Source organism: Crotalus tigris, unplaced genomic scaffold (assembly GCF_016545835.1).
Source record: "Crotalus tigris isolate CLP2741 ecotype Arizona unplaced genomic scaffold, ASM1654583v1 scf7180000017633.3093840, whole genome shotgun sequence".
In the NCBI taxonomy this organism is placed as follows: Eukaryota; Metazoa; Chordata; class Lepidosauria; order Squamata; family Viperidae; genus Crotalus; species Crotalus tigris.
In genome coordinates this window covers 43,662-1,197,094 of record NW_024096527.1, presented here as the reverse complement: position 1 = coordinate 1,197,094, position 1,153,433 = coordinate 43,662, and the positions used below count along the sequence as shown (strand labels likewise).

General features: G+C 41.3%; 8 protein-coding genes and 1 long non-coding RNA gene across 19 annotated transcripts; 6 read left to right on the top strand and 3 right to left on the bottom strand.

Moving 5' to 3' along the window:
* Positions 1-10,691: 10,691 nt before the first annotated feature.
* LOC120304286 lies at positions 10,692-38,171 on the top strand. The gene is made up of 3 exons (XM_039334673.1): positions 10,692-10,825; positions 13,249-14,082; positions 37,322-38,171. The coding sequence occupies exons 2-3, from the start codon at positions 13,250-13,252 to the stop codon at positions 37,461-37,463; spliced, it is 975 nt and encodes a 324-aa protein (XP_039190607.1). The 5' UTR covers positions 10,692-10,825; position 13,249; the 3' UTR covers positions 37,464-38,171.
* A 20,871-nt stretch (positions 38,172-59,042) lies between these two features.
* Positions 59,043-64,770, bottom strand: GDF15 (growth differentiation factor 15). Its single transcript, XM_039334693.1, has 2 exons — positions 64,248-64,770; positions 59,043-60,772 (listed from the first exon to the last, which is right to left on the bottom strand). Exons 1-2 carry the CDS (start codon positions 64,618-64,620, stop codon positions 59,994-59,996), a joined length of 1,152 nt encoding a protein of 383 aa, XP_039190627.1. The 5' UTR covers positions 64,621-64,770; the 3' UTR covers positions 59,043-59,993.
* A 24,427-nt stretch (positions 64,771-89,197) lies between these two features.
* On the bottom strand, positions 89,198-126,181 carry PGPEP1 (pyroglutamyl-peptidase I). 4 transcript variants are annotated; one of them, XM_039334687.1, is made up of 5 exons: positions 126,037-126,181; positions 119,138-119,190; positions 98,937-99,053; positions 96,458-96,717; positions 89,198-95,514 (listed from the first exon to the last, which is right to left on the bottom strand). In XM_039334687.1, the coding sequence occupies exons 1-5, from the start codon at positions 126,068-126,070 to the stop codon at positions 95,322-95,324; spliced, it is 657 nt and encodes a 218-aa protein (XP_039190621.1). In that variant the 5' UTR covers positions 126,071-126,181; the 3' UTR covers positions 89,198-95,321. The 4 variants fall into 4 exon arrangements, with proteins under 4 accessions (XP_039190621.1, XP_039190622.1, XP_039190623.1 ...); XM_039334688.1 differs by having other exon boundaries at positions 96,458-96,690; positions 126,037-126,179; XM_039334689.1 differs by lacking the exons at positions 119,138-119,190; positions 126,037-126,181 and having other exon boundaries at positions 96,458-96,690; positions 98,851-98,971.
* A 4,153-nt stretch (positions 126,182-130,334) lies between these two features.
* LSM4 (LSM4 homolog, U6 small nuclear RNA and mRNA degradation associated) lies at positions 130,335-142,330 on the top strand. The gene is made up of 5 exons (XM_039334692.1): positions 130,335-130,446; positions 132,726-132,767; positions 135,734-135,832; positions 137,937-138,120; positions 141,124-142,330. Exons 1-5 carry the CDS (start codon positions 130,444-130,446, stop codon positions 141,213-141,215), a joined length of 420 nt encoding a protein of 139 aa, XP_039190626.1. The 5' UTR covers positions 130,335-130,443; the 3' UTR covers positions 141,216-142,330.
* An 8,054-nt stretch (positions 142,331-150,384) lies between these two features.
* On the bottom strand, positions 150,385-155,303 carry LOC120304295. 4 transcript variants are annotated; one of them, XR_005555690.1, is made up of 5 exons: positions 153,968-154,651; positions 151,877-152,085; positions 151,246-151,395; positions 150,705-150,790; positions 150,386-150,437 (listed from the first exon to the last, which is right to left on the bottom strand). It is a non-coding gene; the product is annotated as an uncharacterized LOC120304295 (long non-coding RNA). The 4 variants fall into 4 exon arrangements; XR_005555689.1 differs by lacking the exon at positions 153,968-154,651 and adding an exon at positions 152,906-153,758; XR_005555691.1 differs by lacking the exon at positions 153,968-154,651 and adding an exon at positions 154,736-155,303 and having other exon boundaries at positions 150,387-150,437.
* A 13,638-nt stretch (positions 155,304-168,941) lies between these two features.
* On the top strand, positions 168,942-170,517 carry JUND (JunD proto-oncogene, AP-1 transcription factor subunit). Its single transcript, XM_039334686.1, has one exon. It carries the CDS (start codon positions 169,359-169,361, stop codon positions 170,373-170,375), a length of 1,017 nt encoding a protein of 338 aa, XP_039190620.1. The 5' UTR covers positions 168,942-169,358; the 3' UTR covers positions 170,376-170,517.
* Positions 170,518-208,088: 37,571 nt separating this feature from the next.
* On the top strand, positions 208,089-257,504 carry LOC120304293 (cAMP-specific 3',5'-cyclic phosphodiesterase 4C-like). 3 transcript variants are annotated; one of them, XM_039334683.1, is made up of 4 exons: positions 208,089-208,177; positions 210,710-210,789; positions 237,768-237,985; positions 257,174-257,504. In XM_039334683.1, the coding sequence occupies exons 2-4, from the start codon at positions 210,748-210,750 to the stop codon at positions 257,256-257,258; spliced, it is 345 nt and encodes a 114-aa protein (XP_039190617.1). In that variant the 5' UTR covers positions 208,089-208,177; positions 210,710-210,747; the 3' UTR covers positions 257,259-257,504. The 3 variants fall into 3 exon arrangements, with proteins under 3 accessions (XP_039190617.1, XP_039190618.1, XP_039190619.1); XM_039334684.1 differs by having other exon boundaries at positions 208,089-208,210; XM_039334685.1 differs by lacking the exon at positions 257,174-257,504 and adding an exon at positions 239,709-240,142.
* A 308,421-nt stretch (positions 257,505-565,925) lies between these two features.
* LOC120304292 (neuroligin-4, X-linked) lies at positions 565,926-1,082,016 on the top strand. 3 transcript variants are annotated; one of them, XM_039334679.1, is made up of 7 exons: positions 565,926-566,374; positions 640,772-641,011; positions 714,815-715,640; positions 863,308-863,460; positions 1,053,789-1,053,974; positions 1,055,680-1,056,469; positions 1,078,332-1,082,016. In XM_039334679.1, exons 3-7 carry the CDS (start codon positions 715,169-715,171, stop codon positions 1,079,173-1,079,175), a joined length of 2,445 nt encoding a protein of 814 aa, XP_039190613.1. In that variant the 5' UTR covers positions 565,926-566,374; positions 640,772-641,011; positions 714,815-715,168; the 3' UTR covers positions 1,079,176-1,082,016. The 3 variants fall into 3 exon arrangements, with proteins under 3 accessions (XP_039190613.1, XP_039190614.1, XP_039190615.1); XM_039334680.1 differs by lacking the exon at positions 640,772-641,011; XM_039334681.1 differs by lacking the exon at positions 1,055,680-1,056,469 and having other exon boundaries at positions 1,078,332-1,078,596.
* Positions 577,149-577,403, top strand: LOC120304290 (short transmembrane mitochondrial protein 1-like). Its single transcript, XM_039334678.1, has one exon. It carries the CDS (start codon positions 577,149-577,151, stop codon positions 577,365-577,367), a length of 219 nt encoding a protein of 72 aa, XP_039190612.1. The 3' UTR covers positions 577,368-577,403.
* Positions 1,082,017-1,153,433: the final 71,417 nt, after the last annotated feature.

Here is a 1,153,433-nt window from a genome sequence, read left to right as displayed (position 1 = left end):
CTGCCAGAAAGACCAATACAATTTTGCATTATTTCAATAGCAATAATAATCTCAGTTTAGGGCGCATGACTTATCAAATTCTATTTCAAGTTCTGACCCTTCTTTTAGATACTGCACTTGTAGAATAATTCAGCAAATGGGCAAGCTTGAGATAAGCCAATGGAGTGGAGTGGAGTAGAATAGAATAGAATAGAATAGAATAGAATAGAATAGAATAGAATAGAATAGAATAGAATAGAATAGAATAGAATAGAATTGGAAGGGACCTTGGAGGTCTTCTAGTCCAGCCCCCTGCTCAAGCAGGAGAACCTATACCATTTCAGACAAGTGACTGTCCAGTCTCTTTTTAAAAATCTCCAGTGATGGAGCACTCACATTTCTGAAGGCAAGCTGTTCCATTGTTTAATTGTTCTCACTGTTAGGAAGTTTCTCCTTAATTCCAGGTTGTTTCTCTCTTTTGTCAGTTTCCAACCATTGTTTCTCGTCCTGCCCTCTGGTGCTTTGGAGAAGAGGAGAGTCAGGAGACTAAAAACTAAATCCTACGAGATAAAAGATTTAGGGAAGAGAGGGCTTAGCCTTGAAAAGAGTGAACCAAGAGGGACAGAATACAGGTAGTCCTCACCATACACTAAATAAATAAATAACAGGTAGTCCTCGCCATACGACTACAACTGAGCCCAAAATTTCTGTTGATAAGTGAGACAGTTATTAAGTGTGTTCTATCCCCTTTTACAATTTTTCTTTCTACAGTTATTAAGTGAATCATTGCCCTTGTTAAATTAGCAACATGGCTATTACTTGAATCTGGCTTCCCCATTGATTTTGCTTATCAGAAGGTCGCCAACAAGTGATCACATGACCCCGGGACACTGCAACTGTCATAAATTTGAGTCTGTTGCCCAGTGCCTGAATTTTGATCATGTGACCATCAGGATGCTGCAGTGGTTGTGTGAAAAACAGTCATAGATCCCCCTTTTTTCAATGCCCTTGTATCGTTGATCACTAAATGAACTGTTGCACGTTGTAGAGACTCCCTGTAGCAGTTTTCAAATGTTTTGAGAGGATGCTACAGAACAGGTCAAGCACAGGTATCTCTAAGTGGGGGTGGTGGTGGCCACAACGTGCATTTGAAGTCCTTTTTTTACCTGCATTGTGGGATGCATGTAAAAATGCTCAGGGCTTTGAACACCAGGCAGGACTGCTATCTTACCCTCTGGAACTCCCTTCCTCTGAATGTCTCTTGGGCATTCTCTACCATCCTAAAAACCATGATGTGGGATCAATGGACCATAAGCTCCAAGTAGGGAGAAGAAATTTAAGAGTGCTTAGATGGTGCAACCAATTCTCAAGTCTTCTCTCTTATTGAATGTCTTCAAGCAGAGCTGGATTTAGTCCTGGGGAGGACGTCTTAGTTTGGATTCTTTTGTGATCTGTTATGATTTGAATTCCTTTATGATTGCCAGCACTAGAAGTCTGGATTCTGCATGACTCGTCCTCTCTCTGTTCAGCTTCATTCAATGATACAATTGTTAAGGAGACAAACTCTCCTATTTTTCCTGCATGCCACACGTTTTCTACACTTCTTATTCCCCCTCCTTCTCCATCTTTATTTTAGCTGAGAAAGAAGTCGTAACTTTTCCTCCTTGGGGTGTTGCTCCATCTCCATTATTTTTTTGTTTTTTTGGGACTTTTCTGGCACTAAGATACACCCAGGTACAGAAAACTGCATGCATTTTCCCCAGGATGGCTATTTTATAGATCCACATATGCAGGAATATTATAATATTGGCAACGTTATCATCTGGAGGCTAGCCACATCTGAAACATTTTTTTTAATTACAGCCCTTTCATATTATTAATATAAAAACCATGGGTTAACACTCTTTGAGATGAAGGTGAAATTCACTATACCTCCTTAGCAATTAGGTTTCACCAGTGAATGTGTGAACCAAGCAAAAAAAAACAACAATCCTTGTCTTGCATGAAAATACGGACAGGTGGAGGGGGGAGAGGAGAGAGAGAGAGAGAGCCTGTAGCAATCCTTTCTCCAATTAGCGTATTTCTGCATTAAAAGCAGAGGCAGGGGGTGAATTCTTGCTCCTCTCTTTAAATTATAGAGAAATAAATCTAAAAAAAATCTCTTTCATGTGATTCTAAATATACCCTCACTTTCCTTTAAACTGGAATTAAAAGAAAATTGGCTGCATCTTTTCTTGCCTCTGTCTAATAAATACTTGAGTTATACAGGAAAGAGAAGCAGAATCATAAAAACAACCACCTTATCTCACATATTTTTCTCTCCTTTCTTTCTCATCCTTTCTCTCTCACACACTTAAGCAGTAGGAGCATTCCTACACTGCAGGCAACACTATCTAGCCATGGAAAATGAAGGTTACAGATCCTTTTAATCCGTATGTAACCATCTAAATACGATTCTCTTGTTCTGTGTTATATATTTCATTTATACATACGTTGATACCCTCTACTTTGCTCTAAAAATTTGCTGTCCATTTTACAGGGCTGTCTTCTCTCCTCTTGCTTCCTGGTCAGCACCAAAATAAATTCTCAAAACGTGATCAGGGATGTTACTTTATAGAGTGATCAGTGGTCAGGGATGTGGGCTTGAAAGAAGTTGCTGTTCAATAAAGGAAGGTCAAGATGTCACTCACACACTTGTCCAGAGTTAAACTCTCCTCCAAGGCATCTTTTATCTTTTTTAATGATTAAGGGGATATCCTGCTGAGTGGCTTTAGTGTTTTGCTGCTTGAGCCTTAATCAAGGCTTGAGTTCTGGGCACAAATTGTCTGTCTTGAAGCTTGATGGGAAAAAATGCTCTATGCAGAACTCTTGAAATATATTCTGAATGCATGTTTAAAAATGGCGATGGCAGTTCACAGAAATGTTGGCTCTTTATTTAGCTCTGTCTGTTAAATACACTTCCAAGTTCTGCAGCAGTCTGCATGTTGTGTTCACGGGACACTTTTACATGAACTGGACTTAACTGAATAACAAAATAACAAAGTTGGAAGGGATCTTGGAGTCCTACCCCGCTGCTCAAGCAGGAAACCCTATACCATTTAGACAAATGACTGTCCAATCTCCTCTTAAAAATCTCCAGTGATGGAGCACCCACAATTTCTGAAGGCAAGCCGTTCTACTGATTAATTGTCGAGAAATTTCTCCTTATTTCTAGGTTAGTTCTTGATTAATTTCCATCCGTTGCTTCTTGTCCTGCCTTCAGATGCTTTGGAGAATAGGTTGACTCCCTCTTCTTTGTGGCAGCCCCTCAGATATTGCAGCACTGCTATCATGTCACCCCTAGTCCTTCTTTTCATTAAACTGCACATACCATTTTAAACTGCAACCATTTTCCTATGTTTTAGCCTCCTGTCACCTAATCATTTTTGTTGCTCTTCTCTGAGCTCTTTCTAGAGTCCCAACATTTTTTTATATTGTGGCGATCAAAACTGGATGCAATATTCCAAGTGTGGTTTTACCAAGGCATTGTAAAGTGGTATTAATACTTCATGTGATCTTGATTCTGTCCCTCTGTTAATGCAGCCTGGGACTGTGTTAGCTCTTTTTTTTTTTTTTTTTTGCTAGCTCATATTTAAGTGATTGTCCACTAGGACTCCAAAATCTCTCTTGCAGTTACTACTGTTGATCTAGATAAGACCTATTATTTGATTTTTCTTCCCTATGTGTAAAGTTTTACTTTTCTATACATTGAATTTCATTTTGTTAGATAGGGCCCAGTGTTCAAGTCTATCAAGATCGTTCTGTATCTTGAGCTTGTCTTCCGGAGCGTTGGCTATTCCTGCCAGCTTGGTGTTGTCCGCAAATTTGATGAGTTCCCCATCTATCCCCTCGTCTACATCGTTTATGAAGATACTGACTTAGATATAATCCCACACTAAACAAAGCTGGTACTGTTAATACAGCTAGGCATGATTAAATGCTTTAATTCATAGTTTAATGAATCCAATTTTTTCGAGTTTGGTCAACCCAATGTACCATAATGCACTGCATCCCTGGGGACGGGATAGGTGAGATTGGGTAGCTGAGACACTAGGCTTTTGCTTTTAGTGGGTTTTTTTTTTTTTTTTGGCTTTTATTGCTGTGTGTGAACGTTAAGAGTCCTCTTTCTTAAGATGGGCAGCCGTATAAAGGTTTTTAAAATAAACAACAAACAACACGGGTCAGTTTAATTAACATGGTAGGCTAAAATGTGGAATTGATATTTGGGGCTCTGGGTCATTTGAACACAGCTCCTGGGAGAAAGCATCACAGTCACATGCTGTCTGGGGAATTCTGGGAATTGAAGTCCATATGTCTTACGTTGCCATAGTTGCGAACTACTGATATAGATCATAACTGATGGAATGTGGTCCCTCTACTTGGAAAAAACAACACTATCTTGCAAAGATCGCCCTTCTTGCCTCAATAGAATAAGGTTCTACTCCTCATGGTTCTGACTGAAGGACTAATTTAAATCATTGATTAATGTAGCTGAGTGTTTTGGGGAGAGGTTCATAACTGAATGTTTGGCCAAGACAGGGATTTTCCCCAAATATAGCTGGAAGAGGTGCAGCCAGAATAAAAATAAATTTAATTTACGGTACTTTTCTATCAGGTAAATTTAAGACCTCTATTTGAAACGTAAGATTAGAAAAGGGGAAAAAAAATCTAATTTGCCTACATTTCCATGTTCTAAGCAAATCTAAGATAATTATCCATTCTGAGGTTAAATAGTTTGTGCGAGGACTTCCTTTTCTTGAGGGGAAATACAGTACTGTATTAGCATTTTCTTAAAAAAAATATTTATTTATTTATTTATTTCTATCCTGCTTTTATTATTTTTATAAATAACTGAAGGCAGCGAACATACCTAATACTCTTTCCTCTTCCTATTTTCCCAACAACAATCATGTGAGGTGGGTGAACTGAGAGAGGATAAAGAGAGAGAGAGAGAGAGAGAGAGAGAGAGACTGTCTCTTGGGGATTGGCCCAGTAGGCTTTCTAGTCTAATGCCTTTACCATTAGACCCAACATTCAATTAAAAATATGTGAGATGGAATAGAATAGAATAGAATAGAATAGAATAGAAGTTATTGTTATTACTGTGTATTTAATACTTTTCTGTTTCTCATATTAAAAATAACAGTGGCAGATTCTTAAAGGTTTTTTTTATAATACTCAAGGGTGCAAGACATCCAGTTGCATACAACTTTTTCACTTTAATTGGCAGCTCACCAGAGAAAGCGCTTTCATCATGCAAAATTTAGTGTTTTGGACTTTGGCTACTGTCACTGCTGCTTCAAAGAGTAACCTATATAGCTAGGAAAGGATGTTAGTTTGCACAAGCCAAGGGACAATATGTGACAGGGCAGGGAAGTAGTGGCGGGGGTTTCTGCAGGGAGGGGTCCAAAAGTCAAGATGATGGCATTGTGATGTATGTAAAAAAAGGGCAGGGCTTTGATCACCTGGTTGTTGTGGGCACCGTCTTGACTTTTTAGAAAGCCCCCTTGCAGAGATCCCCATTAATCAAGAAAGGGTCTTAGAGGTGGGGGGGGGCGCTCATTATTAACATCTAGCCCCAATGCATATTTTGCCCCGGAACAAAGAGCAAACTCCTAGCAGGGGTTCTCAACCTTGGCAACTTTAAGACTTGTGGACTTCAACTCCCAGAATTCCTCAGCCAGAAAGACAAGTCTAAGGTTGAGAACCCCTGTAACCTGGGAAAGTACCGTAGGGAGCCTGCTCTTTGGATACTTGCCTGCAGGTGGCACCCTGGATCTATTAAAGTGGTGCTTCTTCAACCTTGGGAATCTTAAGACGTGTGGACTTCAACTCCCAGAATTCCCCCAGAATTCCCCAGTCACACATTACAAAATTCCCAGGGTTGATAAATACAGGACAGGTAATCCTCAACTTACAACAGTTCATTTAGAAACCGTTCAAAGTTGCAACGGCACCAAAACAAGTGACTTACGGCCATTTTCCCCACTTAACGACCATTGATCACATGATCAAAACTCAGATGCTTGGCAATTGGTTCATATTTATTATTATTTTTTTTTTTATTGAATTTTTTTCAAAAATTTTACAGATAAACATCCACCCCCCCCAACCACCCCACCCTCCCCCCCCCGACTTCCCAGAACTGAATATAGGATTATTTAACAAATTTTAAAAATAACGTTTACAATTTATAAGATAATTAATAATTGGTTCATATTTATGACGGCTGCAGTGTCCCAGGGTCATGTGATCCCCTTTTGTGACTTTCTGACAAGCAAAGTCAATGGGGAAGGCAGATTCATTTAACAACCTTATTATTAACTTAACAACTGCAGCGGTTCACTTAACAACTGTGTCAAAAAAAGTTGTAAAATGGGACAAAACTCACTTAACATATATCTCACTTAACAACAGAAATTTTGGGCTCAGTTGTGGTTGTAAGTCGTTGGACTACCTGTCCTGTATTAAAAGATGGGGAAAGGTTTTCACAGTCCCTACATTTGAACTTGCCCTCCATAATTTCTGATTGCTCCTAACCCCACAGGATTGCACTGATAGGTCCTTGTTCCTCTTCCTTTTGAACTCCATTGGCCTTTGTTTCTTACAATGACGTGTTCCTACCTTCCTTCCCAACAGCCTCTCAAGATCTGCTTTGCAAAATTTGCTAGCTAGAGAAAGCGTTTGGCAGAATTTCAATTTCACCATCCACCAGCTGGTGAGTAAGAATCTAAGTAAAGTTCTGCTGAGTTAGGTCATCCTTCTCCTGCTTCTTCTATCCACAATCAGCTGATGGGATGCTAGTGGGAAAGTCCACAAGAAAAAGACTATCAACAGCCATTGGTCATCTTTAGGAGCTTTTGGCATCTCCAGTCCAAAATAGCCAATGGTGGGATCCAGCCAGTTCGCACCACTTTGGCAGAACCGGTAGCTAATTTTTTGTTGCCCAGGCCCAGAATGGATTTCCGGAAGCGGCATCTATACAGACAACTGGTTGTTCACATATTTGAATCCCACCACTGAAAATAGCACAGTAGCATCCTCCAATCACTGGCTGGGATTACATAATACACTAAGCCATGTTTTTTAATCATAGTTCAATTAATAATAATTGTTTAAATTCAGGTATGACATAGTACCAAATACTCTTGTGTTGTTAGACCTTCAAGTTGGTCGAGAGAAGAAGCACAAACCATGAGAACTAATACAGGTACTCCTCAACGTACAATCACAATTGAGCCCAAAGTGTCTGTTGCTAAGCAAGACAGTTCTTAAGTGAGTTTTGCCCCATTTTATGACCTTTCTTCCCAGAGTTGTGAAGTAAATCATTGCAGCTGTTAAGTTAGTAACAGAGCTGTTAAACAGATCTGGCTTCCCCATTGACTTTGCTTGTCAAAAGGTTGCAAACATGACCCCAGGACACTGCAACCGTCACAAATATAAATCAGTTACCAAATGCCTGAATTTTGATCACTTTACCATGGGGATGTTGCAAGGGTGATAAGTATGAAAAATGGTCATAAGTCACTTTTTTCAGTACCGTTGTAACATTGAATGAATTGTTGTAAGTGGAGGACTACCTGTACTATCTTTATGATAAGATTAGAGTAACACAATCTTGAAAGTCTGAAAGTATTTCTCCCCTCTGTTACTTTTACTTTCCAGAAAACTAGGGAAATGTCTTCTGAGATGCTTCCTGTTTTTCCTTCTTGGGCTGAGATATCTTTGGTATGATGGACATCTAGGCCTCCTGGATATTTGTCTCACAAGGCCATTCCCACAGACCATTACATGTGTAGAAATTCTGGCTGAGTTCACCCAACACTCTAAGCCAGGGGTCCCCAACCCCTGGTCCGTGGACCAGTACTGGGCCACGGCATGCCAGCAACCAGTCTGCACAAACAAGCAAAATCCCATCCGTGAGATGCAGGCAGCACACAAAACCACGCCCCCTCCGGTCCGGGGAAAAACCTCTCTCCACGGAACCAGTCCCTGGTGCCCAAAAAGTTGGGGACCTCTGCTCTAAGCCATAAACAAGCAAATTGCATTTGGGATTAATGTTTGGTGTAACTGCAGCCATTCTTTAATTCCCTTGCTATATCTTGTGGGATTTTAATTTTCCATTCAGTTGTGTTCTATTTTTGGAGACTGCCTGGACAGGCTCCTGCAGTTTTCTTGGCAAAGTTTTTTCAGAAGTGGTTTGCCATTGTCTCCTTCCTAGGGCAGAGAGAAAGTGACTGGCCCAAGGTCACCTAGCTGGTTTCATGCCCAAGGCAGGACTAGAACTCCTAGTCTCCTGATTTCGAGCCTGATGTCTTAATCACTACACCAAATTGGCTTTCATATCATATCTTGTGGTGGAATTCCATAAATAATTAGAAGAATTTCTTCCGCCTGCTATATATCTCCCTCAAACTAGAATCCTGGATAAAAATAGAGCTTAGCAACTCAGCTATGCCAAACTTAAGGGGTAAACTGCTGTCTTGCAGAATAGCTCTACAGGGCCCAGAAAACATTACTAAACATGAATTCTTCCTCTCTTGCAATTTTGGAATTATGATGTGTCCCTCCCTTTTCAGTTCATGTCATAGTTTGCATCGATTTCCTGTTGATCAACTTCTCCTCCTCAGCACAAAATTTTAATTATCTGATGGGTGAGTGAAAGAGCAAACCCGAGCTTGGAAAATTTGGTCTACCAGGATTAAAAGCAAACATATTTGTTTTCAATCTTTCCAGCATTTACACTAGGGGTCTTCAAACTTGGCAACTTTAAGACATAATAATAATAATAATAATAATAATAATAATAATAATAATAATAATAATAATAATAATAATAATAATAATAAAGTTGGAAGGGACCTTGGAGGTCATCAAGTCCAACCCCCTGCTCAGGCAGGAAACCCTACACCATTTCAGACAAATGGCTGTCCAGTCTCTTTTTAAAAACTTCCAGCATTGGAGCATTCACGGCTTCTGAACTCAGTGGATGTGAAGTTTACCTGTTAGAATTCAAGCACAACTATGGCTGGTGCTTTTGTTCTTTCTCTATGACTTTCTGGAAAATGGGAAGTTGATTACCGAGAAAAAGCGCTCATCTGCAACTTAAAAGCTTAGCCAAGGAGCAGGTGCTGAACATCAAGGAGGAACTGTCTCCACATTGTTCAGATGCAGCTCTGAGGCATGTTAGGAAGTAAAGATGGAAGCAACACATGTCCAGCATTCAGAGTTCCCACTTTGGCTTCGCCAACAACCCGAAAAACAGGAAGCCACGCTTAAAAATAGGTGACAGGCGTAGTGAGAAATTGTGCATTGCAGCTGCAGAGAGATTCCTACTTCATGGAAATATTGTACCACTCTCTTAGTTACAGGTACAGGTAGTCCTCGACTTATGACCACAATTGAACCTAAAGTTTCTGTTGCTAAGCAAAACCTTGGCTATGTGAGTTTTGCCTCATTTTACAACCTTTCTTGTCACAGTTGTTAACTGAATCGCTGCCATTGCTAAGTTAGTAATATGGTTGTTAAGTGAATCTGGTTTTCCCATTGACTTTGCTTGTCAGAAGATCCCAAAAGGTGATCACATGACCTTGGGACACTGCAACCATCATAAATTTGAGTCAGTTCCCAAGCGTCTGAATCATGATCACGTGACCATGGAGATTCTACAACGGTCGTGTGAAAAATGGTCATGTCACTTTTTTCAGTGCCGTTGTAACTTTAAATGGTCACTAAGTGAACTGTTGTAAGTTAAGAACTAATTGTGGTCCACAGTTAGCAACCATAATTGAGACTGGAAACTCCATGGCCAAGTGACACAATTGTAAAACAAAATAGTCACATGATCACATGGATTTACGATGGTAATTCTGGCAGTTCCAGCTGCAGTCTTTAAGTGACTTGTCCACAGTTGTTATGCAACGTAATGACCATGACTTCTGATTTCCTGAAGGCTTCCCCATTGACTTTGCTTGTCAGAAGCTGGCAATGAAGGTCACAACTGGCAATCGTGTGACTGTGGGATGCTGCATCTATCATAAATGCAATTTACAGTAGCTGCCAAGTGCCTAAACGGCAATTGCATGTGAATGTGGGGATACTGAGATGCTCACAACTTTGAGAGCCAACTGTAAGTCTTTTTGTTCAGCACCATCTTAACTTCAGGTAGTCACTAAAAGAGTCGTAACTAAGTGAGGACTACCTGCATTAGGCCAATACATTTTTAAAGACAGGTTTTGTGCTCTTTTAGAAGAAAACTAACAGTAGCTACACACTGGTGAGAGAGAATTCCCAGGTGCAGCGAAGGGGGATTCACCCTGCACCATACAGTTCCCCTACATATGTCAGTGTTAGTTTCCCTGTGGATTGGGCCTGACATTGGGCTGCCCCAAACTTGAGTGCATCTTGGTCTCACTCCCAATGTGTCCTGGCTGCATCCTGGCTCCTCCCCCTCCCCTCTTTATCCCTCAAGGTTCCATCCTTGTTTTTTCCTGGCTTGTGTTCTGAAGCTGCCCACTTCCAAAGAACCAATTCATATTTTAGGGAATTTATTTGCAAAGATGTGATCAAACCCCAAAACCTAAGCTCAGCCCCTGGCAGAGACAATGGCAGATATCTGTCTGTGCTGATTTTTTAGGAGGTTGAGTAACTGGGCTTTTCCCCCCTCACTTCCTTTTCTTTCCTCCCACCCTCCTCGGATTTTTGAAAGAGGAAACTTTTACTGGTTCCCTTTTTATTCCCGTCACAAGCAATGCCAACAGTGCAAGACAGCAAAGCTGAGAAGATCCGTTGAAGACTTCAGTTCAAGGTATGGTGTGAGAAGTGGTTGGGCGTAAAAAAAGTCCCATATATCTTGTGGATTAGTGTCTTGAAAAGCCTAAGGGCAGCAGCTGGAATAAATGGCTAGGGCCAAAATGGGAGCACAGTTACTGTACAATAGAACAGAATGGGAAAGCAAAACAACAGAATTGGTGCGTTGAAGTTTTAAAAGTTACACTGGATTAACTCAAATTCAACTCCACTCTTAACCTTTCAAGATGGTCGCTCACCATCTCTCAGATCAACCTGCTGTAATTGATAGGATGGTTATGAAGTTAAAACTACCTCTATCAACTTGAGGTCTTAGGAGAAAAGTAGGATATAAAGTTGATTGAATATGTGTAAATACATCATCTCTCAACCACCCAGTCTGCATTGTGGATGATACTGCTTTACTCTATTTTCCCATAAAAGATTTTGGATTTTATTTCCACAATAATTTTATAAGGTAAGTTATGGTGAGAGAAGTAGCCAATAAGTTTGCATGGTTGAGGATGGATTTTAAACTGGGTCTCCCTAGTCTGAGTTCAGATATATTAAGTACTATTCCAGGCAGCTTGTTTAATTACCCCCTGCCCCTATATTATCCTTCAATAAACTTGTGAGGTAGGATGTGTTAGACTAGAGTAGTAACTGATCCTCAAGTCAACTCTGATATTTGTGGCTTAGTAGGAACTTGGACCTTTCTGGTCTTAGTCTACTAACCCCTTGATCAGTAACCCTTTCCATTCTCTTTCTGAAGGCAAGTTCTGTAAACAAAATATTCATTTGTAAGTTGTTCATTAGTAAAATGATACTAGATAACTCACAGTGAAGGACAGGCCAATCCATGTCTTTTGGACATGACTGTATAGGTGAATAGGCTTTGTTTGTAGTGAAATTGATAGTGAAACATGAATGCCCAGGAATGAAGAAAAGTGAGAAACACACTCCAGATTGCCCTGCCTTGACTCTCTTTGGTATAAGATGGAGAGGTGGCTTTCAAGATTCTGTTATTATGATTCTACATTAATAAAGTAGAGTTTTAGTAAGAGAGTCTGGTGGTGTAGTCCTGGCTTAGATGCAAAGCCAGCTGGCTGACTTTGGATCAATCCCTCTCTCTCTCAGCCACAGGAAGAAGGCAATAGCAAACTACTTCCAAAAATGTGACCAAGAAAATGGCAAGAACATGCCCAGATGCTTGCCAGGAATCAAGACTGCCTTGAGATTGCAAATTTCATTTCAGAGTTCTAATATTTGTTTCCTGACTTTAATAGCAAAATGGAGCTTCTGTATTCAATAGCAATTAACTTCCCATTTATGCCTTTTGTTTTTTTGCCTTCCTGAAGGCATCTGCTTGGTCTTCATTGGAATCTCAGGGCTGGGCTTAATGGATTAATCTAGATCTTCTTTTGAGCTTGTTAGCTATGTGGATCCACCTTATTCCCAGGTAATATACCTCTGAATGCCAATTGTGTGCCTGATCGTTTTTGGAAATGCACAAAAATGTGTTTAGTAGACCTCTGGTCTCATTCAGTTGGACAATCTTTACTAGCCACTGTGTGGTTCCCCATATTCCCCCTTTCTCAAATCATTAATTTTTAGCACTCCAAATCTTATAGATGTGATATAATAAATCTAAGTTTATATCTCTGCCAAGAAATGGCCACAAAGGGTAGGGATAAGCCTCTCCCTATCCTGCCCATGATAGCGCTACCCACTGCATTTTTTACCACATGAAAAAATAATAATAACACATGGAAAAGTAGCTTCAGCTACCATTGAAGCAAGCTGTAGGTGCTTAGAAAAGGCTCTTCCACACTGCAACCAATTGTGCCGTGTGAACATAGTTACAGGATTCCTTAAAGAGTTGATTTAATTGTTGTAAGAATCTTAACAAAAAAATAAAATAATAAAAATTGAGAAGGGCTCCTTGGCTGCCAAATCAAAACCATGATGCAGAATGATCTAGCCTTTTTGCCATGTTATTGTTGAGATTGGAAAGAAATTTAGGAAAAGGATTTAGATGCGAATTCATTTTTAAAATTTTTTTAAACCAAGGCATGAACTGACACTTGGATATCATTCAAAATGTGTATGGTATTTTTCAAAATCTTGTGGCACTCTTTTTTTTTTAAAAAAAAAGAGTGAAAATTCATATAGTATAATCTGAAAAAGCATTATTTTGTATGGTGGGGAGGGAAATCTGCAAAAATTAGGCAGAATTGCAAAACTAAAATACATTCATTTTGAGATGCTGAGCAAAACAACAATGGGATGCTGACATTTGTAAAGAATCTTGGGTTTAGCAGAAGTGCATAAATAAGAAAAAGAGGAGAAATTACAACAGCAGATTTGTAAAACACAGGAATTAGGATGGATTAGAATTAATTCACCCATTAATTCATCCCAATTTGCTTTTATGTACTGTAGGATGTGGGGACTGCTCGCTACTCTGCTGTTTTCCTGCCTCGGATGCCTTGTGGATGCTGCTTGTTCTAGGACCAACTTTAACCACTTCAATGACACGCCATGCCTGAATTTCAGTGGCGGGTTTCCTTTCACCAAAGTCAATCTCACTATTTGGAAACAAGTGAAAGAGTTGGATCTGTCCAATAACAACATCACAGGGTTATTAGAATTGGAGTCTGCAGCAAAACTGGAATCGTTGTTCCTTCACAATAATAAATTGAAGAGCCTTCCTTCCGACTTCTTTGACAAAACACCCAACCTGAAGATCCTGAGTCTGGAGAAGAACCAACTTAGCTCTTTAGCCATTGAAGACTTCCATCCTTGCCTGAAGGAGCTCCGGGTGGACTGCCGCTGCAATGTGGCAGGTAGCATTTTGCATTATTGCCACAACTGCTCAGACAGCGGCATCAAATGCCAGTGCTTCACTTCTGAAAGACTGGATAATGTAACTGATTATTACAAGAAGGAGTGCCATGACACTGGGTATGGCCTCTATATTGGCATCATCATACCAATCTTGATTCTGCTCCTGTTGGCCATCCTGGCTTTCTTTGTAATCTGGAGGAAGAAAAGGGCCCCAATCAACCAAGAAAAACGACCTTCCAACACATCTGAAGGCACGTCTGGACAATCAAGGTACATCAGCCGCTTGTCTCCGCCAGGGAGCACAAATCAGGACATGGAGTTCCACAAGGACTATGAGAACGTCTTCAGTGACCAATCCAAGGGCAAAGTGGGCAAAATGAAAAGTGGCCAAGCTAACCACCAGAGTCGGAAGCAGACCACCGCCAAAAGGTGAGCAACTGAGGAGGCATCATGTCTTGAGAAAGCACATTAAGTCAGCATCAAACTAAAAAACTCATCACTTTGCCTGGTGCTTGCAAAGGGATGCCCTTCAAATAGGATCAAGGTTATCATGGCCTATTTGAGGCCAGATTTTAAGAGTTTTAAAGAGTGAAGTGGATGCCTTAAGCAACTTCAACGTATTTACTTGTTCTCTATTCTGGCTTGGCCAGAGTGTACCTAGAATATTGTGTCCAGGTTTAGCCCTAAATTTTAGAAAGGATACTGACAAATAAGAGCACGACTAAAGGACAACTACTAAGCTGATAAGGGGATGGGAAGGAAAGTATATGAAAAATGGTTGGAAGAGTTGGATATGTTTATCCTGGAGAGAAAAAGTCTGTAGGGAGGCACAATAGCTGCCTTCAACCATCTGGAAGGCATTGAGGCGAAGATGGGGCTGAATAGTTTAGAGAAGGCTTATCCAACCACTTCGCTTGGCTGGGCCGCATTAAGTAAAGAGGAATTGTCTTGGACCGCATATAAAATATATAACAAAAATACATTATGTATAATATAGTATAATATAATATGTAATATAGTAACTATTTCTAAAAATCACATAAAAATGTTAACAGTTTACAGTGTTATGGGCCACGCTAATAGCTGTCCAGAGCTGAGGATTGGAAAACACCTGGTTTAGAGGTGTCAGCTGGTTATTCATGAAAAAAGGACTTAGGTTAAGACAGTGATGGCGAACCTTTTAGAGACCTAGTGCCCAAACTGCAACCCAAAATCCACTTATGCATCATCGGGTGCTGGGTGGGCGTGGCCCATTGGGTGGGTGTGGCCCATTGGGTGGGTGTGGCTGTGGTGGTAATGGCAGACTGGGTGGGACTAAAAAGTTCAATCAATCAATTCCAACTTTGCGAGATCTTTTTTTTCTCCGCAAGAAGTTGAAATTGATTGATTGAACTTTTTTTTTTTTTTTTTTTGCACTCGGCGGCAGAGGCCTAAAGCGAAAAGGTTTTATAAAACCCAGCTGAAGGCCTAGGACTGGGGCGATGGTGCGCGAGCCTGCAGAGAGGGCTCTGCATGCCACCTGTGGCACATGTGCCATAGGTTCGCCACCACGGGTTTAAGAGATGTTCAATAGGAGTACAGATAGTCCTCGACTTACAACACTTCACTTAGTGACCGTTTGAAGTTACAACGGCACTGAAAAAAGTGACTTATGACCATTTTTCACACTTATGACCATTGCAGCATCCCCATGATCATGTGACTTACATTCAGCTGCTTGGCAACTGGCTCATATTTATGATGGTTGCAGTGTCTTGGAGTCATGTGATCTTCTTTTGTGAACTGACAAAAAGGGGAAGCCAGATTCACTTAACAACAGTGTTACTAATTTAATAACTGCAGTGATTCACTTAACAACTGTGGCAAGAAAAGTCACACACATTTAATACATTTCTCACTTAGCAACATACATTTTGGGCTCAATTGTGGTTGTAAGTCAAGGACTACCTGTACCTGGGCATTTTTACCTTGATAGAGGCATTTAAACAATGGATTGGTGGCCACCTCAAGGTTCACCTGGCTTTTTGGGAGATCATAAAAACCTGGCTCTTCTTTCTGGCTTCTGGGCCAGGAAAGAAATTCAGTCGAGTCTCTGTTTTGTTCTGTCTTGTTGAGAAGATAACTATAATAGCCATACGGAATAGAATACAGCTGGAAGGGACCTTGGAGGTCTTATAGTCCAGCTTCCCCCCCCCCGCTCAAGCAGGAGAATAGATACCATCTCAGACAAGTGACTGTCCAGTCTCTTCTTAAAAACCTCCAGTGATGGAGCGCCCACGATTTCTGGAGGCAAGCTGTTCCACTGGTTAATTGTCCTCACTGTTAGGAACTTTCTCCTTAATTCCAGGTTGCTTCTCTCTTTGATCAGTTTCGAACCATTGTTTCTTGTTCTGCCCTCTGGTGTTTTGGGAATAACATGACCCCCCCTCTTCTTTGTGGCAGCCCCTCAATGCTGCTATCATGTCTCCCTATTTTTTCTTTTCTCTAGACTAGCCAAACCTAAGTCCCGCAGCAGTTCTTCATATGTTTTAGTCTCCAGGCCCTTAATCGTTTTAGTTACTCTTCTCTGAACTTTTTCCAAACTCTCATCATCTTCTAAAACTATTCTACTTTTTTACTATATATTTGCAAAACAAATAAATTGGTCCAGGATTCTGTAGTTGTAGATTCTTGCACTGTGGAGAGGATTGAATTAGATGGTCTCCAAGATCTCACCAATCCTTACTACTGTGATCCTAGAATTTTGCCCATAAAAGCTCTCCAAAATCCCCAATGCTTTTCCCACCCCAGAAGAATGAAGCTCCCAAATTCTTCATCCACCCAACTCTGCAACTGTTTGAGGGCCACAGAAGAGATACCTTTCAGTTGTTCTTTCTGAACCTATTAGGCTCTAAATTCTAAAACAATAGGTGTTCTTTAGAAGGGAGAAAATGTGTTAAATCTCACAGCATGTTTAGGAGCAAAATAAGTTTATTAAACCTTTAAAGCAGTGTTTTTTAACCTTAGCCAGGTTAAGATGTGCAGACTCCAACTCCCAGAATTCCCCAGCCAGCTTAAAGTTGTCAAAATTGAAAAACGCTGCATTAAATCAAACTGTCTCCCCCAAACAAATGCAACATAGAGACCCAAAATAGCCAAAGTAACCCTTTCCTAAGAGTCAAAAGCACACAACTTTGTTGGCACAACAGGTGCTCATTCCAGTTGTACAAAAAAAAGGAAGGGGGACCTCTGTAGCTGCCTCTTGGTCCAATCAGCTGCTCCCAGAATGTTAAAAAATAAATAAAATAAAAAGAAAAGAGTCTATTAAAAGCAGCATCAGTTCCCTGTCTGTCAGAGAACTGGAGCTGAACTTCTCTTTTGCTCCTTAGTTACAGTTTTCTGAGTGATCAAGAGTGACGCCCTTTTGGTCATATAATCTGCAGCTATCTACGATTCTGGGTCATATACAACTGGTGCTTGAACAGGGTGTTGTGACTTCAGCATAAACGAAGGCCCAGTTCTGGTTTGAAATCTGAAAACAGCATGAGGAATAAAAGAGTGGGGTGTGTGTGTGTTTTATTTTAAATTGCTGTCCATCAAGGCTTGGATCACAGCAATTGGAAATATCTTTTTTAACCTGAACTTCCCTCTTTCTGAATTCCTGTTTAAATAAGGGAAGTTTGAATTTTCATTTCAGAAATAGATTGTGCATATTATAGTTTGCTCCATTTTTTCCAGTTAATTTGCAATTCCTTTTTCCTGATATTCCCTATGGGTGCATAGATAAAACACTACAAAAAGGCAGTCCTAATTTGATGATACATATAACTGCATCATCATTTTTTGTGTGTGTTTTTCAGCTAATTGATGCAACAAATAATGGTAAAGTATCGCACTAAGGTATCTTTGTACAGACTTGATGTGAGATGGCAAGCTTGCCTTTTTGCGGTGTCCTATCATAGCACAAAAAACAAGATGAAGTGTAAATACAGATAGTCCTCATCTTATGACCATAGTTGGGCCCAAAATTTTCATTGCTAAGCAAGGCAGTTATTAAGTGAATGATGCAGTCATTAAGTGCATCTGACTTCCCCCATTGATTTTGCTTATCAGAAGCTGGATAGGAATGTTATAAATGGTGATAAATACATGCTGATTGCCAAGTGCCCAAATTTTGATCATGTGGACCATGGAGATCCTGCAACTGGTCATACGTCACTTTTTTCAGTGTCCTTGTAACTTCAGACAATGACTAAACCAGGGGTCTTCAAACGTGGCTGTTGAGTCCTTGGCGAAAAGCAGACGCGAGAAGCAGTTGTAGTTCTCAGGTTTCCTTTTATTCTGTGTTCAGCTTACAAGTGAAGGCTTCAGCAACGCCCAAAAGCTCCTAGCCTCTTATATAGGCAGTTCCCGGGTCAATGTGTTACTTTTCCCGCGCCAGCACCCGCGCATGCGCACAGGCGCTGGCGACAGCCTGTCTGGTCCCGGGCAGCTTGCACCTGCCCGGGACTGCCTGCAAACGCCCCGAGCCCGTTTGCAAGGCTCGGGACATAACACCCCTTTCCCCCGGGCTAAGACTACTACCAACATACAATTATTTCTTGATGCAGTGTTCTACTCCCCAGTGCTCCTATTGTTTACTGGCTTTTGTTTGGCCAGCAATGTTATGTAATCCTCTAAGTATTTAGGAGATTTCCTTGCTCTCTGTGACCTTCTCAGCTCTGGGTTTCTGACAGGTGTTCCCTGACTGAGGGGAGACGTGAGCCTGTTCTCCTTATCATGCCTTGGTGCCTTCCGAGGACTGTGCCCCGATGCCTGGCCTGCTTGCTCGCCCACCGGGCTCGTCAGGCCAGGGCTTCTGTCACTTTGTGACCTGGTTGACCTGCCTAGCTGTAGGCCCTCGGGCCCCTTGAAGTGATAGCCACTGCTGGGCGTCTCTATAGAACCTCCTAGGTCCGTCCAAGACCTGTCAGGAGGCTGTCCAATCCCTAAGCCCCGTTCTGTGTCCGGGCTCGTGTGGGTCTCTGTACCTTCCCCAAACTCAGTTACTCCCTGATGTGGGCTAGAGGTGTTGCGGTCGGGACTTGGTTCCTCGACCACCTCCCTGAAAGTTTGACCCCCTGTAGGACTTGGGGTAAGGTCAGGCCAACTCTGGGGATTATGTGCCAGCTCTCTTGCGGGGTATGATTTATTGGGATGCTCCCGGGTATCCTCCCTGACTGGAGTACTGTGCTGTGCAGGTGAATAGTGATTGTACCCCCGGGGTGACTCCCTGGCTGGAGTAGGCGTGAATGCCTGGTAGTTGGATAGGCTCTTAGAATTCCTGTTTGGGGCACTCGCGGAATCTTGGAATGGGCCATTTGTGGCTCCATGATTGGAGGTGGGCAGCAGCTCATGCCCCTCCCTTTGCTCTAAAGGGTCCCCCTCCCCCCTGGAAAAGACCCAGGAGTCTCATCGGAAAGGTCCCGCCTAGGGCGGAGTTGGTCGATGTGCCGACGCAGGACACGACCGTTGTCCAGGGCTACCTCGTAGGAGAGAGGACCTGTGACCCTGGAAATAGAAGCGGGGACCCATGTATGACCAGGCCCGTAATTGCGAGTCCAAACCGGGGCACCCACAAGTAGTTGTCTAGGTGCCCTAGGATGTGAGGTAGATGAAGGCAGTCTGTCCGGATGCAACCGGTCAAGCTTCGTAGTAAGTTTGCGCCCCCAGCGAAGTTCAGCTGGGCTTCTCCCTGTAGAAGTGGACGGTGTGGTGCAGTAAGAAAGGAGAAAGTCAGCCAACCTGTGATGCCAGTCCCCTTAGGTGAGTCTTTTCAAGGCGTCCTTTGTGATGCGGACCATGCGTTCAGCCATACCGTTGGTTGGACGGGTGGAAGGGTGCAGACGTGGCATGACGAATCATGTTAGCCTGCAAGAAAGCTTGGAATTCGGAGGAAGTAAATTGAGGGCCGTTGTCAGACACGATGACATCTGGGAGCCCGTGTGCAGCAAAAATCCCCCTCAGTACCTGAATAGTCTTTGCAGTGGTGGTGGATGAGACAGGTACAACCTCAAGCCATTTTGAATGACTGTCAACGAGGACCAAGAAGAACTGGCCCTGAAAGGGCCCAGCGTAGTCAATGTGCACCCTAGACCATGGGGACTGTGTATCCTCCCATCTATGCACAGGAGCTTGGGGCATCTCTGGGCGAGAGCGCTGGCACAGGTGGCATGCATGCACCTTAGCCTCAATGTCCTTATCTAAACCAGGCCACCACAAGTGGCTGCGCGCAAGGGCCTTCATGCGAACAATGCCAGGATGACCCTCGTGGAGGGACTCTAAGATCCTAGTCCTCATTGAGGTGGGAATGACAACTCTGTTTCCCCAAAGCAGACAACCCTGAGAAGTGGACAACTCGTTCCTTTTGGACCAGAAACTCTGAAACTCAGGACTAGGGCAGTGCTCAGGCCATCCAGACAAAACCCAAGAAAGGACACGTGAAAGTGTGTGATCTGTGCCTGTTTCAGCGGCGACATCCCTGGCATTCAGAGGGGACTCGGGCAAGGCTTGGATGGATAGAATGTTGACAGCTGGCGCAGGGTCAGCTTCTACTACTGGCAGGGGCAATCTACTGAGGCCATCAGCATGGCCCATTTCTTTCCCAGGCTTGTGGAGTAAGGAAAAATCATATGCAGACAGAAAAATAGACCACCTAAGCATTCTAGGGGAAATGATTTGGGGAGTTTGTTTACGTGTGGTAAACAGTCCCAGCAGAGGCTTATGGTCAGTGAAGACCGTGAAATGCCTGCCATACAAGAAATCATGGAATTTTTTAATTCCAGCAACAACAGCCAGAGCCTCCCTGTCTATCTGAGCGTAGTTGCGCTCAGCAGAAGACAGTGTTCTGGAGTAATATGCAACAGGAACCTGAGTTCCATCAGACCTGAGGTGGCTCAGGACAGCTCCTACCCCGTAAGGGGAAGCATCACAAGCGATGCACACAGGAAGGGACTCATTGAAGTGTGCAAGTACACTGTTAGAAGTGAGTAAGGCCTTGACCTCATTGAAACTAGCCTCATGTGTTTGTGACCATTGCCACACTGCTTGTTTGTCTAATAGCCTGTGAAGAGGCTCAGCTACACTAGCTTTATGTGGAAGAAAGGAATTGTAGAAATTCAGGAGGCCCAGAAAGGCCTGAAGTTCGGCCTTAGACTTTGGCCTAGGTGCTTCTAAAATGGCAGTTAGTTTGGATTCAGCAGGGTGAATCCCAGCAGCATCAATTTTGAATCCCAGAAATTCAGTAGAAGGCACCCCAATTTTGCATTTGTCTCTTTTGAGCTTGAGGCCTGTTTTCCTGAATCTTAACAGAACAGCCCTTAGCCTTTCAGCTAGAATGTGTGTGGAGTCTCCTGCAATTAAGACATCATCAAAGTAGGGGCAAACCCCCGGTATGCCCCGTAGTGTGTTTTCCATTACGCTTTGGAAAATCCCAGGAGCGACATTCACTCCAAACTGTAGCCTTTTTACCTTAAAGGCTCCCCTGTGGGTCACAATAGTCTGAGCTATAGCAGCATCATCATCAACAGGCAGCTGTTGATACGCTTGAGCTAGGTCAAGCTTTGCAAAAACGCGCCCCCCCCCTTGAGGGAGGCCAGAATATGACTGACCACAGGAACAGGATAGGCATGTTGCTGCAATGCCTTATTAAGAGTGCATTTGTAGTCAGCACAAATGCGAATGTCCCCATTTGCCTTTAGAGGCGTGACAATGGGGGTCTCCCAAGGGCTGGAATCAACAGGTTCTAGGATTCCCTGTTGGATCAGTTTGTCTAACTCAGTGTCAATTTTACTCTTTAAAGCAAAAGGGACCCTTCTTGCTTTAATTCTAATGGGTGTGACAGTGGGGTCTAGTTTTAAGGACACAGGAGGTCCCTTGAATGTGCCCAGCTGGGGGCTGAAGACATCTGCAAATTCTTTGCAGACTTCCTGTAGGTCGAGTGTTTGTAAGCTGTTGAGCCCCGTGACGTGTATCCCCAAGGCTTCAAACCAATCGAGTCCTATGAGACTCGTTCGTTCACCCCCTACTACTAATATGTCTAGTGGACCTTCAAAATTCTTATACTGTACGTTAAGGGTGGCCTCCCCCTTAACACACACTCTCGAATTTTGAAAGTCTGTTAACACAATGTCTGAAGGCCTTAATTTAGCCTGAGTTCCACTGCCGGAACAAATCTTCCTAAATGTATGTAAGGATATGATTGAAAGGGCAGACCCCGTGTCTAGTTCCATAGTTAATGGAACCCCTTGTAGCTTCACCTTGAGTGACAGCTTTTTCTTGATGGGCTTGTGTGTGCCTGTCCTGAAGATGCTTCTTCGCGAAGCGCAAAAACCTACCCTATTCTGGCTGGGGACCCTGGTACCTTTCAGGCGCAGTTCTTCCTGAGGTTGTACCTTTCGTCGGCCCAGACACACAGCTGCAATATGTCCTTGTTTCCCGCACGCCCGGCAGATAGCGGAGCGGAACTTGCAGTCGGTTCTCCTGTGGCGACCTCCACAGCCGATGCACTTGAGGGGAACTGCAGAGCTTCCTTTCTGATTCCCTTCCTTCGTGGGGTGGAGACGGTCGACTTCCTCGTCCGGATCCTCCTCGGAGTTCCCTTGGACGTCCTCTTGGTGCACGGATGCAACATCTGGACTGTTCCTGATCGGCCGCATGTTTTTGACGGCGCCGCCTGCTGCTTCTTCTGCGGTGACCTCTCTTAAGGCATCTTGGAAGGACAATTCTTCTTTGGCGAAAAGCCTCTGTTGTAGATCTCGATGCCTTAAGCCGCACACGAATCGGTCCCTCAGTCGTTCTTCGAGGTCCTTGAACTCGCAGTGCTTGGCGGCCTTCCTCAATGCGGCGATGTATTCTTTGGCCGACTCTCCGGATCGTTGATCCCTCTGCTCGAAGGTGTGGCGCCATGCGATGACGGACATCTTGGGCTGGAAGTGCTCCTTCAATAGCTTCTTTAGATCTGCGTAGCTGACAGACTCTAATGGGACAGGTGCTGCAAGGTTCTCTGCGATTTCGAAGGCGTCTTGACCGCAGACACAAAGCAGGGTGGCAGCCTTCAAGCTATCTTCCCTCACTTGGTTCACCTTGAGGTAATTTTCCACCCTGGCTACGTAGGACTCCCACCACTCTGGATGTGAGACGTCAAACTCCGAAAGCCTTCCAACCTTTGCCATTTCAGGAGACGGGTCTATCAGCCAGCCTACCCCCAAATGCGCACTGGATTGGCGGGTAGCTGCCGAGTCAACGCCGTTCCGTCGTTCCGCCGCTCAGGACTCACTTGGGTAAGCTTACACCTCTTTATTTCCAGGCGATGTAAGGCATCCCATCCTCGTCGCCAGTGTTGAGTCCTTGGCGAAAAGCAGACGCGAGAAGCAGTTGTAGTTCTCAGGTTTCCTTTTATTCTGTGTTCAGCTTACAAGTGAAGGCTTCAGCAACGCCAAAAGCTCCTAGCCTCTTATATAGGCAGTTCCCGGGTCAATGTGTTACTTTTCCCGCGCCAGCACCCGCGCATGCGCACAGGCGCTGGCGACAGCCTGTCTGGTCCCGGGCAGCTTGCACCTGCCCGGGACTGCCTGCAAACGCCCCGAGCCCGTTTGCAAGGCTCGGGACATAACAGTGGCCTTTTTATGACTTGTGGACTTCAACTCCCAGAATTCCTCCGCCAGCGTGTCTGAGACCCCTGGACTAAATGAATGTTTGTAAATTGAGGACTACCTGTAACCCAAAGAGCAGAAAATTAAATTTTCCAGTGCCCTGTTCAAATTAAAAAAAAATTAAAAACAGAGATGATTTTCTAGCATGAGAATGTCTTAATGATGCTTTCCAATACAGTACTAAATAATCCGGTACTGTAGCATTCAGTGACAATTCATCATCCAGAGTAGGTCTCCATTTAACGGTCTGTTGCTAACCTTATCAAGTTGGACAGCAAAAATTGTTTAAAGATTGAAATTTTTGCAATGGGCAGAACTGAGAACTTTGAATACAGTAAAGTAAAGGGTTATTTCTCGGGCTTCCTGAAATGGCTTTGAGACTGCAGGAAGTCTCTCTTTTTCAAAAAGCACAAGACTGCAATAAATTTGCTGGGTTTCTTAATTCTTGGCAATTCCCATTTCCCCCCTAATATGCAGCAAAATACCCATATTGTCCCCATTTCATGATCTGTAGGTTTTTGGTTTTTTTTAACTCCATCATTCAGTGGTCCTTCAATTCTGCATTTCAAAGCAAGGTCAATGGTCTTGAGGAAATTACCAAACTGCATAATGTAGTTCTGTATTTCTCAACCTCAGCAGAGGGAATTCTGGGAGTTGAAGTCCACATGTCTTAATATTGTTGAGGTTTAGAATGACTGATCAAGATTACCCAGTTCATATGGCCAAGAATAGGCAATTTGGGGCTTTTATGTTTTGGATGTGAATCCCCATCAGCTACTGCTAGTTTGTCCTGTAGCAGGGGATTGTGGGATTTGAAATTCAAAATATCTGAAGGATAGCAGATTTTCTCCTTTTGGCCAGCAACCCCATCTAACTGGCTTTCATGTAGTCTTCTATAATCCAGGGGTCTTCTTCCTCTTCCTGTTAAGGGACTGGTCAATTTCCCCAAATCTCCAAATATCCGTAAACATCATCTGAATGTTTAATTGAATTAAGAGACACATCAAGGCAAAAAAAAAAGGATATATAAGCATATCTTGTTTTTAGAACAGGACATGGCCTTCCTTCTCTGGGTCTGTTTTTCTCTTGTGGGGTCAATCAAATTAAAAACAGAAATGAAAATGAGGAGCCCAATAAAAGGTAATAAAAGAACAGATGGTAGAACAACTAACTCTGAGGGTGGAGGAACTGAAAGAGAAAGCCATCTGTAGCTTCTGCTAGAATAGGACAGGGATTGGGAACCCATGATCCTTAGGGGCTGGTTTCACACGACACATTAAATTCTCAAACTGAATTCTTTAAACCGATACTGCAACCCTGTAGCATGCTTTGCCCCACAAGTATGTCATATTATGGCTGAACATGATGGGTTGGCTCACACATCATTTCAGGATTACTCAGATCACTCAGTTTATAGAACCACCAACTACCAAACAACCCATTTTAGCCTAATGTCAGATGTTGTATGAACCCAGCCAACAACTCTCAATTTACCTCAGTCTTCTTAGGGCTGCTGGGAATTGTAGTTCAGCAACACCTGGCAGGCTATTTGTTCTCCTCTCTTACTAAAGAATATAGAAATGCTTTGACTTAACAGCAACAGTAACAAAAGAACGGTTTTCCTCTGTCTAGTCTGCAGGATAAACAAGGGAGTGAAATCCCAGAAGAAAAGAGAAAAATTGCTGATATGGTTTTGGGTGAGGACAAAGATGACAGGGAGGGGGCTGGAAAGGACCTGGCTATGCACCCCTTTTCTGCTTCTGTCATTTCAGTCACTTTGCATTTTTTCGATAAAACTTTAATTATCACAATATCAAAAGTTATGTATAATATTAGATAAACACACGATTCCTAAGAAGGTTGTAGGTACATAGATGGACAGCTGGATAGAGCTATGTGACCTGTGACTTTCTCTGATTACAAGCAATTTAGAGGGGAAGGCAATCTTTTTTTTTTTAAGGGCTGATTGGGGGGGGGAAACAATTGTGTTGTTTATTACTTGCACAAGTTTGTGACGGGCTGCTATAGTATCTCAAATTTGAAATCTCTGGTGATGCATAGATTGAAATGTAATTACTGAAGTAAATTGTATAGCTAATAAGTAATTCCAAAGATTCACATAAGAGTGCATTTATTTCTGGGCACACCCTAACTGCAGTGAAACCATTAGTTGTATACATGGCAGAGTTGCACAATTTCATGAATCATTTTAGAGACTTGTGGCAATGCAACGTTTGAGAATTCCTGGGATAGTCAAATTAAGATTGTGGTCCCGGCACACATTAAAAAGGACAGGACTTTGATTGCCCAGTTGTGGTCACCATGTAGAGTATTTGACACACACACACACACACACACACACACACACACACACACACACACATATCTTTGGACACATTTGGGTTGTAACGATCAGTGGAAACTCTAAACAGAGTGGCTGTGTGATGTCATTTATTTCTAAAACGACATGCGACAGGAAGGAGCCCTCTTGAAGTTGTGCTGCACATAAAAGTCATCAAACCCTTTTCCTAGAAGTCCACACATTCTTAGTATGTCGAAAGAAATTTTGTTTTCAACATTTCCTAAGATGGGGTTGGGTGGAGGTGGGAGAGGAGAGGAGAATTTCCTTTAAGATACTCAAGTTTGTAGTATCTTTTTTTAATTGGCCTGTGTGATTGACTTCTCTGTTGACTGCAACCTAATTTCTCCAGGGTTTCCATTAAATCTCAAAAAACAAGAAGAGAACGGATTCCCTCCTTTGAGGCTACTCTAAGTATAAACAACCAACGAGCTTTTTAGAGAGATGGAAATGTGTGTGAGAGGAAACTACAACGTCAACAGTAAAGCCTTCCACAACTTCCAACAGTCTAGTCAGCTCCAGAATATGTCAAGACAAACTCAAACTAAGTTGCCAGTTCCCTAGAAAAAGGTAGCCTTTTCTGCCAAGGAAGACCACTTGAAAAATTGCCCCACACAGTATTACAGGAAGTCCTCAACTTATGACCACAGATAAGACCGGAAATTCTGTCAGTAAGTTATGTGGTTGTTAAGTGAGTTACCACATGACCATGCCCAATTTTATGACCTTCTTTGTCACAGTTATTAAGTGAATCCTGCTTTCCCACTGGTTTTGCTTGTTGGAAGCTGTCTGGGAAGATTGTGAATTGTGTGACCCCAGGATGCTGCAACCATTGTAAATACATGGCGGTTGTTAAGTGCCCAAATCACAATAATGTGAGTACAGGAATGCTACAATCATTGTTAATGGAAGGGTTGGTCATAAGTAACAGATAGTCCTCAACTTATGACCACAATTGAGCCTGAAATTTCAATTGCTAAGCAAGACAGTTATTAAGTAAGTTTTGCCCCATTTTATGACTTTCCTTGCCACTGTTATTAAGTAAATCATCGCCATTTGATCATTAAGCGAATCGGGCTTCCCCCATTGATTTTGCTTGTAAGAAGCCAACTGGGAAGATTACAAATGGTGATCACATGACCCTGGGACAGGACAACAATCATAAACACATGCCAGTTGCCAAGTGTCTGAATTTTGATCACATGACCAAGGGGACCCTGAAATGGTCATAAGTCTGAAAAATGGTCCTAAGTCATTTTTTTCAACGCCACTGCAACTTTGAATGGTCACTAAACAAATAGTTGTAAGTCGAGAACTACTTGTACTTTGTAAGTTTGAATGAATGGCCGAATGGCTATATGAATGTTTGTAAGTTAATCAATCAATCAATCAATATAGAGCTGGAAGGGACCTTGGAGGTCTTCTAGTCCAACCTCCTGCTCAAGCAGGAGACCCATTTACCAGGTTAAGGACTACCTATAACAGAAAGAGATTTAGTCTTTCTCTTTGGTCATGAAAAAGCAGGTGAGAGTCCCACGTTCCCATTTTTCACCGGCTTACATCTCATTCCTCTTATTTATTATTTTATTTTATTTTTAAAATTTATAAGCCGCCCCACTCCCGAACGACTCTGGGCGGCTAACAATAAAAAACACATAAAACATAACAAACAACAATACAAAAACAATCATCCAGGGGTAAGGTTTTATAAACCCCAGGCCTGCCGGAAAAGCCAGGTCTTAAGTAGCTTACGGAAGACCAACAGGGTGGCAGCGGTCCTAATCTCCGGGGGGAGCTGATTCCAAAGCATGGGCGCCATCACAGAGAAGGCCCTCCTCCGCGGCCCCGCCAAATGGGACTGCTTGGTCGACGGGGCCCGAAGGAGGCCCAGCCTGTGGGATCTAACCGGACGTAGGGAACTATGAGGTAGTAGGCGGTCTCGCAAATAGCCTGGCCCTGAGCCATATAGGGCTTTAAAGGTAATGACCAACACCTTGAATTGGACCCGGAGACCAATAGGCAACCAGTGCAGCTCACGGAGGATAGGTGTAACGTGGGTGTATCGAGGAGCACCCACTATCACTCGCGCGGCTGCATTCTGGACCAACTGTAGTCTCCGAATACTTTTCAAGGGTAGCCCCATGTAGAGCGCGTTGCAGTAGTCCAAACGTGAGGTGACAAGGGCGTGAGTGACTGTAAGGAGAGCCTCCCGGTCCAGGTAGGGTCGCAACTGGTGCAACAGGTGAACTTGTGCAAAGGTCCTCCCAGCCACAGCCGTCAATTGATGTTCCAAATTCAGCTGTGGATCAAGGAGGACACCCAAGTTGCGAACCCGCTCTGAAGGGGGTATATTTTCCCCCGCAAGAGTCAACACTGGACAGTCGACATGATCCTTGGGAGGCAACATCCAAAGCCACTCGGTCTTGTCAGGATTGAGCCTGAGTCTGTTAACCCCCATCCAGACCCTCACGGCTTCGAGGCAACGGCCCATCACATCGGCCGCTTCACTGAGAGAGCTCGGGGAGGAGATATATAACTGGGTATCATCAGCATACTGATGAAACCTCACCCCGTGCTGTCTGATGATCTCACCCAGCGGCTTCATATAAATGTTAAATAGGAGGGGAGAGAGAACCGACCCCTGTGGCACGCTGCATTGAAGGGGCCTCGGGGTTGACCTCTGCCCTCCCACCAATACCGATTGCGGCCGGCCAGAGAGGTAGGAGGAGAACCACCGTAAAACGGTGCCTCCCACTCCCACCCCTTCGAGTTGTCGCAAAAGGATACCATGATCGATGGTATCGAAGGCCGCTGAGAGGTCAAGTAGCACCAAGACAGAGGAATAACCTCTGTCTCGGGCCCGCCAGAGATCATCCATCAGCACGACCAAAGCGGTTTCTGTGCTGAAGCTGGGCCTGAAGCCAGATTGAAAAGGGTCTAGATAATCTCTAGATTACAAAAATAAGGTGTGGTGACTTAGGGTCAGCCCTTCAAAGAAATTCAGACAGGAAACCAAAACCACGAGAACTAAAACTACCAGTAGACCTCCACTTACGACTACAATCAAGGCCAGCATTTCTGCTAAGTGAGACAGTTTTTAAAGTGAATTTTGCCTCATTTTACTATCTTTCCTGCCGTAGTTGTTAAGTGTATCACTGCAGTTGTTAATTTAGTGACACAGTTGTTAAGGGAATTTGGCTTTCCCATTTATTTTGCTTGTCAGAAGGTGGTAAAAGGGGATGTCATGACACACACACACACACCTCAACACTGCAGCCGTCATAAATATAAGTTAGTTGCCAAGCATCTGTAACCATGGGGATGCTGCAACGGTTGTGTGAAAACTTGTCATGTCACTTTTTCCAGTGCTGTTGTAACTTCGAACAGACACTAAATGAACTGTTGTAAGTCAAGGACTACCTGTACTTTTATTGTAAGGTTATAGTAACAGAATTGTGCAAGTTTGAAAGCACCTCTCCCCTCCTTGCCTTTACTCCCCGGAGAACGAGGGTCCCTTGTGAGATGCTTTCCATGCTCCCATTTCTCCTATGGGCTCAGATGTCTCTTGTCTGTAAGTAAGAGTTGCAAGGGACCTTAGAGGTCATCTAATCCAACCCCTTGCTGTTGCAGGAGACCTATACTATTTCTGATAAATGTCTACCAGTGTCTTCTTAAAAACCTCCAATGATGGGGCACCCACAACGTCTAAAGGCAATTTGTTCCACTGGTTAATTGGTCTCACTGTTAGGAATATTTTTTCCTTAGTTGCTTTTCTGCTTGGTTAGTTTTCTTCTGGTGCTTTGGAGAATAGGTGGACCCCTTCTTCCTTGTGGCAACACTTCAAGTATTGGAAGACTGCTATCATGTCACCCCTGGTCCTTCTTTTTTTGTTTTTTGTATGTTTTAGCTTCTAGGCCAGTGGTTCTCAACCTTTTTAATGCCGCGACCCCCAACTGGTCGTAAGTCGAGGACTACTGAACTGGTTGTAAGTCGAGGACTACTCAGCTGGTGCAGCACCGTTTGCAGAATGGGACTTTTGGCGGGCTCAGCAGGGCAGAGACAGCCTGGACAATTCCTATTGGCTTTTGAAAGCCAACAGAATTAGACTATTCAAGAGAGTCTATTCTATTGGCTTTCAAAAGCCAATAGAATAAAAGGGAGTAGCACAGCTAAGGAAAAGGGGGAAAAAATGGCGGACTGCATTGTTTGGCGACCTCTGTGAAATGGTCGTTCGACCCCAAATGGGATCCTGACCCACAGGTTGAGAAACCACTGTTCTAGGCCTGTAATTATTTTTGTTGCTCTTTTCTGAGCTCTTTCCAAAGTTTTAATTCACCAAAGTCTCAATTGACTTGGCTGCAGGTCTTTCTACTGTTAGAATTGCCCACTACAAACATTTGTTTTACAATTGCCCACTGCAGTTAGAATTGCTCACTGCAAACATTTGTTTTAGAATTGCCCATTGCAGTTAGAATTATCCACTGCAAACATTTGTTTTAGAATTGCCCACCCACCGCGGTTAGAATTGCTCAGGGCAAACATTTGTTTCAGAATTGCCCACTGCAGTTAGAATTGCCCACTGCAAACATTTGTTTTAGAAAGGTTTTTTTTTTTAAGAGTCATCGAACTGTGCCACCATCCACAGGTCATGTGTTTTTCAGCTTTTTCTCTTAACTAATTTCCGGTTGGGCAATTTCTCTCTCTGTCTCTTCCTCCCCGCCCCCTTGCTTTTTCTCTGCTTTGAGTAATAGCCAGGAAAAGGAATGGAGAAAACCCGCAACGCAACCCTATGCCTTGTTCCCAGCAACAACTCGCTGGGCAGAAATGTGCTTCTTCAGTTGTGCTTAAAATAGTCCGCAGAGGATTTTCAGACTGCCGTTCTGCTGACTGAATAATTAGGGCCAGCTTCTCCAATCATTATACTGGGTGGCCCATCATAAGTAATCCTCAACTTATGACCGAAATGGAGCCCAAAATTTCTGTCGCTAAACCAGACAGTTCTTAAGTGAGCTTTTATATACTTAATTATGAGTTCTAGTATCATAGTACCCTAAATCTCCGAGAATCTTGTACAGGTGGTCCTCAACCTGCGACCACATTTGAGCCCAAAATTTCTGTTGCTAAGCGAGGCCATTGTTAAATGAGTTTTGCCCCATTTTATGACCATACTTGCCACAGTTATTAAGTGAATCACTGCAATCGTTACATTAATAACAGAGTTGTTAAATGAATCTCGCTTCCCCGTCGACTTTGCTTATCAGAAGGTCGCAAAAGGTGATCATATGACCTCAGGACACTGCAACCGTGATAAATACGCCAGTAGCCAAGACTCTGAATTTTGATCATGTGGACTTTTAGGATGCTAAAATGGTTGTAAGTGTGAAAAACGGTCATAAATCACTTTTTTTCAGTGCTGTTGTAACTTTGAATGGCCACTAAGCAAATGGTTGCAAGTCAGGGACTACCTGTACAGTCCCAATCCCATCTGGAGGGTGAGACAGGCTGGAAAAGTAGAATGAGAAGAACTATCTTTAACCAGAAGAATGGCACTTTATTTCAAATGTACACCTACCCGTTCTGGTGGCCTCATTTCTTTCTGAACCAAAATGACTTCAGGTTAAGTCTCTTGGCTGAAATGGGTTTGCGAACATTCAGGTTTAGTGTAGAGCCTCCATCATTCCCAGCAATGGGTAGAATGGAAATCCAGGTGGTTTTTAGAGAAGGAAAACATTTGCCTTAATAAGGATGTGAAGCTGACTCTGAATGCAAGATGCTTCATTGAACAACAAGGAAAGAACCCGGACCATTTTCATGCCTTTCCAATGGAGCAGCATCAGGCTGGCCTCGGTTACACACAAAATACTAACTCATGACGGAGCTCAGTGTGATTTGGTAGAATTCTTATTAATTAGGGTGGGTCTGTCAGCAACCATTAGTCATGGAACTTTTATGCATAGGAACAGTCTTCTTCTGACAGTAAATTGGTGGAGTTAAGATATTGGACTAGACAGGGCTTTTTTATTTGAATAGAAGGGCTTATATTTTTATCCCTATCCTAAATGTCAAACACTTGAGTTAAAAAGTTTCTGAAAGAGAATTTATTCACATCATCTACCCTTCCAGTGAAAGCACTTGACGTTTTCAATTGAAATCATCCAAGATGCTTAGTATGGTTTAGCCCTTCCTGGCATGGATCCAGGTTATCTGAGGAATTGCCTGACCCCGATGGGCATAGCCCACCCTGCTCATTTCAGCAGAAACGGCCTACTTCAGATCCCATCTGCCAAGGAATTTCAGCTTGCGAGGTCCAGGAGAAAGTCCTTTTCTGCTGTGGCCCTCATCCTCTGGAATTGTATCCTATGGGAGATGATTCCCCCTCCCCATTCCTGTCCTTGCGGAAGAGCTTAAAAACTTCGCTCTGCTACTTGGCCTGGGGGACCTCAGCAGAGGACCGCTACATTAGGGGGGGCTGACCAGGTGGAGGAGAGCCCCAGGCTGCCCATTATCTTGGTTTTTAACTTTTTTACAGGTAGTCCTCGACTTACAGCAATTAAGTCCAAAATTTCTGTTGCTAAGCGAGATAATTGTTAAGGAAGTTTTGCCCCATTTTGGAGCCTTTCTTGCCACAGTTGTTAAGTAATAATAATAATAATAATGATAAAGTTGGAAGGGACCTTGGAGGTCATCTAGTCCAACCTCCTGTTCAGGCAGGAAACCCTATACCATTTCGGACAAATGGCTGTCCAGTTTCTTCTTAAAAACTTCCAGTGTTGGCACATTCACCACTTCTGGAGGCAGGTTGTTCCACTGGTTAATTGTTCTAACTGTCAGGAAGTTTCTCCTTAGTTCTAGGTTGCTTCTCTCTTTGGTTAGTTTCCACCCGTTGCTTCTTATCCTGCCTTCAGGCGCCTTGGAGAATAGCTTGACTCTCTCTTCTTTGTGGCAGCCCCTGAATCACTGCAGTTGTTAAGTTAGTAACATAGTTGTAAAGTGAATCTGGTCTCCCCCTTAGCTTTCCTTGACAGACCCTGGGACACTGCAACCGTCATAAATATGAGCCATAAGTGTGAAAAAAGGTCATAACTCCCTTTTTTTTCAGTTCACTTAGTGAATTGTTGAGGACTACCTATATTCAATTTTTTCTAATTTTAATTTTTTTAAAGATGTATTTATGTGTTTGTTAGGTAATTAAGGACTACCTATAACAGAAAGAGATTTAGTCTTTCTCTTTGGTCACGAAAAAGCAGGTGAGAGTCCCACATTCCCATTTTTCACCAATTTACATCTCATTCCTCTTCTCTAGATTGCAAAAACGAGGTGTGGTGACTTAGGGTCAGCCCTTCAAAGAAATTCAGACAAGAAACAAAAACCACGAGAACTAAAACTACCAGTAGTCCTCCACTTACGACTACAATCAAGGCCAGCCTTTCTGTTGCTAAGTGAGACAATTTTTAAGTGAATTTTGCCTCATTTTACTATCTTTCCTGCCGTAGTTGTTAAGTGTATCACTGCAGTTGTTAATTTAGTGACACAGTTGTTAAGGGAATCTGGCTTTCCCATTTATTTTGCTTGTCAGAAGATGGCAAAAGGGGATGTCATGACACACACACACACACACACACACACACACACACCTCGACACTGCAACCGTCATAAATATAAGTTAGTTGCCAAGCATCTGTAACCATGGGGATGCTGCAACAGTTGTGTGAAAACTTGTCATGTCACTTTTTCCAGTGCTGTTGTAACTTCAAACAGACACTAAATGAACTGTTGTAAGTCAAGGACTACCTGTACTTTTATTGTAAGGTTACAGTAACACAATCATGCAAATCTGAAAGCACCTCTCCCCTCCTTGCCTTTACTCCCCAGAGAATGAGGGTCCCTTGTGAGATGCTTTCCATGCCCCCATTTCTCCTATGGGCTGAGATGTTATTTATTTATGTGTTTGTTTGTTTGTTTGTTTAATTTCTATAGCTGCCCATCTCAAGAAAAGACACTGGGCAGCTCAAAATTCAAAAAATATATTACAATGAAAACCTTAAAAACATTTTAAAACAATAAAAGCAGTAAAAAGCATTAAAACAATGCAAACATTAAAACGTCCAATTCAAAGCAGGATGTCTGGCCTGTTAAGAATATAGCTAGGAGACATGGCCCTAGTTGCATGTAGCATCCCAGATTTCAGAGTATAGCCAGGTTTTTAAACTTTACTGAAAAGCTTAAACATTTTATTATATTTTAAGCAGTCCAGAATTGCTGTATCAGTGAGATGGCTGCCATAGAAAATTAATAAATAATAATAATAATAGTTGTAAAACCTGAAACACCTCTTCAAATACAGGCAGACACCGTATAAAAGAAATACACACACATGTATACACGTAAAAAATAATTAGCTTCGGGGTGAAGGTTCATTCTCTGAGCTTGTGGGTTGGTTTCTTAACTTTTTTTACCAGGCGTGGTAACATCTTCAGAGTTTGGGGGATATCAGTGTTCTGCTTTTTATAAGGGCTTCAGTTGTGGGTGTGTCAAGTTGATGGGTCTTGCGATGGATCAGATGTGAGTCATCAGTGAGAGGCTTGTGATGTGATGGGGAGGTTACATCAGGTCTGGGTCACTGGGAGGTGAACTGCTGGTGGGAGGGGGGCTTGCGTGAATTGGTTGAGGGTCGGTGGTGTCTCTGATTGGCTGTGCGGTGGATTTGGATCCTGAAGCGTTCCTAGGCTGCTTGTAGGTCAGTGCGTCTGTGGATGGAATTGCTTGTGGAGTGCCAGTCTTCCATGAACTCATGAGTATGGTGGCTGGTAGCATGGCTGATGATTTTAGTGTTGCTCCAATTGAACTGGTGTTGTTTGTGTTGGCGTAGGTAGAGATTAAGGATTTGGGTTTGTGGCGTTTGATTGTCAACTGGTTTTCGTGGATCCTGTTTTTTAACTGACGTGATGTTTATCCCAGGTTGAAGTGGTTTCAATCGTTACAGTTGATTTTGTAGAGGACATTGCTTCTTTCATTCTTCTGTGTCTTGTCTTTTGTTCTGGATAATTCCTGGCAGAGTGTGGCTGAGGGTTTGTGGGCTATCGTTATTCCTAAGGATTGGAGAATTCTGGCTGTCATGTCCAACAACCCTTTTGCTTATGATAGGGTTAGTTTTTGCGGGTGTCCAGCTATGTGGTATATTGTGGTTTGGGTGCTGTGTGTCGGAATATGAAGTTTTTTTGGATGGCACTTATGGAGAAAGATGTCAAGCAGCCGTTTGTCTTCTGCTTTTCTTAGTGTTGTGGTGCTGCGGTGTGTCCTGGCCCTTCTGAAGAGGGTCTGGACATAGCTTCTTTTGTGTACGGTAGGATGTTTGCTTGCAAACCTGAGAAACTGGTCCATCTGTGTAGGTTTGTGGTTGATACGGGTTTCCAGTTCTCCGTTGTCCAATTTCTTTATGTCGATGTCAAGGAATGGGAGTCTACTTTCTGTTTCCTCTTTGCATGAAAATTAGATCCCAGGGAATATGTTATTGGGTAGGTGGTGTGTTTCTCAAATTTGGGAATGTCTGATGATGACGAAGGTGAGTAGGTGACATCAACCTGGCTAAATAAACCATGCACCACCTACTCACTAAACACCATACCCACAAAGATGATGACACTATGGAATACTCCATATTCACAGAAATCATCATAAAACTCCTGGATCTGTGCCTCAACACATACTTCAAGTTCAACAGGAAACAGGTCTAATAGCAGAAGCAGTTATGCAATGACTTGAATCCAGAGCTCTAGCCACCATCCAACCAAAATTCTGGACATGCTACATTGATGACACCTTAGTCAGAGACAGCATTGACCTTCAACCAACCCACACAAGCCCCCTCCCCCCACCAGTTCACCTCCCAATGACCCAGACTTGATGTAGCCTCCCCATCACAAGACCCTCACTTGACACACCCACACCTGAAGCCCTTATAAACAGAACACTGACACTGACATTCCCTAAACTCCGCTGAAGATGTTACCTAGCCTGGTAATGAAATGTTCGGAAACCAACCCACAGACTGGGAGGATGAACCTTCACCCTCATCCTACACCCAAGTTACAGATATTCGCCACTGTTGCAAATTAGCTTTTCACGAACACCATAAGGCTTTCTGAACATATGCTGTTCTTCCCCATTATTTTTAAGTGAGGGTGAAGCATCATTTCACATTTTGGGAAGTGTGTGAAGCTTCTCCCCATGATGAATTGCAAATGGCAAGTTTCAAAATGGAATAAAAATAGATTTCTTGTCATTAGGAGAGGAAGGGGGATAATTTTGAAAATAATTAGTCCTGCAGGGGGCTTAAAGGTGAGATAAGTTGGAATATGTATCCTTCAAGCTTATGGGTAGAATCTATCAAAAAGACACACACCCCTTCCTCCTTATCTCTCCCTGTCTCCCTATCTGTCTGTCTGTCTCTCTCTTTCTCTCTCTCTCTTTATACACACATACACAGAGAGAGAGAGAGAGAGAGAGAGAGAGAGAGAGAGAGAGAGAGAGAGAGAGAGAGAGAGAGAGAGAGAGAGAGAGAGAGAGAGAGGGAAAAAAGTATTTGATTCCCTGCTTATTTTGTATGTTTGCCCACTGACAAAGAAATGATCAGTCTATAGTTTTAATGGTAGGTTTATTTTAACAGTGAGAGACAGAATAACAACAAAAAAAATCCAGCAAAATGCATTTCAAAAAAGTTATAAATTGTTAACATCCCTTCGCAAAACATACTTTTTTCCCTCATCACTGTAATGATTTTACAGAGAACTTCGTTTTCTTGGCCATTATTATTATTTTTTTACTTTACTCACTAATTTGAATGTAGAGAAGTTGATTTCCTTATATTATAAGTCATTTGGCCAATGATTTTCAACAGGCTGGGAATTCTGGGAATTGAAGTTCACACATTTTAAAGGTTCTACTCCAGTGGTGGCGAACATATGGCACGCGTGCCAGAGGTGGCACTCAGAGCTCTCTCTATGGGCACGCATGCCATTGCCCCACCAGAGTTCGCCAGAGTAGCGAGCACATGGCGTTTGGGAGCACATGGCGTTTGGAAGCGACAGGGCAGGAAGTGAGCGAGCAAGTGGCATTGGCCCCCCGGGGATGCCTCAGAGATGGCAAGGGACTGGGCCCCGCTGCCCTGGCCCCAGCCATACTCACCCAATCTGCCGTGACCACTGCAGCCATGCCCACCCAGTGGGCCATGTCCCCCTGCCCCCCCTGAGGGGACCACAATGCTGATGCAGCCCTGGCACTTTGTGATAAATAAGTGGGTTTTGGGTTACAGTTTGGGCACTTGGTCTCTAAAAGGTTCGCCATCACTGTTCTACACTATTCTAAAGACTCCTTACTTCATAATGTGATTTAATATTCCTTTGTATTATGTTTTTAGAATTGCAGTTTTTATGCTATATCTAGTTACAGGTGCATGATGAATAAATTTGCTATTATAACAGCTCCATTAAAATATCTCAGAATGGTTCCCAAAGGGAAAATAAACAATTTAAAACAATAATGCAAATTATATCAGATCAAAACTGATAGGAGGATCAAAATGATTCCATAGGGAGACATGATAATAATTTATTTTGTTTGGGGGATTTTGGGTCCTCAGGTCTCCATCGAAAGGTAAGAACAGAGATTCTTCTGAAGGCCATCAGCCCATCTACGCCAATACTCAGGAATTATATTACAACTATAGTGGGAAGCCTAACCTGGAAGCAGTAGATGATGTCTACATTATTCCAGACCAGTGATACCTTGGGTCCATCAACACTGCTATCATCAAGGATGACCTAAAACATCTCCTGGGCCTTCCCTGTTGCAATGCCCATTTTTCAGAACACCAGAACATTTGGCCCCAACTTTGCTGGCATTTTGTAAACCACTGAAGAGCTAGATGGGAACTATAGGTTGGGTGAGACCATCACTGTGGCTTTCTTTAGCATGATTATGATGATGTGGAGAAATGGATTGTCTTCAGGCACTATTATGTTATCTTCTCATTGTTGTTTACCTTGATATTCATTATGTTTTGTTGATTTGGATTACCTATGTTTGCTACCTATGAGGTAGGACATCTTCTCTGCTTTTGCCCCACACTTTGGGACATGTTAATCCCCAGAGGCAAGGTGAGCCCCAACGCTTTTGGTTTTCTGAATGAGCGTTAAGACCTGGCTCTGCCAATAAGCATGGGAGTATAAAAGGATTATGCTGCCCTGGGGATGGTGAATGGCTTAAGGACACTCCCTCTGCCTTGTTAAACTGATTGTTTTAAACTTTGATTTTCTCTTTTAACTGGTAAATTTTAACCTTATTCTTAATTCTGTTTTTAACCCTGTTTTTAACCATGTGTTTAGATTGCTTTATGATGTGGTAAACCGTTCAGAGTAACTTAAGGGAGATGGACGGTATAGAAATGTAATAAAATAAATGTAAATAAATAAACAGATATAATAAATCAATAAATGGTCATTTTCTGATGGTATTTTACTTTTAATGAGGAACCAGTTTGGTATAGTGTGCTGGTCTAAAAACCAGGAGGCTGGAGTTCTAGTTCTGCCTTAGGCATGAAAGCTGGCTGTGTGACTTTGGGCCAATCACCAGGAGACTGTGAATTCTAGTTTCACCTTAGACACAAAAATCAGCTGGGTGTGGTCTTGGACCAGTCACTCTCTCTCAGCCCAACCCACCTCACTGGGTTGTTGTTGTGAGGAAAATAGGAGGAGGAAGGAACATTAAGTGTGTTCACTCCCTTAAGTTATTTATAAAAGGCAGGATAAAAATCTAATAAACAACAAATATGGGTGTGGTGAAACACACTACTTACGGCTCATGCTTATGTTGACCTCCTTTCTCCTCCCCTGTATCAGAATGAAGGATTTACAAGATCAGCTAATCTACTGGCACCCCTTCCTAGAATTAATTTTATCATAATGAATGCTTAAACCATTCTTTGGCGATGCTTGATATAATTTTTTTAAAATCCAAGACCAGTCAAGGAGGGAGATTTCTTTCTTCATCTGCAGGGGGCAGTGTTGCTCTCCTTTTAGGGCAGAATCGGAAAGAAAGAATGGCTGCACTATAGACTTGATTATCTGTACGTGTATTATTTATGTAAAGATAAATACCTCTGTGGTTAATCGGGCTTACTCTCAGATAAGTGTATACTTACTGCTGCAGGGTTCAACATCTCTAAAGCATCTGAGGGCAGAATAAAAAGTAACAGATGGAACCTATCAAATAGAGATCCAATCTAGAATTAAGGAGAAATTTCCTGACAGTAAGTACAACTAATCAGTGGAACAACCTGCCTCCTGAAGTTATGGCTGCTCCAACGCTGGAGGTTTTTAAGAAGAGATTGGACAACCATTTGTCTGAAATAACAACAACAACAACAACAATAATAATTTAGAAGGGACCTTGGAGGTCATCTAGTCCAACCCCCTGCTCAGGCAGGAAACCCTATACCATTTCGGACAAATAGGTATCCAGTCTCTTCTTAAAAACTTCCAGTGTTGGAGCATTCACCGCTTCTGGAGGCAGGTTGTTCCACTGGTTAATTGTTCTAACTGTCAAGAAATTTCTCCTTAGTTCTAGGTTGCTTCTCTCTTTGGTTAGTTTTTATCCGTTGCTTCTTGTCCTCCCTTGAGATGCTTTGGAGGATAGCTTGACTCCCTCTTCTTTCTGGCAGCCCCTGAGATATTGGAATGGTACAGGGGTTGGATTAAAAGACCTCCAAGGTCCCTTCCAACTCTGTTTTCCTTTATTCTATTCTCATTCTTAAAAAACTGGCTTAACTTCACCAGCCCTAATACTTTATAGTAGCCAACTTGATTCATAAATCAGAAAGAACAAGGTTTTATTATGGAGAATGAGCTAGATCTACACTGGAACAAATAGCTGGCCTCATACATGAGGTATGAGGACTGCATGGCAAATGTTTTCACTTGCTTTACCTTTCACTGATGCTACGTCAACAGGAAAGCGTTACCCAAGGGTTTATCTCACTTGACTGTACTAGTGTCTGGTGGCTGAAATTCACAGTTTCCCAAGGATGTTATAGATGACACAGATACCTTCAAAATTAAAAGAATCCCAAAGGATCAATTTGCCAGCTGGTTAGCAAAGATGGCAAATCACTAACAAGTAAAGAAAAGGGAGAGCTATTAAGATCCTATTTTGGATCAGTCTTCTCCAACAAGAGTGTATGAATGTGGTCCACTTGGCCATTGTGAAGAGCGGAAGTGCAGCTTATGATTGATAAAAAGGGAATTGCAATACATTTAAGCTTTGAATGAGTTTAATCTCCAAGCCAAGTGAATTGTATCAGAGACTACTTAAAGGAGCTTGTTGATGGTCTCGCTAAATATCCTTGTATTATCTTTAAGAAATCTTGAAATTACCAGGTAACTGGAAAACAGAAAATGTCTTCAGAAAGGGAAGGGGGAAAAAAAAGCAGAGAAACACAAACCATCAGTTTAACATGAATACCTGGAAAGATTCTGCAGAAGATCATCAAATGAAGCATTTAATCCGGAGAATAGAAGACAGAAGAAATGGCGTTATTTGAGTTTGTGAGGGGATGTCACACAGAAGAATACCAAATCTTGTTGACTGCTCATTCAGTAAGCAAAACACAGAATAAGCGTCAAAAGTGCAAGAAGATGCATTTAGCTGAATGTTAGGAATGACTCATCTGCATCCCTTTCAGACAGGATTCAGGTCTGGATATAGGATGGAAATGACATTGGTCACACTTTCGGATGACCTCTGGGGCGAGCAGGATGGTGGTGGTGGAAGCTTTAGCTGGGGCAAAATGTGCCAGTGTCAAGAGCTGCACACATTACACTTCTGCCTCACAGGCTGCATTGGTTACCAGTTTGCTTCTGGGTCCAATTCAAGGTGCTGTTTTTGACCTTTAAAATCCTACATGGCAGGCAACAAAGTTATTTGAGGGACCACCTCAATTGTGGTCTATCTGTAATAGAGTTGGAGGCTACTCAAAAGAAACCATTTGCCAGTGCCTGCAGTTTTGAAAACTATTTATCGCTGGGATACACTTTCTTATCTAGGAACAAACCCTAAAATTGCAATTTTTAAGGAGGATGCTTAAGTTGGTAACACTTTTGTCAAAATGACACACAAGCTCCGCCCCTTCTATATATGTGTGCAATGTCTTGAGGTGTGTACTAAAAAGACAACCCTTGCATTGCATCAGTGTGATGCTGTTTTCCTTATTCCATCCCTCCCTGTGGGTGCAAACATATTCATCATATGTGTCGCATCATTAACATGAGAAAGATTATAGGTGGTTAACGGCAAAGGTTTCCCCTTTCTCCTCCGCTCTAGGGGCTGATGCTCATCGCCATTTCTTAGCCAAGGGAACCAGCAGTGACTAAAGACATTTCTGTGGTCATGTGGCCGGTATAATTATACACCAAACACACACACAATGCTGTTTCCTGCCCACCAAAGTGGTATCTATTTATCTACCTGCATTTGCATGCTTTCGAACTGCCAGATGGGCAGGAGGTGGGACAAGGAACAGGAGCTCACCCCATCTTGTGGCGCTTGGGTCTCTAACACTTGAGCTCTAACGCTTGAGCTATCACAACCCCCACTATAGGTGATTGGGCAAAGTTTAAAAGGCATTTGGATTAACATGCATGTCTTAACCCTTCCCTCCAAATGAAATGGGCTGAAATGCCTGGGGAACTGCAGACTTTTAGTTCAAGGCCTCCAGGCTTTACACTTTACGGCTGGGATGTACCTAGGGTAGAAGTGAGGGACAGAAGTTAGAACAATACCATCATCTGAGCTTTGAACTTGAATCTTTAGCAACTGTACTGTGACTGTAGTATATGATCATGCTGCTGTTTACCTAGAAAGCACTTCCTGATGATTCAAACCACTTCACCTACTTTCTCCCTACTTAGGAGCAACCAAGTTAAGGATTATTTTGCCTTTGGATCTTCACTGAAAGTTGACTTCTTTTAAAGATGCATGCTAGCCATCCTGGTTAATTGCTCTTACAAGAATTTATACGGCCATCCAACTCACTCATGGTCCTTCTGGGCAGCTCATAGAAACAAAACCCTAATACACAACCCAATAAACCTTGACTCCCTGGTGGCAACAATCAAACCAACCACATGATGGGCTCCATATCACCCTGGGGTCGCAAAAACCACGTCCTTTTGAAAGAATATCAAGGTGGGGGCCAATCTTATTGCTGCAAGGATGATGTTCCACAGGGAGGGAACCAACATGGAAGAGATGAAACCACCCATCTTCTTCTCCCCACCAGATGGACCTCCTTAAGAGAGGGGACCCATAACATGCCCTACCTCTCTGCTCTGGTGAGTTAGGTGGATATAACTGGGAAAAGGCAGTCCTTCAAATATTCTGTCCCCAGATCATGCAAGATAACCAACACTTTGAACTGACCTCAGGGATAAGTTGGCAACCAATGCAGCTCCTGTAAGAAAGATAACGCATGTACAAATGTACACTTGCAAAAATCATGTGGGCCACTGCATTTTTAGCCCACTGAAGTTTCTGGATACTTTTCAAGGCCAATTCTATGTAGAGTACATTGCAGTAATCAAGCAACAATCGGTCTTGTTTAATAGAACATTGTTGATCAAAGTCCAAATTTTGGGCTTCTGCCTGAAGCCCATCCTCAATAACAACCTGTCACCAAATATCTAGTTTTGTCATTCTTTCAAATAACACTTTGGCCAACAAGGAATTTTAGATTGTTAGCTTTTTAATGAAAAGCAGGCTAGGCATGACATGATAGCGGTGTTCCAATATCTAAGAGGCTGCTACAAAGAAGGGGGGAAGGTCAACCTATTCTCCAAAGCACCTTGAAGGCAGGACAAGAAGCAATGGGTAGAAACTAATCAAGGAGACAACCAACCTAGAACTAAGGAGAAATTTCCTGGTAGTGAGAAAAATTAATCAGTGGAACGACTTGCCGAGATAAATTGTAGGTGCTCCAACACTGGAGGTTTTTAAGAAGAGATTGGACAACCATTTGTTTTAAATGGTAGGGTTTCCTGCCTGAGGAGGGGGATTGGACTAGAAGACTCCAAGGTGCCCTTCCAAATCTGGACTTCTGTTATTTTGTAGTGATGAACAAAGATGGTGGGGGAAAGCATTCTGTGAGAAGCATCAGTCGCAAAAGGGTGCTGTTGCACTGCACGCTATTTGGATCTGGTCAACTGTTTCTTGTGATTTGAGGACAGGAGTATCTTGCCTCTCATGCAAGGAGCTAGCCCACTTCCTACCCTTGGCAGCCGTGATATTACTGTGTTTCTTGAGGTCACAAGCCACATCTGACTTTGTTTTCTTCCGATGTTTTTCACCATGGTGCTCCTGTTCCAGCTCAACCAGAAATTCTGGACTGAGTGGAAGAGATGGTTGCCTCCAGGGCTTTGAAGCATAAAAAAAGGAGTGTTTGATTTCCTAGTTTCAAAACACACAACCTAACCCACCAAAAAAAAATGCACTCCCCTGTACCTAAAGGACCAAAAATGTAGCAATTAAGCAAATTAAAAGTCCGGGAAGCTGTTCCTTTTTCTGCTTAAGCTATCTTAATTTATCTGTCTCTTTTTGATTCAGCTTTATTTTAGACTATGGTCCAAATCGCTCTGTAGGCTATTGCCAGTGGTGGGATTCAGCCGGTTCGCACCACTTCAGCAGAACTGGTAGCTCATTATTTGTTGCCCGGGCCCAGAATGGACTTCCGGAAGCAGCATCCACAACAGAGAACCGGTTGTTCACATATTTGAATCCCACCACTGGCTATTGCACAAGAAACCCCTTTGTTTCTGAACTATCCCTTTTTCTGAGTTCACTTCTTGCCTTACTCAAAGAAAAAAGAAGAAAAAAGAAAAATCTGTAGTGACCTCATTAAGGATGGAGCCATTGGGGGTCAAGGGGAATAAGGAGAAAGAAAAAAAAATCATATTGTTTGTTTGTGTGCCTGCTTCAATCAGGGCAATTAATTGTGAGGTTTGGAATTTTTTGGGCTAGATCCTGACACCAAAACACCAAGTGGCCAATTTGACAAGACACACCAGACTGTAAAATGACTAGCCTGTTGTGGTAGATCACGTGGCTTTGATCTTACCATTATATGCCTAATTTACCCTAAGTTACATTTACAGAACTGACATAATTTTAATTGAATTTTTAAATTTCAGATCTTTATTTATTGTTTTAATGTTTTATTCTATATTTTATTCACTTATTTAGTCTTTAAGATGCCCAACATCAGATCAATGAAATGGGCAGCATACAATTTTGAGATAGATAGATAGATAGATAGATAGATAGATAGATAGATAGATAGATAGATAGACAGACAGACAAACAGACATAGATGATTGATAGATAATAGAGAGATAGATAGATGACAGATAAATAGTAGATGATAGAGATAGTAGATAGACAGATAGACAGACAGACAGATAGATAGATAGATAGATAGATAGATAGATAGATAGATAGATAGATAGATAGATAGATAATAGATAGGTAGGTGGGTGGGTGGGTGAATGGATGGATAGATAGATAGATAGATAGATAGATAATAGGTAGGTAGGTAGGTAGGTAGGTGGGTGGGTGGATGGACGGATGGATGGATGGATAGATACTGTAGATAGATAGATAATCTAGTTGCTGAATTAACTCATTTTTCTGGATTCACATATCATATGGAATCATAAATTAACTAAACATGCTAAGTTGGCACAGCAAATCATCCATGTCCCCCATCAAAGGTTAATACTAACCACAGTTATATTGTACAGGGATGTCTAACCTTGGCAATTTTAAGATTTCAACTCCCAGAATTCCCCAGCCACTAATTCCCTGAATAAACCAATTCCTTGTGGTGAAATCTGAATAGCTGGAACTCATGTTTTCTCTCTCAAGAAAGCCTGTCCCATGTGATCTCATTTATATACAGCAGACATCTCCAAAACTTAGCAACTTTAAGATTTGTGGACTTCAACTCCTAAAGTTTTATGTAATTGTATGATCTGATTAAGATATTTGGCCACCTTAAAAAGGAATGAACATAAAATTTATCAGTATGACCTCCAAATTTAGAGATGATTAGGGAGATCAAAGTATGTTTTGGGGCAGCATAAAAAGGAAACCACATGAGGACATGAAAACAATTTCTACCTCCCTGGATCCACAAAGTCTCTGTAAATAAGGAGTCATATGGAATCTAGACATTAAGGCAGACTCATTAAAGCCCATCTATATTTGCTTAGGATTAGATTATATAGATACCCCACAGAACAAGGCTTGGGGCTATCTAACATATCTAATATGATATAGGATTTCCTGCCTGAGTAGGGGGTTGGACTTGATAACCTCCAAGGTCCCTTCCAACTTTATTATTATTATTATTATTATTATTATTATTATTATTATTATTACTACTACTACTACTACTACTACTACTACTACTACTACTACTATATGTGATAGAATTCAGGAGCATAATGATATCACTTTGGTGATCAATGTCCCTAACTCTTTCTTTTACTATTGATTAGACCTTCTCAAGGATTAATTGGCCTAAATACTCAGACCACAGAGTTCTTCTACATATGATGCCAATGAGATTTTTAGCTGTCTGACAGCAGAGACATCAGGCCTATAGGTCAAGCATAATTCTGAGTCCTGGGATTAGACTCCTGGTTCAGACGTAGACTTAATATGTAGCATGTTAGCTTCAAGCCTCCAGATTGTATTAAGAGTTTATTTTGGGGTACAGACAAAATCCTAAGGAAATTTGATTGAACGGTTTCATAAGCCGTTAAGTTTGTATATGGGCCCATATAATACTTGGGCAACTGTTTTAGCCAACTGTTTGATTGCTACTGGAATGTAATTTACTCCCTGTTGTCTATAAAACTTAGTTATTGTTACAGCACTCTTTTGGGGAGTACAAGTGCCATAATTTACTTGGGCTGTTAATTTCCTAGTGGCCTGAAATACTGCAGTCCAAGTATTTAAAATATTTGTCTTGCTTTAACTCATGGGAATCAATTGCCCATTTGAGGGCTTGTCTTTTTTTTGGAAAAAACTAAAACTTTATATTTATCATAGTTGATCACTTCCTCATTACAGTAGAATTTCAAGGCTCTTAGTGCCCATTTCATGCCTATAGAAGACAAGGAGAGAAGAACTGAGTCATCAGTGTAGAGTAGAATTGCGACATGTTTATCAGTTAATTTAGGAGCATGGATATCAATTCTTTGAAGAGTTTTAATCAGAGAGTTTATATATGTATATGCTAAAATATATCCTGGTTTCATCCTGTCTCCAAGGGGTAATAAGTAACCAGTTTAGCTAGTCTGTTTATAGCTACAAATATATCAGAATTCTACAAGCAGTGTATTTTCCTGTGACACTGCATGAATGTGAAAACAGGATAAAAAGAGTATTGGTGCTCTGGAAATTTAGTGTAGAAGAATTCTCCTGAGAAAGCCAAGGTCAGCCAAGAAAACAAACAGACTGAATAGATCAATGCAGAGTTCTCCCACAGGATATAAATAACCAGGGTCATTTTTAATAGGTTGGATATATATAACGTGAAGGCTGAAAAACCTATGCAGCTTGCAAATCAGAGGTCCCATATGGGCAGGCTGACCCATGCCCATCGCTGTCCATGCCGTTCAATTCTGGACCAGCTGAAGCTTCCAAGTAGTCTTCAAGGGCAGCCCCATGTAAAGCACATGGCAGTAGTCAAACTGTGAGATGACCAAGGTGTGAGTGATTGTTTGAAAGGCTCCCGGTCAAGGAAAGAATGCAACTGTACACTAGATCAGTGGTTCTCAACCTTTCTAATGCCGTGACCCCATAATACAGTTCCCCATGTTGTGGTGACCCCCAAGTGGGTGTGGCCACCAATAAGAGGGAGTAGGACAGCTAGGGAAAAGGAAAAAAAATGTTGGACAGCGTGGTTTGGCGACCCCCGTGAAATGGTCGTTTGACCCCAAATGGGGTCCCGACCCACAGGTTGAGAACCACTGCACTAGATGAAGCTGTGCAAAAGCCTTCCTGGTCACAGCTGACAGTTGTTCATGAAGCAGCTTCCATGAATCCAGGAACACCCTCGGATTGCCCACCCCTCTTATCACAGGGGAACTGAGTCTCCCTTCCAGAAGATATTTGGCCAACCCAGAAGGACCATCCACTACAGATTCCAGTTTCAAACACTGTCAGCTGTTCACCCTACCAATATAAAACCTACTGTAAATAAAAAAAGATTCTGGCGCAACTATAGATATTGCTTATGTCTGATGAATGTGTCTTGCTCCATTCCTTTCCAGCCCTAAATAAAACTGATCTGAGTGCACGACAGTTCCTAGAAATTCAGCCTGGCTTCAGAGAATCAGCCCTCGGGGAACCCTCCCCAGCTGAGCCTATAATTTGTAGCTCAAAGAATACTTTGCCCAGCCCATCAATAGCAGAAGTCAGGAGAGATGCTAAGTAAGATAAGTACAGAATAACAGAATTGGAAGGGACCTTGGCACTCTTCCAGTCCAGCCCCCTGCTCAAGCAGGAGACCCTATACCAGTGGTTCTCAACCTGTAGTCTGTGGACCTCTGGGGAACCACAACGTCTTCACAGGGGATCCATGAAGGCTTGAAGAAATGTTATGATTTAAAACTTGAGTGAAGCTTTGGGGGTCCTTGGCCATGGTCCGGGGCCAGAAAAAGTATTTAAAGGGGGATCTGTGGTGAAGCAAAGGTTGAGAACCACTGCCCTACACCATTCCAGACAAATGGCTGTTCCAATCTCTTTTAAAAAAGCTCAGGTGATGGAGCACCTACAACTTTTATCAGCGAGTTGATTAATTGATAAGATTATGCCTACAAAGCATCATACAGATTGATAGATAGGTCCTGTCAATTCCCAAACCTGCAGCAAAAAGAAAAATGTGACAGTGGGGGCATGTTGTGGTTGAAGAACAGTCATGTGTCCTTGGGAGGAGTCCAATATATCCAAGATAGTGGATATATAATTGCAGGATCAAATCCCTGGGCCACGGCTTCAATTACATCATTGTGGCTGTTATCTTGACTTTTTTGAGCCCTCCTGCAAATATCCCTGGGTCAGGAATAGGGTGAGAAACTTGGGGGGGGGGATGAACTGAGTTGAACTTGTCCTATGAATGACTTCCTGGAAGCCACCCTTCCCAAAGTCAATGCAAAGAGGAGAAAAACTCAGATTGATTTCACAATATTTCATTTTCATGTAATCAAAAAGTAACTAAAATTCAGTTCGGTGGATTAGCTGCTGCTCCTATGATTCCCCATGCTTTTCACAGTTTCCCCCTTTTTCCCCCAAATCACTTTTGTATTTTTGTCAAGAAAACAATACAGTATGCACATTTCTACAAAGTCACAAAGAAGGAAGCTTGACTTGAACCAAACATATCACTGGAATTTTTAGTCCTTCCCAAGTTCGTTTCTAAGCTGGGATCAAAACAATGGTCGGCTATATGATTTTTTAAATTTTTCAACAGCAATGACAACAAGCTATTGTCACAAAGAGCCCCTCCCTCCAGAACAGGTTATATACAGGTAGTCCTCGACTTACAATCGTAATTGAGCCCAACATTTCTTTTTGTTAAGTGAGACATTTGTTAAGTGAGTTTTGCCCCATTTTAAGTTAATTTAGGAGCATGGATATCAACTCTTTGAAGGGTTTTAATCAGAGAGTTTATACACACACACACACACACACACACACCATACACAAACACACACACACACACACACACACCGTACACAAACACACACACACACACTCATATAAATGCTAAAATATATCCTAGTTTCACCCACTCTCCAAGGGGTAATATATAACTAGTAGGCTGTTTACAGCTACAAATATCAGAATTGTACAAGCGGTGTATTTTCAGGTGAGGCTGCATGGATGTGAAAACAGGATAAAATTGAGTATTGGTTACATACATGTAGTCCTCGACTTACGACCATAATTGAGCCCAAAATTTCTGTTGCTAAGTGATATATTTGTTAAGTGAGTTTTGTCCCATTTTACGACCTTTCTTTTCACATTTGTTAAATGAATCACTGCAGTTGACAAGTTAGTAACATGACTGTTAAGCGAAACTGGCTTCCCCCACTGACCTTTGCTTGTCAGAAGATCACAACATGTGATCACATGACCCCCCCCCCCAGGAGACAGCAACCATCATAAATATGAGTCAGTTGCCAAGTGTCTAAATTTTGATCTCATGAGGATGGGGAGGCTGCAGTGGTTGTGAGTGTGAAAAACGGTCATAAGTCACTTTTTTTTTTTTACTGCTGTTGTAACTTTGAATAGTCATTAAACAAACTGTTGTAAGTCGTGGACTACCTGTACATTACTATCAGTTCCTCTTAGTCACTCATTTCCCATTTTATCCTTACATTCCATGTAATTTCCTTCCTTCTTTACAAAGGCCTCTAGCTTTATTGAGAATATATTTATCTAAAGGGAAGCTATCTTTGGAATGTATACCTTATCTCATTCCCTGGGTAAGATATTTTCAAGGCCTGTGAACAGTGGAGGGTAAGGAGGCCAATAAAAGCTTAAAATAAAACATGGTTTCAGAGTTTTAATAAGAATATAATTGCTGTATTTATGGTTCTAATTCTAAAAAATATTCTCACCATAATTCTTGAATATAGTAAAAAGTAGAATAGGTTTAGAAGATGTTGAGAGTTTGGTAAAAAAATTCAGAGAAGAGCAACTAAGATGATTAAGGGCCTGGAAACTGAAACATATGAAGAACAGCTGCAGGGCTTGGGTTTGGCTAGTCTAGAGAAAAGAAGAAATAGGGGAGACATGATAGCAGTATTCCAGTATTTGAGGGGCTGTCACCAAGAAGAGGGGGGTCACGTTATTCACCAGAGGGCAGGACAAGAAAAAATGGTTGGAAACTGATCAAAGAGAGAAACAACCTGGAATTAAGGAGAAACTTTCTGATAATGAGGACAATTAACCAGAGGAACAGCTTGCCTCCAGAAATGGTGGGCGCTCCATTACTGGAGATTTTTAAAAAGAGGCTAGACAGTCACTTGTCTGAGATGGTATAGGTTCTCCTGCTTCAGCAGGGGGCTGGACTAGAAGACCTCCAAGGTCCCTTCCAGCTTCTATTCTATTCTATTCTATTCTATTCTATTCTATTCTAGAATCATACATTTTAGTACAGCATTTATATCCCAAAGGTACTTTTCCAAGAGCACCTGGACTTTCTTGGTTTTTTTTCCTTGAAAACATTTCACTTCTCATCCAAGAAGCTTCTTCAGTTCTGACCTCCATAGACAAACAGCATTTATACTTCTATTAAGATCAAAACTTGGTAATCGCTTCAGCTGGGGCCAGACAGATGGCCCAGAAGCCATGTAGTGAGTATATTTGGGTACTTGTAGTGCTTGGTAAGGTGACCAACCATCCTCCTTTAGGGAGGACGGTCCTCCTTTTGTAAGTTCTGTCCTCCCTCAAAAAGTGTCCTCCTTCATGTCCTCCTTTTTAATGTTTGAAGACTAATCTGCAGGGCTTTTTTTCCCCTCATAGAATGCTCAGAACGGGGTTCCGGCACCTTTTTTTGATGGGTTTTTTTTTTCAACTTTTGCATAAGCTCTGCTACTCCCACTATTGGCTTTCGAAAACCAATAGGAATTGCTGCTGAGCGTGCCAAAACACCCGGCTGGCAAACTTTGCACATGCAAGTTGTCTCTATTATTGTTGCAATGAATAAAATGTTTCTTTTATTTATGATATTTTTTCTTCAATTTATTTGTGTCCTCCTTTTCATTGTAAAAAAGTTGGTCACCTTATGCTTGGTTACCCAACCTTTTGGCTTGCCTGAGCTGTCTGAGTGAAGAGGAATTCTCTTGGGCCACATATAAAATATATAATGCAGTGATACTGTTATGTCCTGGGCCTGCTGAATCATTCAGCAGGTGTAGGTGGCTGCAGAAAAGCCCAGGCAGACACATGAATGCCAGGACCAGACAGGCTGTCTCCTGCCTTGTGCGCATGCGCAAGGCGGGAGAAATGCCGTGCATTGATTGACTGTTACTGTCCCTGCAAGGGGGTATAAGAACAATCTGCGCCATTTTGTTTCGGTTCTGTTGGAGAAACTAAAGAGAAGACTGTTTTACTTCTTCGCCTCGTCTCAATGCCTTTGCGAACGAAACAGAACAGATACCTTGATATTCATTGTTAATTGGTTCCAGGAAGCAGATGAGTACCAAAACCAATGAGAATCAAACAAAATTTTCTCATAAAGAATAATGTAGTGAGTCGCAAGTGTAGTGACACTAACAAGTTCTTGTGCACTGAGTGCCAAACAAATGATGAGTAGTGGGACAAAATTTTTGCATCAAAATGCGTTAAGTACCAAATTCGATGAGTTTGAAAGCAGTTGAATACCAAAGTATCACTGAATAGTTAATGTATATAAATAACAAAAGTTCTTTTATTTTCCTTTATTATTTTGTGGGGCCACATTAATAGCCATCCAGGGCCACATGCGGCCCATAGGCCACAGGTTGGATACACCCGATGTAGTGGCCTTCAGGAGACACATAAGGTTGTGGACTTTTGGCATCTCTGCGGTATGTGCAGATAGCTACCAAAAGCATTGAAAGGCATCTACCTGTACATCAAATAGACTCCTGTTTGCACATTAACCAACCACAGGTGAAAGTCTATCTACCCCACACTGCAAAATTTGTGAACACTTCGTCACCATGATTGAAAAGCTTTGTGTGTGAGTACAAGTGTGCTCTTAGATCAGATGGGACTTGCTTTTCAAGGAGTATTAAATCCAGCAATACAAAAGACACCCCCTTTTAACATCTCTTTTTGTCCAGGTGCAAAGCACCAGATTGTCCTCTATCATCACTTGGAGATCAACTTGTAGAGGTAATGGAGAGGAACCCTGAAACCACAAACTACCAAATTGGGGGGGGCCGGGGGGAGGGGGCAGCATTTTAACACAACACAGAACAAAATTTGACAACAGCACGGCCATCCCATCATTTTGATTTTCTGCAAATGTTTCTGCAGGCGATCTTCACTCTGTGGTTTGAAGGTCTATATATGATTTGCAAATAAGTATGTTGGTATTTTGAGAGCTCTGAAGACCTGTGGGTTTGCTTTTGTCGTTGACAAAAGCATCTCTTGTTCTTTGTTTTTACCATTACATTATTTTATTGTTCCGCGTGTTTTGATGTATGAACCGCCCAGAATCACTGAGTGTTGGGCAATGTACATTTTTTTTTATAAATAATCAAATAAACTTGGAACACAAGAGAGTCCTGTAATTTTTCTCTTTCTGCATAGGCCAGTTCTGTGCAATATTTCTCATAGTCTTTCAAAACCCAGCAAAGACACATTTATTTCACAACAGATTGTGAGCTGTGTCCTTTTCACACAGCCTATATTGAGGTCCTGTTTCCTTCAGCTAACATTCCAAACCAGGGAGAAATGTTTTGACATTTTGCTTTTACCTTTGAAAAATAAACACTTTTTTTTGGCCCAGCCATGATGTCACTGCTGTGTAATTCCTTGGTTTGTCTTATCCTGTCATATGGTTTATTTAGACAGTGTTACTTTAATGGTTTTAAATGTTGTCCATAGTATTTTATGGATTTGTTTTTTCACAGTGTGAACAACTTTGGAAAACATAACAGAAAGTGGCATTTGTGTGTGAGAGTGTGTGAGAAGGAGAGAGAAAAGGAGGGAGGGAGAGGAAAAGATTTTATTCTTCTGGTCTGTCTATGGATGCCCAAAGCTATTTGCAAAATAGGAAAATAATCCAAGATGAAAACAGCAAACTTTATGGAAAGAGTAGCATCAAATCCAGAGTTTACTAAACATATAAGGGAAATTATTTAAATAGGCAAACTTTCTAGACTGGAGGCATAGCAGAGGACCTCTGAGGCCTGCAGAAAAGGCAAAAATTAAGCCTTGCCATCCCTGCATTATCAGAGCCAATAGCTAGTGAGGGAGAAAGCTCTTCTCTGGCTGAGGAGCTGCCAACTGGAATAGCCCACGCAAGACTCAATCCAACTCTGATTTGGTTTAAGGCAGTTTATTATGTTCTTCAATAAATTACAGTGAAATAATTTTTGAATACAGGCCCTGGGTGGGTTGGCAATTAATTAGCATATTTATTGGATTTCTATATTGCTCTCCAGCAAACGCTCAAGACTGGCCTGCAGAGAGTTCACTGCTAAGCCAAGAAAACAAGGAAAAGGAGACAGGGCTTAAGGTGTTGGAAAAGGAGACAGGGCTTAAGGTGTGGGAATAGGCCAAGTTCAAGTCCACCTGTTAATTCTTTTTTTAAAAGAACCAAGCAGAATGTTAACCAAGCAGTAGCATGTCCTGGTGAATCTGCTGTCTTCATCTAATCCAGTGTTTCCCAAACTTGACAATTTTAAGGCATGTGGACTTCAACTCCCAGAATTCCACAGCCAATGTTGCTGGCTGTGGAATTCTGGGAGTTGAAGTCTTCATGCCTTAAAATTGTCAAGTTTGGGAAACACTGATCTAATCTGATTAATTTAGTGACTGGAAGATGGGTGTCGGTGCTTTCAGACAATGGGCTCAAGGACAGCCTTTCCTAGCTAGTCTGAGAAACTGATGGCTTCTTAATTTCTCTTTTCAAAAGGAGAATTTGAAGGGGGTTTGTGCAATGCTTCTCATCAATGGCTCTGCAGTGAAAGCATCAGTTTTGGGGAAGATACAGAATGCAAACTTGCTTCTAGTTTGACTGGTCCTTCACCCCTCCCTCCCCATCAGCAAGATCCCTGGGCAGGGAGGGGTGAAGGACCAGTCAAACTAGCCCTTCCCTGCACATGTTCTTATTATCCACCTTGCCTCAGATAGGTATGATGGTCACCCAAGGATTTGGCTGCGCTCTGACACAGACTGGACAACTGAGGCCAAGGACCAAACTGGCCATGATCCACCTGGGCACATTTTGGGTAGCATAGGCTACGTCCAGCTGGGATCAACTGAATCATCCGGAGAAAGAACTGCTGTGACACTAAAGCAGGGGTGTCAAACTCAATTTCATTGAGGGCCGCATCAGCATTGCGGTTGCCCTTGGGGGGCCAGGTGGGTGTGGCCAGGGTGGGTGCGACCTACTGGGTGGTGTGGATGGAGTGGGTGTGGCCTACTGGGTGGGCGTGGCCAGCTCTACATCGTTCTCATCAAGGGTGCCTTTGGGGCTCTGGGCAGGAGTGGGACAGATCTGAGGGTCTCTGGCAGAAGGGGGTGGGACTGGGGCAAGCACCAAGGCATGGTCCATTTCTTCATTCCTCACAAAGGGTGACACCTCCCCAGCATGCACCCAGGGGGCGGGGCTGACGTGGCAGGGGCTGGTTCCTCGCTGTTTCTAGATGGCCTTGTGGAGCTAAGACTGAATGAGTTTCAGCATAGATGGCCACCACAAAATTGTACATTGGCTCCTGGCCGGCCTGGACCAGGTCCAAGGCAGCAGGGGCCGTTCCCTCACTGTTTCCAGGATGTCTTCATGGGCCACATGAAACCACTTTGCAGGCCGCATCTGGCCCCTGGGCCTTGTGTTTGACATGTCTGCACTAAAGTTAAATTTGGCTGCTCATTTCTGTGCTTAGTGGGTTATTTAAATTAAGCAAAAAAAAGGACAACCACTTGTCTGGAATGGTATAGGGCAGGGGTAGGCAACCTCGGCTCTTTTATGACTCATGGACTTCAACTCCCAGAATTCCTGAGTCCATGAGTCATAAAAGAGCCGAGGTTGCCTACCCCTGATATAGGGCCTCCTGCTTGAGCAGGGGGTTGGACTAGAAACCTCCAAGGTCCCTTCCCACTCTGTTATTCTATTATTCAGGTTCTAAACAGGTAAGAGATGGAGCAAAGTGACATCAGGAGGCAAGGTCAGATTCTTATGCTCAGAGATGAGTTCCTGCAAATTGTGTGTGTTTGTGTGTGGTAGAGCTGTGTCTCTTCCCACTCAGCTCCTTGAGTGCTGGGAATGGGGCACTGGTTTCTGTTTAGTCCTTGGTGGTTTTAGGGCTGGTATATCCAGAACCCTTTGGTAGGGTGTGCCCATTATTCTACTTGTGCCCATGAGATCAAGTAGAAGGCACCATGTCCTTAGAGGAGAGTCTGGATATAGGCAGTTCCTGCTTGCCATCTTGGAAGATGCTGATGACTTCCTCTTGAAAAAAATCCTGTTCTCCACTATTGGAACATGCAGATTTGGTTTGGATGATATCAATGGTAGAAGTTACCACTTTTGGAACACTGAAACATGCTCGGAACTTGTACCATTCATGGAAGCTGTTTCTGATATCCTGCCTTGGAGATTCCAGATAATTTCAGAATTTGCCCTTCAACAGGTCTTTTGCCCCCCCCAAAAGAAATACTTTGTCAGAGATCCTTAGTTCCCTGAATTATGTTAGATCTGAGCAATCAAGCCACACTTGGAACAAATCTCTTCCATCCACTTTTGGAACAGTTTTGAAGTGTTCCTTCTATTTTAGGAAAAGTCTTGTCTACTGAGTAGAGAATCTGTGGCTCTCCAAGGTTGCTAAAGTAGAAGTCCCAGCAAACATAGCCACCAAGTAAGAAGGCAAGGGATGCTGTTTTTCTGTTACTATGTTTAGTTTGATTTACATTGATATCATTTGTTTTATTTTTATATGTTTTCCAGAGTACTTTTGTCTGTATGGCAAGGGGTATCCATTCATCTTTTGAATGGATAGGGACATACTTAATATTTGGGGAGGACTAACAGAGATAACAGGTAGACTGATGAGGCAAAGTGTATGAGGCTGAACATTGAAAGTTGCAGACCCTTCTCCCACCTGGATTGTCTTGCTTCCCAATTGCTACCAATCCCCAACTTCCTGCCAATGTAATGGGTGACAAAACGTTTAATCCTGTTTTTATATGATGGTTAAACAGGAAGGAAAATGCGATTTTAACAAGAGTAGAACTGAGGATGACTCAAGCATTCTTCATTCAAGGTCTGGAGACAAGCTGAAGGCAACATCACAGGCATGCACCAAGTCATAGTTTTGCAATTGTTAGCTACAACTGAGAACAGTCCTAAATTACTGTGCATCAGGTTAGTCTTAAATTGTGCATTAGCTTATTGTAAACCTAACATTTGCTGTTCCAGGAGAAGCTGCCCTATCTTCCTCAGATAATAATTTAGTCCTGTGCAGATCATGTTCAGTGTTCCCTTTTATGAAAAGCATTCTATTTCCTGTTTTTGATTCCCTGACCCCTGGCAAAGTGTGTGAGACAGATGGTGGAAAAAGAGGTGGAGTAGAGTCCATGAATCCAGGAGAGACCTAGGTGGAACTTTGAAGATGTTCCTTGGTCTCTGAGTCAGCATGAAAGCCAGCCAAGAAGATGAGCTGGAAGGGACAGGTGATATAATCATCCTGACAACAGGAGATCAAAGAATGATGGTCTAAATAAGGTCCTAACCCATAAAGGTCATGGCTGCTCATGTACTGCACCTCTAATTCTTCCTGGAAATGCTTGATTAAGGAATAAAAGGTGCGAGAGAATAGACTAACATTGGAAGGACCCGAAATTAAATCTTCAGTCAGACATATTAGTCAGTGGTGGGATTCAAATATGTGAACTACTGGTTCTCTGTGTGGATGCAGCTTCCAGAAGTCCATTCTGGACCTGGGCAACAAAAAATTAGCTACCGGTTCTGCCGAAGTGGTGCAAACCGGCTGAATCTCACCAATGATGTTAGTCCATAGACAACTGTAGGCCAATCATTACATGACAAGGTAAACACTCATACAGGACTGTTCTAAGGTAGAATAGGGGATATAAGAGCTGGCTGAGGAATTCTGGGAATTCAAGTCCACAAGTCTTAAAGTTGCCAAGATTGAGGACCCCTGCTGTATAGTGCCTTTTTTTTTTTTTGAGGAACAAAATTAATCAGTTTCCTGACATAACCAGATATTCTTGTCCATGGACATAAGACTTCTTTTCCTGGTTCAGTCATACCAAGAGTCCTGAGATCACAGAGGTTAAATGATTGGGCAAGTGAAACCCCCAGACTCTGTTGAATCAAGATGCAAGAATCCCCATCAAATGAATTTGTCCATCAAACCCCTGCCTATTTGCCTCATTCCCAAAACACTGCACAAACCTTCCCATTCAGACTGTGTGGTTTGTTTAAATAAACAAATCAATAAAAAGTTCTTTTATGGCAGGGATGATTGTTTTATTGTGAGACGTCTGGCTAAATGCCATCAGAAATCATTGCTTTTGGGTCCAGAGTTTCAACACAGTGGCCCGCGCCAGGAATATCTATAGCCTTGCCTTGACTCCTAGGTTCAGTCACTTCTTGTGCAGATAGCATCAAGGCTGTGGAGATTTGACCTGATTATTCCAAGGACAGTAAGGAGGCTAAGCTCTGGAATCACCCCATCCAAGGATGTCTTATGACAATTAGTTTTGTTTGATTCCATCCTAGCTGAGTTTCATCCTCCAAAGCACCTGAAGGCAGGACAAGAAGCAACGGATGGAAACTAATCAAGGAGAGAAGCAATCTAGAACTAAGGAGAAATTTCCTGACAGTTAGAACAATTAACCAATGGAACAACTTGCCTCCAGAAGTGGTGAATGCTCCAACATTGGAAGTTTTTAAGAAGAGATTGGACAACCATTTTTCTGAAATAATTTATGGTGTCCTGCTAGAGCAGTGGGTTGGACTAGAAGATCTCTAAGATTCCGTCCAAAATTGTTATTCTGTTATCCATTCGTGCACATGCTTGTCATGGCTAGCTTTGGGCAGGTTCAACGGGTAAAAAAAATCTCTAGCTTGTTTGTGGTTCCACCTGGGGAAACAATCTGTATTTCTTAAAGGGGATGATGATGATGATGATGATGATGATAACAGTAATAACAATAACAATAACAACAACAACAACAATAATAATGTTGGAAGGAAACTTGGCGGTCTTCTAGTCCAACTCCCTGCTCAGGCAGGAAACCCTATACCATTTTAGACAAATGGCTGTCCAGTCTCTTCTTAAAAACTTCCAATAACTTCTGGAGGAAGGTTGTTCCACTGATTAATTGTTCTAACTGTCAGGAAATTTCTCCTTAGTTCTAGGTTGCTTCTCTCCTTGATTAGTTTCCATCCGTTGCTTCTTGTCCTGCCTTCAGGTGCTTTGGAGAATAGCTTGACTCCCTCTTCTTTGTGGCAGCCCCTGAGATATTGGAACTCTGCTATCATGTTCCCCCCTCGTCCTTCTCTTCATTAAACTAGACATACCCAATTCCAGCAACCGTTCCTTGTATGTTTTAGCCTCCAGTCCCCTAATCTTATTTGTTGCTCTTCTCTATACTCTTTCTAGAGTCTCGACATCTTTTTTACATCGCGGTGACCAAAACTGGATGCAGTATTCCAAGTGTGGCCTTACCAAGGCATTGTAAAGTGGTATTAATACTTCACGTGATCTTGATTGTATCCCTCTGTTAATGCAGCCTAGCACTCTGTTGGCTTTTTTGGCAGCTGCAGTACACCTTTGCTACATGAGCTGCACTGGGTGCCAGTTTGCTTCCAGATCCAATCAAGCTGTTGGCTATCACCTTTAAAGTCCTTCATGGCATGGGACCAGGATACCTGAAGAACCATCTTGTCCCAATTACACCAACCCATCCCAGGGAGAGCATGCTGCATTGGTCAAAGAATTTCAACTGACAGGATCTAGGAGAAGGGCTTTCTCAGCTGCTGCCCCCCCCCCCGTTTGGAACATCTTACCCCCCAAAGGTGAGGTGAGCCCCCACTGTTCTGATTTTCCAGAAGGTCCTAAGACCTGGCCTTGCCTTGAGAGTCTAACAGCATGATGCAGGCCTAGGGATGGCTGATGATTTGAGGACCTTCCCACTGCCTTGCTAACCTTTACCCTTCTGAATTTTTAACTTTGGTTTTTATTTTAAGTTTTAACTTGTCCTTAATTCCATTTTTAATCTATGCTTTGATTCATGTGTTTTTATTATGTTGTAAACTGCCCAGAGTCACTTCGGTGAGATGGGCAGCGTAGACATTTAATAATTAATAAATAAAACGGCTGTTGGTCCTCCAAGCTTTATATGGGTTTTTTGGTGACTGTCAGAGCAAGTTTAAATTGTATAAACCTATGTACGTTCAATGTTTCTCTTATTGGTGAAACCTTCAAAGGCATGGTTTTACTCAGCTGATCCCCTTTGGAAGAAAGAACAGAAGACCTCAGATCTGTTTCCTGATCTACTAATTTTATTGTCTGGTTAATTATCTTCCCGCTCCAAATAAATCTTCTCTTATAAATAATACAAACTAACAACAAAATCATATTGATATAAGTTAAAATAAATAAGACAACAGGATAAAAATATCTGAGCAATGAAACAAGCTGAGTTTCCTCATGGGCGCTTGGAGAGCAGAGTGACAATCAACTTCCTCTCTCTCCAAAGCACATCAAAAAAAGCCCTCAGATTTATTCATTATGAACGTTATTGCTTAATATTTTGGCTTGTAAAGTGCGTATTCCTTACAAATCCAGAAGGAGACCTGAAATTATCTGTATCCCCTCCTACAAAATACGTGACCTATTTGTGATAAAAAAAGAAACAGAAAGAAGCATTTTTTTTGTTATGGCATATGGTGGAGGAAATCTGTATTACAGAACAAAAAAGATGTGACTAGAAAAAAGAGCATAAACATAAATCCAGTGGGGAATTTTAAATCATAATTCTGAGCTTGGGCTCTGGACTTCTTCACAGCAGCTCCCTGTATTTGCACAGTCATTCTGACAAAAAAAAAATTCCTCCAGATCTTTTCTCCAGATTCAGAAGATGCAATTTCCATTTCTATCATTCACTGATAAATGATGACTGGAATATCGTCATGTGATCTCTGATTGGCCTTGCAGGGTGATCCCTGATAGACTGAGATGATTTGCTGGGAAGAAGATGACCCAGTTTTCATAAAAATGGTGCTAAAGGAGCAGCTGATTTGGCCTTTGAGTAATTGCTGTATAAGAACGAAAGACGTACACAGAGGGGAGGTGCATAAGACACTTAATTCTTCTGTCCCCTTTCACACCGAAAAGAGCTCAACTCGATATGAGTTCATTTAAAAAAAAAAGGTTCATTATTTTTTGCACTCCTTGATTTAAGCAAACTGGATGCCTCTTCTCCCAGAATCTTCCTCCCCAATTTCACGCACAGTGACACCGTGTAACAATCATGTCATCAAAGAGTTGGGTGGCCACTTTCCCGTCATTGCCGTAATGCATAAGCACCATTGGCTCATAAGCGGCAGGAACACAACATGGTGCTGGAGTCTCCCCAGAAAGGCTATGCAACCTGGCCTTGATCTGGGCATGCATGCTGGCTGGTTTGTAGTTGTGTGGGCAGGAACCCTCGCAAAACTTCATAGAGTAGCTTCGAGGGGCCACCACCCAGTCCGACCACCCAATGGCCTCGAAGGAGACCTTAAGGGACCTCAAGCAGCACTTCCCATCACCCTTTCTGCATTCTTCCTCATCAAGCTGCCTTGCCTTCCTCACTGCCTTTCGAGTTTCAGCCTCTATCGTCAGGGACAGCACCCCTGTCCCTTCTGTGATGCTAGCAGCCAGCCACACAGCCTTGTCTGACTTAAACTCCAGGCCCAGATTCAGCTTGGGCTCCGAGCTTCCTACCCATTGTTCTACAACACCCTTCAGACTGAGGCTTGGTGAAGTTCTTGAAATCTTTTGGGAAGTCAACAGCTTGTGGGTTACTTTCTCCCTTTTGGACAGTCGGTAGAGATTCACATGTACTGGCCATGTTATGTTGGACAGAGCGTTGCCCGGAGAATCTAGCCATTCTTTGAAGAGAGTCAATTCAGCCCGGAGAATGTTGAGGTTCTGACGAAGGGCTGCTGTCCTGGAGAATTCCAGATGCATGTGTGTGACAGCCTGAAGATTTCCAGATGTGGACTCATTCGTGTGCATAACTGTACAGAAAGGAAGACAGGTAATGCTGAGTTGCTAAGTTACTGTCGGTAACCATATAGCTGTGCTTTTCAACCTTGGCAACTTTAAGATGTATGGACGTCATCTCCTAGAATTCCCCAGCCAGTGGGAGTTGAAGTCCACATGTCTTCAAGTTGCCAAGGTTGAGAAACACCGCCTTATAGCAAAATTACCATCTCAGTCACCACTTCATATTGCTGTTTTCTGAAATGGAGATGCAACCACTTTGGGGCTTAGATCTTTAAATTATATTCTGGCTGCTGCACAGTCAAGGCAACTCTCAGTTTGATTTTATTAAAGTTAAGTGTAATGTACTTCATCAAAACAATTAAACTAATTAAATACACTATACTTATTTATTATGATACAGTCTGTTAGGTCTTTCATTATATCCTTGTGTAATTAATAATCATCCTTTTGGTGGGAAAATCAAAATACAGTTTGATAACAGACACTGCAGCCCAGGAGATACAGGATCAGCTCCCTACCCTATAATTAATCATTTTTCTTGCTGCAACCCTCCTTAAAGGACACTTGGGAATCAGGAGTGATGAGAGGTAGATTGGGAAAAACCATTTTTTTCAGAGATTTTCCCCAGGTTTTCTTCATATTATTTCTAGTAAAAATAATGTATTTGCATAGAAGTAATATATTTTTAACAAAGAAAACAGATCTAAAGGAGACAGAAACGGAAAACTGTAGTGGTTGCTGGTCTGGAAACCAGGAGACTGTGAGTTCTAATCCCACCTTAGGCATGAAAACCAATTTTGTGACTTCGGGTCCGTCACTCTTTCCCAGCCCAACCCACCTTGAAGGGTTGTTGTGAGGGGAAAAAAAGAGAAAGGAGTATTGTGTGTGTTCACTGTCTAGAGTTATTTATAAAAATAAGAAAGGTGGGATAAAAATGAATTTTAAAATGTAGATTTGTTTGCTTAATGGGTAAGTGGATGGAAAGTTTTATTAAGGATAAAATGACCAAGAATTCAAAAAAATAAAATACAATAAATCAACTATAGATTGACATGAAGAATAAGTTTTATTTTTTTAAATTTATATGCCACCCATCTCACTATGCAAAGTGGCTTCTTCACCAATCTTTTGAGTTGTTGGAGAATGCTAATGATGAGAAGGGATTGTCAAGCAAAATTCATGACTGGTCCTCAGAAGCTTTTGAAAAACACCCTTAGCAAAAGTTGGGACTGTGTTTAACAATCACAGGAGAAATGGAGCTTAAGAGCAAGTCCAAACTTCATATACTGTAATGCACTGAAGTAAACGACCAGGGATTGTATTGAATAGCTCCATAAAAATAGAAGCTCAGAGTGCAGTAGCTGTTCAGGAGTCACTGTTTGGTTCACACAGTACTTGAACTATGGAATTTGCTACTGCCAGATAGACTAAAACATAGAACATAGAATGATGGGGCCGGAAAGGACCTCAGAGATCTTCTAGTCCAACCCTCTGCTCGAGACTTTACACCACCCTGGTCAAATGGTTGTTCAGTCTATTTTTTAAAATCTTCAACTAAATTAAACTAAAAAAGAGAGACTAATTTGCGGAAAATGCAAATTATTAATAATTATGGATATGCATATCAGCAGTAGGATGACTCCCAATATAAGACTCTAGGAAGCATAAGAACATTATTATAGAATTATATTTCTGCTCTAAGCATCCCAAAGACAACTTGTTGGCTGCTGCAGGAACAAAATGCTAGACTAGAGAATCCTTTGCTCAGATCCAGGATAAATTCTTGATATAGATAAAGTTGGTTAGCTCACAAGTCACCTTAAACTTTGAAGACACTTTTTCAGATGTAGCCACTATCTGAGCTGAACTGTAATGGCAAATGTTTGATGGACATGTTCTGCCAGGAGATTTGTCCGGCAAAAACATTTTTATTGATTCAGATAATGAACATATTGTTAGGTTATTTTTATCTGGTTGCACTAAATCAATTCTTACAATTGCTGCATTTTTATTATTATTGATTTTGTTGGCTTTATGGTGATAGGCAGGATAGATGGATAGATGGTTAGATGGAGACAGGGAGAGTGGGAGAGAGGGAGAGAGAGCGAAACAGACAGATGGACTTTATGACCAGTTTGATACAAGAAATAACAAGATCCACACATACGGTACTATGTCTTTGTATTGTCTATATTTTGGGTTTGGTTTATTTGTAAAACTACCTGCATTGTTTCTGCTGGATAAAAATCTATTAATAAATAAACTCAAGGGAACAAGAACCATTGTTAGACAAACATATTGTATTGTGATATCAATATAACCTGAGCCAGAGCAACTCAGAATGCCCACCCTTGACGCTATATGTCCTCCCGAGGCGAGATCTGCACCCACAATTTTGGTCTTCCAAAAGGGCTTGAAGTCATGGCTCTGCTAACTGGCCTGGAGCTTCAGTAGGGGCATGTCATTTTGGAGGTGGGTAATGGATTAGATAAGACCCCACCTCTTCCTCATGTGCATTTTGTTCCCTTCCTCTTCATCTTGGTCGATTTTAATTTTTTAATTTATATTTAATGTTTCTATTGTTTTAATATTTTATATGGGCATTTTTTTACTGAGGGATACTGAGCCTTTGGCAAGACGGGCAGCATCTAACTTTGGTAAAAATAAAATAAAATAATAAATATTGGGAAAAGATTACAGAATCATAGGCTTGGAAGAAGCCATTTGAGGCAACTCCATGTTCAGTGTAGGAACCCATATTTAAGCCTTTCATACCTAAATAGATGACCATATAATCTTTGCTTCAACATATTCAGTAAAGAATGTCTACCACCTAATAGATTGTTGAAATTAATTTTTTTCTACATTCAGTTGAAATCTGCTTTCTTATTCCTTAAATCCATGCCCTACACCAGGAGTCTTCAAACGTGGCCCTTTTATGACTTGTGAACTTCAACTCCCAGAATTCCTCAGCCAGAGTAATAATAATAATAATAATAATAATAATAATAATAATAATAATAATGACTCGATAGGTAGACAAAATGCCAAATCCAGTCTGAACATCTGGCTGACTGTGCGATATAATAATAATAATAATAATAATAATAATAATAATAATAATAATAATAATAATAATAATAATAATAATAATAATAATGTTGGAAGGGACTTTGTAGATCCACTTCACCTGATTTGGCTTCTCTCCTCTTTTTTCGTTTCCTTTGCACAGCTTTAATTTTGACATTTTTTGAAAATCAGCATTAAGGCAACCTGTGGCATGTGCACACAAGATACATGCACACAGCCCTTACAAGTTCCCTCATGGCTGCTTTCTTAAGAACTAATCTACTGCTCAAGGAAATTTCTGCATTGCAGCAGAAGCTGAGGCAATTCACTGGATGCTAAAGAAAAGGGGAAAGGCATACGAGACATGCCCCCCCCTTCCAATTCATGGAAGACCCTCTAAAAAAGATGAACACTTACATTCAGGCCTCAAAACATGGACAGTGCTGGATGGTGGCAGCTTCGTTTGATTTGCTTGGAGCTGTGCAAGCAATTCCTGGTAGTGCAATTGTGTCCTCTGGATCTCCTCTCCATCCATGCGGCCCTGGATGGTTGGAGGCATCTCCAAGCCCAACCTTGCCAGGATGCTCTGCTTAACAGCCTCTATCTGGAGCTGGATGTCATGACCCCTGTGCGGCCACGGATCCACCCTGGAAATGAAAAGCAGAAGCAGTACTCCCAGGTTGGGGATGAGACTCTTGAAGTAGCATGAGAAGGCGGCTGGCATTGTGCCTATTGCGATGACCACATCTTGAGGCAATTTCCCTAATTCCATTGTCAGAGAAAGGTGCATTTGCTATCGCTACTGCCTGCGCTAACAATGAATGAACTTGAACTTGACCAGAACTCTCTTTATAAAGATGAACTTCGACTGACTCACATCGTCACTTTTACACTGGCGTCAAAGCAGTAAACATGACTGCTAAGAGGAATCCAGGCGGTTCCCTTAGAGAGTGGGGGGGGGGGAGGGAGGCAAAAATTCTCCTTCAGGGAAAATTTGACAGTGCAAACTCTGGGGAATTTATAGTATAGGTTTCCCACTTTACCTTCTCTTCTGTAGTCATGGAGACAAACACATACAACTGCTGTCAGGTGACTCTGTCTCTGTGTGTGTGTTCCCCCCCCCCCAAACAATTGAGCTGCATCACTGTCCAACCTTTCCAGGTGAATCTGGAAATGTCCACACATGTTCACATAAGCAAGACTCTTCATTTGGGGGGTTGTGCACCAGCAACACAGTGACCCATTTATTGTAGAACACTCTCCTTAGGGCGCCAGTGTGAAAAACCACAGTTGCTTCATTCTTGATGTCCAGCCAGGGCAGGTGAGGAAGTAAAATGAAAGTAGAGATGGAAATATGGATTTCCTAGAATGACCCCATTTTTGGTGAAGCTGTTGTAGAAATTTAGTTCTGTGCCAGTAGCAGGACAAGGATTAACCTTCTTGGCACATCAACAGGACTTAATCCAGTTAGCCTTATCATTTCAATAGGTACATATAGTCCTCAAATTACAATTATTCATTTAGTTGCAGGACCAATCGGTCATCGGGACTGGAGGTTTAGTCTTCCGAATTTTCAGACTCGTGCTGGACTCCATCCTCAGGGATCTTCTCTCTCACCAGAATATGTGATGTGTGAAGGTGTGACACATTCTGATGAGAGAGAAGATCCCTGAGGATGGGCTCTAGCAACAGTCTGAAAGCTCAGAAGACTAAACCTCCGGTCCCAGTGATCAACCCAGATTGGATCCTGCAAAATTATCCTGGGACACAAATATTTGCCTTCATTCATTCATTTAGTTCAAAGTTACAACAGCACTAAAAAAAAGGTGACCTACAACCAGTCCTCAGGTTTATGACATCACAGCATCTCCCACAGTCACATGATTAAACTTGATTGCTTGGCAACCAGCATGTATAGATGATAGCCGTAGCAGTCTGGAGTCATGTGGTTGTCATTGTAACCTTCCCAGCTGGCTTCTGACAAGCAAATTCAGAGGGAGAAGCCGGATTCCCTTAACTAGTGCATGATTCACTTAATGACTGCAGTGATTCACTCAACAACCATGGGAAAAGGAGACTTAAAATCGGGCGTGACTCACTTAAACAATTGCCTAGCTTGGCAATGGAAATTCTTGTGATTGTGGAGCCAACATGCATGGAGACTAAAAATATATTTGATGATCATTCTCCAGTGGCAACAAGCTCTACCAAACTTTTAGGCTAGACTTGCAGGGGTAGGCAACCTTGGCTCTTTTATGACTCGTGGACTTCAACTCCCAGAATTCCCACTGAATCTATTTGTTTTGGAAATACTAGAAATGATCCTTCATATACCTCTAAAACAGCAAGATAGGAAACGAAGTTTTGGAACAGTTTTTCAAAGTTGGCAACTTTTAAGATGTGTGGACTTCAACTCCCGGAATCCCTCACATTTTAAAATTGCCAAGTTTGTAAACACTGGTTTAGAATATACAGCGTATAACTGTGTCTGCCCCTTCTCAAAAAGCACATTACCAAAGTGGGAAAAGTCACAATAGGACATAAATCTCATCCCAATCCTAAAAAGGAATAATTCTTGTTTCTTCCAGAGGTGACTCATTCATTATTTGTTTCCAATGTTTTCAATTGTTTTAGATTCTTGTATCAAATATGGTGAGGAATTTTTTTTTGTCTACTATGGATTGGAGGCAGCCAGTGTTGAAGTAAGCCTTCCTTCAGAATCAAACCATAAACCATTAGTTGATGAAGAGAACATGTGGGAATCCAAAAGAAACGGTAATGGTGGCCAAGTTCTTGCTAATCAAAGGAATGATTCTACACAAAGTTGCTTTGATCCAATGTTTGGAAGGTATTTCATTCTTGTTTTATTGTTGTGCCTTACTCGTCAGTTGCTGAGGAATTGGGTGGTCAGACCCAATTTCAGAAAGAACATTTTGCAGCATGAAAGGATTCACCAACTGACCAATTGGAAGCGACACAATTGCAGGAGCCTCTGAAACCTCATAAAAACATTTAGATGAAAATCAGACCTGAATATTTTGAAAATCCACTTAACATTCTGACACATACAGAAGGGAAGAATGCTTCTTCTCTTCCATCTGCTAAATAGCTGGAATAATAGGACAACAGAGTTGGAAGGGACTTTGGAGGTCTTCTAGTCCAACCCTCTCAAGTAAGAAACCTTATACCATTTCAGACAAATGGTTGTCCAGTCTCTTCTTAAAAACTTCCAGTGTTGAGGCAACCACAATTTCTGGAGGCAAGTCATTCCACTGATTAATTGTTCTAACTGTTAGGAATTTTTTCCTTAGTTCTTGATTGGTTTTCTCCTTTATTAGTTTCCATCTGTTGCTTCTTGTCCTGCCTTCAGGTGCTTTGGATAATAGCTTGACTCCCTCTTCATTATGGCAACCCCTTAGATATTGGAAGACTGCTATCATGTCACCCCTAATCCTTCTTTTCATTAAACTAGACATACCCAATTCCAGCAACCGTTCCTTATATGTTTTAGCCTCCAGTCCCCTGATCATCTTTGTTGCTCTTCTCTGCACTCTTTCTAGAGTCTCAACATCTTTTTTACATCGTGGTGACCCAAACTGGATGCAGTATTCCAAGTGTGGTCATACCAAGGCATTATAAAAATGTATTAACACTTTACGTGATCTTGATCTTGATCCCTCTGTTAATGCAACCTAGGACTGTGTTGGCTTTTTTGACAATTGCAGTAAACTGCTGGCTCATATTTAAGTGAGTGTAGGAGAACAAGCAATTGGGGAAATTGGGAATTGTGCTTTTAAGTCTGTTGACCAACATTTGAAAACCAAACTTATCATCATTATAATCACTGTCACTATTGGAATCCTCATTAAACCAATATATCAGAACAATTGTTCTTAATATATGATGATAGTCTGTGGAAGTCCCATGGATGTTCTGTTTGTGGACCCCATTTAAAAAAAAGTATTATGAGGTCAACAGAGATGTTTTGTGTGATCCTCAAATCTTGTTAATATGTGGGCATTTTTGCCCCAAATATCTCAAGTTACCAGGTTGGGAACCCATCAAAACCACATGGGATTTAATGATTTTGTGAGATTTTGGTATTTAATTTTTATTTAATTTTTGCAGTTTCTCAAACCACATAACGGAAGTCCTATGTGTAACAAGTCCAACAATAAAAAACTAAAAAGTTCATAAATTTGTAATTCTCTGGCAACAAAAAAGATCAGGAAGAATGTTTTCTGATTAACATTTTTTGTTAAAAGGTATAAGCTGCATCTCATAAAAGCTAACCCTTTTAAAAAAAATACTTGGGAAAAGAAATGCTACCAGATGTTTTTGCCAGGGTCTACGCCAAAGGCATTCAATCTTCCTAGTAATAGAACAGAACAGAGCTGGAAGGTCTTCTAGTCTAGCTCCCTGCTCAAGCAGGAGAACCTACATCATTTCAGACAAGTGACCGTCTAGTCCAGAGGTAGGCAACCTTGGCTCTTTTATGACTCGTGGACTTCAACTCCCAGAATTCCTGAGCCAGCCATGCTGAGGGGAAAGAGAGAGGTTTCCAAGTTGAGCCATGCTGGCTCAGGAATTCTAAGAGTTGAACTCCACAAGTCATAAAAGAGCCAAGGTTGTCTACCCCTAGTCTAGTCTCTTCTTAAAAACCTCCAGTGATGGAGCACCCACGATTTCTGAAGGCAAACTGTTCCACTGGTTAATTGTCCTCACTGTCAGGAAGTTTCTCCTTAATTCCAGGTTGCTTCTCTCTTTGGTCAGTTTCCAATCATTGTTTCTTGTCCTGCCGTCTGGTGCTTTGAAGAATAATTTGACCCCCTCTTCTTTGTGGGAGCCCCTCAAATACTGGGAAACTGCTATCATGTCACCCCTTCATGTCATGTCTTCTGCCTCTTTGTCCTACATTGTGGCTGTTGCAGTCCTTACATTGTATGTGGTAGATGACTCCTGTATTTTTTCCTCCTGGGGCTGCTGGGTCTTTTGATCTACTTAGGAGGTGTCAAACTGCTGGCCCGCGGGCCGGACATGTCATCTGGAAGCCACGTCCACCCCATTGCTGGCAATGGCAAAATAGTCCGGATACATCTCACCACATCACGTGACGTCACGAGTTTGACATATCTGACTTAGGAGGTTTGGGAAGGCTTTAACTGATTTGTGTGTTCTGGTGATGTCACGTAATAGTAATAGTCTGCTGATGGTTTCTGAGGATTTTTTTTATGTATGGCAGTGTTATTCTTCTCATAGCTTATGTTGGTTATCCTGTAATGGGTTGAATGGTCTTATATGTTTTGATAAACCTATGTGAGTCATGATGGCTCTGCAGTTAAAGATGCTGAGCTTGTCAGCTGGAAAGCTAACAGCCCAGGTTCAAGACTCAAGTGCCTCAAGTTCCTCCTTCCGTTATATATTCAAGATGGACAGTATTTCATATTTATTTGCTACATATATGTAGGGATGTAGGCCTATACATATGTTGTTCATAGTATGTTTAAGTGTGTATCATGTATGTGTTTCACTTTGAGAGCAGGCAACTAAATTTCATTTTTGATGTGTGCCCACAGTAAAAAAAAATGACAATAAAGGTTATCTTATCTTATCTTATAAGATGGGGGCGAGCTCCCATTGCTTGCCCCAGCTCCTATCGCCCTAACACAGTGTTTCTCAACCTTGACAATTTTAAGGCATGTGGACTTCAATTCCCAGAATTCCACAGCCAGCAATGCTGGCTGTGGAATTCTGGGAGTTGAAGTCCACATGCCTTAAAATTGTCAAGGTTGAGAAACACTGCTTAACAGTTTGAAGCATGCAAGTGCAAGTAGATAATTAGATACCATTATTGATGGGAAGGTTCCATGAGCCTTGGCATATAGTCATGCTGGCCACTTGTCCATGGAAATCTCTTCAGACAACACTGGCTCCCTTGGCCAAGAAACGGAGATGAGCACCTCTCCCTAGAGTCAGACACAACTGAAAGGGGAAACCTTTGCCTTTTTACATAGGTATCCATTTTGTTGGAAGATGTTGTATAGAGAGTCTATTTTCTTCTTCTGATGTTTTGGATTGCTGCAGTCCACAGCTCTGCTTGTGGGAGGTTGGATTGTTACTTTGGCAGTGGGGCACTTGATTAGTGGTGTGCGTTATTAGAGTTGTGTTTCTATTTTGCCATTGTTTTCTTCACTGATGAGGATATTCAGGAAGAGTATTGTAGTGGATTGCTTATTTTTTTTCTTCCCTTGTGCGTTTTATTTATTTGGAGATGTTGATGGTTTCATATGTCTTCTCTAGTTGCTTCTTTTTTAATGTCGTCCACATACTGGATCCATAGGTTGATTGTATGTGGGTGAGCGCTATAATTTCTAGATGCTTCGTTTCAGTCTCTGAGTGGTGACCTCATGGATGTTGCTCTGATTTGTGGGTATATTCGTCCATCAAACTGAGTGCAGATAGTGAGGCAAAGGCTGATGAGGTTCATGAGTCTGGCTATTTTGATCTTAAGATATTTGGCGAGGTCAGGTGGGTTGTATGGTACTGGTGTTATGGGTCCTTTTGCTTGTTTTGGATCTATGGAAGCAAAGAGTGCTGTGACATGAAATCGTAATTTCTTCTTCTATTATTAAATCTTTCATTTTCTGGAGGCACTGGAGTGGGAAGTTCATAGAATATTTGACCTCCTCTATGAAATGTCCAAGCTCTTTTTTGGATATACAACCTTAGCTATGTTATATATTGGGGTCCCTGGTAAAGATACAATTGGAGAAAGAGGTATATTGGGCTTGTCTGTTTTTCTTTTAAATTGATCAATGCAAGCAGAAAGATCTGTCCTCAATTTGCTTTCTTACTTGTATTCTTTTAGGATTTTGTGCTTGATATTGATGGACAAGGGGAGTGGAGAGAGACAGGGGAGATGCATATATACACACACACACACACACACACACACAGAGAGAGAGAGAGAGAGAGAGAGAGAGAGAGAGAGAGAGAGAGAGAGGGACTTGTTACAAGGAAATGGTGGTAAGACACTACATCATTTTGGTTTCAAGAGGAGAGGAAATCCCCACAACCAGAATGTGAGAGTTTCCACCACTGTGCAACCACAATGCTGGAGGAAACAAAAGCGGCTGAGTTGATAGTTTGAACAAAAGCTGAGTTGATAGTTTGTTGTTCATGCAAGCTCTTGGGTATAATTTGGGGCTTAAAACTATCTTAGAACTGAAGTTCCCATTCCTTCCTTTCCCCTATCTATGTCAGGTTTTTACGCCATAAGATTCTGCAGCTGGCAATAGCAAAACTCTGTGCTTCTCTAAATTGTCATGTGAGGAAGGCCTTTTATAATCTACCAGACTTTGACTGGAAAAAGAAACTTGATTTTTATATTCTGACATTTCCTTGAAGCTCTTAAGCAATGGGATTTCACAATGGATGACTCAAATAATGAAGTTTGTGATGGATGTCATAGAAACTTTTGGGGGAGAAAACCTGGCTGTCCCCAAACCCATGAGAACTCCAAACCACAGAGAAATTTCTTAAGGTATTGATGATGTCAGGAGTGAAAGATCAGGTCAATACATGAAAATCCAACTAAACTGATCTATTGCTAATCATACCTACAGTATACAAGGAATCTTCTCAACTGATGGCTAGTATCTGCTTGGAGTTAGATAAGAGTCAATGGAATTCAAGGGAGGCTGGACCTCGTTTGTGCCTATGCAGGGATTCTAGGCTGATCCTTCTTTTAATTCCACTCCCAGGTTCAGCCACTCCTCCTACAGATACGGTCAGGTGAAGACTTTGTGTGTGGATTGCTATTCCGTTTTTGGATAGAAATCCAATCCATGGCTATTGAAAAAGAAGGAATTATGTTGCAACCAGCTTGTTGTATAAATTGAATTTCCATTTTTCTTTTAAACCACACATGATTTTTCTTTCCTGCCCAAGGGAGGGAAAGGGCATTGCATAAAAATGTTCAGCTCAACCCCTGCTGTTTTTATGGACACACCTCCACGTAGAGTAGTTTTGCTAGCAACTATATGGTCTTCCTGAATATCTTTGTGATTTTCTACTATCGTCTAGAGTACCGTATATGCCGCCGTATTAGGCGATCCGGCGTATAAGACGACCCCCGTCTTTATAGCCGGGCCGCATTCCTAGAACGTTGTCTTATACGCCGGAAACTACCAGTATTTCCGGCGTATAAGATGACTTGGCGTATAAGACGACCCCCGTCTTTGGCGCCGATTTCAGCGCTCGCGGAAGTCGTCTTATACACCGGCATTTACGGTAGTATTTTTCCACCTCAGCAACTTTAAGATATGTGGACTGACTCCCAGAATTCCTCAGCTGGCATGTTGGCTGGGGAACTCTGGGAGTTGAAGTCCTTGCATCATAAAGTTGCTGTGGTTGAGAAACACTGTTCTAGGGAGGAATGGATTGTGAAAATGTCAGAATTTGAAGAAATGGTGAAACTGACCTGCTTGGTCAGAGAACAAAAAACAAAAGCTTTTTTGAAAGGCTGGAAACCTTATATGAACTTTTCGCTGAAAGAAGAAAAAAATGATTTATGATTTATGAATTTGAAGACAGAAGGATGAGGACTAATGAAGGGGTGAAGAGACTTGAGAGAGACGGGACAATAAGAATATAATTATCTGTTGAAAAGAAGGTCAGAAGTCATGTATATGTTTCTTCCATTTTCTTTTCTTGCACTTTTGTGCAGGTTTTATTTTTTTATTGTACAAAATGTTCAATAAACATTATTTTAAAAAAGAGAAACACTGATCTAGATCATGCAGGGTTGTAAATTTTCCTAAGAGTTTTAATTTCTCTTTGAAATGCAATACTGAACAAGCACTGTATGATTTGATTTTTTAAAAAAAAATTAAACACAGATCCTGCAGTGGGGGCAATTTGGATATTTTGCAGCAGCTATTCTGTTGTTGGGTTGGACAAAATGGCTGGCTGAGGAATACTGGGAGCTGAAGTCCACACACCTTAAAGCTGCTGAGATTGAGTAATACTGATCTACAATAGAAAAGAATATTTATAGCTCAGGGTTGAACTGTGAACAGTGGGGTCCTTGGTGGTTTTCCTGCAGACATTTCATTACCATAGTAGTGATGATGTTATCTAGTTAGGTGATGAAACACTTGCAAGAAAACAGAAAACACCAAAAACCCCACTGGTCTACAACTCTGATAACTTTGCGGGCCATCCATTCAAACATTAAGCATCTTCAAGATTATTTGACCAGAATTGCCATCTAGACTAGTGTTGAAGGGAAAGTCTTCATCATGATTCAGGCCAAGCCGGGAATAAACAACATGGTGACTGCTTTAGGAAGAAGGTTGCAGTTTATTGAAGAGGAGAGCCAGACAGAAAGATGGCTCTGGAAGAAAAGAGAGCAAGCACATGTAGGGAGTGGGTTTTTATACCCTCTGGAGGCTTTTGTTTGGAGTTATTCCTGTGGCATGAACTTTGACCTGAGTCTGAGTGTGCCCTTTGTTATTTGTTATCCTATTATGTCCTATCTTAGAATTTGGGTGGGATATGTAGATTTTAGGTGTTTTTGTCTTCTTAATCTTCTAGCTTCAACCTCCCTGAATGGTTTACATCTGCATTTCTACAGAACTGGTTTCTGCTTGGGGGCATGCTTTTCTGCCTCTTTAATATTTCTTTCTCTGAGGGAGAGGCTGACTTCCAACACTAAGCTAGTGAATCAATTAAAATCCTTATAGCACTTTTTATAGGTGAGATGGTCACCAACCTATTCTGGTTCCTAAAGCCAAAGCAGGAGTTCTGCAACTAAAAGAATTGCCTGACAGTGAGATGGGTGCATATATGGTTAATAATAAATAAATAATCTCCAGTCATATTTTTTTAAAAAAATACACATTATGTTAAGTAATTCCAGGAAAGAAGGCTGGGGAAAGGGGAAGGGTAGAGAGATGTTAACACAAAAAACGATCTGTGTTTATTCATAGCATGTTGCAAAATAAATTTATCAACGGATGGTGCCTTCATAAAAAAACTCTAACAAATATGTTAAACATTAAACACATAATGCAATAAATAATTGCTAGTCTTGCCCAAACACCTCTCCCCTCCCTCCCCCCCAATGATCTGGATATATTTTCTGAAGTGGTGGTTTATGAGTGGCAGATTAAAATTCTTCCTGGTTCAATTTATACCCATCAGGCATTGAAGGAAGCTAATTACAACAATGAAACAAAAAGTCCCTGTTGTTACAACATGCTCTCCACAATGGGTAAACAGCTAGCACAGTGATGGCAAACCTTTTAGAGTCTGAGTGCCCAAACTGCAACCCAAAACCCACATGCATCATCGGGTGCCGGATGGTGTGGCCCATTGGGTGGGAATGGCCCATTGGGTGGACATGGCTGCGGTGATAATGGCAGACTGGGTGGGACTAAAAAGTTCAATCAATCAATTCCAACTTTGCAAGATCTTTTTTTTCCTGCAAGAAGTTGAAATTGACTGATTGATTGAACCTTTTTTTTTTTTTGCACATGGCAGCAGAGGCCTAAAGCGAAAAGGTTTTATAAAATCCAGCTGAAGGCCTAGGACTGGGCCGATGGCGCACGTGCCCACAGAGAGGGCTCTGAGTGCCGCCTCTGGCTCCCGTGCCATAGGTTCGCCACCACTGAGCTAGCAGATGCATTCCCATTATGTGCTGAGCTTGGTTATATTAACAAGGTTAATCTAGGTTTTTGGGAAGGAGAACATTCCCTGTGTGTTTAGATCAGCCTTTCCCAACCTGGGTAAATCCTGAAATTTTCCCATCAGCTCACCATTGCGGGGAATTCTAAGAGCTGAAGTCCAAACGACCAGGAGTTGCCAAGCTGGGAAATGGTGGGATATTTTATAGTATAGTCCATTGTGCAAACCCAGAAAATAGATTAATGCAGTAATCAAGTTGTGTCTTGTAAATGCAACTGACCAATTAAAATTTGATAAAGCAATTAACAAAATTAAAACTACTAAGTAATTCAGACAAAAGGCTCTTTTTTAAAAAAAAAAAGTAAAAAGAATGGCAGGTTGAGTGTTACTTCCATGGAAACAGATTCCAAGTTCTGGAAGCAGCAGAGAAAATCCTTTTGGGGGGGGGGGTGGAAATTGAAAGATGGAAGTTAAAGGCATATATGTAAGAAGCCTCCCCTGCTGACCTTAATGTCCGGACAGATTCCAATTGAGAGAAGTGAGCCTTGAGGTTGCGAGGTCCCAGGCCATTTAGGCTTTTAAGATCAAAAGGAGCATTGTCCCAAAGGTGCTTTTTCAAGAGGCAACTGGACTTTCTGGTTTTTCTTTGAAGACATGAAATGTTTTGTTTCCCCACTTCATAAATGCATGGCACAACATAGGAGAACAAACCCATCAGGACTAGATTCAGCAGTCCATCCCTCATTTAAAAGACAAAGGCCACTCTTCTGAAGTCCACATTTTGGACAGAGAGGACCTCTGGTTTGAAAGAGGGGTCAAACCATCTATGTCAAAATTGAACAGCCCTCTCTCAACAGAGGGGGAGAGATACGACATCATCTATCTCCAGTCTACAACCCTGTCCTTTCAGCAGTTTCAAGAAGGCTCCACACCCATTTGCATTATTCAGGTGATCCTGAAGACACAGATAAACCTCCAGGTGATCTTAACAACTCACTAAAAGAATGCAAAGGACCAGCTGTCTGCAAGGAGTATAAATCCTTCCATTCCTCCCCATCCAGTCAGAGCTGAAGAAACTTCTTGGATGAGAAGTGAAATGTCTTTGAAAAAAAACCAGAAAGTCCAGTTGCTTCTTGAAAAAGCACCTTTGAGACAGCCATGACCTGGATGACCGAGAAGCCCCATAGACAAAAGGAGCATTGTAAACTGTTCTGGTAAAATAATATAGAACATGGGACTAATATATTCCCAGTCTCATGCAGCAGTTAGCAGTCAGGTGCTATGTTCTCCATCAGAGCCTGCCTGATGGATGGAGAGGAACATCTCAGCAAAATATAAAGGCTTTGGGTTTGAATTTGAACCAAATTCCAGTGAGATTCCATCAAAAATTCTGAATGGAGTTACATTTCATTCAGGTTTTAGAGGATTTGGAAACCCTGATGAAATAAGATATTTGGAGTGCCTAATTCTATAATTTAATCCTGTTAAAGATGATCATTTTCTAAAAATAAAATTCAACAGAGATCCATGCAAAGTTCTTTTAGGAAAAATGAAATCAAACGAAGAAAAATGGGAAGACATGAAGAGTGAAAAGGGGTGTGTAATGCATTATGTACAGAAAATGAGTCATTTGGGTGATGAAGCTACAAAAAGGCAAAAGTAATGTTAAGCTGCAACAATAGGAAAATACTTTCCAACTGACAAATAATAGTTCCACTTGACTCTGCGTTGGTCAAGTCTTGCCTAAAACCCGAGTTTTGATAGATAGTTTGATGAGATGAGGTAAAGTCAGTGCAACCATGTGGCAAAACTCACTCTGGCTTTGCACAGGGAGATTGAAAAGAAGAGCAAGGGTACTGGAACAGCATGATTCTACAATGGCTCTAAGTCAGGGTCCAAAAGCAGATATTTGAGTTCTTCAGCAGCAGCAGATAACAGAATAACAGAACAGAATAACAGTTGGAAGGGACCTTTGAGGTCTTCTAGTCCAACCCTCTGTTCAAGCAGGAGACCCTATACCATTCCAGACAAATGGCTGTTCAATCTCTTCTTAAAAACCTTTAGTGTTGGGGCACCCAAACTTCTGGAGACAAGCTGTTCCACTGGTTGTTTTCACCGTCAGGTAGAACAATTAGAAAATTAGATAGTCAGGCTTTGTTTTAATAGACCAGGACAAAAACCTGACTCCAAACCAATGTGAGTTTTAAAAAATAGCTAAACTCCATTTGTCAAAATCTGCCTTCTCCTCCAAACCTATAGTTAAAAGAAAAATCTTCATCAGGGCCCAGTCCAAGCTGGGAATAAACAAAATGGAGACTGCTTTAGAAAAAAGGTTGTGGTTTATTGAAGAGGAGAGCAAGACAGAAAGATGGTTCTGGGAAAGCTGACCACATGTAGTAGGGAGTGGTGGGTTTTTATACCTTCTTGAGCTTTTGTTTGGAGTTGTTCCTGTGGCATGAACTTTGACCTGAGTCTGAGTGTGCCTTTCCGGTATTCTGATGGTGGTGGGTTAATCCTATTATGTCCCAAAGGTCATATCCTGCTTCCGTGGGGCTGGGGTTGATGACTGTTGGATTTTTTGGTGTGAGGGATTGTTGATTCTTTGTCTTTCTAATCCAAGCTTCCTGGCTCCAAGCTTTCTGGCAAGATTATCACAACTGCATTTCTGCAGACCTGGTTTCTGTTTGGGGCAGAGAGACTTGGGGAGGGGTTGGACTCTGCCTTTAAGATCCCTTGAGGAAATATATTCTGCCTTTTTAATATTTCCCAAAATATTTCTTTCTCTGGATTCTTCCCACACTATCTCATGCTAAAAAGAATGATGGAGGGTCATTTTCTTTTGGTAGGAAGGAAAACAAATACAGGTTGTCCTAGGTTAGCAATCAAACTTGCAATGGAACTGAGTGAATGGTAATTACAATTGGTCCTCGAAGTTCCAGACATGTAGTTAAACACTCAATTCCATTACAAGTTCGATTGTTAACCTAGGACTGGGCAACTGGCCTGGATTTTTTTATTGTTGCAGTGTCCCAGAATCATGTGATCGCTATTGGCAACTTTCTTTACTGGTTTCCCATAAGCAGAGTCAATGGGGAAGCCAGCAGAGAGCCGGAAGTCACAGAACTGCTGTGCTAAGAGGGGAGGTCATGTGACACCATGCTTTAAGGCTGCATCACTTAAGGATGGAAATTCTGGTCCCCAATTATCATCACTAAGATAAAAAAACAGGTGTTTTTTTCTTCAAAAGGCAACTGTAAAGAGTCCTCAGTTTGAATAGAGGGGACCACAGGTTTGAAAGGGGGGGGGGGGTAAAAAATCCATTTGTGTTAGAATTGAACATCCCTCCATCCATAGAGAGGGAGGAATAAGACACCAGCTAGTTTACAACACAGTTCTTGCAGCAGTTCCAAGAAGATTCCACAACCAGGTGCACCCTGATAAACCCCCAGGAGGCCTCAACAGCTCTCAGAGAGTGCTAATGACCAGATGACTGCAAAGAAATACAATCCTTCCATCCCTCCCCCACCCCAACCGTTCTAGGGTTGGACTCGAAGACCTTTGAGGTCCCTTCCAGCCCTATGGTTCTATGCACTAAGAAGATACAAGGTGCAAAGAATGAGATCACAGCTGGTTGTGTCTTCAGAAAAAGTTAATAAAAAACAGTTATAATGTCCAGTGAGTGTCTGCTGCTTAGCACCAAAGAAGCTTTTGAAATTCCATAGCAAGGAAATGGTTTCCTTCCAATAGAAAAATAAACTCCAGAAATGAAAAAGAAAGTGGATGCTTGGAATTCCAAAATCCAGGGCAATCAATTGCAAAAGGTCACAGATGTGGTGGGAACTCCAGAGTCCAACATATTTAACTTTTCTATGAAGCTGACCTCCCCCTCTTGCCCCTCTCCCACAATCAGCATCTGAAGCCTGTATCTGGAGGGTTTCATTTTGATTGGCAGGGGTGGAGGAAGTCCCTGGGAATGGACCTTCATACAAAGATAGAAGCATTGTGAAAAGGGAATCATTGGGCCATAGCCTGAGTGTTGAAAGGAACTGATTGATGATAAAGGACTTAGAGACTAAATCAAATGATGAACAGTTGTGGAGATTAGGTATGTCTAGGCTGTTGAAGAGAAGGATTAAGGAGGACATGATCACTGTCTTCTAGTGCTTGGGAGGCTGCCACAAAGAAGAGGGGAATTGACCTATTCTCCAAAGCACCAGAAGGCAGGACAAGAAGTAATGGGTGGAAGCATGTTAAAGAGAGGTCTTACCTGGAAGTAAGGAGAAATGTTCTGACAGTGAGAACAATTAATCAATGGACTAGCTTCCCTCCCAAAGCTGTGGGTGCTCCATCACTGGAGGTTTTTTGAAAAATAGACTGGAAAACCATTTGACTAGGATGGTGGAAGGCTCCTGCCTTGAGCATGGGGTTGGACTAGAAGACCTCTGAGGTCCCTTCCAACTCTATGATTCTGTGTTCTATGTTCTCCTTGATTGCTCTGTGGGAGGACCTATGGCAGTGGTGGCAAACTCAGAGCCCTCTCTATTGGCACGCACGCCACTGCCGCCAGCAGCAGGTCCATCAGGCTGCTACCGCTGCCCAGAGCAGGAGCCCCACCCAACACAAAGGAGGCGAAGCAGCCAACCAACATGCTCGAGTAGAGGTGGTAGAGCAGAGGTCACCAACCATTGTCGATTGGTGGACTGGAAGAAAAGGGAGGGGGAAGCATTTTACATGCGTGCATGCGTTCACGGGGCCGCGAGCACGCACATGCTGCAAATGGGGCAGGGCTAGTGCCTGTGTGATATCATTAGCCCTGCCCTGTTCTTATGTGGTGCAGCGCCTTGTATCTGCACTTTGCGGCGCGGCGGCAGCCATTTTTGCACCTTGTAGCACAGTGGCCCATTTTTGCGCCCCCGGTTTTTGCGTGCCAGAGACAGCACTCAGAGGCACCTCTCTGCTCCCTGAGGGCACCACAATGCTGATGCGGCCCTGGCATTTTGTGATAAATAAGTGGGTTTTGGGTTGCGGTTTGGGTACTCGGTCTCTAAAAGGTTCGCCATTACTGACCTATGGGGAGAATGGGCCAGATAAGATGAAATAAGTCTTAGAGCTTTACCCAGATCATTTGGAAATGTTCGGGTAGCTTCAAGGGTAACGTTATTTAGGAAAACAATGTCCAGTCCAGAATGCAAGCAAAAAAAGCTCCCTGATCATTTCTAATGGAAAACAGCTGCTCAGCCCCACTATAATGCTAAGGGTCCACCAGGACTACTTTAATTAAATTTAACTATTTTAATTAATGCAATTTAATTTAATTTTAATTATTTTAATTTAACTTAGTATTTGTAGCAGAGATGCAGAATCCTATCCCCTCCAAGGCCCCAGATATAGCTCTCCAAAGGTCCTCCACATATTCCTGCAGAATTGTAAGTTTTAATGTGATGTCAAATATGTCAAATAATCACCTTAATAGCATTTAATTACTTTCATTTCCCTTAAATTCAAATGAAATCCATTTTTGTTTGTAGGGACCTTCCACTAACTTTTTGAAGGTCAGTGTCCTACTACATCTTAAAAAGCTAGGGATCTCTTAGGGATTTAAAGGAGTGTGTCTCCCTGATTGGCATGAAAACATTGAGGGTGGTCAACTGGAAATTTAAAGGGGAGATGGGACCTCTCATGCTGGTTGGGGAATTTTGGGAGTTGAAGTCCAAAAGTCTTAAAGTTGTCAAGTTTGGAAACCTCTGGTCTAAGAGAGAAACCACACTGTTTTGCTAACGCCAACACCTAAACTGAAACTTTGGTCTTCTTCCTTGTTTAATCCAGAATCTCCAACTTTAATTTAAGGCAAAAGACAGACCTGAGTAACATACTTTTCTGAAAAATAGGTCACAGGGTCAGACCAATGAAGGATGACAAGTGTTAACCCCATCCTTAAAAAAGAGGAAAAGGAGGTTTGCAAAAATGTGAACCAGTTAGTCTGACATCAATAGCTGGAAAGAATCTAGAGTGTTTGATCCTGGGCCTGGTGTTCTTCAATTGTTTTATTCATGACTATGATTAAGCATGGAAGGAATGCTTACGGTATTTGCAGATGTCATAAAAATGAGTAGAGTAACTTCCTAGAAGACAAATTCAGAACTGTCTGGATGCAGTTAACAATTTTAATATGTTAACAATTTTAATTATGCATGGATTTTTAACAACCTTAACAAATGTAATATGTATGGATGTCAGGTCCCAGAATTCCCCACCCAGCATGGCTGGCTGGGGAATTCTGGGAGTTGAAGTCCATACATTTTAAAAGGTTGAGAAACACTAACTGTTAAAGGAACTAGTTGAAAATAACAATGGCTTTTCACAGAGACAAATGCAAAGTGCTTTGAATATGGAAATCATATTCATAGGTATCAAATGGAGCTTTCAAGGGCTGGCAATATGATTAATGAAAAAAGATGGACGAATACAGGCAGGTCACAATTAGCGTGAGTTTGAGGAACACAACATTCAATTTTGTGTGAATTGTGGTTGAGGTTTTAGATGCTGCTAATCTTCAGGCATAGAAAATGGAGAAAAGGAACATTTCTTTAGGGGAAAACAGTACAAATTTAAACAAAAAGGAAGTTATTATTAATTACAGCAAAAATCTAATGTAATTGAAGGACATGAACAGGATTGTAGCAACAATAAAAAAGACCAGATGTTGGAATGCCTGAATCTACAGTAGATTTTTGTTTTTTGTTTCTATTTTGCTTCCTGGAACTACTTTGTGAATCTGTTAAACTACAGACAGGCCTTGACTTACAACTGGACTTGAGGCCAGAATTACAGTTGTAAGTCATTGTGGTCATTAAGTGGATCAACATATGATGGCACCTGATTTTATGACCTTATTGAGGGGGTTGTTATGCAAATGCAATAGTTTTTAATTAAATCCATTTCATTCAATGAAATTTTTGCCAGAAACTGGAAGTAAACTCTAGAAACTGACAAAAAATGTTGAAAATCACAGGATCCCAGGGCCACTGCAAATGGCTGTAAAGATGAGCTGGTTGCCACATGCCTAAAATGTGATCACATGATCACAGGGTTATTGGAACTTCCAAACTGGATTGTAAGTACATCCAATTGTGGGATGATCCATCATAACTTTGAATGGTCGCTAAGCAACCGGTTGTTAAGCAAGGACTACCTGTATACATTTAAATCATAAGTATATTATTTTATCCTTTACTGTTATATTTCATTAACATATTTATAAAAAAATATGTTTAAAATCTTTCATTGCCTTTTCCCATCAAAGTGGAACCATTTACCATAGAAATATCACTTCAAATAGTGAGAATTCAAACAATGCAACTATTTCCTGGGATACATTAACTGCACTGATTGAGAGATATCTGTAGCTGATTACAAATTTAAGATAAGTCGTCCATAGGATGTAGCTGCAAAAAATAATAATAATAAAAAATCAGCAAATGCAATTATATAGGCTATGGTGGTTGAAGTATTGTTTCCAATTGCCTGAAGTGCTATCAGTTAAACCCCACCTTAACTCTTGTATTGTCTGAAGCGTCAAAGTCTAAAAAGAATGCAGACCAACTGGAATGTCTTCAGAGGACAGTAAATATGATTGCGGGACTAAAATGAAGTCTTGTGGGGAGAGACTGAAGGAACTGAGGATGTTTCACCGTGAGAAATAAGGACGGAAAAGGAATATAGTGGCACTCTTGATGTATTTTAGTCACCCAGACAAAAGATGACGATTGAATCTCTATTGTTCCAGCAGGTGCAGTCGAAAAGCAGAGACTAGCTGAATGTTAGAAAAATCTTCCTTAACAGTAACAGCAGTTTGAAAATATGATCAATTATTTGGAGGATAATTCTTCTCCTCTTCATCGAACATGTTCAAAGGGAGACTAAACAGTCATTTGCACGAGAAGCTTTATTTGAATTTTTGCACAAATAGGTAGTCCTCAATCAGAATTTCCACTGTAAGTTGTTGCAGTCATAAGTCAAGCTGGACCTGATTTTATAACAATTTTTACAGCAGTCATGAAGTGAATCATTGTGACTGTTAAACAAATCTAGCCTCCCCAGTGGGAGATTTTTATTTTTATTTTTGCCAGAAATTGTGAAAAAAAAGGTTGCAAACTGTGATCGTGTGACTGCAGGATGTTGGGGCTGCTCATAAATGTGAGCCAGTGGCCAAGTGCTAGAATTGCAATCCTGTGCAATCACATGACTAAGGAGAAATCATAAGTCATTTTTTCCAGTGGTGGGATTCAGCCGATTCGCACCACTTCAGCAGAACCGGTGGATAATTTTTTGTTGCCCAGGCCCAGAATTGACTTCCGGAAACGGCATCCACACAGAGAACTGGTTGTTCATATATTTTTCCAGGGCCCTCGTAACTTTGGACCATCGTTAAACAAATGGATATAAATAAAAGATTACCTCTAAACAGGAGGTTGAGCTTGATAATTTCAGTGGCCCCCCTTAAGCTCTGGTTCTATGAAATACTTAAGGGGAGGGAAGGAAAATACAGGTAGTTCTTAACCTATGACCTCAATTGCATGTAAGATTCCATCACTCAATAATGTGGTTATTAAGTGAATTGCGCTTGATTTTACAATCTTTTTTGCTCTGGTTGTGAAATTAATCATGTAGTCATTAGGCAAATCTGGCTTCCCCCATCTACTTTGCTTGTCAGAAACTGGCTGGGAAGGTTGCAAATGGTGACCAGGTGCCCCCAGCACACTGCAACCATTGTATATACATGCCTGTTGCCAAGTGCCTGAATTTTGATCACTGCACTGCAGGGAAGCTGCGATGATCTTAAGTGCAGGGACCAATTGTAAGTCACTGTTTTCAGCACCATTGTAACTTGGGACCATCCTTAAATGAATAGCATGGATACCTGTAGCTGCTGCTTTTTTCCCCCATGATGTTGGGCCCTATAATCTGAAAACCCCAACTGATGACTGGTTCATTCAGTCTGCCTTCACCCTAACCTCCAACATTTATGGCCATCAGGTCTGGAGCATACTTGAGACACGTGTTATCCTCTTCCCCCTTTCTGAACCCTTTTTCTTAGGTGAAGGATTCATGCTAACTCAAAAGTATGCAAGCGTCTCTTAGACAGTTGGAATTTGCTTCCTACTTCTGTCCACAAGGCAACAGAGCAACTGGCTTTTTTAAAAAAAAAAAAAAAAAAGGTGATTTTAAAATGTAATGTTGGAAGAAATGAAGCTTGGCTGTTAATGCAGGTTCTAATGGCTGTGTTAAAAAAATGTCTCTGGGCTTCTGGAAAACAGCATGATGAGAATTTGCATTTTAGTCGGTAGCCCATCTGGCATATTTATTTATTTGCTTTCTATAGCTGCCCATCTCAACAAATGTGTGTGTGAGTGTGTGTGTATCAAAGGGAGAGGGAGAGAGATCTATATCTATCTATCTATCTATCTATCTATCTATCTATCTATCTATCTATCTATATACATCTTTATCACTTGAGCTAAAAACTAAATGCAAGTCTTCTTCTTCTCCTCCTCCTGCTCCTCCTTCTTCTTTCTTCTTTTCTTCCCCATCTCTTTCTTTCTCCTCCTCCTCCTCTACCACTTTAGATGTCAAGAGAGATGCAGAGTCCTGTCTCTTGCTGTTCTGGTGGCCTCAACCATTGTTAACTGATATTGCGAGTTCTATAGATATGCCAAAATAAGAAAAAAAAATATTTCCAATATTTACTAGAGAATACAGTCTTCAAATGTCTATAAGGCAAAATTTTCTTCTTCAGATATGGCTCTTCTGGGATGATTTTCTGATTTCTAGCCTGTGATCCTATTTATCCTGATGGTTTCAAGTACTAACTTGATTTTTACCTCACACAGGTTTTGAGATGAGCCAAGATCCTGTAGGTTCTGCTTGTCACTGCAAATGCATCTCCCTTCTTCCCCAAAGTATTTAGATAGGCAGATGTATACATCTTTCTTTGATGTAACACAATTTTAAGGAAATATGGACTGGAGAATTTCTCTTTTCAACCCTAGAGACTCATTCTCATGAATCAGGTAGGAAAATATGAAATCAAATCCTCTCAAACTGAGAAGCTTGCATTCCATGTGCAATAGCGCCACCTGGTGAGTTTTAAGTGCAACATATGAACTTGCTGTAACTTGCAATATCAACAACTTGGCATAACTCAGAGATGCTGGACAGTGGACACCAGCCTCTGCTCTTCAGAGCAAAAGGCAAGGGATTTTGGGAAGTTTAGTTCAAAACAGAACAAGCACTAACTTTTCCCCTGGGTCCCTTTAAGGTAAAATGGTAAATGTGCAATCTCCAGCTTTTGTTGAACTGCACTAGCCACAGTCAGCATGGCTAAACATCACAGGAATTGGTGCCAGGAGCCCAGCAATAACTGAAGAATCAGACATTCCCCATCCCTGTTCTAATCAATACAATTATGGCTTCAGGTTCAGGATGGCCTTTCAATGGAAACATGTATGCAATGGTGGTAGAAGCCAACTGAAAGCCTGCAGCTTTATTCTCCTTTCCGATGTATTAACAGAATAATAGAGTTGGAAGGGATCTTGGAGGTCTTCTAGTCAACCCTCTTCTCAACCAGGAGACCTTATACCATTCCAAATAAATGGCTGTCCAGTACCTTCTTAAAAGCCTCCAGCGATGGAGCACTCACAACTTCTGGGGGCAAATCATTCCACTGATTAATTGTTCTAACTATCGGGAAATTTCTCCTTAGTTCTAGGTTGGGTCTCTCCTTGATTAGTTTCTATCTATTGTTTCTTGGTGCTTTGGGAAATAGGTTGATCCTTCTTTTTTGTGGCAGCTCCTCAAATAATGGAACACTGCTATAATGTCACCCCTGGCCCTACTTTTCACTAGATTAGACATACCCAATTCCTGCAACCATTCTTCACAGGTTTAAGCCTTCAGCCCCTCAATCATCCTTGTTGCTCTTTTCTGCACTCTTTTCAGAGCTGCATCATCTTTTTTGTATTGTGGTGACCAAAATTGGATGCAGTATTCCAAGTGTGGTCTTACCTATTTCACCTATTAAACTCTAGATTGGGGTTAATCAAACACCCTTCTACAAGTACATCATGTGCAATGCACAAGCATCATGCTAAGACTATTCCGAACCACAAAACGCAATATCCAACTGTAGCTTTGTTCTCATCCAAACAGCAAGAGGAATATACAGTACTTCCTCCCTCTTTCCCAAAAGGGGAAGAGAATACATACAGATAGTCCTTGATTCACAACCATTTGTTTAGTGACCATTTGAAGTTATGGCACTGAAAAAAGTGACTTATGACTGGTTGTCACACTTACAATTATTGTAGCATTCTCTTGGCAGTTGCACAGTTCCTGGGGTCATGTGATAACTATTTGTAACCTTTCCAACCAACTTCTGACAAGCAAAAGTCAATGGTGGAAACCAGATTTTCTTATCAACTGCAGGATTCACTTAACAGCTGCAGTGATTTGCTTAACACCTGCAGCAAAAAAGGTTGTAAAATGGGGCACAACTCACTTAACTGCCTCACTTAGCAACTGAAATGTAAGACTCAAGTGTGATTGGTTATACATTAAGGATCTGTACTTTTTAGAGCACTTGAACAATGAAACCATGTATGTTGATGCACCCTACACAATGAGGGATGGATATCGGTCAGCAATTGTTAGCTTTCCAGCCAAAGATTAAAAGTTGGCAGCCCTATGGAAGGAGAGTTTTCTCCCAGCAGCCAACCCCAAATCAGGAGGGTTTGGTACTAGGGAGCTGAAAATCATGACACAACTTTTCAAGCTCTACTTTTGTTTCAAAAAAAAAATATCAACAAAAACTATTGCATGATTTTCAGCATCCAGAAGAGAAATGCTGTGATGAGAGTAAATTTGTGTAAGACACATCTTCCTCTGTTGGGTTTTTCCTGTTCTCTGGGTTTTGTTGTCTTTTTACATAGATGTTGAACATCTGCCCAGGATGTTTTGCCTGACCGCAGGGAAAATGTCACTTTTCCGTGGTTACACCCAAAGCATGGGATACTGGCTGGCTGGTGATGAGATGGGGGCTGTTTTGTGAAGTCATGTCTTTGAGGGACAGACAGGCAGTGGAATAGTTGCATGATGTGGCAAGGAAGATGTTTGGATGAGTCCTTCACCCACTGGTGGGGAAAACCCAGATTTTAAGAATGGGCAGATGTGAAGGAATTTTTCCAAATGGACAAATAAAGTTTTTGGCAGAAGTAAAATTTTATTCTCTCAATAGTGCACCTTTAGGCAGAGATAGAAGCCTGCATAAAAGACGTAACATGATGCCTGAACTTGCTGTTTAGGCATTCAGAGCACATCTCTTGGGCCTTGTTGGCTGTCCCCTTTACCAAAGTCAGGACAGTTGAATGTCCCCTTTACCATTTTTCATTTGCTATCTTCTCATGGATGGTTCTCATGCACATCTGCAGAGGGCTGAACTAGATCTTTGTGGTCTCTTCCAACTCTCCAGTTAACCATAGTTCATCTCAAACACCCCAGACCTCAAATGCCTAACCTGGAAAACAGGCCCCCCTGCATAAGAAACAGCCCTCCCTCCTGCAGATAAGGAACAGGCAAAAGAAACCATGTCTTCAGCAGGACCAAACCAAGACCTGTGATTGCAAGTCAGCTCACTTCAGGGAATGGGTTGCAATTCTGAATTTCAGCACTTCTGACAGCCTTGCAGATTCATACCAGTTATGAGAGGTAATGGGGCAGGACTGCCTTCTTTTCTCATTTGTGAATGGTTGGCCTTAGAAAACTGCATTATCCATGCCTTCTTCCAGCACTGGAGGCAGGTTTAGAATAAACCCCCATCTCCATCCCACCTCTCCTAACACAGTTCTTCCATTGCTAGCAAACAGGAGAAATGGAGCATTTGGGCAATAGGCTCGAGCAACAAAGCCATTCTTTTCCAAGTTCAGCATTAGCTTCCAGGCCACAAGTGACCAGCTGTTTTATCTGCACCTAATGGGTAATGATGCTATGCTACTTTACATCCCAATCCACATTGGTAACACACGGCAACCATCACCATATCAAAAGCAGCACAGAAGTGCACCCATGCACCTGATTTTAATGTGGAGAACCACAATGGCAAGCTTTGACTGGTGCCTCCACGATTACACCAAACTGGCTCTCCAATAGTTTATCTGGGCTTAGTCCAAACTACAAGATGCTACTGCAGGAGCCCAGGCAGAGCAGCTAATCTTAGTAGTTTCCCTCCATCTGAAGTCAATGAAATTTTCTCCTACAAAACCTGGGGCAATTTAAAAGTGTGCCATTGATCACTTGTGCTGAAGAGCAACTCTCCATAGATTACTACCCTCTGGAGATCAATGGAGAAGCTTCAGTATCACACTCCACAGGGGTGCCCTATTGAGAAAAACAAAAAAGGGGACAAGCATCTTCCTTTCTACCTCATTTCAACCACTTGAACATATTTCACAGCACAACCATCAAATTCTAATGGAATAAGTTCATGTCCAGCTAGGTAACAACTAGAGCAATAACGATGATTAGAGTACCAGAGGCTAAAACTTATGAAGAACAGGATTTGGGTATGTCTAGTTTAATGAAAAGAAAGATGATAGCAGTGTTCCAATATCTCAGGGGCTGCCACAAAGAAGAGAGAGTCAACTTATTTTCCAAAGCGTTTGAAGGCAGGACAAGAAGCAACAGATGGAAACTAATCAAGGAGAGAAGCAACGTAGAACTAAGGAGAAATTTTCTGTCAGTGAGAATAATTAACCAGTGGAACAACCTGCTTCCAGAAGTTGTGGGTGTGACTGGACAGCCATTTGTCTGAAATGGTAGGGTTTCCTCCTTAGGCTTTGACTAGAAGACCTCCAAGGTCCCTTTCAACTCTATTCTGTTAGGTAGCAGCACTTGGCTGACCTTGACTGATCTCCAAAACTAAACGGAATCAGATGTGATCAGACAGGGCACACACATAGAGAGAAAATCCCATGGCTGTGGACTAGCCAAACTAGTTGGAAAAACATTCTGAAAGTAATGAACTGTTTCTGCACTTATGCCAATAAAACTACATGGATATTTCCATTAAGTCACCGCAATTCTAGGTTGACTAAGCGTTGGGCAGCAACAAATTGGATATATCTTTTTAAAAGGAATCTTTTTAATAGCCCTTTTCAGCCTGCACCCTGAAACATCATTTACTGGGGTATTAAATTTAGTAGCTAGAACAGTGAAATATATAGTAGGCCAGAGCACACAGTTGTAGTTGATTGGTTGCAGGGTGCTGGCTCAAGCATGAGGCAATCTATGCTGTGATTGGTTGCTTTAAATGTGGAGCGGGAGCTTTCCTTTTTTCCCTTTTTTCTTCTGTGTGCTGCATTTACCTCATGAAGTTCCTGACTATTTTGTCTGCTGTAAATGTAAATGTTAAATATATTTATTTATATAAAACTACAATTTTGCGTCAGCGCCTCTCACTTCATTTGGACAGTTGCTGCGCAATTGCTTGACAACATTCTTCAGTTAGGTGGCCTCTTCGATTTATGAAAGAGCAGAAGAAAACGTCTGAAACATTTAAGAACTGGCAAATGTACCTGGGGGAGCGGGAGAAAGAAGTGAAAAAGAAAAACAGAAAGAACGCTCAATTTTTAATTGATTAAATAAAATGAGTTTAATGCAACCATAAAAAATATGCAGGTGCTTAGTACTGAAGACAGTGGTTCTGTGGAAAAAAACAACCGTCCCCTAAAATTAACTGGTTTGCAAAAAAAAAAGGGAAATTATAGAATAAATTACATTTTCTAGTTAGCCATAGAAGGGGCAGGGGAAGGTGAAACAAAGGTCTGGAGCTTTAATGAAAACAGATTCCTGAGGAGATGAAAACAGAATGAAAACAAAGTCAGAGAACTCAAAGGAAAACAAAACCATTTCAGGTGATTCAGAGGTCAGGACTCCAGACCTTGACAAAATTCGGCAACTTTAGCAGATGGTCAGTCTCAAAGGAGCTGCAGAAATGAAGGGCAGGCACATGAGCCATGTGCCGTTTTTGAGAGGTAATCTGATGCATTGCCAGAGTAGAGGAACTCTGCTGAATCCTCTGGAACTGCAGTGTCTAGACAAAGGTATCCAGGGGTGTCTGCAGCATATGGTTAAAAACCCAAGATGATGGCTGCAACAGTCAGTCTGCAGCCTCTAGAGCAGGGGTGTCAAACTGCCGGCCCGTGGGCCGGTTTCATCATTGCTGGCAATGGTGAAAAAGCTCCGATATGTTGCGCAACGTCTGCTGTAGAGGAGGGGTGTCCAACCCTGGCAACTGTAAGACTTGTGGCTGGCTGGGGAATTCTGGGAGTTGAAATCCACAGGTCTTAAAAGTTGCCAAAGGTGGACATTCCTGCCCTAAAGAGAAAACACAAAGGGTACTTTTGAGTCTGTCCAAAAATTGGATACTCACTGGAGCCTCTGAATTCCTTGACGTGTCAATAGAACATCAATTAACTGGATGATCAGCTGGGCTAAACTGCTTTGTATCCATTTCTTTTAGCAATGGACTATTTTGTGAGATATATAAAGGTAGTCCTCGACTTTGTTTAGTGACCATTTGAAGTTACAATGGCGCTGAAAAAAAATAGACTTACAGCCAATTCTTGTGCTTATGACGGTTGCAGCATCCCCACGGTCATGTGATCAACATTCAGGTGTTAGGCAACCAGCATGTATTTACAATGGTTGCAGCATTCTGTGGTCATGTGTGACTGCCATTTGCGACCTCCCCAGCCACCTTCTGGCCAGCAAAGTCAATGGGGAAAGCTGGATTTGCTTTACAACCATGTGGTGCCTTAACAATGGAAATGATTTACTTAACAACCATGGCAAAAAAAGTCATAAAATCAGGCACGACTCATTTAACCATCTTGCGAGGCAATGGAAATTCTTGCCCCAATTGTGGTCATAAGTTGAGGACTAGCTGTAGCAGGTGAATAATTTTGTCGTTCTGACTAAATAGGTTTCTTTTAGGTAAGTATAGCCTAACTGATACTAAGGAATGAACAGTGTTCCATATTTGATAGTAGAAAATGATTTACAAATCCATTCTAAAAGTTAGGTATTTACTTTTGGGAAGAAACCATAACTAAAACTCCCGTTTAAGTGCTGGTTTAAAAAAATCTGGTTTCTTTTAACAAGGGCCAGTGTCCAAATAGAGCAGGGGTGGCCAACTATAGCAACTTTATGACCTGTGGACTTCAATTCCCAGAATTCCTGAGTCATGCTGACTCGGGTATTCTGGAAGTTGAAATCCACAGGTCATAAAGTTGTCATAGGTGCCCTCTCCTGAACTAGAGGACTCTGGGGGGCTTCTGGGTTTTCAAATTCTTTTGGGATAGTGGGGAAAAGATTAGGAATTATCAAATAAGTAATAATTACATTGCTGTTGTTGCTAGACTGAGTCTCGGTAGTCGGCAAGGCAAATTTTGGTTTAGCAGTGTGGAAGATTGCAACCGATGGGACAGTTATCAGAGGACACTGTGCCGATGATCAAATTGCTGTTCACCAGTCCTCGTCCACTCCCACCTCTTTATGCCAGCCCCACTGTGGAAGCTGGCCAGGCAACATTTTCATTAGAAAAACACTAGAGATACGGAGGTCCAATCAGAGCTGGTGAAGTAGGGCAACAGCCCCAATTTGTAGTATAAAGAGATCTCCTCCCTCCTGCACATCTGGGAGTGGGTGTGCAGATGTACCAGAAAGAAAAAGCATGCCGCAGCAGGCATAATCCAGGGTTCTGATCCCAACCTCAGTCATAGAGTTGGAAGCTGGAAAGCAGAGTTATCCACTTTTAAATTTCTCTCTACATGCTGAGACAACATGTGAAAATCAGAGAGATCCCCAAAACCACAGTCTTTGCATTCTGCGGGGCTTTGGCTGGGCTGATACCACAATAAGGCTTAAAATGTTTTATACAATAAGCACCCTATATTGTGCATTAAGAAAAGCAACTGTCCTCTGGGCCGTTGTTTCAGAGCCATGCCACACCTCCCACCAGAAAACTTCACTCCAAAGCCTGATTTCCCTTCCCCCTCCCCAAATTCTGGGCAAAAGTTCTCTTGAGAAGTTTTAGGTTACATGCACACCTCTTTCCTGTACCAAATTCAACATTCTCAACCGTTTTAAACAATTTAAAGATACTATTGAATAGTTTGTTCACACATTTACCCATCTCCCATTGAAAATAAGTTTCCAAGCAAAACTCCGAAATTGTTTGCACACAATACTAACATGTGCTAAACACAATGGATTTTGCTTTAAAAACAGCTGGTTAAGAAAATGTTTCAGATTGCTGTCGTAATAATTTACATCCCAGTTAACTGAAGTTGTCAATTAGAGGGATGCAAAATGAATAAGCAATAATTTTTAATCCATTTGTACTAAATACCAGTATCCTTGACTTACAACTATTCATTTAGTGACTGTTCAAAAATTACACTGAAAAGGGGGCTTTGATTGGTCCTTACATCGCAACATTCCCAGGGTTATTATGTCAGCTAATTTTGGGCACCTGGCAACAGGCATGTATTTACAACAGTTGCAGTGTCCTAGGGTCTTATAAACATCTAAGCAACATTCCTAGCCAGCTTCCGACAAGCAAAGAATGGGGGAAACTGGATTTGCTTAATGATGGCATGATTCACTTAACTGCCGTGATTTGCTAAACGATGGCCAAAATAGTCATAAAGGAGCATGACTCTCTTAACCACCACTTTGTTTAGCCATGGTCCCAAGTGGTCGTAAGTCAAGGATTACCTGTATTTATCTGATACATATTCTAAGTCAGAATTCATGTTTAGAGCATCATGTTCTCCAGAAAAGGTACGGATTCAGAAGTTTTTGAACACACCCAACCCATGGTGTGATTATTAGGGGTTTAAAAGTTTCATGGAAGGAAAAACACACAAGGATGGCAGAGGACTAGCGGAAGAACCCTTGTGTCAGTATGGACAGAGCACGATGCTTGACGCTCTTCCTTGAACTCATATTGTCAGAAATTGAGTTATTGTAGGGCACCTTTTCCCAACCTTGACAATTCTAAGAGATCTGAACTTCAACTCCCAGAATTCCCGAGCCAGAAAACATGGTGATGCAGTGGTTAGAAAGCAGTATTGCAGGTTGACTCTGCCCACAATTGGGAGTTCGATCCTGATTGGCTCAAGGTTAACTCAGCCTTCCATCCTTTTGAGGTCGATAAAATGAGGACCCAGATTGTTGGGGGCATATGCTGACACTGTAAACCGCTTAGAGAATGCACTATGGAGCAGTCTATAAGTGTTAAGTGCTATTGCTATTGCTATCTTAAAATTACCAAGGTTGGGAAATGCTGCTACAGGGTGACTGCAAACTGAAGTATTGTCAAATCCACAGGATCTTCTCACCGTTCCAAAAAGCTTTCTTTGAAATCAAGTCACTCCAACCTTGCAAAGGATTTTGCAGTGAAGCCTGAAAAATCCCATTCCCTTAGCAAAGACTTAGAAAATGTAATTTTTAAAAAAGGAAGAATGAGGGAGAGAAATTTCTAGTAAGGGTAACCCTCTCTGAAAAGAAGTCAGGTCCCCTAAAAGGAGGTTTTTAATTGTTAACAACCCACTTTTCCTTCCATTTAAATGTTAAGCCATTTCACATCGTAAAGAAAAAATATCCAGATCTTCTATTCTTATCATTTCAAAGAGAGATAGCCTTTATACAATGTGCATATCTGCACCCATCTAATAGATTATATAAATTTCACAGCTACACTTTATTAGAACTAAACACAGCAGCCTTCTGTTCCTCAAACTGCATCGTTGCTGTTTTTTTTTTCCTAAAGAAAAGGGGGCAAAAGGCCCCTTGCACAGTTTGCCATCTTACAAAATATTACAAGGAAGAAGGCTGCTTGCAAAACTAAAAACAAATGTAGACCCTATGTCATGACCCCACCTTTGCTAGAGAAGGAAGCAGGGAGGAAAAGCACAGAAGCCATCACATTTGGACAAAAAATATTAAATAAAATAAATTATTAAACGAAACAGAAGAAGTTGGCTGACTTACCACACACAAGGGTGCTTGGAATTTGAATGCAAGTAAGAGGCTGGTGTGCAAACAAATTTAAGAGCAATTTAAACTGCAACCCAGAAAGGGATACAGATGAGGTTGACATAAAGACTGTCTCAAAATACGGCCACGCATTCAAACCCCAGCAGCCCTTTGTCTTGCAACCAGATTACCACTGGGTCTAGCAAGCCGACAAGCGCAAGGCAGCTCTCACTGAGAGTTACTATAAAAGCAGGATCAATTAGTTTAAAGAGAAAGAGAGATTCAAACAAGAATGATTTTACAGCAAAGAAGAAGTGGTTTCATTTTAAACCAGACCGTTCGTAGCAGAAGTTGCTTATTTTTTGTGGCCAGTTCAGTTTTATCGGGCAATTCCATTGTCCAAGATTTTAGGGCGGCCAAGTCTCCATATTCTGCCAAACAAGTTGCTTCCTGCTGCTTCATCCCCGAAGTCTTCCCGTTTAGAGTGAAGTTGAACACTGCTCGTTTTAAAAGGAAAAAAAAAAAAACCCACAGTCTTTAATCTTCTGAATGAATATTATACCCTAATCCCATCTAGGTAAAAAGTGCAGCATCGTTTTCTACAGAGCTGGCAAGGACCACCGTCAGGTAAGCATTACGGAAGGGGAGAGAGAGCCCAGAGGAAATTCCTGGAGAACTGCTCTGCTGAAGAAATCACGGGAACTTCCGCCCAGACACAGGAGCTGAAGCAAAAGAGGCCTTCACCAGGCAGGAGATGGTGGCAGCAAGTCCTCACCCCCTTCTCCTAGCAAGCAGAAATGCCAAAATCCTAACCTGGACCCAGAGTCTCAACCCTCCCCAGCAGAGCAGAAAAGTTGAGGAAAGGGTATGTACCGTGTTATTTTCCTATGGTACAAAAGGATATTTGAGCAGCATCTCACTTTGAGGCACTGGGAAAGATAGCTATGGTAGGGCTATTTGGAGAGAGGGGAAGAGACCAGTTCCTAGGGCACATTAAGCCAGCAGGCCAGAAGAGAAGAGAAGCTCTACATTTCAGACCAATGGGTGGCTACAGAAACCAGAAAAGGCAAAATCCAAAGAGATCTGGTCTTTTTTTTTCTTTTTTCTTTTAAAGCCACCGACAGATTTGGCATGAGGTGTTGATTAAAGGAAATGTTCCCACCTCTCTTTCCATCACCAAGCATTCCTCATGAAGAGCAGAGCTCTACTATGTAAATTGGAGGAATCTGTTTCAAGCAGAGAAGAAAAAAAGCTTCCAAGCTTCCTGGCAAATGTGCAATACGTCTTCCTGTAAAGGGAACAGTACTTCCTACGAGGGGCCTACATTTTCAGCTGAAAGCATTGCTACAAGTGGACTGGAACCATCTAACTGTCCTTCTGAAAACACGAAGACCTTGCAAAATTGAACTGGAGCACATTAGACAACTGGAGCAATTGCCTAACTGGCAAATCAATCCACTTAACAGTCTTTGCGGGACCTGAACACCGATGGGGACACTGAGAAGCTAGCGAGAGCTAGTTTGGTTGGAACTGAGAGAGAAGCAAAGGAGGATCGCCCAAAATGTATCTCCTCAGAGTGCCAGGAATCCATTTCTGTTCTCAATCCTCTACACGGACGTTGCCAGCTGGGATTCTGTAAGAACAGGAGAAAAGTTTTGGGAAGTGCAACCATGAGGAAAGTAAAGAGGCGGGGACTTTGGCCCAAGTTCAATGTTCGTTGTGACAGTTGATGTTGCTCTCAGATTGTTCTAAGACATTAAGCATTTCCTCTATGATGGCCTGGAGTGCACGGCCCAGCTGTTCTGCACTGTATGGTTTTCCCAAGGGAGGCACGTGGACAAATGCAGATCGGCCGTGGCTCTGGTACAGGGAAGTGTAGTATGTGAAGTCACATAGATACCTACAAGAAGAACAATGAGATTCAGCCAGGGAGGTGGAGCAAATTTTATAAGCCCTTGCAGCATTTGAAAGCCTACAAAGGTACAGTCAAATGAATTATGGCATTTCATTCCTTCTACTCTTTTCAACAGAAGTGAATATCTGTGGCTCAGGAATTGAATTGTGGAGTTCTTGATACTCTCTATATTTTTGTCTGTTTGCTTGAAATTGTTTCATTACCCAGCTAGGTAATGTAATCAATCCAAGTGCATTCATGAATGCCATCTCCTCTATAAGGTGACTCCTTAATTTCACAACACACGGACAGACTCAACCACAGTTTCAACTGGCATCTTAGACCAAGCCAACTCCAAAAATGCTAGGGAATTCCTGGAAACTTGGCATTCAGACAAATCAGCCATCAATAGAAATATAGAGATAAACCACATTTACACATCATTCAAAAAAATAATCTAGGAAAGATACAAAAAGACTACAGGGAGTCCTTGACTTACAACCACAATTGAGCACAAAATTTATGTTGCTAAGCAAAGCAGCTGTTAAGTGAGTTGTGCCTCATTTTACAACCTTTTCACCACAGTTGTTAAGCGAATCGTGGCAGTTAAATGAATCGTGTGGTCATTAAGTAAATCTGGCTTCCCCTATTCACTTTGCTTCTCAGAAGGTCACAAAAGGTGATCACGTTACCTCGGGATACTGCATCCGTGATAAATACATGCCAGTTGTCAAGTGCCTGAATTCCAAACATGTGGCCATGGGGATGTTGCAACAGTAGTTAAGTGTAAAAACCGGCCATAAGTCACTTTTTTCAGTACCGCCGTAACTTCAAATGGTCACTAAACAAATGGTTGTTAACTCAAGGACTACCTGTACCTCAAACTATTTCTCTCCACCCCACTCTTATCCTTCCTCTCGTCCTTCTCCTCTCCACTTCCTCATCATACCTCCCGGCGTCCTCTGATATCGTGACGGTGACATCCAGTCCTAACGCAGAGACTCTCTTGCACACGGCGTCCATGTCAATGATCGAATCGATGCATTCTGGGCCCCCTTCAATACAGCATTCAGAACCGGGGCAGAAGTGACAGTTGTCCAAACCCCGGTAGCCCACGTTGTGGCCGCATTTTTCCAATGTCACCGTTGTGGCCATGCCAGACAGTCCCACGTGAACTACAAGCTGTTTTGAAAACAAGTCAAAAGCCTTCTGTTGGCAGAAGTGGAAAAGCAGGTTCATGAAACCAGCACAGCTGAGAGCCAAGCTAGCAACCTGAGGTCAACATGCCTTTAAATCTTTTCCAAATAATCCCTGGAGTGTACCTTCCTCCTCCCTTCTGGAAGAAGGAAATGTATATAACCATAGTGCATGTCCTTAAAGAGACAGGCCTTGGTTAAAAAAGAAACAAATTCAAACTCTCTCTACAGCCAAGAAAATACAGCCATTCTATATAAGTGTGCTCTGATCCTACTCATCTGCGATATTTCTGTTGGACTCTTTCTTTAAAAAAAGAAGGTGGATAACCATGGGACTAAGCCATTAAAAACAAATTACCCACCCTGGCCATTAAAAGACCCAGTTTATGATCACTGGAAAATGCAACTCTGATATACTTGTTCTTACCTTTTTTGGGCTGTATTTGAATCTAAGGTCCGTTCAAAATGCTGCTATTGCCCCTTAAAGCCCTAACTAACTTGGGGCCAGATAAGTTTCTCACATCCTTTCTTAATATAGAGATCCAGAGCCTAAAATTATGCTCAGATAACTTTTCTAGAAAAGATTAACTTGGTTGCCAGGTTGCTCCCTTTGAATGCTACATGCCATTTATGTGTATTTGATTTCTCTAGGATAGGGGAAGGCAACCTTGGCTCATTTATGACTCGTGGACTTCAACTCCCAGAATTCCTGAGCCAGCATGGCTCAGCTTGGAAACCTCTCCCTTTCCCCTCAGCATGGTTGGCTCAGGAATTCTGGGAGTTGAAGTCCACAAGTCATAAAAGAGCCAAGGTTGCCTACCCCTGCTGAAGTTCTAAATTTAAACACTTAAAACAATCTATTCTTCTGTTCAAATTTACTGCTCGTTTATTGTAGTTTTACAGTATATAGGTAATGCTCAACTTACGACCACAACTGAGCCCAAAATTTCTGTTGCTAAGTGAAACATTGATTAAGTGAATTTTGCCCCATTTTACGACCTTTCTTGCCGCAGTTGTGAAGTGAATCACTGCAGTTGTTAAATTAATAACACAGTTGTTAAATGAATCAGGCTTCCCCCATTGACTTTGCTTGTCACAATGATTCAAAAGGCAGTCACATGACTTGGGACACTGCAACCATCAGAAATGAGTCAACTGCCAAGCATGTGAATTTTGATCACGTGACCATGGGGATACCACAAAGTGAAAAATGGTCGTTACTTTTTTCAGTATCATTGTAACTTTGAACAGTCACTAAATGAATTCTGGTCAGTCAAGGACTACCTGTATTCAGGTTTAGGATGGTTCAGGGTCTTGCTCTCTGTTAAGAGTGAAGGTGAATATATGTGTCTCAGGACAATGTTGCAGGATCCAATCTGGCTCAGTTTCGCATTCTGTATTCCGGGCTTTTCGACTCGTGCTAGAACCCATCATCAGGGAACATCCCTCTAGCAGAGTCCGAGTTGTTCTGTGTGTGGTATTTGTATATGTTCTGTTAAGGTTTACAAATTTTTCTGGTTTTGGGGGGTGATATGCAAACACACTGCAAACAAGTGAATAAAATCGTATGCAGACTGCTGCTTGGATGCTGGAAATACTGCAAAAGAGACCTGCTGGATCAGATCACGTAACCATGTAGTTGAGCAGCTGGTAGACCTACAGGCTAGATCAGACTCCGAAATTAAAAAGTAAGGTGGAACAGAACTTGCTTCCTATCCTTCTTGGTTCCAGCTCTGAGACAGACTTGTGGTTTTATTTTAGATATAATGGCTAATAGCTCCCAACAAACCCACCTTCTATTGTTTTTGGCCTCATTCATCAAATCCTGTCTGTTTTCTAAAACATACACAGCACAGGTAGAACAGCAAAGCCAGGGAAGGGTAGTGGTGGTAGAGTCCACCTCTGTCCATTGAAATGCTTAATTCCTGCCCCCAAGCAGAAAAAAATGCTGCCCTCAGCCACCAAAGGATAGTTTCTTTCTGGTCTTCTCCAGACACAGAATGGGAGGGAGAAAGCAGAACGTGCCCACCCTGCAGGAATGAGTCACACGAACAGGAAACCTGGCTCCATCTTCTGCCAAGTGGGTGAGAGGCCATAGCCATCCCTCCAATCAGGGTTCTCCTTGTCCCCCATGATTGCCCCTCACCTCTAAATCAGGGTTTGCAAGCTGAGCCAGTTTCCTGACACCGGTCTGCCTCAACCTCACTGCCATCCTCACTTCCCTTCACTCACTTGCGGGCTGTGTTTCTTCCACAAGGCGGGAATGAGCCTTTGCACAGCCTGATACTCAACAGGAATCTCGTAGACATGTAGATCCACATCCTCTCCGAGGCCCATTTTCTCCAACTCCTGAAAAAGGGAAGAAAAGGTTTCAAAATAAGTGGCTGTCAAAAAGGCTCTCAGAGATGTGTTTTCTCTAGCCTTTTGAACAGCCCCCCCCACCTGAAATTAGGAGGAGGGGGCATGGAGGATGTGAAAACCTGAGTTTTCCCCCAAGCATTGGGCTAGAATGGGGTTGAATCAAGGGGTTTAAATGATGTATTTTTATGTTGTTGTTTTTATTGGTTGCTGTGAGCCACAGGTGGCTGTTCTGTGAGACAGGTGGCCATACAACTTCTTTAAATAAACAAGGGGCTTCCACTTAGGTCCAGCCATAGTTATTTGGGTACATGGGCTAAAGGGAACTCATCATATTCAGTGGCAGTCCACTTCTAATTATCAAATGTTGAGTCTAGAGGGCTTTTGTGTGCTAATTATGCCCTTGCTGGTCTCAGCAGGTGGCACTACCTAAATAGGGCTCAGCCCAATTAGGATTTGGCTAGAGATGCCCAGGAAAGATCAGAGCTATAATTAGAAAAGGGAAGTCAGAGAAGCAGGTCTCACAAAAAGGAAAACTATCTTTTTCTTTTAACAAGAGGGGCATTCTATGAAGTTCCCAGGATTTACACTCAACTCAGGGGAAGCTGTAATTTTTTTTCTATCCCACAAGCGCACACAGTAGCAAAACAAATTATAGCAGCACTAACTACAGCAAGAAGGGTTTGAAATAAACATTATCCTCCCTCCCTTCCTCTCATTAAAGCAGGTTTTCTCAAACTTGGCAAATTTAAGTTGTGTGGACTTCAACTCCCAGAATTCCCCAGCAGGTAATGATGGCTGAGGAATTCTGGGAGTTGTAATCCATACAGCTTAAAGTTGCCAATGTACAGGAAACACTGCATTAAAGAAATATTTATTTATTAATCATGCAGATTGTGACTAATTAAAAGGAAATCAAAAGAATTCTCAGACAAGCAAATAACAGTGTTTTGAAAAGAAAGGGCTATTTTGGGACAGTGGACATCTGGCTTTTGATTGGATAAGGTTTAAAACCAAGACACCTGGACGATACCTGACAGTGAAAGTTAGGTTACTGTCCAGCAAGAAACATCTCTATTGCCTTTGATGTTGTAACCCCCGCCATAGATTTTGAAACCCAGGTGCTCTAGGACAGACATGTCAAACACAAGGCCCGGGGGGCCGGATCCGGCCCGCGAAGTGGTTTCATGTGGCCCGCAAAGCTATCCTGGAAAAAGTGAGGGAACACCCCTGCTGCCTTGGCCCTGGCCCAGGCTGGCCAGGAACCAATGTACAATTTTGTGGTGGCCATCTATGCTGAAATGCATTGAGTCTTAGCTCCACAAGGCTGTCTGGCAACAGCGAGGAGCCAGCCCCTGCCCCGTCAGCCCCACCCCATGGGTACATGCTGGGGAGGTGTCACCCTTTGTGAGGAATGAAGAAATGGACCATGCCTTGGCGCTTGCCCTGGTCCCACCCCCTTCTGCCAGAGACCCTCAGATCTGTCCCACTCCTACCCAGGCCCCACAGGCACCTTTGACACAAACGATGAAGAGCTGACCACGCCCACCCAGTAAGCCACACCCACTCCATCCACGCCCACCCAGTAGGCCACACTCACCCAGCCCCCCAAGGGCAACCGCAATGCTGATGCGGCCCTCAATGAAATTGAGTTTGACACCCCTGCTCTAGGAGATGGCCATAAAGTTCCTTTGGAATGGTTTACTTGTGGAAATAGATTAGATTAAATTAGATTAGATTAGATTATAGATAAATAGACCAACAGACAGACAGACAGATCTCCTTCATGATTGCCTGAAAGAGACTAGCCACGCTGTAAGCCCAACAGAAAAGTACCAAAGAAGGTTCTTATATGAAAACACACAGAAGTGCAAAGGAGAAAACCCATATATGTATTAGAAACAGGTATGTACTTGAATAATAATTCCACTGGATAACTATATAAAGAACTGTAACTATTTACTGCTAAAATATTATATCCTTTTCATTGCTGCATTTTTTCACTGTTTTTAAAAAAGCACTTTCGTTGCGTGAGTGTGACCACGCCCTATTTTATGAGGGGTTTTTTTGCCAATCATTAACCAAATCCAACTTCCTCCACTAACTTTGCTTGTTGGGAGCTGGCATGGAAGGTTGCAAACGACGATCACGTAGGTTAGGGGTCCTGAATCTAGGGAATTCTGGGAGTTGAAGTCCACAAGTCTTAAAGTGGCCAGGTTTGAGGACCTCTGTCCTACGTGGTCCTGGGATGCTGCGACTGTCATAAATACACACTGGTTGCCAGGCTCCTGAATCGCAATCACATCACCGCAGCAAATACTGCAACAGTTGTAAATGCAAGCACCAGTCATAAGTCACTTTTTTCAGTGCTACTGTAACTTTGAACAGCCACTAAACAAATGGTTGTAAATCGAGGATTCCCTATAAGGGACACCCTGGTGCTTTCGGCCTGTAAGATGCAGGCTCCTCAAAATGATAAGCGAAATTCTGGGACACAGTTTATTTTCTGCTCGACCCAGTCAAGCATCAAAGACTTGGGGCCAATGGTCTGAGCCAGAAATAGGGGAGACATGATAGCAGTGTTCCAGTATCTGAGGGGCTGCCACAAGGCAGAGGGGGCCAGGTTGTTCATCAAAGCAACAGAGGGAAGGACGAGAAACAATGGTTGGAAACTGATCAAAGAGAGAAGCAACCTGGAACTAAGGAGAAACTTTCTGACAGTGAGGACAATCAACCAGTGAAATAGCTTACCGCCAGAAATCGTGGGCACTCCAACGCTGGAGATTTTTAAGAGAAGACTGGACATTCATCTGTCTGAGACGGTATAGGTCTTCCTACTTGAGCAGGGGACTGGACTAGAACAGGGGTGTCACACTCAATTTCATTGAGGGCCACATCAGCATTGCGGTTGCCCTCAGAGGGCTGGGTGGGTGTGGATGGAGTGGGTGTGGCCTGCTGGGTGGGCATGGCCAGCTCTACATCGTTCGCGTCAAGGGTGCCTATGGGGGCCTGGGCAGGACTGGGATACCTGAGGGTCTCTGGCAGAATGGGGTGGGACCAGGGCAAGTGCCAAGGCATGGTCCACTGGAGGAGCCTCACTGTTCCTCTCAGGCCATGCGGTGGGGGGGGGACTTATGGAGCTAAGACTGAATGCGTTTCAGCATAGATGGCCACCACAAAATTGTACATTGGCTCCCGGCTGGCCTGGACCAGGGCCAAGGCAGAGGGGGCCGTTCCCTCAGTGTTTCCAGGATGGCTTCGCAGGCCAAATGAAACCACTTTGCGGGCCGGATCCGGCCCCCAGGCCTTGTGTTTGACATGTCTGGACTAGAACAGGGCTTTTCAACCAGTGGTACGGGTACCACCTGTGGTACACTAGCACAGAAAAGTGGTAGCGGGGGAGGGGAATGAGCTGAACCAATGGCAGCACCGCACAAGCCTGAGCTGCCGGGCTGTCAGGGCTCAGTAGGAGTGCCAGGATCAGTGCCAGGCTCCAGCTGGAGCTCGGCGCTGATCCTGGTGCTTCTGCTGAGCCCAGAAGTGCCAATCAGCTGGAATGTTGCAGCATCCCTAGGGTCTTGTGATTTACATTCAGATTCTTTGCAATTGATTCATATTTATGATGGTCACAGTGTCACAGTGTCCCAGGGTCATGTGAAGTGACCAAAACCTGCTGCAACCACCCAGCAGACGGGGGGTAGGGGGGTGAGGAGAGAATAAAAACCAAGCACCCGCCACCCCACCCCCGCTGGCAATCCTCAACAAAAATGCTCACAACAATGAAAACCTTGGACAGGAGGAAGAGCGCCGCCGGGTGGGCAGGCAGTTGTCTTGCTCGGCTGTGGCTTGGAGGGCACTTTTTTCAGTGCCATTGTAACTTCAAACAGTCACTAAGTGAACTGTTGTAAGTCGAGGACTACCTGTACTTTATCACTTTTTTTCCTCTTTTTTGGTCATCAAGTTTTTGACACCTTGCTAGGCGACTGGTGGTACTCGGATATTGCCATATCCTAAAAGTGGTACAATGGGTGAAAAGGTTGAAAAGCCCTGGACTAGATGACCTCCAAGGTCCCTTCTATTCTATTCTATTCTATTCTATTCTGTTCTATTCTATTCTACACACACACACACACACACACACACACACACACACACACACACTTGTTACTTTATAAGAATGGGAAGCTCTCTCCAGCCTCAGTGCTGCAGCCCACAAATCAAACTGGATCGTACCGCTCAGCAAAACTGCTCATTTGCTTCTCCCCCCTCCCCCCGTCTTCCTAACGTGAATAGCAAAATGCAACGGTCACTGGACAAGCCCTTCAGATTACCCTGTCACCAGCCAGGAAAGCTAGGAAGCTAAAAGGAATAAATAGATAAGTCAAAAGTACAGCCTCCCCAACCACAAAAATACTGCCAATCGAAGAGGCACAAATTACAAACGTGTCTGAGGGTCTCATTGTCTCAGGACAATGATTCTCTCTTAAAATTGGAGGCCAGAGACGTAGGGCTGGGTGGCTAAGAAAAGAGTTTTTATAATTTGGAGAGGTAGTGGGAAAATTAAATGAGAAAGCAGTGGAAAGGGTTAACCTTCCCCTTCTCTTGCAAAAAGCCTAATCTAATGAGCTCTGAATCTTCTATTGATTTTGAAAAAGAAAAAATCACTAATTCTGGAGGCATCTGGTTGACAAGAGCTGAAACAGAATAAGTAGCCTGGGGGACCACTTTGGTATATTAGCTGCCATTAACCATGAAAGCTAGAGGGAGGCTATATTCAGACGCAGTCTATCTTAGAAGAGCAGAGCAAGGAACATCGCTGCTCATGGGCTTCAAAGTTGGTGAAAAGATTCACTTGCCTTCATTTTTAATTCTATGAACGAGGAATTCTTTAGTTCTTGTCACAATAAGAACTGCAAGTTCAAGAAAATCAAGAGCCTTGCAGCACCTTTTATGGCTGTTGTATTAAAAGACATCAGCTTTTGTCTTGGTTGCTATAGGTCAGGGGTAGGCAACCTTGGCTCTTTTGTGACTCGTGGATTTCAACTCCCAGAATTCCTGAACCAGCATTGCTGGCTCAGGAATTCTGGGAGTTGAAGTCCACGAGTCATAAAAGAGCCAAGGTTGCCTATCCCTGCTATAGGTAGTCTACTTATGACCGGTGAAAATGGGACTTACAACCCAATTTCAACATTCCAATGTCTGCTCCTCACGGTCATGTGACTATGTTTTGAGTGCTTAGCAACCAGCCCATATTGATGGCCAATTGCAGCTTGCAAACCAATTTCTGGCAAAAAAAACACCCTCCCCATAGAGAATAATGGGTTTGTGTAATGACTGCAACGTTTGCTTTATGATTGCCACATTCACTTAACAAACACCACATATGATTATATTCTGAGGCGCATAGAACACTGTTAACTTCCCACTGAAGTGGTACCTATTTATCTACTCACATTTGCATTCTTTTGAACTGCTAACCGGGCAGGAGCTGCGGCAAGTAACGGGAGCTCACCTGTCCTACAGCACTCAGGCCTCCAACCCGGACTGTCAGCTTTCCAGCTGACAAATTCGGTGTCTTTAACTGCTGAGCCATTACCCCTCCACCTATTTATGTTTAATAGAGCATAAATAACTTGAATAACCTATCCTGTTCCAAACCCAGGAAATATTAAAGAACATGCAAGTCATCTTCCTCCACAGGAAATGCCCTCTGAGACCACAACTCCCAGATTCCTCAGCGATGACAGGTTGGAGAACATGGATGTCTCTCCCACATGAGGTCTCTCCCACTGGCCTCCTAGTTCTCACTTCTACAGAGTCTTGGATTCTGTATGCACACAACTTTTTCAGTTCCAGCACTGTGGCTGCATCTGGTATTTTCACTTTTCCAGAAGTGGGTAATGGAGAAGAAATGTGAAAAAAAACAGTGAAGTTAAAAACTCATCAATATCTTTGCAGATGGCCAATTCCTGACAAAGCCTTGACTTTCTTTTTCTGGCAGCCGGAAATATCCAGGATAACTAGCGTGGCTGCATCATGAGCAGCCTAGCAGTATCTAATGCAAAACACTTGTCTGAACAACGCAATGGGAAGCAGCCTTCAACCCACTTTTTCCTGTCTCCAGCCTGCCAAAGCAATGCTCTGCCTGAACTTTGGACAAGATTTAAACTGCATCAAGAAAGACTGTGCAGGCAGAACAGAAAGCAGAGGAATCCCAACACATTTTGAGCTATTCTCACATCCACTGAACCAGTCCAAACCTGGCACCTAACTCTGAGCTCTAGATAGAGGTCCCTGGGAATGGAAGTAAATATACCACACGATTCATTGATATTTTTAAAACCAGAAACCATTTCCAGAAAGGGAAAACATGTAAATATAAAAATGGGATGACTGAGAATGAGAGAGAAACTATCGACCCAGAATTGCCAGACCTGATGAATTAAGGATTATTTAAAAAAAAATCATTCTGCAACATCTGGTCAATGATGCAAAGCAGCCTTCCTCTCACTCCTCTGGCAGTCTAGATTTGCTTGGACTACAACTCACAGAAGTCTATTTGTTATCTTTGTTCCAAACCAAAGGGTGAGCAACTGTGGCCCCTTCATGACCTGTGGACTTCGACTCCCAGAATTCTTGAGCCAGCGTGTTTCTGCTGCTGGCTCAGGAATTCTGGGAGTTGAAGTCCACAGGTCGTAAAGGGGTCATAGTTGCCCAACCTCTGTTCCAGAGTCTCAGACTTGCAGTCTCCAATGGACATATAGGCGGATGGAAAACTATGAGAAACATCGGTGCTGAATCAGCGCTGAAGGCTAGTTTGGGAAACTGAAAAATATTATGAATTCCAGCAAGACAATGGCAAAGCATTCCTGGACTGCTGCTGCTAAGAACATCAGGTGGATGTAAGGACAAAGTTGTTCAGACTTCAAACTCAACACAATGGAGATTTTTAAACTGAAACAGATCTGGAAGACACAGGTGGAGAAAGGCTGATTGAAAGGTGAAGTGGTTTGGGACCTCAAGGTCCAGCAAGGTATGATGACTCTCAGAGTGCTAGCAAACCAGATGACTGCAAGGAATATAAATCCTTCCATTCTCCACCATTCAGTCAGAACCGAAACAGCTTCTGGGATGAGAAGCAAAATGTCTTCAAGGAAAAACAGGAACGTTCAATTCTCTTTTGAAAAAGCACCTTTGGGACAACCATGACCTGGATGACTGAAAATCTCCATGTGGGGTCCTTGGTGCTCTCTGAACTTGCTTGTTTTCTTGCAGTTTGCTGTCAGTTTACATTCTGGTGGCTTCCCTGTCAGTGTGGTGGGGCTGATCTTAGAGATTCTTTGGTTGGGTTGTTTACTGCTGGCTTCTTTGGCAGTTTCTTGATTGGGGTATTATTTACTTGATTGTTTGTCTGATGTTAATCTTGGAGTTAACCTATGCTGATCTGGGTGCTGACTGTTAGTGAAGAGATGCTTGGGTCTTTTTGCTCCTTTTTGGGCTGGGTGATATATCTTTTGCACAGTCTATAGACCAGGGGTCTTCAAACTTGGCCCTTTTATGTGCCTGGCTGAGGAATTCTGGGAGTTGAAGTCCACAAGTCATAAAAGAGCCAAGTTTGAAGACCCTTGGTCTATAGACATTGTTAATGCCTATGTGTCTATTGATGTCTGATTTGTCAGAGTGCCAGGCTTCTAGAAAATTCCTTGGCATTTTTGGACTTGGTTTGGCCTAGAATGTCACATTTTCCCAACTGAAACTATGATTAAATCTGTCTATATGAGAATTTCCACAGATTTTCAATTAAGGAGATACATTTTCTTTTAAAACATTTAAACATTTTTCAGATAAAAGGAAGTTTACACGTTTATTCGAAGAAACATCATATTTATTTGAAGTTTTTTTGAGTCTAGTTTCTCCCTGTGAAGCACGGTTGCATTATTAAAAATAAAAATGCCTTAGTTTTCTACACCCAGAATTGTTAATATGGCCAAAATGAGACACAGATGCAAAATCCTAAGAACTTTTATTTTTGCCATCTATGATGTAAGAAAAAAAGTTGAAAAAGGAAAAGGTAATTGTTCTAAGCAAAAACAAGTAAATTATTAAAGAGCTTTATTCTCGTCTGTGCACTATTAGGAACTAGCGATGTATAGTACCTGGATACTCAGTTAACATTTAACACTGCAAACATTAAACTGTAGTAGTCTCAGATGTGGCTGACTGTCTTTCGTTTAAAATACATTTGCTGCTTTTTGGTTTTCTTCCAACGTTTTCCATTGGAAAAACTAAGCAAGTTCCCAGGAAGAAAAATCAAATTTCTTGACTTTTTGCTTTTTGGTTCATCCTTTTCTAATTTAAGACTTCCTCTGCTCTAAAGGGATTCCTCTGCAAAACCAGGGGTGGTATGCTTGGGTGACAGTAGATAAGGACAGCTGGGATCCATGCATGAAGCAGGAAGTCAGGAAGAAACTACAAATAAAAGGAAACAAAAACTGCTTTATTGAAAATCAGACCATTTTAGAATTTAATCTAACATCGCCTATTTTGATCATCCAAGAAGAGATCATTCTTCTCTATTTCCTGCTACCCAAATCTTCTCAATTGTGGCTCAAGGCAGGTTGTTGGAACCAAAATCAGGATTTTCTATATGCCAACTATTCTTTTGTTAGGATTCAAAAGTTTCCAAGACTTCCCTGATGGTTCTCCCTAAACTGGCCCAGGGCACTCAAACCCCATCTTTTGTGTAACTTTCCCAAAGATCATGCCTGAGCATCACATCTCAAGTTGGGTGGTTCCAATAAAGGAGAATGCTTGTAACTCAGGATTGAAAAGGGGGGGGGGTCAGCACTGATGTTACCTACCATATATGCCGGCGTATAAGGCGACTTCCGCAAACGTTAAAATCAGTGCCAAAGATGGGGGTCGTCTTATACGCCGAGTCATCTTATATACCGGAAATAATGGTAGTTTCCGGCGTATAAGGCGACATTCTAGGAATGCGACTCGGCGACAAAGACGGGGGTTGTCTTATATGCCGGGTCGCCTTGTACGCCGGCATATACGGTAAGTTGGGAAATGAAACATCTGCAAGAAAACAACCAAGCTCAGAGAGCACCAAGGACCCCTCAAGTTGGGTGATTGTCCTTCTAAAGCAGTGGTTCTCAACCTTCCTAATGCCGCGACCCTTTAATACATTCCTCATGTTGTGATGACCCCCAACCCTAAGGGCTCTCCAAGCGCGCACCGATGCTGCCCACTCACCTGCCGCGCCCAGGGCTCAGCGTGCCTCACCCTGTCGTCGCCTCACTTCTGAAGGTCGCCGGCCTGCCTGGCTTCAGCTGGCCGGGGAAGGGGGGCAGGAAGGCCGCTCCGCCGGCTCCGCCAGCCTGGTTGGAGAAGCGCCCAGGCGGGGAGAGGGAGGGAGGGAGGGAGGGAGAGAGGGAGAGAGAGTGCCAAGAGGGTGACAGCGCTGGCAAAGCTTAGTTCAGCCTCCTCTGCGGAAAGGGCTGCGAAGCAGCGTAGCCTCCCTTAGGAGATGCTCGACGGATCCGGCGCTGCAACGGTCCCCAGCTCGAGACCGTGCTGAGACAGATAGAGGAGCGGTGTCTCGGTTCCTAAGACCATCAGAAATATGTGTTTTCCGATGGTCTTAGGCGACCCCTGTGAAAGGGTCATTCGACCCCCAAAGGGGTCGCGACCCACAGGTTGAGAACCGCTGTTCTAAAGGTAAGCTCAACTATTTTTGTTTTAATATGGATTTTAAATTAAATTAGATGCTTCTGTACACAAGCAGGATTGTTCTCCATATAATAAACAGTTTTCCTTTGTTTTTTAGCTTAAATAGCAATTTTTGGATGCAGCTCAGGGCCACATTTAAAGCTTCACACAATACTCCAGAACTGGAAATTCTGTACCCGATCCAAAACATTAAGTACAGAAAAGTAAATTGGATATGAGGAATACAAAGAACCAGAGCATGAAATGCACAATACAAGATATTTGAGGTGGAGGACAAGTTCAGTGCACTGTTCAAACAATTCAAAAGCTTTGAAGTTTCTTCTGGACATCAGAAGCAGACTAGATGACCCTCTTTTATCTGACACAACTGGACTACTTTTAAGTTACCGCTGTCTTAATTCTTTCCTTGCTTTTCACTCTAGTCCTTATAATGTCTACTGTTCTTCTCTTTTCTTTTGACTGAGGAACACAAGATGTCTGGAGGGGAAGCTCGAATTTGCACAAAAGGAGTTTAAAATTGGTTTAAAAGAATATCAAAATTTGAACATTTGATTTCTTTTTTCTTTTTTTTTTTTAACCCTAGAAAAATAGGGTTACCAGCTACTGGAGAGAGGAGAGGCAGGGGGTGTCTCAGGCAAGCAAGTTCCAGAAGCAACAGTAATAAATCACATGGCTGGGCAAAGGCAATTCTGGGTCTTAACAGTGCATCATTATTGATCCGCGTCTGAAATGCTTGGATTCATTAGCAAAGGCAGGGGCTGGAAGGCAACGTTCAAACACACCGTGATAGAAGCAAGAGAGATGGAGGAATATGATCCTGGTGAAACACCAGGCAGAGCTGGTCCTTTTAAAGTAAATGTTCCAAGATTCTATTCTTGATGTCTCAGATTGCAGCACAGACATTTCATCTGAAAGTAGAAAGTACCAGACATAACACACTGGCAATCTGTATTGGGGGGAAGGGGGAGAAAAAAGAGAGAAGCCTTCCAGGCAGTCCTCATTGCTGATTTCCCTTTGAAGCTCATAGGGAGAGAGGAGAGAAACAAAACCTAAATGAACTGTTTCCCCAGTCCCCAAATCTTTGTGTGTGAGTTATCTACATTTCTTGCAAACTGGAACTGGATGCATCACTCCAGTTCCACTAACTGGACATTCTCAACTCCAGCTGAACATGTGTGTGTCTGTGTGTCTGTGTGTTAGTGTTACATTTTCAAGAGCTGCCACCAAAATTACCTACTGCCCTGGTAATCTCGCCTATTGCAAAAGGCAGATGTGAAATGCACTCAAACAGATCTAAGAGTCCAAGATCAGATACCTGCACAGAGGATGTTGACATGTAGCAAAGAAGCATGGGTATAAAGGAAAGTTAGTGTAAATTCCCATGCATCAGTTCCTATTGGTATGTTCCAAACCATGCAAAGTCAGCCCATGATTTATATGAATAACTCACACTTGTCTGCCCATGTTATAGCCGATAATTCTATTTCTGCTAATTACATACCATGTTGCCACAAAATAAATAGACATCTATAGGTTGTCTCTGACAGCTGGAAGTCAAGCTCTGGCATTTTCTGCTTTCTGTAATTCTACCAAGCTTCACTTATATGTGTGTGTTCAGTCTTATTTCTCAGCCATGAGGACTAGACTCTTCTCTTCCTTGTTAAATGTGATAACTGAAGTCTAAAACAACATTGAGAATCACTTTTTTTTAATACCTCAGTGAAGCCATAAGTGTAACTGGCAAGAGGAAAAGTGTTAAAAATATGATTAACGCAGAATAGCAAAACAAAAACAAAAAATCAATAGAATAGTTTTTTCAGAAAGATGAACTGTTTAGCCTATAATCAAGCAGATGCAATTTCTACAAGGGACAGATGCAACTTCTTAAAAAAGACATTTCCGGGGTACTTATAAGTTAATAAGATCATGTTGCTTTGGAGACAAAATAGCTCACACAGGTAACTGACCACATAGCAAATGAGTGACAGATAGAGAGGGGTATTTCTGACAGAGATATTTTTATTTGATTCCACCCAGCCAATGTCAGCAATCAACTGCAAATCAAGGTAATACATTAGCTCAATAATTATTTTATTTCAGATCTGTCATTTTCCTATGTTTCAAAACATTTATTGGGGTATGACAATGAAGCATAGCCTGAATAAGGAGCAGCTAATCTTGCTCCTCTGAAAGGGCTGCCCAGTTGGGGGGGGGTGTCTAAGAAGTCTGAAAGTATATTTTTTAAACTAAACACATTCCTTTGAAGTAGCTATACTTCTATCATCAAAGCTTCAAAAAGGATGTTTCTAACTTTCCGATTTGAAAGCAGCTATATGTTAAATATCAGCACACAAAAAAGTCTGAAGGCGTTTTAAAAAGAAAAGTTTATTTTTTACTCTGCGTGAAAAAAAATTTCAATTGATGTGCAACTATATAAATTATACATTCTCTCTCTCTCTCTCTCTCTCTCTCTCTCTCTCTCTCAGAGTATAGGAATTATACTCAGTTATAAAGGAGGGGGGGACAAATCAGTCAGACAAACTTATTATCTGCTGCCTTGTGTACCTGACAAACAGTAAAACTGAACGTGTGTGACCGATTCCCTGGCCCTCCACAATGGGCTGCTTTGTGAGTTTCTAATATCCTTATCTGGCCTGTCTAGACACTCTGACAGCAATTGTCCATGCGGATGTCGGGACGCGCTCTGACCTCACTTCTTGCTGGCCTTGGGGGGGGGGAGTGCGAATAAAAGGCGACAGGAGCCAATTAACTTCACAGTCTAGAGGGCACACCTGGGCCTCTAAGCAACCTGCTGGAGGCAAGCAGGAAATGGAAGTTACTACCCCCTTTTTAAAAAGCAACTTTGAAAGCAAGTTCTCCAGAACGGCAAATAGCACGTTTTAACTTCGGAGCCCCAGAGGAGAAAGAATACGGGCATTTCAAATTCAGAAAAATTGTCCCTTTTAGACGGTCGGTATTTCATTCAGCACCTGTATGTATGTGCAGATGTGCGGACAGGCACACAAACGGGTTTTTGTTTCTAGCAGCAGAGATCACGTTCGACTCGAGCGTCTCTATTTAAGCCAAATGAAAATAATTTTACTTAATATTTGTAGACGACCCGACAGCAGATTCGGAGGTTTTTTCCAACTCATTCCTCTTTGGCTTTGTTGAAGATTAAGCCATGGTTTTCCACCACCCCACCCCCCACCCTCCATGTCCCCTTGAGCATTTTCAAGTCGGACAGTCCGGGACATGTATTCAACGCCAAAGAAATCCTTCAATAAGAGAAAGGAATTGGGGAAAGGGTTTTCTTTCTTTTCTCCCCCCTTCTTCTTCCTTTAAAGCTTTAGGATGCAGGATAATGCCCAAGACGCAATAAACCAGGAGTCCGCTTAGCCTCCCTCAAACCAGGGAGGATTTACAAAGATTGTTTAATTGATTTTTTTGTCTATTAAAATGCAGATCACACTGTCTGGAACTCAGAAACTCAGACACAGGTCTTTGTGTCCACTCAGCTCCATGAAGTCTTGTCTGCCACAGGCACAATGCTTCAGTTGCATGCGTTCAAAGGCAGGCTGTTCCCTTTCTTTTGTCTGGGCCTCTTCAGGCTGGGGACAGAATTGTGTGCAGTTTGTTGCACACAAACATGCTCAGGGGAAACTGCAGGCTGGGAGGGGAGAGGGTTTTTTTTTAAAAAAAAAAAAGAAGAAAGAAAGAAAGAAAGAAAGGAAGGAAGGAAGGAAGGAAGGAAGGAAGGAAGGAAGGAAGGAAGAAAGAAAGAAAGAAAGAAAGAAAGAAAGAAAGAAAGAAAGAAAGAAAGAAAGAAAGAAAGAAAGAAAGAACAAGCCAAAGTTTCTCTTTAAATTGAGCAGAAACTCAAGGAAACCCAAAATACCTTCACAAGTTTTACTCAGAAGTATGTAACCTTGACTTCCAGGAAAATGTGCATTGAACTGCAGCCACCAATCAGTAAGGGGAGAGGATGGAAGGATGAAGGAAGCTCTCAATTAATTAGACAGTCATTTTAAAATATAAAAGTTGTCCAAAATCATTGAAGAAATACAAATGTGAAGAAGTATTCAGCATTCTTCCTACTCTCAAGCAGGCAGGAATGAAGACGACAGGGTAGAGGCCCAGCCAGCAATAGCAACACACTATGCACATACTGTGTTCCCCAATTCTGGGCAAAAACATAGGAAGTTCTCAGACAGGAAGAGATGCCTCTGGGAAGACCATGATTACTCAATTAACTTTGCATGTCACCTACTCTTTGTGCAACACTATTATCCACATTAGAATCTCAGCTGTCACTTTTTTTTTTTTTTAACTGAAAAGCTTCATGCACACTAGCTTGTCTTTCCATACATCAACTGCCTGGCTTGATTGTTCATTTTCTGCACCTTCCCTAACCCTACTGCTGTGTGTCCTTCAAGATATAGCACACAAGAATTGTGTGACCCCTGCCTTCAGTTCATGCAGCTGGATCTGGGATTCCTTTGGATCCCTCTGAAACCAGGAAGAATCCTCCAAACCCCAAGATTTATTTTACGATGTACTTCATAATCAAAATATTCAGGGCGATGCACCGTTGCAAAGGCACATAAAATAAAAATCATTTTAAAAGGAAGTATTTGATGACACATCCCACAGATTAGTCAACAGGGGGGGGGGGAAATTACTGAACTCTTCAACAAAAATGCCTGCTGGGGAAAAATGTCATCTTAAGTAATTAAGTAATAGCTTCAAAAATAACATTTATGTTACCAGCGTGCTTATGCAAGTTTGGGCAAATTTTAAATCTATTCAAATCACTTTAAAAACCCCCTACAATTAACTAAGGCAACAATCTTACATACACTTCATTAGACAGCAAGCCCCACTTAATCCTGAAAAATTACTTTCCAAGGAAATATATGTAGAACAGGGCTGTGTGACCGCACACATACCCAAAAAATCCCTCTGGATATGAAAAACAAAGATTTACTGACTTAATTTACACAATTAAAATCAACTTAGCGCACATTTGCACTGTACAATAACAGAAAAGGCATCTAATTTGGCTCCCCAAGTTGTGGGCCCAGTGACAGCTCACCAAGTACATTATTAAATAGACACTCTTCTCTACCACAAATGCATGCTGGTGGCCAGGATTATCTCAACTGAGGCTCACCTCCACCCTGGAGACGGTGGGTCCGTATCAAAGCGCAACTAGCTGCTTAAAAAAAAAAAAAAAAACCAAGGAGGAGACACACAAACATAGACAGCTGCAAGCCAGACATCTGGCTTGCCATTAGTTGGCAGCAATTGATTAAAGTTGGGGGGTTTAATTTAAAAGCATTTGAGGAGAGTATTCCCAGAGCTCCAAACTCAGAAGGGGGAGGGAACTGGCAACCAGGAGAAAAGATGCCGTATTTCTTAGGTCACCCAATGAGTTAGGCTGAAATGTTCTTTTCAGGGAGGATCACATTTAGCTTCGCAGTTGCACAATATAATGCCATATCAAGCTAAAAAAAAAAAGAAAAAGCTTATACCCTACTACACAAATTTCTAATTCTTATGGACAGCACCGAGCACAGAATGCTAATCCTGGGAGATCTCCGCTGCGTAGTATAAAGTCCTACTCTTACTGCTACGCCATTTGCAGAAACTGAATTGAATGATTAATGCCTCGTGAGAATCTTAGAAGCTAGAAGGATAGGAAAGCGAAACTGGCTCCACTGAAGACAAGTGAGATAGTTGAATGCCCATCTTTTGGTTGAGGGACACACACACACAGGGCTTTTTTTATCATAGAACGCCCAGAACGGAGTTCCGGCACCTTTTTTGGATGGAACCTTTAGGGTAGGCAAGGTGGGTTGTATAATGGGTGTGAGTTCTGGCGCATTTTTTTTTTTTTTACAAAAAAAGCACTGCACATACACACACACACACACACACACAGCGGTTGCTGGAATTGGGTATGTCTAGTTTAATGAAGAGAAGGACAGGATAGCAGTGTTCCAATATTACAGGGGCTGCCAGAAAGAAGAGGGAGTCAAGCTATTCTCCAAAGCGCCTGAGGGCAGGACAAGAAGCAACGGATGGAAACTAATCAAGGAGAGAAGCAACCTGGAACTAAGGAGAAACTTCCTGACAGTTAACCAGTGAAACAACCTGCCTCCAGAAGCGGTGAATGCTCCAACACTGGAAGTTTTTAAGAAGAGACTGGACAGCCATTTGTCTGAAATGGTATAGGGTTTCCTGCCTGAGCAGGGGTTGGACTAGATGACCTCCAAGATCCCTTCCAACTTTATTATTATTATTATTTAGACACATACATGTTATTTAATGGCAGGATCATGGAAAGTTGAGGGACTGCAATAATAATCATATATGTTGGCAGAGAATTTCAGGAAGAAATGCATGGCACAAAAGCCCCTCTTAAACACCAAGTATGGGAAAGAAGAGAACAGGATTTACACCTAGGATAAAAAAGAAAAAAGTAAAGCAAGATGATAATTTGGGGGGGGGAGGTGTAGGAGGTTCGAGAAAAATATCTTAAACTTTAAAATAGAGCTTGGAATAGAGGCCACTTGATATGGTTGTAAATTTGAAAGACACTCAGAATTCCCCAAGAAATAAATGTGTGTTGGGAAAAAGGGATAACAGAGGACACTTCCAGAAAGGAACTATGCAAAATTAAAATAACAGAACAATGGAAGGGACCTTGGAGGTCTTCTAGTCCAACCCCCGGAAACCCTATATCATTTCAGACTAATGGTTGTCCAATCTCTTATCATAAAAACCTCTAGTGTTGGAGCACCAACACTGCACGTGAAATCTAGTAATGGGATCCTAGCTAGAGAAAACCTGAGTTGGTTAACTTCAAGGTAAGGTCAGCATTGGGCTACAGTAAATATTCATGCATGGCTTAGACCAGGGGTAGGCAACCTCGGCTCTTTTATGACTCATGGACTTCAACTCCCAGAATTCCTGAGTCAGCTATGCTGGCTCAGGAATTCTGGGAGTTGAAGTCCATGAATAATAAAAGAGCCGAGGTTGCCTACCCCTGGCTTAAACTGACAGTGTTAACAGATATCTTCTAGATCAGGGGTCCTCAAACTTGACCACTTTAAGACTTGTGGACTTTAACTCCCAGAATGCCTGGCTGGGGAATTCTGGGAGTTGAAGTCCACAAGTCTTAAAGTGGCCATGTTTGAGGACCCGTTCTAGATTACATATGTATTTCCAGGAAGTTAGACATCTAAACAATTAAGAAAGCACATATCTATGATACTTTCAAAGTACAGATAGTCCTCAACTTACAATAGTTCATTATGTGACCATTAGAAGTTACAGCCGCACTGAGAAAAGTGACTTATGACCATTTTTCACACTTATGACCCTTGCAGCATCCTGATAACCCCATGATTTACATTCGGATGTTTGACAACTGACTCCTATTTATGACCGTTGTAGTGTCCCGGGGTCATGTGATCCCCTTTGGCAACCTTCTGACAAGCAAAGTCAATGGGGAAAGCAGATCCACATAACGAGCGCGTTACTAATTTAAGAACTGCAGTGATTCAACTTGACAAATGTGGTGGGAAAAGTCGTAACAGGGTACAAAGCTCACTTAATACATTTCTCACTTAACAACATAAATTTTGGGGTCAACTGGAGTCATAAGCTGAGAACTACCTGTACTTCACGGTTCCGATATTAGCATTCTAGTTTACTGGGCTGTTCTTTAACTGAAGAGCATGGATGTGGTCACTGAGCTCAGGCAGAATTTTGCATGATAGGTCATGGCAAAACTGTGTTCCTCCACCCATCCCAAATTGTTACGCTGCTGTTCAATCAAAGTCACACTCATGTACCCCGCCTTCCCGCAGAGCAACCCCTGGGGAAGCTGCTTGCTCAACAGATCCTTGTAACCCTGACAAAATAACATCATTCAGTTTCACATCAATGGCACTTTCAACCTTACAAAAGACCTCTTACCAGCTGTTAACGGCTGGCTGTGCCAGATGATCAAATGTAGCCAGCTGAGTAGCCAAAAGAAGAACTTTGAGCCTTACCCCCTCCACATCCCCACTACACACACGATCAGGAGCACAAGTCAACTTCACTACAATCAACAGGTGTGTGGCAGAGGTGGATGTTACACAGTTGTATAACAGAGACAAAGAAGACCTCGTAATTATGCCTGGAGTTGGGTCAGTTTCATCTTCACTGATTTGAAAGAACATTCATTCATCTTTGCCTACTCTTTAGCCTCTGCAAACATTCCGCCATCATTTTTTTCCAAGTAAAAACTAGGGATGGGGAGACAACATCACAAAAACTGTTTTAATGATGACAGCATGCTAAGGGAAGGGTTTACAAGAAGTGGAAGATGAAAGGGTAAACAGGGATTTTTTTTTTTAAAGGCAGACGCTTCTTGGAAGCCCAGAAGCAGAGAATGAAGACCACAGTTCTGCCTTGCTACACTCCCCAAAGCAGAATGTCTATGGAGATTCTCAGTCATCCAGGTCATGGTTGTCCCCAAAGTGCTTTTTCAAAAGGCAACTGGACTTTGTTTTTTTCTTGAAGATGTTTCAGTTCTTATCAAAGAAGAAGCTTCTTGGATGAGAGGTGAAACGTCTTCAAGGAAAAAAACAAGTCCAGTTGCCTTTTGAAAAAGCACTTTTGGGTCCCCAAAGCAGGTACTCTGCCCCTAATCTACCTGGATTCTTCAGGCACCTGAAAAGAGAAGAAGTCCAATACATTTGCTATCAGTCCAGAGTGCAGGACCCAGAATCATGAATTTAAGACACAGGGAGGCCGACTCCATTTGAATATTGGTAAAAAAAAAAATCCCTACAGTACAGGCAGTCTGACAATTAAATCAACTACCCAGAGATCTAATAGATATACTCTTCACTGGATATATTCAAGCAGGAGCCGAACAGCCATTTATTCGGAAGGCTTTTATATGGGTCCTTCCAACCCAATGTTTCTAAGGAAGTTCCATTAAGTTTAGACTAAACTAAGTTCATTGGTTTATACACACTGCACAGAAAAAAAATGGGTGGAGCTTCAATTACGCCACTGTGGTTGCTGTCTTGATTTATTTTTGACATCAGGTGGGCACCGCTGAATCAAGGATAGGTATTCCTGTAGCGAACAGTCATTCACAGATTAAAGTGTGGGTTGTTAAGTCAGTGGTCTCATCCTGTACTATCGGTTTTGAGTTCCACAGCTTAGTTCCCTCTGTGAAAAACATGGGAAGGAGAAAACCAAAGACCCTTCTTGATCATTCACTTTGTTGCCCTACAAATCTCACAGCCGACAGCAGCTGTCTGCTAGTAATTTTCATGCTTTGCTTACTCTGAAAATGATTTGGAAGAAGTATTTTGGAACTTACTGAAAGGGTGCGTCTCTTGCCGTTCATTAATGCAGCCACACTTTTTTCATGCTCACATGGAAACCTTAAAAAAGTTGGGCTGCTTTCACAAACAGCCCAAAAAAGATACACTCTTCCAAGGGCCAGAATACTTCCAAATTATTTTGCAAAAAGTGCACAATCCTAGTAATTTTCTTCATCATGGCCTGTATTCAGTCTCATCTCACATGGCAAAGTCATTCCCATTTTCCTAGACCTTCTGAAATAGGAATAGTAAACATTTAAAAGGAAAATGTACAAAAATTGGATATAAAACTTTTCCCAACTGAATGGATGTCAGTGATTATTTCTTTGCCCTTTATAATTATTTCAGGGGTTTTAAATAACACAGGACTAACCCTAACATAGCAGAGACATTCCCTCATACTCACATGGTGCTGTGCCTTTTCCAAAATGCTATCAACAAATATGATCTAAACAGGAAATGCTGATTTATCCCTTTGGAATCACTGGCTCATTAAAGTGTTTTAGCTGAGTTTTAGTTAATAATTTGGTTAGGATTATTTAACTGAAAGAATCTTAACTTCTGATAAGAATCTTCATCTATACAGATAATCATTACACAGAACAAAAAACATTCCTCTTTTCCCAAGAAATCATTACAGTATTGCTCTCTAGAGGAGTCAGTAAGTTCCTGACAAACTCCAAACTGTGAAGTCAAGATGACAGGCCAGGAGGAGGCAAGGACAAAGCACTACCATAACTCTGTCATTAAAACTGAATAGATCCAGTCACCACTAATCAAATTTGACTTTAAGGCTAGCTTTATGTTAAAAAAAAATAAGGTCAAGAAGGATCATTTCCTTGGAATCTAACTTAAAATCGTTTTTGGATATTTTTGGGGGGAGAAATGGTTATTAAAAAGTAATGCTATTGTGACTGAAGCATTTGAAAATATGTCTTTTACCTGAACTGCGATCCAGCTGGCATTGACAGAATACTCCCCAAATGGACCAAACCCTGAAATCATAGGAAAAAAAAAATATCTTTTTTTTATCATGGCATTTTTTTTAATTGAAAATTTTTGCAATTTTACAATAAAATCCCTCTCCCATACTTCCCCACCCTCCCAGAAACCCTCCCCCCATCTTCCCAGAGCTGAATACAGGGTTAACTAGAACTAAAAATACAAAACATTTAAACTTAAGTAAACCTCAAACAAAAATTACATTAAAAAAAAACAAATTTTTAAGTACTTTAAGTCCAATATATATATATAATAAAAAATACTTATTATCTTAAACTTTAAACATAAATTATTCAAAAGCTAAATAATATCTTTTGATATCATACTTATATTGTATAAAGTTTATCCATCTTTTCCACACCAAGAGATATTTCTCTTGCGATTGATCTTTCAAATAAGCTGAAATTTTTGCCATTTCAGATAAGTAAGAAACTTTAAAAAAACATTCCTCCAAAGTAGGCAAAAATTCCTTCTTCCAATATTGTCCTATAAACAACCTTGCTGCTGTAATTAAATTTAACATTAAAATAATTTCTTTATCATCACAATCAACAATAATACCTAACAAAAACAATTGTGGAGTGAATTTTATCCTTCTCTTAAAAATTTTTTTAATATTCCACCATATATTTATCCAAAAAGCTTTTATACTTTTACATGACCACCAAATATGATAATACATTGCATCCAAACAACCACATCTCCAACATTTAGGTTGCAAATTTGAATACATATGAGACATCTTTTGTGGATCAAGGTGCCATGTATAAAACATTTTATAAAAATTTTCCCGTAAATTTTGAGCTTGCGTAAATTTAACATTTCTTACCCAAATTGTCTCCCATGTTTCTAATAAAACCGGCTCATCAAAATTTTGACCCCATTTAACCATGCAATCTTTAACTAATTCTGTTTCTGAATCCAATTCCACTAATACACCATAAATTCTTTTTATATGAGATCGGCTTTGATCTTTAATTTGTTTCAAAAAATTTTCATCCTCTCTAATCAAACCCACTTTATAATCTATTTTCCACCCTCATGGCATTTGTTTTTAGGCAGCGGTGAGCAGTCAAACTCTCTTCCTACTTCCCAACTACCTGTTAAAAGAGGTTAAAAAGGTAAAGGCACCTAATGAACTTTCTGTAAGGATTTGAAGATCAGTTTCCTGCATCTTTGTCACCACCATGAAATTCTCACTGTTTGAGTTCACCTACTATACTAGTGCAAGGGATTTTTAATTTGCTTTTGGCTTATCTTATACAAACTTAGTAATAGTAATAGTAGTAAAGTTGAAAGGGACCTTGGAGGTCATCTAGTCCAACACTTACTATGATAGGTGAACTAAGTGGGACATGCCTAGGATTCCTTGAACCCGACTTTCTCTAAAAATACCCATTTTAAAAGTTTGAAGAAAATAGATCTTTTCTCCATTACTCTGATTGTTCAAAATGTGATTGATAGCAAGTTACTTAGAACCAGCTACAGAGATTTGCCAAGAATGTGATGGAATTCAGATTATACACCTGCACAGAGAGGCTTATTTATTATATTAGCCCAATTAACTTTACAGGCAGATGTCTTCTCCTGATTAATCAATTTAGCCAGAAGACCAAATTTACATGATCTATGCTCTCCTTAAACCTACTCACTCACACCCCAGCCTGATCCTGGGCACGCTTGCTGTACTTAGAAAATAATGGATACTTTCTTCAATGAAACTTAAGAAAAGACGCATAGGTCTAACTATCTTGGGAATTTCTACAAATAAGGAAATATATACTAAAGGCCTAAGCATCAAGGCCTGACATATATATACTAAAGGCCTAAGCATCAAGGCCTAACACTTTTAAGAGGGTTAGGACTTTACATAGCAAGGAAAACAAAGTGATTTCTCTCTAATTGAAAAAAATGGAGATCTACTACCCAGACAATATGTACAGATTTGGCCCAAACAAATCAATAAGTTTGAGGGGGTCCTTGATGTTCTCTATACTTGGCTGTTTTCTTGCAACTGTTTCATTACCCAAACTAGATAATATCATCAGTGCTCTTTTCAACCTTGAACTACAATATTCTCCTTCATTAAATCAATAGTTTGCTGTGATCTCAAACAGTTCCTTATGCAGCACATCGTGGTTGAGTCACCTGATATGGAATAAAAAATATTTTTGAATGTTTATTACATTTTCCCCCAAAGAACCAAACTAGTTTTTTCTTCTTCCACAATCTGAAGAGTCCATTACTTTTAAAAAAAACAAACATTGTGGTTCTTTAAAGTCAAATATACAGCACTGTTTTATATTGTACTTCTTTATATTGTACATGTTCAGGAGAAAGAGCAATATAAAATTAAAATGAATGTACTGTCCTCAGAATAACTTTTCACATCAGCATAAATGTACCTTGATATTGTGCTAGATCAGTTACCCATTCTGCACACTCTTATGTTTACTCAGAAGTAAATACACTAATCTCCATGGGATTTTACTCCAAAGCATTACACATGTATCATGGGTGAATTCTCCTGCTCACATTTGCTGCCTTCCCATCTTTCTTGCTTTGGTCTCCCCATTGTTCTTCCGCCTTGGACAGTGAGATGGGTGGCATATAAATTTAATAAATAAAATATAAATATAACAACATTAAACACACTCCCAGCCCAAGAGATTGGCAGCATTCACAAGAGGTCAGTCAATTTCCGCTTCAAAGCTTTTCAAACTATGTAAAACTGAGGCACAGAGTGACAAGGTGTCTATTGCACTAAGCCATAATTTGGTTTGTCATCATAGTTTATAAGACAGGGCTTATGTTTTAGATACTTCAATGAACAATGGTTAGTAAACATTGCATATAAACCCAGTTTATATCTCTAGGGTGCATTTCTATCTTCGCTATTTCTAATTTCCCAGAGAATTGGTTGCTCAGCAGTTTGTCAAAGAAAACAAAATCTTTCCTTAAATCTATTGGGTGTGAAGTCTTCCATATCTGGTTTTACACACTAAGCACTTTCTGGGAAAAGCAGATTTCCAAAAGAATATACAGTGTCTGAAACTCAAAGAAAGAATGGCATGCTTTGGCTTTTTTTAATGAATAACTTTGTTAACTAGCAAGCCATAACTAGTATTTGTAGATGTTCTACCCCAAGTAAAGGTTTAAAATGTTCGAGATGGGTGAGATGTCACATTTTTTTTCAATGAGGACAAAACTCAGCAGCACTTTTTCGTGCGGCTGCTGATAAAAACAGGATCGCCAACATGATCGCCAATGTCCGATAACGGATATGGCACAAGAAGAAGAAGAAGTCCTCAACTTACAATCATTCATTTAGTCCAGGGGTAGGCAACCTTGGCTCTTTTATGACATGTGGACTTCAACTCCCAGAATTCCTGAGCCAGCCATGCTGAGGGGAAAGGGAGAAGTTTCCAAGCTGAGCCATGCTGGCTCAGGAATTCTGGGAGTTGAAGTCCACAAGTCATAAAAGAGCCAAGGTTGCCTACCCCTCGTTTCGTCACTGTTCAAAGTTACACCGCACTGAAAAAAGTGACTTAAGATCAGTTTTCAAACTTACGACTGTTGCTACATCCCTATGGTCATGGGATCAAAATTCCAGCGCTTGGCAACTATTTATGACAGTCACCACTGATCCAGGGTCTCGTGATGGCTATTTGTCATCTTCCCAGATAGCTTCTGACAAGCAGAGTCAATGGGGGAAGCCAGATTTACTGAACAATAGCAGCAATCCACTTATCCACTGTGGCAAAAGGTTGTAAAATGGGACACAATTCACCAAACTGCCTTGCTTAGCAACAGAAATTTTGGTAGCAATTGTGGTTGTAAGTTAAGGATTACCTGTATTGTGCTTGAATGGCTGCCCCATTGCTCCTAGAGCAGCAGGTGGAAGGAAGAATCAAGGAAAAAATAGCCTACTGGAAAATAATGCACAGTATTCAAAAGTGCCTAAATATAAAAAAAAAAAAGCTTTTCCTAACATTACCACAAAAGACTCTTGATTGCCTACAGCAGCATTTTTATTCATCATAGCTGAACAGGTATAAGTATTCAAGCAAGACACAAAGCCTTATTTCCAAATAGTTGTTTGTATCATTACAAACTGTTATACATGAACACAAAACAATTAGGAAGTCCTTCATGTCCCATTGATGTATGGAAGCAATTGTTCTGGACTGTGTCATTTTAGAGCAAAGAGATACCAAAGTATTAAAAACAAGATTTCTAAGATTAGATTATAAGACAAAAGGCTTATTTAGAGTAGAAGGGCTGCACATACTATACTGCAATGTGGTTTGAATCATTTTGGCTGTGTTGTGTGAACTCAGCCGCTGTATTTTGTAAAGCACTATTTATGACTCAACATGTGGTGTAAATTAAACCTATTGTGGTTCATTGATTATACCATGGTTAAACTAATTCCATTTAGCGCAACATGTGAACTCAGTCAGACTTATTATTTGACCCAGTCACATCTGTCAACATATGCCAATGCCTCAAAGACATTCTCCAAAAGGCAGTATTTTGCCAGCATGCCCACTATACAGTATATAGTTCTCCATATTCTTTGTTGTCAGGAAGAAAAAAAGGTTTTCACCAAGGTTTCTGTGCCTGATTGTACTCACCAGAGATACTACGTACATCTGTTTAAAACCAAAGTTTTTAATTCTCTAAAAATCTATCCTCTTTTTGAAAATATAGTTGTAAAAGCTAAGTGTAATTCCAGGGACCTGAACATTCTACAGGTGCCGGCTACATAGCCAAGGCACCAAGAAATGAAGAGAAGCCCCCCCCCCTTGCTCCCCCTCACCCCCAGGCAGAAGGCTTCTTTGTGCTCCCTTCTTTCTTGCTTAACCAAGGCTGTTGCTATCAGATAAGAATTCAATAGAGTATTTTGGAATCCCTTTGGGCACCCTCTCACTAGAAGCAGCCAAGGCTAATTAGCAGGAAACCAGCTGCTCCCAGCTGCCAGATTTTTATGGGATTATCTTGATACTGAAAGGAGCTACACGGACACGCACATGTTATTCAGGGCACTTGGCATGAGTTGGTGCATCGGAGCATGCCAATAACATAGGTACCCATTTTAAGATTTTATCCTGACCAGGATCTGAAAAATGGATCTGAAAAAAGCTGCTTTGTATCCTATATTCCACATGTGTGTGGATACTTCACACCACAGAGCATGAACTGCAGCTTGCCAGAAAGCTCCCATTTCAGCCTCTGCAAGGGGACATCATCGCCTGGCACCCTTGCCAAGAGTTCACTGGACTCTTTCAGCTCCAATTAAGGCCGTAACAGTAAATCCCAAGGGCGCCTCCCTACTGCCACAACTCCAGCCACTGATGGGGCAGGGCAGGTGGAGCTGTGTCCGTCAGTCCCCCAGTCAAAAGACTGTTCTCATGCAGCCTCACCACTAACAGCAACCCCCTTTTGTGCCCCGCAAGTCTTTCAGAGATGGGCCTCTCCTTCCCGCAACTTCATGTTGCCCCTCCTCTCCAGCCCAACTTGCTGTTTCAAATAACCACTGCAGGGCTGAGGGAGCTTCAAGCAGTTACTCTTCCTTTGAAAGCATTTTTACTGTTACCAGGGAGTGGTTTGGGGGGCTACACTGATTTAGGAGCTCAGGACCCGGAGGGAATCACACAGGCGGGGGAAATGTGACTTCAAGACCTCTTGAATGACTTCAGATTTACCAGCTGCCATCAGACTGTCTTTTGGAAACAGAAGGAAGGTACCCAACAGCAGGGAGGGGTAGAAGGGGAGAAAAATAGCTCTCACACACAACCTCTATGCAGATCCCACAGACAAATGTCCACACAGAGATGTCCATACTTCAAATGTCCATACATTTCATGGCACTTTTCCCAGGAGGACAATCAGATGTTTTTCCCCCTTAAAATGGGGAAAATGAAAAAAAAAATATCTACCATATTACTAACAAGTAGCACCACCTTGAAATGGTGACAACAACACACTTTCTATATCAGAATAACCCCTAACCTTCTGCTAAACAAGTCACACCCGAGGTTGTGCAGTGAGACTCACTAAAAGATCCTCACACATCTATGTGTATCTTACACAGAGTAGATTCCTTCTACTACTCCTTCTCTCCCTTCACCAACCACTGCTAAGGAGCCTCCTTGCTCATCCACCCCCAAACATTCATTTCTAATAAACTCAAGTTTTTGTAGAAAGATGAAGCATTATGAATAAGTATAAACAAACATGACAAAAAGCTTCTCACTAGTTGGCAATAGCCTATGGGGGCATTATTACAAGAGGCGAGTTAGCAAGGCTAAGGAAAATTAAAAGAGAATAAAAGATTTACGGGAGAGACAAATACTGAGAGGAACACGGGGAGCAAGTCATGGGTTGAGTACATTCACAGATAAATCAAACAGGACCGTTTTTAAAGAGGATTGCATTACTCGATCCAGTTAATCCGGAATATCAATACTCTGGAGAACGCAACATTCAGGAAGGAATGGGAAAAGACATACTTCACGTGGAGTTTTTTAAAAAAAAAACCACAGGACGACCCACTCTGTTATATGCTTAAAAGAGAAAGTTTATTGAAGGAAGAGGAACAAATTACTCCATGGGGCTTATATTACATTATACATCTCCCCTAACCAGCAAAAAGAATGTCAGGCTTTAATGTTTGTGCTGGGACCAAAAGAAAAGAGGAACTATTTTGGGGGGGTTACTTAATGCGGGGGGAAGACGAAGCTCAACCCTCAAACCTTCCTCTTCCCTCCCCCTTTGGAATGGTCCCACTCCTCATAGCCCCCCCCCTTCCTGTTGTCCTCTCCCTCCGCCCTTACCAGTCACCACTACGGGCCGCCGGGTCTTCTCCATGGCTTTGCTTCCCTCGCTCTCTTCTGCCCGACCAACTTGAGGCGACTGACTGGAGGAGTGAGCAGCAATCCCGCCCCACTCAGGGCCTAGACCCCGCCCATTGGAGGAGATCGCGTGACCACACCCAAACCCCACCTACTCGCAGCAGAAAAGGCGGAGGCACGGCGCAGGGAAGAAAAACAATAGAGGAAGAACGCTTGCAAGGCTAGAGCGGCACAGCATATTTATCTTTGCTTTTTAATAGTGCAGTCACAAAGCTTGTTCTTTCCCAATCTCCTTCAGTACAGGACAGCAGAGGTTCTGCTCCATCAGCACATCGTCCATGCTAAACTGCACTGATTAATGGCCATGACTTCCATTCCAAAGTCCCCTGGGAGTTGTAGTTCTTTCCCATTAATCCTATTAACCTTTGGTCTAATACCATTTTTATTTCTATAATGGTATTGTTGCTGTTATCATTATATGCTGCATTTCTTACAAAGATGCTTTGACAAAATAATTATATGGGAATGCCTTATCCAGGATTATCAGATCCTCCCTAAGGCTTTGGATAAATATTTTTCTAAGCCCCACCAGGCTTTATAAAGTAGACCTTTTGCACACAAAGTATATGCTGAATTACTCAGCTAACCTAGGAGAAATCAAAGTTTGTCACAGTTGTCTGTACTTTATCTTAGCTACAGTACTTGAAATAAGCAGCTGAGTCAGCTAAACTATGTAATGAAACCCAGCCAATATCATAGCAAGAACAAAGGTTGCATTCCTGTTACTATTGGTGTATGGTCTGAAAAGGATTTTAAAGCAAACAATTACCAGATACCATTGACTTGCTTGACTATTTTTTCCAGGAAAAAACTGCCGGATGTTTAATCTTTATACAGTATGTAACCTTTACCTCTGGCAAAGATCTTCTCAGGTATTTGTGCTAAGTGTAAAATGTGTTTATTTCCAAACTTTCATTAGGAGCTCAAGACAGTAAGGTATATGTAATAATCCCTCTTATTTTTCTCCAGAACAACAAACCTGCCGAATAGATTATGCTGAGATAAACCAATGGGTCCCTTTCATCCAGAGCAAGTGAAAGTGCACTAGAATCCAGGTCTTCTTACATTGCAACATACAGAATATTTATCATACTGTATTCTTTGTTCTTTTCAAGAAACATTAACTTACTGTAGTAGAGATAATACAACCTTTTGCAAACATCCTCATATGTCTTAAATCAGGTTTGTAAAGATCGGCAATTTCTAAACAGAGCTACAGAACTTGCTTTCTTTATTAAAATAACTTTTTAATGTTTTCACCTACTCATTGTGAAGTAATTTACCACTAGACACTGGGATTCAGATCACACAAAACAGTAAGCCATGTGTATGATTGGCTTTTAGTTTTTTGAAGCTGATTGAGATGGAATATAATTGTACTCTAGTGTTACACAGAAAAAAGTGCTCTTAAATTTACATGAAAGCACCTTTCAATTGAATGGGTTGTGTCTGTGTTTTTGAGTCAGTTTTGACACCTGTTGACTGGACTAGCCTTGGTAACTAGCTTTGGCAATATGTTTGGACTTGGTTTGCTATTGCTTTTTTTTCCTGAGAGTGACTGGCCCCAAATCTACAAATGGCTTTCTGCTTAAAGTGAATCCTGTTGTTGTTAATTGCGAAGTCGTGTCCGACCCATCGTGACCCCATGGACAACATTCCTCCAGGTCTTCCTGTCCTCTACCATCTTCTGGAGTCCATTTAAGTTCACACCTGCTCTTCAGTGACTCATCCAGCCATCTCATTCTCTGTCGTCCCCTTCTTCTATTGCCCTCAATCTTTCCCAGCATTAGGCCCTTCTCCAGTGAGTCCTTCCTTCTCATTAGGTGGCCAAAGTATTTGAGTTTCAACTTCAGGATCTGGCCTTCTAAAGAGCAGTCGGGGTTGATCCCTTCTAGGACTGACCGGTTTGAACGCCTTGCAGTCCAAGGGACTCGCAGGAGTCTTCTCCAGCACCATAGTTCAAAGGCCTCAATTCTTTTGCGCTCAGCCTTTCTTATGGTCCAACTTTCACAGCCATACATTGAAACTGGGAAAACCATGGCCTGGACTATACGTACTTTTGTTGGCAGGGTGATGTCTCTGCTTTTTAGTATGCTGTCTAGATTTGCCATAGCTTTCCTCCCCAGGAGCAAGCGTCTTTTAATTTCTTGGCTGCAGTCCCCATCTGAGGTGATTTTGGAGCCCAGAAAAATAAAATCTGTCACTACTCCATTTCTTCCCCATCTATTTGCCAGGAATTGAGAGGGCCGGATGCCATGATTTTGGTTTTCTTAATGTTGAGTTTCAAGCCAACTTTTGCACTCTCCTTCTTCACCCGCATCAAGAGGCTCTTTAGTTCCTCTTCACTTTCTGCCATTAGAGTGTATCATCTGCATATCTTAGGTTGTTGATATTTCTCCCGGCAATCTTAATTCCAACTTTTGATTCATCTAGCCCTGCCTTTCTCATGATGTGCTCTGCATATAAGTTAAATAGGCAGGGCGACAGTATACAGCCTTGCCGGACTCCTTTTCCAATTTTGAACCAATCAGTGGTTCCGTGTCCAGTTCTCACTGTTGCTTCTTGACCCGCATATAGAAGCAACAATGAGAACTGGACACGGAACCACTGATTGGTTCAAAATTGGAAAAGGAGTCCGGCAAGGCTGTATACTGTCGCCCTGCCTATTTAACTTGCGAGTCCCTTGGACTGCAAGTCGTTCAAACTGACCGGTTTGAACGCCTTGCAGTCCAAGGGACTCGCAGGAGTGTTCTCCAGCACCATAGTTCAAAGGCCTCAATTCTTTGGCACTCAGCTGTAGTGAATCTACAGCAACTTTAAGATGTAGGGACTTCAACTCCCTGAATTCCTCAAATCAGCATGCTGACTGAGAAATTCTGGGAGTTGAAGTCCACACATCTTAAAGTTACCAAGGTTGAAAAAAACATTGTCTAGTGCAGGGGTCTTCAAACTTGGCCCTTTTATGACTTGTGGACTTCAACCCCCCCCCCGAATTCCTCAGCCAGGCACGCTAGCTGAGGAATTCTGGTAGTTGAAGTCCACAAGTCATAAAAGGGCCAAGTTTGAAGACCCCTGGTCTTGTGTGTGCCCTTGTGCTTGTGCTTGAACCATTTTAAACCAAAATGGCTCTTGGTTGAATGTTACTATATAGGGAAAAAATCACCTAATAGAGAATGTAGTTGAGAGGAGAATCAGTTACCAAGACAAAGAGTGTTTCACTGAAGTCTCTTCACTGATTTTGTTTCAAGCAGCAGCTGAACAGCCATCTGTCAAGGATTCTTTCCTTTGGATTCCTGCAATGAACTGAGGGTTAGCTTCAGTGACCCTTTTCATTTCTATGATTCTATGAATAAACTAAAGTTGACTGGCTTTTGCAACTGTCTAAATATATATAAATCTAATATATACTTTTTCATTACATTTTTTGGAGTCTGACATTCTTCTTTTCATGGCATTAGACTGAATAGATAACCCAACAGTCTTTAAACAGGGGATTTGATGCATACATGGAGAATATCATAAAGAGCATTAATGATGAGAATTATATACACATATTAAGAGATAAAGTTCAATTACCAAGGTTATAGTGAAGCGTTAAGACATCAATCAACATAAAATGCTAGATCTCTGATCCAAGGCAGCACAATGCATCGTTGTTGTTATAGCTTCCTTTTGGGATAAATTCAATTTTAGTTTTCAATATTGTATACATCATTTCTGCTAAATTTTATTATGCTAGAGTAGACTATTTATGTTGAATGACATCATAGCAAATCTGTAATTATTTTCCTTTGTCATAGAAATGAGGTTACAAACCTCAGAAGGATTGACCTGTACAATTCTTACAAAATAATGCTATAAATCCTATAATGTATAGAATTACATCAAAATATTTTATATGCACATTATTTATATATTACTACAGAAGCTACAGTTTTATTTAACATTAAATACACTTTCTTTTTTAATACAGGCAAAAGAAAACACAGAAACTCCACAAAAAAAGTTATCTTGCGTATTTAGGATAAGCTCTTGTGCGCAAGCGCATATCATTCCTCGGTCAGAGGGAAACAAGTTCGTAGTTATAGCCTCCGTTGCATTGTGGGTATTATCCTTCTCCCTCCCCCCCGCGAGGCTTACGCTACAGTAGTGATCAAATACTGTACGTCTCCTTTAGGACTGAATTTCAAGAACCTCGACGGAAGCTTCTCATTGGATGTCCGGCACTATATGCTGATTGGCTATAGAGCGAAGCCTTGGCTTAAGGCGGGCGGAAGTCCTGCAGGCGGAAGTGGAAGTTGACGTTACTGTGGCATCGCAGATAGAAGGATGGTGAGACTTGCGAATGGGGAGAGGGAGCTAACGGAGAAAATTTTATTTCTGTTTAAGAATAAGAGTTAAGAATAAGAATTAAACTCATTGTTAGTTAAGGATAATTAGGGCTACTTGTTTCAGCACATTTATTTTAAAATAATTTTGTATTGCCTTTAATGAGGCTTGCTCAGAGGCGTGAATTTAGGATTGTCCCTTTGTGGCTATGCTGTTTCACTCATGAGTAAATCTCAGTAGTAGCATGAGTTATGCAATTTGAGTCTTTTAGGATTTTGGAACTGAAGTGGGGTAAAGTATTAGGGGCTAGCTTGTTTTGTGAGAGAGTAGTTTCTACATAAACCAGGAAAATAAAATGTTATTAAACTATAGATATTTCTCTCCAGTTTAATTTGGTCTATAGCTGTTTGTTTTTATAGTGCTGCTTTTTATTGTTATAAAAACAATTCTCACCGGGAGAATGTATTTAGAGATATGTTTAAACCATCTCAAATAAGTGTTATTCCTTGTTAGGCTTTAGAGAGCCTGCTAACATTACTTTGATTATTTTAGGGTTTACTGTGAAATAATTGAACGATTTTCCTGGAAATATATCCTGCCTTAGCATAAGCAAGAAGATGTTGGTGGTTGTAAAGCTAGTCATCTGTTTATGATGTGGGATTAAATACAATTTTGGTCTGTCCATTGTTCTTAATTTGACTTCTTCCAATTTGGTTTTAGAAATTGAGACTATGTTGCCCTACTTTTCAAAATATAAAAACGATTACTGGATTAATACCATTATGACTAACGGCATTTCACAATGAAAGGCATGATCTGTTGGTTTATGGAAAACTCTTTAGTCTAGCTGCTTAAAGGAAAGTGGTGAAAGAATCTTTTCTTCACAAACGTTAGAGCTGAGGGCTTGGTTGAAACTTATTTCCATCGTAAAATACCTCAATTAAACTCTTGAGAGTTGGAGGAACAAAGAATACCCATAGATTGGTGGCCGTATTTACAAATTCAATCTAGATATAATAGGGATAGGCAAGAACATGGAATTAGTCAGACCCCACACCAACTTGATAAAATTCTAATAAGTAAGGAAGGAAAACTATTATCAAAAATTTATAAATACCTATTAGAGATAGAGTTAAAGGAAGAAATAGTGAAGGGGCCAATGATCGTGTGGGCACAAAATGTGGGGCGAAATATAAATTTAGAGGAATGAGAAAGATTATGGAACATAAATTGCAAATTGACGCTATCAACTGCATACAGAGAGAATCAATATAAAATGATTTACAGATGGCATTTAACACTGTATAAAAATATAGACCCGAAGTGTTGGAAATGTAAAATTAGAGAAGAAACATTTTATCACGTGTGGTGGCTGTGCCCCAAAGCAAAAAATTATTGGGAACGAATAAGAGATTGGATACAGGAGATAACGGAGATACAAATGGATTTTAAACCAGAATTATTTCTTTTGGGCATAATAAATTTAAAGATGGAAAAACAACTCCAACATATCATTATAAACATATTGACTACAGCTCGTATAGCATATGCTCAATGTTGGAAGAGTGAAAATATTCCCACAAATGATATGATTATGTACAAAATCTTGGAATGCGCAGAAATGAATAAACTTACATTAGAATTAAAAGACAAGGAAGCGACAGAATTTTATGAAATTTGGAATAAATGTTATAATTGGGTAGAACAGAGAAAGGAAAAGACATAATTATTGATGTACATAAAATGTAAATAAGATGTAAAGAATGCTTAAAATGTACTGTTCTGTTAAAAGAAAAGATTTATGTTTATGTATTTTAAGTTTGTTTGGGTGTATGGTGAAAAATAATAAAAAAATTTAAAAAAAATAAACTCTTAATTTATTTGTCAGTGGCTGCTGGCCATGAAAACCTTGATCTTCAGATCTAGTCCATTTGAAAACCATGTGCTGCTGATGAACACCACAATAAAACAAGGGAATTATCTTTCAACGGTCTCGGTTGATACTGTTGTTGGAGATGTTTTGGGACCCATAATGGGAATAGTCTACAATAGGAAGATGGTTTTTGATCCAGATGAATTTTTATGTTAGGAGCTTGAAATTGGGAGGGGATGAACCATGCCGGTTCTACTTGTGTTAAGAGCAGGAGGAGTACTTCACAGTGTGAGGCAGTCTCCTGACAAGAGTGACAGCAAATATTGTAAAAAACTACAAGATGAAATTGCTCTGGCAGCTTATTTATACTCTGGGTATGTTTCTCAAGCTGTTGAACTTTCTATTACAGCTTCCACTGTCCTTGCTGAAAACGGCACAGAACCACCCAATGGTAAGTTATTGGACTTGGTTATTAGGATAAAAGTGTAAGTCTTTTATTTGCAAAGAAAGCTTTTTGGAAGTTCCAAAATACAATTAGTCCTTGACTTATGACCACAACTGAGTCCAACATTTCTGTTGCTAAACGAGACATTTAAGTGAGTTTTGCCCCATTTTACAACCTCTCTTGCCACTTGTTAAATGAATCACTGCAGTGGTTAAGTTAGTAACACGGTTGTTAAGTGAACCTGGCTTCCCCATTGACTTTGCTTGTCAGAAGGTCACAAAAGGGGATTACATGACCCCGGGGCACTGTAACCGTCATAAATATGAGTCAGTTGCCAAGCGTCTGAATTTTAATCACATGATCATGGGGATGCTGCAATGGTCATAAGTGTGAAAAACAGTGATAAATCACTTTTTTTCAGTGCCATTGTAACTTTGAACAGTTGCTAAATGAACTTTTGTAAGTCAAAGACTACCTGTATTTGCTTTAATTCTGGATACTTTTTGTGGCTTCCATCTTTTGTATATCTTATCCTAGGATTAGAGACTAACCTGCAAATATTTAATGCTTAGCAAAGCTGTTGTTCCAGTTAGTGTCTAAATGGAAATTTGGTAACAGTGCTTTGATTTTTTTCAAAGGAACAAATTGTATTAATTATTGTACATTACACTTCCATATCTATTGGCCTGTAAAGGTTTTCAATAATATAAATATACAAAGCAATGCATTTATATAAAAATACTTTTTAAATGTAAGTACTCTGCATTGATTTTAAACAATGCTTTATATGTTGTATTACAAAATAATATGCTAGGTAATTTAAAATATAAAGATATGTAACATGTAGAAGATCCAATAATACAACTTTTTTAATCTTTTCAAAGATGAGAGCAAAGCTTCCAAAATGAATAAAAAGAACCAGAGAAGTGATGTGAAAATGTTAAATTGAAAATACCCTTAACGATATAATAAACATTGTAGCTGTTAATTTTCTGAATATCAAACTTGCTCACTTAGTGGCCCATAGGTAGAAAGTTTTCAAATAATAAAAAGTGCTTAATAGTGTGATAGCATGTAGTATGCTAAGTTAAGTGGTGTATATTTATTATAACTGATCGTAATTATAATAAAGTCTGTGATGCACAGATATTCAAGTGGAACATGATCTTACTCATCTAGTGCCTTTTTGAAGAGCCATATGTTTAATGATGTCAGAAAACAGAGTAAAGAGGAGATGGTGTGGATGTTTGGGAATAGTTTTCCCAAAAGAGGAAAGCTGTCACTGAGTAAGCTCAAGCCCAGAGTCCCTCAAGATAGCATTCCTTTACAGTTGAGTCCCCCCCCCCCCCCCCAGCAAGTCTCCTGTCTGATGGCTAAATTCAATTTGGAGGTATGGAAGTCTTTAAAGGTGACACCTAGCGCCTTGAATTGCAACTGAAAGTTATTTTGCAGCCAATACAATTCCTACCAGGCACAGCCAAATAAAACCCCTATATTGGTCCTCACTGCTACTTTTGTTTACAGATAGAGAGTTAAAAAAAAAATACATAATTGCCAATGAGATACAAAAGCATGCACAGAGTACACAAATCAGTGAAAGCATCTCTCAAGTTCATCAAACCCAACCAACCTTATCATAGTTGTTGTGCATTAATCTACTGTGGTGCTTAAAAGTTTGTGAGCCTTTTTGAATTTTCGATATGTAGCTTTGGATTATTTTCCTCAATAAATAAATGGACAGGTGTTGTGTTTTGGACTCATTTGTTTAATTGGGTTCTCCTTAGTTTTAGGAAATATGGAGAACACATTATGTTTTATGCAGAAATGTATGCAGAAATATTGGAAATTCAAAAGAGTTAACAAACTTTTAAATGAGTTAACAAACCACTAAATGAGATGCACAGTTCTATGTATACATGGATATTCACTGGGCTCGATGCTATTTTGTGCCAGCATTCCAAGTTCCAGATGTTCCCATCCACTCTGAAGTAATGACAAGAGCTAGGCTGAAAAATTTACTATTTAAAAATCCAAATGCAGTAGGTGAAACAGTCAAACCACTCAAAGTTACAGTACACATGGCCTATAAATGTTTCCTGAAGAAAGGTTCCCGAAGAAGCTTCTTGGATGAGGAACTGAAGAAGCTTCTTGGATGAGAAGAGAAATGTCTTCAAGGAAAAACAAAATCCAGTTGCCTTTTAAAAAAAAAATACACCCTTGATTCACGTGTCCTATTTTGTTTCAGGACTGGAACATTCAAAAAAAGTTCTGAAGTCACCCCTCTAATTAAATGCTCCTATAAAACTGAATTCACTGGGTGAAAAAAATGCATTTGTCAAGAGAAAAATTAATTAAAATCCTCCCCAAGTGGGTGGGGGTGGCAGACAAATAGAATCTGAAATAGTGTGCAAAAGTTTTTTGATAACAGTATTCTTTTAAACTTAGGAAAGATTTGTACATGTTAAATGATTGTGATGATGGTATTATCCAATCACTCGTGTATGACTCTTGGCGATTCTGTGGGCCAGGTCTCTCCCCATCTTCCAGTCTTGCAATACTTGAGTTTCTCTATGCTCTGGCTGGTGTCAGCTTTGGTAGTGTCCAGCCACCATGTTCTTTGGCACCCTGGTTTCCTTTTACTGCTAACTCTTCCAAGCCTAAATGCTTTCTTCAGTAAATTCCCCTGGATGACATGGCCAAAATAAGTAAGACGCAGTTTTGTGATTTTTGACTTCTAGTGATATGTCTGGTGTTATGTGCTCCAGCACTTACTTGTTAAATATTTCCATCTAATAACTGTGGTACCTAACTTGAAAGGCAATAGCTTATTGGATATGTTATATGTATGTGTGGAGGAAATAGCAATGGGCGAGGAAGAAAACAGGTTTTTGTTTTATGAGAATGAACTACTATTTCTTAACGAAATTGCACTACTATACTCTCTTGTTATATTGCCTGTTTGGTCTTTTCAGCTGGTGGAACTCAAAAATGGTGAAACTTACAATGGCCACTTGGTTAGCTGTGATAACTGGATGAACATCAATCTTCGAGAAGTTATTTGCACATCAAGGGTAAGGACAGCCGCTATGCTTTTCTGCTATGGACGAGGGCTGCCAGTTTTGATAAAGTAGGAGAAGAGTGTCAAACTCATTTTCATTGAGGGCTGCATCAGCATTGCGGTTGCCCTCGGGGGGGGGTGTGGTCAGGGGGGGGTGCAGCCTACTGGGTGGGTGTAGTTTGGGTGTGGCCTATTGGGTGGGCGTGGCCAACTCTACATCATTCGTGTCAAGGGTGCCTGTGGGGGCCTGGGCAGGAGTGGGACAGATCTGAGGGTCTCTGGCAGAAGGGGTGGAACCAGGGCAAGTGCCAAGGCATGGTCCACTGGAGGAGCCTCACTGTTCCTCTCAGGCCATGCGGGGGGAGGAGCTGGATGGTGGTGCAGGCTGCCTGGAGCCCTGGGCAGCAGAGGTTAAATGCCCAGCCTGGCCCTCAAGCACCCACGGCACCAAGCCCAGCCCCACTTCCCCAAGGGGGCGCCCAGCTGCACTTACCTCCTCCTCAAGGCTGCTGCTGCTATGCTTGCTCTCCTTAGCCAGGTTGCTCATGATGGGTACGAGGGCAAAGTCAGAGGGAGGCCCATTCCCTCTCCATGGGAGGAGACCCGGCTTTGTATCCAAAGCTTCCTTAGCAATAGGATGGGAGACCCCCCCAGGATAGGCCAGGAGGAGGGGGCAAGGGGATGGCGAAAGGGCAGCAGGGCAGGACTAAAGCAGGACTTCTCTCAGACCCTCCCTCCCCTTCTTTCTTTCCTTCTTTTTTTTCTTCCTTCCTAAGTACAGAGTGGTGGGGAAATATTTGAGATGAGGGAGGGAGAAAAACAGGCAAGAAACGCAGCCTGGGCCAGGGCCAAGGCAGTGGGGCCATTCCCTCACTATTTCCAGGATGGCTTCGTGGGCCACATGAAACCACTTCGCGGGCCGCATCTGGCCCCCGGGCCTTGTGTTTGACATGTCTAAAGTAGGAGGACAGAAATGAAATCAGAAGAATGATCATGTAGAAAACATTTATATAGGCTTTAGGAATTGCTTGTACTTTGATTGCAAAGTAGTGAAAGTTGTTGTTACAGTTAAGCAAATCACCATGGTCATTAAGTGAATCACATGGCTGTAAGCAAACCTGACTTTCCCCATCAATTTTGCTTGTTAGAAGCTGGCTGAGAAAATCACAAATGCAATCATGTGCCACCAGGACACTGGAAACGTCATAAATGCCAGTTGCCAAGGCCCAAATTTTGATCATGTGACCACAGAGACGGTGTGCAACAGTTGTGTGGCCCAGTTGTACATCAATTTTTTTCAGTGCCATGTTAACTTTGAATGATCATTAAACAAATAAGGCATAAGTTGAGTACTACTTCCTAAACTCAATCTTGGTGATCCCACGTCTGTTTCTAAATATTTTATATTTGTTAGTTGCCCACTAGGTGGTGCTATCAGCCTGACATCTCCCTCCAGATAGCATATTGGTTGGGCCTTGACAGCCTTTTAGGAAATAAAAACATTTTGCTTCTTAACAGAGAGAAATTTGAGAGGGAAAAACAATATTTGGTTCAGGAAGAGAAAACATAGTATTAATGGGTCACAAACAATGGGAAGGCAGTGAGAATTCTCCCTATTAAACTCTTAAAATAACTTTTATAGGTGCTTTAAGCCATTTTTTAATATAATTAAAAAGAACTTTTGACATACGTCTGACATGGTGAATATTATTTTTTGAAGATTTAAAAAATATTTGGTCTCTCTTTCCAAGATACTGATTTTTAATCAGACCGTTGTTTTGTAAAATGATAAGGAATAAATAAATAAATATAAGATAAAATAGATAAGATAAATTAACCTTTATTGTCATTTTTTTTTACTGTGAGCATACTGGCCCACAATAAAAATGAAATTCTGTTGCCTGCTCTCAAAAGAAAGTATATAAAATCATTGTCCATTTTGAATACGTAGCGGAAAGAGGAAGCTAGAGAGTTCACCAGGTTGATGCTATATGGAAACAAACCGATTGAATCTCAATGTCCTGCTTTTAATATAATTGAAAATTCAAAACCCAGGCTACTGAGAGTAACAACAGTCTGAGGCTTCATCCTTCTTCCTTGTGTATTTTCTTGGAAAGGATGGAGACAAATTCTGGAGGATGCCTGAATGTTACATCCGTGGCAGCACCATCAAATACCTGCGCATTCCTGATGAGATCATCGATATGGTGAAAGAAGAAGTGGTCTCCAAAGGCCGTGGCCGTGGTGGGATGCAGCAACAGAAGCAGCAGAAAGGACGTGGCATCGGTGGCACTGGGCGAGGTGAGTAAAATCTTGGGAGGAAGTTGGGAAACTTTTCCACGATCATTAAAATCACAACACTTGGAGCCATGGGGTTGAAAACTTCCTGAACGATCCCATTCAAACTCTGCACTAAGCCAGAATGTGTTGCTTTTAGATAGGATTTTGTTTGAAGCCGTATCATCGTTTATTTAGGAAATCTTGGCTAAATTAACCCTGACTAAGAAAAGGTATGAATCTCACCCATTCATCACTGCTTCATTAGGAGCTGAGCTCTATGGCAGGAATAGTGAAGCGCACTCTGCAGCTATTTGGCTCTGGCCAATGTAAAGATTGGGTTAGTATCCCCTTGCTTCAGTTCTTGTAGCAAAGTGTAGGATACAGCCTTCCAGTAAGCCTTGGTATCCTAGCTGATGTTAACATCTGGAATATACTACATTTCAGCTCTTTAGTACTGGGGCAGTTGTCAGTAGAAGTGGAGTGTTCTGTTAATACTCCTCAGAAGATCTCCATGAATACTAAGGTCATCTAACAGCCTTTGTTACATTGTGCATTCCATAAATGAGATGCTGTGTGAAGTTCCTTTTCATCTGTCCTACTGCCAGCAGTTTATCAAATTATCATAATTTAAAGAAGAGGAAAACCTGTCTATCTACTCCTTCCCCTGAATTATCTGTATCTATCTGTGTCTCAGCTTGGCTCCGTTTCTTCTGAATGAGGAGACTGGGAGGGCAAAACAAATGTTCCTCCAGTTGTTATAACTAGCTTTTTTCCCTCCTATATGCAGCAAGTTTCAAGGCAGAGTACTTTTCTGCCTTTTCGTTAGCTACTTATAATTGGCATAAGAACTGTTTAAAAGATAAATCGTTAGTATCCTTGCAGTTTACCTCAAAAAGTCTTCTCTGGAGGCATTTGGAAGACTACACGTTACTCTCCTGGGACATTAAAAGAACAGTAACTCTCAATGGCCCTGAGAATTTGATTTGATCTCCCAAGGTCTCATCAGTCAGTGGAATAGCTTACCTCCAGAAGTGGTGGGTGCTCCATCACTGGAAGTTTTTTAAGAAGGGACAGAGCAGCCATTTGTCCAGAATGGTATAGGTTGCTTGAGCAGGAAGTTGGACTAGAAGACCTCCAAGGTCCCTTCCAACCTTATTATTCTATGTTCTGCTTTCCAAAGTAGCAACTTTGCTGTGTTGTGCCTACAAAGTGTTATTGTAATTGTGCCTCCAGCTAGTCAATTCCTTCAGACCTAACCAGAGTTCAGAGAGATTCTTCAGTAACCTGGCTTATGGTCTTTTAAACATTCTGGGAATCCCACATTTGCAAGGCGAATAAGGATAGCATCCACAAACTTTTTTGCCTGGCGCTTACTGAAAGGTGAATTTCATCAAGTCTTCTATATCCAGACATCTTAGGGAGAGTTCTTAAGCACCACAAAATATAGGTGGTTTTCTGCTGTTTGCTGTTACCACACTCCCCAGCTTCTAGTCTATGCTGACATACTAACATCGCCTTTTAAAAATTACAGTGCCTACAAATTGTTATTGTTGTCACCCATTCCGGATATAACACAGGAATTTCAATGGCACAGATCTCTCAATTTGTTAAACTGGGTGACAAGACAAACCATTGTATCCATATGTGGCAACATAGGCTTGGATGCAAGGATTACAGAATTCTGCGTGGTGCATTTTGATTGGAGTATATTTTTACTATAACTTAACATTTCAGTTTCAAGGCCATCTGACTCCACAACTACTCTGCAGCTTATGGTGAAGTAGTATGTACAGATTTACCCATGACAGCTGATGGCCAAGGTTTAACTAAGGAGTAAGAAATGAATTTTCCTGGATTCTGGCATCCTGCTTCACATAGCAATCAACCAGATGTTCTCAGGGCAGGAAGGCATATTAACTGCCCTTCAGCAACTATTCAGGGGTAGATTGCCTCTGAACATACCAATTCTCCAGCTGACATTTAATAGCTATTGCTTCAGCTGTCCAATATTCATTTAAAGATTTCTGGGTTTGCCTTCTGCTGAAGATAACCACCTTCTTGTATGTTTGTTTGTCTGCCTCTCTGTCCCAGTTAAGGAAAATTGGGAGTGGGCAAATTTGTTTCCAAGAGGCCTGTATTTATATTTTTGGTTGAGATAGAAGACCATGGTAATTGACTGAAGATTTCAAACTGGACAGAATTCACACATGAAATAGAGTAGCATCTGTTATTGTTTACAGACAAATTAGACCTTTAGGTCTATTGACCCCTATTTTTCCATGACGGTTAAAAACCTGCTAAATGGCATTCTATTCTGAATACCAAAGGTGAGGGCAAGTACAAGGAGGCAATGGTTTATGGGTTTCTTTAGTCTGGATGCATGTTTTTAGCACCTATTGGCAATTAATTGCTGGATTGCTTGGTCCAGCAGGGTTAATCCTACATTGTGTACCGTGCTAAGTGCTGGCCTAGAAACCAGGAGACAGTGAGTTATAGTCCTGCCTTAGGTATCAAAGCAGCTGGGTGACTTTGGGCCAGTCACTCTCTTCCAACCCAATCCACCTTACAGGGTTGTTGTAGGGAAAATAGGAAAAGGAAGGAATATTTATACCTGCTGCCTTGAGTAACTTATAAAGTAATAAAGGCGGGATAAAAATTTAATAAATACAACTTAGGTGGCCTAATCAGCAACCAATTGTTAAACAAAGCACCTGAACATTGACGCAGTGTTGATCAGTACTGGTCATAAAAACCTAGCAGAGATTGCTCATCATGGTGTGTGATGTGGGTGGAATTGTCTCCAAGTCAGAGGTCCCCAGCCTTTTGGGCACCAGGGACTGGTTCCATGGAGAAAGATTTTTCCACGGACCGGAGAGTGCGTGGTTTTGTGTGCTGCCTGCATCCCACAGATGGGGCTTTGTTTGTTTGTGTGGACCGGTTGTGGGCATGCCATGGACTGGGGGTTGGGGACCCCTGCTCCATGTCCCTCCCTCCTGGAGATAATCCTCCCCTTTCTGTTTACAGGAGTATTTGGAGGCCGTGGGCGAGGAGGGGCGCCAGGAAGTGGCCGAGGACAGCAAGAAAAGAAGCCAGGGAGACAAGCAGCGAAGCAGTGAGAAGCTGAACTGTGGCCAGGAAGTGCTCAGCGCCCAAATGCTGCGTCATTGGGACAGATTGGTTTGCTGTCTCCTCTTAACAAAACAAAGTTGTAATTTTTTAAAAAATGTGAATAACTGGGATATTAGACATCTTAGGAGGGTTTACAGGTGTTCTACCGCTCAAGCACGTAGTTCATCTTCTGTTTGAGTGGGCACTGATGGAGAGTGCTCAACGGACTCCCCTCTCCTTGAAATTACTACGGTAAAATGAATAGCTTAGCCAAGTTCACGTTTTTTGAAATTGGAGCAATAATGTGCAGTTTCTGTGTGAGCAGTTTCATTCTAATTCATAAACCATGAAAAGCATTTAAGCAAGCAAAAAAAAAAAAACTTGATTGTGTTGTGCAGAAGATTTGCAATCCTGGGTTCTTGGTAGCCAAAGTTCCCAGAATTTAGCAGCTGGAGAGTGAATGTTGTTTTTTCCTCCTAGCTGAGGAGAAGAATTAAAACAATGAAACAGCTTACCTCGCAATCTTTTTATTGCCTAGCGAGATCATTTTTTTTAAGGATTGGACTACTTTGAAGAGGGAATTAGCTTTAGAACAACTTCACCTTTCAAAAGTTTACTTTTTCAACCAGTTTCAGAAATGATACTTCAGTGACTTACAGAGACTATTTTCAGTGCTGAATTTCTGTTTTAAACAACTGAAATGTGGCCTCCCTTGCCCAGTTGAAGTAGCTTTTCTGTAGCCCAAAATGAGAATGTCCGTAACCCATGGCGAGCCTCAAACTAAGGCAAGATTTAGAAAAAGCTTTACTTCAAATGACTGGGTCCAGAGGCCGGGCTCCATCTGTTCTGACTAACTTTTCTAGTGATCCACACAGGAAGTGAAATTTCACAAGCTCCACACGTACGCTTCAAAGTGTGCTGAATGGAATTAGATGCCTCAGCTATAGAGGGAAAAGACTAGATTTGACACCTGAAAATACCATTTTAAAAGCAGCACTTAACACTGCCCATTAGTCAGTACTGAAGAAGAAAAAAAAGCAGCTGCATTATTTTGGGTAAAAACATTTTTACACATTTTTGGCCTCTGCTGTCTGTTACAGGTGGAATAAAGTTTTATCTGTTAGTGTGTGTGTATGTTTTAGAAAAAGGAGGTGGGTATGTTGATGAGGGGCACTGTAGAACTCTTCTCCAGATATAATAATAATCACACTCAAGAACAGGCAAACTCCCGTTTTCTGGCATGTGTCGGATTTCTTCTCTTGCATGTAGCATCTTTTTTCTCTTGTACAGATCTTGTTTTGCTTTCTACCTTTGAAACTCAAGTGAATGTTGTCTTGTTTTTGAGGCCTTTGTTTTTCTTCATTAGGAAAATGGGACTGTACCTTTTCTTACAGATTGGAAGGGTGAGATTCATGTCATTTGGAAGCCTATTTCCTATGAAAGTTATTACAGGTAGTCCTCAACTTATCACCAATCACTTAGTGATCTTTTGAAGTTACGACACACACATACACACACACACACCTCAATTCCAAAGGTTTTTATGACCCAGATTTGAAGCTCCATGGCTGCTCTCCACCACCACCACATTCACTTGATTGCATTTTGGGCACTTGGGAACTAGCCTGCATTTACATCCGTTTGCAGCATCTTGGCGTTGATATGACCACGATAGGCAACATTTTTTTTTGCCAGAAATCAGCACGTGCCTCTGGTTTCTGGCAAAAAAACACCCATTGAGGACAATGGGTTTGCTTAATGACAAAAATGTTAAACATGGCTTGGTCACATGAGGGTCTTAATGACTGACATGACATGCAATAGCACTTAAGACTTATATACCACTTCAAAGTGCTTTACAGCCCTCTCTATGCGGTTTTACAGAGTCAGCATATTTCTCCCCCCCCCCCCAAACAATCTGGGTCCTCATTTTACCAACCTCGGAAGGATGGAAGGCTGAGTCAACCTTGAGCCGGTTAGGAACAAACTGCTGGCAGTGAGCAGAATTAGCCTGCAGTACTGCATTCTAACCACTGTGGCAGCACAGCTCATAATGAAATTCCATACCACTACAGTTATAAGTTGAGGACCTACCTATATATGATTGGGGGGAGAGGAGGGAAGGGCAAATAGTGATTCCATATGGTCTCTCCTGTAAGCAAACTGCACATGGTATGACCCTCAAGGAAAACCAGCTTCTCTGTTGCTCTTTCCATGACTCTTGTAAACAGACAGTCGGCCTTTGTTTTGGGGGCAGGTGCCCCCCCCCTCCCAAGAGCACTTTCTTCAGACTTGCTTCTGCAGGCCTGCATTGGCTCAACTGTGTGGTGACTCACTCACTCCTCCCCAGGTCTGCGACTAGAATAGCTGCACACGAGGAGGAGCTGTACAAATACTTTGAAGCCTGCGTTAAGCAACTAAAAATAATCATGTCTCAATCCTTCCCTCCCTCTTTTATTTTTATTAATGTTGTTCTTCCTCTCCTGATGCATTGTGGTTAGCCGCCACAGCCTAAAAGCCTTCGGGCTGTGCTCCAAGGAAACTGCAGTTTGCAAATAGATGTAGAAAGCTCACCCTGAATCCTGGAATCCAGCAGAAGGGAGAGTTCTGCCCTTAACTCTTGGCACCTGCTCAGCCCCAACAGCTCTGCCGGCCATGATGAGATGCCCACAAAAGGAGCAAGTGGATGCTGCTGTACACAAGGAGGCCACCCATTTAAATCAAGTGCCAGATGTTGTCCAGGCCATCTACACCTGGGAAGAAGCCTTGCTTGGCCATTTCAAGTATCTTGTTTTTTAATCATTGGTCAGGCCAGATGTATCAAGTTCCTAAAAAGTACTTTCCTTTGTTGAGACTCCAGCAACTGATAATTCAGATGCAAAGTAGATTTAGCTATTAAGACTTTTAAAAGGTTCCTAAGATAAAATGTTGAGTAGAGTTGGATTTTTTTTCTTAGCACTCCCTATGTTCCCAAATCTTGTGGATAGCAGTGAGTACAGGTAGCCTTTGACTTTGCAACAGTTCATTTAGTGACTGCTTGAAGTTACAACGGTATTGAAAAAAGTGACATGACTGTTTTTCACACTTATGGCCCTTGCAGCATCCCCATACCATGTGATCAAAATTCAGACGCTTAGCAACTGACTCACATTTATGACGGTTGTAGTGTCTCGGGATCATGTGATCCCCTTTTGCGACCTGACCAGCAAAATCAATGGGGAAGCCAGGTTCACTTAACAACCGTATCATTAACGTATCAGCTGCAGAGATTCACTGAACGACTGGCAAGAACGGTCGTAAAATGGAGTAAAACTTAACAAATGTTTCACTTAGCGACACATTTTGGACTTAATTGTGGTCACACGGTGAGGACTACCTGTATAAGCCCAAAATCTATTTCCTTCAGTGTACTAGTATTCCACGGAATAATCCCTTTTGTCTCCTGCACTCCTTGGGAGCCAGTACAACACAAATTAAGAATACCTGAAGGAACACAAGAAAAAGGATTTGTTCTGAAAAGTAAACCAGCTGTAAAATGGGCTCTCTGGCACTTTATCAGAGCCACATGGAAAATAATCAAATTATTAGAGCATAAATTGAGCTGTCCTTATTTGGTGAGTCAGTTTTTTAAGTTTTAACTGAAGCATCCAGGTGGGTTGAACAATACAACAGAGCAGAGTTCCCCAACCTTTCCAGCTTGGCAGCCCGGAAGGAAAGGGAGGAGCAGGGAAATGTATGCATGCGCGGTCTACATGCACGGTCACGCAAACGGGCATGTGCATGGCAGCGGCGCATATGCAGGCGAGCTGTGTGCTTCTTCAGCAACGCACTGGCATCTGCATGCATGCACAAACGGGGCTGCTAGCGCCCGCAAGTTGGGGGGACTTGCCAGCTATTCCTGCGGCCTGGTGGCCAATAGGTTGGGGACCCCTGCAGTAGGGGACAGCCTGTCTGGATTGGTGTGAAGCCAACATTCTTCCCAGCTTCTAACTAGAGATGGGGGGAAGAGAGCTCTAACAACTTGAGTAAAGAAAGACGGATTTACACCAGGAAAAGGTTGGAGATCTGGTCAAGAGTGCCTTTCTTGCTTGCCAATCCAAAAACTGGATTTAACTGTCCCAGAAGGATTTATTGACCACCCCCAGGCCAATCAGATAGCTGGGTGACCTTAGGAACCCCTCTACGTGCTGCATTTCTTGAGCAGTCTTCCCATGTAAGTCCATCCATGTTGTGCTCTTAACCTTGAATGTGTGCATCTTAAATCAAAGGGATGACTAAGAGCACACCCAGCTCTTTTATACCCGGTTCTAAGTATAGTGCCATAGTTGGCTAAATGTCAACTGAGTACAAGGCTCCAATAACTTTTAGGGCTGGTACTGAACTGGAGGGACGCTGAAGTTTGAAAGGCAATGGCGTATATGGCATGGCATCCTTTGGCTTTGAGACAAAACAAAACCAAAAAAAAAAAAAACCCTTAAGTTCATAGGTTTGCCTTTGGAGCTTGATTCACATCAGCATATTACTGGAACAATGAATGGGAAATACAGTACAGTAGAGCTTTAGTTAAACTGCTCTAGAAAATTTTGAAGGATGATGTGAAAATCATTTGAAAGAGAAACGTGGAAACATGATTTTCTGAACTGTTGTTTTTCTTCGCAACTCCCCGCACCAAAATTTTTTTTCTTTTTTTTTTGTTTTTTTTCTTTTTTTTTTCTTTATATTTTTTTTTCTTTTTTTTCTTTTTTTATTTTTTTTTATTGAAAGTTTTATAAATTTTACAAAAAGACAAAAACAATACAAAACAAAAGACAACATATACAAAAAAGAAACTAAACATTACATATATAAAAAAAAAAACCCCATCCCCCACCCCTCACAAAAACCCTCCCTTCCCCCCCCCTGAGCTTCCCAGAGCACAATATAGGCTTAATTAAAAATTAAGAAATAAAAATAAAAAATTAAATTAAAAAATTTATATTTATATATATATATATAAAAAATATCTATATATATATATAAAAATAAAACTTATAAAAAAGCTATGTGATATTTTTGTATACCCAATCTAAATTGTATAAATTTTATCCATTTGTCCCAAACAGCAAAGAACTTCTCTTGCGTTTGTTGCTTTAAGAAAGCCGAAATCTTTGCCATTTCCGCCAGATAAGCTACTTTAAGAAACCATTCCTGCAATGTAGGCAAAGATTCCTTCTTCCAATATTGTCCTACTAACAGCCTAGTGGCTGTAATTTAAAAGCAGCATTTTTAAATGGCCCTTTTAATTCCAAAGTGCAGTGGGTGTGGCCCAGATATATGCTGTCAGGTGCTGTTTAAAGGTCTTAGAGAGCCGAGGTGGCGCAGCAGTTAGAGTGCAGTACTGCAGGCCACTGCAGGCCACTTTAGCTGACTGTGTTCAGCAGGTCAGCGGTTCAAATCTCACCGGCTCAAGGTTGACTCAGCCTTCCATCCTTCCGAGGTAGGTAAAATGAGGACCCAGATTGTTGGGGACAATGTAAATATATATATACATTGCTTACTGGTGTACACCACTTAGAGAGTGCTTGCACTTAAAGCGGTATATAAGTCTCATAAATAAGTAAGTAAGTAAGTAAGCAGTGCAGATATTTAATCTATTACCTAAGTTTCTAGCTCCCATGCTTTCTGTCCCAGAGAATTTGTAAGAACTGATTACCTAATTCATTTGCTCTTGTTTTTAACCTTACTACGGTATTAATCAGTTTTGAACCAGACTTTAAAATGTTGCATATTTTATTTGTGTTATCACATTGCAGCAATCCAACATCCATAAATACAATAAGAAAAGCATATGGGATTTTGCTCTGATGGCCCAACAAGAAACTTTTTAAGAAGGACACAACATTGATTGTGAATTGGAAGTACTTGCTACCTTTTGGTAACTTTTTGAAAATACATTTTACAAATAAAAATATTCATCATGGGCTTAATTACCCAGATTTATTTTGCATGTATTAAAGTTCAAAATTACAAACCGCTGTACAGATAAGTCCTTGAGTTAGGACGGACAATTGGGATCAGAATTTCAATTGCTAAACAAGGAGGATGTTAAGTGAATTATGCCTGATTTTATGAATCAAATACTTTATTTGGCCAAGTGTGATTAGACGCACAAGGAATTTGTCTCTGGTGCAGAAGCTGCAAAGCAACAGAATAATAATAATAATACCAATAAGAGCAGAATGAACTTTTTTGCCATGCTTGTTAGGTGAATCACTGCAGTCATTAAGCAAGTCTGACTTCCCCAATGAACATTGCCTGTTAGAAGCTAGCTGGGAAGGTCACAAATGACCCTTGGGGGAAGCTGCGGTCAACATAAATACACGCTGGTTGCCACATTTTTATCATGTGATTGTGAGGATGTGGCAATGGTCATAAGTGCGAGGACTGGTTGTAAGTTCCCTTTTTGACTGCCATCTGACTGCCACTCACTAAGCGAATGGTTATAAATTGAGCACCCACCTGTATTGTATTGGGATAATATGCTAGAACTTTGTATCCGTGTATGTATAAAAAGCCCTCTACAAAATTCTGAATCCCCAAACCATCCCAGCTCATGGCAATATTTGATCCCAAGATGTCCCTAAGGCTTCAACAGAATCTGGTTGCCTTAGACACCACCACCACCACCACCAATGGCCAAGATTTTTGAAAGGGGGGGAGGGGGCTTGAGCTGGAAACGACTGTGTTTTAATTACCAGGTGCCTGTGCAATTTAAACTAGAATTCTGACTGAAGCGGGGCTGGCTTTCTCTCTCTCCCAGCAGGGCTGCTCTCATCTCTGGCAGCGATCCAGGAGAGAGGCCTGCAACAGATTAAAGGCCCTGGAAGCTGTTTCTTTCTTAACCACCTCCACTGGGAGGGAGAGAGGGAGGGGGTTGGTGCAACATGTGCAAAGTGAGGCCCCAGACTGGGAGAGAATCTGCCATTGAGAGGGGCTCCTGGAAAACGTGTGCAGGGATACAGTGCATCGGGCTGGAACATGCACATCCATTTGGAATCTGAATACCTTAATGGGGGTGGTATCCCACATTAAAAGGAGGCTCATGCTTCTGCAACAGCAATTGGGATCCTCCCAAAACCTCTAAGACAAGCTATGGGTGTGCACCACAAGTCACACAATTTTAATGGTGGCCTCTGGTTCAAGCTACCTTAGCATTGTCTTTCCACAAAGCTCGCCAACCTATGATTAACAATGCAGAAGGATCACAAACATGTAAACTCTGAAAGATAACAAATGCTTCTTGATCAAAGTTTTGATATATATTCATACTGCATATTCACGAAACTTTTGCAGAGTTCCAACAGCCTCGTTTTCCGTTTCTAACTCCCCCGTGTTCCTTCCCTTTAATCTTTTTTTTTCTTTACCAAACAAAAATAAATCTGATAAGGGATGAAAAGCACAAGAGATGTATAATAGTATGAGATCACTGTAGGAGGCTAACCAGTCCTATTCAAGAATAAAACGAACAGGAGACCACATGGGCAAAGGAAGGTATGGGAAAGCTGGTAATGTTGACAAGCAATATAGAAATTTTAGAGATTGCTTTAAACCAGTGGTTCTCAAACCTTTTTAATGCCGTGACCCCCAACCGGTCATAAGTCGAGGACTACTCAACCGGTCGTAAGTCGAGGACTACTCAATTGGTGCAGCACCGTTTGCAGAATGGGACTTTTGGTGGGCTCAGCAGGGCAGAGACAGCCTGGACAATTCCTATTGGTTTTTGAAAGCCAATAGAATTAGACTCTATTCAAGAGAGTCTATTCTATTGGCTTTCAAAAGCCAATAGAATAAAAGGGAGTAGCACAGCTAAGGAAAAGAGGGAAAAAAATGGCAGACTGCGTTGTTTGGCGACCCCCGTGAAATGGTCATTCGACCCCAAATGGGGTCCTGACCCACAGGTTGAGAACCACTGCTTTAAACTGTTCAAGTTTTCTGTAAGGTCCAGCTAAGTGTGTATAAATAGCCACACCATTAGTACAAGACTCACAAATGGGACATTTCTAGGTTGGGAAGGCAAGGAAGTGGTACAGTATCTTCTTTTTGCTAGCTAAACACGAGTACAGGTATATTTTGTGGAGGGCGTGGGGTAAGGGACTGTTTTGCATCACATGGAAAGTCTGAACCTGTCTGTCCAGCCACAAAACCTGTCTTAGCTCATTAATTATGGGCTAGCTGGTATTTTCCTCAGAACAAGGGTGGAGCCTGGGAAGGCTTCATTTAGGACTTAGGACTTCCTTGCCTTAAATGGGCCAGTCTTGACTGTGTCTGTAACTCCTTATTCTCTATATGTGGAAAAATACTCCAAATGGCATAGAACTGTGTTGGATCTATTTATCTTCCCCATTTCCTCACCTCCTCCGCCCCTTTGGAATGGAAACATGGGGAGAAAGATTTGTGTCTTTTTGGAGCAAAGAAGATCTGCAGGTTTTTAGAGATAATGTGTCCCAACCAAGAATTTGATAATCTGGCAACCTGTTGGAGATTATGGCCATCTTTTATTCAGGCTTCTCTCTGTAAATTATAATAATTATGACCCACCTCTTACAAGTATATTTTAATTTTTCCATGCACTCTTTCAAATAAAATCTGACATATCTACCCTGGGATCATATGTTGAAAGGGACTGCTGACTCAGTTGCTTCTCAACCTCAACAATTTAAAATGGATGGACTTCAACTCCCAGAATTCCCTGGCTAGCAGTTGAAATCCCATCTTAAGCTTTTCAGACTGAAAAACACTGATCGAATCCATCAACATGGACTAAATCTATCCCATACCGTGACTGCCCTTACATATCACCAAGACTTTATAAACTATGGTTTATGGTTTACTATATGAATTAGTTGTGGCTTATTCAACAAACTGCAGTAAGCAGGATGCATATAATGTGTACCTAAGATAAACAATAACAGAATAATAAGGGACCTTGGTAGTCTTCTAGTCCAACCCCTGCTCAGGCAGGAAACCCTATACCATTTCAGACAAATGGTTGTCCAATCTCTTAAAAACTTCCAGTGTTGGAGCATTCACAACTTCTGGAGGCACTTGTTCCATTGATTAATTGTTCTGTCAGGAAATTTCTTCTTAGTTATAAGTTGTTTCTCTCTTTGATTAGTTTCCATCCATTGCTTCTTGTCCTGCCTTCAGATGCTTTGGAGAATAGCTTGACTCCCTCTTCTTTGTGGCAACCCCTGAAATATTAGAACACATCATGTCACTCCTAGTCCTTCTCTTCATTAAACTAGAATACCCAATTCCAGCAACAGTCCTCTGATCACATTTGTTGCTCTTCTCTGCACTATTTCTAGAGTCTCAACATCTTTTTTAAAATGAAATTCTTATCTCTGATTGGTATGTGAAATGAATGGAATAAAATCTGAGCCCTACTTTGTCCATTCCAATTCTGGAGAGAAAATGTTTTGTCCAGATGTTGAGCTACAATTTTGAGAATCCCTTACCATTTCTCATCTTCATTAGGGCTGCTGAGATAACATCTGGCACACCACAGTATCCCCATGCCTGGATTGCTTACAGGATTCTTTTCCTAAGAATGTTTTCACAAGTAAGGGACAAATAAAAAAATACAATTATTGCCTAACACTTTTCTGTCAGTTTTCATGGTTGCTCAACACAGATCATATCCAGCACCAGCATATAAATAAATACCACCCAGTAGTATATTACTTTTTTATTTATTAGCATTTTAAACCTGTTGTTCCTCTAATGCAGGGGTAGTCAACCTTGGCTCTTTTATGACTCGTGGACTTCAACTCTCAGAATTCCTGAGCCAAGATTGACTACCCCTGCTCTAATGTAATGTTTCTAAACCTTGGCAACTTTTAAGGTTTGTGCACTTCAACTCTGCTGGCTGGAGAATCCTGGGAGTTGAAGTCCACATATCTTAAAGTTGCCAAGGTTGAGAAACAAAGGCAAGGTTGGAAATCCTGAGGACAACTATATGTGGCTGCATTACAAATTTCTATATCCTCCATGACTTACATTGATTGATGCTGCTGGGAATTGTAGTTCAGTCACAGGTCCAAAACTACATGATGGGAAGACTATGGAGATGATGGAACTTGTGGATCACAAAACTCCAAGGTTCTTCTCCGAACTTCAGGGATTTTATACTGTAGAAGGGCTCACCCGCTGCATTTTAAGGATTAGAATTAGTGCTCGACTTATGACTACAATTGGCACCAAAGTTTCCATTGATAAAGCAAAGTGGTTGTTAAGTAAGTCATGTTACATTTTTGACCCTTTTTTTGCCATGATTGTGAAGTGAATCACTGCAGTCATTAAGTGAGTCAGCTAAGTGAATCCACCTTTCTCCATTGACTTTGTCGGAAGCTGTCTGGGATCCTGTAACTGTCATAAATATATGCCAGCTGCCAAATATCTGAATTTTGATTATGGGGGCATACTGCGATGGTCATAATGTGAGGACTGATCATTTTTTTCAGCGCAGTGGTAACTTCAAACAGTTGCTGAACAAATGGCTGTAAGTCAAAGACTATGTGCACTTTATATGCTATATATTTTTACTGTTAGCTGCTCGGAGTGATGTATCGGAGAAGGGTGGCCATATATTGTACATCAAAATAGTTAATTAAAAATCAAACAAAATCACTTTATGGCTTTGCTCCATGCCCAAATCCAGCCAGTCATTTTGTATTCGGGGTCCTTGTTCCTCTTGTAGCAATTCCGAGATGAGAAGTCAGTAGTATTCCTGATAACAATACAGCTTCACCAGATGTCACTGCTCTCCTGGAGTCTAATTAAATAGCAATGATTTGGGAACTCGAGACATAAGAATTCCACCATTCCTTAGAATTTCTCCTAGAAATAAGCAGAGGAAATATTCTTTCAACAACTCCCCAATGCTAGTCTTGCTGAATTCACAACTGATGTGTTCTCCAGGGAGCTGTGAAACAAAGTGCTGTTAGCTGGTGCCTTGTTTCTCAGGCATCTGCCTGTTTTCCATCATCTCCCTTGGAAAGCAAGCAGGCGCCATAGATTTTCCATGCTTTAACTCTGGGTGTGTGCTGCCTCGGATTAAAGCCAGCTGCTGAAGCCGCCCACCCGCCAGTTAGCCTGCCTGCTGCGATATGATCTCACATCCACCTTTTTCCCACAGCAACACGCCTGCCGGCTAGCAGGGATTCAGAGCAGCAGCTCAGCAGCATCCATATGGCCTCTTCTGGAGAAAAAGCAACAGCACTGTGTGTCTGTGACTGTACATATAACATTTAGGCAGGTTAGATCTCCAGAAGACACACTGAGCTACATGGCTGGTGTAACATTCATTTGCATGTTGCATGAGGCAGCCCATGTGCTTAGCTTATGACTCAGTATGTCATGCAAAGTGATTTAATACTTTAAAGCACAGATAAGTTAAACTCTGGACATGTTTATCATAAACACCAGTCTGCATTATGCCAGACCTCTTTGTTTTTAGTTCACTAGTGCAAAGCTAAGCAGCTGGGCGAGTTCAGCAAAGAAAAAGTGCTTCAGCTGGCAGTACTAGGTCTCGTTTAGGACTTATGCTCATTTCTGTGTTTTTCCTTCCTCAAAATTATCAGAAATCCTGCCTGCAATTTTCAAGGTTTTTTTGTTTTGCAGGATTCTTTGTGTAGTTTGGGGTTTTCAGGTTACCTACCTCTGAACTGGGAACAGCAGCATGCCTTGAGGCCTCTCTATTCACATCTAGCTTTGGAACTGAACTATTATTAACCTGCTTCAGTTCTAGTTTTTAAGAAATTTAGCAATTCAATCTTTTTTTTGCACGGAGGTGCAAGAAGCAAAGCTCTCCCTCAGGGAACCACAGCACCTCTTTTGTAAGATTTGGAAAGTTATCTGCCTTTTCAAAGGAATCCTGTTTCACTTTGGTCTTTGAAATTCTTCAGTAGATACTTAACATTCTCCTGATGAGGAACACTGACACACTGCTAAAAGTACCTGAAGTATCTGAAAAAAAAATTTACACCATACTTGTCCCCAGATAGCCAGCCATCTCACATATATGATGGTGGCTTACAGGCACACAAAAACCAATACAAATTAATCAAAAATCATAAAAAACCCAAACCAATAAACAAACTGCGGGGCTGTATAATCAGTCTTTATTAATAAAATACAGGTAGTCCTTGACCCATGACAAAAAATTCTGTTGCTAAGTGAAACATTTGTGAAGTGAATTTTGCCCCATTTTACCTTTCTTGCCACAGTTAAATGAATCATTGCAGTTCTTAAACTAGCAACAGGGATGTTAAGTGAACCTAGCTTCCCCACTGACTTTGCTTTATCAGGCCACAAAAGGTAATCACATAAACATGAGTCTGTTGCCAAGTGCCTGAATTTTTGATCCGGTGACCATGGCGATGTTGCAATGGTTGCGGACAAATGGTGATAACTCACTTTTTCAGTGCCACTGTAACTTTGAACAGTCACTAAATGAACTGTTGTAAATCAAAGACTACCTGTAGTCATTTTGCAGACTCCACACCAGGGGTCCTCAAACTTGGCCACTTTAAGACTTGTGGATTTCAACTCCCAGAATTCCCCCAGCCAGTCATGCTAGCTGGGGAACTCTGGGAGTTGAAGTCCACAAGTCTTAAAATGGCCAAGTTTGAGGACCCCTGCTCCACATCATACAGCTGGATCCCCAGGCCAGATGGCAAAACTCCTTCCCGAAGGCCAATAAAGTTGGTGCCAATCTGACCTCAGGGAGATGATGCTCCAAAGGGCGGACGGCCCACAGCATGATGGCCGCTACAGAAACAAGGAGACCTTTTTCTTACGTCTGCGCTACTCCTAAATTATAAAACGGCTGCGTGGGTTGAGCCTGCAAAACACGGAAGACTGATACATGGTTGCGTCGTTTCTTGCCCAGAATTGTCGTGCAAACGCCTAAAGAACGCCGGCCGACTTGCAGGAAGCCTCCGCCACCACCCTTAAGTCAAACAGGAAAAATGCAGGCCCGCTTCCAAAGCCGAAAAGGGCAATTTCCGGAGAGGAGGCTGCAGCTGCGTTATTTTAAATTCGCTTGCAGCCAAAACAACAGCGGGTCTCGAGGGGGCCCTTTGAAAATGGTGAAAAATGCACTGCGGCAAGAACCTTTGCAGTCTGCCACTCACGTCCCGGACTGCAACCCAGCCCCGCAGGAGAGAATGAATAAATAAATGAATAAATTAACTATTGCCGATTCCCGGCTTATCGGGTTATGGGAATTGGAGGGGTGGGCAAAGAAAAGATAACGGAAACTTGCTACATCTTCCAAAGCGAGGTCCAGCCAGCCCCCTGCCTCCCTCGCTTACGCCCTCCTCTTTAAGCGCGCCAGCCAGCCTGCAAAACACATCTGTTGGGCGGCGCGCGCTCCACCGCCCCCACTTCAGTGCCGGGCTCTGACGTCACTAGTGACGCTCTCCCCCCCCCATCCGCCGCCACCCCCTCCCCCTCTCCGGCCTCTGACGCGCCAAGATGCGTTAACCTCTTCCTGGGCGGCCTTCCGTGCAGCAAGTAAATTGGAGCCGCGCAGCAACCGCGTCTCCTTCGCCGACGTCCTTCGTTCTCTTGGCTCCTTCGCAGCCGCTGCGTTTGCGTAAAGGCTTCCACTTTCTCCGACCCAACGTAGATCAGCGGCGATACAAAACACATCTTTGTGGCCGCCTTCCTTTTTCTTTCTTTCTTTTTTTTTTTAAGAGGTTCTCCGACGAAGCTAGAGAGCCGCCTTGCTGGAACGGTGCTCAGCTTTTAAAGTCTCGGACACCTGTTAAGGCAGGGGGAGGGGATAGGACGCAGTGCGAACTTCTTCCGTTCCCGCGCGAATTAATTAATTTAATTGCTCCAAGATCCAGGGATCGCACGGAAAAATTTAGCAGAGGGTTAAGTTTTGCCCGGAGTTGTAGCAGGCTTGATTCCTTGCATGTTGTCGTGTTTGGATGCTCCTGCGTGTTTCTGAACGTACCCACGAATAGTGTGAATAATACAAGAATAATCATAATTGAACAATGTACCACCGAGGCTGCTATTTCCGGACCCTCCTTGTGGACTCTTGGTTTACCCCCCCCTCCTCCCCGAAGTTACATTGCTGCCCTGCAATACGTGAGGTTAAATTCATACGATGTTTTCTCCTAGTTAAATCATGGTGCACAAAGTTATCCCAACGTTCAAGGGTTGATTTTGCTTTCATTGCTAAACACAAACTTGGCAACTTTAAGACATGTGGACTTAAATCTTAGAATTCCCCAGCTGTCCACGTGTCTTAAATGGTTTTTAAAAAAAATATTTTATCCCACCTTTATTTTTTATAGATAAGTCAAGGTGGTGAAAATAGCTAATACTCCTTCCTATTTTCCCCCAGTGTGGTGAATTGGGCTGTATGAGAATGAGCAGCCCTAAGTCACACAGTTAGTTTTCATGCCTAAGGCAGATTTAGAACTCACAGCCTTCTGGTTTCTAGCCTGGTGCCTTAACCACTAGGGGTAGGCAACCTTGGCTCTTTTATGATTCGTGGACTTCAATTCCCAGAATTCCTGAGCCAGCTATGCTGGCTCAGGAATTCTGGGAGTTGAAGTCCACGAGTCATAAAAGAGCCAAGGTTGCCTACCCCTGCTACTAAACCAAATCGGCTCTTTTGCTATTATGTTTGAGAAACACTGGATTAAAATGTGGTTAGCTAATTTGTAGCACACTTTCTATATACTATTTAAGCCACAAACTAGTTAATCTGTGCCATGCAAGTCAGCCCATAAGGTTCATTTATGATTCAGTGTGAGATTCAGGATGTCTTGTGAACACAGTGCATGACCTGCCAAAAAGCCATTTACACTGAACTCACTATGTGCAGTCTATTTATGGTAGTCTGTTGTACAAACCAGTGGGTTGAGTAAACCAGGATGAGGCTAGCTATTCTGCTGATTAATTGCTCTGTCAGAAAATTTCTCCTTACTTCTAGTTTCTAGTATCTCTCTTTGACAAGCTTCTACCCATTACTTTTTGTCCTACCCTCAGGTGCCCTAGGTGAGAATAAGACAATCCCCTCTTCTTTGTGATAGCCCTTCAAGTACTGGAAGACATGTCCCCCCCTAATCCTTCTCTTCCATAGACTAGACCAGGGGTAGGCAACCTTGGCTCTTTTATGACTTGTGGACTTCAACTCCCAGAATTCCTGAGCCAGCATAGTATAGCTGGCTCAGGAATTCTGGGAGTTGAAGTTCACAAGTCATAAAAGAGCCAAGGTTGCCTACCCCTGGACTAGACATACCTAGGTCCCTCAAAGCATTCAAATGCAATTTAGCCTCCAGACCCTTTATCAATTTTGTTGCTCTTCTTTGCACATATTCCAGTGTCTCAACATCTTTTTTGTTTCGTGCTAACCAGAATATGAGTAAACGTGCAGACAATTTCCCCCCCTGACCAATAAGTGTACTGTGCTTAATTTTCTCCTGCACCAGAGCAGGGGTTTCAGCTGGCAAAGAGTTAAACTGAATCAGGGGCAGGATCCTTTTGCAAAGAGGCCCCTGCTGGAGCCTGACCTCAATGGGGGAGGGAAGAGCTTTGCCCTCCACCCACAGGCCCTTTCCAAGCTAGCAATGTCCACTCCAGACAGTAAAAAAACCTGCTCCTGCCACAGCTGGCCTTGCTTTCTATTTAGTTCTTTTCATTGAACAAATCATTATTTCTAAGCTGCTAAAGTTATAATTTAGAAAGGTGGTTGTCTTTGGCTGGGTTTGGCAGCTTTCATAACTGCAGAACAGACAAAATGTCAAACACCAATGCCTACAGGGACTTGCCTTAACTTGGATTGGTACCTGTTAAAAAGCCGAAGATCTCGCACAATGAAAAGAAAGTGTGGAACTTGGTGTCAGTCAATTCACAGGTGGCTATAAGTGAATGGCAATAAAAGGCAACATGATTGGTCTTGCTTGCCCATTAGGAGGCCTGTGACTTGGTAAGCTAAGCTGATGGATGGGGGGATTATTCAGGAGCCAAGGAAGGGCAGTGAGAAGCGCTGTGGCTTCCACAAACAACTCCATGCCCTCCCTTCTTTCAGCAGCCAATTGAAGCAGCCCAGTAACCCAAGATTTTTTTTTAACACCATGGTGTATTAAATAATCCACAAGGGCTTTGCTTCTCTGAAAATACTAAGCCAATGTTTCTCAACCTGAGCAACTTTAAGAGATGTGGACTTCAAATTTGCCAGAACTGAAGTCCACATATCATAAAGTAGCCAAGGCTGACAAACACTGCAAGCCATAAATTGTGATTTACTAATTAGAATGTATTTATTCATATAAATATCCTTAATATCCCGAGAGGCACAATAAGTACAAACAGTTTTTTCCTGTAAGGAATAATGTAGTGAGTCACAAGGCAACCAACACTGACAAGTTCTAGCTTGTGCATTGAGTATCAAACAAACGATGAGTACCAGGATAAAATGCACTGAGTACCAAATTTGATGAGTTTCAAAGCAGTTGAGTACCAAGGTACCACTGTAATGTGCTAAGCCAACAGAAAACACGGAACAAACATCTACTTCTAACCATGATGTTACATGTAGATGCCCCCTTACACTTTCCCCACATCTTTAACACAAGGTCTGAAGCAAACTGATTGCTTTCTTTTAAAAAAAAAAAAGCCTGCATCTAGTATTAGCCAATAAGATTCCTGCAACAGTATGTTACCATGTGCTTGCACATGAAACCATTTCATTGCAATCTAACCATGAGTTTATCTTGTCCAGAACTGCTTGTTCTGACTGGCAGAGATTGCTCAGCCATTTAGAGAGGCAGAACTTCCCATCTTCCATACAAGATGCTTTTAACCAAGGTTTCAGCATGGGAACTTGTGCCTGCCAAGAAAGTGATGATACTACTACTACTACTACTACTACTACTACTACTACTACTAATAATAATAATAATAATAATAACAACAACAATAAAGTTGGAAGGTACCTTGGAGGTCATCTAGTCCAACCCCCTGCTCAGGCAGGAAACCCTATACCATTTCAGACAAATGGCTGTCCAGTCTCTTCTTAAAAACTTCCAGTGTTGGAGCATTCACTGCTTCTGGAGGCAGGCTAGGGCATTTGTGTTCCTGCCACCCAAATACATGTGCTTGTACACAGACCTCACTGCCACTGTTCCTATGTAAGGGAAGGAAGAGGTTACATTTTCCCCACTGAAAAGAACATATGGTCTGAGTTTGAGGGGGAATACAAAATCTTCTGGTTCTTCAGATGCCATCTAATTATTCAACATAATTTAATATCTAAACAGATCCTCCAGAAACTTTCTCAGTGAAATGATGAACAGGGCAGAATATAATATTCAGCGTGCTGTATTTTATTGGTTATCTCTCCAGATTTTGGTTGGTTTGACAAATATTCAAAAAGACATTTAAAACTCCCCAAACAGAAAAATATATTTTCTGAATGCACACCCTGATTTCTTCCAAGATAAGCAATCCTATCATTTTTTTTCTCCTCAGCAAGTCTGTCCATGGTGCTAGAGACTGCAGCTCTTTGTCTTCAGACAAACACTTCAGGATGCCTTCTAATCAGTTCCATCTGGGGCAGCTGGTTTAAGCCCCCCCCCCCTCCAATCTACCGTATCAAATGCTACCTCTCTGTGTGCTTCTGGCCTTTCTTTGTCTTAGCCACACATCTCTTGGAGCCAAGGGGAGCAGATGGCCCAGAAGAGTGGAGTTAGCATCAAATGGGCCTACAAAGATTGCTTCTATCCTGGTCTATCAGACAAGCAAATTAAGACAGTCTGAAGAACAGTCCTCCTAATTTGTGGGATTCCACACCAAAAAATGAAGTGGCCAGAAACCATTTGATTTAAAATAAAGGACTTTTAAAAAATATATATTTCTAGATCTGTGTTTAATTGGATGCCTATTTAAAAGCAGAAAATTCCAGCTTTCATTTAAAAATGAAGTTTCTATTCCTCAAGAATACAAAAACTAGCTCTACCAAGCACATCCAAATAATGCTTTGGAAGTATTATGATGAGCTGGGTAAGGCCAACGCCAATTCTGAAAAAAAAAAAAAAAAAATTAACCAGCAACTTGATCTGCTGGAATCAGCCCTGAGACTACCTGTTCTGAAGTTTCTCTTTACGGCCTTGGTTCCCCTTTAAACCACGCCACTAAGTTTCAGTAACACTGGGTCTTGCTATTTTATTAATTTATTAGGTTTTTATCCCACGTTATTACTGTATAAATAACTCAAGATCGTGGACATATTGTACATAATACTCTTTGAAGTGAGAAACATGTTAAACCTACAGTGTAAATTCAATTAATTTAAACAGCAAAAATATTTTTTTCAAATAAAACAGTGAAAATATGCTCATTTTGCATCATTGTCTCTCTCCAGCTTGCACCCAATTTAGTAAAGCTTCCATCTACTAAAAGGGTGCCCACCCCCATTGTATCAATATGCTGCTTTCCAACAACCATTTACTGATAATCTGGCAGTCCTACCTGCGTCAGATAATGCCAGATGAAAATTTAGCAAATTTCTTGGTTTAATATAAAGCAGGCTCTAGGAAACCTTTGGAGACTTACTTTTAATGGTTTAGATTTGGGACAATTTGACAGTGTTTGTGTTGCTAGAGAGAAGAAAAACTTTTACCATTTCTTCCTCTTGCCAAAGTGTCATTTCTTGGTCTTCAACAAAATTAGGACAAAGGAAGAAGATGGTAGGAGATATACCGGTAGGTAATCCTTGGCTTACGACCACAGTTGGGCCCAAAATTTCTGTTAAGTGAGACATTTGTTAAGTGAGTTTTGCCCCATTTTATCACCTTCCTTGTCACAGTTGCTAAGTGAATCACTGCGGTTGGCTAGTTAGTAACCTGGTTGTTAAGTGAATCTCGCTTCCCCATTGACTTTGCTTGTCAGAAGGTTGCAAAAGGTGATCACACAACCTTGGGACGCAGCAAAGGTCATAAGTATGAACCAATTGCCAAGCATCTGAATTTTGATCACATGATCATGGGAATGCTTCAAAGGTCATAATTGTGAAAAATAGTCATATGTCACTTTTTTCAGTGCCTCTTATAACTTTGTGAACGGTCACTAAATGAACTGTTGTAAGTCAAGGACTATCTGTACAGAATTAGGGTTATAAGTATGAATAGAATTGAGGGGCATCTGCTTCCCCTATACCAATTTACCTACATTTAAAACCCCGGAAGTACTATCTATATGCATGCCATGATAGTAATTATAGAGAAGGAATATGAGTAGTTCTTGTCACAATTCTTGAGAATTTGGTGTACCTGCTACTCATTTTAGCATCATGGTTCTCATTCTATCCAGGCCAATCCTTCTTGGAAAGACCAAAAGCAGAGCTCTCTATTAATCCAATATTCTATCAATTTATCTGAGCTGGAAGTTCTCAACATACCTTATAGCACTGAATTCCATTAATTAATGATGCACTGTAAGAGAAAGTATACCTTGTTTTTTGCTTTCAGTTTTTTGCCAATTTAATCTAGTGATCTAAACTCCATTGTTTTGGGAAAAAAAGCCATAAATGGTCTCTGTAAACCATGTTTTCTGAACCATGCAAAATGTTATAAACCACAGTCTTTTTCCCATGCTCAAGAAACACTCCACACCTCCCCAACAAAACTGGCAGGTTTTCTCCAGTGCAGGGAAGATGAGTTCCAATTTCTAGTTGATCCATGAATTTCCATGCGCTTCAGGGCATTTAACTCTTTGGAGAAATGCCATTTTAAATTCTGTATCTCTGCTGACAGCTGAGTCCGAGTGATTCACATCTTTCTTTGGGGACAGTTTTAAACTTTGTAGGCAATGTTTTCTACTACTCTTCACAAGACCTGGAGTTCTAGGAAGATAAGTAAGCAGCTGACATTAGACAACTCTATTAACCCCTCAGGCCCCATATATTTACTCAAAGCAGAACTGGGAGCCAATGCGTGGTACGCCAGACAAAGTGGGATGATTCCCATCATTTATCCATAGGCTAAAATCCAGCAGAAGCCAGTTCCTTCTCTACCCCAGAGAAGGAGCGAGATTCTTTCTCCATCATACAGAACTAATTGTACCAGCGCTGTTTTCCTTTCTGTGCTTTTGCCTAATGAATTCATAGCACAGAAGGGCTGACAGCTTTGGCTCAAATTGCAAAAAAATGGGATCTTGGCCAAATCCTCACATCTGCTATGGGTTAACCCTCGCCTCCTCCCCACCCACCCCACATCATTCAAGCCTTCCCAAGGGAACCCCTCCCTCTATACTGCCGGCCCTTCAGGGGTGGGGAAAAATGCCTCCTCCAGTTTCTGTGATTCGTTTTCCATTTTCCCTTCTTAGTTTACCATACATCTGACCCAACATTAAATTTTTATACATATCCTTAGTCTGAGGTATATAACCTGAAAATGTGGAATATTTTTCTGCACCAATAAGAATTTTTGGTATTTGCCTAGTTTCTTATTTCTGCCTTAATTGAAAATTCTTTTAATCCAACAAAATGCTTGCTATAAAGCGAAGTACCAGCCATAAGAGGTATCTTTGTATTTAAAGATGTATCTGAGCACCATGTGCATTCTAAGAAAATGGCAGGTGCTTTGTTAGAAACAGTCTTCTTTGCCAAGAAAAGAAATTAAAGGAAGCTGACATCTTGAAGAGCAATGATTAATGTAGGCCTAAAAAGAGAGCTAATTGGTCTAATAGTTGAAGTGCTGGCCTAGAAATCAGGAGACTGAGTTCTAGTCACATGAAAAGTGGCTGGGTGACTTTGGGCCAATCACTAGCAGATTGCGAGTTCTAATCCTGCCTTAGGCATGAAAACCAGTTGGGTGACTTTGGACCAGTCACACACTCTCCGCCCAAACCTCCTCAGTGTTATTGTTGTGGGAAGAATAGGAGGAATATTAAGTATGTTTGCTGGTTTGGGTTATTTATAAAATTCATAAAGGCAGGATAAAAATCCAATACGACTAGGTAGCCACTAGGCGTTTTCATCTGCCGTCTAGTAGATGTTCAGGTTACTGTAATCTAGTTTAGTACCTCTAGCATTCCATGGCCATAGTGAGAACCACTGTGTGAATGAGCAAACTGTCAGCCATTTTGTCACCATGTTTTTAAAATTCCCAATCTGGCCAGCCTTAAAGGATTGGGGATTTTGTCTTGGGATCTGCTGTATGAATGAACCCTACTGACCCTCAAGAACAGGGGTCTTCAAACGTGGCCTTTTTATGACTTGTGGACTTCAACTCCCAGAATTCCTCAACCAGGCATGCTGACTGAGGAATTCTGGGAGTTGAAGTCCACAAGTCATAAAAGGGCCATGTTTGAAGACCCCTGCTCAAGAGCTAAAAATATAGACATCTTTCTCCAGAGATTCATGGAGCATTCATGCTTTGGTACCCCCAAAATCACAGGGAGCACCAGATATGATTTCAAGAACCAATTTAAATTAAGACAATTCCAGTGAACTTTTGACTCTTGGTTTGGTTTTATAATAATAATAATAATAATAGTAAAGTTGGAAGGGACCTTGGAGGTCATCTAGTCCAACCCCCTGCTCGGGCAGGAAACCCTACACCATTTCGGACAAATGGCTGTCCAGTCTCTTCTTAAAAACTTCCAGTGTTGGAGCATTTACTGCTTCTGGAGGCAAGCTGTTCCACTGATTAATTGTTCTCACTGTCAGGAAGTTTCTCCTTAGTTCTAGGTTGCTTCTCTCCTTGATTAGTTTCCACCCGTTGCTTCTTGTCCTGCCTTCAGGTGCTTTGGAAAATAGCTTAATTCCCTCTTCTTTATGGCAGCCCCTGAGATATTGGAATACTGCTATCATGTCCCCCCTTGTCCTTCTCTTCGTTAAACTAGACATACCCAATTCTAGCAACCGTTCCTTATATGTTTTAGCCTCCAGTCCCCTAATCATCTTTGTTGCTCTTCTCTGTACTCTTTCTAGAGTCTCAACATCTTTTTTACATCGTGGTGACCAAAACTGGATGCAGTATTCCAAGTGTGGCCTTACCAAGGCATTGAAGAGTGGTATTAATACTTCGCGTGATCTTGATTCTATCCCTCTGTTAATGCAGCCTAGTACTGTGTTGGCCTTTTTGGCAGCTGCCGCACACTGCTGGCTCATATTTAACTGATTGTCTACTAGGACTCCGAGGTCCCTCTCACAGTTACTACTATTGAGCATGGTGCCACCTATGCTGTACTTGTGCATTTGGTTTTTCTTGCCTAAATGTAGAACCTTGCTTTTTTCACCATTGAATTTCATTTTGTTAGTTAGTGCCCAGTGTTCAAGTCTGTCCAGATCCTTCTGTACCTGAAGCCTGTCTTCTGGAGTGTTGGCTATTCCTGCCAGCTTGGTGTCATCTGCAAATTTGATGAGTTCCCCATCTATCCCTTCATCCAAATCGTTGATGAAGATGTTGAAGAGTACTGGGCCCAGAACAGAGCCCTGGGGCACCCCACTACACACTTCCCTCCATATAGATGCAGTTCCATTGAGGACCACTCGCTGAGTACGGCCGGTCAGCCAGCTACGGATCCATCTGGTGGTGGTTCTGTCTACCCCACATTTTTCTATCTTGTCAAGTAGTAGGTTGTGATCTACTTTATCAAATGCCTTACTGAAGTCCAAGTAAATTATGTCCACAGCATTCCTCTGATCCACTAATTTTGTCACTTGGTCAAAGAATGCAATAAGATTTGTCTGGCATGATCTATTTTTGACAAACCCATGTTGGCTTTTAGTAATGACTTTGTTTGCCTCTAGGTGTTCGTTGATTCGTTGTTTGATTATCTTTTCCAGGATCTTCCCAGGTATTGAGGTCAGGCTGATAGGTCTGTAATTTCCTGGATCCATTTTTTTTCCTTTTTTGAGGATGGGAACTACATCAGCTCTTTTCCAGTCCTCTGGTAGTTCCCCTGTGTTCCAGGATCTTTGAAAAATATAGTTCAGTGGCTCCGATATCACATCTGCCAGTTCCTTGAGAACTCTGGGGTGTAATCCATCTGGTCCTGGCGATTTGAACTCATCTAGGCTGGACAGGTGCTCACTAACCATTTTCTTGCCTATCTTAACTTGTGTTTCTGTTTTGTTTTTTATGGCACTATTTTTGATAGGTTGGTCTGTTTTTTCCCTTTGTGTAAAGACAGATGCAAAAAATGAGTTAAATAGTTCTGCTTTCTCCCTGTTGCTTGTCACCTTCTTGCCACTTCCACCCACTAATGGACCAATCATTTCCTTCACTTTTTTCTTGTTTTTTACATGTTGAAAGAAGCTTTTTTTGTTATTTTTGACTTTGGTGCAAGCCTTAGTTCATTTTGAGCCTTGGCTTTCTTCACTTCATCTTTGCAGGCTCGGGCTATTTGCTGATATTCTGACTTAGTTATGTTCCCCTCTTTCCACTTTCTGTACTTGTCCTTTTTATCTTTCAATTTGTCAGAGAGTTCTTTATGCAGCCATGCTGGTTTCTTTTGAGAGCTGTTATTTTTCCTCTTTGTTGGTATTGTGCTAGACTGTGCTTTTATTATCTCATTTTTCAAAATTTCCCAAGCTTCTTGAGTTGTTTTCCCCTTGAGGATTCTCATCCATGGAATCCTTCCCAAGCCCTCTCTAAGTTTATTGAAATTAGCTCTCTTGAAGTCCAAGACTCTAGTTTGACTGTGTTCTATTGGTTGTGCTTCTATAATGTTGAATTCTAATATTGCATGATCACTTCCTCCCAGGGTTCCTATGGCTTCAACACCGTCTATCATTTCATCTCTGTTAGTGAGAATTAGATCCAAAATGGCTAATCCCCTAGTTCCCTTCTCTACTTTTTGGGAAACAAAGTTGTCTGCTAGGTTTGCCAGGAACCTGTTTGATCTTCCACTTGGTGCGGAGTTTGTCTCCCAGTTGATGTCAGGGTAGTTAAAGTCCCCCATTACTATTGTGGTGTGCTTCCTACATACCTTAGTTAGCTGACTAGCAAAAAGTTCATCTATTTCCTCTGTTTGGTTGGGTGGTCTGTAGTATACACCTATGGCAATGTCATTTCCCCCCCCTTTTATATTGACCCAAATGCATTCAAGAGAGTTTTTATCATTGTTGTACTCTATTTCTGTGGAGATGTAGTTATTTCTTATATAGAGAGCAACTCCACCTCCTCTTTTATTTGGTCTGTTTCTTTTAAATAATTTAAATCCCTCTAGCTGTGTGTTCCATGTGTGAGTTTCATCCCACCATGTTTCCGTAATGGCAACAATATCGTATCTGCCCTCGTTAACCTGAATTTCTAGTTCACCCTGTTTGCTGTTCATACTCTGTGCATTGGTGTATAAACATTTGAGTCCTTTGTGGGTGGCCCTGTGTTTCCTTTCTACATAACCTGTGTGGTGCCTGAGTTCCCCTATTGTCTTACCACCTATTTGGTTAGTGCACTTTATGTGGCACTCGCTATTAGAGGCTTCATTTTGATTGGTAGCAAGGTTGGTATTCTTGTCCACACACACATCTATGCTACATGCACTGATAGCCCTATAGTTTTTAAATTGCCGGGGACAGGGTTGTTCCGTATCAATTAACTCCCTGTCCCCGCTGTTTAGTTTAAATTTCCCTCCAGAAAATCTGTGAATTTATAGCCGAGTAACTCAGTCCCTTTTTTTGATGGATGCAAACCATCTCTTTTGTACATCTTTTGATTGGACCAGCTACTGACATCGTGACTAATATATCCGAAGCCTTCCCCTTTACACCACTCCTTTAGCCACATATTGAATTGTGCTATGCGCTGGCCTTTTCCGTTTTGCTCCTTATACACTGGTAAAACCTCTGAGAAAGTAAGCCTACAGCCTATTCTGCTAAGTTCCTTCCCCAAGCTCTGGAAATCATTCTGCACAGAGAGTACATCTTTTTGGGACAGATCATTAGTGCCAAGATGTACAATAGCCTCCACATCACAGTCCTTGCTGCCATTCTTGATTATTTTAGAAATACGCTTCTTGTCCCTACTGGCAGTAGCACCTGGAAGACACCTGATCTCTTTCAAAGCCTCTGTGTCCTTTCCTAAATTTACATCCCTTATAATTGAATCACCTACCAGAAGGTAGCTTCTCTTTTTGGGAGCCTTTCTATTCTTGCATGACTGATGTGCAATACCTGATTCACACTTCTCCCTGTCAAAATCTAGTTCTTCATCTCGGACCACAATCCCCTGCTTATTTGAGTTATCTTCACAAATACCTTTACCAGTCTCCTTAATGTCCCTATTAAGGTCAGCAAGGGCACTGTAGCTGTTGTGCAGGGACACAGCGAAAGCTTTGTGTTTATGGTTCACAGCTCTCACCCTGCCAGATCCCACGGTTGTCCACACTGCCCTTTTCCTGCAGGATCTTTGTGGTAAAGGGGGCTGATAGCAGGGAGGCTTACTAGAGTAGAGGGGCTGAACTGGACACCTAATTTCTGCCCGAAGAGCACGGATTACAGACCCTAGGTAAATGATCTGTCCTTGTAGGCTAGTGATTTGTTTACAGATAGGACAGTTTCCAAGTTTGAAAAGGGTACTGCGAAAAACAGCTGCAAAGCAGGTGTTGCACTGAACTAAGCCGGACATCTTAGATACAGGGGATGTCAGACACACTTGCCCTGAATGTACTGCTACTGTTTGTGATTTTTAGTTATCTAATTATATAATTCGCGCGCCGTTAGGCGCGCGGGCCGCTACTTTCCTGGTGGATTCTCCCAAAACTTACAGTTTAAGCAGCAGCTGGTGGGATGTAGCACGTTTTGATGACTATCACTGGAGCCAAGTGTTAGGGATATCAAAAAATTGAAAATGGTGTTCACAATTTCCATGTTGACCATTTTTGACCCTTTTATTACTTATGTGGTTGTGCATTTTACTGAATATTGCAAATTGTGTTTGGTCTAGAGGTTAAGGCACCAGGCTAGAAAGTTCAAATGAGTTCAAAGTTCTGCCTTGGCCAAGAAAGCCGGCTGGGTGACTGGTTCAGTCTGTCTCTCTCTCTCAGCCCAACTCACCTTACAGCAGGGGTGTCAAACTGCGGGTCCAAGGGCCGGATGCGTCACCCCAAAACCATGCCCACCCCATTGCCAGTAATGGGAAAAAAGTCGCAATACGTCGCAACACTTCATGTGACATCGTGAGTTTGACACCTGTGCCTTACAGGGTTGTTGTGGGGAAAATAGGAGAAGGAAGGTGTGTTCGACGTTCACCACTTTGAGTTATTGTAAAATAAAGGCAGATATAAACAAACAAACAAAATATGTATGTCATCCAGAGTTCATTTGGATTAGGCTGGCTTATACATATCAATTATCTCACAAGATAGATTAGTGCTCCACAGCATGTCATAAATTGGGCAGTATTAGTACACAGACACCATTATTCCCACCACAACTTTCCATGATTAGTCCTTTTTGGTTCAACCATTTGTTTATTTTTATCCCACCTTTGTTATTTTTATAAATAATTCAAGGCTGTGAACATACCTAATACTTCTTCCTCTTATTTTCTCCCCAAAGACAACCTGGACTATTGTAATTCCTAGTCAGCAGGTTGAGAAGGGCAGTAGAAGGGGAAAGGTTGCAGTATGGCCTTAACCCACATGCATCCTTGGTGCCTTCCCTCTGTTGCTTCAGATATTCCTCCACCGCCCTTCCTTCTTATTTTGTTTTGCAAAATTATATTTGGCATTTCTCCAGTCAGTATGCTCCAAGCTACTCACAGTGAAAGAATTATTATGGCCCCTGACCAGAACTGCAAACACACATTAAAAATGAAAGCAAAGTACAAACAAGATAAAATATTACAATTCATGGGGGGGGGGTTCATTGGTGGCCGATCAAAGTCTGCCTAATTTTACAGGATGATGATCAAAATTAGGACTGGAACTTTTGTTGTTAAGTGAGGCAGTCATTAAGTTGCATCCAATTTTATCTTTTTGCTACGGTTATTAAGTGATTCCTGTTTCCCCCATTGACTCTGCTTGGCAGATTCTGGTTGGGAGGGTTGCAAATGGTAATTATGTGACAACCATTGTAAATGCATGCCAGTTGCCAAGCACCCCATGAACACAGGGATGCTGTGGTAGCCCTGTGAGGACTGGTCATAAATCCATATTTTCAGACATCTTAATTTTGAATATCACTAAACCAATGGTCCTAAGTCAAAGACTCCCTGTAACAAAATCCAATTATTCAAGGAAATTGAATCATTCTGATCTGATAATTGTACAAAAAAAAAAGGGCTAGGAGTTATAAGGCAAAAAAACACCCCATGTGCAAAATAGGGGAGAATCAGCACTCGTGATTTGAATAAATGTTAGCAGTTCAAACATCCCACGGGAGAGACTGTGCCTTCGGCGGTTACTCTTTTCTATTCTCTACGGTCATAGTTTCGGTTTGCAAGCCCCTCGGGGCAGGGAACCTTTTTTCTCTCCCTTCTCTTCCTCTGCTCGTGCAGCTGCAAGAAAGTTGATCTGCATCGAGCTTGCAAAATTAACTTTCCAACGGGGCCGAGGAGCAGAATCATTCCACAAGCTCCTCCTCCTCTTTCCCCACCTCGAACCAAGCGCCGCGTGCGTGGCCGGCCTCGTGGTGACATCAGCCCAAGAGGCCGCGCGCTGTTGTATGCAGTTTACGGAGCCGGTCGCCTCGGAGACGGGCCTGCCAGGAGAGACGGGGAAAAAAGAGAGAGAGAGAAGGAGAGAGAGAGAGAGAGAGAAAAAGAAAAGTGTGCGTGGGGGAAGGCGGCGGCTCGACGCAGTTCCACATAGGCCCCGCCCTCAATGCAAAAGAGCTATCCCAGACGTCATCTGCAGCCAATGGGAGGCGGGTACGGTGAGCTCATCGGGCCGGCGGAAGGTATAAAGTGACCTCCCCGAGGAAGGCGAGCGTCTTGAAGCCGTGCGGAAGAAAGGCGGTGAGGTTTGCCTCTCGGCGTCGTAGTCTAACAAAGCGCTGCCCGGGAAGAAGCCTGACGCTCCTCCTCCTCACGTCGGGCGCGCAACTGGGGGCCCTCCCCTGTCCCACATACCCGAGCGCTTCGCCGTGGTGACCATAGGTGGCTACCTCCCCTCCGCAGCCTGCGGGGGGGAAGAGGATGGAAATACCTTTCTACCATGACGATGTGTTGATTGCTCTGGCAGCATCGACGACAGCGCCTTCCTTTCGAAGCGGCACCGGCCTCCACCAGCCTCTTTTCGACGGCACCATGATGAAAAAAGACGGCTTAGTCTTGGCATTGAGCGATCAGGTGGTGTCTGGCCTGAAGGCGCCCTCGGGCCATGCCGCCAATGCCCCTTCCGCGCAGCAGCACCAGCCGCCGCCGCCGCCGCCAGGGGAAAACCAGACGCTTCTGACTTCCCCAGATCTGGGCCTTCTTAAGTTGGCCTCACCGGAGCTGGAGCGCCTGATCATCCAGTCGAACGGCTTGGTGACGACGACGCCGACCAGCGGCGGCACCCAGTTCCACTTTCCCAAAGGCGGCGGCGGAGGCGGCGCCCCCGACGAGCAGGAGTTTGCTGCGGGCTTTGTGAAAGCCTTGGAGGACCTGCACAACCAGAACCAGCTGGGGGGCGCGGGCCCGGTTGGCGGGGAGCTGCCGCCAGCAGCCAGCCTGGCCCAGCAGCAGCAGCAGCAACAGCAGCCCCCCCTGCCGCCGTCCGCCGAGCCTCCGGTGTACGCCAACCTAAGCACGTTCTCCAGCGCAGCCAGCTTTTCGTCCGAGGGAGCTTACCAGGCGCACCCTCGGCTGCAGCCGCCCCCCTCGCTCAAGGACGAGCCTCAGATCGTGCCGGAGGTGGCGAACTTCGGCGACAGCCCGCCGCTGTCGCCCATCGACATGGACACGCAGGAGCGCATCAAGGCCGAGCGCAAGCGGCTGCGCAACCGCATCGCCGCCTCCAAGTGTCGGCGGCGGAAGCTGGAGCGCATCTCCCGCCTGGAAGAAAAAGTCAAGAGCCTCAAGACCCAGAACACCGAACTGGCCTCGACGGCCAACCTCCTCCGGGAGCAGGTGGCGCAGCTCAAGCAGAAAGTGCTCAGCCACGTCAACAGCGGCTGCCAGCTCCTACCGCAGCAGCAGCAGCAGCCGCCCCACCAGGTCCCGGCCTACTGAAGGGCCCCTCGGCAGGGAAGGAGTTAGCTCGCTACTCGGGGACCCGAGGCCCTCCGCCGACGCGCCTCGATGACCCGCCAGAGGGGGCCCCATCTTCACCAAGCGCGCCCCTCCGCTTCCATCCCGAAGTGCAACCTGCGAACTGCCTTGGTGCCTTTTGGCGGGCTATCCCTTCCCCCCCCCCGCCACTCTCGCATTGGACAGGAACTTGATACGAGTCGAGGGAAAGGAAAAGGACACTCGGGAAGCCTCTTCATGGCCCTCCGATGCTGGGTGCAACAGCATGTGGACGCATTATAGTATTGCTACTGGGACTTCCTACTGGGAAGCTACTGGGACTACAAAGGGAGGAAAGAACCGGGGTCTGAGAGGGGGCGGGCATCTCTAGTCTTGTGCCTTTGAACTCTGGATACCCTTCCTTTATGGATTTTTTTTTTTTTAAGTGACAGGATCTCAGAGGTGGTGTGGTTGGAAAGCCTAGACTGGCTCCTCTCCAGCTAGCCACCAAACTCAGTCCTTGGGATTTGCCATAGACTTTGGACTGAACTTTGCCCAGACAGGCTTCGTTCTCTTTCCTCTTCCCATGGCAGTATTTCCTTGTCTCCCTACCATATTTATGTTAATATTGGCTCCTGCTCAATTCTTGTTTTGAAGAGAGGGATTCTTATGTTCCTTCTCTTTTTTTTCTCTCTCCCACCCTTGATATATCATCACATTCCACAGTGCAGTAAAATCCTGTGCAGGAGATGAAAAAAAAATGTCTTGCCTGTTTTTTGGGGGATGGGTGGGGTTCACTTTGGGCTCTTACTCCCTTGAGGCAGCTGATCCCCAAAATGTGCATCGTGAGTGCCCTCTGGTGCATCTCTGAGGAACAGGAAGGTGTATTTTGGGCAGTTTTTTTCCAGCTTGTATTGATGCTATAACAAGACGTTCTGGTGGACTAGGAATTTTGGGATTAATAGTCCCAATCTATCTGGAGGATACAGGGTTTGTTGGGGGGGGGGGCATTCATGGTTACTTTGTGTTGGTCACTCACAGGGTTTAGTCACTTATATTCTTATAGAGACATGTCCATTATTCCAAGTTACTTATTTCTAAGTTAGTTCGGAGTACCTTTTTTTAACTTATGTTAATGTTTTGGGAGGTGTGGGAGATTAGCTGCTGAAATGAGGTCAAAGGAAAGTGAGATTTCCCAGACACTTTTAGCAGGATATGGTATCTTACGTGGAAACAGCATCAGCTCTCATGATGATGAAGATGAGTGATAATTCCCAGAAATCCACCAGCAAAGCCAATTAGGGAAGCCAAGTGCTTTAATTCAGCAATGTTGGAGGGCCAAGTTCCCAGCTTGTATGTTTTCTGCTTGTGTCTTTCCAAAATGAAATTGGAGAGGTACTCTTTTGTTTAATTCGATTTTTTTTTACATCCTATTGAAAAATTAGTGGCTCTCCAGATGCTGCTGGATTTTAGCTCTTTGTCAGCTTTGACTAATATGTCAGAAGGTAACTTAGAATAAGGAGTTATATTCCAGGTTCTTAGCTCTAGTGCAGAGGTCCTCAACCTTTTGGGCATCAGGGACTAGTTCTGTGGAGAAAGATTTTTCCACGGATCGGAGGGTGCATGCTTTTGTGTGCTGCCTGCATCCCACAGATGGGACTGCTTGTTTGTGCGGACTGGTTGCTGGCATGCTGCGGCCTGGTACAGGTCCACAGACCAGGGGTGCGGGACCCCTGACCCCTGCTCTAGTGTATCCATTAGAAGAGAAGTGATTCCATCAGTTCTGCATTGGGAATAGTTGAAACAATTGCAGCTGCCTGTCTTCAGCATCCACTTGCCTGGGAGGTTAATCAGTAGTTATGAAAATCATTCAGTAAATCTGTTTGCCTATTTCTGAAAGATAGTTAAAATATCTGAAGGGAATCACACCTAAACCAATCTAGACAACATTTCTCTTTTCGTGTGGCGGTACATCAGATAGATTTAGGAAGACCACAAATAAAGAAGGTTCAAGGCAACCTTTTTCCAATCTTATTCCCATGCTCTTGGTGCTGAGAGGTAGACTACTGTGGTTGGAGAAGCAACCAATCTTATTCCTGATAGCTATCGATATTTTTGTCCTCTAGGCATTTATTTAGTCCCTTTTTAAAGTCATCTAAATTAGCAGCTGACACCATAGTTTTGGCAGCATACGGGTAGTCCTCGACTTATCACAATTGGGACAAGAATTTCTATTGCTAAGCAAGGCAGATAAGCGAGGTATGCCCAATTTTACAACTTTATTTTCATAGTTGAGTGTATCATTGCCCTTGTTAAACAAATCTGGCTTCTCCCATTGACTTTCGTAGTCCAAATGCAAATGATGGCCACATGACCCTGGGATGTGGTAACCATTGTAAATACGTGCCATTTGCCAAGCAACTGGATTTTGATCATGTGACTAGGGCTGTAAGCGAAGGCCAGTCATAAGTCACTTTTCAGTGCTGTTGTAACTTGAGGACTATCTATATTCTGCAACTCAATTGCCTCAATTTTAAATTTGCTTGCCAGTTTTGTTGAGTGGTCTCTAGTTGTAGTATGGAAGACAGAAAAACTTGCCCATTCTTTATCTATCAGTTATAATTTCATAAACTTGAATGATACTTCCTCATATCTTTTTCTAAGCTAAAGAACTCCCATCTGTTGCTGGCTGTCAAATTCCTGGCACTGGGAATTTCTGCATTTGACTTTTCAGATGCCTTTCCTGAGTCTTATTCCCAGTCCAAATGAGAAGCTGCAGTAAAAAAAATGGATGACAACAGTCTCTATGGAAGCTTCCCCAACAATTTGGCTCAGAATAGCAATTTTTAAGTTACTAGTTCCAGTCAACCTTGTCCTTTAAGAAATGTGCCAAAAAACACAGATGTATTTGGAAAATTACTTCAGTCCTGTTTCAATTCTATCTCTGAACCTTAGCAACTTGATTGTCTGGATTTCAAGTCCCAGGATTCCCCAGCCATGAAGGCTGGGAAATTCTGGGAGTTGGAGTCCAGATGCAGATATTTAAAATAGTGGGAAAACTCAGAATAAGAAATTGAGGTCTGTTTTATGCCAGAATGGTTGTTTATCAAGTTAGTCTTGTGTTGGTGTTTGACTTTAAAGACTAACTATAGTAGTCTGTGTTGCCACAACCCACTGACCTAAATCATCAATCACATTTAAGCTAGGTTGTTGTTTGACTTGACAAATTGTTGGTTCATTATGTAGCAAAAACCAAGAAAATGAGCTAATTTTATTTAAAAAAGGGAAGATAACTACATAAGTATTCTATGCAGTTTTAAACTTTTATACTGTTCTTTAGAATTGATAAGTTTGATAGGTAATCCTCAATTTAAAACCATTCATTTAGTGATCAGAGTTACAGTGGCACTGAAAAGGGTGACTCTCACACTTAAACTGTCACAGCATCCCCACAGTCATGTTATCAAAATTTGGGCCCTGGCAATATTTATGACAGATGCAGTGATCTGGGATCATGTGATTATTATACCAAACAGCTTCCAACAAGCAAAAATCAATGCAGGAAGACAGTTTCACTTAACAACCACATGAGTCACTTAACAATGGCAGGGGTTCGCTTAACTATGACAAAAAGGACGTAAAACCAGGCATGACTCACTTAACCAACTTGCTAAGCAATAGAAATTCTGGTCCCAATTGTCGCTATAAGTCAAGGACTACCTGTACCGATTCTTTCGTCAATATAGAAAGATGGACAGAGTCACACACTGAATGTTGAAATGACTTCAGCAGTCATGTAGGCCAACCTCTTAGTGCAGGGATCTACTAAAGCACCTCTATTAAATGATCACCCAAGTCCTGTTCAAAATCTTCATGAGTGGGCAATCATCATCACCTCTTATTTTCAAGAAATTCTTCCAGATGTTCAGCCTCAAGCTTCTTCCTTTTATGTTCAACCTAATGGGTCCTTATCCTGCCCTCAGTTTTGACAGAGGCCTGCCTTCCCTCTCTTGCACTCCACCACCTTCTAGATATTTATAGACCACTATATCTCCTGTTCAGCCTCTTTTGGAAAATTAATACGTCCAGCTCTTCTAACCATACCTCAAAGAGCTTGGTTTTCACACTAGTTATTCAACAGCTCTTCTCTTAACCCACTCGAGTTTTATATCTTTTTGACATTCGCTATATAGACATGTACATGACCTGCCCAGTGCTTTTAAAAAAAACCTAACTTTCAGTTTTGCAACCAGCGTGGAACATTTTATACATTCTCTGTCACACACATCCTGATGAGTTCAGGAAGATACTTCCTTAAAACCTTACCCGGTAATTTACTGTTTAAGCGCCTTTCTGTTGTTTAGTGTTTGATAATTATTTATTCAAACTTTGCCATGTTAGAACCCACCCCTTTAATATCTCCTCTGCCTGATTTTTGCACAGAATTGGACAACTAACAAGAGAACAGACAGGCAATGTGCTTCCAAAAACACAGCAAGTTAGCTCCTCTAAACGGAGGGAGATTGGTTAGAAGGAGCAAAGACTTCAGCTGTGTACACTCAATAATGTAAACTATATACAGCTGGCCACCAGCATTTTAAACTTAAATGCATTGTGCATACTTGGTGCCTTTTTTTTTGGCTTACAATTCAGGCTATTGTTTAATGTTAATTCCATCAACCATGACAAACATGTTGCATGAACACAGGGAGAGGTTTTTAAGAACTAGGGGTCCAGAATCTTGAACTCCGTGGATGTTGTGTCTTAAATTCTTAAGAAATTGCGTAACCTATCCTGGCAGGGAGCTGCAGTCCATCAACATTTGGAAGCTGGAGGAGCCAAAGCTGCCAGTGATAGAAGGGACTTGACTGAATTATTGCCTTAAGCTTGCCTGTGGTTTTGTACCAAAACAATCTCTTCAGTGCCAATTTTATTCCTTTTGTTGTTGACATTCAGTTGTCCTACAGCTGGCTGCCCGGACTATGAGTCTGGTTATCAGGTTGGATTCAGAGGCCAGCGGCCTTTTGTGATTCTAATTTAAAAGACAGATTCTTTCTTCTCTAAAACTGAAGGAGTAAAATACGATAAAAAGCAGATTACAGATCTGCTGGTAATTTGAATAGTCTGAGTCATTATAGTAAGGAGAAAAATTACCTTCAACCTCTTCCTGTTTTTGTTCCGTTGCTTAACTTTCTCTTTCAGAATTTAAAGTTGATGGCAGATTTTTTTTTCTTATGCACATGTAAGCTGATTTCTTGTCCCAGGCTGTTTTTCTGACCCCAATTTCTCTAAAGTGGCTTGCCCAAAAACAACCCCTCCCCTTAAATTTAGTAATAACAATATGCAAATTTCAAAGGCAAAAGAATTAAAAGACAAAATTGGGTACAATAACATCTTAAGAGCCACGAAAGGAATTTTGAGAGGTACTTGGTTTCAAATTGTTCGCATGAAAACTCAAGTGTAGTTAATTTGACTGAGCAACACCCCCCCAAGCTTTCATCAAAGTGATTTCCTCTATTACAATAATTGAGATATGTAAGAAATTGTGGCTACGAATTCTCAAGAACTTTTAATCAGAAAAGTTAGGAGGAAAAACATGACTGATGGAACAGAATGACTTGAACAAGTTTCATTTTTAGATAAGAAGGTTTGAGAGGCTTATAAACACCCCCAATCTTTTGGGGACATTCAGGGATTTATTTTAATTTTAAGTGACATACCAGAGACCCAGCACCAAAGGAATGGGTGGAGCTAAAAAAAAAAAACTTTGGTCACTTGTAAATTACTGTTTGATAACAATTCTAGAGGAACTTTCATTGTACTGAAGATTTTGGGAATAAACCCATGTGACCCTTGGTACAGTACAGCTAGTCCTCAAGTTACAATAATTGTTTAATGACAGTTCATAGTTACAATGGCATGAAAAAAAGACTTATGAACAGTTTGCACACTTACAACCACTGGAGGATCCCTATGGTCATGTGATCAAAATTCAGGTACTTTGCAACTGACATGTATCTATGACAGCTGCATCATCCTGCATTGTGATCATTTGTGATCTTCCCAGCTGGCTTCCGACAAGCAAAGCCAATGCGGGAAGTCAGATTCGCTTAACAACCGCATTGTATATAGTATGTTTTAAATGTGTGTTATATAGGTGTACACTTGAGAGCAAGCAACTAAATTTCATTTTAATGTGTGCCATTGTGCCCACAGGGAAAAAAATGACAATAAAGGTGATCTGATCTGTTCTGAATCTGAACTAACAACTGTGTCACAAAAGGTCATAAAATGGGGTACAACTCACATAACTGTCTTGCTTAGCAATGGAAATTTTGGATTCAATTGTCTATCAAGGACTACCTGTACACTCCCATATATTTACAGTTGGAAGCTTAAATACAGAAATATTTGCTTCTGGAAAAGATTCTCTGAAGTTTGTTGGAAAGAGGAAGAAAAGTGAATCGTGGTGTGTCCTCATATTTGCAGTTAAAACTCAAAACTTGTTTCCCTTCTTTGTAAGATCCCAGGCTGTGTTTGTATAACACAATGGATAAGCTACCCAGACACCTCTTAGTGAGTATAGGTGAACTTAGCTGACATGGCTGGCTCAGGCAAACTTTAAAAATTAAGTTTCTAAGAACTGGTAGGGATTAAGGACAGTTGAGCAGTGTTCATAGGAATAAAGCTGGAAGTATCTTAAGATTACTAGGGAAAAAAGTTCATTCAAAGCACATCAGGTGCATTAATTATTTATCCAAAGGTATGTACAGGTAGTCCTTGACTTACAACCATTTGTTTAGTGACAATTTGAAGTTACAACAGCACTGGAAAAAAGTGACTTTTGACCGTTTCTCACACTTAACAACCATTACAACTCAAGCTGGAAATCCTATAACATTTCAGACAAAGATTGTCCAATCTCTTCTTTAAAACCTTCAGTGTTGGAGCACCCACAACTTCTGGAAGTAAGTTGTTCCACTGATTAATTGTTCTCACTGTCAGGAAATGTCTCCTTAGTTCTAGGTTGCTTCTCTCCATTGTTTCTTGTCTTCCCTTCTGGTGCTTTGGAAAATAGATTGACCCCCTCTTCTTTGTGGCAGCCCCTCAAATATTGAAATACTGCTATCATGTCAACCCTAGTCCTTCTTTTCACTAGATTAGATATACCCAATTCCTACAACTATTCTTCATATGTTTTAATGTCCAGCCTCTTAATCATGTTTGTTGCTCTTCTCTGCACTCTATTACATTTATTATTATATTTCTATTTATATTATACATTTATATTTATCATTACAGTAGCATCACTGTAATGGTTGGTGAAGAATGCTATGTGATATGAAAACATCACTAGGATTCATTTTTCCTCATAAAAAATGCTTCTGTTAGATTTTCATTTGTTTCCCTTACTGGTGAGTTTAAGAATGTTAAAGCCATCAATTTTTCCTTGTATGGGAGTTGCCACCTGAGAGTTTTTTATTTCTACATTGCAAACTTTACTCCAAATATAGCTATTGCTCATTTCCTATTTCTCCATATGCGTATGGACTAAAAATCCCTAAAACCTTTATTCTGCCAGCAGCAAACTCCAAAGTTACAGTTTATTTTTGGACTCTAGTGATTTCCTATTACAGATTTAGTTCTGGAAATTGACTTTTCTAAAAATTAAATTTGAAGAATGACATGAAAGATGTTAGGAGGAAAAATGCAGTTTCCAATGTTTACAATGCTTAGCAAGCCTTTATCTAATTTTTTTTAAAAAAAAATATTTTCAAACAATTTTTTTCTAATTCGAGAAGGTATGAGTTTTATTTACATACAGATATAAGAAACCAAAGGCTAAGTTCATAAAAGAACAGAAAACATTTTTTTTTGCCTCTTACCCCTATCAAAATCAGCTTCTCTTCATTGGCTTTTGATGAATTGGACTTCAACACCCATAATCACCCCCCAGCATAATGACCTAAGATGTATTGCAGTATTTCTCAATCTCAGCAACTTTAAGATTTGTGGACTTCAATTCCCAGAATTCCCTAGCCAGCATCCTTTGGGGAGACACTGCTATCTTGATTTGAACTGGCATAATTGTCAACAGCATGATTTGGAGCAGCAGCAAACCTTTTAGCCTCCAACTTGAAATAAACTATATTATATTGTAATTTTCAAATCATCTGAGTTTTGGAGGCTTGCTTTTCAGCATTTTCCCCGTGATTCCCAATGGATAACTCATACTATAGAACAGTGGTGGCGAACCTATGGCACGGGTGCCAGAGGTGGCACTCAGAGTCCTCTCTGTGGGCATGCGCGCCGTCACCCCAGTCCTAGGCCTTCAGCTGGGTTTTATAAAACCTTTTCGCTTTAGGCCTCCACCACCATGTGCAAAAAAAAAAAAGATTCAATCAATCAGTCAATTTCAACTTCTCACGGGGGAAAAAAAAGATCTTGCAAAGTTGGAATTGATTGAACTTTTTAGTCCCACCCAGTCTACTGTTACCACCACAGCCACGCCCACCCAATGGGCCACAACCATCCAATGAGTCACACCCACCCGGCACCCGACGATGCACAAGTGGGTTTTGGGTTGCAGTTTGGGCACTCGAACTCTAAAAGGTTCGCCATCACTGCTATAGAATGTATAATCTGCTGCTCAGTGTAGGAATCTGGTAAACCATTTTCACAGATAGCAACCCATCTCTCTCTTGGAAACTTCTGTCAAAGGGGAATCTATCACTATTCTAGGTGGTTATACTATTCGACAATTCTGATTGTCAGAAATTTCCTCCTAATATTCAGCCTTTCTTTTAATCTCCATTCTTTGGCCCTACAATACTCTTTTTTTTTCTTGGTTTTGACAGTGAGCCCCTCTTGCACATGATAGTCCTTAGATATTTGTAGACCCCCATTATATCACCATTTTTGGAAGTTGAAGTCCAGACATCTTCAAGTTACCAAGGTAGAAAAACACTGATTGTTAGGCATTCTTACATTTTCTAGATCAGGGGTCCCCAACCCCTGGACCGCAGCCCATTACTGGGCCTTGCCCCATTCGGAACCGGACCATGCAAATAGTGGGTTAGCACACGCACAAAGCTCCAATTGTGTGAGCGGCAGCCACACGGGCCAGCCATTTGTGCAAATGGAACTGCGTATGCTGGGGCGACACCTGCCACTCACACAGAACCATCCCCTCTCTCTCGTGTCCCCCCCCCCCGGCCAGGCCAGCAAGGTGGAAAGATTGGGGACCGCTGCTGTAGACCATTAAAAAATATTGAATAGCACTAGGCTAGAGCCCTGGGGAACCCTGCAAATTCACTTGACCACAATACTGTCTAGTCCATCTTGTTTATCACAAGAACCTTGTCAAACGCTTTGCTGATTTCCAAATATCCTCTATCTATTAAGGTTAAAACAGAGATAAGGTTGATTTGATATGACTTCTTTTTTAAAAGAAGTTTTTTATTTATAATACAGTTAAAACAAAGATGGACATAACGTGACATTCCAGAATAAATATTCCTAACAATTTGTTCCTCTTAATACGTAAAATTAATACATAATTCTTGATCTCTATATAAACATATTCTTCTATACAGTACAGTTATAGATACAGTTATATATATTTCTGTCTTAACACTAACTTGAAACCCGAGCAGTTCTCCTTGATTCACACCAGTAATAAAATTTGTCCCAGATTTCAAAATAGTCTGATTCTGTCTTACCCTTCATTTCCATTGTGAGCCTATCCATTTCAGCACACGATAAAATTTTATATAAAATCTCTTCTTCTGTTGGGATTCCTTTATTCCTCCAGTTTTGAGCATACACCAATCTAGCAGCCGTGAGAATGTGTAACATCAAATAAAATACCCCTTTGTCATATTTCTGCGTGGTTATGCCTAGTAAAAAGAGTTCTGGTTTTAACTCTGCCACTAACATTAATATTTCTTCCAGCCATTTTTTAACCTTATTCCAAAAATCACGGGCTCGTGGGCACTCCCACCACATATGGTAGTATGTCCCTATTGCCAGTTTATATTTCCAGCATTTGGAAGAACGTTTGGACCCATTTTAACTAATCTTATGGGTGGGAGATGCCATCTGTAGAACATTTTGTAGAGATTTTCTTTGTAGGAGGTGGCCAGAGTGAGCTTCCTGTTTCTTACCCATAATTCTTGCCAGATGTGCAGATCAAAGTTGAGATCAAAATCCCTACTCCACGTTAACATGGTCTCTTTTACCTGTTCCTCATACATTGCGTGATCTAACAAATAATGATATAGTTTTTTAATCATTTTATCCTCCGTACCTAATAATATTTTATCCAACCCTATCAGTTCTAATTTTATGCCTAACTCTTTTTTTTATCTTTCCAATATCTCGCCTGTAATTGAAGGTATGCCCACCATTCTAATTCTATCCCTTTGGATATGACTTCTTCTTGTCAACCCAAACTAGCTCCCAATAATGATAACATTCTTTCCTAAGTACCCCATTCTGTTTTCTCCTCTTGCACAGATTAAAGTAAATGTTTTGTCATTTTTCTGTCCTCCTCATATATGAGTATTGCAATGATGTTTGCTCTTTTCCAGTTGTCTGGAACCTTACCAGTTTGTCCAAGAGTTTTCAAGAGTTACAATGTGAGATCAACTTATGCCAGGAATTTCAACATCCTGGAATGTAATTTGTCTGGCTGGGAGACTTGAACTCATTTAAGGTAGCAAGAAGAATTCTTACCATTTTTTAAAAAATAAATCCTGAGCTGCATTTCCTTCTTTTCCTCCTAACATAGTGAGTAGGGCTTATTCCTTCTGAGTGAAAATAGAGAAAAAAGGAGTTAAACAGCTCTGCCTTCTTTCTGTTTCCCATTCTTGTAGTCCTTTTTCACCTTCCCCTTGCAACAAACCAGCAGTCTCTTGACTTTTCATTTATTTTTGATATTTTCCCCTCAACTCCTTCACATTATATTTTGTTTTCCTTACCAGCCCTATTTCATGCTCAGCTTTAGCCTACAACCACAGGTTCAAGTTAGTTTAGAAACATAGACTCATAGAGCTGGAAGGTATCTTGGTGGTCTTCTACTCCAAACCTCTGCCTAAGGCAGGAGACTTTATACCATCCCATATAAACTGATGTCCAATCGTGTCTTGAAAACCTACAGCGATGGAGCATCCACAACTCTGGAAGGCAAACTGTTCCACTGACTAATTGTGCTTACTGTCAGGGAATTTCTTCTTCGTTCCAGGTTGCTTCTCTCTTTAATTAGCTTCCACCCATTGCTTGTTGACCTGCCTTCAGGTGCTTCGGAGAACAGATCAACCCCCTCTTGATTACCCCTCAAGTACTGGAAGACAACTATCATGACACCCATAATCGTTATCTTCCATAGGCCGCTAGACACACCTAGTTCCCTTAACCATTCATCATATGGTTAAGGCTCCACAGCTCTTATCATCTTTGTTGCTCTTCTCTGCACTCTTTTCTACAGTCTCAGCATCCCTTTTGTACCAAGGTATCCAGAACTGGACGCAGTCTTCCAAGTGTGGCCTAACTATTGAAGTAGAGAGTGGTTCCATCGCTTCTCGTGATCTTGATGCTATCCCTCTGTTGAACCATCCTATGACTGCACTGGCTTTTTTTGGCAACTGTAGCACATTGTGGGCTCATACTTAAGTGGTGGTCCACTAGGACGCTTACATCCTTCTTACAGTTACTACTGTTTAACCAGGTACCATCTATTGTGCATTAGGCATTTGCTTTTTCCTGCCTAAATGCAGGGCCTTCTTTTTCTCACCACTAAACTGCTTTTTGTTAGAGAGGGCCCAGTGTTCAAGTCCGTCAAGATCTTTTTGGATCTTGAGCCTGTCTTCCAAATTGTTAGCAGTTTCCCCCAGCTTTGGTATCATCTGCAAATTTGATGAGCTTCTCTTCGATCCTCTCATCTAGGTCAGGGGTGCCCAACCCCCAGTCCACAGACCTCTACCGATCTGTGGTCCACTGGAAACCGGGCTGTGCAAGTGGCGAGCAAGCACTCTAAGTTCCATTTGCACATGTGGGAGATTAGTTGCACCCATAAAACCATTCCCTCCACCCACCGCGCTGCTGCTGCTTGCCACTGCTAGTCCGTGGAGCTGGAAAAGTTGGGGACTGCTGATCCAGGTCATTTATAAAGAGTTGAAGAGCAGGGAGTCCAAGACAGAACCTTGAGGTGCCCTGTTGCATCTTTCCCTCAATGTGGATGTAGTTCCGTGACAGGTGATATTTCCCGTTCTCTAAGTCATCCTATCTGGGGTTGCAATAATAAGTTGGTTAACTGTTAAAATATTTATTTAATCAACTAAAAACATGATTCCTATTATCTGGATAATCTTCTATAAACAAGGCAAATTTATTATCAACATTCTGTGTGCATAGAGAACATACCCATTGTGCTGCTCCCTTTCAGGAAATCAGTGTTGAGATTACCCTCACTCTTCAACACTTGAGGATCTATTGGCCATACTGAGGCAGTAGGATATGAAGTTTACTTTATGTATATTTTTGGCCATCACTTTCCCTGTTCTTTGTTTAAGAAATTGCAAAACTGAGGTCATATCCTTCTACCTTTGTTCACATGCAGGCAGTTATAGTCGTCTTTCGGACTCTCTTCCTGTAAAATGAGATTAGCTAAATGCTAGGTGTAGTCTACCTTCATAAGGTACTTCCTGTCAATAAATCTACCTTCTGCTATTGTTATAAAATTTGTTTCAGTGTTCCTTACTCAAGTGAGATTCCTGCTGTTAGGAATGCTCACATGCACACTCAGAACACTCCACCTTCCAACTACGCAAAGCTCAGAAAACGAGTAAGAAATAATAAAAAAATTCCTAAAACAAAAAACAAAAAAAGAGAAAAGGAATCAGTTAAAGCTGATTTAAATGAATAATTATTCCTTCTGTTTTACCTTTCTATCATAACAGATTTGGTCCTTGAGACATTAATTGTAATGTCCGTGCAGGTAGCCCTTGACTTACAACCATTCGTTTAGCAACGGTCAAAATGACAGTGGCTCTGAAAAAAGTGACTTATAAATGGTCCTTGTACTTATAACTCTCATAGCATCCCCACAAGTACATGGTCAAAATTTGGGTGCTTGGCAACCAGCAGATATTTATAATGACTGCAGCATCCCAGGATCTTGTGATTGCTGTCTGCAACTTTCCCAGCCAGTTTCTGACAAGCAAAGTCAATGGGGCAAGCTAGAGTCGCTTAATGAAAATATGATTTCACCTAATAACTGATTTGCTTAATAATTGTGGCAAATGAGGTTGTATAAATGGGCATGACTTACTTAACAACCACCTTGCTTAGCAACGGAAATTCTGATTCCAACGGTGGTTGTCAACCAGGGGTCCCCAACCCCCGGTTGCCAGCAACATGACAGCAACCAGGGCACGCAAACAAGCAAAGCCCCATCCGTGGGATGCAAACAGCATGCAAAACCACGCCCCCTCCATCCGCAGAAAAACCTTTCTCCATGGAACCGGTCCCTGGTGGCCAAATGTTTGGGGGCCACTGTTGTAAACTGAGGACTACTTGTACAGCTCATAGGATCTATCTAGCAGGTCTCCGCAACATGACATAACCCGCATACAAAAGTACCCAGGCTTTACATCCCCATCCAACGCCTCTCTGAAGTCACCATAAGCATTCCATATATTTTTACCCAGATCTTCAACTTCATATTGCTGAAACAAAACCTTATTATCCTCATGCAAAACCCATACACAGAGTATGAAACCACAGTCTGGACAGAACCAGGAGTGTGACAAGGCGCTATACTTTCCTGTTATCTATATGCTGAATATATATTGAGAAAAGCTGGATTAGAAGGAATCAGAATCATAGAGATGAGTGTGAGTTTAAAACTGGGGGGGGGAACATTGATTATTGGTGCTTTGCTGGTTGGGGAATTCTGGGAATTGAAGTCCACACACCTTAATACTGCTGGCATTGAGGAACACTGTTCTATGGTATATAGTTGTCCCTTCTTCCTTGTGCATTCCTCTTCTGTGCTTGTGCCCTGTCAGCATGGCTATTTTTGGACATGACTTTAAACATTCAGAAACAATTTACTTGGACAACTTGACAGATGGCTAAGCCGGTCATTCTAAGTACCCTTCTACACTTGCCCATCTCTATCCCACCACAAATTGAAGACAGTGATTTATGGTTGTTCTTCCTGCTAGTAGGTGATGCTCAGTAAGAAGGGAAAGTGATACCAGGGAGCCCCCTTAATTTGTCCCTCATTTAAAAGACTAAGGGCAACCCCATTCCCTGCCCTTGTTACTGTGCAATGAGGCTGGAGTAACAGTAATACACTTATTTGCCAGCTCACAGACTGGAGAATATGACTTTAATGGGGCCATCTGGCTGTGCCTATGTTTCACCCATGCCACATACAGGCAGTCCTTGACTTACAATAGTTCATTTAGTGACCATTTTTAAGTTACAATGCCACTGAAAAAAGTGACTTGTGACCATTTTCACACTTACCATTATTGCAGCATCCCCATGATGACGTGATCAAAATTTGGACACTTGGCAACTGACTCATATGTATGACCATCGCAGTGTCCCAGGGTCATGTGATCGCCTTTTGTGACCTGACAAGCAAAGTCCAATGGGGAAACCAGATTCGCTTAACAACCGTGTTACTAACTTAACAACTGCCAGCGATTTACTGTGGCAAGAAAGGTTGTAAAATGGGGCAAAATTCACTTAACAATTGTTTTGCTTAGCAATTTTGGGCTTCATTGTGGTCATAAGCCAAGGACTACCTGTAGAGCACTCCCCGTTAATGGTAAGGATTATTAGCAGAAGAGAATATTTATAACTCAGGTTTGAACCGTGATATTCTTGGGCTGGTTTACTTTCATGCAGATGTTTCATTACTCCAACTAGGTAAAAACTTATTTGCTAAAGGGAGTGCAGTTTGCTCTCTGATTCTATAGTAGTTAGCCCTGTCAGTATCGGTGGAAGTCTTGTTTTCTTTGGCTAGATCCTTGATTAGGCCTTTGTTTACTATTTTAATTGTCTGAGTTGGTAGCTCCTTGATTGGGATATTGTTTACTGCTTGATTGTATGTCTGGTATTAATCCCAGTGTTAACCCCTGCTTATCTGCATGTTGATTGCTGGCAAGGATGTGTCCTGGTCTTTTTGTTTTTGTTTCCTGTTTAGCTTTTTCTTTGACTCTTTTGAATGCTGTGTAAATGTTACAATGGTGTGCAAATGTTTACATTTGCTATGACTGACATTCTGATGGCACATATAGATGAACAGCCTTTTACACTATTCAAAAGAGACAAGGAAAAAACTAACAAGGAACAAAAAGACCTGAACAGCTACAATATGTATAAACACCAGGGACTCCACTGTAAGGACTATATCAGACATTTTGGGCACATTTTGGCCAATGGGCCACAGGCACAAGCATAGACCAGTTTTAGCCCAGGCATGGTTCCCCAGTTCTATCTATGCAAGTTAGAATTTCCAATCCAGAAACCTTCTTGCAAGCCAATATACCATTGTCCATATGCATCAGTTTAGAGGTATGTACATTGTAGTGACACACACTCCAGGATCAAAATTCTCTGTGAAGTCGATTCTTTACAAGATTTTCTGTAGAGTAGATGTTCTCAGATGTTATTTGTTATGACCAAAGCCCATTATCAGAATCAAAGTTTGCTTCAAGCATTCAATTTTCCATTTTTTTCCCCTAATAGGCAATTGTTTGATGAATGAATTAGAACTACTGCAAGTGACAGAAGGGTTTTTACAAGGTGAGTTCAGTCCTTGCTTTTCCTCACCTGTCCTGGAGAGGGCAGTGGCGTGCCATGGATTTTGCTAACAAGATTTTGCTACGAAAATGAGGCTTGGACCTTTGCCTAGATGCCAGCCCCTTTGGGAGTTGGCAGAGATGATTGTATCCTGTTTGCAGTTGAGACAAGCTTTTTCCAACAGCTGCTTTTCCTCCAATCTCCTCAGGAGAAGTGGAGCCAGCTAACATGGCCCTCCAGGTGCTGTTTTTACTGGTGGCACTTATTCAAGGTAGGTAGCAAGGGAAGGAAGATGCTCCTGAGGTTTTGGATTCCTGGGGCAGCTGCATAGAGCAAAAATCAGCATGATTGATGGTTATCCAGTAGTGGCTGTTCAAAAAATATCCTGGAATATTGGGCTGCTAGTGTAGAGCAGCAGTCTCCAATCTTCCCAGCCTTGCAGACCCGCAGAGGGGGAGAGGGGATGGTACCGCGTGAGTTGTGGGTGAGCATGCGCCTGCAGAGTTCCATTTGTGTGAGTGGTGGGCACACACACACACCGCTCACACAAATGGAGCTGCATGTGTGCGCTTGTCCGCCACTTCTGCGGCCCGGTTCTGAAAAGGCTGTGGCCCAGTAGTGGACCGGGGGTTGGGGACCCCTGGTCTAGAGGATCTAAATTCTGCAGGAAAGCCAATTTAATCTGCCAAGGTGAGTTGAGTGGCCAGTTTTCCAACACATTGTGGTAATTGTGGCCTTTAGCAAAGCATTCAAAGAATGGCTAGGGTTTAATGCTGTGAAAACTTTCACCTTTCCAGAGATCTTTAAAACACTCCTAGGAAGATGACGGATTTCATAGCATTATCTGTGGCTGCTGTTTTAGTAATGAGTTTTAACTCGATAATAGCCTGATTTCTTCTGATCAATCACCCCACTGCCACAACACCCAAAAGAGGATGTAAGATTTTGTTTCCTGTTGCTCAGGGAGATGAGGAAGTAAGTAATTCTGTTTATTTGCAGGAGAGGCAGAGAGAGGAGCATGGAGGAACTAGAAAGTAATTCTTAAAGGCTTGGATAATAAATAGAAGTTTGACTTACCAATTCTATTTATTATGCACAATGATCAGTAATAAAAATTAGGATTGTACTGTATAGCCTTAAGGCATGAAACATTTTGTTTGATCTACTCCAAAGGCGTCTCCCTCAGCAATAAACTAATGGGACTCTTTTAGTTAATTATTTAACAAACACCAATAGATAAGTTTAAAGTAGATAAGTTCTAATGTGCTTTAGGCTATAATATTCTATCCGATATATATATTTGTAGACTTACAAGTGAGGCTACAATTTGGATAATGAGCACTCTATATTTGTTGGATGAGCACCCTATGAATGGTTCTCCAAGAGTATAGAAAATACCACACTGGAAAATATCACCATTGGCCCTTATGTAGCAATAGGTATCATTGAATCCTTCTTTAAAATTCAAACCAGAGTTTAAAGAATGAATAACAGAGTCGGAAGGGACCTTGGAGGTCTTCTAGTCCAACCCCCTGCTCAAGCAGGAGACCGTGTACCATTCCAGACAAATAATTGTCCAATCTCTTAAAAACTTCCACTGTTGGAGCACCCACAACTTCTGGAGGCAAGTTGTTCCACTGATTAATTGTTCTAACTGTCAGGAAATTGCTCCTTAGTTCTAGGTTGCTTCTCTCCTTGATTAGTTTCCATCCATTGCTTCTTGTACAGTAATTAAATTAATATAACTCAGGCAATAATTCCAAAAGCTCATGATATCAATAGAATAAACCTGCTTCAAATACAGGTAGTCCTCAACTTACAATGATTTGTTTAATGATCATTCGAAGTTACAATGACACTGAAAAAAGTGACTTATGACCGTTTTTCACACTTAAGACCATTGCAGCATCCCCATGGTCCCGAGATCCAAATTCAGATGCTTGGCAACTGGCATGTACTTATGACGGTTGCAATGTCCTGGGATCCTGGGATCCTGTGATCACCTTTTGTGACTTCTGACAAGCAAAGCCAGATTCTATCCCTCAGCCAACACAGTGCTAGGCTGCATTAACAGAGGGATTGAATCAAGATCACGCTGAAGTGTTAATACCACTTTATAATGCCTTGGTAAGGCCACACTTGGAATATTGCATCCAGTTTTGGTCACTACGATGTAAAAAAGATGTTGAGACTCTAGAAAGAGTACAGAGAAGAGCAACAAAGATGATTAGGGGACTGGACGCTAAAACATATAAGGAACGGTTGCTGGAATTGGGTATGTCTAGTTTAACAACAAGAAGGACGAGAGGGGACATGATAGCAGTGTTCCAATATCTCAGGGGCTGCCACAAAGAAGAGGGAGTCAAGCTATTCTCCAAGGCGCCTGAAGGCAGGACAAGAAGCAATGGATGGAAACTGATCAAGGAGAGAAGCAACCTAGAACTAAGGAGAAACTTCCTGACAGAACAATTAACAGTGGAACAACCTGCCTCCAGAAGCGGTGAATGCTCCAACACTGGAAGTTTTTAAGAAGAAACTGGACAGCCATTTGTCCGAAATGGTATAGGGTTTCCTGCCTGAGCAGGGGGTTGGACTAGATGACCTCCAAGGTCCCTTCCAACATCATCATCATCATCATCATCATCATCATTATTATTATTATTATTATTATTATTACCATGTTACTAATTTAACAAACTGCAGGGATTCACTTAACAACTGTGGCACGAAAGGTTGTAAAATGGGGGAAAACTCATTTAGCAACTGTCTTCTTCATCAACAGAAATTTTGGGCTCCGTTGTGGTTGTAAGTCAAGGACTATCTGTATGCTGATAATGTGGAAGGACTATCAAGCAGTTCCTGGGTTATAGCAGGGGAGTTTTGTACAAGTGTACAGCATGCTATTTAACAAACTGTTTCCAAATCGTATTATAACCATCTGCCTGGTTTTAGCAAAGCTTTCAACTTGGCAGAAAGCAAGCTGTGGGGAAGCTAATTAAACTGAAAACCAGTTGCCTCTTGAAAAAAGGCATTTTTGGGACAACCATGACTTAAATGACTGAGAATCTCCATAGACTCTAATTAAACTGTGCTTTCTTCATGCTCAGAAGTTGGAGCACTGCTATTTGATCTCCTGCATAAATGTATTATTTGTATAGTAAGGGCAGGTAAAGAAAGCAGCCCGATACTTTCTACCCCACTGCAATAAACATTTTTATCTTTCATTTTCCCTGCTAGTTGCATTGCACTGTATGTCTCACAGGGAGGACACTGGAGAAAAACTGTAGGCTCCAACCTTACAATGAATTCTGAGTGACTTTATGGGCACGTTTTTGCATCATAGGGTTGAAGGTCCCAGACTACTGCTGCACTTATTCACTTATGCTGACATTCAAAGCCCTATGTTGTGCCACTAATATGTTAATTAATGTTACTTCCAGGCTGGTATTCTCCAATCAAATCCCATTGCATCTAACTGTGCCTGATACTGGACTGTTTGCTAGCATTTGCTTCACCCTCTTTCCAATCCATGTATTCAACCAGAGCTCTTTGAAATATAGTTACTGTAGTTAGGAAAGCAAAAGGCCTTCTGGATGGATGGATTTCCTGCAGGACAGAAACCATGTAGATTAATGCTTTTCCACCTTGGCAACTTTAAGTTGTGTGGACTTCAACTCCCAGAAAGCCTCCCCACATTTTTTCCATGTGTCGTTAAGTTGCATAAATCTTTTAAAAAGATTTATTGTCAGAAAAGGTGCTACTTTTTAATTTTTTTGCTACCCTAGACCAGGGGTAGGCAACCTTGGCTCTTTTATGACTCGTGGACTTCAACTCCCAGAATTCCTGAGCCAGCTATACTATGCTGGCTCAGGAATTCTGGGAGTTGAAGTCCACGAGTCATAAAAGAGCCAAGGTTGCCTATCCCTGCCCTAGACTAACACAGCCCTCCTTTTGTGATATCCTGATGTACAAGACGCTACCCACTGAAAAGGAATGTTCACAGACCCACACAACCGGAAACACTCTTTCCAGCAGCAAAATAAGCCTGAAGTTTTAGCATCAAGCTATTGTTTATTCTTGAGAAACACTTTAGAACCAGCACAAGGACATTTTGTAGGGAAAGGAAATGTGATACTTTCAAAAAGCTCTGAAGGGCACAAAGATGTTGATTTATCTTGTTATATAAGAAGATTTGAATGGATTTGGAATCTAGCACTCAAGACTACCAGGAAACACAAAGGTCAAGGAAAGCTAAGGGAAAACTATTATTTGTCCTCAGTGTCTGCATGTAAGATGATAGACTGCCTCTCCATAGGAAGGTTCTATTGCTATGAATGCACGTGATCAGGTTGCTGTCTTTTTATGCAGGATGTCCTCAACTTACAACAGTTTATTTAGTGACCATTCAAAGTTGCAATGGCACTGAAAAAAGTGACTTATGACAGTTCTTCACGCTTATGACCGTTGCAGCATCCCCATGGTCACGTGATCAAAATTCAGACGCCTGGCAACTGACTCATATTTATGACGGTTGCAGTGTCCCGGGGTCATGTGATCACCTTTTGCGACCTTCTGACAAGCAAAGTCAATGGGGAAGCCAGATTCCCCTTAACAACCGTGTTACTAACTTAACTGCAGTGATTCATTTAACGTTTGTGGCAAGTAAGGTCATAAAGTGGGGCAAAACTAATTTAATCTCTAAGTGTTCTTCCTTAGCAGCAGAAACTTTGGGCTCAGTTGTGGTCGTAAGTTGAGGACCACTTATATTTCTAAGAGCCTTCCTAATATCTTTAAAAGAAGAGGTGAAAGCTAACTTCTTCCACTGAGCCAAAGAAACCTACACTGATGTTTGGATGGCCCTATTTGCTGTACTTGGGGACTGTTTTCTGTTATCATTTTTGTGATGTATTTGATGGGTGTGACAGGGTTTTATTGCTATAACTCGCACAGAATTGACAATTGAGGTGGCTTACAAGTGCTGTAAAATTGATAGCCTGAAGCAGGGTAAAAATCTCCCTGTCTATTCCCTGTTTTTGACAGCAGCAAGAGTAATATGTTTCAAAAAGTCCACTAGCAGGTCGGAAAGGCAGTAAATGATGTCTCCTTCAGTAGCTAATAATTGAAGATAGATTGCAGTTGCAGTTGGAGGCTCCATTAAGCCACAATGAGTAAGAATGGGTAATGAAACTGATTTTGGTACACTTTGTCTATCTGATTGTTCAGTTTTTCTGCAGACAGCCTTTCTGCCTCAAATAACGCAAGCACACCCAGTCTCCTGGAGGCATCAACAACAATTACATCAATCACAGCTGCTCTAACAGTCTCAGATACAACCCAGAGCAGAGCAGATGTCACCTCAAAAGCAGCCAGCTCATCTGTGCCCCAATCCACCAAAAGCACCACAAAAACAAACTACTCCACCAACAACTGGGTCACCATGGCATCTCCTACCGGATCCCAAAAGCCTCTCACTAGCCAAATGGCTGAGTCCATCAACGGCACCACTCAGGCAGGTAAGAGGGAATTTTGTAACTCTATTAATTAAATTGCTATGCCACTCATCTCATTCTGCAAAGTGGGCAGCTTACAATAAAAAACATAAATATTAAAATAACAGTAGGGACAAAATGAAAAAACTGAAGACAAAGATGATAGAGTGATAGCATCTTCCCTGAATGCCAGTAATCTTATCATCATATTAACTTGATCAGGAGTCAGTTGGATTAGATTCAGAGCTATCTGTTGGCGGGGGGGGGGGGGTGTCAAAGCAGTTAAGTTGTATTAAGGTAGAAGCCCTACCTTTTTATTTATTTATTATATAATAGTAATATAATTATATAATATAATAATCAGATAAAAACCACAAATATCAAAACAAGAGCTATAAAAATATAGATATCTATATTAAGAAATAAATAGTATGAAAAACAAAATATACAAACCCCTAGGCGAAGAAAGGAGAAAAATGGCTACCTCAACAATGGAGCCATCGGAGCAGATCTCCCATTTTCTGCAAGACCCAGGTCTGCTAGCATAACCAGGTTTTGAGGGCCTTCCAAAATGACAAAAGGGATAAAACTAATCAAATTTTGGAGGGCAGGATGTTCCACAAGACAGATGCCATGGCAGAGAAGGCACATCTCCTGGGACCTGCCAGATAGAGAACCCTAGCTGATGGTATCCACAGCATTCCTTCTCTGCCAAATGTATTGGGGCAGGCTGAAATAACTGGGAGAGGTGGTCCCTCATTTTACATGCATCAAAAATGTCAAAATGGAGGCCACAACCACATATTTTATTTATTTTTCTTCCACTTTTGTTATGTTTAGGTTATTTTTATCTCAAGGCAGCGAACATGCTTCTTTTCTTCTTCTATTTTCCCCACAAGAACCCTGTGAGGTGAGTTGGGTTGAGAGACAATGACTAGCCCAAAGTCACTCAACTGGCTTTCCTGTATAAGGCAGGAATAGAACTTACAGTCTCTTGATAATTGGTCCAAAGTCACCCAGCCACTTTTCCTGCCTAAGGAGGGACTTGAACTCATATTCCTCCGGTGATTGGCTCAAAGACACCCAGCTGGCTTTCATGACTAATGTGGGATAGTCTCCTGGTTTCTCAACTGTGCCTGGAAGCCCCACCCTGTAGCTGGTTATCTTTATAGAGAGATAATTAAAGCACTGGATGTGACCACAGCACATCTTAGTAAATAGCAGTAATCATGCTTGCATGAATACCACTGAAAATACAACTATGTGGCACATACTATGTGGCACATAAATGTGATTACTAACTTTTTTTCCAATTAGCATCCTTATATTGTCAAACTTTTATTTCATTCCAGTTCATTAGGGCTAACATATTTAAACTGCAAACATCTGGATGGTTACTAGATGGTTGCAGTAAAAGCGGGGAGGATCCTCTGTAATGCCAAGTAGCATTACAGTGGATCTGGATTTTTGCCACTTAGTAATGCTAGTACTGATTTCTTTTAAAGTATTACTTCTTTTAAGTATTATTTGCCATTTGATTGATCAATATATGGATCAGTATGTCTTGGTGAGGGGCAAATATATATATATTCTTCTCTTCAAACCAGCATCTTCAAAGTAGCTAAGTGTAAAAATGCATAAAATATAACTGTAGAAAATTCTGTCTCCCTGAATAAAACATTTAATATACCCACAGAACAATTAGTAGCATTTTACAATGGTTAAAGATTAACTCAGCCTTCCATCCTTCTAAGGTTTAAAATGAGCACCCAGATTGTTGGGGCCAATATGCTGATTCTGTAAATGGCTTAGCCTCTTACTGCTTTAAAAGTGTAAAGCACTATGAAGCAGCATATAAGTCTAAGTACTATTGCTATTGCTATGGTTGAAGAAATTCAACCTGTAGAGCTTTTTCTCCTGTAATGGAGATCGGGTGATCAATTCCGACCCACTGAAGTTTGGGCTGTTCTGTAGCTTCCATATACAAAGGGAAGGCAGGAATATGAACAAACTGATTGAAGTAACCATTAGGTGGCACTACAGTCTGACAATAGCCTTTGTTGCAAAAAGCATGTCCGGGTTTTTCCCCTCCAAGGGATAAAGAAGAGATGGAAGAGGCATTTTTTCAAAGTGCTAAATCAAAAAAAGTCCCAGACTCCAAGTTTACCAGGATGAGGTAGGACCACCATACCTGTCTCCAAACATGGGGAGAGCCAAATACAGAAAATTGCAGCTCCACTGCCTTCTGGTGTGATCCAGGTTTTTGCAATCCAGATGAGTTAGTTAAATCCAGGAATGTTTTCTGGAGTCACTTGAAAAACCAGTATAAATCACTGAATCCATGCCTCATCTTTTTGCTAAATGCATGCTGCTGGTAAGAGACTTGCATGGATAAATCCATAATGGGCACACAAGGAAGCTATGCATTGTGCAGATCTTATAACAAAGAACAAAAACTATTCTGTCATCTCTGTTTGATGCCATGTATAGAAGCTGTAGGCTACGCCTTATCTAAATATTGCATCTTTTACTATTGCTGCATATTTTGTCTACTTTTCTTCTCTTTCCAATGTTGATTGCAAATATATATATATAATTTGATCAAGCTTTGTCAGTTCTTAGCAACTTTAACAGAATAACAGAGTTGGAAGGGACCTTGGAGGTCTTCTAGTCCAAACCCCTGCTCAAGCAGGAGATCCTATACCAGTCCAGATAAGTGGCTGTCCAGTCTCTTCTTCTTTCTTCCTCTAAGATGTGTAAGATTTCAGTTTCCAGATATCCCCTAGGGAATTCCCTTAAGGGAATTTTGGGAGTTGAAGTCTATACATCTTAATGTTGCTGAGTCTGAGAAATCAAGGTCACGTGAAGAGTTAGTCCCACATTACAATGCCTTGATAAGGCTACACTTGGAATACTGCATCCAGTTTTGGTCACCATGATATAAAAAAATGTTGAGACTCTAGAAAGAGTGCAGAGAAGAGCTGCAAAGATGATTAGGGGACTGGAGGCTAAAGCATATAAGGAATGGTTGCTGGAATTGGGCATGTCTAGTTTAATGAAGAGAAGGACAAGGGGGGACATGATAGCAGTATTCCAATATCTCAGGGGCTGCCACAAAGAAGAGGGAGTCAAGCTATTCTCCAAAGCGCCTGAAGGCAGGACAAGAAGCAACGGGTGGAAACTAAGCAAGGAGAGAAGCAACCTAGAACTAAGGAGAAACCTCCTGACAGTTAGAACAATTAACCAGTGGAACAACCTGTCTCCAGAGGCAGTGAATGCTCCAACACTGGAAGTTTTTAAGAAGAGACTGGACAGCCATTTGTCCCAAACGGTGTAGGGTTTCCTGCCTGAGCAGGGGGTTGGACTAGATGTCCTCCAAGGTCCCTTCCAATTATTATTGTTGTTGTTATTGTTATTATTATTATTATTAACACTGGTCTAGAAGATGATGGTGATGATTTTGCTAAAGAAAAGTAGAATCAGATAACACAATCTGCACACATGCTCTGCACCTTTTCCGAGACTGGAACTGTGGCCGTATGTTCCTCCTGACTATTTGTGGTTCTCCCTTCAAGCCGGGGTTGGATTCTAAAAATCCACTAATCCTAGGGCTGCATCTTTTCTCACTCTCTCACAGGTCAGCTTAGCCCTGAATCAGCTTATTCAACAAAACCAGGCCTGGTGGTTGTGATCTGCCTCTTCGTCTTCGTCTTACTCATTGGTACAGTTGTGCTCTTGATAAAATGCTGCCGTCCGAAGGAACCAGCTTTTAAGAAGTTGGACGAGGTGCCGATGGTATGTAGTCCAGGGTGGGGTTTGAGACAAAGAGGTTGAAAAGGCTGTTTCCGGAAATCAAGGGTCATAATCTGTTCTTGGCTTCAAATGTTGACAAACTGCATAGCTGTGGCATTTGAGAAGGCTCCGTTTCAGCTTTGTCCTCTCTCTTCATTTTCCTTAACAGAGAAAAGTTGCAGAAGATTCTCCATTTGCCCGATACCCACCAAAATAAACCAAGCACTCCCTTTCCAACTCATCTTCTGGATACTCCATGGATACTCTAAGCAAGCATCGAGAATGTTTGTTTCCCCGAGAGATTTTGTGTGTGAAATAAACCTGTTCTAGTTGCATGAGTGCCAATTACTGCTTTGTGACATTTAGCTGCTCTGGTATATGTGTACGTGTGTGTGTGTGTGTGTGTGTGTGTGTGTGTGTGTGTGTGTGTGAGATGTGTTAGTTTAGATCAGTGTTTCTCAACCTCGACAATTTTAAGGCACGTGGACTTCAACTCCCAGAATTCCACAGCCAGCAATGCTGGCTGTGGAATTCTGGGAGTTGAAGTCCACGTGCCTTAAAATTGTCGAGGTTGAGAAACACTGGTTTAAATAAATATTGATTTTGCAGATGCCCTCTTAAACTTGAAGAACTTTTGCACAACTGCTAAGCTCCTGAGTAATGCTGTAATTCGCTGTTTCTCAACCTTGGCAACTTGAAGATATGCGGACTTCAACTCCCAGAATTCTTTGCTGGCTGGGGAATTCTGGGATTTGAAGTCCACACATCTTCAAGTTGCCACGGTTGAGAAACACTGCTCTGATCTGATGCTGCAGCTCATCTTTTGAACAACTTAGTTCCGCTATACCTGGGATGTTTATTTATTTATTATTTATGCCTTTACTGACAAATTTATATAGACACCCAAGTTACCCACAGATGACTCCAGGCAGCTTACAGCATTTAAAAAATTTAAAAGATCCACCATATAATACAGGTAGTCCTCAACTTACAACAGTTTGTTTAGTGACAGTTTGAAGTTACAACGGCACTGAAAAAAGTGACTTATGACCGTTTTTCACACTTATGACCATCGCAGCTTTCCCAGGGTCATATGATCAAAATTCAACTGACTCATATTTATGATGGTTGCAGTGCCCTGGGGTCAAGTGAATACCTTTTGTGATGAGCAAAGTCAACAAGGAAACCAGATTAGATAAGATAAAATAACAATCTTTATTGTCATTTTTTTTCCTGTGGGCACAACAGCACACATCAAAAATGAAATTTAGTTGCCCGCTCTCAACGTGAAACACATACCTGACACACACCTAAACATACTATATACAACATATGTATAGATCCACACCCCTACATATACATAGCAAATAAATATTAAATACTGTCCATCTTGAATATATAACGGAAGGAGGAAGCTTGAGAGTTCACAAGGTTAATGCTGTATGGAGTGAAACTATGGCTGAATCTGGATGTTCTGCTACGGATCCCACGAAGCCTCCTCCCAGAAAGTAACAAGGGAAACAGGCAGTGAAGAGGGTGTGTCGTGTCCCAGACAATCTTGTGGACCCTGCTCAAGCAACACTTCTGTGTTATGTCCTGGATGGAAGGGAGGGAACTGCCAATGATCTTTTCAGCCATCCTCACCACTCTATACACCATCTTCCTGTCTGAAGCAGTGATGCTTCCAAACCAGATTGTGATGCTGTATGACAGGATGCTCTCGATCGTCCCCTTGTAGAAAGTGATCAGGACAGGGGAAGGAAGATGTGCTTTTCTCATACGACGCAGAAAAAGCAGGTGCTGCTGTGTCCGCTTCACCAGTTTCTCACTGTTGAGCAACCAAGCCAGCCTGCGCGTTAGCTGCACACCCAGGAATTTGATGTTGGTAACCATCCACCCAAGTGAATCATTGATGCACAGAGGAGTGTGGCTGTGTCTGCCTTTTCTGAAATCAACAATGATCTCTTTGTTTTTTCTGGTATTTAAAACTAGGCTGTTTTCTTTACACCCGTTCACCAACCCCTCAACCTCCTTGCGGAAAGCTTCCACCTTGTCATCCTGAATAAGGCCCACTACTGTTGTATCATCTGCAAACTTCACAATATGGTTGGTGGCAAACCTAGCACAACAGTCATGGGTCAACAGGGTGAACAGCAGTGGACTTAGGACGCAGCCCTGAGGAGAACCTGTGCTCAAGAAAATGGTTCACTTAACAATCGGGCTACTAACTTAACAACTGTAGTGACTCACCTAACAACTGTGGCAAGAAAGGTAATAAAATGGGGCAAAGCTCATTTAACATCTGTCTCATTTAGCAACATAAATGTTGGGCTCAGTGGTGGCCTAAATTGAGGACCATATGTAAAACCATTTTAAAATGTGTTAGTGATCAAAATCAGAGAGCCAAACTAGGTCTATTTGTAAAATATGTCAGAGGCACAGTAATTCTATGAAGTCCTATATAAAAGAGGAAAGCCCAGAATATACAACAACAACAACAATAATAATAATAATAAAGTTGGAAGGGACCTTGGAGGTCATCAAGTCCAACCCCCTGCTCAGGCAGGTAACCCTATCCCATTTCGGACAAATGGTTGTCCAGTTTCTTCTTAAAAACTTCCAGTGTTGGAGCATTCACCACTTCTGGAGGCAGGTTGTTCCACTGGTTAATTGTTCTAACTGTCAGGAAGTTTCTCCTTAGTTCTAGGTTGCTTCTCTCTTTGGTTAGTTTCCATCCATTGCTTCTTGTCCTGCCTTCAGATGCTTTGGAGAATAGCTTGTCTCCCTCTTCTTTGTGGCAGCCCCTGAGATATTAGAACACTACTATCATGTCACCCCTACTCCTTCTCTTCATTAAACTAGACATACCCAATTCCAGCAGCCGTTCCTTATATGCTTTAGCCTCCAGTCCCCTAATCATCTTTGTTGCTCTTCTCTGTACTCTTTCAAGAGTCTCAACATCTTTTTTACATTGTGGTGACCAAAACTGGATGCAGTATTCCAAGTGTGGCCTTACCAAGGCATTGTAAAGTGGTATTAACGCTTCACGTGATCTTGATTCTATCCCTCTGTTAATGCAGCCCAGCACTGTGTTGGCTTTTTTAGCAGCTGCAGCACACTGCTGGCTCATATTTAAATGATTGTCCACTCACAGTTGCTACTGATCCCTCTCACAGTTGCTACTATTGAGCAAGGTACCACCTATACTATACTATACCAAGTTCTTTTCTCCAAAGGAAACATCATCATTTAAAAAAAATTAAAGGAAAATTACCTCTCTGAGCTAAGATATTTACCATTAATTTCTGCAGAGCCTGCATGGTGGAAGGCACACTTTCTATCCATTCACTTTTGTTCTGCACAAATGCTATGCTTTTACAGAGTTATTGATCCAAAGAATGATGACATATCCTTCATATCCTGAAAAAGCTCTAAATGAACATGAAATATCATTACACAAGGGAATATAGATTGCTGTCTCCCTCAACCATCTTGCTTGACACTTCCCAAATTAACTTTCCAGAAAGGCATCTGCCAGGCTAATGAATAACATGGGCAGGGAGTTAATTAGTCATACTAATTGCTGGGCCCTCAGCAGCTTGCCTTGGCATCGGTGTTGGCAAGTGGTGGGAGCTAAGAATAGCCACTTGTGGCGACATAGAAAGGCAAATGACAGGAAAACTCACTTTCTACTTTTTCCAAAAACAAAAATGCCTGCAGTAAATCTAGGCATTTCCATATGTAGAGAAAATTCTAGCTGGAGGAAAAAAAACGACTGCCAGAGAATTGGACTAATGTGGCCTTTTTCTAAAGTGACTTTTTCTGCCTTGTACAGAAGCTGTCAAGAAACCCAGAGGCAAAGTATAAGAGCAGGAGGCCTCCCATGTTGTAATAAGACAGTGTATTTCAATCTTGTCAACAGCGTGGCTAGCTGGGGAATTCTGGGAGTTGAAGTACACACACCTTCAAATTGACAAGGCTGAAAAACATTGTAATAAAAAGTAGACCATGTGGAAGCTTTATTTAGTCATTTGAGTAATATTGACAGCCAAATGCAGCTGTGTCAGGGAACGCCAGGACTAAGACTGGGACCGCAGAGGCATTCATGGGTGGGGAGTATTAAAAAGAAACCTCACATGGTGATTGGGACTGCATGATTGAAACTCCACCCTTTCTTCAACATGCATTGCGTGCTCATAAATAAAGGGTGATGGCTGCCATCTTGGACATTTATAAAATTTTCCTTTGGACACCTCTCAGGCATGGCAACAACTATTAGTTTCCTCCAGAAACTAGTACAGGTAGTCCTCACCTTCCAACCATTCATTTAGTGACCATTCAAAATTACAACGGCACTGAAAAAAGTGACTTATGACCATTTTTCACACTTATGACCATTGCAGCATCCCCATGGTCACATGATCAAAATTCAGATGCTTGGAAACTGGCTCATATTTATGATGGTTGCAGTGTCCCAGAGTCATGTGATCCCCTTTTGTGAGTTTCTGACAAAGGGGAAACAAGATTCACTTAACCATGTTACTCACTTAACAACTGTAGCTATTCACTTAACAACTGTGGCAAACTGGTAGCAAAATGGGGCAAAACTCACTTAACAAGTGTCTTGCTCAGCAATGGAAATTTTGGATATAGTGATCGTAAGCCAAGGATTATCTGTAATCAAAGATGAACTGTGTCTGCTCATAGCTCTAACTGTTGTGGCTATGCATATATTTTTATGAGATCTGAAAAAATGCTTTGAAGCATCTGGCATTGAATTTCCAACAACAGTCCGTCAGAATCTTTTAGTAAATTCCCAAGTATGCCAGAAAAGCCACAGTTCTTCACTGGTCCTTGTTTTCCAGCAACTGGCATTTTGAAATAACCATAGTCTTATACAGTACTACTTCCAAATATGCTTCCATTATTTCCCAGCTGCAGCTAATCAGTAGTTAATCAAACCACATCAGATGGTAATTAATCAAACTGCAGCTAATCAGTAATTAATCAAACTCTCTAAGATGTATTTGCCTCACCTGACCTCCTAATTTTCACAGTAACTGACAAGGTGCCTCAGGAGAAACAAAGAGGTGACAGGAACACAACATCTCAAGAAGTTTGTGCTCAAGGAATATGGTGTTAGCTTCTCTTTCATTGCCATTGATTGATCTGTTGGATGTTAATCCTTCCACAAATTTGTAAAACCATCTTGAGCCAATAACTCATCCTCCATCTTCTGAAGGACTCTGGTTCTAAAGGTGAAATGAGATTCTTTCTCTGTCCTAGTTGATTTTTTAGTATGTCATTCTCCTAAAACATGGGTCTTCAAACTTGGCTCTTTTATGATTTATGGACTTCAACTCCCAGAATTCCTCAGCCAGGCATGCTGACTGAGGAATTCTGGGAGTTGAAGTCCACAAGTCATAAAAGGGCCAAGTTTGAAGACCCCTGTCCTAAAAGGCTGAGCATAGTTTTGATTTTAAAAGGATTTCTTGTCTTTACATCCTGCTGTTTCTTTAAGAGATCAAGGTGTCTTGGATGGACATGTCCTCTCATTTTGTAAAATGTAGAATCTAGGGCTGGAAGGGATCTTGGAGGTCTTCTAGTCCAACCTCCTGCTTATCAAATGGTTGTTGAGTCTATTTTTGAGACACATATTTAAGGTGATTAACCTATTGGGATATCCATTGCTATCTAATCTTCAGGAAATAAATTACAGAAAGAAGATTCAGAAGATTTTATCCCTACAAATGCTGTTCCTCTGAGGTAGGCTGTGTTGTGATTTCTCACCAGCCAGTGGATCCGGCAGCTGAGTCTGAGGAATCAGATGAGAAGGAGAGGTCTGGAGTGACATTAGAGTCAGAGGAAGGCTCAGAGGAGCTCCAAGTCTTACAGTCGGACGAGGAGCCTGGCCCCTCTACTCGCGCTCAGACTGAGACACAGCTGTGCTGGGAGCCTGAGTTGGACAGTGATGAAGAACAGTTGGGACAAATCACAGATGCATGAGTGCAGAGGAAAGAGAAGCGAATAGGACAGAAGAATGCAATGGGGTGGCTCCAAAGGCAAAGGAGAAGGCATAGGAAACCACGCCTTGGCTGAATTATAAAAGGGAAGGTGTGAGAGGTGCTGGTTGCCAAAGGCAACCCTTCGTGTTAAGGATCGAGTTTCTGTGGACTGTGTTTGTTTGCCTTGGACATTGACTCAGGTCTGTGAGAATAAAAAGGGTTGTTTTTTTCTTGCAGTTCCTGCCTGTTTCTTTGAAGAGGGGTTTCTCCTTATAAGCATAACAAAGACTCACATAGGTTGGGACAGAACAGGCTGGGCTAAGAGGGTGACTGATTATAAATTGCTCATTGGACTCCATTGTCAAGAGGGAACTTCCACCAGGGATCTCTCCAGCTGAAGTCCAATGTCATTAGTGATATACTGATCTGTTTATGTTTTGTGTGGTCTGAGTATCATTTCTCAAACATGGATTATGATTTAGTGTTTTATACATATGGTTGTGGTTTATTTTTGACAGTAAGGAAGATGAACTTGATGAAGATCCATTACTAGGGTGACATGGGATGAAATATACTTTAGGTCACAACGTAATATTTAGGAGCAGCTCAAACCCCTCCCTAATTTACAGAAATAAGAGTAATAGGTAGAACAGCACAAGCAGGCTTGCAAGATTTTGTTGTTACAGCCATAAAGTTATTTTAGACTTACTCTGGAGTTGATATTTTGGTCTGGTCTCCCTATTGGGGCTTACATTTATTATATTAACCAAGGCCAGCAAACTATGGCTTAGTGTAATGTGTGAATGCAGTTCCAGGCAAGATCCTATATGGGTTATCCAGCGACTGGGGTGGGGGGTGAAGATGAAACCCAGATCTGAATAAATAGTCACAGACTCAAATAATCTGGTGTCTTTTTGAAAATAGGTAAATCTATACAGTTTCTCTCTGAGAAATGAAAATTGAAGATCTACCTTCAGAAGTTGGTGCTCAATATTCGTGGTATGGGATGGAAAGATTTGATCCTCCTACACCCTGCTTCAAATCACCATCCAATATTTCTCCCTTATTGTATGACCCTGTAGAAAAGTAGAAGAAGCACAGAACGTAGAATAATAGAGTTGGAAGGGACCTCAGAGATCTTCTAGTCCAACCCCCTGCTCGAGCAGGAGATGCTATATCATTTCAGACAAATGGTTGTCCAGTCTCTTTTTGAATGCCTTCAGTGATGGAGCACCCACAACTTCTGAAGGCAAGCTATTCCCCCAATTGATTAATTGCTCTCACCATTAGGAAATTTCTCTTTAGTTCTAGCTTGCTTCTCTCCTTGATTAGTTTCGGACCATTGTTTCTTATCTTGCTTTCTGGTGCTTTGGAAAATATTTTGACTCCCTTGTCTTTGTAGGATCCCCTCAAATATTGGAATAGTGCTATCATGTTTCCAACCTCTGGTTCAAATCTTCCATAGCAAAGGATCCTGGAGCATCCGAAGTAACAGCCAGCCACCAAAGTGGAACCTCTCTTCTTTCCAGGCTTAGTTTGTTTGCATTCCTGCTGTCCACCATGCAGCACTGAGTCTGTTCCAAGGTGTTTTCTCAATAAATGATTAATTTTGGGTGTTGGAAAATTAACTTTATACTTCTAGCACCCCATGACCTATAATTCCAGTTACAAATTTGCCGAATCTGTGGGGAGGAGAAGAGGGGTGGGATTTCTGATTTAATAAACCAAGAACCAATAAAGGTTTAGGAATAAAATAGTTTTGATCTGAAACATTCTTCCAGGCATAATGACTAGATGTTCATGGGTTGATTACAGGAGTGATGAAATAAGATCTTTTTAAATGACTATATTCAAAGACTATCTTTCCATCCTAACCATATTTAAATGCTACCTGCTTATGACCCAAGGTTCCACATTTTTGGCAGTGGTGATAACATCTGGAATGTTAAGGGCATATTCTGGGCACTTGTGTGAAAAGGATGCTAACCAGCCACAAATCAACTGTTTCCTAGCATGTTTTGTGTCACTTCTAGATTCTTCTTCCAGTTTAAGGATGCTCCTTTCTAACTCTGTTGACTCCTTTTTCTTGTTCTGAAAATATGAAATGCACAGCCCATCTTTTTTATTTCAAGAGAGCTTATGGGATTCTTGCAACATATTAGTATCATAGAAAAACCACAAAATTTACGGAATGAAGAAACAAAAGTTGACAAAATGAATCAGTTAGAAAGGTCTCTTTGGCCATCTTGAGTAACTAGTTTTATGACATTTATCAAAATGCTGCTTTATGCAACATAATTAGCAGGGATAATAAGGAGCTATCAACAGATTGTTCATTTGTGACTCCTTACATGGAAAAAAGTGGTATCCAATGAAAATGTTTTCAGAGTTGCTTTATTTGTATATACTGTATAAATTCATGGATAAGCCCATCTTTGATAAGCTGTCCCACAAACTGTTAACTAAATTACCATGAAAAATGTGCTACCTCTCATATAATAATAATAATAAAGTTGGAAGGGATCTTGGAGGTCATCTAGTCCAACCCCCTGCTCAGGCAGGAAAGCCTATACCATTTCAGACCTGTGGTTGAGTCTACCTGCATCTTTCATGGTGTTTTGGTTAAAAATAGGAAGGCCTCCTTATCTGCGGATGGGCTTTTCTGCAAATATATGCAGGATATACAGGTAGATTAAATATATATACTTGTGAATAAGCCTATATGCAGATAAGCAGAACTCGATTTTTGTGTGCATTTTGGTACCTACAAATCTCAGCTTATCTGCTAGTATATATATAGTAGCCTCTTCTACAACTTGTGCTATAGCCCTGGAAACAGGACAGGAAGAGTGTTTATGTTTTTCAGTTCTAGAATTGGAATAGACAGCCAAGAAAATAAAATGACAGATCATCAAAAAAAAATCAACTCAGTTTTCACTTGAGGTACAAATGACAAAAAGCTCAGTTCAAGAGCTGAGCGCCAGGCAATGGGGTGAGCTCCCATTACTTGCTCCAGCTCCTGCCAATCTAGCAGTTTGAAAGCATGCAAATGTAAGTAGATTAATAGCTACCACTTCAGAAGGTAACAACATTTCGTGTGCTTTTGGCGAATAGCCACAAAGGCCACAGGACCATGGAAATGTCTTGGACAATACTGGCTCCCTTGGCCAAGAAATGATGATGAGCACTGTGCCCTAGAGTTGGATGCTACTAAACAGGGAAATCTTTACCTTTAGCTACAAATGACCAGGCTCAAATTATCCTACTGTGGACACATTATATGAAGATCCAGTATTCTGAAAAAGTCCATAATTCTGGGAAATAAGAGAAGCATGACCAGTAGCAAGATGGACAGATTGTTACACAGTCAAACTAGAGTCTTGGACTTCAAGAGAGCTAATTTCAATAAACTTAGAGAGGGTTTGGGAAGGATTCCATGGATGTGCATAAAGAACTCTCTGATCAATTGAAAGATAAAAAGGAGAAGTACAGAAAGTGGAAAGAGGGACACATAACTAAGTCAGAATATCAGCAAATAGCCCGAGCCTGCAAAGATGAAGTGAGGAAAGCTAAGGCTCAAAATGAACTAAGGCTTGCGACCAAAGTCAAAAACAACAAAAAAAGCTTCTTTCAACATGTAAAAAACAAGAAAAAAGTGAAGTAAACAATTGGTCTATTAGTGGGTGAAAGTGGCAAGAAGGTGACAAGCAACAGGGAGAAAGCAGAACTATTTAACTCGTTTTTCGCATCTGTCTTTAAACAAAGGGAAAAAACAGACCAACCTATCAAAAATAGTGCCATAAAAAACAAAATAGAAATACAAGTTAAGATAGGCAAGAAAATGGTAAGTGAACACCTGTCCAGCCTAGATGAGTTCAAATCACCAGGACCAGATGGATTACACCCCAAGGTTCTCAAGGAACTGGCAGATGTGATCTCAGAACCACTGAACTATATTTTTCAAAGATCCTGGAGCACTGGGGAACTGCCAGAGGACTGGAAAAGAGCTAATAATAATAATAATAATAATAATAATAATAATAATAATAATAATAATAATAATAATAATAATAATAATAATGAATTGAAATAAAGAATAACTGAACATCTAGAACAGCACAAAAACAACAGAATAAGGCTGCCTGTATTGAAGCTTGTTCCAAAGAAACAGATAGCACAAGCATTATACTTGATATTGCAGTATTTGCATCTTTTAATGCTTGTGCTAGCTGTTTCTTTGGAACAAGCTTCAATGCAGGTAGCCTTATTCTTTTGTTTTTGTGCTGTTTTAGATGGTCAGTTATTCTTTGTTTCAATTCTTTTATTTCTTTAGTTAGAGGGTTTTGTTCTTCCTGAGGAAGAGGTGCCTGGTTTCCAAATGAGAACAGTTGTATATCTCTGCTGGATTCTTTCACTGCCAACTCCCCCTGGTTTGCCTTACTTCTGGTAAGGCTTTGATTTCTTTGCCCTGGGTAAACCTTTGCAGTTCGTCCAATTCTGTTTCTGTGAATACTTTATTTCGTATTATAAATCGGTGTTGATCTGCTAGTCTCTGTTCTGTTATTTCTGATTCTGGATGTTGTTCTTTCCAGAACTGGTGCATTCATTTTAGATATCCCCTTCTTGTTGGACTTGATCTGTAGTAACAGGTCATTATTTCTTTGTTTTCCATCACTGTGTATCTGCGATGGGTAAACACCTTTTTTTCCAGTAGTTCTGCAGCTGCTGGCCCTGGTTGCTCAGCCAACAGTCCTGAGTCCTGTAACCCATTTTTCACCAGATATCCAGGAACTCCAATATCTAGCGCGGATCTTGTTAACCCGGGTGACATCCGAGCCGGTATGGCATTCTGTAATTTACGTTTCACCATATTTTTTATGGGAGAGACACTCTTTGTCTGACTCCTCTGATGAGACCTGTCCAGTATGGTTGAACCTCTGGCATAGCTTTCATCTTCCTCAAAGTCCACAAGCCCCACAACCACGTAAAGGTAGTGCCTCACTGGGGGTATTATTATTATTATTGTTGTTGTTGTTGTTATTATTATTACAGTGATGATAGATGGATCATTGAAAGACTTGAAAGATCAGATTAGGTATGGATCATCATGGAGAATATCTATTTATGTTGTCACTAGGAGTCAACAATGACTTGGTGGTACATAATCAATTTACTTTCTTGAGGGGAAAATGTAGCAGATAAACCAGTAAGCTTTGGCCCTGGGGATGCCTATAGCCTCCAATACATCCAAACTGCCAATTTTCTAAGGCACAGGTTTTGAACAACAAGAACAATAAACTCCTAAGACTGGTGTGTCAAGAAGTAGCAATTCACCCAGCACTAAAGCTGATAAAAAAATTTACCCTTGCCACTTTGCCTCACTGCTACATTGTTTGCAGAACTTTTAAAATAAAGAAATTAGAACTAGACCTTTGGATAGGGCGGTGTTGGCTGGCTAGGGAATTCTGGGAGTTGAAGTTCACACATCTTAAAGTGCCAAGGTTCAGAAACATTGTGACAGAGCAGATAAGAACTCCAAACAGCAATCCACCAACTCTTTCCAGAAGTACGGAGATGATGCAGTCCTGAAGAAACCCCCATTTTCTTGGAGTTTTGTTGGTTGAGCAACTGTTGAAGAGAGACCAGACTTGCTGGGTAGGATTTCAGATGTGATCTATGGACTGATGCCTTTTTCTTGTTTTCTCCTAAGCCATTCCTGTGACATTCACACAAACAGCAAAGAGAGCAAAATCAAATGAAAAGAAAAGCATCCATTAAAGTTAACAGCTCTTAATTGAACCAGCAATGCTATCCCATCACCTGTGCTCTTGCAGGCTGGCAGTTTAACTAAAACTCTCCAAAGAGAAATAAGGGAAAGAGGAGAGGATTCCAGTAATATACATTTGCCTATTCCAGGTCTTTGGGAATGACTTGATAGGTTGAGAAAAATGCCAAATCCAGTCTAAACTTCTGGCTGACTGTGACCAACCATAGTACTTCAGTGTAAAACAGGGATCTTCAAACTTGGCCCTTTTATGACTAGTGGACTTCAACTCCCAGAATTCCTCAGCCAGCGTGCCTGGCTGAGGAATTCTGAGAGTTGAAGTCCACAAGTCATAAAAGGGCCAAGTTTGAAGATCTCTGGTCTAAAGCATCTGGCTGACTCCGAGCAACCATAATAATAATAGAAATAGAATGTGGCAAAGAAAGCAAAGATAGCACCAATAGTAATAGATGCTTTGGATGCAATACCAAAACACTTGAACACTACTGGCATTGACAAAATCACCATCTGTGAATTGAAAAAGGCAACTTTATTTGGAACAGCTTACATCCTGCAAAAATATCTGTAATATTATTAAACAACAACTTCTGCCTATCCCAGACCCTTGGGAAGGACCTGGTAGGTGAAGAAAAATGCCAAATCCAGCCTAAACGTCTGGCTGACTGTGAGACCCACCATAAGAATATTGCCAAAAAACAGGATGGGATTTTTCCTTTCACTTTTTCCTTCTCTGATTTGCTTGCACCTGGACAGGGAAGGGTTACACGCCTGTTTGAAAAGAGAGAGGGAGGGAAGGAGAAGTCAAATGAGTTTCCACAAGGTATTGCTTTCCTGCTGAGCTGCATCGTTTAGTAAGCAGCACCTCTGCACTCCAGGAGCGGAGAGGGTCCTTGTGCTTCTCTGTCCTGCCAAAGTGTAAGTCCATTTGGGAAACTGGAAAAGGAGAAGGTTGGTGATATGTACGCATCTTGGATTAAGAAGTTAGCAAAGCAATGTTGGCACTTGGATTCCCCCCTGTTTTTGTTTGGGTAGGATTGCCTTAGAGCAGTACTTTTTAAACTTGGGGTAAATTACCCCAAATTGGGTAAAAGTGATTTATGTGAACCCATTACCCAATCACAACAGGAACACTGAAATAAGGATATTTACTGTTAAGCAGTAAAAATGACTTTTTGATAAGCACTTTTGGGTAATGAAGGAAAAAGTTTGGGAAGCACTGGCTTGTAGGAAAGATAAACTGTAAATTGCTATTTTTGCTGGGATTCTCCAAAATGGAATGTCAAGCATTTAACCCAGTTCCTGATTCTAGCCCAGCACCTGTGTTCCATCTGAACACAACACATAGTTGGGTGCTGATTTTTCTTGGTACCCAGATAAACGGTCAACAGAACATCTTTGGAAGAATTGTGATACATGCCTGGCTGTTTGTAAAAAGCACTGGAGCAGAACCAGTGAAAAGAAAAGTTTGTAACTTTATGGGAAAAGTCAGCAGAGGCATGAAGGTATACTCATAAGAATATAAGGTAAACTGCAGGAACAAAGAAAAGTGCCCAGATAGGCCAGCATGCTGATTCCAAAGGGAACTGCCAGATTGTCTAACATTGAAGCCCATTTGCAGGATATATTGTGGGAAGCCATTCTGTTTTTGCTCCACCTGCTCGCACTTAGAGGTAGACTTTCTACAACCTGGAGGCTTTATTTATTTTGGATTATTGATAGAGCCCTCATTTGCATTCAGTGTGTTTAATAAGTAACTATTGCCACCTCTTGGAGACACACATTCCACACATTTTGCATTTGTGTGAAAAGACCCTGAAGATCCAGCCCATTGGTTTTCTAATGGACTTTTCCAGAGTATTATTGGAATTGGCCTTTTAAATATCCCTCACCCTCCAACTTTTTCTTTTTTCTCTCTCTTTTGGCCTTAGCAGAGAAAGCAACCATTTAATTCATTCATGAACTTTGGGTAACAAGCAATCTGGCCTGTGAAACTAAAGTATGCTTTCATCCTTCTCTCAGGCAGTTGTATAGCTCGTGGAGTTACCTGGTAGGAAACTGGGCCTTGATTTCCAGTGGGCCTCTGTGCCATAGCAAGTGGACTCCTTTAATATACCTTAAGTTGCATATTTAAAAAAAAAAAATCCTAGGAGAAAATAGCATTTTAATTATAAGTAATCTTCAAATTATAAACACACTTGGGCCCAAAATTTCTGTTCCTAAGCAAGGCAATTATTAAATGAGTCACATAGGATTTTATGGTCTTTTTGCGTGGTTGTTAAACACAACGATGCAGTTGTTAAGTGAATCATGCCGTCATTAAATGAATCTAGATTCCCCCATTGATTTTGATTTTGCTTCTTGGAAGCCAGCTGGGAAAGTTGTAAATGGTGATCACATGACTCTGGAACACTGCAATTGTCGTAAATAAAGGCTGGTTGCAAAATGCCCAAATTCTTGACCATGGGGATGCTGTGACAATCGTAAGGGTGAGGGCTGGTTAGAAGTCACTTTTTTCAGTGCTCTTGTAAGTTTGAATGGTTGTTAAATGAATGGTTGTAAACCGAGGTCTGCCTGTATTCCTTGCCAACAAAATGCAGGTGAGCACCAGCAGGCTTCAGCTGGCTTGCTCTGTCAGAACTGAGCCATTACTGACAGAAAACAAGCAGGCTGGTCTGGGTTTTGCTGGCAAGCAGTGAAAAGATGTGCGTTTGTGTCATCTGAGCATGTACTCTAGTGGTTAAGGCACCAGGCTAGAAAGGAAGAGACTGAGTTCTAATCCTGCCTTAGGCATGAAAGCCAGCTGGCAACCTTGGCCAGTCATTCTCTCTCAGCCCAACCCACTTCACAGGGCTGTTGTGGGGAAAATCAAAGGAGGGAGATGTGTTGGATTTGTCCTCTGCCTTGTTATATGTAAGAAATAATAAAGGCAGGATACAAATAAATAAACACAAAATTGACGATCTTGGAATGATCACAGGGAAATTGGGGAAATCTCACAATTACTTGGAGGGTGTGGGAGCCAACAACCCTGTTACATCAAGAAGCCCCAGACATCAAATCTTTCTTTGTAGAGGTGATCTTCTGATATGTGTTGGCTACTTGTTCTCTCTCCCTCTCCCTCTCTCTCCCTCTCTCCCTCTCCATCCATCCATCCCCACCTCTCTCTATCTCTATTAGCCATCCATCCATCCATCCATCCATCCATCCATCCCTTCTATCTGTCTGTTTATCTATATCTAACTTTTTAATCACCCATCTCCCTCATGGCTCTGGGCGGTGAATTATAATGAGGAAAAACTACCACTTTGAGGAGGAAAGTAGGATATAAATCTACCATAAAATTAAAACAACTAAAATAAAGATTGGTACAGTATTTGAGAAATCTTCAAACAGGCATGATTCATGATCTGTCTCTGTCTCCCTCCCCTTTTTTTAAAAAAAAAATAGGAAACAGAACAATAATTGTGCCTGGACGTTTTGACATCATGCGTCGCAGCCGAACAACCATGTCCTTTCTGAGCATGGAGGTAAGAAAGTTGGGGAGAGAAGAGAAATGGAGGCCATGATGGATAGCTGAGCTAGCTGGAGATTTGGGGGAAAAGCAGGACACATCCTTGCCAAACTGGATACCAGCAAACCTTAGGATACAGGGAGGTCCATGGAGGCACAATTTCAAAAATATAAGTTGGGGTCAAAGCTCCACCTCTTTTTTCAGATATTATGGGCACCATTTTGACTATTCTGATCCCTCCCCTGCAGACACCCTTATTGCGTTTGATATAAGGTTGTCTGGGTACTCAATTTGAGGAGATCAATAAATAAAAGATGATTACAATAAAGGTAAATGTTTCCCTGTCCAGCTGTGTCTGACTGGAGGGCACAGTGCTCATCTCCATTTCTCGGCTGAGGAAGCCAAGCGTTGTCTGAAGACAATTTCTATGGTCCTGTGGTCAGCCTGGCTATATGCCAAAGGCACACAGAATGCGGTTACCTTCCCACTGAAGTTGTACCTATTAATCTACTCACGTTTGATTATGATAGCAGCAGTTAAATACACAAAATAAATAAGATAATATGCTGGAAGGCAACTGACATTCCATGATCGGTCTTGTTTTATAAGCCAAATTATACATTTTTTCACAAGCAATTTACTGTACATATGAATCAGGATAGCCTGGCAATGCCAAACTTCCTTCCATCTTTCATGCAATCTCAGACGGATTCTTTATGCATTGCAAAACAACCCTTTTTTTCCTAATTAAGACATTGTGCAGCCATTGGGCATAAACCTCATTGCGTCTGCCTTGCTTATTTGAAGGCTGATGTGACCAGGCTTGGCATGGCATCCCTGATAAATCTGTGGTAAAAGGACACACATAACTTAGGAGAGAGGGCAAGGAAATTGCATGCCGTTGGCTATTCATCAGCCGATTAGCACTCTTAAAATATTCTACCTGAGTCAAAAAGGACAATACAGCAAGGACCCAAAAGAGCGAGGAGAGTTGTGTACTATATTGTTATTCCGCAAAGATACAATCGGCTTTCAGCAAATGTGGGCCATCAGAGATGTTCAGCAAAGCAAAAATTGTAGCCCATAAACAAGTGTGAAAAAGCTACCTATTTTATTGATGAAGTGCCTGCTTTGCATGTAAAAGATCCTCTGTTTCATATCTAACATCTTAAACCAGGGGTAGTCAACCTTGACTCTTTTATGACTCGTGGACTTCAACTCCCAGAATTCCTGAGCCAGCACAGCTGGCTCAGGAATTCTGGGAGTTGAAGTCCACGAGTCATAAAAGAGCCAAGGTTGACTACCCCTGTCTTAAACCTTCAGAGCTGTCTTTTGACTTCTCATATTTCTCCATCAACTGCCCAGCCAGGTGGTAGGTAGCATTTAACTGACTTAGACAGAGCCTGAAAAATGTAAGCAGAACTTGGATAGGAGACCATGAAGAAATCTTAAGGTTGCTGGCCAGACTAGGAAACTGAAGGGGAAAAAAAACTTCCCTGGAAGAAAGGAATGACAAACCACTTTCATACTTTTGCCAAGATAATTACAAGGATATATGCATGCAAGGAATCAAACTTGACATGAAGAAAACTATTATTCTGGGCAGGGGGTTGAAACTCTAAAGTCCCTTCCAATACTTCTACAGGTAGTTTTCGACTTGTATCCATTTGTTTAGTGATTGTCTGAATTACAATAGCACTGAAAAAAGTGACTTATAATCATTTTTTATACTTACGACCATCGCACATCGCTATGATCACACAATCAAAATTTGGATGCTTGGCATCTGGCATGTATTTATGACGGTTGCAGTGTCCCGGGATCATGTGCTCACCTTTTGCAACCTTCTGACAAGCAAAGTCAATGGGGAAGCCAGATTCACTTAACAGCTGTGTTATTAATCTAACAACTGCAGTGATTCACTTAACAACTGTGGCAAGAAAGGTCGTAAAATGGGGCCAAATTTACTTAACAACTGTCTTGCTTCGCAAGAAGACAGCATTGGGTTCAGTGGTGGTTGTAAGTCAAGGACTACCTGTATAACATATTGATCAATCAGATGAATGTTGGTCAGTTGGTTCGTGGTGTTTTCAGGATTTTGAGCTTGGTAGTAGTAAAAACAACAACTGCTGATTGGCCTCAAAAGGATTTTGCAGGCAGAATTGTTCTCCTAGCCAGGACCTGACATGTCTGATCCTTCTTTATTTTATTTTATTTATTTTATTTTTAAAATTTATAAGCCGCCCCACTCCCGAAGGACTCTGGGCGGCTAACAATAAAAAACACATAAAACATAACAAACAACAATACAAAAACAATCATCCAGGGGTAAGGTCTTCTTCTTCTTCTTCTTCTTCTTCTTCTTCTTCTTCTTCTTCTTCTTCTTCTTCTTCTTCTTCTTCTTCTTCTTCTTCTTCTTCTTCTTCTTCTTCTTCTTCTTCTTCTTCTTCTTCTTCTTCTTCTTCTTCTTCTCCTCCTCCTCCTCCTCCTCCTCCTCCTCCTCCTCCTCCTTCTTCTTGGATGATGGAGGCAAGCCTCAATCTGCACTGAAGATGTTTCAGCAGGTCAAGGGCAGCTGGGCTCCTTGTGTTTCAGGCCCAGTGTTTCTTGGTTACTGGTCACGCTTGTTCAGTTCTTCACCTGCCCAATTAAACTGGTCAGTGTTTTTTTCCCTTTGTGTTCCATCTAGCCTGCTGGGGTCATGGCTATCTTAGCATGCTTGTGCAGCTCACACATACCAGGGTTTTGTGGAATGGAGGACCTCAGGAACCACAGGATTGAAAGTTCAAATTTCATCAACAAGTGGCAAATGACAGGCTTTGCTGGTAGATGACTCTGGATTTTGCCGGAGATGGGAAAAGCCATTTAGTTCTTGGGAAATCTCTGCCAGTTCATGGGAAAAAAAATCACAGAACATAGAACAATAGTATTGGAAGGGACCTTGGAGGTCTTCTAGTCCAACCCCCTGCCCATAGTAGGAGATCCTATATCATTCCAGACAAATGGCTGTCCAGTCTATTCTTAAAAACCTCCAGAATTGTGCCTCCAGAATTAATCAAATCAAGGCAAATCAGGACTAGAGAAGATTGTAAGGAAACCTTGCACAGTGCTAACATGTTGTTGAGGGCACCTGTTTTGCATGCAAACCACTCCAAATTGGAACTCGGGTATCTTGCATTGAAATAGAAATTGCCTGTGCAGAAAATCAACTTTCCTTAACTTATCCATCATCCATTAGACTCAGTGGTGGGATTCAGCTGGTTCGCACCACTTCAGCAGAACCGGTAGCTAATTTTTTGTTGCCCAGGCCCAGAATGGACTTCTGGAAGTGGCATCCACACAGAAAACCGGTCGTTCACATATTTGAATCCCACCACTGATTAGACTCCTATACCTATAGCATTTTAAGGCAATTGGGACGGCATAACTGGGACTGCAAATTCTATCTTCTAAGGCAAGGGTTCCCAACCAGGTGTGCTTGCACCCCCTGGGGGTGCGAGACGATATTCCAGGGGGTGCAAAAACTTGGATTTTCAAAATAGTGTATATGCATAATTCGTTGCTGTTATTTCGAACTTTTGTAAGGAGTACAAGAATATATATCAGAAGCATTCTAGGGGTACGGGGTATAGAAAAGTTTGGGAGCCGCTGCCCTAAGCAATGTGGTCTTTTAATGATTAGCGCCCAATTTTACAATCTTTTTTGCTTCAGTCTCCAAATGAATCATCTCGACTGTTAGGCGAATCATGTGGTTATTAAGTCAATTCAGCTTTCCCCATTGATTTTGCTTGTTAGAAGCTCCTAAGAAGGCTGCAAACGGCAATCATGTGAGTCTGGGATGTGGCAACCATTATAAATACTGTACATACTAGTTGCCAAGCACCCAAAGTTTGGTCATGCGATTGTGGGGGACATTGCAAGGGTTATAAGTTCAAGAATTGGTCGTAAATCACTTTTTTCAATATCATTGTAACTTCAAATGGTCATTAAACGAGTGGTCATAAATTGAGGACTACCTGCAAGTCTAAAATGGAACACTAAACTAGGTAAAAAACAACAAATAAACTGAATATATTCCTTGTACAAGACAGGGTGAGATCTGTCTTGAGAGGAAAGACAAATTGCTCTCCTGAAAGTGGAAAGAGAGAGGGCTAAAAGCAATTTATGGGGGTGTTCCTGCCACTGTTTTAGAGTGACTTTTATTTGTATTTACATAAAGACAGTCCTTGACTTACAACCATTTGTTTAATAACTGCTTGAAGTTATAACACAGGGGTGTCAAACTGTCGGCCAGATGCATCATAGCGAAACTGCGCCCACCCCATTATCTGTAATGGCAAAAAAGTCACGATACATTGTAACACCTCACGTGACATTGCGAGTTTGACACCCCTGTTATAACAGTACTGAAAAAAAGTGACTTCTGACCCATTTACAAACTTACCACCACTGTAGTATCGCCATGGTCCTGTGATTAGAATTTAGGCACTTGGCACTTGGTATGTTACAATGTCCAGGGGTCTTATGATCATCATTTGTAACCTTCCCAGCTGGCTTCCTACAAGCAAGTCAACAATGGGGAAGCCAGATTCACTTAATGACCACATGATTCACTTAACTGCACTGATTCATTTAACTACTGCAGCAAAAAAGGTCATAAAATGGGGCAAAACTCACTTAGCAACTGCTTTGCTTAGCAACAGAAATTTTGGACTCAATTATGGTCTGTGTTGAGGACTACCTGTATTGTGGTAAACCAAGTTTTAATTGTGGGTTGAATAAATTATGGTTTGTTTCAATTCACACAGTGCTCAGGGGATTCCCATACTGTATAGCAGAGGTCCCCAACCTTTTGGGCACCAGGGACCGGTTCCGTGGAGAGAGATCTTTCCACAGATTGGAGTGGGCGTGGTTTTGTGTGCTGCCTGCATCCCGCAGATAGGGCTTTGCTTGTGAGGCCCGGTTGCTGGCATGCCACAGCCCGGTACTGGTCCACAGACCGGGATTGGGGACTCCTGCTGTATAGAATAGGGATTTGAGGATGAGAACTCTTCTTGAATGCCTGTGGTAATCATTTAATTCTAATCCAGATTATAGTCACTGTATTCACAAAGTGCATTTTCCACAAATAGTTGTCCCCCAAATTAAATCAATAGGTTGTTTACATTCTGGGGCCATAAATATGTCATATTACATTGACTCCGTTACAGTTCAATTTGGTGATGCTCATAGGTCACTTAGCAATATCCAAGATCAATAACTCCAACTTGATAATGCTAAACATCATAATATCTCTATTACGAATGCTAGTGGGTGACTTCCTTGCACTCACCAAACAAAGGGAGAACTGCAGCAGTCTCAAAGTTTATTCTGACACAACAAAACAAGACACCCTGCAAAAAATTCTTATGGAAAACGAAAGGACTCTTACCAATTCCAGAGGGTTTTAGCAGAGAGATTTATTGCGCAGGTTCAGAAGCAATAACAACAGCAATTCTGAACCCCAAGGGCAGATTCAGACTTCAGTTTTATACTTTCTTTTTCTCAGGAACAAAGGAATACACATTGTAATACATTAGGTTCCTTTCTCACGGGTATACAATGGAGAGTTTGCTTGGATACATTCTATCCAAGTGCAATGCACATTAGGTTCGTCACATACTACTAACACAGCACTATTCCAGTAATTATGCAGACACATCATTATTCTAGTGATTGTTCATCATTCCACATTAAAATGACAGCGAGGAATAGCACCCAAGCCTCCCTCAAGTCCAGCTTTGGGGCTTTGGGTTACAATCTAACCCAGGGGTCCTCAACTTTGGCAACTTTAAGACTTGTGGACTTTAACTCCCAGAATTCCTCAGCCGGCCAGGGCCAGCTGAGGAATTCTGAGAGTTGAAGTCCACAAGTCTTAAAGTTGTTAAGGTTGAGGACCCCTGATCTAACCCACACCAGCCCCAAGTCACAATTGTGGCTTGCCATAGAGCTTCATCAGTTGGGCAGGATAGAGAGGCTGGGCTGATTTGCCCGCTGCTTGCCCTTGCTGCTAGCTGGCTGGAACCAAACCAAGTTCTTCTTGGGAAAGGAACAGGCCTCAAGATATGGGCAAAAAAGTTGCCTCGCCATTACTGTGATTTGTGCCAAGCCAATGAGCCATCACTTCTCTGGAATGGCTGCCCTGAGGTGCCAATTAGAACCACAACAGGGTGAGTTCATGTTCTTTCTCTCTCACACACAAACACCCATACGCCTGCGCACACATTCATCTCATTAGCAGCCAATCAATCTTCCTCTCCACCCTCTGAGGCATGTTTAGCTTCTAGAAGCCAGGGATTGATGTGGAGCTAAGCATACATTTGTATTTTCCAGACTTTGGGTTGCAGAGGCAAGGAAGAGTGTTTGCACAACAAGGCACAGAGTGTCAGCATTGATTTATGTTGTTTTTATTATTTAAGGTACTGTGTTTACAGGCGGATTTTCAGAATCTGCTTCATCAATCAAAATGTACTAAGAAACACAGTAGAAAGTCAGTTACACTTTTTTTTAATCGAAGCAATTTACTCATTGTAGATTTTTAGAGTGCCATAGCTCTACCGTGAAGGAAATTTCTGGAGTTTGTTTGGAATCCTCTTGTCATTTTAGCGCAAAACAGAGGAATTGTAGCTGTCATATAAAGCAGGGCGTGTACTTTATTTTTAAGAAGGAAAATAGGAAATTTAAACATGGAACTAAATATTAAACTCCAGTGGCTACCTCAGTGAATATATGTGACCCTTATGTGGAGACTTTAGAAAGAGTATAGAGAAGAGCAGCAAAGATGATTAGGGGACTGGAGGCGAAAGCATATAAGAAACAGTTGCTGGAATTGGGTATGTCTAGTTTAACGAAGAGAAGGATGAGGGGTGACACGACAGCAGTGTTCCAATATCTCAGGGGCTGCCACAAAGAAGAGGGAATCAAGCTATTCTCCAAAGTACCTGAAGGCAGGACAAGAAGCAACGGATGGAAACTAACCAAGAAGAGAAGCAACCTAGAACTAAGGAGAAATTTCCTGACAGTCAGAACAATTAACCAGTGGAACAACTTGCCTCCAGAAGTTGTGGATGTTCCCAAAGTTTTTAAGAAGATATTGCACAACCATTTGTCTGAAATGGTATAGGACAGGTCTTCCTGCCTGAGCAGGGTGTTGGACTAGAACAGGGGTAGGGAACCTTGGCTCTTTTATGACTTGTGGACTTCAATACCCAGAATTCCCGAACCAGTCATGCTGTCTCAGGAATTCTGGGAGTTGAAATCCCCAAGTCATAAAAAAGCCAAGGTTCCCTACCCCTGGACTAAAACACCTCCAAGGTCCTTTCCCACTCCTTATTTTGTTCTATTCTGTAACCACTTTGTAGGCATCCTCATGTTTTGTTAGAAAGCACAGAAATATCAGAGGATCAGACTACACTTTGATTTCACGTTAACAAACTGAAGCATAATTTATTAAATGGGCTTGTCTAATAAAGTTTGATTTACTGAATAAGCCCATGTGGCTGGGTTTGCACATTTCACTAAGCCAGTTTCATGTAGTGGTTAAGGTGCTGGCCTAGAAACCAGAAGACAGTGAGTTCTAGTCCCACCTTAGGCCTGAAAGCTGGCTGGGTGACTTTTGGGCCAATCACTTTCTCTCTCAACCCAATCCGCTTCACAGAGTTGTTGTGGGGAAATTAGAAGGAGGACTATATTATATATGTTTGCTGTCTTGAATTACTTATAAAGTAATAAAGTAATAAATAGACCCCAACGCAGCCCTAAAGTGCCCAAAGTTCTACTCCCAGTATACTTCTTCATATGAAAGAGGTAGACTCCTCTTGTATAAGGAGGTCCAATTATATCACTTTTCCTGGCCAGCAGCTATTGATACATGCAACTGTTCCTCAGTTAATTTGATTAACATTCCCTTTAAAAGTCCGATAAAGGAAATATAGATAGTCCTCAGTTGGGACCTCCAACTTGATTGTTAAACAAAGTGATTGATAAATGGAACTGCAACTATGCTTATGATCTTACCTCAGTTTTCCTTTGCTTTATGGACCTGCAAAGGTCATAAATGCAGGAGCTGTCTGCAGAATTACAATGTGACATGTGCTAAACATTTGCTAAACAAGGCAGTCACTAAATGAGGACTAGCAGTAGTTAAAACCCATTGTAAAGATCCTTCCAGACCGTCTTCTTGCTCCCACAGTGGCCAGCAAAATGCCTCTGAAGATCCCCAGGTGACATACTTAGAATTGTAAGCTGGCCAGAGTCACTTAATTGAGTTGGGCAGCTATAGGAATGAATGAAAGAAAGAAAGAAAGAAAGAAAGAAAGAAAGAAAGAAAGAAAGGGCGTCCCCACTTTTGAGATCTTCTAGTAGTTGTCTTAGGATAGAAAGTCAACTTGGGTCTCATGCCTAATTTTAAAAACTAGCTCAATAAGCATATATTTCAGAAACGTGAGCAGTATTTTAAATTTGGGGGCGGAGCTACTCCGCTTGCCATGTTGCTTTCCAGCCTTGCCTTAATCCAAATTTCTCACATTTTCAGCATCCCCATCACGCCACCCGAATGCAGCCAGGCCTCACCTCCCTGCCATAGATTCTTTCCACCCCAGTGCCCCCTCCCCATGTCCCACCCTCATTAGCTCCGGACGTCAGCCCTTTTGCAGGCCAACCCATTAAGGCACAAGAGTGCACACCAAAGCAGAGGCATGATGCAGAGGGAAAGATTTACTGCCTGGCACGAGGGCAATTAGCTGCGTAAACATGGCCTAATGAGCGCCATTATTTTGCACAGCTCCCTGGTAACATAGACAGAAGCGTTGTCACCCCGAGCATCACCTTCCTAGCTGAGCCAGATCCAGAAGCTTCTGACTTCCCCGTTCCAGCCAGGAGATCAAGTGGGGGCTCGTTCAGAGATGGAGCACTCACTTTGCACATGGAGGACTTTTCCCTGCTTGCATCTGACCACAGTGCAAACTTGTCCTCATGTAATTGGCAGAAAGAATAACCTAGAGCAGTGTTTCTCAACCTTGACAATTTTAAGGCATGTGGACTTCAACTCCCAGAATTCCACAGCCAGCATTGCTGGCTGTGGAATTCTGGGAGTTGAAGTCCACATGCCTTAAAATTGCCAAGGTTGAGAAACACTGACCTAGCGGAACAGGAGGAAGAGCCACCACTAGGAGATGGGAGAAATTTGAGCTGTGAGGCTGAAATGTAATTTGAGAAAATGACTCAGGCTTGACCCTTCCTGGTTCTCTTGAAAATGAAGGGAGGGAGGAGGGAGGTACATTCAGATCTGCCAGATTCTGTTCCTTGACATACAACCATAATTGAGCTCACAATTTTGGTTATAAGTCATGACGATCATACAACGCAGGGGTTCTCAACCGTGGCAACTTTAAGACTTGTGGAGTTTAACTCCCAGAACTCCTCAGCCAGCCAGGGCCGGCTGAGGAATTCTGGGAGTTGAAGTCCACAAGTCTTAAAGTTGTCGAAGTTGAGGACCCCTGACCAACGGGTCACCACGGGACGGCCTCTGATTTTACACTGTAAGGTTTTCCACTTAGCCTCACAATTGCCCCAGCATTACTCAGGAATTTAAAAGAGCCAAAGAAACTCCTGAGCTGAGGTTTCAGCAAGCAAACAACTTTTATTTTGATCAAAACAGAGTTGGGTGACCCCATCTCTCTTTGTGGCTGGTAGAGAGATGAAGGCAACAGCCAGAAAAGATGTCTTCCACCTTTTATACCTTTTCAGAACAAAGAGATCAGGTCTTGGTACTAGGCATAAGATGGCACAAAAAAATAATTCCTAGATGATGACTCATACACAACAACCTAGGCTCCATCCGTAATTCCTTTCCCCCTCCCCTTACTGTGCTCTTTTCATATAAGCAATCACCTATACCTAAAGCATCTGATCAAGCAATTAACTACAAAATAATGATTACAAAATAACAAAACAATGATTACATGATAATACTATAAGTATCAATATAGAATGGTTACTATATACATAACAAATGCTAATGTCAAACTTAAACATACTAAAATCATAAGCATAATAAAATCCCTTCAACACCATGATTTATGGTCATTAAGTGAACACCACAGTCGCTAAGTGAACCCATTGTTCACAAAAACATTGTAAATTGTGGTCACGTGATCGCAGGGCATTGCAAAGATCCATAAATGTGGGACAGTTGCCAAGTACCCAAAATGTGGTCACGTGACTGCAGGGGGGCATCAGCCATTATTATTTTGAATCCAGATCATAAGTCCCATTTTGGGGCTCTGTCATAACTTCAAGTAACTTCAAATAGTTGCTAAGCAACTTGTTATAAGTCAAGGACTCCCTGTAACTTATAATAAGGGCCCTGATTCAAATGGGAGGGGCTGTGCTTTGCACATCGAGGCCTGGCATCTTAATAATAATAATAATAATAATAAGAATAAGAATAATAAGAATAATAATAATAATAATAATAATAATAATAATAATAATAATAAGAAGAAGAAGAAGAAGAAGAAGAAGAAGAAGAAGAAGAAGAAGAAGAAGAAGAAGAAGAAGAAGAAGAAGAAGAAGAAGAAGAAAATGTTTCTACCAATCCATCAATGGAGAAACTGCAAAGAATCAGTCAGTACCTGACAAGGAAGAAACAGTGCAGTTCTGGAAGCAGATATGGGATAACCCAAAGAAATACAACAAGGATGCGGCTTGGTTAAAAGAGGTGGATGCAAATAAAACAGAAGTTGAAATGAAAGAACTAGTAATAACAACAAAAATGGTACAAAAAAGAGCAAAGAAAATCAAAAATTGGTCAGCACCAGGTGAAGATGAACTGCATGGGTTTTGGTTGAAACATCTAACTGTTATACACCCACTCATTGCCAACAGTTCAACAATATACTACAAGGAGGAGAAATTGAAAAGTGGCTAACAACTGGGAAAACCTACCTAATAATGAAAAATCCAGCAAAAGGGGCAACACCAGGTAACTACAGGCCAATTACCTGCTTACCAACAACTTTCAAATTACTAACTGGTGTGGTAGCTGATGCAGTGCAACAGCATCTAGTTGAAAACAATCTCTTTCCACCTGAGCAGAAAGGAAACCGCCCCAATAGCAGAGGAACAAAAGATCAACTCCTAATAGACAAAATGATCTTGGAAAACTGCAAGAGAAGGAAGACCAACCTGAATGTGGCATGGATTGACTACAAAAAGGCATTTGACTCTCTGCCACATGATTGGATAATCAAGTGCCTAGAAATAACAGGAGTCAGTAGAAACATCAGAAAATTTGTGCAAAGATCGATGGCACAATGGAAGACACAGTTGCAGATCAATGGTGAGAGGCTGGGAGAGGTTAATATCAAGAGAGGAATATTTCAAGGAGATTCATTATCACCATTACTATTTGTTATTGCACTGTTTCCTCTGTCAACAATACTGAATAACTCAGGACATGGCTATCAAACATCAAAAACATCTGCCAGACTATCCCACCTCCTTTATATGGATGATCTGAAGCTGTATGGAAAAACATCATCTGAAATAGAATCGCTGCTCAACACTGTCCGTATATATAGCCAAGATATTGTAATGGAGTTTGGCTTGGACAAATGTGCCACACTTACTATCAAACAAGGAAAAATAGTGAAAACTGAAGGAATCAAGATGCCCCACGAAAATAACATTAAGAGTCTGGATGAGGAAGAGTACTACAAATACTTGGGTATCCTTCAAGCTGACAACATCAAGCACACTGAAGTCAAGAAAAAGATTAGAGGTGAATACATCAAGAGAGTGAAGAAGATCTTAAATCCAAACTCAATGGAGGAAATACCATAAAGGCAATCAACACCTGGGCAATCCTAGTCATTAGGTACACAGCTGGAATAGTGGACTGGACTCAAGCAGAACTAAAAGCAATGGATAGGCAGACCAGAAAAATAATGACAATGAATCATGCCCTTCATCCACGCAGTGACATTGATAGACTTTATCTACCAAGGCAAATAGGTGGGCGTGGAATGCTACAAGTACATCAGATGGTTGAAGAAGAAAAAATGGCTTTGGAAGAATATCTGAAGAACAATGATGAAGATGCACTGAAATTAGTATATCAGGAAGGCTTACTAACTACTGGAGAGACCAAACTGGCCTACAAGAAAGACCAAATGAAGAACAGAATAGAGGCATGGGAAGACAAAGCACTACATGGCCAATACATGGAAAAAATAGCTGGGAAAGCAGATAATAATAAAACCTGGCAATGGCTAAGAGCAGGAAAATTGAAGAAAGAGACCGAGGGACTAATTCTGGCTGCACAAGACCAAGCCTTAAGGACAAATGCATACAAAGTCAAAATTGAGAAGACAGCAACAGACAGTAAGTGCCGCCTATGCAAAGAAGCTGAAGAAACAGTGGACCACTTGGTAAGCTGTTGCAAGAAGATTGCACAAAATGATTACAAGCAGCGGCATGACAAAGTAGCAACAATGGTGCATTGGAAGATCTGCAAAAAATATCATTTGCCTGTAAGCAAAAACTGGTGGGATCATAAAATAGAGAAAGTCATAGAAAATGATAAAATTAAACTGCTCTGGGACTTCAGAATTCAAACAGACAAGCACCTGCAACATAACACCCCAGACTTAACAATTGTCGATAAGAAAGACAAAAAAGTCTGGATAGTGGATGTGGCAGTGCCTGGAGATAGCAGAATAGAAGAGAAAGAACTGGAGAAGATAACAAAATACAAAGACCTACAAATAGAAATAGAAAGACTGTGGCAAAAGTAAGCAAGGGTAGTACCAATAGTCATAGGCTCCTTGGGTGCAATCCCAAAACAACTGGAGCACCACTTGAACACCATTGGCATTGACAAATTCGCTATTAGTCAATTGCAAAAGGCAGCCTTATTAGGAACTGCTTCCATCCTGCGACGATATCTGTAATACCATCAAACATCCACATCTGCCTATCCCAGGTCCTGGGTAAGGACTCGATAGGTAGACAAAATGCCAAATCCAGTCTAAACATCTGGCTGACTGTGCGATGATCGATAATAATAATAATATCTGAAAAACAATGATGAAGATGCACTGAAATTAGTATATCAGGAAGGCTTACTGACTACTGGAGAAACCAAACTGGCCTACAAGAAAGACCAAATGAAGACAAAGGGAAGACAAAGCTCTACATGGCCAATACATTAAAAAAATAGCTGGGAAAGCAGATAATAACAAGACCTGGCAATGGCTAAGAGCAGGAAAATTGAAGAAAGAGACCAAGGGACTAATTCTGGCTGCACAAGACCAAGCCTTAAGGACAAATGCATATAAAGTCAAAATTGAGAAGGCAGCAACAGACAGTAAGTGCCGCCTATGCAAAGGAGCTGAAGAAACAGTGGACCACCTGGTAAGCTGTTGCAAGAAGATTGCACAGACTGACTACAAGCAGCGGCATGACAAAGTAGCAACAATGGTGCATTGGAAGATCTGCAAAAAATATCATTTGCCTGTAAGCAAAAACTGGTGGGATCATAAAATAGAGAAAGTCATAGAAAATGATAAAAATTAAACTGCTCTGGGACTTCAGAATTCAAACAGACAAGCACCTGCAACATAACACCCCAGACTTAACAATTGTCGATAAGAAAGACAAAAAAGTCTGGATAGTGGATGTGGCAGTGCCTGGAGATAGCAGAATAGAAGAGAAAGAACTGGAGAAGATAACAAAATACAAAGACCTACAAATAGAAATAGAAAGACTGTGGCAAAAGCAAGCAAAGGTAGTACCAATAGTGATAGGCTCCTTGGGTACAATCCCAAAACAACTGGAGCACCACTTGAACACCATTGGCATTGACAAATTCGCTATTAGTCAATTGCAAAAGGTGGCCTTACTAGGAACTGCTTCCATCCTGCGACGATACGTGTAATACCATCAAACATCCACATCTGCCTATCCCAGGTCCTGGGTAAGGACTCAATAGGTAGACAAAATGCCAAATCCAGTCTGAACATCTGGCTGACTGTGCGATGATCCATAATAATAAAGTTGGAAAGGACCTTGGAGGTCATCTAGTCCAACTCCCTGCTCAGGCAGGAAACCCTATATCATTTCAGACAAATGGCTGTCTAATCTCTTGAGGAGATAGAGGAGGAATAGGCAGTGACAAATGGTTTGGAGACATAAATACTACCTCAGAGGTCCACGGAGGGAGGGGGCAAGTCAGCTATATAAAAAAGGCAAAGGAGAAATTGTTGTAGCTGCCATTTTTATTTTTTTGGACCTCTTCTGCAGATGGCTCAGTAACTACCTCCAAAAAAGATGTCTCCAAATAGGAAATGTCAAATGCTAAGGCAGTGTTTTGGGGCAATTTTAAAATATTTGGATATCAGTTCCCAGAATTCCCCATCCACTAGCAACATTATTGTCACAGAGGTGCAAATTTTGCATCAATAGCCATCACTAACATGATCTACCAATATGGTCAGAAGTAGATCTCATGTTTTTGCATGCAAATGAGTCAGTCAGTCTCATAATACAGGTAGTCTTTGATTTACAAAAGTTCATTTAGTGATCGTTTAAAGTTACGATGCCACTTATAACTATTGCAGCATTCCCATGGTCGTGTGATCAAAATTCAGATCATTGACAACCGACTCACATTTATGACGGTTGCAGTATCCCGGGGTCATTGATCCCTTTTGTGATCTTCTGACAAGCAAAGTCAATGGGGAAGCCAGATTCACTTAACAACCAGTTTACTAACTTCACAACTGCAGTAATTCACTTAATAACCATCTCGTAAAATGGGACAAAATTCACTTAACAATTGTCTCACTTAGCAACATAAATTTTGGGCACAGTTGTGGTCGTAGGTTGAGGACTAACTGTATCTAGACCAGTGGTTCTTAACCTTTTTGAACAAATCGCCCCCTTGAGCCAATGAGGAAGTTGTCATCGCCCCCCTCCCCCAACATAACCTCTCAATCACAACATAGGAAATAATTCTTCAATTTATACAAACACTTTTTTTGTTTTCTTTAAAATTGTCATCAGGACATATCGATGCAAATAATTTATTTCCAGTCTTTTCCCCATATCTCAACTGTGTGAAAAATTTTGGTGCCACCCAGCACTTTATTCCCAAACTTCGTGATACATGTATTTCATTATCATCTTATTTATTCAAGACACTTAAATGTAATGACCACTGAAAACAAAATTCAATTGCAAGAAAGTGAAATGTCCAAAAAGAAAAACAGTAACATTTAATGACTGAATTACAAGTGAAATTTAAGACGCAAAAAGAAATATAAAAAGGGCATAAGAACAAACCGCAATGCAGGAACTAAGATGAAACGGACATAAGCCAATAACAAGGCTTCATTTTCACGAATCGTTGACTCGTCAATCTGCATCACAAATTCTGTATTTTTCAAGGTGTCAATAAGACTTTCTTCCACATCAGCAGCCATTTCATTGATTCTTTTGATTGCTCAAAGGAATCGATTGCGTAATAGTGCTTGCGCTAGGCCCCAACATGGTGGCAACAATCTGTTTCACTGCTGGTAAAATCAGCGTTTCTCCGATAGTGTGAGGTTTCCACATTTTGCTATCAACAAAGATACTTCATAGGAACAAATGAGCCCCTTGTCAGCGTTGAGTGACGATTTTCCAAATAACTTCCCAACAGTGCTGCGACCCTCAAACTTGGCCTTTAAGGATTGGAAAAACGATGCCAGTTTGTCGGCTTTATCTGAATGAATTCTTACCAAATGGTCTTTCAGTCGGGAAGGCTTCATCGCTTCATTTGAAAATGTTTTCTCACAAAGAAGACAAAACGGAAGCTGTACATTGGAAGGAGATGGAATGAATCCCAATTTTAGGTATTCCGTCAAATATTGGCGACACTTCCTCTTCTCGGCCATGTTGAGAGGTCTTCAAAATGAAAGGCACTACCTGCAAATTAAATTTTCAACTCCACTGGAACACTAGAAAAAAACACATGGATGTTGATAAACCTAGTTTCAACAGTTACGTTGACATTACAGCTGATGTCACAGGACAGCCACTCAGCATGCGATGTTTCGAAAGAAGTGCTCCCCCCTCCATCACTACCCATTCTGGCCAATGGCGCGCCACTGTATGGGTAGAGGCTGCTGCGCAACGCACATGAAGATAAGCGATGCGTATTCACATATGTATGGCATTCTGTACTGAAGCTAGCTGGAGGAACATTTGAAATCACAATTCAGTCCACTAATAGCAAGTGATCTGATATTTTTGTATGACAGCTATACAGTGATTCACTGTACGAAAAAGTCTCAAAAGTGTCCCCAAAACTTCTTGCTTCATCGCCCCCATATCGCCCCCTTTTCGTTCCTTTGCCCCCGCATCGCCCCTTTTCGTTCCATCGCCCCCCTGAAAAATGAAATCGCCCCCTGGGGGGCAATATCGCCCAGGTGAAGAACCACTGATCTAGACTGTGCTGTCTGGGGGGGAACCAGGAATCAATGTAGCAGTATTTCAATATCTCAGGGGCATAAGCTGTCCTGATTTTTTTTTTTTTTTTGCGGCCTTAAACTAGCAGAAATCTCCTGCTACACTACCTGAAATTTAGTTTGCCTTTTTTATTGATTTCATGAATTAATAAAGAAGCACATGTATTACTGTATTACTGCATACTTGCTATTTTCCGATATTATGATAACTGTATTTGGGCATCGTTGGATTGGATTGCAATACAGTTTCTGTATTTTTAGAATTGGAATGCATTTTTCTGAGAAAGGGTCTGTAGCTTTCAACAGACTCTCAAAGGAACTGATGCCACAAAAAGATTAAGGTCTCTGAGCTAAAATAGTCTATGAAACATTCTGTGGCCAAGCTGGAAACACCTAACTGTTGGTCTAATTTTAAAAGTTGATTAGCTCTGCTTATTAGCTTTTTGCACATCCATTTCATTTTATTCAGCCTCCTAGAATTTGATAGTTCAGTACATTTCGTACAGGATTTAATGACAGAGGCGTGATTTCTATTTGCACAAACCATATTAGACCTACAGGAGATTTCAATTTAGCAGAAGCCCTCAGTAAAGAATGTGCTAACAAGTATTGTTAAAATAAAACTAAATAAGTACCAGAAAATGTAATGAAAGAAGGTAAACATTCATAGATGTCTTGGGTCTGGAGCAGTGGTTCTCAACCTTTCTAATGCTGTGACCCCATAATACAGTTCCCCATGTTGTGGTGACCCCCAGGGGTGTGGCCAACTGGGTGTGGCCACCAATAAGAGGGAATAGGACAGCTAGGGAAAAGGGAAAAAAATGGCGGACAGCGTGGTTTGGCAACCCCCGTGAAATGGTCATTCGACCCCAAATGGGGTCCCGACCCACAGGTTGAGAACCACTGGTGTAGAGTATGAGCAGAGCCCTGCTACTGATGAATATTTAGAGACATATTTAAAGTAAAAAGTAGAATTATTAGAAAATGCACAAAGATAACAAAAGCCTTGCTTCTATCAAAACTACATGTTGAAGAAAGAGCATAAAAAAGAGAGAAAAAAACAGGGAATTCCCTTTCCTTCTTAAATACAGGGATTCATTTCATCAAGAGAATATCACATGAGAAAGAGACATGGGACAGTGTGTGAAGACTCAGCGATCAAAACAGATCATGGATTAATAGTCTGAAAATGGTATTCTGAAGTTGTACAAGAAGGGATGGAAGCAGCTGTCAATTGGTCAGCCATGTCATGTTGGGAAGAGTCTGATATGTATTCAAGATCTTCTAGAGAGTTTGTCAAAGACTTACAGAAAACCATGTTTCATGTCTTGGGCCCAGGCCTGTGATAAAAATATGAAAGTGATGGGATAGACTATAAAAAGGCTGGGAAGTATAAATTTGGCAAGAGCCTCACAAATCTTATCCAGAAGGTTTTAAATTAAGCTATCTAGAGCTAGGTCCTATCATTGGTGACAGAACGATAAGTCTACAAGAATCAAAGAACAGTTACTGACTGTTACTGACAGTAATAGGGAAAAAATGTCAGTTGTGTCATGTAGAATTGAAAGTATCTTGCAAGGCTGGAGTATAAAGCTTATAATTAATCAAAGAGGTAATTATAGGTAATCCTCAACTTGCAACCATTTATTTAGCAAACATTCAATATTACTGTAATGTCATTTTTGTTAGGTATTGTTACAGATTGTGATACAAAGGAGGTTGTATTGATGTTAAATTTGATCACAGCCGCGAGGCTGTTAGTTGGACAATATTGGAAGAAGGAATCTTTGCCTACATTGCAGGAATGGTTTTTTAAAGTAGCTTATCTGGCGGAAATGGCAAAGATTTCGGCTTTCTTAAAGCAACAAACGCAAGAGAAGTTTTTTGCTATATGGGACAAATGGATAAAATTTATACAATTTAGATTGGGTATACAAAAATATTATATATCCTTTTCATAAGTTTTATTTTTATATATATTATAGATATCTTTTTTATATATATAAATATAAAGTTTTTAATTTAATTTTTATTTTTATTTTTTTTTTTTTTTATTATTATTTCTTAAGCCTATATTCTGCTCTGGGAAGCTCAGGGGGGGGGAAGGGTGGGTTTTTGGGAGGGGCGTGGGGTGGGGGTTTTTTTTTATATGTATTGTTTAATTTTTTTTTTCTTTTGTATATGTTGTTTTTTGTTCTGTATTGTTCTTGTTTTTTTGTAAAATTTATAAAACTTTTAATAAAAAAAAAAAAAAAATCATTACTGTAATGTCCCAGCCTTGCAAACGCTCGGCGTTTGCAGCAGTCCCGGGCAGGGGCAAAGCTGCCCCCCCCCCGCCCCCCCCGCCCCCCCCCCCGGGACCAGACAGGCTGTCGCCAGCGCCGTGCGCATGCGCGGGTGCTTGCGCAGGAAAAGTAACCCATTTACCCGGGAGTTGCCTATATAAGAGGCTGCGAGGCGTTTGGGCGAGCTGAAGCCATCTTCCTGTAAGCTGAACGCTGAATAAATGAAACTGAGAACTCCAGCTGCTTCTCGTGTCTGTTTTCCCGCCACGGACTCAACACTGGCGACTAGGATGGGATGCCTTGCACTACCTGGAAAGGAAGAAGTGTAAGCTTACCCAAGGAGTCCTGAGCGGCGGAAGAGGAACGGCGTCGACTCGGCAGCTGCCCGCCAATCCGGTGCGCATTCGGGGGTAGGCTGGCTGATAGACCCGTCTCCTGAAGATCCGACGATGGCGAAAATCGGAAGGCTTTCGGAATTCGACGTCTCACATCCAGAGCGGTGGGAGTCCTACGTATCCAGAATGGAGAACTACTTCAAGGCAAACCAAGTGAGGGAAGATAGCTTGAAGGCTGCCACCCTGCTTTGCGTTTGCGGCCAAGACGCATTCGAAATCGCAGAAAACCTTGCAGCACCTGTTCCAGTAGAGTCTGTAAGCTACGCAGACCTGAAGAAGCTGCTGAAGGAGCACTTCCACCCCAAGGTGTCCGTTATCTCATTGCGCCACACCTTCGAACAAAGGGATCAACGGTCCGGTGAGTCAGCCAAGGAATACATCGCCGCGTTACGGAAGGCCGCCAAGCCCTGCGAGTTCAAGGACCTCGAGGAACGACTGAGGGACCGATTCGTGTGCGGGTTAAGGCATCGAGAGCTACAACAGAGACTTTTCGCCAAGGAAGAATTATCCTTCCAAGACGCCTTAAGGGAAGTCACCGCAGAAGAAGCAGCAAGCGGCGCCGTCAAGAACATGCGGCCGATCAGAAGCAGTGCAGAGGGTGCGTCCGTGCACCAGGAAGACGTCTGACGAAACTCCGAGGAGGATCCGGACGAGGAAGTCGCCGTCTACAACCCCGCGAAGGAAGAGAACCAGAAGGGAAGCTCTTCGTCTCCGCTCAAGTGCATCGGCTGTGGAGATCGCCACAGGAGAACCGACTGCAAGTTCCGCTCCGCTACCTGCCAGGCATGCGGCAAACAAGGGCACATTGCAGCTGTGTGTCTGGCCCGACGAAAGGCACAACCCCAAGAAGAACGCCTGAAGGGTACCAGACTCCCCAGCCAGAATAGGGTAGTTTTTTGCGCTTCGCGAAGAAGCATCTGTAGGACAGGCACACACAAGCCCATGAAGAAAAAGCTGTCACTCAACGTGAAGCAAAATTAACAAAAAGTGGGGGGGGTTTTTTTTTTTGTTTTGTTTTTTTTCCCCCCATTTTTTTGTATCCCCCCCCTATGGAACTAGACACAGGGTCTGCCCTGTCCCTCATTTCATTGCATACATTTAGGAAGATTTGTTCCAGAAGTGGGTCTAAGGCCAAGTTAAGGCCTTCTGATATTGTATTAACAGATTTTCAGAACTCAAGAGTGTGTGTTAAGGGGAAGGCCACCCTTAACGTGCAATACAAGAGTTTTGAAGGTCCACTAGACTTATTAGTAGTAGGGGGTGAACGAACGAGTCTCATAGGACTCGATTGGTTTGAGGCCCTGGGGATACACGTCACAGGACTCAACAGTTTACAAACACTCGACCTACAGGAAGTCTGCAAAGAATTTGCAGATGTTTTCATCCCCCAGCTGGGCACATTCAAAGGACCCCCTGTGTCCTTAAAGCTAGACCCCACTGTCACTCCCATTAGAATTAAAGCACGAAGGGTCCCTTTTGCTTTAAAGAGTAAAATTGACACTGAGTTAGACAAACTGATCCAACAGGGAATTCTAGAACCTGTTGATTCCAGTCCTTGGGAGACCCCCATTGTCACGCTCTAAGGCAAATGGGGACATTCGCGATTTGTGCTGATTACAATGCAACACTCAAATAAGGCATTGCAGCAACATGCCTATCCTGTTCCTGTGGTCAGTCACAATCCTGTGGCCCCTCTCTCAAGGGGGGGCGTATTTTTTGCAAATGCTTGACCTACTCAAGCATATCACAGCTTGCCTGTTGATGATGATGCTGCCATAGCTCAGACCATTGTGACCCACAGGGGAGCCTTTAAAGTAAAAAGGCTACAGTTTGGAGTGAATGTCGCTCCGGGGATTTTCCAAAGCGTTATGGAAAACACACTACGAGGTATACCAGGGGTCTGCCCCTACTTTGACGATGTCTTGATTGCAGGAGACTCCACACACATTCTAGCTGAAAGGCTTAGGGCTGTCCTGTTAAGATTCAGGAAATCAGGCCTCAAGCTCAGAAAAGACAAATGCCAGATTGGGGTGCCTTCTACTGAATTTCTGGGATTCAAAATTGATGCTGCTGGATTCATCCTGCTGAATCCAAACTAACTGCTATTTTAGATGCACCCAGGCCAAAGTCTAAGGCCGAACTTCAGGCCTTTCTAGGCCTCCTGAATTTCTACAATTCTTTTCTTCCACATAAAGCTAGTGTAGCTGAGCCTCTTCACAGGCTACTAGACAACCAGGCTGTGTGGCTGTGGTCACAAGCGCATGAGGCTTGCTTTAAAGAAGTCAAGGCCTTGCTCACTTCTAACAGTGTTCTTGCACATTTCAACGAGTCTCTCCCTGTGTGCATCGCTTGTGATGCGTCCCCCTACGGGGTTGGAGCTGTCCTGAGTCACCTCAGGTCTGATGGAACTCAGGTTCCTATTGCATACTACTCCAGAACACTGTCTTCTGCCGAGCGCAACTACGCTCAGATAGACAGGGAGGCTCTGGCTGTTGTTGCTGGAATTAAAAAATTCCACGATTTTCTATATGGCAGGCATTTCACGGTCTTCACTGACCATAAGCCTCTGCTGGGACTGTTTACCACACGTAAGCAGACTCCCCACATCATTTCCCCTAGAATGCTTAGGTGGTCTATTTTTTTGTCTGCATATGATTTTTCATTACTCCACAAGCCTGGGAAAGAAATGGCCATGCTGATGGCCTCAGTAGATTGCCTCTGCAGTAGTAGAAGCTGACCCCGTGCCAGCTGTCAACATTCTATCAATCCAAGCCTTGCCCGAGCTCCCTCTTAGCGCCAGGGATGTTACCGCTGAAACAAGGTACAGATCACACACTTTCACGTGTCCGCTCCTGGGTCCTGTCCGGGTGGCCTGAGCACTGCCCTAGTCCTGAGTTTCAGAGTTTCTGGTCCAAAAGGAACGAGCTGTCCCTTTCTCAGGTTGTCTGCTTTGGGGAAACAGAGTTGTCATTCCCACCTCAATGAGGACTAGGGTCTTAGAATCCCTCCACGAGGGTCATCCTGGCATTGTTCGTATGAAGGCTCTTGCACGCAGCCACTTGTGGTGGCCTGCTTTAGATAAAGATATTGAGGCTAAGGTACACGCATGCCACCTGTGCCAACGATCTCGCCCAGAGATGCCCCAAGCTCCTGTGCATAGATGGGAGGAAACACAGTCCCCATGGTCTAGGGTGCACATTGACTACGCTGGGCCCTTTCAGGGCCAGTTCTTCTTGGTCCTTGTTGACAGCCATTCAAAATGGCTTGAGGTTGTGCCTGTCTCATCCACCACCACTGCAAAGACTATTCAGGTACTGAGGGGGATTTTTGCTGCACACGGGCTGCCAGATGTCATTGTGTCCGACAATGGCCCTCAATTCACCTCCTCCGAATTCCAAGCTTTCTTACAGGCAAACCTGATTCGTCATGCCACGTCTGCGCCTTTTCACCCGTCCCCCAACGGTATGGCTGAACGCATGGTGCGCATCGCAAAGGACGCCTTGAAGAGACTCACCTACGGGGACTGGCATCACAGGTTGGCTGACTTTCTCCTTTCTTATCGCACCACACCGTCCACTTCTACAGGGAGAAGTCCAGCTGAACTTCGTTGGGGGCGCCAACTTACTACTAGACTTGACCGGTTGCATCCGGACAGACTGCCTTCATCTACCTCACATCCTAGGGCACCTAGACAACTACTTGTGGGTGCCCCGGTTTGGGCTCGCAATTACGGGCCTGGTCATACATGGGTCCCCGCTTCTGTGTCCAGGATCACAGGTCCTCTCTCCTACGAGGTTGCCCTGGACAACGGTCGTGTTCTGCGTCGGCACATCGACCAACTTCGCTCTAGGCGAGACTTTTCTGCTGAGACTCCTGGGTCTTTTCCAGGGGGGGAGGGGGACTCTTTGGAGCAAAGGGAAGGGCAAGAGCTACTGCCCATCTCCACTGAGGGAGCCACAAACGGCTCGTCCCAAGGTTCTGCAATTGCTCCGAAAAGAAAGTCATGGAGCTTACCCACACAACAGGCACTCACGCCTACTCCAGCCAGGGAGTCACCCCGGGGGCATACTCACTTTCCACACACATCACACAGCACTCCAGCAACGGAGGATACCCGGGGGCATCCCAACAAATCATTCCCCGCAAGAGAGCTGGCACACAATTCCCAAGGTTGGCCTGACCTTACCCCAAATCCTACAGGGGGTCAAACATACACAGAGTTAGTCGAGGAACCAAGTCCCGACTACAACAACCCTAGCACAAATCAGGGAACACCTGAGTTTTGGGAAAGTACAGAAACCCACACGAGCCCGAACACAGAATGGGGTTCAGGGAATGGACAGCCTCCTGACAGGTCTTGGACTGACCTAGGAGGTTCTACAGAGACGCCCAGCAGCGGCTATCACTTCAAGGGGCCTGAGGGTCTACAGCTAGGTAGGTCAACCAGGTCACAAAGTAACCCAGAGCTAAGAAGGTCACAGAGAGCAAAGAAATCTCCTAAGTATCTAGAAGATTACATAACATTGCTGGCAAGGCAAAAGCCAGTAATCAGTGGGAGCACTGGGGAGCAAAATGTCATATAAAATAAATGTTGTATGTTGGTAGTAGTTTTAGCCCGGGGGAAAGGGGTGTTATGTCCCGAGCCTTGCAAACGGCTCGGGCGTTTGCAGGCAGTCCCGGGCAGGTGCAAAGCTGCCCGGGACCAGACAGGCTGTCGCCAGCGCCGTGCGCATGCGCGGGTGCTGGCGCGGGAAAAGTAACCCATTTACCCGGGAGTTGCCTATATAAGAGGCTGCGAGGCGTTTGGGCGAGGCTGAAGCCATCTTCCTGTAAGCTGAACGCTGAATAAATGAAACTGAGAACTCCAGCTGCTTCTCGTGTCTGTTTTCCCGCCACGGACTCAACAATTACGATGGCACTGAAAAAAATAACTTAGATGGTCCTGACACTTACGATCATCATAGGGTCTCTGCGGTAACATAATCAAAATGTGGGTGCTTGACAACTGGCATGTATTTACAACAATTGCATCATCCCCAGGTCGCATGATTGACATTTGCAACCTTCCTGATGGTCTCATGACAAAAGCAAAACCAATAGGGGTAGCCAGATTTGCTGAACAACCACTTGCTTTTCTAAACCACCAAAGCACAAAGGTTGTAAAATTGGGCAGGATTCATTTAAGAACGTTCTCATTTGGAAATGTAAGTTCGGATCCTAATTGTGTTTGTAAGTAGAGAACTACTCTATAATTAGAGGCAAGACAAAGGAGATAAGATAAGACAACTGAGACAAACAGGGCCGTGGATATCCTCAAACTCCGTCAAGTGTTAGTGTCAGCTGACACTGGCCGATTAAGAACAAGCTGAGTGGGTTGTACTAGTGTGGGAAGTCAGCCCCCCAGAGAAGGAAATATTAAAAGGGCAGAAAAATATATTTCCTCAGAGGATCTTAAAGAGGCAGAAAGGCCCAGTTTTTCCTGATAGCCCCAGGTCTCCCTCCCCCAAGCAGAAGCCAGCTCTGTACAAATGTAGATGTAAACCATCAGGAAAGTTGGAGCTAGGAGATTAGGAAGACAAAGACCTAAAATCTGCATACCTCACCTGAGACAGGACATGGTAGGATTAACTCACAAAGGTCAAAGGGCACACCCAAACTCAGGTCAGCCTCAAAACAGGAACAGGAAATAACTCCAAACAAAAGGCTCCAGAGGGTATAAAAATCCACTTCCTACATGTGCTCAGCCCTTTTTTTCACTTCTCTTGCTGCCAGAACTATCTTCCTGTCTGGCTCTCCTCTCCAATAAACTACAACCTTCTTCCCAAAGCAGTTGGCATGTTTATTCTCAGCTTGGATGAACCACAATGAAGACTTTTCTTCCAACACTAGGTTGGAGGGCTATTAGGTTTGATTAGGAGATTTTTAAAAATCCCTCCAGAAGGCAATTAGAAACCATTTCCATACAGTTGTTAAGAACTTATCTGTGTGATCACTGAGAGTTAGGTTCAATTTGAGGGAATCTTGACCTTTTACAAGGGCAGATAAACTGGAAAGGTGCAATGTTGTATATTGCAGTGTTTCTCATCCTTGATAATGTTGTGTGGACTTCAACTCCCAGAATTCCTCAGCCAACTTGGGAATCTCTGGATGGCAATGTTGACTGGGAGATTCTGATCGCTGTTCTGTATCAAGCCATCCAGAAGATGCTGGCTTGGTGAAAATGGTTAAACATGGGAAACAAACAAAATGAACTTAAAATCCTAACATGGAATGAGAAGTATATCTAGCTCATTTCACTAAAATGAGAGGATGAAATTTGTGTTTGACTATAGCAGTGGTGGCGAACCTATGGCACAGGTGCCAGAGGCGGCACTCAGAGCCTTCTCTGTGGGCACATGCGTCGTCGCCCCAGCCCTAGGGCTTCAGCTGGGTTTTATAAAACCTTTTCCCTTTAGGCCTCCGCCATGTGCAAAAAAAAAAAAAAAAAGGTTCAGTCAATTTCAACTTCTCGCTGGAAAAAAAAGTTCTTGCAAAGTTGGAATTGATTGATTGAACTTTTTAGTCCCACCCAGTCTGCTGTTACCACTGCAGCCACGCCCACCCAATGGGCCATGCCCACCCGATGGGCCATACCCAGCCGATGGGCCACACCCACCTGGCACTCGATGATGCATAAGTGGGTTTTGGGTTGCAGTTTGGGCACTCGGTCTCTAAAAGGTTCGCCATCACTGGACTATAGCAATTGAGGAACTGTTCTGGACTATCAAGAACCACCACGTTAGTGAAAATCTTATCCAGCTGCTCTGATTCAAAGTCCTTAGATGATGTCCATAGCTTCGATATTTTCTCTTGTCCCAGAGGTCAGAACTGGAGCCAGTGCATAGAAGCTTTAAGGAAGCAGAGCACCGGTGAAATGTAAGGCATTTTCAATTGAGGGGGGCTGCTTGACCTTCAACATTTGTTTACATTTTGTTTGTTGGAGTATTTAAGTAGAAAACCTGTGGCCCTCCAGGAGTTGTTGAATTACAATTCCCAGCATTCTTCTTCTCACCTCCATCTGTATTCTACATTCTGCAGTGCAGACATTGAATCAGATGCAGGTTGTATATTTAAGCATTTATAATAAATATGCAACAAGAAAAATATATAATGTGTTATAAACATTATAAAGGACTTATGTCTGGCATGTTGTAATCATTTTAGATTAATGTCTTTCTCTTTGCTTTAGATCCCCATTTTCTAAAAAAAAAAAGATTTCACTGGTACACTAGCTTAGCAAAGCATGACGTAGGGAAACATACAGCAATTGATAAATTCAGGCCCTCTGCCAATGGTTTTCCTGCCTTGCAGTTAATGGATGCTGTCAATAGATGGCGCTAGTAAATGGCCAATTTGCTTCTTTCTAATAATGCTGGATACCATTTACAAATTAGTACTGAAAAAACTCAACCCAGAGTTTTCCCTTTTATCTTTCCCATCCAAAATATCTTCTGGAAAAAAAGTATTTTAGTTTGCTATGGATCTAGTAATGGCTCCAACCTACATAATTCTCTTGGAGCTGTCTCAGATTCACATATTTTAAAGTTGCTCAGGTTGAGAAACACTGCTCTAGTCTAGACTATGTGGCAATGTTCAGAAGTAATAACCCACCTCTGATTATGGCAGTCCTACATAATTTGCAGAGATGGGATATGTTGGTCATGGCAGGAACTGTTATGCTGCAGCAATCTCCAAACTGAGAGTTCTTCTGTCTCTTTTTTTCAGAAATCCCGAGAACAGCTGGACTTGGGGACTTGCATTGGGGCATTGTCTGGCGGTGCTATCAAACGCCGGTTTTCTGGGACTCCACTGCTCCCGCCACTTGCCTCCCGCCACGCAACTATCAGTGACCTCAGCCATGGGCCAGAATTGGAGCACTGCAGGGTAGTTTTCACCATTGAGGAATCTGCTCCTGCTGAGGTCAAAGACTCTAACCTAATAAGGTAGGGATGGACGTTTCAATCAGTGATGGTAAAGTCTACAGCAGAGGTATTCAAACTTGGCATCTTTAAGATTTGTGGACTTCAACTCCCAGAATTCCTCAGCCAGCTCTGGCTGGCTGAGGAATTCTGGGAGTTGAAGTCCACAAGTCTTAAAGTTGCCAAGTTTGAAGACCCCTGGTCTACAGATTCATTTAATGGATTTGCTTAACAACTACAGATAAGCTTTAATATGGTTCATCTGGTTTTGATATATTGTCTGATGTGAACCTAGTCATTCAGGTCTGCAAACCCTAGATTTTGCACAAACCTAGGCAATTGTGGTTTATTCTGTACATTTAACATGGCATGGCATAATGTGTGTAAACTACACTAAAAGCTACACTAAAATTCCACTCAGGGCTGTTAGAATATAAGATCTTAAGAGATGCCCATCTCCTCCAGCATTTGTCAGAAATTCCATTTCCCAAATCTAAGAGACATCCAGGAAAGATCATGAAAGCTGCAGAGCATCTTTGTGGTTTACCTCAATATTTGGGTATGAAACATGACCAACCATGTGTTCTATTTGGCTGCTTACTCATTTCCTTTCCTAAAATTATGTCAGCCAGTTTTATTGATTGATTATGTGCCATCAAGTTGGTGTCAGGTCTTAGTGATCACACTGATGGATTTTCTCCAGGAGGATCTATCCTCAGTCTGGTCCTTCAGGTCTTTCAACAGTGTCTTATCATCACTATAAATGAGTCCATAACACCTTGCAGCTGGCCAGCGTTCTTTTCTTCCATTTTTCTCAGAATTATAGACTTCTGGGTCTTTGCATAATATGTCTGAGATAGGACAGTTAGCTTTTCAATTCCACTGTGTTATAGTTGCACGGGGCTATAACTGTACACAGCTATTTAGCATATGTTAAAATAATTGTATATTTATACACATTTTTATTTATTCTTTTGTCACTTTCTATACTTCCCTGAGGGAAATGGTTTATTCCAAGCATTTTGGGTTTTTATTAAATAAACATTTGCAGGCATTTTGAAGGACAACTATTTTCTTTCTTTTCTTTTGTATTAAATCCTCTATTAGAACAGCACAGCCTGTAGTCATCATTGCGTCTAATGCCCGTGAATTCCATAAGTTAATAGCCCTGAATAAACACGTTTCAGATGCTAAGAGTTTCTCTTTTTCTTCATGAATTTGTTTAAATGACCCTTTAAAATTGCCTGAGCTAACAGGCACCATCACATTTTATGGTGATGGGTTCCATTATTTAATTTTTAATGGTACAAAGGACTTTTCATTTCCCAGCAGAATCTCCTAGCCTTTCATTTCATTGTGTAACCCTGAATTCATAAAATCATACAGTTGGAAGGGATCTTAGAGGTCTTTTAGTCCAACCTCCTCCTCTTTGCAAGGGAGGAAGCAAAATTTGTCACTGTCTGGTTTCCCAAAAGTGGGGATTTTTGTTACTCTCCAGCCATTAAACTGAGCAGTCATAACCCCTAACCATTGTTCAAGCTACTTAGCTTTGATAGGTGTTAGAATGCAATACTTGGCAGTCTGTCACGTCCAATGTGTCTCTGTAAAACCATATTATAGAGGTGTTTCCTAAACTCTTGACATTGTTGTTGTTCCTCCAAATTAAAACTGCAAACACTAAACTATTTCTGAGGCCTCCCAGAAGATTTTCTTTTGCTTTAGTTTTCCCATCTTGTTTTCCTTCCAGATGTGTTGGAGTGTTACATCCCACTATATCCCAGCATATCCAATGGCGTTGAACACTTCGAAGGCTGATTGATTTACTTAGTGACAATAGTTGAACAGAGTCTCCCAGTTCAGAGGCAATCTGTCCCCACAAGAAAGGGTAGGCGAGGAGACTATACACCACCAGGAGGAACTTTCTGATTATACTCACTATCATGTTCTTCTAGCAGGCTTCCTGTGAAAGGGAGCAGATGGGGTGGCTAATAGTAGAAGCAAGACGCTAAACTAGATGGGGCTTTTTTTCTTACCATGTTAGAAAGAGACACAAGTCATCCTCAGCTTCTTTTTGCAAAATAAAGATGATCTTCTCCTTCTCCACCACCTCCTCCTCCCTCTATTTATTTATTTGTAAAATGTATTGGCTGCCCATCTTACCTCAGAGTAACTCTAGGAGGCTTACAATCATAAAAAAATAAAAATGATATAAGCTAAAAGACACAGATTGGTTAAAACAAACACCAACACTGCGGCTCAATTAAAAGATGGAGAGGGCAGGACCAGGATGGCGGGGGGGGGGGGAGATCAGAATGGAGAAGAAACATTTAATTCTCTTCCTCTTCCTTCCTACATATCTACATTACTGGAATCTCCACAGCCAACCATATCTGTATTCAGTGCTAAGCCAGATTGGGGCTGGTTAATGGTGAAATGGGAGAAACTCCAGGGAGCCCCTATGCTGTAGGCTAGGCTGGGAAACTTAAAACATATCTAGGGAGAAGAGAGTAGTAAATAATTCCATAGTAACGCACCCTTGAAGTTATCATGAGATCCATTTTTATTTATTTTTATTTATTTAGAACATATAACATAAAATAAGGAAAGGAAACTTGGAGGTCTTCTGGACCAACCCCCTACTCAAGCAGGAGACGCCTATACCAGGGGTAGACAACCTTGGCTCTTTTATGACTCATGGACGTCCATGAGTCATAAAAGAGCCAAGGTTGCCTATCCCTGCCCTATACCATTTCAGGCCAATCTCTTCTTGAAAATCTCCAGTGATAGAGCACCCAGAACTTCAGGTGGCAAGCCATTCCACCAATTAATTAATTGTTCTCACTTTCAGGAAATTTCTCCTTAGTTCTGGGATGGATCTCTCTTTAATGATCTTCTACCCATTAATTTTCGTCCCATTCTCATTTGCTTTGGAGAAGCATTTATTTATTTCAAATTATCACGAAAGCCAGTTTGGTCTAGTGTTGAAGGCACCATTCTAGAAACCAGGAGGCTGTGAGTTCTAGTCCTGTCCTAGGCATGAAAGCTGACTGGGTGGCTTTGGGCCAATCCCTTTTTCTCAGCCCATCTCATGTCACAGGATTGTTACTGTGGGCAAAATCAGAGGAGGAAAAAGTATTAGGTACGTTTGCCCCTTGAATTACTGCAATGAAATAAGAAGTAAATGAATAAAATCATGAGTCAAACTGTACTTAAAGGGGACATTGTAAGATGTGTGGATGGTTAAAGCTAGACACACAAAGAACACTAAGCATCTAAAATGACTATTTTAAAGTTTAATACTGTAGTACTTACAGGGATCAGGGAGACCGCCAGAATGATGAAGTCATTGTTTCAGCTTACAGCCTAGATTTCACAATTAAGGAATCCTTCAAGATTATTGATTACACTTAATTCAGCATTTTGCTGTATTGTAGTGCCTGTTTTGGGTTCCTTTGTTTTCCCAGTTTTTTTTTTAAAAAAATCATCCCTCCAATAATTTTGCTTTCTTTATGTGCTCTGAAACAGGGAGAAATTATTTTTTTTTCTCTCTCTCTCTGGCTTTGAAAACTAATGCTTTCCTACGTCTGGTTTTCTATCCTGCAGTGCAGTTTTGATGTGTGATCTCTTTCAAGCACGGAGACAAATTATCCATTTTATTTTATTATTATTATTATTAAGGCTGTGGATGGTGTTTTTTTCAAACATCTGGCTTGGAAAGAAATAACACTGCAGGAGGCTTGCTGTAGAAGAGGATGACTTTCCCCTTCAAGGGTTCCTTGTTTTAAATATATGAATATTTGAGACAACTGGAATTAATGGAGGAAAAAGAAGTCAGTTTTAAAAAAAAACTATCAGCCAAACCAAAGGGAAAAAGGAACTTGATTAAGGGTACCATTTTCCCCCGTCTGAGGATTGTATTTTGTGAGCTGTGGGTGGAACCAAGCCAAAAAAATAAATCTGATCTAATTTCCATATACATTTAAAGTTGAAAATAGTTAATATGATTAATCTCCAGTCATGTCTGCTAAATTCTTTCTTCTCTCATATGAAGCTTATGACTTGGTGATAGTTTGGAATCTCAACATCTAAGCAGGACTGGATTACATTAGTGTTTGGTAGGAGATGCCCATAGAGATCCCAGGGTTGTAAACTAGATTGGGATGTTGAATTAAAACTGTCCTGGAGGAAAGCAGCAATAAACCTCTTCTGTATTGCCTTTAACAAAAAATAACAGAGAGGTGTCCATGTAATCACTAGCTGAATTCAACTTGAAAGGGTCTTTCTGAAGAGCTTTCTGAAGGCTCACGTTGCCTTGGGGCACCTCTTGAGTTTGTCCAAGATGGGAGACTTGTAGACCTCCAGAAGGTGCTGAATTCTAGCTACCAATAACTTTAGTCAGCATAAATGAATGGGGAATAATTCTGGCAGCCTCGGCCTCCAAGATGATCATAAAATTGTAGAGTTGGAAAGGTTGTTAGCAGTCATATAGTCCAATTCTCTACTGAGTGCAGCATCCATTCTGATAGATGACTATTCAGGCTCTCTTGGAGCATCTCCGGTGAAGGAGAACTCAGCACTTCTAAGTGGCAGTCTGTTCCTGTTCTACCTCCTTCCTTGAAAATGTTACCTTGATGGTTCTGCTCTCTGAGGCATTAGAGAATAGGGCCACTCCCTCTACAATGTGATAGCCCTGCAGATACTTGAAGATTACTATCATATTCTTAGTCTTCTCCTCTATAGGCTACAAATACCCCAATTTTTTACATTCCTCATAGGGCTTGGTTTCCAGACTCTCATCATCTTATTAACCATCCTAGTTTAACATCTTATTAGCCCTCCTTCTTACTTTACCTAGAACTAAGGAGAAATTTCCTGACAATTAGAACAAGTAATCAGTGGAACAACCTGCCTCCAGAAGTTGTGAATGTTCCAACACTGGAACTTTTAAAGAAAAGATTGGACAATCATTTGTCTGAAATGGTATAGGGTTTCCTGCCTGAGCAGGGGGATTGGACTAGATGACCTCCAAGGTCTTTTTCCAACTCTGTTATTCTGTTATTCCTCTAATATCACTCCAGTATTGAGGGTAGTATGAAGGCATCAGACTAGAAATAGAGATACCGTGATTTCTAATCTCACTTAGGCACAAGCTTTTTGGGTGATCTTAAGCCAGTCATTCTTTTTCAGTCCTAGAAAGGAGTAATGGCAAGCCACTTCTGAAATTTTGCAAGAAAACCTCAATGATTTGGCCAGGCAGTTGCCAGGAATCAATGCTGACTCAAAGGACAGTGTCCCCTGACAAAAAAAAGAACACCCTACCTCACTTTAACTGATCACTATTATTTTATACTGTGGTACCAAGACTGTCCCAAAGGTGCTGTTTCAAGAGGCAACTAGAGTTTCTTTGTTTTCTTCTCATCCAAGAAGCTTCTTCAGCTCTGACTAGATGGTGGGGAATGGAAGGATTTATATTCCTTGCAGACAACTTGTTGCTTGCATTCTTTTAGACAGTCGTTGAGGCCACTTGGAAACTTATCTGTGCACTCAAGGCCACTTGAGTGTTGCAAATGAGTGTGGAGCCTTCTTGGAAAGAAACTAGTCCTGCCTAGGTTCTCCAGAAACTGGGTAAATCAGCTCCTCCTTCAGTCACTAAAGACCAACTAGACTGGTCCTGCACTAGCCTTCTAGAGGCCAAGTAGACCTTTCCCGCCATCTCTTGACACAGGGCAGTCGGCTGCAGTTAAGCCAACAGAAAGTTGTAAGTTGCTCCTGCTCCCGCTGATTTTTTGCCCACCCCTAGTTATTCTGTTTCTCTGTTTAGGTAAGAAAATATAACAACAACAACAATAGTAATGATAATAATAATAATGTTGGAAGGGACCTTGGAGGTCATCTAGTCCAAGCCCCTGCTCAGGCAGGAAACCCTATACCATTTCAGAAAATGGCTGTCCAGTCTCTTCTTAAAAACTTTCAGTGTTGGAGCATTCACTGCCTCTGGAGGCAGGTTGTTCCACTGGTTAATTGTTCTAACTGTTAGGAAGTTTCTTCTCAGTTCTAGGTTGCTTCTCTCTTTGGTTAGTTTCCATCCATTCCTTCTTGTCCTGCCTTCAGGCGCTTTGGAGAATAGCTTGACTCCCTCTTCTTGGTGGCAGCCCCTGAGATATTGGAACACTGCTTATCATGTCCCCCCTCGTCCTTCTCTTCGTTAAACTAGACATACCCAATTCCAGCAGTCTTTCTCTGAAACAATGGCCCAATGGATCACAGGTGATCTAGTAAGAGATATAAACATAGATAAAAAAGCTGCACAGATATAGACATAAAAAATCTATCATGGATATAAAAGGTGCATACTGTAGAGTTTTCATATCCTGCTACTTTAATATTTTTTCCAGTCCTATCTGGGGTCCATGCCTATCAAGGCCCTTATGGGAGTTCCCAAGATTTTCACAGGTTCACCTTTACTGCTGTGAACAAGAGGTTACAGAATTGCCAAAAATGTCTTATCTGTCCCTTAGCTCTTGTTTATGAGTGAGCATCTTAAGGTGTGGGTATAGCTATTTCATCCAACCTTTTTTCCTAGAGTCTTGGTTTAATGCGATGGATGCTAATCGCTTATTTAATATTCCCAAAATCTTGATCTATTCTTGTTTGGCCATATTTAGGAAAGAGGCAAATTTTTATTCCCAGAATTCCATCACGTCAGGAATAACTCCGACTGCATACAATATTTTGGCATTGGCTAAGATAAGGCTATCAGAAGTGGGCTGCAAAAGCTGGGACTAGAATTATGGGGTTTTCTGTGGTTATTTATATACTACTGGTAACAGTTTATAGACTGTGGAATCCTTGGTTCTTTCTGAGCTTGGTTGTTTGCTTGTAGCTGTTTCATTACTCAACAGGTAACGTCACGAGTGCTGGTTGGGTAATGAAATATCTGCAAGCAAACAACCAAAGTCAGAGAGTGCCAACAACTTCACAGGTCAACTCTGAGCTACTGATACTCTCTTCTGTTTACAGACCATAAAATATCACCTTTCCGCTCACACAACAGTAAGGCAGAGAGGCTGTATGTCTTTTTGATGAAGCTGGGAAGATGTCAGGAAAATAGTCAAAGCCCTAGTATAGAAATGGCCCATTTCTTTTGATTGCCATATCATAGGACCAGATCATAGCTGTAAAAAGATTACCGTTGAATGGCAGCAAAAAGATACAGAAAACCCTAACCCAGATTTCTGGATCAGATTTGGTGTCCTTATTGTAGCCAGAAAAATGGTTTTCCTGCCGTTTTTTGTATCACTTGATTGTTTGCAACCAAATTACGGTATTTTCCCGTGTATAAGACGCTATTTTTTTCCTGCAAACACCCTCTTCAAAAATCAAGTGCGTCTTATACGCGGAAAAATAACGGTAACCTCCGCAGCCCAGGACATGCCTGTGTGGGTTGCCATGCCACCTGGTGCAAGTGTCAAGCCCCTGTGGGCTTGCCACTAACGGGAGGGGGGAGGGAACAAGATTGTCTGCCAAACAACTGATCGGCATGGAGAGCATCTTATACATGGGTGCGTCTTATGGGCGGAAAAATATGGTATGTATGATAGCCCTACATAAGATATACAGGTAGTCCTTGACTTACAACAATTCATTTAGTAACCGTTTAAAGCTACAGTGGCACTGAAAAAAGTGGCTTATGACCATTTTTCACACTTACGACCGTTGCTGCGTTTCCATGGTCACATGATCAAAATTTAGATCCTTGGAAACTGGTTATATTTATGAGGGTTGCTGTGATCACCTTTTGTGACCTTCTGATAAGCAAAGTCAATGGGGAAGCCACGTTCACTTAACAACCATGTTACTAACTTAACAATTGCAGGGATAAACTTAACTATGGCAAGAAAGGTCATAAAATGGAGCATAATTCACTTAAAAACTGCATCACTTAGCCACAGATATTTTGGGTTCAATTGTGGTCATATGTTGTGGACTACCTGTATGAACATTTATGCCTTCAAGCCTATTTTGACTCATGGTGACTACATAGGCTAGTCCCTGCAGTTTTCTTGGCCAGGTTTTTCAGAAGTGGTTTTCCAATGTCTCCTTCCTAGGGCTGAGAGAGAATGACTGGCCCAGGGCCCAGTGACTAGTTTTGTGCCTAAGACAGGACTAGAAATGCCATCTCCAGTTTCCAGCCTGATGCCTTGACTGAATTGGGTTTTGTGGTTCAGCATGTTGTCAATACAGCCCTGGGCTTAGCATGTAAACCAGAGGTTTTCAAACTTGGCAACTTTAAAACTTGTGGATTTCAACTCCCAGAATTCCTCAGCCAGCCAGGGCTGGCTGAGGAATTTTGGGAGTTGAAGTCCACAAGTTTTAAAGTTGCCAAGTTTGAAGACCCCTGATGTAAACAGATGTGTAGGTTTATTTGTTTTGATGGTACCGATTACATAGACAATGGAGTGTATTAACCAAGCTTTTGGAATTACTGTCTACTGTGATTTTTCCCAACAGGTAAGCCCAGCCAAAGAAATTTATGCTGGGTATACTATAAGCTTTAAATTATTCAGAAGATCTCATTTGGGGGGGGGGAAGCCCCCAGGGTGGAAACAGTCATGTTAAAAAAGCCGAATGTTGCATTCTTGGCAGAGGTAAACCTAAGAGAGTTATTCTTTGAAAAGCCAAGAGAAGCATGTTTCTGTGAGGACTGTTACAATGAAATATAAATGTTAATTATTGATTAGGGAGAAAAAAATACCTGAATGATACTATATGCATTGAGTGAAGAAATGGGCAGTGAAAATTTAATTTGCACAGTGTTGACATCCAGAAAGCTAGAAGCTTGGGACAGGGTTGCTATATAGCAGGAGTCTTCAGACTTGGCCCTTTTATGACTTGTGGACTTCAACTCCCAGCGTGCCTGGCTGAAGAATTCTAGGAGTTGAAGTCCACAAGTCATAAAAGGGCCAAGTTTGAAAGACCCCTGCTATATATAAAGGAAAGGAAGCAGAAATAAGGGATCTTGGAGGTAAATGAAGGGAGCAAGAAGGATTTTAAGCAAAGGAGATGATAAGTTGGACTGATTTCAGCTATGTTGTCTAAGCATCTTAGTGTGATAGGGCACCTTTGCTGGCCATAAATATCAGATGATAGGTTAACATTCTGACATCTGACACCCAAGTAACTAAGGGAGCCTAACGTTTCATTTTGTGTGTTGTTTTGTTTTATTGACTAATTCTGGAACACAGGAGATAATGAAGTTCTTACTTCTTTGATCTGGACAGTGCCCACAATTGATCTCCTTTCTGTCCCTTATCCTTAACTATTTTCCAAAAACAACTTTTGGTTTTATTTATGCAAGAACTTAAATAATAATTTAGAAGATATTTTAAGGGAGAAAGAACTAACTGTACAATAATATGTAAAGACACCTTTGACAGCAAATAAAAATTTGCCTTTTTTGTCACTGCACCTGTCCTCTGGAACAATCTCTCCCCCCCCCCCGCCCCGCTGAGATTGGCCAGGACTGCTAGCCTTTCAAGAGACCCTTAAAATGTGACTAATCTAACAGAGGAGAGAATTAGGAGATTAGGTGAGGCTTGGAGATATTGTTAATTATAGTGGGTGGATATGCTCAATTGCCACTTTTTTATTTTCTTCTTGTGCATTCATTTTGTAGTATTATACTGACTTTTTAACTCCATTCACCACCCAGAATTGCTGATGCTAGATCAACCATATCAATTCAATTAAATAAATAAAGATAAATGCATCCAATTAAACTTATTCTAAGTCTAACTAATACTTAAAGTCTGGATCTACTGTATACATTTATTTTATTGTAATGGTGATCTAATTTCAGCTCTGTCCTCCATTTTCTGGGCCTTTTCCAGATATATTACACCTCCTTATCTCTGTCAAATTCTCTGTTCCGCAGGTCTGCACAGGTAGTTCTCGACTTACAGTCACAATTCAGCCCAAAATGTCTGTTGCTAAGTGAGACATTTGTTAAGTGAACTTTGCCCTATGTTATGACCTTTCTTGACACAGTTGTTAAGTGAATCATTGCAGTTGGTAAGTTAGTAACCCGGTTCTTAAGTGAATCTGGCTTCCCCATTGACTTCGCTGATCAGAAGATCACCAGAGGGGATCCCATGACTCCAGGCACACGGCAACGGTCATAAATATGAGCTAGTTGCCAAATGTCTGAATTTTGATGACTTCACTGTGGGGATGTAGGTTTTCCGAACCAAAAAGCTTCAGGGACTGAAATATTAATTATTTTCCATGTCAACATATTATGCATTTGACCTTTTCAAGGGCGTCCTTGAAGGACTTGATTGCAGATGCTTCTCTACCTCTAATTTTTCAAACTGCTTTCTGATTTTGCTCAACAGTTATAAAAAATAATGTTCCAGAGAAGGGGAGGAAGTGGCTTCTTGAAAAATAACATTTAGCATTTGCGTTTATATTTTCTTTTATTTTCTTTTTTAAAAAATAAAAATAAAAATGGATAATAGACAAGCAATACAATTAAGTTTGACTAAGCCAGAGGCAGATGGGGATTCCAAAGGGACGAGAGAAGCAGCAAGAGTGACTTAATAGCAGTCCTTCCAAAAGGCTGCACTCCTGCCAAAATGTGACAGTCTCAGCCTTTTGTCTACTATGCATTTCTCACCCTGATATGATACAGCCAGGGAAGTTTGGGGCTGAGCAAGAACAGGTGCAAGTCCTTTTACTCCAGCTGAGCTTATCCAGAGATCCAGCTCATCTCCTCTGCCTTCTTCCCTTTGCCATAAATGGATATAAAGAACTGAGCCAAGGAAAGCTCAGATGTTTTGCATGCTCATAGCCATTTTGGTTCAATCTTCAGCTAAAGGGCTCGTAAATAACATTGACTGGGAAGTATCTCTCTCCCCCCCCCTCCGAAGAACTTCTGCCTGATCAAATGGGCAAAGAACTAGTAGCATGGTGTGGTCAGGGTTCCCAAAGAGATGGCCTCAACTCTCCAAAAGCAACTGAAAAATAACATTTGGTCAAGTTTCATAAGATTTTGGGATTCTCACAAGTTTTCAGTGATCTCATTTAGAATACTATCATTTTGTGAGACCTTACCAGAATCACATGTGATTTTAGTAACACTATTTTTTGTCTTTTTTTTTCAAAGAGAGTAATTAAGTTTCAATTGAAAATTTGGAGAATCATCTTACTTGATTAGTGGGCTTACTTCTATCCCTTAAAAAACAGACTCTTATATGTTCAAAGAGCCGAGGTGGTGCAGCAGTTAGAGTGCAGTACTGCAGGCCACTTTAGCTGACTATGTTCAGCAGGTCAGCGGTTCAAATCTCACCGGCTCAAGGTTGACTCAGCCTTCCATCCTTCCGGGGTAGGTAAAATGAGGACCCAGATTGTTGGGGCCAATGTAAATATATATATACATTGCTTACTGGTGTACACCGCTTAGAGAGTGCTTGCACTTAAAGCGGTATATAAGTCTCATAAATAAAATAAATAAAATAAATAAAAGTGATATGAGAGATTTTTGCCAGCTTCATCTTACAATCATCATTGATCACATAGTGATCATATGATAGTTAAATGTTTAGAATAGAATAGAGCTGGAGGTCTTCTAGTTTAGAATAGAATAGAGACTAGAGGTCTTCTAGTCCAGCCCCCTGTTCAAACAGGAGCACCTATACCATCTCAGACAAGTGATTGTCCAGTTTCTTCTTAAAAACCTCCAATGATGGAGCGCCCACGATTTCTGGGGGTAAGCTGTTCCACTGGTTGATTGTCTTCACTGTCAGGAAGTTTCTCCTTAATTCCAGGTTGCTTCTCTCTTTGATCAGTTTCCAACCATTGTTTCTCGTCCTTCCCTCTGGTGCTCTGGTGAACAACCTGACCCCCTTTTCTTTGTGGCAGCCCCTCAGATACTGGAACACTGCTATCAAGTCTCCCCTATTTCTTCTTTTCTTTAGACTAGCCAAGCCCAAGTCCCACAGTCTTCATACATTTTGGTTGCCAGGCCTTTGATCATCTTAGTTGCTCTTCTCTGAATTTTTTCCAGACTCTCAACATCTTTCTTGTAATATGGTGACCAAAATTGGCTACAATATTTGAGATATGGTCTTACTAGGGTGGGCGTGGCCAGTTATACATCATTCGTGTCAAAGGTGCCTGTGGGGGCCTGGGCAGGAGTGGGACAGATCTGAGAGCCTCTGGCAGAAGGGGGTGGGACCGGGGCAAGTGCCAAGGCATGGTCCACCGGGGCAAGTGCCAAGATGGCCACCACACAATTGTACATTGGCTCCCGGCTGGCCTGGCCAGGGCCAAGGCAGCGGGGGCCATTCCCGCACTGTTTCCAGGATGGCTTCGTGGGCCACATGAAATCATTTCTGTGGGCTGCATCCGGCCCCCAGGCCTTGTGTTTGACATGTCTGTACTAGGGCTTTATAAAGTGGTACTAGTATCTGTTGTATGATCATTCTCCAGATAAAGAATATGGTGACAGCAATCTCTTGTGCCATGACAGACATATAAAAAAGAAAATAGGTTTCTTTTGGCTATATAAGGGGTTTTTATCTTCCCCTCAGAATTCAGACTACCACACATTTTAAATCACTTCAAGATTGCCTGGTTCTCTTATAATGGAAGGAGATTCATGGTAGATCAATTCTGCACTACCACGACAATACAAGACAATGCTAAAATCCTGTGGGCTCTTGCCAAGATATCATAAGCTTTAGGTGATCTCATGTAAGATGTTGGCAATCTCATGTCAAACTTCACTGCAATGACATTTTGGCAGTGCTTGAGAAGAGCCTCAAATGGTTGCTGATTCCTAGAGTAAATAATACTGAATTTGATCAGTGATGTAAATTGTAGTGATGGCCCCAAAACCCCTTGGTAGAACAGATGCTTTGTATGCAATTAGTCCTAGATTCAATCCCAAACATCTTGTTGGGTCTTCTCCTGCTCCTTACAAGATTTCCATATTTTAAGACCACTTTCTCTAACCTAATGCCTTCCAAATGTGCTATTACTGAAACTCCCAAACAAATCTCAAGACCACTAAATTGGGGAAATCTAATTAATATCCCCAGCTAGGTTTTTTTCTGAGTACCACCAGTGAGATAAACATACACTTGCCCTGTTAAAATGAGTAAGAAAAACTGAAACAACCCCCTCCCCCCCAAAAAAGACAGGGTAATCAGAGGTCTTGAACCTTACAAAGACAGGTTGAGAAACTGGCAGTTAAGTTCTGAGAAAAAACAGCTGAGATATATGATACATCAGTACAATTTAAGTATCCAAAGAGAAGTCACTCACAAAAACTTTAAGACTTGTTCTTTTTCATCCCATATTGGGGGACATGGAATAATAATCTTCAGTTACAGGAATGCTCAAATGTTAGGAAAACATTAGGAGCAATTAAATAATGGTACCAACTCCCTACTGAGGTATATGCTTAACTGGCCATGTTTGAATAGAGTTGGGAAGCCATCTATAGGAGTTTATTTAATTTGGATTCCTGGGACTGGACTCTTTAACTGTATTCTTATTCTTAGGGTTACTATAGAAAATCTACAATGAAGATATAGTTACGACTCATACTTTGCTTGCTTTTTGCCATCAAAGCAAAAAGGTGTTTTTTTTTGCTGACAAATTTTGAATTGGAAGTGTTTTTATGAGTTGATTAATCATTTGTTGGCTAGATGAACATTGTTATATTTGTAATTTAAGGAATATCATCTAAATGTTCCTAAATCCACCCATGCTTAAACGGCAGTTATAGGGTATTTATTACAACAAATATAATAAATAAGTGCCCAGAAAAAAGCCTATAATGTTATTTTCAAATAATATTTTAATATTTAACTCAGAATCAAATATGCCAATCTCACCATGAATTAAATTCCACATATTGAAGTGATTTAAGAAATATTTAATATTTTTATGGAACTCAATGCCTGGAGGACATGCTAGTAGACACCAGCATTAATCATACTGGTTTAATATTCTCCAAGAAAAGAATTGTTCTAACCAAGAAATCGTGAACAGCAGGATTAAAGTTTAGGACGGATACGATAAAAATATCGTCATGGAAATCTCTTTACTCTGGAATCAAATGAATTGCATACTTTCATTTAATGGTCTACCTCCCTGAGTCATGTTGGGTAGGGCAGCTACATAAATTAAAGGAATGAATAAATGAATAATCTTCGAATTATATTTCAGAAGTCCTGGAAAACTGATATAGTACCAAAAAGAAGTACATTTTGTCCCTATCTTCAAAAGGAGAAAAAAAAAATCTCAGGAACTATAAAACAGTCAACTAGACATCAAAATGCAGGAATCTTCTAGAGCATAGCATAAAAGGATGGATATGTAAAAATTGTGAAAACAATGCAATAAGGATAAAAAAGTAATGTGGATTTGTCAAAAGAGAGGCTTGCTTTATCGAAGTAAGTAACTTCCTTAATAGATTGAGGGAATGCAGTAGATATTGTACATCTTTATTGAAGAATTTGACAAAGTAATCAGTGTCATTATGATTAACCCAGGAGTTCATTGTGGACTGGATACCATGGCAATTAACTGGATGCATAGCTAATTTGTAAATCATTTTCCAAAAATGCTTGTCAACTGAACAGAAGTATTGAGTGGGAAACCCCAAGATTCCAGCCATACATACTACATACATACATACATACATACATATCATGCTATTTTTTTAGGCTAAGTAACATTATGAAAAACACAAAAAGGGAATAGCAATTACAAAAAGAAAATATATGTATAACGTTGTAATTCTGTGTAATGATAACATTATTTTCCATACATTCCAATTGTTGCTTCCACTCTGTTGATATTCTGCTTCATGCATTACTTTTTGTTCTATAAATTTCTGATGCCTTTCTTTTTGAGGACCTCATCAGCTTTTCTAGTTTTCTTCCTGTTAAATTATTAACTTTGTCTTCACAAGGTTATTTTGCAATTCCCGCCTCTTTCATTCTCTTTATAGCACCAAATTTCCTCCAGATACTTCTTCCATCTGGTCGTCCCAAAGTGTTTTTCAAGAGGCAACTGGACTTGTTTTTCTTTGAAGATGTTTCACTTCTCATCCAAGGAGATTCTTCAGCTCTGACTGGATCGTGGGGAATGGAAGGATGAGAAGCAAAAGGTCTTCAAAGAAAAACAAGGAAGTCCAGTTGCCGCTTGAAAAAGCACATTTGGGACAACCATGACCTGGATGACTGAGAATTGCCATAGACATTCTTCCATCTGGTCATTCACATAACAAGACTGGCTGAAACCACTTCGTTTCTTTCACCAAAGATACATTCCAAGCAACAAATGTTATCCACTACCTCTCTTTCAGCATCTTAATATGTCTCCCCCCCCCCATTTCCCCATTTTTGTAAACATTTTACCAAGGTACACAACGCCTACTTGCTTTAACCTTTCATGATTTATGTATAACATGCGACTGTTCATTTTCTCTGTCAAACACAATTAGCTTAGAGTTTGATACATTAATTTTCAGACCTTACTTCTCATTGCATCATGCAATCAATCCATTTTTAATATTTGTGGTAAATTATTTGTATTCGCAGCCAACAACAACAAAATGCCTGCGTAGAAAAGTGCAAATACTTCACAACGCAGCCAAATGTTACCAGAAATATTTCTTATGCATTTATCCACAAATTTGTTAAATGGCTAAGTGGATATTACACATGGAAGGCTCCTGTAACAGAATGAAAAGGCAGCTGTTACAGAGTGCCACAGAAGTATGAGGAGTTATGCTACTGGAATGCATGTATCTTTTTTTCATACTTTTTCCCCTATAGTCACTCTAGTTTTATAGACTTTTGGACCATGTGCATATTTCCCCAATTTACTGGTATATTAGACTATGGGTGACATGACAGCAGTATTCCAATATTTGAAGGGCTCCCACAAAGAAGAGGGGATCAGCTTATTTTCCAAAGCACCAGAAGACAAGACAAGAAACAATGGATGGAAACTAATCAAGGAGAGAAGCAACTTGGAAATCAGGACAGTGAGAACAATCAATCAGTGGAACAGCTTGCCTTCAGAAATTGTGGGTGCTTCATCACTGGAGGTTTTTAAAAAGAGACTGGACAGCCACTTGTCTGGAATGGTATGGGGTCTCCTGCTTGAGCAGGGGGGGGTTGGACTAGAAGACCTCCAAGGTCCCTTCCAACTCTGTTATTCTATTATTGTTATATACACTATTAATTTTTTTTGTATCTGTATCCTTTAATTAGGAGAAATGGTATATCATCAATTTTTTCAACCAAGGTACCTATTGATGGCATAGAGGAATTTGGTAAGGAAATACCTATGAAATGATGACCCAATTGGTTATCTTATATCCAGTGGCGCAGCAGTTAGAACTTTAGCTGACTGTGTTCAGCAGGTCAGCGGTTCAAATCTCACCGGCTCAAGGTTGACTCAGCCTTCCATCCTTCCGGGGTAGGTAAAATGAGGACCCAGATTGTTGGGGGCAATGTAATATATATATATATATATATATATATATATATATATATATATATACATACATACATACATTGCTTACTGGTGTACACCGCTTAGAGAGTGCTTGCACTTAAAGCGATATATAAGTCTCATAAATAAATAAAATAAAATAAAATAAATAAACATATTTTAAAAAATGTTTTACACTGAGAATTTCTTTTGCCGCATATCCTCACTTATTCTCTCAAAATTTAATCCTGAGCATTCATTCCTTAACCATAAGTATGTATGAATAGGCTTACGTTTAAATTATACATTCCAAACAGACCTTATTGTAAGCAGATATTCATCAAGCAGTAATCATTGTCATATATTCTTGGATCTCCAGCTGATTTAATTTCTTAGTACTTTCACCTCTCATTTCCATTAATCCTTTTACCTAACAAGATAATTCTCCCCTAAATAGCATTCATTCAGAATGTTGCAGAATTTCCCTTATAATGTTGTTGTTAGTTGCAAAGTCGTGTCCGACCCATCGCGACCCCATAGACAAGGTTCCTCCAGGCCTTCCTGTCCTCTACCATCTTCTGGAGTCCATTTAAGTTCACACCTACTGCTTCAGTGACTCCATCCAGCCACCTCATTCTCTGTTGTCCCTTTCTTCTTTTGCCCTCAATCTTTCCCAGCATTAGGCTCTTCTCCAGTGAGTCCTTCCTTCTCATTAGGTGGCTAAAGTACTTGAGCTTCAACTTCAGGATCTGGCCTTTTAAAGAGCAGTCAGGGTTGATCTCCTCTAGGACTGACCCGTTTGATCGCCTTGCAGTCCCAAAAGGCAAATAACCATTTACTCCTTTTATATTCTAAATTGCATCACCAAGAGAGGCCTATAGGTATTAACTGCTACTGCCTAGTGTGCCTTGCTTATTCTTAACAGAATAACAGAGTTGGAAGGAACCTTGGAAGTCTTCTGGTCCAACCCCCTGCTCAAACTGGAGACCCTGTGCCATTTTGAACAAATTGCTATCCAATCTCTTTTTTAAAACCTCCAGTGATAGAGCACCCTCAGCTTTTGAAGGCAAGCCATAATTTTTGTTTTTTAGTAATATAGAATATGTCACATAGATTATGTTAGTAGCCTTGATTATATCCCTGACACATGCAGCATTCATTTGATAATGTTGAGGGCACTGCTGGTCAGTTTTGACTAGCATGCCACAGCACAATGTTTTATTCCCAGCATGCTTACCCTACTCCATGCAAGTTAAAATTTCTAATCTGAAGGTTGCCATCCTAGCCAACCTAGTATTGTCCACATTCCAAGGTGGATTTCTAATTAAAAAGATTCCTAAGTTCCCTTCTTCTAGAGTTGCATTGGTGAAAAGCTGAGTATCTGCTACCCCAAGGTGACTTGGTGAGATTTCAAGGATGTTTAGGCATGCATGAAAACATATCACAATGCTGTGTGCAGAAGAGAATATCCTAAATATCTACAAACACAGAGGTGCAAAGCAGTGCACCTTGATCAGTAAATTGTAATTTGCAAGGGATCCAAATTGAAAGATTTTGCTTTATATTCCTCAGCTTCCATGCACTCTTTATAAATTCAGAACATAAATTATCAACAGCCTTAAAATGACAAGGCAGATGGATGGGTTTCAGCTGGAAGGGCAGGGATAAATGGACACACATACACACACAAACACAACAATTTGTTCAGCTGCTTCCATGCGGGCTGCTGGCATATATTTGCTGTTCTTATGGTTTCATAACAAGCTTTTGATTAATTTGCCTGTATTTACATCCAGCTGCACATGGTGACGGAAACTTTTGCCTTTGAGAGGAGCTGAAGCAAATTTCTCTTGCTTCTCATCCTACTTAGTGAAAGTGGACAATTTTCCTTTGCCTTCAGTTCAATGCATGCTCATTTAAGATCTACCTGAAGAATAAAAGGACTGTTGTGACCAGTGTACAAAATTTGGAGGTGATTCCTTGAGTTTGTGTGTCAGTTTCCTAAGAGATAAAATTGTACTGTCCTTCAGTATTTTTTGTTCCATGCTCTAGTTAAAAGCCTGAGTTTTTCAGTTTCCAAGTTGTATGTATTTCTTTATTTTGCAACACTTGCTAGTGGGTGTAAACAAGCAACCTGGAATTTGTAGCCTCACAGGAAGTGTAATATCCACAGGATAATGGAGCAAGAAAAGTGTGGCCCAGCAGCATATTTTTCAATCCCCTGAGCTTCCTGGGAGGGGGCAGGAGGCCTAAAGTCAAACTAAGATTTCTCATTTGGCCTTTTGAGAGATTTGAAGTTTATTTTAAGAGACAAAGTAGGTAAAAGCTTAAGACATGCATAAAGTCTTTTAACACTTTAACAATAGGGCAGGGGTGTCAAACTCACAATGTCACGTGATGTGTCGTGATGTATCACGACTTTTTTTCCATTGCCAGCAATGGGGTAGGCACAGTTTCCTTTGTTCTCCAGCCGCATGGTTCCTAGCCACACGGTTTGGAGATCCTTGCCAACATGTGATGCTCAGGAAGAGAAGAGGGGAAAATCCAATATCAATTTACCTGTGGAATAAACCAATATTGCAAACATGTACTTCTGGATGCATCTCCACGTCACTGTAAGTCATTGTCTAGAATTCCCAGAATAAAGCTATATTTCTGTTTATTCTTCTGAGTTTTCTATCTGTTTGGATTGCACAGAAGGCAGTCTGTTCAGTCTGGAACAGAATGGTTTCCCTATGATGCATTCAGCCCGTGGGCCATCAGTTTGATACCCCTGCAATAGGGAGTGAAGCTGAACAATAAACAACAGTAAACAACAACCCAATCAAGGAACCATCAAGAGCACTCTCACCAACACAGGGCAAATCACTAATATATAAAATGAGAGCAAATTCCACTCTCTACTAGCACTGAATGATATTACCTAGTTTGGTAATGAAATGACTGCAAGAAAACAGCCAAGCTCAGGAAAAATGAGAATATACCATCAGATGAAGAAGTAATAAGAAAAATCCTGGACTGTGCAGAGATGGACAAATTAACAAAAGAGATAAAAGAAAAGGAAGACATAGAGTATTATATAATATGGAACAAGTTGTATATCTGGTTGGAGACTAGAAATAATAGAGGAGAATAAATATGGAAAGGTCAAAAGTGAAAATATGTATATAATAATGTATAATAATAATAATATGAATTATTCTTAGTAAGAAGTAGAACATGAAGGAAGACAAATGTAAATAAGAAATAATGGGGCTATAAGGACAAATATTCTAAAGAAGAATAAGGGGAAAATGTAAATAATAGATTACCGTTACGCAATTGCTGTAAAAAAAAAAGGAGGAGTATATATTGTGTGTATATGTGTGTTATGTTTTGCTTTGTTTTGTTTTGTCTTGTTGGTTAAAAATAAAAATTAAAAAAAAAGAAAATAGCCAAGCTCAGAGAGCATCAAGGACCTCGCAGTATAACCCTGAGCTACAAGAATTCTCTTCTATAGACTCTCCCATGAATTTGACTTTTTTGTGTGTGTGCCTCCGAGTCAGTCTTGATTCCTGGCAATTGCCTGGACAACTCCTTGTAGATATCTTGGCAAGATTTTGGAGCTTGTTTGCCCTTGCCTTCTTCCAAGGGCTGAGAAAGAGTGACTGGCTCAAAGTCACCCAGCTGGCTTTGAATTTAAGGCAGGGCTAGAACTCAGTTTCCAGGTTTCTAATGGGATGGCTTAACCATTAGAGGTGTCCCTCCACTTACAACCATAATTGGGACAAGAATTTTCATTGCCAAGTGAGTCATCGCATGACTGTATCTGATTTATGACCTTTTCCCCACCATGGTTGTTAAGTAAATCAGGGTTCCTCCATTGACTTCGCTTGTTGAAAATCAGCTGGGCAAGTAGCAAATGAAAATCATGTGACCCTGTTATACTGCAACCATTGTAAATACACGAAGGTTGCTAAGCACTCAGATTGTGAGTAGGGGACTTCAGGGAAGCTACACTGGTCAGAAGTGTGAGAACTGATTTTTTTTTTCAACTTCATTGTAACTTCAAATGATCACTAAACAAAAGGTTGTACGTTAAGGACTATCAGCACACCAAACTGGCTCTCCAGTGACTATGATTACCCTGCTAATATTGAAAACCTGTTTAGATCTGGTCCAATCATTAGAGAGAAAGAAAAAAAAAACCCAGCTTCAAGGGGCTAAAGTTGAAAGTTGGTAGTGGCAGCTTCCAGCCCCTCCTTTTGAATATCTTGGATCAAGAGATAGAATTCCTTGCATTGTGCACTCTCCCCTGGGCCACTTAAATGGCTCGGCCTAACCCCCATTAACTGGTGAAAATTACTATTACAGCTTGTGGATGAGATAGCTGCTTAGAAAATTACAGGCACCTGTGCTGCCTTCCTCTATTTGAGCCTCCCCCCCTCAGCCTGGCAGAGTTGCCAGTAAAGCTTCAACCTTGAGACAAGTGTGGGAGGAGATGGAGGAGAAGTGCATTTTGGAAGCTCTGAATCCATCAGCGAACAGAGAAAATAAAAGCCAATAAAAGGGGAAGTTCCTTCAAAGGGAGTGAATGGCCCAGGGAGGAAAACAAAGAATAGAGGAGCAAAGTACAGTGTGGAAAGCCACAAGAACTCTATTAATGCTGGCCATTAATAGAGAAGAAAAAGGGAAAAAAAGAACTTCTAGAGCAGTGGTTCTCAACCTTTCTAATGCCGCGACCCCATAATACAGTTCCCCATGTTGTGGTGACCCCCAACCACTTATACATCACCGGGTGCCAGGGGCGTGGCCAAAGAAAAGGGGAAAAAAATGGCAGACAGCCTTGTTTGGCGACCCCCGTGAAATGGTCATTTGACCCCAAATGGGGTCCCGACCCACAGGTTGAGAACCACTGTTCTAGAGAGTAAGGAATTAAGGCAGGAAGCAGAACAAGATTTGTAAGAAGAGGGCATTGCTAGTAATACTGTAGAGAGTGGTATAGTAAAGAGAAAATGTTATAGTAGAATAATTATGCTATAGATCAGACATGTCAAACACAAGGCTCAGGGGCTGGATGCGGCCCGTGAAGTGGTTTCATGTGGCCCGCAAAGCCATCCTGGAAACAGTGAGTGAACGGCCCCCGCTGCCTTGGCCCTGGCCCAGGCCGGCCGAGAGCCAATGTACAATTTTGTGGTGGCCATCTATGCTGAAAATGCATTCAGTCTTAGCTCCACAAGGCTGTCTGGAAACAGCAAGGAACCAGCCCCTGCATGCTGGGGAGGTGTTACCCTTTGTGAGGAATGAAGAAATGGACAATGCTTTGGCGCTTGCCCTGGTCCCACCCCCTTCTGCCAGAGACCCTCAGATCTGTCCCACTCCTACCCAGGCCTCCACAGGCACCTTTGACACGAACGATGAAGAGCTGGCCACGCCCACCCAGTAGGCCACACCCACTCCATCCACACCCACCCAGTAGGCCGCACCCACCCTGGCCACACCCACCTGGCCCCCTGAGGGCAACCACAATGCTGATGCAGCCCTCAATGAAATTGAGTTTGACATCCCTGCTATAGAATATAGTATGGAGGAAATATTGTAATAGTAATTGACTAGTAGAATAATATAATTATGGTAATAGCAATATAATGGAATATAGGATACAGCCAACAGTATTTGCATATAAATTTCTAAATTTCATATTTCATTTTTATATATTTTTTTAAAAAAACCCATCTCCCTAACCCTTTAAGGGAGATATAAAAAAAAAAAATCCTACCTATCCAGGGTCCAGTGTTTATGTGGCTCTTTTGAATGGGTGAATCTAATTGGGTACAGTTTAAAAAAGAGCTGACTACACGGTCCATTCAGTTCCATCTTTTTCTTCCAGTAACAAAATGTCTTGGCTGTTCCTTTAGCCCCACTATTTTCAATTACTTTTCCTAAGAAGTGGTGGTTTTTGTTTTGTTTTTTCTAGCTTGGCAACCTTCCATGCATTGAATGAAGCTGGCTAAAGTCTAGGAAATCTTTTGCCACTGTTTACTTTTCGGATGCCTTAGGAGGCTACTCTTCCTTTTTAATGGCAGAAGAATTTCTCCCCTCTGAAACGTAAGAATGGAAGGGCCTCTTTCGCTCGAGTCTGAGTTGAAATTGGTAGGGAGGAAGAGCGGGATTATGGAGGCTGGTTCAGCGGACCCCAGCCTTTTGCGTAGCTTCAGGGAATCCCACCCTCTTGTTGGAAAATGAACGGGGGCAAGGCTGAAAGGGTGCTTGGAGAGAGGCTTTTGGGGCGCTGCTTGGAGGCAGGGCTGGCGGCTGTATCGAGGCAGCTGTGGGACCTGTTGTGTCGCTCTGCTGCGGCGCCTTCTCCCGCCGGAGAGCGAAGAGCGCAGCTCTGCTCCAAGACCGACGCGCGCGGAGAAGGGAAGGCGCCCCTCCTCGTCGTTTCGAGGCTGGCCAGCCTGAGCACAGCAACTGTGTTGGAGAGGAGAGCGGCCAGAGCCTTCGCCTCGCCCCGCCTCCCCCGCCGGACTAATGAGCCGGAGGAGAGCTTAAATAAATCTCATCGCCAGCGCTATATAACTGCCACCGGCCGGGGAGAGCGGAGAAGGGCAGAGGGCCAGTTCGGAGGAGCCAAGGCTGGGCGGCGCCAGCGAAACTTTGCCCGACTGTGCCTTCCTCGCCGGTCCTTCTGCCTCTTCGCTTCGCCGGGCTCCACGTGGCCGTTTCAGCACCACGCGATGGAGGACAGCGCCGCGCGCCGCCCCTTGGAGCTGAGCCGCGAAGGAGCCGGCCTGGCCAAGCCGCCCAAGCACCTCTGGCGCCAGCCTCGCACCCACATCCGCATCAAGCAGCGTTTCCACTCCGACACTGAGAAGTACCTGCACTCGGGAACTTGCGATGCCGCGCTCCGGCCCGCCCTCCGAAACCCCAGGATGTCCTGGCCCTTCTCGCTGTACCGCCGGTGAGAGCAACCGGAGGGAAAGGGAAGGGAAGGGAAGGGAAGGGAAGGGAAGGCAGCAACGCGCCCGCGGGGGTGGAAGAGAAGTGGCTGTCCCGAGACGGGTGGGGTTGAGGGGGGGGGGGAAACGTAGCTGCTGCTTCGACGGAGGTATCTTGATTTGGAGCTGAGAGCGCAGGAGATGCTTTGAGTCCCTACTTCAGGGAGCTCCGTGCACTCCGAAGCTCCGCGGATTTGTAGTGAGAGGCGCGGGTGAATCTGGAGCGGGAAGCCTTTTGAAATCAATAAGATACCAGGTAGTTGAGGTTTGACCCGAAATAAAGCCTTGTCCCTAGGAGTAGAGTGCAGCCCAATTGTCTAAAGGTCAGTTTGTGACCTGGAAATTCCAAGGAATGGGAATCTTCTTGGGGGCTACAACATTAAGAAGAGTGTGTGAGGGAGAATTAATTCAAGGAAGGTGTGGGGGTGTCTTCTCGTGATGGAGACTTGAAGAGCAGCGCAGGATTGGACAGTCTGAAGCCAGACTCTTCTGAAGAGGGGGAAAAGATGGTCCTGTTGAGAGAGGAGATTTTCTAGGATGCAGAGTTAGGATAAGAAGAGTGTCTGGTTGAAAAGGTCAAAATAGCAGTTTCCAATACACTAATTCAATGGCACAGGTAAGGGAACCAAAATTTGTCTTACTAGGGCCACAGTTCCTTCTCATGGCTGCCTGTAGCAAAAGCTGCCAATCTTTGGCATGAACTTCCTGCCTTCCTTAAATTAACAATAACACATGCACTGAAAAACCCATGTCAGTGATAAATACGGGGCACAGTATGTTTGCTGCTATTTTAGAGATGGCTTCTTATTAGTTCTATGCCTCCCATCCATCAGGGTATCTGATCTGGGCCCACACTTAGCTTTCCAAGCCCAAGAATTTATCTGCTGTTCGGTTATGTTAATGAGGCTTGTTTGTGAAAAACCTGTGAAAATCCAGATGATCCACTAAAAAAAAAAAACAACTGTAAATAATACAGCACTTCTGATAGAAACAGAATATTTTTTTCATAGCCAGAAGCCAGCTCTCACAGAATGTGGAATTAAGAAGCAATTGTACCTTGAAAAGGAACAAAGAAAAGTTTAGTGCCCTTTCTTCCTGAATCATGTTTTTTGAAAATAGTGTTTTGAAGAATTCTGATTATAGCAGCTATCCTGTACAGCCTCTAGAGCTTTGTAATTCCCTCTGGATATGTGAGGCTACAACGCCTGAATTTTCAACCATGTAACATTGTTGTCCTAACATATGACAAATGCAAGTAGGGGAAAAAAAGGTTGCCTTAACTTTGCATCTGATTGTGCTGTGTCCTTAGGCTTAAACCCCAACCTGTTCTGGGACTCAGACCTTCTACAGGTGATTCTTTTTCTAAACAGACACATCTTTTTGCATCTTTCCTCACACAAACCCATGACATCACTCTCTGCATCAGCTGAGAGTCCAGAATCTAGTCTGAGACATTCAAAGGGTGTTTTTTGATGCTCATTGTCGCAAGCATCTTCAAATGCAATTTGTCAACGACTGACAGGGTCTGGATTCTCCAGCTCAAGTGTGAGAGAAGTAAAGAAAGAATAATAAGGCTCTTTTGTCACATTTTGTGGCAAGAATAAAGCTTCTGCCAATTGGAATTGTGAGCAGGGAAGAAAGTACAAAGAAGTAAGCAATGAATATGAATTTCAAAAACCACATCATTGGGGGGAATTGACATCCCCATCCCAAAAAAATCAGCCATTTCTTGCCTGGGATTGCAGATAATTTGTCAAACTCTGGGAGAAAAAAAAGAGATTAATTAAATACAATTTTTCAGTCCTAGGCTAGAGAATGAGAGCGAACAGAGAGGAAGTTGCATGCATGCAATGCTGCACAGGATATGGAGAAAATGGATGAGGGCGGAGGGAATCTTGCCAAATGAAATGGATGAGCAGGAAATTCAAGGCAAGGAGAAAAATGCTTTTTTGCATAATGTAGAATTAACTTATAGAAGTGATTATGGCAGTGGCTAATGATAGCAGTTAACTTAGCTTCAAAAAGGGAATGTGCTGGAGGAGGGGGGGTCTATGATTGGCTATTAGTCATGATGGTGGTATGGTTACTCCATATTCATAGGCAACCTATCTCTGAAGACCAGCTTCTGTGGATAAATAACAAGGAGACATGTCTATTAATGCATTAATTATATTTCTAAACCACCCAGCAATCACAATTTTCCTGGGCAACACATATGTCTATTAAAAACATACAATGTAAAACAATAAACAGCAACACCATACCGATAAAGATGAATATATAAATGTAGTGAGTGCCGTGCTAAAAAGAGCTAAGATCCTGTGCAGAACCTTCAAACTCCCAGGCTTCTGATTGAGGATCCCAAATTGAGGAAAACACAGATCACTCAGAAGTATTTAAAAATCCCTCTCTCGTCCTATGGATAGTGAGTGTGTCTTCGTCAATCTTGGATCCTCTACCAGAGGCCTGGGAGTTTGGGGGTTCTGTGCAGGATCACATCTCTTCCTAACACAACACACTTCTAGACAGAAAGCTGACATTGTTCCTGGGATCTGTTGGAGCCACCCTCCCAGCTTAGGAATCACAACCCCAAGTGGTCTCTGACCACCAGTGGGCTACTTTGGCCTTTGCTTTCCATGAGATTCCAATTCCCTTCTGAAGAGAATTCCTGCCTCAATTCCCTTCAGAGGTTCTGTGTATGTGTTTGTGGTGATATGCAATACCTCCCCCCCAAAACAAATGCAGTCCTAGGCTATATCCACAAAAGTATAACTGTTACAATCAAGTTATCATTTCTCTCTGTTCAGCAGAGACTACATGTATTGTAGACTATTGCATGCATATGGGCATCACTTTTTACAAAGGACATTGACAAACTGCAAAATGTCCAAAGCCACTAAGATGAAAGGGAATCTAGAAGAAAAAAAAAACATGCAGCATAGCAAACTATTAGAAACAGAGGATACGTTTAGCCTAGGGAAAAGATGACCACAGGGAGGCATCTGAAGAGCTGTCATGTAGAAGATGGGACAGTGTTGTTCCAGAAGACAGGACAAGAAAGAGTGCTGCATATTACACACACACACAAAACACACACACAAAATTTCTGAAGCGTTAAAATTACAAGGAAGTAGATTTTGGTTGAGCAGAAGGGAAATTTATTGTGAGGATAAAACAATTGCCTTGGGGGGGGGGTGGACTCTTCTGTGCTAGAGTTATTGAAATAAGGATGGGTGGCCATTTCTTGAGAATGCTGCAGTGGTGGCTTCCTGCATGAGGAATGGGTTTGGAATAGGCTAACTCCAAAGTTCCTTCAATCTTTACAGCCTATGTTTTAATGACTCTACATTCATTTAGTGCCAGGAAAATCCTAATCTAAATGGGAGGCAAAGGGGCTCAGATGATGTTTGTAGAGTCTAGGAAAGTAAATCTAGGAAGAGATACTCTTTCAGACCATCTAGTCATTGTTTTGGCTTTATGATAAAACCAACAGTTTGCATTGCTCTTATGGATTGTAAACCAGATTGCAAAGAGTTTGATATTTGATGTCATCTAGTCCAATCCCCTGCTCCAATACAGTGTCCAGTAGATGATCTCTGAGAGAGAGCCATCCACATTCTGTTTGAAGACCTCTAACAAAGCAGAACTCATAAATTCCTGTGGCTGCATATTCCATATACTGGGACCTTTTACAGTCAAAAAGTTCCTCTTGATGTTCATAAATCAGGATTCTTGTTTCAACCCATTAATTATGCTCTTGACCTCTAGATGAAAGAGAATAAGTCCATCATATTTCTGTATAGCAACCCTTCAGATTTGGAAGACTGCTATTAATGGCTCATTAGACTACCTTCCATTAAGTTAAACATAGCAAGAGTGTTTAACCAGGATAGATGCATGCTCCCATATCAAATCAAACCAATCTTTATTTGGTCATAAATAAAACACAAGTCACAATTAAGATAAAAGGAAAAATGTGGTTATTCTAAAATATCTAAAAGGGTTAGAGTTAATACTATGACGGTCTGTGCAGACTATAGAACAGTACTTGGCTGTGGTCAAGGAAAGAAGATCAGATGCTCCTGTATTTCATAAGCAACTAGGACAAAATCCTGGCATAGCAAGTAATGAAAAAGAATAATGATAAAGTTTTATCAGAATTTAGCCTCTCTGTTGCTGATCAATCTGCCCTGCCACTATTTTTATCTGTCTGTGTTCTTCCTCCTGTCCTCCTCCCCACTCTCTTTGCCATCTGTGTAGCATATATTTGCTTGCCAAACAACAACAACAACCCCTTATTCACGAGGTCTGTTAACCTTGGTTTGAATCTCCTCTTGATGAACTGTGGTGCTCTCTCATCAAAAGGGAGGACGAAGCCCAAGCTAAGAATTTCTATTCTGAGGGAGAGCCTTTCTTGTCTATCTTTAGGGCTCTGCTGATACCTTTCTTTGATAGTAAATTTCTGTTTTGATTTGATAATGAAACTGTCAGCTCTTACAAAGATTTCACCCCGCAGGCCTGGCCCCACAACGCAACTATTTACATCTTCAAGAAGTCAATCCAAGGTGCAAAAGGTGTTATGAGGAAGAGAAATGATCATTGTAGAAAACAGGAGGCTTCATTAATGTGCTCCCTCTTAGCCAATAGGGCTCTTCCTTTGTTCTTAGCTGCAGCTGAGATAGTATGAATGGAGCCCCTTTCCCAACAAACAGATTTTATTAAAAGCTTTTGTGAACTGCAGCTCTCATTGTCAGTTGCATAGATTAGCTGGAAATCCCACACCAGTCTAGTCACTCTGTGCATATGATGGTGTGACCTCCAGCTCATGGAAGCTTTTAAAAATTGGTAGTTGGAAAAAGTGCTATACCAGGCTTCTTATTTTTGGCCACCATAGACAGACATGGTTGCCTTCCTACAATGTCTTCCTATAGACACAATCTCTCTCTGAAGTCCAGTGTGTGGAAACCCTGCTACCTTCAAATTTTGCTTTTAAGCTTGTCAGAGACTGACTTCCAAAGGGGAATGAATATTAGACAGATGTTTGAACCAGTCTTCTTTCAAAGCTTTCTTAGGAGCAAAGAGGGAGGGAATGCTTATCCAAATTGCAGATGACATGACATGGGGTGTAATGTGAGAAGAAAGAAATAAGATTCAAAATTATTAGGAAAAGGTAGTGAAAATAAGAGAATACAATATAACAGAGACAAATGCTGAAGTTTGTTTTACCAACAGAACAAAAATCAAAGGAATGGAATGGAAAGGGATAGGATGGGATGGGATGGGATAGGATAGGATAGGATAGGATAGGATAGGATAGGATAGGATAGGATAGGATAGGATAGGATAGGATAGGATAGGATAAAATATGTAGAATGATAGATGTTTACAAACTGAGTATGAGCCAGCAATGCAAAAAAAGGCAAATGCAATTTTAGGCTGCCTATTTGGTTCAACTCAAGTGTCTAAATGCTACCTCCCACCTCTAGATTTTTATGATTCTCTTTTCTCCAGAAACCCAGTTGCTGCAAGTCTCGGTAACCTTAATTTCATCCTCTTTTTCACTTCCCACTCTCTTGCTTTCAGCCTCTTACCTCCCACTTACGTATCCTTGCATTTCAAAAGTGACTTTTTCTTTAACATTCTTCCTGAGTCCAGTCTGCAATGCCAATACCGTATTATCTATAGCTCAATATCCTGTTTCAATAGAAGCCAAGAATCCTTGTAATTATGGGGGGGGGGAAACCTGGGAGGTGTCTTCCCTGTTCCCAGGGTTTGCTGTTCGAAAGCAGTGTGCTTCTGAGCAGTGGGGATCTATTTAGCTGTCAACCAGAATTCTTTCTGCCTGCAAATTTCTCTAATTCTTTAAAACTATATTGAGTCATTTTCAGATGTTGAGATAGCAAATTCCACAAGTTAATAATGCACTCTGGGAAGAAATCCTTCCTTTTTATGTCCTGAGCTTATTACCAATATATTTCACATAGATCTGGGGGAAGAAGATTGAAAAAGGAAGTCAGAGATGTCTTTTTCAATTATTAATACTTTTATAACTTATTTTTATTAAAAATCTGGCCTGTCTGGTATTAGATTCAGCAGCATATAAAAGTAGGAATGGAGAAGTTTGTTCTATCAAAATTTTTAAATAAAATAAAATAAAATAAAATAAATAAATAAATAAATAAAATTTCTGTGAGGATGTGGCAAGCTATATGTTCCTGAAGGAGTGGAGATGGCATTATGGTGAGGTTGAAAATCTGATGCTGGAGGCTGGCTAGCAAAATCTCTCTGGAGAAAAGAGAGATCCTGAGATCGTCCATATGCACTCCAGCTCCTTGTGAGTAAATTTCAGGGACCAAGGTTTTTGTGGTTAGCTTGTGAGTCAAGTAGCTGGGAGTTCAGGGAATCCATCTAAGCTACAGTTGTAATGTAGCCTATGCAGGTTGTCCTTGACATATGACCATGATGGACCATTATAGTCATATGTTGTGATGGTCATAAGTCAATCACATGACCAATCCAATTTTATGACCTTTATTGTGGCAGTTGTTAAGTGAATATGGCAGTCATAAAACCAACACTGCAGTCCTTAAGCAAATCCATTGTTCGCCAAGGTGCAGGTTTGCTAAAAACCAGAAATAATTTTTGGGTTTTGGCAAAAATGTTAAACACAGTCATATGACTGCTGGACGCAGTAAATGGCAATAAATAAATGCAGCCGTGTTGCCAAGCACCCAAAGTGCAGTCACATGACTGTGATGGGGGCGACTGTTGGAACTTTGGAACCAGGTTGTAACTCCTTTTTTCCAGGTAGGTTGTAATTTTGAACTGTTGCTAAGCAACTGGTCATAAGTTGAGGGCTATCTGGACACAAAGTTCGGCTGAACATTTTTTAATCTCTTTTAGAAGTATTTTTTTATTGCTTTTCAATATTAAGAACCGTCAGAATGGCAAGTTTTATGGCGTTCACTGGATGAGTTTCCTTCAATTCTTACCGAAGGAAACTTTATGAGTTTAAGGACTTAGAAAACTCTTTTTTTTTTCATTTTTGTGGAACAAATAGCAAACAGGATAATTAGACTGTTATTTCTGGAAACAGCAAACAAAGGGTCCAGGTGGAATTGAAATAAGATGCTAAAATTAATTATAAGAATCCTTCCAGTGGGAAACTGCTGTTGCTTTGAATTTTAAACAAAAATGTGATAGGAAGGGACTTTAAATGTTGCCCATTAAAGGGAACCAGAAGGAACTAAAGATTACAATTAAAAGAGAATACTTAGGTGTGACTTGCTAACACCCTTGGAGCCAGATTGGTCTAGTGCAGGGGTAGGCAACCTTGGCTCTTTTATGACTCGTGGACTTCAACTCCCAGAATTCCTGAGCCAGCATAGCTGACTCAGGAATTATAATAATAATAATAAGCCAGAGATTCAACCATACTGGACAGGTCTCATCAGAGGAGTCAGACAAAGAGTGTCTCTCCCATAAAAAATATGGTGAGACGTAAATTTCAGAATGCCATACCAGCTCGGATGTCGCCCGGGTTAACAAGATCTGCGCTAGATATTGGAGTTCCTGGATATCTGGTGAAAAATGGGTTACAGGACTCAGGATTGTTGGCTGAGCAACCAGGGCCAGCAGCTGCAGAACTACTGGAAAAAAAGGTGTTTACCCGTCGCAGATACACAGTGATTGAAAACAAAGAAATAATGATCTGTTACTACAGATCAAGTCCAACAAGAAGAGGATATCTAAAATGAATGCACCAGTTCTGGAAAGAACAGCATCCAGAATCAGAAATAACAGAACAGAGAATAGCAGATCAACGCCGATTTATAATATGAAATAAAGTATTCACAGAAACAGAATTGGATGAACTGCAAAGGTTTACCCAGGGCAAAGAAATCAAAGCCTTGCCAGAAGTAATTCAGAATGTAGAGGCAAACCAGGGGGAGTTGGCAGTGAAGGAATTCAGCAGAGATATACAACTGTTCTCATTTGGAAACCAGGCACCTCTACCTCAGGAAGAATAAAACCCTCTAACTAAAGAAATAAAAGAACTGAAACAAAGAATAACTGAGCATCTAAAACAGCACAAAAACAACAGAATAAAGCTGCCTGCATTGAAGCTTGTTCCAAAGAAACAGCTAGCACAAGCATTAAAAGATGCAAATACTGCAATATCAAGTATAAACACCAATTCACTGCAAGAAACCAACTAATGTACAGCACAGCTGCAGTTATAACTGAATACCTGGGATGCAAAATCAACAACGAAGAAAAACAAACAAATTGTCAACACTGCTAATATTGAATATTCTTGCTTTGACAATATATGCAGAATTGTCTGGTATTTTTAGAGTTAAATCAGGTGACAGTGAAAGGAGAGGAGAATATAAGAAAAGCCCGAGAAAAAGAAACGGAAGTGAATCTTTGCCCTCCAAGTTAATTGGAAGATGTGAATCATGACCCCAAAATAGGGGAGGGGAAATGCCTGGAATGTTATGTGCAAAGGAAGGGAAATTCAGATCTTAGCATTTCCACCATGCCGTGCTGACATCTCTGTAACACTAATAAAGGCTTTTTAGGTTAAAAAAATGCCTGAAGGTTCTTTGAAGTGTTTCGTTAATCAGACATATGACACAAATAGTGCACCACAAAAATGGAAGGTTAGACTAGAAAATAAGATCAGCAAGTTAAGATCACATGCAAACAAGCTAGGACAGATGAAAGAAAAGAAGCTGAAGAATGAGAAGACCAAAGAATACCTAATCAAGAAATACCACTTAGAAACAAGGAAGATCAAGGAAGCACTGGAAATAATAAAGCAACAAATAACAGCTATAGCCAGGAAAATCAGTAGATATGAAGCTTGAATTGCAAACTATAGGCAGAACCTCCAATTTCAATCCAATCAGAAAAGTTTCTACCAATCCATCAATGGAGAAACTGCAAGGAATCAGTCAGTACCTGACAAGGAAGACACAGTGCAGTTCTGGAAGCAGATATGGGATAACCCAAAGAAATACAACAAGGATGCGGCTTGGTTAAAAGAGGTGGATGCAAATAAAACAGAAGTTGAAATGAAAGAACTAGTAATAACAACAAAAATGGTAGAAAAAAGAGCAAGGAAAATGAAAAATTGGTCAGCACCAGGTGAAGATGAACTGCATGGGTTTTGGATGAAACATCTAACTGTTATACACCCACTCATTGCCAAGCAGTTCAACAATATACTACAAGGAGGAGAAATTGAAAAGTGGCTAACAACTTGGAAAACATACCTAATAATGAAAAATCCAGCAAAAGGGGCAACACCAGGAAACTACAGGCCAATTACCTGCTTACCAACAACTTTCAAATTACTAACTGGTGTGGTAGCTGATGCAGTACAACAGCATCTAGTTGAAAACAATCTCTTTCCACCTGAGCAGAAAGGAAACCGCCCCAATAGAAGAGGAACAAAAGATCAACTGCTAATAGACAAAATGATCTTGGAAAACTGCAAGAAAAGGAAGACCAACCTGAATGTGGCATGGATTGACTACAAAAAGGCATTTGACTCTCTGCCACATGACTGGATAATCAAGTGCCTAGAAATAACAGGAGTCAGTAGAAATATCAGAAAATTTGTGCAAAGATCGATGGCACAATGGAAGACACAGTTGCAGATCAATGGTAAGAGACTGGGAGAGGTTAATATCAAGAGAGGAATATTTCAAGGAGATTCATTGTCACCATTACTATTTGTTATTGCACTGTTTCCTCTGTCAACAGTACTGAATAACTCAGGACATGGCTATCAAACATCAAAAACATCTACCAGACTATCCCATCTCCTTTACATGGATGATCTGAAGCTGTATGGAAAAACATCATCTGAAATAGAATCGCTGCTCAACACTGTCAGTATATATAGCCAAGATATTGTAATGGAGTTTGGCTTGGACAAATGTGCCACACTTACTATCAAACAAGGAAAAATAGTGAAAACTGAAGGAATCAAGATGCCCCACGAAAATAACATTAAGAGTCTGGATGAGGAAGATTATTACAAATACTTGAGTATCCTTCAAGTTGACAACATCAAGCACACTGAAGTCAAGAAAAAGATTAGAGGTGAATAAGATCTTAAAGTCCCAACTCAATGCAGGAAATACCATAAAGGCAATCAACACCTGGGCAATTCCAGTCATTAGATATACAACTGGAATAGTGGACTGGACTCAAGCAGAACTAAAAGCAATGGATAGGAAGACCAGAAAAATAATGACAATGAATCATGCCCTTCATCCACGCAGTGACATTGACAGACTTTATCTACCAAGGCAAATAGGTGGGCGTGGAATGCTACAGCACATCAGATGGTTGAAAAAGAAAAAATGGCTTTGGAAGAATATCTGAAGGACAGTGATGAAGATGCACTGAAATTAGTATATCAGGAAGGCTTACGGACTACTGGAGAGACCAAACTGGCCTACAAGAAAGACCAAATGAAGAACAGAATAGAGGAATAGGAAGACAAAGCACTACATGGCCAATACATTAAAAAAATAGCCGGGAAAGCAGATAATAACAAGACCTGGCAATGGCTAAGAGCAGGAAAATTGAAAAAAGAGACCGAGGGACTAATTCTGGCTGCACAAGACCAAGCCTTAAGGACAAATGCATATAAAGTCAAAATTGAGAAGACAGCAACAGACAGTAAGTGCCGCCTATGCAAAGAAGCTGAAGAAACAGTGGATCACCTGGTAAGCTGCTGCAAAAAGATCGCACAGAGTGACTACAAGCAGCGGCATGACAAAGTAGCAACAATGGTGCATTGGAAGATCTGCAAGAAATATCATTTGCCTGTAAGCAAAAACTGGTGGGATCATAAAATAGAGAAAGTCATAGAAAATGATAAAATTAAACTGCTCTGGGACTTCAGAATTCAAACAGACAAGCACCTGCAACATAACACCCCAGACTTAACAATTGTCGATAAGAAAGACAAAAAAGTCTGGATAGTGGACGTGGCAGTGCCTGGAGACAGCAGAATAGACGAGAAAGAACTGGAGAAGATAACAAAACACAAAAACCTACAAATAGAAATAGAAAGACTATGGTTAAAGCAAGCAAGGGTAGTACCAATAGTAATAGGCTCCTTGGGTGCAATCCCAAAACAACTGGAGCACCACTTGAACACCATTGGCATTGACAAATTTGCCATTAGTCAATTGCAAAAGGCAGCCTTACTAGGAACTGCTTCCATCTTGCAACGATATCTGTAATACCATCAAACATCCACATCTGCCTATCCCAGGTCCTTGGTAAGGACTTGATAGGTAGACAAAATGCCAAATCCATCTGAACATCTGGCTGACTGTGCAATGATCCATAATAATAATAAAATTGGAAGGGACCTTGGAGGTCGAGTCCAACCCCCTGCTCAGGCAGGAACCCTACACCATTTCGGACAAATGGCTGTCCAGTCTCTTCTTAAAAACTTCCAGTGTTGGAGCATTCACCGCTTCTGGAGTTGAAGTCCATGAGTCATAAAAGAGCCAAGGTTGCCTACCCTGGTCTAGTGGTTAAGGCATCAGGCTAGAAACTCCCACCTTAGCCATAAAAGCCAGCTGGGTGACTTTGGGCCAGTCCCTCTCTCTCAGCCCAACCCACCTCACAGGATTGTAGTTATGGGGAAAATTGGGGGAGGAAGATGTGTTGGATATGTTCACCACCTTGAGTCATTTGTAAAAATAATAAAGGCAGGAAATAAATAGCACAAAGAGAAGCAAAATAATTATTGAATTATTCAACAATAATTCATATTGAAAAATATTTGGACAATGTCATATTAAAAATATTTGTGACTAATGGATTCATAAGTTCATTTTAAGAATGTCTGCCATTATAAGTAGACCATGTGTAAATGATGATGTTACTGAGCACTGATGATGTTACCTAGTCTGGGTAATGAAACGTCTGCAAGAAAACCACCAAGCTCAGAGAGCACCAAGGATCCCTCAGGTTAAAAAAACCATCACCATCACATTGTCTCAAGTCTGTTGAGTTATTTTGCAACCTCAAGTAGGATCAAACCAATGAGACAAGTCCTGGTTGAATCGGCTGGCAAGCACACACACTGCCTAATTTTGAAATTCAGAGCAGATGGTCTTTGCAGCAGGCTATGAGTCTAAATCATCTATTTTTAATATCGGAATCTAATATGATTGACAGCAACAGGGCATGGGGCAGGTGGGGAATGTAGATATGCACACACATAAGCTGATAATAGTTGTTTCCTCTTAGAACAAACTTTGTCATAATTAACATATAAACATATGTGTGCCTCTCTGTGTTTAACTATTTTCCAAAGTTAACACACGAACACACATGTTTCTGTATCTGTGCATGTGTGCCTGCATGAACTATTTCCCATAGTTAACACACAAACACATGGGTGTGTGCCTGTGAGTGCATGTATATCTGTGTATGAGACAAATATGTAATTGTTTCAACATACAATATACAATAATAAGCCATGGTGACACAGTGGTTAGAAAGCACTATTGCAGGCCGACTCTGCCCACTGCCAGAAGTTTGATCCTGACCAGCTCAAGGTTGATTTAGCTCTCCATCCTTTTGAGGTCAGTAAAATGAGGACCCAGATTGCTGGGAGCAATATGCTGACTTTGTAAACTGCTTAGAGAGTGCTGCAAAGCACTATGAAGCAGTATATAAGTCTACGTTCTATTGCTATTGCTATAAAACAATTGCTTATTTATCTTCTATTTACCTTCTGGATCTTCTCTCCCAAGCTGAATTTCAGTTTATTAAGTTCTATGATAGATTTTTCTGTTATATTTTGGAATGCTCTAGATATATTGAAAGTGCTGTATAAACAATACCCAATAGTGGCTATGACTGATTGCTTCCCTATAAAGAACAAATTCTTGAAAAACTAGAAAGTAATCAGAAGTTCTCAACTGTTATCTTCTCCCAGCCATAGTAATTTTCTATGAACAAGGAAGTGAGATTGATTTTATTTTAAAGCTGACAGCATTTGGGAAAATGAGATTCTGCTTATCTGAGGAAATCATAATGTCCTAAAATTAGTTTAACTAACATTTTAATGTCAGATTATTTAATTCCCATTAATAGGCATACAGGGGTTGGTTTTTTTGTTAAAATGTTGCAGATGCACTCTTCTGTTCAAGTGGATTACTAAAAATGTGCCTTGTGGCATCAAATGAACTTCTCTATAAGTAACATCCAAATGTATATTCTATTAAGGAGAAATTGCTTGCAGAAATTAGTGTACTGCATTTTTTTAGGTGAAACATGGAACATCACATAGACTGGGCAGAGAAGGTTGGAGTGAGCTTGATCTAGAAAAGTAGACCTAGACATCAAAACTGTTGCTACAGGTGTGTTGCTCAACATTTCTGAATCTCCTGCCCACCCCAAAACCTTCAGTCAAGGGTGACCCATGAAGCTTCTAGTCAACATGTAATAAATTGTGCTATTCAATCCTGGGCCCAGTTTTTACATTTCCCCATGGATTCACTGACCTGGCTAGATACAGAATCTTATTTGCTCCGATTGTTGTTGGTAACATGCTGTAACCCAAGCCACAAATCAGTAGGAATGGCCGCTTGCTTGGATGAGCTTGGCTGTGGAGCAATTCTGAATAACCAAACTTGCCTACCTGAACAGGATGTCTCTCCTGCAAGAAAGACCGGCCAGTGTATTCCTTGTTGGACCCCATAGTGAATGGTGCCTGCTTAGATGAGAAAAGGCAAGGTGATGCTGGTAGCCTTCGATTTAAACCATTTATTTAGTGACCATTCAAATTTACAATGGTACTGAAAAAAGTGACATGACCAATTTTCATACTTACGGACCGTTGCAGCATCCCCATGGTCACATGATCAAAATTTGGATACTTGGCAACAGGCATGTACTTATGATGGTTGCTGTGTCCTGAGATCATGTGATCACCTTTTGCGACCTTCTGATAGGGTCAATGAGGAACCATTCTACTAACTTAACAACTGCAGTGATTCACTTAACAACTGGCAAGAAAAGTCGTAAAATGGGGCAATACTCATGTACCAACTGTCTTGCTTAGCAAGGGATATTTGGGGCTCACTTGTGGTCATATGTTGAGGCCTCCCTTTACTGTGGACCTTCCCTCTGTACATACTATCTGACGATAAGGAAGCTGTTTTGCAGACTTTATTGGATTTATGGAAAGCCATATCCTGCCAGAAGAAGTGAATTATATCTGCACAGCCATAAATCTAACCCAGTTCTGCTGAGTCTGTTTGGCAGCTTTTTGATCACTTCTAGATCAGTATTTCTTAACCTTGGCAACTGTGACTGAAGTTATCACAGATGTCATGGTTCCGACAGATGAAACTCTTCAAAGAACTTCGAGGCATTGTTTACCTTAAAGAATCTTTATTAGAGGAGCATAGCATCAGCAGTAACATAATCGAAGCCAAAAACTGAATTCCCCTCCCCTGAGTACATAGTATCAAAGCATAATTCCCTCCTCCAATTAACTGTCATAAATCACATTCTCCAATTAGTTTGAAATAGAGGCTTTCCCTCCAGTTCTCCAGCCCAGCCAATTCTTATCATCTCTTATTTCAATAACCTTGGTTCACACACTAGGTCCAGTATTGTTATGTCTAGCTAAACTCTCATGCACATTCCTCCCCCAGCATCATCTAAGTATAATCTAAGTCTAACTCTAACTCTAACTCTAAGAGTAAAACATAAGAAAATGGTTGCATCTCCAACTATTGTCAAAGCAAAAACATCCGATGTTAGCAGCGTTGACAACAGAGCTGGAAAAAGTGACTTACAACTATCCTAACATCTCTGCAGTCACATGATCACAATTTAGGTGCTTGGCAACTGAGATGTATTTTTGATGGCTGCAGCCTCCCGGCATCCTGTGATTGAAGTGAAGTCAATGGGAGAAGCTGGATTTGTTCAACAGCTACAACAAAAAAAGTTGTAAAATTGGGTGTGGTCACACACGCGTGCCTGGTTGAGGAATTCTGGGAGTTGAAGTCCACAAGTCCTAAAAGGGCCAAGTTTGAAGACCCCTGCTCTACTACTACAATCTCTGGCTCTAAGCCTAGTTAAAGATAGCCACCTCTTGTTATTTCGGTGTTTCTTAACCTTGGCCACTTGAAGATGTGGAGAATTCAACTACCAGAATTCCACAGCCAGCTATGTCCATTATAGTTGGGAGAGCTAAAATGAGACACTTGGAGTTCCACCTTTAGCTTACATTCTTTGTTATTGGCACCCCACACCTCTGCAATAACTTAGCTTGTGGCAAGCAAACCACAACTCATACTGATGCTGTGTGCTTCAATTAAAAAAATTCCTACTTAGATGGCGCTTACAAACCTGTAGCTTCCTGCACTACCATATCACCCAGAACCCTTCAGACTACATCTTATTTATTTATTTATTTGCATTTTGCCATTATTTTTATAAATAACTCAAGGTAGCGAATATATCCAACACACCTTCCTCTTCCTATTTTCCCCACAACAACACCCCTGTAACCCAAGTTGGGCTGAGAGAGGGAGTGGCCTAAAGTCATCAACAGCCCTTTATGCCTAAGGCGGGACTAGAACTCACCATCTCCTGGTTTCTAGCCTAGTGCCTTAATCACTAGACCAGGGGTAGGCAACCTTGGCTCTTTTATGACTCGTGGATTTCAACTCCCAGAATTCCTGAGCCAGCATGGCTCAGCTTGGAAACCTCTCCCTTTCCCCTCAGCATGGCTGGCTCAGGAATTCTGGAAGTTCAAATCCACAAGTCATAAAAGAGCCAAGGTTGCCTACCCCTTCACTAGACCAAACTGGCTCTAAATGAGAATTGTTTCTTTACTAGTATGACTCACTGCAATGGGTTTTTTTTAGTTGCTTTTAGCATGTTGTGTGGACCTAAACTTTTTAATCAGCTTTTGGCTCAGTGTACCGTGTGAATCTATAAAATGGATTGATACAGTTTTTTAAGCATGTGACATGAAGGCACTAAATGAAGGAGCTGAGTTACCTGGTTCTCCACAAAAATCTCAGCAGCTCCAGTGGAATATAGATATTTCTTAGAACTGTAATGCTTAGAATTTCTTGATATCTAAAATATTAATTAATAAATCTTGTCCCATAGAAATGTGTTTGTTTCTGGTTACTTCCTGCCTAGAGAATGAAGCTTTTTACATGTGCGCGTCCTTGAAAATCCACATTGCTTAGTAAAGGATGCATCACATTAACAAAGCAATTATCTTTGAGTTTTTTTTTTCAATTTTAATACATTGGCTATTAGTTTCAGCTCTTTCTGGACTAAGGTTTTGCTTTCATGAGGCTTCCAGTTATATAATTGCATTGTAATAGCAGGTTGCTGTTATTGTTTGCAGTTCTCAGGCTGCTTTGAGCCACACTGATTTTTATAAGCAAACATGTGGAAAATGATTACTTAATTTCCTAACTTGGTACTCTCCTGATCTGTTAGACCTGCAACACCCAGAATTTGCAGATGTCCTGGCCTTAGGCAATGGCAGTTTTAAAATTGTAATCCCAATGTGATATGGGCAGCATATAAATTTAATATATAAATAATTGCATCTGGAGGGCATTAGGTTTCAAAAAGGTTGGCTGGAAAAAAAATAACATCCTGAACTCAAATGTCAGTAGCTCTTTGGGATATCGGAGGCATGCAACATCTTCCAGCCTAGAGTAAGAATTGATCTGTGAATGGTATTTTGGAGCTTTTGCTTTAAAAAACAGTAAGTGGACCAAGATGAAAAACCAAATTTGATTTCCCTTCATTTGCATGTAATTAAAATTAAGCCGGTAGTATCATTACTCTCCAGTCAAATCTAAATGTTTTTCTACTATGCAACAGTAAACATGACAAATTGTCAACAATTTGATATAAATAAATAAGCCTCTGGAGGTCCTGGATATTTACCTAAGGTGTGTGTGTGTGTGTGTGTAGGAAAAGAGAGGGGAGGTGGAGAAGGGGAAGGGAAGAAGATTCAGCATAGGCACCCTGATTCTATCACCTCCTATTTCCGGAGATGCTGGCAATGAAACATGCAAAACATCATCTAACCACCATTGGTGGTTATAACACATCCCAGGATCATTTGAATTTCACCAGTAACTGCTGAGGCCAGAAACAAATCATTCTGGAATACTACCAGAGGAGTGTTTGCAATATTTGATTTTGGCAAAGGGCATGTCCTCATAAACCCTTGCCTTCCATGTTGGAACAGATGGCTTGAGAATGGAAAGCAATCTGTTTCATATTTGGCATTCTGGTTTGCCCATTCCAGATTTGAGAGATTAGCCTCACAACCACAGTCATCAAAATGCAAGAAGCTTCAGTCAGCCGGAATGGTAGCTACAAATCAGGGCCGTAATTCTGTCAGAAAAAGACATGAGCCTCTTGAAAACTTGAACTTTTGTTTTTCACTGAGGGAAGGCAACAGGAATTTGGTTATTCTGATTGTAAAGTGGTGAGCTTATTTCTCACTGCCCACTCGTCCCATCATCTTGGTGCTTGGCACTATATCTGAAAATGCAAAGGTGCTATTTCATTCCCTAGCTTTTTGTTGCTGGAGGCCGTAAAACTTGAATATTGCACTTGGAGCAATAGTGAAATCAATAGTCGTTTTTGCTCCCTGCACCTGATTTCTGAAATGGCTTCCCCTGTATCTTAGAGCTGTGACTCACTCACTAGTAACACCGCTGTGTTTTATTGTTAAAGAGAAATTCACCCCAGTGTGCCAATTCCTGCCTACGATGACTCAGCTCTAGTGGTGGGCCAAGGAAACCTGCCAGGGGTTGAGAATGAGAAGGACTTTGCATTGGTTTACAATATTTGTAACAGGTTTTTTTTAGTAGTTAAAATGTTAGCCTTGGAGTGGAAAACTCAGCAAGACAAGGAAAGCACCAGGATGACTTTTGGCCTCTCCTTCTCCTTCAGCCCTAGCAAGAAGAAGGCAAGGGTAAACCACTTTTAAAAATGCTTTCAAGGAAACTGCATGGAGTTGTTGTGATGGTGATGGTGATGATGGTGATGATGATGTTTGATTGCACAATCAGCTAGATGTTTAGGGTAGATTTGACATTTTTCTCCATCTATTCCTAAAAATCTGAGATGGACAGATGTTGTTGGTTAAATAATATTATATGTATCTTCACAGGATGTAAGCTGTTCCAAGAATAGCTGCCTTTTGCAATTGACTGATGGTGATTTTGTCAATGCCGGTGTTGTTCAAGTGGTACTCTAGATGTTTTGGGATTATATCCAAGGTGCCTATTGGTACTATGGGGTTCTTGGTGGTCTCTGAGCTTGGCGACTTTCCTGGAGATGTTGCATTACTAAACTAGGTAACTAGTTGTGATGTTACCTAGTTTGGTAATAAAATGCCTGCAAGAAAGCCACCAAGCTCAGAGAATGCCAAGGACCACACAGTTCAACCCGGAGTCAAAATTTTCTCTTTTATCATTAATATTGGTACTACCTTTGATTTCTTTTGCCAATGGCTACAGTCATTCTACTTCTTTATTTCTTTGTATTTTGTTATTTTCTCCATTTCTTTTTCTTCTATTTTGCTTTCTCCAGATATTGCAAAGTCCACTATTCACTTTTTAGTCTTTCTTACCAAGTTGTTAAGTCTGAGATGCTGTGTGGCAGATAATTGCCTCTTTGAATTCTAGAGCACTTTAACGTCTTAATTTTTTATTACTTTGTCTATTTTGTAATTCCATCAGTTCTTGCTGATAGGCAAGAGTGTTTCTTGCTACTTTGTCATGTCATGGTTTGTAATCAGTCTGTGCTATCTTTTTGCAGCAGCTAATTAGGTGCTTTCTTCAGCTTTTTTGCAGAGGACATTTACTGTCTGTTGCTGTCTTCATAATTCTTGTACAGCCAGAATTAGCCCCTCTGTCTTTTTCTTCAACTTTCCTGCTCTTAACCATTGCCAGGTATTGTTACCTGCTCTGACTGCTTTTTTTTTTTAATGTACTGGCCATGTAATACTTTGCTTTGCCATGTTTCTTTGTTGTTGTTGTTGTTTTTCATATGGTCTTTTCTTATAGACCAGATTGATCTCTGGAATTCAGTAAGCCTTCAAGGTATATGAGCTTCAGTGCATCTTCTTCACAGTCTTTCAGATATTCTTCCAATGTCCTTTTTTTCTTCTTCAGCTGGTCTGGTCCATGCCTACCCAGGGTCTATCAGCAGAGTCTGTCTAGATCAGGGCTTTTCAACCTTTTCACCCATTGTACCACTTTTAGGATATGGCAATATCTGAGTACCACCAGTCACCTAGCAAGGTGTCAAAAACTTGACCAAAAAAAAAAAGGAAAAAAGTGATAAAGTACAGGTAGACCTCGACTTACAACAGTTCACTTAGTGACTGTTTGAAGTTACAATGGCACTGAAAAAAGTGCCCCCCAAGGCACAGCTGAACAAGACACCTACTTGCCCGCCCGACAGTACTCTCAGTACTCCCCTCCCCCGCTACCACTTTTCTAGGATGGTCGCATACCACCTGCCAGGTGCCAATGTACTACAGGTGGTACCCATACCACTGGTTGAAAAGCCCTGGTCTAGATAAAGGATGTGATTCGCTATCATTATTTTTCCTCTCTTCCTATCCAGGATTTCTATTTCAGCATGAGTCCAATGCTGTGTAATTCAAGGGTCCCCAACCCACGGTCCGTGAACCAGTACTGGGCCATGGCATGCCAGCAACCAGTCCGCACAAACAAGCAAAGTCCCATCTGTGGGATGCAGGCAGCACACAAAACCACGCACCCTTCAGTCCATGGAAAAACCTCTCCATGGAACCGGTCCCTGGTGCCCAAAAGGTTTGGAACCTCTGGAGTAATTAATGACTGGAATTGCCCAGATTTTAATCACCTTGATGGTATTTCTGCCACTGAATTTGGATTTCAAGATCTTCTTCACTCTTCTAAAATGGTCACTACTAGCCTTCTTCTTGACTTCAGTGTGCTTGGTGTTGCCCACCTGAAAGAGGCTCAGGTATTTATCTGGATCTTCTTCATCCAGATGCTTGATGTTGTTTCCAGAGGGAATCTTGATTCCTTCTGTTTTCACTATTTTTCCCTTGTTGATGGTAAGGGTGGCACAGTATTGAGCAGCAATTTCATTTCAGATGGAGTTTTTCCATATTGCTTCAGAGCATCTGTGTAAAGGAGGTAGGGTAGCCTGGCAAATATTTTTTATTCTTCTCTTGATGTTAACCTCTCCACTTTATTGACCGGCAACTATATCTTCCACAGTGTCATTGATCTTTGCATAATGCTTCTAATGTTTCTATTGTCCCCTTTTATTTCTAGGACACTTGATTTTCTAGTCATGTGGTTGGATCAGTCCAAGCTATATTCCAGTGGGTCTTTCTTTTCTTACAATTTTCCAAAATCATCTTGTCAGGAGCTGATATTTTGTCCCTCTGTTTGATTAGGCATTTTCCTTTCTGCTCAGGTGGAAAGATCTTGTTTTCAATTAGAAGCTGTTGGACCGCATCAGCTACCACACCAGTCAACAATTTGAAAATTGTTGGTAAGAAGGCAATTGATCTGTAGTTGCCTGGTGCTGCCCCTTTTGCTGGATCTTTCATTATTAGGTAGGTGTTGCCAGATGTTAACCAATCTTCAATTTCACCTCCTTGCAAAATTTTGTTAAACCGCTTGGCAATGAGTAGGTGTAGACCAGTCAGATACAGTTAGTCCTTGACTTATGACCGCAATTGAGCCCAAAATTTCTGTTGCTGAGCAAGATATTTGTTAAGTAAATTTTGCCCCATTTTACAACCTTTCTTGCCACAGTTGTTAAGTGGATCACTGCAGTTGTTAAATTAGTAATCTAGTTATTAAGTGAATCTGGCTTTCCCATTGATTTTGCTTCTCAGAAGGTTGCAAACGGTGATCATATGGCTCTGGGACATTGCAATCGCCATAAATAGGAGTCAATTCCCAAGCGTCTAAATTTTGATCATATGGCCATGGGGATGTTGCAATGTCGTAAGTATGAAAAGCAGTCATAAGTCACTTTTTTCAGTGCTGCTGTAATTTTGAATGATCACTAAATGAACTGTTGTAAGTCAAGGACTACCTGTATTTGAATCAAAAAGCATGTACTTCATCCTCACCTGTCCAATTAATTCTTGATCTTCCTTGCTTTATTATTACAAATTCTTTTATTTCAGCTTCTTTTTTATTCTTTTTTTATATATCAATTGTATTAGTTTTTATAGGGTTAGGGATAGGGTGGGGTCAGGATTAGGATTGGAATTTGGGTTAGGGTTGGGGTTAGGATTAGGGTTGGGGTTTTTCCAAGTAACATTTTCAATATTTAGCAAACAGCATAATGTCTGGGTACATGTATTTAATTAACAATAATAGGTATAGTTAATTATCATAAACAATATGCTAATTAATCACTCAATAGCCTTCTTCTTACTAATATATATATTCAAACTTACATATCACATTCCTTTCTCTCTGACTCGTTCTAGCCATTGATAGAAATTATCTCATGTTCTAAAATACACTGAATCTTCTTTCTCTTTAATCTTTAAAGTCAATCTATCCATTTCTGCACACTCTAGAATTTTCTTAATTAGTACTTCTTCAGTTGGTAAGTTTTCATTTTTCCAATGTTGGGCAAATACAATTCTTGCTGCTGTTAATATACGTAGTGTTAGATATCTACAATCTTTCTCATAGTTGGCTCTTATTATTCCTAACAGAAATAATTCTGGTTTAAAGTCTATTTGTTTTTTGGTCATCTCCTCCAACCATAAATGTATTTTAAATCTTTTTTTTTTTTTTTTTGCTTTAGGGCATGTCCACTAGATGTGATAATAAGTATCTGGTCTTTGTTTGCATTTCCAACAGTTGTTCGAAGTATTTTTAAACATTTTTGCTAGTCTCACTGGTGTCATATGCCATCTGTAAAACATTTTATATATGTTTTCTTTATATGGCACTGCTTTAGTTAATTTGATATTTCTTTCCCATAATTTTTGCCAATCTTCTAATTCTATATTATATCCAAAATTATTTGCCCATATTATCATTGTTTCTCCTACTTGTTCTTCCTCCATCTTTAAATTTAAAATCTATAGAGTTTCTTGATCAACTTTTCGTCTGTTTTTAACAGTATCTGATCAAGTTCTGTCCTTTATAAAATCCTGTTGTTTTCACATCTTTTTCATATCTCGTTTGAATTTGCAGATATGGCCACCATGCTAAATCAATACCTTGTTCTTGTAAATCTTGTCTATCTTTCAATTTTTCTTCCTTATCTAAAATATCTTTATAGGTCACAACTTTATCGTAGTTAATTAAATTTGGGTACGCAAAAGCTTCCATTGTTGAAAGCCATTCAGGTATCTTAATATATATTTTTTTCTTTTATTTTTTTCCCATTCTGAATGGAGTGCATTCCTTATAAGGTGGTTTTGAAAATATCTGTGTATTTTATTCTTTCCATGCCACGGAAAGGCATGCCAACCAATTTGTAGGTCATGCCCCTCTAGGTACAATAGTCTTTTATCTCTAAGCATTATCCATTCTTCAAGCCATGTTAGAATAGTTGCTTGGTAATATAACCTCCAGCCTGGCAGTCCAAATCCTCCACTGTCTTTTCTTTCTTGTAGCATTTTCACTTTAATTCTAGCTTTTTTCCCTTGCCAGATGAATTTCAGTATTATTGTATTCAGTTCATCAACAAAGGCTTTTCTCAGCCTTACAGGAGCTTCTTTTTTATTCTTATCTACCTCTTTTATCCAGGTTGCGTTCTTGTTGAATTTCTCTGGGTTGTCCCATAGTTTTGCCAAGAACTGCAGTGTTTCTTCTTTATCAGGTGTTCATTGACAAAGCATTCTCTCCATTGATGGATTGAAAGAAATGTTTCTGATTTGTCTGAAATCTTCCTATATAGCAGACATGTCAAACACAAGGCCTGGGGGCTGGATGCGGCCTGCGAAGTGGTTTCATGTGGCCCGCGAAGCCATCCTGGAAACAGTGAGGGAACGGCCCCCGCTGCCTTGGCCCTGGCCCAGGCCGGCCGGGAGCCAATGTACAATTTTGTGGTGTCCATCTATGCTGAAACACATTCAGTCTTAGCTCCACAAGACCATCTGGAAACAGCCAGGAACCAGCCCCTGCTGTGTTGGCCCCGCCCCCTGGGTGCATGCTGGGGAAGTGTCACCCTTTGTGAGGAATAAAGAAATGGACCATGCCTTGGCACTTGCCCTGGTCCCACCCCCTTCTTCCAGAGACCCTCAGATCTGTTCCACTCCCGCCCAGGCCCCCACAGTCACCCTTGACGAGAACGATGTAGAGCTGGCCATGCCCACCCAGTAGGCCACACCCACTCCATCCACACGCACCCAGTAGGCCACACCCATCCTGGCCACACACACCTGCCCCCCCCAGGGCAACCGCAATGCTGATGCCGCCCTCAATGAAACTGAGTTTGACACCCCTGCTATATAGCATGTAATTTGAGCTTTGTATCTTCTTGGTTATCATGGTTATTTGCTGTTCATGCTATTATTTACAATACTTCGTTAACTTCCTCATTTCTAGGTGATATTTCTTAATCAGATATTCTTTGATTTCTTGTTCTTCGGCTTCTTTAATCTGTTCTAGTTGCTTATTTGAAACAATCTCCAATACAGGCAACCTTATTCTGTTGTTTTTGTGCTGTTCTAAATGTTCAATTGTTCTTTGTTTCCATTCCTCTTGTTTTTCATTTAGAGGATTTGTTCTTTCTGTGGAGAAGGCAGAGGGGAGAGTGCCTCATTTGTGAACGAAAACAATCCAATATTCTTGTACTTTCCTCTACTGCTGACTCCCCCTGGTTTGTCTCTACTGTCTGAGCAACTTCTGGCAAGCTTCGATTTCTTTGTCCTGGCTAGATATTTGCAGTTCTTTCAGTTCTGCTTCTGTGAATACTCTATTTCATATTATAATCCTTTGTCGGTTTGCTAGTCTCTGTCTTGTTATTTCTGATTCTGGATAATGTTCTTTCCAGAACTGATGTACTCTTTTCAGATACCCTCTTCTCTTTAGACTTGATTTGTAATAGGAAATCATTATTTCTTGGGTTTTGTCTTTGTATACTTGCCACCAGTAAGCAACTTGTCTTCCAGTAGCTCTGCACCTGTTAGCCTTGGTTGCTCAACCAACAGTCCTGAGTCCTAGAGCCCACTTATCACAGAGATCGAGGAACTATAACAAGTAGCACACTCCTTATTGACCCAGACAATGACTAATCCAGTATAGGTTTCTATAAGTTATGTCTCACTTTATTTTTCTGGCTCCTCTGATGAGATCTGTCCAGTATGCTTGAGGTTCTAGCATAGCTTTCATCTTCCTCAGAGCATTCAAGCTCCATAACCACTTCAAGGTAGTGCTTTACTGGGGGATGATGATGATGATGATGGTCTTGATTACCTACAATTACAACATATATAGAGATTGTCATTTTTCCTGATACCTTGATTCAATGGAGGTTTTTAAGAAGAGACTGGACAGCCATTTGTCTGAAATGGTATAGGGCAGACATATCAAACACAAGGCCTGTGGGCCGGATGCGGCCCGCGAAGTGGTTTCATGTGGCCCATGAAGCCATCCTGGAAACAGTGAGGGAACCACCCCCGCTGCCTTGGCCCTGGCCCAGGCTAGCTGGGAGCCAATGTATAATTTTGTGGTGGCCATCTATGCTGAAACGCATTCAGTCTTAGCTCCATAAGCACCTCCCCCCGCATGGCCTGAGAGGAACAGTGAGGCTCCTCCAGTGGACCATGCCTTGGCATTTGCCCTGGTCCCACCCCCTTCTGCCAGAGACCCTCAGATCTGTCCCACTCCTGCCCAGGCCCCCACAAGCCTCCTTGACGCGAACGGTGTAGAGCTGACCACACCCACCCAGTAGACTACACCCACTCCATCCACACCCAGCCAGTAGGCCGCACCCACCCTGGCCACACCCACCTGGCCCCCTGAGGGCAACTGCAATGCTGATACGGCCCTCAATGAAATTGAGTTTGACACCCCTGGTATAGAGTCTCCTGTTTAAGCAAGAGATTGAAGAGCTCTAAGGTCCCTTCCAACTCTCTTATTCTGTATTCTCTGTCTCAAGCTGTTGAGACTCTAGAAAGAGTACAGAGAAGAGCAACAAAGATGATTAGGGGATTGGAGGCTAAAGTATATAAGGAAAGGCTGCTGGAATTGGGTATGTCTAGTTTAACGAAGAGAAGGACGAGGGGGGACATGATAGCAGTTTTCCAATATCTCAGGGGCTGCCACAAAGAAGAGGGAGTCAAGCTATTTTCCAAGGTGCCTGAAGGCAGGACAAGAAGCAACGGATGGAAACTAACCAAGGAGAGAAGCAACCTAGAACTAAGGAGAAACTTCCTGACTGTTAGAACAATTAACCACTGGAACAACCTGCCTCCAGAAGCGGTGAATGCTCCAACACTGGAAGTCTTTAAGAAGAGACTGGATAGCCATTTGTCCGAAATGGCATAGGGTTTCCTGTCTGAGCAGGGGGTTGGACTAGATGACCTCCAAGGTCCATTCCAACTTTATCGTTATTATTATTATTATTATTATTATTATTATTATTATTATTATTATTATTATTATTATTATTATATGTAAGTATGGCTGGATAACATTATAGCTTTGTCAGAAAGAAAGACAAAAATGTGAAGACCAAAATCCTCCTTTCCCCCTCTTTTCCAAAAGATGTCACATGTTTCCCTTCCCCTCCTCTCCTTTTTTTTTTTTTTTTTTTGTGTGTGTGTCAATATCTCTCCAGGATTTTTTTCTTCTTGATAGCAAAGAGAAAGTTTGCTGCAGCTTGTTGCAAACATTATTTTCACATACACAGATTTCATTTCACTGTTTTTATAAACACTGTAAAACCTTTTTTGAAATCTTTTAGAGTCAGTAATTGAAGCCATCATAAAAATAAATTCTATTGCTGACCTTTCCTTCGTTCTCCCTGAGTGTTTAAAACAGCTTCTATTTACAGCTAGTTAGACTGAATTTTAAATCACATCTAAGTATAATTTCAGTAATGATCATTTGGACACACTAAAATAATTGTTACAGATTGTAAAAGCTAAAGATTTTTGGTTCCTGAATGTGAGTCCTAAGTATGAAGTATGAATTTTAGACTAAATCTTGAATCATCTAATCAGAATAAAAGAAGTTGCATTACAAATTTGATAGAATGCAGAAGTTCACAATTGGTAGCTTGCAAATCACAGGCAATTCCTCAAATGCTGGGGAGCTGCTTCAAACCAACACAGCAAGAATACTATCTCATGAGAGTTTGTTTTAAGGTCTGTGTGATTTCTGCTTAATGTGAACTAAGCTCCTGGCTTTCAGAAAAGGAGCAGGCATAAATGGAAGATCTGAAATGTCCTATTATTAAATCAACTAGCAATCAATTAGCTCAGTAACAACTGACAACAGATGATTAGGGTCTGTGTTGAAAATCTATACTGCTCAGTGTTCAACTATTAGCCTGGGGTTATTTTATAGGGTTGTAATCATAAAATGCATTCGGATCAAGTGAAGACTCAACAAAGGCAATGGTACAATATGCTAAATTTACTTATTTTATTTGGAAAAGTGAACTTGCCCACTTCTTTACTGACACTACCCTTAAGGATATAATAATAATAATAATAATAATAATAATAATAATAATAATAATAATAATAATAATATCTTTCCACCTGAGCAGAAAGGAAACCGCCCCAATAGCAGAGGAACAAAAGATCAACTCCTAATAGACAAAATGATCTTGGAAAACTGCAAGAGAAGGAAGACCAACCTGAATGTGGCATGGATTGACTACAAAAAGGCATTTGACTCTCTGCCACATGATTGGATAATAAAGTGCCTAGAAATAACAGGAGTCAGTAGAAACATCAGAAAATTTGTGCAAAGATCGATGGCACAATGGAAGACACAGTTGCAGATCAATGGTGAGAGGCTGGGAGAGGTTAATATCAAGAGAGGAATATTTCAAGGAGATTCATTATCACCATTACTATTTGTTATTGCACTGTTTCCTCTGTCAACAATACTGAATAACTCAGGACATGGCTATCAAACATCAAAAACATCTGCCAGACTATCCCACCTCCTTTATATGGATGATCTGAAGCTGTATGGAAAAACATCATCTGAAATAGAATCGCTGCTCAACACTGTCCGTATATATAGCCAAGATATTGTAATGGAGTTTGGCTTGGACAAATGTGCCACACTTACTATCAAACAAGGAAAAATAGTGAAAACTGAAGGAATCAAGATGCCCCACGAAAATAACATTAAGAGTCTGGATGAGGAAGAGTACTACAAATACTTGGGTATCCTTCAAGCTGACAACATCAAGCACACTGAAGTCAAGAAAAAGATTAGAGGTGAATACATCAAGAGAGTGAAGAAGATCTTAAAATCCAAACTCAATGGAGGAAATACCATAAAGGCAATCAACACCTGGGCAATCCCAGTCATTAGGTACACAGCTGGAATAGTGGACTGGACTCAAGCAGAACTAAAAGCAATGGATAGGCAGACCAGAAAAATAATGACAATGAATCATGCCCTTCATCCACGCAGTGACATTGATAGACTTTATCTACCAAGGCAAATAGGTGGGCGTGGAATGCTACAAGTACATCAGATGGTTGAAGAAGAAAAAATGGCTTTGGAAGAATATCTGAAGAACAATGATGAAGATGCACTGAAATTAGTATATCAGGAAGGTTTACTAACTACTGGAGAGACCAAACTGGCCTACAAGAAAGATCAAATGAAGAACAGAATAGAGGCATGGGAAGACAAAGCACTACATGGCCAATACATGAAAAAAATAGCTGGGAAAGCAGATAATAATAAAACCTGGCAATGGCTAAGAGCAGGAAAATTGAAGAAAGAGACCGAGGGACTAATTCTGGCTGCACAAGACCAAGCCTTAAGGACAAATGCATACAAAGTCAAAATTGAGAAGACAGCAACAGACAGTAAGTGCCGCCTATGCAAAGAAGCTGAAGAAACAGTGGACCACTTGGTAAGCTGTTGCAAAAAGATTGCACAGACTGATTACAAGCAGCGACATGACAAAGTAGCAACAATGGTGCATTGGAAGATCTGCAAAAAAAATATCATTTGCCTGTAAGCAAAAACTGGTGGGATCATAAAATAGAGAAAGTCATAGAAAATGATAAAATTACAGAATAGTCAGGTTGCGACAAAGTAACAACCAAGTCATCCGCAAAAGCTCTCAACTTATATTCTTTTTTATTAACATATATTCCTTTAATTCTGACTATTCTGTAGTAAACTTATTACAGTTGATTCACCATTATGGTTTGGTCTCGGGTTTTAAGATTAATGTAAATAAGACTAAAATTTTACCTAAAAATATGTCGAGTCAGGAGAAGCAGATTTTGGTTAACTCGACGGGTTTTGAGATTGTTAATAAGGTAAAATATTTGGGGGTGATGCTGTCTGTTTCTAATGCAAAATTATTTAAAAACAATATGAAAGGTTGTGGGTCGGGGTACAGAAAGACTTGAAGAACTGGGAAAAGCTGCAATTATCCCTCATGGGAAGAATTGCAGTGATAAAAATGAATATTCTACCCTAAGTTTTTTTTTTTGTTTCAAATGTTACCAATTTTGAAAAATGAGATTAATTTAAATGAGTGGCAGAAGGGTCTCAATAAATTTATTTGGGCAGGGAAAAAACCAAGGGTTAAGTTCAAAATTATGCAAGACTTCCGTGAGAGGGGTGGACTCAAGGTACCAAATTTGAAATTATATTATGATGCGGTGGTTTTAACATTAATTAGTGACTGGGTAAATTTGACAAATTCTGAGATACTTTATCTAGAGGGATGGGATTTACTTTATGGGTGGCATGCCTATTTAATATTTAATAAAAAAATAGATTGGGCTTTTAAATCTCATATTTTAAGAATTTCTTTACTTAGGATTTGGAGAAAATATTATAAAAGTGATTTTAAAGTACCATTATGGGCTATACCTTGGCATGCGATAGAAGGAATAAAAAGAGGGGTTAAAATGGATATGGTGTCTTATAGACAGTTACTTAAATGGGATGGACAAAACTGGCAAGTAAAATCACGGGAAGAGTTAGCACAAGAAAACTTTATTTATTCTTGGTTCCAATATAGGCAATTACTAGACCGATGGAAGATGGATTGCAAGGTGGGTTTTCTTAGAGAAGATGAAAATCTTATTAAGCAACTGAAGGATCAAAGACAAACCCACATTAAGAGAATTTATGGGGTTTTAGTTGAATTGGACTCAGAAACGGAACTATTTAAAGATTGTATGATTAGATGGGCGCAGAACTTTGGTGAGCCAGTTTCATTGGACACCTGGGAAACTATTTGGGTGAGAAATGTCAAATTTACTCAAGCACAGAATTTAAGGGAGAATTTTTATAAAATGTTTTATAGATGGCACCTTGATCCACAAAAAATGTCTTATATGTACCCTGACGTGCAACCTAAATGCTGGAGATGTGGTTACAAGGAGGCTTCCTATTATCATATTTGGTGGTCATGCAGAGAGATAAAAGCATTTTGGATCAAAATATGGTGGAATATCCAGAGAATTTTTAGAAGGAGGGTAAAATTCACTCCGCAATTATTTTTGTTAGGTATTGTTACAGATTGTGATACAAAGGAGGTTGTATTGATGTTAAACTTGATCACAGCCGCGAGGCTGTTAGTTGGACAATATTGGAAGAAGGAATCTTTGCCTACATTGCAGGAATGGTTTTTTAAAGTAGCTTATCTGGCGGAAATGGCAAAGATTTCGGCTTTCTTAAAGCAACAAACGCAAGAGAAGTTTTTTGCTATCTGGGACAAATGGATAAAATTTATACAATTTAGATTGGGTATACAAAAATATTATATAGCCTTTTCATAAGTTTTATTTTTATATATATTATAGATATCTTTTTATATATATAAATATAGAGTTTTTAATTTAATTTTTATTTTTTTTTTTATTATTTCTTAAGCCTATATTCTGCTCTGGGAAGCTCAGGGGGGGGGGAAGGGAGGGTTTTTGGGAGGGGTCTGGGGTGGGGTTTTTTTTTTTTTTTATATGTATTGTTTAATTTTTTTTTCTCTTTTGTATATGTTGTTTTTTGTTCTGTATTGTTCTTTTTTTTTTGTAAAATTTATAAAACTTTTAATAATAAAAAAAAAAATGAAAAAAAAAATAAAAAAAAAAAAAAGAAAAATTAAACTGCTCTGGGACTTCAGAATTCAAACAGACAAGCACCTGCAACATAACACCCCAGACTTAACAATTGTCGATAAGAAAGACAAAAAAGTCTGGATAGTGGATGTGGCAGTGCCTGGAGATAGCAGAATAGAAGAGAAAGAACTGGAGAAGATAACAAAATACAAAGACCTACAAATAGAAATAGAAAGACTGTGGCAAAAGCAAGCAAGGGTAGTACCAATAGTAATAGGCTCCTTGGGTGCAATCCCAAAACAACTGGAGCACCACTTGAACACCATTGGCATTGACAAATTCGCTATTAGTCAATTGCAAAAGGCGGCCTTACTAGGAACTGCTTCCATCCTGCGACGATATCTGTAATACCATCAAACATCCACATCTGCCTATCCCAGGTCCTGGGTAAGACTCGATAGGTAGACAAAATGCCAAATCCAGTCTGAACATCTGGCTGACTGTGCGATGATCCATAATAATAATAATAGTAGTAGTAGTAGTAGTAGTAGTAGTGACGTGGCAGTGCCTGGAGACAGCAAAATAGAAGAGAAAGAACTGGAGAAGATAACAAAATACAAAGACCTATAAATAGAAATAGAAAGACTGTGGCAAAAACAAGCAAGGGTAGTACCAATAGTAATAGGCACCTTGGGTGCAATCCCAAAAACAACTGGAGCACCACTTGAACACCATTGGCATTGACAAATTCGCTATTAGTCAATTGCAAAAGACGGCCTTACTAGGAACTGCTTCCATCCTGCGACGATATCTGTAATACCATCAAACATCCAAATCTGCCTATCCCAGGTCCTGGGTAAGGACTCGATAGGTAGTGTAAGGACCCACCCCACTTTGCATCTTAAGAAGACAGAACTCTTGGAATAATTCTTTCAACAGGAATCCTTTATTAAGAGAAAATGGTTGCAGGCATGCTAGACAGGACTTGGGGTTCAAGCTCTCCATTCAAGGTTTTAAGGGGTTCCCCAGTAGTCCCACCCAATCAACCCCCCTTCCAGTGATAGTTTCAAGTATCACAATTCCACCCCGTTTCTTCTTTCTTCCGTCTGGATGGAGACTTCAGATAACTACATGAAAGGCAATTACCCTTCTTTGATATGTTAACGCTTAGAGGTTACAATAAACACACATTCAGCATTCCGCTCTTTGAAGTGTAAAGAAGGAAGTGAGGGCCATAAAGCCCCTTTGTTCTCCCCCTTCTCTCCCTCTTATGGCAGAATCCAGAGAAGGCAGAATTGGGAGTTTCTATATTTGATAATTTAAAGATGAAATATAATTGGATTCTGACATCCGGCCCCTCTTAACAATAAGAGAGATCCACCTGAAAGAAAACAAAAGTATAAAATTTAGTCAGGCTTGTTAGGATACTCTGTGTGAAACTTCTTCAATAGCTTCGGGGCTCTGACATGACGTTTATGGACCCACTCATTTTGTGAGGGAGGTAGGTGTTTCCAGGCAACTAGGTACTGAGTTGCCCATGATATCTCAGAGAATCAAGGATTTCCTTTATTTCGAAGTGTTGTTCACCCTCCACCATGAGTGGAGGTGGTGGGGGGGGGGATTTTTGGCCGTAGAGGTGACTGATGCTCTCTTTTCAGCAAGCTGCAATGAAAAATTGGGTGTATTTGCCTGAGATTTTTGGGTAATTCTAATTCTACTGTTACTGGATTTATGATTCTTTTAATTGGAAAAGGTCCTATATATTTTGGTCCAAGTTTTTTACAGGGCTGTAGGGACTTTAGGTATTTTGTAGATAAGTACACCATTTCTCCTATAATGAATGGTGTAGGCTCAACCCTTTTTTTATCGGCTTGTGCTTTGTATGCCGCCTAGCTTCATCTAGTGATTTTCTGACTATTGGCCAGGTGTTTGTAGGTTTTCCATCCATTCTTTCAGTGAAGGGATCGTTGGTTCTTTTGGGGTTAACTCTGGCATAGGGTTGAAACTTTGACCGTTGGCTATTTGAAAAGGAGTGTAACCTGTGCTGGAGTGGACTGCATTATTGTAGGCAACTTCTGCAAAAGGAAGTAAGTCCGTCCAATCACTCTGTTGGAAATTTAAAAAACATCTCAAATATTGCTCAAGTACCGACTGGCAGCGTTCCGCTTGTCCATCCCCTTGAGGGTGGTGGCTAGATGTCAATCCCTGAGTGGTCCCTAAGAGGGATAAAAAGTCCTTCCAAAATGCAGACGTAAATTGCACTCCCCTATCAGAGATGATGCGTTGGGGTGCCCCGTGCAATCTGTAAATGTGCTGGATGAAAAGTCTTGCTAAGGCCTTTGCAGTGGGAATTCTTTTGGCAAGGGATAAAGTGCACCTGTTTGGAAAACAAGTCCGTGACTGTCCAGATAACAGTATTCCCATTGCTTTCTGGCACTTCCACTATAAAATCCATGGCAGGGCTATTTCCCTCCAGGGGGCTGAGGGACTTGCCACTGGTTGTAACAGCCCTGGCGATTTCCCGTGCAACCTCTTTGCTGATGCACAGGTTGGGCAGCTGGCAACATAACTTTCTATGTCCTTTTTTATTGATGGCCACCAAAATTGCCGTTTAATTAAGTGTAAAGTTTTTACAAATCCAAAATGCCCTGCTGATTTTGTGTAATGGCAAAGTTGCATGAAAGTTAGTCTTTGAGTTGTTGGATATATAACTTTTCCCCTACCCAAGGCAATCCGTCTCTCATTGTGCACACATGTTTGTTTTTCTGGAAACATTCATCTGTTTCCAAACTTTTTCTGAATTCAATCCCAGTTTGGCTGTCCAGTTGTGGTTTTATTTTGGCTTGGGTTCTTGTGGTTACTGGTGCTGCCAGTTGTGACTCTGCCAGCGCTGTTCTGTTTCCGTGAGGTTCTTGGATGTATATGCACAGGGTTGCAATACTGCATCATCATTCTCTTGTAATAGCACAGCCCCCACTGCCACATCACTTGCATCTGCCTGTATTATGAAGGGCTTGTCCATGTCTGGGTGCCTTAGTACTGGTTCGGCAGAAAAAAGTCTCTTTAGTCTCTCAAACGCTGCTTGGCACTCCATTGTCCATGTTAGTGGCTGGCTAGGTTTTACTGAGGGTGTTCCCTTCGATTTTAGTAAGTTAGTGAGGGGCAAGGCTATCTGTGCAAATGAGGGGATGAATTGGCGGTAAAAATTTGCAAAGCCCAGGAAACTTTGTAGTTGCTTTCTTGCGCGGGGTGGTGCCCAATTTAGTACTGCTTTGACCTTCTCCGGGTCCATTTCAATGCTCTGTGGGGATATGCGATAGCCTAGGTAGTCTATCCTTTCCTGGTGGAATTCGCATTTTGAGAGTTTGGAATATAGGTGAGCGGCTCGCAGCTTCTTTAAAACCGCTCTGACAAGTTTGACGTGTTCTTCTTTTGTTTCAGTAAAGATAAGAATGTCGTCCAAGTAAACAAGGACCCCCTTAAACAGGTGCTCCCTCAGAACGTCATTGATTAATTGCATAAAGACTGCAAGGCCCCCTTGTAATCCAAATGGCAAGACTTTGAATTGATAGCACCCCATGGGGCAGTTAAATGCAGTCTTCCATTCGTCCCCTTCCTTGATTCTCACGCGATAGTAAGCTTCCCTTAAGTCTAGTTTAGAAAAAATTTTCCCTTTAGATAGGTGTGACAGCATGTCTTTCATGAGGGGCAGCGGGTATAGGTTGCTTTCACTGATTGTATTCAGGGCCCTATAATCCACGCATAAACGTAAAGAGCCATCCTTTTTCTCTCTAAAAAGGACCGGGGCAGCCACTTTAGGCTTGGCTGGCTCAATGAAACCTCTCTCCAGGTTTTTTTTTTATAAATCTTTCCATTTCCTCCTTCTCCTTTGGGCTCATGGAGTATAATCTGGGCTTTGGGAGTTTTGCCCCAGGCTTGAATTCAATGGTACAGTCTGTGGGTCGGTGGGGGGGAAGCTCAGTCGCCCTCTCCTCACTGAAGACTTCAGCAAGGTCCCTATAGTCCTCTGGTATTTCTGTTAATCTTTTGTCCTCTCCTATGGATGCTTTTTCTATTCTTGATTCTGGTAGCCTCCCTTGGGGTTTTAAGTCCATAGGGTCCCCCTTCGGGAATTTGATTTCTGTTGTCCTCCAATTTACCCAGGGGTTCCATTTTTTTCAACCATTCCATCCCTAGAATCATTGGGCATTCCATACCTGGGGTCACCACAAACGTTAAGTCCTCTTCATGGTTGCCCAGGGAGAGGTGTATTGGCAGAGTGGCTAGGGTAGCTGGCACCCACCCTGCTATGGATCCATCTAGCTGGCCAAATGAGATTGGTTGTTCCAGTCTCCTGGATGGGATGCCCAGATTCCCCACTAGTGTTGGGCTAATGAGGCAGCGGGTGCAGACAGAGTCTATTAAGGCTTTCACCTTCACAGCTTCGGGCATGGGGGGGATTAATATAGTCACTGTTTTGAAGATGGGTGTGATGCGTCCACTTACCAGGGGTTCGCCTTCCGAGCTGTCATCTGAGGCATCCACCGTCCCTGTGGTGTAGGCTGGAGTTCTTTCCCATTGGTGAGCAGAGGTGGGGGTTTCTGCAATTTCCATCATTTTCATGGCTGTTTCTTTTGGCTTAGCTGAATACCCTCTGGGTTTGTTGATTGGGGATCTGTCTGGGGTGTGCTGGGGGGCCTTTGAGCGGCATTCTACAGCTCGATGCCCTTCTCTTCCGCACTTGAAACACCCCATTTGCTTCTTGGCGGTATCTGATAATAATTCACCGGTTGTGATGTACAGCTTCCGGGCGGGGGGCGGCTCCATTGTTTTTCGGCGGGCCTCTTCAAATATGCGATCTATGCTTCCTACTGCAAGACGTTACATCCTCAGTCGAATGTGGGTCCCCTGGGCAGGCAAGCATCATATAGATCATAGTTTTTAGTCTGTCTTGAAATGCCAGGTGGATGTCTCTTCTGGCCAATGCAGTTTGCTGGCAATGGCCCGGAATCTTGTGTATACTAGCCATGGGCGTTTGCCTTGCCTCATCGTTGTTATTCTTGTCAAGAGCTTTTGCGATCAGCCAGGGGGTCTTCAAATCGTCTTCTAAAAGAGGACATGAAACGGTTGAAGTTACTGAGTTCTGGGGCATTGGAGTCATGCAAGTTCACTACCCAATCCGCAGCTGGTCCATCCAGGGCAGATTGCACGATCCGGATGCAGGCTTTGTCGCTGGGAATGTCCTGCCCATATTCCTCCATGTAGCTGAGTACTTGGGTTAGGAAAAACCCCAAGCGTGTTGGCTCCCCTTTGAATTTCTCTTATGGCAGAATCCAAAGAAGGCAGAATTGGGAGTTTCTATATTTGATAATTTAAAGATGAAATATAATTGGATTCTGACAATCATAATCCAAAAAGCCTTTACCTTTTTACAATTCCACCAAACATGAAAATATGTCGCATCCATATTACCACATCTCCAACATTTGGGTTGTAAATTTGGATACATACAAGATAAATTTTTTAGGATCTAAATGCCATCTGTAAAACATTTTATAAAAATTTTCCCTCAAATTTTGAGCTTGTGTAAATTTAACATTTCTAATCCAAATTGTCTCCCATAAGTCCAATGGGATCGTATCCTGGATATTCTGAGCCCATTTAATCATACAGTCTTTAACCAATTCTGTTTCAGAGTCTAATTCTATTAAAACATTGTAAATTCTTTTTATATGGGCCTGACTCTGATCTTTAATCTGAATAACCAGATTTCCATCTTCTAATGTTATTCCTTTCGTTCTTTCTTTTTTAATTAAAAGTTTTACAAATTACAATATAAACCCACCCATCCCCTCCCCCCTCCCCCACTTCCCAGAGCTGATTACAGGGTAACAAATAAACAAACATACTCTAGCTAACATAAACCAACTAAACTATCAATCAAAACCATAATACACTTTAACTCCTTCTCAAAATAATTATTAACAAATTAAGACAAAAATAATAATACCATTAATACTATTAATAATTATCTAAAATCTATTCAAAAGCAAGATAATACTTTTCAGCTTCATACTTCTTCTGAATATAATCAATCCATCTTCTCCAAACCATAATATATCTTTCTTGTGAATGATCCTTCAAATAGGTGGAGATTTTCGCCATTTCTGCTAAATTAGACACTTTAAGTATCTATTCTTCCAAAGTAGGCAATAAGTTTTTCTTCCAATATTGCCCCACCAATAATCTTGCAGCAGTTGTGAACATCAAATTAGTTTCTTTAACATCCAAATCTACAATAATACCCAACAAAAATAATTGCGGAGTAAACTTTATCTTTTTCTTAAAAATCTTTTGAATATTCCACCAAATCTTAATCCAAAAAGCTTTAATATCTTTACAAGTCCACCAAATATGAAAATAAGTTGCATCTAAATTTCCACATGTCCAACATTTGGGCTGTAATTTCGGATACACGCGAGACAACTTTTGGGGATCCAAATGCCATCTATAAAACATTTTATAAAAATTTTCTCTTAAATTTTGTGCTTGAGTAAATTTTACATTTCTAACCCAAATTGTCTCCCATGTATCCAGTAAAATTGGCTCTTGGATATTTTGTGCCCATTTAATCATACAATCTTTAACTAACTCCGTTTCAGAGTCCAATTTTATTAAAGCATTATAAATTCTTTTTATATATGAAATCGACTTTGATCTTTAATCTGTTTTACCAAATTCACATCCTCTAAAATAATACCAACCTTTTTATCTATATTCCACCTCAATAACAATTGATTATAATAAAACCAAGAATATACAATATTTTCTTGCTTCAACTCAGTTAAAGGCTTTAATTGCCAATGCTGCCCAACCAAACTAAGTAATTCCTTATAAGAAATCTTATCCAAATTTACTCCCCTAGATACTCCCTCTATTTGTTAAGTTGAGCCAATCACTAATCAAGGTTAAAGCCACTGCATCATAATACAATTTTAAATTCGGTGCCTTTAATCCTCCTCTTTCCCGTGTATCCTGCATAATTTTAAATTTAACTCTCGGCTTTTTCCCTGCCCAAATAAATTTATTAATCCCCTTCTGCCATTCTTCCAAATTGGCATCTTTTTTCAAAATTGGTATCATCTGAAATAAAAAAAGAAACTTTGGAAGTATATTCATTTTAACTGCCGAAATTCTCCTCAACAAAGATAATTGTAATTTTTTCCAATCATTTAAATCCTTTTGCACTTTTACCCATAATATCTCATAATTATTTTTATACAATTTAACATTAAAGGATGTTAAATAAATTCCTAAATATTTGACCTTTCTCACTATTTCAAAACCTGTTAATTTAACTATAATATCCTTTTCCTTCATAGACATATTTTTCGATAATATTTTAGTCTTATTATTATTTACCTTAAACCCAGAAACCTTCCCATACTGAAGTAAAATTTCAACCAAATCCCTAACTGAATCTGTGGGTTGAGATAATGTCACAACCACGTCATCAGCAAAAGCTCTCAACCTATAATCATTCTTATTTATTTTTATTCCCTTTATTCTAGGTGACTCCCGAATTTTAATAAGTAAAATCTCCATGGTTAAAACAAATAACAATGGGGATAAAGGACATCCCTGTCTTGTACCCTTTTCAATTTTAAATGCTTCTGTTAAACCTCCATTAAATATAATTTGTGCAGATTGCTGTTGATATATTGCCTTAAGGGCAAATAAAAATTTATCCCCAAAATTCATTTCCTCTGCTACTCTGAGTAAAAATTGCCAATTTAATTGATCAAAAGCTTTTTCAGCATCTAAAAAAATCAAAGCCACAGGGATTTGATTGTTCTTGTCCATATACTCAATTAGATTAACACTTTGTCTAACATTATATTTCATGTATCTTCCAGATATAAATCCAGATTGATCACTATGAACCAGTTGCTTCAAAACTCGCATTAATCTATTTGCCAATATTTTTGAGAAAATTTTATAATCTGTATTCAAAAGAGATATAGGCCTATAATTTTTGGGCTGGGTCAAATCTTGATCCTCCTTTGGAATCAATGATATGAAAGCCCTTCTCCATGATGGAGGTACCTCTGCTTCCAACAGAATATTATTAAAAAGTTCTTTCAATGGTTCTATCATTTCTTCAGATAATATTTTATAATAAATTGTTGTTAATCCATCTGAACCTGGAGCCTTACCAACTTTCAATTGTTTAATTGCCCAAATAATCTCATCAGAAATAATTAAACCATTAATCTCATCTCTTTGATCAGAAGTAAGTTTAGGGAAATGTGATTCCTGTAAATACTTTTCTATATCTAAAACATGTATGTTTTCACTGGCATATAACTTTGAATAAAAATCTAAAAAACTCCTTTTAATCAAATTTTGTTGATAAACTTCTTTACCTTTATAATTTATTTTTTCTATAATCCTTGATTTCTGTTTCTTTCATAGTTGGTAAGCCAACCACCTACCAGGTTTGTTCGCATTGCAAAATATGTTATGTTTCATATACTTCAAATTAATTGCAATCTGATTAGCTATTAACATATTAAATTGCTCCTTAAGCAAACTAATAGAAACCTTTAAATTATTATCCAATGGATTTAAGATAAGAGCCTTTTCTTTAGTTTTGATCTCTGATTCCAACTCTTTACGTTTCTGCATCTGTTTATCTATACACATTATTCATATGAATCAAGACCCCTCTCATATATGCTTTACTGGCATCCCATACTATTGGCATCAAAGTACCCTTATGCATATTCAAAAGAAAAAATTCCTTTAAATAATCTCTGCATCTCTGTACATTCCCCTCAAATCTGAATAAGTTTTCATTCAATCTCCAAGTCCTTCTATTCCCATCTTCAGTAGATAACTCCATCCATACAGGACTATGATCTGACAATATTCTTGGGAATATCTTAGCATTCTTCACCCTAGAAAAAAAATCATTAGTAATTAAAAAAAGTCAATTCTGGAATACAACTGATGCCTGTCCGAAAAGAAGGTAAAGTCTCTTTCTTCCATACTCTGTTCACGCCAAATATCTCGAAGTTCCAAATCATCCTTCAAGTCAAAAAAGCTTTAGGTAATTTTGCATGATTAGGAGATTTAAAAGAACCCTTCTTGTCTTTACTTGAATCTAAAATGCCATTCCAGTCTCCCATCATAATTACTGATTTATAATCCAATTGAGTTATTTTCTGATGTAACATCTTATAAAAATATTTTTGTTGTTGATTAGGAGCATATAATCCAATGACAAGACTTCTCTTGCCATTTAATAATAAGTCAATAATAACATATCTTCCTAGTGAGTCAGAATCAATTAACTTTGGTGATAAGTCTTTCCTCACATAAATAACTACACCTGCTTTTTTCTGCGGAGCAGAGGCTGTGAAATGTACTCCCAACCGGGAGTTAATCAAATATTTTTCGTCTTTTAAAGCAATATGAGTCTCTTGCAAACATATAACATCATTCTTGTGTTGTTTCAAATAGTAAAATACTTTCTTTCTTTTCTGTGGTGAATTCAAGCCATTAACATTCCATGTCAGAAACTTTGCCATGTCTCATGGCTTGAAGCCTTTGGAACACTGCATCTAAATCTGCAGTTGAAGACCGCTTCGATCTTGTTCCTCCCACTGGCTCAGAGGTAGCCATCTGTGTTGTAACACCAGAATCTACCTTTTGTTGTTCTTTTTCTCTACATTTATGAGCTGCACAAGTCATTCTCTGATCTCTTGGGTCTTCTCTTATCTCCAAACACTCTTGCATAGATTCAACCAACAACTCTTCTCCTGTTGGTGACCTAGCTCCTGCAGCCAACTGTCCTTCAAGCTTACTTTCATTTCTTCTAGATCTTGGAGATGGTGGTGCACCTGCTTTCAGCACAGAAACAAAAAAAATCTCTTGCTTTTAAAATTGTATTTAATCTATAACGTGTTCCAACATAGTTCACCACTATGCCAATAGGTACATCCCATCTGAATTGAATTTGCCGCTTCTTGAGCTCCTCAGCCAAAAAAGCAAAATCCTTTCTTCTTCTAAGAATTTTGGGAGGTATTTCTTTTAAAATTATGACATCTTGAGCTGAAATTTGAAATCTTTGGTTATAAAAGGCTTGTATAATTTCATTACAAAATAATCTTCTAGAAAAGTAGATAACCACATCTCTTGGTAAATTTCTCTGCTTCGCAATCCACGAATTAACTCTAAAGATTTTTTCAATATCTCTAGACTTCCGTGGTTTAGCGTCAGTGATGGCGGCTACTTTGTAGCCGTCCTCCTGGGAAAGCGTTAGAACCGCAGAGAACAGCAGGCACCAGCTGTTCCGCGGCTCAAAACCTCCCTCCCGGGCAAAGGGGGGGAGGGGAGTATCACCTGAATAGAGGTAGAGCCTCTTGGACCCCCCAGGAATTTTTCTTTGGGGGGTGAAAAGAGTGCTCCCTCGGAGTTCGGGTTGCCTCCGCCTCCCAGCTGTCTTTGTCCCTGGGGACAAAGCAAGACGCCGCTCCCACCTCCGTGCTTAAAGAGACCGGGTGAGTTACTTTTAAAAGCGGACAGAGTTGGATAACGGATTTTTTTATTGGATTTTATTTGGACTTTAGTTTGAAAGGTTGATTTTTATTTCTCTTCTTTTTTCTCTTTTTTTTCTTTTTGTGAGAGTGAATGTAAAATGGCGATCGGAAAGTTTTTTTTTAAAAAAAAAAGGCGAGTGAAATGGAATGTAATGGATTAGATTGTTCTTTTTTAAAAAATTTTTTTCTTAAGGTGGATTTGTGTTTTGGGAAGATTCTTTTTTGTTAAACTCTCTTTTGCTATCTTTTTTTTCTTTTAAGGGATTTTTTTTGTATTTCTTTATTTTCTTTTTCAAAGAAGGAGGAAAGAAGAAACAAAACTTTTTCTCTTTGAAAATGGTTTTTAACTTTTTTCCTTTTATTATAATGATCCCTTTTTGAAGGAGTTTTTGATTTTTTGGAGTTAATCTCTCTCTTTTTGTTTAACTTTTCTTTCCCTCCTTTTTTTTGGGTAATTTTTAAGAAGGAGTAAAGATTTTTTAAGATGGCTCCAAAGCGTCCAGTAATTCCCACAGCTCCTAAGGTGGTTTCTTCTTTGGTGATATCATCAGTGCAACAATCTAAATTAACAGCTTCACCCTCTCCTTTGGCACAGTTATTAACGGTAAAGGATTTGCAAGACATAATGGGAAATGCTATATCTCAAATCAGGGGAGAACTGAAAGAGATCTTAGCAGAAAACAATAGGATTCTGAGGCAAGATATAGTTTTGGCTTTAAAAGGAGTTGCCTCTGTTCTTGAAAAGTTGAATTTTCGTGTAGAAGAGGTAGAAGAGAAAGTGGAGCTGTTGGAGGGAAAATTTGAAGGCATGGAAAAAGAGATGGAAAATTTTCAAGATGAGATTCTTATGCTTCAATACAGAGAGATGGAATATGCCTTAAGAATCAGAAGCTTGAGGGAGTCTTTGCAAGGAGATCTGAGAGAGATGGTTGCAAATGACTGTGCTGTGATTCTGGATAGAGAAAAAGAGGAAATATTTAGTGCAATTGAAAAAACATTTAGAGTTAATTCTGTGGTGGCAAAGCAAAGAAATCTGCCAAGAGATGTGGTGATTTATTTTAAGAAAAGATCCCTGCGCAATGAAATTATACAAGCTTTTTACAATAAGAGGTTTCAGATTGCTTCACAAGACGTTATAATTTTAAAGGAGATCCCATCTAAAATTTTAAGAAGAAGAAAGGAGTTTGCTTTTTTAGCAGATGAACTTAAAAAGAGGCAAATGTTGTTCAGATGGGATGTCCGGACTGGAATGGTGGTGAACTATCTGGGGACACGTTATAGACTTAATACTGTTTTTAAAGCAAAAGAGTTTTACACTTCGGTCCTGGGGGTATGTTCATTGCCACCTATCGCTTCGGAAGAGAAGAAGGTAGAATTGCAGTCTGAAGAGCCTATATTGATGAAAATTGGGAAATTTCAGACTGAGGGGCCTCAACAAGTTGAGATGAAGGAGCAGAGGATAACTCGTGTATCACATAAACGTAAAGAAAAGGAGCAACAGAAGAAGGAGGTTAAGGAAATCTCACAAGTATTTGTTTCTGAGTCTGCGGGAGAAGCAAGATCTATAAACTTTTTGGAGCAACCTTTAATGGCAGAATTCCAAGCACTTCTCTCGAGGTTTTTGGATAAGAGAGATTGATAAAGGAGAGAAAGATTATGGAGATCAAATGAAAACTTTAGATAAGAAGTTTAAGTTTAGTAATTTAAGGAGTATTCAAAAGAGTATCTTGTTTTAATGGTATAACTAACGTTTATATGTTTATTTTTGTGTTTGATGATAAACAAAGAGGGAGAGATTAGATTTCATATAATATAAGTATGATATTATGGAGATTGAATGAAAATTTTAGATAGGTAGCATATGTTTAGATATCTAAGGAGCATTTAAAGGAATATTTTGTTTTAAATATGTATAAGGGAATTTCAATGTTATAAGTAATGTTTATATGTGTGTTTTTGAGGGTGTTTATAAAGCATGATGGATAAATTTTAAATAATATAAGTATGACATTAGAAAATGTTCAGAGTATTTTATAATGTGTCTAATGATTATAATCATAATTTTTTTTGCTTTTTATATATTGGTCTTAAAGTATTTTATAATTTGTTTAATTATTGTAATTAATGGTTTATGGTATATAGTGTTTAAAATATTTTTTTTAAGTTGTAACTAAGCCTTTATTCAGCTCTGGGAAGGTTGGGGGAGGGTTGGGGTGGGTTGGGAGGGTTTGGGGAGGGGAATCTCTTTTTTTTGTAAAATTTTAAAAAATTTTCAATAAAAAAAATATCTCTCAACATTTCTTCAATTCCACATCCTAAAATGGATGCCAGTTCTGCAGCAATCCCTTCTTTCAAATTCTCTTTCACATTCTCCTTCAACCCTCTTATTCTCAAAGCAAACTCCATGTCTTTATATTGTGACATTACAATTTCATTCTATGCTGCATCCACATTATTTTCAACTTTTTCAATTCTTCCTTCCAATCTTTCAACATTTCCAACCACCTCATCCACTCTACCATCCAGCCTTTCTACATGGGCCGCAAGCCCCTTAAGAGCCAACAGAATATCTTCCCTCATCTCATGATTTTTCTCCTCCAAAAGCTCTTCTGTCTCAGATCTGATCTTTTCTACAGCTTTTTCCAAAGAGTCCTGAACCACATTCTGTATATCTTTAAGTGTAAATGCTGGAGGTGGGGAAGGTGGTGGTGGTGGTGGTGGTGGTGGCTTAGATTGTTGTGTAATCTGTGTTACTGGAGAGGAAATTGAAACTTTAGGCAAAGAAGAAATTGCAGAATATTTTGAAGCCATTTAAAAAAAAGAAAAAGAAAAAAAAAGAAATGAAGAATAAAGAAAAGGAAAAAGCCAATTCTTATAGCAAGATGAATTAGAGGAATAATAAAAACAATTCCCCCATAAAAAAAGCAGAGTCAATTATTTTAGCAAGTTTGTTGTCAAGTAAAGGTGAAAGTTCTCAGACAAAGAAGCAAAATTCCTCCGCAACGATTCCTCGGCCATTTTTTCCTTTCACTCCCTTTGTTAACATAATTAACTGGAGAAGATATTAATTCTTTCTTGAGTTAAAGTAGAAATTCAGAATCACAAATCAAGTCCTCCTGGACAACTCTGTCTGCTTTAAAAGTTAGTCACAATTCTCTTTAAGCAGCAGATGTGGAGGCTGCGTCTGGCTTCGTTCCCGGAGAACAAAGGCTTCCTGGAATGCAGAGACTATCCAGACTCCGAAAGAGCTTCACCCTTTGTCTCCCCAAAAAAAAGCTTTGGGAGAATAGAGGAGTTCAATTTCTATCTGGAAATACTCATCTTCCTCCCTTTGCCGGGAGGAAGGTTCCAAGCCACTGTCTTGCCAGCTTTTAAACAGGAGGCTAAAAAAAAAGCCGCCATCGAGGCAGCAACACCACAGGATGTTCCCTTCTTTCTTATCTACAGTCCACCTGTCCACTATTTGTAAATATTGAAACCATGACTGTAGAATATTTTCTTGCCTTAATACATCTAGATATTTTAAATGCCAATCCAAACCTGACCAAATTAATAATTCTTTATACGAAATTTTATCAAAGTTCATCCCCTTAGAAATCCCCTCAATTGCATGTCTAGGAATCCCCCAGATAGGTATTTTATAGTTTAACCTATAATAATACTTTTTCCAAACTCGAAATAAGGCACTTCTCAAAATATGTGATTTGAAAGCTCGGTCCACTTTCTTATTAAAAATTAAATATTCATGCCAACCATACATTAAATCCCACCCTTCAAGAACAAGAATATCCTTATTTGTTAAATTAAGCCAATCACTTATCCAAGTTAAGGCGGCTGCATCATAGTATAATTTCAAGTTAGATGCTTTAAGTCCTCCTCTTTCTCGGGCATCTTGCAAAATCTTAAACTTAACCCTTGGTTTTTTCCCAGCCCAAATGAATTTATTGATACCCTTCTGCCATTCCTCCAAATTTACATCTTTTTTAAAATAGGTATCATCTGAAACAAGAAAAGAAACTTTGGTAGAACATTCATTTTTACAGCTGAAATTCTCCCGAACAGTGACAATTGCAGTTTTTTCCAGTCATTTAAATCCTTTTGCACTTTTGCCCATAGTAATTCATAATTATTTTTATATAATTTTCCATTTGAGGCAGTTAAATATACTCCCAGATATTTAACCTTTTTCACCATCTGAAAACCTGTGGCTTTAACCAAACTTTCCTTGTCATTGGCTAACATATTCTTAGATAATATCTTAGTCTTATGGTTATTGACTTTAAAACCAGAAACTTTTCCATACTGTGTTATAAGTTCTAATAGACAATCAACCACTCTAATGGTTGTTCCAAAATCAAAACCAAATCATCCGCAAAAGCCCGTAATTTATACTCATTTTTTCTTATCTTTATGCCCTTGATTACCGTTGATTCTCGAATCTGGATCAACAAAATCTCCAATGTCAAAACAAATAACAATGGAGATAATGGGCATCCTTGTCTTGTCCCTTTTTCAATATTAAAAGTCTCAGTCAATCCCCCATTAAGAACAATTTGAGCAGATTGTTGCTGATATATAGCTTTAAGTGCATGTAAAAAATTATCCCCAAAATTCATTTTCTCTACCAGTGAGAATAAGAATTGCCAATCTAATTGATCAAAGGCTTTTTCAGCATCCAAAAATATAAAAGCCACAGGAATCTGGTTGTTCTTATTCAAATACTCAATTAAGTTAATAATTTGTCTAACATTATATTTCATGTATCGCCCTGTTATGAATCCTGATTGATCACTGTGAATCAAATCCTTCATAACCTGCATTAATCTATTTGCCAAAATTTTTGTAAAAATCTTGTAATCTACATTTAATAATGATATCGGCCTATAATTCTTAGGCTCTGTAAGATCTTGATCCTCCTTCGGAATCAATGATATAAACGCTCTTTTCCAAGAAGGAGGAACTTGTGCTCCCAGCAAGATACTATTAAAAAGCTCCTTTAATGGCTCCAACATTTCTTCATATAAATTTTTATAATACGTTGACGTCAATCCATCTGTTCCTGGAGACTTTCCCACCTTTAACTGCTTGATAGCTAAGCCAATTTCCTCCACAGTAATTAAACAATTCATCCCATTTTGCTGTTCCTCAGAAAGTTTAGGAAAATGTACTGATTGTAAATATTTATCTATATCCATTCCCTTTATATTATCACTTGAGTATAGTTTTGTGTAAAAATCTAAAAAACTCTTTTTAATCAAATTTTGCTGAAAAACCTCAGTACCTTTATATTTTACTTTCTCTATAATCCTAGCCTTCTGTTTCTTTCGTAACTGATAAGCCAACCACCTCCCAGGCTTATTCGCATTACAAAAAGTATTATGTCTCATATAACGCAAATTGGTAGCCACCTGATCTGCCATCAACATATTAAATTGTTCCCTAAGCATCTTTATAGAAACCTTTAAGTTATTATCAGTTGGGTTAAGAGCAAGCGCTTCTTCTTTTATTTTAATCTCATCTTCTATTTCTCTACATCTTTGTATCCTTTTATCCCTAGAAACTTTATTTAAATGAATTAAAATTCCCCTCATATACGTCTTACTGGCGTCCCAGACCATGGGCATCGATGTACCCTTATTCATATTTAAAGCAAAAAACTCCTTTAAATACTCTTTACATTTTTGTACAAACTCTCCCCGGGTAAACAAATTCTCATTCAGTCTCCAAGGCCTTCTGTTCCCATCTTCCAAGTATAGCTCCATCCACACAGGACTATGGTCTGAAAGGGTCCTGGGAAAGATTTTTACCTTTCTCACCTTAGAAAGAAAACCACTAGTAATCAAAAAGAAGTCAATCCTTGAAAATGACTGGTGTCTATCCGAATAGAAGGTAAAATCTCTATCACTTGTGTTCCTTTCTCACCAAATGTCAATAAGTTCCAACTCTTCTTTCAAATCAAAAAAAGTTTTGGGTAATTTAGTTTGAATGAAATTTTTTGAAGAGCTCTTTTTATCTATAGTTATATCCAAAACTCCATTCCAGTCACCCATCAAAATTACAGATTTATAATCCAACTGGGATATCTTCCCATGCAAAAGCTTTTAAAATTGCTTCTGTTGTTGATTAGGGGCATATAATCCAACAATAAGAACTTTCTTGCCTTGTAACAGTAGTTCTACAAAGACATATCTTCCTTCAAGATCAACCTCAATTAATTTAGCCGATAAATTTTTCTTCACATAAATTACCCCCTTTTTTCCCTGGAGCTGGAGCTATAAAATGTGATCCCAAACGAGAATGTGTTAGATATTTTGAGTCCTTTGAAGTTATATGAGTTTCTTGCAAATATATCAAGTCATTATTATGTTGTTTCAAATAGTAGAAGACCTTTCTCCATTTCTGAGGTGAGTTTAAGCCATTAACATTCCAGGTCAGGAACTTGGCCATCTACACCGGCCTGAAGCCTTTGAAGCATAGCCTGAAGATCAACTGTCGAAGATCTTTTAGGTCTTGCCCCTCCCACAGGCTCTGTAGTAACCATTCCTTCTACTTTATTGCCACTCTTCTGCTGCTGCTCTTTTTCTTTGCGTTTATGGGCAGCTCGTGTCATCCTTTCATCTTTTATCTCAACATTCTGTACAGGCAACACCACTTGTTCCATGACCATCAATGAAGAAGCTCCTGCCATAACGGGCTCTTCAATTATCCTTGTTTGTGGAGGTGAAGACAGTCTTGCCTTTAGAATAGAGTGAGAGAAATCTCTTGCCTTTAAAACTGTAGTTAATCTGTAACGTATTCCATCATAATTCACTACTATTCCTCTTGGAATCTCCCATCTGAACTGGATTTGATGATGTTTTAACTCATCAGACAGAAAAGTAAAATCTTTTCTACCTCTTAAAATTTTTGGAGGTATTTCTTTTAAAATTATCACATCTTGAGCTGCAATTTGAAACCTCTTTTTATAAAAAGCCTGTATAATTTCATTACAAATAGATCTTCTGGGAAAGTAAATAACCACATCTCTTGGTAAATTTCTCTGTCTGGCAACCCGTGAGTTGACTCTGAAGATTTTTTCTATCTCATTCCCAACTTCTTCTGTCTCCATCCAAGATTAAAAGCAATATCTCTAACAATAAGCATCTTCAAATCTTCCTGGGAATTTTCTTTCAATCCTCCATTTCTCTGTATTGTGAAATAGTTTGTTCATCCTGTGTAACTTCTATCTTATTCTCCACTTCCTCCATTTTAAATTCCAGTTTTGCTGCATTTTCAGTAATCTCTTCCATTTTATTGTCAATCCTTTCAATATGCAGGGCAAGACCTGAAAACGCAACTAGTATGTCTTCTCTGACCTGCTTGTTCTTTTTCTTCAATAATTCTTCTGTAATAGCCCTCTCTGCAATTATAAGATCTTTTACCTCCTCTTTAATATCCAAAGCAGTCATTTTTAAAGCCTCTTGTAAGTCTTTGAGAGAGATTGCAGGAGGAGGAGAGGGTGGGGGTGATTTTGGTTTAGACTGAGAAGCAGGCTGAGTCATTGGGGAGGAGATGGAAGCTTTAGGGACAGAGACCAAATGTTTTGAAGCCATTCTGTTAAGTTCAAAGGAGCAAAATTCTTGCCTCTGTAATATCACAGTTCTTTAAATAATAATAAAAAGAAAGAAAAAAGGGGGGGAAAAAGAAAGAGGAACAAAATTCTTGCCTCTATATTTAAAACATGGACTTTTAACTTTGTTACAAAGTCAAACAAGAAAGACAGTCACCATTTTGCCTTTCACTTTCCTTTTCTTCAAAAGGGAAAGTAAACAAAAAGGGGGGGGGAGATGCTTGCAGGAGTTAAAGTCACAATCAATCTTAAATCCACTTTATCCTGGTCTGCATTTGAATACTCACAAGCCTCCCAAAAAAGCAGATGTGGGAGCGGTGCCTTGCTTCATCCCAGAACTTCGGGACAAAGACGTCCTGGAGTGCGGAGTTGGCTCAGGCTCCGAGGGAGCTCTACCCTCCGATCCCCGAAATTATGGGGATCCAGGGGAGCTCTTACCTCTACCTGAGCAGCTCTTCTCTTCCTTTTCTCCCAGGGAAGAGATTCAAGCCACGGGACAGCTGATTGTAAAAGTCCTGCGGCTTTTACACAACCCAGGAACGGGCTGCTTTGTGAAAAGCAGCCATCGTAGCTGCTTGATCACACTGGAAGTCAGCTTCATTAACATCTAAATCCATAAAAATACCCAATAAAAATAATTGTGGGGTAAACTTTATCTTTCTCTTAAAAATCTTTTGAATGTTCCACCAAATCATTATCCAAAAAGCTTTAACCTTCTTACAGGTCCACCAAACATGAAAGTAAGTTGCATCAGTACTACCACACCTCCAACATTTGGGCTGTAAATTAGGATACATACAAGACAATTTTTTGGGATCCAAATGCCACCTATAAAACATTTTGTAAAAATTTTCCCTCAAGTTTTGGGCCTGTGTAAATTTAACATTTCTAATCCAAATATTCTCCCATTGATCCAATAAAATCGGTTCCTGGATATTCTGAGCTCATTTAATCATACAATCTTTTACTAACTGTTTCCGAATCCAATTTTATTAACTCATCGTAAATTCTTTTAATATGAGCATGATTCTGATCTTTAATCTGAATAATCAAGTTTTCATCTCCTAATGTTATTCCAGATGTGGGAGCGGTGCCTTGCTTCATCCCAGAACTTCGGGACAAAGACGTCCTGGAGTGCGGAGTTGGCTCAGGCTCCGAGGGAGCTCTACCCTCTGATCCCCAAAATTATGGGGATCCAGGGAGCTCTTACCTCTACCTGAGCAGCTCTTCTCTTCCCTTTCTCCCAGGGAAGAGATTCAAGCTGCGGGATAGCTTATTGTCAAAGTCCCGCAGCTTTTACACAACCCAGGAACGGGCTGCTTTGTGAAAAGCAGCCATCGTAGCTGCTTGATCCATCAGAAGTAAAAAAGTAAAACATTTCTTATCGCATGGTTTTGAAATTACTTATGTATTTTAGCTTTCTCATACCATAAAAAGGCATATCCCTCTAAATAGAAAATTCACTTATTTCTCAGAGTAATCCATTCTTTAAGCCAAAGCAAAATAGCTGCTTGATAATAAAGTCTCCAATCCAGAAGTGCAAACCCTCCTCTATCTTTTGAGTCTTGTAAAAGATTACATTTAATTCTTGCTTTCTTTCTTTGCCATATAAATCTTAATATCATTGCATTTAAATCGTCAAAAAAATTCTTACCCAGCTTTACAGGAACTGTTTGAAATAAAAAAAATAGCTTTGGTAAAATGTTCATTTTAACAGTCGCTATTCTTCCTAGCAAGGATAGTTGGAGATTTTTCCATTTTTCCAAGTCAATTTTTATTTGTTTTATTAATCTCTCATAATTATCTTCTTTTAGTAATGTATATTTCACCATAAGATAGATATCTAAATATTTAACTTTTTAACTATTTGAAGATTTGTCTTTTTGGCAAGTTGAGTTTTCTGTTTATCAGTTATTTTTTTTTTTTTTTTTTTGTTAACACTTTAGTTTTTTCCCTATTTATTTTCAGTCCAGCCACTTCTCCAAATTTCTCAATTTTCTGCAAAAGTTTGTTTCCAAAGGCTCCTCTAAGATAAAGACCAGATCATCTGCAAAAGCCTGTAATTTATATTTCTGGTCTTTAATCTCAAGACCTTTAATTTCTATGTCTTGCCTGATGTTTCTAGTCAATACCTCCAGAGTAAAAATAAATAGCAGGGGGAAGAGTGGATATCCCTGTCTCGTGCCTTTTTTAATATCAAAGCTCTCTGTATAATCTCCATTTATAAGTATCCTTGCTGATTGTTTCTTGTAGATCACTTGGATTGCTTTAATAAAGTTTTCACCAAAGTCCATTTCCTGTAGTTGTTGAAACATAAATTGCCAATTTAAATTATCAAATGCTTTTTGTGCGTCAAGAAATATAAGCGCCATCTGGTTCCCTGGATGATTTTCATAATACTCCAAAATATTTAAAATAATCCTTAAGTTGTTCTTTATCTGTCTTTTAGGAAGAAAGCCATTTTGGTCTGGGTGAATAAATTCTATTTAAAAACTTTTCATTCTTTCTGCCAAAATTGCAGCAAAGATTTTATAATCTTCTTGGCCTATAGTTTTTAATTTGTGTAGGATCTGTATCTTCTTTAGGTATCAAGGTAATATTAGCTTCAGTCCATGAGTTCGGAACTTTTGCCTGTATAAAAGTTTCATTATATAAGTCCTTCAGAAAAGGAGTCACAGTATCTTGTAAAGCTACATAAAATTCTGCAGGTAGTCCATCTGGCTGCAGTGTCTTACCTTTCTTTTGTCTTTTAATTGCCTCTATGACAGTGGTTCTCAACCTTCCTAATGCCACAACCCTTTAATACAGTTCCTCATGTTGTGGTGACCCCCAACCCATAAAATTAGTCCTTGACTTACAACAATTTGCTTAGTGACTGTTCAAAGTTACAACAGCACTGAAAAAAGTGACTTATGACCATTTTTCACACTTATGACAGTTACAGCATCCCCAGGGTCATGTGATTTACATTCAGATGCTTGGCAACAGATTCATATTTATGATGGTCACATTGTTCCAGGGTCATGTGATCACCTTTTGCAACCTTCTACTAGCAAAATTAGTGGGGAAACCAGATTCACTTAAGAACCATGTTACTAATTTCTCTCTCCCTCTTTCTTTCTCTCTCCCCCTCTCTCTCCCTTTCTCTCTCTTCCTCTTTATTTCTTTCTCCCTCTCTTTCTCTTTCTCTCTCTCTTCTCTCTCCCTCTCTCCCTTCCCCTCTCTCTCCCTTTCTTTCTCCCTCTTTTCCCCTCTCTTTCTCTCTCCCTCTCCCTTTCTCTCTTCCTCTCTATTTCTCTCTCCCTTTCTCTCTCCCTCCCTCTCCCTTCCTTTCTCTTCCTCTCTTTCTATTTCTTTCTCCCTCTTTCTCTCTCCCTCTCTCTTCCTCTCTATTTCCCTCTCCCTCTTTCTCTCTCTTTCTCTCTCTCCCTCCCTTTCTCTCCCTTCCTCTTTCCCTCCCTCTTTCTCCCACTCTTTCTCCATATCTTTCTCTCTCTACCTCCCTCTCTTCCTCCCTCCCTCTCTCTCTCTCCGATCAGGGATCAATTTGGAGATGGGGAGGGGAGTGGCCAAGGGCTACCTGTGTGGCCTTGAAGCTGACAGCAGCTTACCGAGCGGCTTGTGGGACTCCAGCGCACCCTACGACTGCCTGCTGGAGCCTGGTTAGAGCAGGTTGCTGGCACTCCATTGTGGCCGGCTCTGGTGGAGCAGGGATTCCCTGGCATCATGGAACATGGTGTGGCAACGTCACCAATGGGTGGGGCATTCTGAGGCTGCCAGCAACTGGGTGGTGCTCAGTTGTAGTCGGCTCTGGCGGCAGCAGCAGGGATCCCCCATAGCTTGTGGCTTCTGCTGCGGTGCCCGGATCAGTTTCCCACCATGCGGACATTGGAATGTTTGATCAGTATCGGAGCTCAGTAAGCCCAGAGCAAGGGAGCAGCCACCCCCGCCCACAGCTGTATTCCAAGTCACCATCAGATGCCTACCACGGGCAGCCAGCCTGAGCCAACAAGGACTGGTGATCGCCTTGAGCAGCTGGAATGATGAGACTGCGCTGTGCCCGACAGACAGTGCATAGTGACAGGCGGGGAGTAGCTACTGAGTGTGCGGCACCATTGTGGCCACTTTGATTAGAATTGGGAGTGGGGAGTGGAGAGCTGAGCTCAGCAAGCCTGGAGCAAGGGAGCAGGCCCCCCCACAGCCGGCCCCCAAGTCACTGTTCTGATCAGCATCAGCAAAATAAATGTGGGCCTTGATTCCCACCTGCTGCTGCGGAACGAGTCCTCTGGGAGGGCATACACCATCTGGCTGCTTTGCTTTTCTCTCTGTAAAGCTGGGCACCTCAGGGAGAGGGGGAAAAGACTTGAGCCCTGGGAGGCAATGTGAGGGCCATGAGGGGTATCACAAGCTCGTGGGAGGGGAGAGGAAAAAATGGAAGAGAGTGAGGCCACAACAGAGAGAGAGAGAAAAAAAAGGGGGGAAAGAAGGGGGCGGTTGTGAGGCTGGGTCTCAGGGCCACAACGCAAGCAGTCTCAAACAGCTACCTGCGAGTGGATGGCTCTGCCCCTTCAGGCTTGCGCTTGCTTCTGAAGTAAGAAGGGGGGGGGGAAGAGCAACACGGATCCTGCACAATGAGTCCATGGGGAGGGTGAGGCCTCACTCTGAGCCTGCACTCTTCACATGCCCTCAGTAGGGTTCCTGCAGGCGGTTGCCAACAGCTTGTTTTCAATTTCAACAAGCAAGTGAGCTGTGAAGGAGGGGGGAGGAAGGCGATGCCATGGGGAGAGTGGTGGGGGGAAGGAAAAGCCCTGTCTTAGGCAACCCCAGGTTGAGAACCGCTGCTCTATGATCTCCATCATTGATATTTTCTCATTTAACCTCTGTCGCATATTTTCTGATATTTTTGGAAGATTTGCTTTTTTTAAGTAGTCCTAAATTGCCTCTTCAGAAATTGTCTCAGCCTTATAAAATAGCTCATAAAAGGCCTTAGCGATTTTTTTAATAACATCATTATGACAGTGTATTTCACCCTTTTCATCCAATAATTTACTTATTGATCTTTTTTCTTTTTCTTTTTTCAATCTATATTGCAAGCCATCTACCCGGTTTATTAGCATTTTCAAAAAAGTTCTGTTTGGCTCGTTTAATCTGTTGTGCCATAGTATCTATCAGTCTCAAGTAGATTTAATTTATGTTTTATTAAGTCCATTTGTATCTTCAAATTTTCCTTTTGTGGATCAGTTTGTAACTCCAGCTCCAATATACCAAGCTGTTTTTTTCAATTTGGACTGTGTGATTCTCTTTTCTTTATTCTTTTTGGCAGCATAAGTTATAGCTAAACTTCTAAAGTATGCTTTTACCATGTCCCAAACATTTTGAATAGAAGTATTTTTATTGATCTTAAAAAAATTCATTTCTTTTGTTGCTAATTGTAAAAATTCTTTTTCCTTCAAAATAGATTTATTCAGAGACCATCTCAATCTTTTCTTAGATCCTTTCCATGTCATTTTAATTGGGTTATGGTCTGTCCAAATATTTGATTCTATTTCAACTTCCTGTATCATAGTCTTCAAGTCATGGGAGATCCATATCATGTCAATTCTTGACCAAGATTTATGCCTGTTAGAGTAAAAAGTATATCGTGTCTTTCCTGGATTCATCTCTCACCATATATCCTGTAAACATAGTTCATCTTTCATTTTTAAATAAGATTTAGGTAAAATATTACTTCCTTTTTTCCCTTGTTTGTGGCTTTTGTAGTCTTGAACTGCATCCACAATTGCCTTAAAGTCTCCCAGTATACAAAGACTATATACAAAGTCCACATGTTTGTGATATAGTTGCTGATAAAATTGCTCTTGTTTCTCATTGGGGGCATATATTGCCACCAACAATATTTGTTTTTGATTCCATGAAATCTCCCCCATTACTATTCTTCCTTCCTCATCAGAATAAATTTGTTTTGGATTCAACTTTTCTTTTATATATATCACTATCCCTGTTTTCTTTTGTAATGCCAAAGAGAAATAAAGTTTGCCAAGTTTTGGCTGTTCTAAAATTCTAGAGTGTTGTCTCTTAATATGAGTCTCTTGTAGACAAATTATGTCAATTTTAAGTTTCTGTAGCCTATGAAATATTTTACTCCTTTTTGATGGGAAGTTGAGACCATTTATATTTATTGAGTATATTCCAATTTTCTCCATAATTTTAATTATTTCGGGATCTCAATCTTCTAGGTGAGCTTATCTGTCTCTGATCTTTAGGTCTGACGTCTTCCTCTGATTGTTTCTTTTTTGGTATCTCCTTCTCTGTTTGCTTAGAAGTCTCTGCAGTAGACGTTCCCTCTGATCTCTTAAATTCCATATCACCTTTCTCCAAAAAGGTTCTGTGCTTATTGAAAAATTCCTCTGCTTGGAATGGGGTGTCCAGTCTATATCTTTTCAAGTCCCAAAAAATCAGTAGCCCTTCTGGAATCAACCATCTAAAATTTACTCCTCTATCAATCAGTTTCCTTGTTAAAAATTGATAATCTCTTCGTGCTCCCCTTATTTTTCTAGGAATCTGTTTAAGAACTACAAGCTCTTTATCTTTATACTTCATAGGTTGATCCCTTACAATTCTCAAAATTTCATCTCATCGATTTCTTTTAAGAAATCTGACGTGGACCTCCCTGGGCACTCTGTTCCTTCTTGCGTAGTTAGAGTTTACTCTAAAAGCCTGGTCCAATTCCCTATTCATTTGGTCCTTTTCCATTCCAAGTAAATCTGCCAGTAGTCCACTCATTAAGTCTAGTAAGTTCTCATCATTCTCTTCTATCACATTTTGAAATCTTAAGAAATACGATCTCCATGACCGCCATATTTCCTTCCAATTCCGCATTAGATTGTGCCAGTCTCTGGTTTTCTTCTTGTAGGAATACTAATTTCTCATCTACCACTGCTGACATATTCTATTTTTTGCATTCTTTGTTGTATAACTATCGCCTGTTGAAACGCTTCCATTCTTTGGTCCATCTTAAGGATATCATTCTTCAAATCTTCATAGTTTCTCTCTAAGTCCTTTTTCATATCCATTCTGCAATCCACAATTGCCTGGACTATGGCCTGTGTATCTTTTTGTTGAGCTTGTTGGGTTTCCTGCTGTAGAAATGTAGTGATAGATTTTTGAGGGGCCGGACTCACTGAAGTTGAAGCAGGGGCTGAAGAACCCTTTTTCACCCCTTTTGCCAAATTTAGCATACTCATCTTCACATTATTATAGTTATAATTTGTAATCCAATAACAGGCCCAATGGCCACTTTATTTATAATCCAACATGGAGGCCCACTGGCTGATTGTAATCCACCAAAATGCACAAAAAGGCGAAAGAAGGATAAAAATAGTAGCCCAGTGCCCTCCTATTATCAGGAGACAATGCCAAAAATAATTTTAAAAAATAAGAGAGAAAAATCAAAATCAAAAGAAGAAGTAAAAATTATCCAAAAAAGAAAAATTATTGAGGAGCCCTAGAAAAAGGAAAAAAAAATATGGACAAAGAAGCACCCAAAGTCTCTAGAAAAAGAGTAAAAAAAATAAGCCAGAAGAGAAAAAAAATCAAGCCTACAAGGCAACAGTAACCAAGTTTCAATCCAATTGCAGCTTTGCAAGATCTTCTTGTGTAATTTCCTTACTACAGAAAATACAACCAGTCACAGATAACAAGAAGCCAGACATTAGGCAAAAACAAAACAAAACAAAAAAAACACCCAAAGCTCTCTCCTGAAGGTCTCTAAAAGATAAGAATGTCTGGGCACACAGCCAAGTGTCTGGGCATTAAGCCAAACTTTGCTACTATGTATCCAAGGTCAAAAATAAAAAAATAAAAAGAAGATAAAATATAACCACCAGGGGACGCTGTTTCTTTCCCTGTTGTTTGAATAGGAGGAAAAAAAGTTTAAAAAGTGAAACAGCAAGCTTGCTTTTCCATTCATAATAAAATATAGTAAGATCTTCTACTTTAATTCCATTGAAAAAGAGTTTAAAAATTTTATAATAAAGCTTAAACCGCCGCTTTTGGGGAGCTTCCAGCTTCAGTTCAAAGGCAGGGAATTTATTTCAAAAGGTCCAGTTTGCCATAAATATTGAAGTTATCTCACCCGGAGCAGTTGCTTGTTCTCAATCAGCTGTCTTCTGTCTCCGACGATCAGCTGGTGATGGCAGCGATCGCAGAAGCACTCCGCCCTTCTTTTGCCGGTTCCAGGGGCTGTTTTGAGTTCAGAAAGAGCCGGCTACCATCGGCTCCCCTTCCTCAAAGGTTCACCCCTCAGTGGCCACCCCTCCAGGATGGCATTCAGCCCAGATGGGCCCGCCAGCGAAAGAATTCCAGACCCTGGGGACAGAGAAACGTCTTCAGGGTCTATATTCAGCTACGTCATCGTTGACGTCTCCTCTCCCCTCCTCTTTTTGTAGATCTGTTTCTTTTGAACAATTTGTATCCATCCATCAGTCCATTCCATTCATGGGTTTCATCCCACCAGGTTTCTGTAATGCCAACTATGTAATACCCACCTTCATGTACTATTGCTTCTAGTTCACCCTATTTCTTCCCCAAGCTTCAAGCATTTGTATATAAGCATTTAAGACTTTTATGCCTATTCATGGGTATGTTTCCTGCATCTCCTGATTGTTGTTTAAGTTTTTCTTTTTCGTCATCACTGCCTATCTCATTTTTTGATTTGTTTTGTTGGGATTTTTGATTTATTTTGGATTCTAGAGATTCTAAAGATTGATCACCTTTCCCCCTTAATTTTAGTTTAAATCCCTCCTGATGAGTTGGGCCAATCTTTTTCCAAGTATATTTTTGCCTGTTTTTGTGAGATGCAACCCATCCCTTGCTAAGAGTCGTTCGTGTAGGAAATGCAATTCATGATCCAGGAAACCAAAGTTTTCTTGGCAATACCAACTCTTTAGCCAATGGTTTATTTCTAGAATTTTTTTCCCTTCAATGGGTGTTGCTCTTTCATTGGGAATACTAATGAGAACACTATTTATGCTCCTAGCTTCTTAACTTTACTCTATTGCAGGGCTTTTCAACTGGTGGTACATGTACCACTGGTGGTATGTGACCACCTGGCTGGTGGTATGTGGCATTGCTTCCTCCTCCCCCGTGGCATCGCCTTCCTCCTCCCGCTTCATTCCTTCCCAGCTCACTTGTTTGTGGAAAACATGCTGCTTGGTGGCAGCCTGCATGAACCCTACCGAATGTGCCCTGCAAGAGGTCGTGTGAAGAGCACAGGTGCAGAGCAAGGCCCCGCCCTCCCCAGGGACTCATTGTGCAGCAACTGGATTGACTTCTTCTCATGCATGCAGGTCAGTGGGATCCGTATCACCCTTCCCCTCTCTCTTCTTACTTCACAACAAGCGCTAGCCTGATAGAAGACAGAGCCATCCACTCCCTCGGCAGGAAGGGGTTTGAGACTGCAGGAAGGGGTTTGAGACCACTTGCGTCGTGGCCCTGAGTACCAACATCACAACCGCCCCTCCTTCTTTCCCCCCTTCTCTCTCTCTCTGTTTCAGCCTCACTCTTTTCCATCTTCTTTTCCTCCCCCCCCACGAGCTTGCGATACCCCTCAGGGCTCTCACGTTGCCTCCCGGAGGACTCAGCTGTTTGGTGGCCAGAAGTTGGAGCCGATCAGCTGTTGGTTGGGATGCCCATGGAGCTGACACCCATGCTGCCAGGTAGAATGGCGTGGGCTGCTGGTCTCCTTTGCCACCCTAAACGTCATCCTCAACTCCTCCCCCTGCCAGTTCACGTCGAGCCCGCGGGGGCTTGACAGGGAGAGAGGGAAGGAAGGAGGAAGGGACTCCTCCTCCTCTCCTAAGGTTCAAAGCATGATCAGCTTCCCAAGGGCACCACAATCCTCACAAAAGTAGGGGGAGAAGCAAAGGGGGCGAGAAAGCTCACGGCGAGCTCGAAGGAGCACCTGTCAGCATCAGAGACAAGAACCTCCCCCACAAACCCAGGGGAAGGGGTAAAGAAAAGGAGTCCCCTTTGGGAGGAAACCACCCCCTTCTTCTCCTCGGCTTTCTGCTCTCCTGTTTCTCGGCAGCTGGGCTGCCAAGCCTCTACTGGCTGGACCTCTGAGTTTGTTTTATTTTTTACAAGATACCTTCATGTGTTTCTGCCATACCTCCTTGGTGCTCCCAGGAACAGGGCAGATGGAAGAAAGTTTGGCTAGGCTAGACAAAGAAAAGGCACAGAGCCATGAGCTAAGATCGCAGGCAGGCCAGGGTAGGGGATGAAGAAGGGGATTGGAGGGAGGAAACGCCAAGCTTGTACTCGCCTCTCCCAAGGACCTCCTGTGCCACCTCACAGGAACACCTGGTTTCAGATTTATGCCGCAAAAGTTTTTCTCGCGCAGAGGCAAGAGGAAAAACAATTGCGGAACACTCAGGAATCTCTTGCAAGGCACCATGTACCTTGGTACTTATTTCCTAATGCCTCCTAATGTTTTCTGCTCCATCCAGAGTTCACCTCCCTTCTACTCTCCTTACGCAGCCATCTATCATCTTAATACAGCCCTAAGTCTGTCTCGCTTTCAACACCCCCTAAAATTCTTCATTCAGGCCGGCTTCCAGAGTTTGGCTGGCAGGATGCAGGTAACCCCTGCCCCCTGTCCTGCCACCTCCCATGGCAGCGCCCTCTCTGCATCCTGTGCCTCCGTGTCTCAAGCCTCCATGGCACAGGACTGCTGCATGGTCCCAAATGGCTGCTGATGCGCTCCCTGCTGGTGACCATGCAAGCCCTGGCAACTGCTCCAGCTGAAGAAGCAGGAGGCTGGAAGGCCGCCACAATGACGACCTTCTGCGCCCGTCAGCTGGAGACCCCCGGAGCTGCACCCATCAGCTGGAACGTCCAGCAATGCTTTGGCTGGTGAGGAGGGCAAAGGGAAGGCCGCCACAATGCCAAACTCCTGCACCTGTCAGCTGGCGACCCCCCGAACTTGCGCTTGGCAGCTGGGAGGTCTGGTGACGGAGCTGGCTGGTGTGGAGAGTGATGGGGAGGTGGCAGCTTGGTGGGCGGGTTACTGCCTGCCTGCAAATGTCACCCACAGGGCTTGACACAGAATCAACGGTCTGACATAACTTCCCTCCTCAGATGAGAAAGAAGGAATCTCTCCTGCCCGTGTCCCTTCCCCCCCTCAAGCAACAACAGGAGGTTGCAGACAACTAAGTCAGCTGGTGCAGGAAGCTCTGGAATGGCCAGTCCAGGGTGCATGGTTGCATTGCTGGATGTCTTTTGCTCCTCCTAGAAGGCAGTGGAAAGAGCAAGATGTTGTTCAAAGTTCAAGCTACAGTAGCTACTGGACGCCTATTCACATTTTTTTTCCTTTTTTTTTGAGTACTTTCTGCCAAGCCGCCCCATCTGTAAAAGAAAAAGTCTTCCACCCAAGAATAACTTTTAAGGATTTTAAGGATCTTTGAGAGGGAGAGAGAGAAAGAGGAAAGAGAGAAAGAGGGAGAGAGAAAGAAAGGGAGACAAAGAGAGAGAGAAAGAGAAGGAAGGAGAGTGTCAGAATCCAATTATATTTCATCTCTAATTATCAACTATGGAAAACCCCATATCTGCCCTCTCTATATCTGCCATACTACAAAGGGGAAGGGGGATGAGCAAAGGGGTTTTATGGCTCTCACTTCCTTCATTAAAACTTCAAAGGGACTGAATGTGGATCTCACCAAGAGGACTGACCATAATAATATGGCCATCATCTTTCATGTACACCTCTCTGAAATCTCCTTTCCGCCGGCCGTGAGAAAAAGGGAGTGGAAATGTAACATCTGAGATTGTCGCTGGAAGGATGGTGGGGTGGGGGGCTGCTTGGGAACACTTAAAACCTTGAATGGTAGGGGGGCCTCAAGTCCTGTCTAGAATGCCTGCAACCATTTTCTCTTAATAAAGATGCCTCTTGGAAGAAATATTCCAAGAGTTCTGTCTTCTTAAGATGCAAAGTGGGGTGGGTCCTTACGTTAGAGAAGACCTGCAGAATTAGTCCACCTGGAAGGGAGAACCTTGCTGGGGGATTTTGCAAAAATTACCATGTCAGAAGATGGAGCAGGGAAGGGAGAAAACTCCCCGGAAAGGGAGCCGCTGCCCCGACTGAAACCCTGCCAGATGTCGGGATCTGAGAGGAAAGATTCCTCAGGAGAAGATGTGGTGGAGACACGAGACCACAAACCTCGGTGGTCAATGGGCGTTGGAAAGAAAGGCAAGTGCAAGGACCCACCCACTTTGCATCTTAAGAAGACAGAATTCTTGGAATAATTCTTCCAATAGGCATCCTTTATTAAGAGAAAATGGTTGCAGGCGTTTTAGACAGGACTTGGGTCCAAGCTCTCCCATTCAAGGTTTTAAGGGGTTCCCCAGTAGCCACACCCAATCACCCCCCTCTTCCAGCGACAGTCTCAGGCATTACACTCCCACCCCCTTTTCCTTACTGCCAGCTGGATGGAGACTTCAAAGAAAACTACATGAAAGGTAATAGCCCCATTCTTATGGTTAGTTTTTTGGTGATACACACATCCATTTCCTTTGAAGTGTACCAAGGGAAGTGAGGGCCATAAAGCCCCTTTGTTCACCCCCTTCCCTTCATCGTATGACAGAATTCATAGAAGGCAGAAATGGGTTTTTTTTATAATTGATAAATAGAGATGAAATATAATTGGATTCTGACATCCTGCCCCTCAAAAATACAACAGATCCACCTGAAAGAAAACAAAACAGGTATAAAAGTTAGTCAGGCTTGTTAGGGTATTCTGTGTGAAACTTCTTTAATAGCTTCGGGGCTCTTACATGACGTTTATGGACCCACTCGTTTTGTGAGGGAGGAAGGTGTTTCCAGGCAACTAGGTACTGAGTCGCTTCATGATATCTCCTAGGGTCAAGGATTTCCTTTATTTCGAACTGTTGTTCGCCCTCCACCATGACTGGAGGTGGTGGGGGGGATTTTTGGCCGTAGAGGTGACTGACACTCTCTTTTCAGCAAGTTGCAATGAAAAATTGGGTGTATTTGCCTGAGATTTTTGGGTAATTCTAATTCTACTGTTACTGGGTTTATGATTCTTTTAATTGGAAAAGGCCCTATATATTTTGGTCCAGGTTTTTTACAGGGCTGTAGGGACTTTAGGTATTTTGTAGATAAGTACACCATTTCTCCTATAATGAATGGTGTAGGCTCAACCCTTTTTTTATCGGCTTGTGCTTTGTATGCCTGCCTAGCTTCATCTAGTGCTTTTCTAACTATTTGCCAGGTATCTTGTAATTGTTCCATCCATTCTTTCAGTGGATCATTGGTTTGTTTGGGGTTAATTCTGGCATGGGGTTGAAACATTGACCGTTGGCTATTTGAAAAGGAGTGTAGCCTGTGCTGGAGTGGACTGCATTATTGTAAGCAACTTCTGCAAAAGGGAGTAAGTCCGTCCAATCACTTTGTTGTAAATTCAAAAAACATCTCAAATACTGCTCAAGTACTGAATGACAACATTCTGTTTGTCCATCTGTCTGAGGGTGATGGCTAGATGTCAGTCACTGAGTGGTCCCTAAGAGGGATAAAAATTCCTTCCAAAATGCAGACGTAAATTGCACTCCCCTATCAGAGATGATGCGTTGGGGTGCCCCATGCAATCTGTAAATGTGCTGGATGAAAAGTTTTGCTAAGGCCTTTGCAGTGGGAATCTTTTCGCAAGGGATAAAGTGCACCTTTTTGGAAAACAAGTCCGTGGCCATCCAGACAACAGTATTCCCATTGTTTTCTGGCAATTCCACTATAAAATCCATGGCTATTTCTCTCCAGGGGGCTGAGGGATTTGCCACTGGTTGTAATAGTCCTGGCGATTTCCCTTGCAACCTCTTTGCAGTTGCACATTTTGGGCAGCTGGCTACATAACTTTCTATGTCCTTTTTTATTGATGGCCACCAAAATTGCCGTTTAATTAAGTGTAAAGTTTTTACAAATCCAAAATGCCCTGCTGATTTTGTGTCATGGCAAAGCTGCATGAAAGTGACTCTTTGGGTTGTTGGTATATATAACTTTTCCCCTACCCAAGGCAAACCGTCTCTCATTGTGCACACATTTTTGTTTTTCTGGAACCATTCATCGGTTTCCAAACTTTTCCGGAAGTCAGTTCCAGTTTGGCTGTCCAGTTGTGGTTTTAATTTAGCCTGGGTTCTTGTGGTTACTGGTGCTGCCAGTTGTGACTCTGCCATCATTGGTTTAGAGTCTGTGGCTCGTGTGCTGTTATATTGGGCCATGCGACATAGTGCATCTGCCAGGAAGTTCTTTCTCCCTGGTAAATGTTTGAGCTTAAATTGGAACTGGTGAAAAGGCTGGGACCAGCAGGCTTGTTTGGGATTGAGTTTCCAGGGTGCTTTCAGGGCTTCCAAATGTTTATGATCAGTCCACACCTGGAAGGGGATTTTGTTGCCTTCCAGGAACTGTTGCCACATGAGTATTGCCCAACGTATCCCGTATGCCTCCTTCTCCCATACGGGCCAGCGCTGTTCTGTTTCTGTGAGTTTTTTGGATGTATATGCACAGGGTTGCAATACTCCATCATTGGTTTCTTGTAATAGAACAGCCCCCACTGTCACATCATTTGCATCTGCCTGTATTACGAAGGGCTTATCCATGTCTGGGTGCCTTAGTACTGGTTCGGCAGAAAAAAGTCTCTTTAATCTCTCAAACGCTGCTTGGCACTCCATTGTCCATGTTAGTGGCTGGCTAGGTTTTACTGAGGATGCTCCCTTCATTTTTAGTAAGTTAGTGAAGGGAAAGGCTATCTGGGCAAATGAGGGGATGAATTGGCGGTAAAAGTTTGCAAAGCCCAGGAAACTTTGTAGTTGCTTTCTTGTGCGGGGTGGTGCCCAATCTAATACTTCTCTGACCTTCTCTGGGTCCATTTCAATGCCCTGGGCATTGAATAGACAATAACCTAGGTAGTCTATCCTTTCCTGGTGGAATTCGCATTTTGAGAGTTTGGCATATAGGTGGGCGGCTCGCACTTTCTTTAAAACCACTCTGACAAGGTTGACATGTTCCTCTTTTGTTTAGGTGAAGATAAGAATGTCGTCCAAGTAAACAAGGACGCCCTTAAACAGGTGCTCCCTTAGAATGTCATTGATTAGTTGCATAAAGACTGCAGGGCCCCCTTGCAATCCAAATGGCATGACTTTGAATTGATAGCACTCCATGGGGCAGTTAAATGCAGTCTTCCATTCGTCCCCTTCCTTAATTCTCATGCGATAGTAAGCTTTCCTTAGGTCTAGTTTAGAAAAAAAATTCCCTTTCAAGAGGTGTGACAGCATGTCTTTCATGAGGGGCAGAGGGTATAGGTTGCTTTCACTAATTGTATTCAGGGCCCTATAATCCACACATAAGCGTAAAGAGCCATCCTTCTTCTCTCTAAAAAGGACCAGGGCAGCCACTTTAGGCTTGGCTGGCTCAATGAAACCTCTCTCTAGGTTTTTTTTAATGAATCTTTCCATTTCCTCCTTCTCCTTTGGGCTCATGGAGTATAATCTGGGCTTCGGGAGGTTTGCCCCAGGCTTGAATTCAATGGTACAGTCTGTGGGTTGGTGGGGGGGAGCTCATCCGCCCTCTCCTCACTGAAAACTTCAGCAAGGTCTCTGTATTCCTCTGGTATTTCTGTTAGTCCCTTTTCCTCTCCCATGGATGCTTTTTCTATTCTTGATTCTGGTAGCCCCCCTTGGGGTTTTAAGTCCATAGGGTCCCCCTTCAGGAATTTGATTTCTGTCGTCCTCCAATTTACCCAGGGGTTCCATTTTTTTAACCATTCCATCCCTAGGATCATTGGGCATTCCATGCCTGGGGTCACCACAAATGTTATGTCCTCCTCATGTTTGCCCAGGGAGAGGTGTATTGGTAGAGTGGCTAGGGTAGCTGGCACCCCCCCCCCCTGCTATGGATCCATCTAACTGGCCAAATGAGATTGGTTGTTCCAGTCTCTTCGACGGAATGTCCAGATTCCCCACTAGTGTCGGGCTAATGAGGCAGCGGGTGCAGCCAGAGTCTATTTTCACCTTCACGGCTTCGGGCATCGGGGGAATTAATATAGTCACTGTTTTGAAGATGGGTGCGATGCATCCACTTACCAGGGATTTGCCCTCTGAGTTGTCATCTGAGACGTCCACTGGCCCTGCAGTGTAGGCTGGAGTTCTTTCCCCCTGATGAGTAGAAGTGGGGGGTTCCGCAATTTCCATCATTCTCATGGCAGTTTCTTTTGGCTTAGCTGGAGACTTTCCGGATTTGCTGATTGGGGATCTGTCTGGGTTGTGCTGGGGGGCTTTGGAGTGGCATTATACAGCTCGATGCCCTTCTCTTCCGCACTTGAAACACCCTATTTGCTTCTTGGCTGTAGCCGATGGTTTCACTGGTTCATGTGTCAACTCAGTAAGGAGCGGCTCCATTGTTTTCCTCGGTGGTGTCTCTTGAATATATCGATCTCTGCTTCCTCTGCCAAGATATACCATTCCTCAAGTTGGTGTGGGTCCCCTTGGGGCAGGCAAGCATCATAGAGGTCATAATTTAGTCCATCCTTGAAATGGCTAAGGAGGATGTCTTCAGTTTATTGGCAATGGCCCGGAATTCTTGTGTATATTCAGCCACTGGGCGTTTGCCTTGCCTCATCGTTTTTATCTTTTCGCGGGCTTTGCGATCAGCCAGGGGGTCTTCAAATCGCCTTCTTGGAGAGGACATGAAATGGTTGAAGTCGCTGAGTTCTGGGACATTGGAGTCATGCAAGTTCACCATCCAATCTGCAGCTGGTCCATCCAGGGCAGATTGCACTATCTGGATGCGGGCTTTGTCGCTGGGAATGTCCCGCTCGTATTCCTCCATGTAGCTGAGGACTTGGGTTAGGAAAAACCCCAAGCATGTTGACTCCCCTTTGAATTTCACCTCCAACGGCGGACGTCTTGGAATGGATCGGTGCCTCCGTTGTTGGTGGTAGTGTCTTCCGTCCAGATCACCATCTGTGGTTCAGTAGGGGGTGTGGACTACTGGATCAGCAGATGTCCCCGGCGTTGCAGGTTCCACTTCCCCCTCGGTGTCTCTCCCCTTGTGGCTCCAGGAGCTGAGTCGGCTGTAGGGCTCAGGATTCTTCTCTCCTAGGGAGCTGAGAGTTCTCTTCATCAGATCAATAGCTTTCTCTAGGATCCAGTCTGAGTACGGTGCCCAGCTTTCTCCCTCTTCACTTGCATGCAGGGATTTCTCCATCTCCTGCTTCCATTCTGGTTGCTTGGCCCCCCGTCTCAGGGTCACCTTTCTTGATTCCTTTCCCCACTCACATTTCTTTGCAACACCCATTGATCAGTGAGGCTTGTGGTCCCGTGTCTCCACCACTTCTTCTCCTGAGGAATCTGACCTCTCAGATCCCAACATCTGGCAAGATTCCAGTTGAGGCAGCGGCTCTCTTTTCAGGGAGTTTTCCCACTTTCTTGCTCCATTGTCTGACATGGTAAATTTTTTCAAAATCCCCCAGCAAGGGTCTCCCTTCCAGCTGGATTAATTTTGCCAGTCCTGTCTAATGTAAGGACCCACCCCACTTTGCATCTTAAGAAGACAGAACTCTTGGAATAATTCTTCCAACAGGCATCCTTTATTAAGAGAAAATGGTTGCAGGCGTTTTAGACAGGACTTGGGGTCCAAGCACTCCCATTCAAGGTTTTAAGGGGTTCCCCAGTAGCTCCACCCAATCACCCCCCTCTTCCAGTGACAGTCTCAGGCATTACACTCCCACCCCCTTTTCCTTACTGCCAGCTGGATGGAGACTTCAAAGAAAACTACATGAAAGGTAATAGCCCCATTCTTATGGTTAGTTCTTTTGGCGATACACACATCCATTTCCTTTGAAGTGTACCAAGGGAAGTGAGGGCCATAAAGCCCTTTTGTTCACCCCCTTCCCTTCATCGTATGACAGAATCCATAGAAGGCAGAAATGGGGTTTTTTATAATTGATAAATAGAGATGAAATATAATTGGATTCTGACAGCAAGTGGGAAAATAAATCAAGAAAGGTGACCTTGAGACGGGAGCCCAACCAATCGGAATGGAAGCAGGAGATGGAAAAATCCCTGCACACAAGTGAAGAGGAAGAGAGCTGGGCACCGTACTTGGGCTGGATCCTAGCGAGAAGCTATTGACCTGATGAAGAGTACTCTCAGCTCCCTAGGAGAGGAGAATTCTGAGCCCTACAGCCGCCCCAGCTCTTGGAGCAGCAAAGGGAGAGACACCAAGAGGGAAGTGGAACCTGCAGCCCTGGGGATTTCTGCTGATCCAGTAGTCCCCACTCCCTGCTGACATGCAGATGGCGATCTGGATGGAAGACACTACCACCGAAAATGAAGGTACCAATCCATTCAAAGACTCCCGCCACTGGACCTGAGATTCAAGGGGGAGCTGACATGCTTAGGGTTTTTCCTAACCCAAGTCCTCAGCTACATGGAGGAATATGGGTGGCACATCCCCAGCGACAAAGCCCGTATCCGGATTGTGCAATCGGCCCTGGACGGGCTGGCCAAAGATTGGGTGGTGAACTTGCATGACTCCAATGCCCCAGAGCTCAACGACTTCAACCATTTCATGTCCTCTCTGAGAAGGCAATTTGAGGATCCCCGGGCTGATCACAAAGCCCGCGAAAGGATCAAAATGATGAGGCAAGGCAAACGTCTGGTAGCCGAATATACGCAAGAATCCCGGACCATTGTCAGCAAACTAAACTGGGCAGAAGACATCCTCCTTAGCCATTTCAAAGATGGACTAAATTACGACCTATATGATGCTTGCCTGCCATAAGGGGACCCACATCAACTTGATGAATGGTACGTCCTGGCAGAGGAAGCAGAGATCAACATACTGAAGAGGCACCGCTGAGGAAAACAATGGAGCTGTTCACTGCCTGAGTTGACATGTGAACCAGTGAAACCATCGGCTATGGTCAAGAAGCAAATAGGGTGTTTCAAGTGCGGGAGAGAATGGCATCGGGCTGTAGAATGCTGCTCAAAAGTCCCCCAGCACAACCCAGGCAGATCACTGGCCAGAAAATCCAGGAAGTCTCCAGCTAAGCCAAAAGAACCTGCCATGAAAATGATGAGGCTGTGGAATCCCCCACCTCTGCTCATCAGGGGGAAAGAACTCCAGCCTACCTGCAGGGCTGGTGGACACCTCACACGACAGCTTGGAGGGCAAACCCTGGTAAGTGAACCCATCACACCCATCCTCAAGACAGTGACTATATTAAGTCCCCCCATTCCCGAAGCTGTGAAGATGAAAGCCTTAATAGACTCTGGCTGCACCCGCTGCCTCATTAGCCTGACGCTAGTGGGGAATCTGGACATTCCGTCGAGGGGACTGGAACAACCAATCTCATTTGGCCAGTTAGATGGGTCCATAGCAGGGGAGGTGCCAGCTACCCTAGCCACCTTACCAATACACCTCTCCCTTGGCAAACATGAGGAAGAAATAACGTTTGTAGTGACCCAAGGCATGGAATGCCCGATGATCCTAGGGATGGAATGGTTAAAAAAAATGGAACACCTGGGTGAATTGGAGGATGGCAGAAATCAATTTCCCAAACGGGGACCCTATTGTTCTATTCCAGCCTATTATCATCCTTGTTAACTTCACAAGGACAAAACCGCTGCTAGTACAATAGACTGGAGACTTGCAAACAAAAACAAAAACCCCTTTAATTTTGTTGACAAACCTGTCAAATACAACAAATTCAAGTCCAAAAGAACATGATGAAAAGCAGACGCGAAGCCACAAGAGAAGTCACAGACCAAGATTCCAAGATGCAGTTTTCAAACAGTTGCCTTCAGCAACCAGCACCACCCACACCTCCTCCCTTTATTTAGCAGTCCTAAGGCGGAGCCTCTCCTTGCCATTTCTTCTTACTTTGGAGGTGCCTCATTGACCTCTGTTGACTTACTCTTGCTAATTGTCGCCATCTACGTGCATCTGTTGTGATTCTTCACAGCTGAGCTTCATCAGAAACACGACTGGAGGGCCCAGGCTCTGCATCCAACTGTGAGTCCTGTACTTCAGAGCCTCCCTCTGGCTCAGATGGCCCTTCAAATGCCTCCTCCACCTCCTCCTCAGATTCAACCGACTCAGCTGTTGGGAGCACAGGCTGGCGTGGAATCACAACACTATCCCGCACCGCAGGGCCATTTCCCCGGGTCTGCCGATCCGGATGTGGTCGAGATGGGAATTGTTCATGAAAGGCAGTCACCAAGGCAGGAGCATGAATGGTAGACGCATCCTCCCAGGTGAACTCCTCCGGTCCGTAGCCTTTCCATTCAATCAAGTACTGGAAGTGTCCTTTCACCCAACGGGAGTCCTGAATGCTGGCAACCTCATACTCAGGGGCACTGTCTCCGTCACGTTGTTCCGGTGGGGGCAGTTCGGCTCGGCGGAATGGACACGCCGGTTGCTCAGGGACCAACAGAGAATGGTGAAAGACCGGATGTACCCACATGGAACGTGGCAGAGTTAAGTGATAGGCGACCGGATTGATCACAGCCTCGATTGGGAATGGTCCGACATATCGGTGGTCTAATTTCTTGGTTGGCCGGTTTGATGGTAGATTCCTGGTGGACAGCCATACCCGATCTCCCAACAATAGTGGAGGCGTATCCCGCCTTGACCGATCAGCAAACCATTTGTAGTCAGCCTTGGCCTTCTCCAACTGTCACTGCACTAATCGATGGATCGCCTGTAACTCTGCCAGGTAGTCATTTGCTGGTAGTTCCGGTGCATCTAGTAGGGAAAGAGGGAAAAACTGAGGGTGATAGCCCACATTGGCTAAGAATGGTGTCATCTGCATGGAAGTGTGCTGAGAGTTATTGAACGCAAACTCAGCCACCGCCAGATAGTCTACCCAATTGTTCTGCTGCTGATTGACATAGCAGCGCAGATATTGCTCCAGGATTCCAATGACCTTCTTGGTCCCTCTGTTGGTTTGAGGATGATGCACGGATGAGAGGCAGATCTTGACATCCAATGCCTGCATCCACTCCTGCCAGAAATGGGCTGTGAACTGGGCCCCTCTATCGGACACGATCTTATCAGGAAGACAATGCAGACGGAACACTTGCTGGATGAACATGCGAGCGGTGGCGCAGGCAGACAGTACGCCACGGCATGGAATGAAATGCGCCATCTTGGTCAACATGTCAACCACCACGAATACCTTTGTGAATCCAGAAGACAGGGGTAAATCCATCAAAAAATCCATGGACACCACCCCCCAGGGTCTTTTGGGTGTCGGCAAGAGCTGCAGTAGTCCGGGTGGGGCCCCTGTCGCTGACTTGGCTTGCCTACAGGAAATACGCGATGAGACGTAGGTCTGAATGTCGTGTCGGATTTGGTGCCACCAGAAGGTACGGGATAGCAAATTCAGGGTCTTGAACAGTCCAAAGTGCCCCGCTGCTGGATTATCGTGACACTGACTGAGGATGAGTCCTCTGAGTGGGCCTCCAGGCACATAGAGCCAATCATGATAGTGGAGGAGTCCATCCACGACTGTCCATGGTGAATTGGGCCCCACTTCCTCCTTTCGCTGAGCCACCCACCCACCTGCCTCTGGGCCTCTCGAATCCGAGCCCGTACATCTATTGGCTCCCTCACCACAGAAAAAGACTCAGTAGGGAGCACTGCCCTTGGCAGAAGCTTGTCTTCTGTTCGGGAATATTCGGGCTTCCTGGACAGAGCATCCACGCTTTGATTGTGACCTCTCGGTATGTACGTCACCCGGAAATTGAAACTTGCAAAGAAGAGAGACCATCGGATCTGCCGTTGGTTCAATTTCCAAGCGGTCTGCAGGCTTTCTGAATTCTTATGGTCCGTCCGGACCTCGATTTTATGCCGCAACCCTTCCAGATGATGCCTCCAGTTCTTGAACACCACTTTAATGGCCAATAGCTCCTTCTCCCAGATGGTATAATTGCGCTCCACTGGATTCAATTTCCGTGAATAGTACGCACAAGGGAACAGGGCACCGCTGGGCGTCGTTGCCTGGAGTAACACTGCCCCAATGGCAATGTCAGAGGCATCTGTCTCCACGACAAATGGCCATTGCAGGTCAGGATGCTTCAGGATGGGCTCCTTCATGAAGGCTTCCTTCAAAGCCTGGAAAGCCTGTTGTTCTGGAGCGTCCCACTGAAACCGAGTCTTTTTTTGCAGGAGCCGAGTAAGGGGAGCTGTCATGGTAGCAATCCCGGGGATGAAAGTCCGTTAATAGTTGGCAAACCCAAGAAATCGCTGGACATCCTTCACACGACATGGTGGTTGCCAACTCTGCAAAGACTCCACCTTACTTTGGTCCATAGCGACACCCTCAGGAGAAATGCGATGACCCAGGATAGTCATATCGATAGTTCTATCGATAGTTGTCTGATAGAACTGGCATTTCTCTAATTTAGCATAGAGCTGATGTTATCAAAGCCACTGCAAGACCTGACGGAGATTCCGATGGTGCTCCTCTTGCGATGAGGAATAGATCAGGATGTCGTCCATGTAAATCACCACAAACTGATCTAACAGGTCCCAGAAAATGTCATTCATAAAGTGTTGGAAAACAGCAGGGGCGTTGGTCAGGCCAAAGGGCATCACCGTATACTCGAAGTGCCCGTACCGAGTACCAAATGCCACCTTCCACTCACCACCTGACCGAACTCTGGCAAGGTTTCAATCTCTGCGCAAGTCCAGTTTTGTGAAGATTTTGGCCTCATGGATCTGATCCAAGAGTTCAGGGATGAGGGGCAGTGGGTATCGGTTGCGCACTGTGATGGCGTTTAATTTCCGATAATCGCAGCAAAGCCACAATTCACTGGACTTCTTCTTCATGAAGAGTACGAGTGCAGAAACTGGCAAGGATGAGGGCCAAATAAACCCCTGAGCCAAATTTTTGTCCAAAAAGTCCCTCGGGAGCCAACTCGGGATCTCACATGGAATACAAATGCCCCATGGGGAGAGGCGCGTTAGGGACTAAGTCAATGGGGCAGTCATAAGGCCTGTGCAGGGGTAATCGATCTGCCTCAGTCTCGCTGAACACATCAGCATACTCTGCCAATTCAGAGGGTAAGGAGACCCCTGTGGGCCCCTCTACCTGACCAGCACAGATGTGGCGGGTGTGGTCCACACACTGCAGGCTTGGAAAGGTGACCAAGTTCTGAGACTAATAGATCTGGGGGTCATGCGCCCGGAGCCACACCATTCCCAAGACCACGGGTAAATGCAGGTCTGAGGTGATATACAACTGAATGGCCTCCTCGTGATTACTGATGGCCATACATAGCGGTTGCGTGGCGGCCTTAATTGGCCCAGACAGAAGCACTCGACCATCAATGGTCTCCACTAACATTGGTGGATCCACAGGGCATTGGGGAATCGCCCATTTAGCCACAAATGCTGCATCCATAAAGTTCGTAGTGGCCCCAGAGTCAATCAGCGCATGGACAGGAATCCTCTTGGGCAACGTAGGAAGAAGCAGGCACGCATCCAAGATCAGATGTTTTGGGGGTCCATGGGCAGCATCAGAAGGACGTGATTCAGAGTTGCAGGACGCCCGACCCAAAAGGCCTTTTAAGGTCGGGCGTGGCCCCTTTCCCGATAGGGAAGCCGAGGGCAGTTTCAGGACCAGCTCCGTCACAGATGCCCCTCGTCGCTTCTTGGGTCAGAAAGCAGCCAAATGTCCAGGGTCCTCACAATAAAAACACAACACCCCTGAACATCGCCTGTTCATCTCTGCCACCAATAGACAAGGTCTGGCAGTGCCTAATTTCATTGGCTCCTCCCTCTGGACTGGGGTCGCACCCACAATGGGGGGCTTACGGATTTCTGGGGTAGTACGGCGACTCCTTCGCTGCTGCAGCCAGGCGTCAATCCGCAGGCAGAGATGAATGAGCCCATTAAGGTCCGGGGGAAGCGCAACATGGGCCAACTCATCCAACATCTCCTCCGACAAGCCATCCTGGAAAGTTTCCATGAGCGCAGCCTCATTCCAGGCTGAATCCTGGCTAAGCAGCCGAAATTCACTGATATAGCCCTGCAGGAGGCATCGGCCTTGCCTCAGGGCTTTCAAACGCCGGATAGTTGTCTGAGTCTTGATGGGGTCCTCATACATCAAACGCATGTGCTCACAAAACCCCACAAAGTCGTCCAGCAATGGGCTACGTTGAGCTAACAAGGGTGTGCCCCAACGAGCTGCAGAACCAGAAAGCAGGCTTATCATAAACCCCACTTTATCCCAGTCAGTGGGGAAATCATCTGCTTTCACACTAATGTACAAATGGCATTGTCCCATGAAAACAGGAAACATGTCCAGGTTGCCATCAAATTTGTCCGGCCTCGCCACTTGGCATTTTCTCCTGGGTGGTGGTGGAGCAGCAGAAACCTGGGCAGATAGCTGAGCAACTTGGGCAGATAACAAAACCAGCTGCTGAGCAAGCTGGGCGTTCTCAGCACGTAGCTGCTCCATGATAGTAGGGGGTGAGGCTGAAGGCAAACTGTTGTATCCCAGCCTATTGTCGACCTTGTTAACTTCACAAGGACAAAACCCCTGCTACTACAATAGGGTGGAGACTTGCAAACAAAAACAAAAACCCCTTTAATTTTGTTGACAAACCTGTCAAATACAACAAATTCAAGTCCAAAAGAACACGATGAAAAGCAGATGCAAAGTCACAAGAGAAGTCACAGACCAAGATTCCAAGACACAGTTTTCAAATGGTTGCCTTCAGCAACCAGCACCACCCTCACCTCCTCCCTTTATTTAGCAGTCCTAAGGCGGTGCCTCTCCTTGCCATTTCTTCTTACTTTGGAGGTGCCTCATTGACCTCTGTTGATTTACTTTTGCTAATTGTCGCCGTCTGCATGCGTCAATTAGCAAGTTCATCTGTTGTGATTCTTCCAAGTCTGATTCATGCTCCTCACACAGCTGAGCTTCATCAGAAACACGACTGGAGGGCCCAGGCTCTGCATCCAACTGTGAGTCCTGTACTTCAGAGCCTCCCTCTGGCTCTGATGGCCCTTCAAATGCCTCCTCCACCTCCTCCTCAGATTCAACCGACTCAGCTGTTGGGAGCACAGGCTGGCACAGAATCACAACACCTATGGACTTAAAATCCCAAGGGGAGCTACCAATATTAAGAATGGAAAAGGCATCCATGGGAGAGGAAAAGGGACTACCAGAAATACCAGAGGAATACAGAGATCTTGCTGAAGTTTTCAGTGAGGAGAGGGCAGATGAGCTCCCCCCCACTAACCCACAGACTGTGCCTAGGGCAAAACTCCCAAAGCTCAGATTATACTCCATGAGCCCAAAGGAGAAGGAGGAAATGGAAAGATTCATAAAGAAAAACCTAGAAAGGGGTTCATTGAGCCAGCCAAGCCTAAAATGGCTGTCCCGGTCCTCTTTAGAAAGAAGAAGGATGGCTCTTTACATGGATTTTAGGTCCCTGAATACAATCAGTGAAAGCAACTTACACCCCCCTGCCCCTCATGAAGGACATGTTGTTACACCTCTCGAAAGGGAAAATGTTTTAGTAAATTAGACCTAAGGGAAGCTTACTATTGCATGAGAATTAAGGAAGGGGATGAATGGAAGACTGCATTTAACTGCCCAATGGGGTGCTACCAATTCAAAGTCTTGTCATTTGGATTACAAGGGGGCCCTGCAGTATTTATGCAATTAATCAATGATGTTCTAAGGGAGCACCTATTTAAGGGGGTCCTGTTTTATTTAGATGACATTCTTATCTTGACTGAATCAAAAGAGGAACCTGTCAACCTAGTCAGAGCGGTTTTGAAGAAACTGTGAACCGCCTATCTATATGCCAAACTCTTGAAATATGAATTCCACCAGGAAAGGATAGACTACCTAGGTTATTGCATATCCCCACAGGGCATTGAAATGGACCCAGAGAAGATCAGAGCAGTATTAGAATGGGCACCACCCTGCACAAGAAAGCAACTGCAAAGTTTCCTGGGCTTCGCAAACTTTTATCGCCAATTCATCCCCTCATTTGCCCAGATAGCCCTACCCCTCACAAACTTACTAAAAATGAAGGGAGCATCCTCAGTAAAACATAGCCAGCTACTAACATGGACAATGGAGTGCCAAGCAGCATTTGAGAGATTAAAGAGACTTTTTTCTGCCAAACCAGTACTGAGGCACCCAGACATGGCTAAGCGCTTCATAATACAGGCGGATGCAAGTGATGTGGCAGTGGGGGCTGTACTATTACAAAAATGATGAAGGGGTATTGCAACCCTGTGCATACACATCCAAGAAAAAGGGAGAGAGAGAGAGAGAGAAAGAGAGGGAGAGAGAGAAAGAAAGAAAGAGGGAGAGAGATTAAATTAGTAACATGGTTGGTCAGTGAATCTGGTTTCTCCACTAACTTTGCTTGTCACAAGGTTGCAAAAGGTGATCACATGACCCTCGAACAATATGACCATCATAAATAAGAATCGGTTGCCAAGCATCCAAATGTAAATCACCTGACCCTGGGGATTCTGCAATAATCATAAGTGTGAAAAATAGTCATAAGTCACTTTTTTTCGGTGCCGTTGTAACTTCGAACAGTCACTAAGCGAATTGTTGTAAGTTGAGGACTACCTGTACTTTATCATTTTTTTCCTTTTTTGTGGGGGTCAAGTTTTTGACACCTTGCTGGGCGACTGGTGGTACTCGGATATTGCCTTATCCTAAAAGAGGTACAATGGGTGAAAAGGTTGAAAAGCCCTGCTCTATTGTACTCAGGTTCTTTGTTCTGTCATTCATCCCAATGTGGAGGAGAAGGAAAGTGTAGTGATCTATAGGCCTAATTATTTTGGGTAAGTTCTCAGTTACATCTTTGATTTTTGCTCTAGGGAGACAACATACCTCCCTGGATTGTATGTCTGGTCTGCAGATGGATGATTCTGTTCCTTTGAGGATAGAATCTCCTATTACCAACACTTGCCTTCCTTTTGGGGGGACTGCAGTCTGGGGTATTTTTCTGTTTGTCTCAGGTGTGTTTGTTGATGTGACTTTTTAAGAGATATTTGAAGTTGTTTCTTTGCTAGGTGTCTTCATGTTTTCTTTGAGGGGGAGGTTGTGGGTCTGCATGTTTCCATCTAAGGGGAGATATCGATTGCTCAGTTTTAATGGGGCTTCTTCTGTTTGGGTTGGGTTGGGCAGAAGTGGTTTGTTAATTGTATGCTGCTTCTTTCTTTGAGTATTGTGTTTTCTTCTATGTGTGACATACTTCCATTTGTCTTCCTCCAAGGGTTTATCAAATCCCCTGGGTATTATTTGTTTGTTGTTTGGTTTGGTTTTGGTAGAGCTTTCTTTTGTACATTAGAGTTTGACTAGAGTTGCCTCTAAGTCCCTTACTTTTTCCTCCAGTAGTTTACATAGTTTAATCTGTTCTTTGGGCATAAGCACATACATGGAACATGTATTGCATACCACAGTAGTATCAGTCACCTGTTCCATGAGTTTGTTGTTTGAAAATCCCTGTTTTTGCTTGGTGGATGTGCTTTGCTGTTATCCATGCTTCTACCTTCTCTGTTTTAGGTAAATATGCCTATTTTTTTCTATCCTATGTTTTACAAATCAGCATAGCATTGGGTAGGGCTGTTTAATGAAGGGAAGGGCTGCTCTCTCATCAACAAGGGATTTGATTTAACTTGGTTAAGCGATTGGTTCAACTTAACAAATAAGGATATTCTGTTTTTGGAAGGTTGGGACTTCATATATGGTTGGCATGCGTACCTGATTTTCAATAAGAAAATTGATCGGATTTTTAAATTACATATTTTGAGGAATGCCTTACTTCGTGTTTGGAAAAAGTATTATTACAGATTGAATTATAAAATACCTATCTGGGGGATTCCCAGACATGCAATTGAGGGAATTTCTAAGGGGACAAATTTCGATAAAATCTCGTATAAAGAATTGTTAATTTGGTCTGGTTCGAATTGGCATTTGAAATCCCTAGATGTATTAAGGCAAGAAAATACTCTACAGTCATGGTTTCAATACTTACAAATAGTGGATAGATGGACTGTAGATAAGAAAGAGGGAATAACATTAGAAGATAAACAATTGGTTATTCAGATTAAAAATCAGAGTCAGGCCCATATAAAAAGAATTTACAATGTTTTATTAGAGTTAGACTCGGAAACAGAATTGGTTAAAGACTGTATGATTAAATGGGCTCAAAATATACAGGAACCGATTTCATTGGATTTATGGGAGACAATTTGGACTAGAAATGTTAAATTTACACAAGCTCAAAATTTGAGAGAAAATTTTTATAAAATGTTTTACAGATGGCACTTAGATCCTAAAAAATTATCTGTATGTATCCTAACATACAGCCCAAATGTTGGAGATGTGGTAATAAAGATGCGACATATTTTCATATTTGGTGGAATTGTAAAAAGGTAAAGGCATTTTGGATTATGATTTGGTGGAACATTCAAAAGATTTTTAGAAGGAAGATAAAGTTTACTCCTCAACTATTTTTATTGGGTATCTTTGTGGATTTAAATGATAAAGAAACTATTTTGATGTTGAATTTATTAACTGCCGCAAGATTATTAATAGGTTTATATTGGAAGAAAGATTCTTTGCCTACTTTAGAAGAATGGGTATTTAAAGTATCTAGTTTTGCAGAGATGGCAAAAATTTCTGCCTATTTAAAGGATCATACACAAGAAAGATATATCACTGTATGGAGAAGATGGATAGATTATATTCAGAAAAAGTATGGAACTAAAAAGTTTCACTTATTTTAGGAATGAATATTATAGTAAATATTACAGAGAATTGTCTTATAGGCTATTGGAGTTAAAGGTTAAGTATGATATTTTTTTTCCCTTTTTTATTATTATCTTTTTTTCTTTTTTCTTTTTTTTTCTTTTTCTTTTCTTTTTTCTTATTATTATAAATTCTTTTAATTATTAACCCTGTATTCTGCTCTGGGAAGTGAAGGGAGGGGGGTTGGGGGTGGGAGGGAGGAAATGGGGGGGGTAAGTGTAATATAGATAATGGTTGCTTATAGGGGTGCGGCCTGGGCACTCCCCTTATGCTGCGTTCATGGGTTTGATAGGGATGAGAGGTGGGCAAGTGTAGAGAGGAAGTAGGGTAGTGAGAGGAGAAGGGGAGGGGAAGAGAGTAGGATGGGAGGTGAGAAAGAGGAGGGAAGTAGGGAATATTTTAAGAGAGGGTGGACGCGGCCTGGGGGGAGTGCACAGGTCGTAATAATGTTTATTTTATCTTAAAATTGTATTGTATACTTTTTTTTATAATGTTTATATGGAAAAAATAAAAAACTTTCATTAAAAAAAAACAAGGGGTTTGATTTTAGCTTTCTGCTCTCTGCCTAAAAATTCACCCCTATCCTTCCTTTTCTTAATTTGCTCCTTATTTATCTCTATCCTCTCTGCCTTGCTTTTTTGACTGTCTTCCTGTGCTCAGCTGGTCTTTCTAATTGCTCCCAGTTGCCTCTAGCCATTGCTCCGCTGAGGTCTCTTCTATGTTCAGCTAGTTTTTCTGTGCTGAGATGATTTAATAGTCAATTTTATTGAGTTTTATAGGGTTAGGGATAAAATAGGGTCGGGATAGGGATTGAGGTTTAGGGTAGGGTTGGGATCAGGATTGGGATTAGGACAGGGTCGGGGTCAACATTGGGGTTATCCCCCAGTAACATTCTCAATATTTAGCAAAATATTGTCTGGGTACATATGTTCAGCTAACAATAGTTAATATAGTAACAGATAATTGTAGTAAGTATAATAAACAGTAATCATAAACAGTATTAATCAATTCATAACATTCTTCTTACTAGTATTCAAAATAACATATAATATTCGTTTCTCACTAGTTTGTTTTCCTAAACATTGGTAAAATTTATCCCATGTTCTAAAGTAAACTGAGTCTTCTTTCTCTTTAATCTCTAAAGCCAATCTATCCATTTCTGCACATTCTAAACTTTTCTTAATTAAAACCTTTTCAGTTAGTAGAAGTCCTGTGTGGATGGAGCTATACTTGGAAGATGGGAACAGAAGGCCTTGGAGATTAAATGAGAATTTGTTTACCCGGGGAGAGTTTGTACAAAAATGTAAAGAGTATTTAAAGGAGTTTTTTGCTTTAAATATGAATAAGGGCATATCGATGCCCATGGTTTGGGACGCCAGTAAGACGTATATGAGGGGAATTTTAATTCATTTAAATAAAGTATCTAGGGATAAAAGGATACAAAGACGTAGAGAAATAGAAGACGAGATTAAAATAAAAGAAGTGCTTGCTCTTAACCCAACTGATAATAACTTAAAGGTTTCTGTAAAGATGCTTAGGGAACAATTTAATATGTTGATGGCAGATCAGGTAGCTACCAATTTGCGTTATATGAGACATAATACTTTTTGTAATGCGAATAAGCCTGGGAGGTGGTTGGCTTATCAGTTACGAAAGAAACAGAAGGCTAGGATTATAGAGAAAGTAAAATATAAAGGTACTGAGGTTTTTCAGCAAAATTTGATTAAAAAGAGTTTTTTAGATTTTTACACAAAACTATATTCAAGTGATAATATAAAGGGAATGGATATAGATAAATATTTACAATCAGTACATTTTCCTAAACTTTCTAAGGAACAGCAAAATGGGATGAATTGTTTAATTACTGTGGAGGAAATTGGCTTAGCTATCAAGCAGTTAAAGGTGGGAAAGTCTCCAGGAACAGATGGATTGACGTCAACGTATTATAAAAATTTATATGAAGAAATGTTGGAGCCATTAAAGGAGCTTTTTAATAGTATCTTGCTGGGAGCACAAGTTCCTCCTTCTTGGAAAAGAGCGTTTATATCATTGATTCCGAAGGAGGATCAAGATCTTACAGAGCCTAAGAATTATAGGCCGATATCATTATTAAATGTAGATTACAAGATTTTTACAAAAAATTTGGCAAATAGATTAATGCAGGTTATGAAGGATTTGATTCACAGTGATCAATCAGGATTCATAACAGGGCGATACATGAAATATAATGTTAGACAAATTATTAACTTAATTGAGTATTTGGATAAGAACAATCAGATTCCTGTGGCTTTTATATTTTTGGATGCTGAAAAAGCCTTTGATCAATTAGATTGGCAATTCTTATTCTCACTGGTAGAGAAAATGAATTTTGGGGATAATTTTTTACATGCACTTAAAGCTATATATCAGCAACAATCTGCTCAAATTGTTGTTAATGGGGATTGACTGAGACTTTTAATATTGAAAAAGGGACAAGACAAGGATGTCCATTATCTCCATTGTTATTTGTTTTAACATTGGAGATTTTGTTGATCCAGATTCGAGAATCAACGGTAATCAAGGGCATAAAGATAAGAAAAAATGAGTATAAATTACAGGCTTTTGCAGATGATTTGGTTTTGATTTTGGAACAACCGATTAGAGCAGTTGATTGTCTGTTAGAACTTATAACACAGTATGGAAAAGTTTCTGGTTTTAAAGTCAATAACCATAAGACTAAGATATTATCTAAGAATATGTCAGCCAATGACAAGGAAAGTTTGGTTAAAGCCACAGGTTTTCAGATGGTGAAAAAGGTTAAATATCTGGGAGTATATTTAACTGCCTCAAATGGAAAATTATATAAAAATAATTATGAATTATTATGGGCAAAAGTGCAAAAGAATTTAAATGACTGGAAAAAATTGCAATTGTCATTGTTGGGGAGAATTTCAGCTGTAAAAATGAATGTTCTACCAAAGTTTCTTTTCTTGTTTCAGATGATACCTATTTTAAAAAAAGATGTAAATTTGGAGGAATGGCAGAAGGGTATCAATAAATTCATTTGGGCTGGGAAAAAAACAAGGGTTAAGTTTAGGATTTTGCAAGATGCCCGAGAAAGAGGAGGACTTAAAGCATCTAACTTGAAATTATACTATGATGCAGCCGCCTTAACTTGGATAAGTGATTGGGTTAATTTAACAAATAAGGATATTCTTGCCCTTGAAGAGTGGGATTTAATGTATGGTTGGCATCCATATTTAATTTTTAATAAGAAAGTGGACCGGGCTTTCAAATCACATATTTTGAGGAGTGCCTTACTTCGAGTTTGGAAAAGTATTATTATAGGTTAAACTATAAAATACCCATCTGGGGGATTCCTAGACATGCAATTGAGGGAATTTCTAAGGGGATGAACTTTGATAAAATTTCGTATAAAGAATTATTAACTTAGTCAGGTTCGGATTGGCATTTAAAATCTCTAGATGTATTAAGGCAGGAAAATATTCTACAGTCATGGTTTCAATATTTACAAATAGTGGACAGGTGGACTGTAGATAAGAAAGAAGGAATAACACTAGAAGATGGAAATCTGGTTATTCAGATTAAAGATCAGAGTCAGGCCCATGTAAAAAGAATTTACAATGCTTTAATAGAATTAGACTCTGAAACAGAATTGGTTAAAGACTGTATGATTAAATGGGCTCAGAATATCCAGGAACCGATCTCATTGGACTTATGGGAGACAATTTGAATTAGAAATGTTAAATTTACACAAGCTCAAAATTTGAGGGAAAATTTTTATAAAATGTTTTACAGATGGCATTTAGATCCTAAAAAATTATCTTGTATGTATCCAAATTTACAACCCAAATGTTGGAGATGTGGTAATAAAGATGCGACATATTTTCATGTTTGATGGAATGGTAAAAAGGTAAAGGCTTTTTGGATTATGATTTGGTGGAACATTCAAAAGATTTTTAAAAGGAAGATAAAGTTCACCCCCCAATTATTCCTATTGGGTATCTTTGTGGATTTAAATGACAAAGAAACTACTTTAATGTTGAATTTATTAACTGCAGCAAGGTTACTAGTAGGCTCATATTGGAAGAAGGATTCGTTGCCTACTTTAGAAGAATGGATATTTAAAGTTTCTAACTTTGCAGAAATGGCAAAAATTTCTGCTTATTTGAAGGATCATACACAAGAAAGATATATTATTGTATGGAGAAGATGGATAGATTTTATTCAGAAAAAATATGGGACTATAAAGTTTCATTTACTTTATGAGTAAATTTTATAGTAACTGTTGTAGAGATTTGTTTATATGACTTAATTTAAGGGGAGTTAAAGGTTAAGTATGATGTTTTTTTTTCTTTTTTCTTTTCCTTTTTTATTGTTAATTTTCTTATTAATAACCCTGTGCTCTGGGAAGCAAGGGGGGGAGGGTTGAGGGTGGGTGGGTGGGTGAGTGGGTGGGTAATGATAATATAGTCATGGTGAATGCTTGGGCATTTCCCCTATGCTGCGTTCATGTATGTGAGAGGGATGAGAGGGGAGGAAGGAGCAGGGAGGAAGTAGGATGGTTAGAGGAGAAGGGGAGGGGAAGAGAGTAGGAGGGGAGAAGAGAAAGAGGAGGGAAATAGGGAAGGATTAGAGAGGGTGGACGCGGCCTGGGCGGGAATGGGCAGGCGGTAACAATGGTTAGGATTTTAATTGAATTGTATTTTGTATGAATAAATGAAAAATAAAAAACTTTTTATTTAAAAAAAAAGATAAAAAAAATAAAAATAATAATTAAAAAAAACCTTTTCAGTTAGTAAGTTTTCATTTTTCCAATATTGGGCAAATACTATTCTCACTGCTGTCAATACATGTAATATTAAATATTCATTCTCCTTCTCATTATTAGGTCCTAATATTCCTAACAAAAACAGTTCTGGTTTGAATTCTATCTGTTTTTTAATCATCTTTTCCAACCATGTATGTATCTTAACCCAAAACTTTTTTGCTTTAGGGCAGTGGTTTTCAACCTTTTTAATGCCGTGACCCCCAACTGGTCGTAAGTCGAGGACTACTCAACCGGTCGTAAGTCAAGGACTACTCAACTGGTACATCACCGTTTGCAGAATGGGACTTTTGGCGGGCTCAGCAGGGCAGAGACAGCCTGGACAATTCCTATTGGCTTTTGAAAGCCAATAGAATTAGACTCTATTCAAGAGAGTCTATTCTATTGGCTTTCAAAAGCCAATAGAATAAAAGGGAGTAGCACAGCTAAAGAAAAGGGGGGGAAATGGCGGTGTCAGATGTTCCGACTAATGAAGCACTTCAAAGAACTTTCAGGCATGTTTCCTAAAGTCTTTATTACAGAGCTACAAATTGCCGGTCACCATCATGGATGTTTTGATGCCAGAATCTGACTTCCTCTTGCTGGCATCAAACTTTTCTTGCTAAACCCCTCCCTTATCTTGCAGTCACAAGTCACATTATCCAATTAGTGTGAAGGTTAAAAGTTTACTTCCTCTTTCTTTCCCGGGCTTCCCCCCCCCACTCTAAGCTATGTATTAACCCAGTAAATACCAGACAGTTTTGCATATTGTCAAAGCAAGAATATACAGTATTTGCAGCATTGACATGCGGATTGCATTGTTTGGTGACCCCCGTGAAATGGTCATTTGACCCCAAATGGGGTCCCGACCCACAGGTTGAGAACCACTGCTTTAGGGCATGTCCACCAGATATGATAGTAAGTACTTGGTCTTTGTTTACATTTCCAGCAATTATTTGAAGTATTTTTAAACATTTTCATTAATCTTACTGGTGTCATATGCCATCTATAAAACATTTTATACAAGTTTTCTTTATATGAGACTGCTTTAGTCAATTTAATATTTATATCCCATAATTTTTGCCAGTCTTCCAAATCTATAGAATATCCAAAGTTTTTTGTCCATGCTATCATTGTTTCTTTTACTTGTTCTTCTTCCATCTTTAAATTTAGCAGAAATCTGTAGTTTCTTAATCAAGTTTTCATCTGTTTTTAACACTATTTGATCAAATTCTGTCTGTTTTTTATAAAATCCCATTGTCTTTACATCTTTTTCGTATCTCGTTTGAATTTGCAAATATGGCCACCATGCTAAATCAATACCTTGTTGTTGTAAATTTTGTCTTTTAATTTTCTTTTGTTATCCAAGATGTTTTTATAAGTCACAACTTTATCATAGTTAATTAAATTTGGGTAAGCAAAAGTTTCCATTGTTGAAAGCCATTCAGGTAGCTTAATATAGTTTTTCTCCTTTATTCTTTCCCATTCTAAAAGGAGTGCATTCCTTATAAAATGGTTTTGAAAATATCTGTGTGTTTTATTCTTCCCGTACCATAGAAAGGCATGCCAACCAATTTGTAGATCATGCCCCTCTAGGTACAATAGTCTTTTATTTCTCAGTGTTATCCATTCTTTAAGCCATAGTAAAATAGCTGCTTGATAATATAATCTCCAGTCCGGGAGTCCAAATCCTCCACTATCTTTAGCTTCTTGTAGCATTTTCACTTTAATTCATGCTTTTTTTCCCTTGCCAAATAAATCTCAGTATTGTTGCATTTAGGTCATCAAAAAAACCTTTCCCAATTTTACAGGAATCGTTTGAAATAAGAAGAGTATTTTCGGTAAAATATTCATTTTCACTGTAGCTATTCTTCCTAACATTGACAGTTGAAGATTTTTCCACTTTTCCAAGTCCAATTTTATTTGTTTTAACAATCTTTCACAGTTGTCTTTTTTTAATGTTACACATCTTGCTTTTAAGTAGATTCTTAAGTACTTAACTTTTTTAACTATTTGCAAATTTGTCTTTTTTGTAAGTTGACTTTTCTGTTTATCTGTTCTTTGTCAATACTTTAGTTTTTTCTCTGTTTATTTTCAGGCCTGCCACTTCTCCAAACTTTTCTATTTTCTCCAACAATTTAGTGGTTGTTTCAAGTGGCTCCTGCAAGATAAAAACCAAATCATCCGCAAAGGCTTGTAATTTATATTTTTGATCTTTTATCTCCAATCCTTTAATTTCTATATCTTGTCTAATATTTCTAATCAATACTTCCAATGTTAGTATAAATAACAATGGGGATAACGGACATCCCTGTCTTGTACCTTTTTTGATATTAAAATTTTCTCTATAATCTCCGTTTAAAATTATTCTAGCAGTTTGTTTGGTAAATTGTTTGAATTGCATTTATGAAATTTTTCCCAAAGTCCATTTCCACCAACTGCTGGAGCATAAATTGCCAATTTAGATTATCAAACGCTTTTTGTGCATCAAGAAATATTAATGCCATCTGTTTCCCTGGGTGGTTTTCATAGTACTCTAAAACATCATTCTTAAGTTATTTTTTATCTGTCTTTTAGGTAAAAAGCCATTTTGATCTGTGTGTATAAATTCAGTCAAGAATTTCTTAGTTCTTTCTGCCATTATCGAAGCAAAAATTTTGTAATTCACATTTAATAGCGATATTGGTCTATAGTTTTTTATTTGTGTGAGGTCAGTATCTTCTTTAGGTATTAAGGTAATATTAGCTTCAGTCCAAACTTTGGTATTTTAGTCTCCAAGAGGATTTCATTACACAGTTCTTTCAAAGTCGGGCTTAATACATCTTGTAATACTATATAAAATTCTGCAGGAAGTCCATCTGGGCCCGGAGTCTTATCTCTCTCTCTCTCTCTCTCTCTCTCTCTCTCTCTCTCTCTCTCTCTCTCTCTCTCTCTCTCTCTCTCTCTCTCTCTTGCCTTTTTATGGCTTCTATAATCTCCATTATTGATATTTTTCCATTTGGTATATTTCAAATACTCTCCGGATTTTTTGGCAAGTCTGCTTTTTTTTAAGTACAACTGTATTTTTTCTTTAGGAACTTCCTCTGCCTTGTAAAGTATCTCATAATAGTCTTTAATAATTTTTTCCATTGCATTATTTTGGAACTGTAATTCTCCTTTTGAATCTTGTAGCTTATTTATCATTCTTTTTTCTCTTTCTTTTTTCAATCTATATGCTAACCATCTCCCCGGCTTATTGACATTTTCAAAGAAATTCTGTTTAGTCTGTTTAATCTGTTGAGCCATTATTTCCATCTCAGCCAGGTTTAATTTATGTTTTATTATCTCCATTTGTTTCCTGAGCACTTTCTTTTGTGGATCTGTTTGTAACTCTAGTTCCAATTTTTTAAGTTCTTCTCTCAGCTTTAACTGTAGTCATTTCTTTTCTTTATTCTTTTTAGAAGCATGTTATAGCCAACCCTCTGAAGTATGCTTTGGCCATATCCCATACATTTTGAAGTGATGTTTCTTCTTTCTTGTTTATTTTTTTTTTAAAATCCACTTCCTTTGTCGCTAATTGCAGGAATTCTTTTTCTTTCAGTATAGATTTATTCAGAGACCATCTTAGTTTTTTTTCTTAATTCCTTTCCAAGTCATTTTTATTGGGTTGTGGTCTGCCCAAACATTAATTTCTATCTCCACATCTTGTATTATCATTTTCAAGTCCAAAGATGTCCATATCATATCAATTCTAGACCATGATTTATGTCTATTTGAATAAAATGTATATTGTAGTTTTCTGAGTTTTTCTCTCTCCATATGTCTTGAATACACAATTCTTCTATCATTTTTGAAAATGCTTTAGGTAGGATATTTCCTCCTTTTCTCCCTTGCTTAGGGCTTTTATAATCCAAAGTCATGTCTGCTATTGCATTAAATATACAATTATACAAAGATTTTGGTAATTTAGGTCCAATATTTTCTTGTGTAGTTTTTGATAAAATTGCTCTTACTTATCATTAGGTGCATATATTGCTACCATCAATATCTGTTTTTGATCCATCATAATTTCCACCATTAGTATTCTCCCCTCTTCATCTGCATAAATTTTTCTTTAAAATAAAGGGTTATTCCTCTTTTCTTTTGAGATGCAAGTATAAAATAAAGTTTGCCAATTTTTGGTTGTTCTAAAATTTTGAAATGTTGTCTCTTAATGTGTGTTTCTTGGAGGCAAATTATGTCCATTTTTAGTTTTTGTAGTCTTGTAAAAAAATTTCTCCTTTTTGAAGGAGAATTTAGTCCATTTATATTTATTGATAAAATACCAGTCTCCTCCATCTCTTTCAATTATAGCTAGGTCTCAGTCTTCTAGTCCAGTGGTTCTTAACCTGGGTGATATTGCCCCCCAGGGGATGATTTCATTTTTCAGGGGGGCGATGGAACAAAAAGGGGCAATGCGGGGCAAAGGAACAAAAAGGGGGCGATATGGGGGCGATGGAGCGAGAAGATTTGGGGACACTTTTGAGACTTTTTCGTACAATGAATCACTGTATATCTGTCATATCAAAGCATCAGATTGCTCACTATTAGTGGATTGAATTGTGTTTTCAAATGTTCCTCCAGCTAGCTTCAGTACAGAACACCATACATATGTGAATATGCATTGCTTATCTTCATGCGCGTTGCGCAGCAGCCTCTACCCATACAGTGGCGTGCCATTGGCCAGAATGGGCAGTGATGGAGGGGGGAGCGCTTCTTTCGAAACAGTGCATGCTGAGTGGCTGTCCCCTGTGACGTCAGCTGTAATGTCAATGTAACTGTTGAAACTAGGTTTATCAACATCCACGTGTGTTTTTCTAGTGTTCAAGTGCAGTCAAAAATTTAATTTGCAGGTAGTGCCTTTCATTTTGAAGACCTAAAATTGGGATTCATTCCATCTCCTTCCAACGTACAGCTTCCATTTTGTCTTTTTTGTGAGAAAACATTTTCTTTTCTTTTTTTATAAATATTTTATTGAGTTTTATAAAGGTAATAGAAGGATAGGGTCAAAAAGGATAAGACAAAGGGAAACATACAAAAAAGTTAGACCAGGGGAAAGCGGTAACACAAAAGTGGGATTAATCCCACAAAATAACATCGCTTCAGCAAGTCTACCAGTCTGGATTTACATATTAAATCTTAATAATTACTCTATTATTAAACAACTTTCAATATAATCATGTAAATAACAAATTAGTCAATAAATCTCATTCATTTCACTACTTAACAATGCTTAGTATTAATTAATTATAATAACTTTAAAATAATATATTACATATTAATTATAGTTTACCATATTGTTTAAGATCACAAATATGCAAAGAGGAAGAAGAAGAAGAAATAAGAACAAGTTCATACAAATAATCATGGAATATAAATACAAATTATCAATTATCTCTTTAAAGTTCATAACCTTTTCTCATTCTAGCGTGTTTCTAACCAATAATAAAAATTTCCCCATGTTTTAAAATAAATTGTGTCTTCTTTCTCTTTCATTTCTAAAGTCAATCTATCCATTTCTGCACATTCTAGTATTTTTGTTATTATAGTCTGGTCAGATGGTAAATTTTCATTTTTCCAAAATTGGGCAAATATTATTCTTGCAGCTGTCAACACATGCAATATTAAATACTCATTCTCTTTTCGATAATTCAAACCTAATATTCCTAACAAACAGAGTTCTGGTTTAAATTCTATCTGTATTTTAATCATCTTTTCTAGCCACATTTGATCTTAAACCAAAACTTTTTAGCATTAGGACATATCCATCAGAGATGATAATAAGTGCCTGGTTGTTGTTTACATTTCCAACACATATTTGATACATTTTTAAACATTTTGTCTAATCTAACTGATGTCATGTGCCATCTATAAAACATTTTATATAAGTTTTCCTTATATGCAGCTACTTTAGTAAGTTTAATATTTTGGTCCCATAGTTTTTGCCAATCTTCTATCTCTATAGAATAACCAAAATTCTTTGCCCACACTATCATTGTTTCTTTCACTTGTTCTTCTTCCATCTTCCAATTTAGCAGGTATTTATAAAGTTTCTTAATCAGATTTTCATCTGTTCTCAAAAGTATTTTATCTAGTGGTGTCTGTTCTTTGTAGAATCCCATTACTTTTACATCTTTTTCATATCTTGTTTGAATTTGCAAGTATGACCACAATGTTAGATCAATGCCAATTTGTTGAAGTTCTTGCCTATCTTTAAGTTTTCCTTCTTTATCTAAAATGTCTTTATAGGCCATAAGTTTATCATAGTTAATTAAATTTGGATACGCAAATGCTTCCATTGTGGAAAGCCACTCAGATACTTTCATATAAATTTTCTTTTTAAATACCTCCCACTCTGAGAGTAATACATTCCTTATGGCATGGGTTTGGAAGTATTTATGTACTTTGTTTTTCTTGTACCAAAGGAAAGCATGCCAACCCAGTTTCAAATCATGTCTCTCTAAGTCAGTGGTTCTCAACCTTTCTAATGCCGCGACCCCATAATACAGTTCCCCATGTTGTAGTGACCCCCAACCACTTATACATCACCGGGTGCCAGGGGCGTGGCCAAAGAAAAGGGGGAAAAAAATGGCGGACAGCCTTGTTTGGCGACCCCCGTGAAATGGTCGTTCGACCCCAAATGGGGTCCCGACCCACAGGCTGAGAACCACTGCTCTAAGTAAAGAAGTCATTTATTTCTCAGTGTGATCCATTCTTTAAGCCACAACAAAATAGTGGCTTGGTAATAAAGTCTCCATTCTGGGAGCCCAAAGCCCCCTCTGTCTTTTGATTCTTGTCGCAATTTAATTTTGATTCTTGCTTTTTTCCCTTGCCATATAAATCTCATTATTGTTGCATTTAAGTCATCAAAAATTTTCTGGCCTAGTTTAACAGGAACCATCTGAAATAAAAATAACAATTTAGGTAGAATATTCATCTTAATAGTCGCTATCCTTCCTAGTAGTGATAATTGAAAGTTTTTCCATTTCTCCAAATCCATTTTTATTTGATTCAATAATCTTCTATAGTTATCTTCTTTTATTGTTATACATTTTGATGTCAAATAAATACCTAAGTATTTAACTTTTTTAACTATCTGGAGATTTGTTTTTTCCACAAATTGAGCTTTCTGTTTTTCTGTTAAATTTCTTGTAAGTACTTTAGTCTTTTCCCTATTTATTTTCAACCTAGCAACTTCTCCAAATTTCTCTATTTTCTGCAATAATTTAGTGGCTGTTTCCACAGGCTCCTCCAAGATAAAAGCCAAATCATCTGCAAAAGCTTGTAATTTATATTTCTGTTCTTTTATCTCCAGTCCTTTGATCTCCCCATCTTGTCTAATATTCTTGGCCAACACTTCCAGTGTAAGAATAAATAACAAGGGAGACAGTCGGCATCCCTGTCTTGTACCTTTCCTAATCTCAAAATTATCTGTATAGTCTCCATTTATAAGTATCTTTGCTGATTGTTTATTGCTTGAATTGCATTTATAAAATTTTCACCGAAGTCCATCACTTGCAATTGATGAAACATAAATTGCCAGTTAAGATTATCAAAAGCTTTTTGTGCATCCAAAAATATCAATGCCATTTGTTTCCCCAGATGTTTTTCATAGTATTCTAACACATTTAAAATAATTCTTGTTATTCTTTATCTGTCTTTTAGGCAGAAAGCCATTTTGATCTGAATGAATAAATTTATTCAAAAATTTATTCATTTTTCCCCGCTATTATTGCTGTAAATATTTTGTAGTCCATATTTAATACTGATATTGGGCTATAGTTTTTAATTTGTGTGAGATCAGTATCATCTTTGGGAATCAGAGAAATGTTAGCTTCTGTCCATGATTTTGGTATTTTCATCCCCAAAAAAGTTTCATTACAAAGATCTTTCGGTATCGGGCTTATTATATCTTGTAAAGCTACATAAAATTCCACTGGTAAACCATCAGGTCCTTGAGTTTATCTTTTTTCTTTTGTCTTTTTATAGCCTCAGTAATTTCCATCATTGTTATTTTCTCATTCAACATATTTTGCATGTTCTCTGGTATCTTTGGAAGGTTTGCTTTTCTTAGGTATTCCTGTATTGCCTTCTTGGAAACCATCTCTGCCTTATAAAGTGTCTCATGGTAAGTTTTAGCAATTTTTTTCAATGCATCATTATGATAATGTATTTCACCTTTTGAGTCTTGCAAATTACTTATCAATTTTTTTCTCTTTCTTTTTTCAGTCTATATGCAAGCCATCTTCCTGATTTGTTGGCATTTTCAAAAAAAATTCTGTTTTGAATATTTTATCTGTTGGGCCCTTGTCTCCATCTCCAATAAATTTAGTTTGTGTTTTATTAATTCCATTTGTATCTTCAGCTTCTTCTTTTGTGGATCATTTTGTAACTCAAGTTCTAAATTCCTAAATTGTCCTTTCAAGTTAAGTTGGGTCTGTCTCTTTTCTTTATTCTTTTTAGCAAGGTAAGTTATAGCCAAGTCTCTAAAATACACTTTCGCAGTGTGCCAAAGATTTTGAATCAAAGTTTCTTCTTTTTTATTTATTTGAAAAAAGATTTCCATTTCTTTCATTGCAAATTGTAAAAATTCTTTTTCTTTTAATATTGATTTATTCAATGACCATTTTAATTTTTTCCTAGTTCCTTTCAAAGTCATTTTAATTGGATTATGATCAACCCAAATATTGGGTTCAATTTCCACCTCTCGTATCATGGTCTTTAAATCATATGAACTCTATATCATGTCAATTCTTGACCAGGATTTATGCCTATTTGAATAAAATGTATATTGTCTTTTCTCTGGATTCATTTCTCTCCATATGTCTTTTATACACAATTCATCTTTCATCTTTAAAAAAGACTTAGGTAGGGATTTCCCCCTTTTTTCCCTTGTTTATAGCTTTTAAAATTCCTTATTGTGCCAACTATTACATTAAAGTCACCAAGTATGCAAAGATTTTGATAATTTAACTCCGACAAACTGGCATCGTTTTTCCAATCCTTAAAGGCCAAGTTTGAGGGTTGCAGCACTGTTGGGAAGTTATTTGGAAAATTGTCACTCAACACCGACAAGGGGCTCATTTGTTCCTATGAAGTATCTTTGTTGATAGCAAAATGTGGCAAACCTCACATTATCGGAGAAATGCTGATTTTACCAGCAGTGAAACAGATTGTTGCCACCATGTTGGGGCCCAGTGCAAGTACTATCACACAATCGATTCCTTTGAGCAATGACACCGTATCAAAAAGAATTGATGAAATGGCTGCTGATGTGGAAGAAAGGCTTATTGACACCTTGAAAAATACAGAATTCGTGATGCAGATTGACGAGTCAACGATTCGTGAAAATGAAGCCTTGTTATTGGCTTATGTCCATTTCATCAACGGAAATGAAGAGATTGGGGAAGAACTGTTATTTGTTCAAAATTTAGCCACCGACACAAAAGGTTCTTCGATATTTAAAAAGGATGAAAAGTTTTTTAATGAGAAAAACATCCCTTTGACAAACATCGTGGCATGTGCAACCGACAGAGTTGCATCCATGGTTGGACGATATCGTAGATTTCAAGCTCATCTAAAATCAGTTGTACCTGGAGTTATGACTGTCCATTGTGTCGTTCATAGACAGCACCTTGTCTCAAAAAATTTGAGTGGCCGTTTGCACGAGTCTCTACATTATGTCATTAATGCTGTGAATAAAATTAAGTCGAATGCCTTGAACAACTGACTTTTTCACAAGCTTTGTGAAGAAAATGATGAGGAGTTTGAATGTCTCCTTTTGCACACCGAAGTAAGGTGGCTTTCAAAAGGAAAGTGTTTGCGGTGATTCCACGAACTTTTTGACACAGTTGTCAAATTTCTTGACTCCATTGACCCAAGTCTAAGCAGTTCTCTTAAACTTCAACATCTGGATGTAGCTTACTTTGCTGATGTTTTTGACAAGCTGAATGAAGTGAACGTAAAGCTGCAAGGAGGTAAAATCAATTTTCTTAAGGCCAAGGGAGTAATCTGCTATTTATTTCCAAATTGGACCTCCTTGCAAGCGATATGAATCGCCAGGAGCTGTATCAGTTCTCAAGCCTTGGTAATGAACGTGAACTCCAAGTAGACGATTTGGACATTTTTTGCTGCCACTTAAAGCAACTAAAAGAAGATATGGAAACCAGATTCTATGATCTGATAAATCTGGAAGTGCCCACTTGGGTGCTAAATCCTTTCACAGCAGACTTTGCACAACTTCATCCCAAACTGCAAGAGCCACTGGCAGATCTGAAATACGATTGTGCAGCCCAGTCACATTTTCAGAGTTATGGCTACGAAGCGTTTTGGGTGAAAATGAGGAACACTTACCCAATATTGTGGGAGGAAGTTAAGTTGCTTCTTTTAGCCTTTCCTTCCACTTACTTAGTGGAGAGGGGCTTCAGCGCCGTCCAACAGATCCTTTCTAAGTCAAGGAAGATGTTGAAGATTTCTGAGCACGATGATTTAAGAATGCGATTAACAAAAATGGTTCCAAACATCAAGAAATTGGCATCAGCTCACCAAGCACAAGGCAGCCATTGATGTTCTTTATTTTTGCTTTTTGTGTACATACATTTTTTTGTTAATAAAACAATAAAAGTATTGTACTTTTTTAGCGTGCACTCCAGTTCAATATTATATTTTCTTTGTGTCTTTTTAATCCTTTTTATAGTGTGCATGACTATATATACTTTCCTTGAATCTTAATTTAGTTTCAGCGTTTTTGTCTTGAAATTCTTAGTTCCTGCATTGCAGTTTGTTCTTATGCCTTTTTTATATTTCTTTTTGCTCTTTAAATTTCACTTGTAATTCAATCATTAAACGTTACTGTTTTTCTTTTCGGGCATTTCACTTTCTTGCAAATGAATTTTGTTTTCAGTGGTGATTACATTTAAGTGTCTTGAATAAATAAGATAATAATGAAATACATGTATCACGAAGTTTGGGAATAAAGTGACGGGTGGCACCAACATTTTTCACATAGTTGAGATATGGGAAAAAGACTGAAAATAAATTATTTGCATCGGATATGTTCTGATGACAATTTTAAAGAAAACAAAAAAAGTGTTTGCATAAATTGAAGAATTATTTCCTATGTTGTGATTGAGAGGTTATTTGGGGGAGGGGGGCAACTTTCTCATTGGCTCAAGGGGGCAATTTGTTCAAAAAGGTTAAGAACCACTGTTCTAGTCAATCTTATCTGTCTCTGATCTCTTGTTCTTGCTCCTTCTTCCGGGTATGTATTTTTGACTTCTTCCTCCTCTGTTTGTTCAGCCATTCCTTCAATTACCATTTCTTCTTGTTTCTTAGATTCAGGATTACCTTTTTCCAGAAATGCTCTGTGGTTGTCAAAAAAACTCCAATGCTTTAAGCGGTGTGTCCAGTTTGTATCTTTTCGTGTCCCGGTAGATTAAGATCCCATCTGGAATCAACCATCTAAAATTTGCTCCCTTTTCAGCCAAATTCCTGGTTAAGAACTGATAGTCTCTTTGAGACTTTCTTATCCTTCTAGGGATTAGTTTGAGGACTACTATTTCTTTTTCTTTATATTTTAACAGTTGATCTGTTAAACAGAAGCTGTGGCTTTGGCAAATGGCCAGAAAGCAAAAGTCATTGGAAGAGGCAATGTAAAAATTCCATATTTGGAATCAAAGTTTACCAATGTGCTTTGTGTACCTGAGATGGAACATAATTTGTTAAGTGTATCTAATTTAGGCTTCCGGTGGTGTCGCGATGTCGATGGCGGCTATTTATTTAGCCGTCCTTCTGAGACAGCGTTAAAACCGCTGAGGACAGCAGATATCAGCTGTCCCATGGTTCAAAACCTCCTTCCTGGGCTAAAGGAAGGAGGGGAGTTCTACCCTGAATAGTGGTATAGCCTCTGAAATCCCCAAAGAAGTTTTTTTTTTGGGGGTAAAAAGATTGCTCCCACGGAGTTCAGGGAATCTCCGCTTCTCAGCTGTCTTTGTTCCTTGTTGTTCGGGACAAAGCAAGACGCCGCTCCCACCTCCACGATTATAGAGAACTGGTGAGTTAATTTAAAAAAGTGGACAGAGCTGATCGGGGAATTTTTATTTTTTGGATTTATTTGGACTTTAATTTTAAAGAGTTATTTTTACTTTCTCCTTTTTTTTGGTTGAGAGGGAAAGTAAAATGGTGATCTGAGGCTTTTTTCTCTGAGTGCCTGAAAGGAAACGGAACGGATTTTGTTACTTTGTTACTTTTTCTTTTTTTATCTTTTTTTTGCTTTTTATTATTATGGTTTCTTGAAAGAGACTTGTGTTTAGTTATTCTCCCACTCTTTTGTTTATCTTTTTATTTTTGCTTGGGATTTTTTTTTTTTTTTTTTTAGAAGGAGGAAAGAAAATTTTTTTTTCTTTTGTTTAAAATGGCTTCAAAGCGTCAAGCTTCCACAGTACCTAAAGTGGCTTCTTCTTCGGCGATATTACCAGCCCAACAACCATCTTCTCCTCCTGTACAACTACTCATGGTAAAAGACTTGCAAGATGTTATGGGAAATGTTATATCTCAAATTAGAGGAGAAGTGAAAGAGATTTTAGTGGAGAATAATAATATTTTGAGGCAAGATATAGTTCTGGCCCTAAAAGGACTTGCTTCTGTTGTTGAAAAGTTGGATTCTTGTGTTGAAGAAGTAGCAGATAAAGTGGATATATTGAAGGAAAAGTTTGAAGGAATGGAAAAAAAGATGGAAATTTCACAAGATGAAATTGTTATGTCTCAATATAGAAAGATGGAATATGCTTTAAGAATCAGAGGCCTGAGGGAAAATATGCAAGAAAACTTGAGAGAGATGGTGGCAAATGACTTGGCTGTGATTTTGAACAGAGAAATGGAGGAAATACTTGGAGAAATTGAAAAAATATTTAGAGTTAACTCCTGGGTGGCAAAACAGAGAAATCTGCCAAGAGATGTGGTAATTTATTTTGGGAAAAGATCTTTGCGCAATGAAATTATACAAGCTTTTTATAACAAGAGATTTCAGATTGCTGCACAAGATGTAATAATTTTAAAGGAGATCCCATGTAAAATTCTAAGAAGAAGAAAAGAGTTTGCTTTCTTAGCAGATGAACTTAAAAAGAGGCAGGTGCCATTCAGATGGGATATTCCAACTGGAATTGTGGTGAGTCACGCAGGGACATGTTATAGACTTAATACTGTTCTTAAAGCAAGAGAGTTTTATACTTCGGTCCTGGGAGCGCGCTCATCACCACCTATAATGTTGAAAGTTTTGGAAGAAAAGGAGGTAGGACAGCAGTCTGAAGAAGCGGTATTGATGAAAGCTGGGAAAATACAGGCTGAGTGATACCAACAAGCTGAGATAAAGGAGCAGAGAATGACTTGAGCAGCACATAAGCGTAAGGAAAAGGAACAACAGAAGAAGGAGGTCAAACAAGTTTTACAAGAATTTGTTTCTGAGCCTGTGGGAGGAGCAAGACCTAAGAGATCATCGGTGCAATCCTCGATGGCAGATCTCCAAGCAGTCTTCTCTAGGCTAATGGATGGAGGAGATGGCAAAGCTCCTGACCTGGAATGTTAATGGCCTTAATTCTCCACAGAAAAGGAAGAAAATATTTCATTATTTGAAGCAACATAATAATGATATTATTTGTTTGCAGGAAACCCATATTATTTCTAAAGACCAAAAATATTTAGTTAATGCCCGATTGGGATCTCATTTTGTATCCTTTGCTCCTGGGAAAAAAGGGGGTGTAGTTATTTATGTTAAGCAAAATTTATCAGCTTCTTTATTAGATTCCGATCCTCAGGGGAGATATGTAATGATTGAAGTGGGAATGTATGGTAAAAAAATACTTATAGTGGGTTTGTATGCTCCAAATCAACAACAAGAACAATTTTACAGGATTTTACATCAAAAATTGATTTCATTGGATTATAGATCTGTTATATTGATGGGAGATTGGAATGGAGTTTTGGACACATATAGAGATAAAAAAGGACCTTCTACTTCTTTTAAACAGGCTAAATTACCTAAGGCCTTCTTTGATTTGAAAGAGGATTGGGAGTTGCGAGACTATTGGCGAGAACATAATACGGAAGAGAGAGATTTTACTTTTTTTTCTGATAGACATCAATCTTTTTCAAGAATTGATTTTTTTTTATTACAACGGATTTATATTTTAGGGTAAAGAATTTAAAGATTTTTCCTAGGACATTGACAGATCATAGTCCCGTATGGATGGAGTTAACCATGGAAAAAGAGGAGAGAAGATTCTGGAGGCTGAATGAGAATTTATTTAGACAAGAAATGAACGTTCAGAAACTTAAAGACTATTTAAAGGAATATTTTATTTTAAATATGCATAAGGGAACTTCAATGTCAATGGTATGGGATGCAAGTAAAGCTTATATGCGTGGGGTTCTGATACAAATGAATAAGGCTTATAGGAAAAAACAGATGCAAAAACGTAAGGAGTTGGAAGATGAGATTAAATTAAAAGAAAAAGCTTTAATTTTGAATCCTTTAGATGAGAAGGCAAAGGTAGCTATAAATTTACTTAAATCACAGTTTAATATGTTAATGGCTGACCAGACTGCAACCAATTTGCTTTATATGAAACATAACACATTTTGCAATGCCAATAAGCCAGGGAGATGGCTGGCTTACCAATTGTGGAAGAAACAGAGGTTGAGAATTATAGATAAAATAAATTATAATGGTAAATTGGTTTCTCAGAAGGAATTGATTAAAAAATCTTTTTTAGATTATTATACAAAATTATATATGGGCAAGAAAGTACAGGGTTTAGATATAGATAAATATTTACAAGATGCTCATTTTCCTAAGTTAACAGAAGAACAGAAACAAGAGATTAATGGATTTATTACTACAGATGAAATTATTATCACAATTAAACAATTAAAACTAGGTAAAGCACCGGGCACTGATGATTTGACATCAATTTATTATAAAACTTTGATAGATGAGTTGATAGAACCTTTAAAGGAACTTTTTAATAAGATATTACAGGGAACAGAGACCCTCCCCCGTCTTGGGGTAAGGCTTTTATATCTTTGATTCCAAAAGAGGATCAAGATCTTACTTTACCAAAAAATTATAGACCTATATCTCTTTTGAATGCAGATTATAAATTTTTTTCAAAAATTTTAGCTAATAGACTTATGATTGTATTGAATCAAGTAATACACATGGATCAAACAGGTTTCATAACTGGAAGATATATGAAGAATAATGTTAGACAAATTATCAATTTAATAGAATATTTGGATAAGAATAATCAGATCTCTGCAGGATTGATTTTTCTAGATGCTGAGAAAGCCTTCGATCAGGTAAATTGGCAATTTATGTTAAGATTGGTTGAGGAAATGAATTTTGGAGATAAAATTTTACAGGCTCTTCGAGCAATTTATCAAAGACAAACAGCACAACTTATAGTTAATGGAGGTTTATCTGAGGTATTTCAAATTGAAAAGGGGACTAGACAGGGTTGTGCATTGTCGCCCTTGTTGTTTGTTTTAACTTTGGAAATTTTGCTGATTAAAATTTGTGAATCATCTAAAATAAAAGGAATAGAGATTAATAAGAATAATGATAAATTAAGGGCCTTTGCAGATGATCTGGTTGTTACTTTGTCTCAACCAACTTATTCAGTAATGGAGCTGTTACAATTGATAAATCAATTTGGACAAGTTTCTGGTTTTAAAGTTAATAATAATAAGACTAAAATATTGCTAAAAATATGACTAATTCGGATAAAGAGACTTTAGTCAGATTGACAGGTTTTGAAATCGTTAATAAGGTAAAATATTTGGGGGTATTTTTATCCGCTTCTAATGCAAAACTGTATAAAAATAATTATGAAAAGTTGTGGCTTAAAGTACAAAAGGATTTAAATGATTGGAAAAAGTCGCAATTATCTTTGTTGGGGAGAATAGCAGCGGTTAAAATGAATGTTTTGCCAAAGTTTCTTTTTTTATTTCAAATGATACCTATTTTGAAGAATGAGGTAAGTTTAGATGAATGGCAGAAAGGGATTAATAAATTTATCTGGGCATGGAAAAAACCAAGGGTTAAATTTAAAATTATACAAGACGTACGAGAGAGAGGTGGACTCAAGGTACCAAATTTCAAATTGTATTATGATTCCGTGGTTTTAAAACTGGTTAGTGATTGAATTAATTTAACAAATGTAAATATACTCCTTTTGGAGGGGTGGGATTTATTATATGGATGGCACGCCTATTTAATTTATAATAAGAAGGTGGATAGGGCTTTTAAGTCTCATATTTTAAGAATTTCTTTACTTCGAGTTTGGAAGAAATATTGTAGAATAGATTCAAGAATTCCATTATGGGCTATCCCGGGGCATGCAATAGAAAGAATAAGGAAAGGAGTGAAGATGGACAGTATTTCTTATAAACAATTACTTAATTGGGACAGGAAGAATTGGCAATTAAAACATATAGATGAATTAGCACAAGAAAATATTATTTACTCGTGGTTTCAGTATAGACAATTATTGGAAAGGTGGAAGATAGATTATAAAGTGGGTTTGATTAGAGAGGATGAAAATTTGTGGAAACAAATTAAAGATCAAAGTCGATCTCATATAAAAAGAATTTATGATGTATTAGTGGAGTTGGAGTTGTCCAAAATCATGGCATCCGGCCCTCTCAATTCCTGGCAAATAGATGGGGAAGAAATGGAGGTAGTAACAGATTTTATTTTTCTGAGCTCAAAGATCACCTCAGATGGGGACTGCAGCCAAGAAATTAAAAGACGCTTGCTCCTGGGGAGGAAAGCTATGGCAAATCTAGACAGCATACTAAAAAGCAGAGACATCACCCTGCCAACAAAAGTGCGTATAGTCCAGGCCATGGTTTTCCAGTTGCAATGTATGGCTGTGAAAGTTGGACCATAAGAAAGGCTGAGCGCAAAAGAATTGAGGCCTTTGAATTATGGTGCTGGAGAAGACTCCTGCGAGTCCCTTGGACTGCAAGGCGTTCAAACCGGTCAGTCCTAGAAGAGATCAACCCCGACTGCTCTTTAGAAGGCCAGATCCTGAAGTTGAAACTCAAATACTTTGGCCACCTAATGAGAAGGAAGGACTCACTGGAGAAGGGCCTAATGCTGGGAAAGATTGAGGGCAATAGAAGAAGGGGACGACAGAGAATGAGATGGCTGGATGGAGTCACTGAAGCAGTAGGTGTGAACTTAAATGGACTCCAGAAGATGGTAGAGGACAGGAAGACCTGGAGGAACGTTGTCCATGGGGTCGCGATGGGTCGGACAGGACATCGCAATTAACAACAACAGTGGAGTTGGATTCAGAAACAGAATTAGTTAAAGATTGTATGGTTAAATGGGCTCAAAATTTTGATGAGCCGGTTTTATTAGAAACATGGAAGATAATTTGGGTGAGGAATGTTAAATTCACGCAAAGTCAAAATTTACGGGGAAATTTTTATAAAATGTTTTATAGATGGCACCTTGATCCACAAAAGATGTCTCGTATGTATTCAAATTTGCAATCTAAATGTTGGAGATGTGGTTGTTTGGACGCAACGTATTATCATATTTGGTGGTCATGCAAAAGTATAAAAGCTTTTTGGATAAAGATATGGTGGAATATTCAAAAAATTTTTAAGAGAAGGATAAAATTTACTCCATAATTGTTTTTGTTAGGTATTATTGTTGATTGTAATGATAAAGAAATTATTTTAATGTTATATCTAATTACAGCGGCAAGGTTGTTGATAGGACAATATTGGAAGCAGGAATTTTTGCCTACTTTGGAGGAATGGTTTTTTAAAGTTTCTTATTTATCTGAAATGGCAAAAATTTCTGCTTATTTGAAAGATCAATCGCAAGAGAAATACCTCTTGGTGTGGAAAAGATGGATAAACTTTATACAGTATAAGTATGATATTAAAAGATATTATTTAGCTTTTGAATAATTTATGTTTAAAGTTTAAGACAATAAGTATTTTTTATTATATATATATATATTGGACTTTTTTATTATATGTATATATTGGATTTTTTTTCTTTTTTTAATGTAATTTTTGTTTCAGGTTTACTTAAGTTTAAATGTTTTGTATTTTTAGTTCTAGTCAACCCTGTATTAAGCTCTGGGAAGAGGGGGGGAGGGGTTTTGGGAGGGGTGGGAGGTAGTGGGAGAGGGATATTATTGTAAAATTGTAAAACTTTTAATTAAAAAAAGTGTATCTAATTTAGACAAACAAGGTTTTGAATTCATTTTTTTAAAATGGGAAGTGTCTCATCAAAAGGAATGGGAGTATTTGTGCAGAAGGCATAAAGGAAGATAATCTATATGTATTGCAGGGACAAAAGGTTCAATGTTCCCATATATTTAAGAATGTTGCAGAGCATGATTCATGTGTTCATCTTCTACATAGAAGACTTGGCCATGCAAGCTTTAAAGTTTTGCAGCAAATGCAAGATTTTGCAGAAGGTCTAAATTTGAAGGGATGCAAAACATATTTGGACTGTGCAGTATGCAAAGCATTGAAGTCAAAGGCATTCCCAGTTAGTAAATGTAGCACAAGACAAACAAAAAGAGCTCTAGAGCTGGTCCATGCAGATCTGGTGGGACCTATGCAAGCCAGTATGGGAGGAGCAAAGTATGCACTATTAATTGTTGATGATTATAGCAGATATTCATTTTGCTACTTGCTTAGAGAAAAGACAGAGGTGCTACAACAATTCAAACAGTGGGTAAGTTTTGTAGAGAGAAGGTACAGACAACAGGTGTGTCAGTTGCAAACTGACAGAGGTACTGAATTTATGTCAACTAAATTCCAACAGTGGTTGGGGCAGTAGGGGATAAGACACAGACGTACAAATCCTTACACAGCAGCAGAGAATGGTGTAGCTGAAAGAAGGAATGCAAACAATGAAAGATTCATTATTAGAGGATTCTGGTATGAGCAGGTCATATTGGGGAGAAGCCATATTGACTGCCAATTATATAGTTAACAGGCTGTGGAGTTCCTCCATTAATAATACTCCATATGCCATTCTATATGGGAGAAAGCCATCACATTTGAGAATTTTTGGAAGTACTGCATGGGTACATATTCCAAAAGCAATCAAAAGAAAGGGACAGCAAAAGGCAAGAAAGCTTAGGTTTGTGAGCTATGAACCAGGGTCAAAAGGATATTGCTTTAGCGACGGAAGTAAAAGAATTGTAATTTTAAGGTCTGCTAATTTTGCAGAACAAAATTGGGACGGAATTAATGCAAATTCTGGGTATGTCTCACTTAATGATGGTGATCTATTTAATGACAATAACTCATCTAATGATAAAAAAATAATTATTGAAGATGTCAATGTTCAGGGAGGAGAGGCTGAACAAGACATGAAACCAGAAAGAATTGAGACACAGGAGCAGTTAATACCACGTAGGTCAGAGCGATGTAATAAAGGAATTCCGCCTGACAGGCATTCTGCCAGCAAGGTAAAGGTTTGCAATGTGTCGTATGAGCCAAGAAGTTATAAAGAGGTGTTGGCATTACCAAAAGCTGAACAAGAAAGATGGAAGGAGGCCATGGATAAAGAGATGAAATCCATGGGAGACCATGAAGTATTTAAATCAGTGACTTTGCCACAGGGAACCAAAGCTGTGGGTTGTAAGTGGGTATATAAGAAAAAGGTATTGCCAAATAATGATGTACAGTTGTTGCAAGATTTAAATATTAATGTAAAAGAATCTGTAAAGGTATTTGGAGACAATGCTGCCTGTATAAAAATGGCAACTGGTGACAGGATGAAGAACAGAAGTAAACATGTAGACATTAAGTATTGTAATGTCAGGGAAGCTGTAAAAGGAATATTGATTAGTTCACATCATTGTTCTTCTGAGGATAATTTGGCAGACATGATGACTAAACCATTAGGTAGTGTTCACTATGGAGAATGTGTTAAGTCAATAAGTCTGATGTCTCTTCCTGTCATGAAGGGAGGAGTGTTGGAATATTCATGAGCAAGAAGAGTCATGTGGTAAATCAGTCAGCCAATGTGAAGAAAGTTCTACTGAGTCTGTGCAAAAAGGTATTGAGTTAGGAGCTGGATTTCCAGTCTCAGGTTTGTCTCTGTATCTCTCTGTAAGAAGTCTTCAATTGAGCTATGTTGCTGTAAAGAAGAATGTATGGTATTGTAAATATTTTTATATGAATATAAAGAAGTTATTTTGAATCAGCTAAATGCAGTCAACTGTGAGAGCTTCTGATTTATTTTTTCATCAATAGAGAAATTAAAATTCTCTAACAGTTAGACTATTTTAATATATTCTATCTGAATTTCCCTTGAAGATCACCCAGAGTCTACAATTGGTCTAAGTTGGTGTGTCATGGGTAGTAATGTGTATGCCACAATATAGTAATGTAACAGAGCTGGTGCACAAACTTCACTGTTTGTCAGTGGACTTCTGGTTGCAATTCAAGGTACTAGTTATCACTTATGAAGACCTTTATAATATAGACCTTGTTATTTGAAGAACTATCTCTTTTCCATAATTCCTGCACATTTGGTAAGATTTGGCAAATTTTACCAAAAATTTGGGGGACATTCCAGTTCACTCAAGTAAATATTGTCATGTATTAGGTCCTAAGAATTGTCTTCTCTGTCTTAGTATGGAGTAGTATCCCAGAGAACCATATAGCTGCCATCCTGATGAGTTGGTTGCTCTCCCAGGACTTAGGATAGGTGGCTGCTGAGTCCTAATATGTTAGTTTGTTGTGTTGTGTTTGGATTCTGTTCTGAACATTTGTGATTTTTTTCTCAGTTCTGATTTTTTGCTTTTAAAGTGTAAGCTGCTTAGAGTAGGGATCCCCAACCTGTGAGCCGCAGCCCACTACCAGTCCATGGCCTATTCACAACTGGGCCATGTGAGTGGCTGGGTGGTGCACTCATATGTGCATGCACAGTCCCACTCACTTGAGCCAGTGGTGGGATTCAGCCAGTTCGCAGCAGTTTGGCAGAATCAATAGCTAATTTTTTGTTGCACAGGCCCAGAATGGACTGCCAGAAGCAGTGGGATCAGTCTTATTTAGGAAGATGTTTGTAGCTGCAACATGTTTTATTTTAGATTTACCTATTCACATGGGCTTCCCCCCCTAAAAAAAAATACCAAAAACAAACAAAAACAAGACCTCACAGGAAAAGGAAAATTATAGACCTTTGAGGAGGAAGGAATTAAATGTAAGGTTCAAAATTACTTTTTAAGAGAGCAATAATAGCACACAGTAATATTCATATGGCAAACATATGAATATTTAGGTAATCGAAACTGATCAGATTCTATTTATAGATCAAACTTTAATAAAAGGCAGTCCTTACATTTGTCCAGATAATTGCCTGGAAAAGGATAGTTGTTAGACTATGTACTCTCTTGAGAAGATGCTGTAAAGAGAGTAACCAATGTCCCTTCTCTCTGTGTTATTTTCAATTATGCACATAATTGAATATGAATAAAATATGAATAAAACATTAAATCACCATGCTAACTACTATTCCAGTATCTATAATAGTAATTGTAGTGATAAAGAAGGAAAAAAAACTTCTAAAGGATCCCTAAATTGTCTATGATGTAGAAATGCATAAACTGCATGAAAACACAATCTTACATCATCTGGCTATGACTTTTCACAGCCCTGAGATCATTCACAATGTTATTCAGAGCTGCAGGGTCCATTCTAATAGCCTTAGAAATAAGACTTTCAATATATTTAAATCAGTGGTTCTCAACCTTTTTAATGCCGCGACCCCCAACCGGTCGTAAGTCAAGGACTAAACCGGTTGTAAGTCGAGAACTAAAAGGTTGTAAGTCGAGGACTACCCAATCGGTTGTAAGTCAAGGACTTTCCCTGCCCGGGAGCGCTGCACATGCGTGGTGCTGCCCCCTGCATCGACCGAGGCGTAGCTGGCAAGCGGCAGAGACGGAGCAGGCCGACCACCGGCTGGGCCACCAGCTGGCCCAGCCCAAGGGAGGTAAGGCACCTGCCAGAAAAGGGAAAAAAATGGCGGACAGCCTTGCTTGGCGACCCCCGTGAAATGGTCGATAGGTTGAGAACCGCTGATCTAAATGATATTTTAAGAGTGGGTCCAATGGAGGAAGCTCCATTAATTCACTGAAAGGCCACATATTCATTTATTAAAAGCTTTGAGCTTTGTAATAAAACAGGTGGGGGAAATCAATCTTTTCACTCCAAAAATCAATACCCTACTTATATGGGGGGGGAATCAGTGGTGGGATTCAGCCAATTCGCACCAGTTCCGCAGAACTGGTAGCTATTTTTTTGTTGCCCAGGTCCAGAATGGACTTCTGGAAGCGGCATCCACACAGAGAACCAGTTGTTCACATATTTGAATCCCACCACTGGGGGAGGGGGTGAATACTCAAATCTTGACAATGATGATGATGATAAAGAGTTCATATGGGGTGAGAACAAGGGGAATAAAATGTCTGAAGATGGCTTTCAGGAGCATTATGCAGCCAGACATAATAATCCCTTTTTTTGCTCTAATCAACATCTTCCAAGAGTCTATCTTTGATTGGATGGCTTTTGAATTCCAGGCCTGTGTGTGGTGGGAAGATTTATTGCTGTTATTTTATATTTCAAGGAATAAAATCTATTGCAGCTAAATGAATAGTGGTTACTTGAACTAAAGCAGAGGGACATAATCTTTAGCAAAAGTGGGGAAGGAGAACTCATATGCAATCCAAAACTGGACAGAAAAGGAAATGAGTGGAGCTGGAATAAAAATGAAAAATAATTAACTTTAATAAATGTAAAACAAAAATATTTATATGTAAATAATGTGATTATTAGGCCTCTATGAAATATCCCATTGACCTAATTTCTTGTCATTAGAACAGTTAGTTTTGGAATAATGCCTATTCAAAAGAAGGCATTGTCATATTTTGCATTATTATTTATTATGGTTGAGTAAACATATATGTGATCTAGTATTGCTATTCTATTATCTTGGCCTGCCTGTCTATTTTGTAATTCTTGAAGTCAGTTTCTCCTAGAATGTTCAGTAAAGAAAGCACCAGAAAAGCTTATTCCATATTCTAGTGCCTTTGGTTTGTTCAGTAGAAAAGATGCAACCAGGGTGACAGAATTGGTCACTGGGAATGGGGGGGCAAGCTTTTTAAGTATCACCAGATGTCTGGGGTAGGGCTGGGGAGGATTGGGTGGGCAGCAAGAAGCAAAATAAAGAAATAGAAGGAAACAATGCACAACCATACGAAGATAAAGAAAAAAAATAGATCAGAGAGCTAATTTTATTGGGAAGATGAATGCCTTTCATACCACCAGTGCAGCAATTGATTGGGCATTATACACAGAGAATTCTGAGAAGGTTGTTGAAGCTAAAATGATATAGTTGTAGAAAAAAGGTGCCTGTTTTATTAAATGTAGCATGCAAAACATCCAGCTTATTATTTTGACTGCATCCTTTGTGGTGGATGCAACTGAAAACTGTCTGGATATTGCAGCTGTTCTCTCAGCACAATGTATTGAGACACTGACTATTTCATGGAATTCTGAAATAAAATATTTAAAAAACACTCTTAACAAAGACAGAATTGATATTTAAGAGTACATCTGAAATTAGTATCTCCAGTGAAATCAGAAGATACTACAGAACTCCAGTTAGGCATGAAGGAAAATGTAAATAGCTTTGCAACACCATACGAATAACCAGTAGTAAATCAAAATGAACTGTGCTACCATTGTGGCAGAGCTTTAAACACCTCCCCCCACTTGAATACTGATTTAAAGGAGAAACCTGCAGAATGTTCAGTAGAAATAGGAAGTAATCAGCAGCTGCTTTCTAGGGTTTGCAATTTTTTACTGGCAATTCATTCCTTCATTTGCCCAAATAGCCTTCCCCATTACAAACTTACTTAAGACAAAAGGGAGGACAAACCCAAACCTAGTCAACTGCTTGATGGAATGTCAAGCCACTTTTGAGAAGCTCAAGCACTTGTTCACAGCTGAACCAGTTTTAAAGCACCCTGATCCAATGAAGCTGTTTGTTATACAAGCTGATGTGAGCAATGTGGCTGTCAAAGCAGTACTGCTGCAGGAAAATGAGAGCAGGCAGCTGCAGCCTTGTGCTTACACCTCCAAAAAACTTTCTGAGACTGAACAATGATGGGCAGTATGGGAGAAAGAGGCTTATGCCATAAGATGGGCACTCCTGTCCTGGGGACACTTCTTAGAGGAGAGTAAAATACCTTTTGAGATGTGGACTGATGACAAGAATTTAGAAAACTCCTTGTAAGCTCTCTCCTAAACAAGCACAATGGGTCCAGTACTTTAACCACTTTGATTTATCCCTTTGCTATCTCTCTGGTGGGAAGAATTTTCTGGCAAATGCAGTGCCACATATGCCACGGTACAATTGCTCCAAAGTAGAAGCTCCTGTCCCATCAGCTGGCCACTCAAGTGACCCCCCCCCCAAGCCCAGGGGAGAGGAAAAATCCCAATATCCAAAGATGTGACCTCTGCCCTAAAAACTGCCCTAAAGAATGATAAATGACTCCAGACTCACAGAGATGTTTGCTCAATCTGAGATGGGCTAGCCTGGGTGGGGGCAAAGCACTATTTCCAGAAAGTCAGAGACTCATGGTTTTGAGGATTTGTCATGACTCAAAGACAATGGGACATTTTGGTTTCATGAAAACATTACATCTAGTCAAAATGCACTTTTGGTGGCTGTCCCTCAAAAAAGACATTGAAGGCTATCTTGCTGTCTGGTGTGTGTCTCAGCAAAATGATGGCAAGGGAAAAACTTCAGGACTTCTTCAAACTGTAGCTGAGCTGTCAACACCTTGGAGAGAGATTTCTATGGGGTTTATTGTAGAGCTCCCCCAAAGTGCAGGAAATACAGTAATTTGAGTGATGATTGATTTATTCTCCAAGCCTTTTATCCCTTGTCAAAATATCCCGTCTGCCCGAGTGTTGCAAAACTATTCTTGCATCATATCTGTAGACCAGACATGTCAAACACAAGGCCCGCTGGCTAGATGCAGCCCAAGGAGGGCCCAGATTTGCTCCCCCGGGGCTGTCCCAGAAATGGCAAGGGACCGGCCTCTGCTGCCCCAGCCCTGGCCCACTGCAACCCAGCAGGGTGCCTTGGAGCATGTGCAGGAAACAACGAGCCAAAACAGCGAGAGCGCTCTGGGCTGGTGGCATGCAGCAGCAGCTCATTTGCTTTAGCCCACCCCTCCCCTCCAAGCTTAACCCCATCAGGCCTGATCAGGAGTGGAAGAGGAGGAGGCAGAGGAAACCGAGTTGTTACAAAAAAGGAGAGCTTTCCCCATTCTTCCACCCCCTTTTTTTAACTTCCTCCCACTCCATTCAGGTGCAGCTGAGGAAAAGGACGAGGAGGAGAAAACAGGAAGTGTGTGTGTGTGTGTGTGTGTGTGTGTGTGTGTGTAAGAGAGACAGAGACACAGAGAGAGCCAGGAGGGGAGGAGGAAGTCGAGGTTTTACAAAAAAGGAGAGCTTCCACCTTTCTCCCCCCTCCTCTTTTTTATTAACCTCTGTGTGTGTGTGTGTGTGTGTGTGTGTGTGTGAGAGAGAGAGAGAGAGAGAGAGAGAGAGAGAGATTGAGCCAGCAGGGAGTTGCAGAGTAAACAAACTTACAAGAAGGGGATCTCTCTCTCTGTCTCTCATACACATACACAGATACACGGGAAGGTGGTGTGCAGGCAGCTAGAGAGCAAACCTGCAGATTAGCTTTGTGGTCTATTCTTGCCTCCACCCCTCCCTAAAATCCAGGCAATAATAAAACTCTTTGGATTGAATGGGAAGTTAGGAACTGATGTGAGTTGAAATTAAAAGGCCAACTCCCCCCTCCAAATTATTTTGTTGGAGACAAAAATACTTCCCTTTATCTGCTCTTCTATAATTTAATCCAGCCTTACCCAAACTAATATATTTTGGGTGTCATGAACCACAGTTCCCATCATCCTGTAGCTATGCTGGCTAGAAATGCAATGCCTTATTTTCTCTGCAGTATGCGCCTAGGAGGCAGTAGGTCTGTGGGATTTAGATGTATTTAAACATTTGTTTCTTCTGCCTAATTTATTAAATCAACATCTAATTTGAAATTAAAAGTTTCTGAGAAATCCAGGGTGGTTTACAAGAAAACTCTCAAAGAAAGCATCACTAGCACTGCTTAAAACAATATTAAAAGTATGTATTTTAAGAAAGAAAAATAGTAGTAGCAATTTACTTAGTGCTGTTTGGCCATAAAATGTGTTGTTGTTTTACATATGCCTAGCTGAACAGTGTGTATGGAGTTGCCTCTAAATGGGTGAGGGTTGCACTGTTCATATTTTCCTTGGGAGAAAGTTCTATGATGGGGGTGCTGTCTCTGAGAAGGCTCTGCTTGTGGCCACTGTTCTATAAACCAAACCAGGGGGACCATCTGGTCTAAATGGATGGTAAACATAGATGATTAGGGGGCTGGAGGCTAAAACATATGACAAATGTTTGTGGGAATTGGACATGTCTAGCTTAGTGAAAAGGACTAGGGGTGGTGACATGATAGCAGTGTTCCAATATTTGATTGGCTGCCGCAGAGAAGAAGGGGTCAACCTATTTGTGCATCAGAAGGCAAATAATAGATGGAAACTAATCAAGAAGAAAACCAACCTAGAACTAAGGACTTGTGAAAACAAATAACCAGTGAAAAGGCTTGCCTTCAGAAGTTGTGGATGCTCCATCACTGGAGGCTTTTAGTAGAGATTGGATATTCCATTGTCTGGAATGGTATAGGCCCCTTGCTTGAGCAGGAGCTTGGACTAAAGACCTCAAATGTCTCTTCCAACTCTTATTCTTTGAGAGAAGTGCTGCCAACCTCTTGCCCTCTCCCCGTCCCTTCCTGGGCACAGAGAGAAGAAGGGAAGGAAGGAGGGGAGGGAAACAGGAAAAAAGTAAGGGAGGAGATGGGAATGAAAAGGAGGGAGGCAGGGAAGAAGGGGAGGGAGGAAGGAAGAAAAGAAGGAAAGAGAAGGAAGGAAGGAAGGAAGGAAGGAAGGAAGAAAGAAAGGAAGGAAGGAAGGAAGGAAGGAAGGAAGGAAGGAAGGAAGGAAGGAAGGAAAGAAAGAAAGAAAGAAAGAAAGAAAGAAAGAAAGGAGAGAAGGGAGGGAGGGATGGAGGGAGGGAGGAAGGAGATTGGAATAAGAGGGAGGGAGGGAGGGTCTGAGGGAAGTCCTGCTTTAGTACTTGGCCACCAGCAGTCCTGTTGCCCTTTTGCCTTCACCTGGTGGTCTCCCATCCTATTGCTGAGGATGCTTTGGTTACAAAGCCAGGTTTCCTCACATGGAGAGGGAGTGGGCCTCCCTCTGACCCACGCACTTTGTCCTCCTGCACCCACTATGAGCAACCTGGCCAAGGAGAGTGAGCACAGCAGCAGCAGCATTGAGGAGGAGATAAGTGCAGCTGGGCACTCCCTTGGGGAAGTGCGGCTAGGCTAGGCAGGGTTGTGGGGTCCTGGTGCCGTGGGAGCTCAAGGGCCGGGCTGGGCACTTGACCTCTGCTGCCCAGGGCTCTGGGCAGTCCATGCCACTGTCCAGGGGCCCCATGCACAGCCTGAGGCTAGTGAGGCTCCTCCAATAGACCATGCCCTGGAGCTCGCCCCTTGCCACACCCACCCTTCCCTCCCCCTCAGATGTGCCTCATTCCTACCCAGGCCTGCACAGGTGTCTGATGTGAGTGACATGGAGCTGACCATGCCCACCCAATAGGCCATGCCCATGCCAGCCACACCCATCCGGCCTCCCAATGGCAACTACGATGCTGATGCAGCTCTCAATGAAATTGAGTTTCTACCCCTGCTGTAGACTACATGAAGCACCCCAGTACATCATTTCAGATAGGGGAGTGCAATTCACATCCAAATTTTAGCGAGCCTTGCTTGACCTATTGGGGAATGACCAAGGACTTAGTTCTATCATCACCTCCAAATGAATGGTGGTTGTGAATGAATGAACTCAGTATTGAAACAATACTTTAGATGCTTTATTAATTATCAACAAGATAATTGGACTGACCTCTTGCCATTTGAATAGAAATAGAATAATAGAATAATAACTTTATTATCACTTTGAATGTATACTAATCGGCATACATTAAAATGAAATTTCATTGCATTTCAGCTCTCAAAGGGTCACCACCTCCGATATACACTACATAAATATGACAAAAATAAATAAATAAATACAGAATTATGCATATACCCACTGGGTGAGATCATTCGGCGACACGGGGTGAGGTATCATCAGTACACGGATGATACCCAATTATATATCTCCACCCCGTGTCCTTTCAGTGAAGCAGTCGACATGATGTGCCGGTGCCTGGAAGATGTGAGGGTCTGGATGGGGGTGAACAGGCTTAGACTCAACCCTGACAAGACCGAGTAGCTCTGGGTCTTGCCTCCCAAAGGTCAACTGGATGGTCCATCATTAGTCCTGGGGGAGGCAAATTTACCTCCCTCAGTGCAGGCATGCAACTTGGGTGTCCTCCTGGACTCACAGCTAAATTTGGAACAACATCTATCGGCTGTGGCCAGGGGGACCTTTGCCCAGGTTCGCCTGGTGCACCAGTTGCGGCCTTATTTGGACCAAGAGGCTTTACTCACAGTCACTCATGCCCTTGTCACCTCAAGACTGGATTACTGTAATGCGCTCTACATGGGGCTACCCTTGAAGAGCGTTCGGAGACTGCAGTTGGTTCAGAATGCAGCCGCGAGAGCGATTGTGGGCGCGCCAAGGTACGCCCATGTGTCACCTATCCTCTGCAAGCTGCACTGGCTTCCTGTGGGTCTCCGGACGCAATTCAAGGTGTTGGTTATCACCTTTAAAGCCCTTCATGGCATAGGGCCAGGTTACTTACAGGACTGCATACTGCCACACAGTTCCCAGAGACCAGTGAGGTCCCATAGATTGGGCCTCCTTCAGGTCCCGTCGGCCAGACAATGTCGGCTGGCGGGCCCTCGGGGAAGGGCCTTTTCTGTGGTGGCTCCGACCTGGTGGAATCAACTTCCCCCCGAGGTTCGAACAACTCCCACCCTGCCGGCCTTTAAGAAAGCCGTTAAAACTCTCCTGTTCCGGCAGGCCTGGGGCTGATGTCCCGGGGGGGGCGGGATATGATCGGACTCACGGTATGATTGTATTATTTTATTGTTTTATTGTTAGATGATTGTTTTAATTTTGTACGCCGCCCTGTGTCCTTTGGGATTGGGCGGCATATAAATAAAATTAAATAAATAAATACAGAGAAAAAACAGTCTAATTCCGGTTATGTATACATGTGCATGACGAGTAAAACAAATCTTGTGAGTTTAACAGATGGATGGCATAGAGAACAAAGCTATTACAGAATTGGGTAGTCCTGCTAGAAATACTTCAAAATCTCCTCCCAGAGGAGAGTAACAGAAACAGACTGTAAAGTGGATGTGTGGGATCTCTAACAATGCTTTGAGCTCTAAGGACATAATGCTTATAAGCAGCATCCTGAATACCAGGGAGTGAGCTTCCTATGATCTTCTCCCAGTTGTCCTTACCATTCTCTGTATGGACTTTCTATCTGACTGCTGCCACCAAACCAGACAGTGATGCAGTTTGTTAAAATGGTTTCAATCATGCCTCTGTAAAAAGTGGCCAGGACAGAAGGATAAAGATGTGCTCTCCTCATCTGATGCAGGAAATGCAGACACTGGTTTGCACACTTCACTAAGGATGATGTGTGAAGAAACCAATTAAGATTGTTAGTTATCTGCACCCCCAGATACTTAATACTGTTGACTATCTCTAAGCTGCATCCTTGATAGTGAGTGGAGTATAACTATGCCGACAGTTTCTGAAATCTACCATAATCTCCTTTTTTTAATCAACATTTAGAAACAGGTTATTTTTATTGCACCAGTCCACCTCTTCCCTATAAGCATCTTCCTTGTCATCCCAGATAAGACCCACCACTGCCGTGTCATCTGCATACATCACAATATGATTTATAGCAGATTTCGCACAGCAGTCATGGGTCATAAGGTGAACAGTAGCAGACTGTTTTTCCCAAGGATTATAGAGAAAATAGATTATAAAGGTAAAGAAGTATATCAACAAAATTTGATTAAAAGGAGTTTTTTAGATTTTTTGTTGTTGTTGTTAATTGCGAAGTCGTGCCTGACCCATCGCGACCCCATGGACAACGTTCCTCCAGGTCTTCCTATCCTCTACCATCTTCAGGAGTCCATTTAAGTTCACACCTACTGCTTCAGTGACTCCATCCAGCCATCTCATTCTCTGTCGTCCCCTTCTTCTATTGCCCTCAATCTTTCCCAGCATTAGGCTCTTTTCCAGTGAGTCCTTCCTTCTCATTAGGGGCCAAAGTATTTGAGTTTCAACTTCAGGATCTGGCCTTCTAAAGAGCAGTCAGGGTTGATCTCTTCTAGGACTGACCGGTTTGAACGCCTTGCAGTCCAAGGGACTCGCAGAAGTCTTCTCCAGCACCATAGTTCAAAGGCCTCAATTCTTTTGCGCTCAGCCTTTCTTATGGTCCAACTTTCACAGCCATACATTGCAACTGGGAAAACCATGGCCTGGACTGATAAAATGTGATCCACTGACAAGCTTCATCTAGTGCTTTTCTAACTATTGGCCAGGTGTCTTTTAATTGTTCCATCCATTCTTTCAGTGATGGGATCGTTGGTTCGTTTGGGGTTAATTCTGGCATGGGGTTGAAACTTTGACGGTTGGCTATTTGAAAAGGAGTGTAATCTGTGCTGGAGTGGACTGCATTATTGTAGGCAACTTCTGCAAAAGGGAGTAAGTCCGCCCACCCGGTCTGTTGGAAATTAAGAAAACTTCTTAGATATTGCTCAAGTACTGAGTTCATTTTTTCAGCCCCTCCATTCCCCTGTGGGTGGTGGCTAGATGTCAGTCCCCGAGTGGTTCCTAAAAGGGATAAAAATTCCTTCCAAAATGCAGATGTAAATTGCACTCCCCTATCAGAGATGATGCGTTGGGGTGCCCCGTGCAATCTGTAAATGTGCTGGACAAAAAGTTTCGCTAAGGCTTTTGCAGTGGGAATTTTTTGGCAAGGGATAAAGTGCATCTGTTTGGAAAACAAGTCCGTGACTATCCAGACAACAGTATTCCCATTGCTTTCTGGCAATTCCACTATAAAATCCATGGCTATTTCCCTCCAGGGGGCTGAGGGATTTGCCACTGTAACTTTCTATGTCCTTTGTTATGAATGGCCATCAAAATTGCCGTTTAATTAAATGTAAAGTTTTTACAAATCCAAAATGCCCTGCTGATTTTGTGTCATGGCAAAGCTGCATGAATGTGACTCTTTGGATTGTTGGTATATATAACTTTTCCCTACCCAAGGCAACCCGTCTCTCATTGTGCACACATTTTTGTTTTTCTGGAACCATTCATCTGTTTCCAAACTTTTCCGGAATTCAATTCCAGTTTGGCTGTCCAGTTGTGGTTTTAATTTAGCTTGGGTTCTTGTGATTACTGGTGCTGCCAGTTGTGACTCTGCCATCATTGGTTTAGAGTCTGTAGCTCGTGTGCTGTTATATTGGGGCATGCAAGATAGTGCATCTGCCAGGAAGTTCTTTCTCCCTGGTAAATGTTTGAGCTTAAATTGGAATTGGTGAAAATGCTGGGACCAGCGGGCTTGTTTGGGATTGAGCTTCCTGGGTGCTTTCAGGGCTTCCAAATTTTTGTGATCAGTCCACACCTGGAAGGGGATTTTGTTGCCTTCCAGGAACTGTTGCCACGTGAGTAATGCCCAACGTATCCCGTATGCCTCTTTCTCCCATACGGGCCAGCGCGGTTCTGTTTCTGTCAGTTTCTTGGATGTATATGTACAGGGTTGCAGTACTCCATCATTGTTTTATTATTTATTTATTTATGAGACTTATATACCGCTTTAAGTGCAAGCACTCTCTAAGTGGTGTACACCAGTAAGCAATGTATATATATAATTACATTGCCCCCAACAATCTGGGTCCTCATTTTACCTACCCCGAAAAGATGGAAAGCTGAGTCAACCTTGAGCCGGTGAGATTTGAACCACTGACCTGCTGAACACAGTCAGCTAAAGTGGCCTGCAGTACTGCACTCTAACTGCTGCGCCACCTCAGTTTTCTTGTAATAGAACAGCCCCCACTGCCACATCACTTGCATCTGCCTGTATTATCCATGTCTGGGTGCCTTAGTACTGGTTCAGCAGAAAAAAGTCTCTTTAGTCTCTCAAACGCTGCTTGGCACTCCATTGTCCATGTTAGTGGCTGGCTAGGTTTTACTGAGGATGCTCCCTTCGTTTTTAGTAAGTTAGTGAGGGGCAAGGCTATCTGGGCAAATGAGGGGATGAATTGGCGGTAAAAGTTTGCAAAGCCCAGGAAGCTTTGTAGTTGCTTCCTTGTGCAGGGTGGTTCCCAATCTAATACTGCTCTGACCTTCTCTGGGTCCATTTCAATGCCCTGGGGGGATATGCGATAACCTAGGTAGTCTATCCTTTCCTGGTGGAATTCGCATTTTGAGAGTTGGGCATATAGGTGGGCGGCTCGCAGTTTGTTTAAAACCTCTCTGACAATGTTGTCATGTTCCTCTTTTGTTTCGGTGAAGATAAGAATGTCGTCCAAGTAAACAAGGACTCCCTTAAACAGGTGCTCCCTTAGAACGTTATTGATTAATTGCATAAAGACTGCAGGGCCCCCTTGTAATCCAAATGGCAAGACTTTGAATTGATAGCACCCCATGGGGCAGTTAAATGCAGTCTTCCATTTGTCCCCTTCCTTAATTCTCATGCAATAGTAAGCTTCCCTTAGGTCTAGTTTAGAAAAAAAATTCCCTTTTGAGAGGTGTGACAGCATGTCTTTCATGAGGGGTAGAGTGTATAGGTTGCTTTCACTGATTGTATTCAGGGCCCTATAATCCACGCATAAGCATAAAGAGCCATCCTTCTTCTCTCTAAAGAGGACCGGGGCAGCCACTTTAGGCTTGGCTGGCTCAATGAACCCTCTCTCTAGGCTCATGGAGTATAATCTGGGCTTTGGGAGTTTTGCCCCAGGCTTGAATTTAATGGTACAGTCTGTGGGTTGGTGGGGGGGGGAGCTCATCCACCCTCTACTCACTGAAAACTTCAACAAGGTCTCTGTATTCCTCTGGTATTTTTGTTAGTCCCATTTCCTCTCCCATGGATGCTTTTTCTATTCTTGATTCTGGTAGCCCCCCTTGGGATTTTAAGTCAATAGGGTCCCCCTTCGGGAATTTGATTTCTGTCGTCCTCCAATTTACCCAGGGGTTCCATTTTTTTAACCATTCTATCCCTAGGATCATTGGGCATTCCATGCCTGGGGTCACCACAAACGTTATGTCCTCCTCATGTTTGCCCAGGGAGAGGTGTATTGGTAGAGTGGCTATGGTAGCTGGCACCCCCCCTGCTATAGATCCATCTAACTGGCCAAATGAGATTGGTTGTTCCAGTCTCCTCGACGGAATGCTCAGATTCCCCACTAGTGTGGGGCTAATGAGGCAGCGGCTACAGCCAGAGTCTATTGAGGCTTTCACCTTCACGGCTTCGGGCATGGGGGGGAATTAATATAGTCACTGTCTTGAGGATGGGTGCGATGCGTCCACTTACCAGGGGTTCACCCTCTGAGCTGTCATCTGAGGCATCCACCAGCCCTGCGGTGTAGGCTGGAGTTCTTTCCCCCTGATGAGCAGAGGTGGGGGGTTCCACAATTTCCATCATTCTCATGGCAGTTTCTTTTGGCTTAGCTGAAGACTTTCTGGATTTGCTGATTGGGGATCTTTCTGGGTTGTGCTGGGGGGCTTTGGAGCGGCATTCTACAGCTCAATGCCCTTCTCTTCCGCACTTGAAACACCCCATTTGCTTCGTGGCTGTAGCCAATGGTTTCACTGGTTCGTGTGTCAACTCAGGCGAGGAGCGGCTCCATTGTTTTCCTTGGCGGTGTCTCTTCAATATGTCTATCTGTGCTTCCTCTGCCAAGACGTACCATTCCTCAAGTTGGTGTGGGTCCCCTCGGGGCAGGCAAGCATCATATAGGTCATAATTTAGTCTGTCTTTGAAATGGCTAAGGAGGATGTCTTCTGGCCAGTTCAGTTTGCTGGCAATGGCCCGGAATTCTTGCGTATATTCAGCCACCGGGCGTTTGCCTTGCCTCATTGTTTTTATCCTTTCGTGGACTTTGCGATCAGCCAGGGGGTCTTCAAATCACCTTCTCAGAGAGGACATGAAACGGTTGAAGTCGTTGAGCTCTGGGGCATTGAAGTCGTGCAGGTTCACCACCCAGTCTGCGGCCAGTCCGTCCAGGGCAGATTTTATGATCCGGATGCGGGCTTTGTCACTGGGGATGTCCCGCTCATATTCCTCCATGTAGCTGAGGACTTGGGTTAGGAAAAACTCCAAGCGTGTAGGCTCCCCTTTGAATTTCACCTCCAACGGCAGATGTCTTGAAATGGATCGGTGCCTCCATTGTTGGTGGTAGTGTCTTCCATACAGATTGCCATCTGTGGTTCGGGAGGGGTTGGGACTACTGGATCAGCAGATATCCCGGGGCTGCAGGTTCCATTTCCCCCTCGGTGTCTCTCCCTTTGTGGCTCCAGGAGCTGGGACAGCCATAGGACTCAGGATTCTCCTCTCCTAGGGAGCTTTGAGTTCTCTTCATCTGGTCAATAGCTTTCTCTAGGATCCAGTCTGAGTACGGTACCCAGCCTTCTCCCTCTTCACTTGCATGCAGGGATTTCTCCATCTCCTGCTTCCATTCTGGTTGCTTGGCCCCCCATCTCAGGGTCAACTTTCTTGATTCCTTTCCCCACTCACTTTTCTTTCCAACACCCTTTGACCAGCAAGGCTTGTGGTCCCGTGTCTCCACCACTTCTTCTCCTGAGGAATCTGACCTCTTGGATCCCGACATCCGGCAAGGTTCCAGTTGGGGCAGCGGCTCTCTCTCCAAGGAGTTTTCCCCCTTTCTTGCTCCATTGTCTGACATGGTAATTTTTTGCAAAATCCCCCAGCAAGGGTCTCCCTTCCAGGTGGATTAATTTTGCAAGTCCTGTCTAATGTAAGGAGCCACCCCACTTTGCATCTTAAGAAGACAGAACTCTTGGAATAATTCTTCCAACAGGCATCCTTTATTAAGAGAAAATGGTTGCAGGTGTTCTAGACAGGACTTGGGGTCCAAGCTCTCCCATTCAAGGTTTTAAGGGGTTCCCCAGTAGCCCCACCCAATCACCCCCTTCTTCCAGTGACAGTCTCAGGCATTACACTCCCACCCCCTTTTCCTTACTGCCGGCTGGATGGAGATTTCAGAGAGGAGTACATGAAAGGTAATAGCCCCATTCTTATGGTTAGTCCTTTTGGTGATATCCACATTCAGTCCCTTTGAAGTGTACTGAAGGAAGTGAGGCCATAAAGCCCCTTTGTTCATCCCCTTCTCTTCATCGTATGACAGAATCCATAGAAGGCAGAAATGGTATTTTCTATAGTTGGTAACTAGAGATGAAATATAATTGGATTCTGACAACGTCATCATAATGGAAGTGAGTGCATCTGGATGGTAATCATTAAGGCATCTGATTTCAGGTCTTTTGGACACTGGTACAATGATTGTAGTCTTAAAACACGATGGAACCAGGTCCTGATGCAATGAGAGATTGAAGATGTCTGTAAGAACAGTGGCCATCTGGTCAGCACACTCCTTAAGTATTCACCCAGGGATATTATCAGGACCCGCAGCTTTCCAAATGTTGACTTTCCACAAAACCTTCTGAACAGTAGTTGTATCAAACCTGAGCACCTGGTCATTAGGAAGTGGAACATCCTTCCCTGCTGGAATGTTGTTTGTGGCCTCAAACCAACCCAAAAACATATTTAGCTTGTTTAGAGAGTTTTTGTCACCCTTACATGTCATGGAAGCTGCCTTATATAATTGCAGAAGTGACATACAATAATTCTGTACACAGCAATACTAGTTTCACCCCTTTCCAGTGGCTACTGGTCAAGATTTCAAGCCCATGCCTGAATTCCTTGTTAATGACCCTGGGATGCCATCCCTGAAGGAATGGGTCTCCCAGCTACAAAACACCTGGCCCATAGTATGAAAAGCATTCGCAGAAAGTCACAATGCTTATAAAGCATAAGCTGACAAAAAAAAAAAGAACCAAGCCAAAACTTTTTAAAGTAGGAGACTATGTTTACCTATCCATATTTGCAATCACTTCAACCCTCTAAGAAACTGGGACCTAAGTTTGTGGGGCCTTTTCCCATTAACGGTCTTATTAACCCTGTTACATGGAACTAGACTTGCCAAAGTCACTTCACTGCACATGACTGTTAGATTCTGCTTGACCTTACTGCAACCACTGTTTCTCAATAAAAGTTCTTTTATCAAGCATCAAGAATCATACTTTACTGAGAAGGCCAGATGAGGCAGGTCTTATAGTTATGCCTGGAGAAAACCAGGCACTGCTCATCACCTGTCCAATATCTTCCCAACAGTGAAGCAACATGGTGGCAGCATCATGCTGTGGGGTCTTTTTCAGCAGCAGGGATTGGGAGACTGGTCAGGGTTGAGGGAAAGCTGAATGGAGCAAAGTACAGGGATGTCCTCAATGAAAACCTGTTCCACAGTGCTCAGCACCTCATACTGGGCTTAAGCTCACTTTCCAACATGACAACAATCCTAAGCACATAGCCAAGACAACACAGCGGTGGCTTAGTGAGAACTCTGTGAATGATTGGCAAAACTGCCTTGGTATCAATAATACACCTTGTCATTTTTTTGATGACAATATCATATCAATAGCACTACAGTGGCCCTGCCAGAACCCAGAATTGAACCCTATTGAACATTTCTGGAGGGACCTGGAAATGGCTCTCCACTGACAGTCGCCATCCACTCTGACTGAGCTTGAGGATTTGCAGAAAATCCCCCAATTCAGATGTGCAAACTTTGTCACATCATATCTAAAAAGACTTGAGGCTATAATTGCTGCCAAAGATACCTCAATAAAGTACTGAATGAAGAGTCTGAATACTTATACCCAGTACTTTTTTTCTTTAAAAAAAGGTGCCAGAACTCAGACACATTATACAACCCACTTTGCCTTCCCCACAAGGTTCCATCCAAAAAAGGTGCTGGAACTCTGTTCTGGGCATTCTATGAGAAAAAAAGCCCTGCTTATACCAATGTGATATTTCAGTTTTTTATGTTTAATACATTTACAGACATTTCTAAAATTCTGTTTTCACTTTGTCATTATGGGGTATTGAGTGTAGATTAATGAGAAAAAAAATAAATTTCAACAACTCTAGAATCAGATTGCAGCATAAGAAAATTGACAAAAGTGAAGGGGTCTGAATACTTTCTGAATGCACTTATATTCAGACTTGGTATTCTCATTTTATAACCCACATTAGCCAATGACAGTGACTTTACAGTGTGGCTTTGGTTCTGTTATGTGACATTTCATGAAAAGCAGCAGTGATAGCTATAATCTCATGCACAGTCACAGCTGCAGAAAATGATGCCAAATAAACAGGTAAGTCTATTTGGGGAATTAAACATTTAAGTAGAACTCATGTGAAAAGAGGTTTATCCTCCTCATCAGCATCTGCTACTACAGTTAACTCTCATCCACAGAAAGTGATTCTATTTCCACATGGAAACATGGAAATATTGCATTGCACTTGAATGCAGTGATGGGTAGCATAGATACAACATGGAATTCAAAAACCCAATGCCTCGTTATTGTACAAATTATAGTGTACAATGTCCACTATACAATGTAAATGGAAAATCAGAAAGATAAAAAATAAAAGTCTCTTATTCTAAAGAGATTTTCATGACAAAATGTGAAGATGACATATGAATTGCTGAAGAAGACATAAATACAGAAAGAATTATAGAATCATTGGACTGGAAGCATTTTGGAGGTTTTCTAATCCAACCTCCTGTACAAGGCAGGAGTCTTTATACATTGTTACTGTATTGAAGGCAATTGAGATTTCAGCCTCTCAGACTGCTTTTTGTTTTTATTGCTTTAGTTTACAACAGGGGTGTCAAACTGCTGGCCCACAGGCCGGACACATCATCCAGAAGCTGCACCCATCCCATTGCCGGCAATGGCAAAACCGTCCCGATACGTTGCACAACATCACGTAATGTTGCGAGTTTGTCATGTCTGCTTTACAAAGTCTATATACTTTTTATGTTTGATGTTTGTTAAATTGGGTGCATGTGGGCTAGATGGCAGTACAAAAAATGGATGACCTTCATGATGTTATTAGTCAGCTTGTTTTACTATATCTGTATTCCTTGAAATGGAAACATGGATAGGCATACCTAATATTTTTTCTTTCTATATATTATTACAATATTGTCAATCATTCTATAAACATTTGCTTGCAACTGGAATCCTAGATTTGGGCACTGGTCAAACTCTGAAACTATTTCTTAATATAATCTTCATTGTATAAATATTGGTGCTCAGATTAAGACTTAAGATAGATTTGTTTGCTAATAACAAAAAAGATTAGTTTTTCTATAGTGCTTTGCCATTCAGTTACTGCATATGACCTAAAGTTAAATTAAAGTAAAAAGAAACCTTTGCAAAATCTCAATATCTCACGTCAATGTGGAACACTTAAAAACAAATTTGATTTCTCAAGGTGAAAGAAAAAAAAGTCCTTACTCCTCATTTCTTTTTAATGAAAACTGTATACCGTAAATGCCGGCGTATAAGGCGACTTCCGCGAGCGCTGAAATCGGCGCCAAAGACGGGGGTCGTCTTATACGCCGAGTCGTCTTATACGCCGGAAATACTGGTAGTTTCCGGCGTATAAGACGACGTTCTAGGAATGTGGCCCGGCTATAAAGACGGGGGTCGTCTTATACGCCGGGTCGCCTTGTACGCCGGCATTTACGGTAATTAGCATATTAATGCTGTAAAACTGTTTTTAAATATTTTCAGGAAACACTTATTTTCTTATAACAAATAGTACTATCCATTTATTTAAAATAACAACTTTTTATGTTGGTGTTGTGAAATCCATCTTAACTTATAGATATTTTATTGCAAACTGTCTTCTGGTAACTCTGTGTTCTTTTTTTTTTTTTTGTCTTTAAAAAAGCAAAAGATTTCTAGTCATCTTTAATAATTCCCAATCCTAGATTTATCAATATGTTCTGGTCAGATAGTAATAATACTGTCTTCACTGTAATGAAATCCTAGCTCACTAATAAAATAATAGTGCTATTAGCAATGGTGAACAGGACATTTTAAAGACACTGGGTTTTTTTTAGCAATAGCCAATGGTATGTACTATGTATCCCATACTAAAATTCAGGCATCTTCTCTGAAAATCTGTTAATTATTGAAGAAGTCTAGGCTGATTGTTTCTACTGGGAAGTTCAATATGTTAGATATTAGCTAATGAAGAAAAAATGAGTTGTTTTACATCCCATGTAGAATTAACATAAGACTGTTGTCATGGTTCTGACAGACAGAGACAAATAAAGCAGAATTCCGATGCTTACAAATTCCTCAAAGAACATTTTTATCAGCAAGGTCAAGAGTGAAACCAAGTCTGAATACACAAGCAACAATTTCCCAATACAAAGTTAAATATCCCACCCACAAACGTTACATTCCCCAATATGATTATTTGGTGGGCTTTCAATGAAACACCCAGTCTCTAGTATTTGGAGCAGCTGAGATCTTGGATCCCAAGGGGCAAAATATTATTTTGACTAGCGAAGCACCTGGGCAACCCCCTTCCCTCCATTCTATGTGGCAACCTAGAATAAGAAGGAAAATGGCTGTAGCCATGCTCATTTGTAGAGATGACAGTCAGCCCCTTTCAAAAAGAAAGAATCTCCTGTAGGAGAAACAAAAAGCAGGTTAAGTATTCCCTCGAGGTTTGTGAGGATATTTATCATAAAACTTTTTTTTATTAACCTATCTGCTTTCACATTGGTACATTTCACCTGTTTAGCTTCTGAAAGGGGGTAGCCTTTCCACTGAACGAGGTACTGTAACTTTCCCTTGTACAACCTAGAATCAAGAATTTGTTTTATTTCATAATGTGTCTCCCCCTCTACCACTACTGGACCCAGTGGCTTCTTTGGGACAGGTTTCAAAGAGGATTCTGACACAGGTTTCAATGTTGTTCGTCCATCGATTTTGATGAAGACCTTGACATCTTGTGGGTTATGGGCCATCAACGATGTGTCCGTAGGTGGCTAATGAGACCGATGTTAGCACGGAATGTTCTGCCACATACTGAACAAAGAAATGAAGATACTGTTAATTCAGCATTTGTAGCTCTGGCTTTGCGGAGTGCTCGCTTTTCTTGTGCCAAGATTGTCCTTCTGTGTTCTTTTGAAAAATTTTAAAGTTTTACAATAAAATACTCCCCCCCTCCCACCCACCTCATTACCATCCCCCCTCCTTCCCAGAGCTGAATACAGGGTTAAAGAAACAAAAAAACCCATACAAATTAAATGAACATCAAACAATTATACATACATCCTAAAAAAGAAATTTTTAAATACTTTAACTCCAATACATAAAAACAAAAATTCTAACCATTACCCTTAAACATAAGTTATTCAAAAGCTAAATAATACTTTTTAATTCCATATTTATTCTGTACAAAATCTACCCATCTTTTCCACACCGAAATGTATCTCTCTTGTGAATGGTCTTTCAGATAAGCTGAAATTTTTGCCATTTCCTTCTATGTTCATATGTCTGGCAACCTTGGTACACCAAGGTGCGCCATGTCGGTCGATCATGCGCCAGAAGTTCCCAAGAGATGATGTTAACATCCAGGGACTTGAGAGAAGCTTTTAATGTGTCTTTGTATCGCTTCTTTTGTCCCTCGTGTGATCGCTTTCCTTGAGACAGCTCACCATAGAAGAGCTGTTTAGGGATGCGATGATCTGGCATCCTTACAACATGGCCCACCCAGCGCATCTGGGCTTTCATCAACAGAGTATAAACTGATGATAGACCTGCTCTGGAGAGGACATCTGTGTCTGGTATCTTATCCTGCCACCGAATCCTCAGAATTCTACGAAGGCAAGTCATGTGGAAGTACTTCAGTTGTTTAACATGCCTCCTGTACACTGTCCAGGTCTCACTAGCATACAATAGGGTAGTTAGCACTGCTGCCTGGTAAACTTTAAGCTTGGTAGCAAGACTTATTCCACGGCGGTCCCACATGTTAGTCCGCAATCTGCCAAATGCAGATTGGCAATTCTACAGTTGACCTCAATGTCAATTGTCACTGCACGGGAGAGGGTACTACCAAGATACGTAAATTGGTCCACTGCTTGCAGCTTTTGTCCCTTTACTGTGATGGTAGGCTCTTGATATTGGGCTTTTGGAGCTGGCTGGTACATCACTTCAGTTTTCTTCGTGTTGATGAAGAGGCCGAAGTTGTCACAAGCGGCTGTGAATTTGTCCATGCTGGCTTGCATTTCCTGCTCCGATCCTGCATTAAGGGCACAGTCATCGGCAAATAGGAGATCTCGTAGCACAGTCTCTTTTACCTTGGTGACAGCCTGAAGTCTTTGCAGGTTGAACAGTTTCCCATCGGTTCTGTACCTCAGATTAACTCCCGCTGGGCTGTTCTGAAAGGTGTCTGACAGCATGGCTGAGAACATGATGCTGAACAGGGTTGGTGCCAGCATGCAGCCTTGCTTAACGCCATTAGTAACAGGGAAGGCCTCTGAGGCTTCACGGTTACTCAGAATATGAGCCACCATGCCATCATGGAACTGTCGTACCATCAGAATAAACCTGTCAGGGCACCCAAACTTCGACATAATGCGCCATAGTCCTTCACAACTAACTGTGTCAAAGGCCTTGGTGAGATCCACGAAGGTGGCGTATAGTTCACAATTTTGCTCCTGATATTTCTCCTGGAGCTGTCGAGCTGCAAATATCATGTCCACTGTGCCACGCTCTTTGCGGAAACCACACTGTATCTCAGGTAGTATACCCTGTTCCAGATGGTCAATCAGGTGATTTAGCAACACTCGTGCAAAGATCTTGCCTGCAACAGAGAGAAGTGATATTCCTCTATAATTATTGCAGACTTGTCGATTTCCTTTCCTCTTGTAGAGGTGCACAATGGATGCATCTTTCAGTTTCTGAGGAATGGAACCTTGTTTCCAGAAAGATCGAAACAACTGGGTAAGTTTTTCAACAAGCACAGCACCGCCAGCCTTATAGACTTCCGCTGGGATTGCATCAGATACTGGCGCCTTACCACTGGAACATTGATTGGTGGCCTGTGAGGTTTCAGCCTCTGATGGTAGGGCATCCAGGCTATAGTTCATATCTACCTGGGGTATCCTGTCAATCGCCTCATTATTGATGGTGGATGGGCGGTTCAGCACAAAGTGGAAATGCTCGGCCCAAAGCTGTAAAATCAAGGTCTTCTCAGTGATAAGAGTTGCACCACTCGAATCCAGTAAAGGAGAGCTTCCTAAGGGCTGAGGTCCATACAGGGATCTAAGGGCTTCATAGAATCGTTTGGCATCGTTTCTATCAGCAAACCTCTGGATTTCATCTGCTTTGGCACTCAGCCAGGAGTCCTGCATCTTGCGGAGCTTGCTCTGTACAATCCTGCGAGTGTTTATAAAAGCATTTTTCTTTGCAGTTGACAACGGGTCGTTCTGATGCGGTAGAGATGGTGTTTTTCGGCAAGCAGGGCCTTAATCACTTCATCATTTTCATCAAACCAGTCCTGCTGCTTCCTATATGAGGGTCCAAGAACCTTAAGTGCAGAAGAGTGAAAGATGTCCCGGAAGCATTCCCAGTCCTTCTCAGCATTTTCCTGTATTTGCAGCTTCAGGAATTGATTGTCAAGATCTTTTACTAATGAAGTAAAGTCGGGGTTTTCCAGTGTACTGACGTTGATCTTTTTCATCACAACTCTGTTTCCCTGTGGACGATTCTTTGGCTTGATGTGAATATTTAACTTGGAAATGATGAGTCTATGGTCAGTCCAGCAGTCAGCACTCGGCATAGCCTTAGTTACTCTTACATCTTGCATGTCTTTCCTCCGCGCAATGACATAATCAATGAGATGCCAGTGTCTGGAGCATGGATGCATCTAGGACATCTTTTTACGAGCGGGTAGGCGAAAGATGGTATTAGTAATGACCAGATCATGAGCAGCACATGTCTTCAATAGCAACAGGCCATTGCTATTACACATGCCAATTCCATTTTTATCAATAATGCCATCCCAGGTAGAGTGATCGGACCCCACTCTCGCGTTGAAATCACCAAGCAAAATCAGCCTATCGGTGCGCTTCACAGATGAAAGTAGGGCATCAAGATCTTCATAAAATTTGTCCTTTACTTCATCTGGATTTGTCATTGTGGGTGCGTAGGCACTGATCAGTGTGGCTTGTTTTCCACTTAGTAATGGGAGATGTAGTGTCATGAGTCGATCATTCATACCCTTAGGAAGACTGGCAAGTTGGTGAACAAGATGGTTCTTAACTGCTAAGCCAACTCCAGACTCACGACATTGGTCACTGCTACGTCCACACCAAAAGAATGTTCTATGAAACACCCAGTCTGTAGTCTTGGGAGCAGCTGAGATCTTGGATCCCAAGGGGCAAAATATTATTTTGACTAGCGAAGCACCTGGGCAACCCCCTCCCTCCATTCTATGTGGCAACCTAGAATAAGAAGGAAAATGGCTGTAGCCATGCTCATTTGTAGAGATGACAGTCAGCCCTTTTCAAAAAGAAAGAATCTCCTATAGGAGAAACAAAAAGCAGGTTAAGTATTCCCTCGAGGTTTGTGAGGATATTTATCATAAAACTTTTTTTATTAACCTATCTGCTTTCACATTGGTACATTTCACCTGTTTAGCTTCTGAAAGGGGGTAGCCTTTCCACTGAACGAGGTACTGTAACTTTCCCTTGTACAACCTAGAATCAAGAATTTGTTTTATTTCATAATGTGTCTCCCCCTCTACCACTACTGGACCCAGTGGCTTCTTTGGGACAGGTTTCAAAGAGGATTCTGACACAGGTTTCAATAGACTGCAGTGAAAACAGGGTAAATTTTCCCCAACATTTGTGGAAGTTTCAATTCCACTGTGACAGGGTTTATGATCTTAGTGATGGGGAAAGGACCAAGGAATTTTGGACGCAATTTTCTACTGGGTAACTTTAACCTTAAATATTTTGTTTAAAGATAAACAAATTGCCCAACATGAAAAGGTTTCTGAGGGGAACATTGTTTATTTGCTTGCTCCTTATAAATCTTGATAGCTTTGCTCAATGCTTTCTTCACATTGACCCAAACCCCCTGGAAAGATGTCACCCATTGATCCAAAGTCTGGGAAGTAGGAGGCTCCTGGGAGTACTCAGGCATGGGCACAAAATTTCAACCCATTACTATCCTCAATGGGGTGAGTCCAGTGCTACTGTGCAGAGTGTTATTGTAGGCTACCTCTGCAAAAGGCGGGAAATCAGCCCGATTAGACAGATGGTAATTTACATAACATCTGAGGTACTGTTCCAGCATTGCATTAGCTTTTTCAGCAATTCCATTAGTATTTGGATGAAAGGCTGATGAAAGCCCCTGGGTGGACCCAATCAGTTTGACGAACTCCCTTCAGAACTTAACAGTAAACTGGACCCCTCTGACAGAAATAATCCACTTTGAGGCACCGTGGAATCAAAAACAGCTTGGTTAGCTTCTGGGTAGAGGGAAGTCCTGAGCAAGTGATGAAATGTGCCTATTTGAAAAATAGATCAATCATAGTCCATATTACAGTGTTTCCCTTGCTCTCAGGTAATTCCACTATAAAATCCATGGCTATCTCCTCCTAAGACTAGCAAGGTTCAGCAACTTGTTGCAACAATCCTGGGGTTTTTCCAGGATGCCTCTTCATGGCAGCACAGATGGCACAACTCTTACCATAACTCTCAATGTCTTTTTTCATTCCATCACACAATTGCCACCACACCAGATGCAATGTCTTCAAAAATCCAAAGTGACCTGCCTATTTAGCATCATGGTTCCATTGCAATGCTTTGAATCTAAGGCCATCTGGGAGATATAACTCAGAACCCTTCCAAGCTAGTCCCCCCTTTAGGGTTAAAATAGATTTGCTGTCTTTGAGCCAGGCATCAGTCTCTAACTTCTCCTTCAATTCCTTCTATAAGCAATTGTCAGGGTGTCTCTATGTTTGCGATCTGGTTGTTATTTGAGAAGCAGATTGTGGCAGAGGAATAATGGAGCTAATTACTTCCTCTCAATGGCTCTTGAACTGGGTAAGACAATATAAGGTGTCAGCCAAAAAATTCTCACTCTCAGGAAAATATTTTAAAGTGAAATTAAAACAGTTGAAGTACTGAGCCCACCAAACTTGTTTTGGGGATAATTTATGGGGGGGGTTCAGAGCCTCCAAATTTTTGTGATCAGTCCATACCTCAAAAAGATATCCCCCCCCCTTCCAAGAAGTGATGCCATGTTAGCAATGTCCAATGAACTGCAAAAGGCTCTTTCTCCCAAACTGCCTACCTCCTCTTGGTGTCAGTTAATTTTTGGGAGGTGTAAGCCCAGGGTTGTAACTCCCCTCTGGTTTTTTTGTAAGAGCATGACACCCACAGCGATGTCACTCACATTGGCTTGAATGATGAATTGTTGTTCAGGGTCAGTGTGCTTAAGGACTGGTTCAGCTGCAAAGAGTCTCTTTAGTTTTTTGAATGCAGCCTGGCACACTAACAACCATTGAAAAGGTCGGGGTTTTCCCTCTCCTTTTCCTGTTTTGAGTAAATTGGTGATTGGCATGGCTATCTTTGCGAAAGAGGGAATAAATTGATGGTTGGCAAAACCAAGAAAGCTTTGAAGCTGTATTGGGTGCGTGGGGGTGGCATTCTAGCACTGCTTTTACTTTGTATCCCCTCATTTGAAATCTGATACCCCAGATAATCAAGGTGTGTCTGGTAAAATTCACACTTTGACAACTTTGCATACAGTTTGGCTTTTAACACCTCACAGACCAATTTGATGTGTTCATCCATGGTTTTGGTGTAAATAAGGATGTCATCAAAATAAACCAAAACCCTCTTGTATAAATGATCATGGAGCACTTGATTTATCAAGTGATTTACCCCTTTGCATCTTAAGAAGACAGAACTCTTGGAATAATTCTTCCAACAGGCATCCTTTATTAAGAGAAAATGGTTGCAGGCATTCTAGACAGGACTTGGGGTCCAAGCTCTCCCATTCAAGGTTTTAAGGGGTTCCCCAGTAGCCCCACCCAATCACCCCCTTCTTCCAGCGACAGTCTCAGGCATTACACTCCCACCCCCTTTTCCTTACTGCTGACTGGATGGAGACTTCAGAGAGAACTACATGAAGGTAATAGCCCCATTGTTATGGTTAGTCCTTTTGGTGATATACACATCCAGTTCCTTTGAAGTGTACCGAAGGAAGTGAGGGCCATAAAGCCCCTTTGTTCACCCCCTTCCCTTCATCGTATGACAGAATCCAGAGAAGGCAGAAATGGTATTTTCTATAGTTGATAACTAGAGATGAAATATAATTGATTCTGACATCCTGCCCCCTTAAAAAAAAAAGACAGATCCACCTGAAAGAAAACAAAACAGGTATAAAAGTTAGCCAGGCTTGTTAGGATACTCTATGTGAAACTTCTTTAATAGCTTCGGGGCCCTGACATGACGTTTATGGACCCACTCGTTTTGTGAGGCATGGAGGTGTTTCCAGGCAACTAGGTACTGAGTTTTTGTCACTTTTTGTCACTTTTTGTCTCGATGTTGAAATATAAGTTGTCTTTTCTTCCACTTGAATTAAATAATACTCTTTTATTTTATAGAAGTCCATCTTTAAGTCTTTATCCTAGGATTTATATTCAGTCATCTCTGCTGTATTCTCTTGGGCATATTTTGGGAGTAAAATTAAATTGGGGGTAAGTTGATTTATACTTTCAAGTTTGTTTTGTATTTCTTTGTGGTTTGAGATCATTGTTCCTTGAATTGCTTGCAGCTTATCATATATTTCCTCTTGTAAAGCATACATTGTTTCTGTAAATCTCACTTTATCTAAACAGCTGTGTTTATTAAGACTTTTAAGAAAGAGAAATACATGGGGACTTCCGGTGGATCAGCATCGGTGATGGCGGCTACTTTGTAGCCGTCCTCCTGTGAAAGCATTAGAACCACAGAGAACAGCAGGCACCAGCTGTTCCGTGGCTCAAAACCTCCCTCCCGGGCAAAGGGGGGGAGGGGAGTATCACCTGAATAGAGGTAGAGCCTCTGAGACCCCCCAGGAAGTTTTCTTTGGAGGGTGAAAAAAGTGCTCCCTCGGAGTTCGGGTTGCCTCCGCCTCCCAGCTGTCTTTCTCCCTCGGGGACAAAGCAAGATGCCGCTCCCATCTCCGCGCTTAAAGAGACTGGGTGAGTTATTTTTAAAAACGGACAGAGCTGGATAAAGGATTTTTTTAATTGGATTTTATTTGGACTTTAGTTTGAAAGGTTGATTTTTATTTCCCTTCTTTTTTTTCTTTTTTTTCCTTTTGTGAGAGTGAAAGTAAAATGGCGATCGGAAAGTTTTTTTTTAAAAAAAAAAAGCGAGTGAAACGGAATGTAATGGATTAGACTGTTCTTTTTTTTTTAATTTTTTCTTAAGGTGGATTTGTGTTTTGGGAAGATTCTTTTTTGTTAAACTTTCATTTGTTATCTTTTTTTTCTTTTAAGGGATTTTTTTCTTTTGTATTTTTTATTTCTTTTTTTTAAGAAGGAGGAAAGAAGAAACAAAACTTTTTCTTTTTGAAAATGGCTTCAAAGCAGCAAGCAACATCTACAGTACCTAAGGTGGCTTCTTCTCCTGCGATTTTACCAGTACAACAACCTAAAGCTACACCACCACCCTCTCCCCCTTTGCCAGCAGTAACGGTAAAAGATATGCAAGACATAATGGGAAATGCTGTATCTCAAATTAGAGGGGAAGTGAAAGAGCTTTTAGTGGAGAATAATATTATTTTGAGGCAAGATATAGTTATGGCTTTAACAGGACTTGCTTCTGTGGTTGAGAAGTTGGATTCTAGAGTGGAAGAAGTTGCAGACAAGGTGGAGATCTTGGAAGATAAATTTGAAGGCATGGAAAAAAAGATGGAAATTTCACAAGATGATATTGTTATGTCTCAATATAGAGAGATGGAGTATGCTTTAAGAATCAGGGGGCTGAGGGAAGACATGCAACAATACTTGAGAGAGATTGTAGTAAATGACTTTGCTGCTATTCTGGATAGAGAGAAGGAGGAAATATTTAGAGAAATTGAAAAAATATTTAGAGTTAACTCCTGGGTTGCAAAGCAAAGAAATCTGCCAAGAGATGTGGTAATCTATTTTGGGAAGAGATCTCTGCGTAATGAAATTATACAAGCTTTTTATAATAAGAGGTTTCAGATTGCTGCTCAAGATGTCATTATTTTAAAGGAGATTCCATCTAAAATTTTAAGAAGAAGAAAAGAGTTTGCTTTCTTAGCCAATGAACTTAAAAAAAGATTGATGCCATTCAGATGGGAGATCCCGACGGGCATCGTAGTGAGTCATGCGGGGACGCACTATAGACTTAACACTGTTTCTAAAGCAAAGGAGTTTTATAAGTCGGTCCTGGGAGCAGGCTCATCACCACCTATGATGCAGAAAGTCTTGGATGGCAAGGAGGTGGAACAGCAGTCTGAAGAAGTAGTATTGATGGATGCTGGAAAATCACAGGCTGAGTGGTCGCAACAAGCAGAGATCAAAGAGCAAAGAATGACTCGGGCAGCTCATAGACGTAAGGAAAAGGAACAACAGAAGAAAGAAGTTAAAGAAGTCCTACAAGAATTTGCTTTGGTGCCTGTGGGAGGAGCAAGACCCAAGAGTTCTGCAGTACATTCTTCAATGGCAGATCTTCAAGCAGTCTTCTCCAGGCTTTTGGTCAAGGGAGATGGTAAAGCTCCTGACATGGAATGCTAATGGCCTCAATTCCTCCCAAAAGAGAAAGAAAATATTTCATTACTTAAAGCAACATAACAATGATATTATTTGTCTGCAGCAAACACATATTATCTCTAAAAATCAAAAATATTTAGTTAATGTTCGTTTGGGATCTCATTTTGTATCTTCTGCTCCCGGGAAAAAAGGGGGAGTAGTTATTTATGTTAAGCAAAATCTATCAGCCTGTTTAGTAGAATCTGATCCCCAAGGGAGATATGTCATGATTGAAGTGGATCTGTATGGTAAGAAAATACTCATAGTGGGTTTGTATGCACCAAATCAACAACAGGAACAATTTTATAGATTGTTACATCAAAAACTAATTTTGTTGGATTATAGATCTGTTATACTAATGGGAGATTGGAATGGTGTTTTTGATACACAAAGAGACAAAAAAGGATCCTCTATTTCTTTTAAACAGGCTAAATTACCTATAGCTTGTTTTGATTTGAAAGAGGACTGGGAGCTGCGAGATTATTGGTGTGAACATAACTTGGAGGAGAGAGACTTTACCTTCTTTTCGGATAGACATCAATCTTTATCAAGAATTGACTTTTTCTTGATTACAACGGATTTATATTTTAGGGTGAAGAACGTTAAGATCTTTCCTAGGACATTGATGGATCATAGTCCAGTTTGGATGGAATTGGTTAATGAAAAAGAGGACAGGAGATCTTGGAGGATGAATGAAAATTTATTTAGACAAGAAAAGAATGTTCAAAAATTAAAGGAGCAATTAAAGGATTACTTTGCTTTAAATATGTATAAGGGAACTTCAATGTCAATGGTCTGGGATGCAGGTAAAGCTTACATGTGGGGGATTTTGATACAAATGAATAAGGTTCATAGACAGAAGCAGGCGCAGAAATGTAAGGAGCTGGAAGATGAGATTAAATTAAAAGAAAAAGCTTTGATTTTAAACTCCACAGATGAGAAGGAATCTATAAAATTGCTTAACTCACAATTTAACATGTTGATGGCTGATCAAACTGCAACTAATTTACTGTATATGAAACAAAATACATTTTGTAATGCCAATAAACCAGGGAGATGGTTGGCTTATCAATTGAGAAAGAAGCAGAAACAGAGAACTATAGATAAAATAAATTATAATGGTAAATTGGTATATCAGAAGGAGTTGATTAAGAAATCTTTTTTAGATTATTATCAAAAATTATATACGAGTACTAAAGTACAGGCTTCAGATATAGATAATTATTTAAAAGATGCTAACTTTCCTAAACTAACAGAAGATCAGAAACAAGAAATTAATGGCCTGATTACTAGTGAAGAAATTGAGATAGTAATTAAAGAATTAAAATTAGGTAAAGCACCGGGTACTGATGGATTGACATCTATTTAGTATAAAAGCTTGGTACAAGAGTTGATTCAACCTTTAAGGGAGCTTTTTAATAATATATTACAGGGTTTAGAGACCCCTTTGTCATGGGGTAGAGTTTTATATCTTTGATTCCAAAAGAAGACCAAGATCTCACTTCACCAAAGAATTATAGACCTATATCTCTTTTAAATGTAGATTATAAGATTTTTTCAAAAAGTTTAGCTAATAGACTTATGGGGGTCTTGCATCATGTAATACATATGGATCAAACGGGTTTTATAACTGGAAGGTATATGAAGAATAATGTTAGACAAATTATTAACCTATTAGAATATTTAGATAAAAACAATCAAGTTTCTGCAGGATTGATATTTTTAGATGCTGAAAAAGCTTTTGATCAGCTGAATTGGCAATTTATGTTAAGATTAATTGAGAAAATGAATTTTAGAGAAAAAATTTTACAAGCTCTTCGTGTTATTTATCAAAAGCAAACGGCACAACTTATAGTTAATGGGGGTTTGTCAGAGGTGTTTTCAATTGAGAAGGGGACTAGACAGAGTTGTCCATTGTCACCATTGCTGTTTGTTTTAACTTTGGAAATTTTGTTGATTAAAATTCGAGAATCACAGCAAATAAAAGGAATAGAAGTTAATAAAAAAGAATATAAATTAAGGGCTTTTGCAGATGACTTGGTTGTTACTTTATCTTAACCAACTGATTCTGTAATAGAGCTATTACAATTGATATATCAGTATGGACAGGTTTCGGGTTGCAAAATTAATAATAATAAGACTAAAATATTGCCTAAAAACATGACCAATTTGGATAAGGAGACCCTGGTTAGGTTGACAGATTTCGAGGTTGTTAATAAGGTAAAATATCTGGGGGTTATTTTATCTGCCTCTAATGTAAAATTGTATAAAAATAATTATGAAAGGCTGTGGGTCAAAATACAAAGAGATTTGGAAAATTGGGAGAAGCTGCAATTATCCCTTTTGGGGAGAATTGCAGCAATTAAAATGAATGTTCTGCCAAAGTTTCTTTTTTTATTTCAAATGATACCCATTTTAAAGAATGAGGTTAACTTAAATGAATGGCAGAAAGGTATCAATAAATTTATCTGGGCAGGGAAAAAACCAAGAGTAAAACTTAAAATTATACAATATATTCGTGAGAGAGGTGGACTCAAGGTACCGAATTTGAAATTGTATTATGATGCTGCTTTTTTAACATTAATTAGTGACTGGGTTAATTTAACAAATGTAGAAGTACTCCTCTTGGAGGGCTGGGATTTACTTTTTGGATGGTATGCCTATTTAATTTTTAATAAAAAGGTTGATAGGGTTTTTAAATCTCATATTATAAGGATTTCTTTACTTCGGGTTTGGAAGAAATATTATAGAAGTGATTTTAAAATTCCACTATGGGCTATACCATGGCATGCGATAGAAGGGATAAGGAGAGGAGTCAAGATGGACAGTGTTTCTTATTCACAATTACTTAGATGGGATGGTAAAAACTGGCAATTAATATCTTTGGAAGATTTAACACAAGAAAATATTATTTATTCATGGTTTCAGTATAGACAAATAGTGGAGAGGTGGAAGATAGATTGTAACGTGGGTTTGCTTAGAGAAGATGAGAATTTGTTAAAACAAATAAAAGATCAAAGATGAACTCATATTAAGAGAATTTATGGCGTGTTAGTAGAATTGGATTCAGAAGCAGAATTAGTTAAAGAATGTATCGTTAAATGGGCACAAAATTTTGATGAACCGGTTCCATTAGATACCTGGGAGATTATTTGGGTGAGGAATGTTAAATTTACACAAGCCCAAAATTTAAGGGAAAATTTTTATAAAATGTTTTACAGATGGCACCTTGATCCACAAAAAATGTCTCATATGTATCCTGATTTGCAGCCTAAATGTTGGAGATGTGGATGTTTGGATGCTACTTATTATCATATCTGGTGGTCATGTAAAAATATAAAAGCTTTTTGGATTAAGATATGGTGGAATATTCAAAGAATTTTTAGAAGAAGGATAAAATTTACCCCACAATTGTTCTTGTTAGGTATTGTTTCTGATTGTGCTAGTAAAGAGACTATATTAATGTTAAATTTAATCACAGCGGCCAGGTTGTTAGAAGGGCAATGTTGGAAGAAGGAATCTTTGCCTACTTTGCAAGAGTGGTTTCTTAAAGTTTCTTATTTGGCGGAAATGGCAAAGATTTCGGCTTTCTTGAAAGATCAATCGCAAGAGAAGTATTTTTGGGTATGGAAAAAATGGATAGATTTTATACAATATAAGTTGGATATAAAGAAATATTATTTAGTTTTTGAATAATTTATATTTAAAATTTAAGATATTTCATAGACATTTTTTTAATTTTTTTATTTTTATTTTCTTATTGGATTTTTTCTTTTTCTGTTTCTTTCTTTCTTTCTTCTTGTATTTTTTATATATATATTGTTGTTAATTATTTTATAATTTGTTTAATGAATGTACCTAGATTTGGTTATGGTTTATATGTATTTTAAGATTTTTCTTAAAATTTTTTAATTAAGCCTGTATTCAGCTCTGGGAAGGTTGTGGGAGGGTAGGGGAGGGTTGGGAGGGTTTGGGGAAGGGAATTTTTTTGTAAAACTTAAAAATTTTCAATAAAAAAAGAAAGAGAAATACAAAAGATACAAGAAAGAGAAAGGTTAGAAAGAGAAGGAGCAAAAGGAAGGGTAATAGAGACAAGAAGCATAAAAAAATAGATCAAGTAAAAAATGGGTGATGCAATTAAGCTTTTCTCTGTTAACATTAATGGATTAAATATATCAAGAAAAAGAGCACAAACATTTAATAAATTAAGGAAATTGTATGCAGATGTGATATGTCTTCAGGAAGTTCACATAAAAAAGGATTATAGAAAACTACTAGAGAATGTAAAATTAGGAACACTATATACAACATTAGCACAAAACAAGAAAGGAAGAATTGCTATATATGTCAAAGAAAAAATAAAATCAAAATTAAAAAATTCAGATGAAGAGGGGAGAATTTTAATGTTGGAAATAGAATTAGAGAAAAAACAAATCTTAACGGCAGTATATGCACCAAATAATAATCAACAGGGATTTTTTAAAAAGGTACATAAGAAGCTAGTGGATCTGGATTATGAAAGTATTTATATGATTGGGGATTTAAATGCAATAGTTGATGTTAAGAAAGATTATAAGAGTAGTAAAAAGAACAAAGAGAAGAAAAATATATTACCAAAATCATTCTTTGACATGGTAACAGAATTCAACCTTCAGGATATATGAAAAGAGACACACAGGTCAGACAAACAATATACGTTCTATTTGTATCCGCATCAATCTTGGTCTAGGATGATATGGCCTGGGGAACAACAGACATACAAAATGGGATAGAGGAAATTGAAATAGGGCTTAATGATTGGGCAGATCACAATCCAATAATAATAAAATGGAAGGGCCAGAAACAGAGAAAAAGATGGTCAATGAATCAAAGACTGTGTAAAGATAAACAATATATACAGATACTAGAAAAGGAGTTGACATTATTTTTTCAGGTAAATAAAAAGGAAGAGACATCAACACAAAATTTGTGGGATACTACAAAAGCTTACATTCGGGGATTAACAACTGCATACAACTCTAAGAAAAACAAAGATAGGAGACTTCAACAAGGAAAATTACAAGAAGAACTTAAAAAAATAAAAGGTGACCTACAGAAACAAAAGAAATAAAAGAAAAATGGACTATTATAAAACATAAGATTAACCTGACAACACAAAAAGAAATGGCACAGAAAATTAGGATGGTGAAATAAAATTACTTTGAAAATGCGAATAAAACTGGTCAATGGTGGGCCTATAAATTAAAAAAAGAAAAAGGCAAAAGAACAATACATCAACTACAAGATGAAAGTGGAACAGTACAATATAGATGGGAAGAAAAAAAGAAAATCATACAAAATTTCTTTTCAAAGCTATACCATCAGGAAGATATAGCAGATGATAAAGTCAAACAATATATAGAGGCAGCAAAAATGAGCAAAATCACTGAAGAACAAAAGGAAATGTTAAATAGACCAATAACTGCAATAGAATTAGAAACAGCATTGAAAAAACAAAAAACAACAAATCATCAGGCCCAGATGGAATTCTGGTTGAGTTTTATAAAAATACACAAGAGTCACTACAATGGATAATGTTGGAGATTTACAATGAGGTGCTGGAGGAGGCAAAGATACCAACAACTTGGACTGAAGCAATCATCACCCTCATTCCTAAGGAAGACCCAGACCTACAACAAATTCAAAATTATAGACCGATTTCTTTACTGAATACAGATTATAAGACATTTACAACAATAATAGCAGAAAGGATAAAAAAAATTGAATAACTACATCCACCCAGATCAAAATGGATTTCTACCAGGACGACAAATAAAAAATAATATGAGGATAATAATGAACACTTTAGAATTTTATGAAGTCCATCTTGAAAGACAAGCTACACTGGTTTTTCTTGATGCCCAGAAGGCATTTGATAATCTGAATTGGAATTTTATTATAACACTATATGGATTTGGGACAAAATTTGGAAAGATGGTTGAGAAAATATATACTAAACAAATAGCTAGGGTAATTATAAATGAGGAAATGACAGAAAAAAATTGATATAACCAAAGGAGTATGACAAGGATGCCCACTTTCCCCTCTTCTATTTATTTTATCATTAGAAATACTCCTGACAAAAATCAGAAAGGACCAAGAAATAAAGGGTTTAAAAATTAAGAAGAAAGAGTATAAGGTCCAGGCCTTTGCTGATGATTTGATATTTATTTTGGAAGATCCATTAGAAACCAGCTTTAAATTGATTTTAAAAAATAGAAGAATTTGGTGAGGTAGCCGGATTTAAGATTAATAAAATAAATCCAAATTAATAATCAAAAATCTTACAAAGGCACAGGATAGTGAATTGGAAGATAAAACAAAGATAAGTACAACCAAGAAAATAAAATATTTAGGGATCTGGCTTACAGCAAAATGTTCCTCGATTAAGGAGGACAATTATGATAAAATATTACACCAGATAAAAATAAGATAATTAGATACAAGGAATTAGTAAATGAACAGGGAAATCTGAAAACAAAACAAGAATTGGAACAAGATATAAGCAGAGAGATTGACTGGTGGACATTTACACAAATTCAATCTAAATATACAGAGGACAAAAAATTATATGAAATACAAAAAGAACTGCAAGAATTGGATAAAATTATACATGGAACAGAAATAAAATTAATTAGCAATTTATACAAATATCTATTGAGATATAAAATGGAAGACGAGGTTGTCAAAGACACAATGATTAGATGTGCAAAATTTTTTGGATATAATACAGAATTGGAAAAATGGGAAAAAATATGGGAAATAAACATAACATATTTGTTTAATCCCCAGTTGGGGATACATTTTATAGCTCCTGCTTTGCAGAAAAAGGAGTAGTTATCTATGTGAGAAAGGAGCTTTCACCGAGGTTAATTGATTTTGACTTACAAGGAAGATAAGTTATTATTGATTTACTAATAAATGATATGAGAACTCTTTTGGTTGGTTTATATGCTCCCAATCAACAACAAAAACATTTTTATAAGTTGATTCACCAGAAATTAACTTCTTTGGATTATAAGTCAGTTATTATGATGGGAGATTGGAATGGTGTTTTAGACTCAAGTAAAGATAAGAAGGGTCCTTTTAAAGTTTCTAACCATGCAAGACTTCCTAAAGTTTTTTTTTTACTTAAAGGATGATTTGGAACTTAGAGATATTTGGAGAGAACGGAATACTGAGGAAAAGATTTTACTTTTTTTTTTTTGGATAGACACCAATCTTATTCTAGAATTGATTTTTTCTTGGTTACTAGTGACTTCCTTTCTAGGGTGAAGAATATCAAGATATTTCCTAGAATAATTTCAGACCATAGTCCGGTATGGTTGGAAATTTCATCGGAAGAAAGAACTAGAAGGACTTGGAGGTTGAATGAGAATTTATTTAGATATGAAGAGAATATACAGCGATGTAAAGGTTATTTAAAGGATTTTTTTGCTTGGAATATGAATAAGGGTACTTCGATGCCAATGGTATGGGACTCTTGTAAAGCATATATGAGAGGAGTTTTGATTTCTATGAACAATGTTCATAGACGTAAACAGACTCAGAAACGTAAAGATCTTGAAGAAAAGATTTTAATATCAAATCCAATGGACAATAAGTTAAAAGTTTCTATTACTTTGTTGAAGGAGCAATTTAATATGTTACTAGCAGATCAAATGGCAACTAATTTGAGGTATGTGAGACATAATACATTTTGTAATGCAAATAAACCGGGTAGGTGGTTGGCTTATCAATTACGTAAGAAATAGAAATCGAGGATTATAGATAAAATAATTTATAAAGGTAAAGAAGTCTACCAACAAAATTTGATTAAAAAGTCTTTTTTAGAGTTTTGTTCTAAATTATATGCTAGTGAAAGTATACAAATGTCAGATATAGAAAAATATTTACAGGGAGCACATTTTCCTAGACTTACGAGTGATCAGTGTGATGGGATTAATGGTTTAATTACTTCTGAAGAGATTGTTTTTGCAATTAAACAATTGAAGGTTGGTAAGACGCCAGGTACTGATGGGTTAACAGCGATTTATTACAAGATGTTATCTAAAGAAATGATAGAACCATTAAAGGTACTTTTTAATGATATTTTATCTGGAGGAGAATTACTTCCATCATGGAGAAGGCCTTCATATCATTAATTCCAAAGAATGACCAGGATCTGTCCCAACCTAGAAATTATAGGCCTATATCTCTTTTAAATACAGATTATAAGATTTTTGAAAAGATATTGGCAAATAGATTAATGCAGGTTTTGAAACAATTGATTCATACTGACCAATCTGGATTTATAATGGGGAGATATATGAAAAACAATGTAAGACAAATTGTTAATTTAATAGAGTATTTGGATAAGAACAACCAAATCCCTGCTGCTTTAATATTTATAGACGCTGAGAAAGCTTTTTATCAATTAGATTGGAATTTTCTATTGAAAGTTGTAGAGGAAATGAATTTTGGAGATAAATTCTTGTTTGCTCTCAAGGCCATTTATCAACAACAATCAGCGCAAATTATAATTAATAGGGGATTAACAGACATATTTAAAATAGGAAAAGGTACAAGACAGGGTTGTCCTTTAACCCCCTTGTTATTTGTATTAACAATGGAGATTTTACTTATTAAAATTCGAGATTCATCTAGATTAAAAGGAATAAAAATAAGTAAAATTGATTATAGGCTGAGAGCTTTTGCTGATGATTTGGTTGTGACGTTATCCCATCCAACAGATTCGGTCAAAGATTTGGTTGAAATTTTAGTACAGTATGGACAGGTCTCTGGTTTTAAGGTAAATAAGAATAAAACTAAAATATTATTGAAAAATATGTCTAGGAAGGGAAAAGATTTTATAGCTGAAACAACCGGTTATGAAATAGTTAATAAGGTTAAGTATTTAGGAGTTTATATTACAACATCTAATGGAAAATTGTATAAGAATAATTATGAGCACTTATGGGTTAAAGTTCAAAAAGATTTAAATGATTGGCAAAAGCTATAACTATCGTTATTGGGGAGAATTTCAGTAGTGAAAATGAATGTTCTACCAAAGTTTCTTTTTTTGTTTCAGATGATACCCATTTTAAAGAAGGATGCTAATTTGGATGAGTGGCAGAAGGGTATTAATAAATTTATTTGGGGCGGGAAGAAATCAAGGGTAAAGTTTAAGATTTTACAAGATGCTCGGGAAAAGAGATGGACTTAAAGCACCAAATTTGAAATTATATTATGATGCGGCCACTTTAACTTTACTAAGTGACTGGCTCAATTTAACAAATACAGATATTCTTGTTCTTGAAGGGTGGGATTTATTATATGGTTGGCATGCATATTTAATTTTTGATAAGAAAGTAGATTTGGTCTTTAAGTCACATATTTTAAGATATGCTTTACTTCGAGTTTGGAAAAAATATTACTATAAGTTAAATTATAAAATACCTATTTGGGGGATCCCTGGACAAGCAATCCAGAGGGTTTCTAAGGGGGTGAATTTTGACAACATTTCTTATAAAGAGTTACTTATTTGGTCGGGTACTGATTGGCAATTAAAGTCTTCTGATGTGTTAAGGCAAGAAAACATTTTACAATCGTGGTTTCAATACTTGCAAATTCTGCAGAGATGGACTTTGGATAAGAAAGTGGGAATTACGTTAGTAGATGAAAATTTGGTAATTCAGATCAAGGATCAGAAATGTGTCCATATTAAAAGAATTTATAATGAGTTAATAAAATTGGATTCAGAAACAGAGTTAGTTAAAGATTGTATGATTAAATGGGCCCAGAATATTCAAGAACCTATTTCGTTGGACCTATGGGAGGGAATTTGGACTAAAAATGTTAAATTTACGCAGGCCCAGAATTTGAGGGAAAATTTTTACAAAATGTTTTATAGATGGCATTTGGATCCTAAAAAGTTGTCTTGTATGTACCCGAACCTGCAACCTAAATGTTGGAGATGTGGTTGCTTGGATGCAACCTATTTTCATGTTTGGTGGACTTGTAAAGTTATTAAAGCCTTCTGGATTATGATTTGGTGGAACATTCAAAAGGTTTTTAAAAGGAAGATTAAGTTTACTCCCCAACTGTTTCTTTTGGGAATTTTTGTGGACTTTAATGCTAAAGAAACTATCTTAATGTTGAATTTAATAACAGCAGCAAGCTTACTGGTGGGTCAATATTGGAAGAAGGACACTCTGCCTTCTTTAGAAGAATGGGTATTTAAGGTTTCTAATTTAGCAGAAATGATTAAAATTTCTGCTTATTTAAAGGACCATTCACAAGAGAGATATTTTAATGTATAGAGAAGATGGATAGAATATGTTCAGAAAAAATATGGAACTATAAAGTTTCACTTATTCTATAAGTAATGATTTTGTTTATAAACTTATGATGTCAACGTTTGAAGAGAGTTAAGGGTTTTTATGATTTTGTTCATTGTATAATTAGTAAACTTAAATAGATTATGTTTAATATGTTTGCATAATCCTGTATTGTGCTCTGGGAAGTTGGGGGGAGGGGGGAGGGGCTGGGGGTGGATGGGTTGAAGTTTAAGTAGTTCAGATAAAGTAGAAATAGTTTTATTGTATATAATTTTAATGTTTTAATTTTGAGAGAGGAACTGCTCGGGCATTTCCCCTGGACCATATCAAGAGGGAGGAGAAGAAGGTGAGAAGTATGTAGGAAGGTGGAGGTGAAGGAGGAGAGGGGGTGAGTGAAAAAAAAGAAGGAAAGAAGTAAGTTGGTTTGAGGTGGGATGCGGTTTGGGGGGAAATGGGCGGGCAAGACCGAATATGGCATGTATCAATTTGTTTTATTTTTTATCTGAAGTATTTGTAAGACTGTTATGTATTGTAAAGTTGAAAATAAAAAAAATTTATAAAAAAAAAATAAAAATAAGGGGGGGAAATGTAAATAATAGAAGATTACTGTTACAAAATCGCTGTTAAAAAAGGGGATACTTTGTGTGTATTTGTGTTGTGTTTTGTTTTGTTGGCTTAATAATAATAATAATAATAATAATAATAATAATAATAATAATAATAATAATAATAATAATAATAATAAAGGCTTACTAACTACTGGAGAGACCAAACTGGCCTACAAAAAAGACCAAACGAAGAACAGAATAGAGGCATGGGAAGACAAAGCACTACATGGCCAATACATGAAAAAAATAGCTGGGAAAGCAGATAATAATAAAACCTGGCAATGGCTAATAGCAGGAAAATTGAAGAAAGAGACCGAGGGACTAATTCTGGCTTCACAAGACCAAGCCTTAAGGACAAATGCATACAAAGTCAAAATTGAGAAGACAGCAATAGACAGTAAGTGCTGCCTATGCAAAGAAGCTGAAGAAACAGTGGACCACTTGGTAAGCTGTTGCAAGAAGATTGCACAGACTGATTACAAGCAGCGGCATGACAAAGTAGCAACAATGGTGCATTGGAAGATCTGCAAAAAATATCATTTGCCTGTAAGCAAAAACTGGTGGGATCATAAAATAGAGAAAGTCATAGAAAATGATAAAATTAAACTGCTCTGGGACTTCAGAATTCAAACAGACAAGCACCTGCAACATAACACCCCAGACTTAACAATTGTCGATAAGAAAGACAAAAAAGTCTGGATAGTGGACGTGGCAGTGCCTGGAGATAGCAGAATAGAAGAGAAAGAACTGGAGAAGATAACAAAATACAAAGACCTACAAATAGAAATAGAAAGACTGTGGCAAAAGCAAGCAAGGGTAGTACCAATAGTCATAGGCTCCTTGGGTGCAATCCCAAAACAACTGGCGCACCACTTGAACACCATTGGCATTGACAAATTCGCTATTAGTCAATTGCAAAAGGCGGCCTTATTAGGAACTGCTTCCATCCTGCGACGATATCTGTAATACCATCAAACATCCACATCTGCCTATCCCAGGTCCTGGGTAAGGACTCGATAGGTAGACAAAATGCCAAATCCAGTCTGAACATCTGGCTGACTGTGTGATGATCGATAATAATAATAATAAGACTTTGAAGGCCACAGGCAGAGATTTTATAGTCCTCATCCACCAGTAGGTGTCAGTGTTGGATCATTTTTTTCAATTCTTTCTAGTCTTTTTCCTCCTTAAAAAGTTAGCCAAAAGGCTTCCAGTAGCCAAAAGGATCGGGAGAAAACCCCTCCCTTTTTCACTCTCGGAGGTATTTTTGCTTTTGGGGAGTTCTCTTTTTCAGAAAAATAACTAGGATAGAGAAAATCAGTTCTTAGCCAGCTTCAAATGTACTGTTCACAATCAGCTTAAGTAGAGCTTCTGACTTCTGTTGCTTGCAGCTGGGGCTAGACAATGGAGTTAGCTAGCCTTTCTCCTGTTGGTTTCTGGGAGGCTTCTCCTGGACCTATCGGGGAGACCACTATCTCTCCTAGGTCCCTGGGACTGCCTTTCTTCATTGCCATCTCTGTGAGGTGGCTTCTGGCCCATTTAAGGTCCCCAAGCAGAAAGAAACTCAGCTGAAGAGCTCGGCATCCCAAATCTCTCAGCTAATTTCACTGGTCACAGGAACCAGAAGTCAATTGTGACCACTTCTAATATCTGCTGGGAGCGTAGCTCTTTTCTGCCCAATGTTCATCATAGCAACCTTCTTATCTCATGCATTTCCTTTTTAAGACAGGTCAAAATTCACATCTGGAATAAAAATTGCGATAGGATTTTCAGGGGATGAAAATCCCTTTCTCTGTTTCTCTTTGCTTTGCTGCTGAAAATTAACCAGATGTTTCATACAAGGTAAACATTGTTTTCCAAGACAGAAAGATAATCTGGATACCCAAATGCAAAATTTCATTGCAAAATTATGATACTTTGGGTGCTGTAAGTGCATTTATCTTGATATTTTGGAGAATTTTATTTCATGAGGAGGTTTAAGTGAACTTATGTTTATGTACCCCTGAGCTTTCCATATGGTCATGTCTGATGTAGTGGCTCTAGGACAAGATCACAGGACTGAAACCATTTATGGATGTACTAATCCATGTTGCATATTCAAACATCCACTTCTTAACTTTCATAAATGCTCAAAGTAAAAGAGACCAAGCAAATATTCAGTTTGTTTTTAATATCTGCTCATTAACGCATTAATAATATCCATGTATATTTTAAATAATGGATACGCATTGTGGGTAAGCAAGCCATATTTACTTACAAAAAGTTTCAAATATGAATGTGATTGCTATATTGATGTACAATATAAAATAAGTGGGAAATTCAGCTTTTAATTCCATTAACTTTATATACCTGAGGGAAGTCACCCCCCCCAGAAGGAAATATTAAAAGGGCAGAAAAATATATTTCCCCAAAGGATATTAAAGAGGCAGAAAAGCATGCTCAGTTTTTCTTAATAGCCCCAAATCTCCCTCCCCCAAGCAGAAACCAGCTCTGTAGAAATGCAGATGTAAACCATTCAGGAAGGTTGAAGTTAGAAGATTAAGAAGACAAAGACACCTAAAATCTACATACCCCACCCAAAGCCTAAGACAGGACATAATAGGATCACACAGAGATGCCAAAGGGGCACACTCAGACTCAGGTCAAAATACATGACAGGAAATACAAAGCCTCAAACAGGAACAGGAAACAACCTCAAGAGCCTCAGACAGTATAAAAACCCACTCCCTACATGTGCTCTCTCTCTTTTCTTCCAGAGCCATCTTCTTGTCTGGCTCTTCAATAAACTGCAACCTTCTTTCTAAAGCAGTCACTATGTTGTTCATTCCCGGCTTGGACTGAACCATGATGAAGACTTTTCCTTCATACCAATACAATGTATATTTTTTTAAAAATCCCAGATTAACATTACATGAATTTAGCCACAGAATGAGCTGAAAATTATCTATCCTCTCCCAAGAGTTAATAAAATATACAGGGCTATGTTGGAAATGCCAAATCTATTACATATATTGCAAAATTTAAAATATATTCATTTGGAAAAGGCCATGTATATTTCCTTCAGAACTAAAAATAGTGGATAAAAGATGTCCATTTGCCAAGCCTGCATTCCAGAAATATTCAGCAGAGGATATCATAAAAATCCATTTTGCATTTCCTAATTTCTCAGTAGAGGATATTTTAGTAATGACAGCTGAAGACATGCAAACTGCTACCAGAATTCTAGTAAAGACCTTTTTCTCTAAATATACGCTCTATTTGATGTTTAAAACTAGACTGCAAAAATGCAAGCAGAATTATGGCTATCAAAAAGCCTCAGAATAATGTAATACATGAGACAGGAAGACAGCATTTTTTGGAATTATTTTATACTTCAGGATATTAGACAGATAACCCAAATGAAAGCCACGTGAAACTAGTAGTGAATAAAAAAGGCTTCCAGATACCTGGCATCAGTAACTTAGAGGATTCCTTTTTATGAAATATTTTTAAATTTACTAAAGTGATATAAATAAATATGTTGGAAGCAGGGCTTTTTTTCTCATAGAACGTCCAGAACTGAGTTCCGGCACCTTTTTTGGATGGAACCTTGTAGGGTAAGCAAGGCGGGTTGTATGACGTGTGTGAGTTCCGGCACCTTTTTTTTTTTTTTTTTTTAGAAAAAAAGCACTGGTTGGAAGTATGACTTTAGTTGCACTGATGCTTAAGTACTTCAAAATCTACTGACCATAAGAGGCAGTTAGGCATCGATTTAGATTTAACAATTTCTAGAATCTCTCTATTAACTCTCTGTATGCCTACTTGTTGGATATGAGTTGTCATTTTCAGGAATTTTTTGCCATTTTCTTCCCAAACAAAATCTGCTTGATAGAAGGTACTACTTAGGAGTTAAGCTACCACCATGACCACCACCACCCCACAACATATTCCATACATTTTCTTCAATAAACATTTATATTTCAGTTAAAATAGCAAAGAATTGTTTCACTTGCTTTGTCCCTATTCTCCAAGAATTTTCTCCAAAATATGGATTTTCTTTATACCTATATAATTTCCATGTTTGGGGGGAATATAATTTGCTTATTAGTTGAAACTCTATTAATTATTTTCTCCTGATTATAATAGGATGCCCAGAGAAAACATCTATCAGGGACTTTGTCCACTCATAAAATGGGATGTGAATATGGCCAAATTACAGTTGAGAGATTGGAGAAGCAAGTCTAGGATAAGAAAAAAAATCAAGCTAAACTGATGGTAATGCTTGAGGAAATTTATGAAAAATCTGTTTTCTTGTATTATCTTTCTGCCTGGATCTGATTATAGTGTAAAGCCAGGAAGAAAAAGGTTTTGATCATGAAACTGAATTGTAAAAATTAATAAAGAGCTTGTCCAGTTGAAATGTGAATTTGAACCCTTATTGAAACTGTTAATGTGGAAAGTATTTACTTTTTAAAAGTGGATTGCTTCTGTCAGGTCCCTATAGATCTGTTGGGACACTGCCATTTGTGAGGGGAACGGTACCCTTTGGAGCATACCTGTACTATGCTTAGCTTTGCTTTGTTTACTCAGTTCCTCTTCGCTTTGATGTATTTTTCTGGGGAATAGAATTGCCAGAGGCCACCTGCTCTGCTTCACCATGGAACAGATGCCTGGGAAACATTTTATTGCTGTCTCTATCCAGAATTCTCACAACATTTTAACACCTCTGGATTGGCTCCTATTGTTCTGTCCCAGCCTACGTCCATCCTTGTTGCGTCACAAGAACAACCCCTTTCTTATCAGTAGGCTGGAAAAACCAACCCTTTTTATTTCATAAACAGTCCCGATAAGTTTTCTCCAAAACAAAAACAACAGAATACTTTTCCAACAGATAATTGGTTAAAAAAACAAACAGAGCAGGAGTTAAACAAGAAAGTCAATGGTAAAACAAACAGACCATGATCCCTTGAAGTTTTTTTGCAAACGGTTGCCTTCAGCAACCAGCACCGCCCACACCTTCCCTTTTTATAAAGCAGCCCGAAGGCATTTGCTTCTCAATGCCTTCTCCTCCTCCCTTGGAGTTGTCGTATTGATTCCCTCTGATTTGCTTTAGATAACTGCCTTCATTTACAAGTGTCTATAATGACGTCCAGCTGTGAGTCCTCAAAGTCTGACTCATCTCCCCCACACAGCTGTGTCTCATCCTGAACATGATTAGAAGGGCCAGGCTCTTCATCTGATTGTGAGTCTTGTAACTCATCAGAGCCTTCCTCCGACTCTGATGGTTCCTCCTCCTCCTCCTCTTATTCCCTGGACTCAGCTGCCAGGATCACAAACTGGCACAGAATTACAATACTATCCCACACCACAGGACCCTTCCCCCAGGTCTGCCAGTCCAGATGCGGTCAGGATGGGAACTGGTCATGAAAGGCAGTCACCAAGGCAGGAGCATGAACAGTGGTTGCATCCTCCCAGGTGAACTCCTCTGGTCCATAGCCCTTCCACTTGACCAGGTATTGAAAGCGCCCTTTCAGCCAACGAGAGTCCCAAATGCTGGCGACCTCGTACTTGGGAGTGCTGTCTCTGTCACGTTGTTCTGGTGGGGGAGGTTCTGCTTAGCAGAGCGGACACAGCAGTTGCTCGGGGACCAACAGCGACTGGTGAAAGACCGGATGCACCGGCAGCGAATGTGGCAGAGTTAATCGATACGCAACCAGATTGATGACCGCCTCAATTGGGAACGGTTCTAGATATCGGTGGTCTAACTTCTTGGCTGGCTGGGTTGATGGTAAGTTCCTGGTGGACAGCCATACCCGGTCTCCCACCATTAGTGGAGGCGTATCCCACCTTGACCGATCAGCTACCTTTTTGTAATCGGCCTTGGCCTTCTCCAACTGTCGTCATACCAATCAATGAATCGCCTGTAACTCTGCCATTAAATCATTTGCTGCTGGAACTGGTGAGTCTAGCAGCGAAAGAGGGAAAAACTGGGGGTGATATCCCACATTGGCCAAGAACAGGGTCATCTGTATGGAGGTGTGCTGTGAGTTGTTGAAAACGAACTTGGCCACTGCAAGATAGTCCACCTAATTGTTCTGCTGCTGATTTATATAGCAGTGCAGATATTGCTCGAGGATCCCGATGACCTTCTAGGTCCCGCCGTCAATTTGGGGATGATGTGCAGATGAGAGGCAGATCTTGACTTCCAATGCCTTCATCAACCCCTGCCAGAAACGGGCTGTAAATTGGGACCCTCTATCAGACATGATCCTATCAGGGAGGCAGTGCAGCCAGAACACCTGCTGGATGAACATACAACAGGTGGCAAAGGCTGACAGCAAGCCACGACACGGGATGAAATGCGCCATCTTCGTCAGCATATCCACCACCACGAACACTGTCATAATTCCAGAAGATGGGGGTAAATCTGTCAGGAAGTCCATGGACACAGCCCCCCATGGTCTTTTGGGCATTGGCAAGGGCTGCAATAGTCCGGGCGGAGCCCCCGTCACTAACTTAGCCTGCCTACACAGGGTACAGGACATGACATAGACCTGGACATCATGTCTGACTCAGGGCCACCAAAGGTACAGGAGACCAAGTTCAAGGTCTTGAACAGGCCATAATGCCCCGACGCCAGATTATCGTGACACTGGCTGAGGATGAGTCCCCTGAGTGCCTCTCCTGGAACATAGAGCTGGTCACGATAGTGTAAGAGTCCATCTGTGACTGTCCAGGGGGAATCTGGCCCCACCTCCTCCTTTCGCTGAGCCACCCATGCATCCTGTTGCTGAGCCTCCCAAATCTGAGCCCGTACATTTATAGGCTCCTGCACCACAGCAAAAAACTTGATGGGGAGAACTGTCCTGGGCAGAAGCTTGTCTTCTGTTCAGGAATATTCAGGCTTCCTGGACAGAGCATCCACTCTTTGGTTGCAACCGCTGGGTATGTACATTACATGGAAATTGAACCTCGCAAAGAAAAGAGACCACCGAATCTGGCATTGCTTCACTTTCTGAGCAGTCTGCAAGTGTTCCAATTCTTATGGTCCATCCAAACCTCGATTTGATGCCGTGTCCCTTCCAGATGATGTCTCCATGCCTCGAACGCCACTTTGATGGCCAGTAGCTCCTTCTCCCAGATGGTATAATTGTGCTCCACTGCATTCAGTTTCTGTGAGTAGTACGCACAAGGGAAGAGGGCACCGCCGGGCGACCTAGCCTGAAGTAACACTGCTCCAATGGCAATGTCGGAGGCATCCGCCTCCATGACAAACAGCCGTTGCGTGTCTGGGTGCTTCAAGATGGGCTCCTTCACGAAGTCTTCCTTCAACATCTGGAAAGCCTGTTGTTCTGGGGCATCCCACTGAAACTGGGTCTTTTTCTGCAGGAGACGAGTGAGGGGGGCCATCATGGCAGCAAAACCAGGGATGAAAGTCTGATAATAGTGGGCAAACCCCAGAGGTTGCTGGGCAATTTTAACATGATGTGGGGGTTGCCAACTCTGCAAAGACTTGACCTTAATCGGCTCCATGGCAATGCCCTCAGGAGAAATGCAGTGACCCAGGAAGTCGATGGTCCTCTGGTAGAACTGGCACTTCTCCAGTTTGGCATACAACTGATGTTCTCGGAGCCGTTGCAGGATCAGATGGAGATGCTGATGGTGCACCTCTTGTGACGGGGAGTAGATCAGAATGTGGTCCAAGTAGATCACAACAAACTGATCTAACAAGCCTCAGAAGATGTCATTCATAAAATGCTGAAACACTGCGGGGGCATTGGTCAGTCCAAATGGCATCACAGTGTACTCAAAGTGCCCGTACTGGGTACCAAATGCCGTCTTCCACTCATCACCCAACCAAACCCTGACAAGGTTGTAGGTTCCTCTCAGGTCCAATTTTGTGAAAATCTTTGCCTCATGGAGCCAATCCAGGAGTTCAGGGAAGAGGGGCAGCAGATATTGATTACGCACTATGATGGCATTTAGTTTCTGGTAGTCAGAATTATTGATGGGTGATTGGAATGGTGTTTTAGACTCAAGCAAAGACAAGAAGGGCTCTTTTAAATCTTCTAATCATGCTAAATTACCCAAACTTAGAGATATTTGGCGAGAACAGAACATTGAAGAAAGAGACTTCACTTTTTTTCAGACAGGCATCAATCGTATTCCAGAATTGACTTTATTTTAACTACTAATGATCTTTTTTCTAGGGTGAAGAATGCCAAGATATTCTCTAGAATATTATCAAACCATAATCCTGTTTGGTTGGAGTTATCTATTGAAGATGGAAATAGAAGGACTTGGAGACTGAACAAAAATTTATTTAGATATGAGGGGAAATCACAGAAATGTAGAAAATATTTGAAGGAATTTTTCCTTGCGAATATGCATAAGGGTACTTCGATGCCAATGGTGTGGGATGCTAGTAAAGCGTATATGAGAGGGGTTTTGATTCATATGAATAATGCATATAGGCGCAAACAGATGCAGAAATGTAAAGAGTTGGAAGAAGAGATTAAACTTAAGGAGAAAGCTCTTATTTTAAATCCATTGGACAATAGTTTAAAGGTTTCTATAACTATGCTTAGGGAGCAATTTAATATGTTAATGGCTGATCAGATTGCAATTAATTTGTGATATATGAAACATAACATATTTTGCAATGCGAACAAACCTGGTAGGTGGTTGGCTTACCAATTACTAAAGAAACAGAAGTCAAGGATTATAGAGAAAATAGATTATAAAGGTAAAGAAGTATATCAACAAAATTTGATTAAAAGGAGTTTTTTAGATTTTTTGTTGTTGTTGTTAATTGCGAAGTCGTGCCTGACCCATCGCGACCCCATGGACAACGTTCCTCCAGGTCTTCCTGTCCTCTACCATCTTCTGGAGTCCATTTAAGTTCACACCTACTGCTTCAGTGACTCCATCCAGCCATCTCATTCTCTGTCGTCCCCTTCTTCTATTGCCCTCAATCTTTCCCAGCATTAGGCCCTTCTCCAGTGAGTCCTTCCTTCTCATTAGGTGGCCAAAGTATTTGAGTTTCAACTTCAGGATCTGGCCTTCTAAAGAGCAGTCGGGGTTGATCTCTTCTAGGACTGACCGGTTTGAACGCCTTGCAGTCCAAGGGACTCGCAGGAGTCTTCTCCAGCACCATAGTTCAAAGGCCTCAATTCTTTTGCGCTCAGCCTTTCTTATGGTCCAACTTTCACAGCCATACATTGCAACTGGGAAAACCATGGCCTGGACTATACGCACTTTTGTTGGCAGGGTGATGTCTCTGCTTTTTAGTATGCTGTCTAGATTTGCCATAGCTTTCCTCCCCAGGAGCAAGCGTCTTTTAATTTCTTGGCTGCAGTCCCCATCTGAGGTGATCTTGAGCCCAGAAAAATAAAATCTGTCACTACCTCCATTTCTTCCCCATCTATTTGCCAGGAATTGAGAGGGCCGGATGCCATGATTTTGGTTTTCTTAATGTTGAGTTTCAAGCCAACTTTTGCACTCTCCTTCTTCACCCGCATCAAGAGGCTCTTTAGTTCCTCTTCACTTTCTGCCATTAGAGTGGTATCATCTGCATATCTTAGGTTGTTGATATTTCTCCTGGCAATCTTAATTCCAACTTTTGATTCATCTAGCCCTGCCTTTCTCATGATGTGCTCTGCATATAAGTTAAATAGGCAGGGCGACAGTATACAGCCTTGCCGGACTCCTTTCCAATTTTGAACCAATCAGTGGTTCCGTGTCCGGTTCTCACTGTTGCTTCTTGACCCACATATAGGTTTCTCAAGAGACAAATAAGATGGTCTGGTACTCCCATCTCTTTAAGAACTTGCCACAATTTGTTGTGATCCACACAATCAAAGGCTTTAGCATAGTCAATGAAGCAGAAGTAGATGTTTTTCTGGAACTCCCTAGCTTTCTCCATGATCCAGCATATGTTGGCAATTTGATCTCTAGTTCCTCTGCCTCTTCGAAATCCTGCCTGTACTTCTGGTAGTTCTCGATCCACATACTGCTGGAGTCTAGCTTGTAGGATTTTAAGCATAACTTTACTAGCATGTGAAATGAGTGCAATGGTGCAATAGTTTGAACATTCTTTGGCATTGCCTTTCTTTGGAATTGGAATGTAAACTGACCTTTTCCAATCCTGTGGCCACTGTTGAGTTTTCCAAATTTGCTGGCAAATTGAGTGTAGCACTTTTACTGCATCGTCTTTTAAGATTTTGAATAGCTCAGCTGGAATACTGTCACCTCCACTAGCTTTGTTGTTGCTCAGATTTTCTAAGGCCCATTTCACTTCACATTCTAGGATGTCTGGTTCGAGGTCAGTGACCATCTCATTGTGGTTATCTGGGATGTTAAGCTCATTCTTGTATAGTTCTTCTGTGTAGTTTTGCCATCTCTTCTTAATCTCTTCTGCCTCTGTTAGGTCTCTGCCATTTTGGTCCTTTATCATGCCCATCTTTGCATGAAACGTTCCCTTCATATCTCCAATTTTCTTGAAGAGATCTCTGGTCCTCCCTATTCTGTTGTTTTCTTCTATTTCTTTGCACTGTTCATTTAAGAAGGCATTCTTATCTCTTCTAGCTATTCTCTGGAATTCTGCATTCAGTTGGGTGTATCTTTCTCTTTCTCCTTTGCCTTTCGCTTTCCTTCTTTCCTCAGCTATTTGCAAAGCTTCCTCAGACAGCCATTTTGCTTTCTTGCATTTCTTTTTCTTTGGGATGGTTTTAGTTGCTACCTCTTGTACAATGTTGCGAACTTCCATCCATAGTTCTTCAGGCACTCTGTCTATCAGATCTAATTCCTTAAATCTATTTGTCACCTCTATTGTATATTCATCAGGAATATGATTTAGTTCATACCTAAGTGGCCTAGTGCTTTTCCCTACGTTTTTCAATTTAAGCCTAAATTTTGCAACAAGAAGCTCATGATCTGAGCCACAGTCAGCTCCTGGTCTTGTTTTTACTGACTGTATATAGCTTCTTCATCTTTGGCTGCAGAGCACATAGTCAATCTGATTTCTATGTTGACCATTTGGTGATGTCCATGTGTAGAGCCGTCTCTTGGGTTGTTGGAAAAGAATATTTGTTATGACCATCGTATTCTCTTGACAAAATTCTATCAGCTTGTGCCCTGCTTCATTTTGTACTCCGAGGCCAAATTTGCTTGTTATTCCGGTTATCTTTTGGCTTCCTACCTTAACATTCCAATCCCCATGATGATAAGGACATCATTTTTTAGTGTTAATTCTATAAGTTGCTGTAGGGCTTCATAGAACTGGTTAATTTCATCCTCTTCAGCACCAGTGGTTGGGGCGTAGATTTGCACTATTGTGATATTGAATGGTTTGCCTTGGATCCGAATTGAGATCATTCTGTCATTTTGGGGATTGTATCCCAGTATTGCTTTTCCTATTCTTTTATTGACTATGAAGGCTACTCCATTTCTTCTGAGGGATTCTTGCCCACAGTAGTATACCTGATGGTCATCTGAGTTAAATTCACCCATTCCTGTCCATTTTAGTTCGCTGATTCCTAAGATGTCGATGTTCAGTCTTGTCATCTCTTTTTTGACTACGTCTAGCTTGCCTTGATTCATGGATCTTACATTCCAGGTTCCTATGGAGAAAAAATCTTTACAGCATCGGACTTTCCTTTCACCACCAGATATATCCACAGCTGAGCGTCCTTTCGGCTTTGGCCCAGTCGCTTCATTCTTTTTGGCGCTACTAGTACTAGCCCTCTGCTCTTCCCCAGTAGCATATTGGACACCTTCCGACCTGAGGGACTCATCTTCCAGCATCATATCTTTTTGCCTTTTAGTACTGTCCATGGGGTTTTCATGGCAAAGATACTGGAGTGGTTTGCCATTTCCTCCTCCAGTGGATCACATTTTGTCAGAACTCTCTACTATGACCTGTCCGTATTGGGTGGCCCTGCACGGCATAGCTTATAGCAGTGTTTCCCAAACTTGACAATTTTAAGGCATGTGGACTTCAACTCCCAGAATTCCACAGCCAGCAACGCTTAAAATTGTCAAGTTTGGGAAACACTGGCTTATAGCTTCCTTGAGTTACACAAGCCCCTTCGCCACGATAAGGCAGTAATCCATAAAGGGGATTTTTATTCAAAGTTATATGCTAGTGAAAGTATACAAGTTTCAGATATAGAAAAGTATTTACAGGCAGCACACTTTCCTAGACTTTCAAATGACCAACGAGATGAGATGAATTGTTTAATTACTTCTGAGGAGATCATTTGGGCAATTAAGCAATTAAAGGTTGGTAAGGCTCCTAGTACAGATGGATTAACAGCAATTTATTACAAAATGTTATCTGAAGAAATGATAGAACCATTGAAGGAACTTTTTAACAGTATTTTGTTGGGAGCAGAGGTACCTCCATCTTAGAGAAGGGCTTTTATATTGTTGATCCCAAAGGAGGATCAAGATTTGACTCAGCCTAAAAATTTTAGACCTATATCTCTTTTGAATACAGATTACAAGATTTTCTCAAAAATATTGGCAAATAGATTAATGCAAGTTTTGAAGCAATTGTGCCATAGTGATCAATCTGGATTTATAACTGGAAGATATATGAACTATAATGTAAGACAAATAGTTAATTTAATTGAAAATATGTCTATGAAGGATAAGGAGATCTTAGTTAAATTAACAGTTTTTGAAATAGTTAAGGTTAAATATCTGGGAGTATATATCACAGCTTCTAATGTTAAATTGTATAAGAGTAATTATGAGACATTATGGGTAAAAGTGCAAAAGGATTTAAATGATTGGAAAAAATTACAGTTATCTTTACTGGGGAGAATCTCAGCAGTCAAAATGAATATTTTTCCAAAGTTTATTTTTTTGTTCCAAATGATACCTATTTTGAAAAAAGATGCTAATTTGGAGGAATGGCAGAAGGGGATTAACAAGTTTATTTGGGCAGGGAAAAAACCAAGAGTTAAGTTTAAGATTATACAAGATGCAGGGGAAAAAGGAGGACTCAAGGCGCCTAATCTAAAATTGTATTATGATGCGGTGGCTTTAACACTGATTAGTGACTGGCTAAACTTAACAAATAAAAATATCCTTTCTCTTGAGGGATGGGATTTATTATATGGATGGCATGCATATTTAATTTATAATAAAAAAGTAGATCAGGTTAAAAATATGAATCACATATTTTAAGAAACGCTTTATTACGTGTCTGGAAGAAGTATTATTATAGGTTAAATTATAAAATTCCAATTTGGGGGATTCCTGGACATGCAGTAGAGGGGATATCTAGGGGAGTGAATTTGGATAGGATTTCTTATAAGGAATTACTTAGTTTGGTTGGGCAGGATTGGCAATTAAAGTCTCTAGCTGAGCTGAAGCAAGAAAATATTGTACACTCTTGGTTTCAGTATAATCAATTGTTAGTGAGGTGGAGTTTAGACCAAAAGGTTGGTATTACTTTAGAGGATGTAAATTTGGGGATATATATTGTTTGAAATTTTTAAAACTTTTAATAAAAACAAACAAACAAAGCCTCAATTCATCAGACTTCTTTTTTACAAACAGCATGGCCATGGATACTGGTGAGGACAAGGGCCGAATAAAACCCTGAGCCAAATTCTTGTCCAGAAAGTCCCGCATTCTATGCTCATAGATGTTGGAGCAGAATTACAATCCTTTGTGTTGTATATGTCCAACAGCTGTTCAATTTTCCTTCTTTGACTGAGAACATAGCCACCTTTCTCAGTTTTTTGTATCTCTACACCAAGATAGTTTTGTATTTCACCCAGACTTTTCAATTCAAACTTTTTCTCCAATTAATTAGCAAATTCCTTCACCTGTGCCAGATCCTGTGCAATGAAGCAAAGATCATCCACAAATGCTAATAATTGGCAGTCCCCACTGTGGAACCTTGCAGTATATATGCAACCATCAGCTTTACAACTCTTAAATCCAAGACCCTTCAATGCTACATCTAAACAGATGTTCCAGTTTCTGGCTGATTGCTTTAGTCCATAAAAGGCCTTGTTCAGTTTATACACAGTGCCAGGCTTTTTACTTTCATACCCTGGTGCTTGAACCATGTAATTTCTTCCTCCAACTCTGCATTGAGAAATGCTGTGGTTATATCAAAGTGCCAAATTTTATGCCCATGTGCCATTGCCAATGCTAGTGCCAACCTTATAGTTTCACTTTTTACCGTTGGTGCAAATATCTCATCATAGTGCATGTTTTTTTTCTGCAAAAACTCCTGTGCCACTAATCTTGCCTTATATTGGACTTCATTGTTGGGTAACACTTTCTTTTTGTATACCCATTTACATTCTACAGCTTTGTAGCTTTATAGCAAAGTCATAGAAGTGAATACTTTATATTCATCCATGGATTTCTTTTCTTTGTCCATGGCCTCTTTCCACTTTACTTGCTCCACTTTGGGTAGTGCCAATACTTCCTGACAGTTTCTTGGCTCATACCACAAATTACACACCTTTACTTTCCCAGCAGAATACATGTCAGGTGGAATCCCTTTATTCCATCCCTCTGACCTGCATGGCATTGACTGCTCTTGATTATCAACCCTTTCCTGCTTCATATCAGAGTCACCATCTTCTTCTGACTCCTTTTCTTGTCCTTTTTCAGCTTCTCCTCCCTGAACGCTGACACTGTCACTAAGTGAGTCACCATCACTAAGTGGATCATCTCCAGAATTTGCATCAATTCTGCCCCAGTTCTGCTCTGCAAAGCTAGCAGATCTGGAAATTATTATTCTTCTGCTTCCATTGCTAAAGCAATAGCTCTTTGAGCCAGGCTCATAGCCTATAAATTTGAGCTTTCTAGCCTTTTCTCCTAATTGCCTTTCAAATATGCACCCATGCATTGCTTCCAAACAGCCTTAAATGTACCAGAGATGGCTTTCTCCGAAATAGCATAGCATATGGAGTATCATTTATAGAGGAATTCCACAGCCTATTGACCAAATAATTAGCAGTCAACATGGTTTCACCCCAATATGACCTGCTCAGAGCAGAATCCTTCAGCAGTGAGTCTTTCATGGTCTGCAAGACTCCATTTCGTGTTTCAGCCACGCCATTCTCAGCTGCTGTGTACGGATTTGTGCATCTATGTCGTATTCCTAACTGTCCTAACCACTGTTGAAAACTTGCTGACATGAATTCTGAACCTCTGTCAGTTTGCAGCTGGCATACCTGTTGCCTATATTTTCTTTCTGCAAAGCTCACTCATTGCTTAAACTTCTGCAGCACCTCTGTTTTGCTTTTAAGCAAATAACAGAAACCAAATCTGCTGAAATCATCTACTCATTAGATGATTTCCAAGCTGGCTTGCATTGGTCCTACTAAATCTGCATGTACCAGCTCTAGCACCCTTGTTGTCTGCCTTGTGCTCTTCTTGCTCACTGGGAACACCTTGGATTTTGATGATTTACATATGCCTTACACCCTTCAAAGTTAATCTCTCTGCAAACTCTGGCATCCTATGCAACACTCTAAAGCTGGCATGACCAAGCTTTCTGTGCAAGAGATGAATGCATGAATTATGCTGTGCCACACTGAATCTTTTGTGCTTACAACACATAAAGATTATCCTGTTTTATGCCCTGTGCACTTACATTGCCATTTCTTTTTATGAGACATTTCCAATTTACAAATGTGGTCTGAAACCCTTGTTTGTCAAGACTGGAGACATTCAATAAATTATGCTCCATTTCAGGCACACATAATACATTATTAAACCTTTCCTCCAGACATGGAATCAGCACACTGCCTTTTCCCATGACTTTTGCCTTCTGGCCATTTGATAAGGCCACTGGATCTCCTCTAGTTGAATTAAATCTGGAAAACAACTTAGAATTATTAACAATTGTTTAACTAGCCCCACTGTCTATTAACCATTTGTCTCCACTATTACAATAGCTAACTTTTGCAACAGCAGCTTGTTCTTTTGCTGTGTTTTTTCTTTGTAAACAGTCTTTCTTTAAATGAGTTTCAGTCCCACAGATGAAGCATATCTTTTTCCCCCCTGTTCTTTCCTCTTGAGAATTCTCTGCTGAGATGTAATCCGATCTCTGCAGACAGGCAGTCTGCTGCTTTCCTCTCTCTGTTCCTTGGATCTCCACCTCAGGAATTTCTCCTCATGGCTTGTTCTAAAATGGCATTTCTGTTCTTCAGAAATCAAACAGGCTTTAAGTCCTTCCATACTTAATTCCTGCTCTGGTCTGCATTCAAAAACAGCTGAAATGTTGGGTCACATTTTATCAAGACTATTTAGTACCAACAGCACCTTCTGAGACTCAGGAATCTGCATTCTTCACTGTTCTTGAGAGTCCACATGTTGGGTCTATTGGTGGCTTTTCCAGTGAGATTTTGACTAGTCAGGGCAGTAAAATTTATTTCACGTGCTTTCCAAGGCCATTGTTCACCCATGTTGGTACCCACACACATATAACAGTTAGTCACATTTAGAGATGAAGCAATTCTTTTGAGCCAGATCAATAAAAAAGATTCTTTGATACTGAGGTAATTTTAATTGTGGTTTCCAGTTCATCGTAAAAAGAATGAAAAACTCAAAAATGTTTTTGGGACAATGGTATAATAGTGTCAAATTGAATCCATAATTGTGTCTGGTTTAATCGATAGCTGGTTCAAATGATGCTGAGAAGTCTACTGGTCTGGTTATCTCAAAGCACACCAGGTTGCAGGAATCAGCATTGCATTCCTGACTCCTTTAATCACATTGAATTTTCCTTTCACTGTGCCAGGTTAGGTAGGATGTAGTTTGCATTAAATGAGTAAGTGTCTCCATACTTAGTCCATTTAGCTTGATTATAGTCAATAGGTTTAACATGCATCAAAGGAGACTCTGGCACTATCCATAAGTCTTGCATTATTCTTCTCAAGAGGTATAGTCTGTGCATCCTTCCATATGTCCAAGTTTGAAGTTGTTGTTAGGGCTTTACTGTATTGACAGGAGCATAACAAATGACCCTATCCCCCACTTTGCAAATGGAATACGTAGTCTTGTTATTAACACAACTCCCTTTTGTTCCTTTAATTATTGGGCCCATGGTTTGAAGAAAGGTGTAAGGGAAACAGCAGCAACAAAAAAATGTAGCAATATAGTCTAGATATTACGAACCTAAGTTCTGAGGTAATCCAGTCCACTGAAGCTTTTCTTCTAGTTAGATGGAAATAGTTCAACAGGTGAAGCAGGTCAAAATTTCACTTTCAGGTCGTTCAGCTGCAGAGCTTGTCACTGGAGAGGGAATGATGGGACTTTCCATGGACTCATGCTTCCTTAACTCTCACTGCAATTGAGGTCAAGAAGATATGGCATGGTTGGGACCATTCAGGACTAATACTTATAGGTGACAGTTGTTTCACCTGAACCCACTCTCCAGGAACAATGGTCAGAGACAGGTGGTAGGCAGCCTGGGCCTATACTGGAATAGAAGACAAAACCTGCACCAGATTATGCAAATACTGAGTAACATTCTTCTCTTCTTCATTGACATTCTTGAATCTTTGTGCAACTGTCCCATCCATCATTTCAAACAGGATAAGGCAAATTTTCCAGAGTTGAGGCCTGTATTGAAATGGCCTCATCACTAGATGTCACAACCTGTCCAGCCATTGTGTACCATTCATAACATCAGCCAAAAACTAAACACATAACTCCTCCCCCTCCTCAATATTCATTTCCTTCATGCACCTGCATTCAGCCTCCCATGTGCATTCTCTTCTCTCAATTTTATGTGAGTAACATTTTTCCTTTTACTATTAATCTTTCTTTCCAACTTCTAAAACTATCCATAAGTCTCTTCTCCTTCTTAGCCTGGCTCAGAGCCCATAAATACAGGGAGGGAAAGCCCCCCCCCTCAGCCTCCACTAACATACTCTTCTCCAACATCCAACATCCATCACATTTCTTTCTTATCAACTTTGCTATAACCGTCTATCCATAAACAATCAGGCTGAACTTTTATCTGTAATTCTATCCAGAATCAACATTCATAAAGAGATGAAAAAATTTATTTTTCAGTGCAGCTTCACAAAAGAAAAAAAAACTCAATGAGGTATTCTGAGTTAATGTACTGAATGTGTGTGTGTGTGTGTGTGTGTGTGTGTGTGCAAAGACTGAAACTAGAGGATCAAACCTTTTGAAAATATTTACAAGTCTAAGCAAAACAATTCAGAATCATTTTCCTAAGGTTTTTCCTTCTATAATACATTTAGCTTTAACAGAAGGGAGAGCTCTGTTATCATTGGTTACATTTTGCACACAAACAATCGTTGGCAACCAGCCCAAAAACTTTGAACAGAACTAAAGCCTCAGCAGAGAAAGGGGTGTGGGGGGAAGGGATGTTACAGATTCTGCATTTCTAAACTTTAAACACAAACTGCAGCAGAGAAATGAAATGATACATTTATGACAAGGAGAAGCCATACTAAGCAAGATATCTTTGTTCTTTGTCCCTGAGCAAAGTTAGAATAGAAGCCAAAAAACCCCCTACAATCTCAGACTTCATCCCCCTTCCTCCTTTTCCTCCACCTTCCATGCCAGAGTTAAGCAGAGAGGAAAAAAGTTTTAAAATGATCAACCCAAACCTCTCCTCAGATTCTCATGCAAACACCTTTTACTTAGTCCACAACAACAACAAAATCTGCAATTTACTGTTTTGTCCACAGTCTGGGGTGGGGTGGGGAACTCTCTCTCTCTCTCTCTCTCTCTTTCACACACACACACACACACATACGCACACACACATACACTCCCCCAACTTCAAGGGGGGGTGTTCCTTAGCAGTCACACAGTTTTCATGATTCTCAGTTTCTTCCAGCAATCTCACACTGCAGACAACTAAATTGCTGCCTTTCAGGTATTTCACACACACATACACACACACACACACTTGCACAACAGCATATTCACACATTCACTTCCATTCAAACTGCTTGCATACACAATTTCATATACAGATATTTCATTTTCACACTTTTTCCAGGTAAACCATTTATTTTTAAATAATGCTTTTTGACCCTTTTCCAAGTCTTAGAAATAACACAAAACAACACAGACACACATATATACACAGATACCATTAAGACAGTGGTTCTCAACCTGTGGGTCAGGACCCCATTTGGGGTCGAATGACCATTTCACGGGGGTCGCCAAACAATGCAGTCCACCATTTCCCCCCCCCCTTTTCCTTAGCTGTGCTACTCCCTCTTATTCTATTGGCTTTTGAAAGCCAATAGAATAGACTCTCTTGAATAGACTCTAATTCTATTGGCTTTCAAAAGCCAATAGGAATTGTCCAGGCTGTCTCTGCCCTGCTGAGCCCACCAAAAGTCCCATTCTGCAAACGGTGCTGCACCAGTTGAGTAGTCCTCGACTTACGATTGGTTGAGTAGTCCTCGACTTACGACCGGTTGGGGGGTCGCGGCATTAAAAAGGTTGAGAACTACTGCATTAAGACAACAGGCCTGTTGCTTGTCCTCCAAGAAGTGAGAAAAATGAAGATGTGATTCCAGTCAAAATGTGATTTTGGGCCCTGAACCATCTCTTATTTTTCTCACCATTCCAAGCCCAAATTTAATTTTCTGGATGGCCAAATATTTCAAACTCATCAATTTTGATTTTGAGGCCAGAGCACTCTCCCTTTTAATCTTTTTCCAAAAAGGGAGGGGAACATTTATGGTTGCTTCCAATTTTTTTTCCAGCAAATTGAAAGGGGAAAACTATAGAGAGCAGCCTCCTCTCTTCATGTTTCTAAGGACAGTAGATGGCGCCATTGTCTAACAGAAAATAAAATTGTCCGTTCAAAGAGCCAGATTAGAGAAAAAAACATATTCTTCTTTGAATTTTTCTTTTCTTCAGTGTCTAGATTTGTTAAAAGGATAAGCTAGCCAACATCTTTACAACATTGCTTTCTGGAAGATTATTTTTACTGCCACAGTTTCAGTGCTTTCCAATGGGCAGCCCACTGAAAACACGGCTTCTCCTTTTCCTTTTCCTTGCCTATTTCCCCATTGCTTAACCTGTTTTTGTTCTGTATTGCCCTTAAAGTGTTTCTCGGTCTTTTTATCAAGATCAAGGCTAGCTAGGCCCCCTTTTTATATCAGACAGACTTGCCCGATAACAGCCTGACATTCAACAAGCACTCTTCCTGTCACTCCGGAGCAGACCTCTTACAGGAATTTCTCCATCTCATTCTTTTATTCATGCAAACAGTAATCCTCACCTCCCCCTAATTCCAGAATGTTTGTTTCTACTTACCAAGTTTTTCCTGTGTTCTTGTCTCCTCTTACCTTCACTGGGACGAGATGGAAGTCTCCTTAAACATTCAGGGTTCAGACAAACTCAGGTCTGCTGGGCTGGCCAATTTAAAAGTCATCAGATACAAAGGATCTGAGAGCACTCTTGACCTTATCTTTTGGCCACATCAGTTTTCCTGGATGTCATGCCTGAAGGTTGTGAGTTACAACGGAACTCATTCACAGGGAGTTTTAATGAAAAACAATCTTGAAGGGAAAAAACTTCCAAGTCCCTGTTCAGGTGCCAGAAATGTAAGGTCCCAGTTCCTTACTTAAACTTGAGATACCATATCAATCTAATCAGATAACCCAAGCGGAGACTTCTTGATCAAGCAGCACTTTATTTGATCAAATTAAGCAGCTGGATGGCCAACAATCTGGAATGCTGGCAGAGTTACATCCAGAAGTGCCACACCTTAGAAAATTGGTAGCATTGCTTTATAAACTTTGTTAGCCAATAAAAATCAGATAACAGAGCCATTACATCATAAGAAAGACATCAATCATTCCTGTACACTCTCTTATTCCCTCCTTCAGTATCAAATCTATGTACATGTTTCCCAATTTTGCATGAAATTTCTCTGGTGCAAAAGCTGATTACAAAAAGCAAGAAAGCAATAGTTAGACTAAAAAATTTCTCTTTGTTCCAGAACCCTTCAGGAGTAAGATTTTTTCCCCAGGTAGACTAGAAAACAATACCATCAGTACCTCTATGCTTTTTTTTTATTTTGGCCCTTTGAAATGTAAATTTATTCAAAACAACCTTAATTAGAATTAAAATTAGAAATTAGAAATAAAAATTAATTAGAACTCAAAGCTTCTTCTAAGATTGTACATAGCACACCTCATTTCCTACAGCAATTATCATGTGTACACTGCGCTACCTAAGCCCCCTGTTATATTTTTTTCTGGGGCATGGATATACCTTAAAAATACTACACTAAAAACTCTTAAGTGCATACCCTGAAAAGTAACTGAATCTATTAGAAATTAAACACTTATTTACTAGAGTTAGTATTTTTGATGCAAAATAATCATACATTTTTAATTCTTTGACCACTAAGTTTATTTCTGAATATAGCTTGGTGATAAAACTCTGATGTTACTTGCAGACAGAGACATTCACCCAGATTATATTTAGGGGTGGAAAGGAATAAAATGGCTTATGAATATTTTGCCATTAGATCATTTAATGTACCTAGAACATCAAGGTATATTCATTTTGTAATTCATTTTTTACATCTCTCTGTCTGTTCCTCATGCTAGATTAACCTGCATTTAATTGAAATAAAAGCATAAATCTGAATTTGGATGCACTGATGTACAACACTGCAAATCATATGCAAAATGAAGCACCTGCAATTTATTTGACAGAAAATATTTACAGTAACAATCTCTGGAGTAGAGAAGATTAATATAATTAGGAGTTTTGTAGAATCTGATACTGTAATGGAAATGGTTGTTAATACAAATGTTTTAAATAAGGCTAGGTTGAAACAACAAGCTCAACTAATAAATATATTTCTGTTAACCACAAACTATAAATCAAGGGTATAAATTAGTTCGACCTAAGCACTTTTAAGAGATTCTAAACAGTGAGGATTAAGTACATTCTATTCTATTCTATTCTATTCTATTCTATTCTATTCTATTCTATTCTATTCTATTCTATTCTATTCTATTCTATTCTATTCTATTCTATTCTATTCTATCAGATACCAGCCTTGGACCTGTTGTATAATCAGAAGCGTGTTTGGGAGTCTTTGGAGATGCAGGCATGCCCTCTCCCTTCAAATAATCAGCCACTTTATCTCAGCCATTTTGTCCCTGAAATTTTCCTCTATCATTTCATGCTCATCATCACCCCAACCCTGACCCAATTGTTGACACTAACCTTTCCAGGCTTCCAGCAACTTAAAAAAGAAAAGAGCAGAAATTCGGTATTTTACTTAAGGAAGAAGATAGGATACTTTTATATTCCTTTATTTTAACAGTATTCTGTCTTGGGTTACATGAATAACCATCAGGTAGACAATAGGATAAATCTTTCAATTTTGTTCTAGAAGACTAGAAAAGAAACAATGAATTTAAATTACAAGTAACTAATTTTCAGTTGGAATCAGAAAAATATGGCAAGAGGAGATGCAAAGGAGTGTCTAGAAATGATTAAATGAGTGTCTAGAAATGATTAAATGACTGTCACTGGAGGTGACTGAACAGAAGCTGAGTGACCATGTGTCAGCAATGTTGTAATAGTGGATTCTTGCCATAGCCAAGTCGCTGAACTAGATCACCAAGGTTCCTTCCAACATTAACATTCTAGGATTCTAGTAGAGTTGAGGAAGATTTGCAAAAGGAACCACAAAGATGTGAGTTGAAACAGCAGATAGATCTTTATTATTAAAAAGTTTTTATTTTCCATTTATTCATACAAAATACAATTCAATTAAAATAAATTCCTAACCATTGGTACTGCCTGCCCATTCCCCCCAGGCTGCGTCCACCCTCTCTAAACCTTCCCTACTTCCCTCCTCTTTATCTCCTCCCCGCCTACTCTCTTCCCCTCCCCTTCTCCTCTAATCATCCTACTTCCTCCCTACTCCTTCCTCCCCTCTCATCCCTCTCACACACATGAACGCAGCATAGGGGAAATACCCAAGCATTTACCATGACTATATTATCATTACCATCCACTCACCCACCCACCCACCCTCAACCCTCCCCCCCTCGCTTCCCAGAGCAGAGTACAGGGTTATTATTAAGAAAGTTAACAATAATAAAAAAAAAGAAAAAAAGAAAAAAAACATCATACTTAACCTTTAACTCCCCTTAAATTAAGTCATATAAACAAATCTCTACAACAGTTACTATAAAATTTACTCATAAAATAAATGAAACTTTATAGTCTATTTTTTTCTGAATATAATCTATCCATCTTCTCCATACAATAATATATCTTTCTTGTGTATGATCCTTCAAATAAGCAGAAATTTTTGCCATTTCTGCAAAGTAAGAAACTTTAAATATCCATTCTTCTAAAGTAGGCAATGAGTCCTTCTTCCAATACGAGTCTACTAATAACCTTGCTGCAGTTAATAACCTGCATTAATCTATTTGCCAAAATTTTTGTAAAAATCTTGTAATCTACATTTAATAATGATATCAGCCTAAGTGCTCTTTTCCAAGAAGGAGGAACTTGTGCTCCCAGCAAGATACTATTAAAAAGCTCCTTTAATGGCTCCAACATTTCTTCATATAAATTTTTATAATACGTTGACGTCAATCCATCTGTTCCTGGAGACTTTCCCACCTTTAACTGCTTGATAGCTAAGCCAATTTCCTCCACAGTAATTAAACAATTCATCCCATTTTGCTGTTCCTCAGAAAGTTTAGGAAAATGTACTGATTGTAAATATTTATCTATATCCATTCCCTTTATATTATCACTTGAGTATAGTTTTGTGTAAAAATCTAAAAAACTCTTTTTAATCAAATTTTGCTGAAAAACCTCAGTACCTTTATATTTTACTTTCTCTATAATCCTAGCCTTCTGTTTCTTTCGTAACTGATAAGCCAACCATCTCCCAGGCTTATTCGCATTACAAAAAGTATTATGTCTCATATAACGCAAATTGGTAGCCACCTGATCTTCCATCAATATATTAAATTGTTCCCCAAGCATCTTTATAGAAACCTTTAAGTTATTATCAGTTGGGTTAAGAGCAAACACTTCTTCTTTTATTTTAATTTCATCTTCTATTTCTCTACATCTTTGTATCCTTTTATCCCTAGAAACTTTATTTAAATGAATTAAAATTCCCCTCATATATGCCTTACTGGCGTCCCAGACCATGGGCATCAATGTACCCTTATTCATATTTAAAGCAAAAAACTCCTTTAAATACTCTTTACATTTTTGTACAAACTCTCCCTGGGTAAACAAATTCTCATTCAGTCTCCAAGGCCTTCTGTTCCCATCTTCCAAGTATAGCTCCATCCACACAGGACTATGGTCTGAAAGGGTCCTGGGAAAGATTTTTACCTTTCTCACCCTAGAAAGAAAATCACTAGTAATCAAAAAGAAGTCAATCCTTGAAAATGACTGGTGTCTATCCGAATAGAAGGTAAAATCTCTATCACTTGTGTTCCTTTCTCGCCAAATGTCAATAAGTTCCAACTGTTCTTTCAAATCAAAAAAAGTTTTGAGTAATTTAGTTTGAATGAAATTTTTTGAACAGTTCTTTTTATATATAGTTATATCCAAAACTCCATTCCAGTCACCCATCAAAATTACAGATTTATAATCCAACTGGGATATCTTCCCATGCAAAAGCTTTAAAATTGCTTCTGTTGTTGATTAGGGGCATATAATCCAACAATAAGAACTTTCTTGCCTTGTAACAGTAATTCCACAAAGACATATCTTCCTTCAAGATCAACCTCAATTAATTTAGCCGATAAATTTTTCTTCACATAAATTACAACACCCCCTTTTTTCCCTGGAGCTGGAGCTATAAAATGTGATCCCAAACGAGAATTTGTCAGATATTTTGAGTCCTTTGAAGTTATATGAGTCTCTTGCAAACATATCAAATCATTATTATGTTGTTTCAAATAGTAGAAGACCTTTCTCCGTTTCTGAGGTGAATTTAAGCCATTAACATTCCAGGTCAGGAACTTGGCCATCTACACCAGCCTGAAGCCTTAGAAGCATAGCCTGAAGATCAACTGTCGAAGATCTTTTAGGTCTTGCCCCTCCCACAGGCTCTGTAGTAACCATTCCTTCTACTTTATCGCCACTCTTCTGCTGCTGCTCTTTTTCTTTGCGTTTATGGGCAGCTCGTGTCATCCTTTGATCTTTCATCTCAAGATTCTGTACAAGCAACACCACTTGTTCCATGACCATCAATGAGGAAGCTCCTGCCATAATGGGCTCTTCAATTATCCTTGCTTGTGGAGGTGAAGACGCCTTTAGAATAGAGTGATAGAAATCTCTTGCCTTTAAAACTGTAGTTAATCTGTAATGTATTCCATCATAATTCACTACTATTCCTCTTGGAATCTCCCATCTGAACTGGATTTGATGACTTTTTAACTCATCAGACAGAAAAGTAAAATCTTTTCTACCTCTTAAAATTTTTGGAGGTATTTCTTTTAAAATTATCACATCTTGAGCTGCAATTTGAAACCTCTTTTTATAAAAAGCCTGTATAATTTCATTACAAATAGATCTTCTGGGAAAGTAAATAACCACATCTCTTGGTAAATTTCTCTGTCTGGCAACCCGTGAGTTGACTCTGAAGATTTTTTCTATCTCACTCCCAACTTCTTCTGTCTCCATCCAAGATTAAAAGCAATATCTCTAACAATAAGCATCTTCAAATCTTCCTGGTAATTTTCTTTCAATCCTCCATTTCTCTGTATTGTGAAATAGTTTGTTCATCCTGTGTAACTTCTATCTTATTCTCCACTTCCTCCATTCTAAATTCCAGTTTTGCTGCATTTTCAGTAATCTCTTCCATTTTATCGTCAATCCTTTCAATATGCAGGGCAAGACCTGAAAACGCAACTAGTATGTCTTCTCTGATTTGCTTGTTCTTTTTCTCCAATAATTCTTCTGTAATAGCCCTCTCTGCAATTATAAGATCTTTTACCTCCTCTTTAATATCCAAAGCAGTCATTTTTAAAGCCTCTTGTAAGTCTTTGAGAGAGATTGCAGGAGGAGGAGAGGGTGGGGGTGATTCTGGTTTAGACTGAGAAGCAGGCTGAGTCATTGGGGAGGAGATGGAAGCTTTAGGGACAGAGACCAAACGTTTTGAAGCCATTCTGTTAAGTTCAAAGGAGCAAAATTCTTGCCTCTGTAATATCACAGTTCTTTAAATAATAATAAAAAGAAAGAAAAAAGGGGGGGAAAAAGAAAGAGGAACAAAATTCTTGCCTCTATATTTAAAACATGGACTTTTAACTTTGTTACAAAGTCAAACAAGAAAGACAGTCACCATTTTGCCTTTCACTTTCCCTTTCTTCAAAAGGGAATGTAAACAACAACAAAAAAAATGCAGAGAAGATGCTTGCAGGAGTTAAAGTCACAATCAATCTTAAACCCACTTTCTCCTGGTCTGCTCCGTCTGCATTTGAATACTCACAAGCCTCCAAAAAAAGCAGATGTGGGAGCGGTGCCTTGCTTCATCCCAGAACTTCGGGACAAAGACGTCCTGGAGTGCGGAGTTGGCTCAGGCTCCGAGGGAGCTCTACCCTCTGATCCCCGAAACTATGGGGATCCAGGGGAGCTCTTACCTCTACCTGAGCAGCTCTCTCTTCCCTTTCTCCCAGGGAAGAGATTCAAGCCATGGGACAGCTGATTGTCAAAGTCCCGTGGCTTTTACACAACCCAGGAATGGTCTGCTTTGTGAAAAGCAGCCATCGTAGCTGCTTGATCACACCGGAAGCTCTGAAACAGCAGATAGATCTTATTAAACATAAGATGAACATTATTGGGAAGGAAGAGCTGGGGCAGCAGATAAAACGTACTAATCAAAAAAATTTTGAAAACATCAATAAACTGGGGAGATGGCTGGCCTGTAAAATTAAAAAACACAATAACAAACAGAGGATTACTAAACTTTGCAACACAGAAGGTGATATGGTGTATCAGAATGAAGGAAAGAAATTAGTGACATATGAGTTCTATAAGAACCTATATAAATATGATGAATGGAGAAATAATGATGACATTGTACAGTATTTGCAAACAGCTGACCTACTGAAAGTTCCAAAAGAATTTAAAACTTTGTTGAACAAAGAGATAACACCTTTGGAACTTTCGGAAGCAATTAAGAAACAAAAAAATAATAAAGCACCTGGGCCAGATGGTCTACCTGTAGAAGTGTATAAAATCATACAAGAACTTTTAAACCCAATAATGTTGGAACTATTTAATGAGGTCTTAACCAAAGCTAAAACACCGGCTTCATGGGAAGAAGCTCTCCTTACTCTGATTCCTAAGGAAAACGCAGACCTAGTGCATATTAAAAAACTATAGACCCATTTCATTATTAAACTCAGACTATAAGATCTTTATGGCTATAATGGCACAAATACTTGAAAGATTTTTAGCAGATTTTAAACACTCTGATCAAAATGGCTTTTTATCAAAAAGACACATAAGAAATAATGTTAGGATTGTTTTGGATATACTGGAGTATTATGAGGTGCACAGTGAAAAGTAAATGAGTTTAATCTTTCTTGATGCACAAAAAGCTTTCGATAATGTGAAATGGGATTTTATGTTTAATCAATTGTCCTATATGGACTTCAGGGAAAACTTTATAAATATGTTTAAATCAGTCTATTTTAATCAAGCAGCGAAAGTAATAATTAATGGAGAAACAACCAATAGCTTTCCAATTCAAAAAGGTACAAGGCAAGGTTGTCCGTCATCGCCATTGTTGTTTATATTATCCCTAGAGGTAAATTCGAAAAGATAGGCAGATCAAAGGTTTAGAGATTAAGAAAGAAAAATTTAAAACACAAGCTTTTGCAGACAATTTAGTTTTTATAATTGAAGAGCCATTGTAATCAGGGATAAGATTGATGGAAGTATTGAGTAAACATGGGGAAATAGCCGGTCTAAAGATAAATAAAGAAAAAACTAAAATGCTCGTCAAAAACATGACTAAAGTACAGAAAAATGAATTGGCTGATAGAATAGGTATTCAAATTATGAATAAAATAAGATATTTAGGGATACAACTAACTGCTAGATGTGTTACACTTAAGAGAGACAATTATGATAAACCAATTGAACAAATTAAAGCTGATTTAGATACTTGGACCAACTTACAGCTCTCCTTCATGGGCAGAATAGTTGTAATTAAAATGAATGTGTTACCGAAAATCTTATTTCGGTTTCAATATATACCCATAAAATTGGATAAGAATTTTTTTCAAAACATTAACAAAATTATTCTCAAATTTATTTGGCAAGGAAAAAAAGTGAGGATCAAATTAAAATTATTGCAGAATTCGAAGGAGAGGTGGGGACTTGGCCTCCCTGACATGGAGAAATACTATCAGGCCATAGTTTTAATATGGGTGTGAGATTGGATACTTTTGAAGAACAGGAGATTACTATGTTTGGAAGGTCATGACCTACAAATAGGATGGCATGCTATGCTATGGGACCAGAAATATAGGTCACATAAATATTTTCGCAGGCACTATATTAGACGGGCTTTAATTGATGTATGGGTCAAAACCTGGCAACCAACTATACTCAAGTCCCTGGTTGGATCTCATTGTTAGAAATATATGTACATCCAAAGTTTATTCAATTAGGGAAGATTATAACATATAAAAATGTATTAGATGAGAAAAGAGAATTGAAATCCAGGAAAACTCTTCAAGACGAAGGGATAGAATTAGAATGGTGGGCATACCTTCAATTAAAGGCGAGATGTTGGAAAGATAAAAAAGAATTAGGCATAAAAATAGAATTGATAGGGTTGGATAAAATACTATTAGGTACTGAGGATAAAATGATTAAAAAGTTATATCATTATTTGTTAGATCAGGCAATGTACGAAGAAGAACAGGTAAAAGAAACCATGTTAACATAGAGCAGGGACTTTGATCTCAACTTTGATCTGCATATCTGGCAAGAACTATGGGCACAAAACAGGAAGCTCACCCTGGCCACATCCTATAAAGAAAACCTTTACAAAATGTTTTTTTTTAATTTTTTATTTTCCATTTTTCAATACATTTAATACTTTCAATACATTATAAAAAATACCTTTGAAATAAATTCATACATATAACCTTAGGTGTCGTTCATCCACCTCCCCCCCCCCCGACTGCATCCGTCCTCTCTACCTTCCTTACTTACTTCCCTCCTCCTTCTCTCCTCTCTTCACCTCTCTCCCCTCCTCCCTTCCTCCCATCCTACTTCCTTCCATCCCTTCCTCCTCCCCTCTCATCCCTCTTCGGATACAGTTCAGGGGAAATACCCGAGCGGCACCTCTCTCAAAATTACTCTATCTATTTTATATATTAATATTTCTGTTTATCTAACCTAACTAATCCCACCCATCCCCACCCCCCTCCCACCTCCCCACTTCCCAGAGCAGAATACAGAGTTATTGTAAACAAAATAAACAAAATCTACATAACTTTTTAAAAAAAAATTCAATAAACAAATTCATACTTAACCCTTAACTCCCTCTAAACTTTAACATCATAATAATGTAAACAAATCTGTTATAAATCACTTGTTACAAAATTCTATAAATAATAATTATTATTTCAAAAAAAATTTAATCATAAAATAAATGGAACTTTAAAGTTCCATATTTATTCTGAATATAATCTATCCATCTTCTCCATACCATAATATATTTTTCTTGTGTATGATCCTTTAAATAAGCAGAAATCTTTGCCATTTCTGCTAAATTAGAAACCTTAAGTATCCATTCTTCTATAGTAGGCAACAAATCCTTCTTCCAGTATAAACCTACAAGTAACCTTGCTGCGGTTATTAAATTCAACATTAAAATAGTTTCATTAACATCTAAATCCATAAAAATACCCAGTAAAAATAATTGAGGAGTAAATTTTATCTTCTTTTTTAAAATCTTTTGAATGTTCCACCAAATCATTATCCAAAAAGCTTTAACATTTTTACAAGTCCACCAAACATGAAAATAAGTTGCATCAGTACTACCACACCTCCAACATTTGGGCTGTAAATTAGGATACATACAAGACAGTTTTTAGGATCCAAATGCCACCTATAAAACATTTTATAAAAATTTTCCCTCAAATTTTGGGCCTGTATAAATTTAACATTTCTAATCCAAATAGTCTCCCATAAATCCAATAAAATCAGTTCCTGAATGTTCTGGGCCCATTTAATCATACAATCTTTTACTAACTCTGTTTCCGAGTCCAGTTTTATTAATTCATTATAAATTCTTTTAATATGAGCATGGTTCTGATTTTAATCTGAATTACCAAATTTTCATCTCCTAGTGTTATTCCAACTTTCTTATCTACAGTCCACCTATCCACAATTTGTATATATTGAAACCATGACTGTAAAATATTTTCTTGTCTTAATACATCTAAAGATTTTAACTGCCAATCAGTACCTGACCAAATTAATAATTCTTTATATGAAATTTTATCAAAATTCATCCCTTAGAAACTCCCTCAATTACATGTCCAGGAACCCCCCAAATAGGTATTTTATAATTTAACCTATAATAATACTTCTTCCAAACTCGAAGAAAAGCATTTCTTAAAATATGTGATTTAAAAGCCCGATCTACTTTCTTATTAAAAATCAAATATGCATGCCAACCATACAATAAATCCCACCCTTCAAGAGAAAGGACATTTTTATTTGTTAAGTTAAGCCAATCACTTATCAGAGTTAAGGTGGCTGCATCATAATATAACTTCAAATTAGGTGCTTTAAGCCCACCTCTTTCTCGGGCATCTTGCAAAATCTTAAACTTTACCCTTGGTTTTTCCCCAGCCCAAATAAATTTATTAATACCCTTTTGCCACTCATCCAGGTTTGCATCTTTTTTTAAAATGGGTAACATTTGAAACAAAAAAAAAAAACTTTGGTAGAACATTCATTTTTACCACTGATATTCTCCCCAACAACGACAATTGCAACTTTTTCTAATCATTTAAATCCTTTTGTACTTTTGCCCATAATAATTCATAATTATTCTTATATAATTTTCCATTAGAAGCTGTTATATATACTCCCAAATATTTAACCTTTTTCACCATTTGGACACCTGTAAGTTTAACTAAAATTTCATTTTCCTTATTAGACATATTTTTAGATAGCATTTTAGTTTTATTATTATTTACTTTAAAGCCAGAAACTTTCCCATACTGAGATATGAGTTCCAACAAATGACCAACCGCTTGAGTCAGTTGTGCTAAAGTTAAAACCAAATCTTCTGCAAAAGCTCACAATTTATACTCATTCCTGTTTACTTTTATTCCCTTAATTACCGTTGACTCTCAAATCTGAATTAACAAAATCTCCATTGTTAAAACAAATAACAATGCGGATAATGGACATCCTTGTCTTGTTCCCTTTTCAATATTAAAAGTCTTTGTCAATCCCCCATTGATAATGATTTGAGCAGACTGTTGCTGATATATAGCCTTGAGAGCGTATAAAAACTTATCTCCAAAATTCATTTTCTCTATCAATAAAAATAGAAATTTCCAATCTAATTGATCAAAAGCTTTCTCAGCATCTAAAAATATAAAAGCCACAGGAATCTGATTGTTCTTATCCAAATACTCAATTAAATTAAGAATTTGTCTTACATTATATTTCATATATCTTCCTGTTATAAATCCTGATTGGTCACAATGAATCAAATCCTTCATAACCTGCATTAATCTATTTGCCAAAATGTTTGAAAAAAATCTTATAATCTACATTTAAAAGAGATATAGGTCTATAATTCTTAGGCTCAGTAAGATCTTGATCCTCCTTCGGAATCAATGATATAAATGCCCTTCTCCAAGTAGGGGGAACTTGAGCTCAAAACAAAATACTATTAAAAAGCTCCTTTAATGGCTCCATCATCTCCTCACATAAAATTTTATAATATATTGTTGTTACTCCATTTGTTCCTGGAGACTTTCCCACCTTTAACTGCTTGATAGCTAAACCAATTTCCTCTGAGGTAATTGAACAATTCATCACATTTTGTTGTTCATTAGAAAGTTTGGGAAAATGTACTGATTGTAAATACTTTTCTACTTTCTGCAACATGTATATTATCACCAGCATATAATTTTGTATAAAAATCTAAAAAACTCTTTTTAATCAAATTATATTGAAAAACCTCAGTGCCTTTATATTTTACTTTCTCTATAATTCTTGCCTTCTGTTTCTTACGTAGTTGATAATCTAACCACTTCCCAGGCTTATTGTTAGAGAATTTTAATTTCTCTATTGGTGAAAAATAAATCAGAAGCTCTCACAGTTGACTGCATTTAGCTGATTCAAATAACTTTATATTTATATAAAAATATTTACAATACCTTTCTTCTTTACAGCAACATAGCTTAATGAAGACTTCTTACAGAGATAGACCAGAGACAAACTTGAGACTGGAAATCCAGCTCCTAACTCAATACTCTTTTGCACAGACTCAGTAGCACTTTCTTCACATTGGCTGACTGAGTTACCACATGACTCTTCCTGTTCATGAATATTCCAACAATCCTCCCTTCATGACAGGAAGAGACATCAAACCTATTGACTTAATACATTCTTAAATTGTGAAAAACCTTGTGCCACTAACCTGGCCTTATACTGTACATCATTATTTGGCAATACCTTTTTCTTATATACCCACTTACAACCCACAGCTTTGGTTCCCTGTGGCAAAGTCACTGATTTAAATACTTCATGGTCTCCCATGGATTTCATCTCTTTATCCATGGCCTCCTTCCATCTTTCTTGTTCAGCTTTTGGTAATGCCAACACCTCTTTATAACTTCTTGGCTCATACCACACATTGCAAATATTTACCTTGCTGGCAGAATACCTGTCAGGCAGAATTCCTTTGTTACATCGCTCTGACCTACGTGGTATTAACTGCTCCTGTGTCTCAAGTCTATCTGGCTTCATGTCTTGTTCAGCCTCTCCTCCCTGAACATTGACATCTTCAATAATTTTTCCATCATTAGATGAGTTATTGTCATTAAATAGATCACCATCATTAAGTGAGACATACCCAGAATTTGCATTAATTCTGTCCCAATTTTGTTCTGCAAAATTAGCAGACCTTGAAATTACAATTCTTTTACTTCCATCGCTAAAGCAATATCCTTTTGACCCTGGCTCATAGCCCACAAACCTAAGCTTTCTTGCCTTTTGCTGTCCCTTTCTTCTGATTACTTTCGGAATATGTACCCATGCAGTACTTCCAAAAATTCTCAAATGTGCCAGTGATGGCTTTCTCCCATATAGAATGGCATATGGAGTATTATTAATGGAGGAACTCCACAGCCTGCTTACTATATAATTGGCAGTCAATATGGCTTCTCCCCAATATGACCTGCTCATACCAGAATCCTCTAATAATGAATCTTTCATTGTTTGCATTCCTTTTTTCAGCTACACCGTTCTCTGCTGCTGTGAAAGGATTTGTACATCTGTGTCTTATCCCCAACTGCCCCAACCATTGTTGGAATTTAGTTGACATAAATTCAGTACCTCTGTCAGTTTGCAACTGACACACTTGTTGTCTGTACCTTCTCTCTACAAAACTTACCCACTGTTTGAATTGTTGTAGCACCTCTGTCTTTGCTCTAAGCAAGTAGCAAAATGAATACCTGCTATAATCATCAACAATTACCAATGCATATTTTGCTCCTCCCAATCTGGCTTGCATAGGTCCCACCAGATCTGCATGGACCAGCTCTAGAGCTCTTTTTGTTTGTCTTGTGCTACATTTACTAACTGGGAATGCCTTTGACTTCAATGCTTTGCATACTGCACAGTCCAAATATGTTTTGCATCCCTTCAAATTTAGCCCTTCTGCAAAATCTTGCATTTGCTGCAAAACTTTAAAGCTTGCATGGCCAAGTCTTCTATGTAGAAGATGAACACATGAATCATGCTCTGCAACATTCTTAAATATATGGGAACATTGAACCTTTTGTCCCTGCAATACATATAGATTATCTTCCTTTATGCCTTCTGCACAAATATTCCCATTCCTTTTGATGAGACACTTCCCATTTACAAAAATGACCTCAAAACCTTGTTTGTCTAAATTAGACACACTTAACAAATTATGTTCCATCTCAGGTACACAAAGCACATTGGTAAACTTTGATTCCAAATATGCAATTTTTACATAGCCTTTTCCGATGACTTTTGCTTTCTGGCCATTTGCCAAAGCCACAGCATCTTGTGCTACTGGAACAAACCTGCAAAATAATTCAGAGTCATTAACAATTGTTTGACTTGCCCCACTATCTATTAGCCACTTGTCTGTTGTTGCTATTGCAAACTTTTGCAACACCAAAATGTTCCTTTTGCAAAGCAGTCCTTTTTCCTTGCACAAATGTCCTTTGCTGCAAACAGTTCCTCTGCAAACAATTCCTTTGCAAATGTGTCTTTTCTCCACAAATGTAGAGAGCTTCCTGCTGAGAAGCTCTCTGCTTGCAAAATCTCTCCTTTGTTGAAATTTGGTCCGGGTTCGATCTGCTTGTCTCTTCTTCTCTGGAGACTTGCCGTCTGGACCCCTCCTCAGGAATTTCTCCTCCTCGTGGCTGCTTCTAAAATGGCATTTTTTCTTCTTCATTAAGCAAACATGCCTTTAAAGCCTCAAAATTTAAGTATTGCTCTTCTTTGCACTCAAATATTGCAGAAACTGTGTCCCAGGTTTTATCCAAACTGTTCAACACCAATAAAACCTTCGGGGACTCAGGGAATTTAATCCCACATTAAAATAAATGTCGAAAAATAAACTTTGCATTTTATTTAAATGCTGTTCCACAGATTCACCTGGTTGCAAACAGGCTCTGTAAAGTTTTCTTGACAATTGCACTATGTTGCAAGCAGAAACAGTCACGTGCACAGCTCTCAATTTCAACCAAATCTCCTTTGCAGTCTTTAAATTTGCAACATTTAGAAATTGTGCATCATCTAAATTCAAGATGAGATAAGCCATTGCTTTTCTGATCAGCAGCTGCAAATATTTGTGGTGGATTTTCAACAATATACCACAGCTCCTTTGCTTTGAGCAAACATTCCATTTTAGCAGCCCACACAATGTAATTCTTCTGGCCCAAATGAAGCACACAGCTTTCCTTAAATTCCATTGCAGCCATTCTGCTAATTCTGCCTTGTTCTTATACTTTCTAAACACAGGCAATTTCTTCCGGCTTTAAATTACAATGCAGACCTTAGTAAGCTCTGGGCCCATAACCTGTTAGAGAATTTTAATTTCTCTATTGGTGAAAAATAAATCAGAAGCTCTCACAGTTGACTGCATTTAGCTGATTCAAATAACTTTATATTTATATTAAAATACCATTCTTCTTTACAGCAACATAATTTAATGAAGACTTCTTACAGAGACAGACCAGAGACAAACTTGAGACTGAAAGTCCAGCTCCTAACTCAATACTCTTTTGCACACACTCAGTAGCATTTTCTTCACATTGGCTGACTGAGTTACCACATGACTCTTCCTGTTCATGAATATTCCAACACTTATTTGCCTTACAAAAAGTATTATGGCTCATATAACGCAAATTAGTCACTACCTGGTCTGCCATCAACATGTTAAATTGTGCCCTAAGCATATTTATAGCAGACTTTAACCTGTTATCCATTGGATTCAAAACAAAAGCCTCTTCTTTTAATTTAATCTCTTCTTCTAATTCTTTACATTTTTGTGTCAATTTGCCCCTATGAGCATTATTCATATGAATCAAAATTCCCCTCATGTAAGCTTTACTAGCATCCCACACCATAGGCATTGAAGTTCCCTTATTCATATTTAAAACAAAAAATTCCTGCTAATGTTCTTTACAAATTCTCATTCAATCTCCAGGATCCTCTATTCCCATCTTCCACATATAATTCCAACCACACAGGACTATGATCAGACAATTTCCTAGGAAAAATCTTTACTTTCTTAACCCTGGAAAAAAGATCATTTGTAATTAAAATAAAATCAATCCTTGAAAATGATTGATGTCTATCCGAGTAGAAAGTATAATCTCTGTCATTTATATTCCTTTCATGCTAAACTTCAATGAGTTCCAGCTCATCTTCCATATAAAAAAAAAGCTTTAGGTAGTTTAGATTCAATAAAAGTTTTTAAAGTACCCTTTTTGTTCTTTCTTGAGTCCAAAACTCCATTCCAATCTCCCATCATAATTACAGATTTGTAATCCAACTGAGTTATTTTTCCATGCAAAAACTTATAAAATTGCTTCTGTTGTTGATTAGGGGCATATAGTCCAACAATAAGAAATTTCTTGCCTCGTAATACTAAATCTATAAAAACATATCTTCCTTGAGGATCAGATTTTATTAATTCAGCCAATAGATTTTTTTTTCACATAAATTACAACATCCTCTTTTTTCCCTGGAGCTGGAGCCCTAAAATGTGATCCCGAACGAGAATTAAACAAATATTTAGAGTCCTTTAAAATTATATGAGTTTCTTGCAAACATATTACATCATTGTTATGTTGTTTCAGATAATGAAAAGCTTTTTTCCTTTTCTGTGGTGAATTCAAGCCATTAACATTCCATGTCAGGAACTTTGCCATCCCTACTGGCCTGAAGCCTCTGAAGCATAACTTGAAGATGAATTGTTGAGGATCTTTTTGGTCTTGCTCCTCCCACAGGCTCTGTAGTAATAGTACCTTCTATTGTCTCACTAGTCTTCTGCTGCTTCTCTCTACGCTTGTAAGCAGCTCTTGTCATCCTTTGTTCTTTTATCTCCAAATTCTGTGCAGCAGGTTGATCTTGTACTTCTCTAACAATCAATGAGGTCTCTCCTCCAATTATATGCTCTTCTTCAATTTTACTAGCTTGTGAAAATGAGGCCGAGCCTGCCTTCAGAACAGAGTTGTAAAATTCTTTTGCCTTTAAAACTATAGTTAATCTATAACGTGTTCCTGCATAATTCACTAGTATTCCAGTTGGAATTTCCCATCTGAACTGAATTTGACGACGCTTTAACTCCTCAGACAAAAAAGCAAAATCTTTTCTTCTTCTTAAAATTTTTGGAGGTATCTCTTTTAAAATTATAACATCTTGGGCTGCAATTTGAAATCTCTGTTTATAAAAAGCCTGTATAATTTCATTACGTATAGATCTTCTTGAAAAGTAAATAACCACGTCTCTATGTAAATTTCTTTGTATGGCGACCCATGAATTAACTCTGAAAATTTTTCTATCTCATTCTGAATTTCCTCCGGTCTCCATCCCAGATTAAAAGCAATATCTTTAATAACTAACTCCTTTAAATCTTCTTGCTGATTTTCTTTCATTCCTCTGATATGCAGCACGAATTCCATGTCTCTATACTGTGAAATAATTAATTCATCCTGTGTCATATCTATCTTGTTCTCAACTTCTTCAACTCTACTTTCCAATCTTGCTGCGTTTTCAGTCACCTCCTCCATTTTATCATCAATTCTCTCAATATGCATAGCTAAACCTTGAAATGCAAACACTATATCCTCTCTCATTTCTTTATTTTTTTCCTCCAATAATTCTGCCATGACAGCCCTCTCTGAAGCCATTTTACAATCCAAAAGATCAGTTACCTCCTCTTTAATATCCAAGGCATTCTTTTTTAGAGCTTCTTGTAAATCTTTAAGTGAAATTGCAGGTGGAGGAGAAGGAGGAGGTGTCTTTGGCTTAGGCTGAGAGACAGTCTGAGTCAATGGAGAGGAAATAGAGACTTTAGGGACCGAAGAAACCAAATGTTTTGAAGCCATCCTTGTAACTTCACAATCTTAAAAAAAAGGGATTCCTGCCTCTATACATAAACTGTAGCAAGTTCAATAAGCTAAGTCCATTACTCTGATGAAACTTTGTTGCAAAAGTCCTCAAAGAAAATGAAAGTCTTCAGACAAAGACACAAAATTCCTCCACCATTTTTTCTTTTTTTCCCTTCCACACCCTATTTGTTAAAATACTAATTGGAGAAGATATTAATTCTTGAGTTAAATTTGAAATTCAAAATCAAAATACTATTCCTCCTGAATCGCTCCATCTGCTTTAGAATTTACTCGCAATTCTTCTTAATTTAGCAGAGGTGGAGGTAGCATCTGGCTCTGTTCTCCCGTTCCGGAGAACAAAGGCGTCCCAGGATGTGGAGTTGTCCCAGACTCCGAAGGAGCTCTCACTCTTCGTCTCTCAAAAAAAAATTTCTAAGAGACCAAAGGAGCTCGACTTCTATCTGGAGAAAGCTCGCTTTCCTCCCTTCGCCCGGAAAGTGTTGAGTACTTCGTTTGCGTGTGAATGATGAAGACACATGACGATGTTAAACAGCTCTTTATTTTAGTTCTAACAGCAACTAAACAAAAGCAAAAGGCACACAGGCCTTTTTATATGGCCAAAACCTGGACAATGTCAAACAAAGTAACAGAGCGTTTTTGCGCCTTGTGCATGCGCACGAGGCTGGCGCTGCTCTGTCTGGTCCCGGGCAGCTTTTGGAATGCCCGGGACCAATGCAAAATCCCGAGCCTGCTTTTGCAGGCTCGGGACACAACACTCCTCCCCCCTAGATGGAACATACTTGCGCGCACACATGTACGTCATACGTTGGAAGAGTGTCATACAGTTTCATTAATGAAATGCAAGGAATATGGAATACTCGAGTCTGCCCTCAGGCAAAACCCCCCTTCAATCTTTATTAATACAATAAATGTATACGGAATCAAAAACAAAAAAAATACAAAATAATCTATCACGAGTACTCCCGTTATTCAGGGACCTCATAAAAAAGAACCCTCGTGACTTTACAGCAACTTCACAAATTCTCTAAGATGTTTGGATGGGCACTTGGCCTGCTGCAACCTTCAGCGGCCAGGAGAGATTGCCTGGCCCACCTGCTCGCCTATCAGGCTATGCAGGCCAGGGTGTTGCTGCCTTAAATCCCCAGGTGACCCCGGTGAGGGTGCCTGGCCTACCTGCTCGCCTACCAGGCTAGGCAGGCCAGGACTTTGCTTCCCCAAATATCCGATTGATCTGCCCATCTGCTGGCTGGCTGGACTCTCTAAGTCCAAGCCAGCATACCTTGGAGGGGTGGAAGTTCCCGGGTCCACAATGGACCCTTCTTGGCAACACTGTCCCTCGAACCCAAGGCCAGCAGATGGATTGTGCTGGGTAGCGAAAGTGCCCCAGTACTCTGTGGCCCCCAAGCATGTGCCCTAGGTGCCAGAGTCAGGAGTCGCCTCCAAGGCAACCCCCTTTGCTTGTGACCTCCTTTTGGGAGCAATTTTGGAATTTGGCAAGTGCCCCTGCTGGAATTCTTTTTCTCTTGCTGCTTGTGATTTGTGTGGATACCCCCGGTCAGTCTCCCTGTCTGGAGCACTATCTGACATATATGAATACTGTGGATACCCCCGTTGTGACTCCCTGTCTGGAGTAATTATGGATGTGTGGGATGACCCCCTATCCAGTGAATTCCTGTTAGGAGCACTTGCGGAACTTTGGATGAATCCCCAATAGCCTCAGTAGCAGCTAATGATGGCCTGTTAGGCATGGGAAACTGACCCAGAATGCATATTATGGTCCTCCTCCTCCCCCAGAGCAGAGCCAGGAGTGGAAAGGTGAGAATCCAGTCTCCAACGTGGATCAGGTTGGCCTGAAGAAAAGCCTGGAACTCAGAAGAGGTGAATTGAGGGCCATTATCTGAAACCAGAACATCTGGAAGACCGTGTGATGCAAAAATTCCTCTCAACACCTGGATGGTCCTGGCAGTAGTAGTGGAAGAAACAGGAACAACCTCTAGCCACTTGGAATGGCTATCAACAACAACCAGGAAGAATTGCCCCTGAAAGGGCCCAGTGTAATCTATATGCACCGTAGACCATGGGGTTTGAGTTTCCTCCCATCTGTCAGAATCCAATCATATTTCATTTTTAATTATCAAATATAGAAACTCCCAATTCTGCCTTCTTTGGATTCTGCCATAAGAGGGAGAGAAGGGGGAGAACAAAGGGGCTTTATGGCCCTCACTTCCTTCAGTAGACTTCAAAGAGCTGAATGCTGAATGTGTGTTTATTGTAACCTATTGTAACCTCAAAGCATTAACACCAGAGAACATTAGCATTAACAAAGAAGAGTATTTGCCTTTCATGTAGTTATCTGAAGTCTCCATCCAGACGGAAGAAAGAAGAAACGGGGTGGAATTGTGATACTTGAAACTATCACTGGGAAGGGGGGTTGATTGGGTGGGACTACTGGGGAACCCCTTAAAACCTTGAATGGGAGAGCTTGGACCCCAAGTCCTGTCTAGCATGCCTGCAACCATTTTCTCTTAATAAAGGATTCCTGTTGGAAGAACTATTCCAAGAGTTCTGTCTTCTTAAGATGCAAAGTGGGGTGGGTCCTTACATTAGACAGGACTTGCAAAATTAATCCACCTGGAAGGTAGACCCTTGCCGGGGGATTTTGCAAAAATTTACCATGTCAGACAACGAAGCAAGAGAGGGAGAAAACTCCCTGGAAAGAGAGCCGCTGACCCAGTTGGAACCTTGCCAGACGTTGGGATCCGAGAGGCCAGATTTCTCAGAAGAAGAAGTGGTGGAGACACAGGACCACAAGCCTCACTGGTCGATGGGCGTTGGAAAGAAAAGCGAGTGGGGAAAGGAATCAAGAAAAGTGACCCTGAGACGGGGGACCAAGCAACCAGAATGGAAGCAGGAGATGGAGAAATCCCTGCACGCAAGTGAAGAGGGAGGAAGCTGTATGCCGTACTCAGACTGGATCCTAGAGAAAGCTATTGACCTGATGAAGAGAACTCTCAGCTCCCTAGGAGAGGAGATTCCTGAGCCCTACGCCCGCCCCAGTTCCTGGAGCCACAAAGGGAGAGACACCGAGGGGGACGTGGAACCTGCAACCCCAGGGACATTTACTGATCCAGGAGCTCCCACCCCCTACCGGACCACAGATGGAAATCTGGACGGAAGACACTACCACCCACAATGGAGGCACCGATCCATTCCAAGACGTCCACCGTTGGAGGTGAAATTCAAAGGGGAGCCAACACGCTTGGGGTTTTTCCTAACCCAAGTCCTCAGCTACATGGAGGAATATGGGCAGGACATCCCCAGCGACAAAGCCCGCATCCGGATCGTGCAATCTGCCCTGGATGGACCAGCTGCAGATTGGGTGGTGAACCTGCATGACTCCAATGCCCCAGAACTCAGTAACTTCAACCGTTTCATGTCCTCTTTGAGAAGACGATTTGAAGACCCCCTGGCTGATCGCAAAGCCCGTGAAAGAATAACAACGATGAGGCAGGGCAAACGCCCAGTGGCTGAGTATACACAAGAATTCCGAGCCATTGCCAGCAAACTGAATTGGCCAGAAGACATCCTCCTTGGCCGTTTCAAAGACGGACTAAACTATGATCTATATGATGCTTGCCTGCCCCGAGGAGACCCACATCGACTTGAGGAATGGTACGTCTTGGCAGAGGAAGCAGAGATCGACATATTGAAGAGGCATCGCCGAGGAAAACAATGGAGCCGCCCCCCGCCTGAGCTGACACACCAACCGGTGAAATCATCGGATACAGCCAAGAAGCAGATGGGGTGTTTCAAGTGCGGAAGAGAAGGGCATCGAGCTGTAGAATGCCGCTCAAAGGCCCCCCAGCACAACCCAGACAGATCCCCAATCAACAAACCCAGAGGGTATTCAGCTAAGCCAAAAGAAACAGCCATGAAAATGATGGAAATTGCAGAAACCCCCACCTCTGCTCACCAAGGGGAAAGAACTCCAGCCTACACCACAGGGACGGTGGATGCCTCAGATGACAGCTCGGAAGGCGAACCCCTGGTAAGTGGACGCATCACACCCATCTTCAAAACAGTGACTATATTAATCCCCCCCATGCCCGAAGCTGTGAAGGTGAAAGCCTTAATAGACTCTGGCTGCACCCGCTGCCTCATTAGCCCAACACTAGTGGGGAATCTGGGCATCCCATCCAGGAGACTGGAACAACCAATCTCATTTGGCCAGTTAGATGGATCCATAGCAGGGGGGGTGCCAGCTACCCTAGCCACTCTACCAATACACCTCTCCCTGGGCAAACATGAAGAGGACTTAACGTTTGTGGTGACCCCAGGTATGGAATGCCCAATGATTCTAGGGATGGAATGGTTGAAAAAATGGAACCCCTGGGTAAATTGGAGGACGACAGAAATCAAATTCCCGAAGGGGGACCCTATGGACTTAAAACCCCAAGAGAGGCTACCAGAATCAAGAATAGAAAAAGCATCCATAGGAGAGGAAAAAAGATTAACAGAAATACCAGAGGAATATAGGGACCTTGCTGAAGTCTTCAGTGAGGAGAGGGCGAATGAGCTTCCCCCCCACCGACCCACAGACTGTACCATTGAATTCAAGCCTGGGGCAAAACTCCCGAAACCCAGATTATACTCCATGAGCCCAAAGGAGAAGGAGGAAATGGAAAGATTTATAAAAAAAAACCTGGAGAGAGGTTTCATTGAACCAGCTAAGCCTAAAGTGGCTGCCCCGGTCCTTTTTAGAGAGAAGAAGGATGGCTCTTTACGTTTATGCGTGGATTATAGGGCCCTGAACACAATCAGTGAAAGCAACCTATACCCGCTGCCCCTCATGAAAGACATGCTGTCACACCTATCGAAAGGGAAAATTTTTTCTAAACTAGACTTAAGGGAAGCTTACTATCGCGTGAGAATCAAGGAAGGGGACGAATGGAAGACTGCATTTAACTGCCCCATGGGGTGCTATCAATTCAAAGTCTTGCCATTTGGATTACAAGGGGGCCCTGCAGTCTTTATGCAATTAATCAATGACGTTCTAAGGGAGCACCTGTTTAAGGGGGTCCTTGTTTACTTGGACGACATTCTTATCTTTACCGAAACAAAAGAAGAACACGTCAAACTTGTCAGAGCGGTTTTAAAGAAGCTGCGAGCCGCTCACCTATATGCCAAACTCTCAAAATGCGAATTCCACCAGGAAAGGATAGACTACCTAGGCTATCGCATATCCCCACAGGGCATTGAAATGGACCCAGAGAAGGTCAGAGCAGTATTAGAATGGGCACCACCCCGCACAAGAAAGCAACTACAAAGTTTCCTGGGCTTTGCAAAATTTTACCGCCAATTCATCCCCTCATTTGCACAGATAGCCTTGCCCCTCACTAACTTACTAAAAACGAAGGGAACATCCTCAGTAAAACCTAGCCAGCCACTAACATGGACAATGGAGTGCCAAGCAGCGTTTGAGAGACTAAAGAGACTTTTTTCTGCCGAACCAGTACTAAGGCACCCAGACATGGACAAGCCCTTCATAATACAGGCAGATGCAAGTGATGTGGCAGTGGGGCTGTGCTATTACAAGAAAATGATGATGCAGTATTGCAACCCTGTGCATATACATCCAAGAAACTCACGGAAACAGAACAGCGCTGGCCCGTATGGGAGAAGGAGGCTTATGGGATACGTTGGGCATTACTCACATGGCGACAGTTCCTGGAAGGCAACAAAATCCCCTTTCAGGTGTGGACTGATCACAAAAATTTGGAAGCCCTGAAAACGCCCAGGAAACTCAATCCCAAACAAGCCCGCTGGTCCCAGCATTTTCACCAGTTCCAATTTAAGCTCAAACATTTACCAGGAGAAAGAACTTCCTGGCAGATGCACTATCTCGCATGCCTCAATATAACAGCGCACGAACCACAGACTCTAAACCAATAATGGCAGTCACAACTGGCAGCACCAGTAACCACAAGAACCCAAGCCAAATTAAAACCACAACTGGACAGCCAAACTGGAATTGAATTCAGAAAAAGTTTGGAAACAGATGATTGGTTCCAGAAAAACAAACATGTGTGCACAATGAGAGACGGATTGCCTTGGGTAGGGGAAAAGTTATATATACCAACAACTCAAAGACTAACTTTCATGCAACTTTGCCATGACACAAAATCAGCAGGGCATTTTGGATTTGTAAAAACTTTACACTTAATTAAACGGCAATTTTGGTGGCCATCAATAAAAAAGGACATAGAAAGTTATGTTGCCAGCTGCCCAACCTGTGCATCAGCAAAGAGGTTGCAAGGGAAATCGCCAGGGCTGTTACAACCAGTGGCAAGTCCCTCAGCCCCCTGGAGGGAAATAGCCATGGATTTTATAGTGGAATTGCCTGAAAGCAATGGGAATACTGTTATCTGGACAGTCACGGACCTATTTTCCAAACAGGTGCACTTTATCCCTTGCCAAAAAATTCCCACTGCAAAGGCCTTAGCAAAACTTTTTATCCAGCACATTTACAGATTGCACGGGGCACCCCAACGCATCATCTCTGATAGGGGAGTGCAATTTACGTCTGCATTTTGGAAGGAATTTTTATCCCTCTTAGGGACCACTCAGGGATTGACATCTAGCCACCACCCTCAAGGAGATGGACAAGCGGAACGTGCCAGTCGGTACTTGAGCAATATTTGAGATGTTTTTTAAATTTCCAACAGAGTGATTGGACGGACTTACTTCCTTTTGCAGAAGTTGCCTACAATAATGCAGTCCACTCCAGCACAGGCTACACTCCTTTTCAAATAGCCAACGGCCAAAGTTTCAACCCTATGCCAGAGTTAACCCCAAAAGAACCAACGATCCCTTCACTGAAAGAATGGATGGAAAACCTACAAAACACCTGGCCAATAGTCAGAAAATCACTAGATGAAGCTAGGCGGGCATACAAAGCACAAGCCGATAAAAAAAGGGTTGAGCCTACACCATTCATTATAGGAGAAATGGTGTACTTATCTACAAAATACCTAAAGTCCCTACAGCCCTGTAAAAAACTTGGACCAAAATATATAGGACCTTTTCCAATTAAAAGGATCATAAATCCAGTAACAGTAGAATTAGAATTACCCAAAAACCTCAGGCAAATACACCCAATTTTTCATTGCAGCTTGCTGAAAAGAGAGCATCAGTCACCTCTACGGCCAAAAATCCCCCCCCACCACCTCCAATCATGGTGGAGGGGGAACAACACTTCGAAATAAAAGAGATCCTTGACTCTAGGAGATATCGTGGAACAACTCAGTACCTAGTTGCCTGGAAACACCTCCCTGCCTCACAAAATGAGTGGGTCCATAAACGTCACGTCAGAGCCCCAAAGCTATTGAAGAAGTTTCACACAGAGTATCCTAACAAGCCTAACTAAATTTTATACTTGTGTTTTCTTTCAGGTGGATCTCTCTTATTTTTAAGAGGGGCCGGATGTCAGAATCCAATCATATTTCATTTTTAATTATCAAATATAGAAACTCCCAATTCTGCCTTCTTTGGATTCTGCCATAAGAGGGAGAGAAGGGGGAGAACAAAAGGGCTTTATGGCCCTCACTTCCTTCAGTAGACTTCAAAGAGCTGAATGCTGAATGTGTGTTTATTGTAACCTATTGTAACCTCAAAGCGTTAACACCAGAGAACATTAGCATTAACAAAGAAGAGTATTTGCCTTTCATGTAGTTATCTGAAGTCTCCATCCAGACGGAAGAAAGAAGAAACGGGGTGGAATTGTGATACTTGAAACTATCACTGGGAAGGGGGGTTGATTGGGTGGGACTACTGGGGAACCCCTTAAAACCTTGAATGGGAGAGCTTGGACCCCAAGTCCTGTCTAGCATGCCTGCAACCATTTTCTCTTAATAAAGGATTCCTGTTGGAAGAACTATTCCAAGAGTTCTGTCTTCTTAAGATGCAAAGTGGGGTGGGTCCTTACACCATCTATGTACTGGTGCCTGAGGCATTTCAAGCCAAGACTGTTGGCACACTTGACACCCGTGCACCTGGGCCTCGATGGCTTTATCGAGCCCAGGCCACCAAAGATGGCTGCGCACAAGCACTTTCATTCTGACAATACCAGGATGTCCCTCATGCAGAGAGATCAAGATTCTAGACCTCAATGAGGCTGGGATCACTAACCTGCTACCCCATAACAGGCAACCCTTGAAAGTGGAAAACTCATGCTTCTTGTGCCAGAAGCTTTGGAATTCAGTATCTGGTCACTTGTCAGGCCATCCTGACAACACCCATGTCAGCACGTGTATAAGCGTGTGATCAGTGGCAGTTTCTGCAGCCACATCCCTAGCATTGAGGGGAGACTCAGGCAATTCCTAAATGGACAGAATATTAATAGCTGGAGCAGGATCTGGCTCTAATTGGTTCAGAGGTAGTCTGCTCAAGCCATCTGCATGACCCATTTCTTTTCCTGGTTTGTGAACTAATGTATAGTCATATGCTGACAGGAAAATGGACCATCTCAGCATATGAGGAGAAATGATATGTGAGGTCTGTTTGTTAGTGGTAAACAAACCCAGCAGAGGCTTATGGTCAGTATAGACCATGAAATGGCGGCCATATAAGAAATCATGAAATTTCTTAATGCCAGCCACTATTGCCAATGCTTCTCTGTCAATCTGAGCGTAATTCCGCTCTGCAGAAGACAGAGTCCTTAAATAATAGGCCACAGGGACCTGTGTCCCATCAGCCTTCAGATGGCTAAGTACAGCTCCCACCCCATAAGAAGATGCATCGCATGTGATGCAAACAGGCAGTTGCTCATTGAAATGCGCTAAAACAGCATTAGAAGTGAGCAAGGCCTTAACCTCATTGAAGCTTTTGTCATGGACTTTAGTCCACTGACAAGGAACCTGCTTATCTAAGAGCCTGTGTAATGGCTCTGCCACTGCAGCTTTATGTGGGAGAAATGCATGATAAAAATTTAATAGCCTCAAGAAGGCTTGCAGCTCACTCTTAGATTTCAGGCTTGGGGCCTGCTGGATAGCTTGCAATTTAGTTTCCACAGGGTGAATGCTTTAAGCATCTATCCTGAATCCTAAGAAGTCAGGAGAAGTGACTCCTATCTTACATTTATCCTTCTTTAGTTTAAGGCCTGCTTTTCAAAAACGAAGCAAGACAGCCCTTAATCTCTCTGCTAAATTTTGAGATGACTCCCCAGCAATGAGGACATCATCAAAGTAGGGACAGACCCCAGGAATACCTCGAAATGTGCTCTCCGTGACACTTTGGAATATGCCAGGGGCTTTACCCCAAATTGCAGTCTCTTGACCTTGAATGCCCCTCTGTGAGTTACAATTGTCTGAGTCTCTGCAGCTGCCTCATCAACAGGTAGCTGTTGATAGGCCTGTGCCAGGTCAAACTTCGCAAAATGCACCCCCCCCCTTGAGGGAGGCCAGAATGTGACTTACCACAGGCACTGGATAAGCATGCTGTTGCAGCGCCTTATTCAGTGTGCACTTGTAGTCTGCACATATACATATGTCCCCATTAGCCTTTAGAGGCATTACTATGGGGGTTTCCCATGGACTTGAATCCACAGGTTCTAGAATGCCCTGCTGGAGCAATTTGTTCAGCTCAGCATCAATCTTGCCTTTGAGGGCAAAAGGTACCCTCCTAGGCTTAACCCTGATGGGCATATTGATTGGGTCTAACTGTAGCGAAATTGGAGGCCCCTTGTAGGATCCTAGATCTGAACTAAACACATCTGCAAACTCCTTGCAGACTTCTGCAAGGCTCAACATTTGCAAATGGTGCAGCCCAGTTACCTGGATTCCCAGAGCCTCGAACCAATCGAGTCCAATAAGACTAGTACGTTCACCCACAACAACCACCACATCTAGGGGACCTTCAAAATCCTTATGCTGTACTCTGTACCCTTAACACACACCATAGAATTCTGAAAATCAGTAAGTATTAGATTCGATTGCCTGAGTTTAACTCGAAGGCCACTCCTGCTGCATATCCTTTTGAAAGTGTTAATAGAAATAATGGAGAGAGCGAACCCAGTGTCCAACTCCATTGATAAGGGAACCCCTTGCAGCCTTACATTAATGGAAAGCTTCTTTTTAAGGGGCCTATGTGTCCCTGTCCTCAAAATACTCCTGTGCGATACGCAGAAACCCACCCTATGTTGGCTGGGGACCCTGGTACCTTTCAGACGCAATTCTTCATGAAGTTGGACCTTCTGGCGACCCAAACAATGGATGCGATGTGGCCTTGCCTGCTACATGCTCTGCAAATGGCAAAGCAGAACCTGCAGTCAGTTCACTTGTGGCGTCCTCCGCACCCGATGCATTAAAGAGATGCTGAGGCCTTGTCCAGACATTCCTTCTGCCTCCTTCCAGCTGGCTGGTGAAGCCTATCCACCTTTTCTTCAGGATCCGCTTCCAATCCTTCTCAAGCATCTTCTTGATGGACTGTAGCTGTTTCTGGAGGGTTCCTGGTGAACCATAAGGCCTTCACAGCCCTGCCTGCTGCTTCCTCAGCTGTCACCTCTTGTAGCGCATCTTGGAAAGAGACATCTTCTTTTGCAAAAATCTTCTGCTGTAAGTCTCTGTTTCTTAAACCGCGTACAAAGTGATCTTGCAGCCTCTCTTCCAGATCCTTGAACTCATAAGGTCTGGCTGCTCGCCTTAAGGCCACAATAAAATCCATAGCAGATTCACCCAGCCTCTGGTCTCTCTGCTCGAACGCATGCCTCCAAGCAATAACAGACAACTTTGGCTGGAAATGTTCCTTCAACAGTTTCTTCAAGTCAGTATATGTTACTGACTCCAGACGTGCAGGGCCACCAGATTTTCTGCAATGTCAAAAGCTTCTTGTCCATAGGCACACAAAAGAGTTGCTGCCTTCAGGCTGTTTTCTCTTATCTGATTTACTCTGAAGTAATTCTCCACCCGTGCTACATATGAAGTCCATCTCTCAGGGTGTGAGACATTAAAATCAGACAAGTGGCCAGTCTTCGCCATCCTTTAGTTTACAACCTTCACCACTTGCTCCTCTGCAAACTTCTACTGGGGAAAGGGTCCTTTAGCCTAGCTCACCCTCCAGCGATGCTATACTGGCAGGCTGGGACGCTGATTCAGATGCCATCTTCCCCTCTTCAGGACTTTTTCTTCAGCTTGCAAAGGATCCCATCCTCATCGCCAGTGTTTAGTACTTCGTTCACGTGCGAATGATGAAGACACATGATGATGTTAAACATCTCTTTATTCTTCTTCTAACAACAACCAAACAAAAGCAAAAGGCATGCAGGCCTTTTTATATGGCCTAAACCTGGACAATGTCAAACAAAGTAACAGAGCGTTTTTGCACCTTGCGCATGTGCACAAGGCTGGTGCTGCTATGTCTGGTCCTGGGCAGCTTTTGGAATGCCTGGGACCAATGCAACATCCCAAGCCTGCTTTTGCAGGCTCAGGACACAACAGATGGCACCTCCCACCTGCAAGACTAGCTAAAATGGGCCCAAACATCTCCCCTATATGCTGGAAATGTAATTTGGCAAGAGGGACATATTATCATATGTGGTGGGAGTGCCCAAAAGCCCATGACTTTTGGAACAAGGTTAAAAAATGGCTAGAAGAAATACTAATGACAGAGGTAGAGCTAAAACCAGAACTCCTCTTACTAGGTATTATTAAGCCATCCTGCTTGAGCTCCAATGAAAACCAAAAACCAGGAACGTTAAACAACCGCTTTATTTCGCTATATGGAAACAAAATTAGCACTGGGAGTGACTTGCTCCCAGTGCCTTATATACAACAAGCACACCCCACCCACACCAGACCCCACCCTTACCTGGCCCAGCCCTGATTCAACAAGCCACGATTAGGGTGGTGTTATAAGGATGTGCCCATTGAGTGCCTAGCCCCTCCTCTGCCTATCACTGCACCCTTGTGCCTCCTCCCCCTCTGCCAATACGCCCTCGGCCATGCAAGGCCATTTGCCAACAGCTCAGGCAATAACAGTCCCTTCCCCTGCCGCCTGGCCTCACAGTCCACCGAAACGCTGTTGGACCCAGCGAGGTTAGAATGCCCACAGTCAAAGCTAGGATCAATGCCCAAAGAGCAGCAAATGGAGCCGGGCGCCCCCTGAAGATGTCAGCAGCACCTCCCGATGATGTCAGTGTTACAGGATGGCAGTCAGCCACAATGGCGCTGGAAGACATAGGGCGGCAGCACGGCGAACGGGGCCTCACTGGAACAGTAAGCAGGCAGCGACTCCACCTGTCCAGTTGGCAAGGCCTCACAGGGTCTGACATTCGGCTCCCCCTACCATAGGCCCCCCTGGAAAGAAGCACAACGAGGTTAGCATGTGGCATGGTCAGCCGACACCTTCCCTGGTTTGTGGGGAAACTTCCTATGATATCTATTAATCAGTTTGGGGGCGAACACGTCCCTGTCCCATATCCAGGGGATATCCCTTCCAGAGGATCAAGTAATAGAGTTTACCCCTCTTCACCCATGAATCTAGGATTTCCTGGATTTCATACTGGCCTGGGGCAACAGGACCTGGAGGCTGCCCCTGGGACACTTCTCCCACCGGTTTCAATAGGCTAACGTAAAACACCGGGTGCACCTTACCAAGGAATTTTGGTAAGTGTCATCGCATCGCTACCGGGTTGATGATCTGGGCTATCCGAAAAGGTCTGATGTACTTTGGGGCCAGCTTTTTACATGGAACCTGGAGTTTTATGTATTTGGTTGACAAATAAACTAAATCACCCACCTGGAATGGGTTCTGTAGTCTACAGTTTTTGTCTGCCTGGTATTTGGCTACCTGCCATGCTTTTATCAGGGCCTTCTTCACTGTACTCCATATCCCACCCACCCGAGCGAACCACTCATTGGCCCAACAAGGTTGGGATCCTTGAGGCTCACACTCTGGTATAGGAATGAAATCTCAACCATATACTACCTGAAAGGGGGTGAGGCAAGTGCTACTATGCACGGCATTATTGTATGCCACCTCTGCAAACATTACTAGCTCCACCCAGTCCGTCTGTTGGTACGATACGTAGCTCCTCAGGTATCTCTCCACTGTGGCGTTGGCCCATTCCGCCACCACGTTAGTGCTGGGATGATATGCTGAACTGAGGCCTTGGCCAGAACTGAGGAACTGGACAAATTGACACCAAAACTGGGCTGTAAACTGCACTCCTCGGTCAGAGATAATCTGATGTGGTGCTCCATGCAATCGATAAATATGTACCAGAAACATTTTAGCTAGCCTTTTCACTGATGGCAGCCCCTTGCAGGGTATAAAATAGGCCTGTTTAGAGAACAGGTCAACTACTGTCCATATCACATTATAACCCCGAACCTCCGGTAATTCACAATAAAGTCCATTGCAATGTCTTGCCATGGCTGATCTGGGTCAGCCACGGACTGGAGTAACCCCGTCAGTTTCCCAGGGTAGGGTTTTAATTGTGCGCAGATGTGACAATTCTTCATATATGTTTTAATATCACATCTCATCCGGGGCCACCAAAATTGACGCCTGGCCAGATGCAATGTCTTTAGGAATCCAAAATGACCAGCCTGTTTGGAATCGTGGCAATGGTGACATACTCGGCTCTGCCTCTTCTGGGGAACATACAATTTGTTGCCATACCAAGCTAATCCATTCTGTTGTGTCAGTAACCCAGGATTGTTCAATAACCACGCGTCCTGCAAAAGGGCTGTTCTTATGTCATCCTCAAACGATACTGTCCTAGAACTTGAATCTAGTTTTGCATCTTCCTTGCTATAAGGGGGCATGATCGCCTGCACTACCTTCTCCCTCTTGCTATCATATTGTGGTAACCTGGATAGAGCATTCACAAGGAAATTTCTCCCTCCCGGGACATACTTAAGCTGAAATTGGAAGCGCTGGAAGTATTGTGCCCAGCGTACATGCTTAGGAGATAAGCGTCTGGGTGTTTGTAGGACTGCCAAGTTCTTATGATCTGTCCATACCTCGAACGGATGTTTCACCCCCTCCAGTATATGTCGCCAGGTGGACAGGGCCCTCCTCACTGCGAAGGCCTCCTTTTCCCAAATAGCTCACCTTCTCTCAGTGTCCATTAATTTTGCAATTTTGCAATTTTCCCTGGGCATTGTGTTGGAGCAACACTGCCCCCACAGCAACATCACTAGCGTCGGCTTGTACGACGAACGGACGCTCTGGATTAGAATGCAGTAACACAGGCTCCTGTGCAAACAATGCCTTCAATGACTCAAATGCCCACTGACAATCAGCTATCCAAGCCAAGGATTGTCTGGGCTGGGGCTTTGTTGCAGAATACCGGGTTCATAACAGGTGTGTTAGGGGCAATGCCATAGTCGCAAAAGAGGGGATAAATTGTCTGTAAAAATTGGCAAAGCCCAAGAAACTTTGTAACTGGTGACGGGTTCTTGGTGCCTGCCATTCCAAAACACTTCTCACTTTGTTCGGGTCCATTTCCATACCTGCTACTGAGATCCGGTAACCCAAGTAATCAATGCGGGCTTGGTGAAATTCACACTTGGACAACTTGACATACAATTGGGCTTGCAGCAGCTGAGCCAACACATCACGTACCAATTGGATGTGCTCTTCCAAGGTTTGAGAGTAAATGAGAATGTCATCTAGATACACTAGCACCCCACGGTACAAATGCTCATGCAAAACTCCATTAATGAGCTGCATGAAAACTGCGGGGGCTCCTTGTAAATCAAAAGGCATCACCCTAAACTGGTAACTGCCCAATGGACAGTTGAAAGCTGTCTTCCACTCATCATCTTGCTTTATTCTGACCCTATAATAAGCTTTACGGAGGTCTAATTTCGTGAAAATTCTCCCTTTAGCCAAATGGGCGAGAAGGCCTTTCATAAGCGGTACGGGGTACATATGCTCCACGCACACTGTGTTAATTCCACAAAAGTCTACACCAGTGGTTCTCAACCTTTCTAATGCCGTGACCCCATAATACAGTTCCCCATGTTGTGGTGACCCCCAGGGGCGTGGCCAAGTGGGTGTGGCCACCAAGTGGATGTGGCCACCAAGTGGGCACGGCCACCAAGTGGGTGTGGCCACCAAGTGGGCATGGCCACCATGTTATGGTAACCCCCAACCATAAATTATTTTAATTTCTATTTCATAACTGTAATTTTGCTACTGTTCTGAATCACAGTGTAAATATCTGATATGCAGGATGTGTTTGCATTGAACATAATTAAAGCATAGTGATTAATCACAAAAACAATATGTAATTATATATTGTTAAATATTTATTTTTAATTACAAAACAATGAAATTTTGTGTTGAAGCATGGTGTAGCATGGGTAACAGTCTTAATATAACAACAGTAAACTACATTGCTACATTTTTCAACAGTATGCATAAAAAGCCAACATCAGTGTGAAGGTTGAGGTTGCTTACTTTTCACCAGATCAGAAATTCTCGGGGCAGTCTTTGCAATAGCACACCGAAGATCATCTTCCATAACAAGTCTATTTCTGTATTTAGACTTGATAACCAACAAGCTGGAAAACCCTGTTTCACAAAGATATGTTGATGGAAATGGAAGAAGAAGGCGCAACACAGTCTCAGACAGAACAGGATATGACTGCAAACATTTGATCCAGAACTTTGTAACTGGCATTGTGGAGAAATCAGTTTTCGCTGCATCACTGTTAATAAGTTCAATGAACTCTTCTTGTGCTGTCTCAGGAACATTTTCAACGTTGACTGTGAATGGGCTTCTGGCAAGTGCAAATGGGGTGTCAGGTAGATTTGGAAAGTACGATGAGGTTTCATCTGCAAGCATGCTCAGGTGTTCTTTAACAGATTTTATCAACGTAATCCTGTTGTCTGGTTCAATGTCATGTTCCTCAAAGAAAGCAGATAAGGTAGGCAACATGAAAATTTTATTTTCACTTCCTGTGGCTGCGCCATGTCGATGGCTGCTGTTTAACAGCTGCCCATCCCAGGAAATCATAAAAGCCGGCAAAAACAGAGACAATCAGCTGTTTTGTGGCTTGAACCTTTCCTCCCGGGCGAAGGAAGGGAGGTGAACTTCTGCCTGGGTAGAGGTAGAGCCTCACAACTTTCCCAGTTTTTTTTTCTGGGAGATGAAGTGAGAGCTCCCTTGGAGTCTGGGTGTTGCTCCGTTTCCTTGGATGCCTTTGTTCTCCAAAGAGAACAAAGCTAGACGCTGCCTTCACTGCTGCTATCTGATGGGAACAGTAAGTTAACTCAAAAGCAGACAGAACAGTCAGGAAGAGAAGAATTGATGATTTTACTTTAAACCTAACTCAGTTTGAATTAACATCCTGTTACTATTCTAATTGGAGTGAAGAAATATGGTGGAGGAATCCTCCTTCTTTGTCACTTTCTTTGTTTGAGAACTTTCATTTTCTATTTTTTACTTACTGGCAACAAAGTATTAACAATGTAATAGACTTGGTTCATTTTAAAGGGGAAAAATTCTTATTCCCTTTTTTTTAAGGGGGAATTGCTTTTTCTTCTCCTTTGTTCTTATATTACTATTTTTTGAAAAAGGGAAGGGGGGGAAACCCCTCCCTTTTTTAAAAAAATGGCTTCAAAACGTCCTGGACTTTCTTCTCTTTCTAAAACTTCAACTGCCTCTCCAGTAACTCAGACTGTACAACAACCCAAACCTAAACCTTCTCCACCTTCGCCCCCACCACAGGCACTTACACTTCAGGATTTACAAGATGCTTTAGATAAGACTTTGGAAAAATCACTAGAAAAAACAGCAGAGCTTCTGGCTCAAGAAAGTAATGAGCTCAGGAAAGATATTGTTTTGGCACTCCAAGGGCTAGCTGGCCTTGTGGAAAAGATTGACGAAGTGGTCGGTAATGTTGAAATATTACAAGATAGAGTTGAAAAAATAGAAGAAAATGTGGATGTCACACAGAATGAAATTATAATGTCACAATACAGAGAAATAGAGTATGCTTTGAGAATAAGGGGCCTGAAGGAAAATATTAAGGAGAATTTGAGAGAAGAAATTGCAGCAGAACTGGCCTCTATTTTGGAAATTGATCCCGAAGAAATGTTGAAAGATATAGAAAAGATTTTTAGAGTTAATTCTGGGTTGCAAAACAGAGGAAATTACCAAGAGATGTGGTGGTCTATTTTGCGAGAAAATCACTTCGTAATGAAATTATACAGGCCTTCTATAAACAAAGATTTCAGATTGCAGCTCAGGATGTGATAGTTTTAAAGGAAATACCTTCTAAAATTCTTAGAAAAAGAAAAGACTTTGTTTTTTGGCTGAAGAACTTAAGAAGCAACAAATTCAATTTAGATGGGACATACCTGTGGGGATAGTGGTGACTTACGCTGGAACACGACACCGTCTTAATACAGTTTCAAAAGCAAGAGATTTTTATGTTACTATTTTAAAAGCAAGTCCACCACCATCTCCAAGATCAAAGAAAGATGAGAGCAAGGCAGAAGAACAGTTGTCTGTAAGTTCAATGCCATCTTTGGGAGAAGAATTGTTGGTTGAAGTTATGCAACAGAATTTGCAAATAACAGAAGATTCAAGGGAACAGAGAATTACACACGCTGCTTATAAACGTAGAGAAAGACAACAACAACAACAGCAACAACAACAGCAACAACAAAAGGCAGATGATGGAAGTTTACCACAGTCTATTTTGGAGCCGGTGGGAGGAGCAAGGCCAAAGAGATCATCGACTGTAAATCTAGAGGCTTGGTTCCAAAGGCTTCATCCTGCCAAGGATGGCAAAGCTTCTAACCTGGAATGTTAATGGGCTTAACTCACCACAGAAGAGAAAGAAAATCTTTCATTATTTGAAACAACACAGAAATGATATTATTTGTTTACAAGAGACTCATATTATTTCTAAAGATCAAAAATATTTGTTTAATCCCTGGTTGGGGATACATTTTATAGCTCCTGCTTTGCAGAAAAAAGGAGTAGTAGTTATCTATGTGAGAAAGGAGCTTTCACCGAAGTTAATTGATTTTGACTTACAAGGAAGATATGTTATTATTGATTTACTAATAAATGATAAGAGAACTCTTCTTGTTGGTTTATATGCTCCCAATCAACAACAAAAATATTTTTATAAGTTGATTCATCAAAAATTAACTTCTTTGGATTATAAGTCAGTTATTATGATGGGAGATTGGAATGGTGTTTTAGACTCAAGTAAAGATAAGAAGGGTCCCTTTAAAGTTTCTAACCATGGAAGACTTCCTAAAGTTTTTTTTTGACTTAAAGGATGATTTGGAACTTAGAGATATTTGGAGAGAATGGAATACTGAGGAAAAAGACTTTACTTTTTTTCCAGATAGACACCAATCTTATTGTAGAATTGACTTTTTCTTGGTTACTAGTGATTTCCTTTCTAGGGTGAAGAATATCAAGATATTTCCTAGAATAATTTCAGACCACAGTCCGGTATGGTTGGAAATTTCATCGGAAGAAAGAACTAGAAGGTCTTGGAGGTTGAATGAGAATTTATTTAGATATGAAGAGAATATACAGTGATGTAAAGGTTATTTAAAGGAATTTTTGCTTGGAATATGAATAAGGGTACTTCGATGCCAATGGTATGGGATTCTTGTAAAGCATATATGAGAGGGGTTTTGATTTCTATGAACAATGCTCACAGATGTAAACAGACTCAGAAAGGTAAAGATCTTGAAGATGAGATTAAATGTAAGGAAAAGATTTTAATATCAAATCCAATGGACAATAAGTTAAAAGTTTCTATTACTTTGCTGAAGGAGCAATTTAATATGTTATTAGCAGATCAAATGGCAACTAATTTGAGGTATGTGAGACATAATACATTTTGTAATGCAAATAAACCTGGTAGATGGTTGGCTTATCAATTACGTAAGAAACAGAAATTGAGGATTATAGATAAAATAATTTATAAAGGTAAAGAAGTCTACCAACAAAATTTGATTAAAAAGTCTTTTTTAGATTTTTATTCTAAATTATATGCTAGTGAAAGTATACAAACTTCAGATATAGAAAAATATTTACAGGGAGCACATTTTCCTAGACTTACGAGTGATCAATGTGATGGGATTAGTGGTTTAATTACTTCTGAAGAGATTATTTTTGCAATTAAACAATTGAAGGTTGGTAAGACTCCAGGTACTGATGGGTTAACAGCGATTTATTACAAGATGCTATCTGAAGAAATGAAAGAACCATTAAAGGTACTTTTTAATGATATTTTATCTGGAGCAGAATTACCTCCATCTTGGAGAACGGCCTTCATATCATTAATTCCAAAGGATGACCAGGATCTGTCCCAACCTAGAAATTATAGGCCTATATCTCTTTTAAATACAGATTATAAGATTTTTGCAAAGATACTGGCAAATAGATTAATGCAGGTTTTGAAACAATTGATTCATACTGACCAATCTGGATTTATAATGGGGAGATATATGAAAAACAATGTAAGACAAATTGTTAATTTAATAGAGTATTTGGATAAGAACAACCAAATCCCTGCTGCTTTAATATTTATAGACGCTGAGAAAGCTTTCATCAATTAGATTGGAATTTTCTATTGAAAGTTGTAGAGGAAATGAATTTTGGAGATAAATTCTTGTTTGCTCTCAAGGCCATTTATCAACAACAATCAGCGCAAATTATAATTAATAGGGGATTAACAGACATATTTAAAATAGGAAAAGGTACAAGACAGGGTTGTCCTTTATCCCCCTTGCTATTTGTATTAACAATGGAGATTTTACTTATTAAAATTCGAGATTTATCTAGATTAAAAGGAATAAAAATAAGTAAAATTGATTATAGGCTGAGAGCTTTTGCTGATGATTTGGTTGTGACGTTATCCCATCCAACAGATTCGGTCAAAGATTTGGTTGAAATTTTAGTACAGTATGGACAGGTCTCTGGTTTTAAGGTAAATAAGAATAAAACTAAAATATTATTGAAAAATATGTCTAGGAAGGGAAAAGATTTTATAGCTGAAACAACCGGTTATGAAATAGTTAATAAGGTTAAGTATTTAGGAGTTTATATTACAACATCTAATGGAAAATTGTATAAGAATAATTATGAGCACTTATGGGTTAAAGTTCAAAAAGATTTAAATGATTGGCAAAAGATTTGGTCTTTAAGTCACATATTTTAAGATATGCTTTATTTCGAGTTTGGAAAAAATATTATTATAAGTTAAATTATAAAATACCTATTTGGGGGATCCCTGGACAAGCAATCCAGAGGGTTTCTAAGGGGGTGAATTTTGACAACATTTCTTATAAAGAGTTACTTATTTGGTCGGGTACTGATTGGCAATTAAAGTCTTCTGATGTGTTAAGGCAAGAAAACATTTTACAATCGTGGTTTCAATACTTGCAAATTCTGCAGAGATGGACTTTGGATAAGAAAGTGGGAATTACGTTAGTAGATGAAAATTTGGTAATTCAGATCAAGGATCAGAAATGTGCCCATATTAAAAGAATTTATAATGAGTTAATAAAATTGGATTCAGAAACAGAGTTAGTTAAAGATTGTATGATTAAATGGGCCCAGAATATTCAAGAACCGATTTCGTTGGACCTATGGGAGGAAATTTGGACTAAAAATGTTAAATTTACGCAGGCCTAGAATTTGAGGGAAGATTTTTACAAAATGTTTTATAGATGGCATTTGGATCCTAAAAAGTTGTCTTGTATGTACCCGAACCTGCAACCTAAATGTTGGAGATGTGGTTGCTTGGATGCAACCTATTTTCATGTTTGGTGGACTTGTAAAGTTATTAAAGCCTTCTGGATTATGATTTGGTGGAACATTCAAAAGGTTTTTAAAAGGAAGATTAAGTTTACTCCCCAACTGTTTCTTTTGGGAATTTTTGTGGACTTTATTGTTAAAGAAACTATTTTAATGTTGAATTTAATAACAGCAGCAAGATTACTGGTGGGTCAATTGTCAAGACTGCTAACAACGGATGTTCTTGCTTGCCATATATGAAGAAGCAAACTTGTTTATTTAGCCCATATAGCATTTCTAGAGTTAAGGCAGATAGTAGTAGTTTAAGGGATGGGAAAGTATGCAAGTTAACCATAACAATGTCTGGGCACAGTGTGGCCAAGGTCAGCTCAGCTGCAACGGGAGGGGCACCTCACACTTCACATTAATTGGAGAATGTGATTGATGACTGTAAAATGAAGGAGTGAGTTATGCTTTGTTACAGATGCTTGGGGGAGGGAGGATTCAGTTTCTGGCTTAACTTTGTTAGTGCCGAAGCTATGCAGAATAATAAAAGATTCTTTTAGAGGAAAAAGCCTCAAAATTCTTTGAAAATCTGCTTTCTTTCGGAACCATGTCATCAAGCCAGAAACCACAAACTTTTAAATTCATTTAGGGGTCCCTTACCCCAGTCACTATCCCTAAGCTAACGGGGATAGCTGACAAAGATTTGGGGAAGATCTCGCCATGGAAGAGAAAGAAGTGCCTGAGGCCGGCACCCCCCCAGCTGCAGCTTCTCCAGGGGGAGCTGCAGCAGCAGCTTCTCCAGGAAGGGAAGGGCCAGCTACCCAGACAGTGGAGAAGAAACTCTGGCAAACTCCACAGCTGGGAGCAAGGCCAAAACTATCAGGAGAGCTGATTTGGTCGTCAGACTGGGACAAGCCGAGCGAAGGCTCTGGAAGTTTCCACACAGCCTTGCCAGAAGATGAGCGTGAGTCACGACGAAGGGATGTTTACATATCACCTTCCTCCCAACAATGGAGAGCTGCCCGGCCATCTATCGCTGAAGACTCGGGTGAGTGGAAATACCCACCTGCAGCTTGCAGTGGGTCATTAGAATACCTAGCAGAGAGATTTGAAGAATTAGAAGTGCGGAGTGAAGAGCAACTCCCATTGAGAGAGGCCCCCAGCCCCTTCCTTGCAGATCAATTGGCTTTTCAACCCCTGGGGACCCCTGCCAGAGCCTCTAGCCCCACACAGAGAGGAAACCCCAGCCTGGAGCCCCTGCAGCAAGGTGAAATTGAGCAAATTCCACAGATAAGTGATCAGCCATCTCCAAGCCTACACCAAATAATAGAGGCCTTGAAACAGCTCGGGCTAGTGCCAAAGCCAGGGGAGCTACAGCCAGTGACCTTGCAGATGAGGGAGGCCCAACATGTCCAGCAGCCATTGAGAGGCCTACAGCAGCAGAGGGCATCACCACCCCCCGCCACCCAACAGCAGGGAAGACTACTACTACCCCCGCTTGCACAACCACCATTGGGAGGCCTGCAGCAGCAGGGGGCACCCCCAGCCCCCACTGGCCAGCAGCAGAGAGCCCAGCAATCATTGGATCAGCAGGCACGGTGGGACCAACTGCAGCAGGGGGCGCCACGCCGACTACTGAGAGCCCAGCAGCTGTGGGATCAGCATGCCGGGTGGGGCCAACAGCAACTGGGGGCACCACCAGCCCCCGCTGCCCAGCAGCAGAGGGCCCCGCAGCCGTTGGATCAGCAGGCCGGGTGGGGCCAATGGCAACTGGGGGCACCACCAGCCCCCGCTGCCCAGCAGCAGAGGGCCCCGCAGCCGTTGGATCAGCAGGTTGGGTGGGACCAACAGCAACTGGGGACACCATGCCAGCAGCAGAGAGCCCCGCTGCCATTGGGTCAGCAGGCCAGGTGGGGCCAACAGCAACTGGGGGCACCACGTCAACAGCAGAGAGCCCAGCAGCAATGAGATCGACAGGCCGGATGGGGCCAACAGCAACCCGGGTGGGGTCCGCAGCAGCCTGCATTCGCACCACCTTTCAAAGCAACATTCGACGGGGACACAGAGAAGCTGATTTTTTTCCTCAACCAAGTGCGTTCTCAGTTAAATCGCTGGGCCTATCTCTATCCGGAACCAGGGGCCATGGTTGACGTCATTGCGACCAACCTGGAGGGAGAAGCATCTGAATGGCTGAACAATCTATATAGCGAGCAAGCCCCCGAATTGGAAGATCCCCATCTCTTTCTCTTAAGACTGAGAGAACGATTTGAAGACCCATCCACTGGCCTCAAAGCAGCAGGACAAATTCACAAAATAAAACAAGCAGGGAGGCCTGCCCTGGAGTATGTGCGAGAATTCCACAAGATAGCAGGTCGAATAGAGGGGTGGCCTGAGCAGTCCCTCATCCATTACTTCATTGAGGGATTAGACGATCACCTCTCTCAGGCTTGCATCTATCGAGAAGTACCTGATCGGCTGCAGGAATGGTACCAGACGGCCGTGAAGCTGGACGTTAAGCTCTCTCGTTATAAGAAGCCTCCCTCTCCTGGAATTGAACCAATACCAGAACAATCCAGATGACAACCAACCCCCTGGAGACCTCCAACAACTATGCCTACCGAAAGATCCAGACCACCTGTGGGGCCACCGCTTGTATGCTTCCGATGCGGACAACAGGGACATCGAGCAGCGAATTGCCCAGTTGCCTACCCTCAACAGCAGAGCAGACTGAGACCCGCAGCAAAAAAGAAACCTGATCAGCAACCACCCAGAGGGAAATCCAATTGGATCAACCAAGAACTGGCTGCCCAAGTCGCATCCCCTGCGCAGCAGGACACCGGAGCCAAGGCTGGATCTGTCCCTGCTCTACCCCCTCTTGACAGCGATGACGAAGGGGAAAATGACCCAATGGTGAGTCGCCAAATCCCATCTTTTTTCCTAGCTGCCAAACTTATAATCCCTAAATCAGGGGTGCAAATAAACTTAAATGTGCTAATAGACTCTGGATACACCTGATGTATTATTAGCTTACTCTTTGCTATGAAATTGGGCATACGAGCAAAATCACTCTCCAAACCCATGAGGTTTGAACAGGCTGATGGCTCCCTCATTGGAGGAATTCTCATCACACAAGTAACTGAACCCTTACGCCTAGAGATAGGTGCACACTGGGAGTTTATTCGCTTCCTGGTGGCTCCAAAAATGACTGAGGCGGTGATCCTAGGACTAGCCTGGTTAGACAAATGGAAGCCGTTTATCTGGTGGCAGAAAGGAATGAGAATTATGAGACTACCCATAGGGCCTGATCCCCCCATTGATTCAACAGATGTTGCTGGGCAATTTAGGCCACCCAATGAGTGAGCGCACATGGCCACCTCGATACCTCCAGGTGAGCCAGTCATCCCCAAGGAATACTTGGACCTGGCGGAGGTGTTCAGTGAAAAAGAATGTGATGCCCTACCCCATCACAGACCCAATGACTGCTCCATCGAACTGGTGCCTGGAGCCAAACTCCCACGTCCGAGGATGTATGCTATGTCCCCCCTTGAAATGGAGGAGATGCAGCAATATGTGAACAAAAACCTAGCGAGGGGGTTTATTGAACGGGCCAAATCTTCCGTGGGAGCCCCTGTGTTGTTCAAAGAGAAAAAAGATGGGTCCCTTCATCTCTGCGTAGACTACAAGGGACTCAATGCTGTAAGTGTGGAAAATAAATACCCCCTCCCCCTCCTAAAGGATTTATTGACCCATCTGGCTAAGGGGAATGTCTTCACTAAGTTAGACCTAAGAGAGGCATACTACCGGGTGAGAATAAAAGAGGGAGACAAGTGGAAAACTGCCTTCAACTTCCCTATGGGGAGCTATCAGTTCAAAGTCATGCCATTTGGACTACAGGGGGCCCCAGCTGTATTTATGCAGCTGATTAATGAGGTTCTACATGATCACTTGTACAAAGGGATTTTGGTGTATCTTGATGATATCCTAATGTACAGCACAAATATGACTGATCACATAAAGCTAGTGAGAGAAGTGTTAAAGAAACTATTGGATGCCAAGCTTTATGTCAAATTGTCAAAATGTGAATTTCACCAAACCCAATTAGACTATCTTGGCTACAAAATTTCCAATGAGGGTATTGAAATGGATCCAGCCAAGGTGAAAACCATAATCGAATGGCAGCCCCCAAGGACTCGCAAACAGCTCCAGAGCTTTCTGGGTTTTGCCAACTTTTATCGTCAATTCATCCCTTCTTTTGCCAAGATTGCCCTACCTCTTACAGAACTACTCAAAACAGGCAAAGGAGGAGGGAAGCCACGACCGGGCCAACCACTAGCATGGACAATGAGCTGTCAAACAGCTTTTGAGAATTTAAAGAGACTATTTGCCGCTGAACCGGTTCTATAGCACCCCTGCCCAGGGGAACCCTTTGTGATTCAAGCCGATGCCAGCGATGTGGCTGTTGGAGCAGTGTTACTTCAAAAGAACAAAAATGGAATCCTGCAACCCTGTGCCTACACCTCTAAGAAATTCACTGAGAGTGAGCGAAGATGGGCAATCTGGGAGAAATAGGCCTTCGCAATTACGTGGGTGCTATTGAACTGGCGACACTATCTAGAAGGGAGCAAGGTGCCATTTGAGGTATGGACAGATCACAAAAACCTGGAGGCACTGAAAACTCCCCGCAAATTGTCACCAAAGCAAGTACAGTGGGCACAGTACTTTAACCGCTTCAACTTCACTCTAAAGTACATACCAGGAGGAAAGAACTTTCTAGCTGATGCGCTATCCCGGTTACCCCAGTACAAAAGCGAACGAGAGCAGGTTAACAAGGCGATTATTCCCAATCCACAAACTGCCGCTCAACTTACGCCTGGCGGGGTCCCCAGTCCTGATGACCCTGGAGTGAAAAAAATAAAACGAGAGCTCCTCACTGACCAATGGTTCAAAGATAATCAAGCATCCCTAACATGCAGAGATGGCTTGGCTTACAAAGGGGGGAAGTTATATTTGCCAGAAGTGCTCCATCTTAATGCTCTCAAACACAGCCACGATGTAAAGCAGGCTGGACACTTTGGATATTTGAAAACCCTACACCTCACCCGCCGGCAATTCTTGTGGCCGGGGCTGAAAAAGGATGTGGAAAACTATGTAAAAAGTTGTGCTATATGTGCCACAATGAAAAGAATCCCAGGGAAAACCCCAGGGTTGCTGTAGCAAACCCTTCCCAACCATGGGAAGAAATAGCTATGGACTTCGTAGTAGACCTACCCGAAAGTAGGGGAAGTACTGTCATATGGACTGTAATAGACCTATTCTCGAAACAGGCTCATTTCATCACCTGCAAAGGACTTCCATCTGCCCAACGACTGGCCAAATTGTTCCTGAAACATATCTACCGGCTGCATGGTGCCCCTAAGCGAATAATCTCAGACAGGGGGGTGCAATTCACAGCTAAGTTTTGGAGAAATTTCCTTACATTGATTGGATCATCTCAAGGGTTATCATCTGCTTTTCATCCGGCCACCAATGGGGCCGCCAAAGCCGCTAACAAAATGGTGGAGCAATATCTTAGGTGCTACATTTCTTACCAACAGACGAACTGGACTGATCTCCTCCCTTTTGCAGAGGTGGCGTACAATAATTCCGTGCACAGCAGCACCGGCTACACGCCTTTCAAAGTAGCCACAGGGAAAGAATTTAACCCAATACCTGAATATCCTCAGTTGCCCTCCGCTTCATAGACACTTAGCGGGTGAGAGGGTGGGAAGAAGTTTGGAAAAACACAAAAACTGCTTTGAAAAAGACTTTTGCAACCTATAAAAAGCAGGGTGATAAAAAGAGGGCTCCCCAAAGAACATTCCAAGTTGAGGAAAAGGTCTATCTGTCAACTAAATATCTACGCCTCAAATTGCCCAGCAAGAAATTGGGACCAAAATTCTTGGGGCCTTTCCCCATAGTAAAGGTCATCAACCCAGTCACAGTACAACTAAAACTCCCTAAACTGTTAGGGAAAATTCACCCAGTTTTCCATTGTAGTTTATTGAAGCCTTATTGGGGCTCCACTTTAAGACCTCCTCCAAAGAAGGCACCTGGACCCATCGTAGTGGCAGGGCAGACCCACTGTGAAGTGAAACGTATTCTTGACTCCATAATCTTTAGAGGGAAATTACAGTACTTTGTCTGAAGCCACCTGGGTGAAGTCCAGTGAAGTGAAAGCTGACAGATTAGTCAAAAAGTTTCATGTTAAACACCCCAACAAACTGAAAAATAACCCTTAACCTATACTTATGTTTATATTCCAGGGTCTGTCCTTTTTGTAAGGAGGGCCGGATGTCAAGACTGCTAACATCGGATGTTCTTGCTTGCCATATATGAAGAAGCAAACCTGTTTATTTAGCCTGTATAGCATTTCTAGAGTTAAGGCAGATAGTAGTAGTTTAAGGGATGGGAAAGTATGCAAGTTAACCATAACAATGTCTGGGCACAGTGTGGCCAAGGTCAGCTCAGCTGCAACGGGAGGGGCACCTCACACTTCACATTAATTGGAGAATGTGATTGATGACTGTAAAATGAAGGAGTGAGTTATGCTTTGTTACAGATGCTTGGGGGAGGGAGGATTCAGTTTCTGGCTTAACTTTGTTAGTGCCGAAGCTATGCAGAATAATAAAAGATTCTTTTAGAGGAATAAGCCTCAAAATTCTTTGAAAATCTGCTTTCTTTCAGAACCATGTCATCAATCTTGGAAGAAGGGCACTCTGCCTTCTTTAGAAGAATGGGTATTTAAGGTTTCTAATTTAGCAGAAATGGCTAAAATTTCTGCTTATTTAAAGGACCATTCACAAGAGAGATATTTTAACGTATGGAGAAGATGGATAGAATATGTTCAGAAGAAATATGGAAGTACAAAGTTTCACTTATTCTATGAGTAATGATTTTGTTTATAAACTTATGATGTTAAAGTTTGAAGAGAGTTAAGGGTTTTTATGATTTTGTTCATTGTATAATTAGTAAACTTAAATAGATTATGTTTAATATGTTTGCATAATCCTGTATTTTGCTCTGGGAAGTCGGGGGGAGGGGGGTGGGGGGTGGATGGGTTGAAGTTTAAGTAGTTCAGATAAAGTAGAAATAGTCTTATTGTATATAATATTAATGTTTTAATTTTGAGAGAGAAACTGCTCGGGCATTTCCCCTGGACCACATCAAGAGGGAGAAGAAGAAGGTGAGAAGTAAGTAGGAAGGTGGAGGTGAAGGAGGAGAGGGGGTGAGTGAAGAAAAAGAGAGAAAGAAGTAAGTTGATTTGAGGTGGGATGCGGTTTGGGGGGAAATGGGCAGGCAAGACCGAATGTGGTGTGTATCAATTTGTTTTATTTTTTTATCTGAAGTATTTGTAAGATTGTTATGTATTGTAAAATTGAAAATAATTTTTTTTACAAAAAAGAAAAAAAAAGAAAAAATTATTTTCATCCAATTTTTTTAGCCAAAGCTGCAGTTTCATTTGGAATGATCGGATCTTTTCAGACAAATCAAGGCAAGTTGCATTTGGTCCTTGCAGTGATTAATTTAATTCATTGAAGATGGCAAAGATGTCAACCATGTAAGCTATTTTCTGCAGTTCGCTGTTATCACTGAAAAGAGCTTCAAACTGCGGTCTTTCTTTCTGAATAAAAAATGTTTTGAGTTCATCACGAAGCTCAAAAACATGTTTAAAACTTTTCCTTTTGACAACCATCTCACTTCAGTGTGAAATAGCAGAGCATTGTTTGGCGCATCCAACTCGTTGCACAGTTGTGAAAACAATCTTGTGTTTAAGCTGCTTGCCTTTACAAAGTTGACACAATTTATGACGCTTTTCATTACTTCTCGTAAGTCTTGTGGCAGCGTCTTTGTTGCTAATATTTGCCGATGAATCATACAGTGAATTCCGATGACTTTTGGTGACTTCATTCCGTACCAAACGTTGAAATCCAGATCTACATCTTAGAATAGTTGGAGCACCATCTGTGCAAACACCACAAACCTTTTCCCAAGATATGTTATGTTCTTTCAGAAATGAACCAACTTTGTCAAATACATCACGTGCAGTAGTTGTTGTTTCAAGAGGTTTGCAAAACAGAAACTCGTCTTTAAAGTCACCATCGTTAATATACCTCATGTAAACTAATAACTGGGAACAGTTTGCAACGTCTGGATACTAAATATTGGAAGTGGAGCAGATTTAATTTCTTGGATTACCTGATCAAGAATATCAGCAGACATGTCATCTATTCTTCTGCGGATAGTGTCATTGGACAAGGAAACTGCATTCAATTTTGTCACAAATTTGTCTCCGATCATAACTCGAACAAGGTCTTTGGCCGCTGGCAACAGTAACTCCTCTGAAATAGTGTGAGGCTTCATGTCTCTGGTGATTCTGAGTGCCACCAAATATGACCCTTCAAGGGCCGTTACATTTTGCTTGTGGTACTTGCCACCAGTGTCAAGTCTGCCTTTCTTCAGTCCATCAGCTTTGGATCTGAAATAGTTTGTGTCCTTGCCAGCATACCTTGGATGCCTGGTCTCAAAATGGCATTTAAGTTTGTTAGGCTTCATTGATTCTGCTGACAAAACTTCGGAGCAAAGTACACACTGCAGTTTCTTGATTCCTGCTGTCTATATCGATGTGAAGCCATATTGTAGGAAATCCTCACTATATTTCCTTTTCCTGATGTTCTTCAGATCCATTGTCTTGAATGGTTTGCTAGTGAAAATATGTAACAATAGCTTCAATAATACAAAACATGACACATGGCATAGTTCAGTCAAAACAGTTCATTAAAGTTTCCTATGATTTACCTTCTCTGTGTTGTTCTATTTACAAACCCAGTGTTTCTCAAACTTGACAATTTTATGGCATGTGGACTTCAGCTCCCAGAACTTCACAGCCAGCAATCACCAACTCCATGGGAGGAGTCTTACTCCTTTGGTGGAAAATCAACTCTACTATCCTGGGAAAGAAACCAGGCTCTGCCTGTCAGATTACTGATAGAATTTTACTATCATTATGAATTCAATCATACTGTAATACTCCATTTCAGGTACATGCAGAGTTATCTAAAAAGGCAGGAGAAATTGAAGTCACATGTGACTGAACTTCTTGTATCACCTTTGCTTCAGTTATTCATTACAAGAGTGGACTTCATAAGCAGTATGAACATTTGTTACTTGATCTTATATGCTACTCCAATCAAAGCAACTCTGGCCAATTTACAGTTTCTCAGTACCTTAATAGGGTTTAAAACCTACAATATATATAAAATCCAGTCAGCAACTTACCCCAAGAGTATAATTTCTACAATTACTTTACTACCAAAGATTCTCCAAAAGAGCTGTTCATTAACATTTTTCTTGACACTGGTTGGTATAGTGCCATCCTTATCTCTAAAAGTAGTTTTTTTTCACAGAAGAGGGGCACCACCACTGGTAAAGCTGTTCCTCAGTCCCTGATGATGACATTCCCTATAGGTTGAGACCCACAGCAAGCCCACTTTTAAATGTTAGTTAGTGGAAAGATGCTACTAAGAAGGTGGTCTCAAAAGTAGCCACATCTCAAAAGTTGCTATAAAGGTAACAGTTGCTCCTAAAAGCCCACTGGAAACCTGTGTAGCCCCCAGAGTACAAATATAACACAAACAAAATGCAGCAAATCCTTTAATACTCAGAATGCTGCGGACACTTCCAAACAGGAGTGTCCCCACTGATGGTCTCTGGCTTCAAAAGTCAGGTGATCATGCCTGCCATTTTTGAAGACAGGGACGATAGCTATAGATGCCTCTGATTTTACAGTAGCTGCAGAATCCAAGTGATTGTCAAGGACAGCAATAGTCAAACAAGAGGTAAGAAGGGCATGAGTGAGTGGCAACAGTACTTCTTAGTCTAGGAATATCCAAAATTGGCACCAACATGGAACTGTGTACAAGGTGTCTCCTGGCTAGAGCTTTCATTTGCTTATTTAGCATTGAGTCCTATAAGATCACTTCCACCACCACTCCCAGTCCCCAAAATTGTGAACTTTTCTATACAATGGAGAATAAACTAATGCAGGGCTAAAAATGGAAACTATCAGAACCTACAAACTTCTGAATCAACAACCATTCTGTCTTGCAGGGATGGAAGCTAAGCCTCTTTTTCTCCCCTCCAGAAAAAGCTATCCTGGTACATGATCTAAGAGACATTAGCTGAAATGGTCCAGCAATAGAAATGTAAGACAAATGTTTTAAAAGAGGTATGTGCTTAATCAGTCTTTTTCTGCCTCTTATTGTGTAAGTTGACACAAATCTCACCTTTGTTAAATTTATAATGCTTCCAAAACTGTTTCAAGCATTCAGCTGCAATTTTGATTAGGTGACAATTTTGTGAAGATGTGTAGTTTTGACAAGCAACACCTAATGAAGATATTTTTCAGAATTGCTTCATCTTAGCAATTGTTCAGGTACTTGCAAGGTGGGCAAGGAAAGGATATTCTAAACATATTTTATGTAATTCTTATGAAACATGATAGTTTTCAAAAGTTGCTGTGTAGAACATTAGAAAGAGAACTTTGGCTACATATTTCATAATTTTGGACTTTCAAGGCTTATTGTGTGAAGCAAACTTCCCTTTTAAAGATTCAAAAGCCTATTTTCATGTATACCTGTCTCAGCTGTTGATACCACTGTTGTAAAACAATCATACTTTAATGCTGTCTTCAATCTCAGCTTGTTCTACTATGTAATGGCTACATGTCCAAAAACTGAGATTAAGAAGGAAATGTTCAACAAGTTTTATCAAGTATCGATAAACAAGTGCAATTTGTTATTTATTTCTAGCTAATTCCTATGCAGGAAATTCCCATGGAGAAGTGAATTGGTTTTATATTCAAATCAGCTTGTAAATAACTATACAGAAACTGGAATGATCCTCCTATCACACTGTAGTGTGGAATAGCCACAGCAGGACATTATTGAGACAAGGAGCCATGGTGCATTTATGTAAGTATAAATACATGTAAACCGGGGGTCAAGCTTTCAGAAACCATCAACAAAACGCCTGAACGATATAGTGAATGTATAGCGGGAGCACCTTCTTCCTCCACCAGCTACGTGCCGGTATTAAAACTTCCATAGTCATCTCTAATTTCCCATCCTTACAAAGGTGGCGCTCTAAGCTCTTTTTAAATAAAATTGGTGGCAGTGCATAAAGCACAAACTTTCCTCGCAACCGATTTCGACTGAAGGTGTTCTTTCCCAGCCTATTGTCGTCCTTGTTAACTTCACAAGGACAAAACCCCTGCTACTACAATAGGTTGGAGACTTGCAAACAAAAACAAAAACCCCTTTAATTTTGTTGACAAACCTGTCAAATACAACAAATTCAAGTCCAAAAGAACACGATGAAAAGCAGACGCAAAGTCACAAGAGAAGTCACAGACCAAGATTCCAAGATGCAGTTTTCAAATGGTTGCCTTCAGCAACCAGCATCACCTACACCTCCTCCCTTTATTTAGCAGTCCTAAGGCAGTGCCTCTCCTTGCCGTTTCTTCTTATTTTGGAGGTGCCTCATTGATCTCTGTTGTTTTACTCTTGCTAATTGACGCCGTCTGCATGCGTCAATTAGCAAGTCCATCTGTTGTGATTCTTCCAAGTCTGACTCATGCTCCTCACACAGCTGAGCTTCATCAGAAACACGACTGGAGAGCCCAGGCTCTGCATCCAACTGTGAGTCCTGTACTTCAGAGCCTCCCTCTGGCTCTGATGGCCCTTCAAATGCCTCCTCCACCTCCTCCTCAGATTCCTCCGACTCAGCTGTTGGGAGCACAGGCTGGCACGGAATCACAACACTATCCCGCACTGCAGGGTACTTCCCCGGGTCTGCCGATCCAGATGTGGTCGAGATGGGAATTGTTCACCAAGGCAGGAGCATGAACGGTAGACACATCCTCCCAGGTGAATTCCTCCGGTCTGTAGCCTTTCCATTCAATCAAGTACTGGAAGCGTCCTTTCACCCAACGGAAGTCCCGAATGCTGGCAACCTTATACTCGGGAGCACTGTCTCCGTCACATTGTTCCAGTGGGGGCGGTTTGGCTCAGCGGAGTGGACACGCCGGTTGCTCAGGGACCAACAGAGAATGGTGAAAGACCAGATGTACCTGCAGGAACGTGGCAGAATTAAGTGATAGGCGACCGGATTGTGAAGCCTCGATTGGGAAGGGTCCGACATATCGGTAGTCTAATTTCTTGGTTGGCTGGGTTGATGGTAGATTCCTGGTGGACAGCCATACCCGATCTCCCAACGATAGTGGAGGCGTATCCCGCTTTGACTGATCAGCAAACTGTTTGTAGTCAGCCTTGGCCTTCTCCAACTGTTGCTGCACCAATTGAGGTAATCGTTCGCTGGTGGTTCCGATGCATCTAGTGAGGAAAGAGGGAAAAACCGAGGGCGATAGCCCACATTGGCTAAGAATGGTGTCATCTGCGTGGAAGTGTGCTGAGAGTTATTGAACACAAACTCAGCCACCGCCAGATATTCTACCCAATTGTTCTGCTGCTGATTGACATAGCAGGGCAGATATTGCTCCAGGATTCTAATGACCTTCTCCGTCCCTCCGTCAGTTTGAGGATGATGCATGGACGAGAGGCAGATCTTGACATCCAACACCTGCATCAACTCCTGCCAGAAATGGGCTGTGAACTGGGCCCCTCTATTGGACACGATCTTATCAGGAAGACCATACAGACGGAACACTTGCTGGATGAACATGCAAATGGTGGCGCGGGCAGACGGTAAGCCACGGCATGGAATAAAATGTGCCATCTTGGTAAACATATCAACCACCATGAATACCATCGTGAATCCAGAAGACGGTGATAAATCCGTCAAAAAATCCATGGACACCACCCCCCAGAGTCTTTTGGGTGTCAGCAAGGGCTGCAGTAGTCCGGGTGGGGCCACTGTCACTGACTTGGCTTGCCTACAGGAAATACATGATGAGACGTAGGTCTGAACGTCATGTCAGATTTGGGGCCACCAGAAGGTACGGGATAGCAAATTCAGGGTATTGAACAGGCCAAAGTGCCCCGCTGCTGGATTATCATGACACTGGCTGAGGATGAGTCCTCTGAGGCACATAGAGGCACATAGAGCCGATCACGATAGTGGAGGAGTCCATCCACGACTGTCCGTGGTGAACTGGGCCCCACCTCCTTTTTTCGCTGAGCCACCCACCCATCCTGCTGCTGGGCCTTCCGAATCTGAGCCCATACATCTATTGGCTCCCTCACCGCAGCAAAAGACTCAATAGGGAGCACTGTCCTGGGCAGAAGTTTGTCTTCTGCTTGGGAATATTTGGGCTACCTGGACAGAGCATCTGCTCTTTGATTGTGACCGCTCGGTATGTACGTCACCCGGAAATTGAACCTTGCAAAGAAGAGAGACCATCGGATCTGGCGTTGGTTCAATTTTCAAGCGGTCTACAGGCTTTCTAAATTCTTATGGTCTGTCCGGACCTCGATTTGATGCCGCGCCCCTTCCAGATGATGCCTCCAGGTCTCGAACGCCACTTTAATGGCCAATAGCTCCTTCTCCCAGATGGTATAATTGCGCTCTGCCGGATTCAATTTCCGTGAATAGTACGTGCAAGGGAACAGGGTACCGCCAGGCGTCGTCACCTGGAGTAACACCGCCCCAATGGCAATGTTGGAGGAATCTGTCTCCACGACAAATGGCTGTTGCAGGTCAGGATGCTTCAGGATGGGCTCCTTCATGAAGGCTTCCTTCAAAGCCTGGAAAGCCCGTTGTTCTGGAGCGTCCCACTGAAACCGAGTCTTTTTCTGCAGGAGCCGAGTAAGGGGAGCTGTCATGGTAGCAAACCCAGGTATGAAAGTCCGATAATAGTTGGAGAACCCAAGAAATCGCTGGACATCCTTCACACGACGTGGTGGTTGCCAACTCTGCAAAGACTCCACCTTACTCGGGTCCATAGCGATGCCCTCGGGAGAAATGTGATGACCCAGGAACTCGATAGTTGTCTGATAGAACTGGCATTTCTCTAATTTAGCATAGAGCTGATGTTCTCGAAGCCGCTGCAAGACCTGACGGAGATGCCGATGGTGCTCCTCTCGTGATGGGGAATAGATCAGGATGTCGTCCAGGTAAATCACCACAAGTTTCAGAAAATGTCATTCATAAAGTGTTGGAAAATAGCAGAGGCATTGGTCAGGCCAAAGGGCATCACCGTGTACTCGAAGTGCCCGTACCGAGTACCAAATGCCATCTTCCACTCATCACCCAACCGAACTCTGACAAGGTTGTAAGCTCCGCGCAAGTCCAGTTTTGTGAAGATTTTGGCCTCACGGAGCCAATCCAAGAGTTCAGGGATGAGGGGCAGCGGGTATCGGTTGCGCACTGTGATGGCGTTTAATTTCCGATAATCGCAGCAAAGCCGCAATTCACCGGACTTCTTCTTGATGAAGAGTATGGGTGCAGATACTGGTGAGGACGAGGGCTGAATAAACCCCCGAGCCAAATTCTTGTCCAAAAAGTCCCTCAACGCAGCCAACTCGGGGTCTGACATGGAATACAAACGCCCCACGGGGAGAGGCGCGTTAAGGACTAAGTCAATGGGGCAGTCATAAGGCCTGTGCGGGGGTAATCGATCGGCCTCAATCTCGTTGAACACATCAGCATACTCTGCCAATTCAGAGGGTAAGGAGACCCCCGTGGGCCCCTCTACCTGACCGGCACAGATGTGGCGGGTGTGGTCCACACACTGCAGGCTTGGAAAGGTGACCAAGTTCTGAGACCAATAGATCTGGGGGTCATGTGCCCGGAGCCACGCCATTCCCAAGACCACGGGAAAATGCAGGTCTCAGGTGATATAAAACTGAATGGCCTCCTCATGATTACTGATGGCCATACATAGCGGTTGTGTGGCAGCCTTAATTGGCACAGACAGAAGCACTCGACCATCAATGGTCTCCACTAACATTAGCGGATCCACCGGGCATTGGGGAATTGCCCATTTAGCCACAAATGCTGTGTCCATAAAGTTCATAGTGGCCCCAGAGTAAATCAATGCATGGACAGGAATCCCCTTGGGCAATGTAGGAAGAAGTAGATGTGCATCCAAGATCAGATGTTTTGGGGATCCGTGGGCAGCATTAGAAGGACGTGGTTCAGAGTTGCGGGACGCCCAACCCAAAAGGCCTTTTAAGGTCAGGCATCTCCCGTTTCCTGACAGGGAAGCCAAGGGCAGTCTCGGGACCGGCTCCGTCACAGATGCCCCTCGTCACTTCTTGGGTCAGAAAGCAGCCAAATGTCCAGGGTCCCCACAATAAAAACACAACCCCCCCCGAACGTCACCTGTTCATCTCTGCCACCGATAGACAAGGTCTGGCAGCGCCTAACTCCATTGGCTCCTCCCTCTGGACCGGCATCGCACTCACAATGGGGGGCTTACGGATCTCTGGAGTAGCACGGTGACTCCTTCGCTGCTTCAGCCGGGCGTTGATCCACAGGCAGAGATGAATGAGCCCATTAAGGTCCGGGGGAAGCTCAACATGGGCCAACTCATCCAACATCTCCTCCGACAAGCCATCCTGGAAAGCGTCCATGAGCGCAGCCTCATTCTAGGCTGAATCCTGGCTAAGCAGCCGAAATTCACTGATATAGCCCTGCAGGGGGCATTGGCCTTGCCTCAGGGCTTTCAAATGCCGGGTAGTTGTCTGAGTCTTGACGGGTCCTCATACATCAACCGCATGTGCTCACAAAACCCCACAAAGTCGTCCAGCAATGGGCTACGTTGAGCTAACAAGGGTGTGCCCCAACGAGCTGCAGAACCAGAAAGCAGGCTTATCATAAACCCCACTTTATTCCGGTCAGTGGGGAAATCATCTGCTTTCACACTAATGTACAAGTGGCATTGTTGATGGAGGGGGGGATACAAAGGAACCAGGCATACGTATTCAAAAAAGGAGGGCACACAAGGGCTTGTATGAGGAGGAAGGAGATATTCAAGGGATTCAGTCTGACGTGGAGTCTGAGAACATTGATAATGGGGTGAAAGAGCAAGTAGATGTCAGACGGAATGGCAACAACAGAAACGGAGTTTATGCAGCCAAAGAGAGGGAAATGGAAAGCAAGGGATGGGGAGAAAGGCTGAGAGTGCGCCCCCACAGAATGAGGGATGACAATTGGGGAGCAAGTAAAGATCAGAAGAAGGAGGAAGGTAGGAGACACGGAGGTGTAAAGAGGGAACAACTTAGAGATACAAATGACCAAAAAAGGGGAGGAAAGAACCTCCCTAATTCAAGACAGTGGGAGGTAGAGGGGAATAATGACACACCCACAAGCAGTAAAAGCAAGAAAAGAGGAGTCATCAATATGGAAGCCATAATTAAAAAGCAGTTAAATCAATTAGGACCTACGACAAGATCTAAGAGCCGTGTGCAAATGACGGCTCACCTATAAAGGCACTCTCCCACAGACCAGCATTAACCCTGACGATGTCAGAAGTATCTGACGAAAGCTTGGTGATCAGTGATGGTATTAAACTTTTATAGTTTATTATATTACTGGTGTTCACGTTTTATTGGTAATTGACTATATATATATATTCCTCTGCCAAGCAGAGGAAGCTCAGCAGCAGGCCAGAGAGGAAACTTACCGCTTTTGGTTGTTTTCTCTCTTGCTTTCTGCTGCTTGCTCTCTCTCGCTGTCTGCCGCTTGTCCTCTGTATCGCTTTCCACCACATGCTCCGAAACCGAAACTTCCTAACTTTATATACAAAAAAGCTGCCCATGCGCAAAGAGGAGGGAGGCAGGAACGGCACTTTCAAAAGCCAATAAGAGGGAGTAGGACAGCTAGGGAAAAGGGAAAAAAATGGCGGACAGCATGGTTTGGCGACCCCCGTGAAATGGTCGATCGACCCCAAATGGGGTCACGACCCATAGTTGAGAACCACTGCATTAGACTATAAAAATAACAATTAATTAATTAACTAATTGGTAAGTAGGTTAATTATTATCTTTGTTTTTGTCCCACATTATGTTGTTGATCTTCTTCTCATTTTAGAAAAAAAATGATGAATGTATTGTCCTAAGAAAAACCTAATCCAAGAAGTGACCTGAATTCATCAATTCAACAAAGAAGGTTAAGGAATCTGCTAAAGCTTCTATAAGAAATCAATGAGAAAGCATGAGTTTGGAGACTGCAGCAATGTTTAGGCTAGCGCACACTGGACAAGGCATTATCTTAAAAGCTAGAAAAGGAAACTGCTTTAACTTTAGGTGTAACTATGGCAGTGATAAGAAACTCTGAACCAATCAAGTTCCAAGTCCTGGACCAAACAACCTTAATGAGAGTGCAGACAGTTGCTAAATGTCCCTGCCAGTCAAACAAATATAGAGCAGGAAAGAAGGCAGAAAGTCAAGCTAGATAAACTTTGCCCAATGATTAAAGCAATCAGCTTCAATACAGCTGGAGGACTACACTTATATTCAATGTACAGAGGGCAGAATGTTCTCCTAGGATTGCTGAATGGCATAAATGTAAGAAAGTGGATCATTTTGCAGACACTCGTCATACTAGGAAGCAGGCAAAGTTGAAAAATCTTCAATATCAATGAGCATTTTGTTTTGGAACCCTTGATATGTTCTCATAACTCATGGGAAGCATCTTTGCAAAACAATATTTTAAAATGGATAGAGGAGCTGGTGCAACTGTTTACAGTATCTAATTACAAAAGCTTCCAGAGCTTGCTGATTCCAGTAGCTAAATGCATTCCCTACAAAATCTGATAGGAACACATTACATGACCAAGATTACTTTATAGATAACGCACAGTACAGGGTCAGAGAACTTCAAGTATAACTGCAATCTCAAATAAACAATCTTCTGCTTCAAGAGGTATATTTGCACATCATGTAAAAGAATTAACCAAAAGGACTCAGCTGACAACAGCAAACTTGAAAATGTTTCCAATAAAAATAAGAAAATAGTTGTTTTATGTGAAGTCAGAATGATTACAGTCCCACCATTTCCCAAAGAAAAAATAAAAACAGAGACCATGTGCCAGAAACAATGTGACTGAAATAAGCTTTGAGCCAATATGTCCCAGAGGTGTAAGTACTCAAGAAAAATGGCGCAGTTTCCATATGAATGAATTGAATCTGTTTATTACAGCTGTAAGGCCAGACATAATCAAAATTTACTGTATAACAACAGTAGTAATTTTACTTCCATATTTACAGGATATAAAACCACCAAACAAAATATAATATAATCCAAAATTCTCAAAATAAAACATCGTATTAAAAAAAAAATTCAGACCTTAATAATGATGCGACATATTGTGCAAATGGTGGCACAAAATTGGGCAATCTGAATTGATATTTTCAGTTCCTTATCCGAAAGTAGCAACTTTAGATAAAATTCATATCCCCTGCCTGGAAATTTCTTCAATATAGGATATATAAGAATCTGTCTAGAGTCTTTATATAAAGAGCAATGAAGCAACATATGGCTTAGAGTTTCTATAGAGCCATCACCACATGGACACAACCAAAGGTGCATAGGAATGCTCTTAAACTGTCCAAAAAGGACTGCCGAGGGCAATGCATCCAGCCTAGCTAAGGTGAAAGCTTTACAAAATTTTGAAATTGTAATGGAAAATAGATAAGAAGCTGGAAAGAATCCTTCTGGAAGCAAGTGACAAATATTGGAATGTGCCACCTCACTTAGGTTTGTTTGGAGATCTATATACCAGATACGTTGTTTCAAGGCAGTTCTAGTATTCTCAAATCCTAATGAACACAGACTTTCCATAGAGAAGCCCAGTGATTTAATTTTATCTAGGGCTTTTTTCCCCCACAATGATTTAAAATTATCTATAAATACTAATGGGATTAAACCTACAGGCATCAAATTAACTTTAACCAAAAGGTAAGAAGAAGGAACAATGCTCTAGCTTCCAATGAAACTGTACCTGTTTCTACCCGTAGGATGGCATTTTTGATACTTTTAGGTACCATCAGTATGGCTCTAATAAACTTATTTAGAATAATTTCAATAGCATTAAGCTTTGCAAGTGGACATACTTGCGAGCCATAAAGGAGCTGAGGGATTTCACTTTTCAAGGTCACTACAGCAGCAAGAATATTCTTTGCACAATATTGGAAAAATGAAGGACTACCACCAGAAGAAGAAATAATCAGAAAAAATCTGGAATGCACAGAGATGGACAGTTTAATTATGAGATTGAAAGATAAAGAAGAAACAGAATATTATCAAAGTTGGGATCTATTTTATCAATTGCTAGAGGAAAGAATGAAGGATTAGGAATTGAATATGTATTAGCATTGTTATACTCAGACAGCACGTTGGTTGAAAAATTAATATATGTATGTAAGAGAAAATGAATAAAATCTTTATAACAAAAAAGAAGGTAAATCTGGTTAGAGATTATCTAAAGTTCTATCAACCAAGGCTTTTAAGCCTAAAACGTATGTATGTATGTATGTATGTATGTATGTATGTATGTATGTATGTATTCCCCTTTATGGATTACTGCCTTGTCGTGGCGAAGGGGTTTGCATAACCCAATGAAGCTATAAGCTATGCCGTGCAGGGCCACCCAAGATGGACAGGTTATAGCAGAGAGTTCTGACAAAATGTGATCCACTGGAGAAGGAAATGGCAAACCACTCCAGTAACTTTGCCATGAAAACCCCATGGACAGTACTAAAAGGCAAAAAGATATAACGCTGGAAGATGAGCCCCTCAGGTCGGAAGGTGTCCAATATGCTACTGGGGAAGAGCAGAGGGCTAGTACTAATAGCACCAGAAAGAATGAAGCGACTGGGCCAAAGCCGAAAGGACGCTCAGCTGTGGATATATTTGGTGGTGAAAGGAAAGTCCGATGCTGTAAAGATTTTTTCTCCATAGGAACCTGGAATGTAAGATCCATGAATCAAGGCAGTAGTCAAAAAAGAGATGTAGTCAAAAAAGAGATGACAAGACTGAACATCGACATCTTAGGAATCAGCGAACTAAAATGGACAGGAATGGGTGAATTTAACTCAGATGACCATCAGGTATACTACTGTGGGCAAGAATCCCTCAGAAGAAATGGAGTAGCCTTCATAGTCAATAAAAGAATAGGAAAAGCAATACCGGGATACAATCCCCAAAATGGCAGAATGATCTCAATTTGGATCCAAGGCAAACCATTCAATATCACAATAGTCCAAATCTATGCCCCAACCACTGGTGCTGAAGAGGATGAAATTAACCAGTTCTAGGAAGCCCTACAGCATCTTATAGAATTAACACCAAAAAATGATGTCCTTATCATCATGGGGATTGGAATGCTAAGGTAGGAAGCCAAAGGATAACCGGAATAACAGGCAAGTTTGGCCTTGGAGTACAAAATGAAGCAGGACACAGGCTAATAGAATTTTGTCAAGAGAATACGATGGTCATAACAAACACTCTTTTCCAACAACCCAAGAGACGGCTCTACACATGGACATCACCAGACAGTCAACATAGAAATCAGATTGACTATGTGCTCTGCAGCCAAAGATGGAGAAGCTCTATACAGTCAGTAAAAACAAGACCAGGAGCTGACTGTGGCTCAGATCATGAGCTTCTCGTTGCAAAATTTAGGCTTAAATTGAAAAAAGTAGGGAAAAGCACTAGGCCACTCAGGTATGAACTAAATCATATTCCTGATGAATATACAGTAGAGGTGACAAATAGATTTAAGGAATTAGATCTGATAGACAGAGTGCCTGAAGAACTATGGATGGAAGTTCGCAACATTGTACAAGAGGTAGCAACTAAAACCATCCCAAAGAAAAAGAAATGCAAGAAAGCAAAATGGCTGTCTGAGGAAGCTTTGCAAATAGCTGAGGAAAGAAGGGAAGCGAAAGGCAAGGGAGAAAGAAAAAGATACACCCAATTGAATGCAGAATTCCAGAGAGTAGCTAGAAGAGATAAGAATGCCTTCTTAAATGAACAGTGCAAAGAAATAGAAGAAAACAACAGAATAGGGAGGACCAGAGATCTCTTCAAGAAAATTGGAGATATGAAGGGAACGTTTCATGCAAAGATGGGCATGATAAAGGACCAAAATGGCAGAGACCTAACAGAGGCAGAAGAGATTAAGAAGAGATGGCAAAACTACACAGAAGAACTATACAAGAATGAGCTTAACATCCCAGATAACCACAATGAGATGGTCACTGACCTCGAACCAGACATCCTAGAATATGAAGTGAAATGGGCCTTAGAAAATCTGAGCAACAACAAAGCTAGTGGAGGTGACAGTATTCCAGCTGAGCTATTCAAAATCTTAAAAGACGATGCAGTAAAAGTGCTACACTCAATTTGCCAGCAAATTTGGAAAACTCAACAGTGGCCACAGGATTGGAAAAGGTCAGTTTACATTCCAATTCCAAAGAAAGGCAATGCCAAAGAATGTTCAAACTATCGCACCATTGCACTCATTTCACATGCTAGTAAAGTTATGCTTAAAATCCTACAAGCTAGACTCCAGCAGTATGTAGATCAAGAACTACCAGAAGTACAGGCAGGATTTCGAAAAGGCAGAGGAACTAGAGATCAAATTGCCAACATATGCTGGATCATGGAGAAAGCTAGGGAGTTCCAGAAAAACATCTACTTCTGCTTCATTGACTATGCAAAAGCCTTTGATTGTGTGGATCACAACAAATTGTGGCAAGTTCTTAAAGAGATGGGAGTACCAGACCATCTCATTTGTCTCTTGAGAAACCTATATGCGGGTCAAGAAGCAACAGTGAGAACTGGACACGGAACCACTGATTGGTTCAAAATTGGAAAAGGAGTCCGGCAAGGCTGTATACTGTCGCCCTGCCTATTTAACTTATATGCAGAGCACATCATGAGAAAGGCAGGGCTAGATGAATCAAAAGTTGGAATTAAGATTGCCGGGAGAAATATCAACAACCTAAGATATGCAGATGATACCACTCTAATGGCAGAAAGTGAAGAGGAACTAAAGAGCCTCTTGATGCGGGTGAAGAAGGAGAGTGCAAAAGTTGGCTTGAAACTCAACATTAAGAAAACCAAAATCATGGCATCCGGCCCTCTCAATTCCTGGCAAATAGATGGGGAAGAAATGGAGGTAGTGACAGATTTTATTTTTCTGGGCTCCAAGATCACCTCAGATGGGGACTGCAGCCAAGAAATTAAAAGACGCTTGCTCCTGGGGAGGAAAGCTATGGCAAATCTAGACAGCATACTAAAAAGCAGAGACATCACCCTGCCAACAAAAGTGCGTATAGTCCAGGCCATGGTTTTCCCAGTTGCAATGTATGGCTGTGAAAGTTGGACCATAAGAAAGGCTGAGCGCAAAAGAATTGAGGCCTTTGAACTATGGTGCTGGAGAAGACTCCTGCGAGTCCCTTGGACTGCAAGGAGTTCAAACCGGTCAGTCCTAGAAGAGATCAACCCTGACTGCTCTTTAGAAGGCCAGATCCTGAAGTTGAAACTCAAATACTTTGGCCACCTAATGAGAAGGAAGGACTCCCTGGAAAAGGGCCTAATGCTGGGAAAGATTGAGGGCAATAGAAGAAGGGGACGACAGAGAATGAGATGGTTGGATGGAGTCACTGAAGCAGTAGGTGTGAACTTAAATGGACTCCAGAATATGGTAGAGGACAGGAAGACCTGGAGGAACGTTGTCCATGGGGTCGCGATGGGTCGGACACGACTTCGCAATTAACAACAACAACATGTATATATTAACAAATAAAAGAAAAAACAAACACCAGGATATAATAAACCATCCTGTTTAATATAAACAAGCTTGTGGTTAAGAAGAGCCACTAACCTTTCGTCCAGCCAAAAACTGCTGGCGTCATCAGAGTTAGAATAGAAGATCGGGAAGGCAGCTCATATAGCCTCCTGCCTCTGCGCACGGCTCCTTGAGCATGTCATCGGCCCGTTGATTGTATTAATCCGTATCGCACAGAGTTGTTCCGCATCAGGCAAACTGTCCTTGGCTCCACTGGTTGTTTTATGATCCTCAAGTGCTCTTCCCAATCTCCTTTTATTCCAACTCTGATGACGCCGGCAGTTTTTGGCCAGACGAAAGCTTAGTGACTCTTCTTAACCACAGGATGGTTTATATTAAACAGGCTGGTTTATTATATTCTGGTGCTATTTTTTTCTTTAATTTGTTCACACGTATGTTTTCTGAGGTTTTCGTGGGTGTTTGTATGTAGGTCTTTGGTTATTTGGGTTTTCTCCTGCGTCAAATTGGAAGTGTCTTGGTAACGTTTCGACTCAGTCACATTCATGAAGCTTTGCCACGACACAAAATCAGCAGGCCATTTTGGATTTGTAAAAACATTACACTTAATTAAACAGCAATTTTGGTGGCCATCCATAAAAAAGGACATAGAAAGTTATGTGGCCAGCTGCCCAAAGTGTGCAACTGCAAAGAGGTTGCAAGGGAAATCACCCGGACTGTTACAAACAGTGGCAAATCCCTCAGCCCCCTGGAGGGAAATAGCCATGGATTTTATAATGGAATTACCAGAAAGCAATGGGAATACTATTGTCTGAACGGTCACGGACTTGTTTTCCAAACAGGTGCACTTTATCCCTTGAATGGTAGGGGGGCCCTCAGGTCCTGTCTAGAATGCCTGCAATCATCTTCTCTTAATAAAGATGCCTGTTGGAAGAAATATTGCAAGAGTTCTGTCTCCTTAAGATGCAAAGTGGGGTGGGTCCTTACAATATCTGGAAGTCCATGAGCGGCGAAGATCCCTCTCAACACCTGGATGGTCCTAGCAGTAGTAGTGGTGGAGACTGGAACGACCTCTAGCCACTTGGAATGGCTGTCCACGAGGAGAAGGAAGAATTGCCCCTGAAAGGGCCCAGCGTAGACAATATGAATCCTCGACCAAGGGTCTTGTGTTTCCTCCCACCTATGTACAGGGGCCCGAGGCATTTCAGGCCTGGACTGTTGGCAAACTGTGCACCTGTGGACCTGGACCTCGATCTCCTTATTGAGCCCAGGCCACCAAAGATGGCTGTGCGTAAGCGCCTTCATCCTAATGATTTCCGGATGTCCCTCATGCAGAAAGAACAAGACTCTAGGCCTCAATGAGGCTGGGATGACTACCCTGCTACCCCATAAGAGGTGGATAGCTCAGACTTCCTCTTCCAGAAACTCTGGAACTCTGTGCCAGGACATGTGTCAGGCTATCCTGACAGCACCCATGTCAGCACACGTGTAAGCGTGTGATCAATGGCTGTTTCAGCAGCCACATCCATAGCATTGAGGGGAGACTCAGGTAATTCCTGAATGGGCAGTATGTGGTGAGCTGGAGCAGGATCTGACTCTACAGCTAGGTAATTAACTGAGGCCATCAGCATAGCCGATGTCTTTGCCTGGTTTGTGAACCAGTGTGTAGTCATATGCTGACAGGAAAATTGACCATCTCAGCATTCTAGGAGAGATGATGTGTGGGATTTGCTTATTGGTTGTGAACAACCCCAGCAGAGGCTTATGGTCAGTAAAGACCGTGAAATGGCGGCCATAAAGAACGTCATGGAATTTCTTTATTCCAGCCACTATGGCCAAGGCTTCCCTATCTATCTGTGCATAATTACATTCAGCAGATGATAGGGTCCTAGAATAGTAGGCTACAGGGACTTGTGTCCCATCAGCCTTCAAGTGACTCAACGCAGCCCCAATCCCATAAGGGGATGCATCACAGGCTATGCACACAGGCAAATGCTCATTGAAATGCGCTAGAACCTCATTTGAGGATAGCAAGGCCTTGACCTCTACAAAACTCCTTTTGTGGACTTTTGTTCACAGCCATGGAGCCTGTTTATCCAAGAGCCGGTATAATGGCTCAGCCACTGCAGTCTTGTGAGGGAGGAATGAATGGTAAAATTTTAACAGACCCCGAAAAGCCTGAAGTTCGCTTTTGGACTTGGGACTTGGGGCCTGCGGAATTGCTTTAAGCTTAGATTCAGCAGGATGGATGCCTTCAGCATCAATATGGAATCCCAGAAACTCTGTGGAAGTGACTCCAATCTTACATTTGTCTTGCTTTAGTTTCAGCCCCGCTTGGTGGAAATGCAGCAAGACAGCTCTAAGCCTTTCAGCCAGATTTTCAGATGATTTCCCCATGATGAGGACATCATTAAAGTACGGGCAACCACCTGGAATGTTGTGGAGCATTCACTCCATCACACTTTGGAAGATGCCAGGGGCTACATTAACCCCAAACTGCAGCCTTCTAACTTTAAACTCTCCCCGGTGCATTACAATTGTTTGGGCCTCAGCCTTTGCCTCATCAACTGGTAATTGTTGATAAGCCTGAGCCAAGTCAAGTTTGGCAAAAACATGGCCTCCCTTCAGGGAAGCCAGAATGTGGCTCACCACAGGCACCGGGTATGAGTGCTGCTGCAAGGCTTTGTTAAGTGTACACTTATAGTCCGCACAAATTTGGACTTCCCCATTTGCCTTCAGTGGCGTGACTATTGGGGTTTCCAATAGTCACGCCAAGGACTGCTGTCTACGGGCTCTAGGATGCCCTGCTGGAGCAATTTGTCCAGCTCTGCATTAATCTTATTCTTCAGCGTGAAGGGCACCCTTCTGGGCTTAATCCTAATGGGTGTGATGGCTGGGTCCGAACGTAAAACAATCAGAGGGCCCTTGTAAGAGCCAAGCTCTGAACTGAACACATCAACAAACTCCTTGCAAACTTCTGCAAGTCCTGTTGTTTGCAAACTGTGAAGTCCAGTCACTTGGATTCCAAGGGCCTTGAACCAATCAAGTCCAATAAGACTTGTGCGATCACCACCAACTACCACCACATCTAGCAACCTTTCAAACTTCCTACGCTGCACTTTGAGTATGGCCTCCCCTTTCACGCCTATACTGGAATTCTGGAAGTCATAAGAATTAAATTTGAAGGCCTGAATTTAACTCGTAGGCTGCTTCTCCAACAAATCTTGTTGAAAGTGCCTTGGAAAATGATTGATAAAGCGGACCCTGTGTCCAACTCCATCGATAAGGGAACCCCTTGCAACTTCACGTCAATGTGAAGCTTCTTCCTGAGTGGCCTATGGGCCTCAGTTTTAAAAATGCTTCTACGGGATGCACAAAAACCCACCCTGTTCTGGCTGGGAACCCTGGTACCTTTCTGACACAATTCTTCTGAAGACCACTCCTTCTGGTGACCCAAACAGATGGAGGCAATGTGGCCTTGCCTACCACATGCCCAGCAAATGGTGGAGCGGAACCGGCAATCGGAGTGCTTGTGGCATCCTCCACATCCCAAACACTGAGGGAATGAGGTTGTCTTGTCTCTGCGTTCTTGACGCCTTCTCTCCACTGGCTGCTGTAGTATCTGAGCCAGAGTTTTGGTTTGTGATCAGATTTTTCTAGAGCTTGGGTGTCAGAATCCAATTATATTTCATCTTTAATTATCAAATATAGAAACTCCCAATTCTGCCTTCTCTGGATTCTGCCATAAGAGGGAGAGAAGGGGGAGAACAAAGGGGCTTATGGCCCTCACTTCCTTCAGTATACTTCAAGGAGCTGAATGCTGAATGTGTGTTTATTGTAACCTCAAAGCGTTAGCACCAAATCACCTTACCATAACAAAGAAGGGTATTTGCCTTTCATGTAGTTATCTGAAGTCTCTATCCAGACGGAAGAAAGAAAAAAGGGGGTGGAATTGTGATACCTGAAAATATCACTGGAAGGGGGGTTGATTGGGTGGGACTACTGGGGAACCCCTTAAAACCTTGAATGGGAGGGCTTGGACCCCAAGTCCTGTCTAGCACGCCTGCAACCACTTCTTCTTAATAAAGGATTCCTGTTGGAAGAATTATTCCAAGAGTTCTGTCTTCTTAAGATGCAAAGTGGGGTGGGTCCTTACATTAGACAGGACTTGCAAAATTAATCCACCTGGAAGGGAGACCCTTGCCGGGGGATTTTGCAAAAAAATTACCATGTCAGACAATGGAGCAAGAGAGGGGGAAAACTCCCTGGAAAGAGAGCCGCTGACCCAGTTGGAGCCTTGCCAGATGTTGGGATACGAGAGGTCAGATTCCTCAGGAGAAGAAGTGGTGGAGACACGGGACCGCAAGCCTCGCTGGTCAATGGGCATTGGAAAGAAAAGTGAGTGGGGAAAGGAATCAAGAAAGGTGACCCTGAGACGGGGGACCAAGCAACCAGAATGGAAGCAGGAGATGGAGAAATCCCTGCACGCAAGTGAAGAGGGAGGAAGCTGGGCACTGTACTCAGACTGGATCCTAGAGAAAGCTATTGACCTGATGAAGAGAACTCTCAGCTCCCTAGGAGAGGAGAATCCTGAGCCCTACGGCCGCCCCAGCTCCTGGAGCCGCAAAGGAAGAAACACCGAGGGGGACGTGGAACCTGCAACCCCGGGGACAGCTACTGATCCAGTAGCCTCCACCCCCTACCGGACCACAGATGGCAACCTGGATGGAAGACATTACCACCAACAACGGAGCTACCGATCCATTCCAAGACATCCACCGTTGGAGGTGAAATTCAAAGGGGAGCCAACACACTTGGGATTTTTCCTAACCCAAGTCCTCAGCTACATGGAGGAATATGGGCAGGACATTCCCAGTGACAAAGCCTGCATCCGGATCGTGCAATCTGCCCTGGATGGACCGGCTGCAGATTGGGTGGTGAACTTGCATGACTCCAATGCCCCAGAACTCAATAACTTCAACCGTTTCATGTCCTCTTTGAGAAGACGATTTGAAGACCCCCTGGCTGATCGCAAAGCCCATGAAAGGATAAAAACGATGAGGCAAGGCAAACGCCCGGTGGCTGAATATACACAAGAATTCCAGGCCATTGCCAGCAAACTGAATTGGCCAGAAGACATCCTCCTCAGCCATTTCAAAGACGGACTAAACTATGATCTATATGATGCTTGCCTGCCCCGAGGGGACCCACATCGACTTGAGGAATGGTACGTCTTGGCAGAGGAAGCAGAGATCGACATATTGAAGAGGCACCGCCGAGAAAACAATGGAGCCGCCCCCCGCCTGAGCTGACACACCAACCGGTGAAATCATCGGATACAGCCAAGAAGCAAATGGGATGTTTCAAGTGCGGAAGAGAAGGGCATCGAGCTGTAGAATGCCGCTCAAAGGCCCCCCAGCACAACCCAGACAGATCCCCAATCAACAAACCCGGAAAGTATTCAGCTAAGCCAAAAGAAACGGCCATGAGAATGATGGAAATTGCAGAAACCCCCACCTCTGCTCACCAAGGGGAAAGGACTCCAGCCTACACCACAGGGCCGGTGGATGCCTCAGATGACAGCTCGGAGGGCGAACCCCTGGTAAGTGGATGCATCACACCCATCTTCAAAACAGTGACTATATTAATCCCCCCCATGCCCGAAGCTGTGAAGGTGAAAGCCTTAATAGACTCTGGCTGCACCCGCTGCCTCATTAGCCCAACACTAGTGGGGAATCTGGGCATCCCATCCAGGAGACTGGAACAACCAATCTCATTTGGCCAGTTAGATGGATTCATAGCAGGGGGGGTGCCAGCTACCCTAGCCACTCTACCAATACACCTCTCCCTGGGCAAACATGAAGAGGACATAAAGTTTGTGGTGACCCCAGGTATGGAATGCCCAATGATTCTAGGGATGGAATGGTTGAAAAAATGGAACCCCTGGGTAAATTGGAGGACGACAGAAATCAAATTCCCGAAGGGGGACCCTATGGACTTAAAACCCCAAGAGAGGCTACCAGAATCAAGAATAGAAAAAGCATCCATAGGAGAGGAAAAAAGATTAACAGAAATACCAGAGGAATATACAGACCTTGCTGAAGTCTTCAGTGAGGAGAGGGCGAATGAGCTTCCCCCCCACTGACCCACAGACTGTACCATTGAATTCAAGCCTGGGGCAAAACTCCCGAAGCCCAGATTATACTCCATGAGCCCAAAGGAGAAGGAGGAAATGGAAAGATTTATAAAAAAAAAACCTGGAGAGAGGTTTCATTGAGCCAGCCAAGCCTAAAGTGGCTGCCCCGGTCCTTTTTAGAGAGAAGAAGGATGGCTCCTTACGTTTATGCGTGGATTATAGGGCCCTGAATACAATCAGTGAAAGCAACCTATACCCGCTGCCCCTCATGAAAGACATGCTGTCACACCTATCGAAAGGGAAAATTTTTCTAAACTAGACTTAAGGGAAGCTTACTATCGAGTGAGAATCAAGGAAGGGGACGAATGGAAGACTGCATTTAACTGCCCCATGGGGTGCTATCAATTCAAAGTCTTGCCATTTGGATTACAAGGGGGCCCTGCAGTCTTTATGCAATTAATCAATGACGTTCTAAGGGAGCACCTGTTTAAGGGGGTCCTTGTTTACTTGGACAACATTCTTATCTTTACTGAAACAAAAGAGGAACATGTTAACCTTGTCAGAGCGGTTTTAAAGAAGCTGCGAGCCGCCCACCTATATGCCAAACTCTCAAAATTCGAATTCCACCAGGAAAGGATAGACTACCTAGGCTATCGCATATCCCCACAGGGCATTGAAATGGACCCAGAGAAGGTCAAAGCAGTATTAGATTGGGCGCCACCCCGCACAAGAAAGCAACTACAAAGTTTCCTGGGCGTTGCAAACTTTTATCGCCAATTCATCCCCTCATTTGCCCAGATAGCCTTGCCCCTCACTAACTTACTAAAAATGAAGGGAGCATCCTCAGTAAAACCTAGCCAGCCACTAACATGGACAATGGAGTGCCAAGCAGCGTTTGAGAGACTAAAGAGACTTTTTTCTGCCGAACAAGTACTAAGGCACCCAGACATGGACAAGCCCTTCATAATACAGGCAGATGCAAGTGATGTGGCAGTGGGGGCTGTGCTATTACAAGAGAATGATGATGCAGTATTGCAACCCTGTGCATATACATCCAAGAAACTCACGGAAACAGAACAGCACTGGCCCGTATGGGAGAAGGAGGCTTATGGGATACGTTGGGCATTACTCACGTGGCGACAGTTCCTGGAAGGCAAACAAAATCCCCTTCCAGGTGTGGACTGATCACAAAAATTTAGAAGCCCTGAAAACTTCCAGGAAACTCAATCCCAAACAAGCCCGCTGGTCCCAGCATTTTCACCAGTTCCAATTTAAGCTCAAACATTTACCAGGAAGAAAGAACTTCCTGGCAGATGCACTATCTCGCATGCCCCAATATAACAGCGCACGAACCACAGACTCTAGGCCAATAATGGCAGAGTCACAACTGGCAGCACCAGTAACCATAAGAACCCAAGCCAAAATAAAACCACAACTGGACAGCCAAACTTGAATTGAATTCAGAAAAAGTTTGGAAACAGATGAATGGTTCCAGAAAAACAAAAATGTGTGCACAATGAGAGACGGGTTGCCTTGGGTAGGGGAAAAGTTATATATACCAACAACTCAAAGAGTCACTTTCATGCAGCTTTGCCATGACACAAAATCAGCAGGGCATTTTGGATTTGTAAAAACTTTACATTTAATTAAACGGCAATTTTGGTGGCCATCCATGAAAAAGGACATTGAAAGTTATATAGCCAGTTGTCCAAAATGTGCCACAGCAAAGAGGTTGCAAGGGAAAGTGCCAGGACTATTGCAAACAATGGCAAGTCCCTCAGCCTCCTGGAGAGAAATAGCCATGGATTTTATAGTGGAATTGCCAGAAAGCAATGGGAATACTGTGGTCTGGACGGTCACGGACTTGTTTTCCAAACAGGTGCACTTTATCCCTTGCCAAAAGATTCCCACTGCAAAAGCCTTAGCAAAACTTTTCATCCAACACATTTACAGATTGCATGGGGCACCCCAACGCATCATCTCTGACAGGGGGGTGCAATTTACGTCTGCATTTTGGAAGGAATTTTTATCCCTCTTAGGAACCACTCAGGGACTGACATCTAGCCACCACCCACAAGGAAATGGGGGGGCTGAAAAAATGAACTCCGTACTTAAGCAATATTTAAGATGTTTTCTTAGTTTCCAGCAGACCGAGTGGGCGGACTTACTCCCTTTTGCAGAAGTTGCCTACAATAATGCAGTCCACTCCAGCACAGGTTACACTCCTTTTCAAATAGCCACCGGTCAAAGTTTCAACCCCATGCCAGAATTAACCCCAAACGAACCAACGATCCCTTCGCTGAAAGAATGGATGGAGAAACTACAAAACACCTGGCCAATAGTCAGAAAAGCACTAGATGAAGCTAGGCAGGCATACAAAACACAAGCCGATAAAAAAAGGGTTGAGCCTACACCATTCATTATAGGAGAAATGGTGTACTTATCTACAAAATACCTAAAGTCCCTACAGCCCTGTAAAAAACTTGGACCAAAATATATAGGACCTTTTCCAATTAAAAGAATCATAAATCCAGTAACAGTAGAATTAGAATTACCCAAAAATCTCAGGCAAATACACCCAATTTTTCATTGCAGCTTGCTGAAAAGAGAGCATCAGTCACCTCTACGGCCAAAAATCCCCCCACCACTACCTCCACTCATGGTAGAGGGTGAACAACACTTCAAAATAAAGGAAATCCTTGATTCTAGGAGATATCATGGAGCAACTCAGTACCTAGTTGCCTGGAAACACCTCCCTCCCTCACAAAATGAGTGGGTCCATAAACGTCATGTCAGAGCCCCGAAGCTATTGAAGAAGTTTCACACAGAGTATCCTAACAAGCCTGACTAAATTTTATACTTGTGTTTTCTTTCAGGTGGATCTCTCTTATTTTTAAGAGGGGCCGGATGTCAGAATCCAATTATATTTCATCTTTAATTATCAAATATAGAAACTCCCAATTCTGCCTTCTCTGGATTCTGCCATAAGAGGGAGAGAAGGGGGAGAACAAAGGGGCTTTATGGCCCTCACTTCCTTCAGTATACTTCAAGGAGCTGAATGCTGAATGTGTGTTTATTGTAACCTCAAAGCGTTAGCACCAAATCACCTTACCATAACAAAGAAGGGTATTTGCCTTTCATGTAGTTATCTGAAGTCTCCATCCAGACAGAAGAAAGAAAAAAGGGGGTGGAATTGAGATACCTGAAACTATCACTGGAAGGGCGGTTGATTGGGTGGGACTACTGGGGAACCCCTTAAAACCTTGAATGGGAGGGCTTGGACCCCAAGTCCTGTCTAGCACGCCTGCAACCACTTCTTAATAAAGGATTCCTGTTGGAAGAATTATTCCAAGAGTTCTGTCTTCTTAAGATGCAAAGTGGGGTGGGTCCTTACATTGGGTTTCAAAGTGTTCCATGTAGAGGTTTGCAATGACAGGTAAGAGGGGTGATCCCATGGGTCCTCCTTCTATTTGTTTGTATTTTTGTCCATTATAGATGAAGTATGTGTTGGATAGGCAGTGGTTGGTCAGATGTGTTTGGGGGGGTTATATTTGTTTTGGATAGCTGTCAAGGCTTCTTTGATTGGCACTTGGGTGAAGAGGGATATGACATCGGAGCTCATGAGTAAGTCGCTGGGCTGTAAGTTTTGTTTCTTTATGATCTCTATGAAATGGAATGTTTTTTTTTTATGTGTGAGGTGATGGATTCTGCATAGGGCTGTAGTTGTTTGGCTAGGTTTTGTAGAGGTGAGCCTATGGAGCTGACTATGGGTCTAAGTGGGGTTCCTTTTTTGTGTATTTTGGGGAGACCATAGAGCTTAGGGCATCTGGATGATTTCTCTCTGGGAATGATTCTTTGCTGGATCTCTTCGCTAATGGGGGAGGCTTTTATTTTGGATCTGGTGGTTTTTTCCATGTAGGGGGTGGGATCTGTGTTTAGGGGTTTGTATGTGGAGTCTTGGAGTAGGTTAGTTAATTTGATTTGGTAGTCAGATGCATTCATAATCACCGTGGCGTTGCCCTTGTCTGCTGGTAGGATTATTATGCTGGTGTCTTCTTTCAGGTTAAGTAGTGCTGTCTGTTCCTCTTTGGTTAAGTTGCTTTTGGGTGGCTTGCTAGTGCAGAGGATGTTGGTGATTTCGAGTCTGATTCTGTTAGCGTCGTTGCGGTTGACTTTGGTCAGGCTGGTTTCAACTCCGCATATAATGGTTTCAGTAGGGATGTGTTTGGGAGCGACTGCAAAGTTGAATCCTTTGGAAAGGACCTTGGTTTTGGCTTTGTTGAGGATCCTATCTGAGATGTTATGCACTGTTTGTTTCATGTGTGGCTGTGAGGGAGGAGGGGTTTGTTTCTGGCATTCTTGTAGTCTTCAGAGTTTGTTGGTTTGTGTGTCTGTCTTGAGGGTGGTCTGTGTTTCGGCTCTCCAGATGGCAAGTTGTTTGGATTTGTCCCAAACTGCAGGGTGGATCTTGTTGCTGAGTTTGAGGTGAAGTCTGAGGAGATCTTTGTTGATTCGGTCTAGGACAGGGGTAGGCAACCCAAAACACTCAAAGAGCCACTTGGCCCCATTTCTCACCAAAAACAAAACACCGGGAGCCGCAAAACCGTTTTGATATCTAAAATGAAGATAACACTGCATATATCCTTTTTTACCTTTATTATAGGTGTGTGTGTTTGTGTATGTATGTGTGTGTGTGTGTATACACACACACACACACACACACACATAAAAAATAAAAGTAAAAATATCACTCTTGGGAATATCCATACTATTAAAACAATGATCACCAAGAGAATGCTTTAAGAGAATAAAATTACATACACACACAGGTTAAAAAAAGGATATATGCAGTGTTATCTTCATTTTACATGTCAAAAGGGTCTCTCTCCTCTCTCTCTCTGTCTCTCTCCCTCCCTCCCTCCCTATCTGCCCTTGGTCTGCCACTCCTCTTCCCCCACTCTCTTTCTTTCTCTCTCTCTCCCTCCCTCTCTCTCCTCCCCCCCTCCTATCTGCTGCTCACCTGGCAAGCTTCAAGCTGTTGTCCAGCAAGATCAGGGGTAGGCAACCTCGTCTCTTTTATGACTCATGGACTTCAACTCCCAGAATTCCTGAGTCAGCCTAGCTGGGCTAGCTAGCTCTCTCCTGCCCTTCCTGCTTCCTGCTTCCTGCAGAGATGCAGCAAAGGGAGGGGCTCTGCCCAGTAAGCTTTTCAGCTCCGCGGGGAACACTGTGAGTGCACTCTCTTTTACACATACACACACACACACACAACAAACACATACAGAGAGAGAGAGAGAGAGAGAGAGAGAAGCAGGGAAGTGCAATTGCCTCTCTCTGTCTCTGTCTCTCTCTCTGCAAAGGCAGAGGAGGCTGGGAGCCACAGGGGGAGGCTCAAAGAGCCGCATGCGGCTCCGGAGCCGCAGGTTGCCGACCTGTGGTCTAGGAGGAATCTTTTTGTGGTAAGTTCATTTCTGATTAGGGCCAATTCTGTTCTTTTCAGGATGCGTTTGGTGGCTGCAGAGTTGGAGTGGAATTTCAATTGGAAACATGTGGGGATTAAATTTTGATCTCAGCAGTTGCATAGGAATGAGAGGTCACATAAAATGGAAGCTCTTTGGACTTCGAGTTTTTCATTGGTCCTGGTCAGATGGTGGATTTCCTCCCCGTAGAGGTGCAATATTTGTTTTCTGGGATTTTTGCGGGTGTTTGTATGTAGGTCTTTGGTTATTTGGGTTTTCTCCCATGTCAAATTGGAAGTGTCTGACGTTTCGATGAAGTCCCATTCGTCATCTTCAGGCTGGTGTTTTCGGCTTCTAGGAGCAATGTGTGATCATAGCTGTTTCTTCCTTTTAACTGCTAGTGGGAGTATGAACTGATTGGATGGGAGCTTGGCTGTGTTCTGATTGGGTGGAGGTGTGTTCTGATTGGTTAGGAGCTTGGCTGTGCTCTGATTGGATGGGGAGTTGGCTGTGTTCTGATTGGATGGGGGGTTGGCTGTGCTCTGATTGGATGGGGGAGTGTTCTGTTTGGGTGGGGGCTTTGTTGTGCTCGGTTTAGTCTGAGTTGCAGGGGGTTTTGAGATGGTGAGCTGCATTGCTGTTGTTACTAAGGGAGCAGCGAATGCGTGCCTGTTAAAAACCAAACAGAGACATTGAGTGGACCAAAGACTATGTTGAAAAGCCGGCCGCAAAGCCGGCCGGCAACATAAAGAGAACTCCCATTAACTTGCTTTTATGCTCTGACGATGTTGGCAGTGCTCGTTTAATACAAACTCAGACTTGTATTAAATGACTTTTAGTTTGATTATTATCCTGGTGTTCGAATTTATTTATTTTTATTGCATGGCTTTACCCAGGATTTGCATTTTTAACATAATTAACATAATGTGTGTGTGTACACACACATCTAAAATAGTCTTAAAATATGAATCTCGGGTATAGTCATACTCAAAAACAAAAAATACAGATCATATATTTATGTACATTACATAAAATGATCATTGACAATGATTGAAAATATCACTACTGGGAACACTCCTTTTTAAATGAACTTCATAAAATATTTGTTATTTTGCAATAGGAATATAATTAGGATGACAATTTCAGAAATATAGAACAAATCTTAACTTATGCCCTACTGCTTACATTTTATAATGTTGTGAATGTTATTAAGATTGAATGTTCACTTCTGATTAGGGCCAATTCTATTCTTTTCAGGATGCGCTTGGTGGCTGCAGAGTTGGAGTAGAATTTCAATTGGAAACATGTGGGGATTAAATTTTGATCTTGGCAGTTGCATAGGAATGAGAGGTCACATAAAATGGAAGCTCTTTGGACTAGGAGCAATGTGTGATCATAGCTGTTTCTTCCTTTTAACTGCTAGTGGGGGTATGAACTGATTGGATGGGAGCTTGGCTGTGTTCTGATTGGGTGGAGGTGCGTTCTGATTGGTTAGGGGCTTGGCTGTGCTCTGATTGGATGGGGGGGTTGGCTGTGCTCTGATTGGATGGGGGGTTGGCTGTGCTCTGATTGGATGGGGAGTGTTCTGTTTGGGTGGGGGCTTTGTTGTGCTCGGGTTAGTCTGAGTTGCAGGAGGTTTTGAGATGGTGAGCTGCATTACTGTTGTTTGTCTTCGCGTTCGTGGTCATGCCTCATCTTCATGGTGGTTGTCAGTTTGCTTCATGTATGGATTGGAGGGGTTTAAAGTGGCTAATGATGCAGTTGTGGTCTGGCTTCTGGTTTGTGGTCGTGCTTCATCATTGGTGTGGGTTTGGGTTTGCTTTTTGCGTGGATGTGTGGTGGTGACATCCTGTGTGGTTTTCGTGAGTGTGGGTCTGGTGTCATTCTTTCTGTTAGGGACTCGTTTGTCAATAAGAGCGGGTTTCCAAATGGCTGGTAGGCGGGAGGTATCATCTCGTTTATTCATGCTGTGTGGGCGTTTTTCTATCTTAATGGCTTCTCTGATTATTCTGTTATTAAAGTGTTCAGCTTTGGCGATAGTTCTGATCTTTTTAAAGTGAATTTCATGTCCTGTGGCTTTAAGGTGTTGCACCAGGGAAGAAGTTTGTTCCTCTTTTTTGGCTGAGTTCTTATGTTCTTCAATGCGTGCACTTATTCTTCTGTTGGTTTGTCCGATGTATGTGGTGGGACAAGCGGTGCATGGGATTTCATATACTCCTTGATTTTCTAACTCAGTTTTGTCTTTGAGGTTTCTTAGGATGGTGGATATTTTTCTGTTTGTGCAGAATGCTGTCTTGATGTTGTATTTGTTGAGGATCTTGCTGATTCTGTCTGTGGTGCTTTTTATGTACAAGAGGAGGGCTTTGCCACTTTCTTGTTCTCTGTCTTGGATTTTAGTGGGGGTTTCTTTTTGGATTAGTTTGGTAATCTTATTTCTTTGGAATCCATTGGATGTTAGTACATTAGTGAGAGTGTGTAGTTCAGTTTTTAGGTTTTGTTCATCAGCTAAGCGTTTTGTTCTGGAGATGAGTGTCTTGGCTATGGAGTTGATCTGTGCTGGGTGGTAGTATGAGAGAGCGTGCAGATAGCGGTTTGTGTGTGTTTTCTTCTGGTAGATGGTGTGTCTTAGGGAGCCATTGGATTTCTTGTAGACTAAGACATCCAGGAAGGGAAGTTGGTTATTAGCTTCTGTTTCCTTGGTGAACTGTATTTTGGGGTGTAGGCTGTTGAAGTGTGTGAGGAAGTTGTCTAGTTTTTCTTTCCCCTGTGGCCAGATTATGAAGGTGTCGTCTACGTATCTGAGCCAGAGTTTTGGTTTGTGATCAGATTTTTCTAGAGCTTGGGTTTCAAGTGTTCCACATAGAGGTTTGCAATGACAGGTGAGAGGGGTAATCCCATGGGTGCCTCTTCTGTTTGTTTGTATTTTTGTCCATTATAGATGAAGTATGTGTTGGATAGGCAGTGGTTGGTCAGATCTAGGATGTGTTTGGGGGGGTTATATTTGTTTTGTATAGCTGTCAAGTCTAATTTGATTGGCACTTGGGTGAAGAGGGATATGACATTGGAGCTCATGAGTAAGTTGCTGGGCTATAAATTTTGTTTCTTTATGATCTCTATGAAATGGAATGAGTTTTTTATGTGTGAGGTGATGGATTCTGCATAGGGCTGTAGTTGTTTGGCTAGGTTTTGTAGAGGTGAGCCTATGGAGCTGACTATGGGTCTAAGTGGGGTTCCTTCTTTGTGTATCTTGGGGAGACCATAGAGCTTAGGGCATCTGGATGATTTCTCTCTGGGAATGATTCTTTGCTGGATCTCTTCGCTAATGGGGGAGGCTTTTATTTTGGATCTGGTGGTTTTTTCCATGTAGGGGGTGGGATCTGTGTTTAGGGGTTTGTATGTGGAATCTTGGAGTAGGTTGGTTAATTTGGTTTGGTAGTCAGATGTGTTCATAATCACCGTGGCATTACCCTTGTCTGCTTGTAGGATTATTATGCTGGTGTCTTCTTTCGGGTTAAGTAGTGCTGTCTGTTCCTCTTTGGTTAAGTTGCTTTTGGGTTGGCTTGCTGCTGCAGAGGATGTTGGTGATTTCGAGTCTGATTCTGTTAGCGTCGTTGTGGTTGATTTTGGTCAGGCTGGTTTCAACTCCACATATAATGGTTTCAGTGGGGATGTGTTTGGGAACGACTGCAAAGTTGAATCCTTTGGAAAGGACATTGGTTTTGGCTTTGTTGAGGATCCTATCTGAGATGTTATGCACTGTTTGTTTCATGTGTGGCTGTGAGGGAGGAGGGGTTTGTTTCTTGTAGTCTTCGGAGATTGTTGGTGTGTGTGTCTGTCTTGAGGGTGGTCTGTGTTTTGGCTCTCCAGATGGCAAGTTGTTTGGATTTGTCCCAAAGTGCGGGGTGGATCTTGTTGCTGAGTTTGAGGTGAAGTGTGAGGAGATCTTTGTTGATTTGGTCTAGGAGGAATCTTTTTGTAGTAAGTTCATTTCTGATTAGGGCCAATTCTGTTCTTTTCAGGATGCATTTGGTGGCTGCAGAGTTGGAGTGGAATTTCAATTGGAAACATGGGGATTAAATTTTGATCTTGGCCGTTGCGTAGGAATGCGAGGTCATGTAAAATGGAAGCTCTTTGGACTTCGACTTTTTCATAGGTCCTGGTCAGATGATGGATTTCCTAGCCGTAGAGGTGCAATTTTTGTTTTCTGGGGTTTTTGCGGGTGTTTGTATGTAGGTCTTTGGTTATTTGGGTTTTCTCCCATGTCAAATTGGAAGTGTCTGACGTTTCGATGAAGTCCCATTTGTCATCTTCAGGCTGGTGTTTTCGGCTTCTAGGAGCAATGTGTGCTCATAGCTGTTTCTTCCTTTTAACTGCTAGTGGAGGTATGAACTGATTGGATGGGAGCTTGGCTGTGTTCTGATTGAGTGGAGGTGCATTCTGATTGATTAGGTGCTTGGCTGTGCTCTGATTGGATGGGGGATTGGCTGTGCTCTGATTGGATGGGGGAGTGTTCTGTTTGGGTGGGGGCTTTGTTGTGCTTGGGTTAGTCTGAGTTGCAGGGGGTTTTGAGATGGTGAGCTGCATTGCTGTTGTTTGGCTTCGCGTTCGTGGTCATGCCTCATCTTCATGGTGGTTGTCAGTTTGCTTCATGTATGGATTGGAGGGGTTTAAAGTGGTTAATGATGCAGTTGTGGTCTGGCTTCTGGTTTGTGGTCGTGCCTCAGCATCAGTGTGGGTTTGGGTTTGCTTTTTGCGTGGATGTGTGGTGGTGACATCCTGTGTGGTTTTCGTGAGTGTGGGTCTGGTGTCATTCTTTGTGTTAGGGACTCGTTTGTCAATAAGGGCGGGTTTCCAAATGGCTGGTAGGCAGGAGGTATCATCTCGTGTATTCATGCTGTGTGTGAGTTTTTCTATCTCAATGGCTTCTCTGATTATTCTGTTATTAAAGTGTTGAATTTTGGCGATAGTTCTGGTCTTTTTAAAGTCAATTTCATGTCCTGTGGCTTTAAGGTGTTGGACCAGGGAAGAAGTTTGTTCTCGTTTTTGGCTGAGTTCTTATGTTCTTCAATGCGTGCACTTATTCTTCTGTTGGTTTGTCTGATGTATGTGGTGGGACAAGCGGTGCATAGGATTTCATATACTCCTTGATTTTCTAACTCAATTTTGTCTTTGGTGTTTCTTAGGATGGTGGATATTTTTCTGTTTGTGCAGAATTCTGTCTTGATGTTGTGTTTGTTGAGGATCTTGCTGATTCTTTCTGTGGTGCCTTTTATGTCTTGTTCTCTGTCTTGGATTTTAGTGGGGGTTTCTTTTTGGATTAGTTTGGTAATCTTATTTCTTTGGAATCCATTGGATGTCAGTACATTAGTGAGAGTGTGTAGTTCGGTTTTTAGGTGTCGTTCATCAGCTAAGCGATTTGTTCTGGAGATGAATGTCTTGGCTACGGAGTTGATCTGTGCTGAGTGGTGGTGTGAGAGAGCGTACAGACAGCGGTTTGTGTGTGTTTTCGTCTGGTAGATGGTGTGTCCTAGGGAGCCATTGCAAAGTTATCAATCTTGTAATGTTTTACAAATGAAGAAGGGGAGGACTAGGTCGCTGCCCTACAGATCTCCTCCACCGAAGCCTGCAGCTGCTGACACGGCTGCACTATGCGTCGAGTGAGCAGTGATATGTGAAGGAACTGGAAGTGACTGAGAAAGATAGGCTCGAGCAATGCATGCTCTGATCAATCTACCAATGGTCGAAGAGGATACCTTCTGACCCATGGCAGAGGGCTGAAAAGATACGAACAAGGCCTCTGACTTGCGAAAGGCCGAAGTCCACTTAATATAATAACGCAGAGCCCTGCGCACGTCTAACATATGCCACTGTCTCTCCAGACAATGTGACGGATTAGGACAAAAATCTGGAAGAACCAGATCCTGTGACCTATGAAATCAGGTATTGACTTTTGGAATAAAGGAAGGGTCCAATCAAAGGACCACCCTATCCTCAAAAAAGGTACACAAATCACTCCGAACTGAGAGTGCGGCCAATTCCAAAATCCGCCTAGCTGATGTGATAGCCACTAAGAATGCCACTTTCAAAGAAAGAAAATGAAGTGAACAAGACCTGAGGGGCTCGAACGGTGGAGAAGTCAGGGCCTGTAACACCCTAGGTAAGTCCCAAGATGGATAACAATGCACCACAGGTGGTGTAGTGTTAACCGCCCCTTTCAGAAAGGCACTAACTGCCGGGTTTTGCAATAAAGGAACCAGGTTGTCACAGGTAAGGACCGTTGATATTGCCGCAACCTGTCTGCGGATGGTGCTAAGTGATAAACCCTTATTGACACCTTCCAGAAGATATTCCAATATGTTAGGAATGGTGACTGATAACGGCCTGAGATGCTGCTTAGCACACCACGTGCAAAAGTTTTTCCACATGGCGTCATAAATCCTATTAGTCAAGGGGCGTCTTGAGGCTTCAATCATTGAGATCACCCCAGACAAATAGGATTGCCTAGCTAAACTTTGCTGCTCAAGTGCCAGGCAGCCAACTGGAGCCACTGTGGATCTGGATGCTGAAGATTCCCTTGGCTGAGACCCACTTGGTCCGGGGGAATCCTCCATGGTGGCGAGAGCGATAGATCCACAAGGTCAGCAAACCACGGATGCCTTGACCAATGTGGAGCAATTAAGATTATCTCCGCCCGTTCCTGAATCAGTTTGCGAATGTTTGCCTGTAACAATGGAAGGGGAGGAAAGGCGTAAAGCAACCCCCCCCCCGGCCACTTGCACCGGAGGGCATCTGTTCCCTCCGCCCCCCAAGTTGGGACCTGGTGAAGAACCTGGGGAGTTGGGCGTTCATCAGGGAGGCAAAAAGATCCAGATGTGGATGACCAAACCTGATCAAGATTTCCCTGAACAGTGCCGGGTCCAGGCACCACTCTGCGTGGTCTACTGTGACCCTGCTCAGGGAATCTTCTTGTTGATTTGCCTCCCCCAATATGTGTTCCGCCCTGATGGAGCCCACAGTGGACTCTGCCCACAGATCCAGATCCAAAGCCTCCTGCATGAATGACCAGGACCGGATCCCTCCCTGCTTGTTGACGTGAGCCTTGGCTGCCACGTTGTCTGTCAGAATCAGGACATGTTGTCCCGCCACTAGGGAGGAAAACTGACGGAGTGCTAAGTGCATGGCTCTGAGTTCGAGCCAGTTTATGTTGTGAGCTAGATCCGACTGGGACCACTGCCCCTGAGCCAGATGAGTCTGTAGATGGGCGCCCCAACCAAACAGACTGGTGTCTATAGTCAAGGTGAGTCTGAGAGGCTCCTTGAAAATGGTCCCCTTGGTCCCCACCACAGAAGAGATAACAGAGTGTGGCGAGGAACCCTCACCCTTTTTGTGGATGAACTGAGGTTCCATTTCTGGAAGGGAAGGAGGAACCACTGAAGGCTTCTGGAGTGAAGTCTGGCCAATGAACAATCCTCATGCAAGAAACCATCTTTCCCAGAAGTTGAGACAGCTGGACCAGAGGCACAGCCTTCTCTCTCCGAACCTGGTGTATGAGCTTCCGGATGCTGATCCAGTGCTCCTGTGAAAGATAAACCTTGCAAAAATTTGAATCTATTATCGCCTCCAGATGAAAGAGGCGCTTTGTGGGAACTGAAATTCACGGAGAACATGTGATCCTGAAGAGTGTGGATTGTGATTGCCAGGTCTGACTGAGCCGACTGGAAAGAACTGGATTGGATGAGAATATCATCTAGATAGCATTGTATGCACACCGGCATCATCCTGAGGTGGGCCGCCAATACTGCCAAAATTTTTGTGAAAACCCTTGGAGCTGAAGAGAGACCAAAGGGAAGAGCCCTGTATTGGTAATGCCGGTGCACGTAACAAAACCGAAGGAATCTGTGGTGTTCCAGAAGGATCGGGATGTGTAGATATGCTTCCATCAGATCTATGGAGGAAAAGAAGTCCCCTTTCCTGATGCTGGCTAGAATGGACTTTAGGGTCTGCATCTTGAACCTTCTGTAGGTCAAGAAGTAATTCAGGCCCTTTAAGTCCAGTATCACCCTCCATCCCCCTGAGGGTTTGGGTACCATGAACAGAATGGAGTAAAACCCCTCTCCTTCCTGTTCCTGGGGAAACGGTTCTATGGCCTTGATTTCTATCAAATGGGAGATGGCCATGGCTACCAATTCTGCCTTGGTTGTGTTTCATGATACTGGGTACTGTATGAAACGGTCTGGAGGAGGTGACTAAAACTCTGGAGCGAGACCGTGTTTTATGGTCTCTCTGACCCAAGAGTCGGTGGTGGTAACCTCCCAAATGTCACTGAACAGCGCCAAGCGACCACCTATGGGAGAGTTCTCCTTGGCATCACTTGGACCGCCTGTAAGGACGCCCCCCCCCGAGTCCCTGAAGGGACATTTGGACTGGTATTGGCCTTTGGCTCCCGTGTTCTGGCGGTTCTGTTGACAATCCTGCTTGGGGGGAAAGGATTGCGAGCCTCTGGGCCAATCCCAGGACTGCCCAGTCCAAAAGGGCTGCCTCTACTCCCAGGTACCACTGGGACGGAAAGCCTGTCTGTGAAATTCCTGCTGGGGCCGCCTATCCGACTTTTGGGAAGGGTGTGCCAGAATCCTACATTTGTCCTTGCCCTCAATTATGTGTGTTTCGATGACTGAACCGAATAGATGTGTACCACTGTACGTGGACGTGAAAAGATGTCACTTAGACTTTAAGTCGGTCTGCCACTGTTTCAGCCACAGTAGTCTACAAGAGGCAACTGTGGCCACAATAGATCTAGCGGTGTATCTGGCCGAGTGTAGAGAAGCGTCTGCCATGTACTCTGACGCTGCCACTAGTTTCCCTAGTGTCTGATGTGTCCAAACCTGGTCAGGGGGGACGAGTGCCTGTAGATCGCAGAACCACATGATTGATACCCTTGCAAAAAAGGAAGATGAAGTCGCAGCCTTAATCACCCATGCCAAGGCCTGGTGAGCTTGGCGAAGGGAGAACTTGAACTTCTTGCCCTCCACCTTCAGGGCCTCAGCCATAACCCCTGGAATTGCAGATGTGGAAAACAAAGAAGTTAGATGAGTGTCCACAACAGGCACCTCTAAAAGGGAAGCAAATGAAGAAGCAACATTGAAAAGTTTATTTTCTGTACTATTGGGAGAAGGTAAAGTGGCCAAAGATGACTACTGTTTCTCCACCGTAGTACAAAAGACAAGTAGGCAAGGAATCTGCTTCTCCTCCACAACCTGTTCTGCGAACAAAGGGTTAGACTCTTGGCTAGTGGGGGTGGAAGGTTTGTCTTCCTGTGCTGAAGTGAGGTTGGCCGTGGTACAGGCCTTCATAAGCAAAGATCTGAAAAGAGAAGGATCAAAAAGACCCAAAATTGGTGCCTGTTCAGGCACTGCCTCCTCGTCTTCTGACATGGGCATGTTGGCTATCTCCAGGTCCACAGACCCTTCCTCGCCTAATTGGGAGGAAGTCTCAGAGATGCCAGAACTGGGGACTATGGCACGTCCCACTTGAGAAGGAGGTATGGATGGAGGCGGTGGCGGTTGCAAGGGTCATTGACTCCTAGAGGATGACATAAATTGCGTAAATGCCTGGAATTGCTCTGACCACATATCCTGTTGGTCCCTAGAGCTAACCCCAGCCTCAGTTGGGGCATACGTCGCTTCAGGACCCTAGTGTGTAGATAAAGATGAGGAGCGAGGGGGACCAACCTGTTCAGTTTCCCCCTGAGGAGACCATGCCCTAGGGGCATCATGGGAAGGCACGTATGGAGGCTCAAATGGAGAACAGTCTAATGGAATGGGGGGAACCACTTCAGCTTCACTGGACATGAGCCTCTGGGCTTTGGAGAATTTCCTCTCCAGCACCTGATGTCTCCTCGAGGCCTCTCGCTAGGCTGCCTTGGAGGGCTCTTTGGTGGAGATGTGTTTTGTCTTGGCTTTTTTTTTCCCGCCTCCGAATCAGCTGATCTGCGCTTTGCTTGTGCGGGGGGAATATCAGAGCCTTGTGATGCCTGGGGCGAGGCACTATCTGCCATTTCAGTCTGAATATTCTGAGTAGGAGATATCCAGAAATGGGGAGAACCCAAACACGCAGATCTAGTTGTCAGAGAGGGAAAGCAACCCACAGTCTGAACAACAACAATGGCAAACAGCCAGACAGTTCACTAGAACTGCCTGTCTAGGCCTTTTGGCACAGCACCACAGATTAAATGGAACAGGTGGATCCTAAAATAAAATCCCTGTCGCTGAATAAACACAAGTACTGAAAGTATGCAACCTGAACTACAATGAGTAATTAGATCAAGCAAGGCAAATACCAAAAATGGTGACAGACCCTCCTGATGGGTCTGATGATGCACTGAATTATTCAGAGATGGCATTGAAAAATGTCCCCCCGGTAGGAGCCTGTCACAGCAGGCTATGGTGGTAAGTAGAAACAGGCCCAGTAATACTCTCGAGGAACATGAGGTCCCTACAAAATGGCAACCACACCCAAAAAGTCCTCCAAAATGGCAACTGTGCCTGGAGGAACATTCAGAATAGCGTCCGTGCCTGAAGGGGCATTCAAAATGGTGGCCGCACCTAAATTTGGCTGCCCCAAGATGGCGTGCACATCAATAGGGCAAAGAGGGACTATTTGGGCCTTCTGGAAATAAGCCTTTAAGGGATCCCAAAAACTTGATTTAAGTCCGCTGCTCCTCCATTCGCCAGGACACTTGCAGTTGAGTAGCGCAGCCTCTGCTGTGTCCGAGAGCCGCCTGCTTCCAATGAAGCCTCGTGAGAAGAAACAAAGTTGAGAGAGAGAGATCCTCTGGTCTGCCTGAGCTCCAACGGATTCCGAGGAACCGCAAACCAACTAAGACTGCCAATCCGGTGTCCCCGCCAATCAGCTGTACCATTGCAAATGGTTGTTTCTGAGCCTCGTGGCTTTTGCTCCTCAGGAGCTTGCCGGGCTCAATGAGGCCTAAAAGGCCTGGACAGCAATCAGATATAATTTCCAAGTTGAATCCAAAATACTAGTAAGTAATAATTGTAGTAAATTTAGAAAACTTTGAAATCCTAAAAAACCTAATTAAAGAATCCAATTTAAATAATTAACTTAGTCTAACTGAGGAGCCAGAAATTTTGCGTCCTACTGAGCTGAGACTAAGTCAATAACTGGAGGACACTCCCAGATGGAGACGTGGCTAAAGTTCTGACTTAGTCTCATCTGAGCAGGAAGGCTGAGATTACCCACCGGTGGATTCTACATTCATCATGCTGGAGAAATTGTGACAAGCCAGCTGGGATATGAAAAACATATCTCACATGGCTGACTCATCTTTCATGTATATCTGTAAGGACCCACCCCACTTTGCATCTTAAGAAGACAGAACTCTTGGAATAATTCTTCCAACAGGAATCCTTTATTAAGAGAAAATGGTTGCAGGCATGCTAGACAGGACTTGGGGTTCAAGCTCTCCCATTCAAGGTTTTAAGGGGTTCCCCAGTAGTCCCACCCAATCAACCCCCCTTCCAGTGATAGTTTCAAGTATCACAATTCCACCCCCTTTCTTCTTTCTTCCGTCTGAATGGAGACTTCAGGTAACTACATGAAAGGCAAATACCCTGCTTTGTTATGATAAGGTCCTCTAGTGCTAACGCTTTGATGTTACAATAAACACACATTCAGCATTCAGCTCTTTGAAGTGTACTGAAGGAAGTGAGGGCCATAAAGCCCCTTTGTTCTCCCCCTTCTCTCCCTCTGATGGCAGAATCCAGACAAGGCAGAATTGGGAGTTTCTATATTTGATAATTAAAGATGAAATATGATTGGATTCTGACATCCGGCCCCTCTTAACAATAAGAGAGATCCACCTGAAAGAAAACAAAACAGGTATAAAAGTTAGTTAGGCTTGTTGGGATACTCTGTGTGAAACTTTTTCAATAGTTTCGGGGCTCTGACATGACGTTTATGGACCCACTCGTTTTGTGAGGCAGGGAGGTGTTTCCAGTCAACTAGGTACTGAGTTGCTCCATGATATCTCCTAGAGTCAAGGACTTCCTTTATTTCGAAGTGTTGTTCGCCCTCCACCATGATTGGAGGTGGTGGGGGGGGGATTTTTGGCCGTAGAGGTGACTGATGCTCTCTTTTCAGCAAGCTGCAATGAAAAATTGGGTGTATTTGCCTGAGATTTTTGGGTAATTCTAATTCTACTGTTACTGGATTTATGATTCTTTTAATTGGAAAAGGTCCTATATATTTTGGTCCAAGTTTTTTACAGGGCTGTAGGGACTTTAGGTATTTTGTAGATAAGTACACCATTTCTCCTATAATGAATGGTGTAGGCTCAACCCTTTTTTTATCGGCTTGTGCTTTGTATGCCCGCCTAGCTTCATCTAGTGATTTTCTGACTATTGGCCAGGTGTTTTGTAGGTTTCCATCCATTCTTTCAGTGAAGGGATCGTTGGTTCTTTTGGGGTTAACTCTGGCATAGGGTTGAAACTTTGACCGTTGGCTATTTGAAAAGGAGTGTAGCCTGTGCTGGAGTGGACTGCATTATTGTAGGCAACTTCTGCAAAAGGAAGTAAGTCCGTCCAATCACTCTGTTGGAAATTTAAAAAACATCTCAAATATTGCTCAAGTACCGACTGGCAGCGTTCCGCTTGTCCATCCCCTTGAGGGTGGTGGCTAGATGTCAATCCCTGAGTGGTCCCTAAGAGGGATAAAAATTCCTTCCAAAATGCAGACGTAAATTGCACTCCCCTATCAGAGATGATGCGTTGGGGTGCCCCGTGCAATCTGTAAATGTGCTGGATGAAAAGTTTTGCTAAGGCCTTTGCAGTGGGAATTTTTTGGCAAGGGATAAAGTGCACCTGTTTGGAAAATAGGTCCGTGACTGTCCAGATAACAGTATTCCCATTGCTTTCAGGCAATTCCACTATAAAATCCATGGCTATTTCCCTCCAGGGGGCTGAGGGACTTGCCACTGGTTGTAATAGCCCTGGCGATTTCCCTTGCAACCTCTTTGCTGATGCACAGGTTGGGCAGCTGGCAACATAACTTTCTATGTCCTTTTTTATTGATGGCCACCAAAATTGCCGTTTAATTAAGTGTAAAGTTTTTACAAATCCAAAATGCCCTGCTGATTTTGTGTCATGGCAAAGGTGCATGAAAGTTAGTCTTTGAGTTGTTGGTATATATAACTTTTCCCCTACCCAAGGCAATCCGTCTCTCATTGTGCACACATGTTTGTTTTTCTGGAACCATTCATCTTTTCCAAACTTTTTCTGAATTCAATCCCAGTTTGGCTGTCCAGTTGTGGTTTTATTTTGGCTTGGGTCTTGTGGTTACTGGTGCTGCCAGTTGTGACTCTGCCATTATTGGTCTAGAGTCTGTGGTTCGTGCGCTGTTATATTGGGGCATGCGAGATAGAGCATCTGCCAGGAAGTTCTTTCTTCCTGGTAAATGTTTGAGCTTAAATTGGAATTGGTGAAAATGCTGGGACCAGCGGGCTTGTTTGGGATTGAGTTTCCTGGAAGTTTTCAGGGCTTCTAAATTTTTGTGATCAGTCCACACCTGGAAGGGGATTTTGTTGCCTTCCAGGAACTGTCGCCACGTGAGTAATGCCCAACGTATCCCATAAGCCTCCTTCTCCCATACGGGCCAGCGCTGTTCTGTTTCCGTGAGTTTCTTGGATGTATATGCACAGGGTTGCAATACTGCATCATCATTCTCTTGTAATAGCACAGCCCCCACTGCCACATCACTTGCATCTGCCTGTATTATGAAGGGCTTGTCCATGTCTGGGTGCCTTAGTACTGGTTCGGCAGAAAAAAGTCTCTTTAGTCTCTCAAACGCTGCTTGGCACTCCATTGTCCATGTTAGTGGCTGGCTAGGTTTTACTGAGGATGTTCCCTTCATTTTTAGTAAGTTAGTGAGGGGCAAGGCTATCTGTGCAAATGAGGGGATGAATTGGCGGTAAAAATTTGCAAAGCCCAGGAAACTTTGTAGTTGCTTTCTTGTGCGGGGTGGTGCCCAATTCTAATACTGCTTTGACCTTCTCTGGGTCCATTTCAATGCCCTGTGGGGATATGCGATAGCCTAGGTAGTCTATCCTTTCCTGGTGGAATTCGCATTTTGAGAGTTTGGCATATAGGTGAGCGGCTCGCAGCTTCTTTAAAACCGCTCTGACAAGTTTGATGTGTTCTTCTTTTGTTTCAGTAAAGATAAGAATGTCGTCCAAGTAAACAAGGACCCCCTTAAATAGGTGCTCCCTTAGAACGTCATTGATTAATTGCATAAAGACTGCAGGGCCCCCTTGTAATCCAAATGGCAAGACTTTGAATTGATAGCACCCCATGGGGCAGTTAAATGCAGTCTTCAATTCGTCCCCTTCCTTGATTCTCACGCGATAGTAAGCTTCCCTTAGGTCTAGTTTAGAAAAAATTTTCCCTTTCGATAGGTGTGACAGCATGTCTTTCATGAGGGGCAGCGGGTATAGGTTGCTTTCACTGATTGTATTCAGGGCCCTATAATCCACGCATAAACGTAAAGAGCCATCCTTCTTCTCTCTAAAAAGGACCGGGGCAGCCACTTTAGGCTTGGCTGGCTCAATGAAACCTCTCTCCAGGTTTTTTTTTATAAATCTTTCCATTTCCTCCTTCTCCTTTGGGCTCATGGAGTATAATCTGGGCTTCGGGAGTTTTGCCCCAGGCTTGAATTCAATGGTACAGTCTGTGGGTCGGTGGGGGGGAAGCTCATTCGCCCTCTCCTCACTGAAGACTTCAGCAAGGTCCCTATATTCCTCTGGTATTTCTGTTAATCTTTTTTCCTCTCCTATGGATGCTTTTTCTATTCTTGATTCTGGTAGCCTCCCTTGGGGTTTTAAGTCCATAGGGTCCCCCTTCGGGAATTTGATTTCTGTCGTCCTCCAATTTACCCAGGGGTTCCATTTTTTCAACCATTCCATCCCTAGAATCATTGGGCATTCCATACCTGGGGTCACCACAAACGTTAAGTCCTCTTCATGGTTGCCCAGGGAGAGGTGTATTGGCAGAGTGGCTAGGGTAGCTGGCACCCCCCCTGCTATGGATCCATCTAGCTGGCCAAATGAGATTGGTTGTTCCAGTCTCCTGGATGGGATGCCCAGATTCCCCACTAGTGTTGGGCTAATGAGGCAGCGGGTGCAGCCAGAGTCTATTAAGGCTTTCACCTTCACAGCTTCGGGCGTGGGGGGGATTAATATAGTCACTGTTTTGAAGATGGGTGTGATGCATCCACTTACCAGGGGTTCGCCCTCCGAGCTGTCATCTGAGGCATCCACCGTCCCTGTGGTGTAGGCTGGAGTTCTTTCCCCTTGGTGAGCAGAGGTGGGGGTTTCTGCAATTTCCATCATTCTCATGGCTGTTTCTTTTGGCTTAGCTGAATACTCTCTGGGTTTGTTGATTGGGGATCTGTCTGGGTTTGTGCTGGGGGGCCTTTGAGCGGCATTCTACAGCTCGATGCCCTTCTCTTCCGCACTTGAAACACCCCATTTGCTTCTTGGCTGTATCCGATGATTTCACCGGTTGGTGTGTCAGCTCAGGCGGGGGGCGGCTCCATTGTTTTCTTCGGCGGTGCCTCTTCAATATGTCGATCTCTGCTTCCTCTGCCAAAACGTACCATTCTTCAAGTCGATGTGGGTCCCCTCGGGGCAGGCAAGCATCATATGGATCATAGTTTAGTCCGTCTTTGAAATGGCCAAGGAGGATGTCTTCTGGCCAATTCAGTTTGCTGGCAATGGCCCGGAATTCTTGTGTATACTTGGCCACTGGGCGTTTGCCTTGCCTCATCGTTGTCATTCTTTCACGGGCTTTGCGATCAGCCAGGGGGTCTTCAAATCGTCTTCTCAAAGAGGACATGAAACGGTTGAAGTTACTGAGTTCTGGGGCATTGGAGTCATGCAAGTTCACTACCCAATCCGCAGCTGGTCCATCCAGGGCAGATTGCACGATCCGGATGCGGGTTTTGTCGCTGGGAATGTCCTGCCCATATTCCTCCATGTAGCTGAGTACTTGGTTTAGGAAAAACCCCAAGCGTGTTGGCTCCCCTTTGAATTTCACCTCCAACGGTGGACGTCTTGGAATGGATCGGTGCCTCCGTTGTGGGTGGTAGTGTCTTCCGTCCAGATTGCCATCTGGGTCCGGTAGGGGGTGGGGGCTCCTGGATCAGTAGATGTCCCTGGGGTTGCAGGTTCCACGTCCCCCTCGGTGTCTCTCCCTTTGTGGCTCCAGGAACTGGGGCGGCCGTAGGGCTCAGTATTCTCCTCTCCTAGGGAGCTGAGAGTTCTCTTCATCAGGTCAATAGCTTTCTCTAGGATCCAGTCTGAGTACGGTACCCAGCTTCCTCCCTCTTCACTTGCGTGCAGGGATTTCTCCATCTCCTGCTTCCATTCTGGTTGCTTGGTCCCCCGTCTCAGGGTCACCTTTCTTGATTCCTTTCTCCACTCACTTTTCTTTCCAACGTTCATCGACCAGCGAGGCTTGTGGTCCTGTGTCTCCACCACTTCTTCTCCCGAGGAATCTGACCTCTCAGATCCCAACATCTGGCAAGGTTCCAACTGGGTCAGCGGCTCTCTTTCCAGGGAGTTTTCCCCCTCTCTTTCTCCATTGTCTGACATGGTAAATTTTTTGCAAAATCCCCCGGCAAGGGTCTCCCTTCCAGGTGGATTAATTTTGCAAGTCCTGTCTAATGTAAGGACCCACCCCACTTTGCATCTTAAGAAGACAGAACTCTTGGAATAATTCTTCCAACAGGAATCCTTTATTAAGAGAAAATGGTTGCAGGCATGCTAGACAGGACTTGGGGTTCAAGCTCTCCCATTCAAGGTTTTAAGGGGTTCCCCAGTAGTCCCACCCAATCAACCCCCCTTCCAGTGATAGTTTCAAGTATCACAATTCCACCCCCTTTCTTCTTTCTTCCGTCTGAATGGAGACTTCAGGTAACTACATGAAAGGCAAATACCCTGCTTTGTTATGATAAGGTCCCTCTAGTGCTAACGCTTTGATGTTACAATAAACACACATTCAGCATTCAGCTCTTTGAAGTGTACTGAAGGAAGTGAGGGCCATAAAGCCCCTTTGTTCTCCCCCTTCTCTCCCTCTGATGGCAGAATCCAGAAAAGGCAGAATTGGGAGTTTCTATATTTGATAATTAAAGATGAAATATGATTGGATTCTGACAATATCTATTAAGGATGCAAAGTAAAGCCAGTCAGGACAGGGCGGCAGGGCAAGTTGCTGGATGATGGCAGCGGTTCATAAGGATAAGAGGCTAAAGACACAACCTATCTAATTATACTGTTAACAGTTGGGTCCCAATGCAATAGGCCAAATAATTCCTATTGGATGCATGTATACTGAGAGCTTTTGCACTGGAGACAAATTCGTATTCTGTTCTCTTTTGTTCTGTTCTATTCATTAGAAACTATATTGTTCTTCAATATGTCTCTGACAAGTCAGTCCCATGGAGAGGTCAGATATGGTCAGCAGACCTTGGAAGCAGGAACCTACAAAGAGGAAAGTTGGCAGCATGAGGAACAATGTCATCAGAAAAACAATGAGGAATTCATTTAACAAAAAGGAAAGAATGAAAATGAAAGTCAATGGATAATTGTCCAGTATAGAAGCAGTCAGTGCAGCAACCAAGCATCACACTAGCCAATGATCTGGGAGTAGCCAGATTAGCCACCATAAACCAGAGCAGGAATTGCAAATCCAACGCAAAATTGGTAGTGGTGGCAGAGGCCATCTACAAGGGAGGTGACTGCCCGGAATGAAGGTGAGAGAACAGAAATGGAAAAATCTCAACCATCCATCCCATTCAGACCTTGGGAGAGTAGCCAGTAGCAAAACTCATCCCATTATAGGTTAACAGATTGTGGGAAGTTAGCCCCAGAGAAGGAAATATTAAAAGGGCAGAAAAATATATTTTTCCTCAAAAGGATTTTTAAAAGCAGAAATCAACCCTGGCCCCAAATCTCTCTGTCCCCAAGCAGTAGCCAGCCCTATACAAATGCAAATGTAAAACTATCAGAAAGTTGGAGCCAGAGAACTCAAGAGACTTAAAATCTGCATACCTCACCCAGGCTTTAAGAGTCATTAGCCCAACCCCAGGGAAGCAGGATATGACTTTTGGGACATAATAGGACTAACCCATTACCATCAAGTATACCAGAGAGGCACACCTAGACTCAGGTCAGAATACATGATACAGGAAATAGCCTCAAAGTTCATGCCACAGGAACAGGAAACTATTCCAAACAAAAGGCTAGAGAGGGTATAAAAACCTACTGCCCATGTACTCAGCCCTCTGGTCTTTCCTCCAAGAACCATCTTTCTGCCTCTTTTTTTTATTTAAAAAGTTTTATTAACAGTTACAAAATAAACCCGATAACTCTCCCCCCCACCTCCCACTCCCCCCCCCACTTCCCGGAGCCAAATACAGGGTATATCAAACATATTAAACATAATCTAATTAAGTTAACAAATATATTAATCATAAGCTAAACAAGTTTAACAATTTATACAACAATTAATATCATATGAGCCGAGGTGGCACAGCAGTTAGAGTGCAGTACTGCAGGCAACTTTAGCTGACTGTGTTCAGCAGGTCAGCGGTTCAAATCTCACCGGCTCAAGGTTGACTCAGCCTTCCATCCTTCCAAGGTAGGTAAAATGAGGACCCAGATTGTTGGGGGCAATGTAAATATATATATACATTGCTTACTGGTGTACACCGCTTAGAGAGTGCTTGCACTTAAAGCGGTATATAAGTCTCATAAATAAATAAATAAATAAAATACTTAACCCTTAACTCCCTTTAAACCTTATTATTAATAATACTTATTTTTTAATCATAAAATAAATGGAAATTTTCAGTTCCATATTTAATCTGAATATAATCTATCCATCTTCTCCATACCATAATATATCTTTCTTGTGTATGATCCTTTAAATAAGCAGAAATTTTAGCCATTTCTGCCAGATTGGAAACCTTAAATGTCCATTCTTCTAATGTAGGCAACAAATCTTTCTTCCAATATTGACCTATCAATAACCTTGCCGCTATAATTAAATTCAACATTAAAATAGTTTCTTTAACATCAAAAATCCTCAAAAATCCCTAATAAAAATAGTTGAGGAGTAAACTTTATCTTCCTTTTAAAAATATTTTGAATGTTCCACCAAATCATAATCCAAAAAGTCTTAATATTTTTACAAGTCCACCAAATATGAAAATAATGTCAGAATCCAATTATACTTCATCTCCAGTTATCAATTATAGGAAACCCCATTTCTGCCCTCTCTGGATTCTGTCATAAAGAAAGAGAGGGGGTGAACAATGGGGCTTTATGGCCCTCACTTCCTTTGGTACAACTTCAAAGGGTTTGAATGTGGATAGCACCAAAAGGCCTTATCATAACAAAGGAGGCTATTTACCTTCCATGTAGTTTATACAAAGTCTCCATCCAGCTGGCAGAAAGGAAAAAAGGGTGGGATTGTGATGCCTGAAACTGTCACTGGAAGAGGGGGGTGATTGGGTGGGACTACTGGGGAACCCCTTAAAACCTCGAATGGGAGAGCTTGAACCCCAAGTCCTGTCTAGAACACCTGCAACCATTTTCTCTTAATAAAGGATTCCTGTTGGAAGAATTATTCCAAGAGTTCTGTCTTCTTAAGATGCAAAGTGGGATGGGACCTTACATTAAACAGGACTTGCAAAATTAATCCACCTGGAAGGGAGACCCTTGCCGGGGGATTTTGCAAAAAATTACCATGTCAGACAATGGAGCAAGAAGGGGGGAAAACTCCCTAGAAAGAGAGCCGCTGACCCAATTGGAACCTTGCCAGATGTTGGAATCCGAGAGGTCAGGAGAAGAAGTGGTGGAGACAAGGGACCACAAGCCTCGCTGGTCAATGGGCGTTGGAAAGAAAAGTGAGTGGGGAAAGGAATCAAGAAAGGTGACCCTGAGACAGGGGACCAAGCAACCAGAATGGAAGCAGGAGATGGAGAAATCCCTGCAAGCAAGTGAAGAGGGGGAAAGCTGGGCACCGTACTCAGACTGGATCCTAGAGAAAGCTATTGACCTGATGAAGAGAACTCTCAGTTCCCTAAGAGAGGAGAATCCTGAGCCCTACGGCCGCCCCAGCTCCTGGAGCCGCAAAGGGAGAGACACCGAGGGGGATGTGGAACCTGCAACCCCAGGGACATTTACTGATCCAGTAGTCCCCACCCCCTACCGGACCACAGATGGCAATCTGGACGGAAGACACTACCACCAACAACGGACGCACCGATCCATTCCAAGACGTCCACCGTTGGAGGTGAAATTCAAAGGGGAGCCAACACGCTTGGGGTTTTTCCTAAACCAAGTCCTCAGCTACATGGAGGAATATGGGCAGGACATTCCCAGCGACAAAGCCCGCATCCGGATCGTGCAATCTGCCCTGGATGGACCGGCTGCAGATTGGGTGGTGAACTTGCATGACTCCAATGCCCCAGAACTCAGTAACTTCAACCGTTTCATGTCCTCTCTGAGAAGACAATTTGAAGACCCTCTGGCTGATCGCAAAGCCCATGAAAGGATAAAAATGATGAGGCAAGGCAAACGCCCGGTGGCTGAATATACACAAGAATTCCGGGCCATTGCCAGCAAACTGAATTGGCCAGAAGACATCCTCCTTAGCCGTTTCAAAGAGGGACTAAATTATGATCTATATGATGCTTGCCTGCCCCGAGGGGACCCATACCAAATTGAGGAATGGTACATCTTGGCAGAGGAAGCAAAGATCAACATGTTGAAGAGACACCGCCGAGGAAAACAATGGAGCCGCCCCCCGCCTGAGCTGACACACCAACCGGTGAAATCATCAGCTGCAGGCAAGAAGCAAATGGGGTGTTTCAAGTGTGGAAGAGAAGGGCATCAAGCTGTAGAATGCCGCTCAAAAGCCCCCCAGCACAACCCAGACAGATCCCCAATCAACAAATCCAGAAAGTCTTCAGCTAAGCCAAAAGAAACTGCCATGACAATGATGGAAATTGCAGAAACCCCCAATTCTGCTCACCAAGGGGAAAGAACTCTAGCCTATACCACAGGACCGGTGGATGCCTCAGATGACAGCTCGGAGGGCGAACCCCTGGTAAGTGGACACATCACACCCATCCTCAAGACAGTGACTATATTAATCCCCCCCATGCCCGAAGCTGAGAAGGTGAAAGCCTTAATAGACTCTGGCTGCACCCCTGCCTCATTAGCCCAACACTAGTGGGTAATCTGGGCATCCCATCCAGGAGACTGGAACAACCAATCTCATTGGGCCAGTTAGATGGATCCATAGCGGGGGGGGGGCAGCTACCCTAGCCACTCTACCAATACACCTCTCCCTGAGCAAATATGAAGAGGACATAACGTTTGTGGTGACCCCAGGCATGGAATGCCCAATGATTCTAGGGATGGAATGGTTGAAAAAATGGAACCCTTGGGTAAATTGGAGGACGACAGAAATCAAATTCCCGAAGGGGGACCCTATGGACTTAAAACCCCAAGGGAGGCTACCAGAATCAAGAATAGAAAAAGCATCCATAGGAGAGGAAAAAAAGATTAACAGAAATACCAGAGGAATATAGAGACCTTGCTGAAGTCTTCAGTGAGGAGAGGGTGAATGAGCTCCCCCCCCACCGACCCACAGACTGTACCATTGAATTCAAGCCTGGGGCAAAACTCCCGAAGCCCAGATTATACTCCATGAGCCCAAAGGAGAAGGAGGAAATGGAAAGATTTATAAAAAAAAACCTGGAGAGAGGTTTCATTGAGCCAGCCAAGCCTAAAGTGGCTGCCCCGGTCCTTTTTAGAGAGAAGAAGGATGGCTCTTTACGTTTATGTGTGGATTATAGGGCCCTGAATACAATCAGTGAAAGCAACCTATACCCTCTGCCCCTCATGAAAGACATGCTGTCACACCTATCGAAAGGGAAATTTTTTTCTAAACTAGACCTAAGGGAAGCTTACTATCGCATGAGAATTAAGGAAGGGGACGAATGGAAGACTGCATTTAACTGCCCCATGGGGTACTATCAATTCAAAGTCTTGCCATTTGGATTACAAGGGGGCCCTGCAGTCTTTATGCAATTAATCAATGACGTTCTAAGGGAGCACCTGTTTAAGGGGGTCCTTGTTTACTTGGACGACATTCTTATCTTCACCGAATCAAAAGAGGAACATGTCAACCTTGTCAGAGAGGTTTTAAAGAAGCTGCGAGCCACCCACCTATATGCCAAACTCTCAAAATGCGAATTCCACCAGGAAAGGATAGATTAGCTAGGTTATCGCATATCCCCCCAGGGCATTGAAATGGACCCAGAGAAGGTCAAAGCAGTATTAGATTGGGCACCATCCCGCACAAGAAGCCAACTACAAAGTTTCCTGGGCTTTGCAAACTTTTACCGCCAATTCATCCCCTCATTTGCCCAGATAGCCTTACCCCTCACTAATTTACTAAAAATGAAGGGAGCATCCTCAGTAAAACCTAGCCAGCCACTAACATGGACAATGGAGTGCCAAGCAGCATTTGAGAGACTTTTGCATGCCTCAATATAACAGCGCACGAACCACAGACTCTAAACCAATAATGGCAGAGTCACAACTGGCAGCACCAGTAACCACAAGAACCCAAGCCAAATTAAAACCACAACTGGACAGCCAAACTGGAATTGAATTCAGAAAAAGTTTGGAAACAGATGAATGGTTCCAGAAAAACAAAAATGTGTGCACAATGAGAGACGGGTTGCCTTGGGTAGGGGAAAAGTTATATATACCAACAACTCAAAGAGTCACTTTCATGCAGCTTTGCCATGACACAAAATCAGCAGGGCATTTTGGATTTGTAAAAACTTTACATTTAATTAAACAGCAATTTTGGTGGCCATCCATGAAAAAGGACATAGAAAGTTATATAGCCAGTTGTCCAAAATGTGCCACGGCAAAGAGGTTGCAAGGGAAATTGCCAGGACTATTGCAAACAATGGCAAGTCCCTCAGCCCCCTGGAGAGAAATAGCCATGGATTTTATAGTGGAATTGCCAGAAAGCAATGGGAATACTGTGGTCTGGACGGTCACGGACTTGTTTTCCAAACAGGTGCACTTTATCCCTTGCCAAAAGATTCCCACTGCAAAAGCCTTAGCAAAACTTTTCATCCAGCACATTTACAGATTGCATGGGGCACCCCAACGCATCATCTCTGACAGGGGGGTGCAATTTACGTCTGCATTTTGGAAGGAATTTTTATCCCTCTTAGGAACCACTCAGGGACTGACATCTAGCCACCACCCACAAGGAAATGGGGGGGGGCTGAAAAAATGAACTCCGTACTTAAGCAATATTTAAGATGTTTTCTTAGTTTCCAGCAGACCGAGTGGGCGGACTTACTCCCTTTTGCAGAAGTTGCCTACAATAATGCAGTCCACTCCAGCACAGGTTACACTCCTTTTCAAATAGCCACCGGTCAAAGTTTCAACCCCATGCCAGAGTTAACCCCAAACGAACCAACGATCCCTTCACTGAAAGAATGGATGGAAAAACTACAAAACACCTGGCCAATAGTTAGAAAAGCACTAGATGAAGCTAGGCAGGCATACAAAGTACAAGCCGATAAAAAAAGAGTTGAGCCTACACCATTCATTATAGGAGAAATGGTGTACTTATCTACAAAATACCTAAAGTCCCTACAGCCCTGTAAAAAACTTGGACCAAAATATATAGGACCTTTTCCAATTAAAAGAATCATAAATCCAGTAACAGTAGAATTAGAATTACCCCAAAATCTCAGGCAAATACACCCAATTTTTCATTGCAGCTTGCTGAAAAGAGAGCATCAGTCACCTCTACGGCCAAAACGCCCCCCCCCCACCTCCAATCATGGTGGAGGGCGAACAACACTTCGAAATAAAGGAAATCCTTGACTCTAGGAGATATCATGGAGCAACTCAGTACCTAGTTGCTTGGAAACACCTCCTTCCCTCATAAAACGAGTGGGTCCATAAACGTCATGTCAGAGCCCCGAAGCTATTGAAGAAGTTTCACACAGAGTATCTTAACAAGCCTGACTAACTTTTATACCTGTTTTGTTTTCTTTCAGTTGGATCTCTCTTATTTTTAAGGGGGGCCGGATGTCAGAATCCAATCGCTCAGATTCAGAGAGACCTGGACTCCGACTGGGCAGTGCCAGCCGAGTTGCTGGGGGCTGGTCTTAGTCATGTTATCTGGAGCGAGTTTGAGCCTGTGACCCCTGATGAAGTGGACAACGCCGTGAGGGCAATGAATGCTGCCACCTGTTTATTGGCCCCGTGCCCCTCCTGGCTGGTTTCTGCCAGTAGGGAGGTGACATGAGTCTGGCTCCAGGCGATAATCAACGCCTCCTTGATGGAGGGGTCTTTCCTGCAACCTTTAAAGGAAACGGTGGTGAGGCCCCTCCTCAAGAAGCCTTCCCTGGACCCAGCTGTTTTGAATAGCTTTTGTCCTGTCTGCAACCTCCCATTTGTGGGGATGGTTGTAGAGAAGGTGGTGGCGTCCCAACTCTTGTGATCCTCAAATGAAACTAATTATCTGGACCCTTTTCAATCTGGTTTCAGGTCCAGCTACAGCACTGAGACTGCTTTGGTCGTACTGACCAATGACCTCTGGCGAGCCCGGGATAGGGGTCATTCCTCTATCCTGGTGCTTCTTGACCTCTCAGCGGCTTTCGATACCATCGACCATGGTATCCTTCTGCGTCGTCTCGGAGAGGTGGGGGTGGGTGGCACCGTATTGCGGTGGTTCTCCTCCTACCTCTCTGACAGGTCACAGTCGGTGTTGGTGGGCGGACAGAGATCGACCCCTAGGCGCCTCGATCATGGGGTGCCCCAGGGCTCGGTCCTGTCTCCCCTCCTTTTTAACATCTACATGAAACCGCTGGGTGAGATCATTTGGCGACACGGGGTGAGGTATCATCAGTTCGCGGATGATACCCAATTATATATCTCCACCCTGTGTCCTTTCAGTGAAGCAGTCGACGTGATGTGTCAGTGCCTGGAAGATGTGAGGGTCTGGATGGGGGTGAACAGGCTTAGACTCAACCCTGACAAGACCGAGTGGCTCTGGGTCTTGCCTCCCAAAGGTCAACTGGATGGTCCATCATTAGTCCTGGGGGGGGGCAAATTTACCTCCCTCAGTGTAGGCACGCAACTTGGGTGTCCTCCTGGATTCACAGCTAAATTTGGAACAACATCTATTGGCTGTGGCCAGGGGGACCTTGGCCCAGGTTCGCCTGGTGCACCAGTTGCAGCCTTATTTGGACCGGGAGGCTTTACTCACGGTCACTCATGCCCTTGTCACCTCAAGACTGGATTACTGTAACGTGCTCTACATGGGGCTACCCTTGAAGAGCGTTCGGAGGCTGCAGTTGGTTCAGAATGCAGCCGCGAGAGCGATTGTGGGCGCGCCAAGGTACGCCCATGTGTCACCTATCCTCCGCGAGCTGCACTGGCTTCCTGTGGGTCTCCGGACGCAATTCAAGGTGTTGGTTATCACCTTTAAAGCCCTTCATGGCATAGGGCCAGGTTACTTACAGGACCGCATACTGCCGCACAGTTCCCAGAGACCGGTGAGGTCCCATAGATTGGGCCTCCTTCAGGTCCCGTCGGCCAGACAATATCGGCTGGCGGGCCCTCAGGGAAGGGCCTTTTCTGTGGTGGCTCCGACCTGGTGGAATCAACTTCCCTCCAAGGTTCGAACTACTCCCACCCTGCTGGCCTTTAAGAAAGCCGTTAAAACTCTCCTGTTCCGGCAGGCCTGAGGCTGATGTCCTCGGGGGGGGGATATGATCGGACATGCTGTATGATTGTATTATTTTATTGTTAGATGATTGTTTTAATTTTGTACGCCGCCCTGAGTCCTTTGGGATTGGGCGACATATAAATAAAATTAAATAAATAAATAAATAAAATAAAATAAATTATACTTCATCCCCAGTTATCAATTATAGAAAACCCCATTTCTGCCCTCTCTGGATTCTGTCATAAAGAAAGAGAGGGGGTTGAACAAAGGGGCTTTATGGCCCTCACTTCCTTCGGTACAACTTCAAAGGGTTTGAATGTGGATAGCACCAAAAGGCCTTATGATAACAAAGGAGGCTATTTACCTTTCATGTAGTTTATCTGAAGTCTCCATCCAGCCGGCAGAAAGAAAAAAAGGGTGGGATTGTGATGCCTGAAACTATTACTGGAAGAGGGGGGTGATTGGGTGGGACTACTGGGGAACCCCTTAAAACCTCGAATGGGAGAGTTTGAACCCCAAGTCTTGTCTAGAACGCCTGCAACCATTTTCTCTTAATAAAGGATTCCTGTTGGAAGAATTATTCCAAGAGTTCTGTCTTCTTAAGATGCAAAGTGGGGTGGGTTCTTACAAATAAGTTTCATCAGAACTACCACATCTCCAACATTTGGGCTGTAAATTAGGATACATACAAGATAACTTTTTAGGATTCAAATGCCACCTATAAAACATTTTATAAAAATTTTCTCTTAAATTTTGAGCCTGTGTGAATTTAACATTTCTAATCCAAATTATCTCCCATAAATCCAATGGGATTGGTTCCTGAATATTCTGAGCCCATTTCACCATACAATCTTTAACCAGTTCCGTTTCCGAATCCAATTCTATTAAGATATTATAAATTCTTTTTATATGAGCCTTGTTCTGATCTTTAATCTGTATCATCAGATTTTCATCTCCTAATGTTATCCCCACTTTCTTATCTAAAGTCCACCTGTCCACTATTTGTAAATATTGAAACAATGACTGTAAAATGTTCTCTTGTCTTAATACCTCCAAAGACTTTAATTGCCAGTCATTACCTGACCATATAATTAATTCTTTATACGAAATTTTTCCAAAATTCATCCCCTTCGATATCCCCTCTATTACATGTCCAGGGATCTCCCAAATAGGTATTTTATAATTTAACCTATAATAATACTTCTTCCAAACTCGAAGTAGGGCACTTCTTAAAATATGTGATTTAAAAGCCCGATCAACTTTCTTATTAAAAATTAAGTATGCATGCCAACCATATAATAAATCCCACCCTTCGAGAGAAAGAATATTTTTATTTGTTAAATTAAGCCAGTCACTTATCAAGGTTAATGCGGCTGCATCATAATATAATTTCAAATTAGGTGCTTTAAGCCCTCCTCTTTCACGAGCATCTTGCAAAATCTTAAACTTCACCCTTGGTTTCTTCCCAGATCACATAAATTTATTGATACCCTTCTGCCACTCATCCAAATTAGCATCTTTTTTTAAAATAGGCATCATTTGGAACAAAAAAAGAAACTTTGGTAGAACATTCATTTTAACAGCTGATATTCTCCCCAACAACGACAATTGCAATTTTTTCCAATCATTTAAATCCTTTTGTACTTTTGTCCATAATACTCCATAATTATTCTTATATAATTTTCCATTAGAAGCAGTTATAAACACTCCCAAATTTGTTGTTCAATAGAAAGTTTAGGAAATTGTACTGATTGTAAATACTTCTCTACATCTGAAGCCTGTATATTATTACTAACATATAATTTTGTATAAAAATCTAAAAAACACTTTTTGATCAAATCTTGTTGATAAACTTCACTACCTTTATATTTTACTTTCTCTATAATTCTAGCCTTCTGTTTTTTACGTAATTGATAAGCCAACTACCTCCCTGGCTTATTAGCATTACAAAAAGTATTATGTTTCATATAATGCAAATTAGTTGCAACCTGATCTGCCATTAACATATTGAATTGCTCCCTAAGCAAATTTATAGAAACCTTTAACTTATTATCCATTGGATTTAAAACAAGACCCTTTTCTTTAGATTTAATCTCTTCTTCAATTTCTTTACATTTTTGAGTCCATTTAGACCTAAAAGCATTATTCATATGAATCAAAAAACCCCTCATGTAAGCTTTACTAGCATCCCACACCATAGACGTTGAGGTGCCGTTATTCATATTTAAAACAAAAAACTCCTTCAAATGTTCTCTGCATTTCTGCACCAGTTCCTTGCATGTAAATAAATTTTCATTCAGCCTCCAAGATCTTCTATTCCCATCTTCCATAAATAACTCCAACCAAACTGGACTATGATCAGATAAAGTCCTAGGAAAAATCTTGACTTTTTTAACCCTAGAAAGAAAATCAGTAGAAATCAAGAAAAAAATCAATCCTGGAGAATGATTTGTGTCTGTCAGAATAAAAAGTAAAATCTTTTTCATTTAAATTCCTCTCTCGCCAAATATCAGTAAGTTCCAAATCATCTTTCATATCAAAAAAGGCTTTTGGCAATCTAGTTTGATTAAGAGTTTTAAAAGAACCCTTCTTATCCTTCCTTGTGTCCAAAACTCCATTCCAATCATCCATCAAAATCACCGATTTATAATCCAACTGATTTATTTTACCATGCAAAAACTTATAAAATTGTTTCTGTTGTTGATTTGGAGCATATAATCCAACAATAAGGAATTTCTTGCCTTGTGATACCAACTCAATAATAACATATCTTCCTTGAGAATCAGTCAATTAGTTTAGCCGATATGTTTTTTTTAACATAAATTACAACTCCCCCCTTTTTTCCCGGGGCAGGAGCTATAAAATGCGAACCTAAACGAGAATTTATCAAGTATTTAAAGTCTTTCAAAGTTATATGAGTTTCTTGCAAACATATAACGTCATTGTTATATTGTTTCAAATAATGAAATACTTTTTTTCCTTTTCTGTGGTGAATTCAAACCATTAACATTCCATGTCAGAAACTTTGACATCTGAAGCTGCTTGAAGCCTTTGAAGCATAACTTGTAGATCAACTGTAGAAGATCTCTTTGGTCTTGCTCCTCCCACAGGCTCTGTAGCAATAGTTCCTTCTATTTTTTCACTGGCCTTTTGCTTCTATTCTTTTTCTCTGCGTCTATGCACAGTACGAGTCATCCTTTGTTCTTTAATCTCTAAAACCTGTAAAGCAGGCTCCACTTGTAAATCACTGGCAATAGCACCTTCAATTACTTGTTCGTCTCCAGTTTTGCTAGCTTGGGGAGATACTGGCAAAACAGCCTTCAGAACGGTAGAATAAAAATCCTTAGCCTTTAACACTGTATTTAATCTGTAACACGTTTCTAGGTAGTTCACCACTATCCCAGCTGGAATTTCCCATCTAAACTGGATTTGACGATGTTTAAGCTCCTCCAATAAAAAAGTAAATTCTTTTCTTTTTCTTAAAGTTTTGGGAGGTATTTCTTTTAAAATTATAACATCTTGATTTGCAATTTGGAATCTCTGTTTATAAAAAGCTTGTATAATTTCATTACAAATTAATCTTCTGGAAAAATATAGGACCACATCTCTCGGTAAATTTCTTTGTCTGGCAATCCATGAGTTCACTCTAAAAAATGTTTCGAACCCATCCCAGATTTCTTCCAGTTTCCATCCCAAATTAAAAGCAATATCCTTAACCACCAACTCTCTTAAATCTTCTTGTGGGTTTTCTTTCAAACCCCTGATGCACAGAGCTAATTCCATATCCCTATACTGTGAAATAAGTAATTCATCCTGTGTCATCTCTGTCTTATGCTCAACTTCATCAATTCTGCATTCCAATTTCTCTGCATTTTTCGTCACTTCATCCAATCTATCATCAATTCTCTCAATGTGCACAGCAAGACCTTGAAAGGCAAACACAATATCATCCCTCATATCTTTATTCTTCTCCTCCAATAATTGTGCCATTGCAGCCCTCTCCAAAGCCAATTTGATATCCAAAAGATCAGCCACCTCTTCTTTAATATCTGAAGCAGTTTGTTTTAAAGCATCTTGTATATCTTTAAGTGAAAAAGCAGGTGGAGGAGGAGAAGAAGGGGGAGATTTGGGCTTAGTTTGAGAGACAGTCTGTGTGATCGGGGAGGAGATAGAGGCTTTTGGGACCGAAGATACAAATCTTTTTGAAGCCATTTTTGAAACAATATCGGTAAAATTACAATCCTATAACATTAAATTGACAGTCTTATAATATAGATTCCAGTCAGTAATAAGGGGGAAAAAATAATACAATCCCCCCAAAAAGAAGAAAGTTCTTGCCTTAGAAGTTGAAAATTCTATTAACTTTGTTGCAACAAACACAAATAGCCAAACACCATCTTTAACTTCCGTCACTTTCCCTTTCTTTCTTCAAACAAAGGAAGAATCTTTAAAAAAAAAAAGATGTTTCCTCAGAAGTTAAAGTCTTAAATAATCCCATATCTAATTTCTCCTGGTCAGCTCTGTCTGCTTTTAAATACTCACAATCTCACTTTAAAAAGCAGATGTGGAAGCGGCGTCTAGCTTTGTTCCAAAACTTTGGAAGAAAGATGACCTGGAATGCAGAGTAAAACTCGGGCTCCAAGGGAACTCTACCCTCCGACTTCCCTAAAAATATAGGGGTCTCGGGGAGCTCTACCTTTACCCAAGAAGCTCTCCTCTTCCTCTTCTCCCAAGGAAAGAGATTTTAAGCTGCAAAACAGCTGATCTTCACTGTCCCCGCTGGCTTTTACGCAGTCCCAGGGCAGACGGCTAAAAGAAAGCTGCCATCGGTGCAGCTGAGCGCCTCTTCGATAAACTGTAACCTTCTTCCCAAAGCAGTCACCATGTTGCTTATTTATTCCCGGCTTGGATGAACCAGGATGAAGACTTTACTTCCAACAAGATCTTATTGTAAGTAAGAGGAAATTGAAATTGAAATAATTGGAAGTAGATAAAAGAATTTTAAAGGGATTATAGTGGTTAGTTTAAAGATTTGGAAAACAAAATTAGGAACTAAAAATTTAGAATCAGCAATGTCTCAGTGTGGGAAATTTAATTCTAGCCTAATGTCAGACCTGTTCCAGTCTAATCTCTTTGGAAAGAAAGACACTTGACTCCATTTGGTTGAAGTGAAAGGTTCTTTTACTAAAAGATGCTGGCTGCAGTAAAGTCAGACTAGAACTAAATTTCCCATACAGAAAAGATACAGAAGGTTTTCCTAATTCCAGCACACACACACACACACACCCATGATCAGTTTGTCTTCAGCCAATGAAGATTCACCTAGATATTTTGAGAACGCTGAGATGTTTGGGTTAATCTACATTCCTTCTCAGGGTGCATGGCCTAGAATGCTGGCACAGACTGGTTCTGAGCTTCTCTGTTCTTCATCAAACTGTCATTTCTCCCATCCCTATTTTCCATCACATACTGTTACAGGTTTATTGTCCATTTGTTCATCCCTCCCCCCAATCTTTGATGGCAGAATGTCAGTGTCAAACTGAAGATGGCAGACTTAACAGTGTCTCACCTCCCCCCCCCCCAAAATAATAGACAATAGAGAAAGGATTTAATTTTTTAACTTGCTCCTTTGTAAAAAAAAATTAATAAAATTTCCCTATGACAGTTGACTTCTGTATTGCTTGAAAAATCATCCCTCTGGTGATCAGGTTAGCCCTGAGCCTCATAGCCTTTTGGAAGCCCTTGAAAACTTAGTTTTGTGCCTGAGCCTGAGGTCTTGTAAACATAATTTCTTGTTTATGTTAATTGTAATTTTTAATGATTCTGCTGTGGGTTTTTAATGTTTCTATTTTTAATTATGTGTTTTATCCATTTTATCATAAAACATGCGGAATCATCTATGTGAAATGAGCGGACATTTAAGTTGATTAAATAAATAAATAGTACAGATTTCTAAAGTTAATATTGAATTTTTGATGTGAAACATATCTGGAGTTTCTTTACTCCAAGTCTGTGGTTTTATTTTATTTTTCTTTTGCAGATTTCTTTTTAAAAAGGAATAATCTACAGTATTAATTACAACATGACTTCTGTCTTCAATAGATATATTTCTTTGTTCTAAGATTTCCCAACTGCAATATGAAGAAGCTTGAAAGACTAATGGCCCTTTTCTCACATAAATCATTTATTTAGTATCTGATACAATATTACTCTTCCCATACAAAGCTGATCAATCTATTCCTAATGGGCAATGAATGTTTCATTCATTGCTGGGGTTTTAGCAGCAGCACCATTAAAGAAAATTCAAGGACATATGGCTATGAGTCCATGACAGAGGGAATAATCACAACAGAGGAAAACTATGGGCGCGTGTGCCATCACCCCAGCCCTGCCTCCCCCATGGCCCCCTCCTCACCAGCAGCCTCCCCAGAGGAGAGTCACCCCCAGGTGTGGCCCGCACAGAGCAGCACAGCTAAGGAAATGGCAACTGGACAGCAGGGACAAGACTCTGCCCTTGCACCTCATCATGCACAGTTGATGCTTTGGGGTGCGGGTGGAGCATGTGGCCAACATGGCACTGCTGGCCTACCTGGGCAATCTGCGGCGGGCCGTGGAGAAAGTGGGTGGCCCTGCGGGTGGGGGGGTGGCGGATGGTGGGGGGGCAGACCAGAGCAGGGGGGTGGGGTGGGATGGGGCAGGGTGGGGCGGAGGCAGGTTTTGGGCACTCAATCTGTAAAAGGTTCGCCATCGCTGCTCTAGGCTGTCTCTGAAGCTTAGAATGAATGAAGGCATATTTGATAACATAAACAAGAAAGTACCAAGCAGACTTCTGGTTCCGGTTTGCGGTGTCACTAGTCGTACAGAGAGACTCCTCTCCTCATCGACTAGGTTTCCCTTCGTCAGTGGACCCTTATACAGGTCCAAAGTTGCCCTGAAGGGTGCAACTTCTGTCGAGGAGGCTGCGTCCGGACAGCTGGAGCGGCTCCTCCAGCTGTCTGGATGAATCTCTGAGGGCCGACGGAGAAGAAGATCGGCCATGAAAATGGCCGATTGCCCTGCCGCCTCAGACCGTAAGTCAGAAAACATTTAAGCTTTTAGTGCCCCCGTGGTGAATCCAGGTGAGAATTTTTTCTTATTTTTCTCTCTATTCTGGTTGTGTGTGTGTGTGTGTGTGTGTGTGTGTGTGTGCCTGTAAAGAGCTTTTGAAATTATTTCTCTGGCTTGGAAAGGCAGCTTCTGCTTTTTGGGGGGGAAGAAAGGCATTTTACAAATACTGAAAGGCTATAAATTGGACACGAAAAAAAGGGGAAAAAAGGAAATGGTTTCCACTCTCCTTTATTTTTAAGAACGTTATTATTTCTACATATTTGGGCTGACAGGGTGCACACTTAAGGTAAAATCTCCTCCCCCTGTCTCTCTCTCTCTCTCCTGATACAGCTGACAAAGTGAGAAAGAGCCTGTGGCTTAGAGGTTATAACAACTGCCTAACATGCATATAGCCCAGGTTCGAATCTCAGAAGTCTGGCTGAAGAGAGTTAAAGGAACTCGAAATAGCTATCCCAGTTCTCTCTTTATTCTTTGTTAGCAACCTATATATATATATATATATATATATATATATATATATATGTTTCTGAGGTTTTCGCGGGTATTTGTATGTAGGTCTTTGGTTGTTCGGGTTTTCTCCCGCGTAAAATTGGAAGTGTCTTGGCGACGTTTCGACGAAGTCCCATTCGTCATCTTCAGGCTGGTGTTTTCAGCTTCGTGCTTTGAGCAGCAATGTGTGGTCTTAGCTGTTTCTTCCTTTTAACTGCCAGTGGGGGTATGAACTGATTGGGTGGGAGCTTGGCTGTGTTCTGATTGGGTGGAGGTGTGTTCTGAATGGTTAGGGGCTTGGCTGTGCTCTGATTGGCTGGGGGAGTGTTCTGTTTGGTTGTGCTCAGGTTAGTCTGAGTTGCAGAGGGGTTTAAGATTTTGGGCTGCCTTGCTATTTTTTGGCTTCGCGTTCGTGGTCGTGCCTCCTCTTCATGGAGGGTGTCAGTTTGCTTCATGTATGGATTGGAGGGGTTTAAAGTGGCTAATGATGCAGCTGTGGTCTGGCTTCTGGTTTGTGGTCGTGCCTCGTCATCGGTGTGGCTTTGGGTTTGTTTTTTGCGTGGATGTGTGGTGGTGACATCCTGTGTGGTTTTTGTGAGTGTGGGTCTGGTATCATTTTTTGTGTTAGGGAGTCGTTTGTCAATAAGGGCGGGTTTCCAAATGGCTGGTAGGCGGGAGGTATCATCTCGCTTGTTCATGCTGTGTGGGCGTTTTTCTATCTCGATGGCTTCTCTGATTATTCTGTTATTAAAATGTTCACTTTTGGCAATGGTTCTGGTATTTTTAAAGTCAATTTCATGTCCTGTGGCTTTAAGGTGTTGGACCAGGGAAGATGTTGGTTCCTCTTTTTTGACTGAGTTCTTATGTTCTTCAATGCGTGCACTTATTCTTCTGTTGGTTTGTCCGATGTATGTGGTGGGACAAGTGGTGCATGGGATTTCGTATACTCCTTGATTTTCTAATTCAATTTTATCTTTGGGGTTTCTAAGGATGGTGGATATTTTTCTGTTTGTGCAGAATGCTGTTTTGATGTTGTGTTTATGGAGGATCTTACTGATTCTGTCTGTGGTGCCTTTTATGTATGGGAGGAGGGCTTTGCCGTTTTCTTGTTCTTTGTCTTGGATTTTAGTGGGGGTTTCTTTTTGGATTAGGTTTGTAATCTTATTTCTATGGAATCCATTGGATGTTAGTACATTGGTGAGAGTGTGTAGTTCGGGTTTTAGGTGTTGTTCGTCAGCTAAGCGTTTTGTTCTGGAGATGAGTGTCTTGGCTACAGAGTTGATCTGTGCTGGGTGGTGGTGTGAGAGAGCGTGCAGATAGCGGTTTGTGTGTGTTTTCTTCTGGTAGATGGTGTGTCCTAGGGAGCCATTGGATTTCTTGTAGACTAAGACATCCAGGAAGGGAAGTTGGTTGTTAGCTTCTGTTTCCATGGTGAACTGTATTTTGGGGTGTAGGCTGTTGAGGTGTGTGAGGAAGTTGTCCAGTTTTTCTTTCCCATGTGGCCAGATTATGAAGGTGTCGTCTACGTATCTGAGCCAGAGTTTGGGTTTGTGATCCGATTTTTCTAGAGCTTGGGTTTCAAAGTGTTCCATGTAGAGGTTGGCAATGACAGGTGAGAGGGGTGATCCCATGGGTGCTCCTTCTGTTTGTTTGTATTTTTGTCCATTATAGATGAAGTATGTGTTGGATAGGCAGTGGTTGGTCAGATCTAAGATGTGTTTGGGGGGGTTATATTTGTTTTGAATAGCTGTCAAGGCTTCTTTGATAGGCACTTGGGTGAAGAGGGATATGACATCGAAGCTCACTAGTAGGTCGCTGGGCTGTAAGTTTTGTTTCTTTATGATCTCTATAAACTGGAATGAGTTTTTTACGTGTGAGGTGATGGATTTTGCATAGGGCTGTAGTTGTTTGGTGAGAAATTTGGCTAGGTTTTGTAGAGGTGAGCCTATGGAGCTGACTATAGGTCTGAGTGGGGTTCCTTCTTTGTGTATCTTGGGGAGACCATAGAGTTTGGGGCATCTGGATGATTTCTCTCTGGGAATGATTCTTTGCTGGATCTCTTCGCTAATGGGGGAGGCTTTTATTTTGGATCTGGTGGTTTTTTCCAGGTAGGTGGTGGGATCTGTATTTAGGGGTTTGTATGTGGAGTCTTGGAGTAGGTTGGTTAATTTGGTTTGGTAGTCAGATGTGTTCATAACCACCGTGGCGTTGCCCTTGTCTGCTGGTAGGATTATTATGCTGGTGTCTTCTTTCAGGTTACGTAGTGCTGTCTGTTCCTCTTTGGGTAAGTTGCTTTTGGGTGGCTTGCTGGTGCAGAGGATGTTGGTGATTTTAGAGTCTGATTCTGTTGGTGTCATCGGGGTTGATTTTGGTCAGGCTGGTTTCAACTCCACATATAATGGTTTCAGTAGGGATGTGTTTGGGAGCGACTGCAAAGTTGAATCCTTTGGAAAGGACATTGGTTTTGGCTTTGTTGAGGATCCTATCTGAGATGTTATGCACTGTTTGTTTCATGTGTGGCTGTGAGGGAGGAGGGGTTTGTTTCTGGCGTTCTTGTAGTCTTCGGAGTTTGTTGGTGTGTGTGTCTGTCTTGAGGGTGGTCTGAGTTTCGGCTCTCCAGACGGCGAGTTGTTTGGATTTGTCCCAAAGTGCGGGGTGGATCTTGTTGCTGAGTTGAGGTGGAGTGTGAGGAGATCTTTGTTAATTCGGTCTAGGAGGAATCTTTTTGTGTGAAGTTCATTTCTGATTAGGGCCAATTCTGTTCTTTTCAGGATCCGTTTGGTGGCTGCAGAGTTGGAGTGGAATTTCAGTTGGAAACATGTGGGGATTAGATTTTGATTTCGGCAGTTGCGTAGGAATGCGAGGTCGCATAAAATGGAAGCTCTATGGACTTCAAGTTTTTCATAGGTCCTGGTCAGATGGTGGATTTCCTCCCCGTAGAGGTTCGATATTTGTTTTCTGAGGTTTTTGCGGGTATTTGTATGTAGGTCTTTGGTTGTTCGGGTTTTCTCCCGCGTAAAATTGGAAGTGTCTTGGCGACGTTTCGACGAAGTCCCATTCGTCATCTTCAGGCTGGTGTTTTCAGCTTCGTGCTTCGAGCAGCAATGTGTGGTCTTAGCTGTTTCTTCCTTTTAACTGCCAGTGGGGGTATGAACTGATTGGGTGGGAGCTTGGCTGTGTTCTGATTGGGTGGAGGTGTGTTCTGAATGGTTAGGGGCTTGACTGTGCTCTGATTGGCTGGGGGAGTGTTCTGTTTGGTTGTGCTCAGGTTAGTCTGCTGGTCATTTTGAGCCCTGATGTTGTCAGCAGTTGCTGACGAAAGCTAGGCGTTTTATTAATTTTTATGGTGATTTTATTGGTATTGTATTAAATTTTACTAAATTTTTAAACATTCCCTGGTGCTGACGTTTATTTGCTTGGTTTTAAATATATATATATGTAGGTCTTTGGTTATTCGGATTTTCTCCCGTGTAAAATTGGAAGTGTCTTGGCGACGTTTCGACGAAGTCCCATTCATCATCTTCAGGCTGGTGTTTTCAGCTTCGTGCTTCGAGGAGCAATGAAGCTCCTCGAAGCTGAAAACACCAGCCTGAAGATGACGAATGGGACTTTGTCGAAACATTGCCAAGACACTTCCAATTTTACGTGGGAGAAAACCCGAATAACCAAAGACCTACATACAAACACCCGCGAAAACCTCAGAAAACACACACACACACACACACACACACACACACACACACACATTATACCTTAAAAGATAGAAAAAAAGAATTGATTTTTGGAAAAGACTTTCCTAACTCCCTGAGGACATGTAGTGGTGAAAATTTAATATTGTAACTTTGCTTACTTTTTTTTATGAACTTCAAACATTAAAGATAAGCTGTGCACCTGTGATGCTATGGGGGTGGATGTTTTTACATTAAACAAAGCCTCTACAAAAAAGAAAAAGAGATTTCCTTTTAAGAGTATTAAAATGGAGAAACCTCAGATACAACTGAACTGTGCACTTATATTGGAAAAGATTTATGAGGCCACTGCAGAAATTTGTGCTACATTTAAAAACTGTACTTTAGAATTAAGATCCAGAGATTCTACTACATTTGCTCAAACTGATGCCCAGGTTACAACTGATCATGTCATAAATCAAAATGTACTAGAAGAGGAATCTACAGAGATAGAAGTGGAATTTATTTCATCTGACAATCCCCTCTTCAGCAACTTAGAGAACCAGAAGAAGCAAAGACTAAGACTTCAAAATACCAAGCAACTATATCGCAAAGAGAACAGAAAAAGATGTTTACTGAAGAGGAAGAGATTTATACTTTCTCAAAGACTACTACAAGCAATAAGAACTGATCTATTGGTTGAAAGAGAAAAAAGACGTTTACTGCAGAGAAAGGGATGTACATTTGCTCAAAGATTATTACAAGCATTGAGAATGGTCTTATTGGTTGAAAGGGAAGCGTTTTTATGGAAGCCTGTGTGGCATAGAAAGAAACCCAGAATTAGATTGAAAAACAAATTTAAAAATCTTTAATGGAGTAAAAGGCAATGTTGACTTCATGGATTGCTTTAAGGATAACGATCTAGAACAGAAAAATGCAATTATATACATGCGTGTTTAACTTAGCAAAAACTTTAATGGATTATAAGGCAATGTTGGTTCTATGGATTGTTTTAAGGATAATGATTTAGATTTAGAAGTAAGAAATCTACAATTATATTTATATGTGTTTAATTTAGTTTGATGACTTTTTTGTTTTATGGAAATTTGATATGGAAATATGAAAGTTAAATGTGGAGTGAAAAAAGAAACTTGGCTTTATAGAGACTAAAAATGCATTCCTTGGAATAATAGATTGATTTAGACTGGAAATTTGAAATGCTTAATTAATTAGGAGATTTTTGTGTATAATAATACGTCTTGATATGGTATGATAATTAATTGGATGGAATTTGGTTTCTTTAATGAATGGAAATGAATTAAGTCAAATACTATAAGTAACAAAAATGGACTTATTGGCTGAAAGGTAAAGGATAATGATTTAGAAGTAAGAAAACTATAACTATATACATGTGTAATGTTTAATTACTTAAGAGATGTTTGTGTATAATAATACAATTTGATAAGATATGATAATATTGTTTTTTTAACTAAACTAGTTATTATTGGAAGAAGAAATAAATAAGATTGGTGATAAAAAAGGGATGAGAGGGATTAAGAACTTGAGTATATTTGCAAGAGGTATTTGAAGTGATAATATGTTGATGTAAAACACTACCGGATTATGGTAATTGAAATTGATTTAAAGTTTTAATAAACAGGTTAGGAAGTAATAGAAATTTAGGATAGAAATGAAATATATTAAATTTACTATGTTACTTGAGGGAAATAGAGAGACGATAGCGAACGTATTAAGTTGAGCTGTTATTGTGTGATTTTATGTTGGAATCTTTGTTTACCCAAACACTACGGTGTGTCTTAAACACTTTTTGTTAAAACTACAAAATCAATAAAATATATTTAAAAAAAAAAAGAAAGTACCAAGCAATATGCAACAATTTGTCACTAGGTGACAAACTCTTTTAACATAATTTAGGCTCTTTGCACATAATTTTCATTTTTGGATTTTTTTATCCTATTGAATTAAAGTGCATACACACAACCTTGAGTCAATGCAAAATTTACTGCATTTCACCATCCATCATTCAGCCTATGTTCTGCTTCTATTGTATCTGTCCCAAGTCACTGCCAAATATAATAGACAAGGTGATTTCCTCTGGCTTTACTGTTGTTCTCATTTCAAGATATCAACAGCCAGGGTTTATATTTACAAACAATCAATAACAATTACTTTCTATAATTCTGTAATCCACATAGTAGCTTTCCTTGATTTTCTTTTCTTCCAATAATATTCTCATTTATCAACCTTAAATTAGTACTTTTCTTAGTATTTTAATAGATAAACAATTGAATATAAACATTTTTCTAGTATTTCTACAAGTAACAACCACATCAATATGAAGCTTCTTTTCTAATTAATTATCTTAATCACCTTATCATAGATCCTGTTTTTAAAGTCCTTATTTAAATTTATTTTCCCCACAATGTTCAAAAACATTTTTACCTGTTAAGATTTTCTTAGAGTTAATTACACTTAAGTATTTAAGTCTTTTTCCTCGTACAAGCCATCCCAACAATTTTACATTTCTCATATCTTAAAACAAAAAAAGAGAAGAAAGAAAGAAGTAAATAATATACTACTTGAAAAACATGTCCCTCTTAAGCTAAAATACATTTATGTCCCAAAAAATTTCTATTCTTTTTAACCATATTTAAACAAATATTTAATCTTTAAGTATTCCGTCTAATAAATCCACAACTAATCTTTTAGAACTATTCAAAATATTCTTATTAATTGAAATTTTCTCAAAATCCATTACATTTGGGTATCTAAAACATTTCCTTCATATAAATCACCCCAACATTTTTATATTTCTCATATCATTAAAAAAAGTACTATGTTACTTAAAGAGCCTATCCCTTTTAAACTAAAATTCATTTATATCCAAGATTGGTTTGTAAATATAAACCCAAACAATACACTGTTTACCAAATATTAAGGGGATTATGTTAAAAAAATTAATAAAATATATTAAATATCAACAGACAGTAAGAAAAACATTCACTTACCAGGGCACTGTGGTGTGAATGGGATGAATCTGACTCTGGGACTTCTCTAAGTTGCTTTAACTTCCTCTCCCCTCATCTTCCATCACTAGATTAAAATAATGTAAAATAATGATACATATGGAAAAAAAATAGCCCCAGAGGAGAGAAATACTGAAGAGTCATGCCACTACCTAAATGCTATATAGCAGAATAAGTAAATTTGATTAGCTGTTATGCAACTTGATTTGCTACTGAACTGAGAAGTGTTTTGGAACTGATCTTTCAATTTGTCAATTTGAAATGGAGAAATATGGGGAAACTGGCAAAATAAAAAAATAACCATCAATATCTCTAAAGCCCTCATTATTTTATGGTTTTGCATTTGGTTTCTTGAGCACTGTATTCCCAAGATCCTGCCCATGCCACTCAGAAGACTAGAGAGGGAGAGTTTTGGACCCATTTATTAGAAAGAAAGAAAGAAAGAAAGAAAGAAAGAAAGAAAGAAAGAAAGAAAGAAAGAAAGAAAGAAAGAAAGAAAGAAAGAAAGGGGGAAAAAGCCATCTGTTGGGACTCAGAAGGCAAATCTTCTTGGTGGTGGCCCCTATTTTATGAACCACCTTACTCTGGGTCTACTTCTTTTTCTTCTTGTGCCATATCCGTTATCGGATGTTGGCGATCATGTTGGCAATCCTGTTTTTATCAGCAGCCACATGAAAAAGTGCTGCTGAGTTTTGTCCAAACCAATCCCTTAGATTTTGAAGACATGATGTTCTTCTTCTGCCTGGACCTCATTTGCCTTCAATCTTTCCCTGGATGATTAAATGGAGTATGCCGTATTTTTCTGGGTGTCGCATCACATATCTGAAATATTCTAATTTTCATTTTTTAATTGTTTTGATGATTTCCTTTGGCTTTCCCAGGCAGCTTATCACCTCCTCATTTCTGATTTTGTCAACCCAGCTTATACGTAACAGCCACCTGTAAATCCACATTTCAAATGCTTCTAGTCTCTTCAGGTGGCCTTCTGTCAGAGACCAACTCTCTACTCCATAGAGCAGGATAGAAAAAATACAGCATCTGACAAGCCTGATTTTCAGTCTTAGGCTTATGTTGTGGCTGCAGAAGACCTTTTTCATTTTGAAGAATGCTGTTCGGGTTTTTTCTATCCTTGTCTTTACTCCAACAGTCATGTCCCAGCTTTCATGTAAATTGGAACCGAGGTGCATGATCCTTTCAACTTTTTCTAGTGGTATTCCTTCTGAATTTATTGGTGATAAATTAACGGGTTGTTTGCTGATGACCATGATCTTGGTTTTTGAGGTGTTAATATTTTTCAGATATTTCTGTGACTGAGTTGATGAGGAGCTGAAGGTCTTCAGGCTTACTGGCAAGCAGAACTGTATCGTCAGCATATCTTAAGTTGTTGATCCAAACACCATTTACTTTGATGCCAGCATCGATGTTCTCCAGTGCCTCATTGAAGATTGACTCAGAGTAGATATTGAATAACAGCGGAGACAGAATACATCCCTGTCTGACCCCTCTTCTTATTTCTACATCAGCTGAGTATTTTTGGCCTAGTCTCACATTTGCTACCTGATGCCAATACAAATTCTTTATTATTTGGATGTCTTTGTCATCTAGTCCCCCTTGTTTCAGGATTTCTAATAGTTTGCTGTGTCTTATTTTATCAAAAGCTTTTTTGAAATCAATGAAGCACATGTAAACACTGTGATTGACATCTCTATAACGCTGTACAAGAACCTGAATGTTGAACAGCGCATCTCGTGTACCAAGATTGTTTCTGAAACCAAATTGTGTGTTACCTAGATGCTCTTCAATTTTGTTGTATATTCTTGTGTGAATTATTCTCAGGAATATTTTCAGAGCATGATTCATTACGCTTATTGTTCTGTATTCGGTACACTTCTTTGCATTTATTTTTTGGGGATTGTCACAAAGGTTGATTTTAGCCAATCATTTGGTATCTTTCCTGTTTCATATATCTGATTGAAGAGCTGCAGTAAAACAATTCTTCCCATTGTCTTCCAGCAATTTTAAAATTTCTACTGGGATATTGTCAGGTTCTGTGGGTTTTCTTGTTTCTGCTATTTTTATTGCATGTTCAATCTCTTCCATAGTGATATTTGATCCAGTTGTTATACTTCCCATATCTATATCATCCCTAATGTCCTCAAAAAGTTCTTCAATATATTCTTTCCATCTTTTTAGTTTTTCATCCTCATCTAAGATAATTTTCCCCTCTTTGTCAACTAAGTTGTTGGTTTTCTTTTTGTAGAGGCCTGCTGCTTCTTTCACTTTTTTGTGTAAATTGAAATTATCATGCATACGTTCTGTCTCTTCTATTTCCTTGCATTTCTTTGCAAACCACCTTTCTTTTGCCAGTCAAATTTTTCTTCTAATTGTTTTCTGCAATTCATTGTATTTTTCTTTGTTTTTATTTTTATAAGATCTTCTTTCATCCATGAGATGAAGAATTTCCTCCATCATCCACTGTTGTTTCTTGTGGTACCTCTCTCTGTTTTGAATTTGTTACCTCTACTATTGCATTTTTGAATTTATTCCAGTTCGCTTCTACATCATCATCATTCAGGTTGTTGGTTTCCCTTAAATGATTTACTAGTTCTTCTTTAATCTTAGCTCCATGTTTAATGATGAAGTCTCTGTCAATTCTTGGTTTAGCCGGGTTCAGGTTTTTCATCCTTTTTAGTTTCAGCTGGACTTCAGCAAGTAGTAGATTATGATTGGATGGTACATCTCCACCTGGGTATGTCTTTACTGATTTTACTGAGTTTCTAAATCTTTTGTTTATTGTAAAATAGTCAATTTGGTTCCTTACTACATTATTTTGTGTATCTGCTGGTGATCTCCAAGTTTAGAGGCATCTTTTTGGCAACTTGAAAAAAGTATTCATCACAAATTGCCTATGTTCCTTGCAGAAGTCTACAAATCTGTCACCTCTACCATTTCTGGTTCCTAAGCCAAAGTTTCCAACTACAGGAACATCACTTCTTTCTCCCACTTTTGCATTGAAGTCCCCCATGAGTATTGTGATATCATTACTTTTTAGGGTTTTCAGTACACTGCTTATATCTTCATAGAACTTCTCTAAATCCTCCTCATTGCTATCAGCTGTGGGAGTGTAAACTTATATAACATTCATATTTACTGGAGTACTATTTATTTGGATCATTATCACTCTATCCCTATTGGCCTTTAAGAAGGCTGCCAAGGCCTAGCTCTTTCCCCAACCTTTTTGGTTGTGGTGTATTGGAGTCCAGACTGGTTGTTGGTATTAACTGTTGTTTGCATTACTACTTTTTTGTTTTAATGTCATTTGTTAGTATATATATTGTAGTTATTGTTTTTATTAGGTGTTATTGTTTTTTTGTAAGCCCCCCATGTCACATTGGTTGAGGTGGATGACTATATAAATGTTTTAATCAATTAGGGAAAAAAGGGGGCTGCTGCATCTAATTAAAACTATGTTTCAAAATACTATTAAAGCATAACATTTTACATGATTAGCATTAGGTTTACTTAAAGTATACTTTGGCTAGCTAACACAGTGTTTCCCAAACTTGACAATTTTAAGGCATGAGGACTTCAACTCCCAGAATTCCACAGCCAGCGTTGCTGGCTGTGGAATTCTGGGAGTTGAAGTCCTCATGCCTTAAAATTGTCAAGTTTGGGAAACACTGAGCTAACAGATATGAACAGGGCTTTTTTCCTCATAGAATGCCCAGAATGAAGTTCCGGCACTTTTTTTTTTTTTTTTAAGAAAAAAAGCACTGGATATGAATATAATTAACAATAGCTATGTAATTTTGCTGTTTGTTTTCTTTGTTGGAAAATTATAAAGATTTTATAATTACACATCCTCTTCACAACCTGTTTTCCTAGTTACTTTCTGGGAGGAAGCTTTGTGGTATCCAAAGCAGAACATCCAGATTCAGTCACAGTTTTGTTCCACACAGTATTATATGAACTCTCAACCTTCCTCTTTCTGCTATGTATTCAAGATTAGCACTGATTAATATTTATATATATTTATATGTAAGGGTCTAGGTCAGTGGTGGTGAACCTTTTAGAGACCGGGTGCCCAAATTGCAACCCAAAACCCACTTATGTATCACCGGGTGCTGGGTGGCTGTGGCCTACAGAATGGGCATGGCCTGCTGAGTGTGCATGGCCTGCTGAATTCTGGGAGTTGAAGTCCTCATGCCTTAAAATTGTCAAGTTTGGGGCTATGGTGGTCATGGTAGAATGTGTGAGCATGGCCAGGGTAGGTGTGTCCAGCTTGATATTGCTCCTGGGGAGGGATGCCTGTGGGGGCAGGGTGGGGTTGGGGGAGATCCAGGTGGTTTCTGGAGGGTGGGGAAGCTGGCAGGTGAGCATCTTGCTCAGCTGATGGCTTGGGGGAGAAGGGGGCAGCTACACCCCCTCGCAAACACTGCTGTCTCACGAAAGCAGGATGAAAACTCCAAAAAGCGACAAGGAAAAAAAGTTAAAACAGAAAAGTGTCTCACAATGGTTTTCTTCCCTGGGCGGGGTGGGGGGCATGGGGGGAGGCTCCTGAGCCCCCCCCAGCTCTTCTGAGGGGGAGGGAAGAGGAGAATGCAGAGGGGCTGTGCTGGGATCGGGGCTCCTCGTGCCTTCCACTGTCTGCATGCGCTCTTCTGCCACAGATGTCGCAGCTCCACTTGCTTGGCAGGGCAGAGGCCTGCTTGCAATCAGGGACTCATGTAGGGCTACTGCCTCACTTGCTTGCCGGGGCTGGACTGGGCTGGGTATGGAGCCTCCTTGCCGTTTCTTTCCCCATGGTCATAGGCAGTGCCCACCCCGCTGGTGTATCCCTGTGCATTAGTGCGCCCCTACCCTGCCAGGCAAGTGGAGCTGCGGCATCTGTGGCAGAAGAGCGCAGGCAGGCAGATGCGGCTCTCACTCCCCTCCAGCCTCCATCTGCCCGAGGCCCAAGCTCGGCACCCCCAATTGACTGGCAACAGGCTGGAGAGCGCCGGACCGCGGCAGCTGCCCTGGGATGAGCAGTAGGTGGGGTGGGTGCTCCTAATGTCTGGGGGGAAGAAGCGGTGAGGAGACTCCACGCTCAGCCAATCCAGCCCAGCTCAGATGCATGGCCATGGAGCGATTTTGCGGCACCTCAGCAGCCTGATCCGGGCTCTGGAGGCCTTTTCTAAGCCTCCGGAACTCAGATGCATGGCCGTGGAGTGATTTTGCAATGCCCCAGTGGCCTGATCCAGGCTCCAGAGGCCTCCCTCTGGATGTTGTATATAGCATGTTTATATGTGTGTTATATTTGTGTACACTTTTGAGAGCAGGCAACAGAATTTCATTTTTAATGTGTGTTAGTGTGCCAACAGTAAAAGATGACAATAAAGGTTATCTTATCTCACCTGTCAAAAACTGGGAAGGACAACAGGCAATGGTCATGAAAAATGTGCTCATGCAGAGACAAATGATGGAAAAGAAATGATTGCCATAAGACTGCTCAGAGAAAAAGGGGAGGTCAATATCTCCAAAATTAAAAATTTAATTAACTAATTATAAGTGCTTTTATGCCACTGCAATCCAAATATACCTCTGATCACACCTATGACAGGTGTAAGGACCCACCTCACTTTGCATATTAAGAAGACAGAACTCTTGGAATATTTCTTCCAACAGGCATCCTTTATTAAGAGAAAATGATTGCAGGCATTCTAGACAGGACCTGGGGCCCAAGCCCTACGGTTCAAGGTTTTAAGGGGTCCTCAGAAAGCCCCACCCCACCCCACCATCTTTCCAGTGACAATCCCAGGTGTTACATTTTCACCCCCTTTTTCCTCAGTGCCGGTGGAAGGGAGACTTCAAAAAGGAGTAGATGAAAGCTGATGGCCCCATTGTTACAATTTCGTCCTTTTGGTGGTATCCACATTCAATCCCTTTGAAGTTGTACCGAAGGAAGTGAGGGCCATAAAACCCCTTTGTTCACCCCCTTCCCCTTCATTGTATGACAGAATCCATGGAGGGCAGAAATGGGGTTTTCCATAGACGATAACTAGAGATGAAATATAATTGGATTCTGACATCCTGCCCCCTCAAAAATAAGAGAGATCCACCTGAAAGAAAACAAAACAGGTATAAAAGTTAGTCAGGCTTGTTAGGATACTCTGTGTGAAACTTCTTTAATAGCTTCAGGGCTCTGACATGATGTTTATGGACCCACTTGTTTTGTGAGGCAGGGAGGTGTTTCCGTGTAACTAGGTACTGAGTCGCTCCATGATATCTCCTAGAATCTAGAATTTCCTTTATTTCGAAGTGTTGTTCTCCCTCCACCATGATTGGAGGTGGGGGGGGGATTTTTGGCCGTAAAGCTGACTGATGCTCTCTTTTCAGCAAGCTGCAATGAAAAATTGGGTGTATTTGCCTGAGATTTTTGGGTAATTCTAATTCTACTGTTACTGGGTTTATGATTCTTTTAATTGGAAAAGGCCCTATATAGTAATAGTAATAGTAGTAAAGTTGGAAGGGACCTTGGAGGTCATCTAGTCCAACCCCCTGCTCAGGCAGGAAACCCTACACCATTTCGGACAAATGGCTGTCCAGTCTCTTCTTAAAAACTTCCAGTGTTGGAGCATTTACTGCTTCTGGAGGCAGGCTGTTCCACTGATTAATTGTTCTCACTGTCAGGAAGTTTCTCCTTAGCTTTGGGGCTCTGACATGACGTTTATGGACCCACTCGCTTTGTGAAGCAGGGAGGTGTTTGCATGCAACTAGGTATTGAGTCGCTCCATGATATCTCCTAGAGTCTAGGATTTCCTTTATTTCAAAATGTTGTTCCCCCTCCACCATGATTGGAGGTGGTGGTGGGGGGAGTTTTGGCCGTAATGATGACTGATGCTCTCTTTTCAGCAAGCTGCAACGAAAAATTGGGTGTATTTGCCTGAGATTTGGGAGTAATTCTAATTCTACAGTTACTGGGTTTATAATTCTTTTAATTGGAAAAGTCCCTATATATATTGGTCCAAGTTTTTTACAGGGCTGTGGGGACTTTAGGTATTTTGTAGATAAGTACACCATTTCTCCTATAATGAATGGTGTAGGCTCAACCCTTTTTTTATCAGCTTGTGCTTTGTATGCCTGCCTAGCTTCATCTAGTGCTTTTCTAACTATTGGCCAGGTGTCTTGTAATTGTTCCATCCATTCTTTCAGTGATGGGATTGCCGGTTCGTTTGGGGTTAATTCTGGCATGGGGTTGAAACTTTGACCAGTGGCTATTTGAAAAGGAGTGTAATCTATGCTGGATGGACTGCATTATTGTAGGTAACTTCTGCAAAAGGGAGTAAATCCGTCCAATTTGTTTCCTGAAAATTAATAAAGCATCTTAAATATTGCTCAAGTACTGAGTGACACCGTTCTGTTTGTCCATCCCCTTGTGGATGATGGCTAGATGTCAGTCCCTGAGTGGTCCCTAAGAGGGATAAAAATTCCTTCCAAAATGCAGATGTAAATTGCACTCCCCTATCAGAGATGATGCGTTGGGGTGCCCCATGCAATCTGTAAATGTGCTGGACGAAAAGTTTCACTAAGGCTTTTGCAGTGGGAATCTTTTGGCAAGGGATAAAGTGCACCTTTTTGGAAAACAAGTCCATGACCGTCCAGATAACAGTATTCCCATTGCTTTCTCGTAATTCCACTATAAAATACATGGCTATTTCCCTCCAGGGGGCTGAGGGATTTGCCACTGTTTGTAACAGTCTGGGCGATTTTCCTTGCAACCTCTTTGCAGTTGCACACTTTGGGCGGGTGGCCACGTAATTTTCTATGTCCTTTTTTATGGATGGCCACCAAAATTGCCATTTAATTAAGTGTAATGTTTTTACAAATCCAAAATGCCCTGCTGATTTTGTGTTGCAGCAAAGCTGCATGAATGTGACTCTTTGGGTTGTTGGTATATATAACTTTTCCCCCAAGGCAGCCCATCTCTCATTGTGCACACATTTTTGTTTTTCTGGAACCATTCATCTATTTCCAAACTTTTCTGGAATTCAATTCCGATTTGGCTGCCCAGCTGTGGTTTTAATTTAGCTTGGGCTCTGGTGGTTACTGGCGCTGCCAGTTGTGATTCTACCATCATCGGTTTAGAGTTGGTGGCTTGTGTGCTGTTATATTGGGGCATGCAAGACCATGCATCTGCCAGGAAGTTCTTTCCCCCCCGGCAAATGCTTGAGCATAAATTGGAACTGGTGAGAATGCTGGGACCAGCGGGCTTGCTTGGGGTTGAGCTTCCTGGGTGTTTTCAGGGCTTCCAAATTTTTGTGGTCAGTCCACACCTGGAAGGGGATTTTGTTGCCTTCAAGAAACTGGCACCACGTGAGTAATGCCCAATGTATCCCATATGCCTCCTTCTCCCATACGGGCCAGCGCTGTTCTGTATCCGTGAGTTTCTTGGATGTATATGCACAGGGTTGTAATACTCCATCATCGTTTTCTTGTAATAGAACATCCCCCACTGCCACATCACTTGCATCTGCCTGTATTACGAAGGGCTTATCCATGTCTGGGTGCCTGTCAGAATCCAATTATATTTCATCTCTAGTTATCAATTATAAAAAAAACCCATTTCTGCCTTCTATGAATTCTGCCATACGATGAAGGGAATGGGTGAACAAAGGGGCTTTATGGCCCTCACTTTCTTCAGTACTCTTCAAAGCAGCTGATTGTGTGAATTGCCAAAAGAGCTAATCATAAGAATGGAGCTGTTGCCTTTCATGTAGTTTTCTTTGAAGTCTCCATCCAGCCGGCAGAAAGGAAAAAGGGGTGGGATTGTGATGCCTGAAACTGTCGCTGGAAGAGGGGGGTGATTGGGTGGGACTACTGGGGAACCCCTTAAAACCTTGAATGGGAGAGCTTGGACCCCAAGTCCAGTCAAGAATGCCTGCAACCATTTTCTCTTAATAAAGGATTCCTGTTGGAAGAATTATTCCAAGAGTTCTGTCTTCTTAAGATGCAAAGTTGGGTGGGTCCTTACATTAGACAGGACGTGCAAAATTAATCCACCTGGAAGGGAGACGCTTGCCAGGGGATTTTGCAAAAATTACCATGTCAGACAATGGAGCAAGAAAGGGGGAAAACTCCCCGAAAAGAGAACCGCTGCCCCAACTGGAACCTTGCCAGATGTTCGGATCCGAGAGGTCAGATTCCTCAGGAGAAGAAGTGGTGGAGACATGGGACCACAAGCCTCGCTGGTCAATGGGCATTGGAAAGAAAAGTGAGTGGGGAAAGGAATCAAGAAAGGTGACCCTGAGATGGGGGGCCAAGCAACCAGAATGGAAGCAGGAGATGGAGAAATCCCTGCACGCAAGTGAAGAGGGGGAAAGCTGGGCACCGTACTCAGACTGGATCCTAGAGAAAGCTATTGACTTGATGAAGAGAACTCTCAGCTCCCTAGGAGAGGAGAATCCTGAGCCCTACGGCCGTCTCAGCTCCTGGAGCCACTAAGGGAGAGACAGCGAGGGGGAAGTGGAACCTGCAACCCCGGGGACATCTGCTGATCCAGTAGTCCCCACCCCCTACTGGACCACAGATGGCGATCTGGATGGAAGACACTACAACCAAAGATGGAGGCACCGATCCATTCCAAGACGTCCACCGGTGGAGGTGAAATTCAAAGGGGAGCCAACACGCTTGGGGTTTTTCCTAACCCAAGTCCTCAGCTACATGGAGGAATACGGGCAGGACATCCCCAGAGACAAAGCCCGCATCCTGATCATGCAATCTACCCTGGATGGACTGGCTGCAGATTGGGTGGTGAACTTGCATGACTCCAATGCTCCAGAACAAGGAAACTTCAACCATTTCATGTCCTCTCTGAGAAGACGATTTGAAGACCCCCTGGCTGATCACAAAGCCCGTGAAAGGATAAAAACAATGAGGAAAGGCAAACGTCTGGTGGCTGAATATACACAAGAATTCCGGGCCATTGCCAGCAAATTGAACTGGCCAGAAGACATCCTCCTTAGCCATTTCAAAGACAGACTAAATTATGACCTATATGACACTTGCCTGCCCCGAGGGGACCCACACCAACTTGAGGAACGGTACATCTTGGCAGAGGAAGCAGAGATCAACATATTGAAAAGACACCGCCGAGGAAAACAATGGAGCCGCTCGCCGCCTGAGTTGACACACGAACCAGTGAAACCACCAGCTACAGCCAAGAAGCAAATGGGGTATTTCAAGTGCGGAAGAAAAGGGCATCGAGCTGTAGAATGCCGCTCCAAAGCCCCCCAGAACAACCCAGACAGATCCCCAATCAGCAAATCCAGAAAGTCTTCAGCTAAGCCAAAAGAAACTGCCATGAGAATGATGGAAATTGCGGAACCCCCCACTTCTGCTCACCAAGGGGAAAGAACTCCAGCCTACACCACAGGGACGGTGGATGCCTCAGATGACAGCTCGGAGGGCGAACCCCTGGTAAGTGGATGCATCACACCCATCTTCAAAACAGTGACTATATTATTCCCCCCCATGCCCGAAGCTGTGAAGGTGAAAGCCTCAATAGACTCTGGCTGCACCCGCTGCCTCATTAGCCCAACACTAGTGGGGAATCTGGGCATCCCATCCAGGAGACTGGAACAACCAATCTCATTTGGCCAGTTAGATGGATCCATAGCAGGGGGGGTGCCAGCTACCCTAGCCACTCTACCAATCCACCTCTCCCTGGGCAAACATGAGGAGACATAATGTTTGTGGTGACCCCAGGCATGGAATGCCCAATGATCCTAGGGATGGAATTTCCATTAAAAAAATGGAACCCCTGGGTAAATTGGAGGACGACAGAAATCAAATTCCCGAAGGGGGACCCTATGGACTTAAAATCCCAAGGGAGGCTACCAGAATCAAGAATAGAAAAAGCATCCATAGGAGAGGAAAAAAGACTAACAGAAATACCAGAGGAATACAGAGACCTTGCTGAAGTTTTCAGTGAGGAGAGGGCAAATGAGCTCCCCCCCCACCGACCCACAGACTGTACCATTGAATTCAAGCCTGGGGCAAAACTCGTGAAGCCCAGATTATACACCATGAGCCCAAAGGAGAAGGAGGAAATGGAAAGATTCATTAAAAAAACCTAGAGAGAGGTTTCATTGAGTCAGCCAAGCCTAAAGTGGCTGCCCCAGTCCTTTTTAGAGAGAAGAAGGATGGCTCTTTACGTTTATGTGTGGATTATAGGGCACTGAATACAATCAGTGAAAGCAACCTATACCCTGTGCCCCTCATGAAAGACATGCTGTCACACCTATCGAAAGGGAAATATTTTTCTAAACTAGACCTAAGGGAAGCTTACTATCGCGTGAGAATTAAGCAAAGGGGACAAATGGAAGACTGCATTTAACTGCTCCATGGGGTGCTATCAATTCAAAGTCTTGCCATTTGGATTACAAGGGGGCCCTGCAGTCTTTATGCAATTAATCAATGATGTTCTAAGGGAGCACCTGTTTAAGGGGGTCCTTGTTTACTTGGACGACATTCTTATCTTTACTGAAACAAAATAGGAACATGTCAACCTTGTCAGAGCTGTTTTAAAGAAGCTGCGAGCCGCCCACCTATATGCCAAACTCTCAAAATGCGAATTCCACCAGGGAAGGATAGACTACCTAGGTTATCGCGTATCCCCACAGGGCATTGAAATGGACCCAGAGAAGGTCAGAGCAGTATTAGATTGGGCACCACCCTGCACAAGAAAGCAACTGCAAAGTTTCCTGGGCTTTGCAAACTTTTACCGCCAATTCATCCCCTCATTTGCCCAGATAGCCTTGCCCCTCACTAACTTACTAAAAACGAAGGGAACATCCTCAGTAAAACCTAGCCAGCCACTAACATGGACAATGGAGTGCCAAGCAGCATTTGAGAGACTAAAGAGACTTTTTTCTGCCGAACCAGTACTAAGACACCCAGACATGGACAAGCCCTTCGTAATACAGGCAGATGCAAGTGATGTGGCAGTGGGGGCTGTTCTATTACAAGAAAATGATGATGGAGTATTGCAACCCTGTGCATATACATCCAAGAAACTCATGGAAACAGAACAGCGCTGGCCCGTATGGGAGAAGGAGACTTATGGGATATGTTGAGCATTACTCACGTGGCGACAGTTCCTGGAAGGCAACAAAATCCCCTTCCAGGTGTGGACTGATCACAAAAATTTGGAAGCCCTGAAAGCGCCCAGGAAGCTCAATCCCAAACAAGCCCGCTGGTCCCAGCATTTTCACCAGTTCCAATTTAAGCTCAAACATTTACCAGGGAGAAAGAACTTCCTGGCAGATGCATTATCTCGCATGCCTCAATATAACTGCACACGAACCACAGACTCTAGACCAATAATGGCAGAGTCACAACTGGCAGCACCACTAACCACAAGAACCCAAGCTAAATTAAAACCACAACTGGACAGCCAAACTGGAATTGAATTCAGAAAAAGTTTGGAAACAGACGAATGATTCCAGAAAAACAAAAATGTGTGCACAATGAGAGATGGGTTGCCTTGGGTAGGGGAAAAGTTATATATACCAGCAACCCAAAGAATCACATTCATGCAGCTTTGCCATGACACAAAATCAGAAGGGCATTTTGGATTTGTAAAAACTTTACACTTAATTAAACAGCAATTTTGGTGACCATCAATAAAAAAGGACATAGAAAGTTATGTTGCCAGCTGCGCAACATGTGCATCTGCAAAGAGGTTGCAAGGGAAATCAGCAGGACTATTACAAACAGTGGCAAATCCCTCAGCCCCCTGGAGGGAAATAGCCATGGATTTTATAGTGGAATTGCCAGAAAGCAATGGGAATACTGTTATCTGGACGGTCATGGACTTGTTTTCCAAACAGGCACACTTTATCCCTTGCCAAAAGATTCCCACTGCAAAGGCCTTAGCAAAACCTTTCATCCAGCACATTTACAGATTGCACGGGGCACCCCAACGCATCATCTCTGATAGGGGAGTGCAATTTATGTCTGCATTTTGGAAGGAATTTTTATCCCTCTTAGGGACCACTCAGGGACTGACATCTAGCCATTACCCTCAGACAGATGGACAAACGGAACGTTGTCATTCAGTACTTGAGCAATATTTGAGATGTTTTTTAAATTTCCAACAGAGTGATTGGACGGACTTACTCCCTTTTGCAGAAGTTGCCTACAATAATGCAGTCCACTCCAGCACAGGTTACACTCCTTTTCAAATAGCCAATGGTCAAAGTTTCAACCCCATGCCAGAATTAACCCCAAACAAACCAACAATCCCATCACTGAAAGAATGGATGGAACAATTACAAGACACTGGGCCAATAGTTAGAAAAGCACTAGATGAAGCTAGGCAGGCATACAAAACACAAGCTGATAAAAAAAGGATTGAGCCTACACCATTCATTATAGGATAAATGGTGTACTTATCTACAAAATACCTAAAGTCCCTACAGCCCTGTAAAAAACTTGGACCAAAATATATAGGGCCTTTTCCAATTAAAAGAATCATAAACCCAGTAACAGTAGAATTAGAATTACCCAAACATCTCAGGCAAATACACCCAATTTTTCATTGCAGCTTGCTGAAAAGAGAGCGTCAGTCACCTCTACAGCCAAAAATCCCCCCCACCACATCCAATCATGGTGGAGGGCGAACAACACTTCAAAATAAAGGAAATCCTTGACTCTAGGAGATATCATGGAGCGACTCAGTACCTAGTTGCCTAGAAACACCTCCCTCCCTCACAAAACGAGTGGGTCCATAAACGTCATATCAGAGCCCCGAAGCTATTGAAGAAGTTTCACACAGAGTATCCTAACGAGCCTGACTAACTTTTATACCTGTTTGTTTTCTTTCAGGTGGATCTCTCTTATTTTTGAGGGGGGCGGATTTCAGAATCCAATTATATTTCATTTCTAGTTATCAATTATAAAAAAACCCATTTCTGCCTTCTATGAATTCTGCCATATGATGAAGGGAAGGGGTGAACAAAGGGGCTTTATGGCCCTCACTTCCTTTGGTACACTTCAAAGCAGCTGATTGTGTGTATTGCCAAAAGAGCTAACCCTAAGAATGGAGCTGTTGCCTTTCATGTAGTTTTCTTTGAAGTCTCCATCCAGCCGGCAGAAAAGAAAAGGGGGTGGGATTGTGATGTCTGAAACTGTCACTGGAAGAGGGGGGTGATTGGGTGGGACTACTGGGGAACCCCTTAAAACCTTGAATGGGAGAGCTTGGACCCCAAGTCCTTTCTAGAATGCCTGCAACCATTTTCTCTTAATAAAGGATTCCTGTTGGAAGAATTATTCCAAGAGTTCTGTCTCTTTAAGGTGCAAAGTGGGGTGGGTCCTTACAGTGCCCCAGTACTGGTTTGGCAGAGAAAAGTCTCTTTAGTCTCTCAAATGCTGGTTGGCACTCCACTGTCCTTGTTAGTGGCTGGCTAGGTTTTACTGAGGATGCTCCCTTCATTTTTAGTAAGTTTATGAGGGGCAGGGCTATCTGGGCAAATGAGGGGATGAATTGGCGGTAAAAGATTGTGAAGCCCAGGAAACTTTGCAGTTGCTTTCTTGTGCAGGGTGGTGGCCATTCTAATACTGCTCTGACCTTCTCTGGGTCCATTTCAATGCCCTGTGGGGATATTCGATAACCTAGCTAGTCTATCCTTTCCTGGTGGAATTCACATTTTGAGAGTTTGGCATATAGGCAGGCGGCTCGCAGTTTCTTTAAAACTGCTCTGACTAGGTTGACATGTTCCTCTTTTGATTCGGTGAAGATAAGAATGTTGTCTAAGTAAACCAGGACCCCCTTAAATAGGTGCTCCCTTAGAACGTCATTGATTAATTGCATAAATACTGTGGGGGCCCCTTGTAATCCAAATGGCAAGACTTTGAATTGGTAGCACCCCATGGGGCAGTTAAATGCAGTCTTCCATTCATCCCCTTCCTTAATTCTCACGCAATAGTAAGCTTCCCTTATGTCTAGTTTAGAAAAATTTTTCCCTTTTGAGAGGTGTGACAACATGTCCTTCATGAGGGGCAGAGGGTATAGGTTGTTTTCACTGATTGTATTCAGGGCCCTATAATCCACGCATAAGCGTAAAGAGCCATCCTTCTTCTTTCTAAAGAGGACCGGGGCGGCCACTTTAGGCTTGGCTGGCTCAATAAACCCCCTTTCTAGGTTTTCCTTTATGAATCATTCCATTTCCTTCTTCTCCTTTGGGCTCATGGAGTATAATCTGGGCTTCGGGTGTTTTGCCCCAGGCTTGAATTCAATGGCACAGTCTGTGGGTCAGTGGGGGGGGGGAGCTCATCCACCCTCTCCTCACTGAAACTTCAGCAAGGTCTCTGCATTCCTCTGGTATTTCTGGTAGTCCCTTTTCCTCTCCCATGGATGCTTTTTCTGTTCTTGATTCTGGTAGCCTCCCCTTGGGATTTTAAGTCCATAGGATCCCCCTTCGGGAATTTGATTTTTGCCATCCTCCAATTCAACCAGGGGTTCCATTATTTTAATCATTCCATCCCTAGCATCCTCGGGCATTCCATGCCTGGGGTCACCACAAATGTTATGTTTGCCCAGGGAGAGGTGTATTGGTATAGTGGCTAGGGTAGCTGGCACCCCTCCTTCTATGGGTCCATCTAACTGGCCCAATGAGATTGGTTGTTCCAGTCTCCTTGATCGAATGCCCAGATTCCCCACTAGCATCGGGCTAATGAGGCAGTGGGTGCAGCCAGAGTCTATTAAGGCTTTCACCTTCATGGCTTCAGGCATGGGGGGAATTAATATAGTCACTGTCTTGAGGATGTATGCGATGCGTCCACTTACCAGGGGTTCACCCTCCGAGCTGTCGTCTGAGGTGTCCACCAGCCCTGCAATGTAGGCTGGAGTTCTTTCCACCTGATGAGCAAAGGTGGGAGATTCCACAGCCTCCATCATTCTTATGGCAGGTTCTTTTGGCTTTCTGGATTTGCTGGTTGGTGATCTGTCTGGGTTGTGCTGGGGGGCTTTTGAGTGGCATTCTACAGCCCGATGCCCTTCTCTCCTGCACTTGAAATACCCCATTTGCTTCTTGGCCGTAGCCGATGGTTTCACTGGTTCACATGTCAACTCAGGCGCTGAGTGGCTCCATTGTTTTCTTTGGCGGTGCCTCTTCAATACGTCGATCTCTGCTTCCTCTGCCAAGACGTACCATTCCTCAAGTTGGTGTGGGTCCCTTGGGGGCAGGCAAGTGTCATATAGGTCGTAATTTAGTCCGTCTTTGAAATGGCTAAGGAGGATGTCTTCTGGCCAGTTCAGTTTATTGGCAAAGGCCTGGAATTCTTGCGTATATTCGGCTACCGGGTGTTTGCCTTGCCTCATTGTTTTTATCCTTCTGCAGGCTTCGAAATCAGCCAGGGGGTCCTCAAATTGCCTTTTCAGAGAGGACATGAAATGGTTGAAGTCATTGAGCTCTGGGGCATAGGAGTCATGCAAGTTCACCACCCAATCTGCGGCGGGCGTGTCCAGGGCAGATTGCACAATACGGATACGGGTTTTGTCACTGGGGATGTCCTGCCCATATTCCTCCATGTAGCTGAGGACTTAGGTTAGGAAAATCCCCAAGTGTATTGGCTCCCCCTTGAATTTCACGTTCAGCGGCGGGAGTCTTTGAATAGACCGGTGCCTTCATTGTCGGTGGTAGTGTCTTCCATCCAGATCGCCATCTGGGGGTCAGTGGGGAGTGGGGACTACTGGATCAGGAGATGTCCCCGAGGCTGCAGGTTCCACTTCCCCCTCGGTGTCTCTCCCTTTGCGGCTCCAGGAGCTGGGGCAGTCTTAGGGCTCAGAATTCTCCTCTCCTAGGGAGCTGAGAGTTCTCTTCATCAAGTCAATAGCTTTCTCTAGGATCCAATCTGAGTACGGTGCCCAGCTCCCTTCCTCTTCACTCCATCTCCTGCTTCCATTCTGGTTGGTTGGCCCCCCCATCTCAGGGTCACCTTTCTTGATTTCTTTTCCCACTCGCCTTTCTTTCCAACACCCATTGACCACCAAGGTTTGTGGTCCCGTGTCTCCACCACCTCTTCTCCTGAGGAATCTGACCTCTCAGATCCCGACATCTGGCAGGGTTTGAATTGGGGCAGCGGCTCCCTTTCCGGGGACTTTTCTCCTTTCCTTGCTCCATTGTCTGACATGGTAATTTTTGCAAAGTCCCCCGGCAAGGTTCTCCCTTCCAGGTGGACTAATTCTGCAGGTCCTGTTTAATGTAAGGACCCACCCCACTTTGCATCTTAAGAAGACAGAACTCTTGGAATATTTCTCTCAATAGGCATCCTTTATTAAGAGAAAATGGTTGCAGTCATTCTAGACAGGACCTGGGGCCCAAGCCCTATGGTTCAAAATTTTAAGGGGTCCCCAGCTGCCCCACCCCACTCCACCATCTTTCCAGTGACAATCCCAGGCGTTACATTTCCACCCCCTTTTTCCTCACTGCCGGTGGAAGGGAGACTTCAGAAAGGAGTAGATGAAAGCTGATGGCCCCTTTGTTATGCTTTATTCCTTTTGGTGTTATCCACATTCAATCCCTTTGAAGTTGTGCTGAAGGAAGTGAGGGCCATAAAACCCCTTTGTTCACCCCCTTCCCCTTCATCGTATGACAGAATCCAGAGAGGGCAGAAATGGGGTTTTCCATAGTCGATAACTAGAGATGAAATATAATTGGATTCTGACATCAGGTAATCATCTCCAGGATAAAGGAATTTTATATTACAGAATTTACATAGCTAGAAGTTTATGATGGGAAACTGTTAGTTTTATGGGGGGAGAATCCTGTTATACAATTTACTTGAGTACATTTCATGATGATTTAAGGCTGTTTCACTCATAGGTTGCAATGTGATAAGGACACATGAGACTGGAGAAAGATTGAGATTATGAAAGTGCATGGTACCAATGAAATTGCTTGTCCCACATGTGTGTAAACTTAAATTCATTTTTTTTTAAAAAAAAATCCTGATTTTATTCTCTTTTTTATATTACCCTAGATGTTTCTAGTGATTTCAGTAAAATTCAATATGTGAAATTATTGAATTATTTCCCAATTATGTCATTTTCAAGATGGAGTAAACTACACAATAGAGTCATGATAGGTCTTATGTGAATTACTTCTGAGGTTCTACCTTCAAAAATGGCCTATCCTTGTTTAAAAAATAAATAATGTGGTGTCTGTAATAGAACATTTAGTCAGAGAATTCAACTTTTATCTCCTCCACTGCATCCACTTTCAAATTCTAAGGAAGAAAGCATGGGCATGCCTAGAAATATCTTTTAAAAATATTATTCTAATACTTTTAATAATAATAATTACTGAAATAGTGTTTCAACACTTTAAAATGAGATCAAGTCTGTGTTTGATGTGATTTGTTATACATCATTTTTACAGTTTTGTAGAGTGAAATAAGTAGATGCAAATGAATATTAAAAAAATCTGAACTCTACACTTCATTCTTTTTCCTTCCCATGTGTGCCATATTTTCTGGAGTTTCCTACATTTATTACAGTTTTCTGTTTTATGATTCCTCATAAAGAACAAGGATCACTTATCTTGGATCTCTATGTTAACTTCAGAATGGTCTTATTTCATAGAGTTTAATAATTATGGTGATCTTTACTGAACAACTCCACTGTCCCTGAGGACTGCTGTTCCTATTCTTTCCAAACCATCAAGACAACCTCCAAACCTTTGATAATTACCCACACAATTTGATTAAAAAGTCCTTGACAACCCAATACAGCACAACCAACACAAACCTTAAAAAGAATTACACTGCCATACATCAAGAATATCTCAGATTTCTCTTTTATTTTCTTTTTTCTTTTTTTCTTTTTTCTTTTTTATTATTGTTAACTTCCTTAATAATAACCCTGTATTTTGCTCTGGGAAGCGAGGGGGGGAAGGTTGAGGGTGGGTGGGTAATGATAATATAGACATGGTAAACGCTTGGGCATTTCCCCTATGCTGCGTTCATGTGTGTGAGAGGGATGAGAGAGGAGGAAGGAGTAGGGAGGAAGTAGGATGGTTAGAGGAGAAGGGGAGGGGAAGAGAGTAGGAGGAGAGGAGAGAAAGAGGAGGGAAGTGGGGAAGGATTAGAGAGGGTGGACGCAGCCTGGGGGGAATGGGCAGGCGGTACCAATGGTTAGGAATTTAATTGTATTTTGTATGAATAAATGGAAAATAAAAACTTTTTAATAAAAAAAAAAGAATATCTCAGAAACCGCAAATAAACTGCTACAACCACATGGAATCAGAATAACACGCAAGCCAATTAAAGCCCTTCAAAACACCCTAAGCAAACCAAAAGACCCAGCAATCTCAGAAGAAAAAACAGGAGTCTCTACAACATACCATGTAAGAACTGCAACATCCATTATGTAGGACAAACAGGCAGAAGACTGGCAGAATGCTTCCATGAACACCAACTGCAGTCAAAAGGCATGACGGAAATTCTTTAATTTCACAACATATAGACAGATTTAATCATAGTTTCAATTGGGAAAATGTGACAATCCTAGACCAGGCCAAATCCCAAAATGCCAGGGAATTTCTAGAAGTCTGGGACTCTGACAAATCAGCCACCAATACACACATAGACATTAACAATATCTACAGACTAGGTCAGGGCTTTTCAACCTTTTCACCCATTGTACCACTTTTAGGATATGGCAATATCCAAGTACCACCAGTTGCCTAGCAAGGTGTCAAAAACTTGATGTCCCCCCCCAAAGGAAAAAGGGATATAGTACAGGTAGTCCTCAACTTGCAACAGTTCGCTTAGTGACTGTTTGAAGTTACAATGGCACTGAAAAAAGTGACACTTATGACTGTTGCAGCATCCCCAGGGTCTTTTGATTTACATTCAGATGCTTGGCAACTGATTCATATTTATGACGATCACAGTGTCCCAGGGTCACGTGATCCCTTTGTGTGAAGTCCATAGGGGAAGCCAGATTCACTTAACAACCGTGTTGCTAATTTAACAACTGCAGTGATTCACTTAACAAATGTGGCAAGAAAAGTCATAAAATGGGACAAAACTCATTTAACAAATTTCTCACTTAGCAACATAATTTTTGGGCTCAATTGTGGTTGTAGTTTGAGGACTATCTGTACACTCACTTACCACACTTTTAATGGGAAACTTGTGCCTGTTTCTCTGACATTAATCTTTGCATTATTCTACCCCCTTCTCTCCTTCTGGTTGACTCAAAGAAGCTGATAGGTGATTGCAGGGGCTTTGGAGGGGTGTGTGGCTTCTGGACTTGAAGTGGGGGCATGGGGGCATGTTGGATGCTAGTTGGCTATCCCCCAAAGATTCCCTAATTTTAAAACAGATCTTGAGTGGCAACAATTACCCAGCACGAAAGGCTCAGGAGAAAGAGATGCCAGCAATGCTAACTCCCAAAAATGAGGGGTTCAGAGGCAGCTACAAGCACAGGGGGCAGGGGGGCAAAGAAAGGAAATCAAACCTGATTGACAGGGAGCATAGTAATCCTGCACCTACTCCACAGAGTGCAGATTCCCAACATCCTCGGCCCAGCAGAGGTCTTCCTGCCCCATCATTGCAGACAAAGGGAGGGTCCAATGAGAAGGAGGAGGAAGAGGGTTTAAGCAAGCTTAGCAACCAGAGTGGAGATCCCCCTAAAAAAACCTGCTTCATGGGTAACCACCCAGCACGACAGAAGTGATCAAAATCTGCTGCAACCACCCAGCAAATGGGGGGGGGAGAATAAAAACCAAACAGCCCCCCTGCCAATTCTCAACAGAAATGTTCATGACAATGAAAACCTCGGATGGGGGAAGAGCACAGGCAGACTGGTGTCTTGCTTGGCTGTGGCTTGGGGAGGGAAAGGGGGCAGCTTCACCCCCCAAATGCTGCCCTCTCACGAAAGCACTTCTCTAGGATGGTCACATACTACCTGCCAGGTGCCAATGTACCACGAGTGGTATGCATATCACTGGTTGAAAAGCTCTCGACTAGGCAAAAGAGACAATCAACTAACCCAAAAGAGAAAAGGAGCATTGGCTTACCTGAATGCCTCTTCTCAGCCTGATGATGAAGAATCCACCAATGGGTTATTTCAGTCCTCCTGCCCAATCAGACTAAGTTGTCAAAATTGTCACGCCCGTCCTTGCCTGGTACCTCCCAGTTTCATCGACAGCGGAGCCAATGACAATAGTTCGACGTGAAGACTCTCAAAAGAAGTAAAAAAGGAAAGCAACCCCCTGACATGGACCTAACTGATTTCTAGAGGGGTGGGCGTGGATTCTTCATCATCATGCTGAGAAGAGGCATTCAGGTAAGACAACGCTCCTTCTCCAGCATGATGGATGAAGAATCCACCAATGGGACTTACCAAAGCCCCCACTGTCCCTATGGGAGGGAGTCAGTTGGGGCCTGTGTCTCTAATCCTGGCACTACCTGTTGCAGTATTCATCTACCAAAGGAAGCCTCAGCCGAGGCAAATTTGTCCAGTCGGTAATGCCTAATGAAAGGGGACAGCAAAGACCATGTCACCATCCTGCAAATATCCTCTATGGATGCTTGTGTGGCCCATGCCACAGATGTGGCAGTACTGTGTGTGGAGTGTGCTGTCACATGACTTGGAACTGGTAGGGAAAGTGACACATATGCCCCTGCTATGCACGCCCTGATCCACCTGCCTATGGTAGAGGCGGATACCTTCTGCCCCATGGATGAAGGCTGAAAAGATACAAACAGGGCTTCAGACTTATGAAAGGCCACTGTGAGCTTGATGTAACAGCGCAAGTGTCTACGTACATCCAATGTATGCCATAGCCATTCCAGGTCATGTGACGGACGGGGACAAAAGTCTGGGAGAATAACCTCCTGTGCCCTATGAAATACTGTGTTTATCTTAGGGATAAAAGAAGGATCTAACCTGAGAACCACCCTGTCCTCGTGAAACGTGCACAGGTCTTTCCTGATAGATAAAGCGGCCAGCTCTGAGATACGTCTGGCGGAGGTAATGGCAATCAGGAAGGAAACCTTGAGTGACAAGTATTGCAAGGAACAGGTTCTAATGGGTTCAAATGGTGAGGCAGTTAGGGCCTGCAGGACCTGGGGTAGCTCCCAGGAGGGATACCTGTGGACCACGGGCGGTCTGCTATTTGTAACTCCTTTGAGAAAGGAGCAGACCATGGGATGCTGAGACAAAGATTCTGATCTGTCCCAGGAGAGCCGCTACCTGCCTGCAAATGGTGTTGGATGACAACCCCTTATTAACACCCTCCAACAAGTAGTCTAAGACCTTTGGGATGGTCACTTTGGAGACATTCAAGTGGTTTCTGTCACACCAGTGGCAGAAATTCCACCAAGTGTGATCGTAAATGTGGTTAGTCGCTGGTCTCCTGGCAGCCTGAATCATGTCAATCACACCTGACGAGTATGACTCTTGAGTCAGGGTGTGGCGTTCAAGTGCCAGGCGGCCAATTGGAGCCATTGGTGTACTGGATGTTGTAGGGCCCCCTGCGTTAGCCATATGCAACTGTCAGGAATCTGCCACAGAGAAGTTGTGAAAAGGCTCACTAGGTCTGCGAACCACGGCCGTCTTGGCCATTGAGGTGCAATGAAGATTAACTCTGCCTGTTCCTCTAGGATCTTCCTGACAACTGCTGGAAGCAGAGGGAGAGGAGGAAAGGCGTACAATAGGCCTTGTGGCCATGGGCTGCGTAGTGCGTCCGTCCCCTCTACCCCCTGAGAGGGGAAATATGAAAAGAACCTAGGAAGCTGGGTGTTCTCCGGTGAGGCAAACAGGTCCACGATCAGATGGCCAAACCTGTCTGTGATCTCCTTGAAGAGATCCGGGTGCAACCGCCACTCTGAGTGGTCCACTATTGACCTGCTGAGGAAGTCTGGGTTCACTTCTCCTGAGATATGCTCAGCCCTGATGGAAAGCAGATTGTTCTCTGCCCAGGAGCTCAATGCCTGAGCCTCCATCATGAGAGACCTGGAACAAGTGCCCCCTTGCTGGTTCACGTGAGCCTTTGCAGCTACCTTGTCCATGAGGACCAGCACAATATTTTCCTCCAATCACGGTGTGGAAGTGTTTGAGAGCCAGATGGATCGCCCTGAGCTCCAACCAATTTATGTTGTGCTTCAGGTCCAACCGTGACCACTGGCCCTGAGCCATCTGAGTTTGGAGGTGTGCACCCCAGCCAAAGAGACTTGTGTCCATGGTCATAAGAATTCGGTGAGGCTCTTTGAAGAGAGTCCCCTTGCGCATGGCTGAAGATGTCCACCAGTTGAGAGAGCGGAGTACTTGAGGGGGATCCATACCAGTTGGTTGGAGGAGCTGGTGTGCAGTCTCTGGTACGGGAGCAGGAACCATTGGAGGGTCCGGGCATGTAGTCTGGCCCAAGATATTAATTTCCCCAGGAGATGGGAAAGCAGAGCTAGCGTTACTACCCTGTCCCTGTGGACTCTGAGGACCAGGTCTCGGATGCTTTTGAAATGGACTTCTGACAAAAACACATGACAAGAGTCTGTGTCTATCACCACGCCCAGGTGTAAGAGGCGGGTTGAAGGAATCGTCTGGCTTTTCTTGAAATTTATTGAGAAACCATGGTCCTGAAGAGTCCTGATCGTAAGGGCCAGATCCGACTGGGCGGTTGGGATGGAGGTTGATTGGATCAGGATGTCGTCCAGGTAGCACTGGACGCGTACTGGGGCCAATCTTAAGTGTGCTGCCAGAACTGCCAGGATCTTGGTGAAGACCCTGGAGACAGAGGAGAGACCAAATGGTAGGGCCCTGTATTGGAAGTGGCGGTTGAGATGACAGAACTGCAGAAATTGGCAATGATCCAGGAGGATAGGGATGTGCAGATATGCCTCTGTGAGATTGACTGAGGTCATGAAATCCCCTCACCTGACGCTGCCCAAGATGGAATGGAGCATCTGCATTTTGAAATTCCGATACTGGAGATGGAAGTTCAGGCCCTTGAGGTCGAGGATTGCCCTCCATCCCCCTGAGGATTTTGGACTATGAATAGGATGGAGTAGTATCCCTGCCCCACCTGGTCCGCTGGAACCTCCCCTATGGCTTTGATGCTTAGTAAATGCTGAATGGTGTCTGCCATGAGACTTCTTTTTATTGGGTTTCTCAGGGTTGGACAAGAAACAAAATGATCTATGGGTCTGGTTATGAACTCCAGGGACAGACCTTCTTTTATGGTCTGCAGAACCCAGGAGTCTGTGGTTGTGTTTTCCCATTGGCGGATGAAGAGGGTGAGTCTGCCGCCAATGGGAGGGGTCCCCCCTAAGTCACTTGGAGTGATAGAAGGGACAACCCCCTCTGCCTCGAAAGGAAGATTTGTTCTGGGTCTGGTGTTGGGGCCGGTCCCTGTAATTCATCCTGTCAAATGGATGGTCTGCCTTGGGAGTAGAGGGACAGTATGCTTGTCCAGCCTCTGCTGTTGCACCAGTCCGAAAGGACTGAGGGCGGCCATAGGGAAGGAAACGCCTGTTTGCTCTTCTAGTCAAATGAGAGATGATTTTCTGCTTCATCTTGTTCTCTACTAGGTATGGTGTTAATGCCTCCCCAAATAATCGGCCTCCCTTGAATGGAGCTGTGGCCACCTGCCATTTGTGTTTGTTCTCGGCCCTCCAATTTTTAAGCCAAAGCAGCCTCTGAGCAACTATGCCAGAAGCCATTGCTCAGGCCAAGTGCTTGGCAGCATATAAGGACACATCCACCATATACTCAGAGGTCGCTATAAGTTTGGTCATGTCCTGGTGGACTCTGATCTCCTCCAGGGGAATCCTCTCCAGAGGAAGTGGAGGTTGCCGCCTTCACTGCCCACACAGATGCTTGATGAGCTTTGCGAAATACTAGCTCAAATTTCTTATACTCCACCTTAAGGGCATCAGATACATCTGCTGGTAGGCTGGCGGCTGAAAATAGTGGGGCTAGGGATTCATCCACCTCCAATAGGTCAGTCAAATTTTGAGCCATATCTACTATCTTACGCTCAGCTCCCCCCTGGGATGGTTGTGCGGCCGGGGATTCCCATTGTCCCTGAATATTCTTCAGGAATAATTGGGGACAGGGGATTTGCTGACGCCAAATTACCGGTTCCGAGAACAGGGGATTCGTGTCCTGGCCAGCGGAAGTCTCCGGGGTGGGAACCAGGTCAGAAGTGATTTTACCCACTGCACATGCCCTGCGAAGTAAAGAAGGAAAAAGCAAAGTGTTAAAGAGCTCTGCCATGGGCTGGGAGTCTTGTGGAGGCTCCTCACAGTCCGACCACTGGTCTGCAGTTCCGTCATAATCAGAAGCGCTGGAAGAATCGGATTCAGATGAGCGGGATGGTGAGGCCGCACAGGTGTGGTCAAGCAGAGTAGGTTGTGTTGAGACAGTTGGCACTGATGAGGACCTTGGCAGGGATGAAGATTGATGATGACCCAATGAGGCCATGGCTTGATGGACTACCTGCGATATCATTGTCTGCAGCTGGTCGGCAAAAGAAGGCTCCTGTGAAGGATGAAGCTGCAGTTGGTGTGAAGGTCGCTGTGGGTGCCGTGGAGGGGCCTGGCAGTTCGAGATCCTTCCCAAAGATGGGTGTGCCTCCCTGACCAAAGGTCTGTACTGAAGCTCCCGCTCAGGTGACTACACCCTTGTTGAAGTGAGCAATTGTTGGCCCATCTCAGGAGCTGCAAGCGGGGGAAGTGGTGATTTCTGCCCTTCCCCAGCTGACAAATGTTGGGCCCAAGAGAATTGCTTCTCTAGGGCTCGGTGCGTGCGATCGTCCTGCTTGTTATTTGACTTACTTGACCTCTTGATGGATTTAGCCTTAACTTTGGCCTTTCCCTTAGCTGCCTCTTGACCAGGAGCTGTGCAACTGGGTTGCTTGTCTGCAGCCGAAGACTGTGGCTCAGTGATGTCTGCCATGGTTAATCGAGAGGCGCTCCAGGTGCGGCCCTGGAACAATCTCGCTCTGCAAGAGACATCAGTTACCCCCCTTGAAGGGACTGACTGCATGTGGCTCAGCGTGGTCCGGCCCACTGGCCAAGTAGGATTCATGCTGGGCGCTTCAAGGCGCTCGTCATCAAGGTGAAGGGCGAAGTTAATGTGCCCGTGTGCACAGTCCTGTGGCCAAAATGGTGATGAAATCTCAATGTCTCACAATAGTGGCAATGGTCAGGTCCTAGTAAGCAACCACTAGATGCAGAGGCTAAGGTGAAGGAGTGCTAAGCGACAAAGGCCTAATAGAGCTGTCAAATCTGGTGCAAGCAGATCGTAGCAAAAGGATCCACTGATCTTGTTATGAAATTAAATTCCTGTTGCAATTATCAACTACCCGTTGCCTAAATGGGAAAGAGTAAGGTGCAGTTGCTATGCTCAAAATGGCAGCCCCGCTAAAGGGAAGGGAGCAGTCAGTGATGTCTGTCAGTGGCCTATTAGTGTGAGGTTGCCGTCCGGCAAAATCACACAAAATGGCACCCGCAACTGTGAGGCAAGGGAAAAATGTCTAGAATATTCCCGAGGGAATACTTGCTGCATCACAAAATGGCGGCCGCACTGTTGTCCTGGGGGGGAGATCCTGAGGCGATCATAAGCCTAGCCTCCAATCATGCAGAGAAGCAGTTAAGGTAATTTAGCCCCCTGACTCATTTTAAGCGATAGGGAGAAAATGCCAAAAAAATTCTTTCCGGGTCATTTCGAACAGCTGAGAGGCGCGATGGTTATAACGGCACCTTCCAGCAATAGTGGAGACTTTGTGGCTGAGAAGCAGCCGGTAAGAAGCAAAGTCCTAGAATAGGCTTCCTATCCCCAGCAGAGCTCGCTAAAATTGTTAATTCCGCCCTGTCAGCTAGAATGAAGAGAAGCTTCAGCAAGACTGAGTCTCTGTGTGCCTTAAACAAAAACCCCCTGAAAACGGGCTGAGGGGAAGGTCTCAGCTGACTGCTGAGCTACAAGGGGAGAAGAGAACCCCCAGATATCTATCTGAATTTCTGAGAGAAGGAAAGGGAAAATATTGTTTTTTAAAAAGGATAGAGGACAGAGTCCCCTGTAAGAGAAATGATCAGAGGCTGGGAAACCTCCAATCTTCCAGTCAGAAGAATCCACTAAAGGGTAAAAAAGGGAAATAGTTTCATGTAAGTCCAACCTACCTGAAGAATGTACTTTGAGATTTAAAGTTATCACGTCCTCATGGGCAAAAGACTAAGATGAAACTGAGAGGTACCAGGCAAAGACGGGCGTGACAATTTTGACAACTTAGTCTGATTGGGCAGGAGGACTGAAATAACTCATTGGTGGATTCTTCATCCATAATGCTGGAGAAAGACTCCAGAACCTCTCCACCATTAATCAGCATTCAGATCAGCATAGATTAACTCCAAGGTCAACTTCAGACCAACAATCAAGTAAACAATACCCTAATCAAGTAAACAGCCCAACCAAAGAATCCCTAAGACCACCCCCATCCACACAGACAGGCAAGACACCAGAATACAAACTGACAGCAAACAGCACTCCTTACTACTATAGCACTAATGTTATCTAGTTAGGGTAATGAAATGTCTGCAAGAAAACAAGCAAGCTCAGAGAGCACCAGGGACCACTTTGATAATTATCTGTAATATTCCACTTAACAGTCACCCTCATGACAGACGTCTCAAGCTATGTGGAGTAACCTGATGCATAGTTACCCATAGTCACAGCATATTCCCTGATCAATTTTAGATACTTTTAAAGTGAGAACACTCCAGTGGTATGAAGCATAAGTTGAAGATTTTGTTTCAGAAAGACCTAAACAATACACACACACATACACACTGTGTTAGAGCAGCTTAGCAACCCCAATTTTATTGATTATACCCATGACACAGGCCACGATTTAAACATCCTTATCCTACTTTTTTCTGTACTGCAAAACACCATCTGGCAGCAAAACACAGAGGTGAGCAGTGATAATGAATAAGACACATTATACTGGTAGTTTTTCCCTTGCCACAGGAAGGATTAAATTCTATGTAGGATCACTATAACCCATGTTGTTGTTCTGATGGTGCAAACAATGGAACAAAAAAGGTTTATTAATGTGCAGCCTTTATGTAATAGTTCTTTTTGTGTAATTTATTCCAGCATTTCAATTAAATCAGGTTTTCTACTTCTTGCATTTCAGAATGAAACTTTGGTCCACATTGCAGTAGAAGAAGCATGTGGAAACCCACCAATTTTTGCTTATGGAAACCACTTTTGTACTTTCCATTGGTGAAGTGTAGAGAGAGAAAAGTAAGACATAATGTCAAAGCAATGGGTGGGGACACAGTTCAATGACAAAGCTCATGTCTTATAATCCCACAGTCAACCTCCAGCAATGGCAACCTCCAGCAATTGCAACAATGCCTTTTTGAAACACCAAAGATGCTGCTTATAGAACAGCATGGTCTTTTTAAATTCTGTTCTCCAATTCAAGAAAGGCTTATTATTTGAGCAAGTTTGTTAGCCGGTAGTCATTGCTGCTGTGGAAGAGCCCATTGTTTGAAGTAGCCCTAATGGGTTAAGGGTGTGGGTCAAGCCAGAGATGTTCCAGGGCGGTAACAGGTGCTTTTCTTTTCCTTTCTGTTTCAACATGTGTACAAATGCCCACCTGTTCAGCCCTCCAGACCCCCCCCCCCCGTGCGCTAATTCTCTTTCAGCTGATTTGGACTGAGGATGAGAGGCTCTTCGGCTTGGCTTGTACATGTCGATCTGGTTTCTGTAGCGATGGGCTAGACTGAAAACATCTATTGGCTGCTGACTTTGTAAATTTCATTCAGTTTGGTCCAATAGCAGAAGGAGAGAGACTGGTACAGACTGGACTCTCTCCCTGCTCAATCTCGCTTCTCTTAGCAGAGCAATCTCTCGCGTGCTCTCCCTCCCTCCCTCCTCCCTACTGCTGTCTCCCGCATCAACGATCCGAGCTCTTTACTCAGAGACTCAACTCGCCTTCTTCCCGCGCAGCTTGTACTGAATTTTCTCCTCTGAATGTAGGTCGTTGGCAGCGAGGAGCAGCGGGCTATTTCAAGCCTAGTGCCGAGGCCAGGTTTTGTGGGGTGCATGGGTGCTTGAGCGTGGGGGCGGGTTGTTGTTTGATCGCTCTTCTCTCCCCCCTTCCTAGGGGTCTGTTGCATTCCTCCGCACGAGAACGATCCTTCGGGTTGGATTTCATGGACACGGAAAGGGAATGGGTGGGTGGGAGAAACGGCGAACTCCGCTCATTCCAGCGGTGTGAGATTCCGACCAAATTCGCCGGGAAGAAATCCGCTGGAAGGTCTTGTTCCATTTACAGCAGCAGTTTTTTCGGCAAAGGTAGGTGTATCTAAAAGTCTTTCCTTTCTCTCTCCCTTGTTTTTGGTTTGCAGCCGGTACTCCATAGAGGTACTGCTTTGCTGCAGTCATTTTTGCTCTCCCACCCACCGCTTTCCGCCTCTTTGCCATCTTCGTATTGGGGGAAAAGGGGGCAAAGACTTTCTCTTTTCTTTTCTTCTTCTGTCGCCCTCCTCCTCTTCCCACGACCACCACAATTAGAGGATTTCATCCCCCCCCCCCACCGTCCTCTCTTCGCACACACACTCAATCACCCACACATTCTGGACCCTGATTTGGAAGGTGGGGACCACTTTGCTGCAGTCAGTTCTTTGGCGACGCTTGGAGCTCTGTGTGAGATGTTTACAAAGTAGTTCTGCCTCTCGGAGTGCAGCGGGGAGGGGGTGATATCTGCAGTATGGGGGGGGGGGCACACAGAGAGGGGGAAACTACTGCCGCTTCACGGAGATTATGCAGGGAAGCTGGACCTCAGGGGTTGTTCTTGGGAACCGAGCGGGGATGGGGGTGGGGAGAAATGCAAAACAGGCGGCCGGAGCGTTGCTTTAGCCCTCCTCCGCTAGAATGGGGAGGGATTAGGGCTCTCTGGAACCATTAAGCGGGTCCTCCTCCTCCTTTCCATCTCCGGAGGCTGCTTGGTGTTCTATTTTTTTATTTTTATTTTTAATACATGAGAAAACACGTAATTTACGGACTGGCATTCGGGGTGGGTTTCCTCATTATTTGTTTATCTGAAAAGAAGCTGAATTAAATGGGAAGAACGGAAATAGCTTTGAAAAAGGGAAGGGTAGGGGAGGCTGGAGCGTCTTTACCGGGATGGAGGGGACAATAGTATTGCTAGATCCGCCCAATAGTGGGACTCTCTCCATTTGAATTCTCTGTACCTTCTCGTGTTTGTAGGGGGAGAAAGAAAACTCCTTTGGGCTGGAATGGTTGATTAACGTTGCTCAGGCTTGAATCTCCAGTGGAAAGTTAGCAAACCTAGAACTAACACTCAAGAGATTGAACAGCCTCCCTTTAATGCCCGACATCAGGTCTGCTTTCATTCACCTCTTCCTTCACTGCAGCTGCCTTCCTTTTCCTATGCACCCCTTTTGGTCTTTAGGGTGCTGTGAATGATGAATTCTCCCTTCTGCAGCCACCCGTGAAAGGGGTCATAAGATCGGCAGCCTAACATATTAATCTCCTCTCACATCCTTTGCAAAATTGCCACCTTGCCCTCAGCCCCTTTTCCAGCTTCCAAGGCCTAGGAGGATGTTTAAGGAAAGAATTATCCTAATTGGGGTGGGGGGGGGAGAGGGAGAGAGAGAAAGCGATGGCTTCGTCTCCTTTCCCCACCTCAAATCACTGCAGGCACTTGAAAGTTCCAGATGCTGCCAGGTCTCTGGTACAGGCTGCTAACTCTTTGGCACTCAGATGCTCTGGAAAGGGTGAGCAGTTGCAGCTGTCTTGTCCCTCACACCATACTAGGTCTAACTTGTCAGGTTAAACTAGTTTCTCCAATGATGGACAGTATTCTTTATCGTTCACCAATGTCCAAATGCCCAATTTCAGTATTTCCACTTTATAAAATGCCCCCCCAGTTGCTTTTCCATTTACTTAACCACACTTTGCAATTATTTCCCTAGTAATCACAGCTGTCAATGTTGAAGCTATGATCCAAGGATAGTCAATTGAACCTCATTCCCCAGTCCATAGGTAGCCTTTTATCACAACAGTTATGGCCCTGCTTGATAGGTTTTGCCTGAATGTTAACCTGAGCTAGCTGCAAGATGTCTGAAAGGTAAGAATAACTATCTTAGGCTTTAAATAGGAGATTAAGCAATATTATGAAAATTCTGAATTCATGTTCTTACCATTCTAATCTTGAGTTGCTATTCAGTTGCTAGAGATGTTCTTTCTTGAATTTCATTTTGATAGAAAGATTTTTGGACTGCTGGGAGAAATTCATTGGAAAGTGGTTATGTTCAGTGCCTAGTTAATTTTAACTTTCAGTATTTAGGGTTGGAGAAATTAAATATTTCAACAAAAGGCCCATTAATTGTCTGACCTGTAGGCATTTATAAGATTCTGAGAGTCTACAGGAGATACCTTTTGTCATCTCAGGTACATTTCCCCCCCATATGTGTGTATGTGCGTGCGGGCATCCATGTATAATGTGTGGTGTATGTGTATGAAAATAAGAGAATATTATGCAAAAAAACAGGAAAATACTATATATAGTAGTAACTTTTCTGCTTTTGAGTGAGGGGAGGTGATAGAAAAAAAACAGGTGTTGTTCTTGCAAGAAAATTCCACAAGGTGGTAGTGTGGATACTTCTTAATGATGTGTATTTTATTTATTTTGGGGGGGGGGATTTTGTCAATTGCTTGAATGTTTTCCCCCCTCTATTTCTTGTATCTTAAAAGACCCATTGTATGTCTGTTCTGCAAAGGACAAAAGCAGAATTGTTTTGCAAATTGTATATTCATCTAGGCCTGCTTTCCTACCAATCTGTTATGTCTTCTTGGGAAATAGAAGGCCTTCTAAGATTTCACAGTTCATGTATGAGAATTGCAGGAAGTGTAGGATTTGGCTTGCTTGGAACAAGATATAACAATTATGTCAATGGGTATGCAGCAGAATGAAGAAAAGAGAGCCCATGCTTTGTTATATTAGATAGTGTACATCCACAGATCAAAACTGAACTGTAAAAGTCAGTAGGTCTAACATGAGAGGCAAAGATTGATATATTTATTGAATCCATTAAACTGGCTGTTTTTGATCATATTCATTATGTTTCATTCTGTGTTATTGGCAGGATTGCAGTAAACTAACTTATCTTCTGCTTGTATAAATATATTGATAAAATTACCAGAAAGCTGATATTTTTTTGCTGAAAATGCTATTATGAGTAAAAAAAAGAAGGAAGGGTATTTCTGAAATAAGAGGAAATCTTTTGAACTTGTACGTTTAAGGTGGGGCATATATGTGGGAAGGTAGAGAAAGTAAAGCTTTAAAGAATCACATTTGATAGCTTTTTAAAAAATCACATTTGATAGCAAAAATGTCATGTGAAAATTGCTTCTTTTTGGGAATCCGTTTACTAAAAATTTGAAATTCAGATTCATAGAAAGCAGAAATATATTTCTTGCATGAAATGAGCACAAACTACTCTTTTGGTATTAGTGGAGCAGAATAAGGTGGATTGTATCATTCATTTTTATATCATTGTAATATTGTTTTTACCCAGTTGCATGCTTTATGTAGCAATAATTGCATCAGTACAAGTAATTTGGCAATAACAACACAAATAGCAAGAACCTATGCAGAATATTATTCTTGATAAAAATTATTCAGCAAAAAATGTTTTTGTTTTTAAATTTTATTTAGTGGATCATGATTGTATGAGCTACTATTGTTTCATGCTACTTCTGTCCAGAAAATATTTGTTATTTTGTAATGTAATTAAAATACAATAGTTTAAGAATATAGTATATTTCTAAAAGGAAAGTTGGCAGTTCATTTTATTATAAATAGCTACCTTCATATACTGAATTTGGTCAGATTGTTTCAGCTTCTAAATGACCTGTATAAGTTAAGTGCTTTGTTCTCAATAACAATATACAACTGAATATTGTAAATTAAAAATGAGTTGAGAGTAGATAAAATTAAGGTAATTATTTCTGCATAATTGTGTCCTCTCATTTTATTATCAACTGAAACTGGCTGATCATTATTTTGCTTTAGCATAAAATGAAAAAGATCAATAGGACTATTTAGTATTCTTTTATTGGCTGGCTTCATGCTAGTTTCTCAAAAAATGAATCTTAAAATGTGCATAAACGGTTCATGTTCAGCTATGGATCAGAAGGAAATACTTCTCAGGATACAATTTATTTTTTCACATTACCTTTTACTATAGAAGCAAAGTCCCTGGTTCTGATGGGTTCTCAAAGAGAATCTTCTTAAAAGAGAAGAAAAATGTTTTTGATGAGTTGAATTGTTCTTTGTGTGGGACAGTAACTTTGTCTTTGAGCCATTGTATGGGAAAAGGAAGGGAAGGAAGGAAGGAAGGAAGGATTATTTAATGCAAGTCAGGTACATTTCTCATAGTTGCTTCACATTAACTAAATACATAAAAAAAACAATAGGAACCCTGTGTCTTAAACATAGAACTTACATCAAACCACTCAAACCCACAATGAAATTTAAATTCAGATTAAAGCTTTCTTCTATAACCATGCAACTCAGGTGTATTCAAGTTCTGTTTGTAAAGCACTATTGTGAGCTGTTTTGATACCTGAATGAGAGGGCTCTGCATTGTGCTTTCCAACCTTTTGATGGGCTCATTCTGTTTGCTTTAGTAGTCCGCTGACCTGAATTGCAACAGAAGAAAAGCTTGTTGTCTGAGGGAAATGAGATCTTATTGGCAGTTCTCCTGGAAATAATAGATAAGGAAAAACTACTCAATATATCTAAAGAAGAAGAAGAAAAAGAAGAGAAATGAAGCCAGAGAGCTAGAAATGACAGCTGGGAGAAACTATTTAAAAGAAAGCATTCATTATTAAATATAAAAACTGCAATTTAAATTTTGGAAATTATTAGGAGCAAGAATCGTTGATATCCACAGCTTTTAAAGTCTTATTGCATAACTTAGGCTAGCTGAAGAAGATGTAATACTAAATGTGATGACTTATCTATAACCATGCAATTTCCTAAATAAATCATCCTTAACTCCTGCTTTGTTTAATTAAACATATAAACTAATTGATAAATTAAAGGTTTTTAAAAAAAAGCAAAACAAAAGTAATACATACAAATAAACAAAAGCCTTGAAATCAGCTGTTTTCTGGTAAATGTGTAAGTTACCATGCATTCTCATTTTTTTAGTATTTTATTAGGTTTTCTTGTAATTTAATTTTTCACTAAGACTATAAAATAGAGTTGGGCACATTCATTTTAATAAAGTGAATAATAAATAAAATGATCACCTGGATTTCTGAAGTTGAATAGCAGTAAGCCATGTATGAGAATTCTGCAAAGCAGATATAAGGAATGCAGTGGGAAAACAAGGCAACAGAGTGTCAATTGAGTGACTAAAAGCATTGGTGATGTAAGTTTTTCATCATCTTTCCAAGATATTTTACATGTTGCATTTGTCATTGAAAGTTTTCTAGGAAAGGACTTATTCAGTCTTTTACTTCCTTGAGCATTCTGCTTTGGATATTTTGAGATGTGAATCATTAGGTGCCTGACAAATAGATCTATAATGATTTGAGGCTATCAAAAATATACTGTATAGAGAGATATAGGTTACTGTGGTAAACAAAATAAAGATATGTTCCCAAAATGTTTTACAATATTTCTGACCTTATTTACCACTTCCAAAGGCCAAGTTCACAGTGAGAAAATAATTAAAAGGGTGTGTGTGTGTGTGTGTGTGTGTGTGTGTTTGTCCTTAATAATATTAAAAACACGAATCCTGGGTATACTCATGTCGTGAAATTGAGAAACAAACAATCACCAGGATAAAACCATAAACAAAACTGTTTAATCTACAAAAGTACTGAGCTTTCATTGGCCACATTTTATACTCTGACAATGTCAGCAGTGTGGCCGACGAAAGCTCAGAATTTTTGTAGATTAAACAGTTTTGTTTATGATTTTATCCTGGTAATCGTTTTTGTTTATCAATTTCACGACACACACACACACACATATATAAACACAATTGCAAGGAAAAACGAACACCAGGATAAGAATAAACAGGGCTGTTTAATACAAACAAGCCTGCCAGTAAAAAGTCACTTAGCTTTCATCAGCCAAACTGCTGACGTCGTCAGAGTAAGGATAAAAAGGAGATCTGGGAGCTCGCCTGTATAGCTGCTTGCCTCTGCGCCCGACTTCTCGAGCGCATCATCAGCCTGTTCCTTTCAATCAGCCATAATGCATTGAGCTGCTCTATGTTCATCAACCTGCCCATGGGTTTGAGGGTTATCCTCTGGTCTTCAATCGCTCTTCTGGCATGCATGTGAGAGCCCGGGGGGTGGTTATTCAACAGTTTCTGCTCCTTACCTCCCTCCCTTTCCGTTTTGGAGCAATCTTGGATGTTGGTTCTCAAATTGTAACTTAGGCGCATTGTCAGGTTACCATCCTCTCCGGAGGTCATCACTGTCATGCCTGTAGTCTCCTCGCCCCAATCCTGCAAGGGATAGCTGTCCGAGCATTTCTGCTCCCTGCCTCCTCCCCTCGTTCCAAGCCGCTTCTGCATGTCAATCCTCCGCCTGCGGCTGTGGTGCACCGCTAATCCATTGCCTCCTCCCATAAAGGTCTTCATCTTGTCTGCAACTCCATCGCCCCAGTCCTTCAGGGAGCTGTCCAATTGTTCCTGCCCCGGCAGGGCGATTGTTCAACCTCTTCTGCTCCTTACTTCCCTCCCTTCCCATTTTGGAGCAATCTTGGATGTTGGTTCTCAGATTGCAACTTGGGTGCTCTGTCAGATTGCCATCCTCTCCGGAAGCCATCGCTGTCACACCTGTAATCCCTTCACCCCAATCCTGCAAGGGATAGCTGTCTGAGCATTTCTGCTCCCTGCCTCCCCCCTCATTCCAAGCCACTTCTGCACGTCAATCCTCAGCCCGCAACCATGGCGCACCACTAATCTGTCACCTCCTCCCATAGAGGGCTTCACCATCTCGCCTGCAGCTCCTTCGTCCCAATCCTGCAGAGAGCTGTCCAATTGTTCTTGCCCCTGACCTCCTTTCCCCCTTGGTGTGAGGCAGTTCTGCACGTCAATCCCCAAGTTGTACTCTGGGTGTGCTACAGATCTGCTATCTTCCCTAGGGATGCCCCCCCCTCATCTGTGATACCGTCACTCCAATCTTGCAAGAGGCAAGTTAGTCATCTCCTTTGTGAGTCGCAACGCTGTTTCTCCCACCTTCTGAGAGTCTGGTAGGCTGGTAGGAGGTCTATGTGCCAGTTGATGGAATGTTCATCGGACAACCAGGCCTTCTTAAGTAAGCGGCCGCCCTTAGTAGTCTCATGAGAAATAGCCTCCATGTTGACAAGGTCAAACATATGGCCATGATTGGCCATATGGGCTCATACTTGTGAGCGTTGCTCTTGCCTTTTAATTGCCAGTTCATGTTCATGGATCCTGGTCCTGAGCCTTTTAGATGTTTCCCCAATGTAATTGTACGAACAATTCTTGCAATTAATTCTGTAAATTACAGAGGATCTTTCGTTGTCAGAGAGTGGCCATTTGGGGTGCATGATCTTGGCACGCAGGGTCTGATCCTGTTTATGGGCGATATTCACATTGTAGGGGGCTAATAGTCATGCTGTGGCCTTGGAGACATCATTGATGTAAGGGAGGGTTGTTCGTATGGTCCGCGTTGTTACACTGGAGTGTGGGCTCCTGCGAGGCTGATATGGTCTGCTGTATCACCTCACAAATTCCATGGGATAGTCCAGTGACTTTTTACTGTCAGGCTTGTTTGTATTAAACAGCCCTATTTATTCTTATCCTGGTGTTCATTTTTCTTTGCAATTGTGTTAATATGTGCATTCCCAGGATTCACATTTTCAATGTTATAAAAGACAATATATATATATATATATATATATATATATATATATATATATATATATATATATAAATTTTGTGGCTGGCAAAGAGTTAGTGGGAGATTAATATAGCTATTTCAGGCTCATTAGCCCTCATCAGCTAGTCATACCTTTCAGGGATTCAAACCTGGGCAGCTTGCATGTTAGGCAGCTGTATTACTCTTTTGAGCCACAGGTTCTCCCTTACTCCTGTCAACAGATTATATATATATGTAATTATATTATTAAATGTATATGCCACTCATCTCACTGATAAGGTGACTCTTTAAGGATCTCCTTTAGGAGGACATATTTTACTTATCTTAAAAAGGTAAAATAAAATAATCCAGGTGGATCACAACAAACAGATAAATGTGTAACAAGATATAAACTAGTATAATTGAGAACTATTTCTGAAACAATATATGCCTGACATATTTGCAGATATACAGATAAAACTCTTCTTGAAAAATTCCCAGCCAGAAATGATAGAAGAAAAATAAAAATATGAGTTGGTATTTCTACTAGTTAAAACACAGGTTGGAAAGAAAGTACATAGGATTAGAAAACACTGTATTTAGAAAATTTTGTCATGGCAAATGAACATTCTATTAAAAGTCATGGAAAGGACTTGTCAGGACAATGTAGATTTAGTCAGAAAATGATAAAAATAAAGAGTGGAATGCAGTCATTTGCAAGGGAATCATTATATTAAAGATGTAGATAGACTAAGGAAACTGCCAAGAATGGGAAAGCACACAAAATCAGGCATTGTATGATTTTTGAAAGATAAATGCCTATTTCATAGAGTTGGGAACCATGAATTAGAAGCAGAATCCTCTTCTTCCTAACTTGAAATCCTGTGCAATTTCTTATCCATTTATTTTTTATTGTGTATGAAGATAACTTTGGAGAATCATACATTGTTTCTGTAAAAACTCTTCTCCAGCATGATTGGATGGAGAACCCACGGATGGGTTGTCTTAATCTATCTGCTCCAATTGGACTAAGTCTGAAATTGGTAACGCCCCCTCTGTGCCAAGTGCACCCCAGTTTTAGACTTAGTCTCTTTGCTCTAAGACGCGTTTTGTCTTCGCTCCTGGAGCAGAAGACTGTTTAATTCTATTTAATTACTTAGCTCAGGCTATTATTATTTGTTATTTTATTATTGATTCAGAATCAATTATATCTAGAAGAAAGATCAATTATCCCAGTCTGAAGCCTATTCAGGCTGACAGACTCACAACCCTCTCCCTCTGGGGGGGGGGGAACTTTCCCCTTGTTTGTTTTCCCTCAGTTAGGGACAGCAAGATCAAACCTTTGATTTAAGGAGCCTCGTCAGGCCTGCAGGGAGCCTTCCCAGGTCCCTCGGCCCCAGCAGACAGCAGCAGGTGAGAATTTGGGCGCGGCCCAATTTTCAGAGCCGGGAGGGCCTGTCAGGCCTTGGACGACAGCTTTTTCCAGCCGGCCTAATCACATGCCACCAGCTGCTTTAGGAGCCCAGGCGATTCACCCGAACGAGGGCTCGTCGCAGCTTAGACCCTAGGCCTCAAGGCCTTCTTCCAACGGCCGTTTTTTAGGGCGCCGCCATTTTGAATTGCCTTCCGGCGGCCATTTGGGGTGTGGCTGAAGCCCCCGGCGGCCATTTTGTATGTGGTTGAGGCCCTCGGTGGCCATTTTGTGAGTGGCGGAAGTCACTGGTGGCCATTTTGTGTGGGGCTGAAGCCTCGGCGGCCATTTTGTTTGTGGCTGAGTCTCCCCCCAGGGGAATTCCCAAGTCAGATTCAAACCTAACAGTGGCTTCAGGGAGGGGTATAACCGGTCAGGACACCTCAGGGCCCCAGGCCACATTCACCCCCACTGCAGCAGGGCTTCGCCCTCCATGAATTAGAAGCAGAATCCTCTTCTTCCTAACTTGAAATCCTGTGCAATTTCTTATCTATTTATTTTTTATTGTGTATGAAGATAACTTTAGAGAATCATACATTGTTTCTGTAAAAACTCTTCACGTCAGCTATGCCTTTTTGCTATAACATATATCTGTTCTTCCTCTGCTTTTAATGTAGTCACATTAAGATAGCTTCATTTAAGTAATGTAGAATTTTCTACCTTTCTCTTTCACATTTCATTTTCAGAACACTTTTCTGCTTGACAGAGGTGTTGAAACTTTTAAGAGAGCCAAGCTTTGAAATTAATGGAACTCTCATTAGAAGCACCTTATAGAAAAATCTCACAATGAGCTGATTATATGATTAGGCTGAAGGATGAGAAAAATGCAGTCATTATTAAAATGCTCTTTTTCAAAAAAACAAAAACATTTTTGAAATGGAGAATTTTTTATAGGTTTTGGTAATACCATAAGAGAGGCACAGGTAGGAACTGATAGGAAATGGAAAATAGAGTATTTGTACTGAAATGAAAAGATAGGGAAAATGTAAATCATTAAAATTATATGCTTAGGTCATATATAGGTGCAGTGGTTAGAATGCAGTACTGAAGGCTAATTCTGCTAGCAGTTTGATTCTGACTGGCTCAAGGTTAATTCGGCCTTTCATCCTTCCAAGGTCAGTAAAATGAGGACCCAGGTTGTTGGAGGTAATATGCTGACTCTGTAAACTGCTTAGAGGGGGGTGTAAAGCACTGTGAAGTGGTATATAAGTCTAAGTGCTATTGCTATATATTAATATATTATTTATAGATCATCCAAAGAGATTTGATCTTATATTCTTGAAATAAAATTTTCATAAGGGAAAACATTATCAAATATAATTGGAAAGATCATTCTATGAAATATTTGCTTTGAGACTGTTTATCCCACACATAACAACCAAAAGTTATTGGCAATACATTCTGGCATTGGGGTTTTTAAAAATATTAGGAGAGGATGACCCAGAACATAAAGCAATAACATATTTGAGAGGATAGAAATTTCTGGAGCATTTGTGTAACTTATCATTGGTTGACCCAATGTCAGGTTTAGATTGTTTTTGTAATTTGTTTTCATGATTCAATCATAATTCATTTGTCATGATTCCATATACACATTTTTGAAGAATGAGGACTATTAGATAGATTTAGTTAATATAAATTAAATAATAATGAAGGTGATGAATGAATCAGACTTAATGTCAGAATTCATCATCCTGAAAGAATCTGTCAAGGAATCAAATTATGCCAGACAGTAAAAGCAAGAGTGATATGTCCGCTTGGAAGGGACGGGGAGTGACAGCTGGCAACCATTTTCAGTTTTTGCTCGGTTTTGCAGTTGGCAATGTAGTTGGAATGTATTTGGCCCAGATCTATGATGTTCCAAACATTGCAAAGAAGATTGAAGACATCAAGAGAGATGTAGAAGTTAAGAAGAAGCCTCTAAGTGATAAATTATGCTGATTTAGGCATCCTACTATTCAACATAGATGGTGTACTTTAACCAACCAGCCTTAAGTGTCAAACCTTTATTGACTTTAATGAATGCTCCCATGCCTGATCTCAGAGGGCCTTAAAAAGCATTCTGGCTTAATGTTACTATATCCTTGTGGCTTCATGCACTTGACTTTTTTCCAAAGAAAAAAAATATCCCATACAGTATATATACAAACTGGACTTTTGTTCTCCGTTTATTGCTTCAGTAATACTTTATATTTAATAATAAGAGCCAGAAACAGAATGAAGGTATGCCATTAATTATTCCAATCTAAAAAATATAACTCTACAAATATTGGTATCTATTTGTAAAACATTAAATATCTGATAAAAATGCCCATCTTGTTGCTGAAATATGACCTTTCTATTTGCTTGTTGGGCATTCCTGCAACATGTATAGTCAGCATGAATTGAATGTCAAACATTGAGCAGTTTATAGAGGTATGATACCCAATATGCTTTATCCATTGTTTGTAAAAATCATTAAAAAAATTAAATTTGAATAACTTAAATGAATTGTTCCAATGTATCAACAATATACTCATCTTCCAATTCTTAGTTGGTACTTTAGTTTATAATATTTCTAAGGGGTTATAACTAGAAATTGATGTAATCCTGCACTTGCATTCTGATGATGAAAACATGAATCATACTATGCAAAATTATTGGCTTGTATTTTTCCTGTCTTGTATCTATTGTAGCCAGGGCTTTTTTTCTCATAGAACGCCCAGAATGGAGTTCCGGCACTTTTTTTGGATGGAACCTTGTAGGGTAGGCAAGGCGGGTTGTATGATGTATGTAAGTTCCAGCACCTTTTTTTTAGGAAAAAAAAGCACTGGTTGTAGCCCTTCTTGAAACAAAGAAAGATGCATTAATTTAAAGATGGCAAAAAACCCGATGCTTCATAATATTTAAGCTGGATGATCATTGCTGATAGTGCATTTCTTATGTTGGGGTAAGCATACTTATTGTAGCCCTCTCATCCCCAAACATTTTTGTACCCTATTCTGATTGATCGCTCTATTAAATTTTGTTAATGGAACTGCTGAAAATTGGCAGTATGAAACAGGCTTAGTGTGATTTAAAAACAATCATATCCCTAATTCATGTCTCCTACTCTACTGAAACTCTTCCTCACTATAAATATGAAAGTTTAGGTTTTGGCTTCCTAAGGTTTAATAATGGACTAGATAATATGCTTTTGGCCAGATTAACTTGGAATCTAGAATTCTAGTTTTGTGGCATATGCTAAATGGATTACCTGCATATTTACATGAGAATTATTTGCATTTGTTTTCTTCATTTGTTAAACAGCAAGTTTTGATATTCATAGACGTGGGATTATAACAATGCTCCTATACTCTATTGAGTATAACTTTATGGAATACTATGTGCATTCAAAAATGTGTGTATTGTAACAATAAATAAATACTAAACTATAGTGACAAATTTCAGTTTTTAAAGGCTGTCCAATTCACAGTGATGTCATTGAGAACCTTTTCCCCTTGACTTTTTAGTTCTTTATGTGGAGTTATATTCATCACATTAAACTTGATGTGACTTTTAGGATCATAATAGCAAAGATTCTTTTTATATTATCATTTTTGAGACCTTGACCATCACATATAGATGCAGTGTTAGGGCATTGTTATCAATTTTCTTCTCTACAGAATACGAAGTGTTTGGATAAAATTGCTTGATTTCCCCACCAATCTAATTTTATCAAAAACAAATTCTTTCTTTCTTTCAGAATCTTGTCTATATGGGTAGAGGGAAAAGTGAACTATTATCCCAATTAACACAAATTTTCAGAAAGGAAAAGAATTAGCTTTGAGAGATCAAAGCTAATTTTACATGAAGCAGCGTGATTTTTTTCCCTCTCGATTGCATATTTGTTACCATTAAATCAATGGAGTTATTGCCTTATGTCATGGTCTGCAGAGTTTGTCTTTAGAATACCAGCCGTCTTCTGAAATTTACAAATGGTATTTTGAAGAATTACAAAAGTTCTTTCTCATGTCTGCAAAATATGAAGGTTTAAACAGTACACATGATGGTACAAAATAAAAAGAGTGATATGCTTAAGAGATATAGGAAAAGGCAAAGTCAAAACTCTACAGTAATGAGTTGAAAAGGAGGTCTTTGGAAAAAGCTAGTGGAAGATTAGTTTAAAAATCAAATTAGAAGAACATAGGTAAATATGAATTAATTACTCAAGATATCAGGAAAAACTAAACTATGATATAAAATGCATATTTATTATGATGGGCAGACCTCAGGTGTTAAATTTGGTGCTCGCTGAGGCATCGACAATGCAGCAGGTGAACAAACAACTCTTTATCTAAAGTTTAAACAGAAGCCTGGATAACTGCCACTCCACCCCTATTTATACACTCAGCAACTAGATGGCAGCCAATAGGATTCAAGTATTAGTTCCTGCTTTTAACACAAGTAATTAGCATGTAGACAGAAAGTCTGGCCCTTAACTGACAGAGTCTTATGACCATTTTTTCAACATTTCCAAGTAATTCACCTCAATACATTACACCCCTTCCCCCTAGATAGTTCCTAAGGACATTTGTTGAACATATTCCCTTAAATACATTGGTGGCCTTTTCACCCTTTCCGAACGCCTCAGAACTGCTGGAGGCCCCCAGTCTTTCAGCTCACCTACCAGGCTTGGAAGACTGGAGCTGGGGCCCATCTGTCATGGGTGGAATCGAGTTTCTGTGGCTGGTCTGTCCCGGTAGACCCGAGCCAGTGTCCATAGGTGGAACAGAGTCCACCAGTCCTGAAAATGGAGCCATCTGCTAGCATTGCCCATTGGTTACAGTATCAGTGGTTGGGATGACTCACTGGATGCTTGAGTCTTGTCCCTTAGTCGGAAAGCTCCGCCATCGCTAGCAGCATCAGATGCACTACTGCAATCATGCTGCTCCAGAGTTTGACTGTCACTAGAGTCATGAGTTATTGGCTGGGTTGCTAACCTCCACCGCAGTTGGTCACTGTGTCTGTGTAGCATGCAACTGTCTTCCAGGACCACTTCATATGAAAGTGGCCCAGTCACCTTACAAACCACAGCTACCACCCACAATGCCCCTTGCCCATAGTTCCTCACCCAGACCGGGTCGCCAACTTGTAAGTGCCGTGGTGCCTTTGGCTGTGTTGCTTGTGAGGCAACTCTATCTGGATGTAAGTGATCCAGCTTTGTGATCAAACATTGGCCCCATCTTAATTCTGCTGGACTTCTGCCCATGGGGTGGTGTGTTGGCTGTGGGGTGGTGTGTTGGCAGAGTAGGAAATCTGCCAGTCTGTGCTGCCAGTTACCAGTTACTATCTTCTTCAAGGATTCTTTAGTTGTTTGAACCATGCACTTCGCTTGGCCATTTGAGGCCAGGTGAAAGGGGGCTGATGTGGCATGCCTGATCATGTTAGCCCTTAAAAAGGACTGAAATTCTGAGGCAGTAAATTGAGCCCCATTGTCTGAGACAATCACATCGGGTAACCTGTGTATGGCAAAGATTCTCCGCAACTCCTGGATGGTCCTGGCAGTATTCATAGTGGGGACAGGTGCGACCTCTAACCACTTGGAGTGACTGTCCACCACAATGAGGAAGAGTTGTCCCTGGAAAGGCCCTGCATAATTGATGTGGATCCTGGGCCAGGGGGCATGTGTGATTTCCCATCAGTGAACTGGGACGTGGGGCATCTCTGGCCTAGATTGCTGGCAAATGTGGCAGCTGTGTACCTGAGCCTCAATATCTTTGTCCAGCCCAGGCCACCAAAGGTAGCTTCATGCGAGTGCCTTCATCCAGAATATTCCCAGATGTCCCTCATGCAGAGACTCCAAGACTCTAGTCCTCGGTGAATTCGGGACTACAACCCGACTACCGCACAAGACACACCCCCTGTGAGCTGACAACTTGTCCTTCCTTCTACTGAAACTTTGGAAGTTAGGCCCTGGACTAGTTTCTGGCCACCCTGTGAGCACTCAGTTCAACACGCGGTTTAGTGTTGTGTCTGAAGCTGTCTCCGCAGCCACGTCCCCTGCATTAAGGGGAGACTCAGGCAGATCCTGGATAACCAGTATGTGCGTGACTGGAGCAGGGTCGGGCTCTAAATGAGGCAAAGGCAGTCTAAGACCGTCTGCATGGCTCATTTCCCTGGTTTATGAATCAAACTGAAATTATATGCTGACAGGAATATTGACCATCTCAACATCCTAGGAGATATGATCTGGGATGTTTGCTTGTTCATTGTGAACAACCTCAGGAGTGGCTTGTGGTCTGTGAAGACAATGAAGGGCCTACCATATAGATAGTTATGAAACTTCTTGATCCATGCCACTGTGGCCAAGGCCTCTTTATATATTTGAGCGTAATTACGCTCTGCAGAGGACAAGGTCCTCGAGTAATAGGTTATTGGACTCTGCCTTCCATCAGCCATTAAATGACACTGCACAGCACCAGCCCCATATAGTGACACATCACAAGCGATGCAGACAGGCAGCTTTTTGTTAAAATGCATCAAAACGGAGTTTGAAGACAGCAGTGATTTGACTGCTGAGAAACTCCTATCATGGACATTGGCCCACTTTCACTGTGCATGTTTGTCCAAGAGCCGGTGTAACGGCTCTGCCACTGTGGCCTCGTGAGGTAGGAAGGCATGATAAAAATTGAGCAGTCCTAGAAACACTTGGAGCTCCCCCTTTGATTTTGGACTGGGGGCCTGCTGAATTGCTTTGAGCTTGGATTCAGCAGGATGAATGCCTCGGGCATCTATATGGAAACCAAGGAACTCAGTTGAAGCTACCCCAATCTTACATTTCTCCCACTTTAGCTTCAGCCCTACTTCACAGAAGCGCTAAAGGACGACCTTGAGCTGTTCTGGCAATTTCTTGACTGATTCCCCAGCTATGAGGACATCATTGAAATATGGGCACATGCCTGAAATACCCTTGAGCATGCACTCCCTCACTCCCTGGAAGAGCCCTGGGGCAACAGTGCCCCGAATTGTAGGTGCTTAACCTTGAAAGCTCCCTGTGGGTAACTATGGTTTGAGCTTCCACCGTGGCATCATCCACCAGCAGTTGCTGATAGGCTTGAGCCAAATCTAACTTGGCAAAGATGTGACCTCCCTATAGTGATGCCAAAATGTGGCTGACTGCAGGCACTGGATATGTGTGTTGTTGGAGTGCTCTATTGATAGTGCACTTGTAATCTGCGCATATGCGCACCTCTCCGTTGGCCTTAAATGGCGTAACTATGGGGGTTTCCTGTTGACTGCTATCAACTGGTTGCAGATGCCTTGCTGCACCAGTTTGTCCAGCTCTACATCGATCTTCTGCTTGAGGGCGAAGGGCACTCTACGCGGCTTGATCCTTATTGGAGTTATGGCAGGACCAAGCCAAAGAGCTATGGGAGGACCCTTATTTCCCCAAATGAGGGCTAAAAACGTCAGCAAACTCCCAGCAAACTGCCGCTAAGTCCACTGCTTGTGTGCTGTTTATTCCAATTACATTGATTCCCAATGCATCAAACTAATCAAGCCCAATGAGGCTTGTGCTATTGCCCTCAACTGCTATGACTTCCAGGGGGCACTCAGATCCCTTGAATTGCACCCTGAGTGTAGCTTTCCCCTTGACTGTTACTCGGGAGTTTTGGAAATCCATTAAGACAAAGTTCGACAGTTTGAGCTTAACTCTCTTGCTGCTGCAACTACAAATGTGTTTGAAAGTCCCCTGGGAAATTATGGGTAATGCGGACCCCGTATCTAGTTCCATGTTGCATGGAACTCCCTGCAGCTTGACTTTGAGCCGCAGTTTTTCCTTAAGAGGGTGATGGGTACCTATTCTAAGTACGCTCCTCCTAGTGGTGCAATAGCCCACCATGTGTTACCCTTGGGCCCTGGTACCTTTCCGGGGAAACTCTTCTAGTGGACTTTCTCTCCGATGACCCTGAGAGACTACGGCGATGTGCCCATTTGCTACATTCCTGGCACGTTGCTGTGAGGAACCTGCAGTCCGCGCATTTGTGTCAGCCTCCACACCCTGCACATCTAGAGAAGGGAACTGCCTTGTCAACTGGGTACTGTGGCCTTCTTTCTGGTGGCTGCTGTAGCCAATCGATCTCTTGATCCAATTCGTAGTCTTCGACCCTCTCAGCGCCCTCCTGGTGGATGGCCTTTATGCAGGGAGTGCTCCTGGAGAGCCTTAAGGCCTTGACAGCCCCCCTGTGGCTTCCTCAGCTGTGATCTCTCTTAGGGCATCTTGAAATGAAATAGTCTCTTTAGCAAACAATTTCTGTTGGAGATCCCTGCTTCTTAACCCACACACTAAGTGGTCTCGCAGCCTCTCTTCAAGATCTTGAACTCACAGGATCAGGCCACTTGACGAAGGGCAGCTATGAATTCAGCAGCCGAATCGCCTGGTCGTTCAAAGGCGTGCCTCCAGGTGATGACCAATAGCTTCATCTCAAAGTGTTCTTTGAGCATTTTCTTAAGTTCAGAATAAGCAAACAGATTCAAGCAGAGCTGGAGTGACTAAGTTTTCGGCGATTTCGAATGTTGCCTGGCCACAAATGCACAACAGCATTGCGGCCTTCAAGCTGTCCTCACGAACTTGGTTGACTCTTAAGTAGTTCTTGACTCTCGCGACATACGAGCTCCACCTCTCTGGATGTGTGATGTCAAATTCTGAGAGTTTCCCGAGTTTGGCCATGGTGAGTTGTTTTCATTGTCTTCGGCCTCGCAATGCCTTGTGCTGCCAAGGCTTCTTTTAATCTCCCCAGAACGGTTCCTTGGGAGCGCTCTTCCTCCAGCATTTTCATACTGGCAGGAATGGGGGGGAGGATGGGAACCAAGGCGTCGTCACTTGGCTTACCCTCTTAGTGACTCAGCTCTTCGAGTTTGGCAGCACATCTCACCTTCATTGCCACTGTTAAGTTTTGGTGCTCGCTGAGTCATCAACGAGGTAGCAGGTGAACAACAACTCTTTATTTAAGGTTTAAACAGAAGCCTGGATAACTGCCGCTCCACCCCTATTTATACACTCAGCAACTAGGTGGCGGCCAGTAGGATTCAAGTATTAGTTCCCACTTTTAACACAAGTAATTAGCATATATAAATTGATTATGTGCCATCAGCTACATTTTGATTTTTAGCAACCACATAAGTAGATTTTCTCTATGACAATCTACACAAAAATCAAATAAATATCCAAATCATTCCATCTCTCAGCTTTCTTCCCTTCAGTATAGTAGTACAAAATAGTCAGGATGACACTTTCTTGGTTCTACTATTAAGCAATTGAAGCTTAAAAATTATTTGCTGATTGACTTTAAAGAACTTACAGCAGATTTTGCAGTAGATGAGGAGCAGCATTTCTATCAACTCCTGTCTTTCTTGTTCTTTGAATGTACAGAACTCTGGCTGTGAACATGTCAGTAACACTGAAAATCATAACTGGGATACAATAACCCAGCCTAGGGCACTAATATGGCAAACAATCTAAATTTCTTGCTCCTTGGTATACACACACACTCACATACTACACACCCATACATATACACATACATACATATACTATGTACAGTATATGTCTGTGTGTAGATAGATATGGATATGCATATAGATATCTAAGAGCCAATTTGATTTAGTGGTTAAGATACCAGGCTAGAACATGGGAGACTATGAGTTCTAATCCTGCCATAAGCATGAAAGCCAGTTGGGTGACCTTGGGCCAGTCATTCTCTCAGCACAATCCACCTCACAGGGTTTTGTTGTGGAGAAAATAGGAGGCAGAAGATGTGTTGAATATATTCACTGCCTTGAGTTATTTATAAAAATAATAAAGGCTGGATATAAATAAATAAAATATTATTCTGAGTACTCAAACAGCATATGTTTGATTATAAATTATGTGATATATAATTAGGAGTGTTTTTATACTAACCATGTTTTAGAGATGTCTAGGGAAAGGAAAGTCAAAAATGTCAAGATTAGGTGGGCAACTGTGTAATCGAAACACCTCCCTTTTTTAACATGTGTCTATAAATGTCACATACAAGTAAAAATGGAATTACAATCACATGCCCACTGTCTTGACTTTTTTCAACTCCCATTGATGTTCCTGTCATCATTTCTTTTTATATAATTTGCTACCTACATTGTTGTTCAAAGTGTGTGGTTTGGAACAAAGTTGCATTTTCTGGCACAGGAAGCCATGTATTCTGATGACACTAATGTTGGAATAAAATGCTTCATATTCTATCAGGAAGAATGATAGTTCTCACTATTGAAGTTCCCATAAGAAATATCAGTGGTAATTAGGGATAATTGCTTATCTCTTTTCTTGCTTATCTCTTTTCTTCTTCTTTACATCATTCTGGTTAACCTTTTGAGTAGATAAAGTAGATAAATGACATAAAACTGTTATACTTTAAAGTTTTAACAACCAGACTGTGGGCTAAATTAACCCCACATAGAGTTTATAATTCCCACTTCCTGAACAGTAAGTCTTAAGCAAATATAATCCATCAGATGAAATATTGTATCAACATAAAAACAAAAATAGATCTTAGTCATATTGAATATGTCTTTGAATAGAGATATGCCATTATGCTTCCTGTCAAATAATTATGTCAGAACAAATTAATTTACTCATATTAGGCAATTTAATGCAAGCTGATATTTGAGTACATATTGTGTTTATTTGTGGGGTTTCTTTTGTTTTTTTCTTTCTGATCTATAATTGTATTACATTTTATAAGAGTGTTTTTGTGACAGAGGAGGATAGAAGTAGAGGATGCCAAGAGAGAGTAGTCCAGTGATGGCGAACCTTTTAGAGACCGAGTGCCCAAACTGCAACCCAAAACCCACCTATGCATCGTCGGGTGCCAGATGGATGTGGCGCTTTGGCTAAAGAGAAAAGGTTTTATAAAACCCAGCTGAAGGCCTAGGACTGGGGCGATGGCACGTGTGCCCACAGAGAGGGCTCTGAGTGCCGCCTCTGACACCTGTGCCATAGGTTCGCCACCACTGGACTAGTCCATACATATATTGATAATGATTAGAGATAGCTTCATCTCAAAGAATATAGGAAGTTGCTTTACATCAGCCTTTTCATCTCTTTCAGTGTTGACTATACGCCAGAGGAGTTGGATTTAAAATTTAAACAATTGTTGCAAGCTTGTGTAGAAGGAAGAAATTTGCTCTAAGCAGGGGTTCAGGTGGACTTTCTTCTGAAGCCCAGTAGATGCTAATTTTCTTCAATAAAGAAAGCATTACTTCACTAATCTGTACTAAAATCTATTATGTGAAATGTTGTATTAGAGTTTTACAGCTTTCCAGTACAAAAATAAGCCTCCCAAATAAGCACACATTCAATACATTATTAAACCTTTCCTCCTTTTTCAGCTTCTCCTTCCTGAACACTGAAACCATCACTGAGTCACCATCACTAAGTGGATCGTCCCCACAATTGGCATTAATTCTGCCCAATTCTGCTCTGCAAAGCTAGCAGATCTGGAAATTACTATCTTTCTGCTTCCACTACTAAAGTGATAGCTCTTTGAGCCAGGCTCATAGCCCATAAACCTGAGCTTTCTAGCCTTTGGTTGCCCTTTTCTCCTAATTGTCTTTCAAATATGTACCCATGCATTGCTTCCAAACACCCTTAAATATGCCAGAGATGGCTTTCTCCCATATAGCACAGCATATGGAGTATCATTTATAGAGGAACTCCACAGCCTATTGACCAAATAATTAGCAGTCAACATGGCTTTGCCCCAATATGACCTGCTCAGAGCAGAATCCTCCAGCAGTGAGTCTTTCATGGTCTGCAAGACTCCATTCCGTCTTTCAGCCACGCCATTCTCAGTGCTGGATACGGATTTGTGTGTCTATGTCAGTGGTGGTGAACCTATGGCACGGGTGTCAGAGGCGGCACTCAGAGCCCTCTCTGTGGGCATGTGCGCCATCGCCCCAGTCCTAGGCCTTCAGCTGGGTTTTATAAAATCTTTTTGCTTTAGGCCTCCGCTGCCATGTGCAAAAAAAAAGGTTCAATCAATCAATCAATTTCAACTTCTCGCGGGGAAAAAAAGATCTTGCAAAGTTGGAATTGATTGATTGAACTTTTTAGTCCCACCCAGTCTGCCGTTACCAACGCAGCCATGCCCACCCAATGGGCCACCCCCCAATTGGCCACACCCAGCCAATGGGCCACACCCACACAGCATCCGACAATGCATAAGTGGGTTTTGGGTTGCAGTTTGGGTACTCAGTCTCTAAAAGGTTTGCCATCATTGGTCTATGTCGTATTCCTAACTGTCCCAACCACTATTGAAAACTTGCTGACATGAATTCTGAACCTCTGTCAGTTTGCAGCTGGCATACCTGTTACCTATGTCTTCTTTCTGTGTAGCTCACCCATTGTTTGAACTTCTGCAGCACCTCTGTTTTGCTTTTCAGCAAATAACAGAAACCAAATCTGCTGAAATCATCTACAATGACCAGCACATACCTGGCTCTTGCCAAGCTGGCTTGGATTGGTACTATTAAATCTGCATGTACCAGTTCTAGAACCCTTGTTGTCTGCCTTGTGCTCTTCTTGCTCACTGGGAACACCTTGGATTTCGATGATTTACATATTGCAGTCTAAGTATGCCTTACACCCTTTCAAGGTTAATCTCTCTGCAAACTCTGGCATCCTTTGCAACACTCTGAAGCTGGTATGGCCAAGCTTTCTGTGTAAGAGATGAATGCATGAATCATGCTGTGCCACATTACCAAATGTTTGAGCACATTGAATCTTTTGTGGCTGCAACACATAAAGATTATTCTGTTTTATGCCCTGTGCACATACATTCCTATTTCTTTTTATGAGACATTTCCCATTTACAAATGTAGTCTCCAACCCTTGTTTGTCAAGACTGGAGACATTCAGTAAATTATGCTCCATGTCAGGCACACATAATACATTATTAAACCTTTCCTCCAGACATGGAATCAGCACACTGCCTTTTCCCATGACTTTTGCCTTCTGACCATTTGCTAAGGCCACTGCATCTCCTCTAGTTGAGTTAAATCTGGAAAACAACTTAGAATTATTAACAATTGTTTGACTAGCCCCACTATCTATTAACCATTTGTCTCTGCTATTACAATAGCTAACTTTTGCAACAGCAGCTTGTCCATGTTCTGTTTTTCTTCTTTGTAAACAGTCTTTCTTTAAATGAATTTCAGCCCCACAAATAAAACATTTTGTTTTCTCCTGTTCTTTGGGAATTCTCTGCTGAGATATAATCTGATCTCTGTAAACAGTCGTCTGTTGCTTTGCTCTCTCTGCTCCTTGGACCCCCATCTCAAGAATTTCTCCTCATGGCTTCTTCTAAAATGGCGTTTCTGTTCTTCAGAAATCAAACAGGCCTTAAGTCCTTCCATACTTAATTCTTGTTCTGGTCTGCATTCAAAAACAACTGAAACGATGGTCCATGTTTCATCAAGACTATTTAGTACCAACAGTACCTTCTGAGATTCAGGAATCTGCATTCCTCACTGTTCCAATTCAACAAATAGTTTCTGCATGTGGAGCAAATGCTCTTCTATGCTCTCATGTGGCAGTAGCCAGGCTCTGTACAATTGCCTCGATAATTGCACTATATTGCATGCTGATACACTCACGTCCACACTTCTCAACTTCAACCAAACTTCTTTTGCAGTTTTTAAGTCAACCACATTTAAGAATTGTTCATCTTCCACATTTAAGATGATGTAAACCAGTTCCTTATCATGTGTTGGTTGATCTGCAGCTGCTAATTACCCCTGGGGTGGATTAACTACAATATCCCAGAGTTCCTTAGCCTTCAGAACACATTCCATTTTTGCAGCCCAAATAAGATAATTCTTTTGTCCCAATTGAAGCAGAGAGCTCTCCTTTAAATCAGCCATCCTGCAAGCCTTCAGCTGAGCAGCCTTTGTCTTTCTCCAGTACAGGAGATGGAGAATCCACCAATGGGTTTTCTCTGTCTGCCTGCTCTTGAGATCAAGTAACCAAAATTTGACATGCCCCCTCTTGCTGGAAGATCCCTTCTTAACTTGGTCTCAGCTCTTGAAGACTCGTTTTGGCTTGGCTCTCAGATATTTCAGGTTAGTCAGAGAAATTCATTGGTGGATTCTCCCTAAATTATTGGCTATTCTAAATTGGCTACTTTCCCTTAACAAATTCCCCACAGATACTGAGATCATTTGTGATCTCAAATTAACTAAAGGTGGGATGTGTGGGGGGGAATCTCCTCCAGCTTCCCATCCCATTCCCAGGGCTCTGGGTGGAGGGGGGGAAGAAGGCATCAGCAGAGACTACCTGCTGTGCCTTTCTCCCCTGCTTCCCGGTTTTTCCCCAGTTTTAGGGGGAAAATAGCAAGCTCCAGACTCGGATTCAAAATTTGAATCCGGATCACCGGAGCTCGCTCCAGCAGCCCAGGGCAACCGTGGGCACCATTTTGGTCACCTTTTCAAGCAACGAAGGCCGTTTTTTCAGCTAAATTAAGCCTGAAAGTGGCGAAATCGCAGCGCACAACCAGCGCTGCATCCACAATCCCCCTGGACACTAAAAATTACAAGAAGGCTGCGGCGCCTGTTTTCGGAAGGAAACGGGCCGCGGCCGCCATTTTCCAAGCGCAGTGATCAACGGAGGCTTTTTTTCCTTTTGGAAAAACTCCTTGCAACTAGGCAGCTGGGGGGGGTAGGCTCCAGAAGGCAGCTGACCCCAGGATCATGCGAATTATCAGAACGTGCACCTCCAAAGCAGCGGATCCTTAAATCCCATGTGAGGCTCTCTAGGCCACGGGAGGCCTTCCAGGCCCAAGAGGCCTACTTTGCTGTAGGCGTGGCCTAGGGGGAGCCATGCGGTAGTCCAGGCCTAGCAAGGATATAACATATTTTTTAAAAAGCATAAATCTAGTAGCAAATCAAATATAAATCGGGGGGGGGGGGAGCCTGTATCCTCCTTCAGTCTTGGTAGCTGCCATTTGATACCTTTTATTGATCACTTCAGACCTTCAAACCTCCTCGAGGTTGCTCTGATTTTTTTGCCTTTTACTGGTGCACACTGTCTGGTCACCTAAGGCCTCTGGGCGGAGCCCAGAGAGTGGTTCCAAACGTGCCTTCGGTACCTGCCTCGACTACTGTGACCGTAGCCCAGAGAGAATTTTTTATTGGTCGGGTGATCAGGGGAACAGTCTTGGTACTTGTTCCAATCTCGCTTCCGTCAACTACTTGCCTGCCAGAGCTTCTTCTCAGTGTTTTCCTGAGATTGCTCAAACAGGATGGAGGGACCCTCATTGCCTCAGTCCATGAGCACGACCGCTCCACCTCCCAATTATGGCTGCAATGCTCCTTCTGGCCAGAAGGTGGCAGGCAAGTGCAAAGCAAAAACAAAGCATTCGCTTAAGAGGCCCTCCAAGTTGGCAGAAAAGCAAGCCAGCCGTAGGCACCAGGCCCTGGAGAAGGAGTTCTCCAGAGCGCAGAGGCAGGCCCAATTGGATTTGGATTAAATGGTGGCCACCGAGATGGAATTACCATTGGGCCCATCGACATCAACTCAGGGCATTTGGTCCATTCCGGGAACAGCGCCACCACAGGGGTCGCCCACCACATCGGCCCAACAAACAGCCACTGCATCAGGCACAACCACGGAGCCCATTTAACACCCACTACCACGGCACTCAGAGGTCATGACATAGGGGACATCTTCTCAGACAGACATCTGGAGGCCTTATTAGCCAAGATGGTGGACCGCGCTCTAATGCAGTGCGCTGTCCAACACGATCAGGGGCCTCCACTTCGACCATACCATCCCTTGAACTCCACACGGAGCCCCCGGTTATTCAGGAGCCCACGTCTCCAGCCCAGTCCTCCATGAGCGGTTACTCCTCGCCACAAGAGGAGGAGCAACCAGAAATAACCATGTCAGAGGATGAGGAACTCCCCCCTGAACCATCTACCTCAGGGGGGCTATTTAATCCCAGCCTATTCCTCACGATACTACGTAAGGCCACTGCCACTGCGGAAATAGGGGCAGACCAGTTCCCGCAACCGCAGGCGGCACCGGGCACCACGTCCAGGCCTATATTTTTTGAGAAGGTGACAACTGAGCACCACGTGCCTTGTCCCTCCATCTTCCTGAAAGAGATCAAGAAACAATGGGATTCTCCTGCTTCCTTCCCTTCAGTGAGTGGTAGGACAAAAGGTTGTACAGTACATCCACAGATCTCAACGAGGCTTTAGAGGTTCCCAAGGTGGACGAAGCCTGGACTCCTTTGGTCTCGCAGACAGCCATGCCTGGGGACCTATTGGAGGCTCTCAAGGCTGATGACAAAAGGTGGGAGCAAGCCTTCCGCAAAACCCATCAGACAGTGGCATGGGCCATAAAAACGTCCACCTCGGCCTCCTTTTTTGTCCGGACTATCCTCCTGTGGTTACAATAACTGCAAGCCAGGGTTCCTATTGAGGACATGCGGACTCACCAGGACCTGGCTAAGATGGTGGCAGCCACGGAATATGCCGCAGATGCAACACTCCAATAGGCCATTTTTTCATCCAGATCCATAGCATCGAATATGATCACCAGGAGGATGCTGTGGCTAAAACACTGGCAGGCCGACGCCAAGTTAAGTGGCAGGGTCCTCTGTATTCTGCATTTTCCACAGTGATAGGGTGGGTCCTTAGGCTAGATCCCTCCTTCATCCTGAAGGTGAATTCGCTTTTTCACAGGACACAAGAAGTTATTCTCCCAAACTTTTGTCCAAATCCAACACATGACTGGGAGCGGCAGTGGCATACATTGGACGTCCGCAGGGCATTGCGTCATTACATAAAACGCACGGAGCCTTTCCACAAGTCAGAAGCCCTCTTTGTGTCCTTCCGACCAGATACTCTGAGGCGGAAAGTGTCAATGCTGTAAATACTGTATATTCTTGCTTTGACAATATGCAAAACTGTCTGGTATTTACTGGGTTAATACATAGCTTAGAGTGGGGCAGGGGGTAAAAAGCCTGGGAAAGAAAGAGGAAGTAAACTTTTGACCTTCACACTAATTGGATAATGTGATTTGTGACTGCAAGATAAGGGAGGAGTTTAGCAAGAAGAGTTTGATGCCAGCAAGAGGAAGTCAGATTCTGGCATCAAAATGTCCATGATGGTGACCAGCAATTTGTAGCTCTGTAATAAAGGCTTTAGGAAACATGCCTGAAAGTTCTTTGAAGTGCTTCATTAGTCGGAACCTTGACATCATGCCAGAATCCAACATTCTTTTCAAACGACCTGCGGTCCCGAATTCCATCAGCTGCCTCTATGCTTGAGAGGAGCTGGCAAAGATTCGGGGAAGATCTCATTATGGAGAAAGAAAGATTGCCTGAGCCCAGCCCCGTGGCTGCAACAGTTTCCCCGGGGGGGGGGAGTGACAGCCAGCAAGCTGGGGGAGAGAGGAATTTGGCAGATTTCTCAGCTGAGAGTGAAGACTTCAAAAGCAGAATGGATAGATAATACAGTTATGGGTGATTCATTGGAAAGATTTCAAAATTTAGAAATGAAAACCAGAAATCAGTTCCTACAAAGTGAAACCTACAGCCCTTCTATTGCAAATGTTCCTGCCATGGACTCCAGCCCTGAGAGAGAGAATCCCAGTCTGAATCCTCTGCAGCAGGAGGGAAATTCCCAGCAGGTGGCTGATCCATGTCCTCTGAACTTACCACAGTGAATAGGGGCCTTGCAATGCCTTGGGGTGGTACAGAAGCCAGGAGATCAGCAGCTCTTGGGAGAACAGCCACAGCAAGGAGGTTGGCCACAGCCCCCAAATGTGCAACCCCTGGGCATAAATCTGCAGCCAGGTTGGGGCCTACAGCAATTGGGGGGGCCACAAGAGCAGTGGGGAGCCCAGCAGGAAGCCTGTCAGACCCTGCCTTCACCGGCCAGAGACCCCAACACTGAAGAGAGGGTGAGTTCCAGTCTGAGGGTGAGTTCCAGTAGATGGGTTTCCCCAGCGGATGAATGATCATCAGCAGCAGAGGGCGTCACCACCCCCTGCAGTCCAACAACAGAGAAGACCACTATAATCCCCACTTGCGCAGCCACCATTGGGAGGCCTACAGCAGCAGGGGGCACCATCCAACCCTGCTGGCCAGCAGCAGAGGGCCCAGCAGCCGTGGAACCAGCCCCAGTGGGGGCCACAGCAGCCTGTGTTCGCACCACCTTTCAATGCAACCTTTGATGGGGACCCAGAGAAGCTGATTTTTTTCCTCAACCAAGTGCGTTCTCACTTGAAACGCTGGGCCTATCTGTACCCGGAACCAGGGGCCATGGTCGATGTTATTGCATTGAGAAGCATCTGAATGGCTGAACAATTTATATGGCGAGCAAGCCCCTGAATTGGAAGATCCTCACCGCTTTATTTTAAGTCTGAGAGAACTATTTGAGGACCCATCCATTGGCTTCAAAGCAGAGGACAAATTCACAAAATAAAACAAGCCGGGAAGCCTGCCCTGGAGTACATACGAGAATTCCGCAAGATAGCAGGTCGAATAGAGGGGTGGCCTGAGCAGTCTCTCATCCATTACTTCATCGAGGGATTAGACGATCACCTCTCTCAGGCCTGCATCTATCAAGAAGTACCTGATCGCCTGCAGGAGTGGTACCAGACAGCCATGAAGCTAGATGTTAAGCTCTCTCGCTATAAGAAGCCTCCCCCACATGAACCCGAGCAGCAACCAGAGCTACCTGGGCAGCAATCACCCCCACGAAAGTCTTCAACTACTGCAAGGGCTGAGAGACCCAGGCCACCTACATGCCCTTCCTTCGAGTGTTTCTGGTGTGGACAAGGAGGACACTGAGCGGCCACATGTCCAGTCCCCTACCCTCGACTGCAGAACAAGTCAGGACCTGCAATGCAAAAGAAACCTGCTCAGCAGCTAACGAGAGAAAAATCCAATCGACTCACGCAAGAACCGGTTGCCCAGATTACATCCCCCACACAGGAAGATGCCGGGACTCCCGAGTGGACCTGCCCCTGCTCTACCCTCCTTTGACAGCGACGATGAAGGAGAAAATGACCCAATGGTGAGTCGACAAATCCTGCCTTTTTCACTGGCCACCAAACTTATAATCCCTAAGTCTGGGGCAGAAATAGACTTGAACGTACTAATTGATTCGGGATGCACCCGCTGCATTATTAGTCTGGCGTTTGCCATGAAAATGGGCATAAGGGCAAAACAGCTTTCCAAACCGGTGAGATTTGAGCAAGCCGATGGCTCCCTGATGGGAGGGATTCTTATCACACAATTAACCGAGCCTTTACGCCTAGAAATAGGTGCCCACTGGGAGTTTATTCGTTTCCTGGTGGCTCCAAAAATGACTGAGGCGGTGATCCTAGGACTAGCCTGGTTAGACAAATGGAAGTTGTTTATCTGGTGGAAGAAAGGAATGAGAATTGTGAGACTACCTATAGGGCCTGATCCCCTCATTGATTCAACAGATGTTACTGGGCATCTTAGGCCACCCAATGAGCCTCACTGCCTCCAGGCGAACCAGTCATCCCCAAGGAATACTTGGACCTGGCGGAGGTGTTCAGTGAAAAAGAATGTGATGCCCTACCCCCTCACAGACCCAATGACTGCTCCATCGAACTGGTGCCCAGAGCCAAACTCCCACGTCCGAGGATGTATGCTATGTCCCCCCTTCAAATGGAGAAGATGCAACGATATGTGAACAAAAACATAGTGAGGGGGTTTATCGAATGGGCCAAATCTTCCGTGGGAGCCCCTGTGTTGTTCAAAGAGAATAAAGATGGGTCTCTTCATCTCTGCGTAGACTACAAGGGACTCAATGCTGTAAGTGTGGAAAATAAATACCCCCTCCCCCTCCTAAAGGATTTATTGACCCATCTGGCTAAGGGGAGTGTCTTCACTAAGTTAGACCTAAGAGAGGCATACTACCGGGTAAGAATAAAAGAGGGAGACGAGTGGAAAACTGCCTTCAACTGTCCTATGGGGAGCTATCAGTTCAAAGTCATGCCATTTGGACTACAGGGGGCCCCACCTGTATTTATGCAGTTGATTAATGAGGTTCTACATGATCACTTGTACAAAGGGGTTTTGGTGTATCTTGATGATGTCCTGATATACAGCACGAATATGACTGATCACATAAAGCTAGTGAGAGAAGTGTTAAAGAAACTATTGAATGCCAAGTTTTATGCCAAATTGTCAAAATGTGAATTTCACCAAACCCGATTAGACTATCTTGGCTACCAAATTTCCAATGAGGGTATTGAAATGGATCCAGCCAAGGTGAAAACCATAATCGAATGGCAGCCCCCAAGGACTCGCAAACAGCTCCAGAGCTTTCTGGGTTTTGCCAACTTTTATCATCAATTCATCCCTTCTTTTGCCGAGATTGCCCTACCTCTTACAGAACTACTCAAAAAAGGCAAAGGAGGAGGGAAGCCACGATCGGGCCAACCACTAGCATGGACAATGAGCTGTCAAACAGCTTTTGAGAATTTAAAGAGACTATTTGCTGCTGAACCGGTTCTAAAACACCCCTGCCCAGGAGAATCCTTTGTGATTCAAGCTGATGCCAGCGATGTGGCAGTTGGAGCTGTGTTACTGCAAAAGAACAAAAATGGGATCCTGCAACCCTGCACCTACACCTCTAAGAAATTACTGAGAGCGAGCGAAGATGGGCAATCTGGGAGAAATAGGCCTTTGCAATTAGGTGGGCGCTATTGAACTGGCGACACTATCTAGAAGGGAGCAAGGTGCCATTTGAGTTATGGACAGATCACAAAAACCTGGAGGCACTGAAAACTCCCCGCAAATTGTCACCAAAGCAAGTACAGTGCGCACAGTACTTTAACCGCTTCAACTTCACTCTAAAATACATACCAGGAGGAAAGAACTTTCTAGCTGATGCGCTATCCCGGTTACCCCAGTACAAAAGCGAACGAGAGCAGGTTAACGAGGCGATTATTCCCAATCCACAAGCTGCCACTCAACTTACGCCTCGCGGGGTCCCCAGTCCTGATGACCCTGGAGTGAAGAAAATAAAACGAGAGCTCCTCACTGACCAATGGTTCAAAGATAATCAAGCGTCCCTAACATGCAGGGATGGCTTGGCTTACAAAGGGGGAAAGCTATATTTGCCAGAAGTGCTCCATCTTAATGCCCTCAAATACAGCCATGATGTAAAACAGGCTGGACACTTTGGATATTTGAAAACCCTATACCTCACCCGCCGGCAATTCTGGTGGCCGGGGCTGAAAAAGGATGTGGAAAACTATGTAAAAAGTTGTACTGTATGTGCCACAATGAAAAGAATCCCAGGGAAAACTCCTGGGTTACTGCAACCCATGGCAGACCCTTCTCAACCCTGGGAAGAAATAGCTATGGACTTTATAGTAGACCTACCTGAAAGTAGGGGAAATACTGTCATCTGGACTGTAATAGACCTGTTCTTGAAACAGGCTCATTTCATCGCCTGCAAAGGACTCCCATCTGCCCAACGACTGGCCAAATTGTTCCTGAAACATATCTATCAGCTGCATGGCGCCCGTAAGCGAATAATTTCAGACAGGGGGTGCAATTCACAGCAAAGTTTTGGAGAAATTTCCTTACATTGATTGGATCATCTCAAGGGCTATCATATGCTTTTCATCTGGCCACCAATGGGGCCGCAGAAGCCGCTAACAAAATGGTGGAGCAATATCTTAGATGCTACATTTCTTACCAACAGATGAACTGGACTGATCTCCTCCCTTTTGCAGAGGTGCCGTACAATAATTCTGTGCACAGCAGCACCGGCTACAAGCCTTTCAAAGTACCCACAGGGAAAGAATTTAGCCCAATACCTGAATATCCTCAGTTACCTTCTGCTTCCCAGACACTTGATCAGTGGATAAGGGGATGGGAAGAAGTTTGGAGAAACACAAAAACTGCTTTAAAAAAGACTTTTGAAACCTATAAAAAGCAGGGTGATAAAAAGAGGGCTCCCCAAAGAACATTCCAAGTTGGGGAGAAGGTCTATCTGTCAACTAAATATCTATGCCTCAAATTGCCTAGTAAGAAATTGGGGCCTAAATTCTTGGGGCCTTTCCCCATAGTTAGGATCATCAATCCGGTCACAGTACAACTAAAACTGCCTAGACTTCTAGGGAAAATTCACCCAGTTTTCCATTGTAGTTTGTTGAAACCTTATCCGGGCTCCACTTTAAGACCTCCTCCAAAGAAGGCACCTGGGCCCCTCGTAGTGGCAGGGCAGACCCACTATGAAGTGAAACGTATTCTTCACTCCAATATCTTTAGAGGGAAATTACAGTACTTAGTACAATGGAAGGGATACCCGTTGTCTGAAGCCACCTGGATGAAATCTAGTGAAGTGAAAGCTGACAGATTGATCAAAAGGTTTCATGTGAAACACCCCAGCAAACCGAAAGATAACCCTTAACATATGCTTTTGTTTACTTTACAGGATCTGTCCTTCTTGTAAGGGGGGCCGAATGTCAATGCTGCAAATACTGTATATTCTTGCTTTGACAATATGCAAAACTGTCTGGTATTTACTGGGTTAATTCATAGCTTAGAGTGGGGGGGTAAAAAGTCTGGGAAAGAAAGAGGAAGTAAACTTTTGACCTTCACACTAATTGGATAATGTGATTTGTGACTGCAAGATAAGAGAGGGGTTTAGCAAGAAAAGTTTGATGCCAGCAAGAGGAAGTCAGATTCTGGCATCACAACGTCCATGATGGTGACCGGCAATTTGTAGCTCTGTAATAAAGACTTTAGGAAACATGCCTGAAAGTTCTTTGAAGTGCTTCATTAGTCAGAACCTTGACAGAAAGTTTCCGCCGGCACCATTGGAAGGTGGATCCAGAACTGTATTGCGGAAGCATACCAGGTCTCGTCTCTGCCGCCTCCAAGTCATCTCACTGCCCATTCCACTCGAAGTGCTGCAACCTCGGCGGCATGGGCTACCCAGGCGTCCATCAAGGAGATTTGTAGGGCCGTAACATGGTCCTCGCCTTCCCCGTTTGTACGCCACTACAAGATCAACCATTTTGCTTCGGCGGACGCCTCCTTTGGTCTCCGAAGACACTCTTCCAGCCTTATCTGTCTCCCACCCATTGGGACAGTGAGGCTTTGGTATGTCCCATTGGTGGATTCTCCATCTCCTGTACTGGAGAAGGGGCGTTGGTCTTACCTGAACGCCTTTTCTCAGTACGGAGATGGAGAATCCACACCCACCCTAAGGTCAGCTAGGCCGTTATTAGGGGACTGAGAGCCAACACCTCGTCAATCTTCAGCCACTTTGCCCTCGTTAAGAATGGATCCTCCAGCAAGAGGGTGTCAAATTTTGGCTACTTGGTCTCAAGAGCAGGCAGACAGAGAAAACCTATTGGTGGATTCTCTATCTCCGTACTGAGAAAAGGCGTTCAGGTAAGACCAATGCCCCTTCTTATTTAACTCAGGCAGTCCTTCAGCTTAATTACAGCTCTGTGTTGGGCCTCAATCTTTTTCTTCAGTCTGAACTGTGTGCAAGGGCTGGCTGGGATCTGGGCCCATAACCTGTTAGAGTTTTACAGCTTTCCAGTGCAAAAATAAGCCCCAAAAATAAGCGCACATTCAAAATGAGCAGGAGGCATAGTTTAGAAAAACTTTTTTCTATAAAATATATATAAACATGATACATACATATTCATTCAGCTCTGGGGACATCAACAACTCTTAACTTGGAGATCAGACAAAAGAACATAGAAGACTAAAGCACACCCAGACCTAGGTTGGATAACATGCCTCACACAGCCAATACCATGTCTTAATCAAAAACAGTTCTCATTGGCTGGTTTGTTGCTATGGCTATTCCAATTCATAAAATTTCTTACACAGTGACATGTTGATGTTCAAGTCAACATTATATATCTAATAATATACATTTCTTGGGGGTTTTAAATTGCATATAAGCTTCTGCATCCTTATACTTTCTCTTGGGTAGAAGAGAAAGTATGGAACACTTTTATGGAATACTTTTATGAAAATCATCCTCATCCTGATCATCTGTTTTGAAATGTATTATTTGTAACATTTATAAATAATAAATAAAATGTAAATATTGACCCATCTTGTAACATACTGTAGGAGCTTGCAACTTATATATAAAATCACATCTATAGACAATAATAATATTAAAACCAAAGGTACTAAAATCAAAAATATTAAAACTAAAAACTCTGGCACTATATGCTAAACTTAGCTCACCCTGTTCTAGTGTTTGTAGGAGAAGTCAGATTTTGAGTGCTTTTTAAAAAGGTTTAAAAAGCTATTGAATTGCCAAATTTTAGGGGACAAGTGTATTGCTTAGGTACAGGGTTTGCCATTGAAAAGGCACACTTATTAGATCCCACAAAAATTGCAATATTAAGAGAGAGTACTAGGAGTATGCACACCTTATCCAATCCATGGGCAAATGACATAGAGAGAGCTGGTCCTGCAAATAACCAGCTCCTGTGCCATTTCAAAGCAATGTAGAATACAGATACAATTAATCACAATAATAATTATCAGTACACTTTTGTCCATTAGGTTGCAAACAACAAAGTCTATTTGATGAATTTAGGTAAGCAAGCAGAATTGAGTAGCTTGAGTTGTAGAAAATTGTGTGGAACTTTATCTTAATTTATTACATCTCTTTGGAGATGTGTTTTTTAAAGAGTCTGCTTACCAGTAAATCTGCTCATAGAATCAAGGCAGCCAGGGCTGAGGCAGCAATTAGATTTTTAAAAAGTTATAGTGACAAAGCCAGAAGCAAGAAAATTATTTTGTTTTTTGGTAGTCTGAAGAACTCAAGGGCATCTTAAACTCAATGTACAGTAGTCAGTCTAAAGAGACTTAAACATTCTGATCTAACACAAACTTTTAAAAGCTTGTGTATCTTGAGATGCCAATATTATTGTTGAGTCCTTCGCGGAAAGGCAAGACACAAGAAGCAGTTGTAGTTCTCAGTTTTCTTTATTCTGTGTTCAGCTTACAAGCAGCTCCCAAAACCTCCCAGCTTCTTATATAGGCATTTCCCGGGTCAATGCGATACTTTTCCCGCGCCAGCACCCGCGCATGCGCACGGCGCTGGCGACAGCCTGTCTGGTTCCGGGCAGCTTTGCACCTGCCCGGGACTGCCTGCAAACGCCCCGAGCCGTTTGCATGGCTCGGGACATAACACCCCTTTCCCCCGGGCTAAAACTACTACCAACATATAATCATTTATTTTATGCAGTGTTCTGCTTCCCAGTGCTCCTATCGTTACCTGGCTTTTGTTTAGCCAGCAATGTTATGTAATCTTCCAAGTATTTAGGAGATTTCCTTGCTCTCTGTGACCTTCTCAGTTCTGGGTTTCTGACAGGTGTTCCCTGACTGAGGGGTGACAAGAGCCTGTTCCCCTTATCATGCCTTGGTGCCTTCCAAGGACTTTGCCCCAATGCCTGGCCTGCTTGCTTGCCCACCGGGCTCGTCAGGCCAGGGCTCCTGTCACTATGTGACCTGGTTGACCCGCCTAGCTGTAGGCCCTCGGGCCCCTTGAAGTGATAGCCACTGCTGGGCGTTTCTGCAGATCCTCCTAAGTCCAACCAAGACCTGTCAGAGGGTTGTCCATCCCTTAAGTCCCGTTCTGTATCCGGGCTTGTGTGGGATTCTGTACCTTCCCAAAATTCAGTTACTTCCTGATTTGGGCTAGAGGTGTTGTAGTTGGGACTTGGTTCCTTGACCACCTCCCTGTATGTTTGACCCCCTGTAGGATTTGGGGTAAGGTCAGGCCAACTCTGGGGATTGTGTGCCAGCTCTCTTGCGTGGAATGATTTATTGGGATGCTCCCGGGTATCCTCCGTGACTGGAGTGCTGTGTGATGTGTGTGGAAAGTGAGTATGCCCCCGGGGTGACTCCCTGGCTGGAGTAGGCGTGAGTGCCTGTTGTGAGGGTAAGCTCCATGAATTCCTTTTCGGAGCACTTGCGGAAGCTTGAAATGGGCCGTCAGTGGCTCCATCAGTGGAGATGGGCAGCAGCTCGTGCCCTTCCCTTTGCTCCAAAGGGTCCCCCTCCCCCCCGGAAAAGACCCAGGAGTCTCAGCTGGAAGATGCCGCCTAGGGCGGAGTTGGTCGATGTGCCTGCGCAGGACACGACCGTTGTCCAGGGCTACCTCGTAGGATAGAGGACCCGTGACCCTGGAAACAGAAGCGGGGACCCATGTATGACCAGGCCCGTAATTTCAAGTCCAGACCGAGGCACCCTCAAGTAGTTGTCTAGGTGCCCTAGGATGTGAGGTAGATGAAGACAATCTGTCTGGATGCAACCGGTCAAGTTTAATAGTAAGTTGACGCCTCCAACGAAGTTCAGCTGGGCTTCTCCCTGTAGAAGTGGATGGTGTGGTGCGATAAGAAAGGAGAAAGTCAGCCAACCTGTGATGCCAGTCCTCGTAGGTGAGTCTTTTCAAGGCGTCCTTTGTGATGCGCACCATACGTTCAGCCATACCGTTGGTGGACGGGTGGAAGGGTGCAGACGTGGCATGACGAATCATGTTAGCCTGTAAGAAAGCTTGGAATTCGGAGGAAGTGAATAGAGGGCCGTTGTCAGACACAATGACATCTGGAAGCCCGTGTGCAGCAAAAATCCCCCTCAGTACCTGAATAGTCTTTGCAGTGGTGGTGGATGAGACAGGTACAACCTCAAGCCCTTTTGAATGGCTGTCAACAAGGACCAAGAAGAACTGGCCCTGAAAGGGCCCAGCGTAGTCAATGTGCACCCTAGACCATGGGGACTGTGTTTCCTCCCATCTATGCACGGGAGCTTGGGGCATCTCTGGGCGAGAGCGTTGGCACAGGTGGCATGCATGCACCTTAGCCTCAATATCTTTATCTAAACCAGGCCACCACAAGTGGCTGCGCGCAAGAGCCTTCATACGAACAATGCAAGGATGACCCTCGTGGAGGGATTCTAAGACCCTAGTCCTCATTGAGGTGGGAATGACAACTCTGTTTCCCCAAAGCAAACAACCCTGAGAAAGGGACAGCTCGTTCCTTTTGGACCAGAAACTCTGAAACTCAGGACTAGGGCAGTGCTCAGGCCACCCGGACAGGACCCAGGAGCGGACACGTGAAAGGGTGTGATCTGTACCCGTTTCAGCGGTAACATCCCTGGCACTAAGAGGGAGCTCGGGCAAGGCTTGGATTGATAGAATGTTGACAGCTGGCGCGGGGTCAGCTTCTACTACTGGCAGAGGCAACCTACTGAGGCCATCAGCATGCCCATTTCTTTCCCAGGCTTGTGGAGTAATGAAAAATCATATGCAGACAAAAAAATAGACCACCTAAGCATTCTAGGGGAAATGATGTGGGGAGTCTGCTTACGTGTGGTAAACAGTCCCAGCAGAGGCTTATGGTCAGTGAAGACCGTGAAATGCCTGCCATATAGAAAATCATGGAATTTTTTTAATTCCAGCAACAACAGCCAGAGCCTCCCTGTCTATCTGAGCGTAGTTGCGCTCAGCAGAAGACAATGTTCTGGAGTAATATGCAACAGGAACCTGAGTTCCATCAGACTTGAGGTGGCTCAGGACAGCTCCTACCCCGTAAGGGGACGCATCACAAGCGATGCACACAGGAAGGGACTCGTTGAAATGTGCAAGTACACTGTTAGAAGTGAGCAAGGACTTGACTTTGTTAAAACAAGCCTCATGTGTTTGTGACCAGTGCCACACTGCTTGCTTGTCTAGTAGCCTGTGAAGAGGCTCAGCCACACTGGCTTTATGGGGAAGGAAGGAATTGTAGAAATTCAGGAGGCCCAGGAAGGCCTGGAGTTCGGCCTTAGACTTTGGCCTAGGTGCTTCTAAAATAGCAGTTAGTTTGGATTCAGCAGGGTGAATCCCAGCAGCATCAATTTTGAACCCCAGAAATTCAGTAGAAGGCACACCAATCTTGCATTTGTCTTTTTTGAGCTTGAGGCCTGTTTTCCTGAGTCTTAACAGAACAGCCCTTAGCCTTTCAGCTAGAATGTGTGTGGAGTCTCCTGCAATCAAGACATCATCAAAGTAGGGGCAAACCCCTGGTATACCCCGTAGTGTGTTTTCCATTACGCTTTGGAAAATCCCAGGAGTGACATTCACTCCAAACTGTAGCCTTTTTACCTTGAAGGCCCCTCTGTGGGTCACAATAGTCTGAGCTATAGCAGTATCATCATCAACAGGCAGCTGTTGATATGCTTGAGCTAGGTCAAGCTTTGCAAAAACACGCCCCCCCTTGAGGGAGGCCAGGATATGACTGACCACAGGAACAGGATAGGCATGTTGCTGCAATGCCTTATTAAGAGTGCATTTGTAATCAGCACAAATGCAAATGTCCCCATTTGCCTTTAGAGGCGTGACAATGGGGGTCTCCCAAGGACTGGAATCAACAGGTTCTAGAATTCCTTGTTGGATCAGTTTGTCTAACTCAGTGTCAATTTTACTCTTTAAAGCAAAAGGGACCCTTCTTGCTTTAATTCTAATGGGAGTGACAGTGGGGTCTAGCTTTAAGGACACAGGGGGTCCTTTGAATGTGCCCAGCTGGGAGCTGAAAACATCTGCAAATTCTTTGCAGACTTCCTGTAGGTCGAGTGTTTGTAATCTGTTGAGTCCTGTGACGTGTATCCCCAGGGCCTCAAACCAATCGAGTCCTATGAGACTCGTTCGTTCACCCCCTACTACTAATAAGTCTAGTGGACCTTCAAAACTCTTGTATTGCACGTTAAGGGTGGCCTCCCCCTTAACACACACTCTTGAATTTTGAAAGTCTGTTAACACAATGTCAGAAGGCCTTAACTTGGCCTGAGTTCCACTACCGGAACAAATCTTCCTAAATGTATGCAAGGAGATGATTGAAAGGGCAGACCCTGTGTCTAGTTCCATAGATAATGGAACCCCTTGTAGCTTCACCTTGAGTGACAGTTTTTTCTTAATGGGCTTGTGTGTGCCTGTCCTAAGGATGCTTCTTCGCGAAGTGCAAAACCCTACCCTATTCTGGCTGGGGAATCTGGTACCTTTCAGGCGCAGTTCTTCCTGAGGTTGTACCTTCGTCGGCCCAGACACACAGCTGCAATGTGTCCTTGTTTGCCGCATGCCCGGCAGGTAGCGGAGCGGAACTTGCAGTCGGTTCTCCTGTGGCGACCTCCACAGCCGATGCACTTGAGTGGAGCTGAAGAGCTTCCCTTCTGATTTCCTTCCTTCGTGGGGTGGAGATGGTCGACTTCCTCGTCCGGATCCTCCTCGGAGTTTCCTTGGACGTCTTCCTGGTGCACGGATGCAACTTCTGGACTGTTTCTGATCGGCCGCATGTTCTTGACGGCGCTGCCTGCTGCTTCTTCTGCGGTGACTTCTCTTAAGGCATCTTGGAAGGACAATTCTTCTTTAGCGAAAAGCCTCTGTTGTAGATCTCGATGCCTTAACCCGCACACGAATTGGTCCCTCAGTCGTTCTTCGAGGTCCTTGAACTCGCAGTGCTTGGCGGCCTTCCTTAATGCGGCGATGTACTCTTTGGCCGACTCACTGGATCGTTGATCCCTCTGCTCGAAGGTGTGGCGCCATGTGATGACGGACATCTTGGGCTGGAAGTGCTCCTTCAGTAGCTTCTTCAGATCTGCGTAGCTGACAGACTCTACTGGAACAGGTGCTGCAAGGTTTTCTGTGATTTCGAAGGCGTCTTGACCGCAAACACAAAGCAGGGTGGCAGCCTTCAAGCTCTCTTCCGTCACTTGGTTTGCCTTGAAGTAGTTCTCCACCCTGGCTACGTAGGACTCCCACTGCTCTGGATGTGAGACGTCGAACTCCAAAAGCCTTCCAACCTTTGCCATCTTCAGGAGACGGGTCTATCAGCCAGCCTACCCCCGAATGCGCACTGGATTGGCGAGTAGCTGCCGAGTCAACGCCGTTCCGCCGCTCAGGACTCATTTGGGTAAGCTTACACTTCTTCCTTTCCAGGCGATGTAAGGCATCCCATCCTCGTCGCCAGTGTTGAGTCCTTCACGGAAAGGCAAGACACGAGAAGCAGTTGTAGTTCTCAGTTTTCTTTATTCTGTGTTCAGCTTACAAGTAGATGGCTTCAGCAGTTCCCAAAACCTCCCAGCTTCTTATATAGGCATTTCCCGGGTCAATGCGATACTTTTCCCGCGCCAGCACCCGCGCATGCGCACGGCACTGGCGACAGCCTGTCTGGTCCCGGGCAGCTTTGCACCTGCCCGGGACTGCCTGCAAACGCCCCGAGCCGTTTGCAAGGCTCGGGACATAACAATTATATATCACAGATTCATAAGTACTGTCTTTATCTTCTGTTATGTAATTCAAGGCAGTATATTTAAAGTTCTCTGATTTTTTTTTTCCATACAGAATCTGAATAGATCATGCTAAGTTTCTGGATTTCTTCTTCATGTGCTTTGAGGAAAGGGATGCTAATCATATAAAAGGACTGATGTTTGTGAAATATGTGTCCCACTCCCACCATGAGTATTAAGTTCTAATATGCACCTGTAAAAAATAGAAAGAACATAATTTATTTCTAAATTATGATATGTATGGTATGGTATGTCCTCATAACAATCAATGTTTAAAATGCAATTGCTTAGTTAAAAACAATTATCCAACTCAAACAATTACCAAAATCAAAACCTTTCTTTAAAAATGCTGACTGGAGCACAAAATATATTTAGTTTGCTCAATTTAGCAAACAAATTTCATTCAGCTGATAGAGAAAACACTGTAAGATAATTGTAACAACAACAGATTTTTTTGTTATGTTATGTAACACTTAGTCTTCACCACAAAAGATTGTTAACCATAGTGTCAATGCTGCTAATATTGGATGTTCTTGCTTTGACAACAGATGGAAATGTAGCCATCTTTTCTCTATTGCTTTTAGAGTTCGTTGATGGTGGGAAGGGGAATGTGGATGAGAGTCCAGCTAGTCATAACAATAATAACTCAGCCGTGGGAACCCAAGGTTATTAGGTCCAGAGTTGATAGAAATTTGATGGGCAGGAGAGATGGGGAGAAAGCCCGTGCTTCAAGTTAATTGGGGAATGTGATTTATGACTGTTAATTGGAGGAGGGAATTTTGCTTTGCTACTTTGTGCCAGGGGAGGGGAATTCAGTTTTTGGCTTCAACTATATAGTGCTGATACTTTGTTTCTCGAATAAAAGATTCTATAGGATAAGATAAGATAAAATAAGATAAGATAAGACAAGATAACCTTTATCTTACTGGGCACACAGTAAATGAAACATCAAAAATGAAATTTAGTTACCCGCTCTCAAAGTGAAACACATATATGACACAAACCTAAACATACTATGTACAACATATGTATAGACCCACACCCCTACACATATATAACAAATAAATATTAAATACTGTCCATCTTGAATATATAATGGAAGGAGGAAGCTTGAGAGTTCACAAGGTTAATGCTGTATGGAATGAAACTATGGCTGAATTTGGATGTTCTGCTATAGATACCACGAGGGTAACAAGGAAAACAGGTCGTGAAGAGGATGTGTAGTGTCCAAGATAATCTTACGGACCCTGCTCAAGCAATGCTTCTGTGCTATGTCTTGGATGGGAGGGAGGGAACTGCCAATGATCTTTTTGGCCATTCTCACCACTCTCTGCACCCCCTTCCTGTCTGAAGCAGTGATGCTTCCAAACCAGACTGTGATGCTGTATGACAGGATGCTCTCGATCGTCTCCCTGTAGAAAGTGGTCAGGACAGGGGAAGGAAGATGTGCTTTTCTCATGCAACCAGTTTCTCACTGTTGAGCAACCAAGTCAGCCTACTTGTTAGCTGCACACCCAGGAATTTGATGCTGATAACCATCTCCACAAGTGAATCATTAATGCACAGAGAAGTGTGGCTGTGCCTGCCTTTTCTGAAATCGACAATGATCTCTTTGGTTTTTCTGGTATTTAAAACTAGGCCGTTTTCCTTACACCAGTTCACCAACCCCTCAACCTCCTTGTGGTAAGCTTCCACCTTATCATCCTGTTGTATCATCTGCGAATTTCACAATATGGTTGGTGGCAAACCTAGCACAACAGTCATGGGAAAACAATGCCTCGAAGTTCTTTTGAAGAGATTCATCTGTCAGAACCATGACATCAAGCCAAAAACTCCAATTTTTACCTAACTATCTTTTACCTAACTATCAGCCCCAGTCGCTGTCCCTAGAATTGAGGGATAGACCAACAAAGATTTGGGGAAGATCTCAGCATGGAGAAGGAAGTAATGCCTGAAACCAGCATCCTGGCAGTGGCTGCTACATCAGAAGGGGAAGTGCAAGCCAGCGCACCAGTAGAGAAGGAACTTTTTCAGGCCTCTCATTTGGGAGCGAGTCCCAAGCCACAAGGCCAGCTGATCTGGTCGTCAGAATGGACCTTACCCAGTGGAGACTCTAGACACCTCGAGACGGCCTTGCCATGATCAAGTGCTTTGAAGGCGGACGAGGTCGAGTTGCAAAGAGGGGCTTCCCACATGTTGCATTCCCTGGACCAGTGGAGAACCTCTAATTCAACTACTGCTGAGGACTCGGGTGAGTGGAAGTACCTATCCACAGCCCATAGTCAATCAGTGGAGAAATTGGTGGAGAGATTTGAAGAACTAGAAATGAGAAGTGGAGAACAACCCTCCCATTCCCCATACGTGAGCGATCATGATGATCGGTGAGGCAGACATCAACATGGCAAGGGGAAGGAAGCTTCCCCATCCTCGAAGCCATCAACCATGGCCTCCAGCCCCGCCGGGGGAGACAGCTCCAATCACTCCTCCAGAAGCCCTGATCGCAACTGACGAGATAAGAGCCCAAGCTGTCACCAGGACAGCCAAACCCCAGATCAATACACTTACTGGCTACCCAGCCTCACAGCAAGGGGGATGTTGCAGCCTCCCCAGATGGGAAGCCAGCAATCATTGGCTATGCAGCAGTGAACTGGGGTAGCTACAGCCCCCAAATGTGCAGCAGCAGATAGGGCCCTTGCAAAAACTGGGGGTGATGCAGCCATCTGGAAGTCTGCAACCACTGGAAGTACAGCAGCAGCAGTGGGGCTGGCCACCGCCTCTGATTTTGCAGCAACCACTGAGGGCCCCACAACTGATGGGGATACAGCAACAACCACCTACAAGGCCACAAGGGGGCCTACAACAACTGGGGATACCACAACCGCCCACAGGTCAGCTGCAGTGGGGATGGCAGCAGCCCTCACACATGCAGCAACCACTGGGAGGCTTGCAGCAGCTGGGGATACAGCAGCCACCATGGGGGGCCAGCAACTGGTAGGGGTGCATCATCCACAGTGGGGAGGCCAGCAACCACTGATGGCGCCACCTCTTAGAGCAACCTTTGATGGGGACCCGGAGAAACTATTTTTTTCCTCAAGCAGGTGCGCTCTCAGTTGAACTATTGTGCCTATTTCTACCTGAACCCAGCCGCTATGATTGATGTGGTTGCTTCCAGCTTGGAAGAGGAAGCATTCGAGTGGCTGAACAATCTATATAACAAGCAAGTACCCGAGCTGGAGGACCCCCATCTCTTCCTCCTAGGACTGAGAGCAAGGTTCAAGGACCCATCCATTGCTCTCAAAGCGGAGGAGCAAGTCCACAAGATAAAGCAAGCTGGCAGGCCTGCACTGGAATACATACAAGAGTTTTGCAATATAGCCAGCCGAATAGAGAGGTGGCCCAAGCAATCCCTAGTCCATCACTTCAAGGAAGGACTGGACAACCACCTCTCCCAGTTCCTAATCATCTGCAAGAATGTTACCAGGCAGCAGTAAGACTGAACATTCAGCTCGCCTGCTATAAAAAGCCACCCCCACAAGAAGCCGAGCTGAGGCCAGATCAATCCAAATGAGAGCTACCCCCCCAAAAGCCTCCAACCACTGCAGCTATTGACAATCCCAGGCTACCTGCAGGCCCACTGATCAAGTGCTTCAGATGTGGACAACAGGGACATCAAGCAGTGAGTTGCCCAGTCCCTTACCCTCAGCAACAGAATAAACTGGGACCACCAGCAAGAAAGAAACCAGCAGCCAGTGAAAGAGAAATCCAACTGGATCATGCAGGAACCTGTCACCCAACTCACGTCCCCCAGGCAGGAGAGTGGTGAACCCCAAGCCAGACCTGCTGTCACTCTACCCTCCTATGACAGCAATGACAAAGGAGAGAACAACCCGATGGTGAGTCGACATGTCCCACCATTTTCACTACCTGCCAAACTCATTATTCCTAAAATGGGCACAGGTAGATTTGAAAGTACTAGTCGATTCCGGATGCTCCCGGTGCGTTATCACTTGCCCTGAAAATGGGCATACGAGCAAGGCTGCTCTCCAAACCTGTGAGATTTAAGCAAGCTGATGGTTCCCTAATTGGAGGAACTTTAGTCATGCAATTGACTGAACCCCTATGCTTAGAAATAGGTGAACACGGGGAGTTCATTTGTTTCATGGTGGCTCCAAAAATGACTGAGGCTGTGATCCTAGGACTAGCCTGGTTGGACAAATGGAAATTGTTTATCTGGTGGGAGAAAGGAATGAGGATTGTGAAGTTACCTATAAGATCCAAGCTCTCCCTTAACTTGATGGACATTAGAGGAGAACCTAGCCCTCCCAATGAGCTAGCGCACATGGCTGCCTTGACTCAACCAGGTGAGCCACTCATCCCCAGTGAATACTGGGACCTAGCAGAGGTGTTTAGTGAGAAAGAATGCAATACTCTGCCTCCTCACTGGCCCAATGATTGCTCTATCAAACTGTTACCGGGAGTCAAACTCCCACGACTGAGAATGTACACTATGTCCCCAGCTTGAGATGGAGGAGATGCAGCAGTATGTGGACAAAAACTTAGCAAGGGGATTTATCAAATGGGCCAAGTCTGCCATGGGAGCCCCAGTGTTATTTAAAGATAAAAAAAGATAGGCCGCTTTGGCTCTACGTAGATCAGTGGTTCTCAACCTTCTTAATGCCGTGACCCTTTAATACAGTTCCTCATGTTGTGGTGACCCCCAACCATAAAATTATTTTCGTTGCTACTTCATAACTGCTACTGTTTGCTACTGTTATGAATCATAATGTAAATATCTGATATGCAGGGTGTATTTTCATTGTTACAAATTGAACATAATTAAAGCATAGTGATAATCACAAAAACAATATAGCAATGCTCGATGGAGAAGCATACTTTTCCTTGCTCAAAAATGTTGGGAGGGAGGGAAGGGGAAGGAAGGAAGATTGAAGGGGAAAGGAAGGAGATGGAGAAGGAAGGAAATTGAAAGGGGAAGGAAGGAGAGAGAGATTGAAGGGGAAGGGATGGAGATGGAAGGAAGGAAGGAAGGACGGAAGATTGAAGGGGAAAGGAAGGAGATGGAGAAGGAAGGAGATTGAAGGGGGAAGGAAGGAAGGAAGGAAGGAAGGAAGGAAGGAAGGAAGGAAGAAGAGAGAGATTGAAGGGGAAGGGATGGAGAAGGAAGGAAGATTGAAGGGGAAAGGAAGGAGATGGAGAAGGAAGGAGATTGAAGGGGGAAGGAAAGAAGGAAGGAAGGAGAGAGATTGAAGGGGAAGGGATGGAGATGGAAGGAAGGAAGGAAGATTGAAGGGGAAAGGAAGGAGATGGAGAAGGGAGGAGATTGAAGGGGGAAGGAAGGAAAGAAGGAAGGAAGGAAAGAAAGATTGAAGGGGAAGGGATGGAGATGGAAGGAAGGAAGATTGAAGGGGAAAGGAAAGAGAGGAGAAGGGCAAGAAAACTGCTGCCGCCTCCCCACCGCCCCCCCCGTTGCCCGGCCCCACCCTCCACCCATCCGATAGAGCTGTGGTGGGGACTGGTGCCGTGTGGCCCGCCAGCCCCTCGTCCAGCCTGGCTGCTCCCCCCCAGGCACTCCTCTTGCCCCGGCACCTGCCTGAGCTGCCTTGGGGGCAGTAGGAAGGAGAAGGGGAGGAGGAAGAGGATGGCAAGGAAGCTGCCACCAGCACTGGGCCCTAGGAGGTGGCTCTCCTCTCCTACCTTTGCTGAATCTCCTTCTTCCTTCCTGCAGCCTGGACTCCGACGTGCCTTCCTGGCCAGCGGGTCCAATGGTCAGCTGGCTGGGAATCGCAGGAGCTGGTCTCCCTTGGGCCGTGGCTTGCGGGAGGGCTGGCCTGCTCAGCGGAGCCTCCAGCGGGCCACTCCCAACAGGGATCCCGGGGCTTCCCCAGGTGGCTCCATGGCCACGAGGCCCTGGCCACGCTTTTCCCAGGGGGTGGGGCACCCGGGCACAGGACCAATCAGGAGCCCTGCAGGAGGTAAGTCTGCCTGAGAGAGAGAGAGAAGGAAAGTGAAAGTGCCTCTCTCTCTCTCTCTCTCTCTCTCTCTCTCTGCAAATGGTGGAGGAGGCCATGTGGAGATGGATGCAGAGTGGTGTCTCGGTTCCTAAGACCATTGGAAATATGTGTTTTCTGATGGTCTTAGGTGACCCCTGTGAAATGGTCATTCGACCCCCAAAAGGGTCGCGACCCACAGGTTGAGAACTGCTGGCATAGATTATAAAGGTCTGAACACGGTGAGTGTGGAAAACAAATACCCCTGAAGGACTTACCCACCTGGCAAAGGGCAGGCTCTCCACTAAGTTGGACTTGAGAGAGGCTTACTACCGGGTGAGGATAAAGGAGGGAGATGAGTGGAAGACTGCTTTTAAATGTCCCATGGGGAGCTACTAATTTAAAATCATGCCTTTTGGACTGCAAGGGGCTCCAGCTGTCTTCATGCAGCTGATTAACCAGGTACTACATGACCATTTATAAAAAGGGGTTTTGGTGTATCTTGATGACATCCTAATATACAGGACGAATATGGCTGACCCCGTAAAACTAGTGAGAGAAGTGTTGAAGAAACTGTTGAACATCAAATATTATGTTAAACTTTCAAAGTGGGAGTTTCACCAGACCTGACTAGATTACCTTGGCTACAGAATTTCCAGTGAGGGCATTGAAATGGACCCAACCAAAGTGAAATCCATAATTGAATGGCAGCCCCCAAAGACTTGCAAACAGCTCTAGAGCTTTCTGGGATTTGCCAACTTCTACCATCAATTCATCCCGTCCTTTGGTGAAATTGCCCTGCCCCTTATGGAATTACTAAAAACAGGCAAAGAGTGAGGAAATCCATGTCCGGGCCAACCACTAGCATGGACTATGAACTGTCAAACTGCTTTTGAAAATTTAAAAAGACTATTTGCGGTTGAACCAGTCTTAAAGCATCCTTGCCCAGGGAAGCCTTTTGTGATTCAAGCTGATGCCAGTGACTTGGCTGTTGGAGCTGTGCTACTGCAAAAGAACCAGAGTGGGACCCTACAACCCTGCACCTACACCTTGAAAAAATTCACTGACTGCGAGAGGAGGTGGACTGTGTGGGAAAAGGAAGCTTTTGCAATCCATTGGGCTCTATTAAACTGGCGACACTATCTAGAAGGGAGTAAGGTGCCTTTCGAGGTATGGTCTGATCACAAAAACCTAGAAGCACTAAAGACTCCCTGAAAATTGTCCCCGAAACAAGTACAATAGGTGCAGTACTTTAACTGTTTTAACTTCACCCTAAAGTACATAGCTGATGCTCTATCCAGACTGCCCCAGTACAAAAGCCAGGATGAAGAGGTTAATGAGGCAATTATCTCCAATCCACAAACTGCTTCTCAACTTATGCCGTGCAGAGTCCCACTTTCAAGAGCCCCTAATCCCAATGACCCTGAGGCAAAGAAAATAAAACAAGAGATCCTTACCAACCAATGGTTCAAGGACAATCCAACCTCCCTAACATGCAGGGATGGTTTGGCTTACAAAGGGGGAAAACTATATTTGCCAGAGACCCTCTGCCATAACGCGCTCCAACACAGCCATGACATAAAACAGGTTGGGCACTTTGGATATTTAAAAACACTATACCTTATCCGCCTTCAATTCTAGTGGCCAGGATTGAAACGGGATGTGGAAAACTATGTCCAGAGTTGTGCTGTATGTGCCACCATGAAGAGAATTCCAGGGAAACCCCCTGGGTTATTGCAACTGGTGGCAGACTCTTCCCAATCATGGGAAGAAATTGCTATGGGTTTTATAATAGATCTACCTGAAAGTAGGGGAAATATGGTCATCTGGACTTTGATAGATCTGTTTTCAAAGCAGGTTCATGTCATTGCCTGTAAAGGGCTCCCATCTGTCCAACAACTAACCAAAATGTTCCTGAAACACATCTACAGATTGCATGGCGCACCTAAATGAATAATCTCTGATGGGGGTGCAGTTCACAGCTAAGTTTTAGAGGAGTTTTCTTAAACTAATTGGCTCATCTCAAGGACTATCATTGGCTTTTCACCCATCTACCAATGGGGCAGCTAAATCTGTGAACTCAATGGTGGGGCAGTATCTCTGATGCTATGTGGATTATCAACAAACAAACTGGACTGACCTCCTTCCTTTTGCAGAGGTGGCTTACAATAACTCTGTTCACAGCAGCACTGGCTTCACGCCTTTTAAGAGTTCAGCCCAATACCTGAATACCCCCAAGCGCCCTCCACTTTCCAGACTCTTGGACAATGAGTGAGGGGGCAGGAGGAAGTTTGGAAAACCACAAAAATGTATTTGAAATAGGCTTCCAAGACATACAAAAAACAGGCAGATAAAAAAAGGGCTTCTCAAAGAACATTCCATGTTGGGGAAAGTTTTTCTGTCAACTAAATATTTATGGCTTAAGTTACCTAGAAAGAAGTTAGGATCAAAGTACTTAGGACCCTTCCCCATTATAAAGATCATTAACCCGGTCATGGTGGAATTAAAACACCTTAGGCCCATGGTGGCAAACCTATGGCATGCGTGCCATAGGCGGCATGCAGAGCCATCCCTGAGGGCATGCATGCCATTGCCCCAGAGGGAGGTGGGGCTGGGCTGCTCCCCTCCCCCTCTCTATGTGGGCCAGTGCTCTCTCTGTCTTTCTCTCTGCACTGAGAGTCAGGGATCAGCTGCAAGAGCTGGGCATATCCGGGCTGGATGGTGGACGCAGGTAGCTTTTTTTGAACAGAAGCTGCCAGCGCAAGTCCAGGTATGCCTGCAGAGCAATTTGAGCTCTGGAGGCCTGGAAAATGCCTCTGCTGCTCAGATCTATGGCTGCAGAGTGATTTTATGCCCCCCCATGGCCGATCCGAGCTCCAGATGCTTAGAAAAGGCCTCAGGAGCCCGGGTCAGGCTGCGGGGCGCTGCAAAATTGCTCCGCGGCCATGGATCTGAGCTCTGGAGGCTTGGAAAAGGCCTCTAGAGCCCAGATTGGGCCGCTGGGGGTGCAAAATCGCTTCATGACCATGCATCTGGGCTGGGCTGGACTAGCTGGGCACAGAGCCTCCTCACTGCTTCTTCCCCCTTGGACATCGGGAGCGCCCACCCACCTACCGCTTGTCCCAGGACGGCTGCTGCCATCCGGCGCTCTCCACCCAGTGGCCAGCCAGCCGGGTGCACCGAGCTCGCGCTTCAGGCAGATGGAGGCCAGAGGGGAGTGAGAGCCGCGGCTGTCTGCCTGCACTCTTCTGCTGCAGATGCCATGGCTCCACTTGCCTGGCAGGGCAGGGGCACACTCATGCACAGGGACGCACTAGACAGCTGGGTGTGCTGAGTTTGGGCCTCGGGCAGATGGAGGCCAGAGGCGAGCGAGAGCCATGGCTGCCCTGCTCCTCCACCTGTGGATGTGCAGGGAGAGGCACTGCCTGGCTCACTAAGCTGTGGTCCGCTCGCAGGAGGAGGAGGATGGAAGAGGAGTGCTGGCTGGGGATGGGCACAGTGCTGCCCATGGAGGGGGGGAATCTGACCAGCTCCAGCCTGGAAGGGGGAGGAGAGGCTGAGGGAGCCCGAAGGGAGATATCCCAGTGTGGCCGGCTGGCCAACGACAGCCTGGAGAGCGCCGGATGGTGGCAGCTGCCCTGGGATGAGCGGTAGATGGGGTGGGCACTCCGGATGTCTGTGGGGGAAGAAGCAATATAGAGGCTCCGCACCCAGCCCAGTCCAGCCCAGCCCCAACATAGCAAGCGAGGCAGCAGCCCCATGTGTGTCCTCAATCATGAGCGCATCCCCGCCCTGCCAGGCAAGCAGAGCCATGGCATCTGTGGCAGAAGAGCGCAGGCAGGCAGCGGAAGACACGAGGAACCTCAATCCCAGGACAGCCCCTCCCCACTCTCCTCTTCCCCCCCCCCCCCGGAAGAGTTGCAGGGCTCGGAAACCTACCCCCATGCCTCCCCCCCTGCCCAGGGAAGAAAACCATCAGAATACACTCTTCTGTTTTAACTTTTTTTCCTTGTTGCTTTTTGGAGTTTTCATCCTGCTTTTGTGAGATGGCAGCATTTGGGAGGGGGTGTAGCTGCTCCTTCCCCACCCAAGCCATCTGAGCAAGACACCAACCTGCCTATTACCCCACCCACCAGACCCACTGGATCTCCTCCAACCTTGCCCAGCCCCCACAGGCATCCCTCCCCAGGAGCAACATTGAGCTGGCCATGCCCACCCTGTCCGCACCCACCCAGTCTGCCTTGACCACTGTAGCCATGCCCACCCAGCTGACCACACCCACCTGGCACTTGGCAATACATAAGTGGGTTTGGGGTTGCAGTTTGGGCTCTCAGTCTCTAAAAGTTTCACCACCATTGTCCTAGGCTCTTAGGAAAAGTTCACCCTGTTTTCTTGTTTTTTTAAATAAACTTTATTGGTTTTTAAAACATAAATCACATAATAGTTGATTAACAGTGTGTTTGCCTGGCTTACATTTACAAAGGAAAATCATCAACAATATCTATAATCCAAAATCCACGTATTCACACAAATGTTTCTTTTTTCTCCCCCCCCCCATAGATATTCTCTCTGATAGTTCACGTCATCAATATTCTTAATTTTCACTTTAATATTTAAATATTTTCCTTTTAATCAGTATCATGCTTGATCAATGTGTTTTGCTGAATCGGAGCGTTTTTCCCTCTATTTTTCCCAACCAATCATACAATTTGTTCCAGATTTCATAGTAATCTGTTACTCTTATCCTTAAGTTCTAAGGTCAATCTATCCATTTCAGCACAGGATAAAATCTTATTTATTACCTCTTCTTCTGAGGGTGTCTCACTGTCTTTCCATCTCTGTGCAAGATTAATTAGCATGTGTAATAATAGGTATAAGGATCCTTTATTGTATCTATCTTTAGTGATACCCAGCAAAAAGAGTTCTGGTTTTAGCTCAATGTTCTGCATTAGTATTTCTTCTAACCACTGTTTTATTAAATGCCAAAATTTTTGTGCTTTTGAACATTCCCACCACATATGGTAATAGGTCCCTAGCAATTCTTTACATTTCCAACATTTCGGTGAGGTCTTTTTGTCCATTTTGGCTAATCTCACAGGGGGAAGGTGCCACCTACAGTATAAAACATCTAGCATAAATTTTCTTTGTATGTAGTAGCTAGTGTGAGCTTCCTATTTCTTTCCCATAAATCCTGCCAATTATCTAAGTCAATACCATAGCCAAAATTTTTACTCCACATTAACATTGTGTCTTTTACTTGCTCTTCCAACATATCCCATTCCAATAAATATTGATATATCCTTTTTATCTCTTTTTCCTCCGTTCCTAATAAAATTTTATCTAATATTGTATGCCCTAATTTTATTCCACATTCTTTTTTATCCTTCATATATCGTGATTGAATTTGAAGGTACGCCCACCATTCAAGTGCTATCCCTTCTTCTAATAACTTTTTCCTCGATTTTAATTCTCCTCCTTCGTCCAAGATGTCTTTATAAGTGATCACCTTTCCTGATTTCATAAAATTTGGATGTATGAATATCTCTAAGGTGGATACCCAATTAGGGATTTTCATGTAATTACGTTTTTTAATTCTGACCCATACATCTAGTAGTGCCCGTCTGATGTAATGTTTCTGGAAGTACTGGTGAGCCCTGTGCTTTCCTTCCCAAAGAATTGCGTGCCATCCTGTCTGCATATCGTGGCCTTCCAAGGCTAGTAGTCTCCTATTTCTCAGATGTATCCACTCTTTTGCCCAAGTAAGTGTGGCTGCTTGATAATATTTTTCCCAATCTGGGAGGCCGAATCCACCTCTTTCCTTCGAATCCTGTAGAAGTTTGAATTTGATTCTCGGTTTTTTCTCTTGCCAAATAAATTTAGATATAGTTTTATTTAAGTTTCCGAAAAAGTCCTTTCCTAATCTAATTGGTATACATTGGGGAAAAAAAGTAATTTAGGTAGTATGTTCATCTTTATTATTGCAATTCTTCCCATGAAAGAGAGCTGCAAATTTTTTCATCTATCTAAATCCATTTTAATTTGATCAACTAATTTATCATAATTATCTCCTTTAAGTGTAGCATATCTTGCTGTCAGTTGAATCCCTAGATATCTCACCTTCTTTGTTATCTGAATGTTTAATTTCTCAACTAGCTCAGTTTCTTGTAGTTTGTCATATTTTTAACTAACATTTTAGTTTTTTCTTTATTGATCTTTAAACCTGCTACTTCTCCTATTCTCCCAATACTTCCAACAACCTTACACTGGACTTCAAGGGCTCTTCCATGATAAAAACCAAATCGTCTGCATAGGCTTGTAAGTTAAATATTTCCTTTTTAGTTTTTAAGCCTTTAATTTGTTCTTCTTTCCAAATTATTCTAGTCAAGACTGCTAGAGATAGTACAAATAGTAGTGGTGATAATGGACAGCCTTGTCTTGTACCTTTTTGTATTTGGAAACTTTTAGTGGTTTCTCCGTTTACTACTTTAAGTGAAAGTACACTTCCTGTTTTGCATAAATTGCTTTGAACATATTTATAAACTTTTCACCAAATTCCATATATTTTAGCTGATTCAACCTAAAATCCCATTTAACATTGTCAAATGCTTTCTGTGCATCGACAAAGACAAGTATCATCTGTTTTTCATTATGGATCTCGTAGTATTCCAACGTGTCTAGTACAATCCTGACATTATGTCTTATCTGCCTCCTAGACAAAAAACCATTTTGATCAGGGTGAATAAATTCAACCAGAAACCTTTTCAATCTTTCTGCCATTATCGCCATAAAATTTGTATAGTCCGAATTAAGTAATGATATGGGCCTGTAGTTTTGGATAAATGTCAAATCAGAGTTTTCCTTAGGTATTAAGGTAATAATTGCCTATTCCCATGAAGTCGGGATCTTTGCTTTTTTAAATACTTCATTAAATACATCTAGTAAGATTGGATCTAACAGTTCTTGGAGGCATTGTGATATTTTATCTTCACTAATACTTTCTTCTTCTATATAAAGTTTCCTGTAAAATTCATATGCCACATTTTTCCCTTCACTCTGATAGATCATCTCCCCCTCTTCATTACATAATTTATTAATCCATCTTTTGTCTTTTCATTTCTTTAGTCTGTGGGCCAGCCATCACCCAGGTTTATTTGCGTGTTCAAAATTTTTTTCTTTGGGCTCTTTTATTTTTTGCACCAGTTCCTCCTTCTCCATAATGTTCAGTTTGTGTTTAATTAGATCTAATTGTTGTTTCAGATCCCGACTTTGCGGTTTTATTTGTAGTTGTATTTCCAATTTCCTGTGTTCTTCCTCTAAACTTTTTTGGCATTGCTTTTTTTTCTATTATCACTGGCCATAGTGGTATATGTTAGGGAAGGAATCGTGACAAGACAAATTTATCAGGACAAAGAGGGTAGAATATTAATAATCAAGGTTCTTCTGAATCAAAAAAAGGTAACCCTTGTTGGAATTTATGCCCCAAATGAAAGACAAAATCAATTCTATAAAAAATTGCATAAGGCTATTGGAGAAATTGAAAATGAGAATATTTGCTTAATGGGTGATTTTAATGCAATAGCGGATAGAGTTAGATTATAAAAGCGGCACAACAAGGAAAGGAATTAGAAGAATATTACCCAGTACCTTCTTCAAAATGTTGGAGGAATTTAATATATTGGATAGTTGGAGGGAGAGAAACCTAAAATCAAAGCAATTTACATACTACTCTGGTCACCATCTATCGTGGTCTAGAATTAATATGGCTTGGATATCAAAAGAACTAAACCTGGAAATAGAGGATGTCACAATAGACACAAATCTATGGGCAGACCATAATGCAGTTATAATTAGATGGAAAGGACAGAAGAAAAGAAGGAGATGGACCCTAAAAAGAGCAATTTTGAATCAGAATGAATTTAAATTCAAGATGGAGGAGCAAATGCGTATGTTCCTCCATACAAATAAGAAAGAAGATACGAACAGCCAAAACCTATGGGACATGGCTAAAGCAATCATGAGAGGAGTGTTTTTTCTAATTCTTTATTAGCTTGTAAAAGTTTTTCATTCATTTCATCTACCCTTTTCTCCTCATTCATTCTTTCTTCCATCTCTAGTAATTTCTGCTCATTTTTTAAGATTTGTTGTTGAAAGCATTCAAATTTCGCATCCATCGTCCCAATCTTTTCTTTGAGTTCTCCAGTGTCACTCTTTACTTCTCCTATTTCTTTTTTCAAGTCTTCATGGTTTCTTAACATTACTTCCTGCATAGATTGTAACATCAATTGCAATTCCTTAAATGAGTTCACTTTTTCTCGCTGCATCATCTCTTCTATTGATCTTTGCCCTGCTGGGCTCAGTTCAACTGATATTATTTGAGTAATTTGCTTTTTACTCCAGGGTCATCAGGATTGGGGACCCTGCAAGGTGTAAATTGAGCGGCAGTTTGTGATTGGGGACAATAGCCTCATTAATCTCCTCCTGTTTGCTTTTGTATTGGGGTAACCGGGATAGCGCATCAGCTAGGACGTTTTTTCCTCCTGGTATGTACTTTAGAGTGAAGTTGAAGTGGTTAAAGTACTGTGCCCACCGCACTTGCTTTGGGGACAATTTGCGGGGAGTTTTCAGTGCTTCTAGATTTTTGTGATCTATCTATACTTCAAATGGTACCCTGCTCCCTTCTAGATAGTGTCGCCAGTTTAATAGTGCCCACTGAATCACGAAGGCCTCTTTTTCCCAGAGTGCCCATCTCTGCTTGCTTTCAGTAAATTTCTTAGAGGTGTAGGTGCAGGATTGCAGGACCCCACTTTTGTTCTTTTGCAGTAACACAGCTCCAGCTGCCACATCACTGGCATCAGCTTGAATCACAAAGGGCTCCCCTGGGCAGGGGTGCTTTAGGACCAGTTCAGCAGCAAATAGTCTCTTTAAATTCTCTGTTTGACAGCCCATCGTCCATGCTAGTGGTTGGCCCGGTCATGGCTTCCCTCCTCCTTTGCCTGTTTTGAGTAGTTCTGTAAGGGGTAGGGCAATCTCGGCAAAAGAGGGGATGAATTGATGATAAAAGTTGGCAAAAGCCAGAAAGCTCTTATAGTCTACGCAGAGACAAAGAGACCCATATTTTTTCTCTTTGAACAACACAGGGGCTCCCACGATGGATTTAGCCCTCATTCTTCTCTGAATTAACTCTAAAAGTGCCAGACAGTTCAGCATAATTTGTCAAAGCAAGAATATTCAATATTAGCAGCGTTGACATAGGTTGTATAAGAAACAACCGAATAAACCAAGAGGCAACCCCTAACCTGTGCTTTTGTTTACATTACAGGATTTGTCCCTTTTGTAAGGGGGGATGGATATCAATGCTGCTAATATCAGATGTTCTTGCTTTGACAACAGATGGAAATGTAGCCATCTTTTCTCTATCGCTTTTAAAGTTTGTTGATGCTGGGAGGGGGAATGTGGATGAGAGTCCAGCTAGTCATAACAATAATAACTCAGCTGTGGGAATCCAAGGTTATTAGGTCCAGAGTTGATAGAAATTTGGTGGGCAGGAGAGATGGGGAGAAAGCCCACACTTCAAATTAATTGAGGAATATGATTTATGACTGTTAATTGGAGGAGGGAGTTGCACTTTGCTACTTTGTGCCAGGGGAGGGGAATTCAGTTTTTGGCTTCAACTATGTAGTGCCAATACTTTGTTTCTTGAATAAAAGATTCTTTAAGGAAAATAATGCCTTGAAGTTCTTTTGAAGAGATTCATTTGTCAGAACCATGACACATACCTTAATATGATCGTCTATGGCAGGGGTGTCAAACTTGTGACATCACGTGATGTGTTGTGACGTATCATGACTTTTTCCCCATTGTGGGCGCGGTTTTGGCATGATGCATCCAGCCCATGTGCCGGCAGTTTGACACCTCTGGTCTATGGAGATTCTCAATCATCCAGGTCCTGGTTGTCCCAAATGTGCTTTTCAAAAGGCAACTGGACTTTCTTGTCTTTTTTCTTTGAAAATGGTTCGCTTCTCATCCAAGAACTGAAGACGTTTCTTGGATAAAAAGTGAAACACTGTGATGGGTTCTTGTGAATTAGACAAGGGAAAAGTCCTAACTTTTTTTTTTTTGCATGTAATTACCTGTTAGTTAATCTCTGTATGTTGTCCTGATAAACAGCAACTATATTTGAACAACAGATTATTTTGGTTCTTTTGTGAATACCCCAAAATAACTGAGGTACAGTTATTTTGGGGTATGCAAACAATCATTTCAAGCTTCCTGTGTTAAGTATTATGCCTAATGAGAAACAGGAGAGAAATACTTTGATATGAAGGGGGTCTATTGCCATAATATATAAATATGTATGTTCTACTATCACATTGATTGAAGTAATGAAGGTTAAGAGATCAAATTTCTCCATTTGTTAACAAATGGTTTTGTATATCAAATGATACCAACTAACTGGGATATTACAGTTTTTCATTAAGTAATTATATTGACATAATCTAAAAGAATTTGTATGGTTACATTTGTTTAAAAGATACAAAGTTTAAATAAACTTAAGAATCATGTAGTTGATGAATCTGTTATGAATAGGACAAGTTATTTAACATTGCTAAATGATGTAACTTCCCTTGATACCTTTCTTCATTGTACTTAATTTGAGATGATGAAGATAATATAATTCCATTTGATTTCTTCTTACATACAATTTGAATCCAGACAATTAATGTAAAACATTATTTCTCAATTTTAGCAACTTTAAAATGAGCAGACATCAACTCTCAAAATTCCACAGCAATCCAACACTGATATAAAGTATTGTTAGTTTTTTCCTTTGTTAAATGAAATGCCACTTTCAAAGCAAAATGTGCAAGAAATTGAGACAACATTAACTTAAAAGCTTATATAAATCAAAAGTTTAATATTTAAAGTCTTCTCTTAAAGTGGAAAGGTTAACTAGAATAAGACACTAAAATAATTCTGAGAGTGTATTTGTTTATTTGTTATTTACAATGTATCTAATATAGTAATCAAAGAATGACCTACAAAAGTATTTAATTTTTTTTTTATTCAATCATTTCAGATTCTTGGAGACTGCCTGGACAAGTCCCTACAAGGCTTGGCAAGGTTTATCAGAAGTGGTTTGCCATTGCTGCCTTCCTAGGGCTGAGCGTGATTGGCCTAAAGTCACCCAGCTGGATTTGTGCTTAGGGCAGGACTAGAATTCATGGTCTCCCAGTTTCTAGCCTGATACCTTACCCACTATACCAGACTGGCTCACTTTTTAAAAAGAATAAGCCAATTAACAAACTAACATTAATGAATTAATAACAGATAAAAGTATTATTTTATAAAGCTCATTACATTTGAATAATGTATAATAATAATGTATAACATTTTTTAAAAGTTCAGTGATATGCAACTTATAAAAATTCATGAGAGGAAAGAATGGTTTAAACCGGAGGTCCCCAATCTTTTTGGCACCAGGGACCGGTTTCATGGAAGACAATTTTTTCATGGACTGGGGGAGGGACGGAGGGGGGGAAGGTTTCAGGATGATTCAAGTACATTACATTTATTGTAAATTTCCTAAATAAACAAATAAATAAATATTGCACTTTATTTCTATTATTGTATTAGATTAGACCAGTGATTTTCTGCTTCTAAGAAAATGGGAAGGAAAAGAGACAATTCTAAACTCAGCCTTCCAGCAAATCAAACCAAAGACCCAGCATGCTGAAGAAGTGCTGGAGAGAGAGAGAGAGAGAGAGAGAGAGAGAGAGAGAGAGAGAGCCCAGCAGTCTTTGAAAAGGTGCAAATGAGAGAGGGTTTCCCTTGGAGACACAGTGCTTAAGGGGAAATGTAATTTCTCCCCTCCCCCCTCCCCCATTATAAGCTGCTTCACTTTCAAACCTGGAGAGGTGCACGAAGAAAAAGGAAGAACACACCCATCCACCAAATTAAACCTCAAAAAGCAGGCAGGATGTTGCCAAAACACAAGGCATCTAAAGCATCAAAATAAAAGCACGAAACTCCAGTTGAAGTGCAACGAAACCCAGTGATCTTCAAAAAGGTGCAGATGAGAGAGAGAATCCTTTGGAGATGCAGTGCTTAAGGTGAAAGGTAGCTTCTCCCAGTCCTTATTTGCACCCTGAGAAAGACACCCTCTCATACACATAACTGGGGGACGAGGCCTTGGGGGAGCCCTCAGTTGCAAGCTGGGTTGGCGTGCATTTGTCTTGCAAACTGGAGAGGTTGCCCAAAGGGAGTGCAAGCTCAGCTGGGGTGCCAGGAGGAAGAAGAGGAGGAAGAAGAAGTAGCAGGAGGAAGAAGGAGCAGGATCAAGAAGAGAAGGAGGCAGAATAAGAGATAACAGAAGAAGCAGGAGGAGGGAGAGAAGGAAGGACATGGAGCTCAGAGGTTACAAACCAGCTGCAAGTGCAGTTGGTGGTGGACTTTGCATTGAGCAAGACGGCTTCTGCCCTGCCACTCTCCCACCCCTGCCCAGACTCCTGCAGACTCCTGCAGACTTGCATTAGAAAGATTAGAAAGATTCTAAAACTGCAATATTTTATAATTATATGCAGCAAATTTGAATACTGATTTCATATACAATACAAAGTAACATAGTGTGGAGATGTCCTTCTTTTAACGATTTGTTTTTAAAAATAATATAATAATTGTGCCAGTCTAGAGCTTGAATTTCAGCAGGCAGTTACCTCTGGAATGACCCAGATCAGAGGACTTCTTTTCTGGGATTTGGATGAAGCTCCTAAATTGAATCTGGTGGTTTCTGTGCACTCCACTTACATGAAGAAAATGAGAGATACATTGCTAATAAGTACCACTGAATGTTCATAATAATGCTTTCTTTTATGAAAATAGTATTGGTTAAGGGGAATAATAATAATGCACTCTTTAATATACTTAGGATGTTCAGAAACATTGATTTGTTATATCATGTTTGACAAATTGATCTTTGATTTCCAAAATTGGGTGCTGCTAGAATGGAGTGGTGAAATAAAAGAATTTTTAACTGATGAAACATAATGATATCAGTGTATTTCCAATATACTCAATTATGCTAATTGGTGCCCTAGAACAGGGCTTTTCAACCTTTTCACTCATTGTACCACTTTTAGGATATGGCAATATCCAAGTACCACCAGTCGCCTAGCAAGGTGTCAAAAACTTGGTGACAAAAAAAAGGAAAAAAGTGAAGTACAGGTAGTCCTCGACTTACAACAGTCTGCTTAATGACTGTTCGAAGTTACAATGGCACTGAAAAAAGTGACCCCCAAGCCACAGCCGAGCAAGACATCTGCCTGCCCACCCAGTGGCGCTCTTCTTCCTGTTCGAGGTTTTCATTGTTGTGAGCATTTCTGTTGGGGATTGGCAGTGGAGGTGGGGTGGGGATGTTTGGTTTTTATTCCACCCATCTGCTGGGTTGGTTGCAGCAGGTTTTGGTCACTTCATATGAGCCTGGGACACTGTGACCATCATAAACATGAATCAGTTGCCAAGCATCTGAATGTAAATCACAAGACCCTGGAGATGCTGCAACATTCCAGCTGATCAGCACTTCTTCTGGGCTCAGCAGAAGTGCCAGGATCAGTGCCGAGCTCCAGCTGTAGCCTGGCGTTGATCCTGGTGTTTCCACTGAGCCCTGACAGCCCCAAAGAAGCGCCGATCAGCCAGAGCCTGGTGCTGATCCTGGTGCTTCTGCTGAGCCCTGACAGTCCTGCAGTTCCAGCCATCTCTTGCTCAAGCTTGTGCGGTGCTGCCACCGGTTCAGCTCATTCCCCTCCCCCGCTACCACTTTTCTAGGATGGTTACGTACCACCTTCCAGGTGCCAATGTAGCACAGGTGGTACCCGTACCACTGGTTGAAAAGCTCTGCCCTAGAAGAAAACAATACAGCTGTTTAGTAAATTAGTAAAGATATTTTCCTTTTCAGTAGAATAAATTTCAGAATATTCCTGCCAGAAGGAAATCTGTTGTACGCACATTTTTTTAAGGACAAGATTATACTTCATATTTGACACCAAAAATTAATTATGTTTCTTTTAGGTATTGAATACATTTTATGTTCTTGGTTACTCTGAGCATCTATATTCAGTATGTTTGAAGAACTGTCTTTTATCTATCTGTGTAATTTTCAAAACCATTAGCATAAAAATTGGAGCAACATAAGATGGAAATTATAACCAGAATTTGCTCTTTAATTTTGTTCATTATTATTGAAATAGAATTTATGTTGCTTTTCAGCATAGGCTCTCAGACAAGCTAGGATATTATGAAATGGTTTGGTTTGCATTTCAGAACAAAGCAGCTCCCATACTTTCTGTTCTGACTAAAAAAAAAAAAGTTCTTGTTGTAACAACAAGAAGCAATCAGTACCCAGAACAAGCTTGTTCTCTTGTTTCTCTTTATAGGCCACAAGGATACTATGCCTGTTCATGCTGATTGCTACTAACTAGTCTTCTAGCAAAAAAAAATAAATTATTTTATTTAAAAATTAGGCATTGTTCACCTGCTGATATGGCAGCCACTTAAAGGGCAGTGGAACTTTGATTGGTTAAGGTAGATTGATAAATGATATATTGGGATAGGTGGAATTTGACCAGGTGCTGTTTCCATCCATCTCTGTTTCACAATCCACTGTTAAGATGACAATGCAGGATCAGAATCAGGCTGAATGGTTCATCATTCATTTGCCTGATGTAGCCATTCATTTGCATGATGGCACATATCAAATTTGGACTCAGATGTATGCAGGGCCCCCAACCTGTGGGGTTAGTGAGTGCGTGCACATGTGCATGTACTTTCCACACTCACACTATTGCTGCTGTGCAAATGCTAGCGGCCTCATTTGTACATGCGCACAGGTGCTAGCAGCCCGTTTGTGCACAGATACCAGCGCCTCCACCAGCACCGCTATGGGTATACGTGGCCCGCTTGCGCATGTGCACAGGTGCATGTGCATGCACACAAATGTGTACATTTTCCTGCTCCTCCCTTTCCCTCTGGGCTGCCAGCCCAGAAAAGTTGGGGAGCTCTGCTTTATTATAAGCATCTGGCTTCTTTTGAGCACAGGTACCTGGTTGCTAGCTGATAACACAGATTACTTACTGCTGCCAGAGCTGATAAAAACCCTTGGATGATGTCTTAGTAAATCCTTACATTACTCCCAAAATTGAAGGGAACTTCTTATCTTTGACTTTATTATTTGTGCATTAAATTGATAGCAGGCAGCCTAGAATTGGTTTTTAAGCTCGTGCCTGAATTACCCCTATACTTTGTGCACCTATTTTGGCAGAAGCTTTTAATAGATTTTTGCCTTTATTAAGGCAGAAGAAATAAGACATGATTTTGCCAAAAAGATGAAGACCTGGACTCAGGTATCTCATAAAAGTGTGCTTTTAGTCACTGCTTAAATCTACTGAATGCTTGCTTATATAGTTATCACATATACTGTATTTAACTTATGTGACATCAGTTTGTTTTGATTGTGTCACAAAACAATATTGTCTTGCCCTTTAGAGGAGAGTAGTTCAAAGAAAAGCAATCAGAACAATAAAATATTATTGCAGTTATCTTTGGGGTTATATTGCTTTCCTGTAGCTCATTTGTATTCTGCTCAGTAATGCTCAAAAGTCTTGTGTATTATCTTACTCAGGCAGAATATTTTCTTAGATAATTGTTGTTTGTACCCATCCCTGGGAGAAGACTGAGTTGTATTCTGCTAATATTCAATGACTATATGTAGTAAATCTAAAATGAGGCAGTTGTGAGCACCATGGAACAAGTAGGATAGAACAATATTGTATGCAAACCAAAGCTAGAAAATTCCAAAGTATGTATAAATCTCCCATATTTAACTTTATGAACCTTTGTAAAACAGGTCCACTAAATAGGTCTAACTTTTCCCTACACATACAAAATTAAGGAGTTTAGAAAGATACTGACTCTATACATATTATTGCCCTCTTTGTGTTAAAATGTTATTGAATCCTTCAAGTTCCAATGAATCATACACATTGCTCCTATTGACTTTGAAGATTAATGTTAGTGCTATATTTACTCAGTGGTTAAAATAAACCAATTGCTACAGGAAATTGGACACAGGGACATTAAATCTAATTTTTAAGTGCCTGAAGCAGTTTCACTATCAGAAAAAAAATTATAAAAAAATTCTGGAGGCCAAATTAAGAGACAAAAGAACTAAATAATATAGAATGCTGGTATATATTCTATTTCTTTTATTTTATCCTAATTTAAATGTCTTCATTTAGAGCTATGCTTTTTTATTTGTCAGTTTAGCAGACAGATATTATGACTTATGCAGTGCCAGGCAGTTAGAATGCAAGAGTTATAGTCTGCAAGCAAATAAGCTCAGAGACCCCCAAGGACTCCACAGTTCAACCCTGAGCTTCAAATAGCCTCTTCTATTAGAATTATTGGAATGTTGCTGTAGCTGAATAGTGAGCTTTATTCATAGGATTCTTTAGATAGGGGAAAGCAATAATGTCACATGTATCATGTGAGCAGTTATGTATATGCATGACAATTATGTCACGATAGAAAATGAAAAAAGTGTGTATTGGTGGCATTTGCATGATGTCGTTTTAATGCACCAAATATTATATTGATCTGATTGTCATTTCTATTAAATGCATAGTATATTGTATTTGGTTTGGTAGTTTATAACATTGCACAAACTGATTTTATTCCATATATCCTTAAATCTTCATTTATTCCATATAATAGCTATTGATCATTTTACCTGAATTCTGCTTACCTAAATGAAAGGTTAAGATTAACATTTTGTACAATCAGAATATATCTGTCAAAATGAATTCATGTTATCCAGTGGTGGGATTCAGCCAGTTCGCACCAGTTCGGCAGAACCGGTAGCTATTTTTTTGTTGCCCAGGCCCAGAATGGACTTCTGGAACCAGCATCCACACAAAGAACCAGTTGTTCACATATTTGAATCCCACCACTGATGTTATCCAAAATGTTAGAGCTGAAAATCTAGGCATGTGACTATGGTTTAAAAGAAGTCCTGGATTTATGTGTGCATGTATTTCTAATCAATACTTACTGACATTTAAACATAAAAGAAATAAAATATTTATAGGACTGGGGGCAGTGGGAATTTAACTGTTATGCTCTATTGAAATTTATTTTACCCAAATCAATCACAGGTCAGGGAAAAAAAAGTATACATAGCTTGTCAAAGCAGGCCTATCATAGGGATGTTGGATCCTTGTGAAGGATTCCAAAATGAACAAGATTTTTGGATTCAGAGTCAATAGGCAAAAGAAATATAGGTACTCCTTGACTTACAACCACAATTGATCCCAAATTTTCTGTTGATAAGTGAAACATTTGTTAAGTGAGTTTTTGCCCCATTTTGAGACCTATCTTGCCACAGTTATTAAGGAAATCACTGCAGTTATTAAGTTAATAATGCAATTAAGTGAATCTGGCTTGGGAATTTTGGTCATATGACTGTGGGGATGCTGCAACAGTCATAAGTGTAAAAAATGATCATAAGTCACTTTTTTCAATGATGTTGTAATTTTGAATGATCACTAAATGCACTGTTTTAAGTTGAGGACTACTTGTATTAAATACCACACCCAATTTAACACCTTTCCCCAACTACACTAATCATGGTAAAAACATGGCCCAGCAGCTGCCATTTCCTTAACACATTGCCTCATCCCATCCCCAATCTCAAAATCATTCTTAGCTGTTACAGTTTTTAAGCAATACTTATTCCTTGTCTTAATCATGGAGAAAATCAGCATGTAGGTGGTCATTAGGAATTGAAAGCAACCTGATGGCACATATTCAACCAATCAATATTAGTGTAAGCATATGTCAAGTCATTTCAGCTTAACATACTCCCCTAATAATTTAGTTGATGTTGCATCCCCAAGGATGAGGTTAGTTTGGTACCTCTTAGCCACTTTAAGCTGTGGCAGGCATGTTTCTTTCATCCACCCTAGGCATTAGTTCCAGGGCCATTCTGTTTGGGACAATGAAAAAATTCATATATTTCTATCTAGAATTTCCTTGTGTGCCCATCATGTCTTTAAATTGGTTTCTAGCTGAGGGGCCTGGATTAATTTGAATGCTATTTAACCAATGGTGTAGCAGAAGGGCCTCATGTTGAAATTAGAGAAGAATAGCAAAATTTTAATTCTTCCTGTGACCGTTAGTTCTTTGGGTTGTTTTTGAACATGGGCTTAGAGTTCTTGAACAGGGCTAAACCGAGGTCCAACAGAAGGTTGTTGTTTGAAATGTGGGTTTTAGGCAGCTGCATTTGATTCTCACTTCTTTAAATGGTGAATATGTTGGTCTAGTTATCTGTAATTGACAGATGAATGCTGGATTTTTTCCTACCAGCTGCTGAACTGGTTGGAAGAGAAAAAAACAAAAGAAGTGAAATAACACCCATACCCTGTAAATAAAGATATTATTTGCATGTTCTGTGGCAGAATAGGCATTGCTACTAGAAGCAGATAAACTGGTAAATATTAATTTTAATTTATTGAATTTTATTGTATGGCCATGATAATCTTCCCTCTAGTGCATTATGTATTCTCCAGCATGACCGATGGAGAATCCACTATAGATGGGTTATCCTTGTCTTCCTGCCCAGGGACTAAGTCAATCAACTTTTGCCATGCCTCCTTCCCTGGGCCAGGACCCCAGTCTTGACTTAGTCTTCGCCCTAATAAGACATGGTAAAATTTGCTCAGACTTTAGACAGAGACATATCAGGTATGGTTTTTCTGTCGTTTATTTCCCATCTATAGTGGATTTTTTCTCCAGTCGCTGTGTCTTCACAGCGCAGGCGGAATTCACCGGGTTTTCAGGGGATTTGAGGCTTCAACTGAAGCCTTGTATACAGCCACATGGAGGCTCACTGGTTTTTCCCTTTGATTGTCTCCCCTCACTTGGTTTCCTTCTTGGTCGATCGGTTGGGGAGTGCGTCGCTTGAGTGTTTGATTCTGGTGCTGCTGAAGCAGGCAGCATTTAAGTTGTTGCTTTTACCTTTCAAGTCTGATTGTTTACTCAGGGGGCCCAGAACTGTATTGTGTCTGATTACCAGACAAAGGCAGCAACGTTGCCATTTTGGGCTCTGCATGGCTGGGCTGCAGAAACAGGCAGCATTTAACTTGTTGTTTTTTCCCCTTTTCAAGTCTGATTGCTTACTCAGGGGCGAAAGCCAGCATTGTTCCCAGAACTGTGTGCGTGTCTGGTTACCAGGCAAGGCAGCTACAGGACTTAAATCCGGCTGCACTATATACTGAGGCCATAGATCTCAACGAGTCCGAGCAGTGACCATTCTTCAGAAACCGCGCATCACAACCAGCAATCAGGCCTTGACAACTACAGCAATATCACTGCCTATTTACATCTAAAAGGGGACTAATTATTGCATCTAGTATGGATTCAGCATAGCTGGCACCTTGGTTCAATTCAATCTATATGCTAATTTCTATTCAGCCTCTGGATGTTCAGGCCTGCAAGCAGAGGCAGCAGAGGCAAAGCCATCTTCTTGGAAGCAGGGTCTCACGACCATTCTGAATGTCAATGTGTGCTGGCTGTTACCCGCCACTAAGTGAAACACATGCAAAATGACTGTTACCATTGAATTGGCCTTGCCGTCACTAAGTGAACTACACGTGAACAGTCTGTTACCATTGAGTTGTTCTTACCCTCACTAAGTGAACTACATGTGCATTAGATCTTACCGTTGAGTTGGTTTGGCTGTCACTAAGTGAACTATATGTGACTTGACTGTTACCATCGAGTGGTCTTGCCGTCACCAATTGAACTAAATGTGACTTGATTGTTACCATTGAGTTGGTCTTACTGTCACTAAGTGAAACACATGTAAGTTTGGCTGTTACCATTGAGTTGGTCTTACCATCACTAAGTGAATGCCCAATGTGGTGTAGTGGTGATATAAAAAAGAAACAATTCCTTAAACATACTAACAATATAGGTAGCATGTTTAGATTTCAGGTTTGTGGGTTACCCATAAGGGCTTAACATAACTGATCAGGAATATAAATTCTGATGTTTAGGAGCAAACCTGAACATCAGGTTATATACCTTTTTGAGAGAAAACAGAAATGTGTATATATGTAACTATCAGAGTTAGCTGACCACATCTTAAAAGAAAAAAAGAGAGAAAGATGAAAAAGAATCTATTGATATGGATTTATAAAGGAACTAGACAACAAGTGAGCTATTGGGTCATCCTTTCAGAGATGTTTCCTTACCTAAATAGAGAAATGGCTACAAGTGGGCAAAAAAACCCAACAGATTAGGGAGCAACTTCCAATTTCTTGCCAGCTTCCTCATTGATGTGGTTTGTGGGAAGCTGGCAGGGAGCTTCCTCCTCCTCCATTTGGAACTGCCTGCCACTATGCTAAGGAGAAGGAAAACAAAGAGAGCCACTTATTGTGAGGAAAACCATCTTTCCTCTCCATCCTGGTATGTTCCCAAGGGTCCCTTCCAGAAAAGAAGGAAGGTTCATCTGTTGACTGCCAGCACTTGCCCCAGACAGTTCTATTTCACATATAGGCATCCAAATTTCATCCTTCCCTTACTGTCCACTGTTCTTAAGAGATTTCAAATTTCAGCCTTTGTTCCAAAGCAGCCAATCACTGTGCATCTCTCAGGCCGTTCCACCAGCTGGTTGGGTGCACGGGTCAGAAGAAGGTTGGGAAGAGGACAAGAATATGACCATCCCATCTTTCCTTGTACCATACAAACCTATATGTTTCTGGGAAGTGTAGTAGGAAGGCATGTTGGAGATGAAGTTATCACAACTTTCCAAAATTTTATTCCCACAAGACTCAAGGGTCCCAACATTCTGCAACTTAGTCCATTTGAGTTACCTCGATTCAGTAATTGTTGCCTTATATCTTCTAATTTCGCCCAATTGAAGGTGACAAATAAACAGGCTTAAGAGTTTTAGTAGTGTTTAGAGTAATACTTTCAAAAATAACTCCAGAGGACTGACAGAGATAGGAAATTTAGTAGTGAAAGTGAAAATGATCATCCTCAGAGATTATTTAAAGATCACAGGAAAGATTTCTCTCCCTGCCCCCTCCCTTTTCATCTATCCCTTCCTCTGTCTTAACTAATCAATGAACCAATCAACCAATCATTTCCTGATAAGTGTCTATAGGTTTCATTACTGAAAGTCAAATAATATTAGGAGAACAAATGAAACATGCTGAGGCTTTTCAGAAATGATGCTCACAAAACTTACATTGTAAGTCAGGTTAGCAAATGGACTACTCCTATTATATATAGTTTCAGTTTTAACCCTTAAGCTGGCCCTGAGTGAGGAGCTGATTTCCTAGCAGGATGGTGTTATGTGTTCCTGGCTACTTTCCTTCGTGACCAGAGGCAAGCTCGCCTGACCAATAACCAGCCAAGACACAGTGAAGGCCTTTTGTTTCGTTTATTGCAATAAGCGGGGAGAGAAGCTATCAAAGCTTGGTTCTCTCCAAAGTTTTAACCCAAAATATCTCCTTCTTTTATTCATCCCTATCACCGGCCGCTACAGCCCTCCTCTTTCCCCATTGGCTGAGGTAGTATGAGGTTACACTCTTTCCGTCCGCCTATACACATTTCCTGATAACATACTAAATCATATTCACATATACAATAAGAATAAGAAAAAATAGACATTTAAATGGTTATTTAAAACTCAGTATATTTATGTCCCCATTTTAAACAATAAGTTCTTTTCCTGCTTTTCAATTCAATGTGCCTCTCTTCTTATCTTATTCAGCTTATTTTCCTTATTCTCCATTCAACTTTCCTGGCTAGCCATTTCCTTTATACTTTTATAGCTTCTCTTCTTCCTTTCTCAGACCCAACTATTTTTGCCTTATCTTACTTCCTTAATGTCTTCCTGACTCTCACCATCTGTATTTTTCTTATTCAATTAGTTTCCATTGTCTCTGAAGATTTATCATATTGATGTATATTTATCAATCCCCCCTGTATTTCTGTATACTCTGATGAATCTTCATTTTTGGCTATATTAGATAACATAAATTGAATCTGTACATCTTCTCCCGAGATGTTTTTTGCTACTGACCCCAATGTTTTGATGCAAAATGAAATACAGCAGGGTAAACATTGGAGACAGACACAACACATAATACCTATCACAACTATAAACACTAGTCTTATAAATATTTGTTTTAACCATTCAAAATTGGGAAGCCAATTTGTTAACCAACTCCAATCACCCCACATATTTTCATACTTTTGTTCAGGAGCTTTGGCCACATTCCTGATTCCTTTTGCAATGTCCATCACTGCTTCATGATTGTCAGCTACCTTTAAATCCCACAAACAAATTTTTACCTTTATTTCCCAGGCTGTTCTGGTGTGTTTGTTGTCTTCAGTAATATTAGAAGTAGAATCCATCCTTCATGATTATTACACAGTATTTCACACCCACAAATTAATCCACAATTAAAACAATAACAATAACAATAATCACTAGCTATTACAGAGGTAACACATCTACCACCTAATTCTTACAATGTACAATTCTACATTTTCAGTTTCTAATGGTATGACTTCGGACTTAGTTATTCATTTTATTTGTAACAAACAACTTTTACTTCTCTGATGAGTCACCACCAACATCTTTGTTCTTCGTCTGGGGTCACCTGAAATTCTAAAAGAGATATTCAAAATAGGTAGGGGTTCTGGTCCACTACCCATTCAAGTCCTTTTAAACGTGGCTTTCAGTCCTTGTTCTGGAATAACCGTCTACCCTCTTTCAGGTCCAGTCACCACCTTTGCTCATGTGTAGTGAGTCCAACCCTTCTCAGCCCTCCAGACAGCAGATTTAACATAAGGAACTTCCTTTCTTTGGTTGTAGAAGTTCCTCCTTCCATTTACGATTCAGCACCCACTGTCCCGGCTGGATCTTATGGACTGGAAATTCCAAAGGAGTTGTTTGCGCCACCAAGCCTTCCTGTCAAAGAGAAGACAGAGACCCCAGTACTTGTTCTACATTTAGCTATTTGTCTCCCTCCTTTGGGAGCCTTAACCCTTTATTAACCCTTTTACATATCAAACATCCCTCTGTAGCCCTTTGGGCTATCCCATAAATTCCAAGGGTAGCATAGAATTTCAAATACATTTCTACCTTTGCTTTAATTCCCCAATGACTCCCCTCATATAGTTTTTGGATCACCATTCTTGCAGTACCTTGTGATAACCACAGAATCCCCTTAAGACCATTTTTGTTGTTTGGTAATTATAAATCTACTATATCCTTAATCCTTTTACTATCTATTTTCCTTTCCCCTTCAACTATAATATATTCTAGATATTTTACCTCCTTTCATACCAATTGGGCTTTATTTGCTAGACACCCTCAATCCTTTCTTCTGCCAAAAAGTTGCTTTCCCATTTCTTTATAATTCCCAGAATAAGATCTTACAAAATTGGGAAGCTACATAAAAATGTATTTGCTTCCACATCTTAAAAGGGGAGGAAAGAAAAGAAAGAAAGAAAAAAACCATTTGTCCTGTATCAGATAGACTACACTTGTCCATGGAAGCTCTATCAAAAATTGTCACATTTTTCTTTCTCCTCCCCCTTTCACCCTGATTAGATACCATGTTACAAAAATATAACTCAATAAACTTATTGTAAATAACACATTCAGGATTTTAAAAGGTAAAGCACATAGGCTCACCAATTAGCATTGGGCCAACATTTCTGGAATGCCTTTTGTCTCAGGCAAATAACATTCAAATCACTCTTGTGGAAGCACATCAAAGAACACCAGGATAGCTAAGAAGACAAAAGATTGTCTCCCCCTTCCCCCACTCATTAAACCAGACAGAGTAAAAATTTATACAAAATTTTTGCTTGAAACAGCCATCAGGAGGAAAATTGCCATAACATTTACATAAGTGGCTTGCCAATACCTCCTTCCTAGGGCTAAAAATAAACCAGCCCCAAAACACTCAGCCAACCCTCATGGCTAAAGCAGGATTTGAACTCAAAGCAGGATTTGAACTCAAATCCAGCCTTGCAGCCTGTGGCTATAACCCTGAAACCAAATTGGTTTTCTATAAAGATTTCCCTCCCCCTCCTTGGCTCCAAGGAAAAGGAAAACAAATTAGACACACACAGTATGCAGCAATTAATCATCTTTTCTGCAGTAGCAAGGAGTCCCAAAGACACATATTTATCAGATGTTAAATAAAACATCATAAGATTGTTCCTTTGACAAGAATACCCTCAAATGCATTATTAAGGATTAATCCAAACTATAATGCAAAGGAAAATCACTGAAGCATGCCACACATACAAAAACAGAATATCAGAGTTGGATGGGACATTAGAGGTCCTCTAGTCCAACCCCTTACTGAAACAGGAAACTCTATCCATTTCAGACCCTATCAATTTCTAACCTCCTCCCAAAAACCTCCAATAATGAAGCATCCACAATTTCCAGAGACAATTATCCCACTGATTAATTATCCTTACAGTCAGGAAATTTTACCCAATTTCTGTTCTTTAAAAAAAAACACATACACACAAACAAACATGCAGACAGAAACTGCCCCCCCCTTTCTTCTTCTTCTTCTTCTTCTTCTTCTTCTTCTTCTTCTTCTTCTTCTTCTTCTTCTTCTTCTTCTTCTTCTTCTTCTTCTTCTTCTTCTTCTTCTTCTTCTTCTTCTTCTTCTTCTTCTTCTTCTTCTTCTTCTTCTTTAAAAGGATTGCTCAAAAATTTCACCCCCCCTTCAATAGCCCTTCCACCATGGGTTTTAAACCCATTCTTCCTTCCAATGTAATGTTATACTGTATCTGGTGAATTACTTAACCAGGGTTCTTTAAAGTCACCTTTAAAGGATCCATGAGTACCCCTCTTCTATTGCCCTCTTGGGCCCATATAAGAGGGTCCACTTTTCCTTGAGCTTCCTCACTCAAGGTCATAATATTTACAATTATTTCTCTTTCATTCCCCATAATAACACCCCCCAATTTACCAATTAAGTACCTCCTGGCCAAATTACAGCTCCATTTAACCAATACAAAGTTCAGGTCCTTTTACTACTGTCTGGACCATAGCAGATTTAAATATTGTTGTTTCTACTACATGTCCATAATTCCCTGATCCTTAATCTTCCCTTTTCCAATTTGCATTCCTGGAGGTAAAAGTTCAGAGTAAATCTGGTGGTCCAGAATCCACCAAGTACACCCTTTCCTCCTCCAGGGATCCAACCTTTAAGGTTTATCAGGGGTTCCTAAAAAGCTGAACCAGAAAACAGATTAGTCCCCTGACACCCCTAATCCTCAAAATTCACCAAATGTGCTAGTTCTTCCCCCTCCTTCCTCTTAAGGGACCGTACTCATTTTCCCAGTGTCCTTCCTCCTTACAAAAGGCACATTTATTTATTTATTTAAGGACTGGGGAAAATTTTTCTCCTAGAGATTTATATCCCCTGGTGCCAACTGGCTGTCCTCACCCCCAGCCTGGCTTTCCTAATTACTCTTCCTCTTTGCTGGCCTGTTTGCAATAACTGAGCCATGATTTTTATCTTATCCTATGTTTATCTCTCTCCTCTTCTCACTTCGCATATACTTTCTGAGCCTCTTTTACCGCTAATAAATCTTCTATTGTTTTAGTTTTCCATCTGTCTGATTTCTGCATTTGTACCCTAATACCTTCCCATGCTTTCCATTGGTCCTAAAAAAATTTCTAACCTGTTTTCCTACTTCAATAGGATCCTCTATTAGTTTAGGCAATTCTTTCCTAGATTGCCTGATTTCAAAAGCTGTTAGGGGGGACAATTCCCCCCCCCTTTGGAGAGAGGTTTTCTCCTCTCTTGTTACCTTCCAAACTATAGGAACCTCAAGAAATACATAGCTTTCTACTTAACTCTTTCACACAAAATAGCAGATCAGAGTTCTCGCCTTTCATCCTGGCCAGGCATAAAACTTCACACAGCTCCTTTCTTTCTCTCTCTCTCTCTCTTTCCCTCTCTTCCATCTAATTATTTCCATTCTTTTAACACCTTCCATTGTCTTTCTAATTACTAAGAAGTACCCTTCTTCACCCTTTCTTGCTTTTACACCAGACACAAAAAATTCCAAATGCTTCACCCCAGGCAAAACAATCATTCTTATTTTCAAGGAACTTTTTCAAAGCCAATGAGCTCCATCTCCCAAATTTTCCTTTTGGAATAAGACCTTGTTGTTTTGTATATTACTGTTAGAGGGTCTCTCCCTCCCCTCCCCCAGGTCTTTAGAAATGAGTCAATACAATCCCCAAACACAGAGATCATTAAACATCATTTCCAGATCTTTAAATCTCCACTTTTACTCTTTTAGGGCACTTGTAGCTTGTTCTCCAGGCAGTGGGGAAATGCAAGGAGCGTTTCTGATAGACTTTAACTACTGCCTATCCATTCCCCATCGCTCTAAGCCAAGCTGAGAAGCCCAATTTAATTTGTTGGCTGGCCAAACATGTACTTAGGCCAAATATATACTGTAATGTATCATCCTTCCTTTGTTCAAATGCCTTGTTTAAAGCATTGACTTAAAACACTTCAACATTCTCCCTAAGGGATTCCCATCTCCTTAAGGGGGTTCATTCCAGAATGTAAATACCTTTCCTCTTTTTCCTTATTGGCCGGCACACTGGCCGGGGAGGCGTCCCTCCTCTTCAAACTCTTATTGCCCATTAACACCTCTCTGATATACAGATACCCCTCTGGTATCTTACCTGTCAGGCTGAGTTGAAGTCCTTCCTTAGGTCGGCCGACTTTCCCTTAGGTTTTCACTGGGTCCTGGCTTTCCATCTCGGGATCTCCAATTCCTCCTTGTTTGAGCAGGGGCAATCCGACCTTTAGGGCTGGGAAAAACTTACCCAGGTGCGCGCTCCCCTTTCGAATATCCCCAGCTGCCAAAGATGGATCCCGGAGGAGCCCCCAAGGCTGTTATGTGCTCCTGGCTACTTTCCTTCGTGACCAGAGGCAAGCTCGCCTGACCAATAACCAGCCAAGACACAGTGAAGGCCTTTTGTTTCGTTTATTGCAATAAGCGGGGAGAGAAGCTATCAAAGCTTGGTTCTCTCCAAAGTTTTAACCCAAAATATCTCCTTCTTTTATTCATCCCTATCAACGGCCGCTACAGCCCTCCTCTTTCCCCATTGGCTGAGGTAGTATGAGGTTACACTCTTTCCGTCCGCCTATACACATTTCCTGATAACATACTAAATCATATTCACATATACAATAAGAATAAGAAAAAATAGACATTTAAATGGTTATTTTAAACTCAGTATATTTATGTCCCCATTTTAAACAATAAGTTCTTTTCCTGCTTTTCAATTCAATGTGCCTCTCTTCTTATCTTATTCAGCTTATTTTCCTTATTCTCCATTCAACCTTCCTGGCTAGCCATTTCCTTTATATTTTTATAGCTTCTCTTCTTCCTTTTTCAGACCCAACTATTTTTGCCTTATCTTACTTCCTTAATCTCTTCCTGACTCTCACCATCTGTATTTTTCTTATTCAATTAGTTTCCATTGTCTCTGAAGATTTATCATATTGATGTATATTTATCAATGGCTTCAGGTTTAACTCAATCCAAAACCCTGTTGCGAAGCCCCAACCAGAAATGCAGGGTCAAAAAAGGACATTTTTTGTTGTTTTCTCTCGACTCCAGTAAGAAAACTATAAACTACTAGTTATAATCAGACAAAAACCCAAACAGCCTTTTTTTCCTATTTCCTCCAGGAAAACAATATAACCATACAAATATAAAGAAATAAACACTACTAAGCTATTGATTTCCTTGTGCCCTAAGAGACTTATTCAGAGTTGGTAGTTCAACGCACACAACAGCAGTCTCTTTAAATCTCTCTCTCTCTCTCTCTCTCTCTCTCTCTCTCTCTCTCTCTATATATATATATATATATATATATATATATATATATATATATATATATATATATCATCTGTTGGGTGGAGCACCCGGTCTACCAAATATAAAACAGTCTGCTCCACCCAACAGAAAAGATATATATCCTCCCTGATTTCTGCTGACTGGAGTAAGGAAGAACCTGTGGCTCAAAAGGTTAATATAGCTGCCTAACATGCAAGCTGCCCAGATTCAAATCTCAGAGGGGTATGACTAGCTGATGAGAGCTAAAGAGCTTGAAATAGCAATACTAGTCTCCCACTAACTCTTTGTCAGCCACAAAATTTTGAATATCTATATATCTATATCTATATTTATATCTATAACTATATGACTGTCTATTTATCTATCTATCTATCTATCTATCTATCTATCATCTATCTATCTAAATTATTATAGTGTATTATATAATTTTATATAATACATACCGTGTTTCCCCAAAAATAAGACCCAACTGGAAAATAAGCACTAGCATGACTTTTTAGGATGCTTGTAATATAAGCCCCACCCTCCAAATAAGCCACAATTAAGATTGTCAGCCAGATGGATCCATTTAGTACCGTATTTCTCCAAATATAAGCCCTAACTGAAAAATAAGCCCTAATGCGTCTTTTGGAGCAAAAATTAATATAAGACCTGCTCTTATTTTGGGGGAACATAGGTAATAAACATATAATAAAATTTGTTATAAAACTATTAAGGTGATTATATAACATTTTTAAAATTAAATATATATTTTAATCTATATAATAACAAAATACAGAAAGATGCAAATAGAAATAAACTGACTGTGGCAAAAGAAAGCAAAGTAAGTACCAATAATAATAATGCCTTGGTCGCAATCCCAAAACAAATGGTGTACCATTTAAACACCATCAGCATTGAGAAATTCGCCATCAGTAAATTGCAAAAAGTAGCTTTACTCAGAACAAGGATACTGACACCATTATACATAAACATCTGCCTATTACAGGTTATTGGGAAGGACTCGATTGGTGAATAAAAATGCCAAATCCAGTCAGACCATCTGCCTGACTCTGCAACAAACCTATCAAGGATGAAACTTTGGCAGCTACATGCCTTTGCATTTCAACTTGCCTTTAGAGAAAGGGGGAAGATGTAACTTTCGAGTGGGTTATATCAAGAAACAAATCTTCTACAATTCCACTGAAGACCGTGAGAGCCTGAAACCTTTTCAAGGACATCATAACAGGTATGGATTTGAAGCAGACAGTTCCCAAAACAAAGTGAACTTGTTTATATGGACTTCATAAGATGTTGGGGATTTGGCTGGGGAAATTATTAAGTCTATGATTTGGTGTTGGAACCTCAGAGTTAATTTTGCTTCAACATTACCATGCAGGGTATTCAATAAATAGTAAGATTTTCAGAAATTGAATGAACCTAGAGTTTTATTTGGATTCTCAACTTGGATGTTGACAGAACCATAATATATTAAATCAATGAGCTGAATGGCAGCATGTTATGGGCTTGTTTGTTTTAAGAATATAAATGCAAGTCCCTATAATTTTCATTATTGACAGTCTTTACAATATATCTCTTTGTTAAAATATTTTTGATGTATTAAATTTAATGCACCATTCAAACACAGATGAATATATAATAATAGCAGCAAAGGTACTAATAGCCACATTGATGGTCAGGAGAGTTAATGTGCTTATTTTTTTGTACAATTTCTATGATGTTTAGGAGTTTAGGTTACACCTTTTCAATGGAGTGTTATAGTTCAACACTTCTGTAATATTTTTTCCTCAAAGAAAATGCAGTTTACAGTCCTTAAGAAATTTGGAAATGTTTGTAGGATTTTCCATTATTGGTTAAATTTTCAACATTGCAACACATGTATTATGATATAAAACTGGACTTGTTTCTAGAATTGAAAATAAACTATATTGTATAAAAATGGTAAAAATGTTGAAAGAGGGAGAAAAATTAAGTCTTTAGAAATACCATTCTGATTTTAAGTTTGAACACTTGCCAGACTTATATAATAGAATCACTTTCTTTTATTGGTCACTGTTCTGCCCTCACTACATGTTAGCCTGTGTGTAGCTCGACATGCAACTAAACCCTCCTATCCTTTAATAAGTCAGACTGTAAATGCAAATCTTGATACTTTATTAAAAAACAGGGTAATGTAAAACAACAATGCTGTGTATAGGCTATAGATTTTATCTGTAAAAAAACATGTGTCATAGACTAAGCTGGATTCCTCTATTACCTCAGAATGTCACAAAATGGAGTCAGGCTTCTCAGGGTGTAAGGGTCCTTAGTAGGGTCAAAAATGCTACCAAACCAACATTCTAAACATTGAAAGGTTTGTCCCCAGCCAGTAGATGTGGCTTAACATATGCCAGAGAACAATAATAGCAATAAACTACACAAACTACATACACAAACTTTATGCTGGAGGCATGACAGCCACTCTCATAAGTTTTGGATTATTAGTAAGTATACCTAAAGGTTATTAGGTGGCTTGGCTGAACTCCAGTTGTTTATGATTTGGAATATGGGGGAGGGAGCACACAATATATCAATACTGATGAAAACAGCCTTGACTGCCAGGTTTAAATAGGCAAGGGGAACGGCCAAACATGAGCTCATAAGGACTAAGTTGTAATTTAATGGGGGGGCAGTCTGATTGCATACAAAACCATAGGCAAAACATCTGGCCAATGTAGATGAGTTTCCAAACAAAATTTGGTAATAAGTGTTTTAATTGTCCAATTAGCACGTTCCACTCTACCAGCCAATTGAGGGTGAAAAGCATAATGAAATCTCCACTTAATTCCTAATGCTTGGGCTAAAGTCTGATTGATTTGGTGTACAAATTCAGGGCCATTATCTGATGAAATCCTAGAAGGGCAACCAAATCTAGGAATAATTTCTTTAAGAAATATTCTGGCAACCTGTATAGCTTTCTTATATGCAGTTGGAAATGCCTCAATCCATCCTGAATAGGTAGCAATTATAACTAACAAGGCTACATATTTCTTACTTCTAGGCATATCAGTAAAATCAACGACATAGTCCATTGGAAAATAAGCAATTGGTTGTCTGCCAGGTGGTATTACTTGTCCTTGGCGTGCATTGGTTTGGGCACAAATGGAACATTGAGAATATACTTGTGCTGTTAGCGAAGAAGCAAAGGGAAGATAGAAAAATTGTTCAAGTTGCTGTAATAATGCAGTTTTTCCTAAAGGATGTTGCTTGTGTGCCTGGAAAATAAGTGGGCGGGTGAGCACCAAAGGGACAGCAATGCGTCCATCTGGCAGGGTGTACCAGCCTTTAACTAGTTCGGCTTGTACATCCTGTTGCAATTTTTGGCTTTCCTCTTTCGTATATGTAGGATCAAGTTGTTCTAAGTAAGTGTCTAAATACATGAACCTTGTGATGTCTGACTGTAGAGGGGGACCTTCTAATGCAGCTCTTTTGGCTTCTTTGTCTGCCTTCCTATTGCCCTGAGTAATAAGGCTTGAGTCTTTTTGATGTCCAGGACAATGGATGATTGCAACTTTAGATGGCAATTGTGCTGCCTTAATAAGTCTTTTAATTAAAGTTGCATATTGGATAATCTTGCCTGTGGAGTCCAAATATCCTCTTTCTTTGTAGATTGCTGCATGTGTGTGGATAGTCAAAAATGCATATTTACTGTCTGTATATACATTTAAAATCATTCCTGCAGCTATTTCTAATGCTCTAGTTAGGGCATTGTTGTTGTTGTTGTTAATTGTGACCGATCCATCACGACCCCATGGACAACGTTCCTCCAGGTCTTCCTGTCCTCTACCATCTTCTGGAGTCCATTTAAATTCACCCCTACTGCTTCAGTGACTCCATCCAGCCATCTCATTCTCTGTCGTCCCCTTCTTCTATTGCCCTCAATCTTTCCCAGCATTAGGCTCTTCTCCAGTGAATCCTTCCTTCTCATTAGGTGGCCAAAGTACTTGAGTTTCAACTTCAGGATCTGGCCTTCTAAAGAGCAGTCGGGGTTGATCTCTTCTAGGACTGACCGGTTTGAACGCCTTGCAGTCCAAGGGACTCGCAGGAGTCTTCTCCAGCACCATAGTTCAAAGGCCTCAATTCTTTTGCACTCAGCCTTTCTTATGGTCCAACTTTCACAGCCATACATTGCAACTGGGAAAACCATGGCCTGGACTATACGCACTTTTGTTGGCAGGGTGATGTCTCTGCTTTTTAGAATGCTGTCTAGATTTGCCATAGCTTTCCTCCCCAGGAGCAAGCGTCTTTTAATTTCTTGGCTGCAGTCCCCATCTGAGGTGATCTTGGAGCCCAGAAAAATAAAATCTGTCACTACCTCCACTTCTTCCCCATCGATTTGCCAGGAATTGGGAGGGCCGGATGCCATGATTTTGGTTTTCTTAATGTTGAGTTTCAAGCCAACTTTAGTTAGGGCATACAATTCTGCAAATTGTGCACTTGCTTGACTAGGTAATTCTGCTGACTCTACAGTTGCAGTTTGAGAAATTATTGCGTAACCAGAGTATCTAATTCCTTTATCCATAAAACAAGATCCATCAGTAAACCACTGAAAGTCTGTATTATACAAGGGTTGGTCTGTAAGGTCAGGTCTGCAAGAATATTGTAGTTCTATTATTTGCATGCAGTCATGTACAGACATAGTTGAATCAGGAATTGGCATTAAAGTTGCTGGATTGAGAGTTGAGCACTGTTGCAGTGTAACTTGTGTATTTTCTAATAAAAGAGCCTGTATCTTATGCATTCTTTGAATGCTGATCCATAAATGTCCCTTATTATCAATGATTGTCTGCAAGGCATGACTAGTATAAACGACGCTGAAAAGGTTAACTTGTTTGCCTCCTGCAGTAACATCATAACTGCTGCTAGAATTTTTAAACATTGTGGCCACCCCCACGAAGCCATGTGTAGCAGCTTTGACAGATAAGCAACCGGGCGATTCCAACTTCCCTGTTTTTGGGTAAGGACTCCTAAAGCTACATTTTGTCTCACATCAACATAAAGTGAAAACGGCTTAGATATATCAGGTAGTTCTAGGGCTGGAGCTGTGGTGAGAGCCTGTTGTAGGTGTTTCATCGCTTGGGTTTGTTCCTGTTGCCACAAAAGAGGTTCTTTTTCTGGTCCCCTTAAAACTTGGTACAATGGTTTAGCTGTGAGAGCGAAGTTAGGAATCCAAATTCTACAGAAGCCTGTAATTCCCAAAAAGGCTCTAACTTCCTGTTTTGTTTGGGGGATGGGAATCTGTAACACTGCTTGCTTTCTCTGGGGCCCAAAGTTCTTTGTCCTTGTGAAAGTTCATAGCCTAAATACATTACAGTCTTTTGAACTAATTGTGCTTTCTTTTTGGATGCTCTGTAACCACAGTCTTGTAACAATTGGAGCAGTCTGGATGTGTTTTCAAAGCAATCCTTCCTGTTTTGTCCAGTTACCAGAACATCATCAACATATTGAAGGCAACAATCCTCTTATCTAACTAATTTCAGATAAGCAAGATCTTGGGCTAGAGCTTGACCAAAGCACGTTGGTGAATTCTTAAAGCAGCGGTTCTCAACCTATGGGTTGCGACCCCACTTGGGGTCGATCGACATTTCACGGGGGTCGCCAAGCAAGGCTGTCTGCCATTTTTTCCCCTTTTCTGGTGGGTGCCTTACCTCCCTTGGGCTGGGCCAGCTGGTGGCCCAACTGGTGGTCGGCCTGCTCCATCTCTGCTGCTTGCCAGCTATGCCTCGGCCGGTGCAGGAAGCAGCACCACGCATGCGTGGCGCTCCCGGGCAGGGAAAGTCCTCGACTTATGACTGGTTGGGTAGTCCTCCACTTACGACCGGTTGGGGGTTGCGGCATTAAAAAGGTTGAGAACCACTGTCTTAAAGCCTTGTGGTAGCCTGGTCCAGGTATATTGAGTCTTAACCTGTGTTTTTGGATTAGCCCATTCAAATGCAAAGATTGGCTGACAACTCTCAGCTAAGGGTATTGTGAAAAATGCATCCTTTAAGTCTACAACTGAAAACCATTTAGCAGATGCAGGTATTGTGCTCAAAAGAATATATAGATTAGGAACAGTTGCGGGTAGGGTTAGGGTCAAATTATTAATGGGGTGTAGATCCTGTGCTGGTCTCCACTGTCCATCAGGCTTAAGAACAGGCAAAATTGCAGCATTCCAGGGTGACTGAATTTTTCTAATGATTTTTGCTATCAAATATTTTTGGATTAATTCTTGAATGGCAATTGCAGCCTCTGGAGTACAATATCGTTGAGGCACCCTAACAGGATATGCCTGTGGCTTTAGTTCCACCATAACGGGCGTGGCATATTTTGCAAATCCAGGGGGATTATCCTCTGCCCACAGGAGTGGGACATTAAATTGCTGCCAATTAGAATTTCCTGTTTCTTTCTCTGTCATTATCATCAAGCGCCATATTTCTTCCACTGGGTAGTGCACTTGCATTAATTGTTTTCCATGATCAAAAGATATGGTCGCTTTCAATTTGGTGAGTAAATCTCTGTCTAATAACGGAATGGGACATTCTGGAGTATATAGAAACTGATGTTTAATAATGCCTTGTCCCACTTGGCATGTTAGGGGTTCCAGGAGTGGTCTGATTTGAGTTTCTCCAGATACTCCCTGAATTTGAATGGTCTGCTTTGATTGCTTGCCAATAGATTTATTTAGGACAGATCTGGTGGCTCCTGTGTCAACTAACATCGGGACAACCTGTCCTCCCACCCGTATTTTAACAATGGGCTCTGGGGGTGGGGCTATAGAACCCTGTCCTCTTCAGTTTTCCCACTCCATGTCAGCTATGTTTTCTTCTCTTTCCTCTGTCTGATTGGGATAAACTGGATGCCGTCTTCCTTTGAAGCTTTTCCTGTTGCCTCTCTGGAAAGTCCCTTTAAACCCTGTTCCTCTTCCATACTGGTGAGATTGTCCCCTGGGTTGGCCATTCCTCTGGGGGCACTCCCTTTGCCAGTGTCCTTCCTGTCTACAGATGGCACATTGGTTGGGTCCGATTCACATTCCTCCCAATGCCACTGCTAACATTTCAACTTTCTTTTTCTTTTTCTGATCTGATTTACGTTCCTCCTCCTTGTCATGATTATGGAACACCTTTTGGGTGATTTCCATAATCTCTGCTATATTCTTCCCTAAGGCCCCTTCTGTCTGTTTCTTTATGTCCGGGGCACTCTGGGTAATAAATCTTTCAATTAGGAGTGGGCAATTTTGAACCAACTCCATATCAAGACCTGTATTTATTTTATAAGCTTCTATCAATTGGCTGAGAAAAGCAGTTGGGGACTCATTTTTTTCTTGCCAAACATTAGTTACGGCAGCATAATTAACTGGACGGATGGCTGCTTCCCTCAAAGCTTCTAAACACAACATCTGATAACTTCGCAACAAAGTCTGGTGTTGAACATTATAAGCATTCCAGTCTGGTCTCTGTTCCACAGCATCTGTATTTCTGTGTGTCTCATAATTAACTCCTCCCTCTGGATGCTGTCTGGCCAGCACTTTCAGTTTTCCTAATTTATATCTTTCTCTGCCTTCCACATCTAGTAAAGTAGAGATAAGTTGTTGTATATCGTCCCAGGAGGAATTATGGGTCTGGATAATGTTTGAGAATAAATCTATTATTTCTTGAGGTTTTTCTGAAAATGGTCCAAATTGCTGTCACCAATTAAGTAAATCAGTGGTGGTAAAGGGAACATATTGGAGCATTGAAATATTGGTGTTGTCTGGTCCAAGGACCAAAACTTCTCTTAGAGGGGCTATATTTTCTTCTGTTTTGATCCCTGTTTTACTTCTAGTTCGGTCAGAAACTGATGTTTTGCTTTCATCGTTATCCAAGTCCTTATCTTTCTCTTGAATGGTTCCATCTGTTTTTATTTTTCTTTCCTCACCAGCTACTGATTGAAATTGGACTTCATTTCTTTCAACTAGATGGGGTGGAGTTTGCTGATTTATTCTCCCTTCTTCTCTTCTAGGAACATGGGGGGGGGGGGAGTCTGGCAATTTCCTCCCTGGCTGAAAATCTTAGCTTTTTTGAGGTTTGGCTTTTTTGGCTTGTCAAATATATCTTAGCACATTCTATCTGACACTTTGCTAACCATCGAGGTCTTTCTGCAATATTGATCTGCCACTGGTTAATATAGGGGTATTGGTCCCAATGACCATTTCCAGTCACAATTTGATGAACTCGTTCAGGATTCGCCGATCTCTCTTTGGGCCAACCTATGCCGAAAGTGGTCCATTCAGATTCACATAATCTTTTTAACATGGCTGGATTTGGTTTTGGGTCTCCATAATCCCTAGAAAAACTCTTTTTGAAATTTTCTAACATGCACTGAAGTGGCATTTGGTCAACGCCCTTCTTTGACTGTTTCCCTCCCATTCCTTTCTCTAATACACTACCATCGACCTCAGGCACCAGACATTCCAATGGTCACTCTGCAGGAACTGCGATGGTTTAACCACCCACACAATCCTACCTATGAAGACTTAACAATGCCGCATTGTCTTCTAGGAGTTGATCAAACCCCTCTTCCGATCCAAAAAGGATCCGGTTTTCCCTTTTACAATACCTGCCTGCAGGAGTTCCAGACTCCTTTGTTGATTAAAGACCTGTCTGTCACCCTCAGCGGATCCTTGACTGGAGTGCTTCACTGATGGAAAAATTCCCTTTCCTCCCATCGAGGTCTCCCCGCAGACAAAAGCCGTGGAGCTGGCTTGGAGCAGTCATCTTTTAGGAGAGGGTCTCTCCACCAGGGCAATCCATCTGGAAGGTCAAATACCTCTTCCTAAAAGTCCTGGTGGAGAAATCTTGTGGAAAATGAAAGGACTTTTACGAATTCCAAAAGGTGTAACAGAGAGCTTTATTTACGCAAGGTTCAGAAGCCGGTTAACATCAGCAAATTCTGAACAAAGGGGCGGGTCCAAACTACAATTTTTATAGCTCTCCTTTTCTCAGGAACAAAGAAGCTCGCATGGAATCTACATTGTATATCATTCAGTTAGTTTCTCACAGGCATACAATGAAGAGAGTTTTGCTTCATACAATGTTTCTAAATATGCATTAGGTCAGTCGCATATTGTTAACACAGCTTTCTTCCAGGAATTATGCAGACACATCATTTTATTTGAATAATGATTTTTTTTTCATCATAAATATTACTAGTCTACTTTATTCTTCATTTTATTCTACTTTATTCTACTTTATTCCACTTTAGTATTACAATCTGTCTGCTAATAGCACTTTTAGGTCATTGTCTAACAATGTTTTATAATAGTTGAAAACTTTCAGCAAAGAGAATAATGTTTGTAGAATTTAGTATAATTTTAATATTCTAAAATTACTTTTTTGTTTCTTGAGTCTCTCTTCTCCTGGAACAAAGATGCTGAATTGAATTAAATTTTTTGAAAGTTCACTGATGTACAAAATGTAATTAAACACAGGGTGACATTTTTAAATTTTATGTGTTTGGCTGGATGATAAGAGCTGTCAAGCAAATCTTTTAACAGGTTTTGCTCTATTATTACAGAAAAGCACTGAGACAGCATGTTTTCTTACCAGGGAGTTGCCATGAATAATAAATATTCTGTTTCTTTTCTTCATTATCTATATTCCTTTCCTGCAAGGATATAGCTAACTAGTTAAATAGCATTTGTACTGTATTTTCTTTTTGCTATTTTGTGCTAAATATATCGCAAGGAAAAATATTATTATTATTATTATTATTTTATTGAAAATTTTTAAATATTTTTACAAAAAGCAAAAAACAAAAAAACAACCCTAACCCACCCACCCCAACCCTCCCTCTCCATCCCCCCCGACCTTCCCAGAGCTGAATATAGGCTTAATTAAAATTTTTAAGAATCTTAAAAAAATTGAAAAAGTATAAATCATAAATATATCTAAATACCTTACATAAACAACTTATAAAGTAATTAACAATAAAATATATGTAAGAAAAAAGCATAAGTATTAAAAAGAAAAACTTGAAAGAAAAAGAGATAATAAAAAAAAGAAAAGAGAAAGAAGAAAAGAGATATAAAAAAGTACAATCTATAAAATATTAAAGTTTATATACAAATTATTAAAAAGCTAAATGATATTTTTTATATCCAATTTATATTGTATAAAATTTATCCATTTTTCCCATACTGCAAAGAATTTCTCTTGCGATTGCTCCTTTAAGAAAGCCGAAATCTTTGCCATTTCCGCCAAATAAGAAACTTTTAAAAACCACTCTTGCAAGGTAGGCAAGGATTCCTTCTTCCAATATTGCCCTACTAACAGCCTAGCGGCTGTAATCAAATTTAACATCAATATAACTTCCTTAGCATCACAATCAGTAACAATACCTAACAAAAACAATTGTGGGGTAAATTTTACCCTCTTTCTAAAAATTCTTTGAATAAGACTTTTATATTTTTACACGACCACCAAATATGATAATAAGTAGCATCCAAACAACCACATCTCCAACATTTAGGCTGTAGGTCAGGATACATAAGAGACATTTTTTGTGGATCAAGGTGCCATCTATAAAACATTTTGTAAAAATTCTCCCTTAAGTTCTGGGCTTGTGTAAATTTAACATTCCTCACCCAGATAGTTTCTCAGGTATCCAGTAGAACTGGTTCACCAAAATTTTGTGCCCATTTAATCATACAATCTTTGATTAGTTCTGATTCTGAATCCAGTTCTACTAGAACCCCATAAATTCTCTTAATATGGGTTCGCCTTTGATCTTTTACTTGTTTAAAAAGATTTTCATCTTCTCTAAGCAAGCCCATATTACGATCCATCTTCCATCTATCCACTATTTGTCTATACTGAAACCATGAATAGGTAATATTTTCATGTACTAAATCTTCCAAAGATTTTAACTGCCAATTTTGACCATCCCATCTAAGTAGTTGTGTATAAGAAACCCTATCCATCTTAACTCCTCTCCTTATCCCCTCTATCGCATGCCAAGGTATAGCCCATAATGGTATTTAAAAATCACTTTTATAATATTTCCTCCAAACCCGAAGTAAAGAAATCCTTATAATATGAGATTTAAAAACCCGGTCCACTTTTTTATTAAAAATTAGATAGGCATGCCATCCAAAAAGTAAATCCCAACCCTCCAAATGGAGTATTTCTACATTTGTTAAATTAACCCAATCACTAATTAGTGTTAAAGCCACAGTATCATAATATAATTTCAGATTTGGTACCTTGAGTCCACCTCTCTCACGGAAGTCTTGCATAATTTTAAGCTTTACCCTTGGTTTTTTCCCTGCCCAAATAAATTTGTTAATACCTTTCTGCCATTCATTTAAATTAACCTCATTCTTTAAAATAGGTAACATTTGAAATAAAAAGAGAAATTTTGGCAGGACATTCATTTTAATCACTGCAATTCTTCCCATAAGAGATAACTGTAACTTCTCCCAATTTTTCAAGTCTTTTTGTACCCTGACCCACAGCCTTTCATAATTGTTTTTATACAATTTTACATTAGAAACAGATAGGGTAACCCCCAAATATTTTATCTTATCAACAACTTCAAAGTCTGTCAGATTAACCAAAATCTGCTTATCCAAATTAGTCATATTTTTAGATAATATTTTAGTCTTATTGTTATTAATTTTAAAACCCGAAACCCGTCCATATTGGTAAATCAGTTGTAATAAATTTACTACAGAATAGGTAGGTTGAGACAAAGTAACCACCAAGTCATCTGCAAAAGCTCTTAATTTATATTCTTTTTTGTTAACTTCTATTCCTTTTATTTCCTGCGACTCTCGAATTTTGATCAGCAAAATTTCCAGAGTTAAAACAAACAGTAACGGTGACAATGGACATCCCTGTCTTGTACCTTTTTCTATTGTAAAAACCTCTGACAAACCCCCATTAACAATAAGTTGTGCCGTTTGTTTTTGATATATAGCACCAAAACCTTGTGATATTTTTTCTCCAAAATTCATTTCCTCAATTAATCTTAACATAAACTGCCAATTCAATTGATCAAAAGCTTTTTTAGCATCTAAAAATATCAGCCCTGCGGAGATTTGGTTATTCTTATCTAAATATTCTAATAAATTAATAATTTGTCTAACATTATTCTTCATATACCTACCAGTTATAAAACCCGATTGATCCTTATGTATAAGCTGATGCAAAACCCTCATAAGCCTATTAGCTAAAATTTTTGCAAAAATCTTATAATCTACATTTAAAAGAGATATAGGCCTATAATTCTTTGGTAAAGTGAGATCTTGATCCTCTTTTGGAATCAAAGATATAAAAGCTCTACGCCATGACGGAGGAATCTCTGAGCCCTGTAGTATATTATTAAAAAGCTCACATAAAGGTTGAAACATTTCTTCTACCAAGGTTTTATAATAAATGGATGTCAAACCATCCGTACCCGGTGCTTTACCTAATTTTAATTGCTTAATAACTGTCACAATTTCCTCATTGGTAATTAGACCATTAATTTCTTGTTTCTGATCTTCTGTTAATTTGGGGAAGTTGGCCTCACTTAAGTAATTATTTATATCTAAAGTTTGTACATTAGTACTCTTATATAATTTTTAATAGTAATCTAAAAAAGATTTCTTGATCAACTCCTTCTGATACACTAATTTCCCATTATAATTTATTTTATCTATAATTCTCTGTCTCTGTTTCTTTCTTAATTGGTAAGCCAACCATCTCCCTGGTTTATTAGCATTGCAAAATGTATTTTGTTTCATAAACAATAAATTAGTTGCGGTTTGATCCACCATCAACATATTGAATTGTGTTTTTAGCAACTTTATAGATTCTTTAACCTTTTCATCTGTAGGATTTAAAATCAAAGACCTTTCTTTTAATTTAATCTCATCTTCCAGTTCCTTACGTTTCTGAATCTGCTTTTGTCTATGGACATTATTCATTTTCATCAAAATCCCACGCGTAAAAGCTTTACCTGCATACCATTGATATTGAAGTTCCCTTATGCATGTTTAAAGCAAAATAATCCTTTAAATACTCCTTTAATTTTTGAACATTCTTTTCTTGTTTAAATAAGTTCTCATTCACCCTCCACGATCTCCTCTCCTCTTTTTCATCAGCCAACTCCATCCAAACTGGACTATGATCCGTCAACGACCTAGGAAAAATTTTTACATTCTTTACCCTGAAATATAAGTCAGTTGTAATCAAGAAAAAGTCAATTCTTGAGAAAGATTGATGTCTATCTGAAAAGAAGGTAAAGTCTCTCTCCTCTTGGTTACGTTCACGCCAAAAATCTCTCAGCTCCCAGTCCTCTTTCAAATCAAAAAAAGCTTTGGGTAATTTAGCCTGTTTGAAAAAAGTAGAAAATCCTTTTTTATCCCTTTGTGTATCTAAAACACCATTCCAATCTCCCATTAATATCACAGATCTATAGTCCAATGAACTTAGTTTCTGATGTAGCAGTCTATAAAATTGTTCCTGTTGTTGGTTTGGTGCGTACAATCCCACTATAAGTATTTTCTTACCCTATAAACCAAGTTCAATCATAACATATCTTCCTTGAGGATCTGATTCTACCAAACAGACTGGTAAGTTTTGCTTAACATAGATAACTACACCCCCTTTTTTCCCAGGAGCAGAAGATACAAAATGAGATCCCAAACGAGCATTGACTAAATATTTTTGATCTTAAGGTAAGATATGTGTTTCCTGCAAGTAAATAATATCATTGTTATGTTGCTTTAAGTAATGAAAGATTTTCTTTCTCTTCTGGGGGGAGTTGAGGCCGTTAACATTCCAGATCAGGAACTTTACCATCTCCCTTAACCAGAAGCCTGGAGAAGACTACCTGAAGGTCTGCCATTGAAGAATGTGTTGCAGAACTCTTGGGTCTTGCTCCTCCCACCGGCAACGAGACACTTTCTTGAGAAGATTCTTTGACTTCTTTCTTTTGTTGTTCCTTTTCCTTGCGTCTATGTGCTGCACGAGTCATTCTTTGCTCTTTGATCTCTGTTTGTCGCGACCATTCAACCTGTGACTTTCCAGCAACCATCAGACCTAATCCTTCAGACTGCTGTTCCACCTCTTTGCCATCCAAAACTTTCTGAATCATAGATGAAGATGAGCCTGCTCCCAGGACCGAGTTATAAAACTCTTTTGCTTTAGTAACAGTGTTAAGTCTGTAACGTATCCCCGCATGGCTCAAAACAATACCCATCGGAATCTCCCATCTGAATGGCATCAATCTTGTTTTAAATTCATTAGCTAAAAAAGCAAAGTCTTTTCTATTTCTTAAAATTTTAGATGGGATTTCCTTTAGAATGATGACATCTTGGGCAGCAATCTGGAACCTCTTATTATAAAAAGCTTGTATGTTTTCATTACGCAGAGATCTCTTGGCAAAATAAATCACCACATCTCTTGGTAAATTCTTTTGCTTCGCAACCCAAGAGTTAATATTATTATTGTCATTTGTCCCACAGTCAGCCAAATGTTTACACTGGATTTGGCATTTTTATCTACTTATTGAGTCCTTCCCAAGGACCTGGGATAGGCAAATGTTGTTGTTCAGTGTGTTAAAGGTATCATTGCAGGATGTAAGCTATTCCAAGTAAAGCTGCTTTGCAATTGACTGTTGGTGATTTTGTCAATGATGATGATATTCAAGTTATATTATTTGGTAATCAAATAATAATAATAATAATATATTCATAAAATAATATGACACTACAGCTGTTAGTTCCTTAGCTGATGTTGGTCTTTTCATCACATTTTTTTCCAAGAGCCTGGGATATCATAATGTATCAGTGTATTATTATACAGTCCTGGATTTTATTTTCTACCTGTACAGTATATTTCTAACATATTTGGTCTAGATTGAAAAGGATAAAAATTTGGATCTTCAGCCACTGAAAAGACAATGCTGTAATTTCCTTTTCTTTTTTCCTTCACTTTGAATAGGGATTTAAGAAAAACCTAGTTTGAACATTCTCCATCTGTTTAACTACTATCCTTATTCATACATGTATAGTATCAATAGATTATTTAAAATTATATAATAGGACATGATATTAAGAACAAGTACTAGAACTCTGCTTATGGATGTTGTCATTGAATGATTTTTAAAATCATTTACAAAATGATTCTCTCCTGGAAATCCTCTTTGCTATGGACTTCTATGTCAGTGAACAATTTTGGGTGTAATCTTTCTCAGAATTAAAATGAATGAGGTAATGCTTTGCATGTTCATACTATTTTATTCATACTATTTTAAGAGGATTTTGAAAAGACAAAGATTTTTGCAAGCAGCAAGTGATACTCTTTTGTATAGTAAGACCAACTGAAATGTAGCACTCTAACATGATGCTGTGAAGCCATGTGTAATTTGGTATTTTGATAAAGGGAATTATCTTAATAACATCTTACTATTTTAATAAATAAATAAAAGCAAACACATACACATGTATATATACACACCATACACAAATACACCGAGACAAACATATGTGTTGCTTTAATTGTAGACTAGTCTAATCAGTCCAAAAGAATAGAAAGCAAATTAAAACAATGAATAATAAGAATGTAATTTCCATGACAACATCTTCTTGGAAATAAAATTTAAAGGAAACAACCATACATTATTTTAAATAGAAAAGAAGATGTCTCCTAATCTATAACAATTGAGTATTTTTTAAAATATTGGTACAATGTTGTTTCCCTTCATTAGCTTGAACAGAATTATATAATGATTTCATATTGTAAATAGAAGTTGATCTGCTAGCCTCTGTTCTGTTATTTTTGATTCTGGATGTTGTTCTTTCCAGAACTGGTGTATTCATTTCAAATATCCTCTTCTTGTTGGATTTGATCTAGAATAACAGATAATTTTTTCTTTGTTTTTATTTATGCATTTATGATAGGTAAACATCTTTCTTCCAGTAATTCTGCAGCAGTTGGTTCTGGTTGCTCAGCCAACAATCTTGAGTCCTGTAGCCCATTTTTAATCAAATATCCAGGAACTCCAACAGCCAGCACCATCCTTGTTGACCTGAGTGACAACTGAGCCAGTATGGGTTTCTATAATTTATGTCTCACCATATTTTTTTATGGGAAAGATACTCTGGCTCCTTTGATGAGAACCACGGTACAGTTGAACCTCTGGCATAGCTCTCATCTTACTCAGAGCACACAAGCACCATAACCACAACACATGATGCCTCATAATTATTTTATTGCTCTTTCTATTATTGTAAAAAATATAATTAGTACATTAAACACCTTACAACATTGCAGTCTTCTGTTGTGGCATGTTCTTTAATGGTTTCTTTTTTGAACTCCTGACAGTAATCATAAGGTTTGATCATAACAGCCACATTCTGAATTTATATTTTGAATATTTTTTGTATTATATTTTGTATTTCCCATCACAAAATTCAAAGACATCAAATCAAATTGCTACTTAATAAAACTGTTAAAAGCAGATAATAAAAAATAAGCAAGATAAGTTTATTCCAAGATTATTCCTCCTCATTACAGAGGAGAAGATATTGTATGAAATAGAATCTCAAGCTGTATCATTCTTAATGTCTTAATTGCTTTAAAATCTGAGTCCCTGTAATAGATGAGCAAGTTGATATGGATGGTATTTGTCTTTTAAATAACCCAAATACAAACCAATGGGATCTTTAAAAGCCAGGACCAATACTTCAAACTTGACCTGGAAAGGTATGGCCCACTAATATATTTAACTATGTGATATCTAAGGAATATTAACAACAGTCATATTTTATACTAAGTGAATTCATCTAAGTGAAATCACTTTTCAAATCAATTTCAAAACATCCCTGCACAAATCATTTTACAGAAAGCCATTTCAGCTGTAATGAGCTTATAAATACCTGGATAAAAGGCTAACATGTCCATAAAAAATTATAAATGGCTAAAATTTGTGTGGCCACCATGAATATATGAGCGTCATTTGGCCCTTAGATAGAATAAAGTTTGTCCTAAAATTATTATGCGCTTCCATCCCCAATGTAATTTTATTCTACCTTAATGTTGCTGATAAACCACTTTAGTTATTGGATCAAGAGTTCAACATGCTCCTGAAATTTGTACATGGTAATTAAAATGTTGAGTACAAGTTGAGACAAACTCTGATTGTTTCTCTGATCAATAATCACCTCTGGTTATTTTTTTCATAGATTTGGTATCAGCACAAAAAAAGCATTGGCAATGACATAGGTTTTGTGGCATTTCATATAGTATTAACAGTTGAGGCAGGTGTAGAAGACACTGTAGATGTTTATCCATGTCAGCTCTTTGAGATAGTCATGAAAAGAAGCACAAACCATGAATTGTAACATTGCGCATGCTGTTAAAGTTACAGTAACAGAAAGTTGCAAGTCTGAAAGCATCTCTCCCCTCCATTACTTTTACTTTCCATAAAACTATGGAGAGTCCCTGTTGTGCTAGGTTTTCCACCAACCATTTTGTGAAGTTCGCAGATGATACAACAGTAGTGGGCCTTATTCAGGATGACAATGAAGGTGCTTAGCTCAAGGTGGAAGCTTACTGCAAGGAGGTTGAGGGGTTGGTGAACTGGTGTAAGGAAAACAACCTAGTTTTAAATACCAGAAAAACCAAAGAGATTGTCGATTTCAGAAAAGGCAGGCATAGCCACAGTAACGATTCACCTGTGGAGATGGTTACCATCATCAAATTCCTGGGGGTGGAGCTAATGTGTAGGCTGGCTTGATCGCTCAACAGTGAGAAACTGGTTGCATGAGAAAAGCACATCTTCCTTCCCCTGTCCTGACCACTTTTTACAGGGAGACGATCGAGAGCATCCTGTCATACAGCATCACAGTCTGGTTTGGAAGCATCACTGCTTCAAACAGGAAGGTGGTACAGAGAGTGGTGAGAATGGCCGAAAAGATCATTTTTCAGTTCCCTCCCTCCTATCCAGGACATAGCACAGAAGCATTGCTTGAGCAGGGTCTGTAAGATTATCTGGGACACTACACATCCTCTTCACGACCTGTTTTCCTTGTTACTTTTGGGAGGAGGCTTCGTGGTGTCCATAGCAAAACATCCAGATTCAGCCATAGTTTCATTCCATACAGCATTAACCTCAAGCTTCTTCCTTCTGTTATATATTCAAGATGGACAGTATTTAATATTTATTTGCTATGTATATGTAGGGGTGTGGGTCTATACATATGTTGTACATAGCATGTGTGTCATGTATGTGTTTCACTTTGAGAGCGGGCAACTAAATTTCATTTTTGATGTGTGCCGTTGTGCCTACAGTAAAAACATGACAATAAAGTTTATCTTATCTTAAAATGCTTCTCATGGTTCTTTTCCTTCTGTGGGCTGAGATTTCTATTTATGGTTGTTCAGTCTTCAGCTCTTCCTCCTGTTTCATATTGTTCCAAAGCATCCTTCCTTCTCCATATGCCAAACATAGAAAATTATTGCCTGCAGAGGACCTCCAGTTTTGCGCAGTACTGCAGCAGCCAAGGGATTTTGGGGCTCCGTGCCCTTCAGTTGATTTTTTTTCCTGTTAGGGGACCCTAAATGGGCCAGAAGTTGCCCCAAAGAGGCGGCAAAGAAGTAAGTAAGTCCCGTGGACCATGGAGAGATGGTGGTCAATCTGATTGGTCTGGGAGAAGCCTTCCAGAAACCAACAGGAGAAAGGCTAGCCTAACTTCAGAGTCTAGCCTAAGCTACAAGCAACTGAAGTCAAAAAGTACTACTTTAAGCTGATTGTAAACAATGCATTTGAATCTGCGTAAGAACATCAATTTTCTCTATCCTACTTATCAATTTTCCTGAAGGAAAAAAAATCCCAAGAAGCAAAAAACCTCCAAAAGTGAAGGAGGGAGATTTTTGCCCTACCCTTTTACTAACGCAAGTGGCAAATTAAATCTTTAATGGAGGACCAAACACATAGAAATGAAATAAATATAAAACCTAAATTTGGATAAGTTTGAAATTGCTGAATGGTTAAGATTCTCATTTTAAAGACAAATGTTTATTTTGAAAATTGAAAAATATACTGGTGCTGACATCTAGTGGTGGATGAAGACTATGACAGCTATGGCTCTCATACAGGACTTGGCAAAATCTGGAAAAAAACTAATCTGTGCTTGTGACCTTCAAAGCTCTAAAAATAGAGAACAGCTGTGACAAAAAAGAAAACAATCTGGCTATAAACTTGAGAAAAAAATTTTTTTTTGAACTCTCTGGATTACAAATATCTACTTAACTGTGACTCCAAAGCTATTTGCAGAGAAAAGAAAACCTTGATTCTTGGCTATCATGGAAAATAAGAGTCTTACAGAAAGAACTTATCTAGAAAAACTGAATACCTTTCAAGAGGAGATATATGATATGCTGCAACTAATTAAAACAACAATAATTTCAAACCACAAAGAAATCCAAAATAACTTTGAAAATATAAACCAAATCATGTCCAATTTAACTTTACAACAAAAAATCCCAGAAAATAACAATAGAGAAGAGCAGATAAAACAGATAACTGAACATAAATTTGAGGATAGAAACTTAAAGATGGAACCTAACAAAAAAAAAAAAATATGACTTAACCCAAGTGGGAAAAAAATCACAAGAAATATTGGATTTGGAAAAGACAATTTATACTTTAAGACAGGGCTTTTCAATCAATGGTACCGGTACCACCTGTGGTACATTGGCACCTGGCAGGTGGTACATGACCATCCTAGAAAAGTGGTAGCAGGGGAGAGGAATGAGCTGAACCAGTGGTAGCACTGCATAAGCCTGAGCAAGAGATGGCTGGAGGTGCAGGGCTCTCAGGGCTCAGCAGAAGCGCCAGGATCAGTGCCACTTTCCAGCTGATCAGCACTTCTTCGGGGCTGTCAGGGCTCAGTGAAAGCGCCAGGATCAGCACCAGGCTCCAGCTGGAGCTCAGCGCTGATCCTGGCACTTCTGCTGAGCCCTGAAGAAGCACCAATCAGCTGGAAAGCAGCACTGATCCTGGTGCTTCTGCTGAGCCCAGAAGAAGCACCAATCAGCTGGAAAGCAGCACTGATCCTGGTGCTTCTGCTCAGCCCAGAAGAAGCACTGATCAGCTGGAATGTTGCAGCATCTCCAGGGTTTTGTGATTTACATTCAGATGCTTGGCAACTGATTCATATTTATGATGGTCACAGTGTCCCAGGGTAATGTGAAGTGACAAAAACCTGCTGCAACCACCCAGCAGATGAGGGGAATAAAAACCAAACAGCATCCCACCCCACCCCCGCTGCCAATCCTCAACAGAAATGCTCACAACAATGAAAACCTCGCGCAGGAGGAAGAGCACCACTGGGTGGGCAGGCAGGTGATTTGCTCGGCTGTGGCTTGGGGGGCACTTTTTTGTAACTTCAAACAGTCACTAAGCAAACTGTTGTAAGTCAAGGACTACCTGTACTTTATCACTTTTTTCCTTGAGTAAAGTTTTTGACACCTTGCTAGGCAACTGGTGGTACTCGGATGTTGCCATATCCTAAAAGTGGTACAATAGGTGAAAAGGTTGAAAAGCCCTGCTTTAAGACCACAAAACAAATTTGAGGAGAAGAAAAAAGATTGGACAAAATGGACTGCAGAGATGTCAGGAACACTACGAGAACTGGAGAGACAAGAAATGATAAGAGAGAAACAGAGAGAAAAAGAAAGAAAAAGATTTTCAACAAACTTAAAAGGGCAAAAGCTTCTTAACAAAGACATTGTACTTGACTTACCTTTTATATCAACAATAACATCTACAAGAATATGGAAAGATTTTTTGATTCAGCAGAACATATTGATTAAAAAAGATACTGGGCAAAAGAAAAAGGCTAAAGTGAAAATTAAGAAAATAGACGATGGAACCTATCAGTGAATATTTAAAAAAGAAATACCTGTTAGAATATGGTTAAAGAAATAGAACGATTTTGGATATGAATTTTATTTTAAGAGGGATGAGCCCCTTAAGTAACATAGTACTCTCTTTTTCTTCTCTCTTCTTGTTTTATTTCTTGATATGAGTAATATAAAAAAAATGGCATGGCTTATATAAAGGAAATGTTTTAGATATTTAAATGTGATTGACTTTTAAGAAAACTACAATGGATACAAATGTTTTGAATAAGAGTTAAAAGATTAGATGACTAGATTTATTAAATGGAATATTTAAAGATTAAACATATTTTAATCATGGTAAAAAGAATGGAAAACTTTTGGAAATAAATATGTATTAGCTTAGGAGGAACATGTATTTTAAGTAGTATACTATCTTTTTATTTTTCTTTACTCTTATTCTTTTTTCTTTTTTTAGTCTTATTTATTCCTTAAGAAAGGTAAAAGTATTCAGATGGCTTACATGAGAAAAATAGACTTAAATATTTAAATGTAATTAGCTTTGAGAAAATCGTAACCAGCAAGAACGTCTTGAACAGTGTGGGAAAAACAAATGTAAACAAGAACTGTAAACAGGATCTATGATGAGGCAACCAGAATGACTAGATAGAAAAGAAATATTATATTGATGGGATTATTATTTGTAGAAATATTAGAAAAATTGTTATATCCAATTGTTATCTATCAAAACAACAAGAATTGTATTAACTTAAGGTTGGCAAAAGAGAACATTATGGGAAAAAGAGGAAATCAAGTAAAGCTATTATGTGGATTATAGATCATAGAAACCATTAGTGAATGTTTTTTAAATGTAAACCCAGACAACACACTGTTTACCAAATATTAAGGTGACTATGATAAAAATCAATAAAATATTGGAATATCCATACTATTAAAACAGTGATCACCAAGAGACTGCTTTAAGAGAATAAAATTTAATTCATCAACCAAGCTTTCATCAAAATACATTTGACATCGTCAGGGTTAAAAAGCAAGTATAGGGAGTAGACTTATATACCGTTATCAAGCATTCCGTTATCAAGTATCTGCTTCCGATTCTTAGAGCGCGTCATAGGCCCCAGCTGTTTAGAATGTAACCCAAGCATGTCTCCTTTAATACACATTCTTTTGTTCCTAGCTCGCATTCCCTCACACACCACTTGATCGGTAGCTTCGGGATTAAGTGGATTCAGGACTAAGGTCTTCCCCCCCTCCCCCATGTGCAGCTCCTCTATCACCCTGCATACGATCGCACCTAAGGGGTGAGGGTGGGGGGTTTTGGATTTACTCCAGTATCCCCCTGAGTCACAAATTCACCTTGGTCCTGCCCATTCGTCCCTTGGGGATGCATTATAGATTCTTCTCCCCCCCACCCCATATTATTCTCCTTTCTGTCTTCCTTCCTGTGCACCATACTGAGGAGTCTGCTGTCTGTTCCAATCACCCTCCTCCCGCACATGCTCAAAGCGTTCTTTGTTGTCATCTCATTGGGAGCGCTCCATTGCTCAGTCCGTTGTCGGTGGGCGTCACCTTCCTTCACCCCCAACTCCTGATCGTCACCTTTCTCAGGACTCTTCTGTCTTGATCATAGCTGTTGTTTAGTTACCAGACCTCGTGTCAAATGCACTGGAGGGGGATGTCTTCTTTCATTTAGCCGTGACCGAGTCACCATTGCATGCCTAACGATCCCATTGGGGGGAGAGGGTAGCTCATCTTCATCACCTTCCTCCAACTCCACCATATCCCATCTACTCTTCGATCTCTCTGGTCTCAGGCTGTTATTCCGCATGCTGACTTTCCGTTCCGAGGAGGGCTTGATTTCAACGGGTTGTGGCTGGTCCTGCGGGGGTTGTATGTTGGGGCCGATCCATTGGACCAACAACAGGAGGCAGCAGACAAGCTCAAGAACAAGGCTAAGATCACCCTGAAAAAGCCTTCCAAGTTGGCAGAGAAGCAAGCCAGCCGTAGGCACCAGGCTCTGGAGAAGGAGTTCTCCAGAGCGCAGAGACAGGCCAGAACAGAGATGGATCATGTGGCGGCCCCTGATTTTGACCTCCCTCTAGGCCCCTCGACCTCCACTCAGGGCATGTGGTCTTTGGCAGAAGCACCCACCACGTATTGTGCCCCTCCAGCGACAGTTCAGAACACAGCTTCCAGTCTGCCCACAGTTTGAGGACAGGAATCCTCGTGCTCGGTCCCTGAGGCCACCTTCACCCCAACGTCGGCTGGACTCAGGGAGCCAGAACTCGGAGATATTTTCTCCGATGGCCGCCTTGAGGCCCTGCTCTCCAAAGTTATAGACCGGGCACTTATCAACTGCCCGGACAGGAGGCTTCTACCTCTGTTATTCCACCTTATGTACCTCCAATGGGGATTCCCCATATCAGGAACCCACATCTCCTGCCCATTCCTCAATTAGTGGCTACTCGTCCCTGACGGGAGGTGGTCAACTGGATTTCAACTTGTCAGAGGAGGAAGAGCTTCCCCCTGAATCCTCCATGTCAGGAGACCTTTTCAATCCAGCCTTATTCCTTCCCATGCTTCGCAAAGCCACCACGACGGCCAATATAAAGTCTGATCAGTTCCCTCAGCTGCAATCCACATCCGAGGCAAGTCTAAACCCGGTCTTCTTCGAAACCGTGGCAGCCCAGCACCATGTTCCCTGCCCTTCTATTTTTCTTAAAGGGGTTAAGAAGCAATGGGTTTCCCCATCATCTTTCCTCTCCATAGGTGCAACAGACAAAAAGATATTTAGCACCTCTACAGATCTAACTGAGGCTCTGGAGGTATCAAAATGGATGAAGCCTGGACCCCTCTCATGTCCCAGACTGTGGTTTCTGGGGACATGGCTGAGGCGCTTAAAGTGGAGGATAGGAAATGGGACTTAGCCTTCCGAAAGACCCATCAATCTGCCACGTGGGCAATTAAAATAGCCACTTGCACGTCCTTTTTTTGTCCGGACCACCTTCCTATGGCTTTGCCAGCTTCAGGCCAGACTCCCTCCCAAGGACATTTGGACCCATCAGGACCTAAGCAAAATGGTGGCAACAGAGTATGCAGCAGACACAACTCTACAGTCGGCCAACTTTGCTTCCAGGTCCTTAGCCTCCAACGTCACTGCTAGGAGGATGCTATGGCTTAAACACTGGCAGGCCAACGGCAAGGCCAAATGGTGTCTCGCAACCGCATCCTACCAAGGCAAACACTTCTTTGGGGAGGCCCTGAATCCGTACCTTGTGGAAAACAAGGACAAGCAGAAGGTCATGGCTCATCTCACCAAACGGTCCAACAAGCGTGCCACTACTTAGTCCTTTCGGCCAGCTTTGGGACCAGCAGCCACCCAACCCTCATGTCCTTTCACGCCCAGACAAGACCGCCCATATGACAGGGCAGGCTTTCGGCCCAGACAGCAGAATCAAAACAAATGACCATTTCGAGGGGCAAGACATCCCTTCAGGCGGTCCAGGTGACTCTCATGTCACCTTCCCCTTAGGTGGCAGGCTGACCCACTTCTTCTATCGATGTGAGCTTACAACCACAGACAGCTGGGTATTACAGACTGTCCAATACGGTCTGTCCCTCAAGTTTCTGTCCAGTCCCCCAGGTCAATTCATCACTTGCCCCACATCTCGGGATCCAATCAAGCAGGGGCTTATGCAGGAGATCATTCATCATTTTTTGGAAATACAGGCCATAGAACCGGTACCGCCAGATCAAAAGGAAAGGGGATTCTACTCCATCCTCTTCATGGTTCCCAAGACCTCAGGGGGATGGAGGGCAATTTTAGACCTCAAGGGTCTGAATTATTACATCACGTACAAAAAATTCAAGATGCAATCACTCCAGTCCATCCTGGGAGGCAACAGACAGGGAGACTTCCTAGCATCAATAGACCTCATAGAAGCGTATCTCCCCATCCTTCCAGATCACCGGCAGTTCCTCACTTGAAGAAATGGGAATGGTATTCAGAGTCCATATCAAATGCAACAGTTTTTCTGGATATGTCTTTTTGAGAATATATTCATGGAATCCACAAATAATTTCTCTTTCATTTAGTTGCAATCTGACAAGTTTCTAATTTCCACTTCTCCAAATGTCAGTTGAGCATTAACATCTTCAGGCCAATGTTTTTGATCAAGTATGCAAGACCAATATGCCAACTCATCGTCTTTGCTATTAAGCAATCTTTTTTCAATTGAATCTTTCAATTTTGTATAAAATATGCTTGGGTCAATGGGAGGATCCTTTCTTGAATCTTTTTTGTGAAGTAAAACTCCATGAAAGCGAAGATTGTGTACAGCAGCAATAGCACATTTATAATACGGCCCAAAGTTCTGTCTTCTTTCTTCAAAAACTTGTACCAGTATTTTTATTTTCTTATTTGCCTTGTACAGGTCCACGTTGCGATCCTGCAGGTCCATATTTAATTCTGATAATTCTTGGAGAGCGTCACACATCAATCCTAGGTCCAATAAAAATTCTGTAGATGTTCTTTTTCTTTTCAAGCCATTATAGTGCACTTATCATTTTTATCTCTTGTAGGATCATGCATTGCTTCTTCAAAATGATACACAAGGGATTATTTTTTCATGGGATAATGACGTTAAAAAAACATTCTCAAGAGTCATTTTTTCACTTTCAGCAACTATTTTTAGTGCTGCTTTATGTGCAGCAGATTCTCTGTGATCAATTTTTTTTTTTTTGAAGTCAGATCAACTGTTGCTTCCTATCTTTGCCAGAATAGGTATCTCATTGTTGATCCATTCTTTGGAAAGTTTCATTCCCATTTTCGTTTCAACTCCAAGAGTTCCAACTTTTCTACAAGGCGTACAGCCAAGTTTCATTTTGCAAACACAGAGCCATTCATTTTTCAAGCAAAAAATCTCTTTTTTTGATCATAGGTCCAGCAGTCTGGCCAGTCATTTGTAGTTTGGCTTTGCTTCTCAAGATCAGATTCAGAAATATCAATAGGCATCATTACTTCCATGTGTTCTGTCATTGTGTCTGTTAATATTCTGGCTTTTTTTATTAGCAGGACTGGTGGTTGAGAAGTAATTAGTAATTTTTTTCATTTTTATATTTGGGTCACACTTTTACACTAAAAAATTTTAAAAAATCAAAAAATCAGTTAGTTCTGCAATTATGCTTTTTTAAAAAAGTTTCCTAGTTTTTTTTAGTAGTGCAAATTTAAATTGAAGGAATGCATGGAAGCTGACATTCATACTCTGAATTCTTTTTTTACACATAACAAGTTATATTCCTAGTGCTTCTACCAAGAGTTCCATTGTTTCTTTGAAAATATAAACTTAAAGGGCTTGCCATTGTGATAGAAGATTTCTAGTACTGCTCCAAGGTTTGGCTAACATAAATATGCATAGCATAATTAGATTTATTATTGCTGCTAATCATATCTTACAAAACAAAATGTACTTTCAAACATTTAAACCTGGTTTGTTTGGGGAATACCTATCACCTTTTCCATTTGAAATAACCAGTGTTTCAGCAGAGATGTATCTGATTTACTATCAAGTGTTTCTGCCAGAATAAGAACACTGAATTTATTGCAGATGGTTTGTAATTTCATCCTTGGGAGATTCTTTTTTTTTTTATTATTGAAAATTTTTAAATTTTACAAAAAAGAAATTCCCTTCCCCAAACCCTCCCAACCCTCCCCTACCCTCCCCGGACCTTCCCAGAGCTGAATACAGGCTTAATTAAAATTTTAAAAAAATCTTAAAACACGTATAAACCATAAACAAATCTAAATACATTGATTAAACAAATTATAAAATAATTAACAACAATATATAAAGAAAACAAGAAGAAAGAAAGAAAAGAAACAGAAAAAGAAAAGATAAAATGAAAAAAGAAAATAAAAAATTAAAAAAAATATCTATAAAATATCTTAAACTTTAAATATAAATTATTCAAAAACTAAATGATATTTTTTTATATCCAACTTATATTGTATGAAATCTATCCATCTTTTCCATACCAGGAGGTACTTCTCTTGCGATTGATCTTTCAGGAAAGCCGAAATCTTTGCCATTTCCACCAAATAAGAAACTTTAAGAAACCATTCTTGCAACGTAGGCAAAGATTCCTTCTTCCAATATTGCCCTATTAACAACCTGGCCGCTGTAATTAAACTTAACATTAATATAGTGTCTTTGTTATCACAATCCGAAACAATACCCAACAAAAACAGTTGTGGGATAAATTTTATCCTTCTTTTAAAAATTCTTTGAATATTCCACCATATCTTAATCCAAAAAGCTTTTATATTTTTACATGATCACCAAATGTGATAATAGGTAGCATCCAAACACCCACATCTCCAACATTTAGGCTGCAAGTCAGGATACATATGAGACATTTTTTGTGGATCAAGGTGCCATCTATAAAACATTTTATAAAAATTTTCCCTTAAATTTTGGGCTTGTGTAAATTTGACGTTCCTCACCCAAATAATCTCCCAAGTATCTAATAGGACTGGTTCCTCAAAATTTTGTGCCCATTTAACATACATTCTTTAACTAATTCTGCTTCTGAATCCAATTCTACTAACATCCCTTAAATTCTTTTAATATGAGTTCGTCTTTGGTCTTTTATTTGTTTTAACAAATTCTCATCTTCTCTAAGCAGACCCACGTTGCGATCTATCTTCCACCTCTCCACTATTTGTCTATACTGAAACCATGAATAAATAATGTTTTCTTGTATTAAATCTTCCAAAGATTTTAATTGCCAATTTTTACCATCCCATCTAAGTAGTTGTACATAAGAAGCACTATCCATCTTGACTCCTCTCCTTATCCCTTCTATCGCATGCCATGGTATAGCCCATAATGGAATTTTAAAATCACTTCTATAATATTTCTTCCAAACCCAAAGTAGAGAAGTCCTTATAATATGGGATTTAAAAACCCTATCAACCTTTTTATTAAAAATTAAATAGGCATGCCATCCAAAAAGTAAATCCCAACCCTCCAAGAGGAGTACTTCTACATTTGTTAAATTAACCCAATCACTTATTAATGTTAAAACCGCAGCGTCATAATACAATTTCAAATTCGGTACCTTGAGTCCACCTCTCTCACGAATGTCTTGTATAATTTTAAGTTTTACTCTTGGTTTTTTCCCTGCCCAGATAAATCTATTGATACCTTTCTGCCATTCATTTAAATTAACCTCATTCTTTAAAATGGGTATCATTTGAAATAAAAAAAGAAACTTTGGCAGAACATTCATTTTAATCGCTGCAATTCTATCCTTGGGAGATTCTTACTAAAGCTGCATCTTAAAGATTTGAGCCAAGTTTAATTCATAATTGCTTTTAGCTTTTTTCATTTGTTTTTGGCTTAGATCAGGGGTGTCAAACTGCCGGCCCGTGGGCTAGATGCATCATGCAGAAGCCATGCCCACCCCATTGCCAGCAATGGCAAAACAATCCCGGTACATTGCATGGCATCACATGACGTCACAAGTTTGACATGTCTGATCTAGGATGTTGGCTATTCCTACTACTTAGAATATATATCCTTCCTAGGCTAATATATATTCATTTCCTTAATTTCTTATTCTTTTTAACCATAATTAAGCATATCTTTAATCTTTAATCTTTAAACATTCCATTCAATACATCTAGTCATCTAGTCCTTTAACTCTTATTCAAAACAATTTTTTAAAATATTTTCTTAAATTCAGTCATATTTAAGTATCTAAAACATTTCCTTTATTTAAATCATTTCAACTTTTTTATATTAGTCATATCAAGCAAAGGGACACAAAAGAGAGAAAAGCATACTATATTGTTTAAAGAATTCATCCCTCTTAGAATAATATATTCCAAATTTTTTCTATTTCTTTAACCATATTCAAACAAATGTTTCTTTTTTAAGTATTCTCTCTGATAAGTCCCATCATCTATTTTCTTGGTTTTCACCTTAATCTTTTTCCTTTGCCCTTGATCTTTCTTAATCAATGTATTTTGCTGAATCAAATGGTTTTTCTGTATGTTCATAAACATTACTGTAGATATAAAAAGTAAATCAGTATCTTTGTTAGGGGCATTTGCCCACTCCCTTTTATTGGGAATCTTTTTCCTTCTTTTTCTCTCTGCTTCTCTTGTCGCTTTTTGTCTCTCCAGTTTGGGTGTTTTTCCTGATATCTCTGTAGAACGTTTTATCCAGTCTTTTTTCTTGTCCTCAAGTTTATTTTGTAGTGTTGAAATATAAGTTTTTTCCAAATCTAGTATTTCTTGTAAATTTTTTTCCACTTGGATTAGATCATACTCCTTTGTTTTGTAGAATTGCATCTTCAAGTCTCTATCCTCAAATTTATGTTCAGTCATCTGTTTTGTCTGTTCCTTCCCTGCTGTATTTTTCTGAGGGTTTTTTTGGTATAAAATTGAATTGGAGATGAGTTGACTTATATTTGCAAAGTTATTCTGAATTTATTTGTGATTTGAGATCATTGTTCTTTGAATTAGTTGCAGCTTAACATATATCTCCTCTTGAAAAATACTCATTTTCTTGATAAGTATTTCCTATAAATCTCTGATTTTCCATGCTGACCAAAAGTCCAGATTCTCCCCCCCCCTTTGGAAATAGCATTGGAGTCAGAATTGAATAAATACTTATAGTCCAGAGAATTTTTAAAAAAGGTTCTTTTTTTGATTTTGGTTTTGTTCTCTCAGGTTTGTAAGTCTCACTTTATCCACATAGCTGTTCTTTATTTGTTAAGGCTTTGAAGGTCATAGGCAAAGAATAGTTTTTCCCCCAGATTTTACCATGACTGTCATAATCCTCATCCACCAGTAGGTGTCAGCCCTGGTTCATTTTTCAGATTTTATTCCTCCATGAAAGTTTAAATTCACCGCTTTGGGTAGCAAAAGGGTGGGGGAACCCCCCTTCCTTCATTCTCGGAGGGTTTTTTTGTTTTGTTTTGTTTTGTTTTTTTGCTTCTTGTGAGTTTCTCCCCTTCAGAAAAGTAGGTAGGATAGAGAAAATCAATGTTCTTACCCAGATTCAAGCACACTGTTTATGATCAGCTTAAAATAGTGCTTTTGACTTCTGTTGCTTACAGCTTGGGCTGGAATCTGAAGTTAAGCCAGCCTTTCTTCTGTTAGTTTCTGGAAGGCTTCTCCTGGACTGATCAGGTTGACTGACATCTCTCCTAGGTCCCTGAGACTTCCTTCCTTCATTGCCATCTCTCCGGGGCAGCTTCTGGCCCATTTAGGGTCCCCTAACAGGAAGAAACTCAGCTGGAGGGCTCAGAATCCCGAATCCCTCAACTGCTTCACTGTGTGCAGGAACCAGAAATCCAACATATATGTTTTTAATTGATGGAGTCCTGTTACTGACAAGATAATGAATTGCAAAAAAATTGTGTTATTAATACATAAGTTAAACATTTTGTTTCTATTTCTTCACAACTGCTGATAAAAAATGGCCTAGCTATGTTCAAATTATACACACAACAGAACAGGCTTAGTTGAGGGGGAAAGTGTTACAATTCAATCTATTTATAAATATGAATGAATATGTCCATAATTGCTCAATGTATTTTAACAATGATATAGAACTGTGCTATGAGGAACTTAACAGTTTACATTTCTTTTCTTTTTTAAGATTTTATTGATTTTTCTCTTACACACATATGTTAGTTTTTCAACCAACAGGTTTCTGGAATCAACAATACTAATACATATTCCATTCCTAATCCTTCATTCTTTCTTCTAGCCAATAGTAGAATACATCCCAAGTCTGTATCTTCTTTATCCTTCAATCTCAAAGTTAATCTGTCCATCTCCACACATTTCAATATTTTTCTGATTATTTCTTCTTCTGGTGGTAGTACTTAATTTTTCCAATATTGCGCAAAAGTTATTCTTGCTGCTGTAATAATGTGTAAAATCAAATATAGGCTTGTTTGTTAATCTTTTCAGGTATTATACCTAATAAGAAAAGTTCAGGTTTGAAATCAACATGTTCACCTAATATTTTTTTTTAAACAATTTTTATTAGTTTTCCATTTTACACCAACAAGGCTTAAGAACCAATGTGGAGATAGGGTTATTAATTAAAAACAATAGCATTATAAATATACAGCTCACACAATATTCCTTGAAATTCCCCTCTCTCTCTGTTTAGGATATTATAATCAAATTAATACATTTCTAAAAACAAATTCATACATATAAATTCCGTTAATGAATAAAAAAATTTCAACAACTCATTATCTATCCCATAAAATCCTATTTTACATTTTATTAGTTTTTCAAATATTTAAACTTAAACTAACACACTCTCTCTATTTAAAATATATTCAAATTAATACATTTCTAAAACAAATTCTTCATTAATATATTACTACATATAGATTTCATTAATCAATAAAAATTTTCAACAGCTCATTATCTATCCCATAAGATCCTGTTTTACACTTTATTAATTTTTCAAACATTTAAACTTAAACTAACACATTTATATACTATTCAAAATCAGTGGGCTGAAGACAAGGTTGAAAAGAAATCTCTTGGATATAAACTCCCTCTGCTGTTTCTTGGCTTTCAAAGTGCTTACTTGCACCTCGTGCTTTAACTTGTCATTGAAGTGAAATCTCTTTTGTGTAAGCAACTATCATCTCAGTGTTTTCCAGGATTTTGTCCAATATATACTTATAAGTGAGATTTAGACAAGTTTCTTCCATTTCTATCATATTTAAAGCCATTGTCCTTTTGGGGGAGACTATATTCAGAAGAAATCAGTCAATATCGCCCCACCCAGCTATACGGCTTCTTTATCTTTTCCCTTTATAATAATTTGAAAGCCAAAGTCAGACTCCAAAAGAAAAAAAAAATAACAATTGCAATGAGTAGTTTCACCAGAAGATGTCCCCCGACGAATACTCAAAATTATTCAAATATTCAGTTTTTCCAGACACCATAAAAATAAAAAAACAATATTCTCCAAACAATTGATATGTTACGTCTCTGTAACAAAATTTCTTGGGGCTCCCAAATGTCCAAAAATAAAATCAACCATTAAAAAAAAACTTAGTTTCTTTTTATAAGCTTCTCTTCCCCCACCAAAACAGCCGCTTTAACAAAGTAGGGAAATGATAAAAAAAAAAAAAAAGCTTTTCACAGGAAAAAAAAGGAAAGTAGAGGTAAAAGAAAATCTCACTGAATCTTCCACGGTGGGTCTATTTGCTTAGATGATCTTATGGCTTATGGTTGGCGCAGCTAAATGATCGGCCATTTTACTGACCGATCTTTACTCCGTCGGCCCCAAAGAGATACTTGGACTACAAAAGACGCCACTGCCCCTCTGCTGTCATCCGAGAAACCCCCTCAATGGTAGTCGCTCCTCCAGATCGACTTTTTGACCCACTCAGGGGTCTACCAGTCGAGGAAACTCAGCCAGCGAAGAGACGACTCTCTTTACATGATCGCACCGCCATGACCTGGACCCGGAAGCTCTAATATTTTTTCTAACCAGGCATGTATATTTTTCCAATAAGCCTTTGCTTTTCTACATGTCCACCAAATGTGATAGTACGTGCCTGAATTATGCTTACATTTTCAACATCTATTGGACATATTTTTAAACATTTTTGCTAATCTTGCTGGTGGCAAATGCATCTATAAAACATTTTATATAGATTTTCTTTATGCAAAGTTGCCATTGTTAACTTATCATTTGTTTCCCATAATTTTTGCCAGTTTTCTAATTCTATATTGTAACCAAAGTTTTTTTGCCCATGTAATCATTGTTTCTTTAACTTGTTCACTTTCCATTTCCAAAATTAACAAAAAATTACACATTTTCTTGATTAATTTCTCATCTGAGGTTAATAAAATCTTATCAAATACAGTCTGTTCTTTATAAAATCAATACATTTTCACATCTTTTTCATATCTATTTTGCATCTGTAAATGTGTCCACCACGACAGGTTGATACCCTGATTTTCGAGTTCTTGTTTAGATTTTAAATGCCCATCAATATTTAGAATATCTCTATATGTCCATATTTTTTCAAAATCTACCAGGTTTGGATGTACAAATGCCTCCATCGTTGATAGCCACCCTGGAATCTTTAAATATATTTTAGCTTTATTTTTTCCCATACTATTAACAAAGTGTGTCTTATATAGTGATTTTGGAAATACTTATGAATGTTATTTTTCCCATACCACAAAAAAGCATGTCATCCCAATTGCAAATCATGTCCCTCCAAATATAACAACCTTTTATTTCTAAGAGTTATCCATTCTTTCACCCATCTTAAAACAGATGCTTGATAATATAAAGTCCACTCCGGCAACCCAAAACCTCCATTTTCTTTGGTGTTTTCATCTTAATTCTAGCTTTTTCCCCCTGCCAAACAAAATTCAAAATTAGTGAGTTTAAATCTTGGAAGAATTTTTTCTCAAGTTTTATCGGAATTGTTTGAAATAAGAATAAAATTTTCAGCAAAACATTCATTTTTACTGTCGCAATTCTTCCTAATACTGACAATTGCAGATTTTTCCACCTTTCCAAGTCCAGCTTTATTTGTTTCAGCAATTTTATATAGTTAACTTGTTTTATTGTTGAGCATTTGGCCCAAAAATATATACCTAAATATTTAAACTTTTTCATTATCTATACCTCTGTCTTTAATAAGATTTGCTTTTTCTGTTTATCTGTGAGATTCTTAACCATTACCTTAGTTTTTTCTCTATTTATTTTTAATCCTGCCATTTCTCTGTATTGTTCTATCTTTCCCCATAATTTAGCAATCATCCCCAAAGGTTCTTCTAGAATAAATACTAAGTCGTCAGCAAATGCCTGTAGTTTGTATCATCTTTTATCTTCAGTCCTTTGATTTCTGTATCTTGTCTAATCCTTCAATTTAGAACTTCCAAAGTAAAAATAAATAACAATGGGGATAGTGGACATCCTTGCCTTGTGCTTTTTCTTATCTCAAAGCTCTCAGTATAGTCTCCATTCACAATCACTTTTGCTGACTATTTAGTATATATTGTTTTTGTCATACTTATAAAGTTCTGTCCAAAGTCCATTATTTGTAGTTGTTGAATCATAAATTTCCAGGAGACATTGTCAAAGCCTTTTGGGCATCTAAAAATATTAGTGCCAGTTGTTTCCCTGGATGAAGTTCATAGTACTCTAATACAGGGCTTTTCAACCTTTTCACCCATTGTACCACTTTTAGGATATGACAATATCCGAGTACCACCAGTCGCCTAGCAAGGTGTCAAAAACTTGGTGACAAAAAAAAGGAAAAAAGTGATGAAGTACAGGTAGTTCTCGACTTACAACAGTTCGCTTAATGACTGTTCGAAGTTACAATGGCACTGAAAAAAGTGGCCCCCAAGCCACAGCCGAGCAAGACACCTGCCTGCCCACCCAGTGGCGCTCTTCTTCCTGTTTGAGGTTTTCATTGTTGTGAGCATTTCTGCTGGGGATTGGCAGCGGAGGTGGGGTGAGGTGCTGTTTGGTTTTTATTCCCCCCATCTGCTGGGTGGTTGCAGCAGGTTTTGATCACTTCACATGAGCCTGGGACACTGTGACCATCATAAATATGAACCAGTTGCCAAGCATCTGAATGTAAATCACAAAACCCTGGAGATGCTGCAACATTCCAGCTGATCAGTGCTTCTTCTGGGCTCAGCAGAAGCACCAGGATCAGCGCTGAGCTCCAGCTGGAGCCTGGCGCTGATCCTGGTGCTTCCGCTGAGCCCTGACAACCCCAAAGAAGCGCCGATCAGCTGGAGCCTGGCGCTGATCCTGGTGCTTCTGCTGAGCCCTGACAGCCTCGAAGAAGCGCCGATCAGCTGCAGCCTGGCACTGATCCTGGTGCTTCCGCTGAGCACTGACAGCCCTGCAGCTCCAGCCATCTCTTGCTCAGACTTGTATGGTGCTGCCACCGGTTCAGCTCATTCCCCTCCCCCGCTACCACTTTTCTAGGATGGTCGCGTACCACCTCCCAGGTGCCAATGTACCACAGGTGGTACCCATACCACTGGTTGAAAAGCCCTACTATAATACATCCATTATCACTCTTAAGTTGTTTTTAATTTGTCTCGTTGGTAAAAAGCCGTTTTGATCTGGATGTATAAATTCCGCTAGATATTTTTTCAGTCTCTCTGCCATTATTGAAGTAAAAATTTTATAATCCACATTTAGTAGTGAAATCGGTCTATAATTCTTACTATACGTCAAATCTGAATCTTCTTTTGGTATTAGAGCAATGTTTGCTTCCATCCATGTAGCTGGGAGTTTAGCCTCTGATAAGATTCCATTAAAAATGTCCTTCAGTGGTTTGCTTAATATATCTTGTAGATTTTTATATAGCTCCACCAGGAGACCATCTGGGCCCAGTGTTTTCCCATTTTTTTGTCTTTTTATGGCCTCTAATGTTTCCATCATTGTTATCTTTTCTTCTAACATACTTTTAAACATTTCTGAAATTCCTGGAAGTTTACTTTCTTCTAAATATTGAACAATTCTTTCCCTTGAAATCTCTTCTTTATCATATAATTCCTTATAGTATTCCTTAATTATCTTTTTTATGTCTTCATTTTTAAATTATAAGTAGGCTTTCCCATCTACTAAATTATGTATCGTTTTCTTCTCTGTTTGTTTTTTGAGCTTATAAACTAACCATCTTCCTGGTTTATTGGCATTTTCAAAAAAGAATTTTTTGCACTCTTTATCTGTTCTCCAGTTTTTCTGAATCTAACAGGTTTAATTTATGTCTTATTATTTCCATTTCTCTCTTCAAAGTCTTTTTCTGTGGATTTTTTTGTAATTCTATTTCTAATTTTTTCATATTTTTCTCTTAATAGTACACATTGCTGTCTTCTCTGTTTTTTTTTTCTTTGCCATATACGTTATAGCTATACCTCTGAAGTATGCTTTGGCTGTGTCCCATAGGTTTTGTAAGTTGTATCTTTTTTGTTTTCTTTAAAGAAAAAATCCATTTCTTTTTTCGCTAGTTCTATAAATTTTTTTCTTTTAATATGGATTGATTTAGCGTCCATCTTGGGTTTTTTTTAATTCCTTTCCATATCACTTTTAGAGGACTGTGGTCTGCCCATGTACCTATTTCTATCTCAATTTCCTGTATATCCAACCTCAGTTCAGATGTCATCCAAATCATATCAATTCTTGACCAGGATTTGTGGCTGTTTGAATAAAAAGTATATTGTAATTTTTGTGAGTTGGTTTCCCTCCAGGTGTCTTGTATTTTAATTTCCTCTGCCATATAAAAAAATGTCTTAGGTAACCTTCTTCTTTCAGTTTTCCCTGTTTTGTTGCTTTAATAGTCCATTATTCCATCTACTATCATGTTAAAGTCTCCTATTACACAAATATGTTGGTAGTCCATTTCTAGTATTTTTCTATGTAGGCTTTGATAAAATTCCTCTTGGTTGTTTGGTACATAGATTGCCACTAACAATGTTTGTTTTTGATGTAAGTATATCTCTACCATTACGATTCTTCCTTCTTTATCTGAGTACACTAATTTAGAGTCTATTGTCTCTTTAATGTATACAGCGACCCCTTTTTTTTCTGTTGTGCTGATGCATAGTAAAGCTTCCCAATCTTTGAGTTCCAATAGCTTATGATGCTGTTCTTTTATATGTGTTTCTTGCAAACAAATTATGTCCATATTCAATTTCTGTAGTTTCTTAAAAATTCTATTTCTTTTGCTTGGAGAATTTAGTCCATTTACATTTACTGAAAAAAATCTGTTTTCTTTCTCCATTTCCATTTCCATTATTTATATTTAGGTCTAATTGATCTCGTGATTCTCTGTTCTCTAGGAATTCCTTTACCTTCACCCTGTTGTTCCTCTTTCTCCTTCTGTTCTTCTGCTTGTGCTGTTGTTCTTTAGGCCATCTCTTCCATTTGCTTCTCCCCTTTTTGTTGTTGCAGTCCATCATCCAAAATTGCTCTATTCCTTACTTCAAAATTCTCTGCTTTCCAAATTGAATCCAGTAGATATCTTGTATTGTTCCAGTTGATAAGAATGCTTTCCGGCATTAACCATCTAAAGTTTATGCCTTTGGCAATCAACTTTATGGTTAAGAAGTGGTAGTGTCTCCGAGTATCTCTTACTCTCTTGGGTATTTGCTTTAAGACTACAATTTCTTTATTTTTGTATTGTAAGGGTTCTTCTCTCACTTTTCTCAATACTTCATCCGTCCCGTCGGCAGCCACACTTATGTATTAATAACACAATTTGCAAAAAAATTGTGTTATTAATACATAAGTTAAATATTTTGTTTCTATTTCTTTACAACTGCTGATAAAAAATGGCTTGGCTATGTTCAAATTATACACACAAGATAACAGACTTAGGTGAGGGGGAAAGTGTTACAATTCAATCTATTTATAAATATGAATGGATATGTCCATAATTGCCCAGTGTATTTTAACAATGATATAGAACTGTGCTATGAGGAACTTACAATTTACATTTCTTATTCTTGGGGAATTAATGACAGAAAGAAAATGGATTGAAAAAACTAGATGCAAAAGTAACATTAGATAAATATGAAAAAATATAGTTGCATATCCTTAAGTAATTTATTTTTATAAGCAATATATAAGCTGTTAAAATATAGTTTTTCATATCCAAAAGTAGATTCTGAGGGAAAAATAAAGAAAAGATTGTGTTACAATACTTATGATTTATATAAAGTTTTTGTTTAAAGGAAAGCTAGAAAAGACCCATTTTAGAACAACAAATTGCTGATGGGTTTGTTTTTTTTTTGACATTATCAACATTTCAGTGGAATCCATGTGCACACCTGCCTCATGCTCACCCGTGTCAGCCAGGCTCTCCATGGTGTGCTGCAGCTGATTGGAGGTGACCGGCCAGGCACTGAAGCACTGAAGCACTGAAAACAGCAGAGTCTGTGTGTGCGTTTGCTATGCACTCACCTGTCAGACCTGCTCTCCATGCCTTGGATCAACTGCAGTGTGCCGTGGAGAGCAAGGCTGATGCGGGCTAGGCAGGCACGCACACAGACACCACTGTTTTCAGCTGAAGAGCGCTGTGAAGAGCCTGGCTGACATGGGGTGAGCGCGAGGCAGGCGCACACATGGACTCTGCTTTTTTTGTCTTGGTTTTGGTGCCTGGCCGGCCACCTCCAATCAACTACAGTGCACCATGGAAAGCCTGGCTGATACGGTGTGAGCACGAGGCAGACACACACACAGGCTCTGAGTGCAATCTCTGGCAGATGTGCCATGCTAGGGCTAAATCGGAGACCCCAGAAAAAAAAGAAGAAACTTCTGACCATGCACAAAGTGCCGTCCCGACCTATAATATTTCTAGGGACCGGATCTGAGCCTTTATCAGAATTAAGCACTGCTTCCCACCTCCCACCCACCCCAGTTCTCTCTTATTTACAAGGAGACAGTGTGGTTGGGCAGCAGGGAGAGGTGCAAAGTTCCCGCCAACTCACATCTGCTGCAGAAAACTTGGATGCACAGCGTTTGCCAGCCAGATCTTTTGGCGCACTCAGCAGTGCAGAGACAGCCGTTAATGACCAGGTTTGGGCAATTCCTATTGGCTTTCGAAAGCCAACAGAGGGTGTAGCACAGCCTGGGAAGGAGACAGCAACCAAGTCTAGTGGACGCAAGTACGCGAGTTGTGCCCCGAGACTAACCACGTGCCGTTCCCCTGTTGGGGACAGCAGAAGTTGAAAATCCATCAAAAAAAGGTGCCGGAATGCCGTTCTGTGCGTTCTATGACAAAAAAAAGCCCTGGTTAACATAGTCAAAAGCTTTCTTAGGAAAAAGAATATGTTTTCTTCCTTAATAAATTTTGCTGGTGCCTAGCATTATTGAGATTCTAGATTACAATGAAACAATAGCTGAGTCAGGTGCCTATCTGTTTGAATTATAAAGTCCCAGCTCACTTCAGTTCTTCATTTTCTGTCCATTTTGTGGTCCCACTATTTCTTGCTTGCAGGCAAATAATATTTTTTCTAGATTTTCCTATGTATAACTGTTGCTACTTTGTCACACTGTTATTGGTAATCAATCTGTGTTATCAGCAGCAGCTAACTAGGTGGTCCACTGTCTCTTCAGCTTCTTTAGAGAGGTGGATTTTTTTTTTCCTGTTGCTGCCTTCTCAATTCTGGCTTTGCATGCATTTGTTCGGTTCAAAAAAACCAGACCCCATAAAAGAGGAGGTGGAGTTGCACTATATGTAAAAGACCACTATATTGTTACAGAAATGCATGAGACCAAAGATGAAAACCTCCTAGAATGCATATGGGTCAATATAAAAGAAAAAAAGAATGACATTGCCATAGATGTATACTACAGGCCACCCAACCAAGCAGAAAAAATAAATGTACTTTTTGCTAACAATTAACAAATATATGTAGGAAATATACTACAATAGTAATGGGAGACTTCAGTTACCCTGGCATCAACTGGAAGACTAACTCTGCACCAAGTGAGACATTGAACAGATTCCTGACCAACTTAGCCAACAACTTTGGGAAGGGAGGGACCAACTTAGCCAACAAGGAGGGAATTAGAGGGACTGAGAACTGAGATAATTGTTAAGATTTTCTCTTTGGAAAAAAAATTGAGGTGAAATATAAGAAATCAATCCTTTGTCTTAAGAGTGGAAAATGGATTTTGAATGATGGTGGATTTGAGTACAGCACTATAACTAGCTTCCTGGCTGCTTGGTGACTCCTAGCTTAAGGAAGAACAGCTGGCAATAAAGGAAAATATTTTGGCATACTTATCACCCTGACCGTTTTGGACTACAAAAACCTACAGAGCTATGATTTTTAATCTCAAGAGCTAGTGGGAGAGAAAGAAAAATTTGACCTTTGATTATATCTGGCTGGGAGAGACTTTTGAGCTGTTTTCAGGGAGGTTGAACATTTTGAACACTTTGAACATTGTGGATTATAACCTTGCCTGACTGACAATTTTTGGATGCCTGAGACAAAGAATCACTATAAAACATTGCTTTTGGGACAGGACCTGTATTCTGAAACCTATTGCATTATAAAGGCTATATATAAAGACCAGAAAACTAGAGGAAACTTTGTTCTACTCTTATTGAGACTGGTGATATTAGAAGATCTCCAGGAATGATGCCTCAAGAAAAAACAAACACCTTTCAAAAGGAAATATACCCTATTCTACAACTAATTCACCAAACAATTGTTGCATACAAAGAGAATATAAAAACAAACCATACTGAGACTAAAAATAATTTAGATAATATAAATGAGCAAATCTCCAAATTAAATCTACAACTAGAAAGTTCCTAGGCAATGACTACGAAGTATGAACAAATAAACCAGAAATCAGAAGATGAAGCAGAGGAAATGGACCTAGAGATGGAAGAGATAAAAGGAGGGAAATATAAACTACCACGTACAAATAAAATACTGCAAGACTTACCCATGACAATGAAAATGCAAAAGACCCTTTATCCTTTAAGTCTGCAAAATACACTTGATACAAGGAAGACATTTTTTAAAAATGGAACAAAGAGCTTTCAGGGGAAATGTTACAACTTGGGAGACAAAAAATGCAAAGAGAAATTGAGGGAAAAGTGGGAGCTTCTTAAGGAACATAAATGGGCAGAATTTCCCCTCCCCCCCAAAAAAATACTCTACCTAAATTGTCTTCCTCATGCCAAGCAACTTTCATAAAAATAGATAGAAAATTCCTGGGAGATTTAATTGCCTTGGCTTGGAAAGCTGCTTGGCCAAGAAAGAACATGAGAGTTAGATTTAAAAAATAGAAGATTTGACCTATTAGAGGGGGCATTATATGTTTAAATACTTGTTTGAATAAGATTAAAAGAATGGATGACCCTTAGATATAATTAGACTTTTATAATGGAAGACATGATTTAGAATAAGAATAGCATTTTTTCTTCTTCTTTTGATATGGGAAATATGAAAATAAGAGAAGGATTGGTATGAATAAAATTTTTAGCTATATAAATGTAATTAATATTGACAAAGTCATAACTGAAAAAGATACTTCAAATGTTGATTGGAAATCAAACTTTAACAAGAGCACAAAAATAGGATATTGATTTATGAATTGATGTTATTTCTATAATTAGTAAAATATGAAGATGTTTATATCTAACTTTGTATACATCAATAGTACTAAGAATTGTAAATGTAATGAGAGGAAAATGGAAAAATATGGGGAAGAAAGGAGGATCAAAGAAAAAATACTGGATTGTGCAGTACTGAATAGATTTATATTAGAGAAGTTAATGCTAAATATGTGAACCTAGACAACATGTTTTTACTAAGCTCTAAAGATTGTAATTCTTAAAAATTAATAAAACATTTTAAAAACAATAAAGAGAGAAGATGGCAAGGAAGTAACAGGCAGCAGAGAGAAAGCATTCTCTCTGAATGCTGAACTCATTCTTTGCATCAGTCTTCACGCAAAAAGAAATTATAGCCAATCTATCAAAAATATAACTGAAAAAGACAGAAATAAAAGTTAAACAAAAAATTGGTAAGAGAACACCTGTCTGACCTTGAACATAAATCACTGGGACCTGGCAGATTACATCCCAGAGTTCTGAAGGAGCTAGCAGATGTCATCTCAGAACCACTGTGTAAGGACCCACCCCACTCTACATCTTAAGAAGACAGAAATCTTGGAATATCTCTTCCAAAAGGCATCTTTATTAAGATAAGATGGTTGAAGGCATTCTAGACAGCATCTGGGGCCCAAGCCCTACCATTCAAGACTTTAAGTGTTCCCAAGGAGCCCCCACCCCACCGTCCTTCCAGCGACAATCCCAGGCATCACATTTGCGGGATGGTGCCCATTCTAATACTGCTCTGATCTTCTCTAGGTCCATTTCAATGCCCTGTGGGGATATGCGATAACCTAGGTAGTCTATCCTTTCCTGGTGGAATTTGCATTTTGAGAGTTTGGCATATAGGTAGGTGGCTCACAGTTTCTTTAAAACCGCTCTGATTAGGTTGACATGTTCCTCTTTTGATTCGGTGAAGATAAGAATGTTGTCTAAGTAAACCAGGACCCCTTTAAATAGGTGCTCCCTTAGAATGTCATTGATTAATTGCATAAAAACTGCGGGCCCCCCTTGTAATCCAAATGGCAAAACTTTGAATTGGTAGCACCCCATTGGGCAGTTAAATGTAGTCTTCCATTCATCCCCTTCCTTAATTCTCATGCGATAGACGCTTCCCTTAGGTCTAGTTTAGTAAAAAAATTCCCTTTCGGGAGGTGTGACAACATGTCCTTCATGAGGGGCAGAGGGTATAGGTTGCTTTCACTGATTGTATTCAGGGACATATAATCCACACATAAGTGTAAAGAGCCATCCTTCTTCTCTCTAAAGAGGACTGGGGCAGCCACTTTAGGCTTGGCTGGCTCAATGAATCCCCTTTCTAGGTTTTTCTTTATGAATCTTTCCATTTCCTCCTTCTCCTTTGGGCTCATGGAGTATAGCCTGGGCTTCGGGAGTTTTGCCCCAGACTTGAATTCAATGGCACAGTCCGTGGGTCAGTGGGGGGGGAGCTCATCTGCCCTGTCCTCACTGAAAACCTCAGCAAGATCTCTGTATTCCTCTGGTATTTCTGGTAGTCCCTTTTCCTCTCCCATGGATGCTTTTTCCATTCTTAATTTTGATAGCTTCCCTTGGGGTTTTAAGTCCATAGGGTCCCCTTTTGGGAAATTGATTTCTGCCGTCCTCCAATTCACCCAGGGGTTTCATTTCTTTAACCATTCCATCCCTAGGATCACCGGGCATTCCATGCCTGGGGTCACTACAAACATTATGTCTTCCTCATGTTTGCCCAGGGAGAGATGTATTGGTAAAGTGGCTAGGGTAGCTGGCACCCCTCTTGCTATGGACCCATTTAACTGGCCAAATGAGATTGGTTGTTCCAGTCTTCTTGATGGAATGCCCAGGTTCCCCACTAGCGTCAGGCTAATGAGGCAGTAAGTGCAGCCAGAGTCTATTAAGGCTTTCACCTTCACAGCTTCGGGCATGGAGGGAATTAATATAGTCACTATCTTGAGGATGGGTGCGGTGGGTCCACTTACCAGGAGTTTGCCTTCCGAGCTGTTGTCTGAGGCGTCCACTGGCCCTGCGGTGTAGACTGGAGTTCCTTCCCCATGATGGACAGAGGTAGGGGGTTCCACAGCCTCCATCACTCTCATGGCAGGTTCTTTTGCGTAGCTGGAGGCTTCCCAGATTTGCTGGCTGGTGATCTGTCTGGGTTGTGCTGGGGGGCTTTTGAGTGGCATTCTACAGCCCGATGCCCTTCTCTCCCACACTTGAAATACCCCATTTGCTTCTTGGCCATAGCTGATGGTTTCACTGGTTCACGTGTCCACTCAGGTGGTGAGCGGCTCCATTGTTTTCCTTTGCGGTGCCTCTTCAGTAGGTCGATCTCTGCTTCCTCTGCCAGAAAATACCATTCCTCAAGTTGGTGTGGGTCCCCTCAGGGCAGGCAAGCATCATATAGGTCATAGTTTAGCCCATCTTTGAAGTGGCTAAGGAGGATGTCTTCTGGCCAGTTCAGTTTGCTGGCAATGGCCCAGAATTCTTGTGTATATTCAGCTACCAGGTGTTTGCCTTGCCTCATTGTTTTTATCCTTTTGTGTGCTTTGTGATCAGCCAGGGGGTCCTCAAATTGCCTTCTCAGAGAGGACATGAAACAGTTGAAGTCGTTGAGCTCTGGGGCTTTGGAGTTGTGCAGGTTCACCACCAATCTGTGGCCAGTCCATCCAGCGCAGATTGCATGATCCGGATACAGGCTTTGCCACTGGGGATGTGCCGCCCATATTCCTCATATAGCTGAGGACTTGGGTTAGGAAAAACCCCAAGCGTGTTTATTTATTTATTTATGAGACTTATATACCGCTTTAAGTGCAAGCACTCTCTAAGCGGTGTACACCAGTAAGCAATGTGTATTATAATATATATATATATATATATATATCTATATATATATATATATATATATATATATATATTACATTGCCCCCAACAATCTGGGTCCTCATTTTACCTACCCCGGAAGGATGGAAGGCTGAGTCAACCTTGAGCTGGTGAGATTTGAACCGCTGACCTGCTGAACACAGTCAGCTAAAGTGGCCTGCAGTACTGCACTCTAACTGCTGCGCCACCTCGGCTCATTATAAGTTGGCTCCCCTTGAATCTCATGTCCAGCGGCAGGAGTCTTTGAATGGATTGGTGCCTTCATTGACGGTGGTAGTGTCTTCCATCCAGGTTGTCATCTGCAGGTCAGCAGGGAGTGGGGACTACTGGATCAGCAGACATCCCCAGGGCTGCAGGTTCCACTTCCCCCTCTGTGTCTCTCCAATTGCAGCTCTGGGAGCTGGTGTGGCCGTAGGGCTCAGAATTCTCCTCTCCTAGGGAGCTGAGGGTTCTCTTCATCAGGTCGATAGCTTTCTCTAGGATCCAGCCCGAGTATGGTGCCCAGCTCTCTTCCTCTTCACTTGCATACAGGGATTTCCCCATCTCTTGCATACAGGGATTTCCCCATCTCTTGCTTCCATTCTGGTTGGGTGGCCCCCATCTCAAGGTCACCTTTCTTGATTTCTTTTGCCACTCGCCTTTCTTTCCAATGCCCATTGACCACTGAGGTTTGTGGTTACGTGTCTCCACCACCTTTTCTCCTGGGGAATCTGACCTCTCAGATCCCAACATCTGGCAGGCTTTCAGTCGGGGCAGTGGCTCCCTTTCCGGGGAGTTTTCTCCCTTCTCTGCTCCATCGTCTGACATGGTAAAGTCCCCCGGCAAGGTTCTCCCTTCCAAGTGGACTAATTTTGCAGATCCTGTCTAATGTAAGAACCCACCCCACTCTACATCTTAAGAAGACAGAACTCTTGGAATATCTCTTCCAACAGGCATCTTTATTAAGATAAGATGGCTGCAGGCGTTCTAGACAGGATCTGGGGTTCAAGCCCTACCATTCAAGATTTTAAGTGTTCCCAAGGAGCCCCCACCCCACCATTCTTCCAGCGACAATCCCAGGCATCACATTTCTGCCCCCTTTTCCTCTCGACTGGCAGAAGGGAGACTTCAGAGAGTAGTAGATGAAAGCTGATGGGCCATATTGTTATGGTCAATCCTCTGGATGAGATCCACATTCAGTCCCTTTGAAGTTTTAATGAAGGAAGTGAGAGCCATAAAACCCCTTTGCTCGTCCCCCTTCCCCTTCGTAATATGACAGATCCAGAGAGGACAGAAATGGGGTTTTCCATAGTCGATAAACAGAAATGAAATATAATTGGATTCTGACACACTGTACCATATCTTTCAAAAATCCTGGAGCACTGGGGAACTACCAGAGGATTGGAAAAGAACTGATGTGGTTCCCATCTTCAAAAAAGGAGAAAAAAAAGCAGACCCAGGAAACTACAGACCAATCAGTCTAACATCAAAGATACTGGAAAGATACTGGAAAAGATAATCAAAAAACAGATCTGCAAACATCTAGAGACAAACAAAGTTATAACAAGAAGCCAGCACGGATTTGTCAAAAACAGATCATGACAAACCAATCTTATTTCATTCTTTGACCAAATAATTAAATTAGTAGACCAGTAAAATGCTGTGGACTGTAGACTTCGGCAAGCCATTCAACAAAGTAGACTACAACCTACTTCTTGCAAAGCTAAAAAAAAGTGGAATAGACAGCATTACCATCAGATGGATTTTTAATTGGCTGACAAATTGTACTCAATGGTACTACATCTATATGGACGGAAGTAAACAGTGGGGTACCACAAGGTTCAGTCCTGGGCCCAGTACTCTTCAACATCTTCATATATGACTTAGATGAGGGTATAGAAGGGTAATTTATCAAATTTGCAAATGATACTAAACTAGCAGGAATAGCCAACACCCTAGATCAGACATGTCAAACTCGTGACATCATGTAATGTCACGCAATGTATCGGGATTGTTTTGCCATTGCCGGCAATGGGGTAGGCGTGGCTTCTGCATGACACGTCCGGCCCATGGGCCGGCAGTTTGACACCCCTGCCCTAGATGATAGGCTCAAATCCAGATGACAGACTTGAACACTGGGCCCTATTTAACTAAATGAAATTCAATGTAGAGAAAAGTAAAGAATTACACTTAGGCAAGAAAAACCAAAAGTACACATATAGATTGGATGAAACCAGGCTTAATAGCAGTAACTCTGAGGAGGATCACTTAATAGCAGTAACTGTGAGGAGGATCTTGGAGTCTTAGTAGACAATCAATTAAATATGAGCCAACAGTCCAGCAGCAGCCAAAAAGCCAATGCAGTCCTAAGTTGCATTAACAGAGGGATTCAATCAATATCACATGAGGTACTAATACCACTCTATAGTGCCTTAGTAAGACCATACCTAGAATACTGCAACCAATTTTCGTTTCCACACTACAAAAAAGATGTTGAGACTGTAGAAAAAGTGCAGAGAAGAGAACAAAGATGATTAGGGGACAGGAGGATAAAACATGTGAAGAACCATTAGAGGAATTGGGCATGGCTAGTCTAGTGAAGAGAAGGACCAGGGGAGACATGATAGCAGTATTCTAATACTTGAGGGGCTGTCACAGAGAGGATGGGGGTCAACCTGTTTTCCAAAGCACCTGAAGCCCAGACAAGCAATAATGAATGGAAACTGATCAAGGAGAGATTCAATCTAGAAATAAGGAGAAATTTTCTGACAGTGAAAACAATCAACCAATAGAACAGTTTGCCTTAAGATGCTGTAGGAGTTTCATCACTGGAAGCTTTTAAGAAGAGACTGGACTGCCATCTGTCAGAAATGGTGTAGGGTCTCCTGCTTGGGTGGGGGGGTTGGACTAGATGACCTACAAGGTCCTTTCCAACTCTATTATTCTAATTCTAATTATTAAGGCTTGGTCTTGTGCAGGCAGAATTAGCTCCTTTGTCTCTTCAATTTTCCTGCTCTTAACCATTGCCATGTCTTGTTATCTGCTTTAGCTACTTTTTTTAATGCATTGGTCATATAATATTTTGCCCTGCCATGTCTCTTTTCTATTATTCTTCCTTGTAGGCCAGCTTGTTCTTTCGGGTATTTAATGTGCATCTTCATTTTGCTTCTGATATTCTTCCAATGTCTTTCTTTTTCCTTTTTTTAAATAAGATTTTATTCATTTTTTTCCACACATACAATAATAATTTTTCAACCAACATGCTGAGTTTAAATACGCTAATACATATTTAATTCCTAATCCTTTATTCTTTCCTCTAACCAAGTTTGATAATATTCTGTTTCTTCTTTTTCTTTCAGTCTTATAGTCAATTTGTCCATCTCCGCGCATTCTAGTATTTTTTAAATTATTTCTTCATCTGGTGGTATTCCTTCATTTTTCCAATATTGTGCAAATATTATTCTTGCCTCTGTTGTGAGGTATAAAATCAAATATAGGCTTTGTTTGTTAGTCTTTTCTGGCATTATACCTAATAAAAAAAGTTTGGGTTTAAAATCTACATGTTCTCCCAACATCTTTTCTAATCAAATATGTATCTTTTTCCAATAATTTTTTACTTTATCACATGCCCACCAAACATGATAATATGTGCCTGACTTATGTTTACATTTCCAACATCTGACATATTTTTAAACATTTTTGCTAATCTTGCTGGTGGCAGGTGTCATCTATAAAACATTTTATATAAATTTTCTTTATAAGAAGTTGACATTGTCAGTTTATAATTTCTTTCCCATAAATTTTGCCATTTTTCTAATTATATATTATATCCAAAATTTTTTGGCCATCTTATCATTGTTTCTTTAACTTGTTCACTTTCCATTTCCAAAGTTAATAAAAAATTATACATTTTCTTAATTAATTTCTCATCTGAAGTTAACAAAGTCTTATCAAATGGCGTTTGTTCTTTATAAAATTCATACAGTTTAACATCTTTTTCACATTTGTAAATATGCCCACCACGACAAGTTGATACCCTGATTTTTCATTTCTTGTTTAGATTTTAGATTCCCTTCAGAATTTAGAATATCTCTATATGTCCAGATTTTTTCAAAGTCCACCAAATTTGGGTGTACAAATGCTTCCATAGTTGACAACCACCCTAGAATTTTCAAATATATTTTACTTTTTATTTTTTCCCATACTGTTAACAATGCATTTCTTATATAATGGTTTTGGAAATATTTATGAATTTTATTTTTCCCGTACCATAAAAAGGTGTGCCACCCCAATTGTAAATCATGCCCCTCCAGATATAACAACCTTTTATTTCTAAGAATTATCCATGCTTGATAGTACAAAACCCGCTCCGGTAAGCCAAATCCTCCATTTTTCTTAGAATCTTGTAATATTTTTGTTAAGTCCACAGGTTGGAGGCATTAAGAGGAGATGCATAGTGTAACAACAAGCCTTCTTTATTGTTCTCTTCTACAACCAACAACAGCAAAAACGGTGTGCAGGCCTTTTATAGTGTCCTAGCCCCGGACAACGTCAGCCAATTAAAACCAGGCTGTTTTCATGCCTTGCGCATGTGCGCAAGGCTGGAGACAGCCAGTCTGGTCCCGGGCAGCTTTTGGTCTCCAGCAGGCTCAGGACATAACACCCCTCCCCCCTGGATAAAACAATAGTACCTTATTATTTAGCAGCACAGGTACATGTGTTCAATGGATGGGATGTTATTTTGAAGCACAATATGCCTGCACACAGGACAATTTATAATTATAAATTACATTTATAATTATTCAAAGAAAAAAATACAACAATTTATATGCTGGATAGAACACCCCTTTACTGAGTGCTTGTTCTGCATCTTGTTTAAGGACTAGTAAGGTTCCCTTGACTTGACAGAAACCTCACATCGTCCTTAAGATGTTTGGGTGGGCCCTTGGCCCTCTGTGACCTTCTTATGGCCGGAGTGTGTGCCTGGCCTGCCAGCTTGCCTGCCAGGCTAAGCAGACCAGGACTTTGACACCCCAAACACCCAGGTGACTCACCCAGCTGCTCACTGGCTGGATCTTCTAAATCCAAGCCAGCGTTCCTTGGGGGGGTGGAATTCCCCAAGTCCAGTGGTGGGGTGGAATTCCCCAAGTCCACAATGGACTCCTCTTGGGAGCACTGTCCCTTGAGCCCAAGACCAGTAGCTGGAGTGGCCTGAGTGGCTGATGTGCCCCAGTACCCCATTGGCCCTGTGTGCGTGCCAGAGGTGCCAAAGTCAGGAGCCGCCTCCATGGCAAACCCCCTTTCTGGAGACTCCCTCTTTGGAACACTTGCTGAAGCCTGGGACAACCCTCATTCTGAGGCAATAGGTCTATCCTGTGAATGCCCCCATTCTGCCACTGGAACATGTGCGGCAGCGTGTGAAAACCTGCTGGAGCTGGGAGACTATGGTCCAGAATAAAGATTATGGTCCTCCTCCTCCCCCCCCCCAAGAGCAGAGCCAGGAGTGGAAGTATTGCTGGGCAGCCTCCAACACAGTTGGTCTATGTGCCATCATATGATGCATCCATCGTCCAAGGCCACTTTGTATGACAGTGGCCCAGAGACCTTGCATACCACTGCTATGACCCAGAGATGTCCAGGACTGCCCAGACCGGATCGCCCACCTGTAGTCTCCTAGGTGCCCATGGCTGTGACACCTGTGAAGCCACCCAGCCTGGGTGCAACCTGTCCATTTTTGTAATGAGGCGGCGACCCCAGCGGAGTTCTGATGGCTCTTTCCTGTGGTTGTGCAAGGTGTGGTGTGTTGTGCAAGAAGGAAATCAGCTAACCTGTGATGCCAGCTGCCATAAGTGATCCTCTTGAGCGCATCTTTGGTAGTGCGCAGCATCCTCTCAGCCTGGCCATTGGAAGATGGGTGGAATGGAGCTGAAGTTGCATGCCAGATCAAGTTGACCAAAAGCCTGGAACTTAAAAGAGGTAAATTGGGGGCCATTATCTGAGACCAGGACATCTGGAAGTCCATGAGCAGCGAAGATCCCTCTCAACACCTGGATGGTCCTAGTAGTAGTAGTGGAGGAAATAGGCACAACCTCTAGCCACTTGGAATGGCTGTCAATGAGGAGAAGGAAGAATTGCCCCTGAAAGGCCCCAGCATAATCTATATGTACCCTTGACCAAGGGGCTTGTGTTTCTTCCCATCTATGTACAGGGGCCTGAGGCATTTCAGGCCTTGACTGTTGGCACACTTGACACCTGTGCACCTGGGCCTCAATGGCTTTATCGAGCTCAGGCCACCAGAGATGACTGTGCGCAAGTGCTTTCATCCGGACTATACCCGGATGTCCCTCATGCAGAGAGATCAAGATTCTAGACCTCAATGAGGCTGGGATGACTACCCTACTACCCCATAACAGGCACCCTTCGAATATGGAAAGCTCGTGCTTCCTTTGCCAGAAGCTGACAACATCCATGTCAGCACGCATGTGAGCGTGTGATCAGTGGCAATTTCTTCAGCCACGTCCCTAGAATTGAGGGGAGATTCAGGTAATTCCTGAATGGAGAGAATGTTAATAGTAGGAGCAGGATCTGCCTCTATTTGTTTAAAAGGTAATCTGCTGAGGCCATCTGCATGGCCCATTTCTTTTCCAGGTTTGTGAATCAGTGTGTAGTCATATGCTGACAGGAAAATTGACCATCTCAGCATTCTAGGAAATATTATGTGAGGGGTTTGCTTGTTTGTTGTAAACAAACCCAGCAGAGGCTTTTGGTCTGTATAGACCGTGAAATGGCGGCATATAAAAAATCATGAAATTTCTTTATGCCAGCCACTATGGCTAAGGCTTCTCTGTCAATCTGAGTGTAATTATGCTCTGCAGATGACAGAGTCCTTGAGTAGTAGGCCACAGGGACTTGTGTCCCATCAGCCTTCAGGTGACTGAGTACTGCTCCCACCCCATAAGGGGATGCATCACATGCAATGCACACTGGCAATTGCTCATTGAAATGCGCTAAGACCGCATTTGAAGAGAGCAAGGCCTTAACCTCATTGAAACTCCTTTCATGGACCTTAGTCCACTGCCATGGAGCCTGTTTATCCAAGACCGCATTTGAAGAGAGCAAGGCCTTAACCTCATTGAAACTCCTTTCATGGACCTTTAGTCCACTGCCATGGAGCTGTTTATCCAACAGCTCAGCCACTGCAACCTTGTGGGGAAGGAATGTTTAAGAGTCCCAGGAAAGCCTGAAGCTCGCTTTTGGACTTGGGGCTTGGGGCTTGCTGAATTGCTTGAAGCTTGGATTCAGCAGGATGGATGCCTTGAGAATCAATTTTGAAGCCTAAAAATTGAGTGAAAGTGACTCCAATTTTGCATTTATCTTGCTTCAGTTTCAGACCTGCTTGGCGGAAACAAAGCAAGACAGCCCTTAATCTTTCAGCTAAGTTTAGAGATGACTCCCCAGCAATGAGGACGTCATCGAAATAGGGACAGACCCCAGGAATACCACAGAGTGTGCGCTCCATTACACTTTGGAAGATGCCAGGGGCTACTTTAACCCCAAACTGCAGTCTTTTGACCTTAAAGGTTCCCTTGTGCATTACGATTGTTTGAGCCTCAGCTCAAAACACACCCAGGTAACTGTTGGTAGGCCTGTGCCAAATTGAGTTTTGAGGGAGGCCAGAATGTGGCTTACCACCAACACTGGATATGCATGTTGTTGCAGTGCTTTGTTCAATGTACATTGTACAAATTTGGACTTCTCCATTAGCCTTTAGAGGCGTTACAATGGGGGTTTCCCATGGACTAGAGTCCACAGGTTCTAAGATGCCCTGCTGGAGCAGTTTGTCCAGCTCTGCATCAATTTTGCTTTTGAGACCAAAAGGCATCCTTCTAGGCTTAATCTTAATGGGTATGATAGGTGGGTCTAAACATAGGGCAATGGGAGGCCCCTTGTATGAACCAAGCTCTGTGCTAAACACATCAGCAAACTCCTTGCAGACTTCTGCAAGGCCTAACGTTTGCAGGCTGTGAAGCCCAGTCACTTGGATCCCAAGGGCCTTGAACCAACTGAGTCCAATGAGACTCGTGCGATCACCCCCAACTACCACCACATCTAGTAGGCCCTCAAAAGCCTTACACTGCACTTTGAACGTAGCCTCCCCCTTCACGCTGACTCTGGAATTTTGGAAGTCAGTGAGAATTAAATTCGATGGCCTGAGTTTGATTCGAAGGCCACTACTGCTGCAAATCCTTTTGAAGGTGTCATGTGAAATGATCGATAAAGCGGACCATGTGTCCAACTCCATTGACAAGGGAATCCCTTGCAGCTTCACGTCAATGCAAAGCTTTTTCTTAAGAAACTCACCCTGTGTTGGCTGGGGACCTGGTACCTTTCTGAAGCAATTCTTCCTGAGGTTGAACCTTCTGGCAACCCAAATAGACGGAAGCAATGTGGCTTTGCCTGCCACATGCCCAGTAAATGGCGGAGTAGAACCTGCAGTCAGCTCGTTTGTGATGTCCTCCACACCCCAAACACTGAGGAGATGCTGGGGGCCTGTCTGGACACTCCTTCGACCTTCTTTCTGCTGACTAGTGCAGCCTGTCCACTTCTTCTTCAGGATCTGGTTCTGGGTCTTCTTGAGCGACCTCTTGATGAATGGTCACAGTGGCTGGAGAAATTCTGGCAAGCTGCAAGGCCTCCACAGCTCCACCCGCTGCTTCTTCAGCTGCAACCTCTCTCAAGGCATCTTGGAATGAAACATCTTCCTTTGTGAAGATCTTCTGCTGCAGCTCACAGCTCCTTAGGCCACAAATGAAACGATCCTGCAGCCTCTCTTCCAGGTCCTTGAATTCACAAGGCCTCGCTGCTTGACTTAAGGCAAAAATAAAGTCCACAGCAGACTGATCAGGCCTCTGGTCCCTCTGCTCAAACGTGTGTTACCAAGCAATCACAGAAAGTTTAGGGTGGAAATGTTCTTTCAGCATCTTCTTCAAGTCTGCATAAGACACTGACTCCAAAAGTGCCGGGGCCACCAGATTCTCTGCTATGTCAAATGTTTCCTGTCCAAGACACACAGCAGGATAGCCGCCTTAAGGCCATCTTCTCTTATCTGATTGATCCTGAAGTAATTTTCCACCAGTGCCATGTACAAATTCCAGGTGTGCAATCTCAAACTTTGACAAGTGGCCTATCTTAGACATCTTCTGTAACCCCTGGTAACGCCTTCGCTGCAAGCCTATTATCTGGGGAAGGAGTCCCTTTGCTGAGCTCACCTCCAGTGATGCTGTACTGGTAGGCAGAGTCACTGTGCTGGACGCCAAACTTCCTAGGACTTCTTGGTAAGTCCTCTCTTCTTCATTGTTAAATGTGGCTTACAGCGATCCCACCTTTGTCACCACTGTTAAGTCCACAGGTTGGAGGCATTAAAAGGAGATGTATAGTGTAACAACAAGCCTTCTTTATTGTTCTCTTCTACAACCAACAACAGCAAAAATGGCACGCAGGCTTTTTATAGTGTCCTAGCCTCGGACAACATCAGCCAATGAAAACCAGGCTGTTTTCACATCTTGTGCATGTGCGCAAGGCTGGAGACAACCAGTCTGGTCCCAGGCAGCTTTTGGTCTGCCCGGGACACTTTGCAACATTTCTGAGCCTGCTGAATGCTCCAGCAGGCTTAGGACATAACAGTTTTCATTTTAATTCTAGCTTTCTTTCCTTGCCAAACAAATTTCAAAATAAATGAATTTAAATATTGAAAAAAGTTTTTCTCAAGTTTTATGGGTATTGTTTGAAATAAAAATAAGATTTTCAGCAATACATTCATTTTCACTGTAACAATTTTTCCTAGTATTGACAATTGCCAATTTTTCCATTTTTCCAAATCCAGTTTTATTTGATTCAATAATTTTATATAATTATCTTCTTTTATTGTTGAACATCTTACTGTTAAATGTATACCCAAATATTTAACCTTTTTAACTATTTGTAGTTCTGTGTTTTTCTGACATTTGTTCTTTTTTATCTGTAAGATTTTTAGCTATTACCTTAGTTTTTTCTGTTTATTTTCAATCTTGCCATTTCTCCATACTGTTCTACATTTCCCAGTAATTTAGGAATCATCTCCAAAGGTTCTTCTAAGATAAATATCAAATCATCAGCAAATGCTTGTAGTTTATATGTTTTGCCTTTTATTTCCAGTCCTTTAATTTCTATATCTTGTCTGATATTTCTATTTAAGACTTCCAGAGTGAAAATTAATAACAATGGAGATAGTGTACATCCTTGCCTTGTCCCTTTTCTTATCTCAAAGTTCTCAATATGATCTCCATTCATGATCACTTTTGCTGTTTGTTTGTTGTATATTGTTTTTATCATATTTATAAAGTTCTGTCCAAAGTCCCTTATTTATAATTGCTAAGTCATAAATTGCCAGGAAACATTATCAAATGCCTTTTGAGCATCTAGGAATATTAGTGCCAGTTGTTTCCCTGGATGTAGTTCATAGTATTTTAATACATCCATTATCACTCTTAAATTGTTTTTAATCTGTCTCTTTGGTAGAAAACCATTTTGTTCTGGATGTATAAATTCAGTTAGGTATTTTTTCGGTCCCTCTGCCATTATTGAAGTAAAAATTTTATAATCCACTTTCAGCAGCGATATCGGTTTGTAGTTTTAAATCTGTGTCAAATCTGAATCTTCTTTTGGTATTAAAGTAGTATTTGCTTCCATCCATGTGGCTGAGAGTTTAGCCTCCAACAAAAGTCAATTACAAACATCTTTCAACGGTTCACTTAGTGTATTTTGTAGGGTTTTATATAACTCCACCGGTAATCCATCTGGATTTTTCATTTTTTGCCTTCTTAAGGCCATTTTTGGCCTTCTTATTTCCATCATTGTGATTTTTCCCTCTAACATAGTCTTAAATGTTTCTGGAATTTTTGGAATATTATTTTCTTCTAAATATTGAATCGTTGGAATTTCTTCTATGTCATACAGTTTCTTGTAATATTCCTTAATTATCTTTTCTATTTCTTCAATTTTAAATTGTAGACAGCTTTTTTCATCTCCTAAGTTGTATATCATTTTCTTCTCCTTCTGTTTTTTAAGTTTATAAGCGAACCATCTTCCTGGTTTATTTGCATTTTCAAAACATTTTTGTTTTGCTCTTTTTATCTGCTGTGCCAATTTTTCTGAATCCAACAGATTTAGTTTGTGCTTTATTGTTTCCATTTCTCTTTTCAAAGTCTTTTTTTGCAGGTTTTTCTATAGTTCTGATTCTAACTTCCCAAATTTTTTTTTTAGTAGTACATATTGCTGTTTTCTCTGTTTGTTTTTCTTTGCCATATATGTTATAGCTATACCTCTAACAATCCCATTTAGGGTCGAACGACCATTTCACGGGGGTTGCCAAACAATGCAGTCCACCATTTTTTCCCCCTTTTCCTTAGCTGTGCTACTCCCTTTTATTCTATTGGCTTTTGAAAGCCAGAAGAATAGACTCTCTTGAATAGAATCTAATTCTATTGGCTTTCAAAAGCCATTAGGAATTGTCCAGGCTGTCTCTGCCCTGCTGAGCCCGCCAAAAGTCCCATTCTGCAAACGGTGCTACAAGTTGTCTGCAGCGAAGGTGAGCTGTCTGGAAGTTTCCACCCCTCCCTGCTGAGCAACTACTAAAAATGTAAGTAAAAGAGGGCCAGGGGTAGGAGGCCAGCGGGCGCAGGGAGTGTTGCTAGCGTGCATGGGGCCCGGCGGGTGCCTTACCTCCCTTGGGCTGGGCCAGCTGGTGGCCAAGCCGGTGATTGCCGTGTGCTGTTGCTGCCCCTTGCCAGCTATGCCTCAGCCGGCGCAGGGGGCGGCACCATGAATGCACGGCACTCCTGGGCAGGGAAAGTCCTCGACCTATGACTGGTTGGGTAGTCCTCGACTTACGACCGATTGGGGGTCGCGGCATTAAAAAGGTTGAGAACCACTGCTCTAAAATATGCTTTGGCTGTGTCCCATACATTTTGTAATGTTGTATCTTCTTTTTTGTTTTCTCTAAAGAAAAACTCCATTTCTTTTTTTGCTAATTCTATGAATTCTCTTTCTTTTAGTATAGATTGATTTAAAGTCCATCTTGGTCATTTTGTATTCCTCTCCATGTCACTTTTAAAGGATTATGATCTGCCCATGTGCCTAGTTCTATCTCAATTTCCTGTATATTCATCTTCAATTCAGATGTCATCCAAATCATGTCAATTCTTGACCAGGATTTTTGACTATTGAATAAAAAGTATATTGTAGTTTTTCTGGATTAATTTCCCTCCAAACATCTTATATTCCAATTTGTTCTATCATATTAAAAAATGTCTTAGGTAGTCTTCTTCTTCCAGTTTTCCCTGTTTTACTACTTTTATAGTCAATTATCCCATCTACTATCGCATTCAAGTCTCCTACTAAACAAATATTTTGGTACTCCATTTCTATTATTTTTCTATGGATGCTTTGGTAAAATTCTTCCTGGTTATTATTTGGTGCATAATTTACTACTAACAATGTTTGGTTTTGATGTAGATATATTTCTACCATCACAATTCTTCCTTCTTCATCTGAGTAAACCATTTTAGAATTTATTGTATTTTTAATATATACAGCAACACCTCTTTTTTTCTGATGCACTGATGCATGATAAAGTTTCCCAATTTTGGGGTATTCCAACAGTTTATGATGTTGTTTTTTTATATGTGTCTCTTGCAAACAGATTATGTCTATATTTAATTTCCGTAATTTCCTGAAAATTTTGTTTCTTTTTGATGGGGAATTTAGTCCATTTATATTCATTGAAAAAAATTCCATTTTCTTTCTCTATTTCCATTATTTATATTTAGGTGTAGTTGATCTCGTGGTCCTCTGTCCTCTGGCAGTTTCTTCACTCTCTTGTTCAAATTTCTCTTTCTGTTCTCCTGTTTGTGTAATTACTTCTTCAATTGTCTCTTCTGTTTGTTTCTGTTTCTTACTGTCCTCTTGCCGATGTTGCACTCCTTCATTTAAGACTGCTCGGTTTCTTACTTCAAAGTCTTCTGCTTCCCAGATTGAATCCAGTCGATATTTTGTATTATTCCAATTGATTAAAATCCCTTCTGGCATTAACCATCTAAAATTTATGCCTTTTGCAATCAGCCTTGTAGTTAAAAAATGGTAATGTCTTCGAGTATCTCTTACTATCTTAGGTATCTGCTTTAAGACCACAATTTCTTTATTTTTGTATTGTAATGACTGATCTCTCACTTTGCTCAGTACTTCATCTCTTGTTATTTTCTTTATGAATCTCACATGTACTTCTCTAGGTAGTTTATATTTCCTTGTGTAGCTTGAATTCATTCAAAATATTTCATCTATCTCCATTTGCATCTCTGCTCTATCTGCTTTCAAAGCCTCTGCCAGAAGCTCAATGATCACAACTGCTATAATTTCTTCTCTGTCTTCAGGGATATTTTGAAATCTCAAATAGTGTTTTGCCTTTTCCATTTCTAAGATCACCACCACTCCTTCTAGATTTTGATTTGCTTGTTCTAATTTTTCATTTTTTTGTAATAGTATTTCAATTTTAATCAATATCATCTGGTTTATTTTCCATTTTCTGAATTCTTTGTTCATTTTTGGCAATCATTTGATTATGAACTTCAAATTGCACCTTTATATCCAAAATTATATCCAAAATTAATTTATCAAAATTGCTTTTTGTCTCTTCATGATTTTTTTGCATTGACTCTTGAATCAATTTTTGTGTAGTCTGCATTTCATTTTGGGCAGTGCTTATTTTCTCATGCTGCAACATTGTTTCAATATATCCCTGAGTTGTTGGGCTAGGTGTTCCAACAGAGGGTGAAGAGGAAATCTTCTTCATAAGTCTGGTTTGATATATTCATTTTTCAACCAACAGGGTAAAATCCAAAATGTAAAAAGGAGCCAACTACTTTAAAGCTAAATCCAGTATCTCAAGGAATAAAAACAAAATAGAACAGACAAAAAGAAAAAAGAAAAAGCCAATTATCTTAGGTTAAAATCCAATAAAAAAACGAGCCAACTACTTTAGGCCAAATCCAACTCCTCCAGTCGAATCTCAGATGTAAAACGTTCACTGTCTCCAAATAATTCCTGTTTTAGTTATATCCAGAGTCAACAAATATAGTTATGAGAAGTCTTTTCCATTGTAGACTCACACCAAAATACTTCGTTTACACCAGGTATTGTCCCAAGGTCAAATATTTCGAGATTTTTTTAGTATTTAATAATACTGTAATTTCTTCTTTCGCCACTAGATGTTCCTCATATTTTATCAATGTCTGATTTTAGAAAATTTTTACAAAGTTTTTCTTTTAAAGTTCTTTATAGAACTTAATTCCCTTAAGATTATATCTAGAAATTTTTTCCATCTCTTGTAGATTAAAGTAGTCCTTCTTTGAATCAATCTGAGTTCAATTTTTAGAAAGGTTTTTTTTTGTATTCCTTAAATATCTTCCCCTTTTGTAATTGCTTGCTGCCTTTAGCTTCAATCCTTCTGGGGTCTTTACTTTTTAGCTCTTCCCAATCGGGCTCAACGTTTTTTTATCCAAAAGGAAAAGGAAAAAACAATGGCTCACCCAGCTTCAGTACGCTGTTGACAATCAGCTGTTTGGCAGAGTGCCGCAGCTCTTCACTTTCCTTCCAGCTGGCAATGACTTGGGCTGCCTGGGCTCACCCAGCAGCCTTTCCTCCATTCTTTCAGGTTTCTTCAGTTCGCTCAGACTTACTGCCATCTGGTCCGGGCTCCTGAAGTATTCCTCCTTCTTTGTTACCCCTCCAGGGCAACTTTCCGACCCTTTAGGGTCGCTGGGCAAAGCAAAATCAGGCTGAGAAGCTGGAGCCCCAGCTTCTTCCATCTGTCTCATTGGCTGCCGAAACTGGAAGTCTCATCTTTCTTTTTCATCTGTCTGATGTACTTGTAATATTCCATGCCCACCCATGGTCCTTGATAAGTAGAGCTTGGCAATGCCAGTGCATAGATGAAAGGAATAATTCATTGTCATCCTTTTTCTGGTCTTTCTTTATATAAAGCTTTTAGTGTTGCTTGAGTTCAGTCAACTATTCCAGCTGTATATGTAATGATTGGAACTATCCAATAAGTTAATTGTCTTGATGGTATTTGTCCCACCAAACTTGGGCTTTAAATTCTCCTTTACTCTCATGATTATTCACTTCTAACCTTGTTGGCTTCAGTGAGATGGATATTGTCCACTTGAAGGATGCCCAGGTATTTGTAGTGATTGTCTTCATCTGGACACTTTATGATATTTCCATAGGGCATCTTGATTCCTTCATTGTTCATTATTTTTCCCCTGTTGATGGTGAGGGTGGCACATTTTGTCCAGTCCAAACTTTATTGCAGTGTCTTGGCTTTATATACAGACAGTGCTGAGCAACAATCCTGTTTCAGGTGATGTTTTTCCATACTGCTTCAGATTTTCCATTTAAAAGAGATGGGATAATCTGGCAGATGTTTTTGATGTTTATTATTATTATTTACAAAAGTGAGGTTATCACAAATTTCCTTTCATTAATTATATAATTTCTTTTTATTTTCTAAATATGTTTTTTTAATTGAAAAAAGTATTGAGATTTTAAAAAACAAATAATAGCAGAACTTTCCACCCCTGCATTCCTGCAGATATTCTCTATTGTTGAGAATGACATAGTAGTAGTAGGTGGAACTAGAGGCAATATTAGGTAGATTGCTCCACTTCCCTCATCTTTGGAAAGTCAAGCATCTTACAGATGTCAAAATATATTCGGCAGAAATAAATTACCACTTATTAATTAGTGGTGCTTTTCATATTTTGAAAACAATTTGAAACAAATGATTTGGTTCTGACATGATTACATGTGTAACTTCTATCAGGAATCTCTTTTTTCAGGCTTCCATTTGAAGCTGACAAAGAAAACCTATAGTTGCTTTTAAACCATATTAAATATGTATTGGGTTAATTCACTTCTGAGTCATTTTTTGAAGCCTGCACAGTCCTGATAGCTTTACTCTTAAATATGGTTAATGAAAACAAGAAGTGGAACTCCGACTTGGTATAAATGAGTCTATTTTTTATTTTGTTTGAAAGGAAGAATAATATATCCATGAATGAAAATTCACATATAATTTTTGTTTGTTCTTTCTCTGTCCAACCTTAATAGAAAGGGAATTTTGTTTCTGCTTACTTGCTACGAATCCAGATTTTGTGGAAACTACTTGATATTATGAATAGCTAATGGTAAAATAAAGACCTATGTTAAAAATAGAATACACCCTCAGGACAAACTGGAAATACTTACCATGATAACATTTAGTGTTTATTTCTTCAAGGTACCATGGAAATTTCATTTGGTGCATGTTTAGGTCCTGATGTAGAAAATTACTTGAACTGACACTTCTTATTCTTACTGCAAATAGAATATAATTAAAAAGATCAGTATTTTGCTTACAGGCTCAAATTACTTTTAGATATACCAGGCTGAGGGATGAGCAATACCGTACTTTCTGGCATATAAGATGACTTTTGAAAGCGTTGAAATTGGCGCTGAAGTCGGGGGTCGTCTTATACGCCGAGTCGTCTTATACACCGGAAATAACGGTAGTTTCCGGCATATAAGACGGCTTTCTAGGCATGCGACTTGGCGCCAAAGTCGGAGGTCGTCTTATACACTGGGTCGCCTTATACGCCGGAATATACGGTATATAAAAATGTGCATTAAATCAATAAAAGTGAAAGAGATGCCCAGAAGTAATAGAATAACCATTGGCAGAGAAGATGTTAAGTATACAAAAATGTTCTGCTTAATCCTTTAATTATTGGACTGGGCTGCAAAGATTCTTTACCTGAATTTTGGAAAGGAGCTATTAGAAGACAAGCTAGATTTTTATAAATTTTATAGGAGGAGAGCTGCTCATTAGTCTAGAATGGCATAAAATGAGGAGTCTTAAAGCACCCTTATCTGACTAGAAGATTTTATTTAAAATTTTATGCTTTCATGAACTATAGCTTATTTCATTAAGATTCACAGAGTCCATGGCTGATATAGATAGTGTCATGGTTCTGATAAATAAAACCCATCAAAAGAACTTTGAGGCAAAATTCTTCCTTAAAGTACATTTATTTGGGATACAAAGTATTGGCACTACATAGTTCAGACATGTCAAACACAAGGCCCGGGGGCCAGATGCGGCCTACGACATGGTTTCATGTGGCCCGCGAAGGCATCCTGGAAACAGTGAGGGAACGGCCCCCGCTCCCTTGGCCCCAGCCCAGGCCACCCGGGAGCCAATGTACAATTTTGTGGTGGCCTTCTATGCTGAAACACATTCAGTCTTAGCTCCAAAAGGCCCCTGCTGTGTTGGCCTCACCCCCTGGGTGTGTGCTGGGGAGGTGTCACCCTTTGTGAGGAATGAAGAAATGCACCATCGCTTGGAAGTGGCCAGCAAATGTCCCTCGCCTACTTCACATATCTGGCTTGATGGGCTCTGGGAAGGGGTTTCAGCAGGCAGTGGGGTGCTGTCCTCACAGCGCCAAGAGGCTGAACCAGGTGGCACAAATTCAAAAAGAAGCATGCTGCCGCTCAGCCCCCAGCCTGCCTGATTTCAGCAGGCAGCAAGGTGCAAAGCTGGTGAGCTTTGCACTGCCCGGCTCAGCCTCTCGGCACTGTGAGGAGAGCACCTCGCTGCCTGCCAAAACCAGACAGGCTGGGGGCTGGATGGCATTATGCAGGTAACATCGACTCTCACATTGCTCGTAGCATCCCCTCCCCCAAAGATATGTGAAGTAGAAGAGGGTCATGTGCTGGCCACTTCCAGGCGATGGTGCATTTCTTCATTCCTCAAAAAGGGTGACATCTCCCCAGCTGCGTTTCATGCCTGTTTTTCTCCTTCCCTCATCTCAGATATTTTCCCACCACTCTGTTCTTTTTTTTTAAATGAAATTTTTATAAACATTTTACAATAAAATCCCTCCCCACCTCTCTCCCTCCTCCCTCCCACTAACTCCCCCCTTCCCAGAGCTGAATACAGAGCTAAAAACAAAAAAAACATAAAAAATTATATAAACATCAAACAATTGTACATAAATCCTAAAAAGTTATTAAACCCCTTTAACTCCATTACAATAAAATCAACAAATCTAAACATAACAACTTTATACAATAAGTTATTCAAAAGCTAAATAATACTTTCTAATCCCATATTTGTTCTGAACAAAATTTACCCATCTTTTCCATACAGAGTTATATCTCTCTTGTGAATGGTCTTTCAGATAAGCCGATATTTTTGCCATTTCTGATAAATAAGAAACTTTAAGAAACCATTCCTCTAAGGTAGGCAAGGAGTCTTTTCTCCAATATTGCCCAATCAATAACCTTGCTGCCATAATAAAATTCAACATTAAAATAATCTCTTTACCATCACAATCTTCAATAATACCTAACAAAAATAATTGTGGTGTGAATTTTATCTTTCTATTAAAAAAATTTTGAATATTCCACCAAATCTTGATAAAGCCTTTATGTTTCTACAAGATCACCAAATATGATAATAAGTTGCATCCATACAACCACATCTCCAACATTTGGGCTATAAATTAGAATACATATGAGACATCTTTTGTGGATCAAGGTGCCATCTATAAAACATTTTATAAAAAATTTCTCATAAATTTTGAGCTTGGGTAAACTTAACATTCCTAACCCAAATTATCTCCCATGTATCTAATAGAATCGGCTCTTCAAAATTTTGAGCCCACTTAACCATACAATCCTTAACTAATTCTGTTTCTGAATCCAATTCCACCAAAGTATTATAAACTCTTTTTATATAGGCTCGATTTTGATCTCTGATTTGTTTCACCAAATTGGCGTCTTCCACAATAAAACCCATTTTTTGATCTATACTCCATTTTTCTAATAACTGCCTATACTGAAACCAAGAATAAATAATGTTTTCTTGCAATAAATCCTCCATCGATTTTAATTGCCACTTATTCCCTTCCCACTTAATCAATTGCTTATAAGAAATCCTATCCATTTTCACGCCTTTCCTTATCCCTTCTATAGCGTGTCCAGGAATTCCCCACAATGGTATTCTAGAATTTACCCTACAATATTTCTTCCAGACACGCAATAGAGCAATTCTTAAAACATGGGACTTAAAGGCTATCCACCTTTTTATTATAAATTAAATACGCATGCCATCCAAATAATAAATCCCATCCTTCCAAAGAGAGTACATCTAAATTTGTTAAGTTAACCCAGTCACTAATCAAAGTCAAAACCACCGCATCATAATACAATTTTAAATTTGGCACCTTGAGTCCACCTCTCTCTTGAACATCTTGAATAATTTTGAGTTTAACTCTTGGTTTTTTCCCAGCCCAAATGAATCTATTAATCCCCCTCTGCCACTCTTCTAAATTTACCTCTTTCTTTAAAATAGGTATCATTTGAAACAAAAAAAGAAATTTAGGCAGAAGATTCATTTTCACTGCAACAATTCTCCCTAATAAAGATAATTGCAATTTCTTCCAATAATTCAAATCCTTCTGCATTTTAAGCCATAATACTTCATAATTATTTTTATAAAGTTTTGCATTAGAAGCAGTTATATAAACCCCCAAGTATTTTACCTTTTTTACAATTTCAAAACCTGTCAAATTAACTAATCTTTCCTTATCCAAATCAGACATATTTTTTGTTAAAATTTTAGTCTTATTGTTATTGACTTTAAAACCAGAAACTCGCCCATACTGGTTTATAATCTGCAACAATTCTACTACTGAGTCAACTGGTTGAGACAAAGTTACAACCAGATCATCTGCAAAAGCTTTTAATTTGTATTCTCCCTTATTAATCATTATTCCCTTTATTTTAGATGATTCACAAATTTTAATCAGCAAAATCTCTAATGTTAGAACAAACAACATGGAGACAGAGGACACCCCTGTCTTGTGCCCTTCTCAATTTGAAAAACCTCAGATAAGCCTCCATTAATTATAAGTAGGGCTGATTGTTTTTGATAAATACTTCTAAAGGCTTGCCAAATTTTTCCCCCAAAATTCATTTGTTCAACCAATCTCAACATAAATTGCCAATTCAACTGATCAAAAGCTTTTTCCGCATCTAAAAAAATCAAACCCGCAGGGATCTGGTTGTTTTTGTCCAAATATTCAATTAAGTTAATAATTTGTTTAACATTATTCTTCATGTACCTCCCAGTTATAAAACCAGTCTGGTCTGTGTGTATAATTTGACTCAATACAACCATGAGTCTATTCATCAAAATCTTTGAAAAAATTTTATAATCTGTATTCAAAAGAGATGTAGGTCTATAATTCTTAGGTAGAGTAAGATCTTGATCCTCTTTTGGAATCAAAGATATAAAAGCCCTTCTCCAAGATGGAGGTACCTCCGAACCTGATAAGATACTATTAAAAAGGGCTCAATCATCTCCTCATTTAAAGTTTTATAATAAATTGATGTCAATCCATCCGTGCCAGGAGCTTTACCAACTTTTAATTATTTAATTGCCTTAACAATTTCCTGTGAAGTGATTAGCCCATTAATCTCCTCTCTTTGATCATTTGTTAATCTAGGAAAATGAATGTCTTGTAAATATTTATCTATATCCAAACTCTGGACCTTCTGGCCCATGTATAATTTTGTATAAAAATCTAAAAAAGATTTTTTTATCAGTTCTTTCTGAAAAACCACTTTACCATTATAATTTATTTTATCTATAATTCTCGACCTCTGTTTTTTCCTTAATTGATAAGCTAACCATCTACCCGATTTATTTGCATTACAAAATGTATTATGTTTCATAAAACTTAAGTTGGTTGCAACCTTGTCAGCCATTAACATATTAAATTGTGATTTAAGCAAATTTATAGAAGCCTTTACATTCTTATCTGAAGGATTCATAATTAATATTTTTTTCTTTTATTTTAATCTCCTCCTCTAATTCTTTACATTTTTGCATTTGTTTTTTGCCTATAAGAATTATTCATTTGAATCAAAAAAAACTCTTCTTAAAATTTTAGATGGAATCTCCTTTAAAATTATCACATCCTGAGCAGCAATCTGAAATCTCTGATTATAAAATGCTTGTATCACTTCATTACGTAGAGATCTTTTTTCAAAATGAACCACCACATCTCTTGATAAGTTTCTCTGCTTTGCAATCGAGGAATTGACTCTAAATATTTTCTCTATTTCCCTCAATATCTCCTCTGGTTCCCTCTCAAGTATCACAGCAATATCATTTGCCACCACCTCCCTCAAGTTCTCTTGCATGTTTTCCCTCAAGCCTCTGATTCTCAAAGCGAACTCCATCTCTTTATACTGAGACATAAGAATTTCATCCTGTGAAATCTCCACTGTTTTTTCGACATTTTCAACACGATCTTCTAATAAATCTACTTTGTCAACAACATCCTCAATACGGTTATCCAGCTTTTCAACAACAGGCAAGTCCTTTCAAAGCCATTACTATGTCCTCCCTCATAACTCTATTTCTCTCTTCCAAAAGTTCCTTCATTTCTTGTCTGATTTGACAAACAACATTCCCCATAACATCTTGAATGTCTTTTACTGTAAGTGTTGGTATTGGCGGGGAGGGTGGTGGTGATTTAGCTTTAGGTTGTTGCACTGTAAGTATTGCCGGAGAGGAAGCCATCTTAGGCACTGCAGAAGTTGCTTGATGCTTGAAGCCATTTTAGAAAAAACTTTTCTCCCCCCCCCCCAAAAAAATCCAAAAGACCAGAAAAAAAAAGCAAAAAAAAGAGAGGACAAAAAACCTCTTATAATTAAATATATATATAAAAAAGGAAGAAATAATATAATTACCCTTCTCATGTAACCACTAAAAATCCAAGAGTTCAATCAAAAAGAGTTACATGAGAAGAAAAAGCAACTCATCGCCATTTTATTTCCCCCTTATAACAAGAACAAAAGAAAAACTCTTCTTCCAAGAGTTAAAGCTCAAATTAAGCTGTAAATCTGTTCCCCTGATCAGCTCTGTCCGCATTCAGGATTAACTCACCAATTAACATAAGTAGCAGAGGTGGGGGCTGCGTCTTGCTTCGTCCCCAAAGAAAAAAAGGGAACAAAGGCGTCTGAGTCGCGGAGTTTGCCTAGGACTCCATGGGAGCTCACTCTTCGATCCCGAAAAAAACCCTCGGGATCTTAGTGGCTCCACCACTATCCACAAGGCAAAAAACCTCACTTCTCTCCCTTTGCCCAGGAGAGAAGCTTGAAGCCGCAGAACAGCTGATGTTTGCTATCATGGTGGCTTTAACACGATCTCAGGCAGACGACTACAATGTAGCTGCCATCGGCACAGAACGACACCACCGGAAGCCCCCACCACTCTGTTCTTAGGAAGGAAGGAAGGAAGGAAGGAAGGAAGGAAGGAAAGAAGGAGAGGGAGGGACTGAGGGAAGTCCTGCCTTAGTCCTGCCCTGCTGCCCTTTCATCATCCCCTTGCCCCCTCCTCCTGGCCTATCCTGGGGGTCTCCCATCTTATTGCTAAGGAAGCTTTGGATACAAAGCCGGGTCTTCTCCCATGGAGAGGGAGTGGGCCTCCCTCTGACTTTGCCCTCATACCCATCATGAGCAACCTGGCTAAGGAGAGCAAGCACAGCAGCAGCAGCCTTGAGGAGGAGGTAAGTGCAGCTGGGCACCCCCGTGGGGTAGTGGGGCTGGGCTTGGTGCCGCGGGTGTTTGAGGGCCGGGCTGGGCATTTGACCTCTGCTGCCCAGGGCTCCAGGAAGCCCGCAGCACCATCCAGCCCCCCTGCATGGCCTGAGAGGAACAGTGAGGACCATGCCTTGGTGCTTGCCCCGGTCCCACCTCCTTCTGCCAGAGACCCTCAGGTCTGTCCCATTCCTGCCCAGGCTCCCACAGGCACCTTTGACACGAATGATGTATTGCTGGCCATGCGCACCCAGTAAGCCACACCCACCCAGTAGGTCACACCCACCCTGGCCACACCTACCCAGCCTCCCAAGGACAACTGCAATGCTGATGTGGCCCTCAGTGAAATTGAGTTTGACACCCCTGACATAGTTGAACCCAAAAACTAAATTCCCTTCCCCCAGATAACAAGTAACAAAGTACAACTCCCACCCCAAATTAACTGTCATAAATCACATTCCCCAATTAGCTTAAAGCATGGGCTTTTTCATCAGCTCCACAGCCTGCCAAAACATTTCAATTTGTCCTTGGGTTCCCACAGCAGCGTTATTATTATAGCTAGCTGAGCTTTCATTCCAACCCTCCCCTCTCTGCTGCACCTAATTTCTAAAGTAAGAAAAATCATGTTAAAGGAATAGAGAAAATGTTTTCATTTTTATCAATTGTCAGAGCGGGAACATCCAATGTTAGCAGCGTTGACATCCGGGCCCCCTTACAAAGAGGACAAATCCTGCAATTCAAACAAAATCATAGATTAAGTGTTGTCCCTTGTTTTGTTGGGGTGTTTCTCATAGAATATATTATTATATTATATTATATTATATTATATTATATTATATTATATTACATTACTGTACTGTACTGTACTGTACTATACTATACTATATTATATTATATTATATTATATTATATTATATTATAATAGATTTTACCCATGTGGTTTCAGACAATGGATATCCTTTTCACTGCACTAAGTACTGTAACTTTCCCCTAAAAAGTCTAGAATCAAGCAATGGAAGTACCGAGTGGGAAAGCACTAATAAAGAAAATTATGTATTGCGCAGAAGTAGATAGGATAACTAAAAGATTAAAAAATCAGGAAGAAACAGAATTTTATCGATTATGGAATAAATTTTATAGATGGAGGGAAAAAATGGAGGTCACAGTAAAGAGATAAGTTGAGATAGAGATCAGAAATGTATAGTTTCTTTGCAAAGCAAAGAAATCTGCCAAGAGATGTGGTAATCTATTTTGGGAAAAGATCTCTATGCAATGAAATCATACAAGCCTTTTATAATAAGAGGTTCCAGATTGCTGCACAAGATGTTATAATTTTAAAGGAGATCCCATCTAAAATTTTAAGAAGAAAAGAGTTTGCTTTCTTAGCAGATGAACTTAAAAAAAGGCAAATGCCATTCAGATGGGATATCCCGACTGGAATAGTGGTGAGCCATGTGGGGATATGTTATAGACTTAATACTGTTTTTAAAGCAAAGGAGTTCTATACTTCGGTCCTGGGAGCACGCTCATCACCACCTATAATGTTTAAAGTATTGGATGGGAAGGAGGTTGAGCAGCAGTCTGAAAAAGTTGTACTGATGAAAGCTGGAAAATCACAGGCTGAGTGGTTTCAACAAGCTAAGATGAAAGAGCAAAGAATGACTCGGGCAGCGTATAGACGTAAGGAAAAGGAACAACAGAAGAAAGATGTCAAAGAAGTTTCACAAGAATTTGTTTCTGAGCCTGTGGGAGGAGCAAGATCTTCGGTACAATCCTCAATGGCAGATCTCCAAGCAGTCTTCTCTAGGCTTTTGGATGAGGGAGATGGTAAAGCTCCTGACATGGAATGCTAATGGCCTTAATTCCCCTCAAAAGAGAAAGAAAATATTTCACTATTTAATACAAAAGGATTTGGATAATTGGAAAAAGCTGCAATTGTCCCTCTTGGGGAGAATAGCAGCGATTAAAATGAATGTTTTGCCCAAATTTCTTTTCTTATTTCAAATGATACCTATTTTAAAGAAAGAAGCAAATTTAGATGAGTGGCAGAAAGGCATCAATAAATTTATCTGGGCAGGGAAAAAACCAAGAGTAAAACTTAAAATTATACAAGATATACGAGAGAGAGGTGGACTCAAGGTACCGAATTTGAAATTGTATTATGACGCTGTGGTTTTGACATTAATTAGTGATTAGGTTAACTTAACAAATGTAGATATACTCCTTCTGGAGGGATGGGATTTACTGTTTGGATGGCATGCCTATTTAATTTATAATAAAAAGGTCGATAGGGTTTTTAAATCTCACATTTTAAGTATCTCTTTACTTCGGGTTTGGAAGAAATATTATAGAAGTGACTCAAGAATTCCATTATGGGCTATTCCATGGCATGCAATAGAAGGAATAAGGAGAGGAGTTAAGATGGATACTATTTCTTATACACAATTACTTAAGTGGGATGGTAAAAATTGGCAATTAAAATCTATGGATGAATTAGTACAAGAAAATATTATCTATTCTTGGTTTCAGTATAGACAACTATCGGAAAGGTGGAAGATAGATTATAAGGTGGGCTTGTTTAGAGAGGATGAGAATTTGTTAAAACAAATCAGAGATCAAAGTCGAACTCACATTAAAAGAATTTATGGTGTGTTAGTGGAATTGGATTCAGAAGCAGAGTTAGTTAAAGACTGTATGGTTAAGTGGGCACAAAATTTTGATGAACCGATTCTATTAGATACATGGGAGATTATTTGGGTGAGGAATGTCAAATTTACACAAGCCCAAAATTTATGGGAAAATTTTTATAAAATGTTTTATAGATGGCATCTTGATCCACAAAAAAATGTCTCATATGTATTCAAACCTGCAGCCTAAATGTTGGAGATGTGGTTGCTTGGATGCCACTTATTATCATATTTGGTGGTCATGTAAAAGTATAAAAGCTTTTTGGATTAAGATATGGTGGAATATTCAAAGAATTTTTAAAAGAAGGATAAAATTTACTCCATAACTGTTTTTGTTGGGTATTGTTTCAGATTGTGATGATAAAGAGACTATTTTAATGTTAAATTTAATTACTGCAGCTAGGCTGTTAATAGGGCAATACTGGAAGAAGGAATTTTTGCCTACTTTGCAAGAATGGTTTTTTAAAGTATCTTATCTAGCGGAAATGGCAAAAATTTCGGCTTTCTTGAAAGACCAATCGCAAGAGAAGTATCTCTTGGTGTGGAAAAGATGGATAAATTTTATACAATATAAGTATGATATAAGAAAATACCATCTAGCTTTTGAATAATTTATATTTAAAGTTAAAGATATTTATGTAGAAGTATAATTATTATTCTTTTTTATTTTCTTATTTTTTTCTTTTTTCTTTTATTTATTTATCCTCCTTTTTGTTTTTTACATATAATGGAGTTAAAGTATGTCATAATTTGTTTATCGAGTGTAATGATATTAGTTTAAGGTTTATTTGGGTTTTAAAAAAAATTTTCTTTTAAGTTCTAGTTAAGCCTATATTCAGCGCTGAGAAGAAGGGGGGAGGGTTTTGGGGAGGGTTGGGAGGGATTGGGGAAAGGGTTTTTATTGTAAAATTTTAAAAAAAATTAATTAAAAAAAAAGAAATGTATAGTTGTATATAGATATATTATATGTAATTAATGTACAATATGGACTGAGATGTCAGTCAAAGATGATTTACCATGTTCAATGCTTTTAATCCTTTTTTTTCTTTGTACTTAATAAAAACTTTAATAAAATTTTAAAAAAAGGCTAGAATCAAGAATACGCTTCACTTCATAATGAGTCTGTCCAGCTACCACAAGAGGCCCAGCTTTAATTTTACTGTGACTGGGTTAATAATTCTTACTATGGGGAAGGGACCCAGATACTTCAGTCCTAACTTCTTACTAGGCAACTTAAGTCGTAAATATTTTGTGGATAAATAGACTTTTCCCCCAACTTGGAATGATTTTTCAGAGTGATTTTCGTGTTTTTCCATACCTCCTCCCATTAAAGATCCATCAGCTTGCTTAAATTTCACGGATTTGGAGAGCAACTTTGCTCGTATGCCCAGTTTGAGGGCAACTGGCAAGTTAATAACACACCAGGGGCACCCTGAATCCACTAGCACTTTCAAATCTACTCATGCACCTGTCTTGGGGACTATGAGTTTGGCTACGAGAGAAAAAAGTGGAATGGGTTGATTGACCATCGGGTCGTTCTCGTCATCGCTATCATAGGAGGGCAGAGTGGTGGTGGGTCCATCTTGGGTCTCAGCACTCTCCTGTGTGAGTGATGTAACCTGGACAATGTGTCCTTGCATGATCCAATTTGACTTCTCTTTTACCCGCTGCTGGACTAGTTTCTTCCTCACCAGTGGTCCCCATCTGCTCTGCTTTTGGGGGGTATGAGACCGGGCAGCTCGCTGCTCAGTGTCCTTGTTGCCCACATCTGAAGCATTTGATTGGTGGACCAGCATGTGGTCTGGGGGGCTCTGCAGCCATGATGTGGGGGGGGGTTTGGTCTGTTCTGGCTTCTGCCTGGCTTCTTGAGGTGGTGGCTTCTTATAAAGAGCTAGCTCAACATCCAATCTTATTGCTGTCTGGTACCACTCTTGCAATAGGTTAGGGATAGCTTGATAGACACAGGCTTGGGAAAGATGATTGTCTAGTCCCTCCTTGAAGTGGTGCACTAGAGACTGTTCAGGCCACCTTTCTATTCGACCTGCTATCTTATGAAATTCTCATACATATTCCAGAGCAGGTCTGCCATCTTGTTTTATCTTGTATATTTGTGTCTCCGCTTTGAGAGCTATGGATGGGTCCTCAAACCTGGTTCTTTGTCCAACGAGGAAGAAGTGAAGGTTCTCGAACTCAGCTGCCTCCTCATTGTACAAATTGTTTAGCCACTAAGATGCTTCCCCTTCCAAATTGGCCATGACCGCATCAACCATAGCAGTTGGATTAGGGAAGAAATTGGCATTGCTATTCACGTAGGAACACATTTGATTTAGGAAGAAGATAAGCTTCTCCAGATCACCATCAAACATCACTCTGAGGGGTGATGCTATCATGGGTTGCTGTCCCCCCAGTTTGGCTGCATTCCCAGTGGTTGCTGGCCTCCCTGCTGTGGCTGTGCATCCCCAGCAGAAGCTGACCTCCCAATGATGGCTGTGGCATCCCCAGTGGTTGCTCCACATTCAGGGGCTGTTGCCAACCCCACTGCTGCTGCACTCTGAATGGCTGCTAATCTCCTGATGGTGGTGGCTGTGGCATCCCTAGCTGCTGCAGGCCTCCCATCGGTCCCGGCGGGGGTTGCTGTGGCATCCCCAGTTGCTGCAGGCCCCCCAGCAGTTGCTTCAGATTACAAGTTGCTGCCAGCCCCACTGTTGCTGTGCTCCTGTTGGTGGCTGTGGCATCCCCAATTGATGCAGGCCTCCCAGCAGTTGCTGCACACTCAGGGGCTGGTACCAGCCCCACTGCTGTGGCACTCCCACCTGCTGATGACCTCCCAGTGGCGGTGGCTGCAGCATCCCCAATGGTTGCAGGGGCCCCAACAGCTATGGTGCTCTCACTTGTTGCTGCCTGGCCAACAGATCACGCAGCTGTTGCATTATATCATGTTGAATACTGACATCTGAGTCTTCCCCCTGCATAGGCTTCAGGCTTAGGTGGTGGTGACAGAGAAGCTCTGGGCTATGTGACCGATGGTAGCAATAGTCAGGGCTTTCACGGTACCTGTAGCAATCTGGGCTTCTAGAGGAGTGATGATGTCCCAGGCTGCCATGTTCAGAGTGGCAGCTGGGACTGACTCTCCTTGCAAAGCTGGAGGTTAATGTTGGCAGCTTCGAAGATGGGGAAGCTGCTTGTGCTCCATAGGTGGGGCTAGGGCTTCTTTTAGGTATGGATTGGTGTCTGCTCTGCTGATTGTTGTGATCACGTGCATGGGAAGAGTGAGAGGGTTGCTCCCCACTCTTCATCTCTAGCCCCTCAAACCTCTCCACCAACCTTTCCACTGATTGGCTATGGGCCATGGACAGGTACTACTATTCTCCAGAGTCCTCAGTAGTCGTTGATTTCTGATTCTTCATCGGCTCGGGGAATGCGATTCTCTCGGATGCTTTCGAAGAACTTACTTTTGGCAGGGTCGTCTCGACGGGGGTTTGGAGTCTCCACTGGGCAGGATCCACTCCAAAGACCAGATCAGCTCCTGCATTTTGGGTCTCTCCCCCAGCTGTAAAGCCTGGAAGATTCCTTCTTCACCGGTGCACTGGCTTGTGTTCCCTCTGCTGAGGTGGCAACCATGGCTGGGGTGCTGGATCCAGGCACTTCTTCCTTTTCCATGTTGAGATCTTCCTTGAGTCTTTGTCAGCCTGTCCCTTGACTTAGGGATGGTGACTGGAGCTCAGGACCCCAATGTGGTTAAGGTAGAAAATTGTAGTTTGGGGGTTAATGTCATGGTTCCGATAGATGAAACCCATCTATCCTTCTTCCTTAAAGTACATTTATTCAGGATACAAAGTATCGGCACTACATAGTTGAACCCAAAAACTAAATTCCCTTCCCCCAGGTACAAAGTAACAAAGTACAATTCCCACCCCCAATTAACTGTCATAAATCACATTCCCCAATTAGCTTAAAGCACCGGTTTCTCATCAGCTCCACAGCCTGCCAAAATGTTATCACAGCAGCGTTATTATGTCTAACTGAGCTTACATTCCAACCCCCCCCCCCCTCTGCTGCACCTAATTTCTAAAGTAAGAAAAAAGCATGTTAAAGGAATAGAGAAAATGGCTGCATTTTCATCAGTTGTCAGAACAGGAACATCCAATGTTCACAGCATTGACAGATAGTTCTTGAGATGTTTTAGATTGCAATTCCCATCCTTTTTATATGGTACAAACAGGAGTCTAAGTTACTGGACTACATATTTGTCCAGAGTTTGATTAACATGCTGAACTACATATAGAGTTGACTTACAACTGCAATTGAGCCCAACATTTCTGTTGCTAAGTGAGACATTTGTTAAGTGAGTTTTGCCCCATTTTACATCCTTTATTGCCACAGTTGTTAAGTGATTCACTGCAGCTGTTAAGTTAGTAACACAGTTGTTAAGTGAATCTGGCTTTCCCATTGACTTTGCTTATCAGAAGGTAATAAAAGGTGATAACATGATCCTAGGACACTGCAACTCTCATAAATATGAGTCAGTTGCCAAGCATCTGAATTTTGATCACATGACCATAGCTGCAATGGTCATAAGAGTGAAAACAGTCAAAGATCATTTGTAACTTTGCCATTGTAACTTTGAACTAATAGCTAAATGAACTATTGTAAGTCAAGGACCATCTGTATATAGCTAGTATAAGAGAGTTTCTATGTTCCTGTTAAATGTTAAATGATGCATTTCACAAAAATTGAAAGTCTCCTTCGTGATATATTTTCAAGTAAGCAAGACTCACCCCCAATATTTCTGAAACCTGTTTAATTATATGTTTGATTTTCCAGAATAAAAGACAAATACAGCAATTTTAAATGTTTAAATGTAGAAAAATATTTTGAACTTATTTTGCTGCTTGTGAAAATACATTCATGCATAAGCATGCTAAAAATGTTCAATATTTTTTCTAATGCTCAAGGAGTATAGTCTGTATTCAAATACTCCTTCAACTACAAAAGAGTAAACACCCTATTTCAGAAGTTCCCAACCTTTTGGACACAAGGGACTGGTTCCATGGAGAGAGATTTTTCCGTGGACTAGAGACTACATGGTTTTATGTGCTACCTGTATCCTGCATATGGGGCTGGTTGTGGCATGCCAAGGCCCGGTACCGGTCCACAGACCGGGGGTTGGGGACCCCTGCCCTACCTTACCGTTTATTGCAAATTAAAAATGTCTCAGATCAATGATATAAATTTGGCTTTGTTGAATTTCCTTCCAATTTTTCTTTAACTTAAATTTAAGTAAATTGGTAATGACATTGAGTTTTGTTATTAGATTTAGGTGTAGTACCTGGCATTTCTTGTCCAATTTTTAATATGCTGAAAATGAAATATACAATGGACATGGTAGCTTATGTTTAGTATGATTATTAAAGCATGGCTGCTAGTGGAGAGGTTTAGAGTATTCCATTATGATTCACGAATGAGCTGTTCTTGCATCCTGTTGCTTATTTTGTAGCAATGGATAGAGGGAATAAAATTGTGGCAAAATAATATAACTGTATATATATATATATATATATATATATATATATATATATATATATATATATATATATATATATATAACTGTTATTAGCAAAAACATAATCCTTTCTCTTTCTCCCTTTTCTTCCCTGGCAGGGTTCTACATCATGGTGGAATTAACTCAAATGGGTCCCCCAAATGGATTTGCACAGTAGGCTCTAAGTATCTGGGTATCTTATCTTCTTGGATACATATCAGCATTAAATACAAGAATCAAGGGATGGGCTATAGCCAGAATAAGTCCATCTGCTGAGACACCTACCACATTTATATTGGGTTTTCCCTGCTTGAACAAGAATATTTTACGTTTTCCTTGGTAAATTATTCTCTTCCTGCCAACTGATTCCTCCCTTTTCTGATTTTTGCTGTTGTTTTGGTTTCTTTCTGCAAAAATTATTTTTCTTCCTGGGTGTGAACGTCCTCAGGACCTGCTAATGCTGATGTAAAACCATGTCAAAGCCAGTGGGACTCTTATGGCTGCCTTTGATTTTTACTCCTTTTTGTGTCATGCTGAATTCTAATGTCCTCCTTTGGATAACTGCCCTAGCAATACGTTTTACGTTTATTGAGGGACAAGCACAATACCCAGTTGTAATTACAAATTATGGCAAAATCCGTGGTGTAAGAACACCCTTGCCCAATGAAATCCTTGGTCCTGTGGAACAGTATTTGGGAGTCCCTTATGCTTCTCCTCCAACTGGAGAGAGACGTTTCCAACCCCCAGAACCTCCTTCATCATGGACTGGTATACGAAATGCCACACAATTTGCTGCTGTTTGCCCACAGTATCTGGATGAGAGGTCGCTGCTTAATGACATGCTACCAGTTTGGTTTACTGCCAACTTGGATACTGTAATGACCTATGTGCAAGATCAAAATGAAGACTGCCTTTATCTGAACATCTACATACCAACTGAGAATGGTAAGTACATTCACTAACCATGAGCCGGCCTGTTGGCCAATTTGCACAATTTATTGAAGCATACACTGTAGGAATTCTGCAGTGACCTATGTGAGGAACTATAAAAATATTATTGATTCTTATTAGATTAAAACATTATAAGAATAGCCTGTATTACTTGTTCATATTTGTTACATGAATTTATGATATTAGTCCAATTTTCCTTTCAAAGAGTGTTCTATGTCAATCTCTGGTTGTTCATAGAGGAAAAGTCAAGATATATACAGTAAAAAAAAATACAAATAGCTCTGTAACTATTTAAACAAAAAATAAACAAATTTTAATATTTTAAGAATCTATAGTAATATATTATGCAAGCCTTGAAATGAAAAAAATGTTTATACCTTATTTTAATAGAAAACTTTTGAATGATCATTTTTAGATCATTTCAATTTTTAGAATTTTCTGACTTTTTATTACTTTAGAATAAATAATTCATTTATACGGCATAGAAATATTTTGATTTTTTAAGCTGTCAGAATTTTAATAGCTCTGTGTATATATATAGATATATAATTCTTAATTCAGACAATTGCAAATAAGCCAATCAATAACTATAACAAAATAGCCAAGAGTTATTATTAATTGTTTCACATAAGTTTTCTTCCCTAATGATTTTTCTATGGGTTATTTCTATTGCAAATATTTATTTTATTCTTTTTCTTATTATTATAATTTTAAATAATCCCTCATTAACATTCTTACCAATAGCCTTAGCTTTGTTATTCCTTACCCAAAGATAATTATTTACATAGCAAATAGCTTTTGGTTCTATTATACAGAATAATATAAAATTGTCCTGTAGATGTGTATTAGTAAAATATTTAAAACAGATCATTTCAATTTCCTTTTGTTCATAGCAATAGATTCATCATTATCTATGTACCCTGCAGAAATTGTTTATTTAAAATAGCAAAGTACTTGAGGCCTTTATCACTATTCTGGTTTGGTTTGGTTTTGTTTTGCTTTGTTCTTTTGCTTTGATTCTGCTTTTATTTTAGATTCTGTTGAGTGTTGGCAGTGCTGCTGGTATAATTAATTCTTACTTCCTACCTTTAAAAAAGAAAAATGAAACATTACTATTACTATTGCTGCTACTCCTACCAATAATGTAAAAAAAACAATACTTAAGCTATGAAGTCTCAGCACATTTTCCATCCCCTTTCCTATTAGCATATTACAATGTATCTATTTCCTTTTCTCTGTCTCAACTAAAGGAGTTAGTGGTTCAGTTTTTCAAAGATCCTTGCTAAGTTGTGTTCCTCTTATTGATGGAATAAAGAACCTGTTGGCCAATTCAAGATGGATTATGGAAAAGTATGGCCAATCATTTCACAGCAAGTGAGAAAAAGAGCAAACTAGCATGATTTTAATGGAGAGCTATGGTGCTGCATAAATAAAGGAAGGAAGAGTTCAGCTTGACATTATATAAAGGAAAACCAAACACTTGTCAATCTCCAATTTAATAAGCCGAAGGTATACCTCCTATCTCATACCTATGCACAAAGCAAATGAACCCTGCATGCATTCAAGCTGTTCAAGTTGAGACTAAAAATACTGTTTGTTTAATTTAATCTAGGGGAATCTTGTATTTTTGCTATCATTTTGGTACCAAGGGACTTACTTTATATAAATATTAATATAAAATCAAGTGATTTATAGGTGATTAAAAAAATAATCCAGAGGAAGAAAAGATTATAGAAGGAATTTATTTAGTCTCTAACTTGAAATGGGTTGGTATCAAATTAATTCATCTAATTTTTGGAAAGTTATGATCTCTGGCATACATTTATTGAATGTACTGTAATTGCCAGAAATTTTATGCTAGAGCAGGGGTTTTCAAACTTGGCCCTTTTATGACTCATAGACTTCAACTCCCAGAATTCTACAACCAGTGTGCCTGGCTGAGGACTTCTGGGAGTTGAAGTCCATGAGCATAAAAGGTCTGAGTTTGAAGACCCCTGTGCTAGAACCTACTTTCATGACATTCTACTTTCCTGAGAGTTTCTGCAATGGAGACAGAATCCTTAAGCGTATAATCACACTTGGCCAAATAAAGTAATCAATTCAATTCACTTTTGTCTCTGATATTTAACATTTTTTAAAAATATTTTTTTTACAAAAAGGATTGAATTTATAAACAACATTACAAAATAACTTGGTTTTCCCATGTGGTAGATGTGAAATACCAATCTGTTTTAGAAGGCCCATTTGGGATAAACTGTTAGGATTTGAAAGAATTCAGATTGAAAGAATCTTCCACCAATAATGGAAAACTTTAATTATAGAATAAAATAGGTGCCTGTTTCAGGTATAATTAAAGGCAATACTCAAGTCCAAATTATTGTTTCCATGGAATGGCTACATGGATGTTTTTAGTGGCCCTGTCTGGTATGGCTGGAAAATAGTCAGATTTATAAAAGAAGATTCAATTGTCAGTTAGATTTATTAAAAAAAGATTCAAGCTTTCAGAGAACCAATATAAGTATAGAGATAATTTCTATTTAATAAACATTAAATGTCAAATTAAAATTATCAGTTCGATCCTGACTCAGCCTTCCTTTCTTCTGAAGAACCAGCAATATGCTGACTCTGTAAACTGCTTAGAGAGGACTGTAAAGCATTATGAAGTAGTATACAGGTAATCCGAGTTACAAATGTTAACTTAGCGCCCATTCAAAGTTACACAATAAGCACCCTCTAGTGTTTATGAACATGTCCTGAAATTACAAATGTTGCAGCACCATGGCAATTGTTCGCCCTTATGAACGACTGCAGAGTCTCTGAAACAGTCACCCTATTCCCCCTCCCTGCTCCCCACAATTGCTTCCTCCTCACTTCCTTCCATGCCACTTGCTAAGATCTGTCTCCTCTCTGCCACTGTTTCTTTGTCTTTGAGGGAGAGGAGAATCAACTTGGAAATGTTTTTCGCACAGAGAATGGAAGTTTCTGGGATCCATGATTTCACGTGAGCTTAGGCATCCATTCTCTGCAAAAGAGGATGGGTATTTGAAGTTGCACGAGATTATGGACCCCAGAAACTTCCATTCTCAGTGTGAAAAGTGTTTGTGATGCCTGTCTCCTGCTCCCCCCCCCTTTTCCTGAAGGCCTCTGCTGGCAAAACGGAGGCCAGGGGTCCATTTAAACTCATGCCTACTGCTTCAGTGACTCCATCCAGCCACCTCATTCTCTGTCGTCCCATTCTTCTATTGCCCTCAATCTTTCCCAGCATTAGACTCTTCTCCAGTGAGTCCTTCCTTCTCATTAGGTGGCCAAAGTACTTGAGTTTCAACTTCAGCATCTGGCCTTCTAAAGCTCAGGATGTTACAACACAGCCTACCACCCAGAATGTTGCAACACAGAACTCAGGATATCACTACACTAGATCTCAGGATGTCACCACACAGCCCATTACCCAGGTCGTTACAACACAAAAGACTAATGGGCACACAGCCAGCACCTCAACTACTCAGGATGTTATGAAACAGCCAAACAATCCACAAACAATAACTCCAACCCAGCCAACCAACCCACCTACAGCAACTAAGCCAGCACTCCACACCCACCCACCAATATTTATAGAGAGACAGCAGCTCCGATTACACTTTGCTCGCACAAGCACGAAGCCAAAAACCCCAGCCTGAAGATGACGAGTGGGACCTTGTTGAAATGTTGCCAAGATACTCTCAATCTTATATGGGAAAAGACCTGAATACGCTAAGACCTGCATACTTGTACCCGTGAAAATATATATAGGATATATAGCCCTGAGGATGCCGGCAGGTGACGGCGAAAGCTTGGCGCTTTTTAAAACTTTTATAGTTTTAATTTATTAAAAACTTTTACAGTTTTTATTACCCTGGTGTTCAGTTTATATTTTCACCATATATATATATATATATATATATATATATATATATATATATATATATATATATATATATATATATATATATATATAGAGAGAGAGAGAGAGAGAGAGAGAGAGAGAGAATAAAATTTGATCACCAAGAAAAGTTAAAACGTTAAAAGTTTTAATATAAAACAAAAGTTTTAAGTATAAAACGTTAAAAGTTTTAAAAAATTAGCAACCTAACTTTCATTGGCTCCTGCCAACTTCATTAGGGCGTACATAAATCAATGGGAGTAAACATTTATACGTGAGTTAATGCCTGCACTCGGCTTCTGGACTGTGTAATGCGCCCAGGTCGGCCAGTCATAGCATTAGTTGTGATTGCTGCATAATTGAGTGACTCATCTACTTGTATCACACATCCCTCATCAAAGTTAATTACATTAACTTTAATTACATTAAAAATGCGAATCCTGGGTGTGTGCATGTTAGAAAAGCAAGAGCAAAAGAAAAATCGAACACCAGGATGAAAATATAAACAAAAGCTGTTTAATATAAAACCACTTAGATTTCGTCGGCCAAACTGCCGACGTCATCAGAGTGAAAACAAAGCAAAGCAAAGCTGCTTCTGCGCCCTGCTCCTTGAACGAGTCACTGGTCTATTCGCTTCAATTGGCCATAGTGCTCTTAGTTGTCCCACATCTATCAGCATATTAGCGGGTTCACAAGCTGTTCCCCCACCCGCAGTTGCTTTCCTAGCGTGCGTGCAAAAAGCTGGCCATCCAGCTTTTTCTCTTTGCCCTCCTCCCCCCTCTCTTCTAACCGAGCCTGAGCATCCATCTCAGAATTGAATTCGGGGCATGCTATAGATTCATGGTCCTCCATGATGGTCGCAATTGTTTCACCTACAGCCCCGCCATTCTGATCCTACAAGGAGCAGGGTGGTTGCATTCATCATGAATTACAAGGAGCAGGGTGGTTGCATTCATCGTGACACTTAGGGGGTGGGAGGGACAGCTGTCCCTCCCACCCCCTAAGTGTCTGGTAAGCAGGCAAGAGGTCTAAATGTCACTTGATCAAGTTCTTGTCAGACAGCCAGGCCTCCTTGAGCAATCAGCCCCCCTTGGGGGATCTCGAGATATGGCCTCAGCATTGGCAAGATCAAACATGTGGCCATGGCTGGCCATATGAGCCCATACCTGTGAGCACTGGTCTTGTCTTCTGATCGCCAACTCATGTTCATGGAACCTGGTCTTCAGCCTTTTGGTTGTTTCCCCAATGTAATTGTATTGGCAATTCTTACACTTGATTCTGTATATAACAGAAGATCTTTCATTGTTGGGGAATGGCTCTTTGGGGTGCATGATCATGGTGCGTAGGGTCTGGTCCGTCTATGGGCAATGTTTATGTTAAAAGGGACTATATAAATTTGACTGCTAAATGCCTCTTTGTTTTCATCTTGCCATTAGAGTAAGCAGGGAAAATGATGCTTTTGATTAGGTTAGTTAGAGTAATGAAACCTCCTCAGTTCTTCAAAGTTTGGTGTGAGAAGGCTGTATGGAAACCATTCAAGGACATTCTAGCAGGTGTGAAGAAGATAGCAGATGGTTCCCATAACAAAGAGAATTCATTTGCATGAGCTACATGGACATCTGGCTGGGTCTGGCTGGGAATGTCATTGTTATATGCCAGTGGTGGCGAACCTATGACACTCGTTCCAGAGGTGGCACACAGAGCCCTCTCTGTGGGCATGTGCACCATCGCCCCAGCCCCACCTCTCCCTGTGCCCCCTCCTCACCAGCAGCCCCCCCAGAGGAGAGTTGCCCCCGAGCGCAGTCCACGCAGAGCAGCACAGCCAAGGGCATGGCAGCCAGGCAGGAGGGACAAGACTCTGCCCTCGTGCCATTACATGCAGATGATCCTGTGGGGTATGGGCAGAGGGCATGACTGCCATGGCACTGCTGGGCTGCCTGGGTGATCTGCTGTGGTGGGCCATGGAGGCGGTGGGTGGCCATGCGGGTGAGTGGGGCACAGAGCGGGGGTGGGCGGGGAGGCGGGGCAGTTTGGGAGCACTCAGTCTCTAAAAGGTTCACCATCATTGTTATATGCTATGGTTTAATGCCCTAGAATTTGGGAGTTTGTTTTCCTTTGCCTATATCATGCCATATATTCAATAAACCAGTAGGCTTTTCAGAAATGAAAGTAATCCTGGACTTTTATTTGGATATTTGAGCTGGAGGTTGACACCCACTTCACGATCTGTTTCTGTTGCTCCCCTATGGGAGGAGGTTTCAAAGTATTTATAGCAGAACTACTAGATTCTGTAACAGCTTTGTTCCTTATGCCATCCGTCTTCTAAATTTGCAGGATTCTTTTTTTTTCACTATGCATATGTATACATTCGAACTAGACTGTGATGTTTCTCTGTGTCATATGTGTATGCATGTGGGTATATGCATAATGGTATTTTTTTGAGATTCTATTCTATTCTGAATTTAGCAATTATGGTCCTGTTTCAGACCCTAAGTTCTATCCAGAATTTAAAAGTTAATTGATTTAATTCACCAATTTTTGTTCTTATTGCCCCTGATGTTTTGCTTTTCCTCCTCCTTCTCATCTTTCTTCTGAAAAATATTAGTTTGAGATTTCAGTGACATTAAAGGACTGCTTTTCCCTCTCTTCTAGATAATAGTCCTTAAAAAAATATTCAAATGATAAGCTTCTTTAGCACTGCTGCTTTAGCACATGTTTTCAGTATATTGGGAGGTGAATTTGGAAATGTATACAAAGTAAAATGAGCCTTTGTTATTATTTTGGCTCTTAGACTCCTGAGGGTTATTTTAAAAAAATGAATATATTTTTATAGTCACAGTTCAGTTTTGTTTTTTAAAAAGCACAGCTAGAGCTACATCAAAATCATTCTGATTGTGAACATGACAATGAGGTGCAGATGCTAATTTCCCCCCCAACCAAATAACAAATAATTCCTTGGAGTTTACTTTGCTCATCTGGTGCTATGAAAACTAAGAAATGTGAAAAAAGCTCTTTCAATGTGATTATTCAAAATAAGGATGGAGAGAACAGCATGGTTAGATTATTTTTTCATTTAATCACACAAGGGAGCCCATAAAAAGAGGCCAAAGATGGATGGAAGAATTTTCTGTGTTGAAAAACAAGATTTGTGACAACAAAGCCCCCTGCCATGTTATTGAATAAAGTGATCAGATATACCTCACAATTGATAATTAAACATTGATTACATTTTTAATTACTACTTCTAAAATATATTATATCCCATTTTTAAAGAATTTTGTTTAGGACTACTAAATATGGGTTCCAGAATTCAAAATCTGAATCAAGAGCCAATTTGGTGTAGTGGTTAAAGTCAGTGATGGGATTCAGTCGGTTCACACTGGTTCGGCAGAACTGGTAGCTAAATTTTGCTGTGTTCGGAAAAGCGACTGAATGCACACTGCTTCTGGAAGTCCAGTCTAGGCCTCGGAGGCCTGGAGGAGGCCTCCCAGGCTTAGAATGGCCCACCAGAAGTGCATGGATGTCACTTCCAGAAATCTGTTCTAGGCCTTGGAGGCCCAGGTCTGCATCCAATAAGAGAACAGGTTGTTCAGGTATTTGAATCCCACCATTGGTTAAAGTGCTGGCCTAGAAACCAAGAGACTATGAATTCCAATCCTATTTTAGACATAGAAGTAATCTGGGTGACTTTGAGCCAGTCACTCTCTCAGCTCAATCCACATGGTTGTTGTTAGGAAAATAGGAGGAGGAAGGAATATTATGTATGTAGTATAAAGTAACAAAGGTAAGATAAAAATCTAATAGATAGATAGATAGATAGATAGATAGATAGATAGATAGATAGATAGTGTCAGACCTGCCACAAATGTAAATCTTTAAATAGAAACGATCCTTGACTCCATTTGTTGAGAAAGGTATAGTTTTATTAGAAATCAAATGCATTATAGTAATGCATAACCAGAACTGAGAATTGTGTGCCAAAATCCCTAAGTTCAACTTTTCCCTCCCTGACCTGCCTCCCATTGCTGATGACCAATCAGATTCAAGCAAGATGTTTTCAAAACAGTTACTTCAAGTGTAGGTTAGTATGCAGCTGCATTTTTCTCCCAGCTGGGTGACCTTGAAACAACATTCCAGGGAGATTCACTTTCCCCAAGAAGCAGTTACTTTTGCTTTCCCCCAAGCATCACCCCTCCCATCCGCCCTCCCCATAATCAATGGCAGACAGTTAGAACAATTAACCAGTGGAACAACCTGCCTCCAGAAGTGGTGAATGCTCCAACATTGGAAGTTTTTAAGAAGAGACTGGACAGCCATTTGTCTGAAATGGAATAGGGTTTCCTGCCTGAGCAGGGGGTTGGACTAGATGACCTCCAATTATTATTATTATTATTATTATTATTGTTGTTGTTGTTATTATTATTATTATTATTATTATTATTATTATTGTCATAGCATGGTATCAAAGCACACATGAGAGTCAGGTGGTGATCAATTGATTGATCGATAGATCTATAGATAGACACAGACAGATAGACAGACATGATCAATAGATGGCAAGACATTTATGCAGAAAACTGAATTTCACTGCTGCCATCTGATGATTGTCCAGATTTTTGCAACCTAAATATAATAGTCCTAAACTTGGTTCTTATGTTTCTGGAAAAAACCCCAGTGGAATCCAGTCCAGAACCAATACCTTCCCCTAATAACATAGTAACTTCCTCCTCTTGCTTCTGTTGTGGCCTTTACAATTCTGATGTGTAGAAATTTGTTCTGAATATTCATAAAAGTTTCTAACAATATTTTTCTTTTTTTTATTGAAAATTTTCAAATTTTACAAAATAATTCCCTTCCCCAAACCCCCCCAACCCTCCCATACCCTCCCCCACCTCCCCAAACCTCCCATACCCTCCCCCAACCTTCCCGGAGCTGAGTACAGGCTTAATTAAAAATTTTCAAAAAAACTTAAAACACATATAAATCCTAAGCAAATCTAAATACATTAAATTAAACAAGTTATCTTCTCTTAAAAATAATAATTACAATCATTAAACACGTTGTAATATACTCTAAACATTTTCTAATATCATACTTATATTATTATCCATCATTCTTTATAAACTCCCTCCAAAACACAAATTTAAACATTACTTAGAACATTAAAATTCCCTTATACATATTTAAAGCAAAATGTTCCTTTAAATACTCCTTAGATATCTATACATACAATATAAAATCTAATCTCTCCCTCTTTCTTTATCCTAAGACACAAAAATAAACATATAAACATTCATTATACCATTAAGACTAAATACTCTTTTGAATAGTCCTTAAGTTGCTAAACTTAAACTTCTTATCTAAAATTTTTCATTCGATCTCCATAATCTTCTCTCCTATCAAAAAAAAACTTAAAACACATATAAATCCTAAGCAAATCTAAATACATTAAATTAAACAAGTTATCTTCTCTTAAAAATAATAATATATAAAAAAACCAAAATTTTTTTATAATTACAATCATTAAACACATTATAATATGCTCTAAACATTTTCTAATATCATACTTATATTATTATCCATCATTCTTTATAAACTCCCTCCAAAACACAAATTTAAACATTACTTAAAACATTAAAATTCCCTTATACATATTTAAATCTTTACCAATAACCAATTCCATCCACAATAAACACATTCCTTATCAGTCTCTCTTATCCATAAACCTCGAAAGAAGTGCTTTGAAATCTGCCCTTAAAGGTTGCTCCAAAAAGTTTATAAATCTTGCTTCTCCCACAGACTCAGGAACCAATACTTGTGAGGCTTCCTTAACCTCCTTCTTCTGTTTTCCTTTTCTTTACGTTTATGTGTTGCACGAGTTGTCCTCTGCTCCTTCAACTCAACTTGTTGAGGCCCCTCGAAGTGAGATTTCCCAGTTTTCATTAATATAGGCTCTTCAGACTGCAATTCTACCCTTAAAGGTTGCTCCCAAAAATTTATAAATCTTACTTCTCCCGCAGATTCAGAAACCAATACTTGTGAGGCTTCCTTAACCTCCTTTTTCTGTTGCCCCTTTTCTTTACAGTTATATGTTGCACAGGTTACCCTCTGCTCCTCCATCTCAACTTGTTGAGGCCCCTCGAACTGAGATTTCCCAATTTTCATAAGTATAGGCTCTTCAGACTGCAATTCTATCTTCTTCTCTTCCAAAGCTTTAAACGTAATAGATGGCGATGAACATACCCCCAGGACTGAAGTGTAGAAGTCTTTTGCTTTAAAAACAGTATTAAGTCTATAACGTATCCCCAGGTAACTCACCACCATTCCAGTCGGAGCATCCCATCTGAACAAGATTCGTCTCTTTTTAAGTTCATCTGCTAAAAAAGCAAACTCCTTTCTTCTTCTTAAAATTTCAGATGGGATCTCCTTTAAAATTATAACATCTTGTGAAGCAATTTGAAACCTCTTCTTATAAAAAGCTTGTATAATTTCATTGCGCAGGGATCTTTTCCCAAAGTAAATTACCACATCTCTTGGCAAATTCTTTTGCTCTGCCACCACAGAGTTAACTCTAAATGTTTTTTTCAATTTCACTAAGTATTTCCTCTTTTTCTCTATTCAAAATCACAGCAAAGTCATTTGCAACCATCTCTCTCAGATCTCCTTGCACAGACTCTCTCAAGCCTCTAATTCTTAAAGCATATTCCATTTGTCTATATTGAAGCATAAGAATCTCATCTTGAAAATTTTCCATCTCTTTTTCCATGCTTTCAAATTTTCCCTCCATCAGTTCCACTTTTTCTGTTACCTCTTCTACGCGAGAGTTCAGCTTTTCAAGAACAAAGGCAACTCCTTTTAAAGCCAAAACTATCTCTTGCCTCAAAATCTTATTATTTTCCTCTAAAATCTCTTTCATTTCTCCCCTAATGTGAGATATAACATTTCCCATCATGTCTTGCAAATCCTTCACCATTATTGACTGTGCCAAAGAAGAGGGTGAAGCTATTGATTTAGGTTGTTGCGCTGATGATAACACCGAAGAAGAAACCCCCTTAGGAGCTGTAGGAATTACTGGATGCTTTGGAGCCATCTTAAAAAAATCTTTACTCCTTCTTAAAAATTACAAAAATTAAGCAAAAGAAAAAGAGAGATTAACTCCAAAAAATCAAAAAATCCTTCAAAAGGAGATCATTATAATAAAAAGAAAAAAGTTAAAAAAAAGAAAAGGGAAAGAGAAAAAAATGATTAAATAGAAAAAATCCATTCCATTTTTTTGAAAAGTACAAAAAACAAAACAAAAAAGTTAAACAAAAATAATAATCCTTCTAAAATCCAAACCCAACATCAAAAAATCATTATAAATAATCAAGTCCACATTCCGTTCCAGTCATTTAAAAAAAAAAAGAAAGGGAAAAAAAAAACATCGAAAAGCCTGCCGATCACCATTTTACTTTCCCTTTCTACAAAGGAAAAAAAAATAAAAAGAGGGAATATAAAGATAAATCTTTAAACTTAAAATCCAAATAAAATCAAAGAAAGCAAAAACAAAATCCTCTACTCAGTTCTGTCCGCTTCTAAGAAAAACTCACCAGGTCACTTTAATCGCGGAGGTGGTTGCAGCGGCTTGTTTTGTCCCTAGAGACAAAAGCAGCTGGGAAGCGGAGACAGTCTGAACTCCGTGGGAGCACTCTTTTCACCCCCCAAAAAAAGCCTTGGGGGTGCATAAGAGGCTTTACCACTATTCAGACAATCCTCTTCCCCCTCCCTTTGCCCAGGAGGGGGATTTTGAACCGCTGAACAGCTGATGTCCACTGTTCATAGCGATTCAAACACTTACCCAGGAGGACGGCTACAAAGTAACCGCCATCGCACGCGCAGATCCACCGGTGGATCTAACAATATTTTTCATGACATTCTTTCATCCTTAGCATGAACTGCCTAATGAAGACAAATCCCAGCTTTCTTGCATGGGAAAAACACTTGCTAGAGATGAGCTCCTAAATACTTTTGGTATTTGTTTGAGAATTATTGAAATAAGGGAATAAGCATTCCTTTTTAAATAGAAAGTTGAAGGGTTTAATTAAACAATGTTTCCATTAAAGTATCTTATTTGTGGTTCCTAATATTTACATAGTCTTTCATTGCTACAGATAAAGAAATATTTTGGGAAATATTAAAAATGCAGAATATATTTCCCCAAAAGATTTTAAAGGCAGAAACCAACCCCCCCAAGTCTCTTTGCCCAAACAGAAACCAGGTCTGCAGAAATGCAGATATGATAATCTTGTCAGAAAGATTGGAGTCAGGAAGCTGGGATTAGAAAGAAAGATCGCTAGAATCAACAATCCCTCACACCAAAATATCCAAAAGTAATCAGCCACAACCCCAAGGAAGCAAGATATGGCCTTTGGGACATACTAGGATAAACCCACCACCATCAGAATACCAGAAAGTAAGACTCAGGTCAAAGTTCATGCCATAGGAACAACTCCAAACAAAAGCCCAACAAGGTATAAAAACCCACTCCCTACTACATGTGGTCAGTTTTTTTCCAGAGCCATCTTTCTGTCTGGCTCTTCTCTTCAATAAACTACTACCTTCTTTCTAAAGCAGTCGCCATGTTGTTTATTCCTGGCTTGGACTGGACCCTGATGAAGATTTTTCCTTCAACAATTTGGCATCCCAGATGGGACTCCAAGCCAACCTCTCCAATTGACTGAGACTGGTAAGCTCTATCTTGCTGGCAGCAGACCCCTTGTGTCTGTGGATGGGTTTCCCAGGCCCCACCCATGTGGAGCAAGGATAATAAAGGGAGTTTTGAGTTTGAGCTCAAGGGCTGCTTTGGAAAGAAGGTGAGTACCTCTAAATTTTAACTTTTAAAGCGCAGGGGAGCAAAGGAAATGTGTGTACGTCTCTGTATGTGAGTGAAAAGACCCTTTTCCCAATAACAGTTGGATTTTGCTCCCTCTAGCCTTTCCTAACTGCAGAAAGGATCTGTTCAAGTGACAGACCCTGGAAAGCATGGGGGTTTGGCCAGAGCGCAGGATCTTTTGTTATGGAAAAGGGAAAGGCTGTGTGAAAATAGAATGGAATAAGTGAATGACTGGAGATTTGTACTTGGGCTACTGCTAAAATCTCTGAGCAAAATTCCACTCTTCTAAGGAGGGACTCTCATACTCTATGAAAAAGAAGTCAGAGTCCTCCCAGATCCCATTGTGGTCTGACACTGGGATAAGGGGCTAGGGTGGCTTCAAAAGTCATCTTGCCAAGGGGCTTGGGCAGCTTCAAAAGTCGCCTTGCCAAGGGGCAAGGGCTGAAATATTGCCTTGCCGGAATAGGGGACTCCAGGACAGATGCAGGAGAAAAAGACTCACTGCGGGTAAATGGGTCAGAGTCTTGCTTGAAACTATGGGAAGCTCTGATTCCAAGATTCTGCCAATGTCTCCTTTAGGGACACTTCAAAAAGCCTGGGATCTAAAAAAGGTTACCTGTCCAGATGGGAATGAAAAAGAAGCGTGCATGCCAATTATGTAAAGAGTGGTCTTTGCTCAGGGCTTTGCTGGGAAACCAATTTGGGAGGCATGTGCAGACCTGACTGGAAGCTCAAAGTGTCATCCAACATTTGAAAATAATTGGCACAGAATATTGGACACTATAATTTCTTTTCCACCTAAAAGAACTTTTGCCCTGGCTTTAGACCTTCATGGGAACCACTGCAAGGATCTTTTTCTGTTGCCTCTATTAGTGTCTTCCCTTTTTTTTTTTTGCATTAATAGTTTAAAAGCTTGTTTATCAAGTCTCCCTCACCAGATCAATTTTTAATCTTGTGCCAGTAAAAGTGTGTTGCTCACACTCTTATGGCACAAATGGGGGTTGGGGGAAGTATCCAGAGAAAGAAATGTTTTGGGAAATATTAAAAAGGCAGAATATATTTCCCCAAAGGCAAAATATATTTCCCAAAAGGATTTTAAAGGAAGAAACCAACCCCTCAACCCCCAAGTCTCTTTACCCCAAAGAGAAACCAGGTCTGCAGACATGCAGATGTGATAATCTTGTCAGAAAGATTGGAGTTGAGTCAGGAAGCTGGCTGTCAAACCTACAAAACTACTTTTGGTCACAGCCATCTTTCTTCTTTGTTTTTCAGCTTGCCACAACTTTGGGGGGAGGGAAAATGCATTCTTCTGTTCAAGACAAAATAATAACTTTCTTATGGGAACCAAGGTCAAATTGCTCAAGTGTTTGGCAGCTAGAATTATCGCTAGAGAGCCCGCTGAAGATGTTAATTGGAGAATGTGATTTATTACATATTTAGTGGATGGGGAGTTTAACTTTTACTTTGTAACCTTTTGGGGGAGAACTTCCAGTCTTGGTTTCACCTTTGTTCGTATTGATATTATTTAACCATTAAAATTGTTCTTTGAGGAAAACAAATGCCTCAGAGTTCTTATTTCTTTTGGTCTCATCTATCAGAACCATGACACTGGGATTAGAAAGAAAGATCCCTAGAATCAACAATCCCTCACACCCAAAAATCCAACAGTCATCAGCCCCAGCCCCAGGGAAGCAGGATATGACCTTTGGGACATAATAAGATAAACCCACCACTATCAGAATACCAGAAAGGCACACTCAGACTCAGGTCAAAGTTCATGCCACAGGAACAACTCCAAACAAAAGCCAAACAAGGTATAAAAACCCAGTCCCTACTACATCTGGTCAGGTTTTTTCCAGAGCCATCTTTCTGTCTGGCTCTTCTCTTCAATAAACTACAACCTTCTTTCTAAAGCAGTCGTCATGTTGTTTATTCCCAGCTTGGATTGGACCCTGATGAAGATTTTTTCCTTCAACAATAAGTTCCAGTTGTTTACTGCAACATTTTTTTTCTTAACCCAATCCAGAAACTGTATAAATATTGCCTTCCTCTCTTCTACATCATATGAATTCTGAGCTTTCTCAGCTGCCAGTTTTCAGTTTTTTCACCACAGAATAATTTGAACTCTAGATGTTTGAGCTCTTCCCTCTGTGATTACCCATTCTAGTTCTTCTCCAAATGAAAAGAAGCAATCTAAAAATGGCTCATCCCTAAGGAGTTAATTTGAAACCAACCTCCCATTACAAATTATCTGAGACTAGAGGGGTTACTTAAATTAGGCAGCAATTTATTCTAGTTTCTCTTCTTCTCTCATCCCTTGCTATCAATGAAAGTCTTGCCATTTGGATTACAAGGGGGCCCTGCAGTCTTTATGCAATTAATCAATGACGTTCTAAGGGAGCACCTGTTTAAGGGGGTCCTTGTTTACTTGGACGACATTCTTATCTTTACCGAAACAAAAGAAGAACACGTCAAACTTGTCAGAGCGGTTTTAAAGAAGCTGCGAGCTGCTCACCTATATGCCAAACTCTCAAAATGCGAATTCCACCAGGAAAGGATAGACTACCTAGGCTATCGCATATCCCCACAGGGCATTGAAATGGACCCAGAGAAGGTGAAAGCAGTATTAGATTGGGCACCACCCCGCACAAGAAAGCAACTACAAAGTTTCCTGGGTTTTGCAAACTTTTACCGCCAATTCATCCCCTCATTTGCCCAGATAGCCCTGCCCCTCACTAACTTACTAAAAACGAAGGGAGCATCCTCAGTAAAACCTAGCCAGCCACTAACATGGACAATGGAATGCCAAGCAGCGTTTGAGAGACTAAAGAGACTTTTTTCTGCCGAACCAGTACTAAGACACCCAGATATGGACAAGCCCTTCATAATACAGGCAGATGCAAGTGATGTGGCAGTGGGGGCTGTGCTATTACCAGAAAATAATGATGCAGTATTGCAACCCTGTGCATATACATCCAAGAAACTCACGGAAACAGAACAGCGCTGGCCCGTATGGGAGAAGGAGGCTTATGGGATACGTTGGGCATTACTCACGTGGCGACAGTTCCTGGAAGGCAACAAAATCCCCTTCCAGGTGTGGACAGATCACAAAAATTTAGAAGCCCTGAAAACGTCCAGGAAACTCAATCCCAAACAAGCCCGCTGGTCTCAGCATTTTCACCAGTTCCAGTTTAAGCTCAAACATTTACCAGGGAGAAAGAACTTCCTGGCAGATGCTCTATCTCGCATGCCTCAATATAACAGCGCACGAACCACAGACTCTAAACCAATAATGGCAGAGTCACAACTGGCAGCACCAGTAACCACAAGAACCAAGCCAAATTAAAACCACAACTGGACAGCCAAACTGGAATTGAATTCAGAAAAAGTTTGGAAACAGATGAATGGTTCCAGAAAAACAAAAATGTGTGCACAAAGAGAGACGGGTTGCCTTGGGTAGGGGAAAAGTTATATATACCAACAACCCAAAGAATCACGTTCATGCAGCTTTGCCATGACACAAAATCAACAGGGCATTTTGGATTTGTAAAAACTTTACATTTAATTAAACGGCAATTTTGGTGGCCATCCATGAAAAAGGACATTGAAAGTTATATAGCCAGGTGTCCAAAATGTGCCACGGCAAAGAGGTTGCAAGGGAAAGTGCCAGGACTATTGCAAACAGTGGCAAGTCCCTCAGCCCCCTGGAGAGACATAGCCATGGATTTTATAGTGGAATTGCCAGAAAGCAATGGGAATACTGTGGTCTGGACGGTCACGGACTTGTTTTCCAAACAGGTGCACTTTATCCCTTGCCAAAAGATTCCCACTGCGAAAGCCTTAGCAAAACTTTTCATCCAACACATTTACAGATTGCATGGGGCACCCCAACGCATCATCTCTGACAGGGGGGTGCAATTTACGTCTGCATTTTGGAAGGAATTTTTATCCCTCTTAGGAACCACTCAGGGACTGACCTCTAGCCACCACCCTCAAGGAAATGGATCGGCTGAAAAAATGAACTCCGTACTTAAGCAATATTTAAGATGTTTTCTTAGTTTCCAGCAGACCGAGTGTGCGGACTTACTCCCTTTTGCAGAAGTTGCCTACAATAATGCAGTCCACTCCAGCACAGGTTACACTCCTTTTCAAATAGCCACCGGTCAAAGTTTCAACCCTATGCCAGAATTAACCCCAAACGAACCAACGATCCCTTCGCTGAAAAGAATGGATGGAAAAACTACAAAACACCTGGCCAATAGTTAGAAAAGCACTAGATGAAGCTAGGCAGGCATACAAAGCACAAGCCGATAAAAAAAGGATTGAGCCTACACCATTCATTATAGGAGAAATGGTGTACTTATGTACAAAATACCTAAAGTCCCTACAGCCCTGTAAAAAACTTGGACCAAAATATATAGGACCTTTTCCAATTAAAAGAATCATAAATCCAGTAACAGTAGAATTAGAATTACCCAAAAATCTCAGGCAAATACACCCAATTTTTCATTGCAGCTTGCTTGAAAGAGAGCATCAGTCAACTCTACGGCCAAAAATCCCCCCCCCACCTCCAGTCATGGTGGAGGGTGAACAACACTTCGAAATAAAAGAAATCCTTGATTCTAGGAGATATCATGGAGCAACTCAGTACCTAGTTGCCTGGAAACACCTCCCTCCCTCACAAAACGAGTGGGTCCATAAACGTCATATCAGAGCCCCGAAGCTATTGAAGAAGTTTCACACAGAGTATCCTAACAAGCCTGACTAAGTGTTATACCTGTTTTGTTTTCTTTCAGGTGGATCTCTCTTATTTGTAAGAGGGGTCGGATGTCAGAATCCAATTATATTTCATCTTTAATCATCAAATATAGAAAACCCCAATTCTGCCTTCTCTGGATTCTGCCATAAGAGGGAGAGAAGGGGGAGAACAAAGGGGCTTTATGGCCCTCACTTCCTTCAGTACACTTCAAAGAGCTGAATGTTGTTTATTGTAACCAAAGCTTAGCATACCAAAGAAGGGTATTTGCCTTTCATGTAGTTATCTGAAGTCTCCATCCAGATGGAAGAAGAAAGGGGGTGAAATTGTGATACTTGAAACTATCACTGGAAGGGGGGTTGATTGGGTGGGACTACTGGGGAACCCCTTAAAACCTTGAATGGGAGAGCTTGAACCCCAAGTCCTGTCTAGCACGCCTGCAACCATTTTCTCTTAATAAAGGATTCCTGTTGGAAGAATTATTCCAAGAGTTCTGTCTTCTTAAGATGCAAAGTGGGGTGGGTCCTTACACACACTACAGTATTTCACCTCAGCATGCATCACAGTTAATATGATCCTGTCCCTTCTCTCTCAGATCTGCCTCTAAGCACAGGATACTGCTTAGATCCATCTATCTTTCATTCCTCACTTAATTATAAGGGGACTTAAAGGTTTTGTACAATGAGTAACAGCATTATTTATCCAAATTGCTTGGTATATTGCTTGAAGTATCCTTCTGTAAGAAGTGGCTCAGGTGATGCAGGCCATCGGCAGCCTGGAAAGAGTAAACAGATTTGTAATCAAATGCACTTTAGAACAAGCCTAGGAATGAAAGAAAGAGAGACATGGTGTTTGTTGTCTTCATCAAAATAATGCTTTACGTACTAAATCTAATTAATGAAGGGCTAACTTAGCCCTAAATTATTTGAGAAGATTGTTATAAGCTGGGACTTTACATATGTACTATAAATAATGGTAAAATAAATGACTTGTTGCTAGCTTTTACAGAAGAACCCAGCCCAAAACAAAAACACTACCTCCCATAGGCCAAAAAGGAAAGCATTTTATCTTTTCTCAGCACTGTTCTGAAATGGAGAGCATCTACATCTTTTGTCTGAGTCATTAATTCATAAGAGGTTCTGGTGGGTATCATGTTTTTTACCTTTACATGTTATCTGAACCTGGGCACATTCCTGTGTCAAACTAGGTAAACATTAATGATGAGAGATTACCAGAGATTTGCTTTAAAAATGATACTTTGAAAAACAAAAATATTACCAAATTGTGTTAAGGAACTTATTTTAGCAATATAATTGTGATTTTCATTTATTAAAATGTCTACATTTAAAATAAAAACTATTTCTATAACTCTAACTCAAACATTTTCATAAAAACATTACAGCTGCTTTCAAAACAGAAAGAAAAGATCCCTTTCCCTGCGTTTAGTTTTCATTTTTTCATTTATTGGTGCATACATTTTAAAAACAAAAAAAAAATCCTTCTAAGTTTCTATATATTTCTATTATCTGCCAGCCTGGTGTCTAAGTATCTGATCAATGACATATTTAACCATACAATTATTTTTCCTATCTTAAATATTTATGTTAAAATAAGTCAACAATCACAATATTTATTTTAAATCAATTAAGTGTTTTGTAATAAGCTACAATATCTTTCTGAAGGCTACTAAAGTAATTAGACATTATCTCCAGATATTAAATAATTAACCTGAATTTTAGCATTCATAATTTAGCAGTCAAATAAGCCAATATACAGAGTTGGGTTTTATATCATCTTGTCACATTATATATACAGTGCACTCAGAAAGTATTTAGACCCTTTCACTTTTATCAATTTTGTTGTGCTGCAGCCTGATTCTACAATTATTGAAATTTATTTATTTTATTAATCTACACTCAATACCCCATAATGACAAAGTGAAAACAGAACTTTAGAAATTTCTGTAAATTTATTAAAAAGAAAAAACTGAAATATCATATTGGCATAAGTATTCAGACCCTCTACAACAACACATGACATTTAGTTCTGGTGCCTCCCAGTTTTCTTGATCATTGCTGACATATTTCTACACCTTGATTGAAGCCTTTCTATGGTAAATTAAATTGATTGGACATTATTTGGAAAGGCACATACCTCTCTATACAAGGCCTCACAACTGAAAATGCAAACTGTAGCAGAGCAAAAGCCATGAGGACTGCCTGCAGAGCTCAGAGACAGGGTTATTGCAAGGCACAGATCTGAAGAAGGCAACAATCAAATTTCTGCTGCACTGAAGGTTCCTAAAAGCACAATGGCCTCCATTATTCTCAAATGGAAGAAGTTTGTCCCAACTGGGACTTTTCCAAGAGCTGGTTGCCTAGTCAAACTGAGCAATCAGGAGAAGGGTCTTAATAAGAGAGGTGACCAAGAACCCGATGGTCACTTTGACTGAGCTCCAGAGATCCTGTGTGGAGATGGGACAGAGTTCCAGAAGGACAACCATCATTGCAGCCATCCACTGATCTGGGCTTTATGGCATAGTGGCTAGATGGAAGCCTCTCCTCAGTGCAAAATACATGAAAGCTCACTTGGAGTTTGCAAAAAAGCGCCTGAAAGACTGTGAACAAGATTCTCTAGTCTGATGAAACCAAGATTGAACTGTTTGGCCTCAATTCTAACAGTTATGTCTGGAGGAAACCAGACACTGCTTATCACCTGCCCAATACCACCCCAACAGTGAAGCATGGTGGTGGCAGCATGATGCTGTGGGGGTGTTTTTCAGCAGCAGGGACTGGGAGACTGGTCATGGTTGCAGGAAAGCTGAATGGAGAAAGTATCCTCAATGAAAACCTGTTCCACAGTGCTCAGGACCTCATACTGGGCCCTAGGTTCATTTTCCAATGACCCTAAGCACATAGCTAAGACAACATAGGAGTGGCTTAGGGACAACTCTGTGAATGTCCTAGAATGGCCTAGCCAGAACCCTGACTTGAACCCTATTGAACATCTCTGGAGGGAGCTGAAAATGGCTGTCCACTGACAGTCGCCATCCAAAAAATGGTCTCCCTCTTCCATATTTTAATTTGATTTTGTTCTTTTATAGCCTCAAGAATGTTTGTTCTTGCCACAAAGATCTGAGCCAGTGGGCTTGGGGCACATGCCTGTTCAGAGGATGTTGAGGATCATTCTCTTCCTGAAAGAGTGTGACAGTACATCCATCATTCTGACACTTCTCACTCTACACCACCCCATGAACCACTAGTGGCAGTCTTTGCAGAAATGAATGTACAGTATAAGCATAGATGGCATGGGATGCCTTCAAAGCAATTTCAAATGACTTAGTGTTAGTCTTCTTCACTCAACTATTTGGAATAGCTTAGTATTCACTGCCTACTTATGCACAATAGATGAATAGTTTCACCTGGGTTATCTGATACATTTATTCATTTTTTTCTGTTTACTACGTAAAAAGAAAATTGATTATTTTCATTTTCTGTACTTCATGTAGATCCACAATCACTTGTTCATAACTGCATAATGACTTTTTTTCCTCCTTGCATGATGGTTTTCTGTTTGGAAAGTTTTCAGCTTTAAACCAGCTACATATTCTTGTTGGATTATTTTTCCTTTGAATACGTAATATTTACTATACTCAGCCATGGAGTAGGAGAAGCTATTCTGGCTACTATATTCAAATGTTAGACCTTATTTCATTAGATAATGTACTATAGTGGTACCCTGTGATACCATGTAGACATTTCTCAGTGATAGACTAGAAATCTACAAAGGAGACAGTTTGTTCTTTTTCTATCCAAAATGCACATTTATAAAAATAGAAATTATAGGTGCTTATTCAGGTATCCAGTAAAACAAAATAACAAATTATGATTTTATAAACATATTGTTTAAATTCTTTGAAAATACTATTATAAACTTGTGACAGCAGTACATTTTTGAACATGAAATAAAATTGAACTGAAAAGTACTGTTCTAATCATACAAGGAACTAAAAATGCCCCACTCATTCTAGTAGAATGAGATTTCATTGGTCAAAGAATTTCAACTACTGGAGTTCAGGAGTAGAACCTTTTCTTCTGTGGCCCCTACCCTCTGGAATATTCTCCTATCAGAGGTGAAATCCACTCCCACACTCCTGGCCTTCTGGAAAAGCCTAAAATCTTGGCTCTGCCACTTGTCCTAGGGCCCTAACAGGGCCTGCTATATTGGAGATGGCTGATGGGATACAGAAGATTCTCACTCCCAAGCTACCAAACATCTTGGTTTTTAATTTTAATTTTTTGTTCTATTGTAACTGTTCTTGCACTTTTAATTTTTGTTGCATTACATGCTTCCCAGAGTTGCTGTATCAATGAATTCCTGAGCCAGTAGAACTTCAAAGTTGAAGTCCACAAGCCTTAAAAGGGCCATGGTTCCCCACTCCTGGTTTAGAGGGTAATTTTATTTATTCCCATAATTTCTTCACTGGCATATTGCAAATGTCTTGGCAACTCATGAAATCCATAAAATAATTAATTTAGAAATTAAAATTGCACACTGAAGAACCAAATGCAAGTGTGAATTTCCAAAGGCTTGTTGGAACAGCCATGTTTTAGTACCTTCCTGGAAAATGACTAGAAGGATTATTTTTCTAAATCGAAGAGGCATTTACAGCCTCCTGAACTGGGTATCTCAACTCCACCTTACCTGCTTGAAAGAACCCACAGATAGAAAGTCCATATCCTCAGAGTCCAAAAGTTTCACTGGCTTGGTTGAACAGTACTTTTCTGTTGCAGAAACAGCAGAGTAATATTGGAATGGGGCTGCCCTTATTGGCAGAGTGTAGTGAATATGACCTGATTCCTGTGCTTGACTGTCATTGTTCTTTACTTCCTGACACAACCATGGAGAAGGTATTTTTATTGTCATCAGTGGCATGGCAAGCTTATTTTTGTACCAATTACTATATTCTATTTAACAGAATAATAGAGTTGGAAGAGACTTTGGAGTCTTCTATTCAACCTCCTGCTCAAGCAGGAGATCTTATATCATTTCAGACAAATGATTGTCCAATCACTTTTTAAAAATTTCCAGTGTTTGAGTATCCACAACTTCTGGAGGCAAGTTGTTCCATTGGTTAATTGTTCTCACTGTCAGGAAATTTCTTCTTAGTTCTAGGTTGGTTCTCTACTTGATTACAGTACTTTCCATCCATTGCTTCTTGCCTTGCCTTCAGGTACTTTGGAGAATTGATTGACCCCCTCCTCCGTCTGACAGCCCCTCAGATATTGGAATACTGCTATCATGTAACCCCCAATCCTTCTTTTTAGTAAGTTAGATGTACTCAATTCCCGCAACCTTTCTTCATATGTTTTAACCTCCAGTCCCCTAATCATCTTTGTTGCTTTTTTCTGCATGGTTTCTAGAAACTCAACATCATTTTTATATTGTGACAACCAAAACTGGATGCAATATTCCAAGTGTGGTCTTACCAAGGTACTATAAGGTGGTATTGACACATCACATTATCTTTATTCTATCCCTTTGTTAATGTAGTCTAGGACTGTGTTGGCTTTTTTGGCAGCTGCAGCACACTGTTGACTCATATTTAACAACAACAACAACAAAAATAATAAAAATAATAAAGTTGGAAGGGACCTTGGAGATCATCTAGTCCAACCCCCTGTTCAGGCAAGAAACCCTGTCTATCCCATCATCCAAATCATTGATGAAGATGTTGAAGAGCACTGGACCTAGAACAGAGCCCTGGGCCACCCCACCACACACTTTGCTCCATGTAGATGCAGTTCCATTGAGGACCACACGCTGAATATGGCCAGCTACAAACCCATGTGGTGGTGATGCTGTCTAACTTACATTTTTCTATCTTATCAAGTAGTACATTGTGGTCTACTTTATCAAATGCCTTAGTGAAGTCCAAGTAAATTATATGCACAGCATTCCTCTGGTCCCCTAATTTTGTCACCTGGTCCAAAAATGCAACAAGATTTGTCTGTTTTTGACAAACCTATGTTGGCTTTTGGTAATGACTTTGTTTGCCTCTAGGTGTTTGCTGATTTGTTGCTTGATTATCTTTTCCAGAATCTTCCATTTTGAGCCTTAGCTTTCCTCACTTCATCTTGGGCTCGGGCTATTTACTGATATTCTGCCTTAGTTATGTGCCTCTCTTTCCACTTTTAATACTTATCCTTTTTGTCTTTAAATTTATCAGAGAGTGGTGGCAGCGGCGGCAGCATAGAGGAGACGAGGAGCAATGCCCGCAATCTGCCCGGCCTCCCCTTTGCCTGCTTTGCGCAGCTCTTCCCAGGCTCCCTGCATCCGCCATTAACCCTTCCTGAGCTGCTCGCTGAAGGTGCGGAGGGAGGATGCGTGATCGGAGGAGGCTGGGGCTGCAGATGATCTGGTCTGGCATGGGAAGGGCATGCACCCCACCCTCCTGCCACCATGGAGATTAAGATTGCCACACCTGCCCAGATGCCCTCACCTCCCCCAAGCTTTTTTTTACTAACCTGCCTTTCAGCTGCATTCTGTTTCTCCGTTCGCTTCTCAGCCTTTGCCATGTGTTTGTGGGACTATGGGTAAAAATAAAAGTTCCATCTGACTTTCTAACTTCTTGAGATCTCGCGAGAAGTTAGAAAGTCTGATGAAACTTTTTCTTTTTTTACCCATAGTCCCACAAACACGTAGAGAAGGCTGAGAAGTAAACAGAGAAATGGAATGCAGCTGTAAGGCAGGTTAATAAAAAAATGGTTGGGGGAGTCAGGTGCGGGCACGGCAACCTTACCTTGCATGGGTATTGATGCACGTTGCTCATGGATGGGACTGAAGGCCTAGGACTGGGGTGACGGCACGCATGCCCACAGAGAGAGCTCTGTGTGCCACCTGTGGCATGTCTGCCATAGGTTCACCACCACGGGCCTATAGTATACACCTATGGGAATGGCATTTTCCCCCTTTTATATTGACCCAAATGCATTCAAGACAGTTTTCATCATTGTTGTGCTCTATTTCTATAGAGATGTAATTATTTCTTATATAGAGAGCAACTCCACCTCCTCTTTTATTTGGTTTGTTTCTTTTAAATAATTTAAATACCTCTAGTTGTATGTCCCATTTGTGGGTTTCATCCCACCAGGTTTCTATAATGCTAACAATATCATATCTGCCCTCATTTACCTGAATTTATTGCTCATACTCTGTGCATTGTTGTATAGACATTTGAATCCTTTATAACTGACCCTGTGTTTACTTTCTACATAACCTGTGTGGTGTCTGAGTTCCCCTGTTTTCTTACGACCTGTTTGATTAGTGTACTTAGTGTGGCACTCACTATTAAAAGCTTGATTTTGCTTGACAGCTAGGTTGATATTCTTGTCCACACACACCTCTATATTACATGCACTGATAACCCTATAATTTTTAGATTGCCGGGGACAGGAATGTTCTGTATCAATTAACTCACTGAACTGGACACCTAATTTCTGCCTGAAGAGCACAGATTATAGACCCTAGATAAGTAATCTGTCCTTGTAGACTAATGATTTGTTTACAGATAGAACAGTATCCAAGTTTGAAGAGTACTGCGAAAGACAGTTGCAAAACAAGTGTTGCACTGAACTAAGCCAGACATTCATAAAATTTCATAAAATGAAATCACAATCTGAGATTCACTTGCCCTGAACATACTACTGCTGTATTAGATTTTTTTAGTTATATGATTCGCATGCTTTTAGGTGCCCGGGCCACTCCCTTTCTCCTCTGCACTCCCCCTTAACTCACAGCATGCAGCTCTTCCCAGCAGCTCTAGGCAGTTCAGATGCAATGGAGATCCAACCAGAAGCTCAGCTCCCTTTCTGCTCTGCACTCCCCCTTAACTTACCATTTAAATTTAAATTATTGTCTACTAGGACTCCAAGATCCCTTTCACAGTCACTACTATTGAGCTAGATACCACTTATACTATACCGGTGCATTTGGTTTTTCTTGCTTAAATTTGAAACCTTATTTTTCTTACCATTGAATTTCATTTTGTTAGATAGGGCATAATGTTCAAGTCTGACAAGATCTTTCTGTATCTTGAGCCTCTCTTCTGGAATGTTGATTATTCCTGCTACATTGGTGTCATCTGCAAATTTGATGAGCTCCCCATCTATTCAATTATCTAAAACTTTCATGAAGATATGGAAGAGTACCAGGCCTAAGATATTTTCTTGGAGTACCCTACTACTGCATACTTCCCTCCATATAGATGCAGTTCCATTAAGGACTAAAAAAAACAGTTTAGAACATGAAGGGAAGAATTTAAGAAACAAGTTAGAACTACAAATACATCCACAAAAGAAAATTGTGAAAAGACAAATGGAGATAATAAAGCACAAATTAAACCTAATAGACTCAGAGGAATTGGCTCAACAAATAAAAAGGGTAGTGATAGAAGTGATAGAAGCTATTAAAAAACAGAAAAATGATAAAACCCCAGGACCGGATGGGCTACCTGCAGAGGTCTACAAACGTCTACAAGATACATTAAGCTTATCAATGAAGGAAGTGTGTAATGACGTATTATCAGAGGCCAAATTACCAAATTATAGACCAATATCATTATTAAATGTGGATTATAAAATCTTTGCCTCAATAATAGTAGAAAGACTGAAAAGATTCTTAATTGAATTTATCCATCCAGATCAAAATGGATTTCTACCAAAAAGACAAATTAAAAAACAATTTGAGAATTGTTTTAGATACACTGGAATACTAGGAAATGCATCCAGGAAAATAAATGGCTTTAATTTTCCTAGATGCTCAAAAAGCTTTTGATAATGTAAGTTGGCAATTTATGATGCAACAATTAAACTGTACGAATTTTGGAGAAAAGTTTACAAAAACTATTAAAATAATATATGATAAACAAACAGCAAAAATAATTGTCAATGGAGTCTATACAGAGAACTTTAATATAAAGAAAGGTTCAAGACAAGGATATCCACTATCCCCACTATTATTCATACTAATATTGGAAGTTCTCAACAGGAACATCAGACAAGATTCAGAAATTGAAGTAATGGAGATAAAAGATGAAAGTGCTGGAAGTTTTAAAGAAGAAACTGGATAGCCATTTGTCCAAACAGTATAGGGTTACTTGCCTGAGCAGGGTGTTGGACTTGATGACCTCCAAGGTCCCTTCCAATTTTATTATTATTATTATTATTATTATTATTAATCATCGAACAGTCAGCCATATGTTCAGACTGGATTTGTATTTTGTCTACCTATCGAGTCCTTACCCAGGACCTAGGATAGGCAGATGTGGATGTTTGATGGTATTACAGATATCGTCGCAGGATGGAAGCAGTTCCTAGTAAGGCCGCCTTTTGCAATTGACTAATAGCGAATTTGTCAATGCCAATGGTGTTCAAGTGGTGCTCCAGTTGTTTTGGGATTGCACCCAAGGAGCCTATGACTATTGGTACTACCCTTGCTTGCTTTTGACACAGTCTTTATATTTCTATTTGTAGGTCTTTGTATTTTGTTATCTTCTCCAGTTCTTTCTCTTCTATTCTGCTATCTCCAGGCACTGCCACGTCCACTATCCAGACTTTTTTGTCTTTCTTATCGACAATTGTTAAGTCTGGGGGGTTATGTTGCAGGTGCTTGTCTGTTTGAATTCTGAAGACCCAGAGCAGTTTAATTTTATCATTTTCTATGACTTTCTCTATTTTATGATCCCACCAGTTTTTGCTTACAGGCAAATGATATTTTTTGCAGATCTTCCAATGCACCATTATTATTATTGTTGTTGTTGTTATTATTATTATTATTATTTGTAAGGACCCACCCCACTTTGCATCTTAAGAAGACAGAACTCTTGGAATAATTCTTCCAACAGGAATCCTTTATTAAGAGAAAATGGTTGTAGGCGTTCTAGACAGGACTTGGGGTTCAAGCTCTCCCATTCGAGGTTTTAAGGGGTTCCCCATTATTATTATTATTATTATTATTATTATTATTATTATTATTATTATTATTATTATTATTACAGATAACTTGGTATTTATTCTAGAACAGGGCTTTTCAACCTTTTCACTCATTGTACCACTTTTAGGATATGGCAATATCCAAGTACCACCAGTTGCCTAGCAAAAACGTGATGACCAAAAAAAGGAAAAAAGTGATGAAGTACAGGTAGTCCTCAACTTACAACAGTTCACTTAACGACTGTTCAAAGTTACAATGGAACTGAAAAAAGTGCCCCCTAAGCCACAGCCGAGCAAGACACCTGCCTGCCCACCTGGCAGTGCTCTTCCTCCTGTCCGAGGTTTTCATTGTTGTGAGCATTTCTGTTGAGGATTGGCAGCGGGGGTGGGATAGAGGTGTTTGGTTTTTATTCCCCCCCCATCTGCTGGGTGGTTGCAGCACATTTTGGTCGCTTCACATGACCCTGGGACGCTGTGACCATCATAAATATGTATCGATTGCCAAGCATCTGAATGTAAATCACAAGACCCTGGAGATGCTGCAACATTCCAGCTGATCAGCACTTCTTCTGGGCTCAGAAGAAGTGCCAGGATCAGTGGTGAGCTCCTGGCGCTGATCCTGGTGCTTCCACTGAGCCCTGACAGTCCGAAGAAGCACCGATCCTGGCACTTTCGATGAGCCCTGATAGCCTTGCAGCTCCAGCCATCTCTTGCTCAGGCTTGTGTGGTGCTGCCACTGCTTCAGCTCATTCCCCTCCCCTGCTACCAGTTCTCTAGGATGCTCGCTTACCACCTGCCAGGTGCCAATGTACCACAGGTGGTACCCTGCTCTAATAAATCAAAGCCATTATTTTCTTCCTTTGCCAGCTAACCTTCCATGAGAGTGCCTTTGAATCATCAAATAGTTCTCCCTCTATTTTTATATATATTATTTGGAATAAGAAAGACCATTTGTCAAGCCCCTGCAGCCTCAACACTAACAGGTGGGGGAGGGGTCGAGAACAACATGCAGGGCAGCGAAGGAAACCAGCAGCCAGTGCCGACAGCCCGTCCCGTTCTACCTGGCAGCATGAGTGTCAATTCCATTGGCTCCGACAAACATCTGAGCAGCTCTGTCTCCTGGATGCCAAACAGCTGATGGGTGTGAGGCTGCAGCAGGGCACTAAGAGCTGATGGTGCGTCCTGAAGCTGAGCGGCTCTGTATCCCGGCTGCCAAACAGCTGACAGGTGCAAGGCTGAGGCAGGGAGCCAAGAACCATTGGCATGGCCTAAAGCAAGCCAAACGGCGCAGGGATGCGCACGGGACTGGGAGGCTGCAGCACGTCTTGCCTGGCCATCTTAAGACCGTGCATACTGGTTAGGCAGGTGGGGGTGGGGTCAATTGGAGGATGTATGTAAGGCACTGGTAGCCGGTTGCTCCCAGCACTGACTTTACTAGCTGTTTACTTGCCTAAACGCATTTAATCAAGTTCCTTGATTAAATCCAGCCACCTGTGAACTCATCGACTCATGTCTTCTTTCAGGGGTGTGGTAAGGATTTCTGACACCATTTGGTTGAAATTTTTTGGGAAGAACAAGCCCATTGGTATTCATTAAATCACCTCCCTATTACTCCAATTTCCCACAATTGTCCTGATAGGTTTATCTTCCATTCAATCCGTTCTTCCATAGGTTTATCTTCCATTCAATCCATTCTTCCTTTTCCTCAAATATACCGTAAATGCCGGCGTATAAGACGACTTCCGTGAGCGCTGAAATCAGCGCCAAAGATGGGGGTCGTCTTATACACCAAGTCGTCTTATACGCCGGAAATACTGGTAGTTTCCGGCGTATAAGACGACATTCTAGGAATGCGGCCCGGCTATAAAGACGGGGTCGTCTTATACGCCGGGTCGCCTAATACGCCGGCATATACGGTATTCTGATTTCTTAATTTGTAAAAAGTCTTTTCCATTTTCAATGTTATCACTCCCTTTTCTGGTTTTTCAGTTGGCTGGGTCTGTTGGTCAGTTGGGTCCTCTATGGGGCAACTTTAGACTCTTTCCAGGGTTCCCCAGAGCCGTGGTTCTTAACCTGGGCGATATCTCCCCCAGAGGGCAATTTCGTTTTTCAGGGGGGCGATAGAATGAAAAGGGGTGACACAGGACGAAGGAACAAAAAGGGGGCAATATGGGGGCAATGGAGTGAGAAGTTTGGGGGACACTTTTGAGACTTTTTCGTACAGTGAATCACTGTATATCTGTTGTAGAAAAATATCAGATTGCTTGCTATTAGTGGATTGAATTGTGTTTTCAAATGTTCCTCCAGCTAGCTTCAGTACAGAACGCTGTACATATGTGAATACGCATCGCTTATCTTCATGCGCGTTGCGCAGCAGCCTCTACCCATACAGTAGTGCGCCATTGGCCAGAATGGGCAGTGATGGAGGGGGGAGCGCTTCTTTTGAAACATTGCATGCTGAGTGGCTGTCCCCTGTGACGTCAGCTGTAATGTCAATGTAACTGTTGACACTAGGTTTATCAATGTCCCCATGTGTTTTTCTAGTGCAGGGCTTTTCAACCTTTTCACCCATTGTACCACTTTTAGGATATGGCAATATCCGAGTACCACCAGTCACCTAGCAAGGTGTCAAAAACTTGATGACCAAAAAAAGGAAAAAAGTGATGAAGTACAGGTAGTCCTCGAATTAAATAGTTGACTTAATGACTGTTCAAAGTTACAATGGCACTGAAAAAAGTGCCCCCCAAGCCACAGCTGAGCAAGACACCTGCCTGCCTGCACTCTTCCTCCTGTCCGAGGTTTTCATTGTTGTGAGCATTTCTGTTGGGGATTGGCAGCAGAGGTGGGGTGGGGGGTGTTTGGTTTTTATTCCACCCATCTGCTGGGTGGTTGCAGCAGGTTTTGATCACTTCACATGAGCCTGGGACACTGTGACCATCATAAATATGAATCAGTTGCCAAGCATCTGAATTTAAATCACAAGACCCTGGAGATGCTGCAACATTCCAGCTGATCGGCGCTTCTTCTGGGCTCAGCAGAAGTGCCAGGATCAGTGCCAAGCTCCAGTTGGAGCCTGCTGCTGATTCTGGTGCTTCCATTGAGTCCTGACAGTCCTGAAGAAGTGCCGATCCTGGTGCTTCCGGTGAGCCCTGACAGCCCTGTAGCTCCAGCCATCTCTTGCTCAGGCTTGTGCGGTGTTGCCACTGGTTCAGTTCATTCTTCTCCCCTGCTACCACTTTTCTAGGATGCTCGCGTACCACCTGCCAGGTGCCAATGTACTACAGGTGGTACCCGTATCACTGGTTGAAAAGCCCTGTTCTAGTATTCCAGTGCAGTCGAAAATTTAATTTGCAGGTAGTGCCTTTCATTTGGAGAACCTCTCAACATGGCAAAGAAGAAGTGTCGCCAATATTCAATGGAATACCTAAAATTGGGGTTCATTCAATCTCCTTCCAGCATACAGCTTCCATTTTGTCTTCTTTGTGAGAAAACATTTTCAAATGAAGCGATGAAGCCTTCCCGACTGAAAGACCATTTGGTAAGAATTCATTCGGATAAAGCCAACAAACCAACATTGTTTTTCCAATCCTTAAAGGCCAAGTTTGAGGGTCGCAGCACTGTTGAGAAGTTATTTGGAAAATCATCACTCAATGCCGACAAGGGGCTCATTTTTTCCTATGAAGTATCTTTGTTGATAGCAAAATGTGGCAAACCTCACACTATCGGAGAAACACCGATTTTACCAGCAGTGAAACCGATTGTTGTCACCATGTTGGGGCCTAGTGCAAGCACTATCACGCAATCTATTCCTTTACACAATGACACCATATCAAAAAGAATTGATGAAATGGCTGCTGATGTGGAAGAAAGGCTTATTGACACCTTGAAAAATACAGAATTCGTGATACAGATTGATGAGTCAACTATTCATGAAAATGAAGCCTTGTTATTGGCTTATGTCAATTTCATCAATGAAAATGAAGAGATCGGGGAAGAACTGTTATTTGTTTGAAATTTAGCCACTGACACAAAAGGTTCTTCGATATTTAAAAATGTTGAAGAGTTTTTTAATGAGAATTTTTTTTCACATAGTTGAGATATGGGAAAAAGACTGGAAATAAATTATTTGCATCGATATGTCCTGATGACAATTTTAAAGAAAGCAAAAAAAGTGTTTGCATAAATTGAAGAATTATTTCCTATGTTGTGATTGAGAGGTTATGTTGGGGGAGGGGGTGATGACAACTTCCTCATTGGCTCAAGGGGGCGATTCGTTCAAAAAGGTTAAGAACCACTGCCCCAGAGGAGTGAATTCAGACACGAAAGACGGAGCCCGTATTCCTTCATCTGTGGCGCCGCAATGCCAAGCCGGAGGTCTTCCAACCATTGTTTCTTGTCCTGCCCTCTGGTGCTTTGGAGAATAATTTGACTCTTCTTTGTGGTAGACCCTCAAATACTGGAATACTGCTATCATATCACAGCTATTTCTCCTTTTCTTTAGACTAGCCAAACCCAAATCTGGCAGACGTTCTTCATATCTTTCAGTCTCCAGGCCTTTGATCATTTTAGATGTTGTTCTCTGAACTTTTCCCAAAGTCTCAACATCTTTTTTGTAGTATGGTGATCAAAATTGGTTGCAGTATTCCAGGTGTGGTCTTACTAGGGTTTTATAAACTGGTACTAATACTTCATGTGATCTTGATTCTATGCCTCTGTTTATACAGCCCAGGATTGTATTAGCTTTTTTGGATGCTGTCGCACATTGCTGGCTCATATTCAAGTGATCATCCACTAGGACTACAAGGTCCCTCCAAGGTATTGATGTTAGAATTTGAATTGGTGCCTCCTATTTGGAATATATGATTTTGGAGAAAAAATTATTAAGTGGGGAAGATTGATTTATACTTTGTAGAAAGCAGAAATATTTGTTACTAGAAATCTAATAAAACACTGTGAGATATACAACATGGACAAATTAGGGATGCCCTTTGTCTCCTCTCCTGCTTATTCTAGTTCTTGAAATGTTACATAAAAATACAAGATGAAACAATTTAATAAATATTTTAAAAAGGAATTTATAAGTTAAGGACATTCACTGATTACTTGGTATTGGTTTTGGAGGATCCACTAGGAAATAGAAATATTGATTGAAAAATTAAAAAACTTGGTGCATTAGCTGGTTTTAAAATTAATAATTAGAAGACAAGGTTGTTAACAAAAACATGAAAATAGAGGCTGAAACAGAGTAGATGAAAGAAACAAGATTTAAGATTGAGAAAAAAAGTAAAATATCTTTAAAGAAAAATGTTGGTTAACTTGACTAGTTGCTAGAATAGAGTTAGAGTATAAACTGAATATATATAAAGTAGATTGAATATCAGCAATTTAAAGGTTCCATGGATTACCTTATCACATAAGCAATGATTATCATTTATTGTAGGACAATACAATTTTTTTCCCAACTGCTCATAGCATTTTATGAGCACAAAAAGTATTATCACATCTCAGATTAGAATCTATCATGTTCTGAAATAGAATTTTGTAATTCAAAATAACTTAGTACAATTCTGGGATATTTAAAAAATTTGGGATATTTTATTTAGTTATTAAATTTATATGCCATCCATCTCACTGTCAAGTGACTTTGGGTAGCTGGGTGGATAGATTCAACATTTTATGCCTTAATTGTTGAAATATTTCCTTTGTGCCTTCTTCCTTAGAAAATTTTTTGCTTGTTTTATGACTCTTTTACATGTGATAGTAAGTAGAAATACCAAGTAAAACTGTTTAAAAGGTGCCATATGTAAATTAGAATGTGTGACAAATATTTCAAATGCAAACTTTTAATTACAATTAATTGCTTAAATCTAGAATTGTGACTGAATGATGTAGAGATATTCTTTGAATGTTCAAGAGATCTGAACACTGATGGTAAGGCTAAATTAATTTGAATAAAGAAGCTAGACTTGCTAGATTCCCTTTAGCTCAAAATGAGAGAATAGGGCAAAAAAAGTGAAAATTCCTGATTTTTTCATGCAGAAAATTATTATTCAGTTTATTTATGAAAGGGTTTCAAGGGCTAGTATTAAGTATAGCATGTGGAACTGAGGCTACACCAACTCATCACAATCAGCTGGTTTAGTAAACCTCTAATCCTCATCAGAATTATACCTTAGGTTAATAAACTCCCTGACTGATAGAAGTAATTTGTAAGGGATTTAGAGAAAGTGATAGCAGCTTATCATATCATGCAAACCTTGATGAATGGTTTATTATATATACAGAATCCTACTACTAGCAAATTAAAGGCAAAAAAATAAAACTTACATTAACTAGAATATCAACAATATAGAATTTCACAGGATATTTTAAATGATTTTTTAATAAAAATGTGTTTTATTGGCAGCATTAAAATGCTATTTGAAAAATGATTTTGTATTATTTTTCATGCCAAAAAAATGCATACTAAGATAAAATAATCACATCCAGTCTTATCTTATCCAGTCAAGTCATGAATACATGTAGTAATATTACAGAGTAAGCAAAAAAAATGGTATTTGCTAAATCTAGATAAAGTCTAGTGGATTGCTGGATAATTTGCAGTTGATTGAGATTGACCTCCTTTTAATTATTGGATAGCAACAACTAACAGGCTTCCACTTCCAAAACTCAAAGAATATCTAATATGTAATAACTCAAATATTATTTTGTATTTATTTATGTTAATCATATCAATATGTGGCTTTTTGTTCAAGTAGATAACAGCAGCTGTCTCTTATTCAGATATTACGTTATATCTGGTGTCATACCTAAATCTCAACTGAAACAAATGAGATTTCATAATCTTGAATCTTATGTAAATCTGATGGAAGAAAAACAAATTGAATGTCATTATTATCAATGCATAAATATGGTGCTCTCACATATAGCTATTCTGTTCTTCGTTATCAAAATTATCTTCTCTTAAAACTTACTTTGCAGTTTGCAACAAATTACCCAATGCATAACGTTTATGCCTAGTTTATGTTTATTCATAAATACATTTTGTTAAATTCTTGTGGGTGGTTGAGAAGCAGGAGTTTGATTTTGAATTGTATAGCTTTAATTATAATTCTGAAATGTCAGTGTGAGATTTCAAGTATTTTCATGGAATTGTTTTAGAGTATAATAAACATAGTCGAGAAAATAACAGTCCTCTCTCCATTAATATATTCATCCTTATTATCTGAAAAAAAGACCTCCAAATACAGCTGAATGAATGGAGGACTCTGAATAAACAGATTTCTTTGACAAAAGAGGGATTGGCACACACAGTTGTACCAGCCAGAATGTTTTTTTAAAAAACTTAATACACATCTCATTATAGGAAAAGCCTACTGTTGCACTGTTCCTATTGCCTATGAACTCTATTTGAATTTACTATATAAATTTTAGAAATTGGCTAATGTTTCTCATTTGGGTTTTTTTTCTAGTCTGATTTATTTTATGATCTGTTTTTTGTTTTTCTGGTGATCCAAAGTATTCTCAAGAATCTTTTACAATATCAAAGTTCAAAAACACAACTACTCTTTCTATTTTGCTTTTTTAATGCCCAACTTTCATCTTCATAAATTGGGAAATTGCCTGCAGAATTTTGATTTTTGTAAATATACAGATAGTCGTCAATATGACTGTAATGGAATCTGCCTCCATTGTTGATAGCCATCCTGGGATTTTCATATAAATTTTAGGTTTTATCTTTTCCCATACAGATAGTAATGCATTTCTTACATAATGGTTTTGGAAATATCTATGGGTTTTATTCTTTTCATACCATAAAAAAAGTGTGCCACCCAAGTTGCAGGTCATGTCTTTCTAAATATAACAACCTTTTGTTTCTGAGAGTTACCCATTCTTTTAGCCATATTAGAGCACATGCTTGGTAGTATAGGATCCAATCTGGTAAATCAAATCCTCCATTTTCTTTGGTTTCTTGTAACATTTTCAGCTTAATTCTAGCTTTCCTTCCTTGCCAAATAAAATTTAAGATCAATCTATTCAAATCATCAAAGAACTTTTTTTCTATTTTTACAGGTACTCTTTGAAATAAAAAAAAGAAGTTTTGGTAAAATATTCACTTTCACAGTAGCTATTCTTTCTAGTAATGATTGTAGGTTTTTCCATTTTTCCAAGTCTATTTTTTTCCCAAGTTTTTATTAATTTTACAATATTACATTTACATATTTGAAAATGATTTCAATCTGGTCAGACCTTGAGTTGGCTGCCAGAAGTCATAACTCAGTAATATTTTGGCATTCTGTAGCAGGTATCCTGAAGGGGCGGAGATTTGCGTTTGACGTACCAATCTCTGCCGAGGACTGGAAGAATTATTATCAGTGTTTGTTTGCTTCCACGGAACCGGTAGAGAAATTGTCTTTAAGTAATGATTTAGTAAACTCTATAACTTCTCACTCTTGGCTACCAGTCTCAGAAAAGGAGATACAATCCATCATCAAAAGTTTAAAGAGCAATAAAGCCCCAGGTGAGGATTTTTTACCAGCAGAATTATTCAAGAAATTTCCCAGTTGGTGGGGCCCTGTATTGGCAGGTCTTTTTACACACATAAATAACACCTGCCATATACCAGATGGGTGGAAAATGGCAATAGTTGTCCCCATATATAAAAAAGGGAATAATAAGTTATATTATTCCTAGTAATTATAGGCCCATTGGCTTGATTGATATTGCAGCAAAAATATATGCTAGGTACCTTTTGAACAGAATTGAAATCTGGGTAGAGGAAAACAATATCCTCACAGAAGAACAAAGTTTTAGACAAAGCCGATCTACTATTGATAACTGCTTTGTCTTGAACCATCTAATTGCCAAATATGCCTATAAGAGAAAACCCCTGTTTGCTGCTTTCGTAGACCTTACAGCAGCATTTGATATGATAAACAGAGAAGTACTATGGAGTAAATTGAAATTTCTTAAAATAGAACCTAGACTCCTGGCTTTGAATAAAGTCCTTTACACAAGTACCTGTTTGAGGGTGCAGCATGGAGTTAATGGGGCTCTGACTAACAGGATTCACACAAATAAAGGGATAAGGCAAGGGTGTATCCTGGGTGTATTATTTAGTTTATATATCAATGACTTGCCAGGGTTAATGAAGGATCCCATGGTACATATGCCGATGATCCTAAATACGTTCTGTACTGTAACAGCTTGCTTTATGCCAATGATATGATTTTATTGTCATATTCACAAGTAGGATTATGTAGGCTATTAAGAAGATTTAGCTCTTACTGTCAGGATAACTCCCTAATCATTAGTAAAACTAAATAAAAAATAATGGTGTTTGGAAGACACCATCAGAGACATAAGTGGCAATTAGATGGTGAACCAACTGAACAGGTTAACACCTTTGTATATCTGGGCATAACTTTTTCCAAGACTGGATCTTGGGTTTGCCATCATCAACAAAGTACATTTAGAGCAAAAGCCCACCTGAATCTATTGCTTAAACTAAAGAACCATTGTTACCCAGGGTCCTTAGCCCCATTAATTAAGGTATATAAAGCTAAGGTTACCACAATGCTCTTGTATGGAGCAGAAGTTTGGTGTCTCTACTCAACCACAGTCTTAGAACAAACACAGTCCCAGCAATTGAGATGTATTCTGGGTGTAGATCTAAGAACATCTGCTGCAGCAGTTAGAGCTGAATTGGGAATTCATACAATTCATGCTCTATCCAAAATTAGAGCTTATAACTACTGGTGCAAAGACAATGAAATGGAGACTGATAGACTCCCCAAGTTATGTCTACTAGAGCAAATAAAATTACAATCACAAATCTCCTGGGTCACCAAACTAACAAATTTTGTAAGAAGCTGTGGTCTTCCTGTCTTTTGCATAACAGGAGAACAATTAAAAAAAAAGGGCTGCCCAAAGAATTAAGGATATAGAAGCACAAAATGATATAGCAATCCTTAGTAAGGTGGGTAACTTGAAATGGCTGAGTAAATACAAGCGTACTTTTCAAGTAGACAGCTATTTGAAGTTACAACTGCCAAAACACCTTAGGTAGGTATTTATGCGAGTGAGATTTGAACAGCTTGACACAATGGTCAGATATGGGAGATTCCATTCTATACCTTACAATGAGCATCTCTGCATTTGCGGAGCGACAGAGGTAGAAGACCTGGCTCACATACTATTTGATTGTTGCCTGTACAAGAGGGTGAGAGACAGGTACCTCGGTCTATATACCAAACAAATGACTCATTGAGATCCCCATATCAAAACAACTTACCTCATGTGTGGCCAGAACTTGAAAATAACATTTAACGCAGCACAGTATTTAAACAAAATGGTTCGGTTGAGATCTGCATATGTGGGACTGATTGGGGTGACTCAAAGATATAATTTTATCATATTTTATCTATTTTAAATTACTGTACTGTATTTTAATTTCATTTTAGATTGTATTTTACTCTAATTCCATTTTAAGTCGTATTTTACTCTAATTCCATTTTAAACTGTATTTTATCAAAGTTCATTTTAAATTGCTTTTATCAAACTTTGGTAATGTTTTGTTGCTGGAACTTTGCACTTTGATATGGCCCAAGGGCTAATCAATAAAGATTTATTATTAGTACAATATCAAAGTTCAAAAACACAACTACTCTTTCTATTTTGCTTTTTTAATGCCCAACTTTCACCTTCATAAATTGGGAAATTGCCTGCAGAATTTTGATTTTTGTAGATATACTGTAAGGACCCACCCCACTTTGCATCTTAAGAAGACAGAACTCTTGGAATAATTCTTCCAACAGGAATCCTTTATTAAGAGAAAATGGTTGCAGGCATGCTAGACAGGACTTGGGGTCCAAGCTCTCCCATTCAACGTTTTAAGGGGTTCCCCAGTAGTCCCACCCAATCAACCCCCCTTCCAGTGATAGTATCAAGTATCACAATTCCACCCCCTTTCTTCTTTCTTCCATCTGAATGGAGACTTCAGGTAACTACATGAAAGGCAAGTATCCTGCTTTGTTATGATAAGGTTCTCTAGTGCTAATGCTTTGATGTTACAATAAACACACATTCAGCATTCAGCTCTTTGAAGTGTACTGAAGGAAGTGAGGGCCATAAAGCCCCTTTGTTCTCCCCCTTCTCTCCCTCTTATGGCAGAATCCAGAGAAGGCAGAATTGGGGTTTTCTATGTTTGATAATTAAAGATGAAATATAATTGGATTCTGACATCCGGCCCCTCTTAAAATAAGAGAGATTCACCTGAAAGAAAACAAAACAGGTATAAGACTTAGTCAGGCTTGTTAGGATACTCTGTGTGAAACTTCTTCAATAGCTTCGGGGCTCTGACATGACGTTTATGGACCCACTCATTTTGTGAGGGAGGGAGGTGTTTCCAGGCAACTAGGTACTGAGTTGCTCCCTGATATCTCCTAGAGTCAAGGACTTCCTTTATTTCGAAGTGTTGTTCACCCTCCACCATGATTGGAGGTGGTGGTGGGGGATTTTTGGCCATAGAGGTGACTGATGCTCTCTTTTCAGCAAGCTGCAATGAAAAATTGGGTGTATTTGCCTGAGATTTTTGGGTAATTCTAATTCTACTGTTACTGGATTTATGATTCTTTTAATTGGAAAAGTTCCTATATATTTTGGTCCAAGTTTTTTACAGGGCTGTAGGGACTTTAGGTATTTTGTAGATAAGTACACCATTTCTCCTATAATGAATGGTGTAGGCTCAACCCTTTTTTATCGGCTTGTGTTTTATATGCCTGCCTAGCTTCATCTAGTGCTTTTCTGACTATTGGCCAGGTGTTTTGTAATTTCTCCATCCATTCTTACAGCGAGGGGATCGTTGGTTCGTTTGGGGTTAATTCTGGCATGGGGTTGAAACTTTGACCGGTGGCTATTTGAAAAGGAGTGTAACCTGTGCTGGAGTGGACTGCATTATTGTAGGCAACTTCTGCAAAAGGGAGTAAGTCTGCCCACTCGGTCTGCTGGAAACTAAGAAAACATCTTAAATATTGCTTCAGTACGGAGTTCATTTTTTCAGCCCCCCCATTTCCTTGAGGGTGGTGGCTAGATGTCAGTCCCTGAGTGGTTCCTAAGAGGGATAAAAATTCCTTCCAAAATGCAGACGTAAATTGCACCCCCTGTCAGAGATGATGCGTTGGGGTGCCCCATGCAATCTGTAAATGTGTTGGATGAAAAGTTTTGCTAAGGCTTTTGCAGTGGGAATCTTTTGGCAAGGGATAAAGTGCACCTGTTTGGAAAACAAGTCCGTGACCGTCCAGACAACAATATTCCCATTGCTTTCTGGCAATTCCACTATAAAATCCATGGCTATTTCTTTCCAGGGGGCTGAGGGACTTGCCACTGTTTGTAGTAGTCCTGGCGATTTCCCTTGCAACCTCTTTGCAGTGGCACATTTTGGACAACTGGCTATATAACTTTCAATGTCCTTTTTCATGGATGGCCACCAAAATTGCCGTTTAATTAAATGTAAAGTTTTTACAAATCCAAAATGCCCTGTTGATTTTGTGTCATGGCAAAGGTGCATGAAAGTTACTCTTTGAGTTGTTGGTATATATAACTTTTCCCCTACCCAAGGCACCCCGTCTCTCATTGTGCACACATTTTTGTTTTTCTGGAACCATTCATCTGTTTCCAAGCTTTTTCTGAATTCAATCCCAGTTTGGCTGTCCAGTTGTGGTTTTATTTTGGCTTGGGTTCTTGTGGTTACTGGTGCTGCCAGTTGTGACTCTGCCATTATTGGTCTAGAGTCTGTGGTTCGTGCGCTGTTATATTGGGGCATGCGAGATAGAGCATCTGCCAGGAAGTTCTTTCTTCCTGGTAAATGTTTGAGCTTAAATTGGAATTGGTGAAAATGCTGGGACCAGCGGGCTTGTTTGGGATTGAGTTTCCTGGAAGTTTTCAGGGCTTCTAAATTTTTGTGATCAGTCCACACCTGGAAGGGGATTTTGTTGCCTTCCAGGAACTGTCGCCACGTGAGTAATGCCCAACGTATCCCATAAGCCTCCTTCTCCCATACGGGCCAGCGCTGTTCTGTTTCCGTGAGTTTCTTGGATGTATATGCACAGGGTTGCAATACTGCATCATCATTTTCTTGTAATAGCACAGCCCCCACTGCCACATCACTTGCATCTGCCTGTATTACGAAGGGCTTGTCCATGTCTGGGTGCCTTAGTACTGGTTCGGCAGAAAAAAGTCTCTTTAGTCTCTCAAACGCTGCTTGGCACTCCATTGTCCATGTTAGTGGCTGGCTAGGTTTTACTGAGGATGCTCCCTTCGTTTTTAGTAAGTTAGTGAGGGGCAAGGCTATCTGGGCAAATGAGGGGATGAATTGGCGGTAAAAGTTTGCAAAGCCCAGGAAACTTTGTAGTTGCTTTCTTGTGCGGGGTGGTGCCCAATTTAGTACTGCTTTGACCTTCTCTGGGTCCATTTCAATGCCCTGTGGGGATATGCGATAGCCTAGGTAGTCTATCCTTTCCTGGTGGAATTCGCATTTTGAGAGTTTGGCATATAGGTGAGCGGCTCGCAGCTTCTTTAAAACCGCTCTGACAAGTTTGACGTGTTCTTCTTTTGTTTCAGTAAAGATAAGAATGTCGTCCAAGTAAACAAGGACCCCCTTAAACAGGTGCTCCCTTAGAACGTCATTGATTAATTGCATAAAGACTGCAGGGCCCCCTTGTAATCCAAATGGCAAGACTTTGAATTGATAGCACCCCATGGGGCAGTTAAATGCAGTCTTCCATTCGTCCCCTTCCTTGATTCTCACGCGATAGTAAGCTTCCCTTAAGTCTAGTTTAGAAAAAATTTTCCCTTTCGATAGGTGTGACAGCATGTCTTTCATGAGGGGCAGCGGGTATAGGTTGCTTTCACTGATTGTATTCAGGGCCCTATAATCCACGCATAAACGTAAAGAGCCATCCTTCTTCTCTCTAAAAAGGACCGGGGCAGCCACTTTAGGCTTGGCTGGCTCAATGAAACCTCTCTCCAGGTTTTTTTTTATAAATCTTTCCATTTCCTCCTTCTCCTTTGGGCTCATGGAGTATAATCTGGGCTTCGGGAGTTTTGCCCCAGGCTTGAATTCAATGGTACAGTCTGTGGGTCGGTGGGGGGGAAGCTCATTCGCCCTCTCCTCACTGAAGACTTCAGCAAGGTCCCTATATTCCTCTGGTATTTCTGTTAATCTTTTTTCCTCTCCTATGGATGCTTTTTCTATTCTTGATTCTGGTAGCCTCCCTTGGGGTTTTAAGTCCATAGGGTCCCCCTTCGGGAATTTGATTTCTGTCGTCCTCCAATTTACCCAGGGGTTCCATTTTTTCAACCATTCCATCCCTAGAATCATTGGGCATTCCATACCTGGGGTCACCACAAACGTTAAGTCCTCTTCATGGTTGCCCAGGGAGAGATGTATTGGCAAAGTGGCTAGGGTAGCTGGCACCCCCCCTGCTATGGATCCATCTAGCTGGCCAAATGAGATTGGTTGTTCCAGTCTCCTGGATGGGATGCCCAGATTCCCCACTAGTGTTGGCTAATGAGGCAGCGGGTACAGCCAGAGTCTATTAAGGCTTTCACCTTCACAGCTTCGGGCATGGGGGGGATTAATATAGTCACTGTTTTGAAGATGGGTGTGATGCATCCACTTACCAGGGGTTCGCCCTCCGAGCTGTCATCTGAGGCATCCACCGGCCCTGTGGTGTAGGCTGGAGTCCTTTCCCCTTGGTGAGCAGAGGTGGGGGTTTCTGCAATTTCCATCATTCTCATGGCCGTTTCTTTTGGCTTAGCTGAATACTTTCCGGGTTTGTTGATTGGGGATCTGTCTGGGTTGTGCTGGGGGGCCTTTGAGCGGCATTCTACAGCTCGATGCCCTTCTCTTCCGCACTTGAAACATCCCATTTGCTTCTTGGCTGTATCCGATGATTTCACCGGTTGGTGTGTCAGCTCAGGCGGGGGGCGGCTCCATTGTTTTCCTCGGCGGTGCCTCTTCAATATGTCGATCTCTGCTTCCTCTGCCAAGACGTACCATTCCTCAAGTTGATGTGGGTCCCCTCGGGGCAGGCAAGCATCATATAGATCATAGTTTAGTCCGTCTTTGAAATGGCCAAGGAGGATGTCTTCTGGCCAATTCAGTTTGCTGGCAATGGCCCGGAATTCTTGTGTATACTCAGCCACCGGGCGTTTGCCCTGCCTCATCGTTGTTATTCTTTCACGGGCTTTGCGATCAGCCAGGGGGTCTTCAAATCGTCTTCTCAAAGAGGACATGAAACGTTTGAAGTTACTGAGTTCTGGGGCATTGGAGTCATGCAAGTTCACTACCCAATCCGCAGCTGGTCCATCCAGGGCAGATTGCACGATCCGGATGCGGGCTTTGTCGCTGGGAATATCCTGCCCATATTCCTCCATGTAGCTGAGTACTTGGTTTAGGAAAAACCCCAAGCGTGTTGGCTCCCCTTTGAATTTCACTTCCAACGGTGGACGTCTTGGAATGGATCGGTGCCTCTGTTGTGGGTGGTAGTGCCTTCTGTCCAGATTGCCATCTGTGGTCCGGTAGGGGGTGGGAGCTCCTGGATCAGTAGATGTCCCTGGGGTTGCAGGTTCCACGTCCCCCTCGGTGTCTCTCCCTTTGCGGCTCCAGGAACAGGGGCGGCCGTAGGGCTCAGTATTCTCCTCTCCTAGGGAGCTGAGAGTTCTCTTCATCAGGTCAATAGCTTTCTCTAGGATCCAGTCTGAGTACGGTGCCCAGCTTCCTCCCTCTTCACTTGCGTGCAGGGATTTCTCCATCTCGTGCTTCCATTCTGGTTGTTTGGTCCCCCATCTCAGGGTCACCTTTCTTGATTCCTTTCCCCACTCACTTTTCTTTCCAACGCCCATCGACCAGCGAGGCTTGTGGTCCTGTGTCTCCACCACTTCTTCTCCTGAGGAATCTGGCCTCTCGGATCCCAACATCTGGCAAGGTTCCAACTGGGTCAGCTGCTCTCTTTCCAGGGAGTTTTCCCCCTCTCTTGCTCCATTGTCTGACATGGTAAATTTTTGCAAAATCCCCCGGCAAGGGTCTTCCTTCCAGGTGGATTAATTTTGCAAGTCCTGTCTATTGTAAGGACCCACCCCACTTTGCATCTTAAGAAGACAGAACTCTTGGAATAATTCTTCCAACAGGAATCCTTTATTAAGAGAAAATGGTTGCAGGCATGCTAGACAGGACTTGGGGTTCAAGCTCTTCCATTCAATGTTTTAAGGGGTTCCCCAGTAGTCCCACCCAATCAACCCCCCTTCCAGTGATAGTTTCAAGTATCACAATTCCACCCCCTTTCTTCTTTCTTCCATCTGAATGGAGACTTCAGGTAACTACATGAAAGGCAAGTACCCTGCTTTGTTATGATAAGGTTCTCTAGTGCTAATGCTTTGATGTTACAATAAACACACATTAAGCATTCAGCTCTTTGAAGTGTACTGAAGGAAGTGAGGGCCATAAAGCCCCTTTGTTCTCCCCCTTCTCTCCCTCTTATGGCAGAATCCAAAGAAGGCAGAATTGGGAGTTTCTATATTTGATAATTAAAGATGAAATATGATTGGATTCTGACAGTATTTAATGGTTCGGTTGAGATCTGCATATGTGGGACTGATTGGGGTGACTCAAAGATATAATTTTATCATATTTTATCTATTTTAAATTACTGTACTGTATTTTAATTTCATTTTAGATTGTATTTTACTCTAATTCCATTTTAAGTCGTATTTTACTCTAATTCCATTTTAAACTGTATTTTATCAAAGTTCATTTTAAATTGCTTTTATCAAACTTTGGTAATGTTTTGTTGCTGGAACTTTGCACTTTGATATGGCCCAAGGGCTAATCAATAAAGATTTATTATTAGTACAATATCAAAGTTCAAAAACACAACTACTCTTTCTATTTTGCTTTTTTAATGCCCAACTTTCACCTTCATAAATTGGGAAATTGCCTGCAGAATTTTGATTTTTGTAGATATACAGATAGTCGTCAATATGGCTGTAATGGAATCTGCCTCCATTGTTGATAGCCATCCTGGGATTTTCATATAAATTTTAGGTTTTATCTTTTCCCATACAGATAGTAATGCATTTCTTATATAATGGTTTTGGAAATATCTATGGGTTTTATTCTTTTCATACCATAAAAAAAGTGTGCCACCCAAGTTGCAGGTCATGGCCTTCTAAATATAACAACCTTTTGTTTCTGAGAGTTACCCATTCTTTTAGCCATGTTAGAGCACATGCTTGGTAGTATAGGACCCAATCTGGTAAATCAAATCCTCCATTTTCTTTGGTTTCTTGTAACATTTTCAGCTTAATTCTAGCTTTCCTTCCTTGCCAAATAAATTTTAAGATTAATCTATTCAAATCATCAAAGAACTTTTTTTCTATTTTTACAGGTACTGTTTGAAATAAAAAGTTTTGGTAAAATATTCATTTTCACAGTAGCTATTCTTCCTAGTAATGATTGTAGGTTTTTCCATTTTTCCAAGTCTATTTTTTTTCCAAGTTTTTATTAATTTTACAATATTACATTTACATATTTGAAAAGTAGCATGGCAGCTGAGCACAGTAATTCCATTACATTTGAATATCATCAGTACAAATCTCAAGTATTACAACAACTAATTCCCTCTCTTTCACCCATAATATCTACTGTCATATTCAAACCAATACAGTTTTTATTCTACCAATCAAACAAAAAGTACCTTTCTAATATTCATCAATAATCTTCAGTCTATACATATCTTAATTAATTTGACATTCCACCGTTTAGACAATAATCTAGTAAGTTTTTCTTAACTTTAATTTCTCATTGATATTTAAGTTTAACGTTTAATCTTTATCATTTTCAGATTTTAAATGATCCCAATTTCTAAGTCTTATTTATTTATTTATTTATTTATGAGACTTATATACCGCTTTATGTGCAAGCACTCTCTAAGCCACGGGTCGGCAACCCGTGGCTCCGGAGCCACATTCGGCTGTTTGAGCCATCTCTTGCGGCTCCGGAGCCTCCTCCTCCCCCTCCCCCTTCTTCCTCCTGCTGCCCCCCCCCAGGCTTCAGTCTCTGGCTGGGGCGGCAGGGACAGCACTTCCTGGGCCGACGAGCCGGCCACGTGTCTGCCCGTGCCGGGCAGAAGTCCCGGCTGGGGTGGCAGCGGCGGCATATCTCCCTGGGCCATCCCCGGGCCACTGAGCCGGCTATGCGTCTTTCCAGGCCAGACCGGGCAGCAGTCCAGGCTGGGGCAGTGGCAGGAGGGCATTGCTTCCTGGGCCGTCCCCGGGCAGCTGAGCTGGCCATGCATCTCCTTGGTCCGGGCTGAGCAGCAGTCCTGGCTGGGGGGGGGCATCACTCCCTGGGCCGTCCCCAGGTCGCCAAGCCGGTCAAACGTCTCCCCACACCTGGCTGGGGACATTCCTTCCTGGGCCGTCCCCGGGCCGCCGAGCCGACCACGTGTCTGCCTTGGCCGGGCGGCAGTCCTGGCTGGGGTGGTGGCAGGGGCATCGCTCCCTGGGCTGCTGAGTCGGCTACGCGTCTCCCCAGGCTAGGTGGCAGGGGGACATTACTTCCTGTGCCGTCCCTGGGCAACTCACCCAGCCATATGTCTCCCCAGGCTGGGCAGGCTGCAGCAGGGGGCCTCACTTCCTGGGCCATCCCCGGACCTCCCCTCCCTGCCCCTTTGGCACCGTCTGCCTTTCTTTCTCTCTCTCTCCTCATCTGGAGAGGGGGGGCAAAAGAATGAGAGAGAAAGAGAGAGGGTGACTTGTTTGGGCAAAGAACCAGTGGGGGACAAGGTGAGCTAAGTCAAAAGACATGGAACTTTCGTGCTAGCTTCTCCCAAACCCTTATTATCCCTGCCACAAACTCAGCTCATCCGCCCTCACTCTTTCCTCTCCTCTCCTCTCCTCTCTCTGCGGATGAGGCTGCTTGCTTCAAATGATTTGCTACCGAGGCCCGGGAGCCAGGCAGGCGGGTAAGTATCGATCGCAGTATTTTGTTGCTGTTGTTTTGCGCACGCATGGCACTGGCTGGGAACAGAGCCAAGCAAGCTCTGTGGTTGGAAGTCCCTGCAGCTTAGGAGCCAGGATTTCCCCCCTCTCAGTCCCAAATCCCAAGCAGGATTCACCACTTCGGGATTGGAAGTGAGCTGCGAGGAGATGGTCTGTCTCTTTCCCTCCCTTGCTCCCTTCCGCACCGGCTACTGAGGCTCCCTGCTGGGTGCAGTCGGCTTGAAGCGGAGGAGGGGGAGGGGCCTTTCAAAGCGTGACATTGCAACGAATGGGACAGCCTTTCAGGAGGGTGCGGATGAACTGTAGCTTTCCAGATATTGCTAACATACAGCGTTTGCGGTCCCTGCAGCAGAATTGATGAGAGGTGCTGGCATTTCTCTTTGTCAGAATGTGGTGAATCCACATTGCCCATCTCTAAAGGAGGAAGTTAAATGTTTTGGTAGGTGAACTGGTTCTGTTAGTAAAGGGGGGAGGTGAAGAGAAAAAGAGAGGGAGAGAGAGAGGAAAGAGGGAGGAAAGAAAGAGGAAAGAGGAAGAAAGAGAAAGGGAGAGGAAAGAAAGAGGGAGAGGGGAGAGAAAGGAAAGAAAGAGAAAGAGGGAGAAAGAGAGGAAAGAGAAAGGGAGAAGAAAGAGGAAAGAGAAAGGGAGGTAGAGGAAAGAAAGGGAGAGAAGAAAGAGGGAGAGAAAAGAGGAAGGGAGAGAGAGGAAAGAGAAAGAGGAAAGAAAGGAAAGAAAGAGAAAGAGGAAGAAAGAGAAAAGAGAAAGGGAGATGAAAGAAAGGGAGAGGGGGAGAGAGCGGAAAGAAATAGAAAGAGGGAGAAAGGGAGGAAAGGGAGAAAGGAAAGAAAGGAAAAAGAGAAAGGGAGAGGGGGAGAGAGGAAAGAAAGGAAAGAGGAAAGAGAAAGGGAGGAAAGGAAAGAAAAAGGAAAGAGGAGAGAAAGGAAGAAAGGATAGAAAGGGAGAAAGAGGAAGGAAAGAGGAACGAAAGAGAGGGAGAGGAAAGGGGGAGAGAGGAAAGAGAGGAAAGAGGGAGAAAGAGAGGAAAGAGAAAGGGAGAAGAAAGAGGAAAGGGAGAGAGGAAAGAGGGAGGGGAAAGAGAAAGAGGGAGGGGGGAGAGAGAGGAAAGAAAGGAAAGAGGAAAGAAAGAAAGCGAGAAAGAGAAAAGAGAAAGGGAGATGAAAGAAAGGGAGAGGGGGGAGAGAGGAAAGAAATAGAAAGAGGGAGAAAGAGGAAAGAAAGGAAGAAAAGAGAAAGGGAAAGGAGAGGGGGAGAGAGAGGAAAAAGAGGAAAGGAAAGAGGGAGAAAGAGAAAAGAGAAAGGGAGATGAAAGAAGGTGGGGGAGAGGGAGGAAAGAAATAGAAAGAGGGAGACAGGTAAGAAAGGGAGAAAGTAAAAGAAGAAAGAAAAGAAAGGGAGAGGAAAGAAAGAGGGAGGGGAGAGAAGAAAGAAAGAGGGAGAAAGAGAAAGGGAGATGAAAGAAAGGGAGAGGAGGAGAGAAGAAAGAAATAGAAAGAGGGAGAAAGAGAGAGGAAAGAGGAAGAAAAGAGAAAGGGAGAGGAAAGAGAAAGGAAAGAGGGAGAAAGAAAAAAGAAAGGGAGATGAAAGAAGGGGAGCGAGAGGGAGAGAGGAAAGAAATAGAAAGGGGGAAAGAGGGAGAAAGGAAAAAAGAGGGAGAGAGAGAGGAAAGAAAGGAAAGAGGAAAGAAAGAGGGAGAAAGAGGAAAGGAAAGAGGAGAGAAAGGGAGAAAGGAAAGAAAGGGAGAAAGAGAGGAAGGAAAGAGAAAGGGAGAGGGAGAGGAAAGGAGGAGAGAGTAAATAGAAAGAGGAAAGAGGGAGAAAGAGGAAAGAAAGGTAGAAGAAAGAGGAAAGAGAAAGGGAGGGAGAGGAAAGAAAGGGAGAGAAGAAAGAGGGAGAGGAAAGAGAAAGGGGGGAAGTGCAAGTGCCTCTCTCTCTCTCTCTCTCTCTCTCACACACACACACACACACACACACACACACACACACGGGGAAGAAGACTAGCAGACCAAGGGCAGAAATAGGAAGGGGGAGAGGGAGGGAGGGAGAGAGAGAGAGAGAGAGATCCTTTTGACATCTAAAATGAAGATAAGACTGCATATATCCATATATATATGGATATATGCAGTCTTATCTTCATTTTAGATATTCAAAGGGTTTTGCGGCTCCTTGTGTTTTGTTTTCAGTGGGAAATGGGTCCAAGTGGCTCTTTGAGCATTTTGGGTTGCCTACCCCTGCTCTAAGCGGTGTACACCAGTAAGCAATGTATATATATATATATATATATATTTACATTGCCCCCAACAATCTGGGTCCTCATTTTACCTACCCCGGAAGGATGGAAGGCTGAATCAACCTTGAGCCGGTGAGATTTGAACCGCTGACCTGCTGAACACAGTCAGCTAAAGTGGCCTGCAGTACTGCACTCTAACTGCTGCACCACCTCGGCTCTTATATCTCACATTTGGGGGCTAATAATTTTTTTTCTTTTCTTCCTTCTACTTCCTTCCTTTCTTCCTTTCCAGAAAGAAAAAAAAAATAAAAAAATAAAAATAAACCACCAACATTTGTACCACAAACCCATATACAAATTTAACTATTAGCATTTATACTTCTAAGTTTTACTTAACCTTTGTCTCAATTCATAACAATGTCTTAAATTCAAATCTTAGTTATTTGTAAACATTCAAACTTTTAGCCAATCAGTGACCTGATGGTTCATTTTCCCTTGATATATTAATTTAACATTTAATATTTATTTTTTTGCAGATTTTTAATTAAACACAATTCTTTTATCACAATTCCTCATACATTCTAATATTTAAAATACACACCTTGTATAGAAATTCTACCATCTTACCAATCTAATAAAACAGTATAATATTCTTATTTCAATATATTTCTAGATTTTTTATGACCAAAATTTTCTTTATCTCAAATCGTTACAATATCTTATGTTCAGAATGCATATTCTATCCATTTAGGTATATTCTATTTTAGATCTCATGTATAGATCAAAACCCCAATCTTTTTCAATCTTATTCTAGCTTTTTTTCTCTGCCAGGTCATTTTTCATATCTTTGCCTTTAAATTATCAAAAAAATCTCCTTGTATTGTTGTGGCTATTGTTTGATGTTGATAAGAGCATCCAGTTGATGTTTTCTTAAGAGGACTAGCTGATTTAGCAGGTTGTCTCTTTGTTTTTCCAGTTCAATGCAGTTGTCCCAAAGTATTTAGCTTCTCTTTCATCTGTTTTTCTTTTTTTTATCTTCAAATTTCTTCTGGTTTATAAAGTCCTTTCCTCGTTCTCTATTATCAGTTTCTTTTTTGTGTTTTCCATTGTCTGTATTTGTTGAGTATCTAAATCTTCTGTCACAGCATTTGGTTGTTTCACTTTCTCTATAGAATTCTGTATAGATAATTCTTTGGTTGAAGTCATAGTTTGAGGTTGCATATCCAGACATATATGTAGAGTTTGGATCATTGCTTTTAACATACAAAGAATTTGTTCCCGTACTTCCTCTGAAGAAGAAATCCATTCCTGTTCTTCTTCCATTGTAGTATATTAAACTCAAAAAAAGAAAAGAAATTTACATTAAAAAAATCCACCAAATGAGGAGCTGAGTTTTTTGCAAATGGTGTTTCAAGGTTGCTTTATATCTTATCTATTTTCAAAGCTGTCAACAAGTCTCTTGAAGAATAGCAGGTTACGTCTCAAAGTTAGTTGGATCTTTTTAGTTTTTTCCCCCTCTATTATAACGGGGGAAAACCCTAAATCTTCAATAGTAATTAGAGTGAAAATCAGAAAAAAAAGAGAGAGTAGAAAGTTACAAATCTTATAATCCACCAATTTTAGGAAATAGAATTCCAATTAGGATCCCAGTTTAAACTCCCGAGTGGTTGATTGCCGCTGTTTCTGGAGGGAGGGCTAGAATCCCCCTTCCCTCACCACAGGGGGGAAAGTACTTTAGCAGCTTATGCAGGTAATTAAGTAATTAGGATGTAAAAGAGGCAAACCTCACCCAGTCTAGTCCACGCTGCTTTGAAGTTGCCAGATGGTAATGTGAGTTTGGCTGTTAGCAGCCTAGGGATGAGTCATATTTCTATGGCTGGTCCTTTCATCCGCTGGTTTGGAGGGATCGCCTGCTCTGATGGGAGAGTTGCTACTCTCCCGGGATCCAGTGAAAGCCCTCCTTGCTGGTCGCCTCTTTGGGGCGAATTTCAGCCATTTTCAGCCCCCCCCCAGCAATGCGAAGCTAAATGGGGGAGAGAGAGAGCAAGTCTCCCAGCCGTCCATGGCGTCTACGTGATGAACCGGAAGTCTCTATTTTTATTTGACCTAGTAATTTTATGTAGCTATCTTCTTTTATCATTGCACATCTTGCTGTTAAATATATTCCCAAATATTTAGCTTTCTTAACTATTTGTAAGTCTTTTTTTTCTGTGTTTTTTGCTTGTCTGTAAGGTTTTTAACTATAACTTTGGTTTTTTTCTCTATTTTCAGTCCTGCTATTTCTCCAAATTCTTCTATCTTTTTCAATAATTTGGACGTTGTATCCAATGATTCTTCTAGAACAGGGCTTTTCAAGCAGTGGTACGGGTACCACCTGTGGTACATTGGCACCTGGCAGGTGGTATGCGAGCATCCTAGAAAAGTGATAGCAGGGGAGGGGAATGAGCTGAACCGGTGGCAGCACCGCACAAGCTTGAACAAGAGATGGCTGGAGCTGCAGGGCTGTCAGGCCTTAGCGGAAGCACCAGGATCGGCACTTCTTCGGGACTGCCAGGGCTCAATGGAAGCGCCAGGATCAGTGCCAGGGTCCAGCTGGAGCTCGGTGCTGATCCTGACACTTCTGCTGAGCCCAGAAGTGCCGATCAGCTGAAATGTTGCAGCATCTCCAGGGTCTTGTGATTTACATTCAGATGCTTGGCAATCGATTCATATTTATGATGGTCACAGCATCCCAGGGTGAAGTGAAGTGAAGTGACCAAAACCTGCTGCAACCACCCAGCAGACAGGGGGAATAAAAACCAAACACCCCCACCCCATCCCCATTGCCAATTCTCAACAGAAATGCTCACAACAATGAAAACCTCGGACAGGAGGAAGAATGCCACTGGGTGGGCAGGCAGGTGTCTTGCTTGGCTGTGGCTTGGGGGGCACTTTTTTCAGTGCCATTGTAACTTCGAACAGTCATTAAGTGAACTGTTGTATGTTGACCTGTACTTCATCACTTTTTTCCTTTTTTTGGTCATCACGTTTTTGCTAGGCAACTGGTGGTACTTGGATATTGCCATATCCTAAAAGTGGTACAATGAGTGAAAAGGTTGAAAAGCCCTGTATTAGAGAGGATAGTATATTACTAATTAGATGGTTGAATATGGTGGAAAATAGAATACTTTTAGAAAATAGAGTAACATAATTAAATAGGTAAGATGTGTAACTAGACTCTTAGACTTTGGTAGAAACGGGAAAAGGGAGAAGTTGAGATAAGGGAATCATTTGGTCACCTAAACATAAAGTACTTGGAAACAATAAATAATAGTGTTTTCTTGATCGAAAATTAAAACCTGGGGGAAAAAAAGCAATAATAGGACATTGATTGTATACAAGGATTAAGTATAAATGCAATTAAGATATGTATAAGCTAAAAATGATTGATAACTGTAACAAAGATGTTTTTATTTAGTTAATAATAATAAGAAATGTACTAGCCCAATATGAGATAGCAGATATTAATGGAAAAAAGAGGAAATATTTGGTGTTTTAACATGAGATTTATACTAAAGACGTATGTATGCTATTGAACTATTCATCAACCCAGTCATCACATTGCTTTTTAAATATCAAATTGTAAAATGAAAAAATCAATAAAATATTATAAAAAAAAAAGAAACAATGGTTGGAAACTGATCAAAGGGAGAAGCAACCTGGAATTAAGGAGAAACTTTCTACCGTGTTTCCCTGAAAATAAGACCAGGTCTTATTTTATTTTATTTTTTTTTGTCTCCAAAAGAGGCACCAGGTCTTATTTTTGGGATATGTCTTATCTCCGGCACTGATAGACCCGCCCAGTAGGTCCACTTCTTTTGGGGCTGAAGGAGAAGCTTTATTCTGCAGCTGCATTCCGGCCTGCATTTTGCAGTCATGCCTTTCCGAAAGGTCTATGCAGCTGAGTACTGAGCTATGGATTCAATCCATATGTCAGTCCTCGGCTACAGAGGTCTTGCAAAACCAAGCTATGGATTCAATCCATAGCTTGGTTTTTGGCTGCAAAGGCCTTTCAGAAAGGACTATGTCTGAGAAATGCAGGCCTGGCTGCAGAGGACACCGCAAAAGAAGTGGGCTGGCAAGGAGAGTCTTGACTGCAAAGTAAGTTGGTGCAGGGTGCATGGGGCAGAACCACACCCCCATCCCTACCCTTGATTTTTAGGTTTGTGCCTTGCCCCAAAACTAGTGTTTCTCTTCTCTTCTCGTCTCGTCTCGTCTAGTCTAGTCTAGTCTAGTCTAGTGTAAGGACCCACCACACTTTGCATCTTAAGAAGACAGAACTCTTGGAATAATTCTTCCAACAGGCATCCTTTATTAAGAGAAAATGGTTGCAGGCGCTCTAGACAGGACTTGGGGTCCAAGCTTTCCCATTCAAGGTTTTAAGGGGTTCCCCAGTAGCCCCACCCAATCATCCCCTTCTTCCAGAAACAGTCTCAGGCATTACACTCCCACCCCCCTTTCCTTACTGCCGGCTGGATGGAGACTTCAGAGAGAATTACATGAAAGGTAATAGCCCCATTCTTATGGTTAGTCCTTTTGGTGATATCCACATTCAATTCCTTTGAAGTGTACTGAAGGAAGTGAGGGCCATAAAGCCCCTTTGTTCACCCCCTTCCCTTCACTGTATGGCAGAATCCAGGGAAGGCAGAAATTGGGTTGTCTATAGTTGATAACTAGAGATGAAATATAATTGGATTCTGACATCCTGCCCCCTTAAAAAAAAAGACAGATCCACCTGAAAGAAAACAAAACAGGTATAAAAGTTAGTCAGGCTTGTTAGGATACTCTGTGTGAAACTTCTTTAATAGCTTTGGGGCTCTGACATGACGTTTATGGACCCACTTGTTTTGTGAGGCAGGGAGGTGTTTCCAGGCAACTAGGTACTGAGTCGCTCCATGATATCTCCAAAAGTCAAGGATTTCCTTTATTTCAAAATGTTGTTCGCCCTCCACCATGATTGGAGGTGGTGGTGGTGGGGATTTTTGGCCGTAAAGGTGACTGATACTCTCTTTTCAGCAAGCTGCAATGAAAAATTGGGTGTATTTGCCTGAGATTTTTGGGTAATTCTAATTCTACTGTTACTGGATTTATGATTCTTTTAATTGGAAAAGGCCCTATATATTTTGGTCCAAGTTTTTTACAGGGCTGTAGGGACTTTAGGTATTTTGTAGATAAGTACACCATTTCTCCTATAATGAATGGTATAGGCTCAACACTTTTTTTATCGTCTTGTGCTTTGTATGCCTGCCTAGTTTCATATAGTGCTTTTCTAACTATTGGTCAGGTGTCTTCTAATTGTTCCATCCATTCTTTCAGTGACAGGATCATTGGTTCATTTGGGGTTAATTCTGGCATGGGGTTGAAACTTTGACTGTTGGCTATTTGAAAAGGAGTGTAACCTGTGCTGGAGTGGACTGCATTATTGTAGACAACTTCTGCAAAAGGGAGTAAGTCCGTCTAATCATTTTGTTGGAAATTCAAAAAACATCTCAAATATTGCTCAAGTACTGAGTTCATTTTTTCAGCCCCCCCATTCCCTTGTGGGTGGTGGCTAGATGTCAGTCCCTGAGTGGTTCCTAAGAGGGATAAAAATTCCTTCCAAAATGCAGACGTAAATTGCGCTCCCCTATCAGAGATGATGCGTTGGGGTGCCCCATGCAATCTGTAAATGTGCTGGATGAAAAATTTTGCTAAGGCTTTTGCAGTGAGAATCTTTTGGCAAGGGATAAAATGCAACCTGTTTGGAAAACAAGTCCGTGACCGTCCAGACAACAGTATTCCCATTGCTTTCTGGCAATTCCACTATAAAATCCATGGCTATTTCCCTCCAGGGGGCTGAGGGATTTGCCACTGTTTGTAATAGTCCTGGCGATTTCTCTTGCAACCTCTTTGCAGTAGCACATTTTGGACAGCTTGCTACATAACTTTCTATGTCCTTTTTTATGGATGGCCACCAAAATTGCCGTTTATTTAAGTGTAAAGTTTTTACAAATCTGCCAGGAAGTTTTTTCTCCCTGGTAAATGTGTGAGCTTAAATTGGAATTGGTGAAAATGCTGGGACCAGCGGGCTTGTTTGGGATTGAGTTTCCTAGGCGTTTTCAGGGCTTCCAAATTTTTGTGATCAGTCCACACCTGGAAGGGGATTTTGTTGCCTTCCAGGAACTGTCGCCACGTGAGTAATGTCTCCTTCTCCCATACGGGCCAGCGCTGTTCTGTTTCCATGAGTTTCTTGGATGTATATGCACAGGGTTGCAATACTCCATCATTGTTTTCTTGTAATAGAACAGCCCCCACTGCCACATCACTTGCATCTGCCTGTATAACGAAGGGCTTATCCATGTCTGGGTGACTTAGTACTTGTTCAGCCCAAAAAAGTCTCTTTAGTTTCTCAAACGCTGCTTGGCACTCCATTGTCCATGTTAGTGACTGGCTAGGTTTTACTGAGGATGCTTCCTTCATTTTTAGTAAGTTAATAAGGGACAAGGCTATTTGGGCAAATGAGGGGATGAATTGGCGGTAAAAGTTTGCAAAGCCCAGGAAACTTTGTAGTTGCTTTCTTGTGTGGGGTGGTGCCCATTCTAATACTGCTCTGACCTTCTCTGGGTCCATTTCAATGCCCTGGGGGGATATGCGATAACCTAGGTAGTCTATCCTTTCCTAGTGGAATTCGCATTTTGAGAGTTTGGCATATAGGTGGGCGGCTCGCAGTTTCTTTAAAACTGCTCTGACAGGGTTGACATGTTCCTCTTTTGTTTCGGTGAAGATAAGAATATCGTCCAAGTAAACAAGGACCCCCTTAAACAGGTGCTCCCTTAGAACATCATTGATTAATTGCATAAAGACTGCAGGGTCCCCTTGTAATCCAAATGGCAAGACTTTGAATTGATAGCACCCCATGGGGCAGTTAAATGCGGTCTTCCATTCATCCCCTTCCTTAATTCTCACACGATAGTAAGCTTCCCTTAGGTCTAGTTTAGAAAAAAAAATTCCCTTTCGAGAGGTGTGACAACATGTCCTTCATGAGGGGCAGAGGGTATAGGTTGCTTTCACTGATTGTATTCAGGACCCTATAATCCACGCATAAGCGTAAAGAGCCATCCTTCTTCTTTCTAAAGAGGACCGGGGTGGCCACTTTAGGCTTGGCTGGCTCAATGAACCCCCTTTCTAGGTTTTTCTTAATGAATCTTTCCATTTCCTCCTTCTCCTTTGGGCTATGGGGATATGCGATAACCTAGGTAGTCTATCCTTTCCTGGTGGAATTCGCATTTTGGGAGTTTGGCATATACCGCGGGCGGCTCGCAGTTTTTTTAAAACTGCTCTGACTAGGTTGACATGTTCCTCTTTTGATTCGGTGAAGATAAGAATGTTTTCTAAGTAAACCAGGACCCCCTTAAATAGGTGCTCCCTTAGAAGCACCTATTGATTAATTGATCACTTTAGGCTTGGCTGGCTCAATGAACCCTCTCTCTATTTTTTTTTTTTTTTGTATGAATCTTTCCATTTCCTCCTTCTCCTTTGGGCTCACAGAGTATAATCTGGGCTTCGGGAGTTTTGCCCCAGGCTTGAATTCAATGGCACAGTCTGCGGGTCAGTGGGGGGGGGGAGCTCATCCACCCTCTCCTCACTGGAAACCTCAGCAAGGTCTCTGTATTCCTCTGGTATTTCTGTTAGTCCCTTTTCCTCTCCCATGGATGCTTTTTCTATTCTTGATTCTGGCATTTTAAGTCCATAGGGTCCCCCTTCGGGAATTTGATTTCTGTTATCCTCCAATTTACCTAGGGGTTTCATTTTTTTAACCATTCCATCCCTAGGATCATTGGGTATTCCATGCCTGGGGTCACCACAAACGTTATGTCCTCCTCATGTTTGCCCAGGGAGAGGTATATTGGTAGAGTGGTTAGGGTAGCTGGCACCCCCCTGCTATGGATCCAGCTAACTGGCCAAATGAGATTGGTTGTTCCAGTCTCCTCGATGGGATGCCCAGATTCCCCACTAGTGTCGGGCTAATGAGGCAGCAGGTGCAGCCAGAGTCTATTAAGGCTTTCACCTTCACAGCTTCGGGCATGGGGGGAATTAATATAGTCACTGTCTTGAGGATAGGTGCAATGCATCCACTTACCAGGGGTTTGCCCTCCGAGCTGTCATCTGAGGCGTCCACCGGCCCTGCAGTGTAGGCTGGAGTTCTTTCCCCCTGATGATCAGAAGTGGGGGGAGCAATTTCCATCATTCTCATGGCAGTTTCTTTTGGCTTAGCTGAAGACTTTCCGGATTTGCTGATTGGGGATCTGTCTGGGTTGTGCTGGGGGGCTTTTGAGCGGCATTCTGCAGCTTGATGCCCTTCTCTTCCGCACTTGAAACACCCCATTTGCTTCTTGGTTGTAGCCAATGGTTTCACTGGTTCGTGTGTCAACTCAGACGGGGAGTGGCTCCATTGTTTTCCTCGGCGGTGTCTCTTCAATATGTCGATCTCTGCTTCCTCTGCCAAGACGTACCATTCCTCAAGTTGGTGTGGGTCCCCTTGAGGCAGGAAGGCGTCATATAGGTCATAATTTAGTCCATCTTTGAAATGGCTAAGGAGGATGTCTTCTGGCCAGTTCAGTTTGCTGGCAATGGCCCGGAATTCTTGTGTATATTCAGCCACCAGGCGTTTGCCTTGCCTCGTCATTTTTATCCTTTCGCAGGCTTTGCAATCAGCCAGCGGATCTTCAAATCGTCTTCTCAGAGAGGACATGAAACGGTTGAAGTTGTTGAGTTCTGGGGCATTGGAGTCATGCAAGTTCACCACCCAATCTGCAGCTGGTCTGTCCAGAGCAAATTGCACGATCTGGATGGGGGCTTTGTCGCTGGGGATGTCCCGCTCGTATTCCTCCATGTAGCTGAGGACTTGGGTTAGGAAAAAGCCCAAGTGTGTTGGCTCCCCTTTGAATTTCACCTCCAATGGTGGACGTCTTGGAATGGATCGGTGCCTCCGTTGTTGGTGGTAGTGTCTTCCGTCCAGATCACCATCTGTGGTTTGGTAGGGGGTGGGGACTACTGGATCAGCAGATGTCTCCGGGGCTGCATGTTCCACTTCCCCCTTGGTGTCTCTCCCTTTGCAGCTCCAGGAGCTGGGACAGCCATAAGGCTCAGGATTCTCCTCTCCTAGGGAGCTGAGAGTTCTCTTCATCAGGTCAATAGCTTTCTCTAGGATCCAATCTGAGTACAGTGCCCAGCTTTCTCCCTCTTCACTTGCGTGCAGGGATTTCTCCATCTCCTGCTTCCATTCTGGTTGCTTGGCCCCCCGTCTCAGGGTCACCTTTCTTGATTCCTTTCCCCACTCGCTTTTCTTTCCAACGCCCATTGACCAGCAAGGCTTGTGGTCCCGTGTCTCCACCACTTCTTCTCCTGAGGAATCTGACCTCTCAGATCCCAACATCCGGCAAGGTTCCAGTTGGGGCAGTGGCTCTCTTTCCAGGGAGTTTTCCCCCTTTCTTGCTCCATTGTCTGTAATTTTTTGCAAAATCCCCCAGCAAGGGTCTCCCTTCCAGGTGGATTAATTTTGCAAGTCCTGTCTAATGTAAGGACCCACCCCACTTTGCATCTTAAGAAGACAGAACTCTTGGAATAATTCTTCCAACAGGCATCCTTTATTAAGAGAAAATGTTTGCAGGTGTTCTAGACAGGACTTGGGGTCCAAGCTCTCCCATTCAAGGTTTTAAGGGGTTCCCCAGTAGCCCTTCTTCCAGCGACAGTCTCAGGCATTACACTCCCACCCCCTTTTCCTTACTGCCGGCTGGATGGAGACTTCAGAGAGTCTACATGAAAGGTAATTGCCCCATTCTTATGGTTAGTCCTTTTGGCAATATCCACATTCAGTTCCTTTGAAGTGTACTGAAGGAATTGAGGGCCATAAAGCCCCTTTGTTCACCCCCTTCCCTTCACCATATGGCAGAATCCATAGAAGGCAGAAATGGGGTTTTCTATAGTTGATAACTAGAGATGAAATATAATTGGATTCTGACATCTAGTCTATTCTATTCTATTCTAAATTGTCATAGGCTTTTTTTACATCTAAGAAAAATCAAAGTGGCTTGTTGTTTTTCATTATGTTCCTCCAAGTATTCCAAATTGCCCAACACATTTCTTATATTATCCTTTTATTGTCTTTTAGATAAAAACCCACACTGAGCCTCATGCATACATTCTTTCAAAAAAAAAAAAATTCAGCTTCTGAGCTAAAATTATTGTAATCAACTTACAGTTGTTATTCAATAATAATATAAGCCAGTAGTTTCTTGTTAAAATCAAATCTTGCCCCTCATTAAGTGTTAATGCTATATTAGCCTGTTCCCAATCTTCAATATCTTTCCCCTCTATAAAATAAAAATTGTCATATTTTTGTAAAGATTGTAAAAAATCATCTTCAAAACATTTATAGTAAGAAGCTGATAACCCATCTGGTCTAGGCACATCTCCAGTTTTAGTCTTTTTTATAGCTTTGCAAATTTCCCTTATTATTATCAGTCCATTCATAATCTCTCTCTGTTTCTCTGTAATCTTTGGTTAATTTTACTTCTTTAAATATTCAACTATTTTCTCCAGGGAAATTTCTTCCTCTTTATATAAATTAGAATAACACTGATGAAATACATTTTCATAGCTACTTTATCTGTTATTACAATATCTCCTTCTTGTAATTTTCAATATCATTTTCTTTTTCTTTTCATAATTTGTATGACAACTACTTCCCTGGTTTATTTACAGACTAATTTTTTTTTATTTTGCATTATTTATTTGTATTTCCTTTTCTTTTACTGTGAACATAAATAATTGTTTCTGTAGAAGCTTAATTTGTCAAGTAATATTTGTTTTCTCTTCTTTAATTCTTCTTTTTGTCTCATGAAAAATAACTTGTGTTTGCCTCTTTCTTTTAAGCTCATTATTATGTTGTATAAAGTAATTGCTCATGAAAGTTTTGCTTGTGTCCCAATCCATTCTTATGTCTGTAATTTTATTAAGATTATATATTTTTTAAAAAAATTCTTTTTACAGTCTTCTGCTATTGCTTCTTTTTGTAACAGTATTTCATGTATAATTCATCTAAAAGAACTTGGTTTTCCTTTAAAAACCAAACCCACTGGATTATGCTCTTAAAATATCTTTGGTAATATTACTATTTTATGAACCTTGATAGTCAAATTCTTTGAAATCCAAAAAATGTCTCTTCTTGAAAAAGATTTATGAATTTCAGAAAATAAGTATACTCCCTTATTGCCAGTTTATGTTTCTATGCATTAATAAATTCTAAATTGTCTATCACACTTTTTTGGTAATTTATCTTGTTTCATTTTAATATTTTTCTTAAAACTTCTGTCTTCTCTAATGTCTTCACCAGAATCATGTTGCACTGCTTTTAATCTCAAGAAAAATTATTTCTCTCTCAACTTCAAAATGCCTCATTATTTACATATTTTCCCTCTGTCTATTTATAACATCTGTCTTACTTTCCAAAATTTATATTTTGTCATTCGTTATCTCCAGATGCTTATTTTACAGTTTTCCATCTTCTTAACTCTTTCTTTCATCTCCTTTTTCATCTTTATAAGTTTTTCATCCATTCTGTCTTTAAAAGCTGTTAATTTAATATTAAGTGATTCAGACAGCTTTTTGCTTAATTACTCATACATTTCCTAAAGCAACTATAAAGTGAATCCTCTTTCTGCAGATTGCTCTAATGTGCTCTCCTCTCTTTTCCTTTTTACCACTCTTCTGGTAGCTTCCATTCTAATATTGTAATCCAAAAGTGAAAGTATCATTCTCCAGCAGGATGGCTGTAGAGTCCAATGGATGGATGGGTTCTATGACAGCCTTCCTGCCCGGCAGACTGGGTAAAAACTTTGGCCACACCCCTTCCTTTGGGCGTGACCCCAGTTTTGACTCAGTCTCGAAGCCTGGTAGCAGTGCGAGAATCAGCTCTTGAGAGATTCATAAAAAAAAAAAAAGACAAAATCTCCCTCTTCCCAGACTAAATTTCTAGAATAAATTGGCAGATAAGGAAAATTTTAACAGCTGACTTGGACCCGAGCTATTACCGGATCTCCATCCACCGGAGGATCGTCGGAGCGGTGAGCGTATCCCCAGGGTCTAGGGCGGCTAGCCAAGGGGTTCGGGGAGCTCACCGGGTCGTTCACCGACCCCCAGCAGGTTAATCAGCTGAACGGCGCGGGGCTCACAGCCCGATCGACGATAGAGCCGGGGCTGGGCTCGGCGCCAAACAGCTGATCGGCGCGGCAGCTGATCGGCGCGGATAATTGCGGCCGGACCGGCCGGCGGAGCCACGGTGCCATTCGCCACTTCAGGGGAGAGTTTCCCTCCCCCCCCCTTTTAAAGCCCGAAAGGGCTGTTTTAACTGGCGTTCGCCTTCTTCCTTGCCTTTTCCCCCCTACCGGCGCGCAGGGAGGACAGGAAGATTTCAGAGCCGGCAACTAACAGCTGCCATTGTGAGCCTCGTGGTCTCCATTGGCTTTGGTTGGGGGGAGTGGCCTCCTCTAATTCGCCATTTTGAACGAGCGGATTAACCCGCCGTTCCATTGTGGGTGGGGTTTTTCGCCATCCGGAGGAGTCTACTCGCATCACAAAGAGGGAAGAGGGGAAAACAGATCAAACTGCTGTCAATTTGAACGTGGTCTGTTTTTACAGTCACAGCTTGGGGGAGATAAAGTCACCAGTTATATTGTGTCGTGTCAGGACTGGAACTTCCTCAGATTAGGTGAGGAGGTGAGGAGGAATAATTTCTCTAACTGTTCCTATAGTGACCTTTAGTCACTGCCTTGCAGGATCTCCTGTCCAAAGAATCCTGTCTGTCCGGCCATTGTTTGTATAGGCAGAAGAGGGCAACAGCCCCAAGCATCTGCATCTGATCTGCGTATCTTATTCCCCCACTCCAGGCATTGCCTACTCGGGGTGCCTGGCGCAATGGCAGATAATGTCTCGTATTCAGTCACTGAGGTCCCTCAATTGTCCCCCCCCCCCACAGCAGCAACAAAAACGCAGATCTTCTGAACCAGAGGTGGGGGGGAAGAAGAAGGCTAAAACAAAGCACCTTACTCAGAAGGGACAATCTAAAACGGCTGAGCGAGAGGCTTTGAGGAGAACGACAAATTAGCAGGGCGCAGAGAACCAATTCCAATGGGACAAGCGTGGTTTCCCCTGTCCCAGTGGTGGCGCCCAGCTCGGAACCTACTGCCCAGGAGGTTCTCAAAACTTGGTCTCCTCCTGGGGAAACTGAACAGTTAGATTCCTCCAATCCCTCCTCACCAGCCTCTTCACCCGACCACACTCCAGTGCGCCACTCCAGCGACAAAGCGCAGGAGAACATATGGTCGGCACAATTTCAGGCATTCATGCAGGATGCCTTTTCCCAGTTCATGGCTTCTAAGGGGCAAGTGGCCTTTCATACACCCCATAAGGGACGAACTAGGCCGCCCCCTACCAACATTTCTGAGACTTCCTCTCAAATAGGAGAGGGTGACTCATTAGACCTCGATATGTCAGACAGGCCCCTTTCGGAGGATGAGGAGACCGCACCTGAGCAGGCGGCAAGCTCTGGCCTCTTTAACCCAGCACTCCTAAAATCACTCCTGATAAAGGCAGTCTCCACGGTCAGCCTCACATCAGTACAGGAAGAGAAGCCCTCTACAAGCAAGGAGGCCAATCCTCTATTTGCCAAAAAGGTTCCACAGGATAAGTACATTCCATGTCCGGAGGTCTTCATGACCATGGTAGAGGAACAATGGTCCTCACTTGCAAGCCCACCGGTACCCAATAGCGTGGAAAGAAAGCTTTTCAACCTCTCTCCCTCCTTCTCAAACATGTTAGAGGTCCCCACGGTAGATAACCCCTTGATCTCATTATTTTCTACCTCCACAATTCCAGGGGACATGGCGGAGGCCTTGAAACCTGAAGAAAAGAAATTTGAACACTCCCTCCGTCGTTCCCACATGGCTGCAGCCTGGGCGGCCAAAGCAGCCACTTCATCATCATTCTTTGCGAGGGCCTGCATCATGTGGTTGAGGGAACTGCAAAGCACGGTGCCTCCAGATCAGGTCAGAGTACACCAGACATTGGCCAAGCTCCTCGTGGCCTCTCAGTTCATGGCTGACGCTTCGCTGTATGCAACAAAGTACGCGGCAAGATCCATTGCGGCCACAGTGGCCTCACGTAGACTACTGTGGCTCAAAAATTGGAAGACAGACCTGAGGTCCAAGTGGCGTCTCTCGACGTCCAAATACAGCGGGGCATCCCTATTTGGGTCCATTCTGGACCCGCATGTCAGTGAAGGCAGAGACAAGAGGAAGATCTTAGTGCACCCATCAAAGAAGTTTGATAGGAGAAGCAGCCAAGACTTCCGGAGACAGGGATCCCGTCCAGGGAGCCCCTGGGAATGGAGGCAGCCCTTTCGGTCAGGGCAATCCTGGGACTGGCCCAGAGGCTTGCGATCCTTCTACCCGAGACAGGATCGACCCCAGGATCGCCAAAGCACAGGAGCCAGAGGCCAGTTCCAGTCCAGACGTCCATATAGGGGATCGGGAGGCAGATCCTTTAAGCGCACCAAGTGATGCCAAACGGGACACTCCCATCGGGGGTCGGTTAGGAAATTTCATCGAGGTCTGGGAGCAGACCACTACCGACGCCTGGGTCTTGGAGACGATCAGACATGGTCTGACCTTCGACTTTTGTTCTCCCCCACCAAACCAGTTCATCAGATGTCCCATCTCCAGAAAGGTACACAAGGCAAGGTTGTTAACTTTGGCCATAGCTCACCTCCTGTCAATTCAAGCCATAGAGAGGGTACCAAAGGGAGAGGAAGGAAGAGGATTTTATTCCATCCTCTTCGTTATCCCAAAGTCATTAGGAGGATGGAGAGCAATATTGGACCTGAAGGGCCTGAATTATTACATAAAATACAGGAGGTTCAAGATGCACTCCTTGAAATCCATCCTAGCCAGCGTCAGGGAAGACGATCTACTATCCTCAATAGACCTGACAGAGGCGTACCTACACATTCCCATTCATCCTAGTTACCGGAAATTCCTCAGATTTACCTACGCGGGCCGACATTACCAATACAGGGCCCTACCCTTCGGGCTATCCTCAGCGCCAAGGGTATTTACCAAGATCCTAGCTGTAATAGCGGCCCATCTCAGGATGATGCCGGTTCGCGTACAGTTTTATCTGGACGACATCTTGATCCAGTCCAGATCTCAGGAACAAGCAAAGGCAGATCTCAAGACCACAATCCGAACCCTACAGGGGCATGGATTCTCGGTCAATCTGGCCAAGAGTCATCTCACTCCCTCAAGGAGACTGCAACACCTAGGCGCAGTAATAGACTCGTCACAGTGCCGGGTATACCTTTCCCAGGAACGACGAATCAGCATATCCAAGCTAATTCACCAAACTCAGAGAATCAGGAGAGTGCCCTTGATACAGCTCTCGAAACTCCTGGGAAAGATGATATCTTGCATGGGCATTATACCATGGGCAAGGCTCCACTCGAGGGAGTTGCAGTGGTTCCTCCTACCCTACCAGAGGAGGAATCTCAGCACCTCCAACAGGAAGGTCTTGGTACCAGTACAGGTGATGAGATCACTGAAATGGTGGATATCTCCCAAGATACTCAAGGGGAGCGTATTCAAAGAGCCGGACAGGGTCACGCTCACAACAGACGCGAGCCTGTTCGGATGGGGAGCCCACTTGGGAACCCAGATAGCACAGGGCCAGTGGGACCAGGAGGACCTTTCACACAGTATCAATTGGCTAGAGCTCCGGGCCATCCACCTGGCTCTACGTCATTTCTCATATACTAGTAACAAGGAGGCACGTCCTCGTGTTAACAGACAATGTAGCAGCCAAGGCCCATGTAAACAAGGAAGGGGGAACGCGATCAGTGGAACTAATGAAGGAGGCATTAGCTCTGGCTCGGTGGGCAGAAACCAATGTGAGTTCTATCAGAGCAGAACACATCTCGGGGGAGGCAAACACCCAGGCAGACTCCCTGAGCAGAGCCAAGGTGGATCAGTCGGAATGGCGCCTGGATCCGGCTCTGTTCGAGGAGATCTCCCGGAGATTCGGACAACCGCATCTGGACCTATTTGCCAATCACAAGAACACTCAACTTCCCAGGTTCTTCTCCAGATTCCCGTCTCCGGGGTCGGAGGGAACGGATGCCCTCAGGTGTCGGTGGCCGGCGCATCTCTTGTACGCCTTTCCACTGTTGCCCTTGATACCGGCGACCATACGCAAGCTGATCCTGGAAAGCGCAGAGATAGTCTGCGTTGCCCTGCATTGGCCACGGCGCCCGTGGTTTGCCGACCTCGTGGACCTTTCGATATCACCCCTGTGGAGGATTCCCCCGGACAAAGTAACACTCAGCCAGGGCAAGTTCGTACACCCAGACCCCCAGTGGCTACAACTAACCGCCTGGCATTTGAGCGGCAAAGTTTAGCCAAGCAATCTTACTCGGCAGGGGCGATATCGATCATACAAGCTTCACGACGAGCGTCCACGAACAGGATTTACGATGCTACATGGAAAGGCTTTTGTAGGTGGTGCGTTTCTCTGCACCTAGATCCAGCTGCAGCATCTATCCCCAACATTCTAGATTACCTCCTGGAGGGTCTTAATAAGGGCCTATCAGTCAACACTATTCGCAGACAGATATCGGCTCTCTCAACTGTACTCTCCTGCGACAACTTAACATCCCTAGCGCAACATCCAGCAATTAGCGCCTTTTTAAAAGGGGCGACCAACACAAAGCCCCCGGTCATACACAGGTACCCGTCTTGGAACTTGCCTAAAGTCCTTCTAGCCTTGACATCAGCACCCTTTGAGCCTCTTGAATCATGTTCCCTTCATCACCTATCGCTGAAGGTAGCCTTCCTTGTGGCAATTACTTCAGCAAGGAGAATTTCAGAACTAGCGGCACTGTCAGTAAGAAAGGATCTGTGTACCTTCTTCAAGGACAAGGTCGTTCTTAGGCCAGATCCGGCCTTCATTCCGAAAGTAAACAGCGTCTTTCACAGATCTCAGGAACTGACCCTTCCTGATTTCTGCCCAAAACCCAAACATAGGCTAGAGCATAGATGGCACAAGCTGGACGTGCGTAGAGCGCTGTGTTTCTACATGAAACGCACTTCGGCCTTCCGCAAGACGGAAGCATTATTTGTTTCCTTTCAACCATCAACTATGGGAAAGAAGGTGTCTTCTTCCACCATAGGCAGGTGGATCAGGGCCTGCATAGCCCAAGCCTACGTTTCGCAGGGACTGCCAGTACCCGCACATGTGACTGCGCATTCAACACGGAGCGCAGCAACATCTGCGGCATGGCTAACACAAGCGCCGGTGGAAGAAATTTGCAAGGCAGCAACTTGGTCTTCACCGTCCGTCTTCATTTGGCATTACCGTTTAGACTCCCTTGCCGCAGCAGATGCCGCTTTTGGTAGAAGAGTGCTGCAGCAAGTCGTGTCTGTTCAGAATTCGGTAGCCTAGACATTCCCTCCCAAGGGGACATGAGGGCTTTGGTATGTCCCATCCATTGGACTCTACAGCCATCCTGCTGGAGAAGGGGCGTTGTCTTACCTGAACACCTTTTCTCAGCAGGATGATGTAGAGTCCAAGCCCACCCAGGGGTTAGGTCTAGGCAGGTATATAAGAAAGAGCTGCAATATCAATTCCAACAAAGTTTCTCGCCTAAGTCAAAACTGGGGTCACGCCCAAAGGAAGGGGTGTGGCCAAAGTTTTTACCCAGTCTGCCGGGCAGGAAGGCTGTCATAGAACCCATCCATCCATTGGACTCTACATCATCCTGCTGAGAAAAGGCGTTCAGGTAAGACAACGCCCCATTACAAGAGGAAAACTAAAAGGCAGGCTTCCCCCACTTTCCGCTTATTTGTTCTTTCTTTGTCCTGATTACTTTCATCTGAAGTGGAATATTTTGTTACAATCACTGTCACAATTTGGTTCACATTACCTTTATCTTTCCTTTGTAAATTGTCTATTCCCACAAAGTCAGATCTGTTTGTCTGTTTAGTTCCAATATTTTCAAAAGAATTTTCACCAAAATTTAATATTTCAAAATTACTGGTCCATTTTATCCTTTGTAAACTTTCTCACATCCAATTCTTGTTAGGTGTTTTTGCTGAAAAAAAGAGGAGCAGCAGTGCATGTGAGTGATATGAGACTGAACCAGCCAGAATTCAGTACCTCGGCATTGATCTATGTTGCAGTGTTTCCCTATTCCTTGAATGACAAATATTATACCATAGATTCTTCCTCAGGTGCCTATAGATTAAACTTTTTCTGATGCCTTTGCAGAATGAATACTTAAATTTTACTGGGGATCATAAAGTACTATGGTTTTTCTACCTCATTTTAATTTGTTTTGGATAAAACAATCTAGTATTCTGTATCCGTTTTATTAAGAGCTTAGTGTAATGGTTAAGAGACCACACTGGAAAGCAGGAAACCATGAGTTCTATTTCTTCCTTAAACACAAAATCAGCTGGGTGACTTTGGGCCAGTCACTCTCTCTCAGCTTTAGGAAGAAGACCAGGACAAACCATTTCCAAAATCTTGCCAAGAAACTATGGCACTAGTCAAGGAAGTAAACAGAAGTCAAAACTGACTGATGGGCACCAGAACAAAACAAACCCAACCAATCAACCAACAAACCAAACAAACCAAAATAACTGTTTTATTAGGCCAATAGAGAAACTTTCTGAAAACATAAAGAATCATCTTATAGATTATGAAGATAAATCTTACTAGAGCCACTTTTATTTATTTTGTTTATTCAATACTATTTTTCTCACAAATTTTACAACATATCAAGAGTAATTATGTTATTCTAGGCTATCTACTGCATATTAATTTTTTGAAAGTGTTTTAGCTTATTTCTCTTATACTACTCTGTTACTTCATGATGTATTGTCTGATTCTCCTACCTATGAACATCTTTCAGATTATAATCTAAATCTTACCTGAATATAAAGCAAATTCATATTAAGTATGAGGGCTACCAGCACATTCTTACCTGAATCTCTTTCATAATCTTAAGGTTCTGTTTTTCCTGGTAGAAGTATTCTTCTCTCCAACTCCCATTTTCCTTAACACTTAGATTATTTCCGTCATTTCAGGTTTTCCTGTCCATCTGACAACTTGCCATGTTATAAATGTGATGTGTTCCAGATTTTCAGATATCACAAGCTTTGAAGAGGTCTTTCTATAGATCTTTTTGGTCTACCATAGCCATAGCCTAGATTTTCTGACATTGCTTTGAGGATCCTTAGATTTTATTTAATTTTACATTAAATATAAACTATCTGAGTAAAAGGTTTGTGATGATTTGTTCCTATTTTCCATTTGGCATAAAATTAAGCTCATATTATGACATAGTATCCATTTTCAGTTTCAACTTCTATGATTTAAAGATGATTTAAAGATGAAATGATCAACAATAATTTTCACTCCTTTCAAAATACGTATCTTTGTTTATACTCATAACTCCAATCTGGTTTCCCAATATCAGTTATACAAAATTTATTTATTTGTTTGTTTGTTTATGAAAATTTATATAGCTGCCTATTTGGTCATGTTGACTTACAGAAAATAAAAACACAATGTAGGAGGAATAAAAAAATAAAAAGTAATAAAAATAATAACCAACCAACCACCTCCTCAGTGACGACACACATATCAGCCATTTAATGGGCTCCATCCCACTCTTGGTTCCCCAGCCCATTGGCAAAACCACGTCTTCAGGTCTTCTGAAAGAGTTTCAGAGTGGTGCCAGTCTAATTTCTGGAGGCACCAAAGAAAAGGCCCTTTTTCTGGGTCCTGCCAGATGTACCTCCTTAGGGGACAGGCCTCATAACATTCCTTGCCTCTCCACTCTAGTGGGTTGGGTGTATATGACTAGCAAGAGACGGTCCCTCAGATAACCTGGTCCAAGCCATGAAGAGCTTTAAAGGTGACAGCTAGCATCTTGAATTGCACCTGGAAGCAAATCATCAACCAATACAGCTCCTGCAGGAGAGATGACACATGTGCACACCAAGGTCTGAACAAAACCATGTGGGCCACTGCATTTTGAACCAACTGGAACTTCTAGATGCTTTTCAAGTGTAGCCCCATGTAGAGTGCACTTGAAGTGACTGGAGATGACTTGGGCATGAATGAGTGTGAATAGGGATTGTTGGTCCAGGACACGGCGTAATTGGCACACAACCTGCAGTTGTGCAAAGGCCTTCCTGGTCACAACTGCCACCTGCTCTTCAAGCAGGAGTCATGAGTCAAGGAGAACTCCCAGATTAATGCCACCCCATCCAAGACCAAAGAACCTCAAACTCCAAAATATATTTTAATGGTAAAATTTAAATTCACCTTAGCTTAAATTCCTTCCCCACCTCCTGAACAAAAATCTTCTTATATTTAAGTGGTGAACAATAATTCTTTTGGTATTTCTAGTACAACTTCCATCCATGACCTATATTTTATATGAAACTTTATAGTAGTAAAAGGCAAGGACTATGTGTCAGGACTGAAACATGTAAGTTTTCATTGCCTTTATATCTGATAGAAGAAAAGAATGATTTCAGTCAAGAAAGAGCTCTATGACATACTTTAACGAGTTCTAACTGCCCTTAAAGCAATTTGAAGAGCAGTTACCATAGCAGCCACAATAATATATTGGAATTAAGAAGATTGTTACTATTTTCTTTTGCTTGACTAATTTCAGAGGGGAACATTATCACAAAAAGCAATTTTATTGGATTATTATTTTCTGGTGTCTTTACTTTCTAAGATATCAGGACATGAATATTTGTATTGTTTCTTCAACTCTGAATTATTTTATTAGTAATGTGCATAATGTTTTCATAGATAATAGTATAAACTGGCTACTGAAATAGCTGTGGAAATTTGCTACATGAAATGTGAGAGGTGTATTGTAAACAGAATGTATTAATAGTATAATAAAAAAGGGAAAATAACTGTTAAGAGTTTGTAAAACTAAGAGAAAGGAAAGTTTATATTGGGTTGAGTTGTGAATACATACAGTTGTGAACTACACTGTATGTTGGTACTCATCTGCTTTGAAACTCATCAAATTTGGTACTCGATGCATTTTGACTGAAAATTTAGTTCTGATACTCATTTGTTTGGTACTCAATGCACAATGTAGAACTTGTCAGTGTTGGCTGCCTTGTGACTCACTACATTATTCCTTATGGGAAAAAATTGGTACTCATCAATTTTGGTACTCATGGTGCTTCCCAAAACCAATTAATGAGTACCAAGTTACCACTGTAATGTACTTATGTTATTGAGAATACATATCGATGTAGGAATTCATAACTTGATGAGAATTGCAGACTATATTCCAATGCATGGTGATAAAGAAAGAAACAGGGATGGGTTTTGGAAGAAAATGCATACACTGATGATAATGAATGAATCAATGAATAAATGAAATCCATGGAAAATGTTATTTTGTTATGTGACATAAATAGAAAGTAGAAAAAATATGATCATATAACTCAAGAATGAATATGTATGTATATCTTAGTATTTGCTTAAGAAAAGTAGTTTTGAATACACATAAATTTATTCATGTCTACATATGGCAGTCATCCAATAGCACACTATTAATGAAAAGAATAAAAAGACACTTTTATTTAAAATTATAAAATAAAATATGCTGTGAAAAAATTGCATATAGTGAATAAGAATAATAGAATGCATAAATAGTGAAAAAATATTTAAAGCAAGGAATATTTAAAATTTTAAGAAAAAGAGAAAATCCAGAGCAGTTTTGGAAATAAAACATGAAAGTTAAGGATAAAAGATGGCCAGTGTAATGAAATCTGAGGGCTCACTCACCCTTGCCAAAGACCTGGATGAAAAGTTTAAATAACAGCAGAATGGGATCTATCTAGATTTCAGGGGGAACCTCATTCAAAAAGAATCCTGAGAGATGAATGTCATGGTTCTGACAGATGAAACTCTTCAAAGATATTCAAGGCATTGTTTACCTTAAAGAATCTTTATTGGAGTAGCATAGCTTCGGCACTAACATAGTTGAAGCCAAAATCTGAAATCCCTTCACCTGAACACATAGTATCAAAGCATAATTTTCTCCTCTAATTTACAGTCATAAATCACATTCTCCAATTAGTTTGAAATGCAGACTTTCCCTCCATTACTTCATCCCGCCATCTCTTATCATCTCTTATTTCACACACTATTACAATATTGTTATGTCTAACTAATTCCCATCACATTCCTCCTCCTCCTCCCCCAGTATCATCTAATTTAAGAGTTAAACATAAGAAAGAAAAAAGCTGCATCTCCATATATTGTCAAAACAAGAACATCCAATGTTAGCAGCATTGACAATGATATTGTTTAATTAAAAAAAAAACCTGCTAATGATTAATCCTGTTAATGAAAATACCACAAGAATCTTGGAAAATATTAACAATTTAGGTACAGATGGAATAACTAAAGAAAAAAATGTGGGAATACTGTATATGAATATGAATATGCTATTTGGTAGTTTGCAAGTTTGGGGAGTAGAAAAGGAGGGGAGAATAAAGTGGTTATGTGGCTATACATAGGTATGGGTTTGTTCTTTTGTATAAAAAATGCTGTGTTGTCAATTAAGAATCCAAAGGATTTGCAGTGAATGCTAGTGTAAGGACCCACCCCACTTTGCATCTTAAGAAGACAGAACTCTTGGAATAATTCTTCCAACAGGAATCCTTTATTAAGAAGAAGTGGTTGCAGGCGTGCTAGACAGGACTTGGGGTCCAAGCTCTCCCATTCAAGTTTTTAAGGTGTTCCCCAGCAGTCCCACCCAATCACCCCCCTTCCAGTGATAGTTTCAGGCATCACAATTCCACCCCTTTGTTCCTTTCTTCCGTCTGGATGGAGACTTCAGATAAACTACATGAAAGGTAAATAGCCCCCTTTGTTATGGTAAGGTTCTTTGGTGCTAACTACATTCAAACTCTTTGAGGTTGCAATAAACACATTCAATTCCTTAGAAGTATACTGAAGGAAGTGAGGGCCATAAAGCCCCTTTGTTCTCCCCCATCTCTCCCTCTTATGGCAGAATCCAGAGAAGGCAGAATTGGGGTTTTCTATATTTGATGATTAAAGATGAAATATAATTGGATTCTGACATCTAGAATGTATGGTGCCATGAGGAATAAGGATCTAAAATGAAACTTCAATGATTAAAGTAATTAAGTTTGGTAGGAAAAGGTGAGTGAACAATTAAATAGCACTGATGAAAAATTATCCTGTATAGGTTGGAAGAATATTTATAAAGGATGGGAAAAGGATGAAGAAATCAGTGCATAATTTATTATGTTCTATATCTTGTCACATCCAAAAAAAGCATTTTTTTAAAAAAATACAATACATGCAACATATTTTTTTTAATTAAGTATTAATGCATGCAAATATTGGTAGATGTTAAATAAAATGTGATATGTTTCAAGAAACAAATTTTCTCAAAAGAATAAAAATGTGTGTTTGATGGAAGAGAACTTTAGTCTGTTAGAAATAATCTAAAAATAGAGTGTAGCAGGAATGGGATATTTAAGAAATGAGTCTTAAGAAAAAAATACATGAATAGAAGGAAGAAGTATGCTGTGGTGTTGGCCATTTAGGCAAGATGAATTGTGTGTTTGTGAATATTTGTGTGATTACAGGTAGTCCTCAACTTATGACCACAACTGAGACCAGAATTTCCATTGTTTAACAAGATGATTGTCTAGTGAGTCACTCCAATTTTACAATGTTTTTGCCATTTATTAAGTGAATCACTGCAGTTGTTATCATGCAATAATTAAACGGATCTGGTTTCTCCCATTGACTTTGTTTCTTGGAAGCTGGCTGGGAAGGTCACATAGGGCAATCACATACTCGGGATACTGCAACCATTGTAAATGCATGTAAGTTGTCAAGCAACCAAATTTCAGCATGTTGCTGACAAACTTTGTAGCACATAAATGGGTCAAGGTAAAATTTGACAAATAGAAATAGGCCTTTCCCTCCTGTCCTACCTTGTGCAGTTTTTCTCCTATAATTCTAGTTTTATTTTATGCTGTCTTCTGGAATTGCAGACATTCTCCCTTACCCTGTCTTTCATAGGCATTGGGAAAAATATATATCATGCAAATGGTTGAAATGGTTTGAACTTTGTAATTCATATCATTTGCATCATGTTGTCACCATATACACAATATGTATATGCTCTCTGGCAGATGCCCATATTCTCTTTTACCATCTTCATCTTTATCTGCAGATTGCAGATCCTTCCTGTTCTGCATCAAGTAAACTTTAAAAAAAGTTAAACAGTATGGCAGCAAAAGTCCAGCAGTAGGGGGGGAACCCAGTCTCACAGGGAATCTGCACCTCCCGCCTCCCCCCCCCCCCGTGCCTCTGCCTCTGCCTGCACACTCGGCCTACTACCATAAACCTCACTTCTAGCCGGGTGATCAATTTAGTGAAGGCATGGGAGGGAGGCAGATGGTGCAGATTCCTTGTACGTGAGACCAGGTTTTTTCCCCCGCTTCTGGATTTTTGTTGCCCTATTGTTTAACTTTCTTTAAAATGTACTTGATGCAGAATGGGAAGGATCTGCCTTCTGCATCAAATAAACTTTAAACAAAGTTATATAGTATGCCAATGAAAATCTGGCAGCAGGGGAAAAAACCCCATTTTTTTGAGATGTCAGACTAGCTCGCATTCACATGCCTCCAATCCCCTTGCTTGTTCCAAAGGCAGATTGGAGCCCTCAGGCCACTCCTTCCCGCCAATTTTGGAGCTGGTCCAAAAGCAAAGGGAATGGTTCCCATCCCACCCAATCGCTGCAGGGCTTTGTTTCCAAAGACCCTCTGCACATGCTCCAGACAAACTGAGATCTAGGACTGAAAAAGCAGCAACGGTAGTGAAAGGGGCATTGTCTTACCTGAAGGCCTTTTCTCAGCATGATGATGGAGAATCCACGGATGGGTTGTCTTAATCTATCTGCTCCAATTAGACTAAGTCTGAAATTTAGTACCACCCCCTCTGTGCCAACTGCACCCCAGTTTTAGGCTAAGGCGATACTCAGACTTTAGTCCGACGCATCTGATCAATATGGGAACCAGGCCAACTGACCTTATAGAAGGGAGTAGATTCTCCATCATCATGCTGAGAAAAGGCCTTCAGGTAAGACAACGCCCCTTTCTCCAGCATGATTGGATGGAGAACCCACGGATGGGACATACCAAAGCCCTTTGTCCCTAGGAGTGGGAATTAGCTTGGGCCTGGGTTCCATCCAACGTTAATGCGTGTTCTAGAACCTTGCGGCCAAATGAAGCTGTAGAAGAGGCATATATATCCATCTTGTAGTGATGGACAAAGGAAGAGGGTGATGTCCATGTTGCTGCTCTACAAATTTCCTCTATGGAGGCCTGGGTAGACCAGGCAACTGTAGTAGCTGCGCCCCGGGTGGAATGGGCCGTGATATGCCTAGGAGCTTGCAGTGACTGAGTCTGGTATGCCAGAGAAATACAAGCTCTAATCCACCTGCCTATTGTGGGTGAAGAAACCTTTTGTCCTAGTGACAAAGAATGAAAGGACACAAACAGAGCCTCTGTTTTGCGGAAGGATGAGGTTCTCTGTATATAACAATATAAAGCCCTGCGCACATCCAATTTGTTCCACTGAACCTCTATGTCATTAGATGGGTTAGGACAGAAGTCCGGCAAAACTATTTCCTGAGATCTATGATACAAGGAATTAACCTTGGGCACAAAGGAGGGGTCTAGCCTAAGGGTTACCCTGTCCTTATGGAAAGTACACAGGTCCTTCCTCACTGAAAGAGCAGCCAGTTCACAGATCCTTCTGGCTGAAGTTACAGCAACAAGATAACTTCATCGATAACTGTTTGAACAAATAAGTGTCAATAGGTTCAAAGGGTGGCGAAACAAGAGCCTGTAAAACCTGATGAAGATCCCACGAGGGATATCTATGTACAATTGGTGGTCTGGCGTTGTTAGCTCCCTTTAGGAAGGAGCGTATCATAGGGTGATGTGTTAAGGATTCATTGCCGCAGGAAATAACTGTGGCAAGTGCTGCTACCTGTCTGCGGATGGTGCTTGTGGAAAGCCCCTTGTCCAGACCATCCATCAGGAACTCCAAGATAACATGTCCCCCCCTCCTTTTTAACATCTACATGAAACCGCTGGGTGAGATCATTCGGCGACACGGGGTGAGGTACCATCAGTACGCGGATAATACCCAATTATATATCTCCACCCCGTGTCCTTTCAGTGAAGCAGTCGATGTGATGTGCCGGTGCCTGGAAGATGTGAGGGTCTGGATGGGGGTGAACAGGCTTAGACTCAACCCTGACAAGACCGAGTGGCTCTGGGTCTTGCCTCCCAAAGGTCAACTGGATGGTCCATCATTAGTCCTGGGGGGGGCAAATTTACCTCCCTCAGTGCAGGCACGCAACTTGGGTGTCCTCCTGGACTCACAGCTAAATTTGGAACAACATCTATCGGCTATGGCCAGGGGGACCTTTGCCCAGGTTCGCCTGGTGCATCAGTTGCAGCCTTATCTGGACCGAGAGGCTTTACTCACAGTCACTCATGCCCTCGTCACCTCAAGACTGGATTACTGTAATGCGCTCTACATGGGGCTACCCTTGAAGAGTGTTCGAAGTTGGTTCAGAATGCAGCCGCGAGAGTGATTGTGGGCGCACCAAGGTACGCCCACGTGTCACCTATCCTCCGCGAGCTGCACTGGCTTCCTGTGGGTCTCCAGATGCAATTCAAGGTGTTGGTTATCACCTTTAAAGCCCTTCATAGCATAGGGCCAGGTTACTTACAGGACCGCATACTGCCGCACAGTTCCCAGAGACCAGTGAGGTCCCATAGATTGGGCCTCCTTCAGGTCCCGTCGGCCAGACAATGTCGGCCGGCGGGCCCTTGGGGAAGGGCCTTTTCTGTGGTGGCTCCGACCTGGTGGAATCAACTTCCCCCTGAGGTTCGAACAACTCCCACCTTGCCGGCCTTTAAGAAAGCCGTTAAAACTCTCCTGTTCCGGCATTTTATTGTTTTATTCTCGATGATTGTTTTAATTTTGTATGCCGCCCTGAGTCCTTTGGGATTGGGCGGCATATAAATAAATTAAATAAATAAATAAACTGGCACTGAAACCGCCAAAAGGTTAATTTTGTGAACCGAACACCAATTACAGAAGCTTTTCCACGTGGCATCGTATATTCTATTCGTAGAGGGTCACCTGGATTGCTGAATCATAGCTATGACCCTTGACGAATATGAGTCTCGGCCTAAGGCCTGCCTCTCAAGTGCCAGATGGTTAACTGGAGCCATTGAGGGTCTGGATGGCATAGTTCCCCCTGAATGAGGGAGATGCGATTTGCTGGGATCCTCCACGGAGGGGATGCAGAGAGCTCCATCAGGTCGGCGAACCAAGAGCGTCTCGGCCAATGCGGTGCAACCAGGAGCACCTCTGCTCATTCACGAAGGGTCTTCCTGATCGTGGCAGGAAGAAGCGGTAGGAGAGGGAAGGCATAGAGCAGTTCCCTGGGCCAGGGACTGCGGAGCACATCTGTTCCCTCCGTTGATGGAGATGGGAACCTGGAAAGGAATCTGGGAAGTTGTGAGTTGGTTGGGGAGGCAAAAAGGTCTAAGGTTGGGGAACCAAACCTGTCCTCGATCTCTCTGAACACCTTCGGATCCAGCTGCCATTCGGAATGGTCCACAGTGGCTCTGCTCAGTGAATCCGCCTGCTGGTTGGTCACTCCAGATATGTGCTTCACCCTGATGGAGGCAAGATTCAGTTCCACCCAAGACCCCAGCAATTTGGCCTCCTGCATGAGAGGCCTGGACCTTGTCCCCCCTTGTCTGTTGACATGGGCCTTGGCTGTGATGTTGTCGGTTAGAACCAGGACACGCTGGCCCTGTACTATGTTGCTGAATCTCTTTAGAGCCATGTGTATGGCTCTGAATTCCAGCCAGTTTATATTGTTCTTTAGATCCTGCTTGGACCACCGACCTTGAGCCCAGTGTGTGTGGAGGTATGCCCCCCACCCAAACTTGTGTCTGTGGTGATGGTAATCCTGTCTGGTTCTTTGAATTCTGCTCCCCGTGACAGTGCCAGAGAGTCCCACCGGCGAAGGGAGTTCAACACCAACCGTGGAACTTGGACTTTCTGGTGGGATGTGCCTGGTGTGAAGTCTCTGAAATGGAAGGAGAAGCCACTGTAATTCTCTGGCTTGGAGACGTGCCCATGGCACAATTTGCATGCAGGACACCATCTTCCCCAGTAGCTGTGATAGGGAGGCCAATGTGACTATTCTGTCCTTTTGGATCCGACATACAAGGGTCTGAATAGAGTTCTGTCGGTCCTGAGATAGGTAGAGTATACAATTATCTGTGTCTATAACAGTGCCCAAATGGAGGAGCCGGGCTGTTGGTATGGTATGACTTTTCTGGAAATTAACAGAAAACCCGTGCTCCTGAAAGATCTTGATGGCTAGGGCGAGGTCTGACTGAGCATTTTGGAATGATGATGACTGAATTAGTATGTCATCTAAATAGCATTGAATTCTAATTGGAATTTGTCTAAGGTGGGCTGTGAGCACTGCCAGTACCTTTGTAAATACTCTCGGTGCAGATGAGAGGCCAAATGGTAGGGCTCTATACTGGTAGTGGCGTTGGGCATAACTGAATCTGAAGAATTTGCGGTGGTCATGAAAAATAGGAATGTGCAAATATGCCTCAGTCAGGTCTATTGAGGTAAGAAAGTCACCTTGCCTGATGGTGGCCAGGATTGATTGAAGTGATTGCATCTTAAACTTCTTATACCTCAAGTAAAGGTTTAGACCTTTTAAGTCTAAGATCGCCCTCCAGCCCCCCGAAGTCTTGGGGATGACGAAGAGGTTTGAGTAAAACCCTCGTCCTTCTTGGTCTTGTGGTACTGGTTCAATTGCTTGTATTTGTAATAAATGAGCTATGGCCTCTGACATAAGATCAGCTCTGGACCTGCTCATTGGAATAGGGCAAGAGCGGAATTTGTCAGGTGGTTGGGAACAAAATTCTAGTCTCAGACCTTGGGTGACGGTGTCTAACACCCATGCATCTGTAGTGGTGGCTGCCCAAGTGCTGGTATAAAGGGCCAGTCAGCCTCCTATGGGAGGTGAGACTGCGAGATCACTTGCCTCGTTTAAAGGAACGGCCCCCTGCGCCTCGAAAGGACCGCTTGGTCTGGATCTGTGGTCTGTTTCTGTATGCTGAATGATCTTGCTGTCGTTCTTGTCTCTGAAAGGAAGAGCGAGATGCCTGGGCCCAGTCCCAGGATGGAGCTGGCCGAAAGGGCTGCCTCCTGTAATTGCTCTGTGACATGCTGTTCCCCGAGCGCTTATCTCCTTTCTTTGTTGAGTTAACCAGAGTTTTACGTTTGTCCTTACCTTCAGTTGTATGGTTCTAGTGCCTTACCAAAGAGATGTCCACCTGTGTAAGGTTTAGAGGCCAGATGCCACTTGGCCTTGGTGTCTGCTCGCCAATTCCTGAGCCAAAGGAGCCTTCGTGCTGAGATGTCTGCAGCGATGGTCCGGGCAGTGTATCTGGCCATGTGCAGAGAAGCGTCGGCTAGGTACTGAGATGTAGCCACTAACTTACCCAGATTTTGGTGAACTCTGAGCTGGTCCGGAGGAATCATGTCCTGGAGCTCACTTAACCATAGGACTGAAGCCCTGGCGAAGAAGGCCATGAATGTTGCCGCCTTTGTTGCCCAGGCTGATGCCAGATGGGATCTACGTAATGCGGACTCAATCTTTTTATCCTCTGCCCTAAGTGCCTCATTTATATCCCCAGGAATGTTAGCATTGGGAAACAATGAGTTCAAGAGCTCATCAATCTGAGGAATCTCCAATAGGGAGGTCAGAGAAGGGGCAACATTGAATAATGTCTTTTCTACGGCACCAGGACTTGAAAGGGATCCTAAATTCTCCCATTGTTTTTGAACTATATTGAGAAAAAAGGGGAGGGCAGGGAATATGGTTCTGAGAGACTGAGGGCTCGGTATATATGGCGTGGGGACCTTTGGATGTTGTAGGTGGGGTCTCCTGCTCTTGAGGGAGGTTTGCAGTTGTACAGGCCTTGAGTAGCAGGGAATTAAAGAGTGAATGGTCAAAGAGACTGACAGGAGGGGTGGGGTCAGATGGAGTGATACCCTCATCCTCTGACATAATCAGGCCTGATGGTTCAGCCCCTGTTGATTCTAGATCTGATGAAGGTTCATCCATGATATCTGGAGATTGGGAATGGTACATGGATTGTGGGGGTGGCTGTGGGGCGTTGGAAGCCATGAATTGAGCCACAGCCTGGGCTATCATGGACTGAAGGTAGTCTGGATTTAGAGTCTGGTTTTCAGGGGGGCGAAGCCCTGCTGCAGTGGGGGTGAATGTGGCCTGAGGGCCCAAATTAAGGGTATCCTGGCCAGTCGCACCTGTCCCTGGAGCCACTCTTGTGGCTGATTCTGATTGGGAAATTCCCCTGGGGGGAGACCAGGCCCCTGGGGCTGAGGCACAATGTGAGGAAAGGGGTTCAAAAATAGACCTTCCCGTTGTGCCTGTCTGACCTGGGGAGGCTGCCCTCAGTCTGTGGGACTCCTCTTCCCTCATCTGTGGATTAGTGGTTTCCCTGCTTGACTTGGCTCGCTTGGAAGTATTCTTTCCACTTGCCTCAGTAGGATGTTTCCTCTTGGCCGGCTCGTTGGTAGACTTCTCTGCCATGATGAATCTGCTTTGGGCTCAACCTCAGCAAAAACGCCCCCCTCAGCATTGTAAGCTTACTAAGGGAGCCCAGCAGAGATGATTTGGCCCAGGTGAGGGGGTGGGCAATGGGGGTTGGTAGGTAGTGCGTCCTTCCGGAACGAGCTTGCCCTCCCCAATCCAATCAGACTTGTTCGTCAAATCTAGAGGCCTCTGCCTCAGATCGTCAGAAACTGCCTTCTGGAATGTTCCTGCAGGCAGTCTGGGCTTCAGTAATTCTCAAAATGGCGGCCATGAGGTGATTCAAAATGGCGGCTGCAAGCTCTGCACGCCAAAAACGGCCGTTGGAAGGAAGGCCTGTGAAGCCTGAGGCCTAAACTGCAATGAGCCCTCGTTCCACAGAATCGCCTGGGCTCCTAACGCAGCGGAGGGTATTTAAATGGTCAGCTGGGAAGCGCTGAGACTGGCCGAGGACCGATAAGGCCTCCAGGCCTTGGAAAGTGAGTTCATCGTCGATACACTCTCCTTTCCTTTGCGATGTTCTGCTGAGGCCAAGGGACCTAAAAAGGCTCCCTCCAGGCCTGGCGACCTTAGTCGCCGCTTGAGGAGCCCCCCAGTTGATCAACAAGGCTTACCCTTTTCTCCGAAGCAATGGGCAGTCAGCGAGTCAAGAACGAGTCCTCCGACGAACAGCTGACAGCGGGGGAATCGACCAGGTGGCGGCTGGAGTTTCAGAGCTTCCAAAGCTGCGGTAGGTTGTAAAAGTCAGAATAGAGCTTGGCTCTGTTAGCAGCAATTCAAGGAAGCTCTCAGAAGAGGAGAGGAAAAAAAGGGGGGGTCCCTTGAAGGGAAGGGTCTATAGATGCCCAGCCTGTCAGCCCAGCCGGGCAGTCAGCTGAGGATGAATTCCAATCACTGGAAAAAAATGTATATTATATAATGAAATGAGGAGTTAGAACTAAGCTAACAGGAATAAGAAAAAGGGAAAATACACAGTCTTCTGCTCCAGGAGCTAAGAAAAAACACGTCTTAGAGCAAAGAGACTAAGTCTAAAACTGGGGTGCAGTTGGCACAGAAGGGGCGGTACTAAATTTCAGACTTAGTCTAATTGGAGCAGATAGATTAAGACAACCCATCCATGGGTTCTCCATCCAATCATGCTGGAGAAGGGCTGTTCAAAGGAGGAGGAAGAAGGAGAAAGTGGGAGAAGCCACTACTGAAAAAGCGAGGTGCAACAGGTGTCGGGGTGTGGTAGACCTGGCTGCAGGGACCTTTCAACATAGTAAGCAGTTACAGGGTGCATGGAGCTGCTCATCCCACCTCTCTGCATCCCCCCACCTCATGATAGCAACCTAGACCATGTGATGGAATGGGCAGGTGGCTGCTGCACAGGCTCTTAAGTAGGGCTTATTTGGGGGGTAGGGCTTATATTAGGCCCAACCTCAAAAATCAAGCTAGGTCTTATTTTCGGGGTAGGGCTTATTTTCAGGAAAACATCCAAGTTATCCTTTGGAGTTCTGATTTATCACCAGCTCATGAGGTACTTACGAGCTGAGGACTTAGCAGCACAAGGAAACAATAGCCAATGGCTTAATACTGAGCCATCCACACCCCAATCAACCATTGAGCACAAGTAGTGTGTCCTGTTTGCCATTGTTCGCTCCCTAGAGACTAAAGTGGAATATCTGTAACTTGAGCTGGTCACAAACAAGGAGTGTATATTGGAGGTGGTGACCCTTTGAGAGCTGTATGCAACAAAATTTCATTTTGATTTATGCTGATTGGTGTACATTCAAAGTGACAATAAAGTTGTTGTTGTTGTTGTTGTTGTTGTTATTCAACTATACTTCCAACAAAAGGCCAACATCAACTAAGGGAGGAAAGGATTTTAGAAATGAACTACTAGCTTAAAAACTGGTGTCATAAACAGAATTTTGGCTTCCTAGACCATGGTCTGCATTACCTACATGATGGACTGCACTTCACAAGAACTGGAAACAATATATTTGGAAAATGACTGGCTCATCTTATCAAAAAGGCTTTAAATTTAAATTGAGGGGGAGGGGGCCCAATCTTCATGACCTATAGAAACTTTCCAAGCAAAAACCACTAGATAACCAATCACATAAGGAGGAAGGGAGTAGAGAGAAAAAAGAAATAAAAGAACATAATGAAATAGAGAGTGATGGAAAGGATGTCAATCCCAGTTACAAAGTAGGAGATATAAGAAACGTACCCAAGACCAATAAAGGACTTCAATGCCTATACATTAAATGCTCAAAGTTTAGGGAACAAACAGGATGAACTTGAAGTATCAATACATGAAGGCAGATATGATATAGTTGCCATTACTGAAACTTGGTGGGATGAAACTCATGACTGGAATGTACTGATGAAAGGATACAAACTATTCAAAAGAAACAGACCTAACAAAAGAGAAGGTGGAGTTGCATTATATATAAAAGATCTCTACATCTCTACAGAAATACACAAAACCAAGGATGAAAACCTCCTAGAATCCATATGGGTCAATACAAAAGGGAAAAAAAAAGTGATATTGTTATTTACTACAAGCCACCCAACCAAGCAGAAGAAATGTTTGCTAATCAATTAACAAATGTATGTAGGAAACATACCACAGGAGTAATGGGCGACATTAACTACCCTGATATCAATTGGCAGACAAACTCTGCAGCAAATGGGAGATCAAACAGATTCCTAATCAACTTTGTTGACAACTTTGTCATCTAAAAGGTAGAAGAGGGAATTAGAGGAAAAATTATACTGGACCTAATTCTTACTAATAGAGAAGAAGTGAGGGAGTTTAAATATCCTGAATCTTGGACGAGAGTGACCACGTCATACTGGAATTCAATATAATGCAAACACAAGCAATAAAATATAATCCAACCAGTGTCTTAAATTTTAAAAGAACTGATTTTAACAAATTCAGAGAGATCCTAAGCAAAATTTCTTGAATAAAAATCCTAAAGGGGAATACAACTCAAGAAGCATGGAAAATACTGGAAAATATAATAAAAAAGCCCAGGCCAACACAATACCACTAAAAAAGAAAAACAAGAAATCCAAGAAGAAATCAGCCTGCTTGCACAAAGATCTCTCTGATAAACTGAAAGATAAAAAGGATAATTACCAAAAAAAAAATGGAAAGAGGGACATATAACTAAAGCAGAATATCAGCAGACAGTCAGAATCTGTAAAGATGAAGTCAGGTGTCATGGTTCTGATAGATGAGACCAGTAGAAATAAAAACTCTGAGGCAATTGCTTTCCTTAAAGAACACTTTTAATGACTATATAATATCAGCACGAACAAAGGTGAAACCAAGACTGAAAGTTCCCCCCACAAAAGGTTACAGGGTAAAAGTTGAACTCCCCACCCGTTAGTATGTCATAAATCACAATCCCCTATTAACCCGTTTGGTGGACTTGCTAATGGTAGCTCCAGCCCGCCAAATTCTTAGTATGCTTGACCTTGGTTCCCACAAGAAAGTTGTTATTTTGACTAAACTATAAGAATGCATCTCCTCCCTCCCATTGCTGTGGCAACTGAAAAATGAAGAAATATGGCTAAATTCAGAGTATTTTGAAGGTCTGAGAGTCGGATCCCCTAAAGAAGAGAGAAATCCTGTGGATGGAAAAGACTTTAGAGTCAGAAATCAACCCCTAGGCTTATTTGGATGCTTATCATAAAACTTATGTATTAATCTATCAGCTTTTACATCAGCACTTTTTGCCCAGGTGGCCTCTGATAGTAGGTAATCTTTCCATTGCACTAGATACTGCAACTTTCCCTTATGCAAACTTGAATCAACCATTCATTTTATTTCATAATGAATCTCTCTCCCTCCACAACCAGAGGACTAGGTGCCTATTTGAGAGGAGGTCTCAAATGTGGACTCTCTGTATGGCTTCAATAAGCTACAGTGGAACACAGGGTGAATTTTCCCTAGAAGAGGAGGAAGCTTTAATTCCACAGAGACTGGATTTATAATCCACACTATGGGGAAAGGTCCAAGGAACTTTGGTCCCAGTTTTTTACTAGGCAGTTTGAGTCTTAGATATTTTGTAGAGAGGTAAACCTTTTCACCCACATGAAATGATCTCTGGGGAGCCCTCCTCTTATCTGCCTGCTCTTTATACACTTTTGAGGCTTTTGTTAGAGTTGCTTTTGCATTGTCCCACATGGTTTTCCAAGAAGTCACCCATTGATCTAAAGTTTAAGAAACAGGAGGTTCTGAGGGAGCTCAGGCATGGGAATGAATTCTCTGCCAGTAGCTATTTTAAAAGGAGTGAGTCCTGTGTTACTGTGTACTGTGTTATTGTAGGCCATCTCAGCAAAGGGGAGGAGGTCAGCCCATATGATCTGTTGGTAGTCCAAATAGCACCTAATATATTGCTCTGTCATCAAGTTAGCCTTTTCAGCACTCCGTTAGTAGATGGATGAAAAGCCAATAACAGTCCCTGCGTGGACCCAATAAGTTTCAGAAAGTCTCTCCAGAACTTGGCAGTGAATTGCACCCCTCTATCTGATATAATCCGCTTTGGAGCTCCATGGAGTTGGTAGATATGCTTGAGAAACATTCTTGCCAATTTCTTTGCAGAGGGGAGACTGGTGCAGGCAATGAAATGAGCTTGTTTAGAGAAAAGGTCTATCACAGTCCATATTACTGTATTTCCCCTACTCTCTGGCAATTCTACAATAAAATCCATGGCTATTTCGTCCCAGGGCTGGGTAGGGTCTACTGCTTGCTGTAATAATCCAGGGGGGTTACCTGGACATTTTTTCATGGTTGCGTAAATTGGGCAGCTTTTCACATAATTCTCAATATCCTTTTTCAGTCCCTGCCACCAAAATTGCCATTGAATCAAATGTAAAGTTTTTAGATAGCCAAAATGACCTGCTTGTTTGCTATCGTGGCTGCGCTGGAGAGCCTCAATTCTGAGAGTCTCTGGTAGATACAATTTCGATCCCTTCCAAGCTAGCCTGTCCTGATAAGTCAATATGGTTTTATTTGCTAAGAACCAGGGATCAGTTTTCAACTCCTCCTTCAGTCTCTTTGTAATCTGGTTATCAAGTTCAGTAGATTTTGTGTGTGATGGGCCCCCTATTTTTACTTGAGAAACCTCTGATTGCATAATAACGGAGTTCACAATCTCCTCAATGGGTTTTGTATTGGGACCATCTGGATAGGGCATCAGCTAGGACATTTTTTCCTCCCGGGATGTACTTTAATGTAAAGTTGAAACAATTAAAATACTGTGCCCATCGGAGTTGCTTAGGGATAATTTGCGAGGGGTTTTTAGTGCCTCTAGATTTTTGTGATCAGTCCATACTTCAAAAAGCAAGTCACTCCCTTCAAGAAAATAATGCCAAGTAAGCAGAGCCCATCTTACAGCGAAAGCCTCTTTCTCCCAGACTGCCCACCTTCATTCAGTGTCTGTTAACTTTTTGGAGGTGTAAGCACAGGGCTGTAAATTTCCACTGTCATTCCTTTGCAAAAGAACAGCCCCCACGGCTACATCGCTGGCGTTGGCTTGAATGGTAAATTGTTTCTCAGGATCAGGGTGTTTGAGAATGGGTTCTGCTGAAAACAATCTTTTTAAATTTTCAAAAGCAGTTTGGCATTCAATGGACCATGGGAGTGGTTAGCAGGGTTGTGGCTTCCCACCCATTTTCCGCATCTTTAATAGTTTGGTCAGTGGCAAGGCAATTTCGGCAAAGAAGGGGATGAATTGCTGATAGAAGTTAGTTAGGGGCAATGTAATATATATACACCAGAATTCCTTTTTTATCAGTTGTAGGGTCTTCACAAACCCAAAGAGCCGAGGTGGCGCAGCAGTTAGAGTGCAGTACTGCAGGCCACTTTAGCTGACTGTGTTCAGCAGGTCAGCGGTTCAAATCTCACCGGCTCAAGGTTGACTCAGCCTTCCATCCTTCCGGGGTAGGTAAAATGAGGACCCAGATTGTTGGGGGCAATGTAAATATATATATACATTGCTTACTGGTGTACACCGCTTAGAGAGTGCTTGCACTTAAAGCGGTATATAAGTCTCATAAATAAATAAATAAATAAACTCTGGAGCTGCTTTTGGATTCATGGGGGCTGCCACTCTAGTACTGCTTTCATTTTAGATGGATCCATTTCAACGCCTTCACTGGAAATCCTATATCCTAAGTAATCCAGGCGCATTTGGTAGAAGTTGCATTTTGAAAGTTTTGTGTAAAGTTTGGCATTTAATAGCTTTTTTAGCACTTTGTGTACTAATTCAACATGCTCTGCCATGGTCTCAATATAGATGAGGTTGTCATCAAGATAAACTAAAACCTCCTTATATAGGTGATTATGCAATACTTGATTTATCAATTGCATGAATATTGCAGGAGCCGTCCTTGACATTGAATTGGAAGCTTCCTAAGGGACTGTTAAAAGCAGTTTTCCACTCATCTCCTTCCTTGATTCTTGCTTGGTAATACGCCTCTCTTAGGTCCAATTTGGTAAAAAAAACGTTTCCTTTTGCCAAACGGGCTAACATGTCTTTCATCAAGGGGAGGGGATACATGTTTTCCACACTCACACAATTTAACCTTTTATAATCCACAAAGAGCCTCATCGACCTGACTTTTTTCTGTTTAAACAGTACTGGGGCTGCTACTCGGGATTTTGCTGGTTGGATAAATCCCCTAACTTATCAATGTACAATCTCAGCTCTTTCAATTCGTGAGGGGTCAATGAATACATTTTTGGTTTGGGTAATTTTATTCCCAGTAAAATCTCAATAGCACAGTCTGTGGTTCGGTGGGGTGGCAAGACGTCACAATCCACCTCCCTGAATGCTTCTGCTAAATCTCTATATTCACTTGGGATGATTGGCTCTCCCGGCGGGGAAGTAACAGCAGATTTAAAGGTTTCCAGGTGCTGTGCCTGGCTTTCAACTGGACTACTGATAGGGGTAGGAGGCAATGGTCCGGTGGCTAATCTTAAAAGTCCTAACTCCATTTTCCCACCAAATCACGGGGTGCCATTTATCAAGTCAGTCCAACCCCAGAATCACTGCTTTAGTCATTTTTGGGATCACCACAAAGTGTATTAGATCCATCAGCCTGCTCAAACCTCATAGGTAGACATAGCAATTTTGCTCTAATGCACCATATTTTTAAAAAAATCTTGGAGCACTGGGGAACTACCAGATAATTGGAAAAGAGTTGATGTGGTTCCCATCTTCAAAAAAGAAAAAAAAACAAAACAGACCCAGGAAACTACAGACCAATCAGCCTACTGGTAGTGGAAAAAATAATCAAACAACAGATCTGTGAACATCTAGAAACAAATAAAGTTATAATTAGTAGCCAGCACGGGTTTGTTAAAAGCAGATCATGCCAAACCAATCTTATTTCATTCTTTCACAAAGTGCCTAAATTAGTAGACCAGTGAAATGCTGTGGACATAGTATATTTAGACTTCAGCAAACATTTGACAAAGTAGATCATAACCTACTTCTTGGTAAGCTAGAAAAATGTGTGATAGACAGTATCAAAACCAGATAGATTTGTAACTGGCTGCCAAACTGCACTCAACAAGTAGTCCTTAATGGTACTACATGTACATGGAAGGAAATAAGCAATGGGGTAGTAGAAGGTTCTGTCTTAGGCCCAGTATTCCACAATATCTTCATAAATGACTTAGATGATGAAATAGAAGGGGAACTCATCAAATCTGCAGACAACACTAAGCTGGCAGGAATAGCCAACATCTTAGAGGGCAAACGAAGGATCTAAAAAGATCTTGACAGACTTGAACAATGGGCCCTACCCTACAACATGGTATTCAATGTGGAGAAAAGCAAGGTTTTACAACTGGGCAGGAAAAACCAAAGGTACAAGTACAGATTAGGCAAAACCTGGCTCAAAAACCAGTAACTATGAGAGGAACCTTGGAGTCCTAGTGGATGATCACTTAAACATGAGTCAGCGGTGTGAAGCAGCAGTCAAAAAGACTAATACAATCCAGAGGCATAGAAACAAAATCACATGAAGTATTAGTACCGCTTTATAAAGCCTTAGCAAGACCACAGTTAGAATACTGCATCCAGTTTTGGTCACATTAAAAAAAAGGTGTTGAGACTTTGGAAAAATTACAAAGAAGAACAACTATGATGATTAAAGGCCTGGAGACTAAAACATATGAAGAATGGTTCAGGATTTGGATTTGGCTAGTATAGAGAAAAGAAGAACTAGGGGTGACATGATAGCAGTATGCCAGTATTTGAGAGGCTGCAACAAAAAGGAGGGGGTCAATTTATTTTCCAAAGAACCAGAGAGCAGGACAAGAAACAATGGATGGAAACTAATCAAGGAGAGAAACAACCTGGAATTAAGGAGAAACTTGTTAACAGTGAGAACAATTAACCAGTGGAAGAACTTGCCTTCAGATATTGTGGGTGCTCCATCGCTGGAGGTTTTTAAAAAGAGACTGGACAGTCACTTGTCTGAAATGGTATAGAATCTCCTGTTTGAGCAAGGGACTGGACTAGAAGACCTCCAAGGTCCCTTCCAATTCTATTCTGATTCAATAAGAAGCCACACCCAACCAGGCAGCACAGAAATACAACATGTAGAATAGTCCAAAGCACACATTTCAGTAAAGAGAAATTCTCTGAGGATGGGCTCTAGCACGAGTCCAAAAGCTCGAAAGACTAACTTCTGGTCTTGGTGACTGACCAGATTGGATCCTGCAACATTATCCTGGGATACGAGTATTTGCTTTCAAATTTCTTCTAAACTTCTCTCTGAAGAGCAACAATCTGAAAGCATCCACATTCAATTTGGATCAAAAGTAACCTTTATTTGTGTGTTGATTTCTTAAAGTGTAGTGTTTTATACATATCAGATTTGACCTTCACTCAAAATTTGGTCATTATATATATGGGATGGAGATGGTTTTCCTATGTTAGCTGAAATTTAATTTTCATCCATGAAGCACATCAGTACACACTTATGGATAAGCTTATGTTTTCAAGGTGGGCCTGATACCGACCACTTAGCATCAATAGCCTGAATTTAGCTATCCCATAAGTATATAATCCTAACTGTAAAATCAAATATAATATTCAGATGATTGATAAAATCAGTTCAAATTAACTAATTAACAAATCAAGAAAGATTTCTGGATTATCTTAAATATTTTATTGCAATTATTCAGATATTTTCTCACAACTTTTCTAAAAAGAACTTCAAGCTAGATTTTGTTTTCTTCTATCCTCCTAAGAATGTTTGAAGCAGCTTTATTATTATGTTACTATATAAAAATAATCTAAATTATTGAGGCAACCATGTATCTGAAAAGGAATTTGAACCCTATATCCTTTTAATGTTGAATATTCCAGCCATTACAAAATCTTCCTTCTTAAAAACTTCATCATCTGATCTTTCATATGAATATCACAATTACAGAAATAATGCAATTATAATTAATATACAGAGACTATGAGGTGGGCAGGGGTTGTCTTAAACTTTTTGGTTGTTGTAAGAAAAATGTGTCTTTCAGTGTATATTTCCATGCTAATTATGTACAAAACTGAATAAAACACTATTTTGGCACTTTGATTGTATGTCTCAAGAAGGTAATAGTTTGTATTTTGAGACTTTGAAAGTGTATATTCTATCTTATGGCAATGTCCATCTAGACAGGTCAACAACATCCTAATATTCTAACTTACTGACAAAATGCGATGTGTGCATTGCATTGCGACGGGTTACATCACTGGTCATAACATGATGTAACCCAACGCAGCATGATGTAAGCATCGTGATACATTGGAGTTTAAAGAAACAATTAAAATGTAACATTTATATTGTAGCTTAGCAAATTTTATTTCCTTTTGTTGTTATTGGCATGAGAGGCTCTAATTTAACAAATACACAGTATTTAAAAATGCAGTTCTGAAAGTGATTATAAGTACATGTTGATTTCAGAAATGAAGGAAAATGATTCTTAATGGTTAGCTGATTGTTAGGACTAATAAACTCTATTGAAGTGTATTATGATGCCTATAATAGTAGATGTTATTTAAATAGTCAACTTGCTTTATAAAGTAGATATCAGATGGAATAAATGTTTTTATGATGCTAATCATCATATGGCTGAATGTGCTGCTTGTCATACAATTAAATGTCAAGCCAATGCTTCTTAGTACTGATAATGTACCCTAAAGCTCTTCTCCAGTTCATGCTTTCAAATAAGCCATGTTGAGTTGATCATGTTATATAAAATCATGTTTGAGAGTTGCTCACAGAAAGTCCTTATTCTTGTTGACAGATTCAATTTGGCATATAAAAATTCTGGATTTACTTACATGAATTGTTTGAGCCTTTAATAAGCTCTGAGTAATTTAGAGTTTTAGTCATATTATTTTTGATCCATATGCTCTTTCTTGGGTTATGCATATTTCTTTACTTCATGCTATTAACTGTTTAAATAGTCTCCATGCTATGGCCATAAGGATTTTAGATGTTGTTTGTTTATTTGAAAAATGAATTCCACACAGAAAATTATAAACCTAATCTAATCTAATAATAAAATCATGACAAATGGATTATGATACAATAATTAATTTTAGAAAAAAAAGAATCCTGCAGTATTGGCCTGGGTATTAAGTAGAATGAATTGAAAGTAACAATGAAACTGTAAACCTATGGAATCATAGATAAAGATAGAAGATAAAAATCTTAGAGAAGAAGAAAGATTTTACTCCATGAAGACAAGCTGGAAGAAGTGATTTAAAGTTAATGAGTTAACGGGATTTAGGATGGATTTTTATTTGTTTGATATTTGAAATTGAAAGAAAGTCTAAAATTTGAAAATGTATATATATGCTCCTCGAAGCACAAAGCTGAAAACACCAGCCTGAAGATGACGAATGGGACTTCGTCGAAACGTCACCAAGACACTTCCAATTTTATGCGGGAGAAAACCCAAATAACCAAAGACCTACGTATATATCCAAACATGAAGCAAACTGACACCCTCCATGAAGAGGAGGCACGACCACGAACGCGAAGCCAAAAAATAGCAAGGCAGCCCAAAATCTTAAACCCCTCTGCAACTCAGACTAACCTGAGCACAACCAAACAGAACACTCCCCCAGCCAATCAGAGCACAGCCAACCCCCCCAGCCAATCAGAGCACAGCCAACCCCTCAGCCAATCAGAGCACAGCCAAGCCCCTAACCAATCAGAACACATCTCCACCCAATCAGAACACAGCCAAGCTCCCACCCAATCAGTTCATACCCCCACTGGCAGTTAAAAGGAAGAAACAGCTAAGACCACACATTGCTGCTCGAAGCACGAAGCTGAAAACACCAGCCTGAAGATGACGAATGGGACTTCGTCGAAATGTCGCCAAGACACTTCCAATTTTACGTGGGAGAAAACCCGAACAAAATGTATTTGAGAGTATCTGTGTTAAGAGAAAGTTAAAGATAATGTTGTAATAGTTTAAAGAAAATTTTTGAGTTTTAAAAAGGAGGCTTGTAAAAGAAAAAAAAATTCTATAAGGCTCCTAAGGGTTCTTTGGAGAAAGAGATGTAAATTTAATATTGAAATTTTAGAAATGTGTTTAAAGAAAAATTTAGCATTTAAAAAGGGGAAAAAGGAAAAGAAAAAAAATGAGTATTTTTCGCTGTAAGGTCAAAGAATCTGAAAGAATATAGTGAACCCTGTTAACAAAAATGGTGATTTCATAAAGATTATTATGTGCAAATAGAAATATTCCATAGCAAGGAAGATAAAGCAGAACTGGTTAAATTGATCAATTTATTCAAAGAGGAGAATATATTTAAGTACATTTTTAACCTGGATAACTTCTGGATTTTGTGCTTGTGATGAAAAAAAAATGAAATTTTGACTTTAGTTTTGTCGAATAGATAGATATGTTGTTATAGAAATGGCTAGTTGTATACTAATGTGTAAAAGTAAAAGTTGAGGCTGGAGTGTTTTTCAGGTCTCTATAGATCTCTGTCAGGACACTGCCATTTGTGAGGGGAGGGGGATCCTTTGGAGCTCTCCTGTACTGTGCTTAGCTTTGCTTCATTTACTCAGTTCCTCTTCGCTTTGATGTATCTTTCTGGGGAATGTAACGGGGAGGGAATTCACCATGGAAGAGATATCTGGGAAACATCTTCTTATCACTGTCTCCATCTGGAGTTCTCACAACATTTTAACACCTCTGGATTGGCTCCTATGGACTGGGCAGTTGAGAGGGGTTTTTAACTTTGGTGTGTAACCTAGCAAATTTTCATGGGCTTTTCAGATCCTGCCTGCCTTCTCTTGCTTTCACTAACTCTCAATAAATGTTCCTGTTGAAATGATGCCAATTTCAAGAGTTCTGCTTTCTTGAGAGATTCAGCTGAGGCAGGGCCTTACATTAGGTAGAATCTGCAAAGTGGTCAACCTTGAGAGGCACCAGCCCTACCATGGGGACCCAGCAAATTATGTCTAATCCAGGCAGTGAACACGGAGATGCTGAATGCTGGGGAGAGACTCACCCAGACACAAACTCTGGTGAATGGATGTAGGAAATTACTGCCCTGGAAGATCCTGAGAAGCTGAGATTGTCTGTTGGCATGGGAAAAAAGGACGATTGGGAAGGAAGTGCCAGGGGAATCACCCTCATCCATGATAGCTGACGTCGTGGCTGGAAGCGCAAAATGGAGGAAGCACTCTGTGAGGACGACGAATCAGATGTGGAACTGAACCATGTTGATCGCCTCATAAAGCAAGCCATGTGCTTCATGATGAAGGCATTCCAAACCATGAAAATGCACGGAGCTGTAGCCCACTAGGAAAAGGTGAGTGAGGAGTGTGAGCGGCACAAAAGGGAGACCGGCAAAATGGGGTGAATCTCCCCTTCCATAGATGGTGGCAGAGAATGCCAAATCATCTCCAGAGGGAACTGGGGGGCCATGAATACTTGTAGGCCCATGGGGGAATAGATCCCCAGCAGGAACAAAAGGCAACCCCCTTGGCATCAAATTTGAAAGGATCCTCAACAACTGGGGTTCTTCCTCGCCCATGTCCTCACCTATATGGAGGAGTATGGGTGAGACATTCCCACTGAGGGGGCCCAGGTGAGAATGGTCACCCTAGCCCTAGAGGGAGCCATAGCCTACTAGATGGTGACTCTCCACAATGGTAATGGTCTGGAGCTCCAGAATTTCAACCTTTATATGACAGTGCTGAGATGGAGATTTGAGGATCCCCTGGTTGACTGGAAAGCCAGAGACTGCATCAGGGATGAGGCCAGGGTTGTCGCCCAGTAGCCAAATATACTGAGGAATTCCGGGACCTAGCAAGTTGCCTCAACTGGCTGGAGGACATCCTAATGAGCTGCTTCAAAGATGAGCTCAAAGACGATGTGTACCATGCCTGCATCATCAGAGGAGCCCTGGCTCACCTCCACGACTGGTGGATCCTGGCCAAGGAGGCAGAGATCAATCAAATGCAAAACTACTACCAATCAGGCAGAGTGTGAAGGTGATCGCCAGTGAGAGGAGAGGAGAGATGGCCAGATCCCAGGCACCACTCCCACATTCAACTGCCAGCTTCAAATGTGGCAAAGAGGATCACCGAGCAGCCAAATGCAAGATGAAGACTCCAGCAAAGAAAGGAGATCGACTGCTGGTGTGGAAATGGGAAGCCCTCGCTGCACACCAAAGACGCAGCTCTAAAAAGTGCTGAGGTCATGGAGTTCTGCTTCCCTCCACAAGCAGGAGAGGAAACTCTGACCCCATTGGAAGAAGACCCAGGACCCTCTGATAGCAATTACAATAACAATCCCCTGGTAAGTGGGCTGATCATGCCAGTAACCATATCTATAGAACTATTAATCCAAAGCTTGGGGAAGAAAGTGGACCTAAAGTCTGTGCTAGACTCGGGGTGGATATGATGCTTAATAAGCCCAATGCTAGTAGGAAAATTGGGGGTCCACCTGAATCCAAATGCATTTTGCCAACTAGGTGGGTCAGTTGCCAGGGTCATCCCAGCCCCTTTTGCCACTGAATCCCTGGGCAGTCACTCTGAGACTTTGACTTTTATTATGGCACTTGGGATGGAATGGTCCCTGGTCCTAGAGCTAATCTGGCTCAAGAAATGGAACCAATGAGTGAATTGGAGGAAGGGGCTTCCAAAGCAAACACCATGTGACAGCAGCCACAAGGGAAACAAGGTGCCCAGCCAAGAGCTGGGGGCTGTTTCAAAGGGCCAACTGCTGCAGGGCATACTGTGAGAATACCACAATCTAGTTGATATATTTAGTGAGAAGGGCTCGGATGAGCTCCCCCCCCCACTGACCTACAGACTGTGCCACAGAGATTTTCCCAGGGGCCAAGCTGCCAAAGCCAAAGCCATACTCGATGATCCCAAGGGAGCTAGAGTAACTGAGCAAATTTATAGACAAGAATGTAGCCAGGGGTTTCATACAACCGGCTAAACCCAGGGTGCTCACCCTGGTTCTATTCTGAAGAAAAGATGGGTCTCTTTGTCTCTGTGTAGACTATAGAGGTTTGAACGCAGTGTGTGTAGAAAACATGTACCCCCTCCCACTCATGAAGGATATGCTAGCCCATTTTTCAAAAGGGAAAATATTCTCCAAACTGGACTTGCATGAGGCATACTACCGGGTCACGATTAAGGAAGTGGATAAATGGAAGACTGCTTTCAACTGCTCACTAGGCTGTTTTCAATTCAAAGTACTCCCATTTGAACTGCAAGGGCCCCCTGCTGTCTTTATGCAGCTGATAAACAAAGTACTCCACAAGCACCTATACAAGGGGGTCTTAGTGTACCTTGATGACCTATTAATTTACACAGAAACAAAAGCCGAACATGTGAAACTGGTCAGAGCAGTCCTGAACAAACTCCGGGCTGCTAAATTATATGCTAAACTCAAAATGCAATTTCCACAAAGAAAAGTTTGCCTATTTGGGCTACTGCATCTCTCATGATGGGGTGGAAATGGAACTAGAGAAAATGCAGGTGGTGTTAGACTGGGCAACCTCCCCCCCCCTGCACCAGGAAGCAGCTACAAAGCTTCCTTGGCTTTGCAAAGTTTTATAGGCAATTCATCCCCTCCTTCACAGAAATTGCTCTCCCCAGCACCAACTTACTAGAGACGAAGGGGATGGACAAACCGAAACCTAGCTAACTGGTAAAATGGACTATGGAATGCCAAGCAGTTTTCAAAAAGGTAAAGAGACTTTTTTCCACCGAACCACTGTTGAGACATCCAGACCCTGAAAAGCCTTTCGTGATTCAGGCCGATGCCAGCGATGTGGCTGTAGGGACAGTGCTACTCCATGAGAATGACCAAGGCCAGTTGCAGCCTGTTAGCATGGGTAGGGGGGAAGTTGTACATCCCTGCCAGTCAAAAGCTAAAGACTATGCAAACCTGCCATGATTCAAAACTGGCAGGGCACTTCGGATTTGTAAAAACCCTGCACCTCTTAAAGAGGCAGTTTTGGTGGCCATCCCTAAAGAAGGACATTGAAAGCTATGTGGTTGGTTGCCCCATCTGTGCAGCAGCCAAGTGGAGGCAAGGGAAAATCCCAGGCCTCCTGCAGCTGGTTGCTGACTTTTCAGTATCCTGGAGAGAAATTTCTATGGATTTTATTGTAGAGCTGCCAGAAAGTGTGGGAAATACAGTTATCTAGGTCATGAGAGACCTGTTCTTCAAACAGATCCATTTCATCCCATGCTAGAAGATTCCCCACAGCAAAAACCCTTGCAAAGCTGTTCTTCCACCACATTATCGCTTACATAGGGCCCCACATCAAATAATTTTGGATAGGGGGGTCCAATATAAGTTCTGGAGAGCCTTTGTGGACCTTTTAGAAATGGATCAGGACCTGAGTTCCAGTCATCATCCTCAAACAATGGGGGGACAGAATGAACAAACTCAGTACTTGAACAATACCTGAGATGCTTTATTAATTATCAACAAGATAATTGGACCAACCACTTGCCTTTTGCAGAGGTTGCTTATAACAATGCTGTACACACCAGAACTGGCTTCACCCCTTTCAGAGTGGCCACAGGGCAAAACTTTAAACCAATGTCCAAGCTATCAGCCAATGAGCCCACCATTCCCTCGTTGAAGGAATGGATTAACCAGTTGAAAAATACATGGCCAGTCATTTGCAAAGACAAAGCCAGAGCAGCCTGTAAGGCACAAGCAGACAAGAAAAGAGTGGAACCTAAACTGTTGCACATTGGAGATCGAGTCTATCTATTTACCCATTATCTCCAGTTCCTACAACCGTCTAAAAACTTAGGCCCAAAATTTGTGGGACCTTTCCCCATCACACATATTATAAACTTTGTCATGGTAGACATGACAAGGCAGGTTTACCCTTTGTTTCATTGCAGTCTTCTAAAACCAGAAGTAACCTCGCCTTTTTGGCCAGTGGGTCTCCCAAAGCCGCAACACATCATGTTATAAAGCGAGCAACATTTTGAAATTAAAAGAGATCCTTGATTCTCATAAATACCATGGAACAACACAATACTTCATAGCATGGAAGGATCTTCCGGTTTCCCAAAATGAGTGGGTTCACAAGAAACTTGTTAGAGCCCCTAGACTGCTCAAATGCTTCCATGCTCTTTATCCAGATAAACCTAACTAACTGTATTATTTTGATCTGTTTCCTTTATTGTTTTGCTCTGTTCCAGGTGGATTTCTTCTTTTTTGGGGGGGGGGGAATATGTCAGGTCCCTATAGATCTCTGTCAGGACACTGCCATTTGTGAGGGGAGGGGAACTCTTTGGCACTTTTCTCTCCTGTACTGCGCTTAGCTTTGCTTCGTTTACTCAATTCCTCTTTGCTTTGATGTATCTTGGGGGGGGGAGGGAATTACCTGAGGCCATCTGCTCCATTTCACCATGGAAGAGATGCCTAGGAAACATCACTGTCTCCGTACGGAGTTCTCACAACATTTTAACACCTCTGGATTGGCAGTTGGGAGGGGTTGTAAACTTTGGGGTGCGACCTAGCAAATTCGTGCGAGCTTTTCACATCCTGCCTGCTTTCTCTTGCTTTCTACTAACTCTCAATAAAAGTTTCTGTTGAAATGATGCCAGTTTCAAGAGTTCTGGTTTCGTGAGAGATTCAGCTGAGGCAAGGCTGTACAGTTTTTTTATCTGGTACTGTGCTAAAAAGAATTGGATGTCAATGCCTTTTTTTTCTGTTTTTCCTTATACTTCACATTTTATTTTTCCCCTTCCCTTTTCATTCCCCAATCTCTTATTTCTATTTTCTTGGTATTTTATACATAAAATAAATAAAATATAAAAAGGAAGAAATATCTAGAACAGTGTTTCTCAAACTTGGGAACTTTGGTCTTTGTGGACTTTGACTCCCAAAATTCCCTAGGCAGCCACACTGGCTGGGAGTTCTGGAATTTGAGGTTCACACTGCTTGGAGTTCACATGTTTGAGAAACACTGGCTTTAGGTTGAATTCCAAACTGATCTCCTTGTTTTTCACTTTTGCTTGTTAAATAAAAAGGAAGAATCTTTATGTAGCTGCAAACCTGTGAAAGTTCCCATCCCATTATCACATGCCACCCAGTCAAGGTAAAGTCTTGCAGTCCTAAAGTCTAAGCAGGGCCATGAAGTCATTCTGTCAAGTTTTGATAAAATTTTGGGGTTATTGTTGATTATTGGGAACTTCTGCACAAAACCTAGCACTGGGTTTGTGGAAACTGACCACCTTTGGGATATCTCTGCTCTTGTTATTAAGCATTCCTGGCATCTTTTAAGAGATCTGGACATCATCTTCCTTGCATATATGTTTTATATATTTTGCTTTTAAATCTATTTATTAGAGGTAATAAAGATTAAAAATCCTTTTTTAAAAATGCCTCTCACAAATTCAGTTCTAATTCTAATTTTTCCACCATCAAATTTAAATATCTGGTACTCTTCTCTGTCTGTTAGGGAATGCCCTCTGATAGGACCCCAGAAGTGGACCTTTTTGGTTGCAGCAATCTGGAACACCAATCCACTCCCTTCCAAAAATCCAACTACCCCAACTTTACTAGCATTCTGAAAAACCTTACAAACATGGCTGTTTACCTATGTGTGGGTGTAAGGACTTGCCTCAACTAAATCTCCCAAGAAAGCAGAACTCTTGAAACAGGCATCATTTCAAAAGGAACTTTTACTGAGAGTTTAGTGATGGCAAGAGAGCAAAGCAAGGTCTAAAGGTTTGGCGCGTAAAGGATTACATCACAAAGGCATTTCAGAACTCCTCCCCTCAGTATCCAACTGTTTGGTTGAAATCCAGCCTATCCACAGGTTGCCACAGTATGATGAGAAGCTGGAAATTTAGCACTCTCCTCAAGGTCTCTCGGTTTCATTTCCCAATGGTCCCAGGTTCCATTGTCTGAATAAAAGGCAGATCTTTTCAGATCTCATTCCTCTCGCTCCAAGAGAGGACACTCATACAAAGCAGAGCAAAGCAAATAATATTCCCCATGCAAGCACCCTCCCCCAACAGTATGGCAAGCCCCAAAAATACATGGGCAAAAGCAAGAAAGGGAAAAATAAAAGGATTGAAGGCCATTACATTTGAGGGGCTCTAACAGTGGGGTTCAGGGAACTAAGGGGAGTCCATGGGATGGTTGATGGGATTGTAACTGTTGTTCTTATTAGCTACTTCCAGATCAGATTTCTCAAAAATGGTTGATCCCCACGGGTTGATGGGACTAGTCAAGGGATCATTGCTGTTACTCATATTCTATTATTTAGAACAATGTTTATTAAATTATTTGCATATAATAAATGTTTAGGTGTTGATGAACAATCTGAAACTTGGTGAAGAGGTCAATGAGCTGAAAGGTTTGGGGGTATCTCTGCTCTATATGTACATTATTTGTTGCTTTTTTATTAATTTTTAAAATTTTTGTCATCACTCAGAGTTGCTGCTTGAGAAACAAGTGGTGACATAAACTGAAATAATGATAAATAAACTGTCCAAACTAGAAAAAAGATAGAATATCAAAATCTGAAAGTTATGGAAAATTACTTTGATGTCAAAATATTTTTTTCTTTTTTTCCCAAGTTTTTTTTATTAATTTTCCAATATTACATTTACATATTTGAAAAGTAGCATGGCGGCTGAGCACAGTAATTCCATTACATTTGAATATCATCAGTACAAATCTCAAAGTATTACAGCAACTAATTCCCTCTCTTTCCCCCATAATATCTACTGTCTCATATTCGGACCAATACAATTCTTATTCTATCAATCAAAGAAAAAAATACCTTTCTAGTATTCGTCAATAATCTTCAGTTTATACATGTCTTAATTAATTTGACATTCCATCTTTTAGACAATAACCTAGTAAGTTTTTCTTAACTTTAATTTGCCATTGATATTTAAATTTAATGTTTAATCTTTATCATTTCCAAATTTTAAATGACCCCAATTTCTAAGTCTCCTATCTCTTGTTTGGGGCTAGTAATTTCTTTTCTTTTCTTCCTTCTACTTCCTTTCTTGCTTTCTAAAAATAAAAAAAGAAAAAAAAAGAAAAAATAAACCATCAGCATTTGTACCACAAACCAATATACAAATTTAATTATTAGTATTTATACTTCTAAATTTTACTTAACCTTTGTTTCAACTCATAACATTATCTTAAATTCAAATCTTAGTTATTTTTAAACATTCAAACTTTTAGCCAATCAGTGACCTGATAGTTAATTTCCCCTTAATATTTTAATTTAACGTTTAATATTTTTTTCCAAATTTTTAATTAAGCACAATTCCTTTATCACAATTCCTCATACAATCTAATATTTAAAATACACACCTTATATATAAATTCTATCATCTATATTAACAAACTAATAAAACAATATAATATTTTTATTTCAATATTTATATTTCTAGATTTTATATAACCAAAATTTTCTTTATCACAAATCAGCTGTTAAATATGCTTTCAGAAATAGAAGAATTCAAGATGGCGGCCACAGAGGAAGCATAGTTACATCGTGGGAAGAGAAGTTACTATTAAACTAAGTTATCTTAAACTAAGACAAAACGGTTGGAGGAGAGGTGGAGAGGGAAAGATAAGTCAGAAAAATAAAAAAGACTGGAGAAGAGAAAAGGAGAAGAAAGATCAGTGAAATAACAGCAAAATGCTAGGAACATAATACACTTGCACTTCAGTAAGACATTTGACAAAGTAGACCACAACCTGCTGCTTAGTAAGCTAGAAAAAAGTGGGATAGACCAGGGCTTTTCAACCAATGGTATGGGTACCACCTGTGGTACATTGGCACCTGGGAGGTAGTACGTGACCATCCTAGAAAAGTGGTAGCAGGGGAGGGGAATGAGCTGAACCGGTGGCAGCACCACACAAGCCTGAGCAAGAGATGACTGGAGCTGCAGGGCTGTCAGGGCTCAGCAGAAGCACCAGGATCAGCGCCAGGCTCCAGCTGATCGACGCTTCTTCGGGGCTATCAGGGATCAGCGGAAGCACCAGGCTCCAGCTGATTGGTGATTCTTTGGGGCTGTCAGGGCTCAGTGGAAGCACCAGGATCAGTGCCAGGGTCCAGCTGGAGCTCAGCGCTGATCCTGGTGCTTCTGCTGAGCCCAGAAGAAGCACCAATCAGCTGGAATGTTGCAGCATCTCCAGGGTCTTGTGATTTACATTCAGATGCTTGGCAACTGATTCATATTTATGATGGTCACAGTGTCCCAGGGTCATGTGAAGTGACCAAAACCTGCTGCAACCACCCAGCAGACGGGGGGGGGGATAAAAACCAAACACCCCCCACCCCACCTCCACTGCCAATCCCCAACAGAAATGGTCACAACAATGAAAACCTCAAACAGGAGGAAGAGCACCGCTGGGTGGGCAGGCAGATGTCTTGCTCGGCTGTGGCTTGGGAGCCACTTTTTTCAATGCCATTGTAACTTCAAACAGTCATTAAGTGAACTGTTGTAAGTCAAGGACTATCTGTACTTTATCACTTTTTTCCTTTTTTTGTCAAGTTTTTGACACCTGGTGGTACTTGGATATTGTCATATCCTAAAAGTGGTAAAATGGGTGAAAAGGTTGAAAAGCCCTGGGATAACTGAGCCGAGGTGGTGCAGCAGTTAGAGTGCAGTACTGCAGGCCACTTTAGCTGACTGTGTTCAGCAGGTCAGTGGTTCAAATCTCACCGGCTCAAGGTTGACTCAGCCTTCCATCCTTCTGGGGTAGGTAAAATGAGGACCCAGATTGTTGGGGGCAATGTAAATTTATATATATATATATATATATACATTGCTTACTGGTGTACACCGCTTAGAGAGTGCTTGCACTTAAAGCGGTATATAAGTCTCATAAATAAATAAATAAATAAATAAATAGTCAACAACACCATCAGCCGCACACAGCAGAGGTGCAGCCCGGGCTGGAGGGGAGGCTGGACAGATTGCGCCAATGCCACCACCAGTGCCCGCAATCTGCCCGGCCTTGCCTCCACTTGCTTTGCGCAGCTCCTGGTCCCCCTGTACCTGCAATTAACTCTCCCGCCACCATGCAGAGTAAGGTTGCCGTCCCCCACCCCCACCCAGATGGCAGCAGGGGGCCACATACCTGCAACGACGGCTTCCCTGCTCCAGGGTCCTCTCCTTTCGTGGGCTCCACCTGGTGGCCAGCACACCGCCCAGCCAAAGCCAGGGATAACAGCTTCCCTGCCCTTGGCCAGTCTGTGATCTTGCCTGCCGGGTGGGGAATTGGCAGATTGCTTTCCGTGCCAGGGCTGGGCTGGACTGGGCAAAGGCAGCTGCATTCCATTTCTCCATTTGCTTCTCAGCCTTTACCACATGTTTGTGGGACTATCAGTAAAAAAGAAAAAAAGTTCCATGAGATTTTTTAAGTTCTTGCGACATCTCACGAGAAGTTAGAATGTCTCATGGAACTTTTTTTTCCCCACAAAGACATGACGAAGACTGAGAAGTGAATGGAGAAATGGAATACAGCTACCCACACCCAGCCTAGCCCATCCCAGAATGGAAAGTGATCTGCCGATTGCCCACCAGACAAGCCGAGGGCAGGAAAGCCATTGTCTCTGGCTTTGGCTGGGCAGTATGCCAGCTGCTGGGCAGAGGCCACAAAAGGAGAGGACCCCGGAGCAGGGAAGTCATCATCACAGATAGACTGCTCCCAAGCCTTTCACTGCCACCATAGCCCCACGAGGCAGAGGTGAGGCAGCCCCACTCTCCCCCAGCTGCCATTACCACTTTGCTGCTGCCATCGCCACACACAAGGCCGAGGTGAGGCAGCCCCACCCTTCCCCGGCCACCATTACCACTCTGCTTGCCACCGTCGCCGAATGAGGGCAAGGCAAACCCCCCATCACTGGCCGCCCTTACCACTCTGCTGATGTTGGCCATGAGGCCAAGGCAAGGCAAGGTACCCCCGTCACCGGCCACCTTTACCGCGCTACTGCCATTGCCAAATAGGCCAAGGCAAGGCTAGACACTTCCTCACTGCCCTTACCGCTCTGCTGCCATCACCGAATGAGGCCGAGGCAAGGCAAGGCACCCCCCGCTGCCCTTACCGCTCTGCTGCCATTGCTGAACGAGGCCAAGGCAAGGCACCCCCCATCACTGGCCATCCCTCATCCTCCTTGTTCCCGCGTGGTTGGCTGCTGAAACTTACTGCTGTCGGCTTGTGCTCACTTGCTCACTGTCAACGCTGACTCATACCCACTCTCTCACTTTCTGCAGCAAATGCTGCTTCCTCCAAAAGTTGCTCCCTTTGTAGCCTCCATGCATGGAGAGGAGGAGGGAGCAGGTCGACCCAGCAATGGCTCATGTGCCACCAGAGACGGCTCTGCTCCACAGATAGTCTAAAGAAAAGAAGAAACGGGGTGACATGATAGCAGTATTCCAGTATTTGAAGGGCTGCCACAAAGAAGAGGGGGTCAAACTATTCTCCAAAGCACCAGAGGGCAAGACAAGTTTGGTTGGAAACTGACCAAAGTGAGAAGCAACCTAGAATTAAGGAGAAACCTCCTAACAGTGAGGACAATTAATCAGTGGAACAGCTTGCGTTCAGAAATAATGGGCACTCAATCACTGGAGATTTTTAAGAAGAGACTGGACAGTCACTTGTCTGAAATGGTATAGGTTCTCCTGCTTGAGCAGGGGGCTGACTAGAAAACCTCCAAGGTCCCTTCGAGATCTATTCTATTCTACCTATTCTACATATGAAATTGATGACCATTAGTACCTTATAATTGGTTAATCATACACCTGATTCTAATCCTACATAATCCCTGACTTTGTGCAAGTATGCAAGTGTAAGAATTGATGCTGTTTTGAAGGCAAAGGGAAGTCACACCAAATATTGATTTGATTTAGATTTTTCTTCTGTTTATTTATTTAATAAACTATTAACACTTCAAATTCTGAAAGCATTCTTAGTTTATAGCATTTTTGCACAACTGCCTAACATTTCTGCACAGTACTGTATGTATGTCACACACACACACAAACACACACACACACACACACACACACACACAGGTACCTCATTACTCAACTGCTTCAAAACTCACTGAATTTGGTATTAGATGCATTTTGATACAAAAATATCCGGATACTTATCTTTTTTTTTGGTACTCAACATATTGCAACAGGAAGCGGGGAATGGCTGCAGAGGATGGACAGGGAGTTGGCCATGCCGGGAAGGTTGCTGTCAGAATCCAGTTATATTTCCTTTCTATCTATCTTCTCTGATCTAAAACCAACTCTTACCCTTCCCTGGATTCTGCCATACTCCCAAGGGGGAGGGGGGATATACATGCGGGTTTAATACTTTCACTTCCTCTATTCACTTCAAAGTAACCTTTTGTTTATTTGCCTTCGTTCTGCTAACCATTACAATGTAACAATTTGCCTCTTATTCTATGCCCACCTCTGAACTTCTCCTCCTTACCGGGCACCTAGGAAAGGGGGTGGTGATGAAAAGATACAGACCTCCGGGATCTGGTTTATTTCTCCATCATCAAAATAAAGTGTGAAGAGCTGTTGAATGATCATGCACAATCTATCTTTCCTAGATTTAACATCTAGGAATTTGCTGGTCTGAATCACCTGGAAGTATTGTGGGGTGGGTTTGTTTAGGAACTTTGCAAAAAATACAATGTCAGACGACGAGGCAGGGAAGGAAGAAAACCCCATGGAAAGGGAGCCTTTCCCCTGACTGAGAACCTGCCAGCTGTCAGGATCCAAAATGTCATACTCCTCAGGAGAAGAGATGGTGGAGACACATAACCACAAACCTCGGTGGTCAATGGGCGTTGGAAAGAAAGGCAAGTGGGAAAAGAGATTGAGAAAGGTGACCCTGAGACGGGGCAGCCACCAAACAGAATGGAAACAGGAGATGGAGAAATCCCCACATGCTAGCAAAGAGGAAATTGTGCACAACACTCGAACTGGATCCTAGAAAAACCTGATGAAAACAACCCTCGGCTCTCTAGGGGAGGAGAAATCTGAGCCCTGCGGCTGCACCAGCACCTGGAGCTGCAGCTGGAGAGACACTGAGGAGGAATCGGAACCTGTAGTCCCAGGGATGTCCGCTGAACCAGTAGTGACCATTTCAGTAGCCCCCACTCCCCGATGACCTGCAGATGGCAATCAGGATAGAAGACAATACTGCCAATGGTGAAGGCACCAATCCATTCAAAGATTCCCACCGCTGGATGCAAAATTCAAAGGGGAGCCGCCACACTTGGGGTTTTTCCTAACCCAAGTTCTCAGCTACATGGAAGAATATGGGTGGGACATCCCCAGCAGCAATGCCTGTATCCGTATCGTGCAATCCGCTCTGGACAGACCAGCCACAGATTGGGTGGTGAACCTGCATGATTCCAATGCCCCAGAGCTCAATGACTTCAACTGTTTCATGGCCTCTCTGAGAAGGCAATTTGAGGACCCCCTGGCTGATTGCAAGGCCCATGAAAGAATCAAAATGGTGAGGCAAGACAGATGCCTGGTAGCCAAATATACACAAGAATTCCGGCCCATTGCCAACAAGCTGAACTGGCCAGAAGACATCCTCCTTAGCCATTTCAAAGACGGCCTAAATTACGAACTGTATGATGCTTGCCTGCCTCTGGGGGACCCACACCAACTCGATGAATGGTGCGTCCTGGCAGAGGAAGCAGAAATCGACCTACTGAAGAGGCACTGCGAAGGAAAACCATGGGGCCGCTCTCCACCTGAGCCGATGCTCCAGCCTAACCACCAACTACAGCCAAGAAGTCAATGGGCTATTTCAAATGCAGGAGAGAGGGGCATCGGGCCATAGAATGCCGCTCAAAAACCCCTCAGCACAACCCAGACCGATCACTGGCCAGGAAATCCGGGAAGTCCCCAGCCAAGCCAAAGGAACCTGCCATGAGGGCGATAGAGGCTGTGAAGTCGCCAACCTCTGCCCAATGTGGGGAGGGAACTCCAGCCTACACCGCAGGATCGGTGGACACCTCGGATGACAGCTCGGAGGGCGAACCCCTGGTAAATGGATCCATCGCACCCCTCCTCAAGACAGTGTCTATATTAGCTCCCTCTATGCCCAAAGCTGTCAAAGTGAAAGCCTTAATAGACTTTGGCTGTACCCGCTGCCTCATTAGCCCAACGCTAGTGGGGAACTTGGGCATTCCAGTGAGGAGGCGAAACAACCAATCTCATTTAGCCAGTTAGATGGGTCCATTAGCAGGGGGGTGCCAGCTACCCTAGCCACTTTACTAGTCTACCTATCCTTGGGGAACCACAAGGGGTTTTGCAAACTTTTACCGCTACTTCATCCCCTCATTTGCCCAAATAGCCCTGTCCCTCACGAACTTATTAAAAATGAAGGGGGAATTCTCAGTGAAACCTAGCCAACCACTAAAATGGACAATGGAATGCCAAGTGGCATTTGAGAGATTAAAGAGACTTTTTTTCTGCCGAACCCGTACTAAGGCATCCAGACACGGATAAGCCCTTTGTAATACAGGTGGATGTAAGGGAAGTGGCAGTGAGGGCTGTACTATTACAAGAAAATGATGAAGGGGTATTGCAACCATGTGCGTATACGTCCAAGAAACTCACAGAAATGGAACAGTGTTGGCCCGTGTGGGAGAAAGAGGCATACTGGATATGTTGGTCATTACTTACGTGGCACCAGTTCCTTGAAGAGAATAAAATCCCTTTTCAGGTATGGACAGACCACAAAAACCTGGAAGCCTTGAAAACACCCAGGAAGCTCACCCCCAAGCAAGCCCACTGGTCCCAGCACTTTCATCAATTCCATTTTACGCTCAAGCACTTGCCGGGGGGGGGGAGTTCTTGGCAGATGCATTGTCTTCCATGCCACAGTATAAAACCATGCGAGCCACTGATTTTAAACCATTTATGGCAGAACCACAACTGGCAACGGCAGTAACCACCAGAGCCCAAACTAAATTAAAGCTGCAGCAGGGTAGCCAAACCGGAATCGAATTCCGGAAAACTTTGGAAACAGATGAATGGTTCAAGAAAAATAGACACATGTGCACAATCAAGGATGGACTGCCATGGGTGGGGGAAAAGTTATATATACCAACCACCCAGAGGGTCACTTTCATGCAGCTATGCCATGATACAAAATCAGCAGGGCAGTTTAGATTTGTAAAAACTTTACACTTAATTAAACGACAATTTTGGTGGCCATCAATAAAAAAGGACATAGAAAGTTATGTTGCTAGCTGCCCAAAATGTGTGTCTGCAAAGAGATCGCCAGGACTATTACAACCATGGCTATTTCTTTCCAGGGGTTGAGGGATTTGCCACTGTTTGTAACAGTCCGGGCGATTTCCCTTGCAACCTCTTAGGAGTTGTGCACGTTGGGCAGCTGGCCACGTAACTTTCTATGTCCTTTTTCATGGACGGCCACCAAAATTGCCTTTTAATTAAGTGTAATGTTTACAAATCCAAAATGTCCTGCTGATTTTGTGCCATGGCAAAGCTGCACGAATGTGACCCTCTGGGTGGTTGGTATATATAAATTTTCCCCCACCCATGGCAGTCCATCCTTTGGGTGGGCATGGCTTCAGTGATAATGGCAGACTGGGCAGGACTAAAAAGTTCAATCAATCAATTCCAACTTTGCAAGATCTTTTTTTCCCATGGGAAGTTGAAATTGATTGTTTGATTGAACCTCTTTTCTTGCACACGGCGGCAGAGGCCTAAAACGAAAAGGTTTTATAAAACACAGCTGAAGGCCTAGGACTGGGGTTACGTTGTGTGTGCCCACAGAGAGGGCTTTGCGTGCCACAGGTTTGCCACCAGGGCTCTAGGAGATATCATGGGACAACTCAATACCTAGTAGCATGGAAACACCTCCCCTCCTCACAAAACGAGTGGGTCCATAAACATCATGTCAGAGCCCCGAAACTGTTAAAGAGGTTTCATACAGAGTATCCCAACAAGCCAGACTAACTTTTATACTTGTTTTGTTTTCTCTACAGATGGATCTCTCTTATTTTTAAGGGGGGGCAGGATGTCAGAATCCAGTTATATTTCCTTCCCTGGATTCTGCCATACTCCCAAGGGGGAGGGGGGATATGCATGCAGGTTTATTACTTTCACTTCCTCTACTCACTACAAAGTAATCTTTTGTTTATTCGCCTTCGTGTCTGCTAACCATTACAATGTAACAATTTGCCTCTTATCCTATGATTCCCCTCTAAACTTCTCTTCCTTACCGGAGGAAGGGGGTTGGAGTGAAAACTGGGATCTGGTTTATTTCTCCATCATCAAAATAAGGTGTGAAGAGCTGTTGAATGATCATGCACAATGGAGCCGGATTGATGTCATCTTTCCTGGATTTAATACCTAGGAATTTGCTGGTCTGAATCACCCGGAAGAACTGTGGGGTGGGGTTTGTTTAGGGACACTTTAAAACATCGATCTGTAAGGGAACCCCTCAGATCCTGTCTATTATGCCTGCTATCAACTACTCTTAATAAAAGTTCCTGTTGGAAGAGATTGTTTCCAAGAATTCTGCTTTCTTAAGATATGGGTTGAAGTGGGGCCTTACATTTGCTGACTTTTTTCCTGGCCAAAAAAAGAGTCACATGTTAATCTTGTGGTTTGTTTGGTACTCATCTTTTTTAGTATTCACACATGCACATTTATAACAATATAATCTTACTTACATTGGCTTTCATGTGCTTATTTCTATTAATTAAGAATAGGATTGCAAAATAATTTTATTAATATGAATTTTATTATGTATTCTGAAGAATAATCAGTACAAAAATGTACTCATTTCTTAAGTATGCCTTTTTAAATACAGAGGTTTTAAAGCATTGGAAAGGGGATAATAAAGACGTGTGATAAAAAAAAATAATAGAGAAATCTTATTTTCTTTCTGTAAAATGGCATGGTTATGAGAATTTGAAAACAAATTAGAAATTTAATATGTGAACATTGATATCTAACCAAACAATAACAATATAACCACATTAAGAATAATTATTAGATCCACATAAATAGAACACAGATAAATTAATAGTAATGAGAAAATGATCCTACTGTCAAAGGTGACTTTGGGAATAAAAATGAAATAAGAGAAGTAATAAAAATTAAAAAATCAATATTAGTTCTATTGAATAACTGCACAATGCATTGATTACTAAACAATACTAATAAAAGGTTATGCCATCTCTGATTCTTGAGCAACAAATAGTATATAACAAAAGATAAGTAAGCATTATCAGGCTATTAAAATCCAATTAAAAATGCTATAAAATCTGGCACATATATTAATAGAAATTGCTTAAGAAGCCCATTATGGTTTATTTATTAATTATGATATTTTCTATAGAAATTTACAGTATAATTTTATTAACAACAGGGTGATTTAAAATGTATATCATTTTATGACAGATTATTTATATAAAAAGAGACAGACAGTAACAAAAAGACAGAGTCATGTTTCATTTTCCTAAAAGAATTTCCACATGACTAAACAAAGAAAAGATAAATCAATGTAAAAATTGTAAAAATAAATTGGTCCTGTAATGTTAAATTTTGAAGTGAATCTTTGCCCTCCAGCTTGATTGGAAAATAGGAATCATGACAGCAAAATAGGGGTGGGGTATAGCCTGGAATGTTAGATGCAAAAGAAGGGAAATTCAGATCTTGGCATCCATCCATGTAATGCCGACACTCTGTTACACTGTAATAAAGGCTTTCTAGGATAAACAATGCCTGGAAGTTATTTGAAGTGTTTCATTAGTCAGAAGCATGACATCATGCTAAGATCAACAAACTTCTCAAACCGTTTAGGGGTCCCGAGCCCCAGTCGCTGTTCTTAAAATAAAAGGAATAAGGTGACGAAGATTCAGGGAAGATCTTATTATGGAAAAAGAAAGATTGCCTAAGGCCAGCACCCCGGCGGCAGCAGCTTCCCTGGGGGCAGGAAGTGACAGCCAGCAAGCCGGGGGAGAAGGAACTCTGACAGATCTCCCAGCTGGGAGCAAGACCAAAGCAATTAGGAGAGCTGATTTGGTCGTCAGACTGGGATAAGCCCAGCGGAGACTTCGAAACAGCCTTGCCACCTTCACAGACTTCAAAAGCAGAATGGTGAAGAGCTAACAAATTGCCTGCCACTCAAGTGTTGGGTGAGTCACTGGAAAGATTTTAAAACCCAGAGGTGAGAAGTAGAAATCAATTCCTTCAGAGAGGAGCCTGCAGCCCTTTCTTTGCAGGTCAGACAGCCTTTCATATCCTGTCTTCCCCTGCCAGGGACTCCAGCTCTGAAGAGGGAGGAAATCCCAGTCTGAGGCCTCTGCAGCAATGGGGAGATTGGCTTCCCCAGCAGGTAGATGATCAGCGACCTCTGAGCTTGCAACAGCTTGGGGTAGTGCAGAAACCAGAAGATCAGCAGCTGGTGGGAGAACAACTACAGCAAGGAAATTGGCCACAGGCCCTGAAAATGCAACCCCTGAGCATAAATCTGCAGCCAGGATGAGGCCAGCGGCAACAGCCACAGTGGGGGCCCCAACAGCCTATAATTGCACCACTTTTCAAAGCAACCTTCAATGCGGACCCAGAAAAGCTGATTTTTTTTCCTCAACCAAGTACACTCTCATTTGAATTGCTGGGCCTATCTCTACCTGGACCCAGGGGCCATGGTCGATGTGATAGTGTCCAGCCTAGAGGGAGAAGCATCCAAATGGCTGAACAATTTATATAATGAGCAAGCCCCAGAATTAGAGAACCCCTACCTCTTCCTCCTAGGGCTGAGAGAAAGATTTGAGGACCCATATCTTGACCTCAAGGCAAGAGAACAAATCCACAAAATAAAACAAGCCAGCAGGAGTACGTGCAAGAATTTCACAAGTTAGCAGGTCGGATAGAGTGGTGGCCAGAGTAATCCTTAATCCATCACTTCATAGAGGGATTAGACGACCACCTCTCTCAGGCTTGCATCTATCGACCAGCTGCAAGAATGGTACCAGGCAGCAGTAAAGCTAGACATTCAGCTCGCCTGCTATAAGAAGACTCCCCATCTGAATCCGAGCAGCAGCCAGAGCAACCCGAACAGCCATCACCCCCATGAAAACCTCCAACTACTGCGATGGATGAGAGACCCAAGCCACCCGCAGGCCCATCAATTAAGTGTTTCTGGTGTGGACAGAAAGGACATCGAGCAGCAAACTGTCCAGTCCCCTACTCCTGACTATAGAGTAGACTGGAACCAATGGCGAGAAGGAAACCTGCCCAGCGGCTGTCGAGAGAGCGATCCAACCGGGTCACGCAGGAACCTGTTGCCCAGATTACACCCTACACACAGGAGGACACCAAGACTCCAGGTGGACCTGCCCCTGCTCTACCCTCCTTTGACAGCGAATACGAAGGAGAGAATGACCCAATGGTGAGTCAACGCACCCCGCCTTTTTCACTGGCTGCCAAACTTATAATCCCTAAATCAGGGCCACAAATAGACTTAAATATGCTAATTGATTCTGGATGCTCCCGTTGCATTATTAGCTTGCCATTTGCCATGAAATTGGATATATGGGCAAAACTGCTCTCCAAGCCTGTGAGGTTTGAGCAAGCCAATGGCTCCCTGATGGGAGGGACTCTTGTCACGCAATTACCTGAGTCCCTATGCCTAAAAATAGGTGGGCACTGGGAGCTTATTTGCTTCCTGGTGGCTCCAAAAATGACTGAGACTATGATCCTAGGGCTGGCCTGGTTGGACAAATGGAAGCCATTTATCTGGTGTGAGAAAGGAATGAGAACTGTGAGACTACCCATAGGGCCTAATCCTCCCACTGATTCGACCGAAGTTGTGGGACACCTTAGGCCACCCAATGAGCACATGGCTGCCTCACTGCCACAAGGTGAACCACTCACCCCCAATGAATACTGGGACCTAGCGGAGGCATTTAGTGAAAAAGAATGGGATGCCCTGCTCCCTCACTGACCCAATGACTGGTCTATTGAACTGGTGCTACGAGCCAAACTCCCACGCCCAAAAATGTACACTATGTCCCCCCTCGAAATGGAAGAGATGCAGTGATACGTGAACAAAAACCTAGCAAGGGGGTTCATTGAATGGGCCAAATCTACCGTGGGAGATGTGTTGTGTTGTTCAAAGAGAAAAAAGATGGGTCTCTTCATCTCTGCGTAGACTATAAGGGTCTCAATGCTGTGAGTGCGGAAAACAAATACCCCCTCCCCCTCCTGAAGGACCTATTAACCCACCTGGCTAAGGGGAGTGTCTTCACTAAATTAGACCTGAGAGAGGCATATTACTAGGTGAGAATAAAGGAGGGAGATTAGTGGAAAACTGTCTTCAACTGCCCCATGGGGAGCTAACAATTCAAAGTCATGCCATTTGGACTACAGGGGGCCCCAGCCGTATTCATGCAGTTGATTAATGAAGTCCTATGTGATCACTTGTACATAGGGGTTCTGGTGTATCTTGACGATATCCTGATATACAGCATGAACATGACTGATCAAATAAAGCTGGTGTCAATGCTGCAAATACTGTATATTCTTGCTTTGACAATATGCAGAACTGTCTGGTATTTTTGGGGTTAATACAGAGCAGAAGAGGATGGGGGTAAAACCCAGGAAAGAAAAAGGAAGGAAACCTTTGACCTTCACACTAATTGGATAGTGTGATATATGACAGCTAATTTAGGGAGGGAACATGCTGATAATTTAACTGCTCAGAGGAAGAGAACTTAGATCTTAGCATAAACCTTTTGTTATGCCGACATTTTGAAGCAATAAAAGACTTTTAGGAAAATCAATGCCTGGAAGTTCTTTGAAGTGTTTCATTAGTCAGAACCGTAACAACATGCTAAGATCCAAATCCTTTTCAAATGACCTGGGGTCCCGAACTCCATCCACTGCCTCTAGGCTTGAGAGGAGCTGGTAAAGATTCAGGGAAGATCTCATTATGGAGAAAGAAAGATTGCCTGAGGCCAGCCCCCTGGCTGCAACAGTTTCCCTGGGGGGGGGAGAGAAGCGACAGCCGGCAAACCGGGGGAGAGAGGAATCTGGCAGATTTCCCAGGTGAGAGCAAAGACTTCAAAAGCAGAATGGAGAGATAACAAAGTTGTGGGTGAGTCACTGGAAAGATTTGAAACTCAGAGATGAAAACCAGAAATCAATTCCTACAGAGTGAAGCCTACAGCTCTTCCATTGCAGATGTTCCTGCCAGGGACCCCAGCCCTGAAGAGAAAGGGAATCCATGTCTGAGTCCTCTCAGCAATGGGGAGATTGGGTTCCCCAGCAGGTGGCTGATCCATGTCTTCTGAACTTGCCACAGCTAATAGAGGCCTTGCAATGCCTTGGGGTGGTACAGAAGCCAGGAGATCAGCAGCTGGTGGGAGCCACAGCCCCCAAATGTGCAACCCCTGGGCATAAATCTGCAGCCAACAGCAACTGGGGGGCCACAAGAGCAGTGGGGAGCTCAGCAACCATTGCACCAACGACCACAGTGGGGCCAGCAGCAACAGCCTGTAATTGCACCACCTTTCAGAACAACCTTTGATGGGGACCCAGAGAAGCTGGTTTTTTTCCTCAACCAAGTGCGTTCTCACTTGAACCGCTGGGCCTGCCACTATCCGGACTCAGGTGCCATGGTCGACATTACTGCATCCAACCTAGAAGGAGAAGCAGATGAATGGCTGAATAATTTATATAGCAAGCAAGCCCCTGAATTGGAAGATCCCCACCCCTTTCTCTTAAGTCTGAGAGAATGATTTGAGGACTCATCCATTGGCCTCAAAGCAGCAGGACAAATTCACAAAATAAAACAAGCCAGGAGGCCTGCCCTCGAGTATGTGCAAGAGTTCCGCAGAGGACATGCAAGATAGCAGGCCGAACAGAGGGGTGATCTGAACAATCCCTGATTCAATACTTTGTCGAGGGATTAGACGATCACCTCTCTCAGTCTTGCATCTATCGAGAAGTACCTGATCAGCTACAGGAGTGGTACCAGACAGCCGTGTTAAGCTCTCTCGCTATAAGAAACCTCCCCCACATGAACCCGAGCAGCAACCAGAGCTATCCAGACAGCAAACACCCCCATGAAAGCCTTCAACTACTGCAATGGCTGAGAGACCCAGGCTACCTACCTGCCCTTCCTTCAAATGTTTCTGGTGTGGACAAGGAGGACATCGAGTGGCCACCTGTCCAGTCCCCTACCCTGACTGCAGAGCAGACCAGAACCAGCAATGTGAAAGAAACCAACTCACGCAGAAACCTCTCACCCAGATTATACACACACACACACAGGAGGACGCCGGGACTCTGGGTGGACCTGCCCCTGCTCTACCCTTCTTTGACAGTGATGATGAAGAAGAGAATGACCCGATGGTCACTTTTTTCACTGGCCGCCAAACTTATAATCCCTAAGTCTGGGGCACAAATGGACTTGAACGTACTAATTGATTTGGGGTGCACCCGCTGCATTATTAGTCTGGCGTTTGCCATGAAAATGGGCATATGGGCAAAACAGCTTTCCAAACCGGTGAGGTTTGAGCAAGCCGATGGCTCCCTAATGGGAGGGACTCTTGTCACACAATTAACCAAGCCCTTATGCCTAGAAATTGGTGCACACTGGGAGTTTATTCACTTCCTGGTGGCTCCAAAAATGACTGAGGTAGTGATCCAAGGGCTACCCTGGTTAGACAAATGGAAGCCATTTATCTGGTGGGAGAAAGGAATGAGAACTGTGAGACTACCTATAGGGCCTTATCCCCCCATTGATTCAACAGATGTTGCTGGGCATCTTAGGCCACCCAATGAGCAAGCGCACATGGCTGCCTCATTGCCTCCAGGCAAACCAGTCATCCCCAAGGAATACTGGGACCTGGCGGAGGCATTTAGTGAAAAAGAAAGTGATGCCCTACCCCCTCACAGACCCAGTGACTGATCCATTAAATTGGTGCTCGGAGCCAAACTCCCATGACCAAGAATGTATGCCATGTCCCCCTCGAAATGGAGGAGATGCAGCGATACGTGAACAAAAACCTAGTGAGGGGGTTTATCTAATGGGCCAAATCTACCATGGGAGCCCCTGTGTTGTTCAAAGAGAAAAAAGATGGGTCTCTTCATCTCTGCATAGACTATAATGGTGTCAACGCTGTGAGTGGAAAATAAATACCCCCTCCCCCTCCTAAAGGATTTATTAACCCATCTGGCTAAGGGAAGTGTCTTCACTAAATTAGACCTGAGAGAGGCATACTACTGGGCGAGAATAAAAGATGGACACGAGTGGAAAACTGCCTTCAACTGTCCTATGGGGAGCTATCAGTTCAAAGTCATGCCATTTGGACTACAGGGGGTCCCAGCTGTATTTATGCAGTTGATTAATGAGGTCCTACATGATCACTTGTACAAAGGGGTTTTGGTGTATCTTAATGATATCCTGATATACAGCATGAATGTGACTGATCACATAACACTGGTGAGAGAAGTGTTAAAGAAACTATTGAATGCCAAGTTTTATGCCAAATTGTCAAAATGTGAATTTCAACAGACCCGATTAGATTATCTTGGTTACAGAATTTCCAATGAGGGTATTGAAATGGATCCAGCCAAAGTGAAAACTATAATCGAATGGCAGCCCCAAAGACTTGCAAACAGCTCCAGAGCTTTCTGGGTTTTGCCAACTTTTATCATCAATTCATCCCCTCTTTTGCCGAGATTGCCCTACCCCTTACAGAACTACTCAAAACAGGCAAAGGAGGAGGGAAGCCACAACTGGGCCAACCACTAGCACAGACGATGGGCTGTCAAACAGCTTTTGAGAAGTTAAAGAGACTATTTGCTGCTGAACCGGTGTCAACACTGTTAATATAAGTTATTATTGCTTTGACAAGCTATACAGAACTGTCTGGTATTTTTAGAGTTAATTCAGATGACAGAGTGAGGGAGGAGTTTCATAAGGAAAGCCTGGGAAAAGGAACAGAAGTGAATCTTTGCCCTCCGGGCTCATTGGAAGATGTGACTTATGACTGCAAAATAAGGGAGCGGTTTAAAAAGAAAAGTTAGACACAAGCAAGAAAAATTCAGATTCTGGTATACATCCATGATGTGCTGTCAATTTGTTACACTGTTAATAAAGACTTTAGGATAAACATGCCTGGAAGTTCTTTGAAGTGTTTCATTAGTCAGAACTATGACATCATGCCAAAATCTACAAATTTTTCAAACCAATTAAGGGCTCCCTAACTCCAATCACTATTCCTAAACTAAGGGGTAGACTGATAAAGATTTGGGGAAGATCTCATTATGGAAGGGGAGAGATGGCTTGAGGCCAGCCATGACCGGGCCAACAATGGACAATGGGCTGTCAAACAGCTCTTGAGAATTTAAAGAGACTATTTGCTGCTGAACCGGTCCTAAAGCACACCTACCCAGGGGAACCCTTTGTGATTCAAGCTGACGCCAGCGATGTGGCAGTTGGAGCTGTGTTACTGCAAAATAACAAAAATGGGATCCTGCAACCCTGCGCCTACATCTCTAAGAAATTTACTGAGAGCGAGTGGAGATTGGCAATCTGGGAGAAAGAGGCCTTCGCTATTAGATGGCCTAATTGCTTACACCTTGCAGGGTCCTCAATCCTGATGACCCTGGAGTAAAGAAAATAAAACGAGAGCTCCTCACCGACCAATGGTTGAAAGATAATCAAACCTCCCTACCATGCACGGATGGCTTGGCTTACAAAGGGGGGAAGCTATATTTGCCAGAAGCCCTCCATCTTAATGCTCTCAAACACAGCCACGATGTAAAACAGGCTGGACATTTTGGATATTTGAAAACCCTACACCTCACCCACTGGCAATTTTGGTGGCCGGGGCTGAAAAAGGATGTGGAAAACTATGTAAAAAGTTGTACTGTATGTGCCACAATGAAAAGAATCCTAGGGAAAACCCCTGGGTTACTGCAACCATGGGAAGAAATAGCTATGGACTTTATAGTAGACCTACCTGAAAGTAGTGGAAATACTGTCATCTGGACTGTAATAGACCTGTTCTCAAAGCAGGCTCATTTCATCGCCTGCAAAGGACTCCCATCTGCCCAACAACTGACCAAATTGGTTCTGAAACATATCTACTGGCTGCATGGCACCCCTAAGCGAATAATTTCAGACAGGGGGTGCAGTTGACAGCGAGATTTTGGAGAAGTTTCCTTAAATTAATTGGATCATCTCAAGGCTTATCATCTGCTTTTCATCCAGCCACCAATGGTGCTGCAGAATCCACTAACAAAATGGTGGAGCAATACCTCAGATGCTACATTTCCTACCAACAGACAAACTGGACTGACCTCCTCTCCTTTGCAGAGATGGCATCCAATAATTCTGTTCACAGTAGTACTGGCTACACGCCTTTCAGAGTAGCCACGGGAAAAGAGTTCAGCCCAATACCTGAATACGCAAAGACTCCAAGACACTTGGACTTTTAGGGAAATCAATGCCTGGAAGTTCTTTCGTTAGCCGGAACCATAACAGCTGGTGAGAGAGGTGTTAAAGAAACTATTGAATGCCAAGCTTTATGTCAAATTGTCAAAATATGAATTTCACCAGACCCGTTTAGATTATCTTGGCTACAGAATTTCTTTTTTCCTTTGTTTTTTGTCACCTCATCTCAAATATTTTCCCACCACTCTGTATTTAGGAAGGAAAGAAAGAAAGAAGGAGAGGGAGAGTCTGAGGGAAGTCCTGCCTTAGTCCGGTCCTGCTGCTCTTTTGCCATCCCCTTGCCCCATCCTCTTGGCCTGTCCTGGGATCTCCCATCCTATTGCAAGGAATCTTTGGATACAAAGCCAGGTCTCCTCCCATGGAGAGGGAATAGGCCTCCCTCTGACTTTCCCTCATACCCATCATGAGCAACCTGGCTAAAGAGAGCAAGCACAGGAGCAGCAGCCTTGAGGAAGAGGTAAGTGCAGCTGGGCATCTCCTTGGGGAAGTGGTACTGGATTTGTTGCCGTGGGTGCTCGAGGGCCAAGCTAGGCATTTGGCCTCTGCTGCCCAGGGCTCCGGGCAGTCTATACCATCATCCAGTCCCCCCCACATGGCCTGAGGAACAGTGAGGCTCCTCCAGTGGACCATGCCTTGGCACTTGCCCTGGTACCACGTCCTTCTGCCAGAGACCCTCAGATCTGTCCCTCTCCAGCCCAGGCTCCCACAGGCCCCCTTGATGCAAACAATGTAGAGCTGGCCATGCCCACCCAATAGGCCACATCCACCCAGTAGGTTGCACTCACCCTGGCCACACACACCTGGCCCCCCAAGGGCAACCACAAAGCTGATGCGGCCCTCAGTGAAATTGAGTTTGATACCCCTGGTTTATATAATACTAAACATTTATAATAAGTGAAGTTAACTATAATCATATAACTAAAATTAATAAATAAATACAGTTCCTCTAAGTAGATAACCATAACTGATAAAATATCAACTAATTCTAATTATCACCACTAGTATTTAAAATCACTAGTAATAACGATGTTATTAACATAGAAGATAAAGCTTAGTTAAAAACCTATCATTTATTGCAACCATTTTCTCTTAATAAAGGATTCCTGTTGGAAGAATTATTCCAAGAGTTCTGTCTTCTTAAGATGCAAAGTGGGGTGGGTCCTTACATTTATTCTATTTAATTTCAAGTTCTTTTCGCATTCTATCACATTTCTAACCATTGATAAAAAAAATTTCCAAGTTTTAAAATAAATTAAATCTTCTTTCTCTTTCATCTCCAAAGTTAATCTGTCCATTTCTGCACATTCTAAAATTTTGGTAATTATAGTCTGATCAGTTGGTAGGTTTTCATTTTTCCAAAATTGGGCAAATACTATTCTTGCAACTGTTAAAACATGTAATATTAAATAATCATTCTCTTTACCGTAATTAGGTCCTAATATTCCTAGCAAAATCAATTCCAGTTTAAATTTTATCTGTATTTTTGTCATCTTTTCCAGCCATCTATGAATCTTAGACCAATATTTCTTTGCGTTAGGGCATGTCCACCAGGCATGGTAGTAAGTACCTGGCTTTTGTTTACATTTCCAACAAATATTTGATACATTTTTAAACATTTTCGCTAAACGAACTGGTGTTATATGCCATCTATAAAACATTTTATATAAATTTTCTTTGTATGAGGCTGCTTTAGTGACTTTAATGTTTTTATACCAAAGTTTTTGCCAGTCTTCTAAGTCTATAGAATATCCAAAATTCTTTGCCCATACTATCATTGTTTCTTTTACTTGTTCTTCTTCCATCTTCCATCTTAACAGAAATTTATAAAGTTTCTTGATCAAATTTTCATCTGTTTTTAAAAGTATTTTATCGAGTGGAGTCTGCTCTTTGTAAAATCCCATTGATTTTATATCTTTTTCATATCTTGTTTGAATTTGCAAATAGGACCATCATGCTAATTCAATACCTTGATGTTGAAGGACTTGCCTGCCTTTAAGTTTTCCATCCTTATCTAAAATATCTTTGTAACTAAGAAGTTTGTTGTAATTAATTAAATTTGGGTAAGTGAATGCTTCCATTGTTGAAAGCCACTTAGATATTTTTGTATACATTTTGTGTTTAATTCTCTCCCATTCTGAGAGCAATACATTCCTTATGGCATGATTTTGAAAGTATTTATGTGCTTTAGTTTTCTTATACCCAAAACCATGCCAACCTAGTTGGAGATCATGTCCCTCTAAATAAAGAAGTTGTTTGTTTCTCAATGTAATCCATTCTTTAAGCCAAAGCAAAATGGCTGCTTATAATAAAGTCTCCAGTCCGGGAGTCCAAAGCCCCCTCTGTCTTTAGATTCTTGTAGTAGTTTACTTTTAATTCATGCTTTCTTTCTTTGCCATATAAATCTTAGTATTGTTGCATTTAAATCATCAAAAAATTTCTTGCTCAATTTAACAGGAACTGTTTGAAATAGAAAAATTAGCTTTCGTAAAATGTTCATCTTAACCATCGCTATTCTTCCTAACAATGATAGTTGAAGATTTTCCCACTTTTCCAAATCTATTTTTATTTGTTTCATTAATCTCCCATAGTTATCCTCTTTTAATGTTGTATATTTGGTTGTTAGGTAGATACCTAGGTATTTAACTTTTTTAACTATTTGAAGATTTGTCTTTTTGGCAAGTTGGATTTTCTGTTTATCTGTTAGATTTTTTGTTAATACTTTAGTCTTTTCCCTATTTATTTTCAGTCCAGCCACTTCTCCAAATTTCTTGATTTTCTGCAAGAGTTTAACAGCTGTTTCCAGTGGCTCCTCTAAAATAAAAGCAAATCATCCGCAAAGTCCTGTAATTTATATTTCTGGTCTTTAATCTCCAGTCCTTTAATTTCCGTATCCTGTCTAATATTCCTAGCCAACAAGGTGAGAATAAATAACAAAGGGGACAATGGACATCCCTGTCTAGTGCCTTTTTTGATATCAAATCCATCTATATAGTCTCTATTTAAAAGTATTCTTGCTGTTTGTTTCTTATAAATTGCTTGAATTGCATTTATAAAATTTTCACAAAATCCATTTCCTGCAGCTGTTGGAACATAAATTGCCAATTTAAATTATCAAAAGCTTTTTGTGCATCAGGAAATATAAGTGCCATCTGATTCCCTGGATGATTTTCATAATATTCCAAAACATTTAGAATAATCCTTAAGTTGTTCTTTATTTGCCTTTTAGGCAGGAAGTCGTTTTGGTCTGGATGTATAAATTCAGTCAAAAAATTGTTCATTCTTTCTGCCATTATTGCAGCGAAAATTTTATAATTCACGTTTAATAGCGATATTGGTCTATAGTTTTTAATTTGTGTAAGATCAATATCTTCTTTAGGTATCAAAGTAATATTGGCTTCAGTCCATGAATTCGGTATTTTTGTCTGTATAAAAATTTCATTGCACAAATCTTTCAAAATTGGATTTATAATATCTTGTAAGGCTACATAGAATTCTGCAGGGAGTCCATCAGGTCCCGGTGTTTTATCTTTCTTTTGCCTTTTTATTGCCTCTGTAATCTCCATCATTGATATCTTCTCATTTAACCCCTGTTGCATATTCTCAGGGACCTTTGGAAGATTTGCTTCTTTTTGATAGTCCTGAATTGCCTCTTTGGAAACCACCTCCACCTTATAGAGTGTCTCATAATAAGCCTTAGTGATTTTTTTCATTACATCATTATGGCAATGTAACTCGCCTTTTGAGTCTTGTAACTTACTTATTAATCTTTTTTCTCTTTCTTTTTTCAATCTGTATGCAAGCCATCTTCCTGGTTTATTGGCATTTTCAAAAAAGTTCTGTTTAGCTCGTTTGATCTGTTGTGCCATTATATCCATCTCAAGTAAGTTTAATTTGTGTTTTATTAATTCCATTTGTGTCTTCAAATTTTTCTTTTGTAGATCAATTTGTAACTCGGATTCCAGGTTGCCAAATTGTTCTTTCAATCTATGCTGTATTTGTTTCTTTTCTTTATTCTTTTTGGCAACATAAGTTATAGCCAAACCTCTAAAATATGCTTTTGCCATGTCCCATAAATTTTGAATAGAAGTTTCTTCTTTTTTATTGATTTAAAAAAAAATCCATTTTTTTTGTTGCTAATTGTAAAAAAAACTTTTCTTTCAATATAGATTTATTCAACAGCCATCTTAATTTTTTCCTAGATCCTTTCCAAGTCATTTTAATTGGATTATGATCTGCCCAAATATTTGGTTCTATTTCAACCTCTTGTATCATAGTCTTCAAATCATAAGAAGTCCATTTCATGTCGATTCTTGACCATAATTTATGCCTATTTGAGTAAAAAGTATATTGTGCTATTTCTGGATTCATCTCTCTCCATATATCCTGTATACAAAGTTCATCTTTCATTTTAAAAAAAGGCTTAAGTAAAATATTTCTCCCTTTTTTCCCTTGTTTGTGGCTTTTGTAGTCTCATACTGCATCAGCAATTGCATTAAAACCTCCAAGTATACAAAGGTTATGATAATTTAAGTCCACTAGTTTGTCATATAATTGCTGAAAAAAATGATCTTGTTTCTCATTGGGAGCATATATTGCAATCATCAATATTTGTTTTTGATTCCATGTAATTTCCACCATTAATATTCTCCCCTCTTCATCAAAATAAATTTGTTTTGGGTTCATCTTTCTTTTATATAGAAAGCTATCCCTCTTTTCTTTTGTAATGCCAAAGAAAAATAAAGTTTACCTAATTTTGGTTGTTCTAAAATTCTAGAATGTTGTCTCTTCATATATGTGTCTCTTGAAGACAAATTATGTCCATTTTCAACTTTTGTAACCTATGAAATGTTTTACTCCTTTTTGATGGGGAGTTGAGACCATTTATGTTTATTGAAAAAATTCCAATTTCCTCCATAATTTTAATTATATCGAGACCTCAGTCTTCTGGGAGAGCTTATCTGTCTCTGGTCTTTGGATCTAATATCTTCCTCTAGTTGAGTCTTTTAGGTACTTCCTCCTCCGTTTGCTTTGATGCTTCTGCAACAGTTGTTTCCTCTGGTTTCTTAGGCTCAACATCGCCTTTTTCCAGAAAAGCTCTATGGTTGTTGAAAAATTCCTCTGCTGGGATGAACCATCTAAAATTCACTCCTCTGTTAATCAATTTCCTTGTTAAAAATTGATATTCTCTTTGGGCTTCTCTTATTCTTCTGGGAATCTGTTTAAGAACTACAAGTTCTTTGTCTTTATATTTCAGTGGTTGATCCCATACTGCTCTCAAGATCTCATCTCGTATGGCTCTTTTAAGGAATCTGACGTGAACCTCCCTAGGGACTCTATTGCTTCTTGCATAGTTTGAATTGACTCTAAAAACCTGATCCAATTCTCGTTTCATTTGGTTCATTTCCATTCCAAGTAGATCTGCCAATAGCTCACTCATCAGTTCTAACAGGTTCTCATCCTTCTCTTCTATCATATTTTGAAATCTTAGAAAGTACGATCTTCTTTCCATCTCCATAATGGCCATACTGTCCTCCAGTTCCGCATTGGTTTGCACCAATCTTTGATTTTCATCTTGCAGAGCTTCTAATTTCTGGTCAACCACCACTGACTTATCTTCTATTTTTTGCATTCTTTGTTGAGTATCTGTCATCGCCTGTTGGAAGGTTTCCATTTTTTGACCCATTTTAAGCAAATCATTTTTCAAATCTTCATATTTTTTCCAAATCTTTTTTCATTTCCATTTTAGAATCTGCAATTGCCTGGAGTATAGCTTGGGTGTCCTTTTGTTGAGTTTCCTGTTGTAAAAATGTAGTAATGGATTTTTGAGGAGCTGGACTCACCGAAGTTGAGGCAGGGCCAAGGAGCCCTTCCTCACCCCTTTCACCAAATTTGAAACACTCATCTTCTGATTGGTGTATTTATTTGTAATCCAATAAAAAGCCCAATGGCCAATTATAATCCACCAAGTAGGCCAAAGAAATTATAATCCAGTGCCCTCCTGTTATCAGGAGACAAGGCCAAACGTGATTTAAAAAACAAAAGGAAGCAGAAAAAAATAAAAGAGTCCAATGAAAAGGTAGTAAAAAAATAGAAAAAAAATCCACAGCAGCAAGAGGAGGCAAGATCTCTAAAAAAAATAAAATAGAAAAAGCAAAAGGAGATCAAAGTATATTTGTATCCAAAAGGCAAAACAGGAAAGGGAAAAAAAAAACAGTGTCCCATTTATAATCCAATTACAGATTTGCAAGTCTTCTTTTGTAGTTTTCCTTATTGTAAAAAGTATATAGCAGGCCAGAGAAAAGCCAGACACCAAGAAAAAAAGTCTCTCTTAGTAACCTCTAAGAGAGATAAAAATGTCTGGGCATGCAGCCAAGTGTCTGGGCATTGAGCCAAATTCTTCAGCTGAATACACAAAGTTATCAGAGAACAAAGAGAAGAGAGTTACAATGTAGCCACCAGGGTGTCGCTGTCTCTTTCCCCAGCCGTTTGAATAAGGAGAAAGAAAAAAAATCCAAAAGTAAAAACACAGTGTTAAAGTTCTAAAAAAGAAGCAATTAGGGTGACTTTTCCCATATTAAAATGTCTTTCTTTTCCTTCTGAAGTAAGACAAAATAATTTCTTCAATTACACTTTGATTAGCACTTAAACCGCTGCTTCACGGAAGGGGGAGAAATAAAAATCCCTCCTTCCTCCCTTAGGCTTCCAGCTTCAAATTAAAGGAAGGCAATTTGTTTCAAAAAAGTCCACTTTGCATGAAGCAAAAACATAATCTCACCTGGACCAGCTGCTTGCTTTCCAAATCAGCTGTTTTCTGTCTCTGATGATCAGCTGATGATGGCAGCAAGCGCAGAAACACTCCGCCTTTTTTGCTGGTTCCAGGGGCTATTTTGGGTTTGGAAAGCCAGCTACCGCCGGCTCCCATTCCTCAAAAGCTCGGTGGCCACCCCTCCAGGGTGACATTCAGTCCCGATGGGCCCGCCAGCAAAGAAATTTTGGACCCTGGGAACGGACAGTCATTCCCCAGGGTCTACAATCAGCGACGTCACCGGAAGACCCTCTGCACCAAGGAATATTAACACCATCTGTTTCCCTTGCTGAATTTCATAGTCCTCTAGCACTGTGGTGGTGAATCTATGGCACACGTGCCACAGGTGGCATGCAGAGCCCTCTCTGTGGGCACACACGCCATCGCCCCACTACTAAGCCTTCAGCTGCGTTTTATAAAATCTTTTCACTTTAGGCCTCTGCTGCCGTGTGAAAAAAAAAATGTTCAATCAAACAATCATTCAATTTCAACTTCTCGTGGGAAAAAAAAAGATCTCGCAAAGTTGGAACTGATTGAACTTTTTAGTCCCACCCAGTCTGCTGTTACCACTGCAGCCACGCCCACCCAATTGGCCATGCCCACCCAATGGGCCACGCCCACCCAGCACCCAATGATACATAAGTGGGTTTTGGGTTGCAGTTTGGGCACTCGATCTCTAAAACGTTCGCCATCACTGCTCTAGCACATCAAGAATCATTCTCAAGTTATTTTTTATCTGTCTTTTGGGCAAAAAGCCATTTTGGTCTGTGTGTATAAATTCGATCAGAAATTTCTTAATTCTTTCTGCCATTATCAAGGCAAAAATTTTATAGTCTACATTCAATAATGATATTGGTCTATAATTTTTTATTTGTGTCAGATCAGCATCTTCTTTAGGTATTAGAGTAATATTAGCTTTAATCCACGTCTTTGGTATTTTAGCCTCGAATAAAATTTCATTGCACCGTTCTTTCAAAATCGGACTTAGTACTTCCTGTAGTGATGTATAAAATTCTGCAGGCAGTCCATCTGGGCCTGGCATTTTATCCTTTTTTTTTCTTTTTATGGCTTCTATAATCTCCATCGTTGATATTTTTCCATTTAATATATTTCAAATATTCTACGGAAGTTTTGGTAAGTCTGCTTTTTTTAAGTACTGCTGTATTTTTTCTTTGGGGATTTCCTCTGCCTCGTAAAGTATCTCATAAAAGTCTTTAATAATTTTTTTCATTGCATCATTTTGGAACTGTAGTTCTCCTTTTAAATCTTGTAGCTTATTTATCATTTGTTTTTCTTTTTCTTTTTTCAGTCTATATGCTAGCCATCTCCCTGGCTTATTTGCATTTTTGAAGAAAGTCTGTTTAGCCTGTTTAATCTGTTGAACCATTAGTTCCATCTCGGCCAGATTTAATTTATGTTTTATTATCTCCATTTGTTTCTTAAGTATTTTCTTTTGTGGATCTATTTGTAGTTCTGATTCCATCTTTCTGAGTTCTCTCAGCTTTAACTGTAGTTGTTTCTTTCCTTTATTCTTTTTAGCAATGTAAGTTATACCATCCCACTGAAATATGCTTTAGCCATGTCCCATATATTTTGAAGCAATGTTTCTTCCTTATTTATTTTAAAGAAAAAATTCATTTACTTTGTCACTGTAAGGACCCACCCCACTTTGCATCTTAAGAAGACAGAACTCTTGGAATAATTCTTCCAACAGGCATCCTTTATTAAGAGAAAATGGTTGCAGGCGTTCTAGACAGGACTTGGGGTCCAAGCTCTCCCATTCAAGGTTTTAAATGGTTCCCCTGTAGTCCCACCCAATCACCCCCCTCTTCCAGCAACGGTTTCAGGCATTACAATTCCACCCCCTTTTCCTTACTGACAGCTGGATGGAGACTTCAAAGAAAACTACATGAAAGGTAACAGCTCCATTCTTATGGTTAGCTCTTTTGGCAATACACACAATCAGTTCCTTTGAAGTGTACTGAAGGAAGTGAGGGCCATAAAGCCCCTTTGTTCACCCCCTTCCTTTCATCGTATGGCAGAATCCATAGAAGGCAGAAATGGGTTTTTTTATAATTGATAACTAGAGATGAAATATAATTGGATTCTGACATCCTGCCCCTCAAAAATACGACAGATCCACCTGAAAGAAAACAAAACAGGCATAAAAGTTAGTCAGGCTTGTTGGGGTATTCTGTGTGAAACTTCTTCAATAGCTTCGGGGCTCTGACATGACGTTTATGGACCCACTCGTTTTGTGAGGGAGGGAGGTGTTTCCAGGCAACTAGGTACTGAGTTGCTCCATGATATCTCCTAGAGTCAAGGATTTCCTTTATTTCAAAGTGTTGTTCGCCCTCTACCATGATTGGAGGTGGGGGGGGATTTTTGGCCGTAGAGGTGACTGTCGCTCTCTTTTCAGCAAGCTGCAATGAAAAATTGGGTGTATTTGCCTGAGATTTTTGGGTAATTCTAATTCTACTGTTACTGGGTTTATGATTCTTTTAATTGGAAAAAGTCCTATATATTTTGGTCCAAGGTTTTTACAGGGCTGCAGGGACTTTAGGTATTTTGTAGATAAGTAAACCATTTCTCCTATAATGAATGGTGTAGGCTCAACACTTTTTTTATCGGCTTGTGCTTTGTATGCCCGCCTAGCTTCATCTAGTGATTTTCTGACTATTGGCCAGGTGTTTTGTAGGTTCTCCATCCATTCTTTCAGTGAAGGGATCGTTGGTTCTTTTGGGGTTAACTCTGGCATGGGGTTGAAACTTTGACCGTTGGCTATTTGAAAAGGAGTGTGGCCTGTGCTGGAGTGGACTGCATTATTGTAGGCAACTTCTGCAAAAGGGAATAAGTCCGTCCAATCACTTTGTTGGAAATTCAAAAAACATCTCAAATATTGCTCAAGTACTGAATGACAACGTTCCGTTTGTCCATCCCCTTGTGGATGATGGCTAGATGTCAGTCCCTGAGTGGTCCCTAAGAGGGATAAAAATTCCTTCCAAAATGCAGACGTAAATTGCACTCCCCTATCAGAGATGATGCGTTGGGGTGCCCAGTGCAATCTGTAAATGTGCTGGATGAAAAGTTTTGCTAAGGCCTTTGCAGTGGGAATTTTTTGGCAAGGGATAAAGTGCACCTGTTTGGAAAATAGGTCCGTGACTGTCCAGATAACAGTATTCCCATTGCTTTCTGGCAATTCCACTATAAAATCCATGGCTATTTCCCTCCAGGGGGCTGAGGGATTTGCCACTGGTTGTAATAGTCCTGGCGATTTCCCTTGCAACCTCTTTGCAGACGCACATTTTGGGCAGCTGGCCACATAACTTTCTATGTCCTTTTTTATTGATGGCCACCAAAATTGCCATTTAATTAAGTGTAAAGTTTTTACACATCCAAAATGCCCTGCTGATTTTGTGTCATGGCAAAGCTACATGAAAGTGACTCTTTGGGTTGTTGGTATATATAACTTTTCCCCTACCCAAGGCAACCCGTCTCTCATTGTGCACACATTTTTGTTTTTCTGGAACCATTCATCCGTTTCCAAACTTTTTCGGAATTCAATTCCAGTTTGGCTGTCCAGTTGTGATTTTAATTTAGCTTGGGTTCTTGTGGTTACTGGTGCTGCCAGTTGTGACTCTGCCATTATTGGTTTAGAGTCTGTGGCTCGTGCGCTCTTATATTGGGGTATGCGAGGTAGTGCATCTGCCAGGAAATTCTTTCTCCCTGGTAAATGTTTGAGCTTAAATTGGAACTGGTGAAAATGCTGGGACCAGCGGGCTTGTTTGGGATTGAGTTTCCTGGGCGTTTTCAGGGCTTCCAAATTTTTGTGATCAGTCCACACCTGGAAGGGGATTTTGTTGCCTTCCAGGAACTATCATCACGTGAGTAATGCCCAACGTATCCCATTGCCTCCTTCTCCCATACGGGCCAGCGCTGTTCTGTTTCCGTGAGTTTATTGGATGTATATGCACAGGGTTGCAATACTCCATCATCGTTTTCTTGTAATAGAACAGCCCCCACTGCCACATCACTTGCATCTGCCTGTATTACAAAGGGCTTGTCCATGTCTGGGTGCCTGAGCACTGGTTCGGCAGAAAAAAGTCTCTTTAGTCTCTCAAACGCTGCTTGGCACTCCATTTTCATGTTAGTGGCTGGCTAGGTTTTACTGAGGATGTTCCCTTTATTTTTAGTAAGTTAGTGAGGGGCAAGGCTATCTGGGCAAATGAGGGGATGAATTGGCGGTAAAAGTTTGCAAAGCCCAGGAAACTTTGTAGTTGCTTTCTTGTGCAGGGTGGTGCCCAATCTAATACTGCTCTGACCTTCTCTGGGTCCATTTCAATGCCCTGGGGGGATACGCGATAACCTAGGTAGTCTATCCTTTCCTGGTGGAATTCGCATTTTGAGAGTTTGGCATATAGGTGGGCGCCTCGCAGTTTCTTTAAAACCGCTCTGACAAGGTTGACATGTTCCTCTTTTGTTTCGTTGAAGGTAAGAATGTCGTCCAAGTAAACAAGGACCCCCTTAAACAGGTGCTCCCTTAGAGCATCATTGATTAATTGCATAAAGACTGCAGGGCCCCCTTGTAATCCAAATGGCAAGACTTTGAATTGATAGCATCCCATGGGGCAGTTAAATGCGGTCTTCCATTCGTCCCCTTCCTTAATTCTCACGTGATATTACGCTTCCCTTAGGTCTAGTTTAGAAAAAAATTTCCCTTTCGAGAGGTGTGACAGCATGTCTTTCATGAGGGGCAGAGGATATAGGTTGCTTTCACTGATTGTATTCAGGGCCCTATAATCCACGCATAAGCGTAAAGAGCCATCCTTCTTCTCTCTAAAAAGGACCGGGGCAGCCACTTTAGGCTTGCCTGGCTCAATGAAACCCCTCTCTAGGTTTTTTTAAATGAATCTTTCCATTTCCTCCTTCTCCTTTGGGCTCATGGAGTATAATCTGGGCTTCAGGAGTTTATCCCCAGGCTTGAATTCAATGGCACAGTCTGTGGGTCAGTGGGGGGGGGAGCTCATTCGCCCTCTCCTCACTGAAAACCTCAGCAAGGTCTCTGTATTCCTCTGGTATTTCTGTTAGTCCCTTTTCCTCTCCCATGGATGCTTTTTCTATTCTTGATTCTGGTAGCCCCCCTTGGGTTTTTAAGTCCATGGGGTCCCCCTTTGGGAATTTGATTTCTGTCATCCTCCAATTTACCCAGGGGTTCCATTTTTTCAACCATTCCACCCCTAGAATCATTGGGCATTCCATGCCTGGGGTCACCACAAACGTTATGTCCTCCTCATGTTTGCCCAGGGAGAGGTGTATTGGTAGAGTGGCTAGGGTAGCTGGCAACCACCACCACCCCGCTATGGATCCATCTAACTGGCCAAATGAGATTGGTTGTTCCAGTCTCCTCGATGGAATGCTCAGATTCCCCACTAGTGTCGGGCTAATGAGGCAGCGGGTGCAGCCAGAGTCTATTAAGTCTTTCACCTTCACGGCTTCGGGCATGGGGGGAATTAATATAGTCACTGTCTTGAGGATTGGTGCGATGTGTCCACTTACCAGGGGTTCGCCCTCCGAGCTGTCATCTAAGGTGTCTGCCGGCCCTGCGGTGTAGGCTGGAGTTCTTTCCCCCTGATGAGCAGAAGTGGGGGGTTCCGCAATTTCCATCATTCTCATGGCAGTTTCTTTTGGCTTAGCTGAAGACTTTCCGGATTTGCTGATTGGGGTTGTGCTGGGGGGCTTTGGAGCAGCATTCTACAGCTCGATTCCCTTCTCTTCCGCACTTGAAACACCCCATTTGCTTCTTGGCTGTAGCCGATGATTTCACCGGTTTGTGTGTCAACTCAGGCGGGGAGTGGCTCCATTGTTTTCCTCGGCGGTGTCTCTTCAATATGTCGATCTCTGCTTCCTCTGCCAAGATGTACCATTCCTCAAGCTGGTTTGGGTCCTCTCGGGCCAGGCAAGCGTCATATAGGTCATAATTTAATCTGTCTTTGAAATGGCTAAAGATGATGTCTTCTGGCCAGTTCAGTTTGCTGGCAATGGCCCAGAATTCTTGTGTATATTCAGCCACCACGTTTGCCTTGCCTCATCGTTTTTATCCTTTCGCGGGCTTTGCGATCAGCCAGGGTGTCTTCAAATCGTCTTCTCAGAGAGGACATGAAACGGTTGAAGTCGCTGAGTTCTGGGGCATTGGAGTCATGCAAGTTCACCACCCAGTCTGCCGCCGGTCCGTCCAGGGTAGATTGCATGATCTGGATGTGGGCTTTGTCACTGGGGATGTCCCGCCCATATTCCTCCATGTAGCTGAGGACTTGGGTTACGAAAAACCCCAAGCGTGTTTGCTCCCCTTTGAATTTCACCTCCAACGGCGGATGTCTTGGAATGGATCGGTGCCTCCGTTGTTGGTGGTATGTCTTCCGTCCAGATCGCCATCTGTGGTTCAGTAGGGGGTGCAGACTACTGGATCAGCAGATGTCCCTGGGGTTGCAGGTTCCACTTCCCCCTCTGTGTCTCTCCCTTAGTGGCTCCAGGAGCTGAGACGGCCGTAGGGCTCAGGATTCTCCTCTCCTAGGGAGCTCAGAGTTCTCTTCATCAGGTCAATAGCTTTCTCTAGGATTTAGTCTGAGTACGGTGCCCAGCTTTCCCCCTCTTCACTTGCGTGCAGGGATTTCTCCATCTCCTGCTTCCATTCTGGTTGCTTGGTCCCCCGTCTCAGGGTCACCTTTCTTGATTCCTTTCCCCACTCACTTTTCTTTCCAACGCCCATTGACCAGCGAGGCTTGTGGTCCCGTGTCTCCACCACTTCTTCTCCTGAGGAATCTGACCTCTTGGATCCCAACATCTGGCAAGGTTCCAGTTGGGGCAGCAGTTCTCTTTCCGGGGAGTTTTTCCCCCTTTCTTGCTCCATTGTCTGACATGGTAATTTTTTGTAAAATCCCCCAGCAAGGGTCTCCCTTCCAGGTGGATTAATTTTGCAAGTCCTGTCTAATGTAAGGACCCACCCCACTTTACATCTTAAGAAGACAGAACTCTTGGAATAATTCTTCCAACAGGCATCCTTTATTAAGAGAAAATGGTTGCAGGCGTTCTAGACAGGACTTGGGGTCCAAGCTCTCCCATTCAAGATTTTAAGGGGTTCGGCAGTAGTCCCACCCAATCACCCCCCTCTTCCAGTGACGGTTTTAGGCATTACAATTCCACCCCCTTTTCCTTTCTGCCGGCTCGATGGAGAATCTATGGAGCCAGAAGCTTCCCAAATTATCCTTTTGTGTCTCAGGCTGCTTTACAATATATAAGTTTTTAGTTTGCTGGGAGCTTAAACCACTGCTTATAATTCAGGAGGGGGGGGGTAGAAAAGAAGAACTCCACCCCCTTATCTAAAGCTAAGGGCTTCACTCTCAAAAGCTGCTGAGCTGTTTTACATAAGACTGGTATCCACTTGCAGAGAGAGAGGAAGGTATTCTCACCCAGATCAGCTGTTTACTTTCACTCTGAGATTCTTCGTCTCCGACAAATAGCTGATAATGGTGGACCACCTGGATGTGGTCAGTCTTTCTTCCTGCTGGTTCCAAGGGCTCATTTGGATTCAACGATCTTCAAAGCTTCACCCTTTGGGAATCACCTCTACGGGGGCAACTTTCAGTCCAATTGGACCCAGCAGCTGGTAGAAATCAGACCCGGGAGAGGAGAAACATTTCCCCGAGACTGTCTGCAGCAACATCACCTGAAATCCTCCCTGAAGGTCATTGTTTGTTTATTTATTTGAATAATATAGCTGCCCATCTTATGCACCATACCCCTGGGTGGCTTTCAAACAACAATTAAAACAGAAAAAATAAATAAAACAAGGAGTATCCAATGACATACAGATTAAATAGCACTGGTATCTATATCCAGCCTATTCTAACCATGTTAATGAAGTGAAAGTTTTTTATAAGCAAGTATTTCTGATTGAGTATATGTTTTCACAGCTGCTATTTATTGGGGAAATGTTTCTTAGTAATGCTACAGAATGCAATGAATATATTCTGGCATTTCACTATTCCCACTGCCAGCTTCCTTTGAGCAGTTCTGAAGGCATTCTGTATGATTGCTGGTAATCAGGGTTGAACTGAATTGTACCTAAAATCTTCAAACTGAAATAGCAATCCCCATGCTTTAAAAAAATGCCTCAGTCCCATATTGCATTATCCTATGTTATTTGGATTTGTTTTAAAAGTAAATGGTTTTACTTCCCATTTCCTATGGGCATATTTAATATAGTTTCATAGTGCTCCAAAGGCTTAAACTGTCTCAGCATTTTTTTTTCTAATCAGAGGTAAACCCAAAATACCTTTACGAATGGCAAATATAAAATTATGATTGAACATAATGCTACATCTGAACAAATTGCTTCTGATTTTTATTTATTGGATTTTAATTTCAGTATAAAATATGAGGAAAGTCCTCAGGTGTTGAATACTGTTGTCAACTTATACAACAAAAATATTATATTATATCTATCTTCTACATAAGGCAAAAGCATTTCATTTCATTTCAGGCCCTGGTTGCAGCCTGGAATGAGGCGGCGTCCGGGTCCCTGGATCGAATTGCGCCTTTGCGACCTCTCTGTGGTAGTGGTCCCCGGAGGGCGCCTTGGTTTACTGAGGAGCTCCGGGAGATGAAGCGCCACAAGAGACGTCTAGAGCGACGTTGGAGGGCCAGTAACTCTGAAGCTGACCGATCACTATTAAGAGCCTATCTTAGGACTTATTTAGTGGAGATAAGGGCGGCAAAGCGTGTTCACTTTTCCGCACATATTGTGTCCGCAGAATCTCGCCCGGCTGCCTTGTTTAAGGTGACCCGCTCCCATCTTAAAGTGGAGGGGGCTGAGGAACCCTTGCAGGGGAGAGCTGAGGAGTTTGTTCAGTTTCTTTCGGACAAAATCGCTCAGATTCAGAGGGACCTGGACTCCGACTGGGCAGTGCCAGCCGAGATGCCGGGGGCTGGTCTTAGTCATGTTATCTGGAGCGAGTTTGAGCCTGTGACCCCTGATGAAGTGGACAAGGCCATGAGGGCGATAAATGCCGCCACCTGTTTATTGGACCCGTGCCCCTCCTGGCTGGTTTCTGCCAGTAGGGAGGTGACACGAGGCTGCCTCCAGGTGATAATCAATGCCTCCTTGATGGAGGGGTATTTCCCGCAAACTTTGAAGGAAGCGGTGGTGAGGCCCCTCCTCAAGAAGCCTTCCCTGGACCCAGCTGTTTTGAAGAACTTTCGTCCTGTCTCCAACCTCCCCTTTGTGGGGAAGGTCGTAGAGAAGGTGGTGGCGTCCCAACTCTTGCGATCCTTGGATGAAACAAATTATCTGGACCCTTTTCAATCTGGTTTCAGGCCCAGCTACAGCACTGAGACTGCTTTGGTCGCACTGACCGATGACCTCTGGCGAGCCCGGGATAGGGGTCATTCCTCTATCTTGGTGCTTCTTTACCTCTCAGCGGCTTTCGATACCATCGACCATGGTATCCTTCTGCGTCGTCTTGGAGAGGTGGGGGTAGGCGGCACCGTATTGCGGTGGTTCTCCTCCTACCTCTCTGACAGGTCGCAGTCGGTGTTGGCAGGTAGGCAGAGATCGACCCCTAGGCGCCTCGATTATGGGGTGCCTCAGGGCTCGATCCTGTCCCCCCTCCTTTTTAACATCTACATGAAACCGCTGGGTGAGATCATTCGGCAACACGGGGTGAGGTATCATCAGTATGTGGATGATACCCAATTGTATATCTCCACCCGTGTCCTTTCAGTGAAGCAGTCGACGTGATGTGCCGGTGCCTGGAAGATGTGAAGGTCTGGATGGGGGTGAACAGGCTTAGACTCAACCCTGACAAGACCGAGTGGCTCTGGGTCTTGCCCCCCAAGGGTCATCCTGATGGTCCATCATTAGTTCTGGGGGGGGGGTAAATTTACTTCCCTCAGTGCAGGCACGCAACTTGGGTGTCCTCCTGGACTCACAGCTAAATTTGGAACAACATCTATCGGCTGTGGCCAGGGGGATCTTTGCCCAGGTTCGCCTGGTGCACCAGTTGCGGCTTTATTTGGACCGGGAGGCTCTACTCATGCTTACTCATGCCCTTGTCACCTCAAGACTGGATTACTGTAATGCGCTGTACATGGGGCTATCCTTGAAGAGCGTTCGGAGGCTGCAGTTGGTTCAGAATGCAGCCGCGAGAGCGATTGTGGGTGCACCAAGGTATACCACGTGTCACCTATCCTCCGCGAGCTGCACTGGCTTCCTGTGGGTCTCCGGACGCAATTCAAGGTGTTGGTTATCACCTTTAAAGCCCTTCATGGCTTAGGACCAGGTTACTTACAGGACCGCATACTGCCGCAAAGTTCCCAGAGACCGGTGAGGTCCCACAGATTGGGCCTCCTTCAGGTCCCGTCGGCCAGACAATGTCGGCTGGTGGGCCCTCGGGGAAGGGCCTTTTCTGTGATGGCTCCGATGTGGTGGAATCAACTTCCCCCCGAGATTTGAACTACTCCCACCTTGCCGGCCTTCAAGAAAGCCATTAAAACTCTCCTGTTCCGGCAAGCCTGGGGTTGATGTCCCCGGGGCGGGGGGCGGGATATGATTGGGACATGCTGTATGAATGCACTCATTTTTATTGTTATATTTATTGTTTTAATTTTGTATGCCGCCCTGAGTCCCTAGGGATTGGGCGGCATATAAATTTTATTAATAAATAAATAAAATAAATATTATTAAAAAATAATAGCAATACCAATAGCACTTAGACTTATATACCATCCCATAGTGCTTTACAGCACTCTCTTGGTGGTCTACAAAGTCAGCATATTGCCCCAACAATCTGAGTCTTCATTTTACCAACCTTGGAAGGTTGGAAGGCTGAGTCAACTTTGACCTCCATCAGGATTGAACTCCAGGCTCTGGGCTGAGTTTGCCTGCAATACTGCATTCTAACCATTGCAGCCCCAGTAAATCATATACCTGTTTGTATATTCCATATTCATTTTCCTTTTCAGGTTTTTCATGTTGGCATTGTTGTATGTTGACTAAAACAGTCCATTCATGGATTTCTATTAAAAGGTTACCTGAGGCAGATACATTTCAAGTTTTTTTGCTGTATGAAGGCCTGTTTGGTTCAAGATTAAAGTTTAAAATGTACACACAGAGAGAAATGCATCCTATAAGAAGAGAGAATAAGGCTAGGTGTTTCTGACTGAAACCTTTAACAAAGATATAAAACATTAGATTGAAAGAAATTGTCACACTTGTTCATCAAAGGCCATAGTTTCTGTTTGAAATGTTTCAATGCAATACAATTATACAAAATTCTCCACCTTATATAAGGTGCCATTTTTAGGGGATTGGGTGCATGTGATTAATTGTGTTTTGGTTGTCATGGTTAATTCAAATCTTTTCAAAACACAGTGCATTAATCATGTGAAACCTATTCATTCATATTCAGATGTGCTTTTGTCTGAAATCAGATCTGTAAAATAGGTTTTGACCTACAGGCTATCAATTGTATAAAATGCTAATTGACTATATGTTCATATTGATCTATTAGTAATTATTATGATAACAAAAGCTGCTTTGGTATAGTGGTATTAGGCTAGGACCTAGGAAATTGAACTTTCAGTCCTCAGGAAGGAGGCAATGGCAAGTGTCTTCTGAAAAAATCTCCAGGTTATATGAGTCAGTGTGGTTAGGGTTAAAACATACCTTGATTAACTTATATTGAATTTCATTTATGTTTTTATCATGTCTCCATTTCTTAAACAGTTTTCATAAAAGTCCATTTGATCTATCATATACTGAAAATTGAATTATCGATTTAAAGAAGTAATATGTACATATAAATTTCATATTTTACCAATCAAATTTAGTCAAACTAAATGCATTAACACAAAATAAGTTTTCCCCACTAGCATTTTTTTAAATTGTTAGAATATTTTTAGATTTATGTTTCTGTGGAATTTGCACCTTATATTTTTCCAGTACAATTGTTGACGTTTTTGTGTGTATTACATTTTTTTCTTTTGCAATTTCCAGATTGCTTTCTTTAAATTTTGAGGAATTTGCCATTTTCAAATTATCTTTTTTCCCTTTATTCTCCTGCTCCCTCTGAACCTAAGAGCCAACACAAAGAAACACACAGATGATATAACCAGTACTGATCGTGGGGAAGATAAAGGTATTTTTGTTGTTGTTTTCCCCCAAAAAACACAGTCCTGATATTCATGAACATAAAATTTTCCCCTCCTTTATTTAATCACACAAGTTTTGGGGTGGTGTTTTATTTTTTTCTTTTTAAAATCCACCTTCCTTTTTTTAAAAAAACACAAATTAGCATTTAGATTGCTGCAATTTCTATTTTAGGTAAGAGTTCAAATTATCTATAATATCTGTGAAACAAGTAACATAAATGTTATTTACTATCAAATGCTTATTCCAATTTCCAACTTTTAAGTGAGAAGAAAAGAAATGGAACTGAAATTTGCATCTAGTGTATATTTTCTTTTTCTTTTCTCTTTTAGTAACTTGTAAATTCACTTCCGTAGGCCTCATAGTCAATAAAGAGTAAGAAAAGCAATACTGGGATACAATCCCCCAAATGACAGAATGATCTCAGTTTGAATCCAAGGCAAATCATTCAATATCACAGTAATCCAAGTCTATGCCCCAACCACTGGTGCTGAAGAGGATGAAATTGACCGGTTCTATGAAGCCCTACAGCACCTTATAGAATCAACACCAAAAAATGATGTCCTAATCATCATGGGGGATTGGAATGCTAAAGTCAAAAGATAACTGGAATAACAGGCAAGTTTGGCTTTGGAGTACAAAATGAAGCAGGGCACAAACTGATAGAATTTTGTCAAGAGAATACGATAGTCATAGCAAACTCTCTTTTCCAACAACCCAAGAGACGGCTCTACACATGGACATCACCAGACAGTCAACACAGAAATCAGATTGACTATGTGCTCTGCAGCCAAAGATGGAAAAGCTCTATACAGTCAGTAAAAACAAGACCAGGAGTTGACTGTGGCTCAGATCATGAGCTTCTTGTTGCAAAATTTAGGCTTAAATTCAAGAAAGTAGGGAAAAACACTAGGCCACTCAGGTATGAACTAAATCATATCCCTGATGAATATACAGTAGAGGTGACAAATAGATTTAAGGAATTAGATCTGATAGACAGAGTGCCTGAAGAACTATGGATGGAGATTCGCAACATTGTACAAGAGGTACGAACTAAAACCATCCCAAAGAAAAAGAAATGCAAGAAAGCAAAATAGCTGTCTGAGGAATCTTTGCAAATAGCTGAGGAAAGAAGGGAAGTGAAAGGCAAGGGAGAAAGAGAAAGATACACCCAATTGAATGCAAAATTCCAGAGAATAGCTAGAAAAGATAAGAATGCCTTCTTAAATGAACAGTGCAAAGAAATAGAAGAAAACAATAGAATAGAGAGGACCAGAGATCTCTTCAAGAAAATTGGAGATATGAAGGGAATGTTTCATGCAAAGATGGGCATGATAAAGGACCAAAATGGCAGGGACCTAACAGGCAGAAGAGATTAAGAAGAGGTGGCAAAATTACACAGAAGAACTATACAAGAATGAGCTTAGCATCCCTGATAACCACAATGGGGTGGTCACTGACCTCGAGCCAGACATCCTAGAATGTGAAGTGAAATGGGCCTTAGGAAAGCTGAGCAACAACAAAGCTAGTGGAGGTGACAATATTCCAGCTGAGTTATTCAAAATCTTAAAAGACGATGCAATAAAAGTGCTATGCTCAATTTGCCAGCAAATTTGGAAAACTCAACAGTGGCCACAAGATTGGAAAAGTTCAGATTACATTCCAATTCCAAAGAAAGGCAATGCCGAAGAACGTTCAAACTATCGCACCATTGCACTCATTTCACATGCTAGTAAAGTTATGCTTAAATTCCTACAAGCTAGACTCCAGCAGTACGTGGATGGAGAACTTCCAGAAGTACAGGCAGGATTTCGAAGAGGCAGAGGAACTAGAGATCAGATTGCCAACATACGCTGGATCATGGAGAAAGCTATGGAGTTCCAGAAAAACATCTACTTCTGCTTCATTGACTATACTAAAGCCTTTGATTTGTGGATCACAACAAATTGTGGCAAGTTCTTAAAGAGATGGGAGTACCAGACCATCTTATTTGTCTCGTGAGAAACCTATATGTGGGTCAAGAAGCAACAGTGAGAACTGGACACGGAACCACTGATTGGTTCAAAATTGGGAAAGGAGTCTGGCAAGGCTGTATTCTGTCGCCTTGCCTATTTAACATATGCAGAGGACATCATGAGAAAGGCAGGGGTAGATGAATCAAAAGTTGGAATTAAGATTGCTGGGAGAAATATCAACAACCTAAGATATGCAGATGATACCACTCTAATGGCAGAAAGTGAAGAGGAACTAAAGAGCCTCTTGACGTGGGTGGAGAAGGAAAATGCAAAAGTTGGCTTGAAACTCAACATTAAGAAAACCAAGATCATGGCATCTGGCCCTCTCAATTCCTGGCAAATAGATGGGGAAGAAATGTAGGTAGTGACAGATTTTATCTTCCTGGGCTCCAAGATCACCACAGATGGATACTGCAGCCAAGAAATTAAAAGATGCTTGCTCCTGGGGAGGAAAGCTATGGCAAATCTAGATAGCATACTAAAAAGCAGAGACATCATCCTGCCAACAAAAGTACGTATATTCAAGGCCATGGTTTTCCCAGTTTCAATGTATGGCTGTGAAAGTTGGACCGTAAGAAAGGCTGAGTGCAAAAGAATTGAGACCTTTGAAACTATGGTGCTGGAGAAGACTCCTGCGAGTCCCCTGGACTGCAAGGCGATCAAATCAGTCAGTCCTAGAGGAGATCAACCCTGACTGCTGTTTAGAAGGCCAGATACTGAAGTTGAAACTTAAGTACTTTGGCCACCTAATGAGAAGGAAGAACTCACTGGAGAAGAACCTAATGCTGAGAAAGATTGAGGGCAATAGAAGAAAGGGATGACAGAGAATGAGGTGGCTGGATGGAGTCACTGAAGCAGTAGGTATGAGCTTAAATGGACTCCACAAGATGGTAGAGGACAAGATGGTAGATGGAGGAACGTTGTCCATGGGGTTGTGATGGGTCAGACACAACTTCAGAACTAACAACAACAACAATAAAATTCACCTTCATGTTATTTTTCTTTTCTTTCCCGTATACTGGATGCAATTACATTTCCCTTGGGTTTTTTCTTTTTTCTTTTTTTCTTATCTTTAATATGTAACAAGTCAAGGAAATCCAGGGGTGCTTTCTAATCTGCACTGTTGTATTTTCTGAAGATGCCTTCTTTTGCATGTAATTGGGGCAAAATTGCCTCCACTATTTATTCCCACATTTATACAATAGTCAACAAATGGTACTGTCTTATTTGGAATTCTATCACTTGCATGTTATTGTAAAATTGGAAGGAAACCTATTTCTGTAAATATGTTAATAGAATCTATGGGATGTTATGACTACAGCTGCTCATGCAGTATCAGCCATGACAAACTGGTAGGTATATAATTTTATTTTTAGGGATATTCTTTAAATTACTTGATAATTATCAAATGCAAGGGATTTGGAATTTTCCTATGGATTTAGTTAATTCTTGCAGATCACTATGCAAAAATGCTTTTCTCTCTCTAAGTAATGTAAGTTAGAAAGCTACATACATTATAGGAGGCTAGTCTTATTTTTTTTACCTGCATACTTTTTCAAATTTCTGTGAGAAAAGTAATTCAACCAGAACCTTTTTAAAATATATGTCTTTGATATATTGCGATGGCTTTACATATTTAAAATAAACATGTAAAAAGTTTGCACTGAGTGGCATTGTGAAAGTATTTTCTATCTAGGGTAACCTTTCCATGGGGTGTGGGGTGATATTTTGGGGTATGATGCCTGCAGAAGAACCATGTGAAATTAGGATTGAAGCTTGTGCCATAAATGATAAAATTAATTGAAATACCCATTTGTTTTAGGAATGTGTACTTTTGACATCTTCTTTTGGTATGGTCTTATTTTAGGATTATCATCTGATTTTTCCTGTTTTCATACCTGATACATTCTACACCTATTTACTAATTTGTCTTTCTCCAGCACAGGAGATGGAGAATCCACCAATGGGTTTTCTCTGTCTGCCTGCTCTTGAGACCAAGTAGCCAAAACTTGACATGCCCCCTCTTGCTAGGAGACCCATTCTTAACTTGGTCTCAGCTCTTGAAGATTCGTGTTGGCTTGGCTCTCAGAGATTTCAGGTTAGACAATTTAACTCATTGGTGAATTCTCCCTAAAAAATTGGCTACCTTTTAAAATATTAGTTCTCCCTTGACAAAGTCCCCACAAACATTGAGATCAGCACTGATCTTAATTTAATCAGGAGGTGGGGGTAAGGGGGGGGGAATCCCTTCCAGCCTCCCGTTCCATCCCCAGAGCTCTGGGTGGGGGGGGGGGAGAAAGCATCAGCAGAGACTACTTGCTGAGCTTTTCTCCCCAGCCTTCCCAGCTTTTCACCCCATTTTGGGGGGAAATTGCAAGCCCCAGACTCGGATTCACAACTTGAATCTGGAGTTTGCCTGAGCAGCCCACGGCAACTGCGGGCACCATTTTAATTGCTGTTTCAGGCAACGAACTAGTTGAGCTTGCTCAAGCAGCCCAGGGCAACTGCAGGCGCCATTTTAGTTGCCATTTTCAGGCAATGAACAATTTCTTCGCCTTCATTGCCCCTTTAACCAAAGAAAGTAGGCAATCCAGCTAGTGCTGACTAGGCAATCTCCCGGACACCCAAAACGTTGCGCAGGGCTGCAGAGACCATTTTCAGATGAAAACGGGCTGCGGCCACCATTTTTAAATCACCCGGAGCATCAGAAAAAGAATAGCAGCATTCTTCATCTCTGATGGCTGTTAGCCGATCATACAGCATTGCGGCAGCTGGGGGGGTCCCTCCTAAGAGTAGATACCCCCAGGCACACGTGGGCCTCGGCACAAGCAGTTTTCAAACAGCGAACTTTAGATATCTCGTGGGGCCTTCCAAGCATAACAAGGCCTGAAGCAGGCGAGGCCATCTGATACTCACATGGAGGCCCAGGGAAACCAAGCAAGGCCCATTTGCAGAACTACAGCAGCATCAGGCCACAGTAAGGGGGGGTCCCTCCACCTTCCCTATCTATCTGGTAGCCGCCATTTCAATTTTTGATCCTTCAGGCCTTTATTCCTCCTTGGAATCTTCATTTTTCATTTTTTCTTTTACTGGTGCACATTGCCTGGTCACCTAAGGCCTCCGGGCGGAGCCCAGAGAGTGGTTCCAAACGTGCCTTCGGTATCTGCCTCAATTATCATGACCATAGCCCAGAGAGAATTTTCATTGGTCGGGTGATCAGGGGAGCAGTCTTGGTATTTACTCCAATCTTGCTTTCACCAACGACTTGCCTGCCAGAGCTTCTTCTCAGCGTTTTTTTTCCTGAGATTGCTCTAACAGGATGGAGGGATCCTCATTACCTCAGTCCATGGGCACGACCTCTCCACCTCCCAATTACGGCTGCAATGCTCCTTCTGGCCAGAAGGCGGCAGGCAAGTGCAAAACTAAGACCAAGCATACGCTTAAGAAGCCCTCCAAGTTGGCGGAAAAGCAAGCCAGCCGTAGGCACCAGGCTCTGGAGAAGGACTTCTTCAGAGCACAGAGGCAGGCCCAATTGGATTTGGATCAAATGGCGGCCACCGAGATGGAACTACCATTGGGCCCATCAACATCAACTCAGGGCATATGGTCCATTCCGGGAACACCGGTACCATTGGGCTCGCCTTCCGCATCAGCCCAACAAACAGCTACGGCCTCAGGTGCTGTCGAAGAGCCCACTTTTTCACCCATGACCACTGTACTCAGGGGTCAAGACATAGGAGACATCTTCTCAGACGGACGTCTGGAGGCCTTATTAACCAAAGTAGTAAACCATGCTCTAGCACAACGCTCTATTCAACATGATCAGGGGCCCCCCGCCTCGGCCATGCCATCCTTTGAACTCTCCAGGAGCCCACATCTCCAGCCCAATCCTCCATGAGCGGTTACTCTTCTCCTCAAGAGGAGGAACAACCAGAAATTATCTTTTCAGAGGATGAGGAACTTCCACCTGAGCCTTCCCCTTCAGGGGGTCTGTTTAATCCCAACCTATTTCTAACCATCCTCCGCAAGGCCACGGCGAACATAGGGGCAGACCAGTTCCCTCAACCGCAGGTGGCCTCGGGCTCCACACCCAGATATTTTTTGAGAAGGTGACAACTGAACATCACGTTCTGTGTCCCTCCATCTTTCTGAAAGGGATCAAGAAACAATGGGCTTCCCCTCCTTCCTTCCCTTCAGTGAGTGGAATGAACAAAAGAATGTACAGTACATCCACAGATCTCAATGAGGTACTAGAGATTCCCAAGGTGGACGAAGCCTGGACTCCTTTGATTTCACAGACAGCCATTGCCGGAGGAGGCCCTCAAAGCTGATGACAAGAGGTGGGAGCAAACTTTCCGCAAAACTCACCAGTCAGCGGCATGGGCCATCAAAACGGCCACCTCGGCCTCCTTTTTTGTTCGGACTACCCTTTTGTGGCTACAACAACTATAGGCCAGGGTCCCTGCTGAGGACATATGGACTCACCAGGACCTGGCCAAGATGGTGGCAGCCACGGAATATGCTGCGGATGCAACCAATTGGCTATTTTTTCTTCTAGATCTATAGCATCCAACATAATCGCCAGAAGGATGCTGTGGCTAAAGCACTGGCAGGCTGACACCAAGGTTAAGTGGTGCCTAGTGACCGCACTTTATTTGGGAAGCAACTTCTTTGGGGAGGTCCTGGCCCCTTATCTCATTGAGAATAAGGACAAGCATAAGGTCATGGCACACATAAACAAAAAAACTGACAAACGCCCAACGTCTTATTTTTGAAGGCAGCCCTTTCATCAAACGACGACCATGACTGCCAACCAAAACCCTAGACCATACACTCCCGGACAGGACAGACCGTACGAACGTCCCTTTGACAGATCAGGCTTTCGGTCCAGACAACAGAACCAGGCTAAGCGACCATTTCGTGGAACAGGCTGTTCCTACTGGAAGGCCAAATGACTCCTACCCTGACCTACCCATTGGGGGAAGGTTAACCCACTTCTTCCATCAGTGGGAACAAACATCCATGGACAACTGGGTATTGCAGACCATCCAGTCCGGGCTGTCCCTGGAGTTCCTAGTCACACCCCCAGAACGACTCACCGTCTGCTCAGTATCCAGGGATCCCATCAAACGCAGGCTTATGCAGGAGGCCATACAACATCTGCTGGACATCCAAGCTATAGAATCAGTTCCAGCAGAATACACAGGCAAGGGTTTCTACTCCATCCTCTTCATGGTTCCCAAGGCCTTGGGAGGATGAAGAGCTATCCTGGACCTCGAAAACCTCAACCGCTACATAACATACAAAAAATTCAAGATGCAATCTCTCCAGTCCATTCTGGGAGACATCAGACAGGGCGACCTCCTGGCATTGATAGATCTCACGGAGGCCTACCTCCACATTCCCATTCATCCGAATCATCGCTGGTTCCTACGCTTCTGCTACGAAGGCAAACAGTTCCAGTACAGGGCTCTTCCTTTCAGTCTCTCTTCAGCATCCAGGGTGTTCACAAAAATACTGGCAGTGGTAGCTGCCAAACTCAGGAAAATCCCAATACACGTCCAATGCTACCTGGACGACATTTTAATTCAAGCAACATCACTTCAGGCAGCTCAGACGGACGTAAGGACTGCCATTCGTGTTCTCCAGCAACATGGGTTCTCAGTAAATTTCCAGAAGAGCCAAACAGTTCCCTCATCCAGGCTACTGCACCTGGTAGCAATCATAGACACATCCAACTGCATGGTCTATCTCTCCCAGGAGCGAGTGGTCAGCATCAGGGAACTGGCTCACCAGGTATACAGGCAACACACAGTTCCCCTGGTAACGTTCTCCCAATTATTAGGCAAGATGGTCTCCTGCATAGCCATAGTACCCTGGGCCAGACTTCATCTGCGGGACCTACAGTGGTTCCTTCTTCCATTCCAATGCCAGAATACCAGCGTATCCAATCGCCTGGTCAGGGTTCCGTTGCACATTCACAGGTCACTGCGCTGGTGGTGTTTTCGGGCTGTGACCAAGGGGTCACTCTTCAACAAACCAGAACGGGTAACTATCATGACAGACGCCAGTCTGTATGGTTGGGGAGCCCATCTACACTCTCAATTTGTGCAGGGACAATGGTCCACCGCGGATTTGAGAAACAACATCAACTGGCTAGAGCTCAGGGCTATCCATCTAGCTCTACAACATTTCGGACACAAGATCAAGGGTCGTCACGTTCTAATCCTTACGGACAATGTGGCGGCCAAGGCACACATCAACCATCAGGGGGGCACCAGGTCCAAAGCCCTCATGACAGAGGCATGACTTCTGTTCACCTGGGCAGAACCCAGTCTGGGGTCGCTAAGGGCGGAAGACATATCGGAGGCCAACAACCAACAAGCGGACTTCTTGAGCCGCGCCACGGTAGACCCTTCGGAGTGGGGGCTACATCCAGACCTGCTCTTAGACATCTCCCACAGGTTCGGCCATCCGATTCTTGACCTGTTCGCATCGTCGGACAATGCCCAATTCCCCAGATTTTACTCCCGATATTTCATTCCAGAGGCGGAGGGGACAGATGCCTTATGGACTCGATGGCCACAAGGCCTACTTTACACCTTTCCTTCACTTCCGCTCATACCAGCAACCATCCGCAAGATGATCCACGAGCAGGCGGAATTGATCTTTCTGGTACCATATTGGCCACAGAGACCGTGGTTCACTGACCTGATGAACCTGTCTCAATCGCCCCGGTGGAAAATTCCCCCTCACCAAGTGTCTCTACACCAGGGAACCATCAGTCATTCGGAACCCCAGTGGTTCCAATTGATCATCTGGCGCTTGAGCGCCACATAATGGCGCAGGAACTATTTTCCCCTCGCGCCATTACCATGATTCCGGCTGCACGCCACCTGGCGACCAATCGCATTTATGATTTCACTTGGAAAAAGTTTTGCCTTTGGTGTAGGAGGCGACAGTCTGACATGGCCAGACTGACCATTCCTCAAATAGTTGATTACCTCCTGGATGGGCTGGACAGAGGCCTAGCCCCTGCTACTATTTGCAGGCAAGTGGTGGCTCTGTCCACTCTTCTCACCTGTGAGGATTCGGTCCCCTTAGCTCACCATCCCAGGATTCGCGCTTTTATCAAGGGTGCGTGTAACACTAGACCCCCTGTGGTACACAGGTACCCATCTTGGGAATTGCCGTGAGTACTTTGCGCTCTCATACGGTCGCCCTTTGAACCATTGACGATCGTTTCTTTACGACACCTGTCACTGAAGGTGGCGTTCCTGATTGCCATCACATCGGCCAGACGAATTTCGGAACTGGCCACACTGTCGGTCAGGAATGACCTCTGCACTTTGCACAGTGATATGATTGTCCTTAGACTAGACCCCTCCTTCATCCCAAAGGTGAATTCTCTTTTTCACAGGACACAAGAAGTTATTCTCCCAAACTTTTGTCCAAACCCAACACATGACTTGGAGCGGCAGTGGCATATATTGGACGTCCGCAGGGCATTACAGCGTTACATAAAACGCACGGAGCCTTTCCGCAAGTCAGAGGCCCTCTTTGTGTCCTTCCGACAGGACACTCTGGGGCGGAAAGTTTATGCTGGTACCATCGGAAGGTGGATCCGGAACTGTATCATAGAGGCATACCAGGTCTCGTCTCTGCCACCTCCAAGTCATCTCACTGCCCATTCCACTCGAAGTGCTGCAACCGTGGCAGCATGGGCTACTCAGGCATTCATCGAGGAGATTTGTAGGGCCGCGACATGGTCTTCGCCTTCCCCATTTGTATGCCACTACAAGATCGACTGTTTTGCTTCGACGGATGACTCCTTTGGTAGGAGGGTCTTCCAGCAAGTGGTCTCCGAGGACACGTTTCCAGCCTTATCTGTTTCCCACCCATCGGGACAGTGAGGCTTTGGTATGTCCCATTGGTGGATTCTCCATCTCTTGTACTGGAGAAGGGGCGTTGGTCTTACCTGAACGCCTTTTCTGAGTACGGAGATGGAGAATCCACACCCACCCTAAGGTCAGTTAGGCCGTTACTAGGGAACTGAGAGCTAACACCTCATCAATCTTCAGCCACTTCACCCTTGTTAAGAATGGATCTCCTAGCAAGAGGGGGCGTGTCAAGTTTTGGCTACTTGATCTCAAGAGCAGGCAGACAGAGAAAACCCATTGGTGGATTCTCCATCTCCATACTCAGAAAAGGCGTTCAGGTAAGACCAACGCCCCTTCTATTCCATTCCATTCAGAAATGTGTATAGTATGGTGGGATCATGTTTTAATATCCTGCTTTTTAGAAATATATCTGCTAAAATATCTGTTTCTTGGGTAATGCAACTGTTACCTTATTTTTCCTTGCAGTCTTCAACTATTTTCAAATAATGAAACTAGGTGTTTATTCCATAATAAACATATAGGATTGTGGGATCCCAGGAACAACCTAATTTTAGTTCTGGATTACTTTACCTCCCATTGAAAATTCCTACATGAATATAATAACAATATATTATAAAATATGATATTTCTGAAAAAAAAACTTTTTAAAAATTTCAATCTATAGCTACATAAACATATCAGATCTTAACTATTAACTGGTAACACATTGTCCAGACAAATACATCTTTGTTCCTTTTGGTTATGATCCAAAGTTACCTCTAGTTAATAAGTTCATCGATTGCAGAAGCAAATGTCTTCAAAGAAAGATGTTCAACTAGCAAAGCCAAGTCTTTGCAATGCTTAGTAATCTGTTGTATGGCTATTTGGAATAGATTGTGAAATGTGTCCTTGATCTTGGTCTATTATGCTGTTCTATGTAGCATAATGAAGTCATTCAAACCAATGGAAGTACCCTTTGAATAATACCAGGGCTTGCTTGAGCTAGCATGCATGTGTCTGGTACATTGGGAGAAATTAATGGTCATGAAAGAACATGTAAGAAATATTGTTCTGTAAAGGCAACTCAGGGAATAACTGCTATTTAAATTGGCATTTGTTAATTGGCACAAGTCATTTTGCTGACTTTGTGAAACAATTTGTTATATTAATTGCCAATGGTAGTACAGATTGAAAAGCTAAGCAGGGTTAGATGTGGTTAGCTGTTGGATGGAGGACTACCAGTAAAGTAGAGTTAGAAGATGAAAAGAACATCCTAAAAGAAGGTAGTGGCAAAACATATTTATTACACAATTTATCTAATGTTGAAATCCTTGGTGCCTCTAAGTGGCTTATGTTACATGGACAAGTAGTGTGTCTTGAAAGATGAAATAATGTATCTGTCAAAAACATTATTCTGCCTAGCTTTTTGTACTTTGAATGTTAGTTTATGATGAGAGGGATAGTAAGAATGTCAGTTTGTTATGTTCATACTACATGCATTCTTTATTTCATAAGTTGCAGAAAAAATATGTTTAATAAACTAATTATTAATTAGTTTATTATAATTATTATTTAATTAATTATTAAATATTAGAAATGAATATTGTACTGTGGATTTTCTAACAGCAGTTGTAAATCTATTTTTATGTTATTTGCAACATATATTTTACATATTTGAATATTGGAATATTCTGTTACCTTTTCAGTCCTACAATCGATTATATTCTGTATAAGTGTTACTTTAGATTTCTAATTTTTTTCAGAGTTTTTTCCAGAAATCTTGTTTGCTTTATGTTATTGGTTACAACCAAAGAGAAATAGAGATGATCATATAAGAAATACATTTGAAATGAGAAAATGTGCAAAACAACTAATTAGCTCTTTGGGGATAAAAAAGACTATGATTTTTAATTTAATACTTGTATTACTTTCTTGTGTTTTCCTTACTTGTACTCTTTTCAGATATACATGATCAGAACAGCAAGAAACCAGTGATGATCTATATTCATGGTGGATCATATATGGAAGGTACAGGGAATATAGTTGATGGCAGCATACTGGCAAGCTACGGAAATGTCATTGTTGTAACCATCAACTACAGGCTAGGAGTTCTAGGTAAGTGATTGTTTTCCTCTCTTATTCCTCTTTCCACAGCAACTGTTCTCCCCCTCTCTCTCTTTAAAAATCATTAGTTCCTGATTTATTTTATACTTAGCATTATTGGTTTTTTTTCTGATACTAAAAAAAAACCCCTTTGGCTATTTATTCAGCAATGAGCTCCACTGGATTCAGTGAGTCTTATTTTCAAGTCTGCCTATACATTTTTAAACCATTGAACCTATATGATGTATTTTAATTATTATTATTTTTGCATTGGTTTAGGTGTAGGGGCCCTTTTTATTACAGTTGATGTGGTATGGTGAAGATAATGTTTTGCCATGTTGGAACATTTCGAAGTCTAAGATTCAAAATTATGACTGTACCTTTTTATGACTGCACCACATGGTTGCTATTGTGTTCTAAGCAATAAAGACTTGGTCCATGTTTTGCAAAGTCAATTATATTATCTTATTGTTGGTGAAACTCAATTTTGCTCAGCTTCTTGCCCTCTAATTTTCCACTTCACTTTCATAATTTCAAGCTACAATGGCTAAAGAAGTTGACAGCAAAACAGTTTAAGGAATTGTGAAAGGCTAATGTAGCTTCTTTGTGATTTTTTTCTTTTTCTAAAGTGCAGAAAATTGATTAATGAAACCAATTTATATTGTTGAGAATATTATCTTTTTGTGGCTGTTTCTTATGGTGCAGAACTCACAGGCTATGTGGTGTAGTAAAGGTAATCCTCGACTTACAACCATTCATTTAGCGATCATTTGAAGTTACAACAGCACTAAAAAAAGTGACTTACAAACAGTCCTCACTTTTATAACAGTCAAAGTCTCCCTGCAGTCATATGATCTCATTTCTGAGACTTGGCAACCAGCATATATTTATTATGGTTGCAGTGTCCAATGGTCAAATTATTGCTTTTTGAGACCTTTGCAGCTAACGTCTGACTATCAGTATCTATCAGAAAACCAACAGGGAAGTTAAAAATGGCAATAATGTCATGTCTCACTTAATGACCATGATGATTTGCTTAATTACCACAACAAAAAAGGTGTAAAATCAGGTAGCTTCAATTAATAATCACAACTGTGATTTATTTTATTTTATTATTTATTTTTCTATTTCCAATTGTGGTCGTAAATAAAACACAATTTGTAATTTGTAATATACAATTTATTGTAACTCAGTAACTTCTATATTTTCCCACAGTAGAAAACTTGCTTATAATCATTCTTTATAATTAATTCATCCCAATGATTTGCACTAAACAAAGCTTTACTTGAATATTTCTTCTTAAACAGATACTGTTGTATTTGTATTTTGAGCATGGGGAAGGAAGATAAAATATAAGAATTACTACTACTTAGAAAAATGCACTTATTGCTACAATTGAATTATATTTCCTGATTTTAAACACTATGAATGAATGTATTTGGTAGTCTCTGAAGATCAGCATGATTTTCTCACTGGCATTTGAATTAATTTATGTCTGCTTTTAAGCTTTCTCATAAAAGTTAAACAGCCCTGAGTTGTTAAAACTTGGAAAACATTAGACGCTAACTAGTTTGCTTCTTGCTAATTTACTGATCTGTTTGTGAGAAGACAGATATCTACATACACATATTCATACACACATATGTCCAGTGGTGGAATTCAAATATGTGAACAACCGGTTCTTTATGTGGATGCTGCTTCCAGAAGTCCATTCTGGGCCTGGGCAACAAAACATTAGCTACCTGTTCTGCCAAAGTGGTGCGAACTGGCTGAATCTCACCACTGCATATGTTGTATCTATATCTCTTTATTTTTTTTTCCTGCTTAAAAAACTCACACACACACACACACACACACACACACACATATGACAAATGTATGCATACTCCTTGGATCTTTCCGTCGCTATGCTACAATGTGTGTTAATTCTATTGAACAGTGTGCGAATGCAGCTAATTTTGTGGGTGGTGGGTTGGTTGCTGTCATTGTGGAGGATTCTATCGGTATGTGTGGTCTTGTGGTAGATGCTGGTGGTAAGCGTGCCATAATGCTCACGACAAATCAGTATGTCGAGGAAGGGTAGAATGTTATTCACTTCCTCCTCTGCTGTAAACTGGATATCAGGATAGACAGAGTTGAGCCTCTCCATGAAACCAGTTCTATCATGGTGCTTGATGACGACAAACATGACATCCACATACCTTGCCCAAAATTTGAGCTTATAGTTGTTCATCACTATGAGTCTATGAGTTCTAGGTTCTGCAAAACCATCTCGGCAATTATTCCAGAGATGGGAGATCCCATTGGTGTGCCCTTGATCTGTTCATACATGGAACCGCTAAATGTAAAATGTGTTCTCAGGTAAAAGTTGAGGAGTTGTATATAGTCTTCTGAGTTCAGTGAACCAGGGAGCCATGATTCCTCATCCTGCAGCAACTTTTTTATGACCGACACAGTCAGTTCTTGGGGGATGGACATGAATAATAATACCACGTCAAAAGATACCATGATCTCATCATCTTCCACTGTCAGCATTTTTAACCTTTGTAAAAAGTCTTCAGCCAATTTTACCGTGGTAGAGGTGCCTTCAACCAGGTGTTGGAGTTGTAAACTCAGCCACTTTGCTAACCCAAATGTCGGGGTGCCTTTGAATGATACAATAGGTCACAGTGGGACCCCTATTTTGTGAATTTTGGGTAGCCCATAAATGTGTGCTGTGGCTGAGTCTCTGGGACGGATCATTTTTAAATCCTTGTAAATCTTCCCGTCTGTTGAGTCTGTTGGCCACCTTCTTAATTTGATTCCTAAGTATTATCATAGGATCCTTATTGACAACCTGGTAGGAGTTCTCATCACTGAGTAAGGTCTGGATTTTCTGGTTATACTCCAGTCTGTCCATAACCACAGTGGCTGTACCTTTGTCGGCCGGCAGGATCACGATTGAGTTGTCCCTTTGTAATTCCTGGAGAGCCATCTCTTCTGATCTTAATAAGGTGTAACTGTGTCTCTGGTTAATAAGAAGCCCTGTTAGGCACTGTCTGATGGAGTTCTTTGTATCCTTATCAGTTTCAATTCTGAAAACTATTGACTACAGGGCTGCCACAAAGTCAATGGGTTTGGCATCCATTGAATTAAACCCAGCATCCCATTGCAGAACTGAGATCTGTCCCTCAGTGAGCGTTTTGGATGGTAAGTTATGCACCAATGTCTTATTGCTCACTCACTTGTCTGTGATTGCTAGAGTCTCCATTTTATGTTTTAACATATTACTTTTGCTGACATGCTCTTTGCACCGCAGAGTGTATTTGTGAACTAAGGATGCCAAAATGTTCATGTGACAGAGTGGTTCCATAATACTCACAATATTCCTTAATTATTGTAATATGGGTCTCAATCTGCCTATGATGTTCGTTGATCATGACATGCATCATCCGTCTTTGGAATGGCGTGAGCAGGGAGGCAGAGGATCATAACTTCCCATCAGCTGTTACATCAGTGTGGCAGGAGGAGATGAAGAGGTAGACTGGACCCCCCAGTGCGAGCAGGGAAGTGGAGGATTGTAACTTTCCATTGACTGATATATCAGCGCAGCAGGAGGTGATGAGGCGGTAGATCAGAAAAAAACAGTGACCATCGCACCTGTCGCTGATTTAGTGTTCTGGCAGTCCATAGGTGCTCTAGGTTCTGATGGTCTGTTCGAACCTTGACTTGGTGATGGGCCCCCTCTAAATTTTGCTGCCATATCTCAAAAGCAACTTTGACTGCCAACAACTCCTTGTCCCATATTGTATAATTCCGTTCGGGGGCCGACAGCTTCTGTGAATAATAGGCACATGGGAACAAGGTACCTGCGGGAGCATAGGCTTGCAGAAGTACAACCCCGAAGGCCACATCCGATGAATCTGTCTCCACCATGAACGGCCTTAAGGGATCAGGATGCTTGAGGATAGGCTCAGAGGTGAACGCAGTCTTAATGGCATCCAAGGCCCCCTGCTCCTCATTGCCCTGGCAGAACTTCACACCTTTCCTTAACAGATTGGAAAGGGAAGGGTCAGGGTCGCAAAGCGAGGAATGAACGTGAGGTAATAATTCGCAAACCCCAACAGTCACTGCACGTCCTTGATCCTCCATGGAGGCTGCCATTCCTGCAGCGACTTTACTTTCTCCAGATCCATCTTCACACCCTCGGGAGAGATGCGATGGCCAAGAAAATCGATCATGGTTTGTGCAAACCGGCACTTCTCACGCTTGGCAAAGAGATGGTTATCCCGCAATCGTTGCAACACAAGCCGAACATGGTTCCAATGCTCCCGTGGGGAGGATGAGTAGATCAGGATGTCATCAAGGTAGATGACCACAAACTTATCCAACAGGTCCCTGAACATGTCATGCATAAAGTGCATGAACACTCCCGGCATGTTGGTCAAGCAAAAGGGCATAACCATGTATTCAAAATGTCCATAACGTGTCTGGAAGGCCATATTCCATTCATCTCCCGCTCAAACTCAGATAAGTTGTAAGTTCCCCATAAGTCCAACTTAGTAAAAATTTTGGCCTGGCAGAGCCTCTCGATGAATTCAGGGATGAGCGGGAGTGGGTACTGATTACGGATTGTGATGGCGTTCAGTTTCCGGTAATCACAGCACTGTCTAAGCTCCCCTGACTTCTTCACAAAGAGCACTGGCGCAGCCAACGGGGAGGTGGAAGGCTGTATAAACCCCTTCCGGAGGTTCTTGTCGATGAAGTCCCTCAAAGCTGCCAACTCCGGTTCCGACAGAGAGTAAATCCGGCCAACCGGCAATTTGGCACAGGGCACTAAATAAACTGGGCAGTCATAAGACCGATGCGGGGGCAACTGATCCACTTCTTTTTCCCCAAAGACATTGGCATAATCCCCCAACTCTGCCAGTAGGTCCAGGTCCACATAGGTAGCCACATCCCTGCCCAGATATGCAAGTGATGGGTGGCACACTTCTTGCTGGGGAACTGTACTGCCCCAGATGACCAAATAATTTGCGGATCATGAGCCCTTAACCACTCCAATCCCAACACCACTGGAAAGTGGGAAACGGTAGCCACATAGAACATGGCTTCTTCCACATGCAACCCAATATGCATGTGAAGGGGTCTGGTTGCAGCAACCACTGGGCTGGAACAAAGGGGCCGCCCATCAATCGGCTCCACCAAGACTGGCAGTCATAACTACTGCTGGAGAATGGACCACTGCACGGCAAAAGCCAAGTCCATGAAATTGGCAGTAGCCAATTGGAGGTCCACCAAGGCCTGGACCTCCAATGCTCCTTGACCAGGCATGAATACAGTTGCTGGTAACACAAGGTGTTTAACAAGAGTCTGCTGAGGTGGAGGTACTGGACCCGTTTCCAAGTGAGCCCGGACTACGGAACCCTCTAGGCCGGGCCCGGCCCGTTTCCTGCTGCTGCTTTGGGTGCCTTCACAGGACACTTGGCCGCCATATGGCCTGGACCACCACAATACAGGCAAAGGCCTTCACAGTGGCAGTGATCTTTTTCAGCTTGGATCAGTTGAGGTTGTGCAGCCCCCAACTGCATTGGCTCATCCTGAGGCGGTGCCAACAGTGCCACTGTCTTAACAGGTGCGGGAAAGGCCTCCCTCCATCATTGCATCTGTCACTGCTGGAGTCTTGCATCGATACGGAGACACAGATGCATGAGCTCCTGCAAGGAGTGAGGGCATTCAGTGCATGCCATCTCATACAGGAGTTCGGACGAAAGTCCTTCCTGAAACTGGTCCATAAGCGCCGCCTCATTCCACTGCAGTTCCTGACAAATCAACTGAAACGTAGCAATGTAGTCTGTCAGCGAATCACGCCCCTGCCACAACTCTCTCACCTGATGATTTGCTGTCTGGGCCCTAACCGGGTCCTCAAACATGGCCTTGAGTTGCCAGCAAAACTCTGCATAATTGTCCAGCAGCTGATTGGGCTGGATCAGCAGGGGTGTTGCCCAACATGCTGCTGTTCCTGTCAACAGGCTTATCACAAACCCCACCTTCTCCCGGTCAGTGGGGAAGTCCTCAGGCCGAAGGCTCATACACAACTGGCACTGCCCAAAGAATGATGGGAATCGTGCCAGTGAGCCATCAAACTATTCGGGCACTGTGACAGGGCTTCTGTGGCGTGGCCGAGCTGCTTGCATCTGTGACATCTGTGCAGTTAGGAGGGCCGCCTGCTGTGTTAACTGATCATTTTCTGCACAGAGCTGATCCATGGTCACCCAACGTGGTCTGGAGGAGCAATTGGGAGTGGGCCGGGAACAAAATGTGATGACCCAGGGCCCCGAACGGAGGCAAAGCAATCAGTTGGCCAGAGCAATAGTCTTTTTAATCACTGCCAATGTTCACTCAACAGCCCCCACATATGCTGGCACAAGTTCAAACAAAACAGCACTCTCCAAGCCTGCCTCCATTGTTCCCTCCTCCTCTCTGCTCTCCTTGCTCTAGGATCTGATGGGGAGGGGCCTTGCTCCTCACCTGAACTCTGCCTTCCCTATTCCAAATCTGAAGGGTCCTGGCCTGCCTTAGCCTGCTCCTTCCCACAGTCCTCTAAAGCCACAGACACCCCCTCCTGAGCCTCAAAAGGGAACTCCATGTCTTCCTCAGAGTCCGGCTTGGATGGAGACATGACAGTGGCTGATAAAGAGTTAGTGGGAGATTAGTATAGCTATTTCAGGCTCATTTGCCCTCATCAGCTAGTCACATCCTTCAGGGATTCGAACCTGGGCGGCTTGCATGTTGGGCAGCTGTATTGCCCTTTTGAGCCACAGGGGGCGGGGCCAAAGCTTACATGAGAGGTGTTGCCAAAGTTTACATGAGAGGTGTTGCAATTGCTTACATGGCCAGGGAAAATAAAATTAAGCTACAATGACAAAGAAAGCTAGAAGAAGAACTTAGTAGGGCCAAGGAAAAACTACAAAATGAACCACAAAGACACGACCTGAAACAACAAATAGACCTAATTAAGCACAAGATGAACACTATCGAAAAGGAAGAATTGGAGCAGCAAATTAAACATACCAAGCAAAACGTTTTTGAAAATGCTAGTAAACCGGGAAAATGGTTGGCCTACAGAATAAAGAAACATGATAAAAAGAGGTTTAGTAAACTATATAATGAAAAAGGTGACATGGTATATCAGAATGAAGGAAAGAAAATGGTGGCCTATGAGTTCTATAAGAAATTATATAAGGATGAAGAACAGAAAAATAATGATGATATACTAAAATATTTGCAAACAGCTGAACTACCAAAAGTTCCAGAAGAGATTAAAAACCTGTTGAACAAAGAGATAACATCTCTAGAACTATCAGAGGCAATTAAGAAACAAAAAAACAACAAAGCCCCAGGCCCGGATGGTTTACCAGCAGAAATATATAAAATTTTGCAAGAATCTTTAAGTCCAATATTAATAGAACTATTTAATGAGGTCCTAAAAAATGCGAAAATACTGGCTTAATGGGAAGAAGCAATTCTTACACTGATTCCCAAGGAAAACTCAGATTTGGCATTTATTAAAAACTATAGGCCTATCTCATTATTAAATTCGGATTATAAATTTTTTATGGCCATAATGGCTGAAAGACTTGAAATATTCTTAGTAAAATTTATATATACAGATCAAAATGGTTTTTTACCCAAAAGATATATAAGAAATAATGTTAGGATTATATTGGATGTATTGGAATATTATGAGGTTCACAATGAAAAACAAATGGGATTAATTTTTCTTGATGCACAAAAAGCATTTGATAATGTGAAATGGGATTTTATGCTCAACCAACTGGTGTATATGGACTTTGGGGAGAATTTTATAAATATGTTTAAAGCAATTTATTCCAAACAGGCACTTAAAGTAATAATTAACAGAGAAACAACTGAAAGTTTCCAAATTCAAAAAGGCACAAGGCAAGGCTGTCCACTATCTCCATTACTGTTTGTACTGTCCCTGGAGGTATTAACTAGAATGATTCGGAAAGATGAGCAGATCAAAGGATTAGAGATTAGGAGAGAAACATTTAAAATGCAAGCCTTTGCAGATGATCTTGTTTTTATAATTGAAGAGCCACTACAATAAGGGACAAGGCTAATGGAAGTACTGGGTGAATATGGTGAAATAGCAGGCCTAAAGATAAATAAAGAAAAAACTAAAATTCTCGTTAAGAATATGAGCACAGAAAAATGAATTAGTTGATAGATTAGGCATTCAGACTACAAAGAAAATAAGATACTTAGGGATACAACTAACAGCTAGATGTGCCACACTTAAAGGAGACAATTACGATAAATTAATGGAACAGATTAAAACTGATTTGGATACCTGGTCAAATCTACAACTCTCTTTTATGGGAAGAATTGCTGTAATTAAAATGAACGTGCTACCCAAAATACTATTTTTGTTTCAATGCATACCGATTAAATTAGATAAGGAATTTTTCCAAAATTTTAATCAAACCATACTTAAATTTATTTGGCAAGGGAAAAAAGCAAGGATTAAATTAAAATTATTGCAATATTCTAAAGAAAGGGGCGAATTCGGTCTCCCGGATTTGGAAAAATACTATCAAGCTACAATCTTAATATGGGTGCGGGACTGGATACAATTGAAAAATAGGAGATTATTAAGATTGGGAGGTTATGATATGCAGATTGGGTGGCACGCTATGTTTTGGGATGAGAAATACAAGGTTCACCAGTATTTCCAGAGGCATTACATCAGACGAGAGTTAATAGATGCATGGGTTAAAATTAGACAACAAAATTATATGCAAGTACCCAATTGGATTTCGACATTGGAAATGCACATACACCCAATGTTTATACAATTAGGGAAAGTAATAATGTATAAAAATATATTAGATGAGAGAGGAGAATTGAAATCAAGGAAAAATCTTTAAGATGAAGGGATAGAATTGGAATGGTGGGCATATCTCCAACTGCAATCAAGATACAGGAAAGATAAAATAGAGTGGGGTATAAAAACAGAGCCGATAGAGCTAGATAAAATATTATTAGGAACTGAGGACAAGATGATTAAAGAATATACCACTTCCTTCTAGATCAGGCAATGTATGAAAAGCAGGTCAAGGAAACTATGTTAATGTGGAGTAGGGATTTTGGCTTTAATATTGATCTGCATCTCTGGCAAGAATTGTGGGAAAGAAACAGGAAACTCACCTTAGCTACTTCTTATAAGGAAAATCTCTACAAGATGTTTTATAGATGGCATTTCCCACCCACAAGGTTAGCCAAAATGGGCACAAATCTCTCACCCATATGTTGGAAATGCAAAATAGCAATAGGGACCTATTATCATATGTGGTGGGAATGTCCTAAAGCTTGTGATTATTGGAATAAGATAAGAAAATGGTTGAAAGAAATATTAATGTTGGAGATAGAGTTAAAACCTGAACTTTTTTAATTGGGTATAACCACAGAGAAATATGATAAGGGGATAGTTTATTTGATGTTGCACATCTTGATGGCTGCCAGATTGGCGTTCGCACAAAAATGGAAGAACAAAGAAACTCTCACAGAGGAAGAAATACTATACAAAATACTATCTTGTGCTGAAATGGACAGGCTTACAATGGAACTGAAGGATAAAAGTGGATCTGAATACTTTGAAATCTGGGATAAATTTTACTATTGGTGGGAGTCGAGGAGGACTGTTGGGGTTATAGATTAGCGTTAATATGGAAATGTATATAATCTTAGGTTAACTTTTCTTTTAGAAGAGTCTTATATTGTGCCTTCAACTGCTTTAAGCTGTGAGTGTAATCCTTAGAAGGGACATTTTTACTTTTTCAGTATTCCTTGTTTTATATATATATATATATATATATATATATATATATATATATATATATATATATATTGTTTTCTGAGGTTTTCGCGGGTATTTGTATATAGGTCTTTGGGTGTTCGGGTTTTCTCCCGCGTAAAATTGGAAGTGTCTTGGCAACGTTTCGACGAAGTCACATTCGTCATCTTCAGGCTGGTGTTTTTAGCTTCTTGCTTTGAGCAGCAATGTGTGGTTTTAGCTGTTTCTTCCTTTTAACTGCCAGTGAGGGTATGAACTGATTGGATGGGAGCTTGGCTGTGTTCTGATTGGGTGGAGGTGTGTTCTGAATGGTTAGGGGCTTGGCTGTGCTCTGATTGGCTGGGGGAGTGTTCTGTTTGGTTGTGCTCAGGTTAGTCTGAGTTGCAGAGGGGTTTAAGATTTTGGGGTTAGGGAGTCGTTTGTCAATAAGGGCAGGTTTCCAAATGGCTGGTAGGCGGGAGGTATCATCTCGCTTGTTCATGCTGTGTGGGCGTTTTTCTATCTCGATGGCTTCTCTGATTATTCTGTTATTAAAATGTTCACTTTTGGCAATGGTTCTGGTATTTTTAAAGTCAATTTCATGTCCTGTGGCTTTAAGGTGTTGGACCAGGGAAGATGTTGGTTCCTCTTTTTTGACTGAGTTCTTATGTTCTTCAATGCGTGCACTTATTCTTCTGTTGGTTTGTCCGATGTATGTGGTGGGACAAGTGGTGCATGGGATTTCCACATACAAACCCCTAAATACAGATCCCACCACCTACCTGGAAAAAACCACCAGAACCAAGATAAAAGCCTCCCCCATTAGCGAAGAGATCCAGCAAAGAATCATTCCCAGAGAGAAATCATCCAGATGCCCTAAACTCTATGGTCTCCCCAAGATACACAAAGAAGGAACCCCACTCAGACCTATAGTCAGCTCCATAGGCTCACCTCTACAAAACCTAGCCAAATTTCTCGCCAAACAACTACAGCCCTATGCAGAATCCATCACCTCACACGTAAAAAACTCATTCCAGTTTATAGAGATCATAAAGAAACAAAGCTTACAGCCCAGCGACCTACTAGTGAGCTTCGATGTCATATCCCTCTTCACCCAAGTGCCTATCAAAGAAGCCTTGACAGCTATCCAAAACAAATATAACCCCCCCAAACACATCTTAGATCTGACCAACCACTGCCTATCCAACACATACTTCATCTATAATGGACAAAAATACAAACAAACAGAAGGAGCACCCATGGGATCACCCCTCTCACCTGTCATTGCCAACCTCTACATGGAACACTTTGAAACCCAAGCTCTAGAAAAATCGGATCACAAACCCAAACTCTGGCTCAGATATGTAGACGACACCTTCATAATCTGGCCACATGGGAAAGAAAAACTGGACAACTTCCTCACACACCTCAACAGCCTACACCCCAAAATACAGTTCACCATGGAAACAGAAGCTAACAACCAACTTCCCTTCCTGGATGTCTTAGTCTACAAGAAATCCAATGGCTCCCTAGGACACACCATCTACCAGAAGAAAACACACACAAACCGCTATCTGCACGCTCTCTCACACCACCACCCAGCACAGATCAACTCTGTAGCCAAGACACTCATCTCCAGAACAAAACGCTTAGCTGACGAACAACACCTAAAACCCGAACTACACACTCTCACCAATGTACTAACATCCAATGGATTCCATAGAAATAAGATTACAAACCTAATCCAAAAAGAAACCCCCACTAAAATCCAAGACAAAGAACAAGAAAACGGCAAAGCCCTCCTCCCATACATAAAAGGCACCACAGACAGAATCAGTAAGATCCTCCATAAACACAACATCAAAACAGCATTCTGCACAAACAGAAAAATATCCACCATCCTTAGAAACCCCAAAGATAAAATTGAATTAGAAAATCAAGGAGTATACGAAATCCCATGCACCACTTGTCCCACCACATACATCGGACAAACCAACAGAAGAATAAGTGCACGCATTGAAGAACATAAGAACTCAGTCAAAAAAGAGGAACCAACATCTTCCCTGGTCCAACACCTTAAAGCCACAGGACATGAAATTGACTTTAAAAATACCAGAACCATTGCCAAAAGTGAACATTTTAATAACAGAATAATCAGAGAAGCCATCGAGATAGAAAAACGCCCACACAGCATGAACAAGCGAGATGATACCTCCCGCCTACCAGCCATTTGGAAACCCGCCCTCATTGACAAACGACTCCCTAACCCCAAAATCTTAAACCCCTCTGCAACTCAGACTAACCTGAGCACAACCAAACAGAACACTCCCCCAGCCAATCAGAGCACAGCCAAGCCCCTAACCATTCAGAACACACCTCCACCCAATCAGAACACAGCCAAGCTCCCATCCAATCAGTTCATACCCTCACTGGCAGTTAAAAGGAAGAAACAGCTAAAACCACACATTGCTGCTCAAAGCAAGAAGCTAAAAACACCAGCCTGAAGATGACGAATGTGACTTCGTCGAAACGTTGCCAAGACACTTCCAATTTTACGCGGGAGAAAACCCGAACAACCAAAGACCTATATACAAAACCCGCGAAAACCTCAGAAAACATATATATATATAATATATATATATATATATATTATATATATATATATATATATATATATATATATATATATATTAGGTTTTGCTAACAAAGAATAAAGAGAGGATGGTATAGCTATTTCGAGTTCCTTTAACTCTCATCAGCCAAACTTACTCTTCTGAGATTCGAACCTGGGCTATCTGCATGTCAGGCAGATGTTATAACCTCTAAGCCACGGGTTCTCTCCCACTCTGTTAGCTATCAGGAGAGAGACAGAGGGAGGAGATTTTTACCTTGAATGAACACCCTGTCAGCCCAAATATGGGAGAAAGAAAGAAAAGAAAAGAAAGAAGATTTCTTTCTCCCATATTTGGGCTGACAGGGTGTTCATTCAAGGTAAAAATCTCCTCCCCCTGTCTCTCTCCTGATAGCTAACAGAGTGGGAGAGAACCCGTGGCTTAGAGGTTATAACATCTGCCTAACATGCAGATAGCCCAGGTTCGAATCTCAGAAGAGTAAGTTTGGCTGATGAGAGTTAAAGGAACTTGAAATAGCTATACCATCCTCTCTTTATTCTTTGTTAGCAAAACCTAAAAATGTAAAATGATGTCGCAGTTAGTGACTGCTGCTTGTGGATGGCTCTAGATTGAGCTGATACAGGCAAAAGAAAAGAAAAGAAAGAAGATTTCTTTCTCCCATATCTGGGCTGACAGGGTGTTCATTCAAGGTAATATATATATATATATATATATATATATATATATATATATATATATATATATATATATATATATATATATATATATATATTTAGTTGCATGCAATCCCTGTCAAACCATTTTTTATTCTTTAAAACCGGCTTTTTGGGGTGAGCTAGTATTCTGTTAGTGAGAACCAATTTGAAATTTAAAATTAAGGTTTCAACCCCCTCTAAGTATGATCCTTCAAACTTATTATTGAGGAGCCGAGGTGGCGCAGCAGTTAGAGTGCAGTACTGCAGGCCACTTTAGCTGACTGTGTTCAGCAGGTCAGCGGTTCAAATCTCACCGGCTCAAGGTTGACTCAGCCTTCCATCCTTCCGGGGTAGGTAAAATGAGGACCCAGATTGTTGGGGGCAATGTAAATATACATTGCTTATTGGTGTACACCGCTTAGAGAGTGCTTGCACTTAAAGCGGTATATAAGTCTCATAAATAAATAAATAAATAAATATTCCTTAGTAGAGATGTATGTAGTTCTATGGTTTCTGGGGCTAACATCAATTTAGTAACTTCCTTTGCATTTTTCTCAGTCCATTTAATTTTTATCTGGAAATAAATCCACTAATCCTTATTTATGTAAAAATAAGGATTAGTGGATTGTGATCGCTTTCCAGTCACGAGTCTACCTCCATCTTCTGCAAGAACTTCAGGAGGTCATATGATAATCAACTGTGGATTTTCTTCCTGCTCCCCGATACATATAGTCTGCTGGGTAGTCATCCCATGTGGAACCGTTAAGGATACAAAGGTTCAAGCGTACAGTCATCTGTCTTACACACAGACCTGCCCGATTTGCCTTGGTGTCTTTAGATTATCTGGAATGTAGGGGTTCTCCGGGTACATTCTCATCATAATGGATCTTAAATTGATTAAATAATGCTTGATGGTTTAAGCCCATCCTAGCATTTAAGTCCCCCCCAATAATTATTGCTGCTGTGGGGTATTTGTCTAAGCATCCCAGGATAAAATCTTCTGTACCATCCCAGATCTTGTTGATCAGATTATTCTTGTTTGGTGGAGGAATGTAGATATTAAAAAGCAAAATCTCCATCTGTTTAAATAAGAGTAAGGTAGTCACAACCCATGGCTGAAGAGGTGGCAGCGATACACATTTAAAATTCAAAGATGTATTCACTAATGTCACAATGCCCCCTTTAGCTCTCCCATCCATCTTACTTGGGGCTGCTGGGATAAAGTTACCCCAATAACCATCTAACTGTATCTCTGTAGAGGCCCAGGTTTCCTGTAAAAAGAGAATGTCAAATTGTTATATATAGTCAAAAAAATGTTGGTCTTTTGATGGCACAGTCCAACCCGCTATATTCCAGGTTATAATGGAGAGGGGAATCATCTTTTGCAGCTCATCAGGAGATTTGATTTATACAAAGGGAGGTTGTAGGGTTGTTGTGATGGCTTGAGATGTTGTCACACATGAAATTGGCCTTCTCTAAAAGGAGGGGAGCCCCATCAAAATTCTGTGCAGACTCTTGGGGAAATTGTTCAAGGTAAGAGGATTTAGCACCAGCTAACAAGGCTTGCTGTTCCAGAGCCTCTTCTCTAGGTATAGAGCAGGGGGTTATTAGCTCATGCTCTATTCGACTTTGAGATGTTGACATTGACATGAGTCCTCTCTCGATTTCTTGTTGTGATGCAGAAGGTATCATCGGAAAATCACATAAAGATGCTAGCATCTCTTCTCTATTGTGGCCTGTACTGGCCCCTGTGTATCTTGGCTTCTGCTTTTCATGAACTCATATTCATGCAAACTCTTGTCCCCTGGGGGAGAAGAGGCTCAATTATAGGGGAAACCAAATCAATAAGCGGTTCAGCCATATCGATTGTGACCAATAAGGATTTCTTTAGGTTTTCTAACTTGAATAGTATATTATCTTGCTCACTCCTTGGGAGAGTGCCGAAAGCAATAATAAGACCAGCTTCTGTGCTATTAAGTACATCTTCACTGAACGGGGCTGGCTTTCTCCCATTTTCTTCCTCTCCCTTTCCCAAGGTTAAGAATGTGGAAGAGACTGCAACCTTGGGAGCTCGCTTGTTAACAATTAAGGGTTTAACCCTTTCCTCGCAGAAAACTCTGATGGGAAAGATTTGAAAGGAGGCTAGATGTGCCTTCATTTTAAATAGCATCAGTGGTATGGTGGGCTGCTTAAAAGACAGAAATATTTGCTTCCAATTTGGGGCCTCAGGGAGCTACTCCACAGTATGTAGATCAATCTGCCCCAATGACAGTGAAGAAGCTGGCTTAGAGGATTTTGTATGGCACTCTTGTTATCCAGCGACCATAATGTGTGTGTAGTGAGCGATGTAATTGATGTGATTGATGTAATTGTAGGTGAGATGTTTTATTGTCTTCCCATGAAACTTCTCTATTAGTACCTCCCTCTCTTTTTTTTTTGAAGAAATTTTATTGGTTTTTTAATTCTTATAACAAAGTATTCAGGAACACCAGAGTGCTAGGGTAATTAAACATCCTAGAACAAAACATATATACATAGTACAATCAATACATCAAGTATTCCCCCTCTTTTCCCCTCAAATAGCATAGTGTATTTAAAATATCCAATTCTAGCTTAAATTTATTCAACCTGAACCTGTTTTAAAGCTTTATAAATTTACAATAGCATAATCAAATTAACTTAAATAAAGACATTTTCAATTCAGATATCTCTTCCAAATATGTTCTACTTTCTTAATTTTATCAAAATCTTATTTATTTCTTCTTCCACTAATCTCCCCTATTTAAAATATTAATCTATCCTATACCTATCTAATTCATCAATTAATCAATCTCTTTAAGCTGACAAGATAATACCAGACCTTAAATTATTTCAATCCATTATATAGAATTCAAATCTCATCCAGTTAATTATCATAACTAATAACATCCATGTCATCAAAGAATCACCTCATCTTATTAAGTTTCAATTAATTAATAATTCAATTCAAATCTAAAACATCTCTTCAATTTTCTTCATTCCATTACATAATAATTTTGTTGTTGTTGTTGTTAATTGCGAAGTCGTGTCTGACCCATCGCGACCCCATGGACAACGTTCCTCCAGGTCTTCCTGTCCTCTACCATCTTCTGGAGTCCATTTAAATTCACCCCTACTGCTTCAGTGACTCCATCCAGCCATCTCATTCTCTGTCGTCCCCTTCTTCTATTGCCCTCAATCTTTCCCAGCATTAGGCTCTTCTCCAGTGAATCCTTCCTTCTCATTAGGTGGCCAAAGTACTTGAGTTTCAACTTCAGGATCTGGCTTTCTAAGGAGCAGTCGGGGTTGATCTCTTCTAGGACTGACCGGTTTGAACGCCTTGCAGTCCAAGGGACTCGCAGGACTCTTCTCCAGCACCATAGTTCAAAGGCCTCAATTCTTTTGTGCTCAGCCTTTCTTATGGTCCAGCTTTCACAGCCATACATTGAAACTGGGAAAACCATGGCCTGGACTATACGCACTTTTGTTGGCAGGGTGATGTCTCTGCTTTTTAGTATGCTGTCTAGATTTGCCATAGCTTTCCTCCCCAGGAGCAAGCGTCTTTTAATTTCTTGGCTGCAGTCCCCATCTGAGGTGATCTTTGAGCCCCGAAAAATAAAATCTGTCACTACCTCCATTTCTTCCCCATCTATTTGCCAGGAATTGAGAGGGCCGGATGCCATTATTTTGGTTTTCTTAATGTTGAGTTTCAAGCCAACTTTTGCACTCTCCTTCTTCACCCGCATCAAGAGGCTCTTTAGTTCCTCTTCACTTTCTGCCATTAGAGTGGTATCATCTGCATATCTTAGGTTGTTGATATTTCTCCTGGCAATTTTAATTCCAACTTTTGATTCATCTAGCCCTGCCTTTCTCATGATGTGCTCTGCATATAAATTAAATAGGCAGGGCGACAGTATACAGCCTTGCCGGACTCCTTTTCCAATTTTGAACCAATCAGTGGTTCCGTGTTCGGTTCTCACTGTTGCTTCTTGACCCGCATATAGGTTTCTCAAGAGACAAATGAGATGGTCTGGTACTCCCATCTCTTTAAGAACTTGCCACAATTTGTTGTGATCCACACAATCAAAGGCTTTTGCATAGTCACTGAAGCAGAAGTAGATGTTTTTCTGGAACTCCCTAGCTTTCTCCATGATCCAGCGTATGTTGGCAATTTGATCTCTAGTTCCTCTGCCTCTTCGAAATTCTGCCTGTACTTCTGGTAGTTCTCGATCCACATACTTCTGGAGTCTAGCTTGTAGGATTTTAAGCATAACTTTACTAGCATGTGAAATGAGTGCAATGGTGCAATAGTTTGAACATTCTTTGGCATTGCCTTTCTTTGGAATTGGAATGTAAACTGACCTTTTCCAATCCCGTGGCCACTGTTGAGTTTTCCAAATTTGCTGGCAAATTGAGTGTAGCACTTTTACTGCATCGTCTTTTAAGATTTTGAATAGCTCAGCTGGGATACTGTCACCTCCACTAGCTGTGTTGTTGCTCAGATTTTCTAAGGCCCATTTCACTTCACATTCTAGGATGTCTGGTTCGAGGTCAGTGACCATCTCATTGTGGTTATCTGGGACGTTAAGCTCATTCTTGTATAGCTCTTCTGTGTAGTTTTGCCATCTCTTCTTAATCTCTTCTGCCTCTGTTAGGTCCCTGCCATTTTGGTCCTTTATCATGCCCATCTTTGCATGAAACGTTCCCTTCATATCTCCAATTTTCTTGAAGAGATCTCTGGTCCTCCCTATTCTGTTGTTTTCTTCTATTTCTTTGCACTGTTCATTTAAGAAGGCATTCTTATCTCTTCTAGCTACTCTCTGGAATTCTGCATTCAATTGGGTGCATCTTTCTCTTTCTCCTTTGACTTTCGCTTCCCTTCTTTCCTCAGCTATTTGCAAAGCTTCCTCAGACAGCCATTTTGCTTTCTTGCATTTCTTTTTCTTTGGGATGGTTTTAGTTGCTACCTCTTGTACAATGTTGCGAACTTCCATCCATAGTTCTTCAGGCACTCTGTCTATCAGATCCAGTTCCTTAAATCGATTTGTCACCTCTACTGTATATTCATCAGGAATATGATTTAGTTCATACCTGAGTGGCCTAGTGCTTTTCCCTACTTTTTTCAATTTAAGCCTAAATTTTGCAACGAGAAGCTCATGATCTGAGCCACAGTCAGCTCCTGGTCTTGTTTTTACGGACTGTATACAGCTTCTCCATCTTTGGCTGCAGAGCACATAGTCAATCTGATTTCTATGTTGACCATCTGGTGATGTCCATGTGTAGAGCCATCTCTTGGGTTGTTGGAAAAGAGTGTTTGTTATGACCATCGTATTCTCTTGACAAAATTCTATTAGCCTGTGCCCCGCTTCATTTTGTACTCCAAGGCCAAACTTGCCTGTTATTCCGGTTATCTTTTGGCTTCTTACCTTAGCATTCCAATCCCCATGATGATAAGGACATCATTTTTTGGTGTTAATTCTATAAGGTGCTGTAGGGCTTCATAGAACCAGTCAATTTCATCCTCTTCAGCACCAGTGGTTGGGGCATAGATTTGGATTACTGTGATATTGAATGGTTTGCCTTGGATTCGAATTGAGATCATTCTGTCATTTTGGGGATTGTATCCCAGTATTGCTTTTCCTATTCTTTTATTGACTATGAAGGCTACTCAATTTCTTCTGAGGGATTCTTGCCCACAGTAGTATACCTGATGGTCATCTGAGTTAAATTCACCCATTCCTGTCCATTTTAGTTCGCTGATTCCTAAGATGTCGATGTTCAGTCTTGTCATCTCTTTTTTGACTACGTCTAGCTTGCCTTGATTCATGGATCTTACATTCCAGGTTCCTATGGAGAAAAAATCTTTACAGCATCGGACTTTCCTTTCACCACCCGATATATCCACAGCTGAGCGTCCTTTCGGCTTTGGCCCAGTCGCTTCATTCTTTCTGGTGCTATTAGTACTAGCCCTCTGCTCTTCCCCAGTAGCATATTGGACACCTTCCGACCTGAGGGGCTCATCTTCCAGCGTCATATCTTTTTGCCTTTTAGTACTGTCCATGGGGTTTTCATGGCAAAGATACTGGAGTGGTTTGCCATTTCCTTCTCCAGTGGATCACATTTTGTCAGAACTCTCTGCTATAACCTGTCCGTCTTGGGTGGCCCTGCACGGCATAGCTTATAGCTTCATTGAGTTACGCAAGCCCCTTTGCCACGACAAAGCAATAATCCATAAAGGGGACATAATAATTTACATACAAATAAACCGAACATTCTAAAAAATACATTCTTAATATTCTAGATTACCTTTAATTCATTATATAAAAATATCCCATTTTTAAACAAAAATATTAATCTATCCTAAACATATCTAAATGTGTATATCTATTTATTCTATACATTTCTAATCCATCAATTAATCAATCTGTTTAAGCTAACTGAATAGTATCAGACCTTAAATCATTTCAATCTGTTGAGCAGAATTCAAATTTCATCTAGTTAGTTATCATAGCTAATAACATCCATGTTATAGAACAAACAAGTCATCTTATTTAATTAACATTCAATTAATTATTAATTCAATCAAATTCTAAAACATCTCTTTACTTCAATCTCATAATCTTAATCCTTACATCAGTCCATAATTCTAGGTTGCCTTTAATCCAATGCATGAAATTTTAAATTTCATTTTTCAATCTTATTCTAGCTTTCCTCTTATGCCAAGCAGGTTTCCATAGCAGGGCTTCCCTTCCAGGTGATGAATCTCTTTTTATTGCTTGTAGTGTCATTTGATTCGATGAAAACCATCTTGGTCTATGCATTGGCCCTCTGTTTCTCTTGTCCATAAAGACTCGTTGCTTCAGAAGTTCAAAACTCAGTCTTTGCTTTTCCTGATCCTCAAAGCCATAAGTGAACTGCTTATAGGGCAAGATAAAATTCTCTTTCTTCTCAGTTAAGTCCTCTTCTTGTATAATCTGTTTTGTAGAGTAGACAGGTGTAATCTGAGAGTCAGTTTTATGATTTAAAGTAGGAGTTCTGGCTCTTAGTTCTGTAGTAAACTCTTTTATTGTAGTACATATTTCTTCTTTAGCCTCATAGATCTTTTCCAATATAAGTTTACAGTTTAAAAGTAATTGAGGCTTCTCCATTTTAACAATAGTTGAAAAGAAATCCTTTTTTTTAATGGAAGCTGCAGTTGAAAGGTATCCACCCCCACAAATCCCACAGCTGGCTCAAATTATCTTTTCTCTTGAGAAATAGTTTGAAGGCCAAAACTATCTCATCTCCAAATAGTCAACAATTCCAATATTAACTTTTGACCAGTAGATGTCCTCAGTAAGCTAAAAAGACTTTTTCAAATGCCATTTTTTTCCTTTTTTTTATTTTTTAAAGAAAGAATGGAAAAAGAAATACTCTACCAATATAATACCGCTCCAAAGAAAAAAACAAAAAGAGTTTTTTCTGTACCTCAGTGTGAGTAGAGATAAAATATAGTCTTTAAAAAGGTTTAAATCTGTCCTTTTATAAAACGCCTTTGTTCCCACACATACAAACGCCGCGTTTTCCAGACGGGGAAATAATTCCAACGAAGCTTTTGCAGGCAAAAACAACAACATGGGGTGAAGAGAGGAACAAAAAGGGTCTCACCCAGATCATCCACGGTGGGTCTATTGCGCTTAGGTGTCAGTGTGACTTTCAGCTGGTGCAGCAGGGTGATCTGCCATCTTGCAGGCTGATCTTTGCTTCGTCGGCCCTGAGGAGATAGCTGGAGACACAGGGGAAGCTGACACTCTCCCCTATCTACCAGCAAGCCTCCTCCTCGGTGGTCACCCCTCCAGAGCAACTTTCGACCCCCTAGGGGGTCTACCAGCGAAGGAAACTCCGGACAGTGCAGAGACGAGTCTCCAAGCATGTCCGGCATCGCCATGTACCAGAACCAGAAGTCAGTACCTCCCCCTCTTGTTGCTTTAGCTGGGGAAGGACTGTGTTTCTGAGTGGGCTGCCACTTTTTAGCAGGCTCTTTAACTGTTTCCCAGGGTCTGTGCTCATTTTCCTCTTTTTTTTCTTCCTTCTCCTGAGTATTGGATTTACCCAAGTCTGCTGTGAGGACTTTAGTGTGGGTGCCTATAGCCCAATGTTGTGCTTAGAGAAGAACAGCTATATTTTTTTATAGTGTCTCTACATCATGTTGAATTATTATTAGTTGTTCAAATATTGAAACTATTGTTTGCACTGTGATAAGACATTGCTTTGCCATAAACTCTGTTGTATTCTCCCATGGTAAGCTCTCCCCACTCTGAATTAGAATGTTGTTAACTTTTTTAGTCTTTATCTAAGTCTCCATACCGGCTGTAGCTGGACTCGTTCTTTGTGAAAGTAGCTGGCTGTCATTTTGCTCCCCTCCCCCCAGGTCAGGAAAGTCTAGTATCTGCTGTTTTGTCAGATCTCTTTGCAGGTCCCGTTCCAATCTCTCTGGACTGTTGGAAATGAATGGGGGGGATAGTTTTACTTACAAATCTCTTGCCAGCAAAGTACTCCTCAATTTTTGGTTATTTTGCATTCTTTGCTGATGGGAGAGATCCCAGGCTGGTGCCATGGCACTTCTTTCTTTTCCCCATGCCTCTGTCACTCTGTCCCTGCAAATATCCAAGATCAGTTGGAGGTCCTCTTCCCTGCTTGTTGCCCCTCCAAAGTGACTTTCAACCCCTTTCAGGGTCCCCCGGCGAGAGAAAACTGGACGGCGAAGGCAGCGATTGTCCCACACGTCCACTCTCTTCTGTTCCACTGGTCAATTGTCCTCACATTCAGGAAGTTTCTCCTTAATTCCAGGTTGCTTCTCTCTTTGATCAGTTTCCAACCATTGTTTTTTGTCCTGCCTTCAGGTGCTTTGGAGAATAATTTGGCCCTCTCTTCTTTGTGGCAGCCCCTCAAATACTGGAATACTGCTAACATGTCACCTCTATTTCTTTTTTTTTTTAGATCAGCCCAGGGATGTCAAACTCAATTTCATTGAGGACCGCATCAGCATTGTGGTTGCCCTCAGGGGGTTGTGTGGGTGTGGTCAGGGTGGGTGCAGCCTACTGGGTGGATGTGGATGGAGACGGTGTGGCCTATAGGGTGGGCATGGCCAGCTATACATCATTTGCATCAAGGGTGCCTGTGGGGGCCTGGGTAGGAGTGGGGCAGATCTGAGGGTCTCTGGCAGATGGGGGTGGGACCAGGGCAAGTGCCAAGGCATGGTCCACTGGAGGAGCCTCACCATTCCTCTCAGGCCATGCACAGCACCATGCGGTCTTGGCAGGCAGCGGGGTACTCTCCTCACAGCACCGAGAGGCTGAACCAGGCGGTGCGAATCCAAAAAGATTTGCGATGCTGCCCAGTCCCCAGCCTGCCCGGTTTCGGCAGGTAGCAGAGCAATCTCCTCATAGTGCCGAGAGGTTGAGCTCACCAGCTTTGTGCCTTGCTGCCTGCTGAAACTGGGCAGGCTGGGGGCTAGGCAGCATTGCACTTCTCATCAGTTTCGCACCATCTGTCTCAGCTCTTGGCACTGTGAGGAGAACGCCCCGCTGCCTGTCAAAACCGGACAGGCTGGGGGCTGGGTGGCATTGTGCTTCTTTTTGGATTTGCGCCGCCTGGCTCAGCCTCTTGGTGCTGTGAGGACAGCACCCTGCTGCCTGCCAAAATCCCTCCCCCGGAGCCCATCAAGCTGGATATGTGAAGTAGGTGAGAGCCATTTGCTGGCCACTTCCAGGCAATGGTACATTTCTTCATTCCTCACAAAGGGTGACACTACCCTAGCATGTACCCAGGGGGCGGGGCCGATGCGGCAGAGGCTGGTTCCTCACTGTTTCCAGATGGCCTTGTGGAGCTAAGACTAAATGCGTTTCAGCATAGATGGCCACCACAAAATTGTACATTGGCTCCTGGCCGGCCTGGGCCATGGCCAAGGCAGCGGGGGCTGTTGCTTCACTGTTTCCAGGATGGCTTCATGGGCCACATGAAACCACTTCACCGGCCACATCCAGTCCCCAGGCCTTGTGTTTGACATGTCTGGATTAGCCAAACCCAAATCCTGCAGCCGTTATTCATATGTTTTAGTCTCCAGGCTTTAATCATCTTAGTTGTATTTCTCTGAATTTTTTCCAAAGTCTCAACATCTTTTTTGTAGTATGGTACCAAAATTGGTTGCTGTATTCCAGGTGAGATCTTATTGGGGTTTTATAAAGCGGTATTAATATTTCACATGATCTTAATTCTACATCTCTGTTCATACAGCCCAGGATTGAATTAGCTTTTTTGGCTGCTGCTGCCCACTGCTGGCTCATATTCAAGTGATCATCCACTAGGACTCCAAGGTCCCTCTCACAGTTACTGTTTTTGTTAAAGTTTTACACTTTCCAGCACAAAAGTAAGCCCAAAAAATAAGCACACATTCAAAATGAGCAGGAGGCATAGTTTAGAAAAACTTATCTATAAAATATATATAAACATGATACATACAGTTTCATTCAGTACTTGGCAACATGGTAGAGACCAACAACAACTAACTCAGGAGATCAGGACACAGGGAGAGACTAAGACATGCCTAGACCTAGGCTGGATCACATGCTTCACAGCCAATCCTGTGTCTCAATTAAATAACAGTTCCAAATGGCTGGTTTGTTGCTATGGCTATTCCAGTTCATAAATTCTTGCACACTGACACTCCTCCCTTTATGACTGGAACAGACATAAAACCAAATAAGTTAATACTCTTCCCATGGTGTACTCCACCCAATGGCTTGGTCATTACATCTGCCAGATTGTCATCTGAAGAACAATGAAGCAAGCGAATTAGTTTACTTTTGATGGCTTCTCTTACATTACAATACAATGTCCACGTGCTTGCTTCTACTTTTCACTCTGTCACTTGTTGCCATTTTAATGCAAGCAGCATTATCTTCAAATACTGTTACAGCTTCTTTAACTTCTATGTTTAAATCCTTTAACAGTTATTACATACCAGGTTACCTCTGAACAAAGTTCAGACAGAGCAATAAATTCTGCCTCTGCAGTAGAAATCGCTACAGTTGTTTGTTTTCTGGACTTCCATCCAATCAAAGTCCCTCCAAATAATACCACAAACCCCAAACTGGACTTTCTGGTTTGCACATCATTGGCATAATCACTGTCAACATAACATTTTAATTTTAATTCTTCAGAGACCTGTGTTTGAAGACCCAAATTTACAGTTCCTTCATATACCTGAGAATTTTCTTCACACCCATCCAATGCAACTGCATTGGTGCAGCAGTCTTAAGATGTCTTAAGATGCTTACTGCACAAGCTATGTCTGGTCTGGACCACTGTGACAGATATAATAGGCTCCCTATTGCTGACTGATATATCTCCTGATCAAAGGCTTCACTTTTGTCCTCACCCAAAGTGTTGTGAAAATCTATGCTCATAGGTGTTGGAGCAGAATTACAATCCTTCATATCGTATCTCTCCAACAGCTGTTCAATTTTCCTTCTTTGACTGAGAATGTAGCCACTTTTTCTCAGTTTTTTTTTCTATCTACGACAAGATAGTTTTGTATTTCACCCAGACTTTTCAAATCAAACTTTTTCTCCAGTTGATTAGCAAATTCCTTCACCTGTGCCAGATCCTTTGCAATGAAGCAAAGATCATCCACAAATGCTAATAATTGGCAGTTCCCACCATGGAACCTTGCAGTATATATGCAACCATCAGCTTTACAACTCTTAAACCCAAGTCCCTTTGTTAGAGAATTTTAATTTCTCTATTGGTGAAAAAATAAATCAGAAGCTCTCACAGTTGACTGCATTTAGCTGATTCAAAATAACTTTATATTTATATAAAAATATTTACAATACCATTCTTCTTTACAGCAACATAGCTTAATTGAACACTTCTTACAGAGACAGACCAGAGACAAAACCTGAGACTGGAAATCCAGCTTCTAACTCAATAATCTTTTGCACAGACTCAGTAGCCCTTTCTCCTCATTGGCTGACTGAGTTACCACATGACTCTTCCTGTTCATGAATATTCCAACACTCCTCCCTTCATGACAGGAAGAGACATCAGACCTATTAACTTAATACATTCTTTAATCGTGAAAAACCTTGTGCCACTAACCTGGCCTTATACTGTACATCATTATTTGGCAATACCTTTTTCTTATATACCCGCTTACAACCCACAGCTTTGGTTCCCTGTGGCAAAGTCACTGATTTAAATACTTCATGGTCTCCCATGGATTTCATCTCTTTATCCATGGCCTCCTTCCATCTTTCTTGTTCAGCTTTTGGTAATGCCAACACCTCTTTATAACTTCTTGACTCATACCACACATTGCAAACCTTTACCTTGCTGGCAGAATACCTGTCAGGCGGAATTCCTTTGTTACATCGCTCTGACCTACGTGGTATTAACTGCTCCTGTGTCTCAAGTCTATCTGGCTTTATGTTTTGTTCAGTTTCTCCTCCCTGAACATTGACATCTTCAATAATAATTTTTTCATCATTAGATGAGTTATTGTCACTAAACAGATCACCGTCATTAAGTGAGACATACCCAGAATTTGCATTAATTCTGTCCCAATTTTGTTCTGCAAAATTAGCAGACCTTGAAATTATAATTCTTTTACTTCCATCGCTAAAGTGATATCCTTTTGACCCTGGCTCATAGCCCACAAACCTAAGCTTTCTTGCCTTTTGCTGTCCCTTTCTTCTGATTGCTTTTGGAATATGTACCCATGCAATACTTCCAAAAATTCTCAAATGTGACAGTGATGGCTTTCTCCCATATAGAATGGCATATGGAGTATTATTAATGGAGGAACTCCACAGCCTGTTAACTATATAATTGGCAGTCAATATGGCTTCTCCCCAATATGACCTACTCAAACCAGAATCCTCCATTAATGAATCTTTCATTGTTTGCAAAACACCATTCCTTCTTTCAGCTACACCATTCTCAGCTGCTGTGTAAGGATTTGTACGTCTGTGTCTTATCCCCAACTGCCCCAACCATTGTTGGAATTTTGTTGACATAAATTCAGTACCTCTGTCAGTTTGCAACTGACACACTTGTTGTCTGTACCTTCTCTCTACAAAACTTACCCACTGTTTGAATTGTTGTAGCACCTCTGTCTTTGCTCTAAGCAAATAGCAAAATGAATACCTGCTATAATCATCAACAATTACCATATTTTGCTCCTCCCAAACTGGCTTGCATAGGTCCCACCAGATCTGCATGGACCAGCTCTAGAACTCTTTTTGTTTGTCTTGTGCTACATTTAATAACTGGGAATGCCTTTGACTTAGATGCTTTGCATACTGCACAGTCCAAATATGTTTTGCATCCCTTCAAATTTAGCCCTTCTGCAAAATCTTGCATTTGCTGCAAAACTTTAAAGCTTGCATGGCCAAGTCTTCTATGCAGAAGATGAACACATGAATCATGCTCTGCAACATTCTTAAATATATGGGATCATTGAACCTTTTGTCCCAGCAATACATATAGGTTATCTTCCTTTATGCCTTCTGCACAAATATTCCCATTCCTTTTGATGAGACATTTCCCATTTACAAAAATGACCTCAAAACCTTGTTTGTCTAAATTAGACACACTTAACAAATTATGTTCCATCTCAGGTACACAAAGCACATTGGTAAACTTTGATTCCAAATATGGAATTTTTACATGGCCTTTTCCAATGACTTTTGCTTTCTGGCCATTTGCCAAAGCCACAGCTTCTTGTGTTACTGGAACAAACCTGCAAAATAATTCAGAGTCATTAACAATTGTTTGACTTGCCCCACTATCTATTAGCCACTTGTCTCTGTTGTTGCTATTGCAAACTTTTGCAACACCAAAATGTTCCTTTTGCAAAGCAGTCCCTTTTGCATGCACAAATGTCCTTTGCTGCAAATTGTTGCTTTGCAAACAGTTCCTTTGCAAATGTGTCTTTTTTTTCACAAATGTAGCAAGTCTTTTCCCGCCGAGCAGCTCTCTGCTTGCAAAATCTCTCCTTTGTTGCAATTTGGTCCGGGTCTGATCTGCTTGTTTCTTCTCCTCTGGAGACTTGCAGTCTGGACCCGCTCCTCAGGAATTTCTCCTCCTCCTGGCTGCTTCTAAAATGGTGTTTTTCCTCTTCATTAAGCAAACATGCCTTTAAAGCCTCAAACTTTAAGTCTTGTTCTTCTTTGCACTCAAATATTGCAGAAAATTGTCCCAGGTTTTATCTAAACTGTTCAACACCAATAAAACCTTCTGGGACTCAGGGAATTTAATCCCATGTTGTTCTAAGTCCAAAAATAAACTTTGCATTTTATTTAAATGCTGTTCCACAGATTCACCTGGTTGCAAACAGGCCCTGTAAAGTTTTCTTGACAATTGCACTATATTGCATGCAGAAACATTCACGTGCACAGCTCTCAACTGCAACCAAATTTCCTTTGCAGTCTTTAAATTTGCAACATTTAGAAATTGATCATCATCTAAATTCAAGATGAGCTAAGCCATAGCTTGATCATGGCTTTTCTGATCAGCAGCTGCAAACACTTGTGGTGGATTTTCAACAATATACCACAGCTCTTTTGCTTTCAGCAAACATTCCATTTTTGCAGCCCACACAATGTAATTCTTCTGGCCCAAACGAGGCACACAGCTTTCTTTAAATTCCATTGCAGCCATTCTGCTAATTCTGCCTTGTTCTTATACTTTCTAAACACAGGCAATTTCTTCCAGCTTTAAATTACAATGCAGTCCTTAGTAAGCTCTGGGCCCATAACCTGTTAGAGAATTTTAATTTCTCTATTGGTGAAAAAATAAATCAGAAGCTCTCACAGTTGATTGCATTTAGCTGATTCAAAATAACTTTATATTTATCTAAAAATATTTACAATACCATTCTTCTTTACAGCAACATAGCTTAATTGAAGACTTCTTACAGAGACAGACCAGAGACAAAACCTGAGACTGGAAATCCAGCTTCTAACTCAATAATCTTTTGCACAGACTCAGTAGCCCTTTCTTCTCATTGGCTGACTGAGTTACCACATGACTCTTCCTGTTCATGAATATTCCAACACCCTTCAATGCCACATCTAAACAAATGTTCCAGTTTCTGGCTGATTGCTTCAGCCCATAAATGGCCTTGTTCAGTTTCTACACAGTGCCAGGCTTTTTACTTTCATACTCTGGTGCTTGAACCATGTACATTTCTTCCTTCAACTCTGCATTGAGTAATGCTGTGGTTATATCAAAGTGCCAAATTTTATGACCACGTTCCATTGCCAATGCTAGTGTCAACCTTATAGTTTCACTTTTTACCGTTGGTGAATACCTCATCATAGCGCAAATTTTTCTTCTGCGAAAACTCCTGTGCCACTAATCTTGCCTTATATTTGACTTCATTGTTGGGTAACACTTTCTTTTTGTATACCCATTTACATCCTATAACTTTGTAACCTTGTGGCAAAGTCATAGAGGTGAACACTTTATGTTCATCCATGGATTTCATTTCTTTGTCTTTCCACTTCACTTGCTCCACTTTGGGTAGTGACAATACTTCGTGATAGTTTTTTGGCTCATACATTACACACCTTTATTTTCTCAGCAGAATACCTGTCAGATGGAATCCCCTTGTTCCATCACTCTGACCTGCATGGCATTAACTGCTCTTGACTGTCACCCTTTCCTGCTTCACATCAGAGTCACCATCTTCTTCTGACTCCTTTTCTTGTCCTTTTTAGCTTTTCCTCCCTGAATACTGACAGCATTACTAAATGAATCATCCCCAGAATTGGCATCAATTCTGCTCCAATTCTGCTCTGCAAAGCTAGTAGATCTGGAAATTACTATACTTCTGCTTCCATTGCTAAAGTGATAGCTCTTTGAGTGAGGCTCATAGTCCATAAACCTGAGTTTTCTAGTCTTTGGTTGCCCTTTTCTCCTGATTGCCTTTGGAATATGTACCCATGCATTGTTTCCAAACACCCTTAAATATGCCAGAGATAGCTTTCTCCCATATAGCACAGCATATGAAGTATCATTTATAGAGGAACTCTATAGCCTATTGACCAAATAATTAGCAGTCAACATGGCTTCGCCCCAATATGACCTGCTCAGACCAGAATTCTCTAGCAGTGAGTCTTTCATGGTCTGCAAGACTCCATTCCATCTTTCAGCCACACCATTCTCAACTGCTGTGTACGGATTTGTCTATTTATGTCGTATTCTTAGCTGCCCCAACCACTGCTGAAAACTTGCTGACATGAATTCTGTACCCCTGTCAGTTTGCAGCTGGCATACCTGTTGCCTATATCTTCTTTCTGTGAAGCTCACCCATTGCTTGAACTTCTGCAGCACCTCTGTTTTGCTCTTAAGCAAATAACAGAAACCAAATCTGCTATGGTCCTCCCAAGCTGGCTTGCACTGGGCCAACCAAATCTGCATGTACCAGCTCTAGAACCCTTGTTATCTGCCTTGTGCTCTTCTTCCTCACTGGGAATACCTTAGATTTCAATTATTTACATACTGCACAGTCTAAGTATATCTTACACCCTTTCAAGGCTAATCCCTCTGCAAACTCTGGCATCCTTTGCAACACTCTGAAGCTGGCATGGCCAAGCTTTCTGTGCAAAAGATGAATGCATGAATCTTGCTGTGCCACATTACCAAATGTTTGGGCACATTGAGCCTTTTGTGCCTGCAACACATAAAGATTATCCTGTTTTATGCCCTGTGCATATACATTCCCATTTCTTTTTATGAGATATCTATCATCTACAAATGTGGTCTCAAATCCTTGTTTGTCAAGATTGGAGACACTTAGTAAATTATGCTCCATTTCAGGCACACATAATACATTTTTAAACCTTTCCTCCAGACATGGAATCAGCACACTGCCTTTTCCCATGACTTTTGCCTTCGGGCCATTTGTTAAGGCCACTGCATCTCATCCAATTGAATCCAATCTGGAAAACAACTTAGAATTTACAATTGTTTGGCTAGCCCCACTGTCTATTAACCATTTGTCTCTGTTATTACAATAGCTAACTTTTGCAACAGCTGTTTGGCCATTTTCTGTTGTTCTTCCTTGTAAACAGTTTTTCTTTTTTTACTTTTTAAAAAAGTTTTTTTATTTATAATACAGTTAAAAAAAGTGGACATAACGTAAAATTCCAGTGTAAATATTTCTAACAATTAGTTCCTTTTCTTACATATAATTCTTTATCTCTATATATACATATATATTTTCTATACAACATCTAATTTATTTCTCTATTTATTAATCTAAAATTATATGTATTTCTATCTTAACACTAGACTATAACCCGGACAGTCCTCCTTGATTCACACCAATTTGTCCCAGATTTCGAAGTAGTCTGATTCAGTCTTGTCCTTCATTTCCATATCGGCACATGATAATATTTTATATAGTATCTCTTCCTCTGTTGGGGTTTCTTTATTCCTCCAACTTTGTGCATACCTCAATCTAGCAGCAGTGAGGATGTGTAGCATCAGGTAAAATATCCCTTTGTCATATTTCAGTGTAGTTATGCCCAATAGGAAAAGTTCTAGTTTTAGCTCTATCTCTATCATTAATATTTCTTCCAGCCATTTTTTTATCTTATTCCAAAAATCACAAGCTTTTGAGCATTCCCACCACATATGGTAGTAGGTCCCTATTGCCAATTTACATTTCCAGCATGTAGATGAAAAAATTGGATCCATTTTGGCTAACCATATGGGTGGGAGATGCCATCTATAAAACATTTTGTAGAGATTTTCTTTGTAGGAGGTGGCCAAGGTAAGCTTCCTGTTTCTTGCCCATAATTCTTGCCAGATGTGCAGATCAAAGTTAAGATCAAGATCCCTGCTCAACGTTAACATGGTTTCTTTCACCTGTTCCTCATACATTGCCTGATCGAGCAGATAATGATATATTTTTTTAATCATCTTGTCCTCAGTTCCTAATATTTTATCCAACCCTGTCGGCTCTATTTTTATACCCACCTCTTTTTTATCTTTCCAATATCTTGACTGTAATTGAAAATATGCCCACCATTCTAATTCTATCCCTTCATCTTGAAGATTTTTCCTAGATTTCAGTTCCCCTTTCTCATCCAATACATTTTTATATGTTATAACTTTCCCTAATTGTATAATCTTTGGGTGTATATACATTTCTAACATTGAAATCCAGCTGGGGACTTGTATATAATTTGATTGCCAAATTTTTAGCCATACGTCTATTAGAGCTCATCTGATGTAATGCCTCCAGAAATATTTGTGGGCCTTATATTTCTGAACCCATAACATAGCATGCCATTCTATCTGCAAATCATGACCTTCTAGACTTAATAGTCTCCTATTCTTCAATAGTATCCAATCCCGCACCCATAATAATACTGTGGCCTGGTAGTATTTTTCCAGGTCAGCAAGGCTAAATCCACCCCTTTCCTTCGAATCTTGCAGTAATTTTAATTTAATCCTTGCTTTTTTCTCTTGCCAAATAAATTTACGTATGGTTTGGTTAAAGTTTTGAAAGAATTTCTTATCTAATTTAATGGGTATGCATTGAAACAAAAATAAAATTTTAGGTAACACATTCATTTTAATTACGGCAATTCTGCCCATAAAAGAGAGCTGCAAATTGGTCCAAATGTCTAAGTCAGTTTTAATCTGTTCCATTAATTTATCATAATTATCTCTTTTGAGTGTGGCACATCTAGCTGTTAATTGTATCCTTAGATATCTTATTTTCTTCATGATCTGGATGCCTATTCTATTAACTAGTTCATTTTTCTGTATTTTAGTCATGTTCTTAACGAGCATTTTGGTTTTTTCCTTATTTATCTTTAGGCCTGCTACTTCCCCATATTTACTCAGTACTTCCATCAATCTTGTCCCTGATTGTAATGGCTCTTCGATTATAAAAACAAAATCATCTACAAAGGCTTGCGTTTTAAACGTTTCTCTCTTGATCTCTAGTCCTTTGATCTGTTCATCTTTCCGAATCACTCTAATTTGTACCTCCAAGGATAGTACAAACAATAATGGCGATAATGGGCAACCTTGCCTTGTGCCTTTTTGAATTTGGAAGCTTTCAGTTATTTCTCCATTAATTATTACTTTTGCTGCTTGTTTGGAATAGACAGATTTAAACATATTTATGAAGTTCTCCCCAAAATCCATATACTCCAAATGATTGAGCATAAAATCCCATTTCACGTTGTCGAATGCTTTTTATGCATCAAGAAAAATTAAACCCATTTGTTTTTCATTGTGAACCTCATAATACTCCAATACATCCAAAACAATCCTAACATTATTTCTTATGTATCTTTTAGATAAGAAACCATTTTGATCTGGGTGTATAAAATCCACAAGGAATCTTTCACGTCTTTGAGCCATTATGGCCATAAAAATCTTATAGTCCGAATTTAATAATGAAATGGGCCTATAGGTCTGAGTTTTCCTTAGGAATCAAAGTGAGAAGAGCTTCTTCCCATGAGGCTGGTATTTTTGCCTTTTTTAGAACCTCATTAAATAGTTCTATCAATATTGGACTTAAAGATTCTTGTAAGATTTTGTATATTTCTGCAGGTAGACCATCTGGCCCTGGGACTTTGTTGTTGTTTTGTTTCTTAATTGCCTCTGAAAGTTCCAGGGGTGTTACCTCTTTATTCAACATGTTTTTAAACTCTTCTGGAACTTTCAGTAAATTAGCTGTTTGCAAATACTTTAGAATATCATCATTCTTTTTCCGTCCATGCTCATTACATAGGTTCTTATAGAACTCGTAGGCCACTAATTTCTTTCCTTCATTCTGATATACCATATCACCTTCTACATTATATAATTTGCTAATCCTCTTTTTCTGTTATGTTTCTTTATTTTATAGGCCAACCATCTCCCCGGTTTATTGGCATTTTCGAAAAAAAATTGTTTAGTACGTTTTATCTGCTGTCCTAGTTCTTCCTTTTCAAAGATATTCATCTTATGTTTAATTAGGTCTATATGTAATTTCAAATCGCGTCTTTGTGGCTCATTTTGTAAATTTTCCTCAGCTCTACTAAGTTCTTCTTCTAAATTTCTTTGTCGCTGTAGTTTAATTTTATTTTCCCTGGCCATATAAGAAATTGCAATGCCTCTCATATAGGCTTTGGCTGTATCCCAAAAATTTTGGCAATTCGCATCTTCCTTTTTATTTGTCTGGAAAAACAGGTCCATTTGATCTTCCAATCTCAATTTGAATTCTTTATGTTTTAGGATCGCTCTTTTTAGGGTCCATCTCTTTATTCTTTTTTGCCCTTTCCATCTGATTTTAATTGGGTTGTGGTCGGCCCAGAAGTTTGTATCAATTACAATATCCTCCACCTCCAAATTTAGATCTGCTGACATCCATACCATGTCAATTCTAGACCATGATTGGTGTCGCCCCGAGTAATATGTAAACTGCTTTTTCCCTATATTCCTCTCTCTCCAAATATCCTGAATATTGAGCTCCTCTGCCATTTTTAGGAATGTATTAGGTAATATTCCTCTAATTCCTTTTTTTGTTCTTACCGCATTTATAATCTAGGTGTCTATCCACAATAGCATTATAGTCTCCCATTATACAAATATTGTCATATTCAAATTTATTAATAATACTGTGTAGTTTTTTGTAGAATTGTTTCTGCCCCTCGTTTGGGGCATATATTCCCACAAGTGCAATTTTTGTTTTATTTAATATTACTTCTATTATTAAGATTCTACCATCTTCATCTTTATAAATTTGATTTGCCAAAATTTCCTCTTTAATATATGCTATGACCCCTCCTTTCTTATATTGTGAAAGTGCTGCAAACATGTTTCCCAATTTGGGGCAATTTAGTAAATATTGATGTTTTTTATATGAACTTCTTGTAATATTATATCTAAGTTCATCTTACTAAGTTTGTTTAAAAAAAATTTCCTTTTTAATGGGGAGTTGAGACCATTAACATTTAGAGATATAGCTTCAACTCCTTTTTTGCCTTTTTATCTATATTTGGATCTTATTATTATTGTCGGTCTAGACTCTTTAGTTTGTGATCCCTTTTCTCTTTCCACTAACAATCTTGTCAGTCTAGCCTCTTTAATTTCTTTAAGTCTATTCTCATCATCTTTTCCATCATCTTTTCCATTATCTAGATCCTCTCTATTCTCAACTCGCTTACCTTTAGGTTGTGTTTCCTTTCCTTCAGTGGCCTGTGCTGATATCTCGCCTTCTTCTCTTACCTCTCTTTCAACTAAGTCCTCCTCACTGCCAAAATTTTTTCTATAAAATTCCTCTGCTTTGTCTATTGTATCTAGTCAAAGCCTCTTCTCCTGCCACATGACCAAAATCCCTTTCGGAGTCAACCATCTAAAATTAATATTTTTTCTCATCGATTTAGAAGTTATTCGTTGATAGGGACTTCTCAGGTCTCTCACTCTTCTAGGTACTTGTTTAAGTACAATCAGTTGTCTGCCTCAATACTCCAATGAATCATCTCTAGCTCTAAATAATATTTTATCTCTGATCGATTTCCTAACAAATCTAACGTGGACTTCTCTAGGGAGATTATGCCGACTTGCATAATTTGTGTGAATTCTGTAGATCTCATCTATCTCGTTAGCCATGTCTTCTCTACTGCTCCCCAAAGCCTCCACTAGTATATCTGTCATTATTACGGTAGGTCTTCACCTTTCATCTCACTGACATTTTGGAATCGTAAATAATGAGCAGCCTTCTCTAATTCGAGGGAAATGACTATCAATTCTAACTCTCTGTTGGCCTGAACTAACCTCTCATTCATTTCATCTACTCTCTGCGCTTCTTTTCCCATCCTTTCTTCCATTTCCAATAGCTTTTGTTCATTTTTCATAATTTGTTGTTGGAAGGACTCAAATTTCCCATCCATTAACTTTATTTTATCCTTGAGTTCCCCTGTGTCATTTCTTACTTCCCCTATTTCTTTTTTTAAATCGTCATGATTTTTACACATCATCTCTTGCATTGATTGCAACATTAGTTGCAGATCTCTAAATGAATCCGCTCTATCTCTTTGTGTCACCTGTTCAAAAGATCTTTGCCTAGCTGTACTTGGTTCCATCGTTATGGTTTGTGTTGACTGTTTCCTCCCTATTTCAACCCTTGTGAGGTTGGGAATACTTGTCATCTTTTTCAATTCTTCAAACCAACCTCCCCACTTATTTACAATTTTTTGTATTTCTCTCCAGAATATCAGAATTACTACTATTAAAGCTATTAAGTTATCAATTAAATATATTAAGAACAAATATTAATCAGCTTAACCCTATATTTTACAACAATCAATATTCACCATAAACTTATCAATAGGTATAGTTAATACAGAGATCCATAGTTTCAAAAAGTTCAATGGGTATATATAATTTTTCTCCCAAGTTATACTCACACTTTTCTTCTGTAATTTTTCCCAATAGTTACTTTCAAATCTTAAGATCAAGAATTTCTACACAGATATCTACTGTGCAAACAAGACTAAATATACTTTGGAGTCACTTTCCCCCCTTTTTTTACCCCCTCCTAGGGCTATTCTCTATTCAACCAGCAGGTATCTCTTTTGCTTTGTCTCTAATATTCAACCTACAGCCTTAGTTTGAAATGTCTACCTCCTTGATTTCTTCCAGGCTTTCACTTTGTGGTTTGAGATACACTTGCCTTTCAAGATTAAACTTTCCTTCCTTGGAAGAAAGAAAGAAAAAAGAAACTCCTCTTCCCTTTAAGTTTCTCCAGCCAAAATAATAATTCCACCATGCAGGCAGACCTTCCAAGCCAAAGCCTTTCTTTTCACTGCTATATCAAAAATGAGGAAGAGAAATTTCTCTCCTCCCCTCTTGTGGGCACCTTCAATCTTCAGTCTTTTTTAGAAATCCTCCGGTGAGTTCTTTCACCTGGATTCCTTCTGGTAAGTTGTCAGGATCACTGCTCAGATTACTTTTGACTGGATCTGTCACATCTCCATCCCGCTATATCACCGCTACGTTTCGGCCAGCTGACAGTTGTCATTTCTTCATGGCCGCCATTGACGGCCGTCTTCTTCCTCCACTCGACTTATCAAGGCTTTTCCCAAGTTCGCCAGTCCCAACTGCCATTGGAAACTGCTCCCCAAGACACCTTATTCTTCCTGGTCCCCCTCCAAGGAACCAGGGACCCCAAAAGGTCTGTCAAATGGTTGGAAACAAGGGCAGACACTCTGGAGAATTGTCCAGCACATCCGTTCTTCTTGACAGCTGGCCACGCCCCCCTAAAGTTTTTCTTTAAATGAGTTTCAGCCCCACAGATGAAACATTTCTTTTTCTCTTGTTCTTTCTTCTTGGTAATTCTCTGCTGAGATGTAATCTGATCTCTGCAGACAGGCAACCTGCTGCCTTACTCTCTCTGCTCCTTGGACCCCCACCTCAGAAATTTCTCCTCTTGGCTTCTTCTAAAAGTGGCTTCTTGTAAAATGGTGTTTCTGTTCTTCTGAAATCAAACAGGCTTTAAGTCCTTCCATGCCTAATTCCTGTTCTGATCTGCATTCAAAAACAGCTGAAACAATGGCCCATGTTTCATCAAGACTATTTAGTACCAACAGCACTTTCTGAGACTCAGGAATCCGCATTCCTCGCTCTTCTAATTCAACACACAGTTTCTGCATGTGAAACAAATGTTCTTCTATGCTCTCATGTGGCAGCAGCCGGGCTCTGTACAATTTCCTCAATAATTGCACTATATTGCATGCTGAACCACTCACTCACATGCTTTTCAACTTCAGCCAAATCTCTTGCAGTTTTTAAATCAGCTACATTTAAAAATTGTTCATCTTCCACACTTAAGATTTTGTAAGCCAGTGTCTTATCATGCCTTGGTTGATCTGCAGCTGCTAATGGCCCTCAGGTAGATTAATCACAATATCCCAGAGCTCCTTATCCTTCAGGACGCATTCCATTTTTGCAACCCAAATAAGATAATTTTTTGTCCCAATTGAGGCAGAGAGCTCTCCTTTAAATCAGCCATCCTGCAAGCTTTCAGCTGAATCTCTGCCTTTTTCTTTCTTAATTTAACTCAGTCAGTCTTTCAGCTTAATTACAGCTCCATGTTGAGCCTCAATCTTTTTTTTCAGTCTGAACTGTATGCAAGGGCTGGCTGGGATATGGGCCCATAACCTTTTAGAGTTTTACAGCTTTCCAGCAGAAAAATAAGCCCAAAAAATAAGCACACGTTCAAAATGAGCAGGAGGCATAGTTTAGAAAAACTTTATCTATAAAATATATATAAACATGATACATACAGTTTTATTCAGTTCTTGGTAACATGGTAGAGACCAACAACAACTAACTCAGGAGATCAGGACACAGGGAGAGACTAAGACATGCCTAGACCTTGGCTGGATCACATGCCTCAAACAGCCAATACTGTGTCTTAATCAAAAACAGTTCTCATTGGCTGGTTTGTTGCTATGGCTATTCCAGTTCATAAATTCTTGTACACTGACAGTTTTTAACCCAGGTCTTGCCCAATCTGTATTTGTGCCTTTGGTTTTTCCTGCCTAAGTGTAAGACTTTGCTTTTCTCCACATTGAAACTCTGTAAGGACCCACTTCAATCCCACATCTTAAGAAAGCAGAATTCTTGGAAACAATTTCTTCCAACAGGAACTTTTATTAAGAGTAGTTGATAGCAGGCATAATAGACAGGATCTGAGGGATTCTTTAGAGATAGATACTTTAAAAGGTCCCTAAGCAAACCCCACCCCACAGTTCATCCAGACGGTTCAGACCACCTAATTCCCAGTTGAAAAGAAAAGATAACATCGGTCTGGCTCTGTTTGTAGTACAATGTTCCATAGTTCTTCACACCTCCTTTTGAGACTGGAGAAATAAGCCAGGTTCCGGACGTTCATATTTCTTTCCCCCCCTTTTTCCTAACTGCCAGTTTAGGGAGAAGAATCTTCAGAGAGATGCATAGTGTAGGAGGCAATTTGTTACATTGTAATGGGCAGCAGACCCAGCAGCAATAAATGAAAGGTTACATTGTAGGGAATACAGGAAGTGAAAGTCATAACCCGACAGGCATATCCCCCCTCCCCCTTGAGAGTATGGCAGAATCCAGAGGAAGGTGAGATTTGGTTTTAGATCAGAGGAAATAGATAGAAATGAAATATAAATGGATTCTAACATCCTGCCCCTCTTAAAAAAAAGAAAGATCCACCTGTAGAGAAACAAAACAGATATAGAGGTTAGTCTGGTTTGTTGGGATATTCTGTATGAAACTTCTTTAGCAGTTTCGGAACTCTGACCCACTCATTTTGTGAGGAGGGAAGGTGTTTCCATGCTACTAGGTATTGAGTTGCCCCATGATACTTCCTAGAATCTAGGATTTCTTTTATTTCGAAGTGTTGTTCTCCTTCAACCATGAGTGGGGGTGGTGGGAGGGATTTTTAGCCGTAAGGGCGACTGTTGTCTCTTTTCAGAAAGCTGCAGTGAAAAATTGGGTGAGGTTTTTGGGTAGTTCTAATTCTACTGTTACTGGGTTTATGATTCTTTTAATTGGAAAGGTCCTATATATTTTGGGCCAAGTTTTTTACAGGGCTATAGGGATTTTAGGTATTTTGTAGACTAACATATCATTTCTTCTGCAATGAATGGTATGGGTTCAACTCTCTTTTTATCTGCTTGTGCTTTGTATGCTTGCCTAGCTTTGTCTAAGGCTTTCCTAACAACTGGCCAGGTGTTTTGTAATTGTGCTATCCATTCTTTCAGTGATGAGATTGCTGGTTCATTTGGGATTAGTTCTGGCATAGGGTTGAAACTTTGACTAGTAGCTATTTGAAAGGGAGTGCAGCCTGTGCTAGAGTGGACTGCATTATTGTAAGTGACTTCTGCAAAAGGGAGTAGGTCCGTCCAATTCATTTGCTAGAAATTAATAAAGCATCTTAAGTATTGCTCAAGTACTGAGTTAGAACGTTCAGATTGTCCATTACACTGAGGATCGTGACTAGATGACAGTCCCTGAGTGGTTCGTAAAAGGGATAAAAATTACTTCCAAAATTCGGTGGAAATCTTTTGGCAAGGGATAAAGTGCACTTGTTTGAAAAAGTCTGTAATCACCCAGATGACTGTGTTTCCATTGTTTTCTGGTAATTCCATTATAAAATCCATGGCTATTTCTTTCCAGGGGTTGAGGGATTCGCCTCTGGTTGTAACAGTCCGGGTGATTTCCCTTGCAACTCTTAGCAGTTGTGCATGTTGGGCAGTTGGCCATGTAACTTTCTATGTCCTTTTTCATGGACAGCCACCAAAATTGTCATTTAATTAAGTGTAAAGTTTTTACAAATCTAAACTGCCCTGCTGATTTTGTATCATGGCATAGCTGCATGAAAGTGACCCTCCGGGTGGTTGGTATATATAACTTTTCCCCCACCCATGGCAGTCCATCCTTGATTGTGCACATGTGTCTATTTTTCTGGAACCATTCATCTGTTTCCAAAGTTTTCCAGAATTCGATTCCAGTCTGGCTATCCAGCTGTGGCTTTAACTTAGCTTGAGCTCTGGTGGTTACTGGCACTGGTTGTGGTTGTGGTTCAGGGCATGAGTGGTTTAGAATTGGTGGCTCGCGTGCTGTTATATTGGGGCATGCGAGACAGTGCATCTGCTAAGAAGTTCTCCCCCCCCCCCAGCAAGTGCTTGAGTGTGAAATGGAGTTAGTGAAAATGCTGGGACCAGCGGGTTTAGTTGGGGGTGAGCTTCCTGGGTGTTTTTAAGGCTTCCAGGTTTTTATGGTCCATCCATACCTGAAAAGGGATTTTATTCCCTTCAAGGAAATGGCACCATGTAAGTAATGAGCAACGCACCCCGTATGCCTCTTTTTCCCATACAGCCCGGCACTGTTCCATTTTGGTGAGTTTTTTGGACGTATACGCGCACAGTTGCAATACCCCTTTGTTATTTTCTTGTAATAGTACAGCCCCCACTGCCACATCACTTGTGTCCACCTGTATTACAAAAGGTTTATCAGTGTCTGGTTGCCTCAGTATGGGTTCGGCAGAAAAAAGTTTCTTTAAGCTCTCGAACTCCGCTTGGCATTCCATTGTCCATTTTAGTGGCTGGCTAGGTTTCACTGAGGATTCTCCCTTCATTTTTAGTAAATTCGTGAGGGGCAGGGCTATTTGAGCGAATGAAGGGATAAATTGACGGTAAACATTTGCGAAACCTAGGAAACTTTGCAACTGCTTCTTTGTGCAAGGTGGTGGCCGTTCTAGTACTGCTCCAACCTTTTTGGGGTCCATTCCAATGCCCTGTGGGGATATGCGATAACCCAGGTAGTCTATTTAAGGGCTTTTCAACCAGTGGTACGGGTACCATCTGTGGTACATTGGCACCTGGGAGGTGGTATGCAACCATCCTAGAAAAGTGGTAGCAAGGGAGGGGAATGAGCTGAACAGGTGGCAGCACCGCACAAGCCTGAGCAAGAGATGGCTGGAGCTGCAGGGCTGTCAGGGCTCAGTGGAAGCACCAGGATCAGCGCCAGGCTCCAGCTGATTGGCGCTTCTTTGGGGCTGTCAGGGCTCAGCAGAAGCACCAGGATCAGCACCAGGCTCCAGCTGATCGGCGCTTCTTCAGGGCTATCAGGGATCAGTGGAAGCACCAGGATCAGCACCAGGCTCCAGCTGAAGATCGGCCCTGATCCTGGCGCTTCTGCTGAGCCCAGAAGAAGCACTGATCAGCTGGAATGTTGCAGCATCTCCAGGGTCTTGTGATTTACATTCAGATGCTTGGCAACTGATTCATATTTATGACAGTCACAGTGTCCCAGGGTCATGAGAAGTGACCAAAACCTGCTACAACCACCCAGCAGATGGGTGGAATAAAAACCAAACACCCCCACCCCACCTCCACTGCCAATCCCCAACAGAAATGCTCACAACAATGAAAAACTTGAACAGGAGGAAGAGCGCTGCTGGGTGGGCAGGCAGGTATCTTGCTCGGCTGTGGCTTGGGGGCCACTTTTTTCAGTGCCATTGTAACTTTGATCAGTCATTAAGCGAACTGTTGTAAGTCAAGGACTACCTATACTTTGTCACTTTTTTCCTTTTTTTGTCATCGAGTTTTTGACACCTTGCTAGGTGACTGGTAGTACTTGGATATTGCCATACCCTAAAAGTGGTACAATGGATGAAAAGGTTGAAAAGCCCTGGTCTATTCTTTCCTCGTGAAATTTGCATTTCGATAATTTGGCATATAGGTGGACAGCTCACAGTTTCTTTAAAATCGCTCTGACTAGGTTGACATGTTCCTTTTTGGATTCAGTGAAGATAAGGATGTTGTCTAGATAAACCAGGACCCCCTTAAATAGGTGCTCCCTTAGTACCTCACTGATAAATTGCATAAATACTACGGGGGGCCCTTGTAGTCCAAACGGCAAAACTTTGAATTGGTAGCACCCCATTGGGCAATTAAATGTGGTTTTCCATTCATCCCCTTCCTTAATCCTAACGCCATAATATGCTTCCCTTAGATCTAGTTTAGTGAAAATTCTTACTTTTGAGAGGTGGGATAACATGTCTTTCATGAGGGGTAGGGGGTATAAATTACTTTTACTGATTGCATTCAGGGTGTGGTAATCCATGCACAAGCACAAAGTGCTGTCCTTCTTCTCTCTAAAGAGGACTGAGGTGGCTACTTTAGGCTTGGTGGGTTTGATAAACCCCCCTTCTAGGTTTTTATTTATGAATCTTTCCATTTCCTCCTTCTCCTTAGGGCTCATAGAATATAGTCTGGGTTTCAGGAGTTTTGCCCCGGGTTTGAATTCTATGGCACAATCCGTGGGTCAGTGAGAGGGAAGCTTATCTGCCCACTACTCACTGAAAACTTCAGCAAGGTCTTGGTATTCCTCTGGTATTTTGGTTAGCCCCTTTTCCTCTCCCATCAATGCTTTCCCTGTTCTTAAATTTGGTAGGACTCCTTGGGTTTTTAAGTCCATAGGGTCCCCCTTCAGAAAATTGATTTCTGCTCTCCTCCAATTTACCCAGGTGTTCCATTTCTTTAACCATTCCAGCCCTAGGATCACTGGGCATTCCATGCCTGAGGTCACTACAAATGTTATGTCTTCCTCATGGTTCCCCAGGGATAGGTAGACTGGTAAAGTGGCTAGGGTAGCTGGCACCCCCTCTGTTATGGTCCCATCTAACTGGCCAAATGAGATTGGTTGTTTCAGCTTCCTCACCGGAATGCCCAGGTTCCCCATTAGCATTGGGCTAATGAGGCAGCGGGTGCAGCCAGAGTCTATTAAGGATTTCACTTTGACAGCTTCAGGCATGGAGGGAGCTAATATAGTCACTGTCTTGAGGATGGATGCGATGGGTCCACTTACCAGGGGTTCGCCCTCCAAGCTGTCGTTCAAGGTGTCCACACTTGGCAGGGGTTGGGGGCCCCACAGCCTCTATCGCCTTCATGGCAGGTTCTTTTGGGTTGTCTGGGGACATCCTTGATTTTCTGGCCGGTGATCGGTCTGAGTTGTACTGAGGTGCTTTTGAGCAGCATTCTACAGTGCGATACCTCTCTCTCCCGCATTTGAAACAGCCCGTTGACTTCTTGCCCATAGCTGGTGGGTTCGCTGGCTCACACCAAGTGGCCTGATGGTTTTCCTTAGCAGTGTCTCTTCAATAGGTTGATCTCTGCTTCCTCCACCAGGACATACCATTCATCGAGTTGTTTTTAACAAACCCATGGTGGCTACTAGTTATAACATTGTTTGCTTCTAGTTGTTCGCAGATCTGTTTTTTTATTATCTTTTCCAGGATTTTCCCAGGTATTAATGTTAGACTGATTGGTCTGTAGTCTCCTGGCTCTGTTTTTTTTTCCTTTCTTGAAGATCGGGACCACATCAGCCCTTTTCCAATCCTCAGGTACTTCTCCGGTGCTCCAGGATTTTTGAAAGATATGGTACAATGATTCTGAGTATAAGGACCCACCCCACTTTGCATCTTAAGAAGACAGAACTCTTGGAATAATTCTTCCAACAGGAATCCTTTATTAAGAAGAAGTGGTTGCAGGCATGCTAGACAGGACTTGGGGTCCAAGCCCTCCCATTCAAGGTTTTAAGGGGTTCCCCAGTAGTCCCACCCAATCAACCCCCCTTCCAGTGATAGTTTCAGGTATCACAATTCCACCCCCTTTTTTCTTTCTTCCGTCTGGATGGAGACTTCAGATAACTACATGAAAGGCAAATACCCTTCTTTGTTATGGTAAGGTTCTTTGGTGCTAACGCTTTGAGGTTACAATAAACACACATTCAGCATTCAGCTCCTTGAAGTATACTGAAGGAAGTGAGGGCCATAAAGCCCCTTTGTTCTCCCCCTTCTCTCCCTCTTATGGCAGAATCCAGAGAAGGCAGAATTGGGAGTTTCTATATTTGATAATTTAAAGATGAAATATAATTGGATTCTGACATCCGGCCCCTCTTAACAATAAGAGAGATCCACCTGAAAGAAAACACAAGTATAAAATTTAGTCAGGCTTGTTAGGATACTCTGTGTGAAACTTCTTCAATAGCTTCGGGGCTCTGACATGACGTTTATGGACCCACTCGTTTTGTGAGGGAGGGAGGTGTTTCCAGGCAACTAGGTACTGAGTTGCTCCATGATATCTCCTAGAATCAAGGATTTCCTTTATTTCGAAGTGTTGTTCACCCTCCACCATGAGTGGAGGTGGTGGTGGGGGGATTTTTGGCCGTAGAGGTGACTGATGCTCTCTTTTCAGCAAGCTGCAATGAAAAATTGGGTGTATTTGCCTGAGATTTTTGGGTAATTCTAATTCTACTGTTACTGGATTTATGATTCTTTTAATTGGAAAAGGTCCTATATATTTTGGTCCAAGTTTTTTACAGGGCTGTAGGGACTTTAGGTATTTTGTAGATAAGTACACCATTTCTTCTATAATGAATGGTGTAGGCTCAACCCTTTTTTTATTGGCTTGTGTTTTGTATGCCTGCCTAGCTTCATCTAGTGCTTTTCTGACTATTGGCCAGGTGTTTTGTAGTTTCTCCATCCATTCTTTCAGTGAAGGGATCGTTGGTTCGTTTGGGGTTAATTCTGGCATGGGATTGAAACTTTGACCGGTGGCTATTTGAAAAGGAGTGTAACCTGTGCTGGAGTGGACTGCATTATTGTAGGCAACTTCTGCAAAAGGGAGTAAGTCCGCCCACTCGGTCTGCTGGAAACTAAGAAAACATCTTAAATATTGCTTAAGTACGAAGTTCATTTTTTCAGCCGATCCATTTCCTTGAGGGTGGTGGCTAGATGTCAGTCCCTGAGTGGTTCCTAAGAGGGATAAAAATTCCTTCCAAAATGCAGACGTAAATTGCACCCCCCTGTCAGAGATGATGCGTTGGGGTGCCCCATGCAATCTGTAAATGTGTTGGATGAAAAGTTTTGCTAAGGCTTTTGCAGTGGGAATCTTTTGGCAAGGGATAAAGTGCACCTGTTTGGAAAACAAGTCCGTGACCGTCCAGACCACAGTATTCCCATTGCTTTCTGGCAATTCCACTATAAAATCCATGGCTATTTCTCTCCAGGGGGCTGAGGGACTTGCCACTGTTTGCAATAGTCCTGGCAATTTCCCTTGCAACCTCTTTGCCGTGGCACATTTTGGACAACTGGCTATATAACTTTCAATGTCCTTTTTCATGGATGGCCACCAAAATTGCCGTTTAATTAAATGTAAAGTTTTTACAAATCCAAAATGCCCTTCTGATTTTGTGTCATGGCAAAGGTGCATGAAAGTTACTCTTTGAGTTGTTGGTATATATAACTTTTCCCCTACCCAAGGCAACCCGTCTCTCATTGTGCACACATTTTTGTTTTTCTGGAACCATTCCTCTGTTTCCAAACTTTTTCTGAATTCAATCCCAGTTTGGCTGTCCAGTTGTGGTTTTATTTTGGCTTGGGTTCTTGTGGTTACTGGTGCTGCCAGTTGTGACTCTGCCATTATTGGTCTAGAGTCTGTGGTTCGTGCGCTGTTATATTGGGGCATGCGAGATAGTGCATCTGCCAGGAAGTTCTTTCTTCCTGGCAAATGTTTGAGCTTAAATTGGAATTGGTGAAAATGCTGGGACCAGCGGGCTTGTTTGGGATTGATTTTCCTGGAAGTTTTCAGGGCTTCTAAATTTTTGTGATCAGTCCACACCTGGAAGGGGATTTTGTTGCCTTCCAGGAACTGTCGCCACGTGAGTAATGCCCAACGTATCCCATAAGCCTCCTTCTCCCATACGGGCCAGCGCTGTTCTGTTTCCGTGAGTTTCTTAGATGTATATGCACAGGGTTGCAATACTGCATCATCATTTTCTTTTAATAGCACAGCCCCCACTGCCACATCACTTGCATCTGCCTGTATTATGAAGGGTTTGTCCATGTCTGGGTGCCTTAGTACTGGTTCGGCAGAAAAAAGTCTCTTTAGTCTCTCAAACGCTGCTTGGCACTCCATTGTCCATGTTAGTGGCTGGCTAGGTTTTACTGAGGATGCTCCATTCGTTTTTAGCAAGTTAGTGAGGGGCAAGGCTATCTGGGCAAATGAGGGGATGAATTGGCGGTAAAAGTTTGCAAAGCCCAGGAAACTTTGTAGTTGCTTTCTTGTGCGGGGTGGCGCCCAATCTAATACTGCTTTGACCTTCTCTGGGTCCATTTCAATGCCCTGTGGGGATATGTGATAGCCTAGGTAGTCTATCCTTTCCTGGTGGAATTCGCATTTTGAGAGTTGGCATATAGGTGAGCGGCTCGCAGCTTCTTTAAAACCGCTCTGACAAGTTTGACGTGTTCTTCTTTTGTTTCAGTAAAGATAAGAATGTCGTCCAAGTAAACAAGGACCCCCTTAAACAGGTGCTCCCTTAGAACGTCATTGATTAATTGCATAAAGACTGCAGGGCCCCCTTGTAATCTAAATGGCAAGACTTTGAATTGATAGCACCCCATGGGGCAGTTAAATGCACCCAGATTCTGACACTGAGATAACATCTGCCAGCTCCTTTAGAACTCTGGGATGTAATCTGTCAGGTCCCGGTGATTTATATTCGTCAAGGTCGGATAGATTTTCTTTTACCATTTTCTTGCTTATTTTAATTTTTGTTTCTAGTTTGTCTTTTGCAGTAGTTTTTTATGGTATATTGGGCTATAATTTCTTTTTGTGTGAAGACTGATGCAAAGAATGGGTTAAGCAGCTCTGCTTTTTCCCTACTGTCTAATATTTCCTTGCTATCTTCTCTCTTTAGTGGACCTACAGTTTCCTTGACTTTTTTCTTGTTATTAATATGTTGAAAGAAACTTTTTTATTATTATCCTTGATTTCTGTTGCAAGTCTTTGTTCATTCTTTGCATGTTTTGACTGTCTGTTGATAATCAGCCTTAGTTATTTATCCCTCTTTCCATTTGTGTCATTCAGTTTGTCAGAGAGATTTTTGTGCAGTCATGCTGGTTTCTTCTTGAATTTCTTTTTTTTCTTTTTCAGTAGTATTGTGCTAGACTGGGCTTTTATGATCACATTTTTCAGTCCTTCCCACGATTCTTGAGTTGTTTCCCCTTTAGGATTTTCATCCATGGAGTTTCTCCTAGATTCTCTCTGAGTTTGTTAAAATCAGCTCTTTTGAAGTTTAAGACACTGTTTGGATTATTTTCTATTGCTAATGTTTGAATTATATTGAATTGTGGTATGCTTTCTACATATGTTTGTTAACTGGCTGGAAAAGAGTTCATCTATTTCTTCTGATTGGTTGGGTGGCCTTTAATATACACTTATGGTAATGTCACTTTTTTCCCTTTTTATATTGACCCATATACATTCTGGAGGGATTTTATCTTTGATCAAGTGCATTTCTATAGATATGTAGTGTTCTCTTACATATAGTGCAACTCCCACTCCTCTTTTTGTAGATATATTTCTTTTGAACAATTTGTATCGTTCCAACAGTACATTCCAGTCATGGGTTTCATCCCACCAGGTTTCTGTAATGCCAACTATATCATACCTGTCATCATGTATTAATTATTGCTTCTAGTTCACTCTGTGTGTTCCCCAAAGTTTGAGCATTGTATATAGCATTTAAGACTTTTATGCCTGTCCATGGATATGCTTCCTGCATCTCCTGATTATTGTTTGAGTTTTTCTTTTTTCTCATCACTCTCCCTATCTTGTTGTTTGATTTGTTTTCTTGGAATTTATGATTGGTTTTGTGTTCTAGAGATTCTAATGATTGGTCACCCTTCCCCCTCAATTTTAGTTGGGCCAGTCTTTTCCTCTATTTTCATGAGGTGCAGCCCATCTTTTGCCAAGAATCCTTCGTGTAGGAAATGCAGTCCATGGTCCAGGAAACCAAAGTTTTCTTGGCAACACCAATCCTTTAGCCAGTGGTTTATTTCTAGAATTCTTTTTTCCCTCAATGGATGTTGGCCTTTAGTTGGGAGTATTGTTGAGAACACTACTTGTGCCTTAACTTTATTGCCTAGTTGCTTATAATCTCTCAATATTGTACTCAGGTTTTTGTTGTGTCATTCGTCCCAATGTGAAGGAGGAGGAAAGGGTAGTAATCTTTGGGCCTAATTATTTTGGTTAAGTTCTTGGCCACATCTTTGATTTTTGCTCCAGGGAGACAACATACCTCCCTTTATTGTATGTCTGGTCTGCAGATGGCGGATTCTGTTCCTTTGAGGATAGCATCTCCTATTATCAACACTTGGCTTCCTTTTTTGGGGGGTGCAGTTTGGGGTGCTTTTCTTTTTATCGGAGGTGTCTTTGTTGATGTGACTTTTTAAGGGATATTTGGTGTTGTTTCTTTGCTAGGTGTCTGCATGTTTTCTTTGAGGGGGAGGTTGTGGGTCTGCCTATTTCCATCTAGGAGGAGAAACTGATTGTTCAGTTTTAATGGGGCTGCTTCTGGTTGGGTTAGATTGGGCAGTAGGGGTTTGTTAGATGTCTGCTGCTTCTTTCTTTGATTATTATGTTTCCTTCTATGTGTGACATACCTCCATTTGTCTTCCTCCAAGGTTTTATCACTAGGGTCAAATCCTCTGGGAGTTATTTGTTTGTTATTTTGTTTAGTTTGGGTATAGCTTTCTTACATAGGTTGGGGTTTTGTTAGAGTTGCCTCTATATCTCTTACTTTTTCCCCTAGTGGTTCACATAGTTTACATTTAATGCATGTATAATTTGGGTGTTGTTTTGGGCATAAGCACATACATGTTACATACTACAATAGTATCAGTCACCTGTTCCATGAATTGGTTGTTTGAAAATCCTTCTTTTTTTGGTTGGTGGATGTGCTTTGCTGTTAATCTTGTTTCTTCCTTCTCTATTTTAAGTAATTATGCCTATTTTCTCTTATACTTTTTTCTGCCTCTTTGTGCTCATTTTTCTACCTTGTTATTTATTTAAGTTTCTTACTATTAAGTTAGTTCTATTTATCCTTTTCTTCACTCTGTTTTTTATTTTTTGAGCTCCAATTCCTCCCTACCTTATTATTTAAAATTTGCCTTGTTAAGATTTGCCTCTTTATTAATCCTATTTCCTTGATTTCTAATGTTCCAATCTTGTCTTTATTATTTCCCTATTTATTTAGCCTTTATTTTCTGTCCTGTATTTATTTTTATTCTCTTTTTTAATAAAGATTTTATTGATTTTCTTTTGTATACATATGTTAATTTTTCAATCAATGAGTTTGTCTGGGATTAGCTATGCTATACATATTCAATTCCTAATCCTTCATTCTTTCCTCTAACCAATGATAAAATAGATCCCAAATTTGGTGGTAGTCCGTGTCTTCTTTATCTTTCAATCTCATAGTTAATCTGTCCATCTTTGCACATTCCAATATTTTCCTAATTATTTCTTCTTCTGATAGCAATTCTTCATTCTTCCAGTATTGTGCGAAGATTATTCTCGCTGCTGTAGTGATGTGTAAAATTAAGAATAAACTCTGCTTATTAATCTTTTCAAGCATTATACCTAGTAAAAAGAAATCAGGTTTAAAATCAACATGTTCACCTAATATTTTTTCTAACCACGTATGTATCTTTCTCCAATAGGCCTTAGCTTTGCCACAAGTCCACCAAATGTGGTAGTATGTGCCTATATTATGTTTACATTTCCAGCATTTATCTGACATATTTTTAAACATTTTTACTAATCTTGCTGGTGACAAGTGCCATCTATAAAACAATTTATACAAGTTTTCTTTATATGAAGTTGACATTGTTAGTTTATAGTTTCTCTCCCATAGCATTTGCCAATAGTTCTATATTATAGCCAAAGTTTTTCACCCATCTTATCATTGTTTCAATTTTTTCAAAATTAACAAAAAATTATACATTGGCATTATGATTGGCATTTAAAATCATTAGTTGAGTTAAAGCAAGAAAATATTGTGCACTCTTGGTTTCAGTATAATCAATTGTTAGTGAGGTGGAGTTTAGATCAAAAGGTTGGTATTACTTTAGAGGATGTGAATTTGGTAAAACAGATTAAAGATCAAACTCGAGCCCATATAAAGAGAATTTATAATGTTTTAATAGAATTGGATTCTGAAATGGAGTTAGTTAAAGATTGTATGGTTAAATGGGCTCAAAATATTCAAGAGCCGATTTTACTGGATATATGGGAGACAATTTGGGTTAGAAATGTAAAATTTACTCAGGCGCAAAATTTAAGAGAAAATTTTTATAAAATGTTTTATAGATAGCATTTGGATCCCCAAAAGTTGTCCCACATGTATCCTAATTTACAGCCCAAATGTTGGAGATGTGGAAGTTTAGACGCAACCTATTTTCATATTTGGTGGACTTGTAGAGATATAAAAGCTTTTTGGATTAAGATTTGCTGGAATATTCAAAAGATTTTTAAGAGAAAGATAAAGTTTACTCCGCAATTATTTTTGTTGGGTATTGTGGTAGATTTTGATGTCAAAGAAATTAATTTGATGCCGAATCTTATAACAGCTGCAAGATTATTGGTGGGGCAATATTGGAAGAAAAATTATTTGCCTACTATGGAAGAATGGATACTTAAGGTGTCTAATTTAGCAGAAATGGCGAAAATCTCCGCCTATTTGAAGGACCATTCACAAGAAAAATATATTTCGGTTTGGAGAAGATGGATTGATTACATTCAAAAGAAATATGAGACTGAAAAGCATTATCTTGCTTATGAGTAGATTTTAGATTATTATTAATAGTTTAATATGGTTGAATTTATATTATTTTTAGTGTTATGGTTTAATTATATTATTATTTTTGTTTTTAATTTGTTAATATCTGTTTTGAAAACGAGTTAAAGTATATTATGGATTGATTGATAGTATAGTCGGGTAATGTTTGTTAGATTATGATTGTTTATTTGTTACCCTGTAATCAGCTCTGGCAAGTGGGGGAGGGGGGGAAGGGGTGGGAGGGGTTTGGGTTATATTGTATTAAATTTGTAAAACTTTTAATTAAAAAAAATATACATTTTCTTAATTTCTCGTCTGAGGTTAACAAAATTTTATCGAACACAGTTTGATCTTTATAAAATCCATACATTTTCACATCTTTTTCATATCTATTTTGTATCTGTAAATGTACCCACCATGACAGGTTGATCCCCTGATTTTCTAGTTCTTGCTTAGATTTTAAATTCCCATCAATATTTAGAATATCTCTGTATGCCCATATTTTTTCAAAGTCTGTCAAGTCTGGATATACAAATGCCTCCATCATTGATAACCACCCTGGGATTTTTAGGTATATTTTAGCTTTATTTTTTTCCCATACTATTAACAAGGCATTTCTTATAAAATGATTTTGAAAATACTTATGAGCTCTATTTTTCCCATACCATAAAAAAGTGTGCCACCCCTTTTGTAGATCATGTCCCTCTAGCTACAACAACCTTTTGTTTCTAAGCATTATCCGTTCTTTCACCCATGTTAAAACAAATGCTTGATAATACAACGCCCATTCCGGCAACCCAAATCCTGCATTTTCCTTAGCATCTTGTCGCATTTTCATCTTAATTCTAGTTTTCTTTCCTTGCCAAATAAAGTTCAAAATTAGTGAATTTAAGTCTTGCAAAAAAAATTTCTCAAGTTTTATCGGAATTGTTTGAAATGAAAATAAAATCTTCGGCAGTACGTTCATTTTTACTGCAGCAATTCTTCCTAATATTGACAACTTCAGATGTTTCCATCTTTCCAAATCTAGCTTTATTTGTTTCAATAATTTTGTATAATTATCTTCTTTTATTGATGAACATTTGGCCGAAAGGTGGATACCTAAGTGTTCTGTTCATGAGTCAAAGGCATTTAGACGAAGCGAGTAACACAAAAGCAAGTCTTCTTTATTGCAAGTCAGCAACAGAACAGAACAGTAACAAAATGGCATGCAGGCCTTTTATAGTCTCCTTGCAAGGACAGCATCAACCAATCAATGCAAGGTTGGTTTCGCACCTTGCACATGCGTGCAAGGCTGGCGACAGCCTGTCTGGTCCCGGGCAACCTCGTGATCTGCCCGGGACTCTCTGCAGCCTTCCTGAGCCTGCTGAGCAATTCAGCAGGCCCAGGACATACCCCTCCCTCCTGGATAAAACAATAAGTAACCCTTACTGTTATAGCAGCAACATATACATGTGTTCAATTGGCATTTGTTATTGTTAAACACATTATGCCTGCACACAGGCAGACCCAATCTTGCATTTTATATGTACAAGAATATAGCAAAATGTTTAATACACTGAAATATAACGCCCCTTCATTTGAGTGTTTGTTTTGCAATTAAACGAACTAGGAAGATTCCCTCAAGCTTGACAGAAACTTCACATAGTCCTTAAGATGTTTGGGTGGACCCTTGGCCTGCTGTGACCTTCTTATGGCCGGTATGTGTGCCTGGCCTGCCAGCTCGCCTGCCAGACTAGGCAGACCAGGACTTTGTTGCCCCGAAGACCCGGGAGACTCACCCAGCTGCTGACTGGCTGGATCTGCTAAATCCAAGCCAGAGTTCCTTGGTGGGGTGGAATTCCCCAATTCCACACTGGACCCCTCTTGGTCCCTCGAACCCAAGACCAGCAGCTGGAGTGGCCTGAGTAGCCGATTTACCCCAATGTCCCATTGCCCCAGTGTCTTTGCCACAGGTGCCAGAGTCAAGAGCCGCCTCCATGGCAAACCCCCCTTCGGGAGCAATAGCTGAAGCCCGTGAATATCCACTTGGCCAGGCAAACACCCTTCTGGAGCAATAGCTGAAGCGCTTGGCCAGAGAGACTGTGGTCCACGATCATAATTGTGGTCATCCTCCCCCCGAGAGCAGAGCCAGGAGCGGAAGTGTTGCTGGGAATCCTCCAGCACAGTTGGTCAATGTGACATCAGATCACACGACCCTCATCCAAGGCCACTTCGTATGACAGCAGCCAGAGACCTTGCATACTACTGCTGTGACCCAGAGATGTCCAGGTCCATAGTTCCTTGTCCAGACCGGATTGCCCATCTGTAGTCTCCTAGGTGCCACCTGTGAAGCCACCCAGTCTGGGTGCAACCTGTCCAGTTTTGTAATGAGGCGGTGACCCCAGCGGAGTTCAGCTGGGCTCTTTCCTGTGGCTGTGCAAGGTGTGGTGCATTGGTAAAGAAGAAAGTCAGCTAACCTGTGATGCCAGCTGCCATGAGTGATTCTCTTCAGAGCATCTTCGGTAGTGCACACCATTCTCTCAGCCTGGCCGTTGGAAGGTGGATGAAACAGTGCTGAAGTAGCGTGCCAGATCAAGTTGGCCTGTAGAAAAGCCTGAAACTCAAAGGAAGTGAATTGGGGTCCGTTGTTGGAGACAAGGATGTTGGAAGCCCAGGGGACGTGAAGATTCCTCTCAGCACCTGGAGGGTCTTAGCAATAGTAGTGGAAGAGACAGGAATGACCTCTAGCCACTTGGAATGGCTGTCCACAAGGAGAAGGAAGAATTGCCCCTAAAAGCGCCCAGCGTAGTTGATATGAACCCTCGACCAAGGGGCATGTGTCTTCTCCCACCTATGTACAGGAGCCTGAGGCATGTCCAGCCTTGATTATTGGCACACTTGGCATCCATGAACCTGGGTCTCGATCTCTTTATCGAGCCCAGGCCACCAGAGATGGCTGCACACAAGTGCTTTCATCTGGACTATTCCCGGATGTCCCTCATGCAGAGAGAGCAAGACTCTAATCCTCAATGAGGCTGGGATCACTACCCTGCTACCCCATAGCAGACAACCCTTGAAAGTGGAAAGCTCATGCTTCCTTTGCCAGAAGCTTTGAAACTCAGTACCTGGACACGTGTCAGGCCATCCTGGCAACACCCATGTCAGCACGTGTGTGAGCATGTGATCAGTGGCAGTTTCTGCAGCCATGTCCCTAGCATTGAGGGGAAATTCAGGCAATTCCTGAATGGAGAGAATGAGAAGAGCAGGAGCAGGATCTACCTCTATCTGCTGTTGATGTAATCTGCTGAGGCATCTGCATGGCCCATTTCTTTGCCAAGTTTGTGCACCAAAGTGTAGTCATATACTGACAGGAAAATTGACCATCTCAGCATTCTAGGAGAGATTATGTGCGGGGTTTGTTTATTTATGGTAAACAAACCCAGCAGAGACTTATGGTCTGGGTAGACTGTAAAATGGTGGCCATATAAGAAATCATGAAATTTCTTTAAGCCAGCCACTATGGCCAAGGCTTCTCTGTCAATCTGTGCGTAATTACGCTCTGCAGATGACAGAGTCCTTGAATAGTAGGCCACAGGGACTTGTGTCCCATCAGCCTTCAGATGACTAAGCAAAGCCACAACCCCTGCCAGTACAAAATCACTGGAGGTGAGCTTGGCAGTAGGGACCCTTCCCAAAAGGATTGCAGCGAAAGCGTTGACGAAGTTACAGACTGCTACGATGTCAAAGATAGGCCAATTGTCGGAATTTGATACTTCTCACCCAGAACGCTGGAACTCTTATGTGACATGGGTGGAGAACTACTTTAAAGTAAATCAGATTAGAGAAGACAGCCTCAAAGTGGCTACCATGCTGTGTGTCTGTGGGCAGGACACTTTTGACATAGTGGAAAATCTGGTTGCCCCAGCACCTCTGGAGTCAGTGTCCTAAGCTGATTTGAAGAAGATGTTGAGAGAACATTTTGAACCTAAATTTTCAGTGATTGCTTGGTGACAGAGGGACTAGAGCAGAGGGACTAGAGGCAGTTGAGTCTGCTGTGGACTTTATTGCTGCCTTAAGACACGCCGCTAGACCATGTGAGTTCAAGGACCTGGAAGAAAGGCTCTGGGATCGGTTAATTTGTAGCTTGAGAAGTCGTGAGCTGCAGCAGAAGATCTTTGCCAAAGAAGTTGTCTTGTTCCAAGATGCCTTGAGAGAAGTTGCAGCTGAAGAAGCAGGGGGCGGCACTGTGAAGGCCTTGCGGCTTGCCAGAAATCCTCCAGCCACAGTCACCATCCATTAAGAGGTCACTCGAGAAGATTCAGAACAAGTTCAAGTGATGGCAGGAGAAGACGTAGGGTGGGAGGAAGTTGGTTTCTGGAGTGCTGTTCCTTTCCTGTTGTCTTTCAATTTCTTTTCCTGCCTTCTCCCTCTGTTGCCCAGGGTTCACTGGTTCTGTCAGGTTTTGCTGAAATGCTTTCAGCTGTGTGTGTGTGGGGGGGGAGGCAGCCTAGAGTGGCCCAGGGTTAGGGAAAGGATGACAGAATTCCACATATATATTTTGCCAATTCAAACAAACCTGTCCACCTTATCCTGACTTGTTCATGTGGAGAGGTTTGTTCACATCAGCAAAAATTTGCAATTTGAAAGTTATTAATCAGAGTAATGTCTGCAGTGTAAGTTTGTGATTAGGCTTTAACTAAATTGAAAGCTTAGGAGCAGAACAAAAGAAAAGACACCTCTAAAATTAGTTGTAAAGACCTGAATTGCAATTGTATTTGTTTATTTTTTGTCCTTTTTGCCAGTAGCTTGATATGGTAGTTGGGAAAATCCTATCATAATTGTTAGGTGATTGATACATGAATCAGAAGATTGTTTGGTTAATTTTTGAAATTTTGTACATTTGTCTATTTTGTCACAGCATCATAAATTATATACCCCATAATATTATAATTTATAACCCATAATTATTTCAATATAATAGGGTCACTAATCTTCTTTCATGGCCAAGTCAACACATTATTAATCAAGTCCTTAGGCTTCTCAAAACCAACTGTCAATAATTCCCTACATTCTCTTATTTTCATTTGATATGGTCCCAAGAGACAATTACATAGCTTTTTTTCTTCCCCTAAAGGATGCAACAATGAGGATTAACTAAATCAATATTTTTAATAAGCGAAACTGAATAATTGAAACATTTCCGGACAATATGTTATAGGACTATTTATTATACTGAAAATAAATGAAAAGCAAGACTGAGAAAAATTATCTTTCCCATCTTGATATTTTCAGAGAAAAGGAAATTATTTTTCAACCAGAATTATGATTATTTTCCCCTTGGCTGAGCATTGGAGATGTTTGGCCAACAAATGTTCATAACTATAATAAGATGAAAGATGATATAGCTTAGATTACAAAAGTATAATTGTTACTTTTTGTCATCCAATATATAGGAAGGCACAAAATCAAGTTAAAAATCATTTTGGTCTAGTAGTTAAGTCTAGACTGTGAGTTCAAATCCAGCCTTAGCCATGAAAGCCAGCTGGGTGACTTTATGCTAATCACTCTTTCTGAGCCCAACTCACTTCACAGAGTTGTTGTTCTAGGGAAAATAGAATAAAAAATGTGTTGGATATGTTCCCTGCCTTGAGTTATTTGTAAAAAAAAGATAGGTTACAAATAAGTAAATTTATATAAGTCAGGCAAAAACATTACAGATGCGTACACAACTGGGTTGCCTATTCATTAGTTACCTCATGCAGAAACTTCCCAAAGAGAAAGGAAGGAAGACATGCAACTATTCTAGAAGCCTGCCCAGCAAATTTTTTTAGTCCTTCACACACCCACTCATATCTGCCATTTTGGTGGAAAATAGAACATGTATTTTCATTATATGCTGTCCAGAGTCATATTTTGTGACATGGACAGCTGTATAAATATTTATTTTAAAAAAACCAAAATCTAAAACATTGTTCTAACTGGCTGCTTCCATACTTTGTTATTCATATTTGTAAATCAAGTTGGAAAGATTGTTATCTTGAAAGAAAGGATATAAATAATTGACATGAAAAGGATGTATCTCATCTAATGAGTTTTCCCTAGATTCAGAACAAAAGACAATCCTTTGAATCATAACATTCAGTCAAATGATGAAGTTTGGAGTTGTTGATATTTTCTGAGCTTGGTTGTATGCTGAGAGATGTTTTATAACCCAACAACGTAACATAATCATGATACATCTATAAAGGAACATCTGCAAACAAATGACCAAGCTCAGAGTGTACCAAGAATTTCACAGTTCAAGCCTGAGCTACAGATACTTTCTTCTATTCGAGCGATAAAGTTGTGCTGGGCAGGCCATGTTGTAAGGAAGCCAGATCATCGCATCCCTAAACAGCTTTTCTATGGTGAGCTGTCTCAAGGAAAACAATCGCATGGGGGACAAAAGAAGTGATACAAAGACACGCTGAAAGCCTCTCTCAAGTCCCTGGATAATAACACCATCTCTTGGGAACTTCTGGCACATGATCGACTGACATGATGCACCTTGGTGTACCAGGGTTGCCAGACATATGAACACAGAAGGACAATCTTGGCACAAGAGAAGCGAGCACTCCACAAAGCCAGAGCTGTAAATGCTGAATTAACAGTGTCTACATTTCTTTGTTCAGTGTGTGGTAGAACATTCCATACTAACATTGGTCTTATCAGCCACCTACGGACACATCGTTGATGGCCCATAATCTACAAGATGTCAAGGTCCTCATCGAAATCGATGGACGAACAATATATATATATATATAACAATATATATTGTTCGTCCATATATATATATATATATATATATATATATATATATATATATATATATATATATATATATATATATGAGATGACACTACCACTACCAAGAAAATTTAATATATTTTGACTATATAATATATTTTATCTACCTTGGGAAACTCTTTACTCTTTTGAAAAAAAGTTGTTTTATAGATCTTTCATATGTGTTAGCCCCGTCTTTGACACACGTAACCAAAAAAATGAGGCACTTCGTCAAGAATGGAGAACATCCAGTTTATTTCACAAACGTAAACGGAATAAAGTCAGCACTGACTAGCTGTTAACCCTAAGTGTTTTTATACATAAGCTGGAACCCTTCCTAGCCCACACCCCTGTCACCGCCCATACACCGCCACCCACCTACGGACCGCCCCACACCTCAAAACTTGCTGCATCATGATGACTGAACGCTTCCCGACGACCCGGCCGCTTCCCGTTGCTTCGATCTCTTCCCGAAGCTTCTGCCGTCTTCTTTCGACTCTTTGAAGATGTCCCGTGGCCACTATTGAGTACGCATGCGTTGGATTGCCTGTTCTGTCCTTCACGCATGCGCGGCTCTAGAAATCATGATTGCATGCCGGGCCGGCTTCTGCGCATGCGTGGCCACCGGAACGATGTCGGGCCGACCGGACGTCACACAGAGTGGCGAGTGCCTTGCTGCCGCAGGTAGGTTCAGCAGTTGGTTGCAGCACGGCCCGACATACTGCCCCCCTTTCACCACGGTTCCCCCTGGGAAACAAACAAATATGTTATACCCGTATCTTTACCCCTTTTTGTCCACTCCCGCTACCCCACATAGTCCCGGCTTTTCTGGGTTTTCCACATGGAACTGATTGATTAATTTAGGGGCTTGTACATCATCTGCCCGTACCCATGTAGCTTCTGCCAAAGGATAGCCCTTCCACTTAATTAAATAATATAACTTGCCTCTCTGATTACGGGAATCGAGTATCTTCTGCACTTCATAATGTTCATCTTTAATAGGGCCTGGTCTAGTGTCCATTTGGTATGAATGGACTGGTTTAAGCAAACTACAGTGAAATACTGGGTGCACCTTTCCTAGCAGTCGGGGTAATTGCAGTTGTACGGTTACAGGATTAATAATCTTTACAATTTTGAACGGGCCAATATATTTAGGTCCCAGTTTTTTACACGGGATTCTTAATTTCAGGTATTTGGTGGACAGATACACTAGCTGACCCAACATATATGGTTTGCAGGGCTGTCGTTTTTTGTCTGCTTGTGACCTCATCCTTCGTCCATATTCTATTAACGCCGTTCTTGCGGCCTTCCATGCTCCTGACACCCATTGGATCCACTCTCTTGGCAGATATGGTTGTGCCCCCGAATCCTTACACTCAGGTATGGGAACGAACTCCTTCCCTGAAACCACCTTAAAAGGCGCAAATCCCGTACTGGTATGTACTGCGTTATTATATGCCACTTCCGCAAATACCAGTAGGTCTGCCCAGTTGGTTTGCTGATAGGATACATAACTCCTCAGATACCTTTCAACAGCTGCATTTGCCCGCTCAGCAGCCCCATTGGTGGCAGGGTGGTACGCCGTACTGAGCCCCTGGGACGTCCCTAGTAACGTGGTAAAGCCCTTCCAGAACTTTGCAGTAAATTGAACCCCCCGTTCAGATATTATTCGCCGAGGGGCTCCATGGATCCGGTATATATGAGTCAGAAACATGTATGCTAACTTCCGAGCAGTGGGTAACTTTCGACATGGAACAAAATGTGCCTGTTTCGAGAACAGATCGATTATTGTCCAAATAATCGTATATCCTCTACTGTTCGGCAAATCTACTATAAAATCCATGGCAATATCTTGCCATGGATGCTCAGGGTTCGCCACCGACTGTAATTGTCCCACTGGCCTTCCTGGCTGAGTTTTACAGGTGGCACATACTGTACATGCCTTTACATAGTGTTCGACATCTTTTCTTAACGTAGGCCACCAAAATTGGCGTCTAATTAGGTGTAACGTCTTGATGAACCCAAAATGCCCTGCTAACTGTGAGTCATGACATCTCTGAAGAACTTTAGCTCGTAACACCGATGGAACATATAACTTCCCTCCGAACCATACCAAACCGTCTCTCTGAGTTAACAGGGTACGGTGACTCTGAAACCACGAATCTTGGGGCAATGCCGCCTTCAACTCCGATTCAAGATCCTTGGAATTAGGACGGGACCGTAGTTTACCCACTCCCTGGGTATATGGTGGCAATATAGCTTGTACTATTTCTTCCCTTTGACTCTCATATTGAGGTAACCTAGACAAGGCGTCCGCCAGGAAATTTCGGCCCCCAGGTACATATTTAAGTTGGAAGGTGAACCGCTGAAAGTATTGTGCCCAACGGACGTGTTTAGGGGCTAACCGTCGGGGCGACTGTAATATAGCCAGGTTTTTATGGTCCGTCCATATTTCGATCTCATGTTTAGCCCCTTCCAGAAAGTGCCGCCATGTTGCCAAAGCCCACTTAATAGCAAAGGCCTCCTTCTCCCATATAGCCCATCTTCTCTCAGTTTCTGATAACTTGCGCGATGTATAAGCGCAGGGCTGTAGCTCACCCTTAAGATTTCGTTGTAACAATACAGCCCCCACCGCCACATCACTTGCATCTGCCTGGACAATATACTGTTTCTCGGGATCGGGATGTAGTAAAATGGGCTCTTTGGCAAACAACGCCTTTAAATGTTCAAATGCAGCTTGACTTTCCTTAGACCACGCTAATGGTTGACCAGGCCGTACCCTTGTCGGGGAGTTCCGTGTTTTCAACAACTCTGTGAGTGGCAAAGCCACGCGGGCAAAATGAGGAACAAACTGCCTGTAGAAATTCGCGAATCCTAAAAAGCTCTGCAACTGGCGTCTCGTCCGAGGCGCCTGCCACCCAAGTACTGCTTTTACCTTTCCTGGATCCATTTCTATTCCCGCAGCAGATATCTTATACCCCAAATATTCGATACAGGTTTTATGGAACTCGCATTTCGAGAGCTTCACGAACAGCTGAGCCTGGAGGAGTTTGCGTAACACCTCTCTAACCAATTGTATATGTTCCGCCATGGTTTTAGAATAAATCAAAATATCGTCTAAATAGACTAACACCCCTCTATATAAATGTTGATGCAACACCGCATTAATGGTCTGCATAAATACCGCCGGCGCTCCTTTGAGCCCAAACGGCATGACGGTAAACTGGAAGCTCCCTAAAGGGCAGTTAAATGCGGTCTTCCACTCATCCCCTGGTTTTATTCGAATGCGATAATATGCCTCCCTTAAATCCAGCTTAGTAAACACCCTCCCTTGGGATAAATGAGACAGCATGTCCTTCAGCAGGGGTAATGGATACATGTTTTCTGTGCTTACCGCATTCAACCCCCTAAAATCCACGCAAAGCCGTAATCCTCCGTCCTTTTTCCCTTGAAATAACACCGGAGCCGCAATCCGTGATCGGGCCGGCTGTATAAACCCCCGCTCTAAATTTTTATCGATATATTTTCGTAGCTCCTCTAACTCCTTAGGGGACATGGGGTACATCCGAGGCTTTGGCATTTTTGCCCCAGGTATGATATCTATAGCGCAGTCGGTAGGACGATGGGGCGGCAACGCATCACACTCTCGCTCGCTAAACACGTCCTGTAAATCCTCATATTCCACAGGAAATAACCGGGTACCTCCACCAGTGTCCACCGCTACTCTGATTCTTTCCTCCAGCCGTGGACTACCTTGTGGGGATTGTACCTGCGGTTCCTCACCCTCACTGCCTGGGGGTCGAGGGCCTACTGCTAACCTTATACGGCGACATCCCCCTGCCCACCAGATAACTGGTTGCCATCTGTCAAGCCATGCCAACCCCAGGATCATGTCCTCGGTCATTGAGGGGATGACTATAAAACGCAGCAATTCCCAGTGTTCCTGCATCTCTAAGCGCACCAGTTCCGTTACATAGGATGCCGGTGCCCCACCTAGTAAGGACCCATCCACTTGTTCAAAATTGATGGGTCGAGATAATTTAACCAATCGAAGTCCCAACGCATCCGCCACTTTTCTATTGATCAAACACCGGGTACACCCTGAATCTATTAATGCTTGACATTCTATGCGTTGTTTGGACTTACAATCCCCTAGGCGGATTGGCACGGTGAATGGAACCACCGGATTACTTACCATGGGATCTTGTTCCGGATCCGCCTGGTCACACCTCTCGGGAACTACCTCCGGGGTGGCAACCGCCACTACAGGTATAGCCTTATAAGGGGTGCTGCCTTCATCCTGCAAAGCCCTCAATTGATCTTTTCCTCGGAACGGGGTAACCTCCTGCCTTCTCATTCCTAAAGCTGTCTGTCCCGGAGTTGAACCTCGTCCAGGTGTAGTTGGGCACTGGGCCGCCCGATGACCCGGTTTATTGCACCTAAAACAACGAAACGTCCCTCTTGGTGCCCCGGGCGGAACTGGTTGAACTGGAACTCCCGACAGTCCTGGTTTGTTGGTTGTTTGCTGAGGCGGCGCCGGAGGAGAGACGGCTGTTACCGGTCTGATTTCCTGTAACCCTGCATAGAGTTCGGTCACTGTCCTGTACCAATCAGACAACCGAGATGGCACACCTCTCATCAGGCAAGCCTGTTGGAGTTCCACATCGAGTCCATGCCTGAAATGATGTACCAGCAGCTTCTCAGGCCAAGATCGTAGTCGGCCTGCTACCCTCTGGAAGTCCTTAATAAACTCTCTCACCGGCCTACCTGCCTGCCTCAGTGTCACTATTTCCGCCTCCGCTCTCTGCGCCCTGGTGGAATCCTCGAACCGCAATCTCAGAGCCTCCAGGAAGGCACCTATGTCGGCCAACTCACTGGCGTGCTCTCCGAACAGGTCGGCCGCCCATGCAGCCGCCTCACCTTGCAAGCTAGCGGTCACCGCTACCACCATAGCCCATTGGGAGGAGTAATATCCTGCGAAACGGTCCAAATGATTCAGCACATGCCCTAAAAACATGGCCAATTTGTCCGGATCCCCATCAAAAAGAATCCCGATTGCTGGAGGGGTCCATGGTATACCCGTGGGCCAGGCTACAGCCTGCTGGCCACCATGCTGAGGGCCCGTGCCAGTAGAATGCCGGCCAAGGTCCCCGGGTCCCAAGGGTAGGGACACAGGGGTGGTAGCTATGGGTCCCATTCGCGCACCTCCATGTCCTCCTTGTTGCAACGGCACCGTTGACCCCCGCAACTGTGGGCTACCCAGACGGAATCCGGATGACTCCTCAGGGCGATGAGCGGCCACCCCCTGTCTGGGAAGGAACCCTGGCTCCCCAAACCTAGCCTTTAATACATCGAGGGTATACTGCCCTGGAGTGGTAGAGTAACTCCAGTCACCTCCATCGTCGCCGACCACTCTCCTCTCCCTCCAGCCCATCGCAGAGCCCCCGTTATCCTGTATGGACCGACGCTCGGTGTCCTTTCGTTGGGACGTGGAACTCAGTCCCCAGCCAGCCGCCTCTGGTAATACCGGCCTCTGCTTAACCCCAGGGTCCACATCCCCCAGCAGCGGAACACTTTTCTCCTTTGGACGAACAACTGGTCCTTCCGTGGCTGCCCCTGGATCCACTGACGTGCCAGGGTCCTCCGACTGCTCAAGGACTTCCTCCAACACCCCAATCTCCTGGACACCTTCGGCCATGCTGCCTGTAGTCAGCTCCACGGTAAAGCCAATAAAGGAGCCTAAGATGAGTGCTGACTTACTGTTAGCCCCGTCTTTGACACACGTAACCAAAAAAATGAGGCACTTCGTCAAGAACGGAGAACATCCAGTTTATTTCACAAACGTAAACGGAATAAAGTCAGCACTGACTAGCTGTTAACCCTAAGTGTTTTTATACATAAGCTGGAACCCTTCCTAGCCCACACCCCTGTCACCGCCCATACACCGCCACCCACCTACGGACCGCCCCACACCTCAAAACTTGCTGCATCATGATGACTGAACGCTTCCCGACGACCCGGCCGCTTCCCGTTGCTTCGATCTCTTCCCGAAGCTTCTGCCGTCTTCTTTCGACTCTTTGAAGATGTCCCGTGGCCACTATTGAGTACGCATGCGTTGGATTGCCTGTTCTGTCCTTCACGCATGCGCGGCTCTAGAAATCATGATTGCATGCCGGGCCGGCTTCTGCGCATGCGTGGCCACCGGAACGATGTCGGGCCGACCGGACGTCACACAGAGTGGCGAGTGCCTTGCTGCCGCAGGTAGGTTCAGCAGTTGGTTGCAGCACGGCCCGACAATATGTATATGTGTTTGGTATTTACCATAATACAATTATAAGGAGGTAGCAATAATATTTAGACTTATAAGTCACTTCATAGTACTTTAAAGCCCTCTCTAAGTGGTTTACAGAATCAGCATATTGCCCCCAATAATCTGGGTCTTTAATTTACCAACCTCAGAAGGATGGAAGACTGAGTCAGGATCAAACTTCTGGCAGTGAGCAGTGCCAGCCTGCAATACTGCATCCTAACCACTGTGCCACCACGACTCTTAGGTATTCATGATAATGGTATTCATGATTTTTCCCCTAAAACTATTTTTGGCCGTTGAACATTCCAAGAAGTTAATTAGTTAACTCTCAGGTGATTTATTCCCCAACTTTCAAACTTTTTGGAAAATTCATTATAATTTGATTAGGATTTGCTAATTAAAATAAAAATATACTCAATTTATTTTTACTAGATGACCCTCTATAGCAGCTTCCCAGTTTGTGGGATGGAGGGAATTAGCTTTTCCTTAATAATAATCACTCACTAATTTTCTTCATGCTCAAATTTAATCATTATGCCCTTTAATTATACTTTTTCAGCCAAAGCCAGGGGAAAGAAACATAAAATGATAGAAATTATTTCTTATAACATTAATGTATGTGAAAAACACTAGAATGTTACCAGAAAACTAATTATACTTTTTAAATATGTATATTGGTATCACTATCTTTGTACAAGAAATATGTTAGGCTCTTATGTTAGGCATTGATTCTCATATAACAATTATCAAAACATTTTAAAACACATTTAAGTATAATGCTTGGTGTTTTGTTTTTTTTGCCTAACTCCAAAAAAGTCATCCAATCTCCAATCTTAAAAAGTAAATGTTTTTTTATGTTGACAAGAATGAAAAGTTAAAGTGGAATGAAACCACTTTCTTACTAATCAGTTACAATAATTTAAAACATTGTTTTGATTTTGAAATGTTTATAATACACTTGATTATTTATTGATTTGTTGCATTACAAATATTACAATGTTTGTAATATGTTTTTATGATTGTTTTTCAAAGTGCTCTTATAAATGATATACTTTTCACCATTTCTAGGATTTACAGGTAGTCCTTGACTTACAACAGTTCATTTAATGACCATTCAAATTTGCAATGGCACTGAAAAGTGATTTACAACCATTTTTCACACTTATGACTGTTGCAGCATTCTCATGGTTGCGTGATCAAAATTCAGATGCTTGGCAACTGACTCATATTTACGACAGTTGCAGTGTCCCAGGGTCATATGACCACTTTTTGTGATGTTCTGACAAGCAAAATTGATGAGGAAGCTAGATTTACTTAACAACCATATCACTAACTTAACAACTGCAGTGATTCATTTAACAACTATGGCAAGAAATGACAAAATGACTAAAATGAGACAAAATTCACTTAACAAATGTCTCACTTAGCAACAGAAATTTTGGACTCAATTGTAAGTTGAGGACTACCTGTATAGACTAACTTATTTTAAACCAATTTACAGACTGAGAGGACAGATAGGACAAAATATGCTTCCTTTTTGTTTTTTATCATCAGTATCATGGAATGAAAGGAGCCAAGGAAGTCTCACTCTACATGTCATTCTTTCAAATTGTGATTATTACATTGAAATAAAACCCAAGTGAAATAAACTGGCTGTAATTTAATGTGTATTATACAATATGTTAAAAAAGTAATTTTAATGAAAATTGGCATACATCGTGATAAAACTCCAGTAATATATGGAGTATTTGAATCTACTAGGAATTTTATATTTAATGTTTAAAAAAAATCTCAAAAGTTAAGATGACTTCCCTATGAAACCATCTTTTAGGGTGAGAATAATCTTACCCAAAGTAGTAGAGGGTTTGGTGAATTGGTGTAACAAAATCAGCCTCATTTTAAACATAGGAAAAACTAAAAAGATCATTGTCAATTTAAAAAAAAGCAGTCACAGTCACACACCTCTGCGTATTAATGATTCACCTGTGGAAGTGGTTAGCGGCATCAAGTTTCTGAATGTGCAGTTAATAAGTAGGCTAGCTTGGTCGCTGAACAGTGAAACACTGGTTAAGCGGGCACAGCATTGCCTACATTTTCTGCATCACATGAGAAAAGTACATCTTCCTTTCTCTGCCCTTACCACTTTCTATACAGGGACAATTGAGAGCATCCTGTCATATTGCATTACTGTCTGTTTAGGGAGTATTACTGCTTCAGACAGGAAGGCGGTCAGAGAATGGTGAAGATGGCAGAAAAGATTATTGGTAGTATAAGCAATGCTTGAGCAAGGTCCGCAGGATTGTCTGTGATGCTACATATCCTCTTGACAATCTATTTTCCTTGTTACCTTTTGGGAGGAGGCTTTGTGGTATCTGAAGCAGAACTTCCAGATTCAGTCACAGTTTTGTTCCATATAGAATCAACCTTGTTTTCTCTTTCCACTATGTGTTCAAAATGGACAGTGATTAATATTTGTATCTATATACTGTATATGTATGGATGTAGGTTATACAGTATGTGTGTGTGTGTGTGTGTATAACCTACATCCATACATATACAGTATATAGATACAAATATTAATCACTGTCCATTTTGAACACATAGTGGAAAGAGAAAATAAGATTGATGTGCATATATGTGTTATGTATGTGTATGGGTGGATATATACTTTTTTGAGAGCAGGAAACAAAATTTTATTTTTAATGTGGATCAGTGTGCTCACAGTAAAAAATGACAATAAAAGTTATCTTGTCTTGTCTTGTTTTGTCTTGCCTTGCCTTGCCTTGTACATGGAAGAAATCTTATTTATATGTTATTTATATGTGTTTATTTTATTTTTATTTGATTGTTTTAGATTGTTAAGAAGTTTTTCATTATTGTTGTATACAATGCCCAGAGTGACATTTTTGTGAGAGGAGCAGCTATATAAATATAATAAACACATAAATAAATAAAACTAATGGAACTGACAGTAAAAAGTAGATTTTCTATTGTTCTACTAGATTTTTGACATTGGCAGAAGACAATATGTGACTATTAAAAACACTGAAAATTAGAGATCAGACAACACAATTCAATTGCACTAATACTAATTTGAAAGAAATGGAAACTGTACGGCTGCAAAAAAAAATCTACCTTCCAAGTTCCACACAAAGAATAGAAAATTAGAAGAAACAAAATCAAGTTTTATTGCTGAGAGCTTTACATTCTAATCAGGAAGAAAATTTAACAGGATTCCTCCTTTGAAAGGAATGTAGCAGAAACTTATGAGGAACCCAGGGCTTCCAGATGCTGCATATCTTTAAGATATTTAAGTGACAGATGCCTAAGACAGCTACCTACTCTTTGGGTAGTTATTACAGAAACTGAGTCAGTAAGATTATTTCTTGAGAAGGCCAATACTGTACAACCCAATTTTTGTTCTGACATTTTCTATTCTCTACTTTCACTGATTCCCCACTCTCTTCTTTTTCTTATTTCTTCACTACTGCTCTGCTCCGAAGAGACTGCCAGAAGAAAATGCCACTCGTATGGATCAATTCCCGAAAGATTTGAGCATTAGTAAAAAAATAACTGACCTGCTAAAAATGATGTAGTCTAGTGGATTCAATTGGATATTCTGTGTGGATCACTACTTAATTTAATTTAATTAATTTTCAGATTGGCTGATGTAAAAACTGCCATATTCCACTTCACTGCTGTTTTCAGATTTCCAAGTAATTGTGAACTCTAATTAAAAAGATATATACTAAGAAATTACATACATTTGAAAAAAATTAGGAAACTCATTTTCTGAATGGCCCTACATACTTCATCCTATAATCTATTTTATAAACAGTGAGGCCACTGTTAACACCGCTGTGTAAATATGTCCTTCTCTTCATTAAACTATACATACCCAATTTCAGCAAACATTCCTTACATGTTTTAGCCTCCAGTCTCCTAATCATCTCTGTTGCTCTTTATACTCTTTCTAGAGCAGTGGTGGTGAATCTTTTAGAGACCAAGTGCCCAAACTGTAACCCTAAACCTACTTATGTATCACCAGGTGCCGGGTGGACATGGCCCACCAGGTGGGCGTGGCTATGATGGAAATGGCAGACTTGGTGGGCGTGGCCAGGTGGGCACAGCCAACTCGATGTTCCTCTGGTGGGTGGGGCAGTGGGCAGGAGGGCATCTTGCTCAGCAGGTGGGGGGTATGGGGGAGGCTCCTGAGCCCTGCAGCTCTTCCGAGGGGGGGAGGAGGGGCTGTGCTAGGATTGGGGTTCCCCGTGCCTTCCACTGCCTGCCTGTGCTCTTCTGGCGAAGATGCCGCAGCATCCACTTGCCTGACAGGGCAGGCTTGCACACAGAGACGTGCATAGGGCTGCTGCCTCACTTTCTGTACCATGTCGAGACTGGGTTGGACTGGGCACCGAGCCTCGTTGTGGCTTCTGCTGTGGACATCGGGAGTGCCCACCCCACCTACCACTCGTCCCAGGCAGCTGCCGCCATCCCGCGCTCTCCAGCCCATCGCCAGCCAGCAGGGCGTGACAGGATGCCTCCCTTCGGGCTCCCTCAGTCTCTCCCCCCTCCAGGCTGGGGCTGATCAGATTCCCCCTATGGGCAGCCCTGCCCCTGTCCCTGGCCAGCCCTCCTCATCCATCATCATCATCAAAGATGATTAGGGGACTGGAAGCTAAAACATATAAGGAACGGTTGCTGGAATTGGGTATGTCTAGTTTAATGAAGAGAAGGATGAGGGGGGACATGATAGCAGTGTTCCAATATCTCCGGGGTTGCCACAAAGAAGAGGGAGTCAAGCTATTTTCCAAAGCGCCTGAAGGCAGGACAAGAAGCAATGAATGGAAACTAATCAAGGAGAGAAGCAACCTAGAACTAAGGAGAAACTTCTTGACAGTTAGAACAATTAACCAGTGGAACAACCTGCCTCCAGAAGTGGTGAATGCTCCAACACTGGAAATTTTTAAGAAGAAACTGGACAGCCATTTGTCCGAAATGGTATAGGGTTTCCTGCCTGAGCAGGGAATTGGACTTAATGACCTCCAAGGTCCCTTCTAACTTTTTTTATTATTATTATCAATCATCGCACAGTCAGCCAGATGTTCAGACTGGATTTGGCATTTTGTCTACCTATCGAGTCCTTACCCAGGACCTGGGATAGGCAGATGTGGATGTTTGATGGTATTACAGATATCGTCGCAGGATGGAAGCAGTTCCTAATAAGGCCGCCTTTTGCAATTGACTAATAGCGAATTTGTCAATGCCAATGGTGTTCAAGTGGTGCTCCAGTTGTTTTGGGATTGCACCCAAGGAGCCTATTACTATTGGTACTACCCTTGCTTGCTTTTGCCACAGTCTTTCTATTTCTATTTGTAGGTCTTTGTATTTTGTTATCTTCTCCAGTTCTTTCTCTTCTATTCTGCTATCTCCAGGCACTGCCACGTCCACTATCCAGACTTTTTTGTCTTTCTTATCGACAATTGTTAAGTCTGGGGTGTTATGTTGCAGGTGCTTGTCTGTTTGAATTCTGAAGTCCCAGAGCAGTTTAATTTTATCATTTTCTATGACTTTCTCTATTTTATGATCCCACCAGTTTTTGCTTACAGGCAAATGATATTTTTTGCAGATCTTCCAATGCACCATTGTTGCTACTTTGTCATGCCGCTGCTTGTAATCAGTCTGTGCAATCTTCTTGCAACAGCTTACCAAGTGGTCCACTGTTTCTTCAGCTTCTTTGCATAGGCGGCACTTACTGTCTGTTGCTGTCTTCTCAATTTTGACTTTGTATGCATTTGTCCTTAAGGCTTGGTCTTGTGCAGCCAGAATTAGTCCCTCGGTCTCTTTCTTCAATTTTCCTGCTCTTAGCCATTGCCAGGTTTTATTATTATCTGCTTTCCCAGCTATTTTTTTCATGTATTGGCCATGTAGTGCTTTGTCTTCCCATGCCTCTATTCTGTTCTTCATTTGGTCTTTCTTGTAGGCCAGTTTGGTCTCTCCAGTAGTTAGTAAGCCTTCCTGATATACTAATTTCAGTGCATCTTCATCATTGTTCTTCAGATATTCTTCCAAAGCCATTTTTTCTTCTTCAACCATCTGATGTACTTGTAGCATTCCACGCCCACCTATTTGCCTTGGTAGATAAAGTCTATCAATGTCACTGCGTGGATGAAGGGCATGATTCATTGTCATTATTTTTCTGGTCTGCCTATCCATTGCTTTTAGTTCTGCTTGAGTCCAGTCCACTATTCCAGCTGTGTACCTAATGACTGGGATTGCCCAGGTGTTGATTGCCTTTATGGTATTTCCTCCATTGAGTTTGGATTTTAAGATCTTCTTCACTCTCTTGATGTATTCACCTCTAATCTTTTTCTTGACTTCAGTGTGCTTGATGTTGTCAGCTTGAAGGATACCCAAGTATTTGTAGTACTCTTCCTCATCCAGACTCTTAATGTTATTTTCGTGGGGCATCTTGATTCCTTCAGTTTTCACTATTTTTCCTTGTTTGATAGTAAGTGTGGCACATTTGTCCAAGCCAAACTCCATTACAATATCTTGGCTATATATACGGACAGTGTTGAGCAGCGATTCTATTTCAGATGATGTTTTTCCATACAGCTTCAGATCATCCATATAAAGGAGGTGGGATAGTCTGGCAGATGTTTTTGATGTTTGATAGCCATGTCCTGAGTTATTCAGTATTGTTGACAGAGGAAACAGTGCAATAACAAATAGTAATGGTGATAATGAATCTCCTTGAAATATTCCTCTCTTGATATTAACCTCTCCCAGCCTCTCACCATTGATCTGCAACTGTGTCTTCCATTGTGCCATCGATCTTTGCACAAATTTTCTGATGTTTCTACTGACTCCTGTTATTTCTAGGCACTTTATTATCCAATCATGTGGCAGAGAGTCAAATGCCTTTTTGTAGTCAATCCATGTCACATTCAGGTTGGTCTTCCTTCTCTTGCAGTTTTCCAAGATCATTTTGTCTATTAGGAGTTGATCTTTTGTTCCTCTGCTATTGGGGCGGTTTCCTTTCTGCTCAGGTGGAAAGAGATTGTTTTCAACTAGATGCTGTTGCACTGCATCAGCTACTACACCAGTTAGTAATTTGAAAGTTGTTGGTAAGCAGGTAATTGGCCTGTAGTTGCCTGGTGTTGCCCCTTTTGCTGGATTTTTCATTATTAGGTAGGTTTTCCCAGTTGTTAGCCATTTTTCAATTTCTCCTCCTTGTAGTATATTGTTGAACTGCTTGGCAATGAGTGGGTGTATAACAGTTAGATGTTTCAACCAAAACCCATGCAGTTCATCTTCACCTGGTGCTGACCAATTTTTGATTTTCTTTGCTCTTTTTTCTACCATTTTTGTTGTTATTACTAGTTCTTTCATTTCAACTTCTGTTTTATTTGCATCCACCTCTTTTAACCAAGCCGCATCCTTGTTGTATTTCTTTGGGTTATCCCATATCTGCTTCCAGAACTGCACTGTTTCTTCCTTGTCAGGTACTGACTGATTCCTTGCAGTTTCTCCATTGATGGATTGGTAGAAACGTTTCTGATTGGATTGAAATTGGAGGTTCTGCCTATAGTTTGCAATTCGAGCTTCATATCTACTGATTTTCCTGGCTATAGCTGTTATTTGTTGCTTTATTATTTCCAGTGCTTCCTTGATCTTCCTTGTTTCTAAGTGGTATTTCTTGATTAGGTATTCTTTGGTCTTCTTGTTCTTCAGCTTCTTTTCTTTCATCTGTTCTAGCTTGCTTGCATGTGATCTTAACTTGCTGATCTTATTTTCTAGTCTAACCTTCCATTTTTCTGGTGCACTGTTTGTTTGTTTTTCTTCTTTGTTGATTTTGCATCCCAGGTATTCTGTTATAACTGCAGCTGTGCTGTACATTAGTTGGTTTGTTTCTTGCAGTGAATTGGTGCTTATACTTGATATTGCAGTATTTGCATCTTTTAGTGCTTGTGCTAGCTGTTTCTTTGGAACAAGCTTCAATGCAGGCAGCCTTATTCTGTTGTTTTTGTGCTGTTCTAGATGCTCAGTTATTCTTTGTTTCAATTCTTTTATTTCTTTAGTTAGAGGGTTTTGTTCTTCCTGAGGAAGAGGTGCCTGGTTTCCAAATGAGAACAGTTGTATATCTCTACTGGATTCTTTCACTGCCAACTCCCCCTGGTTTGCCTCTACATTCTGAATTACTTCTGGTAAGGCTTTGATTTCTTTGCCCTGGGTAAACCTTTGCAGTTCGTCCAATTCTGTTTCTGTGAATACTTTATTTCGTGTTATAAATCGGCGTTGATCTGCTAGTCTCTGTTCTGTTATTTCTGATTCTGGATGTTGTTCTTTCCAGAACTGGTGCATTCGTTTTAGATATCCTCTTCTTGTTGGACTTGATCTGTAGTAACAGATCATTATTTCTTTGTTTTCCATCACTGTGTATCTGCGACGGGTAAACACCTTTTCTTCCAGTAGTTCTGCAGCTGCTGGCCCTGGTTGCTCAGCCAACAGTCCTGAGTCCTGTAACCCATTTTTCACCAGATATCCAGGAACTCCGATATCTAGCGCGGACCTTGTTAACCCGGGCGACGTCCGAGCCGGTATGGCATTCTGCAATTTACGTCTCACCATATTTTTTATGGGAGAGACACTCTTTGTCTGACTCCTCTGATGAGACCTGTCCAGTATGGTTGAACCTCTGGCATAGCTCTCATCTTCCTCAGAGTACACAAGCCCCACAACCATTATTATTATTATTATTATTATTATTATTATTATTATTATTATTATTATCGATCATCGCACAGTCAGCTAGATGTTCAGACTGGATTTGGCATTTTATCTACCTATCGAGTCCTTACCCAGGACCTGGGATAGGCAGATGTGGATGTTTGATGGTATTACAGATATCATCGCAGGATGGAGGCAGTTCCTAATAAGGCCACCTTTTGCAATTGACTAATAGCGAATTTGTCAATGCCAATGGTGTTCAAGTGGTGCTCCAGTTGTTTTGGGATTGCACCCAAGGAGCCTATGACTATTGGTACTACCCTTGCTTGCTTTTGCCACAGTCTTTCTATTTCTATTTGTAGGTCTTTGTATTTTGTTATCTTCTCCAGTTCTTTCTCTTCTATTCTGCTATCTCCAGGCACTGCCACGTCCACTATCCAGACTTTTTTGTCTTTCTTATCGACATTTGTTAAGTCTGGGGTGTTATGTTGCAGGTGCTTGTCTGTTGTTGTTGTTGTTATTATTATTATTATTATTATTATTATTATTATTATTATTTTATTATCCTTCTGTTCCTTCTGTGGGCAGATCGCAGGCTTACTGAAGTGGGCGCACCTCTCCCTGCACGCGTCCTCAGGCAGAGGAGCTGGGCTGCCACCGCTCTCACTCCCCTCCGGCTTCCATATGCCGAGGCCCGAGCTTGGTGCACCTGGCTGGCCGGCAACAGGCTGGAGAGTGTGGGATGACGGCAGGTCTCCTGGGTTGAGCGGTACATGGGGTGGGCACTCCCATTTTCTGCGGGGGAAGAAGCGGTGAGGAGGCTCCGCACCCAGTCCAGCACAGTCCCAGCACAGCACGGAAAGCAAGGCAGCAGCCCCATATGCATCGGACCAAACCCTCAAAGAGCGCTCTTCTCCTGCTGCCCCAACCCGGTTCCTTACCTCTGCCTGGCTTGTTCCATGGCCTCATGGCAGTGGTATTATGCAGGAAGCAACAAACGGGGCTTGCTGACGATCGAGGTGCATTTGTGCCACCGCTGCCCTCTGAGCTGGCGATCAGCAGGGCCCCATCATGGGAGGACTCGGAGGCACTGGGGTCCAGCCCTACAAAGCCCACCTTCTTCTCACCCAAGCTGCCCGGATAAATGCCCCTGTTGCACAACTTCAGTGGTGGCACAGAGGCCGCAGGCATGAGCGGGACAGCCACACACAGCAGAGGTGCTGCCTGGGGCCGGAGGGGAGGTCAGGCAGATTGCACCAGCGCCTCCACCAGTGCCCGCAATCTGCCCAGCCTCCCCTCTGCTTGCTTTGCACAGCTCCTCCTGGGCCCTCCATGCCCACTGTTAACTCTCCTGACACCATGCAGGATAAGGTTGCCGCCCCTACCCCCACCCAGATGGGGGCGGAGGGCAGCTTACCTGCAATGATGGCTTCCCTGCTCCAGGGTCCTCTCCTTTTGCAGGCTCTGCCCAACGGTTGGCATGCTGCCCAGCCATAGCTGGGGACAGTGGCTTCCCTGACCTCGGCTGGTCTGTGATCCCACCTGCCGGATGGAGAATAGGCGGATTTCTTTCCATGCTGAGGCTGGGCTGGACTGGGCGAGGGCAGCTGCATTCCATTTCTCCATTTACTTCTCAGCCTTCGCCACGTGTTTGTGGGACTATCGGTAAAAAAAAAGTTCCATGAGATTTTCTAACTTCTCACGAGATCTTGCGAGAAGTTAGAAATTGTCATGGAACTTTTTTTTTGTCCCACAAACACATGGTGAAGGCTAAGAAGTGAATGGAGAAACAGAATGCAGCTGCCCACGCCCAGTCCAAGCCAAGCCAGCCCCACCCTGGAATGGAAAGCAATCTGCAGATTCCCCACCTGGCAGGTGGGATCACAGACCGGCTGAGAGCAGGGAAGCCATTGTCCCTGGCTTCAACCGGGCGATGTGCCGGCTGCTGGGTGAAGGCTGCAAAAGGAGAGGACCCCAGAGCAGGGAAGCCATCTCACAGGGTAGGCCACCCCCTGTGCCTTTCACTGCCGCCATAGTCCCACGAGGCCGAGGAGAGGCAGCCACACCCTCCCCCAGCCGCCATTACTGCTCTGCTGCTGCCACCACTATACACAAGGCCAAGGCGAGGCAGCCCCACCCTCCCCTGGCCACTATTACCGCTCTGATTGCTGCCGTCACCGAACGAGGCTGAGGCAAGGCAAGGCAACCCCTCTGCTGCCGGCTGCCCTTACTGCTCTGCTGCCATCGTCCATGAGGCTGAGGCAAGCAAGGCACCACCACCCCGTCGCCCTTACTGCTATGCTGCCGTCGCCAAATGAGGCCGAGGCAAGGCAAGACACCCCCTTGCCTCTGGCCATCCCTCTCCCTCCTCCCCTGCGTGGTCAGTTGCTGAAACTTACCGCTGTCGGCTTGTGCTCACACGCTCACTGTCAGCTCCGACTCATACTCACTCTCTCTCTGTCTGCAGCAAATGCTGCTTCCTCCGAAAGTTGCTCCCTTTATAGCCTCTTGCCTATTCCTAGACTGTGCATACGTGGAGAGCTGTGCATTCACAGCTCTGCAGAAAGCTGTGCATGTGTGGAGAGGAGGAGGGAGCAGATCGGCCAAGCAATGGCTCGTGTGTCACCAGAGACGGCTCCGCATGCCACTTGTGGCACGCATGCCATGGGTTCGCCAACACCGTTCTAGAGTCTCAACATCTTTTTTACATTATGGTGACCAAAACTGGATTAGTATTCCAAATGTGGCCTTACTGAGGCATTGTAAAGTAGTATTAACACTTCACGTGATCTTGATTTTATCTCTCTGTCAACGCAGAGGGATGTGTTGGCTTTTTTGGCAACTGCAGCACACTGTTGGCTCATTTTTTTTTATTAAAAGTTTTACAAATTACAATATAAACCCACCCATCCCCTCTCTCCTCCCCCCACTTCCCAGAGCTGATTACAGGGTAACAAATAAACAAACATACTGTAGCTAACATAAACCAACTAAACCATCAATCAAAACCATAATACACTTTAACTCCTTCTCAAAACAAATATTAACAAATTAAGATAAAAATAATAATACCATTAATACTATTAATAATTATCTAAAATCTATTCAAAAGCAAGATAATACTTTTCAGTTTCATACTTCTTCTGAATATAATCAATCCATCTTTTCCAAACCATAATATATCTTTCTTGTGAATGATCCTTCAAATAGGCGGAGATTTTCGCCATTTCTGCTAAATTAGACACTTTAAGTATCCATTCTTCCAAAGTAGGCAACAAATTTTTCTTCCAATATTGCCCCACCGATAATCTTGCAGCAGTTATGAAGTTCAACATCAAATTAGTTTCTTTAACATCAAAATCTACAATAATATCCAACAAAAATAATTGCGGAGTAAACTTTATCTTTTTCTTTAAAATCTTTTGAATATTCCACCAAATCTTAATCCAAAAAGCTTTAATATCTTTACAAGTCCACCAAATATGAAAATAAGTTGCATCTAAATTTCCACATCTCCAACATTTGGGCTGTAATTTCGGATACATGCGGGACAACTTTTGGGGATCCAAATGCCATCTATAAAACATTTTATAAAAATTTTCTCTTAAATTTTGTGCTTGGGTGAATTTTACATTTCTAACCCAAATTGTCTCCCATGTATCCAATAAAATTGGCTCTTGGATGTTTTGCGCCCATTTAATCATACAATCTTTAACTAACTCCATTTCAGAGTCCAATTCTATTAAAGCATTATAAATTCTTTTTATATGAAATCGACTTTGATCTTTAATTTGTTTTACCAAATTCACATCCTCTAAAATAATACCAATCTTTTTATCTATATTCCACCTCAATAACAATTGATTATAATAAAACCAAGAATATACAATATTTTCTTGCTTCAACTCAGTTAAAGGCTTTAATTGCCAATGCTGCCCAACCAAACCAAGTAATTCCTTATAAGAAATCTTATCCAAATTTACTCACCTAGATACTCCCTCTATCACGTGTTCTGGAACCCTCCAAATTGGAATTTTATAATTTAACCTATAGTAATACTTTTTCCAGACACGCAGCAAGGCACTTCTCAAAATATGGGTTTTAAAAATCTGATCCACTTTTTTATCATAAATTAAATATGCGTGCCATCCATATAATAAATCCCATCCCTCAAGAGAAAGGATATTCTTATTTGTTAAGTTGAGCCAATCACTAATCAAGGTTAAAGCCACTGCATCATAATACAATTTTAAATTCAGTGCCTTTAATCCTCCTCTTTCCCGTGTATCCTGCATAATTTTAAATTTAACTCTCGGCTTTTTCCCTACCCAAATAAATTTATTAATCCCCTTCTGCCATTCTTCCAAATTGGCATCTTTTTTCAAAATAGGTATCATCTGAAATAAAAAAAGAAACTTTGGAAGTATATTCATTTTAACTGCCGAAATTCTCCCCAACAAAGATAATTGTAATTTTTTCCAATCATTTAAATCCTTTTGCACTTTTACCCATAATGTCTCATAATTATTTTTATACAATTTAACATTAGAGGACGTTAAATAAATTCCTAAATATTTGACCTTTCTCACTATTTCAAAACCTGTTAATTTAACTATAATATCCTTTTCCTTCATAGACAAATTTTTTTGATAATATTTTAGTCTTATTATTATTTATCTTAAACCCAGAAACCTTCCCATACTGAAGTAAAATTTCAACCAAATCCCTAACCGTATCTGTCGGTTGAGATAATGTCACAACCAAGTCATCAGCAAAAGCTCTCAACCTATAATCATTCTTATTTATTTTTATTCCCTTTATTCTAGGTGACTCCCGAATTTTAACAAGTAAAATCTCCATGGTTAAAACAAATAACAATGGGGATAAAGGACATCCCTGTCTTGTACCCTTTTCAATTTTAAATGCTTCTGTTAAACCCCCACTAACTATAATTTGTGCAGATTGCTGTTGATATATTGCCTTAAGGGCAAATAAAAAATTATCCCCAAAATTCATTTCCTCTACTACTCTGAGTAAAAATTGCCAATTTAATTGATCAAAGGCTTTTTCAGCATCTAAAAAAATCAAAGCCGCAGGGATTTGATTGTTCTTGTCCAAATACTCAATTAGATAAAAAATTTGTCTAACATTATATTTCATATATCTTCCAGATATAAATCCAGATTGATCACTATGAACCAGTTGCTTCAAAACTCGCATTAATCTATTTGCCAATATTTTTGAGCAAATTTTATAATCTGTATTAATCTCTGATTCCAACTCTTTACGTTTCTGCATCTGTTTACGTCTATATGCATTATTCATATGAATCAAGACCCCTCTCATATATGCTTTACTGGCATCCCATACCATTGGCATCGAAGTACCCTTATGCATATTCAAAAGAAAAAATTCCTTTAAATAATCTCTGCATCTCTGTACATTCCCCTCAAATCTGAATAAATTTTCATTCAATCTCCAAGTCCTTCTATTCCCGTCTTCAATAGATAACTCCATCCATACAGGACTATGATCTGACAATATTCTTGGGAATATCTTAGGATTCTTCACCCTAGAAAAAAGATCATTAGTAATTAAAAAAAAGTCAATTCTGGAATACGACTGATGCCTGTCCGAAAAGAAGGTAAAGTCTCTTTCTTCCATATTCCATTCACGCCAAATATCTCGAAGTTCCAAATCATCCTTCAAGTCAAAAAAAGCTTTAGGTAATTTTGCATGATTAGATTTAAAAGAACCCTTCTTATCTTTACTTGAATCTAAAATGCCATTCCAGTCTCCCATCGTAATTACTGATTTATAATCCAATTGAGTTATTTTCTGATGTAACATCTTATAAAAATATTTTTGTTGTTGATTAGGAGCATATAGTCCAATGACAAGACTTCTCTTGCCATTTAATAATAAGTCAATAATAACATATCTTCCTAGTGAGTCAGAATCAATTAACTTTGGTGAAAAGTTTTTCCTCACATAAATAACTACACCTGCTTTTTTCTGCGGAGCAGAGGCTGTGAAATGTACTCCCAGCCGGGAGTTAATCAAATATTTTTCGTCTTTTAGAGCAATATGAGTCTCTTGCAAACATATAACATCATTCTTGTGTTGTTTCAAATAGTAAAATACTTTCTTTCTTTTCTGTGGTGAATTCAAGCTATTAACATTCCATGTCAGAAACTTTGCCATGTCTCATGGCTTGATGCCTTTGGAACACTGCATCTAAATCTGTAGTTGAAGACCTCTGCTGGCTTATATTTAAGTGATTGGCCACTAGGACTCCAAGATCCCTCTCACAATTACTATTATTGAGCAAGATACCACCTACTGTATACTATATTTGTGCATTTGTTTTTTCTTGTCTAAATGTAGAACCTTACTTTTTTCACCATTGAATTTCATTTTGTTAGATAGAGCCCAATGTTCAAGTCTCTCAAGATACTTCTGTATCTTAGAGTAAGATAACATACAACATTAAGACCAATAAACATTTCTGCATATAGTGAAGAAAAATCAAGGCAGTCTATTTTGCAAGGAACAACAGAAAATTTTACTGCTTTTTGAGAATGTATCTTACCTCACTTCTTTGCATAATAGTTTTGCCTTAGAAATCATCTATCCCTTTTAGGGAAGGAATTTGTACCATATTTTTAATTGTTCTCATTTAGTTTAATGTAATAGTAATAGTAGTAAAGTTGGAAGGGACTTTGGAGGTCATCTAGTCCAACCCCCTGCTCAGGCAGGAAACCCTACACCATTTCGGACAAATGGCTGTCCAGTCTCTTCTTTAAAACTTCCAGTGTTGGAGCATTTACTGCTTCTGGAGGCAGGCTGTTCGACTGATTAATTGTTCTCACTGTCAGGAAGTTTCTCCTTACTTCTAGGTTGCTTCTCTCCTTGATTAGTTTCCACCCGTTGCTTCTTGCCATTTGCTGCTGGAAAGATATAAATTAAACTTAAATGCATTTTTTTTAATAATTAGCACATTTTTTTCTTTGCACCTACCTTATAGTTATATGTGACTTTTTATTGTATAATTAAATCCTCTTTCTGGATGAGTCTGAATAAATTAAAAATAAGATAATGTAAGGACCCACTTCAACCCACATCTTAAGAAAGCAGAACTCTTGAAAACAATTTCTTCCAACAGGAATTTTTATTAAGAGTAGTTGATAGCAGGCATAATAGACAGGATCTGAGGGATTCCCTTACAGATTGATATTTTAAAGTGTCCCTAAGCAAACCCCACCCCACAGTTCATCCGGGCGGTTCAGACTGGCAAATCCCCACGTGTTAAATCCATCGATGGGAAAGGAAAGATAGCATCAGTCCGGCTCCGTGTGCATGATCATTCCACAGCTCTTCACACCTCATTTTGAGGACGGAGAAATAAACCAGGTCCCAGAGGTTTGTATCTCTTTCCCCCCCCCCTTTTCTTAGCTCCTGGTAGGGGGGAGAGTTTCAGAGGGATGGATAGTATAGGAGGCAATTGTTACATTGTAATGGTTAGCAGACATGAAGGCAAATAAACAAAAGTTTATGTTGTAGTGAATAGAGGAAGTGAAAGTAATAAACCTGCATGCATATCCCCCTCCCCCTTGGGAGTATGGCAGAATCCAGGGAAAAGTTTTAGATCAGAGGAGATAGATAGATAGGAAATATAACTGGATTCTGACAGGTAAAATAATTTCTTTGTGGGAGCTCTTTGTTAGATGCCTGGAGAAATGGAAAAATCTGCATTAATAGTAATACAGAATGATCAAGAATATCAAGATGATCAAGATAAATCAATGATGGTGGCAGAGTAGGAAGCAATATCAGATCACAGGGAGAAAAGTTACTAAATTAAGTAAAAAGTATAAGGAGAGGGAAACAAGAGAAGAAAAAGGAGCAGAAAGTTGATAAGGAAGAAAGAAAGGATAAAGGAAAAGAAGAAATTGGAGTAAGGAGGAAAACACCAGCAAAACAGCAGTGCAACGAATGAATGGTTGTACGTGGAGTTGGAGGCAGCCAGTAACAGAGAACAACAGATCCAGCTCAGGAGCCCAAGTAAGCAGCCCAACACTGGAAAAGAGGCAACTGAGAGCAGCAAACCGGCGGCTGAACAGCAGACAAAAAGGAGGCTGTTGGAGGCAGCGAACTTGTGGATCACAGTATATTAATTGCCTAGACCCATACTCCAATCTAAGCAATCTGGCTCACAAGGGCTAGCCCAGAAGGAGGACAAAGGGTGTTGGAACAACATCTATCGGCTGTGGCCAGGGGGACCTTTGCCCAGGTTTGCCTGGTGCACCAGTTGCAGCCTTATTTGGACCGGGAGGCTTTACTCACGGTCACTCATGCCCTTGTCACCTCAAGACTGCATTACTGTAACGCACTCTACATGGGGCTACCCTTGAAGAGCGTTCGGAGGCTGCAGTTGGTTCAGAATGCAGCCGCGAGAGTGATTGTGGGCGCGCCAAGGTATGCCCACATGTCACCTATCCTCCGCGAGCTGCACTGGCTTCCTGTGGGTCTCCGGATGCAATTCAAGGTGTTGGTTATCACCATTAAAGCCCTTCATGGCATAAGGCCAGGTTACTTACAGGACCGCATACTGCCACACAGTTCCCAGAGACAGGTGAGGTCCCATAGATTGGGCCTCCTTCAGGTCCCGTCGGCCAGACAATGTCGGTTGGCGGGCCCTCGGGGAAGGGCCTTTTCTGTGGTGGCTCCGACCTGGTGGAATCAACTTCCCCCCCAAGGTTCGAATTACTCCCAGCCTGCCGGCCTTTAAGAAAGCCATTAAAACTCTCCTGTTCCGGCAGGCCTGGGGCTGATGTCCCCGGGGGGGGGGGATATGATCGGACATGCTGTATGAATGTATTTATTTTATTGTTTTATTGTCAGATTATTGTTTTAATTTTGTACGCTGCCCTGAGTCCCTTGGGATTGGGCGGCATATAAATTTTAGAAATAAATACATAAATACAGCAACCTGTCCAACAAAGGGCATTGGTGGCTGTGAGAAATTGGCGGTGGCAAAATCTGTGGAAGGGAGAAAAGCAGCAGCAGAATTAGTGAAGGGGGAAAAATGCAACAGCAGCAGTAGAGGTGCATCGAGTTAGAGAGTTCTGATCTCTAAAGTTGAGTGGCTGGCTGAGCAGAGCAGACTGACAGTGGAACTGAGCTTACCAGAAAGCTGAATGATAGGCCTGACCAAAGCAGAGACAAGGCTGAAAACACCAGAGCACCAAAAGACAGAATGGAGCTGGCAGAGAAAATGACAAGAGGCTGGAGCAGCAAACAAAGACAAAGTGAAGGCAACATTTAAGTTGAGGTTCCAATAGGAAAGGAGGGAAGACCCTACTAGAGAATAAAAATAAATATAGGACAGAAAATAAAAGATAAATAAATAGGCAAATAATAAGGACAAGAGTAGAACATTATAAATCAAGGAAGAATAGGATTAATAAAGAGGCAAATCTTAAATATTAAGGTAGAGAGGAATTAGAGCTCAAGAACTTTTTAAATATAGAGGGAAGAAAAGGATAAATAAAACTAACATAATAGTAAGAAAGTTAAATAAATAACAAGGAAAAAAATAGCATAAACAGGCAGAAAAAAGAATAGAAAAAATAGGCATAATTGCTTAGAACAGAGAAGGTAAAACAAGGCTAACAGCAAAGCACATCCACCAACCAAAAAGGAGGGATTTTGAAAAAACAAACTCATGGAACAGGTGACTGATACTATTGTGGTGTACAATACATGTTCCATGTATGTGCTTATGCTCAAACAACACCCAAATTAAATGTAAATTATGTGAACTACTAGAGGAAAAAGTAAGGGATATAGAGGCAACTCTAGCCAAACCCCAACCTAAGAAAACTATACCCAAACTAAACAAAATAACAAACAAATAACTCCCAGAGGATTTGACCCTACTGATAAAACCTTGGGAAAAAGACAAATGGAGGTATGTCACACATAGAAGGAAACTTAATAATCAAAGAAAGAAGCAGAAGCAGCCCCATTAAAACTGAGCAATTGATTTCTCCCCTTAGATGGAAATATGCAGACCCACAATCTTCCCCCCAAAGAAAACATGCAAATACCTAGCAAGGAAACATCACCAAATATCCCTAAAAAAGTCATATCAACAAAGACACCTCAGATAAACAGAAAAACACCCCAGAAAGCACCTGCCCAAAAAAGGAAGCCAAGTGTTGGTAATAGGAGATTCTATTCTCAAAGGAATAGAATCAGCCATCTGCAGACCAGACATACAATCTAGGGAGGTATGTTGTCTTCCTGGAGCAAAAATCAGAGATGCAGCTGAGAACCCAACCAAAATAATTAGGCCCACATATTACTAACTTTCCTCCTCCTTCACACTGGGATGAATGACACAACAAAAACCTGAGTACAATATTAAGAGATTATAAGCAACTAGGCAATAAAGTTAAGGCACAAGTAATGTTCTCATCAGTACTCCCAATGAAAGACCAACACCCATTGAGGGAAAAAAGAATTCTAGAAATAAACCGCTGGCTAAAGGGTTGGTGTTGCCAAGAAAACTTTGGTTTCCTGGACCATGGACTGCATTTCCTACACGAAGGACTCTTGGCAAGGGATGGGCTGCACCTCACGAAAACAGGGGAAAATGTAGTCAAAAAAAGACTGGCCCAACTCATCAGAATGTCTTTAAACTAAAATTGAGGGGGAACGGTGACCAATTTTTAGAATCTCTAGAACACAAAAACAGTCATAAATCCCAAGAAAATAAATCAAACAATGAGGTAGGCACTGATGAGAAAAAAAGAAAAACTCAAACAACAATTGGGAGATGCAGGAATCATACCCACAGATAGGCATAAAAATCTTAAATGCTTATATACAAATTCCCAAAGCTTGGGGAACAAACAGGATGAACTAGAAGGAATAGTAGATGAGGTTGGGTATAACATAGTTGGCATTACAGAAACTTGGTGGGATGAAACCCATGACTGGAATGTACTGATGGATGGATATAAATTGTTCAAAAGAAACAGATCTACAAAAAGAAGAGGGGGGGTTGCACTATATGTAAGAGAACACTACATATCTACAGAAATGCCCGTGATAAAAGATAAAATTCCTACAGAATGTATATGGGTCAATATAAAAGGGAAAAAAGTGACATCGCCATAGGTATATATTACAGGCCACCCAACCAATCAGAAGAAATAGATGAACTCTTTGCCAACCAGTTAATAAATGTATGTAAGAAGCATACTACAGTAGTAATGGGAGATTTCAACTATCCAGATTATCAACTGGGAGACAAACTCTGCAGCAAGTGGTAGATCAAACAGATTCCTAACCAACCTAGCCAACAATTTTGTCATCCAAAAGATTGAGGAGGGTACTAGAAGTAAAGCTATACTGGATCTAATTTTTACTAATTGAGAAGAACTGATAGAGGAAGTTGAAGTTGCTGGAATGTTAGGTTAATGTGACCATGTCGTACTGAAATTCAATATAATGCAAACATAAGCAATAAAAAATAATCCAACCAGTGTCTTAAACTTCAAAAGAGCTGATTTTAACAAACTGAATAATAATTTTTAGCATGAAAAAATCAGGAATTTTCACACTTTTTTGCCCCATCCCCTCATTTTGAGCTAAAGGGAATCTAACAAGTCTAGCTTCTTTATTCAAATTAATTTAGCCTTACCATCAGTGTTCAGATCTCTTGAACATTTAAATGAATATCTCTACATCATTCAGTCACAGTTCTAGATTTAAGCAATTAATTGTAATTAAAAGTTTGCATTTGAAATATTTGTCACACATCCTAATTTACATATGGCACCTTTTAAACAATTTTACTTGGTATTTCTACTTACTATCACATGTAATAGAGTCATAAACAAGCAAAACTTTTTCTAAGGAAGAAGACACAAAGGAAATATTTCTACAATTAAGGTATAAAATGTTGAATCTATCCCTCCAGCTACCCAAAGTCACTTGACAGTGAGATGGATCGCATATAAATTTAATCAATAAATCAATAAAATATCCCATTTTAAAAAAAAATCACAAAATTGTACTAAGTTATTTTGAACTACAAAATTCTATTTCAGAACATGACAGATACTGACCTGAGATATGATAATACTTTTGTGCTTATAAAATGCTATGCGCAGTTGGGGAGAAAAACATTTTGTATTGTCCTACAATAAATGGTAATTATTGCTTAAGTGACAAGGTAATCCCTGGAACCTTTAAATTGCTGGTATTCAATCTAATTTATATATATTCAATTTATACTCCAACTCTATTCTAGCAAGTAGTCAAGGTAACCAACATTTTTCTTTAAAGATATTTTACTTTTTTCTCAATCTTAAATCTTGTTTCATTCAACTTCTGTTTTCATGTTTTTGTTAACAACCTTGTCTTCTAATTATTAATTTTAAAACGAGCTAATGCACCAAATTCTTTTACTTTTCCAATCAATATTTCTATTTCCTCCAATGGATCCTCCAAAACCAATACCAAGTAATCAGTGAATGCCCTTAACTTGTAAATTCCTTTTTAAAATATTTATTAAATTATTTCATCTTGTATTTTTATATAACATTTCGAGAACTAGAATAAGCAGGAGAGGAGACAATGGGCATCCCTAATTTGTCCATTTTGTATATTTCACAGTGTTTTATTAGATTTCCAGTAACAACTATTTCTGCTTTCTACAAAGTATAAATCAATCTTACCCACTTAATAATTTTTTCTCCAAAATCATATATTCCAAAATTTCAAATAGGAGGCACCAATTCAAATTCTTATTAATAGGGAAGAAGTGATAGAGGAAGTTGAAGTTGCTGGAATCTTGGGTGAAAGTGACCACATCATACTGGGGTTCAATATAATGCAAACACAAGCACCAGAATATAATCCAACCCATGTCTTAAACTTCAAAAGAGCTGATTTTAACAAACTCTGAGAGAACCTAGATGAAAATCCTAAAGGGGAAAACAACCCAAGAAGCATGGGAAACTCTCAAAAAATGCTATCATAAAAGCCTAGTCCAGCACAATACCACTGAAAAAGAAAAACAAGAAATTCAAGAAGAAACCATCATGGCTGCACAATGATCTCTCTGACAAACTGAAAGACGAAAAGGACAAATATAAAATATGGAAAAAGGGACACATAACTAAGACTTATTATCAGCAGACAGCCAGAACATGCAAAGATGAAGTCATGAAAGTAAAGGCTCAGAATGAACAAAGACTTGCAACAGAGATCAAGGATAATAAAAAAAAGTTTCTTTCAAAATATTAATAACAAGAAAAGGTCAAGGAAACTGTAGGTCCACTAAAGAGAGAAGATGGCAAAGAAGTAACAAGCAATAGGGAGAAAGCAGAGATGCTTAACTCATTCTTTCAATCAGTCTTCACAAAAAAGAAATTATAGCCCAACATAAAAACCTACTGCAAAAGACAAACTAGAAAAAAAATTAAAATAAGCAAGAAAATAGTAAGAGAACACCTATCCAATCTTGACGAATATAAATCACCAGGACCCGACATCCCAGTGGCTGAAGGAATTGACAGATGTTATCTCAGAACCATTGCACCATATCTTTTAAAAATCCTGGAGCACCGGAGAAGTATCTGAGGATTGGAAATTGGCTGATGTGGTTCCCATCTTCAAGAAAGGGGGAAAAAAACAGCCAGGAAACTACAGACCAATCAGTCTAACATCCATACCTGGGAAGATCCTGGAAAAGATAATCAAAAAACATATCTGCGAGCAACTAGAAACAAAGTTATAACTAGTAGCCAGCACGCATTTGTTAAAAAAAAAACATCATGCCAAACCAATCTTATTTCATTTTTTGATAAAGTGACTAAATTAGTAGACCAGCAAAATGCTGTGGGCATAATATACTTAGATTTCTGTAAGGCATTTGACAAAGTACACCAGGGCTTTTCAACCAGTGGTACGGGTACCACCTGTGGTACATTGGCACCTGGCAGGTGGTATGCGACCATCCTAGAAAAGTGGTAGTGGGGGAGGGGAATGAGCTGAACTGGTGGTAGCACCTCACAAGCCTGAGCGAGAGATGGCTGGAGCTGCAGGGCTGTCAGGGCTCAGCAGAAGCGCCAGGATCAATGCCGCTTTCCAGCTGATCGGCGCTTCTTTGGGGCTGTCAGGGCTCAGCGGAAGCACCCGGATCAGTGCCACTTTCCAGCTAATCGGCGCTTCTTCAGGGCTCAGTGGAAGCTCCAGGCTCCAGCTGGAGCTTTGTGCTGATCCTGGTGCTTCTGCTGAGCCCTGAAGAAGCACCAATCAGCTGGAAAGCAGCATTGATCCTGGCACTTCTGCTGAGCCCAGAAGAAGCGCTGATCAGCTGGAATGTTGCAGCATCTCCAGGGTCTTGTGATTTACATTCAAATGCTTGGCAACTGATTCATATTTATGATGGTCACAGTGTCCCAGGGTCATGTGAACTGACCAAAACCTGCTGCAACAACCCAGCAGATGGGGAGAATAAAAACCAACATCCCCCACCACCCACGCTGGCAATCCTCAAAAGAAATGCTCACAACAATGAAAACCTCGGATAAGAGGAAGAGTGCCACCGGGTAGGCAGGCAGGTGTCTTGCTCGGCTGTGGCTTGGGGGGCACTTTTTTTCAGTGCCATTGTAACTTTGAACAGTCATTAAGTGAACTATTGTAAGTCGAGGACTACCTGTACTTTATCACTTTTTTCCTTTTTTTTTTTTTTTGGTCATCATGTTTTTGACACCTTTCTAGGTGACTGGTGGTACTCGGATATTGCCATATCCTAAAAGTGGTACAATGGGTGAAAAGATTGAAAAGCCCTGAAGTAGACCACAATCTATTGCTTGGCAAGCTAGAAAAAGATGGAATAGACAACATCACCACCAGATGGATTTGTAGCTGGCTGACCAACCATACTCAATGAGTAGTCCTCAATGGTACTACATCCACATGGAGAGAAGTAAGCAGTGGGGTACCACAAGCCTCCATCTTACGCCCAGTACTCTTCAATATCTTCATAAATGACGTAGATGAGGGAATAGAAAGGGAACTCATCTAATTTGCAAATGACACTAAACTGGCAGGAATAGCTAACATCATGGAAGACAAACTCGGGATCCAAAAAAATATTGACAAACTTGAACAATGGGCCCTGTCCAACAAAATGAATTTTAATGTGGAGAAAAGCAAAGTTTTACATCAAGGCAGGAAAAATCAAAGGTATAAGTACAGATTAGGTGATACCTGGCTCAAAAATAGTAACTGTGAGAGGGAGCTGGGAGTCCTAGTGGATGATCACTTGAATATGAGCCAGCAGTGTGCAGCAGCAGCCAAAAAAGTTAATACAATCCTGTGTTGTATAAACAGAGGCACAGAATCAAGATCATGCAAAGTATTAGTACCGCTTTATAAAATCCTAGTAAGACCACACCTGGAATACTGCAACCAGTTTTTGTTACCATACTACAAAAAAGATGTTGAGATTTGCGAAAAAGTTCAGAAAAGAGGAACTAAAATGATCAAAAGCCTGGAGATGAAAACATATGAAGAATAGCTGCAGGACTTGGGTTTGGCTAGTCTAAAGAAAAGAAGAAATAAGGGTGAATGATAGCAGTATTCCAGTATTTGAGGGGCTGCCACAAAGAAGAGGGGGTCTTGGGCAATTGTTTCCAACAATGGTTGGGAACTGATCAAAGAGAGAAGCAACCTGGAATTAAGGAGAAACTTCCTAACAGTGAGGACAATTAACCATTGGAACAATTTGTCCTCTGAAATCGTGGGTGCTCCATCACTGGAGAGTTTTAAAAAGAGCCTGGACAGTCACTTGTCTGAGATGGTATAGATTCTCCTGCTTGAACGGGGGGAGGGGGCTGGATTAGAACAAGGATTTTCAACCAGTAGTACGGGTACCACCTGTGTTACATTGGCACCTGGCAGGTGGTGTACGACCATCCTAGAAAAGTAGTAGTGGGGAAGGGGAATGAGCTGAACTGGTGGTAGCACCTCACAAGCCTGAGCGAGAGATGGCTGGAGCTGCAGGGCTGTCAGGGCTCAGCAGATGTGCCAGGATCAGTGCCGCTTTCCAGCTGATCGGCGCTTCTTCGGACTGTCAGGGCTCAGCTGGAGCTTTGTGCTGATCCTGGTGCTTCTGCTGAGCCGTGAAGAAGCACCAATCAGCTGGAAAGCAGCACTGATCCTGGCACTTCTGCTGAGCCCAGAAGAAGCGCTGATCAGCTGGAATGTTGCAGCATCTCCAGGGTCTTGTGATTTACATTCAAATGCTTGGCAACTGATTCATATTTATGATGGTCACAGTGTCCCAGGATCATGTGAACTGACCAAAACCTGCTGCAACCACCCAGCAGATGGGGAGAATAAAAAACAACACCCCCAATCACCCACGCTGCCAATCCTCAACAGAAATGCTCACAACAATGAAAACCTCAGACAGCAGGAAGAGTGCCACCGGGTGGGCAGGCAGGTGTCTTGCTCAGCTGTGGCTTGGGGGGCACTTTTTTCAGTGCCATTGTAACTTTGAACAGTCACTAAGCAAACTGTTGTAAGTCGAGGACTACTTGTACTTTATCACTTTTTTCCTTTTTTTGGTCATCATGTTTTTGACACCTTTCTAGGTGACTGGTGGTACTCGGATATTGCCATATCCTAAAAGTGGTACAATGGGTGAAAAGGTTGAAAAGCTCTGGACTAGAAGACCTCCAAGGTCCCTTCCAGCTTCTGTTCTGTTCTATTCTGTTCTGTCCTATTGCTGAAATACATTCTAAAATCTTCTAAACTAAGGCATAAAATGGAAATTGTTATTCCCTAGAACAGTGGTTCTCAACCTGTGGGTCGGGACCCCATTTGGGGTCGAACGACCATTTCAAGGGGGTCGCCAAACCACGTTGTCCGCCATTTTTTTCCCTTTTCCCTAGCTGACCTACTCCCTCTTATTGGTGGCCACACCCACTTGGGGGTCACCACAACATGGGGAACTGTATTATGGGGTCACGGCATTAGAAAGGTTGAGAACCACTGCCCTAGAATATTATCAGATCATAGTCCTGTATGGCTGGAGTTATCTACTGAAGATGGGAATAGAAGGACTTGCAGATTGAATGAAAATTTATTTAGACATGAGGGGAACTTAAAGAAATGTAGAGATTACGTAAAGGAATTTTTTCTTTTAAATGTGCATAACGGTGCTTTGATGCCAATGGTATGGGACGCAAGTAAAGCATACATGAGAGGGATTTTGATTTATATGAATAATACATACAGGCGCAAACAGATGCAAAAATGTAAAGAGTTGGAGGAAGAGATTAAAGGTAAGGAGAAGGCTCTTGTTTTAAATCCATTGGACAATAGTTTAAAGGTTTCTATAACTATGCTTGAGGAGCAATTTAATATGTTAATAGCTGATCAGATTGCAATTAATTTGCGGTATATGAAACATAATACATTTTGTAATGCAAACAAACCTGGCAGGTGGTTGGCTTACCAACTACGAAAGAAACAGAAATTAAGGATTATAGAGAAAATAAATTTTAAAGGTAAAGAAGTATATCAACAAAATTTGATTAAAAGTTTTTTAGACTTTTATTCAAAGTTATACGCTAGTGAAAGTATACAAGTTTTAGATATAGAAAAGTATTTTTCCTAGACTTTCAAATGATCAACGAGATGAGATGAATGGTTTAATTACTTCTGAAGAGATTATTTGGGCAATTAAGCAATTAAAGTTTGGTAAGGCTCCAGGTACAGATGGATTAATAGCAATTTATTATAAAATGTTATCTGAAGAAATGATAGATCCATTGAAGGAACTTTGTAATAATATTTTGTTAGGAGCAGAGGTACCTCCATCTTGGAGAAGGGCATTTATATCACTGATCCCAAAGGAGGATCAAGATTTGACTCAGCCTAAGAATTATAGACCTATATCTCTTTTGAATACAGATTACAAGATTTTTTTCAAAAATATTGGCAAACAGATTAATGCAAGTTTTGAAGCAATTGATTCATAGTGACCAATCTGGATTTATAACTGGAAGATATATGAAATATAATGTAAGACAAATTGTTAATTTAATTGACAAGATCAACCAAATCCCTGCGGCTTTGATATTTTTGGATGCTGAAAAAGCTTTTGATCAATTAGATTGGCAATTTTTATTGAGAGTAGTAGAGAAAATGAACTTTGGGGATAAATTTTTGTGTGCTCTTAAGGCTATATATCAACAACAATCTGCACAAATTATAATTAATGCGGGATTAACAGAAGCATTTAACATTGAAAAGGATACTAGGCAGGGATGTCCTCTATCCCCATTGTTATTTGTTTTAACAATGGAGATTTTATTTATTAAAATTCGAGAATCATCTAGAATTAAGGGAATAAAAATAAATAAGAATGATTATAAGTTGAGAGCTTTTGCTGATTATTTGGTTGTGACACTATCTCAACCGACAGATTCGTTTACGGATCTGGTTGAAATTTTTATTCAGTATGGGAAGGTTTCTGGCTTTAAGGTAAATAATAGTAAGACTAAAATATTATCGAAAAATATGTCTATGAAGGAAAAGGATATTTTGGCTAAATTAACAGGTTTTGAAATAGTGAGAAAGGTTAAATATTTAGGAGTATATATTACAGCTTCTAATGCTAAATTGTACAAAAATAATTATGAGACACTATGGGCAAAAGTTCAAAAGGATTTAAATGATTGGAAAAAATTACAGTTATCTTTGTTGGGGAGAATCTCAGCAGTCAAAATGAATATTCTTCCAAAGTTTCTTTTCTTGTTTCAGATGATACCTATTTTGAAAAAAGATATTAATTTGGAGGAATGGCAGAAGGGGATTAATAAGTTTATTTGGGCAGGGAAAAAAAACAAGAATTAAGTTTAAGATTATACAAGTTGTACGGGAAAGAGGAGGACTTAAGGCACCTAATTTAAAATTGTACTATGATGCAGTGGCTTTAACACTGATTAGTGATTAGCTCAATTTAATAAATAAAAATATCCTTTCTCTTGAGGGATGGGATTTAGTATATGGATGGCATGCTTATTTAATTTATGATTAAAAAGTGGACCAGGTTTTTAAATCCCATATTTTGAGAAGTGCTTTGTTCCATTTCTGGAAGAAGTATTATTATAGGTTAAATTATAAAATTCCAATTTGGGGAATTCCTGGACACGCGATAGAGGGAATATCTAGGGGAATGAATTTGGATAGGATTTCTTATAAGGAATTACTTAGTTTAGTAGGGAAGGATTGGCAACTAAAGTCTTTAACTGAGCTGAAGCAAGAAAATATTGTATACTCTTGGTTTCAGTACAATCGTTAGTAAGATGGAGTCTAGATCAAAAGGTTGGTATTACCTTAGAGGATGTGAATTTGGTAAAACAAATTAAAGATCAAACTCGAGCCCATATAAAGAGAATTTATAATGTTTTAATAGAATTAGATTCCAAAACGGAGTTAGTTAAAGATTGTATGGTTAAATGGGCTCAAAATATTCAAGAACCAGTTTTATTGAATACATGGGAGACAATTTGGGTTAGAAATATAAAATTTACACAAGCGCAAAATTTAAGAGAAATTTTTTATAAAATGTTTTATAGATGGCACTTGGATCCCCCAAAGTTGTCCTGCATGTATCCTAATTTACAGCCCAAATGTTGGAGATGTGGAAGCTTAGATGCAACCTATTATCATATTTGGTGGACATGTAGAGATATAAAAGCTTTTTGGATTAAGATCTGGTGGAATATTCAAAAGATTTTTAAGAGAAAGATAAAGTTTACTCCGCAATTATTTTTGTTGGGTATTATGGATGATTTTGATATCAAAGAAATTAATTTGATGTTGAATCTTATAACAGTTGCAAATTATTGGTGGGGCAATATTGGAAGAAAAATTCTTTGCCTACTATGGAAGAATGGATACTTAAGGTGTCTAATTTAGCAGAAATGGCGAAAATTTCTGCCTATTTGAAGGACCATTCACAAGAAAAATACATTTCGGTCTGCAGAAGATGGATTGATTACATTCAAAAGAAATATGAGACTGAAAAGTATTATCTTGCTTATGAGTAGATTTTAGGTTATTATTAATAATTTAATATGATTAAATTTATATTATTTTTAGTGTTATATTATTATTTTTGTTTTTAATTTGTTAATATTTGTTTTGAAAAGGAGATAAAGTATCTTATGGTTTGATGGACGTTATAGTTGGGTAATGTTAGCTAGATTATGATTGTTTATTTGTTACCCTGTAATCAGCTCTGGGAAGTGGGGGAGGGGGGGAAGGGGTGGGAGGGATTTGGGTTATATTGTACTAAATTTGTAAAACTTTTAATAAAAAAAGAAAGAAAACAAAAATCAAAGTTAATTGAGATTTCAAAATGTACTGCAACAAGTTGTTTCTCTGTTTCAATTTTGTTAGCCTTCAGAACCATTCTGTTGATGTATATTTGTTCAGAAATCAATGTAGTACAAAATTTTATAAATAGAAGAAAGTATAGAGTACTACTTTATAATGTTTTGGTGTTAAGAGGACATAGGGCACATTAGTTCTGTAGGCCATAGAAGTTGAAATTGCTTTATTATACCTAAAGTAAGTTGACTTTGCTTAAGTGTTAAAAGGTAGGTCTTGATTCTTTACTCAGATTCAGAATATAAAATCCTCATCATATCTAGTTTGGTATCTAGTACTCCAGTTTGCCACTTGTGAGCACTTTAATTTGGCTGAAGAAAACTACTGTCTAGAAGCATGATGAGTATATTGAACGTCAACAGATTCAGTTTATTAATCACAATACACTAAAGGATGTTTTCATCACACTGCACTAAAAATAGTATTGGAATGTGAGATAATTACTTGATAAGAATTTGTAAGAGTCCCCAGCAAAACCATAATTAAGGCAATTAATACCTTGTGATATCTTGTAATAGCATTCTAATTCACAAACTTTTCAGAAAAGAAATTCATCATTTGGATTTCATCATAAATACTGTAGCAGAAAAAAAGGAAGTTAAGCATAAAAGTTATACAATTTTAAAAAATGATATGGTAATTCCATTTGAGAAGGTATTTATAATGCCATATATGTAAATATATATACATACAAAAATACGAATCCCAGGCATATCTATACAGTGACATAAAATCCTTGAACTCTGGGATTATATAAATCAGCTGTTTATTGCTAAAACAGTAAAAAACAACAAAACAACTATTTACAAATCTAAAACAACCTTAGCTTTCGCTGGTCCACTGTCAGCATCATCAGAGTGAGTGTTGGAGGTGGGGAGTTTTCTTATAAGCCCTGCTGACTCAGTATCCTGCCCATTGATCTTGTGATAGGCTCGTCCGTCCTAACCAGCTGTAATTGCCTCAATTGTCCCATCTCTCCTCGCTTGCATTCCATTTTTGCAACTTTCTTTCTTCCCATTGTTCCTTCCTTTGTCCTTCCCATTCCTGTCAGTCTTGCCTTTCCTTGCCTTGTTCCCCCTCCTGGCATGTCTATCTGTCCCGCCCGTCCTAGTATATTCATACTAGAAATATAAAAACTGAACTCCGGGATAAATATAAAAACAAACTGTTTTATTACTAAGCTTTCATCAGTCCTCTGCCAACATCGTCAGAGTAAAAGCTGGAGGCTGGCTAGCCCGCTTATATAGCTGGCTGTTTCAACGATCTGCTCATGGAGTGAGTAATTGGTCCCTCCTGCCCTCTCCCTCTCCTAGTCAACCGTATTGCTCCTAATCGCATTGTGCCGGCCTGCGTGCATGTGAATCCTAGTGCTTGTTCTCCCCCCCATCCTTCTTCTCCCCATCCACTCCACTCGTATGTGGTTGCCCAATGTCATTGCCGAATCATCCTCCGGGCTTCACAACATCAATGTGGTGCATAAACCAAGCCAGACGCTGCACGCTAAAATAATGCACCCTAAGGACCCATTGCCAAAAGATGAAAGATCATCAGTGGTGTATAAAGTCAGATGCAACGATTGCCATTGCAATTACATTGGAGAAACCACCAAGTGACTCAAGACCAGGGTCCATGAACACAGGTTGTCTGCTACACGGTATGACCAGCACTCACAGGTGTGGATGCACCTGGCTGACAACAACCATTCATTCAACTTTGTGGGAACAGAGACTATTCCCCAAGACCCTACTAAGAGTGGCCGTTTGCTCGAAGAAGCCTGCTTATCTGATGAATATTCGATTAACCGACAAATAGATCTAATGCCGGCTTACCAAATATTAAGGAAACATGAGTAATGGTGCAAAAACTTACAGCAAATGCAACAAATACCACCCATATATAGGAGGAAGGAGGATAAGAAAGACCCAGGACACCCACCCACAGAACAACATGAAACTACAGCGAGCAGAGAGAGGGGGATGCCAACATGATCCACCCAGGCTACAGGAAAAGGACAACAGATCAGCAAGGGCAATAGGACGCACAACAGAAGGAAGACCACCAGATGCTACTGTGCAACAGCTTACTGAGGCTACAGGATGAGGAAGCCCAGAGGATGATTTGGCAATGACGTTGGGCAGCCACCTACAAGTGGAGCGGACAGGGAGAAGGAGGGTGGGGGAGAACAAGCGCCAGGATTCAAACATGCGCAGGCAGGCACAATGCGCAGGCACAATGCGATTAGGAGCAATATGGTTGACTAGAAGGGGCGAGGGCAGGAGGGACCAATCACTCGCTCCATGAGCAGATCGTTGAAACAGCCAGCTATATAAGCAGGCTAGCCAGCCTCCAGCTTTTACTCTGACAATGTCAGCAGAGGACCAACGAAAGCTTAGTAATAAAACAGTTTGTTTTTATATTTATCCTGGAGTTCACTTTTTATATTTCTAGTATGTACTGCGTGTGTGTGTGTGTGTGTGTGTGTATGTACTGTGTATGTATGTTTTCTGAGGTTTTCGCGGGTATTTGTATGTAGGTCTTTGGTTGTTCGGGTTTTCTCCCGCGTAAAATTGGAAGTGTCTTGGCGACGTTTCGACGAAGTCCCATTCGTCATCTTCAGGCTGGTGTTTTCAGCTTCGTGCTTTGAGCAGCAATGTGTGGTCTTAGCTGTTTCTTCCTTTTAACTGCCAGTGGGGGTATGAACTGATTGGGTGGGAGCTTGGCTGTGTTCTGATTGGGTGGAGGTGTGTTCTGAATGGTTAGGGGCTTGGCTGTGCTCTGATTGGCTGGGGGAGTGTTCTGTTTGGTTGTGTTCAGGTTAGTCTGAGTTGCAGAGGGGTTTGAGATTTTGGGCTGCCTTGTTATTTTTTGGCTTCGCGTTCGTGGTTGTGCTTCCTCTTCATGGAGGGTGTCAGTTTGCTTAATGTATGGATTGGAGGGGTTTAAAGTGGCTAATGATGCAGCTGTGGTCTGGCTTCTGGTTTGTGGTCGTGCCTCGTCATCGGTGTGGCTTTGGGTTTGTTTTTTGCATAGATGTGTGGTGGTGACCTCCTGTGTGGTTTTTGTGAGTGTGGGTCTGGTATCATTTTTTGTGTTAGGAAGTCGTTTGTCAATAAGGGCGGGTTTCCAAATGGCTGGTAGGCGGGAGGTATCATCTCGCTTGTTCATGCTGTGTGGGCGTTTTTCTATCTCGATGGCTTCTCTGATTATTCTGTTATTAAAATGTTCACTTTTGGCAATGGTTCTGGTATTTTTAAAGTCAATTTCATGTCCTGTGGCTTTAAGGTGTTGGACCAGGGAAGATGTTGGTTCCTCTTTTTTGACTGAGTTCTTATGTTCTTCAATGCGTGCACTTATTCTTCTGTTGGTTTGTCCGATGTATGTGGTGGGACAAGTGGTGCATGGGATTTCGTATACTCCTTGATTTTCTAATTCAATTTTATCTTTGGGGTTTCTAAGGATGGTGGATATTTTTCTGTTTGTGCAGAATGCTGTTTTGATGTTGTGTTTATGGAGGATCTTACTGATTCTGTCTGTGGTGCCTTTTATGTATGGGAGGAGGGCTTTGCCGTTTTCTTGTTCTTTGTCTTGGATTTTAGTGGGGGTTTCTTTTTGGATTAGGTTTGTAATCTTATTTCTATGGAATCCATTGGATGTTAGTACATTGGTGAGAGTGTGTAGTTCGGGTTTTAGGTGTTGTTCGTCAGCTAAGCGTTTTGTTCTGGAGATGAGTGTCTTGGCTACAGAGTTGATCTGTGCTGGGTGGTGGTGTGAGAGAGCGTGCAGATAGCGGTTTGTGTGTGTTTTCTTCTGGTAGATGGTGTGTCCTAGGGAGCCATTGGATTTCTTGTAGACTAAGACATCCAGGAAGGGAAGTTGGTTGTTAGCTTCTGTTTCCATGGTGAACTGTATTTTGGGGTGTAGGCTGTTGAGGTGTGTGAGGAAGTTGTCCAGTTTTTCTTTCCCATGTGGCCAGATTATGAAGGTGTCGTCTACGTATCTGAGCCAGAGTTTGGGTTTGTGATCCGATTTTTCTAGAGCTTGGGTTTCAAAGTGTTCCATGTAGAGGTTGGCAATGACAGGTGAGAGGGGTGATCCCATGGGTGCTCCTTCTGTTTGTTTGTATTTTTGTCCATTATAGATGAAGTATGTGTTGGATAGGCAGTGGTTGGTCAGATCTAAGATGTGTTTGGGGGGTTATATTTGTTTTGAATAGCTGTCAAGGCTTCTTTGATAGGCACTTGGGTGAAGAGGGATATGACATCGAAGCTCACTAGTAGGTCGCTGGGCTGTAAGTTTTGTTTCTTTATGATCTCTATAAACTGGAATGAGTTTTTTACGTGTGAGGTGATGGATTCTGCATAGGGCTGTAGTTGTTTGGCGAGAAATTTGGCTAGGTTTTGTAGAGGTGAGCCTATGGAGCTGACTATAGGTCTGAGTGGGGTTCCTTCTTTGTGTATCTTGGGGAGACCATAGAGTTTGGGGCATCTGGATGATTTCTCTCTGGGAATGATTCTTTGCTGGATCTCTTCGCTAATGGGGGAGGCTTTTATTTTGGATCTGGTGGTTTTTTCCAGGTAGGTGGTGGGATCTGTATTTAGGGGTTTGTATGTGGAGTCTTGGAGTAGGTTGGTTAATTTGGTTTGGTAGTCAGATGTGTTCATAACCACCGTGGCGTTGCCCTTGTCTGCTGGTAGGATTATTATGCTGGTCCATGAAGAGGAAGCACAACCACGAACGCGAAGCCAAAAAATAACAAGGCAGCCCAAAATCTCAAACCCCTCTGCAACTCAGACTAACCTGAGCACAACCAAACAGAACACTCCCCCAGCCAATCAGAGCACAGCCAAGCCCCTAACCATTCAGAACACACCTCCACCCAATCAGAACACAGCCAAGCTCCCACCCAATCAGTTCATACCCCCACTGGCAGTTAAAAGGAAGAAACAGCTAAGACCACACATTGCTGCTCAAAGCACGAAGCTGAAAACACCAGCCTGAAGATGACGAATGGGACTTTCGTCGAAACGTCGCCAAGACACTTCCAATTTTACGCAGGAGAAAACCCGAACAACCAAAGACCTACATATGTATGTATATATATATGTATGTATATGTATGTAGGTCTTTGGTTATTTGGGTTTTCTCCCACATAAAATTGGAAGTGTCTTGGCGACGTTTCGACGAAGTCCCATTCGTCATCTTCAGGCTGGTGTTTTCAGCTTCGTGCTTCGAGGAGCAATGTGTGGTCTTAGCTGTTTCTTCCTTTTAATTGCCAGTGGGGGTATGACTGATTGGGTGGGAGCTTGGCTGTGTTCTGATTGGGTGGAGGTGTGTTCTGATTGGTTAGGGGCTTGGCTGTGCTCTGATTGGCTGGGGGGTTGGCTGTGCTCTGATTGGCTGGGGGGTTGGCTGTGCTCTGATTGGCTGGGGGAGTGTTCTGTTTGGTTGTGCTCAGGTTAGTCTGAGTTGCAGGGGGGTTTAAGATTTTGGGCTGCCTTGCTATTTTTTGGCTTCACGTTCGTGATCGTGCCTCATCTTATGGAGGGTGTCAGTTTGCTTCATGTATGGATTGGAGGGGTTTAAAGTGGCTAATGATGCAGCTGTGGTCTGGCTTCTGGTTTGTGGTCGTGCCTCATCATCGGTGTGGCTTTGGGTTTGCTTTTTGCGTGGATGTGTGGTGGTGACATCCTGTGTGGTTTTTGTGAGTGTGGGTCTGGTATCATTTTTTGTGTTAGGGAGTCGTTTGTCAATAAGGGCGGGTTTCCAAATGGCTGGTAGGCAGGAGGTATCATCTCGCTTGTTCATGCTGTGTGGGCGTTTTTCTATCTCGATGGCTTCTCTGATTATTCTGTTATTAAAATGTTCACTTTTGGCAATGGTTCTGGTATGTTTAAAGTCAATTTCATGTCCTGTGGCTTTAAGGTGTTGGACCAGGGAAGATGTTGGTTCCTCTTTTTTGACTGAGTTCTTATGTTCTTCAATGCGTGCACTTATTCTTCTGTTGGTTTGTCCGATGTATGTGTTGGGACAAGCATGTATGTGTTGGGACAAGCATTGAAGAACCTGTATCTGGGGGGTTTGGACAATATCCTAATCTACGTTGAAACAAAGGCAGAACACAAACAATTGGTCACAGCAGTCCTGAATAAACTCTGAACACCAAATGTGAGTTCCACAAAGAGAAAATTGACTACTTGGGCTACTGGATTTCACACAAAGGGGTGGAGATGGATCCAGAGAAAGTATGCACTGTTCTGGAATGGAGGGCTTCCCACACCAAAAAGCAACTACAGAGCTTTTGGGGGTTTGCATATTTCTACCAGCAATTCATCACTTCTTTCGCCCAGTTTGCCCTACCTATCACAAACCTGTTAAAAACAAAAAGGATTAATAAGCCGAAACCAAGCCAGACAAATGGATAATGAGTGCCAAGCAGTGTTTGAGAAGCTGAAAATGCTTTTTTTGGTAGAGCCAATTTTAAAACACCTGGACCCAGAAAAGGGATTTGTAGTCCAAGCTGACGCCAGTGATGTGGCTGTAGGAGCAGTATTGGTCCAAGAAAACAGGAAAAGCCAACTACAACCATGTGCTTACACCTCCAAAAAATTATCAGAAACTAAGCAGCATGGGAGAAGGAAGCTTATGCAGTACACTGGGCCCTCCTTACCTGGAGGCACTTCTTGGAAGGGAGCAAAATGGACTGACCATAAAAACTTAGAAGCTCTCAAGATGCCCAGAAAACACAGTGGGCCCAACTCTTCCAATTCAATTTCACTCTACCCTATTTGCCGGGGGGGGGGGGATTTTTTAGCTGATGCCCTATCCAGGACGCCACAATACAATAGCTTCAAGACTGATGTCATAAAACCTTTATCACCAGCACAGCAACTAGCTGCTCTAGTGGTCATGAGGTCACAAAAGAGAAGCCCCAAACCATTGGACAATGCTGCCTCAAAAGCATTCAAACAAGCTTTAGAGAAAGATGAATGGTTTTCAAAGCATAAAAATCTTTGCTCGATGCAGAATCGACTAGCATAGGTGGGGGGAAATTTTATGTCCCCACCACTCAAATGTTAAGAACTATGCAAGTTTCCCATGATTCAAAACTTGTGGGACACTTATTTATTTATTTATGAGACTTATATACCGCTTTAAGTGCAAGCACTCTCTAAGCGGTGTACACCAGTAAGCAATGTATATATATATTTACATTGCCCCAACAATCTGGGTCCTCACCTACCTCGGAAGGATGGAAGGCTGAGTCAACCTTGAGCCGGTGAGATTTGAACCACTGACCTGCTGAACACAGTCAGCTAAAGTGGCCTGCAGTACTGCACTCTAACTGCTGCGCCACCTCGGCTCTTTGGGTTTGTGAAGACCCTACAACTGATAAAAAAAGGAATTCTGGTGGCTGTCATTGAAAAAGGACATTAAACGTTATGTGGCCAGCTACCTACTTGCACTGCAGCAAAGTAAAGGCAAGGGAAAATCCCTGGTCTTTTGCAGCCGGTAGCGAGCCCTTCAGCACCCTGGAGAGAGATTTCTCTGGACTTTATCGTCGAACTGCCAGAGAATTCGGGAAATACAGTTATTCAGGTTGTAACTGATTTATTCTCAAAGCAGGTCCATTTCATTCCATGCCAAAAAATCCCAACTGCTAAAATCTTAGCTAAAATGTTTTTCCAACACATTTACTGGTTGCATGGAGCTCCTCAGTGCATAATTTCCGACAGGGATGTACAGTTTACTTCTACGTTCTAGAAGGCTTTTTGAACCTATTAGGCACAGAACAAGGCTTGAGTTCTAGTTGTCATCCTCAAACGAATGGAGGGACAGAACAAATGAACTCAGTTCCAGAGCAGTATCTAAGATGCTTCATCAATTACTAGCAGGACAATTGGACTGACCTCGTGCCCTTTGCTGAAGTGGCATATAACAATGCTGTTCACTCCAGCACTGGGTACACTCCCTTTCAAGTTGCCATGGGACACATGTTCAATCCTGAATTACCTACTAGTGAGGAATGGATGAATCAGTTGCCAAATACCTGGCCAGTAGTCAGAAAAGCTCTAGACGAAGCCAGGGAGGCTTATACAGCTCAAGCAGATAAAAAGAGAAGGGAACCCAAACCTTTCCACATTGGCAACAAAGTCTATTTATCCACTAGGTTCCTGCAATCACTGCAACCTTCAAAGAAGTTAGCATCCAAATTCATAGGTCCCTTTCCAATCAAGTGCATCATAAATCCAGTTACTGTGGAAGTGGAGTTCCCCAAGATTTTAAGACAGATTCACCCCATATTTCATTGTAGCTTGCTGAAACCTGAGAACTTCACCTTTAAGGCCAAAGGTACCTCCTACACCACAGCCCATTACTGTGGAAGGTGAACAACACTTTGAAATTAAAGAAATCCTAGACTTACGTAAGCACCATGGGGCTGTCCAATATTTGGTAGCCTAGTAAGATTTACCAGCTTCCCAAAATAGTAGCCCTGAAGCTAGTTAAACATTTCCATGAATGCTATCCTGATAAACCTGGATAACTAGTTTTCTTTTCCTATTTTCTTATTTTTTCTCTCCTGCAGGTGGATCTTCCATTTTTTAGGGAGGTACCATGTCAGACCCTCATTTATTATATCGATTTTCTTTCTATGTTTGGGTCTGCCATTCGTGGGGAGTGGGGAGAAGGATGCTCTGCTATTCTGCTGTTGGGAAGGGGAGGCTGGTGTAGGTGTCAACGGAAGAAGGAATGTGCCCTGGGCCATCTGTCTTATCTCTGCGCTGAAGGGAGGAGATCAAGGGGCTGAGAGGAAATTGAAAGCCTGAGAATGCCTGAGAACTACGCTTACCAATCTGGTTCCCATAACAATTTTGCACCTGAGGATTGGATGAAATCAAACTGGTCTTCTGGCTGTTGGATTGGGTGTGTTAGGGATGCTTTAATGTAAAATTTCACATGGGAAAATACTAGATCTTGTCACACAGGAAAATACTAGATCTTGCTTTTCTTTCTTGCTGTCACTGTCTCAATAAAAGTTCCTTTTGAGATAATGCCTGTCTCACGAGTTCTGCTTTCTTGGAAGGACTAGCTGAGACAAGACCTTACACTCTATTAGAGTTCACAAAACAAGCACTGCATTGTCAGCATGAAGTAAGGTAATGATATGCCTCTTATATAATTTAGGAAGATGGAAGTCTGGATTTTCCCAAATATACACTAATGAATTAATATAAAGATTAAATAGTGTTGGAGTTAAGATAATGGTATTTTCTTGTGGCTTGTAATGAATGTGACAGGCCCTAACCTTAAAGATATGAATGTAAAGCTAGCAAATGAGCAAAATAAATCATGAGTCAACAGAGAATCCTAGAGACAGAATTAAATTCAGATTTATATTCTATAGGAATGACATGGGGAAGGAATGCTAAAACTTTACCCAAGAGAGACTAGCCCATTCTAAAGCTTGTTTCTTTCTTGTCCAGGAGACAACTGGGAATAAATTCTGTAATAGTATTTACAAAGTGACTATACCTGAGTGAAAATGCATTTTTTTTAAAAAAAAATAATAATACAGTTATGGTGGGTAGATCCTGATCCATGGTCACATTAATGGTTTGATCAGTGCATGTTCTCAGGTTAGTTAACACTAATGCCTAGCAATATAGTATACTAAGTAAATATAATATACTAATATAATATACTAAGTAAACATAACATAACATAACATTATATATATATATATATATATATATAATATTTCTTTTTTCAGAAATCACCAATAATTGCTCACTCTTCAAGGATAATATAAATTATATTATATATTATTATATTATATTATATATTATATTATTACATTATATTATATATTAATATGTGCCACTACAGGAGAGAATCAATACCAGATGAAAACAAAAAGGGATGATTAATACCTACAGTATTTGTCTATTTAATATGACCACCCAATCATCTGATGGCATGTAACATTCCAAATGCAGAAAATTGTCATAAGCTGTATTATTGTCATAAACTTCCCAGAGGTTGCTGGGAAGAGCTACAATCTGTGAGTTAAGAAGGAAGAGGATGCAGGAAGAAAGTAGCTGAGCCCCTGTTGATTGGATCTCCATTGCATTTAAACTGCCCAGAGGTTGCTGGGAAGAGCTACAATCTGTGAGTTAAGAAGGAGGAGGGTGGAGGAGGAAAGTAGCGACCTAAAAATATATAACTAAAAATCAAAAACAGCAGCGGTACATTCAGGGCAAGTGCGTCTGAGATTCCTTTCATCTCAGAATGTCTGGCTTAGTTCAGTGCAACACTTATTTTGCAGCTGTCTTTTGCAGTACTCTTTTCAAATTTGGAAAATGTCCTATCTGTAAATGAATCACTAGTCTACAAGGACAGATTATTTATCTAGGATCTGTAATCTGTCCTCTTCAGGCAGAAATTAGGTGTCCAGTTCAGCTCTTCTACTCTATTGAACCTCCGCGCTATCAGCCTCTTCTACCACAAAGATCCTGCAAGAGAAGGACAGTGTGAACTACCATGGGATATGGCAGGGTGAGAGCTGTGAGCCATAAACACAAAGCTTTTGCTGTGTCCCTGCATAACAGATACAGTGCGCTTACGGACCTTAATAGGGACATTAAGGAGACATGATAACTCAAATAAGCAGCAGATCATGGTCTGAGATGAAGAACTTGTTTTTGACAGGGAGAAGTGTGAATCAGGTATTACACATCAGTCATGCAAGAAGAGCAAGGCATCCAAAAAGAGAAGCCTTCTGGTTGGTGATTCAGTTATAAGGGATGTAAATTTAGGAAAGGACACAGAGGTTTCGAAAGAGGTTCAGGTGTCTTCTAGGTGCTACTGCCAGCAGGGACAAGAAGTGTATTTTTAAAATAGTCAAGAATGCCAGCAAGGACTGTGATGTGGATGCTATTCTACATCTTGGCACTAACGATCTGTCCCAAAAAGATGTACTCTCTGTGCAGAATGATTTCCAGAACTTGGGGCAGGAACTTAGCAGGATAGGCTGTAGGCTTACTTTTTCAGAGGTTTTACCAGTGTATAAGAAACAAAATGGAAAAGGCCAGCATATAGCAGAATTCAATATGTGGCTAAAGGAGTGGTGTAAAGGAGAAGGCTTTGGTTATATTAGTCACAATGTCTGTAGCTGGTCCAATGAAAAAAATGTACAAAAGAGATGGTTTGCATCCATCCAAGAAAGGGACTGAGTTACTTGGCAATAAATTCACAGATTTTTCTGGAGGAAAAATGGGGAGAGTGAGTTAATTGATAGAGAACATCCCTGTCCCCGGCAACCTAAAAATTATAGGGTTATCAGTGCATGTAACATAGATGTGTGTGTAGACAAGAATATCAACCTTGCTGTCAAGCAAAATCAAGCTTTTAATAGCGAGTGCCACACAAAATGCACTAACCAAACAGGTGGCAAGAAAATAGGGGAACTCAGGCACCACACAGGTTATGTAGAAAGTAATCACAGGGTCAGTCATAAAGGATTCAAATGTCTATACACCAATGCACAGAGTATGAACAGTAAACAGGGTGAACTAGAAATTCAGGTAAATGAGGGCAGATATGATATTGTTGCCATTACAGAAACATGGTGGGATGAAACCCACAAATGGAACACACAGCTAGAGGGATTTAAATTGTTTAAAAGAAACAGAGCAAACAAAAGAGGAGGTGGAGTTGCTCTTTATACAAGAAATAACTACATCCCTACAGAAATAGAGCACAACAATGATGAAAACTGTCTTGAATGCATTTGGGTCAATATAAAAAGGGGGAGAAATGACATTGCCATAGGTGTATACTATAGGCTGCCCAACCAAACAGAGGAAATAGATGAACTTTTTGCTAGTCAGCTAACTAAAGTATGTAGGAAGCACACCACAATAGTAATGGGGGACTTTAATTACCTTGACATCAACTGGGAGACAAACTCTGCACCATGTAGAACAGTGGTTCTCAACCTTTTTAATGCCGTGACCCCCAACTGGTCGTAAGTTGAGGACTACTCAACCGGTCGTAAGTCAAGGACTAAACTGGTCATAAGTCGAGGACTTTCCCTGCCCGGGAGCACCACGCATGTATGGTGCCGCTCCCTGGCAAGCAGCAGAGACGGTGCAGGCCGACCACCGGCTGGGCCACCAGCTGGCCCAGCCCAAGGGAGGTAAGGCAGCACCATTTGCAGCACCATTTGCAGAATGGGACTTTTGGTGGGCTCAGGAGGGCAGAGACAGCCTGGACAATTCCTATTGGCTTTTGAAAGCCAATAGAATTAGACTCTATTCAAGAGAGTCTATTCTATTGACTTTCAAAAGCCAATAGAATAAAAGGGAGTAGCACAGCTAAGGAAAAGGGGGGAAAATGGCAGACTGCGTTGTTTGGCGACCCCCGTGAAATGGTCATTCGACCCCAAATGGGGTCCCGACCCACAGGTTGAGAACCGCTGATGTAGAAGATCAAACAAATTCCTGACAAACCTAGCAGACAACTTTGTCTCCCAAAAAGTAGACAAGGGAACTAGGGGATTAGCCATATTGGATTTAATCCTCACTAACAGAGATGAAATGATGGAAGGTGTTGAAGCCACAGGAACCTTGGGGGGAAGTGATCATGCAATATTGGAATTCAACATTAGGGAAGCACAAGCAATAGAACACAGTCAAACTAGAGTCTTGGACTTCAAGAGAGCTAATTTCAATAAACTTAGAGAGAGGTTGGGAATGATTCCATGGATGAGAATCCTCAAGGGGAAAACAACTCAAGAAGCTTGGGAAATTTTGAAAAGTGAGATAATAAAAACCCAGTCTAGCACAATACCAACGAGGAAGAAAAATAACAGCTCTCAAAAGAAACCAGGATGGCTGCATAAAGAACCCTCTGATAAATTGAAAGATAAAAAGGACAAGTATAGAAAGTGGAAAGAGGGGCACATAACTAAGTCAGAATATCAGCAAATAGCCCGACACTGCAAAGATGAAGTGAGGAAAGCCAAGGCTCATAATGAACTAAGGCTTGCGACCAAAGTCAAAAATAACAAAAAAGTGTCTTTCAACATGTAAAAAACAAGAAAAAAGTGAAAGAAATGATTGATCCATTAATGGGTGAAAGTGGCAAGAAGGTGACAAGCAATAGGGAGAAAGCAGAACTATTTAACTCATTTTTTGCATCTGTCTTTACACAAAGGGAAAAAACAGACCAGCCTATCAAAAACAGTACCATAAAAAAACAGATTAGAAACACAAGTTAAGATAGGCAAGAAAATGGTAAGTGAGCACCTGTCCAATCTAGATGAGTTCAAATTACCAGGACCAGATGGATTACACCCCAAGGTTCTCAAGGAACTGGCAGATGTGATCTCAGAACCACTGAACTGTATTTTTCAAAGATCCTGGAGCACTGGGGAACTACTAGAGGACTGGAAAAGAGCTGATGTAGTTCCCATCTTCAAAAAAGGGGAAAAAATGGATCCAGGAAATTACAGACCTATCAGCCTGACCTCAATACCTGAGAAGATTCTGGAAAAGATAATCAAACAACAAATCAGCGAACACCTAGAGGCAAACAAAGTCATTACTAAAAGCCAACATGGGTTTGTCAAAAACAGATCATGCCAGACAAACCTTATTGCATTCTTTGACCAAGTGACAAAATTAGTGGATCAGAGGAATCCTGTGGATATAATTTACTTGGACTTCAGTAAGGCATTTGATAAAGTAGATCACAACCTACTACTTGATAAGATAGAAAAATGTGGGTTAGACAACATCACTACCGGATTCATAGCTGGCTGACCGGCCGTACTCAGCATGTGGTCCTCAATGGAACTGCATCTACATGGAGGGAAGTGTGTAGTGGGGTGCCCCAGGGCTCTGTTCTGGGCCCAGTGCTCTTCAACATTTTCATCAATGATTTGGATGAGGGGATAGATGGGGAATTCATCAAATTTGCAGATGACACCAAGCTGGCAGGAATAGCCAACACTCCAGAAGACAGGCTTAAAATACAGGAGGATCTGGACAGACTTGAACACTGGGTGCTATCTAACAAAATGAAATTCAATGGTGAAAAAAGTAAGGTTCGACATTTAGGCAAGAAAAAAACAATTGTACAGGTATAGTATAGGACAGTGATGGCGAACCTATGGCATGCGTGCCAGAGCCGGCACTTGGAGCCCTCTCTGTGGGCACAGATGCCGTTGCCCCAGCCTTGCCCCCCCGTGACCCCCTCTCTCTCCAGCAGCCTCCCTGGAGGAGAGACGTCCCCGGGTGCGGCCCACATGGAGCAGCGCAGCCAAGGACAAAGCTGGGCAGCAGGGACACGACTCCACCCTCGCACCCCATAGCGTGCAGATGCTGCTGCGGGGTGTGGGCAGAGGGCATGGCTGCAGTGGTGCTGCAGGGCTGCCTGGTAGATCTGCTGTGGGCCATGGAGGCGGTGCGTGGCCTTGCAGGTGGGTGGGGCAGGGGATGGGTGGGGGCGGAGCAGGCAGGGTGGGAGGCGGAGGAGGGGCAAGGGACAGTTTTTGGGCACTCGGTCTCTAAAAGGTTCGCCATCACTGGTATAGGGGGTACCTTGCTCAATCACTTAAATATGAGCCAGCAGTGTGCTACAGCTGCCAAAAAAGCCAACACAGTGCTGGGCTGCATTAACAGAGGGATAGAATCATGATCACATGAAGTATTAATACCACTTTACAATGCCTTGGTAAGGTCACACTTGGAATACTGCATCCAGTTTTGGTCACCACAATATAAAAAAGATGTTGAGACTCTAGAGAGAGTACAGAGAAGAGCAACAAAGATGATTAAGGGACTGGAAGCTAAAACATATAAGGAACGGTTGCTGAAATTGGGTATGTCTAGTTTAACGAAGAGAAGGACAAGGGGGGACATGATAGCACTGTTCCAATATCTCAAAAGCTGCCACAAAGAAGAGGGAGTCAAGCTATTTTTCAAAGCGCCTGAAGGCAGGACAAAAAGCAGCGGATGGAAACTAATCAAGGAGAGAAGCAACCTAGATCTAAGGAGAAACTTCCTAACAGTTAGAACAATTAACCAGTAGAACAATCTGCCTCCAGAAGTGGTGAATGCTCCAACACTGGAAGTTTTTAAGAAGAGACTGGACAGCCATTTGTCTGAAATGGTATAGGGTTTCCTGCCTGAGCAGGGGGTTGGACTAGATGACCTCCAAGGTCTCTTCCAACTTTATTATTTATTATATATGACACAGCCCAAAGGGAGATTCCCAAAGACAAATGTGTATGTCTAGGATTCCTGAATTGTTGACTTCTTTTTTTTAACCCTCTTAGGATGGCCTTAAGTATCATTTTTTGTATCAGAAATTAGCCTTGAGACAGAGGTCCCCAACCTTTTGGGCACCAGGGACCAGTTCCGTGGAGAGAGGTTTTTCCATGGACAAGAGGGTGCATGGTTTTGTGTGCTGCCTGCATCTCGCAGATGGGGCTTTGCTTGTTTGTGCAAACCGGTTGTTGGCATGCTGTGGCCCAGTATTGGTCCACACACCAGGGGTTGGGGACCCCTGCCTTGAGACCTTGAGTTATTAGATCGATAACCTCTTTAAATTGTGAATCATACACTTTTTGCTGTGATGCATATTTTTTAAAAAAGCTTTTTGAATTATATGATTCTTAAAAGCTTCCCTACAATTGACATGGTTTCTCTATACTTCATCTATCAACATATATCCCAGGGAGCTTACTGGCTTTGATCAGTCAATCAAAACAAAATGGTAGACTGACAGATGTCCTTCATAGATGTCCCTATAAGAATATTTCAGTATCAGAACTAAATCACTGTTTAAAAGTTATTAGTTATTAGATGATTAATCAGTAAATCATCTATTAAATCTGATACTATAAAAGAATTATATATTCTAGAACATGGGTGTCAAACTTGCCACGTCACATGATGTGTCACAATGTATCGTGACTTTTTTTGCATTGCTGGAACTTGGGTAGGCGCAGGCTCTGCATGATGCAATCAGCCCGTGGGCCCGCAGTTTGACATCCCTGTTCTAGAATATTTGCTTAGTCTTCTATGCAATTAGCAAGGACACCTGAAGCATGCCATTAAGGAAAGAACTGTTTAGGCTGCTCAACAGTGAGACCTACTTAGACCCATAAAAGTAAATAGTATTATTTGAGGTTCATCTCTGTAATGAGGCAGGATATACAATATGATCTTGGGGGAAGGCAACTGTGATGGCAAGAAGACACCAGGTTACCATTAGGCTTTATAATAACTTCTAATAATAATATTAAAATTATGGAAGGTAGCTACCAAGTCAAGTGCATCCCAAATTATGTTGTTTTATGTTATATAAGGGCAATATTTAAGCAATGGGAGGAGTAATGTCGTTGATTATGTTGATAATGAGAAAATAAATTGGACTATAAATCTAGACTGCAGCAGAACAACAAATGTCACAATGTGTCACCTTTTCTGGTATACTCCTTTTTTGGCATACTTTTTTTATATACTCCAATAACACAATTTCTCTTTGTGTCTAATTTTCTTAATACTCTGGTTAAAGGGAGCAAATCTAGCAACACAAACAACAAAAATCCTGGGAGAGGATAATATTAAAATTGAAAGTATTTACTTTTTAGAGTTCCAAATCAAAGTGGTCTATTGAGGAATGAAACATTACCTTAAATGGTGAGTACCTTAATTCATAAGGTTTGCATTCAACAATATCTCTGCAGAAAGGTCTAAAGACACTGTCTATAGGATCAGCTGGGTAGAAAGCTCTAAGGGAGCAAGTGAGCTACTGAACCAATGATATTATGTGAAAAGTTTCATTTGGACTCAACCAAAGACATATTCACAGAAACAGTTGGAATACTATAGCTCAAAGGAAGATCATCTGGTAAATATAGAGATATTACTTCTTGCTGCAAAAGTTTTAACCTAACCGATCTGTGGCATATGTGGCATACAATAAGCTTAGAGGTCTTAGGGTTCTCTATTTCTATCATCATAGGGTTAAGCCTGGAAAACTTTAATCTTTCATTTTTGTTAAAGATCAGGAGAGCCATTAGAGGCTTGGCTACCTCCTGTGATATATCCCTGTTATTGGAAATGTCTTTTAGCCTTCCAGCTACAATCTCCCAGTGTATGCTGTCAGGAGGGAGAAATTAGAACAGTACATCTTTTGGTAAATTGAAATATCTCTATTTGAGGTAATAGAAGTAGTTGAATACTTTTGATTCAACACACATGAATTAATGATTGGGCTAAATGTGAATGACAATGTGACTGTCCTGGAATAAGGGGAATAAGGAAACCTTGAGAGAAATATGCAAGTTTTGTTAAGTAAAGCAAAGAGGGCTGAAAAATTCTTTAAGTCCTAGGAAGCAAGATAGTATTTAGAAGTGACTCAGCAGGCTCCTCGCTGGTTTATTGGGATATAAGAAGGAGAGAGGTAAAGCACAATCAGACTTGCACAATTATAGCTGTTAGCCACTTTCCTTCTCAACCAGAGGCAAACTCGCATGACCAATAGCCACAGTGAAGGCCTTTTGCTTTCTTTATTGCAATGCGGGGAGAAGTCATTGAGGCTTGGTTCTCTCCAAAGTATATCATCTCAAATCAACATCTTTATACATACCCTACACCGGCCACACATCCCTCCTCATTACCCATTGGCTGAGGTACTATGAGGTTACATTGTCTCTGACCACCTTCTACATATTTCCTGTTACCCTCCCCAAACATACTAAATCATACATTAAATGAGCAGACAATGTAAATAAGGTGTGTCAAATAATATTCAATAGCCTATTGAGCATGCTCTTTTAACTAATTTTTGAGTTTTTAGTTATTGTATGTGTAATATATTGAGTAAAGTCTGAGAATTAAGTTGCTGAGAACTGTGAAGGAACGGTTAGCTGGCCACGTGGCCAACAAGCCAGACTTTCTGTCTGAAGACTACTTAGTATGCATTTAAGTGGGAGAATACTGTGTTCCTATTGGCTGCCGCCTTTAGGCTGAGTGTATAAGTATGGGTGGAGCATTGGTTGTGAGTGTTCAATTTTGACTTAAAAATAAAGAGAGTTGTTTTTCATCTACTGCCTCTTCAATGTCGCATCAAACAGAATATTTAACACTAGCGACGAGGGTGGGCTATTGCGCTAGTTGAAGGAGCGTGTTTAGGACAGGTGCCCATCGCCCACTCAAGGAGAAGTTGCATCCAAAGTCAAGTTGCAAGGAGTTCCTTGTGACATGGAGTTGGACATGGGGTCAGCTTTATCAATAATTTCCCAAAGGACCCTCCAGCAAATTTGTAGTCGTAATGGCAAGTGAGTTAAGCTCAGGCCATTGAACCTCATTCTAACCAATTTCCAAAACTCCCATGTAACAGTCAAGGGGGAGGCCACACTCAGGGTGAAGTTCACGAATTTTGAGGGTCCCCTGGAAGTCGTAGTAGTTGAGGGCAACCGCACTAGTCTCATTGGGCTCGATAGGTTTGATGAATTGGGAATTCAAGTGACCGGGTTAAATAGCTTGCAGACGTCGAGCCTTTGGGCAGTTTGTAAGGAATTTGCAGATGTTTTCAGCCCAGAGTTAGGAGAGTACAAAAGGCCCCCAATTGCCCTCCGGATTGACCCTACAATAGCACCAATAAGGATAAAGCCTCATTGGGTGCCTTTCACCCTTAAGCAAAGAATCAATGCAGAGTTGGGCAAACTGTTGCTTCAAGGCATTTTAGAGACGGTGGATAGCAGTCCATGGGAAACTCCCATAGTTATGCCACTTAAGGCCAACGGGTAGGTCCACATTTGTGCCGACAATAAATGCATGCTAAATAAAATCCTCCAGCAGCACTCGTACCAGGTGCCTGTAGTCAGGCACATTTTGGCATCTCTACAGGGAGGTTGCATTTGGCCCAGGCCTATAAGCAGCTGCCGGTGGACGATGCCATGGCTGAGACCATAGTAACCCACAGGGGAGCCTTAAGGTGCAGCAGTTACAGTTCGGGGTTAGTGTAGCCCTGGGGATTTTTCAGAGCGTAATGGAATGCATGCTCCAAAATATTCCAGGTGTGTGCCCGTATTTCGATGATGTCCTCATAGCCGGGGAATCAGTCGAAATCCTAACTGACAGGTTTAGGGCCTTTGCAGCATTTCCGCAAAGTGGGGCTGAAGCTAAAGCAGGAAAAATGTAAAATTGGGGTTACTTCAACAGAGTTCCTCGGTTTTCGTATAGATGCCAAAGCCATTCATCCTGCTGAATCCAAGCTCAAAGCAATTCAGCAGGCATCCAGTCCCAAGACAAAAGGAAAACTTCAGGCCTTTTTGGGACTCCTTAATTTTTATCACACCTTCATTCCCCACAAGACTGCAGTGGCAGAGCCGTTACACCAGCTCTTAGACAAGAAGTCTCAGTGGAAGTGGACGAGCATCCACAAGCAAAGTTTTGCAATAGTTAAATCACTGCTGTCATCAAATGCGGAGTTGACTCATTTTAATAAGCAGTTGCCAACCAGCATTGCATGTGATGCATCCCCATATGGGATCGGAACTGTGTTAAGCCATCTTAAGGCTGATGGGACACAAGGTCCCTATTATTCTAGGATCCTCTCCAGTGGAAATGCAATTACGCACAGATTGATAGAGAGGCATTGGCCATCGTGGCGGGCATAAGAAAGTTCCATGACTATTTGTATGGCCGCCATTTCACGGTCTTCACAGACCACAAGCCACTTCTGGGGTTGTTCACTATGAACAAGCAAACACCCCAGATTATTTCTCCTAGGATGTTGAAGTGGTCAATATTCCTGTCCACTTATAGTTATTGTCTGATTCATAAACCACTCCTGCTAACTGCATCCTGGCTATCCAGGATTTGCCAGAATTTCCCCTTAATGCGGGGGATGTAGCTGCTGAGACAGCTTCACAGACAATACGCTGAGCCGCATGTTAAACTGGGTGCTCACAGGATGGCCGGAAACATGTCTAGGGCCTAACTTTCAGAGTTTTTGGAGAAGGAAGAACGAGTTATCCACTCATAAGGGTTGCATTTTGTGGGGCAGTCGGGTCGTAATCTTGACCTCACTGAGGGCTAGAATCCTTGAATCTCTGCATGAGGGACATCCGGGAATAGTCCGGATGAAGGCACTCACACAAAGCTACCTTTGGTGCCCTGGGCTCAATAAAGATATCAAGGCCCAGGTCCACAGCTCCATTATTTGCCAGCAGTCAAGGCCAGAAATGCCACATGCTCCAGTCCACAGATGGATACTACACAAGCCCCATGGTCGAGAATTGATATTGATTTTGCAGGCCCATTTCAGGGGCAACTCTTCCTCATAGTAGTGGACAGCCACTCTAAGTGATTAGAGGTCGCTCCAGTATCCACTATGACTAATGCTAGGATCATCCAGGTTCTGCGCTGCATCTTTGCAATGCATGAGCTCCCTGATATCATAGTCTCAGACAATGGGGCTCAATTTACTTCTGCAGAATTCCAGTTCTTTTTAAGGGCTAATATGATTAGCCACGCCACCTTGGCTCCTTTTCACCCGGCCTCTAACGGCCAAGCGGAGCACATGGTCAGAATGACCAAGGAATCCTTGAAGAGGATTGCAACTGTCAACTGTCACCATAGGCTGGCAGATTTCTTACTTTGCCAATGCACAACGCCCTTCACTTCTACAGGAAGAAGCCCGGTAGAATTAAGATGGGGGCGGTACTTGATCATAAAACTGGATCACTTACATCCAGACAGGGTTGCTTCACAAGCACAGCAGCCAAAGGCTCCAAGGCACTTGCAAGTTGGCGACCCTGTGTGGGCGTGAAACTATGGGCAAGGGGAACTGTGGGTGGTAGCTGTGGTTGGTAAGGTGTCAGGGCTGCTCTCATACGAAGTGGTCCTGGAGGATGGTCGTGTGCTTCATTGGTACTTAGGCCAGCTGTGATGGAGAATAGCAACCCAGCCGCTAGCTTATGACTCTGTTCAGGGAAAGGGGGAACATGATTGTGATCGTGCATCCGAGTCCCCAAGCGAGGGTGAGAATTTTTGATTGCCTAATAGGGGATTTGCAAATGGTTAGACTGCCCCGAACTCAGGGACTTTGGCTATGGGACAATGCTGTCAATCGGCTCCAAATGTCAGTCCGATGAGCCCTATGCCACTGCAGGACACTGGCTCAGGTCTACCAGGACAGACCAGCCACAGAGAGATGGACACAGGCTCGAGTCTACCGGGTCAGACCAGCCTCCAAGAATCGGCTCTACCCGTGACGAACACACAGAGCACACAGCTCCAGTCTACCAAGCCTGGCAGGCAAGCTCGTAGACCAGGAGCTAATGGCAGCTTCGAGATGTTCAGAGTGGGCAAAAGGCAAAGTGTACTTAAATGACTACATAAGATTTCTGTCATTGTAAACTTGAAAGCTTATGTATTTTTGCCATTGGAACAATGTATTGTTTATGCACAAGGTTATACCATTTTGCCATTGGAACAATTGTAAAGTTTTTGCACAAACAGAAAAGGCTCTGTAGTGTAAATGATCTAGAGCAGTGGTTCTCAACCTTTTTAATGCTGTGACCCCCAACCGGTCTTAAGTCGAGGACTACCCAACCAGTCGTAAGTCGAGGACTACCCAACTGGTCATAAGTCGAGGACTTTCCCTGCCAGGGAGTGCCGCGCATGCATGGTGCCGCCCCCTGCGCCGGCCGAGGTGTAGCTGGCAAGCGGCAGAGACGGCGCAGGCCGACCACCGGCTGGGCCACCAGCTGGCCCAGTCCAAGGAAGGTAAGGCACCCACTGGGCCCCATGCACGCCAGCAACCCTCCCTGCGCCCGCTGGCCTCCCACCTCCCACCCCTGGCCCTCTTTTACTTAAATTTTTAGTAGTTGCTCAGCAGGGAGGGGTAGAAACTTCCAGACAGCTTGCCTTTGCTGCAGACAACTTGCAGCACCGTTTGCAGAATGGGACTTTTGGCGGGCTCAGCAGGACAGAGACAGCCTGGACAATTCCTATTGGCTTTTGAAAGCCAATAGAATTAGACTCTATTCAAGAGAGTCTATTCAATTGGCTTTCAAAAGCCAATAGAATAAAAGGGAGTAGCACAGCTAAGGAAAAGGGAGAAAAAATGGCGGACTGCGTTGTTTGGCGACCCCCGTGAAATGGTCATTTGACCCCAAATGGGGTCCCGACCCACAGGTTGAGAACCGCTGATCTAGAGGGAAGGGGTGTAATGTATTGAGTAAAGTCTGAGAATTAAGTTGCTGAGAATTGTGAAGAAACGGTTAGCTGGCCATGTGGCCAACAAGCCAGACTTTCTGTCTGCAGACTACTTAGTATGCATTTAAGTGGGAGAATACTGTGTTCCTATTGGCTGCTGCCTTTAGGGTGAGTGTATAAGTATGGGTGGAGCATTGGTTGTGAGTGTTCAGTTTTGACTTAAAAATAAAGAGAGTTGTTTTTCACCTACTGCCTCTTCAATGTCGCATCAAGCAGAATATTTAACAGTATGTATTCTTAAAAAAATAAATCCTTTCCTGTTATTCAGTTTGGTTAGTTTTGTCTTTCCTGTTTTTCAATTTGTTTTGTTTTATCTTTAAGCTAGCTATTGCCTCTTGCAGCTACTTCCTCTTACAGCTACTTTCTCTTATAATTTTACATTTTGAAGACCTTTCACTTACTCCTATCATAGCCAATCACAATAAAATATTGCTTTAGTTCTTGAGTTGATTTTCTGCCTGTTCAGTGGGGCTGATAGTTTTAGAGAGTGCCTTCTGAAGAACAGCCTTCCCAACTTGATATCTTTTAACTATATTGGATTGGATAATGATTGTTCATCAGAACATAATGATGGCTATTTACTACTGGAATTGAAGTCCAGTTTTCGACAATGAAGCAGATGATCATTTTTTAATATTATGCAGTCATTATAAAAGTAAGCGTTTCTAATTACTGTCAATTATACTTATAGATATTAAACAGCAGATGGATGGGGAAATGTTGATGGGTTTTACTGAAGTCATTATGAATACCAAAAGATTTTTCTGATCAAATAAAATACACATTTTCTTGTGGCACATTGTTGTTCCAGATATTGTATGATATATTTACCAAAGGTTTTTATTATTACATCTTCAGTGAAATATTATAACTAATATTTTCATAGTGTGCATAGATTATTTTATATATTCATAAGTTCAGTTTGTAGTTCTACATAATCTTTACTACAAGCAGCAATAGAGAGCCTTAATATGAACTTTGATATCAGGCAGAGTTTTCAAGAGAGATTTTGCTGATGTAATATCATCTGGCCATTATCACAGTAACAGGATCACTTAATACTTATTCTGTCCTCATAGAGTATTATCCTCAACATCAGTCTTGTGTGTACATGAACATAAAAACTTAATCAGCTTTCCATGACCTTAAGGATTTTGAAAAATAACATTTTTTTTATTTTTGTTTTAAAAACTGAGGAAGAACACTCGAGTAATTTACACATCATTTTTTTGAAGTCTTGAGTCTACGTGAAAATACTAGAGCTCCATTAATCAAAATCAACATATATCACAAGCCTTTTAAATGTATGGTTCAGTAACACAAAGGTCCAAATAGATCAGCTACTGTACTTCCAGTTCTAATATTCTATTTTTAGATTGTTTTATATATATGATCAGGGCTTTTTTTCTCATAGAACGCCCAGAACGGAGTTCCGGCACCTTTTTTGGATGGAACCTTGTAGGGTAGACAAGGCAGGTTGTATGAAGTGTGTGAGTTCCGGCACTTTTTTTTTTTTTTACAAAAAAAGCACTGTATATGTGTCATGTGTCTGACTATGCATATGTGTCATGTGTTTGTAAGCATTACAAAGATAATATTCAGCCCCAAATCCTCCATCTAATTGCATTATTTTTTATTTTAAATTTGGAAAATGAATTCTTGGTGATTTGGCAAGGCTTTAAGGTCCCTGTAGCAAAAATGAGCAATAGTGGCCAAAAACTGGGAGAAAAAAAAAAATAAAGTTATCTTTTAAAAAAGAGAAATTAATACATAATATATTAAAGATACATAATATATTAAAGATCAGTGTAATCTTCCATCCTATACTTTATTTTAAATGACATATCATAGAAATTAATTTTAATATATTCATTTTAACACTAAAAAGACATTTTACTCACAAAGTACGGAATTTCTTGCCAAGTACTATCCTTTCTGAACAATGTGCCAATATTTAATGTATAACTTAGGCCACAAACACCATTCCTCATTTAGTTTAGAAGATGTTCCTTAAAACTGAATGTTGCTTATTTCTGAAAACATTGAGAATAAAATCAATATGTACTCCATACACTGTCCTAATGTTAGTCTCTTTTATGAACTCTTCAGTTCCCACTAAAGAATTTTGAGAAGTTCATCATCTAATTAATTAAGGCATTTATTTTAATTCAGAATAGATTTTTCACAATATTATTAGCAATACTTCAGAACTCACTCCCAAGTGGGAGGAGGGATGATAATTTTCATTGCCCTCCCTGAAAATGGAAGACAGAGAGTATGATATTTTTACTTTTTTTGTCTTTTTTTTAAGTTTGACCAAAAAGTGACATACTGAAAAATACAGAATACATATAAATCAAGATGCTGCATGAAAATTTGATAGAAAAGAAACAGCAACAAAGATAGATCATTAACATATAGAGAACTGTTAGGGGAAAAAAACATGGAGAATTTAAGATAAGAAATCAAAAACTGACTGCAAAGGAATTTAGCTTTCAATGGTTTTCATATGCATAATGAAGAGGAAGATTTAAGATTTAAGATAACAGCACTTTCGGAATTCAACAGCAGGAGACAGAATCTGTAATTGAATTAAGTACAAATGATTGATGTAATTGCTAAAATATATAAACTTTTGATTAAATCTGAAACAGAAGAAAAAAGTGAAAGGGTATATATATGACAAAATGGGCTAAGTACTTTGGATATAATATACTGATGGAAGAGTGGGAGAATATGTGGTTAAAAGGACTGAAATTTACATTATCTTATAACTTAAAAGATAATGTTTATAACATGATGTACCATTAACATATGGCTCCAGAGAAATTATCTAGAATGTATAAAGACACTTAAAAGCTATGTGGAAAATGTGGAATACATGAAGAGTCATTTTATAATGCTTGATGCACCTGTAAAACGGAGAAATTTTGGGGTTCAAAGAATGTTATATAAACAATTTTAAAGATTAATATCCAATTGAAACCATTTTTTTCTTGCTGGGATTAATTGATAGACAATTAGAAAAGAGTTGTGAAAGATTGTTATATATGTTAACCTCTGCAATACTATATGCTCAGAAATGGAAGATTCCTAAATATCTATCATGGAGGAATGGCTGGTGAAAATGACAGTGGAGATGGCAAAACTGACTTGTCTGATTAGAGAAAGGGTTTATTTATTAGTAACTGGAAACCCCTTATGGACCTTTGCTGAAAAAAGAAAAAAAAATGACTGTATGATTTTGATTATTAGAAAGGATAGATTAGAGAAAAAATGAAATTCTGTTGTAACCTTAGAGCAGACATGTCAAACACAAGGCCAGTGGGCCCACCATATGGTTCTTTCTGGACCAGGGACCTGCTCTGGAAACAGCAAAGGACTGGCCCAGGCACCTTGGCCCTGCCCAGGCCGACCGGGCACTGATCTACAACCTGGTGTCAGCCATCAAAGCCAGAACATGTTCAGCCTTAGATCCACGGGGCAGCCCTGGAACCAGTGATGGGCACCCCTGCCCCACCCCCTGGGCATGCACACAAGTGGAGTCCAATCTCCCTGTTGGCTGCCTTGCCCCACAGGCTGACATCACCCAGGGCGCCAGCACTGGTCGTTTCCTGTGCACACACCCAGGGGGCGGGCAGAGGCAGTGGGGCAGCTCCTCGCTGGTTCCAGGGAAGCCCCGTGGATCTAAGGCTGAACACATTCTGGCTTTGATGGACGCAACCAGGTTGTAGATCAGCACCACCACCCCTCCCATCAGCACCTCCATGGCCCACTCACTGACCTAGCCTTGCAGCCACGAGGCTTCCCTTTCACTGGTACTGGCCCCGCCCATGTGGGATAGTGATGGCTGGCAGTGCTGGCAATCTCTCCCCCTCCCATCACCCCTTCCTGAACACAGAGGAAGGAAAGATATGAGGAACAGAGGGAGGAAAGAAGGTGTAAGATGCTAAGAAAAAGACACAGGCATGTCTTGAGCAGAGGTTTGAAGCTGCAGGACACAGCTTGACAAACTCTGAGTTTATTGCTTCTTATATACTTGTTACATACACCAGCTTAACCATTAGATGCTGACAAAGGTTGGAAAATGTCTTCATGTAAGCAACTATTTTCTAGTAACACATTACATGGTCAAAGACCAGGTAAGAACAAATACAGGGAGATGAAAGCAGAAGGAACTAAGACAGCAAGAGATAGGAAGGAACTTAAGCATATTATCTGTTTAGGTAGGTGAGGCATTAAGTCAAAAGGGTATGACCTTCTAGCTGCTTCACTGGGACAAAAGGTATCAAAAGGTTATGAGGTTTGTGAGGGGGGGGAAACCATGGCAGTTTGCTGCACGTGCATTTTTCCCCACATCTCACTCTTCTCTATTTTATTAGTGAGGACATTATCCTAAGCTGGAGTAGTTTGTGGGTCTTAGTCAGGGGACATATAACTTTGCATTTGTTTATACAAAACATAACTTGTTCCTGAGGTAAGTTAATGGTAGTTTAGTATGGAAAATTGAAAGTAGACAAAAAAAGACATTGAATAACCATATATGTGCATAATTAAAGGATACCTCCTGAAAGGAGGTACAATTTAAAATTCTTTACTGACATGTATACAATGAGGTTTTTTAGATGAAGTAGTACAATTGACAATTTTTGCACAAGTAAGATTTGTAGGAACAGCTACAATTGGTGTATGTAAAACAATAGCATCAAAGGGTAATATATAAGAGATAGGACCTCAGTTTGACATAGTTGCATAATGAAATTCATTGTCTGATAGAAAATTGCTTAAACCAATGTAATTTTTTAAAACTGAAGCTGGAACACACACAGGTATAAGATGGATAGAGAGTATGTTTTCCATATCATATGATTCAAAAAGATAAAAGTCTGTCACTTGTGTGACATTAGCTAATTGCACCCAAATATTATATTTCATCCATGATTCTAAAGGATGAGGTGGGAGAGCTTGAGCCCCCACACAGCAATTAAGAAGCAAAGAGAGGCAAAGAATGACTAAGGAATTTGCAGTCAAAACCACAAATATGGCAGCGCATAAATTCTCTGGTGTAGGTTCTTTTCCCTGTTGCCACAGAACCTCCTGCACTTTGGATGTTAGGTTCTTCACATCACCCCAGGTCGTTGGCCGACTGCGATGGAGAGAGCGAAAGAGACATTGTGCTGTCTGAAGAGTCACCTGCTTCATTTCCAGTATTAGGTTCTGGACTTGATGCCATAACATCTTTGGCTGGTCACACACACTGGGCTGGAATCCAGAGAGGGCCTATAGGAGCAAGCACAGCAGCAAAGCCTTGCCCCCAAGTTAGTAAGGGGATTGGACCTAACCAGGTTTTATCAGGCAATTGCCGATAACATACCAATGGATTAGGGAGCATAGCTTTCTGCTGAAAGTGACGCTGGTAGGAAATAGTTTTTTGAAAAGAAATATTTAGCTGATTTAAAGTTATTAGGACTTTATTGACTTGATGAGTTATCCATGCTAAATTAGGTACCCTTGATCCCTCCTTTTTTATTTGTTTATTTATTTATTTATTTTTGTGAAGACAGTCCTTAAAGGACCGATGTGTATGTGAGAAACAAAGGATAAATGCTTTTGGCCTTGTAACAGCTGCTGTAAAGTTAAAAATAAAGCCATAAGATTGGGGTCGATCCTGGGCGTGATGTAAGTACCTGGAAAATTACAAATAAGTTGGCACACATATTGAGAGTCAGAGATTAAGTTAAAAGGCTTGTTGAGAAAAGGTGTGGAAAGCTAAAATAGCAGCAGATAATTCTGAGAGTTGTGATGAGGATTGCACTGCAGTGTAGGCAGATGATATGAAATACAGCCAATATAGTCAGTTAAAGAGCACTGAAGAGATAAGTTATTCTGAAAATAAAATTGAAAATCAAATTTTGGGATAGGAAGAACAATATTAATTAAATCAGTCTCATTTCAAGGACAAGCTCAATTGTGTCCTAAGGTTATTATTTCAGCAACAGCCGGGATAAAAGATAAAACATTTTGGGATGGGATAAGTAAAGCCATTCAATACAATATACTTTTTGTGCTTCTAACACAGCTAATACTCCTTTAAGTAGCTTACTAGTAAGAAATATTAAAAGTGTTAAGTGACAATTCTTATGTGGAATTCTGTCCACAAATTGAGTACTCAAGATGTCATTAATTTGCTCAACCGTGGCAAATGCTGCAGGTGGAACTACAATGAGATCTCCAGGTTGTTTCCCTTTGGTCAATAAGTTAAATTCCAAGTTAATCAAATACCATTCAGATGGAAACAAATTTCTATTAAGTAGGTTAAACATTTACAAATCTTAAGCAAAACAATTCAGAGTCATTTCTTTTGGTTGATGGATATATAGGTCTAACTAAACAATTTAAACTCAATATTCCCCCCGCCCCCCCCAAAAATTGTCCAACAGTTACTGTCTCCTCTTTCAAGTAAAACTTTGTAATCTGAAACTGCAAGAGTGGGCATTAAATTTCATCTCTATTCGCAAACCGGAATTCTAAGCAGAGAGGAAAAAAAGTTTAAAATGAACAGCCCCCCCCCCTTCTTTCTGTCTGTCTCTCTTGCTCTTAAAGCAACATAGCCAGTTGAAAAACAAAAGAGACAGGAAAAAATTTTGTTACAAACTTCTCACCACTAAAAAAATAGTTTTCTCTCCTTCACATGCATTTTCCATAAATTCTCTCACACATTCTCCATGGGACTCTTCTCATGCAAACACTTACTATTACTTTTCAATTTACTTTTACAACAATACAATCTGCAGTTTACTATTTCTTTCACAGCTTGGGAGGGAGTGAGTGGAGGATGGGGTTTGAGGGCTAACACACACTTAGGTATCAACAAATTAATTCATTCACTTTCATTCTAACTGCTTGCATAAACAATTCCACATACAAATATTTCATTTCATACTTTCTCCAGGCAAAGCATTTGTTTTTAAATAAGGCCTTTTTGTGTGATGTTATCAGAGAGGGTTTTGACCCTCTTCCAAGTCTTGGAAATAACACAGAACAACACAGACAAACATATATACACAAATACTATTAAAACAACATTTATTTAGACATATGGCTTGTCCTGCAAGAAGCAAGAAAAATCATGAGATGATTCCAACCAAACATGTGGTTTTTATAGGGCCCTTTAACCATCTCCTATTTTTCTCACCATTCCAAGCCCAAGCGTAATGTTCTGGGTGGCCACACATATACATAAACAAAACACACACAAACACCAATTTGGGGTTTGAGGCTAAAACAGGCCTCCCCTTTTAATTAAAAAGGAGGGGAACATTTATTGTTACTTCCAATTTATCCCAGCAACTTCAAAAGATATTGGGGAAAGACTAAAAGGAATATTGAAGGTATGAAGGGGAGGGGAAAGTAGCAGCCTCCTCTCCTCACCTCTGACAAAGGGGAATTGAATAGAGCCAGATTAAAAGGGGGGGAAAGGAAGAAAAAAACTTGCTTTCAGTTCTTTGAATTTTCTTTTCTTTTTCTTCCGTGGCTTTAGTTGTTATCAGATAAACTAGCCAACCGGAGGTTTACAAAGTTTTTCAATGTTGTCTTGTTAAAGATTATTTATACTTCTACACAAAGCACCACCAGACATTGTCTGACAGGGTTAAACATAAGCTACTTGAAGTTTCAAAACATCCCAATTGTTCAAAACACATTGCAGAGGAGTACATTTAATTTGTTTCTTTAAATTCCTCTGACGATTCCCCATATATTATTATTATTATTTTTTCTACTTCAAGATTGTTCCTCTAATATTTTCCTTATGGGGGTGTATGATGGCCATAAGGAGGCAAAAAATTAGCCTCTTCAGAAGGAGCTGAAGATCCAATTAAAGATGCTTTTGGAGGCATACCTTTTACTTTGATCCTAATTGGGTGTGGGGCTTGTAGTTAATTGTTGCCCTGCTGAAGCATCTGAGCCAAATTTTTCCACTGCTTGATGGCACTGATGCCATCAATATAATATTTGTACTGGAGTCCAAGATTCAAGATGTAAAGTATGCCCTATCTTTTCCCAATCTTGTAACCTAAGCATCCAGCGCTTAGGATATCAAGGGGAATGTTTCCCTGCCTCATCCACCAGCTTCCTTATGTCTGCCTCAGGTGGTTTCACACCTAATTTGTGTAACAGGAATCTGAATTCCTATACATGTTTCTGCTGGTGCTGAGATAGATTGCAACCCTATACTTACTACTGAGGGGTCCCATAGGATGAAAGTGCACCTAGGGGTCTATTACAGATGCTCGTAAATATGTTGGCTATTGCTCCATGGGGGGGGGCTGTCCCTGTTGCTCAATGGGGGGCTGTCCCTGTTCAGGGGCCAGAGGTAAGATGCTAAGAAAAAGACACAGGCATGTCTTGAGCAGAGGTTTGAAGCTGCAGGACACAGCTTGACAAACTCTGAGTTCTTATATACTTGTTACATACACCAGCTTAACCATTAGATGCTGACAAAGGTTTCTTCATTGGAAAATGTCTTCATGTAAGCAACTATTTTCTAGTAACACATTACATGGTCAAAGACCAGGTAAGAACAAATACAGGGAGATGAAAGCAGAAGGAACTAACAAAGACAGGAAGAGATAGAACGGAACTTAAGCATATTATCTGTTTAGGTAGGTGAGGCATTAAGTCAAAAGGGTATGACCTTCTGGCTGCTTCACTGGGACAAAAGGTATCAAAAGGTTATGAGGTTTGTGGGGGGGAAAGCACGGCAGTTTGCTGCGCATGCATTTTTCCCCACAAGAAGGGAGGGTGGAAGGAGGGAAGGAAAAAGGGAAGAAGGAAGGAAGGAAGGGAGGGAGGGAGGGAGGAAGGAAGGAAGGAAGGAAGGAAGGAAGGAAGGAAGGAAGGAAGGAAGGAAGGAAGGAAGGAAGGAAGGAAGGAAAAAGAGGCAACTTGATTGGAGATGCCCCAGTTCACGCAGTTCTGCTTCAATCCTGGATCCATTGAGACTTGAGCTCAAAGATGAAAGCAATTTTGTGTTCTCTTTTGTCACAGACAGGACTTTATTGGCAATCCAAGTTAACATTGGTATTCTTGAACTGTGAACTCTTAGAAAAGTATCCCCTCCTTGGGTGTTGCAAAAAGCCATTTCCAATGGGGAAAACAGGACAAAGCAGAGTGGGGGAAAATATTTTCCTTTGCTATATTTCCAGACTGAATTAGACGATGGCAGGGTCCCTACAGGAGAGCTCTTTTAAGGATTATGTATTAATAGACAAGCAACTAACTTACCTCTGTTCCTAAATGCTAAAGCTGTTGCACATAAAAAACAGAAAGTTCTGATCAACTATCACAGCCAGCATTTTAAAAGTTTTGCTGTACTGTTGTCTGTGGATGCCCCCACTAAATACAAGCATGGGATAAACTGAGCCTGGTTTGTTGTCAGTCTAAGTGGCCACAGACTACTAGCAAAAGTGGCATCTGATCACAAGGCAAGGAGGCATCGAGAAATGTTTCCCCTTTTGCATTTGAGCATCCAAGAAGGGTCAGGAAAGGAGAAAAGGAAAGAGGAAAGACAAAGAAAAAGAAAAAGAAGGAAAGAGGAGAAGGAAGAAGAAGGAAAGGAGAATGAAGAGGGAAGGAAAAAGAAGAAAAGAAGGAAAGGAAGGAAGGAAGGAAGGAAGGAAGGAAGGAAGGAAGGAAGGAAGGAAGGAAGGAAGGAAGGAAGGAAGGAAGGAAGGTTATAATGAGAGGGAGGAAGGGTCTAAGGGAAGTCCTGCCTTAGCACTTCGCCATGAACAGCTCCACTGCCCTTTCACCATCCCCTTGTCCACTCCTCCTGACCTCTCCTGATGGTCTCCCATCCTATTGCTGAGGATGCTTTGGTTACAAAGCCAGGTCTCCTTGCAGGGAGAGGGAATGGGCCTCCCATTCCCTCTCCCTGCACACATTTTGCTCTCCCGCACACACCATCAGCAACTTGGCCAAGGAGAGCGAGCCAATCAGCAGCCTTGAGGAGGAGGTAAACACAGCTGGGCGCACCCTTGGGAAAGGCTGGATGGGTGCTTGCCCACCACTGCCCAGGGCTCCGGGCAGCCTGCATCACTGGGGGGCCTCTGCATGGCCTGAGAGGGATTGCAAGGCTCCTCTGGTGGACAAGGGTATAGGGCTCGCCCTGGTGTTGCCTTCCTTGGCTGGAGACAATGGATTCCCCCCCCCCCCAGCTGCACACGGGCCACCACAGGTGCCCTCAACATGAGCCATGTTGAGCTGGCCACACCCACCCTGGCCATGCCTACCCCCACTATGCCCACCCCAGCCACACACCCCACCCCCCCCCAAGGTTAACCACAACCCTGATGCAGCCCTCAATGAAATCGAGTTTGACACCCCTGCCTTAAAGGCAGAGAAATATAAAATTGCAGTTACTGCTAAGGTGCTTTGTAACTTTTTCTTTTAAAACTTTCTTTAATATATATTATATATAAATAAAACCAAAAAGAAATATTCTGTAGGAAAACTTGCTTGCTTTTATGGCTGACTATTTTGTGCAGAATGTTATAGTTTTTCTATTTATATATTCACTTCTAGATATGCTTCTCATAGTATTTCCTTAATATTGTTTGTGTGTGTGTGTTTATATGCATATCCAGGCACATATAGACACATAATGTTTCACAACACTGAAAGAAATGTAGATATACTCAAGCAGAGTCTTCTCATGTACCAATATATTAATAATTGGATAAAACTAAAAAAAAAGTTGCATAATATATTTCTTCTCTATTTCTGGGATAATGAAGGCCCTTTCAGGAGTGTAGCCTCATTTTAATCAGGAAGATTCATTGTGCTGATTCCAATTATGATTATGGTTGTGCAGCTTAAGCTTAATGACATAATAATGTCAGAAAAAAACAGTTAAAACTCACGTGACCAGCCTGCTGGGAAAAGACTGACCACCACCACGTGACCTGCCTGCTGAGAGAAACTGACTCTCACCCCATCACATGACCCGCCTGCTGGAAGAGAGTGATTACCACTCTACCCATGACCCAGGCAAGCAGAGGTCATTGAATAGAAAGGACCTTGGAGGTTTTCTACTCCAGCCCTCTGCTCAAGCAGGAGGACCTATACCATCTCAAACTAGTGACTATCCATCCTATTCTTAAAAATCTCCAGTGATGGAGCACCCACGATTTCTGGAGGCAAGCTGTTCCACTGGTTAATTGTCCTGTCAGGAACTTTCTCCTTAATTCCAAGTGCCTGAGTGGGGACCACTGTGGACCAGCAGCCATACAAGAGGGCCAGGAGAACCTGGACTCCACGACCCTTAAGGGGGTAGCACTACAAGTGGAGACTCATCCAGGATTTCCTTCCAACCTTTCTCCAGAAGGGGGGACATGAGCCAAGTGAGCAAAATGAACTCCACCCCCATCACTAAATGGTGTAAGGACCAGAACAGCGAGGTAAAGTTGAGCGCAGCAATTGATATCCCTATAGATGCTTGGCCAAAAGTGCTTATTCTACAGGCAGTGAGGGCAGTGGACCAGGACTCCTCTCACTCTTATGTGCTATTGGAGTGGAACAAGAATGGGTCCCTGAGAATGTGTATAGATTACCATACCCTCAATCAGAGGACCATCCCAGATCAGTATACTGCTCCTCAACTCAAGGAGGAGCAAAGTGGTTCAGTGTACTGGATTTGAGAATGGGCTATCACCAGATGATAGAGAGCAAACTGTTTCATCTGCCCCTTGGGGTTCTATGAATTCAATCAAATGCCTCAAGTGTTATCAGGAGCCCCAGCAACCTTTCACAGACTCATGGAGCAGACTGTGAGAGACATGAACTTTATAGAGGTGCTAGTTTATCTAGATGATATCATTACTTTTGGTGAGACTCTTGAACAAAATGAGAAGCGCTTGGAGGTTCTGACCAGGCTACATGAAGAAAGATTGAAGCTATCACTAGAGAAATACCAATTTTTACCAACCATCTGCCATATACCTGGGTCATGTTGTTTCTGCAGAAGGGATATCACCTGATCCAATGAACCTTGAAGCTGTCACTTCCTGGCCCAGACCCCAAAATGTTTGCCAATGTGATCATTTCTAGGGTTCTGCTCATACTATTGGAGATTTGTCGAAGGGTTTGCAAAGATAGCCCATCACCTCAATGATCTGTTGAAGAATCAGGAGGTAGAGGATGTGTTTGGTTGTTTGGGCCAGTTCCATCAGAATACAGGACCCAGGAAGTCTCAGGAATCAATTCTGGCAGAGTGGACTGAGCAGTGCAAGGAGGCCCTCGACTAATTAAAGAGCAGACTCACGAACAAACCCCGTCTTGGCCTATGCAGACCCAAACTGGCCATATGAATTACATGTTGATGCTAGTCAGGATGGTCTTGGGGGGATAGGAACATGATAAACACTTGTGGCCCATTGCATACATCAGCAAGGGCCTCACTCAGCCAAAAAGAACTATTCCACCCATAAGCTGGAATTTCTGGTGCTTAAGTGGGCGGTGGTAGATAAGTTAATATATTACCTATATGGAGTGGAGTTTGAGGTTAAGACAGACAATAACCCACTCATGTACCTGCTTACGACAGCCAAACCCAATGCATCAGTGGCTAACTGCCTTCTCCTGAGTTATCAGCTGGGTGCAAGGAATAGGGATGCAGATGCCCTATCAAGGAGACCTCATGGTCCTAAGGCACATGTTGGAGAATGGATCTGATTGATCCCCAATACTATTCAAGCCCTGTACCATCATTGATTTTCATCTTATGAGTCAGGATTTGAGATGGAATGAGAGGCCTTAATGGACCAACTCCAGGAGGGCCTGTTCTTTGAGATTCTGAATGTGTTGGCCCAGATGGACTGTCCTAGCATACTACAAGCCTTAATGCACCTATGATCAGCTCCAGCAATGAAGAGCACAGTGATGAGAGGTGGCCACTCCAATATCCAGAAGGTTCCATTTTGAGCCTCAACTCCCTGAGGAACCCATGCAAGTGGGGAGGACCTGGACATGCCTCATGCCAGCAGAAAAGGATTGGAGGTGCAGAGAATGTTTTGCCTATACTGTGGAGCCCTGATCACATAGTCTCTAGGTATCCCATGAAGAAAACTCTGATGATGGTGGGAAACATTCTGGCCCAACTTAAATGACTTGCCAGGCCGGGCAATTTCTGGGGTGGGCCAGGTGTTTGTGCCATGGATTATATTGCCTTGGCACTTGGTGATGGCCGTGACATCAACTTTTCCCAGAGGTGAGGAAGTTCTCATGCAATCCATGGTGGACTCAGGGGCAACTGCAAACTTCATGGACACAGCTTTTGCCACAAATAGGAAGGTGCCACAGCATGAGGCAGACCCACTTATTTTGGTGGAAACCATCGATGGCCTGCTGCTTCAGTCAGGGCCAATAGCCAGGCTACCAAGCTCTTCAGAGGCATATGGAAAACCATACGGAGCTGTTGGAGTTCTATATGCTAGCCACTCTGCATTTCCCAATCATGCTGGGACTGGAATGGCTCCAAGTACACAACTCATGGATTATGTGGTCAGATGGGGTCATTCAGCTGGGCAATCTTAAATGCAGTTCTCATTGGCTTCATGTATGTGCGGCTTTGTCTTTGGATCCTCCCTTGGAAATTGCAGACTTTGCCAATGTGTCTGGGAAGAAAGAGGCCAAGCAGATCCCACTGCATCAGCCCTACGTTTGTCCCATCAGTCTGGTTCTGAATGCCAAGTTCCAGTGGATGGGATTTACTCCTTGTCCAAGCCTTAGCGTGAGGCTCTCAATGACTTTATCAAGAACTTGAACTTCATCCATCCATCGACGTCCTCTTTAGTGGCCCCAGTCCTCTTTGTCAAGAAAAAGTAGGGGGAACTGAGGCTTTGCTGTGACTACCATAAGCTCAATGCCATTACCTGGAAGAACCAGTACATGCTCCCCCTCATTCAGGAACTCATGGAGCAGCTAATGAGGGCACGACTCTTTACCAGGTTGGACTTGCAGGGGACCTTACAGCTTGGTGAGAATCCGCAACGCTGATTAATGGAAAACAGCTTTCCACACCCGGTATGGACATTTTGAATACACAGTGATGCCATTCAGACTCATCAATGACTCTGCCATGTTCATGCACTTCATGCATGATGTGTTCCAGGATCTCTTGGACCTCTTTGTGGTGATCTACTTGGATGACATCCTGGTGTACTCGTCTTCAGCTGAAGAACACTGGTCCCATGTACAAATGGTACTCCAGTGCTTGTAAGACAACCACATCTTCACAAAGCATGAAAAGTGCCAGTTTGCACAAATCATCATTGACTTTTTGGGCTAACAGATTATGTCCAAGGGCATCACCATGGATCCAGAGAAGATTGAGGCCCTGCAGTCTTGGCAGCTCCTACGTTGTGAAGGATGTCCAGAGGCTCCTGGGGTTCACAAATTATTATTGGATGTTTATTCTCCAGTTCGCTGCAATGACTGCTCCCTTGATTCTGTTGCTTCAGAAAGGGATGCGGTTCATGTTGGGGTCAGCCAAGCAGCACGCCTTTGAATTTCTGAAGAAGTCCTTTGCTAAGGACCCATTCTTTGCCATCCTGACCTGTCACAGCCATTTGCGGTGGAGATGGAGGCATCAGATGTTATGGTGGGTACAGTGTTGATATTAGCCCCCTTGAACTCAAAGCAGCTCTTCTCTTGCGCTTACTACTCAGTAACCTCAACTCAACCAAGCAGAACTACACAATCTGGGATAAGGAGTTGCTGGCAGTCAAGATGGCTTTCGAGGTATGACAGCATCATGTAGAAGGGGTTCGACACCAGATTCAAGGGCAAATGGACCATCGGAACCTGGAGCATCTGAAGATGGCCAGGAAGCTCAATCAGTGGCAGATCCAATGGTCTTCACCCACTTTGACTTCCGAATAATCTATAATCCAGGAGGCCGTAATCAGAGAGCTGATGCCTTGTCACACAAACTGGAATACACCTGAGCCAAGAACAAGGTGTCATTCTGGCCAGTGATTCCAGTGGAAATGTTTACGGTGACCTGTCAATTTAAAATAGCAAATCAGGCTGGCGCAGTGTCAATACTCATTTGTCCCAGTCAGAGAAGCAGAGTTAGACTTGGTCAGAGGCCTGTCATTCTCTTGGTCATGCTTGGAGGACTTGTTGAGGTTTAGGGGAAGGATTTATGTGCCAGAGGGGCCCTCCTGAAGCCTGATCCTGTGCCAGTGTCAGATAACAAAGTGGCATTTTGGCCAACTTCAACACTTTGCACCTGCTGGAGCAGATGTTCTGGTGGCCACGGATGCACTACGACATGGAGACATACGTGGTGTCGTGCCTGGAGTGCTGGCAAGCCAAGAATGCACCAGGACCCCCACTGGGACTGGTGCAGCCATTGCCCATGCTGGGAGACCTTGGGGAAGCATATCCATGGATTTCATCATCAATCTCCCAAAATTGCAGAGAGCTATGATGTTGGTAGTGGTGGACATGCTCACCAAGATGACCCATTTCATGTCATACACAGGGTTGCCCATGGTGTGGCAAATGTGCTACATCTTCTGGCTGCATGGCCTTCCTTAGTGTATTATGTCAGATCGAGGTACCCAGTTCACAACCCAGTTTTGTCCTGCACTCTTGGAACTTCTGCAGGTGCCTTTATATCTCTCATCCTCACGTCATCTGGAGATGACAGAGGCCTGGAATGGATGGATGCCGTGCTGGAGCATTATTTGCGCTGCTATGTGAATTTCCAGCAGGACAATTGGGTAGATCTGCTGGCACTGGCAGAGTTTGTATACAATGCCCAGCATGCTTCAACTCACATCTCTCCATTCTTGGTGACCTATGAGTTTTATCCATGTTTATTCCCTCTGACCACCACAGATTCACTGGTGCCTATGGCTGCAGATTTCTCATAAGAATTCACCACCCCGCATTGAGTGTTGGGGGAACAATTGGAGAGCACCAAGGAACACTATAAACAGTTCACAGATCACCACAATTGAAATGTGCCTCCGTTGGCAATTGGCAACTGCATCTGACTTTCTACGATAATGACCATCCTTCTAACTCAACCACTGCTTCCTGGGCCCATTCCTGGTGGAAGTGGTCATCAACCTGGTGGCATATTGTCTGACCCTGCCTGACCGAATGCACATCCACCTAGTATTCCACTGGTCCTTGTCTGTGCCTGCCACATTGGCCAGCCCTCATTGGATTGTATCCCCCACCAGAGCCAGTGTTAGTGCAGAGACAGCTGAAATATGAGGTGGCATGCATTGTGGATTCCCATGTTTGCCATGGATGGGAACAACACATCCAGAGGATGTGTCGTGGAAAGATATCAATGTTATGTGTGCCCTTTGACTGGTCCATTGGTTCCACTGCTGGTATAAGCAGAAACCTGGCCTGAGGCCGCCAAGAGGATGGGGCATGCCTGGAGGGGGGATAGTGTGATGACTTCCCGGGACGCTTCCCCAGATTCAGCTCAGGAGAGGATGAGCCTGTTCCTGGCATATCAGGAGCTGAGTTGATTGATGGCTTCAAACAGCCATCTGTGAGGGATTTGGCTAAAGCTCCAGGTGGGGAAAGCATGCAGCTGTGGCTGGTCAGGGAGGAGGAGGAGGAACTGCCTTCTGCACCTGATCCAAGAACAGGTAGAGAAAAGGCAGGAGCAGAGAAAGTCAGTCAGACTACTAATGAGGAGAAAGCCTCACTTTTCTTGATGGGCTGTACCAGAAGCTGGCTATTTAGCACAGCTGACAGAGGGAGGCAATGTTGGGAACAATGTGTTTGTATCCTAACTGTGTGTTTTCTGGTCATTGTAATTCCTGCCTTGCTTTGTATTGACTTGGATCATGCCTTGGAAACTCTGGACTTTTCTTGCCTCAGGAACTCTCTTGTGTTGTGGATTTAAGTTTGCCTGGTGGATCAAAGGCCTGAAGACTAAAACATATGAAGAACAGCTGCAGGACTTGGGTTTGGCTAGTCTAAAGAAAAGAAGAAATAGGTGAGACATGATAGCAGTATTCCAGTATTTGAGGGACTGCCACAAAGAAGAGGGCCAAATTATTCTCCAAAGCACTAGAAGGCAGGACAAGAAACAACAGTTGGAAACTGATAAAAGAGAGAAGCAATCTGGAATGAAGAAGAAATTTCCTGACAATGAGGACAATTAACCAGTGAAACTGCTTGCCTTCAGAAATTGTGGGTGCTCTCATCACTGGAGATTTTTAAGAAGAGGCTAGACGGTCACTTATCTGAGATGATATAGGTTCTCCTGCTTGAGCAGGGGGCTGAACTAGAAGACCTCCAAGGTCCCTTCCAGTTCTATTCTATTCTATTTTGATTGAGAAACTTTCAAGCGCCCTGTGGACTCTTTGGCCATTGCTCTGTGGACTAGCATTGATCTGCTCTTGGCTGGACTTAATTGGGACAGTTCTGGATTTTTGGGTGAAGGAAATTGCTGGGAAATATTAATAAACTCACTAAACCACAGTTACATGTGTGTGTGTGTGAGTGAGAGAGAGAGAGCGAGCACAACAGCTAAAATACTGCACATCAGCCTCAAACTTCCAGACTCTGTTAGAGCAGGGATCCCCAATCCCCAGGTCCATTGCCCGATGCCGGGCCGTGGCTAGTTAGGAACCGGGTGCAACTGGAAGTGCACTGAAAGTATGTCTTCCACCTCCAGCCATGTGGTGAGTTGGGGCTGGGGCGGGAGAATGGCAGAGCAGAAGCTGTCTTGCCCAGTTCAAAGGTCCTCAGGCAGCTGAGCTTCCTTCTCTCTCCCTTCCGGCAGCCCACTTGGGCTGCGCTCCTTTCACACAGCTCTCCAAATTTGCAAGACAAGCACGCGCCAGCCCAGCTTGCAACCGAGTTTTCCCCCAAAGCTGTTAGAGGGCGACACCCCCACAGGTATGTTTTTGTGTGGGGTGGGTTTCTTTTTCTCAGGGTGCAAATAGGGGCAAGTAGAAGCTACCTTTTATCTTAAGCACTGGTCTCCAAGGGAATCCTTATCTCGTTTGCATCTTGTCTAAGAGTGCTGGGCTCCGTTGCGCTTCAGCTGGAGTTTTTTTTTTTTAAATTTTGATGCTCCAGGATGCCTTGTGTTTTGGAAACATCCTGCCTGCTTTTCGTGGTTTAATATTGGGGGGGGGGGGCATGCACGCGCGTTTAAAAGGCTTTCACTGCTTGGAAACCAAGCCTTTGCAAGTTGAGGCAGCTGTATGTTTTGGGTTCCTGTGCTATGCCGAGTTGATTTGGTCTCGGTTTTTTTTTTTTTTTTTTTTTTAAGGTTTTCTCAGCACTTCCTCCTGCTACCTCTTCTTCCTCCTCTTCTTTCTCACTTTCCTCCTGTCCTGGCACCCCAACCAGGCTCATGGTCCTTTCTTCATGCAGTTCTCCAAGTTTGCAAGCCACGCAGGCTCCTACCGGGCTTGCAGTGGGGGAGGGGAGGGAGAAGCTACGTTTCCCCTTTAACGCTGTGTCTCCAAGAGAATCCCTCTCTCATTTGCACCTGTTTCAGGACTGCTGGGCTTGTGCAGAGCTGAGTTGGTTTGCTCTCTCTCTAATTTTCTCAGCACTTCCTCAACAACGTGCTGGGTCTTTGGTTTGTTTTTCTGGAAGGCTGAGTTAGGATCGTCTGATCCTTCCCTTCTAATCTCGAAGAGAAAGAAAGCCTCTTCCAGTAAAGTTTTCCCTCTGTGTTTATTCTGATTTTCCTCTGGAGCAAAATCATTTGGTGGCAGCCCTTAAGTCAGAATCCCACAGTTATTTTAGTCTGTGCATGGCCTGACCATTATTTCATTTACCACTTCTGTCTGTGACTCTTTTCTGAATTGCGCGCTTGCCTTAGTCAGTTTTGGAAAGCCCACATATTAAACCTAGCCAAAATGAGTAAAAAACAAACTTCACTTGAAAGCTTTGAAAAGAGGGAAAGACCAAATGATGAGACAGCAGAAGACTCTAAGACTGCCAATAAAAAGAAACCTGCATTTACTAAGAGTCTTACTTAAATTATGTGTTTGTTGCAACAAGTGATTCACGTGCTCCAAACCCGCTTTGTATAATATGTGGTGACGAGCTATCCAATCTTCTTCTTCTTGTGCCATATCCATTATCGGACATTGGCGATCATGTTGGTGATCCTGTTTTTATCAGCAGCAGCACGAAAAAATGCTGCTGAGTTTTGTCCAAACCAGTCCCTTAGATTTTGAAGCCACAATGTTCTTCTTCTGTCTGGATCTCATTTGCCTTCAAGCTTTCCCTGGACGATTAAATGGAGTATGCCGTATTTTTCTGGGTGTCACATCACATGTCCAAAATATTCTAATTTTCGTTTTTTAATTGTTTCGATTATTTCCCTTGGCTTTCCCAGGCGGCTTATCACCTCCTCATTTCTAATCTGGTCAACCCAGCTTATACGTAACAGCCGCCTGTAAATCGACATTTCAAATGTTTCTAGTCTCTTCAGGTGGTTGCCTGTCAGAGATCAATTCTCTACTCCATAGAGCAGGATAGAAAAAATATAGCATCTGATAAGCCTGATTTTCAGTCTTAGGCTTATGTCGTGACTGCAGAAGACCTTTTTCATTTTGAAGAATGCTGTTCGGGTTTTTTCTATCCTTGTCTTTACTTCAACAGTCATGTCCCAGCTTTCATGTAAATTAGAACTGAGGTGCCTGATCCTTTCAACTTTTTCTAGTGGTATTCCTTCTGAATTTATTGGTAAATTAATGGGTTGTTTGCTGACGACCATGATCTTGGTTTTTGAGGTGTTAAGCTTCAAGTTGTATTTTTCAGATATTTCTGTGACTCTGTTGATGAGGAGCTGGAAGTCTTCATGCTTACTGGCAAGCAGAACTGTATCGTCAGCATATCTTAAGTTGTTGATCCAAACACCATTTACTTTGATGTTCTCCAGTGCCTTGTTGAAGATTGACTCAGAGTAGATATTGAACAACAGTGGAGACAGAGTACTATCCAATAAAACTATCCAATAAAGCCATGAAACATTTATTTATTTATTTAGAAAATTTACAATAAATGTAACGCGCTTGAATCATCCTGAACCCTCCCCCCCATCCATGGAAAAATTGTTTTCCTTGAAACCAGTCCCAAGTGCCAAAAAGGGTGGGGACCTCTGTGTTAGAGGACCTGTGATTGAAGAAGACACATAGGGATGAGAAGGGAAATTTTCTATATATAATTGAACAGCTATTATTCTTTTCTTTTTATTTTAAACATGCTTACTGTCAATTGTTATCTATGGAGATTCTCACTCATCCAGGTCATGGCTGTCTCAAAGGTGCTTTTTCAAAAGGCAACTGGACTATGTTTTTTCCTTAATGAAGAGATTTCACTTCTCATCCCTATGTGTCTTCTTCAATCACAGGTCCTCTAACACAGAGGTCCCCACCCTTTTTGGCACTAGGGACTGGTTTCAAGGAAAACAAAGCTTCTTTACTTCTGACTAGATGGAAGGAGGAGAGGGGTTGGAAGGTTTATATTCCTGTGGAATCATCTGGTTGCTAACACTCTCTCTGATAGCCCACTTGGCATTACAGTTTATCTTTGCCCTCAGGGTCACCTGAATCAGAGTGCAAATGGGTGTGGAATCTTCTTGGAATTGCTGAAAGGTCTGTGTTGTAAACAGAAGATACTTGGTGTCATGTATCTCTACCTCTTTTGAGAGAGGATTATTCAATTTTAACATATATGGACTCTTTTACCCCTCTTTCAAACCAGTGCTCCTCTCTATCCAGAATGTGGACTCTGTTGTCTTCAAAAGAGTTACCTTTGTCTTTCAAATGCAGATGGACCACTGATGGGTTTAGAATAGAATATAATGGAATGGAATGGAATAGAAGCTGGAAGGGACCTTGGAGGTCTTCTAGTCCAGCCCCCCACTCAAGCAGGAGAACCTATACCATCTCATACAAGTAATTGTCCAGGCTCTTCTTAAAAACCTCCAGTGATAGAGCACTCACAATTTCTGAAGGCAAGCTGTTCCACTGGTTAATTGTCCTCACTGTTAGGAACTTTCTCCTTAATTCCAGGTTGCTTCTTTCTTTGATAAGTTTCCAACCATTGATTCTTGTCCTGCCCTCTGGTGCTTTGAAGAATAATTTGACCCACTCTTCTTTGTGGCAGCCTCTCAAATACTGAAATACTGCTATCATGTCACCTCTATTTCTTCTTTTCTTTAGACTAGCCAAACCCAAGTCCTGCAGCCGTTCTTCATATGTTTTAGTCTCCAGGCTTTGGATCATCTTAGTTGTTCTTCTCTGAACTTTTTCCAAAATCTCAATATCTTTTTTGTAGTATGGTGACCAAAATTGGTTGCAGTATTCCAGGTGTGTTCTTACTAGGATTTTATAAAGCGGTACTAATAATTTGCGTAATCTTGATTCTATGCCTCTCTTTATGCAACCCAGGATTGTATTAGCTTTTTTGGCTGCTGCTGCACATTGCTGGCTCATAGTCAAGTGATCATCCATTAGGACTCCAATGTTACTGTTACTGTTTTTGAGCCAGGTCTCACCTAATCTGTACTTACAGTGGGGCAAAAAAGTATTTAGTCAGCCACCAATTGTGCAAGTTCTCCCACTTAAAAAGATGAGAGAGGCCTGTAATTGTCATCATATGTAGACCTCAACTATGAGAGACAAAATGAGAAAACAAATCCAGACAATCACATTGTCTGATTTGGAAAGAATTTATTTGCAAATTATGGTGGAAAATAAGTATTTGGTCACCACAAACAAGCAAGATTTCTGGCTCTCACAGACCTGTAACTTCTTCTTTAAGAGGCTTCTCTGTCCTCCACTCATTACCTGTATTAATGGCACCTATTTGAACTTGTTATCAGTATAAAAGACACCTGTCCACAACCTCAAACAGTCACACTCCAAACTCCACTATGGTGAAGACCAAAGAGCTGTCGAAGGACACCAGAAACAAAATTGTAGACCTGCACCAGGCTGGGGAGACTGAATCTGCAATAGGCAAGCAGCTTGGTGTGAAGAAATCAACTGTGGGAGCAATAATTAGAAAATGGAAGACATACAAAACCACTGATGATCTCCCTCGATCTGGGGCTCCATGCAAGATCTCACCTCGTGGGGTCAACATGATCACAAGAACGGTGAGCAAAAATCCCAGAACTACACGGGGGGACCTAGTGAATGACCTGCAGATAGCTGGGACCAACGTAACAAAGGCAACCATCAGTAACACACTACGCCACTAGGGACTCAGATCCTACAGTGCCAGACGTGTCCCCCTGCTTAAGCCAGTACATGTCCGGGCCCGTCTGAAGTTTGGTAGAGAGCATTTGGATGATCCAGAAGAGGATTGGGAGAATGTCCTATGGTCAGATGAAACCAAAGTAGAACTGTTTGGTAGAAACACAACTCATCGTGTTTGGAGGAGAGAAAATGCTGAGTTGCATCCAAAGAACACCATACCTACTGTAAAGCATGGGGGTGGCAACATCATGCTTTGGGGCTGTTTCTCTGCAAAGGGACCAGGATGACTGATCTGTGTACAGAAAGAATGAATGGAGCCATGTATCATGAGATTTTGAGTGCAAACCTCCTTCCATCAGCAAGGGCATTGAAGATGAAATGTGGCTGGGTCCTTCAGCATGACAATGATCCCAAACACACCATCTGGGCAACAAAGGAATGGCTTTGTAAGAAGCATTTCAAGGTCCTGGAGTGGCCTAGCCAGTCTCCAGATCTCAACCCCATAGAAAACCTTTGGAGGGAGTTGAAAGTCCGTATTGCCCAGCGACAGCCCCAAAACATCACTGCTCTAGAGGAGATCTGCATGGAGGAATGGGCCAACATACCAGCAACAGTGTGTGCCAAACTTGTGAAGACTTACAGAAAACATTTGACCTCTGTCATTGCCAACAAAGGATATATAACAAAGTATTGAGATGAACTTTTGATATTAACCAAATACTTATTTTCCACCATAATTTGCAAATAAATTCTTTCCAAATCAGACAATGTGATTGTCTGGATTTGTTTTCTCATTTTGTCTCTCATAGTTGAGGTCTACATATGATGACAATTAAAGGCCTATCTCATCTTTGAGAGAGGCCTGTAATTGGTGGCTGACTAAATACTTTTTTGCCCCACTGTATATGTTTGATTTTTCCTGCCTAAATGTAAAACTTTGCTTTTTTCCACATTAAAACTCATTTTGTTGGATAGGGCCCATTGTTCCAGTTTGTCAAGACATTTTTGAATCCTGAGCTTGTCTTGGGTATTTCTGCCAGTTTAGTGTCATCTGAAAATTTGATGAGTTCCCCTTCTATTCCCTTATCTAAGTCATTGATGAGGATATTGAAGAGTACTGGGCCTAAGACGGAGCCTTGTGGTACCTCACTGCTTCTCTCCATGTGGATGTAGTGCCATTGAGGACTACTCATTGAGTACAGTTTGTCAGCCAGTTACAAATCCATACGGTGGTGATGTTGTCTATTCCACCTTTTTCTAGCTTACCAAGCAGTAGATTGTGGTCTACGTTGTCGAATGCCTTACTGAAATCTAAGTATACTATGTCCACAGCATTTTGCTAGTCTACTAAATTGATCACTTTATCAAAGAATGAAATAAGATTGGTTTGGCATGATCTGTTTTTAACAAACCCATGCTGGCTACAAGTTATAACTTTTTTTATTTTAGTTGTTCGCAGATCTGTTTTTTGATTATCTTTTTCAGGATCTTCCCAGGTATTGATGTTAGACTGGTCTGTAGCCCTTTTCCAATCCTCAGGTACTTCCCCGGTGCTCCAGGATTTTTGAAAAATATGGTGCAATGTTTCTGAGATAACATCTGCCAGCTCCTTCAGAATTCTGGGATGTAATCTGGTGGGTCCTTGTGATTTATATTCATCAAGGTCAGATAGGTGTTCTTTTATCATTTTCTTGCTTATTTTAATTTTTGTTTCTAGTTTGTCTTTTGCAGTATTCTTTTGGTATGTTGTGCTATAATTTCTTTTTGTGTGAAGACTGATGCAAAGAATGAGTTAAGCAGCTCTGCTTTCTCCCTATTGCTTATTACTTCCTTGCCATTTCTCTCTTTAGTGGGCCTACAGCTTCCTTGACTTTTTTGTTGAAAAAAAACTTTTTTTATTATCCTTGATTTCTGTTGCAAGTCTTTGTTCATTCTGAGCCTTTGCTTTCCTAACTTCATCTTTGCATGGCTGTCTGCTGATAATCAGCCTTAGTTATATGTTTCAATTTTTTTTACTTGTCCTTTTTGTCTTTCAGTTTATCTGAGAGATCTTTGTGCAGTCATGCTAGTTTCTTCTTGCCTTTCTTGTTTTTCTTTTTCAGTGATATTGTGCTGGACTGGGCTTTTATGATAGCATTTGTCAGAGTTTTTTCTTGAGTTGTTTTCCTAGGTTTTCTTTAAGATTTTCCTAGGTTTTCTCTGAGTTTGTTAAAATCAGTGTTATTGAAGTTTAAGGCATTGGTTGAATTATTTTCTATTGCTTGTGTTTGCATTATATTGTTTGTTCTTCTATATTATGCCATGTGTTTGTGAAGTGATTATTTTGTTTCTCCAATGTACAGATCATGTCTCACTGCAATGCATTGCATATATCGCATTGCTCAGTGTATGTCTGGGTGTTTTATCCTTGGGGCGAACAAGCTTTTGCCTTAGTGTATACTTAGGTTTAAAGTGTGCATGTAAGTTGTGTTGGTTGAATATCCTCCTGAGCTTCACAGATATTCCTCCAACGTATGGAATGTCAATGTTGCTTCATTTGTTATTCTCTACTTTGTCTGTTATGGAGGAGCTCCTGTTGGGTCTTTTTCTGGATTTTATGAAGTCCCAATTGGGATAGCCACTAGTTCTGAGTTCTGTCTCTTGTTCTTAACATCTTTTTAAATTGTTCTTTACAAAACTGGGCTATATATAGCTACACTTTTTAAAAATTATTTCAAGGTCTTCCTTCAGGATGTTTTTTCATTTTGCCTTTGTTAACCATTCAAAGTAGGCAAGATTAAAAAACAGGTACAGCAGGGATTCCAAGAATATTCTTATTGTAGAAATATATATTTTTAAAATTTTTATTGAATACAAAAGAAAAAAAGATTAAAAACATTGAACATGGTAAATCATCTTTGATATACATCTCCATCTTGTCAGTCCATACTATACATTAAATACATATGATAAATCTATATACAGCTATACATTCCTAGTATCTGCCTCTACTTATATCTTTTCTATTGACCCCATTCTTTTTTCCCTCCATTTGTAGAATTTATTCCAGATACGATAAAATTCTGTTTCTTCCTGATTTTTTAATCTTTTAGTTATCTTATCTAGTTCTGCGCAATACATAATTTTCTTTATTAGTGCTTTCCCACTTAGTGTTTCCATTGCTTTCCACTTTTGAGCAAATAGAATCCTTGCCGCTGTTATCACGTATATGATTAGATATGTGTCATCTTTATTTATGTTTTTTCCTAATATTCCTAATAACATCTCAGGTTTGTATTGTATTAGTCATTTCTATTACCCATTCCCAGACCATAAGCCAGTATACCTATGCTTCTCTACATGTCCACCATACATGAAAAAATGTGCCCTTTTCTTTTTTGCATTTCCAGCACATGGGTGAATATCCGTTATGCATTTTGGCTAATCTGGCCGGAGGCAAATGCCATCTGTAAACTATCTTATAAAGGTTTTCTTTATATGATGTCGCCAGTGTGATTTTGTTATTTCGTTCCCATATTTGCTGCCATTGATCCATGTTTATATTATATCCTAAATCCATTGCCCATGTCACCATTGTTTCTTTAACCTGTTCCTCATATAGCTTATATTCCAACAAGTATTTATAAATATTTTTAATTTGTTTTTTCTCCGGGCCTAGCAGTATTTTAACCCTGTGTCTTGTCTGTTAATACCCCACTCTTGCTTATCCTTCATGTATCTTGCTTGTATCTGGAGATAAGACCACCATTCCAAGGTTATTCCTTGTTGTCTTAACTCTTGTTTTTGTTTTAAGTGACCTTCTTCTGTCAAGATGTCTTTGTATATAATAGCCTTATCTTTCCTATACAGATTGGGATATGTGACTGCCTCAAGTGGCGATAACCAAACTGGAATCTTTATATAGTGTTGGCATTTGACTATATTCCAGCATTTTATTAGTTCTTGCCGAACCTTATGTCTCAAAAAATACTGGTGGTTTCTATTTTGCCCTGTCCATTTATGAGCATGCCAACCCTGCTGGAGATTGTAACTCTCTAAATGTAAACATCTTTTATTTTCTAAAGTAATCCAGTCTCTAATCCACGTCAGGGCCGCTGCTTGGTAATATAACTCCCAATCTGGGAAACCTAAACCTCCTCTCTCTTTGGAATCCTGTAATGCCTTTAATTTTATTCTTGCCTTCTTTCCTAGCTGCACAGATTCTAAGGTTAATTTATTCAACTCCTTAAAGAATTTCTTGTCTAATTGAATTGGAATGTTCTGAAACAGGAATATCATTTTAGGTAGGATGCAATTCTCCCGAGAAATGAGAGATGTAAATTTTTCCAGCGATCTAAATCTACTTTTATATTCTTTACCAATTTGCCATAGTTATCTTCTTTAATTGATGAGCAACATGCTGAAATAACTATTCCTAGATACTTTAATTTAGAAACTATTTGTATACCTAATTTTTCCCGAAAGCTTCCTTTTTGTATATTAGTCATATTTTTTGCAATAATCTTTGTTTTATTTCTATTTATTTTCAAACCAGCCAAATCTCCATACTCTTCCAATATTTCAAATAGCTTCTGCCCTGATTGTTCTGGGTCTTCTAATATAAATGCTAAATTGTCTGCATAAGCTTGAAGTTTGTATATTTCCTTCTTGATCCTAAGTCTTTTAATCTGCTCTTCTTGTCTTACTGCTCTGGCTAAGATTTCTAATGTGTATATGAATAACAATGGCGAGAGAGGACATCCTTGTCTTGTGCCTTTCTGGATATTGAATTTATCAGTGGCCTCTCCATTTATTATGAACTGGGTCTTTTGTTCAGAATATATTGTGGTTATCACGTTCAAAAAAATTTCCCCAGCATCCATTGATTTTAATTGTTGGATCATAAATAGCCAATTAACATTGTCAAAAGCCTTCTGTGCATCAAGAAACAGAAGTGCCACTTGACGATCTCTATGCGATTCATAAAATTCAAGGATGTCTAAAATTGTTCTTATATTTCACTTGATCTGCCTGTTTGGTAGAAACCCATTTTGATCAGAATGTATAAAATCAATTAAATAATTTTTAAATCTCTCTGCCATTATTGAGGCAAAAATTTTGTAATCAGAATTCAATAATGATATAGGTCTATAATTTTGTATCCGTGTTTTTTTCTTCTTTTGGTGTCAGTATTATGTTTGCCTCTGTCCAGGACTTAGGTATTCTAGCTTCAGTTAATACGGCGTTAAAAACTTCTAGTAAGTATTGATTAAGTACATTTTGTTGCTCTTTATATAGTTCCGCTGGTATTCCATCTGGGCCAGTTGCCTTGTTAATCGTTTGTTTACTTATAGCCCTGGTTAATTCAGTCATTCTTATTTCCTCATTTAACGTAGATTTTATTTCCTCCAGTATCTTCGGTATATCTGCCTTCTCTAAGTATTCTATTATCCTTTCTACTTTTTTTTTCCTCATTCCTCTTATATAATTTTTCATAATATCTTTGAGCAATTCCCCTTTTAATAGTCTCCTCCCCCTGAATCTCTCCTTTCTCATCTTCCAAGTTAACGATCTGTAGCTTCTCTTTCTGTCTTCTTAATTTATATGCCAGCCATCTTCCCGGTTTGTTTGCATGCTCAAAGTTATTTTGCTTAGCTGCCTGTAATTTTTGTGCTAGCTTTCCCGAATCCTCTATACAGAGTTTATGTTTAATTAGATCCATTTTGCTTTTCAATCTTTTATTTTCAGGATCTCTCTGAAATTGTATTTTGGCCTGTTTATATTCTTCCTCAAGCCTCATCCTATATTGTTTTTTCTCTTTATTTCTCTTGGCCATATATGAGATTGCTACACCCCTCATATATGCTTTAGTCGTATCCCAGATGTTCTGCAAGGATGTATCCCCATTGTCATTCGCTTGAAAGAAAAAGTGCATTTCTTTCTCCATACTTTCTTAAATTCTTTTTTCTTTGAGAATCGCTCTTTGGAGAGTCCATCTTGGCCTGCTCCTTTGACCTTTCAAGCAAAAACTTATAGGGTTATGATCTGATCAGAGACTAGGTTCTATATCAATTTCTTGGATTTCCGAGTCTAATTCTTTTGAGAACATGTCTATCTTAGTCCATGATCTATGTCTATTAGAAAAGTATGTGTATTCCCTCTTATCATAATTCCTTTCCCTCCAAACGTCATGTAAACTAAGAACTGTACACCTCTCAAAAAAGGTTTTGGGAAGTTTTTTTTAATTTCCTTTCCTTGCCTCTGTGCTTTTATGATCTTTTGTTTTGTCTGCGATCGCATTGAAATCCCCAATTATACAAAACCCATCTCCCTCTATATCACTCAGCTTATTATGGAGATTTTTTAAAAAAGGATACTTGAGCTCCGTTTGGGGCATAGATTACAACAATTATGTTTTTTTTATTCAGTTTAGCCTTAATTATCAAAACCCTTCCCTCTTTGTCTTTATAGATTTGCTTCGAAGTTATCTTCTGCTTAACATACAAAGCTATTCCTCTTTTTTTTCCTCGTCTAGTGAAACATATAGCCTACCTAATTTAGGTTGTTCTAATAGATATTCTTTTTTTTTTATTGAAAATTTTTAAGTTTTACAAAAAGAAAAAAATTCCCTTCCCCAAACCCTCCTGACCCTCCCCTACCCTCCCACAACCTTCCCAGAGCTGAATACAGGCTTAATTTAAAAATTTTAAGAAAAATCTTAAGATACATATAAACCATAAGCAAATCTAAATACATTCATTAAACAAATTATAAAATAGTTAACAACAATATATATAAAAAAAATACAAGAAGAAAGAAAGAAAGAAACAGAAAAAGAAAAAATCCAATAAGAAAAGAAAAATAAAAAAATTTAAAAAAATGTCTATGAAATATCTTAAATTTTAAATATAAATTATTCAAAAACTAAATAATATTTTTATATCCAACTTATATTGTATAAAATCTATCCATTTTTTCCATACCAGGAGGTACTTCTCCTGCGATTGATCTTTCAAGAAAGCCGAAATCTTTGCCATTTCCGCCAAATAAGAAACTTTAAGAAACCACTCTTGCAAAGTAGGCAAAGATTCCTTCTTCCAACATTGCCCTATTAACGACCTGGCCACTGTGATTAAATTTAACATCAATATAGTCTATTTACTATCACAATCAGAAACAATACCTAACAAGAACAATTGTGGGGTGAATTTTATCCTTCTTCTAAAAATTCTTTGAATATTCCACCATATCTTAATCCAAAAAGCTTTTATATTTTTACATGACCACCAGATATGATAATAAGTAGCATCCAAACATCCACATCTCCAACATTTAGGCTGCAAATCAGGATACATACGAGACATTTTTTGTGGATCAAGGTGCCATCTGTAAAACATTTTATAAAAATTTTCCCTTAAATTTTGGGCTTGTGTAAATTTAACATTCCTCACCCAAATAATCTCCCAAGTATCTAATGGAACCAGTTCATCAAAATTTTGTGCCCATTTAACCATACATTCTTTAACTAATTCTGCTTCTGAATCCAATTCTACTAACACCCCATAAATTCTCTTAATATGAGTTAGTCTTTGATCTTTTATTTGTTTTAACAAATTCTCATCTTCTCTAAGCAATCCCACATTACGATCTATCTTCCACCTCTCCACTATTTGTCTATACTGAAACCATGAATAAATAATATTTTCTTGTGTTAAATCTTCCAAAGATTTTAATTGCCAGTTTTTACCATCCCATCTAAGTAGTTGTGCATAAGAAACACTATCCATCTTAACTCCTCTCCTTATCCCTTCTATCGCATGCCATGGTATAGCCCACAGTGGAATTTTAAAATCACTTCTATAATATTTCTTCCAAACCCGAAGTAAAGAACTCCTTATAATATGAGATTTAAAAACCCTATCAACCTTTTTATTAAAAATTAAATAGGCATGCCATCCAAAAAGTAAATCCCAGCCCTCCAAGAGGAGTACTTCTACATTTGTTAAATTAACCCAATCACTAATTAATGTTAAAACAGCAGCATCATAATACAATTTCAAATTTGGTACCTTGAGTCCACCTCTCTCACGAATATCTTGTATAATTTTAAGTTTTACTCTTGGTTTTTTCCCTGCCCAGATAAATTTATTGATACCTTTCTGCCATTCATTTAAATTAACCTCATTCTTTAAAATGGGTATCATTTGAAATAAAAAAAGAAACTTTGGCAGAACATTCATTTTAATCGCTGCAATTCTCCCCAATAGGGATAATTGCAGCTTCTCCCAGTTTTCCAAATCTCTTTGTATTTTGACCCACAGCCTTTCATAATTATTTTTATACAATTTTGCATTAGAGGCAGATAAAATAACCCCCAGATATTTTACCTTATTAACAACCTCAAAATCTGTCAACCTAACCAAGGTCTCCTTATCCAAATTGTTCATGTTTTTAGGCAATATTTTAGTCTTATTATTATTAATTTTGAAACCCGAAACCTGTCCATACTGATATATCAATTGTAATAACTCTATTACAGAATCAGTTGGTTGAGATAAAGTAACAACCAAGTCATCTGCAAAAGCCCTTAATTTATATTCTTTTTTATTAACTTCTATTCCTTTTATTTGCTGTGATTCTCGAATTTTAATCAACGAAATTTCCAAAGTTAAAACAAACAGCAATGGTGACAATGGACAGCCCTGTCTAGTCCCCTTCTCAATTGAAAACACATCTGACAAACCCCCATTAACTATAAGTTGTGCTGTTTGCTTTTGATAAATAACACGAAGAGCTTGTAATATGTTTTCTCCAAAATTCATTTTCTCAATTAATCTTAACATAAATTGCCAATTCAGCTGGTCAAAAGCTTTTTCAGCATCTAAAAATATCAATCCTGCAGAAACTTGATTGTTTTTATCTAAATATTCTAATAGGTTAATAATTTGTCTAACATTATTCTTCATGTACCTTCCAGTTATAAAACCCGTTTGATCCATATGTATTACATGATGCAAGACCCTCATAAGTCTATTAGCTAAAATTTTTGAAAAAATCTTATAATCTACATTTAAAAGAGATATAGGTCTATAATTCTTTGGTGAAGTGAGATCTTGATCTTCTTTTGGAATCAAAGATATAAAAGCTCTGCCCCATGACAAAGGGGTCTCTAAACCCTGTAATATATTATTGAAAAGCTCCCTTAAAGGTTGAATCAACTCTTGTACCAAAGTTTTGTAATAAATATTCCTCTTTTTTTTCTCGTCTAGTGAAACATATAGCCTACCTAATTTAGGTTGTTCTAATAGATATTCTTGATCATTTTTTATGTGAACGTCCTGTAACGCGATAATATCCGCATTTATTGCCAAGGCATACCATTCTCAGTCCTTGCCCATTCCTTCATGTATCACTGCTCATTCCACCCGCAGTGCTGCAACTTCTGTGGCCTGAGCCACTCAAGCGCCTATCGGGGAGATCTATAGAGAGGCAACCTGGTCATCGCCCTCCCTGTTTATACGTCACTACAAGATCGATAAGTTTGCGTCTACTGGTGCTTCTTTTGGCCGTAGGGTGTTGCAATGGGTTGTGTCATCTGTAGAATCACATGCCCTGACTGTTTCCCCCCCTTAGGGACAGATGGGCTTTTGTATGTCCCAATCCGTGGATTATCCATCCTCATGCTGGAGAAGGGGCATTGTCTTACCTGAACGCCTTTTCTCAGCATGATGATGGATAATCCACTCCCACCCTTTAGTGACTGTCAGGTCCTGTGATAGGGGTCAGGGAACCAACGCATCTGACTTCGTCTGTTGCTTCACCTTCGTCGGAACAGCATGACCCGGCAAGAGGCGTGGCTAACTCTCATACTCAGTCTATTGAGTAGAAGGGACTTCAGGAAACCCAATCCATGGATTATCTATCATCATGCTGAGAAAAGGCATTCAGGTAAGACAACGCCCCTTCTTAGGAAATAGAACAAGATTATATTTAAATAGATAAAATGTGTATTTTGGATATCATAGTTTGTTATGAAGTGAGATAATGGAGATTTTGGTTACCCAAAGTCTGAAAATTATAAATATCAAAGGTTAAATTGGAATATTGATAAGAAATTAAAAATTGAGTAAAATTCAATAACAGGATATGGATTGTTTATGAAGATTGAATGTAATTAAGATATGTATAAGCTAAAAAATTATTGATAAATGTAATAATGATGTTCTTATTGAATTGATATAATTAGAAATGTACCAACCTGAACATGAGATAATAATTGTTAAAGGAAAAAGAGAAGAAATATTTGATGTTGTAGCCTGAGATTTGCACTAAGGTTTTGTTATTGAGCTATTGATTAACCCAGTCACCACATTGCTTTTTAAATATTCAAATGTAAAATTGGAAAAATAATAAAATATTATAAAAAATACTATACTTTTTATCTGTCTTATAGTATCTAGATATAACATCCTTTTTTAATCAGTTTACATTTTACTTATATATTAATAAAAGTTACATCAACCTACTATTTTAACATTTAATATATTATAAAACATACTATATTACTTAAATTTTATTATCCTTCTTGTTGTAAGGCCCCTTTATGTTCAAAATTCTCTGTTCTTTTAGCCATATTCAAACAAATGTTTATTCATGTACAGTCCCTTTGGTAGGGCGAGTCAAATTTCTTGTATCTGTCTCTGATCTTCTTTTGCCAAGTAATTTTCCAAGTTGATATAATCCGCTTACCCAACAGTTCCTGTATTTTTACAAATGTTGTTGGGAATACAAAAGATGAAGTAAGTAAGATAAATTCTTTCTGTCTCCCAAACTTTAATAGTTCTCCTGATAATTCCATTTTTCTTGTTGTATCAGAATCTTGTAGATTTTTATCCTGTTTGTGTCAAATTGTAATTCTTTTCCTTTGTTATTTCATCAATTTGATCATACTCTTCTAATTTGTAATCTGCTGTCTGATTTGTTATTTCCTGGGTACTTTTTAGTTGTAGATTTAGATTGGAAATATACTTATTTAAATCCTTAAAGTTGTTTCGAATTTTGTCATGGTTTGAGTCTATTGTCATTTGTATTTGTCCTAACATTACATATATTTCCTCCGGGAAAGTGTTTATCTTGCCTTGGAGTATTGCTTCTGGAGGCTCTTGATTTTCCAGGCTACGTCCTTCAGGAGAAAATATTGAATGTGGCATCATGTCATATCATTGACTGTGAAGGAGGGGTGCCTTGTGGATCACAAAGCAATGGCAATCACTTCGTTTGATCTGGGGAAAGCCCTCCAATATTCCTATTTTCCTTCCCTTCTTTCCATGGGTTTATATAGAGATGAGAATACCATCTGAACTCCTATCCACCCCAATGGTTCCCCATCTTCCTTCTCAGATCTTTTGTAGTTCTCAAATAATATCATTTGCTTCATTATAAAATAACAGGAATAAATCGTTCTTAGTAATTCTCGATAATAACTCCATAAAAACTGTTGGAATATTCATGAGCAGGAAGAGTCATGTGGTAACTCGGTCAGCCAATGTGGAGAAAGTGCTACTGAGTCTGTGCAAAAGCTATTGAGTTAGAAGCTGAATTTTCAGTCTCAGGTCTGTCTCTATATCTCTCTGTAAGAAGTCTTCAATTGAGCTATGTTGCTGTAAAGAAGAAGGTATGGTATTGTAAATATTTGTATATGAATATAAAGAAGTTATTTTGAATCAGCTAAATGCAGTCAACTGTGAGAGCTTCTGATTTATTTTTTCACCAATAGAAAAATTAAAATTCTCTAACAAAAACTAACAAGAAGGAATAATTAATTAATCTGATCTCCCTTTGAAGCTGCTGTCTGATCTAGATACTGCACAAGTCATAATGTATAACCACTAATTCCTTACAGCTTTTCTTCCTTATCTGCTTATTTAGGAACTACCTTCTTGTTTAAAGTTTTCTTCTCCTAAAGTCTTCAGAAGTTTTATTTTGTGAGAGTATTAAAGCTGTTTTCAATACCAATGCTAGAGAATATCTATGAGATTTTTTTTCACTCATGAGTCAGGCTCCTCTGCCACTTTCTGCTGGATCTCTCAATTATTTGTTCTGATAAATCTTTATCTTCTTTACCCTTTCATGAACCTCTGGATATTGTGCTATACTCATTGCTGGTGTCATTACTTCCTAAAAGCCTTGTTCTCTATTACCAAATGTCATCCTCCATCCCCAATCTGCAGCATGAAACAAATGTGATGAAATTAGAAAAAGCTTTTGGTTCTCCCCTATGAAAATACAATTTTGATTTTTTTTTTTAACTGAAAAACATGTCTTTTTCTTACTAACTAATCACAATGCCGGTGTGGCATCAAAACACTGCTAGTAGCCTTTCGTGTAATGATATCCTTACACTTGACTGCATCTTTATATACTTGATTGCTTTAGGGAAGTTTTTGCCAAGTCTGTCTTCAAATAGTATCACATCTAGAACATGATATTTTAAACTTTCTGTAAGGACCCACTTCAATCCCACATCTTAAGAAAGCAGAACTCTTGGAAACAATTTCTTCCAACAGGAACTTTTATTAAGAGTAGTTGATAGCAGGGGCTTCCGGTTCCGGTTCGCAGTGGTGCGGTCGAGCAAAGGGAGTTGTCCCTTTGCTGATCGAGTTTCCCCTGCCGGTAGATCCCTTAGAGGGTCTAAAAGACACTCTGGAGGAGCATCTACCATTGAGGAGGCTTCTCGGACAGTTGCAGAGGAGCGGTGGCTTCCTCTATGCACCGAATATCTCCTTTGGGCCGACAGGGTAAAGATCGGCCAGTAAAATGGCCGATCATTTAGCTGCGCCAACTGTAAGCCATAAGATCATCTAAGCAAGCAGACCCACCATGGAAGATTCGGTGATATTTTTTTTTTACCTCTATTTTCTTTGTTTTCCTGTGAAAAGCTTTTTTTTTCTTTTTGGAACTACTTCCCTTTTTGTTGAAGCAGCGCTTTAAATGGGGGAAGAGAAGCTTAAGAAAAAGATGAAATCTATTTTTGTTTTAATGGCTGATTTTTTCTTTGGATACTTGGGAGCCCCAAGAAAATTTTTTAGAGAGATTTAAGATCCTATGTATTTTTTTTATTAAAAAGTTTTATAAAAATTACAATATACCCCACCCAAACCCCCCCTCTCCCTCCCCAACTTCCCAGAGCTGAATACAGGGTTACAAATATGATAATCATAATCTGACTAACATTAACCAACTATATAAATAACCAAGTCCATAATGCACTTTAACTCCCCTTTAACATAAATATAAACAAATTAAAAATAAACAATAATAATGAAAACATAAACAAGTTAATATCCTAATTATTAAACAATACAATCTCCAAATTGTTAAACAATACTAATACTAATAATATCATAATAATACTCTAAAATTCACTCATAGGCTAAATGAAACTTTTTAGTCCCATATTTATTCTGAATATAATTTATCCATCTTCTCCAAACCGAAATGTATCTTTCTTGTGAGTGATCCTTCAAGTAAGCAGAAATCTTAGCCATTTCTGCTAAATTTGACACTTTAAGCGTCCATTCTTCTATAGTAGGCAAGCAATCCTTCTTCCAATATTGCCCTACTACCTTGCAGCTGTTATCAGATTCAATATCAAATTAATTTCTTTAGCATCGCAATCTGTAATAACACCCAATAAAAATAATTGTGGGGTAAACTTTATCTTTCTCTTGAAAATCTGTTGAATATTCCACCAAATCTTAATCCAAAAGGCTTTTATATTTCTACATGTCCACCATATATGGAAATAAGTGGCATCCAAACTACCACATCTCCAACATTTGGGCTGTAAATTAGGATACATACAAGACAACTTTTTAGGATCCAGATGCCATCTATAAAACATTTTATAAAAATTTTCTCTTAAATTTTGTGCCTGGGTAAATTTTACATTTCTAACCCAAATTACCTCCCACGTATCCAATGGAATTGGTTCTTGAATATTTTGAGCCCACTTTACCATACAATCCTTAACTAATTCCATTTCCAAATCCATTTCTATTAAAACATTATAAATTCTCTTTATATGCACTCGGTTTTGATCTTTAATCTGTTTTACCAAATTCTCGTCCATTAAAGTAATACTAACCTTTTGATCTAACTTCCACCTAACCAACAATTGATTATACTGAAACCAAGACTGTGCAATATTTTCTTGCTTTAACTCAACTAATGATTTTAAATGCCAATCATTCCCTACCAATCTAAGTAATTCCTTATAAGAAATCCTGTCCAAATTCACACCCCTAGATACCTCCTCTATCGCGTGTCCAGGAATCCCCCAAATTGGTATTTTATAATTTAACCTATAATAATACTTCTTCCAGACATGCAATAAAGCACTTCTTAAAATATGGGATTTAAAAACTTGATCCACTTTTTATCATAAATTAAATATGCATGCCATCCATATAGTAAATCCCATCCCTCAAGAGAAAGTATATTTTTATTTGTTAAATTAAGCCAATCACTAATCAGTGTTAAAGCCACTGCATCATAATATAATTTCAGGTTAGGCGCCTTAAGTCCACCTCTTTTCTGTACATCTTGTATAATCTTGAACTTAACTCTTGGTTTTTTGCCCGCCCAAATAAATTTATTAATACCCTTCTGCCATTCATCCCAATTGGCATCTTTTTTCAAATAGGTATCATTTGAAACAAAAAAAGAAACTTTGGAAGAACATTCATTTTAACCGCTGAGATTCTCTCCAGCAAAGATAACTGTAATTTTTTTCCAATCATTTAAATCCTTTTGCACTTTTACCCATAATGTCTCATAATTATTTTTGTACAATTTAACATTAGAAGCTGTAATGTATACTCCCAAATATTTAACTTTTTTCACTATTTCAAAACCTGTTAATTTAGCTAACTTATCCTTTTCCTTCGTAGACATATTTTTCGGTAATATTTTAGTCTTATTGTTATTTACCTTAAAACCAGAGACTTTCCCATACTGGGTTATGATTTCCACCAAATCCCTTACCGAATCTGTCGGTTGAGATAATGTCACAACCAAATCATCAGCAAAAGCTCTCAACCTATAATCATTCTTATTTATTTTTATTCCCTTTATTGTAGTTGATTCATGAATTTTAATTAGTAAAATCTCCATTGTTAAAACAAATCCCTGTCTTGTACCCTTTTCAATTTTAAATGCTTCTGTTAATCCCCCATTATTATAATTTGTGCCGATTGTTGTTGATATATAGCCTTAAGAGCATATAAAAATTTATCCCCAAAATTCATTTTCTCTACAACTCTCAATAAAAATTGCCAATTTAACTGATCAAAAGCTTTTTCAGCATCCAAAAATATCAAAGCCGCAGGAATTTGATTGTTCTTGTCCAAATACTCAAATAGATTAACAATTTGTCTTACGTTATACTTCATATATCTCCCAATTATAAATCCAGATTGATCACTATGGATCAATTGCTTCAAAACATGCATTAATCTATTGCCAATATTTTTGAATTTATAATCTGTATTCAAAAGAGATATAGGTCTATAATTCTTAGGCTGGGTAAGATCTTGATCCTCCTTTGGGATCAACGATATAAAAGCCCTTCTCCAAGATGGAGGTACCTCTGCTCCCAACAAAATACTATTAAAAAGTTCCTTTAATGGTTCTATCATTCCTTCAGATAACATTTTATAATAGATTGCTGTTAATCCATCTGTATCAGGAGCCTTACCAACCTTTAACTGTTTAATTGCCCAAATGATTTCCTCAGAAGTAATTAAACAATTCATCTCATCTCGTTGATCATTTGAAAGTCTAGGAAAATGTGCTGCCTGTATATACTTTTCTATATCTGAAACTTGCATGCTTTCGCTAGCATATAACTTTGAATAAAAATCTAAAAAACTCCTTTTAATCAAGTTTTGTTGATATACCTCTTTACCTTTATAATCTATTTTCTCTATATAAGATCTATATACGTCAAGATCCTATATATTTGAGTATTGTTTTCTTTTATTTTTTATGGCATCCGAAAAGACTGATTATTTGATTAACTTTGATTATTCGTCGGGGGATATTTTCTGTTGAAACTTGCTATTTTTTTTCCTCTTGGAATTTGTACAAAAGAAAAAGACTAAGAAACTTGGGAGGAGATGGATATTGATTGATTGCCTTTAAATATAGTCTCTCCCCCCCCCCCAAAAAAAGTAAAGGCCTTCAAATATGATAAAAATGGAAGAAACCCGTCCAGATTCAATTTATAAATATATTTTGGACAAAATTTTAGAAAACACGGAGATGATAATTGTCTGTAAAAAGATTTCTTTACATCGACAAAGCCAAGCACAAGGTTTAAGTGAAACTGTAATTTATATTCAAGAGGCTTGCTCTCAGTCCACTGAGATGGAAGAAGCAAATGTACAGTCGGATTATTAATTTATAATGGGAAAAAGCCTTGATATAAATGGACAGATAATTTATAATAAGGAAATGGAGGAGTTCACCTCAAAAGGACAAGCTGTTTTGCAGACACTATTTGACTCCTTGATAGAGGAAAACCTATTGGAAAAAGAGCAAAATTTGATTAAAGAGGACTATATTAAAAAAATGATTTCAACTAAAGTTTATGCAACTTTTAAAAAGATGGGAAATGACGTTTTGGCACGAGCTTTTCAGAATGACTATATCTTTTATATTATCCCAATAAAATGGATAATGGGAGAACTCCTATTGCTGTGTACAGTGTGGCAGGAGACAATGGGAGAGCTGTTTGCGGATTTAGAGACTCGACTATGGAAACCTATTTGGAATAGAAAGAAACCCAGAGCAAATAGAGGAAGTGAAAGCAATAAACCCACATGCAATTCCCCCTCCCCCTTGGAAGTATGGCAAAATCCAGGGAGAAGTGAGATTTGATTTTAGCTCAGAGGAGATAGATAGAAATGAAATATAACTGGATTCTGACATCCTGCTCCCCTTAAAAATAAGAGAGATCCACCTGTAGAGAAAACAAAACAAGTATAAAAGTTAATCTGATTTGTTGGGGTATTCTGTATGAAACTTCTTTAGCAGTTTCGGAGTTCTGACATGACGTTTATGGACCCACTCATTTTGTGAGGAGGGAAGGTGTTCCCATGCTACAAGGTATTGAGCTGCCCCATGATACTTCCTAGAGTCTAGGATTTCCTTTATCTTGAAGTGTTGTTCTCCTTCAACCATGATTGGAGGTAGTGGTGGGGATTTTGGCTATAAGCGTGACTGTTGTTCTCTTTTCAGCAAGCTGCAGTGAAAAATTGGGTGTATTTGCCTGAGGTTTTTGGGTAGTTCTAATTCTACTGTTACTGGGTTTATGATTCTTTTAATTGGAAAAGGTCCTATATATTTTGGTCCAAGTTTTTTACAGGGTTATAGAGATTTTAGGTATTTTGTAGACAAATATACCATTTCTTCTACAATGAATGGTATGGGTTCGACTCTTTTTATCTGCTTGTGCTTTGTATGCTTGCCTAGCTTCATCTAAGGCTTTCCTAACTACTGCCAGGTGTTTTGTAATTGTGCTATCCATTCTTTCAGTGATGGGATTGCTGGTTCATTTGGGATTAGTTCTGGCATAGGGTTGAAACTTTGACCAGTGGCTATTTGAAAGGGAATGTAGCCTGTGCCGGAGTGGATTGTGTTATTGTAGGCAACTTCTGTGAAAGGGAGTAGGTCCGCCCAATTTGTTTGCTGGAAATTAATAAAGCATCTTAAGTATTGCTCAAGTACTGAGTTAGAACGTTCGGATTGGTCGTTACATTGAGGATGATGACTAGATCAGGGCTTTTCAACCAGTGGTACGATACCACTGGTGGTACGCGACCACCTGGCTGGTGGTACGTGGCATGGCCTTCCTCCCCCCCCCCGCGGCATTGCCTTCCTCCCCCTGCTCTGCTTCTTCCCAGCTCACTTACTTATTTGAAAACATGCTGCTTGGTGGTGGCCTCCAGGAACCCTACCGAGGGCACATGAAGAGCGCAGGCACAGAGCAAGGCCCTGCCCTCCCCAGGAACTCGTTGTGAAGCAACCGGATTGACTTCTTCTCGTGCAGGATCAGTGTTGCCTTCCCCCCTCTTCTTACTTCAGAAGCAAACACGAGCCTGAAGGAGACAGAGCCATCCACTCCCTCGGCAGGTCGGTGTTTGAGACTGCTCACGTTGCGGCCCTGAGTGCAACCTCACAACTGCTCTCTCCTTCTTTTCCTCCTTCTCTCTGTTGTGGCCTCATTCTCTTCCATTTTCTTTTCCTCTCCCCCCCTCTCACGAGCTTGTGATACTCCTCACAGCCCTCACATTGAGACTTTTCCCCCTCTTCTCTTCCTGAGGTGCCCAGCATTACGGAGGGGAAAACAAAGTAGCCAGACTGTGCATGCCCTCCCGGAGGACTCATATTTGCCCTTTAGAGTATAAACAGTAAGATGCCTATTGAAAGGTTTGGTTTCCTTCCTGCCCACTCGCGAGAGAGAGAGAGAGAGGGAGAGGGAGGGAGGGGAGAGAGAGAGAGAGAGAGAGAGAGAGAGAGAGAGAGAGAGAATGAGAATGTCTGGAAGCATCTTACCAATTGTCCTTGATAGCAGGTAAATGAAATAAGCCTCACACAATCGTGGAAGAAGTCATGATTCCCTCTGCTATTGCAATTTCCTCAATTCTCTTTGATGGAAAAATGACTGGTGCTATTCGTAATATTCCATGTTCTGATAACACCATCCAAAGATGAATACAAGATATGGCAACAGATGTTATACAACAAATGGTAGAAAAAATCACAGCAGCAGAAAAATTTGCATTTCAATTGGATGAAAGCACTGACATCGCTGGTGAGGCGCAAATAATTGTCTTTGTGCGTGTTCCTGATTCAGACAATATACTAGAATACATATTATTTTGCTGCCTACTACCTGACAGAATGACTGGGGAAGAAATATTCACAATAATTGACAATTTTTTCAGTGAATATGGAATATTATGGACTTGGTGTGTAGGAATTTGTTCTGATGATGCAGCAGCTCTTACAGGAAGAGCTTCAGGGATGATAGCACAAGCTAAGGCAAGAAACAGCTCCATTGGTTCAAATCATTGCATCTTGCATAGACATGCACTTGCTGCTAAATGGATGAGCCCAGTGTTACATGAGACTTTGGCGGATGCTGCAGAAACAATAAATTTCATCAAAAGCCGGCCATTGAATAGACATTTATTCTGGCAGTTATGGAAGGATTTGGATACTGAACACAGCACTCTTCTCTTTCATACAAAAGTACGTTGGTTGTCAAGAGATGAAACATTATCGAGATTATTCGAGCTACGAGATGAAATGCACCTGTTCCCGACAAATGTTTTATCATCCCTAGCAGAATAGTTTAAAAATGTCTTTTGGGTATTCTGCCTTGCCTATTTGGCTGACATATTTAAAAAGCTAAATGAACTTAATCGGTCACTGCAGGGCCACGGTCATAACGTGTTTGTTATGGAAGACAAAATTTGTGCCTTCCACAAAAAAATCTCCCTGTGGATAGGACAAGTGGAAAAAAGGAACATTGCCTCATTTCCCAATGTGTCAGACTTTATTGAACTAAATTCTATTGTTGACACTGAGGGCATTGAAACAGCCATCAAAAATCATTTGGAAAAATTGCACACAAAGTTTGAGTTGTATTTTCCATTCGTGTCAAGAGGATGTGATACTAGAATTTGCTGGGTTGCATCACCCTTCATCATGGACAATGTTGTGAACTCTGACCTTTCCTCTCCAGAGCAAGAGGCACTTCTGGAATTGACATCAAATTGCAGTTTGAAGGAACTTTTCAATGAAAAAACACTGACTGAGTTCTGGAGCCAAGCTGCAAAACTATACCCAGAAGTGGGGGGAAAGGCTATCGCAGCCTTACTGCCATTTGGTTCCACGTACTTGTGTGAGAAGATATTTTCTTCCTCAACATGTATAAAAACTAAGGAAAGGAATTGCCTTCAGCTGGAATCTGACTTAATTCTGTCAGTAAGCACTCTCCAGCCACGACTGCAAAGATTAATGGCAGAGAAGTAGGCACAAGTTTCTCATTAAAAGTGTGGTAAATGGGTACACTTTTTTCTTGTTTTTTTTTTTTGTTCAATAAAGTTTTTGACATCTTGCTAAGCTGGTACTCGAATATTGTCATGTCCTAAAGATGGCACTCTCCTCTGCCTCTATGCGCACACAGGGAGGGCTGTGATTTTCTCCAGGCTGGCATCTGGGTGGTGTACTGCTGGATAATGGGAGGGAGGGAGGGAAGGAGGAAGGGACAAAGAAGGAGGGAAGAAAGGAAGGAAAGAAGGAAGGGACAATGGGAGAGAGAGAGAGGGAAGGAGGGCACCCACCCCAGTCCCACCCCCCTCCACCAGAGACCCATGGATTCCCCCCACACAGGCACCCTGCAACCTGAGGGAGGGAAGGAGGGACAATGGAAGGGAGGGAGGGAAGGAGGAAGGGACAAAGAAGGAGGGAAGAAAGGAAGGAAAGAAAGAAGGGACAATGGGAGAGAGGGAGGGAAGGAGGGCAACCACCCCAGTCCCACCCCCCTCCACCAGAGACCCATGGATTCCCCACACACAGGTACCCTGCAACCTGAGTGATGAGCTGGCCACCCCCCCCCCCGGCCATTGACTTTGCTTGTCAAAAAGTTGCAAAAGGTGATCACATGACCCTGGGACACTTGTGACCGTCATAAGTATGAATCAATTGCCAAGGATCCGAATGTAAATCACATGACCCTGGGGATGCTGCAACAATCATAAGTGTGAAAAAACAGTCATAAGTCACTTTTTCCAGTGCCATTGTAACTTTGAACAGTCACTAAGCGAATTGTTGTAAGTTGAGGACTACCTGTACTTTATCATTTTTTTCCTTTTTTTTTCTTGGTCAAGTTTTTGAAACCTTGCTGAGCAACTGGTGGTACTCGAATATTGCCTTATCCTAAAATGGTACAATGGGTGAAAAGGTTGAAAAGCCCTGGACTAAATGACAGTCCCCGAGTGGTTCCTAGGAGGGATAAAAATTCATTCCATAATTCTGATGTAAATTGCACCCCTATCAGATATGATGCATTGGGGTGCCCCATGCAGTCTGTAGATGTGCTGCACGAATAGTTTCACTAAGGCTTTTGCGGTGGGAATCTTTTGGCAAGGGATAAAGTTCACCTGTTTGGAAAACAAGTCCATAACCATCCAGATGACAGTGTTTCCATTGCTTTCTGGTAATTCCACTATAAAATCCATGGCAATTTCTTTCCAGGGGTTGAGGGATTTACCACTGGTTGTAACAGTCCAGGAGATTTCCCTTGAAACCTCTTAGCAGTTGTGCACGTTGGGCAGCTGGCCACGTAACTTTCTATGTCCTTTTTCATGGATGGCCACCAAAATTGCCTTTTAATTAAATGCAATGTTTTTACAAATCCAAAATGCCCTGCTGATTTTGTGTCATGGCAAAGCTGCATGAATGTGACCCTCTGGATGGTTGGTATATATAACTTTTCCGCCACCCATGGCAGTCCGTCTTTGATTGTGTACACGTGTCTATTTTTCTGGAACCATTCATCTGTTTCCAAAGTTTTCTGTAATTCGATTCCAGTTTGGCTACTCAGCTACGGTTTTAATTTAGCTTGGGCTCTGATGGTTACTGGTGCTGCCACTTGTGGTTCCGGCATAAGTGGTTTAGAATTAGTGGCTTGCATGCTGTTATATCTGCCAGGAAATTCTTCTCCCCCCCACCAGAAAGTGCTTGAGCATGAAACGGAATTGGTGAAAATGCTGGGACCAGTGGGCTTGCTTGGGAGTGAGCTTCCTGGGTGTTTTCAAGGCTTCCAGGTTTTTATGGTCTAGCCATACCTGAAAAGGGATTTTATTTCCTTCAAGGAACTGGTGCCACGTAAGTAATGACCAACGTATCCTGTATGCCTCTTTCTCCCACACAGGCCAGCGCTGTTCCATTTCTGTGAGTTTCTTGAACATATATGCTCATGGTTGCAATACTCCTTCATTGTTTTCTTGTAATAGTTCAGCCCCCACTGCCACATCGCTTGTGTCCACTTGTATTATGAAAGGTTTATCCATGTCTGGGTGCCTCAGTATGGGTTCCGGAGAAAAAAGTTTCTTTAACCTCTCGAACACTGATTGGCATTCCATTGTCCATTTTAATGGTTGGCTAGGTTTCACTGAGGATTCTCCCTTCATTTTTAGTAAGTTCGTGAGGGGCAGGGCTATTTGGGTGAACGAAGGGATGTGAAGTTTGTGAAGCCCAGGAAACTTTGCAACTGCTTCCTTGTGCGAGATGGTGCTCATTCTAATACTGCTCTGACCTTCTCGGGGTCCATTTCAATGCCCGGTGGGGATATGTAATAACCCAGGTAGTCTATTCTTTCCTGGTGGAATTTGCATTTTGATAATTTGGCACATAGGTGGGCAGCTCGCAGTTTCTTTAAAACCACTCTGACTAGGTTGACATGTTCCTCTTTGGATTCAGTGAAGATAAGGATGTGATCTAAATAAACCCCTTAAATAGGTGCTCCCTTAGTACCTTATTGATTAATTGCATAAAAACTGCGGGGGGCCCCTTGTAGTCCAAATGGCAAAACTTTGAATTGGCAGACCCCATTAGGCAATTAAATGCAGTTTTCCATTCATCCCCTTCCTTAATCCTAATACGGTAATACACTTTCCTTAGATCTAGTTTAGTGAAAATTCTTCCTTTCGAGATGTGGGATAACATGTCCTTCATGAAAGGTAGGAGGTATAGGTTACTTTCACTGATTGTATTCAGGGCATAGTAATCCATGCACTATAAAATGCTGTCCTTCTCTCTAAAGAAGAGCAGGACAGTTAATTTAGGCTTGGCAGGTTCGATAAACCCCCTTTCTAGGTTTTTATTTATGAATCTTTCCATTTCCTCCTTCTCCTTAGTGCTCATAGAATATAGTCTGGGCTTCGGGAGTTTTGCCCCGGGCTTGAATTCTATGGCACAATCCGGGGGTTGGTGAGGGGGAAGCTCATCCGCCCTCTCCTCACTGAAAACGTCAGCAAGGTCTCGATATTCCTCTGGTATTTCTGGTAGTCCCTTTTCTTCTCCCATGGATGCTTTCTCCATTCTTAAGTTTGGTAGGGCTTCTTTGGTTTTTAAGTTCGCACGATCCCCCTTTGGGAAATTGAGTTCTGCCATCCTCCAATTACCCAGGGGTTCCATTTCTTTAACCATTCCAGCCCTAGGATCACTGGGCATTCCTTGACAGAGGTCACTACAAACGTTATGTCTTCCTCGTGGTTCCCCAGGGATAGGTGGACTGGTAAAGTGGCTAGGGTAGCTGGCACCCCCCCCCCTGCTATGGATTCATGTAACTGGCCAAATGAGATTGGTTGTTTCAGCCTCCTCACTGGAATGCCCAAGTTCCCCACTAGTGTCGGGCTAATAAGGTAGCGGGTGCAGCCAGAGTCTATTAAGGCTTTCATGTTGACAGCTTTGGGCATGGAGGGAGCTAATATAGTCACTGTCAAGAAAAGAGGTGCGATGGGTCCTCCTACCAGGGGTTCGCCCTCTGAGCTGTTGTCCAAGGTGTCCAATGTTGGCCAGAGTTCTCTCCCCATGCTTGGCTGGGGTTGGGGACTCCACAGCCTCTATCGCCCTCATGGTGGGTTCTTTTGGCTGGAGTCTTCCCTGATTTCCTGACCGGTGATCAGTCAGTGTTGCGCTGAGGGGCTTTCGAGCAGCATTCTACACTGCTGCTCTCACATTTGAAACAGCTCGTTGACTTCTTGGCCATAGTCAGTGGTTTTGCTGGCTCACGCATCGGCTCAGGGGGCAAGTGGCCCATGGTTTTCCTTGGCGGTGCCTCTTCAGTAGGTTGATCTCTGCTTCCTCTGCCAGGACATACCATTCATCGAGTTGGTGTGGGTCCCCTCGAGGCAGGCAAGCATCATACAGGTCGTAGTTTAGGCCGTCTTTGAAATGACTAAGGAGGATTTCTTCCGGCCAGTTCAGCTTGCTGGTCTGGAATTCTTGTGTATATTTGGCTACAGGGCATCTGCCCTGCCTCACCATTTTGATACTTTCGCGGGCCTTGCGATCAGCCAGGGGGCCCTCGAATCGCCTTCTCAGAGAGGACATGAAACGGTTGAAGTCATTGAGCTCTGGGGCATTGGAATAATGCAGGTTCACCATCCAGTCTGCGGCCAGTCCGTCCAGGGCAGATTGCATGATACGGATACGGGTTTTGTTGCTAGGGATGTTCCGTCTGTATTCTTCCATGTAGCTGAGGTCTTGGGTTAGGAAGAATCCCAAGCATAGTGGCTCCCCCCTGAATTTCGCGTCCAGTGGCAGGAATCTTTGAATAGATTGGTGCCTTCACCACCGGCGGCATTGTCTCCCATCCTGATCGCCATGTGCATATCAGCAGGGAATGGGGACTGCTAAAGTGGTAGCTGCTGGTTCAGCGGACGTCCCTGGGACTACTGGTTCCAATTCCCTTTCAGTGCCTCTCCAGCTGCAGCTCCAGGTGCTGGTGCAGCCACGGAGCTCAGGTTTCTCGTCCCCTAGAGAGCGGAGGGTTCTTTTCATCAGGTCAATAGCTTGCTTTAGGATCTAGTTCGAGTGTTGTGCACAACTTCCTTCCTCTTCGCCAACATGCAGGGATTTCTCCATCTCTTGCTTCCATTCGGGTTGGAGGCTGCCCAGTCTCAGGGTCATCTTTCTCAATCTCTTTTCCCACTTGTCTTTCTTTCCAACGCCCATCAACCATTGAGGTTTGTGGTTGCATGTCTCCACCACTTCTTCTCCAGAGGAGTATGATGTTTTGGTTCCTGACAGCTGGCAGGATCCTGGTTGGGGGTAAGGTTCCCTTTCCATGGGGTTTCCTTCCTTTTCTGCCTTGTTGTCCGACATTGTAATTTTTGCAAAGTCTCCCGGTAAGGTTCTTCCTTCCAGATTGACTAATACTGCAGATCCTGTCTAATATAAGGACCTACTTCAATGCCACATCTTAAGAAAGCAGAACTCTTGGAAACAATTTCTTCCAACAGGAACTTTTATTAAGAGTAGTTGATAGCAGGCATAATAGACAGGATCTGAGGGATTCCCTTACAGATCAATTACTTTAAAGTGTCCCTAAACAAACAAAATCCCCAGGTGTTAGGTCCATCATGGGAAAGGGGAGATAACATGAATCCGGCTCCGTTTGTAGTGCAATATTCCACAGCTCTTCACATCTCCTTTTGAGAATGGAGAGATAAGCCAGGTCCTGGAGGTTTGTACTTCTTTCCCCCCTCCCTTTTCTTAGCTTCCCAGTTAGGGAGAAGAAAGTTCAGAGAGATACATAGTGCAGGAGGCAATTTGTTACATTGTAATGGATAGCAGACACCGAGTCAGTAACCAGAAGGTTACATTGTAGCAAATAGAGGAAGTGAAAGCAATAAACCCACATGCATATCCCCCCTCCCCTTGGAAGTATGGCAGAATCCAGGGAGAGGTGAGATTTTATTTTAGCTCAGAGGAGATTGATAGAAATGAAATATAACTGGATTCTGACACTTTCTATTTAAAATGGAAGTTATTTTTAAGCTTGTCTGAAAACATAATTATAAATTATTAGGTCTTAACAATGTTTTAGAAAAAAAATCAGTTTGGACAGAGTTTAATTTAAAAAAATAGCATGTGGAAAGCTATTGTCTAAAGTTTATATTTAGCAATATGGAAAGATATTTCTCTATTTGCCTATTCTGTCCAATAGCAATTCTCTAGTATCTCAAGAAGCTGTTTTTCCATGACTTGTTACCTAGCTGAAGTCACTCAAGCAGAGCAGTTAAAGGTCTTTCTCTGAAATCCAACTGAGGCCAGAAATTATTTTTTAAATACTTGCTTTTTTCTCTTGTTGGTATTAAAGATCAATGTTTCTGGCAATTCTTGTAGCAAAACTGTATGCTTTCCTCAGTAAAATGGCATTGTTGATCTGAAGGTCATCTCTGTTAACCTTTTCATCTGAGATACGTTCAACTCATATAGGTTAACTTGTAAAGAAAAGATGTCCAATTTTATTCAGTGCAACAAGTATGCAAAATCAGGATTTCATTACTGTTTTACATTTTGGAGTGTAACATTTTATTTGGATTACCACTTTTGCCTAACTATGAATTATGGATACCTAATTGCAGGGGAACAAGGAAATTGGCTCCTACAAAATTGAAGCATTATGTATAAGTGAGAGACATTGTCCCTCCAAAGGATTCTTGCTCAACCCTTTTTGGAGGTTAGGAACTGGAAGTAGGATGTTTTGTATGACACAAATATATTATAGTGCAAAGATTTTGGTATCTTTAGAGGAAGAATTATTATTGTTGTTATCATCCTTATCCCCATTGTCATACAAGCCACCATTCAATAACCCTTTAGGTAAAGATAAAGATTGGTGGTCATCTCTGTTTTTTAGCCAAGGGAGTCAGTATTGTCCAAAGATATTTCAGTGGTCATGTGGCCAAGTATGACTATATGCCGAGAAGCAGAAAAAGCTTAATTCTATTTATTATCAGCTTCACCAGTCAAAAGTTATTAATGCATAGCTTTGCTTTTCTTGTCTATAAAAGAACCCTGCCGTTTGGCAATATAATTAATCTCCATTAATCTTTTAATTTATAATATCCTTTACATGAATAAAACACTGAATTAAACTTAAAATCTCCAGTTTCGTTGGATCTGCAGCAATTGCTGCATGTGGGTATGTATGTATATGTGGATATGTTTGTATGTGTTTGTTTTTGTATAAAATATTATTTTTATTAAGCTGATTATTTACGAAAAATTCAGGATAGCACAAATGAAATAATTATTTAAACATGTATCCTTTTATTATAAGAAGATGCCATGTTAGTTTAGGGTGGAAAAAATAGAATATTTCTAGTAACACCTTTTCTGATTAATAAAATTTATTAAAAGTTATAACCTTTTGTGATCTGCAGCTATACAGAGTGGCTAGACTGGTATAGGATTTAAATTGATGAGCAGAAGGAAAGAAAAGGGCAAGCAACAGCTTTTGGTTATGTAGATGTGGATTACATGAGAGACAGATTGTGCAAAGTTATCCCATTTGTTCCATGCAGAATCCAGAGGGACATTCCTCACAGATAATGACATTAAGAAAGAAACATGTGAAGGCAGCTGTAATCTTGTCTGTGTACTTGCTAGACTCTGTGATAGTATTGTTGGGGTAGAAATCTGGATTTGTTGCAGGTCTATTTCCATTTTGCAGTGTCAATGCTGCTAATATTGAATATTCTTGCTTTGACGAAATATGCAGAACTGTCTGGTACTTTTAGAGTTAATTCAGATGAGAAGAAAGAGAGAAAAGCCCGTGAAAGGGAACAGAAGAGAACCTTTGCCCTTCAAACTAATTGGAGAACATAAATCATGACAGCAAAATAAGGGAGGGGAAATGCTAGCAAAAATAACTGCTCAGGGGGTGGAGATTTCAGATCTTAGCATCCTTTCATCATGCCATGCCGACATTTTGTCACATGAATAAAATGAATTTAGGATAAAATGCCTGGAAGTTCTTTGAAGTGTTTCATTAGTCGCAATCCCTAATCCATTACTTCATAGAGGGATTAGATGATCACCTCTCTCAAGCCTGCATCTACGAGGAGTACCTGATCAGCTGCAAGAATGGTACCAGGCAGCGGTGAAACTAGATGTTCAGCTTGCCTGCTATAAGAAGCCTCCTCTACCTGAATCCAAGCAGCAACCAGAGCTACCCGAACAGCAATCACCCCCACGAAAGCCTTCAACTACTGCAATGGCTGAGAGACCAAGGCCACCTACAGGCCCATCAGTTAAGTATTTCCGGTGCAGACAGGAGGGACATTGAGCAGCAAACTGTCCAGTTCCCTACCCCCGATTACAGAGGAGACCAGAACCAACAGTGAGAAGGAAACCTGCCCAGCAGCTGACGAGAGAGAAATCCAACCAGGTCATGCAGGAACCTCCTGCCCAGATTACATCCCCCATGCAGGAGAACGCCGAAACTCCAGGTGGACCCGCCCCTGCTCTACCCTCCTTTGACAGCGATGATGAAGGAGAGAATGACCTGATGGTGAGTCGACAAATCCCGCCTTTTTCACTGGCCACCAAACTTATAATCCCTATGTCTGGGGCACAAATGGACTTAAACATGCTAATTGATTCTGGATGCACCCACTGCATTATTAGTCTGCCGTTTGCCATGAAAATGGTCATATGGGCAAAACAGCTTTCCAAACCTGTGAGGTTTGAGCAAGCCGATGGCTCCCTGATGGGAGGGACTCTTGTCACACAATTAACCGAGCCCTTATACCTAGAAATAGGTACGCACTGGGAGATTATTCACTTCCTAGTGGCTCCAAAAATGACTGAGACTGTGATCCTAGGGCTAGCCTGGTTGGACAAATGGAAGCCATTTATCTGGTGGGAGAAAGGAATGAGAACTGTGAGACTACCTATAGGGCCTAAACCTCCCATTGATTCAACTGATGTTGCGGGACATCTTAGGCCACCCAATGAGCGAACACACATGGCTACCTCACAGCTGCCAGGCGAACCACTCATCCCCAATGAATACCAGGACCTGGCGGAGGCATTTAGTGAAAAAGAATGTGATGCCCTGCCCCCTCACAGATCCAATGACTGCTCTATCAAACTGGTGCCAGGAGCCAAACTCCCACACCCGAGAATGTATGCTATGTCCCCACTCGAAATGGAGGAGATGCAGCGATACATGAACAAAAACCTAGCAAGGGGGTTCATCAAATGGGCCAAATCTACTGTGGGAGCCCCTGTGTTGTTCAAAGAGAAAAAAGATGGGTCTCTTCATCTCTGCATAAACTATAAGGGTCTCAACGATGTGAGTGTGGAAAATAAATACCCCTCCCCCTCCTAAAGGATTTATTAACCCATCTGGCTAAGGGGAGTATATTCACTAAATTAGACCTAAGAGAGGTGAGAATAAAAGAGGGAGACAAGTGGAAAACTGCCTTCAACTGCCCCATGGGGAGCTATCAATTCAAGATCATGCCATTTGGACTACAGGGAGCCCCAGCCGTATTCACACAGTTGATTAATGAGGTCCTGATCACTTGTACAAAGGGGTTTTGGTATATCTTGATGACATCCTGATATACAGCACGAATATGACTGATCACATAAAGGTGGTGAGAGAAGTGTTAAAGAAACTATTGAATGCCAAGCTTTATGCCAAATTGTCAAAACGTGAATTTCACCAGACCCGATTAGATTATCTTAGCTACAGAATTTCCAATGAGGGTATTGAAATGGATCCAGCCAAAGTGAAAGCTATAATCGAATGGCAGCCCCCAAAAACTCGCAAACAGCTCCAGAGCTTTCTGTGTTTTGCCAACTTTTATCGTCAATTCATCCCTTCTTTTGCTGAGATTGCCCTACCCCTTATAGAACTACTCAAAACAGGCAAAGGAGGAGGGAAGCCATGACCGTGCCAACCACTAGCATGGACAATGGGCTGTCAAACAGCTTTTGAAAATTTAAAGAGATTATTTGCTGCTGAACCGGTCCTAAAGCACCCCTGCCCAGGAGAGCCCTTTGTGATTCAAGCCGATGCCAGCGATGTGGCAATTGGAGCTGTATTACTGCAAAAGAACAAAAGTGGGGTCCTGCAACCCTGCACCTATACCTCTAAGAAATTTACTGAAAGCGAGCGGAAATGGGCAATCTGGGAGAAAAAGGCCTTTACGATTAGGTGGGTGCTAGTAAACTGGCGACACTATCTAGAAGGGAGCAAGGTGCCATTTGAAGTATGGACAGATCACAAAAACCTAGAAGCACTGAAAACTCCCTGCAAATTGTCCCCAAAGCAAGTGCGGTGGGCACAATACTTTAACCGCTTCAACTTCACTCTAAAGTACATACCAGGCGGAAAAAACTTCCTAGCTGATGCGCTATCCCGGTTACCCCAATTCAAAAGCGAATGGGAGGAGGTTAATGAAGGCACCTGGGCCCCTCGTAGTTGCGGAACAGACCCACTATGAAGTGAAACGTATTCTTGATTCTAGAATTTTTAAAGGGAAATTGCAATACAATGTACAATGGAAGGGATACCCGTTGTCTGAAGCCACCTGGGTGAAATCCAGTGAGGTGAAAGCTGACAGGCTTGTCAAAAGGTTTCATGCAAAATACCCCAACAAACCGAAAACTAATCATTAACATATGCTTTTGTTTACATTACAGGATCTGTCCTTTTTCTAGGGGGGGGGGATGTCAACACTGCTAATATTGAATATTATTGCTTTGACAAAATATGCAGAACTGTCTGGTACTTTTAGAGTTAATTCAGATGAGAATGAGGGAGGAGAGAAAAGCCCGCGAAAGGGAACGGAAGAGAACCTTTGCCCTTCAAACTAATTGGAGAACGTAAATCATGACAGCAAAATAAGGGAGGGGAAATGCTAGCAAAAATAACTGCTCTTGGGTGGAGATTTCAGATCTTAGCATCCTTTCATCATACCGTGCTGACATTTTGTCACATGAATAAAAAGACTTTTTAGGATAAAATGCCTGTAAGTTATTTGAAGTGTTTCATTAGTCGGAATTTTGACACAGAGTTTTCTGTACTGTCAAAGTTCTATTCACTAGGAAAAGGAAAAAAAGTTTCCCAATATTTTTAAGAACTTACGTTTTGACCCAATTTGTAAACAACATTTTAATTAAGTGCCTAAATTACAAGCTCTTTGATCAATGAATGGATTCCACTTTTCTAAACTAAGACCCTTACCACTGTTTTGTTAATAGCACTAATGGTTTAAGATGAAATGAAAATATACCTTATTTCTTTTTGTTTTTAATAAATACTTTAATAATATAGGCATGCAGAGAGAGAGGTAGATTACCAACCCTGAAGTCATAACACATTTTGCAATCCTTTTCTTTTTTTACAGTCTTTTATTTTATTTTTTAGTAAACTTAGTAGTAATCTTAAAATATTAAAAATAGATATTATGTAAAGCAGGGCTTTTCAACCTTTTCACCCATTGTACCACTTTTAGGATATGGTAACATCCGAGTACCACCAGTCACCTAGCAAGGTGTCAAAAACATGGTGACCCCCCAAAAAGGAAAAAAGTGATAAAAGTACAGGTAGTCCTCGACTTACAACAGTTCGCTTAGTGACTGTTCGAAGTTACAGTGGCACTGAAAAAAGTGCCCCCCAAGCCACAGCCAAGCAAGACACCTGCCTGCCCGCCCGGTGGCGCTCTTCCTCCTGTCCAAGGTTTCCATTGTTGTGAGCATTTCTGTTGAGGATTGGCAGTGGGGGTGGGGTGGGGGGTTGTTTGGTTTTTATCCCCCCCCTCTGCTGGGTGGTTGCAGCAGGTTTTGGTCACTTCACATGACCCTGGGACACTGTGACTGTCATAAATATGAATCAGTTGCCAAGCATCTGAATGTAAATCACAAGACCCTGGAGATGCTGCAACATTCCAGCTGATCAGTGCTTCTTCTGGGCTCAGCAGAAGCACCAGGATCAGCACCTAGCTCCAGCTGGAGCTGGCGCTGATCCTGGCGCTTCCACTGAGCCCTGACAGCCCTGAAGAAGCACCAATCAGCTGGAAAGCGGCACTGATCCTGGCGCTTCCGCTGAGCCCTGACAGCCCTGCAGCTCCAGCCATCTCTCGCTCAGGCTTGTGCGGTGCTGCGCTGGTTCAGCTCATTCCCCTCCTCCGCTACCACTTTTCTAGGATGGTCGCATACCACCTGCCAGGTGCCAATGTACCACAGGTGGTACCAGTACCACTGGTTGAAAAGCCCTGATCTAAAGCATTGAGAAAAGAAAATGACTGATTACAGAATCTTCATTCAATTTACTGGGATATGGATCTGTCAATCAAACTGTGAAGTTTAGAGAAAGATTGTTTTGTATGATAGCTGTTCAAAACCAAATACAGTAAAACTTCCATAGTTGACTACCTCCCTACGTTGACCACCTCCCTAAGTTAACCTAATTTTTGTAGACTGGACATACACTACATGCACACAATAGAAAGCTAACCTCTCTCTTTATTGACCACCTCTGTAAGTTGTATCTTGACCATTTGGACATGCATTGCCAAGTCTTTTTGTTTCAAATGTTAGATCTCTCCCTAATAAGATTAAGGAGCTGGAACTTACTATCTCTCTGCAGAAAAACATTTGGGACTGCTGTGTCATGGTCTTTACAGAGACATGGCTTGACCCTACCATTCCAGGAGAGGCTATTGAATTACCAGGATGCTCAGTTTATCGAGCGGATAGAACCATGGTCTCTGGAAAGAGCAGAGGAGGGGGACTTTGTGTTTACATAAATAACAACTGGAGCACAAATGTTAAAATAATGGACACTCACTGTTCTCCTGATTTGGAATACTTGGCAGTGAAATGCCGCCCCTTTTATCTGCCTCGTGAGTTTAACATTGCGATAACAACTAGTATATATACCTCCTGATGCTAATATGACCACAGCCATGAATTACCTGTTAACTGCTATTAGCAAACAGGCCTACCCGGATGGAGTGCTGGTGGTTGCAGGTGATTTCAATCAAGCCAATTTAAAGATTGTCCTCCCTAAGTTCTATCAGTACATAGACTGTCCCACTAGAGGGAAAAATACCTTGGATCAGGTATATAGTAACATCATGCATGGATACAGGACTATACCTTTACCCACTTGGGACAGTCAGATCATATATCTGTGTTCTTGATCCCATCATATAGACCTCTTGTCAACAGAATTAGACCATCAATTAGAGAAATACAGGTGTGCCCAGCCGGTGCATCAGAGCAACTGATTGGGCACAGTTTGAGGAGTACAACATTACAGCTGAGCTGGTTAAAATGATGCCATGGATTACTCTCCCTGCTAGAGAGCAAAGGAAACGAAGGAGACGAAGGAAATGCAGGCAGAAACGAGGCTGTAGAGCCGGACTGCGTGTACTGATTGGGCACTGTTTGAGGAGTACTGATTGGGCACTGTTTGAGGAGAACAATGTTGACATTTACACTTCAACAGTACTGTTTTACATTAAAAGTTGCATTGATGTTGTCACTACCACCAGACAAGTACGGGTGTTCTCTAACAATAAGCCCTGGATAAATAGAAAAGTGTGTCTTTTATTAAGAGCAAGAAATGCTGCTTTCCATTCTGGTGATGTGCTACAGTATAGCGAGGCAAGAGCTAAATTGAAAAGGGGCATCAAGGATGCTAAAGCTACATAAGACGGAGGATTGAACATCTTTTTGAGAACTCAGACTCTGGTCGTGTATGGCAAGGTCTGCAACAAATCACAGGACAAAGCAATAAAAATAGTTTGCCTGGGAGTAGTGACTCTTTGGCTGAGCAGGTAAATCAATTCTTCAGCTGTTTTGAGGTGGACACAGAGACGACCATCATTCCAGCATTTACTACTGATAGTGCACCATTAACATCTACCATTGATAGACAACCACTTCTACTGCAGATTTCTGATGTGAGACTCACTTTCCAGAATGTTAATATCCGGAAGGCAGCTGGGCCTGATGGAATTCTGGGACAAGTTGTCAGGGACTGCACTGCAGAGCTAGCTGAAGTGTTCATGGATATTTTCAATCTAACTCTGTCACAGTGCTCTATCCCTACCTGCCTGAAGATATCTATTATAGTGCCAGTTCCTAAGCAGACAGTAGTGGTATCTCTTAATAATTGTAGACCAGTGGCTTTAACATCTGTTGTTATGAAATGTTTTGAGAGGCTGGTGTTGAACTATATTAAGGCTAGTCTTCCATCTACTTTAGACCCATACCAGTTTGCATATAGGGGTAATAGATCAACTGATGATGCTACTGTATGTTTCTTGTTGTCCATATTGTATTGAATCACTTGGAACAACAGGGGACATATGCAAGGCTGTTATTTGTGGATTATAGCTCTGCTTTTAACACCTTTTACCCAACAGGTTGTTTTTTAAAATGTCTAATTTGGGTATAAATCAGAGGATTTGCTTGCGGATAAGGGATTTTCTGACAGGTAGGCCACAGACAGTAAGGATGGGATCTCACCATTCCTCTATTCTGATATTAAGCACAGGAGCCCCCCAGGGTTGTGTGCTAAGCCCTTTTCTTTATTCCTTGTACACGCATGACTGCACCCCACTGTATAAAACCAACGCAATTATTAAATTTGCAGATGACACAACAGTGGTGGGGCTCATTAATAAGAACAATGAGTCTGCTTACAGAAAGGAGGTACAAGGGTTGACATTGTGGTGTAATGAAAATAATCTCACACTTAACACCACAAAAACTAAAGAACTTATAATTGACTTCAGGAGGAAGAGAGATGTACATCTATCATTGTACATAAATGGTGAGGAGATGGAGAGGGTGGGTCGTTTTAAATTTCTGGGCATTTATATCTGGGAGGACCTCTCATGGACTATGAATGCTAACATGCTTGTGAAGAAGGCACAGAAGAGGCTGTACTTCCTGAGAATGCTCAGGAAGATAAATTTATCTCAGCATCTACTTCTGTCCTACTATCACAGCACCATGGAGAGTGTCCTGACATATGGCATTCTTGCATGGTATGGAAGTTGCTCTGTAGTGGACAAAAAAGCTCTACAGAGAATCATTAAACCTGCCCAGAATATTATTGGATTTCAGCTACCAGCCCTGGGCAACATCTTCGAATCTCGTTGTTTGAGGAAGTTGTATAACATTCTCAGGGACTCTTCCCATCCTGCTTACAATCTTTTTGGACTGTTGCCTTCTGGCAGAAGATACAGAATAATTAAAACTTGGACCACACGTTTTCTGAATAAATTTTATCCCAGAGCTATAATTGCACTCAACAATGAACTAAAAGGCCACCATCAGTGAACTGTTGGACAGTATTACTTGGTCTGTTGTGTGGATGTTTGGGTGGTCTTAGGGGTGGGGAATTGTGGTGGGTGGGAGAGTGTTTGGGATTATGTGTGTGGGACCTGGTCTTTGGGTGTCAAGTAAATTTTGTTGTATGTGTACACTGTGTATACACATACAATGACAATAAAGTTTATTTATTTTATTTATTTTATTTTACTCTCTATAACTTGACCAGTTGAGTCCAGTCTGCACCAAGGGCAAGAAAAGTGAAATGCAGAATTGGTAGTAATGAATTTCTTTCAAGAAAAATATATGAAAGAGTACAATATTTTTTATTTTGATTCTGCAGTTTAACAATGATAATTGTGGATTCATTCCATAATACAAATTGCACAAAGATTTAAATTTTTTCTACTGATATTTTTTTTCCTTTTTCAGGATTGATAAAAAAACAACCAATGGTAAAATGAAACAAATACACACACAACTCTGGCTTTACCCTGCAGCAGCCATCAAAGCAAAGTGCCAACAACAGTGTTCAATTTACAATGGTTCTAACCATTGTAAAAGAAAGAAAACACAGTTTTAAAGTATAACAAACAATGTTCAGGTACAATTACGAAGCAGTCATATGAGAAAGAACCAGGTTTTATTTTTTTTTTGTCTTTTCTCTATGCATGTTGAGTCATGATGGTGAAAAAGAAGGAACTGAAAGAGCTGACATTGAAGGAGAAGGTTGATCTTTTACATTTTCTAGAAAACAGTAGAAAGACAGCAGAACATTTTGGTGTCAGCAAGATGACAGGAAGCAATAACCAAAAACATAAGAATGAGTACCTGGAGAGATATGATAAAGAAAGTGAAGATTTACAATGGAAAAGGAGAAAAAATTCACTGGATGAAGTCAATGAAGCCATGTTACATTGGTTTAAACAAATGAGAGCCACTAATGCCTGAATCTATGGGCCAATAACCCAAGAAATTCCTAAAAAGTTTGCAAAAGAGCTCAGGGTATCAGATTTCCAAACATCAAGTGGTTGGCTCAAAAAATTTAAACTGTGACACAAGATTACCCAGAAAGTATTGTGTGGTGAATCTGATGTAGTTCCAGTAGAAGTTGTTGAAGAGTTCATTGAAAAGTTTCTGGACTTTGCCAGTGGCTTCAAAGATGATGACATCTTTAACACTGATGAATGTGGACTCTTTTTCAAGGTGATGCCTGACAGGAACCTCATTATGAGGGGTGACAAATATAAGAGTGGAAAACTTTCCCAAAGAACATTTCACAGTTCTGCTGTGTGCTAGCTTAATCGGAGAGAAACTAAAACCTTTGGAGGTTGGTAAATTGGCAAAGCCATGCTCATTCAAGAACGTGAAGCCCAAAGACCTTCCCGTAATCTGGAAATCTAACAAATTTGCACAGATGACTGGTGCCCTATTTGAGGAGTGAATTAGAGGTATTGACCAAAAAATGAAGAAGAATAAACCAGAAACAATGTACAAGTACTTTAAGAAAGCTGGATTTGTTACAACCAAGAGCAAGATATTGTAGCCCCGCTACACAGCCCACCTCCCATGGTAAAATTCAAGGGAAGGTTTTGTTACAATGGATGATGATCTGGCAATCTGCAATGAACTGACCCAAAAGCAATTTTCCAATTAATATTAATCAAGGTACAACCCAGAGGAAATGTGCTGGAAGCAATTGATGAAACAGAAGAATTAAGTGAGGAGGACACAAAAATTCTGAAAAGAAGAGCATTTGATATTGCAGTTAAAGTAATTTTCCATGAAAAATGCCCAGGAATGCTGAGTGGTATAGCCAGCGTTGAGACTGCTTTCTCTGCTTAGCTTCATAAAAAAGAATAAGAAACAGACTAAAATTGACTCTTTTTTTCAGAAAGAATGACCAAACCATGAGAAAACAATATACACATAAATGTATTGGTTTTGTATGATACAGTATTGTATGATTTTCCTGTGTTTTCATTATGTGTGTTTCTGTATGAGGTTCTCTAATAAAAGTTGTACAATAAAATGAGGTACGTGTACATATCAGTAAAGTTGTTCCATATGTTGATCATCTCTGCATGTTTACCACTTTCCTTCAGTCCCTTGGGTGGTCAACTTTCAGAGGTTTTACTGTAATTTAGAAACTCTTCTGATTATATTTGATGAAGACAGCTTTATGTAGTATCAACTTTTCTTTATACAGCCAAGGTTTAAGTTAGAGCTCCTTTGAATTATTTGTAGCATACTTTAATTGAATAGTATTTACAATGATACATAATTATTATGCATTTCAAAATCTTTCAGATTATTAATATAAGTAGCAATAGTTATAGTTTACTGAATTTGAATACATAATCTTACCCTGGCTCTTAATGTTCATATATATATATATATATATATATATATATATATATATATATATATATATATATATATATATATGATCTTGTATTCAAAGCATGAAATGTTTTAGAGCCTCATCCTGTGGAGAAATATTTCTTTATTCATTTGGTGTCAGATGAGAATGACTCTTTGCTTTGATGATTAGTTTTTAAATTAAGTAGAATTATTCTTGCAGTTAATGAAGATCAGCACAGAACTACTGAAGTGGAAAAAACTCATTTGTTAAACATGAGGTAGTTATTGATGGAGGTCTTGCACAAATTTAATATGAGAGAAACTGAAAACTTGAAACTAGAAATGTACCCCTACCAGTTAATCCCATCACTGTTTTAGCAGTATCTTTCAAAAACGTTTCTTTGGTGATAATTCTGGGAATGTTAGTTTTAAGTATACCTTGGATGGAAAGCAAATTAAAAGTTTTGAATTCTCCAAAATAAAAGAACCAGAAGTTCACCTTTGAGATTAGATCAAAGATAAAAATCTTTCCTTCCTTCCTTCCTTCCTTCCTTCCTTCCTTCCTTCCTTCCTTCCTTCCTTCCTTCCTTCCTTCCTTCCTTTCTCCCTCCCTCCCTCCCTCCCTCCCTTCCTTCCTTCCTTCCTTCCTTCCTTCCTTCCTTCCTTCCTTTTGACCATACAGTTATTATCATATGACAATCACTCTTAGGATAATTTTTTTCAAAATTTGAATGATGTAATTAACTTATTGATTGTCAAAAAGGAAGAAAGTTAAATTCTTTATACAAACTGGAACTGTTCAGTGAGTTATCTAAATCTACTCTCGTATGATAATTGTAAGGTCTCACTTCAATCCACATTTTATGAAAGCAGAACTCTTGGAAACAATCTCTTCCAACAGAAACTTTTATTAAGAGTAGTTGATAAAAGGCATAATAGACAGGATCTGAGGGATTTCCTTACAGATCAATGTTTTAAAGTGTCCCTAAGCAAACCTCACCCCACAGTTCTTCTGGGCTATTCAGACCGGTAAATTCCTAAGTGTTAAATCCAGGAAAGATAACATCAGTCCCTCTCCGTTGTGCACAATCATTCAAGAGCTCTTCACACCTTATTTTGATGACGGAGAAATAAACCAGATCCTGGAGGTTTGTATCTCTTCAACCCCCTTTCCTAGCTGCCTGGTAGAGAGGAGAAGTTCAGAGGGGGGCATAGGATAAGAGGCAAATTGTTTCATTGTAATGGTTAGCAGACACGAAGGCGAATAAACAAAAGGTTACTTTGTAGTGAATAAAGGAAGTGAAAGTAATAAACCCGCATGCATATCTCCCCTCCCCCTTGGGAGGATCCAGGGAAGGGTAAGAATTGGTTTTAGATCAGAGAAGATAGATAGAAAGGAAATATAACTGGATTCTGACAATAATAGAGCAATAGTGCCCGTGCTGCAAATTTTAAGTCTTTTGCTGAAGTTTTATGTATGTTCCAATTCCACAGTAAAAATTAGAACTCTCAGAAAATTCTTTTTACTACTAGTTAGTGAATTTTTACAGTTTGCATAAGATAATGCCAAATAAATTATTTGGGGGTTTAAACCAGCAGCTGGACAGTCTGATACAGATTATTATATTAAATGAATAGCCTTACTTGCATAAAACTGGAAGCTTGACATTCATTTTATTATATTCCAATATTATTCCATTCATATATTTTTCTTTTTTACTATTTACAGTATGTTAACTTGTATTACAATTAATACAATAGGTAAAATTCAAGATATTATTTATCTTCTAGAATATTGATGATCATCATCATCATTAAAATATTAAAATATTGGGTTTCCTTTATTAAATTACAACAAAAGATAAAATAGAAAAAGACAGAAAAAAGTAATTAAAAGGGGAACGATAGGAGAGAGAAAAATGCAAGGAATAAAAAGGAGAAAAAAGAAAAAGGATAACTTCCACATTTTTCTGATTCAGTTCCAGTTAAAAAATACTTTAATCTTTTGCTCTAAAATTCAATAATACACAGTATTTTTATAACTATAAACTGTTCTAATTGTTAGATACCATTGACTTCACCATCCATATTTGCATTGTGGGAATCTATATATCCTTCCATTTCTGTGCATATAAAGCTGCTACTATTTTTATATATAAAAATAAAGTTCTGTGTTGTCCCAAAGGTACTTTTTCAAAAGGCAAGTTGACTTTCTTTGTTTTTCTTTGAATACATGTTGTTTCTCATCCAAGAAGCTTCTTCAGTTCTTCATGTTTTTTTTTTCAAACTGCTAATTCATCTAACAAAGAAAAACCTTTGGTTTCAGTTGTACATTTCTTTAAAGAATTCTCTGAATTAAAATACATATATAGTCCCAATAATGCTTGGCTTTCTTACATGTCTATCAAAGGTGATAAAAAAGTGTCTTCAGATTGATTAAATTTCCAGCATGTATTTTACACACCATTATACATCTTTGATAATTTATCAGGTGTTAAAGACCAATGATATATCATATACGTTCTCTTATAATTCAGTATGAATTTCAATTCCTTACTCCATATATTCATATTGATCAAAAATTATATTATGTCCATTTACTGTTACAGTATTTAACATATTCTTCCATATTCATTTTTAATAAAGATTATACATCTTAGCAATAGCATATTCATAACTGGTTCACAGATCCAGGCCGGAATCATTTTTTTCCCCATTTATAAAGTTAAAATTCTTATCCAATTTAAATATTTCTGTAAACTGAGCATAAAGAAACCACGGACAAAGGAAAAAGAAAACAAAAGCCTCCTTGTCCAATTTTTTTCTAAGTTCTTCATAAAAAAAATCAATCAGTGTAGGTCAACCAAGTCTGTGTGACTATCATTTCTCTTTTAAAAAGGGTTCTTGGAGTGACAATCATAGAGGAATTTTAGAATTCAATCTTGCTTTAAACCTGTTCCAAACCTTCAATATGGCATGCCTAACAAAATGATTTTGAAAATGTATATTAGTCTTAACTTGTATTACCTTAGGTAGGCTGATCACCTAAATCTCAAATCATGTTCTTTCAACTCAAATAATTTCCTATTTCTCAGCATTACCAATCTTCCACCCATACCAAACAACAAGCAATAACATTAAAATATTTCTGTGGAAAAGAAAGCTCTCAAAAATTCCTTTAGCTTTCAGTTGACAGTTTGCTCTACATTTACAGTTATGATAATTTACAAATGCTAATGGATGACACCTTTTCAAATGTTGGGTGCCTACAAATATTTCAAGTGGGAGTGATGAAGTCTGAATTTTCCATCAGTTCCAATTACATTTTGCATAAATGCAGCAATTCTGAAAGGGCTTGTAGAAATAATGCCTGTGAAGTAAAAAAAAGTTTTCAAAAATCATACTTGAGAACTTAATAATAAAAATGATAAGTTAGGACTTAGAAAGCTATATACTTTGGAATTCAAACTGTTCCAAGTGAATTCCTTTCAGCAAATCAAAGCAAATCTGAAGCTTGTGAATTTGACAGCTTTCTAAATTACAGGGCCACCTGCAGACATGGCTCATTTCCATTCCCAAAATCTGATAACAAGATAAAAGTGTAAATGGGGTTTGCATGATAGGAAGCCAGATGCTTTTATACATCTTTTCCCCACCCTCTGCAAAAAAACCAAAAACTTTAGTTTGTTACTGTGGGATCTTTGAAGTCTGAGTACCCAAAGTAAAAAAGCTAGTTTCATCTACATTCCTGCTCAAAATCTTGTCCTGTTAAATTAACTGTACAGTTCTTTGCAGAATTGCTATTTTGTGTATTATTGAAGAGGATAAAGAATCAAATGAATTTATGAATTATTATTCTTATCTAGTTTTACATTCATGCTGTCAGTAGGTGTTTTCCATGCTTTTAAAGACTGGGAGCAGGTTACGATTAGCAATATAAAATGAAAACATCAATAACATTATCAGTCAATAACATCACTATAATAAGAAGATGATGTCACCAAGCAGGCAGCAAAATGATCAAGACTCCCCAAATAGCTTATGGCTTTTCAAAAATATAATACCTGGGGTTTTGATGTTCCAAGGCAGAAGGCCCCCCACTAAGAAATTTGAGTACAGAGCCCCGTTAGATGATTTCCTTCAGATGACAGCCAGTGCAGACTCCATTGTTGTTAACTGGTGTTACATCTGCTACTGTGCGCTGAATCAGTAGATTTCCATATAATTTTCAAGGGCTGACTGATATAAAACAAACTGTAGCAGTCTAGCCATTAGATGACAAGATCAAAACCTAGAGAAAAGTTTTCTTTTTCATAAATAGTCACTACTGGTATACAACATGTTACTGTGCAAAGGTCATAGTCTCTATCTGCTATTCATGCAGAATTTGTGAGTCCATGGGGATGTCCAGATGTTTCATTAAAGTTCATTTAATGTCCAAGATGAACTACCTTTGGAAATAGTTGCTATGCTTACTATATGGAATTAAGTCTATGTTGTTTCTCTCTCTCTGGTCCTAACATTCTCCAGCGTGTAAAGGAATGTAGAATCCACAAATGGGTTGATTTAGTCTTCTAGCCCAATCAGACCAACAATCAAAGTTGCCACGCCTCCGCAGGGTCTGACCATGCCCCAGTTTCGTTTGGTCTCAGCCCTGAAGAGACGTGAGAATTTGGCTCCCAATTTAGATTCAGAAAGGTAGTTATTGCCATTTGTGGATTCTCTACCCTTTTTTTCCTTCTTTGGGGGGGGGGGATTGGTTCAGCTCTGGGCTCAGTGCTGCACCATTTCTTCTCTCTTTAATCAATGCCCTTCTCCATTGAGTTTCTCAGAGGCAGACAGCTCATTACAAACAGCTGCCTCCTCATTACAATCCACCCCCCACCCCCTCCCAAGATCTTCGCTGTGAATGCGAAGCTTTAAACTACTAGTTTTCGGCTGAAAACTCTCAATTCACCTTCCTGGATTCATTACCAATTCAAACAACCTGCGGGCGCGATTTTGAGCCTCTAGAAGGCTCTATCCTCACATTACTCAAGTACTTCCTTGTTACTGTTGATTGTCAGCTGTAAATTACCCAAAAAACCCACAGGTGAATTGTTTGACTAAAAGAACTTATTACCAGATTACTCGCAGAAGAGGATCTTTTCTCTCAGCTTGTTTTATCTCTCATTAGATCGTCGTGGCCACCATTTTGGGCTCCGCCCAATCGCACACATTAAATTGACTGCTTTGACCTAATTACAGCCTTTTCAGTCACAAAGCAACTTACTTATTTGGTGATTCTCCCTACGTGGGGGGGGGGAATAGGAGTTCTAATTACACTCTTTTAGATCTTCATTACCTCGTGCTTCAGCTGCTTAATAGGCGCCATCTTAGGTTACCTAGTGGACATAGGGAAAATACCTTGAGTCTCTCACTCCATTTTATCTGGTAATATTCCAGACTGTGTGACTTACCAGTACCTTTCAAATATCCAGTGCCAACAGATTAGACTGCTGCTTGCCTTGCCTGTTTTCCACTGTCTGCATAGTGGTCGGCACTTACTGTCCTAGCCGTCACTAAGTGAGACACGAGGGTCAAAAAAAATTGAAAATTAATTAAAACAGAATTAAAATAAACAAGATATATATCTATATTCATATACAGACTTATCTTTAATTGACATTTGATACTTTTTCAGCCAAATTGTCTCTCTATTACAGTGGGCCTGAAAAATTGAATGGGGAGGACAGCCCCTGAGCGTAGTACGGCTTATATCGCGTAGTGACTCTGTGCTTAATGGCGGGCTGGACCTCACAGACCCTCGTGCAGGCCTGTATTACCCAGGTGGGCCGTGGCCTTCCTTTCTCCTGCAGACCAAGGGCCGATCCAGGGATCTCCTGATGAAAACCTGCCCTTTCTTCTCCTGCAGAACAGAACTGATCCAGAGATCTCCTGGTGAAAACCTGCCTTTTCTTCTACTGCAGTACAGGCCCGATCCAGGGATCTCCTGGTGAACACCTGTTGTTTCTTTCCTATTGTTTATTTCAATATGGCGGATAACACCGTTTCACAGGCTTCCACCTCCAGTAGAAATGTAAAATGCAAGCCATCCAGTCTGGATACACCTGCAAAAGCCAAGGCCAAGGTCAAACGGACCTCTAAGGCCGATGACAAGCAAGCAGATAGCAGACATAGGGCACTGGAGCGACAATTCTCCAAAGCCCAGCGACAGGCAGGAGAGACGCAGCTTATCCCCTCCCCTCCTCTTGCATCCACATCAGGGGAGCATCGGCCTTCCCCTTTTATATGGGCTTGGTCTCCCGAGCAGACCCTGGACCAGGATTCTTTGCTGGGGTATGAACGGGACCATCTGTCCCTCTTTGACTGAGAATTGAGATTACAGGTCCAAGATTCAATTCCAGCTGCTGAGCCAGGACCTTCCTCAGTGTCTTGTGGGTCTCAGGGGGAGGTTACTGCAGTCGTCCCTCCCCCAATCCCGTCAGCATCTTTCACGCCGACGGCAGCGGGTCTTCGGGGCTCCGAACATCCTTCATTTACTGTCCAGTTCCAACCATGATCTCACAGGCGGTGACTCAGGCGATGGCGGCTTCAGGGAGGGCCATTCCGGTCCAAGGACCATCAAACCCCCCTACGCCCATAGAAACTATACATCCCAGGGAGTATGTGATCTCAGATCACGGTTCTCCACCTCAATCTGAAGGGAGCGAGATAACGGATTATTCCGCACAGATTCCAGAAGAAGGCATGTGGTCAGACAGGGAAGACATTCAGGTGGAGGCCACTCCTATGGTAGGGGTGTTTAATCCAAATTCCTTCTATTCTCTTTTACAAAAGGCCTACAAAATTGAACCGGTGAAACCACAGACGACTGATCAGGACTCTGGACAGAGTCCTTACCCACTGTTTCTGGAACCAGTCAAGAAGAACCTACAGGTACCTTTTCCCCCCATGTTTCTCAAATCCATTCAGGATCAGTGGGGATCTCCTGGAAGTTTCTCTGCTCTTGGGGGATTAGATCGTAAGCTCTTAGATACGGTCCCTTCCCTCAACGATGTCCTCGAAGTTCTGGATGTAGACGAGGCTCTCGCCCCCATACTGTCAGACATCAAAATCCCAGGAGATATGTCGGAGGCCCTTAAGGCTGAGCACAAGAAGTCTGAGATTTCCCTCAAAAGGACCCATCAGGCATTGGCTTGGGCTATAAGAGCCTCAACATCTAACTCCTTCTTCACCAGAATCGCATTAATCAGGGAATTACAGGCCATAATATCCCCAGACGAAGTAAGGGTTCACCAGGATGTCACTAAACTAAGGGCCGCATGGCGGATGTGTCTCTGCAGTCGGCCAAATATTCGGCTCAGGCCATAGCTTCCAACGTGGCTGCATGCCGGTTGTACTGGCTAAAAAATTAGAAGGCCGATACCAGGCACAAATGGAGAGTAGCTGCAGCACCATATCAAAAGGGTCGCCTTTTTGGAGAGGCTCTCACTCCTTACCTGACTGAAAACAAAGAAAAGTTGAAGGTACTAGCTCATATTGTCAAAAAAACGGGGAGACGTTTTTCTCCATACAACCAGCGTCCGTCGTTTAAGTCTGGCTCAGACCAAACTACCTGGAGCGGGTATCGGCCCTTTCAAGCAGGGCTGGACCGCTCATCGGACTGGTCCGGCTACAAAGACAAGCCAAAGCCGCAATTACAGGCTAAGCGGCCCTTTCGCAGCAGAGGAGGTCATCCTTTCCAAAAGTCAAACTGACTTGACGTGGATTCCCCCCATTGGCGGAAGACTGGCACTATACTTCCACAAATGGGAAAGCGCCACCACGGACAATTGGGTTCTAACCACTATCAGAGACAGACTGTCTCTGGAGTTCCTCACACTCCCCCCTCAGCGCTTCATCTCCTGCCCCCATCCCGAAATCCCATGAAACAAGGTCTCATGGAGGAGGCTATTCGTCATCGGTTAAGCATAGAGGCAATAGAGCAGGTACCCCCAGATCAATGGGGACTAGGTTTCTACTCCATCCTGTTTGTGGTACCAAAGGCCTCGGGAGGATGGAGGGCGATCCTAGACCTCAAGGCTCTAAATCAGTACCTAATTTACCAAAAATTCAAGATGCAAACTCTTCATTCTATTGTGGGCAGTATTCGGCCAGGGGACTTTCTTACATCCATAGATCTGACAGAAGCTTACCTGCACGTTCCCATACATCCAAATCACAGGCGTTTTCTCAGATTCAGGTATTCCAACCATCCAATGGCCCTGCCATTCGGCCTATTGTCAGCTCCAAGGGTTTTCACCAAAATCCTGCTGGTTCTCGCCGCACAGCTCAGGTTGGTACCAGTCCGCGTTCAGTGCTACTTGGACAATATCCTAATCCAGTCATCCTCGGCACTGAACGCCCGATCAGATGTGGCACTGATGATCAAGACACTCCAGGATCATGGATTTATGATCAACTTCCCAAAGAGCCATCTGATCCCAGCAAACCGTTTGCTCCACTTAGGCGCAATAATAGACACCAACCAGTGCCGAGTTTTCCTGTCTCAGGAGCGTCAGCTCAGCATACGTACGATGGTCACCAGGGTGCGCAAGGAGAAACGTGTAACCCTGCTCCTTCTGTCACAGCTGTTAGGGAAACTGATCTCATGTATTGCCATAGTGCCCTGGGCCAAGCTTCATATGAGACAACTGCAGTGGTTTCTACTCCCTTACCAGAAACAGGGTGTAGCATGTTTTCCACAGAGGGTGCGAGTCCCACCACAGACACTCACATCCCTCATCTGGTGGTTGTCCCCAGCATTGTCCAAAGGATCCCTGTTTAGAGAACCGAATCGGGTAATCTTGACCACAGACGCCAGTCTGTTTGGATGGGGGGCACATCTGCAATCCCAATTCACCCAGGGGCCGTGGTCCCAATGGGATCTCAAGAAAAATATCAATTGGTTAGAGCTCAGAGTCATACACCTAGCAAGAAGTTGGCGGGATGCCACGTGCTGGTTCTGACAGACAACATGGCGGCAAAGGCCCATGTAAACAGGCAGGGCAGCACTCAATCGGGGATTCTAATGTCCGAGGCCCAGTGTCTGGGGTCATGGGCGGAACAGAATCTGTTGTCCCTAAAGGCGGAACACATCTCAGGGATGGAAAACGAGCAGGCGGATTTTCTGAGTTGATCTACGATAGATCATTCGGAGTGGCGTCTCTTTCGGGAGATAACTCACCGTTTTGGTCGGCCCAAAGTCGACCTGTTTGCATCCCCGACGCGTCATCAGGAAGCTGTTACAGGAACAGGCGGAGCTCATTCTTGTGGCCCCATATTGGTCGAGGTGTCCATGGTTCGCGGATCTCGTGAACCTTGCCGTAGCCCCCCGTTGGCAAATCCCTCCAGAGAGGATAATTCTAACGCAGAGGGCCATACGCCACCTGGACTGGCAGTGGCTACAACTAGCTGCCTGGCATCTGAGTGCCAGTTCCTGATGTGTGGATCTTACACTTCAAGGATGTTAGCTATGATCCAAGCTTCCAGACGGCCAGTGACGAACCGGATCTATGATGCCACTTGGAAGAACTTCTGTGATTGGTGTACCTATAAGGGTTTGTCTATATCTTCTGTTACTATTCCAGTGATTCTTGAATACCTCATGGATGGAGTGGATAAGGGCTTAGCGCCCAACACCTTGCGTAGACAGGTGGCCGCTCTTTCCATGGTGTTTATCTGTGCCAACACCACTCCATTGTCCCATCATCCCAGGGTCCGGTCCTTTATGAAAGGAGTCTCCAACACCAGACCTCCGGTAGTACACAGGTATCCATCTTGGGAACTACCTCGGGTTCTTCAGGCACTCACTAGGTCTCCCTTTGAACCTATAAGGTCTTGTCCTCTTCACATTTTGTCCCACAAGGTGGCCTTCCTAGTAGTCATCACGTCGGCAAGGCGCGTGTCAGAGCTGGCTGCTCTTTCAGTTAGGGAAGACCTGTGTACCTTCTATCAGGACAGAGTGGTGATGAGGTTAGATCCCTCATTCATTCCCAAGGTTTCACCGGGCTCAGGACATTGTACTACCCAACTTTTGTCCCAATCCTTCTCACACACTAGAAAAGCAGTGGCATTACCTAGATGTACGTAGGGAATTGCGTCATTACATTAAGAGGACAGCTTCCTTTCACAAATCAGAGGCATTGTTTGTCTCTTTCCACTCAGCTTCCAAGGGACAGAAGGTTTCCTCCTCTACTATAGCCAGGTGGATCAAGGCCTGTATCTCTCAAACTTACCAGGCTTACTCTTTACCTGTCCCAAGCCGCCTGACAGCACACTCTACTCATAGCGCTTCCACGTCAGCAGCATGGCAGACTCAGGCGTCCATAGAGGACATCTGTAAGGTGGCTACGTGGTCGTCCCCTTCACCATTCATTCGCCACTACAAACTTGACAAGTTTGCTTCCACAGAGGCCGTTTTTGGCCGTCAGGTTTTACAACAAGTGGTCCATTTCAGCACCAACACTTAACCAACCTGCTTCCCACCCGTGGGATCATAGGGGCTTTGGTATGTCCCATTTGTGGATTCTACATTCCTTTACATGCTGGAGAAGGGGCGTTGTCTTACCTGAATGCCTTTTCTCAGCATGAGGAATGTAGAATCCACCCCTCCCTGATCATTACTAGCAGTTAGGTTAGTGTCAGCAGTTCAGAGCCATCACGTCACACAATCATTTGCTTCGCCCTTTCGAAACTGGGGCATGGTCAGACCCTGCAGAGGCGTGGCAACTTTGATTGTTTGGTCTGATTGGGCTAGAAGACTAAATCAACCCATTTGTAGATTCTACATTCCTCATGCTGAGAAAAGGCGTTCAGGTAAGACAATGCCCCATCTCTATGCACTGGATCAGAGCTTCCAAGCGTTCTCTTGCCCATCCCATATTGATAATACCTCACTCCATCCCAACAGCTGTGTAGGGATAGTGTACCTGAAGAAGGAATGGGAGCAGGAGGAAGTTGGCAGTAGCACTGTGGCTTCCGAGGCAGGAGATAGCACATTCTAGAGATGAGTCCAAGACAAGATACTGTGCAGTTGTGAACTGGATGGGGAAGGAAGAATAATTTATGGTAGTTGTACCCTGACTCCCAAAGTATGTATACATACGTGCGTACATACGTACATACATACATACATATATACATACATAAATACATACATATTCTGGGAGATAGGGTGCAACTACCATAAAATTATTCTGCCTAATAGAAATATTAGGCAAGTTTCAGGAATCAAAGGAATGGAGCTAAAAGATGAAAAATGCAAACTACAAGCATTCGTGGATGACTTGATTTTTATATTAGAAGAGCTGCTTGAGACAAGCCTCAAGCTTCTGAAAAAAATAGAACAATTTGGAGAATGGCAGGACTGAAAATAAATAAAGAAAAGACCAAGGTGAAACCAAAAACCTTACAGATAAAGAAAAAAAATCAATTGTCAGAAAAAACATATTTTCAATAGTTAAGAAAGTTAAATACTTGAGGATACACTTAACAGCAAGATGTGCAATAATAAAAGAAGACAACTATGTAAAATTATTAAAACAAATAAAACTAAACTTAGAAAAATGGAAAAATCTACAACTTTCAGTGTTAGGGAGAATAGCAATGGTGAAGATGAATATTTTACCAAAATTACTCTTTTTATTTCAAACAATATCTATAAAATTTGGGGGGGGGAAATCTTTTTTTTTTTTTTGTAAAAAAAATTTTATTTTCAATTTTACATTACATTCATAAAAAATACTTCATATAAAGAGTAAAATAAGTTTACACACACAACTTTCGGTATTGCTCACCCATTTCCCCCCAAACCGCATCCACCCTCTAACCTCTTCTCTCACTTCCCTCTTTCCCTCTTCTTCCTCACTCTCCCCCTCTCCTCCTTCTCCTCAACCTTCGTACTTACTTCTCCCCTTCCTCCTATCTTCTCACTTTGGATGCAGTCCAGGGGAAATGCCCGAGCAATTCCTCTCTCCAAATTAAACATCAATATTATATACAATAAAACTATTTCTACTTATCTGAGCTATTAAACCTCCAACCCATCTTCCCCCCACCCCACTCTCCCCACCCCACTCCCCCCCCGACTTCCCAGAGCCAAGTACAGGGTTATACAAACATACTAAACATAATCTATTTAAGTTTACTAATTATACAATAACCAAAATCATACTAACCCTTAACTCTCTTCAAACTTTAACATCATAATTTTATAAACAAATCCATTACTCATAAAATAAATGAAACTTTGTAGTTCCATATTTCTTCTGAACATATTCTATCCATCCTCTCCATACAATAACATATCTCTCTAAATTAGAAACCTTAAATACCCATTCTTCTAAAGAAGGCAGAGAGTCTTTCTTCCAATATTGACCCACCAATAATCTTGCTGCTGTTATTAAATTCAACATTAAAATAGTTTCTTTAGCATCAAAATCCACAAAAATACCCAAAAGAAATAACTGGGGAGTAAACTTAATCTTCCTTTTAAAAACCTTTTGAATGTTCCACCAAATCATAATCCAAAAGGCTTTAATATTTTTACAGGTCCACCAAACATGAAAATAGGTTGCATCCAAGCAACCACATCTCCAACATTTAGGTTGCAGGTTCGGGTACATACAAGACAACTTTTTAGGATCCAGATGCCATCTATAAAACATTTTATAAAAATTTTCCCTCAGATTTTGAGCCTGCGTAAATTTAAAATTTCTAATCCAAATTACCTCCCATAAATCCAATGAAATCAGTTCCTGAATATTCTGGGCCCATTTAATCATACAATCGTTTACTAACTCTGTTTCTGAATCCAATTTTATTAACTCATTGTAAATTCTTTTAATATGAGCATATTTCTGATCTTTAATCTGAATTACCAAATTTTCATCTGCTAAAGTAATTCCCACTTTCTTATCTAAGGTCCACCTCTCCACTATTTGCAAATATTGAAACCATGATTGTAAAATATTTTCTTGCCTTAACACATCTGAAGACTTTAGTTGCCAATCAGTACCCGACCAAATAAATAATTCTTTATAAGAAATATTATCAAAATTCACACCCTTAGAAACCACCTGAATTGCTTGTCCAGGAATCCCCCAAATAAGTATTTTATAATTTAACTTATAATAATACTTCTTCCAGACTCGAAGTAAAGCATTCCGTAAAATGTGTGACTTAAAAACCAGATCTAATGTAAGGACCCATCCCACTTTGCATCTTAAGAAGACAGAACTCTTGGAATAATTCTTCCAACAGGAATCCTTTATTAAGAGAAATGGTTGCAGGCATTCTAGACAGGACTTGGGGTCCAAGCTCTCCCATTCAAGGTTTTAAGGGGTTTCCCAGTAGCCCCACCCAATCACCCCCTACTTCCAGCGACAGTCTCAGGCATTACATTCCCACCCCTTTTTCCTTACTGCCAGCTGGATGGAGACTTCAGAGAAAACTACATGAAAGGTAATAGCCCCTTTTGTTATGATTAGGCCTTTTTGGTGCTATCCACATTCAGTCTCTTTGAAGTATACTGAAGGAAGTGAGAGCCATAAAGCCCCTTTGTTCACCCCCTTCCCTTCATTGTATGACAGAATCCAGAGAAGGCAGAAATGGGGTTTTCTATAATTGATAACTAGAGATGAAATATAATTGGATTTTGACATCTACTTTCTTATCAAAAATTAAATATGCATGCCAACCATATAATAAATCCCAACCTTCAAGAGGAAGAATATTTTTATTTGTTAAATTAAGCCAATCACTTACTAAATTACATAATATAATTTCAAATTAGGTGCTTTAAGTCCACCTCTTTCTCGAGCGTCTTGTAAGATCTTAAACTTTACCCTTGATTTCTTCCCACCCCAGATAAATTTATTGATACCCTTCTGCCACTCATCCAAATTAGCATCCTTTTTTAAGGGGGGAAATCTTTGATGAACTAAATACATTGATCTTGAAATTTATTTGGCAAGGAAAAAAGCCAGAATTAGATTGAAAATGCTACCAGAAGCGAGAGGAAATGGAGGATTTGGGCTGCTAGATTGGATTTTATAATATCAAGCATCTGTATTAACATGGTTAAAAGAATGGATAACCCTTAGACATAAATGATTACTATACCTAGAAGCGCATGACCTACACCTTGGATGACATGCCTTTCTATGGTATGGGAAGAATAAAACACATAGATACTTTCAAAACCACTATATAAGAAACACACTTCTTCTAGAATGGGAAATGATAAAAGTGAAAATTTATATACCTGGATGGCTTTCAACAATGGAAGCGCTTGTTCACCCAAACCTAGTTAACTATGAGAAAAGTTTGACTTATAAAGACATTTTGAATATTGAAGGGAAACTAAAATCTAGACAAGAACTGGAAGATCAGGGCATTGATCTATCATGGTGGCCATACTTGCAAATTCAAATGAGATATGAAAAAGATGCTAAAACATCTGGATTTTATAAAGAACAAACAGAATTTGATCAGATACTATTGACATCAGATGAAAAATTGATTAAGAAACTGTATAAATATATGTTAAGTTTAAAGATGGAAGAGGAACAAGTTAAAGAAACAATGATAATATGGGCAAAAACATTGGGCATAACATAGTTAGAAAATTGGCAAAGCCTTTGGGAAAGAAACTCTAAAATGACAAAGGCGGTGGCTTACAAAGAAAACCTACATAAAGTGTTTTACGTAATACCTATGAGGTTAGCAAAAATGTTCGAAAATGTGTCTATCAGTTATTGGAAATGTAGACAAAAACCAGGCACATACTATCAACTTTGGTGGACATGCCCCAAAAGATTTTGGTCAAGAATACATATATGGTTAGAGAAAACATGTATATTTTAAGCCAGAATTATTTTTGTTAGGCATAATTGTAGGAAATTATGAGAAAGAATGTCTCTATATTTAATGTTACATTTACTAACTGCAGTGAGACTTGTATTTGCTCAATATTGGAAAGATGAAGAATTACTAGCAGAGGAAAAGATAATCAAGAAAGATTTGGTGCAGAAATGGACAGACTTACATTGAAAATGAAAGAGAAAGAAGATTCAGAATACTTCAGAATATGGAATACATTTTATCAATGGCTAGAAAAAGGAGGTAGAGAGAAAGGAGTTTAACATGTATTAGTAAGCTAAATATTGGAATCCAGACAACATGTTGCTTATAAAATATTAAGGATTTGTGATTATAAAAAAATAATAAAAGATTGTTAAAAAAAATCTTCCCTCCCTGAAGAGAATTGGATTTGATTGGATCTCATAAAATTGTCTTTGGGTTAGGCCTCAAAATTGTCAGCTCCTATCTGCCTTATTACATAGACCAGACAGGAAACAAGGGCAGATAAACTAATTCTACTTTATTGTAAAACATTTTTTTAAAAAAAAACCCTTTCTTAATATTGTAATTGCTATAGGAGAATAAATGTAAAAGAAACAAAAATTCCCATACTTCCTACATTTTTATATGACAGAAAAAATAATTGGGTCCTTAAAACTTGTATTAATTATATTTAAGTAGAACTGTAAGCTTTTGAAAACCGGAAGATGGAAAGATACATTGCGCATGCTCTGTAACTCAATCATTTACCAGTGAGTTTAATGTATTCTTTTCTCCTTTTTTTCTTTCTTTTTTTAATTTGTAGGTTTCCTAAGTACTGGAGACCAAGCAGCAAAAGGCAATTATGGATTACTTGACCAAATTCAAGCTCTGAGATGGATTGAAGAAAATATTGGATCATTTGGAGGAGACCCCAAAAGAGTCACTATTTTTGGATCAGGAGCTGGAGCATCTTGTGTTAGTCTGTTGACATTATCCCACTATTCAGAAGGTAACCATTCTCCATGTTAAATAATATAATTTTAATAGTCATAAAGTAAGAATGGATTGCAAAAACAGTAGGAATTAGTTCTAGAAATTACTACAGGTAATGCTCAATTTACAACCACAATTGAGCCAAAAATTTCTGTTGTTAAGTGAAACATTTATTAAGTGAATTTTACCCCACATTTCTTGCCACATTGTTAAGTGAAACACTACAGTTGTTAAGTTAATAACACAGTTGTTAAATGAATCTGGCTTCCCCATTGACTTTGCTTATTAGAAGGTTGCTAAAGGTGATCACATGACTCCAGGAGACTGCAATTTTCATAAATACATGCCAGTTGCCAGTGTCAAACTTTAATCACATGACCATGGAGATGGGTTGGGTCGTAAGTGGAAAATTCATTTTTTCACTGTGTCTATAACTTTGAATGGTCACAAATAGTTTTAAGTCAAAGACTACCTGTATGATATCACCAACTTGTGTAATATTAGACACACATGCCTGGATGGATCATTGATTCAGTGATATTTCCTTATCTAAACAAAGAAACAGAATGACCAAGGATGGGTAAAAAAGTAATGGGAACAGAATCAACTTCCAACTTCCTGCCAGCTTCCTCACTGAGTTTCCTTGTGGGAATCTGACAGGTAACAATGGAAATTTCCCTTCCTTTCCCTTCCCTTCCCTTTTTGACAGGTAGGTAAATGGCTGCTGATTAATGGGGGAGGAAGCAAGGCATTGGAGACTGGCTGGGAAACTTTCAAGAGAAATTGAAAATGAAGATCACATAACTGCAGCAGCAGTCTAGTAGTGCAGCAGCAACCTATAGCAGCCACAGCCTTTCCAAATTTCATTACCACAGGAGACATGGGTCACAGATTTTGAATGCATTCTGTAAGTTAGCCCACTTGAGGTCCCTTGGCTCAAAAATTGTTGCCCGATGATACATTATTTGCCCAGTTAAAAGTCATGAGAATAAGTGTTTTCATAATATATAGATTAAATCAATAAACTAATCAGGATCAAATTAGTACAATTCCATTCTAAAAAATACAGCATCCAAAAATCTTTTGCCACAATTAGATTGGTCAACCACGCATACTGCAAAAGAAAAAAAAAGATATAAATTTGTGTTAGACTGCACAATATTCTACTGAAATATTCTACTCCACTATTCTATTTGAAGTTGAGTTGATTAAATCATCCCTTTGAACAAAATCTGCAGACTTGATTGTCAAATCAGTTCTCTGTTTTGAAGTAGCTCATGTATAAGAGATATTGTGAAGCTTAGCAAAGTCCATATACAAATGTCAAAAATATTACAGGTTTTTTAAAAATTAAAAATAAAAAAGTTAATGTTGCCAGATAACAATTGCTATCAACATGTATCTATATTAGGAAGAGAAAGTACATAGATGGATTCAATGAAAATTGGAGTCAATTATTTCAATGTGCTGTACATTTCAGAAATAATTTCACCTCCTAGATATTCACATTGGATTTTTTATACAATGAACATTGAATATGAGAGGAAATATAGCTATCATTTGGCAAGAGGACTGCAATCATATTTTGTTGTCATTGTTCTAAGCAAACTGAACATGCTTTCTCTTAATCAGTATGTCTTCTTGATATCATGTAAATATTCCTTTTGCTTTGTCAACTTTTGTTTGTGGGTGTATTTTAATTTTCCCTTTTGCACCTGCAGGTCTGTTCCAAAAAGCAATCATTCAAAGTGGAACAGCCCTGTCTAGTTGGGCAGTGAATTACCAGCCTGCCAAGTACACTGCAATTTTGGCAGAAAAAGTGGGATGCAACACTTTGGACACTACAGACTTAGTTGAATGCTTTCGGAATAAGAACTACAAAGAACTCATTCAGCAAACAATTACGCCAGCTATATACCACATTGCCTTTGGGCCTGTGATTGATGGGGATGTAATTCCAGATGATCCACAGATTCTAATGGAACAGGGAGAATTTCTGAACTATGATATAATGCTTGGTGTAAACCAAGGAGAAGGTTTAAAATTTGTAGATGGAATTGTGGATAATGAAGAAGGCATATCTCCAAATGATTTTGATTTCTCCATATCTAATTTTGTGGACAATCTATATGGTTATCCAGAAGGGAAAGATACTCTAAGAGAAACCATTAAATTCATGTACACAGATTGGGCAGACAAGGAGAATCCTGAAACACGAAGGAAGACTCTTGTAGCACTTTTTACTGACCACCAATGGGTTGCACCAGCTGTTGCCACAGCAGATCTCCATGCTCAATATGGTTCTCCAACCTACTTCTATGCATTTTATCACCATTGCCAAAGTGAAATGAAACCCACTTGGGCTGATTCTGCACATGGTGATGAAGTCCCTTATGTGTTTGGTATCCCCATGATAGGTCCTACTGAATTATTCAACTGCAACTTTTCAAAGAATGATGTCATGCTCAGTGCGGTTGTTATGACCTATTGGACAAACTTTGCCAAAACAGGGTAGGATGACACCTAAAATTTTGGGCATTTCATTGCTTTATAATAATATAATTATAATGATAAAAGATTATTTTTTGATATTGTTATAAAATCCTTCTTGTTGGACCTGTCCTTGTTTCACAGAAGGCACCCTGCTGTAGAATGAAAGCAGTGTTCTCGAACATGATGAGTGTAGAATCCACCGGTAGGTAATCTCAGCCTTCCTGCTCAGTTGAGACTAAGTCAGAATCTTTAGCCACGCCTCCTTCTGGGCTGTACCTCCCCAGTTTTTGACTTAGTCTCAGCTCAGTAGAACGCACCCTTTTTTGGCTCCTCAGATTAGACTAAGTTAAGGTTTATTAGTGAGTTAGATAATTAGTAATTATTCCAAATTTACAATTTGAGCTCAGTTACTAAATTAATTCAATTGGCTTATTAATTTTTTTTTTTAAAAAAAAAGCTCCTTTGAGGCCAACTGCAACTTCAGCTTCAGGGAGCCTACAAGTTCTATAGAACTAGGATTGGGGCTTTTCAGATTGCGGAGCTGCAAGCTCTGCTTCTCAGCTGATCAGTGTGCAGCGGAGAAGCCATTTACCGGGCGCTGCTCTTCAGAGCTCAGGAAGGTCGGAGTGCCTCTTCGGGACCGCGTGGTTGTTGCGAGGCTTTGTGTGGTGAGCGGATCACAGCGGAGCTGCGCAACGAAATTGCAAGTTCTTTAGATTTACTAAGGCCGAGGAGAGAAGCCTCTTCCCAGCAGGCAGATCCCCACAGGACTTCCCCAGGCCGAACAGGGCCCAAACGCCTCTTTCTCCAACTTAAGATTTGCTGCAAGCGCCATTTTGGAGGCATTGCAAGGCGGCCGCCATTTTGGAAATACCACAAGCACTGCCGCCATTTTGAACAGGCCTCGTGCTCTGGCAGGGTACAAAGGGGAAATTACTAAGCCCTTATCTGGCCTACTGTGTTAGGTCTTAACTGGGGGGACTCTATACTTGTCTTGCGCAGGCCTTAGGCCTATTTATCACTTCAGTGAACACCAACCTGACCACGGCCGCCATTTTGGCTTCATTTTGTGACCAGATCTATTAACCAAAGTTCTTTGTTTCTTGAACCAAATGACTCTGGAGAGGGAATTGCAGTCAGACTCCACCTGTTCCAACTAGTTTCGTGGTGCTGTGCCACAGGGCCTGGACAGGCAGTTCTAATGAACTGTCTGGCTGTTTACTATTGTTGTTGCGCAGAGCGTGGGATTTTTCCCTTTCTGACAACTGGATCTGCGTATTGTTTTCCTCCCATACCTGGAAATCTCCTTCCGGAATATCCAGGGTGCAATGGCAGACAGTGCAGCTCCTCAGCCATCGCAGAAAAAAAGTGCAGATCATCTGATTTGGACATGGGGGGAAAGAAAAAGGCCAAGACAAAGAACATATCCACCAAGGAGCCCTCCAAAGCAGCTGAGCGAGAGGCCTCGAGGAGACATCAGGCGCAGGAAAGAGAATTCTCCAGAGTGCAAAGGCTCATGTCCAGTGAAGCAGAAGTGGTTTTCCCCGTTCCACTGGACTGCTCCCCTTTGAGCCTCAATTCGCGCCTACTCAGGATGCCTCTAAGGAATGGTCTCCTCGGGGACACTGGACAGATTGGTCCTCCTCCTCCTCCTCCTTCTCCTCCTCCTCCTATTTCTTCATTCACACCACAGCAGGGGCCTGAGGCCACGTACACTCCAACCGCAGCTGGCCTTCATTCCTCTGAACAAGATGTGGTTAGAACAATTTCAGGCCTTTATGCACCACGCATTTCAACAGTTCATGGCCTCATATATGGGTCAAAGGCCCTTACAGATGCCACCTCCTCCACAACTGCCCTTTCCACAAGCAGGGCTTGCCCTGTCCATTGGACCTGGTGACTCTGAGACATCCTCTCAGCTAGGTGAGGAAGGGTCCATTGATATTGAGATGACAGACATGCCCATGTCGGAGGACGAGGAGACGGGACTGGACCTGGCACTGTTATCTGGTCTCTTTGACCCTTCTCTGTTTAGGTCTTTACTCATGAAGGCCTGTACCACGGCCAATCTTGCTCCTGAACAGGACCCCAAGCCGTCTACCTCTACTGAACAAGAATCCAATCCTTTGTTCTCAGAGCAGGTAGTAGAGGAAACAAATTCCATGCCCTAGCTTCTTCTGCAATATGGTGGAGAAACAGTGGTTCTCTCTGGCCGCTCTTCCGTCTCCCAGTAGCACGGAGAAAAAGCTATTCAATGTATCTTCTTCCTTTTCCTCTCTGTTGGAGGTGTCCACCGTAGACACTCTTTTAACTTTCTTATTTTCTACCTCCGCTATTCCAGGTGATAGGGCAGAGGCTCTGAAGGTAGAGGAGAAGAGATTTGAGTTCTCTCTCTGCAGAGCTCACCAGGCCTCAACATGGGCGATCAAGGCGGCAACATCGTCGTCATTTTTCGCCAGGTCATCTATTATGTGGATCCACAAGCTTCAGGCTAGCTTACCACCTGACCAGGTACGAGCGCACCAGACATTGGGCAAGCTGGTAGCTGCAGCTGAATACGTGGTGGACGCGTCACTTCACTCGGCCAGGTATTCTGCGAGATCCATTGTGGCTACCGTCTTATCCCGCAGACTGCTGTGGTTAAGACAGTGGCGGGCTGACCTGAAGTCCAAGTGGAGCTTATTCACCGCACAATATAGTGGAACACATCTGTTTGGACCAGTTCTAGAACCTTACCTCATAGAGGGAAAGGACAAGGGCAAGGTTCTTGCACACCCCTCTAAGAGGTCGGACAGAAAGCCACAACAGGACTTCCGTAGGCAGTCCTTTCGCACAGGAGGTATATGGGACTGGAGGCAGCCCTTTCGGGGTGGGCAGTCTTGGGATTGGGCCAGAGGCTCTCGTTCCTTCACTCCTAGACAGGATCAACAGCAGGACTGCCAGAACCCTGGAGCCAAGGGTCAATACCAATCAAAACGTCCCTTCCGGGGTTCGGGGGGTCACCCATTCAGGTGTAACAAGTGACGCCAGGGAGGATTTCCCTATAGGTGGTCACCTGTCATGATTCAGCGACATTTGGGAGACCACCACCTCCGATTCTTGGGTGATAGACACCATAAGACATGGTCTCACCCTGGAGTTCCTTTCCAATCCAGAACGTTTCCTGCAATGTCCCATTTCAAAAACCCCATCAAGGCTGGTCTGGTATCTACGGCCATCTCCCACCTACTAGAAATAGAGGCCATAGAAAGGGTACCTATGGAACAGAGAGGAAAGGGGTTTTACTCCATTCTGTTTGTGGTGCCAAAGGCCTCAGGGGGATGGCAGGCAATATTAGACTTAAAAGGTCTCAACTACTTCCTGACCTACGAGAGATTCAAGATGCAATCCCTCAAGTCCATCTTAGCCAGCATAAGGAAAGGGGATCTTCTTTCATCTATAGACCTGATGGAAGCTTACCTTCACATTCAGATCTGTCCAGAACACCGCAGGTTCCTACAGTTTTGCTACGTGCACCAGCACTTCCAATACAGGGCTCTCCCGTTTGGCCTCTCTTCAGCCCCACGGGTATTCACAAAAATCCTAGCGGTATTGGCTGCCCATCTGAAGTTGATTCCGGTGCGCGTACAATGCTATCTGGACGATATACTTATCCAATCCAGTTCCTCCCAGTTGGCTCAGTCGGACCTGGCAATTACAATCAGGACACTTCAGGATCACGGATTTTCCGTAAACTTCAAAAAGAGTCATATAAACCCGTCCACTTGCCTCCTTCACCTAGGGGTGATAATAGACTCGACCCTATGCAGGGTATTTCTCTCTCCGGACCACTGAAACAGCATCAGGACTCTCGTCCCCAGGATTTGGAAAGAGAAGGTAGTTCCCCTGGTCCAACTGTCCCAACTGTTGGGAAATATGGTTTCTTGTCTAGGGATCGTTCCATGGGCCAGGCTACATTCCAGGAACCTTCAGTGGTTCCTCCTCCCATTTCAGAAACGGCGCATGAGTTCGTCCACAAGGAAGGTGAGGGTTCTACATCAGGTACTATCATCCCTTCTGTGGTGGACCTGTCGGCCATGGCCAAGGGGTCCCTCTTCAAGGAGCCGGCCAGGCTCACCTTGACCACAGACGCCAGCCTGTTTGGATGGGGCACCTACATGCAGACTCATCTAGCACAGGGTCAATGGTCGCGTCAGAACTTGAAGCACAACATAAATTGGCTCAAGCTCAGAGCCGTCCATCTGGCTCTCCATCACTTCTTTCCCTTAGGCAAGGGCAAACGTATCCTACTACTGATGGACAATGTGGCAGCCAAGGCACAGGTCAACAAGCAGGGAGGGACCTGATCCTGGTCCCTCATGTTAGAGGCTCAGAGTTTAGGGACCTGGGCTGAGTCCAATCTAGGTTCCATCAGGGTGGAACACATATCGGGGGAGGCAAATTGACAAGCAGACTCCCTGAGCAGGGTCACAGTCGACCACTCGGAGTGGCACCTGGCTCCATCACTGTTCAGGGAGATTGTGGACAGATTCAATCTGCCACTCGTGGATCTATTTGCCTCACAGAAAAATTCCCAACTGCCCAGGTACTTCACCAGGTTCCCATCTCCGGGGGTGGAGGAAACAGATGCACTTCACGACAAGTGGCCCTCTGGACTGCTGTATGCATTCCCTCCCCTCCCGTTGATACCGGCAACCATCCGCAAGCCCATTCAGGAGCAGGCAGTTGTCATGTTCATTGCTCCACACTGGCCGAGTTGACTGTGGTTTGCCGACCTTGTGGATCTGTCTATTTCCCTGCCATGGAGGATTCCTCCAGATCGCATCTCCTTCAGCCAGGGGACACTCCAGCACCCGGACCCGCAGTGGCTCCAGCTAGCCACCTGGCACTTGAGTGGGAGAACTTAGCCAGGCAATCCTATTTGTCTGGGGTGATCTCGATGATCCAAGCCTCTAGGTGCCCCTCGACCAATAGGATCTATGACGCCACATGGAAGAACTTCAGCATGTGATGTAGTAAGCATCACTTCAGTCCACTTTCAGTCACCATCCCTAATATTTTAGATTACCTCTTGGAGGGCATGGATAAGGGGCTCTCTTCGAGCACTCTCCGCAGACGGCCTTATCAACGGTATTGACCTGCGACAATTTAGTTCCCTTAGCTCAACATCCGGCAGTCGCTGCCTTTCTCAAAGGGGCAACTAATGCCAGGCCGCCGGCTGTTCATCGTTATCCCTCTTGGGATCTATCAAAAGTACTACAGGCTCTAATGACTTAACCCTTCAAACCTCTTCGGTCTTGTTCCCTTCATTTTCTTTCTCTGAAGGTTGCCTTCTTAGTAGCGATTACATCAGCCAGACGTATTTCGGAGTTAGCTGCGCTCTCTGTTAGAAGTGACCTGTGTACCTTTCTCGATGGTAGAGTTGTCCTCAAATTGGACCCATCATTCATTCTGAAGGTTAATTCCTGGTTTCACAGGTCCCAGGACTTGGTCCTTCTGAATTTTTGTCCCAATCCGTCTCATAGTCTGGAGAGGCAGTGACACAAGCTAGATGTGCGCAGGGCTCTACACTATTACGTTAAACGGACGTCTGCCTTTCGTAAGTCATAGGCACTGTTCGTTTCCTTCCAACCCTCTTCCATAGGTGGATTAGAGCATGTATTGCCCGGGCCTATCTCTCACAGTCTCTCCCAGTTCCTGCCCACATCACTGCCCACTCCACTCGCAGTGCCGCTGCGACCACCACCTGGTCTACCCAGGCATCTGTCGAGGAAATCTGCAGGGCGGTGACTTGGTCCTCACCATCGTCCTTTATAAGGCATTATAAGATAGATAAATTTGCGGCGGTGGACGCTTCGTTCAGTAGGAGGGTCCTACAACAGGTAGTTTCTTCTGGCAGGACACAAGCCCAGACTCTTCCCCCCAGTAGGGACATGAGCGGCTTTGGTATGTGCTACCGGTGGATTCTACACTCATCATGCTGGAGAAGGGGCATTGTCTTACCTGAACGTCTTTTCTCAGCATGATGATGTAGAATCCACACCCACCCTTCAGGTCCATCTAGGCATGTGTCATTATAGGAGGAGCCAATGTGTCAGACTTCATCATATTTGTTTCGCCAGCCCAGAAGGAGGCGTGGCTAAAGATTCTGACTTAGTCTCAACTGAGCAGGAAGGCTGAGATTACCCACCGGTGGATTCTACATCATCATGCTGAGAAAAGGCATTCAGTAAGACAATGCCCCTTTTCCAAATATAATATACAAACAAGGCTAGCTTAAAAGAACATGATGTAGATTTTGGGGAATTTGATCTCTCTATATGTAAAAGTATAAGGATTGATTATTTTGGCTTTTTTACAAATTATTCTGAATAGCTTTCAAGTCCTTGGACCTTATACAATTAAGTTTATCATATTTGACTAAAATAGACCTTATCCCACCAACCCAGTTTAAAAGAGGCAAGGCACTAAAGCAAATTTGCCATTTTTAGGTGTTATCAAGATTACAGCTCATATTTCTTGCCATCCAACTACATTTCCTTGGAAGAATTGCAATACAAAATATAATTCAATCATCAAGCACATTCGATTTCTGTGTATACTGTAGATATTGCTATGGCTGAGAGATATCTTTGTCACATTAAATTGTTTCATAAATAGCAACAATGTGGTTAGTTTGTCTATTTCAGCCCTGTTTTCTCAGCATTGTATATTCCCATAACATTTACGGCATATAATGTGTTACAAAGAAAAAAAAGGAAAAATTATTTAATCAATACTGCCACTGTGTTTTTTTTTTATATAATTAATTGGTTGCCTTTTTAAAATTAGAGATGAGGTAGAAGATGCAATAGAAGTAATTATATATATTTGTTTCTTCATCTAGGTATATGATTAATTTTAAATTTTATTTTTAGTTTCTTAAATGTGAAAGCTCATTATACATTTGTGAAGCATATGAAAGGAACATGATGCTACAATAGTCAGAGGAACTTATTGGTAAAGCCAACAGAAAACATTTTATATAACTATTGTCTTAATTAATAATGCAGTATTTCCCCCTCTAGATAGCAGTGATGATTGTTCTTTTGTTTTGGGTTCTGAAACTTTTTTTGTTCTCTCTTCTTGTCTTAGTATTGAATTTTAAGAAAGGTCCTTGCAGTAAGGGCCCATCAATCTTTCCAATGAACTTTTATGGCAAATCCATGCTTTCAGAACCGCAGCTCTACTGCAGTACAGAAAATGATATGCAGCAATATTGGACAGTTCAGAGAAAAACATAGTATCCTGATTCATTCAGGAACTTAGATTTCATAGGATTTAAGAAAGTCAGACTGGCATATCATCACAAAAAGCAAGCAATTGTTTCTGTTCCACAAAGAAACCAGGAGAGAACATATCCTTCTCTTTATTAAAAAGTGATATACTCCTCTTTCTTTCTTGACTCTTAAATCTCAACTGCATTCTTACATTTTGGATGGATGGAGAAATGGATACATGGATGATTGGACATATAGATTAATTCCACTGACCTCCAACCCTGGTAATTTTTCACATAAAAATCATAAATAACATAACATCACGTCACAACACATCACAACATAACATCAGAATTGGAAGGGACTTGTAGGTCATCTAATTCAACCCCCCACCCAAGCAGGAGACCCTACACCATTTCTGACAGATGACAGTCCAGTCTCTTCTTGAAAGCTTCCAGGGATTAAACTCCCACAACATCTGAAGGCAAACTGTTCCACTGATTGATTGTTCTCACTGTCAGAAAATTTCTCCTTATCTCTAGGTTGAATCTCTCCTTGATCAGCTTCCATCCATTATTCCTTGTCGTGAATGCCTTGCTGAAGTCTAAATATACTATACTGGTCTACTAATTTAGTTACTTGGTCAAAGAATGAAATAAGATTGGTTTGGCATGATCTGTTTTTAATAAACCCATGCTGGCTTCTAGTTATAACTTTATTTGTTTCTAAATATTCGCAGATCTATTTTTTGATTATCTTTTCCAGTATCTTCCCAGTATTGATGTTGGGCTAATTGGTCTGTAATTTCCTGGGTCTGTTTTTTTTTTCTCCTTTTTTGAAGATGGGAACCACATCAGCCCATTTCCAATCCTTTGGTAGTTCCCTGTGCTCCATGATTTTTTAAATATATAGTACATGGTTCTGATATGACATCTGCCAGCTCCTTCAGAATTCTGGGATTTCATCAGGTCCCAGTGAATTATATTCATCAAGATTAGACAAGGGTTCTCTTACCATTTTTTTCTTATTTTAACTTTTATTTCTAGTCTGTCTTTTTCAGTTATTTTTGGTAGATTGGGCTATAATTTCTTTTTGTGTGAAGACTGATGCAAAGAATGAGTTAAGCAGCTCTGCTTTCACTCTGCTGCCTGTTACTTCCTTGCCATCTTCTCTCTTTAGTGGATTGTTTCCTTGATTTTTTTTTCTTGCTATTTATATTTCCTACATACATTTGTTAACCAGTTGGCAAAGAATCCATCTATTTTTTCTGCTTGGTTGTGTGGCCTGTGGTATATACCTATGGCAATGACATTCTTTTTTTCTTTTATATTGACCCATGTGAATTCTAGGAGATTTTGGTCTCGTGCATTTCTGTAGCAATATAGTGGTCTTTTACATAGAGTGCAACTCCACCTCATCTTTTATGGAGTCTGTTTATTTTTAAAGCTTTATATTCTTCTATCAGTATGTTCCATCCCACCAAACTTCAGTAATTCCAATTATATCATATCTACCTTCATGTATTAGTAATTCTAATTCACCCTGTTTGTTCCCTAAACGTTGTGTATTTGTATATAGGCATTTGATATCTTTTTGTCTGACTCTGGGTATGCTTCCTATGTTTGATGTTTGAGTTTGTCTTCCTTCCTATCCCTCCTTACCTCATTATTTGATTTCTTTTCTAGGGGTTTTTGCTTGTAATTAGGTCCTGGAGATCCTAAAGATTGCTCCCCTCCCCCCTCAGTTTTAGTTGATAAGTTGAGCCAAGCGTTTTCCAAAAACATTCTTCCCAGTTTTTGTGATTTTGTTCCCTTGAGAACAATCTCATATCACCAACACTCACCTTTTTTTTTTCTAGGGAGTTTTGGGGTGTCTATCACAGAAGCACTTGATGTTGCTACTATTTTAGAAACATTTGATGAGGCTTCTTTTCTAGGTGTCTCCATGTTTTCTTCCAGGGACAGTCTATGAAATCGATTGCTCAGCACCAGTGGGGCTGCATCAGTGTGGGTTGGGTTGGACAGGGGTTTTGTTCTAGGTTTGTCTTTTTTTTCTATGAGTGACATGTTTCCATATCTAAGGGATCAATTCTTTTAGAAGTTGTTTGATCATTATTATGTTCAATTTGGACACATTTTTCTTCAGGTTTGGAGTTTCTCATTTTATGGGTTGAGTTTCAAAGTGGTTAGAGTTTACTCTAGACCTTTTATTATTTCTTCTTTTTTTTTACATTCAATAGTATTTATTCAACAAACGTGCTGTCTGAGTTTACATTCGCTAATACATATTTAATTCCTAATCCTTCATTCTTTCCTCTAGCCATTGATAAAATAAGTCCCAAGTTTGATAATATTTCGTTTCTTCTTTTTCTTTCAGCCTCAGAGTCAGTCTATCCATCTCTGCACATTCTAATATTTTTTTAAATTATTTCTTCATCTAGTGATATTTCTTCATTTTTCCAATACTGCGCAAGTATAATTCTTGCCGCTGTTGTAACATGCAAAGTCAAATATATGCTTTGTTAATCAGTCTTTTATGGCATTATACCTACTAAAAAAAGTTCAGGTTTAAAATCTATGTATTCTCCCAACATTTTTTCTAGTCAGGCACATGTCCACCAAACATGTCCACCAAACCTGACTTATGTTTGCATTTCCAACATCTATCTGACATGTTTTTAAACATTTTTGCTAGTCTTGCTGGTGGCAAGTGCCATCTATAAAACATTTTATATAAATTTTCTTTATAAGAAGTTGACATTGTCAATTTATAATTTATTTCCCACAAATTTTGCCATTTTTCTAATTCTATATTGTATCCAATTTTTTGCCTATCTTATCATTGTTTCTTTAACTTATTAATTTTCCATTTTCAAAGTTAATAGAAAGTTATAAAATTTCTTAATTTCTCATCAGAAGTTAATAACATCTTATCAAATAAAGTTTGCTCCTTGTAAAATCCATACAGTTTAACATCTTTATCATATCTAACTTGCATTTGTAAATGTGCCCACCATGATAAATTGATACCCTGATTTTCCATTTCTTGTTTAGATTTTTAATTTCCTTCAGAGTTTAGAATATCTCTGTATGTCCGGATTTTTGGAAGTACTTATGAATTTTATTTTTCCCATACTATAAGAAAGGGTGCCACCCCAATTGTAAATCATGCCCCTCCAAATATAACAACCTTTTGTTTCTAAAAATTATCCATTCTTTTACCCATGTTAATACAGATGATCGATAATATAAAACCCACTCTGGTAAACCAAAACCTCCATTTTCCTTGGCGTCTTGTAACATTTTCATCTTAATTCTAGCTTTCCTTGCCAAATAAATTTCAAAATGAATGAATTTAAATCTTCAAAGAATGTTTTCTCAAGTTTTATAAGTATTGTTTGGAATAGAAATAAAATTTTCAATAGTATATTCATTTTCACTGTAGCAATTCTTCCTAATATTGACAATTGCAAGTTTTTCCATTTTTCCAAGTCCACTCTTATATGATTCAATAATTTTGTATAATTATCTTCCTTTATTGTTGAACATCTTGTTGTTAAGTATATCCCCAGGTATTTAATCTTTTTAACTATTTGTAGTTCTATTTTTTCTGACATTTATTTCTTTTGTTTATCTGAAAGATTTTTAACTATTATTTTAACTTTTTTTTCTGTTTATTTTCAGTCCTGCTATTTCTCCATACTGTTCTATCTTTCCCAATAGTTTAGGAATAATCTCCAAGGGTTCTTCTAAAATAAATACCAAATCATCTGCAAATGCTTGTAATTTGTATGTTTCACTTTTTATTTTTAGTCCTTTAATTTCTGTATCTTGTCTAATAATTCTATTTAGAACTTCCAAGGTTAAAATAAATAACAATGGAGATAATAGACATTTTTGCCTTGTACCTTTTCTTATCTCAAAGTTCTCTGTATCACTTTCGCTGTTTATTTATTGTATATTGTTTTAATCATATTTATAAAGTTTTGTCCCAAATCCATTATTTTTAATTGCTGAGTCATAAATTGTCAGGAAACATTATCAAATGCCTTTTGGGCATCTAAAAATATTAGTGCCAATTGTTTCCCTGGATGTAATTCATAACATTCCAATATATCCATTATCACTCTTAGATTAGTTTTAATTTGTCTCTGGTAAAAAACCATTTTGATCTGAATGTATAAATTCAGTTAAAAATCTTTTCAATCTCTCTGCTATTATTGAAGTAAAAATTTTATAATCCACATTTAATAATGATATTGGTCTGTAATTTTTTTATCTGTGTCAAGTCTGAATCTTCTTTTGATATTAAGGTAATATTTGCTTCTGTCTATGTATTTGGGAGTTTAGCCTCCAACAAAACTTTATTGCACATATCCTTCAATAGTTCACTTAATATATCTTGTAAAGATTTATATAGCTTCGCCGGTAGTCCATCTGGCCCCGGTGTTTTCTCTCTCTTTTTTGTCTTCTTATAGCCTCTGTTATTTCCATCATCTAGCATAGTTTTAAAAGTTTCTGAAATTTCTGGAAGATTATTTTCTTCCAGATATTGAATCATTTTCTCCCTTAGAATTTCTTCTATATCATACAGTTTCTTATAGTATTATTTAATTATCTTTTTATTTTTTCATTTTTAAATTGTAGGCAACCTTTTTCATCTACTAAATTATTTATCAATTTCTTCTCCTTCTGTTTTTTAAGTTTGTAAGCTAACCATCTTCCTGGTTTGTTTGCATTTTGAAAAAAATGTTTTGCTCTTTTTATTTGCTGTGACAATTTTTCTGAATCCAACAAATTTAATTTATATTTTATTGTTTCCATTTCTCTTTTCAGAATCTTCTTTTGCAGATTCATTTGCAGTTCTGATTCTAATTTTTCAAATTCTTCCCTTAATAATATGTATTGTTGTCTTTTCTATTTATTTTTTTCGCCATGTATGTTATAGCTATACCTCTAAAATATGCTTTAGTTGTACCCCATATGTTTTATAATGTTGTATCTTCTTTTTTGTTTTCTTTAAAGAAAAACTCCATTTCTTTTGTTGCTAGTTCTACAAATTCTTTTTCTTTTAATATAGATTGATTTTGGTATTCCTCTCCATGTCATTTTTAAGGGGTTGTGGTCTGCCCATGTACCTGGTTCTATCTCAATCTCCTGCATACTTGTCCTCAATTCAGATATCATCCAAATCATGTCAGTTCTGGACTAGGATTTATGACTATTTTAACAAAATGTATATTGTAATTTTCCTGGATTAATTTCCCTCCAGACATCTTGTACCCCAATTTCCTCTATCGTATTAAAAAAAGTCTTAGGTAGTCTTTTTCCCCCCACTTTTTCTTGTTTTGCTACTTTTGTAGTCTAATGTCCCGTCCACTATTGCATTGAAATCTCCTACTAAGCAAATATTTTGATACTCCATTTCTGTTATTTTTCTATGGAGATTTTGATAAAATTCTTCCTGTTTATTATTTGGTGCATATATTGCTACCAACAATATTTGCTTTTTATGTAGAAATATTTCTACCATCATAATTCTTCCCTTTTCATCTGAATAAATCATTTTAGAGTCTACTGTCTCTTTAATATATACAGCTACACCTGTTTTTTTTTTCTGCTGCACTGATGCATGGTAAAGTTTCCCAATTTTGGGATATTCCAACAGTTTGTAATATTGTCTTTTTATATGTGTCTCTTGCAAACAAATTATATCTATGTTTAATTTCTGTAGTTTTTTAAAAAGATATTTCTTTTTGATGGGGTATTAAGTCCATTTATATTCACTGAAAAAAATCTGTTTTCTTGCTCCATTTCAATTACTTATATTTAGGTCTTGTCAATCTCATAGTCCTCTGTTCTCTGGCTATTCCCTCACTCTCTTGATCAAGTTTCTGCTTCTCATCTTCTGTTTGTATAGTTGCTTCCTCAGTTGCTTCTTCTGTTTGTTTCTGATCATTTCTCTTCTCTTGTTGATATTGTACTCCTTCATTTAAAAATGCTTGATTTCTTTCATCAAAGTCTTGTGCCTTCCAAACTGAGTCCAGTCGGTATCTTGTATTATTCCAGTTGATTAAGATCCCTCTGGCATTAACCATCTGAAGTTTATACCTTTTGCATGTAGCTTTGTAGTTAAGAAGTGATATTGTCTTCAGGTGTCTCTTACTCTCTTGGGGATCTGCTTTAACACCACATTTTCTTTATTCTTGTATTGTAATGGCTCATCTCTAACTTTTCTCAGTATTTCATCTCTTGTTGTTTTCTTTATGAATCTTACATGAACTTCTCTGGGTAGTTTATATTTCCTTGCATAGCTTGAATTCATTCAAAATATTTCATCTATCTCCATTTGTATCTCTGCTCGGTCTGCTTTCAAAGCCTCTGCCAGTAAATCAATAATCACAACTGCTATATCTTCTTCTCTGTCTTCAGGAATATTTTGAAATCTTAAATAATGTTCCGCTTTCTCCATTTCTAAAATCACCACCACTCCTTCTAAGTTTTGATTTGCTTGTTCTAGTTTTTCATTTTCTTGCATTAGTACTTCCATTTTTTCGTCAATATCATCTGATTTATTTTCCATTTTCTGAATTCTTTGTTCATTTTTAACAATCATTTGCTGATGAGCTTCAAATTGTGTCTTTATATCCAACATTTGTTTGTTTAATTTATCATAATTACTTTTTGTCTCTTCATGGTTTCTCTGTATTGATTCTTGAATTAATTTTAATATGGTTTGCATCTCAGTTTGGGCAGTGCTTATTTTCTCACACTGCAACATTGTTTCAATAGATCCCTGGCTTGTTGGACTAGATGTTCCAACAGAAGGTGCAGAGGAAATTTTTTTCATAAGTCTAGTGAGATTTGATGAACTCATTTTTTGAGCCAACTATCTTAGGCTAAAATCCAAACCATGAAAAGAGTCAACTACTTTAGCCTTGATCCAAATTCTGAAGGAGAAAAAAAAGAGAAAAAAGAAAAAAGCCAACTATCTTAGGCTAAATCCAAATCCTCCAATCAAATCACAAATGTAAAATGCCCACTGTCTCCAAATAATTCCTGTTTTGGTTATATCTAGAGTCAACAGATATAATTGTAGACAGTCTTTTCTCAAGCAAAATCATATAAAGGCACTTGTTTACACCAAGTGTTGTTTCAAAGTCAAACACTTTTCAAATTCTTTCATTATTTGGTATTATTACAGTATCTCTTTTCACCACTAGATGTCCTCATAGACTGTATTGTCTATATCCAGCTTTAAAAGATTTTTACAAAGTTTTCTTTTAAAGTTCTTTGTAAGTTATTTACCCTAGAAATTAAATCTAATTTTTTTTCCATGTCTTGGAGGTTAAGCAGTCTTTCTTGAAGTCGATCTAAGTTCCATTTTTAACTATTCTTTTATATTCCTTAAATTCCTTCCCCCTCTTGTAATTTCTCACCACTTTTAACTCTCTTCTTCCCTAGTCCTTCTGGGGTCTTTACTTTGTAGATTTTTCCCAATCAGGGGATCAGTATTTCTGAGTCTATAAGAAAAAGGAATAAAAAACAGGCTCACCCAGTTTCAGCACACTGTTGACAATCAGTTGTTTGGCGGAGCACCGGGGCTCCTCACTTTTTTTTCTGGCCAATGATGACTTAGGCTGCCTTTGCTTACCAGGCAGCCTTTCTTCCATTCTTTAAAAAGGTTTCTTCAGTCCATCTGGACTGACCCCTTGGGGTTGTCGGTGTGAACAAAATTGAGCTAAGAAGCCGGAGCCCTGGTTTCTTCCACCCAGTTTCTTCCACCACTCGTCATGGTGTCAGATCAGAAGTAGTAGTAGTAGTAGTAGTAGTAGTAGTAGTAGTAGTAGTAGTAGTAGTAATAATAATAATAATAATAATAATAATAATAATAATAATAATAATAATAAAGTTGGAAGGGACCTTGGAGGTCATTGAACCCCCTGCTCAGGCAGGAAACCCTACACCATTTTGGACAAATGGCTGTCCAGTCTCTTCTTAAAAACTTCCAGTGTTGGAGCATTCACCACTTCTGGAGGCAGGTTGTTCCATTGGTTAATTGTTCTAACTGTCAGAAAGTTTCTCCTTAGTTCTAGGTTGCTTCTCTCCTTGATTAGTTTCCATCTGTTGCTTCTTGTCCTGCCCTCAAGTGATTTGGAGAATAGCTTGTCTCCTTCTTTTTGTGGCAGCCCCTGAGATATTGGAACACTGCTATCATGTCCCCCCTAGTCCTTCTCTTTGTTAAACTAGACATACCCAATTCCAGCAACCGTTCCCCATATGTTTTAGCCTCCAGTCCCCTAATCATCTTTGTTGCTCTTCTCTGTACTCTTTCTAGAGTCTCAGCATCTTTTTTACATCGTGGTGATCAAAATTGGATGCAGTATTCCAAGTGTGGCCTTACCAAGGCATTGTAAAGTGGTATTAATACTTCACATGATCTTGATTCTATCCCTCTATTAATGCAGCCCAACACTGAGTTGGCTTTTTTGGCAGCTGCAGTACACTGCTGGCTCATATTTAAGTGATTGTCCACCAGGACTCTGAGATCCCTCACACAGTCACTACTATTGAGCAAGGTACCCCCTATACTATACCTGTACATTTGGTTTTTCTTGCCTAGTTTGGATCTTCTATGTGCATAAACATATACATGGAACATGTTTTGCAGATCACAATAATAACAGTTTCTTTTTTCATGAGTGGATTAAAAAAATGAAAATGAGAATAAAATGAAAGTGAAAATAAAATAAAAATGGAGTTTAGAGGGTTTTACCACAACATTTTAAAGGAAAAATGTCCAATTTAGAGATTTGATATTCTAACAGTTCATTTAAAGATTTAAAAATTTTGGGGAAAATGTCTAGTTTTAAAATGTAAAGTTCTAGCGGTTTATTTAAAATGTCAAATTTTAAAATTTTCAGTGTTGAATGGGGCTTAGATGTCAAGTTCTTTCTTGTCTGCCTTCTTGTGAGCTTTATTTATCCCTTTCTTCTCTACCTTTATATGTTCTGTGCTTGCTATTTTTTTACTCAGCTTTTATTTTTTTGCCTTGTGTTCTGTATTTTTTTTAGCCTCTCTTCCTACTTGTTTTCATCTGCCACTACCAGCTATTCAGCTCTGCCTGCTTTTCTCAGTGCTGCCCCCCCCAACTGTTGGTCTGCCATGCTGTTCTGTTGCCGTTCACAGACACCAGTCTGCACCAACAATAGACTCCAATTCCCCGTTGCTCCACCAACGCTTTCCATGCTGCCCTCTCAGACTGTAATTCACTGTGCTGCTCCTTGATGCTGGCTCTCTTCCCTGCCACACTTCTACTTCTCTTTGCTCTGCAGCCACATGGCTCCTGTTTGCTGGTTTGCCATGCTGGTGTTCGGCTTCCTCCAGCAAACAGGACTGCCAAAATGGTGCTCTCCTCTCCATAGGTGGCTCTCCTCTCTGCTCTGCTATTTCACTGGCTTGCCTCTTTCTCTTCTCTGCTGGCCTCTGAGCTTCTCTCAATTGGTTCTCGTCTCCACCCCACGTCTGATTCTCCTCTCAGCTCTGCAGCTGGCCCCAGTCTCTCATTGCCTCACCTCTTAGTTCTCTGCCAGTTCATTCTGCTGCCCGCAGTCAGTTTGTTTCTCCACTCACCTCATTCATTTCTATGGGCCTCTGATCACTTAGGTAGGCCTCTTGGGTGCAGCTGGGCCTCTCAGCAGGCAAGGTTCACTGTAGGCCACTGCCCTCGTTGGTGTTTTCCTCCTGATTTCTCCAATCTTTCCTCTCCTTTTCCCTTCTCCAGTCTTTTTTTCTTTTTTATGACTTATCTTTCTCTCTCCACCTCTCCTCCTACTGTTTTGTCTTAGTTTAATAGCAACTTTTCTCTCCACAATATAACCATACTTCCTCTGTTGTTGCCATCTTGAAGCATATCAGATAGATATTAGATTTTTTCCAGAATCTTATTTATTTATTTATTTATGAGACTTATATACCGCTTTAAGTGCAAGCACTCTCTAAGCGGTGTACACCAATAAGCAATGTATATATATATATATATTTACATTGCCCCCAACAATCTGGGTCCTCATTTTACCTACCTCGGAAGGATGGAAGGCTGAGTCAACCTTGAGCCGGTGAGATTTGAACCGCTGACCTGCTGAACACAGTCAGCTAAAGTGGCCTGCAGTACTGCACTCTAACTGCTGCGCCACCTCGGCTCTTCTGAATTTGACTGGGTGCTTCCACCTAGCAGAGGATGGATACCAACTGTGCTTGTAGAATATATATACTTACTTGAATTAGAACAAAGTGACTCGTTTTCCAAAAGAAATAGAATACTTTCTTTAGACACATATACACAATTTGCATATTTTAAAGCAAAATACATAGATTAAATGAATTGTCCTATAAAGCTAGTCCTCAACCTATGACCATAACTGAGTCCCAGATTTCTGTTGCTAAGCAAGACATTCGTTAAGTGAATTTTGCCTCATTTTAGGATATTTCTTGCCACAGTTGTCAAATGAATCATTACAGTTGTTAAGTTAGTTACATGATTAAGTGAATCTGGCTTCCCCAATTGACTTTGTTTGTCAGAGGTCACAAAAGGTGATCACATGACCCCTGGGACACTGAAGCCATCATAAATACAAGTCAGTTGCCAAGCATCTGAATTTTGATCATGTGACCATAGGAATGCTACAACTACAACAGTCTAAGTGAGAAAAACAGTCATAAGTCATTTTTTACAGTGCTTTTGTAACTACGAATGATCACTAAATAAACTGTTGTAAGTTGAGGACACTACCTGTAGCGAGTAACTCAGATGTAAGCATGATGAATAATTTTTGAATACTAGATCTTATTTAAAAGGAAAATTTTATTAGGTTAATATAAAATATTACTAAGATTAAATTATAGTTTTAACAGTAGTAAACAATAAAAATACCGTGGGAGAATTTTATAGCAGTTATTGATATTTCAAACCACAGGTACATTTTACATATACAGAAGAGAGAAAGAATGCTCAATGCAATTCACTGTAATACAATATGCATCTTAACGCCTTATTGAAAAAGCATTCATATGTCAAAAGAAAACAGAGGAAAAAATAATAAAGCTTATAACAGAAGACAGAATGCTGAGCACAATAGTTGCAGTGCACCTATTTGTCCAATTGTGAAGAAGAATCTGTAATTGTTGCCTCAGCAACAGTTTAGTATTTTATAAAAATTATTTTGCTTTCATATTTTCTTCAGAAACAGAATGAAACTATTGTTACTGTGGCTAATAAAAGGACAGCATAATAAATCCCACTGATCCACTTCATGGACTTTTCTTCAATTTATGTAGAACCTAGCAAGAGAACTTTTACTGTTTTCCTTTCACCTCTTTTACTCAACTTGTAACTAAAGCTGACAGCACTGTGTATCTAAGAGAAATTATTCAAACATACTAGGAGTTTTAATTTTGTTTCCCAAAATGCATTTTCAGTTCCTGTTACAAGCTTCTTCTTAAGTAAATGAGATGGGGAAAACCCAATGTAAGTACTTTCAAGACAGGCCTAACAATGATAGAGCCACAAATTGAAGTTGAAATATTCCTTCCTGTATTTGCAGAAAAGAGAGAAATATTTTATTTTCTAAATTTATACAAAGTTGGACAAAACTTAAAATGGACTGTTTCCTCTGGCTAAGTTAATTAAATAATGTTAATCGCTTAATTTAGAATTGGAAAATGTTGATGCTATACCTGTCTGCCCCAAATATAACCCTTTGAAAATGTACTTGTAATGCATTCAGTTATGAGACAATCACCATTTTTTTTCTCACCATTTCCCTTGTATTTATTTCATGGATGAAAGAACACATAATAAATGATAAAATACTTCTTTAAGAGGAACACATCATGCAATTTGGGGGGGCAACAGAAGAGAAATTGCTTTTTTTAGAAGTTTTCTTTTAAAACTTTTCATTGCTGTCTGCAATTTCCTTGTGATTTCCTAATTCCAAGTACAAAGCCTTATCTTCTTAGCTTCAGAACCAAACAAGGTTGATTAGGTGGTACTACCTGCAGAAATAATAATGAGAATTTCCATTCAAAATGAAAAATTCTATTATAATCTCTTTTTTGGCTACACATGATTGACAGATGATTCTTATTTGTGAAAAATATTAATCAGGTTCCATAATTATGTTGCAAGACATAATGCATTCAATTTACCATTGAGAAGGGAAACTTTGGTATCAGAAGGAGTGTTTCGTTACCTTAAAATTTTGGCCCACCTATTTGTATCATTGCTTTGTCTTTCTCTCTTAGAGGAAGAATTTGCTTTGAGCAAGAGCCATTTTGTCCATCTGAAGCTGAATTAAATTCTAGGGATTAATTAAAATGCCAAATGCATGACTATTTTTGTATAAAGCAAAATGTGCATTTGTGTGTGTGTGTTTGGTAGATTGTAGGTTGGTAGATAGATGCCATTTATTTATTTATTGTGTATAGTTAAAACATAGAAATCAAAGCAAGGAACTTGAAACAATGAATAGAATAGAATAGAATAGAATAGAATAGAATAGAATAGAATAGAATAGAATAGAATAGAATAGAATAGAATACCCTTCTATACTAAGCAGAGAGACCATTGTAAAAATATTTAGGATGGTATAAGAATATTCCATCAAATTTCTTAGAACTGTTTTTGTATATGTAAACTAAGCACTTTTACATCACATCCTCCATACTTTTTACTGGATCCAATTAAAGTAGAGAGTGAATTTATAGTCCATAATAGGCCAGATCAGAAGGTAGAATGTGATCTAATACAGATATCTACAATTCACAATCAAATTTTAGAAGGGTAACTGAATGGGAAATGTAGAATGTAGCCTGAATAATTTCAGATGAAGTTATATTTATATAGATGGTGATCTGCATTATAGCAAGTCTGATACCTTTGCTTGAAACAATTTATTGTAGGAATATAGATGTAGTTTTTATACCCATTATACTTGCAGATCTAATTATTGACATTGGAAACATGTTCTGTTTCAGTAGCCATTAATACAAATTACTGCTGTTTCAAAATAAAGGCTTGATATTTATAATGATTTGCCTTAACAGCCCTCAGTAATTAAAATGAAACTCCATGGGGTGAACCAGTTTTCTTATGACAAGGAAATGAGTGTATTGTATGTATAGAGATGATAGAGAAAAATTCTATTATATTCTCAAAACCTTTAATGTTCTTTATTTCAAAATTGTTAGTTTTTACAGAGATACCCAACATTGTAATTACAACTTTCAAGATTTGACATTTTTAGCCTTTTTTAAAAAAAAAAAAAAATTCTGTGTCCATAGGTAGCTTTTGTAAGCCATCATGATACTGAATGAAATTATCTTTGAAAACTTACTTGAAGCTTCATTTAGTACAGAATGCAATTACAGGATACTTATCAGTAGTTATTGTTGGGAGCATATTATATCTGTACTCTGAGCAGTGCATTAACTGTCTGTTAGCTTCTAAGTAAAATTTAAGGTTCTAATGTTAATGCTTTATGGCTTAATGCCAACCTAGCTAGAGAGCTGCATCTCCCACTGGCCCACCTGTTTCAATCATGTTAGGAGAAGCGGCAGACACTTTCAAGAGGTCATGGAGAGTTAACATTCAGAAGTAATATTTTTCAGTGGCAGTTCTGGCCCTTTGGAATGGCCTCTTGTATGAGGAGGTAGATATGCCACCTTCTGGAATACATTAGAAACTGGGCTCTTTTAGAGAGCTTTTAAATCATGATACCTCTTTGATAATATATGTTTTATGGTTATTTATAAACATATTTTTAATTTGGTTTATGTGGGCAATTGAGAATCTGTTAGATTGTAATAGGATAATAAGAAAGAAAGAGAATTTTGAGGAAACATACCACCTAACATCATGAAATAGCTCCTTTTCATACTAGCATCCCAAATCAGATTCAAGTTGCCAAGTCATGAAGTTTGTTCAGTGATATTACAATTCATAGTTCATCCCTTTATGTAAGAGAAGGGATGACAAAACCTGGGGTGGAGTGAAAGGGGGAAACAGCCTAGAATCCCTACATACCCATAAAAAAACTAAGTCCAATTCCTCTTGAGTGTTGTTGACCTTTATCTAACTCTAAGCAGGTGCATAGGCTTTTAGCAATAAATCAGTTTAATTGAACCTTCACATGTAGATCTGGTCTTTTGCACCTGACACTTCACCCATTTTCTGGATGCCTGGGTCCATACCCATTATTGAAATCTGCATTTGTGAGCTATTATTGAAAATCCCTGAGAAGTTGCCTTTCTTTTCTTTTCTTTCTTTCTTTCTTTCTTTCTTTCTTTCTTTCTTTCTTTCTTTCTTTCTTTCTTTCACTTAAAGTATTGCTTTCATATGTTAAGAAAATATATACTATTTGTTTTGCAAATATTATAAACTCTATCCAGAGCATATATTTTGGGCAATTATTCTAATCTAAACAGACTATGCTGGATTAGTCATAACCTTGAAACTCAAAATATCATCAAGTAAAGACTATAAGGAAATTGACTTTAGCTCTTGTAATATATTTGAATATGTAAGTTGATTGTTTTTAATATGATTTTTTTGTATACTTTTAGGGATCCAAACCAGCCTGTTCCTCAAGATACAAAATTCATCCACACAAAGCCTAATCGCTTTGAAGAAGTTGCCTGGTCTAAATACAACCCAAAAGACCAACTTTATTTGCACATTGGTTTGAAACCCAGAGTTCGAGATCACTACCGAGCAACAAAAGTTGCTTTCTGGTTAGAACTTGTACCACACTTGCACAATTTGAATGAAATATTCCAGTATGTTTCCACTACAACTAAGGTGCCACCGCCTGATATGACATCGTTCCCTTATGTTACCCGACGTTCTCCTGGAAAGTTTACCACCAAACGCCCATTAATGACACCAAGCAACAATCCAAAGCATTCAAAAGACACCCAGAAAACCTCTCCAGAGGATACAAGTGTCTTGATAGAAAACAAGAGAGATTATTCTACAGAACTAAGTGTTACTATTGCAGTAGGAGCATCACTATTATTCCTCAACATTTTGGCATTTGCAGCCTTGTACTATAAGAAAGACAAGCGACGTCATGAGACACACAGACGCCCCAGTCCCCAAAGGAACACAACCAATGATATTGCCCATATACAGAATGAAGAAATTATGTCACTGCAGATGAAACAGCTTGAGCATGATCATGACTGTGAGTCACTACAAGCTCATGATACCCTGAGACTCACCTGTCCACCTGATTACACCCTGACTCTTAGAAGATCTCCAGATGATATTCCACTCATGACACCCAACACCATAACTATGATTCCAAATACATTAACAGGAATGCAACCTTTGCATACTTTCAATACTTTCAGTGGAGGACAGAACAGTACTAATTTGCCTCATGGACATTCCACCACTAGAGTATAGCTCTGTCATTCACCCGGAAGATTAACCATAAGAAAAAGGGGAAAAATTCATATTCTCCATCAAGCAATTTGTGCAAATGAAAAAGTTAAAAGGTGAAAGAGCAGAACCGTCATAATTTTCTTCAGATCCTTTCCAAAGGAACACTTATGTCAAGAAAGATCACCCTCCTAAACCCTGTGAAATGTGAAATATGTACATTGCTATTAGAATTCCGCTTTAATATCTCAACCACTTTGATTGAAAATAAGAGTTGAGGCCTGAAGAAAGTCTCCTAGAAAAGGATATATATTGAGTGTAACAAACTGAAACAGAACTTTTCAAACACAGAGCCAGTGACTGTATAGGTTTCTTCTTTTTTCTTTGAATAAATAAAATTTAAAAAAAGATGTTCTATATGTGCCATATCATGAATGGCCCTTGTTATACAAAAACATCATCATGGGCTTTTACCCATCCTAAGAAGCTGTAATCCAGAATGGGGAAATAAGATTTTATTATTATCAAAAAAATAGGACTGACTATGCAGTAAATATGTATAGTTCTGTGCAAAGAGAAGACTTGCCAGCCTGAACTATATTTAAGGAACTTTGTAAAACAAAAAATGTACATAGCTGTGAGTTTTAAAAAAGAAGCTTTTATTGATGTTTTCAGTTTGAAAAAAGCTTTTAGAAAAATTGTGCTTTCAGTTGTGATTTATGTGTATAAGCATTAATCATACCATCTATGTTTCCTCCCAGACCTAAATGAGGATGTTCTTAATTACTACTGATGATCCAAACAGGAAAGATTTTTCCTAATGTTTCATTTCTGGGAAAACATGTTGTATCATACAAAGCACACAGATGACTGTGTGGCCTGCTAGATTTTCCTTTACAGGTTAAATAGATGTATGTTAAGGAATCTGAAGATAGGAAGCAGGATTTTATTTTTCCTCCCTTAAAAGAAAGAAGGTTCTCTCCCCCCACCCCACCCTACCATTTTCTTTCCTCTTTGTGTTAGCCTCTATTATATTGCAACACAGGGACAAATTGGAAGAATTTCAACAAGCTTGTTCAGTTGATCTAGGAATCCTGTTCTTGGTATCCTATGTGTCATGAACCTTTGCTTCTTTCAGACAGCCTACTTTCTAAAGCAGTTTTTTTTAAAAAAATAAGATTCTGCCTGCCCTAGCAGATGGCAGGAAAGGTTATGCAAAAAAGGGAAATTGATATAGCTACATTGAACAGGGAGACCACACAAGTTAGACAAAGGACGGTATTATTTTCCCATTCATTAAGAAGGGAGTTCTTGCTGGATCAGTAGCTAAAACTTTTGACCCATTTTAATCAAGCTTAAGTTTGATACCAAGGAAAACAAGTGTATATGGGTGAGTTGCCTTAAAGAAGTTGAATCATTTAATAATTCATCATTAATTCTATAAGAAAATATTATTCACATCATCTACAAACATAGGGAAGTGTGATGTGAAATGCAGCTGTTCCAACAATATGTCAACATCTCTGTATAGAGTTGAAAAACAATTCTAAAGAAAATCAATCAACAAAATAAATCAGACATTATAAAAGTAGAAATTGTTATTAGTGAGTAACAAATGGTTTATAAAGGTGGAAACCAAAGATATTTGAACAGAGTTGTTCTGCACAAGATCACATCTTTCCTGGGGTGTACATTCTATTTTGTTCTCTTTTATTGTGGAAGGCACAATACTGCTATGCTATCATCTTTGTAATAATAAATATATGTGATATTTTGTCACATAATATAACACAGAAGGATGCCTTCTGCTTTAAAATAGATAGTTTGAGATATTCTAACTTATAGTTATCTTGATATTTTGTTGGGTATGGAGTATAGAATATATGTACAGCTTCATGCTGTTTCTGAGAGAGAAAACAACTTCCTAGAGTAGAAAACAACAGCTGGAGACCTAATAGAATTGTTAACATAATGCTCCATCTTAGAAAACGAAATTAGTACATACTTTCCTTTTCCTTCCAGGTAAAATTTTAACAGTTTCAATTTTTACCCAATAGTCAAAGGAACTCAATTATTTTAATGTAATTCTAATGTATTTATTTTGTTAGTTTTATATTTTATTTTTCCTCTAGGAGCTCGTGGCATACATAACATTGCCTCCTCCAGTTTTTCCCCATGAAAACAACCCTGTGAAATTGATTGGTCTTAAAAGTGGGGATTGGCATAAAGTTACCTAGTGAGCTTTCCTAGCTGAAGGTGGACTATAAGTTGGGCCTTCTCAATCCTTGCCCAGTATCTTAACCACTTTGTAACACTGGCTATCCAAAGCTGGATCTTTGCCATCATGACTAAAACATAACACTTCTTCATGACTCAGTGGGGAATAATAAGGAAAACGAGGGCATCTTATTCAGATGAATATGTTTGTTATGTGAATTATGGTATTTGTTTAGTACTTCCAGTTGTTTTCTGCTAGCCATATGTACAATACTGCGCCAGGCTTGTGACATTTAGGTAAAACCATTTCTGTGAGTGAATGATTTTAGCTTTTAAAAATCAATGAAGATGTTGTCACTTTAATAATTTAATACATTAGGACAGATGTATGATTTATAAACGGAAATTTTTAGTCTCTTCAAAGAATTGTATAATAACAACAAAGGATACTTTAAAGAAAAGGAAAAAAAATCCCAGACTTTTCTTCTTGACCTTAAGAGGCACGTAGGGTTTCTTTTGTTATTATTTCTTCATTTTTTTGTTTTTGGTTTTTGGCTTAAGTAAGGACAGAAGATATATATGGCTGGACACATATGTATAAACTTTTCAGCAGCATTTTTAATAATAAAATATCACAGTATTTTCTAATGCTTTGTGCAAAGAATTATGTGTTTATCATTTTTTCAAAACCGTCATTTTGAAAATCTCTGTGTGAGCGTGCACATGTATGTGAACATATGCATGTGATATGTAGTCCATAATGAGCCTTGTCAATACTTTAAAGGGTTGAAATGATAAAAATAAATACTAAAGCCAAAGATATAGATAAATACTGTAATCTATCTTGCTAAGAGTTTGCAGAAAACTTTATGGAATGCCAGTTACTGACATTCAAACCATTGAACACAACAAATACTATCTATAATTACTCATGAATTTTATTATTTTCCTTAGTTACAGTCTGTAATGTGAAAAGAGATATTAAATATTTGTTAACTAGAGTGTTAGCCCTTCACCAGGTCAAGGTAGTAATGACCTTACTGTCAGAATCCAATTATATTTCATCTTTAATTATCAAATATAGAAACTCCCAATTCTGCCATCTCTGGATTCTGCCATAAGAGGGAGAGAAGGGGGAGAACAAAGGGGCTTTATGGCCCTCACTTCCTTCAGTACACTTCAAAGGGCTGAATGTTGAATGTGTGTTTATTGTAACCTCGAAGTGTTAGCATACCAAAGGAGAGTATTTGCCTTTCATGTAGTTATCTGAAGTCTCCATCCAGACGGAAGAAAGAAGAAAAGGGGTGGAATTGTGATACTTGAAACTATCACTGGAAGGGGGGTTGATTGGGTGGGACTACTGGGGAACCCCTTAAAACCTTGAATGGAAGAGCTTGAACCCCAAGTCCTGTCTAGCATGCCTGCAACCACTTCTCTTAATAAAGGATTCCTGTTGGAAGAATTATTCCAAGAGTTCTGTCTTCTTAAGATGCAAAGTGGGGTGGGTCCTTACACTTACAATTAAGCATAATTATTAATTCAAATGAAAACTTCTTGAATCTCTTAAACCAATAACTTTCTTAGTCTTGTTTCTGATATTTAATTGCCAGGATATAATATGCAACTTTATATAAATATATGAAAGCCATATACCAGCTAGTTTCTTTCTACTCCATTATCAGTTCCATGATTTCAACACTCTTCACCAATCCTATCGAAAAACCTCAAAGATCACATGTAAAGAATGTGTTCTAGTGTAGAAGTATAATAAGATCCTATAGAAGAGCTATCTTGTCTTTCTAAAAGCCATGAGACTTCATATAACAAACTAATTTCAGACAGAGTTCCATAGTTCATAAATTGATCATTTTCTGCATATATAACTATGTCTACAAAGTTGAATATTCAATAAGTACTATAATGTATGGAAAAATGATACTAAATATTTCTTAGAAAAGCATATAGGAAATATAAAATATGGCTGAAACATTCTTTCCTTTTGAGAGCACAACTGGACCAAAATGAAGCAATCAGAAAACTATTTCATTGAATTATGAATTATTAATTTAATAATGATTAACTGTAAAAACTTATTTTGGAAATTCTGATTTTTTTCCTATGGATGTGTGTGTGTGTGTGTGTGTGTGTGTGCTGTGTATGTCTGTAATCTTCAGAGGTAAATCTCTGGGTCAGAGGTACACATATTATATATTTTGTTCCTGTGCAACTCACAACATAGTATGTGTGAATGTGTGGACTTGTCCGCATGTTTAGGAAAGTACTTTCATTCTCAATATTCATTTTCAGGCTGATTAATTAACAAGTTATGAGGCAATTTAAAAAAAAATACACATCTAATCAAATGTACGAGTAGTAATAATTTTACACCAATTTATTTTTTACCCAAATTTTACAGTGGGGCACACTATAAAAACAACCCAAAATTTCATTTACTGGATATGTATTTGCTGAGATAAACCTTTGAATTGTCCTTTACAGAAAATCAAACACACACACACAGACACACACACACACACGTGTGTGTGTGTGTGTGTGTGTGTGTGTGTATACTGAGGTTTTTGTGGGTGTTTGTATGTAGGTCTTTGGTTATTCGGGTTTTCTCCTGCGTAAAATTGGAAGTGTCTTGGCGACATTTCGACGAAGTCCCATTCGTCATCTTCAGGCTGGTGTTTTCGGCTTCGTGCTTCTAGGAGCAATGTGTGATCGTAGTTGTTTCTTCCTTTTAACTGCCAGTGAGGGTATGAACTGATTGGGTGGAAGCTTGGCTGTATTCTGATTGGGTGGAGGTGTGTTCTGATTGGTTAGGGGCTTGGCTGTGCTCTGATTGGATGGTGGGTTGGCTGTGCTCTGATTGGATAGGGGAGTGTTCTGTTTGGGTGGGGGCTTTGTTGTGCTCAGATTAGTCTGAGTTGCAGGGAGATTTGAGATGGTGAGCTGCATTGCTGTTGTTTGGCTTCGCGTTCATGATCGTGCCTTATCTTCATGGTGGGTGTCAGATTGCTTCATGTATGAATTGGAGGGGTTTAAAGTGGCTAATGATGCAGCTGTGGTTTGGCTTCTGGTTTGTGGTCATGCCTCATTATCGGTGTGGGTTTGGGTTTGCTTTTTGCGTGGATGTGTGGTGGTGACATCCTGTGTGGTTTTCATGAGTGTGGGTCTGGTGTTAGGGATTCGTTTGTCAATAAGGGCGGGTTTCCAAATGGCTGGTAGGTGGGAGGTATCATCTCATTTATTCATGCTGTGTGGGCGTTTTTCTATTTCAATGGCTTCTCTGATTATTCTGTTATTAAAGTGTTCGGTTTTGGCAATAGTTCTGGTCTTTTTAAAGTCAATTTCATGTCCTGTGGCTTTAAGGTGTTGGACCAGGGAAGAAGTTGGTTCCTCTTTTTTGACTGAGTTCTTGTGTTCTTCAATGCGTGCACTTATTCTTCTGTTGGTTTGTCCAATGTATGTGGTGGGACAAGTGGTGCATGGGATTTCATATACTCCTTGATTTTCTAACTCAATTTTGTCTTTGGGGTTTCTTAGGAGGGTGGATATTTTTCTGTTTGTGCAGAAAGCTGTCTTGATGTTGTGTTTGTGGAAGATCTTGCTGATTCTGTCTGTGGTGCCTTTTATGTATGGGAGGAGGGCTTTACTGTTTTCTTGTTCTCTGTCTTGGATTTTAGTGGGGGTTTCTTTTTGGATTAGTTTGGTAATCTTATTTCTTTGGAATCCACTGGATGTTAGTACATTAGTGAGAGTGCGTAGTTCAGTTTTTAGGTGTTGTTCATCAGCTAAGCGTTTTGTTCTGGAGATGAGTGTCTTGACTACAGAGTTGATCTTTGCTTTTGTGGTGATGTGAGAGAGTGTGCAGATAGTGGTTTGTGTGTGTTTTCTTCTGGTAGATGGTATGTCCTAGGGAGCCATTGGATTTCTTGTAGACTAAGACATCCAGGAAGGGAAGTTGGTTATTAGCTTCTGTTTCCATGGTGAACTGTATTTTGGGGTGTAGGCTGTTGAGGTGTGTGAGGAAGTTGTCCAGTTTTTCTTTCCCATGTGGCCAGATTATGAAGGTGTCGTCTACGTATCTGAGCCAGAGTTTGGGTTTGTGATCAGATTTTTCTAGAGGTGAGGTTTATGTTTATGATTTTATTCTGGTGATCACCTTATTTTACTTCACATTATGTGTATACCTGGGATTTGTGTTTTTAATACTATTAAGGACAAATATATATATATATATGTCTTTGGTTATTCGGGTTTTCTCCCGCGTCAAATTGGAAGTGTCTTGGCAACGTTTCGACAAAGTCTCATTCGTCATCTTCAGGCTGGTGCTTTCGGCTTCGTGCTTCCAGGAGCAATGTGTGATCGTAGCTGTTTCTTCCTTTTAACTGCCACTGGGGGTATGAACTGATTGGATGAGAGCTTGTCTGTGTTCTGATTGGATGGAGGTGTGTTCTGATTGGTTAGGAGCTTGGCTGTGGGATGTCTCTTGTCCTATGGCCATCACCCCTGATGTATGTATGGTGCCCCATCTCCTGTCATTGGTTCCTGCATGGATCGCGCTGGGGATTGCTCCCTTTCGCCAGTCAAGAGGCACTGGGAGATCATCCCACAGCAATGTATATGTAGACACGACTAAAGCGTGCAAAGAGAGCGACAACGAGAGAGGCGATGATCCCTGTATTTACAAATACACAGACGGATGTGAGACAATTAGAAGCAATATGACCAACTGGTGCGGGTAGATCAGTTATGCACTCCATGAGCAGAGCACAGAAGCAGCTGGTCTTATAAGCAGGCTTTCGAACCTCCGACATTCCACTCTGACGACATCGGCAGTTAGCCGACAAAAGCTAAGTTTATTAAACAGTTATTTTGTATTTATCTTAATGTTCGATTATTTTTCTTAACATGAATGTATCTGGGATTTGTATTTTTAGTATAATTAGAGATAAAACAAAATTAAGCTCAGATCCACCTAATTTTAAAAAAAATCTGCTAAAATGTACTTAGTGACTTTCAAGTTCCATAATGAAAATTCTATATACATAGTTTTAAGAAGCAACAATAGACACAGAAACTAATATGTAACAACTTCTGAGGAGGCATGGTTAACTAAACACATTACTGAAAGAGTACTGATGATGATCGCTGCAAAGACCAGGAACTAGGACAAGGAGAGAACAGGAAATTAATCACATGTGTTCTGGATGGTTGATGCTCACAAGAAAACTGCAAGAGAGCAATCTACTATGCATTTCAGGGCCAGGAGATGAATGGAAGTCATTGCATTCTCAGCTAGGGCGGAGCCTTTTTAAGGATACTGAGTTCATTAATCTTACTTATTAGAAGTTGAAATTGCTTATTTAAATATTCTAAAGCTGTTAGAGATCTTTGGAACAAGAAGTTTGAGTTTACCTTCTTTCTTGAACAAAAGATGAAAGAACTCTTAATTAGCCTACCAATAAATTATAATGCTTGTAAATTTATTTGATAGACACAAATTAGTATCATGAAAGAAAACAGTACTTCTACCTTATGTTATATTCAATTAATCTCATCATAATTATGGTTCAGAAAGATATATTTTTACTCTTAAACACACAGCATATACTCAGAACCTTGTTTATTTTCAATGTATAGAAGATGAGAAATTGCCAATCTACATTTGGCACAATGAGCCGCGTATGTCATACTTGTTATAATATTTGCCTTAAGTAGCTGCCTGTTGCAAAGTTCTGCAATGTTTCAGATTTTAAGAGAAAAAAGTCCATAAAAACCATAAAAAATCTGGAGAATATCAGAATTGGAAAGACCACAAACATATAAGCATTTATAGCATTATTAAGTTATATTCAATTGCTGCCTAATAAACTGAAAAACTTAAATCTCAGAAGTTTGACTTTTTATTAGGTGCTGGGGAATTATACAAATATTGAAAATATGGCACTAGTAAAGTATCTACTCATTGTTATGGCTTGTATATAGCTATAAGGGAGTACAAAGTTTCAGATATGCAATGTTTGAAAGAAAATAATTTTATTCACAACTGGCATGTAGCCCAGGAGAATGAGCCCCAAAGTCCACACTTTTGCACCATAATCCTATTCACTGATCTACTGTCTGTCCACATAGACATACAGGTAGTCTTTCAAAATCTCTGCTAAATAACTATCAAATTTTTGGACCTTTATATATGTCAGAATAGAATGGATAATCTTAAATATTCAAGCTCTCTTCATGCATTATAGAAGTGAAGAAAGTCCATGTGAAAATTTGTAAAAATAAAACTGAAACTATTGGAGCCATTTCATTCAGCATGTAAGCTGTTACTGAGAAAGAACATAGGTTTCCAAACTGCATGGAGCTTTAGCCCAATCAGCAAATATCTTCTTCAGTTATAGATTCTGAGCATGCAAAATCCCATCTCAGGCTCATCAAGGGTGGAATTTGTCAGTTTTTCATGTTCGGTGACTCTGTTATTATGGGCTAGATTCACTTATTACATAACCTAAGAACCCAAATAACATCAGTTCAAAACTATGTATACTGAAAATTGCTGTTATTGTTGCTGCTGCTGCAGAATTAGGTGTTTATCAAGGACACTTACTAGGAAATGACTATAGTACCATTTTGAAAGGTTCTTCTAAGGTCTTTCTTAAAGAAAAAAAATGTTCAGGAAACTAATGATACTCTGAAAGAAGGGATTTTTGGGGAACAAAAGTCCTTTAGGAGTTTTTTTTTCTTTTTTCTTTTTACAGAATAAGTGTTACATAATAACTTGGTGCGGTCCTTTGGGTAAAGAGGAACAAAGATATTATATATTGCTTCATAAAATTCTTCTTAATAATTTCTGAGATTATTATGTTAATTATTCAGTATGAGTTTGTTCTAAGTTGCAATGTATGCATGCCTTTAAACAAGTCTTCACCCATGTTTGGAAAATATATACATACAAATCTCCAGAAGCTGGGGTCATGAATCCTATAGGTATCACATCTCTGCCCTCTTCTCAGAGAACAGGAACATTAGCTTTCTTCTTGACAAATCCATCATTCCAAATTTCTCTTCTGGGCAGAAGATAGAAAAGTAAAGTGTTCAGATGTTGTAATATTATTAAAAATTATTGATTTCGTAACTATAAAAAATAAAGTAACAGAAAATATCAAAAGGGGAAAATGAAAAATAATAGAAAGGAAATTTACAAGCAGCATGAAAATTGTAATATAATGTCAAAATAACAATTGTTTGATTTGCATATTAAAATGTTTCATATGCATCTGAATATTTAAGTCAGTATTAAAAGATGCCTGAAAGCTAGTTTGTTGTAGCAATTAAGAAACCTGAAGACCGTGAGTTCTCTTCCTGCCTTAAGCAGAAAGGCAGTTGGGTGACCTTGGAATAGTCACTCTGGCTTAGCCCTAGGATGGAGGCAATTGCAAACCACTTCTGCAATATAGCTTAGAAAATTACAGGCGTTCAGATAGTCACTATGAATTAATATTGACTCAAATATACAAATAAAATAAAGTAATTAAAAACTGTAGACAATATGATATTGTTGACATTATGTAAACTTGGTGGGATGAAACCCACAAATAGAACACACAGCTAGAGCGATTTAAATTAATTAAAAGAAACAGAATAAATAAAAGAGGAGGCTGAGTTGCTCTTTCTATAAGAAATAACAGAAACAGAGCACAACAATGATGAAAACTGTCTTGAATGCATTTGGGTCAATATAAAGGGGGGGGGAATGACATTGCCATAGGTGTATACTATAGGCCACTCAACCAAACAGAGGAAATAGATGAACTTAGTTTACTAAGTTATGCAGGAAGCACATCACAATAGTAACAGGGACTTTAATTACCCTGACATCAACTGGGAGACAATCTCTGCACCAAGTGGAAGAGCAGATTGCTGACAAAACTAGCAGACAACTTTGTCTGCCAAAATGTAGAGAAGGGAACTAGAGGATCAGCCATATTGGACCTAATTCTCACTAACAGAGATGAAATGTTAGAAGGTGTTGAAGCCACAGGAACCTTGGGGGGGAGTGGCCATGCAATATTGGAATTCAACATTATGGAAACACAAGCAATAGAACACAGTCAAACTAGAGCAGTGGTTCTCAACCTTTCTAATGCCGCGACCCCATAATACAGTTCCCCATGTTGTGGTGGCCCCCAACCACTTATACATCACCGGGTGCCAGGGGCATGGCCAAAGAAAAGGGGGAAAAATGGCAGACAGCCTTGTTTGGCGACCCCCATGAAATTGTCGTTCGACCCCAAATGGGGTCCCGACCCACAGGTTGAGAACCACTGAACTAGAGTCTTGGACTTCAAGAGAGCTAATTTCAATAAACTTAGAGCTTGGGAAGGATTCCATGGATGAGAATCCTCAAGGGGAAAACAACTCAAGAAGCTTGGGAAATTTTGAAAAGTGAGATTATAAAAGCTCAGTCTAGCACAATACCAATGAAGAAGAAAAATAACAGCTCTCAAAAGAAACCAGCATGGCTGCATAAAGAACTCTCTGATAAATTGAAAGATAAAAAGGACAAGTATAAAAAGAGGGACACATAACTAAGGAAGAATATCAGCAAATAGCCTGAGCCTGCAAAGATGAAATGAGGAAAGCTAAGGCTCAAAATGAACTAAGACTTGCGACAAAAGTCAAAAATAACAAAAAAAGTTTCTTTCAACATGTAAAAAACAAGAAAAATGTTAAGGAAATGATTGATCCATTAGTGAGAGAAAGTGGCAAGAAGCTGACAAGCAACAGGGAGAAAGCAGAACTACTTATCTTTGCATCTGTCTTTACACAAAGGGAAAAAACAGTCTAGTATATCAAAAACAGTGCTGTAAAAACAAATTACAAACACAAGGTAAGATAGACAAGAAAACGGTAAGTGAGCACCTGTCAACCCTAGATGAGTTCAAATCACCAGGACCAGATAGATTACACCCCAAGGTTCTCAAGGAACTGGCAGATGTGATCTCAGAACCACTGAACTATATCTTTCAAAGATCCTGGAGTACTGGGGAACTACCAGAGAACTGGAAAAGAGCTGAAGTAGTTCCCATCTTCAAAAAAGGGGGAAAAATGGATCCAGGAAACTACAGACCTATCAGCCTGACCTCAATATGTGGGAAGATTCTGGAAAAGATAATCAAGCAATGAACTAGGCAAACACATAGAGGCAAATAAAGTCATTACCAAAAGCTAACATTAGTGGACCAGAAGAATGCTGTGGATATAATTTACTTGGACTTCAGTAAGGCATTTGATAAAGTAGACCACAATCTACTACTTGATAAGATAGAAAAATGTGGGTTAGACAGCATCACCACCAGATAGATTCATAGTTGGGTGACCAGCCGTATTCAGTGTGTGATCTTCAATGGAACTGCATCTACATAGAGGGAAGTGTGTAGTGGGGTGCCTGAGGGCTCTGTTCTGGGCCCAGTGCTCTTCAACATCTTCATCAATGATTTGGATGAGGGGATAGATGGGGAACTCATCAAATTTGCAGATGACGCCAAACTGGCAGGAATAGACAACACTCCAGAAGATAGGCTTAAGATACAGAACGATCTTGAAGACTTGAACATTAGGCACTATCTAACATAATGAAATTCAATGGTGAAAAAAGTAAGGTTCTACATTTAGGCAAGAAAAAAACAAATGCACAAGTATGGTATAGGTGGTACCTTGCTCAATAGTAGTAACTGTGAGAGGGATCTCAGAGTCCTAGTGGACAATCACTTAAATATGAGCCAACAGTAAGCTGCAGCTGCCAAAAAAGCCAACACAGTGCTAGGCTGCATTAACAGAGGGATAGAATCAAGATCACATGAAATGTTAATACCACTTTACAATGCCTTGATAAGGCCACACTTGGAATACTGCATCCAGTTTTGGTCACCACAATGTAAAAAAGATGTTGAGACCCTAGAAAGAGTACAGAGAAGAACAACAAAGGTGATTAGGGGACTGGAGACTAAAGCATATAACGAACAGTTGCTGGAATTGGGTATGTCTAATTTAATGAAGAGAAGGACTAGAGGTGACATAATAGCAGTGTTCCAATATCTCAGGGGTTGCCATAAAGAAGAGGGAGTCAAGCTCCAACCTGCTTGAAGGCAGAGGGTGCTAAGAATCACTGGGTTAAATCAGGCTGCCTTTAGATTTTAGACATAGGAATGGTCTACATTCAAACAATGAAAATGGATGCTCGACTAGAAGAACTGGTGATTGAACTCAACAATATGCATTAGGATATCATTGGATTATGTGAAATATGATGAAAAGGTGAAAATTTAGTTGAGTTTGATAGGATTGGGCATTTACACTACATTAAAGGTACTGAAGATGGATAATGTGGTAGAGTTGATTTTCTCATCAACCAAAAGCTGAAAGACTCTGAGGTAAAATTTGAAAGAGATAAAATTTTAAAAAATCAGACAGAGTAGCTCAATGTATCATTCAATTGAACAAGTTTTAAATCATCCAGTCTTTTAAATCATCCAGACCAACAATAAGCTATAGTGGTGATGAAGTCAAAGATGTGGCCTGCCTTCAACACAAAGAAAAATGCCAATACAAAATACTGATGGGTGACTTTAATGTAAGAATAGAACAATACCTAGAGAAAAACTGACTGACCCATATGGAAATGGTGAACATGATAATAGAGGTGACAGACTAGTAGATTTTGCTGAAGGACAGGAATGTTCTATCATGAACTCATTTTACAGAAAAAAAAACTAGAAGAAAATTGACATGGAAGAGTATCTAGGTACACAATCAAAACTGATTATATCATGTCATATGATAAAACCATATTCTGCAATTGTACTGTCATCAATCATTTTAATGTTTGAAGTGACCATAGAATGGTATGAGCTAAAGTGAAGATAGACTGTGAAAAAGAGCATATGGAAATCTAAAGACATCACAAAAAACAAACTGTTAGAGGAGAATGATTTTGAGATTAATCTATCAAATTACTTTGCTCTATTGCAAGATTTGGAAGAGATGAACATTATTGACTAAAATGAACAAATAGTCAAAAACATCCATGAATCTGCTACATCTATAGCACCACCACCAGCAAAACACTTTCTATAGTCAAAAATCTCTGAAGAAACTATTGATTTAATGAAAAAATGACCGACAATGAAGAATACCGAAGTTTCACTAATAAACTGGATCATAAGAAAACGTATCCAAGAAGAAACACATCAGTTTAATGTGAAGCTTGAAAAAAAGGCAATTGAAGAAAATACAAGGTTCTTCAACCTATGGGCCACAGACTGGTACCAGGCCATGGCCTATTGGCCACCGGGCTCTGGGAATGGCTGACGAGTGCTCGCACATGTGAGCACCCCCATTCTCACTAGCGCTGCTGCGTTGGCACTAACATCCCATTTGTGCATACACGTGGATGCTAGCAGTCCGTTAGTGCATGTGCATGGGTGCTTGCGTGGGTGCTGTGGGTGCGCATGGCCTACTTGCAAATGCACACAGGCACTAGCACCCCCTGCTGTGCATGCACCCATTTGCACATGCACATGTTCAGACATGCGGATGCACATTTCCCTGCTCCTCCCTTTCCCTCTGGGCCACCAACCCAGAAATGTTGGGGAGATCTGGATTAATAGACCAAAATGCAAGCTGATAAATACAAGGAAGAAGGCTTTTGCATTAAAACATGAAGATGGCTCTGTGTGTAGAACAAGACAGGAAATGTTAGAAATAATTAGAAAATTCTATTCAGAGCTATATAAAGATTAAGATCACTCAAAAGTAACCACACCCATGAAAAGGAAATGCCAGATATCCTAGTGGAGAAAGTATCAAGTGCCATAAAATCAATGAAAAATGGCAAACCTTCAGGAAATGACTGTGTTACGGTTGAAATGCTGAAAGCTGGTGGTCATAGTTTACACAAGGTACCAGCAAGACTATATTGAAGATGCCTCAGAGAAGAAAAAATACCTGATGCATGGAAAAACGGTGAAGTGATTCTTATAGATAAGAAATGGGCCCAAGATGATTTAAAGAACTATGGCCCAATAAGCCTTCTTTCAATCATCTACAAGGTTTTCACCAAGATAATAACAAAAAGAAAATTGAGAACATTAAATGAGACACAGGCAAAGGATCAGGCAGGGTTTAGAAGTGGTTACAACACAATGGAACACATCCAGGCTGTTCAGCAAGTTATTGAAAGGCACAATGAGTACACCATGTCTCTGTGCATGACTTTCATCAATTATGAAAAGGTATTTGACTCAGTATTCTAGATAGCAACAATTAATGCATTGCTCAACCAAGGCATAGGCACTGCTTACATAAACTTACTACAATCAATATATGAAAAAACAATGGTGACAATTTGCCTTAATGATCTTAAAGTGGAAATCAATATAGAATGAGACGTATGACAAGGCAATACAATATCACCTATCCTTTTCTCAGATTGCCTTGAAGAAGTATTTCATAAACTAGACTGGGCAAAAGATGGAATAAAATCAATGGAACCTATTTAAATCACTTAAGATTTGCAAATGATGTTGCTCTCTTCTAATAAGTTCCAGAAGAGCTACAAAGATACATACAAAGGTTGCACAAAGCAGGAGAACCATCTGGCTTAAAAATAAACCTGGAAAAGAGCCAAGTTATGTTTAATACATTCACCAAAGAAATATATATATATATATACCACTTGATATAGTAGACCATTACATATACCTGGGCCAACAGCTGTCAGTGGAAGGTGATACAATAAAGGAAATGGAACAATGTATTTAATGTGTTCGGCAAGCTAAGCGTAATTTTCAAGAACAATCTCCCCCCTATGCCTAAAGAGAAAAGTTTTCGATCAGTATTTGCTACCTGCTCTAACATATGCCAGTGAAACATGAACAATAATCTCACAATCGATACAAAATTTATGAATGGCGCAAACAGCCTTGGAAAGATACATGCTTGGCATTACAAGACAAGATAGAAAATCAGTTTTATACTCATTTATTTTTACTTATTTCACATATGCCATACAATGCCATGAATAGAAAAATATGGGTTTTGAAATAAAAAGCCTGGAAACTCAGACAAGGATCCAAAATCCTTGATCTAGGTCTCAAAACCCACCCTAGTTTGGTGATGGTTTTGTGCTTTGGGGAGAGGCTGCATTACTGCCCATGGCCAGCAAAGGGCAGCATGAAACCAGCCTTTTTTTCCTCTTTCCTCCTCCACATTGCCCCTGTCCCCGCTGCCAAGAATTCCCCCCTGCCTTTCTGATGTGCTCTGCAAACCAGAGATGCAGAGATGGAATAATAATAATAATTCCTCTATAGCTGTGTCTTTTGTAGCTAAGGAATTGAGGAGGTGGCTTCAGAAAGGGTGCTGAAGAGGGGGAAACTGAGAAGGGTGCAAGGGTTGGAGCAGGGGAACTCCCAGGAAAGTCATTGAAGGTCTCTTTTTTGGGGAGAAGTGCAAAACAAGTAGGGAAGGATCTTCTAGATGTAACTGCTCTTTCCATGTAAAGCAGCAAGACACATGTCCAGGGAGACACATATAGAGCCAGATGCAGATCACCCAGAAGCTCCAGCTTGACAGTGTGTGGAGGGTAGGAGAGTTGGGGAGGTGTTTCTCCTTCCATTCCAGTTTTGATGGGCTTTCTTTGCTTTCTTTCCTGGGTACCATCCAGCTTTTAAAAGGAAAGGAATCTCTGTGCTGGTGGCTGCAACAAGACCTCCTCTGGACATGGGCAGAATTCATCTCCTCCTTGTTTGATTATTGTTGTGAAGCAAGGGGAGGAGTGATGCCAGTCGGGACCCTTAAACTGACACCCTGAAGGCCACACAAGCCTCCCCACCAACACACTCATCTGATTCACATCAAGTGAGTTGTGTGATTCCAACCACTGGGTCTCCGAGCTACCTGGCTAATAATAAAGGCAGTCCTTGACTTGCAACCACAATTGAACCCAACATTTTTGTTGCAGTGCCAGACAGTTGAGTGAATCTTACACCAACAGGTGCTGCAGATGACTCAGCATGGATGACTCAGCACGACCAAATTGGATGCGGAACAAGTTGCCCCAGCAACTGGACATGGGACAAGGTGGTTGGGTTGGCTGGAGGAGGAGGAGAAAGGGGTGATAGGGAAGAGGGCGGTTGATGCCTCACCCAGCCATGTCCACCTGTCAGTGCCAACCTGTTCATGCTGAGTCATTTGCACCAAGTCATCTGCACCAAGTCACCACACCCATTCATCCATGCTGATCTGACCATGTCCAACCAGCCATACCCACCTGGCCATGCAGACCTGGCCATGATGAATTGTCCTACACTCCTTTCCTGGATAATGGCTACAATTTATTTGCCATTTAACCTTTCCCATCAAGCAGTTTGGTCTAAATTAGATTCCAAGTACTGTGTTAATGATTTGAAGGCCTGTGTCTCGGATGGGTAATTTTGACATTTCTCGGCTATATTTGCTGTTCTGAGGACTACAATAATTTCTCACATACTGGTCACTAATTAGAAATATCCTCACATAAATTTGGACAACTGTAGGATTTGTAATATAAATTTTCTTAATCTTGCATTTAGCTTCAGTGAACATAATTATAAAAGCAACATTGGCACTACTGAACCTTTCAGAAAGTTCCTGACTCTCAGATATCAGCCCCTCTCAGATATTAGCCCCTATATTTTCCAGCAGAAAATATAGAATGCTACAGTTGGTAACCATGCTTGCTTAAAATTAAATAGCAATCTGCCTATAGTACAGATATAGCCGATAAAAATGGCTTTAAAAAGAAACGTATACCTAAAATTGTTTGGTGGACTACAGTTCAACAAAAACTTTTAGGTGGGAATCTTTGAGTCATTTATCATACTTATCATTTACAAATATATTTTTAAATAAGTAAGTGCAATATTAGAATATCTTAGACATCTACCAGTTTGAAGTAAGTAAGCATTACATGAGAGGATTGAGGAATCCTTGATAAAAGATATAGAAAAGACAACTGAGAAAAGATATGAGATCTGTCTTCCAATAGTTAACATTTTATCTGTCATCCACAATGTGCATTAGAGTGGCTGAATTTGGTGAAATGCTAGGGGGGAAAAGCCCCTGATTAGTAAAAACAGTTAAACAGTAGAACAATTAACTAAGGGAGATGGTGAATTCTCCTGATCTTCATATAGTTAAAAAGGCTGAATCAACATTTCTGAAAGTAATAAAGGAGAATATTTGTAGCTCATGGTTGACATGAGGTGTCAGAACCCATATCATATTTCATACTTCCCTGCCTCTCTTTCTCTCACTTCCCAATTCCATTCTCTCCTCTCCCTGGGTTCTGCCATACTCCTAGAGGGGAGGGGGGATGGAGCGCGTGTTTATTGCCTTCACTTCCTTTTTCACTACAATGTAGCACTTTGCTTTGCTGCCTTATTTCCCTCTCGCTATAATGTAACACTTCGCCTTAGCTTTCTTTATTGCTCTAATGTAACACTTCACATTCCTGCACTGTATCTCTCTCTGAACTTTCATCTCCCTAACCTGTCAGCTAGCAAAGGGGGGGGGGGAGAGAAAGAAATACAACCTCCAGAGCCGGGCTTATCTCTCTACTCTCAAGAGAAGGTGCAAAGAGCCATTTAAACATCACTGCTATGATCAGAGCCAGACCGATGTTATCTCCCCTTTCCCACGGTGGACTTAACACCTGGGGATTGACCGGCTTGAATCATCCGGATAAACTATGGGGTGGGGTTTGCTTGGGGGTACTTTAACCTATCAATCTGTAAAGAAATCCCTCAGATTCTGTCTAGTATGTCTGCCATCAGCTTCTCCTAATAAAAGCTCTTTTTGGAAGGACTTGCTTCCATGAGTTCTGCTTTCTTGGATGAGGTGTTGAGGTGGGTCCTGACATTACACAGGATCTGCAATAGTGGTCAACCCGGAAGGACGGACCTTACCAGGAGACTTTGCAACATCTACCATGTCAGACAATGATATGGAGGAAGCCACCACGAAAGGGGAGCCCTCCCTTCAGTTGGAACCCTGCCAGTTGTCCAACTCCGAGACGCCCTACACCTCGGAAGAAGAGGTGGTGGAGATGCACAGCCATAAATGTTGCTAGTCCATGGGCATAGGCAAGAAGGACAAGTGGGAGAAAAATTCGAGAAAGGTGATGCTGAGGTAGGGCAGCCACCAATCAGGATGGAAACAAGAGATGGAGAGATCACTACACCTCAGCAAAGGTGAGGACGATCACAGGGAGCAGTCGAACTAGATCCTGGAGAAGGCGATCGACCTAATGAAATCAACCCCTCGTCTCCCTCAAGGATGAAAAGCTCGAGCCCCGCAGCTGCACCGTTACCATGAACTGCAGCACAAGAGACACCGGGGGGGAGTCTGATGCTGAAGCCCCAGGAACATCAGGCAGAGTGGCATTTGTGGGACCAGCCCCCACTCTCCACCACTCAGCAGCTGCTGATCAAGATGGACAACACCACAGATGACAATGTGGACATCGATCCATCCAGAAGTTCCCATCGCTGGATGTGAAGTTTCGGGGAGAGCCATGGCGCCTGGGATTCTTCTTAACCCAAGTCCTCAACTACATGGAAGAATATGGCCGAGACATCCCAACTGACAAGGCTCGAATCCACATCGTACAGGCAGCCCTGGATGGCGTGGCAGCTGACTGGGTGGTGGACCTACACAACTCCGACACCCCGAGCTCCAGAACTTAAACCAATTCATGTTCTCCCTTAGACAGTGATTTGAGGATTCATTGGCAGACTGGAAGGCCTGTGAGAAGATTAAGATGGTGAAGCAAGGCAGGCGCCCAGTGGCCGAGTACATCCAGGAGTTCCGAGCCATTGCTAGTAAGCTAAATTGGCTGGAAGACATCCTGCTTAGTCACTTCAAGGATGGGCTGAATTACGACCTGTACAATGCCTGCCTTCTCCAGGGGGACCCACGCCAATTGCACAATTGGTACATCCTGGCAGAAGAAGCCGAGGTTGACTTACTCAAGAGACATCACAGAGGGAAGCCGTGAAACCAATCACCCCCCTGAGCTGTCATGCGAGCCTGTGAAGCCTCAACCCACAGCCAGCGGAGAAAAGAACCCCGACCTACACCACGGAAGCGTCCAACTCGCCAGACGACCATTCCGAAGATGAACCTCTGGTAAGTGGTAAGTCCCCTCATACAGACAGTGACGATCCTAGCCCCCTCCATGCCTGAAGCTGTGAAGTTTAAAGCCCTACTAGACTGGCTGCATGTGTTGCCTTATTAGCCCAATGCTGGTGGGAACCCTGGGCATTCCAGTGAGGAGGCTGAAGAAAGCAATATCCTTTGGTCAATTAGATGGGTCCATAACAGGGGGAATGCAGCTACTCTACTCACGCTACCCATCCACCTTACACTGGGGGACCATGAGGAGACTATAACATTCATGGTGACCCCAGGCATGGAGTGCCCGATAATACTGGGGTTGGCGTGGCTAAAGAAATGGAACCCCAGAGTGGACTGAAGGACAGTGAAAGTCAAGTTCCCAAAAGGGGACTGAATGGGATCGCCACCTCAGGGAGCCCCCGAGAGCTCCCCTCCGGAAAGAGCAGCAGTGGGGGAGGAAATCACATTGCCCGAAATACCCAAGGAGTACAAGGACCTCACTGAAATCTTCAGCATGGAGTGGGCGGATGAGCTACCCCCTCACTGACCCAAAGACTGCGTGATAGAAATCAAGCTGGGAGCGAAACTTCCGAAGCCTAAACTGAGCCCTGAGGAGCTACGAGAGATGAAAAAATTTGTAGATAAAAATTTAGAGAGGGGCTTCATTGAGCCAGCTTTCCCAAAGAAGGTAATGGCCCCCATCCTCTTCAGGGAAAAGAAAGATGGCACATTCCATATGTGCATGGATTACCGCGCCTTGAACGCCATAAGCGAAAGCAACCTGTACCCTCTCCCCCTCATGAAAGACATGCTGTCTCACCTATTGAACGGAAAAATCTTCATAAAGCTAGACCTAAGGGATGCCTATTATCACATTAGAATTAAGGAGGGAGATGAGTGGAAGACTGCATTCAACTGCCTTAAGTCTTGCCGTTTGGGCTGCAGGGAGCCCCTGCAGTTTTTATGCAGCAGATCAATGAAGTACCGAGGGAGATCTCCATGGACTTCATAATAGAACTACCAGAAAGGAATGGAAACACAGCGATCTGGATGGTCACAGACCTATTCTCAAAACCAGTACACTTCATCCCTTGTCCAAAGATCCCCTCCGCTAAAGCCTTAGCAAAATTGTTCATCCAGCACATATATAGATTGCCTGGAGTACCCCAGCACATAATATCAGACAGGGGGGTGCAATTCACATCGGACTTTTGGAAAGAGTTCTTATCCCTTCTGGAGACCACCCAGGGGCTGTCATCTAGTCATCATCCTCAGACAAATGGCAGGATGGAACGTTCAAACTCAGTATTTGAACAATATTTAGGATGCTTTATTAATTTCCAACAGACAAACTGGACCAACCTGCTCCCTTTTGCAGGAGTGGCATACAACAACGCGGTCCATTCCAGCATGGACTACACCCGATTCCAAGTAGCTGTGGGCCAAAGCTTTAATCCCATGCCAGAACTGAGTGCTACCGAGCCGGTCATTCCCTCTTTGAAGGAGTGGATCTCACAATTAAAAAACATCTGGCCAGTAGTTAGAAAAGTACTAGATGAAGCTAGACAGGCCTATAAAGCACAGGCAAATAAGAAAAGGGTCGATCCAAAACCATCTGTCGTAGGGGAAATGGTGTACTTATCCACAAAATACCTAAAATCCCTGCAACCTTCCAAGAAACTAGGGCTGAAATATGTGGGACCATTCCCCATCAAAAGGATCATAAACCCAGTAACAGTAGAGCTAGAATTACTAAAATCCCTCAGGCAGATTCACCCCATCTTCCACTGCAGCTTGCTAAAACAAGAGCAGCAATCACCACTATGACCGAACATCACCCCACACCTCCTCCCATTATGGTTGAGGGGGAGCAGCATTTTGAAATAAATGAAATCCTCAACTCCCGAAAATACCATGGAGCGACTCAATACCTAATAGCATGGAAGCATCTCCCCTCTTCCCAAAATGAATGGGTGCACAAATGCCACATTAGAGCCACCAAACTACTTAAAAAGTTTCACATGGACTACCCAAATAAACCAGACTAACCTCTCACCATTTTTGTTTTGTTTTGTCTCTCAACAGATTGATCTCAAATTTTTAAGGGGGGCAGGATGTCAAAACCCATATCTATCATATTTCATACTTCCCTGCCTCTCTTTCTCTCACTTCCTGATTCCATTCTCTCCTCTCCCTGGGTTCTGCCATACTCCTAGAGGGGAGGGGGGATGGAGCATGGGTTTATTGCCTTTTTCGCTGCAATGTAACACTTTGCTTTCCTGCCTTCTTTCCCTCTCCCTATAATGTAACACTTTGCCCTAGCTTCCTTTATTGCTCTAATGTAACACTTCGCGTTCCTGCACTGTATCTCTCTCTGAACTTTCATCTCCTCAATCTGTCAGCTAGCAAAGGGGTGGGGAGAAACAAATACAACCTCCAGAGCCGGACTTATCTCAAGAGAAGGTGCAAAAAGCTGTTTAAACATCACTGCTATGACCAAAGCCAGACCGATGTTATCTCCCCTTTCCCACAATGGACTTAACACCCGGGGACATAATAAAAATTCTTTAATTTCACAATTTATAGATAGATTAAACCATAGTTTCAGTTGGGAAAATTTGACCAAGCCAAGTCCAAAAACACCAGGGAATTTCTAGAAGCCTGGCACTCTGACAAATTAACCATCAATAGACACATAGACATTAACAATATCTATAGACTATGCAGAAGAGACTATCACCCAGCCAAAAAAAGAACAAAAAGACCCAAGCACCTTTTCACCAGCAATCAGTACCCAGATCAGCATAGATTAACTTCAAGATTAACATCAGACCAACAATCAAATAAACAATACCCTAATCAAGAAACTTCCAAAGAATCCAACAGCAATCACCCCAACCAAAGAATCTCTAAGACCATTCCCACCAACACTGACAGGCAAGGCACCAGAATATAAACTGACAGCAAACTGAACTCCTTACTAGCACTGATGATGTTACGTAGTTTGGATAATGAAATGTCTGCAAGAAAACAAGCAAGCTCAGAGAGCACCAAGGACCCCTCATTTCTGAAACTTTTATATATTGATTCCTATACTGAATACGTGGTTCGACTTGATGGATGAATAAAGCCCTTTATGGGTTAGTTACTAGATATCATTGAGATTGTGTCTTCCAACTAGAATTGATCCATCTGGTATGTTCATTCTAAGAAGGTTTGCTAAAGGAGGTGGCAAAGGCAGTGCATTTTAGCTGCAGCCACTGGAATAGCCTTTCTTTCAGGTTTGATTGATGATATGATATATAATCAAATCAATAATTTGTGACAGAAAGCCAATGGGATGGATGGATGGATGGATAGATAGATATAGATAGACAATTTGATATCAATAAACTGTCAGAACTATGATGTAAATGCTGTATGCATTCAAAAAATAACCTAAACAAAATTTTAAAAATTGGTTTGCAACTGCTAACAATATTATCAATAATATTGTGGAAGGAAAAGTCTTCGTCAGGGTTCAGTCCAAGCTGGGAATAAACAACATGGCAACTGCTTTAGAAAGAACATTGCAGTTTACTGAAGAGGAGAGCCAGACAGAAAGATGGCTCTGGAAGAAAAGAGAGATAGCACATGTAGGCAGTGGGGTTTTATATCCTCTGGGGCTCTTGAGGTTGTTTCCTGTTCCTGTTTGAGGCTTTGTATTTCCTATGTCATGTACTTTGACCTGAGTCTGAGTGTGCCCCTTTAGCATCTGTGGGTTAATCCTATTATGTCCTGTCTTAGAGTTTGGGTGGGGTATGTAGATTTTAGGTCTTTGTCTTCCTAAGCTTCTAGTTGGAGAACTCCAACCTTCCTGAATGGATTATCACATCTGCATTTTCTACAGAGCTAGTTTCTGCTTGGGGGAGGGAGACTGGGGCTATTAAGAAAAACTGGGCATGCTTTTCTGCCTCTTTAAGATCTTTTGAGGAAATATAATATTTTAATTTTTAATATTTTAATATTAATATTAAATATTTTAATATTTTTTAATATTAAATTAAATTTAATATTTCCTTTTGGGGGGGGCGACTTCCCACAATATAATCACATGCTAGGGAAGGGAAAGAAAGGGAGGGAGGGAGGGAGGAAGGAAGGAAGGAAGGAAGGAAGGAAGGAAGGAAGGAAGGAAGGAAGGAAGGAAGGAAGGAAGGATAATTTTACTAGTTACTTTTTAAAAAATATTTTTGGAAAAATGACAATTGCAAATTATACTGTGGTTTGTACTAGGCTCAGGGATTTAATTCCTCTTAATACTTATCTTTCTAAAGGATTAGGTTTTGTTTAATAGAATTGTTTCTATATTTCTGTTGCTGTAAACTGCCTGGGATTTGCATAAATTTAAAGTGGGAAATCAATATTTTAAATAAACAAGCAGATCAACTGTCATCATTTTGTAGCTAGAAAGAAAATTCAATTTGAAACCCATTAAAAATTATGTAATTAGGATTTAGGATTCTGCTGCACTCTGCAGACTTACAAGGTGCAGGGATCTTCCTAGAATTACAGCATGAACCCCCAGATTACCTCAGAATGCACTTCATGATTTTTCTAAAAACCCTGTGTTAACCATGTTGATGCAATTACATCATTACAAAAGAAAAAAAGGTATTTTTCAAAACGGTAGCAATCTGAACTGATGGTGAAATATGAGACTCTGGGATACACCATATATGGCAAATGTATGTAGCTCCAATCTTAATGGGTTCATCAGCACACATTTTTCTGGAGATAGTAACAGTAGAGGAAGAGATAGAAGACAATACACTAGAGGCTGAGAGAAATCTGTAGGAGATGTGCATTAACAAAGGTGGGATGGAGAAGAATAGGCAGTGGTAGTAGTGCCCATGGGGAGGAAAAGAAAAGATGGGGATCCCACAAGCATTTCCCTGCTCCAAGAATTGACAGGTTCAGTATTCAAAATCATTATACTTGCTATAGCTGATTATATCTGGATGACTTTCCATATTTTATTTTCTTTACCATCCACAATGTTTTATCCATGGCAATGTCTTCATGCTTTATGTCACATTAATTTTGTTTGTTAGTTACTATAGTTGTTGATTTTTTTACTTGGCTCACTTGCTTTAGTGAGCTTTCCTTGTCAATCATTTTTGGCAGAGGGACACATGGATGCCTTATCTGTAAATCTACTGAGTGTTTTAGTTCACATCAATTACAGTGACCTCAAGTAACACTTGTAAATGAGAAAGGGAGGGTTAGATGATGCAGAATCAAAAAGAAAAGTATTCAATAGAAAATATATGGATGAGCTGGGTAGGATTTTATGCCCTGTCTTAGTTACTTTCTACATTTTAAGGAATTCTAGAATATTTTGTTTCTATCAGATGCAATACTACAAGGGTATTTGATTCTTTTTCATCTTTACGCGTCTACATTTAGCACAGCTAGATGGGAATATGCCACAAACTATTTGTAAGGACCCACTTCAATCCCACATCTTAAGAAAGCAGAACTCTTGGAAACAATTTCTTCCAACAGGAACTTTTATTAAGAGTAGTTGGCAGCAGGCATAATAGACAGGAGCTGAGGGATTCTTTACAGATTGATACTTTAAAGGGTCCCTAAGCAAACTTCACCCCACAGTTCATCTGGACGGTTCAGACCGGCCAATCTCCGGGTGGTTAGTCCATTGTGGGAAAAGGGAGATAGCATCAGTCCTTCTCCTTTTGTAGTACGATGTTCCACAGCTCTTCACACCTCCTTTTAGGACTGGAGAAATAAGCCAGGTTCCGGATGTTTATACTTCTCCCCCCCACTTCCTAACTGCCCAGTTAGGGAGAAGAAAGTTCAGAGAGATGCATAGTAAAGGGGGCAATTTGTTACATTGTAATGGCCAGCAGACCCAGCGGCAATAAACAAAAGGTTACATTGTAGCGAATAGAGGAAGTGAAAGTCATAACCCTGCAGGCATATCCCCCTTCCCCCTTGGGAGTATGGCAGAATCCAGAGGAAGGTGAGATTTGGTTTTAGATCAGAGGAAATAGATAGAAATGAAATATAAATGGATTCTAACATCCTGCCCCCCTTAAAAAAAAGAGAGATCCACCTGTAGAGAAACAAAACAGGTATAGAGGTTAGTCTGGTTTGTTGGGATATTCTGTATGAAACTTCTTTAGCAGTTTCAGAGCTCTGACATGACGTTTATGGACCCACTCATTTTGTGAGGAGGGAAGGTGTTCCCATGCTACAAGGTATTGAGCTGCCCCATGATACTTCCTAGAACCTAGGATTTCTTTTATCTCGAAGTGTTATTCTCCTTCAACCATGATTGGGGGGGGGTGGGAGGATTTTTGGCTGTAAGGGCAACTGTTGTTGTCTTTTCAGCAAGCTGCAGTGAAAAATTGGGTGTATTTGCCTGAGGTTTCTACTGTTACTGAGTTTATGATTCTTTTAATTGGAAAAGGTCCTATATATTTTGGTCCAAGTTTTTTACAGGGTTGTAGGGATTTTAGGTATTTTGTAGATAAATATACCATTTCTCCTACACTGAATGGTATGGGTTTGACTCTTTTTGTATCTGCTTGTGCTTTGTATGCTTGCCTAGCTTTATCTAAGGCTTTCCTAACTATTGGGTAGATGTTTTGTAATTGTGCAATCCATTCTTTCAGTGATGAGATTGCCGGTTCGTTTGGGATTAGTTCTGGCATGGGGTTCAAACTTTGACCGGTGGCTATTTGAAAGGGAGTATAGTCTGTGCTGGAGTGAATTGCATTATTGTAGGTGACTTCTGTGAAATGCAGTAGGTCCGTCCAATTTGTTTGCTGGAAATTAATAAAACATCTTAAATGTTGCTCCAGTACTGAGTTAGAATGTTCAGATTGTCCATTACATTGAGGATGATAACTAGATGACAGTCCCTGGGTGGTTCCTAAGAGAGATAAAAATTCCTTCCAAAATTCTGACATAAATTGCACTTCCCTATCAGATATGATGTCTTGGGGTGCCCCATGCAATCTGTAAATGTGCTGCACGAATACTTTCGCTAAGATTTTTGCGGTGGGAATCTTTTTGCAAGGGATAAAGTGCACCTGTTTGGAAAACAGGGCTGTAACCACCCAGATGACAGTGTTTCCATTGCTTTCTGGTAATTCCACTATAAAATCCATGGCGATTTCTTTCCAGGGGGCTGAGGGATTTGCCACTGGTTGTAACAGTCTGGGCGATTTCCCTTGCAACCTCTTTGCAGTTGCCCACTTTGGGCAGCTGGCCATGTAACTTTCTATGTCCATTTTCATGGATGGCCACCAAAATTGCCTTTTAATTAAATGTAATATTTTTACAAATCCAAAATGCCCTGCTGATTTTGTATCATGGCATAGCTGCATGAAAGTGACTTTCTTGGTGGTTGGTATATATAACTTTCCCCCCACCCATGGCAGTCCGTCCTTGATTGTGCACATGTGTCTACATACTTTTCTGGAACCATTCATCTGTTTCCAAACTTTTCCAGAATTCGATTCCGGTTTGGCTACCCAGCTGCGGCTTTAATTTAGCTTGGGCTCTGGTGGTTACTGGTGCTGCCAGTTGTGGTTCAGGCATGAGTGGTTTAGAATTGGTGGCTCATGTGCTGTTATATTGGGGCATGCAAGACAGTGCATCTGCCAGGAAGTTCTTCCTCCCCAGCAAGTGCTTGAGCATAAAACGGAATTAGTGAAAATGCTAGGACCAGTGGGCTTACTTGGGAGCGAGCTTCCTGGGCTTCCAGGTTTTTGTGGTCCGTCCAGACTTGAAAAGGGATTTTATTCCCTTCAAGGAAATAGAAATGTAATGCTAAGTAATGACCAATGCACCCTGTTCCATTTCTATGAGTTTCTTGGATGAATACACGCTTGGTTGCAATACCCCTTCATCGTTTTCTTGTAATAGTACAGCCCCCACTGCCAAATGCTTATCCATGTCTGGGTGCCTCAGTATGGGTTCAGCAGAAAAAATTCTCTTTAACCTCTCAAACACCGCTTGGCATTCCATTGTCCATTTTAGTGGCTGGCTAGGTTTCACTGAGGATTCTCCATTTTTAGTAAGTTCATGAGGGGCAGGGCTATTTGGGCAAATGAAGGAATGAATTGGCGGTAAAGATTTGCAAAACCCAGGAAACTTTGCACTTGCTAACTTGTGTGAGGTGATGCCCATTCTGTTAGAGAATTTTAATTTCTCTGTTGGTGAAAAATAAATCAGAAGCTCTCACAGTTGACTGCATTTAGCTGATTCAAATAAATTTCTTTATATTCATATGAAAATATTTACAATACCATACATTCTTCTTTACAGCAACATAGCACAAATAAAGACTTCTTATAGAGAGATACAGAGACAAACCTGAGACTGGAAATCCAGCTCCTAACTCAATACCCTTTTGCACAGACTCAGTAGCACTTTCTTCACATTGGCTGACTGAGTTACCACATGACTCTTCCTGCTCATGAATATTCCAACACTCCTTCTTTCATGACAGAAACAGACATCAGATCTATTGACTTAATACATTCTCCATAGTGAACACCACCCAATGGTTTAGTCATCATGTCTGCCAAATTATCCTCAGAAGAACAATGATGTAAACCAGTGGTTCTCAACCTGTGGGTCGGGACCCCATTTGGGGTTGAACGACCATTTCACGGGGGTTGCCAAACAACACAGTCCACCATTTTTTCCCCCTTTTCCTTAGCTGTGCTACTCCCTTTTATTCTATTGGCTTTTGAAAGCCAATAGAATAGACTCTCTTGAATAGAGTCTAATTCTATTGGCTTTCAAAAGCCAATAGGAATTGTCCAGGCTGTCTCTGCCCTGCTGAGCCCGCCAAAAGTCCCATTCTGCAAACGGTGCTGCACCAGTTGAGTAGTCCTCGACTTACGACCGGTTGAGTAGTCCTCGACTTACAACCGGTTGGGGGTCACGGCATTAAAAAGGTTGAGAACCACTGATGTAAACTAATCAATTTTCTTTTTACAGCTTCCCTGACATTACAATACTTAATGTCTACATGTTTACTTCTGTTCTTCACCCTGTCACCAGTTGCCATTTTTATACAGGCAGCATTGTCTTCAAATACCTTTACAGATTCTTTTACATTAATATTTAAATCTTGCAACAACTGTACATACCATGTTACTTCAGAACACAATTCAGATAAAGCAATAAACTCTGCTTCTGCTGTTGAAATAGCAACAGTTGTTTGTTTTCTGGACTTCCATCCAATCAGAGTCCCTCCAAACAATATTATAATCCAAGAATATGATTTCCTTGTGTTTATGTCATTTGCATAGTCACTATCGACATAATACTTTAATTTCAATTCCTCAATAATCTGTATTTGAAGACCCAAATTTATTGTTCCCTTTAAATATCTGAGAACCCTTTTTACACCCATCCAATGTAACTGTGCAAGCTATGTCTGGTCTGGACCACTGTGATAAATACAACAAACTCCCTGTTGCTGAGTCATATATCTCTTGATCACAGGTTTCACCTTTGTCTGCACTGAAACTATTATAAAAATCCGCATTCATGGGTGTGGGAGCAGTATTACTATCTTTCGTATTATATTTCTCCAATAACTGCTCAATTTTTCTCCTTTGACTGAGAATATAACCACCTTTTTCATTTTTCTGTATCTCTACACCAAGATAATTTTTTATTTCTCCCAAATTCTTTAATTCAAATTTCTTTCCTGATTTATCAGAAAATTCCTTGACTTGTGATGCATCCTTTGCGATGAAGCAAAGATCATCCACAAATGATAACAGTAAACAATTCCATCTTTGTAACTGTCCAGTATATATACAATTATCAGATTTGCAACTCTTAAATCCAAGACCCTTTAAAGCAGTATCTAAACAGATATTCCAGTTTCTGGCTGACTGCTTCAGCCCATAAATAGCCTTGTTAGGTTTTGCAATTCCATATCCTGGTGCTTGGATCATATAAATTTCTTCCTCTAACTCAGCATTGAGGAATGCAGTTGTGATATCAAAGTGCCAGATTTTATGCTTATATGCTGCTGCAACGCCAGTGCTAATCTTATACTCTCACTTTTCATCGTAGTGCACATTCTTTAATTGTGAAAAACTTTGTGCCACTAATCTGGCCTTATACTGTATATCATTATTTGGCAATATCTTTTTCTTATATACCCACGTACAACCCACAGCTTTGGTTCCCTGTGGCAAAGTCACTGATTTAAATACTTCATGGTCTCCCATGGATTTCATCTCTTTATCCATGGCCTCCTTCCATCTTTCTTGTTCAGCTTTTGGTAATGCCAACACCTCTTTATAACTTCTTGGCTCATACCACACATTGCAAACCTTTACCTTGCTGGCAGAATACCTGTCAGGTGGAATTCCTTTGTTACATTGCTCTGACCTACGTGGTATTAACTGCTCCTGTGTCTCAAGTCTTTCTGGTTTCATGTCTTCTTCAGCCTCTCCTCCCTGAACATTGACATCTTCAATAATCATTTTTCCATCATTAGATGAGTTATTGTCGTTAAATAGATCACTGTCATTAAGTGAGACATACCCAGAATTTGCATTAATTCTGTCCCAATTTTGTTCTGCAAAATTAGCAGACCTTGAAATTACAATTCTTTTACTTCCATCGCTAAAGCGATATCCTTTTGACCCTGGCTCATAGCCCACAAACCTGAGCTTTCTTGCCTTTTGCTGTCCCTTTCTTCTGATTGCTTTTGGAATATGTACCCATGCAGTACTTCCAAAAATTCTCAAATGTCCAGTGATGGCTTTCTCCCATATAGAATGGCATATGGAGTATTATTAATGGAGGAACTCCAGAGCCTGTTAACTATATAATTGGCAGTCAATATGGCTTCTCCCCAATATGACCTGCTCATACCAGAATCCTCTAATAATAAATCTTTCATTGTTTGCAAAACACCATTCCTTCTTTCAGCTACACCGTTCTCTGCTGCTGTGTAAGGATTTGTACATCTATGTCTTATCCCCAACTGCCCCAACAATTGTTGGAATTTAGTTGACATAAATTCAGTACCTCTGTCAGTCTGCAACTGACACACTTGTTGTCTGTACCTTCTCTCTACAAAACATACCCAATGTTTGAATTGTCTTACCTCTAAGGAAGTAGCAAAATGAATACCTGCTATAATCATCAACAATTACCAGTGCATATTTTGCTCCTCCCAAACTGGCTTGCATAGGTCCCACCAGATCTGCATGGACCAGCTCTAGAGCTCTTTTTGTTTGTCTTGTGCTATATTTACTAACTGGGAATGCCTTTGACTTCGATGCTTTGCATACTGCACAGTCCAAATATGTTTTGCATCCCTTCAAATTTAGGCCTTCTGCAAAATCTTGCATTTGCTGCAAAACCTTAAAGCTTGCATGGCCAAGTCTTCTATGTAGAAATGAACACACAAATCACGCTCTGTAACATTCTTAAATATATGGGAACATTGAACCTTTTGTCCCTGCAATACATATAGATTATCTTCCTTTATGCCTTCTGCACAAATATTCCCATTCCTTTTGATGAGACACTTCCCATTTATAAAAATGATCTCAAAACCTTGTTTGTCTAAATTAGACACACTTAACAAATTATGTTCCATCTCAGGTACACAAAGCACATTGGTAAACTTTGATTCTAAATATGGAATTTTTACATCACCTCTTTGCTTTCTGGCCATTTGCCAAAGCCATTTGCCATTTGCCAAAGCCACAGCTTCTTGTGTCACTGGAACAAACCTGCAAAATAATTCAGAGTCATTAACAATTGTTTGACTTGCCCCACTATCTATTAGCCACTTGTCTCTGTTGTTGCTATAGCACACTTTTGCAACACCAAAATGTTCCTTTTGCAAATCAGTCTTTTTTGCTTGCACAAATGTCCTTTGCTGCAAATTGTTCCTCTACAAACAGTTCCTTTTCAGATGTGTGTTTGCTGCACAAATGTAGCAATTCTTTTCTTGCTGAGCCCTCTGCTTGCAAAATCTCTCTTTTGATGCAACTTGGTCCCATCTGCTTGTTTCTTTTCTGGAGACTTGCAGTCTGGAACCCCCTCCTCAGGAATTTCACCTCCTTGTGGCTGTTCCTAAAATGGCGCTTTTCTTCTTTGTTAAGCAAACATGCCTTTAAAGTCTCAAAATTTAAGTCTTGCTCTTCTTTACACTCAAATATGGCAGAAACTGTGTCCCAGGTTTTATCTGAACTGTTCAACACCAATAAAACCTTCTGGGACTCAGGGAATTTAATCCCACGTTGTTCTAAGTCCAAAAATAAACTTTGCATTTTATTTAAATGCTGTTCCACAGATTCACCTGGTTGCAAACAGGCCCTGTAAAGTTTTCTTGACAATTGCATGCAGAAACATTCATGTGCACAGCTCTCAACTTCAACCAAATCTCCTTTGCAGTCTTTAAATTTGCAACATTTAGAAATTGTTCATCATCTAAATTCAAGATTTTCTGATCAGCAGCTGCAAACACTTGTAGTGGATTTTCTACGATATACCACAGCTCTTTTGCTTTGAGCAAACATTCCATTTTAGCAGCCCACACAATGTAATTCTTCTGGCCCAAACGAGGCACAGAGCTTTCCTTAAATTCCATTGTAGCCATTCTGCTAATTCTGCCTTGTTCTTATGCTTTCTAAACACAGGCAATTTCTTCCAGCTTTAAATTACAATGCAGTCCTTAGTAAGCTCTGGGCCCATAACCTGTTAGAGAATTTTAATTTCTCTATTGGTGAAAAATAAATCAGAAGCTCTCACAGTTTGCATTTAGCTAATTCAAATAAATTTCTTTATATTCATATGAAAATATTTACAATACCATACATTCTTCTTTACAGCAACATAGCACAAATGAAGACTTCTTACAGAGAAATACAAACCTGAGACTGGAAATCCAGCTCCTAACTCAATACCCTTTTGCACAGACTCAGTAGCACTTTCTTCACATTGGCTGACTGAGTTACCACATGACTCTTCCTGCTCATGAATATTCCAACACATTCTAGTACTGCTCTGACCTTCGCGGGGTCTATTTTAATGCCCTGTGGGGATATGCAATAAACCAGATAGTCTATTCTTTCCTGGTGGAATTCGCACTTTGATAATTTTGCATATAGGTGGGCAGCTCGCAGTTTCTTTAAAACCGCTCTGACTAGGTTGACATGTTCCTCTTTGGATATTGGTGAAGATAAGGATGTCATCTAAGTAAACTAGAACCCCACTTAAATAGGTGCTCCCTTAGTACCTCATTGATTAATTGCATAAAAACTGCGGGAGCCCCTTGAAGTCCAAATGGCAAAACTTTGAATTGGTAGCATCCCATTGGGCAATTAAATGCGGTTTTCCATTCATCCCCTTTCTTAATCCTAACATGGTAATATGCTTTCCTTAGATCTAGTTTAGTGAAAATTCTTCCTTTTGAGAGGTGGGATAACATGTCCTTCATGAGGGGTAGGGGGTATAGGTTACTTTCACTGACTGCATTCAGGGCGCGGTAATCCATGCATAAGCGTAAAGTGCTGTCTTTCTTCTCTCTAAAGAGGACCAGGCAGCTACCTTAGGCTTGGCTGGTTCAATGAACCCCCTTTCTAGGTTTTTATTTATGAATCTTTCCATTTCCTGCTTCTCCTTAAGGCTCATAGAGTATAGTCTGGGCTTTGGGAGTTTTGCCCCAGGCTTGAATTCTATGGCACAATCTGTGGGTCAGTGAGGGGGAAGCTCATTTGCCCTCTCCTCACTGAAAACTTCAGCAAGGTCTTGGTATTCCTCTGGTATTTCGGGTAGCCCCCTTTCCTCTCCCATTGATACTTTCTCCATTCCTACGTTTGGTAGGGCTTCTTGGGGTTTTAAGTTTGCACAATCCCCCTTTGGGAAATTGAGTTCTGCCATCCTCCAATTTACCCAGGGGTTCCATTTCTTTAACCATTCCATCCCTAGGATCACTGGGCATTCCATGCCTGAGGTCACTACAAATGTTATGTCTTCCTCATGGTTACCCATGGATAGGTGGACTGGTAAAGTGGCTAGGGTAGCTGGCACCCCCTGCTATGGACCATTTTAAATGGCCAAATGAGATCGGTTGTTTCAGCCTCCTCACCGGAATGCCCAAGTTCCCCAATAGCATTGGGCCAATGACGCAGCGGGTGTGGCCATGCTTCGGGCATGGAGGGAGCTAATATAGTCACTGTCTTGAGGATGGGTGCGATGGGTCCACTTATCAGGGGTTCACCTTCAGAACTCTCGGCCGAGGTGTCCACTGCCTCTGTGGTGTAGGCTGGAGTTCCCTCCCCATGCTTGGTAGGGGTTGGAGACTCCAAAGCCTCTATCGCCCTCATTGGCTTGGCTGGGGACTTCCCTGATTTCCTGCCCGGTGATTGGTCTGGGTTGCACTGAGGGGCTTTTGAGCAGCATTCTATGGCGTGATGCCTTCTCTCCTGCATTTGAAACAGCCTGTTGACTTTTTGGCTGTAGCCAGTGTTTCAGCAGATGTCCCTGGGACTACAGTTTCCGATTCCCCCTTAGTGTCTCTCCAGCTACAGCTCCAGGTGCTGGTGTGGCTGCTGGGTTCATGTTTCTCCTCCCCTAGAGAGCTGAGGGTTCTTTTCATCAGGTCAATAGCTTTCTCTATGATCCAGTTCAAGTGCTGTGCACAACTTCCTTCCTCTTCGCTAACGTGCAGGGATTTCTCCATCTCTTGCTTCTATTCGGGTTGGTGGCTGCCCTGTCTCAGGGTCACCTTTCTCGATCTCTTTTCACACTCATCTTTCCACCACTTCTTCTGCTGAGAAGTATGACGTCTTGGATCCTGATAGCTGGCAGGATCCCGGTCGGGGGGAAGGCTCCCTTTCTACAGGGTTTTCTCCCTTCCCTGCCTCATCTTCTGACATTGTATTTTTTGCAAAGTCCCCGGTAACTCTTGGAAACAATTTCTTTCAACAGGAACTTTTATTAAGAGTAGTTGACAGCAGGCATAATAGACAGGAGCTGAAGGATTCTTTACAGATTGATACTTTAAAGGGTCCCTAAGCAAACCCCACCCCACAGTTCATCCAGACGGTTCAGACCGGCCAATCCCCAGGTGTTAAGTCCATTGTGGGAAAGGGAAGATAACATCGGTCCAGCTCCATTTGTAGTACAATGTTCCACAGCTTTTCACACCTCCTTTTGAGACTGGAGAAATAAGCCAGGTTCCGGAGTTTGTGTCCCCCCCCCTTTTCCTAACTGCCAGGTTAGGGAGAAGAAAGTTCAGAGAGATGCATAGTGCAGGAGGCAATTTTTTACATTGTAATGGGCAGCAGACCCAGCGGCAATAAAAAGGTTACATTGTAGCAAATAGAGGAAGTGAAAATCATAACCCTGCAGGCATATTCCCCCTCCCCCTTGGGAGTATGCCAGAATCCATGGGAAGGTGAGATTTGGTTTTAGATTAGAGGAGATAGATAGAAATGAAATATAAATGGATTCTGACAGGCTGATTATTTAGAAGGTCCTGTATGGTTCAGGGCTTGAATATCTATGATTGTGGACAGATATTGCCTATTCACTCTGTGAATAATTCCAGTTAAATGTCCCCTGATGAGAGGACAGTAAAAAAAAGTATTTCTGCAAGAGCTAACCTGTTCTTTTGGCTTCTTAAAGCTTGAAAAATATTGACTTCCCAGAAAGCCTTTATAGTTGTTTAGTTCCAAGTGTCAATGTGATTACTATTATTATCTAAATTATATTCTACTTTTGCTGTATTTATTCTATATTGCATTTATTCTGTATCTGTTGCTCCTCTAAACCACCTTGAAATTGAGATATTTTATACATTTTGTAAATAAATGAACAAATAATTAATGTGCATTCCACTAAAAGTACTCTAAATTTGACTAAATCTTGAGATATTATAGTCTCTTCTGAAAGTGCAAAATTAAAGGGAAAAAACTATTATTTCCCCCTCTCCTTTATTGCCATTATATTTTTCTGCCAATATTACAAAACCTATACTTGTTAGTTTGGAAATAATTTTCAGGTATAGCTGAAAGTCTGTCAAGTTTCAGGTTGACAAGGGATTTATGTTATGCAATGGCAACCATGGCAAATATTACTGTTCTTGTTAATTAAAAGAGTAGCACAATTTCTCAGAAAACATTTTAAAACTATTTTAATAAATGTATTATTGTTTTAATTATGTATTGATTTCTTCATTTCTGAATCATCAAATAAGTTTGCCTCAATGTACAAATGATTTCAGGGTTGTGGCCCTGACTCTAATGAACTTGTTTTCTTGCAGACTTACTGTAATTTGAATTGGAAATCCCTGGAAACACAGCAGACAAATTCACTCCACATGGAACAGATTAGCAGAAATAAATGTAGATGGGTAATTTAATAAGCAACTAAACCTAGACTCATGGAACTATACAATAGAATAAAATGAAATAAACGATCTATAATGAGAAAAAATAACGCTAATACAATAAAGCAACAATAATAAAAATTAACTCACAGCCCCAAATGACAGCTTAAATAACTGATAACAAATCAAAATGACAAATAATAATTGTGATATAAAATAAAATTATTGTAAGGTCTTGCCTCAGCCAGTCCTCCCAAGAAAGCAGAATTCTTGAGACATGCATTATCTCAAAAGGAACTTCTATGAGAGACAGTGACAGCAAGAAAGCAAAGCAAGCTCTAGCATTTTCCCATGCAAAACATCCCTAACAGACCCTACCCCAATGGCCAAAAGTTTGATTTAATTTCATTCAGTCCTCAAGTGTGACATTATTATGGGAACCAGATTGATAAGCATAGTTCCCAGGCACCATTCTCAGGATTTTGATTTCCTCTCGGCCTCTCAATCTCTTCCCCTCGGTGCAGAGATAAGACAGATGGCCCAGGGCACATTCCTTCTTCTGTTGACACCCCATATCAGCATCCCCCCTCCCAACAGCAGAACTGGAAAGCATCCTCCTCCCCCATCCCTACAGAATGGCAGACCCAAACATAGAAAGAAAACCCATATAATAAATGAATGTCTGACATGGTGCCCCCCTAAAAATGGAAGATCCACCTGCAGGAGAGAGAAAATAAGAAAATGGGAAAAGAAAAATAGTTAGCAAGGTTTATCAGGATAGCATCATGGGAGCATTTAAGGAGCTTTGAGGCCCTAACATGCTTTTTGTGAACCCATTCATTTTGGGAAACTGGCAACTCTTTTCAGGCTGCCAAATATTGGACAGCTCCATAATGCTTATGTGAGTCTAGGATTTCTTTAATCTCAAAGTGTTGTTCACCTTCCACCATAATGGGCTGTGATGTAGGAGGTGCTTTTGGCCTTAAAGGCGAGGTTATCTCAGGCTTCAGCAAGCTACAAGGAATTTTTCTTATAGTCTTAGAGCAGCGGTTCTCAACCTATGGGTCGCGACCCCATTTGGGGTCGATCGACCATTTCACGGGGGTCGCCAAACCCCGCTGTCCGCCATTTTTTTCCCTTTTCTAACTGTTCTACTTCCTTATTTGGCTATATATAAAGTGCCGTTCCTGCCTCCCTCCTCCTTGCGCATGCGCAGCTTTTTTCTATTTAAAGTTAGGAAGTTTCGGTTTCGGAGCACGTGGAGGAAAGCAATACAGAGGACAAGCGAGAGGGAGCAAGCAGCGGAAAGCAAGAGAGAAAACAACTAAAAACAGTAAGTTTCCTCTCTGGCCTGCCGTTGAGCTTCCTCTGCTTGGCAGAGGAATATATGTACTGTATTTTCCGGCGTATACGGGTACTCTCTAATTATTTCAGTGGAGTTTAAGTTTGTAGTTCGTTTTGTTGAAGTTAAATAAACGAATCAAAAATTCTTGCATACTTATCTCTCTGAGCGTCAAGGATCGCAAAGCAACATGAGCCCCAAATTACTTTTGTGCATCAATTTCTCACTATTTCCCATTGTGCCAAGGCAAGGTTTTTTTTTTTTTTTTTTGCATCGTATCGTAGAAATCCCGTCATTTTTCCTGCTGCCCAGCCGCTTCTCTCTTTGTTCCGGCCTCTCCCCTCGTCGCCTGCTGCGCTCTCCAGACTACTGTTTTGGGCTCGTCTCGCCACCACCCCCTCCCTCACTTCTGAGTGCCACCTCCACCTCCGGAGCCAACCCTCCCCTCTGCCCGCTGCCCTGGTCAAGTCCCTTCGCGCGCTCCACTCACCACTCGCTTCTGTCCATTCAGGGCTGTTTGCACTCTGCTCCTCGTAGCGCGGAGCACGCCAAACGCTGTTTGCACTCTGCTCCATGTCCCAGCGTGGCGCACGCCAAACGCACGAAAAGGATCGAGTCTCTCTCGGGGATGGAGGGCGCCTAAAGCCGAGCAGGGAGTGGAGCGTGCGCCAGCAGGAGCGCCGCGCTGGGACATGGCGAGGAGGCGGCGGCGGCTATGAGGAGCATAGCGCAAACAGCGCTGAATGGAGAGAAACACTTCTCTCCATTCACCACTGTTTGCGCTCTGCTCCTCATGGCCACCGCCGCCACCTCCTCGCCATGTCCCAGCGCGGCACTCCTGCTGGTACACGCTCCACTCCCCGCTCGGCTTTAGGCGCCCTCCATCCCCGAGGCGCACGCCAAACGCACCACAAGGATTGAGTCTCTCTCGGGGATGGAGGGCACTTAAAGCTCCTGCTGGTAGGTCGAGCTCAAGAGACTCGATCCTTGTGGTGCGTTTGGCATGCACCTCGGGGATGGAGGGCGCCTAAAGCCGGCCACGGAGTGATGAAAGTGGGGTCGGGATGATCTGGAAGCTGAGGCAGGCAGGAGCCATGGAAGTGCAGTCGGTATCTGAGCCGTCGGTGGCAGCGGCGGTGGGGGCAGTGGCCCCCGGCACCAGTGCTCTCCCTTTGGAACCGGCAAAGGATACGGACCACCAGCTGCGTCTTCGCCTCTGTGTCCTCAACCGAGCAGGATTACGTGGGCACCCTGCGCTTCCTGCAGTCGGTAAACACCGGGGCTCCGGAGGGTATGCCTGGACCCCAGAAAGGGGAGGGAGTCACTGGGGCGGGCGAAAGATTGCGTCAAGGAAGAGGAAGGGCAGCTGTGCATCTGCTGCGGCGATGGGACCCGCGGTGGCCACTTGGCGGCCACGCCCACTCGGTAGCCACGCCCACTCATCGGCCATGCCCACTCAGTGGCCATGCCCACTCGGTGGCCACACCCACTCGGTGGCCACACCCCTGGGGTCACCACAACATGGGGAGCTGTATTATGGGGTCACGGCATTAGAAAGGTTGAGAACCACTGTCTTAGAGAGTTCCGGTTCCACAGTAACTTGATTTATGATGTGCTTGATTGGGAAGGAACCTACAAACTTGGGTCCTAACTTCTTGGAGGGTTGCAGTGATTGCAGAAGCCTGGTGGATAAATAGATTTTGTCTCCAATGCAAAAAGGTTTGGGTTCCCTTCTCTTTTTTATCTGCTTGAGCTTTATAAGCATCCCTGGGTTTTTCTAGGGCTTTTCTGACTATTGGCCAGCTATTTTGCAACTGATTCATCCATTCCTTAAGGGAAGGGATGGTGAGCTCACTGGTAGGTAATTTGGACATAGGGTTGAACATCTGTCCCATGGCAACTTGAAAGGGGGTGTACCCAGTGCTGGAGTGAACAGCATTGTTATATGTCACCTCAGCAAAGGGCAAGAGGTCAATCCAATTGTCTTGCTTGTAATTGATGAAGCATCTAAAGTTCTGGTCTAGAACTGAGTTCATTTGTTCTGTTCCCCCATTTATTTGAGGATGATGACTAGAACTCAAGCCATGTTCTGTGCCTAATAGGTTCAAAAAGGCCTTCCAGAACTTAGAAGTAAACTGTACACCCCTGTCTGAAATTATGTGCTGAGGGGCTCCATGCAACCGGTAAATGTGTTGGAGGAACATTTTAGCTAAGATTTTAACAGTTGGGCTCTTTTGGCAGGGAATGAAATGGACTTGCTTGGAGAATAAATCAGTTACAACCCAGATAACTGTATTTCCCAAACTCTTCAGCAGTTCCACAATAAAGTCCATAGAAATCTCTCTCCGGGTGCTGAAGGGCTTGCTACCGGCTGCAAAGGCTAGGGATTTTCCCTTGCCTTCACTTTGCTGCAGTGCAAGTAGGGCAACTGGCCACATAACTTTCAATGTCCTTTTTCAACTATGGCACCAAAATTGGCTTTTTATCACGTGTAGTCTTCACAAATCCAAAGTGTCCTCCAAGTTCTGAATCATGAGAAACTTGCGTAGTTTTTAATCTTTGAGTGGCAGGGACATCTCATATGCTGCATTTAGCCCAAGTCTTCAGAATGATTCTTGATGTTAAACTGATCATGCTAAATAGATTGACTATTACACTAGGGATGAAAAAGAGTTAAATACTTACCAAATATAACAAAATTACAGTATATTAGAAATGGATATTATTAAGCATGGGATTCTCTGCAAAGTATTTTAAATCCATAGTATGTATTAACCCTGAAAGAAAATTATTGACTAAGATGGAGAGATGGGAGATACTTCCATTGAGGTGGGAGAGATTTCTCTCTTTAAAAAACAAAACAAAGGTATTTTATTAATTTTCTATTATTACAATTCATTAGTGCTTAATGAACAACTTGTTGTCTGGGTTAATTTTTTTGCTTAGTAATAAAAGTTAAGTTCTTACTCTCTATCGTGTTTTTCCAGCCATTTATAAAGCTCCATGTTTAAAAATATTCTCTGTCTTCTTTTTCTTTGATTCTCAATGCAAGTCTATCCATCTCAGCACATTCCAGTATTTTCTTGATTATCTCTTCATCCAATGCTGTTTTTTTCATTTTTCCAGTGCTGTGCAAATACAATCCTCACTGCTGCTAATACATGTAATGTTAAATATACGCTTTGTTTATCATTTTTTTTGGAGTTATACCTAATAAAAAAAGTTCAGGTTTAAAATCTACATGTTCTTTTCAAACCAAGTATGTATTTTTGTCCAACTAACACATAATTACATTTCCAGCATTTACTAGATATATTTTTAAACATTTTTGCTAATCTGACAGTTGGAAGATGCCATCTATATAACATATTATATAGGTTTTCTTTATACGAAGTTACCATTGTCAGTTTATAGTTTCTTTCCCAATGATTTTGCCATTTCTCTACTTCTTCTTTTTTTTGCAAACAAACTTTATTTTTAATAAAGTTACATAATATCATTTTCCTTTATACAGTACATATTCAGCAGACTGTGTCATTTTTATATACTTTGGATCAACATTCTGTACAATATATACACTATGTACATTCGAAATCTAACCCACAATAGCCTTATGTATATTTCCAATTTTTGTTTCTATTGTCTATCCAAATATACCATTTTTCTCAAACCATGTAAAATTCCGAATCATCTTTTTCTTTTAATTCTAAAGTGCCATTTCTCTACTTCTATATTGTATCCAAAAAATTTGCCCCTATTATCATTGTGTTCTGAAAGAAGAAGCTCTTCAAAGAACTTTGAGGCATTGTTTACCTTAAAGAATCTTTAATTGCACCATAGCTTCAGCACGTACATAGAGAAGCCAAAATCTGAATTTTCCTCCCCCAAACACACAGTATCTAAGCATAACTCACTCCTTCATTTAACAGTCATAAATCACATTCTCCAATTAGTTTTAAGTGTGAATTTTTCCTCCCGTTATCTCCTCTTATTACAACCAACCTTGAAGAATACTCTACTGAGATATTGTTATGGCTAACTAGTCCCCAAGGACATTCTTCCCCCTCCCCTCCAGCACCATCTAATTTTAACTCTAAAAGTAATACACAGGTTAAATAGAAAATGTCTGCATCTTCATATATTGTCAAGCAAGAATATTGGATGTTAGAAGCATTGACATATTGCTTCTTTCACTTGTTCGTCTTCCATTTTCAAATTCAATAAAAGTTATACAATTTCTTAATCATTTTTTCATCAAAAGTCAACAACACCTAATCAAACATTGTCTGGTCTTTATAAAAACCATATATTTTAACATCTTTTTCATATCTCGATTGCATTTGCAGTCGAGGCCACCTGTCAATGCTGCTAACATCGGATGTTCTTGCTTTGACAACATATGAAGATGCAGCCTTTTTCTTTCTTATGCTTTACTCTTAGAATTAGATGATGCTGGGGTAAGGAGGCAGAATGTGGTGGGAGTTAGTTAGACATAACAATATTGTACTAGTGTGTGAATTCAGAGCTTGAAATAAGAGATGATAAGAATTGGCAGGTTGGAGAACAGGAGGGAAAGCCTGCATTTCAGACTAATTGGAGAATGTGATTTATGACTGTTAATTGGAGGAGGGAATTGTGCTTTGATACTATGAGCTCAGGGGAGGGAAATCCAGTTTTTGGCTTCAACTATGTTAGTGCCAAAGCTATGCTACTCCAATAAAGATTCTTTAAGGTAAACAATGCCTTGAAATTCTTTGAAGAGTTTCATCTGTCAGAACCATGACATTAAGCCAAAAACTTAAAACGTTCCAAACTATCTAGGGGTCCTGAGCCCCAGTCATTGTCCCTACACTTGAGGTATAAGCTGACAAAGATTCAGGGAAGATTTCATCATGGAGAAAGAGGAATTGCCTGAAGCCAGCACCTCAGCAGCAGCTACCTTGGGGGGGGGGAGTGACAGCCAGCAAGCTGGTGGAGAAGGAGTTTTTGCAGGCCTCCCAGCTGAGTGCAAAACCCAAGCAGCCAGGAGAGTTGATCTGGTCATCAGATTGGGCCCAGCCCAGCAGATACTCCAGAGGCCTCAAGACAGCCTTGCCACCCTCAAGGGCTTCAAAGGCAGATGAGGTTGAGCTATGATGAAGGGATTCCCGCATATTGCATTCCCCAGACTGGTGGAGAGTTACCAGATCATCTGCCACTGAGGACTAGGTGAATGGAAATACCTGTCTGCAGCTCATAGTCAGTTTGTGTAAAAATTTGAAGAGCTAGAAATGAGGAGCAGAGATCAACTCCTCCTGAGAGAAGCCCCCAGCCCCTCCTTTGCAGATCAGACAGCCTTCCAGCCCCTGAAGTCCCCTGCCAGGGCCTCCAGCCCCACACAGAGAGACAGCTCCAGTTGCTGCCCTGACCACAGCCGTCAAGATGAGGGCATGGGAAGTTGCCGGGACAACCAATTCCCAGACCGGTGTGCATATTGATCACCCACTCTGGGTCCCCTGAAGCAATGGGGAATAGAGCAGCCCCTACAGGTGGGAAATCAGCAATCTCTGAGCTTGCAGCAGCTAATAGAGGCCTTGCAACAGCTGGGGGGTGATGTGTCAATGCTGCAAATACTGTATATTCTTGCTTTGACAATATGCAAAACTGTCTGGTATTTACTGGGTTAATACATAGCTTAGAGTGGGGGGGGGAAAGCCCGGGAAAGAAAGAGGAAGTAAACTTTTGACCTTCACACTAATTGGATAATGTGACTTGTGACTCCAAGATAAGGGAGGGGTTTAGCAAGAAAAGATTGATGCCAGCGAGAGGAAGTCAGATTCTGGCATCACAACGTCCATGATGGTGACCGGCAATTTGTAGCTCTGTAATAAAGACTTTAGGAAACATGCCTGAAAGTTCTTTGAAGTGCTTCATTAGTCGGAACCTCTGACATCATGCCAGAATCCAACATTCTTTTCAAACGACCTGCGGTCCCGAACTCCATCAGCTGCCTCTATGCTTGAGAGGAGCTGGCAAAGTTTCGGGGAAGATCTCATTAAGGAGAAAGAAGATTGCCTGAGACCAGCCCCATGGCTGCAACAGTTTCCCCGGGGGGGGGGGGGAAGCGACAGCCAGCAAGCCGGGGGAGAGAGGAATTTGGCAGATTTCCCAGCTGAGAGCGAAGACTTCAAAAGCAGAATGGACAGATAACACAGTTATGGGTGAGTCATTGGAAAGATTTCAAAACTTAGAAATGAAAACCAGAAATCAGTTCGTACAAAGTGAAACCTACAGCCCTTCTATTGCAAATGTTCCTGCCATGGACTCCAGCCCTGAGAGAGAGAATCCCAGTCTGAATCCTCTGCAGCAAGGGGGAAATTGGGTTTCCCAGCAGATGGCTGATCCATGTCCTCTGAACTTACCACAGCTAATAGAGGCCTTGCAATGTCTTGGGGTGGTACAGAAGCCAGGAAATCAGCAGCTGTGGGGAGAACAGCCACAGCAAGGAGGTTGGCTACAGCCCCCAAACGTGCTACCCCTGGGCATAAATCTGCAGCCAGGTTGGGGCCTACAGCAACTGGGGTGGCCACAAGAGCAGTGGGGAGCCCAGCAGGAAGCCTGTCAGACCCTGCCTTCACCGGCCAGAGACCCCAACCCTGAAGAGAGGGTGAGTTCCAGTCTGAGGCATCTGCAGCAATGGGTAGATGGGTTTCCCCAGCAGATGAATGATCAGCAACAGCAGAGGGCACCCCCCCCCCGCAGTCCAACAACAGAGAAGACCACTACAATCCCCACTTGCACAGCCACCATTGGGAGGCCTACAGCAGCAGGGGGCACCATCCAACCCCGCTGGCCAGCAGCAGAGGGCCCAGCAGTCGTGGAACCAGCCCCAGTGGGTGCCACAGCAGCCTGTGTTCGCACCACCCTTCAATGAAACCTTTGATGGGGACCCAGAGAAGCTGATTTTTTTTCTCAACCAATTGCGTTTTCACTTGAAATGCTGGGCCTATCTGTACCCGGAACCAGGGGCCATGGTCGATGTTATTGCGTCCAATCTAGAGGGAGAAGCATCTGAATGGCTGAACCATTTATATAGCGAGCAAGCCCCCAAATTGGAAGATCCCCACCACTTTCTTTTAAGTCTGAGAGAACGATTTGAGGACCCATGCATTGGCCTCAAAGCAGCAGGACAAATTCACAAAATAAAACAAGCTGGGAGGCCTGCCCTGGAGTACGTGCGAGAATTCTGCAAGATAGCAGGTCGAATAGAGGGGTGGCCTGAGCAGTCCCTCATCCATTACTTCATTGAGGGATTAGATGATCACCTCTCTCAAGCCTGCATCTATCGAGAAATACCTGATCGACTGCAGGAGTGGTACCAGACAGCCGTGAAGCTAGATGTTAAGCTCTCTCGCTATAAAAAGCCTCCCCCACATGAACCCGAACAGCAACCAGAGCTACCTGGACAGCAATCACCCCCACGAAAGCCTTCAACTACTGCAAGGGCTGAGAGACCCAGGCCACCTGCACGCCCTTCCTTTGAGTGTTTCCGGTGTGGACAAGGAGGACACCGAGCGGCCACCTGTCCAGTCCCCTACCCTCGACTGCAGAGCAAGCCAGGACCGGCAATGCAAAAGAAACCTGCTCAGCGGCTGACGAGAGAAAAATCCAATCGACTCATGCAAGAACCAATTGCCCAGGTTACACTCCACACACAGGAGGATGCCAAGACTCCAGGTGGACCTGCCCCTGCTCTACCCTTCTTTGATAGCGACGATGAAGGAGAAAATGACCCAATGGTGAGTCGACAAATCCTGCCTTTTTCACTGGCCGCCAAACTTATAATCCCTAAGTCTGGGGCACAAATAGACTTAAACGTACTAATTGATTCGGGATGCACCCACTGCATTATTAGTCTGGCGTTTGCCATGAAAATGGGCATAAGGGCAAAACAGCTTTCCAAACCGATGAGATTTGAGCAAGCCAATGGCTCCCTGATGGGAGGGACTCTTATTACACAATTAACTGAGTCTTTACGCCTAGAAATAGGTGCACACTGGGAGGTTATTCGTTTCCTGGTGGCTCCAAAAATGACCGAGGCGGTGATCCTAGGACAAGCCTGGTTGGACAAATGGAAGCCATTTATCTGGTGGGAGAAAGGAATGAGAATTGTGAGACTATCTATAGGGCCTGATCCCCCCATTGATTCAACAGATGTTACTGGGCATCTTAGGCCACCCAATGAGCGAGCGCAAATGGCCGCCTCACTGACTCCAGGCGAACCAGTCATCCCCAAAGAATACTTGGACCTGGCGGAGGTGTTCAGTGAAAAAGAATGTGATGCCCTACCCCATCACAGACCCAATGACTGCTCCATCGAACTGGTGCCCAGAGCCAAACTCCCACGTCCGAGGATGTATGCTATGTCCCCCCTCGAAATGGAGGAGATGCAGCGATATGTGAACAAAAACCTAGCAAGGGGGTTTATTGAATGGGCCAAAACTTCTGTGGGAGCCCCTGTGTTGTTCAAAGAGAAAAAAGATGGGTATCTTCGTCTCTGCATAGACTGCAAGGGACTCAACGCTGTAAGTGTGGAAAATAAATACCCCCTCCCCCTCCTAAAGGATTTATTGACCCATCTGGCTAAGGGGAATGTCTTTACTAAGTTAGACCTAAGAGAGGCATACTACCGGGTGAGAATAAAAGAGGGAGACGAGTGGAAAACTGCCTTCAACTGTCCTATGGGGAGCTATCAGTTCAAAGTCATGCCATTTGGACTACAGGGGGCCCCAGCTCTATTTATGCAGTTGATTAATGAGGTTCTACATGATCACTTGTACAAAGGGGTTTTGGTGTATCTTGATGATATCCTGATATACAGCACAAATATGACTGATCACATAAAGCTAGTGAGAGAAGTGTTAAAGAAACTGTTGAATGCCAAGATTTATGTCAAATTGTCAAAATGTAAATTTCACCAAACCCAATTAGACTATCTTGGCTACCGAATTTCCAATGAGGGTATTGAAATGGATCCGACCAAGGTGAAAACCATAATCAAATGGCAGCCCCCAAGGACTCGCAAACAGCTCCAGAGCTTTCTGGGTTTTGACAACTTTTATTGTCAATTCATCCCTTCTTTTGCCGAGATTGCCCTACCTCTTACAGAACTACTCAAAACAGGCAAAGGAGGAGGGAAGCCACGACCGGGCCAACCATGGACAATGAGCTGTCAAAAAGCTTTTGAGAATTTAAAGAGACTATTTGCCACTGAACCGGTTCTAAAGCACCCCTGCCCAGGGGAACCCTTTGTGATTCAAGCCAATGCCAGCGATGTGGCAGTTGGAGTAGTGTTACTTCAAAAGAACAAAAATGGGATCCTGCAACCCTGTGCCTACACCTCTAAGAAATTCACTGAGAGCGAGCGAAGATGGGCAATCTGGGAGAAAGAAGCCTTCGCAATTAGGTGGGCGCTATTGAACTGGCGACACTATCTAGAAGGGAGCAAGGTGCCATTTGAGGTATGGACAGATCACAAAAACCTAGAGGCACTGAAAACTCCCCGCAAATTGTCACCAAAGCAAGTACAGTGGGCACAGTACTTTAACTGCTTCAACTTCACTCTAAAGTACATACCAGGAGGAAAGAACTTTCTAGCTGATGCGGTATCCTGGTTACCCCAGTACAAAAGCGAATGAGAGCAGGTTAACGAGGCAATTATTCCCGATCCACAAACTGTTGCTCAACTTACACCTCACAGGGACCCCAATCCTGATGACCCTGGAGTGAAGAAAATAAAACGAGAGCTCCTCACTGACCAATGGTTCAAAGATAATCAAGCGTCCCTAATATGCAGATATGGCTTGGCTTACAAAGGGGGGAAGTTATATTTGTCAGAAGTGCTCCGTCTTAATGCCCTCAAATACAACCACGATGTAAAACAGGCTGGACACTTTGGATATTTGAAAACCCTACACCTCACCCGCCGGCAATTCTGGTGGCCGGGGCTGAAAAAGGATGTGGAAAACTATGTAAAAAGTTGTACTGTATGTGCCACAATGAAAAGAATCCCAGGGAAAACTTCTGGGTTACTGCAACCCGTGGCAGACCCTTCTCAACCCTGGGAAGAAATAGCTATGGACTTTATAGTGGACCTACCTGAAAGTAGGGGAAATACTACTGGACTGTAGTAGACCTGTTCTCGAAACAGGCTCATTTCATCGCCTGCAAAGGACTCCCATCTGCCCAACGACTGGCCAAATTGTTCCTGAAACATATCTACCAGCTGCATGGTGCCCCTAAGCGAATAATCTCAGACAGGGGGGTGCAATTCACAGCGAAGTTTTGGAGAAATTTCCTTACATTGATTGGATCATCTCAAGGGTTATCATCTGCTTTTCATCCAGCCACCAATGGGGCCGCCGAAGCCGCTAACAAAATAGTGGAGCAATATCTTAGGTGCTACGTTTCTTACCAACAGACGAACTGGACTGATCTCCTCCCTTTTGCGGAGGTGGCGTACAATAATTCCGTGCACAGCAGCACCGGCTACACACCTTTCAAAGTAGCCACAGGGAAAGAATTTAACCCAATACCTGAATATCCTCAGTTGCCCTCCACTTCACAGACACTTGATCAATGGGTGAGAGGGTGGGAAGAAGTTTGGAAAAACACAAAAACTGCTTTAAAAAGACTTTTGAAACCTATAAAAAGCAGGCTGATAAAAAGAGGACTCCCCAAAGAACATTCCAAGTTGGGGAAAAGGTCTGTCAACTAAATATCTACGCCTCAAATTGCCCAGCAAGAAATTGGGGCCTAAATTCTTGGGGCCTTTCCCCATAGTAAAGGTCATCAACCCGGTCACAGTACAACTAAAACTCCCTGAACTGTTAGGGAAAATTCACCCAGTTTTCCATTGTAGTTTGTTGAAGCCTTATCAGGGCTCCACTTTAAGACCTCCTCCAAAGAAGGCACCTGGACCCCTCGTAGTGGCAGGGCAGACCCACTATGAAGTGAAATGTATTCTTGACTCCAGAATCTTTAGAGGGAAATTACAGTACTTAGTACAATGGAAGGGATACCCGTTGTCTGAAGCCACCTGGGTGAAATCTAGTGAAGTGAACGCTTACAGATTGATCAAAAGGTTTCATGTGAAACACCCCAGCAAACCGAAAGATAACCCTTAACATATGCTTTTGTTTACTTTACAGGATCTGTCCTTCTTGTAAGGGGGGCCGGATGTCAATGCTGCAAATACTGTATATTCTTGCTTTGACAATATGCAAAACTGTCTGGTATTTACTGGGTTAATACATAGCTTAGAGTGGGGGGGGGGGGAGAAAGCCCGGGAAAGAAAGAGGAAGTAAACTTTTAACCTTCACGCTAATTGGATAATGTGATTTGTGACTCCAAGATAAGGGAGGGGTTTAGCAAGAAAAGATTGATGCCAGCGAGAGGAAGTCAAATTCTGGCATCACAATGTCCATGATGGTGACCGGCAATTTGTAGCTCTGTAATAAAGACTTTAGGAAACATGCCTGAAAGTTCTTTGAAGTGCTTCATTAGTCGGAACCTCTGACAGGTTCCAACTAATGAAGCCAGCAAACCAGCACCTGGTGGGAAGACAGCCGCAGCAAGGGGGATGGTCACCACCCCCTAACATACAGCAACCACTGAGGGACCCACAGATGATGGAGTTCCAACAACAACCCTCTCCGAGGCCTACAGCAGTTGAGGATGCCACAGCTCCCAGCAGACCAACAGCAGGGGAATGGAAACAGTCCCTGAATGTGCCACCCCTGGGAATGCAGCAGCAGCCAGGTGGGGGCCAACAGCAACTAGGGGTGCAACAACCACAGTGGGGAGCCCAGCAGCCAGTGAATGCTGCACCTTTCAGAGCAACCTTTGATGGGGACCCAGAGAAGCTGATTTTTTTTCTCAACCAAGTGCGCTCTCATTTGAACTGCTGGGTCTATCTCTACCCAGATCCAGCCACTATGGTCGATGTGATTGTGTCCAGCTTAGAGGGACAGGCATCCGAATGGCTGAACAACTTATATAATGAGCAAGCCTCTGAATTAGAGGACCCCCACCTCTTCTTCTTAGGACTGAGAGAAAGATTTGAGGACCCATCCATTGCCCTCAAAGCAGAAGAACAAATCCATAAGATAAAATAAGCTGGCAGGCCTGCTCTGGAGTATGTACGAGAGTTTTGCAAGTTAGCCAGTCAGATAGAGAGGTGGCCTGAGCAGTCCATAGTCCATCACTTCAGGGAAGGGTTGGATAATCACCTCTCTCAGGCATGCATCTATCGAGCAGTACCTGACCAACTGCAGGAGTGTCACCAAACAGTGGTAAGACTAGACGTTCAGCTCACCTGCTACAAGAAACCTCCCCCACCTGAAGCCAAGCAGAGGCCAGAGCAACCCAAACAGCAACCACCACCCTGAAAACCTCAAACTGCTTTGACTGCTGAAAGACCCAAGCCACCTGCAGGCCCACTGATCAAGTGCTTCCGATGTGGACAGCAGGGACATCAAGCAGCGAATTGCCCAGTCACCTACCCCCAACAGCAGAGTAGACCGGGACCAGCAGTGAGAAAGAAACCTGCCCAGCAGCCAACAAGAGAGAAATCCAACTGGATCACACAGGAATCTGTTACCCAAATCACATCTCCCACACAAGAGGACACTGTGACTGAGGCTGGATCTGCCCCTGCTCTACCCTCTTTTGACAGTGACAATGAAGGAGAGAATGACTCAATGGTTAGTCGACACATCCCACCTTTCCCACTACCTGCTAAACTCACAATCATTAAGTCGGAGGCACTGCTTTAAAACTGCTAATTGATTCTGGATGCTCCCAATGCATCATTAGCTTGCTATTTGCCATAAAAATGGGCATATGAGCAAAACAGCTCTCCAAACCAATGAGGTTTGAGCAAGCCAATGGCTCCCTGATGGGAGGGACTATAGTCACGCAATTAACTGAGCTCCTACACCTAGAAATAGGTGAGCACTGGGAGTTTATTTGCTTCCTGGTGGCTCCAAAAATGACTGAGGCTGTAATCCTAGGATTAGCCTGGTTGGACAAATGGAAGCCATTTATCTGGTGGGAGAAAGGAATGAGAACTGTGAAGCTACCTATAGGGCCAAAAAACCCCATTGATTCAACAGATATTACAGGAAACTTTAGCTCACCTAATGAGCAAATGCAGGTGGCTGCCTCACTGGCACCAGGCAAGCCACTCATCCCCAGTGAGTACCAGAACCTAGCAGAGGCATTTAGTGAGAAAAAATGTGATGTACTGCCACCCCCCAGACCAAATGATTGCTCTATCAAACTCTTGCTGGGAGCCAAACTCCCACAACTGAGAATGTATGCCATGTCCCCCCTCGAAATGGAGGAGATGCAGCAATACATGGACAAAAACTTAGTGAGGGAGTTCATTGAATGGGCCAAGTCTGCTGTGGGAGCCCCTGTGTTGTTTAGAGAAAAAAAAAGATCGGTCACTTTGTCTCTGCGTAGAGTACAAATCTCTGAACGCAGTGAGTGTGGAAAATAAATACCCCCTCCCCCTCCTAAAGGATTTACTAACCCACTTGGCTAAGGGGAGTAACTTCGCTAAATTAAACCTGAGAGAAGCTTATTACTGGGTGAGAATAAAAGAGGGAGATGAAAACTGCCTTCAACTGCCCCTTGGGAAGCTGTCAGTTCAAAGTCATGCCATTTGGAATACAGGTGGCCCCAGCCATATTCATGCAGTTGATTAATGAGACCCTACATGATCATTTATACAAGGGGCTTCTGGTGTATCTTGATGACATCCTGATATACAGCATAAATAGGACGGATCATATAAAGCTGGTGAGAGAAGTGTTAAAGAAACTATTGGACGCCAAGCTTTATGTCAAACTGTCAAAATGTGAATTTCACTAGACCCGATTAGATTATCTTGGCTATAGAATTTCCAGTGAGGGTATTGAAATGGACCCAGCCAAGGTGAAAACTATAATCGAATGGCAGCCTCCAAAGACTCTCAAACAGCTCCAGAGCTTCCTAGGTTTTGCCAACTTCTTCCGTCAATTCATCCCCTCCTCTGCTGAGATTGCCCTACCACTTACAGAACTACTCAAAACTGGCAAAGGAGGAGGGAAACCACGACTGGACCAATCACTAGCATGGACTATGGGTTGTCAAACCACTTTTGAGAATCTAAAAAGACTATTTGCTGTTGAGCCGGTCCTAACGCACCCCTGCCCAGGGGAGCCTTTTGTAATTCAAGCTGACACCAGTGACGTGGCCATCAGAGATGTACTGCTGCAAAAGAACCAAAGTGGAGCTTGGCAACCCTGTGCATACACCTCGAAAATTTTTTACTGATAATGAAAGGAGGTGGGCAATCTGGGAAAAGGTGGTGTTCACAATCAGATGGGGTCTATTAAATTGGCAACACTATCTAGAAGGGAGCAAGGTGCCTTTTGAAGTATGGACAGATCACAAAAATCTAGAAGCACTGAAAACTCCCCACAAATTGTCCCCGAAACAGGTGTGCTGGGCACAGTAGTTTAACCATTTCAACTTCACTGTAAAGTACATTCCGGGAGGGAAAACCTTCCTAGCTCAGTGGTGGTGAACCTATGGCATGTGCCATCGCCCCAGCACATGTGGTCTCTAAAAGTTTGCCAACACCAGCCAGCCTGGAGCCACTGTTGGAAAGCTGCCCCCTCCCCCTGCACAGCAGTGCAGACATGCCTTGCTTATGAGCAGGCAGGGCAGGGCCTCGAGGAGAAGGAGGAGGAGGAGGATCTCATCCTTGGTGGACAATCTGTAGGTGCCAGCAGCAACAAACTTGGCTGTGTCCCAACCATGGGGGAAGTCACAGGAGAGGCAGTGCTGGCCGGCGATCATGGTCAGTTTGGGGCGGCGGGCCTGGTGGGCACAGGGGGCTGATCTACATCCAAAGCTCTGGCTCAAAGGAATGGATGGAAAATAGCTGGTGGCAAGAAGAGAAATCAAAAGAGATGGTGAACAGGGCCTTGCAAGCAGAGCATGAAAGGGTGCTCTGTGAAGGTTGGGTCGGGGTGGCGGGAGAAGGGCACTTTGTGAGGGTTGGGTCAGCGGGAGAACAGGGGTTGGGGCAGCAGGAGCAGGACACTCCGTGCAAGGGTTGGGTCGCTGGGAGCAGGATGCTCCGTGCAGGGGTTGGGGTGGCGAGAGCAGGACGCTCCATGCGAGGGTTGGGGCGGCGGGAGCAGAACGCTCCATACAGGGGTTGGGGCAGTGGGAGCAGGACGCTCCATGCAAGGGTTGGGGCAGTGGGAGCAGGACGCTCCGTGCAGGTGTTGGGGTGGCAAAAAGCAGGATGCTCCATGCAGGGGTTGGAGCAGCGGGAGAATGCTCAATGCAGGGGTTGGGGCGGTGGGAGCATGATGTTCCATGCGAGGGTTAGGGCGGTGGGAGCAGGACGCTCCGTGCAAGGGTTGGGGCAGTGGAGCAGGACGCTCTATGCGCGGGGAGCAGAATTCTCTGTGCAGTAAATAAACTTTAAAGAGAGTTTTAAAAGTATGGCAGTATTAGAGAAAATCTTGCCCCTTACATGGGATCAGGTTTTTTTTCTTCACTCCCTTTGGCTGTTCCCTGCCAGACTGTCTGGGAGCAAAAAGCCAAGGAGAGAGGAGAGAAGCCTCCTTTCGTGGGATGGGGGGGTTTTCACCGCCAGACTGTTTTGCTTGATGCAGCAGAATGGGAAGGATCCACATTCTGCAGTAAGTAAACTTTAAAGAGAGTGTCAGAATCCAATTATATTTCATCTCTAGTTATCGACTATGGAAAGCCCCATTTCTGCTCTCTCTGGATTCTGTCATACTACGAAGGGGAAGGGGGATGAGCAAAGAGGTTTTATGGCTCTCACTTCCTTCATTAAAACTTCAAAGGGACTGAATGTGGATCTCACCAAGAGAACTGACCATAACAATATGGCCATCACCTTTCATATACTCCTCTCTGAAGTCTCCCTTCCGCTGGCCATAAAGAAAAGGGGGTGGAAATGTAACACCTGGGATTGTCCTTGGAAGGACAGTGGGCTGGGGGGCTGCTTGGGAACACTTAAAACCTTGAATGGTAGGGGGGCCCTCAGGTTCTGTCTAGAATGCCTGCAACCATCTTCTCTTAATAAAGATGCCTGTTGGAAGAAATATTCCAAGAGTTCTGTCTTCTTAAGAGTTTTAAAAGTATGGCAGAGAAAATAATCCACCTTACATGGGATCAGGTTTTTTTTCTTCACTCCCTTTGGCTGTTCGCTGCCAGACTGTCTGGGAGCAAAAAGCCAAGGAGAAAGTAGAGAAGCCTCCTTACGTGGGGTGGGGGAAGGGAGGTTTCAGCTGCCAGACTGTTTTGCTTGATGCAGCAGAATGGGAAGGATCGTCATTGTGCAGTAAGTAAATTTTAAAGAGAGTTTTAAAACTACGGCAGAGAAAATAATCCACCTTACGTGGGATCAGGGTTTTTTTCTCTGCTCCCCCCCCCCGCATACCTCAGTACCTACCATGGCTGCCAGCTACTCACGCAGGTCCATTAGGCCACCGCCCAGAGCTGCATGCCCGCCCAGCACAAAGGAGATAAAGCAATCAGCTAGGAAGCCCCGCTTAGGCTTCCTAGCTGATTACACAGGGCCAGCAGGCAAAAGACCACCCGAAGCGGCGAAAGCTGGATCCCCATCAGTGTCATGGCCATCCAGGCCCAGTAGAGATGGAGAGAGGCACACAAGCCTAACTGGGACTGGGGGGGCATGGTGCCGATGGAGATCCGGCTTTCCCCACTTGGGGTAGCCTTTGGCTTGCTGGGCGTGGGCCTGCTCTACCACCTCTGCTTGAGCTTGCTAGCCAGCCATTTCACCTCCTTTGTGCTGGGTGGGCCAGGTGCTCCAGGCAGCGGTGGTAGCCTAATGGACCTGCATGAGTTGCTGGCACCAGCGGCACAAGGTGGGGCTAAAGTGCATCGGGTGTGCGTGGGGAACAGACTCCATGTGTGGGCCAAGGGCAAGATCTGAGGGGGGCAAGGAGATGACCAGCAACAACCTGCATTCCAACCACAAGCAAAAACAGATGGGACAGAGTAGGCATGTCCGGTGGTCTGCATCATGTGCCTCCCCCCTCCCCTACTCTGCCTCCTGCTGGAGGGCTGACCTGATATTGGCAGTGGGCTCCAGAAGCTCCAGAGTGCACCGGTTGAGGGGCGGGCAGGCTGTGGCTGCTGATGGACACTGTTGGCCCCCAGGTGCTCGCTGTGTGTAGGGGCCGATGGTGTCAGGCAGCAGCCACTCCAGCCCCTCCCTCGCCTTGCGGCAATGGCACCCCTGCCCTGCCCCCTGCCTTGCCTTGCCTTGCTTCGCCTCACCCTGCAGGATGAGCCTCTGGCCACCATCCCACCTGCCAGAGACCTCCTGGATCTCCCCCAACCGTGTCTTGCCCATACAGGTGTCCCTCCCCATGAGCAACATTGAGGTGGCCACGCCCACCCAGGGCATGCACATCCATGTTACCATGACTACCATAGCTATGCCCACTCTGTGGCCATGCCTACTCTGGCCACGCCCCTGGTCCCTGGCGATGCATAAGTGGGTTTCAGGTTGAAGTTTGGGCACTTGGTCTCAAAAAGGTTTGCCACCACTGTCCTAGCTGATGGTTTATCCAGACTGCCCCAGTACAAAAGCCAGCCAGCATCTCCAATCCACAAACCACTGCTCAATTCATGCCTCGCAGGACCCCTAATGCTGATGACCCTTGGGCAAAGAAAATAAAACAAGAGTTCCTCACCAATCAATGGTTCAAGGACAATCAAACCTCCCTAACCTGCAGGAATGGCTTGGCTTACAAGAGGGGGGGGAATTGTACTTGCCAGAAGCCCTCCATCTCAACCCTCTCAAACACAGCCATGATGTAAAACAAGCTGGACACTTTGGATATTTAAAAACTCTACATCTCATCTGCCAGCAGTTCTGGTGGCCGGGGTTAAAACAGGATGTGGAAAATTATGTCAGGAATTGTACTGTATGTGCCACCATGAAAAGAATTCCAGGGAAACCCCCTGGGTTACTACAGCTGGTGGCAGACGCTTCTCAACCATGGGAAGAAATCACTATGGACTTTATAGTAGATCTCCTTGAAAGTAGAGGAAATACAGTCATCTGGACTGTGATAGACCTGTTTTCAAAGCAGGCTCACTTCATCGCCTGCAAAGGGATCCCATCTGCCCAACGACTGACTAAACTGTTCTTGAAACATATCTACCATCTGCATGGAGCCCCTAAACAAATAATCCTGATGGGGGTGCAGTTCATAGCTAGGTTTTGGAGGAGCATTCTCAAAATAATTGGATCATCTCAAGGTCTATCATCCGCTTTTCACCCATCTACTAATGGGGCCACAGAAGCCACTAACAAGATAGTGGAGCAATGGCTTCTGGTTTGCAGTCGCATCACCAGCGGACGTGCGGTGTGATCGCTCCCTCCGCCATCCGATTTTCTCCCCCCAGGGGACCCTGCAAAGGGTCGAAAGTCACCCTGGGGAGCAACGAGCACGAAGAGGACCTCTGACTGATCGCGGAAGGGCGGCGGCAGCCCTTCTGTTTGATCCAGAACAGCTCTTCTAACTGACGGGGAAAAGATTGGCCATTTATGTGGCCGATCACTTATGCCGTTTCCAGCCAAAGTCAAATTTACAACTAAGCACTTGAAAACACCACCAAGGAACTGGGTGAGACCTTACTTCTTTCTATCTCAAGTTTTTCTTCCTGTAAAAAGCTTTTTGAAACTGTTTCCCCCTATGAGGAGAGAGGGAAGGGAATATTTTTTCCCCATCCTCTAAAATGGTGACATCTGACTACATAGGGGAAATAAAACCCTGAAAATATAATTAAATAATTGAATCTACATTTTTTTTAAAGTTTGGCAACCCAAAAAGTTCCTGTTTTTACGAGGACCTGCTATCTTATCTACCTGGGAAAAAAGAGACGAAAAAGAACTTAAATTGGAAAAAAAACCTAGTCTTTTTGAAAAGGATTTTAAATGCTATTGGGGACATTTTGTGGTGAAACCTGGTATAGGAAGTGAATATCTTTGTCAAAGAGACCTGTTTATAACCTAGAGCTGTCCTGGATATTATCTAAAGATAAAAAGCTGAAACAGCTGGGAGATGAAATTGGCTTTTAAGAACTGTGGAGCTGAATACTTATTGACTCTTCTTTAAAAAACTAGCCTCCTCTAAAGGACTATTTATAATTACCCCAGAAATGGAGGGGGACCAGCAACAAACCTCGATTGATTATAAACTTATACTTGAAAAAAATTCTTGAAGCTACTGAAATAATTAAATCCAGATTGAAAGATGGAGGCGCTAGCCTGAACCTACAAACTGAAATCCAGATTCCAACTAAAGAACTCACAACTCAGAAAACAACAGAAGTGGAAGAAATCAATACCAAGACAGAGAACTTTAAAGAACAACAACAATGTATTGGCAACTCTGATAACCAAAATCTGATTGCAATTAAAGAACCTATAACAAAAATAACAGAAGCGGAAGAAACTAACACCAAAACAGACGGTGCTAAAGATCAACAAGGAAAGCATATTGAAAACCTAGATAACCAAACAATAACCATGACCCTTTACTTAAATTAGAAGAAATCTGAGGAAGAAGAAGACCAGACCAAATTGAAGATAAGGACACTAGAGCAAATATTGAGATTTGAACCACCCGGGCAACAACTTAATGATTATAAATGGACCAGTTCTTGTGGAAAATTGATGATCAGATGGTCTCATTTGATTCAAGTAACATATGCCAGAATGAAGGGAGATCCATCTGATACCCTAAAGGCATTGGTATGGAAACCTGATTGGCATAAAAAGAAAGCCAGAGTTAGATTTAAAAATGGGGCCTTTTAATTTACTAAAGTGATTCTAAGATTTCAATTAATGGGCTACGAGAAATAGAAAATGTTTATGAAATAAAATAAGAATATATTCAAGTAAGTAATATATCTATTTTAGATATTTTATCCTTTGTATAATGAAATAAAGGAAATTTGGGTTACCAGAAATTTAAATACTATGGATCTTAAAGGTTAAATTTGGACTGCTGTAATTAAAAATTAAGAATTAGGTAAAACTGAGAAACAGGATATGGATATGGATAAGCAAAAAAATGGATCAATAAGTGCTTTAACTGAATTTGTTATGGTTAGAAATTTACTAGTTTTAGTATCATATACCAAATGTTAAGGGAAATAGAGAAGGAATTTGTGATAATGTAACTTGAGATATGTACAAAAAAAATTATTATTGAACTGTTGATTATCCCGTCACCATGTTGCTTTCTAAATATTTGGATGTTAAATTGGAATACTAATACAATTTGTTATAAAAAAAGATGGTGGAGCAATATTTCAGATGTTATATTTCCTACCAACAAACCAACTGGACCCACCTCCTCTCTTTTGCAGAGGTGGCTTACAATAACTCTGTTCACAGCAGCACTGGCTTCATGCCTTTCAGAGTAACTACAGGAAAAGGGTTCAGCCCAACACCTGAATACCTTCAAGCGTCCTCCGCTTCTCAGACACTTGGTGGGTGAGGGATTGGGAAGAGGTTTGGAAAGCCATGAAAGCTGCTTTAAAAAAAGACTTCCGAGACTTATAAAAAGCAGGCAGAGTTCCGAGACTTATAAAAAGACTTCCGAGACTTATAAAAAGAGAGCCCCTCAAAGAACATTCCAAGTTGGGGAAAAGGTTTATCTGTCGACTAAATATTTACGGCTTAAATTACCCAAGAAGAAATTAGGACCGAAATTCTTGGGACCTTTCCCCATCGTAAGGATCATCAACCCAGTCACAGTAGAATTAAAACTCCCTAGGCTTTTAGGAAGAATTCACCCTGTCTTCCATTGCAGCTTGTTGAAACCTTTGCAAGAATCCACTTTAAGACCTCCCCCTAAGAAGACACCCAGACCCCTCGTAGTGGCAGGTCAAACTCACTATGAAGTAAAGCATATTCTTGATTCTAGAATTTTTAAAGGAAATTGCAGTACCTAGTACAATGGAAGGGATACTCGCTATCTGAAGCCACTTGGGTGAAATCTAGCAATGTGAAAGCCAACAGACTCAACAAAAGGTTCTATAAGAAACACCTGAACAAACTGAGAGACAGTCCCAACAAATGCTTTTGTTTACACTACAGGATCTGTCCTTTTTGTTAGGGGAGCTGGATGTCAATGCTACTAACATCAGATGTTCTTGCTTTGACAACATATGAAGATGCAGGCTTTTTCTTTCTTATGCTTTACTCTTAGTATTAGATGATGCTGGGGGAGGAGGTGGAATGTGATGAGAGTTAGTTAGATATAACAATATTGTACTAATGTGTGAATTCAGAGCTTGAAATAAGAGATGATAAGAATTGGTGGGCTGAACTTAAGGGAGAATTTTTATAAAATGTTTTATAGATGGCACCTTGATCCACAAAAATTGTCTCGTATGTATCCTGACCTACAGCCTAAAAGCTGGAGATGTGGTTGTTTGGATGCTACTTATTATCATATCTGGTGGTCGTGTAAAAATATAAAAGCCTTTTGAATTAAGATATGGTGGAATATTCAAAGAATTTTTAGAAGGAGGGTTAAATTTACCCCACAATTGTTTCTGTTAGGTATTGTTATTGATTGTGACACTAAGGAGGTTATATTGATATTAAATTTAATCACAGCCGCAAGGTTGTTAGTAGGGCAATACTGGAAGAAGGAATCTTTGCCTACTTTGCAAGAGTGGTTATCTAAAGTTTCTTATTTGGCAGAAATGGCAAAGATTTCGGCTTTTTTAAAGGATCAATCGCAAGAGAACTTCTTTGCGGTATGGGAAAAATGGATAGATTTTGTATAACACAGGTTGGATATAAAAAAATATTATTTAGTTTTTCAATAACTTATATATAAATTTTATATTTTATAGATTGTATTTTTTTTCTTTTTTTCTTTTTTTTCTTGTTTCTTATATCTTTTATTTTTACTTTATTTTTTTATATTTCTTTTCCTCTTTTTTCTCCTTTATTCTTCTTCTTTCTAAGCATTTTTTTCTCTTTTCTCTAATAGTTACGCTTTTTACATATATATATTATTGTTAATTATTTTATAAATTGTATAAGTATTGTATTTAGACTTATTTATGGTTTATATTCTTCTTCTTAAGATTTTAAGAAACTTAAGAAATTTTAATTAAGCCTATATTCAGCTCTGGGAAGGTGGAGGGAGGGAGTGGGAGGGTTGGGGTGGGTTGGATAGGGTTGTTTTTCTTTTTTTGTAAAAATTTTAAAAATTTTCAATAAAAAAAAAGAATTGGTGGGCTGGAGAACAGGAGGGAAACTAATTGGAGAATGTGATTTATGACTATTAATTGGAGGAGAGAATTGTGCTTTGATACTATGAGCTCAGGGGAGGAAAATCCAGTTTTTGGCTATGTTAGTGCCGAAGCTATGCTACTCCAATAAAGATTCTTTAAGGTAAACAATGCCTCGAAGTTCTTTGAAGAGTTTCATCTGTCAAAACCATGACACCACCATGATAAGTCAATATTCTGATCTTCTCACTTGTTTAGATTTTAATTTCACATCTGTATTCAGAATATCCTTATATGTTAGAATTTTCTCAAATTTAACTAAGTTTGGGTGAATGAATGCTTCCATTGTTGATAGCTAGATTTTTGGTTTTATCTTTTCCCATACCAATAATAATATATTTCTTATATAATGATTTTGAAAGTATCTATGGATTTTATTCTTTTCGTACCATAAAAATGTGTGCCAACCAGTTGTTAATCATGCCCTTCTAAATATAACAACCTTTTGTTTCTGAGGGTTATCTATTCTTTTAACCACGTTAGAGCACAGGCTTGATAGTATAGAACCCAATCTGTCATGCCTCCATCCGAGCCTGAATCCGAGGAGGACATGGAGCTGGAGCAGGACCCTGTTGAGGTCCAGGAGGAGGTGTTTGTGGCTTCGGAGGACTGTGGGGAAGAGCAGGCTGAGGCAGGCCAGGGCCCTTCAGGTTTGGAACAGGGGAGGCAGAGTTCAGGCAAGGAGCAAGCCCCCCCACCTGATCCTAGAGCAAGGAGAGCAGAGAGGAGGAGAGAACAACTTAGGAAGCCTAATTGCTCGGAAGGAGAGTGGCCCACCCCACTCCACAAGGCACACCTGGGAATTAAGATTTAAGGAGATGCTGTGGGGTGAGGCATTTGCTGGGAACAAACGTGGTATCTTGGGACAGTTGTGAGTTGTGCTCTTGTCTTTGTTTAACCTGGACACTTGAATACCAGACCAGCTGGTTTCCTGCTTTACAACCGCAGACTGCATTTCTGAGTCTCTCCTTGCAGTCTGCAGGCAAGCTGAGAGATAAAAGGACCCATTAAGTTTCTGTTTTATTTTCTTGTTATCTGTCTGGCCTTGAGGACATTGAATACTTCTCTGGCTGTATTGAAATTGCCTTTAGCCAGAGGAAGCTGAAAGGAACGTGTCTGTGTGCTTTGGCTGAACTCTTGCCAGCATATGTGGGAGCTTTCGGGGAACATTTGCAATTATTAAAGGACTGCTTCTCTTGCAAGCCGATTGTTTTGCCTCCGTGCGGGGCCCTGGGTCATCACACAATCTGGTAATCCAAATCCTCCATTTTCTTTAGCTTCTTGTAGCATTTTCAGTTTAATTCTGGCTTTCCTTCCTTGCCAAATAAATTACAAGATCAGTGTGTTCAAATCATCAAAAAACTTTTTTTCTATTTTTATAGGTACTGTTTGAAATTAAAAAAAAAGAAGTTTTGGTAAAATATTCATTTTCACAGTAGCTATTCTTCCTAACATTGATAGTTTAAGTTTTTCCATTTTTCCAAATCTAATTTTATTTGATTTAGTAATTTTATGTAATTACCTTCTTTTATCATTGCACATCTTGCTGTTAAATATATTCCCAAATATTTAACTTTCTTAACTATTTGTAAGTCTATTTTTTCTGACAGGTTTTTTTGCTTAAGGTTTTTAACTATAACTTTGGTTTTTTTCTTTGTTTATTTTCAATGCTGCTATTTCTCCAAATTCTTCTGTCCTTTTCAGTAGCTTAAATGTTGTCTCCAGCAGTTCTTCTAAAATGAATACCAGGTCACCTGCAAATGCTTGTAGTTTATAGCTTTCATCTTTCATCTCCATTCCTTTAATTTCTGGATCTTGTCTGATATTTCTGTTGAGAACTTCCAAAATTAATATAAACAGCAGTGGAGATATTGGACATCCATCTCTTGTGCCTTTCCTTAAATTAAAGTTCTCTGTATATTCCCCATTGACAATGACTTTTTCTGTTTGTTTATCATATATAGTCTTTATACATTTTTCTCCAAAGTCCATACAGTTTAATTGTTGTATCATAAATTGCCAACTTATATAGTCAAAAGCTTTTTCAGCATGTAAGAAAATTAGTGTCATTTGTTTTCCTGGGTGCATTTCATAGTATTCCAATGTATCTAAAATAATCCTTAAGTTATTTTTTATTTGTCTTTTTGGTAAAAATCCATTTTGATCTGGATGAATAAATTCAATCAAAAATGTTTTCAGTCTCTCTGCTATTAATGAAGTGAAGATTTTGTAATCCACGTTTAATAGTGATATTGGTCAATAATTTTTATCTGTTTCAAATCTGAGTCATCTTTCGGTATTAAATTAATATTTGCTTCTGTCCATGTGTTTGGTAATTTGGCCTCTAGTAATATCTCATTGCAAACTTCTGTCATTGATGAGCTTAGTGTATCTTGTAAACATTTGTAGAATTCTGTGGGTAGCCTATCCAGTCCTGGAGTTTTATCATTTTGTTTGTTTGTTTTATAGCTTCCATCAATTTCATCATTATAATTTTTCCATTTAGTATATATATAAATCACAAGATCAGTGTGTTCAAATCATCCAAAAACTTTTTCTCTATTTTTATAGATACTGTTTGAAATTAAAAAATTAAAATTAAAAACAAGTTTTATTGAATTTTTATTTTTACAGCCAGGTGCTTGAGTAACAACGTGGTGGCAGGGTAAACAATTATCCAAAAGCAAAATCATACATATGTAATTCAAATTAAATCATTAAAAACTCCCTCTCTATTCCCTCAAATAATATAATATATTCAAATTAATGGATTTTTCAATAAAGTTCAATCAATCAAAAGAATCATCAATAACATTTCATCTATATAAATCCAGATCCTGTATTGAGCTTTACTATTTACAATGACCATATTTAATTTAATTTAATTTAATTTAGATAAACATATTGTTAACACTTCAGGTGTCTCTCCTTTCCCTTTTTCCTTAACATAATCAGTGACTCATTTATTAATATCATTACTTCTTTTATCAAAGATCCCTCTTATTCTCCTTCCATTACAAAATAACTATCCTTCCTAAAAACAAGAATATTACTCCAAAAATACATTTCTACTCTATTTTAAATCTATAATCTATCAATCAATCAATCAATATCTATGTAAAACTCTTTTAACCCACACAGTAAAATTTAAATCCGATCCAAATAATTGTTATATCCTCAACAAATATATTAATACAAAAAAAGAAAAACATCTTCTCACTAAGTTCACATATTTAATTAATCCTTATTCAATCAGGATCTCTAACATCTTATTTAGCAATCTTGAATCAATCTGTGTCTAAAAAGCCTTTTAAACCAATTGTGTACAGTTTTAGGTCACACTCTTAAATCTTATTCTAGCTTTCTTTTTGTGCCAAGCAGGTTTCCATTACAAAGCCTCTATATCAACAAATAAGTCTCTCTTTGTTCCTTGTGGTATCATTTGAGTCAAGGAAGAACGTCCCCTCCTCTGTTTTAGAGACCTGACTCCTTTGTAGATAATCCCTTGTTGTTTTAAAAGTTCAAGTCTCGACATTTGAATCTGCTGAGTAAGACATTCAATTATGTCCAGTTTTGTGGTTAGTAGTTGGTTATCAAAATTGCCGTAGTCCTCAATCAGTTGTATTTGCATGCCCATTTCTGTTAATTTTAAAGTTGTGGATGGTTTAATTACAGTCATTTTTTTAGTCATCAGGAATCTCAATAGGTTGTACATAGAATGAGATAGAATCTTCTTTAATGTTGATTAATTTCTCTTCTGTTATTTTTTGGTCTGTAGAATACTCAGATGAGATCTGAAGGTCGGTTTGTAAATTCGAAGTAGAGTTTCTGTTTTTTTATTTCTGTGGTACTCTCTTTTATTTGTAGACATATTTGCTCAGTGGCTTCATAACTTTTTTCCATTATAAGTTTACAGTTGAGTTGTAAATAGGGTTTCTCCATTTCAATAGTAACTAGAAACAGTCCTGTTATCTTTTAGTGGAGGCTGTATTTAATAACATTTAGTCAGTGTCCCCCCCCCTCAAATTTAACAGCTGTTAAATTTTTTTGTCTTTTCCCTTTTATGATGATCTTAAGGTCAAAGCCAATCTCAGCATCAGACAGATTTTAAATTTTAAATTTCTCCACAAGGTGTCCTCAGTAGACTGTAAAATCTCTTCCCAGACACCAAAAATGACGTTGACAAAATCAGAGGAAAGAAAAATAATATTCTTCACATATAAACTAAATCCAGTAATAAAATTCAATAATAATTTTTTTTCAAGATCCCAAAGTAAATAGAAATAAAAAATAGTCAATTAAAGTTAATTTTCATTCCATTTCAAAGCTTCTATTCCTGCACTAACAAACACCGCTCTCTTAAAGCAGGGAAATAGTTCCAAAAATGCTTTTTACAGGAAACAAAAAAGAGAAAAGGGCTAAGAGAGGAGAAAAAAAAGTCTCACCCAGATCAACCATGGTGGTTCTTTGCACTTAGATGTTCTTCTCACTTCTTTTTTACAGCACCAAATTGATTGGCCATTTTACTGGCTGATCTTTTCTCCGGCGGCCCTAAGGAGCAATCTCGGACCATGGAAGGAGCTGCCGCCCTTCCACAGTCAACAAGGACCTCCTCAATGATAGTCACTGTCAGAATCCAATTATATTTCATCTTTAATTATCAAATATAGAAACTCCCAATTCTGCCATCTCTGGATTCTGCCATAAGAGGGAGAGAAGGGGGAGAACAAAGGGGCTTTATGGCCCTCACTTCCTTCAGTACACTTCAAAGGGCTGAATGTTGAATGTGTGTTTATTGTAACCTCGAAGTGTTAGCATACCAAAGGAGAGTATTTGCCTTTCATGTAGTTATCTGAAGTCTCCATCCAGACGGAAGAAAGAAGAAAAGGGGTGGAATTGTGATACTTGAAACTATCACTGGAAGGGGGGTTGATTGGGTGGGACTACTGGGGAACCCCTTAAAACCTTGAATGGAAGAGCTTGAACCCCAAGTCCTGTCTAGCATGCCTGCAACCACTTCTCTTAATAAAGGATTCCTGTTGGAAGAATTATTCCAAGAGTTCTGTCTTCTTAAGATGCAAAGTGGGGTGGGTCCTTACATTAGACAGGACTTGCAAAATTAATCCACCTGGAAGGGAGACCCTTGCCGGGGGATTTTGCAAAAATTTACCATGTCAGACAACGAGCAAGAGAGGGGGAAAACTCCCTGGAAAGAGAGCCGCTGACCCAGTTGGAACCTTGCCAGATGTTGGAATCCGAGAGGCCAGATTCCTCAGGAGAAGAAGTGGTGGAGACACAGGACCACAAGCCTCGCTGGTCGATGGGCGTTGGAAAAAAAAGTGAGTGGGGAAAGGAATCAAGAAAGGTGACCCTGAGACGGGGGACCAAGCAACCAGAATGGAAGCAGGAGATGGAGAAATCCCTGCACGCAAGTGAAGAGGGAGAAAGCTGGGCACCGTACTCAGACTGGATCCTAGAGAAAGCTATTGACCTGATGAAGAGAACTCTCAGCTCCCTAGGAGAGGAGAATCCTGAGCCCTACGGCCGCCCCAGCTCCTGGAGCCACAAAGGGAGAGACACCGAGGGGGACGTGGAACCTGCAACCCCGGGGACATCTGCTGATCCAGTAGTCCCCACCCCCTACCAGACCACAGATGGCACTACCACCAACAACGGAGGCACCGATCCATTCCAAGACGTCCACCGTTGGAGGTGTGAAATTCAAAGGGGAGCCAACATGCTTGGGGTTTTTCCTAACCCAAGTCCTCAGTTACATGGAGGAATATGGGCAGGACATTCCCAGCGACAAAGCCCGCATCCAGATCATGCAATCTGCCCTGGATGGACCAGCTGCGGATTGGGTAGTGAACTTGCATGACTCCAATGCCCCAGAACTCAGTAACTTCAACCGTTTCATGTCCTCTTTGAGAAGACGATTTGAAGACCCCCTGGCTGATCGCAAAGCCCGTGAAAGAATAACAACGATGAGGCAAGGCAAACGCCCAGTGGCCGAGTATACACAAGAATTCCGGGCCATTGCCAGCAAACTGAATTGGCCAGAAGACATCCTCCTTGGCCATTTCAAAGACGGACTAAACTATGATCTATATGATGCTTGCCTGCCCCGAGGGGACCCACATCGACTTGAGGAATGGTACGTCTTGGCAGAGGAAGCAGAGATCGACATATTGAAGAGGCACCGCCGAAGAAAACAATGGAGCCGCCCCCCGCCTGAGCTGACACACCAACCGGTGAAATCATCGGATACAGCCAAGAAGCAAATGGGGTGTTTCAAGTGCGGAAGAGAAGGGCATCGAGCTGTAGAATGCCGCTCAAAGGCCCCCCAGCACAACCCAGACAGATCCCCAATCAACAAACCCAGAGAGTATTCAGCTAAGCCAAAAGAAACAGCCATGAGAATGATGGAAATTGCAGAAACCCCCACCTCTGCTCACCAAGGGGAAAGAACTCCAGCCTACACCACAGGGACGGTGGATGCCTCAGATGACAGCTCGGAGGGCGAACCCCTGGTAAGTGGATGCATCACACCCATCTTCAAAACAGTGACTATATTAATCCCCCCCATGCCCGAAGCTGTGAAGGTGAAAGCCTTAATAGACTCTGGCTGCACCCGCTGCCTCATTAGCCCAACACTAGTGGGGAATCTGGGCATCCCATCCAGGAGACTGGAACAACCAATCTCATTTGGCCAGCTAGATGGATCCATAGCAGGGGGGATGCCAGCTACCCTAGCCACTCTGCCAATACACCTCTCCCTGGGCAACCATGAAGAGGACTTAATGTTTGTGGTGACCCCAGGTATGGAATGCCCAATGATTCTAGGGATGGAATGGTTGAAAAAATGGAACCCCTGGGTAAATTGGAGGACGACAGAAATCAAATTCCCGAAGGGGGACCCTATGGACTTAAAACCCCAAGGGAGGCTACCAGAATCAAGAATAGAAAAAGCATCCATAGGAGAGGAAAAAAGATTAACAGAAATACCAGAGGAATATAGGGACCTTGCTGAAGTCTTCAGTGAGGAGAGGGCGAATGAGCTTCCCCCCCACCGACCCACAGACTGTACCATTGAATTCAAGCTGGGGCAAAACTCCCGAAGCCCAGATTATACTCCATGAGCCCAAAGGAGAAGGAGGAAATGGAAAGATTTATAAAAAAAAACCTGGAGAGAGGTTTCATTGAGCCAGCCAAGCCTAAAGTGGCTGCCCCGGTCCTTTTTAGAGAGAAGAAGGATGGCTCTTTACGTTTATGCATGGATTATAGGGCCCTGAATACAATCAGTGAAAGCAACCTATACCCTCTGCCCCTCATGAAAGACATGCTGTCACACCTATCAAAAGGGAAAATTTTTTTTAAACTAGACCTAAGTGAAGCTTACTATCGCGTGAGAATTAAGGAAGGGGACGAATGGAAGACTGCATTTAACTGCCCCATGGGGTGCTATCAATTCAAAGTCTTGCCATTTGGATTACAAGGGGGCCCTGCAGTCTTTATGCAATTAATCAATGACGTTCTAAGGGAGCACCTATTTAAGGGGGTCCTTGTTTACTTGGACGACATTCTTATCTTTACTGAAACAAAAGAAGAACACGTCAAACTTGTCAAAGCGGTTTTAAAGAAGCTGCGAGCCGCTCACCTATATGCCAAACTCTCAAAATGCGAATTCCACCAGGAAAGGATAGACTACCTAGGCTATCGCATATCCCCACAGGGTATTGAAATGGACCCGGAGAAGGTCAAAGCAGTACTAAATTGGGCACCACCCCGCACAAGAAAGCAACTACAAAGTTTCCTGGGCTTTGCAAATTTTTACCGCCAATTCATCCCCTCATTTGCCCAGATAGCCTTGCCCCTCACTAACTTACTAAAAACGAAGGGAACATCCTCAGTAAAACCTAGCCAGCCACTAACATGGACAATGGAGTGCCAAGCAGTGTTTGAGAGACTAAAGAGACTTTTTTTCTGCCGAACCAGTACTAAGGCACCCAGACATGGACAAGCCCTTCATAATACAGGCAGATGCAAGTGATGTGGCAGTGGGGGCTGTGCTATTGCAAGAAAATGATGATGCAGTATTGCAACCCTGTGCATATACATCCAAGAAACTCACGGAAACAGAACAGCGCTGACCCGTATGGGAGAAGGAGGCTTATGGGATACGTTAGGCATTACTCACGTGGTGACAGTTCCTGGAAGGCAACAAAATCCCCTTCCAGGTGTGGACTGATCACAAAAATTTGGAAGCCCTGAAAATGCCCAGGAAACTCAATCCCAAACAAGCACGCTGGTCCCAGCATTTTCACCAGTTCCAATTTAAGCTCAAACATTTATCAGGGAGAAAGAACTTCCTGGCAGATGCACTATCTCGCATGCCCCAATATAACAGCGCACGAACCACAGACTCTAGACCAATAATGGCAGAGTCACAACTGGCAGCACCAGTAACCACACGAACCCAAGCCAAAATAAAACCACAACTGGACAGCCAAACTGGGATTGAATTCAGAAAAAGTTTGGAAACAGATGACTGGTTCCAGAAAAACAAAAATGTGTGCACAATGAGAGACGGGTTGCCTTGGGTAGGGGAAAAGTTATATATACCAACAACTCAAAGAGTAACTTTCATGCACCTTTGCCATGACACAAAATCAGCAGGGCATTTTGGATTTGTAAAAACTTTACACTTAATTAAACGGCAATTTTGGTGGCCATCCATAAAAAAGGACATAGAAAGTTATATTGCCAGCTGCCCAACCTGTGCACCGCAAAGAGGTCGCAAGAAAGGAAATCGCCAGGGCTATTACAACCTAGTGGCAAGTCCCTCAGCCCTGGAGGGAAATAGCCATGCATTTATAGTGGAATTGCCAGAAAGCAATGGAATACTGTTATCTGGACAGTCACGGACCTATTTTCCAAACAGGTGCACTTTATCCCTTGCCAAAAAATTCCCACTGCAAAGGCCTTAGCAAAACTTTTCATCCAGCACATTTACAGATTGCACGGGGCACCCCAACTCATCATCTCTGATAGGGGAGTGCAATTTACGTCTGCATTTTGAAAGGAATTTTTATCCCTCTTAGGGACCACTCAGGGATTGACATCTAGCCACCACCCTCAAGGAGATGGACAAGCGGAACGCTGCCAGTCGGTACTTGAGCAATATTTGAGATGTTTTTAAAATTTCCAACAGAGTGATTGGACGGACTTACTTCCTTTTGCAGAAGTTGCCTACAATAATGCAGTCCACTCCAGCACAGGCTACACTCCTTTTCAAATAGCCAAACGGTCAAAAGTTTCAACCCAATGCCAGAGTTAACCCCAAAAGAACCAACGATCCCTTACACTGAAAGAAGGATGGAAAACCTACAAAAACACCTGGGACAATAGTCAGAAAATCACTAGATTGAAGCTAGGCGGGCATACCAAAGCACAAGACGATAAAAAAAGGGGTTGAGCTACACTATTCATTATAGGAGAAATGGTGTACTTATCTACAAAATACCTAAAGTCCCTACAGCCCTGTAAAAAACTTGGACCAAAATATATAGGACCTTTTCCAATTAAAAGAATCATAAATCCAGTAACAGTAGAATTGGAATTACCCAAAAACCTCAGGCAAATACACTCAATTTTTCATTGCAGCTTGCTGAAAAGAGAGCATCAGTCACATCTACGGCCAAAAATCCCCCCACCACCACCTCCACTCATGGTGGAGGGTGAACAACACTTCGAAATAAAGGAAGTCCTGGATTCTAGGAGATATCATGGGGCAACTCAGTACCTAGTTGCCTGGAAACACCTCCCTGCCTCACAAAATGAGTGGGTCCATAAATGTCATGTCAGAGCCCCGAAGCTATTGAAGAAGTTTCACACAGAGTATCCTAACAAGCCTGACTAAATTTTATACTTGTGTTTTCTTTCAGGTGGATCTCTCTTATTGTTAAGAGGGGCCGGATGTCAGAATCCAAGTATATTTCATCTTTAATTATCAAATATAGAAACTCCCAATTCTGCCATCTCTGGATTCTGCCATAAGAGGGAGAGAAGGGGGAGAACAAAGGGGCTTTATGGCCCTCACTTCCTTCAGTACACTTCAAAGGGCTGAATGTTGAATGTTGTTTATTGTAACCTCGAAGTGTTAGCATACCAAAGGAGAGTATTTGCCTTTCATGTAGTTATCTGAAGTCTCCATCCAGACGGAAGAAAGAAGAAAAGGGGTGGAATTGTGATACTTGAAACTATCACTGGAAGGGGGGTTGATTGGGTGGGACTACTGGGGAACCCCTTAAAACCTTGAATGGAAGAGCTTGAACCCCAAGTCCTGTCTAGCATGCCTGCAACCACTTCTCTTAATAAAGGATTCCTGTTGGAAGAATTATTCCAAGAGTTCTGTCTTCTTAAGATGCAAAGTGGGGTGGGTCCTTACAGTCACCCCTCCAGGATGACTTTTCGACCTAGTTAAGGGTCTACCGGCAGAGGGAAAGCAGCTGGCAAAGAGAGAAGTCTCTCCGCACGACTGCACACAGTGCGATCCAGAACCAGAACCCATTTAGTATATTTTTAAAGTTCTCTGGAATTTTTGGTAGATAAGAATTTTCCAGATATTGTACTATTTTTTCCTTTTGGAAACATCTATGGGTTTTATTCTTTTCATACCATAAAAATGCATGCCAACCAAGTTTATTTATTTATTTATGAGACTTATATACCGCTTTAAGTGCAAGCACTCTCTAAGCGGTGTACACCAGTAAGCAATGTATATATATATTTACATTGCCCCCAACAATCTGGGTCCTCATTTTACCTACCCCGGAAGGATGGAAGGCTGAGTCAACCTTGAGCCGGTGAGATTTGAACTGCTGACCTGCTGAACACAGTCAGCTAAAGCGGCCTGCAGTACTGCACTCTAATTGCTGCACCACCTCAGCTCATTAGTTGCAAGTCATGTCCTTCTAAATATAACAATCTTTTGTTTATAAGGGTTATCCATTCTTTTAACCATGTTAGAGCACATGCTTGGTAGTATAAGACCCAATCTGGTAGTCCATCTTCTCCATTTTCTTTAGCTTCTTGTAGCATTTTCGGTTTTATTCTGGCTTTCCTTCCTTGCCAAATAAATTTCAAGATCAGTGTATTCAAATCATCAAAAACTTTTTCTTTATTTTTATAGGTACTGTGAAAGGTGCCATCTGTAAAACATTTTATAAAGATTTTCTTTATACACTGTTGACATTGTGAGTTCATAGTTTCTGTCCCACAGTTTCTGCCATTTATCTAATTCTATTACATAGCCAAAATTCTTGGCCCATGTTATCATTGTCTCTTTTACTTTTTCTTCTTCCAATTTAGTACTTAATAAATAATTGTATATTCTTTTAATTAATTTATCATCTATCCCCATTAGAATCTGATCCAATTCAGTTAGTTCTTTATAAAAACCACATGTCTTCCTGTCTTTTTCATATCTGGATTGTAACTGTAACTGTGGCCACCATGATAGGTCAATCCCTGGTCTATTAAGTTCTTGTTTAGTTTTGAGTTCCCCCTTTTTGTTTAGTAAATCATTGTATCTTATAATTTTTTTTCCATATTAATTACATTTGGATGTATTAGCGCTTCCATTGTAGATAACCAGACTGGTATTTTCAAATACTGCTGTTGTTTAATTTTTGTCCATACTAGCAGTAATGCATCCCTAATATAATGTCTTTGAAAGTAGCTATGTGTCATGATTCCAACAGATGTTACTCTTCAAAGAACTTTGAGGCACTGTTTACCTTAAAGAATCTTTATTCAAAATAACATGGCATCGCCAGGTACATGGTCGAAGCCAAAATCTGAATTCCCCTTCCCTAAACACATAGTATCGAAGCACAATTCCCTCCTCCAATTAACTGTCATAATCACATTCTCCAATTATTTTGAAATGCAAACCTTCCCGCCAGTTTCATAACCTGCCATTTCTTATCTTCTCTTATTTCAGACAACCTTGAAGAATAGTTACTGCGATATTGTTATGTTTAACTAATCCCCATACACATTCTTCCCCCTCCCCCGCAGCACCATCTATTTCTAAATCTAAAAGTAATACACAGGTTAAAGAGAAAATGGCTGCATCTTCATATATTGTCAAAGCAAGAACATCCGATGTTAACAGCGTTGACATTATCTCATTCTTCTCATACCATAAGAAAGCATGCCATCCCAATTGGAGATCATGACCCTCCAGTGTCAACAATCTTATATTGCTCAGATTGATCCATTCTTTTAATCATGTGAGTACCGATGCTTGATGATATAGCTCCCATTCCGGAAGGCCAAAGCCTCCTCTATTTTTGGCATCTTGTAACATTTTTACATTTATTCTCGCTTTTTTGCCTTGCCATATAAATTTTAATATTTTATTTAATCCTTTCAAGTATTTTTTTCTACTCTTATTGGAATTGTCTGAAACAGGTACAGTAACCTTGGCAAAATATTCATCTTAATTGTAGCTATTCTACCCAACAAGGACAGTTGTAGGCTTTTCCAGTTTTCCAAGTCTACTTTAATTTGTGCTTTCAATTTATCATAGTTATCTTCGTTAATAGTTATACATCTTGCTGTTAATTGAACCCCTAGATATTTAACTTTCTTTGCAATCTGCATATCCATTATCTTTGCAAATTCTCCTCTCCAGCATGATTGGATGGAGAACCCACGGATGGGTTGTCTTAATCTATCTGCTCCAATTAGACTAAGTCTGAAATTTAGTACCGCCCCTCTGTGCCAACTGCACCCCAGTTTTAGACTTAGTCTCTTTGCTCTAAGACGCGTTTTTTCTTCGCTCCTGGAGCAGAAGACTGTGTATTCCTATTTTATTTCATCGCAACCTGTAGCCTAGCAGGCTGACAGGCTGACAAAACCTCCCTTGGGGGGGGGGGGAAACTTTCCCTTTCTCCCTTTGAGAGCCTTTCAGCTTCACAATCAGCTTGAAAATTGGATTCCCAGAAGCAAGAAAAATCTCCTACCAGGGGCCGTTCCTCTGCATCAGAGGCTCCATTCTTCTAACCAGAGCCTGGAGGCCTTAGAGGCAGGGGTAAGCTTGCCAATTGACTGGGGGGCTCCGCAAGGGACGACGAGGCTCATCAGGCCTGGAGGGAGCCTTTTCTAGGTCCCTCGGCCTCAGCAGACTGCCCCAGCAGCAGGAGAAAGTTTTTGGCACCGATCCAATTTTCAGAGCCTGGAGGCCTTACTAGGCCTCGGCCTGCCTCAGCCTCTCTCAGCTCACCTAATTGTAATCCATTCGCTGCGTTAGGAGCACAAGCGATTCCTTGGAACGAGGGCTCATCGCAGCTTAGGCCACAGGCCTCAAGGCCTTCTTCTTCTAATGGCCTTTTTTTTTTGGAATCCATTCGCTGCGTTAGGAGCCCAAGCGATTCCTCGGAACGAGGGCTCATCGCAGCTTAGGCCTCAGGCCTCAAGGCCTTCTTCTAACTGCCGTTTTTTTGGCGTGAACTCTGCAGCCGTCATTTTGAATTGACTCACGGCGGCCATTTTGTGTGTGACTGAGGCCCAGACTGCCTGGAGTTTCTCCTGAAGGCAGTGTTCATCACCGGTGACAGAGGCTTCGAGACTACAGCGTTGAACCGGGGAGTGCCTGTTCGCTCCCAAGGGACGCAGTGCCCATTAATTCCCCGCCCACCCCCCTCAAAGGCTGAATCATCTCTGCAGGCTCCCTTGGTGAGTTACAGCGCCGAGGGGGGGTGTTTTGCCAAGGTTGAGCCCAGAGCAACTCATCATGGCAGAGAAAATCAGCGAGCCGGCCAAGAGGAAACGCCAAACAGAGGCAAGTGGAAAGAACATCACCAAGCGAGCCTGGCCAAGCAGGGAGCCACAGAGGGAGGAGGAGTCCCAAAGACTGAGAGCGGCCTCCCCAGATCTGACAGGCACGATGGGAAGGTCCATTTTTGAACCCCTTTCCTCACATTGTGCCTCAGCCCCAGGGGCCTGGTCTTCCCCCAGGGGAATTCCCCAATTAGATTTAACCACAAGAGTGGACCCAGGGAGGCGCACAACCAACCAGGACACCCCAGGACCCCAGGCCACATTCACCCTCACTGCAGCAGGGCTTCACCCTCCTGAGAACCAGGCCTTGAACCCGGACCTCCTTCAGTCCACGATAGCCCAGGCTGTGGCTCAGTTTATGGCCTCCAACACCCCACAGCCACCCCCCCAGGCCACATATCATCCACAATCTCCAGATTTGATGGAGGATCCCTCATCGGATTTGGAATCTACAGGGGCTGAACAATCTGGCCTGATTTTGTTTGAGGACGAGGGCATCACTCCCTCTGACCCCACCCCTCCTGTCGGTCTCTTTGACCATTCATTCTTTAATTCCCTGCTACTCAGGGCCTGCACTACTGCAAACCTCCCCCAAGAACAGGAGACCCCACCTACAACGTCCAAGGGTCCCCACGCCATATACACCGAGCCCTCAGTCTCGCAGAACAATATTCCCTGCCCTCCCCTTTTTCTGAATATAGTTCAAGAACAATGGGAGAACTTGGGATCCTTCTTAAGCCCCGGTGCAGTAGAGGGAACATTATTCAATGTTGCCCGTTCTCCGGCCTCCCTATTGGAGATTCCTGAGATTGAGGAGCCTTGAACTCATTG

What these genes read in the sequence shown, in the direction of transcription:
- LOC120304286 (XM_039334673.1), top strand. Translation starts at nt 13,250, where the DNA reads ATGTGGGGACTGCTCGCTACTCTGCTGTTTTCCTGCCTCGGATGCCTT. An exon ending in AAGCAGACCACCGCCAAAAG is followed by an intron (nt 14,083 to 37,321) that starts GTGAGCAACTGA and finishes TTGGGTCCTCAG; the next exon opens with GTCTCCATCGAAAGGTAAGA.
- GDF15 (XM_039334693.1), bottom strand. Translation starts at nt 64,620, where the DNA reads ATGCACCTTTCTCTGACAATGGAATTAGGGAAATTGCCTCAAGATGTG. An exon ending in CCATGTTTTGAGGCCTGAAT is followed by an intron (nt 60,773 to 64,247) that starts GTAAGTGTTCAT and finishes CTTTCTGTACAG; the next exon opens with TTATGCACACGAATGAGTCC.
- PGPEP1 (XM_039334687.1), bottom strand. Translation starts at nt 126,070, where the DNA reads ATGGAGAAGACCCGGCGGCCCGTAGTGGTGACTG. An exon ending in GCGGCCCGTAGTGGTGACTG is followed by an intron (nt 119,191 to 126,036) that starts GTAAGGGCGGAG and finishes CTATGATTTCAG; the next exon opens with GGTTTGGTCCATTTGGGGAG. An exon ending in ATATCAGAGGACGCCGGGAG is followed by an intron (nt 95,515 to 96,457) that starts GTATGATGAGGA and finishes TTCTTCTTGTAG; the next exon opens with GTATCTATGTGACTTCACAT.
- LSM4 (XM_039334692.1), top strand. An exon ending in AAGTTATTTGCACATCAAGG is followed by an intron (nt 135,833 to 137,936) that starts GTAAGGACAGCC and finishes TTTCTTGGAAAG; the next exon opens with GATGGAGACAAATTCTGGAG. An exon ending in CATCGGTGGCACTGGGCGAG is followed by an intron (nt 138,121 to 141,123) that starts GTGAGTAAAATC and finishes TTCTGTTTACAG; the next exon opens with GAGTATTTGGAGGCCGTGGG.
- JUND (XM_039334686.1), top strand. Translation starts at nt 169,359, where the DNA reads ATGGAAATACCTTTCTACCATGACGATGTGTTGATTGCTCTGGCAGCA.
- LOC120304293 (XM_039334683.1), top strand. Translation starts at nt 210,748, where the DNA reads ATGCGTCGCAGCCGAACAACCATGTCCTTTCTGAGCATGGAG. An exon ending in TGTCCTTTCTGAGCATGGAG is followed by an intron (nt 210,790 to 237,767) that starts GTAAGAAAGTTG and finishes TCTTTTTTTCAG; the next exon opens with AAATCCCGAGAACAGCTGGA. An exon ending in AAAGACTCTAACCTAATAAG is followed by an intron (nt 237,986 to 257,173) that starts GTAGGGATGGAC and finishes TGGATTGCACAG; the next exon opens with AAGGCAGTCTGTTCAGTCTG.
- LOC120304290 (XM_039334678.1), top strand. Translation starts at nt 577,149, where the DNA reads ATGCCAGACAGTAAAAGCAAGAGTGATATGTCCGCTTGGAAGGGACGG.
- LOC120304292 (XM_039334680.1), top strand. Translation starts at nt 715,169, where the DNA reads ATGTCAAAGCCAGTGGGACTCTTATGGCTGCCTTTGATTTTTACTCCT. An exon ending in CTACAGGCTAGGAGTTCTAG is followed by an intron (nt 863,461 to 1,053,788) that starts GTAAGTGATTGT and finishes TTTAATTTGTAG; the next exon opens with GTTTCCTAAGTACTGGAGAC. An exon ending in ATTATCCCACTATTCAGAAG is followed by an intron (nt 1,053,975 to 1,055,679) that starts GTAACCATTCTC and finishes TTGCACCTGCAG; the next exon opens with GTCTGTTCCAAAAAGCAATC.